We start from the raw sequence: 975,175 nt of genomic DNA on the forward strand, positions 1-975,175 counted from the left end.
GCAGTCCGGAGTCTGCGGATGGCGGCCTACGGATCACCTCTTTGCCACGTACAGGAGGGAGGCCTGGGCCCTAGACTGGCTCCGCTAGAGCTCCACGACCCCAGCTATTTTCCCTGACCTTTGGCCCGTGCCCTCGCGTGTGTGTGATCTCTAGTTACACTGCTCCTCCGACCACTCTGAATCCGCCACCTGTGGATACCTGAGCGTGGAAATCAACGTCTATCACTGGCTGCAGTGTCACAGGGCACTAGGTGTCTAGGCTCAGGTTGACCTTGGCTGTCTTCTGCCCAGGCAAGGAGCCTAACCCTTCCAAGGAAATCAGGACACGTGGTCACAGGCCGACATCCTTTCTTTCATCCACACAGCGGTCTAGATGAGGGTAAAGAGGCCAGGCAGGCCCGGTGAAGGCTGAGTGCGGGGCCTAAGGCTTCTTTCCCAATCACCATGGACACAGCCCCCGGAAGGCTGGCCGCAACTTCTCACGGGGACGGGTCACAAACACTGAGCCAATGGGAGAGGTCCAGCCGAACCGGCCAGTTCCGCAGAGCCCTCCGTTGTACCCATGGACACACAACGGCCCCTTGTGTCTTTGGCCACAAAATCGAGGGCACCCAGGGAAGAACTTCACAGTAGGCAACCCCTGATGCGGACACGTTCGACACACTGGGACAGCAGGCAGGTACCTCTTTTCCACTTACGCTGGGATATCAGTAGGCAAGGCGCCCTTCCTCAGCATCTACGGCCCCTCTCTGGATGTGTTCATTCAGAGAAATCTCTTCATTCTACCCCTGAGACACATCTCAAGTGTGAGGGGCCCGAGAGAGAGCCTGGAGATGAAACGGGGGAGGCTTCCGGCTGTACCGCTTCCCCGTGGGTAGAGCATAGCGGGTAGTCTCTCTGGAAGGTCTTAGCTTCTGTTGCTTGACATGGGCAAGACAGGAGGGGCGGACCCTGGCCAGGTGGAGCTTGTGGGCAGATGCAACCTCTCTGGCGACGAATAATTCCGCGGCTGCTTTCTTTGGTGAAAACCTCCCCCTGCCAACTCGCATGGGCAGAGAACATTGACCCACACCTGCCAGGGGCCTTTCCTGGGACTAAAGATCCCAACCTGGTCTCAACGTCGTCCCCCTCTCAGCACACACCTTTCCTGCACACAGGATCCTGCCTTTCTCCTTCAGGGCCTCATCCTACTAGGAAAAGAAGCATGCCGCTCAAAAAGGCCGATGCCAGGGAGATCGAGGAGACGCTGCCATTTTCCAAATTTTTGCTGTCTTTTTTCCATGTCCCCGCCTCCGGTGGAAGGCTGCTTATGTGGCCGGGCTCCGAAGGCAAGGCCGACATCCTGGCAGCCTGGGCCCCAGCAGTCCGATGGTTTATGGACGTGGGGCCACGGATGACCTGTTTGCCACATACAGGAGAAATCCTTGGGCCCTTCACTGCCTCCCCATCCAGCTCCACGACGTCCACTACTGGCCCTGGCCTTTGGCCTGTGCCCCATTGAACGTGTCCTCCGGAGCCATGTTTCTCCACCCATCGCCATCATTCTGCCACCAGGGCATATGGGAGTGTGGGAGTCACCATTTGTCACTGGCAGCAGCGTCACAAGTCACCAGACTTCCAGGAACCCGCAGACCTAGGCTGCCTTCTGCCTCAGGCAAGGTCCCGAATCCTTTATCCCAGATGCTGACACCTGGGCACTGGCGGACATTCATTTGTATCAACACAGAGGTCTGAGTGGGGGTCAGAAGGCCAGGTAGGTGAAGTGAAGGCCAGGTGGGCGGGACTAAGGCTTCTTTGCCATCACCGTAGAGACAGTCTCCCCACCGCAGGAGTGGGCGGAGCTTATGAGGGGCCTGATGACAAGACCTGCCAGGCAGATGACACAGGGCCCTCCATTATGACCTATGACACCTAGTGGCCACAGGATTTGAGCACCCCCTTGGAAAGCCTACGCAGGCACAGGGGAGCCCCTGGTGCGGACTGCTTCAGGGCATTGGCAGAGCAGACCAGGTACCTCTTTCCCACTTTCCTGAGGATATCAGTACGCAAGGCATCCCCACTCAGCATCTCTTGCCTCTCTCTGTCTCTCCCTGGATGTGTTCGTTCTCTGAAATCTCTTCCTTCTTCCCCTGAGTCACTTCACACCTTGAAGTGCCTGACAGAGAGCCCAGAGACCAAAGAGTAAACGGGGAAGGTCTCTGGCTCTACTGGTTGCCCATGGGCAGACAAGATCTGGTAGTCTATCTGGAAGGTCTAGAGAGTAGTGATTGATTGGGGAGCTACCTCAGGGGCGGACTCTGGCCAGGTGAAGCTTCCTGACATGTGGCAGCCTCTCAGGAGACTACTAATTCCTCTGGTAACATTGTATGCAAATACCCGGCTGAGTGTGAAGGGCAGAAAACATTGACACATACCTGCCAGAGGCCTATTCTGGGTCTGAAGTGTCCACCCTGGTCTCCAGTGACTCATCACCTCAGCACACACTTTGCCTGCACACATGGAATCTGCCTCTCTCCACGAATGCCTTCTCCTGTTAGGAAACACAGGATGTCACTCAGCCAAAGAGAACACAGGCAAAGTCAACTGAAGCCCGCGTTTTCAAGATTTTACTCTCTGCTGGTCCACAGTCTCCGGTGGCACACTGCATGTGGGTCACTTCTCCGAAGACAAGGCCGAAATCCGGGCATCCAGGGCCCTAGCAGTCTAGAGTCTGCGGATGGCGGCATGTGGATCACCTCTTTGCCACGTACAGGAGAGAGGCCTGGGCCCTAGACTGGCTCGGCTAGAGCTCCACGACCTCAGCTATTTTCCCTGACCTTTGGCCCGTGCCCTCGTGAGTGTGTGATCTCTAGTTACACTTCACCTCCGACCACTCTGAGTCGGCCACCTGCGGGTACCTGAGCGTGGATATCAACATCTATCACTGTCTGCAGTGTCACAGGTCACTAGGAGTCTAGGCTCAGGCTGACCTTGGCTGTCTTCTGTCCAGGCAAGGAGCCTAATCCTTCAGAGGAAATGAGGACACGTGGTCACTGGCCGACATCCTTTCTTTCATCTACAGAGCGGTCTAGACGAGGGTGAAGGGGCCAGGTATGTCAGGTGAAGGCTGAGTACGGAGCGTAAGGCTTCTTTCCCAATCACCATGGAGACAGACACCGGAAGGCTGGGCAGAACTTCTGACGGGGACGGGTCACAAACACTGAGAAAATAGGAGAGCTCCAGTGTACCCAGCCGGTTCCACAGAGCCCTCCATTTTACCCATGGATACACAACAGCCCCTTCTGTTTTGGCCACAAAATCGAGGGCACGCAGGGAATATCTTCACACTAGGGAACAGCTGATGTGGACAGGTCCGACACTTTGGGGCTTCAGGCAGGTACCTCTTTTCCACTTTCGCTAGGATATCAGTAGCCAAGGCGCCCTACCTCAGCACCTATGGCCACTCTCTGTATGTGTTCATTCAGAGAAATCTCTTCATTGTACCCCTGAGAGAGATCACAAGTATGAGGGGCCTGAGAGACAGCCTGGAGATGAAAAAGGAGAGGCTTCTGGCTGTACTTCTTCCCCATGGGCAAACAATAGCAGTTAGTCTCTCTGGAAGGTTTTAGCTCTTTTGGTTGACTTGGGCAATACAGTAGGGCCAGACCCGGGCCAGGTGGAGCTTGTGGGCAGTTGCAACCTCTCCGCGGACGAATAATTCCGCTGCTCCTTTGTATGGTGAAAACTTCCCCTGACCAAGTGGGATGTGCCAAAAACATTGACCCACACCTACCCGGGGCCTTTCCTGGTACTAAAGGTCCCAACCTGGTCTCAACGTCGTCCCCCTCTCAGCACACACCTTTCCTGCACACATAATCCTGCCTTTCTCCGTCAGTGCCTTATCCTACTAGGAAAAAAAGCATACCGCTCAAAAAGGTCGATGCCAGTGAAATCGAGGAGACCCTTCCGTTTTCCAAATTTTTGCTGCGTAAATGTCCCCGCCTCAAATGGCAGGCTGCGTATGTGGCCGGGCGCCGAAGGCAAGGCTGAAATCCTGGCAGCCTGGGCCCCAGCAGTCCAATGGTTTATGGATGTGGGGAACACGGATGACCTGTTTGTCACTTACAGGAGGGATCCTTGGGCCTATACCTGGCTCACCATTCAGCTCCACAACGTCCACAACTGACCCTGGCCTTTGGCCGGTGCCACACTGAACGTGTGCTCCTCAGCAATTTTTCCGCACCCATCACTATCATTCTGCCACCAGGGGATATGTGAGTGTGGGAGTCACCATTTGTCACTGGCAACAGTGTCACAAGTCACCAGACTTCCAGGCACCAGCTGACCTAGGCTGCCTTCTGCCCCAGGGAAGGTCCCGAATCCTTTATCCCAGATGCTGACGCCTGGGCACTGGCCGAAATTAATTTTTATCAACACAGAGGTCTGAGTGAGGGTCAGCAGGCCATGTAGGTGAAGTGAAGTCCAGGTGGGCAGGGCTAAGGCTTCTTTGCCATCACCATGGAGACAATCCCCTGACCGGAAGAGGGAGCGGAGCTTATGATGGTCCTGGTGACAAGACTGAGCCAATGGCAGAGATCCAGCCAGCCAGCCAGCCAGATGACACAGGGCCCTCCATTGTGACCTGTGACACCTAGTGGCCACAGGATTTGAGCACATCCCAGGAAAGGCTACGTAGGCACAAGGGAGCCCCTGGTGCGGACTGCTTCAGGGCACTGGCAGAGCAGGCCAGGTACCTCTTTCCCACTTTCCTGAGGATATCAGTACACAAGGCATCCCCACTCAGCATCTCTTGCGTCTCTCTCTCTCTCTGGATGTGTTCATTCTCTGAAATCTCTTCCTTCTCCCCCTGAGTCACTTCACAGCTTGGAGTGCCTGACAGAGTGCCTAGAGACGAAAGAGCAAAGGGGGAAGGCCTCAGGCTGTACTGGTTGCCCATGGGCAGAGAATATCTGGTAGTCCATCTGGAAGAATGAGAGAGTAGTGATTGATTGGGGAGCTACATCTCGGTCGGACCGTGGCCAGGTGAAGCTTCCTGGCATGTGACAGCCTCCTTTCAGACTACTAATTCCACTGATAACATTGTATGGAAGTACCCCGGTGAGTGTGATGGGCAGAAAACATTGACACATACCTGCCAGAGGCCTACCCTCGGTCTGAACAGTCCACCCTGGTCTCCAGCGACTCATCATCTCAGCACACACTTTGCCTGCACACATGGAATCCGCCTCTCTCCACGAATGCGTTCTCCTGTTAGGAAACACAGGATTTCACTCAGCCAAAGGAGAGCACAGGGAAAGTCAACTGAAGCCCCTATTTTCAAGATTTTGCCCTCTGCTGGTACACAGCCTCCGGTGGCACACTGCATGTGTGTCACTTCTGTGAAAAGAACACCGAAATTCAGGCATCCAAAGCCCCAGCAGTCCAGAGTCTGTGGATGGCTGCGTATGGTTCACCACTTTGCCACGTACAAGAGGGAGGCCTTGGCCCTAGGTTGGCTCTGCTAGAGCTCCACGACCTCAGGTATTTTCCCCAACCTTTGCCCCATGCCCTCGTGAGTGTGTGATCTCTACTTATAGTTCTCCTCTGACCACTGTGAATCCGCCACCTGAGGATACGTGAGCGTGGAAATCAACATCTATCACTGGTTGCAGTGTCACAGGTCACTAGGTGTCTAGGCTCAGGCTGACCTTGGCTGTCTTCTGCCCAGGCAAGGAGCCTAATCCTTCAAAGGCAATGAGGACACTTGGTCACTGGCCGACATCCTTTCTTTCATCCACACAGTGGTCTCGATGAGGGTAAAGAGGCCAGGTAGGCCAGGTGAAGGCTGAGTGCGGGGCATAAGGTTTTTTTCCAAATGAGCATGGACACAGCCACCAGAAGGCTGGGCGGAACTTCTGACGGGACGGGTTACAGACACTGAGCCTATAGGAGAGGTCCAGCCTATCCCGCCGGTTCCGCAGAGCCCTCCATTTTACCCATGGATACACAACGGCCCCTTGTGTCTTTGGCCACAAAATCAAGGGCACCCAGGGAATATCTTCACAGTAGGTAACCGTTGATGTGGACAGGTTCGACACACTGGGATTGCAGGGAAGTATCTCTGTTCCACTTATGCTAGAATATCAGTATCCAAGGTGCCCTTCCTCAGCATCTATGGCCCCTCTCTGTATGTGGTCATTCAGAGAAATCTCTTCATTCTATCTCTGAGACACATCACAAGTATGAGGGGCCTGAGAGAGAGCCTGGAGATGAAACGGAGGAGGCTTCTGGCTGTACCACTTTCCCATGGGCAGACAATAGCAGGTAGTCTCTCTGGAATGTCTTAGCTCTTGTTGATTGACATGAGGAATAAAGTAGGGTGGACCCTGGCCAGTTGTAGCTTGTGGGCAGATGCAACTTCTCAGGCGAGGAATAATTCCTCTGCTGCTTTGTATGGTGAAACCGCCCCCCCCCAACGGGAAGGGCAGAGAACATTGACCCACACCTGCCAGGGGCCTTTCCTGGGACGAAAGATCCCAACCTGGTCTCAACGTCGTCACCCTCTCAGCACACAACTTTCCTACACACATAATCCTGCCTTTTCCATCAGTGCCTCATCCTACTATGAAAAAAAGCATTCCGCTCAAAAACACAATGCCAGGAAAAATCGAGGAGACGCTGCCATTTTCCAAATTTTTGCTTTCTACCCATCCCCGCCTCCGGTGGAAGGCTGCTTATGTGGCCGGGCTCCGAAGGCAAGGCCGACATCCTGGCAGCCTGGGCCCCAGCAGTCCAGTGGTTTATGGATGTGGGGACACGGATGACCTGTTTGCCACATATAGAAAATGAACATTCAATATAGAACACATAATATGGAATAGAGAATACAGGAAATATAGAATATAGGAGAACATAGAATATTGAACATAGAATATATAATGTAGAATAAAAAACATAGATTAGGAAATAAAGCATAAATGACGCAGAACATAAAATATATTTTATAGAATATAGAAGACAATAGACTATAGATTGTAAAATACAGAATTCACAATATAGAGGAAAACAGAATATAGAAGAATATAGAATATAGGACAAATGTAAAATATGGAATACAGAAATACATAGTATATAAAAAGATAGAATATGGAAGAACATAGACTATAGAATAGAGAATATAGATGAATTTAAAATATAGAATGTAGAACACATAATATGTAATACAAAATATGCAATATAGAATATAGAACAATATTGTATGAAGAAAAATACAGAATATAGAACATCGAATATAGAATACAGAGAATGGAATATAGAATATACAAAAATACAGAATGTAGAAAAACATCCAAGAACACAGATCATAGAATATAGAGACTTTAAAATATAGAGTATGATACATAGAACACTGAGTATACAATACGGAATATAAAAGAACATTGAAAATAGAAGGATATAGTGTATAGAGGATTTGGAATAAAGAAGATTATAGAATATACGTTATAGAAGAACATAGCATAAAGAATACAGAATATAGAAGAAAATAGAATATAAATTCAGAATATAGAATACAGAAGAATATAAAATGTACAATGTAGAATAGCGATTATAGAATGCAAACTATAGAATGAAGAATATAGGAGAATATAAATTACAGAATATAGACTATAAATTATACAACATACATGATTATGGAAAATACAATGTACAATGTAAAATGTAGAATATAGGAGAAAATGGAATACAGAATATACAAGAATATGGAATGTTGAATATAGTATCAAGAATATGGAATATAGAATACACAAAAATATAGTATATGTAAAATATAGAAAATAGAAGATTGAATATAGAACATAGAATATAGAAAAATCTAGAATACAGAATCTAGAAGAATATAGAATGTAGAATACAGAATGTAGAATATGAAAGATTTTAGAATATAGAACATAGAATATACAGTATAGAATACAGAATATGGAATATACAACCAAGACTATAGAAAAAATTTAGAAATAGAATATAAAAGAATATAGAACATAGAAGAATATAGAATGTAGAATAGAGAATACGGAATAGACTATACAAGAGAATATTAGATTATAGAAGAATATAGAGATTAGAAGGCAGAATGTACAATAAAAATATAGAAGATAGAAGAATTCAGAAAAATTTAGAACATAAAATGTAGAATATAGAAGAAAATAGAATATAAAATTTAGAATGGAGAACATGGGATATGGAATAGAGTATAGAGAAGAATAAAGAATATTGAAAAATTTAAAATATAGAATGCAGACTGTAGAATATTGAATATAGAATTTAGAATGTACAATATAGAATGTAGCAGATAGAAGAATATAGATTATAAGTGAAGAATACAGAATAAGAATGTAGAAGAGTATAGAATGCAGAACATAGAAGAATACAGAATGCAGAATGTAGAATATAGAATAGGGAATATAGAATGTAGAATACAGAAGAATATAGTATATAAAAATATAGAATATAGAACATTGAATATGGAATATAGAATACAGAGCATGAAATAGAGAAATAGAAAAAACATAGAATAGAGATAAATATAGACTATAGAATAGAGTATGTACAAAGTAGAATTCAGAATATAAACTATAGAACATAGAATATAAAGGAATATAGATTATAGAATATAGAAGATTCTGGAATATAGAATGTAGAATTAAATATAGAATATGCGAGATGGAATATAAGAGAATATAGAATGCAGAATATAGTATACAGAATATGCAATATGGAATATAGAATACAGAAAATTATAAAATATATAGACTATAGAAAAAATTGAATATAGAATACAGACAATGGAATATAGAAAAATATAGAATATAAAACAGAATAAAAATATACATAATGTATAGAATAAACATTACAGAATATAGAAGATTACGGAATGTAGAATGTAAAATACAGAATACACAATATAGAAGAATATATGATACAGACTATGGAAGAATATAGAACACAGAAAATTATATAGAAAAGTATAGAATACAGAAAAAGAACACTGAATATGCAACACAGAGTATGGAATATAGAATATAGAAGAATATAGAATGTGGAATACAAAATATAGAATATGAAATAAAGCATAAAGAACACAGAATATAGAAGAATATAGATTAAAGAATATAGAAGATAATGGAACATGGAATATAAAATGCAGAATATACAATATAGAAGAATATAGAGTACAGAATATAGACAAATATAGAAGGAAGAATGAAGAATATGGAATATAGAATACAGAAAAATATAGTATGTAGAAAAATATAGAACATAGAAGAATATGGAAGAATATAGAACATAGAATATGGAAGAATTTAAAATATACAATGCAGAAAGTAGAATATGGAATATGAAATGTGCAATATAGAACATAGAGCAATATTGTATGTAGAAAAATATAGAATATAGAACATCGAATAGAGTATGGAATATAGAATATAGAAAAATATAAAATACAGAAGAACATAGATTATAGAATGTAAAGAATTTCAAATATAGAATATGGAACATAGAACACTGAAGATAGAATACAGAATATAAAAGAACTTTGAAAATAGAAGAATATAGTGTATAGAGGATTTGGAATAAATAAGGATATAGAATATACATTATAGAAGAATATAGCATAGATAACAGAATATAGAAGAACACAGAATATATGTTTAGAATATAGAATACAGAAGAATATAAAATGTACAATGTGGAATACAGATTACAGAATGCAAAGTATAGAATGAAGAATACAGGAGAATATAAATTATAGAATATAAAAGATTGTAAATTATATAATACAGAAGATTATGGAATATAGAATGTACAGTGTAAAATATAGAATGTAGGAGAATATGGAATACGGAATATAGAAGAACATAGAATGTTGACTATAGTATCAAGAATATGGAATACAGAATACACAAAAACATAGTATATGTAAAAATATAGAAAATGGAAGATTGAATATAGAACATAGAATATAGAAGAATACAGAATGTAGAATATAGAAGATTTTAGAATATAGAATGTAGACTATACAATATGGGATATAGAATACAGAAGAATATAGTATAGAGAAAAATACAGAATATACAACATAGATCATCGAATATAGAATAGAGAGTATGGAATATAGGATATAGGAAAATATAGAATATAGAAGAACACAGAATTTAGAATGTGGAATACGGAATATAGAAGAATTTGGAATATAGAATATGGAATATACAATACAGGGTATTAATAGAGAATATAGAAAAGTATAGAATAGAGATAAATATAGAATATAGAACAGAGTATGTACAAAGTACAATACAGAATATAAAATATAGAATAAAGAACATAGAATATAGAAGAATATACATTGCAGAATATAGAAGATTCTGGAATATAGAATAAAAAAAATTTTTTAATAGAAGATGGAATATAAGAGAATATAGAATGTAGAATATGGTTTACAGAATATACAATATGGAATATAGAATACTGAAAATTATAAAAAAATATAGACTATAGGAAAAAACATTGAATACAGAATACAGACAATGGAATATAGAAAAATATAGAATGTAGAATACAGAATATAAAATATAGAATAAAAAATACATAATATAGAGAATATACATTCTAGAATATAGAAGATTATGGAATATAGAATGTAGAATGTAAAATACAGAATATACAATATAGAACAACATATGGTACAGACTATAGAAGAATATAGAATGTAGAATATAGAATACAGAAAAATATAGAATATAGAAAAAGAACATTGAATATAGAACACAGAGTATGGAACATAGAATATAGAAGAATATACAATGTAGAATACAAAATATAGAATATGAAATAAAGCATAAAGAACACAGAATATAGAAGAATATAGAAATAATGGAATGTAGAATATAGAATGTAAAATACAAAATCTACAATGTAGAAGAATATAGAATTCAGAATATAGAATAATATATAATATAGAAGGAAGAATGTAGAATATGGAATGTAGAATACAGAAAATTATAGTATATAGAAAAATATAGAATATGGAAGGAAAAGAATTTAGAATGTAGAATACAGAACATAGAATATGGAAGAATTTAAAATATACAATGTAGAATATAGAAGAATATTGTATGTAGAAAAATATAGAATATAGAATACAGAGTATGGGATACAGAATATACAAAAATATAGTATATAGAAGAACATAGATTATAGAATATAGAGAATTTAAAATATAGAATATGGAACACAGAACACTGAAGATAGAATACAGAATACAAAAGAACTTTGAAAATAGAAGAATATACTGTATTCTATATTTTACATTCTACATTCCATAATTTTCTATATTTTATAATCTGTATTCTATAGTCTTTATTCTATATTTTATATTCTGTTTTCTGTATTCTACTTTCTATATTCTAAATTCTGTATTACATGTTCTTGTATAATCTATATTCTGTATTGTATAGTCTTCTACTGTGTATATTCTTCTATAATGTATATTCTATATTCTTCTGTATTCTATATTCTAATTCTTCTATATTCTCTATTCTTCCATATTGTGTATTCTACATTCTACTATATTCTTTTTCTTGTATTTTCTATAGCCTTCTCTATTCTATATTCTTCTATATTCTAAATTTATATTCAATATTCTTCTATATTCTGTATTCTATATTCTTCCGTAATGTATATTCTATAATCTATATTCTTGTTTATATTCTTCTGTATTCCATATTCTTGTATATTCTAAATTCTACTATTTTCTATATTCTTTTACATTCTGTATTCTATCTTCTGTGTTCTGTGTTCTATGTTCAGTTTTCTTCTATGTACTATTTCCTTCTATATTCCATATTCTATATTCTAAATTCTTCTATATTCTATATTCCACATTCTAAATTCTATGTTCTTCTATATTCTATATTTTCCTATATCCTATATACCATACTCTCTATTCTCTATTCGATGTTCTATATTTCTCTATACTATATTCTTCTGTATTCTATATTCCATATTGTAGTCTACATTTTAAAATCTTCTATATTCTACATTCTATATTAAACATTTGAAATTTTTCTATATTCTATATTTTTTATATTCAATCTTCTCTTTTCTATATATTTACATATACTATATTTTTGTGTATTCTATATTCCATATTCTTTATACTGTATTCAACATTCTATATTCTTGCCTGCGGGACCTGTTCAGGCCTATTCTTGCCTACAAGGCTCCTCTATTCTGGCCTCTTCTTACCTGTGGGATTCTCCGTTCGGGCCTGTTCTCCCCTGCGGGACTCTCCCTTAGGGCCTATTCTTGCTTGCGGGGCTCCTGTATTTGGGCCTATTCTTGCATTTGGGAATCTCCGTTCGGGCCTATCCTGGCCTGCGGGACTCTCCCTTCCGGCCTATTCTCGCCTGCGGGACCTTCTGTTAGGGCCCATTCATGCCTATGGGACACTCTGTTCGGTCCTATTCTTGCCTGTGGGATCATTCGTTCAGGCCTATTCTTGCCTGCAGGACTCTCCGTTAGGGCCTATTTTTGCCTGCGAGACTCTCCCTTAGGGCGTATTCTTGCCTGCGGAACCTGCATTCGGGCCTAATCTTGCCTGCGGGAGCATCCTTTCTCCTCCTCTTGCCTGCGGGGCTCTTCTATTCGGGACTGCTGTGCCTGCGGAGCTCCGATATGATATTCGTCTGTGTTCTTGTGTGGCGGGTCCGCTATTCGGGCCTGTTCTTGCGTGCGGGGCTCCTCTATTCGGGCCTATTCTTGCCTTCCGGATTCTGTTCGGGCCTATTCTTGGCTATAGAAATCTCCCTTCTGGCCTATTCTTTCCTGCGGCACTCTCCGTTCAGGTCTATTTTTGCCTGCGGGACCCTGTTCAGGCCTATTCTTGCCTACAGGGCTCCTCTAACCTGGCCTGTGGGAATCTCCGTTCGGGCCTATTCTTACCTGCAGAACTCTCTCTTCGGGCCTTATCTTGCCTGCGGGAGCATCCTTTCGTTCCTCCTCTTGCCTGCGGGGCTCTTCTATTCGGGCCTGTTTGTGCCTACGGAGCTCCGTTATTCGGGCGTGTACGTGCCTGCGGGGCTCCGGTATTTGTGTGTGATCCTGTGTGGCGGTTCCGCTATTCGGGTGTTCGTACGTGCGGGACTCCTCTATTAGGGTGTGTTCTTGCCTTCCGGATTCTGTTGGAGCCTATTCTTGGCTACAGAAATCTCCGTTCTGGCCTGTTCTTGCCTGCCGCACTCTCCGTTTGGGCCTATTCTTTCCTGCGGGACACTCCGTTCAGGTCTATTTTTGCTTGCGGGACCCTGTTCAGGCCTATTCTTGCCTACAGGGCTCCCCTATTCTGGTCTGTGGGAATCTCTGTTCGGGCCTTTTCTCGGCTGCGGGACTCTCCTTTCGGGCCTGTTCTCGCCTGCGGGACTCTCCGTTCGGGCCTATTCTCGACTCCAGGCTTCCCTATTCGGACCTATTCTTGCCTGTGGAACTCTGTTCGGGCCTATTCTTGCCTGCGGGGCTCCTCTCTTCAGGCCTATTCTTGCCCGCGGGACTGTGTAAGGGCCTTTTCTTGCCTGCCGGGTTCCAATTCGGGCCTATTCTTGCCTGCGTGAGTCCCAGTTCGGGACTATTCTTGCCTGCAGGACTCTCTTTTCAGGCTTCTTCTTGTCTGCAGGGCTCCTCTATTCGGGCCTCTTAGTGCCTGTGGAGCTCCGTTATTCAGGCCTTTTTCTGAGTGCGGGGCTCCGCTATTTGGGCCTGTTCTTGCCCGTGGGGCTTCTCTATTAGGGGATATTCTTGCCTGCAGGACTCTCAGTTTGGGCCTATTCTTGCCTGCGGGACTCTCCATTTGGGCGTATACTTGCCTGCAGAACTCTCCATTCTGGCCTATTCTTCCCTGCGGGACTCTCTGTTCGGGCCTATTCATGCCTGCGGGGCTCTCCTTTCGAGACTATTGTTGCCTGCGGGACTCTCCTTTCAGGCTTCGCCTTACCTGCGGGGCTTCGCCATACCTGCGGGGCTCCGCTATTCGGGCCTGTTCGTGCATGCAGGCTACCATACAGGACTATACGATACAGAATATAGATTATAGAAGAACATAGAATACAGAATTTGGAATATAGAAAATAGAATGTAGAATACAGAATATAAAATGAAGAGTATTGGTTACGGATTATAGAATATAGAAAATTATGAAATGTAGAATGTAAAATATAGAAGAATATAGAATGCATACTATAGAAGAATACAGAATGTAGAATATAGGATATAGAATATAGAATATGGAACATAGGATATACCATACAGAAAAACAGTATATAGAAAGATAAGCAATATAGAACATAGAACTTTAAATATACAATATAAAATACAGAGAATGGAATATAGAACCTAGATTATGGAAGAATATAGAAATAGAATATAAAAGAATTTAGAATGTAGAGTATAAAATATAGAATATAGAAAAATTTAGAAAGTAGAATATAGAATATGGACTATAGAATATAGAGGAATATAGTATATAGAAGAACATAGAAGATACCATACAGAACATAAAAGAAAAAAGAATATAGAAAAATATAGAGTATAGAAGAATAAGGAATATGGAAAATAGGAGAATGTAGAATATAATTATAGAAGAATGTAGAATATTGAAAAATATAGAATACAGAATATAGGAAAACATAGAGCATAAATTTAGAAGATATAGGATATAGAATGCAGAATATAGGAGAATAAAGAATATAGGTGACAGACTACAGAATATAGAAGATAGAATGTAGAAGAAAATAGAATATTGACAAACGGAATATAGGGTATAGGATATACAGTATTGAAGAATAGAGAATAAAGTAGAAAAATACAGATGACAAAATATAGAAGAATATAGAATGTAGAATAGAGAATACAAGAGAATAGATTACAGAAGAATATAGAGATTAGAAGGTAGAATATACATAAAAATATAGAATTCAGAAGAAATTAGAATATAAAATGTAGAATATAGAATATAGAAGAAAATGGAATGGAGAATAGAGAACATAGAATATGGGATAGGGAATAGAGAAGAATAAAGCATATTGAAAAATTTAGAATATAGAATGTAGACTAGAATATTGAATATAGAATTTAGAATGTACAATATGGAATATAGCAGGTATAAGAATATAGATTACAACAGAAGAATATAGAATGTAGAAGAGTATAGAATACAGAACATAGAGGAATATAAAATGCAGAATGTAGAATATAGCATATGGAATATAGAATGTAGAATACAGAAGAATATAGGATATAAAAAATATAGAATATAGAACATCGAATATGGAATATAGAATACAGAGTATGGAATATAGAATATAGAATAGACTTAAATATAGAATGTAGAATAGAGTACGTACAAAGTAGAATAAAGAACATAGAATACAGAAGAATATAGAATATAGAATATTCTCGAATATAGAATATAGAACTAAATATAGAAGATGGAATATAAGAAAATACAGAATGTAGAATATAGTTTACAGAATATGCAATATGGGATATAGAATACAGAAAATTATAAAAAATATAGAATATAGAAAACAGCATTGAATATAGAATATAGACGATGGAATGTAGAAAAATATAGAATTTAGAATACGGAATGTAGAATACAGAATATAAAATATAGAAAAAATACATAATATAGAGAATATACATTATACAATATAGAAGATTATGGAATACAGAATGTAGAATGTAAAATACAGAATTTACAATATAGAAAAATATATGATACAGACTATAGAAGAATATAGAGTAAAGAATGAAGAATATAGAATACAGAAAATTGTATAGAAAAATATAGAAAAAGAACATTGAATATAGAACACAGAGTATGGAATATGTAATACAGAAAATATAGAATATAGAAAAATATAGAATGTAGAATACAGAATATAAAATAAAGGGTAAAGAACACAGACTATAGAAGAATATAGATTATAGAATATAGAAGATAATGGAATATAGAATTTAAAATACAGAATATACAATATAGAAGAATATAGAATACAGAACATAGTAGAATATAGAATATAGAAGGAAGAATATAGAATATGGAATAGAGAATACAGAAAAATATAGTATATAGAAAAATATAGACAGAAGTATATGGAAGAATATAGAATTTAGAATGTAGAATATAGAACACAGCATAGAATATGGAAGAATTTAAAATATACAATGTGGAATGTAGAATATGGAATATGAAATATAGAATATAGAAGAATAGTGTATGTGGCAAAACAGAATATAGAACATCAAATATAGAATACAGAGTATGGAATATAGAATATACAAAAATATAGAATATAGAAGAACATAGATTGTAGAATATAGAGAATTTAAAATATAGAATATGGAACATAGAACACTGAAGATAGAATACAGAATATAAAAGAACTTTGTAAACAGAACAATATAGTGTATAGAGGATTTGGAATAAAGAAGAATATAGAATATACATTATAGAAGAATATAGCACAAAGAATACAGGATATAAAAGAAAATAGAATATAAATTTAGAATATAGAATGCAGAAGAATATAAAATGTACAATGTAGTATACAGATTATACAATGCAAAGTATACAATGAAGAATACAGGAAAGTATAGAATATAGAAGATTATAAATCATACAATATAGAAAATAATGGAATATAGAATGTACAATGTAAAATATAGAATATAGGAGAACATAGAATACGGGATATAGAAGAATATAGAATACACAAGGGTATGGAAAATACAAGAAAAAGAATATAGTAGAATGTAGAATACAGAATATTGAAGAATACAGAATATGGAATACAGAATATAGAAGAATTAGGATATAGAATACAGAATATACATTATAGAAGAATGTACACAGTAGAAGACTATACAAGAAAGAATATAGATTACTGAAGAACATAGAATACAGAATTTAGAATATAGAATGTAAACTACAGAATATAAAATATAGAATAAAGACTATAGAATATAGAATACAGATTGTAGAATACAGAGAATTATGGAATGTAGAATGTAAAATATAAAAGAATACAGAATTTAAAAGAATACAGAATGTAGAATATGGAACATAGAATATACCACACAGAAAAATATAGTATATATAAAAATAAAGAATATAGAACATAGAACTTTGAATATACAATATAGAATACAGAGTATGGAATATAGAACCTAGAATATGTAAAAATATAGAAAGAGAATATAAAGAATATAGAACATAGGAGAATATAGAATATAAAATACAGAATATAGAATATAGAAGAATTTAGAACGTAGAACATAGAATATAGAGGAATATAGTATATAGAAGAACATAGGACATAGAAAATACAATGCAGAATATAAAAGAAAAAAGAATATAGAGTATAGAAGAATATGGACTATGGACAATAGAAGAATGTAGAGTATAATTATAGAAGAATATAGAAAACTGAAAAACAATATGGAATATAGGAAAATATAGAGCAAAAATTTAGAATATAGAAGATATAGGATACAGAATGCAGAATATAGAAGAATACAGAATATAGATGACAGACTACAGAAAATAGAAGATAGAACGTAGAAGAAAATAGAATATGGACAAATATGGAATATAAGGTATCGGATATACACTATTGAAGAATATAGAATAAAGTAGAATAATATAGATTACAGACTATAGAAGAATGTAGAATAGAGAATATGGAATAGAGAATAAAGAGAATATTAGATTACAGAAGAATATAGAATATAGAGATTAGAAGGTAGAATAAACACTAAAAAATATGGAATATAGAAGAATATAGAATTCAGAAAAATTTAGAATAGAACATGTAGAATATAGAAGAAAATGGAATATAGAATGTAGAATAGAGAACATAGAATGTGGAATAGAGTATAGAGAAGAATAAAGAATATTACAAAATTTAGAATATAGAATGTAGACTGTAGAATATTTAATATACAATTTAGAATGCACAATATAGAATATAGCAGAAGAATATAGATTATAAGAGAAGAATATAGAATGTAGAATAAGAATGTAGAAGAGTATAGAATACAGAACACAGAAGACTATAGAATATAGAATGTAGAATATAAAATATGGAATATAGAATATAGAATACAGAAGAATATAGTATATAAAAAATATTGAATACAGAACATAGAATATAGAACACAGAATATAGAATATGTGATATAGAATACAGGGTATGGAATAGAGAATATAGAAAAATATAAAATAGAGATAAATATAGAATAGAGTATGTACAAAGTAGAATACAAAATATAAAATATAAAATATAGAATAAAGAACATAGAATATAGAAGAATATAGATTATAGAATATTGAAGATTCTGGAATATAAAAAAATAGAAAATTTTTTTTGTAGAATTAAATATAGAAGATAGAATATAAGAGAATACAGAATGTAGAATAGAGTATACATAATATGGAATATAGAATACAGAAAATTATTAAAAAATATAGACTATAGAGAAAAATGAATATAGAATACAATCAATGGAATATAGAAAATACAGAATTTAGAAAATAGAATGTAGAATACAGAATATAAAATATAGAATAAAAATACTTAATATAGAGAATATACATTATACAATATAGAAGATTATGGAATATAGAATGTAGAATGCAAAATACAGAATATACAATATAGAACAATATACAGACTATAGAAGAATGTAGAATATAGAATACAGAAAATTATAGAATATAGAAAAAGAACATTGAATATAGAACACAGGATGGAATATAGAATATAGAAAATATAGAATATAGAAGAATATAGAATGTAGAATACAAAACATAGAATATAAATAAAGCATAAAGAACACAGAATATAGAAGAATATAGATTATAGAAGATAATGGAATAAGAATATAGAATGTAAGACAAAATATACACTATAGAAGAATATAGAATACAGTATATAGAAGAATGTAGAATATAGAAGGAAGAATGTAGACTATGGAATATAGAATACAGAAAAATATAGTATATAGAATATAGAAGAGTATAGAAGAACATAGAATAAAGAATTTAGAATGTAGAATACAGAATATAAAGCATAGAATATGGAAGAATTTAAAATATACAATGTAGAATATGGAATATGAAATATAGAACATAGAAGAATATTGTATGTAGAAAAATATAGAATGTAGAACATCAAATATAGAATGCAGAGTATGGAATATAGAATATACAAAAATATAGAATATAGAACATAGATTATAGAAAATAGAGAATTTGAAACATAGAATATGGAACATAGAACACTGAAGATAGAATACAGAATATAAAAGAACTTTGAAAATAGAATATAGTGTATTCTATATTTTACATTCTACATTCCATAATTTTCTATATTTTATAATCTGTATTCTATAGTCTTTATTCTACATTTATATTGTGTATTCTACATTCTACTTTCTATATTCTAAATTCTGTATTATATGCTCTTGTATAATCTATATTCTGTATTGTATAGTCTACTGTGTATATTCTTCTATAGTGTATATTGTATATTCTTCTGTATTCTATATTCTAATTCTAAACATCCCCACATAACTCTGCTCACCTGGAACCATTGATGAGAGTTTCCAGACAACTCATCTGGGGACCAACAACCCAGATACCCCAAACCCAACCATCCTGCTATCAGCAGAGCACACACACAGCACCCAACCCCAAAACTAGGAAGATCACCCACTGCACCCACAGCCAGGGTCCAGCTGGACAGACAAACACACCACCTCAACAGAAACACCACCTATATCCTCAACAGCCCCACGAGAGACCCACACTCACACATGCAGTCATTCCTCCACCAACCCTGAGAAAGGTAGTGAGAGCATCAAAATGGCAAAATTAGAGACCAGAGCAAAACACAGGCCCAGCCTACTTGGATATATCAAAACAAAACAAAATTTCAGGGTTCAACAAACACACAGTAAATAAATAGATATAATAATTTCTTGATGCTTCGGAAACAACAGACAATATCAAATCACAAAAAGAAGCAGGACAGGATGGAGTCAGCAAGTGACTGAAATAAAGAACAAAAAACCTGCCGGGGGTAAGAAACAGCCTGTGAAAACACAGGCAAAACCAAGAAAAATATAGACAAAATCAAGGAAGGCACTGACAAAATGAAAGAAAGCAACAAACAAACAAAAAACCCATTGTTGTCAAGTTGTTTACAACTCATAAAAGCGATAAAGAATTCAGGAAAACAATATAAAAACGAAACAACTAGAAACCATACAAAAACATCAACTAGAAAGCCAAAAGATTAAGAATAAAATTTCAGAAACAGACAACTCAAAAGAAAGATATAGGACCAGAATTGAAGCAATGGAAGACAGATTAGTGAAATTAAAGAAAAGTCCCTTGATACCAATTTGTTTGAGGAAAAATCAGAAAAAAGAATGAAGAAATCCTAACAATTATGTGGGACACTATCAAGAGGAAAAACTTGCATATGATAAGAGATCCAATGGATGGGGCTGGGCGCAATGCAAAACACAGAGACAATTGTCAACTAATCCTGGCAGAAAACTTCGCTATCTATCATCATGAAAGACAAGAAGATACTCATCCAAGAAGCGCAATGAACCCCATACAGGATAGAGCCCAAAGAAAGTCACCAAGACTTATAAACAAATGTGCAAATAAAAACGACCAAAGACAAACAAAGAATCCTGAGATCAGCTAAGGAAAAATAAAGTCACCTATCTACAAAGGGGAACCAATAAAACTAATCTCCAACTATGTAGCTAAAACCACGTAGGCAAGAAGACAGTGGGAAGACCTATATAAAAGGTCGAAAGTTAAAAAAAAAAAAAAACTCAGCAATTCTATATTAAGTAAAAATGTCTCTCAAATACAATGGCAACATTAGAATATTTCCAGATAAGCAGAAATTAAGGGAATTTGTAAAAACCAGACCAAACTTACAAGAAACATTAAAGAGAGTCCTTCGAATAGAGAACCAAAAACATTAAACAATAATCTGATATTTGGACACAGGACAGACCACCCAGATACCAACCCAAATAAAGAATTTTAAAAATAAAACAAAGCTAAAAGGCTAAAAACAGGGAACCAAAGACATCAATATGTAAACGATGACATCAAAACAAAAAAGACGGATGGAATGAATGGTGTATTTATAGAACTTTCATATGGAGAGGAAGCCAAAGCGATATCAATAAATAAAAGCCTGTTTTAAACTTAGGAAGATAACGGTAAATTTCAAGGTAACGACATAGAGGAGGACTGGTGGTGCATTGGTTAAGTGCTCAGCTGCTAACCAAAATGTCATTGCACTGAAAGTCTTACCTAAAGAAATATGGAAAAAGAAACAAAGGACCTCCAAATTGGAAGGAAGAAGCAAAATTTTCCCTATACACAGATGAAATGAACCTATACGTAGAAAACTCCAAGGATTCCACAAAAAAACTACTGGAACTAATAGAAGGATTCAGCAAAGTAGCAGGGTACAATATCAACATATAAAAAATCAGTTGGATTCCTCTACATCAACAAAGAGAACTTCATAAAGTAAATCACAAAAAGAATGCCATTTATAATAGCCCCCCCAAATGATAAAATACTTGGGAATAAATCTAACCAAGGATATAAAAGACCTATACAAAGAAAACTACAAAATGCTACTGCAAGAAACCAAGAGACCTATATAATTGGAAGAAAAAAAAATGCTCATGGATAGGAAGACTCAACACCATAAAAATGTCAATACTATAGTGATCTACAAATATAATGCAATACCAATCCAAATTGCAACAGCATTCTTTAATGAGATGGAAACACTAATCACCAATCCAATGTGAAAAGGCAAGAGGCCAAAGAAGGCCTCACACTACTGAATCTTAGAACCTACTATACAGGCATGGCAATCAAAACAGACTGGTATTTGTACAATGACAAACACATAGACCGATGGAAGAGAATTTAGAACACAGATGTAAATCCATCCAGCTATGGGCCGCTGATTTTTGACAAAGGGCCGAATTTTGTTAAATTGGGAAAAGACAGCAGTCTCTAATAAATGGCACTGGCAAAACTGAATGTCCATCTGTAGAAAAAATGAATCAGGACCCATACTTCACATCATAAACAAAAACTAACTCAAAATGGATCAAAGACCTAAATATAAAACCTAAAACAATAAGGATTTCATTTTACTTGTTTCAGCAATCAACATCCATGGAAGCAGCAGTGGGCAAATCTGCTACAAAAGACCTCCTTAAAGTGTTAAAAAGCAAGGATGTCACCTTGAAGACTAAGGTGCCCCTGACCCAAGCAATGAAAGCTGGATGATGAGTAAGGAAGACTGAAGAAAAATTGGCATCTGTTGGTGAAGAATATTGAATATATCATGATGTGCCAAAATAAGGAACAAATCTGCCTTGGTAGAAGTACAGCCAGAATGCTCCTTAGAAGCAAGGATGGTGAGACTTCATCTCATATACTTTGGGCATGTTGTCAGGAAGGATCAGTCTCTGGAGAAGGACATCATCCTTGGGAAAGAATAGGGTCAGTGAAAAAGAGGAAGGCCCTCAACAAGATGGACTGACATGGTGGCTGCAACAATGGGCTCACGTATAGCAATGATCGTGAGGATGGCACAGGATCGGGCAGTGTTTCCTTTTGTTGTGCATAGGGTGGCTATGAGTCAGAAATGACTCGAGCGCACCTAGCAAAAACAACAACAATAAGGAGATAGAAATTATAACAAAGTACTGAATACAAATTAACATTAATCTTTCTCAAACTCTTGCAAAAGAAAATAGTAGGGAACACTTTGTAACTGATTCTACGATGACATAATCACCCTGATACCAAAGCCAAAAAACCCCACAATATCCCTTATGAATATGAATGCAAATCTTCAACAGAGTGCTAACAAACCAAATCCAGCAGCAAAATACTAGCAAACCAAACATAGCAGCATATTGAAAAGACTATAAACCACGTCCTAGTGGAACTTATCCCACAAATGCAAGAGTTGTTAAGCATAAATATCAATTAATTAAGAAAATGAAGGAAAAATGATTTGATTAATGAATGCAGAAACATCATTTGACAAAATCCAAGACCCTTTCATAATAAAATCATTCAACAAACTAGAAATGTAAGGAAACTACATGTATCTGATTAAGGACACTTATGAAATACCCACAGCTAACATCACACGCATTGGTGAAAGACTGCAAGTTTTCCCCTAACATCAGGAACAAGACAAGGATGCCTGATTTCAGAACTCTTATTCTACATTTTTCTGGAAATACTAGACAGAAAAGTTAGGCTAAAATTTTTTTTTTAAGGCATTTGAATTTGGAAAGAAGTAAAATTTTTCCTATTCAAGATGACAAGATCTTATACATAGAATATCCTAAGGAATTCTCTCTCTTTCTCTCTCTCTCTCACATACACACACCCACAAATATACAATACAAATAAAAAACAAAAAGAAGCTATTAGATTTAATATACAAATTCAACAGAATGGCAGGATATCAGACCAACACACAAAGATACAGTTCTGGAAAGCCAAATTGTTATTATTTATCTGTTTATCTATTTATCCATCTATTTAGTGATTTGTTGATATAGCTATCTCTAACTACTTATTCATCTATTCATTCATTCATATGTCTGTCTTTCTGTATGCCTGTCCATCCATCCATCCATCCATCCATCCATCCATCCATCCATCCATCCATCCATCCATCCATCCATCCATCCATCCATCCATCCATCCATCCATCCATCCATCCATCCATCCATCCATCCATCCATCCATGCATGTGTTCATTCATTTATTTATCTCTCTCTCTCTGTTTACTTATTACCCTTTTGAACTTCACATTTCTTCAACGCCAAACTTCAAATTGACCTGGATTTTAAGGGAAAAAAGATGTCAATGACTTCTTAATTATGCCTATGGGAAAAATTGATTCACTTGATTAGTTTTCTTCATGACACGTTTGCTTTAAATCTACTTTAAATTACTTCTCATTAAGCTTGATCCAAAAAATTGGATGATCTTTTTTTTTTCCTTATTTGTATGAATTTAAAGAGCTTAAATTTGGAGGAAAAAAGATTTAATGATTCTCTCTTGGTTCACTATTTGGGCCCAAGCACCCATGTGTATAGACTCAGTGCTTCTCAGGTGGTGGCAAAAACATTCACTTGCCCTGTGTTGGCTATTAGGTAGGAAGGCTGCCCCTGGCTGGAAGGAGGTCAGCCCTCAACAGTGATCATGTCGTTGGGAGTGTCTTTGAACCTGAGCAGAGAGAGCAACTATATTTATAGAGTTTATTTAAGTAATTCTCAGTGCAGAGAGTTTGTTCTATTTTTGTTTGTTGAGTTTTTAGTAGAACCATGTAACACGGGGGTGTAGAAAGCTGTTAAAAGGATTTGTGTCTGTGTTTGAGAAAAGCAGTGCAGGTGATGCTTCCATCCCTGAATCTTAGTTTATGTAAAATAATAATCAAAAAAGCAGTAAAAACAGCAGCATCAATAATAATCATCATTAAAGCTGTTTGTTGAGTGTTTGCAGCATGCTGGACAATGTTGTAAGTTGTTTGCATGTGTTAACTAATTTACTTTTTAATAAACAATATTAGTGGTAAATGCTATTACCAGTAACACTTGAAAGTTAATAATTAATACCTGAATCAAGAGAGCAAATACCTTCTTACCTGTCCAGGCCCCTTCCAAGATTATATTGATTTTATATTTGCATTTTTATTTTCTGGTTCTAAAATCAAGTGCCAAAAACTGCACAAGTTTCACATTATTCAAAATTTACAAATGTCACCTTGATATTCTAGGTATATTTCCACCAGTGAACAAAAGTGAGGCAAGTGTTGACCATTCATAGGACTCAATTCTTCAGTTAGACTCTGAGATTTGGTTTCCAGAATGCTTATGTTTTATCCTATGACCGACTCGATGATTGTTTGACGACTGGAGTTTCTTTGTAAGGTGTTTTAGAGAATAATGAGATAAAATATTTCAAATTAAGAAGTAATTATGTTATAAATTAAAATTGAGGAAAAATGAAGATAAGAACTTACTGATGTGACTTACATCTCTGTGTGTGATGGAGTTAACCTATGTATTTTCTCTCTAAACTCTGACCTACATCACCTTTCTTCTTAAGTTATTGCACATTTCTTTTTCCTACTTGAGCACAGCAGCTGTTTTATGTCATCCCATGGAATTAGGTAAGAGAATTGGCTGGTTAAAATCCCACTTCACTTTAATTTTTCCAGATTAAATGTATCTCATTCAAATAGAACAAATTTAAGTGGGCATCATGCCAAAATCTAAATTCCTGTCTATGAACTTGGAGACATTTAACCCTTAGGGGCTGAAACATTTATATTGGATCTGTGGACTTCCAGAAAGCTGAGTCTCTTACTTCTGTGGCCAAGCCAACTTTTCTATTTTGAGAATAAAATTTTTGCAGTATTTAACATAATATCTCCTACATTATATAATTTTCAGTATTTCATGCATATTTTGTACAGAAAAAAAAATGAAACCAAGTATTAGTTGATTACTAATTATGTGGAGTCTAAATCTACACGCATATTTTAAAGGTAAAATAGAGTTAACTGGTTTTTCTTTTTTTAACATTCAGTTAAGATTCATTATTTGATTTGTTTTTCACTCGAACAAATATATTTTGAGCCTTGACCCTTTGTTCTTTTTTTTTTCTCCCAGGAGTATAGATACTAAAAAAAAAAAAAATAGGCCTCATAAAATATCACCTACAATTTCTACAATGTGCTTAATTGTGGGCTAGAGACCTAGTTCCCCCAGAAGGCCTCTGAGAAACAAAATATGAATTCCACCATGATTAGGCAGTCAGCGCATTTCTATCAAGAGGTTGAAAGCCTCATATAAGGACGAGAAAATGAGTTTGAACATTTCTTTTTTCATTAAAATTTTTCATGGTAAATGATTGAAGGCTTAATGTCTGAAGCAAAAAAAAAAAAAAACAAAGGCAATCTTGCATACTCATAGTGTGGTAACAGCTCCTAAAATGTGTTTCAAATTAGAGATTTCTACAGTCTCGGATTTCTTTTTGAATCTGTTTCTCTGCCACCCTGTAAAAAAATAGCTTGATTATTCATAACATATGCAGTTTGTCTCTGTGACTCTTTGATATATATAACCAACAAACAATATAATTTAACTTAAAACTTTGTGAAAGACGGACTTGCTGTGAGTATGTAACACTATCCCCAAGTGGGGTGACAGGGAAATCTATTTAATTTTGCAGACCCCTTCCCCAGCTTCTTACTTAATGTTTTATTTCAAATAAAATTTCCTGGGAAAATGAAACATATCTCTATATGAGACACTATATATCTGAACTGAAATAAGTTTTAAAATTAATTACTTTATATCTGGAAAAAGAATGTGGATGTCTACACATCTAATGAAGAAGAATGTGCTTTTCAATGCAGTAGCTTATTCTTCAGTTTTAAAAACATGACCCGCTGGATGTGAGCAGTCTCCTTGGTAACAACAACCATTCAAATTTCAAACAGCTGTTTCAGGCCACTAATTACTCTGAATTTAACCTAAAATATTACAATACCTTGGTGACTTTACTACAATTCATATCAAAAAGATCAATATACAACTAATCTCAGGGACACTATTTAAAGGAATGTGTTTTATTTGATCAATTATGTAGAGTGGATTGTATTGTTTTTTTTTTTTTTTTTGCACACTCATTCCCTTGATTTGCATGATATCTGGGCTGCCCAAATTATCCCGATTACATTTGAACGATTTCTGCAATAATGAGTATCAAGGTAAGTTATGTGAGATTGATTTGACCATACATTGAATTGAAATTTTCTTGGGGCGGCAATCACAAAGGAGCAAGGTGAGAGACATTTCTTGGTAAGGTGAGATAAGGGTTAGGGTTTGAAGGTCCAGTGCAACCCCTACGGGGCAGCAAGGCCCTGCAGCTATCACTAGTAATCTTGATTGGGGTAGAAAAAACATTTCTTTCTTATTTTTGCCTTACCACTTTGCATTATGCTTAGGACATAGTCATGTTCAGGAATATTATTAGAAAGGTGAAAGGTTGTAAACTATGTAAGGTATTTCAAGCAATACAAACACCTGTTGAGAAACTTATACAGTGGTATTAAAATATTTTGTAAATTGTTTTATTTTTGGTGAAATATATATGCTTATATGCATATGTATATGTGTGTATATAATGTGTAACTGTCTAGTTTTCGTAACAGATTTTGAATACATGCACATTATCTCAACAAGTTGATGTTTTTAGTTCCTTTCTCCATTTTTATTGTGTACGCTTCATTTCAAATTTCTCCTGTACGTTTAGTGTATTTCTATAAATTACTTCAACAAAAAAACACTTACACAAGAAAAATTCCTAATATGAAACTGTTACTTAAAAAAAAAAAGCGGTTTCCATCAAGTCTATTCTGACTCAAAGCCACCCTGTAGGACAGAGTAGAACTGCCCAGTATGGTTTCCAAGGAGCCGCTGGTGGAATCGAGCTGCAAACCTTTTGGTAAGCAGCCCTAACTCAACGACTGCGACAGGTATGAAAATGATCAAAGGTCGTGAGAAATGATTAGCAAGTTTTAAAAAGATCTACCATGTTTTACGAAAACTATGCTACTGCATATCTGATAACATTGCTGACAACATTTTTGGCCTAATAATTTAATAAAGTTTTTTTGCTTAACTAGGTTTTAATATTTTTGGATTATTTATTTCAGGCCTTCTATCTCATTTTTGATGTATCACTTATTTGTATATTTTTTCCACTTTGTCAGCTCTTTTCATTTTTATTATTAATTTTTGGTAAATTGGATTTTATTTGTGATATTAAAATTTTTTATTTGTTCTAAGAATTTAATTTGGGTTCTTGTTTAGATTTATAATTCTTTACATGAATTTTTTGGGGGTAAAAACTACAGAATCAAAATAACGACCCCCACTTGGTGAAATGAGCATTCCAATAGATTGGAAATTGTTGCCAGTGTTCCCATTTTCTTTTTTTAAATAAATTTTTCCTTCCATATATATGTTTATATTACTTTGTCATTCAAAAGTTTATACACAATTTTTTTCATGGCATTGGCTGCAATCCCTATTGTGTCAGCACTCTCCCCCTTTCCACCCCACATTCCCGCATTCCATTTGTCCAGTTTTCCTGTCCCTTCCTGCCTTCCCCTCTCTGTTTTTTGGCAGGTGTAGCCCATTTGATGTCATATACTGTTCGTTTTATAGGCCTGTCTTACCTTTGGCTGAAAGGTAAACTTCGGGGGTGGCTTCAGTTCTGAGTTAGAAGGATCTCCAGGGGCCATAGTCTCCAGGGTTCTGCTCTGACTGGGATTACAACAGAAAGTCCTGGACAGAGTGGGAGAAAATGTAGAACAGACGATCAAATTCACAAAAAGAACAGACTTCTCTACATATTTTATTGAAGGAGCCCTGGCTGTACTGGGTTTTAACCCAAAGGTCAGGGGTTGGAACCTACCAGGAACTTCAAGGAAGAAAGATGTGGCAGCCTGTTTCCATAAAGATTAACTCACTGCCATCCAGTAGATTCCAACTCATAGTGACCGTATAGGACAAAGTAGGTTTCAAAGGCAGTAAATCTTTACAGGAGCAGACTGCCACATCTTTCTCCCTCAAAGCACCTAGTAGGATCAAACCACCAACTCTTCTGTTATCAGCCAAACACATAACCACAACACAAACAGGGCTCCTTCTGTACTGATTGTAGCTTTAGAAATCCTATGGCGCAGTTCTGCTCTGCCCAAGGGGTCACTATGAATTGAAATTGACTCCATGGCAATGGGCAGAGTATATAATTTATTGATGATATATAGTCATATAATAATTATATAACTTCTATAAACCCATTGCCAAGGAGTCAATTGCAACTCATAGTGACCTTATAGGACAGAGTAGAACTGCCCCATAGGGTTTCCAAGGCTGTAAATCTTTACAGGAGCAGACTGCCACATCTTTCGCCTCCTGTTCAGCAGCTGGTGGGTTCCAATTACCGCCTGCCTTTCAGTTACCAGCTCAGTGCTATAATCACTACACCAGAATCAAGACTCCTTATAACTTCTACAGCTATTGTATTCTTACTTTCCTGTTTTTCTATCACACCCAATTATCAAGCTATTTTATCACATTTATATCCATAAAATTTTATGTTGTATTTCCTCCTCTTCATTCTCTTATCAGCATTTTTTTAAAATTCTTATTTTTAACTTGATCATTTTCTTTCAGATTTTTATTAAAAAATTGCATCATGGTCCGAAATATACAACCTATCTTGAAATTTAGATTGTATTTACATCAATTGGTTTACAGTGAACTAGCTTGCAATGACATTTATTTTGTCCTTTCAGTTACATGTGTTTGCATTTGATATTTTTATAACATAAGCCAGTTTTTTGCATAACCATATTTAAATAATATTTTATTATCATTGAGTATTGTTATTACTAATGTGAAAAATTTTAAGAATATTAAAAATATACTCATAATGTATTAGAATGTTGCAAACTATAAATTATAATTTATACAATTTATTGAACACTTTTAGCAAGTTAAATGTTTTTCATTTATCAGGTTTTCAAAAACAGTAAAGCTTTTAAATAGAAATTTTTTTTTCTTTTTTGTGTTGTTATTTTTATTTGTCATATTCTATTTCATGGGTTAGAACATTCAAAAAAATCATAATGTTGTTAGAATAAGTCTTTGTTTTTTCTGAATTATACAAACATCCATCATTATTTTATATCACTGTGTTTGCTGTTTTAGAGAAAAGCACTGTTCGTTGAGAAAGGCCTGTAATGAAGAATGACGGTTCAATAGGATCAAAGCTTTTTAGAATATATGAAATGTGTGCAGTAGCTTTCCTATATAACTTAGTGATATGATTATTTATAGTCAAATGTGTCTTAGTTTATACCAACTTGGCTGACTACAGATAATGTTAAAAACAAAATTTCTACAAGATTAGATTTGTATATGAACCCATAAGTTTAACTTGCAATTTATGAATGGAAAGTTTCAGACAAGAGCTTTCTAATTCATGAATAGCAACTACAGGTTATGAGTTCTTATACAAATTTAATTTTGTAAAAATTTTGTTTTTAACAGTTCTGGTGATGGGGATGGGATTAATGGAACGTTTTGAACTAGGTTAAGCTCAGCAGGCAAGTCTTAATTGGTTAACTCACATTTTGGCTTCTGGGAAGATCAGGCATTTGCAGAAACTAGACTTAGGTTTGGTTTGCTGATGTGGGGCTTAGCATAAGTGACTGCACCTTGGACCAAGTATAGTCAGGTCAACAATAAATAAAACTTTATGATAGATCATTGAATTCTATATGTTAGAATTGTATTTATATTTGCATGTATGTGTAATCAACAGTTGGTATTGTCAATTAATTTTCTTATTTGTCACACTTTATATTAAAGCTGACTAGTTTTTACTGAAAATAATTTTAATTTGCCAACTTTGTTGAGCAATCTTTGTAATAACAATTATCTAAAACTTTCAAATTTTAATGGGGCATCAATACCTTTTGACTCCATATCTCAACTGAGGAGCAAGTAATAACATTTTACTAACTGACATTTCGTCCAAGTGCAGTTTAAATGTAAATTTCCCCTATTAATATAAAAGGACCAAGTCAAATTCAAAATGCCATTCTTGACATGTTCCTTGAGTTAAACTTAGATTAATAATTGCTAATGTAACATTTTAATGTTTCTTTCTCCAGCCCTTCTTAAAGGTCTTGCATATTTGTTTTTTGCCTGGGCAACAAATTTCCACATACAATTACAGATGTTATAGAAATAACCACCAATTCATTTATAAGAGTTGTAGTATTCCTGACATACAAATGGTAATATAACATTTATTACAATTTTTTATAGCCAATATAATTTCAAAATTGAGAAATGGAGAAATAAATTCTTTTTGTAAGAATATTATACCATATTTGAACATCACTGTCATGTTTAATTATTTAAATGAATGGAGTGAAAGATTTTTTTTTCTCATACCAAGTAAGCACATCTCCAATCTCTCATCTTGAAGATATTTGAAAGGGAAGAAAAAAACTCATGTTGGCAAATCATCTAAATGTTTATTTCCAGATAATATTTCTATTTTGAAAAAAGTAAAAAAAAAAAAAACTTTATCATTTTTTTTTTTTTTTCAAATTGGCCATTGCTCAACAGATGCAGATTCAGTGTATAGAGACAGGGGGAGAAATAGCCACCTAAAGTGATTCAAGGAAATTCTACTGCATTTAGTAATCATTTTGTTTTCTTCTGAAGGACATTCAATGTTGTTTACATTGAATTTTCAGATGTTGTCTGCTTTATTTTTATTTAAGCCATGAAGACAGAAAATCAAACTTTTGGGGCAGAATTTATACTTCTTGGCCTTTTCCAACATGGCCAAATGAACACTGTCCTCTTTGTCACCATTGCGGGCCTCTTCTCAGTGGCTTTGATGGGGAATATCATACTGATCCACCTCATCTGATTGGACACTCTGCTCCACACTCCCATGTACTTCCTCCTCAGTCAGCTCTCCTTCATTGACATGATGTACATCTCCACCACGGTACCCAAGATGGCAGCAAACTTCCTGTCAAATGATAAGACTATTACTTTTTTAGGTTGTAAGATTCAAACCTTTGTGGTCTTGACCCTTGGTGGAACTGAAGCTCTTCTTCTTGGTTTCATGTCTTATGATAGATATGTAGCGATCTGTCACCCTTTACGTTATCCTGTGCTCATGAGCAAGACGATCTGTTTGTCCATGGTCACTTGCGCATGGGCCAGGAGTTCTATCAATGCTTTAATACATACACTGTATGTATTTCAACTTCCATTCTGTACATCTCGGATCGTTAATCACTTTTTCTGTGAAGTTCCATCTCTATTGCCTTTGGTGTGTCAGGACACCTCCCAGTATGAGTATACTGTCCTCTTTAGTGGCCTTATCATTCTGCTACTACCATTCATGGCCATTCTGGCTTCCTATGCCCTGGTGCTTATTGCGGTGTACCAGATGAGCTCAGGTAAAAGGCAGACAAAAGCCATCTCCACGTGTTCGTCTCATCTGATTGTGGCAAGCTTATTCAATGGGACTACTCTCTCCACCTATACAAGGCCACATTCCTTGCATTACCCTGAGGAAGATAAAGTGGTCGCGGTGTTTTACAGTATCATTACACCTCTTCTGAACCCATTTATCTACAGTGTGAGGAATAAGGAGGTCATGGGGGCCATGAGAAGAGTGCTGGGAAAATGGATATTTGTACAGAAAATATGACTTTAAGAACCCTTTATAGTTTGAGACTGAACAACATGATTTGATTAGCCTACTGTCAAGAGAGATGTAAGCTCAAAGAAATGTTTACAAAATAAATAAATGTAACAATGCCTTGGTTTCTCCACTTTCCAGAAATAACTAAAAAATTGTTATTGGAACTGGGTGGATTTGCTGTGTAAAAGCAAGAGAATGGTTGCCATTATCAACTTTATCTTCTAAAGCAATAGATTTAATCCCTGTCAACACAATGCTCCCATGTCATAACAAATTTTTAGTACCTTTTTTAATATTCTAAAATAAAATGCACATGAAATATAATTTACCATATAATACCTAATATCAGGAAAATACATATGATGACCAAACTATACTATAGAGCAAAATGCATACAACCGCTTATTTATTTATTTATTCATTCATTGAACAAGGGCTTTAATGCTTTAACTCTGTATGTTTTTTACCAAAAAGTATTAATCAATCACCATGAAGAAGAACTAAGTGGAAAATTGGAATCGGGAAAACAAAGGATATTTGCAATGTTAAGTCAAACAGAGAAGGGAGAACCAAGAATGCAACATTTGTCAAAAACTAAAAGGAGTCGAGGACAAGAGACAAGTGGATATCTGTGGATGAATGTTCTGGGAAGAGCAAAGAACAAGTGAGAATTCCCTGAGGTGGGGACATGCCCAGCATAGTCACAAAAGATCAAGGAGTAAATTGGTGAGACACAGAAAATAGGTATATATTTTGGAGCCAGGTCTTACAGTGTAAATTAGATCGATGTGAGGATTGTGGCTTTGAACCTAAAACAATGGGCTACCTTTGCAGAGTTGTGGTAGAGAATTGATGTGGGCAGAAGAAAGCCATTGCAGTAGTCCAGCTGTGACAAGATATTACCTTGGACCAAGGTGATTATTAGTGGAGAGGCAAAGACTGGGCAGATTCAGGAGACTGGGAGAAAGCAGACATTTGAGTTTTGTGGACACATGGGATGTGAAATATTATGAAATAAGAAGCTTTCAGAATTGGGCTAAAACTTGAAATTAACAACTGGAAGTGTGAAACTGTCATCAATACAGCTTGAGGGAAACCACAGGTGGAGCATTTCATCATTCATCATCTCTTATGCTACTTTCATGTTAATGCCTTAGGCCCACAATTACAATCATTATTCTGGCTTCTATCGCCATTAAATAGAAGCTCTTATTTCTCATCACCATTGAGTCGAAACTTTTAAATCAGAAAATAAGTTCTCTTTGATGTCTGGCTTCTTTTCCTAAACATGTTTAAAAGGTTTAACCATATTTTTGAGTGTCTCCATCATTTTTATTACAAAGCTGAATTCCATCATATGGCTTAGAATAATTATTTCCATTCTGATGTCAGAAATGTTTGACTATAATGAATAAAACTGCCATAAAGCTTCCTGTACAAGTGTTTTTTGAGAACACGTGAACTCTATTCTCTTATAAAAAAAAAAAAAAATCTTGTACATATACCTAAATTGAAATTGCTTGGTCATAAATTAGGCACGTTTAGCTCTAATAAAAAAAAAAAAAAAAGAAATTTTTTTTTTTTTTAGCGTTATCCAAATTGGATTTAATCATTTATTTTCCAATCAGTAATATATGAAAACTTCTTAGAATCTGAGTGTTGATAATGAATAATGCAGTGGGTTGCTAAACTACTTGGTGCTAAATATAAAGTGGGATATAAGCCATGAGAGCAAAATACAACCAGTGTGCCATCAGTGCATGAACAATGGTATTGGAAGAAAGTGTACATTTCTGTGAAGTATTTTAGAGATTCACTGACAAGATTTTTTTGGATCCATTGTCAATAATTTTAATAATAATTATATGTAATGGCCTTTAGGAACACTCATTTTTGTTCAAGACAAAATGTGTTTATTGGTCTATGAATGCCTTACTTCGGTCAGTTTGTTTATAATATAATGTATATATACCTGTAAGTTCACCACCCAACCCAACAACTAAAATAGTAAATTTATCTTTAGTGCTCCTCCAACTCATGGCGACCCCATGTGTGTCAGAGTAGAACTGTTCTTGGTAGGGTTTTCAACGGCTTATTTTTCTAATGTAGATCACCAATCCATTCTTCTGAGGTGCCTCTGGGTAGACTCGAACCACCAAGCTTTCAGTTAGCAGTGACTATGTTAACTGTTTGCACCATCCAGGGACTCCTCATATCCTCCTGTACCTCCACCATCATTCTGAATTTTTGGTTTTTTAATTCTCTTGCTATAATTATAATATAGAATTCATAGGGTATTAGAAAATATTTTTAGATGCTGTAGAACTTAATAAAGGGGTCTTTTTTTAAGTTGTAGATAATCTTTTTGAAAATTGTTTTTTCAGTTGACATTACTAACGCTTGAATGAAATGACAGCCCATTCTATTTTACAGTTGAATGGCATTCTATTTTAAGACTATACTACACATTTATCCATTTTTTGTTGTTGGTGTTGTTGCTCATAGATGCTTGTTTTATTTCTAGTTGTCTACTATTATATACAACGCACTTATAAACATTGTTGCATTTGTCTCCTGTTTCCCATAAACAAGAGCTTGTATTTTGTATATATCTATGAATGGAATTGGTGGTGAAATTACTTAAGTGTGTAAACCATTTGTGTTTTACATAAAGTTTGAAATTCTAATTTATACTTACTATCAAACACGAAAATAACAAATCTATATTTTAATAAATGTACATTCAAATTTAATGAATTTTAACATATTTAAACATTTTTCACACAGACAGATTGCATGAAAGTTCACGTCTGCAGACCACATCAGTCACTGAAGTATATGGTTGCACGTCCAGTTGCTAGCTTCAAGTTTCAGGTAATCTCCACCCCAGCTTCTTGATCTTGGCTTTAGAGTTTTATACATCCTTGATCTTTTATTATTGTAATTAATTTTTGTAGTATTTTTGACCATTTTCATGCTTTGAGTTCTACTAGAGCCTAAACCTGACTAAACACGATGCCTAAACTTCAATAGCTATAGCTAACAAACTTTTTTTAAGTAAATAGCAATTCGAAGGATGATTTGTGTAAGTTACATAGAATAAAGAAATCCATATACAGTACATTCACAACTAATCAGATAGATTATCGCAAATTGAACAAACCTATATATGAAAGTAGTAACATATTATTAGCACTTGAGAAGATTCCTCATGCCTTCCCCTAGCTGCTACCCAAACTTACTTGTAATGAAACAATTATATTTAAGTGCATTATCCATGAATTATACTGAACAGTGAAAAAAGAAATCATTTCAACTATTACATAAATTCAGTATAATCCCCATTAGAATTCCAACAGTGTGTGCATGTGCGTGTGTTTAATTTACAAGTTGGCTATAGAATTTATACAAAATGATGCAAAAAACAGTAATAGCTGAAAGGGAATTTTAAAAATAATAAAATGAGATGCATCATTCTACATGATATCAAAAATTTGTATTGATATAATTATAGACCAATGGAAGAGAATACATAATTCAGATGCACACATACGTGTACAATGATGAGTCACATATGTCAGGTGCTTGTATGGGGAGTGATAAAAGGATACACATTTCAGTGAAAGTTGTTGGATCAATTGTATATCCGTGTATATTTTTAAAAAATGAGATGTGGATAATGTCAGTGAAAATGACCAAGTGGATAGCCTCAGATAGCTTCTGTGGAGGGCCTGTTCCTGCACAGAAACAACAACAAAGCAAAAAGTGTTAGAATCAACTTTTTTAGAAATTTAGAAAGTTTTAAAATATTTACAGCAACCAAGCAAATACTGAAATAAGAGAAAACCAGAAAACCAAACCCACTCCCATCAAGTCGATTGCGACTCATAGAGACCCTATAGGACAGAGTAGAGCTGCACCATAGAGTTTCCGAGGAGTGTGTGGTGGATTCGAACTGCTGACCTCTTGGTTAGCAGCCATAGCATTTAACCACTACGCCACCAGGGTTTCTGAAATAAGAGAAAGGCCACTTAAAAACATCAGGAGAGGGGATGTTACAGAAAACAGTGTGTTAAGAAGGTATAGGATTCATTCCCTCCACTGAAGCAATGAAAAAAACCAAAAACCAAACCCAATGCCATCGAGTCGACTCCCACTCATAGCGACCCTATAGAACGGAGTAGAACTGCCCCATAGAGTTTCCAAAGAGGGCCCGGAGGCTTCGAACTCCCGACCCTTTGGTTAGCAGCCGTAGCACTTAACCACTAGGCCGCCAGGGTTTCCCTGAAGCAATGAATAAGTGGGAAAAAAAACCCTGACAGAATAAACATTAAGTGCTTCGTGAGAAAAGATGCTGTTGAATTTTGATGAAAAATTGTGGCATTTTTGTTTATTCACCTACTATCCCCCATTCTCCACTTGGCAGCTGCCATGAAGACAGCAGCCCACATTCCTGGTGTGACTTGCTGGTGCCAGGGTGTGGACAAGACAGATCTTTTTTCTAAAAATGTTGTTGTTGTTTATTTTGGCCAATCTGGTAGTTCCAGAGATACCTGCTCTGAGATAGGCCTTGGCTTTACTCCTCTCAGACATGAGTGGCTACCAGGTGGTATCTATCTGTCAAAAGCCTTAAAGACATATAATGCCATAACCAGCTGAGGTAAGGAATGGAGAACAGGGAAAGAAGCAGACAAACCTGATAGCCTGGAAAAGAAGAGGCTGACGAGGCAGATGCATGGGACAATAAACTGTTTGTAGAGATACTGAATGTACTGAAGGATCACAGATCCAATGCACATACCCAGGTTGAATGCATGCTCAGACAAGACCTGAGAGGACCCTAGGTTTGAGCCTCTGGCAGATCTTTGGGCTCTGCACAAACGGAGGTATAGACTAAGGCCCAATTGTAGGTGACCTGGCTAAGCATTGAAAGAGTATCTAATTCAGAGTCAATCTTCAATGACCAGGAAAGAGTTTTTAGTTTTCTTTTTCTTCTCTTTTTGACTCCAAAAAAGGTCTCTATCGGGTCACTGGTTGACCACTAAAATAACTGAAGATAGACTTCAGTGGCCACACATGGTAAAGAATACAGTCTATGCAAAATAATAAATACATACAAACAAAAAAACAAACAGTTTGGAAATGTCACTAAACAGATGACCGCAGCCCTCAACAATAACAGCAAGCACTAGGTAGGCTGGAGAATCTGTTTTTCAGAGTTAACACATAAAATTCACAAAGCCCAGTGTTTGGTAAAAATACTAGGCATGCCAAGAAACAGGGAAGTACAACCAATTCACAGGAAAAAAAAAAAATCGGTAAAAGCAGTCCCTGAAGAACCAATGACATAGAATTGCTAGGCAAATCGTTTAAATCTACTGTGTTAAACGTGGTCAAAGACCTAAAGGAAATCAGGAGAATAATGTCTCAACAAATAGAGAATATCAATAATGACAAAGAAATTATAAAGAAGGCATCAAATAGAAATTAACATCAATCTTTCTCAAACTTTTCCAAAAACTAAAAGGAAGGAATAATTTGTAACTCAATTCATGATGCTATCAGCATCCTGATATTTAGGCAGGCAAAGCCATCAGAAAAAAATATTGCATGGAAATATCTATGGAAAGCCTCAACAAAATAGTAAAACTCCAATCCAGCAGCATATTAAAAGGACCATATGCCATAATCCTGTGTGCTTTGTCCCACAAGTGCAGCATTTATAAAAGTCAATCAGTGTAATGCAACACATTAATAGAATGTAGGGAGAGGGGGATGATCTATCAACTGATGCAGAAAAAAGCATTTAACAAAAAACACTTAAAAATCAGGAATAAAAGGGAACTTCCTATTGTGTGAGAGTCAAAAATGGCCTCTGTGTATTAGCCCCAAGTTGTTTACTTCTTCAAGTAAGCTGAGGTGTATTATATGAAAAAAAAAAAAAAACTGGCATGAAACTCAAACTTATACATGTCCAACTGATTTAAAAATAGCCCAAATTTTTAGCCACTTAGAACTTGCCTGTTTTACATACCCTGCAAAACTGGACTCAACTTCTGCTAGTTCTAAAAAAAAAAAAAAAGATAAATTCATGTAGTTATAAAGACCCTAAGATGCTGCTGCTTTTAGAGCTCTCTGACCCAGAGACTTATCACCTGGCTGCAGGAGGATATCGCTTCTCACCCCTGGAAGCTTTCTTGCTCTCTTCTCCTTCTGATGCAACCTGTGACTCTAGCCTCTGGAAGACCTCCTGCTACAGGGACCACCCCCTTGCATGTGACTTTCAATGTGTTGGCCCCATAAAATAGCTTGTTGTGCAATACTGTCATATAGCTCTGAATTTCCTTCACCTCAGTACACTTCCTTAAAATGATAAAGGACAGCTGTGAAAAACCAACAATTAACATTATACTCAATGGTGAAAGACTGAAAGATTTTGCCATAAAATCAGGAACACGGCAAGGATATCTCTTTTCCCTACTTCTATTCAACACTGTGGTCTTTTTGTTCGCCTCTGTGAATGTGAAAACTGGACAATGAAAAAAGAAGGCAGGAGAAGTACTGATGCGTGGAAGTGTGGTGTTGGTGAAGAATATTGAATGTACCATGGATTAACAAAAGAACAAAAAAATCAGTCTTACAATAAAACAGTGAAATGTTCCTTAGGAATGAGGATGGCAAGACTTCATCTTACTTACTTTGGACACATTATCTGGAAAGACCGATCACTAGGAAAAGAAGTCCTGTTAGGTGAAGGAGAAGATCACAAAAATAAAGGAAAACCCTCAAAAAGATGGATTGACCCAATAACCACAGCAATGGACTCAAACATACCAACAATCATTAGGATGGCATGGGACCAGGGAAAATTTCTTTCTCTTATATACTAGGTTACTTTGAGTAGAAATCAACTAAATAGCAACTGCTCTCGACAACAACATTCAGCACAAGACATCAACAACAACATAAAAAAGAAAAAAAATTTTTTTTTTACAGCTTATCTTCATATAAAACAAAAAACACCACCAGTTGCAGTAGAATCAAACGCAAGTCACAGTGACCCGCTGGGTGTCGGAGTAGAGCCGGGCTCCATCAGTAGGCTGCACTGTGTGTCTGCACCATAATTTGTTTCCTATTCGTCTGTTGATGAGCATTTAGGTTGTTTACATCTTTGTGCTGTTGTGAATAGTGCTCCCATGAACATGGTATGCATATGTCTATTCCTGTGACTCCTCTTTCTTCTCTTGGGTATATTCCTGAGTGGGATTGCTGGATCTTATGGTATTTCTACTTCTAGCTTTTTAAGGAAGCACCAGATTGTTTTCCAAAGTGATTGTATCATTTTACATTCTCACCAGCAGTGCATGAGAGTCCAATCTCTCCACAACCTCTCCAACATTTTTATTTTGTCTTTTATGGATTAACCAAACCCATCGCCATCGAGTCATTTCTGACTCATAGAGACCCTATAGGACAGAGTAGAACTACCTTGTATAGTTTCCAAGGAGCGCCTGGTGGATTCCAACTGCCGACCTTTTGGTTAACAGCATTTAACCACTACACCACTAGGGTTTCCATTTTTTTGATTAGTGCCAGTGTTATTGGGGTGATAAGGCATCTCTTTGTAGTTTTAATTTGTATTTCTCTGGTGGCTAATGATCATGAGCATTTCTTCGTGTGTACATTATCCACACGAATATCTTTTTTGGTGCAGTGTCTGTTCATATGCTTTGCCCATTTTTAATTTTTTTATTTGTCTTTTTGTTGTTGAGGTGTTGCTGTATTTTGTGGATTTTAATGATTAGACCCTTACCAGATATGTCATAGCTAAAAATTTCTTCCCAATCTGTAGGTTCTGTTTTTACTCTTTTGGTGAAGCCTTTCGATGAGCATAACTGATTTTTAGCAGATCCCAGTTATCTAGTTTCTCTTCTGATGTTTCTGCATTGTTAGTTATGGTTCCGTTTATGTCATGTATTAGGCCTCCTAGCATTGTCCCTATTTTTTCTTCTGTGATCTTTATCATTTTAGGTTTTATATTTAGGTCTTTGATCATTTTGAGTTAGTTTTTGTGCATGACGTGAGGTATGGGTCCTGTTTCTTTTTTTTGCAGACAGATATCCAGTTACGCCAGCACCATGTGTTAAAGAGGCTGTCTTTTCCCCCATTTAATGGACTTCGGGCCTTTGTCAACTATCAGCTGCTCATAAACCAAACCCACTGCTGTGGAGTCTATTCCGACTCATAGCGACCCTATAGGACAGAGTAGAACTGCCCCGTAGAGTTTCCAAGGAGCACCTGGTAGATTCAAACTGTCAACCTTTTGGTTAGCAGCCGTAGCAATTAACCACTACATCACCAGGGTTTCAACTGCTCATAGGTGGATAGATTTACGTCTGGGTTCTCAATTTTGTTATATTGGTCTATGTGTCTGTTGTACCAGTACCAGGCTGTTTTGACTATCATGGTGGTATAATAGGTTCTAACATCAGGTAGTGTGAGGCCTCCCACTTTGTTCTTCTTCTTCAGTAATTCTTTACTTATTTGGGGCTTCTTCCTTTTCCATATGAAGTTTGTGATTTGTTTCTCCAACATGCTAAAAGTTGTCACTGGAATTTGGATTGAGATTGCATTATATCAGTAGATCACTTTGGGAAGAATTGACATTTTCATAGTGTTGAGTCTTCCTGTCTATCAGCATGGTATGTTTTTCCACTTATGTAGGTCTCTTTTGATTTCTTGCAATAGTGTCTTGCAGTTTTCTTTATGTAGGTTTTTTACATCTCTGTTTAAATTTATTCCTAAATACTTTATCTTCTTGGGGACTTTTATAATGGTATTGATTTGGTGATTTCCTTTTGGAAGTTCTCTCTGTTGGTATAGAGGAATGTGACTGACTTATGTATGTTTATCTTATATCCTGATACGTTGCCAAAATCTTCTATTAGTTGTAGTAGTTTTCTTGTGGATTCTTTGGGGTTTTCCATGTATAAGACCATATTATCTGCAAGGATACTTTTACTTCTTCCTTACCAATTTGGATGCACTTTATTTCTTTTTCTTGCCTTATTGATCTGGCTAGGGCCTCCAGTACAATGTTGAATATGAGTGGTGATAAAGGGAATCCATGTCTGGTTCCCCTTCTGAAGGGGAATGCTTTAAGACTCTTCATTTAGGATGATGTTGGTTGTTGGCTTTGCATAACTGGCCTTTATCATGTCCAGGAATTTTCATTCTATTCCTATTTCGCTGACAGTTTTTATCAAGAATGGGTTTTGGACTTTTTAAAATACCTTTTCTGCATCAATTGATAAGATCATGTGGTTCTTGTCTTTTGGTTTATTTATGTGATGGATTACATTGATTGTTTTTCTAATGTTGAACCTTCCCTGCGTACCTGGTATGAATCCCATGTGGTCATGGTGAATTATTTTTTGATATGTTGTTGAATTCTATTGGCTAGAATTTTGTTGAGGATTTTTGGGTCTATATTGGTGAGGGATATTGGTCTGTAATTTTCTTTTTTTGTGGATCTTTACCTGACTTTTCTATCATGGTTATGCTGGCTTCATAGAATGAGTTTGCGAGTACTCCATCCTTTTCTATGCCTGAAATGCCTTTGGTAGTAATGGTGTTAACTCTTCCCTGAAAGTTTGGTAGAATTCTCCAGTGAAGCTGTCTGGGCCAGGGCTTTTTTGTTGTTGGTGGTTTTTATTTTTTTAATTATCTCTTCAATCTCTTCTTTTGTTGTGGGTTTATTTAATTTTTCTACCTCAATTTGTGTTAGTTTAGGTAAGTAGTGTGTTCCTAGAAATTTGACCATTTCTGCTAGATTTTCAAATTTGTTAGAGTACAATTTTTCATAGTATTCTGTTATGATCTTTTTTATTTCCATTGGGTCTGTTGTGATATCACCCATTTCATTTCTTATTTAGGTTATTTGCTTCCTCTCCTGTTTTTTCTTTTGTCAATTTGACCAATGGTTTATTGATTCTGTTGATCTTTTCAAAGAACCATCTTTTAGTATTGTCTACTCTTTCAATTGTTTTCCAATTCTCTATCTCATTCATTTCTGCTCTAACCTTTATTATTTCCTTTCTTCTAGTGCCTGAGGGCTTCTTTTGTTTCTCTCTATTTCTTCAAGTTGTAGGGGTAATGTTTTGATTTTGGCACTTTCTTCTTTTTGAATGTGTGCATTTATTGTTATAAACTGACCTCTAAGCACTGCTCTTGCTGTTTCCCAAAGGTTCTGGTAAGACATGTTTTCATTCTCATTTAATTCTATGAATTATTTTTTCCATCCTTGATTTCTTCTATAATCCAGTAGTTTTTAAGCAAGGTGGTGTTCTGTTTCCATGCATTTGATTTTTTTCCTTGCTGTTTCTGTTATTGATTTCTAATTTTATGTCATTATAATCAGAAAAGATGCTGTGTAAAATTTCAGTGTTTTGAATTCTGTTAAGGTTTGCTTTGCAGCCCCATATGCAGTTTATTCTGAAGGATGTTCCATGTGAGTTGGAAAAGAATGTATACTTGGCTGCTGCTGGATAGATTTCTGTATATGTCTATGATCTTCTGTATCTTTATTTTCTTTCTACATGTTCTGTTCTTCCTTGAAAGTGGTGTGTTGAAGTCTACTATTATGATGGATTATCTATTTCTCTTTCCAATACTATTAGGGTTTGTTTTGTGTGGCTTGGAGCCGTCTCATTAGGTGCTTATGTATTTATTATAGTTATGTCCTCCTGGTGTATTGACTCTTTAGAGGTTAAGCTGTGTCCTTTCTTATCCTTTGTGGTGAATTTTGCTTTAAATATGTTTTGTCAGAGATTAATATTGTCTCTCCTGCTCTTTTTTTGTGGTTGTTTACTTGATATTTTTTTCCATTGTTTTAGTTTTAGTTTGTTTGTGTCTTTGAGTCTAAGTCGTGTCTGTTATAGGCAGCATATAGACAGATTGCGTTTTTTTAATCAGTTTTGCCACTGTTCATCTCTTTATTAGCGCATTTAGTCCATTTACTTTCAGTGTAATTACTGATTGGTAGGAGTTTAGTGCTGTCATTTTGTTGTTGTTGTTGCTTGTTTTTTTGGTGGTGCTGGCAGTTTCTTTGTTCCACTTAATTTTCTGTGCTGTTGAGTGGTTTTTCTTATGTATTCTCTTTTCATATTTTTTCATTATTGTTTATTTTGTTTTTGCTAAGTCCTCATGTTTTTCTTATTTTGATGGGTAGGTTTGTTAGCGTCCTTTGTGGTTACCTTAAAATTTACCTTTATTTTTCTAAATTTAAACCAACATTTTATTTCTTAATATTGCCTTTAACTTCCTCTCCATATGTTCTGGTGTGGCACAGGTGTCCAGGTTTTCAGTCACCAGATGTGTGGTGCAGACTCTCACCTACAGTCCCAGACTGTCAGGGCTGCAGATTGGTGTTTGAAGCAGGAACAGGTATCCGGCTGCTATAGGGGGTATGTGTGGAACAAGGCATGGGGCTGATGGCTGCCCCTGGATGCCTTGGTGAGGGTGTGTTCCTTTTTCCCTAGAGCATGTAGTTAGGGGTATTGCAGCTGGTCCTTGGGCACACAGTCCTTTTGACTGTAGGGAATGGGAGACACCGTTTATTCTCAGACCCCTATTACACGAGTGGCTAGACGGAGTGAGGAACCCCTGGTGGTGTAATGGTTAAGTGCTACAGCTGCTAACCAAAGGGTCAGCATTTTGAATCCACTAGGCGCTCCTTGGAAACTTTATGGGGCAGTTCTACTCTGTCCTATAGGGTCACTATGAGTCTGAATCAACTCGACGGCACTGGGTTTGGTTTTTTTTTTGGTTTAGATGAAGTGAATGTTACCACCAGCCCTCAGGTCTCTGGGGTAGGTGGCTGAGGTTCTGTGCTTAAGAGGCAGGGCCATGTCAAATGTCATAAGTCTGCAGCTCCCCCTTGGCTGCTGAAGTTGAAAATGGGCTTCAGGTGTATGCCCTGCTGTTATGATAATGATGGCATGTGGTGTTGAATCAGCCCACACAGGTCTAAACCCACTGACCCAGTGCACACAGGTCTAGGCAGAAGTAAAGGATTCTGCAAGTCTGCGGACCCCTTATGCCAGTGGCTCAGTGAAGGGGCAGGGCCTCCTGACTCACCCCGAGTTCCTGGCTTAGGGAAAGTGACAGTTGTTGAATACTGCCAGACTGGTTTCAGAGCAGAGCAGGGTGGGGTGTGGGTGAGGGGAAGTAACCAGTTCTCCACTGTGAAACTCTGGGAGTAGAATTTATTTTGCCTCCCAGTGCTAGGTTAGATGTTTGCACTTAACGTTTGCAGGTCCAGCGCTGCTTCCACCTAGCTCCAGAGGTGTGTGCAGACTCGCTGCTGCCCAGCTTCACCCAACATGGTGAGGTGCATCCCAAACACTACTGCTCACCTCAGCCTGCAGGCACAGGATGACCTAGTCAGCAGGGCACTGGCAACCTAACAACTGGCACTTCTTTGCTGTTTTTGAATTATCCCTCCTTCTCCCTGACACTCAATCCAACTCTTCAGCTTTGTCTTTTATGATCAGGGCTTCTAGATTGTTATATATAATCAATTCACTTGTTTTTTCAGGTCTTTGTCGTAAGAAGGACAACAGGAAGAGTCTGACTATCCCACCATTTTGGCCACACCTCTTAGTTTCCTATTTTTGCTGTATCAAATTACCACTCATTTAACAAAATTTATGATCTTAGAGTTCTGAAAGTAAGAATTCTGAGATTGTTCTCACTGGGCTAAACTCTAGGTGTTCATAAGGTTCTCTTCCCTCTGGAGGCTCTGTAAGAGAGCTGTTTCCATGCCTTTCCACCTTTTAGAGGCTAATCACATTCCTTCACTCATGATCCATGTCTTGGTCTTCCAGTCTGCTATAACAGAAATACCACAAGTGGATGGCTTCAACAAAGAGAAGCTTATTCTCTCACAGTTCAGTAGGCTAGAAGTCCAAATTAAGGGTGCCAGCTCCAGGGGAAGGTTTTTGCTCTCTGTTAGTTCTGAAGGAAGGTCCTTGTGATGCATCAGTCTTCCCTTGGTCTGGGAGCATCTCAGCACAGGAACCTCAGGTGCAAAGGACACCCTCTGCTCCCAGCACTGCTTTCTTGGTGGTATAAGGCCCCCCCTATCTCTCTGCTCGTTTCTCTCTTTTATATCTCAAAGAGATTGCCTTAAGACACTATCCAAACTTGTATATCTCATCAGTATATCTGCCACTAATCCATCTCATTTCATCATAGTGATAGGATTTACAACACAGGGAAATCACATAAAATGATGGACAATCACACAATACTGGGACTCATGGCCCAGCTAAGCTGACAGACATTTTTGGGGAACACAATTCAGTCCATGACAATCCACTTCCTCTTTTTTTAAGCCAACAATTTTGAGCTGAGTCCTTCTCACACTGCTATCTCTGATTCTCTCTTCCTCTTCCCTCTCCCACTTTTAAGGCCCTTGGGATTACAATGAACCCACCTGGATAATTTAGGATACTCTTTCTTAAGGTCAGCTGATTAACAATTTTAATTCCATGTACAATCTTAATTCTCCTTTGCCATGTAACTTAACATATTCACAGATTCCAGGGATTGAGACAAGGACACCTTTGGAGAATCTTTTTCCTGTCTTCCATATTGATATTTTGTAAAACCATGTCTGTTCAACAGGCAGACATCAAGGCCAGCTCCTGGCAATACAAAAACCTAATTGATAGTGCCAGGTCAGCTCCCAGATGTCAAAAAATATTCTGTTTCTTCTTCTAGGATATTTGTACTCAGGTCTCTTCCCTTTGAGTTAATTCATCTCACTGTACTATGACTTTTTGTTTAACTGTATCTATTTACAAACTTCAATAAAATTAAAAATATCTCTACTGCAGTAAAAAATGTATTAAAATAATTAATTAAACAAGTACAATTTTGCAATGACTATAGTGGCTATTGCGCCAGTCTGCCTCAACAAAGGTCTCCCTTACCCTCTCTGGCCCGGTATTTCCCCAAGCATGAGGTCCTGCATTAGATTGATCCCTCCTAATGGTTTGTCCAAAGGAAGTGAGTCAGACAATGTTCTGTTGTGATCCATAAGCTTTACATTGGCTAATTATTGGAAGTAGACCACCAGACCATTTTCCTAGTCTAATCTTATTAAGGTTTTAACCTTGGGCAGTAACTTAACTTTACTAAGATCCAGTTTCATCAAAAGTCAGTAGGAGCTAAAAATAACATCTTCATGAATCTGCTTCGATGAAATCATGCAAATAGACTGTTAGGAACGATGTAGCTCACTCAGTAATTTCTCAATAAATATTTTTTAAATAATTTTTATTGTGGTCTAAGTGAAAGTTTACAAATCAAATAGGTCTCTCACAAAAAACTTATATACACCTTGCTGCATACTCCCAATTGCTATCCCCCTAATGAGACAGTCCGCTCTCTCCCTCCACTCTCTCTTTTCATGTCCATTTCACCAGCTTCTAACCCTCTCCACCCATCCAAGAATCACGCTCCTCACCAGCGTCCCTCTCCAACCTATTTTCCAGTCCAATCCATGTCTGAAGAGTTGGTTTCAGGAAAGGTTCCTGTCCTGGGCCAACAGAAGGTCTGGGGGCCATGACCACCAGGGTCCTTCTAATCTCAGTCAGACCATTAAGTCTGGTCTTTCTATGAGAATTTGGGGTCTGCATCCCACTGCTCTCCTGCTCCCTCAGGGGTTCTCTGTTGTGTTCCCTGTCAGGGCAGTCATAGGTTGTAGCCGAGCACCATCTAGTTCTTCTGGTCTCAGGATGATGTAGTCACTGGTTCATGTAGCCCTCTCTGTCTCTTGGGCTCGTAATCACCTTGTGTCCTTGGTCTTCTTCATTCTCCTTTGATCCAGGTGGGTCGAGACCAATTGATGCATCTTACATGGCTGCTTGCTAGCGTTTAAGACCCCAGATGCCACTCTTCGAAGTGGGATGCAGAATGTTTTCTTAATAGATTTTATTGTGCCAACTGACTTAGATGTCCCCTGAAACCATGGTCCCCAGACCCCTACCCCTGCTATGCTGGCCTTCGAAGCATTCAGTTTATTCAGGAAGCTTCTTTGCTTTTGGTTTAGTCCAACTGTGCTGACCTCCCCTGTATTGTGTGCTGTCTTTCCCTTCACCTAAAATAGTTCTTATCTACTATCTAAACCCCTCTCCCGCCCTCCCTCCCTCCCTCCCGTAATGACAAGAGAATGTTTTCTTCTCAGTTAACTATTTCTCAAGTTCTTATAATAGTGGTCTTATACAATATTTGTCCTTTTGCAACCGACTAATTTCACTCAGCATAATGCCTTCCAGGTTCCTCCATGTTATGAAATGTTTCACAGATTCCTCGCTGTTCTTTAACGATGCATAGTATTCCATTGTGTGAATATACCATAATTTATTTATCCATTCATCTGTTGATGGGCATCTCGGTTGCTTCCAGCTTTTTGCTATTGTAAACAGTGTTGCATAAACATGGGTGTGCATATATCTGTTTGTGTAAAGGCTCTTATTTCTCTAGGATATATTCCAAGGAGTGGGATTGCTGGATCCTATGGTAGTTCTATTTCTAGATTTTTAAGGAAGACCCAAATTGATTTCCAAAGTGCTTGTACCATTTTACATTCCCACCAGCAGTGTATAAGTGTTGCAATCTCTCCACAGCCTCTCCAACATTTACTATTTTGTGTTTTTTGGATTAATGCCAGCCTTGGTGGAATGAGATGAAATCTCATTGTAGTTTTGATCTGCATTTCTTTAATGGCTAATATTTGTGAACATTTCTTCATGTATCTGTTAGCTACCTGAATGTCTTCTTTAGTGAAGTGTCTATTCGTATCTTTTGCCCATTTTTTAATTGGGTTATTTGTCTTTTTGCAGTTGAGTTTTTGCAGTATCATGTAGACTTTAGAGATCAGGCGCTGATTGGAAATGTCATAGTTGAAAACTTTTTCCCAGTCTGTAAGCCTTTTTACTCTTTTGGTGAAGTCTTTGGATGAGCATAGGTTTTCGATTTTTAGGAGCTCCCAGTTATCTAGTTTTTGTTTTGCATTTTTAATAATGTTTTCTATACTATTTATGCCATGTATTAGGGCTCCGAACAGTGTCCCTATTTTTTCTTCCATGATCTTTACCTTTTTAGATTTTATATTTAGGTGTTTGATACATTTTGAGCTCACTTTTTTTGCATGGAGTGAGGTATGGGTCTTGTTTCATTTTTTGCAGATGGATATCCAGTTATGCCAGCATCATTTGTTAAAAAGACTGTCTTCTCCCCCATTTAACTGTTTTGGGGCCTTTGTCAAAAATCAACTGCTCATATGTGGATGGATTTATATCTGGATTCTCAATTCTGTTCCATTGGTCCATGTATCTGTTGTTGTACCAGTGCCAGGCTGTTTTGACTACCGTGGTGGTATAATAGGTTGTAAAATCAGGGAAAGTAAGGCCTCCCACTTTGTTCTTCTTTTTCAGTAATACCTTATTTATCCGGGGCTTCTTTCCCTTCCATATGAAGTTGGTGATTTGTTTCTCCATCTCATCAAAGAATGCCGTTGGGATTTGGATTGGAATTGCATTAAATGTATAGATCCCTTTTGGCAGAATAGGCATTTTTATAATGTTAAGTCTTCCTATCGATGAGCAAGGTATGTTTTTCCACTTATGTAAGTCTCTTTTGGTTTCTTGCAGAAGTGTTTTGCAGTTTTCTTTGTATAAGTCTTTTACATCTCTGGTAGGATTTATTCCTAATTATTTTATCTTCTTGGGGGCTACGGTAAATGGCATTGATTTGGTGATTTCCTCTTCAATGTTCTTTTTGTTGGTGTAGAGGAATCCAACTGATTTTTGTATGCTTATCTCGTATCCTGATACTCTGCTGAACTCTTCTATTAGTTTCAGTAGTTTTCTGAAGGATTCCTTAGGGTTTTCTGTGTATAAGATCATGTCACCTGCAAATGGAGATACTTTTACTTCTTCCTTGACAATCTGGATGCCCTTTATTTCCTTATCTAGCCTAATTTCTCTGGCTAGGACCTCCAACACAATGTTGAGTAAGAGCGATGATAACGGGCATCCTTGTCTGCTTCCCAGTCTCAGTGGGAATGCTTTCAGGCTCTCTCCATTTAGGGTGATGTTTGCTGTTGGCTTTATATAAATGCCCTTTATTATGTTGAGAAATTTTCCTTTTATTCCTGTTTTGCTCAAGTTTTTATCATGAATAGGTGTTGGACTTTGTCAAATGCCTTTTCTGCATCAATTGATAAAATCATAGGATTCTTGTCTTTTGTTTTATTTATGTCATGGATTACATTAATTGTTTTTCTAATGTTGAACTATTCCTGCATTACCTGGTATGAATCCCACTTGGTCATGGTGAATTATTTTTTGATATGTTGTTGAATTCTGTTGGCGAGAATTTTGTTGAGGATTTTTGCATCTAAGTTCATGAGGGATATAGGTCTGTAATTTTCTTTTCTTGTGGTGTCTTTACGTGGTTATGGTATCAGGGATATGGTGGCTTCATAGAATGAGTTTGGTAGTATTCTGTCCTATTCTATGCTCTAAAATACCTTTAGTAGTAGTGGTGTTAACTCTTCTCTGAATGTTTGGTAGAACTCTGCAGTGAAGCTGTCCGGACCAGGGCTTTTTGGGGGTGGGGGGGTTTGATTGCCTTTTCCATCTCTTCTTTTGTTATGGGTCTATTTAGCTGTTCTACCTCTTTTTGTGTTAGTTTAGGTAGGCAGTGTGTTTCTAGGAATTCACCCGTTTCTTCTAGGTTTTCAAATTTGTTAGAGTACAATTTTTCACAGAAATCTGATATGATTCTTTTAATTTCAGTTGGGTCTGTTGTAATATCGCCCATCTCATTTCTTATTCTGGTTATTTGGTTCCTCTCCTGTTTTTCTTTTGTCAGTTTGGCTAGTGGTTTATCAATTTTGTTAATTTTTTCAAAAAAACCAGCTTTTGGTCTTGTTAATTCTTTTCATTTTTTTTTCTATTTCTTTTAGTTCAGCTCTAATTTTTAGTATTTGTTCTTTTTTCTGGCGCCTGTGAGTTTCTTTTGTTGCTCTCTTTCTATTTGTTCAAGTTGTGGGGATAATTCTTTGATTTTGGCCCTTTCTTATTTTTGTATGTGTGCATTTATTGATATAAATTGACCTCTGAGCATTGCTTTCACTGTATCCCAGCGTTTTTACAGGAAGTGTTTTCATTCTTATTGGAATTTCTTTATTCCATCCTTAATGCCTTCTAGAATCCAGTCTTTTGTTTTGTTCAGTTTCCAAGTGTCTGATTTCTTTTCCCTGCTTTTCCTGTTATTGATTTCCACCTTTATGCCCCTATGGTCAGAGAAGATGCTTTGTAATATTTGAATGTTTTGGATTCTGCTAAGGCTTGCTTTATGCCCTAATATGTGGTCTTCTAGAGAATGTTCCATGTGCACTAGAAAAGAAAGTATACTTGGCTGCTGTCGGGCGGAGTGTTCTGTATATGTCTATGAGGTCAAGTTGGTTGATTGTGGCATTTAGGTCTTCCGTGTCTTTATTGAGCTTCTTTCTGGATGTCCTGTCCTTCACCAAAAGTGGTGTGTTGAAGTCTCCTACTATTATTGTTTTGTCAGAAATTAATAACTCAATAAATAATAACTGTTCCTATTTTTGTTATTTATTTTAATATTATTATTTTCTCTTTTAATTAATTTATTCAGGGTTACCAGAATTTGACTTATATTTCTACTTCCATTTTCTTTTTTCTCATATTATTGACTATATCCATAGGTATATGCCTGTTTGAAAATAAAATTCAAATATCCCTTCATAGATTGGTTTGACAATCCTAGTATAATTATATAACATAATTGTGTGGTTTGTCTATCTAACCACATTGCACATGCAAACAGGATGTGCCTCAAACTACCAGACAACTAGGAATGAGGCATGTACAACCACTGGCATCAACCATTCCATGAGTGCTACGGCCATCTGTGATCAAGACATTTACACAATATTGGCAAAGTGAAAGCCACTATTATTATTTCTAGAAAGCAAACAGTAAACAGTAAAACAAATTCTCAAAGCAGATCTTCTTATTCTTTTCCAAACTACTCATATTCTTTCTAATATCACTGTACTGGCACATTGTGTTTCTGGTCAAATGTTGTCTTCATGTCACCACTGCCTCTGGCTACCACCATGCTACCTGGGACACCTGCATGGCTTCCGAGGCTTCTGTTCTACCCCTGGGCCTCACTGGGCCTTGCTTCACTAATGGAAAGACCCCTGCACAGGATCTCCTGAGCCTCTGCCACTGGGCCCTTCTTGACCTATGCTGCTGTCTCCTACCATGCCACCCAGGCCAGAGTGGTTCTCTGTCTTGCTGCCATGATACCAAGGCCTACCCTGCATGAGGGAATGTATTGTTCCCACCACGATGCCCAAAGGGGGAAGGAAGCAAATTACACCAGCCACACTCAGGTCTCTGTCCCGCAGGTACAAGTGTTGCAGTACTTTAGTAGGAGGCACACCCCTGCACAAACACACTCAGTTCTCTCTCTATGGACCAGCAAGGCCACCATCCCTGTCTTCACTATTACAACTCTCTCTTCTTGATATAGGGAGTTCTAAGTGCAGGGACCCTGGGTCCAAAGGATGCACTCCACTCTACGCTCTTTTTGATGGTAGTGAGGGGCCCCAGAACTTCTGTGGATTTGGCCCTTATATAAGCCTAACAGAATAGGAACAGCGACCAATCTCCTTGTTGGACCACAAAGGGCACAATCCCATTAAGTGAATTTTCAATCCACTAGTTTTGTAGTAAATCTACTAATAACTTGCAAAATTTTGGCCCAGACAATCATTTTGTGAAGTTACAAGACCAGGGCTAGAAAAGCCATATAAAAGTGATTCATTGCACTGCAATAATTCAGCCCATTTCCTCAACCCTTAACCAGTTCATAAGCAGAGCTGTAACAAATCAATCAGTTAATGCTTATTATATTTTGATTATGTAGCACAGCATCGTATAACCTCCCATATTGGAGCTCCTGAGTGGTGCAAACACTTATACTGTATAATCTCCTGGAGCGGAGCCCCTGGGTGGTACAGTTAACATGTTCAGATGCTAACTGAGAAGATGGAGGTTCAAGTCCACCCAAAGGCACCTTGGAAGAAAGACCTGATGATCTACTTCTGAAAAATCACCCATTAAAAACTCTACAGAGCACAGCTCCACTCTGACACACGCAGGGTTTGCCATGAGTCAGAGGTAACTCAGTGGTAACTGATTTTTACTGTTTTCTGTTGCAAGATAAAGACATTAAAAAAAAAAACTCTCATTACTGTACGTCAGTTCTTAAGTCAACATATCCTGCTAAAGCAGAGAAGAAAGGAGATACTGAAATTATACTTGTTTGATAGATCTGGTGCTTCATATTTATTCCATACCCGAAACCAAAACTAAACCCATTGTCATCAAGTCTATTCCAACTCATAGCGACCCAATAGGACAGAGTAGAACTGCCCCATGGAGTTTTCAAGGAGCTTCTGGTGAATTTGAGCTGTTGGCGTTTTGGTCAGCAGCTGAGCTCTTAACGACTGCACTACGAGGGCTCCTTATTCTATACAGTAGCCCCTAAAAATAATCCTATGGAAGAGGCATTATGATGCCCCTTTTACAGATGATTAAACTCAGGCTCAGAGAGGTTATATAACAGGCCCAAAATACATAGCTAGAAAGTTTCAAGACTGGAAAAGTTCAATTCGGTCATGGCCTTTTGTTGGGTAAGACATGTCTAAAAGTCCACTCTATTCCCACATCATTACCAGCTCTTTCTTGACACTTTAGTTATTGTGAAAGTTTAGGTTAACAGGATTATGGACTAAGTGTGTTTTCCAGGCATGAGTTAAGTGCTTTATGCATCGCAACTCATTTAATACTAATAATATTATAAGGCAAGCATCAAATTCAAAATAATCCCATCCTGACTTTAGCAGGTTGATAAAACAGGCCATTTTCTTCAGAGATCAAATATCCTGAGATTTTAAAATAATCCTGTATGGAGGTGATAAATGAGGAGAGCATGTGGTCATCTGTATTCTTCCGAATGCTTTCCCACGAGCATTTCTGCAGCCTGAAGCTCAGGAATCCCTAAGACTTTAGCCAGGTGCCTTATATTTTATACTGGCAACAGAGGCATTGGTGGGGATCCGAACGGTGATCTGGGAACCAGAGGCTTAGAGTATTCCACACCTCCTGCATGGTGGCTCCTCTGATGCAGGTTAGTGCTACGACTCCTAGACTGAGTGCTTACAACCGGGGATGGTATGCGCTAATGCTTTCATTGTGGCCCACTTAATTTCTGTAATTTAAAAAACTATATCACAATCATACTATTTGGAAACCACGGAAATTAAAGCACCTGGATTGCACTTGATAACATCATAACTATTCCTTTTATATTCTTCCATATACATTTTTTACAATTTGTTTATACAATTAGCATGATATCTAAGAGTGTTCCAGCTGTTATATTGTGTTCCATGGGAAATTTATTAGTTCTGTAATAGTTCAGGATGCACGTTGTGGAAAACCTTGCAAAATAAGCCCTTTGTGTTTACAGGATCTCCTCCCATCCCTTCTTTTTTAGTCATATTTTAGAATGATATCCACAACGTATGGGAATGCTTCAAGGGACAAGACTAGCTCTCTGGCTCTCACTCCGAATTGCCAAATTGACTAATAAAGGATTTTTCACTTTTACCCTGAGATTAATTTTCATTGCATTCCTACCAGTAATGCATATCATAAAGAAACATTGAGTGTATAATGTTCGAATGCATTAAAATTATAAAAATTTAGTTTAAACTATGTATTAATTTCCAGTGAGAAAGAACATCCTTTCATACTTATATTGCACTAATGTAACTTTATCAAATTATAATTATGAAAATAATATTACAGCTATTTCCCAGTGTAAGACAGGGTTCCATTCTGAAGACTCTGTCATGTCAGTTCTGATATAAGTAGAATATCTATTTTTAAAAAAATATTCATTATTTTTGCCTCCTATTATCAATATCTTTATAAATCCAATCTTTATTTGTCTTTGGGATTGGCATGAGAATGATAACATCAACAAATTACGTGCTACAACATTATATGTAGTACATATTACTAACAATAAGATGTACAAAGATAAAAAAAGGATAGTCATAGGGCAGTTCGTTGTAACTCAAATATGTCTTAAGTCGGGGACGATCTGTACTAAGCTTTTTAGGAAAGTTGAGTCTTAGTTAACACTCTGACTCTAAGGTAAATGGATGCATATATCTGATTCTATTAAATTCTCTATTCATGAATTTCTCTTTGGGGAAAAGTTTGTGTAGAGTTAAAATTTATGTTGGCTATCTTTTATTGATAACATACTAAATATAAATAATTTAATTAAACATTCTACATGCACTATCTTTTTTCATTTTTACAAAGTAAGACAGTTACCCATTTTAAATACACTAACCTGAGACGCACAGTTTATAAGAGAGCTGCCTAACTTCACAGAACTCACAGTTGCTCCAGTGAGCTCCGGCAGATTTCCCAGACTGAGATGCACTAGGAAGAAAAGGCGAGCGATCTACTTCTGAAAAGTCAGCCAAAGTGAACCCAATGGATGGCAATAGTCCGATCAACACCCGATTATGGGAATGGCGCAGGACTGGGCAGCATTTTGCCCGGTGTAGCCGTGTGTTAGGTGACTTAATGGCATCTAACAACAGCGATGTGTTTGAGAGCCCATTCTTTATTTATGTTGTTTGCTTTATTCAAAAAGTTTTGTCACTATTAAGATAATAATTGGAACAAAAAACTGGCTGGCAAGCCCAAAATAACTGTGGGGAGTTTACTTTCATGACTAGGATTTTGGACCCATGCTTCCTACTTTTGAGACCAGGGAAAAATAAACTAATCTAACCCTCCATTCCTTCATCTGCAAATCTGAAACAGTAACAGTTTACCTCATTTAATTGTTGTGACATTGCATGAGGCAATGCACATCCAGGGTTAACATAGTACTTAAGACATTGTTTGCTACAGTTATAAAAATCCTTGTTATGTCTGAGTTACTCCATCTATATCATGCAGATGTGAAGTAAGAGTCATTTTGGCTTGGAATTGTTTTGGATTGAATTGAAGAAATGAACATACTAGTGCCAGGCCAGAATATTGGACAGGTGGGTATGTAACACAGAGTGTACCTTTGAGAAAGGGGAAGCTTTGCTAATTCTGGGAACACCACATTGAGGTAGACAGAAAAATGTGACAATGGATCTAAAAGTACTCTGAGCTCTCTGCAATTACCCACTTTATACAACTAGAAAATAAATGGGAACAATTTTTATCCTATTTTAAATTGTACAGAGATATTATAGACAACTAGAAGTTTATCTGACCTGCATATCTCTCTTCTACTTTGGTAGTGTGGAATTACAAAGAATTGAATTCACTTGGGAACAACTGCCTTTTTGATGTGAAATACAGATAATATTTTCTCTTTTTACCTGCTATTTTAAAATTTTTTGATTGAATTTTGAGACATTATTGAATTTGTGACAAGTTTCATGATATCTGTTACAATTCTTATAACACATTGAATATTAAAGGCATGAGAACACATTGCAAAATTAATAATCAAATAACCTAATAGCCTTGGAATAATTAAATTTACCATGGTCATGAGTGTTTATGTTCAAAATAAATTCATAGACGGTAGACAGAGGACAGACAGAAAAATCTAAAGGAACAGAGAAAACATGTCACTTATGCTGAAAAATGAAGACTGATACGTAATGATATTTTTGTTCTTTGATATGAAATAAGTAACATTACAGTACATGTGAGTTATGGGAAAATACTAATTTTACTTTCAAAATATTTTGGTAGGAAACATCTATAGATGACCAATAATAATATAATAATGATAATAATCAATAACTTTATAGAGCTGTCTTCTTGTGCATGCATTCTCCAGTGTACTTATATGCATTTTATTTTGTAATTATCAAATAATCCTATAGTAGATACTATTATGTCATCTCATTTTGCACATAATGAAACTGAGATTTAAGCATATTGCTCAAATTTATCCAACTACTAAACAGTGGCATAGGTATTCAAACTCAAGAAACCTGGCCATTAAATATGTACTTTTATGTTCAGACAATCTTCAGATGAATGCAGCTACCAGTTTAAATGTTTACTATTAGATCAGTCATGTAACTTTTCTGAACTTCGTAATTCATGCCGACTAAATGTGAAATACACGTTTATTTCACATTATATGAACTGTCCAGCAAATAAAATGCCTGATATGATAATATTTCAAATACTCTTAGTTTAAAATAATTTCATCTTAAATTTAAATCTACAGAAGACTTCCAAAATCATATTCATTGAATCTTGGCATCTGAGAAACATTGGAAAGCTGCCCATAAGCTCAGGGCCTTAGCAGGTGGTTATCAAATCGCCGAAGCAGAGAATGAGCCCCGCTGGAAACAAATGAAACCAGTGCTCCAGTACAGCTGTCTACCAAAGTCTGCGAATTCTCCCAGTCTAGAAACAAGTAGAGTGGCTCATTGGAAAGTAAGTGACCTTCCCCAAATATCACACCTATTTGTGAACAAAATATGGACAGGTCTTTAGAGTTCTGACTCCTAGTCTTCGTGTTATTTAAGCAACTCGTAACTCGTATGTCTATACCCAGTGTGCCCTGACCCAGGGCCGGCTTAAGTGAATGAACTTTGCATGTCATGACCTCCAGTTCAGCGGCAGCCAGAGACACAGACCTGTCCATCCACCCAATGCAGTAAGAAACGCTAACAAAGAAAATAAATTAGGAAAGGAAAATGTTTCCTTAAAAATAGAAAGTCATATGAATTTAAAAAGTAATAGGAAAACACAGCTTACCTGAAACTAATAGGAAAGTGAATACATTATTTAAAAAAAAAAAATCTACAGACACAGACTACTTTACACCTATGTTTTAGTGGCCTTTAAGGACACTGATTATCCCTATTTTGTTTTTAAAAAAAATCAGAGACTACACATTAAAAGATGAACTATAGCAATACATTTTGTGAGTTTAATATGTTTAATATTCATGCATGCAAAGACAGTACAATGCAATATTAAATCAACAATGATCATAGATTCAAACAACTTATATACCAATAACAAGTTGTTTGATCCAAATAACATTGAAATTGTTTAAAATGGTAGCCTATTAATGAAATGCAGAACGTTAATATTAAATTATTAATATCATATAAGTATCCCAAATATATGTAATGTAAAATACAAAACTTCAGTCCAAAATAACAAAAATGTCAAATATATAAAATCAACTGCAGAAGATATTCACAATGCATATAAATAACAAGTTATAAAGATATATAGATTATATATATAATTAAATACATAAATTACAAAATACATGGGAAACTCTTTAAATTATTAAGAAAAAGCCAAACAATCTAGAAACCATGAATAAGAGATATTCACAGAGAATTTGCAGAAGAAATCCAAGAGGTCGATGAATAGATTAAAAGAGTTTCTGCCATGTAACTTAAATGACATGCAATTTAAATTTATTTTCACACTTATTTGATTGCTGTTAATTATCGCATCTAACAGTAAAATATGTGGAGGAATTATCACACAAATTGACAGTTGACTGGAGTGTAAAAGGTGGAGATGCAATTATCTTAAACCCAAAATATTCTAGTAAAATATTTACTTGAGAAAATATCGCCACATGCACAAGGATATGGGTTACACTAACAAAAGATTGGAAAGAAGCTAAGTATTCTTAAATAAACATTGCATATATATACATGTATATTTATATATATAAATTGCATATATATGATGTAATAAAATTTGGCAGTAGTTAACAATATATTAAACTGAATATATATATATTTCACTCAAAATATATATATTTGAGGGAACAAAGCATAAAAGAATGATATGTTCACTATTATAGCATATTTATATCAATTTTGAAAAATGGAACGTCTACATATTTTAATGATATGAAAGTCATTGTTGGTATATACTAAGAATCAAAAAATTTTAATATGTATTAAAGGTCTGAAGATCATAGACCATTCACAAAATTTGCAAAGTTTTCCAAATAAGTTACAGAAGAACTAAAAAAGGATTTACTACACCACAGATTATGAATGAAGTCCAAACATAATACTGTTGGTAATCCTGAATTCACAGCTCTCTTTGACAATTTGAATTGGTGAGCAAAAGACACCACTTACCTAAGTATAATAGGTGAATCCATTTACATGTGCATCCATTCCTACCACCAAAAATACTTAGACGTAAAAGAAATGGAAGTTATAGATTCTAGTGAAAAGAGGAGCTGTTCTGAAAGTGAATGAGTACCTGTATATTTTACCTGTGGGAGATGTTGGACCTCAGGTTCATTATATGAGAATATCATTTGGATAAGTCATAATTAATGGATTAGTTTTTGTCTTCTACTTTTAAAAGCATAAGATTATTGATGTCCAAATTTACATGAAAATTGCATGCAATATGAATTATGTTCATTTATGAAATTATTAACTTTTTTTGAATGGATAAAACCAAAACACCTGTGCTGTCAATTCTGACCCTATAGGACAGAGTAGACCTGCCCCATTGAGTTTCCAAGGAGTGGGTGGTGAGTTTGAACTGTCAACCTTTTGGTTAGCTGCCGAAAGCTTAACCACTGTGCCACCAGGGCTCCCTTAGAATGGATATATAAATTAAAACCAGCAGCATTGTTTAAGAACATAATACATAAAAGTTTAAATGTTGAGGGGGTTCTAAACTTAACGAAATGTAGGCACCATGATCCGGAATGCAAGTCATGATAATATAAATGATATGGTGATGGGTACAGTAGTATCTGTGGTGGCTGAAATCCTAGTGTATTTAGAGCACAGGCTGCATGTAAGTGTGGAATAGAGAATTTTTGCTTTTGTTTTTTCCCCATCAAACTTAGTTTTATTGGTTGTAATTTTTTTGAAACTTTTGAAATTTTAATTTGTCTTGATATTGAAGAAAATCATGTGAGAATACATTAAGCAAATATCTAAAACACATGCAAAAGTAATAACTATAGGCATATCACCTCAATACCTACTAAAGTGCATAAATCTGAATTTCCTTCAATATAGAAATACCAAAAGTGTAAAGAACTCGGATTGCATAAGTAATATTTCGTAACGTCATGAGTAAATTATGTGTGGCATACTGACAAATTATTAAAAAACAATAGAGGTATAATTTGTACCACTGTATATGTATGTTATCTAATTTTGTGTGAATAAAAAATAATGTATAGTAACAGCAGAGATGGATAGTAGTATGCTATGGCAAAAATCTTGTTTGTAAGTGAAAGATTAAAGTAGTAATTAGTCCTCCAAGTCTGAGATTTCCCAAGTCATTTGATCAAGTTTTCATAAAGATATGTACAAGCTTCCTTTTAAACAAATCTCATTTCTGCATCATTCTTACATCTTTCAGGCACCAGTAGAGCCATGGTCAATGCCAACGGCACCACAGGAATAAACTTCATTCTTCTAGGGCTCTTTAACCACACACAGATCCATCTATTCCTGTTTGCCATGGTGCTTATGATCTTCATCACCTCACTGATGGGCAACACCCTTATGATAATTCTCATTCATGTGGACCCTCAACTCCACATGTCCATGTACTTCCTGCTTAGCCAGCTTTCTTTCATGGACATGATGCTGGTCTCCACCATCGTTCCCAAAATGACAGCCGACTACCTGATGGACACTAGGTCTATCTCTCCCACTGGCTGTGGAGTCCAGATCTTCCTTCTTCTCACTCTGGGAGGGAGTGAATTCTTCCTCTTAACGGCCATGTCCTATGACCGCTATGTGGCCATATGTCACCCACTGCGCTACCCCATTCTCATGAGTCAGAAGCTCTGTTTACTCATGACATCAGGTTCCTCGCTCCTGGGAGGGATCGATGGGCTGATGCAGGCTGGTGCCACCTTGAGCGTCCCTTACTGTCACTCACGGGAAATCAATCACTTTTTTTGTGAAGCACCATCACTGGTACGCCTTGCCTGTGCTGACACCACAATTTTTGAGTTTTTCATGTATGTCTGCTGCATTCTGATGCTCTTGATCCCTTTGTCTCTCATTTTGGCCTCATACAGCCTTATCCTGGCTGCAGTGCTCTGCATGCAGTCAGCTGGAGCGCAGAAAAAAGCCTTTAAGACCTGCTCCTCTCACCTGGTGGTTGTGGGACTCTTCTATGGCACCATCATGTTCATCTACATGAGGCCCAAATCTAACAGTTCAGAGGACCATGATAAGGTGGTCTCAGCTTTTTGTACCATCTTCACACCTGTCTTGAACCCCCTTATATACAGTGTGAGAAACAAAGAAGTCAAGGGGGCCTTGAGGAGGTGGCTGGAAAAACATTTTATGTGATATCAATGCTGAGCATAATTTGCCAAAATGGCAGCAACCAAACTGGTTACAGGTTACGTTTCTAAAATATTGTTTTGTTATTTTGTTCATCCCATTTAAATTATTCTTTTGTGTTGTATCAAGTTATTTTGCTCTTACTTTGCCAATCTGGCTGCATTGTTCCTATATGATTATTTTTTATATATGGTAAATTAATTAAAAATTATATTTGTCCTCCTGTCATAACTTGCAGTGGTGTTTTTACTCTGAAATTAGGGCTCTGACAATAAGTATGAGTGAGTTTATAAATAGCATATGATACGTGTATAATTTGTATTTTTTGATAAATAATGGAAATCATTAATTTTGATGGGGATAATACCTTTTGAAAACAAAACGTAGGTCCTAAATCACATAATAAAGATAAAATAAATTCACATGAAATAAGGACCCAATGTGACCATCAAACATAAAATACGTAGGAAGATATCAAAAAATATTTGCAAAATGTTGCTGTGGGAAGATTTGTTAAAGAATCTTCCAGACAGAATATAAAAATGCTAATTGGCTTTTCATGACCTATGTTAATACGTAAGAGCAGAGAGATGAGCTGAAGAAAAAAATATGTTGTGTACAAAGGAGTCAGTACACAGTGGATTCAAAAATAAAACTTTCAGCGAAGAAGTCTCAAATTAAGAAAGGGCCTCAGGCCAAAGATCCAACACAAGTTGTGACTCTAAAATCATTTATTAAGGCTTCAGGATGATTTAAGACACAGTGCCTTAAATAAACATCCAAAGAGACAAAAGACCTTCTATAAATCTTGAGAGTCTTGTAGATTCTCTTTAATTAAAAATAAATAGGACTACTAAAATGTTTTAGGGCACTGTAGTGCAGCAGAGTCGTAGGAAGCTCAAGGTTGGTAGTTGTGGGTTTTGTCTAATGGAGTAAACTCCAGTAAGATTCATGGAAAACTCACAATGTTTGCAAGCATGTTTTTCTGACAGAAATATCACTAGTTTGGTCTGAGTAAGCTGATTGAGGTGACTACTCAGTTTTCTTATGGTAGAGCAAGAGTGACTCAGAAAGCAGAGGCAAAAATCATGTAGAATAATACCCAGAGAATCACACTGAATCTTAATTAAGGAGCTGGCAACAATTTCTACCAGAATTTCAGAATTGCAAGTGACTGTATGCTGCCCCATTCCCTATTTTAAGAAGTGTCTTAAGAGTAATTGTTAGTGCAATTATATAATCCCCATGCTGTGACAAAGAGAGAAACCAAGACTTCTAGTGCACATCCCCAGCTGAGAGCCCAGCCAAATTCAAAGCCATTTTATTCAGTCATTGGTGGCGCATCATGCAAGTGTATCTTTCAGCTCCCAGGTGAGCCACTTCCACTGATGATGCATGGAGTAGAGATGAGCTGTCCCTGATGAAACCTGCTGAAATTGCAAATTCATTTGCAAAATAAACAATTGTTGTTTTAAACTGCTGTGCTTTGTGGATACACACACACACACACACACACTGGAATAGTGCTTAGGTGAATATATGTGTTACCTAAAACCCATAATAAAGATATCAACTACATTTGAATAAAAGGGGTTATAATTCTCTTTCCCTACTTCGTATAATCTGGAACCATTGTTCTGAAAATAATATTATTATCTGTTTAGAATTATTTTATATTACAGAGAAGTCTTACCACTTTGGCTTTGATTAAAGTTTTAAGATGTTCTAGAAGTGAAAAATCAAAAACAATGTGGTTGAGGAAAAACCACTTAGATTTTTCTGTGAGAAGGCCAGGCGTTGCCATCTGGGATCAGTCAACTAAGAACATGTACCTTGGGTAAGTTAGCTTCTCTGATATACAGCTATTCTGTCTATAAAAACAGCATTCCTAAAATTAAATATATATATATATAAAATCAAGATTAAATTTAAGTTAGTAATGTGAAAATAACATGACAGAGACTTCAGTGCCTGGAAACATGGCAGATGAGGTATCATAACCAACACACAGAGCTAGTTGAATAGACAGACAGACTTGGAAAGAGATTATAGGTATGTGGATCTAAGTTTTTCTTTCATGCATTAAAGAACTGCATATATATACCACAGACACACACATACACAAATAAAAACAGTAATTAGAAAAATAAGGCAGAAGAAGTAGCTTCTTTACCAGAATATTAGTCAAAGGAAATAAAAAAACAATGCTGTATCAACTTTCATGGCTCTGTGTTTCATGGACAACAGGAGATAAGCTACAAGGCCCCTAAAGGTGAGGATTCAGAAGAACTCTGAATAAACCAGGGAATGTAAGAGACAACACAATTCTGTCTGAGTTAGCTAGAAATTAACCTCCCAGCTCCTCAAGTAGGTCCAGGAAATCTGCAGAAAATTCTTTCTCAGTGAATGGCACCAAGTAGAGTGGCTGAGAACTCAGTCAAGAACTTGTAGGTCACGTAAAAAGCCCATAATTGTCTGCTGGAGAGAGAGGTCCCATGGAGCAGCATTGTGGCACTAGACATGGGAGTGAAGAAGTATTCTTGGACATCCAGCCCAATAGGCTTTCAGATAACTCCAGCCAGTATCTGCTTGCAACTTCAAAATAGACATTCCAGCAGAGAACCAACCCACTCAACCCAGAATCCTGGGGAGATAATAACTTATTGTTTTAAACCGCTAAGTTTCGTGGTGGTTTGTTAGACAGCAATAGCTGTGAAGATATGAGTTAAAATATATAATACCTTTTATTGTTTGAGTAGATGAAGTTGTAATAAAATTAGTTTTTGATTAATTAAGTGTATGGTACATTGTCCTAGATTATCACTAAACATAAAGAAGTGAAGTGCATATTGTCTTAAATGATACGAAGAAATTGTGAAATGCAAAAATAATCAATCCAAAGAAGACAAGAATGAGATGAAGGCGGGACACGGAGAAGATAAGTAACTAAAAATCACTACATTGAATATTATAAAGTTTTTTTTTAATTTAAAATAAAAACACTAATTAGCTGAAAAACGTAAGTTTTTCAGCAAACGTAAATAGACTAAATGTTCCAAGCAAAGAATCTAGACTGGAGAAAACCTTTTAGTATTTTAAATTGTTGTTGTTAGGTTCCTTCATGTCGGTTCCTACTCAGAGCGACCCTATGTGCATCATAATGAAACACTGCCCCATTTCACCCCAACCTATCATTTCTCTGTTTGAGCCCATTATTGGGGCCACTGTGTTAATCCATCATTTTTGCTGACCCTCTACTTCACCAAGCATGATGTCCTTCTCCAGGGACTGGTTCCTCCTTATAATATGTCCAAATTACATGGGACGAAATATTGCCATCCTCGCTTCTAAGGAGCATTCTTGCTGTACTTCTTCAAAGACAAATTTGATCATTCTTTTGACAGTCCATTTTATATTCAATATTTTCCACCAACACCGTGATTCTAAGGCATCGATTCTTCTTTGGTCTTCCTTACTCATTGTCCATCTTTCACATGCATAAGAGGCAACTGAAAATACAATGGCTTGGGTCAGGTGCACCTTAGTCCTCAAAGTGACATTTTTGCTTTTTAACACTTTAAAGAGGGCTTTTGCAGCCAATTTGCCAAATGCAATACATCCTTTGATTTTTTGACTGCTGCTTCCATTGGAGTTAATTGTAGATCAAAGTAAAATTAAATCCTTGACAACGTCAGTATTTTCTCCGCTTATCACGATGTTGGTTACCGGTCCAGTTGCGAGGATTTTTGTTTTCTTTATTTTGAGGTGTAATTCATACTGAAGGCTGTAGTCTTTAGTGCTTCAAGTCCTCTACACTTTCAACAGGCAAGGCTGTGTGTTCTGCATATTGCAGGTTGTTAACGAGTTTTTCTCTAATCCTGATGCTACCTTCTTCATATGGTCCATCTCAGATCATTTGCTTGGCATACAGATTGAATAAGTATGGTGAAAGGATACAATCCTGACACACATCTTTTCTGATTTCAAACTAAGCAGTGCCCCATTGTTGTGTTCCAATTACTGCCTCTTGGTCTATGTAGAGAATCCGCATGAGCAAAATTAAGTGTCCTGGAATTCCCACTCTTTGCAATGTTATCCAAAATTTGTTATGATCTACTCAGTCAAACGCCTTTGAATAGTCAATAATTAACACAGATAAAAATCTTCCTGTTCCACAGTCAGCCCCTGGCCTTGTCTGACTGATGATATTGAGCTTTTCCTTCGTCTTTTTCCGTAGATGTAGTCGTTTTGATTACCGTGTATTCCATCTGGCGAGGTTCATGTGCATAGTCGCCGTTTATGTTGGTGAAAAAAAGTATTTGCAATGAAGAAGTCATTGGTCTCACAAAACTCTATCATTCAGTCTCCGGCATTGTTTCTATCACCAAGGCCATATTTTCCAACTACCAATTGTTCTTCTTCGTTTCCAACTTTCACATTCCAATCACCAGTAATTATCAATGCATCCTGATTGCACATTCAGTCAATTTCAGACTACGGAAACTGAAAAAAATCTTCAATTTCTTCAACTTTGTTCTTAGTGGTTACAGCCTAAATTTGAATGATAGTCTTATTAACTGGTCTTCCTTATAGGCCTATGGATATTATTCTATCACTGTCAGCACTGTACTTCAGGATAGACCTTGAATTGTTCTTTTTGACAATAAATGTAACACCATTCCTCTTCAAGTTGTCATTTCTGGCGTAGTAGGCTATGTGTTGTCCAATTCAAAACGGCCAATACCAGTCCATTTCAGCTCACTAATGCCTAGGATATCGATGCTTATGTGTTCCGTTTCATTTTTGAAGATTTCCAATTTTCCTAGATTCATACTTCGTATATTTCAGGTTCCAAGCATTAGTGGTATTTTCAATTGCCTCATATGCATGTGAAAGATGGACAATGAATAAGGAAAACTGATGCCTTTGAGTTGTGGTGTTAGCAAAGAATATTTAATATACCAAAAGAATAAACAAATCTGTCTTGGAAGTAGTACAACCAGAATGCTCCTTAGAAGCCAGGATGGTGATACTGCATCTTACATACTTTGGCCGTGTTGTCAGAAGAGATCAGTCCCTGGAGAAGGACATCATGCCTGGTAAAGTACAGGGTCAGCTTAAAAGAGGAAGACCCTCAATGAGTTGGATTGACACAGTGTCTGCAACAACGGGCTCAAGCATAACAATGATTGTAAGTATGGCACGGGACCGGACAGTGTTTCTTTCTGTGGTACATAGGATGGCTATGAGTCGGAAGCGACTCCACTGCACCTAATAACAACAACAATAAACATCTTTCTGGTATTCTCAGCTTTTAGCCAAGATCCACCGGACATCAGCAATTATATCCCTCCTTCCATGTCATTTTCTTTTAAATCAGGATTTTTTAATTTTGATATTTATTTAACCACAACTTCTTTAAAAAAAAAAAGAAAAGAAAGGGAACATATATCTTTGTACCCAAAGCCTAGTACACAGAGCACATATTTCTCGTAGAGCAGAGTCATTATACATGGTTGTCTGCCCAATGGATCAGAATCAAGTCATACAGAAATACAGCTGTATATGGCTTCAGTATGTCATATCTTCTTTGACAAGACAAGTGATGGAACTTACCATTGTGTCAGTTGGGTAGTGCTCACATAGTTCATCTGAAGAGTTAGTGTTTCTTACTCTTTGGTCTGCCATCCTAATGATCCAGATCTTTCTTCATTATAATATCCTGATTCAATTATCCTTTGAAATCCTTCCATTGGCTATATGCTTACATATTCAAATTTATCTCTCTGGGTTTATAGTCTCAGTCTTCCTCAATACATATAATCAACTAATATACAAAAACTGGACCACCGTGGCCAGAAGTAGAACTGAAGTTAATGTAACAGTGGTTAAGAGTTTCAACCTAGGTTTACATTCCTACCCATTACTATCCACAGGACTCTGGATGTGATAATAGCACCTACTTCATGGGGTTAATACAGGCATGGAATGAACAATGTATGAAAAGTACTTGGTACCGTTCCTGACAGTGCACAATAAACGTTGTAATTATAATTAACAATGCACAGGTCTTTGTTATTATGTGATAGCAATGACGGAAATAATAGTAATTCCCAAATGCTATCAGGTGGATATTTTGATTTTCTCTCTCTTTTTTTAATTGTGCTTTAGATGAAGATTTGCAGAGCAAATTAATATCTCATTAAGTAATAAATGCACATATTGTTTTGTGACATTGGTTGCCAACTCTACACCATGTCAACATTCTACCCTTGTCAACCTTGGGTTCCCCATTATCAGCTTTCCTGTTCCCTCCAACCTTCTCATCCTTGCCCCAGCGTTGGTGTGCCCATTTAGTCTTGATTTGTTTTATGGGTCTGTCTAAACTTTGGCTGAAGGGTGAACCTCGGGAGTGACTTCAGTACTGATTTAAAAGGACGCTTAGGGGCCATACTCTAGAGATTTCTCCAGTCTGTATCAGACCAGTAAGTATGGTCTTTTTTTGTAAGTTATAGTTTTGTTCTGCATTTTTCTCCAGTTCTGTCCTGGACCCTCTATTGTGATCCTTGTCAGAACAGTCGGTGGTGGTAGCTGGGCACCATCTAGTTGTGCTGGACTCAGTCTGGTGGAGGCTGTGGTAGTTGCGGCCCATTAGTTTCCACATCCTTTTCTGAATCAGTTTGAATTTCTGGCAGTTTCCTGCTGCTGTATTGCTGCAGCCATTTTTTAATTATCTTCAGCAAAATTTTACTTGAGTGAAATTTTAAGGAGGCATATTTAAATATAAAGACAAAGAATATATGAAATTTAAAAGGTCAAAAAGATACATAAGACAAATATTAATTAAAAGGAAAGGTGGTTTAGCTATAAAATATTAAACAAAGCAGATTTTAAGAAAAAAAAACTCTAGATACGAAGATGCTCACACAGACCGCATAAGACAGGCTCTATTTTTTGGATTATTAGTTTGGAGTCCTGGTGGTGCAGTGGTTAAAAGCTGACACTTATCAAAAGGTTGGCAGTTCAAATCCACCACTGCTCCTTGAAAACCCTACAAGGCAGTTCTACTTTGCCCTATAGGGTTGCTATGAGTTGTAATTGACTCAACATGATTTGTTTTTATTTTTTCATACTAGCCAGCATGTTTTGTAATGCTCCTTGGTTTTCAGATACTTTCACTGACTTTATTCGACTCTATACCAAGGAGAACTACATTTCCCAAGATCCTTGCCAGCATATTTCTTGTAGGAAATCACAATGTAAGACTGTCAGAAGATTAGAAAGGCTATAGGACAGAAGTCAGCAAATTTCTCCTTCTTTCTTTCCCCACTTCAGCTATAGTTCCTGGAAATAACCGTGGCTCGCCATGATTTCACTTTCAATAAGATAGCCACTCTCTTCATGGTTTCAAATATTGTCTGCTGGTCCTCACCTTGGTTCTGGGTTCTGCATGAGGGCCCCACCCATGGGGTCCTGGAAGCCATCTTGTCCTGCTGTTTGACAGTTTTCTGGGTGTTGGAAGCAACATACTAATGGGAGTCTCTAGGTTGATTCAGCTTCCCTTGTTTGGTTCCTTGATTCCTTCATCTCCTATTGAAGTACTTATCTGAATTCTGTTCTCTCTTTTGAAATAGCTAGTGATCTCTCTCCTGATAACTGATTTTTAGATGAGGAAATTAGGCTTAGAAAACTTAAATAAGTTTTTGAAAGAGACAACCTACTGGAGACATTTTCTTCTCATGATGATGGAAGAAATAATAGAGAAATATGAAAATATAATATCACTGAAACTCTAGGCTTGGAAGTGGTATACAGACACTTTCAGCCACATGCTATTGAGCAAACTTTATCATATAACTAGGTTAATGCGTGATGGAGTGAAGAAGTGTGCTCTTCACGTGATCAGCAGAAGGCAGTAAATATTTGTCAAATGGTAGTCTCTTTGTCACAGACTCCAATCACCATGGGCAGAAAGTTAGTTGAAAAAACTCTTAAGCAACCATTAGAGTATATTCCACAATTATCATGGTAGATAGGAAACCCTGGTGGCGTAGTGGTTAAGTGCTATGGCTGCTAACCAAAAGCTTGGCAGTTCGAGTCTACCAGGCGCTCCTTGGAAACTTTATGGGGCAGTTCTACTCTGTCCTATAGGGTGACTATGAGTCAGAATCGACTCAGTGGCAGCGGGTTTTTTGTTGGGTTTTTCATCACGGCAGATAAGGTAATACGAATCTTTTAAAAAGCATATCTCAGAGAGAAGACCCAGGGGCAATGCTATAAAAAAATGAATGAGAAAACTACTCCAAGGAGGCAGAAAAGTGGCCTTATCAGTGACTATTCCTCATCCGAAATATAGTAGGCCTTTAAAGGTCTGCCTAATGGAATTTCAGAATTTCTGGGGGCCCATGATTCCTGTGGATATCTCATTCTTTCTTTCCTAATACACGTGTTTATTTCTGTTATCCTGTCCCTGTCCAACAAAGACATGCTGGATATTTGGATAATTGGGAAATTTAGATAATTCACAGGTTATCAGATAAAAGACGGACCTTATTGGTGACTGCTTATCACCAAGAGATCCTGGGCTTTGACCTTACTCCATGACTGAATGGGACATTTGGTTGTCTCCTTTGGAGAGGAGTTGGGACCCAGAAGGGTGAACTACTTGATTAGGAATGTGGGTTAGTCATCTGATCTTCATCCTTCCTGGCTCAAGTTTAGATTGCACTTCCCTTTTCTTTGAAGCTAGGTGTGGACTGTGAAACATTAGTGCAAGTGACAAGTGTAACCCATGGCAAGAATTAAGAGCCAGTGAGTGAAATTCCATGTTCTTTACGTCTCGGAAACTCTATGGGGCAGTTCTACTCTGTCCTATAGGGTCGCTATGAGTCGGAATCGACTCAACGGCACTGGGTTTTGGGTTTTACATCTTCCATAAATTGCTGTTGCTTCACAATGAGGGAAGCATCATCAGCCTGTGTCCCTGAGGGAGGACAAATCCCAAGATAACATGCAGCGTGATCCAGAAATCCACTACTGTGAATTTGTGATAGAGATTTTTTTAAATCACTGGTGTTATACTACAGCATAAACTAGAATATTATAACTAATTGTCCACATTTTAGACAAAAATTCATGTTTGTGATTCCACTCATCTAAAATTAACAAAATCTTGTTATTCCAATTAGAAATTTGGGAATGTAGCTAAGTACACAGATGGTAAAATTTCAACGTTGAAGGGGAATTAGATTTGTGTAAGTGGTAAAGACCAATGTTAAAACAATTTGGTAGTTTTTAAAATTTTTTCTAACGAAATAAGACATAGACTCTGAAGTATCCCGATCTTCAAAAATACTGATATAGGATAGATGGAAATTACATAGGAGAATACAAAATAAATTCTTTTGTTCTTCTCATATTTTATAGAATTAATTAGGAGTCCCAAAGACAAGGAAATAATCTCAGAAATTATACTTTCATTAAGATTTCTGCCAGTCTATTTTATTTTCATATCAAAAATATTTGAAAGGTAAAAAGTAAATATATCCTTCCAGCTTTCAAAAATAGTCACCGAGTGTATCACAATAAATTGTTCTCTTAATTCGTTTTGTTTCTGTCAGTATGCAATAAAATTGCCAAGGAAAACAATAAGGCATCAGCCAACATACTGGATTATGCAATGCTGAGTATATTCCTCAGCCTCCCTCAGAGGATGCACATGACCCCTTTCCTCACGAAAGTTGCTCTCACTTGTAAATTACTTTCACAGAAAAACAAACAAATATTTCTAATGCTAAGAAAACGTGGCTATAGGCATCAGATGATAGTGGGTAGAGCAACAAAAATCAGAAAAAAAGTGCATTTACATTTTTTTAGATGAAATAAATTTCTAAATGTTCACTATCACTACTCATTTTTCTTTTGGTATCTGGAGACCATAAACATCACTATTCGTGGCACCATGACCTGCACAGTGACTAATAAATGATAAGTGTTTGATAACCTAATTGTTGACCTAAATAATATGTAAATTGGTGGCTATATTTTCTCTGACTGTGTAGCAAAAAGTAAGTTCCCTAAAATCCGTTGCCATCGAGTGGGTTCTGACTCCTACCAACCCTATACGAGGGAGTAGAACTGCTCCATAGGGTTTCCAAGGAGCACCTGGTGGATTTGAACTGCTAACCTTTTGGTTTGCAGCTGAGCTCTTAACCACTATGCTACCAGGGTTTCCAAAGTGAATCCAGGGTCTTATATCAAAACTTGCTACTACATTCTGTAAATTGTATTTACAGGCTTGGAGTGGATAAGAAAAGAAATTATAAACAAGAAATTGAAACATGGACTCATTGAGAAAAAATGTATATATATAGTCCAATCAAATGAATTATTTGCAAGGGAAAAAGAATTAATATTTTGTTATAAAATCTATGATTGGCAATAAATTTACTTTAAGAGAAATAATAGCAAGATATAAAATTGTTCTAAATTGAAATTTTCAAGCTTATTTTAAAAATCATAAACAGAGTGAGGGTAATAGGGAAATTATAGTATATGGAACCTTTTCAGAAGTAAATATTTAGCAAATGTGTATTGATAACAATTCTTTTTTTTTTAATATTAAGTATTCTTTTTATTGTGCTTTAAGTGAAAGTTTACAATTCGAGTAAGTTTCTCATACAAAAACTTACACAGACATGGTTAATGTGATCCTAGTTGCTCTCCCTACAATGTGACAGCACTCTCCTTTCTCCCCTGTGTATTTCCTGTGTCCATTCATCCAGTTCCTGTCCCCCTCTGCCTTCTCATCTCGCCTCCAGACAGGCTCTACCCACACAGTCACAATGTGTCTACTTGAGCTAAGAAGCACAATCCTCACCAGTTCCATTTTATGTCTTATAGTCCAGTCTAATCTTTGTCTGCAGAAGTGGCTTCGGAATGGTTTTAGTTTTGGGCTAACAGAGACTCCAAGGGCCATGACCTCTGGAGTCCTTCCAGTGTTCAGTCAGACCATTTAGCCTGGTCTTTTTACTAGAATTTGAGGTCTACATTCCACTCTTCTCCTGCTCCATCAGAGATTCTCTGTTGTGTTCCCTTTCAGTGCAGTCATTGGTGGTAACCGGGCACCGTCTAGTTCTTCCAGTCTCAGGCTGTTAGAGTCTCTGGTTTAAGTGGCACTTTCTGTCTCTTGGGCTCATATTTCCTCGAGTCTTTGGTGTTCTTCATTCTCCTTTGCTCCAGGCGGATTGAGATCAATTGATGCATCTTATATGGCCGCTTGCTAACTTTTAAGACCCCAGACACCACTCATCAAAGTGGGATATGGAATACTTTCTTAATACAATTTGTTATGTCAGTTGACCTAGATGTCCCCTGAACCATGATCCCCAGACCCCACCCTTGCTACTCTGTCCCTCGAAGTGTTTCGTTGTATTCAGGAAACTGCTTAGCTTTTGGATTAGTCCAGTTGTGCTGACTTCCCCTGTATTGTGTGTTGTCCTTCCCTTCACCTAAAATAATTCTTGTCTACTCTGTAATTAGTGAATATCCCTCTTCCTCCTTCCCCATTCTCGTAATCATCAAAGAATGTTTTCTTCTGTGTTCAAACCTTTTCCTGAGTTCTTATAATAGTGGTCTCATGGAATATTTGTCCTGCGACTGACTAATTTCAATCAGCATAATGCCTCCCAGATTCCTACATGTTATGAGATGTTTCATGGATTCATTGTTTTTCTCTATTGTTGCATCGTATTCCATTGTGTGAACATACCATAATTTGTTTATCCATTTATCCATTGATGGGCACCTTGATTGTTTCCATCCCTTTGCTATTGTAACAGTGCTGCAGTGAACATGGGTGTGCATATATCTATTCTTGTAGGGCTCTTATTTCTCTACACTATATTCCAAGGAGTGGGATTGCTGGATGGTATGGTACTCCTATCTTTTTAAGGAAACGCCAAATCAATTTCCTAAGTGGTTGAACCATTTTACTTTCCCACCAGCAGTGTATAAGTGTTCCAATCTCTCCACAACCTCTCCAACATTTATTATTTTGTGTTTTTTAGATTAGAGCCAGCTTCGTAGTGGTAAGATGGTATCTCATTGTAGTTTTGATTTGCATTTCTCTAAAGGCTATTGATCATGAGCATTTCCTAAAGTAGCTGTTAGCCGCCTGAACGTCTTATTTGGTGAAGTTTCTGTTCATACCCTTTGCCCATTTTTTAATTGGTTTATTTGTCTTTTTGTTGTTGGCAGTATCTTGTAGATTTTAAAGATTTAGTCACTGATCAGATTTGTTGTAGCCAAATATTTTTTCCCAGTCTAGGTAGTCTTTTTACTCTTTTGGTGTGGCCTTTGGATGAGTGTTCCATTTTTAGAAGCTCCCAGTTATCGACTTTACCTTCCAGTGTTTGTGCATTGTTGGCAATGTTTTGTATACTGTTTATGCTATGTTTGAGGGCTACTAGAGTTCTTCCTATTTTTTCTTCCATGATCTTTATCATTTTAGATTTTATATTTAGGTCTTTGATCCATTTTCAGTTAGTTTTTCTGCATGGTGTGAGAGGTATGGGTCTTGTTTCATTTTTTTGCAGATGGATATCCAGTTATTCCAGCACCATTTGTTAAAGAGACTGTCTTTTCTCCATTTAATGGACTTTGGGCCTTTGTTAAATACAAGCTGCTCATACATGGATGAATTTATGTCTGAATTCTCAATTCTGTTCCATTGGTCTATGTACCTCCTGTTGTGCCAGTACCAGGCTGTTTTGACTACCCTGGTGTTATAATATGTACTAAAATCAGGTAGTGTGAGGCCTCCCACTTTGTTCTAATTTTTCAGTACTGTTTTACTTATTTAGGGCCTATTCCCTTTCCATATGAACTTGGTGATTTGTTTCTCCATCTCATTAAAAAATGCCATTGGAGTTTGGATCAGGCTTGCATTTATCTATAGATTGCTTGGAGTAGAATAAACATTTTCACAATCTTGAGTCTTCCCATTGAAGAACAAGGTATGTTTTTTCACTTATGTAGGTCTCTTTTGGTTTCTTGCAGTAGTGTCTCATAGTTTTCTTTGTATAGGTCTTTTATGTCTCTGGTTAGATATGTTCCTAAGTATTTAATCTTCTTGGGGCTATTGTAAATGGTATTGATTTCATGATTTCCTCTTCGACTTTCTCTTTGCTCATATAGAGGAATCCAACTGGTTTTTGCATGTTTATCTTGTATCCTGATACTTTGCTGAAATCTTCTATTAGTTCCAGTAGTTTTCTTGTGGATTCTTTAGGGTTTTCTGTGTATAAAATCATATCATCTGCAAATAGAGATAGTTTATTTCTTCCTTACCAATTTGGATTTTTTTTTTTTCCCCTAGACTAATTGCTCTGGCTAGGACCTCCCGAACAATGTTAAATAAAAGTGATGATAAAGGGCATCCTTGTCTGGTTCCCATTCTCAAGGGGAATGATTTCAGACTCGCTCCATTTAGGGTGCTGTTGGCTGTTGGCTTTACATAAATGCCCTTTATTATGTGGAGGAATTTTCCTTCTATTCCTATTTTGCTGAGAGTCTTTATCATGAATGGGTGTTGGACTTTGTGAGATGCCTTTTCTGCGTCAATCCATAAGATCATGTGGTTCTTGTCTTTTATTTATATGATGGATTACATTGACTGTTTTTTCAATGTTAAACCATCCCAGCATACCTAGTATGAATCCTACTTGGTCATGGTGAATTACTTTTTCAATATGTTGTTGGCTAGAATTTTGCTGAGGGTTTTTGTGTCTAAGTTCATGAGGAATATTGGTCTGTAATTTTCTTTTTTTGTGGTGTCTTCACCTGGTTTTGTTATGATGGTTATGCTGGCTTCATAGAATGAGATTGGGCGTATTCCATCCTTTTGTATGTTCTGAAATACCTTTAGTAGTAGTGGTGTTAACACTTCTCTGAAAGTTTGGTAGAATCCTCCAGCGAAGTCATCAGGGCCAGGGCTTTTATTTATTGGGAATTTTTAATTATCTTTTCAGTTTCTTCTTTTGTTATAGGTTTATTTAGTTGTTCTACATCTGTTTGTGTTAGATTAGGTAGGTAGCGCATTTCTAGAAATTTATCCAATTCTTCTAGGTTTTCAAATTTGTTGGAGTACAATTTTTCATAATATTCTGTTAGGATTCTTTTAATTTCAGTTGGGTCTGTTGTAATATTGTCAATCTCATTTCTTATTTGAGTTATTTGCTTTCTCTCCTATTTTTCTTTTGTCCATTTGGCCAATGATTTATCGATTTTGTTGATCTTTTCATAGAACCAGCTATTGGTCTTGTTAACTCTTTCAATTGTTTTTCTTTTCTCTATTTCATTTAATTCTGAGCTAATTTTTATTGTTTTGTTTCTACTGGTACCCTAGGCCTTCTTTTGCTGCTTTCTTTCTATTTCTTTGAGTTGTAGGGATAATTCTTTGATTTTGGCCTTTTCTTCTTTTGGATGTGTGCATTTATTGCTATAAATTGACCTCTGAGCACTGCTTTTGCTGTGTCCCACAGGTCCTGGTAAGAAGTGTTTTCATTCTCATTTGATTCTACGAATTTCTTTATTCCATCCTTAATTTCTTCTATAACCCGGTAGTATTTCAGCAAGGTGTTGTTCAGTTTCTGTGTATTTGATTTTTTTTTCACTTGCTTTATGTTATTGGTTTCTACTTTTATGGCTTTATGGTCAGAAACGATGCTTTGAGATATTTTGATGTTTTGGATTCTGTTAAGACTTGCTTATGACCTAATATGTGGTCTATTCTGGAGAACGCTCCATGGGCATTGGAAAAGAAAATATGCTTGTCTGCCGTTTGGTGGAGTGTTCTGTATGTGCCTATGAGATCAAGTTGGTTGATGGTGGCATTTAGATTTTCACTGTCTTTATTTAGCTTCTTTCTGGATGTTCTGTCCTTCACCAAAAGTGGTGTGTTGGAGCCTCCTACTATTATTGTAGAGCTGCCCATCTCTGTTTTCAGTGCTTTTAGAGTTCATTTTATGTATTTTGGAGCCCTGTCATTGGCTGCACAAAAGGGTCCTTCCTTATCCTTTGTGGTAGATTTTACTTTAAAGTCTATTTTGTTAGAAATTAATATTGCCACTCTTCTTTTTTGGTTGTTGTTTGTTTGGTATCTCTTTTCCATCCTTTGAGTTTTAGTTTGTTTGTATCTTTATGTCTAAGGTGTGTCTCCTGTAGGCAACATATAGGCAGATCATGTTTTTTAAATCCATTCTGCCACTTTCTGTCTCTTTATTGGTGCATTTAGTACATTTACATTCAGCGTAATTATGTCTAGGTATGAGTTTAGTGCTGTCATTTTGATGCCTTTTTTTTTGGTTGTTGACAGTTTCTTTTTTCCACTGAATTTTCTGTGCTGAGTAATTTTTCTTTATGTATTGTCTTTTCCTCTTTTCCATTGTCGTTGCTTTTGTTTTTGCTGTCCTCATGTTTTTCTTTTTTTATTATTATTTTGATATGCAGGATTGTTATTTTCCTTTGTGATTACCTTGATATTTACCCCTATTTTCATACTGCATATGAAAGATCTATGACTACATCTTTTAGTCCTTCTTTTTTGAGTTAAAGTTGTCATCTTTTACTTCATGATGTCTGTTTCGCTGTTCTGAGCATTTTAGCTTTGATTTAGTTTTGTGATTTCTCTGTCTTGGATGATATCTGGTTTCCCTGTCCTCTGTTCTTGTCTTGGATTGTTATCTGATGTTATTGAGTTTCTAACTGGAGGATTTCTTCTAGAATTTCTTGTAATTTTGGTTTGGTTTTGGCAATGTCCCTCAACTTCTGTTTATCTGGAAATGCCATAATTCACCTTCATATCTGAGACAGTTTTGCTGGATATATAATTCTTGGCTGGCAATTATTTTCCTTTTAAGTCTTCATATATGTCCTCCCATTGCCTTCTTGTCTGCATGGTTTCTGCTGAGTAGTCCGAGATTAGTCTTACTGACTGTCCTTCGCAGGTGACTTTTTGTTTATCCCTAGCTGCTCCTAAAATTCTCTTTATCTTCGGTTTTGGCAAGATTGACTATAATATGTCTTAATATCTTTCTTTTGAGATCTACCTTCTGTGGGGTTAGATGAGCATCTTGGATGGATATCTCGTCTTTCATGATATCAGGGAGGTTTTCTGCCAACAAATTTTCAACAATTTTCTCTGTATTTTCTGTTTTTCCTCCCTGTTCTGGTACTCTGATTAAAAAAAAAAAATTCTCTTGATAGAATCCCACATGATTCTTAGGGTTTCTTCATTTCTTAAAATTCTTTTATCTGATTTTTCTTTGACTATATTGGTGCCAAGTATTTTGTTTTCAGTCTCACTAATTCTGACTTCACTTTCCTGAATTCTGCTCCTTTGACTTTCTACTGAGTTGTCTAATTCTGAAATTTTATTGTTGATCTTCTGAGTTTCTGACTGCTGTCTCTCTAAGGATACTTGAAGCCTATTAAAGTTTTCGTTATTCTCTTGAATAACCTTCTTAATTCCCTCAACTGCTTTATCTGTGTGTTCCTTGGCTTGTTCTGCATTTTGCCTGATCTCTTTTTTATTTTTTTTTCTTTCCTGATATCTTGAAGAGTTCTGTATATTAATATTTTGTATTCTATCTCTCGTAATTCTAGGAATATATCTTCGTCTGGAAGATTCCTCAATTCTTTGCTTTGGAAGCTTGCTGATGTGATCATTGTCTGCTTCTTTATGTGATTTGATATTGACTGTTGTCTCTGTATGTTTGCATACCGTGTCCTAGCTTCTTGCTTTGTTTTGTTTTGAAATACTTAATAAAAAAAAAAATAGCTGCTCAAATTAGTTGGCTTGATTAATGGAGCCTCTGAAGCTCTAATGTCCTGTCACCAGATGGCTAGAGCTGTTATCAGATATACGAGCCTAAAAGTCCATTCAGTTTTCTTGTAACGATTCGGCTCAGATTTCCAGGTAGTTGGTCACCAAGTGTGTGGTGTAGGCTCTCACGTACTGTCTTTGAGGAGCAGTGGTGATTGGTATATGTATAGGTCTCTTGTTGCATCAGGTGGTCACACTCTGAGCAAGGTAGGGGGCTGACAACCTTTCCCTGAGTGTGTGTGAGGAAGACACGTCCCTGTTCTCTAGAGTGCACAAGTGGATGGGCTCTGCAGCCATACCATTGACACCTGATATTTTTAACTATAAGGACTGGGAGACACCCCTTATCCTTGTACCCCTGACATGGGTGGCTAGGTGGTATAGGTGGAGCCACCAGTCCTCAGGCCCCTGATGTGGGTAGGTGAGGACCCTGCTTAATAGAGCAGTGTCAAGCATCAAGAACCCACCTCGCCACTGCACAGCTGAAACCGTTAAAGTCAGACCTTAGGCCACACGCCCTTGCACTGTAACAAGAACCCAGCTCCTGAAATGGGCCACACAGTTCTATGCAGGGGTGAAAGCCATTCAAAGTCTATGGACCACTTGTGCCTGGACAGGAGCTGCTTCTGCCCTGAGTTTCCAGCTTAGAGGAGCCATCAGATTATTTTTTCCCTGTTTGTTAATTTGTTCCTTCTCCAATGGCTCTGGTTGCGTGCCAGGACCTATCTCAGGCCCAGGGAAATCGAATGTCACTGAAGCCAGCTCGGGGGCCTGGGACAGAGGGGTGAGGGATCAGATAAATGGGGGGAGAGTTCTTTTGAAAGGGGAGGTATTTGATCTGTGCAGTGAATTAAATGCTAGCACTTATGCAGAGAGCACTGTTCTTCTCTGATTCTGGAGGCATGAGTAGACTCTGTGCCGCTGGCTCTCTGTGGCTGGGGAAACCGTGTACAGAAAGCTACTGCCAGCCCCTCTGCAGTCACTCCAGCAGATCAGGGATGAGGGGTGCTGGTTCCCACTGAGTTAGGTCCGGCAACTTCTTGCTGCTTCTGAACCATATCTCCCTCCCTCTGTTGCTAAGTCCAATGTCTTAACTTTGCCTTTGATGTTCAGGGCTCCTAGCTGGTCATATATATAATCAGTTTACTTGTTTTTTCAGGTGTTCGTTGTAAGAGGGACTATTGGAAGCATCTGACTACTCTCTTATCTTGGCCCTGCCTGCATCTGATGCATTCTTGTCTAGCTATATTTGATAGATACTTTTCTAGGTTAGAATATAAGTTTTCCTCATGCTTTCAAAGTAGACATTATGTTCTCATGCCTGACTGATGGAAATTCACAGTCATGGGAATTCTTTCCTTTTTTTTTTTTTGATTAAAAAAATCCTCTTATAAAATGTAATGAAGAAAAGTATGTAAAATTGTTTATTTGCATTTTATGAATTCCTAACTTGGATTATTTCTAGCATAAATATAAATATTAAAAGCAACTGCAAATATATCATCACAAAGTTTCACAATCGATATTTGCAACGATGGTTGAGGGCACCTGCTTTCCCTTGGACCATTACTATTACTATTTTTAAATCTTCCAATATCTGCTAAACCATTTGGAAAAATGATGAATTCCAACTGCCATTTTAATTTAAATTTATTTTTTAGTGAAATTAGATTACTTTCCATGAATATATTAGTGCCTTCTTATCTTCTACTGGACTCTCCTGACATATATTTTGCTCATTTTTATACTTTTATGTTGATTTGAGGAGTGCTATAGGAAACCCTGGTGGCACAGTGGTTAAGAGCTATGACTCCCAGTCAAAAGGTCGGCAGTTTGAATCCACCAGGTGCTCCTTGGAAACCCTATGGGGCAGTTCTACTCTGTTAAAATTGACTCAATGACAATAGGTTTTGGTTTATATGTATCATAAAGACAGGAAAGAAAGAAGAGACCAAAATGGATGTCAAAAGAGACTTCGAAACTTGCTCTAAAATATCCAGTAGCTAAAGGGAATAGAAGAAATTAAGAAGTAGAAGAGCTGAACAGAAGATCCAAAGGGCAGCTTGAGAAGACAAAATAAAATATTATAATGAACTGTGCAAAGATCTGGAGCTAGAAAATCAAAAGGGAAGAAAACTCGCAGTATTTCTCAAGCCAAAAGAGCTGAAGAAAAATTCAAGTTGCAAGTTGCAATATTGAAGGATTCTATGGGCAAAATATTGAACAGCTCAGGAAACATCAAGAGAAAGATGGAAGGAATACCCAGAGTCATTATACCAAAACTAATTGGTCAATGTTCAACATTTCAGGATGTAGCATATGATCAAGATCCAATGGTACCGCAGGAAGAAGTCCATGCTATGTTGAAAGGAATGGCAAAAAACAACGGTCCAGGAACTGACAGAGTACCAATTGAGATGTTTCAACAAACAGATGCAGCACTGGAGGTGCTCACTTGTCTATGCCAAGAAATTTGGAAGACAGCTACCTGGCCAACCAACTGGAAGAGAGCCAATATATACGCCTATTCCCAAGAAAGGAGGTCCAAGCAAATGCAGAAATTCTTGAACAATATCATTAATATCACATACAAGCAAAATTTTGCTGATGATCATTCACAAGTGGCTGTAGCAGTGTATTGACAGGGAACTGCCAGAAGTTCAAGATGAATTCAGAAAAGGATATGGAATGAGGGATATCATTGCTGATGTCAGATGGATCCTGGCTGAAAGCAGAGAATAGCAGAAAGATGTTTACCTGTGTTTTATTGACTATGCAAAGACATTCAACTGTGTGGATCATAACCAATTATGGATAACATAGCAAAGAATGGGAATTTAGAGCACTTAATTTTGCTCATGAGAAACTTGGACATAGATCAAGAGGCAATCATTCCAGCAGAACAAGGGCATACTTCATGGCTTAAAGTTAAGAAAGATGTGCATCAGGTTTGTATCTTTTCACCATACTTATTCAATCTGTACGCTGACCAAGTAACCTGAGAAGCCAGACTGTATAGAAGAATTTGGCATCAGGATTAGAGGAAGACTCATTAACAACCTGTGATATGCAGATGACAAGACGATGCTTACTGAAAGTGAACAGGACTTGAAGCACTTGGTGATAAAGATCAAAAACCACAGCCTTCATTATAGATTACACCTCAACATAAAGAAAACAGAAATGCTCACAACCAGACCAGTAAGAAACGTCATGATAAAAGGAGAAAATATTGAACTTGTCAAGGATTTAATTTTACTTGGAGTGACAATCGAAGCAGCATTCAAGAAATCAAATGACGTGTTACTTTAGGCAAATCTGCTGCAAAAGACTTTCTTAAAGTGTTAAAAAGCAAAGATGTCACTTTAAGGACCACGGAGTGCCTGATCCAAGCCCATGGTGTTTTCAACTGCCTTATATGTGTGTGAAAGCTGGACAAGGAGTAAGGAAGACCAGAGAAGAGTTGGTGCCTTTGAATAATGGTTTTAGTGAAGAATATTTAATGTACCTTGGACTGCCAAAAGAAGAAAAAATCTGTCTTGGAAGAAGTACAGCAAGAATATCCTACTGAGCAGTTACATCTCTCTTACAGGGTTGTTGTAAGTTGGAATCAACTCAATAACAATGGGTTTCATTTGGTTTAAGTGGAGTTCAAAGAAAAAATGTTTTATATAAATATCACAAAATACATTTCCTAAATATAAATTGATAATTTTGTTGCATTTTTTACTTATGAGAAAATAAAATTTATAACTCTTCAGGGTTATACTTTATCTATATTAACGGGGTGCCAATTATACTTTCTGAGCATTCTTTTTAGTTCATATGATTTTTCAGTTGAGTCTAATAGTGTTTCAGGTTGATTATATCATACGTAAATGCCATTCGTTTTTGCTAGCTTTTCAAAGGTAAGATGTTTTTGGTTCCAGTGTTGTTTGCCATGATATCCAGATCTACGATTTCCAAGAAAAATATTGAGTATTTGATCCTTAATGTTTGATTGTAACATTGATGGAAAACATTAACAGTGTTTTATTTTCCATTTAAACTTTGTATGCATTTTATCATATTACAGATTTTTTTCTGCCTCTTCTAGACTATCAAAAAAATTAGTATGTTTGTATTTAGTGTTCTATGGGAATTTGTATTATTTTTTACCAAAAATGTCTATCCCCCACTGATGTGATGTCAGGGTTTTTCTCTAATTTGGACTCATCATTGACTTCTCTCTTTCTCTAACATCTTATATACAACACTTTCTCTTGGTTGTATCTTCAGAATAGATCCCATATCTGCCCACTTCTAAATTACTCCCTTGCCAACACCCTGGGCCTGGCTGCCACTACAGCTTGCTCAGACACTGTAAGAGCCTCCTAACTGCTCTCCCAACCTTCAATTTTTCCCTCTAGAGTCTAATCAGACAACAACCAGGGGGAAGTTCTTAAAACATTACTCAGGTGACATGTCTCTCTGATCAAATCTTTTCAAAGATTTTAAATAAATCCAAGTCCTTTAGGCTGCCATGATAGTCTTTTGGACATATCTCTCACATCACTACAGAGCACCCCTCTCTCCCTTGATTTCTGCTGTGCATCCTCCTTGTTTTGTTTCATTGCCTCCAGGCCTTTGGACTGGGGTTGGTTCTCTCTCCTAGCATTTTGGGGTTTTTTTTGCATATTTTCCTGTTGGTTGTCTCTCCCCTTTCTTTCAGATCTCTGCTCAGATATCACTCTTAAGAAAGGACTTTGCTGACCAACTAATTTAACCTATAAATTAACATTCTACTTCAATGCCTTGCTCATTTTGTAAGCATTAGCATTACTTTGAATTTTACTGTATCTCTATTTGTATATGCATTTTTTGTGTATTTCTACATTGGAATGTAAGTTTCTGATGGGCAGAGATTTGTCTGATGGTTTACTTCTGTTTCTATGGGACCTGAAACAGCAGTTGACAAACAATATGCACTTACTTAGTATTTTTTAATGAATGGATTATTGTACTGGTCCTATTGTAGGGCCATCTTAGGAATTTTGTAATTACAAATATATGTTTAAAATACAGTATCTTTTTTATCTACTGACAGCATTCATTTTCTGGGATTTTATTTAGGTATTAAATAATATGCATAAGTGAGGCTTGTCCAACTTTATATTTTTGTTCTTTTTATCAAATGTTTCAGTGATAATGCCATAAATATTCATGATATATTGATAACAATTTCTGATAACAATTAAGTAGCAACTACAATATACCAAGCAGTGTTCTACATATTTTGTTTATAATAAGTCACTTAACTTTCACAGGGAGTCCCTAGTTGCACTAAAAAAAAAAAAAAATGTTTTTTTTTTTTTTGCTGTTAACCAAAATATTTGTGGTTTCAATCTGCCCAGAGGCACCTCAGAAGAAAGACCTAGTGATCTACCTCCAAAAGGTCACAGCAATTGAAAGCCCTACAGAGTATGGGTTTGCCATGAGATGAAATCAGTTGGATGGCAACTAGTTAATCCTCACAACATCAAAACCTATTACTTCTATTGAATCTGTTACTGTTGTTACTGCCATTGTACAGATGACAAAGTTGAGGCTCAGAGAGGTTAAGTAACTTGTTCTTGGTCATGCAACTAGAATTTGTATGATTATTATTAATCACACGGTTTTGTTCTATTTTATATTCTCCATTGTCTAAACAGAAGCATAGCAAAAGGGGGGCAGAGGAGGGCACATGCACCAGGGTCCAAGTCCAAGGGTGCAGCAGACAAAGTACAGAATACTTTTAGGCACCACAAATATGAAAGCCAGACAAGAGGGGGAAGACATTTCTGCTGACTCATCAACATCTATTCATCTTGAAATTTGGGATAGGGAAAGGCTGAACTTAGAGATTGGCCCTGGAAACTCCTTACCCTCACTATGCCCTGTGTCTGCAATATATTACAAAGTATAAGAATTGCAAGTTTCTTGATATTTTGATAAAAGTAACATAAAAATTATATGACAGTGATTTGCTTTGGATTTTAATGGTTCAGTAGCTTTCTAGTTTAGGTATTTTCTATTCAGTGTTTTTTTTGTATTTTATTGATTATATTTTGTTAATGTATATCTGTGAACAGACTTACACGCGTGTATATGAACGCACACATGCATGCACACACTCCTACACTCATGAACACACATATCCACTCAAGGATTTCACGGATAAAATTATAATATTGACATGAAGGTAGATCTCAATAATTCTTGAGATATAGAAAGTTAATGGTTAAGAAGACTAAATTCCACCAATACTGTTTATATATTCTATGCAAATCTAATAAAAATCACAACAAAATTTGTAAAGAAAGTGACAAACTAATTCTAAAACTTACGTAGGTATGTAAAGGCCCAATAGTAGCTAGAGTAGTACTAAAAAATAAGTAACAGCCCCTACCAGATACCTGACATTTTGTAATAAATGAACAGTGCTGTGTCCTTATTTAAATAAACAGACTTCTCATTTGACTAAATCGTTTATGTCATTGTTTAATTTCTATCTCTATGTTTACAACTACCAAATTTATATCTCCAAATAGAATCTCTTCCCTGAAATCTATGGTTGAATATCAACTTCCAAGTTAATCTCTCCATGAGGATATATGTTAAGTATTCAAAGTTGACATATGTGAAGTTTAAAGATTGATTAGGCTCTCCAAGATATTTTCCTGCTCAATCTTCATCCTATCAATAAATGATGCCTTTATTCAACCAAAGCTTTAGTAGCATCCCTGACTCCACTGTTCTCTCAAAGAATGCATTGTTCAGCATTTGCTCATTGTCTTCAGGATTTTGCTACTTTTGCTATTTTCCATACTTGATGGTTCAAGTCATCATACTTACTCACCTGTACTTTCGTAATATCTATCTAAATTGTCTTACTGTGCCCATCTTTGTACCATAAAGCACATGGAATAATCCATTTAAAGTATGTTAGATTTTATTACTGTTCTATTCAATTTTACAAAAACCTGAGTTGAATGGAAAGCTTTTAAAATTAAACTCAAGGTCCAACTCCACCTGGCCTCCATTATTGTGTGCTCCTCAATTCCTATTACATCACTGGGCTCTTTCATTGTATTACAGCTATATTTTGCTGGGGTTTCTTCTTTGGATACTAACTCATCTCTTATTTCAGGGCTTTAGCCAGTTCACTTGCTTTGAGCAGTCTGCTTCTAGAAATGATAGAGAGACTTCATCCCTGAACCAGTTACTATCTTGTCCTTTACCCTACTTTTTAAATTTTTCTTCAGACAGCAAGGCACCATCTAACTATATATGTAATTATGTGTATCTATTTCTGTCTACTACTAGAAAAAGAATTGATGCATGCAAACTCCAGTGTTGATGAAGAATATTGACTATACCATAGACTCCCAATAGAATGAATGTTTACTCATTCAGTCTTAGAAGAAATACAACCAAAATGTACCTTAGAAATTAGGACGGTGTTTTAGTCATCTAATGCTGCTATATCAGAAATACCACAGGAGGATGGCTTTAACAAAGAAAAATTTATTCTGTCACTGTCTAGTAGGCTACAAGTCCAAATTCAGGTCGTCGGCTCCCGGGGAAGGCTTTCTCTCTCTGTCTGCTCTGGAGGAATGCCCTTGTCATCAATCTTCCCTTGGTCTGGGAGCATCTCAGTGCAGGAATCTCAGACCCAAAGGACATGCTCTTCTCCAGCACTCCTTTCTTGGTGGTATGAGGCCCCCATGTCTCTCTTCTCACTTCTCTCTTTTGTATCTCAAAAGAGATCCACTTAAGACACTACCTGATCTTATAGATTTCATCAACATAACTTCTGCTAATACATTTTATTACATCATAGTGGTAGGGTGTACAACACTTAGGGAAACCACATCAGATCGTAAAATGATAAGCAATCATAGAATCGTACAAGGGAATCATGACCTAGGCAAGTTGACAGATATTTTGGGGGGGACACAATTCAATCCATGACAGCTGGTGAGACTTCAAATTGCTTACTTTGGACATGTCATCAGGAAAAACCAATTGCTAGAAAAAGGTACCATGTTTGGTAAAGTAGAGAGCCAACCAAAATGGGGGAAACCCTCAGTGAGACGGAATAACCCAATAGCTGCAACAATGGACTCAAAATACCAAAGATCATGAAGATGTTACAGGACATGGCAATCTTTCATTTTATGATGCATAAAGTCACCATAACTTGGAACCAACTTGATGGCAGCTAACAACAACTAGAATGCATATACTTTGACATCCTGCTTTGGTATCTGAAAAAAATATTTGTGTCCAGAAAGTATTTCTTGGATGAGTGAATGCAACTTGTGTAGATTAGATTATTAGTCACCAAATATTGACATTATTCCCCTGCTTGCTCCCCTACACACAGACCTACACTGTCTCCTTGGGAGGAGTATATTTCCTGAGCCATTTACACTAGTCTTGGCCATGTTACTTGGTTAATGGAATGTGGATATGAGTGTGAGTGTGGTGTTTCCCAGCCTAGTCTGTAAGAGACTTCTCCTCTGAAAGCTTGAAGTTCTACCATGAGATGAACTTGCCTCAAGTGTCTGCCGCCCCTTCAGCTTGTCCAAGGAAATTAAGAGATGCATGGAAACAACCTGAACTCAAAACCTAGCTGATCTGTAGAGTTGCATGAAATACTTTTTATTACATGTCACTAAGATTTTGTGGTTGTCTTTTATGCATCATTATTGTAGTAAAATTCTGACTAATATCCCAACCCAGTGCCTTCGAGTCGATTCCATGACTAATATAGGAACATGATATGGAAGCCATATACAGACCTAATGGTATATGAACTATATGATTAATTCACTATACCTAGAAACAAGGGAAAGGGTTATCCTTGGTGCATCCTGAGTAGCGGGGTATTTCTCATCTCTTCCACATAAAAAAAAAAAAAAAAATTTTTTTTTTCCACATCAGGATTTGCCATATGACTTGCTGGGCAAATGGAATATGAATGAAGTGAAAGATTCCACATTCAGACAGAAGAATTAAGTGCCATTTACCTGGTTCCATCCATATTCCTATGCATTTGCCATGATAGTGACAAACATAAGAGCTGCTAACCAGAAATGAAATAGGAAAGATGATAATACAGAGCAGATCTGCACTTGACTCACACCCAAGAGGTATTATAAATGAGAAATATCCCCACATTTTAAGTCAATGAAACTTGTGGATTGTCAATCAACTAGGATAGAGTTCAAGCCCAGTTCCAAGGATATAACCCAGCCATTTCACCAATAACTGTAATCCCATTTGTCGTGATTATTTCTGGAGCATGAATTAAACCAGATGTTGTCTAATTAGGTCAACTGTTTATTTATTCTAGAAGGGGTTCATGCAACTGTAATTATTATACAAGTTTGAACTCAGGTTTTTTTTTTTTAACCCAGTCAACACAAATTTTAACTGATTTAGTGATAATGCAAAAAAAGTGCTGCTGCTGATGATAATGGTGATGATATACACCCATCCCAACCCATATATATTTTATATAATAAATACTGACAGAAGCTTGGGTGAAATTTTGACTTGCTCTACAAGCATGACTAGAAACCAGTGAGATATCACAGGTGTCTCCTATGAACAATAGGCATATTGGTTTTGACAGACCCTAAACCAAAGATGTCCCTATAATAGCTGACTTGAATATCATATTTTTAATACCATTAGGTGACCATTTATATATTTTTATAACTGGTCCTTATTAATGGTAAGATAAACGGGACATTAATAGATTTGAATATCAGTATAACAACAGAGAACTGCAAAAAATTCAAGCCAGATTCAGAAGAGGGAGTGGAACCAGGGATATCATTGCTGATGTCAGATGGATCCTGGCTGAAAGCAGAGAATACCAGAAGGATGTTTACTTGTGTTTTACTGGCTATGCAAAGGCATTCGACTATGTGTGGATCATAACAAATTATGGATAACATTGTGAAGAATGGGAATTCAAGAACACATAATTGTGTTATCAGGAACCTGTACATGGATCAAGAGGCAATTGTTCAGACAGAACGTGGGGAGACTGAGTAGTTTACCGTGAAGAAAGGTGAGTGTCAGGGTTGTGTCCTTTCACCATACCTATTCAATCTCTATGCTGAGCAAATAATCTGAGGAACTGGGCTGTATGAAGAAGAATGAGGTATCAGAATTGGAGGAAGACTCATTACAGCCTGCATTATGCAGATGACACAACCTTGCTTGCTGAAAGTGAAGAGGATTTGAAGCATTTACTGAGGAAAATCAAAGACTACAGCCTTCATTATGGATTACACTTCAATACAAAAAAACAAAAATCCTCACAACTGGACCAATAAGCCAAACCACGATAAACAGAGAAAAGATTGAAGTTGTCAAGGATTTCATTTTACTTGGATCCACAATCAATACCATAGCAGCAGCAATCAAGAAATCAAAAGATGCTATTTCCAGAGGCAGAGCCAAGGTGGCAGAATAGACAGGCGCTTCCAGCGAGCCCTCTTTACAACAAACACCTGAAAAAAACAAGTGAAACAAGTATATTTATGACAAGCTAGGAGCCCTGAGTATCAAAGGCAAGCTTAGAAAAAGAACTGAGGGGCAGGGGGAGGAAGAGATGGTTCAGAAGTGGAGAGGAGTTACCAGACCTGAATCATGGGGAGCCCTTAGGCACCATTCCCAGGAGCTGCAGTGGCGGGTTGGTACTAGTGTTCGGCCACAGTTTCCTCAGGGAGAAGCAGCCAGCCATACAGCCTACTCAGACCTCTGGAACCAGAGAAGAATGGCGCTCTCAGCAAAAGCTAATTACCTGCATATATTTCACTGCACCCCCCACTCTGCCCCCCCGCCCCGCCTACTCCCAAGATGGCTTCAGTGGCTGACTTCCCTGGGCCTGAGATAGGTCCTGTTGAGAGCCTAGACCTAGCCTCAAGGGCTTTGAGAAGGAATAAATTTGCAATTGGGGAAAAACAATTTACCAGCTCCACTAACTGGGGAAGCTCAGGACAGAAGCAGCTCCTGATCAGACATAAACGGTCTGTGGACTTTGACAACCTTTCCCCTCTGCATGGACCTGTCTGGGCCTATTTCAGGAGAATAGGCCCCTGTTGGCAAACACCAACTATTTCAGCTGCGTGGTGGAGAGGTGGGTGTTTGATGTTTGACATTGCTTTGCCTATTAAACAGGGTTCTTACCTACCCATATCAGGGGCCTAAGGACAGATGGCTCCACTCAGGTCACCCAGCCACCTGCAAAAGGGGTCCGAGGATAACTGGTACTTCTCAGTCCTTACAACCAAAAATATTGGGTGCCCATGGTCCATCTAAAGAACCCACCCAACTGTACACTCTAGGGAATAGGGGCACACTTTCCTCAGAGACACCTGGGGGATGATTCTCAGCCCCCTGCCTTGTTCAGAGTATGACCACCTGCTACAACCAGATACAGGTACCTGCACCAATCACCCCTGCCCCTCTAAGGGTGTGGGACACAGCCTGCACCACACACTTGATGATCAGCTACCTAGACACCTGAGCTGAATTCATACAAGAAAACTGAATGCACTCCTAGACTGATCTACCTGATAACAGCTCTAACCATCTGGTGAGAGGACATCAGAGCTCCAAAAGTGAAAATAATCAAGTTAGCTCACTCAAGCAACCCATCTGGGCATATCAAAACAAAACAAAGCAAGAAGCTATGACACAGTAAGCAAACATAAAATAAACTAATACAATAACTTATAGATGGCTCAAAGAAAACAGTCAATTTCAAGTCACATAAAGAAACAGACCATAATCACCTCAACAAACTCTCAAAACAAAGAATCAAGGGATCTTCTAGATGAAAGTGCATTCCTGGAATTACCAGAGGCAGAAAACAAAACATTAATATGCAGAACCTTTCAAGACATCAAGAAGGAAATAAGGCAATGCGAAGAACAAGCCAAGGAACATACAGATAAAGCAATTGAAGAAATTAAAAAGATTATTCAGGAACATAATGAAAAATTTCATAAGCTGGAAAAATCCATAGACAGACAGCAATCAGAAATTCAGAAAATTAACAATAAAAATAAAGAAATAGACAACTCAATAGAAAGCCAGAGAAGCAGATTTGAGCAAATGGAAGGCAGAATTTCTGAACTTGAAGATAAAGCACTTGGCAATCATATGTTTGAAGAAAAATCAGATAAAAGAATTTTTAAAAAATGAAGAAAGCTTAAGAATCATGGCAGACTGTATCAAGGGAAATAAGCTACAAATGATTGGAGTATCAGAACAGGGAGGGATAACACAAAATACAGAGAAAATTGTTGAAGATTTTTTAGCAGAAAACTTCCCTGATATCATGAAAGATGAGAAGATATCTATCCAAGATACTCGTCTAACTGAACATGAGGCAGATGTCAAAAGAAAGTCTCCAAGACAGATTATACTTGAACTTGCCAAAACCAAAGATAAAGAAAGAATTTTAAGAGCAGCTAGGGATAAAGGAAAAGTCACCTAGAAAGGAGAGCCAATAAGAATAAGCTTGGACTACTAGGCAGAAACCACACAGGCAAGAAGGCAATGGGATGACATATAAAAAGTTGAAGGAAAAAATTGCCAGCCAAGAATCATATACCCAGCAAAAATGTCTCTCAAATATAAAGGTGAAATCAAGACATTTCCAGGTAAACAGAAGTTTAGAGAATTCATAAAAACCAATGCAAAACTACAAGAAATACTAAAGGGAGTTCTTTGGCTAGAAAATTGATAATATCAGGTATCAGCCCAAGACTAGAACACTGGGCAGAGCAACCAGAAGTCAACCCAGATAGGGAAATCCAAAAAATCAAAGCAAGATTATTAAAAAAAAAAACAAACCTCAAAACAGGGTAACAGCAATGTTATCATAGAAAAGAAGACAACATTAGAATAATAAAGAGGGAGTAAGAAATGTTATCATACACCTTCCATATGGAGTGGAAAATACGGCAATACAAAGAAATAAAAGTTACATTTAAATTTAGAAAAATAGGGGTAAATAATAAGGTACCCACAAAGGAGACAAGCTACCCTACTCATTAAAAAAAAAAAGAGACTCAGCAGAAACAAAATCAACAACAACAGACATGAAGAAAGGACAATATATAAAGAAAATCTACTCAGCACATAAAATCAAGGGGGAAAAAGAAACTGTCAATACACAAAAAAAGACATCAAAATGATAGCACTAAATTCACACCTATCCATAATTACTCTGAATGTAAATGGACTAAATGCACCAATAAAGAGTCAGAGAGTCTCAGACTGGATAAAGAAACACGATCTGTCTATATGCTGCCTACAAGAGACACACCTTAGACTTAGAGACACAAACTAAAACTCAAAGGATGGAAAAAAATATATCAAGCAAACAATAAGCAAAAAAGAGCAGGAGTAGCAATATTAATTTCTGACAAAATAGGCTTTAAAGTTAAATCCATCAGAAAAGATAAGGAAGGACACTATATAATGATTAAAGGGACAATACACCAAGAAGATATAACCATATTAAATATTTACACACCCAATGACAGGGCTGCAAGATACATAAAACAAACTTTATCAGCATTGAATAGTGAGATACATAGCTCCACAATAATACTGGGATACTTCAACACACCACTTTCGCTGAAGAACAGGATATCCAGAAAGAAGCTCAGTAAAGACACGGAAGATCTAAATGCCACAATCAACTAACATGACCTCATAGACATATACAGAACACTCCACCCAACAGCAAGCAACTAAACTTTCTTTTCTAGTGCACATGGAACATTCTCTAGAATAGACCACATATTAGGTCATAAAGCAAGCCTTAGCAGAATCCAAAACACTGAAATATTACAAAGCATTTTCTCCCACCAGAAGGCCATAAAAGTGGAAATCAATAACAGGAAAAGCAGGAAAAAGAAATCAAACACTAACTAAACAATACCCTGCTCAAAAAAGATTGGATTATAGAAGACATTAAAAAAAAAATAAGGATGGAATAAACAAATTCATAGAATCCAATAAGATGAAAACACTTCCTAACAGAACCTTTGGGACACAGCAAAAGCGGTGCACAGAGGCCAATTTATATCAATAAATGCACACATACAAAAAGAAAAAATGGCCAAAATGAAAGAATTATCTCTACAACTTGAAGAAATAGAAACAGAGCAACAAAAAAAAAAAAAAACTCACAGGCACTAGAAGAAAACAAATAATAAAAATTAGAGCAGAACTAAATGAAATAGAAAACAGAAAAACAATTGAAAGAATTAATAAGACCAAAAGCTAGTTTTTTTGAAAAAAATCAACAAAATTGATAAACTACTGGCCAAACTGACAAAAGAAAAACAGGAGAGGAACCAAATAACCCAAATAAGAAATGAGATGGGCGATATTACAACACACCCAACTGCAATTAAAAGAATCATATCAGATTACTCTGAAAAATTGTACTCTAACAATTTGAAAACCTAGAAGAAATGGATGAATTCCTAGAAACACATTACCTACTTAAACTAACACAAACAGAGGTAGTACAACTAAATAGACCCATAACAAAAGACGAAGCGAAAAGGGTAATCAAAAAACTGCCCCCCCCCCAAAAAAAAGCTCTGGCCCGGACAGTTTCACTGAAGAGTTCTACCAAACTTTCAGAGAAAGGTTAACACCACTACTACTACAGGTATTTCAGAGAACAGAAAAGGACAGAATACTCCCAAACTCATTCTATGAAGCCACCATATCCCTGATACCAAAACCACGTAAAGACATCACACACACCCAAAAAATTACAGACCTGTATCCCTCATGAACTTAGATGCCAAAATCCTCAACAAAACTCTAGCCAATAGAGTTCAACAACATATCAAAAAAAAAAAAAAAATTCACCATGACCAAGTGGGATTCATACCACGTATACAGGAATGTTTCAACATTAGAAAAACCATTAATGTAATCCATCATATAAATAAAACAAAAGACAAGAATCACATGATTTCATCAATTGATGCAGAAAAGGCATTTGACAAAGTTCAACACCATTCATGACAAAAACTCTCAGCAAAATAGGAATACAAGGAAAATTCCTCAACATAATAAAGGGCATTGATACAAAACCGATAGCCAACATCATCCTAAATGGAGAGAGCCTGAAAGTATTCCCCTTGAGAACGGGAACCACACAAGGATGCCCTTTATCACCACTCTTATTGAACACTGTGCTGGTGGTCCTACCCATAGCAATTAGGCTAGATAAAGACATAAAGGGCATCCAGATTGGCAAGGAAAAAGTAAAAGTATCTCTATTTGCAGATGACATGATCTTATACACAGAAAACCCTAAGGAATCCTCCAGAAAACTACTGAAACTAATAGAAGGGTTCAGCAGAGTATCAGGATACAAGACAAACATACAAAAATCAGTTGGATTCCTCTACACCAACAAAAAGAACATCGAAGAGGAAATCACCAAATCAATACCATTTACAATAGCCCCAAAGAAGATAAAATACTTAGGAATACATCTTACCAGAGGTGTAAAATACCTAAACATAGAAAACTAGAAGACACTACTGCAAGAAACCCAAAGAGACCTACCTATGTGGAAAAACATACGTTGCTCATGAATAGGAAGACTTAACATTATAAAAATATCTATTCTACCAAAAGCAACCTATAGATTTAATGCAATTCCGAGCCAAATTCCAACTTTTTAAAAATAATTTGTATTGTGCTTTAAGTGAAAGTTTACAAATCAAGTCAGTCTCTCACATATAAACTTATATACGCCTTACTACACAATGAGACAGCCCGCTCCCTCCTTCCAGTCTCTTTTTTGGTGACCATTTTGTAAGCTTCTACCCGTCCCATCTTCCCTCCAAACAGGAGATGCCAACATAGTCTCAGGTGTCCACCTGATACAAGTAGCTCACTCCTCATCATCTCTCTCTTCAATCCATTGTCCAGTCCAATCCATGTCTAATGAGTCCAATGACATTTTTTAATGATAAGTAAAGCATTACTGGAAAAGAAGAATAAAGTGGGAGGCCTCACTCTACCTGATTTTAGAACATATTATACTGCCACAGTAGTCAAAACAGCCTGGTACTCCTACAACAACAGATTCATAGACCAATGGAACAGATTTGAGAATCCAGACATAAATCCATCCACATATGGGCAGTTGATATTTGACTAAGGCACCAAAAGAGTTAAATAGGGAAAAGACAGTTTTTTAAACAAATGATGCTGGCATAACTGGATATCCATCTGCAAAAAAATCAAACAAGACCCATACCTCACCCCATGCACAAAAACAAACTCAAAATGGATCAGAGACCTAAATGTAAAATCTAAAATGATAAAGATCATGGAAGAAAAAATAGGGACACTGTTCGGAGCCCTAATACATGGCATAAAGAATATATGAAACATTATTAATAATGCAGAAGAAAAACCAGATAACTGGGAGCTCCTAAAAATCAAACACCTATGCTCATCCAAAGACTTCACCAAAAGAGTTAAAAGATTACTTAGACTGAGGAAAAGTTTTTAGGTATGACATTTCCAATCAGTGCCTGATCCCTAGAATCTACATGATACTGCAAAAATTCAACTACAAAAAGACAAATAACACAATTAAAAAATTGTCAAAAGATATGAACAGACACCTCACTAAAGAAGACATTCAGGTAGCTAACAGATACATGAGGAAATATTCATGGTCGTTAGCCATTAGAGAAATGCAGATCAAAACTACAATGACATTTCATCTCACTCCAACAAGGCTGGCATTAATCCAAAAAACACAAAACAAGAAATGTTGGGGAAGTTGTGCAGAGATTGGAACACTTACACACGGTTGATGGGAATGTAAAATGGTACAACCACTTTTGAAATCAATTTGGCGCTTCCTTAAAAAGCTACAAATAGAACTACCATATGATCCAGCAATCCCACTCCTTGGAATATATCCTAGAGAAATAAGAACTTTTACAGGAACAGATATATGCACCCTTATGTTCATTGCAGCACTGTTTAAAATAGCAAAAAGATGGAAGCAACCAATGTGCCCATCAATGGATGAATGAATAAATAAACTATGGTATATTCACATGACAGAATACTGCGCATTGATAAAGAACAGTGATGAATCTGTGAAACATTTCATAACATGGAGGAACCTGGAAGGCATTATGCTGAGTGAAATTAGTTACAAAAGAATAAGTATTGTATAAGACCACTACTATAAGAACTGAGAAATAGTTTAAACAGAGAAGAAAATATTCTTTGATGGTTAAGAGAGATGGGAGGGAGGGAGGGAGGGAGGGAGGGAAGGAGAGGGATATTCACTAATTAGGTAGTAGATAAGAACTACTTTAGGTGATGGGAAAGACAACACACAATACAGGGGAGGTCAGCACAATTGGACTAAATCAAAAGCAAAGAAGTTTCCTGAATAAACTGAACGCTTTGAAAGCCAGAGTAGCAGGGGCAGGGGTTTGGGGACCATGGTTTCAAGGGACATCTAAGTCAATTGGCATAATAAAATCTATTAAGAAAACATTCTGCATCCCACTTTGGAGAATGGCATCTGGGGTCTTCGGCCCTAGCAAGCGGCCATCTAAGATGCATCAATTGGTCTCAGTCCACCTGGATCAAAGGAGAATGTAGAACACCAAGGACACAAGGTCATTAAGAACCCAAGAGACAGAAAGGGCCACATAAACCAGAGACTACATCAGCCTGAGACCAGAGGAACTAGATGGTGCCCAGCTACAACTGATGACTACCCTGACAGGGAACACAGAGAACCCCTGAGGGAGCAGGAGAGCAGTGGGATGCAGACACCAAATTCTCGTAAAAAGACCAGACTTAATGGTCTGACTGAGACTAGAAGGACCCTGGTGGTCATGGCCCCCAGACCTTCTGTTGGCCCAGGACAGGAACCAACTCTTCAGACAGGGATTGGACTGGACAATAGGTTGGAGAGGGATGCTGGTGAGGAGTGAGCTTCTTGGATCAGGTGGACACTTGAGACTGTGTTGGCATCTCCTGTCTGGAGGGAAGAGGAGAGGGTAGAGAGGGTTAGAAGCTGGAGGAATGGACATGAAAAGAGAGAGTGGAGGGAGGGAGTAGGCTGTCTCATTAGGGGAAGAGCAATTGGGAGTATGTAACAAGGTGTATACAAGTTTTTGTGTGAGAGACTGACTTGATTTGTAAACTTTCGCTTAAAGCACAACAAAAATTAAAAAAAAAAAAGAAAGAAATCAAAAGACGCATTGCATTGGGCAAATCTGCTGCAAAGGACTTCTTTAAAGTGTTGAAAAGCAAATATGTCACCTTGAAGACTAAGGTGTGCCTGACCCAAGGCATTGTGTTTTCAATCACCTAATATCCATGTGAAAGCTGGACAATGAATAAGGAAGACCAAAAAAGAATTGACGCCTTTGAATTGTGGCGTTGGCAAAGAATATTGAATGCACTGCCAAGAGAAGGAACAAATCTGTCTTGGAAGAAGTACAACCAGAATGCTCCTTAGAAGCAAGGATGGCGAGACTGTGTCTTACATATGTTGGACATGTTGTCAGGAAAGATCAGTTCCTGGAGAAGTACATCATGCTTGGTAAAGTACAGGATCAGCGGAAAAAAAGGAAGACCCTCAAAGAGAGAGATTGACACAGTGGGTGCAACAATGGGCTCAAGGATAGTAACGATTGTAAGAATGGCACAGGACCAGGCAGTGTTTTGTTCTGTGATACATAGGTTGGCTATGAGTCAGAACAGACTTGATGGCACCTAACAACAACAATCAATTTGAAAATGATACCTTCAGTTCTTTTTTACTCCAATTTACTGAATGCTCTGTAATTCTGGTTGACTCATAGTGCCACAGTATTTCAAATTTATTTTCCTAACTTTTTTCAGATTCTTTGAAATGATCCTACTGAGTGATTTGGATAACTTTTATATACAACTTCCATCAACCTAGTTGCATGGTACATTCAAATATTAACAAAAAAAATTAGTCAACCCATTTATTTAAGTCTGATTAGAGCCACTTCATTTCTCACAAAAAGATTTAATAAATATCGAATTATTTTACAAATAGTTGTGTTGACATTTGTAAACATATTCCATTTTCTCATGCTTTACTTGAGTCATATTAAGCCCTGATATCCTTCTTCCTTTTGGGAATGTGAGAGTGGAGAGGCAATTAAGAATAATCCACAGCTGGCTCCAGTCAGGCATCTCCTTTCCATGAACCCTTCCTTTATGATAAAAATCTCACATGAGATGATTCTAGATGATGTAATTATCAAGGAAGAGTAAAATTCCCATGTTTCCATATGAGGTTTCATTTCACTGAGAATTAAGTTACCTTGATTAGTGCTTATTTTTCTCGTGCCACACACAAGCAGTTGCACCTAGAAGATATTGCTTGTTTAAGATATTTCTGTTCATTTGTTTAACTTTAAGAGTCTTCTTTGGGACCCAGTCAAGACAGCCAAATTGCATTTGGTTCTTTTTCTGGTCTTTAGGAGCCAATGATGTAACCACCAGGAAGGTAAGTAGCTATAAAAATGAATGTTTCTGCACAAATGAGTTCAAATGCATGACTGCAGGACATCAGGAATGTTCTGGATGAAATATGATGAATATGTTGTTGCTTCTAAGATTTTGTGGAAACTCTGGTGACATAGTGGTTAAGTGCTATGGCTGCTAACCAAAGAGTCAGCAGTTTGAATCTGCCAGGCGCTCCTTGGAAACTCTATGGGGCAGTTCTACTCTGTCCTATAGGGTCGCCATGAGTAGGAATCACCTTGACGACACTGGGTTTGGTTTGGTTTTTTGGTTCTAAGATTTTGCAGGTAAGGATAAATTTTCTTAATCTTTTTATTCCCATAAATGATTGTCTAATCAAATATACATTATTCTATTTTAAACACCATTGTAGAAGCAACCTTCTGTATGTTCCTGCTATGAACATATTTTACATTTTGTTTGATTATTACTGTTCTAGTCCTACCCTTCTGAGAACCAGTCCTTTTGAAATCCTCACCTGCTCTTCATATTAGGTTTCTTACTCTTCTTACATTAATAACAAAATATTAATATCTATATTTATAAACTTATCACTTCAACATGACAGTTAAATTATCTAGCCTGATGTATGGATTCAATGGATAATAAGTAACATATTTATATTTTCTTACTATTTTAAATAACTTTCACATGCCATGTGAGGCAGGCAGTGCAGGAATTATCTATATTTTAATTTCAGGAAGGTAAATTGCTTACTTAGATGCATACCCCCAATAGCATATAAACACTGAAATTCAACCTAGCGTTTGTGAATTCACAATGAAACTGAAAGGGAAACAAAAAGAGGTAGCATAGAAAGAAAGAAGAAGGGAAGGAAGGAAACGTATCTGAGCAAACTGTCTAGAAGCTTGGGGTGAGTAAAGAAGGCAGGTAGAAGAAATAGCAATATTTGTTAGTATTGGCTTTGTTTCATCCATTGTCAGAAGTAAGTTTCATAAGTATATATATATATATATATGTATATTCTTTCCAGATGAGGGTCATCATCCCATTTTGTGGGTGAGTAAATCAAGGCTACGGAAAGTAAAGAAGCATAAAGTCATCAGCCAATTAAGGGCAGAGTGGGATTACAAATACAAATCTGCATAATTAAAAAGCCAACATTGTATCAATGATATTTCCCTTAACGTTATAATGGCTCCCACTTTATACTTACAATGTAAGCATTGCTGGACAGTATAAAATACCTATTTGATTCCTGAGTTTCCTATACAAAAAAGTAATGACGAAAGTGGTGAGAAATTTAAAGTATTGAACACTACAAACACTCTGGGCTGTACCATACGTAATACGACATGAACAATTGACTTCGTTCTCCAAAAGTAAAAGATAAGAAATATTAGACAGTAAAGATAATTTAAATCTATTAGCCAGCAAAACATGTGAAAATAGTAGCCCAACCACTCCTGTCTACCGTGTTAGTATCATAATCACTATTCAGAGACTGATGCTGAGTTTGTGCCATTGAGAATGGGTGAAAACAGGAGCACCAACTGGTCTCAAAGGCATTTAAACCCCTACTGAGAACTGGAGCTAATCATTTTATCTTACTTATTTGGAATTTATTATAGTTTTTGATCAATTTACATTTAAAATTTTAAACATTACATAATTCTCTTTGACATATTTCATGCACTAAATACATACCTGGAATATAAGCTTATCAATTTATCTGACTTATTACAAGAAAGGAGTCCTGGTGATGTAGCGGATTCCAACCTGGCCGCTAACCAAAAGGCCGACAGTTCAAATCCACCAGCCACTCCTTGGAAGCTCTTATGGGGCAGTTCTCCTCTGTCCTATAGAGTCGGTATGAGTTGGAATCAACTTGATGACAACAGGTTTGGTTTAGTTTTTTTATCACAAGAAAAATCTAAATGTTAACATCATTTTTGATGAATTTATATTCTGAAATTTAAAAAAATGTATATATCTAAAAAAAGCATAGATAGATTGTAACCTGTTTTACAAATGTTGAAATTAAGTTTTATAGTCAGTAAGTATTGCCAATATACAGCTAATCAATGAAGGAAGTAAAAGCCAGGTAATTGAAACTTGATTCTAAATCCCATTCTGTCTCCACAAAAATGTAATTACTTTTTAATCATGCCTGAACTCTGAGTGGACAAGAAGAAATACAATAAAAGAAAACAACAACAGCAAATAAAATGAAACACTGTTTTAAGTGTTAAGGTAGAGAAATAAGAAAAACATTTAAAAGTAAATAATAAGGCTTCAACAACAGGTAAAGAGTTCAATAAGGCAGTAAACATGTTGAGTCGACAATAGTGACCATAGTGCTATAAATATATATATATATATATATATATAAAATAGGAAGTTAAAAAAAAAAAAAAAAAGACTTCACAGGGACACAGAGTGACCAGTATCACATAAAATGGTGGTGGGATTAGAACTTGGGTTTACAGCTTTGCGAAGATTTTCACAGCTGTTTAGGAAGTGGTAAAGGGAAAAGTAATGCATTCAGAATGGGAAGAGTTGTGAGCAAAGCTATGTTTATGTAATGATTTAAGCATTTTTTCTACAGCATGAGACTTGTAAAATGATTTATTGCATTAAAATAATACGTGAATGACATGGACAACTAGTTTAATTCCAATAAATCAGAAATTGCAATACCTGCTAAAGGGAAAAGCTGCTGGATGCACATTTTGAAGCATCTAGCTATTTTATTTCAGTGTCAAGATGCTCCTCTCTTTTACATAATGCTGGTAACCTCTGCTGCACTTATTTTTTATTCTTTGTTTTCTGTTTGTATCTGTCATGATAATAGATATCTATTGACTTATTCTGCTGTTTAATGTGTTTTTGTTTTTGTCTTTTTTAACCATCCGAATTATTACATTAAACATTTACCTACAAGTACACCTATAGTTATGGAACATATTTGTTGTTGAAACTTTCATGTCAAAATATTTTTTGATTCAGGATTCTCTAGCCACAATAGTCCCTCCAACTCTTTAAACCGTTGGAACATCACTTTATAATTTGAAATGTAATGATATACACATTATTACACACCTGATTGTTGTCTTAAGCCACATAAAACAAAAACATAGTGGTGAAAAATTTATATAGAGACGATGATTTGATGAAATAGTGGTTTGCCTAATAATAAAACTTAACATTTTTATAAGGTTTTTCACTGTACTTTTCAAGGAGAGATTTGGAGCCAATTCTTGAACAATGCTCTTGGCAGGCTGAAGAATTTTTACCTTAATAGAAGGTGAAGAGCACTTGCAAATATTGAGACAAAGCTGTCTTTCTTCCTGTGCTGAGATGAAGGTCCATGTTGCTGTATGGAACTGCATCAGGTAGAGAATTTCTAAAGTGAGCCAAGACCCACTATGCAATTTCTTCATCCTTAGAGTTAAATAACCATAAGAATATTTCCTATACTTCAATTTATTCTTGAACATTGAGTAAATGGTCAAAAAATGAATGATATTGGGTAATATTTGTAAGAAAACTACGTGTAGAATGTTCATTATATCTACACAGAACTCTGGGTATATGGAGCAAGAAAAATATCTACAAAAAATATGAATTAATTAAGAGAATTAGATTCTGACAACCAACACAGAACCAATATGCACTTACGTCTTTAGTGATGTTCAATATCCAATGCCTTTATTTTTAATTGACTTGCTTACAGAGCTGTGTTTTGTTCTAGAGATCGGTGTTATGAAGGCAAGTGGGACTTTCTGAGGCACCGCAAATGAAGTCAGTGTGATTATGTATATTCAACTGGGGATCCATCATCAAAACTGTTGGTAAACTATTGGTAAGTAAGCACTTTTATTCAACCTATTTCTGACTAAAAAAGCCAGTCCCCAAAATATACTAAAAGGTGGATGTCATGGATTGTATTATGTCCCCCCCGCAAAATGTGTGTATCAAGTTGGTTAGGCCATGATTCCCGGTATTCTGTAGTTGTCCTCCATTTTGTGATTGTAATTTTACGTTAAAGAGGATTAGGGTGGGATTGTAACAAAAACATTACTAACAATGTACAAGTACCCAAAGAGAAATTAGATAACTCCCAAAAATCAAACACTTACGCTCATCCAAAGTCTTCACCAGAAGAGTAAACTGATTACCTACAGACTAGGAAACAGTTTTTAGCTATAACATTTCTGATCAGCATCTGAACTCTAAAATCTACATGATATTGCAAAAACTCAATAACAAAAAGACAAATAATCCATTTAAAAAATGGGCAAAGGATAGGAACAGGCACTTCAACGAAGAAGACATTCAGGCAGGTAACAGATACATGGGGAAATGCTCACAATCATTAGTCATTAGAGAAATGTAAATCAAAACTACAATGAGATACCATCTCACTCCAACAAGGCTGCCATTAATCCCAAATCACAAAATAATAAATGTTGGAGAGATTGTAGAGAGTCTGGAACACTTATTCACTGCTGGTGGGAATTTAAAATGGTGCAGCCACTTTGAAAATCAATCTGGCACTTCCTTAAAAAGGTAGAAATAGAACTACCATAGCATATGGCAATCCCACTCTTTGGAATATATCTTAGAGAAATAAGAGCCTTTATATGAACAGATATATGCACAACCATGTTCATTGCAGCACTGTTTACAATAGCAAAAAGATGGAAGTAACCAAGACGCCCATCAACAGATGAATGGATAAATAAATTGTGGTACATTCACACGATGGAATACTTCACACAGATCAAGAACAATGATGAATCCGTGAAATATTTCATAGCTTGGAGGAATCTGGAGGGCATTATGCTGAGTGAAATTAGTCAGTTGCAAAAGGACAAATGTTGTATGAGACCACTATTATAAGAACTCAAGAAATAGTTTAAACAGAGAAGAAAATATTCTTTGATGGTTATGAGGGTGGGGAGAAAGGGAGGGAGAAGGATATTCGCAAATTTAGATAGTAGACAAGAACTATTTTAGGTGAAGGGAAAGACAACATACAATAAAGGAGAGGTCAGCATAACTGGACTAAACCAAAAGCAGTTTCCTGAATAAACCAAATGCTCCAAAGGCCAGAGTAGCAGGGGCAGCAGTTGGGGGATCATGTTTTCAGGGGACATCTAGGTCAATTGGCATAATAAAATCTATTAAGAAAACATTCTGCATCCCACTTTGGTGAGTGGCGTCTGCAGTCTTAAAGACACTATCAAGCAGCCATCTAAGATGCATCAATTGGTCTCAACCCAGCTGGAGCAAAGGAGAATGAAGAACACCAAAGATACAAGGTAATTATGAGTCCAAAAGACAGAAATGGCCACATAAATCCAAGACTACATCAGCCTGAGACCGGAAGAACTAGATGGTGCCCGTCTACAACCGAAGACTGCCCCGACAGGGAATGAAACAGAGCATCCCTGATGGAGCACGAGAGCAGTGAGATGCAGACCTCAAAGTCCCATAAAAAAATCAGACTTAATGATCTGACTGAGACTAGAGGAACCCTGGAGGTCACGGTCCCCAGACCTTCTGTTGGCCCAAGACTGGAACCATTCCCAAAGCCAACTGTTCAGACAGGGATTGGACTGGATTATAGGATAGAATATGATAGTGGTGAGGAGTGACCTTCTGGTCTCAAGTGGACACATAAGACTATGTGGGCAGCTCCCGTTTGGAGGGGAGATGAGAAGGCAGAGGGGGACAGAAAGTGGCTGAATGGACACGGGGAATACAGGGTTGAGAGAAGGAGTGTGCTGTCTCATTAGTGGGAGAGAAACTAGGAGCACATAGCAAGCTGTATACAAATTTTTGTATGAGAGACTGACTTGATTTGTAAAGTTTCACTTAAAGCACACACACACAAAAGATGGAAAGAATACACAGAGTCACAGTACCAAAAGAAATGGTCGACTCTCAGTTGCTTCATGAGGTGGCATATGATGAAGAACTGGTAGTAGTGAAGCAAGAAGTCCAAGCTACACTGAAGGCACTGGCGAAAGACAAGGCTCCAGGAGCTGACAGAATACCCACTGAGTTGGTTCAACAAACAGATGCAGCACTATACATGCTCACTCCACCATGCAAAGAAATTTGGAAGCTAGCTACCTGGCCAACAAACTGCAAGAGATGCACATTTGTGTCCATTCCAAAGAAAGGTGATCCAACAGATTGTGGAAGTTATCAAATGTAAATCATAGTATTAGTAAATATGGTAAACAAACAAACAAAAAAACTCTATTCTACAGTGAATATGACATTCTATCCGCAGGAGATCTAGTGAGTTTATGATGTTGTTGTTAGGTGCTGTTGGGTCAGTTCCAACACATAGCGACCCTGTGTACAACAGAACGGAACAGTGCCCAGCCCTGGGCCTTTCTCATTGCTGTGTCTAAGCCCACTGTTGCAGCCACCGTCTCAATCTGTCTCATTGAGGATCTTTGTCTTCTTCACTGATCCCCTACTTTACCAAGCACGATGTCTTTTTCCAGGGACTGATTCCTCCTGATAATATGTCCAGAGTACGTGAGACCAAGTCTTGCCACCCACCTTTCTAAGGAGCATTCTGGCTGTACTTCTTCCAAGACAGGTGTGTTCATTCTTCTAGCAGTCCATGGTATATTCATTATTCTTCACCAACAACATAATTCAAGTTTCAGTTCTTTTGTCTTCCTTATACATTGTCCAGCTTTAGCTGCATATGAGGCGATTGAAAATACCATGGCTTGGTTCAGGCACACCTTAGTCCTCAAAGTGACATCTTCGGTTTTTAACACTTTAAAGAGGTCTTTTGTAGCGGATTTGCCCAGTAAAATATGTCATTTGATTTCTTGAAGTCTGCTTCCATGGGTGTTGATTGTGGATCCAAGTAAAATGAAATCCTTGACGACTTCAGTATTTTCTCTGTTTATTGTGATTTTTTTATTGTTCCAGTTGTGAGGATTTTTGTTTTCTTTATGTTGAAGTGTAATTCATACTGAAGGCTGAAGTCTCTGACCCTCATCAGTAAGTGCTTCAAGTCCTCTTCACTTTCAGTAAGCAAGGTTGTGTCATCTGCATGTCTAGGCTGTTAATGAGTCTTCCTCCAATCCTGGTTCCCCTTCTTCTTCATATAGTCTAGGTTCTTGGACTATATGGATTATATGTTTTTTTAAAGACACTCAGTTTTTGGTAATTTACTATGGCAGTCCTAGAAAATGAATACAGAGCCCTTCACCAAGGACAAGTCAAGTTAGCACCAAAAATGCTCCTGTAAGGGTAGCCGCGTAGCATGAGACATGGCAGTTTTTAAAAAGTATGAAGTAAAACTTTCAGCTTTGACAAAGAAAGGGTTCCTCTAAGTCCAAGTTCTAAGTCCATTGCTGTTGGGTCAATTCTATCTCATAGCGACCCTAAACGACAGAGTAGAATTGACCCATAGGGCTTCCAAGGAGTGGCTGGTAGATTCGAACTGCTTGAATAAGTATTGTGAAAAAATACAACCCTGACACACAACTTTTCTGAGCTTAGTATTAAAACAAAACAAAACAAAAGTCGCTATCAAGTGGATTCTGACTCATAGGGACCCTACAGGACAGAGTAGAGTTTCCCCCACAGGGTTTCCAAGGAGCGACTGGTAGATTCAAACTGCAGACCTTTTGGTAGCAGCCAAATGCATAACTACTGCACCACCAGTGGCTTTCAAATCAGCTATAGGCTGATGATCTCCAAATTCTTAGAACCCAGAAAACTACTCTACCTCAGAGTGGTATCCACAGCTGGGAACTGTTCTCCACACTTGGATGACCTCAGACATCCAAATCTAACATGTCCAGAAAAAATCTTTTGGTCATTTTCTCAAGTTTGTTCCTCCATGGTTTTGCACGTGGTAGAGGATGGCTCTGGTGACCATTCTCTCATGGTAGCCTGAATTCTAGAAGTCACCTTTGATTCTCCATTCCCCTCATCCCATACATCTGATCCACCAGCAATTCTTGGCAGCTCAAGCTCCAAAGTACACCTCAAGCCTGCCCACTGTTCCCACCTGCACTTCCACCATCACTCCTCACCCTGACCACTGCAGAAGCATCCTGACCAGTCCTCTGTATTTGCTGTCTTCAAGTTCTCCTGGGCTACAGTTAATTCCTGGGACACATTCTTTCTCAAGACCATTGAACAATAGAAGGAGAAGGGCATTTAGTTGTATGCTACCTCCTCCACTTGAGCTGCATGCCCCTCAGAAATCACTTTTCACTGTCCACTCTATAATGTCTCTACTCCAGTTTCCTGTCTTTGGCTGCACTGCTTTGATAGTGTGCATGCATGTGTGCTTCAGGGATCATGTAGACAGATGCTTGGAGGAATTTTTCTTAGTACAGTCATGGTTGTGTGCCATCAAGAGATTCTGACTCATATCAACCCTGTATGACAACTTAGAACTGCCTCACAAGGTTTCCTAGGTTGCAGCCTTTATGGTGCAGCCCTGGTGGCCCCGTGGTTAAGAGCTCAGCTGCTATCCAAAGGGTGGACAGTTCAAATCCACCAGTTGGTTCTTTGCAGAAAGACATGGCAGTCTGCTTCTGTAAAGACTTATAGTCTTAGAAACCCTATGGGGCAGTTCTGCTCTGCCCTATAGGGTCACTATGAGTCGGAATTGATTCAACAGCAACTGGTTTGGATTTTGTTTGGTTAGAATCTTTACGGGAGCCCATCTCCAGATCTTTTCAACCCCTGAGCTGGTGGGTTCCAACGGCCCACCTTTCAGTTAGCCAAGCACTTAACCGTCGCACCTCCAATACTTAACTCTGCACTCGAGAGGGCCCTCTCCTGACGTCTCCGGTCTCCTCACCCCGCACACCTTGGCCTTGTCCTTGCTTCTAGACCCCACCCTCCCCTCTGGAGGCCCAACCCCCCCAGCCCGCCCCCAACCCAGGCCGCTGGGCGGGGCCGGCAGCCACGATCCATGCCGTCCAGCCAGTTACTCCCGGAAGCGCCGGGACGCGTGGTGAGGGGCCTGGGCCGGATGGCGCGCCTTGGAGAGGATGGTGTTCGTGCTGCTTTCCTTGCCCTTGTATTCTGAAAGGTATGAAACTCCGGCAGGTAGGTGGAGGGACCCGCTCCCAGACTGAACAAGCCCGGCCCCTCGAAGGTGTGGAGGGAAGGCGCCAGGAGGGCGGGTCCCAGTCCCAGCACCCCGTGGGCTCCAGAGGTTGGAGAGTCCGGACGTTGGGTTAGCAGCTTGCATCGCCCCCTCCGGCGTAGCCCGTCCCAGTGATCCCCAGGGGTGGACGCGGCGCGGGGACGGGCGGACGCAGCCCCTCTAAGGGCTGCGAGAGGGAGCCTCTGGCCCGGGAGACGCAGCTGGTCTGCGAAATTTGCATCCCCATGGATTTGCGGGGTGGGGGGGGTCCAGCCGCGGGATCCAGCTGCGGACTGCCCTCGGGCCTGGGGGCTTGAAGGGCTTGGGGAGAAAGGCCGTGTCCAGGGTTGCGCCAAGGTCCCTACTCTGCCCGGGGCGGGTTTGCGGGCCAAGCTGGGGGATGGGCGCCTGCCGCCCCCGCCCCCCACCTGCTCCCTGTGCCAGGGGGGAAACCAAGGCCCAGAGTTCGCCCGGGGGGGGTGAGATTCCAGACCGAGGGCGGGGCACTCGCCCCCATTCGTCGTCCCACCCCCACCAGACTCCCTAGGGTGCCAGGGACGGGGGAGAGAGGGATCCCCCGCCCAAGGCCCCGCTACCCCTTACTGTTTTGGGCGCTGTGCCTGGGAGGCTGAGGCACCCCGCGCCCTTGCCCGAGCCCGGCTGGTCTACTCTCGGGGCTGGGGCGTCGGCGCGGCCCCGGCCCCACCTGGAAAGGAAGGAGTCCTGGGAATCTGTGGAGCAGCGCGGGGATCCTACTCCTTGTGGAAGCAGCAGCGATTCAGTGTGTGTTAACAGTGTGGATGCCGGTCCCGCTCCCCCTCTGGGTGGCGGGGGTGGGGGTAGCAGGAAGGGGTCCTTAGCAACCATGTTGTTTGTTAACTTAAACGTTTGTGCGGCGCTGTGTACCGGTCGCTGTGGACGCGGTCTCCGGTGCTGAGGGGATTTGAGGGGTTGTCAAACTGGCGGGATTTGGAGCCTCTACCCTGGTGGCAGTGGATTCAGTGGGTTACCCTGGTGGCGTAGTGGTTAAGTGCTAAGGCTGCTAGCCAAAAGGTTGGCAGTTTGAATCCACCAGGCGCTCCTTGGAAACTCTGTGGGACAGTTCTACTCTGTCCTATAGCGTCGCTATGAGTCAGAATTGACTCGATGGCCAACAGGTGTGGTTTTTTTTTTAGGTTGGAGATTAGATGTCTCTCGGGCTGACATTTGAAGCTCTGGAGCTGACCGTTTATGAGGGTTTATAAGGGTTTTAAGCGCTGCGGCCATGGGCACCAACCCGATCTTCCAGCCCCTGCGGATGGACCGCCCCCCGCCCCGGGGGGATTGGCTGCTCTGGGACCCCGAACCCAGAGGGCGGTGAGAAGCTGACAAACGTGAGTGATGCCCTGCAGGCTCCAGTCAGCGGGCAGCCCTGCTCACATGGTCTCAATACGGGCAGTCGGGCAGTCGGCTTCATGCCTGGGGGGTGGTTTCCGAATGTTCCGTCGTGTCCCCCCACCCCGTGCGGGGCGACAACTCTCCCCTGGGCGGGGACCTAGTAGAGGCCTGCAGGGCATCAGGGTGTGGAGGGGCAGAGCTTGGGCGGGGGGGCGGTGCGGCCCTGCAGGTTCCTGTACGTGACCACGGCAGGGGGGTGCTCAGTTACCTCCCCTACTTATGTTGCTGTTACAACAATTGCGTCTTTATACATTGTGTGTCCATTAAGAGATGTGTAAGTATTTTTATGCATTCGTGCTTTAAATCATATATGAAAAAAAGAGAGCCGTGATATAAAAATATTACTGACTTTGTTTTATCTAAGTAGTTACCTTTACGGAGTCTTTGTTTCTTTTTACGGCTTCCAGTTACTGTCTAGTGTCCTTCCATGCCAGCCAGAATGATTCCCTGTGGCATTTCTCATAAGGCAGTTCTGCTACTAACACACTCCCTCAGGTTTTGTGTATCTGGGCATGTCTTAATTTCGCCTTCATTTTTGAAAGATAGTTTTGCTAGATATTGACATCTTGGTTCATAGTTTTGTTTCTGTACTTTTTTTTCCAGTGCCTTAACTACATCATCCCACTATTTTCTTGTCTCAATGGTTTCTGGTGAAAAATCAACAGTTAAACTTGTTGAGACTCTCTTGTACTTTAGGAGTCACTTATCTCTTGCTGCTTTCAAGTTTCTGTCTTTGTCTTTTGACATTTTGATTATGTCTCTCTGTGGATATCTATGTATTTATTGTCCTTTGAGTTTATTGAGCTTCTTGGATATCTAGATGACATTTGGGAAACTTCCAGTCATTACGTTTTCAAATATTCTTTCTGTCCTTTCATGTTTCTTTCCTTTCTGGGACTCCCTTAATGAGTATATTGGTATGCTTGATGTTGTCCCGCAGGTCCCTTAGGCTCTGTTCATTTTCTTCATTCTTTTTCCTTTATGCTCCTCAGTTAGAACAATTTTAGTTGTGCTTTTTCAAGTTTACATTTTCCTGCTTTCTTGCTCAAATCTGCTGTTGAGCTCCTCTAATGAAATTTTTATTTCAGCTATTCTACTTTTCAGCTCTATAATTTCTATTTGGTTCTTTTGTATAATATTTCTTTATTAATATTTTCTACTTGTTCATACATTCTTCTCTTGGTTTCCTTTTTTTTTGTCTATGGTTTCTTTAGGTCTTTGAGGAAATTTAAGACAATTGGTTTAAAATCTTTGTCTAGTAATCCCAATATCTGTGTTTCCTTTGGGATGCTTTCTGTTCATTCTCTTCTTTCTTCTTAACAAATGAACCAACCTTTTCTGTTTCTTTTTATGACTTAAAATAGTGTGTTGAAAACTGGATATTTTAAACATTATAATGTAACTCTGGAAACCAGATTCCCTCCTGTCATTACGGTTTTCTTTTTTTCTTTTTTTAATTGTTGAGGGCCAGTCATCCATTTGCTTAGTGATGTTTCCAAACTATTTCTGCAAAGATTGTATGTCTTCTCATGTGTGGACACTGAGGTTCTGTTCTGTTATCTCAGCAGTCAGTTCATGACCTGACAGTGCTTTCTTTAAATGCTTGTAGCCAAAAAGAAAAAGTAACATTATCCCAGTCTTTGCAGATTGGCTCTGAACTGGCGTGTTCTTTCAATGCTAAGCAAGAGTGCCTAAAACTCTGCCTTAGCCTTCACTTCCTGCCCCCACGGAGCCCAAAGATCAGCCAGAGGTGCAAGCCTAAAGCTTTGTCAGGATCTTTATGAGCATGTCTTCATCCTTAGGCAAGAACATTGCACTTCAGATTCCTCAGTATATGTGGTAGCCCTTCAAAGCCCTTAAACCACCAACCGTCTTCCTCTCAGGCTCCTTTTTTCCAAGCTTTTGGAAGTCTCTGCTGTTTTCTCTGTCCTTCATCCTTTGACCCTGGAGGTAGGACCAATTCTTTGAGCTTTGTACTCCTCAGTTTCCATCACATCATACATTTTTTCTTGTGTGCTGTTGAGTCAATTCTGACTCATAGTGACTATAGGATGGAGTAGAACTTCTCCAAAGGGTTTCTAAGGCTGTAATCTTTATGGAAGGAAACGGTCATATCTTTCTCCTGTGGAGTAGTTGGTAGATCAAATCAAAAGGTTTAACAACTGAGTGCTTAACCACTGCACTACTGGGGCTCCTTTTGACATCATGCATCATAATAGGCTTTTAACACACCCCTCAGAAACATAAAAGTCCATAAATTTTCAAGGATACAGAAGATTTAACATGTATAAAAATACCAAATTGATATATGTGTATGTGTGTGCATTATCTAACCACTAAAGAATATACATTCATCTCATGCACATACATAGTGTTTATAAAAATTGACTATATACTGTGTTATAAAGCAAGTCTCAACAAATTTCAAGAGTCTGCAATAATATAGAGGATACTATGTAAGTACACCATAATTAAAAAAGAAACCATCTTAGAAAAAGAAAACACAAAATCTCCATGTCCTTGGAGATTTTAAAATACTATGAGTCAAAAAAGACATCATAATGAAAATTAGAATACATTTTGAACTGAACAATTATGAACATAGTGCACATAAAAATTTGTGCAGTACAGACAATATAATATAGGAAACTTATAGCCTTAAAAATATAATTGGAAAGAACAAATCTTGAAAAATAAGTGAGTTAAACATCCATTCAAAATGTTGGGAAAAAACCAGAAACAAACATTCATAGGAATTTTTGTTTCTATTAATGATTGAATACATGCAACAGACGATCAACGAAGACTAAAGTTGATTCTTAGAAAATGCTAGTAAAATTGACAGACTTTAGGCAAGATTGATCAAGTGAAAAAGAATGAAGGTATAAATAACGAATATCAGGAATTAGAAAGAAAATGACTACAGATCTTGCAGAACATAAAGGTAATGTGAGAATGTTATGAACCATATTAGTTAATAAATTTGCAAATTTAGGTAAAGTAGGCAAACGTATCATACCATGTAAGTTAATAACAACGATTCAGGAAGAAACAGGAAGCAAAAGTAATTCCACAACTGTTAATAGAATTGAAATAGATCTCAAACTATTCTTAAAAAGAAAACTTCATGTCAGATGGCTTTTCCTGAAAATTCTGCCAAATATTCAAGAAATATTTCACAAATTCTTCAATATAAAATGAAATATATACCCAAACTCATTTTATAAAGCTTGTAGAATGAATATTGATACCAAAACCTGACAAGAGCAGCACAAGATGGGAAAATTACAGGCCAATGTCACTGATGATCATAGATGCAAAATATGAAAATAAATAGGCAAAACAAATCCAGCAATACTGTAAAGAAGATTATATTATGACCAAGTTGGGTCTATCCCAAGAATTCAAGGTTAGTTTAACATTCAAAAATGAATCAGTACAATTTGCCATATGTACAGGAAAAATAAATGTGATTATATTAATAGGTGTAATGAAATAAGTATTTGATAACCTTCAGCATCCACTCATGTTTTTTGAAAGAACATCTAGCATGCCACGAGACCAGAAGAACCAAAATGTTCCTGGCTACTGTCGCTGAACATTTTGATCAAAGAGTCCATAGAAAAGCCCTGATCAAAAGGGGGAAAATTCAGAACAGAACTTCAGATTCTCATGAACCCTAGACTTTTTGGAGCCATTGAGGGTGAATGAACTCCTGAAACTATTTCCGTGAGATAATCTTTAAACATTACACCAAAAGCATTCCCTTGAATTATCTTAAAACTGAAGTATAAAAAAGAAAAAAACAAACTGTTGCTGTTGAGTTGATTCCAACTCAGAGACCCTGTAGGACAGAATAGCACTGCCCCATAGGGTTTCCAAGGTGCAGGTGGTGGATTCAAACTGCTCTTTTGCTTGGCTACCGTATTACTTAACCACTGTGCCACGAGGGCTCCGGAACGTTAGCTTACTTAACTAATAAAAATGGTCTACCTTGAGCATATGCTCTTTTAAGAACTGTCTACATGGCATCAGATTGACAACAGCTACTGAAAAGATTAGATAGGAACCTTAAAGAGCAGTGGGTTTATGTTAATGACAGAGGAACAACTCAGAAAAGGAGGGTAAGAATGGTTGCACAACTTGAATGTAACCGATGTCATTAAATTGTACAGGTAGAAACTGTTGAGTTGGTGTATGTTTTGCTGCATACATTCTCCACCACAAAAAATAAATTTACAGGTAATAATTAACAAAAAATGTCAAAGAGAGCTAAATATTTTGAAAATAAGACAGAGTTGCATGTGAGGGAATGAGTGGGGTGAGGTGTTTTAGATTAATAGTCAGAAGGCTTATGGGAGCAGGATATTTGAGGAGATAACTGACCTATATCAAAGGAGAGAATAGCTGTATGAAGTTCTGGAGGGAGGATATTGCCAATAAAGGAAAGAGTTGTTTCTGAGGCCTTTAAATAACGAAGTGTTTTGGCATGTTTGAGGAAGCTCAGGAAATAAGTCATGGCTATTGTGGAGTGAACCGAGGGAAGACTGTTAGGAAATGATGTTCGTATGGTGGACAAGCCCCGCATCATGAAAGACCATGGGAAGGATTTGGGAATTTTTCCTAATCGCCATGAGAAGCCACTGAAATGATGCTGTTATGTAGACTGTAAGAGGGAAGATCGGTGGCACGGAGTCCAGTTTTAACCAAGAGATGATGGTGGCTGTAAGGTGGAAGTAGTGAGAAGTGGATAGAGTCAGGATTTATCTTAAGGTAGAGCCAAGAGTCCAGAATATGTGTCAATGGATTGGATGCAAGATTTGAATAAAGGAGAGAAATCAAGGATGATTTCTAGGTTTTTGTCCTGAACAACCCAGAGGATAGTGAGAACATTTGCTGAGATAAGGAAGACTGGGAGGTAAATAAGACACTTGGACCAAGAATTTTATTTGAACCACATTAAGTTTGAGGTGCCTAGTAGACATTCAAGGGGAAATGTGAAGTCAGCCATGGGTGAAGGAACAACAGGGCAGAGTATGTAAATGAGGGTATCCTAGGGCTCAGGTGGAATTGACTGCCATGAATTGGCTCAGATAACCTAGACAGTGAGAAGTGATGAGTGATGTTACTTAAACAGGGCATGAAAATCAATGAAAAAGGTGTGGGAGTGGCAGGGAGGCTAGGTAGAGAAGTTTCTCTCTTCCTAAACCTGATTGGCTGGATTTGAAGACATCGTTAAGTTCCTGTATGAGAAATATCGAGCAAATTACCAGTTGATTTAATAAATTGATAACAAAGTCCACCTTTCAGCCAAAGATTGAAAAACAAACAAACCAATTGCCATCCAGTGAATTCTGACTCTTAGCAACCCTATAGGACGGAGTAGAACTACCCCATAGGGTTTCTAAGGAGCAGCTGGTAGATTCAAACAGCAGACCTTTTGGTTAGCAGCTGAGCTCTTAACCACTGCACCACCAGGGCTCAGACCAAGAATAACACACGTGAGGAACTAACTCCTTAGTTCAATCAAGTATGTAGAAATTTAAATTTGTGATTTTGGAGATTCCCCCTATTTTTTTTCAAAATGGGGAGCATTGGGATGGAGGATTTTCCTATGCCCACCATCCTAAGGGATTTAATTAACCCATAGTTGAGACATTGTAAATATCTCAAGAAATTATTATCTTTGAGAAACTTGAGGGTGAGTGGCCATATCACCTGGCTCCTCTTAAACTCCTTATAAAAACCTGACTTGAAGACTCACCTGCCTTTTTGAATAAGTGCCAGCTTGAATAGGCAGGGTTCAGGGAATTGCCAACCAAAGGTATGGTTTCTCCAGAGGCCTCCAAGGGGTGTAAAAGAAGAGCGGAGCCAGACCCCGTGCTTGGGACACACCCTTGGTATGAAATATTTGAGTGTGTGTGTGGTGAGGGGAGCACTGGGTGTGGGAGAGTGGGGTGGGTGGGTAATAGGGAAATGCCAGGTTTTTTTTTTTTTTTATTTTAAGAAGCAGTTTTTTACTTTTTTTTTAAATTACAATGAACAGTTCAATGGAGACATGTTCCTTATCTGCAGGGGCTAGTGGAAGTGCTGATAGCTGAGAATGTAGCCTGCTCCCCAAGTGCCAGTTGGCATTTTGGAGAGAAAACTTTATGTTTGGAGCACTGACTGGCCCTGCCTTTTCTAAATAACTAAGGGTAGTGGGGTGGTGGTAAGAGAAAGAGGTTGGTCTATGAACACTGACCCTGGAAAATTAACTCCCAAGTGTGTGGGTTGTGGATAGCAGGAAAAGAACATCACCCGCAAATGACAGCAGTGCCTTTATTTATTTATTTATTTATGCTTCTTTTTAGTTCTGAATTGTTTTTAAGCCACAAATTAATGGGGCCACCATGAGTTTTTAGAGAATGAGTTTTACAGAAATATAAGTGTTTTAAATATTGCAAGGATTTACTTATATATGCTGTATATGAGAAAAGTCCTTACAGTTATAGGGAGGAGAAAGAAAGTATATTCAGGAATTAAATTTGCACAGCTCTCTGAATTCTTATATTTCTCTTTTCCTTTTTTCTTTTTTTGTCCTTCATCCACCCCTTCCACCTTGACCCACTGTCTTCATCATCTAGTGCTGCCATAACAAATACCATGAGTGGATGGCTTTAACAAAGAGAAATGTAATACCTCACATTAAAGTAGGCTAATAGTCCAAATTCAAGGCATCAGCTCTAGGGGAAAGCTTTCTCTCTCTTTCGGCTCTGGAAGAAGGTCCTTGTCCTTAGCCTTCCATGGTCAAGGAGCTTCTCAGGTGCAGGGACTCTGGGTCCAAAAGACTTGCTCAGCTCCTGGTGCTGCTTTCTTGATAGTATGAGGCCCCCACCTCTCCGCTTGCTTCCCTTTCCTTTTATCTCTCGAGAGATAAAAGGTGGTGCAGGCCACACCACAGGGGAAAGTGACCTGAGTGAGGGTGGTGTTACAATCCCACCCTAATCCTCTTAAAGTAAAATTACAATCACAAAATGAAGGACAACTACACAATAGTGGGAATCATGGCCTAACCAAGTTGAAACACACGTTTTTTAGGGTCATAATTCAATCCATGACACCCACCAAACCAAACTTGTCGCCATCAAGTTGATTCCAACCTGTAGAGACCCTAGTTGATTTGAACTCATAGAGACCCTATAGCATAGAGTAGAACTACCCCATAGAGTTTCCAAGGACTAGTTGGTGGATTCGAACTGCTGACCTTTTGGTTAGCAGCTGAGCTCTTAACCACTATGCTACCAGTGCTCCTCTTGATCCACAGCCCACCCTAATTCACTACTGTGTTAGAAAAAGGTTTTGCTATTCTAAAATAAGAACTTTTTACTATACTTTTGTGTTTTTAGTGGTTGCTTTTGGTATGTCTTTAAGCACTGAACAGTTAACTCATACCCATTAAAAACCCATTGCCACTGAGTCTATTCCAACTCATAGCGGCCCAGTAGGGCAGAGCAGAACTGTGCCATAGACTTTCCAAGGAGCGCCTGGTGGATTTGAACTGATGACCTTTTGGTTAGCAGCCGTAGCTCTTAAACAGGACACCACCAGTGTGGGAGGGGTTTAATTGATAACATGATGTCTGGGCTCCAAGGGAGATGGAATGGATGTGCAGGAGAAGGGCATGCAGAGTCTGCCTGTATAGTCCCCAGAACTCTGTTCAAGATCATAACATACCTCAGTAATCACTTGAATCTAAACATACAACTTTAACAGTTGATGTAAATGACTTTACACATGAATTTTGGAACTCAACTCTTTCTCAGTGGAAGTTTCTTCAACTAAGCTGTTTGTTTGTATTCCCTTAATAAGTATGAAAACTAACATTTATTGTGTTCATTCTGTGTGTAAGGCCTTTTTCTAAGTGCATTGTGTGTTTTATTTAACCTGCGTGACAACCTTTTGAATAAGACCCATTTTAGAAATGGGAAACTGAGGCAGTGAGAGGTAAAGTAACGTGCCCAGATCACCCAGCTGATAAATTGAGTTAGGATTTAAACCCAGGCAGTTTGTTTCAGAATTTGCTTATGTAATCACTGTACATGACAGCAGTGAGCCCTAGTGGCTCTGTGGTTAAAGAACTTGGCTGCTAACTGAAAGGTCAGTGGTTCGAACCCACCAGCCTCTCTGCAGGAGACAGATGTGGCAGTCTGCTTCAGTGAAGACTTACAGCCTTGGAAACCCTATGGGGCAGTTTTACTCTGTCCTTTGGGGTCACTATGAGTTAGAATCGACTTGATGACAGTGGGTTTTGGCGCATGATACTAATGTACAGTGTATTCTACATGCCGTGTATATGTTCAGAAACTAATTTTCCGAACTTTTATGCCATATATAGATCACCAATCCAGTTGCCGTTGGGTAGATTTTCACTCATGACGACCCCATGAGTTTTCAGAGTAGGACTGCCCTCCATAGGGTTTTCAATAGCTGTGACCATTTGGAGGTGGATTGCCAGGCCTTTCTTCCAAGGCAACTCTGAGAGGATTTAAACTGCCAACCTTTCAGTTAGTAGCTGAGCACTTAACTCTTTGTGCCACCTAATACATACTAGGAGGTTTTCCTCCTTATTTGTACTTTGATGTTTTTTAGACTCTTATGAATACTTGTTCCTGGCAGTGAACTAGATGCTAAAGAACAGAATAGGCACATGTAACCCTCTCTCACCTTCTCCCTCCCCTCTTTCACAGAGATGAAATGAAAAGGAATTAATGAGGACAGATTATTGGATTAGGGCCCATACTCAGGGCTATAACAGCATGGGGAGTTTCTCCTGTCACTTCAGTTCTTGTTCAGGAATTGGCACCTCCTTTTTGTGAATCACAAAGACCAGTGCTTTATATCAAGCCATTTAGATTTGGGGTATGGAGCAGTGACTTAAAAAAATTAGATTTTTTTTCAGAGATTTTTCTAATAATTGTTTACATTTATTTTAATTGTATATTCTAAAACCGCTACAAAAAGGCATGAAATAATTGTTTAAATTTTAATTCATATGGGTCAAAATGTATGTTAAACTACCTATTGTCATCTTCACAGTCGTTGTTATGTTTGAGGCAATTGTTGTGGCCACTTGTTACCAAGTATGACCTGCTTCTGCAGAGACTGATCTCTCCTGACAACATGTCCAAAATATGTGAGATGAAGCCTCGCCATTCTTGCTTCTAAGGAATATTCTGGCTGTATTCTTTCAAGGCAGATTTGTTCATTCTTTTGGCAGTCCGTGGTATATTCAATATTCTTTGCAAACACCGTAATTCAATGCCTTCAATTTTTCTTTGGTCTTCCTTATTCATTGCCCACCTTTCGTGTGCGTATGAGGCGACTGAAAACACCATGGCTTGAGTCAGGCGCACATTAGTTTTCAAGGTGACATCTGTGCTTTTGAACACTTTAAAGAGGTCTCTTGCAGCAGATTTGCCCAATTAATGTGTCGTTTGATTTCTTGACTGCTGCTTCCGTGGGTGTTTATTGCGGATCAAAGTAAAATGAAGCCCTTAATGACGTCAACATTTTCTCCGTTATCATGACGTTGTTTATTGGTCCAGTTGTTAGGCTGTTGGTCTGTAGTCTTTGATCTTCAGCAGTAAATGCATGCTTTAAGGCCTCTTCACTTTCAGCAAGCAAGATTGTATCATATGCATATCCGAGGTTATTAATGAGTCTTCCTCCAATCCTGATGCCTTATTCTTCTCATACAGTCTGGCTTCTCGGATTATTTGCTCAGCATACAGGTTGAATGGGTATGGTGAAAGGATACAACGGTGATGCACACCTTTCTTGACTTTTAACCATGCAGTATTCCTTGTTCTGTTTAGATGACTGCCTCTTTTTCTATGTACAGGTTTCTCATGAGAACAGTTAAGTGTCCTGGAAATCTCATTCTTCCCCATGTTATCCATAATTTGTTATGAGCTAGAGTAGGTCTGAGAAATAATGTGCCATTTCTTCCAGTTGGTTGTGCACAGCTGGTCGTGCACCCTAGGTGGTAGCAGCTAAGGCCTGTCTCAGAAATACTCTCCTCCCCACTTAGCATGAGTCTTCACACTGCTCCATCTTCTTTCCCATGTGTGTCTCCTGCCCTCCTCAGTGGCCGGGGAAAATGATAGTAGTCCACTGATGAGATTTATTCTTTTATTATACTTTATTTTATCATTTGTTTTTATAACATAGTTCCGTTAAAATCAAGGGTAATAAAAATGTTTGTATGATGGAAGTGGATAATCCCACCCACTGTGTCCATCTAAAGTTTCATGAGAAAACTGTGCCCACAACAGAGGGCTCCCACTCCTCTGGCTCACTGTATTTTCTCCTTGTTTATTTGCTCTTCCCTCTTTCCTGATGGATGCATGGGACCACTGAGCTTCAGGACTCCACAATTCTGCTTTTCATACCAGTGTTACTGTAATCTTGGGTTCATGGGCTGCCTTGCCACAGATTTACTCATTCTGTTTCTGTTAATTATTTCATTACTTAAAAATCTCTCATGAATTTTTCCAGAAGTACATTCTATTCCTCAAAAACTTGGAAGTAATGGGAAAGTATGCAATAAATAACAAGAAAACATGCGTAATGCATAGAATAAATTATTAACGTTCCGATATGTCTGTTATCTTACTTATATTGGCATGTATGTGTGTTAGAGACTCTGGTTGATGCAAATGGTTAATATCTTGAGCTGCTGACAGAAAGTTGGAGTTCAGGTCCACCCAGAATTGCTATGAAAGAGAGGTCTGGCAGTCTACTTCCGAAACTCAGCCATTGAAACCCCTATGGAGTACAGTTCTACTCTGGCACACTGGTGTCATCATTAATCAGAATTGACTCAATGGCAACTGGTTTTATGTGTGTATTAGCACACACATTTATGTATATTAACACAGATATTATATCCTGATATTTTCATTTAGCATTAGTCTTTTCTCATGATAAAATTTTTCTTGTTTTTTTTTTAATGAGGGCATTAAATTACTTTATAATATTCTGTGTGCATGTAGTATATGTTTTTTAACGATTTGACTATAGTTGCAATAATAAATGTGCATGTTTCTAGTACTCTTCAACCTATACTTACATCTTTTTAACTTACATCTCTGCCATTAAATCTCTTTGTTTAATTATTGTTGAACACGCATTATGCCTAAGAGATGGTCTCAGAAGCAGCCCTGATCAATTTTTCTCCCTCTTACTCATGAAGCCCCTTAATGTATTCCAAGGTATCAACTACGAAGGATTTTACATACTTATCATTTGTTTATTTTTCTTTCAGTCAGTATATTCCATGGGCCAGAAATAGTCTATGTTATGCAGATACAGTGGTGAAAGGTACACACTGTCCCTGTCCTCATGAAGGGGACACCCCCAGTGCAGGGGGGAGGAGCACTGGGGAAATGCAGCTGAGAGAAAGGACAGACAACCCTCCAGGAACCACACTGGACTTCAGAGAGGCTTGTTGGCTGTGTTCACCTGGCAGGCTTCTAGATACCAGAGTACCCTTGGGCTTGGTGCCTGCTCCTCTCTCTACTGACACCCTCCCTCTAGGATGCCTCAGTGAGTTTACTGCTGTCTATTTGTAGCTAAGGACATGAGGTTTATACCTCCATCCATTCAAACTCCTCCTGGGTCCAGACTCATATATTCAAATGTCAGCTTAACTCTCTGTATTGACCTCTTTATGCATTATAATGATACATTCCTCATATGGCCATCAAGAAAAGCAAACATGAAAGAAAAAGCACAGGAGTGCCTGGCACCAGTGTAGGTACTCAATGACCATTAGCTGTTGGTAGTATCCTTGACATCTCCATGTGGGGTGAAGTTTTATTACTGGACACCTCCATGTAGATATCTAACAGCTACACCATGTTATCTAAGCTATGAAACAATTCTTGGTTCCAACCACCATTCCGTTCTTATTGATGAATTTCTCAAGGCTTCGGTGATGGGAGTGTGTGTTTTCCACACAATGGACATGATTAGGAATGGTTGGCCAAGTCCTACACAATAAATTTCTCCAGCATTCCTATGGGTGACCATTGAGACAAGTTTCAGCCAACGAATGTAGCAAAGAATTGGAACCACTCTCAGCTGTTCATGCAAGTACTCTCAATCCAGAATATCTGGTAAGTTGACTGTTAGGGATTGAATTGTGTCCCTCCAAAATGTATGTGGAAATCCTAACCCCTGTACCTGTAAATCTGACCTTGTTTGGAAATAGGGGGCCTGCTTTTATTATGTGAATGAGGTCATACCAATGTAGGGTGGGCCCTAAGCCTAACTCTTCTTAGTTATAAAAGGAACAGAATACACACAGACACAAACAGGTGAAAAGGAGGACAGACAAAGAAGACAGATGCTTCCAGAAGGCCAGGAACACAAATGATTACTGGCATCTACTAGAAGCTGAGGTAGACAAGGAAGGACCTCCCACTACAGCCATGCCCTGAATTCAAACTACTACCTGCTAAACTGTGAGAAAATAAATTTCTGTTCTTTAAAGCCATCCAGTTGTGTTATTTTTTGTTATGGAGGGACTAGGTAACTAACACACATACCCGTGCTTATAAGTTCAGCCCAGTGCAGAATAATTTTCTTGCCTCCTTGGTCTAGCCCACCTGAACCTGCTCTTTCCCTATCAGTGTCCTTTGCTTTCACCTAAGAGTTATGACAGAGTCAGCTTGATGGTGATGCATTGAAATTTCAATTGATTTTTTATTTATGATTACTGTTAATTCCAGTATTTTCTACAGTTTTCAATGGAGACAGTCCTATAATCTATGAATAGCAGTTATACTTTTTCTCTTTTTGTACTAGCTTACACTTCCAGTATTAAATGTTTAATAAAAATAATGATAGAAGCATCCTAATTTTATTGTTTATTAATTTTAAAGATAATGTCCCACACATCACCATGAACTATCACGGTAGTTGTAGTTTTCCACGTTCGGGAACTCCTTTTCTGTTCCATGTTTGCTCCTAGTCCTTATCTCTCTGTGTGATTGGATTTTATCAACCTGCTTTGCCCCCATCTCTTGAGGTGAGCATATGTCTTCTCTTCTTTCACCTGTGCATGTGGTGAATAAAATCACTAAATCTTTAATGTTCACTCAAATTTATATGCCTACAATAAACCGCCTTGATCATGGCATGTTACGTGGTTTATACTTTGCTGGATTTCCTTTGCTGGCATCTTACGTAGGGTTTTGCATCTCAGTTACTGAGTGTGCTTGTCCTCTAACTCTTCTTCTACCTTCCTTCTCTAATTTGTTATCATTTTTAAACTAGCCTTAAGGATCAAGTTAGGGGAGTATCTCATGGTTTTCTAATCTCTGTTGACTATGTACGAGATTAAAATTACTGTTTTTTGCATGTTTGCTGGAACCTAACTGGAAACGATCTAGGTCTGCCATTTTCTTTGTAGGGAGATCTTGAACTACTGACCCATTTTATTTAGTGGTTAAAGGCATCTTCTGGTGCTAATTTACTTAGAAAAAATTCTGATGCATGTTCTAGGTTGCTCGAATCTCATCTTTAAATATTGATTATCAGGCAGAGCTTGTAGCCTCATGCAAGGCAATTCATCAATCCCAGATTTCCCCAGAGTCAGGCTCTGCAACTCTTTCCGGTACCAAATTTCCTCATTTAAGACTTACTTGCAAAGAAAGAGACAACAGTATGCTAGCTACGCAATTGTGTATCCGCAGCCTTCTTGAGTCCATAATGTGAGGATACAGTCTTCTAATACTTTTTTTGTAATTGTTCTTTTTCTTATTTTTTTTTCCTTTTTTCACTGCCAATACCCCCCCCCAATCTAATAGTTTTAAAGTTGTGCGTTTCAGGTTCAAGTCTGTAATCCAGCTGGGCTTCTGTGTGTGCTGCATGCGTGCATCAAAAAACACGCTTTTTTTAGAAGCAGAAAGCTGGCAGTGCGACTGTTGGGCAGTTGGTGGGGTGGGGGGAGAGGAGCTGCTGCTCAGAGAGGGTGCCCGAGGGAGGCAGGAGATGCCGGGCTGCCCACCGCAAGCCCGCAGGCTCCAAGGAGGAGGAACCTGCGTGCGCCATGAGCCTTTTGAGACAGGCCCAAGCCCGGTCAGCCAGGTGCTAACCTCGTACCCGCCAGGCTTTCGGGTTTCACCAGGACTAGGGGAAGCCTAAGGTCATGGAGGGCAAGGCCTAGGGTCTGGACCTGGGAACTGGTTTGCCATGCGTGATCACAGCGCTTATGCTGGGAAGGAGGGCAGGAAGCGTATCGCAACGTGTGTCCTGACGAAGACCCAGAAGGGTGGGAGTTGTGGTCACCCACGGACTCTGGGTCAGCCTATGGAGGCCCCCAGGGTGCAATTCCAGGAGCAGAAGGCAAAACCACAGAGGCCAAAGTGCACCTCGCCGATGCTCCCCAGGGGCATTGCCCCAAATATGGGGAGCAGTCCCTCCTCTGGGCTAGGGACTTTGTTTCCTCCATTGTCATCACTGACTGTGAGCAGACTCTAGTCTATGCAGACTAATGAGGAGTTATCAAAATGAGCTCCAAACTCTGGATTTGAGTTAAGGATCATAAATTAACACAGAGAAATACGACTTTAGCAATAAGTGACTGTTTGAAGCCCAAGTTGCCTTAAAACACAGAATTTCAGTCTTTCAGCTCCTCTACTTATGTAGTAACTAAGAACAGGATCTCACTGGAGCTCAAAGATGTGGGGCACTGGGAATACTCTGGGTCTGTCTGCTCACGGCTGATTGCCTTGTTCCCAGTTTTATTATACACCTTAGGTACAGACCAAAAGAGGAGTTTGGGGTTTGACACCTGACATCTTAACACCAGTTCCTGTTTCTTGAGGAAGGAAGAGGTAAAATAAATCAGCGTTTACTGTGTCCTTCTCCATCCCTGGAAGTCCTCATGAAGACCCTCTCAGGTAAGGACTGAGAGGGAGTGGCTTGGTTTACTGTTCGACTTTGTCCTTCAGTCACTTTGTTTATGTCCTGCATGTAAACTATTGTGCATTGACAGAAGCATTCTAATTCTTATGCAGAATGACTAGACCCCGTGCAGAATGACTATATTGTACCTCCCTTGGGCACCCCTGTCTGCACAGCACCCCCCACCCCCAACTGCCCAGCTGCCTCTCTCCTGGCATTCTGCTTCTAGAAGCATGTTCTTTTGATGCAGATATGCAACACACACAGAAACCCAGCTGGATTACAGACTTGAACCTGAAGACCTTATGCAGAATGACTATTTATGAACCACTAAGCTTAGTACTAAAGCAGGTACTTACCCCTCAGAGAAGGCCCTGGGGGAGGTTGATACATGCATTCCCCAGTACTCCTGCTGCTCTAGAAGTGCCTGAAATGCCTCTCTGGGAAAGGTCTTCATATTAGGCTCATGGCCCCCGTGGGAATTCAGGCCTATTTTTCTGTTAGAACATCTCATTTAGCTCTGAAAATGTTATTATCCAGTTTATTCACCAGACATGAGTACAGACATCTCATATTTTCAAAATTAATCCCATTCTCTAATACTAATTTGCCACCAAGAATATATTCCAAAGTGTTTCCAATAGGCTAGCAAGTCTTTCCAAAGAGGGGAGTCCTGTGCCATGTTGTGCAGTGACAGCAGGGTTGGCATAATGTGTTTGCCCAGATACCTACCACTTTTTTTTTTATTGTGCTTTATTTGAAACTTTCCAGAGCAAATTACTTTCTTGTTCAGCCATTTATACACAATTGTTTTGTGACATTGGTTGCAATATTCATGATGTGTCAATATTTTCCTCTCCTATGCTCCAGTTCCCCGTTTCCATCCACCATGATTCCTGTTCCATCCTGCCCTCTTTTCTGTGCTTTTGGGCAGGTTTTGCACTTTTGGTCTCATACACATGATTGAACTAAGAAACACTTTCTTCATGTGTGTTATTGTTTGTTTTATAGACCTGTCTAATCTTTGGCTGAAGGGCGAACTTCAGAAGGTACTTTCCACTTTGTTGCTTTCCATAATTCCTGAAATTCCAAGTCTACCACCTGAAGAACTTCCTTTAGAGTTTCATTTAGAACAAGTCTGGTGGCGATGAATTCTCTTAAGCGTCCTTCACCTGAGAATGTCAGTATTTTTCCTTTACTCATGAAGGAAATAACAGCCTATAGAACACTGGGTTAATGTTTCTTTTCTTTCAGTGTTGAAAAAATGTTGTTTTCACAGCCTTTTGGCCTCCGTGGCTTCTGATGATGAATACGGAGTCATTCCATTTGTTTTTCCTGTGTGAACTGTGTTGTTTTCTCTCTAACTTCTTTGAAGATATTTTCTTGGTCCTTATTATTCCACAATTGACAACGAGGCATTTGGGCGTAAAAGTATGTGAGTTTAACTTGTTGGAGTTTGCATAGCTTCTTGAATCTGTAAGTTTATGTCTTTCAACAAATTGGGAAAGTGTTGAGCCAGTATTTCTTCAGATACCTTTTTCTACACCACATATTTTCTCTACACCTTATGGAATTCCAATAAATAAATGTTAGATATTTTTGGATTTTTTTGAGGCTCTGTTCATTTTTTTTTTTTTCAATATTTGTTCTCTGTTTTCAGATTGGGTATTTTCAGTTGAACTATTTTCACCTTATTGATCCTTTTGTCTGTCAACAGCATTCCGCTGATCAAGTGAATTTTTTATCTCTATTTTTCTATTTTTCCTGTCTAAAATTTTGTGAATGGTTTCTATGTATTTTTCTGTTTTTCTAAGGTGTGCCTGTTACTTCTTTGAGCGTGGTTAAAGTAGCTTTTTAAAGTTTTTGTCTATGATTCCAAGACTGTGTCTTACTTCAATCTTACAGAAAATGTCGATGTTGTTTGTTTTAGCAATCACTTGACCCAGTTATGTTCAGGCTGCAAGTTCTTTCCCAACTTCTGTATGCTATGGCTCAGATGTCAGTTCAGGTTTTGAAGACTTTGCAGTGATATTTGGATGTAATCTATGGGAGTGTCACTCAGTCTGGGACGTTGTTGGTGTTCTAACCCATAATGCAGTTCTCAAAGGATTGGTCTACTTCGTAGGGTCAGAGCAAAGCATATGCAACTGTGGGAGTGGGGCGGGGGTATGAAAAACAACTTTATGGTATCCCTGTCTTGAGCCACCTGATCTCTGTCTCTCTGAGGCTCTCTGATGTCTGAGCAGCTACCTTCCCGGTCCACTGGCAAGAATGTTGGGGCTTTAATCTCTTCATTCTGCTGTGCAATTAAGTGACTGGGTCTGCCTATGAGGCGAAATATTGGTAAGATGGAGAAAATATAACAGAAATTCCTCTACATTATTTGGTCCTTATATACTCAGGTCAGAGAGAAGGCACACTGTTTCTGGTGCTACTTCGAAACAGGTATGGAGAAAAAGGCATTAACAGTCTTTTTCTCCATACCTGTTTCGAAGTCGATAGCTGCATACTAGATGTTACGGATTAAATTCTGTCTTCCCGAAATGTATATATCAGCTTGACTGGGCCATGCTTCCCAGTATTGTGCGATTATCCAGCATTTTGTCAGCTGATGTGATTCTCCAATGTATTGTAAATCCTACCTCTATGATGTTAATGAGCGAAGATTTGAAGCAATTATGTTAAGGAGGCAGGGCTCAATCTACAAGATTAAGTTGTGTTTTAGGTCAATCTCTTTTGAGATATAAAAGAGAAAAGAGCAGAGAGACAGGGGGACCTCAGTACCACCAGGAAAGAAGTGTCAGGAGCAGTGCATCCTTTGGACCTAGGATCCCTGTGCTGAGAACCTTCTTGTCCAGGGGAAGATTGGTGACAAAGACGTTCCCCTAGGAGTGACAGAGAGAAAAAGCCTTCCCCTGGAATTGGCACCCTGAATTTGGACTTATAGAGCCTCCTAGACTGTGAGAGAATAATTTTCTTTGTTAAAGTCATCCATTTGTGGTATTTCTGTTACAGGAGCACTAGATATCTAAGACACTAGGTACTAGGAGATGTACATTTCCCAGCTCTTTCACTCCCAGGGACACTATGACTAAGTAGCCAATGCCATAAATACATGCGAGCAGACTATTCTGATTACTGCTTTGACTCTACTGTCTGTTATGGTAACCACACCCACCTTGTCTTTGTTGATTGAGTGCCACCACTTGGCTGCTACCACCATGGGGTCCAGTCAACTGCATTGAAGTCAGGTGTCTTAATTCAGTTAGGGCAGTTCTCACTGTGGACTCTTACTTACATAAAATAGCAACCACAGAAGTCTTCAATAATGCTGGGGCTTGCTGCACAAATTTGTACCTCACCGCTATGGTAAAAAGAGAGCCCTCTGGGCACTCCGTGTGTGGGTCTGTGGGTCCAGCCTAATAAATCCATTCTAACATGCCAGTTTCCCTCATCCTTTGGATAGTTCTCCTACATTACACAATGGCAGATCTGCCATTTCCACTTGATTTATTATAGGCCACCACTTAATCCATGCTTCAGTAAACCAACCAAATAAACTATGAGATCCTTTTCTAACCTCTCAAGCTGAAACACTGAATGAAGAATCTATGCTTCCTGGGCCTATATCAATAAACTCAGACTAATCCACCTTTATGTTGCTTGCACCATTATCCCACACCCATAATAGCCATTCCCACACATATTCACCAGGTTTCTGTATGTATATATTAGAAAAATCAAGCAGTTCTTTTGGAGTTTAGCATACCTTCTCCTGGGTCACACTTCATAGCTCACCTTTTGGGGCTTGTTGGGACTGAAGTCTAGGTATAGGTCTAGAAGCAAAAATGGGTGGTGGCAGTGGGATGTTCAGCCGTGTCTTATAAGGCATCTGCCTAAGGTGATGCCCCAGCCAATGCCCCAGACACCACCCCAGGAGATAACTCAAACAAGACACTTCAGGCACAGCTGCGATAATCTCATCAGACGGAGGTGGAAGGGATAATTGTTTTACTGGGAAGGGTGCCTTAGCAGGCAAAGTTAGAGAATCTCTTCAGATGGGAGTAAGAGGTCTGGTTCTGTTAGGAAGAGCGATTCAACAGAAATTGGAGGTTCATTGTCCCCCGCTTCCTAACTGTCTGCCCATATGTCCTCATCCCGAGTTTCAGGATCCCATTTCTTCCCAATCAGTGCCCTCACTCTAACTTCAGACACCATTTGAGGCTGGATATTCAACTGGCGCTTTAATTCAGTCACTCTTATGATAAGAATCTGAGTTTATTTTTGGCAGCATTAGCCTTGTTACTATAAGAAATATGGTTTTCTTTTTGGGCACAAGTGGCAGCTTTCAGATCTTGTATGTGGTGCTTGAGCTTTGAGCCCATTTCTTTCATTCACCTGTGTGGCTAGCAAAAGCAGGACCAACCAAGCAGCTTCCTTATTATTCTTATTCTGCCAAAATTATAGAAAAGTATCAAATATGTAATCAGGCAGAGCCTTGTCTCTCACAAATATTTGATCCAGTCGTAGTAGTATTTTGCATATTTCTATTGTCACCTCACACCATGGATTAGCAATAGCCTGTTTACTCCTGGAGACAGTCATCAGTGCCTTTAAGACTAGCCAGACTTGAGAATCAATTCAGAAAACTCATCCTTAAGATTTGGTTCCTCTAGAACCAGTGTAGGTACCAAATGTCTTAGCCTGGGATCTCTAGAGGTGCACAACTAGTGAAGAGAATATATATATATATATAGACACACATATATATAAGTGTGTGTATATATATGTGTGTTTATGTGTGTATATATTTATATATATATATATATATATGGAAACCGTAGTTGCATAATGGTTAATAGCTATAGCTGCTAACCAAAAGGTTAGCAGTTTGAATCCACCAGGCGCTCCTTGGGAACTCTGTGGGGCAGTTCTACTCTGTCCTGTAGGGTCACTATGAGTTGGAACCGACTCGACAGCAATGGGTATACACACACACACACACATATATATATATGCATACATATGTTAGTTGTGGCTGTTAGATGCCATCAATCCTGTGTAAAACAGAATGAAACACCGCCTGATCCTGAACCATCCTCACAATCATTGCTATGTTTGAGCCCTTTCTTGCAGCCATTGTGTCAGTTCATGTTGTTGAGCGCCTTCCTCTTTTTTTCTGACCCTCAGCTTTTCCAAGCATGATGAGCCTCTCCTGGGACAGGTCCCTCCTGAAAATATGTCCAAGGCACATGAGACGAAGTCTCGCCATCCTTGCTTCTAAGGTGCATTCTTGGTGTACTTCTTCCAAGATGGATTTGTTTATTCTTCTGGGAGTCCATGGTATATTCAGTATTTTTTGCCAACACCATATTTTAAATGAATCAGTTCTTTGGTTTTCCGTATTCATTGTCTAACTTGCTCAAGCACTTGTGGTGATAGAAAATACCATGGCTTTGCTCAGGCACACCTTAGTCCTCAAAGTGACATCTTTCTTTCTCAACACTTTAAGGACGTCTTTTGCAATAGATTTGCCCAGTGCAATACATTGTTTGAATTCTTGACTGCTGCTTCTGTGGGCATTGATTATGGATTCAAGTTAAATGAAATGCTTGATGACTTCAGGATTTTCGCTGTTTATCATGGTGTTGCTTACTGGTCCAGTTGTGAGAATTTTTGATTTCTTTATGTTGAGGTGTAATCCATACTGAAGGCTGTAGTGGTTGCTCTTCATCAGTAACTGCTTCAAGTCCTCTTTACTTTCAGCAAGCAAGGTCGTATCAGCTGCATATCATAGGTTGTTAGTGAATCCTTCTCCAAAACTAATGCCATGTTCTTCTTCGTACAGACCAGCTTCTCAGATTATTTGCTCAGCATACAGATTGAGTAAATATGGTGAAAGGATACCACCATGACACATAACTTTCTGATTTTAAACCACACAGTATCCCCTTGCCCTACTCAAACGACTGCCTCTTGGTCTACGTAGATATTCCGCATGAATACAGTTAAGTGTTCTGGAATTCCCATTCTTTGCTAAGCTATCCATAATTTGTCATGAGCCACACAGTTGAGTGTGCTTGTATAAAAGATAAATAAGGAGGCGGAGCCAAGATGGCGGACTAGGCAGACGCTACCTCGGATCCCTCTTACAACAAAGACACGGAAAAACAAGTGAATCGATCACATACATAACAATCTACGAACCCTGAACAACAAACACAGATTTAGAGACGGAGAACGAACTAATACAGGGAAGCAGCGATTGTTTCCAGAGCCTGGAGCCAGCATACCAGTCAGGTACGGCACAAGCACAGAGACCTGCTCCACCCCCCTGAACTAACCCCGGGAGGGGGACTAGCCGGTTCCACGGGCGGCGTGGGACGCAGCCGTTAGGAGAAGTCCCCGGGAGGCAGTGACTGATCTTGGAGCAGAAAGAGCAGCATCCGAGCCGGGGAACCGTCCCACAGGGATTTGGACTGCACGCAGGTACGCCATAAACACGGAGAGTTGCTCCACCCCCTGAACTAACCCCGGGAAGGTGACCATCCGGGTCGCGCGGGCGGCGTGGGACGCAGCCGGTAGGAGAAGTCCCCGGGAGGCAGCGACTGGTATTGGAGCGGGGAGAGCAGCGTTCCAGCCGGGACACTCGGTCGCGGCCCAAGCACGGGGAGCTACTCCACCCATCTGAACTAACCCCGGGAGGGGGCCCACCTGGTTCACGGGGGCGGCACGGCCACGCGGCTGGAGGGACGAGAAGTCCCCGGGAGGCAGCGACTGATTTTGGAGTCGAGAGTGCACCGTCCCAATAGGGGAGCCTTGACGCTGGGCGTGGGGCTGGAAGCGGAGGATCTGACCGTGACTCCAGCGGGCCAGACCCCCCGGGGGCAATCTCCACACAGACAGCACACATAGGCGACGCGCCCGCGGGAATCTCAGATATAATAGTCATTCCAAGCAAGACAAGCAACTCTGGCTATATTCTGAGGTGCTACTCTCCTATCTCTCTGTTCCCTCCCCCACCCTCCCCAGGCGACTTCATTAACATCTGAATAGCCTGAGCCAGAGGGAGAACTCTGATAGGGATCTGACTGCAGTTTTTTTTTAGCGGATTTTCTGGAAAAACTAGTTTCCCAGTGATGGCTTGGAGACAACAATCCATATCAAACCACTTAAAGAAGCAGACCGTGACAGCTTCTCCAACTCCCCAAACAAAAGAATCAAAATCTTTCCCAAATGAAGATACAATTTTGGAACTATCAGATACAGAATATAAAAAACTAATTTACAGAATGCTTAATGATATCACAAATGAAATTAGGATATCTGCAGAAAAAGCCAAGGAACACACTGATAAAACTGTTGAAGAACTCAAAAAGATTATTCAAGAACATACTGGAAAAATTAATAAGTTGCAAGAATCCATAGAGAGACAACATGTAGAAATCCAAAAGATTAACAATAAAATAACAGAATTAGACAACACACTAGGAAGTCAGAGGAGCAGACTCGAGCAATTAGAATGCAGACTGGGACATCTGGAGGACCAGGGAATCAACACCAACATAGCTGAAAAAAAATCAGATAAAAGAATTAAAAAAAATGAAGAAACCCTAAGAATTATGTGGGACTCTATCAAGAAGGATAACCTGCGGGTGATTGGAGTCCCAGAACAGGGAGGGGGGACAGAAAACACAGAGAAAATAGTTGCAGAACTTCTGACAGAAAACTTCCCTGACATCATGAAAGACGAAAGGATATCTATCCAAGATGCTCATCGAACCCCATTTAAGATTGATCCAAAAAGAAAAACACCAAGACATATTATCATCAAACTCACCAAAACCAAAGATAAACAGAAAATTTTAAAAGCAGCCAGGGAGAAAAGAAAGGTTTCCTTCAAGGGAGAATCAATAAGAATATGTTCTGACTACTCAGCAGAAACCATGCAGGCAAGAAGGGAATGGGACGACATATACAGAACACTGAAGGAGAAAAACTGCCAACCAAGGATCATATATCCAGCAAAACTCTCTCTGAAATATGAAGGCGAAATTAAGATATTTACAGACAAACACAAGTTTAGGGAATTTGCAAAAACCAAACCAAAGCTACAAGAAATACTAAAGGATATTGTTTGGTCAGAGAACCAATAATATCAGATATCAGCACAACACAAGGTCACAAAACAGAACGTCCTGATATCAACTCAAATAGGGAAATCACAAAAACAAACAAATTAAGATTAATTAAAAAAAAATACACATAATAGGGAATCATGGAAGTCAATAGGTAAAAGATCACAATAATCAAAAAGAGGGACTAAATACAGGAGGCATTGAACTGCCATATGGAGAGTGATACAAGGCGATATAGAACAATACAAGTTAGGTTTTTACTTAGAAAAATAGGGGTATATAATGAGGTAACCACAAAAAGGTATAACAACTCTATAACTCAAGACAAAAACCAAGAAAAACGTAACGACTCAACTAACATAAAGTCAAACACTATGAAAGTGAGGATCTCACAATTTACTAAGAAAAACGCCTCAGCACAAAAAAGTATGTGGAAAAATGAAATTGTCAACAACACACATAAAAAGGCATCAAAATGACAGCACTAAAAACTTATTTATCTATAATTACCCTGAATGTAAATGGACTAAATGCACCAATAAAGAGACAGAGAGTCACAGACTGGATAAAGAAACACGATCCATCTATATGCTGCCTACAAGAGACACACCTTAGACTTAGAGACACAAACAAACTAAAACTCAAAGGATGGAAAAAAGTATATCAAGCAAACAATAAGCAAAAAAGAAGAGGAGTAGCAATATTAATTTCTGACAAAATAAACTTTAGACTTAAATCCACCACAAAGGATAAAGAAGGACACTATATAATGATAAAAGGGACAATTGATCAGGAAGACATAACCATATTAAATATTTACGCACCCAATGACAGGGCTGCAAGATATATAAATCAAATTTTAACAGAACTGAAAAGCGAGATAGATACCTCCACAATTATAGTAGGAGACTTCAACACACCCCTTTCGGAGAAGGACAGGACATCCAGTAAGAAGCTCAACAGAGACACGGAAGATCTAATTACAACAATCAACCAACTTGACCTCATTGACTTATACAGAACTCTCCACCCAACTGCTGCAAAATATACTTTTTTTTCTAGCGCACATGGAACATTCTCTAGAATAGACCACATATTAGGTCATAAAACAAACCTTTGCAGAATCCAAAACATCGAAATATTACAAAGCATCTTCTCAGACCACAAGGCAATAAAACTAGAGATCAATAACAGAAGAACGAGGGAAAAGAAATCAAATACTTGGAAAATGAACAATACCCTCCTGAAAAAAGACTGGGTTATAGAAGACATCAAGGAGGGAATAAGGAAATTCATAGAAAGCAACGAGAATGAAAATACTTCCTATCAAAACCTCTGGGACACAGCAAAAGCAGTGCTCAGAGGTCAATTTATATGAATAAATGCACACATACAAAAAGAAGAAAGAGCCAAAATCAGAGAACTGTCCCTACAACTTGAACAAATAGAAAGTGAGCAACAAAAGAATCCATCAGGCACCAGAAGAAAACAAATAATAAAAATTAGAGCTGAACTAAATGAATTAGAGAACAGAAAAACAATTGAAAGAATTAACAAAGCCAAAAGCTGGTTCTTTGAAAAAATTAACAAAATTGATAAACCATTGGCTAGACTGACTAAAGAAATACAGGAAAGGAAACAAATAACCCGAATAAGAAATGAGAAGGACCACGTCACAACAGAACCAAATGAAATTAAAAGAATCATTTCAGATTATTATGAAAAATTGTACTCTAACAAATTTGAAAACCTAGAAGAAATGGATGAATTCCTTGAAAAACACTACCTACCTAAACTAACACATTCAGAAGCAGAACAACTAAATAGACCCATAACAAAAAAAGAGATTGAAACGGTAATCAAAAAACTCCCAACAAAAAAAAGTCCTGGCCCGGACGGCTTCACTGCAGAGTTCTACCAAATTTTCAGAGAAGAGTTAACACCACTACTACTAAAGGTATTCCAAAGCATAGAAAATGACGGAATACTACCCAACTCATTCTATGAAGCCACCATCTCCCTGATACCAAAACCAGGTAAAGACATTACAAAAAAAGAAAATTATAGACCTATATCCCTCATGAACATTGATGCAAAAATCCTCAACAAAATTCTAGCCAATAGAATCCAACAACACATCAAAAAAATAATTCACCCTGATCAAGTGGGATTTATACCAGGTATGCAAGGCTGGTTTAATATCAGAAAAACCATTAATGTAATCCATCACATAAATAAAACAAAAGACAAAAACCACATGATCTTATCAATTGATGCAGAAAAGGCATTTGACAAAGTCCAACACCCATTTATGATAAAAACTCTTACCAAAATAGGAATTGAAGGAAAATGCCTCAACATAATAAAGGGCATCTATGCAAAGCCAACAGCCAATATCACTCTAAATGGAGAGAACCTGAAAGCATTTCCCTTGAGAACGGGAACCAGACAAGGATGCCCTTTATCACCGCTCTTATTCAACATCGTGTTGGAAGTCTTAGCCAGGGCAATCAGGCTAGACAAAGAAATAAAAGGTATCCGGATTGGCAAGGAAGAAGTAAAGTTATCACTATTTGCAGATGACATGATTATATACACAGAAAACCCTAAGGAATCCTCCAGAAAACTACTGAAACTAATCGAAGAGTTTGGCAGAGTCTCAGGTTATAAAATAAACATACAAAAATCACTTGGATTCCTCTACATCAACAAAAAGAACACCGAAGAGGAAATAACCAAATCAATACCATTCACGGTAGCCCCCAAGAAGATAAGATACTTAGGAATAAATCTTACCAAGGATGTAAAAGACCTATACAAAGAAAACTACAAAGCTCTACTACAAGAAATTCAAAAGGACATACTTAAGTGGAAAAACATACCTTGCTCATGGATAGGAAGACTTAACATAGTAAAAATGTCTATTCTACCAAAAGCCATCTATACATTTAACGCACTTCCGATCCAAATTCCAATGTCATATTTTAAGGGGATAGAGAAACAAATCACCAATTTCATATGGAAGGGAAAGAAGCCCCGGATAAGCAAAGCACTACTGAAAAAGAAGAAGAAAGTGGGAGGCCTCACCTTACCTGACTTCAGAACCTATTATACAGCCACAGTAGTCAAAACAGCCTGGTATTGGTACAACAACAGACACATAGACCAATGGAACAGAATTGAGAACCCAGACATAGATCCATCCACGTATGAGCAGCTGATATTTGACAAAGGACCAGTGTCAATTAACTGGGGAAAAGACAGCCTTTTTAACAAATGGTGCTGGCATAACTGGATATCCATTTGCAAAAAAATGAAACAGGACCCATACCTCACACCATGCACAAAAACTAACTCCAAGTGGATCAAAGACCTAAACATAAAGACTAAAACGATAAAGATCATGGAAGAAAAAATTGGGACAACCCTAGGAGCCCTAATACAAGGTATAAACAGAATACAAAACATTACCAAAAATGATGAAGAGAAACCCGATAACTGGGAGCTCCTAAAAATCAAACACCTATGCTCATCTAAAGACTTCACCAAAAGAGTAAAAAGACCACCTACAGATTGGGAAAGAATTTTCAGCTATGACATCTCCGACCAGCGCCTGATCTCTAAAATCTACATGATTCTGTCAAAACTCAACCACAAAAAGACAAACAACCCAATCAAGAAGTGGGCAAAGGATATGAACACACATTTCTCTAAAGAAGATATTCAGGCAGCCAACAGATACATGAGAAAATGCTCTCGATCATTAACCATTAGAGAAATGCAAATTAAAACTACGATGAGATTCCATCTCACACCAGCAAGGCTGGCATTAATCCAAAAAACACAAAATAATAAATGTTGGAGAGGCTGCGGAGAGATTGGAACTCTCATACACTGCTGGTGGGAATGTAAAATGGTACAACCACTTTGGAAATCTATCTGGCGTTATCTTAAACAGTTAGAAATAGAACTACCATACAACCCAGAAATCCCACTCCTCGGAATATACCCTAGAGATACAAGAGCCTTCATACAAACAGATATATGCACACCCATGTTTATTGCAGCTCTGTTTACAATAGCAAAAAGCTGGAAGCAACCAAGGTGTCCATCAACGGATGAATGGGTAAATAAATTGTGGTATATTCACACAATGGAATACTACGCATCGATAAAGAACAGTGACGAATCTCTGAAACATTTCATAACATGGAGGAACCTGGAAGGCATTATGCTGAGCGAAATGAGTCAGAGGCAAAAGGACAAATATTGTATAAGACCACTATTATAAGATCTTGAGAAATAGTAAACCTGAGAAGAACACATACTTTTGTGGTTACGAGGGGGGGAGGGAGGGAGGGTGGGAGAGGGTTTTTTTATTGATTAATTAGTAGATAAGAACTGCTTTAGGTGAAGGGAAAGACAACACTCAATACATGGAAGGTCAGCTCAATTGGACTGGACCAAAAGCAAAGAAGTTTCCGGGATAAAATGAATGCTTCAAAGCTCAGCGGAGCAAGCGCGGGGGTCTGGGGAACATGGTTTGCGGGGACTTCTAAGTCAATTGGCAAAATAATTCTATTATGAAATCATTCTGCATCCCACTTTGAAATGTGGCGTCTGGGGTCTTAAATGCTAACAAGCAGCCATCTAAGATGCAGCAATTGGTCTCAACCCACCTGGAGCAAAGGAAAATGAAGAACACCAAGCCCACATGACAACTAAGAGCCCAAGAGACAGAAAGGGCCACATGAACCAGAGACCTACATCATCCTGAGACCAGAAGAACTAGTTGGTGCCCGGCCACAATCGATGACTGCCCTGACAGGGAGCTCAGCAGAGGACCCCTGAGGGAGCAGGAGAGCAGTGGGATGCAGACCCCAAATTCTCATAAGAAGACCAAACTTAATGGTCTGACTGAGACTGGAGGAATCCAGGCGGTCATGCTCTCCAGACCTTCTGTTGACACAGGACAGGAACCATCCCTGAAGACAACTCATCAGACATGAAAGGGACTGGTCAGCGGGTGGGAGAGAGACGCTGATGAAGAGTGAGCTAATTATATCAGGTGTACACTTGAGATTGTGTTGGCAACTCTTGTCTGGAGGGGGGATGGGAGGATAGAGAGAGAGGGAAGCCGGCAAAATTGTCAAGAAAGGAGAGACTGAAAGGGCTGACTCAAGACGGGGAGAGTAAGTGGGAGTAGGGAGTGAGATGTATGTAAACTTATATGTGACAGACTGATTGGATTTGTAAACGTTCACTTGAAGCTTAATAAAAGTTATTATAAAAAAAAAAGATAAATAAATAAATAAAAATAAACAAAAATAGGTAAACATCTTACTGATATTCTCTACTTTCAGCCAAGATCCATCAGACATCAGAAATGATATCCCATGTTCCATGTCTTCCTCTGAATCCAGCTTGAATTTTTGGTAGTTCCCTGTCTATGTACTGCTGCAACTGTTTTTAAATTATATTCAGCAAAATTTTTCTTGCGTGTGATGTTAATGACATGGCTTGATAATTTCCGCATTGCGTTGGAGCACCTCTCTTTGGAATGGGCACACATATAGATCTCTTTCAGTCATTTGCTCAGGTAGCTGTCTTCCAAATATATTGGAATAGTCAAGTGAGCTCCTCCAGCACTGCGTCCCTGTGTTGAAACATCTCATTTGGTATGCCATCAATTCCTCGAGCCGTGTTTTTTGCCAATGCCTTCAGTGCAGCTTGGAGTTCTTCCTTCAGTATCATCAGCTCTTGATCCTATGCTACCTCCTGAAATGGTTGAACGTCGACCAATTCTTTTTGGTGTACTGAGTCTGTGTATTCCTTCCATCTTCTTTTGATGATTCCTCTGTTGTTCGATATTTTGCCCATAGAATCCTTCAGTATTGCACCTAGAGGCTTGAATATTTCCTTCAGTTCTTTCAGCTTGAGAAATGCCAGGTGTTTTCTTCCCTTTTGGTTTTCTAACTCCAGATCTGTTCACATTATGTTATCATACTTTGTCTTCTCAAGCTTCCCTTTCAGGTATTCTATTGAGCTCTTTTACTTTATTTTTCCTTCCATTCTCTTTAGCTACTGTACATTCAAGAGCAAGATTCAGAGTCTCTTGTGACATCCTCTTTGGTGTTTGCCTTCTTTCCTGTCTTTCTAATAACTTTTTGTTTTTTCGTATATGATGTCCTTGCTATCATCCCACAACTAATCTGGTCTTCGATCATTAGTGTGCAGTGCATCAAATCTATTCTTGAGATGGTCTCTAAATTCAGGTTTGATATACTCAAGGGCATACTTTGACTCATGGAGTTGTTTTAATTTTCTTCAGCTTCAACTTGAACGTGAATATGAGCAACTGATCGTCTGTTCTGCAGGCAGCCCCTGGCCTGAGTCTGACTCATGATATTGACCTTCTCCATCATCACCTTCCACAAATTTGATTCCTGTCTATTCTGCCTGGAATGGTTCACGAGTATAGTCACTGTTTATGTTCCTGACGAAAGGTATGTGCAATAAATAAGTCATTGGTCTTGCCAAATTCTATCATGTAAGCTTCATTGTCATTTCTATCATCAATACCTTATTTTCCAACTACTGATTTGTCTGCTTTGTTTTCAACTTCGCATTGTAATTACGTAATTATCAGTACATCTTGATTGATGAATGCATCACGTTTGATCAGTTTCAAACTGCGGAACTTGGTAAAAACCTTCAACTTCTTCATCTTTCACATTCATGATTTGTGTGTGAATTTGAATAATAGTCTTATTAACTGGTCTCCCTAGTAGGCCTGTGGATATTATCCTATTGCTCGTAGTGTTGTACTTCAGAAAAGGTCTTGAAATGTTCTTTTTATCGATGAATATGATGCCGTTCTCTTCAGTATCTCAATCCTGGCATAGTAGAACATATCATTGTCTAGTTTAAAATGTCCAAAACCAAGCTATTTCAGCTCACTAATGCCTTGGATTACTGAACTTTATGCATTCCATTTCATTTTTGATGACTTCCAATTTCCCTAGATTCATACTTCATTCCACATTCTGATTATTAAAGGATATTTGCATCAGTTTCTTCTCATTATGAGTTGTGCCCCATCAGGAAACGTCATTAAAGTGGGATCTACTTTGAGGAGGTAGCTCTTCCCCACTCATATTTTGAGTACCTTCCAACCTAAGGGGTTATCCTCTGTCATTGAATCAGACAGTGTTCCAGTACTATTTGTAAGATTTCAATGGCCAGTTTTTTTTTAGAAATAGATCACTGGGTCCTTTTTCCTAGTCTGTCTAAATCCAGAGCTCCACTCAAACCTGTCTACCATGGGTGAACCTGCTGGTATTTGAAATACTGGTGGCATAGCTTTCAACATCACAGCAACATGCAAGCCACCACAGTACAACAAACTGACAGAAGAGTGGTGGGAGTTAAAAATAAGAAGAACCAAAAAGAGTGCTTCTTCCATGTCTGCTGATTTAGAGGAACCATGAAAAATTGTCAAGTGAAGAGTGATTCAGAGAAAAACATGGGTAGAGTGTGACGTAATATCCATAAAAACAAACAAATGAATGTACTTAGATGTGTCCCGGCAAAAAGAAGTGTGTAAAAGGGTACATATGTATCTTTGGACACTGGACACTTTGGGGGAGCAGGTACAATATACTTATGTGGGGATGGCTCTTACTATAACTTCTGTATACAAATCTCTATTGTTAAATGTGTTATAAGAATGTAAAACCTTTTAAAGTTTAATAACTTCATATGTGTATTCGAAACTTTTTTTTTTGACTATTTTATATATGTGTTTTTAGTTATCTAGTGTGGCTATAGCAGAGATTCCACAAGTGGATGGCTTTAAAAAAACAGAAACTTATTCTCTCACAGTTTAAGAAGCAAGAAGTTTGAAGTCAGGGCACCAGCTCTAGGAGAAAGCTTTCTCCGTTTGTGGCTCTGGGGGAAGGTCCTTGTCACCTATTTTCCCCTGGCCTAGGAAATTCTCAGCGCGTGGACACTGGGTCAAAAGGAAGTGCTCCACTCCAGGCACTTCTTCCTTGGTGGTATGAGGTCCCTCTCATTTCTGCTCACTTTTCTCTTTGTATGTCAAAAGAGACTGACTCAAGACTCACCCTAATCCTGTAGATTGTGTCCTCCCTCATTAACCTAACTGCCTGTAATCCCGCCTCATTAACATCACAGAGGTTAGAACTTACAACACATAAATAATCACATCAGATCACAAAATGGAGGACAACCACACAATACTGGGAATCATGGTCTGGCCAGGTTGACACACATTTTGGGGGACACTATTCAATCCATAACAATAGAGAAAACACTGTCTTCAATGCCAGATTCAGAGACTTTTATCAATCTATGAAGGGCAAACACAGAAATTGAACAAAATTCAGACCAGCGAATTATTGCTTGCTCTTGGAACTAATGACTTCTTCTGGTCTCTATACCTGGAAATGGCCAAAAAGAATTCTGTGAGGATTAATTCAGTTATTGCTAAAACATCTACTACATGTACATGTCTACAGGTAAGGAAGAATGCTGGACACCATGTGTGATTCATTAAGTAACACAGGGACCATTAGACTATTGTTCTCCCTCTCTGATATGCCACTATCACCTTCTCCCCTTGTTGCTCTCCTGAAAAACCCACACTTGTATATTCTAGGCTTTTTTCCAGGATTGAATTTGCAGGAAGTTAAAGATATATCTTTGAAAGATAAAGAAGACTTTGGCCACATTGTCTTTAGACAGTTGAACTTCCCAGCCAACCTCTGTGCAGGATGGGAATTCACAATCCCTCCTACTCAGTACCTCTGAGCAGGACGGGATTTCTGTTTCATTTTCAGAAGACTGCGGAATTCACTCCTCTTCAGAAAACTTACTTTCCTTTGCCTCAAACTCTCCCTCTCAGGATCTGTCACGGTCACTCTGAGAAATTCACATGGGCAGCCTGTAATGAAGTGCCCATCCTAGAGGCCCTGCCCTCCCTTCCTTGCTCCATAGGGCTTCCTCTGACACTTGGGGTTGCATCTCCCAGGGAGTACACACCTCTGGCACTTCCAGGGATTCCCAGGCCCTGGGATACTGTGGATGGGACTTGGAACTCAATCTGTTTCTTCCCATCCTCACCTTTGGTTATCTGTGTTCTGTCTTCACCAGATTTAGGAGGCCATGTGTTCTCTTTGCTCGTTTCATCTCAGTCAGGCTTTTCTATTCCAACTCTCTGGTCTCAGGACAGATCAGGTTAGACCACAGAAAAGAGAAAGACCAAGCAAACATCACTGATCTGTGCAGAAGCTGCTGGGAAGGGATTCGATTCTCATTGGTTTAGGGTTTTATGCCCACTGCTCACCGGCAGGCAGGTTCCCCCCAGAGTCTGGCTTCTGTCTGGTACCTTGTACTACAAAGAACTCAGTGACCAGCCCACCTTCACAATCACACCTCCCTTAGAGCTATCTTTGCAGAGGCTCTTTCTCAGACTTCCACGTCCCACTGAAATCCTATTTCTCTTTCCTTACAAACATTATGCTTATTCTCAGGGCCCTGAGACCTCATCTGCAGATGAGTCTTGTCCTCTTCTCTCCTTGGCGGGGGGAGCTTTTGAGTGGACCTCATGTCTTCAGACAGCTATCCTGGGGCTTCTTCCACCCTGGTGCTCTAGGGCTGGATCTCTCCATGTACTAGAGGGTCCGTGGAAGGGGCACAAGGCTAAAAGGATGGATCTTCCAGGTGAGGTGGGTTTAAGAAGCCTGAATGAAGTTCTTCCCTGAAGGGTGCATATTTTGCAGTCCAGACATCCTGCTTCTCTCAGTCTAAGAGTCCTAGCTCGTCTTCAGGTGCTTTCTCCTCTGACCTTGAGGCCATCCCTGCACCCTCTGCAGCCCGGTCTCCCACATGTGTAGCAGCACCAGTAGGTGTGGTAGCCTCTTCAGACCCTGTCTCCTCCTCCAGATGCTCCTGGAGGTGCCTGGCTCTTCTTGCCAGGACTCCAGGATGCTGACCAGGGATTCAGTGTTGGTTAAAGGATGTCGGCCAGTGACCACGTGTCCTCATTTCCTTTGAAGGCTTAGGCTCCTTGCCTGGGCAGAAGACAGCCAAGGTCAGCCTGAGCCTAGACACCTAGTGACCTGTGACACTGCAGACAGTGATAGATGTTGATGTCCACGCTCATGTATCCGCAGGTGGCGGATTCAGAGTGGTCGGAGGTGAAGTGTAACTAGAGATCACACACTCACGAGGGCACGGGCCAAAGGTCAGGGAAAATAGCTGAGGTTGTGGAGCTCTAGCGGAGCCAGTCTAGGGCCCAGGCCTCACTCCTGTACGTGGCAAAGAGGTGATCCATATGCCGCCATGCGCAGCCTCTGGACTGCTGGGGCCCTGGATGCCCGGATTGCAGCCTTGTCTTTGGAGAAGTGACGCGCATGCACTGTGTCACCGGGGGCTGTGCCCCAGCAGAAGCAAAATCTTGAAAATGGGGGCTTCAGTTGACTTTGCCTGTGCTCTCCTTTGACTGAGTGCCATCCTGTGTTTCCTAGCAGGTGAAGGCATTCATGGAGAGAGGCGGATTCCATGCGTGCAGGCAAAATGTATGCTGAGATGATGAGTCGCTGGAGATCAGGGTGGACTCTTCAGACCCAGGATAGGCCTCTGGCAGGTATGTGTCAATGTTTTCTGCCCTTCGCACTCAGCCGGGTATTTGCATACGATGTTATGAGCGGAATGAGTGGTCTCCAGAGAGGCTGCCACATGTTAGCAAGCTTCACCTGGCCAGGATCAGACCGTGATGCATGTCCCCAATCAATGGCTACTCTCTAGACCTTCCAGATAGACTAGCAGATCTTCTCTGCCCATGGGCAAGCAGTAGAGCCAGAGGCCTTCCCCCTTTGCTCTTTGGTCTCTAGGCACTCTGTCAGGCACTCCGAGCTGTGAAGTGACTCAGGGGGAGAAGGAAGAGATTTCAGAGAATGAACACATCCAGAGAGAGACAGAGAGAGAGAGGCAAGAGATGCTGAGTGGGGATGCCTTGCGTACTGATATCCTCAGGGAAGTGGGAAAGAGGTACCTGGCCTGCTCTGCCAATGCCCTGAACCAGTCCGCACCAGGGCCTCCCTTGTGCCTGCGTAGCCTTTCCCAGGGTGTGCTCAAATCCTGTGGCCACTAGGTGTCATAGGTCACAATGGAGGGCCCTGTGTCGTCTTCCTGGTGGGCCGGATCTCTGCCATTGGCTCAGTCTTGTCACCAGGCCCATCATAAGCTCCGCCCACTCCTGCGGTGGGGGGACTGTCTCCATGGTGATGGCACAGAAGCCTTAGCCCCGCCCACCTGGCCTTCACTTCTCCTACCTGGCCTGCTGACCCTCACTCAGACGTCTGTGTTGATAAAAATGAATGTCCGCCAATGCCCAGGTGTCAGCATCTGGGATAAAGGATTCGAGACCTTGCCTGGGGCAGAAGGCAGCCTAGGTCAGCAGGTGCCTGGGAGTCTAGTGACTTGTGACACTGTTGGCAGTGACGAACAGTGACTCCCACACTCACATATCCCCTGGTGGCAGAACAATAGTGATGGGTGGAGAAACATCGCTCCGGAGTACACGTTCAATGTGGCACCGGCCAAAGGCCAGGGCCAGTAGTGGACGTGGTGGAGCTGAATGGCAAGCCAGTCAAGGGCCCAAGGATTTTTCCTGTATGTGGCAAACTGGTGACCCCTGTCCCCATGTCCATAAACCATTGGACTGCTGGGGCCCAGGCTGCCTGGATTTCGGCCTTTTCTTTGGAGACGTGACGCACATGCTGTGTGCCACCGGGGGCTGTGGACCAGCAGAGGGCAAAGTCTTGAAAATGGGGGCTTCAGTTGACTTTGCCTGTGCTCTCCTTTGGTTGAGTGACACGCTGTTTTTCCTATCAGGAGAAGGCATTCATGGAGAAAGGCAGATTTGATGTGTGCAGGCAAGGTATGTGCTGAGAAGATGACACTCTAGAGACTAGGATGGGATTTTCATACCGAGGCTAGGGTTCTGGCAGGTATGTTTCAGTGTTTTCTGTCCATTCCTCTAGGCCTGGTTTTTCCATACCATGTCTCAGCTAAATTAGTATTCTCTGCAAAGGCTTCCATCTGCCTGCAAGCTTCACCAGGCCAGGGTCTGCCTGTGGTGTAGCTCCCCTCAGCAATCACTACTGTCAAGACCTTCTACACAGACTACCTGCTCTTCTCTGCCCATGGGCAAGCAGTACAGCCAGAGGCCTCCATCCTTTCATCTCTAGTCTCTCAGGCACTCCAAGTTGTGATGTGTCTCAGGGGTAGAATGAAGAGCTTTTGTACAATGAACTCAGAGAGAGAGAGAGAGAGGCAAGAGATGGTGAGTGGGGATGCCTTGCCTACTGATATGCTCAGGAAAGTGGAGAACGGGTACCTGGCGTGCTCCCCCATTTCCCTGAACCTCTCTGCACCGGGGGCTCCCATCTGTCTGCTTAGCTTTTCCCAGGTTAAATCATGTGTCCACAGCCAGAGGTGGCCACTAAGTGTCATAGGTCACAATGGAGGGCCCTATGTCATAGGTCAGGCGGGCCAGATCTCTCCCATTGGCTTAGTACTTCTGACCTGGCCCCTCAGAAGCTGTGCTCACTCTTCCAGGGGCTGAAAACATGGTGATGGTGAACAAGCTTTATTCCCGCACACCCATCCTTCACCTGGCCTGCTGACCTGACGCAGACCTCAGTGTTGATAAAAATTAATGTCCACCACGGCCCAGGTGTCACCATCTGGGATAAAGAATTCACGCCCTTGCCTGGGGCAGAAGACAGCCAAGGTCAGCTTGTGCCTAGAACTCTAGTGACTTGTGACACTGCTACCAGTAATAAATGGTGATTTCCACGATCACATATCCCTTGGTGGCAGAATGATAGTGACGGGACGGGAAATATGGCTAGAGAGCACACATTCACAGAGGCACCAGACAGAGTCCAGGGCCAGTAGTGGACGTCGTGGAGCTGAATGGCGAGCCAGCCTAGTGCCCAAGGCTCCCTCCTGTATGTGGCAAACAGGTCATCCATTTCCCCACATCCAGAAACCACTGGACTGCTGGCGCCCTGGCTGCCAGGGTTTCAGCGTTGTCTTCAGAGGGCAGCCACATAAGCAGTGTTCCACCTGAGGCAGTGGTCCTGTCGGGAACAAAAATCGGAAAATGGCAGTGTCAGTTCATTTGGGCGGTACTGCCTTTGACTGAGTGGCATGTTATTTTTCCTAGCAGGATAAGGCATTCACGGAGAAAGGGAGAATTATATGTGCAAGCAAGGTGTGTGCTTGTAAGGCGATGAGGATGAGACCAGGTTGGCATCTTTAGTCCCAGGAGAGATGCCTGGCAGGTATAGGTCAATGTTATCTGCCCATTCCACTTTGCAGGGTTTTTTTTTGCTATACAAAGGATCAGCGGAATTACTAGTCGCCAGAGAGGCTTGCATCTGCCCACAAGCTCCACCTGGCCAGGGTTCGCCCGTGGTGAATTTCCTATGTAAGTCAATAGTATCTAAGACCATACAGATAGACTACCTGCTATTCTCTGCCCACAGGGAACCAGTACAGCCAGAAGCCTTCCCCCTATCGTCTCCAGGCTTTCTGTGAAGCACTGGTACTTGTGATGTTTCTCAGGGGTGGAATGAAGAGAACTCTCTGAAGGAATGCATACAGAGAGGCACCATAGATGCTGAATAAGGACACCTTGCCCACTGATATCCTCAAGTAAGTGGAAAAAAGGCACTTGGCCTACCTTCCCAGTGCCTTGAACCTGTCCACATCAGGGTTTGTCACATGTAAGGATATTCCCTGGGTGTGCTCAATTTCCGAGGTGAATGCCAGAAGAGACAGTTCAGTGTCAGTGGACAAAAGGGAGGACTCTGCGGAATTGGCAGGTTAGGGTGCACATCTCTTATTGGCTCAGTGTTTGTGACCCATCTCATCAGAAGTTCCACCCTGTCTTCCAGTGGCTGTCTCCATGGGGATAGGGAAAGAAGCCTTAGCCCCGCCCACTTATCCTCGACCTGGAATACCTGGCTTGTTGACCCTCACACAGACCCGTGTGTTGATGAAAAAAATAATGTCTGCTAGTGCCCAAGTGTCATCATTTCCTTTGAAGGCTTAGGGCCCTTTCCTGGGGCAGAAGACAGCCAAGGTCACCCTGAGTCTAGATACCTAGTGACCTGTGACACTGCCGCCATTGATAGGTGTTGATTTCCATGTTCACATATCCCCTGGTGGCAGATTCAGAGTGGCTGGAGGAGAAATGGAGCTAGAGAGCACATAGTCACAGGGGCAAGGGCCAAAGGTCATGAAAAATAGCAGACATCATGGAGCTCAAGTGGGAGCCCGTCTAGGTCCCGGGGCACCCTCCTGTACATGTCAACCAGGTCATCCATATCCCCACATCCACACACACTGGAATACCAGTGCCCTGGCTGCCAGGATTTCGGCCTTGTCTTAGGAGACCTGACACATGTGCAGTGTGTTACTGGAGGCTGTGGACCAGCAGACGGCAAGATCTGGAAAATGGTAGTTTCAGTTGTCTTTTCCTGTACTCTCCTTGGTGGAGTTTGCCATGCTGTGTTTCCTAGCAGGAGAAGGCATGCATGGAGAAAGGAGGATTTGATGTGTACAGACAAGGTGGAGACCAGAGTGGGATCTACAGACCCAAGCTAGGCCTCTGGCAGGTATGTGTCAATGTTTTCTGCCCATTCCCCTTGGCCGAGTTTTTCCATACCATGTGTCAGCCAAATTTAGTACTCTCCACAAAAGCTTCCATCTGCCTGCAAGCTTCTCCAGGCCAGGGTCTGCCTGTGGTGTAGCTCCTCTTCAACAATCAAGACCTTCTACACAGACTACCTGCTCTTCTCTGCCCATAGGCAAGCAATACAGCCAGAGGCCTCCACCCTTTCATCTCTAGTCTCTCAGACACTCCAAGTTGTGATGTGTCTCTGAGGTAGAATGAAGAGATTTTGGAGGATGAACACATACAGAGACAGAGAGAGGCAAGAGATGCTGAGTGGGGATACCTTGCCTACTGATATCCTCAGGAAAGGGGAAAACAGATACCTGGCCTGCTCTCCCAATGCCCTGAACCTCTCTGCACGAGAGGCTCCCATCTGCCTGCATAACCTTTACCAGGTTGTGCTGAAATCGTGTGGCCACAGCCAGAGGTGGTCACTAAGTGTCATAGCTCACAAAGGAGGGCCCTATGTCATTGGCCAGGTGGGCCAGATCTCTCCCATTGGCTCAATACATGTTACCCAGCCCCTCAGAAGCTGTGCCCGCTCTTCCAGTTGCTGTCTCCATGGTGATGGTGAACAAGCCTTAGCCACACCAACCCGGCCTTCACCTGGCCTGCCGACCATCACCCAACCCTCTGTTTTGATAAAGATTAGTGTCCGCCATGGCCCAGGTGTCACCATCTGGGATAAAGGATTCAGGCCCTTGCTTGGGGCAGAAGACAGCTAAGGTCAGCTTGTGCCTAGATCTATAGTGACTTGTGACACTGCTGCCAGTGATAGATGGTGACTTCCACAATTACATATCCCCTGGTGGCAGAATGATAGTGACGGGTAGAGAAATATCGCTAAGGAGCACATGTTCAATGACGCACCGGCCAAAGGCCAGGGCCAGTAGTGGACATCGTGGAGATGAGTGACGACCCAGTCAAGGGCCAAGGATCCCTCCTTTATGTGGCAAACCGCTGGACTGCTAGGGCCCTGGCTGCCAGGATTTCGGCCTTGTCTTTGGAGGAAGGCCACATACACAGTGTTCCACCAGAGGCAGTGGACCTGTCGGGAGCAAAAATTGGAAAATGGCAGTTTCACTTCATTTGGGCTGTACTGCCTTTGACTGAGTGCCATGCTATTTTTCCTAGTAGGATAAGGCACTGATGGAGAAAGGCAGAATTATGTGTGCAGGCAAGGTGTGTGCTGAGAGGGTGACAAGGTTGAGACCAGGTTGGGACCTTTAGTTCCAGGAGAGGCCCCTGGCAGGTGTGGGTCAGTGTTCTCTGCCCATCCCACTTGGTGGGGGGTTTTTCACCATACAAGGGATCAGTGGAATTATTAGTCGCCAGAGAGGTTGCATCTGCTCACAAGCTCCACCTGGCCAGGTCCACCAGTGGTGACTTTCCCATGTAAGTCAACAGTATATGAAACCATCCAGATAGGCTAACTGCTATTCTCTGCCCATGGGGAACCAGTACAGCCAGAAGCCTTCCCCCTATCATCTCCAGGCTCTCAGGCCCCTCATACTTGTGATGTGTCTCAAGGGTAGAATGAAGAGAACTCTCCAAGGGACCACGTACAGAGAGGGACCATAGATGCTAAATAAGGCCACCTTGCCTACTGATATACTGAAAAAAAAAACCCAGTACCGTCGAGTCAATTCTGACTCATAGAGACCCTATGTCCTCAACTAAGTGTAAAAGAGGTACTTTGCCTGCTCTCCCAGTGTCTTGAAAATGTCCACATCAGGGGTTGCCAGAAGTAAAGATATTCCCTGGGTGTACTCAATTCCTGTGGCCAAAGCCAGAAGAGGCCATTGAGTATCAATGGACAAAATGGAGGACTCTAAGGAACTGGCCAGTTAGGGCGGGCCTCTCTTATTGGCTCAGTGTTTGTGACCAGTCCCAACAGAAGTTCCGCCCAGTCTGCCGTGGCTGTCTCCATGGTGATTGGGAAAGAAGCTTTAGCCCCACCTAAAACATTATTTTATTTTTACTTGGCCTTCACCTGGCCTGCTGACCCTCACGGTGACCTCTGTGTTGAAGAAAAAAGTAATGTCCGCCAGTGCCCAAGTGTCATCATTTCCTTTGAAATGTCCCTTCCTGGGACAGAAGACAGCGAAGGTCAGCCTGAGCCTAAATACCTGGTTACCTGTGACACTGCCGCCAGTGATAGATGTTGATTTCGACACTCACGTATCTCCGATGGTTTCCCATGTCAATAAAAAGTTTCTAAGACCATCCAGATAGTCTATCTGATATTCTCTGCTTATGGGGAACTGGTACAGCCAGAAGTCTTCACCCTTTCATCTCCAGGCACTTGTGATGTTTCCCAGGGTTAGAATAAAGAGATATCTATGAATGAACACATCCAGAGAGGGACCATAAATGCTGAGTGAGGTCACCTTGCCTACTGATATCCTCAAGTAGGTGGAACACAGGGACCTAGCCTGCTCTCCCAGTATGTTCAACCTGTCCACATCCAGGGGTGCCACCTGTGAAGATATTCCCTGGGTATGTTCAATTCCTGTGGCCAAAGCCAGGAGAGGCCGTTGAGCGTCCATGGACAAAACATAGGACTCTGCGGAACTGGCCAGTTAGGCTGCACCTCTCCTACTGGCTCAGTGTTCATGTGGCGTCCTATCAGAAGTTCCACCCAGACTTTCTGTGGCTGTCTCCATGGTGATGGGAAACAAACTTTAGCCCCACCCACTCGGCCTTCACCTGGCCACCTGGCCTGTTGACCCTCACCCAGCCCCTGTGTTGATGAAAAAAATGATGACGGCCAGTGCCCATGTGTCTTCATTTAGTTTGAACGATTAGGGATCTTTCCTGGGGCAGAAGACAGCCAAGGTCAGCCTGATCCTAGATACCCAGTGACCTGTGACACTGCTGCTAGTGATACTGATTTCCACACTCACATATCCACTGGCAGCAGATTCAGAGTGGTTGAAGAAGAAATGTACCTAGAGAGCACACATTCGAGGCGACACAGGCCAAAGGCAAAGAAATATAGTACACATTGTGGAGCTCAAGTTTCAGCCTCGCTAGGGCCCAGGGCTCCCTGTTGTAGGTTGCAAACATGCCATCCACATCCCCACATCCATAGACTCTGGACTACTGGGACCCTGGCTGCCAGGATTTTGGCATTGTCCTGGCAAACCTGATGCATATGCAGTGTGCCACCGGAGGCTGTGGACGAGCAGATGGCACAATTTTGAAAATGCTCGTTTTGCATGAATTTGCCTGTAATCTCCTTTGGCTGAGTGGCATGAAGTGTTTCCTAGCAGGTGAAGGTGTTCACTGCGAAAGGCGGATTTGATGTGTGCATGGAGGTGTGTGCTGAGAAGATGACAAGGTGGAGGTCAGGGTGGGATTTTCAGACCCAGGATAGGTGTTTGGAAGGTATGTGTTAATGCTTTCTGCCCCTTCCACTTGCCTGGGTGTTTCCATAGAAGCTGTCACTGGAATAAGTAGTCTCCGGAGAGGCTTCCACCTGTGAGCAAGCTTCACCTGGCCAGGGTCTGCCTGTGGTGTAGCTCCCTCATCAATCACTGTTATTTAGACTTTCCAGATAGACTATCTGCCTTTCTCTGTCCATGAGCAACCTGTACAGCCAGAGGCCTTCCCCCTTTGGTCTTTTGTCTCTAGGCACTCTTTCAGGCACTCCAAGCTGTGATGTGTCTCAGGGGTAGAATAAAGAGAGTTCTCAGAATTAACACATCCAGAGAGAGACAGAGAGAGGTAAGAGAAGCTGAGTGGGGATGCCTTGCCTACTGATATTCTCAGAAAAGTGGAAAACAGGTACCTGGCCTGCTCTGCCAATGCCCTGAACCTGTCCACATCAGGGGCTCCCATCTGCCTGAATTGCCTTTCCCAGGGTGTGGTGAAATCCTTTGGCCACAGCCAGAGGTGGCCACTTAGTGTCACAGGTGACAATGGAGGGCCCTGTATCATCCGCCAGGTGGGCCAGATCTCTACCGTTGGCTCAGTAGTTGTCAGCTAGCCCATCAGAAGCTCCTCCCACTCTTCCGAGGCTTGTCTCCATGGTGATAGTAAACAAGCCTTAGCTTCGCCCACCCGATGTTCACTTAGCCTCCATGGCCTGCTGACCCTCACCCCGTGCTCTGTGTTGTCAGAATTAATGTCCACCAGGGCACAGGTGTCACCATCTGGGATAAAGGGTTCGGGCCCTTTCCTGGGACAGAGACAGCTAAGGTCAGCTTGTGCCTAGATCTCTAGTGACTTGTGACACTGCTGCCAGTAATAGACGGTGACTTTCACATTCACATATCCCCTGGTGGCAGAATGATCATGATGGGAGGAGAAATATCGCTAGAGAGCACACATTCAATGAGGCACCAGCCAAGGGCCAGTGACTTTAATGGGCTTCATAGAATTGAATGGTGAACCAGTCTAGGGCCCAAGACTCCCTCCTGTATGTGGCAAGCAGGTCATCCACATCCCCACGTCCAGAAGCCTCTGGACTGCTGGGGCCCTGGCTGCCAGTGTTTCGGCCTTGTCTTTGGAGGCCAGCTACACCCTGTTCCACCAGAGGCAGGGGACATGTATAGAGCAAACATTTGAAAATGGCAGTTTCACTTCATTTTCTCGGAACTACCTTTGGCTGAGTGGCATGCTTTTTTTCCTAGTAGCATAAAGCATTCAGAGATAAAGGCAGAATTATATGTGCAGACATAGTGTGTGCTGAGGTGATGAGGTTGAGACCAGGTTGGGATCTTTAGTCTCAGGAGAGGCCCCTGGTTGGTATAGGTCAATCTTATCTACCCTTTCCACTTGGTGGGGTTTTTCACCGTACAACGTATCAGCAGAATTAGTAGTCGCCAGAGGGGCTTGCATCTGCCCACAAGCTCCACCTGGCCATGGTCTACCCGAGGTGTATTTCCCATGTCAATCATCAGTATCTAAGACCATCCCGATAGACTACCTCGTATTCTCTGGCCGTGGGGAACCGGTACAGCCAAAAGACTTCCCCCTTTCATCTCCATTCTCTCTCTCAGGCACTCATGATGTTTCTCAGGGGTAGAATGAAGAGATTTCTCCAAACGAACACATCCAGAGAGGGACCATAGATGCTGATCGAGGTCACCATGTCTACTTATATCAAGTAAGTAGAGTGCAGGTACCTGGCCTGCTCTCCGAGTGTCTTGAACCTGTCCACATCATGGGTTTCCACCTGTGAAGATATTCCCTGATGTGCTCAATTCCTGTGGCCAAACCAGAAGAGGCCATTGAGTGTCCATGGACAAAATGGAGGACTCTGCTGAACTGGCCAGTTAGGCCGGACCTCTCCTCTTGGCTCAGTGTTTGTGACATGTCCCATCAGAAGTTCCACCCAGTCTTCCTGTGGCTGTCTCCATGGTGATTGGGAAAGAAACCTTAGCCCCACCCACTCGGCCTTTACCTAGCCACCTGGCCTGTTGACCCTCAGCCACACCCCTGTGTTGATTCAAAATATAATGTCTGCCAGTGCCCACATGTCATCATTTCCTTTGAAGGATGAGGGCCCTTGCCTGGGGCAGAAGACAGTCAAGGTTAGCCTGAGCCTACAAAGTGACCTGTGACACTGCCGCCAGAGATAGAATTTGATTTCCTCACTCACATATCCGCTGGTAGCAGATTCAGAGTGGTTGGAGGAAAAATGTACCTAGAGAGCACACATTCAAGGTGGCAGAGACCAAAGGCCAGAGAAAATAGTAGACGTTGTGGCGCTCAAGTGCGAACCAGTCTAGGGCCCAGGGCTCCCTGCTGTATGTTGCAAACAGGCCGTCCATATCCCACATCTACAAACTCTGGACTACTAGGGTCCTGGCTGACAGGATTTGGGCCTTGTCTTGGGAAACCTGACACATATGCAGTGTGCCACCAGACGCTGTGGATCAGCAGTTGGCACAATTTTGAAAACGCTGGTTTTACTTGACTGTGCCCGTACTTTCCTTTGGCTGAGTGGCATGCTGTGTTTCCTACTAGGAGAAGGAACGAAACTCTCTCTCTGCCATATAGCTGAAACAGTTGAAGTTAGACTTAAGGTATATACCCTGCTGTACTGTGCTGATGAGGACCTGTGCTGTGGAAATGGGCCCACACATGTCTATGTAGGGGTGAAAGGCATTCAAGATCCGTGGACTGTTTATGCCTGTGCCTAGGCAAAGGAACTGTTTCTTCCCTGAGTTCCCAGCTTAGGGGAGCTGGAAGATTATATTTTCCCCTATTTGATAATTTGTCCCATCTCCAAGGCTGGGAGGATGGCTCAGCACATGCAACAGGTTGGACTTCCAGCCCAGGAAAAGCAACTGTCACTGAAGCCGGCTTGAGACCTGCTGCAGAATGGGGAGGGGTCAATTAAATGGGAGAGAGTTTTTTCAGAGGGGCGTTTTTTGGTCTGTGTGGTAGATTGCTGAGAACGGCAGTTTTCACTGATTCTGGAGGCATGAGTGGACTCTCCGCCACTTGGTCTCTCCTGATGTGGAAAACTCATCCCGAGCGCCACTGCTTGGTTCAGTGCACTCGTGCCAGCGGATCGGGCCTGTGGGGTGCCAGTTCCCACTGTGATGGGTCTGGCCAGTCCTTGCTGCTTCTGGACTGTGTCTCCCTCCCCTTGCTGCTCAGTCCAATTCTTCAACTTTGCCTTTCATGTTTAGGGCTCCTTCCTAGTTTGTCATATATAATCAATTCACTTGTTTTTTCATATTTTTGTTGTAAGAGGGACCACTGGAAGCATGTGGCTACTCTGCCATCTTGGCCCTGCCTCGACACTCAATTTTTATAAACATTATGTATGTGCGTGGGATGAAAGTATATTCTTCAGTGGTTAGATAATACACACCCATACACATATATCGATTTGGTGACGCTTTTCATTCATGTTCAAATTTTCTGATTTCTTAGTAATTTATAGACTTATACATTTCTGAGAGGTGTGTTAAAAATCTATCACTGCGCGTATTGTCTAAAGAAGCCCCAGTAGCGTAATGGTTACTCACTCAGCTGCTAACCAGAAGGTTGGCTGGTCAAATCCACCAGCTACTCCACGGGAGAAAGATGTGGCACCCTTCTTCCATTAAGACTACTGCCTCAGAAACCCTTTAAGGAAGTTCTACTCTGTCCTGTAGGGTCAATTATGAGTTGGAATTGACTCAACAGCACACAACAACAAATATATGATGGAAATTGAGGAGTACAAAGCTCCAAGAAATGGTCCTCCCTTCTGGGTCAAAGGATGGAGGACAGAGAAAACAGAGAGATCCAAAACCTTGGAAAAAAAGAAGTCTGGGAGGAAGATTGTTGGTGGAATAAGGACTGTGAAGGGCTACCATACATACTGAGGAATCTGAAGTGTAATGTGCATGCCTAAGGATGGAGACATGCTCATAAAAAAAGAAAAAAAACTGACAAGGCCTTAGGCTTGCACCTCTGGCTGATCTTTGGGCTCCATGCAAACAGGAAGCAAATGCCAAGGCAGAGTTTTAGGCAGTCTGTGTTAGCATTGAAAGAATGTCCCAGTTCCGAGCCAATCTGCAAAGACTGGGAGAGTATTATTTTTTCTTTTTGGGTACAAGCATTTAAAGAAATCACTGTCAGGTCATGAACTCACCATTGAGATAACAGAACAGAAACTTCCGTGGCCACACATGACAAGGAATACAAGCTTTGCAGAAATAATTTGGAAATGTCACTAAGTCAATGGATGATTGGCCCTCAACAATTAAAAAAAAAAAAACCCTAATTACAGGAGAGAACCTGCTTTTTCATAACCATAGTATATTATTTAAAATACCCAGTGTTTTCCTCCTTTTCTCATCTTTTAAGTCTTGTTTGATAGGCCTGTCCAATCTTTGCCTGAAGGGTGAACCTCAGGAGTGACTTCATTACTGAGCTGAAATGGTGTCCAGGGGTCATACTTTCAGGGTTTCTCCCATCTCTGTCAGGCTATCAAGTCCTGTCTTTTTGTTGTTGTTGTTTGTTTGTCTTTGTAGTCCTTTATTTATTTTTTAAAGTTAATATTCAAGTTCTTAATCCACCCGCAATTAATTTTTGTTTATGGTAGCAGTTAGAGCCCTGCTTTTATATCCTCCATAAGGTTAACCACATAAACCAAATTTCTTGTGACACTTGTTATTTTTATTTTAAATAATACTTTTTTTTTAGGATTCCTTAACTGGATTGTGTTTGTACATTCATTGACTTTTATTTTTCAACTCCCTCCACCCCCCTAAAAAACAGCAAGTACACAAAACGTAATTTTCTGTACATAAAAAGCCTGAGATTTTTCACTACTAATTAACAATTAAGTTCTTAGGGAGGCAAGAGTAATGGTTAGATATAAGCTCTTTAAAGTCAAATAAATTGGGTTTGAATCTTATGTCTATACATTTCTTAAATTTTTATCTCTTTAAAGGAAATTATTTAACTCATATTTCAGCATTTTTGTAATAATGGAATAAAATAATTATCTTAAATCCCTTACCATGAGAACTGACATAAAATCTCAGTAGTTTGCATATCTCTTGACCCACACAAGGAAGAACAAAAGATTTAAGTAATATGCTGTAAAATGTCTTGGATTTGAATCTGTAACTTTTTCCCTGATGTATCTTTGAAATAAAGCCCAAACCAATTGCCGTCAAGTCAATTCCAACTCATAGCGACCCAATAGGACAGAGTAGAACTGCCCCATAGAGTTTCCAAGGAGAGCCTAGTGGATTCAAATTGCTGATCTTTTGGTTAGCAGTCATAGCACTTAACCACTATACCACCAGGGTTTCCATCGTTGAAGTAGAACCCCATATTTTCATGAAAGAGGAGTAAAGAATGCCTATCTCATTCTACAGAACTAAATGTATTTGTAAGCCCTTTTCTCATATATGATATTTTTAATTCCAGTTTTTCCAAACTAAGCGTGTTCTTCTAAGAAAATGTTTCATTACAAAGAACAGTAATAATTAAAATATATTTTAATGTATAACTATAAGAAGATGTCCTAGAAGAGGTCCAATCCTTGTAAATAATACTCAGGGTGTTTCGTATACTGAGATCGCTCTAAAACTGCTAAGTGACCAACCAATACGTATGTTGAAAGTATCAGGAGTACTCCTAAAAGACCGTAACCATTCTTATCAAACTATTGTACTTAGTTTTGATTTGCAGCTTCTCAGAAAGCTTTCAGTATGTCTCTTTTCAGAGATGATTTGTAATAACTTAATAAAAGGAAAATAAGACAATGGTGCACTGCAGAGAATATAGAAATTGGAAAAAAGATGATGTATGTTGTTCCCAAAATATAGGGCATTGAAGCCTACGGTTTGAGAAAAAAGATTGGAGTTGGCATGTTGGATAGTAGTTTCAGCATCATATTTTGTCAACCAAGTTAGCACTTCATACACTGTGGAAAGGGAGGTTTAAGTTCCCTGCACTCAACCTTTTTTTTTCCCCCTTCAGGTTATCCCCTCATCTCATTTCTAAGTTTGTATATTTATTCTTTTTTTTTAATAATTTTTATTGAGCTTTAAGTGAACGTTTACAAATCAAGTCAGTCTGTCACATATAAGCTTACATACACCTTACTTCATACTCCCACTTACTCTCCCACTAATGAGTCAGCCCTTCCAGTCTCTCCTTTCGTGACAATTTTGCCAGTTTCTAACCCTCTCTACCCTCCTATCTCCCCTCCAGACAGGAGATGCCACCACAGTCTCAAGTGTCCACCTGATACAGGTAGCTCACTCTTCATCACCATCTCTCTCTAACCCATTGTCCAGTCCCTTCCATGTCTGATGAGTTGTCTTCGGGAATGGTTCCTGTCCTGGGCCAACAGAAGGTTTGGGGACCATGACCGCCGGGATTCCTCTAGTCTCAGTCAGACCGTTAAGTCTGGTCTTTTATGAGAATTTGGGGTCTGCATCCCACTGATCTCCTGCTTCCTCAGGGGTTCTCTGTTGTGCTCCCTGTCAGGGCAGTCATCGGTTGTGGCCGGGCACCAACTAGTTCTTCTGGTCTCAGGATGATGTAAGTCTCTGCTTCACGTGGCCCTTTCTGTCTCTTGGGCTGATAGTTGTCGTGTGACCTTGGTGTTCCTCATTCTCCTTTGATCCAGGTGGGTTGAGACCAATTGATGCATCTTAGATGGCCGCTTCTTAGCATTTAAGACCTCAGATGCCACATTTCAAAGTGGGATGTAGAAAGTTTTCATAGTAGTATTATTTTGCCAATTGACTTAGAAGTCCCCTTAAGCCATAGTCCCCAAACCCCCACCCTTACTTCGCTGACCTTTGAAGCATTCAGTTTATCCTGGAAACTTCTTTGCTTTTGGTCCAGTCCATTTGAGCTGACCTTCCATGTATTGAGTATTGCCCTTCCTTTCACCTCAAGTAGTTCTTATCTACTAATCAGTAAATAACCCTCTCCCTCCCTCCCCCCTCGTAACCACAAAAGTATGTGTTCTTCTCAGTTTATACTATTTCGCAAGATCTTATAATAGTGGCCTTATACAATATTTGTTCTTTTGCTTCTGACTAATTTCACTCAGCATAATGCCTTCCAGGTTCCTCCATGTTATGAAATGTTTCAGAGATTCGTCACTGTTCTTTATCGATGCGTAGTATTCCATTGTGTGAATATACCACAATTTATTTACCCATTTATCCATTGATGGACACCTTGGTTGCTTCCAGCTTTTTGCTATTGTAAACAGAGCTGCAACAAACATGGGTGTGCATATATCTCTTCGTGTGAAGGCTCTTATTTCTCTAGGGTATATTCCAGAGAGTGGGATTTCTGAGTCGCATGGTAGTTCTATTTCTAACTTTTTAAGAAAATGCCAGATAGATTTCCAAAGTGGTTGTACCATTTTCCATTCCCACCAGCAGTGTATAAGAGTTCCAATCTCTCCGCAGCCTCTCCAACATTTATTATTTTGTGTTTTTTGGATTAATGCCAGCCTTGTTGGAGTGAGATGGAATCTCATCCTAGTTTTAATTTGCATTTCTCTAATGGCTAATGAGCAAGAGCATTTTCTCATGTATCTGTTGGCTGCCTGAATATCTTCTTTAGTGAAGTGCGTGTTCATATCCTTTGCTTACTTCTTGATTGGGTTGTTTGTCTTTTTGTGGTTGAGTTTTGACAGAATCATGTAGATTTTAGAGATCAGGCGCTGGTCGGAGATGTCATAACTGAACATTCTTTCCCAATCTGTAGGTGGTCTTTTTACTCTTTTGGTGAAATCTTTAGATGAGCATAGGTGTTTGATTTTTAGGAGCTCCCAGTTATCTGGTTTCTCTTCATCATTTTTGGTAAAATTTTGTATTCTGTTTATGCCTTGAATTAGGGCTCCTAACGTTGTCCCTATTTTTTCTTCCATGATTTTTATCGTTTTAGTCTTTATGTTTCGGTCTTCGATCCACTTGGAGTTAGTTTTTGTGCATGGTGTAAGGTTTCGGTTCTGTTTCATTTTTCTGCAAATGGGTATCCAGTTATGCCAGCATCATTTGTTAAAAAGACTATCTTTTCCCCAGTTAACTGATACTGGGCCTTTGTCAAATATCAGCTGCTCACATATGGATGGATTTCTGTCTGGGTTCTCAATTCTATTCCATTGGTCTATGTGCCTGTTGTTGTACCAGTACCAGGCTGTTTTGACTGAAGTGGCTGTATAATAGGTTCTAAAATCAGGTAGAGTGAGGCCTCCCACTTTCTTCTTCTTTTTCAGTAATGCTTTACTTATCCGAGGCTTCTTTCCCTTCCATATGAAGTTGGTGATTTGTTTCTCCATCACATTAAAAAATGTCATTGGAATTTGGATCGGAAGTGCATTGTATGTATAGATGGCTTTTGGTAGAATAGACATTTTTACTGTGTTAAGTCTTCCTATCCATGAGCAAGGTATGTTTTTCCACTTAAGTAGGTCCTTTTTAGTTTCTTGCACTAGTACTTTGTAGTTTTCTTTGTATAGGTCTTTTACATCTTTGGTAAGATTTATTCCTAAGTATTCTATCTTCTTGGGGGCTACTGTGAATGGTATTGATTTGGTGATTTCCTCTTCGATGTTCTTTTTGTTGGTGTAGAGGGATCCAAGTGATTTTTGTATGTTTATCTTATAACCTGAGCCTCTGCTGAACTCTTCTATTAGTTTCAGTAGTTTTCTGGAGGATTCCTTAGGGTTTTCTGTGTATAAGATCATGTCATCTACAAATAAAGATAATTTTACTTCCTCCTTGCCAATTCGGATGCCCTTTATTTCTTTGTCTAGCCTAATTGTTCTGGCTAGGACCTCTAGCACAATGTTGAATAAGAGCGGTAATAAAGGGCATCCTTGTTTGGTTCCCGTTCTCAAGGGAAATGCTTTCAGGCTCTCTCCATTTAGAGTGATGTTGGCTGTTGGCTTTGTATAGATGCCCTTTATTATGTTGAGGAATTTTCCTTCAGTTCCTGTTTTACTGAGGGTTTTTATCATGAATGGGTGTTGGACTTGGTCAAATGCCTTTTCTGCATCAATTGATAAGATCATGTGGTTTTTGTCTTTTGTTTTGTTTATATAGTGGATTACATTAATGGTTTTTCTAATATTAAACCAGCCTTGCATACCTGGTATAAATACCACTTGGTCGTGCTGGATTTTTTTTTTTTGATATGTTGTTGAATTCTTTTGGCTAGAATTTTGTTGAGGATTTTTGCATCTAGGTTCATGAGGGATATAGGTCTGTAATTTTCTTTTTTTGTGATGTCTTTACCTGGTTTGGTATCAGGGATACGGTGGCTTCATAGAATGAGTTAGGTAGTATTCCGTCATTTTCTATGCTTTGAAATACCTTTAGTAGTAGTGGTGTTAACTCTTCTCTGAAAGTTTGGTAGAACTCTGCAGTAAAGCTGTCCGGGCCAGGGCTTCTTTTGTTGGGAGTTTTTCGATGACGATTTCAATCTCTTTTTTTGTTATGGGTCTATTTAGTTGTTCTACTTCTGATTGTGTTAGTTTATGTAGGTAGCGTTTTTCTAGGAATTCATCCATCTCTTCAAGGTTTGCAAATTTGTTAGAGTACAATTTTTCATAATAATCTGATGCGGTTCTATTAATTTCAGTTGGGTCTGTTGTGATGTGGCCCATCTCATTTCTTATTCGGGTTATTTGTTTCCTTTCCTGTATTTCTTTAGTCAGTCTGGGCAATGGTTTATCAATTTCGTTAATTTTTTCAAAGAACCAGCTCTTGGCTTTGTTAATTCTTTCAATTGTTTTCCTGTTCTGTAGTTCATTTAGTTCAGCTCTAATTTTTATTATTTGTCTTCTGGTGCCTGATGGATTCTTTTGTTGTTCGCTTTCTATTTGTTCAAGTTGTAGGGACAGTTCTCTGATTTTGGCTCTTCTTTTTCTATGTGTGCATTTATCGGTATAAATTGACCTCTGAGCACTGCTTTTGCTGTGTCTCAGAGGTTTTGATAGAAAGTGTTTTCATTCTCGTTGCATTGTATGAATTTCTTTATTCCCTCCTTAATACCTTCTATAACCCAACCTTTTTGAGCAGGGTATTGTTCAGTTTCCAAGTATTTGATTTCTTTTCCCTAATTTTTCTGTTAGATTTCCACTTTTATGGCATTGTGGTCTGAGAAGATGCTTTGTAATATTTCAATGTTTTGGATTCTGCAAAGGTTTGTTTTATGACCTAATATGTGGTCTATTCTAGAGAATGTTCCATGTGCGCTAGAAAAAAAAGTATGCTTTGCAGCAGTTGGGTGGAGTGTTCTGTATAAGTCTATGAGGTCAAGTTTGTTGATTGTAGCAATTAGGTCTTCTGTGTCTCTATTGAGCTTCTTACTGGAAGTCCTGTCCCCCTCTGAAAGTGGTGTGTTGAAGTCTCCTACTATAATTGTGGAGGTGTTTATCTCACTTTTCAGTTCTGTTAAAGTTTGTTTTATGTATCTTGCAGCCCTGTCATTGGGTGCATAAATATTTAATATGGTTATATCTTCCTGGTAACTTGTCCCTTTAATCATTATGTAGTGTCCTTCTTTATCCTTTGTGGTGGATTTAACTTTAAAGTCTATTTTGTCAGAAATTAATATTGCTACTCCTGCTCTTTTTTGCTCATTGTTTGCTTGAGATTTTTTTTCCATCCTTTGAGTTTTAGTTTGTTTGTGTCTCTAAGTCTAAGGTGTGTCTCTTGTAGGCAGCATATAGACGGATCGTGTTTCTTTATCCAGTCTGAGACTGTCTGTCTCTATATTGGTGCATTTAGTCCATTTACGTTCAGCGTAATTATAGATAAGTATGTGTTTAGTGCTGTCATTTTGATGCTTTTTTATGTTGTTGTTGACAATTTCATTTTTCCACTTACTTTTTTGTGCTGAGACGTTTTTCTTTGCAGATTGTGTGTTCCTCGTTTTCATAGCATTTGACTTTGTGTTTGCTGAGTCGTTATGTTTTTCTTGGTTTTTATTTTGAGTTATGGAGTTGTTATACCTCTTTGTAGTTACCTTAATATTTACCCCTATTTTTCTTAGTAAAAACCTAACTTGTATTGTCCTATATTGCCTTGTATCTCTCTCCATATGGCAGTTCTATGCGACCAGTATTTAGTCACTCTTTTTGATTATTGTGAGATTTTACATATTGACTTCAATGATTCCGTTTTGAGCATTTTTTTGTTTTTAAAATTAATCTTAATTTGTTTTTGTGATTTCCCTATTTGAGTTGGTATCAGGATTTTCTGTTCTGTGACCTTGTGTTGTGCTTGTGTCTGATATTATTGGTTTTCTGACCAACTTCCTTTAGTATTTCTTGTAGCTTTGGTTTGGTTTTTGCAAATTCTCTAAGCTTGTGTCTATCTGTAAAGGTTTTAATTTCGCCTTCATATTTTCGAGAGAGTTTTGCTGGAAATATGATCCTTGGTTGGCAGTTTTTCTCCTTCAGTGCTCTATATATGTCATCCCATTCCCTTCTTGACTGCATGGTTTCTGCTGAGTAGTCTGAACTTATTCTTATTGATACTCCTTTGTAGGAGACCTTTCTTTTATCCCTGGCTGCTTTTAAAATTTTCTCTTTATCTTTGGTTTTGGCAATTTTGATGATAATATGTCTTGGTGATTTTGTTTCTGGATCAATCTTAAATGGGGTTCGATGAGCATCTTGGATAGGTATCCTTTTGTTTTTCATGATGTCAGGGAAGTTTTCTGCCAACAGATCTTCAACTATTCTCTCTGTGTTTTCTGTTATCTCTCCCTGTTCTGGGACTCCAATCACAGGCAAGTTATTCTTCTTGATAGAGTCCCACATGATTCTTAGGGTTTCTTCATTTTTTTAAATTGTTTTATCTGATTTTTTTTTAGCTGTATTGGTGTTAATTCCCTGGTCCTCCAGATTTCCCACTCTGCATTCCAATTGCTCGAGTCTGCTCCTCTGACTTCCTATTGCGTTGTCTAATTGTGTAATTTTATTGTTAATCTTTTGGGTTTCTGAATGCTGTCTCTCTGTGGATTCTTGCAACTTACTAATTTTTCCACTATGTTCTTGAATAATCTTTTTGAGTTCTTCAACTGCTTTATTTGTGTGTTCCTTGGCTTTTTCTGTAGATTGCCTTATTTCATTTCTGAGGTCATCCCTGATGTCTTGAAGCATTCTGTAAATTAGTTTTTATATTCTGCATCTGGCAATTCCAGGATTGTGTCTTCATTTGAGAAAGATTTTGATTCTTTAGTTTGGGGAGTTGTAGAAGCAATTATGGTCTGCTTCTTTATGTGGTTTGATACTGACTGCTGTCTCCGAGCCATCACTAAGATATTGTAGTGATTTGTTTTATATTTGCTCACTGAGTCTTATCTTGTTTTGTTTTCTTTCAATATACATAGATGGGCTACTAGATTGCGCTGTCTTGATTGTTGTAGCCCTTGAGTCAGTTATGTCCTATTACCAGCTGGTTTGGGCTGTTACCAGATATATAAGCCTAAGAGTCCATTCACTATTCTTGAGTAGAATCTGATTTTGGGTCATCAAGTGTGTGGTGTAGACTGTTACCTATCCACCTAGAGAAGTAGTGGTGATAGTTGTGTGCACCAGATTCTAGTAGCAGCAAGGGTTCACACTCTGGGGGGGCAGGATGCTGGCAGGCTTCTGCCAAGTGCCAGTGAGGTAGGCGCATCTCTATTCCTAAAGCACTTTGGTGGGTGGGCTCTGCAGCTGTACCTTAGGCACCCAATGCAAGTACCTCTACAGATTGGTAGGTGTCACCCCCCTTAGACCCCTAAGGCAGGAGGCTAGGTGGTCTGGGGGGAGCTTCAGCCCTCAGTTCCCTGTGGTGGGTCAGTGAGGGCTCTATTGAACATGCAGAGGTATCAGACCTGGGAAACTTGTCTTTCCAGTCATCTGCTAAAACAATTACAGTCAGATCCGTATCAGAAATGCCTTTGCATTATAATAGCCACCTTGTTCCCTGTAGGGATGAAAGCTCGAGACTGTGGATCACATATGCTTGGCTAGAGCTGGTTCTGTTCTTTTAGTCCAATTAGGGAAGGATTTTTGGTCCCTGGGTTTTTTGTGGTTGCTTCTCTCAGGCCAGAAGAATGGGTTAGGAAAAGATCAAAAAAAAAAAAAAAAGGGAAAAGAAAAACCGCGGAGCAGTTCTCCCTCTGGCTCAGGAAATTCCAATGTTAATGAAGCCGTCTGGGAAGGGGAGGGGAGGCTTCAGAAAAACAGGAGAGAGTAACACCCCGAAATATAGACAAAAGTTACTTATCTTGCTTGGGATGACTATTTTATCTGAGATTCCTGAGGGGCGTCTCTCCTATGTGTGCTGGCTGGGTAGAGATTGCCCCCGAGGGTCAGGCCCGTGACCCGTGCTTGTGTTGTTTCAGAAGCCACAGTTAGTTCCTCTGCTCCCAGTCCACAGCCCAGCGCCAAGGTTCCCCAGCTGGGATGCTGCACTTCTGGCTCCAAAACCAGTCGCTGCCTCCCGGTGACTTCTCCTGTCAGTCGTGTCGCTGCGCTGCCTGCATGCACTGGCTGGGCTTCCCCTGAGGTCAGTTCAGGGGGCTAGGGCTGCGCCCCGTATTTGTGCCCTCTCAGGATGCCGTGCTCAGATCCCCTGTACCCAGTCCAAAGCCTGGCACCAAGGTTTCCTGACTGGGACGCAGGCTCCAGGCTCTGAAAATAGTCGCTGCTTCCCCGTGGTTGTTCGTTCTCAGTCTCTGTCACTCAGGTCAACTCTTTAGATCTGTGTTTGATGGTCAGCGTTCGTAGATTGTCATGTATGTGATCGATTCACTTGTTTTTCTGAGTCTTTGTCGCAAGAGGGATCCAAGGTAGTTTCTACCTAGTCAGCCATCTTGGCCCCGCCTCACCTGTCTTCCTTTTTAAGTTAGAATTTTGTTCTTCATTTTTCTCCAGCTCTGTCCATGACCCTCTATTGTGATCCCTGTCAGAGCACTCAGTGGTAGTAGCCAGGCACCATCTAGTTGTACTGGACTCAAACCGGTGGAGGCCATCACAGATGTGGTCCATTACTCCTTTGGACTAATCTTTCTCTTATGTCTTTAGTTTTCTTCATTCTTCCTTGCTCCTGAAGGGGTGAAACCAGTGGATTATCCTAGATGGCTACTTACAGACTTTAAGACTCCAGACGCTACTCCCCAAAGTAGAATGTAGAACATTTTCTTTATAAACTATGTGATGCCAAATGAGCTAGACATTACCTGAGACCATGGTCCCCACAGCCCTCAGCCCAGTAATTTGGTCCCTCAGGGAGTTTGGATATGTCAGTGGAGCTTCCCTGTCCTTGCCTTCTACAAGTTGTGCTGGCTTCCCCAATATTGTTTACTGCCTTACCCTTCACCAAAGATACCACTTATGAATTGTCTATTTAATGTTTCTCCAGTCCCCCTCCCTTCCCTCGTAACCATCAAAGATTGTTTCTTTTTCTGTATAAACCTTTTCAGTACAGTAGTGATCTCATACAATATTTGTCCTTTTGTGATTAACTTATTTCACTCAGCATAATGCATTCCAGATTCAGATTCATCCACGTTATGATACGCTTCACAGATTCATCGTTGTTCTTTATCATTGTTTAATACTCCATTGTGTGTATGTACCACAGTTTGCTTATCCATTCATCCGTTAATGAGCATCTAGGTTGTTTCCATCTTTTTGCTATTATGAACGATACTGTAATGAACATGGGTGTTTTTATGTCTATTCCTGTGATGACTCCTATTTCTCTAGGATATATTCCTAGGAGTGGGATTGCTGGATCATATGGTATTTCTATTTCTAGCTTTCTAAGGAAGTGCCATATTGTTTTCCAAAATGGTTGTATCATTTTGCATTCCCACCAGCAATGCTTAAGGGTTCCAATCTCTCTGCAGCCTCTCCAACATTTGCTATTTCCTGTTTTAGTGATTTGGGCCGGTAATGTTGGGGTGAGATGGTAGCTCATTGTGATTTGAATTGCATTTCTCTGGTGGGGACTAGCTAGTGAATTGTGAGCATTTCTGCATGTGTCTTTTGACCTCTTGAATATTTTCTTTGGTGAAGTATCTGTTCATTTCCTTTGCCCATTTTTTTCTCCTTTTTTATTTTCCATTTTATTTACTTTAGATGAAGGTTTACAGAACAAACTAGTTTCTCATCAAAGAGTCAGTACACACATTGTTTTATGACATTGGTTAACAACCCCATGACATGTCAACACTCTCCACTCTCAGCCCTGGTTTCCCCATTACCAGATTTCCTGTTACCCCCTACCTTCCAGTCCCTGCCCCAGGGCTGGTGTTCCCCTTCAGTCTTGCTTTGTGCCATGGACCTGTTCAATTTTTGGCTAAAGGGTGAACCTCAGGAGCAACCTGAAAGGGTGCCTGGGGGCCATACTCTCAGGGTTTCTCCAATCTCTGTCAGGCCAGCAAGCCTGATCTTTCTTTTTGAGTTGGAATTTTGTTCTACATTTTTCTACAGCTCTGTCTGGGACCCTAAATTGTGATCCATGTCACAGGAGTCAGTATGGGTAGCCAGGCACCATGTTGTTGTTCTGGACTCAGTCTGGTAGAGGCAATGGTAGACGTGGTCCATTAGTCCTTTGGACTAATCTTTCCCTTGTATCTTCAGTTTTCTTCATTCTTCCTTGCTCCCGAAGGGCTGAGACCAGTCGAGTATCCTAGATGGCTGCTCATGGGCTTTTAAGTCCCCAGATGCTACTCACCGAAGTAGAATGTAGAACATATTCTTTATAAACTATGTTATGCCAATCGAGCTAGATATTCCCTGAGATCATGGTCCCCACGGCTCTCAGCCCAGCAATTCAGGCCCTCAGGGAGTCTGGGTGTGTCTATGGAGCTACCATGACCTTGCCTCATTCAGGTTGTGCTGGCTTTCCCAGGATTGTATACTGTCTTATCCTTCATCAAAGCTTCTACTTATCTATTGTCTATTAAATCTTTTTCCATCCCCACCCCTCCCCGTGCCCTCATAACTATCAAAGATTGTTCCTTTTTGTACTTAAACCTTTTCATGAGTGTTTACAGTAGTGGTCTCACTCAATGTTTGTCCTTTTGTAACTGACATTTCACTCAGCATAATGTCCTCCAGATTCATCCCTGTTAGGAGATGCTTCACAGATTTGTCGTTGTTCTTTATCAGAAATGTAGACCAGGATGTTATAAAAACAAAAAAAAAGGGGGGGACTATTCAGTGTACAAAAATATATATAGTTCTGGGAAATTAAGATGTATCAAAAGTGACAACTCAATAGCTGGATTAGAAGATAAAGTTGAAAAAAGTCTCCCAGAAGGTATAGCAGAAAGGCAAAGAGGTAGAAAATTAGAAAACTATTCTAGGAGATCCAACTTGTTAAAAATAGGGAATCAAATGGGGGGGGGGAAGAGAGAGAAGAAGGAGTTTCAGTGGGGGAAGAAAACATCAAATACTTCAAAAATTTTTCAAGAACTAAAGAATATCATAGCTTCCTGGAATTATGAATTACAGCATCAAAATTTATTCAAGAAACATCGAGAAGTTTATTAATTGTATTATTTTACCAACTGAATTTATATAATCACTGGGGGGGGGGGTTAAATTTACAATAGCCTTTAAATAGTGTCAAATGTTTTTCTTTAACAGAAGGAGTTTTGAAAACAATTATTTTGATTTCATGTATTAGACAAAAAAAATTGAACCATGAATGGGGTTAACTGATTTTCTATTTAAAGTATCTGTTGGTACCACTATAGAACTGGCATCATTTACCCATTAATAGAACCAACATATGTGCACAAGAAAACTTGAAAAAACGAACAAAATTAATTTAGAAGGCCAGCCATTTGATCTAATTGAAAAGTCATGTTTCATAGAGTGATATGTAATAGACCTGTGCTGTATATGTCAAAATGTCTTTAAAAAATACTGTCTTTGAGCAATGTTCTTAAAATAACCAGGAACTTTTGAAGTGGTTGCTGATGTTTCTTCAGCAGATATGTGCATTTAGATTTTCAGATTGTCAGTGATATCCCTGAGCTCCATGATGGACGGAAAATGTCAGCAGACATTTTGGGAACTTACATGTTCATCATCAACTATCCTGAGACATGAAAATATAGTACTTAATATTTTACTAGACATGCACTTCAATTCTTAAACCGATTGCTACTGAAAGTATTTCTTGCAAAATAAAAAGTGTTACTAAACAAAAAATAACTAAATCATTGTAGATTTACACCAGACAAAAATGCTCATTCTATGAAGCAAGAGCATTCAAACTATACGCTAAGTGCTCTATGACAGGATTTCTCTCAGTCCCTATGTTCTGCCTATATTTCACATAAACCTAATATATAATGTCCCACATTCACTGACCATCTGACTGGCAGTCTGGTGACTTTATGCATCTTACAGGCCATAGCACAAGCCACTGAAAAACTACCTGCTAAATGAAGTAGCTGGCAGAAGCTTTAATACTTCTCCTACCACGACCAGAGACCATAACGAATTATCTAGAGATGCTTGATTTTTATTATTGATTATTCTGCACACTGTCCTTGGATGATAGAAGTTAGTTATATTGCACCAGGACAGGATCAGGAAAAAAGAGTTGGGGCACTGGTTATTGTCCATGTTTAATAACATTTTCAGCTGAGAGCTCTATGTGCATCTCACATATTACAGTACTAGACAGGAACATGCAAGAGATGGAAGTGCAAAACTGAGGTCTCTACTTTCAGCTTATGTTAGTTCTACTACTAATGACATTTCTTTAAAAAATGAAAAACCTTGGTCAAATATTAAATTGCATGGGGTGGTAAGACAAGAGGTGTAAACAAGACAGTTAAATCAGGATATTTAATCATTCAGTGTTACTTGTCTGATTTGCCAGAGCAAAAGCCAGTCGAGTTGGGGAATATTGGTGGTTAATCCTCAACTTACTCAATTGTTGATACCAATTGCAGCTGTGTTCCAGATCCATCGTCACTACTGGAAACTCTTATGTAGCTTTTGATTCAGTAAATGGTTTAAGTTGTATTCTATCAGCAAAAATAATCAGAAGCAGTTTGCCTTCACCTGGCAAGGACAGCAGCACACTTTCTCAGGACTATGTCTACAGACGATTGATCTATGACTATATTTAGAACCCAGGGAACTTTCATGTACTACCACCATGAATAAAGGGCACAGTGTTTTGGGGACCACTTACTATGTGGTAACCCATAAGGCTTACAGCTCTAAAGGCAGTTCACAGCAAGAGAGCGCTCTGGAGCAGATCCAGACTGCAGTGCAAGCTGTCTTACCACTTTGGCCTCATGCCACAAGAAATGCAATGCTAATTTAAATGTCTATGGAAGATAAAAAGGAGCCCTGGTGGTGCAGTAATTAAAGCGCTTAGCTGCTAACTGAAAGGTTGGCAGTTCGAACCCACCAGGTGCTCTGTGGGGGAAAGACGTGGGAGTCTGCTTTCATAAAGATTACATCCTTGGAAACCGTATAAGGCAGTTCTACTCTGTCCTGCAGGGTCACTGAGTGAAAATCAACTCGACAGCAATGGGTATTCTTTCTTTTTTCTATGGTAGATCCCCTTGCCTTTGAGTAGATTCTAACTCACAGCAACCCTGTAGTACCGAGTAGAACTGCCCCATAGGGTTTCCAAGGACTGCCTGGTGGATTCAAACTGCTGACCTTTTGATTGGCAGCCAAACTCTTAACCACTACACCACCAGGTTCTCCATAGGGATGCCTTATAAAGCCTTGGAAAAATCAAAGAGTAGAATTGCAGTTGAGACCATTAGCGTTTGTAGAGTACTGTCAACTATTCTCCATTTGATAGGCAGTTCCTACCTGGCTATTTTCCCTGGGTGGTATAAATAGTTTATATTCTTGAATGATAACTGGAAGTTTGACGGTTTAAGCCCTCCCAGAGGCACGTCGGAAAAAAGGCCTGCAAATCTACTTCTGATAAACCTGCCATTGAAAACCCTATGGAGCACAGTTCTACTCTGACATGCATAGGGTGCCCATGAGTCAGAGTCAAGTCAATGGAACTGGTAGTCTAGTAGTACCTAAGTATTGGGCACTGGTAAATACTGACCTCTTGATCACAAGACACCATGTGAGTATGAGACCTTAGCTGCCTCTATCAGAAAAGAGGTAATTGGAACCATAAATCAGCATTTCAAGAAACAAGGAAATGAAAAGACGACCCACAGAATATGGGAAATTTTTTGCAAATCATGTATCTGGTAAGGTACTTATATCTAGAATAAGGAACTCTCACCACCCAAGAATAAGGAGACAAACAATCCAACTAAAAAATATGCAAAGGACCTGAATACATGTTTCTCCAGAGTACGTATACATATAGCTAATAAGCACATGAGGAGATATTTGGCATCTTTTCATGCCAAGACATGTAAAAAAAGAACCACAGTGAGATAACACTCCACACCCATTAAGATGACTAGAATCAAAAAGTCAGATAACATCAAGTGCTGACGAGGATGTGGAGAAATAGGAACGCTGATACACTGCTGGTAGAGATGTAAAATTGTGCAGCTGGAAATCAGTCTGGCAGCTCTCAAACGATTAAACACGGTGTTAACATATGACCCAGCAATTCCACTCTGGTAGATATATACCCAAGAGAAATGAAAACATATGTCCACACAGAAATTTGTACGTGAAAACTCATAGCAGAATTATGAACAATAGACAGAAGGTAGAAACAACCCAATGTCTATCAGTGAACAATTGGATAAACAAAATGTCATATATCCATACAAATATTATTCAGCCATAAAGAGAAATGAATTTCTGATTTATGCTACAACATGTATGAACATTGAAAACATTATGTTAAGTGAAATAAGCTAAACACAAAGGGACAAATATTGTATGATTTCATTTCTATGAAATACTGAAATTAGGCAAAATGCATAGAGACAGATTAATGGTTACCAGGGGCTATGGATCTGGTTATCATCACTGCTGAGGGTTCAACTTGACAACAGCAGAATAAGAACCTCCATAAGCATCATTCCCAAGTTGGCCCCTGATGTTGGCTATGGGGACAGATTGCGTACCTTGGAGCCCTTTTATCAAGGAAGTTACAGTTACTTAACAATATTGGAATAGATCCTTATTCTACATATGATTTTTCTTTCCTTGCTAGCCTTGTTTCTACTGTGTTGTTGTTAGGTGCCATCTAGTCAGCTCCAGCTCATGGTGACACTATGTACAACAGAATGAAACACTGCCCAGCCCTACACTGCTCTCATGATCATTGTTATGCTTGAGTCCATTGTTGCAGCCTCTGTGTCAATTCACCTCATTTTTGGTCTTTCTCTTTTTCACTGACCCTCGACTTTACCAAGCATGGTGTCCTTCCCCAGTGGTCCCTCCTGATAACATGTCCAAATTATGTGAAATGAAGTCTCACCATCCTCATTTCTAAGGAGCATTCTGGCTGTACTTCTTCCAAGGCAGATGTGTTCATTCTTTTGGCAGTCTGTGGTACACTCAACATTCTTTGCCAACACTGTAACAGAAAGCTGTCAATTCTTTTTTGGTCTTCCTTCATTGTCCAGCTTTCACATGCATATGAAGTGAATGAAAACACCGTGGCTAGGGTCAGGCGCACCTTATTCCTTAAAGTGACATCTTTGCTTTATAACACTTTAAAGAGGTCCTTTGCAGCAGATTTTCACAATGCACGGTCGTTTGATTTTTGCTTCTAGTAGCACCACCATATGTGGACTCATAAATGCCTCACCTATACCACAGAATGACACATAACACCATCTATAACCAAGAAGATGGTCTTACAGAAAAGGCACTGGGGCTATGGGCTTATGCCATGAGTTTTACTATATGCCCCATCACCCAGAAGCAGGTGGCTTGATTGAAATGTGAAGTCACAGGACACCATCTGGGAGACAATACCCTGTGAGGTTGGGCACTCCTTCAGCATACAGTATGTGTCTTATACCAGCAACAAATATATGGTGTCATTTCACTTATAGACAGTATGCAGTGGTCCGAAACCCAAAAGGTGGAAATGAGAATGCCTCCATATTAGTACATATTACCATTACTATTACTGTTGTTTTTGTTGTGAGACACGGTTGAATTCATTACAACTCATAGCAGCTGTAGGTGCAACAGAACACTGCTTGGTCCTGCACCCACCATCCTCACAATCATTTCTGTATTTGAATCTTTTGTTGCAGCCACTGTGTTAATTTATCTAGTTGAGGGACTTTTTTTTTCTTTTGTGCTGACCCCCTAATTTACTAAGCAAGATGTCCTTTTCCAGAGACTGGTCCCTCCTGATAACATGTCCAAAGATGTGAGACAAAGTCTCACCATCGTCGCTTCAAATGAGAATTCTGGCTATACTTCTTCTAAGACATTACTATTACCTACTGTCATGGATTGAATCCTACCCCTAAAATTGTGTATCACCCTGGCTATGCAACGATTCCCAGTATTGTGTGATTGTCCAAGATTTTGTGATCTGATGTGATTTTCCTATGCACTGGAAATCCTACCTCTATGATGTCAATGAGGGGAGAGTATCGGCAGGTATGTTAATGAGACAGGACTCAAGCTATAAGATTAGGTTTTGTATTAAGTCAATCTTTTTTGAGGTATAAAAGAAAAATGAACAGAGAGACAGGGGGACCTCATACCATCAAGAAAGTAGTGCCAGGAGCAGAATGTATCCTTGGGATGCAGGGTCCCTGTGCTGAGAAGCTCCTAGACCAGGGGAAGATTGATGACAAGGACCTTCCTCTAGAGACAACAGAGAGAGAAAGCCTTCCCCTGTAGCTGGCACCTTGAATTCAGACTTCTGGCCTCCTAGACTGTAAGAGAATAAACTGGCCTTTGTTAAGCCATCTACTTGTGGTATTTCTGTTATAGTAGCACTAGGTAACTAAGCGACCTACCGAAGAGCCCACACCAGAGTGTGTCACCCAGTGAATGCCGAGACCATGGCATGGCTGCAGAGCGAGCCAGCCCCCCGTGGCCCATCACACTGCTGCCTACCAGGACGCTGGGCAGCAGCGCTGCTCCAGCTTGGTCTGCCGGGTCCCTCAGTGCCAGTGGATGGTGAGTGGCTGGGAGGTGCAGGGCCTGGGGTGGTGCCTGGGGTCCCGGTGGGGAAGAGGAAGCTCACTGAGGCTGCTCCTTCAGAAGGAATGGGCAAGCAGAGAGCCTGGGAGGGAATGAGGCAAATAGCCCTTCTGTGACCCAGCATCCTTATCCGGACCCTTCGAGTCTCCTCTTGCCCTGGCTCCAGCACTCTCTCTATGCCACTGAACCCTCTCTTTAGCACCAGGTGCATCTGGAGGGAGCCTGTGATCAGCCCTTCAGTCCCTCCGCTAGCTTTCCCAAGATCTCCATGAAAATTCTTTAAAATAAAGTTGCCTCTAGGGTGCCCTCAAACCTATTTTGCAGAGATTTAATTTTCCACCATCCCTTATTTCTCAACATCTATTTTTAATAAATGTGTCTTCAGAAGGCAAGGCCAGTGTTTGGAAGACTCCTTCCAATATTTTGACTTGCTTCAGAAAGATCTGAAAGATGAGTGGGAATAAACTAGGCAAAGACAGGAGGAGAGTGTGCCCTGGGTAGAGGGAATAGCACGTGCAAAGGCCCTGTGCATGGCAGGGAAAATGGGAAACAGGATATCAGATAGAGTCTCTGGAGCCAAGGGTATAAGGCGAGGATGTCGTGCCAAATGAGGCTGGAGAAAGAGATAGGGGCTAGATTATTGCAGAATCTCTGAGAGTCGACCCACTTTTGTTGTTCGAAGCTGCACTCAGCTTTTAATAGTTTCTTTAAATTAGTGTGGTCAGAGCCCTGCCGTCAAGTCCATTCTGAAAAGCTCATTCAGCTGTATTTTGATTTTGAAACAAAACCCCCTTGATTTGGGGGATCTGAAAGAAGAAAACTTCAAGGCCAGGAGCTTTTACACCCATGAAAGGTTTCCAGTTAGTCCAAGCTTGGTGAAGGAGAAAAACCCTTGGCTGATTCAGGATGCTTTGTAATGATATAAAATGTCTTTCCTATTTAGCAATGTTGGGTAAAACTAGAAGAAGACAGGGGAAAAAGAATAGTGGTAGTTTGAGGAAAGGGGAAAACCAAGAGAAAAAAGAACTCCAGATACTATCTTAGAATTTTCACTGTTTTTTGTCCTTAATACTGCTTAAAGGGCTCTTTGCTTCTGATCAAGGATGCATGTCTTATTGCCGCTAAAGACGGCTGTTAATACTTTACTTGAGATATAATTCATATAGCATAAAACTCAATATTTTGGAGTGTCCAATTCTGTTGCTCTCACTCTATTCACTGTATTGTGCAACTATCACCACCATCTGATTTCCGAACATTCTGGAAGAGAGAGAGAGAAAAAAAAAAAAAAAAACAACTAATACCAGTCAGTCCACTATTAATTCTTTTTTTTTAATTAACTTTTATTAAGCTTCAAGTGAACATTTACAAATCCAATCAGTCTGTCACATGCAAGTTTACATACATCTTACTCCCTTCTCCCACTTGCTCTCCCCCTATTGAGTCAGCCCTTTCAGTCTCTCGTTTCGTGCCGATTTTGCCATCTTCACTCTCTCTCTATCTTCCCATCCCCCCTCCAGTCAAGAGTTGCCAGCACACTCTCCAGTGTCCACCTGATTTAATTAGCTCACTCTTCATCAGCATCTCTCTCCCCCCCCCCCCCCGCTGACCAGTCCCTTTCATGTCTGATGAGTTGTCTTCGGGGATGGTTCCTGTCCTGTGCCAACAGAAGGTCTGGGGAGCACTGCCGCCGGGATTCCTCTAGTCGCAGTCAGACCATTAAGTATGGTCTTTTTATGAGAATTTGGGGTCTAGATCCCACTGATCTCCTGCTCCCTCAGGAGTTCTCTGTTGTGCTCCCTGACAGGGCAGTCATCGATTGTGGCCAGGCACCAACTAGTTCTTCTGGTCTCAGGATGATGTAGGTCTCTGGTTCCTGTGGCCCTTTCTGTCTCTTGGGTTCTTAGTTGTCATGTGACCTTGGTGTTTTTCATTTTCCTTTGCTCCAGGTGGGTTGAGACCAATTGATGCATCTTAGATGGCCGCTTGCTAGCATTTAGGACCCCACACGCCACATTTCAAAGTGGGATGCAGAATGTTTTCATAATAGAATTATTTTGCCAATTGACTTAGAAGTCCCCGCAAACCATGTTCCCCAGACCCCCGCCCCCGCTCCGCTGACCTTTGAAGCATTCATTTTATCCCGGAAACCTCTTTGCTTTTAGTCCAGTAAAATTGGGCTGACCTTCCTTGTATTGAATGTTGTCTTTCCCTTCACCCAAAGCAGTTCTTATCTACTGATTGATCAGTAAAAAACCCTCTCCCTCCCTCCCTCCCTCCCCGCTTCGTAACCACAAAAGTATGTGTTCTTCTCAGTTTTTTCTATTTCTCAAGATCTTATAATAGTGGTCTTATACAATATTTGTCCTTTTGCCTCTGACTCATTTCGCTCAGCATAATGCCTTCCAGATTCCTCCATGTTATGAAATGTTTCAGAGATTCGTCACTGTTCTTTATCGATGCGTAGTATTCCATTGTGTGAATATACCACAATTTATTTACCCATTCATCCGTTGATGGACACCTTGGTTGCTGCTTCCAGCTTTTTGCTATTGTAAACAGAGCTGCAATAAACATGGGTGTGCATATATCTGTTTGTGTGAAGGCTCTTGTATCTCTAGGGTATATTCCGAGGAGTGGGATTTCTGGGTTGTATGGTAGTTCTATTTCTAACTGTTTAAGATAACGCCAGATAGATTTCCAAAGTGGTTGTACCATTTGACATTCCCACCAGCAGTGTATGAGAGTTCCAATCTCTCCGCAGCCTCTCCAACATTTAATATTTTGTGTTTTTTGGATTAATGCCAGTCTAGTTGGTGTGAGATGGAATCTCATCCTAGTTTTAATTTGCATTTCTCTAATGGTTAATGATCGGGAGCATTTTCTCATGTATCTGTTGGCTGCCTGAATATCTTCTTTAGTGAAATGTGTGTTTATATCCTTTGCCCACTTCTTGATTGGGTTGTTTGTCTTTTTGTGGTTGAGTTTTGACAGAATCATGTAGATTTTAGAGATCAGGCGTTGGCCGGAGATGTCATAGGTGAAAATTCTTTCCCAGTCTATAGGTGGTCTTTTTACTCTTTTGGTGAAGTCTTTAGATGAGCATAGGTGTTTGATTTTTAGAAGCTCCCAGTTATCTGGTTTCTCTTCATCATTTTTGGTAATGTTTTGTATTCTGTTTATGCCCTGTATAAGGGCTCCTAGGGTTGTCCCTATTTTTTCTTCCATGATCTTTATCGTTTTAGTCTTTATGTTTAGGTCTTTGATCCACTTGGAGTTAGTTTTTGTGCATGGTGTGAGGTATGGGTCCTGTTTCATTTTTTTGCAAATGGATATCCAGTTATGCCAGCACCATTTGTTAAAAAGACTATCTTTTCCCCAATTAACTGTCACTGGTACTTTGTCAAATATAAGCTGCTCATACATGGATGGATTTATATCTGGATTCTCAATTCTGTTCCATTGGTCTATGTGCCTGTTGTTGTACCAATACCAGGCTGTTTTGACTACTGTGGCTGTATAATAGGTTCTGAAGTCAGGTAGAGTGAGGCCTCCCACTTTCTTCTTCTTTTTCAGTAATGCTTTGCTTATCCGGGGGTTCTTTCCCTTCCATATGAAATTGGTGATTTGTTTCTCTATCCACTTAAAATATGACATTGGAATTTGGATCGGAAGTGCGTTATATGTATAGATGGCTTTTGGTAGAATAGACATTTTTACTATGTTAAGTCTTCCTATCCATGAGCAGGGTATGTTTTTCTACTTAAGTATGTCCTTTTGAATTTCTTGTAGTAGAGTTTTGTAGTTTTCTTCGTATAGGTCTTTTACATCCTTGGTAAGATTTATTCCTAAGTATTTTATCTTCTTGGGGGCTACTGTGAATGGTATTGATTTGGTTATTTCCTCTTTGGTGTTCTTTTTGTTGATGTAGAGGAATCCAAGTGATTTTTGTATGTTTATTTTATAACCTGAGACTCTGCCAAACTCTTCTATTAGTTTCAGTAGTTTTCTGGAGGATTCCTTAGGGTTTTCTGTGTATACGATCATGTCATCTGCAAATAGTGATAGCTTTACTTCCTCCTTGCCAATCCGGATACCCTTTATTTCTTTGTCTAGCCTAATTGCCCTGGCTAGGACTTCAAGTACGATGTTGAATAAGAGCAGTGATAAAGGGGGCATCCTTGTCTGGTTCCCGTTCTCAAGGGAAATGCTTTCAGGTTCTCTCCATTTAGAGTGATATTGGCTGTTGGCTTTGCATAGATGCCCTTTATTATGTTGAGGAATTTTCCTTCAATTCCTATTTTGGTAAGAGTTTTTATCATAAATGGGTGTTGAACTTTGTCAAATGCCTTTTGTGCATCTATTGATAAGATCATGTGGTTTTTATCTTTTGTTTTATTTATGTGATGGATTACATTAATGGTTTTTCTGATATTAAACCAGCCTTGCATACCTGGTATAAATCCCACTTGATCAGGGTGAATTATTTTTTTGATGTGTTGTTGGATTCTATTGGCTAGAATTTTGTTGAGGATTTTTGCATCTATGTTTATGAGGGATATAGGTCTATAATTTTCTTTTTTTGTAATGTCTTTACCTGGTTTTGGTATCAGGGAGATGTGACTTGGGTAGTATTCTGTCTTTTTCTATGCTTTGAAATACCTTCAGTAGTAGTGGTGTTAAGTCTTCTCTGAAGGTTTGGTAGAACTCTGCAGTGAAGCCGTCTGGGCCAGGACTTTTTTTTTGTTGGAGTTTTTTGATTACCGTTTCAATCTCTTTTTTTGTTATGGGTTTATTTAGTTGTTCTACTTCTGAATGTGTTAGTTTAGGTAGGTAGTGTTTTTCCAAGAATTTATCCATTTCTTCTAGGTTTTCAAATTTGTTAGAGTACAATTTTTCGTAGTAATCTGAAATGATTCTTTTAATTTCATTTGGCTCTGTTGTGATGTGGTCCTTCTCGTTTCTTATTCGGGTTATTTGTTTCCTTTCCTGTATTTCTTTAGTCAGTCTAGCCAATGGTTTATCAATTTTGTTAATTTTTTCAAAGAACCAGCTTTTGGCTTTGTTAATTCTTTCAGTTGTTTTCCTGTTCTCTAATTCATTTAGTTCAGCTCTAATCTTTATTATTTGTTTTCTTCTGGTGCCTGATGGGTTCTTTTGTTGCTCACTTTCTATTTGTTCAGGTTGTAGGGACAGTTCTCTGATTTTGGCTCTTTCTTCTTTTTGTATGTGTGCATTTATCGATATAAATTGGCCTCTGAGCACTGCTTTTGCTGTGTCCCAGAGGTTTTGATAGGAAGTATTTTCATTCTCGTTGCATTCTATGAATTTCCATATTCCCTCCTTGATGTCTTCTATAACCCAGTCTTTTTTCTGGAGGGTATTGTTCATTTTCCAAGTATTTGATTTCTTTTCCCTAGTTTTTCTGTTATTGATTTCTAGTTTCATTGCCTTGTGGTCTGAGAAGATGCTTTGTAATCTTTCGATGTTTTGGACTCTGCAAAGATTTGTTTTATGACCTAATATGTGGTCTATTCTAGAGAATGTTCCATGTGCACTAGAAAAAAAAGTATATTTTGCAGCAGTTGGGTGGAGAGTTCTGTATAAGTCAATGAGGTCAAGTTGGTTGATTGTTGTAAGTAGGTCTTCCGTGTCTCTATTGAGCTTCTTACGGGATGTCCTGTCCTTCTCCGAAAGTGGTGTGCTGAAGTCTCCTACTATAAATGTGGAGGTGTCTATCTCACTTTTCAATTCTGTTAAAATTTGATTTATGTATCTTGCAGCCCTGTCATTGGGTCCATAAGTATTTCATATGGTTATGTCTTCCTGATCAATTGTCCCTTTTATCATTATATAGTGTCCTTCTTTATCCTTTGTGGTGGATTTAAGTCTAAAGTCTATTTTGTCAGAAATTAATATTGCTACTCCTCTTCTTTTTTGCTTATTGTTTGCTTGATATATTTTTTTCCATCCTTTGAATTTTAGTTTGTTTGTTTCTCTAAGTCTAAGGTGTGTCTCTTGTAGGCAGCATATAGATGGATCGTGTTTCTTTATCCAGTCCGTGACTCTCTGTCTCTTTATTGGTGCATTTAGTCCATTTACATTCAGCGTAATTATAGATAAATAAGTTTTTAGTGCTGTCATTTTGATGCCTTTTCATGTGTGTTGTTGGCCATTTCATTTTTCCACACTTTTTTGTGCTGAGACGTTTTTCTTAGTAGATTGTGAGATCCTCATTTTCATAATGTTTAACTTTATGTTAGTTGAGTCGTTACGTTTTTCTTGGCTTTTTTCTTGAGTTATGGAGTTGATATTCCTTTTTGTGGTTACCTTATTATTTACCCCTATTTTTCTAAGTAAAAACCTAACTTGTATCGTTCTACATCGCCTTGTATCGCTCTTCATCTGGCAGTTCAATGCCTCCTATATTTAGTCCCTCTTTTTGATTATTGTGATCTTTTTCCTATTGACTTCCATGATTCCCTGTTATGTGTATTATTTTATTTATTTACTTATTTTTTAGAATTAATCTTAATTTGTTTGTTTTTGTGCTTTCCTTTTATTTGAGTTGATATCAGGACGTTCTGTTTTGTGACCTTGTATTGTGCTGGTACCTGATATTATTGGTCATCTGATCAAACAATCTCCTTTAGCATTTCTTGTAGCCTTGGTTTGGTTTTTGCAAATTCTCTAAACTTGTGTTTATCTGTAAATATCTTAATTTCTCCTTCATATTTCAGAGAGAGTTTTGCTGTATATATGATCCTTGGTTGGCAGTTTTCCTCCTTCAGTGCTCTGTATATGTCATCCCATTGCCTTCTTGCCTGCATGGTTTCTGCTGAGTAGTCTGAACTTATTCTTATTGATTCTCCCTTGAAGGAAACCTTTCTTTCCTCCCTGGCTGCTTTTAAAATTTTCTGTTTATCTTTGGTTTTGGCAAGTTTGATGATAATATGTCTTGGTGTTTTTCTTTTTGGATCAATCTTAAATGGGGTTCGATGAGCATCTTGGATAGATATCCTTTCATCTTTCATGATGTCAGGGAAGTTTTCTGTCAGGAGATCTTCAACTATTTTCTCTGTGTTTTCTGTCCTCCCTCCCTGTTCTGGGACTCCAATCACTTGCAAGTTATCCTTCTTGATAGAGTTCCACATGATTCTTAGGGTTTCTTCATTTTTTTAAATTCTTTTATCTGATTTTTTTTCAGCTACGTTGGTGTTGATTCCCTGGTCCTCCAGATGTCCCAGTCTACATTCTAATTGCTGGAGTCTGCTCCTCTGACTTCCTATTGTGTTGTCTAATTCTGTAATTTTATTGTTAATCTTTTGGATTTCTACATGCTGTCTCTCTGTGGATTCTTGCAACTTATTAATTTTTCCACTATGTTCTTGAATAATCTTTTTGAGTTCTTCAACAGTTTTATCAGTGTGTTCCTTGGCTGTTTCTGCAGTTTGCCTAATTTCATTTGTGATGTCTTGAAGCATTCTGTAAATTAGTTTTTTATATTCTGTATCTAATAATTCCAGGATTGTATCTTCATTTGGGAAAGATTTTGATTCTTTTGTTTGGGGTGTTGTAAAAGGTGTCATGGTGTGCTTCTTTATGTGATTTGATATGGACTGTTGTCTCCAAGCCATCACTGGGAAACTAGTTTTTCCAGAAAATCCGCTAAAAAAAAAATGCAGTCAGATCCCTATCAGAGTTCTCCCTCTGGCTCAGGCTATTCAGATGTTAATGGAGCCGTCTGGGGAGGGTGGGGGAGGGATCAGGGAGCTAGGAGTGTAGCACCTCAGGATATAGCCAGAGTTGTTTGTCTTACTTGGAATGACTCTTATAGCTGAGATTTCCGCGGGGCGCGTCGCCTATATGTACTGGCTGTGAGGAGATTGCCCCCCAGGGGGTCTGGCCCTCTGGCGTCACAGTCAGATCCCCCACTGTCAGCCCCACCCCCAAGGTTAAGGCTCCCCTACTGGGACGGTGCACTCCTGACTCCAAAATCAGTCGCTGCCTCCCAGGGACTCCCCGTCCCCCCAGCCGCTTTGTGCGCCGCCCTGGTGAACCGGGTGGTCTCCTCCCCCGGGGTCAGCTCAGGAGAGCAGAGCAGCTCCCCGCGCCTGAGCCGCGACTGCGCATCCCAGCTGGGACGCCGCTCTCCGTGCTCCAAGACAAGCCACTGCCTCCCGGGGACTTCTTCCACCGGCTGCGCTGCCACGCAGCCCGCGTGAACCGGCTGGGCCCACGCGAACCAGTTGGGACCGCCCTGGGGTCAATTCGGGGATGGAGCTGCACCCCGCGCTCACGCCCCCCCCGCGCCCGCCAAAATCCCAGCAGGACGGCTCCCCGGCTGGGACACTGCTCTCCCCGCTCCAAGACCAGTCACTGCCTCCCGGGGACTTCTCCCAACAGCTGCGCCACCACGCCGCCCGCGCCAACCAGCTGGGGTCCCTCCCGGGATGAGTTCGGGGGCTAGGGCTGGGCCCCTTGTCTGTGCCGCCTGCCCCCCTGGGCTCTGCCCCAAATCGGGCTCCAAAGGTCACCTGACTGGTACGCTGCCTCCTGGCTCTGAAAACAATCGCTGTCTCCCCGTATTTGTTCGTTCTCCGTCTCTAAATCTGTGCTTGTTGTTCAGAGTTCGTAGGTTGTTATGTATGTGATCGATTCACCTGGTTTTCCAAGTCTTTGTTGCAAGAGGGATCCGCGGTAGTGTCCACCTAGTCCGCCATCTTGGCCCTGCCCTCCTCCACTATTAATTCTTGATGGTAGTATTTTTTTTCCTTGAATGACACTGAGATATGAAAATTAAGCTAATTTTAAAGAAGGCAAGTAGAATAAATAGGAGCCCTATTAACTTTTGAATTACATGTACTGTTGCGCCAATTTTCATTCTTTTTAAAGAAATATCTGTGTAACCCAGGGTTTCAAGTTCACCCCAGTATAACTGCTTAAGCAGAATGGCAGATGGATAGGGATCAATATTTTGTGCTTATTTGACTTGACGTTTGTCATAGAAAATTATAGGCAGAATTATCATTGGATAAAAAGAAAGCAACAACAGCAACAGAGCCATGTTTTCTTGTTTTGTTAGGAATGCCTCCTTTCCTCCCTTCTTCCTTTTCTGGTGGAGAATTATAGTTACACTTCCTTTTAAGAAACTCCATTTCTGGAGGCAGGGCCAAGATGGCTGATTAGGTAGAAGCTACCCCGGATCCCTTTTGCAAAAAAGACTCTGAAAACCAAGTGAATCGATCACATACACGACAATCTATGAAACCTGACCATCAAACACAGAACTAAGGAGTTGACCTGAGTGACAGGGGAGAGAAAAGCCACACAGTAAAGCAGCGACTGCTTCTGGAACTGGCATCCTCTGCCACAGCCTTGAGCCCTTGCAGTTCCCTGGTGCCAGAGTGGTTGGGCTGATCACAGCGTACTGAGATGGGGCAAATGCAGGACTTAGCCCTAACCCCTAACCCCCTGGAGTAACCTCGGCAGAGACTCAGCCAGTGCAAGCAGGCTGCACACTGATGTGACTTACAGGAGAACGAGAACCCACGGGGAAGCAGAGACTGTTTTCGGAGACTGGAGCCAGTGTCCAGTCAGAAAACCTTGGCGCTGGCCTTTGGTCTAAGCACAGAGGAGCAGATCACAGCTTCCTGTGATGGCAAAAGCATGGGACAAAGCCCTAACCCCTTGGAGAAACCTCAGTGGGAAACCCAGCCAGTGCATGCAGGCTACATGCTGATGCAGCTGACAGAAGTAGGAGAAATCACGGGGAAGGAACAACTGGCTTTGGTGCCTGGAGTGCAGCTTCCCAGCCAGCAAACCTTGGCAATGGGCTTTGGACTAGGAGCAAAGGAGGTGATCACAGCTTCCTGAGACAGCACAAGCACGGGACGCAGGCCTGACCTTCAGGGGCAATCTCAACCCAGCCAGCACACACAGGCTACATGCCTTTCTGGAATCTCAGATAAAACAGTCTTCACCAAACAAGATAAGTAACTTTGTCCATATCGTGCTACTCTCTTCTATCTATCTGATCCCTCCCCTCCCTGCCCCCAGGCGCTTCATTAACATTGGAATTTCCTGGGACAGGGAGTGAAGTGCTCTGCGGGTTTGTTTTTTCTTTTCTAACCCATTCTCCTGGCCTGAGAGAGGCAGCAATGAACAATCTGGGAGAGAAAAATCCTTCAATGACTTTCATAAACTGGAATAATAATACAGCACCAGCTCCAGCCAAGCAAAAGAGATCCACAGTCTTTGGCTTTCATCTGTACAGGAAACCAATTGGCTATTATAATGCAAAGGCAATTCTGATAGAGATCTGAGTGTAATTCTTTTAGCAAAGCAGCGGAAAGACAAGTTTTGGAGGTCTGATACCTCTCTGACTATTAAACAGAGCTCTCACTGATCCACAGCTGGGACCTGAGGGCTAAAGTTCCACCCACACCACCTAACCACCTGCTAAAGGGGTCTGAGGATAGTGATGCCTACCACTCTTTAGAGGTACAAGCATTGGGTGCCTAAGGTACAGCAGCAGAGCACACCCACCAAAGTGATCTGGGAATAGAGAAACTCCTGTCTCACTGGCACGTGGGGGAAGGCTGTCAGCATTGTGCCCTCCTTGGAGTGTGAGCTCATGCTGCAACTAGAATCTGGTGCATACAACCACTACTCCTCTAAGTAAAGAGGTGACAGCCTACACCACACACTAGGTGACCCACAATCAGTACACCTAAGCTGATTCTATTCAAGGATAGTGAATGGACTCATAGGCTCACATATCTGGTAACAGCTCAAACCAGCTGGTAATAGGACACAAGTGATTCAAAGGCTACGATAATCAAGATAGAACAGTCTAGTAGCCCATTTGGGTGTATTGAAACAAACCAAAACAAGAAGATGAAACTCAGTGAGCAAATATAAAATAAATCATTACAATACCTTATAGATGGCTCGGAAACAGCAGTCGATATCAAATCACATAAAGAAGCAGACCATGATTGCTTCTACAAATCCCCATATTAAAGAATCAAAATCTTTACCAAATGAAGATACATTCCTGGAATTGCCAGATGTAGAATATAAAAAAAACAATACACAGAATACTTGAAGACATCAGGGATGACCTCAGAAATGAAATAAGGAAATCGACAGAAAAAGCCAAGGAACACACTCATAAAGCAGTTGAAGAAATCAAAAAGATTATTCAAGAACATAGTGAAAAAATTAATGAGCTGCAAGAATCCATAGAGAGACAGCGTTCAGAAATCCAAAAGATTAATAATAAAATTACAGAATTAGACAACTCCACAGGAAGTCAGAGGAGCAGAATTGAGGAACTGGAATGCAGAGTGGGGGAGGTAGAGGATAAGGCAATAGACACCAATATGGTTGAAGAAAAGTCAGATAAAAGAATTTAAAAAAATGAAGAAACCCTAAAAATCATGTGGGACTCTATCCAGAAGAATAACTTGCATCTGTTTGAAGTTCCAGAACAGGGAGGGAAAACAGAAAATACAGAGAGAATAGTTGAAGATCTGTTGGCAGAAAACTACCCTGGCATCGTGAAAGATGAAAGGATAACTATACAAGATGCTCATTGAACACCGTACAAGATACATCCCAAAAGAAAATCACCAAAGCATATTATCATCAAACTTCCCAAAATCAAAGATAAAGAGAAAATCTGAAAAGCTGCCAGGGATAAACGTAAAGTCACCTACAAAGGAGAATAAATAAGGATATGTTCTGACTACTCGGCAGAAACCATGCAGTCAAGAAGGCAATGGGATGAAATATATAGAGCACTGAAGGAGAAAAACTTCCAGCCAAGGATCATATATCCAGCAAAACTCTCTCTCAAATATGAAGGTGAAATTAAAACATTTACAGAGAAACACAAGCTTAGAAAATTTGCAAAAACCAAACCAAAGCTACAAGAAATACTAAAGAAAATTCTTTGGACAGAAAATCAATAATATCAGATACCAACACAAAACAAGCTCACAGAACAGAACATCCTGATATAAACTCAAATAGGGAAATCAAAAAAACAAAATATGATTTATTTAAAAAAGAAAAAAATGCTGAGAACAGGGAATCATTGAAGTCATTATGTAAAAGATCACAATAATCAAAAAAGAGGGACTAAATACAGGAGGTACAGATCTTCCACACGGAGAGGAAAACATGGCGATATAGGATGATACAAATTAGGTTTTTACTTAGAAAAATAGGAGTAAATGTTAAGGTAACAACAAAGAGGTCTAACAATTCCATACTTCAAAATGAAAACCAAGATAAACATAATGACTCAGCAAAAATAAATTCAACTACTATGAAAATGAGGAACACACACTTTACAAAGAAAAACTTCTCAGCACAAAAAAAGTAAGTGGAAAAATGAAATTGTCAACAACACACAGAAAAAGAAATCAAAATGGCAGCACTAAATTCATAAAAAAAATTCATACTTACCTATAATTACGCTGAATGTAAATGGACTAAATGTACCAATAAAGAGATAAAGAGTCACAGACTGGATAAAAAACACGATCCATCTATATGCTGGCTACAAGAGACACACCTTGGACTTAGAGACGCAAACTAAAACTCAAAGGATGGAAAAAATATATCAAGCAAACAACAATCAAAAAACGGCAGGAGTGGCAATATTAATTTCTGACAAAATAGACTTTAGACTTAAATCCACCACAAAGGATAAAGAAGGACACTGCATAATGATTAAAGAGACAATTGACCAGGAAGATATAACCATATTAAATATTTATGCACCCAATGAGAAGACTGTACAATACATAAAACAAACTTTAACAGAATTGAAGTGAGATAGACACCTCCACAATTATAGTAGGAGACTTCAACACACCACTTTCGGTGAAGGATAAGACTTCCAGTAAGATAATAGAGACATGGAAGATCTGATTGCTACAATCACCATCTTGACCTCATAGACTTATACAGAACACTCCAAACAAAGGCTGCAAAGTTTACTTTTTTTCTAGTGCACATGGAACATTCTCTAAAATAGATCGAGTCGAGTCACATCGTTTTGAATCAAACAAGGTCAAATGGCTTCATATCGTGTCGAATCCCATCGTATCAGGTCGAATAACTTCGAATTGCGTCAAACCTCAGAGAATCCTACTGAATCACGTCGAATCGCATGGAATCTCGTCAAATCCCTTCAGATCTTGCCGAATCCAGTAAAATCCTATCAAATCGCTTTGAACTGAATCGAATTGAATCAAATAGATTAAAGTCGGGTAGGTTTGGGTGGGGTGCAGTAGGGACGGGTAGGGTAGAATAGAATAGAGTAGAACAGAATAGGAGAGAACAGAATAGAATAGAGTCAAAGAGTGAGAACATAGCCGAATGGAGACAAAACAAGGCGAATCGCGTCGAATTGCTTCGAATCGGGTCAAATCCAATCGAATCGACTAGAAGAGATTAGGGTAGGGAAGGGTAGAATAGAATAGAGGAAAATAGTGAAGAATGGTGTGGAATGGAATAGAATGGAGTTGAACGGAGTCCATTAGAGACGGATAGATATGAATAGAGTCCAAAAGAGTCTAATAGAGCAGAATAGGGCCGAATAGGGCCAAATAAGGCCTAATTGAGCAGAATCCAGCAGAATCGATGCAATTTGAGCCAAATCGAACCGAATGGAGTGAAATGGAGCCATGTCGAGCCGAATAGAGCCGATTAGAACTGAATGGAGCTGATTCACGCCTAATCGCATCGAATCGCGTAGAAATGCGTCGAATCGAATCAAATAGATTAGAGAAGGGGAGGGGAGGGGCGGGTGGGTAGAATAGAACAGAACAGTGCAGAATAGAAAGAACAGAATATAGTAGAGTAGGGTAGAGTAGAGAGAGTAAAGCAGAGAAGAGTAGAGTAGAAATGAGTCAAATAGAGTCAAACAGTGCAGGATATAGCTGACTAGAGCCAATTCTGGCCGAATCGAGTCAAATGGAAACAAAACGAGATGAATCACATCGAATTGCTTCGAATCGAATCCAATCGAATAGATAAGAGTAGCATAGGGTAGGGTAGAACAGAACAGATTAGAATAGCGTAGAATGGAGTAGAATGGAGTCGAATACAGACAAACAGAGTAGAAAAGAGTCGAATCGAGCCAAATAGGGCCGAATAAGGCTGATCCGAGGTGAATCGAGTTGAAATGAGCTGAATTGACGCAATTTGAGCCAAATTGAGCTGAATCGAGCTGATGTTGCCGAATCGAGCCTATTCAAGCATAATGGTGTCCAGTCGCATTGAAATGCTTTGAATCGAATCAAATGGCATAGATTAGAATAGGTTAGGGTAGGGTAGTTTAGGATAGGAAGACTAGGGTAGATGCAAGTAGACTACATTAGAGTAGACAAGAGAAGGCTAGAGTAGAAGCCTAGACTAGTAAGCTGGACTAGTCAGCTAGACTAGTGGCATGGAGCAGTAGCCTAGACAACTAGTCTTGAATAGTACCCTAAGTCAGTAATCTGAACTAGTACCCTTGCCTGAACTATTAGCCTAAACTAGTACCCTTGCCTTAAGTAGTAGTCCTAACAAGTACCCTTGCCTTAACCAGTAGTCTTAACTAGTACCCTTGCCTTAACTAGTAGCATGTCCTTACCTAGTAGCCTGAACTAGTACCTTGCCTTCACCAGTACCCTCAACAAGTACCCATGCCTTAACTCGTACCCTGGCCTTAAGTAGAAGCCTGAACTAGCACCCTTGCCTTAAGTAGTACCCTTTGCCCAAACTACTACCCTTAATTAGTACCCTTATTGAGTACCCCTATTTTTTTAAGTAGTAGGCTATCGTCTGGTGGGGCAGCATAGGATAGGGTAGCATACGGTGAAACAGCGAAAATAGAAGGAAATATAATAGAACAGCCTAGATCAGGGTAGGTTAGTTTAGTGTAGGGTATGGTAGAGTAGCATAGGATGGAATAGAGAAAATAGAAAAGGAGAATAGAAAAGAACAGACTAGATTAGGATAGGGTAGGGTGGGGTAGGTTTCCGTAGAATACAGTAGTGCAGAATGGAATAGAATTGTGTGGAATGGAGTCGAATGGAGTCGAACAGAGGTGAATAGAGTAGAAAAGAGTTGAATAGAGACGAATAACGCCATATATGACCAAATAGGGCCGAAGTGAGCTGAATCGAGTCGAATCGACCAGATTCGAGATGAATGGAGAGGAGTGGAGCTGATATGAACCAAATAGAGACAAACTGAATTGAGGAAATTTGAGCCAAATTGCACTTAATCGCATCCTATTGCATCCGATCTCATTGAATTCCATCAAACCCCACCAAAATGCATCAAATCTTGCGGAATGTCACCGAACCCCATCGAATTGTCTCAAATCGGGGCGAATGGTATCGAACTGAATGGAATCAAATTAAATTAAATAGATTAGAGTAGTGTAGGTTAGCCTTGGATTCAGTAGGGAAGGACACAGAAGAATAGAATAGAGTAGAACAGAAGAGAATACAAAGAGTAGAATGGAGTTGAGTAGAGTGGAATAGTCAGAGTCGAGTCATGCAGAATATAGATGAATAGATCCAATTCAAGCCGAATTGAGTCGAATGAAGAGGAAAGGAAACAAATCGCGATGAATTGAATCGATTAGAATAGACTAGCGTAGGGTAGGGGAGGGTAGAACAGAAGGAATAGAGTAGGAGAGTGTAGAACGGAGTAGAACAGAGTAGAATGGTGTGGAATGGAGTTGAATGGAGCCCAATAGAGACGAATAAAGTGGAAAAGAGTTGAGTAGAGCTGAACAGGGCTGAACAAGGTTCAATCGAGCCTAATTCTGCTGAACTGAGCAGAATCGAGACGAATTGACCCAATTCAAGCCAAATATAGCTAAATCGAGCCGATTCAAGCCTAATCACATGGAATCGCTTCGAAATGCGTTGAATCGAATAGATGAGAGCAGAGGAGGGTTATGGGAGGAGAGGCTAGACTAGCACACAACAGAACACAATAGAAAGAACAGAATAGAATTAAGTCGAGTCGGGTCCAGTAGAATAGAGTCAAATCGAGTTGAAGAGAGCCCAAAAGAGCCGAACAGAGCTGAATACAGCCGAATTGACCAAATTCAAGGTGAATCGAGATGAATCATGTCCAGTCGTTTGAAATGTGTCGAATCAAATCAAATAGGTTAGTGTAGGGAAGGTAAGGTTAGGGTAGGGTAGAGAAGAATAGAATAGAGTAGAATAGAACAGAACAGAAAGAATAGAGTAGAAGAGAGTCAAATAGAGTCGAATACTGCCAAAAAGAGCCGAATAGAGTGGAAAAGAGCCGAATAGAACCGAATTGAGTTTAATGGAGCAGAAAGGAGATGAATCGAGCCGATATGACCCGATCCAGGTCGAATCCCATTCAAGTGTGTGGAATAGCATAGAACAGATTACACTAGGCTAGGGTAGGGTAGGGTAGAATAGAGTGCAGTAGAACAGAAGAGAAGAGAACAGAACTGAAAGAATAGAATAGGGTCGAGACGAGCAGAGTATAGAAGAGTAGAGTAGACTAGAGTCGATTATTGCCGAATAGAGCCAAATACAGCCAAATAGAACTAAATCTATAGAAATCAAGATGAATCACGCCGAATCCCGTGGAATCGTGCCGTATCGCGTCGAATCCCGTCGAATTGCATTGAAACTGATCAATTTAAATCAAATCAAATCCAATCGATTAGAATAGACTAGAGGAGGGTAGAGTACAATACAATAGAGAATGGAGTAGGATGGAGTAGAATGGTGTAGCATGGAGTCGAAAAGAGATAATAGAGTTGAGTAGAGTCTAATTTGGCCGAATAGAGCTGATAGAGCATATTAGAACTGACTAGAGCCGAATGGAGCCGATCAGAGCTGAATCGAACTGATTTGAGCTGATTGCGGATGAATGGAGTGGAAAGGAGCCGATTTGAGCCGAATTGCATCGAAATGCGTGGAATCGAATCCAGTAGAATAGATTAGATTAGGGTAGGATGGAATAGAGTAGAATTGAACACAGTAGAAGAGAATGGAAAGAATACAATAGAATAGAGTAGAAAAGGGTAGAGCAGAGCAGAATAGTGTAGAGTAGAATAGAGTAGAGTAGATTAGAACAGAGTCGAATCAAGCCGAATGGAGATGAAACGAGACAAATCACGTCGAATCGCGTCGAATCCCATTGAATCAATTATAGTAAGGTAGAGTAGAATAGTGTAGAATGTAGTAGAATGGTGTGCAATGGAATCAAATAGAGTAGAAAAGAGCTGAATAGAGCCAAGTTGAGCCGAATCCAGTGAATCCAGCCTAATGGAGCCGAATCGAGCCTAATCAAGCCGAATCGACACTATTCGAACCAGATGGAACCGAATGGACATGAATCACACCGATTCGACCCGCGTCGTGTCAAAATTTCTCGAATCCAGTTGAATAGATTAGAGTAGAGGAGGTTCGGGTAGGGTAGGGTAGGGTAGAATAGAGTAGAATAGAATAAAACAGAATAGAACAGAACAATACAGAACGAATACAGAAAAGAGTAGGCTAGAGTAGAGTAGAGGGGAATAGAGTAGAATAGATTCGAACAGAGCCAAATAGAGCTGAATCGTGTCGAAATGGGTCGAATCAAATCCAATCAAATGGATTAGAATACCTTAGAGTTGGGTAGTATAGGGTAGAGTAGAATAATACAGAACAGAGTAGAAACAATAGAATAGAGAAGAGTAGACTAGAGTACAATAGAGTAGAATAGATCTGAATAGAGCTGAATGCAGACGAAATGAGAGGAATCGTGTCGAATCAATTAGAGTAAATTAGAGCGGTGTTGGGTAGGGTAGAGCAGAATAGAGTAGAATAGTGTAGAATAGTGTGGGATGCATAGAATGGAGTCAAATAGAAACGAATAGAGTAGAAAAGAGTCGAATAGAGCAGAATAGGGCCGAAGAAGGCCTAATGGAGCAGAATCAAAGTGATTCAAGCCAAAACAAGCTGAATGGAGCCTAACTGAGCCGAATAGAGGCAAATCAAGCCGAATCGAGCCGATTCAAGCTTCCTCGCCTCGAATCGCGTTCAATGCGTCACACCCAATCGAAAAGTATTGATTAGAGAAGGGGAGGGGTTGGGGAGGGTAGAATAGAACAGAGTCGAGTGGAATAGAAAGATTAGAACAGAATAGAAGGAATACAATAGAATCGAGTGGAAAAGAGTAGAGTCGAATATAGTCGGATAGAGCCGAATAAGCCGAATAGAGATGAATGGAGCTGAATACAGCCGAAAAGAGGTGTATACTGCCGAATCACACCTAATCGAGCTGAATCAAGCAGAATCGCACTGACTGTCACCGAATAGTGTCAAATCGAATCGAATTGCATCACGTCGAATCGAGTCAAGTCACATCGTTTGGAATCAAACAAGGTCAAATCGCTTCATATCATGTCGAATCCCATCGTATTAGGTCGGATAACTTTGAATTGCGTCAAAACTCAGAGAATCGTACTGAATTACGTCGAATCACATGGAATCTCATCAAATCTCTTGGATCCCTTTGGATCTCTTAGAATGCAGTCGAATCCTGTCAAATGGCGTCGAACTGAATTGAAATAAATCAAATAGATTAAAGTAGGGTAGGTTTGGGTGGGGTTCAGTAGGGTCGGGTAGGGTAGAATAGAATAGAGTACAACAGAATAGAAGAGAACAGAACAGAATAGAAAGAATTCAACAGAATAGAATAGAGTCAAAGAGAGCAGAACATAGTCGAATTGAGCCAAATGGAGACAAAACTAGACGAATCACGTCAAATCTGGTCAAATCAAATCGAATCGTTTAGAAGAGATTAGGGTAGGGAAGGGTAGAATAGAATAGAGGAAAATAGTTTAGAATGGTGTGGAATGGAATTGAATGGAGTTCAATAGAGAAGGATAGAGATGAATAGAGTAGAAAAGAGTCGAATAGAGAAGAATAGGGCCAAACAGGGCCAAAGAAGGCCTAATCGAGCAGAATCCAGCAGAATCGGTGCAATTCGAGCCAAGTGGAGCAGAACGGAGTGAAATGGAGCCAAGTCGAGCTAAATAGATCTGATTGGAATCGAATGGAGCTGATTCAAGCCTAATCGCGTCGAATCGCGTGGAAATGCGTTGAATCGAATCAAATAGATTAGAGAAGGGGAGGGGAGGGGCGGGTGGGTAGAATAGAACAGAACAGTACAGAATAGAAAGAACAGAATATAGTACAGTAGGGTAGAGTAGAGAGAGTAAAGCAGAGAAGAGTAGAGTAGAAATGAGTCAAATAGAGTCAAATAGTGCAGGATATAGCTGAATAGAGGCAATTCTGGCCGAATCAAGCCAAATGGAAACAAAACGAGATGAATTGTGTCGAAGTGCTTCGAATCGTGTCCAGTGGAATCGATTAGCGTAGATTGGATTACAGTAGGGTAGGGTAGAACAGAATAGAGTAGAATAGTGTAGAATGCAGTAGAATGGAGCGAAATGCAGTTGAAAAGAGACAAATAGAGTAGAAAAGAGTCAAATCGAGCCAAATAGGGCCGAATAAGGCTGAATCAAGACAAATCGAGTTAAAACAAGGAGAATCGAGCTGAATCGAAGCAATTCAAACCAAATCGAGCTGAATCGAGCTGATGTTGCCAAATCGAGCTGATTTAAGCATAATCGCGTCCAATCGCATCAAAATGCTTTGAATTGAATCACATGGAATAGAATAGGTTAAGGTAGTTTATGATAGGGTAGACGACAGTAGGCTACCATACAGTAGTAGCCTTGACTAGTAAGTTGGACCAGTCAGCTAGACTAGTGACATAGATCAGTAGCCTAGACAACTAGCCTGAATAGTACCATTGCCTTGACAAGTTCCCTGAATCAGTAATCTCTACTATTACCCTTGCCTTAACTAGTAGAATGAACTAGTAACCTAGACTTAACTAGTAGTCTTAACTAGTACCCTTGCCTTAAGTAGTAGTCTTAACTAGTACCTTGCTTTAACCAGTAATCTTAACTAGTACCCTTACCTTAACTACTAGTGTTAACTAGTACCTTTGCCTTAACTAGTAGTCTTAACTTGTACCATTGCCTGAACTAATTCCCTAGAATTAAATAGTACCCTTAACTAGTAGTCTTGCCTTAACTAGTAGCCTTAACTGGTAACCTTGCCTTAACCAGTACCCTCAACAGATACCCATGCCTTAACTAGTACCCTGATCTAGTATCCTGGCCTTAACTAGTACCCTTTACTATTACCCTTACATAACTAGTACCCTTAACTAGTACCCTGGCCTTAACTTGTATTCCGAACTAGTACCCTTGCCTTAAGTAGTCCCCTTGCCTGAACTAGTACCCTTAATTTGTACCCTTATTGAGTACCCCTAAGTAGTAGGGTATGGTACAGTGGGGTAGCATAGGGTAGGGTAGCATACGGTGGAACAGAGAAAATAGAAGATAATAGGATAGAACAGCATAGGTCAGGGTAGGTTAGTTTAGTGTAGGGTATGGTAGAGTAGCATAGGATGGAATAGAGAAAATAGAAAAGGAGAATAGAACAGAATAGAAAAGAACAGACTAGATTAGGATAGGGAAGGGTGGTTTAGGGTTCTGTAGAATAGTATAGTGTAGAATGGTGTGGAATGGAGTCGAACAGAGATGAATAGAGTAGAAAAGAGTTGAATAGAGCTGAATAGCGCCAAATAGGACCAAATACGGCCAAATCGAGCCGAATAGAGCCAAATCAAACCAAATCAAGCCGAATCGTGTCAGTAGAACTGCCCCATGGGACTTCGTAGGAGCAGTTGGTGGATTTGAAATACTGACCTTTTGGTTACCAGCTGAGCTCTTAACCACTGTGCCATCAGGGCACCAATAATGTACCCAAGCCTTTATTAAATGCATAAATGTGTGCCATTGGAATTTTTAATGAAAATTATTGTGTATTTTTGTTCACAGAGCTATTCTATTAGACAAATGCAAATGCCCTTTCAGATATGTTCATTGAAACTTTATCATGACCCACACAAAAGTTTTCTTTTGCTGTAATTCTGAATTTAATTGGTTTAATACTATGGTCTAGCACTCACAATGTAATGGATTCTGTAGTAATTGCTTTGTACACAAAAAAACAGAATACTAAAAATAATTACTGTCTATGAATTCCATTAGAGTTTTGTTTACAGACACATTGTGAATTGTTTCTTCTGTATCATTAACCTAAAAGGTAATAGGAATGAAGTTTGCAATAAAATACTTGTATCTTCCAAACCCGTTATTTTTCTTTGCTTTCTCCAAGTCATTGAGACCTTGATCACATTAAAATCCAGGAACTTTTAATAACAAATGTAAGCCTTGTTGGATCTCTTTCTCTTTCTAATCAGCACACAGGGGGGCTTTTACAGAGATTTTTTCTGATGTCTCTTCAAATGCTTTCATCCTAACAGCCTAGTAATTAAGCTATTTACACAGAATCGATAACAGTATTTTTTCAATAGATTTTCTGATTCTCTCTTGAATACACCACAGTAGATTTATCTCTGCTTAACAAAAAAGATAGTAAACAAAGAGGATATTTACTCTGGCATAAGGCCCTGGAGATTCTTGTGGAGAAGACGCTAATTGGCCATCCTTATCATGAACTTAAAATAAATAAATAACATCATTAAGTATCTTTATGGGATCTGTTGGGAAATCTGAAGCATTAATGTTAAAGTGGAGTCTAATTCCCCCAGTGGGAATTAAAAGGGATACCCTGGGTGGTGCAAACTGTTAAGCACTTGACTACTAACCAACAGGTTGGTGATTGGAACCCATCCAGAGGCACCTCGGTAGATAAGTCAGGTGATTTACTTCGGAAAATCACAGTCTTGAAAACCCTATATAGCAGTTCTATTCTGCCCACATGGGGCTGCCAAGAGTTGGAACCGACTGGAGGACAACTAAAAAAAACATTATAACTTGAAGTTTTTTAGTGTACCTGAGCTGAGACTGGTCCAAAGAGAAGAAAACTAGAGCTCTCTCATTCTCCATTTGAAAAGGAGAATCAAGATAGTGATGTTGGCCTCTGTCTAATTGACAACATAGTCTATGATCTTTAGTCTTCTGAATCTTCACCACTTAGCTCATAATATATGTTACTGTGGCCCGATATACTATTTTTTACCCTCCTCACAATGAAATATTTATTATATACCAATAAATTTCAAATTAAAAAAGAAATTTTGTTGAAATATTATATGCTAATGTGGTAACCAGGGGAAATGGCATAACTGGTGTTTTGGAAAGCACTTAATTATATAATTGAAATTTAATAAAATACCTTTAGATAATGAAGTATCTAGAAATGCATATGTCCTCTAAACCATGGAAATGATTTCTTCTTGCATACATTATTATGCAAAATACGGGAAACTAAACCCTTCGTATTTATTCTTTACCAAGAAACTATAGTTTAAATGTGTAAAAATGATTTGAAAAAAGCCAACATCTTGAATTTGTGAGAGTACAATATGAAAGATTTTCTACAGAGACAAATATGTGTAATTGATTAAGAGATATGTGTGTGTGTGTGTATATATATATCTATGTCAGTGGAAAAGAGGAAGACCCTCAATGAGGTGGGTTGCCAAAGTGGCTGCAACAATGAGCTCAAGCATAACAATGATTTTAAGGAGGGCTCAGGACCAGGCAGTGTTTCATTCTGTTGTGTATAGGGTCGCTATGAGTCAGAACCGACTCAATGGCACCTAACTACAACAACTAGATAGATAGATAGATAGATAGATAGATAGATAGATAGATAGATAGATAGATAGATAGATAGATAGATAGATAGATAGATAGATAGATAGATAGATAGATAGATAGATAGATAGATAGATGATAGATAGATAGATAGATAGATGATAGAGAGATAGAGATTTTTTATATATATAGATATATCCATATAATATCGATATATCTATATATAGTAAGAGCTTCTATTTGGGGAGTGTCTTAGACATCTAGTGCTGCTATAACAGAAATACCACAAGTGGATGACTTTAACAAAGAGAAATTTATTCTCTCATAGTCTTTAGGCTGGAAGAAAAAATTCAGGGCTTCAGCTCCAGTGGAAGGACTTCTCTTTCTGTCAGGTCCTTGTCGTCAATCTTCCCTTGGTCTAGGAGTTTCTCAGCACAAGAACTTCAGGTACACAGGACGTGCTCTGCTTTTTGTGCTGCTTTCTTGGTGGTATGAGGTCCCCATGTCTCTTCGGTCATTTCTTTCTTTTATATCTCAAAAGAGGTTGGCTTAAGAAACTATCTAATCTTGTAGATCTCATCAGTATGACTGCCACTAATCCATCTCATTCCCCCATGTGTCTGTCAGTTTGTCATACTGTGGGGGCTTGCATGTTGCCGTGATGCTGGAAGATATGCCACTGGTATTCAGGTATCAGCAGGATCACCCATGGAGGACAGGTTTCAGCTGAGCTTCCAGACTAAGACAGACTAGGAAGAAGGACCTGGCGGTCTACTTCTGAAAAGAATTAGCCAGTGAAAACCTTACGAATAGTGGCAGAACACTGTCTGACATAGTGCCAGAAGATGAGCCCCAGAAGATGGAAGGCTCTCAAAAGATGACTGGGGGAAGAGCTTCCTTCTCAAAGTAGAGTCGACCTTAATGATGTGGATGGAGTAAAGCTTTCGGGACCTTCATTTGCTGATATGACACTACTCAAAATGAGGAGACACAGCTGCAAAATCCATTAATTATGGGAACCTGGAATGTAAGAAGGATGAATCTAGGAAAATTGGAGATCATCAAAAATGAAAATCAACATTCTAGGTGTTAGTGAGCTGAAATGGACTGGTATTTCCCATATCAAATAGGTCAATCATATAGTCTACCATGCCGGGAATGGCAACTTGAAGAGGTATGGTGTTGCATTCATCGTCGAAAAGAACATTTTAAGATATATCCTGAAGTACAATGCTATCAGTGATAGGATAATATCCATATTCTCACAAGGAAGACCAATTAATATGACTATTATTCAAATTTATACACCAACCACTAAGGCCAAAGATGAAGAAGTCGAAGATTTTTACCAAATTCTGTAGTCTGAAATTGACCGAACATGCAATCAGGATGCATTGGTAATTACTGGTGATTGGAACGCAAAAGTTGGAAACTAAGAAGAAGGATTGGAAGTTGGAAAATATGGCCTTGGTGATAGAAACAATGCTGGAGATTGAATGATAGATTTTTGCAAGACCAACAGCTTCTTCTTTGCAAATACCTTTTTCACCAACATGAACAGTGACTATACACATGGACTTCACCAGATGGAATACACAGGAATCAAATCGACTACATCTGTGGAAAAAGATGATGGAAAAGCTTGATATCATCAGTCAGAACAAGGCCAGGGGCTGAGTCTGGAACACACCATCAATTGCTCATAAGCAAGTTCAAGCTGAAACTGAAGAAAATCAGAGCAAATCCACAAGAGCCAAAACGTGACCTTGAGTACATCCCACCTGAATTTACAGACCACCTGAAGAACAGATTTGATGCGTTGAACACTAATGACAGAAGGACAGATGAGTTTTGGAATCACATGAAGGACATCATATGTGAAGAAAGCAAGAGGTCATTGAACAGACAGGAAAGAAAGAAAAGACCAAGATGGATGTCAGAAGAGACTCTGAAACTTGCTCTCAAACATCGAGCAGCTAAAGCAAAAGGAAGAAATGACAAAGTAAAAGAACTGAACAGAAGAGTTCAAAGGGCGGCTTGTAGAAAGAGCTGGAGATAGAAAGCTAAAAGGGATGGACACGCTCAGCATTACTCCAGCTGAAAAAACTGAAGAAAAAAGTCAAGCTCCGAGTTGCAGTAGTGAAGGATTCTATGGGGAAAATATTAAGCAATGCAGGAAGCATCAAAAGAAGATGGAGGGAATACACAGAGTCATTACACCAAAAAGAATTAGTCGGTGGTCAACCATTTCAAGAGGTAGCAAATGATCAGGAACCGATGATACTGAAGGAAGATATCCAAGCTGTACTGAAGTCACTGAGGAAAAACAAGGCTTCAGGAATTGACCGACTATCAATTGAGATGTTTCAACAAATGGATGCAGCGCTGGAAGTGCTCACTCATCTATGCCAAGAAATTTGAAAGACAGCTTCTTGGCCAACTGACTGGAAGAGATCCATATTTATGCCTATTCCCAAGAAAGGGGATCCAACCTAATGAGGAAATTATCAAACAATACCATTAATATCACATATAAGCAAAATTTTGCTGAAGATCATTCAAAAGTGGCTGAAGCAATATATTGACACAGAACTGCCAGAAATTCAGGCCAGATTCAGAAGAGGACGTGGAACCAGGGATATCATTGCTGATGTCAGATGGATCCTGGCTGAAAGCAAAGAATATCAGAAAGATGTTTACCTGTGTTTTATTGACTATGCGAAGGCATTCAACTGTGTGGATCATAACAAATTATGGATAACATCATGAAGAATAGGAATTCCAGAACACTTAAATGTGCTCATGAGGAACCTGTACATAGACCAAGAGATAGCTGTTTGTACAGAACAAGGGGATACTGAGTGGTTTAAAGTCAGGAAAGGTGTGCGTCAGGTTTGCATCTTTTCGCCATACCTTTTCAATCTGTATGCTGAGAAGCTGGACTATATGAAGAAGAACAGGGCATCACGATTGGAGGATGACTCCTTAACACCCTGCATTATGCAGATGACACAACCTTGCTTGCTGAAAGTGAAGAGGAATTGAAGAACTTACTGATGAAGATCAAAGACCTTCAAGATGGATTACACCTCAAAATAAAGGAGACAAAAAATCCTCGCAACTGGACCAATAAACCACATTCTGAAAAATGGAGAAAAGATTGAAGTTGTCAAGGATTTCATTTTACTTGGATACACAATCAACACCCACGGAGACAGCAGTCAAAGAATCAAAAGCTGCATTGCAATGGGCAGATCTGCTGCAAATGACCTCTTTAAAGTGTTGAAAAGCAAAGACGTCACCTTGAAGACTAAGGTACACCTGACTAAAAAAAAAAAAAAAGGTACACCTGACCTAAGCCACGGTATTTTCAGTCACATCTTACGTGTTTGAAAGCTGGACAGCAAACTAGGAAGAGTGAAGCAGAAATGACGCCTTTGAATTGTGTTGGCAAAGAATATTGAATATACCATGGACTGTCAAAAGAATGAACAAATTTGTCTTGGAAGAAGTACAACCAGAATGCTCCTTAGAAGCAACGATGGCAAGACTGCGTTTTACATACTTTGGACATATTGTCAGGAGGGATCAGTCCCTGGAGAAGGACATCATGCTTGGTAAAGTACAGGGTAAGTGGAAAAGAGGAAGACTCTCAATGAGATCTATTGCCACATGTAACAAGGGCCTCAAGCATAACAATGATTATAAGGATGGTACAGGACTAGGCAGTGTTTTGTTCTGTGGTACATAGGCTCACTATGAGTCAGAACTGCCTCAACAGCACCAAACAACAACAATCCTATATGGATTTTTTTTAACTTCTCAGATAATTAGATTTCATCTTTCATACTAAGAAAGTTTTCAGTCAGCAAATCTTGAATGATCTTCTGTGTTTTCCATTTTCTCCCCCATTCTGGAATTCCAGTTACTCACAAAATCTTGCTCTTGATTGTATCCCACATCGTTTTCAGGGTTTCTTCATTTTTCTTCATTCTTTTCTCTGAGTTTTTCTCAAATTGGTATCCAAAGATTTGTTTTCAGTTTCTCTGATCCTGTTTTCCATTGTTTCAAACCTGCTCCTCAAACCTTTTATGATACTATCATTTCTGAAATCTTGTTGATTATCATTTTGATTTGTAATTGCTGTTTTTGTAAGATTTCTAATTATTTATTTTGAACTTTTATTCTGTATTATTTTTTCTGAATTCTGCTATTGATTTGCCTGTGTTTTCTTTGACTTTGGCTATATATTGGTTAGTTTTGTCTGCATTTTCCTTGATCTCTTTCACGAGTTGGGTGGTGTTGGGGTTTCTGTTGCAGGCAGGGAGAGGCCTGGGCTCCTAACTGGGTCTCCTTGGGGCCGTGGTGGACAGCACAAGGGGCCCAGAGCCAGCGAGGAAGAGTCTGGAATCCTGCTTGGGTACCCTCTGGGGTGATGTTGGTGGCTGTAGATGTCTGGAGCTGGCAGAGAAGGGCCTAAGGTTCATGTCAAGTCCCCTTTGGGCCACAGTCGGTGGCAGGAGTCACCTGGAGCCTGCAGGAAAGGGCCAGTCATCTGGGCCAGGTCCCACTGGGGCCACGGCCAGAAGGTGGAAGAAAGAGGTGGGGGGGCAAAGGCAGGGGCAGAGGATGCTAAATGGAGGAGGGCAACAGGGTGGCTTGGTACTGTGGCTCCTGGCATTTGGGGTTGCCAGGATGGGGCAGTTATAGCTGCTGTTCACCAGAGGGGTGGGGGGTATAGGATTGTTCCCCTGTAGTTACCACCGGAAAGATTTTGGTCTCCTCCTTGAGTTGCAGGCAGCAAATGTGATCTTACTTAGCCCTGGGTATGCCTGTGTTGCCCCTCTATCTCTTACTGGGAATCCTGTGGAAGTGCCTTTCTGTATGTGGGGTTGTTGGTTTAATTCCAAGATGGCCACGCTGAGTCATGCTGTTTGGCAAGGGAATCTCCACTCTGTATCTCTATTCCTGCCCTGTTTTATATCAGTTTCTTGTTCTCCTCAGTAACTTCCATCTAATACTTTAACCCTTCATTTAAGGTTCAGGGATCCAGGATTCATGTCTGTATATGGTTTACTTGTTTTTTCATGTCTTTGTTGCAGCGGGATGGCTTAGTGCATCTGACTAGTCTTCCATCTTGGCTTCGACTCCCATGTATTTTTTTCTAATTACTTGATCTTCCCAATGGATTAACACTTATAATTTTTAAATGTTCTTTTTGTCTGGTAACATTTTTTTTTACTCAAAGTCTAATATGTCAGATATTAGTATAGCTAATTCAGCTTTCTTTTGATACTGCTTGCTTGGTGTCTTAGTTTCTTAGGGCTTCCATAACACATTAATATATTCTCTCACAATTTTGGAGGTTAGAGGTCCAAATTTAGGGTACTGGCAGGGCTATTATCTTTCTCTTTTTGTTCTAGGGGAATATCCTCCTCTCTTTTCTGGCTTCTTGTAGCCTCTGGCTTTTTTTTTGACAGTCCTTGGATACATATAGGTTCATTGGCCTCTATCTTCACATGGTGTCTCTGTTGCCTATGTGACTCTCTACATTTCCCTGTCTGTTCTCTCCTTTTATAATACTTCCATCAGAAGTTATTAGGATCAGAACCTACCTTACTCTGATATTATCTTAAAAGAAAAACCCTATTTCCCCAAACAAGGTTGCATTGACAGGCATAAGGGATAAGACTTTATCACTTGCAGTGACACTTTCAATTCATAACAGATGGCTTATGTTTTACCATTCTTTATTTTCACCCTATTTGTGTCTTCAAATCTTAAGTGTGTCTGTTGTAGACTGGTGTATATTTGTATCATGTTTCCTTTTTCATGCATTTTTCCAACTTCTGCCTTTCAATTGAGTTGTTTCACTATTTAAATTTAATTTAAATAGATGACTTCTGTTTTCCTTCTTGCAATTTATTTTCTATATGTCATGTCATTTTTAGTTGGTCTATTTCTTGATTCCAGGCCACTATTGTGTTAAATCAATAATTTCTAGTGTAATTTTAAAATTTCCTGTTGTATATTTTCCAATATATATTTTACATTATTTTCTTTCCTCGGAATATACCCTAGAGAAATAAGAGCCTTCACACAAACAGATAAATGCGCACCCATGTTTATTGCAGCACTGTTTACAATAGCAAAAAGCTGGAAGCAACCAAGGTGTCCATCAATGGATGAATGGTTAAATAAATTGTGGTATATTCACACAACGGAATACTACGCATCTATAAAGAACAGTGACGAATCTGTGAAACATTTCATAACATGGAGGAACCTGGAAGGCATTATGCTGAGTGAACTTAGTCAGAGGCAAAAGGACAAATATTGTATGAGACCACTATTATAAGATGAGAAATAGAATAAACTGAGAAGAACACATACTTTTGTGGTTACGAGGGGGGCAGGGAGGAAGGGAGGGAGAGGGTTTTTTACTGAAGAATTAGTAGATAAGAACTGCTTTAGATGAAGGGAAGGACAATACTCAATACATGGAAGGTCAGCTCAATTGGACTGAACCAAAAGCAAAGAAGTTTCCGGGATAAACTGAATGCTTCAACGGTCAGCAGAGCAAGGGCGGGGGTTTGGGGACTATGGCTTAAGGGGACTTCTAAGTCAATTGGCAAAATAATACTACTATGAAAACATTCTGCATCCTACTTTGAAATGTGGCATCTGGGGTCTTAAATGCTAACAAGCGGCCATCTAAGATGCATCAATTGGTCTCGGCCCACCTGGATCAAAGGAGAATGAAGAACACCAAGGTCACACGACTCCTATGAGCCCAAGAGACAGAAAGGGCCACATGAACCAGAGACTTACATCATCCTGAGACCAGAAGAACTAGATGGTGTCTGGCCACAACTGATGACTGCCCTGACAGGGAGCACAACAGAGAACCCCTGAAGGAGCAGGAGATCAGTGGGATGCAGACCCCAAATTCTCATAAAAAGACCAGACTTAATGGTCTGACTGAGACTAGAGGAATCCCGGCGGTCATGGTCCCCAAACCTTCTGTTGGCCCAGGACAGGAACCATTCCCGAAGACAACTCATCAGACATGGAAGAGACTAGACAATGGGTTGGAGAGAAATGTTGATGAAGAGTGAGCTACTTGTATCAGGTGGACACTTGAGACTGTGTTGGCATCTCCTGTCTGGAGGGGAGATGGGAGGGTAGAGAGGGTTAGAAACTGGCAAAATTGTTATGAAAGGAGAGACCAGAAGGGCTGACTCATTAGGGGGAGAGTAAGTGGGAGTATGGAGTAAGGTGTATATAAGCTTATACGTGACAGACTGACTTAATTTGTAAAAGTTCACTTAAAGCTCAATAAAAATTATTAAAAATTTTTTAAAGTCTGTGAAGATTATACTTAGCATATTAGAACAAATTCAAATTAATAATATCTTTCAATAATATTTAATAAATCTCTGTCCCACTTATTCTTTGTAAAAATATTGTCACACAAATTACTTCTTTATATGTTAAAAGCAAGGATTTTCTTTTCTCTGCTTATTGGAAAGATTTTTGTGCAAGAAGTTAAAAGGTCTAGTTTTTTTTTTTTTAAGGAACTAATTGAGGAAACAAACTCAGTGTGGATGGAGGTTCTCAGGGCCTTGAATATAATCACATAACCTCACACTCTTCTCTCTGCCAAGGAAAATTAGATGACCCACAATGCTTCCTTTGAAAGTTTGTAAAACAAATTTCAACACAAATAGTTACACTATCTAGTGAATTCTTCACTCATGTGTCTATTATGCCAAATTATACCCAGTTTGGAACCTCATATGTTTTGCAGGTGATTTTTTAAAAATCTGACAGTATATTAATAAAGCTTTCTCTTTTAAAAGGCATTAAATACTTGAGTGTTTATGTGCAGAAGTAGAAAGTAGGTTAGGCCCAAGAACAAACATTTTATAACTTTCTTTTACTTATCCCAGATATGCAAATGTTCAATAGTTTTCCTTAGTTTGTTCTCCTAAACATCTCTTGAGTTCACGCCCTGAGCTTTCGATTCACTGCCACTATTGTGTTTTAAACACTTGGAATACCTCATCCAGCTTAAAGCATTGGCCCTCCAACTTGTCTTTCTAAACACAAACATCTCAAAATCTAACTTCAGGACATTTGGCAGAGAAATCTTTATGAAGTAAATATCTGATCACATAAATGCTTATATTAAAAAAAGAAAATCCTATATGAAACATCTGCCTCAGAATCACCTATAGTTCATGTTTCTAAACTATTCGATGTGATCTGAAAAGTTATTTTAGGTATGACACACATAGAATTTTTACCTCAATAATCTAATCACAGTAAATTTTTGTGGTTAAGTACTATGGCTGGTAACCAAGAAGTCGGCAGTTCGAATCTGCCAAGCGCTCCTTGGAAACACTATCGGGCAGTTTTACTCTGCCCTAGAGGGTCACTATGAGTTGGAATCGACTAGACTGCAGTGAGTTTGGTTTTGGTTCAGACCTACCAGACTAAGTGCCAGTGCATTTTCAGTGCATATAAACTTTTTTGTGGATTAAACCTCAACATAGAGAAAATAAAAATCCGAAAACTGGACAAATAAGCAATATCATGATGAAAGGTGAAAATGTTGAAGTTGCCGATGATTTCATTTTAATTGGATTCACAACCAACACCCATGAAAACAGCAGTCAGGAAATCAAGTGATGCAAAAAACTGCCAACCAATAATAATATACCCTGCAAAACTCTCACTCAAATATGATGGCAAAGTTAGGACATTTTCAGATAAACAGCAATGAAAGAATATGGAAAAACCAAACTTACAAGAATTATTAAAGGGAGTCCTTCAGTTAGAAAACAAACAATATTGGACAACAACCTGAATCTAGCAATTAAGAGAGCCTCCGCCAGATACCAACCAAGAAAAACAGGAATAGAGGGACATTCCTTGATGTAATAAAGGGCATTCATACAAATCCAACAGCCAACATCATTCTTAACAGAGAGAAGATGAAAACATTCCCCCCAAAACAAGAAGACTAATCTTATTTAACATTGTGCTTGAAGTCTTAGCTAGAGCAATAAGGCATGATAAAGAAATAAAGGACATCCAAATTGGTAAGGAAGAAGTAAAATTACTATACATGAAGAACCCAAATGTCTACACAAGAAAAGTGCTGGAACTAATAGAAAGATTCAGCAGAGTAGCAGGATAAAAGATCCACCCACCAACCACTGCCTTCAAGCCGATACAGGATACACATAGAAAAATCAGTCAGATTCCTACACATCAGAAAGAGAAAAACAAAAAGGAAATCAGGAAAGCAACACCATTTATCATAGCAACTAAAGACAAACAAACAAAACAAGATACTTAGGAATAAATCTAACCAGGGACATAAAGGACCTATACAAAGAAAGATTCAAAACACTATGTCAAGAGACCAAATAGACCTACATAAATGGAAAACCTACCATGCTCATGGATAGGTAGACTCAACATTGTGAAAATGTTCATTCTACCCAAAGCAATCTAAGAATGCAATGCAATCCTGATCCAAATACCAAAAGCATTCTTCAAAGAGATGGAAAAAGTAATCATTAAGTTTATGTGGAAAGGAAAGAGGCCCCAGATAAGTAAAACACTATTGAAGTAAAAGAACAAAGTAGGAGGACTCCTACTACTTGACCTCAGAGCCTACTATACAGCTATGGTAGTCAAAAAAACTGGTACTGGTGCAACCGCAGACACTTTGACCAGTGTAACAGAACTGAGAGCCCAGACGGAAGTCCACCCGCCTGGTCACTATATCTTTGACAATGGTCCAAAACCCATTAAATGGGGAAAAGACAGTCTTTTAATAAACGGTGCCAGCAAAACTGGATGTCCACCTTTAAAAAAATGAAATAAGACCCATATGTCACACCATACACAAAAACTAATTCAAGTGGATCAAAGACCTGAATATAAAACCCAAAACTATAAAGATCATAGAAGAAAAACCAGGGTCAACACTAGAGGCCCAAATACATGGCATAAATAGCATACAAACCATAACTAACAATACAAAAACAACAGAAGATAAGCTAGATAACTGGGATCTGCTAAAAATTAAATACTTATGCTCATCAAAAGGCTTCACCAAAAGGGTAAAAAGACAACCTACACACTGGGAAAAAAACTATCTATAGCAAAACTGACAAAGGTCTAATCTCTAAAATCTATAGGAAAACCCAACACCTCTACAAAAAAAAAAACCAAATAATCCAATTTTAAAAAATAGGCAAAGGATATGAATAGACACTTCACTGAAGAAGACATTCAGGCAGCTAACAGACATATGAGGAAATGCTCGAGATGACTAACCATTAGAGAAACGCAAATCAAAACTACAATGAGATGCCGTCTCACCGTGACATTACTGGCACAAATCCAAAAAACTGAAAATAACAAATGTTGGAGAGGCCGCAGAGAGACTGGATCTCTTATGCACTGCTGGTGGGAAAGTAAAATGGTGCAACCATTTTGGAAAATGATACGGCAGCTTCCTTAAAAAGCTAGAAATAGAAATACCATATGACACAGCTATCCTACTCCTAGGAATATATCCTAGAGAAATAAGAGCCATCCCACGAACAGACATATGCACACCTATGTTCATTGCAGCATTATTCACAATAGCAAAAAGATGGAAAAAACTTAAGTGCCATCAACAGTCGAATGGATAAACCACTAGAGTGCATACACACAATGGAATACTATACAACAACAAAGAACAGTGATGAATCTGTGAAACATCTCACAACATGGATGAATCTGGAGGGCATTACGCTGAGTGTAATAAAGTAATCACAAAAAGACAAATAGAGTATGAGACCACTATTATAAAAACTCATGAAAAGGCTTACACACAGCAAGAAACAATCTTTAATAGTTCCTAGGAAGGGGAGGAGTGGGGAAGGAAAAATGCCAACTAGACAATAGATAAGTGGTAAATTTGGTGAAGAGTAAGACAATACACAATTCTGGGGAATTCAGCACAACTTGACCAAGGCAAGGACATGGAAGCTTCATAGACAGATCCAAACTCTCTGAGGGACTGAATTACTGGGCTGTGGGCTGGCAACCACAGCCTCAGGGGACATCTATCTCAATCAACATAACATAGTTTAGAAAGAAAATGTTCTACATCCTACTTTGGTGAGTAGCTTCTGGCATTTTAAAAGCTTGTGAATGGCCATCTAAGATACTCCACTGGTCCCACCCCATCTGGAGCAAGGGAAAATGAAGAAAACCAAAGGCACAAGGGAAAGATTAGTCCAAAGGACTAATGGACCACAACTACCACAGCCTCCACCAGAATGAATCTAGCACAACTACGTGTTGCCTGGCTACCACCACTTACTGCTCTGACAGGGATCACAATACAGGGTCCTGGACAGAGCTGGAGAAAAATGGACAACAAAATTCTAACTCACAAAAAAAGACTAGACTTACTGGTCTGACAGAGCCTGGAGAAACACCCAGAGTATGCCCCCTGGACACACTTTAAATTCAGTACTGAAGTCATTCCTGAGGTTTACCCTTCAGCCAAAGATCAGACAGGCTCATAAAACAAAATGAGAGTAAATGGTCACACAAACCCAGGGGCAAGGATGAGATGGGAGGAGGGGACAGGAAATCTGGTAATAGGGAACCCAAGGTTGAGAAGGGAGAACGTTGATATGTTATGGGGTTGGTAACCAATGTCACGAAACAATATGTGTATTAATTGTTTAGTGAGAAACAAATCTGCTCTGTAAACCTTCATCTAAATTACAAAACAAAAAAAGAAAAAGGTCAAATGAAAAAAGAAATCATACAACACATTGCATTGGGCAAATCTGTTGCAAAAGACCTCTTTAAAGTGTTAAAAACAAAGACCTCACTTTTAGGACTAAGGTGGGCCCCACACAAGCCATGATATTTTTAATTGCCACATTTGCATGCAAAAGCAGGACAAGGAATAAAAATTACTGAAGAAAAAATTTTGCATTTGAATTATGGCTTTGGCAAAGGGTATTGACTATACCATGGACTGCCAGGAGGGTGAAAAAATCTGTCTTCAAAAAAGTACAGAATGAGTGCTCCTTAGAAATGAGGATGGCGAGACATCAAGTACTTTAGGTATGTTATTATAAGAGACAAGTACCTTGAAAGGGATATCATGCTTGCTAAAGCAGAAGATCTGTGAAAAATAGGAGGGTCCTCACCAAGATGAATTGACATAGTGCCTACCACAATGGGCTCAAACATAACAATAATTGTGAGGATGGTGCAGGACCAATGTTTCTGTCCTTTGTACCTGGGGTTGCTATGAGTCAAACTGATTTGACGGCACTGTTTAACAACAAAAATAACAAATTTTTTATGATTTAAAGCCCTCCTCTTTTTCTTGCATTGTTACAATCTACCCCAACTGACACAATTTTTCCTCCCAAAGGGCAGCTAACACTTATTGAGAGCTCATTGTAGGCCACGTGCTGACCTTGAATTGTTTTATACATAACTTCATTTCATTCTGAAAATAACCTTAACAAGTAAGAACAATAGTAATTTATATTTCATGAATGGAGAAACTTATCAATAGAGAGTATGGGAAACTTAACCAGACTGACATGTAAATCTGGAGTTACAATCTGGCTAGCTGACACAAAACACTATTCTACTCATTTTCAGGATAGTGATACTAACTAGCAATATTTGGACTACTTCCTAAAAAAAAAAAAAAAAAAAAAACCTACTTCCTAGTGCCCCCAAATAGTGTGCATGCTCTTATACACGTCTATACCATTCCTTTACACTTTCTTTCATGTATATTGCAACTGTCACAAGAATCGCCTCTTTTCGAACTGCGTTCCTGATTCACTAAAATAATTAAGCATTCATTACTATGAACACATAATTCTGTATATTGCTCTATTATAAGAGAAATTACTATCTATGATATTTGTTGGTTTCTTTGTTTCCTCCACAGTAAGCTGTTTCATCCTAATAAGGATCAAAATTTTGACTAGTGTAGAACCTAGGATAAGCATACCTGTAATAAATGGATGTTAATCAATTATACTCATCCAATCATTTGTACCGGGTATAAAACCAAAAACCAAACCCGATGCTGGTGAGTTGATTCTGACTCCTAGCGACCCTATAGGATAGAATAGAATTGCCCCATAGGGTTTCCACAGAGGACCTGGTGGATTCGAACTGCCAACCTTTTGGTTAGCAGCCATAGCATTTAACCACTACACAACTAGGACTTCTGTACATGGTATATTAATATTTCATTATAATTGGATTTTTTCTTAGTTTTTTTTTTAAGGGAAAGAGTTACATATCTTGGGAGGTAATAATAATAATAAATTTGTGGTGAAATATAAAAGGGAGAATTCTATAACACTGCAGGAAATATTAATCATAAAGAGAAGTAGGAAAGAGTGAATCACACTGAATTTGTTTAAAATGCTATAAGAAAGTTGATTAATTGAAAGAACAGATTAAGTAAACAGGAACATAGGAGCAATAATATTTAATGTTTACATCAAGATTTTAAAATTTTTTCCTCATTTTTTGAAAACAGTGAAAATCTTTTTGAATGTATCCTTGAAAACTTATTTCACTTGCTGGTTCCTTAGACTATAAATGAAGAGATTTAATAAAGGAGGAAATGAAGTATAGATAACAGCTATACCTTTGGATAAAGTCACCCTTTCTTTTGCTGATGGCTTCATGTAAATGAAGATACAGCTACCATAAGTAAGGGAAACTACAGTCATGTGGGAAGAACAAGTGGAAAAAGCGTTTGTTCTTTTCTGAGCAGTAAGGATTTTTAGAATGGTCTTGATTATATATGTATAGGAAAAAATCACTAACAGCAATGTGACCACAAGTATTATAACTAATAAAAACAAATGAAATTAATTCTAGGAAGTGAGTGTCTATGCAAGACATCTGTAAAATAGAAGTGTCGCACATGAAATGATCAATTACTTTGGAAGCACAGAATTTTAGTTTCAGCCCTATGGCCAACGGTGGAAAGGTAATCAGAAAGCCAGCTGTCCATGAACTGGGTACCAGTTGGTAGCACACTTGGCTTCTCGTAATGACGGGATAATGCAACGGTTTGCAGATGTCTGCATAAGGGTCATAAGACATGAGAGGCAGAAGGTGAAACTCTGTAACACATATTAAGAGGAAAAAGAACAATTGAGATGCACAACCATTGCAGGAAATGATTTTATTTTTAGTCACAATCTTTGTCAGAAATCTAGGAATAGCTATTGTTGTCAATAAGATTTCCAAGTGGGAGAAATTTCAGAGAAAAAATGCATTGGCATCTTGAGGCGAAGATCCAACAGTGTGAGGGGGATGATAGCTAAGTTCCCCATCACACTCAAAATGTAATTGAGAAAGAGAAATATAAAAATCACAATTTGCAACTCTGGGTCATCTGTCAGTCCCAAGAGAATGAACTCTATCTCCTTTGACTGGTTCTTTATTTCACTTATGAATCCTATTAAATCGACATTGTGAAAAAAAAACACAAAAGCAGAAATAACAGGATTTTTTTTAAAGCTACCATCAGGAAAAAACTTGATAACCAGAAATGTAAACAAGTGTAAATATTTGTCACAGTTTGACAAGGCAGGTGATACCTAAAATTATAGTACAGATCAACCTAAACATCTAATTCACTGTACTGTATACATTAAAGTTTTACTTATTACAATACTAAGTTCTTTCTTCTCTTTCTCCTTTGGACTTGAAACGTGGTTTAAATCTTGGCTAATCATTTCCAAATAATCTGAATTCTGCTTAAATGTTCTAAATAGAGAGAGGATAAGTATTATTTGAGATGTGTTTTCTGTGTACGTTTAATAAATTATTGCAATAAGTTTTTATAAAATTTTGACAACTTCGCCAGTGTCAATTTACTACACATGTTCAACATGTTTTACTTCATGAAAAGACTTTTTAAATCTATCAAACTTATAGAATTATTAGGAGTTATAAAAAAACTTTTTTTAATATATTTTCTGTAAGTATGATCAAAATTCTCCAGTATATGCCATAAATTTTTTAGGTTTGATGCAGTACTGCTCCATTGTTCCTTTGACTTATTTTCTTCAATGATTATTTTTTCTGATTCCAAGTCATCAGTCTTCTCATAATCTGTTGCATTTGAACTCATCATTTTGAAATATCTTCAAGATACAGTTAGTAATTTCAAAAGTCTAAATAAAGTTGGGAAAGAATTGTAGCTATAGGAAAAACAAAAAAACACAGTCAATTATTTTCTTACTTGAGCTTTGTCTTGGATTCAGACAATTTATGAATTCTTAAATATTACTTTTTTCCTGTTTGTGCAGACTACAGTAAATAAATTTGTCTTCTTAGTCTAATGATGAGGGTGATATTAATTACTAGGAATAAGGAGTTTCATTAAATCTTTTTGTTAGTCTAGGACTAGTATAGAAGTGAGAGTCAGTAGTCACTTGTGATCTAATTATATTATTTCTGACACTCAACTTCATTTTTCTTAAATACATAAGTAAAAAGTTTCTCTATAGATGAATAGGTCCATTGTTTGCTACATAGTTAATCGTATACTTTATGTTCAGTAGACTACTGTCTTGTGTGTATATCCGTGGTGGAAAAGAGATACTTTCTCTTTATTTTAATGAAGATGTTGAAGTGCTATCTGAACATTCATGTATTTAATTTCAGAGTTAATATACAGGTCCCATTGGGTATTTAAATTAGGGTATCTCTAAATCAATTACCATATTCATTTTAAAAATCATTCCACTAGGTTATTAATATATGCATCTCACTTGAATAAAAATGTTTGACCCTTGCATAGAAGGGTGTGTTTTCCCTAATTTCATTTTTTCTCACTCTACTTAATGTAGCAAAAATGTGTATTTTCTTATAAAATTTTTGTTTTGTGTTTTGAATGACAGCTATTGACAATCTGAGGTGCTATAGGAAACACTGGTGGCATGCTGTTTAAGAGCTATGGCTCTTAACCAAAAAGATCAGCAGTTCAAATCCACCAGACACTCCTTGGAAACCCTATGGGGCAGCTCTACTTTGTCCTATAGGGTCACTGTGAGTTGGAACCAACTCAACAGCAACGGTTTTATAGCAATTTATAGCAATAATAATCTACCATGTTCCTATTTTCAAGTATTTTTCCCCAATATTTTATATTTATATTTGAGTTTCTTTTTGGCTTTGGAAAATAGGTTAGATGATAGTTAGAGAGATGATAGATGATTAGATAGATAGATCATAGATAGATGATAGATAGACAGATGATAGATGATAGATAGATAGATAGATAGATAGATGATAGATAGATAGATAGATAGATAGATAGATAGATAGATAGATAGATAGATAGATAGATAGATAGATAGATAGATAGATAGATAGATAGATAGATGATAGGCAGATATATAGATTCAAATTGCCCTGGTGGCACAGTGATTAAGAGCTACGGTGAAACCACAGTTCTACTATATCCTATAGGGTTGCTATGAGTCATAATCAACTAGATGGCAAAGGATTTGGGTTTTTTTTTGGCTTTGGAAAATAGATTAGATAGATAGCTAGATGATAGATTGGAAGATGGACAGATACATTGGCAGATAGATTCGAACTAATGAATTCAGTAAACCTCAAAATCTGAAGTCAAGGATAGCAGCCATTTTTGTTTTATTCCTTCACTACTAAAAAGATCATAAACTGAGTGATCACGAGTGTTTATTTATCAAGAATGTGTTCCAGTACTTTCATTTCTTCAACTCTCAGTTTTGCTCTACATTCAGTGAGAAAGAGAACAGAGTCAGTCCAACAATTTTTGCTAACATCATGTGGCTAGATGATAAATCTGCATTCTGGTTTCTTTAAGAATCTGCAAAATAGATGCTATTTTTGCTCTTCAAAATTTCCTGAAGGAGTACAATTTCATATAGTTAAAAAATCTATCATGGGAGGTGGGACCAAGATGGCTGACTAGGTAGAAGCTACCTGGGATCCCTCTTGCAACAAAGACTTGGAAAAACAAGTGAATTGATCACATACATGACAATCTACAAACCCTGACCATCAAACACAGATCTAAAGAGTTGACCTGAGTGACAGAGACTCAGCCAGCACAAGCAGGCTGCACACTGATGTGGTTAAGGAGAGAAGGAGCAACCACGGGAAAGCAGCGACTGTTTTAGGAGCCTGGAGCCAGTGTCCCAGTCAGAAAACCTTGGCACCGGGCTTTGGACTGGGGTCAGGGGAGTGAAGCACGGTATCCTGAGACAGCGCAAACATGGGAAGCAGCCCTAGCCCCAAGAAGTGACCTCGGGGGAAGCCCAGCCAGTGCACGCAGGCAGCGCAGCCATGCAGCTGACCGGAGGAGAAGTCACTGGAGGCAGTGTCTGGTTTTGGAACCTGAAGTGTGGCGTCCCAGCCAGGGGACCTTGGCGCTGGGCTTTGGACTAGAAGCAGAGGAACTGACCATGGCTTCTGATACAGCACAAGCACAGGATGCGGGCCTGACCCTCGGGGGCAATCTCGACCCAGCCAATGCACACAGGCTACAGGCCCCTCGGGAATCTCAGATAAAACAGTCATCACCAAGCAAGATAAGTAACTTCGTCTATATTCCTGGGTGCTACTCTCTCCTATCTATCTGATCTCTTCCCTCCCCTTCCCAGGTGGCTTCATTAACATTGGAATTTCCTGGGCCAGAGAGTGAAGTGCTCTGTGGTTTTTTTTTTGTTTTTTATTTTTGTCTTTTCCTAACCCATTCTCCTGGCCTGAGAGAACCAGCTACAAAAAACCCAGGGACCAAAAATCCTCCCCCACCTTCCCAAAATCAGACCAAAAATACAGAACCAGCTCCAGCCAAGCATTTGAGATCCACAGTCTTGGGCTTTCATCCCTACAGGGAACAAAGTGGCTATTATAATGCAAAGGCAACTCTGATAGTAATCTGGCTGTAAATGTTTTAGCGGATTACTGGAAAGACAAGTTTTCCAGGTCCGATATCTCTGCCTAATAAACAGAGCCCTCACTGACCTACAACAGGGAACTGAGGGCTGAAGCTCCACGCAAACCACCTAGCCTCCTGCCATAGGGGTCTGAGGAGGGTGACACCTACCAGTCTGTAGAGGTACATGCACTGGATGCCTAAGGTACAGCTGCAGAGCCCACCCACCAAAGTGCTTTAGGAATAGAGACACACCTACCTCACTGGCACTTGGGGGAAGCCTGTCAGCATCCTGTCCCTCCTGGAGTGTGACCCTCCACTGCTACTAGAATCTGGTGCACACAACTATCACCACTACTCCTCTAAAAAAAAAATAGGTGACAGTCTACACCACCCACTTGGTGACCCAAAATCAGATTCTACTCAAGAATAGTGAATGGACTCAGGCTTATATGTCTGGGAACAGCCCAAACCACCTGGTATTTGGACATAAGTGATTCAAAGGCTACAACAATCAAGACAGCACAATCTAGAAGCCCAACGACGTATATTGAAAGAAAACAAAACAAGATAAAACTCAGTGAGCAAATATAAAATAAATCATTACGGTATCTTATAGATGGCTCGGAGACAGTAGTCGATACCAAACCACATAAAGAAGCAGATCATGATTGCTTCTACAACTCCCCAAATTAAAGAATCAAAATCTTTCCCAAATGAAGATACAATCCTGGAATTGCCAGATGCAGAATATAAAAAAAAAATTTACAGGATGCTTCAAGACATCAGGGATGATCTCAGAAATGAAATAAGGCAATCTACAGAAAAAGCCAAGGAACACACTGATAAAGCAGTTGAAGAAATCAAAAAGATTATTCAAGAACATAGCAGAAAAATTAATAAGCTGCAAGAATCCATAGAGAGACAGCATTCATAAACCCAAAAGATTAACAGTAAAATTACAGAATTAGACAACTCAATAGGAAGTCAGAGGAGCAGAATCGAGCAATTGGAATGCAGAGTGGGGGAGCAGGAGGACAAGGGAATTGACACCAATACAGCTGAAAAAAAAATCAGATAAAAGAATTTAAAAAATGAAGAAACCCTAAGAATCATGTGGGACTCTATCAAGGAGAATAACTTGCGTGTGATTGGAGTTCCAGAACAGGGAGGGATAACAGAAAATACAGAGAACAGTTGAAGATCTGTTGGCAGAAAACTTCCCTGACATCATGAAAAATATCATGATGACATCATGAAAGGATATCTATCCAAGATGCTCATCGAACTCCATAGAAAATTGATCCAAAAAGAAAATCACCAAGACATATTATCGTCAAACTTACCAAAACCGAAGATAAAGAGAAAATTCTAAAAGCAGCCAGGGATAAAAGAAAGGTCTCCTACAAAGGAGAATCAATAAGAATAAGTTCAGACTACTCAGCAGAAACCATGCATTCAAGAAGGCAATGGGACGACATATACAGAGCACTGAAGGAGAAAAACTGCCAGCCGAGGATCATATATCCAGCAAAACTCTCTCTCAAATATGAAGGTGAAATCAAAACATTTACAGATAAACACAAGCTTAGAGAATTTGCAAAAACTAAACCAAAGCTACAAGAAATATTAAAGGAAATTGTTTGGTCAGAAAATCAATAATATCAGATACCAACACAACACAAGGTCACAGAACAGAACATCTTGATATCAACTCAAAAAGGGAAATCACAAACACAAATTAAGATTAATTTTAAAAGAAAAAAAAGCTCAAAACAGGGAATCATTGAAGTCATTATGTAAAAGATCACAATAATCAAAAAGAGGGACTAAATACAGTTGGCATAGAACTGCCATATGGAGAGGAAAACAAGGCGATATAGGACAATGCAAGTTAGGTTTTTACTTTGAAAAATAGGGGTAAATATTAAGGTAACCACAAAGACGCTTAACAATTCCATAACTCAAAATTAAAACCAAGAAAAACATAACGACTCAGCAAACATAAATTCGACTACTATGAAAATGAGAAACACACAATTTACAAAGAAAAACGTCTCAGCACAAAAAAGCAAGTGGAAAAATGAAATTGTCAACACACAAAAAGGCATCAAAATGACAGCACTAAACACATAGTTATAATCACGCTGAATGTAAATGGACTAAATGCACCAAAAAAGAGACAGAGAGTCTCAGACTGGATAAAAAAACAAGATCTGTCTATATGCTGCCTACAAGAGGCACACCTTAGACTTACAGAAACAAACTAAAACTCAAAGGATGGAAAAAACATATCAAGCAAACAACAAGCAAAAAAGAGCAGGAGTAGCAATAGTAATTTCTGACAAAATAGACTTCAAAGTTAAATCCACCACAAATGATAAAGAAGGACGTTACATAATGATTAAAGGGACAATTGACCAGGAAGATATAACCATATTAAATATTTATGGACCCAAAGACAGGGCTGCAAAATACATAAAACAAACTTTAACAGAACTGAAAAGTGAGATAGACACTTCCACAATTATAGTAGGAGACTTGAACACACCACTTTCGGAGAAGGATAGGACTTCCAGTAAGAAGCTCAATAGAGACACGGAAGACCTAATTGCTACAATCAACCAACTTGACCTCATAGACTTATACAGAACACTCAACACAACAGCTGCAAAGTATACTTTTTTTCTAGCGCACATGGAACATTCACTAAAATAGATCACATATTAGGTCATAAAACAAACCTTTTCAGAATCCAAAACATCGAAATACTGCAAAGCATCTTCTCAGACCACAAGGTCGTAAAGGCGGAAATCAATAACAGAAAAAAAAGGGAAAAGAAATGAAATACTTGCAAAATGAACAATACCCTGCTGAAAAAAGACTGGGTTATAGAAGACATTAAGGAGGGAATAAAGAAATTCATAGAATGCAACGAGAATGAAAACACTTCCTATCAAAACCTCTGGGACACAGCAAAAGCAGTGCTCAGAGGACAATTTATATCGATAAATGCACGCATACAAAAAGAACAAAGAGCCAAAAGCAGAGAACTGTCCCTACAACTTGAACAAATAGAAAGTGAGCAACAAAAGAATCCATCAGGCACCAGAAGAAGACAAATAATAAAAATTAGAGCTGAACTAAATGAATTAGAGAACAGAAAAACAATTGAAAGAATTAACAAAGCCAAAAGCTGGTTCTTTAAAAAAATTAACAAAATTGATAAACCATTGGCCAGACTGACTAAAGAAATACAGGAAAGGAAACAAATAACCGGAATAAGAGACGAGATGGGCCTCGTCACAACAGACCCAACTGAAATTAAAAGAATCATATCAGATTATTACGAAAAATTGTACTCTAACAAATTTGCAAACCTAGAAGAAATGGATGAATTCCTAGAAAAACACTACCTACCTAAACTAACACAATCAGAAGTAGAACAACTAGATAGACCCATAACAAAAAAAGAGATTGAAAAGGTAATCAAAAAACTCCCACCAAAAAAAAAAAAAAAAAGCCCAGGCCCAGACAGCTTTACTGCAGAGTTCTACCAAACTTTCAGAGAAGAGTTAACACCACCACTACTAAAGCTATTTCAAAGCATAGAAAATGTTGGAATACTACCTAACTCATTCTATGAAGCCACCATATCCCTGATACCAAAACCAGGTAAAGACATCACAAAAAAGAAAATTACAGACCTATATCCCTCATGAACATAGATGCAAAAATCCTCAACAAAATTCTAGCCAATAGAATTCAACAACATATCAAAAAAAAAAATCCAGCATGACCAAGTGGGATTTATACCAGGTATGCAAGGCTGGTTTAATATTAGAAAAACCGTTAATGTAATCCACCATACAAATAAAACAAAAGACAAAAACCACATGATCTTATCAATAGATGCACAAAAGGCATTTGACAAAGTTCAACACCCATTCATGATAAAAACTCTCAGCAAAATAGGAATTGAAGGAAAATTCCTCAACATAATAAAGGGCTTCTAAAAAAAATAAATAATTTTTTTTTTTTTTATACAAAGCCAACAGCCAACATCACTCTAAATGGAGAGAACCTGAAAGCATTTCCCTGGAGAATGGGAACCAGACAAGGATGCCCTTTATCACCGCTCTTATTCAACATTGTGCTAGAGGTCCTAGCCAGAGCAATTAGGCTAGACAAAGAAATAAAGCTCATCTGGACTGACAAGGAAGAAGTAAAATTATCTTTATTTGCAGATGACATGATCTTATACACAGAAAACCCTAAGGAATCCTCCAGAAAACTACTGAAACTAATAGAAGAGTTCAGCAGAGTATCGGGATACAAGATAAGCATACAAAAATCAGTTGGATTTCTCTATACCAACAAAAAGTACATCAAAGAGGAAATCACCAAATCAATGCCATTTACAGTAGCACCCAAGAGATAAAATACTTTGGAATAAATCTTACCAAAGATGTAAAAGACCTATACAAAGAAAACTACAAAGTACTAGTACAAGCAACTAAAAGGGACCTACATAAGTGGGAAAACATACCTTGCTCATGGATAGGAAAACTTAACATAGTAAAAATGTCTATTCTACTAAAAGCCATCTATACATACAATGCACTTCTGATCCAAATTCCAATGACATTCTTTAATGTGATGGAGAAACAAATCACCAACTTCATATGGAAGGGAAAGAAGCCTCGATAAGTGAAGCATTACTGAAAAAGAAGAAGAAAGTGGGAGGCCTCACTCTACCTGATTTTAGAACCTATTATACAGCCACAGTAGTCAAAACAGCCTGGTACTGGTACAACAACAGGCACATAGACCAATGGAACAGAATTGAGAACCCAGAGAGAAATCCATTCACGTACGAGCAGCTGATATTTGACAAAGGCCCAGTGTCAGTTAATTGGGGAAAAGATAGTATCTTTAACAAATAGTGCTGGCATAATTTGGAAATCCATTTGCAAAAAAATGAAACAGGACCCATACCTCACACCATGCACAAAAACTAACTCCAAGTGGATCAAAGACCTAAACATAAAGACTAAAACGATAAAGATCATGGAAGAAAAAATAGGGACAACCCTAGGAGCCCTAATACAAGGCATAAACAGAATACAAAACATTACTAAAAATGCTGAAGAGAAACCAGATAACTGGGAGCTCCTAAAAATCAAACACCTATGCTCATCTAAAGACTTCACCAAAAGAGGAAAAAGACCACCTACAGACTGGGAAAAAATTTTCAGCTATGACATCTCCGACCAGAACCTGATCTCTAAAATCTATATGATTCTGTTAAAACTCAACCACAAAAAGATAAACAACCTAATCAAGAAGTGGGCAAAGGATATGAACACGCACTTCACTAAAGAAGATATTCAGGCAGCTAACAGATACATGAGAAAATGCTCTCGATCATTAGCCATTAGAGAAATGCAAATTAAAACTACGATGAGATTCCATCTCACTCCAACAAGGCTGGCATTAATCCAAAAAACACAAAATAATAAATGTTGGAGAGGCTGCGGAGAGATTGGAACTCTTATACACTGCTGGTGGGAATGTAAAACGGTACAACCATTTTGGAAATCTATCTGGTGTTTTCTTAAAAAGTTACAAATAGAACTACCATACAACCCAGAAATCCCACTCCTTGGAATATACCCTAGAGAAATAAGAGCCTTTACACAAACAGATATATGCACACCCATGTTTATTGCAGCACTGTTTACGATAGCAAAAAGCTGGAAGCAACCAAGGTGTCCATCAATGGATGAAAGGTTAAATAAATTATGGTATATTCACACAATGGAATACTACGCATCGATAAAGAACAGTGATGAATCTGTGAAACATTTCATAACATGGAGGAACCTGGAAGGCATTATGCTGAGTGAAATTAGTCAGAGGAAAAAGGACAAATATTGTATAAGACCACTATTATAAGATCTTGAGAAATAGTATAAACTGAGAAGAACACATTCTTTTGTGGTTACTAGAGGGGGGAGGGAGGGAGGGTGGGAGATGGTTATTTACTGATTAGCTAGTAGATAAGAACTACTTTAGGTGAAGGGAAGGACAATACTCAATACAGGGAAGTTCAGTTCAACTGGACTGGACCAAAACCAAAGAAGTTTCCAGGATAAACTGAATGCTTCAAAGGTCAGCGGAGCAAGGGCAGGGGTTTGGGGACTATGGCTTAAGAGGACTTCTAAATCAATTGGCAAAATAAATTCTATTATGAAAACATTCTGCATCCCACTTTGAAGTGTGGCATCTGGGGTCTTAAATGCTACCAAGCAGCCATCTAAGATGCATGAATTGGTCTCAACCCACCTGGATCAAAGGAGAATGAAGAACACCAATGTCACACGATAACTATGAGCCCAAGAGACAGAAAGGGCCACATGAACTAGAGACTTACATCACCCTGAGACCAGACGAATGGTACCTGGCCACAACCGATGACTGCCCTGACAGGGAGCACAACAGAGAAACCCTGAGGGAGCAGGGGAACAGTGGAATGCAGACCCCAAATTCTCATAAAAAGACCAGACTTAATGGTCTGACTGAGACTAGAAGAATCCCAGCGGTCATGGTCCCCAAACCTTCTGTTGGCCCAGGACAGGAACCATTCCCGAAGACAACTCATCAGGCATGGAAGGGACTGGACAATGGGCTGGAGAGAGATGCTGATGAAGCGTGAGCTACTTGTATCAGGTGGACACTTGAGACTGTGTTGACATCTCCTGTCTGGAGGGGAGATGGGAGGGTAGAGAGGGTTAGAAACTGGCAAAATGGTCACGAAAGAAGAGACTGGCAGGAGGGAGCGGGCTGGCTCATTAGGGGCAGAGTAAATGGGAGTATGTAGTAAGGTGTATATAAGCTTATATGTGACAGACTGACTTGATTTGTAAACTTTCACTTAAAGCACAATAAAAATTATTTTTAAAAAATCTATCATGCTACAGTTTATATGTATCCCTGTATATTCAGGCAGCTTCGAGTATTGCATCTACATATAGAAAATATGTGACCCCTGAGTTGTCAATCGTAATTACCATTGTATTTGTAGAGTTGTCTAATTTTATTATCTAGATATTTATTCCAAATTACAAGTGACTTGCCATATGCAGGGAGTGTTGATACTCTTTTTCCCCTAAGGGCATATGGTATAAACAAAAGTCAAACAATAAATGATGAATATTATTGCTTTTGTAATATTAGAAAACATTCAATTGTTTGAATAAGAACTTTAATTCCAGTGTTTTTCTTGAGAAGGATTTAAATCAGAGGGGCAATTGGGAAAGTATACCCATCTGTTAATATTTCCCAGTTTCACATACGTTACAAAAATACAGGACCAAGATACTATCGATAACTCAATTAGAATATGCTTTCTAATTGCCAGATAGAATTTTTCTCTACTTTTTTCCCCTTAATTACTTACACTTAAATGAAAATATGCTTTTCTAAGAGAAGGATATTTTAGGAACGCTCTCAGATTAAAGGAACCCACTTTTCATAACAAAGAATGACTATGTTTGCAATTGTGCACAAAATTGCACAATTGCTACAGTTTTACACTTTGTTCGTAAGAGACTCAAGGGAGTTAATTAAAATAAAAGGAAGGAAGAAAAAGTAATCTTATGCAGACTGATGTTGAGGACCTACCAATTACATATAATAATAACAAGCTAAAAATTATAAATTGCTTTAAATACAAATCTGAGGGGACATTATTCCAACAGATAACTAGAAATGATTTAAACACTATATGACACGTCAACAAGATTCTGATGCTTCACTACCCTGAATCTTTATGAATAATTCTTCTGATCAGAGGTTTTATCTCAAACAGGAAACATTTTCTGGACTCCATTATGCAATATATTAAGATTCCGTTAGCTAGATTGTTGCCCAACCAAGTACTTGAGAACAAATATTTGTGTTCTTGTTAGTTACCATCAGTTGGTTGTGACTCATAGCGACATCACGTACAACAGAAAGAAACACAGCCTGTCTTTCCCCATTCACAAAATCACCGCTATGTTTGAGCCCTTTTTTGCAGCTGCTGTGTCAATCCATCTAGTTGAGAATCTTCTTTTTCCCTGACCCTCTACTTTTCCAAGCATGATGTCCTTCTCAAGGTACTGGTCCCACCTGATAACATGTCCAAAGTACGTGAGATAATGTGTCACCATGCTTGCTTCTAAGGGGCATTCTGGCTGAACTTCTTCCAAGAAGGATTTGTTCATTCTTCTGTCAGTCCATGGTATTCTTTGCCAACACCATAATTCAAAGTCATCAATTCTTCTTTGATCTTCCTTATTCATCGTCCTTCTTTCTCCTGCATATGAGGTGATTTAAAATACTATGGCTTGGGTCACACACATCTTGGCCCTTAAAGTAACATCTTTGCTTTTGAACACTTTAAAGAGGTCTTTTGGAGCAGACTTTCCCAGTACAATGCATCCTTTGATTTCTTGACTGCTGCTTCCATGGGCATTATTGTGAATCCAAGTAAAATGAAATCCTTGACAACTTCAATCTTTTCTCCATTTATCATGATACTGCTAATTGGTCCAGTTGTGAAGATTTTTGGATTTGGGTTTTTGTTATTGTTGTAGTTTTTTATTTTGAGGTGTAATCCATACTGAAGGCTCTAGTCTTTGATATTCATCAGTAAGTGCTTGAAGTCCTCTTGGCTTTCAGCAAGTAAGGTCATGTCCTCTGCATATCACAGGTTGTTAATGATTCTTCCTCCAATCCAGATGTCACATTCTTCTTAATGTACTCCATCTTCTTGGATTATTTGCTCAGCATACAGATTCAATAAATATGGTGAAAGGATATGACCCTGATATACACCTTTTCTGACTTTAAACCTTGCTGAACCCCCTTGTTCTGTTTGAACAACTGCCTCTTGGTCCACGTACAGTTTCCTTATAAGCACAATTAAGTGTTCTGGAATTCCCACTCTTTGCAGTGTTAGCCATAATTTGTTATGATCTACACAGCAACGATAACCCTTGTTTTATGTCCTCTTCTTAGTCCAGTTTGAATTTCTGGCAGTTCCCATAATGTACTGTCGCAACTGCTTTTGAATAATCTTCAGCAAAATTTTACTTGTGTGTGATATTAATGATATTGTTTGATAATTTCCACTTTCTGTGGGATCACCGTTCATTGGAATGGGCACTTTTGGTTGGCCAGGTAGCTGTCTTCCAAATTTCTTGGTATAGACAGGTGAACACCTCTAATACTGCATCCATTTGTTGAAACAACTCAATTGGTAGCTCTTAATTCCTGGGCCCTTTTTTTCTTAATGCCTTCAGTGCAGCTTGGACTTCTTCCTTCACTACCATTGGTTCTTGGCCATATCCTGCCTCCTAAAATGGTTGACCATTGACCAATTCTTTTTGATACAGTGGCTCTGTGTATTCCTTCCATCTTCTTTTGATGCTTCCTCCATTCTTCAGTATTTTCCCAGCAGAATCCTTCAATATTGCAACTCAAGGCTTGAATTTATTCTTCAGTTCTTTCAGCTTGAGAAATGCTGAGTGTGTTCTTTCCATTTGGTTTCTAATACCATGTCTTTGTACATTTCCCTATAATACTTTACTATGTCTTCTCAAGCCACCCTTTGAAATCTTCTCAACTATTTTACTTCATCATTCCTTCCATTCGCTTTAGCTACTCAAAATTCAAGAGCAAGTTTCAGAGTATCTTCTGACATCCATTTTGGTCTTTCCTTTTTAATGACCTTTTGCATTCTTCGTGTCTGATGTCCTTAATGTCATTCCACAACTTGTCTGGTCTTCAGTCATTAGTATTCAGTGCATCAAATCTATTCTTGGAATGGTGTCTAAATTCAGGTGGGATACTCAAGGTGGTATTTTGGCTCTTGTGGATTTGATCTAATTTTCTTCAGCTTCAACGTGAACTTACATATGAGCAGTTGATAATCTGTTCTGAAGTCGGCCCCTGGCCTTGTTCTGACTGATGATATTGAGCTTTTCCATTGCCTCTTTCTACAGATGGAGTCAATTTGATTCCTATGCAATCTGTCTGGTGAGATCCATGTGTATAGTTGCAATTTATGTTATTAAAAAAAGATAATTGCTGTGAAGAAGTTGTTGGTCTTGCAAAACTCTATCGCAGGATCTCTGGTGTCATTTCTATCACCAAAGCCACATATTCCAACTATTGATCAATCCTTCTTCTTTGTTTCCAACTTTGGCATTTCAATCACCAGTATTTACCAGTATGTTTGATCAATTTTAGATTTGGAAATTGGTAAAAATCTTCAATTTCCTCATCTTTGGCCTTAGTGGTTGATTCTTAAATTCGAATAATTGTCGTATTAGCTGGCCTTCCTTGTAGGCACGTCGATATTTTTCTATTACTGACAGCATTGTACTTCAGGATAGATCTTGAAATGTTCTTTTTGACGATGAATGTGATGCTGTTCCTCTTCAATTTGTCATTCTTGGCATAGTAGACCATACGATTGCCTTAACCCAAATGGCAACTACTAGTCCTTTTCAGCTATCTAATGCCTAGGATATTGATCTTTATACGTTTCATATAATTTTTGTTGACTTTCAATTTCCCTAGATTCATACTTCATAAATTCCATGCTGATTATTACTGGATGCTTGCAGCTGGTTCTTCTAATTCTGAGTCATGCCATACCAGCAAATGAAGGTCCTAAAAGCTTGACTCCATCTACGTCATTAAGGTCGAGTGTACCTTGAGGAGGCAGCTTTTCCCCAGTCATACTCTGAGTGCCTTCCAATCTGAGGTGCTTGCAATCTTCCAGCATTATACGAGACAATGTTCAGCTGCTATTCATAAGTTTTTCACTGTCTAATTTTTTATTTCACAAGTAGTTATTTAGGATGACACAAGCCTAGTAGAAGGAGAAGCCTAGTGGTATGATTATCAATATGATAGCAATTTTTACAACTTACCAAAACATCTTTTCTCTTGATAAATTACGAGCATTTTGTGAGCAAAGAGAACATTTTGCTCAGAATTGCCTGCCAAATGGCTTGATGTAGATCACTCAGTCAGTAAAATGTTTGTTAAATGAATCAACAAATAGATGGAAGAATTTTGAATTGAGATGACACTGTCTCTGTGAATTTCAATGACTCTGCGTACCTGGATCTAAAAGTTCCACCCAACCTCCTTTGCCAACAGAAGCATCCCTCTTCCTCTACCTCATGAGATTGGTCATGCATTATTTAGAACCCACTGATTACCTCACCTGAAGTAGTTGGCTTTACAATTCTTCTTATGAGTGTATTTACCACTCCTAGACTGTCTTTTAGTGTATAACATGTATCAGGCCTGCCATTATCCATGGGATGAAAAATTCTTACTTAGAAGGAGAGCATAGATATTAAAAGTTTTACAATATTTTGCTCATTAATTTGATCATAAATATGAAAAATTATTTTGAAATGGATTCTCATAACAAAAGTCATGGAAGGAAACACATGATTTTACACTGAACTCATTGTATTAAAATGAGTGCATTTATCAGAAACCCTGGATTCACTAGGCCACCTTAAGTAGGTAGGAAGCATTCTAGTGGATTTATCAGGTGGTTAATAACCTGATGACTCAAGGGTAACCTACAACAAAAGAAGTAAAATGTCATAAACACCTCAATATACAGATTAAATTGATGAGATATATTTGTTAGAATGCATTCATCACATTCAAGCTATTCATTAACCTCAAAATTATGTTCCCTACCAGGTGGCTATTATTATGCAAAGGCAAATCTGTTAGAGGTCTGACTGTAATTGTTTCAGCTGTGTGATGGAGAGGCAGGTTTTGGAGGTCTGATACTGCTCTACTTATTAAACAGAGCCTTCACCTACCCACAGTACAGACCAGAGGGCTGAGGCTTAATCCATGCCACCTAGCACCACGCGAAAGGGGTCTGAGGATAATGGTGCCTACCAGTCTTTACGGATATAAGAATTGGGTGCCTAAGCCACAGCTGCAGAGTCCACCCAACAGAGCACTCTAGAGAACAGAGATGCTACATCCTCACTGACACTTGGGGGAAAGCTGTCAGCACCCTACTCTCCTCAGGGTGTGACCCCCTGCTGCTACCAGAAACCAGTGTATACAACCATCACCACTACTCCTCTAAGATAGTAGGTGAGAGCTTAAACCACACAGTAGGTGGCTGACTGTCAGGACACCTGAGCTGATTCTATTAAAGAATAGTGAATGGACTCATAGGCTTATTTACCTGGTAACAGTTTAACCATCTGGTAACAGGACATTAGTGCTTCAAGGGCTCCAATGACCAAGTTAGCATACTCTAGTAGCCTATCCGAGTATATCGAAACAAAGCAAAACAAAAAGGACACTGTCAGAAAACATAAAATAAATTATTACAACAACTTATAGATGGCTCAGAGACCGCAGTCAATATCAAATCACATAAAGAAGCAGACCATGATTGCTTCTACAAATTCCCAAAGTAGAGAATCAAGGTCTCTCCCAGAGGAAGTTGTATCCTGGAATTGGCAGATGTAGAATAGAGAGGATTAGCATACCGAACACTTCAAGACTTCAGGGACAACATCAGGAATGAAATCAGGCAATGTACAAAAAAAGCCAAGGAACACACAGATAAAGCAGTTGAAGATATTAAAAAGATTATTCAAGAACATAATGAAAAATTTAATAGGCTGCAAGAATCCATAAGAATCCATAGAGAGACAGCATTCAGAAACCCAAAAGATTAACAATAAAATTACAGAATTAGATAAATCAATAGGAAGTCAGAGAAGCAGAATTGAGGAATTGAAATGCAGAATTGTGGAGATGGCGGATAAGGCACTTGGCACCAATGTACTTAAAGAAAAATCAGATAAAGGAATTTAGAAAAATGAAGAAACACTAAGAATCAAGTAGGACTCTATCAAGAACAACTTGTGTGTGATTAGAATTCCAGAAGAGGAAGGGATAACAGAAAATACAGAGAGAATTATTGAAGATTTGTTGGCAGAAAACTTCCCTGACATGGCGGAAAATGAAAGGTTATCTATCCAAGATGCTCATTGAACCACATAAAAGGCAGATCCCAAAAGAAAATCACCAAAACATATTATCATCAAAATTGCAAAACCAAAGATAAGAGAAAATTTTAAGAGCAGCCAGGGATAAATGAAAAGTTACCTACGAAGTAGAATGAATACGAATAAGCTCCGACTACTTGGCAGAAAACATGCAGGCAAGAAGGCAATGGGATGACATACATACAGCACTGAAGGAGAAAAATTGCTAGCCAAGAATCATATATCCAACAAACCTCTCTCTCAAATATGAAGGGGAAATTAAGTCATTTAGAAATAAACACAAGCTTAGAGAATTTGCAAAAAACAAACCAAAACTACAAGAAGTACTTAAGGGAATTCTCTGGATAGGAAGCCAATAATATCAGATATCAACACAACACAAGGACACAGAACAGAGCATCCTGATATCAACTAAGATAGGGAAATCACAAAAATGAAATAAGGTTTTAAAAAATGCTCAAAACGTGGAATCACTGACACCATTATGTAAAAGATGACAATAATCAATAAAGAGGGATGAAATACAGCAGGCATAAACCTTCCATATGGAGAGGAAATCAAAGCAATGTAGGGAATACAAAGTAGGTTCATACTTAGAAAAACAGGGGTAGATATTAAGGTAACCACAAATAAGACTAACAATCCCAAACTTCAAAATAAAAACCAAGGTAAACATAAAGACTCAGCAAAAACAAATTCATCTACAACGAAAAAGACGAACACACAATTTACAAAGAAAAAGTTCTCAGCACACAAAAGTAAGTGGAAAATGAAACTGTCAACAATACAGAAAAATGCATCAAAATGACAGCACTAAATTCATACCTCTGTATAATTACCCTGAATGTAAATGGACTAAATGCACCAATAAAGAGACAGAGAGTCATAGATTGGATAAAAAAAACATAATTCAGCTATATGCTGTCTACAAGAGACACACCTTAGACTTAGAGACACAAACTAAAACTCAAAGGATGGAAAAAATACATCCAGCAAACAACAATCAAAAACAAGCAGGAGTGGCAATATTAATTTCTGACTAAATAGACTTTAAAGTTAAATCCACCACAAAGGATAAGGAAAGACACTATCTAATGATTAAAGGGACAATTTACTAGGAAGATATAACCATATTAAATACATATGCACGCAATGACAGGGCTGCAAGATACATAAAACAAACTCTAACAGCATTGAAAAGTGAGATAGACAGCTCTGCAATTATAGTAGGAGACTTCAACACACCACATTTGGTGAAGGATAGGACATCCAGTAAGAAGCTCAGTAAAGACACAGAAGATCTAAATGCCACAATCAACGAACTTGACCTCATAGACATACAGAAAACTCCACCCAACACCTGCAAAGTATACTTTCTTTTCTAGTGCACATGAAATATTCTCTAGAATAGACCACATACTAGGTCATAAAGCAAGCCTTAGCAGAATCCAAAACATCAAAATATTACAAAGCATCTTCTCAGACCATAAGGCCATAAAAGTAGAAGACAAAAACAGAAAAAGGAGGGGAAAAGAAATCAAATACTTGGAAATGGAACAATACCCTGCTCCAAAAAAGACTGGATTATAGAAGACATTATAATAATAAACAAACTCATAGAATCCAATGAGAATGAAAACACTTCCTATCAGTACCTTTGGGATACAGCAAAGCAGTGCTCAGAGGTCAATTGATGTCAATAAATGAACACATACAAAAAGAAGAAATGGCCAAAATCAAAGAACTGTCCCTACAACTTAGACACAAATAAAGAGAGTAAAAAAAGAAACCCTCAGGAACCAGAAGAAAATAAATAATAAAAATTAGTGCAGCATTAAATGAATTAGAGAACAGAAAACAATTGAAAGAGTTAACAAACAAAAAGCTGGTTATTTGAAAAAATTAACAAAGTTGGTAAACCATTGGCTAGGCTGACAAAAGCAAAACAGAAAACAAATAACCCAAATGAGAAATGAGATGGGTGATATTACAACAGACCCAGATGAAATTAAAAGAATCATATCAGATTACTATGAAAAATTGTACTCTAACAAATTGGAAAACCTAGAAGAAATGGGTGAACTCCTAGAAACACACTATCTACCTAAACTAACACAAACACAGATAGAACAGCTAAGTTGACAGATAACAAAAGAAGAGATTGAAAAGATAATCAAAAAACTCCCAACAAAAAAAGCCCTGGCTCTGACAGCTTCACTGCACGGTTCTACCAGACTTTCAGAGAAGAGGTTACTCCACTACTACTAAAGTATTTCAGACCATAGAAGAGGAAGAAATACTCCCAAACTCATTCTATGAAGCCAGCATATCCCTGATACCAAAACGAGCTGAAGACACCACAAAAAAGAAAATTACAGACCTATGTCCCTCATGAACTGATACGCAACAATCCTCAACAAAATTCTAGCCAATAGAATTCAACAACATGTCAAAAAAATAATTCACCATGACCAAGTGGGATTCATACCAGGTATGCAGGGATGGTTCAACATCAGAAAAACAATTAATGTAATCCACCACATAAATAAAAAAAAGACAAGAATCATATGATTTTATCAATTGATGCAGAAAAGGCTTTTGACAAAGTTCAACACCCATTCAGGATAAAAACTCTCAGCAAAATAGGAATAGAAGGAAAATTCCTCAACGTAATAAAGGGCATTTATACAAAGCCAACAGCCACCATTATCCTAAATGGAGTGAGCCTGAGGGTAATCCCCTAGAGAACAGAAACCAGACAAGGATGAGACTTACCACCAGTCTTATTCAACATTGAGCTGGAAGTCCTAGCCAGAGCAATTAGGCTACAAAAAGAAAATAAAGGGCATCCAGATTGGAAAGGAAGAAGTAAAAGTAACTCTATTTGCAGATGACATGATCTTATACACAGAAAAACCTAAAAAATACTCAAGAAAACTACTGAAACTGACAGAAGGGTTCAGCAGAGTATTGGGATACAAGATAAACATACAAAAATCAATTGAATTCCGTCACACACACCACACACCAACAAAAAAACATCAGAGAAGAAATCACGAAATCAAAACCATTTACAGTAGCCCCCGACAAGATAAAATACCTAGGAATAAATCCAACCAGAGACGTAAAAGACCTATACAAAGAAAACTACAAGACACTACTGCAAGAAACCCAAAAAGACTTTCATAAGTGGAAAAACATACCTTGCTCATGGATAGGAAGACTTAACATTGTAAAAATGTCTGTTCTCACAAAAGCTATCTATAGATACAATGCAATTCTGACCCAAATTCCAACAACATTTTTTAATAAGATGGAGAAAGAAATCACAAACTTCATATGGAAGAGAAGAAGGCCCTGGATAAGTAAAGCATTGCTGAAAAAGAAGAACAAAGTGGGAGGCCTCGCTCTACCTAATGACAGTCAAAACAGCCTGGTACTTGTACAAAAACAGATACATAGACCAATGGAACAGAATTGAGAATCCCAAGATAAATACATCCACATGTGAGCAGCTGATATTTAACAAAGACCCAAACTCAGTTAAATGGAGAAAAGACACTCCGTTTAGCCAATGGTGCTGGCATAACTGGATATCCATCTGCAAGAAAAAAAAAAAAGAAAGAAGACCCGTATCTCACACCATCCACAGAGAAAAAAAATTAACTCAAAATGCCTCAAAGTCCTAAATATCAAGTCAGAAATGATAAAGACCATGGGAGAAAAAATAGGGACAATGCTACGAGCCCTAATGCATGGTATAAACGGTAAACCAAACATTACTAACAATGTAGAAGAGAAACAAGATAACTGCGAGCTCCCCAAAATCAAACACCTATGCTCATCCAAAGACTTCACCAAAAGAGTAAAAAGATTACCTACAGACTGGGAAAAAGTTTTTAGCTATGACGTATCTATCTGATCAGCATCTGATCTCTAAAATCTACGTGGTACTGCAAAACTCAACTACAAAAAGCCAAATAACCCGATTAAAATGGACAAAAGATATCAGCAGGTACTTCACTAAAGAAGACATTCAGATAGCTAACAGACACATGAGGAAATGCTCATAATCATTAGCCATTAGAGAAATGCAAATCCAAACTACATTAGGATTCCATTTCACTCCAACAAGGTTGGCATTAATCCAAAAAACACAAAACAATAAATGTTGGAGAGGTTGTGCAGAGACGGGAACACTTCTACACTGCTGGTGAGAATGTAAAACGGTACAACCACTTTGGAAGTCGATTTGGCACTTATTTAAAAAACTAGAAATAGAAATACCATACCATCCAGCAATCCCACTCCTTGGACTATATCCTACAGAAATAGCAAAAAGATGGAAGCGACCAAGGTGTCCATCAACAGATGGGGGATCATGACCACTGGGGTCCTTCCAGTCTCAGTCAGACCATTAAGTCTGGTCTTATGAGAATTTGGGGTCTGCATCCCACTGTTCTCCTGCTCCCTCAGGGGTTCTCTGTTGTGTTCCCTGTCAGGGCAGTCATTGGTTGTAGCCGGGCACCATCTAGTTCTTCTGGTCTCAGGCTGATGTAGTCTCTGGTTCATGTGGCCCTTTCTGTCTCTTGGGCTCATAATCACCTTGTGTCCTTGGTGTTCTTCATTCTCCTTTGATGAAGGTGGGCTGAGACCAATTGATGCATCTTAGATGGCTGCTTGCTAGCGTTTAAGACCCCAGACGTCACTCTTCAAAGTGGGATGCAGAATGTTTTCTTAATAGATTTTATTATGCCAATTGGCTTAGATGTCCCCTGAAACCATGGTCCCCAAACCACTGCCCCTGCTACGCTGAACTTCGAAACATTCAGTTTATTCAGGAAACTTCTTTGCTTTTGGTTTAGTCCAATTGTGCTGACCTCCCCTGTATTGTGTGCTGTCTTTCCCTTCACCTAAAGTAGTTCTTATATACTATCTAATTAGTGAATGCCCCTCTCTCCCCCTTCCCGCTCCCCCTCTCATAACCACAAAAGAGTGTTTTCTTCTCAGTTTAAACTATTTCTCAAGTTCTTATGATAGTGGTCTTATACAATATTTGTCCTTTTGCAACTGGCTATTTTCACTTGGCATAATGCCTTCCAGTTTCCTCCATGTTATGAAATGTTTCACAGATTCCTCACTGTCCTTTATCGATGCGTACTGTTCCATTGTGTGACTATACCATAATTTATTTATCCATTCATCTGTTGATAGGCACCTTGGTTGCTTCCATCTTTTTGCTATTGTAAACAGTGCTGCAATAAACATGGGAGTGCATATATCTGTTCATGTAAAGGCTCTTATTTCTCTAGGATATATTCCAAGGAGTGGGATTGCTGAATCGTATGGTAGCTCTATTTCTAGCTTTTTAAGGAAGCGCCAGATGGATTTCCAAAGTGGTTGTACCATTTTACGTTCCCACCTGCAGCGTATAAGTGTTCCAATCTCTCCACAGCCTCTCCAACATTTATTGTTTTGTGTTTTTTGGATTGATGCCAGCCTTGCTGGAGTGAGATGGAATCTCATTGTAGTTTTGGTTTGCATTTCTCTAATGGCTAATGATCGTGAGAATTTCCTCATGTTGTTAGCTACCTGAATGTCTTCTTTAGTGAAGCGTCTTTTGCCCATTTTTTTAATTGGGTTGTTTGTCTTTTTCAGTTGAGTTTTTACACTGTCATGTAGATTTTAGAGAACAGGTGTTGATCAGAAATGTCATAGCTAAAAACGTTTTCTCAATCTGTAGGTAATCTTTTTACTTTTTTGAAGTCTTTGGATGAGTGTAGGTGTTTGATTTTTAGGAGCTCCCAGTTATCTACTTTTTCTTCTGCATTTTTAGTAATGTTTTGTGTACTGTTTCTCTTAACGTTGTCCCTATTTTTTCTTTCATGATCTCTATCGTTTTAGATTTTATACATAGGTCTTTGATCTGTTTTGAGCTTGTTCCTGTACATGGAGTGAGGTATGGGTTTTGCTTCATTTTTTTGCAGATGGATATCCAGTTATGCTGGCACCGTTTTTAAAAAGACTGTCTTGTTCCCATTTAACTGTTTTCAGGCCTTTGTCAAATATCAACTGCTCATGTATGGATGGATTTATGTCTGGATTCTCAATTCGGTTCCGTTGGTCTAAGTATCTGCTTTTGTACAAGTACCAGGCTGTTTTGACTACTGTGGCAGTATAATAGGTCCTAAAATCAGGTAGAGTAAGGCCTCCCACTTTGTTCTTCTTTTTCATTAATGCTTTACTTATCCGGGGCCTCTTTCCTTTCCTTATGAAGTTGGGGATTTGTTTTTCCATTGTATTAGAGAATGTCATGGAATTTGGATTGGAATTGCATTAAATACATAGATCACTTTGGGCAGCATAGACATTTTTATAATTTTAAGGCTTCCTGTCCATGAGCAAGGTAGGTTTTTCCACTTAAGTAGGTCTCTTTTGGTTTCTTGCGGAAGTGTTTTGCAGTTTTCTTTGTAAAGGTCTTTTACATCTCTGGTAAGATATATTCCTAAGTATTTTATCTTCTTGGGGGCTGCTGTAAATGGTATTGATTTGGTGATTTCCTCTTTGAAGTTCTTTTTGTGGGTGTAGAGGAATCCAACTGATTTTTGTATGTCTATTTGTATCCCGATACTCTGCTGAATTCTTCTATTAGTTTCAGTAGTTTTCTGGAGGATTCCTTAGGGTTTTCTGTGTATAAGATCATGTCGTCTGAAAAGAGATATAATTTTTCTTCTTCCTTGCCAATCCGGATGCCCTTTGTTTCTTTGTCTAGCCTAATTGCTCTGGCTAGAACCTCTAGCACAATGTTGAATAACAGCAGTGATAAAGGGCATCCTTGTCTGGTTCCCGATCTCAATGGGAATGTTTTCAGGCTCTCTCCATTTAGGGTGATGTTGGCTGTTGGCTTTGTATACATGCCCTTTATTATGCTGAGGAATTTTCCTTCTATTCCTATTTTGCTGAGAGTTTTTATGCTGAATGGGTGTTGAATTTGTCAAATGCCTTTTCTGCATCAGTTGATAAAATCATGTGATTCTTGTCTTTTATTTATTTATGTCGTGGATTACATTAACTGTTTTTCTAATGTTGAACCCGCATACCTGGTATGAATCCCACTTGGCATGGTGAATTATTTTTTTGACATGTTGTTGAATTCTCTTGGCTAGAATTTTGTTGAGGATTGTTGCATATCAGTTCGTGTGGGACATAGGTCTGTAATTTTCTTTTTTAGGTGTCTTCAGCTCATTTTGGTATCAGGGATATGCTGGCTTCATAGAATGAGTTTGGGAGTATTTCTTCCTCTTCTATGGTCTGAAATACTTTAGTAGTAGTGGAGTAACCTCTTCTCTGAAAGTCTGGTAGAACCGTGCAGTGAAGCTGTCAGAGCCAGGACTTTTTTTGTTGGGAGTTTTTTGATTATCTTTTCAATCTCTTCTTTTGTTATCTGTCAACTTAGCTGTTCTATCTGTGTTTGTGTTAGTTTAGGTAGATAGTGTGTTTCTAGGAATTCATCCATTTCTTCTAGGTTTTCCAATTTGTTAGAGTACAATTTTTCATAGTAATCTGATATGATTCTTTTAATTTCATCTGGGTCTGTTTTAATATCACCCATCTCAATTCTTATTCAGGTTATTTGTTTCCTCTCCTGTTTTACTTTGGTGAGTTTGGCCTATGGTTTATCAATTTTTTTTTTTGATTTTTTCAAAGAACCAACTTTTGGTCTTGTTTATTCTTTCAATTGTTTTTCTGTTTTCTATTTCATTTAGTTCAGCTCTAATTTTTATTAAATGTTTTCTTCTGGTGCCTGAGGGTTTCTTTTGTTGTTTTCTTTATATTTATTCAAGTTGTAGGGATAATTCTTAGATTTTGGCCCTTTCTTCTTTTTTGTATGTGTGCATTTATTGATATAAATTGACCTCTGAGCACTGCTTTTACTGTGTCCCAAAGGTTCTGATAGGAAGTGTTTTCATTCTCATTGAATTCTATGCAATCCTTTATTTCATCCTTAATGTCTTCTATAATCCAATCTTTTCTGAGCGGGGTATTGTTCAGTTTCCAAGTGTTTGATTTCTTTTCCCTGTTTGTTCTGTTATTGATTTTCACTTTTATAGCCTTATGGTCAGAGAAGATGCTTTGTAATATTTACACGTTTTGGATTCTTCTAAGGCTTGCTTTATGACCTAATATGTGGTCTATTCTAGAGAATGTTTCATGTGCACTAGAAAAGAAAGTATACTTGTTTGCTGTAGGTCTATGAGGTCATGTTGGTTGATTGTGGCATTTAGATCTTCTGCGTCTTTATTGATCTTCGTTCTGGATGTCCTGTCCTTTCCTGAAAGTGATGTGTTGAAGTCTCCTACTATTATTGTGGAGCTGTCTATCTCACTTTTCAGTGCTGATAGAGTTTGTTTTATGTATCTTTTAGCCCTATCATTGGGTGCATAAACATTAAATATGGCTATATCTTCTTTTTATAAAAAAATAATTTTAATGATTATATAGTGTCGTTTGTTACCCTTTATGATGGACTTAACTTTAAAGCCTATTTGTCAGAAATTAATATTGCCACTCCTGCTCTTTTTTGATTGTTGTTTGCTTGATGTATTTTTTCCATTCTTTGAGTTTTAGTTTGTTTGTGTCTCGAAGTTTAAGGTGTCTCTTGTAGACAGCATACAGACAGATCGTGTTTTTTAATCCATTCTGCCACTCTCTGTCTCTTTATTGGTACATTTAGTCCGTTTATATTCAGCGTGATTATGGATGTGTATGAATTTAATGTTATCATTTTGATGTCTTTCTGTGTGTGTTGTTAACAGTTTCTTTTTCCCTCTTAATTTTATGTGCTGAGTAGATTATATATAGTCCCTTCCTCATACTCTTTGTTTTTGATTTTGTTTCTGCTGTGTATTTTTTCTTGTATTTTATTTTGATGAGTAGAATACTTTGTCTCCTTTTGGTTACCTTATTATTTACCCCTGTTGTTGTTGTTAGGTGCTGTCGAGTTGGTTCCGACTCATAGTGACCCTATGCACAACAGAACAAAACACAGCCCGGTCCCGCGCCATCCTCACAATCGTTGTTATGCTTGAGCTCATTGTTGCAGCCACTGTGTCAATCCACCTTTTTGAGGGTCTTCCTCTTTTCCACTGACCCTGTACTCTGCCAAGCATGACGTCCTTCTCCAGGGACTCATCCCTCCTGACAACATGTCCAAAATATGTAAGACGCAGTCTCGCCATCCTTGCCTCTAAGGAGCATTCTGGCCGCACTTCTTCCAAGACAGATGTGTTCTTTCTTTTGGCAGTCCATGGTATATTCAATATTCTTTGCCAACGCCACAATTCAAAGGTGTCAACTCTTCTTCGGTCTTCCTTATTCATTGTCCACCTTTCACATGCATATGATGCGAATGAAAATACCATGGCTTGGGTCAGGCCCACCTTAGTCTTCAGGGTGACATCTTTGCTCTTCAACACTTTGAAGAGGTCCTTTGCAGCAGATTTGCCCAATGCAATGCGTCTTTTGATTTCTTGACTGCTACTTCCATGGCTGTTGATTGTGGATCCAAGTAAAATGAAATCCTTGACAACTTCAACCTTTTCTCCGTTTATCATAATGTTGCTCATTGGCCCAGTTGTGAGGATTTTTATTTTCTTTATGTTGAGGTGTAATCCATACTGAAGGCTGTGGTCTTTGATCTTCATTAGTAAGTGCTTCAAGTCCTCTTCACTTTCAGCAAGCAAGGTTGTATCATCTGCATAACGCAGGTTGTTAATGAGTCTTCCTCAAATCCTGATGCCCCGTTCTTCTTCATATAGTCCAGCTTCTCGGATTATTTGTTCAGCATACAGATTAAGTTTTCCCCTAGTTTTCTAAATTTAAACCTTACTTTCACTTCTTTGTATCGCCGTATCGTCCTGTCCGTATGGAAGATCTATGATTACATTTCTTAGTCCCTCTTACTTTTTTAATGTAGAGTTTTTTTTATCTTGCTTTTTTTTTTTTCTCTGTCTGGGTTGACTTCTGATTGCTCTGTCCAGTGTTCTAGTCTTGGGTTGATGCCTGATATTATTGATTTTCTAACAAAAGAACTCCCTTTAGTATTTCTCATAGTTTGGGTTTTTTTTTTTTTTTTTTACGAATTCCCTAAACTTCTATTTATCTAGGTATGTCCTACTTTCCCCTTTGTATTTAAGGGACAGTTTTGTTGGATATATGATTCTTGGTTGGCAATTTTTTTCCTTCAGTTTTTTTTAAATAAGTCATCCCATTGCCTTCTTGCCTGCATGGTTTCTGCATAGTAGTCTGAGCTTATTCTTATTGACTCTCCTTTGTAGGTGACTTCTTGTCTATTAAAATACTCTCTCTATCTGTGGTTTTGGCAAGTTGGATTATAATATCTCTTGGCGACTATCTTTTAACATCTACCTTATGTGGAATTCGATAAGCATCTTAGATAGATATCTTCTCATCTTTCACAATAACAGGGAAGTTTTCTGCCAAAAAATCAACAATTCTCTCCACATATTTTCTGTTATCGCTCCCTGTTCTCATTCTCCAGTCCCTCGCAGGTTATTGCTCTTGATAGAGTACCACATGATTCTTAAAGTTTCTTCATTTTTTAAAATTCTTTTATTCGATTTTTCCTCAAATATGTTACTGCCAAGTGATTTATCTTCAAGTTGAGAAATTATGGCTCCTATTTGCTCAATTCTGCTTCTCTGATTTTCTGTTGAGTTGTGTAATTCTGTAATTTTTTTGTTAATCTTCTGAATTTCTGATTGCTGTCTGTCTATGGATTTTTCCAGCTTATTAAATTTTTCATTATGTTTCTGAATGATCTTTTTAATTTCTTCAATTATTTTATCTGTGTGTTTCTTGGCTTGTTCTGCGTCTTGTCTCATTTCCTTCCCGATGTCTTGAAGAGTTCTGTATATTAATCTTTTGTATTCTGCCTCTGGTAATTCCAGGATTGCACTTTTATCTAGAAGATCCCTGGATTCTTTGTTTTGAGAGCTTATTGAAGTGATCATGGTCTGTTTCTTTATGTGACTTGATATTGACTGTTGTCTCTGAGCCATCTATGAGTTATTAGTTTATTCCTGCTTAGTGTATCGTAGCCTCTTGCTTTGTTTTGTTTGGTTTTTATATGCCCAAATGGGTTGGCTGAGTGAGCTAGCTTGATTATTTTCACCTTTGGAACGCTGTCGTCCTGTCCTCAGATGGAAAGAGCTGTTATCAGTTATATCATTCTAGGAGTCCATTCACTTTTCTTCTAAGAATTCAGCTCAGGTGTCCAGGTAGCTGATCATGAAGTGTGTGGTACAGGCTCTGTCCTACAGTCTTAGAGGGGCAGTGGTAATTGGTGTATATACCAATATCTGATTGCAGCAGGGGGTCACACTCTGAACAAGGCATGGGGCTGAGAGCTGACTCCCAAGTGTCTCTGAGGAAAGCGCGTCCCTGTTCCCTAGAGTGCGCAGGTGGGTGGGTTCTTCAGACAGACCATGGGCTCCTAATATTTTTGGTTGTGAAGACTGGGAGGTACCAGTTATCCTTGGACCCCTGTAGTGGGTGGCTCAGTGACCTGAGTGGAGCTATCAGTCCTTAGGCCCATCATGTGGGTAGGTGAGGACCCTGTTTAATGGGCAAAGCAATGCCAAACATCACCCACCTTTCCGCCGCACAGCTGAAATGGTTAGAGTCTGCCAACAAGGGTCTAGTCTCCTGAAATAGGCCCACCCAGGTCCATGCAGAGGGGAAAGGTGCTCAAAGTCCATGGACTGTTTATGCCTGGACAGGAACCACTTCTGTGCTGAGCTCCCCTGGTTAGTGGAGCTGGCAAATTATCTTCTCCCCCAATTGCAAATGTTTTCCTTCTCCATGGCTGGGAGGATGGCTCTAGGCACTCAACAGTGCCTATCTCAGGCCCAGAGAATTCAGCCACTGAAGCTGGCTTGTGAGTGGGGGGTGCGGTGAAACATACAGAAGTACTTAGCTTTTGCTGAGAGCGCCATTCTTCTCTGGTTCTGAAGGTATGAGTAGGCTGTGTGGCTGGCTGCTTCTCCCTAAGGAAACTGTGGCAAAATGCTAGTACCAACCCACTGCCGCCACTCTGGAATGATGCCTGAGGGCTTTCCGAGATTCAGGCCCAGTAACTCCTCTCTGCTTCTGTACTGTCTCTTCTTCCCCCTTCCCCTCTGTTCTTTTTCTAAACTTGCCTTTGAAGCTCAGGGCTTCTAGCTTGTCATAAATATACTCGTTTCACTTGTTTTTTTGGGGGGTCTTTATGTATAGAGGGTTCGCCGGGAGCATCTGTCTATTCCACCTTCTTGGCTCAGCCAGCGTAAACAAAATCTTTTCGATGCTCTAAAATAAGAGAAATAGATCACAAATACTAAACTTGCAGTGGTAAAATTATAGGTATATGGTTTCACAGTTCTGAAATTGTATATATTTACTAGGTTTAGACAAATAAAGAAGTGAATTTTAATAATGGGATTCCCTGGTTGGTGGAAATGGTTAACATTCTCAGCTGCTAACCGAAAGGCATATGTTCAAAACTTTCACATTTCTAATGAAGACAATTCTTTACAAATTCGATCAAAATTTCACCTTTTATGAGAAAGTGGGTTTCTTATTTTATTACTCATATAATATGAAGTAAGGATGAATATTAAGCAACTTATTAATGGATATAAATATTACATAGAAGTCACCATCTTAGGTCCTCTGTGGGATGCAAGGATGAACATAACTCTTCTCAAGAGAGATCTGCTAGGGAGAGGAGTGAGCAGGTTACTGAGAAATGCAAGGGCCCCTTCCAGATTTCCCTTATGGTCTATAATATAGCAGAGATGTGGTCTGACTTTGTCTGGTTTCCAGGAGATCAGTACACAGTCTTTGCTGAAGTTAAAAATATTTCCACATCTTTTGAAGGTTTCTGACGTTCTACTTTTCATGTCCTGAAAAACTGCCTTTAAGCCATTATAAAATAAAGTATGATTAGTGTGAATGTTGCTAGTTGTTGGAAGGTATAAAACGATTTTACGTTTTATTCTTCACAACAGAAATTTTACTCTCTAAAATCAAAAGGAGAAAGCTGTCAAGATTTTAATAGAATTGATAAACTATTACTACATTCAAAATAGCATTTGAATACTTGGGAACAAGCTAAATAGGTTAGGAAAATGAAAGAAGTTTTTTCTTAACTTTTCTGGATATCCATTTGGATAAGTGGACTTATGGAGAAGATAACTGTGAGACGGAATTACGAGGGAATGAAACATTTTTTCCAAAAACCTTAATAACTCAGTGTCATGGGTTGAATTGTGTACCCTAATAATATGTGTCAAATTGATTAGACCATGATTCCCAGTACTGTGTGGTTGTCCTTCATCTGGTGATTGTAATTTTATGTTAAAAACTATTAGGGTAGGATTATAACACCCTTACCCAGGTCACATCCCTGATCCAATGTAAAGGGAGTTTCCCTGGGGTATGGCCTACACCACCTTTTACCTTACAGGAGATGAAAGGAAGGGAAACAAGCAGAAAATGTGGGACCTCATACCACCAAGATAATAGTACCAGGAGCAGAGCGAGGCCTTTGGACCCGGGGTCCATCCATGGAGAAGCTCCTATCTGGGGAAAGATTGATGCCCTGAATTTGGACTTTTACCCTACTTCACTGTGAAGAAATAAATTTCTCTTTGTTAAAGCCCATCCACTTGTGTTATTTCTGTTGCAGCAACATTATACTAAGACACTCAGGAAGATAATTTCATGGAAAATGCAATGAGCCGTAATCCAGCGACAGAGTTGATAAGATAAAAGGCTAGCAGTCACTTTTCAATTTGTGCTTCAGTCAAAGTGAAAAATAAATACATTATGCCTCTTTCAGTTCAAAAATAAAAATGTTTTTATTTAAATACATGCATGTACATTTTTAGGAAGCCATACAGAATGTGGAACATTAAAGATCATGATGGAATAAGAAGACAAACCAGTGAGTAATTGAAACTTTTGTATTTTTTAAATAATTGGGTTACTTATTCTGTCTTGTAGCAATTGTATTTAGTGTACTCATATGGTCTTGGCAATTAGACCCGTAAATCTTAGGGTTAAAAATTTAAATATATTACTTGTAATAAGGCAACTGATTTGTTATATCCTAAAAAAAATAATGAGTTGTTACTTCAGGCTTCTAAGTTTGACTTTTACTTTTTGGTAAGTTAAAGTAACCCATTTCTTTTTCTAGGAGATAGATTGTCTAATAAATTATCTGAGTGAAAAGAAAGGGCTATGTAATTCTTATGACTGTTTCAACACAATTGTAATCAGAGTTTGCATAAATAGGACATAAAATTACAATTATTTTATTCATTGTCTCCCAAAGATGTGCTTTGTTGTGTGAAGATTTCCTATCTACTACTGTATTTTTAATATAAAAATAACTAATAAATGTGCATTAAAAGAATGCCAACAAGATCTTAAAAATAAGAAAAAAATTGCATGGATTATACAGGATATTTTAGAATATTAGAGATGATGATGCTGATCATGATGAATTACATCTTTCATCTCTTCCCCTTAATACTTTTTTTGTCTAAATGGGTTTAAAAGAAGAAAAATTGAAGAGAGAGAGAGAGAAATGAACAACTACACAGAGGTCACAGTGCTTGAAATCTCCTTTACAACTGTATGCATTCCCAGATTTCTGGGTGCAATTATCACCAGGGATAAGACCATGTCCTATAACAACTGTGCAGCTCAACTCTTCTTTATTTTCATGAGGGTGACAGAATTTTATGTTCTGACAGCCATGTCCTATGACTTCTATGTGGCCATCTGCAAGCCCCTGCATTACACGAGCAGCATGAACAGGAAACTCTGCTCCTTGCTTGTGTCATGTGTGTGGCTGAGAGGGTTTCTGACCATATTCCCACCCCTTATGCTTTTTCCCCCCCAGATTACTGTGCTTCCAAAGTCATTGATCACTTTGCATGCAACTATTTTCCCCTCTTACAACTATCTTGCTCAAATACATGGCTCCTAGAAATAACTGGTTTTTACTTGGCTTTGATTTCTTTGTTATTCACTTTGGCATTAATGATTTTGTCCTACATGTGTGTCATCAGGACTATTCTGAGAATCCCGTCTTCCAGTCAGAGAAAAAAAAACTTTCTCCACTTGTTCCTCCCACATGACTGTCATTTCCACCTCTTATGGAAGCTGCATCTTCATGTATGCCAATCCGTCTGCAAAAGAAAGGCATCATTGACCAAAGGAGTTTCTATTCTCAACACCTCTGTTGTCCCCGTGCAGAACCCCTTCATTTATTCCCTGAGGAACCAGGAAGTAAAACAAGTCTTTGAAAACTTCCTCCAGAACGTAGTGTTTTCTACAAATTGGGAGCTGTTTTTTTTTTAGCAAAAATACAGATACATGTGGTTGACATGAGTTGGAATCGACTCCACACCAACAGTTTTTTGGGGGGAGGGCGTATAAAGAACAATGAAATGTAAACCTGAAATTCATAGATGTTTGTACAGGTATGCTTGTTCTTTTAGAGTCTCTTTACCTGTCACATCATTTGATCTGATATTTTGCAAATCCTTCACTTTAACTGCTGTGCCTGAGTTTGTCCAATGCAGTGCCTATTAACATATTTGAAAATACGGTAAAGTTTATTTCTCCTACTGAATTTTCTGAAAACCTTACATTTTACTTGAAGGCACACTGTAATTAAGATGGAGTAAAGTTGTTTTAATTCTGTTTATTTTCTCAGCTCTTAAAAGACACAGTTATTATTGCTTTGTACTTCAAATGTAGTGTTTCAAATGTATGTAATTTCTTGTGTATTTTCAAGGTGAATATTGATAGTGTTTTCAGTAATGTTTATAGAATTTCCACGCTCTGTGTCATTGTTCATTAAATTCAGTTTAATACATACTATTGTGTTGCACTTTGAACACAGAGCTTTACACTTTGTGAAATTTAATGTATATTTTCTGCATAAATATTGATCATGAGATTAAGTAATTTTTATAAGATTTTCATGTTTTTAGAACTTCTTAGGAGATATTCATAGTTTTTCTAAAACATGCAAAGTAAATGCACTAAAACTAAAACACATTTCACTTCTATTTTTCTGTAAATTATAAAAGTTCCGCATTGCGAACTACAAAAATAAATTTAGGCTACACTATGATTATTTTGGAAAGCCTGGTGGCGTACTGGTTAAGTGCTACGGCTGCTAACCAAGAAGTCAGCAATTCGAATCTGCGAGGCACTCCTTGGAAACTTTATGGGACGGTTCTACTCTGTCCTATAGGGTCGCTATGAGTCGGAATAGACTTGATGGCAGCGGGTTTTGGTTTTATGATTCTTTTAATTATATGAACCCCACAAGTTATATGAACAGTGTTGTGATAATGATTCATCTGGCTTAAAATATAAAACATTAATTAATGACTATATTTTAGAAGAATTACAATTTCAAATTTTCTTTTCTTGTTCTCCCAAATTATGTTGACTAGAAAATTTTGTTTAACCGACTTCGTTGTTAAATTGTAGACTACTTACAAAGTGAAGCATTTGAAAAAAAAAACTTGAAGTACTTGTCAAATCATGAAAAGTGTTGTTATGCAGATTTTTAGTGTAATTCAAATATATTTTGGTCTTTATATGTATCTATATCCTTTTAAGATCTGGAACACAATGCGTTCCAATATGAGAAATGAACATGGCGACTTCTCTCTGAGGAATTTAAAACCTGTAAGTCTTGGTGGTACCTTACATTTGTCTGTGATTTAAACAGTCTCAGAGATCTTTTACATATCCCTTTTATTCATGTATTTATTCACCTCTTTATTCCCAAATTTCAGTATCTACATAGGAAATGATTCAGTGATGGAAAAGAATGGCTTTTGTGCTTGTTCATATCCAGTGTAAGGAAAAAAAGGAAGTAAATTGATTATAATCCAATTGCATATAAATTCTATAATATCTCTATGAAGAATACACTGTACAGGCACATGAAAATATTAAGGTTATAAATGCAATAGGCTTGCCCACATCATTCAGAATTTGGAAAAAACATTACAGCAATAAGGAAGGCACAATCATTGTTATTTTTATGTATTTTTATGATAGAGACAGCAGATAAAGAGAAAAATTTGCTACATTGCAAAGCCTTGTGTAACTAGACATTCCATTAATAACTAACATTTAGTTAATACTTAAAAATATTATACAATGACCAAGTTTAAAAGCTTAATTATTTTTGCAGACTCCTATGACATAGTGGGTTCCTTGGGTGGTACAAACTGTAAATGCTGCACTCAACAGCTAAACAAAAGGCTGGAGATTCGAGTCCACCCAAAGCTGCTTCAAAAGAAAGGCTTGGAAATCTACTTCCAAAACATGATCCATTGAAAACCCTATGAAGCACATTTCGATTTTTAGGCACACGGGGTTGCCATTGACTGCACAGCAAGTTCTTTTTTTTTTTTTTTTTAACGACATATGTAGTGATCATTCTACGTGACTACACCTTATGTTTTTAAACTTGATTTGCATCTGGCATGCCGGAACAATAGCTGTCATTCTGAGCAAACTAAGTAAACGACAGTCTTTGCAACTATAGACAAAAAGAAAAATACTTATCCATGTATGTAGATTTGGGGTTCCATCTGAAATTGAGTTAAATTTGGTGTATTCATAATTATAATTATTTAATACATTGTAAGCAATAAGGTACTTTTTTCTGGTTAAATAAATAATGACTGTTATTGAAGTACTGAGTTATGATACCTAACTTTCAACTTACCATCAATAAGAACTTAAGAAAATTAGGCACGTTAGCTTTTCCAACTTCAGTGTCCTCATTTTTTTTAAATAAAGTTGAAAATACTTCAGTTTTTATGCCATATGCTTACTGCAGAAACCCTGGTGGCGTAGTGGTTAAGTGCTACACCTGCGAACCAAAGAGTTGGCAGTTCTAATCTTCCAGGTGCTCCTTGGAAACTCTAGGGGGCAGTTCTACTCTGTCCTACAGGGTCGCTATGAGTCAGGATTGACTCGACGGCTCAGCTCTAGGTTTGTTTTTTTTACGTTTACTGTGAGATAAAATTATAAAAGATATTCATAGATTATTTTTTAAAGTAAGAAACGTTATTCAAATGTAACACTAGTGTTTAAGAATCCAACAGTATGAAGGGCTTAGGTTTTGCTCCAAATCTATGACTTTGTTTATATGTGAAATTATATATATATATATATATTTTTTTAGGCACTCCAATCTATCGTGCACAGGTGAAATTTCTTTCCCAGCTCTTAATTTCATATCATGTAAAGCCATTACTTGCTAGTCACATTGTGTTAATCTGGTCAATTTAAAAATATCAGCTTCATATTCGACTAGCTTCAGTCAGGCATTGAAATTTGGATGGCGTCTTGGGCTCCTTTCATTGTCTTTTCTCTACTCAGAGATAGTTCGTAATTGGGACAAAGGCAGAAGACAGATGGAAAAGGACAAACACCTTTTATTTATCTGGTGCTCCTTTAAATCTCTTTTGATTAACATTGGATCTTTGTGGGAGGGTGTCTAGATGCAGATACTCCTATATGGTGCATATGAATAAATTCAATGGACTTCACACAAATTGCGGTGCTACAACCAATCCCTCACCAGTATTTAACTCTGAGGTACACAACATAGAAAATTGCATTAGTGTTCCTTAATCTGGAAGCAGCTAAACTTGAAAGGGTTCTTGCAAAATGCCTAAAGTGTGATTATCTTTTCTGATGTTTAATTGATCTAAGGGAAACCTGCATATTCTTGGTTTAACAGGTAATGCTTGTAATGACTATTTCACTTCTGCTCACTCTCTGTGCCCAAGTATTTCTCTGAAATTCTTTCTCTTCTACTCAAATTGAGAGGGCAGAGCAGCAAATACAGTGTGATATACCAAATCATTGTAAAGAGAAGCCTGTCATTCTCAGAAGCACTGCGTATTCATGTATCTGGTTCTCTAAGACCTGTTATACTTGACCTTGAGAGTCATTGTCAGGTTGCAACATTCACAGAAAATGGAGGTAAAATCATTTCTAAGCTGATGATGACATGGTTCCATTAATCTTTCTCTTTTAGCAAACCCCACTGTATATGGAATAATGAGAGATTCTAGATAATGGTTTCTGGTAGCAGAATCTGTCCAACTGCCAGTTATTTAGCTCTGTAATGGTTGCTTGACCCCCAAATTATCTTGATTGTAGGGTGTTATAAATTGAATTGTGTCTGCCCCAAAATATCTGTTGCAAATCCTAACCCCTCTACCCGTGGTTATAATTCCATATGGGAATGTGTTTTTTCGTTGTGTTAATAATGTAGCAAAAAAAAAAAAAAAAAATTGCCATTGAGTCTATTCTGACTCATAGCAACCCTATATGAAAAAGTAGAACTGCTTCATATGGTTTCCAAGGAGTGGCTGGTGGATTCAAACTGCCAACTTTTTGGTTAGCATCAGAACTCTTAACCACTGCACCATCAGGTTTTCCAATAATGTAGGATGTGTCTTAAATCAATCTTTTTTGAGATATAAAAGAGCAGATTAAGCCAGGGATAGCAAGCATAGTTGGGAGAAGGTAGATACCATGCCACTTGAAGATCACCAAGGAACAGAAGCTGAAAAGAGACAAGGACCTACCCCTCGAAGAGACACAGATAGAACACCTTCCTCCAGAGCTGGTGCCCTGAATTCAAACTTCTGTCTAGCCTCCTAAAATGTGAGAAAATAAATGTGTTTGTTAATGTCACCCACTTATTGTATTTCTGTTATAGCAGGACAAGATAATTAAGACACAAGGATTAAGCATTTGATTTTTGTAGCTTTGGAAAGTCAACCACAATGCCAACCCAGAAGAAAATTTTCTTAGTATCCTCTTACAAAGACATGAAAACAGCTTGGCACTATTTCCATTTTTCATATCTTTGTAAGTTAATACAGTAGAGGAACCAGCTTCCAAGTTCAGATGAATGAGGAAATACACTTAAGTGAATTTTCTCATGAAAATTATGGTTTATGACAGTACACTAGGCCAAGGAATGGTATATCATCCCGTTGATTAATTAAAAAAACATCTAGAACTGTTTGTTAAACTCGCTCAGCCTCAGATGCATTGGCTCAGTTGTTTATCCTCAGGGTAGATCTGAAAATGTAGATAACAAGTGTATTCACTTTCAGTTAGTTCAGGACAATCCTTGCACAGAAACAATAGGAAAGCAAAAATAATAATAAATTTTATTGAAGATATTGGAAAGTAAAAAAAAAAAAAAGCAAAGTATTTTAGGATTAAAATACAATATATTAAAGAATTCAGAATGATAATCCCAGCAAAGGAGGTCACTTTTCCCTGCCCATAATGGAAGAGGTAGCTGAACAGATAAATCAGGAAATCATTCCTAGCAGGTTAGAGAAGAAAAACTGGAGTGTAGGACTTGCCAAATTTGTGAAGCTAGAAAACTTTTATACTTTCAAAGTTTATTTAAAAGGTTAAGCCGTAGAAATAAGAGTGGGGAGAAGATAGCCTTCACCCTAAAGAAAATCTTCAAAGTACGTCAAGTCATGGATTTAGATTAATATGACTTTGAATATTAGTGTCCCTAATCATCTGCTAGAAAAAAGCATAAAATCTCTGTAGGAAGATATCATTGCCCTAAACACCACTATATTTCTATAACTTTGTCACACAACTCCTATCTATCAGAAACAATACCCTGGCACATGAGCAGATAAAGCAATAAAAATAAAATCAAGCAAAGCTAACAATAAAAACAGGAAGAGTGGCGATAGAAAATAGACTCAAAAGGCACAAATGTTAAATTAGCTATGCTTAATATATTCAAAAGATCACAGTAAGAATTGTAATTTTGATTCAAGTTCTTATAATTACTGAGGAAAAAAATCTGATATTTAAAGCCCTCTTTAATAACTCAGTGGAGGAGTTTAAGAGCAGATTAACACAGCCAAAGAAAGAGGTAGTGTACTGGAACAGAACTCAGAAGAGTGAATATTTGAGAAATACTGAAGGAAAACTAGAGAAGAGGGCAAGAGACAAAGAGAATAAGGTGAGAACTTCTACCAGATGGATTAATGGGGTTCCAGAAAGAGAAAAGAAAAAAAAAAAAAAAGGAGAGGCAATTTTTGAAGTTATAAACCAAAAAAAAAAAAAAAAAATCTGTTACCCTTGAGTCGATACTGACTCATAGCGACCCTAGACAGAGTAGAACTGCCCCATAGGGTTTCTAAGGAGCTGCTTTGGATTTGAACTGCCAACTTTTTCGTTAGCAGCCAAGCTCTTTTTTTTTTTCCTTCTTTTTTGTTTTAATTATTTTGTTGTTGTTGTCATTGGGAATATACATAGCAAAACATACACCAATTCAACAGTTTCTACATGTACAATTCAGTGACATTGATTACATTCTTCAAGTTGTGCAACCATTCTCACCCTCATTTTCTGAGTTCTTCCTCCCCATCAACATAAACTCACTGTTCCCTAAGATTCCTATCTAATCTTTTGAGTTGCTGTTGTCATTATAGATCTTTTTTTTATTGTGCTATAGGTTTACAGAGCAAATTAGCTTCTCATTAAACAATTAGTACACATATTGTTTTGTGACATTGATTGCCAACCCCACGACATGTCAACACTGTCCACTTCTCAATCTTGAGTTCTCTATTTCCGTTCCTCTCTGTCAGACCAGTCAGTCTGCTCTTTTTTTGTGAGTTAGAATTTTGTTCTATATTTATCTCCAGCTCTGTCCAGGACCCTCTATTGTGATCCTTATCAGAGCAGCTGGTCTAGGTAGCTGAGCACCATCTAGTTGTGTTGGACTCAGTCTGGTGGAGGTCGTGGTACTTGTGGTCCATTAGTCCTTTGGACTAATCTTTCCCTTGTGTCTTTCGTTCTCTTCATTCTCTCTTGACCAGAGAAGTATCTTAGATAGCTGCTCACAAGTTTCTAAGACCCAAGAGGTTGCTCCCCAAAGTAGAATATAGAACATTTTCTTTATAAATCATGTTATGCCAATTGAGCTAGATGTCCCCTGAGACTATGGTCCCCAGCCCTTAGGCCAGTAATTCCGTTCCTCTGGGAGTTTGAATGTGTCTATGAAGCTTCCATGGCCTTGCCTTGGTCAAGTTGTGCTGACTTTCCTAGCATTGTGTACTATCTGACCCTTCACCAAATTTACCACTTACCTATTGTTTAGTGATTTTCCCTCCCCACTCTTCTCCCTCGTAACCATCATAGTTTCTTTCTGTGTGTAAACCTTTCCATGAGTTTTTCTAACAGTGATCTCATACAGTATTTGTCCTTTCATGATTGAATTTCACTCAGCATAATGTCCTCCAGATTCATCCATGTTGTAAGATGTTTCACAGATTCATCATTGTTCTTTATTATTGCATAGTATTTCATTTGTTTATGTACCATGGTTTCTTTATCCATTCTTCTGTTGATGGGCACTTAGGTTGTGTCCATCTTTTTCCTACTGTTAATAATGTCACAATGAACATGGGTGCACATATGTCTGTTTGTATGATGGCTCTTATTTCTCTAGGATATATTCCTAGAAGTGGGATAGCTGGATCATATAGTATTTCTATTTCTAGCTTTTTAAGGAAGCCACCATATCTTTTTCCTAAATGGTTGTACCATTTTGTGCTCCCACCAGCAGTGCATAAGAGTTCCAATCTCCCTGCAACCTCTCCAATATTTGTTAATTTCTGTTTTTTTTTTTATTAGTGCCAGTAATATTGGGGTGAGATGGTGTCTCATTGTAGTTTTTGTTTATGTTTCTCTAATGGCTAGCCATCGGAAATATTTTCTCATGTGTCTGTTAGCCATGTGAATGTCTTCTTTAGAGAAGTATCTGTTCATATACTTTGTCCATAGTTTAATTGGTTTATTTGTCTTTTTGTTGTAGAAGTGCTGGATTTTCCTACAGATTTTAGAGATTGCAACTTTGTTGGACTCGTCATAGCCAAATATTTTTCCCAATCTGTAGGTTCTCATTTTGCTGGGTTGGTGAAGTCTTTTGATGAGCATAAGTGTTTAATTTTTAGAAGATTCCAGTTACTAGCTTATCTTCTGGTGTTTGTGTATTGTTGGTTATGGTTTGTATGCCATTTATGCCATGTATTAGGGACTCTAGTGTTGACCTTGTTTTTTCTTCTATGATCTTTATAGTTTTTTATTCCATATTTAGGTCTTTGACTTATTTTGAATTAGTTTTTGTGTATGGTGTGAGTATGGGTTCTGTTTCATTTTTTACAGATGGACATCTAGTTTTGCCAGCACCAATTGTTAGAAAGACTGTCTTTTCCCCATTTAGTGGACTTTGGGCCTTTGTTGAAGATCAGTTGACCATAGGTGGGTGGATTCACATATGCATACTTGATTCAATTCCATTGATTACTGTGTCTGTCATTGTACCAATACCAGGCTGTTTTGACTATTGTAGCTGTAGAGCAGTTTCTGAGGTCAAATAGTATGAGACCTCCTGCTTTATTCTTCTTCTTCAATAGTGATTTACTTATCTGTGGCCTCTTACCTTTCCATATAAATTTAATGATTAGTTTTTCCATCTTGTTATAGATTGCTGTTGGACCGGCATTGCATTGTACTTGCAGATTGCTTTGGGTAGAATCGACATTTTCACAATGTTGAGTCTATCTATCCATGTGCCTGGTATGTTTTTCCATTTATGTAGGTCTCTTTTGATTTCTTGCAGTAGGATTTTGTAGTTTTTTTTTTTATATGTCCTTTACATCCTGGTTAGATTTATGCCTAAGTATTTTATTTTTTTAGGACTTATCTTAAATTGTATTGCTTTACTCGTTTCTTTTTCCATGTTCTTTTTATTGTTGTATAGGAATCCAACAGTTTTTTCTATGTTTATCTTGTATCCCGCTATACTGCAGAATCTTTCTATTAGTTCCAGTAGTTTTCTTGTGTATCTTTGAGGAGGTTTATGTACAGTATAATATCATCCTCAAATAGGGATAGTTTTACTTCTTCCTTGCCTATTTGAATGTCCTTTATTTCTTTTTCTTATTGCTGTAGGTAGGTCTTCTAGCACAATGTTTAATGGCAGTAGTGATAAAGGGCATCCTTGTTTTGTTCCTGTTCTCAGGGGGAATGTTTTCAGCCACTGTCTGTGGAGAATGATGATGGCTGTTGGTTTTGTTTAGATGCTCTTTATTATGTCGAGAAATTTCCTTTTTATACCTATTTTATTGAGAGTTTTTATCAGGTATGGGTGTTATACTTTATCAAATGACTTTTCTGAGTCTATTGAGATGATCATGTGATTCTTTTGTTTTATTTATGTGGTGGATAACATTGACTGTTTCTCCAATGTTGAATCATTGTTGCATACCTGGTATGAATTCCACTTGGTCATGGTTTTTTTTTTTTAATATGATGCTGAATTCTATTGGCTAGAATTTTGTGGAGAGTTTTTGCATCTATATTTATGAGAGATATTAGTCTGTAATTTTTCTTTTTTTGTGGTGTCTTTGCCTCATTTTGGTATCAGGGTTATGCTGTCTTCATAGAATCAGTTAGGAAGTATCCCTTCCTTTTGTATATTCTGAAATAGTTTTAGTAGTACTACTGCGAATTCTTCTTTGAATGTTTGGTAGAATTCTCCAGTGAAGCCATCTGAGCCAAGGCTGTTTTTATTGGAAGTTTTTTTTTATTACCTTTTCAATCTCTTCTCGTTATGGGTCTGTCCAGATTTTAGACCTCAGTTTATGTTAGTTTAGGAAGATAGTGTGTTTCTAGAAATTTGTCCATTTCCTCTAGGTTTTCAAATTTGTTGGAGTATAGATTTCATAGTACTCTGTTATGAACCTTTTTATTTCAGTTAAGTCTGTTGTAATGTCCCCCGTTTTATTTCTTATTTGGGTTATTTTTGTCTTCACCTGTTTTTCTTTTGTCAATTTGACCAATGGTTTGTTGATTTTGTTGATCCTTTGATAGAACCAACTTTTGGTTTTGTTGCTCCTTTCTATTTTCTATTTCATTCACTTATTTCTGATTTTTATTATTTCATTTCTTTTCATGGCTCTGGACTTCTTCTGCTCTTCTCTTTCCGTCTGTCCAAGTTGTATAGCTAGTGTTTTCATTTTGTCCCTTTCTTCATTTTTGATGTGTGCATCTATCACTACTGACCTCTGAGCACTGCCTTTGCTGTGTACAAAGAATGAGCAGGGTCAAGATACACTGAACATTGTTGAAATTAAGACATTATTCATCTGAATTAGTTGGTTTTACATTAAGATGCTAACTGTAATCCACAAGAAATCATTAAGAAAATAACTTGAAACGTATGCTGTAAAAGATACAATAAATAAATTTAAAGGTACACTAGGACATACCAATTTAACACAAAAGAAGCCAGCAATCTAGGAATAGACGAATAAAAAAGACATAAGCATATTTAAAAAAAGGAAGACATAAGTCTTACTTTATCAGTAATTAAATTTAAACAATGAAACAACCCAATTGAAAGTCAGAGATTGGAAACATAGTCTAAAAAGAGAACTTAACCCAAATATATGTCTGTCTATTATAGGCACTCTTTAGATTAAAAGACACAAATAGATTGAAAATAGGATTTAAAAGATAGGCCGTGTATTCCGGATTGAAAGTGTCTCCAAAATATATATGTTGAAGTGCTAAAAATTGTACCTGGAATTTGTGACCTTGTTTGGGAAAATAGCGCTATTCTTGGAAGACAAAAGAAAAACCTTTGCCATCCTGTTGATTATAACTCATAGTGACCATATAGGACAGAGTAGAACCACCCCATAGTGTTTCCAAAGAGCAGCTGATGATATTGTCACTTAAGCCATACCAGAGTAGAATAAGTCCTATTCCATTCTGAGTGGTATCTTAAAAGGAGATAACAGACAGGGAAATGGAAAGAAACACACAGAGTAAGACAGATGCCAGGTGATAATGGAGGCAGACACATCTATAAGCATCCATAAGCATGCCAAGAATTGCAAAGGGCTACAAGAAGCTACAAGGAGCCCTGACGGTGCAGTAGCTAATAGCTCAGCTCCTAACCAAAATGTCAGCAGTTGGAATCCACCAGCCGCTCTTTGAAAACCCCATGAGAAAGTTCCAATCTATCCCATAGGGTTGCTGTGAGTTGGAATTGACTCAACGGCAAGAGTTTTTTTTTTTTTTTTTTTTTGACTGCAAGAAGCTGAGACAGGAAGGATCTTTCTGTAGAACAAACAGAGAGAGCGCTCATAGACCCATTCATGAATTTGGGCCTCTAGTCTTCAGAACTGAGACAATAAATTATGTTCTTCAAAGTCATTTGCTTTGTAGTATTTTGTCATGGCAGCACTGGGAATCTAACATACCATGCGAGCAGTAGCCAAAAAAAAAAAAAAAAAAAAAAAACAGAGCTGGGTTGCCTATAATAATATTTGATGTATTAGACTTTAAGACAAAAAAGTTACAGGATACAAATAATATTTTATAATTACACAGTGTCAATCTATTGGGCAGAATAAACAATTATAAACATATATTCACCTAACATTTCACAATAATAGAGACTTCAATAACTCATTTTCAATAACGGATATAAAACTGGGCAGTATACATGGGACATTCTCCAGAGTGACCACATACCAGACTATAAAACAAAACAAAACAGACCTAAATAAATACAAAATAATTGAAATAATACAAAATATGTTCTTTGACCAAAATACAATTAAATTAGAAATCAACAATAGAAGAAAATATAAGAAAATCACAAATATGTGTAAATTAAACAGTACACTCCTAAATAACAAATAAGCCAAAGAATAAATCACAAGGAGAGTTTAAAAATAATATTTTTAGATAAAAGGAACTGAAAAACAGCATGCTAAAACATATGGATTGCAGCTTTAGAATCGTTTATAGAGAAATTAATAGCTCCAAGTGCCTATGTTAAAAAGGAAGACAGGTCTCAAATCAATAAACAAATGTTTTGCTTTTGGAAACAAGAAAAAGAAGAGTAAAATGGCACAAAACAAACAAAAGAGAGTACGTATTATATGATTTTATTCATATGAAATTCTACTAAGTGAAAACTAGTTGTAGATCCATTGTTGCCTGTATATAGATGTAGGTGTTAATATTGATGTAGATATATATATATTTGACTTAATAACTATATATATATATTTTTGTGAAACCAAAACGTTCACTAATGAGAGGACAGTGTGAGCTTCAAATCTTTGATTAAAATGTATTTATTGAGTATAAATTATATCACCTTTACCAGGCACTAGAGATATAAATATAAAACAACCAAGGCCTGTTTCTTCCAGGTTAGGTAGTAATTTAATAGAAACAGGTTTATGTACAAATAATTTCAGTAGAGTAAGCTAAGAGGAAAAAGTTTTGGGAGAGCAAAGAGGAGATAGCACCTAATCTTGGCTTTACACAAAGGGAAGATTTCAAGGATTTTATTAAATTTAGACCAAACCTTAAAGAAAAGTATGGGTGTATATGTGTGTGTATTTGTGTGTATGTGTGCACGTCTGAAAATGCCTAGTGTTTACAGGAATAAATCAAAGATTTGATGATGTTAGCGGAAATGTTGCACAGGGCCTCGGTTCTGGGTTGCACAGGGTTAGTTTAAGAACAACAAAAAGGAGAAATAACTGATCTCCCAGCACTTGTCCAAAATAATTTTCTACAATAATGGAAATGTTCTATAATCTGTGCTGCCTGATACATTAGCCACTAGACACATGTGGCTACTGATCATTTTAGATACGGCTAGTGTGACTAAGGAACTGAACTGCTATTTTATTTCATTCATATTTAAATTCAAATAACCACAAAAGTAACTTACTCCTGAGCAAGGCTGATACTTGGTTATTAGTTCAAATTCAAATAATATTACTGCTTTAAAGATGAAACACAGGACATTCTGGAAACATGTAAGAGTTTGAGAGAATCCGAGAAGACTTCTCCAAGAGAGTACAATTAAAGTACAAATGAATTGAGGTACCAGAGAAACCACCTCTAGCAGACAGAAGAACACATGTGAATGTCCTGAAGGAGAAGAGAAAGTGTCAGATTGTTAAAGAAACAAACAACAAATAACGAGTATCTCAAAATGACAAAAGTGAGGGACATGCTTATGGATAGGTAGACTCAACATTGTGAAAATATCAATTCTACCGAAAGCAATCCACAAATACAAAGCAATTCTCATCGAAATACCAATAGCATTCTTTAAAGAGATGGAAAAACTAATCACTAACTTTATACGGAAATGAAAGAGGTCCTACATAAGTAAAGTATTATTGAAGAAGAAGAATTCACTAGGAAGACTCACACTACCTGGCCTCAGAATCTACTGTACGGCTACGGTAGTCAAAACAGCCTGGTACTGGTACAATGACAGCTACATTGACCGGTGGAACAGAATTGAGAACCCAGGAGTAAATCCATCCACCTACAATCACCTGATCTTGGAAAAGGGCCCAAAGTCCATCAAATGTGGAAAAGACAGTCTTTTTAACAAATTCTGCTGGCAAAACTGGATGTCCCTCTGCAAAAAAAATGAAACAGGGCCCATACCTCACACCATACACAAAAACTAATTAAAAATGGATCAAACACCTAAATATAAAATCAAAAACCATAAAGGTCATAGGAGAAAAAATGGGATCAATGCTAGAGGCCCTAATACATGTCATTAACAGGATACAAACCATAACTAACAAGACACAAACCCTAGAATATAAGTTAGATTACTGGAATCTTCTAAAAATTAAACACTCATGCTCATCAAAAGACTTCACCAAAAGAGTAAAAAAAGAACTTAGACTTGGAAAAATCTCTGGCTATGACAAAGTCAACAGAAGTCTAATCTCTAAAATCTACAGGAAAATCCAATACCTCTACAACAAAAAGACAAATAATCCAATTAAAAAATGGGCAAAGGAAATTAACAGACACTTCACCAAAGAAGGTGCTCAAGTGACTAACAGACACATGAGGAAATGACCATGATCACCAGCCAATATAAAAAAGTATTTTTTTTTTATATTGGAGAATTGGAAATTGATACTACAATGAGATACCATCTCAGCCCAACATTACTGGCATAATTTAAAAAAATAATAACATATGTTGAAGAATTTGTGGGGAGACTGGAACTCTTATGCACTACTGGTGGGAATGCAAAGTGGTACGACCATTTTGGAAAACGATATGGCACTTCTTTAGAAAGCTAGAAAGAGAATACCATAAGATCCAGCAACCCCACTCCTAGGAATATATCTTGGAGAAATACGAGCTGTCACATGAATAGACAAATGCATACCCATGTTCATTGCAGCATTTTTCACAATAGCAAAAAGTTTGCTCATAAAAGACTCAAGGGGATTAAATGAAATAAAAGGAAAAAAGAAAAAGAAATCTCCTGTGGAGACTGGTGTTCCTGTCTACCAATTATGTACAAAAAAAAAAAGAGAGAGAGAGAGAGAGAGAATTGTCAATCCTTTAAGTACAAAACTTTGGGGATGTTCTCCCAGAAGATAACCAGAAATGATTTAAGCTCTGTATAAGATGTCAACAGTATTCTGCTATTCCACTCCTATGGGGTCATAAATTGTTTAGAAATTTATCTATGTCTATATCTGAATTGTAATAAGAGAATTGTCCTTCACAGTTGCTCAGTAACTGGCTGCTCATCACTCGGACCCTATGTTAAATACATTTTGACACGGTGATATTTAAGTTACGTGGTAGTATGCAATCTACTCTCAACTCCCATGGGGCTGTTGAGGTCAGATGTTTAACTCGAAAAGGAACTTTTGTCTCCATTAGGCAATATATTAAGATTCTGTTACCTTGGTTGTTTCCCATCCCAATACTTGAGAAAAAAATATGTTGTTGTTGTTAGCTGCCATCGTCACTATGAGTCAGAATTGACTCGATGGCAATGGTTGTTTTTTTAATAGTGATACCATGTACAAGAGGGCGAGAAGCTGCCCGGTCCTGTGCCATCCTCACAATCATTGCCATGTTTGAGCTCATTGTTGTAGTCACTGTGTCAATCCATGTCTTTGAGGGTCTTCCTCTTTTTCACTGACCCTTTACTTTATCAAGCATAATGTCCTTCACCAGGGACTGATCCCTCCTGATAACATATCCAAAGCACGTGAAAGAAAGTCTCTGCACCCTTGCTTCAAAAAAGTATTCTGGCTGTACTTCTTCCAAGACAGATTTGTTCATTCTTCTGGCAGTCACTGGCATATTCAATATTCTTCACCAACAACTAATTCATTGTCCAGCTTTCACATTCATATGAGGTCATCGAAAATACCATAGCTTCGGTCAGGCACACCTTGGTCTTCAAAGTGACATCTTTGCTTCTTAACACTTTAAGGAGGTCTTTTGTAGCAGATTTGCCCAGAGCAATACTGTTAAACATATAATATGAGATATTTCATTCTGAGATCATATTGTTTAGAAATTCATCTATGTCTATATTTGAATCCTAATAAGTGAATTGTTCTTCACAGTTGCTCAGTAACTGGCTGCTCAACACTCGGACTCCATGTTAACTAAATTTTGAGATGGTGATATTTAAGTTACATGGTGGTGTGCGATTTACTTCCAAATATATCTAAGTGTGGGGATGAGAATAGAAATTTTAGGAAAAGCTTTTCTATTTCCCTTCCACAGACATCTATGGTTAAGGGAAGTCATGGTCCTCATTTATCTTCGATGCAGCTTTTTCTTACTGGGTTTTTTAAGAAAATAATTTTCCTGGTCCCAGCTTGATATCTCTGCATGTGCAATAACTAACCACTGTGCATGGGACTTATTTTGGCTTCCTTTCCCCATTGTATGAGTCCTAGTAAAGTCCAATACCTATATCAACACCTTTTTCATGTCTGTTACCTGTATTGATCTTTTTCAGGACTCATTCACAATATCTTTCTAGATAGTGCAGATTTCTCTTACTTTTCCAGTAGCTCAATCATTCATCTTACACCATATATATATACATATAAAACCAAATCAAACCAGTTGCCCCTGAGTCAATTCCAACTCATAGTGATTCTATAGAACAGAGTTGAATTGCCCCATAGGGTTTCTAAGGCTCTAAATCTTTATGGAAGCAGACTGCCACACCTTTCTCCTGTGGAATAGGCTGGTGAGTTCAAATTGCTTAGCTTTTGATTAGCATCAGAGCACTTAACCACTGTGCCACCAGAGCTCATATAAAGGTGTGTTTATATATATATATATATACCCACCAGAGCTCATACACACACACACACACGTACCCACACAAATATACAAAAATACAAGTACATTTTTAATTTCAGCAATTTGAGCCTTTTTGTACCAGAGATATATTTTTCAATATACCTGCTGTCTCAGCTAGCTAGTGCTGCTATAACAGAAGTACCACAAGTGGATGCATGGCTTTAACATAGAGATATTTTTTCTCTCACAGCATAGCAGGCTAGAAGTCCGAATTCAGGGTGCTAGCTCCAGGAGAAGGCCTTCTCCCTCTGTTGGCTCTGGGGGAAAGTCCTTGTCATCAATATTCCCCAGTCAAGCGATCCTAAGCACAGGGATCCCCAATCGAAAGGATACTCTATTCTCCTGGCTCTTGTTTCTTGGTGGTATGATGTCCCCCTGTCTCTCTGCTTGCTTCTTGCTTTTATATCTGAAAAGAGATTGACTTAAAATACAACCCAGTCTTGTAGATTGAGTCCTTCCTCATTAACATAACTGCCACTAATCCTACCTCACTAACATCATAGAGGTAGGGTTTAAAGTGTGTAGGAAAATCACGCCACTTGACAAAATGCTGGACCATCATACAATACTGGGAATCATGGTCTAGCCAAGTTGACACACATTTTTGGTGGACACAATTCAACCCATAACATCTGCCATATTTTAAGATGTGAAAGACCTTTCTCCTTCCTTAAGTTCTTAAGTCTGGATATTTTATTAAAAATATTATTAACTAGATGGTGCCCGGCCACAACCGATGACTGCCCTGACAGAGAGCACAACAGAGAACCCCTGAGGGAGCAGGAGAACAGTGGGATGCAGACCCCAAATTCTCATAAAAAGACCAGGGTTAATGGTCTGACTGAGACTAGAAGAATCCCGGCAGTCTGGTCCCCAAACCTTCTGTTGGCCCAGCACAGGAACCAACTCCTCAGACATGGATTGGACTGGACAATGGGTTGGAGAGAGATGCTGATGAGGAGTGAGCTACTTGTATCAGGTGGACACTTGAGACTGTGTTGGCATCTCCTGTCTAGAGGTGAGATGGGAGGGTAGAGAGGGTTAGAAACTGGCAAAACGGTCACGAAAGGAGAGACTGGAAGGAGGCAGCAGGCTGGTTCATTAGCGGTAGAGTAAATGGGAGTATGTAGTAAGGTGTATATAAGTTTATATGTGAGAGACTGACTTGATTTGTAAACTTTCACTTAAAGCACGATAAAAATTATTAAAAATATATATTATTGATACCATAAACAACAGGGTTAAATGGTTCTCCTTCCTCCCATCACACCTGAGCCACATCACACTCTTTTGATAAGAAATTCTGTGTAGCAGCTCAAGGCCATCTTACTGCTTCTCTGCTCAAGTTCGCTTCGCTACCCACCAACCTTCCCCTCACTCCATTTGGACATGAGCAATAAGCCACAAAGCTGTCCTTAGATAAACTTCATGTTTCATACCCCCCTAAAAACCACATGCCCCCAGCCACCATATTGCACCCCCTACTGCACCCCTGTATGTGTTCATTTCCTGAAATTGTCTGTCAGTTCTTAGAAACTTCATGAATTATGCATAAGTTCCCTATCGCAAACCCTGCAACTGCACTAGAATCCCCAACCTCAGGGAGCTTGATTTGAGACTTAATCTCTGAGCTCCTTGCTTGACCAGCTTGCAATAAAGTCTGTTTTCTCTTTTCCAAAGGCCTGGTGTCTCTCGTTTGACTCAAGGGGTCACGCCAGGCAGGACCCACCGTCATCAGGTTACAATACTATAATGATGCATAGATTACCACATCTTTTATTGGTCAGTTAATTCATTTTCTGTGTCTGTTATAACAAATTGCTACAAACTGAGTGACTTAAAACAACAGAAATTTAGTCTTCCACAGCTCAGGAGGCCAGAAATCCAAAGTCAGAGCCAAAATACCTGAGCCTTAATCAAGCTGTCACGGCAGAACCACACCACACACTCTTCAGAGGCTCCAGGGGGAGAATCTGTTCATTGCCTCTTCCAGCTTCTGGTGGCTGTCTCTATTCCACAGCTGTGGCTGCATCATCCAATCTCTGCCTCTGTGGTCACATTGTCATCTCCACTTGTGTCTTTATGAAATCTCTCTCTGCTTCTCCCTCATTCTCCCTATATTCTTCTATATTTTATGTCCTTCTATATTCTATATCCTTCTGTATTCTTCTATATCCTATATTTCATATTCTTCTATATTCTATCTTTTATCTTCTATATTTTGTACTCTATATTCTGTATTCCATATTCTACATACTACATTCTATTTTCTATGCTCTTCTGTATTCTATATTCTTCTATATTCTATACTGTTCTATATTCCTCTATATTCTATATACTTCTATATTCTTTATTCTTCTATATTCTACATTCTATGCTTAATATTGTATGTTCTATATTCTATATATTTCCTATCTTTTATATTCTATATTCCATATTAAATATTCTACATTCAATATTTTTCTATATTCTATATTCATCATTATTCTATGCTGTATATTTCATATTCTACATTCTGTATTCTTCTATATTCTATAATCGATATTCTTTAGTCTTTATTATATATTTTATATTCTACATTCTACATTATATATTCTATATTCTTCTATTTTCTATATTCTATAGTCTTCTATATTCTGTAATCTGTTTTCTATATTCTACCTTCTATATGCTATATTCTATACTGTACATTCTATATTTTATATTCTTCTATATGCTATAATCTATATTTGAAGATCAAAGACCACAGCCTTCAGTATGGACTGCATGTCAACATAGAGAAAACAAAAATCCTCACAACTGGACTAATGAGCAACATCATGATAAACGGAGAAAAGATTGAAGTTGTCAAGGATTTCATTTTACTTGAATCCACAATCAACAGCCATGGAAGCAGCAGTCAAGAAATGAAAAGACGCATTGCACTGGGGAAATCTGCTGCAAAGGACCTCTTCAAAGTGTTGAAGAGCAAAGATGTCACCCTGAAGACTAAGGTGCGCCTGACCCAGGCCAGGGTATTTTCAATCACATCATATGCATGTGAAACCTGGACGATGAATAAGGAAGGCCGAAGAAGAGTTGACACCTTTGAATTGTGGTGTTGGTGAAGAATATTGACTGCCAAAAGAACAAACACATCTGTCTTGGAAGAAGTGTGGCCAGATGTTCCTTAGAGGCAAGGATGGCGAGACTGCATCTTACATACTTTGGACATGTTGTCAGGACGGATGAGTCCCTGGAGAAGGACGTCATGCTTGGCAGAGTACAGGATCAGCGGAAAAGAGGAAGACCCTCAAAGAGGTGGATTGACACAGTGGCTGCAACAATGTGCTCAAGCACAACACTGGTTATAAGAATGGCACGGGGCCGGGCTGTGCTTTGTTCTGTTGTGCATAGGGTCTCTATGAGTCGGAAGCGACTCGACAGCACCTAACAACAATACTCTATATTATTTTTATTCTGTATTATTCTATATTTATCTATATTGTATATTCTAAATTCTATATTCTATATTTCATATTCTTCTATGTTCTATATTCTACATGCTACACTCTATTCTTCTGTATTGTATTTTCTTCTATATTCTATGTTCTATATTCTGTATTTTATCTTCTATATTCTGTACTCTATATTCTACATTCTACACTCTATATTCTTCTATATTCTATATTCTTGTATATTCTATATCCTATATTCCTTATTCTTCAATATTCTATGTTCTATATTCTGTGTTCTATCTTCTGTATTCTACATTCTAAATTCTATATTCTGTACTCTATACTCTATATTCTATATTCTATGTTTGATATTCTATGTCCTGTGTTCTATGTTCAATCTTCTATCTTCTATCATCTGCTTTCTTCTATCTACTATCTTCAATCTATCTTCTATTGTAAATTTTCTTCTGTATTGTATATTCTATGCTCTATATTATATTTTCTTCTATTTCTGTATTCTTTTGTGTCCTATATTCTATTATCTTCTATATTCTATATTCGTCTGTATTCCATATTCTACATTCTATATTCTACTTTCCATATTCTATACTCTTCTATATTCTTCTACATTCTACACTCTATATCCTATAATCTTCTATACTTTTCTATATTTTATAATCTACATTCTATGTTCTATATTCAGTATTCTATCTTCTATGTTCTATATTCTGTATTCTACATGCTGTAATCTATATTCTACAGTCTGTATTTTCTACATTCTATAATCTATATTCTTCAATATTCTATATTCTATGTTCTGTATTCTGTGTTTTATATTGTATCTTCTACATTCTACAGTATATATTCCTTATTCTTCTATATTCTATAATCTATATACTTCTATGTTCTGTTTTCTATATTCTTCTACATTGTATGTTTTGTGTCTTATACTCTTCTACATTGTATATTTTATGTCTTATAGTCTATATTCAGCAATATTCTATTTTCTATATTCTTTTATAAACTATATTCTTCTATATTCTATATTCAACATTCTATATTCTACTATATTCTATATACTTCTGTATTCTACTTTCTATATTCTATAATCTATATTCTTCTGTATTCTATGTTCTATAATCTATATTCTACATTCTGTATTCTATATTCTTCTATATTCTGTAATCTATATACTTTTACATTCTATATTCTCTCTTCTATGTTCTGTATTGTATTATCTATATTCTACGTTCTTTATTCTATATTCTTCTGTATTGTATATTTTATGTCTTATAGTCTATATTCCATTTTCCTCAATATCCTCTATTCTATATTCTTCTATATTCTATGTTCTATATTCTACATTCTCTTCTCTATATTCTATACTCTTCTATATTCTATAATCTATATTCTTCTATATTCTACAGTCTACATTATGTATTCTAAATATTTCTATATTCTTTAACTTCTCTCTTTTATATTCTATATTCTACATTCTATATTCTATTTTCTTGTATGTTCTGTATTGTATATCCTATGTTCTCCACTCTACATTCTATATTCTAAATTTTCCTATAGTCCATATTTTTCTATATTCTATATTCTACATTCTATAATTTATATTCTCTTTTATCCTATGTTCTATATTCTATATTCTGCATTCTAAATTCTATATTCAATATTCTTCTATATTCTATCATCTATATTCTTCTACATTCTGTATTCTGTTTTGTATATTCTATATTCTTCTATATTGTACATTTTATATATCATAGTCTACAGTCCATATTCATCAATATTCTATATTCTTCTATATTCTATATTCCATATTTTCTATCCTATATTCTCCTATATTCTATCTTCTATGTTCTATATTCTTCTATATTACATATTCATCAATATTCTATATTCTTCTATATTCTACATTCTATATTCTTCTTATTCTGTATTCTATATTCTTCTATATATTATATTCCACATTCTATATCTTTTATATTCTATAATCTATATACTTCTACATTCTATATTCTATAATCTTCTATATTGTATATTTTATATCTTATATTCTATATTTTCCATTTTTGTCAATATCCTGTATTCTGTATTCTATATCCTTCTATAGTCTGTCTTCTATGTTCTATATTCTTTATTTTATGTGCTATATTCTGTTCTCTATATTCCATATTCTTCTATATTCTATAATCTATATTCTACATTCTATACTCTATTTCATATTCTGTATTCGATATTCTACTGTCTACATTCTGTATTCTAAATACTTTGATATTCTTTATTCTTCTCTATTCTATATTCTGTATATTCTACGTTCTATATTGTATATGGCTCTATATTCTACATTCTATAATCTAAATTTTTCTTTATTCTATATTCTATATTCTTTGTTCTATATTCTACACTGTAAACTCTATATTCTATATTCTACATTCCTCAATAATCTATAATCGATATTCTATATTGTATATCCTTTATTCTATATTGTATATACCATAATTGTCAATATTCTTTATTCTTCTGTATTCTATCTTCTATATTCTCTAGTCTAGATTATATATTCTTCTATACTCTATATTCTATATTCCAAATCCTATATTCTATATTCAATATTCTTCAATATTCCTTATTCTATATTCTATCTTCTATATTTTGTCTTTTATAGTCTATATTCTCTACTCGATATTCTTCTACATTCTACATTCTATATTCTATGTTCTTCTATATGCTATATTCTATATTTTGTACTCTCTATTCTATGTCCTATATTCTGTATTCTATATTCTTCCAAATACTGTATGCTTCTATGTTCTATGTTCTGTATTCCATATTCCATATTCTGTATTCTACATTCTACGTTCTATATTCAATATTCTTCTTTTTTCTATATTTTTCCTTATTCTATATTCTACTTTTCACATTCTACATTCTATATTCTTCTATTTCTATATTGTATATACTAAATTTTATATTCTATACTCTGTATTCTACATTCTATATCCTACATTCGACATGCTATATTCTTTATTCTATATTCTTCTCTATTCTTAATTCTTCTATATTCTACATTCTATATTCAATATTCTATGTTTGCTGTTCTATACTCTATATTCTTCTGCTTACCATATTCTTCTCTATTCTATATTCTGCATTCTTCTATATTCTACATTTACTTTCTATATTCTATAATCTATATTCTGCTACATTCTCTATTCTATGTACTGTATTCTATATTCTACATTCTGCATTCTATATTCTATTTTCTATAATCTATATACTTGTACATCCTGTATTCTATATTCTTCTATATTGTATATTTTATTTCTTATATTCTTTTTGCCATATCCATCAATATTCTATAGTCTTCTAAATATTATGTTCTTCTATGTTCCGTATTCTATACTCCATATTCTATTTTCTACATTCTATATTTTATATTCTATAATCTACATTCTATATTTATCTATAGTCTATAATCTTTATACTTCTATATTCTATATTTTGTATTCTATATTCTTCTATATTGTGCATTTTACGTCTTATATTCTGTATTCATCAATATTCTATATTCTGTACTCTTCTGTATTCTATCTTCTATTCTCTATGTTCTTTATTCTATATTCTGTAGTCTATATTCCATATTTTACAAACTATACTGTTCTATTTTATATATTCTATATTCCGTATTCTGTATTCAATATTGTACATTCTCTATTCTATACACCTCCATTTTTTATATTTTATATTCTACCACATTGTATATACTATATTCCACACTCTACATGCCATATTCTATATTCCTCTATATGCTATAATCTATATTCTTCTATATTCTACATTCTATATTCTTCATTTCACATTCTGTATTCCTCTATATTCGATATTCTACATTCTAAATACCATAGTCTATATTCTACATTCTAAATTCTATATTCTTCAATATTCTACATTCTTCTTCTATATTCTATATTCTGTCTTATTCTATATCGTATATCCTATATTATTTTATATTCCAGATTCTTGTATAATCTATATCCTCCTATATTCTATACTCTTCTATATCTATATCCTATATTCTTCTATATTCTATATACCTCTATATTCTTTATTCTATATTCTATATCCCACATTCCATATTCTATATTCAATATTCTATGTTGTATGTTCTATATTCTTCTATGTATTATATTCTTCTATATCTATATTCCATATTCTTCTGTATTCTATATTCTTCTATATTCTATACTCTACATTCTACATTCTTTATTCTGTATTCTTCTGTACACTAAAATCTATATTCTATGTTCTATAGTCTACATTTTATATTCTACATTCTGTGTTATATATTCTATATTCTTCTATTTTCTATATTCCACTTTCTACACTCTATATTCTTCTGTATGCTATAATCTATATTCTTCTATAGTCTATATTTTATGTTCGGTGTTCTCCTTTATTCTATATTATTCTATGTACTGTATTCTTTATTCATATTCTGCATTCTATATTTTACATTCTTCTATATTCTATGTTCTACACTCTATATTCTATATTATTATATATTCTTCTATATTCTGTATCCTACATTCTATATTCTTTATTCCATATTCTTCAATATTCTATCTTCTGTATTCTATCTTCTATATTCTGTACTCTATATTCTTCGATATTCTACATTCTAAATTCTGTATTTAATATTCTTCATTCTATATTAAATATTCTGTGCTGTATAGTCTATATTCTTCTATATTCTATATTTGATATTCTTCGTGCTGTGTTCTATGTTCAATCTTCTATCTCCTCTCATCTTCTGTCTTCTATCTACTATCTTCTATTGTCTTCTATATTCTTCTATATTTGATATTATATTTTCTTCTATTTTCTGTATTCTTTTGTGTCCTGTATTCTATTGTCTTCTATATTCTCCTCTATTCTATGTTCTATATTCCATATTCTGCTATATTCTATGTACTTCTATATTCTGTATTCTATATTCCACATTCTACATCTATTTTGTATATCCTATAATCTATTTTCTTCTATACTCTATTCTATATTCTTCTGTATTTTTTATTCTTCTATATTCTACATTCTAAACTTTATAATCAATATTCTGTTTTATGTCCTGTGTTCTATATTCTTTTATATACTATATTCTTGTATATTCTGTGTTCCATAATCTTCTATATTCTATATTCTCTGTTCTTTATTCTATATTCCTTATTCTACATTCTACGTTGTATACTCTATATTCTTCTATATTCTATAACCTATATACTTCTACAGTCTGTATTCTGTATTTTATTTTTTATTCTTCTAAATTGTATATTTTATATCTTAAATTCTATATTTGTCAATATTCCATATTCTTCTATATACTATATTGTATATTCCATATTCTATATTCTATAGTCTACCATATTTAATATTCTATGTTCTCTTTTCTATTATCTGTATTCTTCTATATTCTATGCTCTATATTTTACATTCTTCTGTATTCTATTATAATGTATATACTTTTAAATTCTGTGTTCTATAGTGTATATTTTATATTCTTTTTTTTATATTCCTCTATATTGTATATTTTATGACTTATATTCTGTTTTCTATATTCCATTTTCGTGAATATCCTATATTCTATATTCTTTTATATTCTATCTTCTAACTTCTATGTTCTGTATTCTATATTGTGTGTTCTGTGCTCTATATTCAATGCTCTTTTATATTCTATAATCTATATTCTACAGCCTTATTATATATTCTAAATTCTTCTGTATTCTTTATTCTTCTCTATTCTGTATTCTATGTTCCACATTCTACATTCTAGTCTATGTTCTTCTATATTTCATATTCTACATTTTGTATTTTATATTCTTTATTCTATATTCTCCATTGTAAACTCTATATTCTGTGTTCTATAATCTATATTCTTTTATATTCTATAATCTACCTTGTATATTCTTCAATAATCTTATAATCTATATTCTTCTATATCATATATTCTATATACCATATTCTTCTACATTCTATCTTCTACATTCTGCAGTCTGTATTCCATATTCCTCTATATGCTATATTCCACATTCTATATTCTATATTTTATATGCTATATTCTTCTACATTCTGTATTGTATATTCTTCTGTATTCTAAATTCTTCTATAATGTATATTCCATATTCTTTTATATTCTATAATTTTCTATATTGTATATTCCTGTATATTCAGTATTCTATACTATTCTACATTCTATACACATCTACATTCTATACTCTATATTCCATATTCTATATAATTCTATATTCTTCTATATTCAATATCTATATTCTTTTATATTCTATATTCTTCTATATAATATATTCTTCTGTAGTCTATATTCTACATTCTGTATTCTTCTATATTCTATATTTTTCTATAATCTGTGTTCTGTATTTTATATTCTTCCATATTCTATAATCTAATATTTCTCTAATTTGTATATTGTACATTCTATATTCTAATTTCTTCTATATATTCTTCTATATTTTGTATTCTATATTCCACATTCTGCTTTGTAAATTCTATATTTTATACTCTTCTATATTCTATATTCTATGTTCTATATTCAACTATATGCTATATTCTATATTCTAGTTTCTAGATTCTTGATCCTACATTCTATATTCTTCTGTTTTCTGGGTTCTGTATTCCACATTCTACATTCTTCTATATTCTGTATACTATAATCTTCTGTAATGTGTATTCTACATTCCATATTCTTCTATATTTTATATTTTTCTATATTATATACACTATATTCTTCTGTATTCTATATTTCTCTATATTCTATATCCTTCTATATTCTAGATTTCATTTTCTACATTATTCTATATTCTATTTTCTTTTATATTCTGTATTCTGTCTTCTGTGTTCTGTTCTATATTCTATATTCTTCAATATTCTATATCCCATATTCTGTATTCTATATTCTTCTATATTTTACATTCTATATTTTTGATATTATTTAATCTATATTGTTGTATATTCTATATGCTACAGTGTATATTCTATATTCTTTGATATTCTATATTCTACATTCTATATTCTCTTTTCTACACTATATTATTCTATATTGTATATTCCACATTATGCATTCTATATTCTGTATTCTATACTCTATATTCTACACTCAACATTATATATTCAGAATTTTTCTATATTCTATATTCTTCTATATGCTATATTCTGTGTTCTGTGTTCTACATTCTATACTCTATATTCTGTATTCTCTTATATTCTATAATGTATATTCTTCTGTATTCTCTATTCTACATTCCATATTCTAAATTCTTCTATATTCTATAATCTATGTACTTCTGCATTCTGTATTCTGTGTTCTGTATTCTATATTGTACATTTTATATATGTTATTCTGTATTCCACATATGTCATAATTCCGTACTCTATATTCTTCTGTATACTATATTCTTCTACATTCTATAGTTCATATTCCATAAACTGTATTCTATATTCTATACTCTACATTCTATATACTTCTATATTCTGTAATCTATATTCTTCTCTATTCTATATTCTACATTCCTCAATCTATATTCTTCTATATTCTATGTTCTATATTCTACATTCTATATTTTATAATCTACTTCTACATTGTATATTTTATATTCTTCTATACTGATTATTTTATATCTTATATTGTATTTCCATTTTCATGAATATCCAATATTCTATGTTCTTCTATATTCTATCTTTTATCTTTTGTGTTCTAGATTCTGTAATCTATATTCTATGTTCTGTTCTCTATATTCCATGATTCTATATTGTATAATCTGTATGATTCTGTATTCTATATACTTTTTTACTATATTTTATATTCAACAGTCTACATTCTATATTCTTCTATTTTCTTTATTTTTCTCTATTCTTCTATATTATTGTCTATATTCTATATTCTTCTGTAATCTATAATCTATATTCTTCTATATTCTATATCCTATATTCTATGTTCTATATTCCACATTCTATATTCTGTTCTTCTATATTCTATCTTCTATGTTCTAATTGTATATTCTATATTCTTCTATGTTCTATATTCTTCTATATTCTGTATTCTATATTGTATAATCTACATTCTATATTCTAGAAGCTATATTCTTCTACATTCTATATTCTGTATTCTTCTATTTTCAATATTTTATATCTTATATTCCATATTCTTCTATAGTCTATGTTGTATGTTCCATACTCTGTATTCTATATCCTATATTCTACATTCTTCATTCTGTATTCTATATTCTTCTATATTGTATATTCTACATTCTATATCCTTCTGTATTCTATAATCTATATTTTTCTATATTCTTCATTGTGCATTCAATATTCTATATTCCTTGATACTCTATAATCTATATACTTCTAAACTCTATGTTCTATATTCTTGTATATTGTATATTCTATTTTCATCAATGTTCTATATTCTATATTTTTTGTTTTCTTTCTTCTGTGATCTATATTCTATGTTCCGTACTCTATATTCTATATTCTATAATCCACATTCTGTTCTGTATTCTTTATTCTATATTGTATATCCTATATACTGCATTTTACATTCTAAATTTTTCTGTTTTCTATATTCTACATTCTATTAGATTCTTCTATATTCTATATTCTCCACTCTACATTCTATATTCTAAATTTTTCTGTAGTCTGTATTCTTCTATAATCTATATTCTGTATCCTATATTTTACATTCTTTATTCTTCTATATTCTAAAATCTATATTCTTCTCTATTCTCTATTCTATGTTCTATATTCTAAATTCTATTTTCTATATACTTCTTTTTTTTATAATCTATGTACTTCTACAGTCTATGTTCTGTGTTCTATATACTATATACTATATCTATATACCATATACCATATACCATATACCATATACCATATACCATATACCATATACCATATACCATATACCATATACCATATACCATATACCATATACCATATACCATATACCATATACCATATACCATATACCATATACCATATACCATATACCATATACCATATACCATATACCATATACCATATACCATATACCATATACTATATACAACATTCTACATTCTTCTATGTTGTACATTTTACATATTATATTCTATATTCCATTTTTATTGATATTCTGTATTTTTGTATATAAGACATTCTTCTGCAATCTGTATTCCATAGTCTATATTCCATTTTTGTCAATATTCTATATTCTTCTATACTCCATCTTCTGTGTTCTAAATTCTACATTCTATATTCGGTTCTCTTTTTTTTTTATACTGTATATTCTTCTGTGTTCTAAAATCTATATTCTTCTATATTCAATATTCGTCAATATTCTGTATTCCATATTCTTCTATGTACTTAGTTCAATATTCTATATTCCTTAGTCCATATTCTCTATTCTATATTCTTCTATATACCATATTCTATATTCTTCTATATTCTACTTTCTACATTCTATATTCTTCTGTGTTCTATAATCTATATCCTTCTATATTCAATATTCCATATTCTATATTCTAAATACCTTATTCTATTTTCTATGTTGTACATATTATATTCTGTATTCTTCTATATTGTATATTCATATTCTAATTCTATATTCTAAATTTTTCTGTATTCTATATTCCTGTATATTCTGTATTCTGAATTCTATATTCTTTATTTTATATTCTACATTCTAAACTCTATATCCTATTTTCTTCTATATTCTACATTCTCCATACTACATTCTATTTTCTATATTCTTCTGTATTCTATAATCTGTATTCTATATTCTTTATTCTGTATAGTGTATTCCATATCCTATATTATATAGACCATATTCATCACTGTTCTATATTCTTCTATAATCTATCTTCCATGTTCTGTCATCTTTATTCTATATTCTACGTTCTATTATCTTCTATATTCTGTATTCTTCTGTATTGTATATTCTTTTATAATGTACATTCTCTATTCTATATTGTTCTATATTTTATATTCGTCCATATTCTATATCCTTCTCTATACTATATTCTTCTATAATCTATATCTTATCTTCCAAATTCTATATTCTACGTTCTGTATTCTGTATTGCATATTCTATATTTTATATTCTACATTCTTCTATATTCTGTATTCTACATTCTGCATTCTTGTATATTTTATATTCTTCTATATTCTATATTCTTTGTTCTACATTCTAAATTCTATATTCGTCTATGTTCTATATTCGTCTGTATTCTATATTCTGCATTCTATTTTCTATATTCTGTACTCTATATTCTGCTTTGTCATTCTATATTTTATATTCTATAATCTTTATTCTTCTATATGCTATATTCTACATTCTATATTCTAATGTTTTCTATATTCTATATTCTCACTCTACATTCTATATTCTAAATTTTGTATATTCTATATACTTCTATATTCTATAATCTATATTCTTTGGAATTCTATATTCTCTCTTCTATGTTCTGTATCTATACTCTATATGCTTCTTTATTGTATAATCTATATACCTCTACATTCCATATTCTGTATTCTATATTCTATGTTCTTCTGTTTCACATTTTACATATTATATTCTATATTTCATATTTGTCAATAGTCTATATTTTCTATATACTATATTCTTCTTTATTTTATATTCTTTATTCCATATACTACATTCTGTATTCTGTATTGTATAGTCTATAGTCTGCATTCTATATTCTGAATTCTTCTATATTCTTTATTCTTCTCTTGTTTATATTCTGTGTTCTGTATTCTGTATTCTACATTCTATATTCTGTATTATTCTATATTCTACTTTCTAAATTCTAAATTTTTCTATACTCTCTATTTTTCTCTATTCTATATTCTGAATTGTATATTTTATATTCTGTACTATACATTCTAAACTCTATATTCTGTATTCTTGTATATTCTATATTCCATATTCTATGCTCTACACTCTACATTCTACATTCTTTAATCTATATTCTACCTTCTACATCCTATATTCTTCTATATTGTATGTCCTATATCCTGTTTTTTTATATCCTGTATTCTATAGTCAATATACTGTATTCATCAATATTCTATATTCTTCTATGTTCAATCTTCTGTCTTGTGTATTCTATATTCTGGCATATATTCTATGTGCTACATTCTATATTCTTTGATATTCTATATTCTTCTGTATTCTGTGTTCTACCTTCTCCTATAATCTATATTCTTTTATATTCTGTATTCTATCTTCTATGTTGTATATTCTTCTATATATCATATTCTTCCATATTCTATATTATTTATTCCATATTCTACATGCAACACTATTCTAAATTCTTCTATATTCTACATTCTAAATTCTATGTTCCTCTATATTCTATACTCTTCTATATTCTATATTCCATACTCTGTATTCTGTATTTGATATTCTATGTTCTATATTTTATATTCTATATTCTACTATATATTATATTCTTCTATATTCTGTATTCCATATTCTATAGTCTACATTCTATATTCTTCTATATTCTATATGCCATATTCTAGAATCTATTTTCTATCTTCTATATAAAATTTTTTATATTCTTCTATATTCTGAGTTCTATATTCTTCAATATTCTGTATTCCATAATGTATATTCTATATTCTCCTATACTCCATATTCTTCTTTACTCTGTATTCTATCTTCTTTTTTCTTTTATATTCTGTATTGTATTGTATATTCTATGCTCTTCTATATACTATATGCCTTTATATTTTATATGCCTTATTCCATATTCTACATTCTGAATTCTTCTGTATTCTATATTCTACATTCTTAATTCTATATTCTACATTCTTAATTCTATATTCTTCTATATTCCATATTCCCTTATATCCTATTTCTATATTTTTCCATATTCAAAGTTCTATATTTCATTCTCTGTATTCTATATTGTATATTCAAAGTTCTATGTTCTATATTCTATATTTTTCTGTATGGCATATTCTATGTTCCATACAGAAAATACTCCATATTCTATATGCTATATTCTACATTCTCTATTCTATATTTTACATTCTACAATCTATGTTCCATGATCTTCTATATTCTATAATCTGTATTCTGCTATATTCTGTAGTCTTTATTCTATATTTTATATTCTATATTCTGTATTCTACATTCTATATAACAAATTCTATATTCTATGTTCTTCTATATGCTATATTCTTCTATGTTCTGTATTGTATAGTTTCCTATTGTCTATATTCTTCTATATTGTACATTCTACATTCTTCTGTATACTGTATTGATATTCTTATATATTCTCTATTTTTCCATATTCTGTATTCTATATTCTTCTATATTCTATATTCTTTATTCTTCTACATTCTGTGTTCTATATTATTCTGTATTCTTCTGTAATGTATATTCTATAATCTATATTCTTCTATACTCTATATATTCTTGTATATTCTATGTTCTTTTATATTTCGTATTCCATCTTCTGTTTTGTGTGTTCTATGTTCTATATTCTTCTGTATTCTGTATTCCACATTCTAAATTCTATGGTCTTCTATATTTTTTATTTTCCTATATCCTATATTCCATACTCTCTATTCTATATTCGATGTTCTATGTTCTTTATTCTACATTTTTCTCTATACTATATTCTTCTGTATTCTATACTCCATATTGTATATTGTAATTCTATATTCTAAAATCTTCTATATTCTACATTCTTCTATATTCTAGATTCTAGATTTTTCTATATTCTATGTTCTATATTCAATCTTCTATTTTCTATATTTTTACCATGCTATTAAAAAAAGTTTTTTTATATATTTGTGTATTCTATATTCCATATGCTTTATACTGTATTCAACATTCTATATTCTACTATATTCCATATTCTATACTCTCCTATATTCTATGTTTTACATTCTACTTTCTATATTCCATAATATTTTATATTGTATAATTTATAATCTTCTATATTCTACAATCTATATTCTCCTAAATTCTTCGTCTATATTTTGCATTCTCTATTGTGTATTCTACATTCTACATTTTATATTCTCTGGTATTCTATATTCTAAATTTATATTCTATTTTCTTCTGTATTCTGTATTCTTTATGCTATAATCTTCTATAATGTATATTCTATATTCTTCCTTATTCCAAATCCTCTATACGCTATATTCTTCTGTTTTCAAAGTTCTTTTATATTCTGTATTCTATCTTCAGTGTTCTATGTTCCATATTCTATATTCTTTATTTTAAATTCTCTATATTCTATAATCTATGTTCTATGTTCTTCTATAGTCTATATTTTTGTATATTCTATATTCCATACTCTGTATTCTATATTAGATGTTCTATATTGTATATTTTTCTACATACAATATTCTTCTATATTCTATATTGCGTATTTCATATTCCATATTCTATATTCTGCATTCTATATTTTAAATTCTTCCATATTCTATGTTCTGTATTCTATATTCTACATTCTAAATTCTATGTTCTTCCATATTCTTCTTTATTCTATATTTTTCCGTATTCTATATTCCATATTTTACATTCTTCCTTCTATATTCTATATCCTTCTGTCTTGTATTCTATATTCTTCTATATTGTATATTCTGTATTTTACATTCTATATTCCATTTTCTTCTATATTCTATATTCTGTGTTCTTTATACTTTATTTTATATTCTATATTTTGTATTCTACATTCTATATTCTATGTTCTTCTGTACTCTATATATTCTATATTTTATATTCCATACTCTGTGTTCTATATTCAATGTTCTTTTTCTATATAATTTTCTGTAGTCTATATTCTACATTTTATACTCTTTATTATTATTTTTTATTCTTCAACAGTCTGTCTCATATATTCTTCTATATTGTATATTCTGTATATTACATTCTACATTCTATATTCCATAATCTTCTTTATTCTATAATGTATATTCTCTATATTATGTATTTTTTATTCTATATTCTGTATTCTACATTCTATATTCCAAATTCTATATTTTTCAATATTCCATTGTCTGTATTCTATATTCAATGTTGTTTTCTATATTCTATATTTTTTATAATTTTCTGTATTCTATATTCCATATTCTATATACTATATTCTACATTCTATATTCTCTTATATTTCATCTTCTTTATTCTATATTCTATATTTAATTCTACATTTTGTATTCCAGAATCTTCTCTATTCTATAATCGTCTATATTCTATGGTCTTTATTCTATATTTTATATTCTGTATTCTACTTTGTACATACTCTATTCTATAATTTTCTATGTTCTGTATTCCATACTTTGTATTCCATATTAAATATTTGATGTTTTATATTCTACATTTTTATATACTATATTCTTCTGAATTCTACATTCTATATTACATATCCTACATTCTGCATTTTATATTTTTATTCTTCTATGCTCTGTATTTCATAATCTTCTAAATTCTTATTCTACATTCTATAATCTATTATAATCTATATTCTTCTATCTGCTATATTCTATATTTTAAATTCTATATTCAATATTCTACATTCTACCTTCTAAATTTTTCAATATTCTTTATTCTCTATTCCATATTCTATGTTCTACATTCTCTATTCCATTTTTTTCTATGTTCTACCTTTTGTATGCTAAATTTTTCTGAATTCTATCTTTTTTCTATATTCTATATTTTTTTATTGTATATTCTACCTTCTAATCTCCATCTTCTACAATCTAATACTCTCTATTCTACATTCTATATTCCTCTATATTTTGTTATCTATATTCTTTGACTTTCTCTACTCTATACTCTTCAATAGTGCATATGCTATTCCCTATATTCCATATTTGTCAATATTCTATTTTCATCTATGTTCTATCTTCTATGTTCTGTAGTCTGTAGGTGTCAGCATCTGGGATAAAGGATTCGGGACCTTGCCTGGGGCACAAGGCAGCCTAGGTCAGCGGACACTTGGAAGTCTAGTGACTTCCGACACTGCTGCCAGTGACAAATGGTGACTTCCGCACTCACATATCCCCTGGTGGCAGAATGATAGTGAGGGGTGGAGAAACATTGCTGTGGAGCACACTTTCAATGGGGCACTGGCCAAAGCAAAGGCCAGGGCGGGTAGGGGACGTCATGGAGTTGAATGGCGAGCCAGTGAAGGGCCAAGTATTCCTCCTGTATGTGGCAAACAGGTCATCCATGTCACAACGTCCATAAACCATTGGACTGCTGTGGCCCAGGCTGCCAGGATTTTGGCCCTGCCTTCAGGCCCCGGCCACATACGCAGCATTCCACCGCAGGCGGGGATAGGTAGACATCAAAAATTTGGAAAATGGCAGTGTCTCCTCAATTTCCCTGGCATCGGCCTTTTTGAGAGGCACGATTTTTTTCCTAGTAGAATAAGGCACTGACGGAGAAAGGCAGGATTATTTGTGCAGGAAAGGTGTGTGCTGAGAGGGTGAGGACGTTGAGACCAGGTTGGTATCTTTAGTCCAGGAGAGGCCACTGGCAGGTGTGGGTCAATGTTCTCTACCCATCCCACTTGGAGGGGGGAGGTTTTCACCATACAAAGCAGCAGCAGAATTATTCACCGCCGGAGAGGTTGCATCTGCCCACAAGCTCCGCCTGGCCCGGGTCCGCCCCTACCATATTGCCTATGTCAATCAACAGAAGCTAAGACCTTCCAGAGAGACTACCTACTATTCTCTACCCACGGGAAGGCGGTACAGCCAGAAGTCTCCCCCGTTTCATCTCCAGGCTCTCTCTGAGACCCCTCATATGTGTTCATTCTCGGAAATATCTTTCTTCTCCCCCTTGTCACTTCACACCTTGGAGTGCCTGACAGAGTGCCTAGACACGAAAGAGCAAAGGGGGAAGGCCTCTGGCTGTACTCCTTGCCCATGGGCAGAGAAGATCTGGTAGTATATCTGGAAGCTCTAGATATACTGTGATGTGTCTCAGGGGTAGAATGAAGAGATTTCTCTGAAAGAACACATACAGAGAGGGGCTATAGATGCTGAGGAAGGGCGTCTTGCCTACGGATACCCTAGCCTAAGTGGAAAAGAGATACCTGCCTGCTGCCCAGTGTGTCAAACCTATTCACATCAGGGGTTGCCTACTCTGAAGTTATTCCCTGGGTGCCCTCGATTTTATGGCCAAAGACACAAGGGTCCGTTGTGTGTCCATGGGTAAAATGGAGGGCTCTGAGGAACTGGCCGGTTAGGCTGGACCTCTCCTATTAGCTCAGTGTTTGTGACTCGTCCGGGTCAGAAATTCCGGGCAGTCTTCCGGTGGTTGTCTCCATGGTGACTAAGAAAGAAGACTTAGGCCCCGCACTCAGCCTTCACCTGGCCTACATGGCCTCTTTACCTTCATCCAGACCACTGTGCGGATGAAAGAAAGGATGTCGGCCAGTGACCACGTGTCCTCATTTCAATTGAAGGATTAGGCTCCTTGCCTGGGCAGAAGACAGCCAAGGTCAGCCTGAGCCTGGACACCTAGTGACCTGTGACACTGCAGCCAGTGATAGATGTTCATTTCCACGCTCATGTATCCGCAGGTGGCAGATTCAGAGTGGTTGGAGGAGAAGTGTAACTAGAGATCACACTCTCACAAGGGCATGGGCCAAAGGTTAGGGAAAATAACTGAGGTCTTGGAGCTCTAGCGGAGCCAGTCCAGGCCCCAGGTCTCCCTCCTGTTCGTGACAAAGAGGTAATCCATATGCCGCCATCAGCAGACTCTGGACTGCTGGGGCCCTGGATGCCCAGATTGCGGCCTTGTCTTCGGAGACCTGACGCACATGCAGTGTGCCAGTGGAGGCTGTGGCCCGGCAGAGGGCAAAATCTTGAATACGGGGGCTTCAGTTCACTTTGCATGTGCTCTCCTTTGGCTCAGTGACATCCCGTGTTTCCTAGCAGGAGAAGGTGTTCGTAGAGAGAGGTGGATTCCATGTGTGCAGGCAAAGTGTGTGCTGAGATGATGAGTCGCTGGAGACCAGGGTGGACTCTTCAGACCCAGGATAGGCCTCTGGCAGGTATGTGTCAATGTTCTCTGCCCATGGCACTCAGCCGGGTATTTGCATACACTGTTATCAGCGGAATTAGTAGTCTCTGGAGAGGTTGCCACATGTCAGCAAGCTTCACCTGGACAGGGTCCGCCCGTGATGCAGCTCCCCAATCAAGCACTACTCTCTAGAGCTTCCAGATATACTACCAGATCTTCTCTGCCCGTGGGCAAGCAGTACAGCCAGAGGCCTTCCCCCTTTCCTCTTTCGTCTCTAGGCACTCTGTCAGGCACTCCAAGGTGTGAAGTGACAAGGGGGAGAAGGAAGAGATTTCCGAGAATGAACACATACAGAGAGAGGCAAGAGATGCTGAGTGGGGATGCCTTGCGTACTGATATCTTCAGGAAAGTGGGAAAGAGGTACCTGGCCTGCTCTGCCAATGCCCTGAACCAGTCTGCACCAGGGGCTCCCTTGTGCCTGTGTAGCGTTTCCCAGGGTGTGCTCAAATCCTGTGGCCACTAGGTGTCCTAGGTCACAATGGAGAGCCCTGTGTCATCTTTCTGGTGGGTCGGATCTCTGCCATTGGATCAGTCTTGTCACCAGGCCCATCATAAGCTCCGCCCACTCTTCCGGTGGGGAGACATTCTCCATGGTGATGGAAAAGAAGCCTTAGCCCCGCCCACCTGGCCTTCACTTCACCTACCTGGCCTTCTGACCCTCACTCAGACCTCTGTGTTGATTAAAATTAATTTTGGCCAGTGCCCAGGTGTCAGCATCTGGGATAATGGATTCAGGACCTTGCCTGGGGCAGAAGACAGCCTAGGTCAGCTAGTACCTGGAAGTCTAGTGACTTGTGACACTGCTGTCAGTGACACATGGTGACTCCTACACTCACATATCCCCTGGTGGCATAATGCTAGTGATGGGTGGAGAAACATCGCTCTGGAGCACAAGTTCAATGGGGCAGCAGCCAAAGCAAAGGCCAGGGCCGGTAGTGGACGTCCTGGAGCTGAATGGCTAGCCAGTGAAGGGCCCAAGGATCCCTCCTGTATGTGGCAAACAGGTCATCCGTGTCCCCACGTACATAAACCATTGGACTGCAAGGGCCTAGGCTGCGAGGATTTCAACCTTGCCTTCAGAGCCCGGCCACATACACAGCTTTGCACCGGAGATGGTGACATGTTGATAGGAAACATTTGGAAAATGGCAGGGTCCCTTCGATTTCCCTGGCATCGTCCTTTTTGAGCAGCATGCTTTTTTTCCTAGTAGGATAAGGCACTGACGGAGAAAGGCAGGATTATTTGTGCAGGAAAGGTGTGTGCTGAGAGGGCGAAGATGTTGAGACCAGGTGGGGATCTTTAGTCCCAGGAAAGGCCCCTGGAAGGTGTGGGACAATGTTCTCTACCCATCCCACTTGGCAGGTCTAGGTTTTCACCGTACAAGGCACCAGCAGAATTATTCGTCGCCGGAGAGGTTGCATCTGCCCACAAGTTCCACCTGGCCGGGGTCCGCCCCTACTGTATTGCCTATGTCAATCAACAGAAGCTAAGACCTTCCGGAGAGACTACCTGCCATTCTCTACCCACGGGGAAGCTGTAGAGGCAGAAGCCTCCCCTTTTTCATCTCCAGGCAATCTCTCAGGACCCTCATACTTGTGAAGTGTCTCAGGGGTAGAATGAAGAGATTTCTCTGAATGAACACATACAGAGAGGGGCCATAGATGCTGAGGAAGGGCGCCTTCTCTACTGATACCCTAGCGTCAGTGGGAAAGAGGTACCTGCCTCCTAACCCAGTGTTTCTAACTTGTACGCATCAGGCGTGGCCTACTGTGAAGTTATTCCCTAGGTGCCCTCGATTTTGTGGCCAAAGACCGAAAGGGCTGTTGTCTATCCATGGGTAAAATGGAGGGTTCTGCGGAACTGGCCAGTTACGCTGGATCTCTCCTATTGGCTCAGTGTTTGTGACCTGTCCCCGTCAGAAGTTCCACCCAGCCTTCCGGTGGCTGTCTCCATGGTGATTGGGAAAGAAGCCTTAGGCCTCGCACTCAGACTTCAACTGGCCTAAATGGCCTCTTTACCCTCATCGAGACCGCTGTATGGATGAAAGAAAGGATGTCGGCCAGTGACCACGTGTCCTCATTTCCTTGGAAGGATTAGGCTCCTTGCCTGGGCAGAAGACAGCCAAGGTCAGCCTGAGCCTAGACACCTAGTGACCTGTGACACTTCAGCCATTGATAGATGTTGATTTCCACACTCAGGTGCCCGCAGGTGGAGGATTCAGAGTGGTCGGAGGAGAAGTGTAACTAGAGGTCACACACTCACGAGGGCACGGGCCAAAGGTCAGGGAAAATAGTTGAGTTCCTCGAGCTCTAGGGGAGCCAGTCTAGGGTCCAGACTTCCCTCCAGTATGTGGCAAAGAGGTAATCCATATGCCGCCATCTGTACACTCTGGACTGCTGGGGCCCTGGATGCCCACATTTCGGCCTTGTCGTCGGAGAAGTGATGCACATGCAGTATGCCAGCGGAGGCTGTGGACCAGCAGAGGGCCAAGTCGAAGCCTCGAGAAGCCAGCGTATTGTGAGATTTTAATCTCATTTCCTTTACTTTTGTTTCAAATGAGTAATCCGGTTACGTATTTACTTATTCATTTCTTTATTGCTCCCAAGGCAGAACGTCTCCCGGGAAAGCGGATCAGCCAGCTGCACCTGGCGGTGCCAAGGGATTTTCTGAAAGAGAGCGGGTCTCCATCGCTTGCCCAGAAGGACACCACCAGCGTTTTCTTTCGAAAAAACCGTGGAATGGCACACTGATTGTGTAAAAATAATCCTGACTAACTCTCCGTACAACGGTGCGTTCTGTCCAATTATCCAGGCATTGCCAAGCCGCGAGGAGAAGAGAGAGAAGGCGACGGAGGGAGGTCTCCGGAAGGAGGGGCATAAGCCGCACACGCAAGGGTACCTGCCGGGGCCACCCTCCCCCCAAAACCCGAACCCAGCTCCACTAGAGGCGGGATGTGTAGGCGCACCAGCCAGCGGGGCAGGGAGCTCCTCCTGCTAAGGCGATGGGCGGGGTGGGGGCAACCACTCTGGGGGAGGCGCACATCTGCCGCCAATAGAACCGTCTGTGGGAAAGAGGCTATCAGAAACTCAGAGTCCCTCCTGGCCTTAATAGGCGGGATATCGCTAGGATCACAATCAACTCACCGTCTGACAGGATTGCGGGGTCAAGACCCTGGGAAGCCTGAGAATCCAAGGAATCCAGGATTCCCAGACTTGTTCAGTCCTTCTGGGATTTGTGATCCTTCCTAATTACACGGGGGTTGTAAATCCTACCCTCTACGATGGTTTTTATGATGCTAATGAGGCAGGAGCACAGGCGGTGGTTATGTCAATGAGGGAGGAGGCAACGTACAGGATTAGGTTGTATGGGCAGGCAGTCCCTTTTGAGACAGAAAAGAGAGAAGCTAGCAGAGAGGAGAGGGACCAATGGGCGCCAAGGAAGAAGAGGCAGGGGCAGAGCGCGTCCCTCGGACCTCGGGTCCCTGCACTGAGCAGCTCGTAGACCAGAAGATGACTGATGGATAGGGCCTTCACCCAGAGCTGACAGACAGGGAACTCCTTCCCCAGGCGCTGGCGCCCTCAATTGGAACTCTCCGCCTGGTCGACTGTGAAAGGATACATTTCTGTTTGTTAAAACCACACACCGGTGCTAGTTCTGTCAGGGCGGCACCAGCGAACTAAGGCGCCTGGGAATCCCAGTCCGGTCCCCCAACCCCCACTGACCTGACAAGGTGCCGGAAAATCCTTCCATTGGAAATGCATTCCTCTGACGCAACACATTAATAGGACGACCGTTGCCAAATCCCCTGATAAAATCTCTACTTCCATTGAGGAGTGAGTCATCTTGCCCTTCAACGTTTTCCTCCAAGGCCTCAGGTACTTAATGAAGGACTCCCGTGGCTCAGGTTATTTCCCACATGGGCCTTGGGGCCTTCCTTTGCTGCGCAAAGCATTCTGGGTGTGGCTGAGTCCTGTGTTTCCGGGAGCTGTTCACTTGGCCGCGAGTCTCCGTGCAGTCCGGCTGACTTGCCCCGATGGATCCGACCAGCGCCTCGAGCCGCTCTCAAAATCCACGAGGCCCCCGAGAGAGGTTGGTTTTGAAGGCCAGTCAAAGAGAGACCCTGCAAGCAGCGTTTGAACAGAACCCCTACCCTGGTATAACTACCAGAGAAGAACTCGCCAGAGAAACTGGCATCGCGGAGGATCGCATTCAGACTTGGTTTGCAAACCGCAGAGCACGTCACCTAAGGAAGAGCCGCTCGGCCTCTGCACAGGCCTCAGAAGAAGAGCCGTCCCAGGGACAGGGAGAGCCTCAGCCTTGGTCTCCGGAAAATTTCCCCAAAGCGGCCAGGCGAAAACGCACAGCCATCACCAGATGGCAAACGAGTCTCCTAGTCGAGGCCTTCGAGAAGAGCCGGTACCCTGGTAACGAGGCCAAGGAAGAACTGGCTCAACGAACTGGCCTTCCGCGATCCCGAATTCACGTATGGTTTCAGAACCGAAGAGCTCGGAAGCCGGTGCAGAGCGCGAGTGCACCGCCGAAGTCCTTGGCGGACAGCCCGACCCATGCGGCCACGCTTCCACTTGACCAAAGCGACCTGTCCTCTGTCCAGAGCTCCTACCCTCTCGGCCCACCCTCCCATCCTTCCAGCAGCAACCAAGCCATCCTACCTGTTCTCACTGAGTCCCGTCCACCGTTTCTTCCTTCGGAACCCACCCAGGGCTGTGCCGGCCAAGCACCAGGTGCCATGAGGGACCAGCCCGCCCTGACTGTGAACACAGCAGAGACCTCTCACGCCCCGGGGACACTCCTGAACCAATTGCCAACAGGACCCACTGTGGGAGAGAGGCTGTTAGGCCCTCAGGCTCCTTTCTGGCCCCAATACCCAGGAAATTACCAGGATCGCCACCAACGCGCTGTCTCGGCAGGGTGGCTCGCCCAAGACCCTTCTCGGCCTGACAATTCAAAGACGCAATGGCAGCTTCCGGCTCAGCAAGTCTCAGCTGCCTTCACGCAATGGGGCTGTGAGGTGGCCCAGGGTGTGACTGCCAGATGGGAACCCAGCCAAGAGACACTCCAGCGGCCCGGACACTCCGAGGCACACCTGTGGCCAGAGCCGGCACAATCGGCTCGAGGGTCATCTCGTCCACCAGACCAAGACTGCCAGGAAACCGAGAGCCTTTTAGATGAACTCCTCTCCGCCCCAGAGTTGCAGGGAAAGTCCCAAAGCTTTCTGAACGCGGATCCACAGGAGGAGGACCGTCCACAACTGCAACTCTCCCTCGGCGCCCTTGACTTTCGGGCCCTGTTTGACGTGCTGCAAGACTGACCGAACCCACATCCAGGCATCTGTCCCTTGAGGACGAATCCGTACGATTCAAAGAGATGCTGGACAGCCACGACGCGGTGTTCCGGAGCCAAAGGAACGCGGGAAGAATGATAAGACTCTGGGAAACTTCGACCTAGCACATGGACGCAGCGCTGACTGTGTATCTTCAAGTCTTGGGGTGCCTGATCCTTTGGAGGCTCCTCGGTCTTGGCCCCGGGGGCACCAGGGGCACCAGGCGGTGGACCCATTGGCCAAAGCCAGATGAACAAAAGCCTTCGCACGACTGATCGGAACTCCTCCCTGCCATCATCGCCTCCTTGGCAGTCTGTGCAATCCACGACTGCTAAGCGAACCCCGGCGAGGGAAATAGGCCTACCTTGTGCACATCTCAACTTCCTTCCCTTCTGGCAAGATGGGCCCTCAAATTGGAAATTTTGGGGTAGGTGTGTAGAGAAAGAGGGGATGCCCTCTCTATTCATAAGGGCATTTTCTAAAAAGGACGGTTTTTTCTTTTCTTTTTCTTTTTTCTAACGTGTTTCTTTTCCCTTAGGTATGAAGGTGGGAATTGGTAACCGGAAGACAGTTTCTGCCACAGCTGTCACCGAAGGAACGATGGCACAGTTTACGTCCCAGAGCAACCGCCCCCCGTCAACAGATGTCGCCCTTGGGCCACTTTCAACACACGGAAAATGCACTGAAAGGCGTTAGAGCAACACCATTCCATCGCCAAAGAAAGTGTATCGATGCGATTGCTGTCGCACGTGTTTGGGGTAAGGTACATATATTCCGGCTCATATCTGTCCAGACTCTTGCCCAACTTATTCATAATTAAGTTTTTATACATAAACACCAGGCCTCTTTCTTATCGTCTTTCCTCTGAGACTCCTCCCACCATCGTTGGAGGTGGTAGCCTCGGAAAGGTGATAGAGATTATCGAGCTGGATGAAGGAGTTCGTTGGTAGGACAGATAGATTATGGAAACCAGAAAAAACAAAGCAAAAGAAAACGAAATGCCACTATTGGAACACAGAGAACATGCATGGGAAACAAAAAATCTCCAGAGCACAAAGGATTGGGAAATGACAAGTGCCGCTCCAGGGCCTCTGCCCCATTCCTATGACCCCAATCTCCTACCCCTACCCCAGACGCCTATGCACTCCCCCACTTGCCCAGTAGGAATGAGGTCATACTGCCCGCTCTTCTTCCTCCTGCGGTTTCCTCCTTTGCTGGCGTCTAGGCATTTGGTCCCAGCAGCCCGCCACTGCCTGTCTGACCCTTTGTGCCTCCTCATGGCTTGCCGGCCACTTGTGAAGGGGCCGGTTTGTCCACAGCGTGGCCACCTTTGCGCCTTACCGAATCTCTTGATTTTCGTCGGTCGGAAGGGTTTCTTAAAGGAACCGACGGGTTAAAGGAAGGAGCAAGCAAGAAGGGAAGTGAAGAAAAGAAGGAATGTGTGACTCAGGAGACTATTTGCTTCGGTCCCTCCGGGCTCCTGAGCCTGAGTTTTGGCGACCTCATGCTGTCCGGATTAAAGATGAGATGACGCCGGAGCATAGAGACCCTAAGCCCCCGCGGCTCTTCAAAGGCCGCGAGTGGAGAGCGGCGGGTCCAGGGTGAATTAGCCCCACACCCTCAAAATCACACTCACCATCACCCTCACCCTCACCCTCACCCCAACCCTCACCCTCACCCTCACCCTAACACTGACCCTAACCCTCGCCCTCGCCCTAGCCCTCGCCCTAGCCCAAGCTCTAGCCCTAACCCCAGCCCTAACCTGAACCGTTGCCCTAAGCCTAACCTTAACCAAAACCCTCCTGAGCCTGAGCTTTGGCGATCCCGGGCTGTCCGGGATTGAGGATGAGATGACGCCAAAAGTCAGAGGCCCTGAGCCCTCGCGGACCTTCAAAGGCTCCAGGCGGAGAGCGGCGGGTTCAGCGTGAACTAGCCCCTCCGAGGGGTGGGGGCGCTGGTCTGGGGGGGAGGGCGGATAGGTCAGACGGGGTTCGGTGTGTCCAGAAGCGAGTCAGGGAGAGCTCGAGGAGGCGACGAGGTCCGCGCGGTGTCAAGGCCCTCCGCAAAGGCCTGCTCCCCAGGTCAGGGCGGCTGTCGAAGGGCCTAGGCTGGAGCGGGAAGCCCGGGAGCTCCCGGCGCTTGGAGGGGACCAGGCCGCGCTCTCGAGGGGAGGCTGCGCCCTCTGGCGGCCGCGGGCGGCAAGGAGGCGGGCCCGGAGCCTGGGCGGCAGCCGAAGGAGGGTCAGGGAGGTGAGTCCGGGAATGAGTCGGCGACAAATTCAGTGGGTCCAGGAGAGCAAATTTATCCCGGGCCCACTGCGCGCCTACGTAACTACCTAAAGGGGTTGACCTGCTTTTCCCAGTGAAGTCACGGGATGGGGGTCGTGGAGAAGCGGACCCAACCGGGTGACACCGTCAGAGGGGCACACCAAAACGACTGTCCAGAAACGTCGCCGATGCGTTCCAGCAGACGTAGGTTAGTTTGAAAACGATATGCCTGGAGTTACACGTTAGTACAGAAACATTTTTCGCAAGCCGGGCTTACGTGTATCGATGCAACTACAAGGTTAAAGAAGCTACGCGAACCTCCCTTCGGAAGCTGATAAAGCACTGTGGGGAGAGATGTCGTGATCACCCGATGACAAGGACGCTTGGAAACGCGCGGTTCCGCGGTCTGTCTGCTGTTCCTTTCTTTGCCGCTGGGCTTTTTGTAGTCGCTGATTTGGCCAAAGTTGCTGCTCTTTTAGGTAGGATATTGTGGGAATTAGTATTTGCGAGGCGGGGTTCAGTTATGTATATATACATATGCATATAAAATATTCTATTTGTAATTATTTTTAATATAAGGTGAAAGAAGGAGCGATGTACGGGAATTACGATTTACCGTTAACACTAGGACAAAAACCAACGCTGAATACTCTGTACGGTGCGGCATGAGAGGCGGTGGACTGCGCGGGTGACGCCCTCAGTTGCTGAACTGCGTGACACGAAGCCTAGAGACGCCACCGTATTGTGCGATTTGAATCTCATTTCCTTTGCTTTTGTTTCAAATGAATCATCCTGTTACGTATTTATTTCTTCATTCTTTCATTTATTTACTGCCCGCAAGGCAGAACGTCTCCTGGGCAAGCGGTTCAGCCAACTGCAGCTGGCGGTGCCAAGGGATTTTCTGAAAGAGAGCGGGTCTCCATCGCTTCCCCAGGAGGACACCACCGGCGTTCTCTTTGGAACAAACCGTGGAATGGGAAACTGATGGTGTCAAAATAACCCTGACTAACCCTCCGTACAACGGTGCGTTCTGTACAATTATCCAGGCATTGCCAAGCCGCGAGGAGAAGAGAGAGAAGGCGACGGAGAGAGGACTCGGGATGGAGGGGCGTGGGCCGCACACGGAAGCGTACCAGCCCGTCCCGCCCCCTCCACCCCCCCCCCAAAGCCCCAACCCAGCTCCACCAGCGGAGGGATGTGTAGGCGCGCCAGTCAGCGGGGCAGGGAGCTCCTCCTGCAAAGGCGATGGGCGGGGTGGGGGCAGCCACCTTGGGGGAGGCGCACATCTGCCGCCAATAGAACCGTCTGTGGGAAAGAGGCTCTCAGAAACTCAAAGTCCCTCCTGGCCCTAATAGGCCGGATATCGCTGGGATCACAATCAACTCACTGTCCGGCAGGATTGCGGAGCCAAGACCCTTGGCAGCCTGAGAATCCAAGGAATCCAGGATTCCCAGACTTGTGTGGTCCTTCTGGGATTTGTGATCTGTCCTAATTACCCCAGGGGTTGTAAATCCTACCCTCGATGATGGTTTTTATGATGTTAATGAGGCAGGAGCACGGGGGGGGGGTTATGTCAATGAGGGAGGAGGCAATGTAGAGGATTAGGTTGTATGGGCAGGCGGTCCCTTTGGAGAGAGAAAAGAGAGAAGCTAGCAGAGAGGAGAGGGACCAATGGGCGCCAAGGAAGAAGAGGCAGGGGCAGAGCGCGTCCTTCGGACCTCGGGTCCCTGCCCTGAGAAGCTCGTAGACCAGAAGATGACTGATGACTAGGGCCTTCCCCCAGAGCTGACAGGCAGGGAACTCCTTCCCCAGGCGCTGGCGCCCTCAATTGGAACTCGTCGCCTGGTCGACTGGGAAAGAATACATTTCTGTTTGTCAAAGCCACGCACTGGTGCTAGTTCTGTTAGGGCGGCACCAGCGAACTAAGGCGCCTGGGGATCTCAGTCCGGTCCCCTAGCCCCCACCGACCTGACAAGGTGCCGGAAAACCCTTCCATTGCAAAGGCATTCCTCTGACGCAACACGTTAATTAGTAGGATGACCGTTGCCAAATCCCCTGATGAAATCTCTACTTCCACTTAGGAGTGAGTCATCTTCCCCTTCAACGCTTTCCTCCAAGGCCTCAGGTATATAAGGAGGGAGTCCCGTGGCTCAGGTTATTTCCCACATGGGCCTTGGGGCCTTCCTTTGCTGCGCAAAGCATTCTGGGTGTGGCTGAGTCCTGTGTTTCCGGGAGCTGTTCACTTGGCCGCGAGTCTCCGTGCAGTCCGGCTGACTTGCCCCGATGGATCCGACCAGCGCCTCGAGCCGCTCTCAAAATCCACGAGGCCCCCGAGAGAGGTTGGTTTTGAAGGCCAGTCAAAGAGAGACCCTGCAAGCAGCGTTTGAACAGAACCCCTACCCTGGTATAACTACCAGAGAAGAACTCGCCAGAGAAACTGGCATCGCGGAGGATCGCATTCAGACTTGGTTTGCAAACCGCAGAGCACGTCACCTAAGGAAGAGCCGCTCGGCCTCTGCACAGGCCTCAGAAGAAGAGCCGTCCCAGGGACAGGGAGAGCCTCAGCCTTGGTCTCCGGAAAATTTCCCCAAAGCGGCCAGGCGAAAACGCACAGCCATCACCAGATGGCAAACGAGTCTCCTAGTCGAGGCCTTCGAGAAGAGCCGGTACCCTGGTAACGAGGCCAAGGAAGAACTGGCTCAACGAACTGGCCTTCCGCGATCCCGAATTCACGTATGGTTTCAGAACCGAAGAGCTCGGAAGCCGGTGCAGAGCGCGAGTGCACCGCCGAAGTCCTTGGCGGACAGCCCGACCCATGCGGCCACGCTTCCACTTGACCAAAGCGACCTGTCCTCTGTCCAGAGCTCCTACCCTCTCGGCCCACCCTCCCATCCTTCCAGCAGCAACCAAGCCGTCCTACCTGTTCTCACTGAGTCCCGTCCACCGTTTCTTCCTTCGGAACCCACCCAGGGCTGTGCCGGCCAAGCACCAGGTGCCATGATGGACCAGCCCGCCCTGACTGTGAACACAGCAGAGACCTCTCACGCCCCGGGGACACTCCTGAACCAATTGCCAACAGGACCCACTGTGGGAGAGAGGCTGTTAGGCCCTCAGGCTCCTTTCTGGCCCCAATACCCAGGAAATTACCAGGATCGCCACCAACGCGCTGTCTCGGCAGGGTGGCTCGCCCAAGACCCTTCTCGGCCTGACAATTCAAAGACGCAATGGCAGCTTCCGGCTCAGCAAGTCTCAGCTGCCTTCACGCAATGGGGCTGTGAGGTGGCCCAGGGTGTGACTGCCAGATGGGAACCCAGCCAAGAGACACTCCAGCGGCCCGGACACTCCGAGGCACACCTGTGGCCAGAGCCGGCACAATCGGCTCGAGGGTCATCTCGTCCACCAGACCAAGACTGCCAGGAAACCGAGAGCCTTTTAGATGAACTCCTCTCCGCCCCAGAGTTGCAGGGAAAGTCCCAAAGCTTTCTGAACGCGGATCCACAGGAGGAGGACCGTCCACAACTGCAACTCTCCCTCGGCGACCTTGACTTTCGGGCCCTGTTTGACGTGCTGCAAGACTGACCGAACCCACATCCAGGCATCTATCCCTTGAGGACGAATCCGTACGATTCAAAGAGATGCTGGACAGCCACGACGCGGTGTTCCGGAGCCAAAGGAACGCGGGAAGAATGACAAGACTCTGGGAAACTTCGACCTAGCACATGGACGCAGCGCTGACTGTGTATCTTCAAGTCTTGGGGTGCCTGATCCTTTGGAGGCTCCTCGGTCTTGGCCCCGGGGGCACCAGGGGCACCAGGCGGTGGACCCATTGGCCAAAGCCAGATGAACAAACGCCTTCGCACGACTGATCGGAACTCCTCCCTGCCATCATCGCCTCCTTGGCAGTCTGTGCAATCCACGACTGCTAAGCGAACCCCGGCGAGGGAAATAGGCCTACCTTGTGCACATCTCAACTTCCTTCCCTTCTGGCAAGATGGGCCCTCAAATTGGAAAATTTGGGGTAGGTGTGTAGAGAAAGAGGGGATGCCCTCTCTATTCATAAGGGCATTTTCTAAAAAGGACGGTTTTTTCTTTTGCTTTTTCTTTTTTCTAACGTGTTTCTTTTCCCTTAGGTATGAAGGCGGGAATTGGGAACCGGAAGACAGTTTGTGCCACAGCTGTCACCGAAGGAACGATGGCACAGTTTACGTCCCAGAGCAACCGCCCCCCGTGAACAGATGTCGCCCTTGGGCCACTTTCAACACACGGAAAATGAACTGAAAGGCGTTAGAGCAACACCATTCCATCGCCGAAGAAAGTGTATCGATGCGATTGCTGTCGCACGTGTTTGGGGTAAGGTACATATATTCCGGCTCATATCTGTCCAGACTCTTGCCCAACTTATTCATAATTAAGTTTTTATACATAAACACCAGGCCTCTTTCTTATCGTCTTTCCTCTGAGACTCCTCCCATCGTCGTTGGAGGTGGTAGCCTCGGAAGGGTGATAGAGATTATCGAGCTGGATGAAGGAGTTCGTTGGTAGGACAGATAGATTATGGAAACCAGAAAAAACAAAGCAAAAGAAAACGAAATGCCACTATTGGAACACAGAGAACATGCATGGGAAACAAAAAATCTCCAGAGCACAAAGGATTGGGAAATGACAAGTGCCTCTCCAGGGCCTCTGCCCCATTCCTATGACCCCAATCTCCTCCCCCTACCCCAGACGCCTATGCACTCCCCCACTTGCCCAGTAGGAATGAGGTCATACTGCCCGCTCTTCTTCCTCCTGCGGTTTCCTCCTTTGCTGGCGTCTAGGCATTTGGTCCCAGCAGCCCGCCACTGCCTGTCTGACCCTTTGTGCCTCCTCATGGCTTGCCGGCCACTTGTGAAGGGGCCGGTTTGTCCACAGCGTGGCCACCTTTGCGCCTTACCGAATCTCTTGATTTTCGTCGGTCGGAAGGGTTTCTTAAAGGAACCGACGGGTTAAAGGAAGGAGCAAGCAAGAAGGGAAGTGAAGAAAAGAAGGAATGTGTGACTCAGGAGACTATTTGCTTCGGTCCCTCCGGGCTCCTGAGCCTGAGTTTTGGCGACCTCATGCTGTCCGGATTAAAGATGAGATGACGCCGGAGCATAGAGACCCTAAGCCCCCGCGGCTCTTCAAAGGCCGCGAGTGGAGAGCGGCGGGTCCAGGGTGAATTAGCCCCACACCCTCAAAATCACACTCACCATCACCCTCACCCTCACCCTCACCCCAACCCTCACCCTCACCCTCACCCTAACACTGACCCTAACCCTCGCCCTCGCCCTAGCCCTCGCCCTAGCCCAAGCTCTAGCCCTAACCCCAGCCCTAACCTGAACCGTTGCCCTAAGCCTAACCTTAACCAAATCCCTTCCCGGGCTGTCCGGGATTGAGGATGAGATGACGCCAAAAGTCAGAGGCCCTGAGCCCTCGCGGACCTTCAAAGTCTCCAGGCGGAGAGCGGCGGGTTCAGCGTGAACTAGCCCCTCCGAGAGGTGGGGGCGCTGGTCTGGGGGGGAGGGCGGATAGGTCAGACGGGGTTCGGTGTGTCCAGAAGCGAGTCAGGGAGAGCTCGAGGAGGCGACGAGGTCCGCGCGGTGTCAAGGCCCTCCGCAAAGGCCTGCTCCCCAGGTCAGGGCGGCTGTCGAAGGGCCTAGGCTGGAGCGGGAAGCCCGGGAGCTCCCGGCGCTTGGAGGGGACCAGGCCGCGCTCTCGAGGGGAGGCTGCGCCCTCTGGCGGCCGCGGGCGGCAAGGAGGCGGGCCCGGAGCCTGGGCGGCAGCCGAAGGAGGGTCAGGGAGGTGAGTCCGGGAATGAGTCGGCGACAAATTCAGTGGGTCCAGGAGAGCAAATTTATCCCGGGCCCACTGCGCGCCTACGTAACTACCTAAAGGGGTTGACCTGCTTTTCCCAGTGAAGTCACGGGATGGGGGTCGTGGAGAAGCGGACCCAACCGGGTGACACCGTCAGAGGGGCACACCAAAACGACTGTCCAGAAACGTCGCCGATGCGTTCCAGCAGACGTAGGTTAGTTTGAAAACGATATGCCTGGAGTTACACGTTAGTACAGAAACATTTTTCGCAAGCCGGGCTTACGTGTATCGATGCAACTACAAGGTTAAAGAAGCTACGCGAACCTCCCTTCGGAAGCTGATAAAGCACTGTGGGGAGAGATGTCGTGATCACCCGATGACAAGGACGCTTGGAAACGCGCGGTTCCGCGGTCTGTCTGCTGTTCCTTTCTTTGCCGCTGGGCTTTTTGTAGTCGCTGATTTGGCCAAAGTTGCTGCTCTTTTAGGTAGGATATTGTGGGAATTAGTATTTGCGAGGCGGGGTTCAGTTATGTATATATACATATGCATATAAAATATTCTATTTGTAATTATTTTTAATATAAGGTGAAAGAAGGAGCGATGTACGGGAATTACGATTTACCGTTAACACTAGGACAAAAACCAACGCTGAATACTCTGTACGGTGCGGCATGAGAGGCGGTGGACTGCGCGGGTGACGCCCTCAGTTGCTGAACTGCGTGACACGAAGCCTAGAGACGCCACCGTATTGTGCGATTTGAATCTCATTTCCTTTGCTTTTGTTTCAAATGAATCATCCTGTTACGTATTTATTTCTTCATTCTTTCATTTATTTACTGCCCGCAAGGCAGAACGTCTCCTGGGCAAGCGGTTCAGCCAACTGCAGCTGGCGGTGCCAAGGGATTTTCTGAAAGAGAGCGGGTCTCCATCGCTTCCCCAGGAGGACACCACCGGCGTTCTCTTTGGAACAAACCGTGGAATGGGAAACTGATGGTGTCAAAATAACCCTGACTAACCCTCCGTACAACGGTGCGTTCTGTACAATTATCCAGGCATTGCCAAGCCGCGAGGAGAAGAGAGAGAAGGCGACGGAGAGAGGACTCGGGATGGAGGGGCGTGGGCCGCACACGGAAGCGTACCAGCCCGTCCCGCCCCCTCCACCCCCCCCCCAAAGCCCCAACCCAGCTCCACCAGCGGAGGGATGTGTAGGCGCGCCAGTCAGCGGGGCAGGGAGCTCCTCCTGCAAAGGCGATGGGCGGGGTGGGGGCAGCCACCTTGGGGGAGGCGCACATCTGCCGCCAATAGAACCGTCTGTGGGAAAGAGGCTCTCAGAAACTCAAAGTCCCTCCTGGCCCTAATAGGCCGGATATCGCTGGGATCACAATCAACTCACTGTCCGGCAGGATTGCGGAGCCAAGACCCTTGGCAGCCTGAGAATCCAAGGAATCCAGGATTCCCAGACTTGTGTGGTCCTTCTGGGATTTGTGATCTGTCCTAATTACCCCAGGGGTTGTAAATCCTACCCTCGATGATGGTTTTTATGATGTTAATGAGGCAGGAGCACGGGGGGGGGGTTATGTCAATGAGGGAGGAGGCAATGTAGAGGATTAGGTTGTATGGGCAGGCGGTCCCTTTGGAGAGAGAAAAGAGAGAAGCTAGCAGAGAGGAGAGGGACCAATGGGCGCCAAGGAAGAAGAGGCAGGGGCAGAGCGCGTCCTTCGGACCTCGGGTCCCTGCCCTGAGAAGCTCGTAGACCAGAAGATGACTGATGACTAGGGCCTTCCCCCAGAGCTGACAGGCAGGGAACTCCTTCCCCAGGCGCTGGCGCCCTCAATTGGAACTCGTCGCCTGGTCGACTGGGAAAGAATACATTTCTGTTTGTCAAAGCCACGCACTGGTGCTAGTTCTGTTAGGGCGGCACCAGCGAACTAAGGCGCCTGGGGATCTCAGTCCGGTCCCCTAGCCCCCACCGACCTGACAAGGTGCCGGAAAACCCTTCCATTGCAAAGGCATTCCTCTGACGCAACACGTTAATTAGTAGGATGACCGTTGCCAAATCCCCTGATGAAATCTCTACTTCCACTTAGGAGTGAGTCATCTTCCCCTTCAACGCTTTCCTCCAAGGCCTCAGGTATATAAGGAGGGAGTCCCGTGGCTCAGGTTGTTTCCCACATGGGCCTTGGGGCCTTCCTTTGCTGCGCAAAGCATTCTGGGTGTGGCTGAGTCCTGTGTTTCCGGGAGCTGTTCACTTGGCCGCGAGTCTCCGTGCAGTCCGGCTGACTTGCCCCGATGGATCCGACCAGCGCCTCGAGCCGCTCTCAAAATCCACGAGGCCCCCGAGAGAGGTTGGTTTTGAAGGCCAGTCAAAGAGAGACCCTGCAAGCAGCGTTTGAACAGAACCCCTACCCTGGTATAACTACCAGAGAAGAACTCGCCAGAGAAACTGGCATCGCGGAGGATCGCATTCAGACTTGGTTTGCAAACCGCAGAGCACGTCACCTAAGGAAGAGCCGCTCGGCCTCTGCACAGGCCTCAGAAGAAGAGCCGTCCCAGGGACAGGGAGAGCCTCAGCCTTGGTCTCCGGAAAATTTCCCCAAAGCGGCCAGGCGAAAACGCACAGCCATCACCAGATGGCAAACGAGTCTCCTAGTCGAGGCCTTCGAGAAGAGCCGGTACCCTGGTAACGAGGCCAAGGAAGAACTGGCTCAACGAACTGGCCTTCCGCGATCCCGAATTCACGTATGGTTTCAGAACCGAAGAGCTCGGAAGCCGGTGCAGAGCGCGAGTGCACCGCCGAAGTCCTTGGCGGACAGCCCGACCCATGCGGCCACGCTTCCACTTGACCAAAGCGACCTGTCCTCTGTCCAGAGCTCCTACCCTCTCGGCCCACCCTCCCATCCTTCCAGCAGCAACCAAGCCGTCCTACCTGTTCTCACTGAGTCCCGTCCACCGTTTCTTCCTTCGGAACCCACCCAGGGCTGTGCCGGCCAAGCACCAGGTGCCATGATGGACCAGCCCGCCCTGACTGTGAACACAGCAGAGACCTCTCACGCCCCGGGGACACTCCTGAACCAATTGCCAACAGGACCCACTGTGGGAGAGAGGCTGTTAGGCCCTCAGGCTCCTTTCTGGCCCCAATACCCAGGAAATTACCAGGATCGCCACCAACGCGCTGTCTCGGCAGGGTGGCTCGCCCAAGACCCTTCTCGGCCTGACAATTCAAAGACGCAATGGCAGCTTCCGGCTCAGCAAGTCTCAGCTGCCTTCACGCAATGGGGCTGTGAGGTGGCCCAGGGTGTGACTGCCAGATGGGAACCCAGCCAAGAGACACTCCAGCGGCCCGGACACTCCGAGGCACACCTGTGGCCAGAGCCGGCACAATCGGCTCGAGGGTCATCTCGTCCACCAGACCAAGACTGCCAGGAAACCGAGAGCCTTTTAGATGAACTCCTCTCCGCCCCAGAGTTGCAGGGAAAGTCCCAAAGCTTTCTGAACGCGGATCCACAGGAGGAGGACCGTCCACAACTGCAACTCTCCCTCGGCGACCTTGACTTTCGGGCCCTGTTTGACGTGCTGCAAGACTGACCGAACCCACATCCAGGCATCTATCCCTTGAGGACGAATCCGTACGATTCAAAGAGATGCTGGACAGCCACGACGCGGTGTTCCGGAGCCAAAGGAACGCGGGAAGAATGACAAGACTCTGGGAAACTTCGACCTAGCACATGGACGCAGCGCTGACTGTGTATCTTCAAGTCTTGGGGTGCCTGATCCTTTGGAGGCTCCTCGGTCTTGGCCCCGGGGGCACCAGGGGCACCAGGCGGTGGACCCATTGGCCAAAGCCAGATGAACAAACGCCTTCGCACGACTGATCGGAACTCCTCCCTGCCATCATCGCCTCCTTGGCAGTCTGTGCAATCCACGACTGCTAAGCGAACCCCGGCGAGGGAAATAGGCCTACCTTGTGCACATCTCAACTTCCTTCCCTTCTGGCAAGATGGGCCCTCAAATTGGAAAATTTGGGGTAGGTGTGTAGAGAAAGAGGGGATGCCCTCTCTATTCATAAGGGCATTTTCTAAAAAGGACGGTTTTTTCTTTTGCTTTTTCTTTTTTCTAACGTGTTTCTTTTCCCTTAGGTATGAAGGCGGGAATTGGGAACCGGAAGACAGTTTGTGCCACAGCTGTCACCGAAGGAACGATGGCACAGTTTACGTCCCAGAGCAACCGCCCCCCGTGAACAGATGTCGCCCTTGGGCCACTTTCAACACACGGAAAATGAACTGAAAGGCGTTAGAGCAACACCATTCCATCGCCGAAGAAAGTGTATCGATGCGATTGCTGTCGCACGTGTTTGGGGTAAGGTACATATATTCCGGCTCATATCTGTCCAGACTCTTGCCCAACTTATTCATAATTAAGTTTTTATACATAAACACCAGGCCTCTTTCTTATCGTCTTTCCTCTGAGACTCCTCCCATCGTCGTTGGAGGTGGTAGCCTCGGAAGGGTGATAGAGATTATCGAGCTGGATGAAGGAGTTCGTTGGTAGGACAGATAGATTATGGAAACCAGAAAAAACAAAGCAAAAGAAAACGAAATGCCACTATTGGAACACAGAGAACATGCATGGGAAACAAAAAATCTCCAGAGCACAAAGGATTGGGAAATGACAAGTGCCTCTCCAGGGCCTCTGCCCCATTCCTATGACCCCAATCTCCTCCCCCTACCCCAGACGCCTATGCACTCCCCCACTTGCCCAGTAGGAATGAGGTCATACTGCCCGCTCTTCTTCCTCCTGCGGTTTCCTCCTTTGCTGGCGTCTAGGCATTTGGTCCCAGCAGCCCGCCACTGCCTGTCTGACCCTTTGTGCCTCCTCATGGCTTGCCGGCCACTTGTGAAGGGGCCGGTTTGTCCACAGCGTGGCCACCTTTGCGCCTTACCGAATCTCTTGATTTTCGTCGGTCGGAAGGGTTTCTTAAAGGAACCGACGGGTTAAAGGAAGGAGCAAGCAAGAAGGGAAGTGAAGAAAAGAAGGAATGTGTGACTCAGGAGACTATTTGCTTCGGTCCCTCCGGGCTCCTGAGCCTGAGTTTTGGCGACCTCATGCTGTCCGGATTAAAGATGAGATGACGCCGGAGCATAGAGACCCTAAGCCCCCGCGGCTCTTCAAAGGCCGCGAGTGGAGAGCGGCGGGTCCAGGGTGAATTAGCCCCACACCCTCAAAATCACACTCACCATCACCCTCACCCTCACCCTCACCCCAACCCTCACCCTCACCCTCACCCTAACACTGACCCTAACCCTCGCCCTCGCCCTAGCCCTCGCCCTAGCCCAAGCTCTAGCCCTAACCCCAGCCCTAACCTGAACCGTTGCCCTAAGCCTAACCTTAACCAAATCCCTTCCCGGGCTGTCCGGGATTGAGGATGAGATGACGCCAAAAGTCAGAGGCCCTGAGCCCTCGCGGACCTTCAAAGTCTCCAGGCGGAGAGCGGCGGGTTCAGCGTGAACTAGCCCCTCCGAGGGGTGGGGGCGCTGGTCTGGGGGGGAGGGCGGATAGGTCAGACGGGGTTCGGTGTGTCCAGAAGCGAGTCAGGGAGAGCTCGAGGAGGCGACGAGGTCCGCGCGGTGTCAAGGCCCTCCGCAAAGGCCTGCTCCCCAGGTCAGGGCGGCTGTCGAAGGGCCTAGGCTGGAGCGGGAAGCCCGGGAGCTCCCGGCGCTTGGAGGGGACCAGGCCGCGCTCTCGAGGGGAGGCTGCGCCCTCTGGCGGCCGCGGGCGGCAAGGAGGCGGGCCCGGAGCCTGGGCGGCAGCCGAAGGAGGGTCAGGGAGGTGAGTCCGGGAATGAGTCGGCGACAAATTCAGTGGGTCCAGGAGAGCAAATTTATCCCGGGCCCACTGCGCGCCTACGTAACTACCTAAAGGGGTTGACCTGCTTTTCCCAGTGAAGTCACGGGATGGGGGTCGTGGAGAAGCGGACCCAACCGGGTGACACCGTCAGAGGGGCACACCAAAACGACTGTCCAGAAACGTCGCCGATGCGTTCCAGCAGACGTAGGTTAGTTTGAAAACGATATGCCTGGAGTTACACGTTAGTACAGAAACATTTTTCGCAAGCCGGGCTTACGTGTATCGATGCAACTACAAGGTTAAAGAAGCTACGCGAACCTCCCTTCGGAAGCTGATAAAGCACTGTGGGGAGAGATGTCGTGATCACCCGATGACAAGGACGCTTGGAAACGCGCGGTTCCGCGGTCTGTCTGCTGTTCCTTTCTTTGCCGCTGGGCTTTTTGTAGTCGCTGATTTGGCCAAAGTTGCTGCTCTTTTAGGTAGGATATTGTGGGAATTAGTATTTGCGAGGCGGGGTTCAGTTATGTATATATACATATGCATATAAAATATTCTATTTGTAATTATTTTTAATATAAGGTGAAAGAAGGAGCGATGTACGGGAATTACGATTTACCGTTAACACTAGGACAAAAACCAACGCTGAATACTCTGTACGGTGCGGCATGAGAGGCGGTGGACTGCGCGGGTGACGCCCTCAGTTGCTGAACTGCGTGACACGAAGCCTAGAGACGCCACCGTATTGTGCGATTTGAATCTCATTTCCTTTGCTTTTGTTTCAAATGAATCATCCTGTTACGTATTTATTTCTTCATTCTTTCATTTATTTACTGCCCGCAAGGCAGAACGTCTCCTGGGCAAGCGGTTCAGCCAACTGCAGCTGGCGGTGCCAAGGGATTTTCTGAAAGAGAGCGGGTCTCCATCGCTTCCCCAGGAGGACACCACCGGCGTTCTCTTTGGAACAAACCGTGGAATGGGAAACTGATGGTGTCAAAATAACCCTGACTAACCCTCCGTACAACGGTGCGTTCTGTACAATTATCCAGGCATTGCCAAGCCGCGAGGAGAAGAGAGAGAAGGCGACGGAGAGAGGACTCGGGATGGAGGGGCGTGGGCCGCACACGGAAGCGTACCAGCCCGTCCCGCCCCCTCCACCCCCCCCCCAAAGCCCCAACCCAGCTCCACCAGCGGAGGGATGTGTAGGCGCGCCAGTCAGCGGGGCAGGGAGCTCCTCCTGCAAAGGCGATGGGCGGGGTGGGGGCAGCCACCTTGGGGGAGGCGCACATCTGCCGCCAATAGAACCGTCTGTGGGAAAGAGGCTCTCAGAAACTCAAAGTCCCTCCTGGCCCTAATAGGCCGGATATCGCTGGGATCACAATCAACTCACTGTCCGGCAGGATTGCGGAGCCAAGACCCTTGGCAGCCTGAGAATCCAAGGAATCCAGGATTCCCAGACTTGTGTGGTCCTTCTGGGATTTGTGATCTGTCCTAATTACCCCAGGGGTTGTAAATCCTACCCTCGATGATGGTTTTTATGATGTTAATGAGGCAGGAGCACGGGGGGGGGGGGTTATGTCAATGAGGGAGGAGGCAATGTAGAGGATTAGGTTGTATGGGCAGGCGGTCCCTTTGGAGAGAGAAAAGAGAGAAGCTAGCAGAGAGGAGAGGGACCAATGGGCGCCAAGGAAGAAGAGGCAGGGGCAGAGCGCGTCCTTCGGACCTCGGGTCCCTGCCCTGAGAAGCTCGTAGACCAGAAGATGACTGATGACTAGGGCCTTCCCCCAGAGCTGACAGGCAGGGAACTCCTTCCCCAGGCGCTGGCGCCCTCAATTGGAACTCGTCGCCTGGTCGACTGGGAAAGAATACATTTCTGTTTGTCAAAGCCACGCACTGGTGCTAGTTCTGTTAGGGCGGCACCAGCGAACTAAGGCGCCTGGGGATCTCAGTCCGGTCCCCTAGCCCCCACCGACCTGACAAGGTGCCGGAAAACCCTTCCATTGCAAAGGCATTCCTCTGACGCAACACGTTAATTAGTAGGATGACCGTTGCCAAATCCCCTGATGAAATCTCTACTTCCACTTAGGAGTGAGTCATCTTCCCCTTCAACGCTTTCCTCCAAGGCCTCAGGTATATAAGGAGGGAGTCCCGTGGCTCAGGTTGTTTCCCACATGGGCCTTGGGGCCTTCCTTTGCTGCGCAAAGCATTCTGGGTGTGGCTGAGTCCTGTGTTTCCGGGAGCTGTTCACTTGGCCGCGAGTCTCCGTGCAGTCCGGCTGACTTGCCCCGATGGATCCGACCAGCGCCTCGAGCCGCTCTCAAAATCCACGAGGCCCCCGAGAGAGGTTGGTTTTGAAGGCCAGTCAAAGAGAGACCCTGCAAGCAGCGTTTGAACAGAACCCCTACCCTGGTATAACTACCAGAGAAGAACTCGCCAGAGAAACTGGCATCGCGGAGGATCGCATTCAGACTTGGTTTGCAAACCGCAGAGCACGTCACCTAAGGAAGAGCCGCTCGGCCTCTGCACAGGCCTCAGAAGAAGAGCCGTCCCAGGGACAGGGAGAGCCTCAGCCTTGGTCTCCGGAAAATTTCCCCAAAGCGGCCAGGCGAAAACGCACAGCCATCACCAGATGGCAAACGAGTCTCCTAGTCGAGGCCTTCGAGAAGAGCCGGTACCCTGGTAACGAGGCCAAGGAAGAACTGGCTCAACGAACTGGCCTTCCGCGATCCCGAATTCACGTATGGTTTCAGAACCGAAGAGCTCGGAAGCCGGTGCAGAGCGCGAGTGCACCGCCGAAGTCCTTGGCGGACAGCCCGACCCATGCGGCCACGCTTCCACTTGACCAAAGCGACCTGTCCTCTGTCCAGAGCTCCTACCCTCTCGGCCCACCCTCCCATCCTTCCAGCAGCAACCAAGCCGTCCTACCTGTTCTCACTGAGTCCCGTCCACCGTTTCTTCCTTCGGAACCCACCCAGGGCTGTGCCGGCCAAGCACCAGGTGCCATGATGGACCAGCCCGCCCTGACTGTGAACACAGCAGAGACCTCTCACGCCCCGGGGACACTCCTGAACCAATTGCCAACAGGACCCACTGTGGGAGAGAGGCTGTTAGGCCCTCAGGCTCCTTTCTGGCCCCAATACCCAGGAAATTACCAGGATCGCCACCAACGCGCTGTCTCGGCAGGGTGGCTCGCCCAAGACCCTTCTCGGCCTGACAATTCAAAGACGCAATGGCAGCTTCCGGCTCAGCAAGTCTCAGCTGCCTTCACGCAATGGGGCTGTGAGGTGGCCCAGGGTGTGACTGCCAGATGGGAACCCAGCCAAGAGACACTCCAGCGGCCCGGACACTCCGAGGCACACCTGTGGCCAGAGCCGGCACAATCGGCTCGAGGGTCATCTCGTCCACCAGACCAAGACTGCCAGGAAACCGAGAGCCTTTTAGATGAACTCCTCTCCGCCCCAGAGTTGCAGGGAAAGTCCCAAAGCTTTCTGAACGCGGATCCACAGGAGGAGGACCGTCCACAACTGCAACTCTCCCTCGGCGACCTTGACTTTCGGGCCCTGTTTGACGTGCTGCAAGACTGACCGAACCCACATCCAGGCATCTATCCCTTGAGGACGAATCCGTACGATTCAAAGAGATGCTGGACAGCCACGACGCGGTGTTCCGGAGCCAAAGGAACGCGGGAAGAATGACAAGACTCTGGGAAACTTCGACCTAGCACATGGACGCAGCGCTGACTGTGTATCTTCAAGTCTTGGGGTGCCTGATCCTTTGGAGGCTCCTCGGTCTTGGCCCCGGGGGCACCAGGGGCACCAGGCGGTGGACCCATTGGCCAAAGCCAGATGAACAAACGCCTTCGCACGACTGATCGGAACTCCTCCCTGCCATCATCGCCTCCTTGGCAGTCTGTGCAATCCACGACTGCTAAGCGAACCCCGGCGAGGGAAATAGGCCTACCTTGTGCACATCTCAACTTCCTTCCCTTCTGGCAAGATGGGCCCTCAAATTGGAAAATTTGGGGTAGGTGTGTAGAGAAAGAGGGGATGCCCTCTCTATTCATAAGGGCATTTTCTAAAAAGGACGGTTTTTTCTTTTGCTTTTTCTTTTTTCTAACGTGTTTCTTTTCCCTTAGGTATGAAGGCGGGAATTGGGAACCGGAAGACAGTTTGTGCCACAGCTGTCACCGAAGGAACGATGGCACAGTTTACGTCCCAGAGCAACCGCCCCCCGTGAACAGATGTCGCCCTTGGGCCACTTTCAACACACGGAAAATGAACTGAAAGGCGTTAGAGCAACACCATTCCATCGCCGAAGAAAGTGTATCGATGCGATTGCTGTCGCACGTGTTTGGGGTAAGGTACATATATTCCGGCTCATATCTGTCCAGACTCTTGCCCAACTTATTCATAATTAAGTTTTTATACATAAACACCAGGCCTCTTTCTTATCGTCTTTCCTCTGAGACTCCTCCCATCGTCGTTGGAGGTGGTAGCCTCGGAAGGGTGATAGAGATTATCGAGCTGGATGAAGGAGTTCGTTGGTAGGACAGATAGATTATGGAAACCAGAAAAAACAAAGCAAAAGAAAACGAAATGCCACTATTGGAACACAGAGAACATGCATGGGAAACAAAAAATCTCCAGAGCACAAAGGATTGGGAAATGACAAGTGCCTCTCCAGGGCCTCTGCCCCATTCCTATGACCCCAATCTCCTCCCCCTACCCCAGACGCCTATGCACTCCCCCACTTGCCCAGTAGGAATGAGGTCATACTGCCCGCTCTTCTTCCTCCTGCGGTTTCCTCCTTTGCTGGCGTCTAGGCATTTGGTCCCAGCAGCCCGCCACTGCCTGTCTGACCCTTTGTGCCTCCTCATGGCTTGCCGGCCACTTGTGAAGGGGCCGGTTTGTCCACAGCGTGGCCACCTTTGCGCCTTACCGAATCTCTTGATTTTCGTCGGTCGGAAGGGTTTCTTAAAGGAACCGACGGGTTAAAGGAAGGAGCAAGCAAGAAGGGAAGTGAAGAAAAGAAGGAATGTGTGACTCAGGAGACTATTTGCTTCGGTCCCTCCGGGCTCCTGAGCCTGAGTTTTGGCGACCTCATGCTGTCCGGATTAAAGATGAGATGACGCCGGAGCATAGAGACCCTAAGCCCCCGCGGCTCTTCAAAGGCCGCGAGTGGAGAGCGGCGGGTCCAGGGTGAATTAGCCCCACACCCTCAAAATCACACTCACCATCACCCTCACCCTCACCCTCACCCCAACCCTCACCCTCACCCTCACCCTAACACTGACCCTAACCCTCGCCCTCGCCCTAGCCCTCGCCCTAGCCCAAGCTCTAGCCCTAACCCCAGCCCTAACCTGAACCGTTGCCCTAAGCCTAACCTTAACCAAATCCCTTCCCGGGCTGTCCGGGATTGAGGATGAGATGACGCCAAAAGTCAGAGGCCCTGAGCCCTCGCGGACCTTCAAAGTCTCCAGGCGGAGAGCGGCGGGTTCAGCGTGAACTAGCCCCTCCGAGGGGTGGGGGCGCTGGTCTGGGGGGGAGGGCGGATAGGTCAGACGGGGTTCGGTGTGTCCAGAAGCGAGTCAGGGAGAGCTCGAGGAGGCGACGAGGTCCGCGCGGTGTCAAGGCCCTCCGCAAAGGCCTGCTCCCCAGGTCAGGGCGGCTGTCGAAGGGCCTAGGCTGGAGCGGGAAGCCCGGGAGCTCCCGGCGCTTGGAGGGGACCAGGCCGCGCTCTCGAGGGGAGGCTGCGCCCTCTGGCGGCCGCGGGCGGCAAGGAGGCGGGCCCGGAGCCTGGGCGGCAGCCGAAGGAGGGTCAGGGAGGTGAGTCCGGGAATGAGTCGGCGACAAATTCAGTGGGTCCAGGAGAGCAAATTTATCCCGGGCCCACTGCGCGCCTACGTAACTACCTAAAGGGGTTGACCTGCTTTTCCCAGTGAAGTCACGGGATGGGGGTCGTGGAGAAGCGGACCCAACCGGGTGACACTGTCAGAGGGGCACACCAAAACGACTGTCCAGAAACGTCGCCGATGCGTTCCAGCAGACGTAGGTTAGTTTGAAAACGATATGCCTGGAGTTACACGTTAGTACAGAAACATTTTTCGCAAGCCGGGCTTACGTGTATCGATGCAACTACAAGGTTAAAGAAGCTACGCGAACCTCCCTTCGGAAGCTGATAAAGCACTGTGGGGAGAGATGTCGTGATCACCCGATGACAAGGACGCTTGGAAACGCGCGGTTCCGCGGTCTGTCTGCTGTTCCTTTCTTTGCCGCTGGGCTTTTTGTAGTCGCTGATTTGGCCAAAGTTGCTGCTCTTTTAGGTAGGATATTGTGGGAATTAGTATTTGCGAGGCGGGGTTCAGTTATGTATATATACATATGCATATAAAATATTCTATTTGTAATTATTTTTAATATAAGGTGAAAGAAGGAGCGATGTACGGGAATTACGATTTACCGTTAACACTAGGACAAAAACCAACGCTGAATACTCTGTACGGTGCGGCATGAGAGGCGGTGGACTGCGCGGGTGACGCCCTCAGTTGCTGAACTGCGTGACACGAAGCCTAGAGACGCCACCGTATTGTGCGATTTGAATCTCATTTCCTTTGCTTTTGTTTCAAATGAATCATCCTGTTACGTATTTATTTCTTCATTCTTTCATTTATTTACTGCCCGCAAGGCAGAACGTCTCCTGGGCAAGCGGTTCAGCCAACTGCAGCTGGCGGTGCCAAGGGATTTTCTGAAAGAGAGCGGGTCTCCATCGCTTCCCCAGGAGGACACCACCGGCGTTCTCTTTGGAACAAACCGTGGAATGGGAAACTGATGGTGTCAAAATAACCCTGACTAACCCTCCGTACAACGGTGCGTTCTGTACAATTATCCAGGCATTGCCAAGCCGCGAGGAGAAGAGAGAGAAGGCGACGGAGAGAGGACTCGGGATGGAGGGGCGTGGGCCGCACACGGAAGCGTACCAGCCCGTCCCGCCCCCTCCACCCCCCCCCCAAAGCCCCAACCCAGCTCCACCAGCGGAGGGATGTGTAGGCGCGCCAGTCAGCGGGGCAGGGAGCTCCTCCTGCAAAGGCGATGGGCGGGGTGGGGGCAGCCACCTTGGGGGAGGCGCACATCTGCCGCCAATAGAACCGTCTGTGGGAAAGAGGCTCTCAGAAACTCAAAGTCCCTCCTGGCCCTAATAGGCCGGATATCGCTGGGATCACAATCAACTCACTGTCCGGCAGGATTGCGGAGCCAAGACCCTTGGCAGCCTGAGAATCCAAGGAATCCAGGATTCCCAGACTTGTGTGGTCCTTCTGGGATTTGTGATCTGTCCTAATTACCCCAGGGGTTGTAAATCCTACCCTCGATGATGGTTTTTATGATGTTAATGAGGCAGGAGCACGGGGGGGGGGGTTATGTCAATGAGGGAGGAGGCAATGTAGAGGATTAGGTTGTATGGGCAGGCGGTCCCTTTGGAGAGAGAAAAGAGAGAAGCTAGCAGAGAGGAGAGGGACCAATGGGCGCCAAGGAAGAAGAGGCAGGGGCAGAGCGCGTCCTTCGGACCTCGGGTCCCTGCCCTGAGAAGCTCGTAGACCAGAAGATGACTGATGACTAGGGCCTTCCCCCAGAGCTGACAGGCAGGGAACTCCTTCCCCAGGCGCTGGCGCCCTCAATTGGAACTCGTCGCCTGGTCGACTGGGAAAGAATACATTTCTGTTTGTCAAAGCCACGCACTGGTGCTAGTTCTGTTAGGGCGGCACCAGCGAACTAAGGCGCCTGGGGATCTCAGTCCGGTCCCCTAGCCCCCACCGACCTGACAAGGTGCCGGAAAACCCTTCCATTGCAAAGGCATTCCTCTGACGCAACACGTTAATTAGTAGGATGACCGTTGCCAAATCCCCTGATGAAATCTCTACTTCCACTTAGGAGTGAGTCATCTTCCCCTTCAACGCTTTCCTCCAAGGCCTCAGGTATATAAGGAGGGAGTCCCGTGGCTCAGGTTATTTCCCACATGGGCCTTGGGGCCTTCCTTTGCTGCGCAAAGCATTCTGGGTGTGGCTGAGTCCTGTGTTTCCGGGAGCTGTTCACTTGGCCGCGAGTCTCCGTGCAGTCCGGCTGACTTGCCCCGATGGATCCGACCAGCGCCTCGAGCCGCTCTCAAAATCCACGAGGCCCCCGAGAGAGGTTGGTTTTGAAGGCCAGTCAAAGAGAGACCCTGCAAGCAGCGTTTGAACAGAACCCCTACCCTGGTATAACTACCAGAGAAGAACTCGCCAGAGAAACTGGCATCGCGGAGGATCGCATTCAGACTTGGTTTGCAAACCGCAGAGCACGTCACCTAAGGAAGAGCCGCTCGGCCTCTGCACAGGCCTCAGAAGAAGAGCCGTCCCAGGGACAGGGAGAGCCTCAGCCTTGGTCTCCGGAAAATTTCCCCAAAGCGGCCAGGCGAAAACGCACAGCCATCACCAGATGGCAAACGAGTCTCCTAGTCGAGGCCTTCGAGAAGAGCCGGTACCCTGGTAACGAGGCCAAGGAAGAACTGGCTCAACGAACTGGCCTTCCGCGATCCCGAATTCACGTATGGTTTCAGAACCGAAGAGCTCGGAAGCCGGTGCAGAGCGCGAGTGCACCGCCGAAGTCCTTGGCGGACAGCCCGACCCATGCGGCCACGCTTCCACTTGACCAAAGCGACCTGTCCTCTGTCCAGAGCTCCTACCCTCTCGGCCCACCCTCCCATCCTTCCAGCAGCAACCAAGCCGTCCTACCTGTTCTCACTGAGTCCCGTCCACCGTTTCTTCCTTCGGAACCCACCCAGGGCTGTGCCGGCCAAGCACCAGGTGCCATGATGGACCAGCCCGCCCTGACTGTGAACACAGCAGAGACCTCTCACGCCCCGGGGACACTCCTGAACCAATTGCCAACAGGACCCACTGTGGGAGAGAGGCTGTTAGGCCCTCAGGCTCCTTTCTGGCCCCAATACCCAGGAAATTACCAGGATCGCCACCAACGCGCTGTCTCGGCAGGGTGGCTCGCCCAAGACCCTTCTCGGCCTGACAATTCAAAGACGCAATGGCAGCTTCCGGCTCAGCAAGTCTCAGCTGCCTTCACGCAATGGGGCTGTGAGGTGGCCCAGGGTGTGACTGCCAGATGGGAACCCAGCCAAGAGACACTCCAGCGGCCCGGACACTCCGAGGCACACCTGTGGCCAGAGCCGGCACAATCGGCTCGAGGGTCATCTCGTCCACCAGACCAAGACTGCCAGGAAACCGAGAGCCTTTTAGATGAACTCCTCTCCGCCCCAGAGTTGCAGGGAAAGTCCCAAAGCTTTCTGAACGCGGATCCACAGGAGGAGGACCGTCCACAACTGCAACTCTCCCTCGGCGACCTTGACTTTCGGGCCCTGTTTGACGTGCTGCAAGACTGACCGAACCCACATCCAGGCATCTATCCCTTGAGGACGAATCCGTACGATTCAAAGAGATGCTGGACAGCCACGACGCGGTGTTCCGGAGCCAAAGGAACGCGGGAAGAATGACAAGACTCTGGGAAACTTCGACCTAGCACATGGACGCAGCGCTGACTGTGTATCTTCAAGTCTTGGGGTGCCTGATCCTTTGGAGGCTCCTCGGTCTTGGCCCCGGGGGCACCAGGGGCACCAGGCGGTGGACCCATTGGCCGAAGCCAGATGAACAAACGCCTTCGCACGACTGATCGGAACTCCTCCCTGCCATCATCGCCTCCTTGGCAGTCTGTGCAATCCACGACTGCTAAGCGAACCCCGGCGAGGGAAATAGGCCTACCTTGTGCACATCTCAACTTCCTTCCCTTCTGGCAAGATGGGCCCTCAAATTGGAAAATTTGGGGTAGGTGTGTAGAGAAAGAGGGGATGCCCTCTCTATTCATAAGGGCATTTTCTAAAAAGGACGGTTTTTTCTTTTGCTTTTTCTTTTTTCTAACGTGTTTCTTTTCCCTTAGGTATGAAGGCGGGAATTGGGAACCGGAAGACAGTTTGTGCCACAGCTGTCACCGAAGGAACGATGGCACAGTTTACGTCCCAGAGCAACCGCCCCCCGTGAACAGATGTCGCCCTTGGGCCACTTTCAACACACGGAAAATGAACTGAAAGGCGTTAGAGCAACACCATTCCATCGCCGAAGAAAGTGTATCGATGCGATTGCTGTCGCACGTGTTTGGGGTAAGGTACATATATTCCGGCTCATATCTGTCCAGACTCTTGCCCAACTTATTCATAATTAAGTTTTTATACATAAACACCAGGCCTCTTTCTTATCGTCTTTCCTCTGAGACTCCTCCCATCGTCGTTGGAGGTGGTAGCCTCGGAAGGGTGATAGAGATTATCGAGCTGGATGAAGGAGTTCGTTGGTAGGACAGATAGATTATGGAAACCAGAAAAAACAAAGCAAAAGAAAACGAAATGCCACTATTGGAACACAGAGAACATGCATGGGAAACAAAAAATCTCCAGAGCACAAAGGATTGGGAAATGACAAGTGCCTCTCCAGGGCCTCTGCCCCATTCCTATGACCCCAATCTCCTACCCCTACCCCAGACGCCTATGCACTCCCCCACTTGCCCAGTAGGAATGAGGTCATACTGCCCGCTCTTCTTCCTCCTGCGGTTTCCTCCTTTGCTGGCGTCTAGGCATTTGGTCCCAGCAGCCCGCCACTGCCTGTCTGACCCTTTGTGCCTCCTCATGGCTTGCCGGCCACTTGTGAAGGGGCCGGTTTGTCCACAGCGTGGCCACCTTTGCGCCTTACCGAATCTCTTGATTTTCGTCGGTCGGAAGGGTTTCTTAAAGGAACCGACGGGTTAAAGGAAGGAGCAAGCAAGAAGGGAAGTGAAGAAAAGAAGGAATGTGTGACTCAGGAGACTATTTGCTTCGGTCCCTCCGGGCTCCTGAGCCTGAGTTTTGGCGACCTCATGCTGTCCGGATTAAAGATGAGATGACGCCGGAGCATAGAGACCCTAAGCCCCCGCGGCTCTTCAAAGGCCGCGAGTGGAGAGCGGCGGGTCCAGGGTGAATTAGCCCCACACCCTCAAAATCACACTCACCATCACCCTCACCCTCACCCTCACCCCAACCCTCACCCTCACCCTCACCCTAACACTGACCCTAACCCTCGCCCTCGCCCTAGCCCTCGCCCTAGCCCAAGCTCTAGCCCTAACCCCAGCCCTAACCTGAACCGTTGCCCTAAGCCTAACCTTAACCAAATCCCTTCCCGGGCTGTCCGGGATTGAAGATGAGATGACGCCAAAAGTCAGAGGCCCTGAGCCCTCGCGGACCCTCAAAGGCTCCAGGCGGAGAGCGGCGGGTTCAGCGTGAACTAGCCCCTCCGAAAGGTGGGGGCGCTGGTCTGGGGGGGAGGGCGGATAGGTCAGACGGGGTTCGGTGTGTCCAGAAGCGAGTCAGGGAGAGCTCGAGGAGGCGACGAGGTCCGCGCGGTGTCAAGGCCCTCCGCAAAGGCCTGCTCCCCAGGTCAGGGCGGCTGTCGAAGGGCCTAGGCTGGAGCGGGAAGCCCGGGAGCTCCCGGCGCTTGGAGGGGACCAGGCCGCGCTCTCGAGGGGAGGCTGCGCCCTCTGGCGGCCGCGGGCGGCAAGGAGGCGGGCCCGGAGCCTGGGCGGCAGCCGAAGGAGGGTCAGGGAGGTGAGTCCGGGAATGAGTCGGCGACAAATTCAGTGGGTCCAGGAGAGCAAATTTATCCCGGGCCCACTGCGCGCCTACGTAACTACCTAAAGGGGTTGACCTGCTTTTCCCAGTGAAGTCACGGGATGGGGGTCGTGGAGAAGCGGACCCAACCGGGTGACACCGTCAGAGGGGCACACCAAAACGACTGTCCAGAAACGTCGCCGATGCGTTCCAGCAGACGTAGGTTAGTTTGAAAACGATATGCCTGGAGTTACACGTTAGTACAGAAACATTTTTTGCAAGCCGGGCTTACGTGTATCGATGCAACTACAAGGTTAAAGAAGCTACGCGAACCTCCCTTCGAAAGCTGATAAAGCACTGTGGGGAGAGATGTCGTGATCACCCGATGACAAGGACGCTTGGAAACGCGCGGTTCCGCGGTCTGTCTGCTGTTCCTTTCTTTGCCGCTGGGCTTTTTGTAGTCGCTGATTTGGCCAAAGTTGCTGCTCTTTTAGGTAGGATATTGTGGGAATTAGTATTTGCGAGGCGGGGTTCAGTTATGTATATATACATATGCATATAAAATATTCTATTTGTAATTATTTTTAATATAAGGTGAAAGAAGGAGCGATGTACGGGAATTACGATTTACCGTTAACACTAGGACAAAAACCAACGCTGAATACTCTGTACGGTGCGGCATGAGAGGCGGTGGACTGCGCGGGTGACGCCCTCAGTTGCTGAACTGCGTGACACGAAGCCTAGAGACGCCACCGTATTGTGCGATTTGAATCTCATTTCCTTTGCTTTTGTTTCAAATGAATCATCCTGTTACGTATTTATTTCTTCATTCTTTCATTTATTTACTGCCCGCAAGGCAGAACGTCTCCTGGGCAAGCGGTTCAGCCAACTGCAGCTGGCGGTGCCAAGGGATTTTCTGAAAGAGAGCGGGTCTCCATCGCTTCCCCAGGAGGACACCACCGGCGTTCTCTTTGGAACAAACCGTGGAATGGGAAACTGATGGTGTCAAAATAACCCTGACTAACCCTCCGTACAACGGTGCGTTCTGTACAATTATCCAGGCATTGCCAAGCCGCGAGGAGAAGAGAGAGAAGGCGACGGAGAGAGGACTCGGGATGGAGGGGCGTGGGCCGCACACGGAAGCGTACCAGCCCGTCCCGCCCCCTCCACCCCCCACCAAAGCCCCAACCCAGCTCCACCAGCGGAGGGATGTGTAGGCGCGCCAGTCAGCGGGGCAGGGAGCTCCTCCTGCAAAGGCGATGGGCGGGGTGGGGGCAGCCACCTTGGGGGAGGCGCACATCTGCCGCCAATAGAACCGTCTGTGGGAAAGAGGCTCTCAGAAACTCAAAGTCCCTCCTGGCCCTAATAGGCCGGATATCGCTGGGATCACAATCAACTCACTGTCCGGCAGGATTGCGGAGCCAAGACCCTTGGCAGCCTGAGAATCCAAGGAATCCAGGATTCCCAGACTTGTGTGGTCCTTCTGGGATTTGTGATCTGTCCTAATTACCCCAGGGGTTGTAAATCCTACCCTCGATGATGGTTTTTATGATGTTAATGAGGCAGGAGCACGGGGGGGGGGTTATGTCAATGAGGGAGGAGGCAATGTAGAGGATTAGGTTGTATGGGCAGGCGGTCCCTTTGGAGAGAGAAAAGAGAGAAGCTAGCAGAGAGGAGAGGGACCAATGGGCGCCAAGGAAGAAGAGGCAGGGGCAGAGCGCGTCCTTCGGACCTCGGGTCCCTGCCCTGAGAAGCTCGTAGACCAGAAGATGACTGATGACTAGGGCCTTCCCCCAGAGCTGACAGGCAGGGAACTCCTTCCCCAGGCGCTGGCGCCCTCAATTGGAACTCGTCGCCTGGTCGACTGGGAAAGAATACATTTCTGTTTGTCAAAGCCACGCACTGGTGCTAGTTCTGTTAGGGCGGCACCAGCGAACTAAGGCGCCTGGGGATCTCAGTCCGGTCCCCTAGCCCCCACCGACCTGACAAGGTGCCGGAAAACCCTTCCATTGCAAAGGCATTCCTCTGACGCAACACGTTAATTAGTAGGATGACCGTTGCCAAATCCCCTGATGAAATCTCTACTTCCACTTAGGAGTGAGTCATCTTCCCCTTCAACGCTTTCCTCCAAGGCCTCAGGTATATAAGGAGGGAGTCCCGTGGCTCAGGTTATTTCCCACATGGGCCTTGGGGCCTTCCTTTGCTGCGCAAAGCATTCTGGGTGTGGCTGAGTCCTGTGTTTCCGGGAGCTGTTCACTTGGCCGCGAGTCTCCGTGCAGTCCGGCTGACTTGCCCCGATGGATCCGACCAGCGCCTCGAGCCGCTCTCAAAATCCACGAGGCCCCCGAGAGAGGTTGGTTTTGAAGGCCAGTCAAAGAGAGACCCTGCAAGCAGCGTTTGAACAGAACCCCTACCCTGGTATAACTACCAGAGAAGAACTCGCCAGAGAAACTGGCATCGCGGAGGATCGCATTCAGACTTGGTTTGCAAACCGCAGAGCACGTCACCTAAGGAAGAGCCGCTCGGCCTCTGCACAGGCCTCAGAAGAAGAGCCGTCCCAGGGACAGGGAGAGCCTCAGCCTTGGTCTCCGGAAAATTTCCCCAAAGCGGCCAGGCGAAAACGCACAGCCATCACCAGATGGCAAACGAGTCTCCTAGTCGAGGCCTTCGAGAAGAGCCGGTACCCTGGTAACGAGGCCAAGGAAGAACTGGCTCAACGAACTGGCCTTCCGCGATCCCGAATTCACGTATGGTTTCAGAACCGAAGAGCTCGGAAGCCGGTGCAGAGCGCGAGTGCACCGCCGAAGTCCTTGGCGGACAGCCCGACCCATGCGGCCACGCTTCCACTTGACCAAAGCGACCTGTCCTCTGTCCAGAGCTCCTACCCTCTCGGCCCACCCTCCCATCCTTCCAGCAGCAACCAAGCCGTCCTACCTGTTCTCACTGAGTCCCGTCCACCGTTTCTTCCTTCGGAACCCACCCAGGGCTGTGCCGGCCAAGCACCAGGTGCCATGATGGACCAGCCCGCCCTGACTGTGAACACAGCAGAGACCTCTCACGCCCCGGGGACACTCCTGAACCAATTGCCAACAGGACCCACTGTGGGAGAGAGGCTGTTAGGCCCTCAGGCTCCTTTCTGGCCCCAATACCCAGGAAATTACCAGGATCGCCACCAACGCGCTGTCTCGGCAGGGTGGCTCGCCCAAGACCCTTCTCGGCCTGACAATTCAAAGACGCAATGGCAGCTTCCGGCTCAGCAAGTCTCAGCTGCCTTCACGCAATGGGGCTGTGAGGTGGCCCAGGGTGTGACTGCCAGATGGGAACCCAGCCAAGAGACACTCCAGCGGCCCGGACACTCCGAGGCACACCTGTGGCCAGAGCCGGCACAATCGGCTCGAGGGTCATCTCGTCCACCAGACCAAGACTGCCAGGAAACCGAGAGCCTTTTAGATGAACTCCTCTCCGCCCCAGAGTTGCAGGGAAAGTCCCAAAGCTTTCTGAACGCGGATCCACAGGAGGAGGACCGTCCACAACTGCAACTCTCCCTCGGCGACCTTGACTTTCGGGCCCTGTTTGACCGGCTGCAAGACTGACCGAACCCACATCCAGGCATCTATCCCTTGAGGACGAATCCGTACGATTCAAAGAGATGCTGGACAGCCACGACGCGGTGTTCCGGAGCCAAAGGAACGCGGGAAGAATGACAAGACTCTGGGAAACTTCGACCTAGCACATGGACGCAGCGCTGACTGTGTATCTTCAAGTCTTGGGGTGCCTGATCCTTTGGAGGCTCCTCGGTCTTGGCCCCGGGGGCACCAGGGGCACCAGGCGGTGGACCCATTGGCCAAAGCCAGATGAACAAACGCCTTCGCACGACTGATCGGAACTCCTCCCTGCCATCATCGCCTCCTTGGCAGTCTGTGCAATCCACGACTGCTAAGCGAACCCCGGCGAGGGAAATAGGCCTACCTTGTGCACATCTCAACTTCCTTCCCTTCTGGCAAGATGGGCCCTCAAATTGGAAATTTTGGGGTAGGTGTGTAGAGAAAGAGGGGATGCCCTCTCTATTCATAAGGGCATTTTCTAAAAAGGACGGTTTTTTCTTTTGCTTTTTCTTTTTTCTAACGTGTTTCTTTTCCCTTAGGTATGAAGGCGGGAATTGGGAACCGGAAGACAGTTTGTGCCACAGCTGTCACCGAAGGAACGATGGCACAGTTTACGTCCCAGAGCAACCGCCCCCCGTGAACAGATGTCGCCCTTGGGCCACTTTCAACACACGGAAAATGAACTGAAAGGCGTTAGAGCAACACCATTCCATCGCCGAAGAAAGTGTATCGATGCGATTGCTGTCGCACGTGTTTGGGGTAAGGTACATATATTCCGGCTCATATCTGTCCAGACTCTTGCCCAACTTATTCATAATTAAGTTTTTATACATAAACACCAGGCCTCTTTCTTATCGTCTTTCCTCTGAGACTCCTCCCATCGTCGTTGGAGGTGGTAGCCTCGGAAGGGTGATAGAGATTATCGAGCTGGATGAAGGAGTTCGTTGGTAGGACAGATAGATTATGGAAACCAGAAAAAACAAAGCAAAAGAAAACGAAATGCCACTATTGGAACACAGAGAACATGCATGGGAAACAAAAAATCTCCAGAGCACAAAGGATTGGGAAATGACAAGTGCCTCTCCAGGGCCTCTGCCCCATTCCTATGACCCCAATCTCCTACCCCTACCCCAGACGCCTATGCACTCCCCCACTTGCCCAGTAGGAATGAGGTCATACTGCCCGCTCTTCTTCCTCCTGCGGTTTCCTCCTTTGCTGGCGTCTAGGCATTTGGTCCCAGCAGCCCGCCACTGCCTGTCTGACCCTTTGTGCCTCCTCATGGCTTGCCGGCCACTTGTGAAGGGGCCGGTTTGTCCACAGCGTGGCCACCTTTGCGCCTTACCGAATCTCTTGATTTTCGTCGGTCGGAAGGGTTTCTTAAAGGAACCGACGGGTTAAAGGAAGGAGCAAGCAAGAAGGGAAGTGAAGAAAAGAAGGAATGTGTGACTCAGGAGACTATTTGCTTCGGTCCCTCCGGGCTCCTGAGCCTGAGTTTTGGCGACCTCATGCTGTCCGGATTAAAGATGAGATGACGCCGGAGCATAGAGACCCTAAGCCCCCGCGGCTCTTCAAAGGCCGCGAGTGGAGAGCGGCGGGTCCAGGGTGAATTAGCCCCACACCCTCAAAATCACACTCACCATCACCCTCACCCTCACCCTCACCCCAACCCTCACCCTCACCCTCACCCTAACACTGACCCTAACCCTCGCCCTCGCCCTAGCCCTCGCCCTAGCCCAAGCTCTAGCCCTAACCCCAGCCCTAACCTGAACCGTTGCCCTAAGCCTAACCTTAACCAAATCCCTTCCCGGGCTGTCCGGGATTGAAGATGAGATGACGCCAAAAGTCAGAGGCCCTGAGCCCTCGCGGACCCTCAAAGGCTCCAGGCGGAGAGCGGCGGGTTCAGCGTGAACTAGCCCCTCCGAAAGGTGGGGGCGCTGGTCTGGGGGGGAGGGCGGATAGGTCAGACGGGGTTCGGTGTGTCCAGAAGCGAGTCAGGGAGAGCTCGAGGAGGCGACGAGGTCCGCGCGGTGTCAAGGCCCTCCGCAAAGGCCTGCTCCCCAGGTCAGGGCGGCTGTCGAAGGGCCTAGGCTGGAGCGGGAAGCCCGGGAGCTCCCGGCGCTTGGAGGGGACCAGGCCGCGCTCTCGAGGGGAGGCTGCGCCCTCTGGCGGCCGCGGGCGGCAAGGAGGCGGGCCCGGAGCCTGGGCGGCAGCCGAAGGAGGGTCAGGGAGGTGAGTCCGGGAATGAGTCGGCGACAAATTCAGTGGGTCCAGGAGAGCAAATTTATCCCGGGCCCACTGCGCGCCTACGTAACTACCTAAAGGGGTTGACCTGCTTTTCCCAGTGAAGTCACGGGATGGGGGTCGTGGAGAAGCGGACCCAACCGGGTGACACCGTCAGAGGGGCACACCAAAACGACTGTCCAGAAACGTCGCCGATGCGTTCCAGCAGACGTAGGTTAGTTTGAAAACGATATGCCTGGAGTTACACGTTAGTACAGAAACATTTTTTGCAAGCCGGGCTTACGTGTATCGATGCAACTACAAGGTTAAAGAAGCTACGCGAACCTCCCTTCGAAAGCTGATAAAGCACTGTGGGGAGAGATGTCGTGATCACCCGATGACAAGGACGCTTGGAAACGCGCGGTTCCGCGGTCTGTCTGCTGTTCCTTTCTTTGCCGCTGGGCTTTTTGTAGTCGCTGATTTGGCCAAAGTTGCTGCTCTTTTAGGTAGGATATTGTGGGAATTAGTATTTGCGAGGCGGGGTTCAGTTATGTATATATACATATGCATATAAAATATTCTATTTGTAATTATTTTTAATATAAGGTGAAAGAAGGAGCGATGTACGGGAATTACGATTTACCGTTAACACTAGGACAAAAACCAACGCTGAATACTCTGTACGGTGCGGCATGAGAGGCGGTGGACTGCGCGGGTGACGCCCTCAGTTGCTGAACTGCGTGACACGAAGCCTAGAGACGCCACCGTATTGTGCGATTTGAATCTCATTTCCTTTGCTTTTGTTTCAAATGAATCATCCTGTTACGTATTTATTTCTTCATTCTTTCATTTATTTACTGCCCGCAAGGCAGAACGTCTCCTGGGCAAGCGGTTCAGCCAACTGCAGCTGGCGGTGCCAAGGGATTTTCTGAAAGAGAGCGGGTCTCCATCGCTTCCCCAGGAGGACACCACCGGCGTTCTCTTTGGAACAAACCGTGGAATGGGAAACTGATGGTGTCAAAATAACCCTGACTAACCCTCCGTACAACGGTGCGTTCTGTACAATTATCCAGGCATTGCCAAGCCGCGAGGAGAAGAGAGAGAAGGCGACGGAGAGAGGACTCGGGATGGAGGGGCGTGGGCCGCACACGGAAGCGTACCAGCCCGTCCCGCCCCCTCCACCCCCCACCAAAGCCCCAACCCAGCTCCACCAGCGGAGGGATGTGTAGGCGCGCCAGTCAGCGGGGCAGGGAGCTCCTCCTGCAAAGGCGATGGGCGGGGTGGGGGCAGCCACCTTGGGGGAGGCGCACATCTGCCGCCAATAGAACCGTCTGTGGGAAAGAGGCTCTCAGAAACTCAAAGTCCCTCCTGGCCCTAATAGGCCGGATATCGCTGGGATCACAATCAACTCACTGTCCGGCAGGATTGCGGAGCCAAGACCCTTGGCAGCCTGAGAATCCAAGGAATCCAGGATTCCCAGACTTGTGTGGTCCTTCTGGGATTTGTGATCTGTCCTAATTACCCCAGGGGTTGTAAATCCTACCCTCGATGATGGTTTTTATGATGTTAATGAGGCAGGAGCACGGGGGGGGGGGTTATGTCAATGAGGGAGGAGGCAATGTAGAGGATTAGGTTGTATGGGCAGGCGGTCCCTTTGGAGAGAGAAAAGAGAGAAGCTAGCAGAGAGGAGAGGGACCAATGGGCGCCAAGGAAGAAGAGGCAGGGGCAGAGCGCGTCCTTCGGACCTCGGGTCCCTGCCCTGAGAAGCTCGTAGACCAGAAGATGACTGATGACTAGGGCCTTCCCCCAGAGCTGACAGGCAGGGAACTCCTTCCCCAGGCGCTGGCGCCCTCAATTGGAACTCGTCGCCTGGTCGACTGGGAAAGAATACATTTCTGTTTGTCAAAGCCACGCACTGGTGCTAGTTCTGTTAGGGCGGCACCAGCGAACTAAGGCGCCTGGGGATCTCAGTCCGGTCCCCTAGCCCCCACCGACCTGACAAGGTGCCGGAAAACCCTTCCATTGCAAAGGCATTCCTCTGACGCAACACGTTAATTAGTAGGATGACCGTTGCCAAATCCCCTGATGAAATCTCTACTTCCACTTAGGAGTGAGTCATCTTCCCCTTCAACGCTTTCCTCCAAGGCCTCAGGTATATAAGGAGGGAGTCCCGTGGCTCAGGTTATTTCCCACATGGGCCTTGGGGCCTTCCTTTGCTGCGCAAAGCATTCTGGGTGTGGCTGAGTCCTGTGTTTCCGGGAGCTGTTCACTTGGCCGCGAGTCTCCGTGCAGTCCGGCTGACTTGCCCCGATGGATCCGACCAGCGCCTCGAGCCGCTCTCAAAATCCACGAGGCCCCCGAGAGAGGTTGGTTTTGAAGGCCAGTCAAAGAGAGACCCTGCAAGCAGCGTTTGAACAGAACCCCTACCCTGGTATAACTACCAGAGAAGAACTCGCCAGAGAAACTGGCATCGCGGAGGATCGCATTCAGACTTGGTTTGCAAACCGCAGAGCACGTCACCTAAGGAAGAGCCGCTCGGCCTCTGCACAGGCCTCAGAAGAAGAGCCGTCCCAGGGACAGGGAGAGCCTCAGCCTTGGTCTCCGGAAAATTTCCCCAAAGCGGCCAGGCGAAAACGCACAGCCATCACCAGATGGCAAACGAGTCTCCTAGTCGAGGCCTTCGAGAAGAGCCGGTACCCTGGTAACGAGGCCAAGGAAGAACTGGCTCAACGAACTGGCCTTCCGCGATCCCGAATTCACGTATGGTTTCAGAACCGAAGAGCTCGGAAGCCGGTGCAGAGCGCGAGTGCACCGCCGAAGTCCTTGGCGGACAGCCCGACCCATGCGGCCACGCTTCCACTTGACCAAAGCGACCTGTCCTCTGTCCAGAGCTCCTACCCTCTCGGCCCACCCTCCCATCCTTCCAGCAGCAACCAAGCCGTCCTACCTGTTCTCACTGAGTCCCGTCCACCGTTTCTTCCTTCGGAACCCACCCAGGGCTGTGCCGGCCAAGCACCAGGTGCCATGATGGACCAGCCCGCCCTGACTGTGAACACAGCAGAGACCTCTCACGCCCCGGGGACACTCCTGAACCAATTGCCAACAGGACCCACTGTGGGAGAGAGGCTGTTAGGCCCTCAGGCTCCTTTCTGGCCCCAATACCCAGGAAATTACCAGGATCGCCACCAACGCGCTGTCTCGGCAGGGTGGCTCGCCCAAGACCCTTCTCGGCCTGACAATTCAAAGACGCAATGGCAGCTTCCGGCTCAGCAAGTCTCAGCTGCCTTCACGCAATGGGGCTGTGAGGTGGCCCAGGGTGTGACTGCCAGATGGGAACCCAGCCAAGAGACACTCCAGCGGCCCGGACACTCCGAGGCACACCTGTGGCCAGAGCCGGCACAATCGGCTCGAGGGTCATCTCGTCCACCAGACCAAGACTGCCAGGAAACCGAGAGCCTTTTAGATGAACTCCTCTCCGCCCCAGAGTTGCAGGGAAAGTCCCAAAGCTTTCTGAACGCGGATCCACAGGAGGAGGACCGTCCACAACTGCAACTCTCCCTCGGCGACCTTGACTTTCGGGCCCTGTTTGACCGGCTGCAAGACTGACCGAACCCACATCCAGGCATCTGTCCCTTGAGGACGAATCCGTACGATTCAAAGAGATGCTGGACAGCCACGACGCGGTGTTCCGGAGCCAAAGGAACGCGGGAAGAATGACAAGACTCTGGGAAACTTCGACCTAGCACATGGACGCAGCGCTGACTGTGTATCTTCAAGTCTTGGGGTGCCTGATCCTTTGGAGGCTCCTCGGTCTTGGCCCCGGGGGCACCAGGGGCACCAGGCGGTGGACCCATTGGCCAAAGCCAGATGAACAAAAGCCTTCGCACGACTGATCGGAACTCCTCCCTGCCATCATCGCCTCCTTGGCAGTCTGTGCAATCCACGACTGCTAAGCGAACCCCGGCGAGGGAAATAGGCCTACCTTGTGCACATCTCAACTTCCTTCCCTTCTGGCAAGATGGGCCCTCAAATTGGAAATTTTGGGGTAGGTGTGTAGAGAAAGAGGGGATGCCCTCTCTATTCATAAGGGCATTTTCTAAAAAGGACGGTTTTTTCTTTTGCTTTTTCTTTTTTCTAACGTGTTTCTTTTCCCTTAGGTATGAAGGTGGGAATTGGGAACCGGAAGACAGTTTGTGCCACAGCTGTCACCGAAGGAACGATGGCACAGTTTACGTCCCAGAGCAACCGCCCCCCGTGAACAGATGTCGCCCTTGGGCCACTTTCAACACACGGAAAATGAACTGAAAGGCGTTAGAGCAACACCATTCCATCGCCGAAGAAAGTGTATCGATGCGATTGCTGTCGCACGTGTTTGGGGTTTTAGGTACATATATTCCGGCTCATATCTGTCCAGACTCTTGCCCAACTTATTCATAATTAAGTTTTTATACATAAACACCAGGCCTCTTTCTTATCGTCTTTCCTCTGAGACTCCTCCCATCGTCGTTGGAGGTGGTAGCCTCGGAAGGGTGATAGAGATTATCGAGCTGGATGAAGGAGTTCGTTGGTAGGACAGATAGATTATGGAAACCAGAAAAAACAAAGCAAAAGAAAACGAAATGCCACTATTGGAACACAGAGAACATGCATGGCAAACAAAAAATCTCCAGAGCACAAAGGATTGGGAAATGACAAGTGCCTCTCCAGGGCCTCTGCCCCATTCCTATGACCCCAATCTCCTACCCCTACCCCAGACGCCTATGCACTCCCCCACTTGCCCAGTAGGAATGAGGTCATACTGCCCGCTCTTCTTCCTCCTGCGGTTTCCTCCTTTGCTGGCGTCTAGGCATTTGGTCCCAGCAGCCCGCCACTGCCTGTCTGACCCTTTGTGCCTCCTCATGGCTTGCCGGCCACTTGTGAAGGGGCCGGTTTGTCCACAGCGTGGCCACCTTTGCGCCTTACCGAATCTCTTGATTTTCGTCGGTCGGAAGGGTTTCTTAAAGGAACCGACGGGTTAAAGGAAGGAGCAAGCAAGAAGGGAAGTGAAGAAAAGAAGGAATGTGTGACTCAGGAGACTATTTGCTTCGGTCCCTCCGGGCTCCTGAGCCTGAGTTTTGGCGACCTCATGCTGTCCGGATTAAAGATGAGATGACGCCGGAGCATAGAGACCCTAAGCCCCCGCGGCTCTTCAAAGGCCGCGAGTGGAGAGCGGCGGGTCCAGGGTGAATTAGCCCCACACCCTCAAAATCACACTCACCATCACCCTCACCCTCACCCTCACCCTCACCCCAACCCTCACCCTCACCCTCACCCTAACACTGACCCTAACCCTCGCCCTCGCCCTAGCCCTCGCCCTAGCCCAAGCTCTAGCCCTAACCCCAGCCCTAACCTGAACCGTTGCCCTAAGCCTAACCTTAACCAAATCCCTTCCCGGGCTGTCCGGGATTGAAGATGAGATGACGCCAAAAGTCAGAGGCCCTGAGCCCTCGCGGACCCTCAAAGGCTCCAGGCGGAGAGCGGCGGGTTCAGCGTGAACTAGCCCCTCCGAGAGGTGGGGGCGCTGGTCTGGGGGGGAGGGCGGATAGGTCAGACGGGGTTCGGTGTGTCCAGAAGCGAGTCAGGGAGAGCTCGAGGAGGCGACGAGGTCCGCGCGGTGTCAAGGCCCTCCGCAAAGGCCTGCTCCCCAGGTCAGGGCGGCTGTCGAAGGGCCTAGGCTGGAGCGGGAAGCCCGGGAGCTCCCGGCGCTTGGAGGGGACCAGGCCGCGCTCTCGAGGGGAGGCTGCGCCCTCTGGCGGCCGCGGGCGGCAAGGAGGCGGGCCCGGAGCCTGGGCGGCAGCCGAAGGAGGGTCAGGGAGGTGAGTCCGGGAATGAGTCGGCGACAAATTCAGTGGGTCCAGGAGAGCAAATTTATCCCGGGCCCACTGCGCGCCTACGTAACTACCTAAAGGGGTTGACCTGCTTTTCCCAGTGAAGTCACGGGATGGGGGTCGTGGAGAAGCGGACCCAACCGGGTGACACTGTCAGAGGGGCACACCAAAACGACTGTCCAGAAACGTCGCCGATGCGTTCCAGCAGACGTAGGTTAGTTTGAAAACGATATGCCTGGAGTTACACGTTAGTACAGAAACATTTTTCGCAAGCCGGGCTTACGTGTATCGATGCAACTACAAGGTTAAAGAAGCTACGCGAACCTCCCTTCGGAAGCTGATAAAGCACTGTGGGGAGAGATGTCGTGATCACCCGATGACAAGGACGCTTGGAAACGCGCGGTTCCGCGGTCTGTCTGCTGTTCCTTTCTTTGCCGCTGGGCTTTTTGTAGTCGCTGATTTGGCCAAAGTTGCTGCTCTTTTAGGTAGGATATTGTGGGAATTAGTATTTGCGAGGCGGGGTTCAGTTATGTATATATACATATGCATATAAAATATTCTATTTGTAATTATTTTTAATATAAGGTGAAAGAAGGAGCGATGTACGGGAATTACGATTTACCGTTAACACTAGGACAAAAACCAACGCTGAATACTCTGTACGGTGCGGCATGAGAGGCGGTGGACTGCGCGGGTGACGCCCTCAGTTGCTGAACTGCGTGACACGAAGCCTAGAGACGCCACCGTATTGTGCGATTTGAATCTCATTTCCTTTGCTTTTGTTTCAAATGAATCATCCTGTTACGTATTTATTTCTTCATTCTTTCATTTATTTACTGCCCGCAAGGCAGAACGTCTCCTGGGCAAGCGGTTCAGCCAACTGCAGCTGGCGGTGCCAAGGGATTTTCTGAAAGAGAGCGGGTCTCCATCGCTTCCCCAGGAGGACACCACCGGCGTTCTCTTTGGAACAAACCGTGGAATGGGAAACTGATGGTGTCAAAATAACCCTGACTAACCCTCCGTACAACGGTGCGTTCTGTACAATTATCCAGGCATTGCCAAGCCGCGAGGAGAAGAGAGAGAAGGCGACGGAGAGAGGACTCGGGATGGAGGGGCGTGGGCCGCACACGGAAGCGTACCAGCCCGTCCCGCCCCCTCCACCCCCCACCAAAGCCCCAACCCAGCTCCACCAGCGGAGGGATGTGTAGGCGCGCCAGTCAGCGGGGCAGGGAGCTCCTCCTGCAAAGGCGATGGGCGGGGTGGGGGCAGCCACCTTGGGGGAGGCGCACATCTGCCGCCAATAGAACCGTCTGTGGGAAAGAGGCTCTCAGAAACTCAAAGTCCCTCCTGGCCCTAATAGGCCGGATATCGCTGGGATCACAATCAACTCACTGTCCGGCAGGATTGCGGAGCCAAGACCCTTGGCAGCCTGAGAATCCAAGGAATCCAGGATTCCCAGACTTGTGTGGTCCTTCTGGGATTTGTGATCTGTCCTAATTACCCCAGGGGTTGTAAATCCTACCCTCGATGATGGTTTTTATGATGTTAATGAGGCAGGAGCACGGGGGGGGGGTTATGTCAATGAGGGAGGAGGCAATGTAGAGGATTAGGTTGTATGGGCAGGCGGTCCCTTTGGAGAGAGAAAAGAGAGAAGCTAGCAGAGAGGAGAGGGACCAATGGGCGCCAAGGAAGAAGAGGCAGGGGCAGAGCGCGTCCTTCGGACCTCGGGTCCCTGCCCTGAGAAGCTCGTAGACCAGAAGATGACTGATGACTAGGGCCTTCCCCCAGAGCTGACAGGCAGGGAACTCCTTCCCCAGGCGCTGGCGCCCTCAATTGGAACTCGTCGCCTGGTCGACTGGGAAAGAATACATTTCTGTTTGTCAAAGCCACGCACTGGTGCTAGTTCTGTTAGGGCGGCACCAGCGAACTAAGGCGCCTGGGGATCTCAGTCCGGTCCCCTAGCCCCCACCGACCTGACAAGGTGCCGGAAAACCCTTCCATTGCAAAGGCATTCCTCTGACGCAACACGTTAATTAGTAGGATGACCGTTGCCAAATCCCCTGATGAAATCTCTACTTCCACTTAGGAGTGAGTCATCTTCCCCTTCAACGCTTTCCTCCAAGGCCTCAGGTATATAAGGAGGGAGTCCCGTGGCTCAGGTTATTTCCCACATGGGCCTTGGGGCCTTCCTTTGCTGCGCAAAGCATTCTGGGTGTGGCTGAGTCCTGTGTTTCCGGGAGCTGTTCACTTGGCCGCGAGTCTCCGTGCAGTCCGGCTGACTTGCCCCGATGGATCCGACCAGCGCCTCGAGCCGCTCTCAAAATCCACGAGGCCCCCGAGAGAGGTTGGTTTTGAAGGCCAGTCAAAGAGAGACCCTGCAAGCAGCGTTTGAACAGAACCCCTACCCTGGTATAACTACCAGAGAAGAACTCGCCAGAGAAACTGGCATCGCGGAGGATCGCATTCAGACTTGGTTTGCAAACCGCAGAGCACGTCACCTAAGGAAGAGCCGCTCGGCCTCTGCACAGGCCTCAGAAGAAGAGCCGTCCCAGGGACAGGGAGAGCCTCAGCCTTGGTCTCCGGAAAATTTCCCCAAAGCGGCCAGGCGAAAACGCACAGCCATCACCAGATGGCAAACGAGTCTCCTAGTCGAGGCCTTCGAGAAGAGCCGGTACCCTGGTAACGAGGCCAAGGAAGAACTGGCTCAACGAACTGGCCTTCCGCGATCCCGAATTCACGTATGGTTTCAGAACCGAAGAGCTCGGAAGCCGGTGCAGAGCGCGAGTGCACCGCCGAAGTCCTTGGCGGACAGCCCGACCCATGCGGCCACGCTTCCACTTGACCAAAGCGACCTGTCCTCTGTCCAGAGCTCCTACCCTCTCGGCCCACCCTCCCATCCTTCCAGCAGCAACCAAGCCGTCCTACCTGTTCTCACTGAGTCCCGTCCACCGTTTCTTCCTTCGGAACCCACCCAGGGCTGTGCCGGCCAAGCACCAGGTGCCATGATGGACCAGCCCGCCCTGACTGTGAACACAGCAGAGACCTCTCACGCCCCGGGGACACTCCTGAACCAATTGCCAACAGGACCCACTGTGGGAGAGAGGCTGTTAGGCCCTCAGGCTCCTTTCTGGCCCCAATACCCAGGAAATTACCAGGATCGCCACCAACGCGCTGTCTCGGCAGGGTGGCTCGCCCAAGACCCTTCTCGGCCTGACAATTCAAAGACGCAATGGCAGCTTCCGGCTCAGCAAGTCTCAGCTGCCTTCACGCAATGGGGCTGTGAGGTGGCCCAGGGTGTGACTGCCAGATGGGAACCCAGCCAAGAGACACTCCAGCGGCCCGGACACTCCGAGGCACACCTGTGGCCAGAGCCGGCACAATCGGCTCGAGGGTCATCTCGTCCACCAGACCAAGACTGCCAGGAAACCGAGAGCCTTTTAGATGAACTCCTCTCCGCCCCAGAGTTGCAGGGAAAGTCCCAAAGCTTTCTGAACGCGGATCCACAGGAGGAGGACCGTCCACAACTGCAACTCTCCCTCGGCGACCTTGACTTTCGGGCCCTGTTTGACGTGCTGCAAGACTGACCGAACCCACATCCAGGCATCTATCCCTTGAGGACGAATCCGTACGATTCAAAGAGATGCTGGACAGCCACGACGCGGTGTTCCGGAGCCAAAGGAACGCGGGAAGAATGACAAGACTCTGGGAAACTTCGACCTAGCACATGGACGCAGCGCTGACTGTGTATCTTCAAGTCTTGGGGTGCCTGATCCTTTGGAGGCTCCTCGGTCTTGGCCCCGGGGGCACCAGGGGCACCAGGCGGTGGACCCATTGGCCAAAGCCAGATGAACAAACGCCTTCGCACGACTGATCGGAACTCCTCCCTGCCATCATCGCCTCCTTGGCAGTCTGTGCAATCCACGACTGCTAAGCGAACCCCGGCGAGGGAAATAGGCCTACCTTGTGCACATCTCAACTTCCTTCCCTTCTGGCAAGATGGGCCCTCAAATTGGAAATTTTGGGGTAGGTGTGTAGAGAAAGAGGGGATGCCCTCTCTATTCATAAGGGCATTTTCTAAAAAGGACGGTTTTTTCTTTTGCTTTTTCTTTTTTCTAACGTGTTTCTTTTCCCTTAGGTATGAAGGTGGGAATTGGGAACCGGAAGACAGTTTGTGCCACAGCTGTCACCGAAGGAACGATGGCACAGTTTACGTCCCAGAGCAACCGCCCCCCGTGAACAGATGTCGCCCTTGGGCCACTTTCAACACACGGAAAATGAACTGAAAGGCGTTAGAGCAACACCATTCCATCGCCGAAGAAAGTGTATCGATGCGATTGCTGTCGCACGTGTTTGGGGTTTTAGGTACATATATTCCGGCTCATATCTGTCCAGACTCTTGCCCAACTTATTCATAATTAAGTTTTTATACATAAACACCAGGCCTCTTTCTTATCGTCTTTCCTCTGAGACTCCTCCCATCGTCGTTGGAGGTGGTAGCCTCGGAAGGGTGATAGAGATTATCGAGCTGGATGAAGGAGTTCGTTGGTAGGACAGATAGATTATGGAAACCAGAAAAAACAAAGCAAAAGAAAACGAAATGCCACTATTGGAACACAGAGAACATGCATGGGAAACAAAAAATCTCCAGAGCACAAAGGATTGGGAAATGACAAGTGCCTCTCCAGGGCCTCTGCCCCATTCCTATGACCCCAATCTCCTACCCCTACCCCAGACGCCTATGCACTCCCCCACTTGCCCAGTAGGAATGAGGTCATACTGCCCGCTCTTCTTCCTCCTGCGGTTTCCTCCTTTGCTGGCGTCTAGGCATTTGGTCCCAGCAGCCCGCCACTGCCTGTCTGACCCTTTGTGCCTCCTCATGGCTTGCCGGCCACTTGTGAAGGGGCCGGTTTGTCCACAGCGTGGCCACCTTTGCGCCTTACCGAATCTCTTGATTTTCGTCGGTCGGAAGGGTTTCTTAAAGGAACCGACGGGTTAAAGGAAGGAGCAAGCAAGAAGGGAAGTGAAGAAAAGAAGGAATGTGTGACTCAGGAGACTATTTGCTTCGGTCCCTCCGGGCTCCTGAGCCTGAGTTTTGGCGACCTCATGCTGTCCGGATTAAAGATGAGATGACGCCGGAGCATAGAGACCCTAAGCCCCCGCGGCTCTTCAAAGGCCGCGAGTGGAGAGCGGCGGGTCCAGGGTGAATTAGCCCCACACCCTCAAAATCACACTCACCATCACCCTCACCCTCACCCTCACCCCAACCCTCACCCTCACCCTCACCCTAACACTGACCCTAACCCTCGCCCTCGCCCTAGCCCTCGCCCTAGCCCAAGCTCTAGCCCTAACCCCAGCCCTAACCTGAACCGTTGCCCTAAGCCTAACCTTAACCAAATCCCTTTCCGGGCTGTCCGGGATTGAAGATGAGATGACGCCAAAAGTCAGAGGCCCTGAGCCCTCGCGGACCCTCAAAGGCTCCAGGCGGAGAGCGGCGGGTTCAGCGTGAACTAGCCCCTCCGAGAGGTGGGGGCGCTGGTCTGGGGGGGAGGGCGGATAGGTCAGACGGGGTTCGGTGTGTCCAGAAGCGAGTCAGGGAGAGCTCGAGGAGGCGACGAGGTCCGCGCGGTGTCAAGGCCCTCCGCAAAGGCCTGCTCCCCAGGTCAGGGCGGCTGTCGAAGGGCCTAGGCTGGAGCGGGAAGCCCGGGAGCTCCCGGCGCTTGGAGGGGACCAGGCCGCGCTCTCGAGGGGAGGCTGCGCCCTCTGGCGGCCGCGGGCGGCAAGGAGGCGGGCCCGGAGCCTGGGCGGCAGCCGAAGGAGGGTCAGGGAGGTGAGTCCGGGAATGAGTCCGCGACAAATTCAGTGGGTCCAGGAGAGCAAATTTATCCCGGGCCCACTGCGCGCCTACGTAACTACCTAAAGGGGTTGACCTGCTTTTCCCAGTGAAGTCACGGGATGGGGGTCGTGGAGAAGCGGACCCAACCGGGTGACACCGTCAGAGGGGCACACCAAAACGACTGTCCAGAAACGTCGCCGATGCGTTCCAGCAGACGTAGGTTAGTTTGAAAACGATATGCCTGGAGTTACACGTTAGTACAGAAACATTTTTTGCAAGCCGGGCTTACGTGTATCGATGCAACTACAAGGTTAAAGAAGCTACGCGAACCTCCCTTCGAAAGCTGATAAAGCACTGTGGGGAGAGATGTCGTGATCACCCGATGACAAGGACGCTTGGAAACGCGCGGTTCCGCGGTCTGTCTGCTGTTCCTTTCTTTGCCGCTGGGCTTTTTGTAGTCGCTGATTTGGCCAAAGTTGCTGCTCTTTTAGGTAGGATATTGTGGGAATTAGTATTTGCGAGGCGGGGTTCAGTTATGTATATATACATATGCATATAAAATATTCTATTTGTAATTATTTTTAATATAAGGTGAAAGAAGGAGCGATGTACGGGAATTACGATTTACCGTTAACACTAGGACAAAAACCAACGCTGAATACTCTGTACGGTGCGGCATGAGAGGCGGTGGACTGCGCGGGTGACGCCCTCAGTTGCTGAACTGCGTGACACGAAGCCTAGAGACGCCACCGTATTGTGCGATTTGAATCTCATTTCCTTTGCTTTTGTTTCAAATGAATCATCCTGTTACGTATTTATTTCTTCATTCTTTCATTTATTTACTGCCCGCAAGGCAGAACGTCTCCTGGGCAAGCGGTTCAGCCAACTGCAGCTGGCGGTGCCAAGGGATTTTCTGAAAGAGAGCGGGTCTCCATCGCTTCCCCAGGAGGACACCACCGGCGTTCTCTTTGGAACAAACCGTGGAATGGGAAACTGATGGTGTCAAAATAACCCTGACTAACCCTCCGTACAACGGTGCGTTCTGTACAATTATCCAGGCATTGCCAAGCCGCGAGGAGAAGAGAGAGAAGGCGACGGAGAGAGGACTCGGGATGGAGGGGCGTGGGCCGCACACGGAAGCGTACCAGCCCGTCCCGCCCCCTCCACCCCCCACCAAAGCCCCAACCCAGCTCCACCAGCGGAGGGATGTGTAGGCGCGCCAGTCAGCGGGGCAGGGAGCTCCTCCTGCAAAGGCGATGGGCGGGGTGGGGGCAGCCACCTTGGGGGAGGCGCACATCTGCCGCCAATAGAACCGTCTGTGGGAAAGAGGCTCTCAGAAACTCAAAGTCCCTCCTGGCCCTAATAGGCCGGATATCGCTGGGATCACAATCAACTCACTGTCCGGCAGGATTGCGGAGCCAAGACCCTTGGCAGCCTGAGAATCCAAGGAATCCAGGATTCCCAGACTTGTGTGGTCCTTCTGGGATTTGTGATCTGTCCTAATTACCCCAGGGGTTGTAAATCCTACCCTCGATGATGGTTTTTATGATGTTAATGAGGCAGGAGCACGGGGGGGGGGGTTATGTCAATGAGGGAGGAGGCAATGTAGAGGATTAGGTTGTATGGGCAGGCGGTCCCTTTGGAGAGAGAAAAGAGAGAAGCTAGCAGAGAGGAGAGGGACCAATGGGCGCCAAGGAAGAAGAGGCAGGGGCAGAGCGCGTCCTTCGGACCTCGGGTCCCTGCCCTGAGAAGCTCGTAGACCAGAAGATGACTGATGACTAGGGCCTTCCCCCAGAGCTGACAGGCAGGGAACTCCTTCCCCAGGCGCTGGCGCCCTCAATTGGAACTCGTCGCCTGGTCGACTGGGAAAGAATACATTTCTGTTTGTCAAAGCCACGCACTGGTGCTAGTTCTGTTAGGGCGGCACCAGCGAACTAAGGCGCCTGGGGATCTCAGTCCGGTCCCCTAGCCCCCACCGACCTGACAAGGTGCCGGAAAACCCTTCCATTGCAAAGGCATTCCTCTGACGCAACACGTTAATTAGTAGGATGACCGTTGCCAAATCCCCTGATGAAATCTCTACTTCCACTTAGGAGTGAGTCATCTTCCCCTTCAACGCTTTCCTCCAAGGCCTCAGGTATATAAGGAGGGAGTCCCGTGGCTCAGGTTATTTCCCACATGGGCCTTGGGGCCTTCCTTTGCTGCGCAAAGCATTCTGGGTGTGGCTGAGTCCTGTGTTTCCGGGAGCTGTTCACTTGGCCGCGAGTCTCCGTGCAGTCCGGCTGACTTGCCCCGATGGATCCGACCAGCGCCTCGAGCCGCTCTCAAAATCCACGAGGCCCCCGAGAGAGGTTGGTTTTGAAGGCCAGTCAAAGAGAGACCCTGCAAGCAGCGTTTGAACAGAACCCCTACCCTGGTATAACTACCAGAGAAGAACTCGCCAGAGAAACTGGCATCGCGGAGGATCGCATTCAGACTTGGTTTGCAAACCGCAGAGCACGTCACCTAAGGAAGAGCCGCTCGGCCTCTGCACAGGCCTCAGAAGAAGAGCCGTCCCAGGGACAGGGAGAGCCTCAGCCTTGGTCTCCGGAAAATTTCCCCAAAGCGGCCAGGCGAAAACGCACAGCCATCACCAGATGGCAAACGAGTCTCCTAGTCGAGGCCTTCGAGAAGAGCCGGTACCCTGGTAACGAGGCCAAGGAAGAACTGGCTCAACGAACTGGCCTTCCGCGATCCCGAATTCACGTATGGTTTCAGAACCGAAGAGCTCGGAAGCCGGTGCAGAGCGCGAGTGCACCGCCGAAGTCCTTGGCGGACAGCCCGACCCATGCGGCCACGCTTCCACTTGACCAAAGCGACCTGTCCTCTGTCCAGAGCTCCTACCCTCTCGGCCCACCCTCCCATCCTTCCAGCAGCAACCAAGCCGTCCTACCTGTTCTCACTGAGTCCCGTCCACCGTTTCTTCCTTCGGAACCCACCCAGGGCTGTGCCGGCCAAGCACCAGGTGCCATGATGGACCAGCCCGCCCTGACTGTGAACACAGCAGAGACCTCTCACGCCCCGGGGACACTCCTGAACCAATTGCCAACAGGACCCACTGTGGGAGAGAGGCTGTTAGGCCCTCAGGCTCCTTTCTGGCCCCAATACCCAGGAAATTACCAGGATCGCCACCAACGCGCTGTCTCGGCAGGGTGGCTCGCCCAAGACCCTTCTCGGCCTGACAATTCAAAGACGCAATGGCAGCTTCCGGCTCAGCAAGTCTCAGCTGCCTTCACGCAATGGGGCTGTGAGGTGGCCCAGGGTGTGACTGCCAGATGGGAACCCAGCCAAGAGACACTCCAGCGGCCCGGACACTCCGAGGCACACCTGTGGCCAGAGCCGGCACAATCGGCTCGAGGGTCATCTCGTCCACCAGACCAAGACTGCCAGGAAACCGAGAGCCTTTTAGATGAACTCCTCTCCGCCCCAGAGTTGCAGGGAAAGTCCCAAAGCTTTCTGAACGCGGATCCACAGGAGGAGGACCGTCCACAACTGCAACTCTCCCTCGGCGCCCTTGACTTTCGGGCCCTGTTTGACCGGCTGCAAGACTGACCGAACCCACATCCAGGCATCTGTCCCTTGAGGACGAATCCGTACGATTCAAAGAGATGCTGGACAGCCACGACGCGGTGTTCCGGAGCCAAAGGAACGCGGGAAGAATGATAAGACTCTGGGAAACTTCGACCTAGCACATGGACGCAGCGCTGACTGTGTATCTTCAAGTCTTGGGGTGTCTGATCCTTTGGAGGCTCCTCGGTCTTGGCCCCGGGGGCACCAGGGGCACCAGGCGGTGGACCCATTGGCCAAAGCCAGATGAACAAAAGCCTTCGCACGACTGATCGGAACTCCTCCCTGCCATCATCGCCTCCTTGGCAGTCTGTGCAATCCACGACTGCTAAGCGAACCCCGGCGAGGGAAATAGGCCTACCTTGTGCACATCTCAACTTCCTTCCCTTCTGGCAAGATGGGCCCTCAAATTGGAAATTTTGGGGTAGGTGTGTAGAGAAAGAGGGGATGCCCTCTCTATTCATAAGGGCATTTTCTAAAAAGGACGGTTTTTTCTTTTCCTTTTTCTTTTTTCTAACGTGTTTCTTTTCCCTTAGGTATGAAGGTGGGAATTGGGAACCGGAAGACAGTTTGTGCCACAGCTGTCACCGAAGGAACGATGGCACAGTTTACGTCCCAGAGCAACCGCCCCCCGTGAACAGATGTCGCCCTTGGGCCACTTTCAACACACGGAAAATGAACTGAAAGGCGTTAGAGCAACACCATTCCATCGCCGAAGAAAGTGTATCGATGCGATTGCTGTCGCACGTGTTTGGGGTTTTAGGTACATATATTCCGGCTCATATCTGTCCAGACTCTTGCCCAACTTATTCATAATTAAGTTTTTATACATAAACACCAGGCCTCTTTCTTATCGTCTTTCCTCTGAGACTCCTCCCATCGTCGTTGGAGGTGGTAGCCTCGGAAGGGTGATAGAGATTATCGAGCTGGATGAAGGAGTTCGTTGGTAGGACAGATAGATTATGGAAACCAGAAAAAACAAAGCAAAAGAAAACGAAATGCCACTATTGGAACACAGAGAACATGCATGGGAAACAAAAAATCTCCAGAGCACAAAGGATTGGGAAATGACAAGTGCCTCTCCAGGGCCTCTGCCCCATTCCTATGACCCCAATCTCCTACCCCTACCCCAGACGCCTATGCACTCCCCCACTTGCCCAGTAGGAATGAGGTCATACTGCCCGCTCTTCTTCCTCCTGCGGTTTCCTCCTTTGCTGGCGTCTAGGCATTTGGTCCCAGCAGCCCGCCACTGCCTGTCTGACCCTTTGTGCCTCCTCATGGCTTGCCGGCCACTTGTGAAGGGGCCGGTTTGTCCACAGCGTGGCCACCTTTGCGCCTTACCGAATCTCTTGATTTTCGTCGGTCGGAAGGGTTTCTTAAAGGAACCGACGGGTTAAAGGAAGGAGCAAGCAAGAAGGGAAGTGAAGAAAAGAAGGAATGTGTGACTCAGGAGACTATTTGCTTCGGTCCCTCCGGGCTCCTGAGCCTGAGTTTTGGCGACCTCATGCTGTCCGGATTAAAGATGAGATGACGCCGGAGCATAGAGACCCTAAGCCCCCGCAGCTCTTCAAAGGCCGCGAGTGGAGAGCGGCGGGTCCAGGGTGAATTAGCCCCACACTCTCAAAATCACACTCACCATCACCCTCACCCTCACCCTCACCCCAACCCTCACCCTCACCCTCACCCTAACACTGACCCTAACCCTCGCCCTCGCCCTAGCCCTCGCCCTAGCCCAAGCTCTAGCCCTAACCCCAGCCCTAACCTGAACCGTTGCCCTAAACCTAACCTTAACCAAAACCCTCCTGAGCCTGAGCTTTGGCGATCCCGGGCTGTCCGGGATTGAAGATGAGATGACGCCAAAAGTCAGAGGCCCTGAGCCCTCGCGGACCCTCAAAGGCTCCAGGCGGAGAGCGGCGGGTTCAGCGTGAACTAGCCCCTCCGAGAGGTGGGGGCGCTGGTCTGGGGGGGAGGGCGGATAGGTCAGACGGGGTTCGGTGTGTCCAGAAGCGAGTCAGGGAGAGCTCGAGGAGGCGACGAGGTCCGCGCGGTGTCAAGGCCCTCCGCAAAGGCCTGCTCCCCAGGTCAGGGCGGCTGTCGAAGGGCCTAGGCTGGAGCGGGAAGCCCGGGAGCTCCCGGCGCTTGGAGGGGACCAGGCCGCGCTCTCGAGGGGAGGCTGCGCCCTCTGGCGGCCGCGGGCGGCAAGGAGGCGGGCCCGGAGCCTGGGCGGCAGCCGAAGGAGGGTCAGGGAGGTGAGTCCGGGAATGAGTCGGCGACAAATTCAGTGGGTCCAGGAGAGCAAATTTATCCCGGGCCCACTGCGCGCCTACGTAACTACCTAAAGGGGTTGACCTGCTTTTCCCAGTGAAGTCACGGGATGGGGGTCGTGGAGAAGCGGACCCAACCGGGTGACACTGTCAGAGGGGCACACCAAAACGACTGTCCAGAAACGTCGCCGATGCGTTCCAGCAGACGTAGGTTAGTTTGAAAACGATACGCCTGGAGTTACACGTTAGTACAGAAACATTTTTCGCAAGCCGGGCTTACGTGTATCGATGCAACTACAAGGTTAAAGAAGCTACGCGAACCTCCCTTCGGAAGCTGATAAAGCACTGTGGGGAGAGATGTCGTGATCACCCGATGACAAGGACGCTTGGAAACGCGCGGTTCCGCGGTCTGTCTGCTGTTCCTTTCTTTGCCGCTGGGCTTTTTGTAGTCGCTGATTTGGCCAAAGTTGCTGCTCTTTTAGGTAGGATATTGTGGGAATTAGTATTTGCGAGGCGGGGTTCAGTTATGTATATATACATATGCATATAAAATATTCTATTTGTAATTATTTTTAATATAAGGTGAAAGAAGGAGCGATGTACGGGAATTACGATTTACCGTTAACACTAGGACAAAAACCAACGCTGAATACTCTGTACGGTGCGGCATGAGAGGCGGTGGACTGCGCGGGTGACGCCCTCAGTTGCTGAACTGCGTGACACGAAGCCTAGAGACGCCACCGTATTGTGAGATTTGAATCTCATTTCCTTTGCTTTTGTTTCAAATGAATCATCCTGTTACGTATTTATTTCTTCATTCTTTCATTTATTTACTGCCCGCAAGGCAGAACGTCTCCTGGGCAAGCGGTTCAGCCAACTGCAGCTGGCGGTGCCAAGGGATTTTCTGAAAGAGAGCGGGTCTCCATCGCTTCCCCAGGAGGACACCACCGGCGTTCTCTTTGGAACAAACCGTGGAATGGGAAACTGATGGTGTCAAAATAACCCTGACTAACCCTCCGTACAACGGTGCGTTCTGTACAATTATCCAGGCATTGCCAAGCCGCGAGGAGAAGAGAGAGAAGGCGACGGAGAGAGGACTCGGGATGGAGGGGCGTGGGCCGCACACGGAAGCGTACCAGCCCGTCCCGCCCCCTCCACCCCCCACCAAAGCCCCAACCCAGCTCCACCAGCGGAGGGATGTGTAGGCGCGCCAGTCAGCGGGGCAGGGAGCTCCTCCTGCAAAGGCGATGGGCGGGGTGGGGGCAGCCACCTTGGGGGAGGCGCACATCTGCCGCCAATAGAACCGTCTGTGGGAAAGAGGCTCTCAGAAACTCAAAGTCCCTCCTGGCCCTAATAGGCCGGATATCGCTGGGATCACAATCAACTCACTGTCCGGCAGGATTGCGGAGCCAAGACCCTTGGCAGCCTGAGAATCCAAGGAATCCAGGATTCCCAGACTTGTGTGGTCCTTCTGGGATTTGTGATCTGTCCTAATTACCCCAGGGGTTGTAAATCCTACCCTCGATGATGGTTTTTATGATGTTAATGAGGCAGGAGCACGGGGGGGGGGGTTATGTCAATGAGGGAGGAGGCAATGTAGAGGATTAGGTTGTATGGGCAGGCGGTCCCTTTGGAGAGAGAAAAGAGAGAAGCTAGCAGAGAGGAGAGGGACCAATGGGCGCCAAGGAAGAAGAGGCAGGGGCAGAGCGCGTCCTTCGGACCTCGGGTCCCTGCCCTGAGAAGCTCGTAGACCAGAAGGTGACTGATGACTAGGGCCTTCCCCCAGAGCTGACAGGCAGGGAACTCCTTCCCCAGGCGCTGGCGCCCTCAATTGGAACTCGTCGCCTGGTCGACTGGGAAAGAATACATTTCTGTTTGTCAAAGCCACGCACTGGTGCTAGTTCTGTTAGGGCGGCACCAGCGAACTAAGGCGCCTGGGGATCTCAGTCCGGTCCCCTAGCCCCCACCGACCTGACAAGGTGCCGGAAAACCCTTCCATTGCAAAGGCATTCCTCTGACGCAACACGTTAATTAGTAGGATGACCGTTGCCAAATCCCCTGATGAAATCTCTACTTCCACTTAGGAGTGAGTCATCTTCCCCTTCAACGCTTTCCTCCAAGGCCTCAGGTATATAAGGAGGGAGTCCCGTGGCTCAGGTTATTTCCCACATGGGCCTTGGGGCCTTCCTTTGCTGCGCAAAGCATTCTGGGTGTGGCTGAGTCCTGTGTTTCCGGGAGCTGTTCACTTGGCCGCGAGTCTCCGTGCAGTCCGGCTGACTTGCCCCGATGGATCCGACCAGCGCCTCGAGCCGCTCTCAAAATCCACGAGGCCCCCGAGAGAGGTTGGTTTTGAAGGCCAGTCAAAGAGAGACCCTGCAAGCAGCGTTTGAACAGAACCCCTACCCTGGTATAACTACCAGAGAAGAACTCGCCAGAGAAACTGGCATCGCGGAGGATCGCATTCAGACTTGGTTTGCAAACCGCAGAGCACGTCACCTAAGGAAGAGCCGCTCGGCCTCTGCACAGGCCTCAGAAGAAGAGCCGTCCCAGGGACAGGGAGAGCCTCAGCCTTGGTCTCCGGAAAATTTCCCCAAAGCGGCCAGGCGAAAACGCACAGCCATCACCAGATGGCAAACGAGTCTCCTAGTCGAGGCCTTCGAGAAGAGCCGGTACCCTGGTAACGAGGCCAAGGAAGAACTGGCTCAACGAACTGGCCTTCCGCGATCCCGAATTCACGTATGGTTTCAGAACCGAAGAGCTCGGAAGCCGGTGCAGAGCGCGAGTGCACCGCCGAAGTCCTTGGCGGACAGCCCGACCCATGCGGCCACGCTTCCACTTGACCAAAGCGACCTGTCCTCTGTCCAGAGCTCCTACCCTCTCGGCCCACCCTCCCATCCTTCCAGCAGCAACCAAGCCGTCCTACCAGTTCTCACTGAGTCCCGTCCACCGTTTCTTCCTTCGGAACCCACCCAGGGCTGTGCCGGCCAAGCACCAGGTGCCATGATGGACCAGCCCGCCCTGACTGTGAACACAGCAGAGACCTCTCACGCCCCGGGGACACTCCTGAACCAATTGCCAACAGGACCCACTGTGGGAGAGAGGCTGTTAGGCCCTCAGGCTCCTTTCTGGCCCCAATACCCAGGAAATTACCAGGATCGCCACCAACGCGCTGTCTCGGCAGGGTGGCTCGCCCAAGACCCTTCTCGGCCTGACAATTCAAAGACGCAATGGCAGCTTCCGGCTCAGCAAGTCTCAGCTGCCTTCACGCAATGGGGCTGTGAGGTGGCCCAGGGTGTGACTGCCAGATGGGAACCCAGCCAAGAGACACTCCAGCGGCCCGGACACTCCGAGGCACACCTGTGGCCAGAGCCGGCACAATCGGCTCGAGGGTCATCTCGTCCACCAGACCAAGACTGCCAGGAAACCGAGAGCCTTTTAGATGAACTCCTCTCCGCCCCAGAGTTGCAGGGAAAGTCCCAAAGCTTTCTGAACGCGGATCCACAGGAGGAGGACCGTCCACAACTGCAACTCTCCCTCGGCGCCCTTGACTTTCGGGCCCTGTTTGACCGGCTGCAAGACTGACCGAACCCACATCCAGGCATCTGTCCCTTGAGGACGAATCCGTACGATTCAAAGAGATGCTGGACAGCCACGACGCGGTGTTCCGGAGCCAAAGGAACGCGGGAAGAATGATAAGACTCTGGGAAACTTCGACCTAGCACATGGACGCAGCGCTGACTGTGTATCTTCAAGTCTTGGGGTGCCTGATCCTTTGGAGGCTCCTCGGTCTTGGCCCCGGGGGCACCAGGGGCACCAGGCGGTGGACCCATTGGCCAAAGCCAGATGAACAAAAGCCTTCGCACGACTGATCGGAACTCCTCCCTGCCATCATCGCCTCCTTGGCAGTCTGTGCAATCCACGACTGCTAAGCGAACCCCGGCGAGGGAAATAGGCCTACCTTGTGCACATCTCAACTTCCTTCCCTTCTGGCAAGATGGGCCCTCAAATTGGAAATTTTGGGGTAGGTGTGTAGAGAAAGAGGGGATGCCCTCTCTATTCATAAGGGCATTTTCTAAAAAGGACGGTTTTTTCTTTTCCTTTTTCTTTTTTCTAACGTGTTTCTTTTCCCTTAGGTATGAAGGTGGGAATTGGGAACCGGAAGACAGTTTGTGCCACAGCTGTCACCGAAGGAACGATGGCACAGTTTACGTCCCAGAGCAACCGCCCCCCGTGAACAGATGTCGCCCTTGGGCCACTTTCAACACACGGAAAATGAACTGAAAGGCGTTAGAGCAACACCATTCCATCGCCGAAGAAAGTGTATCGATGCGATTGCTGTCGCACGTGTTTGGGGTTTTAGGTACATATATTCCGGCTCATATCTGTCCAGACTCTTGCCCAACTTATTCATAATTAAGTTTTTATACATAAACACCAGGCCTCTTTCTTATCGTCTTTCCTCTGAGACTCCTCCCATCGTCGTTGGAGGTGGTAGCCTCGGAAGGGTGATAGAGATTATCGAGCTGGATGAAGGAGTTCGTTGGTAGGACAGATAGATTATGGAAACCAGAAAAAACAAAGCAAAAGAAAACGAAATGCCACTATTGGAACACAGAGAACATGCATGGGAAACAAAAAATCTCCAGAGCACAAAGGATTGGGAAATGACAAGTGCCTCTCCAGGGCCTCTGCCCCATTCCTATGACCCCAATCTCCTCCCCCTACCCCAGACGCCTATGCACTCCCCCACTTGCCCAGTAGGAATGAGGTCATACTGCCCGCTCTTCTTCCTCCTGCGGTTTCCTCCTTTGCTGGCGTCTAGGCATTTGGTCCCAGCAGCCCGCCACTGCCTGTCTGACCCTTTGTGCCTCCTCATGGCTTGCCGGCCACTTGTGAAGGGGCCGGTTTGTCCACAGCGTGGCCACCTTTGCGCCTTACCGAATCTCTTGATTTTCGTCGGTCGGAAGGGTTTCTTAAAGGAACCGACGGGTTAAAGGAAGGAGCAAGCAAGAAGGGAAGTGAAGAAAAGAAGGAATGTGTGACTCAGGAGACTATTTGCTTCGGTCCCTCCGGGCTCCTGAGCCTGAGTTTTGGCGACCTCATGCTGTCCGGATTAAAGATGAGATGACGCCGGAGCATAGAGACCCTAAGCCCCCGCAGCTCTTCAAAGGCCGCGAGTGGAGAGCGGCGGGTCCAGGGTGAATTAGCCCCACACCCTCAAAATCACACTCACCATCACCCTCACCCTCACCCTCACCCCAACCCTCACCCTCACCCTCACCCTAACACTGACCCTAACCCTCGCCCTCGCCCTAGCCCTCGCCCTAGCCCAAGCTCTAGCCCTAACCCCAGCCCTAACCTGAACCGTTGCCCTAAACCTAACCTTAACCAAAACCCTCCTGAGCCTGAGCTTTGGCGATCCCGGGCTGTCCGGGATTGAAGATGAGATGACGCCAAAAGTCAGAGGCCCTGAGCCCTCGCGGACCCTCAAAGGCTCCAGGCGGAGAGCGGCGGGTTCAGCGTGAATTAGCCCCTCCGAGAGGTGGGGGCGCTGGTCTGGGGGGGAGGGCGGATAGGTCAGACGGGGTTCGGTGTGTCCAGAAGCGAGTCAGGGAGAGCTCGAGGAGGCGACGAGGTCCGCGCGGTGTCAAGGCCCTCCGCAAAGGCCTGCTCCCCAGGTCAGGGCGGCTGTCGAAGGGCCTAGGCTGGAGCGGGAAGCCCGGGAGCTCCCGGCGCTTGGAGGGGACCAGGCCGCGCTCTCGAGGGGAGGCTGCGCCCTCTGGCGGCCGCGGGCGGCAAGGAGGCGGGCCCGGAGCCTGGGCGGCAGCCGAAGGAGGGTCAGGGAGGTGAGTCCGGGAATGAGTCGGCGACAAATTCAGTGGGTCCAGGAGAGCAAATTTATCCCGGGCCCACTGCGCGCCTACGTAACTACCTAAAGGGGTTGACCTGCTTTTCCCAGTGAAGTCACGGGATGGGGGTCGTGGAGAAGCGGACCCAACCGGGTGACACCGTCAGAGGGGCACACCAAAACGACTGTCCAGAAACGTCGCCGATGCGTTCCAGCAGACGTAGGTTAGTTTGAAAACGATACGCCTGGAGTTACACGTTAGTACAGAAACATTTTTCGCAAGCCGGGCTTACGTGTATCGATGCAACTACAAGGTTAAAGAAGCTACGCGAACCTCCCTTCGGAAGCTGATAAAGCACTGTGGGGAGAGATGTCGTGATCACCCGATGACAAGGACGCTTGGAAACGCGCGGTTCCGCGGTCTGTCTGCTGTTCCTTTCTTTGCCGCTGGGCTTTTTGTAGTCGCTGATTTGGCCAAAGTTGCTGCTCTTTTAGGTAGGATATTGTGGGAATTAGTATTTGCGAGGCGGGGTTCAGTTATGTATATATACATATGCATATAAAATATTCTATTTGTAATTATTTTTAATATAAGGTGAAAGAAGGAGCGATGTACGGGAATTACGATTTACCGTTAACACTAGGACAAAAACCAACGCTGAATACTCTGTACGGTGCGGCATGAGAGGCGGTGGACTGCGCGGGTGACGCCCTCAGTTGCTGAACTGCGTGACACGAAGCCTAGAGACGCCACCGTACTGTGAGATTTGAATCTCATTTCCTTTGCTTTTGTTTCAAATGAATCATCCTGTTACGTATTTATTTCTTCATTCTTTCATTTATTTACTGCCCGCAAGGCAGAACGTCTCCTGGGCAAGCGGTTCAGCCAACTGCAGCTGGCGGTGCCAAGGGATTTTCTGAAAGAGAGCGGGTCTCCATCGCTTCCCCAGGAGGACACCACCGGCGTTCTCTTTGGAACAAACCGTGGAATGGGAAACTGATGGTGTCAAAATAACCCTGACTAACCCTCCGTACAACGGTGCGTTCTGTACAATTATCCAGGCATTGCCAAGCCGCGAGGAGAAGAGAGAGAAGGCGACGGAGAGAGGACTCGGGATGGAGGGGCGTGGGCCGCACACGGAAGCGTACCAGCCCGTCCCGCCCCCTCCACCCCCCCCCAAAGCCCCAACCCAGCTCCACCAGCGGAGGGATGTGTAGGCGCGCCAGTCAGCGGGGCAGGGAGCTCCTCCTGCAAAGGCGATGGGCGGGGTGGGGGCAGCCACCTTGGGGGAGGCGCACATCTGCCGCCAATAGAACCGTCTGTGGGAAAGAGGCTCTCAGAAACTCAAAGTCCCTCCTGGCCCTAATAGGCCGGATATCGCTGGGATCACAATCAACTCACTGTCCGGCAGGATTGCGGAGTCAAGACCCTTGGCAGCCTGAGAATCCAAGGAATCCAGGATTCCCAGACTTGTGTGGTCCTTCTGGGATTTGTGATCTGTCCTAATTACCCCAGGGGTTGTAAATCCTACCCTCGATGATGGTTTTTATGATGTTAATGAGGCAGGAGCACGGGGGGGGTTATGTCAATGAGGGAGGAGGCAATGTAGAGGATTAGGTTGTATGGGCAGGCGGTCCCTTTGGAGAGAGAAAAGAGAGAAGCTAGCAGAGAGGAGAGGGACCAATGGGCGCCAAGGAAGAAGAGGCAGGGGCAGAGCGCGTCCTTCGGACCTCGGGTCCCTGCCCTGAGAAGCTCGTAGACCAGAAGGTGACTGATGACTAGGGCCTTCCCCCAGAGCTGACAGGCAGGGAACTCCTTTCCCAGGCGCTGGCGCCCTCAATTGGAACTCGTCGCCTGGTCGACTGGGAAAGAATACATTTCTGTTTGTCAAAGCCACGCACTGGTGCTAGTTCTGTTAGGGCGGCACCAGCGAACTAAGGCGCCTGGGGATCTCAGTCCGGTCCCCTAGCCCCCACCGACCTGACAAGGTGCCGGAAAACCCTTCCATTGCAAAGGCATTCCTCTGACGCAACACGTTAATTAGTAGGATGACCGTTGCCAAATCCCCTGATGAAATCTCTACTTCCACTTAGGAGTGAGTCATCTTCCCCTTCAACGCTTTCCTCCAAGGCCTCAGGTATATAAGGAGGGAGCCCCGTGGCTCAGGTTATTTCCCACATGGGCCTTGGGGCCTTCCTTTGCTGCGCAAAGCATTCTGGGTGTGGCTGAGTCCTGTGTTTCCGGGAGCTGTTCACTTGGCCGCGAGTCTCCGTGCAGTCCGGCTGACTTGCCCCGATGGATCCGACCAGCGCCTCGAGCCGCTCTCAAAATCCACGAGGCCCCCGAGAGAGGTTGGTTTTGAAGGCCAGTCAAAGAGAGACCCTGCAAGCAGCGTTTGAACAGAACCCCTACCCTGGTATAACTACCAGAGAAGAACTCGCCAGAGAAACTGGCATCGCGGAGGATCGCATTCAGACTTGGTTTGCAAACCGCAGAGCACGTCACCTAAGGAAGAGCCGCTCGGCCTCTGCACAGGCCTCAGAAGAAGAGCCGTCCCAGGGACAGGGAGAGCCTCAGCCTTGGTCTCCGGAAAATGTCCCCAAAGCGGCCAGGCGAAAACGCACAGCCATCACCAGATGGCAAACGAGTCTCCTAGTCGAGGCCTTCGAGAAGAGCCGGTACCCTGGTAACGAGGCCAAGGAAGAACTGGCTCAACGAACTGGCCTTCCGCGATCCCGAATTCACGTATGGTTTCAGAACCGAAGAGCTCGGAAGCCGGTGCAGAGCGCGAGTGCACCGCCGAAGTCCTTGGCGGACAGCCCGACCCATGCGGCCACGCTTCCACTTGACCAAAGCGACCTGTCCTCTGTCCAGAGCTCCTACCCTCTCGGCCCACCCTCCCATCCTTCCAGCAGCAACCAAGCCGTCCTACCTGTTCTCACTGAGTCCCGTCCACCGTTTCTTCCTTCGGAACCCACCCAGGGCTGTGCCGGCCAAGCACCAGGTGCCATGAGGGACCAGCCCGCCCTGACTGTGAACACAGCAGAGACCTCTCACGCCCCGGGGACACTCCTGAACCAATTGCCAACAGGACCCACTGTGGGAGAGAGGCTGTTAGGCCCTCAGGCTCCTTTCTGGCCCCAATACCCAGGAAATTACCAGGATCGCCACCAACGCGCTGTCTCGGCAGGGTGGCTCGCCCAAGACCCTTCTCGGCCTGACAATTCAAAGACGCAATGGCAGCTTCCGGCTCAGCAAGTCTCAGCTGCCTTCACGCAATGGGGCTGTGAGGTGACCCAGGGTGTGACTGCCAGATGGGAACCCAGCCAAGAGACACTCCAGCGGCCCGGACACTCCGAGGCACACCTGTGGCCAGAGCCGGCACAATCGGCTCGAGGGTCATCTCGTCCACCAGACCAAGACTGCCAGGAAACCGAGAGCCTTTTAGATGAACTCCTCTCCGCCCCAGAGTTGCAGGGAAAGTCCCAAAGCTTTCTGAACGCGGATCCACAGGAGGAGGACCGTCCACAACTGCAACTCTCCCTCGGCGCCCTTGACTTTCGGGCCCTGTTTGACCGGCTGCAAGACTGACCGAACCCACATCCAGGCATCTGTCCCTTGAGGACGAATCCGTACGATTCAAAGAGATGCTGGACAGCCACGACGCGGTGTTCCGGAGCCAAAGGAACGCGGGAAGAATGATAAGACTCTGGGAAACTTCGACCTAGCACATGGACGCAGCGCTGACTGTGTATCTTCAAGTCTTGGGGTGCCTGATCCTTTGGAGGCTCCTCGGTCTTGGCCCCGGGGGCACCAGGGGCACCAGGCGGTGGACCCATTGGCCAAAGCCAGATGAACAAAAGCCTTCGCACGACTGATCGGAACTCCTCCCTGCCATCATCGCCTCCTTGGCAGTCTGTGCAATCCACGACTGCTAAGCGAACCCCGGCGAGGGAAATAGGCCTACCTTGTGCACATCTCAACTTCCTTCCCTTCTGGCAAGATGGGCCCTCAAATTGGAAATTTTGGGGTAGGTGTGTAGAGAAAGAGGGGATGCCCTCTCTATTCATAAGGGCATTTTCTAAAAAGGACGGTTTTTTCTTTTCCTTTTTCTTTTTTCTAACGTGTTTCTTTTCCCTTAGGTATGAAGGTGGGAATTGGGAACCGGAAGACAGTTTGTGCCACAGCTGTCACCGAAGGAACGATGGCACAGTTTACGTCCCAGAGCAACCGCCCCCCGTGAACAGATGTCGCCCTTGGGCCACTTTCAACACACGGAAAATGAACTGAAAGGCGTTAGAGCAACACCATTCCATCGCCGAAGAAAGTGTATCGATGCGATTGCTGTCGCACGTGTTTGGGGTTTTAGGTACATATATTCCGGCTCATATCTGTCCAGACTCTTGCCCAACTTATTCATAATTAAGTTTTTATACATAAACACCAGGCCTCTTTCTTATCGTCTTTCCTCTGAGACTCCTCCCATCGTCGTTGGAGGTGGTAGCCTCGGAAGGGTGATAGAGATTATCGAGCTGGATGAAGGAGTTCGTTGGTAGGACAGATAGATTATGGAAACCAGAAAAAACAAAGCAAAAGAAAACGAAATGCCACTATTGGAACACAGAGAACATGCATGGGAAACAAAAAATCTCCAGAGCACAAAGGATTGGGAAATGACAAGTGCCTCTCCAGGGCCTCTGCCCCATTCCTATGACCCCAATCTCCTCCCCCTACCCCAGACGCCTATGCACTCCCCCACTTGCCCAGTAGGAATGAGGTCATACTGCCCGCTCTTCTTCCTCCTGCGGTTTCCTCCTTTGCTGGCGTCTAGGCATTTGGTCCCAGCAGCCCGCCACTGCCTGTCTGACCCTTTGTGCCTCCTCATGGCTTGCCGGCCACTTGTGAAGGGGCCGGTTTGTCCACAGCGTGGCCACCTTTGCGCCTTACCGAATCTCTTGATTTTCGTCGGTCGGAAGGGTTTCTTAAAGGAACCGACGGGTTAAAGGAAGGAGCAAGCAAGAAGGGAAGTGAAGAAAAGAAGGAATGTGTGACTCAGGAGACTATTTGCTTCGGTCCCTCCGGGCTCCTGAGCCTGAGTTTTGGCGACCTCATGCTGTCCGGATTAAAGATGAGATGACGCCGGAGCATAGAGACCCTAAGCCCCCGCAGCTCTTCAAAGGCCGCGAGTGGAGAGCGGCGGGTCCAGGGTGAATTAGCCCCACACTCTCAAAATCACACTCACCATCACCCTCACCCTCACCCTCACCCCAACCCTCACCCTCACCCTCACCCTAACACTGACCCTAACCCTCGCCCTCGCCCTAGCCCTCGCCCTAGCCCAAGCTCTAGCCCTAACCCCAGCCCTAACCTGAACCGTTGCCCTAAACCTAACCTTAACCAAAACCCTCCTGAGCCTGAGCTTTGGCGATCCCGGGCTGTCCGGGATTGAAGATGAGATGACGCCAAAAGTCAGAGGCCCTGAGCCCTCGCGGACCCTCAAAGGCTCCAGGCGGAGAGCGGCGGGTTCAGCGTGAATTAGCCCCTCCGAGGGGTGGGGGCGCTGGTCTGGGGGGGAGGGCGGATAGGTCAGACGGGGTTCGGTGTGTCCAGAAGCGAGTCAGGGAGAGCTCGAGGAGGCGACGAGGTCCGCGCGGTGTCAAGGCCCTCCGCAAAGGCCTGCTCCCCAGGTCAGGGCGGCTGTCGAAGGGCCTAGGCTGGAGCGGGAAGCCCGGGAGCTCCCGGCGCTTGGAGGGGACCAGGCCGCGCTCTCGAGGGGAGGCTGCGCCCTCTGGCGGCCGCGGGCGGCAAGGAGGCGGGCCCGGAGCCTGGGCGGCAGCCGAAGGAGGGTCAGGGAGGTGAGTCCGGGAATGAGTCGGCGACAAATTCAGTGGGTCCAGGAGAGCAAATTTATCCCGGGCCCACTGCGCGCCTACGTAACTACCTAAAGGGGTTGACCTGCTTTTCCCAGTGAAGTCACGGGATGGGGGTCGTGGAGAAGCGGACCCAACCGGGTGACACTGTCAGAGGGGCACACCAAAACGACTGTCCAGAAACGTCGCCGATGCGTTCCAGCAGACGTAGGTTAGTTTGAAAACGATACGCCTGGAGTTACACGTTAGTACAGAAACATTTTTCGCAAGCCGGGCTTACGTGTATCGATGCAACTACAAGGTTAAAGAAGCTACGCGAACCTCCCTTCGGAAGCTGATAAAGCACTGTGGGGAGAGATGTCGTGATCACCCGATGACAAGGACGCTTGGAAACGCGCGGTTCCGCGGTCTGTCTGCTGTTCCTTTCTTTGCCGCTGGGCTTTTTGTAGTCGCTGATTTGGCCAAAGTTGCTGCTCTTTTAGGTAGGATATTGTGGGAATTAGTATTTGCGAGGCGGGGTTCAGTTATGTATATATACATATGCATATAAAATATTCTATTTGTAATTATTTTTAATATAAGGTGAAAGAAGGAGCGATGTACGGGAATTACGATTTACCGTTAACACTAGGACAAAAACCAACGCTGAATACTCTGTACGGTGCGGCATGAGAGGCGGTGGACTGCGCGGGTGACGCCCTCAGTTGCTGAACTGCGTGACACGAAGCCTAGAGACGCCACCGTATTGTGAGATTTGAATCTCATTTCCTTTGCTTTTGTTTCAAATGAATCATCCTGTTACGTATTTATTTCTTCATTCTTTCATTTATTTACTGCCCGCAAGGCAGAACGTCTCCTGGGCAAGCGGTTCAGCCAACTGCAGCTGGCGGTGCCAAGGGATTTTCTGAAAGAGAGCGGGTCTCCATCGCTTCCCCAGGAGGACACCACCGGCGTTCTCTTTGGAACAAACCGTGGAATGGGAAACTGATGGTGTCAAAATAACCCTGACTAACCCTCCGTACAACGGTGCGTTCTGTACAATTATCCAGGCATTGCCAAGCCGCGAGGAGAAGAGAGAGAAGGCGACGGAGAGAGGACTCGGGATGGAGGGGCGTGGGCCGCACACGGAAGCGTACCAGCCCGTCCCGCCCCCTCCACCCCCCCCCAAAGCCCCAACCCAGCTCCACCAGCGGAGGGATGTGTAGGCGCGCCAGTCAGCGGGGCAGGGAGCTCCTCCTGCAAAGGCGATGGGCGGGGTGGGGGCAGCCACCTTGGGGGAGGCGCACATCTGCCGCCAATAGAACCGTCTGTGGGAAAGAGGCTCTCAGAAACTCAAAGTCCCTCCTGGCCCTAATAGGCCGGATATCGCTGGGATCACAATCAACTCACTGTCCGGCAGGATTGCGGAGCCAAGACCCTTGGCAGCCTGAGAATCCAAGGAATCCAGGATTCCCAGACTTGTGTGGTCCTTCTGGGATTTGTGATCTGTCCTAATTACCCCAGGGGTTGTAAATCCTACCCTCGATGATGGTTTTTATGATGTTAATGAGGCAGGAGCACGGGGGGGTTATGTCAATGAGGGAGGAGGCAATGTAGAGGATTAGGTTGTATGGGCAGGCGGTCCCTTTGGAGAGAGAAAAGAGAGAAGCTAGCAGAGAGGAGAGGGACCAATGGGCGCCAAGGAAGAAGAGGCAGGGGCAGAGCGCGTCCTTCGGACCTCGGGTCCCTGCCCTGAGAAGCTCGTAGACCAGAAGGTGACTGATGACTAGGGCCTTCCCCCAGAGCTGACAGGCAGGGAACTCCTTCCCCAGGCGCTGGCGCCCTCAATTGGAACTCGTCGCCTGGTCGACTGGGAAAGAATACATTTCTGTTTGTCAAAGCCACGCACTGGTGCTAGTTCTGTTAGGGCGGCACCAGCGAACTAAGGCGCCTGGGGATCTCAGTCCGGTCCCCTAGCCCCCACCGACCTGACAAGGTGCCGGAAAACCCTTCCATTGCAAAGGCATTCCTCTGACGCAACACGTTAATTAGTAGGATGACCGTTGCCAAATCCCCTGATGAAATCTCTACTTCCACTTAGGAGTGAGTCATCTTCCCCTTCAACGCTTTCCTCCAAGGCCTCAGGTATATAAGGAGGGAGTCCCGTGGCTCAGGTTATTTCCCACATGGGCCTTGGGGCCTTCCTTTGCTGCGCAAAGCATTCTGGGTGTGGCTGAGTCCTGTGTTTCCGGGAGCTGTTCACTTGGCCGCGAGTCTCCGTGCAGTCCGGCTGACTTGCCCCGATGGATCCGACCAGCGCCTCGAGCCGCTCTCAAAATCCACGAGGCCCCCGAGAGAGGTTGGTTTTGAAGGCCAGTCAAAGAGAGACCCTGCAAGCAGCGTTTGAACAGAACCCCTACCCTGGTATAACTACCAGAGAAGAACTCGCCAGAGAAACTGGCATCGCGGAGGATCGCATTCAGACTTGGTTTGCAAACCGCAGAGCACGTCACCTAAGGAAGAGCCGCTCGGCCTCTGCACAGGCCTCAGAAGAAGAGCCGTCCCAGGGACAGGGAGAGCCTCAGCCTTGGTCTCCGGAAAATTTCCCCAAAGCGGCCAGGCGAAAACGCACAGCCATCACCAGATGGCAAACGAGTCTCCTAGTCGAGGCCTTCGAGAAGAGCCGGTACCCTGGTAACGAGGCCAAGGAAGAACTGGCTCAACGAACTGGCCTTCCGCGATCCCGAATTCACGTATGGTTTCAGAACCGAAGAGCTCGGAAGCCGGTGCAGAGCGCGAGTGCACCGCCGAAGTCCTTGGCGGACAGCCCGACCCATGCGGCCACGCTTCCACTTGACCAAAGCGACCTGTCCTCTGTCCAGAGCTCCTACCCTCTCGGCCCACCCTCCCATCCTTCCAGCAGCAACCAAGCCGTCCTACCTGTTCTCACTGAGTCCCGTCCACCGTTTCTTCCTTCGGAACCCACCCAGGGCTGTGCCGGCCAAGCACCAGGTGCCATGAGGGACCAGCCCGCCCTGACTGTGAACACAGCAGAGACCTCTCACGCCCCGGGGACACTCCTGAACCAATTGCCAACAGGACCCACTGTGGGAGAGAGGCTGTTAGGCCCTCAGGCTCCTTTCTGGCCCCAATACCCAGGAAATTACCAGGATCGCCACCAACGCGCTGTCTCGGCAGGGTGGCTCGCCCAAGACCCTTCTCGGCCTGACAATTCAAAGACGCAATGGCAGCTTCCGGCTCAGCAAGTCTCAGCTGCCTTCACGCAATGGGGCTGTGAGGTGACCCAGGGTGTGACTGCCAGATGGGAACCCAGCCAAGAGACACTCCAGCGGCCCGGACACTCCGAGGCACACCTGTGGCCAGAGCCGGCACAATCGGCTCGAGGGTCATCTCGTCCACCAGACCAAGACTGCCAGGAAACCGAGAGCCTTTTAGATGAACTCCTCTCCGCCCCAGAGTTGCAGGGAAAGTCCCAAAGCTTTCTGAACGCGGATCCACAGGAGGAGGACCGTCCACAACTGCAACTCTCCCTCGGCGCCCTTGACTTTCGGGCCCTGTTTGACCGGCTGCAAGACTGACCGAACCCACATCCAGGCATCTGTCCCTTGAGGACGAATCCGTACGATTCAAAGAGATGCTGGACAGCCACGACGCGGTGTTCCGGAGCCAAAGGAACGCGGGAAGAATGATAAGACTCTGGGAAACTTCGACCTAGCACATGGACGCAGCGCTGACTGTGTATCTTCAAGTCTTGGGGTGCCTGATCCTTTGGAGGCTCCTCGGTCTTGGCCCCGGGGGCACCAGGGGCACCAGGCGGTGGACCCATTGGCCAAAGCCAGATGAACAAAAGCCTTCGCACGACTGATCGGAACTCCTCCCTGCCATCATCGCCTCCTTGGCAGTCTGTGCAATCCACGACTGCTAAGCGAACCCCGGCGAGGGAAATAGGCCTACCTTGTGCACATCTCAACTTCCTTCCCTTCTGGCAAGATGGGCCCTCAAATTGGAAATTTTGGGGTAGGTGTGTAGAGAAAGAGGGGATGCCCTCTCTATTCATAAGGGCATTTTCTAAAAAGGACGGTTTTTTCTTTTCCTTTTTCTTTTTTCTAACGTGTTTCTTTTCCCTTAGGTATGAAGGTGGGAATTGGGAACCGGAAGACAGTTTGTGCCACAGCTGTCACCGAAGGAACGATGGCACAGTTTACGTCCCAGAGCAACCGCCCCCCGTGAACAGATGTCGCCCTTGGGCCACTTTCAACACACGGAAAATGAACTGAAAGGCGTTAGAGCAACACCATTCCATCGCCGAAGAAAGTGTATCGATGCGATTGCTGTCGCACGTGTTTGGGGTTTTAGGTACATATATTCCGGCTCATATCTGTCCAGACTCTTGCCCAACTTATTCATAATTAAGTTTTTATACATAAACACCAGGCCTCTTTCTTATCGTCTTTCCTCTGAGACTCCTCCCATCGTCGTTGGAGGTGGTAGCCTCGGAAGGGTGATAGAGATTATCGAGCTGGATGAAGGAGTTCGTTGGTAGGACAGATAGATTATGGAAACCAGAAAAAACAAAGCAAAAGAAAACGAAATGCCACTATTGGAACACAGAGAACATGCATGGGAAACAAAAAATCTCCAGAGCACAAAGGATTGGGAAATGACAAGTGCCTCTCCAGGGCCTCTGCCCCATTCCTATGACCCCAATCTCCTCCCCCTACCCCAGACGCCTATGCACTCCCCCACTTGCCCAGTAGGAATGAGGTCATACTGCCCGCTCTTCTTCCTCCTGCGGTTTCCTCCTTTGCTGGCGTCTAGGCATTTGGTCCCAGCAGCCCGCCACTGCCTGTCTGACCCTTTGTGCCTCCTCATGGCTTGCCGGCCACTTGTGAAGGGGCCGGTTTGTCCACAGCGTGGCCACCTTTGCGCCTTACCGAATCTCTTGATTTTCGTCGGTCGGAAGGGTTTCTTAAAGGAACCGACGGGTTAAAGGAAGGAGCAAGCAAGAAGGGAAGTGAAGAAAAGAAGGAATGTGTGACTCAGGAGACTATTTGCTTCGGTCCCTCCGGGCTCCTGAGCCTGAGTTTTGGCGACCTCATGCTGTCCGGATTAAAGATGAGATGACGCCGGAGCATAGAGACCCTAAGCCCCCGCAGCTCTTCAAAGGCCGCGAGTGGAGAGCGGCGGGTCCAGGGTGAATTAGCCCCACACTCTCAAAATCACACTCACCATCACCCTCACCCTCACCCTCACCCCAACCCTCACCCTCACCCTAACACTGACCCTAACCCTCGCCCTCGCCCTAGCCCTCGCCCTAGCCCAAGCTCTAGCCCTAACCCCAGCCCTAACCTGAACCGTTGCCCTAAACCTAACCTTAACCAAAACCCTCCTGAGCCTGAGCTTTGGCGATCCCGGGCTGTCCGGGATTGAAGATGAGATGACGCCAAAAGTCAGAGGCCCTGAGCCCTCGCGGACCCTCAAAGGCTCCAGGCGGAGAGCGGCGGGTTCAGCGTGAATTAGCCCCTCCGAGGGGTGGGGGCGCTGGTCTGGGGGGGAGGGCGGATAGGTCAGACGGGGTTCGGTGTGTCCAGAAGCGAGTCAGGGAGAGCTCGAGGAGGCGACGAGGTCCGCGCGGTGTCAAGGCCCTCCGCAAAGGCCTGCTCCCCAGGTCAGGGCGGCTGTCGAAGGGCCTAGGCTGGAGCGGGAAGCCCGGGAGCTCCCGGCGCTTGGAGGGGACCAGGCCGCGCTCTCGAGGGGAGGCTGCGCCCTCTGGCGGCCGCGGGCGGCAAGGAGGCGGGCCCGGAGCCTGGGCGGCAGCCGAAGGAGGGTCAGGGAGGTGAGTCCGGGAATGAGTCGGCGACAAATTCAGTGGGTCCAGGAGAGCAAATTTATCCCGGGCCCACTGCGCGCCTACGTAACTACCTAAAGGGGTTGACCTGCTTTTCCCAGTGAAGTCACGGGATGGGGGTCGTGGAGAAGCGGACCCAACCGGGTGACACTGTCAGAGGGGCACACCAAAACGACTGTCCAGAAACGTCGCCGATGCGTTCCAGCAGACGTAGGTTAGTTTGAAAACGATACGCCTGGAGTTACACGTTAGTACAGAAACATTTTTCGCAAGCCGGGCTTACGTGTATCGATGCAACTACAAGGTTAAAGAAGCTACGCGAACCTCCCTTCGGAAGCTGATAAAGCACTGTGGGGAGAGATGTCGTGATCACCCGATGACAAGGACGCTTGGAAACGCGCGGTTCCGCGGTCTGTCTGCTGTTCCTTTCTTTGCCGCTGGGCTTTTTGTAGTCGCTGATTTGGCCAAAGTTGCTGCTCTTTTAGGTAGGATATTGTGGGAATTAGTATTTGCGAGGCGGGGTTCAGTTATGTATATATACATATGCATATAAAATATTCTATTTGTAATTATTTTTAATATAAGGTGAAAGAAGGAGCGATGTACGGGAATTACGATTTACCGTTAACACTAGGACAAAAACCAACGCTGAATACTCTGTACGGTGCGGCATGAGAGGCGGTGGACTGCGCGGGTGACGCCCTCAGTTGCTGAACTGCGTGACACGAAGCCTAGAGACGCCACCGTATTGTGAGATTTGAATCTCATTTCCTTTGCTTTTGTTTCAAATGAATCATCCTGTTACGTATTTATTTCTTCATTCTTTCATTTATTTACTGCCCGCAAGGCAGAACGTCTCCTGGGCAAGCGGTTCAGCCAACTGCAGCTGGCGGTGCCAAGGGATTTTCTGAAAGAGAGCGGGTCTCCATCGCTTCCCCAGGAGGACACCACCGGCGTTCTCTTTGGAACAAACCGTGGAATGGGAAACTGATGGTGTCAAAATAACCCTGACTAACCCTCCGTACAACGGTGCGTTCTGTACAATTATCCAGGCATTGCCAAGCCGCGAGGAGAAGAGAGAGAAGGCGACGGAGAGAGGACTCGGGATGGAGGGGCGTGGGCCGCACACGGAAGCGTACCAGCCCGTCCCGCCCCCTCCACCCCCCCCAAAGCCCCAACCCAGCTCCACCAGCGGAGGGATGTGTAGGCGCGCCAGTCAGCGGGGCAGGGAGCTCCTCCTGCAAAGGCGATGGGCGGGGTGGGGGCAGCCACCTTGGGGGAGGCGCACATCTGCCGCCAATAGAACCGTCTGTGGGAAAGAGGCTCTCAGAAACTCAAAGTCCCTCCTGGCCCTAATAGGCCGGATATCGCTGGGATCACAATCAACTCACTGTCCGGCAGGATTGCGGAGTCAAGACCCTTGGCAGCCTGAGAATCCAAGGAATCCAGGATTCCCAGACTTGTGTGGTCCTTCTGGGATTTGTGATCTGTCCTAATTACCCCAGGGGTTGTAAATCCTACCCTCGATGATGGTTTTTATGATGTTAATGAGGCAGGAGCACGGGGGGGGGGTTATGTCAATGAGGGAGGAGGCAATGTAGAGGATTAGGTTGTATGGGCAGGCGGTCCCTTTGGAGAGAGAAAAGAGAGAAGCTAGCAGAGAGGAGAGGGACCAATGGGCGCCAAGGAAGAAGAGGCAGGGGCAGAGCGCGTCCTTCGGACCTCGGGTCCCTGCCCTGAGAAGCTCGTAGACCAGAAGGTGACTGATGACTAGGGCCTTCCCCCAGAGCTGACAGGCAGGGAACTCCTTCCCCAGGCGCTGGCGCCCTCAATTGGAACTCGTCGCCTGGTCGACTGGGAAAGAATACATTTCTGTTTGTCAAAGCCACGCACTGGTGCTAGTTCTGTTAGGGCGGCACCAGCGAACTAAGGCGCCTGGGGATCTCAGTCCGGTCCCCTAGCCCCCACCGACCTGACAAGGTGCCGGAAAACCCTTCCATTGCAAAGGCATTCCTCTGACGCAACACGTTAATTAGTAGGATGACCGTTGCCAAATCCCCTGATGAAATCTCTACTTCCACTTAGGAGTGAGTCATCTTCCCCTTCAACGCTTTCCTCCAAGGCCTCAGGTATATAAGGAGGGAGTCCCGTGGCTCAGGTTATTTCCCACATGGGCCTTGGGGCCTTCCTTTGCTGCGCAAAGCATTCTGGGTGTGGCTGAGTCCTGTGTTTCCGGGAGCTGTTCACTTGGCCGCGAGTCTCCGTGCAGTCCGGCTGACTTGCCCCGATGGATCCGACCAGCGCCTCGAGCCGCTCTCAAAATCCACGAGGCCCCCGAGAGAGGTTGGTTTTGAAGGCCAGTCAAAGAGAGACCCTGCAAGCAGCGTTTGAACAGAACCCCTACCCTGGTATAACTACCAGAGAAGAACTCGCCAGAGAAACTGGCATCGCGGAGGATCGCATTCAGACTTGGTTTGCAAACCGCAGAGCACGTCACCTAAGGAAGAGCCGCTCGGCCTCTGCACAGGCCTCAGAAGAAGAGCCGTCCCAGGGACAGGGAGAGCCTCAGCCTTGGTCTCCGGAAAATTTCCCCAAAGCGGCCAGGCGAAAACGCACAGCCATCACCAGATGGCAAACGAGTCTCCTAGTCGAGGCCTTCGAGAAGAGCCGGTACCCTGGTAACGAGGCCAAGGAAGAACTGGCTCAACGAACTGGCCTTCCGCGATCCCGAATTCACGTATGGTTTCAGAACCGAAGAGCTCGGAAGCCGGTGCAGAGCGCGAGTGCACCGCCGAAGTCCTTGGCGGACAGCCCGACCCATGCGGCCACGCTTCCACTTGACCAAAGCGACCTGTCCTCTGTCCAGAGCTCCTACCCTCTCGGCCCACCCTCCCATCCTTCCAGCAGCAACCAAGCCGTCCTACCAGTTCTCACTGAGTCCCGTCCACCGTTTCTTCCTTCGGAACCCACCCAGGGCTGTGCCGGCCAAGCACCAGGTGCCATGAGGGACCAGCCCGCCCTGACTGTGAACACAGCAGAGACCTCTCACGCCCCGGGGACACTCCTGAACCAATTGCCAACAGGACCCACTGTGGGAGAGAGGCTGTTAGGCCCTCAGGCTCCTTTCTGGCCCCAATACCCAGGAAATTACCAGGATCGCCACCAACGCGCTGTCTCGGCAGGGTGGCTCGCCCAAGACCCTTCTCGGCCTGACAATTCAAAGACGCAATGGCAGCTTCCGGCTCAGCAAGTCTCAGCTGCCTTCACGCAATGGGGCTGTGAGGTGACCCAGGGTGTGACTGCCAGATGGGAACCCAGCCAAGAGACACTCCAGCGGCCCGGACACTCCGAGGCACACCTGTGGCCAGAGCCGGCACAATCGGCTCGAGGGTCATCTCGTCCACCAGACCAAGACTGCCAGGAAACCGAGAGCCTTTTAGATGAACTCCTCTCCGCCCCAGAGTTGCAGGGAAAGTCCCAAAGCTTTCTGAACGCGGATCCACAGGAGGAGGACCGTCCACAACTGCAACTCTCCCTCGGCGCCCTTGACTTTCGGGCCCTGTTTGACGTGCTGCAAGACTGACCGAACCCACATCCAGGCATCTGTCCCTTGAGGACGAATCCGTACGATTCAAAGAGATGCTGGACAGCCACGACGCGGTGTTCCGGAGCCAAAGGAACGCGGGAAGAATGATAAGACTCTGGGAAACTTCGACCTAGCACATGGACGCAGCGCTGACTGTGTATCTTCAAGTCTTGGGGTGCCTGATCCTTTGGAGGCTCCTCGGTCTTGGCCCCGGGGGCACCAGGGGCACCAGGCGGTGGACCCATTGGCCAAAGCCAGATGAACAAAAGCCTTCGCACGACTGATCGGAACTCCTCCCTGCCATCATCGCCTCCTTGGCAGTCTGTGCAATCCACGACTGCTAAGCGAACCCCGGCGAGGGAAATAGGCCTACCTTGTGCACATCTCAACTTCCTTCCCTTCTGGCAAGATGGGCCCTCAAATTGGAAATTTTGGGGTAGGTGTGTAGAGAAAGAGGGGATGCCCTCTCTATTCATAAGGGCATTTTCTAAAAAGGACGGTTTTTTCTTTTCCTTTTTCTTTTTTCTAACGTGTTTCTTTTCCCTTAGGTATGAAGGTGGGAATTGGGAACCGGAAGACAGTTTGTGCCACAGCTGTCACCGAAGGAACGATGGCACAGTTTACGTCCCAGAGCAACCGCCCCCCGTGAACAGATGTCGCCCTTGGGCCACTTTCAACACACGGAAAATGAACTGAAAGGCGTTAGAGCAACACCATTCCATCGCCGAAGAAAGTGTATCGATGCGATTGCTGTCGCACGTGTTTGGGGTTTTAGGTACATATATTCCGGCTCATATCTGTCCAGACTCTTGCCCAACTTATTCATAATTAAGTTTTTATACATAAACACCAGGCCTCTTTCTTATCGTCTTTCCTCTGAGACTCCTCCCATCGTCGTTGGAGGTGGTAGCCTCGGAAGGGTGATAGAGATTATCGAGCTGGATGAAGGAGTTCGTTGGTAGGACAGATAGATTATGGAAACCAGAAAAAACAAAGCAAAAGAAAACGAAATGCCACTATTGGAACACAGAGAACATGCATGGGAAACAAAAAATCTCCAGAGCACAAAGGATTGGGAAATGACAAGTGCCTCTCCAGGGCCTCTGCCCCATTCCTATGACCCCAATCTCCTACCCCTACCCCAGACGCCTATGCACTCCCCCACTTGCCCAGTAGGAATGAGGTCATACTGCCCGCTCTTCTTCCTCCTGCGGTTTCCTCCTTTGCTGGCGTCTAGGCATTTGGTCCCAGCAGCCCGCCACTGCCTGTCTGACCCTTTGTGCCTCCTCATGGCTTGCCGGCCACTTGTGAAGGGGCCGGTTTGTCCACAGCGTGGCCACCTTTGCGCCTTACCGAATCTCTTGATTTTCGTCGGTCGGAAGGGTTTCTTAAAGGAACCGACGGGTTAAAGGAAGGAGCAAGCAAGAAGGGAAGTGAAGAAAAGAAGGAATGTGTGACTCAGGAGACTATTTGCTTCGGTCCCTCCGGGCTCCTGAGCCTGAGTTTTGGCGACCTCATGCTGTCCGGATTAAAGATGAGATGACGCCGGAGCATAGAGACCCTAAGCCCCCGCAGCTCTTCAAAGGCCGCGAGTGGAGAGCGGCGGGTCCAGGGTGAATTAGCCCCACACTCTCAAAATCACACTCACCATCACCCTCACCCTCACCCTCACCCCAACCCTCACCCTCACCCTCACCCTAACACTGACCCTAACCCTCGCCCTCGCCCTAGCCCTCGCCCTAGCCCAAGCTCTAGCCCTAACCCCAGCCCTAACCTGAACCGTTGCCCTAAACCTAACCTTAACCAAAACCCTCCTGAGCCTGAGCTTTGGCGATCCCGGGCTGTCCGGGATTGAAGATGAGATGACGCCAAAAGTCAGAGGCCCTGAGCCCTCGCGGACCCTCAAAGGCTCCAGGCGGAGAGCGGCGGGTTCAGCGTGAATTAGCCCCTCCGAGGGGTGGGGGCGCTGGTCTGGGGGGGAGGGCGGATAGGTCAGACGGGGTTCGGTGTGTCCAGAAGCGAGTCAGGGAGAGCTCGAGGAGGCGACGAGGTCCGCGCGGTGTCAAGGCCCTCCGCAAAGGCCTGCTCCCCAGGTCAGGGCGGCTGTCGAAGGGCCTAGGCTGGAGCGGGAAGCCCGGGAGCTCCCGGCGCTTGGAGGGGACCAGGCCGCGCTCTCGAGGGGAGGCTGCGCCCTCTGGCGGCCGCGGGCGGCAAGGAGGCGGGCCCGGAGCCTGGGCGGCAGCCGAAGGAGGGTCAGGGAGGTGAGTCCGGGAATGAGTCGGCGACAAATTCAGTGGGTCCAGGAGAGCAAATTTATCCCGGGCCCACTGCGCGCCTACGTAACTACCTAAAGGGGTTGACCTGCTTTTCCCAGTGAAGTCACGGGATGGGGGTCGTGGAGAAGCGGACCCAACCGGGTGACACTGTCAGAGGGGCACACCAAAACGACTGTCCAGAAACGTCGCCGATGCGTTCCAGCAGACGTAGGTTAGTTTGAAAACGATACGCCTGGAGTTACACGTTAGTACAGAAACATTTTTCGCAAGCCGGGCTTACGTGTATCGATGCAACTACAAGGTTAAAGAAGCTACGCGAACCTCCCTTCGGAAGCTGATAAAGCACTGTGGGGAGAGATGTCGTGATCACCCGATGACAAGGACGCTTGGAAACGCGCGGTTCCGCGGTCTGTCTGCTGTTCCTTTCTTTGCCGCTGGGCTTTTTGTAGTCGCTGATTTGGCCAAAGTTGCTGCTCTTTTAGGTAGGATATTGTGGGAATTAGTATTTGCGAGGCGGGGTTCAGTTATGTATATATACATATGCATATAAAATATTCTATTTGTAATTATTTTTAATATAAGGTGAAAGAAGGAGCGATGTACGGGAATTACGATTTACCGTTAACACTAGGACAAAAACCAACGCTGAATACTCTGTACGGTGCGGCATGAGAGGCGGTGGACTGCGCGGGTGACGCCCTCAGTTGCTGAACTGCGTGACACGAAGCCTAGAGACGCCACCGTACTGTGAGATTTGAATCTCATTTCCTTTGCTTTTGTTTCAAATGAATCATCCTGTTACGTATTTATTTCTTCATTCTTTCATTTATTTACTGCCCGCAAGGCAGAACGTCTCCTGGGCAAGCGGTTCAGCCAACTGCAGCTGGCGGTGCCAAGGGATTTTCTGAAAGAGAGCGGGTCTCCATCGCTTCCCCAGGAGGACACCACCGGCGTTCTCTTTGGAACAAACCGTGGAATGGGAAACTGATGGTGTCAAAATAACCCTGACTAACCCTCCGTACAACGGTGCGTTCTGTACAATTATCCAGGCATTGCCAAGCCGCGAGGAGAAGAGAGAGAAGGCGACGGAGAGAGGACTCGGGATGGAGGGGCGTGGGCCGCACACGGAAGCGTACCAGCCCGTCCCGCCCCCTCCACCCCCCCCCCAAGCCCCAACCCAGCTCCACCAGCGGAGGGATGTGTAGGCGCGCCAGTCAGCGGGGCAGGGAGCTCCTCCTGCAAAGGCGATGGGCGGGGTGGGGGCAGCCACCTTGGGGGAGGCGCACATCTGCCGCCAATAGAACCGTCTGTGGGAAAGAGGCTCTCAGAAACTCAAAGTCCCTCCTGGCCCTAATAGGCCGGATATCGCTGGGATCACAATCAACTCACTGTCCGGCAGGATTGCGGAGCCAAGACCCTTGGCAGCCTGAGAATCCAAGGAATCCAGGATTCCCAGACTTGTGTGGTCCTTCTGGGATTTGTGATCTGTCCTAATTACCCCAGGGGTTGTAAATCCTACCCTCGATGATGGTTTTTATGATGTTAATGAGGCAGGAGCACGGGGGGGGGGTTATGTCAATGAGGGAGGAGGCAATGTAGAGGATTAGGTTGTATGGGCAGGCGGTCCCTTTGGAGAGAGAAAAGAGAGAAGCTAGCAGAGAGGAGAGGGACCAATGGGCGCCAAGGAAGAAGAGGCAGGGGCAGAGCGCGTCCTTCGGACCTCGGGTCCCTGCCCTGAGAAGCTCGTAGACCAGAAGGTGACTGATGACTAGGGCCTTCCCCCAGAGCTGACAGGCAGGGAACTCCTTCCCCAGGCGCTGGCGCCCTCAATTGGAACTCGTCGCCTGGTCGACTGGGAAAGAATACATTTCTGTTTGTCAAAGCCACGCACTGGTGCTAGTTCTGTTAGGGCGGCACCAGCGAACTAAGGCGCCTGGGGATCTCAGTCCGGTCCCCCAGCCCCCACCGACCTGACAAGGTGCCGGAAAACCCTTCCATTGCAAAGGCATTCCTCTGACGCAACACGTTAATTAGTAGGATGACCGTTGCCAAATCCCCTGATGAAATCTCTACTTCCACTTAGGAGTGAGTCATCTTCCCCTTCAACGCTTTCCTCCAAGGCCTCAGGTATATAAGGAGGGAGTCCCGTGGCTCAGGTTATTTCCCACATGGGCCTTGGGGCCTTCCTTTGCTGCGCAAAGCATTCTGGGTGTGGCTGAGTCCTGTGTTTCCGGGAGCTGTTCACTTGGCCGCGAGTCTCCGTGCAGTCCGGCTGACTTGCCCCGATGGATCCGACCAGCGCCTCGAGCCGCTCTCAAAATCCACGAGGCCCCCGAGAGAGGTTGGTTTTGAAGGCCAGTCAAAGAGAGACCCTGCAAGCAGCGTTTGAACAGAACCCCTACCCTGGTATAACTACCAGAGAAGAACTCGCCAGAGAAACTGGCATCGCGGAGGATCGCATTCAGACTTGGTTTGCAAACCGCAGAGCACGTCACCTAAGGAAGAGCCGCTCGGCCTCTGCACAGGCCTCAGAAGAAGAGCCGTCCCAGGGACAGGGAGAGCCTCAGCCTTGGTCTCCGGAAAATGTCCCCAAAGCGGCCAGGCGAAAACGCACAGCCATCACCAGATGGCAAACGAGTCTCCTAGTCGAGGCCTTCGAGAAGAGCCGGTACCCTGGTAACGAGGCCAAGGAAGAACTGGCTCAACGAACTGGCCTTCCGCGATCCCGAATTCACGTATGGTTTCAGAACCGAAGAGCTCGGAAGCCGGTGCAGAGCGCGAGTGCACCGCCGAAGTCCTTGGCGGACAGCCCGACCCATGCGGCCACGCTTCCACTTGACCAAAGCGACCTGTCCTCTGTCCAGAGCTCCTACCCTCTCGGCCCACCCTCCCATCCTTCCAGCAGCAACCAAGCCGTCCTACCTGTTCTCACTGAGTCCCGTCCACCGTTTCTTCCTTCGGAACCCACCCAGGGCTGTGCCGGCCAAGCACCAGGTGCCATGAGGGACCAGCCCGCCCTGACTGTGAACACAGCAGAGACCTCTCACGCCCCGGGGACACTCCTGAACCAATTGCCAACAGGACCCACTGTGGGAGAGAGGCTGTTAGGCCCTCAGGCTCCTTTCTGGCCCCAATACCCAGGAAATTACCAGGATCGCCACCAACGCGCTGTCTCGGCAGGGTGGCTCGCCCAAGACCCTTCTCGGCCTGACAATTCAAAGACGCAATGGCAGCTTCCGGCTCAGCAAGTCTCAGCTGCCTTCACGCAATGGGGCTGTGAGGTGACCCAGGGTGTGACTGCCAGATGGGAACCCAGCCAAGAGACACTCCAGCGGCCCGGACACTCCGAGGCACACCTGTGGCCAGAGCCGGCACAATCGGCTCGAGGGTCATCTCGTCCACCAGACCAAGACTGCCAGGAAACCGAGAGCCTTTTAGATGAACTCCTCTCCGCCCCAGAGTTGCAGGGAAAGTCCCAAAGCTTTCTGAACGCGGATCCACAGGAGGAGGACCGTCCACAACTGCAACTCTCCCTCGGCGCCCTTGACTTTCGGGCCCTGTTTGACCGGCTGCAAGACTGACCGAACCCACATCCAGGCATCTGTCCCTTGAGGACGAATCCGTACGATTCAAAGAGATGCTGGACAGCCACGACGCGGTGTTCCGGAGCCAAAGGAACGCGGGAAGAATGATAAGACTCTGGGAAACTTCGACCTAGCACATGGACGCAGCGCTGACTGTGTATCTTCAAGTCTTGGGGTGCCTGATCCTTTGGAGGCTCCTCGGTCTTGGCCCCGGGGGCACCAGGGGCACCAGGCGGTGGACCCATTGGCCAAAGCCAGATGAACAAAAGCCTTCGCACGACTGATCGGAACTCCTCCCTGCCATCATCGCCTCCTTGGCAGTCTGTGCAATCCACGACTGCTAAGCGAACCCCGGCGAGGGAAATAGGCCTACCTTGTGCACATCTCAACTTCCTTCCCTTCTGGCAAGATGGGCCCTCAAATTGGAAATTTTGGGGTAGGTGTGTAGAGAAAGAGGGAATGCCCTCTCTATTCATAAGGGCATTTTCTAAAAAGGACGGTTTTTTCTTTTCCTTTTTCTTTTTTCTAACGTGTTTCTTTTCCCTTAGGTATGAAGGTGGGAATTGGGAACCGGAAGACAGTTTGTGCCACAGCTGTCACCGAAGGAACGATGGCACAGTTTACGTCCCAGAGCAACCGCCCCCCGTGAACAGATGTCGCCCTTGGGCCACTTTCAACACACGGAAAATGAACTGAAAGGCGTTAGAGCAACACCATTCCATCGCCGAAGAAAGTGTATCGATGCGATTGCTGTCGCACGTGTTTGGGGTTTTAGGTACATATATTCCGGCTCATATCTGTCCAGACTCTTGCCCAACTTATTCATAATTTTTTATACATAAACACCAGGCCTCTTTCTTATCGTCTTTCCTCTGAGACTCCTCCCATCGTCGTTGGAGGTGGTAGCCTCGGAAGGGTGATAGAGATTATCGAGCTGGATGAAGGAGTTCGTTGGTAGGACAGATAGATTATGGAAACCAGAAAAAACAAAGCAAAAGAAAACGAAATGCCACTATTGGAACACAGAGAACATGCATGGGAAACAAAAAATCTCCAGAGCACAAAGGATTGGGAAATGACAAGTGCCTCTCCAGGGCCTCTGCCCCATTCCTATGACCCCAATCTCCTCCCCCTACCCCAGACGCCTATGCACTCCCCCACTTGCCCAGTAGGAATGAGGTCATACTGCCCGCTCTTCTTCCTCCTGCGGTTTCCTCCTTTGCTGGCGTCTAGGCATTTGGTCCCAGCAGCCCGCCACTGCCTGTCTGACCCTTTGTGCCTCCTCATGGCTTGCCGGCCACTTGTGAAGGGGCCGGTTTGTCCACAGCGTGGCCACCTTTGCGCCTTACCGAATCTCTTGATTTTCGTCGGTCGGAAGGGTTTCTTAAAGGAACCGACGGGTTAAAGGAAGGAGCAAGCAAGAAGGGAAGTGAAGAAAAGAAGGAATGTGTGACTCAGGAGACTATTTGCTTCGGTCCCTCCGGGCTCCTGAGCCTGAGTTTTGGCGACCTCATGCTGTCCGGATTAAAGATGAGATGACGCCGGAGCATAGAGACCCTAAGCCCCCGCAGCTCTTCAAAGGCCGCGAGTGGAGAGCGGCGGGTCCAGGGTGAATTAGCCCCACACTCTCAAAATCACACTCACCATCACCCTCACCCTCACCCTCACCCCAACCCTCACCCTCACCCTCACCCTAACACTGACCCTAACCCTCGCCCTCGCCCTAGCCCTCGCCCTAGCCCAAGCTCTAGCCCTAACCCCAGCCCTAACCTGAACCGTTGCCCTAAACCTAACCTTAACCAAAACCCTCCTGAGCCTGAGCTTTGGCGATCCCGGGCTGTCCGGGATTGAAGATGAGATGACGCCAAAAGTCAGAGGCCCTGAGCCCTCGCGGACCCTCAAAGGCTCCAGGCGGAGAGCGGCGGGTTCAGCGTGAATTAGCCCCTCCGAGGGGTGGGGGCGCTGGTCTGGGGGGGAGGGCGGATAGGTCAGACGGGGTTCGGTGTGTCCAGAAGCGAGTCAGGGAGAGCTCGAGGAGGCGACGAGGTCCGCGCGGTGTCAAGGCCCTCCGCAAAGGCCTGCTCCCCAGGTCAGGGCGGCTGTCGAAGGGCCTAGGCTGGAGCGGGAAGCCCGGGAGCTCCCGGCGCTTGGAGGGGACCAGGCCGCGCTCTCGAGGGGAGGCTGCGCCCTCTGGCGGCCGCGGGCGGCAAGGAGGCGGGCCCGGAGCCTGGGCGGCAGCCGAAGGAGGGTCAGGGAGGTGAGTCCGGGAATGAGTCGGCGACAAATTCAGTGGGTCCAGGAGAGCAAATTTATCCCGGGCCCACTGCGCGCCTACGTAACTACCTAAAGGGGTTGACCTGCTTTTCCCAGTGAAGTCACGGGATGGGGGTCGTGGAGAAGCGGACCCAACCGGGTGACACTGTCAGAGGGGCACACCAAAACGACTGTCCAGAAACGTCGCCGATGCGTTCCAGCAGACGTAGGTTAGTTTGAAAACGATACGCCTGGAGTTACACGTTAGTACAGAAACATTTTTCGCAAGCCGGGCTTACGTGTATCGATGCAACTACAAGGTTAAAGAAGCTACGCGAACCTCCCTTCGGAAGCTGATAAAGCACTGTGGGGAGAGATGTCGTGATCACCCGATGACAAGGACGCTTGGAAACGCGCGGTTCCGCGGTCTGTCTGCTGTTCCTTTCTTTGCCGCTGGGCTTTTTGTAGTCGCTGATTTGGCCAAAGTTGCTGCTCTTTTAGGTAGGATATTGTGGGAATTAGTATTTGCGAGGCGGGGTTCAGTTATGTATATATACATATGCATATAAAATATTCTATTTGTAATTATTTTTAATATAAGGTGAAAGAAGGAGCGATGTACGGGAATTACGATTTACCGTTAACACTAGGACAAAAACCAACGCTGAATACTCTGTACGGTGCGGCATGAGAGGCGGTGGACTGCGCGGGTGACGCCCTCAGTTGCTGAACTGCGTGACACGAAGCCTAGAGACGCCACCGTATTGTGAGATTTGAATCTCATTTCCTTTGCTTTTGTTTCAAATGAATCATCCTGTTACGTATTTATTTCTTCATTCTTTCATTTATTTACTGCCCGCAAGGCAGAACGTCTCCTGGGCAAGCGGTTCAGCCAACTGCAGCTGGCGGTGCCAAGGGATTTTCTGAAAGAGAGCGGGTCTCCATCGCTTCCCCAGGAGGACACCACCGGCGTTCTCTTTGGAACAAACCGTGGAATGGGAAACTGATGGTGTCAAAATAACCCTGACTAACCCTCCGTACAACGGTGCGTTCTGTACAATTATCCAGGCATTGCCAAGCCGCGAGGAGAAGAGAGAGAAGGCGACGGAGAGAGGACTCGGGATGGAGGGGCGTGGGCCGCACACGGAAGCGTACCAGCCCGTCCCGCCCCCTCCACCCCCCCCCCAAAGCCCCAACCCAGCTCCACCAGCGGAGGGATGTGTAGGCGCGCCAGTCAGCGGGGCAGGGAGCTCCTCCTGCAAAGGCGATGGGCGGGGTGGGGGCAGCCACCTTGGGGGAGGCGCACATCTGCCGCCAATAGAACCGTCTGTGGGAAAGAGGCTCTCAGAAACTCAAAGTCCCTCCTGGCCCTAATAGGCCGGATATCGCTGGGATCACAATCAACTCACTGTCCGGCAGGATTGCGGAGTCAAGACCCTTGGCAGCCTGAGAATCCAAGGAATCCAGGATTCCCAGACTTGTGTGGTCCTTCTGGGATTTGTGATCTGTCCTAATTACCCCAGGGGTTGTAAATCCTACCCTCGATGATGGTTTTTATGATGTTAATGAGGCAGGAGCACGGGGGGGGGGTTATGTCAATGAGGGAGGAGGCAATGTAGAGGATTAGGTTGTATGGGCAGGCGGTCCCTTTGGAGAGAGAAAAGAGAGAAGCTAGCAGAGAGGAGAGGGACCAATGGGCGCCAAGGAAGAAGAGGCAGGGGCAGAGCGCGTCCTTCGGACCTCGGGTCCCTGCCCTGAGAAGCTCGTAGACCAGAAGGTGACTGATGACTAGGGCCTTCCCCCAGAGCTGACAGGCAGGGAACTCCTTCCCCAGGCGCTGGCGCCCTCAATTGGAACTCGTCGCCTGGTCGACTGGGAAAGAATACATTTCTGTTTGTCAAAGCCACGCACTGGTGCTAGTTCTGTTAGGGCGGCACCAGCGAACTAAGGCGCCTGGGGATCTCAGTCCGGTCCCCTAGCCCCCACCGACCTGACAAGGTGCCGGAAAACCCTTCCATTGCAAAGGCATTCCTCTGACGCAACACGTTAATTAGTAGGATGACCGTTGCCAAATCCCCTGATGAAATCTCTACTTCCACTTAGGAGTGAGTCATCTTCCCCTTCAACGCTTTCCTCCAAGGCCTCAGGTATATAAGGAGGGAGTCCCGTGGCTCAGGTTATTTCCCACATGGGCCTTGGGGCCTTCCTTTGCTGCGCAAAGCATTCTGGGTGTGGCTGAGTCCTGTGTTTCCGGGAGCTGTTCACTTGGCCGCGAGTCTCCGTGCAGTCCGGCTGACTTGCCCCGATGGATCCGACCAGCGCCTCGAGCCGCTCTCAAAATCCACGAGGCCCCCGAGAGAGGTTGGTTTTGAAGGCCAGTCAAAGAGAGACCCTGCAAGCAGCGTTTGAACAGAACCCCTACCCTGGTATAACTACCAGAGAAGAACTCGCCAGAGAAACTGGCATCGCGGAGGATCGCATTCAGACTTGGTTTGCAAACCGCAGAGCACGTCACCTAAGGAAGAGCCGCTCGGCCTCTGCACAGGCCTCAGAAGAAGAGCCGTCCCAGGGACAGGGAGAGCCTCAGCCTTGGTCTCCGGAAAATGTCCCCAAAGCGGCCAGGCGAAAACGCACAGCCATCACCAGATGGCAAACGAGTCTCCTAGTCGAGGCCTTCGAGAAGAGCCGGTACCCTGGTAACGAGGCCAAGGAAGAACTGGCTCAACGAACTGGCCTTCCGCGATCCCGAATTCACGTATGGTTTCAGAACCGAAGAGCTCGGAAGCCGGTGCAGAGCGCGAGTGCACCGCCGAAGTCCTTGGCGGACAGCCCGACCCATGCGGCCACGCTTCCACTTGACCAAAGCGACCTGTCCTCTGTCCAGAGCTCCTACCCTCTCGGCCCACCCTCCCATCCTTCCAGCAGCAACCAAGCCGTCCTACCTGTTCTCACTGAGTCCCGTCCACCGTTTCTTCCTTCGGAACCCACCCAGGGCTGTGCCGGCCAAGCACCAGGTGCCATGAGGGACCAGCCCGCCCTGACTGTGAACACAGCAGAGACCTCTCACGCCCCGGGGACACTCCTGAACCAATTGCCAACAGGACCCACTGTGGGAGAGAGGCTGTTAGGCCCTCAGGCTCCTTTCTGGCCCCAATACCCAGGAAATTACCAGGATCGCCACCAACGCGCTGTCTCGGCAGGGTGGCTCGCCCAAGACCCTTCTCGGCCTGACAATTCAAAGACGCAATGGCAGCTTCCGGCTCAGCAAGTCTCAGCTGCCTTCACGCAATGGGGCTGTGAGGTGACCCAGGGTGTGACTGCCAGATGGGAACCCAGCCAAGAGACACTCCAGCGGCCCGGACACTCCGAGGCACACCTGTGGCCAGAGCCGGCACAATCGGCTCGAGGGTCATCTCGTCCACCAGACCAAGACTGCCAGGAAACCGAGAGCCTTTTAGATGAACTCCTCTCCGCCCCAGAGTTGCAGGGAAAGTCCCAAAGCTTTCTGAACGCGGATCCACAGGAGGAGGACCGTCCACAACTGCAACTCTCCCTCGGCGCCCTTGACTTTCGGGCCCTGTTTGACCGGCTGCAAGACTGACCGAACCCACATCCAGGCATCTGTCCCTTGAGGACGAATCCGTACGATTCAAAGAGATGCTGGACAGCCACGACGCGGTGTTCCGGAGCCAAAGGAACGCGGGAAGAATGATAAGACTCTGGGAAACTTCGACCTAGCACATGGACGCAGCGCTGACTGTGTATCTTCAAGTCTTGGGGTGCCTGATCCTTTGGAGGCTCCTCGGTCTTGGCCCCGGGGGCACCAGGGGCACCAGGCGGTGGACCCATTGGCCAAAGCCAGATGAACAAAAGCCTTCGCACGACTGATCGGAACTCCTCCCTGCCATCATCGCCTCCTTGGCAGTCTGTGCAATCCACGACTGCTAAGCGAACCCCGGCGAGGGAAATAGGCCTACCTTGTGCACATCTCAACTTCCTTCCCTTCTGGCAAGATGGGCCCTCAAATTGGAAATTTTGGGGTAGGTGTGTAGAGAAAGAGGGGATGCCCTCTCTATTCATAAGGGCATTTTCTAAAAAGGACGGTTTTTTCTTTTCCTTTTTCTTTTTTCTAACGTGTTTCTTTTCCCTTAGGTATGAAGGTGGGAATTGGGAACCGGAAGACAGTTTGTGCCACAGCTGTCACCGAAGGAACGATGGCACAGTTTACGTCCCAGAGCAACCGCCCCCCGTGAACAGATGTCGCCCTTGGGCCACTTTCAACACACGGAAAATGAACTGAAAGGCGTTAGAGCAACACCATTCCATCGCCGAAGAAAGTGTATCGATGCGATTGCTGTCGCACGTGTTTGGGGTTTTAGGTACATATATTCCGGCTCATATCTGTCCAGACTCTTGCCCAACTTATTCATAATTAAGTTTTTATACATAAACACCAGGCCTCTTTCTTATCGTCTTTCCTCTGAGACTCCTCCCATCGTCGTTGGAGGTGGTAGCCTCGGAAGGGTGATAGAGATTATCGAGCTGGATGAAGGAGTTCGTTGGTAGGACAGATAGATTATGGAAACCAGAAAAAACAAAGCAAAAGAAAACGAAATGCCACTATTGGAACACAGAGAACATGCATGGGAAACAAAAAATCTCCAGAGCACAAAGGATTGGGAAATGACAAGTGCCTCTCCAGGGCCTCTGCCCCATTCCTATGACCCCAATCTCCTCCCCCTACCCCAGACGCCTATGCACTCCCCCACTTGCCCAGTAGGAATGAGGTCATACTGCCCGCTCTTCTTCCTCCTGCGGTTTCCTCCTTTGCTGGCGTCTAGGCATTTGGTCCCAGCAGCCCGCCACTGCCTGTCTGACCCTTTGTGCCTCCTCATGGCTTGCCGGCCACTTGTGAAGGGGCCGGTTTGTCCACAGCGTGGCCACCTTTGCGCCTTACCGAATCTCTTGATTTTCGTCGGTCGGAAGGGTTTCTTAAAGGAACCGACGGGTTAAAGGAAGGAGCAAGCAAGAAGGGAAGTGAAGAAAAGAAGGAATGTGTGACTCAGGAGACTATTTGCTTCGGTCCCTCCGGGCTCCTGAGCCTGAGTTTTGGCGACCTCATGCTGTCCGGATTAAAGATGAGATGACGCCGGAGCATAGAGACCCTAAGCCCCCGCAGCTCTTCAAAGGCCGCGAGTGGAGAGCGGCGGGTCCAGGGTGAATTAGCCCCACACTCTCAAAATCACACTCACCATCACCCTCACCCTCACCCTCACCCCAACCCTCACCCTCACCCTCACCCTAACACTGACCCTAACCCTCGCCCTCGCCCTAGCCCTCGCCCTAGCCCAAGCTCTAGCCCTAACCCCAGCCCTAACCTGAACCGTTGCCCTAAACCTAACCTTAACCAAAACCCTCCTGAGCCTGAGCTTTGGCGATCCCGGGCTGTCCGGGATTGAAGATGAGATGACGCCAAAAGTCAGAGGCCCTGAGCCCTCGCGGACCCTCAAAGGCTCCAGGCGGAGAGCGGCGGGTTCAGCGTGAATTAGCCCCTCCGAGGGGTGGGGGCGCTGGTCTGGGGGGGAGGGCGGATAGGTCAGACGGGGTTCGGTGTGTCCAGAAGCGAGTCAGGGAGAGCTCGAGGAGGCGACGAGGTCCGCGCGGTGTCAAGGCCCTCCGCAAAGGCCTGCTCCCCAGGTCAGGGCGGCTGTCGAAGGGCCTAGGCTGGAGCGGGAAGCCCGGGAGCTCCCGGCGCTTGGAGGGGACCAGGCCGCGCTCTCGAGGGGAGGCTGCGCCCTCTGGCGGCCGCGGGCGGCAAGGAGGCGGGCCCGGAGCCTGGGCGGCAGCCGAAGGAGGGTCAGGGAGGTGAGTCCGGGAATGAGTCGGCGACAAATTCAGTGGGTCCAGGAGAGCAAATTTATCCCGGGCCCACTGCGCGCCTACGTAACTACCTAAAGGGGTTGACCTGCTTTTCCCAGTGAAGTCACGGGATGGGGGTCGTGGAGAAGCGGACCCAACCGGGTGACACTGTCAGAGGGGCACACCAAAACGACTGTCCAGAAACGTCGCCGATGCGTTCCAGCAGACGTAGGTTAGTTTGAAAACGATACGCCTGGAGTTACACGTTAGTACAGAAACATTTTTCGCAAGCCGGGCTTACGTGTATCGATGCAACTACAAGGTTAAAGAAGCTACGCGAACCTCCCTTCGGAAGCTGATAAAGCACTGTGGGGAGAGATGTCGTGATCACCCGATGACAAGGACGCTTGGAAACGCGCGGTTCCGCGGTCTGTCTGCTGTTCCTTTCTTTGCCGCTGGGCTTTTTGTAGTCGCTGATTTGGCCAAAGTTGCTGCTCTTTTAGGTAGGATATTGTGGGAATTAGTATTTGCGAGGCGGGGTTCAGTTATGTATATATACATATGCATATAAAATATTCTATTTGTAATTATTTTTAATATAAGGTGAAAGAAGGAGCGATGTACGGGAATTACGATTTACCGTTAACACTAGGACAAAAACCAACGCTGAATACTCTGTACGGTGCGGCATGAGAGGCGGTGGACTGCGCGGGTGACGCCCTCAGTTGCTGAACTGCGTGACACGAAGCCTAGAGACGCCACCGTATTGTGAGATTTGAATCTCATTTCCATTGCTTTTGTTTCAAATGAATCATCCTGTTACGTATTTATTTCTTCATTCTTTCATTTATTTACTGCCCGCAAGGCAGAACGTCTCCTGGGCAAGCGGTTCAGCCAACTGCAGCTGGCGGTGCCAAGGGATTTTCTGAAAGAGAGCGGGTCTCCATCGCTTCCCCAGGAGGACACCACCGGCGTTCTCTTTGGAACAAACCGTGGAATGGGAAACTGATGGTGTCAAAATAACCCTGACTAACCCTCCGTACAACGGTGCGTTCTGTACAATTATCCAGGCATTGCCAAGCCGCGAGGAGAAGAGAGAGAAGGCGACGGAGAGAGGACTCGGGATGGAGGGGCGTGGGCCGCACACGGAAGCGTACCAGCCCGTCCCGCCCCCTCCACCCCCCCCCCAAAGCCCCAACCCAGCTCCACCAGCGGAGGGATGTGTAGGCGCGCCAGTCAGCGGGGCAGGGAGCTCCTCCTGCAAAGGCGATGGGCGGGGTGGGGGCAGCCACCTTGGGGGAGGCGCACATCTGCCGCCAATAGAACCGTCTGTGGGAAAGAGGCTCTCAGAAACTCAAAGTCCCTCCTGGCCCTAATAGGCCGGATATCGCTGGGATCACAATCAACTCACTGTCCGGCAGGATTGCGGAGCCAAGACCCTTGGCAGCCTGAGAATCCAAGGAATCCAGGATTCCCAGACTTGTGTGGTCCTTCTGGGATTTGTGATCTGTCCTAATTACCCCAGGGGTTGTAAATCCTACCCTCGATGATGGTTTTTATGATGTTAATGAGGCAGGAGCACGGGGGGGTTATGTCAATGAGGGAGGAGGCAATGTAGAGGATTAGGTTGTATGGGCAGGCGGTCCCTTTGGAGAGAGAAAAGAGAGAAGCTAGCAGAGAGGAGAGGGACCAATGGGCGCCAAGGAAGAAGAGGCAGGGGCAGAGCGCGTCCTTCGGACCTCGGGTCCCTGCCCTGAGAAGCTCGTAGACCAGAAGGTGACTGATGACTAGGGCCTTCCCCCAGAGCTGACAGGCAGGGAACTCCTTCCCCAGGCGCTGGCGCCCTCAATTGGAACTCGTCGCCTGGTCGACTGGGAAAGAATACATTTCTGTTTGTCAAAGCCACGCACTGGTGCTAGTTCTGTTAGGGCGGCACCAGCGAACTAAGGCGCCTGGGGATCTCAGTCCGGTCCCCTAGCCCCCACCGACCTGACAAGGTGCCGGAAAACCCTTCCATTGCAAAGGCATTCCTCTGACGCAACACGTTAATTAGTAGGATGACCGTTGCCAAATCCCCTGATGAAATCTCTACTTCCACTTAGGAGTGAGTCATCTTCCCCTTCAACGCTTTCCTCCAAGGCCTCAGGTATATAAGGAGGGAGTCCCGTGGCTCAGGTTATTTCCCACATGGGCCTTGGGGCCTTCCTTTGCTGCGCAAAGCATTCTGGGTGTGGCTGAGTCCTGTGTTTCCGGAGCTGTTCACTTGGCCGCGAGTCTCCGTGCAGTCCGGCTGACTTGCCCCGATGGATCCGACCAGCGCCTCGAGCCGCTCTCAAAATCCACGAGGCCCCCGAGAGAGGTTGGTTTTGAAGGCCAGTCAAAGAGAGACCCTGCAAGCAGCGTTTGAACAGAACCCCTACCCTGGTATAACTACCAGAGAAGAACTCGCCAGAGAAACTGGCATCGCGGAGGATCGCATTCAGACTTGGTTTGCAAACCGCAGAGCACGTCACCTAAGGAAGAGCCGCTCGGCCTCTGCACAGGCCTCAGAAGAAGAGCCGTCCCAGGGACAGGGAGAGCCTCAGCCTTGGTCTCCGGAAAATTTCCCCAAAGCGGCCAGGCGAAAACGCACAGCCATCACCAGATGGCAAACGAGTCTCCTAGTCGAGGCCTTCGAGAAGAGCCGGTACCCTGGTAACGAGGCCAAGGAAGAACTGGCTCAACGAACTGGCCTTCCGCGATCCCGAATTCACGTATGGTTTCAGAACCGAAGAGCTCGGAAGCCGGTGCAGAGCGCGAGTGCACCGCCGAAGTCCTTGGCGGACAGCCCGACCCATGCGGCCACGCTTCCACTTGACCAAAGCGACCTGTCCTCTGTCCAGAGCTCCTACCCTCTCGGCCCACCCTCCCATCCTTCCAGCAGCAACCAAGCCGTCCTACCAGTTCTCACTGAGTCCCGTCCACCGTTTCTTCCTTCGGAACCCACCCAGGGCTGTGCCGGCCAAGCACCAGGTGCCATGAGGGACCAGCCCGCCCTGACTGTGAACACAGCAGAGACCTCTCACGCCCCGGGGACACTCCTGAACCAATTGCCAACAGGACCCACTGTGGGAGAGAGGCTGTTAGGCCCTCAGGCTCCTTTCTGGCCCCAATACCCAGGAAATTACCAGGATCGCCACCAACGCGCTGTCTCGGCAGGGTGGCTCGCCCAAGACCCTTCTCGGCCTGACAATTCAAAGACGCAATGGCAGCTTCCGGCTCAGCAAGTCTCAGCTGCCTTCACGCAATGGGGCTGTGAGGTGACCCAGGGTGTGACTGCCAGATGGGAACCCAGCCAAGAGACACTCCAGCGGCCCGGACACTCCGAGGCACACCTGTGGCCAGAGCCGGCACAATCGGCTCGAGGGTCATCTCGTCCACCAGACCAAGACTGCCAGGAAACCGAGAGCCTTTTAGATGAACTCCTCTCCGCCCCAGAGTTGCAGGGAAAGTCCCAAAGCTTTCTGAACGCGGATCCACAGGAGGAGGACCGTCCACAACTGCAACTCTCCCTCGGCGCCCTTGACTTTCGGGCCCTGTTTGACGTGCTGCAAGACTGACCGAACCCACATCCAGGCATCTGTCCCTTGAGGACGAATCCGTACGATTCAAAGAGATGCTGGACAGCCACGACGCGGTGTTCCGGAGCCAAAGGAACGCGGGAAGAATGATAAGACTCTGGGAAACTTCGACCTAGCACATGGACGCAGCGCTGACTGTGTATCTTCAAGTCTTGGGGTGCCTGATCCTTTGGAGGCTCCTCGGTCTTGGCCCCGGGGGCACCAGGGGCACCAGGCGGTGGACCCATTGGCCAAAGCCAGATGAACAAAAGCCTTCGCACGACTGATCGGAACTCCTCCCTGCCATCATCGCCTCCTTGGCAGTCTGTGCAATCCATGACTGCTAAGCGAACCCCGGCGAGGGAAATAGGCCTACCTTGTGCACATCTCAACTTCCTTCCCTTCTGGCAAGATGGGCCCTCAAATTGGAAATTTTGGGGTAGGTGTGTAGAGAAAGAGGGGATGCCCTCTCTATTCATAAGGGCATTTTCTAAAAAGGACGGTTTTTTCTTTTCCTTTTTCTTTTTTCTAACGTGTTTCTTTTCCCTTAGGTATGAAGGTGGGAATTGGGAACCGGAAGACAGTTTGTGCCACAGCTGTCACCGAAGGAACGATGGCACAGTTTACGTCCCAGAGCAACCGCCCCCCGTGAACAGATGTCGCCCTTGGGCCACTTTCAACACACGGAAAATGAACTGAAAGGCGTTAGAGCAACACCATTCCATCGCCGAAGAAAGTGTATCGATGCGATTGCTGTCGCACGTGTTTGGGGTTTTAGGTACATATATTCCGGCTCATATCTGTCCAGACTCTTGCCCAACTTATTCATAATTAAGTTTTTATACATAAACACCAGGCCTCTTTCTTATCGTCTTTCCTCTGAGACTCCTCCCATCGTCGTTGGAGGTGGTAGCCTCGGAAGGGTGATAGAGATTATCGAGCTGGATGAAGGAGTTCGTTGGTAGGACAGATAGATTATGGAAACCAGAAAAAACAAAGCAAAAGAAAACGAAATGCCACTATTGGAACACAGAGAACATGCATGGGAAACAAAAAATCTCCAGAGCACAAAGGATTGGGAAATGACAAGTGCCTCTCCAGGGCCTCTGCCCCATTCCTATGACCCCAATCTCCTACCCCTACCCCAGACGCCTATGCACTCCCCCACTTGCCCAGTAGGAATGAGGTCATACTGCCCGCTCTTCTTCCTCCTGCGGTTTCCTCCTTTGCTGGCGTCTAGGCATTTGGTCCCAGCAGCCCGCCACTGCCTGTCTGACCCTTTGTGCCTCCTCATGGCTTGCCGGCCACTTGTGAAGGGGCCGGTTTGTCCACAGCGTGGCCACCTTTGCGCCTTACCGAATCTCTTGATTTTCGTCGGTCGGAAGGGTTTCTTAAAGGAACCGACGGGTTAAAGGAAGGAGCAAGCAAGAAGGGAAGTGAAGAAAAGAAGGAATGTGTGACTCAGGAGACTATTTGCTTCGGTCCCTCCGGGCTCCTGAGCCTGAGTTTTGGCGACCTCATGCTGTCCGGATTAAAGATGAGATGACGCCGGAGCATAGAGACCCTAAGCCCCCGCAGCTCTTCAAAGGCCGCGAGTGGAGAGCGGCGGGTCCAGGGTGAATTAGCCCCACACTCTCAAAATCACACTCACCATCACCCTCACCCTCACCCTCACCCCAACCCTCACCCTCACCCTCACCCTAACACTGACCCTAACCCTCGCCCTCGCCCTAGCCCTCGCCCTAGCCCAAGCTCTAGCCCTAACCCCAGCCCTAACCTGAACCGTTGCCCTAAACCTAACCTTAACCAAAACCCTCCTGAGCCTGAGCTTTGGCGATCCCGGGCTGTCCGGGATTGAAGATGAGATGACGCCAAAAGTCAGAGGCCCTGAGCCCTCGCGGACCCTCAAAGGCTCCAGGCGGAGAGCGGCGGGTTCAGCGTGAATTAGCCCCTCCGAGGGGTGGGGGCGCTGGTCTGGGGGGGAGGGCGGATAGGTCAGACGGGGTTCGGTGTGTCCAGAAGCGAGTCAGGGAGAGCTCGAGGAGGCGACGAGGTCCGCGCGGTGTCAAGGCCCTCCGCAAAGGCCTGCTCCCCAGGTCAGGGCGGCTGTCGAAGGGCCTAGGCTGGAGCGGGAAGCCCGGGAGCTCCCGGCGCTTGGAGGGGACCAGGCCGCGCTCTCGAGGGGAGGCTGCGCCCTCTGGCGGCCGCGGGCGGCAAGGAGGCGGGCCCGGAGCCTGGGCGGCAGCCGAAGGAGGGTCAGGGAGGTGAGTCCGGGAATGAGTCGGCGACAAATTCAGTGGGTCCAGGAGAGCAAATTTATCCCGGGCCCACTGCGCGCCTACGTAACTACCTAAAGGGGTTGACCTGCTTTTCCCAGTGAAGTCACGGGATGGGGGTCGTGGAGAAGCGGACCCAACCGGGTGACACTGTCAGAGGGGCACACCAAAACGACTGTCCAGAAACGTCGCCGATGCGTTCCAGCAGACGTAGGTTAGTTTGAAAACGATACGCCTGGAGTTACACGTTAGTACAGAAACATTTTTCGCAAGCCGGGCTTACGTGTATCGATGCAACTACAAGGTTAAAGAAGCTACGCGAACCTCCCTTCGGAAGCTGATAAAGCACTGTGGGGAGAGATGTCGTGATCACCCGATGACAAGGACGCTTGGAAACGCGCGGTTCCGCGGTCTGTCTGCTGTTCCTTTCTTTGCCGCTGGGCTTTTTGTAGTCGCTGATTTGGCCAAAGTTGCTGCTCTTTTAGGTAGGATATTGTGGGAATTAGTATTTGCGAGGCGGGGTTCAGTTATGTATATATACATATGCATATAAAATATTCTATTTGTAATTATTTTTAATATAAGGTGAAAGAAGGAGCGATGTACGGGAATTACGATTTACCGTTAACACTAGGACAAAAACCAACGCTGAATACTCTGTACGGTGCGGCATGAGAGGCGGTGGACTGCGTGGGTGACGCCCTCAGTTGCTGAACTGCGTGACACGAAGCCTAGAGACGCCACCGTACTGTGAGATTTGAATCTCATTTCCTTTGCTTTTGTTTCAAATGAATCATCCTGTTACGTATTTATTTCTTCATTCTTTCATTTATTTACTGCCCGCAAGGCAGAACGTCTCCTGGGCAAGCGGTTCAGCCAACTGCAGCTGGCGGTGCCAAGGGATTTTCTGAAAGAGAGCGGGTCTCCATCGCTTCCCCAGGAGGACACCACCGGCGTTCTCTTTGGAACAAACCGTGGAATGGGAAACTGATGGTGTCAAAATAACCCTGACTAACCCTCCGTACAACGGTGCGTTCTGTACAATTATCCAGGCATTGCCAAGCCGCGAGGAGAAGAGAGAGAAGGCGACGGAGAGAGGACTCGGGATGGAGGGGCGTGGGCCGCACACGGAAGCGTACCAGCCCGTCCCGCCCCCTCCACCCCCCCCCAAAGCCCCAACCCAGCTCCACCAGCGGAGGGATGTGTAGGCGCGCCAGTCAGCGGGGCAGGGAGCTCCTCCTGCAAAGGCGATGGGCGGGGTGGGGGCAGCCACCTTGGGGGAGGCGCACATCTGCCGCCAATAGAACCGTCTGTGGGAAAGAGGCTCTCAGAAACTCAAAGTCCCTCCTGGCCCTAATAGGCCGGATATCGCTGGGATCACAATCAACTCACTGTCCGGCAGGATTGCGGAGCCAAGACCCTTGGCAGCCTGAGAATCCAAGGAATCCAGGATTCCCAGACTTGTGTGGTCCTTCTGGGATTTGTGATCTGTCCTAATTACCCCAGGGGTTGTAAATCCTACCCTCGATGATGGTTTTTATGATCTTAATGAGGCAGGAGCACGGGGGGGTTATGTCAATGAGGGAGGAGGCAATGTAGAGGATTAGGTTGTATGGGCAGGCGGTCCCTTTGGAGAGAGAAAAGAGAGAAGCTAGCAGAGAGGAGAGGGACCAATGGGCGCCAAGGAAGAAGAGGCAGGGGCAGAGCGCGTCCTTCGGACCTCGGGTCCCTGCCCTGAGAAGCTCGTAGACCAGAAGGTGACTGATGACTAGGGCCTTCCCCCAGAGCTGACAGGCAGGGAACTCCTTCCCCAGGCGCTGGCGCCCTCAATTGGAACTCGTCGCCTGGTCGACTGGGAAAGAATACATTTCTGTTTGTCAAAGCCACGCACTGGTGCTAGTTCTGTTAGGGCGGCACCAGCGAACTAAGGCGCCTGGGGATCTCAGTCCGGTCCCCTAGCCCCCACCGACCTGACAAGGTGCCGGAAAACCCTTCCATTGCAAAGGCATTCCTCTGACGCAACACGTTAATTAGTAGGATGACCGTTGCCAAATCCCCTGATGAAATCTCTACTTCCACTTAGGAGTGAGTCATCTTCCCCTTCAACGCTTTCCTCCAAGGCCTCAGGTATATAAGGAGGGAGTCCCGTGGCTCAGGTTATTTCCCACATGGGCCTTGGGGCCTTCCTTTGCTGCGCAAAGCATTCTGGGTGTGGCTGAGTCCTGTGTTTCCGGGAGCTGTTCACTTGGCCGCGAGTCTCCGTGCAGTCCGGCTGACTTGCCCCGATGGATCCGACCAGCGCCTCGAGCCGCTCTCAAAATCCACGAGGCCCCCGAGAGAGGTTGGTTTTGAAGGCCAGTCAAAGAGAGACCCTGCAAGCAGCGTTTGAACAGAACCCCTACCCTGGTATAACTACCAGAGAAGAACTCGCCAGAGAAACTGGCATCGCGGAGGATCGCATTCAGACTTGGTTTGCAAACCGCAGAGCACGTCACCTAAGGAAGAGCCGCTCGGCCTCTGCACAGGCCTCAGAAGAAGAGCCGTCCCAGGGACAGGGAGAGCCTCAGCCTTGGTCTCCGGAAAATGTCCCCAAAGCGGCCAGGCGAAAACGCACAGCCATCACCAGATGGCAAACGAGTCTCCTAGTCGAGGCCTTCGAGAAGAGCCGGTACCCTGGTAACGAGGCCAAGGAAGAACTGGCTCAACGAACTGGCCTTCCGCGATCCCGAATTCACGTATGGTTTCAGAACCGAAGAGCTCGGAAGCCGGTGCAGAGCGCGAGTGCACCGCCGAAGTCCTTGGCGGACAGCCCGACCCATGCGGCCACGCTTCCACTTGACCAAAGCGACCTGTCCTCTGTCCAGAGCTCCTACCCTCTCGGCCCACCCTCCCATCCTTCCAGCAGCAACCAAGCCGTCCTACCAGTTCTCACTGAGTCCCGTCCACCGTTTCTTCCTTCGGAACCCACCCAGGGCTGTGCCGGCCAAGCACCAGGTGCCATGATGGACCAGCCCGCCCTGACTGTGAACACAGCAGAGACCTCTCACGCCCCGGGGACACTCCTGAACCAATTGCCAACAGGACCCACTGTGGGAGAGAGGCTGTTAGGCCCTCAGGCTCCTTTCTGGCCCCAATACCCAGGAAATTACCAGGATCGCCACCAACGCGCTGTCTCGGCAGGGTGGCTCGCCCAAGACCCTTCTCGGCCTGACAATTCAAAGACGCAATGGCAGCTTCCGGCTCAGCAAGTCTCAGCTGCCTTCACGCAATGGGGCTGTGAGGTGACCCAGGGTGTGACTGCCAGATGGGAACCCAGCCAAGAGACACTCCAGCGGCCCGGACACTCCGAGGCACACCTGTGGCCAGAGCCGGCACAATCGGCTCGAGGGTCATCTCGTCCACCAGACCAAGACTGCCAGGAAACCGAGAGCCTTTTAGATGAACTCCTCTCCGCCCCAGAGTTGCAGGGAAAGTCCCAAAGCTTTCTGAACGCGGATCCACAGGAGGAGGACCGTCCACAACTGCAACTCTCCCTCGGCGCCCTTGACTTTCGGGCCCTGTTTGACGTGCTGCAAGACTGACCGAACCCACATCCAGGCATCTGTCCCTTGAGGACGAATCCGTACGATTCAAAGAGATGCTGGACAGCCACGACGCGGTGTTCCGGAGCCAAAGGAACGCGGGAAGAATGATAAGACTCTGGGAAACTTCGACCTAGCACATGGACGCAGCGCTGACTGTGTATCTTCAAGTCTTGGGGTGCCTGATCCTTTGGAGGCTCCTCGGTCTTGGCCCCGGGGGCACCAGGGGCACCAGGCGGTGGACCCATTGGCCAAAGCCAGATGAACAAAAGCCTTCGCACGACTGATCGGAACTCCTCCCTGCCATCATCGCCTCCTTGGCAGTCTGTGCAATCCACGACTGCTAAGCGAACCCCGGCGAGGGAAATAGGCCTACCTTGTGCACATCTCAACTTCCTTCCCTTCTGGCAAGATGGGCCCTCAAATTGGAAATTTTGGGGTAGGTGTGTAGAGAAAGAGGGGATGCCCTCTCTATTCATAAGGGCATTTTCTAAAAAGGACGGTTTTTTCTTTTCCTTTTTCTTTTTTCTAACGTGTTTCTTTTCCCTTAGGTATGAAGGTGGGAATTGGGAACCGGAAGACAGTTTGTGCCACAGCTGTCACCGAAGGAACGATGGCACAGTTTACGTCCCAGAGCAACCGCCCCCCGTGAACAGATGTCGCCCTTGGGCCACTTTCAACACACGGAAAATGAACTGAAAGGCGTTAGAGCAACACCATTCCATCGCCGAAGAAAGTGTATCGATGCGATTGCTGTCGCACGTGTTTGGGGTTTTAGGTACATATATTCCGGCTCATATCTGTCCAGACTCTTGCCCAACTTATTCATAATTAAGTTTTTATACATAAACACCAGGCCTCTTTCTTATCGTCTTTCCTCTGAGACTCCTCCCATCGTCGTTGGAGGTGGTAGCCTCGGAAGGGTGATAGAGATTATCGAGCTGGATGAAGGAGTTCGTTGGTAGGACAGATAGATTATGGAAACCAGAAAAAACAAAGCAAAAGAAAACGAAATGCCACTATTGGAACACAGAGAACATGCATGGCAAACAAAAAATCTCCAGAGCACAAAGGATTGGGAAATGACAAGTGCCTCTCCAGGGCCTCTGCCCCATTCCTATGACCCCAATCTCCTACCCCTACCCCAGACGCCTATGCACTCCCCCACTTGCCCAGTAGGAATGAGGTCATACTGCCCGCTCTTCTTCCTCCTGCGGTTTCCTCCTTTGCTGGCGTCTAGGCATTTGGTCCCAGCAGCCCGCCACTGCCTGTCTGACCCTTTGTGCCTCCTCATGGCTTGCCGGCCACTTGTGAAGGGGCCGGTTTGTCCACAGCGTGGCCACCTTTGCGCCTTACCGAATCTCTTGATTTTCGTCGGTCGGAAGGGTTTCTTAAAGGAACCGACGGGTTAAAGGAAGGAGCAAGCAAGAAGGGAAGTGAAGAAAAGAAGGAATGTGTGACTCAGGAGACTATTTGCTTCGGTCCCTCCGGGCTCCTGAGCCTGAGTTTTGGCGACCTCATGCTGTCCGGATTAAAGATGCGATGACGCCGGAGCATAGAGACCCTAAGCCCCCGCAGCTCTTCAAAGGCCGCGAGTGGAGAGCGGCGGGTCCAGGGTGAATTAGCCCCACACTCTCAAAATCACACTCACCATCACCCTCACCCTCACCCTCACCCCAACCCTCACCCTCACCCTCACCCTAACACTGACCCTAACCCTCGCCCTCGCCCTAGCCCTCGCCCTAGCCCAAGCTCTAGCCCTAACCCCAGCCCTAACCTGAACCGTTGCCCTAAGCCTAACCTTAACCAAATCCCTTCCCGGGCTGTCCGGGATTGAAGATGAGATGACGCCAAAAGTCAGAGGCCCTGAGCCCTCGCGGACCCTCAAAGGCTCCAGGCGGAGAGCGGCGGGTTCAGCGTGAACTAGCCCCTCCGAGAGGTGGGGGCGCTGGTCTGGGGGGGAGGGCGGATAGGTCAGACGGGGTTCGGTGTGTCCAGAAGCGAGTCAGGGAGAGCTCGAGGAGGCGACGAGGTCCGCGCGGTGTCAAGGCCCTCCGCAAAGGCCTGCTCCCCAGGTCAGGGCGGCTGTCGAAGGGCCTAGGCTGGAGCGGGAAGCCCGGGAGCTCCCGGCGCTTGGAGGGGACCAGGCCGCGCTCTCGAGGGGAGGCTGCGCCCTCTGGCGGCCGCGGGCGGCAAGGAGGCGGGCCCGGAGCCTGGGCGGCAGCCGAAGGAGGGTCAGGGAGGTGAGTCCGGGAATGAGTCGGCGACAAATTCAGTGGGTCCAGGAGAGCAAATTTATCCCGGGCCCACTGCGCGCCTACGTAACTACCTAAAGGGGTTGACCTGCTTTTCCCAGTGAAGTCACGGGATGGGGGTCGTGGAGAAGCGGACCCAACCGGGTGACACTGTCAGAGGGGCACACCAAAACGACTGTCCAGAAACGTCGCCGATGCGTTCCAGCAGACGTAGGTTAGTTTGAAAACGATACGCCTGGAGTTACACGTTAGTACAGAAACATTTTTCGCAAGCCGGGCTTACGTGTATCGATGCAACTACAAGGTTAAAGAAGCTACGCGAACCTCCCTTCGGAAGCTGATAAAGCACTGTGGGGAGAGATGTCGTGATCACCCGATGACAAGGACGCTTGGAAACGCGCGGTTCCGCGGTCTGTCTGCTGTTCCTTTCTTTGCCGCTGGGCTTTTTGTAGTCGCTGATTTGGCCAAAGTTGCTGCTCTTTTAGGTAGGATATTGTGGGAATTAGTATTTGCGAGGCGGGGTTCAGTTATGTATATATACATATGCATATAAAATATTCTATTTGTAATTATTTTTAATATAAGGTGAAAGAAGGAGCGATGTACGGGAATTACGATTTACCGTTAACACTAGGACAAAAACCAACGCTGAATACTCTGTACGGTGCGGCATGAGAGGCGGTGGACTGCGCGGGTGACGCCCTCAGTTGCTGAACTGCGTGACACGAAGCCTAGAGACGCCACCGTACTGTGAGATTTGAATCTCATTTCCTTTGCTTTTGTTTCAAATGAATCATCCTGTTACGTATTTATTTCTTCATTCTTTCATTTATTTACTGCCCGCAAGGCAGAACGTCTCCTGGGCAAGCGGTTCAGCCAACTGCAGCTGGCGGTGCCAAGGGATTTTCTGAAAGAGAGCGGGTCTCCATCGCTTCCCCAGGAGGACACCACCGGCGTTCTCTTTGGAACAAACCGTGGAATGGGAAACTGATGGTGTCAAAATAACCCTGACTAACCCTCCGTACAACGGTGCGTTCTGTACAATTATCCAGGCATTGCCAAGCCGCGAGGAGAAGAGAGAGAAGGCGACGGAGAGAGGACTCGGGATGGAGGGGCGTGGGCCGCACACGGAAGCGTACCAGCCCGTCCCGCCCCCTCCACCCCCCCCCAAAGCCCCAACCCAGCTCCACCAGCGGAGGGATGTGTAGGCGCGCCAGTCAGCGGGGCAGGGAGCTCCTCCTGCAAAGGCGATGGGCGGGGTGGGGGCAGCCACCTTGGGGGAGGCGCACATCTGCCGCCAATAGAACCGTCTGTGGGAAAGAGGCTCTCAGAAACTCAAAGTCCCTCCTGGCCCTAATAGGCCGGATATCGCTGGGATCACAATCAACTCACTGTCCGGCAGGATTGCGGAGTCAAGACCCTTGGCAGCCTGAGAATCCAAGGAATCCAGGATTCCCAGACTTGTGTGGTCCTTCTGGGATTTGTGATCTGTCCTAATTACCCCAGGGGTTGTAAATCCTACCCTCGATGATGGTTTTTATGATGTTAATGAGGCAGGAGCACGGGGGGGGTTATGTCAATGAGGGAGGAGGCAATGTAGAGGATTAGGTTGTATGGGCAGGCGGTCCCTTTGGAGAGAGAAAAGAGAGAAGCTAGCAGAGAGGAGAGGGACCAATGGGCGCCAAGGAAGAAGAGGCAGGGGCAGAGCGCGTCCTTCGGACCTCGGGTCCCTGCCCTGAGAAGCTCGTAGACCAGAAGGTGACTGATGACTAGGGCCTTCCCCCAGAGCTGACAGGCAGGGAACTCCTTTCCCAGGCGCTGGCGCCCTCAATTGGAACTCGTCGTCTGGTCGACTGGGAAAGAATACATTTCTGTTTGTCAAAGCCACGCACTGGTGCTAGTTCTGTTAGGGCGGCACCAGCGAACTAAGGCGCCTGGGGATCTCAGTCCGGTCCCCTAGCCCCCACCGACCTGACAAGGTGCCGGAAAACCCTTCCATTGCAAAGGCATTCCTCTGACGCAACACGTTAATTAGTAGGATGACCGTTGCCAAATCCCCTGATGAAATCTCTACTTCCACTTAGGAGTGAGTCATCTTCCCCTTCAACGCTTTCCTCCAAGGCCTCAGGTATATAAGGAGGGAGTCCCGTGGCTCAGGTTATTTCCCACATGGGCCTTGGGGCCTTCCTTTGCTGCGCAAAGCATTCTGGGTGTGGCTGAGTCCTGTGTTTCCGGGAGCTGTTCACTTGGCCGCGAGTCTCCGTGCAGTCCGGCTGACTTGCCCCGATGGATCCGACCAGCGCCTCGAGCCGCTCTCAAAATCCACGAGGCCCCCGAGAGAGGTTGGTTTTGAAGGCCAGTCAAAGAGAGACCCTGCAAGCAGCGTTTGAACAGAACCCCTACCCTGGTATAACTACCAGAGAAGAACTCGCCAGAGAAACTGGCATCGCGGAGGATCGCATTCAGACTTGGTTTGCAAACCGCAGAGCACGTCACCTAAGGAAGAGCCGCTCGGCCTCTGCACAGGCCTCAGAAGAAGAGCCGTCCCAGGGACAGGGAGAGCCTCAGCCTTGGTCTCCGGAAAATTTCCCCAAAGCGGCCAGGCGAAAACGCACAGCCATCACCAGATGGCAAACGAGTCTCCTAGTCGAGGCCTTCGAGAAGAGCCGGTACCCTGGTAACGAGGCCAAGGAAGAACTGGCTCAACGAACTGGCCTTCCGCGATCCCGAATTCACGTATGGTTTCAGAACCGAAGAGCTCGGAAGCCGGTGCAGAGCGCGAGTGCACCGCCGAAGTCCTTGGCGGACAGCCCGACCCATGCGGCCACGCTTCCACTTGACCAAAGCGACCTGTCCTCTGTCCAGAGCTCCTACCCTCTCGGCCCACCCTCCCATCCTTCCAGCAGCAACCAAGCCGTCCTACCTGTTCTCACTGAGTCCCGTCCACCGTTTCTTCCTTCGGAACCCACCCAGGGCTGTGCCGGCCAAGCACCAGGTGCCATGATGGACCAGCCCGCCCTGACTGTGAACACAGCAGAGACCTCTCACGCCCCGGGGACACTCCTGAACCAATTGCCAACAGGACCCACTGTGGGAGAGAGGCTGTTAGGCCCTCAGGCTCCTTTCTGGCCCCAATACCCAGGAAATTACCAGGATCGCCACCAACGCGCTGTCTCGGCAGGGTGGCTCGCCCAAGACCCTTCTCGGCCTGACAATTCAAAGACGCAATGGCAGCTTCCGGCTCAGCAAGTCTCAGCTGCCTTCACGCAATGGGGCTGTGAGGTGACCCAGGGTGTGACTGCCAGATGGGAACCCAGCCAAGAGACACTCCAGCGGCCCGGACACTCCGAGGCACACCTGTGGCCAGAGCCGGCACAATCGGCTCGAGGGTCATCTCGTCCACCAGACCAAGACTGCCAGGAAACCGAGAGCCTTTTAGATGAACTCCTCTCCGCCCCAGAGTTGCAGGGAAAGTCCCAAAGCTTTCTGAACGCGGATCCACAGGAGGAGGACCGTCCACAACTGCAACTCTCCCTCGGCGCCCTTGACTTTCGGGCCCTGTTTGACGTGCTGCAAGACTGACCGAACCCACATCCAGGCATCTGTCCCTTGAGGACGAATCCGTACGATTCAAAGAGATGCTGGACAGCCACGACGCGGTGTTCCGGAGCCAAAGGAACGCGGGAAGAATGATAAGACTCTGGGAAACTTCGACCTAGCACATGGACGCAGCGCTGACTGTGTATCTTCAAGTCTTGGGGTGCCTGATCCTTTGGAGGCTCCTCGGTCTTGGCCCCGGGGGCACCAGGGGCACCAGGCGGTGGACCCATTGGCCAAAGCCAGATGAACAAAAGCCTTCGCACGACTGATCGGAACTCCTCCCTGCCATCATCGCCTCCTTGGCAGTCTGTGCAATCCACGACTGCTAAGCGAACCCCGGCGAGGGAAATAGGCCTACCTTGTGCACATCTCAACTTCCTTCCCTTCTGGCAAGATGGGCCCTCAAATTGGAAATTTTGGGGTAGGTGTGTAGAGAAAGAGGGGATGCCCTCTCTATTCATAAGGGCATTTTCTAAAAAGGACGGTTTTTTCTTTTCCTTTTTCTTTTTTCTAACGTGTTTCTTTTCCCTTAGGTATGAAGGTGGGAATTGGGAACCGGAAGACAGTTTGTGCCACAGCTGTCACCGAAGGAACGATGGCACAGTTTACGTCCCAGAGCAACCGCCCCCCGTGAACAGATGTCGCCCTTGGGCCACTTTCAACACACGGAAAATGAACTGAAAGGCGTTAGAGCAACACCATTCCATCGCCGAAGAAAGTGTATCGATGCGATTGCTGTCGCACGTGTTTGGGGTTTTAGGTACATATATTCCGGCTCATATCTGTCCAGACTCTTGCCCAACTTATTCATAATTAAGTTTTTATACATAAACACCAGGCCTCTTTCTTATCGTCTTTCCTCTGAGACTCCTCCCATCGTCGTTGGAGGTGGTAGCCTCGGAAGGGTGATAGAGATTATCGAGCTGGATGAAGGAGTTCGTTGGTAGGACAGATAGATTATGGAAACCAGAAAAAACAAAGCAAAAGAAAACGAAATGCCACTATTGGAACACAGAGAACATGCATGGCAAACAAAAAATCTCCAGAGCACAAAGGATTGGGAAATGACAAGTGCCTCTCCAGGGCCTCTGCCCCATTCCTATGACCCCAATCTCCTACCCCTACCCCAGACGCCTATGCACTCCCCCACTTGCCCAGTAGGAATGAGGTCATACTGCCCGCTCTTCTTCCTCCTGCGGTTTCCTCCTTTGCTGGCGTCTAGGCATTTGGTCCCAGCAGCCCGCCACTGCCTGTCTGACCCTTTGTGCCTCCTCATGGCTTGCCGGCCACTTGTGAAGGGGCCGGTTTGTCCACAGCGTGGCCACCTTTGCGCCTTACCGAATCTCTTGATTTTCGTCGGTCGGAAGGGTTTCTTAAAGGAACCGACGGGTTAAAGGAAGGAGCAAGCAAGAAGGGAAGTGAAGAAAAGAAGGAATGTGTGACTCAGGAGACTATTTGCTTCGGTCCCTCCGGGCTCCTGAGCCTGAGTTTTGGCGACCTCATGCTGTCCGGATTAAAGATGAGATGACGCCGGAGCATAGAGACCCTAAGCCCCCGCAGCTCTTCAAAGGCCGCGAGTGGAGAGCGGCGGGTCCAGGGTGAATTAGCCCCACACTCTCAAAATCACACTCACCATCACCCTCACCCTCACCCTCACCCCAACCCTCACCCTCACCCTCACCCTAACACTGACCCTAACCCTCGCCCTCGCCCTAGCCCTCGCCCTAGCCCAAGCTCTAGCCCTAACCCCAGCCCTAACCTGAACCGTTGCCCTAAACCTAACCTTAACCAAAACCCTCCTGAGCCTGAGCTTTGGCGATCCCGGGCTGTCCGGGATTGAAGATGAGATGACGCCAAAAGTCAGAGGCCCTGAGCCCTCGCGGACCCTCAAAGGCTCCAGGCGGAGAGCGGCGGGTTCAGCGTGAATTAGCCCCTCCGAGGGGTGGGGGCGCTGGTCTGGGGGGGAGGGCGGATAGGTCAGACGGGGTTCGGTGTGTCCAGAAGCGAGTCAGGGAGAGCTCGAGGAGGCGACGAGGTCCGCGCGGTGTCAAGGCCCTCCGCAAAGGCCTGCTCCCCAGGTCAGGGCGGCTGTCGAAGGGCCTAGGCTGGAGCGGGAAGCCCGGGAGCTCCCGGCGCTTGGAGGGGACCAGGCCGCGCTCTCGAGGGGAGGCTGCGCCCTCTGGCGGCCGCGGGCGGCAAGGAGGCGGGCCCGGAGCCTGGGCGGCAGCCGAAGGAGGGTCAGGGAGGTGAGTCCGGGAATGAGTCGGCGACAAATTCAGTGGGTCCAGGAGAGCAAATTTATCCCGGGCCCACTGCGCGCCTACGTAACTACCTAAAGGGGTTGACCTGCTTTTCCCAGTGAAGTCACGGGATGGGGGTCGTGGAGAAGCGGACCCAACCGGGTGACACTGTCAGAGGGGCACACCAAAACGACTGTCCAGAAACGTCGCCGATGCGTTCCAGCAGACGTAGGTTAGTTTGAAAACGATACGCCTGGAGTTACACGTTAGTACAGAAACATTTTTCGCAAGCCGGGCTTACGTGTATCGATGCAACTACAAGGTTAAAGAAGCTACGCGAACCTCCCTTCGGAAGCTGATAAAGCACTGTGGGGAGAGATGTCGTGATCACCCGATGACAAGGACGCTTGGAAACGCGCGGTTCCGCGGTCTGTCTGCTGTTCCTTTCTTTGCCGCTGGGCTTTTTGTAGTCGCTGATTTGGCCAAAGTTGCTGCTCTTTTAGGTAGGATATTGTGGGAATTAGTATTTGCGAGGCGGGGTTCAGTTATGTATATATACATATGCATATAAAATATTCTATTTGTAATTATTTTTAATATAAGGTGAAAGAAGGAGCGATGTACGGGAATTACGATTTACCGTTAACACTAGGACAAAAACCAACGCTGAATACTCTGTACGGTGCGGCATGAGAGGCGGTGGACTGCGCGGGTGACGCCCTCAGTTGCTGAACTGCGTGACACGAAGCCTAGAGACGCCACCGTACTGTGAGATTTGAATCTCATTTCCTTTGCTTTTGTTTCAAATGAATCATCCTGTTACGTATTTATTTCTTCATTCTTTCATTTATTTACTGCCCGCAAGGCAGAACGTCTCCTGGGCAAGCGGTTCAGCCAACTGCAGCTGGCGGTGCCAAGGGATTTTCTGAAAGAGAGCGGGTCTCCATCGCTTCCCCAGGAGGACACCACCGGCGTTCTCTTTGGAACAAACCGTGGAATGGGAAACTGATGGTGTCAAAATAACCCTGACTAACCCTCCGTACAACGGTGCGTTCTGTACAATTATCCAGGCATTGCCAAGCCGCGAGGAGAAGAGAGAGAAGGCGACGGAGAGAGGACTCGGGATGGAGGGGCGTGGGCCGCACACGGAAGCGTACCAGCCCGTCCCGCCCCCTCCACCCCCCCCCCAAAGCCCCAACCCAGCTCCACCAGCGGAGGGATGTGTAGGCGCGCCAGTCAGCGGGGCAGGGAGCTCCTCCTGCAAAGGCGATGGGCGGGGTGGGGGCAGCCACCTTGGGGGAGGCGCACATCTGCCGCCAATAGAACCGTCTGTGGGAAAGAGGCTCTCAGAAACTCAAAGTCCCTCCTGGCCCTAATAGGCCGGATATCGCTGGGATCACAATCAACTCACTGTCCGGCAGGATTGCGGAGTCAAGACCCTTGGCAGCCTGAGAATCCAAGGAATCCAGGATTCCCAGACTTGTGTGGTCCTTCTGGGATTTGTGATCTGTCCTAATTACCCCAGGGGTTGTAAATCCTACCCTCGATGATGGTTTTTATGATGTTAATGAGGCAGGAGCACGGGGGGGGGTTATGTCAATGAGGGAGGAGGCAATGTAGAGGATTAGGTTGTATGGGCAGGCGGTCCCTTTGGAGAGAGAAAAGAGAGAAGCTAGCAGAGAGGAGAGGGACCAATGGGCGCCAAGGAAGAAGAGGCAGGGGCAGAGCGCGTCCTTCGGACCTCGGGTCCCTGCCCTGAGAAGCTCGTAGACCAGAAGGTGACTGATGACTAGGGCCTTCCCCCAGAGCTGACAGGCAGGGAACTCCTTTCCCAGGCGCTGGCGCCCTCAATTGGAACTCGTCGCCTGGTCGACTGGGAAAGAATACATTTCTGTTTGTCAAAGCCACGCACTGGTGCTAGTTCTGTTAGGGCGGCACCAGCGAACTAAGGCGCCTGGGGATCTCAGTCCGGTCCCCTAGCCCCCACCGACCTGACAAGGTGCCGGAAAACCCTTCCATTGCAAAGGCATTCCTCTGACGCAACACGTTAATTAGTAGGATGACCGTTGCCAAATCCCCTGATGAAATCTCTACTTCCACTTAGGAGTGAGTCATCTTCCCCTTCAACGCTTTCCTCCAAGGCCTCAGGTATATAAGGAGGGAGTCCCGTGGCTCAGGTTATTTCCCACATGGGCCTTGGGGCCTTCCTTTGCTGCGCAAAGCATTCTGGGTGTGGCTGAGTCCTGTGTTTCCGGGAGCTGTTCACTTGGCCGCGAGTCTCCGTGCAGTCCGGCTGACTTGCCCCGATGGATCCGACCAGCGCCTCGAGCCGCTCTCAAAATCCACGAGGCCCCCGAGAGAGGTTGGTTTTGAAGGCCAGTCAAAGAGAGACCCTGCAAGCAGCGTTTGAACAGAACCCCTACCCTGGTATAACTACCAGAGAAGAACTCGCCAGAGAAACTGGCATCGCGGAGGATCGCATTCAGACTTGGTTTGCAAACCGCAGAGCACGTCACCTAAGGAAGAGCCGCTCGGCCTCTGCACAGGCCTCAGAAGAAGAGCCGTCCCAGGGACAGGGAGAGCCTCAGCCTTGGTCTCCGGAAAATTTCCCCAAAGCGGCCAGGCGAAAACGCACAGCCATCACCAGATGGCAAACGAGTCTCCTAGTCGAGGCCTTCGAGAAGAGCCGGTACCCTGGTAACGAGGCCAAGGAAGAACTGGCTCAACGAACTGGCCTTCCGCGATCCCGAATTCACGTATGGTTTCAGAACCGAAGAGCTCGGAAGCCGGTGCAGAGCGCGAGTGCACCGCCGAAGTCCTTGGCGGACAGCCCGACCCATGCGGCCACGCTTCCACTTGACCAAAGCGACCTGTCCTCTGTCCAGAGCTCCTACCCTCTCGGCCCACCCTCCCATCCTTCCAGCAGCAACCAAGCCGTCCTACCAGTTCTCACTGAGTCCCGTCCACCGTTTCTTCCTTCGGAACCCACCCAGGGCTGTGCCGGCCAAGCACCAGGTGCCATGATGGACCAGCCCGCCCTGACTGTGAACACAGCAGAGACCTCTCACGCCCCGGGGACACTCCTGAACCAATTGCCAACAGGACCCACTGTGGGAGAGAGGCTGTTAGGCCCTCAGGCTCCTTTCTGGCCCCAATACCCAGGAAATTACCAGGATCGCCACCAACGCGCTGTCTCGGCAGGGTGGCTCGCCCAAGACCCTTCTCGGCCTGACAATTCAAAGACGCAATGGCAGCTTCCGGCTCAGCAAGTCTCAGCTGCCTTCACGCAATGGGGCTGTGAGGTGACCCAGGGTGTGACTGCCAGATGGGAACCCAGCCAAGAGACACTCCAGCGGCCCGGACACTCCGAGGCACACCTGTGGCCAGAGCCGGCACAATCGGCTCGAGGGTCATCTCGTCCACCAGACCAAGACTGCCAGGAAACCGAGAGCCTTTTAGATGAACTCCTCTCCGCCCCAGAGTTGCAGGGAAAGTCCCAAAGCTTTCTGAACGCGGATCCACAGGAGGAGGACCGTCCACAACTGCAACTCTCCCTCGGCGCCCTTGACTTTCGGGCCCTGTTTGACGTGCTGCAAGACTGACCGAACCCACATCCAGGCATCTGTCCCTTGAGGACGAATCCGTACGATTCAAAGAGATGCTGGACAGCCACGACGCGGTGTTCCGGAGCCAAAGGAACGCGGGAAGAATGATAAGACTCTGGGAAACTTCGACCTAGCACATGGACGCAGCGCTGACTGTGTATCTTCAAGTCTTGGGGTGCCTGATCCTTTGGAGGCTCCTCGGTCTTGGCCCCGGGGGCACCAGGGGCACCAGGCGGTGGACCCATTGGCCAAAGCCAGATGAACAAAAGCCTTCGCACGACTGATCGGAACTCCTCCCTGCCATCATCGCCTCCTTGGCAGTCTGTGCAATCCACGACTGCTAAGCGAACCCCGGCGAGGGAAATAGGCCTACCTTGTGCACATCTCAACTTCCTTCCCTTCTGGCAAGATGGGCCCTCAAATTGGAAATTTTGGGGTAGGTGTGTAGAGAAAGAGGGGATGCCCTCTCTATTCATAAGGGCATTTTCTAAAAAGGACGGTTTTTTCTTTTCCTTTTTCTTTTTTCTAACGTGTTTCTTTTCCCTTAGGTATGAAGGTGGGAATTGGGAACCGGAAGACAGTTTGTGCCACAGCTGTCACCGAAGGAACGATGGCACAGTTTACGTCCCAGAGCAACCGCCCCCCGTGAACAGATGTCGCCCTTGGGCCACTTTCAACACACGGAAAATGAACTGAAAGGCGTTAGAGCAACACCATTCCATCGCCGAAGAAAGTGTATCGATGCGATTGCTGTCGCACGTGTTTGGGGTTTTAGGTACATATATTCCGGCTCATATCTGTCCAGACTCTTGCCCAACTTATTCATAATTAAGTTTTTATACATAAACACCAGGCCTCTTTCTTATCGTCTTTCCTCTGAGACTCCTCCCATCGTCGTTGGAGGTGGTAGCCTCGGAAGGGTGATAGAGATTATCGAGCTGGATGAAGGAGTTCGTTGGTAGGACAGATAGATTATGGAAACCAGAAAAAACAAAGCAAAAGAAAACGAAATGCCACTATTGGAACACAGAGAACATGCATGGGAAACAAAAAATCTCCAGAGCACAAAGGATTGGGAAATGACAAGTGCCTCTCCAGGGCCTCTGCCCCATTCCTATGACCCCAATCTCCTACCCCTACCCCAGACGCCTATGCACTCCCCCACTTGCCCAGTAGGAATGAGGTCATACTGCCCGCTCTTCTTCCTCCTGCGGTTTCCTCCTTTGCTGGCGTCTAGGCATTTGGTCCCAGCAGCCCGCCACTGCCTGTCTGACCCTTTGTGCCTCCTCATGGCTTGCCGGCCACTTGTGAAGGGGCCGGTTTGTCCACAGCGTGGCCACCTTTGCGCCTTACCGAATCTCTTGATTTTCGTCGGTCGGAAGGGTTTCTTAAAGGAACCGACGGGTTAAAGGAAGGAGCAAGCAAGAAGGGAAGTGAAGAAAAGAAGGAATGTGTGACTCAGGAGACTATTTGCTTCGGTCCCTCCGGGCTCCTGAGCCTGAGTTTTGGCGACCTCATGCTGTCCGGATTAAAGATGAGATGACGCCGGAGCATAGAGACCCTAAGCCCCCGCAGCTCTTCAAAGGCCGCGAGTGGAGAGCGGCGGGTCCAGGGTGAATTAGCCCCACACTCTCAAAATCACACTCACCATCACCCTCACCCTCACCCTCACCCCAACCCTCACCCTCACCCTCACCCTAACACTGACCCTAACCCTCGCCCTCGCCCTAGCCCTCGCCCTAGCCCAAGCTCTAGCCCTAACCCCAGCCCTAACCTGAACCGTTGCCCTAAACCTAACCTTAACCAAAACCCTCCTGAGCCTGAGCTTTGGCGATCCCGGGCTGTCCGGGATTGAAGATGAGATGACGCCAAAAGTCAGAGGCCCTGAGCCCTCGCGGACCCTCAAAGGCTCCAGGCGGAGAGCGGCGGGTTCAGCGTGAATTAGCCCCTCCGAGGGGTGGGGGCGCTGGTCTGGGGGGGAGGGCGGATAGGTCAGACGGGGTTCGGTGTGTCCAGAAGCGAGTCAGGGAGAGCTCGAGGAGGCGACGAGGTCCGCGCGGTGTCAAGGCCCTCCGCAAAGGCCTGCTCCCCAGGTCAGGGCGGCTGTCGAAGGGCCTAGGCTGGAGCGGGAAGCCCGGGAGCTCCCGGCGCTTGGAGGGGACCAGGCCGCGCTCTCGAGGGGAGGCTGCGCCCTCTGGCGGCCGCGGGCGGCAAGGAGGCGGGCCCGGAGCCTGGGCGGCAGCCGAAGGAGGGTCAGGGAGGTGAGTCCGGGAATGAGTCGGCGACAAATTCAGTGGGTCCAGGAGAGCAAATTTATCCCGGGCCCACTGCGCGCCTACGTAACTACCTAAAGGGGTTGACCTGCTTTTCCCAGTGAAGTCACGGGATGGGGGTCGTGGAGAAGCGGACCCAACCGGGTGACACTGTCAGAGGGGCACACCAAAACGACTGTCCAGAAACGTCGCCGATGCGTTCCAGCAGACGTAGGTTAGTTTGAAAACGATACGCCTGGAGTTACACGTTAGTACAGAAACATTTTTCGCAAGCCGGGCTTACGTGTATCGATGCAACTACAAGGTTAAAGAAGCTACGCGAACCTCCCTTCGGAAGCTGATAAAGCACTGTGGGGAGAGATGTCGTGATCACCCGATGACAAGGACGCTTGGAAACGCGCGGTTCCGCGGTCTGTCTGCTGTTCCTTTCTTTGCCGCTGGGCTTTTTGTAGTCGCTGATTTGGCCAAAGTTGCTGCTCTTTTAGGTAGGATATTGTGGGAATTAGTATTTGCGAGGCGGGGTTCAGTTATGTATATATACATATGCATATAAAATATTCTATTTGTAATTATTTTTAATATAAGGTGAAAGAAGGAGCGATGTACGGGAATTACGATTTACCGTTAACACTAGGACAAAAACCAACGCTGAATACTCTGTACGGTGCGGCATGAGAGGCGGTGGACTGCGCGGGTGACGCCCTCAGTTGCTGAACTGCGTGACACGAAGCCTAGAGACGCCACCGTATTGTGAGATTTGAATCTCATTTCCTTTGCTTTTGTTTCAAATGAATCATCCTGTTACGTATTTATTTCTTCATTCTTTCATTTATTTACTGCCCGCAAGGCAGAACGTCTCCTGGGCAAGCGGTTCAGCCAACTGCAGCTGGCGGTGCCAAGGGATTTTCTGAAAGAGAGCGGGTCTCCATCGCTTCCCCAGGAGGACACCACCGGCGTTCTCTTTGGAACAAACCGTGGAATGGGAAACTGATGGTGTCAAAATAACCCTGACTAACCCTCCGTACAACGGTGCGTTCTGTACAATTATCCAGGCATTGCCAAGCCGCGAGGAGAAGAGAGAGAAGGCGACGGAGAGAGGACTCGGGATGGAGGGGCGTGGGCCGCACACGGAAGCGTACCAGCCCGTCCCGCCCCCTCCACCCCCCACCAAAGCCCCAACCCAGCTCCACCAGCGGAGGGATGTGTAGGCGCGCCAGTCAGCGGGGCAGGGAGCTCCTCCTGCAAAGGCGATGGGCGGGGTGGGGGCAGCCACCTTGGGGGAGGCGCACATCTGCCGCCAATAGAACCGTCTGTGGGAAAGAGGCTCTCAGAAACTCAAAGTCCCTCCTGGCCCTAATAGGCCGGATATCGCTGGGATCACAATCAACTCACTGTCCGGCAGGATTGCGGAGCCAAGACCCTTGGCAGCCTGAGAATCCAAGGAATCCAGGATTCCCAGACTTGTGTGGTCCTTCTGGGATTTGTGATCTGTCCTAATTACCCCAGGGGTTGTAAATCCTACCCTCGATGATGGTTTTTATGATGTTAATGAGGCAGGAGCACGGGGGGGTTATGTCAATGAGGGAGGAGGCAATGTAGAGGATTAGGTTGTATGGGCAGGCGGTCCCTTTGGAGAGAGAAAAGAGAGAAGCTAGCAGAGAGGAGAGGGACCAATGGGCGCCAAGGAAGAAGAGGCAGGGGCAGAGCGCGTCCTTCGGACCTCGGGTCCCTGCCCTGAGAAGCTCGTAGACCAGAAGGTGACTGATGACTAGGGCCTTCCCCCAGAGCTGACAGGCAGGGAACTCCTTCCCCAGGCGCTGGCGCCCTCAATTGGAACTCGTCGCCTGGTCGACTGGGAAAGAATACATTTCTGTTTGTCAAAGCCACGCACTGGTGCTAGTTCTGTTAGGGCGGCACCAGCGAACTAAGGCGCCTGGGGATCTCAGTCCGGTCCCCTAGCCCCCACCGACCTGACAAGGTGCCGGAAAACCCTTCCATTGCAAAGGCATTCCTCTGACGCAACACGTTAATTAGTAGGATGACCGTTGCCAAATCCCCTGATGAAATCTCTACTTCCACTTAGGAGTGAGTCATCTTCCCCTTCAACGCTTTCCTCCAAGGCCTCAGGTATATAAGGAGGGAGTCCCGTGGCTCAGGTTATTTCCCACATGGGCCTTGGGGCCTTCCTTTGCTGCGCAAAGCATTCTGGGTGTGGCTGAGTCCTGTGTTTCCGGGAGCTGTTCACTTGGCCGCGAGTCTCCGTGCAGTCCGGCTGACTTGCCCCGATGGATCCGACCAGCGCCTCGAGCCGCTCTCAAAATCCACGAGGCCCCCGAGAGAGGTTGGTTTTGAAGGCCAGTCAAAGAGAGACCCTGCAAGCAGCGTTTGAACAGAACCCCTACCCTGGTATAACTACCAGAGAAGAACTCGCCAGAGAAACTGGCATCGCGGAGGATCGCATTCAGACTTGGTTTGCAAACCGCAGAGCACGTCACCTAAGGAAGAGCCGCTCGGCCTCTGCACAGGCCTCAGAAGAAGAGCCGTCCCAGGGACAGGGAGAGCCTCAGCCTTGGTCTCCGGAAAATGTCCCCAAAGCGGCCAGGCGAAAACGCACAGCCATCACCAGATGGCAAACGAGTCTCCTAGTCGAGGCCTTCGAGAAGAGCCGGTACCCTGGTAACGAGGCCAAGGAAGAACTGGCTCAACGAACTGGCCTTCCGCGATCCCGAATTCACGTATGGTTTCAGAACCGAAGAGCTCGGAAGCCGGTGCAGAGCGCGAGTGCACCGCCGAAGTCCTTGGCGGACAGCCCGACCCATGCGGCCACGCTTCCACTTGACCAAAGCGACCTGTCCTCTGTCCAGAGCTCCTACCCTCTCGGCCCACCCTCCCATCCTTCCAGCAGCAACCAAGCCATCCTACCTGTTCTCACTGAGTCCCGTCCACCGTTTCTTCCTTCGGAACCCACCCAGGGCTGTGCCGGCCAAGCACCAGGTGCCATGATGGACCAGCCCGCCCTGACTGTGAACACAGCAGAGACCTCTCACGCCCCGGGGACACTCCTGAACCAATTGCCAACAGGACCCACTGTGGGAGAGAGGCTGTTAGGCCCTCAGGCTCCTTTCTGGCCCCAATACCCAGGAAATTACCAGGATCGCCACCAACGCGCTGTCTCGGCAGGGTGGCTCGCCCAAGACCCTTCTCGGCCTGACAATTCAAAGACGCAATGGCAGCTTCCGGCTCAGCAAGTCTCAGCTGCCTTCACGCAATGGGGCTGTGAGGTGACCCAGGGTGTGACTGCCAGATGGGAACCCAGCCAAGAGACACTCCAGCGGCCCGGACACTCCGAGGCACACCTGTGGCCAGAGCCGGCACAATCGGCTCGAGGGTCATCTCGTCCACCAGACCAAGACTGCCAGGAAACCGAGAGCCTTTTAGATGAACTCCTCTCCGCCCCAGAGTTGCAGGGAAAGTCCCAAAGCTTTCTGAACGCGGATCCACAGGAGGAGGACCGTCCACAACTGCAACTCTCCCTCGGCGCCCTTGACTTTCGGGCCCTGTTTGACCGGCTGCAAGACTGACCGAACCCACATCCAGGCATCTGTCCCTTGAGGACGAATCCGTACGATTCAAAGAGATGCTGGACAGCCACGACGCGGTGTTCCGGAGCCAAAGGAACGCGGGAAGAATGATAAGACTCTGGGAAACTTCGACCTAGCACATGGACGCAGCGCTGACTGTGTATCTTCAAGTCTTGGGGTGCCTGATCCTTTGGAGGCTCCTCGGTCTTGGCCCCGGGGGCACCAGGGGCACCAGGCGGTGGACCCATTGGCCAAAGCCAGATGAACAAAAGCCTTCGCACGACTGATCGGAACTCCTCCCTGCCATCATCGCCTCCTTGGCAGTCTGTGCAATCCACGACTGCTAAGCGAACCCCGGCGAGGGAAATAGGCCTACCTTGTGCACATCTCAACTTCCTTCCCTTCTGGCAAGATGGGCCCTCAAATTGGAAATTTTGGGGTAGGTGTGTAGAGAAAGAGGGGATGCCCTCTCTATTCATAAGGGCATTTTCTAAAAAGGACGGTTTTTTCTTTTCCTTTTTCTTTTTTCTAACGTGTTTCTTTTCCCTTAGGTATGAAGGTGGGAATTGGGAACCGGAAGACAGTTTGTGCCACAGCTGTCACCGAAGGAACGATGGCACAGTTTACGTCCCAGAGCAACCGCCCCCCGTGAACAGATGTCGCCCTTGGGCCACTTTCAACACACGGAAAATGAACTGAAAGGCGTTAGAGCAACACCATTCCATCGCCGAAGAAAGTGTATCGATGCGATTGCTGTCGCACGTGTTTGGGGTTTTAGGTACATATATTCCGGCTCATATCTGTCCAGACTCTTGCCCAACTTATTCATAATTAAGTTTTTATACATAAACACCAGGCCTCTTTCTTATCGTCTTTCCTCTGAGACTCCTCCCATCGTCGTTGGAGGTGGTAGCCTCGGAAGGGTGATAGAGATTATCGAGCTGGATGAAGGAGTTCGTTGGTAGGACAGATAGATTATGGAAACCAGAAAAAACAAAGCAAAAGAAAACGAAATGCCACTATTGGAACACAGAGAACATGCATGGGAAACAAAAAATCTCCAGAGCACAAAGGATTGGGAAATGACAAGTGCCTCTCCAGGGCCTCTGCCCCATTCCTATGACCCCAATCTCCTACCCCTACCCCAGACGCCTATGCACTCCCCCACTTGCCCAGTAGGAATGAGGTCATACTGCCCGCTCTTCTTCCTCCTGCGGTTTCCTCCTTTGCTGGCGTCTAGGCATTTGGTCCCAGCAGCCCGCCACTGCCTGTCTGACCCTTTGTGCCTCCTCATGGCTTGCCGGCCACTTGTGAAGGGGCCGGTTTGTCCACAGCGTGGCCACCTTTGCGCCTTACCGAATCTCTTGATTTTCGTCGGTCGGAAGGGTTTCTTAAAGGAACCGACGGGTTAAAGGAAGGAGCAAGCAAGAAGGGAAGTGAAGAAAAGAAGGAATGTGTGACTCAGGAGACTATTTGCTTCGGTCCCTCCGGGCTCCTGAGCCTGAGTTTTGGCGACCTCATGCTGTCCGGATTAAAGATGAGATGACGCCGGAGCATAGAGACCCTAAGCCCCCGCAGCTCTTCAAAGGCCGCGAGTGGAGAGCGGCGGGTCCAGGGTGAATTAGCCCCACACCCTCAAAATCACACTCACCATCACCCTCACCCTCACCCTCACCCCAACCCTCACCCTCACCCTCACCCTAACACTGACCCTAACCCTCGCCCTCGCCCTAGCCCTCGCCCTAGCCCAAGCTCTAGCCCTAACCCCAGCCCTAACCTGAACCGTTGCCCTAAACCTAACCTTAACCAAAACCCTCCTGAGCCTGAGCTTTGGCGATCCCGGGCTGTCCGGGATTGAAGATGAGATGACGCCAAAAGTCAGAGGCCCTGAGCCCTCGCGGACCCTCAAAGGCTCCAGGCGGAGAGCGGCGGGTTCAGCGTGAATTAGCCCCTCCGAGAGGTGGGGGCGCTGGTCTGGGGGGGAGGGCGGATAGGTCAGACGGGGTTCGGTGTGTCCAGAAGCGAGTCAGGGAGAGCTCGAGGAGGCGACGAGGTCCGCGCGGTGTCAAGGCCCTCCGCAAAGGCCTGCTCCCCAGGTCAGGGCGGCTGTCGAAGGGCCTAGGCTGGAGCGGGAAGCCCGGGAGCTCCCGGCGCTTGGAGGGGACCAGGCCGCGCTCTCGAGGGGAGGCTGCGCCCTCTGGCGGCCGCGGGCGGCAAGGAGGCGGGCCCGGAGCCTGGGCGGCAGCCGAAGGAGGGTCAGGGAGGTGAGTCCGGGAATGAGTCGGCGACAAATTCAGTGGGTCCAGGAGAGCAAATTTATCCCGGGCCCACTGCGCGCCTACGTAACTACCTAAAGGGGTTGACCTGCTTTTCCCAGTGAAGTCACGGGATGGGGGTCGTGGAGAAGCGGACCCAACCGGGTGACACTGTCAGAGGGGCACACCAAAACGACTGTCCAGAAACGTCGCCGATGCGTTCCAGCAGACGTAGGTTAGTTTGAAAACGATACGCCTGGAGTTACACGTTAGTACAGAAACATTTTTCGCAAGCCGGGCTTACGTGTATCGATGCAACTACAAGGTTAAAGAAGCTACGCGAACCTCCCTTCGGAAGCTGATAAAGCACTGTGGGGAGAGATGTCGTGATCACCCGATGACAAGGACGCTTGGAAACGCGCGGTTCCGCGGTCTGTCTGCTGTTCCTTTCTTTGCCGCTGGGCTTTTTGTAGTCGCTGATTTGGCCAAAGTTGCTGCTCTTTTAGGTAGGATATTGTGGGAATTAGTATTTGCGAGGCGGGGTTCAGTTATGTATATATACATATGCATATAAAATATTCTATTTGTAATTATTTTTAATATAAGGTGAAAGAAGGAGCGATGTACGGGAATTACGATTTACCGTTAACACTAGGACAAAAACCAACGCTGAATACTCTGTACGGTGCGGCATGAGAGGCGGTGGACTGCGCGGGTGACGCCCTCAGTTGCTGAACTGCGTGACACGAAGCCTAGAGACGCCACCGTACTGTGAGATTTGAATCTCATTTCCTTTGCTTTTGTTTCAAATGAATCATCCTGTTACGTATTTATTTCTTCATTCTTTCATTTATTTACTGCCCGCAAGGCAGAACGTCTCCTGGGCAAGCGGTTCAGCCAACTGCAGCTGGCGGTGCCAAGGGATTTTCTGAAAGAGAGCGGGTCTCCATCGCTTCCCCAGGAGGACACCACCGGCGTTCTCTTTGGAACAAACCGTGGAATGGGAAACTGATGGTGTCAAAATAACCCTGACTAACCCTCCGTACAACGGTGCGTTCTGTACAATTATCCAGGCATTGCCAAGCCGCGAGGAGAAGAGAGAGAAGGCGACGGAGAGAGGACTCGGGATGGAGGGGCGTGGGCCGCACACGGAAGCGTACCAGCCCGTCCCGCCCCCTCCACCCCCCACCAAAGCCCCAACCCAGCTCCACCAGCGGAGGGATGTGTAGGCGCGCCAGTCAGCGGGGCAGGGAGCTCCTCCTGCAAAGGCGATGGGCGGGGTGGGGGCAGCCACCTTGGGGGAGGCGCACATCTGCCGCCAATAGAACCGTCTGTGGGAAAGAGGCTCTCAGAAACTCAAAGTCCCTCCTGGCCCTAATAGGCCGGATATCGCTGGGATCACAATCAACTCACTGTCCGGCAGGATTGCGGAGCCAAGACCCTTGGCAGCCTGAGAATCCAAGGAATCCAGGATTCCCAGACTTGTGTGGTCCTTCTGGGATTTGTGATCTGTCCTAATTACCCCAGGGGTTGTAAATCCTACCCTCGATGATGGTTTTTATGATGTTAATGAGGCAGGAGCACGGGGGGGTTATGTCAATGAGGGAGGAGGCAATGTAGAGGATTAGGTTGTATGGGCAGGCGGTCCCTTTGGAGAGAGAAAAGAGAGAAGCTAGCAGAGAGGAGAGGGACCAATGGGCGCCAAGGAAGAAGAGGCAGGGGCAGAGCGCGTCCTTCGGACCTCGGGTCCCTGCCCTGAGAAGCTCGTAGACCAGAAGGTGACTGATGACTAGGGCCTTCCCCCAGAGCTGACAGGCAGGGAACTCCTTCCCCAGGCGCTGGCGCCCTCAATTGGAACTCGTCGCCTGGTCGACTGGGAAAGAATACATTTCTGTTTGTCAAAGCCACGCACTGGTGCTAGTTCTGTTAGGGCGGCACCAGCGAACTAAGGCGCCTGGGGATCTCAGTCCGGTCCCCTAGCCCCCACCGACCTGACAAGGTGCCGGAAAACCCTTCCATTGCAAAGGCATTCCTCTGACGCAACACGTTAATTAGTAGGATGACCGTTGCCAAATCCCCTGATGAAATCTCTACTTCCACTTAGGAGTGAGTCATCTTCCCCTTCAACGCTTTCCTCCAAGGCCTCAGGTATATAAGGAGGGAGTCCCGTGGCTCAGGTTATTTCCCACATGGGCCTTGGGGCCTTCCTTTGCTGCGCAAAGCATTCTGGGTGTGGCTGAGTCCTGTGTTTCCGGGAGCTGTTCACTTGGCCGCGAGTCTCCGTGCAGTCCGGCTGACTTGCCCCGATGGATCCGACCAGCGCCTCGAGCCGCTCTCAAAATCCACGAGGCCCCCGAGAGAGGTTGGTTTTGAAGGCCAGTCAAAGAGAGACCCTGCAAGCAGCGTTTGAACAGAACCCCTACCCTGGTATAACTACCAGAGAAGAACTCGCCAGAGAAACTGGCATCGCGGAGGATCGCATTCAGACTTGGTTTGCAAACCGCAGAGCACGTCACCTAAGGAAGAGCCGCTCGGCCTCTGCACAGGCCTCAGAAGAAGAGCCGTCCCAGGGACAGGGAGAGCCTCAGCCTTGGTCTCCGGAAAATTTCCCCAAAGCGGCCAGGCGAAAACGCACAGCCATCACCAGATGGCAAACGAGTCTCCTAGTCGAGGCCTTCGAGAAGAGCCGGTACCCTGGTAACGAGGCCAAGGAAGAACTGGCTCAACGAACTGGCCTTCCGCGATCCCGAATTCACGTATGGTTTCAGAACCGAAGAGCTCGGAAGCCGGTGCAGAGCGCGAGTGCACCGCCGAAGTCCTTGGCGGACAGCCCGACCCATGCGGCCACGCTTCCACTTGACCAAAGCGACCTGTCCTCTGTCCAGAGCTCCTACCCTCTCGGCCCACCCTCCCATCCTTCCAGCAGCAACCAAGCCATCCTACCTGTTCTCACTGAGTCCCGTCCACCGTTTCTTCCTTCGGAACCCACCCAGGGCTGTGCCGGCCAAGCACCAGGTGCCATGATGGACCAGCCCGCCCTGACTGTGAACACAGCAGAGACCTCTCACGCCCCGGGGACACTCCTGAACCAATTGCCAACAGGACCCACTGTGGGAGAGAGGCTGTTAGGCCCTCAGGCTCCTTTCTGGCCCCAATACCCAGGAAATTACCAGGATCGCCACCAACGCGCTGTCTCGGCAGGGTGGCTCGCCCAAGACCCTTCTCGGCCTGACAATTCAAAGACGCAATGGCAGCTTCCGGCTCAGCAAGTCTCAGCTGCCTTCACGCAATGGGGCTGTGAGGTGACCCAGGGTGTGACTGCCAGATGGGAACCCAGCCAAGAGACACTCCAGCGGCCCGGACACTCCGAGGCACACCTGTGGCCAGAGCCGGCACAATCGGCTCGAGGGTCATCTCGTCCACCAGACCAAGACTGCCAGGAAACCGAGAGCCTTTTAGATGAACTCCTCTCCGCCCCAGAGTTGCAGGGAAAGTCCCAAAGCTTTCTGAACGCGGATCCACAGGAGGAGGACCGTCCACAACTGCAACTCTCCCTCGGCGCCCTTGACTTTCGGGCCCTGTTTGACCGGCTGCAAGACTGACCGAACCCACATCCAGGCATCTGTCCCTTGAGGACGAATCCGTACGATTCAAAGAGATGCTGGACAGCCACGACGCGGTGTTCCGGAGCCAAAGGAACGCGGGAAGAATGATAAGACTCTGGGAAACTTCGACCTAGCACATGGACGCAGCGCTGACTGTGTATCTTCAAGTCTTGGGGTGCCTGATCCTTTGGAGGCTCCTCGGTCTTGGCCCCGGGGGCACCAGGGGCACCAGGCGGTGGACCCATTGGCCAAAGCCAGATGAACAAAAGCCTTCGCACGACTGATCGGAACTCCTCCCTGCCATCATCGCCTCCTTGGCAGTCTGTGCAATCCACGACTGCTAAGCGAACCCCGGCGAGGGAAATAGGCCTACCTTGTGCACATCTCAACTTCCTTCCCTTCTGGCAAGATGGGCCCTCAAATTGGAAATTTTGGGGTAGGTGTGTAGAGAAAGAGGGGATGCCCTCTCTATTCATAAGGGCATTTTCTAAAAAGGACGGTTTTTTCTTTTCCTTTTTCTTTTTTCTAACGTGTTTCTTTTCCCTTAGGTATGAAGGTGGGAATTGGGAACCGGAAGACAGTTTGTGCCACAGCTGTCACCGAAGGAACGATGGCACAGTTTACGTCCCAGAGCAACCGCCCCCCGTGAACAGATGTCGCCCTTGGGCCACTTTCAACACACGGAAAATGAACTGAAAGGCGTTAGAGCAACACCATTCCATCGCCGAAGAAAGTGTATCGATGCGATTGCTGTCGCACGTGTTTGGGGTTTTAGGTACATATATTCCGGCTCATATCTGTCCAGACTCTTGCCCAACTTATTCATAATTAAGTTTTTATACATAAACACCAGGCCTCTTTCTTATCGTCTTTCCTCTGAGACTCCTCCCATCGTCGTTGGAGGTGGTAGCCTCGGAAGGGTGATAGAGATTATCGAGCTGGATGAAGGAGTTCGTTGGTAGGACAGATAGATTATGGAAACCAGAAAAAACAAAGCAAAAGAAAACGAAATGCCACTATTGGAACACAGAGAACATGCATGGGAAACAAAAAATCTCCAGAGCACAAAGGATTGGGAAATGACAAGTGCCTCTCCAGGGCCTCTGCCCCATTCCTATGACCCCAATCTCCTACCCCTACCCCAGACGCCTATGCACTCCCCCACTTGCCCAGTAGGAATGAGGTCATACTGCCCGCTCTTCTTCCTCCTGCGGTTTCCTCCTTTGCTGGCGTCTAGGCATTTGGTCCCAGCAGCCCGCCACTGCCTGTCTGACCCTTTGTGCCTCCTCATGGCTTGCCGGCCACTTGTGAAGGGGCCGGTTTGTCCACAGCGTGGCCACCTTTGCGCCTTACCGAATCTCTTGATTTTCGTCGGTCGGAAGGGTTTCTTAAAGGAACCGACGGGTTAAAGGAAGGAGCAAGCAAGAAGGGAAGTGAAGAAAAGAAGGAATGTGTGACTCAGGAGACTATTTGCTTCGGTCCCTCCGGGCTCCTGAGCCTGAGTTTTGGCGACCTCATGCTGTCCGGATTAAAGATGAGATGACGCCGGAGCATAGAGACCCTAAGCCCCCGCAGCTCTTCAAAGGCCGCGAGTGGAGAGCGGCGGGTCCAGGGTGAATTAGCCCCACACCCTCAAAATCACACTCACCATCACCCTCACCCTCACCCTCACCCCAACCCTCACCCTCACCCTCACCCTAACACTGACCCTAACCCTCGCCCTCGCCCTAGCCCTCGCCCTAGCCCAAGCTCTAGCCCTAACCCCAGCCCTAACCTGAACCGTTGCCCTAAACCTAACCTTAACCAAAACCCTCCTGAGCCTGAGCTTTGGCGATCCCGGGCTGTCCGGGATTGAAGATGAGATGACGCCAAAAGTCAGAGGCCCTGAGCCCTCGCGGACCCTCAAAGGCTCCAGGCGGAGAGCGGCGGGTTCAGCGTGAATTAGCCCCTCCGAGAGGTGGGGGCGCTGGTCTGGGGGGGAGGGCGGATAGGTCAGACGGGGTTCGGTGTGTCCAGAAGCGAGTCAGGGAGAGCTCGAGGAGGCGACGAGGTCCGCGCGGTGTCAAGGCCCTCCGCAAAGGCCTGCTCCCCAGGTCAGGGCGGCTGTCGAAGGGCCTAGGCTGGAGCGGGAAGCCCGGGAGCTCCCGGCGCTTGGAGGGGACCAGGCCGCGCTCTCGAGGGGAGGCTGCGCCCTCTGGCGGCCGCGGGCGGCAAGGAGGCGGGCCCGGAGCCTGGGCGGCAGCCGAAGGAGGGTCAGGGAGGTGAGTCCGGGAATGAGTCGGCGACAAATTCAGTGGGTCCAGGAGAGCAAATTTATCCCGGGCCCACTGCGCGCCTACGTAACTACCTAAAGGGGTTGACCTGCTTTTCCCAGTGAAGTCACGGGATGGGGGTCGTGGAGAAGCGGACCCAACCGGGTGACACTGTCAGAGGGGCACACCAAAACGACTGTCCAGAAACGTCGCCGATGCGTTCCAGCAGACGTAGGTTAGTTTGAAAACGATACGCCTGGAGTTACACGTTAGTACAGAAACATTTTTCGCAAGCCGGGCTTACGTGTATCGATGCAACTACAAGGTTAAAGAAGCTACGCGAACCTCCCTTCGGAAGCTGATAAAGCACTGTGGGGAGAGATGTCGTGATCACCCGATGACAAGGACGCTTGGAAACGCGCGGTTCCGCGGTCTGTCTGCTGTTCCTTTCTTTGCCGCTGGGCTTTTTGTAGTCGCTGATTTGGCCAAAGTTGCTGCTCTTTTAGGTAGGATATTGTGGGAATTAGTATTTGCGAGGCGGGGTTCAGTTATGTATATATACATATGCATATAAAATATTCTATTTGTAATTATTTTTAATATAAGGTGAAAGAAGGAGCGATGTACGGGAATTACGATTTACCGTTAACACTAGGACAAAAACCAACGCTGAATACTCTGTACGGTGCGGCATGAGAGGCGGTGGACTGCGCGGGTGACGCCCTCAGTTGCTGAACTGCGTGACACGAAGCCTAGAGACGCCACCGTACTGTGAGATTTGAATCTCATTTCCTTTGCTTTTGTTTCAAATGAATCATCCTGTTACGTATTTATTTCTTCATTCTTTCATTTATTTACTGCCCGCAAGGCAGAACGTCTCCTGGGCAAGCGGTTCAGCCAACTGCAGCTGGCGGTGCCAAGGGATTTTCTGAAAGAGAGCGGGTCTCCATCGCTTCCCCAGGAGGACACCACCGGCGTTCTCTTTGGAACAAACCGTGGAATGGGAAACTGATGGTGTCAAAATAACCCTGACTAACCCTCCGTACAACGGTGCGTTCTGTACAATTATCCAGGCATTGCCAAGCCGCGAGGAGAAGAGAGAGAAGGCGACGGAGAGAGGACTCGGGATGGAGGGGCGTGGGCCGCACACGGAAGCGTACCAGCCCGTCCCGCCCCCTCCACCCCCCCCCAAAGCCCCAACCCAGCTCCACCAGCGGAGGGATGTGTAGGCGCGCCAGTCAGCGGGGCAGGGAGCTCCTCCTGCAAAGGCGATGGGCGGGGTGGGGGCAGCCACCTTGGGGGAGGCGCACATCTGCCGCCAATAGAACCGTCTGTGGGAAAGAGGCTCTCAGAAACTCAAAGTCCCTCCTGGCCCTAATAGGCCGGATATCGCTGGGATCACAATCAACTCACTGTCCGGCAGGATTGCGGAGCCAAGACCCTTGGCAGCCTGAGAATCCAAGGAATCCAGGATTCCCAGACTTGTGTGGTCCTTCTGGGATTTGTGATCTGTCCTAATTACCCCAGGGGTTGTAAATCCTACCCTCGATGATGGTTTTTATGATGTTAATGAGGCAGGAGCACGGGGGGGTTATGTCAATGAGGGAGGAGGCAATGTAGAGGATTAGGTTGTATGGGCAGGCGGTCCCTTTGGAGAGAGAAAAGAGAGAAGCTAGCAGAGAGGAGAGGGACCAATGGGCGCCAAGGAAGAAGAGGCAGGGGCAGAGCGCGTCCTTCGGACCTCGGGTCCCTGCCCTGAGAAGCTCGTAGACCAGAAGGTGACTGATGACTAGGGCCTTCCCCCAGAGCTGACAGGCAGGGAACTCCTTCCCCAGGCGCTGGCGCCCTCAATTGGAACTCGTCGCCTGGTCGACTGGGAAAGAATACATTTCTGTTTGTCAAAGCCACGCACTGGTGCTAGTTCTGTTAGGGCGGCACCAGCGAACTAAGGCGCCTGGGGATCTCAGTCCGGTCCCCTAGCCCCCACCGACCTGACAAGGTGCCGGAAAACCCTTCCATTGCAAAGGCATTCCTCTGACGCAACACGTTAATTAGTAGGATGACCGTTGCCAAATCCCCTGATGAAATCTCTACTTCCACTTAGGAGTGAGTCATCTTCCCCTTCAACGCTTTCCTCCAAGGCCTCAGGTATATAAGGAGGGAGTCCCGTGGCTCAGGTTATTTCCCACATGGGCCTTGGGGCCTTCCTTTGCTGCGCAAAGCATTCTGGGTGTGGCTGAGTCCTGTGTTTCCGGGAGCTGTTCACTTGGCCGCGAGTCTCCGTGCAGTCCGGCTGACTTGCCCCGATGGATCCGACCAGCGCCTCGAGCCGCTCTCAAAATCCACGAGGCCCCCGAGAGAGGTTGGTTTTGAAGGCCAGTCAAAGAGAGACCCTGCAAGCAGCGTTTGAACAGAACCCCTACCCTGGTATAACTACCAGAGAAGAACTCGCCAGAGAAACTGGCATCGCGGAGGATCGCATTCAGACTTGGTTTGCAAACCGCAGAGCACGTCACCTAAGGAAGAGCCGCTCGGCCTCTGCACAGGCCTCAGAAGAAGAGCCGTCCCAGGGACAGGGAGAGCCTCAGCCTTGGTCTCCGGAAAATGTCCCCAAAGCGGCCAGGCGAAAACGCACAGCCATCACCAGATGGCAAACGAGTCTCCTAGTCGAGGCCTTCGAGAAGAGCCGGTACCCTGGTAACGAGGCCGAGGAAGAACTGGCTCAACGAACTGGCCTTCCGCGATCCCGAATTCACGTATGGTTTCAGAACCGAAGAGCTCGGAAGCCGGTGCAGAGCGCGAGTGCACCGCCGAAGTCCTTGGCGGACAGCCCGACCCATGCGGCCACGCTTCCACTTGACCAAAGCGACCTGTCCTCTGTCCAGAGCTCCTACCCTCTCGGCCCACCCTCCCATCCTTCCAGCAGCAACCAAGCCATCCTACCTGTTCTCACTGAGTCCCGTCCACCGTTTCTTCCTTCGGAACCCACCCAGGGCTGTGCCGGCCAAGCACCAGGTGCCATGATGGACCAGCCCGCCCTGACTGTGAACACAGCAGAGACCTCTCACGCCCCGGGGACACTCCTGAACCAATTGCCAACAGGACCCACTGTGGGAGAGAGGCTGTTAGGCCCTCAGGCTCCTTTCTGGCCCCAATACCCAGGAAATTACCAGGATCGCCACCAACGCGCTGTCTCGGCAGGGTGGCTCGCCCAAGACCCTTCTCGGCCTGACAATTCAAAGACGCAATGGCAGCTTCCGGCTCAGCAAGTCTCAGCTGCCTTCACGCAATGGGGCTGTGAGGTGACCCAGGGTGTGACTGCCAGATGGGAACCCAGCCAAGAGACACTCCAGCGGCCCGGACACTCCGAGGCACACCTGTGGCCAGAGCCGGCACAATCGGCTCGAGGGTCATCTCGTCCACCAGACCAAGACTGCCAGGAAACCGAGAGCCTTTTAGATGAACTCCTCTCCGCCCCAGAGTTGCAGGGAAAGTCCCAAAGCTTTCTGAACGCGGATCCACAGGAGGAGGACCGTCCACAACTGCAACTCTCCCTCGGCGCCCTTGACTTTCGGGCCCTGTTTGACCGGCTGCAAGACTGACCGAACCCACATCCAGGCATCTGTCCCTTGAGGACGAATCCGTACGATTCAAAGAGATGCTGGACAGCCACGACGCGGTGTTCCGGAGCCAAAGGAACGCGGGAAGAATGATAAGACTCTGGGAAACTTCGACCTAGCACATGGACGCAGCGCTGACTGTGTATCTTCAAGTCTTGGGGTGCCTGATCCTTTGGAGGCTCCTCGGTCTTGGCCCCGGGGGCACCAGGGGCACCAGGCGGTGGACCCATTGGCCAAAGCCAGATGAACAAAAGCCTTCGCACGACTGATCGGAACTCCTCCCTGCCATCATCGCCTCCTTGGCAGTCTGTGCAATCCACGACTGCTAAGCGAACCCCGGCGAGGGAAATAGGCCTACCTTGTGCACATCTCAACTTCCTTCCCTTCTGGCAAGATGGGCCCTCAAATTGGAAATTTTGGGGTAGGTGTGTAGAGAAAGAGGGGATGCCCTCTCTATTCATAAGGGCATTTTCTAAAAAGGACGGTTTTTTCTTTTCCTTTTTCTTTTTTCTAACGTGTTTCTTTTCCCTTAGGTATGAAGGTGGGAATTGGGAACCGGAAGACAGTTTGTGCCACAGCTGTCACCGAAGGAACGATGGCACAGTTTACGTCCCAGAGCAACCGCCCCCCGTGAACAGATGTCGCCCTTGGGCCACTTTCAACACACGGAAAATGAACTGAAAGGCGTTAGAGCAACACCATTCCATCGCCGAAGAAAGTGTATCGATGCGATTGCTGTCGCACGTGTTTGGGGTTTTAGGTACATATATTCCGGCTCATATCTGTCCAGACTCTTGCCCAACTTATTCATAATTAAGTTTTTATACATAAACACCAGGCCTCTTTCTTATCGTCTTTCCTCTGAGACTCCTCCCATCGTCGTTGGAGGTGGTAGCCTCGGAAGGGTGATAGAGATTATCGAGCTGGATGAAGGAGTTCGTTGGTAGGACAGATAGATTATGGAAACCAGAAAAAACAAAGCAAAAGAAAACGAAATGCCACTATTGGAACACAGAGAACATGCATGGGAAACAAAAAATCTCCAGAGCACAAAGGATTGGGAAATGACAAGTGCCTCTCCAGGGCCTCTGCCCCATTCCTATGACCCCAATCTCCTACCCCTACCCCAGACGCCTATGCACTCCCCCACTTGCCCAGTAGGAATGAGGTCATACTGCCCGCTCTTCTTCCTCCTGCGGTTTCCTCCTTTGCTGGCGTCTAGGCATTTGGTCCCAGCAGCCCGCCACTGCCTGTCTGACCCTTTGTGCCTCCTCATGGCTTGCCGGCCACTTGTGAAGGGGCCGGTTTGTCCACAGCGTGGCCACCTTTGCGCCTTACCGAATCTCTTGATTTTCGTCGGTCGGAAGGGTTTCTTAAAGGAACCGACGGGTTAAAGGAAGGAGCAAGCAAGAAGGGAAGTGAAGAAAAGAAGGAATGTGTGACTCAGGAGACTATTTGCTTCGGTCCCTCCGGGCTCCTGAGCCTGAGTTTTGGCGACCTCATGCTGTCCGGATTAAAGATGAGATGACGCCGGAGCATAGAGACCCTAAGCCCCCGCAGCTCTTCAAAGGCCGCGAGTGGAGAGCGGCGGGTCCAGGGTGAATTAGCCCCACACCCTCAAAATCACACTCACCATCACCCTCACCCTCACCCTCACCCCAACCCTCACCCTCACCCTCACCCTAACACTGACCCTAACCCTCGCCCTCGCCCTAGCCCTCGCCCTAGCCCAAGCTCTAGCCCTAACCCCAGCCCTAACCTGAACCGTTGCCCTAAACCTAACCTTAACCAAAACCCTCCTGAGCCTGAGCTTTGGCGATCCCGGGCTGTCCGGGATTGAAGATGAGATGACGCCAAAAGTCAGAGGCCCTGAGCCCTCGCGGACCCTCAAAGGCTCCAGGCGGAGAGCGGCGGGTTCAGCGTGAATTAGCCCCTCCGAGAGGTGGGGGCGCTGGTCTGGGGGGGAGGGCGGATAGGTCAGACGGGGTTCGGTGTGTCCAGAAGCGAGTCAGGGAGAGCTCGAGGAGGCGACGAGGTCCGCGCGGTGTCAAGGCCCTCCGCAAAGGCCTGCTCCCCAGGTCAGGGCGGCTGTCGAAGGGCCTAGGCTGGAGCGGGAAGCCCGGGAGCTCCCGGCGCTTGGAGGGGACCAGGCCGCGCTCTCGAGGGGAGGCTGCGCCCTCTGGCGGCCGCGGGCGGCAAGGAGGCGGGCCCGGAGCCTGGGCGGCAGCCGAAGGAGGGTCAGGGAGGTGAGTCCGGGAATGAGTCGGCGACAAATTCAGTGGGTCCAGGAGAGCAAATTTATCCCGGGCCCACTGCGCGCCTACGTAACTACCTAAAGGGGTTGACCTGCTTTTCCCAGTGAAGTCACGGGATGGGGGTCGTGGAGAAGCGGACCCAACCGGGTGACACTGTCAGAGGGGCACACCAAAACGACTGTCCAGAAACGTCGCCGATGCGTTCCAGCAGACGTAGGTTAGTTTGAAAACGATACGCCTGGAGTTACACGTTAGTACAGAAACATTTTTCGCAAGCCGGGCTTACGTGTATCGATGCAACTACAAGGTTAAAGAAGCTACGCGAACCTCCCTTCGGAAGCTGATAAAGCACTGTGGGGAGAGATGTCGTGATCACCCGATGACAAGGACGCTTGGAAACGCGCGGTTCCGCGGTCTGTCTGCTGTTCCTTTCTTTGCCGCTGGGCTTTTTGTAGTCGCTGATTTGGCCAAAGTTGCTGCTCTTTTAGGTAGGATATTGTGGGAATTAGTATTTGCGAGGCGGGGTTCAGTTATGTATATATACATATGCATATAAAATATTCTATTTGTAATTATTTTTAATATAAGGTGAAAGAAGGAGCGATGTACGGGAATTACGATTTACCGTTAACACTAGGACAAAAACCAACGCTGAATACTCTGTACGGTGCGGCATGAGAGGCGGTGGACTGCGCGGGTGACGCCCTCAGTTGCTGAACTGCGTGACACGAAGCCTAGAGACGCCACCGTACTGTGAGATTTGAATCTCATTTCCTTTGCTTTTGTTTCAAATGAATCATCCTGTTACGTATTTATTTCTTCATTCTTTCATTTATTTACTGCCCGCAAGGCAGAACGTCTCCTGGGCAAGCGGTTCAGCCAACTGCAGCTGGCGGTGCCAAGGGATTTTCTGAAAGAGAGCGGGTCTCCATCGCTTCCCCAGGAGGACACCACCGGCGTTCTCTTTGGAACAAACCGTGGAATGGGAAACTGATGGTGTCAAAATAACCCTGACTAACCCTCCGTACAACGGTGCGTTCTGTACAATTATCCAGGCATTGCCAAGCCGCGAGGAGAAGAGAGAGAAGGCGACGGAGAGAGGACTCGGGATGGAGGGGCGTGGGCCGCACACGGAAGCGTACCAGCCCGTCCCGCCCCCTCCACCCCCCCCCAAAGCCCCAACCCAGCTCCACCAGCGGAGGGATGTGTAGGCGCGCCAGTCAGCGGGGCAGGGAGCTCCTCCTGCAAAGGCGATGGGCGGGGTGGGGGCAGCCACCTTGGGGGAGGCGCACATCTGCCGCCAATAGAACCGTCTGTGGGAAAGAGGCTCTCAGAAACTCAAAGTCCCTCCTGGCCCTAATAGGCCGGATATCGCTGGGATCACAATCAACTCACTGTCCGGCAGGATTGCGGAGCCAAGACCCTTGGCAGCCTGAGAATCCAAGGAATCCAGGATTCCCAGACTTGTGTGGTCCTTCTGGGATTTGTGATCTGTCCTAATTACCCCAGGGGTTGTAAATCCTACCCTCGATGATGGTTTTTATGATGTTAATGAGGCAGGAGCACGGGGGGGTTATGTCAATGAGGGAGGAGGCAATGTAGAGGATTAGGTTGTATGGGCAGGCGGTCCCTTTGGAGAGAGAAAAGAGAGAAGCTAGCAGAGAGGAGAGGGACCAATGGGCGCCAAGGAAGAAGAGGCAGGGGCAGAGCGCGTCCTTCGGACCTCGGGTCCCTGCCCTGAGAAGCTCGTAGACCAGAAGGTGACTGATGACTAGGGCCTTCCCCCAGAGCTGACAGGCAGGGAACTCCTTCCCCAGGCGCTGGCGCCCTCAATTGGAACTCGTCGCCTGGTCGACTGGGAAAGAATACATTTCTGTTTGTCAAAGCCACGCACTGGTGCTAGTTCTGTTAGGGCGGCACCAGCGAACTAAGGCGCCTGGGGATCTCAGTCCGGTCCCCTAGCCCCCACCGACCTGACAAGGTGCCGGAAAACCCTTCCATTGCAAAGGCATTCCTCTGACGCAACACGTTAATTAGTAGGATGACCGTTGCCAAATCCCCTGATGAAATCTCTACTTCCACTTAGGAGTGAGTCATCTTCCCCTTCAACGCTTTCCTCCAAGGCCTCAGGTATATAAGGAGGGAGTCCCGTGGCTCAGGTTATTTCCCACATGGGCCTTGGGGCCTTCCTTTGCTGCGCAAAGCATTCTGGGTGTGGCTGAGTCCTGTGTTTCCGGGAGCTGTTCACTTGGCCGCGAGTCTCCGTGCAGTCCGGCTGACTTGCCCCGATGGATCCGACCAGCGCCTCGAGCCGCTCTCAAAATCCACGAGGCCCCCGAGAGAGGTTGGTTTTGAAGGCCAGTCAAAGAGAGACCCTGCAAGCAGCGTTTGAACAGAACCCCTACCCTGGTATAACTACCAGAGAAGAACTCGCCAGAGAAACTGGCATCGCGGAGGATCGCATTCAGACTTGGTTTGCAAACCGCAGAGCACGTCACCTAAGGAAGAGCCGCTCGGCCTCTGCACAGGCCTCAGAAGAAGAGCCGTCCCAGGGACAGGGAGAGCCTCAGCCTTGGTCTCCGGAAAATGTCCCCAAAGCGGCCAGGCGAAAACGCACAGCCATCACCAGATGGCAAACGAGTCTCCTAGTCGAGGCCTTCGAGAAGAGCCGGTACCCTGGTAACGAGGCCAAGGAAGAACTGGCTCAACGAACTGGCCTTCCGCGATCCCGAATTCACGTATGGTTTCAGAACCGAAGAGCTCGGAAGCCGGTGCAGAGCGCGAGTGCACCGCCGAAGTCCTTGGCGGACAGCCCGACCCATGCGGCCACGCTTCCACTTGACCAAAGCGACCTGTCCTCTGTCCAGAGCTCCTACCCTCTCGGCCCACCCTCCCATCCTTCCAGCAGCAACCAAGCCATCCTACCTGTTCTCACTGAGTCCCGTCCACCGTTTCTTCCTTCGGAACCCACCCAGGGCTGTGCCGGCCAAGCACCAGGTGCCATGATGGACCAGCCCGCCCTGACTGTGAACACAGCAGAGACCTCTCACGCCCCGGGGACACTCCTGAACCAATTGCCAACAGGACCCACTGTGGGAGAGAGGCTGTTAGGCCCTCAGGCTCCTTTCTGGCCCCAATACCCAGGAAATTACCAGGATCGCCACCAACGCGCTGTCTCGGCAGGGTGGCTCGCCCAAGACCCTTCTCGGCCTGACAATTCAAAGACGCAATGGCAGCTTCCGGCTCAGCAAGTCTCAGCTGCCTTCACGCAATGGGGCTGTGAGGTGACCCAGGGTGTGACTGCCAGATGGGAACCCAGCCAAGAGACACTCCAGCGGCCCGGACACTCCGAGGCACACCTGTGGCCAGAGCCGGCACAATCGGCTCGAGGGTCATCTCGTCCACCAGACCAAGACTGCCAGGAAACCGAGAGCCTTTTAGATGAACTCCTCTCCGCCCCAGAGTTGCAGGGAAAGTCCCAAAGCTTTCTGAACGCGGATCCACAGGAGGAGGACCGTCCACAACTGCAACTCTCCCTCGGCGCCCTTGACTTTCGGGCCCTGTTTGACCGGCTGCAAGACTGACCGAACCCACATCCAGGCATCTGTCCCTTGAGGACGAATCCGTACGATTCAAAGAGATGCTGGACAGCCACGACGCGGTGTTCCGGAGCCAAAGGAACGCGGGAAGAATGATAAGACTCTGGGAAACTTCGACCTAGCACATGGACGCAGCGCTGACTGTGTATCTTCAAGTCTTGGGGTGCCTGATCCTTTGGAGGCTCCTCGGTCTTGGCCCCGGGGGCACCAGGGGCACCAGGCGGTGGACCCATTGGCCAAAGCCAGATGAACAAAAGCCTTCGCACGACTGATCGGAACTCCTCCCTGCCATCATCGCCTCCTTGGCAGTCTGTGCAATCCACGACTGCTAAGCGAACCCCGGCGAGGGAAATAGGCCTACCTTGTGCACATCTCAACTTCCTTCCCTTCTGGCAAGATGGGCCCTCAAATTGGAAATTTTGGGGTAGGTGTGTAGAGAAAGAGGGGATGCCCTCTCTATTCATAAGGGCATTTTCTAAAAAGGACGGTTTTTTCTTTTCCTTTTTCTTTTTTCTAACGTGTTTCTTTTCCCTTAGGTATGAAGGTGGGAATTGGGAACCGGAAGACAGTTTGTGCCACAGCTGTCACCGAAGGAACGATGGCACAGTTTACGTCCCAGAGCAACCGCCCCCCGTGAACAGATGTCGCCCTTGGGCCACTTTCAACACACGGAAAATGAACTGAAAGGCGTTAGAGCAACACCATTCCATCGCCGAAGAAAGTGTATCGATGCGATTGCTGTCGCACGTGTTTGGGGTTTTAGGTACATATATTCCGGCTCATATCTGTCCAGACTCTTGCCCAACTTATTCATAATTAAGTTTTTATACATAAACACCAGGCCTCTTTCTTATCGTCTTTCCTCTGAGACTCCTCCCATCGTCGTTGGAGGTGGTAGCCTCGGAAGGGTGATAGAGATTATCGAGCTGGATGAAGGAGTTCGTTGGTAGGACAGATAGATTATGGAAACCAGAAAAAACAAAGCAAAAGAAAACGAAATGCCACTATTGGAACACAGAGAACATGCATGGGAAACAAAAAATCTCCAGAGCACAAAGGATTGGGAAATGACAAGTGCCTCTCCAGGGCCTCTGCCCCATTCCTATGACCCCAATCTCCTACCCCTACCCCAGACGCCTATGCACTCCCCCACTTGCCCAGTAGGAATGAGGTCATACTGCCCGCTCTTCTTCCTCCTGCGGTTTCCTCCTTTGCTGGCGTCTAGGCATTTGGTCCCAGCAGCCCGCCACTGCCTGTCTGACCCTTTGTGCCTCCTCATGGCTTGCCGGCCACTTGTGAAGGGGCCGGTTTGTCCACAGCGTGGCCACCTTTGCGCCTTACCGAATCTCTTGATTTTCGTCGGTCGGAAGGGTTTCTTAAAGGAACCGACGGGTTAAAGGAAGGAGCAAGCAAGAAGGGAAGTGAAGAAAAGAAGGAATGTGTGACTCAGGAGACTATTTGCTTCGGTCCCTCCGGGCTCCTGAGCCTGAGTTTTGGCGACCTCATGCTGTCCGGATTAAAGATGAGATGACGCCGGAGCATAGAGACCCTAAGCCCCCGCAGCTCTTCAAAGGCCGCGAGTGGAGAGCGGCGGGTCCAGGGTGAATTAGCCCCACACCCTCAAAATCACACTCACCATCACCCTCACCCTCACCCTCACCCCAACCCTCACCCTCACCCTCACCCTAACACTGACCCTAACCCTCGCCCTCGCCCTAGCCCTCGCCCTAGCCCAAGCTCTAGCCCTAACCCCAGCCCTAACCTGAACCGTTGCCCTAAACCTAACCTTAACCAAAACCCTCCTGAGCCTGAGCTTTGGCGATCCCGGGCTGTCCGGGATTGAAGATGAGATGACGCCAAAAGTCAGAGGCCCTGAGCCCTCGCGGACCCTCAAAGGCTCCAGGCGGAGAGCGGCGGGTTCAGCGTGAATTAGCCCCTCCGAGAGGTGGGGGCGCTGGTCTGGGGGGGAGGGCGGATAGGTCAGACGGGGTTCGGTGTGTCCAGAAGCGAGTCAGGGAGAGCTCGAGGAGGCGACGAGGTCCGCGCGGTGTCAAGGCCCTCCGCAAAGGCCTGCTCCCCAGGTCAGGGCGGCTGTCGAAGGGCCTAGGCTGGAGCGGGAAGCCCGGGAGCTCCCGGCGCTTGGAGGGGACCAGGCCGCGCTCTCGAGGGGAGGCTGCGCCCTCTGGCGGCCGCGGGCGGCAAGGAGGCGGGCCCGGAGCCTGGGCGGCAGCCGAAGGAGGGTCAGGGAGGTGAGTCCGGGAATGAGTCGGCGACAAATTCAGTGGGTCCAGGAGAGCAAATTTATCCCGGGCCCACTGCGCGCCTACGTAACTACCTAAAGGGGTTGACCTGCTTTTCCCAGTGAAGTCACGGGATGGGGGTCGTGGAGAAGCGGACCCAACCGGGTGACACTGTCAGAGGGGCACACCAAAACGACTGTCCAGAAACGTCGCCGATGCGTTCCAGCAGACGTAGGTTAGTTTGAAAACGATACGCCTGGAGTTACACGTTAGTACAGAAACATTTTTCGCAAGCCGGGCTTACGTGTATCGATGCAACTACAAGGTTAAAGAAGCTACGCGAACCTCCCTTCGGAAGCTGATAAAGCACTGTGGGGAGAGATGTCGTGATCACCCGATGACAAGGACGCTTGGAAACGCGCGGTTCCGCGGTCTGTCTGCTGTTCCTTTCTTTGCCGCTGGGCTTTTTGTAGTCGCTGATTTGGCCAAAGTTGCTGCTCTTTTAGGTAGGATATTGTGGGAATTAGTATTTGCGAGGCGGGGTTCAGTTATGTATATATACATATGCATATAAAATATTCTATTTGTAATTATTTTTAATATAAGGTGAAAGAAGGAGCGATGTACGGGAATTACGATTTACCGTTAACACTAGGACAAAAACCAACGCTGAATACTCTGTACGGTGCGGCATGAGAGGCGGTGGACTGCGCGGGTGACGCCCTCAGTTGCTGAACTGCGTGACACGAAGCCTAGAGACGCCACCGTATTGTGAGATTTGAATCTCATTTCCTTTGCTTTTGTTTCAAATGAATCATCCTGTTACGTATTTATTTCTTCATTCTTTCATTTATTTACTGCCCGCAAGGCAGAACGTCTCCTGGGCAAGCGGTTCAGCCAACTGCAGCTGGCGGTGCCAAGGGATTTTCTGAAAGAGAGCGGGTCTCCATCGCTTCCCCAGGAGGACACCACCGGCGTTCTCTTTGGAACAAACCGTGGAATGGGAAACTGATGGTGTCAAAATAACCCTGACTAACCCTCCGTACAACGGTGCGTTCTGTACAATTATCCAGGCATTGCCAAGCCGCGAGGAGAAGAGAGAGAAGGCGACGGAGAGAGGACTCGGGATGGAGGGGCGTGGGCCGCACACGGAAGCGTACCAGCCCGTCCCGCCCCCTCCACCCCCCCCCAAAGCCCCAACCCAGCTCCACCAGCGGAGGGATGTGTAGGCGCGCCAGTCAGCGGGGCAGGGAGCTCCTCCTGCAAAGGCGATGGGCGGGGTGGGGGCAGCCACCTTGGGGGAGGCGCACATCTGCCGCCAATAGAACCGTCTGTGGGAAAGAGGCTCTCAGAAACTCAAAGTCCCTCCTGGCCCTAATAGGCCGGATATCGCTGGGATCACAATCAACTCACTGTCCGGCAGGATTGCGGAGCCAAGACCCTTGGCAGCCTGAGAATCCAAGGAATCCAGGATTCCCAGACTTGTGTGGTCCTTCTGGGATTTGTGATCTGTCCTAATTACCCCAGGGGTTGTAAATCCTACCCTCGATGATGGTTTTTATGATGTTAATGAGGCAGGAGCACGGGGGGGTTATGTCAATGAGGGAGGAGGCAATGTAGAGGATTAGGTTGTATGGGCAGGCGGTCCCTTTGGAGAGAGAAAAGAGAGAAGCTAGCAGAGAGGAGAGGGACCAATGGGCGCCAAGGAAGAAGAGGCAGGGGCAGAGCGCGTCCTTCGGACCTCGGGTCCCTGCCCTGAGAAGCTCGTAGACCAGAAGGTGACTGATGACTAGGGCCTTCCCCCAGAGCTGACAGGCAGGGAACTCCTTCCCCAGGCGCTGGCGCCCTCAATTGGAACTCGTCGCCTGGTCGACTGGGAAAGAATACATTTCTGTTTGTCAAAGCCACGCACTGGTGCTAGTTCTGTTAGGGCGGCACCAGCGAACTAAGGCGCCTGGGGATCTCAGTCCGGTCCCCTAGCCCCCACCGACCTGACAAGGTGCCGGAAAACCCTTCCATTGCAAAGGCATTCCTCTGACGCAACACGTTAATTAGTAGGATGACCGTTGCCAAATCCCCTGATGAAATCTCTACTTCCACTTAGGAGTGAGTCATCTTCCCCTTCAACGCTTTCCTCCAAGGCCTCAGGTATATAAGGAGGGAGTCCCGTGGCTCAGGTTATTTCCCACATGGGCCTTGGGGCCTTCCTTTGCTGCGCAAAGCATTCTGGGTGTGGCTGAGTCCTGTGTTTCCGGGAGCTGTTCACTTGGCCGCGAGTCTCCGTGCAGTCCGGCTGACTTGCCCCGATGGATCCGACCAGCGCCTCGAGCCGCTCTCAAAATCCACGAGGCCCCCGAGAGAGGTTGGTTTTGAAGGCCAGTCAAAGAGAGACCCTGCAAGCAGCGTTTGAACAGAACCCCTACCCTGGTATAACTACCAGAGAAGAACTCGCCAGAGAAACTGGCATCGCGGAGGATCGCATTCAGACTTGGTTTGCAAACCGCAGAGCACGTCACCTAAGGAAGAGCCGCTCGGCCTCTGCACAGGCCTCAGAAGAAGAGCCGTCCCAGGGACAGGGAGAGCCTCAGCCTTGGTCTCCGGAAAATGTCCCCAAAGCGGCCAGGCGAAAACGCACAGCCATCACCAGATGGCAAACGAGTCTCCTAGTCGAGGCCTTCGAGAAGAGCCGGTACCCTGGTAACGAGGCCAAGGAAGAACTGGCTCAACGAACTGGCCTTCCGCGATCCCGAATTCACGTATGGTTTCAGAACCGAAGAGCTCGGAAGCCGGTGCAGAGCGCGAGTGCACCGCCGAAGTCCTTGGCGGACAGCCCGACCCATGCGGCCACGCTTCCACTTGACCAAAGCGACCTGTCCTCTGTCCAGAGCTCCTACCCTCTCGGCCCACCCTCCCATCCTTCCAGCAGCAACCAAGCCGTCCTACCAGTTCTCACTGAGTCCCGTCCACCGTTTCTTCCTTCGGAACCCACCCAGGGCTGTGCCGGCCAAGCACCAGGTGCCATGAGGGACCAGCCCGCCCTGACTGTGAACACAGCAGAGACCTCTCACGCCCCGGGGACACTCCTGAACCAATTGCCAACAGGACCCACTGTGGGAGAGAGGCTGTTAGGCCCTCAGGCTCCTTTCTGGCCCCAATACCCAGGAAATTACCAGGATCGCCACCAACGCGCTGTCTCGGCAGGGTGGCTCGCCCAAGACCCTTCTCGGCCTGACAATTCAAAGACGCAATGGCAGCTTCCGGCTCAGCAAGTCTCAGCTGCCTTCACGCAATGGGGCTGTGAGGTGACCCAGGGTGTGACTGCCAGATGGGAACCCAGCCAAGAGACACTCCAGCGGCCCGGACACTCCGAGGCACACCTGTGGCCAGAGCCGGCACAATCGGCTCGAGGGTCATCTCGTCCACCAGACCAAGACTGCCAGGAAACCGAGAGCCTTTTAGATGAACTCCTCTCCGCCCCAGAGTTGCAGGGAAAGTCCCAAAGCTTTCTGAACGCGGATCCACAGGAGGAGGACCGTCCACAACTGCAACTCTCCCTCGGCGCCCTTGACTTTCGGGCCCTGTTTGACCGGCTGCAAGACTGACCGAACCCACATCCAGGCATCTGTCCCTTGAGGACGAATCCGTACGATTCAAAGAGATGCTGGACAGCCACGACGCGGTGTTCCGGAGCCAAAGGAACGCGGGAAGAATGATAAGACTCTGGGAAACTTCGACCTAGCACATGGACGCAGCGCTGACTGTGTATCTTCAAGTCTTGGGGTGCCTGATCCTTTGGAGGCTCCTCGGTCTTGGCCCCGGGGGCACCAGGGGCACCAGGCGGTGGACCCATTGGCCAAAGCCAGATGAACAAAAGCCTTCGCACGACTGATCGGAACTCCTCCCTGCCATCATCGCCTCCTTGGCAGTCTGTGCAATCCACGACTGCTAAGCGAACCCCGGCGAGGGAAATAGGCCTACCTTGTGCACATCTCAACTTCCTTCCCTTCTGGCAAGATGGGCCCTCAAATTGGAAATTTTGGGGTAGGTGTGTAGAGAAAGAGGGGATGCCCTCTCTATTCATAAGGGCATTTTCTAAAAAGGACGGTTTTTTCTTTTCCTTTTTCTTTTTTCTAACGTGTTTCTTTTCCCTTAGGTATGAAGGTGGGAATTGGGAACCGGAAGACAGTTTGTGCCACAGCTGTCACCGAAGGAACGATGGCACAGTTTACGTCCCAGAGCAACCGCCCCCCGTGAACAGATGTCGCCCTTGGGCCACTTTCAACACACGGAAAATGAACTGAAAGGCGTTAGAGCAACACCATTCCATCGCCGAAGAAAGTGTATCGATGCGATTGCTGTCGCACGTGTTTGGGGTTTTAGGTACATATATTCCGGCTCATATCTGTCCAGACTCTTGCCCAACTTATTCATAATTAAGTTTTTATACATAAACACCAGGCCTCTTTCTTATCGTCTTTCCTCTGAGACTCCTCCCATCGTCGTTGGAGGTGGTAGCCTCGGAAGGGTGATAGAGATTATCGAGCTGGATGAAGGAGTTCGTTGGTAGGACAGATAGATTATGGAAACCAGAAAAAACAAAGCAAAAGAAAACGAAATGCCACTATTGGAACACAGAGAACATGCATGGCAAACAAAAAATCTCCAGAGCACAAAGGATTGGGAAATGACAAGTGCCTCTCCAGGGCCTCTGCCCCATTCCTATGACCCCAATCTCCTACCCCTACCCCAGACGCCTATGCACTCCCCCACTTGCCCAGTAGGAATGAGGTCATACTGCCCGCTCTTCTTCCTCCTGCGGTTTCCTCCTTTGCTGGCGTCTAGGCATTTGGTCCCAGCAGCCCGCCACTGCCTGTCTGACCCTTTGTGCCTCCTCATGGCTTGCCGGCCACTTGTGAAGGGGCCGGTTTGTCCACAGCGTGGCCACCTTTGCGCCTTACCGAATCTCTTGATTTTCGTCGGTCGGAAGGGTTTCTTAAAGGAACCGACGGGTTAAAGGAAGGAGCAAGCAAGAAGGGAAGTGAAGAAAAGAAGGAATGTGTGACTCAGGAGACTATTTGCTTCGGTCCCTCCGGGCTCCTGAGCCTGAGTTTTGGCGACCTCATGCTGTCCGGATTAAAGATGCGATGACGCCGGAGCATAGAGACCCTAAGCCCCCGCAGCTCTTCAAAGGCCGCGAGTGGAGAGCGGCGGGTCCAGGGTGAATTAGCCCCACACTCTCAAAATCACACTCACCATCACCCTCACCCTCACCCCAACCCTCACCCTCACCCTCACCCTAACACTGACCCTAACCCTCGCCCTCGCCCTAGCCCTCGCCCTAGCCCAAGCTCTAGCCCTAACCCCAGCCCTAACCTGAACCGTTGCCCTAAGCCTAACCTTAACCAAATCCCTTCCCGGGCTGTCCGGGATTGAAGATGAGATGACGCCAAAAGTCAGAGGCCCTGAGCCCTCGCGGACCCTCAAAGGCTCCAGGCGGAGAGCGGCGGGTTCAGCGTGAACTAGCCCCTCCGAGAGGTGGGGGCGCTGGTCTGGGGGGGAGGGCGGATAGGTCAGACGGGGTTCGGTGTGTCCAGAAGCGAGTCAGGGAGAGCTCGAGGAGGCGACGAGGTCCGCGCGGTGTCAAGGCCCTCCGCAAAGGCCTGCTCCCCAGGTCAGGGCGGCTGTCGAAGGGCCTAGGCTGGAGCGGGAAGCCCGGGAGCTCCCGGCGCTTGGAGGGGACCAGGCCGCGCTCTCGAGGGGAGGCTGCGCCCTCTGGCGGCCGCGGGCGGCAAGGAGGCGGGCCCGGAGCCTGGGCGGCAGCCGAAGGAGGGTCAGGGAGGTGAGTCCGGGAATGAGTCGGCGACAAATTCAGTGGGTCCAGGAGAGCAAATTTATCCCGGGCCCACTGCGCGCCTACGTAACTACCTAAAGGGGTTGACCTGCTTTTCCCAGTGAAGTCACGGGATGGGGGTCGTGGAGAAGCGGACCCAACCGGGTGACACTGTCAGAGGGGCACACCAAAACGACTGTCCAGAAACGTCGCCGATGCGTTCCAGCAGACGTAGGTTAGTTTGAAAACGATACGCCTGGAGTTACACGTTAGTACAGAAACATTTTTCGCAAGCCGGGCTTACGTGTATCGATGCAACTACAAGGTTAAAGAAGCTACGCGAACCTCCCTTCGGAAGCTGATAAAGCACTGTGGGGAGAGATGTCGTGATCACCCGATGACAAGGACGCTTGGAAACGCGCGGTTCCGCGGTCTGTCTGCTGTTCCTTTCTTTGCCGCTGGGCTTTTTGTAGTCGCTGATTTGGCCAAAGTTGCTGCTCTTTTAGGTAGGATATTGTGGGAATTAGTATTTGCGAGGCGGGGTTCAGTTATGTATATATACATATGCATATAAAATATTCTATTTGTAATTATTTTTAATATAAGGTGAAAGAAGGAGCGATGTACGGGAATTACGATTTACCGTTAACACTAGGACAAAAACCAACGCTGAATACTCTGTACGGTGCGGCATGAGAGGCGGTGGACTGCGCGGGTGACGCCCTCAGTTGCTGAACTGCGTGACACGAAGCCTAGAGACGCCACCGTATTGTGAGATTTGAATCTCATTTCCTTTGCTTTTGTTTCAAATGAATCATCCTGTTACGTATTTATTTCTTCATTCTTTCATTTATTTACTGCCCGCAAGGCAGAACGTCTCCTGGGCAAGCGGTTCAGCCAACTGCAGCTGGCGGTGCCAAGGGATTTTCTGAAAGAGAGCGGGTCTCCATCGCTTCCCCAGGAGGACACCACCGGCGTTCTCTTTGGAACAAACCGTGGAATGGGAAACTGATGGTGTCAAAATAACCCTGACTAACCCTCCGTACAACGGTGCGTTCTGTACAATTATCCAGGCATTGCCAAGCCGCGAGGAGAAGAGAGAGAAGGCGACGGAGAGAGGACTCGGGATGGAGGGGCGTGGGCCGCACACGGAAGCGTACCAGCCCGTCCCGCCCCCTCCACCCCCCACCAAAGCCCCAACCCAGCTCCACCAGCGGAGGGATGTGTAGGCGCGCCAGTCAGCGGGGCAGGGAGCTCCTCCTGCAAAGGCGATGGGCGGGGTGGGGGCAGCCACCTTGGGGGAGGCGCACATCTGCCGCCAATAGAACCGTCTGTGGGAAAGAGGCTCTCAGAAACTCAAAGTCCCTCCTGGCCCTAATAGGCCGGATATCGCTGGGATCACAATCAACTCACTGTCCGGCAGGATTGCGGAGCCAAGACCCTTGGCAGCCTGAGAATCCAAGGAATCCAGGATTCCCAGACTTGTGTGGTCCTTCTGGGATTTGTGATCTGTCCTAATTACCCCAGGGGTTGTAAATCCTACCCTCGATGATGGTTTTTATGATGTTAATGAGGCAGGAGCACGGGGGGGGGGTTATGTCAATGAGGGAGGAGGCAATGTAGAGGATTAGGTTGTATGGGCAGGCGGTCCCTTTGGAGAGAGAAAAGAGAGAAGCTAGCAGAGAGGAGAGGGACCAATGGGCGCCAAGGAAGAAGAGGCAGGGGCAGAGCGCGTCCTTCGGACCTCGGGTCCCTGCCCTGAGAAGCTCGTAGACCAGAAGGTGACTGATGACTAGGGCCTTCCCCCAGAGCTGACAGGCAGGGAACTCCTTCCCCAGGCGCTGGCGCCCTCAATTGGAACTCGTCGCCTGGTCGACTGGGAAAGAATACATTTCTGTTTGTCAAAGCCACGCACTGGTGCTAGTTCTGTTAGGGCGGCACCAGCGAACTAAGGCGCCTGGGGATCTCAGTCCGGTCCCCTAGCCCCCACCGACCTGACAAGGTGCCGGAAAACCCTTCCATTGCAAAGGCATTCCTCTGACGCAACACGTTAATTAGTAGGATGACCGTTGCCAAATCCCCTGATGAAATCTCTACTTCCACTTAGGAGTGAGTCATCTTCCCCTTCAACGCTTTCCTCCAAGGCCTCAGGTATATAAGGAGGGAGTCCCGTGGCTCAGGTTATTTCCCACATGGGCCTTGGGGCCTTCCTTTGCTGCGCAAAGCATTCTGGGTGTGGCTGAGTCCTGTGTTTCCGGGAGCTGTTCACTTGGCCGCGAGTCTCCGTGCAGTCCGGCTGACTTGCCCCGATGGATCCGACCAGCGCCTCGAGCCGCTCTCAAAATCCACGAGGCCCCCGAGAGAGGTTGGTTTTGAAGGCCAGTCAAAGAGAGACCCTGCAAGCAGCGTTTGAACAGAACCCCTACCCTGGTATAACTACCAGAGAAGAACTCGCCAGAGAAACTGGCATCGCGGAGGATCGCATTCAGACTTGGTTTGCAAACCGCAGAGCACGTCACCTAAGGAAGAGCCGCTCGGCCTCTGCACAGGCCTCAGAAGAAGAGCCGTCCCAGGGACAGGGAGAGCCTCAGCCTTGGTCTCCGGAAAATGTCCCCAAAGCGGCCAGGCGAAAACGCACAGCCATCACCAGATGGCAAACGAGTCTCCTAGTCGAGGCCTTCGAGAAGAGCCGGTACCCTGGTAACGAGGCCAAGGAAGAACTGGCTCAACGAACTGGCCTTCCGCGATCCCGAATTCACGTATGGTTTCAGAACCGAAGAGCTCGGAAGCCGGTGCAGAGCGCGAGTGCACCGCCGAAGTCCTTGGCGGACAGCCCGACCCATGCGGCCACGCTTCCACTTGACCAAAGCGACCTGTCCTCTGTCCAGAGCTCCTACCCTCTCGGCCCACCCTCCCATCCTTCCAGCAGCAACCAAGCCGTCCTACCTGTTCTCACTGAGTCCCGTCCACCGTTTCTTCCTTCGGAACCCACCCAGGGCTGTGCCGGCCAAGCACCAGGTGCCATGATGGACCAGCCCGCCCTGACTGTGAACACAGCAGAGACCTCTCACGCCCCGGGGACACTCCTGAACCAATTGCCAACAGGACCCACTGTGGGAGAGAGGCTGTTAGGCCCTCAGGCTCCTTTCTGGCCCCAATACCCAGGAAATTACCAGGATCGCCACCAACGCGCTGTCTCGGCAGGGTGGCTCGCCCAAGACCCTTCTCGGCCTGACAATTCAAAGACGCAATGGCAGCTTCCGGCTCAGCAAGTCTCAGCTGCCTTCACGCAGTGGGGCTGTGAGGTGGCCCAGGGTGTGACTGCCAGATGGGAACCCAGCCAAGAGACACTCCAGCGGCCCGGACACTCCGAGGCACACCTGTGGCCAGAGCCGGCACAATCGGCTCGAGGGTCATCTCGTCCACCAGACCAAGACTGCCAGGAAACCGAGAGCCTTTTAGATGAACTCCTCTCCGCCCCAGAGTTGCAGGGAAAGTCCCAAAGCTTTCTGAACGCGGATCCACAGGAGGAGGACCGTCCACAACTGCAACTCTCCCTCGGCGCCCTTGACTTTCGGGCCCTGTTTGACCGGCTGCAAGACTGACCGAACCCACATCCAGGCATCTGTCCCTTGAGGACGAATCCGTACGATTCAAAGAGATGCTGGACAGCCACGACGCGGTGTTCCGGAGCCAAAGGAACGCGGGAAGAATGATAAGACTCTGGGAAACTTCGACCTAGCACATGGACGCAGCGCTGACTGTGTATCTTCAAGTCTTGGGGTGCCTGATCCTTTGGAGGCTCCTCGGTCTTGGCCCCGGGGGCACCAGGGGCACCAGGCGGTGGACCCATTGGCCAAAGCCAGATGAACAAAAGCCTTCGCACGACTGATCGGAACTCCTCCCTGCCATCATCGCCTCCTTGGCAGTCTGTGCAATCCACGACTGCTAAGCGAACCCCGGCGAGGGAAATAGGCCTACCTTGTGCACATCTCAACTTCCTTCCCTTCTGGCAAGATGGGCCCTCAAATTGGAAATTTTGGGGTAGGTGTGTAGAGAAAGAGGGGATGCCCTCTCTATTCATAAGGGCATTTTCTAAAAAGGACGGTTTTTTCTTTTCCTTTTTCTTTTTTCTAACGTGTTTCTTTTCCCTTAGGTATGAAGGTGGGAATTGGGAACCGGAAGACAGTTTGTGCCACAGCTGTCACCGAAGGAACGATGGCACAGTTTACGTCCCAGAGCAACCGCCCCCCGTGAACAGATGTCGCCCTTGGGCCACTTTCAACACACGGAAAATGAACTGAAAGGCGTTAGAGCAACACCATTCCATCGCCGAAGAAAGTGTATCGATGCGATTGCTGTCGCACGTGTTTGGGGTTTTAGGTACATATATTCCGGCTCATATCTGTCCAGACTCTTGCCCAACTTATTCATAATTAAGTTTTTATACATAAACACCAGGCCTCTTTCTTATCGTCTTTCCTCTGAGACTCCTCCCATCGTCGTTGGAGGTGGTAGCCTCGGAAGGGTGATAGAGATTATCGAGCTGGATGAAGGAGTTCGTTGGTAGGACAGATAGATTATGGAAACCAGAAAAAACAAAGCAAAAGAAAACGAAATGCCACTATTGGAACACAGAGAACATGCATGGGAAACAAAAAATCTCCAGAGCACAAAGGATTGGGAAATGACAAGTGCCTCTCCAGGGCCTCTGCCCCATTCCTATGACCCCAATCTCCTACCCCTACCCCAGACGCCTATGCACTCCCCCACTTGCCCAGTAGGAATGAGGTCATACTGCCCGCTCTTCTTCCTCCTGCGGTTTCCTCCTTTGCTGGCGTCTAGGCATTTGGTCCCAGCAGCCCGCCACTGCCTGTCTGACCCTTTGTGCCTCCTCATGGCTTGCCGGCCACTTGTGAAGGGGCCGGTTTGTCCACAGCGTGGCCACCTTTGCGCCTTACCGAATCTCTTGATTTTCGTCGGTCGGAAGGGTTTCTTAAAGGAACCGACGGGTTAAAGGAAGGAGCAAGCAAGAAGGGAAGTGAAGAAAAGAAGGAATGTGTGACTCAGGAGACTATTTGCTTCGGTCCCTCCGGGCTCCTGAGCCTGAGTTTTGGCGACCTCATGCTGTCCGGATTAAAGATGCGATGACGCCGGAGCATAGAGACCCTAAGCCCCCGCAGCTCTTCAAAGGCCGCGAGTGGAGAGCGGCGGGTCCAGGGTGAATTAGCCCCACACTCTCAAAATCACACTCACCATCACCCTCACCCTCACCCCAACCCTCACCCTCACCCTCACCCTAACACTGACCCTAACCCTCGCCCTCGCCCTAGCCCTCGCCCTAGCCCAAGCTCTAGCCCTAACCCCAGCCCTAACCTGAACCGTTGCCCTAAGCCTAACCTTAACCAAATCCCTTCCCGGGCTGTCCGGGATTGAAGATGAGATGACGCCAAAAGTCAGAGGCCCTGAGCCCTCGCGGACCCTCAAAGGCTCCAGGCGGAGAGCGGCGGGTTCAGCGTGAACTAGCCCCTCCGAGAGGTGGGGGCGCTGGTCTGGGGGGGAGGGCGGATAGGTCAGACGGGGTTCGGTGTGTCCAGAAGCGAGTCAGGGAGAGCTCGAGGAGGCGACGAGGTCCGCGCGGTGTCAAGGCCCTCCGCAAAGGCCTGCTCCCCAGGTCAGGGCGGCTGTCGAAGGGCCTAGGCTGGAGCGGGAAGCCCGGGAGCTCCCGGCGCTTGGAGGGGACCAGGCCGCGCTCTCGAGGGGAGGCTGCGCCCTCTGGCGGCCGCGGGCGGCAAGGAGGCGGGCCCGGAGCCTGGGCGGCAGCCGAAGGAGGGTCAGGGAGGTGAGTCCGGGAATGAGTCGGCGACAAATTCAGTGGGTCCAGGAGAGCAAATTTATCCCGGGCCCACTGCGCGCCTACGTAACTACCTAAAGGGGTTGACCTGCTTTTCCCAGTGAAGTCACGGGATGGGGGTCGTGGAGAAGCGGACCCAACCGGGTGACACTGTCAGAGGGGCACACCAAAACGACTGTCCAGAAACGTCGCCGATGCGTTCCAGCAGACGTAGGTTAGTTTGAAAACGATACGCCTGGAGTTACACGTTAGTACAGAAACATTTTTCGCAAGCCGGGCTTACGTGTATCGATGCAACTACAAGGTTAAAGAAGCTACGCGAACCTCCCTTCGGAAGCTGATAAAGCACTGTGGGGAGAGATGTCGTGATCACCCGATGACAAGGACGCTTGGAAACGCGCGGTTCCGCGGTCTGTCTGCTGTTCCTTTCTTTGCCGCTGGGCTTTTTGTAGTCGCTGATTTGGCCAAAGTTGCTGCTCTTTTAGGTAGGATATTGTGGGAATTAGTATTTGCGAGGCGGGGTTCAGTTATGTATATATACATATGCATATAAAATATTCTATTTGTAATTATTTTTAATATAAGGTGAAAGAAGGAGCGATGTACGGGAATTACGATTTACCGTTAACACTAGGACAAAAACCAACGCTGAATACTCTGTACGGTGCGGCATGAGAGGCGGTGGACTGCGCGGGTGACGCCCTCAGTTGCTGAACTGCGTGACACGAAGCCTAGAGACGCCACCGTATTGTGAGATTTGAATCTCATTTCCTTTGCTTTTGTTTCAAATGAATCATCCTGTTACGTATTTATTTCTTCATTCTTTCATTTATTTACTGCCCGCAAGGCAGAACGTCTCCTGGGCAAGCGGTTCAGCCAACTGCAGCTGGCGGTGCCAAGGGATTTTCTGAAAGAGAGCGGGTCTCCATCGCTTCCCCAGGAGGACACCACCGGCGTTCTCTTTGGAACAAACCGTGGAATGGGAAACTGATGGTGTCAAAATAACCCTGACTAACCCTCCGTACAACGGTGCGTTCTGTACAATTATCCAGGCATTGCCAAGCCGCGAGGAGAAGAGAGAGAAGGCGACGGAGAGAGGACTCGGGATGGAGGGGCGTGGGCCGCACACGGAAGCGTACCAGCCCGTCCCGCCCCCTCCACCCCCCACCAAAGCCCCAACCCAGCTCCACCAGCGGAGGGATGTGTAGGCGCGCCAGTCAGCGGGGCAGGGAGCTCCTCCTGCAAAGGCGATGGGCGGGGTGGGGGCAGCCACCTTGGGGGAGGCGCACATCTGCCGCCAATAGAACCGTCTGTGGGAAAGAGGCTCTCAGAAACTCAAAGTCCCTCCTGGCCCTAATAGGCCGGATATCGCTGGGATCACAATCAACTCACTGTCCGGCAGGATTGCGGAGCCAAGACCCTTGGCAGCCTGAGAATCCAAGGAATCCAGGATTCCCAGACTTGTGTGGTCCTTCTGGGATTTGTGATCTGTCCTAATTACCCCAGGGGTTGTAAATCCTACCCTCGATGATGGTTTTTATGATGTTAATGAGGCAGGAGCACGGGGGGGGGGTTATGTCAATGAGGGAGGAGGCAATGTAGAGGATTAGGTTGTATGGGCAGGCGGTCCCTTTGGAGAGAGAAAAGAGAGAAGCTAGCAGAGAGGAGAGGGACCAATGGGCGCCAAGGAAGAAGAGGCAGGGGCAGAGCGCGTCCTTCGGACCTCGGGTCCCTGCCCTGAGAAGCTCGTAGACCAGAAGGTGACTGATGACTAGGGCCTTCCCCCAGAGCTGACAGGCAGGGAACTCCTTCCCCAGGCGCTGGCGCCCTCAATTGGAACTCGTCGCCTGGTCGACTGGGAAAGAATACATTTCTGTTTGTCAAAGCCACGCACTGGTGCTAGTTCTGTTAGGGCGGCACCAGCGAACTAAGGCGCCTGGGGATCTCAGTCCGGTCCCCTAGCCCCCACCGACCTGACAAGGTGCCGGAAAACCCTTCCATTGCAAAGGCATTCCTCTGACGCAACACGTTAATTAGTAGGATGACCGTTGCCAAATCCCCTGATGAAATCTCTACTTCCACTTAGGAGTGAGTCATCTTCCCCTTCAACGCTTTCCTCCAAGGCCTCAGGTATATAAGGAGGGAGTCCCGTGGCTCAGGTTATTTCCCACATGGGCCTTGGGGCCTTCCTTTGCTGCGCAAAGCATTCTGGGTGTGGCTGAGTCCTGTGTTTCCGGGAGCTGTTCACTTGGCCGCGAGTCTCCGTGCAGTCCGGCTGACTTGCCCCGATGGATCCGACCAGCGCCTCGAGCCGCTCTCAAAATCCACGAGGCCCCCGAGAGAGGTTGGTTTTGAAGGCCAGTCGAAGAGAGACCCTGCAAGCAGCGTTTGAACAGAACCCCTACCCTGGTATAACTACCAGAGAAGAACTCGCCAGAGAAACTGGCATCGCGGAGGATCGCATTCAGACTTGGTTTGCAAACCGCAGAGCACGTCACCTAAGGAAGAGCCGCTCGGCCTCTGCACAGGCCTCAGAAGAAGAGCCGTCCCAGGGACAGGGAGAGCCTCAGCCTTGGTCTCCGGAAAATGTCCCCAAAGCGGCCAGGCGAAAACGCACAGCCATCACCAGATGGCAAACGAGTCTCCTAGTCGAGGCCTTCGAGAAGAGCCGGTACCCTGGTAACGAGGCCAAGGAAGAACTGGCTCAACGAACTGGCCTTCCGCGATCCCGAATTCACGTATGGTTTCAGAACCGAAGAGCTCGGAAGCCGGTGCAGAGCGCGAGTGCACCGCCGAAGTCCTTGGCGGACAGCCCGACCCATGCGGCCACGCTTCCACTTGACCAAAGCGACCTGTCCTCTGTCCAGAGCTCCTACCCTCTCGGCCCACCCTCCCATCCTTCCAGCAGCAACCAAGCCGTCCTACCTGTTCTCACTGAGTCCCGTCCACCGTTTCTTCCTTCGGAACCCACCCAGGGCTGTGCCGGCCAAGCACCAGGTGCCATGATGGACCAGCCCGCCCTGACTGTGAACACAGCAGAGACCTCTCACGCCCCGGGGACACTCCTGAACCAATTGCCAACAGGACCCACTGTGGGAGAGAGGCTGTTAGGCCCTCAGGCTCCTTTCTGGCCCCAATACCCAGGAAATTACCAGGATCGCCACCAACGCGCTGTCTCGGCAGGGTGGCTCGCCCAAGACCCTTCTCGGCCTGACAATTCAAAGACGCAATGGCAGCTTCCGGCTCAGCAAGTCTCAGCTGCCTTCACGCAGTGGGGCTGTGAGGTGGCCCAGGGTGTGACTGCCAGATGGGAACCCAGCCAAGAGACACTCCAGCGGCCCGGACACTCCGAGGCACACCTGTGGCCAGAGCCGGCACAATCGGCTCGAGGGTCATCTCGTCCACCAGACCAAGACTGCCAGGAAACCGAGAGCCTTTTAGATGAACTCCTCTCCGCCCCAGAGTTGCAGGGAAAGTCCCAAAGCTTTCTGAACGCGGATCCACAGGAGGAGGACCGTCCACAACTGCAACTCTCCCTCGGCGCCCTTGACTTTCGGGCCCTGTTTGACCGGCTGCAAGACTGACCGAACCCACATCCAGGCATCTGTCCCTTGAGGACGAATCCGTACGATTCAAAGAGATGCTGGACAGCCACGACGCGGTGTTCCGGAGCCAAAGGAACGCGGGAAGAATGATAAGACTCTGGGAAACTTCGACCTAGCACATGGACGCAGCGCTGACTGTGTATCTTCAAGTCTTGGGGTGCCTGATCCTTTGGAGGCTCCTCGGTCTTGGCCCCGGGGGCACCAGGGGCACCAGGCGGTGGACCCATTGGCCAAAGCCAGATGAACAAAAGCCTTCGCACGACTGATCGGAACTCCTCCCTGCCATCATCGCCTCCTTGGCAGTCTGTGCAATCCACGACTGCTAAGCGAACCCCGGCGAGGGAAATAGGCCTACCTTGTGCACATCTCAACTTCCTTCCCTTCTGGCAAGATGGGCCCTCAAATTGGAAATTTTGGGGTAGGTGTGTAGAGAAAGAGGGGATGCCCTCTCTATTCATAAGGGCATTTTCTAAAAAGGACGGTTTTTTCTTTTCCTTTTTCTTTTTTCTAACGTGTTTCTTTTCCCTTAGGTATGAAGGTGGGAATTGGGAACCGGAAGACAGTTTGTGCCACAGCTGTCACCGAAGGAACGATGGCACAGTTTACGTCCCAGAGCAACCGCCCCCCGTGAACAGATGTCGCCCTTGGGCCACTTTCAACACACGGAAAATGAACTGAAAGGCGTTAGAGCAACACCATTCCATCGCCGAAGAAAGTGTATCGATGCGATTGCTGTCGCACGTGTTTGGGGTTTTAGGTACATATATTCCGGCTCATATCTGTCCAGACTCTTGCCCAACTTATTCATAATTAAGTTTTTATACATAAACACCAGGCCTCTTTCTTATCGTCTTTCCTCTGAGACTCCTCCCATCGTCGTTGGAGGTGGTAGCCTCGGAAGGGTGATAGAGATTATCGAGCTGGATGAAGGAGTTCGTTGGTAGGACAGATAGATTATGGAAACCAGAAAAAACAAAGCAAAAGAAAACGAAATGCCACTATTGGAACACAGAGAACATGCATGGGAAACAAAAAATCTCCAGAGCACAAAGGATTGGGAAATGACAAGTGCCTCTCCAGGGCCTCTGCCCCATTCCTATGACCCCAATCTCCTACCCCTACCCCAGACGCCTATGCACTCCCCCACTTGCCCAGTAGGAATGAGGTCATACTGCCCGCTCTTCTTCCTCCTGCGGTTTCCTCCTTTGCTGGCGTCTAGGCATTTGGTCCCAGCAGCCCGCCACTGCCTGTCTGACCCTTTGTGCCTCCTCATGGCTTGCCGGCCACTTGTGAAGGGGCCGGTTTGTCCACAGCGTGGCCACCTTTGCGCCTTACCGAATCTCTTGATTTTCGTCGGTCGGAAGGGTTTCTTAAAGGAACCGACGGGTTAAAGGAAGGAGCAAGCAAGAAGGGAAGTGAAGAAAAGAAGGAATGTGTGACTCAGGAGACTATTTGCTTCGGTCCCTCCGGGCTCCTGAGCCTGAGTTTTGGCGACCTCATGCTGTCCGGATTAAAGATGCGATGACGCCGGAGCATAGAGACCCTAAGCCCCCGCAGCTCTTCAAAGGCCGCGAGTGGAGAGCGGCGGGTCCAGGGTGAATTAGCCCCACACTCTCAAAATCACACTCACCATCACCCTCACCCTCACCCTCACCCCAACCCTCACCCTCACCCTCACCCTAACACTGACCCTAACCCTCGCCCTCGCCCTAGCCCTCGCCCTAGCCCAAGCTCTAGCCCTAACCCCAGCCCTAACCTGAACCGTTGCCCTAAGCCTAACCTTAACCAAATCCCTTCCCGGGCTGTCCGGGATTGAAGATGAGATGACGCCAAAAGTCAGAGGCCCTGAGCCCTCGCGGACCCTCAAAGGCTCCAGGCGGAGAGCGGCGGGTTCAGCGTGAACTAGCCCCTCCGAGAGGTGGGGGCGCTGGTCTGGGGGGGAGGGCGGATAGGTCAGACGGGGTTCGGTGTGTCCAGAAGCGAGTCAGGGAGAGCTCGAGGAGGCGACGAGGTCCGCGCGGTGTCAAGGCCCTCCGCAAAGGCCTGCTCCCCAGGTCAGGGCGGCTGTCGAAGGGCCTAGGCTGGAGCGGGAAGCCCGGGAGCTCCCGGCGCTTGGAGGGGACCAGGCCGCGCTCTCGAGGGGAGGCTGCGCCCTCTGGCGGCCGCGGGCGGCAAGGAGGCGGGCCCGGAGCCTGGGCGGCAGCCGAAGGAGGGTCAGGGAGGTGAGTCCGGGAATGAGTCGGCGACAAATTCAGTGGGTCCAGGAGAGCAAATTTATCCCGGGCCCACTGCGCGCCTACGTAACTACCTAAAGGGGTTGACCTGCTTTTCCCAGTGAAGTCACGGGATGGGGGTCGTGGAGAAGCGGACCCAACCGGGTGACACTGTCAGAGGGGCACACCAAAACGACTGTCCAGAAACGTCGCCGATGCGTTCCAGCAGACGTAGGTTAGTTTGAAAACGATACGCCTGGAGTTACACGTTAGTACAGAAACATTTTTCGCAAGCCGGGCTTACGTGTATCGATGCAACTACAAGGTTAAAGAAGCTACGCGAACCTCCCTTCGGAAGCTGATAAAGCACTGTGGGGAGAGATGTCGTGATCACCCGATGACAAGGACGCTTGGAAACGCGCGGTTCCGCGGTCTGTCTGCTGTTCCTTTCTTTGCCGCTGGGCTTTTTGTAGTCGCTGATTTGGCCAAAGTTGCTGCTCTTTTAGGTAGGATATTGTGGGAATTAGTATTTGCGAGGCGGGGTTCAGTTATGTATATATACATATGCATATAAAATATTCTATTTGTAATTATTTTTAATATAAGGTGAAAGAAGGAGCGATGTACGGGAATTACGATTTACCGTTAACACTAGGACAAAAACCAACGCTGAATACTCTGTACGGTGCGGCATGAGAGGCGGTGGACTGCGCGGGTGACGCCCTCAGTTGCTGAACTGCGTGACACGAAGCCTAGAGACGCCACCGTACTGTGAGATTTGAATCTCATTTCCTTTGCTTTTGTTTCAAATGAATCATCCTGTTACGTATTTATTTCTTCATTCTTTCATTTATTTACTGCCCGCAAGGCAGAACGTCTCCTGGGCAAGCGGTTCAGCCAACTGCAGCTGGCGGTGCCAAGGGATTTTCTGAAAGAGAGCGGGTCTCCATCGCTTCCCCAGGAGGACACCACCGGCGTTCTCTTTGGAACAAACCGTGGAATGGGAAACTGATGGTGTCAAAATAACCCTGACTAACCCTCCGTACAACGGTGCGTTCTGTACAATTATCCAGGCATTGCCAAGCCGCGAGGAGAAGAGAGAGAAGGCGACGGAGAGAGGACTCGGGATGGAGGGGCGTGGGCCGCACACGGAAGCGTACCAGCCCGTCCCGCCCCCTCCACCCCCCACCAAAGCCCCAACCCAGCTCCACCAGCGGAGGGATGTGTAGGCGCGCCAGTCAGCGGGGCAGGGAGCTCCTCCTGCAAAGGCGATGGGCGGGGTGGGGGCAGCCACCTTGGGGGAGGCGCACATCTGCCGCCAATAGAACCGTCTGTGGGAAAGAGGCTCTCAGAAACTCAAAGTCCCTCCTGGCCCTAATAGGCCGGATATCGCTGGGATCACAATCAACTCACTGTCCGGCAGGATTGCGGAGCCAAGACCCTTGGCAGCCTGAGAATCCAAGGAATCCAGGATTCCCAGACTTGTGTGGTCCTTCTGGGATTTGTGATCTGTCCTAATTACCCCAGGGGTTGTAAATCCTACCCTCGATGATGGTTTTTATGATGTTAATGAGGCAGGAGCACGGGGGGGGGGTTATGTCAATGAGGGAGGAGGCAATGTAGAGGATTAGGTTGTATGGGCAGGCGGTCCCTTTGGAGAGAGAAAAGAGAGAAGCTAGCAGAGAGGAGAGGGACCAATGGGCGCCAAGGAAGAAGAGGCAGGGGCAGAGCGCGTCCTTCGGACCTCGGGTCCCTGCCCTGAGAAGCTCGTAGACCAGAAGGTGACTGATGACTAGGGCCTTCCCCCAGAGCTGACAGGCAGGGAACTCCTTCCCCAGGCGCTGGCGCCCTCAATTGGAACTCGTCGCCTGGTCGACTGGGAAAGAATACATTTCTGTTTGTCAAAGCCACGCACTGGTGCTAGTTCTGTTAGGGCGGCACCAGCGAACTAAGGCGCCTGGGGATCTCAGTCCGGTCCCCTAGCCCCCACCGACCTGACAAGGTGCCGGAAAACCCTTCCATTGCAAAGGCATTCCTCTGACGCAACACGTTAATTAGTAGGATGACCGTTGCCAAATCCCCTGATGAAATCTCTACTTCCACTTAGGAGTGAGTCATCTTCCCCTTCAACGCTTTCCTCCAAGGCCTCAGGTATATAAGGAGGGAGTCCCGTGGCTCAGGTTATTTCCCACATGGGCCTTGGGGCCTTCCTTTGCTGCGCAAAGCATTCTGGGTGTGGCTGAGTCCTGTGTTTCCGGGAGCTGTTCACTTGGCCGCGAGTCTCCGTGCAGTCCGGCTGACTTGCCCCGATGGATCCGACCAGCGCCTCGAGCCGCTCTCAAAATCCACGAGGCCCCCGAGAGAGGTTGGTTTTGAAGGCCAGTCAAAGAGAGACCCTGCAAGCAGCGTTTGAACAGAACCCCTACCCTGGTATAACTACCAGAGAAGAACTCGCCAGAGAAACTGGCATCGCGGAGGATCGCATTCAGACTTGGTTTGCAAACCGCAGAGCACGTCACCTAAGGAAGAGCCGCTCGGCCTCTGCACAGGCCTCAGAAGAAGAGCCGTCCCAGGGACAGGGAGAGCCTCAGCCTTGGTCTCCGGAAAATGTCCCCAAAGCGGCCAGGCGAAAACGCACAGCCATCACCAGATGGCAAACGAGTCTCCTAGTCGAGGCCTTCGAGAAGAGCCGGTACCCTGGTAACGAGGCCAAGGAAGAACTGGCTCAACGAACTGGCCTTCCGCGATCCCGAATTCACGTATGGTTTCAGAACCGAAGAGCTCGGAAGCCGGTGCAGAGCGCGAGTGCACCGCCGAAGTCCTTGGCGGACAGCCCGACCCATGCGGCCACGCTTCCACTTGACCAAAGCGACCTGTCCTCTGTCCAGAGCTCCTACCCTCTCGGCCCACCCTCCCATCCTTCCAGCAGCAACCAAGCCGTCCTACCTGTTCTCACTGAGTCCCGTCCACCGTTTCTTCCTTCGGAACCCACCCAGGGCTGTGCCGGCCAAGCACCAGGTGCCATGATGGACCAGCCCGCCCTGACTGTGAACACAGCAGAGACCTCTCACGCCCCGGGGACACTCCTGAACCAATTGCCAACAGGACCCACTGTGGGAGAGAGGCTGTTAGGCCCTCAGGCTCCTTTCTGGCCCCAATACCCAGGAAATTACCAGGATCGCCACCAACGCGCTGTCTCGGCAGGGTGGCTCGCCCAAGACCCTTCTCGGCCTGACAATTCAAAGACGCAATGGCAGCTTCCGGCTCAGCAAGTCTCAGCTGCCTTCACGCAGTGGGGCTGTGAGGTGGCCCAGGGTGTGACTGCCAGATGGGAACCCAGCCAAGAGACACTCCAGCGGCCCGGACACTCCGAGGCACACCTGTGGCCAGAGCCGGCACAATCGGCTCGAGGGTCATCTCGTCCACCAGACCAAGACTGCCAGGAAACCGAGAGCCTTTTAGATGAACTCCTCTCCGCCCCAGAGTTGCAGGGAAAGTCCCAAAGCTTTCTGAACGCGGATCCACAGGAGGAGGACCGTCCACAACTGCAACTCTCCCTCGGCGCCCTTGACTTTCGGGCCCTGTTTGACCGGCTGCAAGACTGACCGAACCCACATCCAGGCATCTGTCCCTTGAGGACGAATCCGTACGATTCAAAGAGATGCTGGACAGCCACGACGCGGTGTTCCGGAGCCAAAGGAACGCGGGAAGAATGATAAGACTCTGGGAAACTTCGACCTAGCACATGGACGCAGCGCTGACTGTGTATCTTCAAGTCTTGGGGTGCCTGATCCTTTGGAGGCTCCTCGGTCTTGGCCCCGGGGGCACCAGGGGCACCAGGCGGTGGACCCATTGGCCAAAGCCAGATGAACAAAAGCCTTCGCACGACTGATCGGAACTCCTCCCTGCCATCATCGCCTCCTTGGCAGTCTGTGCAATCCACGACTGCTAAGCGAACCCCGGCGAGGGAAATAGGCCTACCTTGTGCACATCTCAACTTCCTTCCCTTCTGGCAAGATGGGCCCTCAAATTGGAAATTTTGGGGTAGGTGTGTAGAGAAAGAGGGGATGCCCTCTCTATTCATAAGGGCATTTTCTAAAAAGGACGGTTTTTTCTTTTCCTTTTTCTTTTTTCTAACGTGTTTCTTTTCCCTTAGGTATGAAGGTGGGAATTGGGAACCGGAAGACAGTTTGTGCCACAGCTGTCACCGAAGGAACGATGGCACAGTTTACGTCCCAGAGCAACCGCCCCCCGTGAACAGATGTCGCCCTTGGGCCACTTTCAACACACGGAAAATGAACTGAAAGGCGTTAGAGCAACACCATTCCATCGCCGAAGAAAGTGTATCGATGCGATTGCTGTCGCACGTGTTTGGGGTTTTAGGTACATATATTCCGGCTCATATCTGTCCAGACTCTTGCCCAACTTATTCATAATTAAGTTTTTATACATAAACACCAGGCCTCTTTCTTATCGTCTTTCCTCTGAGACTCCTCCCATCGTCGTTGGAGGTGGTAGCCTCGGAAGGGTGATAGAGATTATCGAGCTGGATGAAGGAGTTCGTTGGTAGGACAGATAGATTATGGAAACCAGAAAAAACAAAGCAAAAGAAAACGAAATGCCACTATTGGAACACAGAGAACATGCATGGGAAACAAAAAATCTCCAGAGCACAAAGGATTGGGAAATGACAAGTGCCTCTCCAGGGCCTCTGCCCCATTCCTATGACCCCAATCTCCTACCCCTACCCCAGACGCCTATGCACTCCCCCACTTGCCCAGTAGGAATGAGGTCATACTGCCCGCTCTTCTTCCTCCTGCGGTTTCCTCCTTTGCTGGCGTCTAGGCATTTGGTCCCAGCAGCCCGCCACTGCCTGTCTGACCCTTTGTGCCTCCTCATGGCTTGCCGGCCACTTGTGAAGGGGCCGGTTTGTCCACAGCGTGGCCACCTTTGCGCCTTACCGAATCTCTTGATTTTCGTCGGTCGGAAGGGTTTCTTAAAGGAACCGACGGGTTAAAGGAAGGAGCAAGCAAGAAGGGAAGTGAAGAAAAGAAGGAATGTGTGACTCAGGAGACTATTTGCTTCGGTCCCTCCGGGCTCCTGAGCCTGAGTTTTGGCGACCTCATGCTGTCCGGATTAAAGATGCGATGACGCCGGAGCATAGAGACCCTAAGCCCCCGCAGCTCTTCAAAGGCCGCGAGTGGAGAGCGGCGGGTCCAGGGTGAATTAGCCCCACACTCTCAAAATCACACTCACCATCACCCTCACCCTCACCCTCACCCCAACCCTCACCCTCACCCTCACCCTAACACTGACCCTAACCCTCGCCCTCGCCCTAGCCCTCGCCCTAGCCCAAGCTCTAGCCCTAACCCCAGCCCTAACCTGAACCGTTGCCCTAAGCCTAACCTTAACCAAATCCCTTCCCGGGCTGTCCGGGATTGAAGATGAGATGACGCCAAAAGTCAGAGGCCCTGAGCCCTCGCGGACCCTCAAAGGCTCCAGGCGGAGAGCGGCGGGTTCAGCGTGAACTAGCCCCTCCGAGAGGTGGGGGCGCTGGTCTGGGGGGGAGGGCGGATAGGTCAGACGGGGTTCGGTGTGTCCAGAAGCGAGTCAGGGAGAGCTCGAGGAGGCGACGAGGTCCGCGCGGTGTCAAGGCCCTCCGCAAAGGCCTGCTCCCCAGGTCAGGGCGGCTGTCGAAGGGCCTAGGCTGGAGCGGGAAGCCCGGGAGCTCCCGGCGCTTGGAGGGGACCAGGCCGCGCTCTCGAGGGGAGGCTGCGCCCTCTGGCGGCCGCGGGCGGCAAGGAGGCGGGCCCGGAGCCTGGGCGGCAGCCGAAGGAGGGTCAGGGAGGTGAGTCCGGGAATGAGTCGGCGACAAATTCAGTGGGTCCAGGAGAGCAAATTTATCCCGGGCCCACTGCGCGCCTACGTAACTACCTAAAGGGGTTGACCTGCTTTTCCCAGTGAAGTCACGGGATGGGGGTCGTGGAGAAGCGGACCCAACCGGGTGACACTGTCAGAGGGGCACACCAAAACGACTGTCCAGAAACGTCGCCGATGCGTTCCAGCAGACGTAGGTTAGTTTGAAAACGATACGCCTGGAGTTACACGTTAGTACAGAAACATTTTTCGCAAGCCGGGCTTACGTGTATCGATGCAACTACAAGGTTAAAGAAGCTACGCGAACCTCCCTTCGGAAGCTGATAAAGCACTGTGGGGAGAGATGTCGTGATCACCCGATGACAAGGACGCTTGGAAACGCGCGGTTCCGCGGTCTGTCTGCTGTTCCTTTCTTTGCCGCTGGGCTTTTTGTAGTCGCTGATTTGGCCAAAGTTGCTGCTCTTTTAGGTAGGATATTGTGGGAATTAGTATTTGCGAGGCGGGGTTCAGTTATGTATATATACATATGCATATAAAATATTCTATTTGTAATTATTTTTAATATAAGGTGAAAGAAGGAGCGATGTACGGGAATTACGATTTACCGTTAACACTAGGACAAAAACCAACGCTGAATACTCTGTACGGTGCGGCATGAGAGGCGGTGGACTGCGCGGGTGACGCCCTCAGTTGCTGAACTGCGTGACACGAAGCCTAGAGACGCCACCGTACTGTGAGATTTGAATCTCATTTCCTTTGCTTTTGTTTCAAATGAATCATCCTGTTACGTATTTATTTCTTCATTCTTTCATTTATTTACTGCCCGCAAGGCAGAACGTCTCCTGGGCAAGCGGTTCAGCCAACTGCAGCTGGCGGTGCCAAGGGATTTTCTGAAAGAGAGCGGGTCTCCATCGCTTCCCCAGGAGGACACCACCGGCGTTCTCTTTGGAACAAACCGTGGAATGGGAAACTGATGGTGTCAAAATAACCCTGACTAACCCTCCGTACAACGGTGCGTTCTGTACAATTATCCAGGCATTGCCAAGCCGCGAGGAGAAGAGAGAGAAGGCGACGGAGAGAGGACTCGGGATGGAGGGGCGTGGGCCGCACACGGAAGCGTACCAGCCCGTCCCGCCCCCTCCACCCCCCCCCCAAGCCCCAACCCAGCTCCACCAGCGGAGGGATGTGTAGGCGCGCCAGTCAGCGGGGCAGGGAGCTCCTCCTGCAAAGGCGATGGGCGGGGTGGGGGCAGCCACCTTGGGGGAGGCGCACATCTGCCGCCAATAGAACCGTCTGTGGGAAAGAGGCTCTCAGAAACTCAAAGTCCCTCCTGGCCCTAATAGGCCGGATATCGCTGGGATCACAATCAACTCACTGTCCGGCAGGATTGCGGAGCCAAGACCCTTGGCAGCCTGAGAATCCAAGGAATCCAGTGTTCCCAGACTTGTGTGGTCCTTCTGGGATTTGTGATCTGTCCTAATTACCCCAGGGGTTGTAAATCCTACCCTCGATGATGGTTTTTATGATGTTAATGAGGCAGGAGCACGGGGGGTTATGTCAATGAGGGAGGAGGCAATGTAGAGGATTAGGTTGTATGGGCAGGCGGTCCCTTTGGAGAGAGAAAAGAGAGAAGCTAGCAGAGAGGAGAGGGACCAATGGGCGCCAAGGAAGAAGAGGCAGGGGCAGAGCGCGTCCTTCGGACCTCGGGTCCCTGCCCTGAGAAGCTCGTAGACCAGAAGGTGACTGATGACTAGGGCCTTCCCCCAGAGCTGACAGGCAGGGAACTCCTTCCCCAGGCGCTGGCGCCCTCAATTGGAACTCGTCGCCTGGTCGACTGGGAAAGAATACATTTCTGTTTGTCAAAGCCACGCACTGGTGCTAGTTCTGTTAGGGCGGCACCAGCGAACTAAGGCGCCTGGGGATCTCAGTCCGGTCCCCTAGCCCCCACCGACCTGACAAGGTGCCGGAAAACCCTTCCATTGCAAAGGCATTCCTCTGACGCAACACGTTAATTAGTAGGATGACCGTTGCCAAATCCCCTGATGAAATCTCTACTTCCACTTAGGAGTGAGTCATCTTCCCCTTCAACGCTTTCCTCCAAGGCCTCAGGTATATAAGGAGGGAGTCCCGTGGCTCAGGTTATTTCCCACATGGGCCTTGGGGCCTTCCTTTGCTGCGCAAAGCATTCTGGGTGTGGCTGAGTCCTGTGTTTCCGGGAGCTGTTCACTTGGCCGCGAGTCTCCGTGCAGTCCGGCTGACTTGCCCCGATGGATCCGACCAGCGCCTCGAGCCGCTCTCAAAATCCACGAGGCCCCCGAGAGAGGTTGGTTTTGAAGGCCAGTCAAAGAGAGACCCTGCAAGCAGCGTTTGAACAGAACCCCTACCCTGGTATAACTACCAGAGAAGAACTCGCCAGAGAAACTGGCATCGCGGAGGATCGCATTCAGACTTGGTTTGCAAACCGCAGAGCACGTCACCTAAGGAAGAGCCGCTCGGCCTCTGCACAGGCCTCAGAAGAAGAGCCGTCCCAGGGACCGGGAGAGCCTCAGCCTTGGTCTCCGGAAAATGTCCCCAAAGCGGCCAGGCGAAAACGCACAGCCATCACCAGATGGCAAACGAGTCTCCTAGTCGAGGCCTTCGAGAAGAGCCGGTACCCTGGTAACGAGGCCAAGGAAGAACTGGCTCAACGAACTGGCCTTCCGCGATCCCGAATTCACGTATGGTTTCAGAACCGAAGAGCTCGGAAGCCGGTGCAGAGCGCGAGTGCACCGCCGAAGTCCTTGGCGGACAGCCCGACCCATGCGGCCACGCTTCCACTTGACCAAAGCGACCTGTCCTCTGTCCAGAGCTCCTACCCTCTCGGCCCACCCTCCCATCCTTCCAGCAGCAACCAAGCCATCCTACCTGTTCTCACTGAGTCCCGTCCACCGTTTCTTCCTTCGGAACCCACCCAGGGCTGTGCCGGCCAAGCACCAGGTGCCATGAGGGACCAGCCCGCCCTGACTGTGAACACAGCAGAGACCTCTCACGCCCCGGGGACACTCCTGAACCAATTGCCAACAGGACCCACTGTGGGAGAGAGGCTGTTAGGCCCTCAGGCTCCTTTCTGGCCCCAATACCCAGGAAATTACCAGGATCGCCACCAACGCGCTGTCTCGGCAGGGTGGCTCGCCCAAGACCCTTCTCGGCCTGACAATTCAAAGACGCAATGGCAGCTTCCGGCTCAGCAAGTCTCAGCTGCCTTCACGCAATGGGGCTGTGAGGTGGCCCAGGGTGTGACTGCCAGATGGGAACCCAGCCAAGAGACACTCCAGCGGCCCGGACACTCCGAGGCACACCTGTGGCCAGAGCCGGCACAATCGGCTCGAGGGTCATCTCGTCCACCAGACCAAGACTGCCAGGAAACCGAGAGCCTTTTAGATGAACTCCTCTCCGCCCCAGAGTTGCAGGGAAAGTCCCAAAGCTTTCTGAACGCGGATCCACAGGAGGAGGACCGTCCACAACTGCAACTCTCCCTCGGCGACCTTGACTTTCGGGCCCTGTTTGACCGGCTGCAAGACTGACCGAACCCACATCCAGGCATCTGTCCCTTGAGGACGAATCCGTACGATTCAAAGAGATGCTGGACAGCCACGACGCGGTGTTCCGGAGCCAAAGGAACGCGGGAAGAATGATAAGACTCTGGGAAACTTCGACCTAGCACATGGACGCAGCGCTGACTGTGTATCTTCAAGTCTTGGGGTGCCTGATCCTTTGGAGGCTCCTCGGTCTTGGCCCCGGGGGCACCAGGGGCACCAGGCGGTGGACCCATTGGCCAAAGCCAGATGAACAAAAGCCTTCGCACGACTGATCGGAACTCCTCCCTGCCATCATCGCCTCCTTGGCAGTCTGTGCAATCCACGACTGCTAAGCGAACCCCGGCGAGGGAAATAGGCCTACCTTGTGCACATCTCAACTTCCTTCCCTTCTGGCAAGATGGGCCCTCAAATTGGAAATTTTGGGGTAGGTGTGTAGAGAAAGAGGGGATGCCCTCTCTATTCATAAGGGCATTTTCTAAAAAGGACGGTTTTTTCTTTTCCTTTTTCTTTTTTCTAACGTGTTTCTTTTCCCTTAGGTATGAAGGTGGGAATTGGGAACCGGAAGACAGTTTGTGCCACAGCTGTCACCGAAGGAACGATGGCACAGTTTACGTCCCAGAGCAACCGCCCCCCGTGAACAGATGTCGCCCTTGGGCCACTTTCAACACACGGAAAATGAACTGAAAGGCGTTAGAGCAACACCATTCCATCGCCGAAGAAAGTGTATCGATGCGATTGCTGTCGCACGTGTTTGGGGTTTTAGGTACATATATTCCGGCTCATATCTGTCCAGACTCTTGCCCAACTTATTCATAATTAAGTTTTTATACATAAACACCAGGCCTCTTTCTTATCGTCTTTCCTCTGAGACTCCTCCCATCGCCGTTGGAGGTGGTAGCCTCGGAAGGGTGATAGAGATTATCGAGCTGGATGAAGGAGTTCGTTGGTAGGACAGATAGATTATGGAAACCAGAAAAAACAAAGCAAAAGAAAACGAAATGCCACTATTGGAACACAGAGAACATGCATGGGAAACAAAAAATCTCCAGAGCACAAAGGATTGGGAAATGACAAGTGCCTCTCCAGGGCCTCTGCCCCATTCCTATGACCCCAATCTCCTACCCCTACCCCAGACGCCTATGCACTCCCCCACTTGCCCAGTAGGAATGAGGTCATACTGCCCGCTCTTCTTCCTCCTGCGGTTTCCTCCTTTGCTGGCGTCTAGGCATTTGGTCCCAGCAGCCCGCCACTGCCTGTCTGACCCTTTGTGCCTCCTCATGGCTTGCCGGCCACTTGTGAAGGGGCCGGTTTGTCCACAGCGTGGCCACCTTTGCGCCTTACCGAATCTCTTGATTTTCGTCGGTCGGAAGGGTTTCTTAAAGGAACCGACGGGTTAAAGGAAGGAGCAAGCAAGAAGGGAAGTGAAGAAAAGAAGGAATGTGTGACTCAGGAGACTATTTGCTTCGGTCCCTCCGGGCTCCTGAGCCTGAGTTTTGGCGACCTCATGCTGTCCGGATTAAAGATGCGATGACGCCGGAGCATAGAGACCCTAAGCCCCCGCAGCTCTTCAAAGGCCGCGAGTGGAGAGCGGCGGGTCCAGGGTGAATTAGCCCCACACTCTCAAAATCACACTCACCATCACCCTCACCCTCACCCTCACCCCAACCCTCACCCTCACCCTCACCCTAACACTGACCCTAACCCTCGCCCTCGCCCTAGCCCTCGCCCTAGCCCAAGCTCTAGCCCTAACCCCAGCCCTAACCTGAACCGTTGCCCTAAGCCTAACCTTAACCAAATCCCTTCCCGGGCTGTCCGGGATTGAAGATGAGATGACGCCAAAAGTCAGAGGCCCTGAGCCCTCGCGGACCCTCAAAGGCTCCAGGCGGAGAGCGGCGGGTTCAGCGTGAACTAGCCCCTCCGAGAGGTGGGGGCGCTGGTCTGGGGGGGAGGGCGGATAGGTCAGACGGGGTTCGGTGTGTCCAGAAGCGAGTCAGGGAGAGCTCGAGGAGGCGACGAGGTCCGCGCGGTGTCAAGGCCCTCCGCAAAGGCCTGCTCCCCAGGTCAGGGCGGCTGTCGAAGGGCCTAGGCTGGAGCGGGAAGCCCGGGAGCTCCCGGCGCTTGGAGGGGACCAGGCCGCGCTCTCGAGGGGAGGCTGCGCCCTCTGGCGGCCGCGGGCGGCAAGGAGGCGGGCCCGGAGCCTGGGCGGCAGCCGAAGGAGGGTCAGGGAGGTGAGTCCGGGAATGAGTCGGCGACAAATTCAGTGGGTCCAGGAGAGCAAATTTATCCCGGGCCCACTGCGCGCCTACGTAACTACCTAAAGGGGTTGACCTGCTTTTCCCAGTGAAGTCACGGGATGGGGGTCGTGGAGAAGCGGACCCAACCGGGTGACACTGTCAGAGGGGCACACCAAAACGACTGTCCAGAAACGTCGCCGATGCGTTCCAGCAGACGTAGGTTAGTTTGAAAACGATACGCCTGGAGTTACACGTTAGTACAGAAACATTTTTCGCAAGCCGGGCTTACGTGTATCGATGCAACTACAAGGTTAAAGAAGCTACGCGAACCTCCCTTCGGAAGCTGATAAAGCACTGTGGGGAGAGATGTCGTGATCACCCGATGACAAGGACGCTTGGAAACGCGCGGTTCCGCGGTCTGTCTGCTGTTCCTTTCTTTGCCGCTGGGCTTTTTGTAGTCGCTGATTTGGCCAAAGTTGCTGCTCTTTTAGGTAGGATATTGTGGGAATTAGTATTTGCGAGGCGGGGTTCAGTTATGTATATATACATATGCATATAAAATATTCTATTTGTAATTATTTTTAATATAAGGTGAAAGAAGGAGCGATGTACGGGAATTACGATTTACCGTTAACACTAGGACAAAAACCAACGCTGAATACTCTGTACGGTGCGGCATGAGAGGCGGTGGACTGCGCGGGTGACGCCCTCAGTTGCTGAACTGCGTGACACGAAGCCTAGAGACGCCACCGTACTGTGAGATTTGAATCTCATTTCCTTTGCTTTTGTTTCAAATGAATCATCCTGTTACGTATTTATTTCTTCATTCTTTCATTTATTTACTGCCCGCAAGGCAGAACGTCTCCTGGGCAAGCGGTTCAGCCAACTGCAGCTGGCGGTGCCAAGGGATTTTCTGAAAGAGAGCGGGTCTCCATCGCTTCCCCAGGAGGACACCACCGGCGTTCTCTTTGGAACAAACCGTGGAATGGGAAACTGATGGTGTCAAAATAACCCTGACTAACCCTCCGTACAACGGTGCGTTCTGTACAATTATCCAGGCATTGCCAAGCCGCGAGGAGAAGAGAGAGAAGGCGACGGAGAGAGGACTCGGGATGGAGGGGCGTGGGCCGCACACGGAAGCGTACCAGCCCGTCCCGCCCCCTCCACCCCCCCCCCCAAGCCCCAACCCAGCTCCACCAGCGGAGGGATGTGTAGGCGCGCCAGTCAGCGGGGCAGGGAGCTCCTCCTGCAAAGGCGATGGGCGGGGTGGGGGCAGCCACCTTGGGGGAGGCGCACATCTGCCGCCAATAGAACCGTCTGTGGGAAAGAGGCTCTCAGAAACTCAAAGTCCCTCCTGGCCCTAATAGGCCGGATATCGCTGGGATCACAATCAACTCACTGTCCGGCAGGATTGCGGAGCCAAGACCCTTGGCAGCCTGAGAATCCAAGGAATCCAGGATTCCCAGACTTGTGTGGTCCTTCTGGGATTTGTGATCTGTCCTAATTACCCCAGGGGTTGTAAATCCTACCCTCGATGATGGTTTTTATGATGTTAATGAGGCAGGAGCACGGGGGGTTATGTCAATGAGGGAGGAGGCAATGTAGAGGATTAGGTTGTATGGGCAGGCGGTCCCTTTGGAGAGAGAAAAGAGAGAAGCTAGCAGAGAGGAGAGGGACCAATGGGCGCCAAGGAAGAAGAGGCAGGGGCAGAGCGCGTCCTTCGGACCTCGGGTCCCTGCCCTGAGAAGCTCGTAGACCAGAAGGTGACTGATGACTAGGGCCTTCCCCCAGAGCTGACAGGCAGGGAACTCCTTCCCCAGGCGCTGGCGCCCTCAATTGGAACTCGTCGCCTGGTCGACTGGGAAAGAATACATTTCTGTTTGTCAAAGCCACGCACTGGTGCTAGTTCTGTTAGGGCGGCACCAGCGAACTAAGGCGCCTGGGGATCTCAGTCCGGTCCCCTAGCCCCCACCGACCTGACAAGGTGCCGGAAAACCCTTCCATTGCAAAGGCATTCCTCTGACGCAACACGTTAATTAGTAGGATGACCGTTGCCAAATCCCCTGATGAAATCTCTACTTCCACTTAGGAGTGAGTCATCTTCCCCTTCAACGCTTTCCTCCAAGGCCTCAGGTATATAAGGAGGGAGTCCCGTGGCTCAGGTTATTTCCCACATGGGCCTTGGGGCCTTCCTTTGCTGCGCAAAGCATTCTGGGTGTGGCTGAGTCCTGTGTTTCCGGGAGCTGTTCACTTGGCCGCGAGTCTCCGTGCAGTCCGGCTGACTTGCCCCGATGGATCCGACCAGCGCCTCGAGCCGCTCTCAAAATCCACGAGGCCCCCGAGAGAGGTTGGTTTTGAAGGCCAGTCAAAGAGAGACCCTGCAAGCAGCGTTTGAACAGAACCCCTACCCTGGTATAACTACCAGAGAAGAACTCGCCAGAGAAACTGGCATCGCGGAGGATCGCATTCAGACTTGGTTTGCAAACCGCAGAGCACGTCACCTAAGGAAGAGCCGCTCGGCCTCTGCACAGGCCTCAGAAGAAGAGCCGTCCCAGGGACCGGGAGAGCCTCAGCCTTGGTCTCCGGAAAATGTCCCCAAAGCGGCCAGGCGAAAACGCACAGCCATCACCAGATGGCAAACGAGTCTCCTAGTCGAGGCCTTCGAGAAGAGCCGGTACCCTGGTAACGAGGCCAAGGAAGAACTGGCTCAACGAACTGGCCTTCCGCGATCCCGAATTCACGTATGGTTTCAGAACCGAAGAGCTCGGAAGCCGGTGCAGAGCGCGAGTGCACCGCCGAAGTCCTTGGCGGACAGCCCGACCCATGCGGCCACGCTTCCACTTGACCAAAGCGACCTGTCCTCTGTCCAGAGCTCCTACCCTCTCGGCCCACCCTCCCATCCTTCCAGCAGCAACCAAGCCATCCTACCTGTTCTCACTGAGTCCCGTCCACCGTTTCTTCCTTCGGAACCCACCCAGGGCTGTGCCGGCCAAGCACCAGGTGCCATGAGGGACCAGCCCGCCCTGACTGTGAACACAGCAGAGACCTCTCACGCCCCGGGGACACTCCTGAACCAATTGCCAACAGGACCCACTGTGGGAGAGAGGCTGTTAGGCCCTCAGGCTCCTTTCTGGCCCCAATACCCAGGAAATTACCAGGATCGCCACCAACGCGCTGTCTCGGCAGGGTGGCTCGCCCAAGACCCTTCTCGGCCTGACAATTCAAAGACGCAATGGCAGCTTCCGGCTCAGCAAGTCTCAGCTGCCTTCACGCAATGGGGCTGTGAGGTGGCCCAGGGTGTGACTGCCAGATGGGAACCCAGCCAAGAGACACTCCAGCGGCCCGGACACTCCGAGGCACACCTGTGGCCAGAGCCGGCACAATCGGCTCGAGGGTCATCTCGTCCACCAGACCAAGACTGCCAGGAAACCGAGAGCCTTTTAGATGAACTCCTCTCCGCCCCAGAGTTGCAGGGAAAGTCCCAAAGCTTTCTGAACGCGGATCCACAGGAGGAGGACCGTCCACAACTGCAACTCTCCCTCGGCGCCCTTGACTTTCGGGCCCTGTTTGACCGGCTGCAAGACTGACCGAACCCACATCCAGGCATCTGTCCCTTGAGGACGAATCCGTACGATTCAAAGAGATGCTGGACAGCCACGACGCGGTGTTCCGGAGCCAAAGGAACGCGGGAAGAATGATAAGACTCTGGGAAACTTCGACCTAGCACATGGACGCAGCGCTGACTGTGTATCTTCAAGTCTTGGGGTGCCTGATCCTTTGGAGGCTCCTCGGTCTTGGCCCCGGGGGCACCAGGGGCACCAGGCGGTGGACCCATTGGCCAAAGCCAGATGAACAAAAGCCTTCGCACGACTGATCGGAACTCCTCCCTGCCATCATCGCCTCCTTGGCAGTCTGTGCAATCCACGACTGCTAAGCGAACCCCGGCGAGGGAAATAGGCCTACCTTGTGCACATCTCAACTTCCTTCCCTTCTGGCAAGATGGGCCCTCAAATTGGAAATTTTGGGGTAGGTGTGTAGAGAAAGAGGGGATGCCCTCTCTATTCATAAGGGCATTTTCTAAAAAGGACGGTTTTTTCTTTTCCTTTTTCTTTTTTCTAACGTGTTTCTTTTCCCTTAGGTATGAAGGTGGGAATTGGGAACCGGAAGACAGTTTGTGCCACAGCTGTCACCGAAGGAACGATGGCACAGTTTACGTCCCAGAGCAACCGCCCCCCGTGAACAGATGTCGCCCTTGGGCCACTTTCAACACACGGAAAATGAACTGAAAGGCGTTAGAGCAACACCATTCCATCGCCGAAGAAAGTGTATCGATGCGATTGCTGTCGCACGTGTTTGGGGTTTTAGGTACATATATTCCGGCTCATATCTGTCCAGACTCTTGCCCAACTTATTCATAATTAAGTTTTTATACATAAACACCAGGCCTCTTTCTTATCGTCTTTCCTCTGAGACTCCTCCCATCGTCGTTGGAGGTGGTAGCCTCGGAAGGGTGATAGAGATTATCGAGCTGGATGAAGGAGTTCGTTGGTAGGACAGATAGATTATGGAAACCAGAAAAAACAAAGCAAAAGAAAACGAAATGCCACTATTGGAACACAGAGAACATGCATGGGAAACAAAAAATCTCCAGAGCACAAAGGATTGGGAAATGACAAGTGCCTCTCCAGGGCCTCTGCCCCATTCCTATGACCCCAATCTCCTACCCCTACCCCAGACGCCTATGCACTCCCCCACTTGCCCAGTAGGAATGAGGTCATACTGCCCGCTCTTCTTCCTCCTGCGGTTTCCTCCTTTGCTGGCGTCTAGGCATTTGGTCCCAGCAGCCCGCCACTGCCTGTCTGACCCTTTGTGCCTCCTCATGGCTTGCCGGCCACTTGTGAAGGGGCCGGTTTGTCCACAGCGTGGCCACCTTTGCGCCTTACCGAATCTCTTGATTTTCGTCGGTCGGAAGGGTTTCTTAAAGGAACCGACGGGTTAAAGGAAGGAGCAAGCAAGAAGGGAAGTGAAGAAAAGAAGGAATGTGTGACTCAGGAGACTATTTGCTTCGGTCCCTCCGGGCTCCTGAGCCTGAGTTTTGGCGACCTCATGCTGTCCGGATTAAAGATGCGATGACGCCGGAGCATAGAGACCCTAAGCCCCCGCAGCTCTTCAAAGGCCGCGAGTGGAGAGCGGCGGGTCCAGGGTGAATTAGCCCCACACTCTCAAAATCACACTCACCATCACCCTCACCCTCACCCTCACCCCAACCCTCACCCTCACCCTCACCCTAACACTGACCCTAACCCTCGCCCTCGCCCTAGCCCTCGCCCTAGCCCAAGCTCTAGCCCTAACCCCAGCCCTAACCTGAACCGTTGCCCTAAGCCTAACCTTAACCAAATCCCTTCCCGGGCTGTCCGGGATTGAAGATGAGATGACGCCAAAAGTCAGAGGCCCTGAGCCCTCGCGGACCCTCAAAGGCTCCAGGCGGAGAGCGGCGGGTTCAGCGTGAACTAGCCCCTCCGAGAGGTGGGGGCGCTGGTCTGGGGGGGAGGGCGGATAGGTCAGACGGGGTTCGGTGTGTCCAGAAGCGAGTCAGGGAGAGCTCGAGGAGGCGACGAGGTCCGCGCGGTGTCAAGGCCCTCCGCAAAGGCCTGCTCCCCAGGTCAGGGCGGCTGTCGAAGGGCCTAGGCTGGAGCGGGAAGCCCGGGAGCTCCCGGCGCTTGGAGGGGACCAGGCCGCGCTCTCGAGGGGAGGCTGCGCCCTCTGGCGGCCGCGGGCGGCAAGGAGGCGGGCCCGGAGCCTGGGCGGCAGCCGAAGGAGGGTCAGGGAGGTGAGTCCGGGAATGAGTCGGCGACAAATTCAGTGGGTCCAGGAGAGCAAATTTATCCCGGGCCCACTGCGCGCCTACGTAACTACCTAAAGGGGTTGACCTGCTTTTCCCAGTGAAGTCACGGGATGGGGGTCGTGGAGAAGCGGACCCAACCGGGTGACACTGTCAGAGGGGCACACCAAAACGACTGTCCAGAAACGTCGCCGATGCGTTCCAGCAGACGTAGGTTAGTTTGAAAACGATACGCCTGGAGTTACACGTTAGTACAGAAACATTTTTCGCAAGCCGGGCTTACGTGTATCGATGCAACTACAAGGTTAAAGAAGCTACGCGAACCTCCCTTCGGAAGCTGATAAAGCACTGTGGGGAGAGATGTCGTGATCACCCGATGACAAGGACGCTTGGAAACGCGCGGTTCCGCGGTCTGTCTGCTGTTCCTTTCTTTGCCGCTGGGCTTTTTGTAGTCGCTGATTTGGCCAAAGTTGCTGCTCTTTTAGGTAGGATATTGTGGGAATTAGTATTTGCGAGGCGGGGTTCAGTTATGTATATATACATATGCATATAAAATATTCTATTTGTAATTATTTTTAATATAAGGTGAAAGAAGGAGCGATGTACGGGAATTACGATTTACCGTTAACACTAGGACAAAAACCAACGCTGAATACTCTGTACGGTGCGGCATGAGAGGCGGTGGACTGCGCGGGTGACGCCCTCAGTTGCTGAACTGCGTGACACGAAGCCTAGAGACGCCACCGTACTGTGAGATTTGAATCTCATTTCCTTTGCTTTTGTTTCAAATGAATCATCCTGTTACGTATTTATTTCTTCATTCTTTCATTTATTTACTGCCCGCAAGGCAGAACGTCTCCTGGGCAAGCGGTTCAGCCAACTGCAGCTGGCGGTGCCAAGGGATTTTCTGAAAGAGAGCGGGTCTCCATCGCTTCCCCAGGAGGACACCACCGGCGTTCTCTTTGGAACAAACCGTGGAATGGGAAACTGATGGTGTCAAAATAACCCTGACTAACCCTCCGTACAACGGTGCGTTCTGTACAATTATCCAGGCATTGCCAAGCCGCGAGGAGAAGAGAGAGAAGGCGACGGAGAGAGGACTCGGGATGGAGGGGCGTGGGCCGCACACGGAAGCGTACCAGCCCGTCCCGCCCCCTCCACCCCCCCCCCAAGCCCCAACCCAGCTCCACCAGCGGAGGGATGTGTAGGCGCGCCAGTCAGCGGGGCAGGGAGCTCCTCCTGCAAAGGCGATGGGCGGGGTGGGGGCAGCCACCTTGGGGGAGGCGCACATCTGCCGCCAATAGAACCGTCTGTGGGAAAGAGGCTCTCAGAAACTCAAAGTCCCTCCTGGCCCTAATAGGCCGGATATCGCTGGGATCACAATCAACTCACTGTCCGGCAGGATTGCGGAGCCAAGACCCTTGGCAGCCTGAGAATCCAAGGAATCCAGTGTTCCCAGACTTGTGTGGTCCTTCTGGGATTTGTGATCTGTCCTAATTACCCCAGGGGTTGTAAATCCTACCCTCGATGATGGTTTTTATGATGTTAATGAGGCAGGAGCACGGGGGGTTATGTCAATGAGGGAGGAGGCAATGTAGAGGATTAGGTTGTATGGGCAGGCGGTCCCTTTGGAGAGAGAAAAGAGAGAAGCTAGCAGAGAGGAGAGGGACCAATGGGCGCCAAGGAAGAAGAGGCAGGGGCAGAGCGCGTCCTTCGGACCTCGGGTCCCTGCCCTGAGAAGCTCGTAGACCAGAAGGTGACTGATGACTAGGGCCTTCCCCCAGAGCTGACAGGCAGGGAACTCCTTCCCCAGGCGCTGGCGCCCTCAATTGGAACTCGTCGCCTGGTCGACTGGGAAAGAATACATTTCTGTTTGTCAAAGCCACGCACTGGTGCTAGTTCTGTTAGGGCGGCACCAGCGAACTAAGGCGCCTGGGGATCTCAGTCCGGTCCCCTAGCCCCCACCGACCTGACAAGGTGCCGGAAAACCCTTCCATTGCAAAGGCATTCCTCTGACGCAACACGTTAATTAGTAGGATGACCGTTGCCAAATCCCCTGATGAAATCTCTACTTCCACTTAGGAGTGAGTCATCTTCCCCTTCAACGCTTTCCTCCAAGGCCTCAGGTATATAAGGAGGGAGTCCCGTGGCTCAGGTTATTTCCCACATGGGCCTTGGGGCCTTCCTTTGCTGCGCAAAGCATTCTGGGTGTGGCTGAGTCCTGTGTTTCCGGGAGCTGTTCACTTGGCCGCGAGTCTCCGTGCAGTCCGGCTGACTTGCCCCGATGGATCCGACCAGCGCCTCGAGCCGCTCTCAAAATCCACGAGGCCCCCGAGAGAGGTTGGTTTTGAAGGCCAGTCAAAGAGAGACCCTGCAAGCAGCGTTTGAACAGAACCCCTACCCTGGTATAACTACCAGAGAAGAACTCGCCAGAGAAACTGGCATCGCGGAGGATCGCATTCAGACTTGGTTTGCAAACCGCAGAGCACGTCACCTAAGGAAGAGCCGCTCGGCCTCTGCACAGGCCTCAGAAGAAGAGCCGTCCCAGGGACCGGGAGAGCCTCAGCCTTGGTCTCCGGAAAATGTCCCCAAAGCGGCCAGGCGAAAACGCACAGCCATCACCAGATGGCAAACGAGTCTCCTAGTCGAGGCCTTCGAGAAGAGCCGGTACCCTGGTAACGAGGCCAAGGAAGAACTGGCTCAACGAACTGGCCTTCCGCGATCCCGAATTCACGTATGGTTTCAGAACCGAAGAGCTCGGAAGCCGGTGCAGAGCGCGAGTGCACCGCCGAAGTCCTTGGCGGACAGCCCGACCCATGCGGCCACGCTTCCACTTGACCAAAGCGACCTGTCCTCTGTCCAGAGCTCCTACCCTCTCGGCCCACCCTCCCATCCTTCCAGCAGCAACCAAGCCATCCTACCTGTTCTCACTGAGTCCCGTCCACCGTTTCTTCCTTCGGAACCCACCCAGGGCTGTGCCGGCCAAGCACCAGGTGCCATGAGGGACCAGCCCGCCCTGACTGTGAACACAGCAGAGACCTCTCACGCCCCGGGGACACTCCTGAACCAATTGCCAACAGGACCCACTGTGGGAGAGAGGCTGTTAGGCCCTCAGGCTCCTTTCTGGCCCCAATACCCAGGAAATTACCAGGATCGCCACCAACGCGCTGTCTCGGCAGGGTGGCTCGCCCAAGACCCTTCTCGGCCTGACAATTCAAAGACGCAATGGCAGCTTCCGGCTCAGCAAGTCTCAGCTGCCTTCACGCAATGGGGCTGTGAGGTGGCCCAGGGTGTGACTGCCAGATGGGAACCCAGCCAAGAGACACTCCAGCGGCCCGGACACTCCGAGGCACACCTGTGGCCAGAGCCGGCACAATCGGCTCGAGGGTCATCTCGTCCACCAGACCAAGACTGCCAGGAAACCGAGAGCCTTTTAGATGAACTCCTCTCCGCCCCAGAGTTGCAGGGAAAGTCCCAAAGCTTTCTGAACGCGGATCCACAGGAGGAGGACCGTCCACAACTGCAACTCTCCCTCGGCGACCTTGACTTTCGGGCCCTGTTTGACCGGCTGCAAGACTGACCGAACCCACATCCAGGCATCTGTCCCTTGAGGACGAATCCGTACGATTCAAAGAGATGCTGGACAGCCACGACGCGGTGTTCCGGAGCCAAAGGAACGCGGGAAGAATGATAAGACTCTGGGAAACTTCGACCTAGCACATGGACGCAGCGCTGACTGTGTATCTTCAAGTCTTGGGGTGCCTGATCCTTTGGAGGCTCCTCGGTCTTGGCCCCGGGGGCACCAGGGGCACCAGGCGGTGGACCCATTGGCCAAAGCCAGATGAACAAAAGCCTTCGCACGACTGATCGGAACTCCTCCCTGCCATCATCGCCTCCTTGGCAGTCTGTGCAATCCACGACTGCTAAGCGAACCCCGGCGAGGGAAATAGGCCTACCTTGTGCACATCTCAACTTCCTTCCCTTCTGGCAAGATGGGCCCTCAAATTGGAAATTTTGGGGTAGGTGTGTAGAGAAAGAGGGGATGCCCTCTCTATTCATAAGGGCATTTTCTAAAAAGGACGGTTTTTTCTTTTCCTTTTTCTTTTTTCTAACGTGTTTCTTTTCCCTTAGGTATGAAGGTGGGAATTGGGAACCGGAAGACAGTTTGTGCCACAGCTGTCACCGAAGGAACGATGGCACAGTTTACGTCCCAGAGCAACCGCCCCCCGTGAACAGATGTCGCCCTTGGGCCACTTTCAACACACGGAAAATGAACTGAAAGGCGTTAGAGCAACACCATTCCATCGCCGAAGAAAGTGTATCGATGCGATTGCTGTCGCACGTGTTTGGGGTTTTAGGTACATATATTCCGGCTCATATCTGTCCAGACTCTTGCCCAACTTATTCATAATTAAGTTTTTATACATAAACACCAGGCCTCTTTCTTATCGTCTTTCCTCTGAGACTCCTCCCATCGTCGTTGGAGGTGGTAGCCTCGGAAGGGTGATAGAGATTATCGAGCTGGATGAAGGAGTTCGTTGGTAGGACAGATAGATTATGGAAACCAGAAAAAACAAAGCAAAAGAAAACGAAATGCCACTATTGGAACACAGAGAACATGCATGGGAAACAAAAAATCTCCAGAGCACAAAGGATTGGGAAATGACAAGTGCCTCTCCAGGGCCTCTGCCCCATTCCTATGACCCCAATCTCCTACCCCTACCCCAGACGCCTATGCACTCCCCCACTTGCCCAGTAGGAATGAGGTCATACTGCCCGCTCTTCTTCCTCCTGCGGTTTCCTCCTTTGCTGGCGTCTAGGCATTTGGTCCCAGCAGCCCGCCACTGCCTGTCTGACCCTTTGTGCCTCCTCATGGCTTGCCGGCCACTTGTGAAGGGGCCGGTTTGTCCACAGCGTGGCCACCTTTGCGCCTTACCGAATCTCTTGATTTTCGTCGGTCGGAAGGGTTTCTTAAAGGAACCGACGGGTTAAAGGAAGGAGCAAGCAAGAAGGGAAGTGAAGAAAAGAAGGAATGTGTGACTCAGGAGACTATTTGCTTCGGTCCCTCCGGGCTCCTGAGCCTGAGTTTTGGCGACCTCATGCTGTCCGGATTAAAGATGAGATGACGCCGGAGCATAGAGACCCTAAGCCCCCGCAGCTCTTCAAAGGCCGCGAGTGGAGAGCGGCGGGTCCAGGGTGAATTAGCCCCACACCCTCAAAATCACACTCACCATCACCCTCACCCTCACCCTCACCCCAACCCTCACCCTCACCCTCACCCTAACACTGACCCTAACCCTCGCCCTCGCCCTAGCCCTCGCCCTAGCCCAAGCTCTACCCCTAACCCCAGCCCTAACCTGAACCGTTGCCCTAAACCTAACCTTAACCAAAACCCTCCTGAGCCTGAGCTTTGGCGATCCCGGGCTGTCCGGGATTGAAGATGAGATGACGCCAAAAGTCAGAGGCCCTGAGCCCTCGCGGACCCTCAAAGGCTCCAGGCGGAGAGCGGCGGGTTCAGCGTGAATTAGCCCCTCCGAGAGGTGGGGGCGCTGGTCTGGGGGGGAGGGCGGATAGGTCAGACGGGGTTCGGTGTGTCCAGAAGCGAGTCAGGGAGAGCTCGAGGAGGCGACGAGGTCCGCGCGGTGTCAAGGCCCTCCGCAAAGGCCTGCTCCCCAGGTCAGGGCGGCTGTCGAAGGGCCTAGGCTGGAGCGGGAAGCCCGGGAGCTCCCGGCGCTTGGAGGGGACCAGGCCGCGCTCTCGAGGGGAGGCTGCGCCCTCTGGCGGCCGCGGGCGGCAAGGAGGCGGGCCCGGAGCCTGGGCGGCAGCCGAAGGAGGGTCAGGGAGGTGAGTCCGGGAATGAGTCGGCGACAAATTCAGTGGGTCCAGGAGAGCAAATTTATCCCGGGCCCACTGCGCGCCTACGTAACTATCTAAAGGGGTTGACCTGCTTTTCCCAGTGAAGTCACGGGATGGGGGTCGTGGAGAAGCGGACCCAACCGGGTGACACTGTCAGAGGGGCACACCAAAACGACTGTCCAGAAACGTCGCCGATGCGTTCCAGCAGACGTAGGTTAGTTTGAAAACGATACGCCTGGAGTTACACGTTAGTACAGAAACATTTTTCGCAAGCCGGGCTTACGTGTATCGATGCAACTACAAGGTTAAAGAAGCTACGCGAACCTCCCTTCGGAAGCTGATAAAGCACTGTGGGGAGAGATGTCGTGATCACCCGATGACAAGGACGCTTGGAAACGCGCGGTTCCGCGGTCTGTCTGCTGTTCCTTTCTTTGCCGCTGGGCTTTTTGTAGTCGCTGATTTGGCCAAAGTTGCTGCTCTTTTAGGTAGGATATTGTGGGAATTAGTATTTGCGAGGCGGGGTTCAGTTATGTATATATACATATGCATATAAAATATTCTATTTGTAATTATTTTTAATATAAGGTGAAAGAAGGAGCGATGTACGGGAATTACGATTTACCGTTAACACTAGGACAAAAACCAACGCTGAATACTCTGTACGGTGCGGCATGAGAGGCGGTGGACTGCGCGGGTGACGCCCTCAGTTGCTGAACTGCGTGACACGAAGCCTAGAGACGCCACCGTACTGTGAGATTTGAATCTCATTTCCTTTGCTTTTGTTTCAAATGAATCATCCTGTTACGTATTTATTTCTTCATTCTTTCATTTATTTACTGCCCGCAAGGCAGAACGTCTCCTGGGCAAGCGGTTCAGCCAACTGCAGCTGGCGGTGCCAAGGGATTTTCTGAAAGAGAGCGGGTCTCCATCGCTTCCCCAGGAGGACACCACCGGCGTTCTCTTTGGAACAAACCGTGGAATGGGAAACTGATGGTGTCAAAATAACCCTGACTAACCCTCCGTACAACGGTGCGTTCTGTACAATTATCCAGGCATTGCCAAGCCGCGAGGAGAAGAGAGAGAAGGCGACGGAGAGAGGACTCGGGATGGAGGGGCGTGGGCCGCACACGGAAGCGTACCAGCCCGTCCCGCCCCCTCCACCCCCCCCCCAAAGCCCCAACCCAGCTCCACCAGCGGAGGGATGTGTAGGCGCGCCAGTCAGCGGGGCAGGGAGCTCCTCCTGCAAAGGCGATGGGCGGGGTGGGGGCAGCCACCTTGGGGGAGGCGCACATCTGCCGCCAATAGAACCGTCTGTGGGAAAGAGGCTCTCAGAAACTCAAAGTCCCTCCTGGCCCTAATAGGCCGGATATCGCTGGGATCACAATCAACTCACTGTCCGGCAGGATTGCGGAGCCAAGACCCTTGGCAGCCTGAGAATCCAAGGAATCCAGGATTCCCAGACTTGTGTGGTCCTTCTGGGATTTGTGATCTGTCCTAATTACCCCAGGGGTTGTAAATCCTACCCTCGATGATGGTTTTTATGATGTTAATGAGGCAGGAGCACGGGGGGGGGGTTATGTCAATGAGGGAGGAGGCAATGTAGAGGATTAGGTTGTATGGGCAGGCGGTCCCTTTGGAGAGAGAAAAGAGAGAAGCTAGCAGAGAGGAGAGGGACCAATGGGCGCCAAGGAAGAAGAGGCAGGGGCAGAGCGCGTCCTTCGGACCTCGGGTCCCTGCCCTGAGAAGCTCGTAGACCAGAAGGTGACTGATGACTAGGGCCTTCCCCCAGAGCTGACAGGCAGGGAACTCCTTCCCCAGGCGCTGGCGCCCTCAATTGGAACTCGTCGCCTGGTCGACTGGGAAAGAATACATTTCTGTTTGTCAAAGCCACGCACTGGTGCTAGTTCTGTTAGGGCGGCACCAGCGAACTAAGGCGCCTGGGGATCTCAGTCCGGTCCCCTAGCCCCCACCGACCTGACAAGGTGCCGGAAAACCCTTCCATTGCAAAGGCATTCCTCTGACGCAACACGTTAATTAGTAGGATGACCGTTGCCAAATCCCCTGATGAAATCTCTACTTCCACTTAGGAGTGAGTCATCTTCCCCTTCAACGCTTTCCTCCAAGGCCTCAGGTATATAAGGAGGGAGTCCCGTGGCTCAGGTTATTTCCCACATGGGCCTTGGGGCCTTCCTTTGCTGCGCAAAGCATTCTGGGTGTGGCTGAGTCCTGTGTTTCCGGGAGCTGTTCACTTGGCCGCGAGTCTCCGTGCAGTCCGGCTGACTTGCCCCGATGGATCCGACCAGCGCCTCGAGCCGCTCTCAAAATCCACGAGGCCCCCGAGAGAGGTTGGTTTTGAAGGCCAGTCAAAGAGAGACCCTGCAAGCAGCGTTTGAACAGAACCCCTACCCTGGTATAACTACCAGAGAAGAACTCGCCAGAGAAACTGGCATCGCGGAGGATCGCATTCAGACTTGGTTTGCAAACCGCAGAGCACGTCACCTAAGGAAGAGCCGCTCGGCCTCTGCACAGGCCTCAGAAGAAGAGCCGTCCCAGGGACAGGGAGAGCCTCAGCCTTGGTCTCCGGAAAATGTCCCCAAAGCGGCCAGGCGAAAACGCACAGCCATCACCAGATGGCAAACGAGTCTCCTAGTCGAGGCCTTCGAGAAGAGCCGGTACCCTGGTAACGAGGCCAAGGAAGAACTGGCTCAACGAACTGGCCTTCCGCGATCCCGAATTCACGTATGGTTTCAGAACCGAAGAGCTCGGAAGCCGGTGCAGAGCGCGAGTGCACCGCCGAAGTCCTTGGCGGACAGCCCGACCCATGCGGCCACGCTTCCACTTGACCAAAGCGACCTGTCCTCTGTCCAGAGCTCCTACCCTCTCGGCCCACCCTCCCATCCTTCCAGCAGCAACCAAGCCATCCTACCTGTTCTCACTGAGTCCCGTCCACCGTTTCTTCCTTCGGAACCCACCCAGGGCTGTGCCGGCCAAGCACCAGGTGCCATGAGGGACCAGCCCGCCCTGACTGTGAACACAGCAGAGACCTCTCACGCCCCGGGGACACTCCTGAACCAATTGCCAACAGGACCCACTGTGGGAGAGAGGCTGTTAGGCCCTCAGGCTCCTTTCTGGCCCCAATACCCAGGAAATTACCAGGATCGCCACCAACGCGCTGTCTCGGCAGGGTGGCTCGCCCAAGACCCTTCTCGGCCTGACAATTCAAAGACGCAATGGCAGCTTCCGGCTCAGCAAGTCTCAGCTGCCTTCACGCAATGGGGCTGTGAGGTGACCCAGGGTGTGACTGCCAGATGGGAACCCAGCCAAGAGACACTCCAGCGGCCCGGACACTCCGAGGCACACCTGTGGCCAGAGCCGGCACAATCGGCTCGAGGGTCATCTCGTCCACCAGACCAAGACTGCCAGGAAACCGAGAGCCTTTTAGATGAACTCCTCTCCGCCCCAGAGTTGCAGGGAAAGTCCCAAAGCTTTCTGAACGCGGATCCACAGGAGGAGGACCGTCCACAACTGCAACTCTCCCTCGGCGCCCTTGACTTTCGGGCCCTGTTTGACCGGCTGCAAGACTGACCGAACCCACATCCAGGCATCTGTCCCTTGAGGACGAATCCGTACGATTCAAAGAGATGCTGGACAGCCACGACGCGGTGTTCCGGAGCCAAAGGAACGCGGGAAGAATGATAAGACTCTGGGAAACTTCGACCTAGCACATGGACGCAGCGCTGACTGTGTATCTTCAAGTCTTGGGGTGCCTGATCCTTTGGAGGCTCCTCGGTCTTGGCCCCGGGGGCACCAGGGGCACCAGGCGGTGGACCCATTGGCCAAAGCCAGATGAACAAAAGCCTTCGCACGACTGATCGGAACTCCTCCCTGCCATCATCGCCTCCTTGGCAGTCTGTGCAATCCACGACTGCTAAGCGAACCCCGGCGAGGGAAATAGGCCTACCTTGTGCACATCTCAACTTCCTTCCCTTCTGGCAAGATGGGCCCTCAAATTGGAAATTTTGGGGTAGGTGTGTAGAGAAAGAGGGGATGCCCTCTCTATTCATAAGGGCATTTTCTAAAAAGGACGGTTTTTTCTTTTCCTTTTTCTTTTTTCTAACGTGTTTCTTTTCCCTTAGGTATGAAGGTGGGAATTGGGAACCGGAAGACAGTTTGTGCCACAGCTGTCACCGAAGGAACGATGGCACAGTTTACGTCCCAGAGCAACCGCCCCCCGTGAACAGATGTCGCCCTTGGGCCACTTTCAACACACGGAAAATGAACTGAAAGGCGTTAGAGCAACACCATTCCATCGCCGAAGAAAGTGTATCGATGCGATTGCTGTCGCACGTGTTTGGGGTTTTAGGTACATATATTCCGGCTCATATCTGTCCAGACTCTTGCCCAACTTATTCATAATTAAGTTTTTATACATAAACACCAGGCCTCTTTCTTATCGTCTTTCCTCTGAGACTCCTCCCATCGCCGTTGGAGGTGGTAGCCTCGGAAGGGTGATAGAGATTATCGAGCTGGATGAAGGAGTTCGTTGGTAGGACAGATAGATTATGGAAACCAGAAAAAACAAAGCAAAAGAAAACGAAATGCCACTATTGGAACACAGAGAACATGCATGGGAAACAAAAAATCTCCAGAGCACAAAGGATTGGGAAATGACAAGTGCCTCTCCAGGGCCTCTGCCCCATTCCTATGACCCCAATCTCCTACCCCTACCCCAGACGCCTATGCACTCCCCCACTTGCCCAGTAGGAATGAGGTCATACTGCCCGCTCTTCTTCCTCCTGCGGTTTCCTCCTTTGCTGGCGTCTAGGCATTTGGTCCCAGCAGCCCGCCACTGCCTGTCTGACCCTTTGTGCCTCCTCATGGCTTGCCGGCCACTTGTGAAGGGGCCGGTTTGTCCACAGCGTGGCCACCTTTGCGCCTTACCGAATCTCTTGATTTTCGTCGGTCGGAAGGGTTTCTTAAAGGAACCGACGGGTTAAAGGAAGGAGCAAGCAAGAAGGGAAGTGAAGAAAAGAAGGAATGTGTGACTCAGGAGACTATTTGCTTCGGTCCCTCCGGGCTCCTGAGCCTGAGTTTTGGCGACCTCATGCTGTCCGGATTAAAGATGAGATGACGCCGGAGCATAGAGACCCTAAGCCCCCGCAGCTCTTCAAAGGCCGCGAGTGGAGAGCGGCGGGTCCAGGGTGAATTAGCCCCACACTCTCAAAATCACACTCACCATCACCCTCACCCTCACCCTCACCCCAACCCTCACCCTCACACTCACCCTAACACTGACCCTAACCCTCGCCCTCGCCCTAGCCCTCGCCCTAGCCCAAGCTCTAGCCCTAACCCCAGCCCTAACCTGAACCGTTGCCCTAAGCCTAACCTTAACCAAATCCCTTCCCGGGCTGTCCGGGATTGAAGATGAGATGACGCCAAAAGTCAGAGGCCCTGAGCCCTCGCGGACCCTCAAAGGCTCCAGGCGGAGAGCGGCGGGTTCAGCGTGAACTAGCCCCTCCGAGAGGTGGGGGCGCTGGTCTGGGGGGGAGGGCGGATAGGTCAGACGGGGTTCGGTGTGTCCAGAAGCGAGTCAGGGAGAGCTCGAGGAGGCGACGAGGTCCGCGCGGTGTCAAGGCCCTCCGCAAAGGCCTGCTCCCCAGGTCAGGGCGGCTGTCGAAGGGCCTAGGCTGGAGCGGGAAGCCCGGGAGCTCCCGGCGCTTGGAGGGGACCAGGCCGCGCTCTCGAGGGGAGGCTGCGCCCTCTGGCGGCCGCGGGCGGCAAGGAGGCGGGCCCGGAGCCTGGGCGGCAGCCGAAGGAGGGTCAGGGAGGTGAGTCCGGGAATGAGTCGGCGACAAATTCAGTGGGTCCAGGAGAGCAAATTTATCCCGGGCCCACTGCGCGCCTACGTAACTACCTAAAGGGGTTGACCTGCTTTTCCCAGTGAAGTCACGGGATGGGGGTCGTGGAGAAGCGGACCCAACCGGGTGACACTGTCAGAGGGGCACACCAAAACGACTGTCCAGAAACGTCGCCGATGCGTTCCAGCAGACGTAGGTTAGTTTGAAAACGATACGCCTGGAGTTACACGTTAGTACAGAAACATTTTTCGCAAGCCGGGCTTACGTGTATCGATGCAACTACAAGGTTAAAGAAGCTACGCGAACCTCCCTTCGGAAGCTGATAAAGCACTGTGGGGAGAGATGTCGTGATCACCCGATGACAAGGACGCTTGGAAACGCGCGGTTCCGCGGTCTGTCTGCTGTTCCTTTCTTTGCCGCTGGGCTTTTTGTAGTCGCTGATTTGGCCAAAGTTGCTGCTCTTTTAGGTAGGATATTGTGGGAATTAGTATTTGCGAGGCGGGGTTCAGTTATGTATATATACATATGCATATAAAATATTCTATTTGTAATTATTTTTAATATAAGGTGAAAGAAGGAGCGATGTACGGGAATTACGATTTACCGTTAACACTAGGACAAAAACCAACGCTGAATACTCTGTACGGTGCGGCATGAGAGGCGGTGGACTGCGCGGGTGACGCCCTCAGTTGCTGAACTGCGTGACACGAAGCCTAGAGACGCCACCGTACTGTGAGATTTGAATCTCATTTCCTTTGCTTTTGTTTCAAATGAATCATCCTGTTACGTATTTATTTCTTCATTCTTTCATTTATTTACTGCCCGCAAGGCAGAACGTCTCCTGGGCAAGCGGTTCAGCCAACTGCAGCTGGCGGTGCCAAGGGATTTTCTGAAAGAGAGCGGGTCTCCATCGCTTCCCCAGGAGGACACCACCGGCGTTCTCTTTGGAACAAACCGTGGAATGGGAAACTGATGGTGTCAAAATAACCCTGACTAACCCTCCGTACAACGGTGCGTTCTGTACAATTATCCAGGCATTGCCAAGCCGCGAGGAGAAGAGAGAGAAGGCGACGGAGAGAGGACTCGGGATGGAGGGGCGTGGGCCGCACACGGAAGCGTACCAGCCCGTCCCGCCCCCTCCACCCCCCCCCAAAGCCCCAACCCAGCTCCACCAGCGGAGGGATGTGTAGGCGCGCCAGTCAGCGGGGCAGGGAGCTCCTCCTGCAAAGGCGATGGGCGGGGTGGGGGCAGCCACCTTGGGGGAGGCGCACATCTGCCGCCAATAGAACCGTCTGTGGGAAAGAGGCTCTCAGAAACTCAAAGTCCCTCCTGGCCCTAATAGGCCGGATATCGCTGGGATCACAATCAACTCACTGTCCGGCAGGATTGCGGAGCCAAGACCCTTGGCAGCCTGAGAATCCAAGGAATCCAGGATTCCCAGACTTGTGTGGTCCTTCTGGGATTTGTGATCTGTCCTAATTACCCCAGGGGTTGTAAATCCTACCCTCGATGATGGTTTTTATGATGTTAATGAGGCAGGAGCACGGGGGGGGGGTTATGTCAATGAGGGAGGAGGCAATGTAGAGGATTAGGTTGTATGGGCAGGCGGTCCCTTTGGAGAGAGAAAAGAGAGAAGCTAGCAGAGAGGAGAGGGACCAATGGGCGCCAAGGAAGAAGAGGCAGGGGCAGAGCGCGTCCTTCGGACCTCGGGTCCCTGCCCTGAGAAGCTCGTAGACCAGAAGGTGACTGATGACTAGGGCCTTCCCCCAGAGCTGACAGGCAGGGAACTCCTTCCCCAGGCGCTGGCGCCCTCAATTGGAACTCGTCGCCTGGTCGACTGGGAAAGAATACATTTCTGTTTGTCAAAGCCACGCACTGGTGCTAGTTCTGTTAGGGCGGCACCAGCGAACTAAGGCGCCTGGGGATCTCAGTCCGGTCCCCCAGCCCCCACCGACCTGACAAGGTGCCGGAAAACCCTTCCATTGCAAAGGCATTCCTCTGACGCAACACGTTAATTAGTAGGATGACCGTTGCCAAATCCCCTGATGAAATCTCTACTTCCACTTAGGAGTGAGTCATCTTCCCCTTCAACGCTTTCCTCCAAGGCCTCAGGTATATAAGGAGGGAGTCCCGTGGCTCAGGTTATTTCCCACATGGGCCTTGGGGCCTTCCTTTGCTGCGCAAAGCATTCTGGGTGTGGCTGAGTCCTGTGTTTCCGGGAGCTGTTCACTTGGCCGCGAGTCTCCGTGCAGTCCGGCTGACTTGCCCCGATGGATCCGACCAGCGCCTCGAGCCGCTCTCAAAATCCACGAGGCCCCCGAGAGAGGTTGGTTTTGAAGGCCAGTCAAAGAGAGACCCTGCAAGCAGCGTTTGAACAGAACCCCTACCCTGGTATAACTACCAGAGAAGAACTCGCCAGAGAAACTGGCATCGCGGAGGATCGCATTCAGACTTGGTTTGCAAACCGCAGAGCACGTCACCTAAGGAAGAGCCGCTCGGCCTCTGCACAGGCCTCAGAAGAAGAGCCGTCCCAGGGACAGGGAGAGCCTCAGCCTTGGTCTCCGGAAAATGTCCCCAAAGCGGCCAGGCGAAAACGCACAGCCATCACCAGATGGCAAACGAGTCTCCTAGTCGAGGCCTTCGAGAAGAGCCGGTACCCTGGTAACGAGGCCAAGGAAGAACTGGCTCAACGAACTGGCCTTCCGCGATCCCGAATTCACGTATGGTTTCAGAACCGAAGAGCTCGGAAGCCGGTGCAGAGCGCGAGTGCACCGCCGAAGTCCTTGGCGGACAGCCCGACCCATGCGGCCACGCTTCCACTTGACCAAAGCGACCTGTCCTCTGTCCAGAGCTCCTACCCTCTCGGCCCACCCTCCCATCCTTCCAGCAGCAACCAAGCCATCCTACCTGTTCTCACTGAGTCCCGTCCACCGTTTCTTCCTTCGGAACCCACCCAGGGCTGTGCCGGCCAAGCACCAGGTGCCATGAGGGACCAGCCCGCCCTGACTGTGAACACAGCAGAGACCTCTCACGCCCCGGGGACACTCCTGAACCAATTGCCAACAGGACCCACTGTGGGAGAGAGGCTGTTAGGCCCTCAGGCTCCTTTCTGGCCCCAATACCCAGGAAATTACCAGGATCGCCACCAACGCGCTGTCTCGGCAGGGTGGCTCGCCCAAGACCCTTCTCGGCCTGACAATTCAAAGACGCAATGGCAGCTTCCGGCTCAGCAAGTCTCAGCTGCCTTCACGCAATGGGGCTGTGAGGTGACCCAGGGTGTGACTGCCAGATGGGAACCCAGCCAAGAGACACTCCAGCGGCCCGGACACTCCGAGGCACACCTGTGGCCAGAGCCGGCACAATCGGCTCGAGGGTCATCTCGTCCACCAGACCAAGACTGCCAGGAAACCGAGAGCCTTTTAGATGAACTCCTCTCCGCCCCAGAGTTGCAGGGAAAGTCCCAAAGCTTTCTGAACGCGGATCCACAGGAGGAGGACCGTCCACAACTGCAACTCTCCCTCGGCGCCCTTGACTTTCGGGCCCTGTTTGACCGGCTGCCAGACTGACCGAACCCCCATCCAGGCATCTGTCCCTTGAGGACGAATCCGTACGATTCAAAGAGATGCTGGACAGCCACGACGCGGTGTTCCGGAGCCAAAGGAACGCGGGAAGAATGATAAGACTCTGGGAAACTTCGACCTAGCACATGGACGCAGCGCTGACTGTGTATCTTCAAGTCTTGGGGTGCCTGATCCTTTGGAGGCTCCTCGGTCTTGGCCCCGGGGGCACCAGGGGCACCAGGCGGTGGACCCATTGGCCAAAGCCAGATGAACAAAAGCCTTCGCACGACTGATCGGAACTCCTCCCTGCCATCATCGCCTCCTTGGCAGTCTGTGCAATCCACGACTGCTAAGCGAACCCCGGCGAGGGAAATAGGCCTACCTTGTGCACATCTCAACTTCCTTCCCTTCTGGCAAGATGGGCCCTCAAATTGGAAATTTTGGGGTAGGTGTGTAGAGAAAGAGGGGATGCCCTCTCTATTCATAAGGGCATTTTCTAAAAAGGACGGTTTTTTCTTTTCCTTTTTCTTTTTTCTAACGTGTTTCTTTTCCCTTAGGTATGAAGGTGGGAATTGGGAACCGGAAGACAGTTTGTGCCACAGCTGTCACCGAAGGAACGATGGCACAGTTTACGTCCCAGAGCAACCGCCCCCCGTGAACAGATGTCGCCCTTGGGCCACTTTCAACACACGGAAAATGAACTGAAAGGCGTTAGAGCAACACCATTCCATCGCCGAAGAAAGTGTATCGATGCGATTGCTGTCGCACGTGTTTGGGGTTTTAGGTACATATATTCCGGCTCATATCTGTCCAGACTCTTGCCCAACTTATTCATAATTAAGTTTTTATACATAAACACCAGGCCTCTTTCTTATCGTCTTTCCTCTGAGACTCCTCCCATCGCCGTTGGAGGTGGTAGCCTCGGAAGGGTGATAGAGATTATCGAGCTGGATGAAGGAGTTCGTTGGTAGGACAGATAGATTATGGAAACCAGAAAAAACAAAGCAAAAGAAAACGAAATGCCACTATTGGAACACAGAGAACATGCATGGGAAACAAAAAATCTCCAGAGCACAAAGGATTGGGAAATGACAAGTGCCTCTCCAGGGCCTCTGCCCCATTCCTATGACCCCAATCTCCTACCCCTACCCCAGACGCCTATGCACTCCCCCACTTGCCCAGTAGGAATGAGGTCATACTGCCCGCTCTTCTTCCTCCTGCGGTTTCCTCCTTTGCTGGCGTCTAGGCATTTGGTCCCAGCAGCCCGCCACTGCCTGTCTGACCCTTTGTGCCTCCTCATGGCTTGCCGGCCACTTGTGAAGGGGCCGGTTTGTCCACAGCGTGGCCACCTTTGCGCCTTACCGAATCTCTTGATTTTCGTCGGTCGGAAGGGTTTCTTAAAGGAACCGACGGGTTAAAGGAAGGAGCAAGCAAGAAGGGAAGTGAAGAAAAGAAGGAATGTGTGACTCAGGAGACTATTTGCTTCGGTCCCTCCGGGCTCCTGAGCCTGAGTTTTGGCGACCTCATGCTGTCCGGATTAAAGATGAGATGACGCCGGAGCATAGAGACCCTAAGCCCCCGCAGCTCTTCAAAGGCCGCGAGTGGAGAGCGGCGGGTCCAGGGTGAATTAGCCCCACACTCTCAAAATCACACTCACCATCACCCTCACCCTCACCCTCACCCCAACCCTCACCCTCACCCTCACCCTAACACTGACCCTAACCCTCGCCCTCGCCCTAGCCCTCGCCCTAGCCCAAGCTCTAGCCCTAACCCCAGCCCTAACCTGAACCGTTGCCCTAAACCTAACCTTAACCAAAACCCTCCTGAGCCTGAGCTTTGGCGATCCCGGGCTGTCCGGGATTGAAGATGAGATGACGCCAAAAGTCAGAGGCCCTGAGCCCTCGCGGACCCTCAAAGGCTCCAGGCGGAGAGCGGCGGGTTCAGCGTGAATTAGCCCCTCCGAGGGGTGGGGGCGCTGGTCTGGGGGGGAGGGCGGATAGGTCAGACGGGGTTCGGTGTGTCCAGAAGCGAGTCAGGGAGAGCTCGAGGAGGCGACGAGGTCCGCGCGGTGTCAAGGCCCTCCGCAAAGGCCTGCTCCCCAGGTCAGGGCGGCTGTCGAAGGGCCTAGGCTGGAGCGGGAAGCCCGGGAGCTCCCGGCGCTTGGAGGGGACCAGGCCGCGCTCTCGAGGGGAGGCTGCGCCCTCTGGCGGCCGCGGGCGGCAAGGAGGCGGGCCCGGAGCCTGGGCGGCAGCCGAAGGAGGGTCAGGGAGGTGAGTCCGGGAATGAGTCGGCGACAAATTCAGTGGGTCCAGGAGAGCAAATTTATCCCGGGCCCACTGCGCGCCTACGTAACTACCTAAAGGGGTTGACCTGCTTTTCCCAGTGAAGTCACGGGATGGGGGTCGTGGAGAAGCGGACCCAACCGGGTGACACTGTCAGAGGGGCACACCAAAACGACTGTCCAGAAACGTCGCCGATGCGTTCCAGCAGACGTAGGTTAGTTTGAAAACGATACGCCTGGAGTTACACGTTAGTACAGAAACATTTTTCGCAAGCCGGGCTTACGTGTATCGATGCAACTACAAGGTTAAAGAAGCTACGCGAACCTCCCTTCGGAAGCTGATAAAGCACTGTGGGGAGAGATGTCGTGATCACCCGATGACAAGGACGCTTGGAAACGCGCGGTTCCGCGGTCTGTCTGCTGTTCCTTTCTTTGCCGCTGGGCTTTTTGTAGTCGCTGATTTGGCCAAAGTTGCTGCTCTTTTAGGTAGGATATTGTGGGAATTAGTATTTGCGAGGCGGGGTTCAGTTATGTATATATACATATGCATATAAAATATTCTATTTGTAATTATTTTTAATATAAGGTGAAAGAAGGAGCGATGTACGGGAATTACGATTTACCGTTAACACTAGGACAAAAACCAACGCTGAATACTCTGTACGGTGCGGCATGAGAGGCGGTGGACTGCGCGGGTGACGCCCTCAGTTGCTGAACTGCGTGACACGAAGCCTAGAGACGCCACCGTATTGTGAGATTTGAATCTCATTTCCTTTGCTTTTGTTTCAAATGAATCATCCTGTTACGTATTTATTTCTTCATTCTTTCATTTATTTACTGCCCGCAAGGCAGAACGTCTCCGGGGCAAGCGGTTCAGCCAACTGCAGCTGGCGGTGCCAAGGGATTTTCTGAAAGAGAGCGGGTCTCCATCGCTTCCCCAGGAGGACACCACCGGCGTTCTCTTTGGAACAAACCGTGGAATGGGAAACTGATGGTGTCAAAATAACCCTGACTAACCCTCCGTACAACGGTGCGTTCTGTACAATTATCCAGGCATTGCCAAGCCGCGAGGAGGAGAGAGAGAAGGCGACGGAGAGAGGACTCGGGATGGAGGGGCGTGGGCCGCACACGGAAGCGTACCAGCCCGTCCCGCACCCCCCCACCCCGCACCAAAGCCCCAACCCAGCTCCACTAGCGGAGGGATGTGTAGGCGCGCCAGTCAGCGGGGCAGGGAGCTCCTCCTGCAAAGGCGATGGGCGGGGTGGGGGCAGCCACCTTGGGGGAGGCGCACATCTGCCGCCAATAGAACCGTCTGTGGGAAAGAGGCTCTCAGAAACTCAAAGTCCCTCCTGGCCCTAATAGGCCGGATATCGCTGGGATCACAATCAACTCACTGTCCGGCAGGATTGCGGAGCCAAGACCCTTGGCAGCCTGAGAATCCAAGGAATCCAGGATTCCCAGACTTGTGTGGTCCTTCTGGGATTTGTGATCTGTCCTAATTACCCCAGGGGTTGTAAATCCTACCCTCGATGATGGTTTTTATGATGTTAATGAGGCAGGAGCACGGGGGGGGGTTATGTCAATGAGGGAGGAGGCAATGTAGAGGATTAGGTTGTATGGGCAGGCGGTCCCTTTGGAGAGAGAAAAGAGAGAAGCTAGCAGAGAGGAGAGGGACCAATGGGCGCCAAGGAAGAAGAGGCAGGGGCAGAGCGCGTCCTTCGGACCTCGGGTCCCTGCCCTGAGAAGCTCGTAGACCAGAAGGTGACTGATGACTAGGGCCTTCCCCCAGAGCTGACAGGCAGGGAACTCCTTCCCCAGGCGCTGGCGCCCTCAATTGGAACTCGTCGCCTGGTCGACTGGGAAAGAATACATTTCTGTTTGTCAAAGCCACGCACTGGTGCTAGTTCTGTTAGGGCGGCACCAGCGAACTAAGGCGCCTGGGGATCTCAGTCCGGTCCCCTAGCCCCCACCGACCTGACAAGGTGCCGGAAAACCCTTCCATTGCAAAGGCATTCCTCTGACGCAACACGTTAATTAGTAGGATGACCGTTGCCAAATCCCCTGATGAAATCTCTACTTCCACTTAGGAGTGAGTCATCTTCCCCTTCAACGCTTTCCTCCAAGGCCTCAGGTATATAAGGAGGGAGTCCCGTGGCTCAGGTTATTTCCCACATGGGCCTTGGGGCCTTCCTTTGCTGCGCAAAGCATTCTGGGTGTGGCTGAGTCCTGTGTTTCCGGGAGCTGTTCACTTGGCCGCGAGTCTCCGTGCAGTCCGGCTGACTTGCCCCGATGGATCCGACCAGCGCCTCGAGCCGCTCTCAAAATCCACGAGGCCCCCGAGAGAGGTTGGTTTTGAAGGCCAGTCAAAGAGAGACCCTGCAAGCAGCGTTTGAACAGAACCCCTACCCTGGTATAACTACCAGAGAAGAACTCGCCAGAGAAACTGGCATCGCGGAGGATCGCATTCAGACTTGGTTTGCAAACCGCAGAGCACGTCACCTAAGGAAGAGCCGCTCGGCCTCTGCACAGGCCTCAGAAGAAGAGCCGTCCCAGGGACAGGGAGAGCCTCAGCCTTGGTCTCCGGAAAATTTCCCCAAAGCGGCCAGGCGAAAACGCACAGCCATCACCAGATGGCAAACGAGTCTCCTAGTCGAGGCCTTCGAGAAGAGCCGGTACCCTGGTAACGAGGCCAAGGAAGAACTGGCTCAACGAACTGGCCTTCCGCGATCCCGAATTCACGTATGGTTTCAGAACCGAAGAGCTCGGAAGCCGGTGCAGAGCGCGAGTGCACCGCCGAAGTCCTTGGCGGACAGCCCGACCCATGCGGCCACGCTTCCACTTGACCAAAGCGACCTGTCCTCTGTCCAGAGCTCCTACCCTCTCGGCCCACCCTCCCATCCTTCCAGCAGCAACCAAGCCGTCCTACCAGTTCTCACTGAGTCCCGTCCACCGTTTCTTCCTTCGGAACCCACCCAGGGCTGTGCCGGCCAAGCACCAGGTGCCATGAGGGACCAGCCCGCCCTGACTGTGAACACAGCAGAGACCTCTCACGCCCCGGGGACACTCCTGAACCAATTGCCAACAGGACCCACTGTGGGAGAGAGGCTGTTAGGCCCTCAGGCTCCTTTCTGGCCCCAATACCCAGGAAATTACCAGGATCGCCACCAACGCGCTGTCTCGGCAGGGTGGCTCGCCCAAGACCCTTCTCGGCCTGACAATTCAAAGACGCAATGGCAGCTTCCGGCTCAGCAAGTCTCAGCTGCCTTCACGCAATGGGGCTGTGAGGTGACCCAGGGTGTGACTGCCAGATGGGAACCCAGCCAAGAGACACTCCAGCGGCCCGGACACTCCGAGGCACACCTGTGGCCAGAGCCGGCACAATCGGCTCGAGGGTCATCTCGTCCACCAGACCAAGACTGCCAGGAAACCGAGAGCCTTTTAGATGAACTCCTCTCCGCCCCAGAGTTGCAGGGAAAGTCCCAAAGCTTTCTGAACGCGGATCCACAGGAGGAGGACCGTCCACAACTGCAACTCTCCCTCGGCGCCCTTGACTTTCGGGCCCTGTTTGACCGGCTGCAAGACTGACCGAACCCACATCCAGGCATCTGTCCCTTGAGGACGAATCCGTACGATTCAAAGAGATGCTGGACAGCCACGACGCGGTGTTCCGGAGCCAAAGGAACGCGGGAAGAATGATAAGACTCTGGGAAACTTCGACCTAGCACATGGACGCAGCGCTGACTGTGTATCTTCAAGTCTTGGGGTGCCTGATCCTTTGGAGGCTCCTCGGTCTTGGCCCCGGGGGCACCAGGGGCACCAGGCGGTGGACCCATTGGCCAAAGCCAGATGAACAAAAGCCTTCGCACGACTGATCGGAACTCCTCCCTGCCATCATCGCCTCCTTGGCAGTCTGTGCAATCCACGACTGCTAAGCGAACCCCGGCGAGGGAAATAGGCCTACCTTGTGCACATCTCAACTTCCTTCCCTTCTGGCAAGATGGGCCCTCAAATTGGAAATTTTGGGGTAGGTGTGTAGAGAAAGAGGGGATGCCCTCTCTATTCATAAGGGCATTTTCTAAAAAGGACGGTTTTTTCTTTTCCTTTTTCTTTTTTCTAACGTGTTTCTTTTCCCTTAGGTATGAAGGTGGGAATTGGGAACCGGAAGACAGTTTGTGCCACAGCTGTCACCGAAGGAACGATGGCACAGTTTACGTCCCAGAGCAACCGCCCCCCGTGAACAGATGTCGCCCTTGGGCCACTTTCAACACACGGAAAATGAACTGAAAGGCGTTAGAGCAACACCATTCCATCGCCGAAGAAAGTGTATCGATGCGATTGCTGTCGCACGTGTTTGGGGTTTTAGGTACATATATTCCGGCTCATATCTGTCCAGACTCTTGCCCAACTTATTCATAATTAAGTTTTTATACATAAACACCAGGCCTCTTTCTTATCGTCTTTCCTCTGAGACTCCTCCCATCGCCGTTGGAGGTGGTAGCCTCGGAAGGGTGATAGAGATTATCGAGCTGGATGAAGGAGTTCGTTGGTAGGACAGATAGATTATGGAAACCAGAAAAAACAAAGCAAAAGAAAACGAAATGCCACTATTGGAACACAGAGAACATGCATGGGAAACAAAAAATCTCCAGAGCACAAAGGATTGGGAAATGACAAGTGCCTCTCCAGGGCCTCTGCCCCATTCCTATGACCCCAATCTCCTACCCCTACCCCAGACGCCTATGCACTCCCCCACTTGCCCAGTAGGAATGAGGTCATACTGCCCGCTCTTCTTCCTCCTGCGGTTTCCTCCTTTGCTGGCGTCTAGGCATTTGGTCCCAGCAGCCCGCCACTGCCTGTCTGACCCTTTGTGCCTCCTCATGGCTTGCCGGCCACTTGTGAAGGGGCCGGTTTGTCCACAGCGTGGCCACCTTTGCGCCTTACCGAATCTCTTGATTTTCGTCGGTCGGAAGGGTTTCTTAAAGGAACCGACGGGTTAAAGGAAGGAGCAAGCAAGAAGGGAAGTGAAGAAAAGAAGGAATGTGTGACTCAGGAGACTATTTGCTTCGGTCCCTCCGGGCTCCTGAGCCTGAGTTTTGGCGACCTCATGCTGTCCGGATCAAAGATGCGATGACGCCGGAGCATAGAGACCCTAAGCCCCCGCAGCTCTTCAAAGGCCGCGAGTGGAGAGCGGCGGGTCCAGGGTGAATTAGCCCCACACTCTCAAAATCACACTCACCATCACCCTCACCCTCACCCTCACCCCAACCCTCACCCTCACCCTCACCCTAACACTGACCCTAACCCTCGCCCTCGCCCTAGCCCTCGCCCTAGCCCAAGCTCTAGCCCTAACCCCAGCCCTAACCTGAACCGTTGCCCTAAGCCTAACCTTAACCAAATCCCTTCCCGGGCTGTCCGGGATTGAAGATGAGATGACGCCAAAAGTCAGAGGCCCTGAGCCCTCGCGGACCCTCAAAGGCTCCAGGCGGAGAGCGGCGGGTTCAGCGTGAACTAGCCCCTCCGAGAGGTGGGGGCGCTGGTCTGGGGGGGAGGGCGGATAGGTCAGACGGGGTTCGGTGTGTCCAGAAGCGAGTCAGGGAGAGCTCGAGGAGGCGACGAGGTCCGCGCGGTGTCAAGGCCCTCCGCAAAGGCCTGCTCCCCAGGTCAGGGCGGCTGTCGAAGGGCCTAGGCTGGAGCGGGAAGCCCGGGAGCTCCCGGCGCTTGGAGGGGACCAGGCCGCGCTCTCGAGGGGAGGCTGCGCCCTCTGGCGGCCGCGGGCGGCAAGGAGGCGGGCCCGGAGCCTGGGCGGCAGCCGAAGGAGGGTCAGGGAGGTGAGTCCGGGAATGAGTCGGCGACAAATTCAGTGGGTCCAGGAGAGCAAATTTATCCCGGGCCCACTGCGCGCCTACGTAACTACCTAAAGGGGTTGACCTGCTTTTCCCAGTGAAGTCACGGGATGGGGGTCGTGGAGAAGCGGACCCAACCGGGTGACACTGTCAGAGGGGCACACCAAAACGACTGTCCAGAAACGTCGCCGATGCGTTCCAGCAGACGTAGGTTAGTTTGAAAACGATACGCCTGGAGTTACACGTTAGTACAGAAACATTTTTCGCAAGCCGGGCTTACGTGTATCGATGCAACTACAAGGTTAAAGAAGCTACGCGAACCTCCCTTCGGAAGCTGATAAAGCACTGTGGGGAGAGATGTCGTGATCACCCGATGACAAGGACGCTTGGAAACGCGCGGTTCCGCGGTCTGTCTGCTGTTCCTTTCTTTGCCGCTGGGCTTTTTGTAGTCGCTGATTTGGCCAAAGTTGCTGCTCTTTTAGGTAGGATATTGTGGGAATTAGTATTTGCGAGGCGGGGTTCAGTTATGTATATATACATATGCATATAAAATATTCTATTTGTAATTATTTTTAATATAAGGTGAAAGAAGGAGCGATGTACGGGAATTACGATTTACCGTTAACACTAGGACAAAAACCAACGCTGAATACTCTGTACGGTGCGGCATGAGAGGCGGTGGACTGCGCGGGTGACGCCCTCAGTTGCTGAACTGCGTGACACGAAGCCTAGAGACGCCACCGTATTGTGAGATTTGAATCTCATTTCCTTTGCTTTTGTTTCAAATGAATCATCCTGTTACGTATTTATTTCTTCATTCTTTCATTTATTTACTGCCCGCAAGGCAGAACGTCTCCGGGGCAAGCGGTTCAGCCAACTGCAGCTGGCGGTGCCAAGGGATTTTCTGAAAGAGAGCGGGTCTCCATCGCTTCCCCAGGAGGACACCACCGGCGTTCTCTTTGGAACAAACCGTGGAATGGGAAACTGATGGTGTCAAAATAACCCTGACTAACCCTCCGTACAACGGTGCGTTCTGTACAATTATCCAGGCATTGCCAAGCCGCGAGGAGGAGAGAGAGAAGGCGACGGAGAGAGGACTCGGGATGGAGGGGCGTGGGCCGCACACGGAAGCGTACCAGCCCGTCCCGCACCCCCCCACCCCGCACCAAAGCCCCAACCCAGCTCCACTAGCGGAGGGATGTGTAGGCGCGCCAGTCAGCGGGGCAGGGAGCTCCTCCTGCAAAGGCGATGGGCGGGGTGGGGGCAACCACCTTGGGGGAGGCGCACATCTGCCGCCAATAGAACCGTCTGTGGGAAAGAGGCTACCAGAAACTCAAAGTCCCTCCTGGCCCTAATAGGCCGGATATCGCTAGGATCACAATCAACTCACTGTCCGGCAGGATTGCGGAGTCAAGACCCTTGGCAGCCTGAGAATCCAAGGAATCCAGGATTCCCAGACTTGTGTGGTCCTTCTGGGATTTGTGATCTGTCCTAATTACCCCAGGGGTTGTAAATCCTACCCTCGATGATGGTTTTTATGATGTTAATGAGGCAGGAGCACGGGGGGTTATGTCAATGAGGGAGGAGGCAATGTAGAGGATTAGGTTGTATGGGCAGGCGGTCCCTTTGGAGAGAGAAAAGAGAGAAGCTAGCAGAGAGGAGAGGGACCAATGGGCGCCAAGGAAGAAGAGGCAGGGGCAGAGCGCGTCCTTCGGACCTCGGGTCCCTGCCCTGAGAAGCTCGTAGACCAGAAGATGACTGATGACTAGGGCCTTCCCCCAGAGCTGACAGGCAGGGAACTCCTTCCCCAGGCGCTGGCGCCCTCAATTGGAACTCGTCGCCTGGTCGACTGGGAAAGAATACATTTCTGTTTGTCAAAGCCACGCACTGGTGCTAGTTCTGTTAGGGCGGCACCAGCGAACTAAGGCGCCTGGGGATCTCAGTCCGGTCCCCTAGCCCCCACCGACCTGACAAGGTGCCGGAAAACCCTTCCATTGCAAAGGCATTCCTCTGACGCAACACGTTAATTAGTAGGATGACCGTTGCCAAATCCCCTGATGAAATCTCTACTTCCGCTTAGGAGTGAGTCATCTTCCCCTTCAACGCTTTCCTCCAAGGCCTCAGGTATATAAGGAGGGAGTCCCGTGGCTCAGGTTATTTCCCACATGGGCCTTGGGGCCGTCCTTTGCTGCGCAAAGCATTCTGGGTGTGGCTGAGTCCTGTGTTTCCGGGAGCTGTTCACTTGGCCGCGAGTCTCCGTGCAGTCCGGCTGACTTGCCCCGATGGATCCGACCAGCGCCTCGAGCCGCTCTCAAAATCCACGAGGCCCCCGAGAGAGGTTGGTTTTGAAGGCCAGTCAAAGAGAGACCCTGCAAGCAGCGTTTGAATAGAACCCCTACCCTGGTATAACTACCAGAGAAGAACTCGCCAGAGAAACTGGCATCGCGGAGGATCGCATTCAGACTTGGTTTGCAAACCGCAGAGCACGTCCCCTAAGGAAGAGCCGCTCGGCCTCTGCACAGGCCTCAGAAGAGCCGTCCGAGGGACAGGGAGAGCCTAAACGTGAACCGTTTCCCTAACCCTAACCCTAACCCTAACCCAAATCCTAACCCTAACCCTGAGCCCTAACCCTGAGGCCTAACTCTTGCCCCAACCCTGACCCCTAACCCTGACCCCTGACCCTGACCCCTAACCCTAATCCTAACCCTAAAACCCTAACCCTATCCCTAAACCCGAGCCCTAAACCCTAACCCTAAACCCTTACCCTAACACTAGCCCTAATCCCCTAACCCCCTAACCCTAACCCCCTAACCCTGTAACCCTAACCCTAACCCTAACACCCTAACCTTAACCCTATCACACTAACCCTAACCCTAACCCTAACACCCTAACCCTAACCCCCTAACCCCGTAACCCTAACCCTAACCCTAACCCCCTAACCCTAACCCTATCACCGTCACCCTATCCCTAACCCTAACCCCTAACCCTAACCCCTAACCCTAATGCTAACCCTCACCCTTAACCCCTAACCCTAACCCCTAACCCCTAGCCCTAGCCCTAGACCTAATCCCCTAGCCCTAGCCCTAACCCTAAAACCCTAACCCTAACCCTAAATCCCTTACCCTAACCCTAACCCTAAAACCCTAACCCTAACCCTAAACCCTAAACCCTAACCCTAACCCTATCCCTGACCCCGACCCTGACCCCGACCCGGTCCCGGGCCCTGACCCTGACCCTTACCCTGACCCTAAACCCTAACCGTTAGCCTTACCCTCACCCTAAACCCTCACCCTGTACCCTCACCCTCACCCTCACCCTAACCCCTCACCGTAACCCTAACACCCTAACCCTAACCCTAACCCTTAGCCCATTCCTTGCCCTAGCCCTAGCACTACCATAGCCATAACCCCTAGACTTAGCTCTAGCCGTAGCCCTAGCCCTACCCCTAATCCTATCCCTGACCCCCTAACCCTAATCCCCATCCTTAGCACATAATTCCCAATCCCAACCCCAACTACCAACCCCAATCCTAACACTAACCCTAAATTCAACCCTCAACTCTAGACTTTATCCCTTACCTTAACCCCCAACCCCAAACCCTAAATCCTAACTAGGACTGCAAAGCCAACCCCAACCCCAACCTCAACCCTAACCCTTAAAGCCTAAACCCTTAGCCTAAATCCTAACTGTCAACCCTTAAATCCCTTATCCTCTAATAGTCCATTCATAACCCTCAACAAACTCCAAGTCTAACCCACCTAAAACTGCATAGTGCTAAGTATGCATGCGGAGGTTACTCTTCTATCAGTTCTTACCTTGATTTGGCAGGCCTGGCCCACAGGAGACAAGGACAGAAACACACAAACTCCGCACACACACACACACACACACACACACACGCACACTGTTTAGCTTAAACTTTTAATTTTTTACATCTGGTCAATGGTAACTGGCACAGAGTAAGCACACCATAAATACTTAAATAAACATAAACAACATCACGCTTGTCAGGTGTCCCCAGGGGGGTTCCCTCCCTGCTGCCACCTAGTCCACCACACAAGGGGTCTCCTCTGCCATTGGAGGGCCTGACCTCTCTTGCCGCTTTTCCCAGGTCGACCCTAAAGTTCAGGTGGCAGTGGAGGCTGCTAGTTAGGTGGGGCTCCCCTACAAGGGGCTAAAACTGGGGCCATTCTCTGCGCTGCCTTAGGCCTTTGTTCCCAGCCCTGGCAAAAGTGCAGGGAGGGGTCTCAGGACACCCTGTCCCCCAGCCTGTCCCACAAAATCGCTGGACAGATTTGAGGCTGTGGCTCCCCAAACCCCTGTATTGGTCCTTTCTCCCCAAGCCCTTTGATCTCTCAGGACTGAGGGAAGTTGGTGGCTGGACCTCCTCCCACATGTGGGGGTGAGAATCCTACCAACCCACTGTGTGTCCAGGGCCAGAGGCTCCTATTGAAGCCCACTGTGGATGCTGACTCCTGGGTGGAGGGTCCTTAGGGTAGGTCCCCCCACCCCACGGAAATCCCACGAAGTTGGGTGTGACGAAAGGGGGAGTTACAAGTGGGGGGTGCTGCTGCCATAGGTAAGAGATGCTGACCTGGCATCCCAGGTCCTTTACAACCCCCTCGAGAACCTGCAAGCACATGGGGACACTGAGGTCCGGGAGTGCGGGGGTACACTCAGGGACCAGGGATCCAGTTGGTGGTGCTGAGTGGTAGATGCAGGCGCAGGAGCGTCCTCCCAGTGCTTCCACCCAAGGGCTCACAGGGACGGGGGCACTGCACCTCCCCACGCCTGTCCAACACAATTAACGTCCATTGAAGCAGCAGTTGAAAAATCAAACAACATACTGTATTGGGCAAATCTGCTGCAAAAGACCTCTTTAAGAAGGCAAAGATGTCACTTCGATGACAAAGGTGCACCTGACACAAGCCATGATCTTTCCAGGAGCCTCATATGCATTTGAAAGCTGGACAATGAAAAAAGCAGAACTGACGCTTTTGAATTGTGGCTTTGGCAAAAAATACTGAATATACCATGGTCTTCCAGGAGAACGAACAAATCAATCTTAGAAGAAATACAACCAGCTGCTTAGAAGTGAGGATGGCAAGACATTGTCTTGCTGACTTTGGATGTGTCATCAGGAAAGACCAACCACTGGAAAAGGACATCATGAGATGAACTGACACAATAGTCTCAACAACGGGCTCAAACACATCAAAGACTATAGAGATGGCGCAGGACAGGCCAATGCTTTGTTCTGTTATATCTAAGGTTGCCATGAGATAGTCAACTTGATGACAACTAACAACAACACCAAAACAAAGTTAAGTAGGCTTGTCATAAGATCAGGCAAGGTTAAATTCAGGGCAAAAACCAAAAACATTAAATGAGACAAAGAAGGTCATTTTATAACAAGAAAGGCACAATCCACAAGAATATACAAGAGTGGCGAATATTTATGGATAAATAACACAGCATTATCATTTATAAAGCAAAACTCTAGAGAAATAAGGAGAAATAAAAACACAATAGTAGTAAGAGATTTTAATTTACTTCTCTCAGATTATGTCAGATCAAAATATATCAAAAGACACTGAAGAATTAATGTAATTGATAAGTTCTATCTCATCGATAGATATAAAAAATCTATAGGCTAAAAATGGAGACCGCACATTCTCTTCAAGTGCCCATGAAACAGTCACAAAATATGACCACAAACAAAAACTAAATATTTCAAAAATACAAAGTAGTGCAGACAACATTGATCTCTGATCTTTGATTTCAATGAAATGAAACTAAAAATTAATAACAAAATCAGACCCTAACACCCGGAAATTTTAAAACACACTCTTGTGTCAAATTTTAAGACGCTTCATCCAAGACAAATCAAAACCAGAACGTATACAAAATAACAATGAGAATATTATAGACCATAAATTATGGGCTATCTCTAAAGCAATACACAGAAGAAAAATTATACCCTTAAATACTTAACAAGAGAATTAAAAAGTTAAGTATCCAACTCAGGAAGTTAGAAAAAGAACAACAAAAACACTCCTCAGGAAATAAAAAAACAAGGAATTAGTATAAAAGCATAAATTAATGAATTAGAAATCAACAACAACAAAATAAAATGGTAGAACTAAAATAAAAAGAAAAAAATGACTTTTCTCAACTTCAGGCAAATACGCTTGAAAACCTGAATGAAATGGGTAATTTGTCTTAAAGAAAACATGATTTATCAAAATTAACTTTAGAAGAGTTTAAAAAATCTAAATTGTAAAATTACCAGAGGTCAAATAAAGGAGGTTGTCAAAGAGTTTCCCTCCCCAAAGAAAACATCAGGCCCACATATTTTCAACTAGGGAATTATCAAACCTCAAAGAATAAACTGATTTGATGTTACTTATATTGTTTCAGAGTAAAAGGAAAAAACAAAAGTCTCTAAAAATTTTTACAGTATAAATAAAGCATTGATTCCGAAACCAAACAATATTGTTGTTGTTGTTAGGTGTTGTCGAGTCCTGAGTGCCTGGGTGGAAGGCATGTCCCTGTTTCCTAGAGTGCTTAGGTGGGTGGGTTTTGTAGCCAGACATTCCGCGCCCAGTGCCTTTGGCTGTAAGGACTGGGAAAAAAAACAAACAAACTGGGAGTCACTACTTATTCTTGGACCCCTGTCACAGGTGGCTTGGTGGAGTGGGTGGAGGCACCAGTTCTCAGACCCCTGTTGTGGGCAGGTGAGGACCCTGCTTAAAGGGCAGGGCGGTGCCGAATGTCATGAATCTGCCACTCCCCCTTAGCTGTTGCCGTTGAATATAGGCTTCAGGTACATACCCTGTTGTACTGTGCTAATGAGGGCTTATGCTGCTGAAATGGGCCCACACAGGTCTATGCAGGGGTGAAAGGCATTCAAAGTCTGTGGACCACTTATGCCTGTGCCTAGGGAAAGGGGCTGTGCTTGCCCTGTGTTCCTGGCTTAGGGAAGCTGGCAGATTATGTTTTCCTGTTTGTTAATTTGTTCCCTCTCCAAAGCTGGGAAAATGCCACTTCTGGCCCAGGGCGCCCAGCAATTGCTGAAGCCAGACCTAGACCACAGCACAGATGGGAGGGCGTGGGTATATGGGAGAGAGGTACTTCCCAGAGGAGGGAAAGGCGTTTTTGATCCTGCGTGGTAGGTTAGACACTTGCACTTAACTTTTGCAGAATCAGCACTGCTTGTCTCCGGTTCTGGAGGCTTGAGCAGACTCTCCGCCACTCTGTTTCTCCCAGTGTGGAAAGCACGTCCCAAGTGCTACTGCTTGCCTCAGCCTGCAGGGTGCTGGCCAGGTCAGGTCTGCCAAATCTGTGCTGCTTTTGAACTGTCTTTGCCTCCGCTCAGTTGGGCTCCTCACCTTTGTCTTTGAAGTTCAGGGCTCCTAGATCATCGTATATAATCGATTCACTTGTTTTTCAGGTCTTTGTTGTAAGAAGGACTACAGGAAGTGTCTGACTGCTTGGCCATCTTGGCCCTGCCTCTGCCCTGATCTAGAATCTTCTGGAATTTCAACCCCATAATCTGCAAATGCCTTTCTATCTTCCCTAAGAACAATGACTGCCTGCCGTTTTCCAAAAGGCAAGAGCATGCCTCCCCCATACTCTTGTCAAAAGTCCTGGTTCTTTACTTTACCACGCTCTCCCCTTCCTGTTTGTTCTCTGCTTTCCTATTCATGGAAGATATCACTCATAGTGATGCCAAAAACTGTCCTGCCTTGTTCATGGGTGATCTCCACATCCACATACAGGACCCTGCCCTCTCAGTTCCTTGATGACCTCATTTTCCAAAGACCTCCTTCACTCCACAACTCCATCCTGGGCTGCTCTGGGCACTGCATAATCTATATAGGGGTATTCAGTGACCCTGCCTCCACTCCACTGTAACCATCCATTCTCACAGGCCACATCATGACCTGGTCATCGTCAACGGTCCCTATTTTCTTACCAGAAACTCTTCTCCAGCATGTTTTTTCAATTACTTCAGTAAGATAAATAAGTCATTGACCCCCATCAAAACTGCCAGTGTACTGAAACCACTACTTCTCTCCAACCACTCATTTCTCTCCTTCCTTCTCTTCTTGGCCAGCTTAGATTCCATGATTCAGCACTTGATACACACACACACACAAATGCAGCTGCCCGTCCTCAAGCACAACTTCCTCTCTTCATTTCCAGAAAAAAACTCCTACTTTCCTCTACCACAGCAAACCTTTGCTTCCCCCCCTCCCCCTTTCTTCCTTCCTTCATCGTACAACAAAGGGGTTGTTGCAGTCTAGGCCAGGATTTCTCAACCTCAGCATTGTTGCCATTTTGGGCCTGATACATCTTCGTTGTCGGGGCTGTCCTGTGCATTGTAGGATGTTTAGCAGCATCCCTGGCCTCTACCTGCTAGATGTCAATAGCATACCTTCCCCCTAGTTGTCAAAACCAGAAGTGTCTCCAGACATTGTTAAATGTCCCCTGGGGAGCAAAATTGCTCCTGGCTGAAAACCACTAGTCTAGTCTCATCCCTCTACTTGTGCCATGGATCCCACCTCCCCGCTCCCACTTATACAATTTTCTCTGGAACCACACAGAATTTTTTTTAATGCTATCATTGTAAAAATGTAAAGAACACAACATTTGCTAATTCAACATTTTCAGGTGTACAATTCAATAAAACCAATTACATCAGTCATGTTGCACAACCATCACCAATATCTGTTGCCAAATTTTTATCTACATAAACAAATATTCCATGCTACCTAAACAATGATAACCCCCTTCCCCCACCCCTCCTGCTCTGGTAACCATTATTAAACTCTTATCTCTATTTTAATCATTATTAATCTCTAATCTCCTTTGCCTATTCTAGGTACTTCATATTAGTGAAATCATACAATATTTGTCCTTTTGTGATGACTAATTTCACTCAGCATGTTTTCAAGATTCATCAATATGGCATATATCAGGGCTTCATTTCTCTTTGGGGCAGAGTAGCATTCCATTGTACGTATGTGCCACATTTTGTTTATCCATTCATCTCTAGACAGACATTGAGTTGTTTTCACCTTTTGGCTACTGTGAATAGTCCTGCAGTGAACACTGGTGTATGTGTGTTATAGTTAACTTTTTTTTTAATAATTTTTATTGTACTTTAAGTGAAAGTTTACAAATCAAGTCAGTCACATATAAGCTTATATACACCTTACTCCATACTCCCACTTACTCTCCCTCTAATGAGTCAGCCCTTCCAGTCTCTCCTTTCGTGACAATTTTGCCAGTTTCTAACCCTCTCTACCCTCCTATCTCCCCTCCAGACAGGAGATGCCAATACAGTCTCAAGTGTCCACCTGATACAAGTAGCTCACTCTGTGTCAGCATCTCTCTCCAACCCATTGTCCAGTCCCTTCCTTGTCTGATGAGTTGTCTTCGGGAATGGTTCCTGTCCTGGGCCAACAGAAGGTTTGGGGACCATGACCGCCAGGATTCCTCTAGTCTCAGTCAGACCATTAAGTCTGGTCTTTTTATGAGAATTTGGGGTCTGCATCCCACTGATCTCCTGCTCCCTCAGGGGTTCTCTGCTGTGCTCCCTGTCAGGGCAGTCATTGGCTGTGGCCAGGCACCATCTAGTTCTTCTGGTCTCAGGACGATGTACGTCTCTGGTTCATGTGGCCCTTTCTGTCTCTTGGGCTCGTCGTTATCGTGTGACCTTGGTGTTCTTCATTCTCCTTTGATCCAGGTGGGTTGAGACCAATTGATGCATCTTAGATGGCTGCTTGTTAGCATTTAAGACCCCAGAAGTCACATTTCAAAGTGGGATGCAGAATGTTTTCATAACAGAATTGTTTTGCCAATTGACTTGGAAGTCCCCTTAAGCCATAGTCCCCAGGCCCCCGCCCTTGCTCAGCTGACCTTTGAAGCATTCAGTTTATCCCGGAAACTTCTTTTTTTTTGGTCCAGTCCAGTTGAGCTGACCTTCCGTGTATCGAGTATTGTCCTTCCCTTCACCTAAAGTAGTTCTTGTCTACTAACTAGTCAGTAAATAAACCTCTCCCACCCTCCCTCCCTCCCTACCTTGTAACCACAAAAGTATATGTTCTTCTCAGTTTATACTATTTCTCAAGATCTTATAATAGTGGTCTTATACAATATTTGTCCTTTTGCCTCTGACTAATTTCACTCAGCATAATGCCTTCCAGGTTCCTCCATGTTATAAAATGTTTCACAGATTAGTCACTGTTCTTTATTGATGCGTAGTATTCCATTGTGCGAATATACCACAATTTATTTAACCATTCATCCGTTGATGGACACCTTGGTTGCTTCCAGCTTTTTACTATTGTAACAGAGCTGCAATAAACATGGGTGTGCGTATATCTGTTCGTGTGAAGGCTCTTAGTTCTCTAGGGTATATTCCAAGAAGTGGGATTTCTGGGTTGTATGGTAGTTCTATTTCTAACTTTTTAAGAAAACGCCAGATAGATTTCCAAAGTGGTTGTACCATTTTACATTCCCACCAGCAGTGTATAAAAGTTTTAATCTCTCTGCAGCCTCTCCAACATTTATTATTTTGTGTTTTTTGGATTAATGCCAGCCTTGTTGGAGTGAAATGGAATCTCATTGTAGTTTTAATTTGCATTTCTCTAATGGCTAATGATCAAGAGCATTTTCTCATGTATCTGTTAGCTGCCTGAATATCTTCTTTAGTGAAGTGCGTGTTCTGGTTTCTCTTCGTCATTTTTGGTAATGTTTTGTATTCTGTTTATGCCTTGTGTTAGGGCTCCTAACGTTGTCCCTATTTTTTCTTTCATGATCTTTATCGTTTTAGTCTTTACGTTTAGGTCTCTGATCCACTTGGAGTTAGTTTTTGTGCATGGTGTGAGGTATGGGTCCTGTTTCATTTTTTTGCAGATGGATATCCAGTTATGCCAGCACCATTTGTTAAAAGGACTATCTTTTCCCCAATTAACTGACACTGGGCCTTTGTCAAATATCAGCTGCTCATATGTGGGTGGGTTTATATCTGGTTCTCAATTCTGTTCCGTTGGTCTTTGTGCCTGTTGTTGTACCAGTACCAGGCTGTTTGGACTACTGTGGCTGTATAATAGGCTCTAAAATTAGGTAGAGTGAGGCCTCCCACTTTCTTCTTCTTTTTCAGTAATGCTTTACTTATCCGGGGCTTCTTTCCCTTCCATATGAAGTTGGTGATTTTGTTTCTCCATCACATTAAAAAATGTCATTGGAATTTGGATCGGAAGCGCATTGTATGTATAGATGGCTTTTGGTAGAATAGACATTTTTATTATGTTAAGTATTCCTATCCATGAGCAAGGTGTGTTTTTCCACTTATGTAGGTCCTTTTTAGTTTCTTGCACTAGTACTTTGTAGTTTTCTTTGTATAGGTCTTTTACATCTTTGGTAAGATTTATTCCTAAGTATTTTATCCTCTTGGGGGCTACTGTGAATAGTAATGATTTGGTTATTTCCTCTTCGATGTTCTTTTTGTTGGTGTAGAGGAATCCAAGCCATTTTTGTATGTTTATCTTATAACCTGAGACTCTGCCAAACTCTTCTATTAGTTTCAGTAGTTTTCTGGAGGATTCCTTAGGGTTTTCTGTGTATAAGATCATGTCATCTGCAAATAGAGTTAATTTTACTTCCTCCTTGCCAATCCGGATGCCCTTTGTTTCTTTGTCTAGCCTAATTGCTCTGGCTAGGACCTCTAGCACAATGTTGAATAAGAGTGGTGATAAAGGGCATCCTTGTCTGGTTCCCGTTCTCAAGGGAAATGCTTTCAGGCTCTCTCCATTTAGAGTGATGTTGGCTGTTGGCTTTGCATAGATGCCCTTTATTATGTTGAGGAATTTTCCTTCAATTCCTATTTTGCTGAGAGTTTTTATCATAAATGGGTGTCGGACTTTGTCAAATGCCTTTTCTGCATCAATTGATAAGATCATGTGCTTTTTGTCTTTTGTTTTATTTATATGGTGGATTACATTAATGGTTTTTCTAATATTAAACCAGCCTTGCATACCTGGTATAAATCCCACTTGGTCGTGGTGGATTATTTTTTTGATATGTTGTTGAATTCTATTGCCTAGAATTTTGTTGAGGATTTTTGCATCTATGTTCATGAGTATAGTTAACTTTTTGAGTAACTGTATCATTTTGCATTTCCACCAGCAATAGATGAGGGTTTTGATGGCTCCACATCCTCACTAACACTTGTGGTTTTCTATCTTTTTTTTTTTTTTTAAATTTTAGCCATCTTAGTGGGAGTGAAGGAGCCCTGCTGGCACAACAGTCAAAGGCTTGGCTGCTAACTGAAAGGTGGGTGCCTTGAACCTACCCGTTGGCTCTGCAGGAGAAGGACTTGGCGATCTGCTCCTGCAAAGACCACAGCCCAGAAAACCCCATGGGGAAGTTCCACTCTGTCACATGGGGTTGCCATGACTCAGAATTGACTCAACAGCACCCAGCACCACCAATAACAACAGTGGGAGCAAAGGAGTATCTCATTGTGGTTTTGTTTTGCATTTCCCCAATGGCTACAGACATTGAACATATTTTCCTGTGCTTGCTGGCCATCTGTAAATCCTCTTTGACAAAATGTGTATTGAGGTCCTTTTCTTATTTTTGGATTGGGTTGCTTATCTTTTTCTCACTAAACTGTAGGAATTCTTTATGCATACTAGATATTAGGCCCTTTTCTGATAGATGGCTCTCAAATATTTTCTCCCATTTTCTAGGCTGTCTCTTCACTTTGTTAATAAAGTCCTTTGATGTACAGAAGTTTTTAATTTTGGTGAGATCTCATTTGTTTATTTTGTTTTCTGTTGTTTGTGCTTTTGGTGTCAGAGTTAAGAACCCAAAGTTGCAGACTAGATCCTGAAGCATTACCCCTCTGTTTTCTTCTAAGAGTTTTATGGTTTTAGGTTATAAATTTAGGTCTTTGATCTATTTTGAATTAGTTTTTGTAGATAGTGTAATGTATAGGTTTAATTCCAATCTTTTGCATGTGGCAATCCAATTGTCCCAGCACCATTTATTAAAAAAACTATTCTTTCCCTTTTTGTTGAATTTACCACACTTGTTGAAGATTAATTGACCACAGATGCACGAGCTTAACTCTGGACACTCAATTCTATTCCATTTTTCTACATGTTTATTATTATACCAATGCCAGATGGTTTTGATTACTGTAGCTTTGTAGTATGTTTTGAGATCAGGAAGAGAGAGTCTTCCTACTGTTTTTCTTTTCCAAGACTGCTTTTGGAAAAAAGCATATAAATTTGAGGGTTGGCTTTTCCATTTCTGAAAAGAAGGCTGTTGGAATTTTGATGGGGGTTGTGTTGAATTTATAGGTTGCTTTCAGTAGCATTGACATCTTGACAATATTAAGTCTTCAAATCATTAGCACAGAATGTCCAGGAACCATATAGTATTAAATACCATTTTCTTTCCCTCTCTCAACTTGATTCTTTTCATAAATATTTAAACATGCTGAAGTTTCTTGCATCTTAAAAAAAAAATTCTCTTTCAACAACACAACCACTTCCAGCCAGCAGTATGTCTCCTCCCATTCACCACCAAATTTTTACAACAGTTGTTTATTCTCCCTGCCTCCTTTCCTCCCCTTTCAGTGGATCCCAACTTCCTCAGATATAAATCATGGCCATCACTAAATCCTCTTGATGAAATGTCTATTTAGATCCTTTGCTCATTTTTTGGTTGGGCTGTTTATCTTTGTCATTCGGCCCCTGATTCTGCAAAGGTCTTATGCGACTTCCATGTCACTTAATTCAATAGACATTCTTCAGCCCTTGGCCAAAAGGCACACTAGAGGAGAACCAGAGTGAGGGAAGGGAAGATCGTGAGTTTGGTCTTGGCTCTGTTGAGTTTGAGGTGCCTCAGACGCATCGCAGTGGAGATAATGGCGTGGACGTTTGGACTATGAGGGCTGGAGCAAGCTGAGAGATCCAGGCTGAAGATATAAACTTTCTAGTCTCCAGCAGCGTCCCTAGGGACACTAACGTATGTAATTAATGCCATGGGTGTGATGAGGTCCGTTAGGGGGAGTGTCTGAAGCCGTAGCTCTCAAACTTGAGGTTACATCAGAATCACTTGAAGGGCTTGTGAAAAACCAGATGGCTGATCGACGCCCCCCACTGAATAGCCTCAGTGGGATACAGAATTTGCATATCTAACAAGTTCTTAAATGATGGTGATTTAGCAGGTCTGGGTACAACACTTAGAGAACCACTGGTCTAGAGGGAGGAGACCGGACCCAGGGCTTGACTGGGGCGCTCCAACATTTACTAGCCAGGGATTGAGGCTGGGCCCTGGTAGAAGGCTGCGAAGCACCGAGAAGAATAAGAACTAGACCAGCAGGCCCGAGGAGAAAGTCCGAGGCGACGTTGCAGAGGTCCCCGGACTACATCTCCCAGGGCGCCCCGCGGGGCTCGCGCGCGCCCCCTGGCGGCGGCGCGCTGGGGAGGCGCCGGCACAACCGGGGACCTTTCCGAGCATCGAGGGCAGCGCGCGGAGCACGGCGGCTGCAGACTGCGGCGGCGCGGCAGGACCCGAGCAGGCGCCCGGCGGGCCGGTGAGTCGGTGCCGCGCTGGCCGTCCGCTACCCTTCGCCTCAGCCGCGTCGCCTTCCCGGGGTCGGGCTGACGAGCACGGGAGTCTGGGTGCGGGGCTCCGGACTGCCCCCGGGGAAGACCCTCCAGCTGTCGTCCCCGGCGCGGCCCCGGGTCCCCCTTGGCGCGGCGCGTCTTGTCTCCAGCCCTGGAGCGGCAGAACCGGGGCCGCAGGTGGCGGTGGCAGGTGGCCGCCCCCTCCCCTCCGGTCCCGGGTGGTGGGCACAGGAGCCCGTGACGGAGGGCCCGGGGGTCCCGACGACCGCGGCCCGGGGAGGTGCCGGCCGCTCTCACCGCGGCGGGACCTGTGCTGCCCGAGCCTCGGGGTCCCCCCGCCCTCCCTGGTGCTGTCCTGGGGGTGCAGTGTCGTGTGGGACCCGAGAAGCGCTCGGCCAGCTTCAGCGTCCGCGGAGAGCCCAGCCTCCGTCCTCCCCTGGGGCGACTGAGGAAGGGCGCGGGCTGCGGGGCTCCCGGGGGCGCTGGGTGCCAGGGCGCAGCTACCTGGGGAGCCCTGGCGCCCTGGGGGACCGTTTGAGGCTTGTAGGTGGCCGCGTGGTGGAAGCCTGTCCTAAGTGCGACAGTGACAACCTACTTTCCCAACTGTCTTTGAAATAAAATCAGTTTTATGTGCATATTTTCTGTAAAAAACAAGTTTGACCCTGAGTATCTGACTTTTTGAGGCGCTTCATTTGCCAGCACGTAAGTTTCTATAATAAGCAGTACACAGTTTGAAAAACAGGACTGAGAGTGCTCTTCCTTGCCCTCTATCGGAAGAATTACGTTGGACCTTCTGAAATGCTCACCCGTTGGTAACCGCAGGAGCTGGAGGCAGGAGATAACGTTGCTGAGCAGAGCCGCTGCCCAACCCTTCAGAGCAGCTTTTGGTCGCAGGAGATTTTGTTATCCAGTTTCAAACACGGCGTTACTAATGTTTTAAAATGAGGGAGGACGAGAGGAAGCCAAAGGGAGGTTGTCAGTACTAATACCTTACCCTGCAGAGAATTGCTTTGGTGATTAACTCTCAAAGCAAGAGAGTTTAATTTGGTAGCTAAAGCTAGATTGTTAGAAACTGAGTCTCCAGAATAAATTCTGTGTAATTTTAATAGTTTTCAGTTGATTTATTTGGCTATTCTAGATAAACGGTCTTAGCTGAGAAACAACAGATGTTTCTAATGTCTGTACTTATTTCTTGTCTTGAATACTCTAGTGTTGGCTCTGAGGTTAAATAGGAGATCTTTGTCTTGGGCTTGGTTTCAGGGGAATGCTTCTGGTGTTTCTACACGTAGTATATTCTTTATCATATTGAGTGAGTTTCCATTGATGCCTCATTTACTAAGAGTTAAAATAAATCAGGGATGGGCTTGGATTTTTTTTTAATGCGTTCGTGTAGCATTGATATGACAACGTAGTTTTCCTTTTTAAAATTGCTGACATAGATGATTATGTTGCAAGATTATCTTTCTCTAAAATCCTGGAATAATTTAAAGTGCACTTTTAGGTTGTGATGCATTTTAATAGATGCGATTAACTAGAATTTTGTTTAAGATTTTGGTGTGTATGTTTATCTTTGTCTAAGTTCACCGTTAGAGTTGTGGTGTCCTCACTGATTAAGCTGGGAAGCTTCCCATCATTTTCTGTGCTCTTAGGACAGAAGAATTACCTGTTCCTTGAAGCCTGGCAGAACTTGATTGCAAACTGTCTGGTTGTCCATCTGGTGGTGTTTTTTTAAGAAAGTGATATCAATATTTAACTGCTGTTTCAGTTTTTTCTATAATTATTGATTTTATCAGGTTTTCTGTTTCTGCAGTCAATTTACTATTTTATATTTTCCTGGAATATCATTAACATTATTGAAATTTAGTATATGTCACCACAATGCTATATATAGTATTCTCTTGTTAAAAAAAACTCTTCCATATCTGTGGAGTGTTCTTTCTTGTTAATACTTTTTTTTAATTCCTTTATTTTGTGGGTCAGACTTGCTTAGTATCTGGTTATTTTAATCGCCCTTTCAAAGAACCAGCTTTTGAATTTTTTAATTTTTTAAAATTTTTCCTGTTATTAATTTCTGTTTTTAATCTACTTAACTTGAATTTATTTTGTTCAAGTTCTAGTCTTTTGAATTGAAAGCTTAGATCATTTATTTAGTCAACCAGCCTTCCTCCTGACCAAGGCAATGACTTTTAATTTCTTCACTCTAGTCACCTCCCATTTGACCTTAGCTCTATTTTTACTTTAACCCTTCAAATTAGACATTATTGCTGCTGTTGTTGTTGTTATTATTGATTTCTAAGTCAATATGTGTTAGATTTATCTATTTATTTACTGCTTTCCTCACTCTCTGTTCCTGTTTGCATGCAGATATTCTTTGAATTACTTTCCTTCTCCATGATGTACATTCTTTAGAATTTCCTTCAGTGATGTAAATTCTCCGGTTTTTGTAATATCTGAAAATGTCTTTATTTTGCCCTCATTCTTGAATTTGGTTTCACCAGGTTTCTCTCTCCCACTTATTGGGAAGGTTTTTATTTCCTAACATTTTTTTTAGATGTTTTGTAGCTAGAATGTTTTGGGATCTCTCATTTTGCCATATTGCTAAAAGATGAAGAGTAAGACAAATTAATTTGTAGTCTAATGAACTGTTTTTGTGACTCTGTACTGTAGCCTTAGTATACTAAGTACAAGTTCTATATTTATCTCAAATTTACTATAATTCATGTTCTCTGTATCCTTAACTTATTTTTTCTCTATTTAACCTGTTGGTTCTGATATGTTAGATACTTCTGCTATGATTCCTAGTAGGGTTTTTTGTTTCCATTAATTTTTGTATTTTATATACATATATATGAACATATTTTTGAAGATATATTTTTAGGTGCTTAAAAGTTCATGATTCTTATATCTTCTTGGTGGATTATACCTTTTGGGAATTAAATAGTCATCTTATCCTACTTAATTATTTTTGCTTGTGATTCTGTTTTGTCTGATATTAAAATTGCTACACCAGCTTTATTTTTGTTAGCATGAATCTGGCATATTTCTCATTTTTCTGTGTTTTGCTTTAGTTGTTATTCTTGGGATTAACTAATTTGTAGCTAGGTTTTGTTTTATTACTTAATCTTTGTCTTTTAATAGATGGCTTTAACCCATTCATATTTATTTCGATGGCTGATATTATTGGAGTTCTTCCTTCCATCTTATTTTATGTTTTCTGTTCCTTATGCTTACTTTCTGCCAGCCTCCACCCCTTTCCTACCTTTTCTTGGGCTGATGAATTTTTCTTGTTCCCTTTTACCCCCCTTATAATATAGAAGTTACAGATCTTATTTCTACTCTGCTTTTGTGATAGGTCAGGAGAAAGATGTGGCAGTCTGCTCCTGTAAAGATTACAGTCTTGGAAACCCTATGGGATAGTCCTGCTCTGTCCTTTTGGGTCATAATGAGTCAGAATCAACTCAATGGCGATAAGTTTGTGATAGGTACCCTTAAAAGTTTTTGAAATTTTCATTGAAATGTAACATAAATGTATAAACCAAAACCAAAACCAAACCCAGTGCCGTCGCGTGGATTCCAACTCCTAGCAACCCTGTAGGACAGAGTAGAACTGCCCCATAGAGTTTCCAAGGAGCACCTGGCAGATTGGAACTACTGACCCTTTGGTTAGCAGCCATAGCACTTAACTACTATGCCACCAGAGTAAATGTATAAAGGTGCACAGATCTCAAGGGTATAGCTTGAAGAATATTGGCAAACTGAACACACATGTATAACTAGCACTCAGAACAGGAAACAGCCTTTTCATTACTTCAGAATATGACCAGTGCCAGGATCACCACTATCCTGATTTCTAACAAAATAGATTACTTTGTCTGTTTTTGTATTTAATGTAAATACAATCATACAGTATTCCCATTAACATTACCTTTGTGGGATTCATCCATATTCTTGAGTATAGTTGTGGTTCATTCATTCTCATTGCTGTATCTATTCCATTGTTCGTATACCTATTCTACCTTGATTGGCATTAGGGCTGTTTACAGCTTTGGGCCATTATGCACAATGCTGTTCTGAACATGCTAGTGTGTGTCTGTTGGTGAATGAGCTCATGTGCATTTCCATCAGATATATACCTAGGAGTAAAACTGCTTGATCATAGGGTGGCTTATGTTTAGCTTTAGTAGATACTGGCAAGCAGTTTTTGAAAGTGGATGCACTAATTTTTGTACCTTGGAAGCATGTGTCTTCCACATCTTGCCTATTTTTGGTAATTTCTGTCTTTTGCATTTGAGCCATTTTAGTGGGTATCACACTGTGGCTTAATTTGCATTTTCCTGATGATAAGTGAAACTGAGCTCTTTGGTACCTTTAAATTTTCAAACGTCTAAACATGTTTTTCTGTTGATGTTTAAAGATAATCTATATCTATGAATTCTCCATGAGTAAATCAAGAAGGAACCTTAGCATGATTCTAATTCTGTCCCGTGTTAATATCATGTGAAATTTTTGTTTTTTTTATATTATGCATGAACAAGTGTTTAGATAAACTAAGTTTTACTGATTATTTGTTCAGCATTTTTTAACTTCATAAGAATTTATTAATTTCATAAATAAAAATGGAATCTGCATATTTTCTTACAATTTGAATAGTTTAAAACATTAAAATATCCAGGAAATATTGTTTTGAGTTTATTTCACCTGTTCCTATTTTGTTCCAGTTTTCCAATCCTTGTGACAGTATGTCAGTTGTATTTGTGTAACTTTTTTTTTTTCAATTTTTTTATTGTGTTTTAGATGAAGGTTTACACAGCAGCTTAGTTTCTCATTAAACTGTTAATAACATATTGTCTTGTGATATTGGCTGCCGACCCCACGACATGTCAACACTTATCCCCTTTTTGACCTTGGGTTCACCATTTGTAGCTTTCCTATCCCCTCCTGCCTTCTCATCCTTGTCCCTGGGCTGACATGCCCATTTAGTCTCATTTTGCTTTGTGGGCCTATCTGATCTTTGGCTGAAGGGTGAGCCTCGGGAATGACTTCATTACTGAGTTAAAAGGGTGTCTGGGGGCCGAACTCTCAGGGTTTCTTCAGCCTCTGTCAGACCAGTAAGTATTTGTGAGTTAGAATTTTGTTCTGCATTTTTCTCCAGCTCTGTCTGGAACCCTCTCTTGTGATCCCTGTCAGAGCAGTTGGTTGTGGTAGCCAGGCACCATCTAGTTGTGCTGGACTCAGTCTGGTGGAGGTTGTGGTCCATTAGTCCTTTGGACGAATCCTTCCCTGTGTCTTTGGTTTTCTTCATTCTCCCCTGCTCCAGACAGGGTGAGACCAGTGGAATATCTAAGATGAGCACTCACAAACTTAAGACCCCAGACTCTACTCACCAAAGTAGTATGTACAATATTTTCTCTATAAAATATGTTATGCCAATTGAGCTAGATGTCCCCTGAAACTATGGTCTTCAGCCCTCAGCCCAGTACTTTGGTTTCTCAGTGAGTTTGGATATGTCTATGAAGTTTCCATGACCTTGCCTTGGTCAAGTTGTGCAGACTTCCCAGTTTTGTGTACTGTTTTACCCCTCACCAAAGTTACCACTTATCTGTTAGTGTTTTTCCCTTCCCACTGCTCCCCTCTCTCATAACTATCAAAAGTTGTTGCTTTCTGTGTAAACCTTTTCATGAGATTTTATAATAGTGGTCTCATACAATGTTTGTTCTTTTGTGATTGACTTATTTCACATAGCATAATGCCCTCCAAATTCATCCATGTTATGAGATGCTTTACAGATTCATCATTGTTCTTTATCGTTGCGTAGTACTCCGTTGTGTATATGTATCACAGTTTGTTTATCCATTCATCTGTTGATAGGCATCTAGGTTGTTCTCATCTTTTGCTATTGTGAAAAATGCTGGAAAAAACATGGGTGTGTATATGTCAATTCGTATGATGACTCTTATTTCTCTAGGATATATTCCTAGGAGTGGGATTGCTAGATCATATGGTATGTCTAGTTCTAGCTTTTTAAGAAAACGCCATATTGTTTTAAAAAATGGTCGTACCGTTTTCCATTCTCATCAACAGTGCATAGGAGTGCCAGTCTCCCTGCAGCCTCTCCAACATTTGTTGTTTTCTGCTTTTTTTGATTTGTACCAGTAATTTTAGGGTAAGTTGGTATCTCATTGTAGTCTTGATTTGCATTTCTGTAATGACTGCTGATTGCGAGCTTTTCCGCATGTGTCTATTAGCTGCCTGTCTTCTTTGATGAAGTGTCTGTTTGTATCATTAGCCCGTTTTTAATTGGATTATTTGTCTTTTTGTTGCAGAGGTGTTGGATTTTCCTGTAGATTTTGGAGATTAGACCTTTGTTAAATTCGTCATAGCCAAAATTTTTTTCCCGGTCTGTAGGTTCTCTTTTTACTCTTTTGGTGAAGTCTTTAGTAAGCATAAGTGTTTAAATTTTATAAGGTCCCAGTTATCTCGCTTATCTTCTGGTGTTTGTATATTGTTAGTTATGGTTTGTATCCTGTCTATACCATGTATTAGGGCCTCTAATGTTGACCCTATTTTTTCTTCTATGATCTTTATAATTTTTTGTTTTATATTTAGATCTTTTATCCATTTTGAATTAGTTTTTGTGCATGGTGCGAGGTATGGGTCCTGTTTCTTTTCTTTTTTTTTACAGTTGGACATCCAATTTTGCCACCACCATTTGTTAAAAAGACTGACTTTTCCCCATTTAGTGGACTTTGGGCCATTGTCAAAGATCAGGTGACTGTAGGTAGATGGATTTACATCTGGGTTCTTTATTATGTTCCATTGGTCAGTGGAACAGAACGGTACTGCCATTATACCAGTACTAGGCTATTTTGACTACCATCGGTGTATAGTAGGTTCTGAGGTCAGGTAGTGTAAGTCCTCCTATTTATTCTTCTTCAATAGTGCTTTACATATCCGGGGCTCTTTCCTTTCCATACAAAGTTAATGATTAGTTTTTCTGTCTCATGAAAGAATGCTGTTGGTATTTGGATTGGGATTGCATAGTAGCTGCAGATTGCTTTGGATAGAATTGTCATTTTCACAATGATGAATCTACCTATCCATGAGCATGTGTTTTCTCCATGTATATAAGATCTTGTTTGGTTTCTGGCAATAGTGTTTTGTAGATTGCTTTGTATTGGTCTTTGACATCCCTCGTTAGATTTATTCCTAAGTATTTTAATTTTTTAGGCGCTATATGGTATTGCTTTCCTGATTTTCTTTTCATTGTTCTCTTTATTGGTACATAGGAATCCAACTGACTTTCGTATGTTTGTCTTATATCCTGTGACTCTGCTGAATCTTTCTATTATTCCCGGTAGTTTTCTTGTGGAGTCTTTTGGGTTCTTTATGTAGAGGAGTCCTGGTGGTACAGTGGCTAAGAGGTCAGGCTTTTAAACAAAAGTTTAGCAGTTCGAATCCACCACCCGCTCCTTGGAAACCCTATGGGACAGTTCTACTCAGTCCTACAGGGCTGCTGTGAGTTGGAATTCACTTGACGGCAATGTTTTTTTTTTTTTTCCTGGGGGGGCGGTTATGTATAGTATCATATCATCCCTGTCTTAGTCATCTAGTGCTGCTATAACAGAAATACCAGAAGTGGATGGCTTTAATGAAGAGAAATTTAGTCTTTCACTGTCTAGTAGGCTACAAGTCCAAATTCAGGGCATCAGCCCCAGAGGAAGGCTTTCTCTCTCTGTCAGCTCTGGAGGAAGGTCCTTGTCATCAGTCTTCCCTTGGTCTGGGAGCATCTCAGCACAGAAACCTCAGGTGCAAAGGACGTGCCCTGCTCCCGGCACTGCTTTCTTGGTGATATGAGGTCCCCATGTCTCTGCTCACTTCTCTCTTTTGTATCTCAAAAGACATTGGCTTAAGACACCGTCTAATCTTGTAGACCTCATGAGTATAACTGCTGCTAATCTATCTTATTACATCATGGTGATAGGATTTACAGCACATAGGGAAATAACATCAGATGATAAAATGGTAGACAAATCATACGCAAAGAAATCATGACCTAGCCAAGCTGACAGATATTTTGGGGGGACACAATTCAGTCCATGACAGTCCCCAAATAGGAAGAGTTTTACTTCTTTCTCACCAGTTTGGATGTGCTTTATTTCTTTTTCTTGCCTTATTCCTCTAGATAGGACTTCCAGCACAGTGTTAAATAGGAGTGGTGATAAAGGGCATCCTTGTCTTTTATTGTGGAACTGTCACTTTCCTTTTCTGTGCTGTTAGAGTTTTATTATTTTGGCACCCTGTCATTGGGCATGTAGATATTTATTATGGTTATGTGCTCGTGGTGGATTGTCCTTTTAATCATTATATAATGTCCTTCCTTGTCTTTTATGGTGGATTTTGTTTTAAAATCTATTTTATCTGAGATTAGTATTGCCAGTCCTGCTCTTTTTTGGTTGCTGTTTGCTTGATATATTTTTTTTCCTTCCTTTGGTTTTTAATATATTTATATCTTTGTTTCTAAGGTGTGATGCTTGTAGATGGCATATTTATGGGCCCTTTTTTTAAAAATCCTTTCTATCACTCTCTGTCTCTTTATGGGTGCATTTAAGCCATTTATGTTCGGTGTGATTATTGATAGATGTGAGTTTATTGCTGTCATTTTGTAGCACTTTTTTGTTGTGTTGATGTTTTCTTTGTTCTTCTTACTCTTCTATGCTGAATTTCTTTTGTTTATGCATTTTTTGTTTCTTTCATTATTGTAGATTTTGTGTTTTCTGAGATTTTTATGTTTTCTTCTTTATTTTGATGGTAGGTTTGTTAACTTTCTTTATGGTTACCTTGAAATTTACCCGTCTTCCAAAGTTTAAACCAGTCTTTTATTACTTGATATCACCTTGACGACCTCTCCATTTGAAAGCTCTATACTTACACCATTTATTCCCTTTTTTATTGTTCTGATGCTGTTGTCATTTACAGATTGATCTCTCTGGTTCCCTGTTGTAAATCTTAATTTTGTTTCATCCTTGAGAGTTCATTACCTTGGTTGGTATCTATCTGGCCGATGCTGTCTTGTGTCCTAGATTCAGGTTGATGTTATTGGTTCTCTAACCAAAGAACTCCCTTTAATAATTTTTGTAAGTTTGGTTTTTTTTTTTTTTTGCATATTCCTTTAATTTCTGTTTATCTGGAAATGTCCTAATTTCACCATCATATTTGAGCAAGAGTCTTGCAGGATATACTATTCTTGGCTGGCAGTTTTTTTTTTCTATCAAGGTTTTATGTATGTCGTCCCATTGCCTTCTTGCCTGCACGGTTTCTGCTGAGTAATCAGAGCTTAGTCTTATTGTTTTCCCTTTGTATGTGACTTTTTGTTTCTCTCGAGCAGCTCTCAGGATTATTTCTTTGTCTTTGGTTTTAGCTAGTGTGATTATGATACGTCTTGGTGATTTTCTTTTGGGGTCTATCCTATATGGGGTTTGTTGCGCATCTTGAATGGTCAGCATTTCATCTTTCATAATGCTAAACGTTTTCAGTAAGCAAATGTTCAGTAATCCTCCCTCTGCGTATTTCCCATTTTCTTCCCCTGTTCTGAAACTCTGATCACATGGAAATTTTTACTTTAGATTGAATCCCATATCGTTCTCAGGGTTTCTTCATTTTTTTCATTCTGTTCTCTGATTTGTTCCTCAAACAAAGTGGTATCCAAGGATTTGTTTTCAGTTTTACTGATCCTGTCTTCCATTGTTTGACATTTGCTCTTAAAACCTCCTATTGTGTTGTCCATTTCTGAAATCTTGCCTATCTTCTGTGTCTCTAAGTGCTGTTTTTGTATAATTTCTAGTTGTTTATGTATTTTGACATTTTGTTTCTGTATTATTTTCCTGAATTCTTCCATCACTTTGTTGGTGTTTTTCCTGATTTTGTTGGTATTTTCTATGATTTTGTCTATTTTTTTCCTTACTTTTATCTGCATTTTTCTTCCTCTCTTGGAGAGCCCTGAAGTATTAGAGTTTTGAATTCCTTATCATGTAGTTCCAGTGCCTTTTCTTCTGCTGGAAATTCATGTGTTGTTTTATTTTGGTTGCTTTCTGGAACGATCCTATCCTGTTTTTTTTAATATGTTTTGCTATTGTCTTCTGCCTCCGGGACATTCAGAAATTATTTTCTCCATTTACTGATTGTACATTTGTTTACTTCATCCTGCTGTTTTGTTTTATTAGGTTATGTCTGGGCAGGCGGGCTGGGTGTGTTTTATTGGTTGTTTGTCTGTGGGCGTGATACTCTTCCCCACCTTGTCCATGTGGGCAGGGCTGGTCACTAAGCTGCAGTGCAGCAGGGCAGGTCCAGTGGGTGGAGGGACAGGGATGGGTCATTCCTAGAAACACACTACCTACCCAGACTAACACAAATAAAGGTAGAAAATCGAAACAGATCCATAACAAAAGAAGAGATTAAAGATGTCATTAAAAAAAGAAAAAACTTACAACCAGTAAGCTCTACTAGGGAATTTTACCAGACATTTAGAGAAGAGTTGACACCAACTCCACTCAAATTCTTCAAAATCGTAGAAGAGGAAGGATTATCTCCTAACTCATTCTATGAAGCCCGCATCACTCTGATACCAAAACCAGGCAAAGACATGACAAAAAGAGAAAATTACAGACTAATATCTCTTATGAATATAGATGCAAAATTTTGCAACAAAATTCCAGCCAATAGAATTCAACAGCAGATCAAAAAAAATCATAACCATGATCAAGATGGGTTTATACTAGGAATGCAAGGGTGGTTCAACACTAGAAAATCAAACAATATAATTCACCACATAGGCGAAACAAAGAAGAGAACCACATGATCATATCAAGTGATGCAGAAAACGCATTTTATAAACCTAACACCCATTTCGGATTTGAAGACAGAAGTCCAAGCTGCACTGAAGGGATTGGCAAAATTCCGATTGAGATGTCTCAGCAAACAGATCCAGCACTGGAGGTGTTCACTTGTCTGTGCTAAGTAATTTAGAAGACAGCTACTTGGCCAACTGACTGGAAGAGATCCATATTTGTATCTATTCCAAAGAAAGGTAATTCAAGAGAATGCAGAAATTATCGAACGATATCATTAATATCACACCCAAGTAAAATTTAGCTGAAGATCATTCATAAACAGTTGCAGCAGTACATTGACAGGGAACTACCAGAAATTCAAGCTGGATTCAGAAGAGGACATGAACCCAGGGATATCATTGCTGATGTCAAATGGATCTCAGCTGAAAGTGGAGAATACCGGAAAGATGTTTACCTGTGTTTTATTGACTGTGCAAAGGCATTCAACTGTGTGATCATAATAATTTATGGATAACATTGCAGAGAATGGGAATTCCAGAACACTTAATTGTGCTCATGAGGAACCTGTTCATAGACCAAGAAGCACTTGTTTGAACAAAACAAGGGGATACTGTGTGGTTTAAATCAAGAAAGGTGTGGGTCAGGGTTGTATCCTTTCACCATACTTATTAAGTCTGTATACTGAGCAAATAGTCTGAGAAGCTGGAGTATGTGAAGAAGAATGTGACATCAGGATTGAAGGAAGACTCATTAACAATGTGTGATATGCAGATGACACAATCCTTCTTGCTGAAAGTTAAGAGGACTTTAAGCAGTTACTAATGAAGATCAAAGACCAGTATGGATTTTCTTTAGAAAACAAAAACAAAAATAAGCAACATCATGATAAATGGAGAAAAGATTGAAGTTGTCAGGGATTTCATTTTACTTGGATCCACAATCAATGCCCATGGAAGCAGCAGTCAAGAAATCAAATGATGCATTGCATTGGGCAAATCTTCTGCAAAAGACCTCTTCAAAGTGTTAAAAAGAAAAGATGTCACTTTAAGGACTAAGATGCACCTGACCCAAGTCATGGTGTTTTCAATCATCTTATGTGCATGCGAAAGCTGGACAGTGAATAAGGAGGACTGAAGAAGAATTGACAGTTTTGAATTATGGCGTTGACGAAGAATGATCATTAGAAGGGTGAATGGCAAGACTTCGTCTCACATACTTTGATCATGTTATCAGGAGAGACCAGTCCCTGGAGAAGGACATCATGCTTGGTACAGTGGAGGGTCGGCAAAAAAGACGAAGACCCTCAATGAAGTGGACTGACACAGTGGCTGCAACAATGGGTGCAAGCATAACAACGATTATGAGGGTGACACAGGACCAGGCAGTGTTTCTTTCTGTAGTACATAGGGTCACTATGAGTTGGAACCAACTCAATGGCACCTAACAATAACAACATTCCTGATTAAAAACTCTAAGCAAAATCGGAATAGAAGGGAAATTTCTCAACATAACTAAGGGCATATATACAAAACCAACAGCCATTAAAAAAAAAAAGTTGCTGTCGAGTTGAGACTGATTCATAGCAACCCTGTAATACAGAGTAGAATTGCCCCATAGGGTTTCCAAGGAGTGGCTGGTTTGGATTTGAATTGCCATACTTTTGGTTAGCGGCCATAGCACTTAACCGCTGGGCCATTAGGTCTCATTAGCCATTAAAAGAAGACCAAAACTAAAGATGCAAATCAAAACTGCAATGAGATACCATCTCATCCTGGCCAAAATGGCACTGATAAAAAAGAAAACAGACAAGAACAAATGTTGGCAAGGATGTGGGGAGATTGGAACCCTTGTCCATTGCTGTTGGGCCTGTAAAATGTTACAACTGCTGTGTAAAACAGCATGGTGCTTCCTTAAAAAAAAAACTAGAAATAGAAATATCTTATGATCTAGAAAGCCCACTCCTAGGCATACCCTAGGGTCCTAATAGAAGTAATATGAACAGACATATGCAAACCTATGTTCACTGCAGCATTAGTCACAATATCAAAAAAACGGAAACAGCCTAATTGCCTTCAGTGGATGAACTGATAAGCAAAATGTTGTACATACATACAGTGGAATACTATGTAGCTATAAAGAGCAATGATGAGTTCGCAAAACATATTATAATATGGATGGATCTGAGGACATAATACTGAGGGAAATAAGTCAATCACATGAGGACACACATTATATGATCCCAATTTTATAAGAAGACAAGAGTAGACATATAGAGAGAGAGACCAGTGTTCATTGGTCTTTACCAAGGATGAGTGGGAGGGGGAAATCACTCCCTATAGCACCCCATTGCCCCATTGCCATTGAGTCGATTCCAAATCATAGTAACCGTATAGGACAGAGCAGAACTACCCCATAGGGTTTCCAAGGAGCGCCTGATGGATTTGAGCACAGATACTTGTTATTTTTGGTGATGAGGAAAGTGGGTGTAATGAGCACAGCTTGACCAAAGTAAATGATGCCACTAAGAAGCACACCTGAGAAAAGGATGTTTGTGTTAAAGAATATGACATATATAATTTGGCAACAACACCAACAATGACCCAAAAGAGAGTGTATGGTCACATATGTAGGTGCATAGGCATATATGTGCATGAGTAGGTGGAGGTGAGTATATATGTGTGCACAGATGGAAGTATCTGTATGTACGTGTAAGTATAGATATGTATTTGCACACATGTAAACATACTGGGGTATGTTTATGGAGGACACAGTTACAGATACTTCTCAGACATAACCAAACACTTTATGAGAATAGTTTTCTGGGTTCGAAGGTTTAGGACCTTAGTGTCATGGGACAACTCAGTCAGTTGGCATCCCAAAGTTCACGTTCTGCATCCTAGTGAGGTGAGCAGCATCTGGGATCTTAAAAGCTTGCAAGAAGCCATTTAAGATATAACTGTTGGTCTCTATTTGTTAGAAGCAAAAGGGAAAGAAGGAAACCAAAGTCTCAGGGAAGAAACTAGTCTACAGAGCTAATAGCCACGGCCTTATCTACCCTGACAGCATAGGAACTAGATGGTGTGTAGCTACCATTGACCATTCTGACCAGGCCACAATATATGGTGTCATGGATTGAATTGTGTCCCCCAAAATATTGTTGACTTGGTTAGGCCATGATTCTCAGTATAGTGTAGTTGTCCTCCATTTTGTGATTGATATAATTTTCCTATATGTTGTAAATCTGGAACCCCTGGAGGCGTAGTGGCAAAGAACTACAGCTGCTAACCAAAAGGTCAGCAGTTCGAATCTACCAGGCACTCCTTGGAAACCTTATGGGGTAGTTCTACTCTGTCCTGTAGGGTCGCTATTAGTTGGAATTGACTCGATGGCAACAAGTTTGGTTTGGTTTGATTGTAAATCCTAATCTCCTGTGGTTAAGGAGGCAAGATTGGATTTTGTTGAAGAGGATTAGGGTGACATGTAACACCCTTACTCAGGTCACATCCCTGATTCAATATAAAGGGAGTTCCCTGGGGTGTGGCCTGCACCACAGTTTATCTTACAAGAGATGAAAGGGAAGTGAGCAGAGAGCAGGGAACCTCATACCACCAAGAAGGCAGCCCCGGGAGCAGATCGCATCCTTTGGACCGGGGTTCCTGTGTGGAGAAGCTCCTAGTCCAGGGGAAAATTGGTGACAGGGACCTTTCTCCAGAGCAGAGAAAGCCTTCCCTTGGAGCTAACACCCCGAATTTGGACTTCTAGCCTACTAGACTGTGAGAAAATAAATTTCATTTTGTTAAAGCCATCCATTTGTGGTATTTCTGTTATAGGAGCTCTAGATAACTAAGACAGATGGACTCTGATAGAATGGGAGAAAAACACAGAACTCAAATTCTTAGAAAGTCCAGACTTATTGGACCAGTTGACATTAGAGGACTCTCTGAGACTGTGTCCCTGAGGTACTCTTTAAACCTTGAACTGAAAGTATTCCTGAGGTCACCTTTTAGTGAAATAACAGATTGGCACACAAAATAAAGAATAATGATTTGTGAATATGGTACTCCATTAAAAAAAAATCTGTCTGAGGCCAAAAGGTTAACGATTACTCTAAAGCAAAGATAAGATGGGGACAGGGAAGCTAGAGTACTGGAAATGGAACAACCAGAACACAATTAAAGAGAATGTTATCACATTGTGGAAAATTTCACTAATGTCACTGAACAATTTGTGTAGAAATTGTCAAATGGGAACTTAATTTGCTATGTAAATGAAACACAAAATATTATTTAAAAAATAATAAAGAGGAAGAGAGTAGCATCAACTAATGTAAAATCAGATGTCAATCTTTATACATTAAAGTAGAGGTCAAACACAAAGTCAAAACAACCACAAAGAAATCTAGTTACACATGCTGTATCTCGTTTATAAGGAGCCCTGGTGGTGCAGTGGTTAAATGCTTGGCTGCTAACCCAAAGAAAGACCTGAAGACCTGGTGATCTGTTACTCTGAAGATTACAGCCTAGGTAACCCTATGAAGCAGTTCTCCTCTCTCCTATAAGGTCACTGTGAGACAGAATTGACTCCATGGTACGCAACAACATCTAGTTTATTGTCAATTTCTTCCTCGTCCCCATGTTTTATAGACTTCAGGCATGCTTGGGGAATTGTATTAATTATATTCTCATTCTTAGCACATTCTTTGGGTCCATGCAAGCCCCTCTCTCATTTTACTTGCTTGTTCATATATTCATTGGTTCATTTATTCATTCATTCCATTTTATCCCTGTACCACACTCTTATTCCCATCATCCCATAGCTAACTATTCTAATGTGTTTAATATATATCCTTTTGTTGCATCTGCCCTTAAAAATGTGTACTGTTCAAAACATTACTAACAGTGCACAAACACCAGAAGAGAGACTACGTAACTGGGAGCTCCTAAAAACCAAACACTTATGCTCATCCAAAGACTTCACCAAAAGAGTAAAAAGATTACCTATAAACTGACTTGGAAAAAGTTGTTGGCTATAGCAATTCCGATCAGTGTCTGATCTCTAAAATCTACATGCTGCTGCAAAAACTCAACAACAAAAAGACCAATAACCCAATTAAAAAATGGGCAAAGGATATGAACAGGCACTTCACTGAAGAAGACACTTAGACGGCTAACATACATGAGGAAATGCTCATGATCATTAGCCATTTGAGAAATGCAAATCAAAACTACAATGAGTTAGCATCTCACCCCAACAAGGCTGTCATTAATCCAAAAAACACAAAATAGTAAATGTTGGAGAGGTTGTGGAGAGACTAGAACACTTATACACTGCTGGTGGGAATGTAAAATGGTCCAACCCCTTTGGAAATCAATTTAGCACTTCCTTAAAAAGCTAGAATAGAACTACCATACGATTTGGAATATATCCAATCCCACTCCTTAGAATATATCCTAGAAAATAGGAGCCTTCACATGTTCATTGCAGCACTGTTTACAGCAGCAAAAAGGTGGAAGCAACCAAGGTGCCCATCAACGGATGAATGGATAAATAAATTATGGTATATTCACACAGTGGAATACTACACGGTGATTAAGAACAAGAATCAATCTGTGAAACATATCATAACATGGAGGAATCTGGAAGGCATTATACTGAGTGAAAACAGTTGCAAAAGGACAAATATTGTGTGAGACCACTATTATAAGAACTTAAGAAAAAGCTTAAACACAGAAGAAAATATTCTTTAATGGTTACCAGGGTGGGGAGGGAGAGGGGTATTCACTAATTAGATAATAGACAAGAACTATTTTAGCTGACGGGAAAGACAACACACAATACAGGTGAGGTCAGCGCAACTGGACTAAAACAAAAGCAAAAAAGTTTCCTGAATACATCTGAATGCTTTGAAGGCCAGAGCGGCAGGGATAGGAGTTTGGGGACCGTGGTTTCAGAGGACATCTAGGTCAATTGGCATAACAAAATGTATTAACACTTTCTGTGTCCCACTTTGGTGAGTGGCATCTGGAGCAAGCAGCCATCTAAGATGAATCAATTGGTGTCAAACCACCTGGAGCAAAGGAGAATGAAGAACAAGAAGACATAAGTTAAAGATGAGCCCAAGAGACAGAAGGGGCCACATAAACCAGAGACTACATCAGCCTGAGACCAAAAGAACTAGGTGGTGCCTGGCTACCACCAATGACTGCCCTGACAGGCAAGACAACAGAGGATCCCTGATGGAGCAGAACAGTGGGATGCAGACCTCAAATACTCGTAAAAAGACCAGACTTAATGGTCTGACTAAGACTAGAGGGACCCTGGAGGTCATGGTCCCCAAACCCTTTGTTGGCCCCAGACTGGAACCATTCCCGAAGCCAAATCGTTAGACAAGGACTGGCCTGGATAATAAGACAGAAAATGATGCTAGAGAGGAGTGAGCTTCTTGGCTCAAATAGACACACGAGACTATGTGGGCATCTCCTGTCTGGAGGTAAGATGACAAGGCAGAGGGAGACAGGACCTGGTTGAATGTACACAGGGAATACAGGGTGGAGAGGAGGAGTGTGCTGTCTCATTAGGGGGAGAGCAGCTAGGAGTACATAGCAAGGCGTGTATAAGTTTTTGTATGAGAAACTGGATTTGTAAACTTTACCTTAAAGCACAATAAAAAAAAAATTTTTTAATGTGTACTGTTTTGTGTGCATGTATTTTTTATTTACATAAATTGTATCTATTACAGCTCCTATTCTCTTTCCTACTGTTAGCACTCACCACCGTGTTTTTATGACCAATCTGTGTTGCTTTGTTTTATGGTCCAGGATATAATCTATCTGATATATGTTCTGTGAGCGCTTGAAAATAATGTGTACTTTGCTGTCGTTGGGTGGAGTGTTCTATAAATGTCTGTTAGGTCCTATTTGATGGTATTGTTGAATTCTTCTCAAATCCTTGCTGATTTTCTGTCTAGTTCTATCAGTTGTTGAGAGGGAGTGTTGAAGTCGCCAGCTATAACTATGGATTTGTCTGTTTCTCCTTTCAGCTCTGTCAGTTTTTGCTTTACGTATTTTGTAGCTCTGTTTGGTGAATCCACGTTTGGATGGCCATGTCATCTGGCAGATTGACCTTTTTAATCACTTTCTGTCTCTAGTGATTTTCATTGCTTTGAAGCCTACTTTATTATTATTTTAGGCACTCTAACTTTCTTTTGATTAATATTTGCATAATATGTCTTTTACCATCCCTTTACTTTCAACGAACCTATATTATATTTGAAGAGGTTCTTGTGGACTGCATATACAGTCACGTGCCAAGTAATGTGCATTTGGGCAACATCAGACTGAATATACGTCCGTAGTCTGGTGTGTGCCCACACCGCTGTCCCCCACCCATGAGAATAGGTGCACCTGCCACTGGGAAGAGTGGTGACCAATCCTGCTCCCGAGTGTCCAAGGTTGGCAGGCATTGTGGAGCCTGGCTGGGGCAGGAGTGCAGGCTCACTGAGACTACTCCCTTGCTGCTTAGGCCCATGCCTGGAGCCTTCCTGCCGTGATCTTCGTGGAACAATCACCTGAGGTGTCCACAGCAGGAGCTACCTGGGCCATGTGTCACACAGCAGACCCTGGGCCTGTGTACCTAGGAGTTCCACAAACCACAGTCACAGATCACATAACATCCTATTATTTCACAGAGCATATTGTGGACATTAAGCAACGCATGACTGTAGTGGGGTCATGTTTTTTAATCTACTCTGCCAATCTCTCTCTTTTAATTGGCATTATTAGACCATTTACATTTAAGGTAATTATTATATGTAAGCAATTAAGTGTATCATATTATTTTATTTTCTCTGTTTTTCATTGCTCTGTTTTCATTTTCTTTTTCCTGCCTGCAGGTGGGTTATTTGAACATTTTTAGAATTCCTTTTGATTTATTGTGAAAATATACACAACAAAATATTTGCCAATTCAACAATTTCTGTATGTATAATTCAGTGACATTGATTACGTTTTTCCTGTTGCTTGACCATTATAGCTATTCTTTTCCTAATTATTCCAAAACTGTTAACATAAACTTAACCTTTCTTAAGCAAAAATTCCCCGTTTCCTCTTTTCCACCTATAACCACTGTTAATAAAAAGGAAACTGAGGCCCAGTTTCACATAGTGATTAATTCTTTGCAAACCCCCTTAGTGACAAACTAGCTCAGAGTTTATCTAATGCAAAGAATGTAACTTTAGGTAATTTCCCTTGCTTCCTGAAAGATAACCCTTGGAATTTCCTGAATAATTGAGGTGCCTTTTTATCATTTTGAAATCTCCGGACTACGCCTAAAGATTTGAATGGGGGCAGAGAGGTGGCCAGGCCAGAGACCATCTGGTTACTTGATGCCAGCTGGAATGGCTTTATGGTGATCAGGATAGTCATCTAACAAGTATGCCCTTACAGGTCATGGCAGATATGGTAATCAAGGGAGCCGCTGCTACAGGGGTACCCCATGTAACCTTACTGCTGAGAAATAAAGCAGCAACCTGAGAAGCCTTGTATCTGTTGGCACAGCTTCCAACAGGTGCAAGAAACTTAAGGATGATTCACAGGAGAATGGGAAGAGACAATGGAGAAAGAACTTACTGCAACAGGACAGAGATTTTTAAGTGGTTACTAAGAAATGGGATGAATACAGTGGACATAGATGGAGTTGAGACAAAGGTTCTAATGTAGCACTACAGGAGTTTGGGTGGACCAATGGAAGCTCCTGATGCTCCCGCAATGTTAAAGAGGCTTAGACAAGTACATTCTCCTTACCGGAGTTGGGAGGTACTTAATGATGGGAATTCCCACCTGGGACCATTTGATTAAGATAAGGATTGACCTAAATATAAAATCTAAAATGATAAAGATCATGGAAGAAAAAATAGGGACACTGTTAGGAGCCCTAATACATGGCATAAACAGTATAGAAAACATTATTAAAAATGCAGAAGAAAAACTAGATAACTGGGAGCTCCTAAAAGTCTAACACCTGTGCTCATCCAAAGATTTCACCAAAAGATTAAAAAGACTACCTACAGACTGGGAAAATGTTTTTAGCTATGACATTTCTGATCAGCATCTGATCTCTAAAATCTACATGATACTGGAAAAACTCAACTACAAAAAGACAAATAATCCTATTAAAAAATGGGCGAAAGATATGAATAGACACTTCACTAAAGAAGACATTCAGGTAGCTTACAGATACATGAGGAAATGTTCATGGTCATTAGCCATTAGAGAAATGCAGATCAAAACTACAATGAGATTTCATCAACAAGCCTGGCATTAATCCAAAAAACACAAAATAATAAATGTTGGAGAGATTGGAACACTTATACACTGCTAGTGGGAATGTCAAATGGTGCAACCACTTTGGAAATCAATTTAGCACTTCCTTAAAAACCTAGAAGTAGAGCTACCATACGATCCAGCAATCATACTCCTCGGAATATATCCTAGAGAAATAAGAGCCTTTACACGAACGGATATATGTACACCCATGTTTATTGCAGCACTGTTTACAATAGCAAAAACATGGAAGCAACCAATGTGCCCATCAACAGATGAATGGATAAATATATTGTGGTATATTCACACAATGGAATACTACACATCAATAAAGAACAGTGAGGAATCTATGAAACATTTCATAACATGGAGGAACCTGAAAGGCATTATGCTGAGTGTAATTAGTCAGTTGCAAAAGGACAAATATTGTATGAGACCACTATTATAAGAACTCAAGAAACAGTTTAAATAGAGAAGAAAATATTCTTTGATTGTTATGAGAGAAGGGAGGGAGGGAGAGGGGGATTCACTAATTAGATAGTAGACTAGAACTAATTTAGGTAAAGGGAAAGACAACATAAAATACACACGAGGTCAGCACAACTGGACTAAACCAAAAGCTAAGAGGTTTCCTGAATACAGCTAAACACTTTGAGGGATCGAGGAGCAGGGGTGGGGGTCTGGGGACCATGGTTTCAGGGGACATCTAGGTCAACTGGCATAATGAAGTTTATTAAGAAAATGTCCTGTATCCCACTTTGGTGAGTGGCATCTGGGGTCTTAAATGCTAGCAAGCGGCCATCTAAGATGCAACAATTGTTCTCAACCTCCATGAAGCAAAGGAGAATGAAGAACACCAAAGACACAAGGTAAGTATGAGCCCAAGAGTCAGACTGGGTCACATAAATCAGAGACTACATCAGCCTGAGACCAGAAGAACTAGATGGTGCCTGGCTATAACCGACAACTGCCCTGACAGGGAACACAACAGAGAACCCCTGAAGGAGCAGGAGAGTAGTGAGATGCAGACTTCAAATTCTTGTAAAAAGACCAGACTTAATGGTCTGACTGAGACTAGAAGGACCCCGGAGGTCATGGTACCCAGACCTTCTGTTAGCCCAAGACAGGAACCATTCCAAAAGCCAACTCTTCAGACAGGGATTGGACTGGACTGTAAGACAGAAAACGATACTAGTGAGGAGTGAGCTTCTTGGCTCAAGTAGACACATGAGACTATGCGTGCGGCTCCTGTCTGGAGGGAAGATGTGAAGGCCGAGGGGGACAGAAGCTGGCTGAACGGACATGGAAATATAGGGTGGAGAGGAGTGTGCTGTCTCATTAGGAGGAGACAACTAGGAGTATATAGCAAGGTGTATATAAGGTTTTGTATGAGGGACTGACTTGATTAGTAAACTTTCACTTAAATCACAAAAAAAAAAAAAATGTTCTACATGCTACTTTGATGAATCACATCTGGGATCTTAAAAGCTTATGAACGGCCCTCTAAGATACATCTATTGGTCCCATTACATTCTGAGCAAAGGAGAATGAAAAAAACCAAAGACACAAAGAAAATATTAGTCCATAGGACTAAAGGATCACATGAGCCACAGCCTCCATCAGCCTGAGCCCAGAACTAGATGGTGCCTGCCTACCACCACCAACAGCTCTGACAGAGACCACACTAGAGGGCCTTGGACAGAGTGGGAAACAACGTAGAGCAAATCTCAAAATCACAAGAAAAGGCTAGTCTTACTGGTCTGATAGGGCCTGGAGGAACCCCCAAGACTATGGCCTGTGGACACCCTGCTAACTCAGAACTAAAGCCACTCCTGAGGTCCACCTTTCAGCCAAAGATTATACAGGGCTATACGACAAACAGTTACGCACTTGAGAATCATGTTTCTTGGTTCAAGGAAGTAGTGAGACCAAATGGGCAACACCCACCCAAAAGCAAAGATGAGAAGTCAGGAAGGGATATGAAAACGACAAATGGACATGGAGAACCCAGGGTGGAAAGGGAGATGGAAGAGTGCTGACACATTGACCAGCTATTGGTGGTGATAACTTGAGCATATCTTCCTTTTTGTGATTAAAAACTTTGAGATCGTATGTGCATCCTGTTCCCCAACAGCCAGGTCCCCAACTCGCTGTTTTTAGCATCTATTGATGAGTATATTAAAGTTAACAAAATGATGATTTCTCTAATTCATTCCTGTCATTTTTTGTTGTTGTTCAGATCATCTCAAATAGGCCCAGTGGAGCTCCTTCAGGTTTGCTCCTGTGTCTGGTTGACGTGAACCCCATTAGTCTTTGGGCACTTCCTTGCTTTCCGGGCACCACAGGATGCTCATGACTCATCTTGTTCGTTCCATATTCCACACTTAGACTCAACTCTTTCTCCAGGGTGCCCCGCTTCCTTGCAGTAGGGTATTTAGAAATGTAGGTAAGTTTTTAATGGAGAAGAATGGGAAGATATAGCATTGAATTCACATTGTAGTAATTCATAGTCACAATTGCTGGTGTTTTCTTGGTGACAGAGGTCCTCATTCAGAGTGAGGAAGGTAGAGGTTCAGTATGACTTTAATTTGTGTGCCTGTCTCTCCCCTACCAGACGGGAATCCTTGGGGGCCAAGAGAGCATCTTTTTCAGTTTTGTACTCACACTGTTGGAAACCCTGGTGACATAGTGGTTAAGTGCTATGGCTGCTGGCCAAAAGGCCAGCAGTTCAAATCCACCAAGCACTCCTTGGAAACTCTACGGGGCAGTTCTGTTCTGTCCAGTGGTGTTGCTATGAGTTGGAATCGACTTGACGGCAGTGGGTTTGGTTTTGGTTTTTATTCACACTGTTCAGTAGTTTCTGGAACAGAATAGGTACTTAATAAATATTTGGATTTAAATTGTGCCAAACAAACTCAAACTATTTGTAAGTCAAGCATGCTCACAATTTTTCTGACTCTGTATAAGAAATACTACTAAACTATCTGAGAAGAAGTTGCTGTGGGAATTTTCACTGTCTGATGGCAAATTATTAAATGTTTCAGGACTTGTTTTTGTTGCTGAATGAAAGCATTTTATTGGATCCAGCATACCAAAAAGGCTGTAACAAGATCTGAGGCTTTTCTTACTAAGTAGCCATAATATAGTAGGACAAGATTCACTTTGAATGTTTGCTGAAGGTGACTGTCAAAGCTTTATAGCTCACTCTAGAGGTGAATGGTGTAAAGCTGGTATTGAGCTCTAGATGGGAGATCTATGTTTCTTCTTTTGTTGATTGACACTCCTACTGTATTGCTTTATGACTTTAAATTAAGTCAATTGCTCAATTTCTTTTCCTCATTTTCATCGTTTCCTCATTCTCAGTATCCTAAGAAAATTGCATTAAAGCGTAATGAGAAAAACATACGAAGCCCTTTGAATGTAGTAATGAAATGGAAACTGTAGTATAAGCACAGAACTTAGCCATTACACGTAGCAACAAAGGAAGCCTAACATATCCTAGGGTTTGTTTTTATTTAAAGGAGCTGTAGCATGACATTTTAATAAGAGTTACAAGTGAAAGAGTAACTCCAGACTGAGGCTAGCTTTAAGACTATGATGATAATGGGACTGTAGTTTATAGTTTGTTTTAATTGACTTTAAATGGGTTTAGACAGAAGGTATAAGTGGATTTATTTATAAACCTTAATTTGGAGTAAAGGAATAGAATATAGAAGACTAAAATATTAAACACTGTATTTATCAAGTAAAGGGTGAGCGTGTGTCTGTGTGCATGCGTTTTGTTTATTATGATTAGAAAACCAAAAAAAAAAAAAATTGTCAAGTCAATTCTGACTCATAGCGATGCTGTAGGACAGAGTAGAACTACTGTATAGGGTTTCTAAGGAGTGGCTGGTGGATTTGAACTGCTGGCCTTTTGGTTAGTAGCCAGGCTCTTAACTACTCACCACCACGCTCATTTCTGATTAGGGAGAAAACATTTTTACATCACCATTATCAGGATAAGGGTGTTCGGTGTTTGTGTGTCCTAGATACTTAAATATGAGAAAAGTTTGGAATTATTTAGACCTAGTTTTTTTTTATAGGTTTAAAGAAATATTTTGTTTCCTGAATTTAATTTTTTTTTTTAATTCTTGCTTGGTGTAAAAATTACAAATAATATAGATGTATGACTTAGAAAATGAAAATTTCCGATAGTCCCTCAGTTGTTTTGTTTTTATTCTTCCAGATATTTTCTGTACATACACTAGAATATATGATATATATTTGTTTTCAGAAATTTGCTCACACTAATTATATTTGCACTGCACTGGTGCTTGGTTTTGTTTTCATACAACACACATCTTTTTATTTTAGTACGTGTTGTTGTCAGGTGCCGTTGAGTTGTTTCCGACTCATAGCAACCCCACATACAACAGAACCAAACACTGCCTGGTCCTGCGCCATCCTCATAATTGTTGTTATGCTTGAGCCCATTGTTGCAGCCACTGTGTCAATCCATCTCTTTTTCACTGTCCTCTTCTTTACCAAGAATGATGTCCTTCTCCAGGAACTGATCCCTCCTGATGACATGTCCAGAGTATGTGAGATGTAGTCTCACCATCTTTGCTTCTAAGGAACATTCTGGCCGTACTTCTCCCAAGACATATTTGTTCATTCTTCTTGCAGTCCATGGTATATTCAATATTCTTCACCAACACTGTAATTCAAAGGCATCAATTCTTCTTCAGTCTTCCTTATTCATTGTCCAGCTTTTGCATGCGTATGAGGCAATTGAAAACACGATGGCTTGGTTCAGGCGCACCTTAGTCTTCAAGGTGACATCTTTTCTTTTTAACGCTTTAAAGAGGTCTTTTGCAGCAGATTTACGTAATGCAATGCATAGTTTGATTTCTTGACTGCTGCTTCCATGGGTGTAGTTTGTGGATCCAAGTAAAATGAAATCCTTGACAATTTCAGTCGTTTCTCCCTTTATGACGATGTTGCGAGCATTTGTGTTTTCTTTATGTTAAGCAGTAATCCATACTGAAGGCTGTGGTCCTTGGTCTTCATCAGTAAGTGCTTCAAGTCCGCTTCATTTCAGCAAGCAAGGTTGTGTCATCTGAATATTGCAGGTTGTTAATAAGTCTTCTTCCAATCCTAATGCCTGTTCTACTTAATATAGGCCAGCTTCTTGGATTATTCGCTTATCATACAGCTTGAATAGGTGTGGTGAAAGGATACAACCCTGACTCACATTTTTATTGACTTTAAGCCACGCAGTATCACCTTGTTCTGTTCAGACAACTGCCTCTTGATTTATGTACAGGTTCCTCATGAGCACAATTAAGTGTCCTGGAATTCCCATTCTTTGAAATGTCATCCATAATTTGTTATGATCCACACAGTCAAATGCCTTTGCGTAGTCAGTAAACCACCGGTAGCCATCTTTTCGGTATTCTCGGCTTTCAGCCGGGATCCATCTGACGTCGGCAGTGAGATCCCTGGTTCCACGTCCTCTTCTGAATCCCACCTGGATTTCTGGAAGCTCCGTGTAGATGTATTGCTGCAGCTGCTTTTGAATGATGTTTAGCAAGATTTTGCTTGTGTGTGATTTTGATGATATTGTTCAATAATTTCTGCATTCTGTTGGATCACCTTTCTTTGGAATAGGCATAAATATGGATCTCTTCCAGTCAGTTGGCCAGGTAGCTGCCTTCCAAATTTCTTGGCATAGATCGAGGGAGCACTTCCAGCGCTGCATCCATTTGCTGAAACATCTCAGTTGAGGTTCTGTCAGTTCCTGGAACCTTGTTTTTCACAGTGCCTTCAGTGCAGCCTGGACCTCTTCCCTCGGTAGGTAGCATCAGTTCCCAATCCTATGCTACCCCTTGAAATGGTTGAATGTAAACCAGTTCTTTTTGGTATAGTGAGTCTGTGTATGCCTTCCATCTTTTAATGCTTCTGGCGTTGTTTAATTTTTTCTCTGTAGAGGAGTACATAGGTCTCTGTATTATTCTTTTTGATGGCTGAATTCTGTAGATGTACACTAATTAGCCAGTATCCTATGGACATTTAGGTTGTTTCTCAATTTTTGCTGTTATAAACAATGCTGGAGTAAATGTCATTTTGTGTATATTTTTGCCCAGTTATGTGAGTATTTTGGTAGACTTGAGATTGAGGAGTGTAATTACTAAGACAAAAGTTGTGACTGTTTGAGATTTTGCCAATTACTCTTCCAAGGGTTAATTGGTTTACAGCTATGGAGAACGCCTGGCCACAGATAATACCATGTCTCTCTTTTTCTACTCTCTCAAAGCACCCTGTATTTTCCTTTGTAGCACATGTCAGAATTGGATTTAAATAGTTGTGAACTCATTTTAAAAAGCTCCCTTTCTTCCCTTATTCACTCCCCAAAAATGTAAGTTCTGTGTGGACAAGGACATTGTTTCTGTATTTATTTGTATTTGTATTTGTAATGTCCAACACAATTCCTAACACAAAGTACTTGGTAAATTATGAGAAAATCTTTCTCCATTCTTCACCAACACTGGTATTATCAGTGTTTGCCAATCTGACAAATATGTCATAGCTCATTATTTTACTGTGTATTTTTGAATTGTAAAATAATGAGCTATGCATGGATAGGAAGACTTAACATAGTAAAAATGTCTATTCTACCAAAAGCCATCTATACATTCAACGCACTTCCGATCCAAATTCCAATGTCATATTTTAAGGGGATAGAGAAACAAATCACCAATTTCATATGGAAGGGAAAAAAGCCCCGGATAAGCAAAGCACTACTGAAAAAGAAGAAGAAAGTGGGAGGCCTCACCTTACCTGACTTCAGAACCTATTATACAGCCACAGTAGTCAAAACAGCCTGGTATTGGTACAACAACAGACACATAGACCAATGGAACAGAATTGAGAACCCAGACATAGATCCATCCACGTATGAGCAGCTGATATTTGACAAAGGACCAGTGTCAATTAACTGGGGAAAAGACAGCCTTTTTAACAAATGGTGCTGGCATAACTGGATATCCATTTGCAAAAAAATGAAACAGGACCCATACCTCACACCATGCACAAAAACTAACTCCAAGTGGATCAAAGACCTAAACATAAAGACTAAAACGATAAAGATCATGGAAGAAAAAATTGGGACAACCCTAGGAGCCCTAATACAAGGTATAAACAGAATACAAAACATTACCAAAAATGATGAAGAGAAACCCGATAACTGGGAGCTCCTAAAAATCAAACACCTATGCTCATCTAAAGACTTCACCAAAAGAGTAAAAAGACCACCTACAGATTGGGAAAGAATTTTCAGCTATGACATCTCCGACCAGCGCCTGATCTCTAAAATCTACATGATTCTGTCAAAACTCAACCACAAAAAGACAAACAACCCAATCAAGAAGTGGGCAAAGGATATGAACACACATTTCTCTAAAGAAGATATTCAGGCAGCCAACAGATACATGAGAAAATGCTCTCGATCATTAGCCATTAGAGAAATGCAAATTAAAACTACGATGAGATTCCATCTCACACCAGCAAGGCTGGCATTAATCCAAAAAACACAAAATAATAAATGTTGGAGAGGCTGCGGAGAGATTGGAACTCTCATACACTGCTGGTGGGAATGTAAAATGGTACAACCACTTTGGAAATCTATCTGGCGTTATCTTAAACAGTTAGAAATAGAACTACCATACAACCCAGAAATCCCACTCCTCGGAATATACCCTAGAGATACAAGAGCCTTCATACAAACAGATATATGCACACCCATGTTTATTGCAGCTCTGTTTACAATAGCAAAAAGTTGGAAGCAACCAAGGTGTCCATCAACGGATGAATGGGTAAATAAATTGTGGTATATTCACACAATGGAATACTACGCATCGATAAAGAACAGTGACGAATCTCTGAAACATTTCATAACATGGAGGAACCTGGAAGGCATTATGCTGAGCGAAATGAGTCAGAGGCAAAAGGACAAATACTGTATAAGACCACTATTATAAGATCTTGAGAAATAGTAAACCTGAGAAGAACACATACTTTTGTGGTTACGAGGCGGGGAGGGAGGGAGGGTGGGAGAGGGTTTTTTTATTGATTAATCAGTAGATAAGAACTGCTTTAGGTGAAGGGAAAGACAACACTCAATACATGGAAGGTCAGCTCAATTGGACTGGACCAAAAGCAAAGAAGTTTCCGGGATAAAATGAATGCTTCAAAGCTCAGCGGAGCAAGCGCGGGGGTCTGGGGAACATGGTTTGCGGGGACTTCTAAGTCAATTGGCAAAATAATTCTATTATGAAATCATTCTGCATCCCACTTTGAAATGTGGCGTCTGGGGTCTTAAATGCTAACAAGCAGCCATCTAAGATGCAGCAATTGGTCTCAACCCACCTGGAGCAAAGGAAAATGAAGAACACCAAGCCCACATGACAACTAAGAGCCCAAGAGACAGAAAGGGCCACATGAACCAGAGACCTACATCATCCTGAGACCAGAAGAACTAGTTGGTGCCCGGCCACAATCGATGACTGCCCTGACAGGGAGCTCAGCAGAGGACCCCTGAGGGAGCAGGAGAGCAGTGGGATGCAGACCCCAAATTCTCATAAGAAGACCAAACTTAATGGTCTGACTGAGACTGGAGGAATCCCGGCGGTCATGCTCTCCAGACCTTCGGTTGACACAGGACAGGAACCATCCCTGAAGACAACTCATCAGACATGAAAGGGACTGGTCAGCGGGTGGGAGAGAGACGCTGATGAAGAGTGAGCTAATTATATCAGGTGTACACTTGAGATTGTGTTGGCAACTCTTGTCTGGAGGGGGGATGGGAGGATAGAGAGAGAGGGAAGCCGGCAAAATTGTCAAGAAAGGAGAGACTGAAAGGGCTGACTCAAGACGGGGAGAGTAAGTGGGAGTAGGAAGTGAGATGTATGTAAACTTATATGTGACAGACTGATTGGATTTGTAAACGTTCACTTGAAGCTTAATAAAAGTTATTAAAAAAAAAAAAAAATAATGAGCTATGACATAATATTTTTTATTTTTAAATCATTAATCAGCGTGAGCAGCTTTTTACATATATTTATTTACTATTTGTCTTTCTTATGATGGTCCCTAGGTGGTGCAAACAGTTTGCACTGGACTACTAAGCTAAAGATTAGCAGTTTGAACCCACCCAGCAGCACCACAGAAGAAAGTCCTGGCTGACTGCTTCCATAAAAATTACAGGCGAGAAAACCCTATGGAGCAGCTCTGCTTTGTAACACATGGGGTCGCCATGGGTTGGGGTCAACTCAACAGCAGTGGGTTTGGTTTTTGGTTTAGTATTTCTTATGTGTTTTGTCCCATTTTTCAAGTGGGCTGATTCAAAGAACTCTATATTTTAGTGATATTAGTAGTTCGTTTATCATACAGATTGCAGATTTCTTCATCCAGTGTGTTGCTTGTCTTTTAAATTTGTTTATGATGTTTTGGAAGATTTTTGGGGGGCACGGTTTACGCTCAGTTATAGTGGAAAGGTTGGCGGTTTGAATCCACCCAGTGGTGCTGCAGAAGAAAGGCCTGGCAATCTGTTGAGAACACAACTGAGTGCAGTTCTACTCAGATACACGTGGGGTCGCCATGAGTAGGAATCAACTCAATGGCAATGTTTTTTTTTTAATGGTGTTTTGGGCCATATAAACATTTTATATTTTTGTGTAGTAAAATTATCAGCTTTTTTTTTATGGCTGTGGATTTTATGTGTAGAAGGGTGTTTCCCACTCCATAACTTTATATTTTCATCTAGTACTTTTTTGCTAGATGTACTGACATTGTCAAAATTGTTATTTCTTACTGTACCATTTCCCCTATAATAATCTTTTGGTGGTAGTTCTATAAGTAAATATATATTTAATGCTTATGCCAGTGTTTATGCCGATTCTTCTCCATTCCCTTTGCTTGTCTGATGCTTGTTTTCTAGTAGGTTCCTCAGGAAGGGCTCATAGGAGTAGTATTCCCCGAGTCCTTCCATGTTCAAAAGTTTATCTGTGACCTTTATACTACAAGATCTGCCTGATTGGCTGTAAAAATCTTTGGCTCACATTTCATTTCTTAGAGTAGCTTAAATATGTTAGTATATTGTCTGATGTCGAAGTCTAATGACACCTGACTTTCTTTCCCTTGTAAATGACTTCTACCACCTGTCTGTCTGTTGTATTGCTCGCATGATATGATGATGTTGGAAACTAGGCCACCAGTATATCAAATACCAGCATAGTCACCCACGGTAAATAGGTTTCAGTGGAGCTTCCAACTAAGACTAGAAAGAAATGCCTGGTGATCTTCTAAAAATTAACTGAGGAAAACCCTATGGTTCACAACAGAGCATTGTCCAACCCACTTGATTTGGACATGTCATTAGGAGCAATCAATCACTGGAGGAAGATATAATTTTTGTTGAAGTAGAGGGACAGTGAGGGATAGGAGGACTCTCGGTGAAATGGATTGGCACAATAGCTGCAACAGTGACCTTGAACATGCCGGTGATTGTGAGATTGGCACAGGACAGCGCAGTGTTTCATTCTGTTGTACATAAGGTCACCATGAGTCAGAGACAATGATACACCATGAGTCTGAGTCAGTGTGATTGTAGCTATCTCTTATCTCCTATCCATCCATGCATCCATCCATGCATCCATCCATGCATCCATCCATGCATCCATCCATGCATCCATCCATGCATCCATGCATCCATGCATCCATGCATCCATGCATGCATCCATCCATCCATCCATCCATCCATCCATCCATCCATCCATCCATCCATCCATCCATCCATCCATCCATCCATCCATCATCTACCTACCTACCCACCTATCTATCCACCCATCTATCTCTCTATCTACTTACCTATCTACCTATCATCTTTCTTTCCTCCTTCCTATCTATCTAATCTATCATCTGTGTAAGTGACTTGGTTTTTTTGCCTAACTGCTCAAAGAATTTTTTTCTTTATCTGTAAAGCCTGGTAGTTTTACTAGCTATGTTTAAGTATTGCCATTCTGAGTTGACTTTCCAGGATACACAGTGAACACTTTCAATATGTAGTTTTACATCTTTTAATTTGTTTAGAAATATTAGATTGCAGTTTTCATCTTTCATGGGCCCGTCTCTTGGCCATGCCTTCTTTATTTGTGGGGACATTAGTTTGCTCATTATTTTCTTTTTTTCTTAACATTAGTTTGTGTGGAATTTGACCATAATTCTTTTCTGTTGGTCTCATTTAAGCCAGATGGGAATAGTGGGCCAGGATAACTTTGTTATCTTTGAGCCTTTAGAGTTCCCCGTTCTGTTGTTTTCACAAAGTGTTCAGGCACATGACCTTGGACTTAGTAAGATACACAGGCCTTGTTTCCTCCTCTACCTTTGTATGAATCTCCTCTTTTTTTTAGTCCCTTACATCCCTGTCCCACTTAATGTGGATTCTACTCCCAACAGTCTTCCTCAGGGTGATGGTTTGTCCTGGAAGGGAGGTTTGGTTGGTTAGATTCCAGAGTTCATAGGGTTCAGACTGCTTCATCACACAGATGTTCCCTTGGCACTCATCTGGAAACTAGAACTTTCCAAGCCCCCTCTCAATTTTGATTTCTGGTTCTAAGTGGCTTGTTGGCCTACCCAGGAGTAACTGTTGGTGATTAGGGGTTTTCTGGCTCTCAGGGTCATCAGAAGTTCCTTTGCATTCCTTCTTCTTCACACTCAGTTGCTGATCGCCAGGTGGGTTTTGTGTCTGCTAGTAATTTATTCCACTGCTCATATTTTGGGGATATCTTGTCATCGTGTTTTGTTGTAGATGTTGCCTATAGGTTTGCTATTTTGGAAACCCTGGTGGCGTACTGGTTAAGTGCTACGGCTGCTAACCAAGAGATCGGCAGTTCAGAACCGCCAGGTGCTCCTTGGAAACTCTATGGGGCAGTTCTACTCTGTCATGTGGGGTCGCTATGAGTTGGAATCGACTCGACGGCAGTGAGTTTGGTTTTTTGCTATTTTAATTACTCTTTTTCGTGAGGAATTCGGGAAGATTAAAAAAACTGTATGGCCACAGCTGCTACTGCTGCATTATATAAAAGTTGATAATGGTATAATATAGTAATTAGGAGCCCAGATCCAGAATTAGGCTGCCTGTGTTTAGATTCTGAAGAAAGATCTGGAGATCTACTTCAAAAAAATCAGCCATTGAAAACCCTGTGGAGCGCAATTCTTCACAAACGTGGGGTCACCATCAGTTGGAGGTGACTTGATGACCACTGTTGGTGGTGTTTGGATTCTCTTTGTGTTCTCTATGCCTTAGTTCCCTTATCTGTAAAATGGGGAGAAATAAATGTATTTACCTCATAGGGTTGTTATGAATGAAAGGACCCTTTGCATGTGAAGTACACAATGCCTGGCCCACAGTAAGGGCCGTGTTGTTGCGGATTGCATGCTTGATTGTCATGTAATGGCCTGCTTTGTCCCTTGTAATGTTTTCTGTCATTTTGCCTTATGTGTTGTAATCCTTGCTTTTTTTTTTTTTTTGCCTAGTATATATTGCCTGTCTTCCTACAGTCAACCTTTCTGCATCCCTTTGTGTCCTATAAGAGAGTATATAGATGGGTTGAGTTTTTAGATGCTGTGTGACATTGGAAAGACTCTTTCTTTTTAATAGAAGGTGGAGGAGAGGTAGCTGCATACAGTAGGCCAGATGAGCATGTTTCAGTTTTTTCCTTGCTCCCCAAAACCTTTCTGGAGGGGGAATGCTCACCTGCTTCAAAGGCTATCTGTGCACAGTAGGGTCTTGCTAGATCTGAGAGGCTTAATTTTAAGTTGTGTCACAAGGTTTAGGTCACGATTCAGGAAGAATTTACATAGATATCCTATGTTTTATAGATGTCCAGGACCCTCTTGGTTTTGTAACAAAACTCATGGTTGTTGTGACCTGCTGTTGAGCTGACCCCAACTCATAGTGACCGCTATGCACAGTGGAATAAAATACTGCCCGGTACTGTGCCATCCTCACAACTCATTCAACAGTTGTGCATCGGACTGTTGTGAGGCATGGGGTTTTCACTGGCTGATCTCTGAAAGTAGACCACCAGGCCTGTTTTCCTAATCTGGAAGCTCTGCTGAAACCTCTTCAGCATCACAGCAACACACAAGACAGGTGGTGGCTGCGTGTGAAGTGCGTTGGCCGAGAGTCTAACCTGGGTTTCCTGCATGGAAGGGAAGACTTCTCCCACTGACCCACCACTGCCCTGACACTTGTGATGATCTGAGGCAAAAGTAGAATTAGTTCCGACGAGTCTCCACCTTCACTTCCTAGGATTTCAGGAAGCTCATTTCTCCTTAATGAATTTGTTCCATTTACATTATTTTTATAATGGAAATGTTCAGTTACATCTGTTGTTGGATATTTACTCTCAATTTCTTTTTTTAATGTATTCTTCCTGTTTCATTTGTTTCCTTTTTTAAAAAAAACTTTATTGTTTCTGTAAAAATGATATATAGTCTCCAAAAAATTCAAGAAACTCAGGAAAGTAACAAGAAAAAAGAAACCAACACCTCAAATTCTATAACCAGAAATAACCATCAACAGATGTCAGTAAATGTTATTCCAGACAGCTCTCTAAGTGTCTGTGCAAATAGGTAGAAACGTATTTATAAAGATAGGGTAATTCCATGTACATTAAATTTATGTAATAGTTGAAGAATAAGAAACTAAGTGAAACTGAAGGAATTGTCGAGCATCAGATAGATATTTCTTCACCACAAATAAGTTCCTAAAATAACTCTCATGTAGCTAAAATAGTGCACAGAAGAAAAATCTAAGCCTTAAATGCTTATTTTTATTAACAAAAGAATGAAAATAAATGAAGCATCTAACTTGAGAACTTAGAAAGTAACTAACAAAATAAAGTTTAGGAATGCAGAGGAAGGAGTTTATATAGTTAAAAGCACAAATTTAATGAATTAGAAAAAGGAAAGATAATAGAGCTAATAAATCATTCTTTGGAAAAAAGAAAAAATCATTAGCTAACTTTGTTGAGAAATTGGATAAAGGGTTAATCTTCAAAAAAGCACACGGCCTAGAAGGTTTCACAAGGAAAATCTACCAAACCTTTAAGAAACACAAGTTCCAATGCTTTTTGTTTTTTAAATTGTGGTAAATATACATGTAACAAAACAGAGTAGAACTGCCCCATGGAGTTACCAAGGAGCACCTGGTGGATTTGAACTGCCGACCTTTTGGTTAGCAGCCATAGCTCTCGACCAGTACATCACCAGGGTTTCCTGATGTTAATGGTCATTTGATAAAATTCAACATCTTTCTTGACTAAAAGTTGTTAAATAGGAACAATTGTGTATTTCCTTCACATGATAAATATACCTATCTGAACTCGAAAGCCAACATCCTGAATGAGAAAGCTCTAGATAGCTCCCACTAGACTGAGGAAGGCATGCAAGTCCACTGTCACTACTAACATTTATGATTTCTGGAAAAGCGAGTTAATAAAATTGTCCAAGAAAGAAAAAAAAGTATAAAATTTAGAAATGAGGAGGAGGAGAAGGAAACAGCCAGAAGCCATAAGAGAGAAAAATTTGTCTATGTAAAAAAAAAAGTTTTGTGAAAGTTAAAAGACAAATGATAAACTGGGAAAGTATTTGGAACTTACATTAAGGGCAAATCTCTCTAGTATGTAAAGAGTTCTACGAGCACAGAAAATGGCTAGTGGCTGAAATGGGGGCAGAGGATATAACTAGCTTACAGGAAGAGTAATACAAATGGCTCCTATTATAAGCATGTGAGTGGTGTTCATCCTCATTTGAATAAGAGAAATGCAAGTAAAACTACATGAGATGCTGTTTCTGACTTCTCAGATTGGCTTCTATAACAAAGTTTAGTGATACTCTGCGTTGGGGAGGATGTGGGGAAATACGTACTCTCACACATTCCCAGGGGAAATTTAAACTGGTGCAGCCTCTGAAGAGGGCAGTTTGGCAACATCTATCAAAATGACAAACGCACATAACCTTTGACACACAATCTCACTCCTGGGAATTTATCCTGTAGACATACACAAACAGGTGAAAAGGGATGTAGTTCGAGGTATTCTTTGCAATATTCACAACAAAGTATTAGAAACATCATAAATGCCTATTTTAGGAGATTATATAAATTATGGTAATCATACGGTGAAATAATTCACAACAATCAAAAAAAGAATTAGGAAGCTCTTTAGATATGAAATAGTCTCCAAGATTTGTTAAGTGAAAAATTGAGGTGCAGATGGGTTTACATTCATGTAAAAAAAAGGGAAAATATCTGTGTAACTGCATGTATGTGGATATTTCTTTAGAAAGCAATACGTAAGGGAAAGAAACTTTTTTTTTTTTTTTGCCTCTAGGAAGGGGAACTGGGTGGCAAGGGGGTAAGATAGGAGAAAAGAATTTTTCACTGTATGATTGTAATAAGTAATCCAGAAGTATATTTTCTAAGCAATAGACAAAAGATGAAAACACCTAAATGTCCATCAACAGATGAATGGATAAACAACATTTGTACAGTAGAATGTTGTGATTGTTATTAGTTGGCTTCGAGGCAGCTCCTGCTCATGGCAACCTTATGTATAACAAAACAAACAAAACATTGCCTCGCCCTGCACCATCTCCATGGTCTTTAATATGTTTGAGCCCATTGTTGCAGCTGTTGTGTGACTCCATCTCATGAAGGGTTTTCCTCATTTTCGCTGACTTTCTACTTTACCAAGCATAATGTCCTTCTCTAGCAATTGGTCTTTCCTGATGACATGTTCAACATAAGCAAGATGAAGTCTCCCCATCCTCACTTCTAAGGAGCATTCTGGTTGTATTTCCTATAAGAATTCTGAGTGAAATAGGTCAGACACAAAAGGACAAATATTATATGACCCCACTTACATGAAATATCTAGAATAGGCAAGTGTTTAGAGACCAAAGCTTATTAATTGCTACTGGGGGGAAAGGGAGAGTCATTCCTTGGGGGACATTTAGCTTCTGTTAAGGTTGATGGAAAATTTGAAAACAGATAGTAGTGACAGTTGACTGATATGATGAATGTAATTGTTGTCACTGAATTGTACATGTAAAAAAAATGTTTGGCTACATATGTGAAAGAAAAAAATTGATTATTTACCTCTTACTTTGATTTTAAGGTTTTTTTTTTTTTCTTACCTAAAAAAATTAACTGGGGGAAAAAAAGCCTGACACAAACTACAAAAGCAGCCCTTTCTGTAACCAGAAGATACGCTGCGCATTGTAAATTTGTCTTTTCCAGCTAGAAAGTGGTAGTCAATAACAAAACCATTACCTCATGATTTAAGGAAAAAGACTTTGGGCTTCCCCATAGCTACAAATGTGTACCAAACCAAACCTATAGTCATGGAGTTGGTCCTGACTCATAGTGACCCTACAGGACAGAGTAGAACTGCCCCACAGGGTTTCCAAGGAGTGGCTGGTGGATTTGAACTGCCAATCTTTTGGTTAGCAGCCAAGCTCTTAATTACTTGACCATCAGGGCTCCTAATTTTCAGCAGTTACCTGTTTTATGGTAACTCAGTAACTATTAAGTTCTCAGTCACCATATTCTTGGTTGTCTAGTGCTGGTATAATAGAAATACCACAAGTGAATGGCTTTAAAAAACAGAAATTTATTCTCACAGTCTAGGAGGGTAGAAGTCTGAATTCAGGGCACCAGCTCCTGGGGAAGGCTTTCTCTCTCTGTCAGTTCTGGGGTAATGTCCTTATCAATCTTCCCCTGGTCTAGGAGCTTCTCAGCACAGGTACTCTGGGTCCAAATGATGCACTTCACTCCCAGCACTTCTTTCTTGGTGGGATGAAGAGGTCCATGTGGACTAAATTATGACATAGGGTTGGAGAGTTGATATACCTCTGAGGTAGGACACTGAAGGTGTTTTCCTGGCCTTCCCAGCTGAAGACAAGCTGCTTCTGGTGGTCCTTCAAAACAGGTATGGAGAAAAAGGCATTAGGCAAATCAATAGTTACATACCAGGTATCAGGAGATGTATTAATTTGCTCAAGCAACGAAACTACATCTGGAAGAGCAGCTGCAATTGAAGTCACCACCTGGTTGTTTACGATAATCCACTGTCATTCTCCAAGATCCATTTGTTATGTGCATTGGCCAAATAGGCGAGTTGAATTAGGATGTGGTGGGAATCACCATCCCTGCATCCTTCAAGTCCTTGATTGTGGCAATAATCTCTGCAGTCCCTCCAGGAATGCAGTATTGCTTTTGGTTTACTGTTTTCCTAGGTGGGGGCAGTTCTAATGGCTTCCACTTGGCATTTTGTACTTAATAGCCCTTACTCCACTTGTCAGGGATCCAGTGTGGGGGTTCTGTCAGTTCCTGAGTTTATCATTCTAATTATGCATTCTGAAACTGGAGTTATCACTACAGGATGAGTTCAGGGCCCCACTGGACCCACCGTGAGCTGAACTCACTAAGAGTAAGACTAAGACTCCATTAGTGACCTGACCTCCATATGACCCCACTCTGACTGGGAGGCCACAGTGATGTTTTGGGTATCCTGGAATTAGTGTCAGTTCAGAGCCAAAAGTCTGATTATTTCCTTTTCCCCAATGAATAGTTACTTTCATAAAAGTCTATAGATGGCTTTGGGGAAGAATGGGAGAAAGATTAACAGTATAAATTTTTGGCAGTGTAGTGGGGTCTTTCCTCAAAGGGACCAGGCCTATTCTTCATTCAAGGGGTTGTAAAGTATTATAATGAAATATGCAAAGACCTAGAGATAGAAAACCAAAAGGGAAGAACATGGTCTGCATTTCTCAAGCTGAAAGAACTGAAGAAAAAATTCAAGCCTCGAGTTGCAGTATTGAAGGATTCTATGGGGAAAATATTAAACGAAATAGGAAGCATCAAAAGAAGATGGGAAGAACAAACAGAGTCACTGTACCAAAAAGAATTGGCTGATGTTCAGCCATTTCCGGAGGTGGCATATGATCAAGAACCAATGGTAATGAAGGGAGAGGTCCAAGCTGCTCTGAAGGCATTGGTGAAAAACAAGGCTGCAGCAATTGACAGAATACCAATTGAGATATTTCAACAAACAGATGCAGCACTGGAAGTGCTTACTCGTCTATGCCAAGAAATTTAGCTGTCTGGCCACCAGCTAGAAGAGATCCATATTTGTACTCATTCCAAAGAAAGTAGATCCAACGGAATCCAGAAATTATCAAACAATATCGCTAATATCACACACAAGTAAAATCTTGCTAAACAGCATTTAAAGGTGGCTGCAGCAGTACATCAGACGTGGAACTTCTAGAAATTGAAGACAGATTCAGAAGAGGATGTGGAACCAGGGATATCATTGCTGATGTCAGATGGATCCTGGCTGAAAGCAGAGAATACGAGACAGGTGTTTACCTGTGTTTTATTGTCTTTGCAAAGGCATTTGACTGTGTGGATCATAACAAATTATGGATAACATTTCAAAGAATGGGAATTCCAGGACACCTGATGCTCATGAGGAACCTGTACATAGACAGTTGTTCAGACAGAACTAGGGGATACTGCGTGGTTTAAAGTCAATATAGGTGAGTCAGGATTGTATCCTTTCACCATACTTATTCAATCTGTATGCTGAGCAAATAATTCGAGAAGCTTGACTATGTGAAGAAAAAACAGGGCATCAGGATTGGAGGAAGACTCATTAACAACCTGCTATATGCAGATGACACCACTTTGCTTGCCAAAAGTGAAGTCTTGAAGCACTTACTGTTGAAGATCAAAGACCACAGACTTCAGTATGGATTACCGCTTCACATAACCAAACCAAACCAAACCCAGTGCCATTGAGTCGGTTCCGACTCCTAGCGACCCTATAGGACAGAGTAGAACTGCCCCATAGGGTTTCCAAGGAGCGCCTGGCAGATTCAAACTGCTGACCCTTTGGTTAGCAGCCGTAGCACTTAACCCGTACGCCACCAAGGTTTTTTTTTTTTTTTTTTTTAAAGAAAACATAAATCCTCACAACTGGACCAATAAGCAACATCATGATAAAAGGGAGAACAGATTGAAGTTGTCAAGGATTTCATTTTACTTGGATCCACAGTCAACACCCATGGAAGCAGCAGTCAAGAAATCAAATGATTTGCATTGAGCAAATTTGCTGCAGAAGACCTCTTTAAAGTGTTAAAAAGCAAAGATGTCACTTTAAGGACTAAGTTGTACCTGACCCAAGCCATGGTGTTTTCACTTGCCTCATATGCATGCAAAAGCTGGACAATGAATGAGGAAGATGGAAGAAGAAGTGACGCCTTTGAATTAAAAGTGTTGGCAAATAATATTGAATATACCATGCACTGCAGGAAGAATGAACAAATCTGTCTTGGAAGAAGTACAACCAGAATGCTCATTAGAAGTAAGTATGGCAAGACTTTGTCTCATATACTTTGGACATGTTATCAGGAGGGACCAGTCCCTGGAGAAAGACATCATGCTTAGTAGAGGGTCAACAAAAAAGGAAGACCCTCAACGAGATGGATTAACACAGTTACTGCAACGATGAGCTCAAGCATAACAATGATTGTGAGGATGACTTAGGACCAGATGGTGTTTCGTTCTGTAGTACATAGTACTGCAGTTTGGAACCAAATCAATGACACCTAACAACAGCAACGATCAATGGGCACTGGAGGTGCCCTTTGTAATGGTGACTTTTTCTTCCTGGAACATCTGTATCCTGCAGGATGCCTAAGTTGGGAAATGTATACTTTCAGCATATTTCTCCAACTCAGTCCAGATCTGGCAGAATTGGGCAGGTGTGTGTCATAGTTTGTAGTTTAAGACTGTGGCAGTTTTCTTACTTCGTCTGAGTTGATGCTTTTCTTCCGTGTCATTAGTTTTTATTGTTTGGGTTGAAGGTCAGAAGAGAGAGTAAAGCAAAACAACACCTACTCGTTTATCTTCAGCTATAAACTGATTTATATCTTATCCACATGGTCTGACTTTTCTCTTCCTTCCTGTCATAATTTGGAGTATATGCTTATCTAGTTTTAATTCCCCTATTAAACCAACCAAAACCAAACACACTGCTGTTGAGTCGATTCTGAGTCATAGCAGACCTAAAAGGTTTCCAAGGCTGTTAATCTTTATGGAAGCAGACTACCACATCTTTCTCCCCCAGAGTGGCTGGTGAGTTGGAACTGCCAACATTTTGGTTAGCAGCCAACTGCTTTAACCCCCTATTAGTTACATTTATACCCTTAAAAATTATGCTTAAAACATCTTTTTTAATTTATCAACTTGAGAAATAAATCTCTTTTTTGTCTTTCTTATTTTTTTTAGTTGTACTTTAGGTGAAAGTTTACAGAGCAAATTAGTTTCTCATTAAACAATACACAAATTGCTTCTTGACATTGGTTGTCAACCAAACTATGTGCCAACACTCTCCCCTTCTCCACCACGAGTTCCCTGTTTCTATTCATCCAGTTTTCCTGTCCCTTCCTGACTTCTCGTCTTTGGTTTTGGGCTGGTGTAACCATTTAGTCTCATATACATGATTGAACTACAATGCATGTTCTTCACATATGTTATTGTTTGCCCTATAGACCTGTCTAATCTTTAGCTGAAGGATAAACCTCAGGAATGACTTCAGTACTGAGTTAAAAGGGTGTCTGGGGTCCACACTCTTGGGATTTCTCCAGTTTCTTTTTGACCAGCAAGTCTGGTCTTTTTGTGTGTGTGTGTGAATTTGAATTTTCTGCTACATTTTTCTCCCTCTTTGTCCAGGACCGTAAATTTCCTTTGATGAGCATAAGTCCTTAGTTTTTAGACCGTCCTAGTTATCTATCATATCTTCTGGTGTTTGTACATTGTTAATTATGGTTTTTATCCTGTTTGTGCCATATATTAGGGACCCTACCATTGACTTTGGAAACCCTGGTGGTGTAGTGATTAAGAGCAATGGCTACTAAATAAAACATGGGTATTTCTAATCCTTGGAAACCCTGTGGGGCAGTTCTTCTCTGTCCTATAGGGTCACTATGAGGTGGAATCAACTCAACGACAACAGGTTTGGTTTTACCATTGACTCTGTTTCTTCTTCCGTGATCTTTATAGTTTTTGGTTTTAAATTTAGGTCTTTGATCCATTTTGAATTAGTTTTGTGTATGGTGTGAGGCACTTACTAATGAAGATCAAAGACCACACCCTTCAGTATGAATTGCACCTCAACATAAAGAAAACAAAAATCCTCACAACTGGACCAGTGAGCAACATCGTGATAAACGGAGAAATGATTGAAGTTGTTGGGGATTTCATTTTACTTGGATCCACAATCAACAGCCATGGAAGCAGCAGTCAAGAAATCAAAAGACGCATTGCACTGGGTAAATCTGCTGCAAAGGACCTCTTTAAAGTGTTGAAGAGCAAAGATGTCACCTTGAAAACTAAGGTGCACCTGACCCAAGCCATGGTATGTTCAGTCGCATCATATGCGTGTGAAAGCTGAACAGTGAGTAATGAAGACCGAAGAAAAATTGACGCCTTTGAATTGTGGTGTTGGCGAAGAATATTGAGTATACCGTGGACTGCCAAAAGAATGAACAAATCTGTCTTAGAAGAAGTACAACCAGAATGCTTCTTAGAAGCAAGGATGGCAAGACTGAATCTTACATACTTTGGACATGTTAGGAGGGATCAGTCCCTGGAGAAGGACATCATGCTTGGCAAAGTACAGGATCAGCAGAAAAGAGGAAGACCCTCAGTGAGGTGGATTGACACAGTGGCTGCAACAATGAGCTCAAGCATAACAAGGATTGTAAGGATGGCGCAGAACCGGGCAGTGTTTTGTTCTGTTGTGCATAGGGTTGCTATGAGTTGGAGCCAACTCGACGGCACCTAACAACAACAACAACAATGGTGTGAGCTATGGGTCGTGTTTCATTTTTTTACAGATGGACATCCAGTTTGGCCAACACCATTTCTTAAAAAGGCTGTCTTTTCCCCACTTAACGGGCTTTGTTCTTGTTATTATTGTTAGGCCACACTGTCTTAGTCTGGAAGCTCTCCTGAAACCTGTTCACCAGGAGGAACACACAAGCCACCACAGTATGACAAACTAACAGACACCTGGAATGGACTTTAGGCCTTTGTCAAAGATCAGATGGTCATAGGTAGATGAATTTACACCTGGATTCTCAATTCTGTTCCATTGGTCAATGCGTCTGTGGTCGTACCAGTACCAGGCTGTTTTGACTACCATAGCTGTATAGTATGTGCTGAGTTCAGGTAGTCGGAGGCCTCCTACTTCGTTCTTCTTCACTAATGCTTTACATATCTTCTTCCCTTTCCATACAAAGTTAATGATTAGTTTTTCCATCTTGTTAAAGAATGCTGTTGATATTTGGATAGGGATTGCATTGTATTTGTAGATTGATATAGGGTCACTATGAGTTGGAATCTACTCAGTGGTAGCGGGTTTGCTTTTTTTGGTTTCTGGGTAGAACTGATATTTTGACAATGTTTAGTCCACCTATCCATGAGCATGGTATGTTTTTCCATTTATGTAGGCTTCTTGCAGTAGTGTTTTGTAGTTTTTCTTGTATAGGTCTTTTGTATCCTGGTTAGATTTACTCCTAAGTATTTTATTTTTTTAGGGGCTGTTACAAATAGTATTGCTTTTCTGATTTCTTTTTCACAGTTCTCTTTGTTGGTGTATAGAAATCCAACTGATTTTTGTATGTTTATTTTGTATCCTGCTACTCTGCTGAATCTTTCTAGTAGTTTTAGTCATTTTCTTGTGGAATCTTTAGAATTCTCTATGCATGGTATCTTATCATCCATGAACAGATATAGTTTTACTTCTTCCTTCCCAATTTGTACGCCCTTTATTTCTTTTTCTTACCTTGTTGCTCTAGCTAGGACTTCCAGCACAATATTAAATAGGAGTATTGACAAGGAGCATCCTTGTCTCATTTCTGTTCTCTTGGGAAATGGTTTCAGCCTCTCTCCATTAAGAACGATGTTGGTGCTTGCTTTGGCAGCACATATGCTAAAATTGGAACAATACAGAGAAGATTAGCATGGCCCCTGTGCAAGGATGACATGCAAATTCGTGAAGTGTTCCATATTTTTAGACCACTATTATAAGAACTCGAGAAAAGGTTTACACACAGAAGAAAACATTTCTTTGATGGTTACGAGGTTGGGGAGGGAGGGAGGGGGTATTCATTAATTAGATCATAGACAAGAATTATTTTAGGTAAAGGGAAGGACAACACACAATACAGGGGAAGTCAGCACAACTGGACTAATCCAATAGCTAAGAAGTTTCCTGAATACAATGAAACAAACACTTCAAGGGATCCCACAGGACTGGGGAAGGTAGTGACAGAACACTGAGGAACCAGGGCTCCTCCCGTTGCGACCAGGGTTCCTGTAGTCATATCTGGGGCTCACGACCCCTTGATTCAGATGGGTGACATAATAGGCTATATTAAATTGGTTTAGGATGTCATTTCTCTTCCCAGATTGAATGATCGGGGTTGAAAGGTCTGAGTTAAGCAACAGGAGCACTGGTTTCCTGTAGACGTTGTTGCTGTAGGACTAGGACAGACAGTCTGGATGGCCATCCCCAGGCAACCCTCCCCTCAAGTTACAGGGAAAGAGCATCTCTACCTATGGGAGGTAAGGGGAGGGGGGATTGTTAATGTTCTCTTTCTCTTTCTCCAGATTATCTCACAGTGACGGACATGCCCCTCATCAATGGAACCCCATGAAACAGCTGTTTGCTAAAGCTGCTAATCAGACCAACTGCTGGCTCTGTCAGCATTTGAACTAAGATGAAGAGCCACCTCTTCACATGCATGATTCCAGCCAATTTATCTATTTAGTGCCCCACACTGACCAACTGTTTGTATGACCTGGTGTACCAAGGAGATCATTTGATAAACAAATATGGTTGACTCCACCAATCCTGGGAAACATCTTTTTAAGTGTAAGGACTGCCTGTGGGGAGCTCCCCTACTTTGGAGAGGAATTTCTCTATGTTGAAAACTTGAATAGCACGGCCAAATTTGGGGTAAGTTCCCCAAAACTATTGTAATCAAATGATATGGTTTGACTCTGAGGACAGTAGTTTTGAGCCTGAGTTTAATGTTACTTGGTACCTGGGTGAACTTGCAGAATGTGATCAGGTGGTCCAATGTGCAGTGACTGACTCCAACTGTTGGAGCATGGAAGAGACCAGCACTTGTTATATGACTGAAGTATGGAACACCATGAGCATTCCCCTTGGGCCAGAGACTAATGCAGTTGCTTGGATGGACACCAAGTCCGCATTAACCTGGTCTGGTAATGGTGATACTTTGTTCAATTGCACCTACAAAAGAAAGAGCCTTTTGAACCACGTGATGGTTAAGGTTGTGTGTCAACTTGGCTGGACCACGATTCTCAGTGGTTTGGCAATTATGTAATGATGTAGTTACCTCCATTTTGTGATATAATCATCTCCATTCACACACAGAGTATTTCAGTGTTTTTCCTTCTCTAGCTGACAAAGCCTAAGACTTTTGGTAACCGAGAGTGATTCTAGAGAAACAAAATTGATTGTAAGGTTGAGTTTTCTAAATTAGTTCTCAAGTCTGTTTAGTCTTAAAGATATTGATGACTCGGGTTCCAGTAGTAAAAATGGCCCTGCTAATCCATGGCTAGAGGCGGCAAGAGAAATACCGAAAAAAATCACAACAATAGATGAAGTACTGGTGAGAGGCAAGTCTCTGGGTTATCACATGCTTGATGCTTTCCTATAATTTTGTCAGAATGAGAAGTATAAGGAAGCTGGTTGATTGGTCCTACTGTCAGTAGAAAAATTGATGAAAAAAAGAGATGAACTCAGGGCTTCAGAGTCACAGCTTAAGCACTGTGTAAATGACCGCAAAGTTGCCACTTGTACCCTGAAAGGAAGCCTTATTTCTTGTAGTAACATAGCTGATATTGCCAAAAACCAAACCTAGAGTCTTACCATAAGCTGAATTACAAGTGAATTTTCAACCTCGAATGATGTCTGAAGTTAAAGTGAGGGCATTAATTGGGAAGAAATGGGATCCTGAAACTTGGGATGGGGACATTTTGGCAAATAATCAGGAAGCTGGGGACATTGAGCCCCTAAATTCCATTGAATCACTCCTGTCCTGACAACATAACCAGCCAGTCCTCTCACTCCCATCTGAAGAGATTACTCCATCTTTGCTAAACCACCCTCCTGAGTAAAACCATTAGCCTTTCCATGCCTCGCCTGATGAGATTAATCTAACTGTGTCTGAAGAGCCTTTGCCTGACAAATCACTTGGGGAGGTATCTGAATCATTGCCTGGGGATCAGGGAGATGCCTTACAAAACACTGTTGAGTGTTCTCAGAACACATCCCCATCACCCATTTTTGCTTCTAGAGCAATCACTAAACTTAAGTCCCAGTGAGCCCCAAAAGGTGAAGCACAAAGTGTGACACAAAATGAAGTACACTACACTCTAAAGGAACTGCTTGACTCTTCTAATATGTACGAACAAACCTGGGGTATATGCATGGGAGTGTCTATTAAGGATGTGGGATAGTGGTGCAAGGAATATAAAGTTGGATCAGCCTGAGTTTATTGATATGGACCCACTAAGCAGAGATCCTTCATTCAGTGTTTCAGCTTGAGAGATCAGGAAAGAATCTAATAGTTTATTTTGTTGTTTTACTGAAGCATGGGTTACGTGGTGGCCTACACTAAATCAAGCTGGAGTACTAGACCTGCCTTGGTATACTATAGAAGAAGGTATCCAAAGGCTTAAGCGAATTGGCATGTTAGAGTGGATTTATCAGGTTAGACCCACAGATCCACACATGGAGTGCCCAGAGGACACACCTTTTGCCACAACTGTGAGAAACAAATTTGTGAAAGGAACCCCAGCATCCTTGAGAACTACTATGATTGCTATTTTATGTAAGTCAGATTTGACAGTGGAAACTGCCCTAACTGAATTAAGACATCTAACTACAATGGGGCTGATTGGATCCCATGGTGGTAGGGGCCAAGTGGCGGCACTCAACTGACAAAGACAAGGTGGGCATGGTTACCATAATGGACAGCAGAGTGAAAGCAGTGATCAGAATAGTTGGACTCGTATAGACTTCTGGTGTTGGCCACTTAGTCTTGGTGTCCCTAGGACACTAGGGACTGTCACTAGGAGTGAAATAGATTGGAAATCTACTCAATATTTACTTGACCTGTATGAGCAGAAGAATTATAGTCCAGTGAATGCCATTCTAATGTGAATCACCAGAATAGAGAGTTACGGCCCCTCAATCAATTCCCAGACATGAGTGAGTTTACAGACTTACAACCCCTTGAATGAAGTGGAGGCCGGGCCCCCTTGAGGAAGGACCCCACTACACTGCCAAAGTTTTATTCTGTTAATCTTTCTAACATTCTTCCCCAAAGGGATCTACAGCCTTTTATGAGAGTAACTATTCATTGGGGAAAAGAAAATGATCAGACTTTTCAGGGATTACTGGCTCTGAACTGACACTAATTCCAGGAGACACAAAACATCACCGTGGCCTACCAGTCAGAGTGGGGGTACATGGAAGTCGGGTTACTAATGGAGTCTTCGCTCAGGTTCAGCTCACAGTGGGTCCAGCGGGCCCCTGAACTCATCCTGTAGTGATTACCCCAGTTCCAGAATAGATATACTCAGCAGGTGGCAGAACCCACACATTGGGTCCCTGACTGTGGTAGGAAAAGCCAAGTGGAGGCTATTAGAACTAGAAAAATAGTAAACCAAAAGCAGTACCTCATTCCTGGAGGGATTGCTAAGATTACTGCCACCATCAAGGACTTGAAGAATCCAGGGGAGGTGACACCCACCACATCCTCATTCAACTCACCTCTTTGGCCTATGCAAAAAGCAGATGCATCTTGGACAATGAGAGTGGATTATTGTAAACTTAACCAGGTGGTGACTCCAATCACAGCTGCTTTTCCCGATGTGGTTTCATTGATTGAGCGTATTAATACATCTCCTGTACCTGGCATGAAGCTGCTAACCTGGCCAATGCCTTTTTCTCAATTCCAATTTCGAAGGAACACCAGAAGCAGTTTGTCTTCAGCTGGCAAGCCCAGCAGTAAACCTTCAGTGTCCTACCTCAGAGGCATATCAACTGTCTGGGCCTGTGTCATAATTTAGTCTGCAGGGACCTCGGTCTCCTTTCCCATCTACAAGAAGTCACACTGGTCTGTTACATGGATGACATTATGCTGATTATCATAATAAGTAAGGAAGAAGTGTCAGTGACTCTGGAGTTACTGTTAAAGCATTTGTACGCTAAAAAACCCATTGCCGTCAAATCAGTTCTGATACTCTGACAAAAATTCAGGTGCCTTCCACCTCAGTGAAAATCTAAGGATCCAGTGTTGTGGGTGATGTCAAGATATTCCTTTTAAAGAGAAATATAAGTTTTTCAGTCTGGCCCTTCCCTCAACTAAAAAAGAGGCACAATGCCTTATGGGTGTGCTATTCTGGCCTGTTTCTCTAGTGATCTGAAAAGCTGCTAGTTTTGAGTGAGGCCCAGAACAAGAGAAGGCTCTGTAATAGGTTCAGGCTGCCATGGAAGCTGCTCCGCCACTTGGGCCATATGATCCAGCTGATCCAGTAGAGTGTCAGTGGCAGATAGAGATGCTATTTGGAGCCTTTTGCAGGCCCCTGTTGGTGAATCAAAGCACAGACCCTTAGAATTTTGGAGCAAAGTCCTGCCATACTCTGCAAATAACTACTCTCCTTTTGAGGAACAGCTTTTGGCTTTCTACTGGGCCTTAGTAGAGATTGATGCTTAACCTTGGGCCACAAAGTCATCATGCAGCCTGAGCTTCCCATCATGAACTGGGTGTTCTATGACCCACAGAGCCATAAAATCAAACATGCACAGCAGCACTCCATCATTAAATGGAAGTGGTATATACAATATTGGGCCCAAGGAGGACCTGAAGTAAGTTGCGTGAGGAAGTGACCCAAATGTCCATGTTCTCCACTCCTGTCACATTACCTGCCCTCTCCCAATCTTCACCTGTGGCCTCATGGAGAGTTCCTCATGATCAGTTGACTAAGGAAGAGCAAACTTGTTCTTGGTTTACAGCTGGTTCTGTGTGATGTGTAGGCACCACTTGAAAGTGGGCAGGGGCAGCACTACAGCCCCTTTTAGGACTCCCCTGAAGGACAGTGGTGAAGGAAAATCCTTTCAATGAGCAGAATTTCAAGCAGTGCACCTAGTTGTTCACGTTGCTTGGTAGGAGAAATGGCCAGATGTGCGACTGTATACTGATTCATGGGTTGTGGCCAGTGATTTGGCTGGATGGTCAGGGACTTGGAAGGAACATAATTGGAAATTGGAGACAAAGAGATATGGGGAAGAGGTATGGGGATAGACCTCTCTGAATGGGCCAAAGACATGAAGATATTTGTCTCATGTGAATGCTCACCAAAGGGTGACCTTGGCAGAGGAGGATTTTAACAATCAAGTGGATAGGATGACGTGTTCTGTGGAAACCAGTCATTCTCTTTCTCTAGCCACTCTTGTCATTGCCAGTGGGCTTACGAACAAAGTAGCCATGACGGCAGGGATGAAGGTTATGCCTGGGCTCAGCAACACAGACTTGGACGCAGCAAGGCTAACTTGGCTACAGCCACTGCTGAGTGCCCAATCTGCCAGCAGCAGAAACCAACACTGAGTCTTCAATATGGCATCATTCCTCAAGGTGATCAGCCAGCAACCTGGTGTCAGGTTGATTACATTTGTCAACTTTCATCATGGAAATGGCAGCATTTTGTTCTTACTGGAATAGACACTTACTCTGGATACAGATTTGCCTTCCCTGCATGCAGTGCTTCTGCCAAAACTGCTATCTGTGGACTTCCAGAATGCCTTATCCACCGTCATGGTATCTCACACAGCATCACCTCAGATCAAGGTACTCACTTCACAGCAAATGAAGTGCAGCAGTGGTCCCAAGCTCATGGAATTCACTGTTCTTACCATGTTCCCTATCATCCTGAAGCACCTGGCCTGACAGAATGATGGAATGGCCTTCTAAAGGCACAATTATTGCACCAGCTAGGTGGCAGTACCTTGCAGGGTTGCAAATACCTTTTTTCAACAACGTAAATGGCACCATTACATGTGGACCTCGCCAGGTGGAATATACAGGAATCATATCAACTACATCTGTGGAAAGAGATGATGGAAAAGCTCGATATCATCAATCAGAACAAGATCAGGGGTCAACTGTGGCACAGACCATCAGTTGCTCATATGCAAATTCAAGTTGAAGCTGAAAAAAAAAATTAGAACAAGTCCCTAAGAGCCAAAGTATGACCTTGAGTATATCCCACCTGAATTTAGAGACCATCTCAAGAATAGACTTGATACTTTGAACACTAATGACTAAAGACCAGACAAGTTGTGGAATGATATCAAGGACATCATATATGAAGAAAGCAAGAGGTCATTAAAAAGGCAGGAAAGAAAGAAAAGAACAAAATGGATGTCCGAAGAGACTCTGAAACTTGCTCTTGAACGTCGAGCAGCTATAGCGAAAGGAAGAAATGATGAAGTAAAAGAGCTGAACAGAAGGTTTCAAGGGGCAGCTCGAGAAGACAAAGTAAAGTTTTATAATGATGTGCAAAGATCTGGAGGTAGAAAATCAAAAGGGAAGAACACGCTTAGCATTTTTCAAGCTGGAAGATCTGAGGAAAATATTCGAGCCTCAAGTTGCAATATTGAAGGATTCTATAGGGAAAATGTTGAACAATGCAGGAAGCATCAAAAGAAGATGGAAAGAATACAGAGTCACTCTATGAAAAAGAATTGGTTGACATTCACTTATTTCAGGAGGTAGCATATAATCTGGAACTGATGGTACTGAAGGAGGAGGTCCAAGCTGCATTGAAAGCACTGGCGAAAAACAAGGCTCCAGGAAATGATGCAATGCCAGTTGAGATGTTTCAACAAACAGATGCAGTGCTGGAAGTGCTCGCTTGCCAAGAAGTTTGGAGACAGCTACCTGGCCAACCGACTGGAAGAGATCTATATTCATGCCCATTCCAAAGAAAGGTGATCCAAGGGAATCAGAACATTATTAAACAATATCATATGCAAGTAAAATTTTGCTGAAGAGAATTCTAAAACGGTTGCAAAAGTACGCTGACAGGGAACTTACAGAAATTCAAACTGGATTCACAAGAGAACATGGAATGAGGGCTATCAATTCTGATGTCAGGTGGATCCTGGCTGAAAGCAGAGAATACCAGAAAGATGTTTACCTGTGTTTATTGATTATGCTAAGGCATTCGACTGTGTGGATCATAATTATGGAGAACATTGCAAAGAAGGAGAATTCCAAAACACTTGTGTTCATGAGGAACCTGTACATAGATCAAGGGGCAGTCATTTGAACAAAACAAGGGATACCACATTGTTTAAAGTCAGAAAAGGTGTGTCAGGGTTTTTATCGTTTCATCATACTTACTCAGTCTGTACACTGAGCAAATAATCCAAGAAGCTGGACTATATGAAGAAGAATGTGGCATCAGGACTGGAGGAAGACTCATTAACAACCTGTGTTATACAAGTGACACAGCTTTGCTCGCTGAAAGTGAAAAGGACTTGAAGCACTTACTGATGAAGATCAAAGACTACCTCAGCATAAAGAAAACAAAAATCCTCACAGCTGGACCAATAAGCAACATCATGATAAACAGAGAAAAGATTGGAGTTGCCAAGGATTTCACTTTACTTGGATTGACCGTCAACACCTGTGGAAGCAGCAGTCAAGAAATCAAATGAGTCATTGCTTTGGGCAAATCTGCTACAAAAGACCTCTTTAAAGTGTTAAAAAGCAAAGATGTCACCTTGAAGATTAAGGTGTACCTGACCGAAGGCATGGTATGTTCAGTTGCTTCATAGGCATGGGAAGGCTGGATGATGAATAAGGAAAAATGAAGAATTGATGGCTTTGAATTGGCAAAGAATATTGAATATACCATGGACTTCCAAAAGAAGGAACAAGTCTGCCTTGGAGGAAGTACAATGAGAATGCTTCTCAGAAGCAAGGATGTCAAGACTTCATCTCACTAGAAGGACCCTGGAGGTCATGGTCCACAGACTTTCTGTTAGCAAAAGACTGGAACCATTCCCAAAGCCAACTCTTCAGACAGGGATTGGACTGGACTATAAGATAGAAAATGATACTGGTGAGGAGTGAGCTTCTTGGTTCAAGTAGACACATGAGACTATGTGGGCAGCTCCTGTCTGGATTGGAGATGAGAAGGCAGAGGGGGACACAGCTGGCTGAATGGACATGGGAGCACAGGGTGGAGAGAAGGAGTGTGCTGTCTCATTAGGGGGAGAGCAACTAGGAGTATATAGCAAGGTGTACATAAATTTTTGTATGAGAGACTTGATTTGTAAACTTTCACTTAAAGCACAATAAAAATAAAAAATAATTTTAAAAAAGACTGTGTCTCATATACTTTGGACATGCTATCAGGAGGGATCAGCCCCTGGATAATAACATCGTGCTTGGTAAAGTAGAGGGTTAGCAAAAAAGAGGAAGACCCTCGATGAGATTGGTTGACACTATGTCTCCAACGATGGGCTCAAGCATAACAGCAATTGTGAGGATGGTGCAGGATTGGGCAGGGTTTCATTCTGTGGTGCATAGGGTCTCTATGGGTGGGAACTGACTCAACGGCACCTAATAACAGGAGCAACAACAACAAACATCCATCTGGTATTCTCTGCTTTCAGCGAAGATCCCTCTGACATCAGCAATTATATCCCTTGTTCCATGTCTTCTGAATCTGGCTTGAATTTCTGCAAGTTCCCTACCAATGTACTGCTACAACCATTTTTGAATTCTCTTCAGCAAAATTTTACTTGTGTGTGATACTAATGATACTGTTTAATAATGTTTTCATTCCCTTGGATCACCTTTCTTTGGGATGGGCATGAATATAGAGCTCTTCCAGTCGGTTGGCCAGGTAGCTGTCTCCGAATTTCTTGGCATAGACAAGTGAGCGCTTCCAGCACTGCATCTGATTGTTGAAACATCTCAATTGATATTTCATCAGTTCCTGGAGCCTTGTTTTTTGCCAGTGCCTTCAGTGCGTCTTGGATCTCTTCCTTCAATATCGTTGGTTCCTGATTATATGATACCTCCTGAAATGGGTGAACGTCGACCAGTTCTTTTTTGTACAGTGACTACTGTGTATTCCTTCCATCTTCTTTTGATGCTTCTTGCATTGTTTAATATTTTCGCCATAAAATCCTTCAGTTTTGCAGCTCAAGGCTTGATTTTTTTCCTCAGTTCTTTCAGCTTGAGAAATGCTGAGTGCGTTCTTCCCTTTTCGTTTTCTAACTCCAGGTCTTTGCATATTTCGTCATGATACTTTGTCTTCTCAAGCCACTCTTTGAAATCTTCTGTTAAGTTCTTTTACTTCATCATTTCTTCCATTCACTTTAGCTACTCTGCATTTAAGAGCAAGTCTCTGAGTCTCTTCTGACATCTGTTTTGGTCTTTCCTTTCTTTGCAGTCTTTTTAATGACCTTTTGTTTTCCTTGTGTATGATATCCTTGATGTTTTCCCATAACTCATCTGGTCTTTAGTCATTAGTGTTCAGAGCATCAAATCTATTCTTGGTATATGGTCTCTACATTCAGGTGGCATATACTGAGGGTTGTACTTTGGTTCTTGTGAACTTGTTTTAGTTTTTTCAGCTTCAACTTGAACTTGCATATGTGCAATTGATGGTCTGCTCTGCAGTGGACCCTCACCTTGTTCATCGTCTCTTTCCACAAATGTACTTGATTTGTTCCTGTGTATTCCACCTGGCAAGGTCCACGTGTACAGTAACCATTTATGTTGTTGAAAAAAGGTATGTGCAGTGAAGAAATTGTTGGTCTTACAACATTCTATTTTGTGTTCTCTGGTGTGCTTCCTATCACCGAGGCCACATTTTCCAGCTCCCGATCCTTCTTTATTTCCTGCTTTTGCATTCCAATCACCAGTAATTATCAAGGTATCTTGATTGCATGTTTGGTTAATTTCAGACTGTACAAGTTGATAAAAATCTTCAATTTCTTCGATTTTGGCATTAGTGATGTTGCCTGTAGGCATATGGATATATCCTATCACTGACATTGCTGTAATTCATGTTAGGTCTTAAAATGTTCTTTTGGACAATGGTTGTGATGCCCTCTTTCTTCACTTCATCATTTCTAGCACAGCAGACCATATGATTGCCCAATTCTTAGAGAACCCAACCTAAGAAAAACTACTTATTCTGAAACATATACTGTTCATACAATGTAATTGGAATGGACTTCATTAAATACCATGGGGCGTGGTGCTGTGCTGATGCTCAGATAACTAGAGACATTTGGGGAGATGCCCACTTGTCAGTTAGTTGTAGGTCAAGAGGGCTATCTTAACCTTGGCATTAAGAAATATGGGAATTTTTAGTGTATGTAGAAATCATCTGTATAAGGTCTTTCCTCTGCATTGGTGGGGACAATGTGGTCTATGGTATGTGGTCCCCAGTATCACCAGAGAGGAGAGCATATTACCCTCCCAAATTCTAACCTGGGCTCTTTTGTACATCACAGCCTCCTCTTGCAATGCACCAGGTACTTTCTATCAGGCAGTGTGTATCCTGATCCCTGAAATTGGGGTACGTGAATTAGAAAAAGCAGTACATTACCTGTCTACTACTTTCGTGTCGCTATGCATCAGAATCTACTTGACGGCAACGGGTTACTACTATTGAGAAGGGATTCAGTTATACAATTGACTCGTTGGAATCACTTCAACACAAGATAGTACAATGGCTATTGCCCTCCAAAACCAGAGTGCTGGACATCCTGATGGCACAACTTGGGGGTGCAGGTGCCATGTTGGGAGAAAAGTACTGCTTTTATATCAGTGAATCAGGACATATAATGAATAGCATCAGTGATACAAAGAATGCAGTTCAAATCCTCCGTAAGGGAAAGAAAGACACAGCTCTTTGATCTATTCGTTTGGCCTGGACTGAGTAATGATGGGGTAGCTGGTTTCAATCTCTCCTCCAAGCAAGCCTTATCACCCTACTAGGAGTAGTCCTAGTGGTGACGCTCCTTAAATCCGTCTAAAGATATTAAGCAAATGGCGCATAAATATAACATCCGTTAGCATTGTGCACCGAACCATGGACGTGCAGCTCAATGCCTGAAATGGAAGTTGGGCATACCAAGACATACGACTGCATTGCTTCTTTGTTTTCTTGTGTCCCAGTGGGAATCAGGGGGTGGATTGTTGGGAGATGGTCTACCACACACCCTCTGTACCCCTCCTATCCAGGCTGCCCAGGTAAAGGCCTTGGACCAGGAACATCTGTGATCAGAAGACTAGGAATTGGTTCTCCAACTCTCTCCCAGTGTCTTCTTATCAGGAAAGTCTTTCCCTTGTTCTAGGCACATAGTAACATTTTTCTGTCTCTTGTACATATCCAGGTTCCTTATGGTGCCTGGCCAACCCCACTTCTGTATCTATTCCTGGTAGGAACGGAATGGGGTCTTTCCAGTCTACGGCATGAGAAAAGTATACCTAGGATATCTGCCCTGCTGCACTGGTCATAAAAGGGTGGTGCGGGGGGAGATCCTGCTGGCCATTGGAGACCAGTGCCCTCTAGTGAAGCTGATCTCACTCTGTCTTTTCTCTATGCTAGTAAAATGTTAGTGCGTGCACAACTGAAAGGTGAGTGTGTATTTCTTTGGTGACCGCAAACCCTGGTCTGACAATTAGCACACTAATATTACTTCTCACTCCTTCTACCCCTAATCTCCGATTTTTGTGGCACCTTTGGGAATTTTTGTTATCATTAAATTGGTATTATTTTTACATCGTTAGCTTTTCTATCTAGACTTCTTAAAATTATATTCACTTTTGTAGCCATGGTTAACATAGATTATTTAGACTTAATTCTGTTTAGGTTTAGTTCCTGGTTTAACTGGGTTCAGTGCACCGTCTAACTTTTTCATTCATTGCATCCAGTACTGTGAACCACATGCTGTTCTAGGTGCTTGGTGTATGCAAGTAAAGAAAATGGACAGAAATCTTTGGAGTGTACATACTGGTTGTCGTTGTTAGTTACATTCAGATTGGCTCTGACTCATAGCGACCTTCCATATAATAGAATGAAAGCTTGGCTGGTCCTGTGCCATTTTCATGATCTTTGGTATGTTTGAGTCCTGTTTCAGCCACTGTGTGAATACATTTCATCCAGGGTCTCCCTTGCTTTAACTGACCTTCCACCTTGTCAACCATGATGTCCTTTTCTAGCAATTTGTCTTTCCTGATGACATGTCAGAAGTAAGTGAGCTGAAGTCTTGCTATCCTTGCCTTTAAGGAGCATTCTGATTGTATTTCTTGTAAGAATGATTTGTTTGTTCTTCTGGAAGTTCATGATATATTCAGTATTCTTCACTAATACCACAGTTCAGCTACATCAATTCTTCCTCTGTCTTGCTTTTTCATTGTTCAGCTTTTACATGCATATGAGGGGACTGAAAAGACCATAGCTTGTGTCAGGTACACCTTAGTCACCAAAGTGACGTTTGCTTTTTAAAGCTATGAAAAGGTCTTTTGCAGGCATATGGTAAATGTGAGCGTTAAGTGCCTCTAAATACCCCACAGCAACTTTAGAAAAAAAAAAAAAAACTAACCAGTTAGCACTAATGAGGAGAGAGAACCTTGGAAACCAACCCAACATTAAAGTGACAATCAGTGAATTGGAGAAAAGAAGCAACTGACTTGGTAAGAAGCTTTTTTTTTTTCTTGCCTGGGAAACCCACCACTCAAGCCCCATTGCAGTGAAGCTGGAGCCAATGGCTGTGGGTTGGGTCCAGTGAACAGAGGCATCCCATGAAAAAAAATGATGGTGAGCAATAAAATTTTGCTGTAGCTGAAGATCTACTGTCTCAGAGTCTCAATATGGTGAAAGAGCAGCCAGAGGAACAGATATCCTAGGACTCAAATGGAAAAACTGGTTCCACCCCACCCCCAACCCAGGCAGGGTGTAGAGAGAAAAAAATAGAGGCAGCCCACACTGATTCCAAGACACACCAAACAAAAGAAACCGTTAAGCTGGATAGCTGTAATCAGTCTGCATTCAGACACTTAAAACCTTCCAAGTAAAAAGGAAGGAAAAAAAAAAAAAAAGGACTAAAAAACTACCTCCAAAACAAAGCATATGTACCTCCTCAAAATATTTTAGGATACACTTAGAATATACCTAGGAAGCGTTGAAATCACACTCATATCAATTAAGGAAAAGCAAAGGCTGCAGACATGCCCAGATCAGCTGATTCCCTCAAAAGCACACAAAGGAGACCCTCCTTCCCCAGGTAAAAAAAGCACTGAGTAAATGCTGGAAGAGCCCTAAAGCTAGAGCACACTCTGGCACAATGTGGAGGGATGGGGGGGGGGAAAATATATATATATATACACACACACACACACACAAGAAAAATTGGGGGGAAAGATCTGAAACCAGAACTACCTCAACAAAGTATTCAAATGCCTCAGGTTCAGCAAAAAAAAGTAAGGCATACAAGAAAGCAAGAGAAGGTGACCCAACTACAAGAACAGCTTTAAGAAATAGAAATCACTCCTATGGAAGTAAGGATAATGGAAAAAATAGAGGACTTTTAAAAAGCAATTTTTCTTCTCTTTTTTTAATTTTTATTGTGCTTTAGTTGAAGGTTTACAGAGCAAATTAGTTTCTGAATAAACAATTAATATACATATTGTTTTGTGACATTGGTTGCCAACCCCAAGATGTGTGAACACTCTCCCTTTCTTGACCTTGGGTTCCCCCTTTCCATTTGTCCAGCTTTCCTGTGCCCTCCTCCTTTCTTGTCCTTTCGCCTTGTCTAGTGTGCCCATTTTGTCTCAAATACATGTTTGAGCTATGTGTATTATTGTTTGTTTTATGGACCTGTCTAATCTTCGGCTGAAGGGTGGACCTCGCGAGTGACTGAGAAGGATGTCAGGTCCTTGTTTCTCTAGAATCTGTTCCTAGGCGTGCGATTGCTGGATCATATGGTATTTCTATGTCTAGCTTTTTAAAGAAGCACTGTGTCATTTTACAAAGTGGTTGTACCATTTTGCATTCCCACCAGCAGTGCATAAGTTCCAGTCTCCCTGCAGCCTCTCCAACATTTATTTTCTGGTTTTTTTTTGATTCGTGCCAGTAATGTTGAAGTGAAATGGTATCTCATTGTACTTTTGATTTGCATATCTCTAATGGCTACTGATTGTGAGAATTTCCTCATGTGTCTTTTAGCCACCTGAGTGTCGTCTTTGGTGAAGTGTCTGTATATCCTTTAATCATTTTTTAATTTGATTATTGGTCTCTTTGATGTACAGGTGTTGGATTTTTTATTGATTTTAGAGATTAGACCTTTGACAGATATGTCATAGCCAAAAATTTTTTCCCAGTCTGTTGTTGTTGTTAGGTGCCTGAGTAGATTTCAACTCATAGTGACCCTGTAAACAACAGAACGAAATACTGCCTGGTCCTGCATCATCCTCACAATCATTGCTATGTTTGAGCCCATTGTTGCAGGCATTGTGTCAGTTCATCTCATTGAGGGCCTTCCTCTTTTTTGTCAACTCTCTGTCAAGCATGATGTCCTTCTCCAGGGACTCATCCTCTTGATTATGTGTCCAAAGTACATGAGATGAAGTCTGGGCATCCTTGGTGAAGTCTTTTGATGAGCATACCAAAAAAAAAAAAATCCATTGCTATCTAGTTGATTCTGACTCATAGTGACCCTATAGCATAAGTGTTGAATTTTTAGAAGATTCCTGTTATCTAGCTTATCTTCTAGTGTTTGTGTATTGTTAGTTATGGTTTGTATCCTATTTATGCCATGCTTTAGGGCCTCAGTGATGACCCTATTTTTTTCTTCCATGATCTTTTTAGTATTTGGTTTTATACTTAGGTCTTTGACCCATTTTGTAGTAGTTTTTGTGTATGGTGTGAAGTATAGGGTCCTGCTTCATTTTTTTATAGATGGACATCCAATTTTGACAGCACCATTTGTTAGAAAGACTGTTTTTTCTCTATTTAATGGAGTTTGGGCCTTTGTCAAAGATCAGGTGATTGTGTTGTTGTTGTTCTTAGGTGCCATCAGGTTGGTTCTGACTCATAGCGACCCTATGCACAACAGAACAAAACACTGTCCAGTCCTGAGCCATCCTTACAATCGTTGTTATGCTTGAGCTCATTGTTGCAGCCACTGTGTCAATCCACCTTGTTAAGGGTCTTCCTCTTTTCCGCTGACGCTGTACTTTGCCAAGCATGATGTCCTTCTCCAGGGACTGATCCCTCCTGACAACATGTCCAAACTATTTAAGACACAGTCTCGCCATCCTTGCTTCTAAGGAGCATTCTGGTTGCACTTCTTCCAAGACAGATTTGTTCCTTATTTTGGCAGTCCATGATATATTCAATATTCTTCCCCAACACCACAATTTAAAGGCACCAATTCTTCTTCAGTCTTCCTTATTCATTGTGTAGCTTTCACATGCATATGGTGCTATTGAAAATACCATGGCTTGGGTCAGGAGCACCTTAGTTTTCAAGGTGACACCTTTGCTTTTCAACACTTCAAAGAGGTCCTTTGGTGCAGATTTGCCCTATGCAATGCGTCTTGGTTTCTGGACTGCTGCTTCCATGGCTGTTGACTGTGGATTCAAGTAAAATGAAATCCTTGACAACTTCAATCTTCTCTCCGTTTATCATGATGTTGCTCATTGGTCCAGTTGTGAGGATTTTTGTTTTCTTTATGTTGAGGGGCAATCCATACTGAAGGCTGTGATCTTTGATCTTCATTAGTAAGTGCTTCAAGTCCTTTTCACTTTCAGCAAGCAAGGTTGTGTCATCTGCATAATGCAGGTTGTTAATGAGTCTTCATCCAATCCTGATGCTCCGTTCTTCTTCATATAGTCTAGCTTCTTGCATTATTTGCTCAGTATACAGATTGAATAGGTATGGCGAAAGAATACAACCCTGATGCACACCTTTCAGGACTTTAAGCCAATCAGTATCCCCTTGTTCTGTCTGAACAGCTGCCTCTTGATCTATGTAAAGGCTCTTCACCAGCACAATTAAGTGCTCTGGAATTCTCATTCTTTGCACTGTTATCCATAATTTGTTATGATCCACACAGTCGAATGGCTTTTCATAGTCAGTAAAACACAGGTAAACTTCCTTCTGGTATTCTCTGCTTTTAGCCAGGATCCAACTGACATAAGCAATGATATCCCTGCTTCCATGTCGTCTTCTGAAACCGGCCTGAATTTCTGGCAGTTCGCTGTTGGTATACTGCTGCAGCCGTTTTTGAATGATCTTCAGCAAAATTTTGCTTGCATGTGATATTAATGATATTGTTCTACAATTTCCACATTCGGTTGGATCACCGTTCTTGGGAATAGGCATAAATATGGATCTCTTCCAGTCAGTTGGCCAGGAAGCTGTCTTCCATATTTCTTGGCATAGACGAGTGAGCACCTCCAGCGCTGCATCTGTTTGTTGACACATCTCAATTGATATTCCATCAATTCCTGGAGCCTTGTTTTAAGCCAATGCCTTCCGAGCAGCTTGGGCTTCTTCCTTCAGTACTATTGGTTCCTGATCATATGCTACCTCTTGAAATGGCTAAACATTGACTAATTCTTTTTGGTATAATGACTCTGTATTCCTTCCATCTTCTTTTGATGCTTCCTCTGTTGTTTACTATTTTCCCATGGAATCCTTCACTATTGCAACTCGAGGCTTGAATTTTTTCTTCAGTTCTTTCAGCTTGAGAAACGCCAAGCGTGTTCTTCCCTTTTGGTTTTCTATCTCCAGCCCTTTGCACATGTCAGTATAATACTTTATGTTGTCTTCTCGAGCTGCCCTTTGAAATATTCAGTTCTTTTACTTCATTGATTCTTCCTTTTGCTTTAACTGCTCGACATTCGAGAGCAAGTTTCACAGTCTCCTCTGACATCCATCTTGGTCTTTTCTTTCTTTCCTGTCTTTTCAGTGACCTCTTGCTTTCTTCTTATATGATGTCCTTGATGTCATTCCACAACTCGTCTGGTCTTCGGTCACTAGTGTTCAATGCATCAAATCTATTCTTGAGATGGTCTCTAAATTCAGGTGGGATATACTCAAGGTCATATTTTGGCTCCCGTGGACTTGCTCTGATTTTCTTCAGTTTCAGCTTGAACTTGTGTATGAGCAATTGATGGTCTGTTCCACAGTTGGCCCCTGGCCTTGTTCTGACTGATGATATTGAGCTTTTCCATCGTCTCTTTCCACAGATGTAGTCAATTTGATTTCTGTGTGTTCCATCTGGCGAGGTCCATGGGTATAAAAAAAAAAAAAAAAGCCGTTTATGTTGGTGAAAGGGAGTTTTTGCAATGAAGAAGTTGTTGACCTTGCAAAATTCTGTCATTTGATCTCTGGCATTGTTTCTATCACCAAGGCCATATTTTCCACTACTGATCCTTCTTCTTTGATTCCAGTTTTTGCATTCCAATCACCAGCAGTTATCAATGCATCTTGATTGCATGTTTGATCAATTTCAGACTGCAGTAGCTGATAAAAGTCTTCTATATCTTCATCTTTGGCCCTAGTGGTTGTTGCGTAAACTTGAATAATAGTCGTATTAACTGGTCTTCCTTGTAGGCGTATGCGTATTAGCCTATCAGTGACAGCATTGTACTTTAGGATAGATCTTGAAATGTTCTTTTTTACGATGAATGCAACAAACACCATTCCTCTTCAGGTTGTCATTCCCAACATAGTAGAATATATGATTGTCTGGTTCAAAATGGCCAATACCAGTCCATTTCAGCTCACTAATGCCTAGGATATCGATGTTTCTGTGTTCCATTTCATTTTTGACCATTTCCAATTTTCCTAGATTGATACTTCGTACATTCCAGGTACCAATTATTAATGGATGTTTGCAGCTGTTTCTTCTTATTTTGAGTTGTGCCACATCAGCAAATTAAGGTCCCAGTCATCTTTTGAGTGCCTTCCAACCTGGGGGGCTCATCTTCCAACACTGTATCAGACAATATTCCACTGCTATTTGTAAGATTTTCGCTGGCTAACACTTTTCAGAAGTAGACTGCCAGGTCCTTTTTCCTATTCTGTCTTAGTCTGGAAGCTCAGCTGAAACCTGTCCTCCATGGGTGACTCTGCTGCTATATGAATACCAGTGGCATAGCTTCCAGCATCACAGCAACACGTGACCTCCCACAGTACGACAAGCTGACAGACACGTGGGGGAAGTCAGATGACCATAGGTGCATGGATTTATATCTGGGTTCTCAGTTCTCTTCAGTTGGTCAGAGTGTCTGTTGTTGTACCAGTACCAGGCCGTTTTGATTTCCATAGCTGTGTAGTAGATTCTGTCAGGTAGTATAAGTCCTCCTACTTTGTTCTTCTTCAATAGTGCTTTACTTTTACAGGGCCTCTTTCCTTTTCTTATAAAGTTAACGATTAGTTTTTCCATCTCCTTAAAAAATGTTTTTGGTGTTTGGATGCAGATTGGATTGTATTTGTAGCTTGCTTTGGATGGAATTGACATTTTCATAATGTTGAGTCTACCTATCCATCAGCATGGTATATTTTTCTGTTTATGTAGCTCTCATTTGGTTTCTTGCAGTAGTGTTTTATAGTTTTCTTTGTATAGGTCTTTTACATGCCTGGTTAGATTTATTCCTAAGTGTATTTTAAGCATTTTTTAAGGTGCTGTTATAAATGGTGTTGTTTTTTTTATTTCCTTTTCATAGTTCTCTTTATTGGTGTATAGGAATTCAGCTGATTTTTGTATGTTTATCTTGTATATTGCCACTCTGCTGAATCTTTCTATTAGTTCCAGTAATTTTCTTGTGGGGTCTTTTGAGTTCTTCATGTATAGTATCGTATCATCCACAAATAGGGACAGTTTAATTTCTTCATTACCAATTTGGATGCTCTTTGTTTCTTTTTGTTGCCTTGTTGCTCTAGCTAGGACTTTCAGCACAATGTTAAATAGGAGTTGTGATAAAGAGCATCCTTGTCTTGTTCCTGTATTCATGGGGCATGTTTTCAGCCTCTCTCCATTAAGAATGATATGAGCCATTCATTTTGTATAGATGGCATTTATTTAGAGTTTCCTTAGAAAGAAACTCAACAAAGATACAGAAGAACTAAAGGGCACAATCAGCCAACTTGACCTCGTAGACATGTATACAACACTCCACCCAACAGCTGCAAAGTACACATTCTTTTCCAATGCACATGGAACATTCTCCATAATAGACCACATCTTAGGCCACAGAGCAGCCCTCAACAAAATCTAAAACATTGAGATAATACAAAGTATCTTCTCTGACCGCAACTCCATCCAAGTAGATGTTAACAACAGGAAGAGCAAGGGGAAAAAAATCAATTACATGGAAACTGAGTAACACCCTGCTTTAAAACCACTGGGTAATAAAAGAAATCAGAGATGGAATAAAAAAATTCCTAGACTCAAACAAGAATGAAAACACATCATACCAAAACCTTTAGGACACAGCAAAGGCAGTTCTCAGATGTCAGTTTATAGCAATACATGCACACATCAAAAAAGAACAGACAAAATCAAAACATTAACTACACAACTTGAACAAATAGAAAGAGAACAGCAAAAGAAGCCCACAGCCACCAGAAGAAAGGGAATAATAAAGATCAGAGCAGAAATAAGTGAAATAGAGAATTGAAAAACAATAGAAAGAATCAACAAAACCAAAACTTGGTTCTTTGAAAGGATCAACAAAATTGACAAAACACTGGCCAAATTGACAAAAGAAGAACACGAGATGATGCAAATAACCCAAATAAGAAATGAAATGGGGGGCATTACAACAGACCCAACTGAAACGAGTATTATGGAAAACTATATTCCAAAAAATCTGAAAACCTAGAAGAAGTGGACAAATTTCTAGAAACACACTACCTACACAAACTAACACAAAATGATGTTGAAAATCTGAACAGACCCATAACAACAGAAGAGACTGAAAAGGTAAAAAAAAAAAAAAAAAAAAGCCCTGGCCCAGATGGCTTCACTGGAGAATTCTAACAAACACTCAGAGAAGAGCTTACACCAGTACTACTTAAACTATTTCAGAACATAGAAAAGGAAGCCATACTTTCAAATTCATTCTATGAAGCCAGCATAATGCTGATACCAAAACCAGGCAAAGGCACTACAAAAAAAAGAAAATTACAGACCAATATCTCTCATGAATATAGATGCAAAAATTCTCAATGGCACTCAGCATCGTATCAAAAAAATAATACACCATGACTCAGTAGGATTCATATCAGGTATGCAAGGATGGTTCGACATTAGAAAATCAATTAACATAGTCCACCACATAAATAAAAGGAAAGAAAAGAATCACATGATCATCTCAGTCTACCCAGAAAAGGCATTTGGCAAAGTCTACCACCCATTCCTGATTTAAAAAGCTCTCAATAAAATAGGTATAATAGAAGAGAAATTTCTTAACATAATAAAGAACATCTATGCAAAACCAATGGCCAACATCATTCTTATGGGAGAGAGGCTGAAAACATTCCCTTGAGAACAGCAACAAGACAAGGATGCCCTTTATCGCCACTCCTATTCAACACTGTGCTGGAAGTTCTAGCTAGAGCAATAAGGGAAGAAACAAATAAAGAGCATCCAAATTGGTAATGATGAAGTTAAACTGTGTCTATCTGTAGATGATATGATACTATCATCTACAATGGTAAACCTGGTGGTGTAGTGGTTAAGTGCTACGGCTGCTAACCAAAGGGTTTGCAGTTCAAATCTACCAGGCACTCCTTGGAAACCCTATGGGGCTGTTCTACTTTGTCCTATAGGGTCGCTATGAGATGGCACTGGGTTTTGGGTATGATACTATACATAGGAAACTCAGAAGAGTCCACAAGAAAACTGCTGTGACTAATAGATTCAGCAGAACATCAATATATAAGGTAAACATACAAAAATCAATTGGATTCCTATACACCAATAAAGAGAATGATGAAAAGGAAATCACGAAAACAATACCATTTATAATAGCCCCTAAAAAAACAAAATACTTAGGAATAAATCTAACCAGGAATATAAAGGACCTATACAAAGAAAAAAAAAAATTTTTTTTTTTATGCAAAGAAAACTACAAAACACTACTGCAAGAAACCGAAAGAGATTTACATAAATGGAAAAAAATACCATACTCATGGATAGGTAGACTCAACATTGTGAAAATGACAATTCTATCCAAAGTGATTTAAAAATACAATGCAATCCCTATCCAAATACCAACAACATTTCTTTAAAAAGATGGGAAAAGTTATCATTAACTTTATATGGAAAGGGAAGAAGCCCCGGATAAGTAAAGCACTATTGAAGAAGAAGAAGAAAATAGGAGAACGCAAGCTACCTGACCTCAGAACCTACTATACAGCAACAGTAGTCAAAACAGCCTAATACCGGTACAACAACAAAAATATTGACCAGTGGAAAAGAATTGAGAACCCAGCTGTAAATCCATCACCTGTGGTCACCTGATCGTTGACAAGGGCCCGAAGTCCATCAAATGGGGAAAAGGCAGTCTTTTTAACAAATGATGCTGGCAAAACTGGATGTCCATCTGCAAAAAAAATGAAACAGGACCCAGACCTGACACCATATACAAAAATTAACTCAAAATGGATCAAAGACCTAAATATAAAGACAAAAAGTATGAAGCTCATGTAAGAAAAAATAGGATCAACGCCAGAGGCCCTTATACATGGCACTAACAAAATACAAACCAAAACCAACAACACACAAACTGCAGAAGATAAGCTAGATAACTGGGATCTTCTAAAAATTAAACACTTATGCTTATTAAAAGACTTCACCAAGAGAGTAAAAAGAGAACCTACACACTGGGGAAAAATTTTTGACTATTACAAATCAGACAAAGGTCTAATCTCTAAAATCTACAAGAAAATGCAACACCTCTACAACAACAACAAAAACACAATCCGAGGGGCGGAGCCAAGATGGCGGACTAGGCAGACGCTACCTCGGATCCCTCTTACAACAAAGACACGGAAAAACAAGTGAATCGATCACATACATAACAATCTACGAACCCTGAACAACAAACACAGATTTAGAGACGGAGAACGAACTAATACGGGGAAGCAGCGATTGTTTTCAGAGCCTGGAGCCAGCGTACCAGTCAGGTACGGCACAAGCACAGAGAGCTGCTCCACCCTGCTGAATTAACCCCGGGAGGGGGACCAGCCGGTTCCGCGGGCGGCGTGGGACGCAGCCGGTAGGAGAAGTTCCCGGGAGGCAGTGACTGGTCTTGGAGCGGGGAGAGCAGCGTCCCAGCCAGGGAACCATCCCGCCGGGATTTGGACTGGACGCAGCGGATTTTCTGGACAAACTAGTTTCCCAGTGATGGCTCGGAGACAACAATCCATATCAAACCACTTAAAGAAGCAGACCATGACAGCTTCTCCAAGCCCCCAAACAAAAGAATCAAAATCTTTCCCAAATGAAGGTACAATCCTGGAATTATCAGATACAGAACATAAAAAACTAATTTAGAGAATGCTTCAAGACATCACAAATGAAATAAGGCAAACTGCAGAAAAAGCCAAGGAACACACTAATAAAACTGTGGAAGAACTCAAAAAGATTATTCAAGAACATAGTGGAAAAATTAATAAGTTGCAAGAATCCATAGAGAGACAGCATGTAGAAATCCAAAAGATTAACAATAAAATTACAGAATTAGACAACGCAATAGGAAGTCAGAGAAGGAGACTCGAGCAATTAGAATGCAGACTGGGACATCTGGAGGACCAGGGAATCAACACCAACATAGCTGAAAAAAAATCAGATAAAAGAATTAAAAAAAATGAAGAAACCCTAAGAATCATGTGGGACTCTATCAAGAAGGATAACCTGCGGGTGATTGGAGTCCCAGAACAGGGAGGGGGGACAGAAAACACAGAGAAAATAGTTGAAGAACTCCTGACAGAAAACTTCCCTGACATCATGAAAGACGAAAGGATATCTATCCAAGATGCTCATCGAACCCCATTTAAGACTGATCCAAAAAGAAAAACTCCAAGACATATTATCATCAAACTCGCCCAAACCAAAGATAAACAGAAAATTTTAAAAGCAGCCAGGGAGAAAAGAAAGGTTTCCTTCAAGGGAGAATCAATAAGAATAAGTTCAGACTACTCAGCAGAAACCATGCAGGCAAGAAGGGAATGGGACGACATATACAGAACACTGAAGGAGAAAAACTGCCAGCCAAGGATCATATATCCAGCAAAAGTCTCTCTGAAATATGAAGGCGAAATTAAGATATTTACAGATAAACACAAGTTTAGAGAATTTGCAAAAACCAAACCAAAGCTACAAGAAATACTAAAGGATATTGTTTGGTCAGAGAACCAATAATATCAGATATCAGCACAATACAAGGTCACAAAACAGAACGTCCTGATATCAACTCAAATAGGGAAATCACAAAAACAAACAAATTAAGATTAATTAAAAAAAATACACATAACAGGGAATCATGGAAGTCAATAGGTAAAAGATCACAATAATCAAAAAGAGGGACTAAATACAGGAGGCATTGAACTGCCATATGGAGAGTGATACAAGGCGATATAGAACAATACAAGTTAGGTTTTTACTTAGAAAAATAGGGGTAAATAATAAGGTAACCACAAAAAGGTATAACAACTCTATAACTCAAGATAATAGCCAAGAAAAACGTAACGACTCAACTAACATAAAGTCAAACACTATGAAAATGAGGATCTCACAATTTACTAAGAAAAACGCCTCAGCACAAAAAAGTATGTGGAAAAATGAAATTGTCAACAACACACATAAAAAGGCATCAAAATGACAGCACTAAAAACTTATTTATCTATAATTACGCTGAATGTAAATGGACTAAATGCACCAATAAAGAGACAGAGAGTCACAGACTGGATAAAGAAACACGATCCATCTATATGCTGCCTACAAGAGACACACCTTAGACTTAGAGACACAAACAAACTAAAACTCAAAGGATGGAAAAAAATATATCAAGCAAACAATACGCAAAAAAGAAGAGGAGTAGCAATATTAATTTCTGACAAAATAGACTTTAGACTTAAATCCACCACAAAGGATAAAGAAGGACACTATATAATGATAAAAGGGACAATTGATCAGGAAGACATAACCATATTAAATTAAATATTTATGCACCCAATGACAGGGCTGCAAGATACATAAATCAAATTTTAACAGAATTGAAAAGTGAGATAGATACCTCCACAATTATAGTAGGAGACTTCAACACACCACTTTCGGAGAAGGACAGGACATCCAGTAAGAAGCTCAATAGAGACACGGAAGATCTAATTACAACAATCAACCAACTTGACCTCATTGACTTATGCAGAACTCTCCACCCAACTGCTGCAAAATATACTTTTTTTTCTAGCACACATGGAACATTCTCTAGAATAGACCACATATTAGGTCATAAAACAAACCTTTGCAGAGTCCAAAACATCGAAATATTACAAAGCATCTTCTCAGACCACAAGGCAATAAAACTAGAGATCAATAACAGAAAAACTAGGGAAAAGAAATCAAATACTTGGAAAATGAACAATACCCTCCTGAAAAAAGACTGGGTTATAGAAGACATCAAGGAGGGAATAAGGAAATTCTTAGAAAGCGACGAGAATGAAAATACTTCCTATCAAAACCTCTGGGACACAGCAAAAGTAGTGCTCAGAGGGCAATTTATATCGATAAATGCACACATACAAAAAGAAGAAAGAGACAAAATAAGAGAACTGTCCCTACAACTTGAACAAATAGGAACTGAGCAACAAAAGAATCCATCAGGCACCAGAAGAAAACAAATAATAAAAATTAGAGCTGAACTAAATGAATTAGAGAACAGAAAAACAATTGAAAGAATTAACAAAGCCAAAAGCTGGTTCTTTGAAAAAATTAACAAAATTGAGAAACCATTGGCTAGACTGACTAAAGAAATATAGGAAAGGAAACAAATAACCCGAATAAGAAACGAGAAGGACCACATCACAATGGAACCAAATGAAATTAAAAGAATCATTTCAGATTATTATGAAAAATTGTACTCTAACAAATTTGGAAACCTAGAAGAAATGGATGAATTCCTGGGAAAACATTACCTACCTAAACTAACACATTCAGAAGTAGAACAACTAAATAGACCCATAACAAAAAAAGAGATTGAAACGGTAATCAAAAAACTCCCCACAAAAAAAAACCCTGGCCCGGACGGCTTCACTGCAGAGTTCTACCAAACTTTCAGAGAAGAGTTAACACCACTACTACTAAAGGTATTCCAAAGCATAGAAAATGACGGAACACTACCCAACTCATTCTATGAAGCCACCATCTCCCTGATACCAAAACCAGGTGAAGACATTACAAAAAAAGAAAATTATAGACCTATATCCCTCATGAACATAGATGCAAAAATCCTCAACAAAATTCTAGCCAATAAAATCCAACAACACATCAAAAAAATAATTCACCCTGATCAAGTGGGATTTATACCAGGTATGCAAGGCTGGTTTAATATCAGAAAAACCATTAATGTAATCCATCACATAAATAAAAGAAAAGACAAAAACCACATGATCTTATCAATTGATGCAGAAAAGGCATTTGACAAAGTCCAACACCCATTTATGATAAAAACTCTCACCAAAATACGAATTGAAGGAAAATTCCTCAACTTAATAAAGGGCATCTATGCAAAGCCAACAGCCAATATCACTGTAAATGGAGAGAACCTGAAAACATTTCCCTTGAGAACGGGAACCAGACAAGGATACCCTTTATCACCGCTCTTATTCAACATCGTGCTGGAAGTCCTAGCCAGGGCAATTAGGCTAGACAAAGAAATAAAAGGTATCCGGATTGGCAAGGAGGAAGTAAAGTTATCACTATTTGCAGATGACATGATTATATACACAGAAAACCCTAAGGAATCCTCCAGAAAACTACTGAAACTAATAGAAGAGTTTGGCAGAGTCTCAGGTTATAAAATAAACATACAAAAATCACTTGGATTCCTCTACATCAACAAAACGAACACCGAAGAGGAAATAACCAAATCAATACCATTCACAGTAGCCCCCAAGAAGATAAGATACTTAGGAATAAATCTTACCAAGGATGTAAAAGACCTATACAAAGAACACTACAAAGTTCTACTGCAAGAAATTCAAAAGGACATACTTAAGTGGAAAAACATACCTTGCTCATGGATAGGAAGACTTAACATAGTAAAAATGTCTATTCTACCAAAAGCCATCTATACATTTAATGCACTTCCGATCCAAATTCCAATGTCATATTTTAAGGGGATAGAGAAACAAATTACCAATTTCATATGGAAGGGAAAGAAGCCCCGGATAAGCAAAGCACTACTGAAAAAGAAGAAAAAGGTGGGAGGCCTCACTTTACCTGATTTCAGAACCTATTATACAGCCACAGTAGTCAAAACAGCCTGGTACTGGTACAACAACAGGCACATAGACCAATGGAACAGAATTGAGAACCCAGACATAGACCCATCCACGTATGACCCGCTGATATTTGACAATGGACCAGTGTCAATTAATTGGGGAAAAGAAAGCCTTTTTAACAAATGGTGCTGGCATAACTGGATATTCATTTGCAAAAAATGAAACAGGACCCATACCTTACACCATGCACAAAAACTAACTCCAAGTGGATCAAAGACCTAAACATAAAGACTAAAACGATAAAGATCATGGAAGAAAAAATTGGGACAACCCTAGGAGCCCTAATACAAGGCATAAACAGAATACAAAACATTACCAAAAATGATGAAGAGAAACCCGATAACTGGGAGCTCCTAAAAATCAAACACCTATGCTCATCTAAAGACTTCTCCAAAAGAGTAAAAAGACCACCTACAGACTGGGAAAGAATTTTCAGCTATGACATCTCCGACCAGCGCCTGATCTCTAAAATCTACATGATTCTGTCAAAACTCAACCACAAAAAGACAAACAACCCAATCAAAAAGTGGGCAAAGGATATGAACACACATTTCACTAAAGAAGATATTCAGGCAGCCAACAGATACATGAGAAAATGCTCACGATCATTAGCCACTAGAGAAATGCAAATTAAAACTACGATGAGATTCCATCTCACACCAGCAAGGCTGGCATTAATCCAAAAAACACAAAATAATAAATGTTGGAGAGGCTGCGGAGAGATTGGAACTCTTATACACTGCTGGTGGGCATGTGAAATGGTACAACCACTTTAGAAATCTATCTGGCGTTATCTTAAACAGTTAGAAATAGAACTACCATACAACCCAGAAATCCCACTCCTGGGAATATACCCTAGAGATACAAGAGCCTTCATACAAACAGATATATGCACACCCATGTTTATTGCAGCTCTGTTTACAATAGCAAAAAGTTGGAAGCAACCAAGGTGTCCATCAACGGATGAATGGGTAAATAAATTGTGGTATATTCACACAATGGAATACTACACATCGATAAAGAACAGTGACGAATCTGTGAAACATTTCATAACATGGAGGAACCTGGAAGGCATTATGCTGAGCGAAATTAGTCAGAGGCAAAAGGACAAATATTGTATAAGACCACTATTATAAGATCTTGAGTAATAGTGAACCTGAGAAGAACACATACTTTTGTGGTTACGAGCGGGGGAGGGAGGGAGGATGGGAGAGGGTTTTTTATTGATTAATCAGTAGATAAGAAATGCTTTAGGTGAAGGGAAAGACAACACTCAATACATGGAAGGTCAGCTCAATTGGACTGGACCAAAAGCAAAGACGTTTCCGGGATAAAATGAAGGCTTCAAAGGTCAGCGGAGCAAGGGCGGGGGTCTGGCGAACATGGTTTGCGGGGACTTCTAAGTCAATTGGCAAAATAATTCTATTATGAAATCATTCTGCATCCCACTTAGAAATGTGGCGTCTGGGGTCTTAAATGCTAACAAGCGGTCATCTAAGATGCATCAATTGGTCTCAACCCACCTGGAGCAAAGGAAAATGAAGAACACCAAGGTCACACGACAACTAAGACCCCAAGAGACAGAAAGGGCCACATGAACCAGAGACCTACATCATCCTGAGACCAGAAGAACTAGTTGGTGCCCGGCCACAATCGATGACTGCCCTGACAGGGAGCACAACAGAGGACCCCTGAGGGAGCAGGAGATCAGTGGGATACAGACCCCAAATTCTCATAAAAAGACCAAACTTAATGGGCTGACTGAGACTAGAGGAATCCCGGCGGCCATGGTCCCCAGAACTTCTGTTGGCACAGGACAGGAACCATCCCCGAAGACAACTCATCAGGCTTGAAAGGGACTGGTCAGCGGGTGGGAGAGAGACGCTGATGAAGAGTGAGCTAATTATATCAGGTGGACACTTGAGATTGTGTTGGCAACTCTTGTCTGGAGGGGGGATGGGAGGATAGAGAGAGAGAGAAGCCGGCAAAATTGTCACGAAAGGAGAGACTGAAAGGGCTGACTCAAGAGGGGGAGAGTAAGTGGGAGTAGGGAGTGAGATGTATGTAAACTTACACGTGACAGACTGATTGGATTTGTAAACGTTCACTGGAAGCTTAATAAAAGTTAATAATAAAAAAAAAAATCCAATTAAAAAATGGGCAAAGGAAATGAACAGTCACTTCACCAAAGAAGACATTCAAGCAGCCAACAGACACATGAGGAAATGCTTGCGATCGCTAGCCGTTAGAGAAATGGTAATCAAAACCATCTCACCCCGGCATTACTGGCACAAATGAAAAAAAAAAAAACAGGAAATAACAAATGTTGGAGAGGCTGCAGGGAGACTGGAACTCATGAACTGCTGGTGGAAATGCCAAATGATACATCCATTTTGGAAAACAATATGGCGTGTCCTTAGAAAGCTAGAAATAGAAATACCATATAGTCCAGCAACCCCACTCCTAGGACTATATACTAGAGAAATAAGGGTCATCACGTGAATAGACATATTCACACTCGTGTTCATTGCAGCATTGTTCAAAATAGCAAAAATATGGGAACAACCTAGATGCCCATCAACAGATGAATGGATAAACTGTGGTACACATACACAATGCAGTGTTATGCAATGCTAAAGAACAATGATGATTCTGTGAAGCATCTCACAACATGGATGAATCTGGGGGACATGCTAAGTGAAATAAGCCAATCACAAAAGGACAAGTATTGTATGAGACCATTACTGTAAAAACTCATGGAAGGTTTACATACAAAAAGAAATAATCTTTGATGGCTACAAGGGAGGGGAAGGGTGGGGATGGAAAAACACTAAATAGACAATAGATAATCGATAAATTTGGTGAAGGGTAAGACAGTACACAATACTGGGGAAGCCAGCACATTTTGTCCAAGGCAAGGTCATGGAAGCTCAATAGACACATCCAAACTCCCTGAGGGACCGAATTGCTGAGCTGAGGGCTGTGAGGACCATGGCCTTGGGGAACATCTAGCTCAACTGGCATAACGTAGTTTACAAAGAAAATGTTCTACATTCTACTTTGGTGAGCCTCACCCCTTCAGGAGCAAAGAAGAATGAAGAAAACTGGAGATACGAGGGAAAGATTAGTCTAAAGGACTAATGGACCATATCTACCACAATCTCTACCAGGCTGAGTCCAGTACAACTAGATGGTGCCCAGCTAACACTACTGACTGCTCTGACAAGAATCCCAACAGAGGGTCCCGGATAGAGCTGGAGAAAAATGTGGAACAAAATTCTAACTCAAAAAGAAATACCAGACTTGCTGGCCTGAAAGATAGTGGAGAAACCCTCAGAGTATGGCCCCCAGACCCTTTCAGCTCAGTAACGAAGTCTCTCCTGAGGTTCACCCTTTAGCCAAAGATTGGCCAGGCCCATAAAACAAAATGAAACTAGTGGGGCACACCAGCCCAAGCACAAGGACTGGAAGGCAGGGGGGAACAGGAAAGCTGGTAATAGGGACCCCAATGTTGAAAAGAATGTTGACATGTCATGGGTTTGTTATCCAATATGGTAAAACAATGTGTACTGTTTAATGAGAAACTAGTTCTGTAAACCTTCATCTAAAGTACAAAAAAAAAAAAAGACCTTAAATGCATATTGCTACATGAAAGAAGCCAGTCTGAAAAAGCTGTATGCTATGTGATTCCAACTATATGATATTCTTGAAAAGGCAAAATTATAGAGACAGTTAAAAGATCAGTGGTTGCACAGGGCTCGGGGAAGGCAGTGGAGGGATAAATAAGTGAAGCACAAGGTGTTTTAAGGACAGTGAAACTATTCCACATGATACTGTAATGGTGGATGGAACGCTATTAGTTGCCATGGAGCCCTGTACTACAGAGAAAGAACCCTGTGTAAACTATGGACTTTAGTTAATGATATATCAATATTCATTCATCAATTGTAACAAATGTGCCATACAAATTCAAGATGTTAATAATAGTGAAAACTGTTGCGAGGGGCGGTGTGTGTTGGGGGTGGTAAGTGGGAACTCTGTACTTCCTGGGCAATTTTTCTGAAAATCTAAAACTGCTCGAAAAAATAAAGTATATTAAAGTTTTTTTTTTTTTTTTTTACCAAGAAAAGACAGAGAAGGTAGGCTCAGGTTATGACTAAACTGATTTGAGATGTATTTCTCAACGTGGGGTGGCATCTCTGCCCACACACAGTTTGTTGCATATCCAGTGCCCCTATAGACAGAGCCACACTACCTAACATTCATTCTTCTTTTTTTCTGTCTCAGGTTAAGGGATATCCCTCCTCCAGCCCAGCAGGCAAGGGATTCTGCCATGACCTGTGTCAACTATCTCCTGCTCATTTATATTTTTTACGTCTGCTGTTCTACTGATTTCTTCTGTTTTTTTTTTCTACCTGTAAACATACTCCTAAGCTACCTATCTTAAAAAAAAAAAAACAGTCCCCCAAAATTCCCTGCTCTGACCTCTGCCTGTTGACTTCCTTTCACAGCTGAGCTTTCGAAAGTAGTCTGACTCCACTTCCTTTGTCTTTCATTTCCTTCTTAATTTTCTGTGGCCTTTCCTCTCACCCTGTCATTCTGTGGACTTTGTTTTTGCTAAAGTCATCAATAACCATCTAATAGTATGGCCATCTCCCTGCTGGACATCTCCAATTGAGTGTCTCAGGAGTTTCAAATTCCACATGAACTGAACTCATTATATACTTCCGTGTTATGATAATTTTACAATATATCCACAAATTCTTTGGTACTTTTCCTTTCAAGAGGTGGAGTTTAATTCATCTCTTCTTGAGCATGGGCTGGATGTAGTGACTCACTTCTAAGAAATAGAATAAGGCAGAAATGATGGTATGTGAGGTTTCGAGGCCTAGGTCATTAAAGACATCATGGCTTCCTCTTGGCCCTCTCTTTTAGATTACTTATGGTGGGGAAAGTCAACTGCCATATTGGGAGGGTATCCAAACAACTCTATGAAGAGGCTCACTTGGCAAGGAACCAAGACTTCTTGCCAAGAACCAGCACTGACTTGCTAGGCATATGTGAACTCCTCAGAAATGGATCCTTGAGTCCCAGTCAAGCCTTCCATGAATTCAGCCCTGGCCAACATCTTGACTGCAACCTCATGAGAGACCCTGAACTGGAACCAGTCAGCTAAGCCTCTCCTAGATGCCTGACTCATAGAAACTGTGAGATAATAAATGTTTATTGTTTTAAGTTGCTAAATTTTGTGGGTAAGAGCAGTAGATTTTGTGGGTAACAGCAATAGATAATCAGTGTGTGTATGTGTCTGTGTGTGTGAGGTGCTGGCTAGTCAGCTCCGACTCGTAGCAACCCTATGTACAACAGAATGAAACACTGTTCAGTTCTGTGCCATGCTCACAATCGTTTCTATGCATGAGCCCATTGTTGAAGCCACTGTGTCCATCCATCTCGTTGAGGGTCTTCCTCTTTTTCGCTGACCTTCTACTTTACCAAGCATGATGGCCTTCTCCAGTGACTGGTCTGTCCTCATAACATGTCCAAAGTATGTGAGATGACGTCTCGCCAACCTCACTTCTAAGGAGCACTCTGGCTGTACTTCTTCCAAAACAGACTTGTTCGTCTTCTGGCAGACCATGCTATATACAATATTCTTCACCAGCACCATAATTCAAAGGCATCAATTCTTGTGCAGTCTTATTTAGTCATTGTCCAGCTTTCACATACATATAAGTGATTGAAAACACCATAGCTTAGGTCAGGTGTACCTTAGTCCTCAAAGTGACATCTTTGCTTTTTAACACTAATCAACACACATGGTGTAATGGTTAATTTTATGTGCCACCTTGGCTAAGCTGTGGTGCTGAATTATTTGGTTAAACACTAGTCTAGTTGTTGCTATGAAGGTATTTTGTAGATTCAATTAACATTTATAAATAATTGAATTTAAATAAAAGAGATTGTCCTTGATAATGTGCGTGGGCCTCATCCAATCAGTTGAAGGCTTTAAGAGCAAAAACTGAGGTTTCTCGGAGAAGAGATTCTCCCTTAAAACTATAACATAGAACTGCTGCCGGAGTTTCCAGCCTGATGGCTTGCCCTACCAATTTCAGCTCTGTCAGCCCCCACAATCGCATGAGCCAGCGGCTTAAAATAAATTTATATATATGTTTATCTCCTATGGGTTCTGTTTCTCTGGAGAACCCTTATACACATGGCAAACCTTCCATTTTCCCAATCTTAGTGAACTGTACCCAAACCAGGAAACTCCTTCCTCCTCAAAACCCTACTGGTAACCAATCAAATCCTATTATTTCCGTTAGGGATTTATTGGTTCAGTCTTGTCGATTTTCTTTGTCGCTTTCTTAGTTTATAATTTCTTATCTGTTCTTGTTGTTAGTTGCCATTGAATCGACTCTGACTCATGGCGACTGTCATGGATTGAATTATGTCCCCCCAAAAATGTATCAACTTGGTTAGGCCATGATTCCCAGTATTGTCCTCCATTTTGTGATCGTAGTTTTATGTTAAGAGGATTAAGGTGGGGTTGTAACACCACCCTTACTCAGGTCACCTCCCTGATCTAATGTGGAGACAGTTTCCCTGGGGCGTGGCCTGCACCACCTTTTATCTCTCAAGAGATGAAATGGAAGCAAGCAGAATTGGGAACCTCATACCACCAAGAAAGAAGCACCAGGAGAAGAGCACGTTTTTTAGACCCAGGGTTCCTGCGCAGAGAAGCTCCTAGTCCAGGGGAAGATTGATGAGAAAGACCTTCCTCCAGAGCTGACAGAGAGAGAAACCGTTCCCCTGGAGCTGATACCCTGAATTTGGACTTTTAGCCTACTTTACTGTGAGAAAATAAACTTCTCTTTGATAAAAACCATCCACTTGTGGTATTTCTGTTATAGCAGCACTAGGTGACTAAGACAGCAACCTTATGTATAACTGAATGAGACGTTGCCTGGTCCTGCGCCATGTTTATGATGGTTGATATGTTTGAGTCCATTGTTGTAGCTATTGTGTCGATTCACATTGAGGGTTTTCTTTGTTTTCGCTGACCCTCTACTAAACCAAACATAATGTGTTTTTCTAGTAATTGGTCTTTCATCTAGACTTCTTAAATTGTCTTCCCACAAGTTTCTTGCCTTCAGCTTCTTTTCTCCGTCCTCTCCCCTGCCATCAGAGCAGCCATTCTGAAATGTGGTTCAGACCATCTTCTGTATTTAAATGTGTCCTCACTGATTAGAGATTATGCAGTCCAAAATCCTTAGCAATGCAAGTACAGCCATGTGAGATCTGACCCCTGCCTTGCTTTCCATCTCTTGTCCCATACAGCTCAAAGTTCAGCCCTCACACATAGCGTACAGGTCCCAAACCCTGCCATGGCTCTTCGTGACTCTATGTTCTGGTATGTGCTGTTCTCTCTGCCTTTGGAAGGCTTTTACCTGCTCTCCGAAGCCTTCTTATATTTTCTGGAAGTTAAGCACTTCTTTCTCTTTTCTCCCCTAGTGCCCAGTCAATAGCCCTGTGATTGCTGTGATCACGTCCCTATAATTAATTGTTTTTCCCTCCAATATCTGTCTCTCAATTAGACCAAGAATGCCATTAGGATAGTGGTTGTGTCCTGTTCATTCTTAACTCTCTTGTGCCTAACAAAGTATTTGAACAGGGCCTTTTAAAACTTTTAGTCTAGCATGTCTGGAATTTCACAGTTAACAGACTCATAGCACAAAAATGTAACTTTATTTCTGTATACCTGAACTTATCGTAGCTCTCTAGCCAGTATTTTTCCAGAAAGGGCAGTAAAGGATTTTGCATTACCCTGCCTTTTGGGAGGTATGTCTGTCCACATGGGCTTCCTTGGTTGTTGGTACCACCCCATTGTATCTATGCTGAAGCCTCTGCAACCCTCTCCTCTCTCTGTCAGTCCTTTTGGGCTTTCTTACTCTTTCTTTAATTTGACAAGAAAATTGTCCACTCCTGGGAAAGTCAAACTCATGCGGACTTAGCTTTCTATGTTGCAGTTTGGCCATACTGACATATCCTAGCATTAAAAATCATGGTATTGATTACTGAAATATATTACTTAAGCAAGCCACCTGAGATCGTAGAAATGATCTTTGTCAGCATTATCAGTGTCAGGAAGAAATAGTTTTGTATCATTCCTCATTTTAAAAATCCCCTTGAGTGCCTTTTCCCTTGACAGCCAATGCAGTTCTTTGTGGAAAGCAGGCTCTGGTACTCACTGTCCGTAATGCATGTTGAAAAGACAGATGGTCAGTGACTGCAGTTTGATTCAAAATGTTTATACTTTTTCAGTACGGAATGAGAATCAGATTTTTTAGACCATCACCGATTCTCTGGGAAAACAACTGTGTGTGAATTGACATTAAAGTTCAATGTCGTTTATTTCTAGCAACTCCTTTTCTTCCTGGCTGTACACGTAACAGGTTCTCTATCAGTTAAGATCCCTGGGCTCCTTTTCCACTTTGCATATTGGCCCTCACATGTGAACATCAGACATGAAAGGTGTTGATTCGTATCCTGCCCAGAGGTTCCAGTCAACAGTAATTTGGATTTATCTGCTGGCCTGTACATATGCTAGTAATGCCTCTCCCATATTGCACGTCGTTGCTATTAGTTGAAGTTTAGAAGTGTTATTTAAGAGAGGAATTTTGCTGGTATCTTGTACTGTTTTCTCTGGGACCAAAGCATTTATCCTTACCTTTGGGACTATCGTAAACAATGTCTCCTCTGTGTATGTTCTGTACCTGTTTTGTGCATTGGAAGTACAAGTTTGAATGATGTTGCTATAGTTTTCGTCTATAAATTTCATTTCCTTTGGTAATAAAATTTGTCAGTTTTGCACTGAGAAACATTATTTTGCCCTTAAGGAAGAACTTGAATGGTTTACCAAAGAAGCGATTGAACTTTGTTTGAAAGTGACTCAGAAGGCTTAAGTGGTTTTCTGCGACTGTTTCAGAAACTTCACAAACAGCACCGAGACCTTAGGAGCAAATGGATCATTGGTCCGGTGAGACTATTCTTTGATTATTCACCGTTTTACCACCTACTTGCACTTTCCTTTTTTAGCTGTTTGTGTGAGATTATTACACTGGCACCTGACTTGGCACGTAGAATATGTAGCTCTACATTTTGCATTTTAGTCTTGTTCAGTAGTTATCATTGTAAAGGATTGTTGCCTTAGTCATCTAGTGCTGCTCTGACAGAGATACCACGAGTGGATGGCTTTAACAAAGAAAAATTTATGTGCTCACAGTCTAGTAGGTCACAAGTCCAAATTCAGGGTGTCGGCTCCAGGGAAAGGTGTTCTCTCTTTGTCGGCTCTGGAGAAAGGTCCTCGTCCTCAATCTCCCCCTGGCCAAAGAGCTTCTCAGGTGCAGGGACCCCATGTCCAAAGGATCCACTCTGCTCCTGGTGCTCCTTTCTTGGTGGTATGAGGGACCCAACTCTCCACTTGCTTCCCTTTTATCTCTTAAGAGATAAAGGGTGGTGCAGGCCACTCCCCAGGGACACTGCCTCCACACTGGATCAGGGAGATGACCTGAGTAAGGATGGTGTTACAACCCTACCCTAATCCTCTTAACATAAAACTGCAATCACAAAATGGAGGACAACCACACAATACTGGGAATCATGGCCTAACCAAGTTGATATACACATTTTTAGGGGGACATAATTCAATCTATGATAATTTTATTTATATTACTCTCAATATGACTTTTATATGTTGTTGAACCACTTTTGCTGTATCAAGGTTTCTGAACTAATTAAAATGCTACAAAATAGCGGGAAAAAATAAAACTGTAAATTTTGACAAATATAAACATCAGCACATAAATATTTTCAAAATACAGTAACAAACTAACTAAAATGAACTGCATCTATTCAACTGGAGGTTAAAACCAGTTGCTGTTGAGTTGACTCCAACTCCTGGGAACCCCGTGTTGACAAAGTAGAGCTATGCGCCAAAAGGGCTTCAGTGGCTGATTTTTCAGGTAGAGATCACCAGGCCTTTCTTCCAAGGTGCATCTGGGTGGACTTGAGCGTGTTAACTGTACCATCTGGGGTTAGCTGAAGAAGAGTGACCAGAGTTTGTAGTACAATTATAAGCTTCACACGTAACAATTATATTAAGAGCGTAGCAGGGTTTCAGTGGGAGCAATAATTTTACATTTCAAATTTATTGACATATATATGAACAAAATTGTTTCATTCGTTTTTTTGAAATTGAAATTTCCAGAGTACCTTTTGATACACTCCTGTGAGCCTCTGTGTGTTCTCTAGCCACAGGCAGACCATACTCTGGGCTGTGGTCAACCGAGTGACCAAGATCTCAGTGGAGGCCAGCCTAATTCAGTGGGACTCCTAGAGTCCAGAGTCCCTGGTTCAGTTGCTAACCAAAAGGTTGATGGTTCAAGTCCATCCCGAGCTGCTTCAGGAGAAAGGCCTGGCAGTCTACTTCCAAAAAATCAGCCATTGATAAGCCTATGGAGCACAGTTCTCTGACACATACGGAGTTGTCTAATGGCAACTGGTGTGTGTGTGTTTGTGTGTGCGTGTGTGCACACATGCTAAAGTAGAACCATTGAAGACACAACCTTTGAGAACCTCGAGCCTCAAGTTGCTATAAACAGGTAAACACACTAGTTTATCATCATTCAAGATTCTCAGTTGAACAATGCCTACAAGGAAATTGATTTTTTCACAGATACTTTTGGAACGTATCTAAGTTATTCCTCTTACTGATCAGATAGCACCTTCTAATGTTTTCCATTATTTATTGATTTTGGCCCTGTGTTTCTTTCATTCGTTCAACAAACATTTATGAAGTGCTTGCTCTGTGCTAGACACTCTGCAAGGTGCTGATGGTGCAGCAGTGAACAGGACAGAGGCTCCGCCCTCACAGAGCTAGGTTTTGCATGTGTGGTTTTCCCCTGCGCATATCCAGACTATACTTTGCTGCTTTTTTCTCTATTTCCTCTTTTCATGCCAATTATGTTTCAGACCCATAAGCTACTTTATGCCCTCATTTCAAATTATTTTACTCTCCAATTTAAATATACAAAACAATTACGGTATTAATCCTTATGGTAAAGACTTAAATATTCCATTTTAAAATTTCAGGTATAATATAAAAAACCCATTCTTATAAAAATTCAAATATAGAAATATAGAGTAAGATATGAAACATCCTCCTTTAGGATCCCCACTCTAGCTGCCTCTCAAGAGATGACACAACAGCATCTGAAAGTGCTTATTTCCTATGTTTTTGCTAATACTTCATCTTTTTAAAAAATATTAGTCCATATGATGGTTTTAAAAATATCATATTTCTTTATTTTATGTTTCTTAGATACTAGGTAGGTTAAGCATCTTTTCATGTTTATTAGTCATTTGTATTTTTCCTTTTGTGAATTGTCTTTTTATATCCTTTACCTTTTTTTTTCCTGTTTGACTGTTTCTTCTTGAGTTAATTTTGGTAATCTGTGTTTTCCTAGAAAATTATCTGTTTTGCCTAGTTTACAAATCCATATATGTAATTATGTCTTTTATATTTATGTATTATAATGACATGTGCAAAGAGCTGGAGATAGAAAACCAAAAGGAAAGAACACGCTTGGTGTTTCTCAAGCAGAAAGAACTGAAGAAAAAATTCAAGCCTCGAGTTGCAATAGTGAAGGATTCTATGGGGAAAATACTAAACGACACAGGAAGCATCAAAAGAAGATGGAAGGAATACATAGTCATTATACCAAAAAGAATTAGCTGACATTCAACCATTTCAAGAGATAGAATATGATCAGGAACCGATGGAAGAGATCCATATGTATGCCTATTCCCAAGAAAGTTGATCCAACCAAATGTGGAAATTATTGAATAAGATCATTAATATCACAAGCAAGCAAAATTTTGCTGAGGGTCATTCAAAAGCAGCTGGAGCTGCCAGAAATTCATTCTGGATTCAGAAGAGAACGTGGAACCAGGGATGTCATCGCTGATGTTGGATGGATCCTGGCTGAAAGCAGAGATTAACAGACAGGTGTTTTACTGACTACGGAAAGGCAATCAACTGCGTGGATCATAACAAATTATAGATAACATTGTGGAGAATGGGAATTCCAGAGCACTTAATTGTGCTCATGAGGAACCTATACGTAGATCAAGAGGCAGAGTGGTTTAAAGTCAGGAAACTTGCGTGTCAGGCTTGTATCCTTTCACCATACCTATTTAATCTGTCTGCTGAGCAAATAATCTGAGAAGCTGACTATATGAAGAAGAACAGGGTGTCAGGATTGGAGGAAGACTCAGCAACAACCTGCGATATGCAGGTGACACAACCTTGCTTGCTGAAAGTGAAGAGGACTTGAAGCACTTACTGATGAAGGTCAAAGACCACAGCCTTCAGTATGGATTACATCTCAAATAAAGCAAACAAAGATCCTCACAACTGGACCAATAAGCCACATTCATGGTAAACGGAGAAAAGATTGAAGTTGTCAAGGATTTCATTTTACTTGGCTCCACAATCAACATCCATGGAAGCAGCAGTCAAGAAATCAAAAGACGCATTGCATTGGGCAAATCTGCTGCAAAGGACCTCTTTAAAGTGTTGAAAACTAAAGATGTCACCTTGAAGACTAAGGTGAGCCTGACCCAAGCCATGATATTTTCAATTGAATCATATGCATGTTAAAGCTGGACAATGAGTAAGAAGACCAAAGAAGAATTGATGCCTTTGAATTGTGGTATTAGCAAAGAATATTGAATATACCATGGACTGCCAAAAGAACAAACAAATCTGTCTTAGAAGAAGTACGACCAGAATGCTCCTTAGAAGCAAGGATGGTGAGACTGTGCCTTACATACTTTGGATGTGTTGTCAGGAGGGATCAGTCCCCGGAGAAGGACATCATTCTTGGTAAAGTACAGGGTCAGCGGAAAATCGAAAGACCCTCAACAAGGTGGATTGACACAGTGGCTACAACAATGGACTCAAGCATAACAACGATTGTAAGGATGGCACAGGACCAGGTAGGGTTTCGTTCTGTGGTACACAGGGTCGCTATGAGTTGGAACCAACTCGATGGCACCTAACAACAACAATTACGTCTTCTTTCTTGTTTCTAATTTGGATACCTTATTTTTTATCCTTGATTAGATTTGCCTGAGGTGTTTTTGTTTGTTTTTTCTATTTTGTTAGTCCTTTCAAAAGACTAGCTTTTAGTTTTATTAATCTTCAAGACCATTTTTTTAGTTTTTCTGTTTCACTAATTTATGCTTTTGTATTTATTCATTTCTCCCTTCTATTTTCTTTGGGTTTAGGGAAGACCCTGTCCATAAAGGAAGGTGGGTGCAAAGGTTCAAAGGTAGTTCCTGGAGATTGAGAAAATAAGTATTGACATCGTTTCCCCCTTCCCTGCGATCACCAACACAAATACAGAGAGTACAGAATCAATTAAGAAATAACCATTAAGAATCAGACAAGTGATCAGACTATCACCTTTGCAAATCATACGCTGAATTTGAACAATGATGCTTGACTGTCGATCACAGCAAGCTAATGACCCCACCCCTACCCCTGGATCCCAAATTAAACTTAAGGAAGAAATTCTTAGACTAAACGCTTTTGAGCGACTCAATAAGAAGCCAGTTAGAGATGAATAAATCAGCACTGAGAGGCACTGAGGGCCAAGCTGGCTCAGGGGAGTTCAGTCTTTGTAGTTCCTTTGGAGACCCAGATTAGGAACAAAGAAAAATGAGTAATGTGACAATCCCCTGTTGATGTTTGGAGTCCCTGGGTAGTACAGTTAACATGCTCAGCTGCTAACTGAAAGGTAAGAGGTTCACATCCACCCAGAGACATCTGGGAAGAAAGCCCTGGCAATCTACTTGTGAAAGATCAGACATTGAAAACCCCATGGAGCACAGATCTACTCTGATATGCATGGGGTCACCATGAACCAGAATCAACTCCACTGCAGCTGGGTCAGTGGTTGGTATCCGACTTAGCAGAGACAGAGTAAGGGGATCCAGGGAGCTGGTAGAAAGCATGGCGGAAGGAGTGACCTTGGGTTCAGACTGGACACGTGAGACCAGGAGGACAGGGGAAGAACATTAAAATAGGGTGGGTCCACAGGGCTTCAGCTTAATGTGAGGATGCAGATTGCATTCGGGGGAGTGTGATGGTAGTACAGCCGAAACACAAGCATCTGGAGGTCAGAGATGGCTGTTTTAGATTCAGAATTTGATGATGGGAGAGTAGAGTGGGTCAGCACATTCCCAAGTATAAGGGAACTTGGGGACTGAAGCTGAGTCATTCTTCAGTCCCTGGGGCACTTGTTCTTTCTAAAAATTAGTTTAACATCTGCTGTGACATCAAGACAGTAGCTGTTTTCCTATTCCTGGCTGCTTAAACAAATTCAAGTGTACGTATAACCATACTGCATTCTCACTAGGTCCAGGAAAAGAAACACGGTACACAGCACTAGCAGCAGGGGTTGGTGCCAGAGACGCCTCAGTCTTCATATGACCTCTCAAGGATTCTTGAGTGTATGACTTCATCTGGTGCTAGAGTAGTACTTTTAAAATGAAAACATATCGGGAGGCGGGGCCGATATGGCGGAGTAGTCAGACGCTTCCGGTGAACCCTCTTACAACAAAGACCCGAAAAACAAGTGAAACGATTATAGTTATGACAAGCTAGGAGCCTGAAAATCGAAGGCAGAGTTAGAAAACGTAGTGAGTGGCAGGGGGAGGGAGAGACGGTTCAAAAGCGGAGAGGAGAGGAGTTGCTGGACCGAAATCGCCAGGAACCCTCAGGCACCATTCCCGGGAGTGGCTGCAGCGGGCTGGTAGTAGCATTTGGCCACAGTTTCCTCAGGGAGAGATAGCCAGCCTCACAGCCTACTCACACCTCCAGAACCAGAGAAGAATGGTGCTCTTGGCAAAGTAAGTACTTGCATATATTTTATTGTGCCCCAGCCCCCAAGCCAGCTTCAGTGGCTGTCGATTTCCCTGGGCCTGAGATAGGTCCTGCTGCACCCTGAGCCATTCTCCTGGCCTTGGAGAAGGAATAAATTTACAATTGGAGAAAAGATAATCTGCCAGCTCCACTAACCTGGGGAGCTCAGGACAGAAGCGGCTCCTGTCCAGACATAAACGGTCCATGGATTTTGAATACATTTTCCCCCTGCATGGACCTGCATGGGCCTATTACAGGAGAATAGGCCCCTGTTGGCAGACTGCAGCTGTTTCAACTGTGTGGTGGAGAGGTGGGTGTTTGATGTTTGACACCCCTTTCCCTATTTAACAGGGTCCTCACCTACCCACATCAGGGGCCTAAGGACTGGTGGCTTCACTCACGTCACCCAGCCACCTGTGACAGGAGTCCAAGAGTAACTGATACTTCCCAGTCCTTATAACCAAAAGCATTGGGTGCCCATGATCCATCTGCAGAACCAACCCACCTGTGCGCTCTAGGTGCACAGTGATGCACTTTCCTCACAGACACTTGGGGAACAGTTGTCAGCCCTTTGCCTTGTTCAGAGTGTGACCCCCTGCTGCAACCAGATACCTATACCTACACTAATCACCTCTGCCCCTCTAAGACTGTAGGACAGAGCCTGTACCACACACTTGATGACCAACTTCCTGGACACCTGAGCTGAATCCATACAAGAAAAATGAATGGACTCCTAGGCTCATATACCTGATAACAGCTCTAAACATCTGGTGACAGGACATTAGAGCTTCAAAGGCAAAAATAATCAAGCTAGCTTACTCAAGCAACCTATTTGGGCATATGAAAATGAAAACATATCAGTGTATTTTAACTTCTGAGTGACAAACTTCTTTCTAACCATGCATTTACACAAAGAGGCCTGCCTTTGGTATTTTCATAGGGAAAGCCTAATGAACCTTGTCTCATAGCTCATAAGAAAACCCAAGTTCACTAACCTCTTTCCCAGCATGGTGTGTTTCCTTCTGTAATTATTTTTCTGTATGTCATTTCTTGTAGTGAAATTTTATGCTTTAGAACTGAATTTGAAAATCATCTCAAAATTTATAGAAAACTTCAACACCTCAACAACAACAAAAACAACCTAGTTAAAAAGTGGGCAAAAAACCTGAACAGACACTTCACCAAATAAGACATTCAGGCAGCCAACAAATACATAAAGAGATGTTCGTGATCATCAGGGCCATTAGAAAAATGCAAATCAAAACAACAATGAGATAACCTCACACCAGCAAAAATGGCGATGATCAAAAAAACAGAAAACAAATGCTGACGATGTGGGGAGATTGTAACTCTCATACACTGCTGGTGGGATTGTAAAATGGTACAACCACTGTGGAAAACAGTGTAGCACTTTCTTTAAAAGATAGAAATACAGATAACGTATGATCCAGCAATCCCACTACTAGGAATATGTCCTAGAAAATTAAGAGCTGTGACATGGGTAGATATGTTCACACCCATGTTCATCGCAGCACTATTCACAATAGCAAAAAACGTGGAAACAACCTAAGTGCCTGCCATGGGTTGAATTGTGTCCCCCCAAAATATGTGTCAATTTGGCTAGTCAATTATTCCTAGTATTGTGTGATTATCCTCCATTTTGTCATCTGATGTGATTTTCCTATGTGTTGTAAATCCTACCTCTATGTCGTTAATGAAGTGGAATAGCAGCAGTTACATTAATGAGGCAGAACTCCATCTACCAGATTAGGTTGTGTCTTGAGTCAATCTATTTTGATATATAAAAGAGAGAAGCGACCAGAGAGACATGGGGATGTCATACCACCAGGAGGGTAGTTCCAGGAGAAGAGTGTGTCCTTTGGATCTGGGATCCTTGTGCTGAGAAACTCCTAGTCCAGGAGAAAATTGATGACAAGGACCTTCCTCCAGAGCCGACAGAGAGAGAAAACCTCCCCTGGAGCTGGCATTCTGAATTCAGATTTCTAGCCTCCTAGACTGTGAGCAAATAAATTTCTCTCTATTAAAGCCATCCACTTGCAGTATTTCTGTTATAGCAGTACAAGATGAGCAAGACAGTGCCCATCAACAGGCGAATGGATAAACAAGCTATAATACATGCACACAATGGAATATTATGCACCTTTAAAGAATAATAATGAATCCGCAAAACATCTCGCAACATGGATGAATCTGGAGGACATTATGCTAAGTGAAATAAGTGAATCACAAAAGGATAAATATTGTTTGAGACTACTACTATAAAAAGTCGAGAAAAGGTTTACATACAGAAAGAAACAGTCTTTGATGGTTACAAAGGAGAGGAGAGGTGGGGAGGGAAAACCACTAAATAGACGATAGATAAGTGGTAACTTTGTTGAAGGGTAAGACAGTACACAATACTAGGGAAATCAGCACAGCTTGACCGTGGCAAGGTCATGGAAGCTTTGTAGGCACATCCAGACTCTCTGAGGGACCGAATTACTGGGCTAAGGGCTGGGGACCATGGTCTAGGGGGACATCTAGCTCCATTAGCATAACATAGTTTATAAAGAAAATGTTCAGCATCCTACTTTGGTGAGTAGTGTCTGGGGTCTTAAAAGCTTGTGAGGCTTGTGAGTGGCCATTTAAGGCACTCCACTGATCCCACCCCCCCGGAGCAAGGGAGAATGAAGAAAACCAAAGTCACAAGGGAAAGATCAGTCCAAAGGACTAATGGACCATAAGTACCACAACCTCCACCAGACTGAGTCCAGCACAACTAGATGGTGCCTGGCTACCACCACTGACTCCTCTGACAAGGATCACAATAGAGGGTCCCAGACAGAGCTGGAAAAAAATGTAGAACAAAATTCTAGCTCACAAAAAAAGACCAGACTTACTAGTCTGACAGAGACTGGAAAAACCCCAAGAGTATGGCCCCCTGATACCCTTTTAACTTGGTACTGAAGTCACTCCTGAGGTTCACCCTTCAGCCAAAGATTAGACCCATAAAACAAAACGAGACTAAATGCTCACATCAGCTCAGGGGCTAGGACAAGAAAGCAGGAGCGGACAGGAAAGCTGATAATGGGGAACCCAAGGGTGAGAAGGGGAGAATGTTGACATGTCATGGGGTTGGCAACCAATGTCACAAAACAGTAAAACAATATGTGTATTAATTGTTTAATGAGAAAACTAATTTGCAGTGTGTTAATTGTTTAATGAGAAACTAATTTGCTATGTAAACCTTCTTCTAAAGCAAAATAAAAAAAAAAGTGTAACACACAGAAAGAAACATTCTTTGATGATTACCAGGGATGGAAGGGTGAGGGAAGGAAAATCAATAACTAGATAGTAGACACTTCTTAACTTGGGTGAAGGAAAGGCAATACACGTTAAGGGGAATGTTGGCTATGGTGCGATGGATTGCTTTTGTGTGGCCTTTCTCACCACGGTGAGAAAGTGATTGGGTGGGACTGTACAGATAAGGTAATTGTGGCCCACCAAGGGGATTGGTCAGCTTTGCTGTCCCGCTAAGCTTAAAATGAGCCATACCAGAGGTGGGAAGGAGAGGATCTCACCACCACCAAGGCGGAAGGACCAAGAGTTGAGCGCATCCTTTGCACCCAGAATCCCTGTGCTGAGGAGCTTCTGAAACCAGGAGACAGAGAGAGAGAAAAAAAGAGCTGTAACACTGAAGATGGTGAGAAGAAGTGGCAGAGAATGGCAGCAGCAGAGGCAGCAGAGCCAAGAGACTGGCAGGAGACGGTGCGGTGCGCTTCCTGGTCAAGGGAGTAAGAAAGCTGAGTGCCTTTGGGCAGGAGGCTTGCTGGAGGAGTAGGATGCCTCCGGGTACTTCACAGAGCTAGGTTTGCTGACCCACAGAGCTACAGCTGAGTGCCTTCGGGCTGAGGCTTACTGGCAGAGTGTGGTGCCTTGAGCCACTTAATCGGCAAAGCTAAAAGAGCTTTGTAACACTTGTGTGAGCAGGGCAGAGGCTGAGGGGCCAGAGAGAGGTGTGCCTGTGAGCATGACTAGAAAGAGGCTTTCCTGGTTGAACTGTTTCCTGAGCATTCCTCAACCTGAATTGTAACATGCTACTTCCCTAATAAACCTCATAATCATGGGTATTGTCTGTGAGTTCTGTGTGGCCATTGCAATGAATTATCGAACCCAGCAGAGAAGTAGAGATTGTCACAGGAGGGATGGTTGGTGTCAGAATTGGTAAAGATGGTGGAGAGAGGAGGCAAGTCTGACCTCCACCTCCTAGGAATCAGCCTTGGGCTGTTGATCTTGATTCTCCTTCCTGCTTGTGAAGTTAGAGGAGGTCAGACAATGCCTACACCATGTCATTTTTATGTCAGCACAACATGACTGTCATGGATTGAATTATGTCCCCCCCCCAAAAATGTGTGTATCAACTTGGTTAGGCCATGATTCCCAGTATTGTATGGTTGTCCTCCACTTTGTGATTGTAATTTTATGTTAAAGAAGGCTAGGGTGGGATTGGAACACCCTTACCAGGCCACATCCCTGATCCAATGTAAAGGGAGTTTCCCTGGGTATGGCGTGCACCACCTTCCATCTCTCCAAGAGATAAAACAAAATGGAAGCAAGCAGAAAGTTGGGGAACTTCGTACCACCAAGAAAGAACCACCAGAAGCAGAGCGTGTCCCCCTTTAGATCGGCGGTTCCTGCGCAGAGAAGCTCCTAATCCAGAGGAAGATTGACGAGAAAGACCTTCCTCCAGAGCCAACAGAGAGAAAGCCTTCCCCTGGAGCTGATGCCCTGAATTTGGGCTTCTAGCCTACTAGACTGTGAGAAGATAAATTTCTCTTTGTTAAAGCTACCCACTTGTGGTATTTCTGTTACAGCAGCACTAGATGACTAAGATGATGACCAGGGCAAAGGAAGACACTGGGAGAACACAAGAGTAAAAGGAAATAACGGTAAATACTATTTCGTACACAACCCTGCAGTAACAGTAAAAACAAACAATAATTTATGAGTGGATAATTAGGTAGATAAGTAAGCTAAACAGGTGTGGGATGGCATATGGGAGTATACCCATGAGCATATATAGGTTTGGCAGAGGATATTTCTACATAGATACCTGTATGGGCTGCAATATATCCATATATATAGTAGAGCACACAAGGGGCACAGTTATGAAAACTTCTTAGCCATAACCAAACACCTTGACGGGCTGGGTCACAGGGCTTGAGGGCTTAGCACTGTAGCCTTGGGGAGCATCTAAGTCAGTTGGCATAAAGTAGTCCATAAAGACAGTGTTCTACATCCTACTTTAGTGAGAAACATCTGGGGTCATAAAAGCTTGCAAGTGGCATCTAAGAAGCAACTATTGGTCTCTTCCCATCCAGAGCAAAGAAAAGGGAAGAAAATCAAAGATTTAAGGAAACAATTAGTCCAGAGAACTAATGGACCACATGAACCACAGCCTCCCCTAGCCTAAGACTAGAAGTACTGGATGGTGCCTTTCTACCACTACCAAGAGCTCTGATCAGGATCACAATAGAAGGTCCTGGACAGAGAGAGAAAAATGTAGAACAAAATTCAAATTCATAAAGAAGACCAGACTTACTGGTCTGATAAGAGACTGGTGGAACCCCTGAGACTATGGCCCTTAGACACCCTTCAAACCTGGAACAGAACCCACTCCCAGAGATCACCTTTTAGCCAACAATACTACTGCTGCTTCTACTATCTGCTGCTGTTGAACATGGAACAGACAGGCTTATTAAGTGAACGGTAACACCTGTGAGGAATGTGCCCCTCAGAACAATCAACCATGGGAGACCTAAAGGTCTCAAAACAAAGTTCAGAAGGCAGAGAGGGACAGGAAAGGCAGGTGAACAGAAATGGGGAACCCAAGGAAGAAGGGGATAGAGAGGACTGCCACATTGAGGGCATTGCAACTAATGTCACAAAACGAAATGTGTATAAACTGTTGAATGGGAAACTAATTTGTTCTGTAAAGTTTCACCCAAACCACAATAAAGTGTTAAAAAAAAAAAAAAACAAGAGCTATTTGGTTAACATAGTAGTCAAGTTCCTCCTAGTAGAAATGAGTGTTTATAGCCAGGCTTATAAATATTACCAAGGAAAGCAATAAATTTCTACACTGCATGCTTATGTCAAGTTTTAGATTTTGCTTAATGTATGTTGATTATGACTTGCTAACCCATCAGATACACAATTTCTATTTATATCCATCTTCTGGTAAATAAACACTTTTACGGGCTAGATGAAACTTAAAACCTCATGAAGATTTTTACCTTTTTTTTTTTCTTGGCCACCTCTCTGCTGTAATTCAGGAGTGCCGGGGACACTGACAGTCTTTGCAAAAATTAGTCAAACATTTGTTTGAAACTGATTCAGTTACTTTCATCTTTTGGCTTAGTCCTAGTTATTTTTAGGGTTGATAAATTTATTTTCCAAGAGCAAAATAGAATTTTTAGACTTTGATTTTTGGCTAAGGCTTAGGAAATTCTGCTCTGTGGAGAGCTGGTGAGTTTCCCACTGAGGCGGTTATGAACTTAGCCCACGCAGAGGTTTTCTTTTGCCAAAGAGCCTTGGTCTGGAGCCACTGGCCCAGTTCCTAGAGATTGACCTAATACTGCCCAGCCTCAACATGAGCACTTCAATATTCTGCTGTGGTCAGTCATCCTACTCTGTTCTTAGAGAATCCAGGAATAGAGATTGCATTGTTGTTGTTCCTAACTGGTCAAGTTGGCTCCTACTCATGGTGTTCCCATTTATATCAGAATGAAACATTGCTTGGTCCTGTACCATCTTCATGACTGTTCGTATGTTTAAGTCTAGTCAGATAGTATTCTGTTGTGATCCATAGGGTTTTCATTGGCTAATTTTTAGAAGTAGATCAACAGGCCTTTTTTCCTAGTCTGTCTTAGTCTGGAAGCTCCACTGAAACCTGTCCAGCATGGTCAATTTTGCTGGTATTTGAAATACCTGTGGCATAGCTTCCAGCATCACAACAACATGCAAGCCACCACAGTACAACAAAGTGACAGATGGTGGAGAGATTTCATAGTCTTTGTGAAAGAAGTCTTGTGCAAAGTTTAATTATTTCTACAATGAAGAAAGCCTTCCTTGGGTTAAACTGAACTTTCTGCAGTATAAGCCATGAAATTACATAGAAAATCTGATGCTATCAGGATACATAATTGTTAGTATGCTTAACGAGTTTTTTATTATTATTATTTATTTTATTGTCATTGAGAATATATAGAGGAAAACACAGCAATTTGACTGTTTCTGCATGTATAATTCAGTGACACTGATTATGTTCTTTGAGTTATGCAAACATTCCCACGCTCTGTTTCTGAGTTATTCTTCCCCCGCTGTCATGGATTGAATTGTGTCCCCCCAAAATATGTGCATTAATTTAGCTGGGCCGTGATTCCCAGTATTGTGTGTGTGATTGTCATCTGATGTGATTTTCTTATGTGTTGTAAATCCTATCACTATGATGTTAATGAGATGGATTAAAAATATAAAAGAGGGAAGCAAGCAGAGAGACACGGGGACCTCAAACCACCATGGAAGCAGCACTGTGAGCAGAGCGCATCCTTTGTACCTGGGGTCCCTGCGCCTCAGAAGCTCCCTGATCAGGGGAAGATTGATGACAAGGGCCTTCTTCCAGAGCCCACAGAGCGAGAAAGCCTCCTGCTGGAGGTGATGCCCTGAATTCAGATTTCTAACCTCCTAGACTGTGAGAGAATAAATTCCTGTTTGTTGAATCCATATAAGAAATAACTTATGTTATTTCTGTTATAGTAGCACTAAATAACTAAGACAGCCACTAACATAAACTCACTAATGTTTTGAGTTGAGTTGTCTATTTGATCCATATAGATAATAACTAGAATTTTTGAAATTATAAAATTGTTACGTGTTCATTATAGTGTATACATATTTTTATATTTATTGTGCTTTAAGTGAAAGTTTACAAATCAAGTCAGTCTGTCATACAAAAACTAATATACACCTTGCTGTGTACTCCTAGCTGCTCTCCCCCTAATGAGACAGCACACTCTTCCTCTCTACCCTGTATTCCCCATGTCCATTTAACCAGCTCTTGTCCCCCTCTGCCTTCTCATCTCGCCTCCAGACAGGAGCTGCCCACATAGTCTCGTGTGTTTCCTTGAGCCAAGAAACTCACTCCTCACCAGTATCATTTTCTGTCTCATAGTCCAGTCCAATCCCTGTCTGAAGTGTTGGCTTCAGGAATGGTTCCAGTCTTGGGCTAACAGAAGTTCTGGGGGCCATGACTTCTTGGGTCCCTCTAGACTCAGTCAGACCATTAAGTCTGGTCTTTTTATGAGAATTTGAGGTCTGCATCCCACTGTTTTCCTGCTCCATCAGGGATTCTCTGTTGTGTTCCCTGTCAGGCAGCCATCGGTTGTAGCTGAGTACCATCTTGTTCTTCTGGTCTCAGGCTAATGTAGTCTCTGGTTTATGTGGTCCTTTCGGTCTCTTGGGCTCATATTTACATTGTGTCTTTGGTGTTCTTCATTCTCCTTTGCTCCAGGTGGGTTGAGACCAATTGATGCATATTAGATGGCCGCTTGCTAGCATTTAAGACCTCAAACACCACTCACCAAAGTGGGATGCAGAACGTTTTCTTAATGCACTTTGTTATGCCAGTTGACCTAGATGTCCTCTGAAACCATGGTCCCCAGGCCCCTGTCCTTGCTACTCTGGCCTTTGAAGCGTTTAGTTGTATTCAGGAAACTTCTTTGCTTTTGGTTTAGTCCAGTTGTGCTGACTTCTCCTGTATTGTGTGTTGTCTTTCCCTTCACCTAAAATACTTCTTGTCTACTAATTACTGAATACCCCCTTTCTCCCTCCCCACCCTCATAACCATCAAAGAATATTTTCTTCTGTGTTTAAACTATTTCTTGAGTTCTTATAATAGTGGTCTCATAAAATATTTGTCTTTTTGCAACTGACTAATTTCACTCAGCATAATTCCTTCCAGATTCCCCCATATTAGGAGATGTTTCACGGATTCATCATTGTTCTTAATCCTTGCGTAGTACTCCATTATGTGAATATACCATAATTTATTTTTCATTCATCTGGTGATGGGCACCTTGGTTGCTTCCATCTTTTTGCTATTGTAAACAGTGCTGCAGTGAACATGGGTGTGCATATATCTGTGTAAAGGCTCTTATTTCTCTAGGATGTATTCCAGGGAGCGGGATTGCTGGATCATATGGTAGTTCTATTTCTACCTCTTAAGGAAATGCCAAATTGGTTTCCAAAGTGGTTGTACCATTTTACGTTCCCACCAGCAGTGTATAAGTGTTTGATTATTTTGTGTTTTTTGGATTAATTCCAGCCTTGTTGGAGTGAGATGAAATCTCACTGTAGTCTTGACTTGCATTTCTCTAATGGCTAATGATTGTGAGCATTTCCTCATGTATCTCTTAGATGGCTGAGTGTAAAGTGCCTGTTCATATCCTTTGCCCCTTTTTTAATTGGGTTATTTGTCTTTTTGTAGTTGAGTTTTTGCAGCGTTATTTAGATTTTAGAGATCAGATGCTGATCGGATTTCTCGTAGCCAAAAACTCTTTCCCAGTCTGTAGGTAATCTTTTTACTCTTTTGGTGAAGCCTTTGGATGAGCCTAAGTGTTTGATTTTTAGGAGCTGCCAGTTATCTAGTTTCTCTTCTCGTGTTTTGTGCATTGTTAGTAATGTTTTGTGTACTGTTTATGCCATGTATTAGGGCTCTTAGCATTGTCCCTATTTTTTCTTCCATGATCTTTATCGTTTTGGATTTTATATTTAGGTCTTTGATCCGTTCTGAGTTAGTTTTTGTGCATGGTGTGAGGTATGGGTCTTGTTTCGTTTCTTTTTGCTGATGGATATCCGGTTATACCAGCACCATTTGTTAGACTGTCTTTTCCCCTTTTAACTGACCTTGGGCGTTTGTCAAATATCAGCTGGATTTATGTCTGGATTCTCAAGTCTATTTCATTGGTCTGTGTATCTCTTGTTGTATCAGTACCAAGGTGTTTTGACTACTGTAGCAGTATAATAGGTTCTAAAATCAGGTAGAGTGATGCATCCCACTTTGTTCTTCTTTTTCAGTAATGCTTTACTTATCCAGGGCCTCTTTCCCTTCCGTATGATTTCAGAGATTTGTTTCTCCATCTCATCAAAAAATGTCATTGGAATTTGGATCAAGATTGTATTGTATCTATAGATCACTTTGGGTAGGATAGACATTTTGACACTGTTGAGTCTTCCTATCAATGAGCAAGGTATGTTTTTCCACTAACGTAGGTTTCTTGCAGTAATGTCTTGTAGTTTTCTTTCTATAGGTCTTTTACATCTCTGGTTAGATTTATTTCTAAGTATTTTATCTTCTTGGGGGCTATTATGAATAGTATGGATTTGGTGATTTCCTCTTCAACCTTCTCTTTGTTGGTGTAGAGGAATCCAAGTGATTTTTATATGTTTATCTTGTATCCTGATACTCTACTAAAGTCTTCTATTAGTTTCAGTAGTTTTCTTGAAGATTCTTTAGGGTTTTCTGTGTATAAGATCATGTCATCTGCAAATAGAGATACTTTTACTTCTACCTAACCAACTTGGACACCCTTTATTTCTTTATCTAGCTTAATTCCCCTGGTTAGTACCTCCAGCACAGTGTTGAATATGAGTGGTGATAAAGGGCATCCTTGTCTGCTTCCCGTTCTCCAGGGGAATGTTTTCAGACTCTTTCCGTTTAGGATGATGTTGGCTGTTGCCTTTGTACAAATGCCCTTTATTATGTCAAGGAATTTTCCTTCTAGACCTATTTTGCTGAGAGTTTTTATTGTGAATGGGTGTTGGACTTTGTCAAATACCTTTTCTCCATCTTTTGATAAGATCATGTGGTTCTTGTCTTTTGTTTTATTTATGTAATGAAATAATACATTAATCGTTTTTCTAATGTTGAACCATCCCTGCATACCTGGTATGAATCCCACTTGGTTGTGGTAAATTGTTTTTTTGGTATGTTTTTGAATTCTGTTGGCTAGAATATTGTTGAGGTTTTTTGAGTTTAAGTTCATGAGGGATATAGGTCTGTAATTTTCTCTTTTTTATGGTGTCTTTACCTGGTTTTGGTATCAGGGATATGCTAGCTTCATAGAATGCGTTCGGGAGTATTCCATCCTTTTCTGTGCTCTGAAATACCTTTAGTGGTGTTAACTCTTCTCTGAAAGTTTGGTAGAACTCTCCACTGACGCCGTCAGGGCCAGCGCTTTTATTTGTTGGGAGTATTATACTTACCTTTTCAATCTCTTCTTTTGTTATGCATTTATTTAGTTGTTCTACTTCTGTTTATGTTAGTTTAGGTAGATAGTGTGTTTCTAGAAATTTGTCCATTTCTTTTTTCAAATTTGTTAGAGTATGGTTTTTCTTGGTAATCTGATATGATTCTTTTAATTTCAGTTGGGTCTGTTGTGCTATCACCCATCTTATTTCTTATTCAGGTTATTTGCTTCCTCTCCTGTTTTTCTTTTGTCAGTTTGATTTTGTTAATTTTTTTAAAGAACCAGCTTTTAGTCCTGTTAACTCTTTCAATTGCTTTTCTGTTCTCTATTTCATTTTATTCTACTCTAATTTTTATTATTTGTTTCCTTCTGGTGCCTGAGGGTTTCTTTTTGTTGCTCTCTTTCTATTTGTTCAAGTTGTAGGGATAATTCTTTGATTTTGGCCCTTTGTTCCTTTTGGATGTGTGAATTTATTGCTATAAATTGACCTCTAACCTGGGTCTCAAAGGTTCTGATAGGAAGTGTTTTCATTCTCATTGAATTATAGAATTTCTTTATCCTGTCCTTAATTTCTTCTACAACCCAGTCGTTTTTGAGCTAAGTGTTGTTCAGTTTCCAAGTGTTTGATTTCTTATCCTTGCCTTTTCTGTTATTGATTTCTGCTTTTATGGCTTTATTGTCAGAGAAGATGCTTTGTAATATTTTGATGTTTTGGATTCTGTTAAGGCTTGCTTTGTGACCTAATATGTGGCCTGTTCTAGAGAATTTTCCATGTGTGTTGGGAAAGAAGAAAGTATACTTGTGTGCTGTTGAGTGGAGTATTCTATGTCTATGAGGTCAAGCTGGTTGATTGTGGCTTTACTGAGCTTCTTTCTGAATGTTCTGTCCTTCACCGAAAGTGGTGTGTTGAAGTCTCTGTTATTACTGTGGAGCTGCGTATCTCACTTTTCAATGTGTTAGAGTTTGTTTTATGTATCTTGAAACCCTGTCATTGGGTGTGTAAATATTTAATATGGTCATATCCTCCTGGTATATATATATTTTTATCCTCCTGGTATATAGTCTCTTTAATCATTATATATGGTGTCCTTCCTTATCCTTTGTGGTGGATTTAACTTTAATGTCTATTTTCTCAGAAATTGCATTGCCATTCCTGCTCTTTTTTTATTGTTGTTTGCTTGATATATTTTTTTCCATGCTTTGAGTTTTAGTTTGTGTGTTTAAGGTGTGTCTCTTGAGGCAGCATATAGACGGATCTTTTTTTTTTTTCATCCATTCTGCCACTCTCTGTCTCTTTATTGGTGGATTTAGTCCATTTACAGTCAGCATAATTATAGATACGTATGAGTTTAGTGGTGTCATTTTGATGTCTTTTTTTGGTGTGTCGTTGACAGTTTCTTTTTTCCACTTAATTTTTTTGTGCTGAGTAGTTTTTCTTTATATATTGTCTTTTCCTCTTTTTCATTGTTGTTGATTTTGTTTTTGCTGGGTTTTTATGTTTTTCTTGTATTTTATTTTGATATGGATCATTAGTCTCCTCTGTGGTTACCTTAATATTTACCCCATTTTTCTAAGTTTAAACCAAACTTTTATTTCTTTATGTCACCTTGACTTCCTCTCCATGTAAAAGATCTATGACTACCTTTTTAGTCTGTCTTTATTGATTTAATGTTGTTTGTCTTTTACATAATGACATCACTGTTTCCCTGTTTTGAGCATTTTTTTATCTTGATTTATTTTTGTGGTTTCCCTGTCTGGGTTGATACCTGGTTGCTCTGTCCTGTGTTCTAGCCTTGGGTTGTTATCTTATGTTGCTGATTTTCTAACCAGAGAAGTCCCTTTAGTTTTTCTTGTAACTTTGGTTTGGTTTTTGCAAATATCCTAAACTTCTGTTTATCTGGAAATGTTCTAATTTTTCCTTCATATTTGAGAGACAGTTTTGCTGGATATAGGATTCTTGGCTGGCAATTTTTTTCCTTCAATGCTTTGTATATGTCATCCCATTGCCTTCTTGCCTGCATGGTTTCTGCTGAGTAGTCCAAGCTTATTCTTATTGACTCTCCTTTGTAGGTGACTTTTCATTTATCCCTAACTGCTCTTAAAATTCTCTTTTTATCTTTGTTTTTGGCAAGTTTGATTATAATATATCTTGGTGACTGTCTTTTGGGATCTACCTTATGTGGGGTTCAATGAGCATCTTGAATAGATATCTTCTCATCTTTCATGATATCAGGGAATTTTTCTTCCAACCAATCTTCAACAGTTCTCTCTGTATATTCTGTTATTCCTCCCTGTTGTGGTACTCCAGTCACTCATAGGTATTCCTTGATAGTGTCCCACATGAATCTTAAACCAAAACCAAACCAAACCCATTGCCGTCAAGTCGATTCTGACTCATAGCAACCCTGTAGAACAGAGTAGAACTGCCCCCATATAGTTTCCAAGGAGTGCCTGGTAGATTCGAACCACCCACCTTTTGGCTAACAGCTCTTAACCACTGCACCACCAGGGTTTCCAATGTGATTCTTAGGGTTTCTTCAAGTTTTAAAATTATTTTATCTGATTTTTCTTAGAATATATTGTTGCCAAATGTTTTATCTTCAGTCTCACTAATTCTGACACTCATTTTCTCAATTCTGCTCCTGTGACTTTCTATTGAGTTGTCTAATTCTGAAATTTTATTGTTAATCTTCTGAATCTCTGATTGCTGTCTCCCTATGGAGCCTATTAATTTTGTCCTCATGGTCTTGAATAACCTTAATTTCCTCAACTGCTTTATCTATGTGTTACTTGGCTTGTTCTGCATTTTGCCTGCTCTCTTTCCCGATCTCTTGAAGAGTTCTGTATATAAATCTTCTGTATTCTTCCTCTGTTAATTCCAGGAATATCTGTTTGTCTGGAAGCTTCCTTGATTCTTTGTTTCAGGAATTTGTTGAAGCCATCACGGTCTGCTTCTTTATGTGATTTGGTATTGCCTGTTGCCTGTTGTCTCCAAGCCACCTTTAAGTTATTGTATTAATTTATTTTATGTATGCTTACTGTGTCCTAGCGTCTTGCTTTGTTTTGTTTTGATATGCCCAGATAGGTTGCTTGAGTGAGCTAGGTTGATTATTTGCACCTTTGAATATCCTGCTACCAGATGGCTAGAGCTGTTACCAGGTATATGAGCCTAGAGTCCATTCATATTTCTATGGATTCAGCTAAGGTGTCCAAGTAGTCGGTTTACCATGTGTGTGGTGCAGGTTTTGGAAGAGCAGTGGTGATTGGTGTATATACAGGTTTCTTGTTGCAGCAGGGTGTCACGCTCTGAGCAAGGCAGGGGGCTGACAGCTGTTCCCCTAGTGTCTGTGAGGAAAGTGCATCCCTGTTCCCTAAATTGCACAGGTGAGTGGGTTCTGCACCCTGACCATGGGCACCTAGTGCTTTTGTCTCTAAGGACTGGGAGGCATCACTTATCCTTGGAGCCTTGTCGCGGGTAGGTAGATGGCATGGGTGGAGCCACTAGTCCTCAGGACCCTGATGTGGGTAGGTGGCGACCCTGCTTAATAGGCAGGGTGTTGTCAGACATCAAAAACCCACCATTCCACCACACAACTGAAACGAAGTCAGATCTCAGGCACATACACCATTGTGGTCTGCCAAGAGGGGCCTAAGGTGCTGAAGTGGACCCTCACCGGTCCATGTAGGGGTAAGTGGCATTTAAAGTCTGTGGACCATTTGTGCCTGGACAGGGGCTGTTTCTACCCTGAGTTCCCAGCTTAGGGGGGCCAGCAAATTATTTTTTCCCATTTGTTAATTTGTTCCTTCTCCAAGGCCAAGAGACTAGCTCAGGACACACAGCAGGACCTATCTCAGGCACAGAGGAATCAATCATCACTGAAGCAGGCTCAGGATCTAGACCAGAGGGAGGAGGCATCAGATAAATGGGAGAGAGTTGTTTCGCAAGGGGTGCTATTTGATCCATGTTGTAAATTAGACGCAAGCTCTTATCTTTTGTTGAGAGCACTTTTCTTTGCTGATTTCAGAAGCATGAATTGACTCTGTGTAGCTCACTCTCTCTCCCTGAGGAGACCACATCCTGAGCACTACCACCAGCCCCACCGCAGTTGTGCCAACAGATCATGCCTGAGGGGCATTGGTTCCTGCTGAGTCAGGCCTGGCAACTCCTCACCGCTTCTGAACTGTGTCTCCCTCCTCCTGCTGCTCAGTCCGATTTCCAAACTTTGCATTTGATGTTCAGGGCTCCTAACTTGTCACATATGTAATCGATTCACCTTTTTTTTTTTTTTGGAGGGGGACCTTTGTTGTAAAAGCTGTCACCGGAAGCATCTGACTACTCCACCATCTTGCCCCTGCCTCAGTATACACATTTTTTAAGGAAAATTAAAACTTGCCATAATATCACCACCCAAAGATAAATATTCTTAATATATAGATTTTTCCAGTCTTCTCTCTATGCCTAAATGTAAATAGGGGCTCCTATTACAGCCTGTATTTTCCACTTTATATATTGCCAACATTGTTCTATTTCATCAAATATTTTATCATATCACTTTTGTTATTGATATATAATTCACATACCATGAAATTCACAATTTTAAAGTGTGCAATGCAGTGATTTTTTTTTGTATAGTCACCAGGTTGTGCAACAGCCACCACTATCAAATTCCAGAATGTTTCCATCACCCCACAAAGAAATCTCAGAGCCATTAGCAGTCACTCCCCATTCCCCCCCCCATCACCTTTCCTCTTTCCCTGGCAACTACTGACCAATTTTTACCTATAGATTTATGTATTCTGGACATTTCATATAACTGGAATCATGTACTATGTGGCCTTTTATGTCTGGCTTCTTTCACTTAGCGTAATGTTTTCAAGTTTCATTCATGCTGTAGCATGTATCAGTACTTTTTTACTGATGAATGATATTCTGTTCTTTTGATATACACATTTTCTTTATCCATTCATCAGTTGATGGACATTTGGATTGTTTCCACTTTTCAGCTATAACAAAATAGTGCTACTATGAACATTCGTGTATAAGTTTTCGACTCCCATTTTCAGCTCTGTTGGGTAGATATCTAGGAGTGGAATTGCTGGATCATACGGTGACTCTGTATTTAACTTTTTGAGAAACAGCCAAACTGTTTTTCACGATGGCAGCACCAGTTTACATTCTCATGACCAAAATATAAGGGTCCCAATTTTTACCAGCCTAAGACCAGAGGAACTAGATGGTACCCAGCTACCTTTAGTGACCACCCTGACAGGGAACACAACAGAGAGTCGCTGATGGAGCAGGAGAAAAGTATGGAGCAGAACTCAAATTCATATAAAAAGACCAGACTTAATGGTCTGACTGAGACTGGAGGAACTCCCAAAGCCATGGCCCCCAGACATTCTTTTAACCCAGAACTAAAACCATTCCCGAAGTCCACTCTTCAGACAAAGATTAGATTGGACTATAAAACAAAAAATAATGCTCGTGAAGAGTGTGCTTCTTAGTTCAAGTAGATACACGAGACCAAATGGGTGGCTCCTGTCCGGATGCAGGATGAGCAGGCAGGAAGGGACAGGAGCTGGTAGGGGTGACACGGAAAACATGGGGTGGAAAGGAGGAGTGTGCTGTCACATCATAGGGATTGCAACTAGAGTCACATAACAATATGTGTATAAATTTTTGCGTGAGAAATTAACTTGAGCTGTAAACTTTCACCTAAAGCACAATTAAAAAAAAAAGAGTTCCAATTTTGCCATATCCTCATCAACACTTATTATTGTCTTTCTTTTTGATTATAGTCATCCTATTGTTGTTGTTAGGTGTCATCAAGTTGGTTCCGACTCATGGTGACTCCACATACAACAGAACAAAACACTGCCCAGTCCTGTGCCACCCTCACCATCGTTTCTATGCTTGAGCCCATTGTTGCAGCTACTATGTCAATATACCTAATTTAGGGTCTTCTTCTTTTTCACTGACCCCCTACTTTACCAAGCATGATGTCCTTCACCAGGTACTGGTTCCTCCTTATAACATGGCCAAAGTATGTGAGACAAAGTCTCACCATCCTCGCTTCTAAGGAGCATTCCGACTGTACATTTTCCAAGACAGATTTGTTGTTCTTCTAAGAGTCCATGAAATACGGTGTTGGCGAAGAATACTGAATATACCAGCAATCCACGGTATATTCAATATTTTTCGCCACCACCATAATTCAAAGGCATCAATTTGTCTTCAGTTTTCCTTATTCATTGTCCAACTTTCACATGCATATGAGGCAATTACAAGTACCATGGCTTGGGTCAGGGATACCTTAGTCCTCAGAGTGGCATCTTTGCTCTTTTAACACTTTAAAGAGGTCATCCTAGTAGGTGTGAAATGGTATCTCATTGTGGTTTTGATTTGCATTTCCCTAATGACTTTTCATGTGCTTATTGGCCATTTGTATCTGTTCTCTGAAGAGATGTATATACAGATTCTCTGCCCATTTTTTAGTTGACTTCTAAGAGTTTCTTATCTATTCTGGATACTAGACCCGTATAAGATTTACATATATTTTTGTCTGTCCTATGGCTTGTCTTTTCACTTTCTTGATGGTGTCATTTGAAGCACGGAAGTTTTTTATTTTGATGTAGTTCAGTTTATCTATTTTTGTTGTTTGAAATGTTTCTGGCTTTCCCCTCCCACCTAGAACACTCTACAACCCTCAGCAGCTCACAGCACTCACTGGGGTCAAGGCAAGGAGGGTGCCCTGAAACTTCATGACAAACCCACCTCTGAAGAGTAGGGCGGGTTTTCCCTTTCCCTGTTTGATATCTCAGGGAGCAATCAGCAAGAAACTTGTCAGCCTACGTTTTTAAAATTCTTATATTTTGGAGAGGTGCAAATTCAGCTTATTCAGGACTGAGTAGGATAGAAATGTGGGTTTGCACTGAGAGAAAAAATTAGGAGTCCTGGAGAGCAGAGCCCGCCTGCTTCCATGAGTGAAAGATTGCTCAAGTTCTCACTGCTAGTGCCCTGTTGAGTGGAGTTTTCCTCCAGGCCAGCACCAAACCCCAGAGTAGTATGGCTGACTTGCTGATTGAGGTCAGCAGCTCCTGAGAAGCGTGAGAAGTAAAAGGTTTTGCAATAAGTATATAGTTGGTTTTATGGAAGATGGGGATGGAAATTTTTAGAAGACAGCTGTGTCTTGGGGAGGAAGATAAGGTGTAATGTCTGAAATACCCAGTTAATGCTGATGTTATTAAGCCTTTTGAAGTCTTTTGTGGTTAGTGGACTGGATAGGTTAATGCTACATGCTTACTTTTTGGGGGGCTAAAAATGGGTTTGAAAATCTTTCTGACATCTTGAAAAATAGCCTTTTCTCACTGCTTGTCACTTTTCATCTTGAAAAGTAAGGATAATTGCTGCTGACTTCAAGTTAATGTAGAAAATTCTTTGGAAAGGAAACACTCTCTACGGATACTAATTACTGGTGGTGTGGAGATACAGTTTCACTACCCAGGTGAATAGGACTGCTCCTGTGTATTCTTAAGTGTAGGTGGTTGAAAACCCCAAGGAGAGGACCTCCCGCTTGACTGTTCTTAGCCTGTGGAAGGCAGGAGGGCTGGCTCCCCTTGAAGAACATCAGCACCATGGAGTGGGCACGCTCTTACTTGCCTGGTAATGACCCAGTGCTCGACATCTGGGCTGTACACTGTGCTGGGGTCTGAAATTAGATGCTTATGAGGCCCAGATGGCAGAATTTCAAAGCATTAATATGAGAGATAGAGGCTTTCTAGGAAGTTATTTATTTTATCCTTTCTGTTTAAATAGTACCCCCCGCCCCCAAAGAGCTTAAGATCTTTTAAGTATCTCTTAACCACCCTGTTTTTTAGAAATTACGTTTTTGGTTTTTATTTCCGTTTTCCACTGAATCTAATTTCTTAGTAGAATAAAATATTTAGCTAAGTCATGCAGGAAGTCCTTATGTTAAGCTTACTAAGGAAATGTGATTTTTTTCCCTCTCTCTTTAGAATTCAAAGGTAAAGACATTTACTTGCTGCTTCTAGTGTAGCGCTCACTTCTGTGGCTCAGGGTTGTTGTCTTACAGCTCAGCTCCACAGGTTACATATTTCACGTGGTTGTTGTTAAGAGTGGCCGTCTTTAAGTTCCTCCTATCTTTCCTTTGTAAAGGAAGTTTACATTTACTTTTTGTCTAAGCAGGAGAAACCCACAGAAGTAGAAAAAAAAAACTGTTGCCATCAAGTTGATTCTGACTCTTGGCGTCTCCATGTGTGTCAGAGTAGAACTAAACTTTGGTTTGGAAAGCTGGAATTTTAAATAAACCACCACATGTGAAGTATCTCTCTTCCTTATTTCAATTTTATTTTTTAAATGTTTAAAAAAAATTTTTTTTTAATAATAAAAATAACATTTTTGAGTGCCTACTGTGTGACATAGAAACCCTGGTGGCATAGTGGTTAAGAGCTACAGCTGCTAATGAAAAGGTTGAGAGTTCAAATCCGCCAGCTGCTCCCTGGAAACCCTATGGGGCAGTTCTACTCTGTCCTGTAGGGTCACCATGAGTCAGAATTGACCTGACGGCAATGGACAGATTTTTACCATGAGACAGGAGCCCTGATGATGCAGTGGTTAAGAGCCCAGCTGCTAACCAAGAGGTATGCAGTTCGAATCTACCAGCTGCTTCTTGGAAACCCCATGGGGCCCCTCCTTGGAAACCCTATGGGTCGCTATGAATTGATGGCAACAGGTTTGGTTTTTGGTTTACTGTATGAGGAAGGAGCCCTAGTGGCACAGTGGTTAAGCACTTGGCTACTAACTGAAAGGTTGGTGTTTCAAACCTACCAGCCACTCTGCAGGAGAAAAAGACCTGATGATCTGCTCGCATAAAGATTTCAGCCTAGGAAACCCTATAAGGCACTTCTACTCTGTCCTATAGGGTCACTGTGAGTCAGGATCAGCTCAACGACACACAACAGCAACAACTGTTTGACAGGTCCAGCAGTCAAGCTCTTCATAAGTATTAGCTCATTTAATTTTCATCAACTCCGTGAGGAAACTCCATGTATAGTCTTCATTTTATAGATGAGGAAACTAAGGTATAGAGAGGTTGTGTAACTTGGCCAAGGTCAGACAGGTGGATGGTACAGTGGCACCGCCAAGACTGGAACTCAGGTTTCTCAACCCAGAGCCCATGTCCTGGATATAACATTTCAGTAAATTTGGAAATTAGAGAAAATAGTGACTCAATCCCGTGCACTAAAACAACTAAAAACAATCCTGTACATTAAAATTGCAGCTTCTTTTTACCTGCACAACTAGGTGTTATAGGATTTTTAATGCTATTATGTAGTTCCATAATTATTTTTAATGTTGTATAATATTTTTATTGAGTGATTGTTCCATAAATTACTTAACTATTCCCTGTTCTTTTTTTTTTTTTTGCTGTTGTAAATACTACTAGAGTAAATATCTTTGTATAACCTTTTTTATGTTTTTGGAATATATCTGCAGAATAAATTCTCAGAAGAAATTACTGGGTAAAAGGGGCGTGAATATTTTAATGGTGCTTGGTGTGTATTGCTAAATTAATTTCTATCAACACTATCTGTGAGAGTACCAGTTTCACTTTATCCATTCTGGTGATGGACAGTATGCAAAAAAAAAAAAAAGGCAAAACGAAATCTCTTTTTTGTAACGTTTGCATTTCTTTTATACTTAGGCTGAAGGTTTTTTCTCATGTTTGTTTACAAGTTGTAGCTTATCTTTTGCTCATTTGTCTGTTAAGATCTTAATGGTTTTCTTGCTAATTTCATGACTTTTTAATGAGATTTATTTGCCATATTGTTGTCAGTTAATTTTTCCAGCCTATTGTTTGTATATATATATATATATATATATATATATATATATATATATATATATATATATATATATATATATATATATATATATATATATTGTTTACCTTTTTAAAACAAGTTTTCTATAAACAGGTACCCATTTAGTATAGCCAAATATTTACATAGCCAAATATTTAAATTTTTTTCTAATTCTTCTTAGCTTAGAGATCTAAGTTATCCTCTTTTAAAAGACTTATTTCCTCCTAGTTTTTATTTTTGTGGATGATATAAGAAGTGGATTTAAACTGACTTTTGAAAAATAATGCTACCATATTTTTTCAATATCGTATATGACCAACCCTCATGTTCTCTAATACTTTGTAATTTTGTCTTTTTATACCTTCAACTTTTCTATGTAATATGATTTTCCTAGATTATCTGTTTTATTTAAAGAAGCTATCTGTTTTTGAATCATTATCACATTGCATTAATATTTGCTAATTTTATAATATGTAGGGAGAATGGGTTGTGTCAAGTAATATTGGGTCAAAGTAAAGTACTAGTTAAGAGCATAGACTCTGAAGGCAGATTGCTCAGTCTTCTCTTTTCCTAGTCTTTTTTTTTTTTTTTAATTTAAAATACTTCATTGTGCATTAGGTAAAAGCTTACAGGGGAAATCAGTTTCCCATTTGATAGTTTGTACATGTTGGTTTCATTCCCCACAATGTGTCAGTACTCTTCCCGTTTCCACCCTGGGTTTCCCGTTGGTCCTGATTTTCTGCCTTCTCATCTTTGCTTTTGGGCAAATGTTGCCCTTTTGATTCTCGTATAATTGATCGTTCTAAGGAGCATGTTCCTCTCATGTGTTAATGTTTATTTTATGGGCCTGTCTGTGGTTTGGCTGAAAGGCGTTCTCTGGGAATGGCTTCAGTTCCAGTGGAGAAGGGTGTCTTAGGGCTGTAGTCTCAAGCGTTCTTCCAGTCTTTGTCAGACCGTGAGTCTGGTCGTTTTTTGAATTTGATTTTTTGTTCTACAGTTTTTCTCCCGTTCTGTCCAGGTCTCTCTGTTGTGACCCCAGTCAGGCCAGTAAGTTCCTTAGTCTTCTTGTCTGTAAGGTGGGTATAATGTGTCTGTGCCATAGGTTGTTGGGGATAGGAAATAAAAACTAAACATTAAAAAAAAACCACTGAAAAAGGATTAGAGGTATACAGAGCACATATACATATGTATATTTTATATGTGTAAATATGCATATATATATATAATTTATATAGAGTCAAATGTGCCATTCTTTCCTTTTATGGCTTAAGACAACCTTTTCTGTAATCTTGGAGACAGGGAAGATTGTCTTCAGTTATAAGAGAGAAAAAATGACTCATCTGGCTGTATACATTAAAACTTGGTACAAAAAAATAGAAAGGCAGAGCAAGTGGCAAAGAGAAATATACAAAACATATGTGCCATAAAAGATTACTATCCAAAATAAATGAAGAATTCCCAAAATCAATTAGGAAAAGACAAACACACAACGGAAAGAATAGGCAAAAGATATTGTTGTGGATTGAATTGTGTCCCCCAAAAATGTGTGTCAACTTGGCTAGGCCATGATTCCCAGTATAGTATGGTTGTCCACTATTTTGTAATCTGATGTGATATTCCTACATGTTGCAAATCCTAACCTCTACGATGTTAATGAGGCAGGATTAAAGGCAATTGTGTTAATGAGGCAGGACTCAATCTATAGGATTAGGTTGTATTTTGAGTCAATCTCTTTTGAGATAAAAGAGAATCAAACAGAGAGGAAGGGGACCTCATGCCACCAAGAAAGAAGACCAGGAGCAGAGTGCACCCCTTGGACTGGAGGTCCCTGCTCTAAGAAGCTCCTAGACCGGGGGAAGATTGATGACAAAGACCTTCCCCCAGAACCAACAGAGAGAGAAAGCCTTTCCTGGGAGCTGGCACCCTGAATTCGGACTTCTAGCCTCCTCACTGTGAGAGAATTAAATTTCTGTTTGTTAAAGCCAGCCACTTGTATTTCTGTTATAGCAGCGCTAGATGACTAAGGCAATATAAACAGAAAAAATATAAAGAGTAAAGCTTTTTTGTATGGTAATTTTATAGAATCTTTTGAAATTTAAAATATGTGTACCTTTAATATGTGTTAGTAGAGCACTGTACACATTCTCAAGTAGGCTTATACAGAATAATTATACTTATCTTAAAACTTTATTATTTGTGTTAAGAAGCCTAAACTGAATATCTTTAATTGTATGTATATGAAAATTCATTTTTAGAAAGTACCAGGTATGTAACACTAAGCTGTTTGCTACATTACTTTTGGAGAGAGAAATGGAATTAGGGCAAGGTAGCTTTCACCCTTTGCTACGTATACTTCTGTGTTTAAATTTTTTACGAGTCTCTGTTTGTGTATGTTTCAGGTAAATAAATAGACTTTTTTTTCCAGGCTGACAAGAAGGAAAATTCTAGGGATCAGGTTTACAAGCTCAGGGCTGGGAAAGCGTGCGACAGATTTTAGAGAGAGTCAACACTTGGGTGGCACTTGGGTGGCATTCCGTAAAAGCTGTAATTTGTTGTTAGCTGCCACTGAGTCAGCCGCCAACTCATGGTGACCTCATACACACCGGACCAAGCACTGCCTTGTTCTGTGCCATCCCCACCATCGGTTGTGGGTCAGGCTGTTGTGATCCGTATGGTTTTCTCTGGCTGATTTTTGGAATTAGATCATCAGGACTTTCTTCCAAGTCCATCTTAGTCTGGAAGCTCTGCCGAAATCTGTTCTTTGTCATAGCAACATGCAAGCCTCCACTGACAGATGGGTGATGGGCACCTGAGGTGCACTGAATGGGAATTTGTTGAGAAAACTCAACCCAAGTGGCGAAGAGGAAAAGTAGCAGCTTGTCTCCCGTTCGTGGCTTGCAGACTCCCCAACTCAGTGCCCATAACCGAGTGCCTCACCTTCCTTTTCATCCTGTGTGTTTCTTATCTCTGTTTTACAAAGCCATTATCTGAGGTTCAGAATTCTTCATTTGCCCAGTTGTTCACCCAGCAGATGCCTAGCACCTTTGAGGAGCCAGCTGGTGTGCTCGGCGCTGGGGACAGTGGTGAACAAGACGGAGAGTGTGCCAGCCTCATGGGGCTACACACCGGTGGGGGAGAACTGGCAGCAACCACACTAATGATGAATCAGTACGATCGTAATTCTTGCTGTGAGGCTACCACATGGGGGCTGTGGTGGAGAATAGTCAGGAAGGGCTCCTTTAGGTGGGTGGTCAGGAGGGGGTCAGGAAGCAGAGACTGTCCTGAGAAAAGCCTGTATGGGACTTCACCATCCCCTTTGAGGCTTTTTCTCCCTTGGCCCCACAGCCAGTCCGTTCTCAGCTCTAGCCTCTTGCATCCATGTCCCCTTCTCCCCAGCCCTACTGCCATTTCTTTATTCCTTTCACCTTATTCCGTTTCAAACGCTAGTCATTTAATTTCACAGTTTTTGCCATAGCCAATTACATTATTTACTTATTTAAAAAAAAAAAAAGTTGCCATTGAGTTCATTTCAACTCACAGTGACCCCATGTGTTTCAGAGTAGAACTGTACTCCACAGGGTTTTCAGTGGCTGATTTTTCAAAAGTAGGTCATCCAGCCTTTCTTCCTAGGTGTCTCTGGGTAGATTTGAACTTCCAACTTTTTGGTTAGCAGCCAAGTGTATTAATTGCTTGTAACACTCAGGGACTCCATTGATTTATTAAATTTAATAAATCGACTTACAGGTCACCCCTTACTTATGATGGGGTTCCATTCTGACCACTCCGAAGTCAGTCAGTTGTGACGTAAGTTCAGTACCTTTTTTTTTTTAAGTCTTCGTTATTACTGGCTTTTATCATCAGTATTTTTATATGTCCAATCTTTATTTGTCCTTGGGGGTCGGCATGTGTTGTGTAAGGTCAGCCACATCTCCAAGAGATCAAAGAAAGACTCCGGAACCAGTGGTCATGACATATGGTTTATTGGGGAGCTTACCTACAGGGCATTCAGCCCAGGGCAGCAGCTGGAACAGTCTGGCACCCCACAACCACCTAGCAGGGAACACAAGCTTATATACCGTTCCAGCCGGGACTAAGGCTTATTGCTTTTCTTCACAAGTCCTTGGGCAGTCAGTGTTCCCAGGGGCTTCACATCCAGGCCCAGATGTTTTTCTTCTTGTTGCCAAGGCATTGCCACTGGCCCAGTCTCGCCACTCCCAGCCTTGTTCCTTAACCCGAGTTCATGCTTCGGGCAGAGCAAAGCTGACTCCATTAGGGAGGGGTGCATGTAGCTGAAAACTGTTACCCTACAGCATGAGAATGATAACGTCAGCAAGTCGCGCACTGCAACACTGTCTGTAGTACTTATTACTAACAAGATGTACAAATATTAAAACAGCTGACGGTTGTGTGGTTCGTTGTAACTCCAATAGTTGTAAGTCTATGGGAACTACCTGTACTAACTTATTTTAAAAGGAAACTTGATGACTTATTGTAAATGAGAAGCAATGAAAATAAAATAATGCTAAATTAAAAAATCATCAGTAGTGAAGACAAACTCTTTAACATGGTCTGTAAGGCTAACTGGAAACCCTGGTGGCGTAGTGGTTAAGTGCTACGGCTGCTAACCAACAGGTCCGCAGTTCGAATCCGCCAGGTGCTCCTTGGAAACTCTATGGGGCAGTTCTACTCTGTCCGATAGGGTCGCTATAAGTCAGAATCGACTCAACGGCACTGGATTTGGTTTGGGTTTTGGTATAAGGCTAATTGGAGCCCTGGTGGTGCAGTGGTTAAGAGCTTGACTGCTAACCAAAAGGTCAACAGTTTGAATCCATCCACTACTCCTTAGAAATCCTATGGGGCAGTTCTACTCTGTCCCATATAGTCACTTTGAGTCAGAATTGACTTGACGGCACACAACAATAACGTAAAGCTAATTGGAGCCCTGGTGGCACTGTAGTTAAGAGCTCAACTGCTAACCAGAATGTCAGCAGCTCACATCCACCAGCCACTCCTTGGAAACCCTATGGAGCAGTTCTACTCTGTCCTATAGGGTTGCTAGGAGTTGGAATCAACTCGATGGTAATGGGTTTGGTTTTGTGTTATAAGGCTAATTGATCACGAAGGGATGCTGTTTATATTGAAGGAAGGAAGTATATTAGGCCTATACATTTATTCTCTTGTCAGTGAATTCAGGGTAGAGACATTGTGAAAAACAGTTGAGATAAATAGGAAGAGATTTAAGAGCATTTATTTATTTTGTACCATTGCAAGAGTGAGGTGTGCCGGGAACACCTTACACCAGAGAGGCAGAGGGTCCCTCTGAGACAGGACTGAGTTGCTGCCCTAATGGGCCTCCTCATAAGGAGAAGAGCTATAAAGTGCCTGGAGCAAATGGCAACTGGGGCAGAGCAACAAGTTTCCTAATGAGCAGCACCTTGGAGGAAGTCAGAGGAGGAACTGGGGAGGGGGTTATGCGGTCCATAAAGGTTGACGTCCCAAGGGCTGTAAATACGTCTTTGTACTGAGCCTGAGAACTTCTCTGGGATTTACTGTGGGCCTGGACCTAACTCGCTGAGGTGGTCTTTTCATAAGTACGTGAAGGGTTTTCCTGAGTTCTTGTGGCTTCGCTTGTGCACCTGAGGGCTTTTGCCTCACAGGGGGAGCCCAAGGACTGGGAAACGGTACGGCATTTTCTCCTGAGGGAACAGCTTTGGTGAACTGGCTTGGGCTGCCGACGGTTTGGGGGCAGTGGTAGTCTAGCGGTAGAATTCTTGCCTTCATGTAGGAGAGCTGGGCCCGATTCCTGGCCAAGGCACCTCTTGTGCGGCCACCCCATCTGTCAGTGGGGGCTTGTGTGTTGCTGTGATGCTGAACAGGTTTCAGAGAAGCTTCCAGACTAAAGATGGACTGGGAAGAAAGGCCTGTGATTCACAACAGTGCAGTCTGCAACCCATCACAGGGATGGCTCAGGACTAGGCAGGGCTTCATTCTGTTGTGTGTGGGGTTGTCAGCAGGCAGGGGCCAACTCCACGGCAGGTAACAACAGCAAGCTGAGCGCTGTGGTCATGTTTTTTTGGCCATCACCAAGGAGAGCTGAGCCCGCCTGAAGGGATCAGGACAGATGAGGGGTGGTCAGCAAGGGCCCTCACTGTGGTCCTGCTCTCCAGCCTCCTGTCTGCAGACTCCTCCTTGCTCTTGCCCTGCAGCCACATGAACTCTAGTCCCTCATGCTTGCTTTCCCTCCTCCTGCCATGGTTTCTCTTTTCCCTTGCTTAGCTCCTTCCTCTGCCTGGCTATATTCTCTCCCCTTTTCTACCTAGTTGTTATTGGTGTTAGCTGCTGTAAAGTTGGCCCCTGACTCATGGCGACCCCATGTGTTACAGAGTAGAACTGTTCCATAAGGTTTTCTTGGCTGTAGTCGGTTTTTTGGGTGGTTTAATCTTTACAGAAGCAGTTTGCCAGGCCTTTCTTCCATGGAGCTGCTAGGTGCGTTCAAATTACCAACCTTTAGATTAGCAGCTGAGTGCAAACCCCCCAGGCTCCTTCCACCTAGTTAGCGCCTTTTTATCCTGGAAATTTCACCTGAAGGGGGTTTCCTCAGGAAACTTTCCAGGCTTTCCTTTCTGACTTGGTTATAACACAGCACCATGTGGCTCTCTTCAACATTTTTCACAGTTGAAATCATATAAACCCAGTGCCGTCGAGTCGATTCCAACTCATAGTGACCCTATAGGACAGAGTAGAACTTCCCCATAGAGTTTCCAGGGAGCACCTGGCAGATTCAAACTGCCGACCCTTTGGTTAGCAGCCATAGCACTTAACCACTACGCCACCAGCGTTTCCTGAAATCATATTTATATATTTTTATATATATACTTTATTGTGCGTTAGGTGAAAGTTTACAGTTCAAGTTAGTTTCTCATACAAAAATTTATACACACATTGTTATGTGACACTAGTTGCTCTCCCTATAATGTGACAGCACACTCCCCCTTTCCATCCTGGATTTCACGTGTCCATTCAGCCAGCTCCTATCCCTTTCTGCCTTCTCATCTTGCCTCGGGACAGGAGCTGCCCATCTGGTCTTGTGTATCTACTTGAACTAAGAAGCACACGCCTCAGCAGTATCATTGTAAGTCTTAATAATCCAGTCTTTTCTCTGTCTGAAGAGTTGCCTTCTGGAACGGTTTTAGTTCTGAGTTAACAGAGAGTCCGGGGGCCATGCCTTCTGGGGTTCCTCCAGTCTCAGTCATACCATCACGTCTAGCCTTTTTACTAGAATTTGAGTCCTGCACCCCACTTTTCTCCTGCTCCGTCAGGGCCTGTGTTTTGTTCCCTGTCAGGGTAGTCATTGGTGGTAGCCAGGCACCGTCTAGTCCTTCTGGTCTCAGGCTCTTGGAGTCTCTGGTTTTTGAGGCTCCTTTGTCTCTTGGGCTAATATTTTCCTTGTGTCTTTGGTGTTTGAAATCTTATATATTTTTGTGACTATCTGATAGTTACCTAGAGTAGACCATGAACCCCATGTAGGAAGAGACCGTGTTTGTTTTTGCTCATCCTTGCTGCCTACCACAGTGCCTGAGATGCAGGAGGTGCTCCAAAAATATTTGTGGAGTGAGTGACAGAATGAAATAGTCCCCAGCTTTTTGCTTGTACAATGAATGAATTACCATAATTCCTTTTGGGCATTACTTTCCTTTCCCCAGAATAACTGCCTCTGAGTAATGCAGTGGTTAACACACTCCACTGCTAACCAAAAAGTTGGAGGTTAAATCGACCCAGAGGTGCCTTGGAAGAAAGGCCTGGCTATCTACTTTTAATAAACCTAGTGGAACACAGTTCTACTCTGACACACATGGGCACCATGAGCCAGAATCAACTCAGTGGCTACTGCTTTCAGTTTGGAAGCTAACTCAAGGACCATCTGTGGGTCACTGCACCCTGTAGGACATGCAGTCTTACCACATCACCCTGGTCCCAGTTACTCCCCTTTCAGTTCATCTCACACACAGGTGCCACATTTTGCCTGAAGGGTCTATCATGCAACATTTGTCCTTCTGTGTCTAGCTTATGTCATGTAATGCTTTTCAGCTTCACCCATCTTGCAGCAGGTGTCAGAACTTCATCCCTTTTTATGGCTACGTAATATTCCACTGTATGTGTGTACCACACTTTGTTTACCCCTTCGTCTGTTAATGGACATGTGAGTGTTTCCACCTTTTGGCTGTTGTGAGTAGTGCTGCAGTGAACATTGGTGGATAGAATTTGAGTCCCTACTGTCAAGCTCTTTGGGTGTCTACCTGGGAATTTCTGTTTGTCTTCTCCTTATAATTCTTCTTTCTCTACTATCGTCTTATTTGGGTCATGTTTCACTTTCCTAAGTTTCTTTAGTTCTTTGTCCCTGGTTTCCTTTAGCTCACTGGACATGTTTAATACAGCTATTAAACGTGCGGTCCCTGAGGCACTGCTGAGCTCCGTCACCCTGCGGCACAAAGCTGCCAGTGGCTGCTCGTTGCTCCCTTCAGTTACAGTTAACACTGAGGTGCCACGTAACACAGAAGACACTCGTGCTTACAGAATAAGGTCTAAACTCCTAACCTGGCATTCCGGACTGCCCACAATCGGTTCCCAAACTATTTTTTCCAGTGCTGTTTTCCACTGCACCTCTTAATGGTCATCTACTGTTGCCAGACTAAACCAGTCCACTGTACACACCCTGTAATTGCATGCTTCTGTGCCTTTGGGTTTTTCTTTTCCTAACCTGGAATGCTCCTTTTTCCAGTTTCTACAACTTCCTACGCGTCCTTCAGAAGCTAGCTTAAATTCCACATCTCCCGGTTCTTATTACTCACTGCCCTTTAGCTGGCTCCTTTCAGACACTGATACTTTGCACTTTGCTATTCATTCTTTCATTTCAAATATCTAGAAACACTTACCGAGCCCCTCTGTGTGCCAGAGATTTGCTTGATGCTGGGTATCTTGAAATGACAGATATGGTGCCCACCCTGGCTTCTTAGGTGAGAGACAGATAAGCCAGTTACAATGGCTATGATGCGGGGTGACAGATGCCAGAGTTCAGGGAAGGACATCCAACCCAGCAGCAGATCAGAGTGTGCGGAGGTGGCTGGGTAGATGATGTGTTGTCTTGGCCTTGCGTGGTGAATAGGAGTTAACTGGTTGAAGGAGGTGTCATGGATTGAATAATGCCTCTTCCCCCCGCAAAAAATACGTGTATCAACTTGGTTAGACCAGATTCCCAGTATTCTGTGGTTGTTCTCCATTTTGTGACTGTAATTTTATGTTAAGAGGATTAGGGTGGGATTGTAACACCCTTATCAGGTCATATCCCTGATCCAATGTAAAGGGAGTTTCCCTACCAGTGTGGCCTGCACCACCTTTTATCTCTCAAGAGATAAAAGGAAAGGGAAGCCAGCAGAGGGAGGGGGACTTCATACCACCAAAAAAGCAGTGCCAGGAGCAGAGAGGACCTGAGGTTCCTGCACTGAGATGCTCTCAGACCAAGGGAAGACCGACGAGAAGGACCTTCCTCCAGAGCTGACAGAGAGAGAAAGCCTTCCGCTGAAGCTGATGCAGGCCTCCCCCTGGAGCTGATGCCCTGATTTGGACTTGTAGCCTACTGGACTGTGAGAAAATAAATTTTGTTGAAGCCATCCACTTGTAGTATTTCTGTTATAGCGGCACTACATAACTGAGACAGGGGGGAGGTGGGAAGAATGTTGCAGCCAGAAGGAACGACATGTGTAAAGATCTGGAGTTTTGAGATATCGTCATGCATTCAAGGAACTGCAAACCATCCAGTGTAGGAGCAGGTCTGTGCAGGGAGCATAGGAGAATGGAAGGAGGTAGGGCTGAAGACTGGGGAGGCGGGGCGCAAAATCATGAGAGACCAGGCATGTGGAATTTGGGCTTAAATGGAGGAGAATGGAAGGTTTTTATTTTTGTTTTGTTTTTAATTGTGGTAAAATACACATAACATAAAATTCACCATTTTAACCATTTTTGAGTGTATAATTCAGTGGTATTAAGTACATTCACAAAGTTGTACAATCATCACTACTGTCTATTTCTAGGTCTGTTTTATGGTCCCAAACAGAAACTCTATATCCATTAAACAATAACTGCCTACTATCCCCTCCCTGCCCAGCTCTGGTAACTGCTAATCTACTTTCTGTCCCAATGAATTTGCTTATTCTAGGTACCTCATATAAGAGGAATCATACAACATATGTCCTTCTGTGTCTGGCTTATTTCATGTGGAGTAATGTTTTTAAGCTTTACCCATCTTGCAGCATATGTCAGAACTTCATTCCTTTTTGTGGCTACATAATATTCCATTGTATGTGTGTACACATTTTGTTTACCCGTTCGTCTATTAATGGACATGTGTTTCCACCTTTTGGCTGTTGTGAGTATGCTGCAGTGAACACTGGTGTACAGAATTTGTATGAGTCCCTGCTCTCAAGTTCTTTGGGTATATACCTGGGAATTTCTATTTGGTCTCTTTATAATTCTTATCTCTTTATTGGTATTCTTATTTTGTTCACGTATTGCTTCCTAAATTTCTTTGTCCATAGTTTCCTTTAGCTCATTGAGTATATTTAAAACAATTGATTTAAAACCCTGACTAGCAACTCTAATGCCTGGGATTCCTCAGGGATGGTTCCTATCAAATTCTTTTTTCCTGATAATGGCCATAGTTTTCTCTTTCTTTAAGTGTGTTATAATTTTTTGTTGAGAACTGGACATTTTGGGTATTATAATGTGATAGCTCTGGAAATATGATTCTCCCACTCCTTAGGGATTATTGTTGTCTCTAGATAGCTATAGTAATCTGTTTGTTTAGTGGCTTTTTCAAAGTGTGTATTCCAGTTGTACGTTTCTGTTCTCTTATCTCTGCAGTCAGCAAGTGGCCTAACAAATTTACCCCCTCCTCCCCCAAAAAGGCACATTGGTCCTTTAAGCTGCTGTCTTTGGGAGAAACTACTGATGCCAGAGGGCCAAAACCATGACAGTTGTCTGCATCAGTCCCTTCAGGTGTTGCCAGACCAACCCAAATGTATAATCCCAAATCCCTGGGGCACAAGACCCCCAGTGCCTGTTCTGGCACCAGCCAGCTGCTCTGTTAGTGTGGCAGCCATCCCTACCCCTGCAGAGTTTCTGAAGAATAGGGGTGGTAGCCGTTCGGTGCACGTAGCTCATCAACACAGATCAGTAGCCTCTTCCTTTGTCAGGTACTCCTTGGGTTGATAGTAAGTGTTCGATCAGGTTTCAGAGTTCCAAAATAGTTGATTCAAATTGCTCTTTCCAGCTTAGTTGTCAATTTGGGGGAGGGACTCACCCTTAGACCTTCCTACTCTGTCATTTTGCATCTGGCCACTGGATGGAAGGTTTTTAAGTAGGGGAGGGACATGAGCAGGTGTATGTTTTAGAAAGCTTACTAGCAGCATGGAGGCGGCCAGGTGATTGTGTCTCTGGGTAGAAAAACCAGCAATAATTCTGATCACAGTGATGATGCAAACACTGGGAATAAAGAGGAGGAGGCAGATCCAGGAGAGATTTAGGAATCAGTGTTGATAGGACTTGGTGATTGACTAGGTATACAGGGGGCGAGGAAACCCTGGTGGCATAGTGGTTAAGAGGTATGGCTGCTAACCAAAAGGTTGGCAGTTCACATCCACCAGGCGCTCCTTGGAAACTCTATGGGGCAGTTCTACTCTGTCCTATAGGGTCACTGTGAGTCAGAATTGACTCGACGACAGTGGGATTTGTTTTATAGGGGGCGAAGGAAAGTGACAGGATTATCTTTAGTGTCCTGGAGTTTAAGTCTTGGCAAATGCCCCCATCTTCAAATGTACCATTCAATGACTTTTGCTAAATGTATACACCCTTGGGACTGCCATTCCAGTTGAGATATAGAATAAATTCATCACCCCCAAAAGTTCCCTTGTGTCCCTTTACAGGAAGTTCCATTCCTCATCCTCCTACCCATGGCCCCAGGCAAGCACTGGTCAGCTTTCTGTTACTCTAAATTATTTTTGCTTCTTCTAGAATTTCATGTAAATAGAATCAAATAGTAGTAGTATTTTGTATCTGGTTTCTTTCACTTGGCATAATGCCTTTGAGGTTCATCCATGTTGTTCATTCCTTTGCATTGCTGAATAGTATTCCACTGTATGGATAGACTACAGTTCGATGATCTATACACGTGTGGGGTGTTAAAGAGGGAGAGAAAGAGATTCCTTTATGAATTGTCAGCTGTGTTTTTTATACAGGTACCTGTGGACGAGTCTTGGGCTTTCTGGCCATTTAGACAGTAAGTCTCAAGCTTGGCTGGTCAGAGTCACTCTAAGAGCTTATTAAAAATGAAGAATCCAGGATCCACCCAAGATGGGCTGAATCAGGATCTCAGGGTGTGAACCCTCAGCATGAGTATGTTTAAGCAGCATTTCAAGTGATTTTGATCAGCCAGATAGGGAAACTGCTGCTCCAGGTGACTATCATGGGACCATTAGCATGGAGTTACAACCTCCCTAGCCCTATTTGCTTGTCACTATCTGGGCTATATTATTCTGAGTACCTACCACACCAACTTTATCGGCCACAGGTCACCCTGGCCATTTTTTTGTTGTTGTTAGTTCATCAAACAGAAAATTTCTGAGTGCTTACTATATGTAAGGCACGGATCTAGATGCTGTGCATAAATGTGAAGGGAATCAGATTTGGCATTTACAGTAATTTCCTAGATGTGATATTGACATACACAATAATATAGTAAAAGACAACCAGTGTAAGAAAGATGTAGACAAAACGCTGTAGAATATAGAGACAGATCAGATAGTTTCTATCTTTTTGTGGGCGTAGGGATAAGGCTATAGGAAAGAGAGAACGTTTGACCTGGGACTCAAGGATGAATAAGATTTATACATAAGGGAGTGAGGATAACAAAGGGCAGACCGGGCGGAGGGAATGTGGTGAAAGCAAGAACACATACACGCACACAAGCACAGACATACGCACACACGCACACAATACCCCAGCTCGGATGGAACATGGGGCACACAAAGGAGGAGGAGGAAGTGAGCTTGGAAAGATGGGCTTGGGCCAGAGCAAGGAAAGCCTTGGGTTGCATTCATCAGCCAGCCTGAGTTTTGACAAAAGCATACAGTTGCGTGACCACCTCCACAATCAAGATCTACAATAGTTCCTTCACCTCAGAGATTCCCTCATGCCTCTTTATAGTCAGCCCTTTTTCCCACCCCAAGTCCCTGACAACCAATGATCTGTTTTCTGCCCCTATAGTTTTGCCTTATCCAGAATGTCATATAAATGATAAGATAGAGTAAATAGCCTTTTGAGTTTGACTTCTTTCACTTGGCATAATACATTTGAAATTCATTCATTTTTTGTGTATTTCAGTAGTTCTCTCTTCTTTGCTGTGTAGTGCTCCATTGTATGGACACCACAGTTCATTTATCTACTCACCATTGAAGGACAGTTGGGTTGTTCTCAGTTTCTGTGATTATGAATCAAGTTGTTATAAACTTCACATCTTTATGTGGACATAAGTTTTCTCTTGGATAAATATTTAGGAGGCGGGTTGCTAGATTGTGTGTTTAGTAAAAGTTTTCAGTTTTGATATTCAATTTATCAATGATTTGTGCATATATTTTTTATCAATTTTTTTTTGTTATGGATCCATTGTTGTTGTATTAAGAAATCTTTGCCTACCTCAAGGTCACAAAGATTTTTTTTCCTGTTTTCTACTAGAAGTTTTATAATTTTAGGTTTCACATTTAGACCTATGATCTGTCTATAACTAATATTTATTGTGGACCAGACACTAGGCCCAGAGCTGTGGATCCGAAGATGAATGAGGCTGTGGAGTTGAGGGTGGGAGACGAATAACAGACTATTTAGCTGGTGTACGTGGGCACAGGTGCTGCAAGTGCGCCTCGTGGTGGGGAAGCAGGAACCTTTCCTGGACAAAGGGGTCATGGACTGAGTTTTAAAGGACAAGAACCAGTTGTGGTCAAGTGAGTTTCAGCTCATGGCGATCCCGTGTGTGTCCGAGTAGGACTGTGCGCCACAGGGTTTTCAGTTGCTGATTTTTCAGAAGTAATCACCAGGCCTTTCTTCCAAGGTCCTCTGGGTGAACTCTGCCAACTTTCTGGTCAGTAGCCAGGCACTTAACCATTTGAGCCACCCAAGTTCAAGGGCAGGAAGCCCCTGGTTCTGGGCCTGGAGTGGCCTTAGAGAAGCCTAGGGGCCAAACAGAGCACTACCTCGAAGCAGCTGGCTTTCTTGTTCTGGGCCTGGGGTCTGAGCACAAAGCAGCTGGCAGAAGCAAGGTGAGGTGAGTAGGGTCCAGGGTGTGTGCTGCACTAGGAGCCTGGACGTTATCCCAAGGAGAGTAAAGAGCCATTTTTTGTCTACCATTGCAGGCTGAGGAAACAAAGAGAAGGTGGGGGCTCTGTGCTGTGGCTTGGGCTGTGTTCTCTGAGAGACAGGGAGCTCTGTCTTCAGTGACAGTCAGTCCGGTGCACATCATAAAGAGCCCCTCGTTGGGGGAGGCTGCCGTGCTGTTGCACAATTGTTTTGTCTCCTTCCCTGGGAACAGATTATATAGCAGTTGCTGTACTTTCTGTTCCTCCTAGATTTACTCCCAAGGATCGTGCAAAGAATACGTAATGACAAGGTAATCCCAGGAGCAGCCTGCAAAATTACCCCTTATATTTGTGGCTGTGGTGTGTATTTAAAACACAACACTAACTATTTTATGCTGAGAAAGACAGGGCATATTCCTGGCACAGGATAAGTTAACTACGCAGAGCACAGCAGTTGCTTTCATTAGCCAGCTGGAACTATGGAAAATAGCTAAAGCCTGTGGGTTAGAAAAGAAAATTTCAGAAATGTGGGAAAGAAAATTACCTACATTCAGTGAATTAACTTAATCTGGTAACATAAGGAGTCCATGACTCAGCTGCTCTCAGAGCAGTGGGTGGCTGGCAGGCTTTACCAGCTGCTCATCAGTGGCACACATCGGCCTGGGGTACCCAAGGTGACTGTGCAGGTGGGATTAGGACCCGTGAAGGACAGTCCGAATTTTGCTCTTGCACCCTTTGCTCCTGTTGAAGCTCCAGCAAAGGTCTAACTTCCTGTTTCTTCTGGTGGTCTCAAGGAGCTCACTTCCGGTGGTCTCGGGGAGCTCACACACACTTGCTAAGCTGCTTGGCCACTGTGCAGCCTCTCCACTCTGTCCCTCCCCTGCCTGGTCCCAGAACTTTCCATGATGACTGCACTGTCGTGTCTGCTGCCCTCAAGACCCCTGCTACCTGCAGTCCTGCAGAGATGTTTCTCCTGGCTTCTGGGGCCCTAGGAGGGTCTCCCCTACACCCTGCTGTCTCCTCTGTAGTCACTGGGCACCCCCATGACCACAGGCACTTTATAGCCATGAGGTGCCAGAACCCCATTTTTAGCACATCCCCCATGGCACAGTGAATATGGTAGGAGACCCCAGACTCTCTTGAGGAAATAGCTTGGTCAGTTTTGTTTTGTTGACCCCTGTTCCTGCCTGGGAGCCCCTGGGTGGTGCAAATGGTGAACACGCTCGGCTGCTAACCAAAAGGTTGGAGGTCTGAGTCTACCCAGAGGTGCTTTGGATGAAAGGCCTGGAAATTTACTTCTGAAAAGTCAGCCTTTGAAAAGCCTGTGGAGAAAAGTTTTATTCTGACACACATAGAATTGCCATGAGTTGGAGTCAACTTGATAGCAGCTGGTTTTGTTCCTGCCTAACTCCCTCTTCCACTAGAATGAGGGTCCTCACAGGAGGCCCCTAGGTTCCTCAGACAAAGAGGCTTCCATGAGCTCCCTAGTCCTGGCTCCCAGCAGGCCGGGCTCACAGCACTCAGCATGGTTGGGGGCCAGTTGAAATTCTGCTACTGGAGCTGTTACGACTTAGGGCTGCCTTTTCAGAATAATGTCATCCTTATAGAATATCCACTTCTCCCTGACAGCTGTCCCTGGTGAGCAGCTTGGAAATCATATGTCTCTGAAGGTTCCACATCAAAGGAGAAGACCACTGTCCTTGAGCAAGAAGCAAGAAAGGACTCAGAGTCCAGTCCTGATTTTTTCCTCTATATGCTAAAGTTCAGGAGTCCCTGGGTGGCACAAAGGGCTAAGCACTCGACCGCTAGCTGAAAGGTTGGTGGTTCAAGTGCATCCAGAGGTGCCTTGGAAAACAGGCCTGACAGTTTTCTCTGCACATATGGGGTCGCCATGAATCAGAAGCAACAGAGAACATGCTCAAGTTCTCAATTTCACCAAGTTGAAGTTTTACTTTTGTTATTAAATTATATTAAAATTTTCAAGTTTTTAAATACTTTTGTTATTAAATCCCCCCCACGACCACCCCTCACACACTAGTCAAAATTGCTTATTTCCTGTCTTGGGCATTTGCAGCTTTTGTGGGGTTAGGGGAGCTGTCCCTGGCATCCTGTGAGTAGTACCCTATCTCTAACATAAGATCAAGTGAGGGGTGGGGACCCAGTAGAGACAAACATATCATTGAGAAAAAAAAAAAAAATAGGGAAGAGAAATTAAGTAGTCATGATCAAAGTGCAGAAAGAGAAAGGAGCTGCTTGCAGAAGTTACACCACAGGGCTCTGGAGCTCACTGGCTGTAAGCTCATCACTACTATGATGTGGGAAAGTTAACCCAGTGCCCCTGCCTCTGAGTCAGAAGTGGGGCGTGGGTGGGCTCTTCCATGGTGGTCTCTACTTTTTGAAATGCTAAGCCACTTTCTCAGCTAGGGGTTTCTGCAGTAACCCTCTGCTGTCTTACCTTGTGGTCCCATCTGCCATATAGCTAGTGTGGCCTGTGAAGGGTGCGTCTTTGCCGTCTGCAGAGCTTCTTCCTTGTCTATTTTCCTTTGGTCAGAAGGCCAGTGTGGGTGAAGCATTGTGAGCAAAGAGGGGAGCAGGGGATGTGAGGAGGGGACAGACCCCATGTGGGAGGGGCTTTCATGAGGAAGGGTCTTCGTCTCTTTGCATTATGCTCAGCAGTTCTGGAGGAGATGATTCCCCCCTCTCTCCCAGGTCTCTGTAGTTCAAGTTCAAGAAGCACCTTAGTAGAGTTTTGCAGGGTGGGGTTTTGCAGGGTGGGTGGGGCAGGGTGGCATGCTGGTTTTGCATTGTTCCTGGAGGAAACAGAGCAGAATGAGACCAAACTAGCCTGCCTGCTGCCTTGGGAGCTGTGCCACTGACATCATAGGGCTTTGTCCCTTGTCCCACCCGACTTGGAGGCCCAGTTAGGAAAAAAAGAAACCGAAAAGGTTGGATAAAAGACAAGGTACTTAGACTTGACATTTTAAATGATCGGTTCCCTAAATCTGCGGTTACCATCAGCTGCCACTTTACAAAGCATCTACTAACAATGATGTATTTATTACTGTGTTTCTATTAACCTGTTGCCATCGAGTCGATTGCGACTCATAGCGACCCTATAGGACAGTGTAGAACTGTGAAACTAGGATGTATACCAAAAATAAAACTACAAAAGTTAGCCACAAAGTTAGGAAATTAGATGAAGCAGTAGATGATTTTGGAGATTTGGTGTTGAATAATTTTAGGAACTGTAAACTTAAGTTAAAAAAACCCAGAGCACACCCGTGGCTGTTGAGTCGATTCCGACTCATAGTGACCCCATGGTACGGAGTAGAACCGCCCCATAGAGTTTCCGAGGAGCGCCTGGTGGATTTGAACTGCCAGCCTTTTGGTTAGCAGCCATAGCTCTTAACCACTACACCACCAGGGTTTCCAAACTTAAGTTAGTGAGATTAAATTTTATCATGCTAATGTTCACACATCAACATGAATATTGCTTTCAATGTATTGCTGGAAGGCTCTGTTTCTATATCAACGGGGTTCTCTTCCTCAAAGCATTTTTGGGACTGCTGTTTTTTGGAATAGTTTAGAGCCATTTGCAAGTCTTACTAAAAATGATTGCCATGGCTTTATGGTTATGTTTTGAATTCATCCACCAGTTCAGCAAGTACTTGGTGAGCGCCTCCCCCTGTGGCCCTTGTGCCTCTTCAGAGCTGGCAGTCTGTGTATATTCACGCACTCACGTTTGTCGAGCACATACTGCATGTCCGGCACTGCAGAAGCGCTGGGAAGACCCTGACAGACAGGAGAGACCAGGCCCTGCTCTCACAGACCTTGCAACCTTCCATGGTGGTCCAGGGAGACAGACAATATACCAAAAAGGCAATGGTTTTAGTATGGTGATAAAGGCTCTGAAGAAATAAATGGGGGGATATGAGAGAGATGGGTGGGTTGGGAGAGTCACTTTAGGGAGTGAAAAGGAAAGGCCTCCTAGAGGAAGAGTGCTGAAACAGAGACCTGACTAAGGAGAAAGCTGGGGGCAAGGGACAGCCTAGGCAGAGGGAGCAGCAGGTGCAAAGCTCCACGGTGGGACCAATTTTAAATGAACAGTTTTGAGCAGGCGTGACTGATCCCAGTTGAACTTTAGGAAGTGTTAAGAATGTGTGGAAGGGGCGAGGCTGAAGATGAATTTCGGAACAGAAAAAGTGCAAGGCTGCTGCACAGGTCCGAACTAGAGAAAAAGGAAATGTTTCAGGAGTCCACCACTTTTGGCAGCTGGTTGAATTTGAGAAATGGGAGCACTAGGGAGAAGTCAAATATGATTGAGGTTTTGTGTCTAGAAGAGTGAGAGAGAGGCCGGGCTGGTAATAGAAATGGGGAAGTCGGGAGGAGACCGTGGAGGCTATGGAGGGGCTGTTCTGGGCACTGTGCTGGGGCTTTCGGCCCATAGACAAATGAGGTGAGGTTGCCTCTGAGACGGCTTACAGACCAGCTGGGAAGGGAGAGAAGTTGACAGGTGTTCTTCAATACTAATGAGCCCTCCTAGACTGGGAGAGGGCAGGGAAGGTTTTCTAGAGGGCAGACGCCAGAGCTCATTTTGGAAGGAGATAGTAAGGTAGCTGGGCGAGGGGAGCAGGGTGGTGCCTAGGCTTCCTCTGGTTGTCTCTCCAGAGCTGCTCCCCACCAGCTCTGTGCTGGCGAGGTGGAGGCATTTGTTTTCCCAACTCTCTCCCAGCTGAGCCTTCATGATTCTCTACTGAACACTACAGCTTCTGTCTCTCAGTCCAGCTCTCTCTCTCGATTCCAACTGCTTCCTCCCCTGCCCCCTCCAAGCTAGGGGTGCATCTTCCCATATTGCTTCCTCTCAACCCTGCCCACATCCTTGTAAATGGTTCCATGGTAAGCCCAGTTTCCCAGTTGGCGTCCCAGGCAGAGTTAGCATGAGCAAGGGGCCAGAATTGGAGTGGAATAAATATCATGGCTCAAAATGCTTCAACCTAAGTAGATGAATGTCTCTGGTTTCCTCCTACACTATAGTTTTCATTCTTCATTTTTACTCTGCAATAAACCTTTAAAACTATTCCTCAAGAAAGGGCTCCTAAAATATTTTACTTCCTTTTCCTTGTCTACTGCCCTGGCTCATTCACTTGTAATTTCTTTGATGTGAAGCAACATTAGAGGTAAGTAAATAACTACAAATTAGTGGTCACCCAGCTTCTGGGGACACCAGCTTCTTGGTTCAGCCTTGGAGACAGAGGACATCTCAAAGCAGTGATTCTGAGTGCTTGGGCTCAATAGACCTCCCGATTTTACAGCCTTCCTCCAGAATCTCCACTTCATATTTGGTTACCTACCTCTGCCCCTGTTTTTTTACCCAGATTCCTCCCGTCCTTTATGGGCCTTCACATTATGACAGCATTTCATAGTTCTGTAAGTCCTTATTCCATTTTCAAAGTTTGGATTCAGGTGTGAGGTGGTTGTTGTTAGGTGCCATCGAGCCAGTTCTGACTCACAGTGACCCTGTGTACATCCTGTGCCATCCTCACAATCATTGCTATGCTTGAGTCCATTGTTGCAGTCACTGTGTTAATTCATCTTGTTGAGGTTCTTCCTCTTTCCTGCTGACCCTCTACTTTACCAAGCATGATATCCTTCTCCAGGGACTGGTCCTCCTGATAACATGTTTAAAATATGGAAAACAAAGTCTTGCCATCCTTGCTTCTAAAAAGCATTCTGGCTGTACCTCTTCCAGGACAGATGTGCCCTTTCTTCTGACAGTCCATGGTATTTTCAGTATTCTTCACCAAAACCAAAATTCAAAGGCATCAATTCTCCAGTCTTCCTTATTCATTGTCCAGCTTTTCTTTTCCATGTAGCTTTGGTTTTATCACCTCTTGGTTTTTGTTTTCTTTATGCAATGTCTGATGATGGCATAAATGAATTTTGGTCTGCAAGATTTCTTCTAATGCTGCCTGGAAATCTGTTCTTTTCCTTATTAGCCAGGAAGAAATCTAAGGCTAATGGGATAGTTTTTCATCTTGAGGCCACAGGAATTAGTAAATTTTGAAGTGTTTGCTGTGGACACTAGTTGAAGTCCAGAATACCCTAAGCTCCTCTCAAACCAGATTTTTAGGGTTAAGGTTTCCGTGTTAGATGGGAAATGAATCAGAGCATGGCGTTCAGCCAAAGAACCCATTTGGGGGATCTCTCTCCCTTTAGAGAGTTCCTCAGCCTTTCACTACTGATATTTTGGATCAGTCTTTGTTGTGGGGGCTGTTCTTGCATCTTAGGATGTTTAGCACCATTCCTGGCCTCTACTGACTGGATGCCAGTAGCACCCCCAAGTTGTGACAACCAAAAATGTCTCCAGACACTGCCAAAAAAATCCCCTCAGGGTGCAAAATCACCCAGATTTAGAACCACTGCTCTAGAAGAGGTCAGAAGTAAACTCAACGTGTGTTCTAAAAGCTCTAGCTGGATTTTTTTCAACGTGTTGCTCACTTGCATTCTATTTCCTGCTGACACAAGCATGTCGCATGACAATTGAGCTTTGTGAACATTCTTATTTCGTTAGTTCTCAGACTTGAATGTTTTAACTTCCTGCTTCCTAATGTTTTATTGTTCTTGCAGGCAAGACCTTCATGCCCTCCTCACTCCCAACGACTTTATTATTTTGTGATAGTCCAGTATTGTTTCCCACTCTCCTTTCTGTTTACTTGCCTTAAAAAAAACTTGCCTTAGACGGCTAATAAAGCTGAAGTCCCGAGATAACCCCTCCAACAGAGCTCTGAGTGTGCAGATTAACTAGTAGAGTGACATGTTTTCAGGAAGCGGAGACTCTGCGTTGGCTCTGCTTTTCCCCAGTGCCCAAACACTCCATTGTATTCCTAATATAGTTGTTCCCTCTTCCCTCCTTCCTTCTTTCTTTTCTACTTTATGCTGAACAATTTATTAGTTACATTTTAAGCATAAATCTTATGCTGTTCTGAAGAGGAAGGAAGCCTGGTAAAGAAAATGAAATGTTTGACATTTTTAAAGGCAATAACCCTGGAAAGAATCTTTCCTCACCCTCTGTGGGAGCTGATTCCTAGCTCCTTTGTGATGTTTACAAGAATTTTCAGAAATCAGGAAATTAATACGAGAACTTTTCTTCATTAGTTGCCTTGTACTTGGCCAGAAGCCTTCCATTTATTTCATGTTACTAATTCATAGTCATGAGAAAGCTCATTCAAATAGAATTCACACCTGTGTTCTTTCAGCAACAAGGATTTTTAAAGCTGGGACCAGTTCTAATGATCGTAAGATATCTGCTCTCTGTGTTTATTTTCCTCTCCACTATTGTTCACGTTTCCATATTAAAATAGGCTGTGTTGTGTATAAAAAGGGGCCCTGGTGGTGCAGTGGTTAAGAGCTTGGCTGCTAACCAAAACGTCAACAGTTCAAATCCACCAGCCACTCCTTGGAAACCCTATGGGGCAGTTCTACTCTGTCCCTTAGGGCCACTATGGGTCGAAATCAATTCAATGGCAATGAGTTTAATATTTTGGTTTTGTGTATAAAAAGAGTGGTTTTCCGTAAATCTGTTATGTTTGACTAGTTCCTGCCACTGAGTATCTATGTAATTAATCCATTGTTGTGTCTTGTTAACTTCACAATACAGAGCACCCCTCTGTTTAACACAATTAACAGTTTTTGTTGGGAAGCCAGCTAGTATTTGTTGAGTGCCTTCTATGTCCTGGGCACTTGACATACATGTTCTCATTGAATCTTCACGATTTTGTGAAGTAGGCGTTTATAACTCCATTTTATTTGATGAAGATTTTGAGAATTATAGCATATAAAAAGCATGCCCAAGTTCACATAAGAAATAGTGGAGCTGAATTTGGGCCAGGTAGGCTTGATTCAGGAGCCCTCTTGTTCTCCCACAGGTTGTTATTGTTGTTGTGTGCCTTCAAGTCAATTCCGGCTCATAGCGACCCTGTAGTACAGAGCAGAACTGCCCATAGGGTTTCCAGGGAGCAGCTATAGCAGAGGTTATTCTTCAAGGCTGTATCCCAGGGCTTTGAAACAGTTTTTGTTGTTCGAATTCCTGCTGGGGATTTGAGTTTCTAACAAGTTCCCAGGAAGTTATGCATAAGAATCATCTGGGGATCTTGTTAAAATATAGATTCTGATTCAGTCTATCTGGGGTGGAAATGCAAATTCTCAGCAGAGAACTTGTTAGAAATGCAGACTCTTAGCAAAGGTTCCAACCAAACCGAGCTGGTTCAAAGCCCTGCTCTGTCCAGGCCTGGTGTTTAGGAGCAGAGGTTTTGGAGCCAGTTAAGACTGGATTTGATTCTTGGCTCCATCTAAACTGTGATCTGGGTGATTTCTTTGACCTCCTGAGCCAAGCAAAGTTTCCCTCTCTGTAAAAAGGGGGGACACTAACCTCTTACGGTCACTGTGAGGATGTAATGAAACAACCATGTGGAGCACTGAGCAGTGTCTTTCCAAGCTCAGTGTGGAATAGTGTCGCTGCTCTCACATCACTACAGCGTTCGTGTAATTTATTGTTTCCCAATGTCCTAGAGGGAGCCCTGGTGGCATAGTGGTTAAGAGCTATGGCAGTTCAAATCCACCAGGCACTCATTGGAAGCTCTATGGGGCAGTTCTACTCTGTCCTATAGGGTTTCTAGGAGACAGAATCGACTCGATGGCAATGGGTTTTATGTGAGACAACCAGGCCGAGGTAGTAAGGGATGAGAGAGGAAGGTAGAAGAGGAGGTGGGAAGTGGACTGTGTGAAAGTCTGCAGAAAGGCAGGAGCGGGCCTAGGAGTACACCTGCTCCCCTTTGGCAAGACCTCTTCCTGCAGGTGGACAGAGAATGAGACCAAAGCAGGCCATGGTCCTGTGAGTGGACAGCCCTGAGGATGAGCCTCTCTGGGTCTGTTCCAGGTGAGTTAAGGTAAAAATACAACAACCTAGAGTCCATGTCTGGGAGTAGGCAGAGCACCCTGCTGCAGAGCAAGGAAGGGGGAGCAGCCTTCAGAAGATTCAAAGAGTACCAAGATGAGACAGGTCCAAGCTAGGGTGGAGGGTGGGGGTGATGTTCAGCAATGTCCTAAGACATGGAGACAGGTATAAGCAGGGAGCAAAGGTCCTGTTAAGTGTAAATGGAGTGAGAGAGCAGCTCTGCTTTCCTTACCTAGTGGTTCTCATCCATTTCTCATATCTGTGGTTGATCCTGCACAGACCGTCTCACTCTGTGGAGTATGGGATGGGGCCACTCCAGGGAATCCTACCTGGGTACTTTCCCCATCTATGGGGTTCTCTTCATGGGTAACATGAGGGGGTCATTAATTATTTCAATTCTGAAGGAGATGGAATTTGAAAGAAAGAGCCTGGCTGGTGGATGGGTACAAGGTGGACAGCTTAGTCCAGGAAAAACAATAATGGGAAAAAAGACTAAAGGGAGCCAGGAAAGAGAGCATGGGCCACAAGAGGGGTCCAGGTGAAGACAGTTCTCTGGGCAGATTCATTTGGAATTCATTTCACTGGGTTCAGAAGGTGATGGGAGAAGAGAGAAAGAAGTGTCTATACAAAAGAAATGACTCAGAGAAGTTGGCCTCAGAGCAAGCAGCTCATCAGAGTCTTTGAAAAATGGTTGAATTTATTTATGTGCGCTTCCCAGAAGATTATCAGATTCGTTGTCAGGGATTAAGAGAGCGGTTTAGATCTTTAAATTTTGACTGAGATAGCTTGTGCGTGTGTGAGAGATTACAGCACAGATTAGTTTCTCATCCAAAAGCTTATACACAGATTATTTTGTGACACTGGTTGCAATCCCCACAATGTGTCAGCACTCTCCTCCTTTCCTTTTACATTCCAGAATCCCTGTGTCCACTTGTCCAGGTTTCCTGTGCCTTCCTGCTTTCTCTTCTTTGCTTTTGGGTAGGTGTTTGCCCATTTGGTCACATATACTTGATTGAACTAAGAAGCATGTTATTGTTTGTTTTATAGGCCTGTCTAGTCTTTGGCTGAAAGACAGACTTCAGGAGTGGCTTCAGTCCTGAGTTAGCACAGTGTCTTAGTTATCTAGTACTGCCGTAACAGAAATACCACAAGTAGATGGCTTCAGCAAACAAAAGTTTATTCTCTCACAGTCTAGTAGGCTACAAGTCCAAATTCAGGGAACCAACTCCAGGGGAAGGTTTTCTCTCTCTGTCAGCTCTAGAGGAAGGTCCTTGTCATCAATCCTCCTCTGGACTACCAACTTGTCAGCATGGGGACACTGGGTCCAAAGGACACACTCTACTCCTGACACTACTTTCTTGGTGGCATGAGGTCTCCATGTCTCTCTGCTATCTTCTCTCTTTTATATCTCAAAAGAAATTGGTTCAAGATACAACCTAATCTTGTAGATTGAGTCCTGCCTCATTAACATAACTGCCCTTACTCCTACCTCATCAACATCATAGAGGTAGGATTTACAACACATAGGAAAATCATATCAGATGACAAAATGGTGGACAACCACACAATACTGGGAATCATGGCCTAGCCAAGTTGACACATATTTTGAGGGGATAAAATTCCATCCATAACAGAGTGTCCAAGGGCCATAATCTCTCTCATAAGTCTGGTCTTTTTTTTGCGAATTTGAATTTTATTCTACATTTTTCTCCCTCTCTGTCTGGACTCTCTATTGTGATCCTTGTCAAAGCAGTTTGGTGGTGGTAGCCAGGCACCACCTAGTTCTTCAGGGCTCAGGCTCCTGAAGGCTGTGGTTCATGTGGGCCATTAGTTCTTTGGAATAATATTTTCCTTGTGTCTGTTATTGTCTTCATTCTCCTTTGCTCCAAACAAGATGGAACCAAGAGATGTATTTTTAGATGGCTGTTCACAAGCTTTTAAGACCCCAGACACTACTAACCAAAGGAAGATGTAGAACATTTTCTCTAAAACTATGTTATGCCACCTCTACACCAAAAAGACAAATAATCCCATTAAAAATGGGCAAAGGAAATGAACAGACACCTACTCACAGAAGACATTCAAGTGGCTGACAGAAATGTGAGGAAATGCTCTCAATCACTAGCCATTAGAGAAATGCAAATGAAAACCACAATGAGATACCATCTCCCCCCAGCATTACTGGCATGAATCAAAAAACCAGAAAATAACAAATGTTGGAGAGGCTGTGGGGGAACTGGAACTCTTATGCACTGGTGTTGGGAATGCAAAATGATACAACCATTTTGGAAAATGATATGGTGCTTCCTTAGAAAGCTAGAAATAGAAATACCATATGATCCAGCAATTCCATTCCTAGGAATAGATCCTAGAGAAATAAGAGCTGTCATATGAATAGGCATATGCACACCCATGTTCATTGCAACATTTTTCACAACAGCAAAAAGATAGAAACAACCTAAATGCCCATCAACAGATGAATGGATAAATAAATTTTGGTACATACACACAATGGAGTACTACGCAACGATAAAGAACAATGATGAGTCTGCAAGGCATCTCACAACACAGATGAATCTGGAGGGCATTAACGCTGAGTGAAATAAGTCAGTCATAAAAGGACTGATATTGTATGAGAATACTACTATAAAAACTCATGAAAAGCTTTACAAACAAAAATAAACCATCTTTTTAAAAAATTTTATTGTTTTAAGTGAAAGTTTACAAATCAAGTCAGTCTCTCACACAAAAACCCATATACACCTTGCTACATGCTCCCAATTGCTCTCCCCCCCAAAGAGACAGTCCGCTCCCTCCCTCCACTCTCTTTTTGTGTCCATTTCGCTAGCCTCTAACCCCCTCTAGCCTCCCATCTCCCCTCCAGGGAGGAGATGCCAACATAGTCTCAAGTGTCCACCTGATCCAAGAAGCTCACTCCTCACCAGCATCCTTCTCCAACCCATTGTCCAGTCCAATCCCTGTCTGAAGAGCTGGCTTCAGGAATGGTTCCTGTCCTGGGCCAATAGGAGGTCTGGAGCACATGACCACCAGGGTCCTTCTAGTCTCAGAGCATTAAGTCTGGTCATTTTATGAGAATTTGGGGTCTGCATCCCACTTTTGTCCTGCTCCCTCAGGGGTTCGCTGTTGCGTTCCCTATCAGGGCACCATCTAACTCTTCTGGTCTCAGGCTGATGTAGTCTCCGGTTTATGTGGCCCTTTCTGTCTCTTGGGCTCATAATTACCTTGTGTCCTTGGTGTTCTTCATTCTCCTTTGATCCAGGTGGGTTGAGACCAATCGATGCATCTTAGATGGCTGCTTGCTAGCGTTTAAGACCCCAGACGCCTCTCCCCAAGGTGGAATGCAGAATGGTTTCTTAATAGATTTTATTATGCCAATTGACTTAGATGTCCCCTGAAATCATGGTCCCCAAGCCCCCGCCCCTGCTACGCTGGCCTTTGAAACATTTAGTTTATTTAGGAAACTTCTTTGCTTTTAGTTCAGTCCAGTTGTGCTGACCTCACCTGTATTGTGTGTTGTCTTTCTCGTCACCTAAAGTAGTTCTTATCTACTATCTAATTAGTGGAAACCCCCTTCCACCCTCCCTCCCTCTCACCCCCTCTTGTAACCATCAAAGAATATTTTCTTCTCTGTTTAAACTATTTCTTGAGTTCTTATAATAGTGGTCTTATACAATATTTGCCCTGTTGCAACTGACTAATTTCACTCAGCATAATGCCTTCCAGATTCCTTCTTGTTATGAAATGTTTCACAGATTACTCACTGTTCTTTATTGATGCCTAGTATTCCATTGTGTGAATGTACCATAATTTATTTATCCACTCATCTGTTGATGGGCACCTTGGTTGCTTCCATCTTTTTGCTATTATAAACAGAGCTGCAGTGAACATGGGTGTGCATATATCTGTTCGTGTAAAGGCTCTTATTTCTCTAGGATATATTCCCAGGAGTGAGATTGCTGGATTATATGGTAGTTCAATTTCTTGCTTTTTAAGGAAGCGCCAAATTGATTTCCAAAGTGATTGTACCATTTTACATTCCCACTAGTAGTGTATAAGTGTTCCGGTCTCTCCACAGCCTCTCCAACATTTATTGTTTTGTGTTTTTTGGATTAATGCCAGACTTGTTGGAGTGAGATGGAATCTCATTGTAGTTTTGATTTGCATTTCTCTAATGGCTAAAGATCATGAGCATTTCCTCATGTATCTTTTAGCTACCTGAATGTCTTCTTTAGTGAAGTGTTTGTTCATGTCTTTTGACCATTTTTTAATTGGGTTATTTGCCTTTTTGCGATTGAGTTTTTGCAGTATCACGTAGATTTTAGAGATCAGGCGCTGATTGGAAATGTCATAGCTAAAAACTTTTTCCCAGTCTGTAGGTAATCTTTTTACTCTTTTGGTAAAGTCTTTAGATGAGCATAGGTGTTTGATTTTTAGGAGCTCCCAGTTATCCAGTTTTTCTTCTGCGTTGTTAATAATGTTTTGTATACTATTTCTGCCATGTTTTAGGGCTCCTATATAAAAAAAAAATGTCCCTATGTTTCCTTCCATGATCTTTATCGTTTTAGATTTTATATTTAGGCCTTTGATCCATTTTGAGCTCGTTTTTGTGCATGGAGTGAGGTATGGGTCTTGTTTCATTTTTTTGCAGATGGATATCCAGTTATGCCAGCACCATTTGTTAAAAAGACTGTCTTTTCCCCATTTGACTATTTTGGAGCCTTTGTCAAATATCAGCTGCTCATATGTGGATAGATTTATGTCTGGATTCTCAATTTTGTTCTATTGGTCTATGTATCTGTTGTTGTACCAGTACCAGGCTGTTTTGACTACTGTGGTGGTATAATAGGTTCCAAAATCAGGTAGAGTAAGGCCTCCCACTTTGTTCTTCTTTTTCAGTAATGCTTTACTTATCCAGGGCCTCTTTCCCTTCCATATGAAGTTGGTGATTTGTTCCTCCATCTCATTAAAGAATGTCATTCGAATTTGGATTGGAATTGCGTTAAATGTATAGATTGCTTTTGGTAGGATAGACATTTTTTATAATGTTAAGTCTTCCTATCCATGAGCAAGGTATGTTTCTCCACTTATGTAGGTCTCTTTTGGTTTCTTGCAGAAGTGTATTGTAGTTTTCTTTGTAAAAGTCTTTTATATCTCTAGTAAGATTTATTCCTAAGTATTTTATCTTCTTGGGGGCTACTGTAAATGGTATTGATTTGGTGATTTCCTCTTCGATGTTCTTTTTGTTGGTGTAGAGGAATCCAACTGATTTTTGTGTGTTTATCTTGTATCCTGATCCTCTGCTGAACTCTTCTATTAGTTTCAGTAATTTTCTTGAGGATTCCTTAGGGCTCTCTGTGTGTAAGATCATGTCATCTGCAAATAGAGATAATTTTACTTCTTCCTTGCCAATCTGGATGCCCTTTAGTTCTTTTTCTAGACCAATTGCTCTGGCTAGGACCTCTAGCACAATGGTGAACAAGAGCGATGATAAAGGGCATCCTTGTCTGGTTCCTGTTCTCAAGGGAAGTGCTTTCAGGCTCTCTCCATTTAGGATAATGTTGGCTGTTGGCTTTGTATAAATGCCATTTATGATGTTGAGGAATTTCCCTTCTATTCCTATTTTGCTGAGAGTTTTTATTGTCAATGGGTGTTGAACTTTGTCAAATGCCTTTTCTGCATCGATTGATAAAATCATGTGATTCTTGTTTTATTTATGTGATGGATTACATTAATTGTTTTTCTAATGTTGTACCATCCCTGCATACCTGGTATGAATCCCACTTGGTCGTGGTGAATTATTTTTTTGATATGTTGTTGAATTCTATTGGCTAGAATTTTGTTGAGGATTTTTACATCTCAGTTTATGAGGGGTATAGGTCTGTAATTTTCTTTTTTTATGGTGTCTTTACCTGGTTTTGGTATCAGGGATATGGGGGCTTCATAGAATGAGTTTGGTAGTATTCCGTCCTTTTCTGTGCTCTGAAATACCTTTAGTAGTGGTGGTGTTAACTCTTCTCTGAAAGTTCGGTAGAACTCTGCAGTGAAGCTGTCCGGGCCAGGGCTTTTTTTTGTTGGGAGTTTTTTGATTACCTTTTCAATCTCTTCTTTTGTTATGGGTCTGTTTAATTGTTCTACCTCTGTTTGTGTTAGTTTAGGTAAGTAGTGTGTTTCTAGGAAATTATCCATTTCTTCTAGGTTTTCAAATTTGTTTGCGTATAGTTTTTCATAGTAATCTGATACGATTCTTTTAATTTCAGATGGGTCTGTTGTAATATCTTCCATCTCATTTCTTATTCGGGTTTTGTGCTTCCTGTTTTTCTTTTTTCAGTTTGGCCAATGGATTATCAATTTTGTTGATTTTTCAAAGAACCAACTTTTGGACTTGTTAATTCTTTCATTTTTCTGTTTTCTATTTCATTTAGTTCTGCTCAGTTTATTATTTGTTTTCTTCTGGTGCCTGTGGGTTTCTTTTGTTGCTCCTTTTCTGTTTGTTCAAGTTGTAGGGATAATTCTTTGATTGGCCCTTTCTTCTTTTTGGATGTGTGCATTTATTGATATAAATTGACCTCTGAGCACTGCTTTTGTTGTGTCCCAAAGGTTCCAGTAGGAAGTGTATTCATTCTCTTTGGATTCTATGAATTTCTTTATTCCATCCTTAATGTCTTCTATAATCCAGTCTTTTTTGAGCAGAGTATTGTTCAGTTTCCAAGTGTTTGATTTCTTTTCCCTGAGTTTTCTGTTATTGATTTCCACTTTTATGGCCTTATGGTCAGAGAAGATGCTTTGTAATATTTCAATGTTTTGGATTCTGCCAAGGCTTGCTTTATGACCTAATACATGGTCTATCCTAGAGGATGTTCCATGTGCACTAGAAAAGAAAGTATACTTGGTTGCCTTTGGGTGGAGTGTTCTGTATATGTCTCTGAGGTCAAGTTGGTTGATTGTGGCATTTCAATCTTCTGTGTCTTTATTGAGCTTCTTTCTGGATGTCCTGTCCTTCGCTGAAAGTGGTGTGTTGAAGTCTCCTACCATTATTGTGGAGCTGTCTCTCTCGCTTTTCAATGATGATAGAGTTTGTTTTATGTATCTTGCAGCCCTGTCATTGGGTGCATAAATATTTAATATGGTTATATTTTCTTGGTGTATTGTCCCTATAATCATTATATAGTGTCCTTCCTTATCCTTTCTGATGGATTTAACTTAAAGTCTATTTTGTCAGAAATTAATATTGCCACTCCTACTCTTTTTTGATTGTTGTTTGCTTGGTATATTTTTTTCCATCCTTTGAGTTTTAGTTTGTGTCTCTAAGTCTAAGGTGTGTCTCTTGTAGGCAGCATATAGACAGATCTTGTTTTTTAATCCATTCTGCTACTCTCTGTCTCTTTATTCATGCATTTAGTCCATTTACGTTCAGCATAATTAAGGATAGGTATGAATTTGAATTTAGTGCTAGCATTTTGATGTCTTTTTTTGTGTGTTGTTGACAATTTCTTTTTCCCACTTAATTTTATGTGCTGAGTAGATTATCTTTATATGTTTTCCTTTTCTCATATTTGTTGTTGTTGATTTTGTTTCTGCTGAGTCTGTATTTTTTTTCTTGTGTTTTATTTTGATGAGTAGGGTAGTTTGTCTCCTTTGTGGTTACCTTATTATTTACCCCTATTTTTCTAAATTTAAACCTGACTTTTATTTCTTTGTATCGCCATATCTTCCTCTCCATATGGAAGGTCTATGATTACATTTCTTAGTTCCTCTTTATTGTTTTAATGTTGTCTTCTTTTATATAATAACATTGCTGTTACCCTGTTTTGATTTTTTTTTTTTAATCTTTCTTTTTTTTTTAATTTCCCTGGCTGGGTTGACTTCTGATTGCTCTGCTCAGTGTTCTAGTCTTGGGCTGATACCTGATATTATTGATTTTCTAACCAAAGAGTTCCCTTTAGTATTTCTAGTAGTTTTGGTGGTTTTTATGAATTTCCTGAACTCCTGTTTATCTGGAAATGTCCTAATTTCACCTTCATATTTAAGAGATAGTTTTGCTGGATGTATGATTCTTGGCTGGCAATTTTTTTCCTTCAATTTTTTAAATATGTCATCCCATTGCCTTCTTGCCTGCATGGTTTCTGCCGAGTAGTCTGAGCTTATTCATATTGGCTTTCCTTTGTAAGTGACTTTTCGTTTATCCCTAGCTGCTGTTAAAATTCTCTCTTTATCTTTGGTTTTGGCAAGTTTGATTATAATATGTCTTGGTGACTTTATTTTAACATCTATCTTATGTGGAGTTTGATGAGCATCTTGGATAGAAATCTTGTCATCTTTCACGATATCGGGGAAGTTTTCTGCCAACAAATCTTCAACAATTCTCTCTGTATTTTCTGTTATCCCTCCCCATTCTGGTACTCCAATCACTCATGGGTTATTTCTCTTCATAGAGTCCCACATGATTCTTAATGTTTCTTCCCTTTTTTAAATTCTTTTATCTGATTTTTCTTTACATATATTAGTATCAAGTGATTTATCTTCAAGTTCAGAAATTCTAGCTTCTACTTGCTCAATTCTGCTCCTCTGACTTTCTATTGAGTTGTCTACATTTGTAATTTTATTTTTAATCTTCTGAATTTCTGATTGCTGTCTATGGATTTTTCCAGCTTATTAAATTTTTCATTATGTTCCTGAATAATCTTTCTAATTTCTTCAATTGCTTTATCTGTGTGTTCCTTGGCTTGTTCTGTGTATTGCCTCATTTCCATCCTGATGTCTTGAAGGGTTCTGTATATTAAACTTTTGTATTCTGGCTCTGGTAATTCCAGGAGTACACTTTCATCTAGAAGATCCCTGGATTCTTTGTTTTGAGAGCTTGTTGAGGTGATCATGGTCTGTTTCTTTATGTGACTTGATATTGACTGTTATCTCTGAGCCATCTATAAGTTATTGTACTAGTTTATGTTTGTTTACTGTGTCATAGCTTCTTGCTTTGTTTTGTTTTGGTATGTCCAAATGGGTTGCTTGAGTGAGCTAGCTTGATTATGTTCGCCTTTGGAGCTCTGACGTCCTGTCCCCAGATGGCTGGAGCTGTTATCAGGTATATCAGTCCAGGAGTCCATTCGCTTTTCTTGTATGAATTCAGCTGAGGTGTCCAGATAGCTGATCATCAAGTATGTGGTACAGGCTCTGTCCTACAGTCTTAGAGGGATGGGGTGATTGGTGTAGGTACCAGTATCTGGTTGCAGGAGGGGGCCACGCTCTGAACAAGGCAGGAGGTTGAGAACCGACCTCCGCACATCTCTGAGGAAAGTGCGTCCCTGTTCCCTAGAGCGTGCAGGTGGGTGGGTTCTGTAGATGGACCATGGGCACCCAATGTTTTTGGTTGTAAGGACTGGGAGGTACCAGTTATACTTGGACCCCTGTTGCAGGCGGCTGGGTGACATGAATGGAGCTACCAATCCTTAGGCCCCTGATGTGGGTAGGTGAGGAAGCTGTTTAATAGGCAAGGCAATGTCAAACATGAAACACCCACCTCCGTACCGCAGAGCTGAAACAGTTTGAGTCTGCCAATGAGGGCCTATTTTCCTGAAATAGGCCCACACAAGTCCATGCAGAGGGGAAAGGTGCTCAAAGTCCACAGACCATTTATGCCTGGATAGGAACTGCTTCTGTCCTGAGCACCCCTGGTTAGTGGGGGTGGCAAATTATGTTTTCCCTCAAATGCAAATATTTTCCTTCCCCAAGGTCGGGAGGATGGCTCTAGGTGCTCAGCAGTGCCTATATCAGGCCTAGGGAATTCAGCCACTGAAGCTGGCTTGGGGGTGGGGGGGGGGCGTTAAAGTATACGCAAGTACTTAGCTTTTGCCGAGAGCGCCGTTCTTCTCTGGTTCCAGAGGTGTGAGTAGGCTGTGTGGCTGGCTGCTTCTCCCTGAGGAAACTGTGGCCCAAAACTAGTACTAGCCTGCCGCCACAGCTCCGGGAATGGTGCCTGAGGGCTCCCCATGATTCAGGTCCGGTAACTCCTCTCCGCTTCTGAATCATCTCTTTCTCCCCCTGCCCCTCAGTTTGTTTTCTAAGCTTACCTTTGATGCTCAGGGCTCCTAGCTTGTCAAAAATATACTCTTTTCACTTGTTTTTTTCGGGTCTTTGTTGTAAAGAGGGCTCGCTGGAAATGTCTGTCTAGTCCGCCATCTTGGCTCCGCCTCAAAAGAAACAATCTTTGATGGTTATGAGGGAGGGGAGAGGTGGGGAAAGGAAAAACACTGAATAAACTATAGATTATTAGTAACTTTTGTGAGCGGTAAGACAGTACACAATTCTGGGGAAGCCAGCACAGCTTGTAGAAGGCAAGGTCGTGGAAGCTCCATAGACACATCCAAACTCCCTGAGGAACCAAATTACTGGGCTGAGGGCTGTGGGGACCATGGTCTCAGGGAACATCTAGTTCAATTGGCATAGCATAGTTTATAAAGAAACTGTTCTACATTCTGCTTTGGTGAGTAGTGTCTGGGTTCTTAAAAGTCTGTGAATGGTCATCTATTAATACTTCAGTGGTCTCACCCCTTCAGGAACAAGGAAGAACGAAGAAAACTGAAAACACAAGGGTAAGATTAATCCAGAGGACTAATGGACCACAACTACCACACCTTCCACCAGACTGAGCCTGGTACAACTAGATGGTGCCCAGCTATCACCACTGACTTCTCTGACAGGGATCACAATAGAGGGTCCTGGACAGAGCCGGAGAAAAATGTAGAACAAATTTCTAACTCACAAGAAAAGACCAGACTTACTGGCCTGACAGAGACTGGAGAAACCGTGAGAGTATGGCCTCTGGACACCGTTTCAGCACAGTAGTAGAGTCACTCCTGAGGTTCAACCTTTAGCCAATGATTAGACAGGCCCATAAAACAAAACAAGACTATAGGAGCATACCAGCCTGGGGGCAAGGACTAGAAGGCAGGAGGGGACAGGAATGGTGGTAACAGGGAACCCAGGATCAAGAAAGGAGAGTGTTGACATGTTGTAGGATTGTTAACTGATGTCATAAAAGAACATGTATACTAACAATTTAATGAGAAGCTAGTTCTGTAAATCTTCATCTAAAGTACAATAAAAAGAAAGTTATGATGGAAAAAAAACTATGTTATGCCAGTAGACCTCGTTGCCTCCCCCCCGCCCACCACCAGACCATGGCCCCGTAACTCGGGCCCTCAAGGTATTTGGATGTATCTAGGAAGCTTTTATGGTTTTGCCTTGGTCAAGTAGTGCTGACTTCCCGTATATGGTGTGTTGTCTTTCCTTTCACCAAAGTTAACCCTCATCTATTACCTAGTTGGAGCCCTGGTGGCCCAGTGGTTAAGTGATACAGCTGCTAACCAAAAGATCAGCAGTTTGCATCACCAGCTGCTTCTTGGAAACCCTGTGGGGCAGTCCTATTCTGTCCTATAGGGCCATTATGGGTCAGAATTAACTCATGGGCCCTGTTTTTTTTTTTTTTCTTTCTTTCTTTTTTCCATTATCTAGTTACCTGCACCCATCCCCTCCCTCATAGCCATCAAAGATTTTTTTTCTGTGTGTAAACCGTTTCTTGGGTTTTTATAATAGTGGTCTCCTACAGTATTTGTCCTTTTGTGATTGATTTATTTCACTCAGCATAATGGCCTTGAGATTCATCCATGTTGTGAGATGTTTTGTGGATTCATTGTTGTTCTTTATCATTCCATAGCATTCCGTTGTGTGTATGTACCATAGTTTATCTATTCATCTTTTTATGGACACTTAGTTTCCATCTTTTTGGTATTCTGAATAGTGCTGCAGTGAACATGGGTATGCGTATGACTGTTTGTGTGATGGCTCTTATTTCTCTAGGATGTATTCCTAGGAGTGGGATTGCCAGATCATATGGTATTTCTTGTTTTTTCAGATGTCGTATCGTTTTCCATAGTGGTTGTACCATTTTGCATTCCCGCCAGCAGTGCGTAAGAGTTCTAGCCTTCCTGCAGCCTCCCCAACATTTGTTCTTTTCTGTTTTTTTTTTTTTTTTTTTTTGGTATTCATGCCAGTAATGTTAGGGTGAGGTGATATCTCATTGTAGTTTTGATTTGCATTTCTCTAATGGATAATGGGAGCCCTGGTGGCAAAGTGAATAAGAGCTCAGCTGCTAGCCAAAAGGTTGGCAGTTCAAGTCCATGATCAGCTCCTTGGACATGCTATGGGGCAGTTCTACTCTGTCCTATATTGTCGCTGTGAGTCAGAATCGACTTGATGGAACCTAACAACAACAACAATGGCTAATGATTGTGACCATTTCCTCATATATCTGTTAACTGCCTGAATGTCCTCTTTGGTGAAATGTCTGTTCATATCCTTTGCCCATTTTGTAATTGGATTATTGACTTTTTGTTATTGAGGTGTTGAAGTATTCTATAGATTTTAGAGATTAGACCCTTGTTGGCTATGTGATAGCCAAATATTTTTTCCCAGTCTCTGAGTTCTCTCTTTACTCTCTTGTTGAAGTCTTTTCATGAGCATGAGTGTTTAATTTTTTCGAGCTCCCAGTTATATCATTTATCTTCTGATTTTTGTGCATTGTTAGTTATGGTTTGTATGTATTTATACCATGTATTAGGGCTTCTAGTGTTATCTGTATCTTTCTTCCATGATCTTTATCGTTTTAGGTTTTATATTTAAGTCTTTGCTCCATTTCGAGTTACTTTTTGTGCATGGTGTGAGGTATGGGTCCTGTTTCTTCTTCTTCTTTTCTTTTTTTTACTAATGGACGTCCAGTTTTGCAAGCAGTCCCTATTTAGTGGACTTTGGGCCTTTGTCAAAGATTAGCTGACCTTAAGTGGATGGATTTGCATCTGGGTTCTCAATTTTGTTCAATTGGTCTATGTGTCTGTTGTACCAGTACCAGGCTGTTTTGACTACCATGTCTGTATAGTAAGTTCTGAGATCAGGTAGGGTGGAACCTCCTACTCTGTTCTTTTTCTTCAACAATGCTTTACTTATCCGGGGCCTCTTTCTTTTCTGTATAAAGTTGATTAGTTTTTCCGTCTTCTTAAAGAATGACCAGACTGTTTTGTTCTGTTGTGCTTAGGGTCACTATGAGTTGGAGTCAAGTCCACGGCACCTAACGACAACAACAACAAAGATTGTTCTTGGTATTTGGATTGGTATTGCATTATATCTGTAGATTGCTTCGGGTAGGATTGACATTTTAACCATGTTGAGTCTTCTTATCCATGAGCCTGGCATGTTTTTCCATTTATGTAGATGTATTTTGGATTCTTGCAGTAGTGTTTTGTAGTTTTCTTTTATATCCCTGGTTTAGATTTATTCCTAAGTATTTTATCTTTTTAGGGGCTATTAAAAATGGTGTTTTCCTGATTTTCTTTTTGAAGTTAATTTTGTCATTGTATAGGAATCCAACTGATTTTTGTATGTTGATCTTCTGTCCTGCTATTCTGCTGAATCTTTCTGTTAGTTCCTTTAGTTTTCTTGTGGAATCTTTGGGATCTCTATGTATAGGATTGTATCATCTGCAAATAGGGATAACTTTACTTCTTCCTTTCCAATTTGGATGCCTTTTATTTCTTTTTCTTGCCTTGTTGCTCTACCTAGGGCTTCAGCACAACGTTAACGATGAATGGTGATAAAGGGCATCCTTGTCTTGTTCTCATTTTCTGGGGGAATGCTTTTAGCTTCTCTCCATTGAGAATGATGCTGGCTGTTGTTTTTGTATAAAACCAAAACCCACTGCCATCGAGTCGATTCTGAGTCATAGCAACCCTATAGGACAGAGTAGAACTGCCCCATAGAGTTTCCAAGGAGTGCCTGCCGGATTCAAACTGCCAACATTTTGGTTAACAGCTGTAGCACTTAATCACTACACCACCAGGGTTTCCTGTTTTTGTATAGATGCCCTTTATTATGTTGAGGAAATCTCCTTCTATTCCTATTTTATTGAGAGTTTTTTTAGTCAGGAATGGGTGTTGGACTTTATCAAATGCCTTCTCTGCGTCGACTGAAATGGTCATGTCATTCTTTTGTTCTTTTTATGTGGCAGATTACATTGATTGATTTTCTAATGTTGAACCATCCTTGTATACCTGAATCCCACTTGGTTGAGGTATTATTTTTTTTTTTTTAGTATGATCCTGAATTCTATTGCCTAGCATTTTGTTGATAATTTTTGCATCTATATTCATGAGAGATAAAAAAAAAAAACCTATAATTTTTTTTTTTGTGATGTCTTTGCCTGGCTTTAGCATCAGGTTTATGATGGCTTCATAGAATGAATTTAGGAGTATTCTTTCCTTTTCTGTGCTCTGAAATACTTTGAGTAGTACTGGTATGAAATTCTCTGAGTGGTCCAATTCTCCAAGGAAGCCATCCGGACCAGGGCATTTTTTTTTGTTGGGAGTTTTATTATTACCTCTTCAATCTCTTCTCTTCTTATGGGTGTGTTCAGATTTTCTATCTCAATCTCTGTTAGTTTAGGTAGGTAATGTGTTTCTAGAAATTTGTCTGTTCCCTCTAGGTTTTCAAATTTGCTGTAGTACAATTTTCATAATATTCTGTTATGATCCTTTTTATTTCATTTGGGTCTGTTGTAATGTTCCCTGTCTCATTTTTTTATGTGGTTTATTTGCTTTCTCTCTTGCTTTCATCTTGTTAGTTTGGCCAATGGGCTTGTCGATGTTTTCAAAGAACCAAAATTTTTTTAATTTTTATTGTGCTTTAAGTGAAAGTTTACAAATCAAGTCAGTTTCTCATACAAAAATTTATATACACCTTGCTATATAACTAGTTGCTCTCTCCCTAATGAGACAGCACACTCTTTCCCTCCACTCTGTCTTTTCGTGTCCATTAGGCCAGCTTCTGGCCCCCTCTGCCCTCTCATCTCCCCTCCAGACAGGAGATGCCCGCATAGCCTCATGTGTCTTCTTGATCCAAGAAGCTCACTTTTCACCAGTGTCATTTTCTACCCCAAGTCCAGTCCAATCCCTGTCTGAAGAGTTGGATTTGGGAATGAAAGAACCAACTTTTGATGGTGTTGATCCTTTCTATTTTTTGTTGTTGTTGTTGTTCTCGATTTCATCTATTTCCGCTCTAATCTTTATTATTTCCTTTCTTCTGCTGCCTGTGGGCTTCTTTTGCTGTTCTCTATTTGTTCAAGTTGTAGGACTAACATTTTGATTTTGGGCTGGTCTTGTTTTTGATGTGTGCATTTATAGCCATAAATTGACCTGAAAACGCTGCTTTTGCTGTGTCCCAAAGATTTTGATATGATGTGTTTTCATTCTCAATTAATTCTATGAATTTTTTTATTCCCTCTTTGATTTCTTCTATTACCCATTTGTTTTTAAGGAAGATGTTATTCAGTCTCCATGTATTTGATTTTTTTCCTTGCTCTTCCTGTTATTGATTATCTACTTCTATGGCATTGTGATGAGAAAGAATGCTTTGTATTATTTTGAATTTTATGGAGAGGTGCTTTGTGGCCTAAAATGTGATCTATTCTAGAGAATGTTCCGTGTGCCTTGGAAAAGAATGTGTACTTTGCTGCTGTTGAGTGGAGTGCTCTATATATGTCTGTGAGGTCAAGTTGGTTGATTATGGCCTTTAGATCTCTTGTATCTTTTTTGAGTTTCTTACTAGATGTCCCATCCTTTACTGAGAATGGTATGTTGAATTCTCCTACTATTATTGTAGAACTGTCTATTTCTCCTTTCAGTGCTTTTAGAGTTTGTTTTATATATTTTGGACCCCTGTTGTTGGGTGCATAGATGTTTATTGGGGTTATGTATTCTTGGTGAATTGTCCCTTTAATCATCACATAATGTTCTTCCTTGCATTTTATGGTTGATTTTGCCTCAAGGTATATTTTATCTGAGATTACTTTTGCTACTTTTGGCTTTTTTTGGTTACTGTTTGCTTGATATATTTTTCCATCATTTGATTTTAATATATTTATATCTTTGTGTCTAAGGTGTGTCTCTTTAGACAGCGTATTGATGGGCTGTGCTTTTCTATACATTCTGCCACTCTCTGTCTCTTTACAGATGCATTTAAGCCATTTATATTCAGTGTGATTATCAATGGGATGAGTTTATTGTTGTCATATCCTTGTACTTTTTTTTGTGGTGCTGACGTTTCTTTGTTCCTCCTACTTCCCTGTACCAAGTTCTTTTGTTTGTGGATTTTCTTTTTGTTCCTTTCATTATATAGGTTTTGTGCTTTCTTAGACTTTATGTTTTTCGTTTTTGTTCTGATGAGTAAGTTCGTTAACTTTGTTTGTGGCTACCTTGAAATTTAATCTTCCTAAGTTTGAAAGAGTCTTTCATTACTTGGTATTGCTTTGATTTCCTCTCCATTTGATATTCTTATACCTACACTGTCTATTCCCCTTTTTATTGTTTTGACATTGTTATCTGTCATGGATTGAATTATGCCCCCCAAAAAATATGTGTATCTACTTGGTTAGGCCATGATTCCCAGTATTGTGTGGTTGTCCTCCATTTTGTAATTGTAATTTTATGTTGAGAGGATTAGGGTGGGATTGTAACACCACCTTTACTTAGGTTACCTTCCTGATCCAAGGTGAAAGGAATTTCCCTGGGGCATGGCCTGTACCGCCTTTTCTGTCTCAAGAGATAAAAGGAAAGAGAAGCAAGCAGAGAGTTGGGGGACCTCATACCACCAAGAAAGCAGTGCCGGGAGCAGAGCGTGTCCTTTGGACCCAGGGTCCCTGCACCTGAGAAGCTCCCCAACTGTGGGAAGATTGAAGACAAGGACCTTCCTCCAGAGTCCACAGAGAGAGAAAACCTTCCCCTGGAGCTGACGCCCTGAATTTGGCCTTGTAACCTACTAGACTGTGAGAAAATAAATTTCTCTTTGTTACAGGTTGTGGTATCTCTGTTATGGCCCCATAAATGATGACTACAACATCATCAGTTACAGATTGATGTCTCAGTTTCCCTGTTTTAAGTCTTTTATCTCTGTTTTGTTACTGAGAGTTCTTTACCTAGGTTGGTTTCTGGCCAATGCTGTCCTGTGTTCTGGACTCTGGTAGTTGTCTGATGTTGTTGGTTCTCTAACTGAAAGATTCCCTTTAATATTTCTTGTATGTTTGGTTTGGTTTTTATAAATTCCCTTAACTTCTGTTTATCTGGAAGTGTCCTAAATTCACCATCATATTTAAGGGAGAGTTTTACAGGATATATTCTTGGTTGACAGTTTTTTTTTTTCTTTCATGCTTTCATACACGTCATCCCATTGCTTCTTGCCTGCATAGTTTCTGCTGAGTAATCAGAGTTTAGTCTTGTTTCCCTTTGTAAGTGACTTTTTGTTTTTTCCAAGCTGCTCTCAGGATTCTTTCTTTGTGTTTGATTTTGACAAGTGTGATTAATATGTCTTCATGACTTTCTTTTGGGGTCAGTCCTATATGGGGTTCATGGAGCTTCTTGAATTGTCAACTTTTTGTTTTTCATGATATTTGGGAAGTTTTCTGCCAGCAAATCTTTGACAATCTTCTCTGTGTTTTCTATTTTCTCCCCCTGTTCTTGAACTCCAGTCACATGCTGATTTTTGCTTTTGATTGTATCTCACGTAATTCTTAGGTTTTCTTCATTTTTCTCCATTCTTTTCTCTGATTTGTCCTCAAGGTGGCATCTATGGATTTGTCTTGAATCCCACTGATTCTATCTTCCATTGTTTCAAATATGCTCCTAAAACCTTCTATTGAGTTGTCCATTCCTGAAATTTTGGATTTCTAATTGCTGTTTTTGTATGATTTCTAATTGTTTATGTTTATTTTATTTTTCTTTTTGACATTATGTTCTTGTATTATTTTCTCAAATTCTTCTTTTGCTTTGTCTGTGTTTTCCTTGATTTTGGCTATGTTTTTATCTTTGTTTTTTCCATGATTTTGTCTTTTTTACCTTTAGTTTTGTCTGTGTTTTCCTTGATCTCTTTCCTAATCTCTTGAAAAACCCTACATATTTGTGTTTTGAATTCCGTATCAGGTTGTTCCACTGCCTTTTCTTCCACCGGAAGGTCATCTGATTCTTTATTTTGGTCACTTGCTGGAGCCATCTTGTCTTGCTTTTTTATATGCTTTGATATTGCCTGCTGTCTCCAAGATGTTATTATTTTCTTTCTTTATTGATTGTATTTGTTTTTGTTTCATCCTGTTTTGTTGTTTTGTTTTGATATGTCAGGGTGGATGGGCCAGGTATGTTTTGCTGCTTGCTTGTTTGTGAGCAAGATAGCTTTCACCATGTCTGGATGGGCAGGGCAGGAGCAGGTAGGAAAGCCCCACCTTGCTGTGTACTGGTTTGGTGAGGTGGCCGAGGGTAACTGGGTGGGTGCTGCCTGCCTCCTGATGTTGGCCCAGTGGTGTGGGAGCATTCACAACCCCTCACTAGGTAGGCAGGGGTGTCAGACGAGGAGTGGTACAGGCCCGCTTCCTGCCATTCAGCAGCTGGTCGTGTGGTGGGAGGGGAAGGGTAATGCAGGCCCAGTGCAATGGCAGGCCTAAGCCGGGGATGCTGTAGCCATGGTGGCACAGTGAAGACTGGCAGGAAGGGGAGGTGGCATACTGGATGTGGGCTCTGTCCCTGTCAGGAGCTCCGTGAAGTTGCCTTCCCTTACTCCCTGTCCACAGTCGTTGCTGGCTGTGCTCCAAAATGGTGATGCTCTGTCGTGTTAGTTGGCAGGAGACCTCCACTCTGTATCTCTTACTTTTTCTGTGTTTTCCTTCAGTTTCTTTTTCCATCCGGTGTCTGATTTAGTTCTTTATCCCTTCATTTGATGGTCAGGGTTCCAGGATTGACATTTGTGTCTATTTTACGTAGTTTTTCAGGTCTTTGTTGCAGATGGATGGCATAATGTGTCTGTCTAGGACACCATGTTGTCTCCATCACTCTGAGATAGCTTTTATAGCAAGGATGTAAACTTGTGAAACGTTGAAAAAAAAAGATGGCAAGGAAAAGTTCTAGCCCCTTCCTGATACTCTTCATATTCATGTTATCTTTCTTTGAGGAGTAAATAAAGGGCATTGACCTGGGCAGATTTTGTGAAATATATGGGTGTTTTAGAATCACATGTCTTCATAAAGTAGACCCTGTAATAGTCCTTTCTAAATAGTTATAGTCACAGTAGAGATCCTGAGTGGTGCGAACAGTTAATATGCTCAGTTGCTAACTGTCACAGACTGAATTGTGTACCCCAAAAATATCTGTGAAGAGCTAGAGAGAAAAGTAGAGCAAAATTCTATCTCAAAAAAAAAAAAAAAGACCAGACTTACTGGCCTGACAGAGACTGGAGAAACCCGGAGAGTATGGCCCCCCGAAACCCATTTAGCTAAGTAATGAAGTCACTCCCAAGATTCACCCTTCAGCCAAAGATTAGACAGGCCCATAAAACAAAATGAGACTAAAAGGGCACACCAGCCCAGGGGCAAGGACAAGAAGGCAGAAGGGGACAGGAAAGCTGGTAATAGGAAGCCCAAGGTTGAGAAGGGAGTGTTAACATGTTGTGGGGTTGTTAATCAATGTCATAAAACAATATGTGTACTAACTGTTTAATGAGAAACTAGTTTGTTCTGCAAACCTTCATCTAAAGTACAATAAAAAAAATTTTTTTTTTAACTACAATGAGATTATCTCACCCCAACATTACTGGCATGAACCAAAAACAGAAAATAACAAATGTTGGAGAGGCTGTGGGGAGCTTGGAACACTTTCGCATTGCTGGTGGGAATGTAAAATGGTACAAGCATTTTGGAAAACGATTTGGTGCTTCCTTAAAAAGCTAGAAATAGAAATACCATACAATCCAGCAATCCTACCCTAGGAATACATCCTAGGGAAATAAGAGCCCTCACATGAGTAGACAAAATATATATATATGTGTATATCTGTCAACTTGGCTATGCCACAATTCCCAGTATTGTGTGATTGCTCACCATTTTGTCATCTGATATGATTCCCCTATGTGTTGTAAATCCTATCACTATGATGTTAATGAGATAGATTCATGGCAGTTACATTGATGAGATCTACAAGATTATAGTGTCTTAAGCCAATACCTTCTGAAATATAAAAGAGGGAAGCAAGCAGATAGACATGGGGGCCTCATACCACCAAGAAAGCACACCAGGAGCAGAGCATGTTTTTTGGACTCAGGGTCCCTGCACCTGAGAAACTCCTCGACCGGGGGAAGATTGAGGAGAAGTACCTTCCTCCAGAAACAAGAGACAGAAAGCCTTTCCCTGGAGATGATGCCCTGAATTTGGGCTTGTAGCCTACTAGACTGTGAGAGACAGCCTTCAGTATGGATTATACCTTGACATAAAGAAAACAAAAATCCTCAAAACTGGACCAGTGAGCAACATCATGATAAACGGAGAAAAGATTGAAATTATCAAGGATTTCATTTTACTTGGAGCCACAGTCAACACCCATGGAAGCAGCAGTCAAGAAATCAAATGATGCATTGCATTAGGCAAATCTGCTGAAAAGGCCTCTTTAAAGTGTTGAAAAGCAAAGATGTCACCTTGAAGACTAAGGTGCTCCTGACCCAAGCCATTGTGTTTTCAGTCGCCTCATATGCATGTGAAAGCTGGACAATGAATAAAGAAGACTGAAGAAGAATTGAAACCTTTGAATTGTGGTGTTGGCAAAGGATATTGAATATACCATGGACTACTAAAAGAACGAACAAATCTGTCTTAGAAGAAGTACAACCAGAATTCTCCTTAGAAGCAAGAATGGCAAGCCTATGTCTCACCTACTTTGGACATGTTACCAGGAGGGATCAGTCCCTGGAGAAGGACATCATACTTGGTAAAGTAGAGGGTCAGTGAAAAAGAGGAAGACCCTCAATGAGGTGGATTGACACAGTGGCTAAAACAACGGGCTCAAGCATAACAATTGTGAGGATGGCCCAGTACTGGGCAGTGTACATAGGGTCCCTGTGAATTGGAACAGACTCAATGGCACCTAACAACAACAACAAACTGAGAGAGAATAAATGTCTTGTTAGTGAAGCCATCTACTTGTGGTATTTCTGTTACAGCAGCACTAGATAACTAAGACACTAACAGAAAAGTTGGCATTTCAAGTCCACACAGAGGTGCCTCAGAAGAAAGGCCTAGCAACCTACTTTGAAAAAATAAGCCATTGAAAGTCTTACGGAGCATATTCTACCCGGACACACGTGGGGTCACCATGAGTCAGAACTGACTTCATGGCAACTGGTTTTTATGGTACTAACATAAAGGAGTGCCTTCATTAGACAGATACGTCCTTTAAGCCATCTCTGTGATCAGACTGAAATGTATTGATTGGTCATGTAATCACTAGTAAAACTCACTAGTAATTCTTTTCAAGACCATGCAGGCTATGTTAGGTCATTTTATGTTGGGAGTCCTAATAAAATTAGTCACTTTATAGGTTTTAACTTAGGAATTCTGCCATTATTGCTATGGAAACTGGCATTAAAAACTGCAAGCTGAGAAACAAAAAAAATAGGTGCTAAACAGCCAAAAAAAAAAAAAAAGAAGTAACTTGCTTTTTTATACAGATTTTTTTTTTTTTTTTAATTATGAGTACCTGGAGCCACTCTGGGCTCTGAACTGATCATATAACTAAGATGATGAATAATTTTTCTCAGAAAGACTGTGGACAACAAATTCCAAAATCTTTTAAAACAGCATTTTTATCTGGAGACGTATCCACATAGCTGCCACAATTGCAGTGCTGCAGGGCGAGCTCCGTGTGGCTCCCGGGCAGCAGCAACATACCACACACAAAGCCAGATGATCACTTTGTTTAAATAAGGATAGGAACTGACAACCCTTGCTGAGAGACCCTGTCAGTTGAAATGGTCTGCTCTGGGCAGAAAAAGGGGATGAATACAGAAAAAAGTCTCAGCCTGAACCAGGCTTGGGGGAGGCCATCTGTTATTTTTCTAGGGGTGGCTAATGGGATGTCCTGGGATACAGTGAGGCCATGGATGCCCTGGAGATGGGAGCAGGGACACTTAGCACCAGCTCTGACCCCTGGGGGCAGTGAGTGCCCTGGAGTGTGGCCATTGGAGTTAGTTGCCACTGGCTGATGTTTGTTTCTTTGAAAGAATGAAGCATTGCCTCTGGCTTTAGTATGCACCCTTGACGATTAGAGCCCTGGGAACACACAGAGTCAGAGATGGAGCTGGATGAGGTCTTGTTTTTGTTGTTGTCAGCTGCCGTAGACTTGGCTCTAGCTCCCAGTGACCCTGTGTACAACAGAAAGAAATGTTGCCTGGTCCTGAACCACCTTCATGATTATCGGTTTGCTCGAGTCCATTATAGGAGCCACTGTGTATTTTGGGTGCCTTCCAACCTAGGGGGCTCATCTTCCAGCAGCATATTGGACAATATTCTGTTGTGATCCATAGGGTTTTCAATGGCTGATTTTCAGAAGTGCATAGCCAAGACCTTCTTCCTAGTCTGTCTTAGACTGGAAGCTCTGCTGAAACCTGTCCACGATGGGTGACGTTACTGGTATTTGAAATACCAGTGGCATAGCTTCCACTATCGTAGCAAGCTGGGTGGTGGAGATGAGATCTTAGAGGCCCCATTAGGTTACTGATGGAAGAAATGGAGACTTAGAGAGGTTAAGGGATTTGTGGGGATTGAACCTACCTCAGGGATGACAGTGCCACAGCAAGACTCAGGCCAGGCTGCCTTCCATATGTTTGCATGCTGGCTTTTTTTTTTTTAGGTCTTCAGCTGTGTGCTGCTACTTTGAGCAATTTTTTTTTTCATAAAATATTAGAGCAGTAACCTTGCCCTATGACATCAGGTCTGACCAAATAAAATACGCTTTATTAGTGTTAAATGATACCCATTTTTGTCCAAGAGGAGAAAAAAAGATAATGTTCGTGGTTCTGTGAAAACTAGTTTTCAAATAATTTATTCATGTTTATTTAAACATCGAGTACGTTGTCCTGTTGTCACCACAGAAGCGGCAAGGCTTATGGGCCTGTGGTGCCTTGACTCAAGCTGATCTGTTATGTGGGCTAGGTAATGCTGGGGCAGTGGTGGCTCAGTGGTTGACTTTTCACCTTACCCTCTGTCAGCAGAGACTTGGCTGTTGCTCTGATGCCAACAGGTTTCAGCAGAGCTACCAGACTTAAGACAGACTACAAGAAAGGGCTGGAGATCTACTTCCAAAAGTCAGGTGATGAAAGCCCCATGGATCACAGTGGTCCAGTCTGCAACTGATCGTGGGGATGGTGCTGTCCTGGGCAGCATTTCCTTCTGTTTTATGTGGGTTCACAGTAAGTTCGGGGTCGATTTGATGGCTGCTAACAATAAGTGTTAGGTGCCCCTGCCAAAAAGGAGCTATCATTTTGCTGAAAAGTCCTGTCAGAATAGCAGTATTGTTACACCTGTGTTTTAACAGTGTGATAAAAGTTGTTGTGGAGTTGTAAAAATCGACCCTAGTGTAAAGGTATTATCTGAGAAATAAAATGTTCTATTTCCAGTCAAATCATAAGACTTAGTTCTCTGTAATAGCAATAGTGAATGTAGTATATGGGATAAAGCTGTATGATGTCACTCAGCAGTTTCAAGTTATAGAAACATCTTTTTCTTTTCTGATTTTCTGCAGAAAGACATCCACTGGGTCAAACATGCGGAGCGCAGCCAAACCCTGGAGCCCAGCCCTCAAAGCTGGGAGCCATGCTGACCGCGCGCGGCCCCTCCCTGCATCCGCTTCTGGCATGAAGAGTTCTAGATCGTCAACATCGCTGGCTTTTGAGTCCCGACTCAGCAAGGTATGGACCCAAATGTATAGGGCAGCGCTGTTGGGCCTCCAGATGGCCCCTGGGTTGGGAGGATTGAAAAGTGCAATAAGCAAACTTAGTGCCCTTTCGAAGAAGGGGAAGATGCTCCCATCAGGGCTTAAGAACCAGCACATCTTGACCTAAAGAAATGGGGAAAAGGGGTTGTAGCAGAGGTACTTGGGGTAGAGAAAGAAAATCCTCAAATGTTTAACAAATCCAGGTCCTCTTCCTTGGATTAATAGTCCCTGGGATGGATGTAGTTACCAAAAAGTTGGAGGTTCAAGTCCACCCAGAGGCACTTGGAAGAAAGGCCTGGTAATCTACTTCCGAAAAATCAGCCATTGAAAACTCTGTGGAGGAACAACCTAATATCCATCAGTGGATGAATGGATAAGCAAAATGTGGTGCGACAGAATACTAACCAGAAATGAAGTCCTGATACATGCTACAACATGGATGAAACTTGAAAACATTACACTGAGTGAAATAAGTCAATCACAAAAGGACAAATATTTTATGTTCTCACTTATATGAAATAACAAGAATAGGCAGGTGTACAGAGACCAAAGTGGTTACTAGAGGCAGAAGGAAGGGAGTAAGGAGGAGCCATTGTTTGGGAAGGAGTGAGTTTATGGTAGTGGTAATGGGAAATCTGGCAATGATTATGGCTGATGGTTCTACAGCGTGCTTAATGTAAGTGATGTCACTAAATTCTACAGCTGAAAAATGTTGATTTGGCAAATGTGTTATATAGTTTTACAACAATAAAAAGGTGCTCACGGGGGTCACCAAGAGTTGAAATTGCCTCAGTGGCAGCTTGTTTGGTTTTTGGTTTGGCCTTGGACTCTGAGGACACTCCAGTCAGAGCTTTGTTCCAGCAGTCCACTGAGTAGGGTCAGGGTCACCAGTGACCCCCACCTCTCTGAAAACCCAGTTGTCAGTTCTCCAAGCTGTCTTACTGACGTGGTTAGCAGGGTCAGCACTGTTGATGACTCTCTCATCCCTCGTTGGCAGCGCCGTTGCAGTCTCCTCTTCTGGCTCCTCTCCATCTCCTCAGCTTCTAGCATTGGGTGGGCCTGGGGCTCAGTCCTTGGTCCTCATCTCTCTTCTGGCTACACTCATTCTCTAGGTCAGCAGTTTGCACCATGTCATACTCGATGCCTCCTTTACTACCCTGAGGAAAAGCTCACAGGTGGTATAACCTACTTAGGAGCCCTGGTGGTGTAGTGGTTAAAGAGCTTGGCTGCTAACCAAAGGGCACTGCTTTGAACCCACCAGCTGCTCCGTGGGAGACAGATGTGGCAGCCTGCTTCCATAAAGATTTACAGCCTCGGAGACTCTATGGGGCAGTTCTAGTCTCCTGTAGGGTCTCTATGAGTTGGAATTGACTCAGTGGGAGTGGGTTTGTTTTGGATAACCTACTTGCCCATAATTTAAGGGGTCAGTGGTAATTCAGTGGTGGAATTCTCACCGTCCATGCGGGTGACCAGGTTTGATTCCCGGCCAATGCACCTCGTGCACAGTTACCATATCACTAGAGGCTTGTGTGTTGCTGTGATGCTGAACAGATTTCAGCAGAGCTTCTAGACTAAAATGGACTAAGAAGAAGGGCCTGATGATCTACTTCTGAAAATCAGCCAATGAAAGCCTTATGGATCATGATAGTCTCATCTACAGCTGATCATGAGGATGACGCAGGACCAGGCAGCATTTTGTTCCATCATACATGGGGTCACCACGCGTCAGGGGCAGACTTCACAGCAGCTAGGAAGAAAAGCAACACATAATTTTAAAAAATCAATATACTGCCCTAGATTATAATATAAAAGGGAAATAGTTTGTAATTAAATGTAATTAAATAATCTGTTTCCATCTATAAATGTCTGAGCATCACTGCACTAAGAGGCCTGAGATGCTCCTTAGAGCGCCATGAATGTGACAGCCACACGCAGGCTGAAGCAGGGTTTCATGTTGATAACGCAGATCCATGAAGGATGCTGTTGAGTGAGTGACATGATTGTTTTGAAATGTCTTTTCCCGTCCTTCCTGTTGCTCAGGCCGGAGCCTGTGGCATCATCCTTGACCCCCTTATTCTCATCGGATCCAACCAATTCCCACCCCTCTCCTGTGAGCACCTGGGTCAGGCCACCATACTTCCTTACACTGGCTCCCTAAATGATCTCCCTGCTTTTAAAGTCTTTGCACCTTACATACTGCTCCCAACAGAAGCCATAGTGGCCCTTTGAAAACATGTCATGTCGCTTCTGTGCTTAAAACTCTCCAGTGGTTCTCCACAGGATGAGAAGGCAGGAACCGATTGAATGGACTCAGGGAATCTGGGGTGGAAAGGGGGAATGTGTTGTTAAATGGTGAGGATTGCAACCAAAGTCAAAAAGGAAAAAAAAAAATTCCCTTAACTGCAATGAGTTCCGTTTTTCCACCTAGAGGTGTTATCTAGAGAATTTTCAAAGTCTAAAAGCAGAATTGATCTTCCTTTGGGGACCAGAGAAGCACCTGGGCTTGCTTCTAGGCAGAGTGGATAATATTTTCTATTGAGAAAAAGTTGCTAACATCATGAACTATTGTCATTTAGTGTAAACATATATACTGGTGATCTGAGGGATAGTTTGAGAGGCTGGAGAGCTAGAGTTAGGGACTCTTTTTACTCTTAGAGGGGAGGTGAAAAGACAATTACAGAGTCCCTATAAGAAGTGCCCTGTTTTATTGACTATGCAAAGGCATTCAACTGTGTGGATCATACCAAATTATAGATAACATTACAAAGAATGGGAATTCCAGAACACTTAATAGTGCTCATATGAAACCTGTCCATACATCAAGAGGCAGTTGTTTGTACAGAATAAGGGCACACTGTGCGGTTTAAGGAAACCCTGGTGGCGTAGTGGTTAAGTGCTATGGCTGCTAACCAAAGGGTCAGCAGTTCGAATCCGCCAGGCGCTCCTTGGAAACTCTATGGGGCAGTTCTACTCTGTCCTATAGGGTTGCTATGAGTCGGAATTGACTCGACGGCACTGGGTTTTTGGGTTTTGTGCAGTTTAAAGTCAGGAAAGTTATGCATCAGGGTTGTATCCTTTAACCATATTCACTCAATGTGTATGCTGCACAAATAATCTGAGAAGCTGGACTATAAGAAGAACGGGGCATCAGGATTGGAGGAAGACTCATTAACAACCTGCGTTATGCAGATGACACAGTTTTGCTTGCTGAAAGTGAAGAGGACTTGAAGCACTTACTGATGAAGATCAAAGACCACAGTCTTCAGTATGGACTGCACCTGAACATAAAGAAAACAAAAACCCTCACAACTCGACCAGTGAGCAACATCATGATAAATGAGAGAAAAGATTGAAGTTGTCAAGGGTTTCGTTTTACTTGGATCCACAATCAACACCCATGGAAGCAGCAGTCAAGAAATCAAATGACGTATTGTATGGGGCAAATATGCTGCAAAGACCTCCTGAAAGTGTTAAAAAGCTAAGATGCCACCTTGACGACTAAGGTGCACCTAACACAAGCCATGGTGTTTTCAGTTGCCTCATATGCATGCAAAAGCTGGATGATGAATAAGGAAAACTGAAGAAGAATTGATGCCTTTGAATTGTTGTGTTGGTGAAGAATATACCATGGACTGCCAGAAGAATGAACAAATATGTTTTGAAAGAAGTACAGCCAGAATGCTTCTTAGAAATGAGGATGGCGAGACTTCGTCTCATGTACTTTGGACATGTTATCAGCAGGGACCAGTCCCTGGAGAAGGACATCATGCTTGGTAAAGTAGAGGGTGTTAGCTGATTAGGGTCCGTGCCCTGGAGCAGTCGAGCCAATAAGACGTACTCCAAGTCAGAAAAAGTAAGAAAGTCTGTTCAGGAGATGCATACATCACCAGGGACCTGACAGCAACACAGGCTGTCTCTATGGAGTCCCAAAGAGCAATTTTACATTAGAGCTTATATGGAATTTTACAAGGGTTGGAAGTGTCTTCGTAGTCACTTGGCCAGAGGTATGGTCAAGAGGAGTTACTCATTACAGGATAGTGACAAAAGATACCTGCCAGACATCTCTTTATTAGGCTAAAGATATACATATCAGATACCTGGGCTCTGATTTTCCTGTGGGGTTTGTCAGTCACGGGTAGAACAAAAAGTTATTTGCATCAGTTTAAAACAAAGAACTAAGTCATTAAAATTAGGTCAAAACAAAGTCCTTAACAGAGGTATGTGAAGGAGGGGACAGGCAGAGAAGGAGAAGAACCTATAAGTACATCATGGCGTTAGTTGTGTCAAGCGCTCAGTCGCCCACTTTGAGAAGGGAAAAAACATCCTGGGGAGTATTAGGGTGACATATCCCCCCCTTTGAAACTTGGAGGACCACATATAGCTATACCAAGTTTCAACGTATTCTTCTAGATCAGAAAGTTTCAGGTGAAAGGATGGGGCCCTCTGCCTGCAACGAGTTTGAGCCATCTGTTAGACAGTTTGACTCAGGACAGAGAATGCCATCCCACATACAGGCATAAACTGGAGACAGCAATAGGCTAACAGGCCTATAACAACCAATCCAATTCCACTAATGCATAAGGTTTTTAGCCAGGTAAAATCTGGCAGCCAAAAGGTCAGCCAGGAAAAATCAAATCCTTCATGAAGCTCATATTTTACATATTTCACCTTCTTTTCAATGAGTTCAGAGTTCTCAGTAAGGTTAAAACAACACAGTCCTTTGAACTCCTGACACCCATGGTTGTGTCATAGAAGCAAGTAGTCTGTAAAACCAAAAACCAAACCCATTGCCTTCAAGTCGATTCCAACTCATACCGACCCTATAGGACAGAGTAGAACTGCCCCATAGAGTTTCCGAGGAGCACCTGGTGGATTTTGAACTGCCGACCTTTTGGTTGGCAGCCGTAGTTCTTAACCACTGTGCCACCAGGGTTTCCTTGTAGTCTATAATGACCCTATTTTCCAAAACAGCTTCCCTGACTTGTCCTAGTTCCCGGCTAATGGCAGCTATAGGCCGTGATGTGGCATTCAGTGATTTTATACTGTGAGGTGAGCTAGATGTTCTATTTCTTGATAAGCCCCAATCACTAAACCTGGGACTCCAACCAGGATTGTAGCAAGGGAGATAATAGTCAGCTGCACTTATCAGGTGTAGATCATTACAGGTTGTATCGAGGACAAGTTCTCTAGTGACTCTATTGTGGAGGAATCTCTTTTGAGGCAAGGACATAGTCAAACGTCCCTCTGAACAGGGTCTGTTTGTAGCATTAGCAGAGATATAAGAATAAGCAATGGTTCCACATAGTAGAAACCAACTTGAAGGGAGCTTGGTATGATTAATTGCATAAGTCACTCTATTAATGGAACCACAATTCATATGGTTGTTTTTTCCTAAATTGACACAATTTGCTTGACATTCTGAGAACATCACACAACTTGAGGTGTTAGTCACCAAGGAAACCTGAAGAGTATACATCTCTCTGTCTTTGGATCTGGTAACAGGCCCCCAGCTATAAATACCAGAATATTGTAGCTCTTTCTTTGTGTGTTTAAAAATGGTGAAATTTCTCAACACCTCTAGGGCACAAACCCTGATGAGAAAGAACTTGAGGGCCAAGTTAGCATACAACCCCCCATCCAGACAAAAAACAGTAATGCTTAACACACAGACCCAAAATTTTTCCTCTTTTAATGAGGATGGCGGGGAGGGTTATCAGGTATATCTCAGGGACAAAGATTCCCTGGGCAGAAGTCTCTCTGGCCCCTAATAGTAATCTCACCCAAGCTAGCATTAAAAACATTTTTACTTTTTAACCCTAGATTGTCTGAACTTCAGGCTGTTGGTGGGTTGGGCTTTCCACTCCTTGTCACTGTAGACTGGGCAGGGCTTGACGCAGGAATGATGGATCCACGGTTTGACTCCTGCGAGCTTCACAGCTGTGTGGGTGCTGAATAGTACAGTGAAGGGTCCAGTCCTCTTAGGCTGTAACGGGAGGCCCTTCCGCTTTCAGAGGAGCACTTGGTCGGCCGGCTGGAAAGAGTGAGCAGCTATTTCCAGATAGAATTTCTGCCTGATCCACATAGCCTGATGCCACTGGGAAAGGATTTTGGTTAGAGAAAGCACATATTTAGACATCATTACATGAGGGGGCTGGGTAGAGGATTGTGGGGAGAGTTGGTTGAGACAATATGGTCTCCCATAAAGTATCTCAAAAGGACTGATTTTAAGTTTTCCTCAGGGTGCAATACAGACTCAGAGGAGGGCCAGGGGCAGCCTGGTCTCCTGACACAGTTTACTAAGATGACGTTTTATAGTCTGATTCTTTCAACCTTTCTGCTAGACTGGGGTCTCCATGCTGTGTGGCGTTTCTACTTTATTTCTAAAGCGGCTGAAACCTCTTGCACTGCTGCAGATATAAAATGGGTGCCACTGGAAGCCTGGAGCGGGGTGATTTCTTCCGGAAGGGCCTTGGTCACTTCTCCAGCCGCCTTGGCCCGACAGGGAAAGGCTTCCACCCACCCTGAAAAAGAATCCACACACCAGTAAGTATTTCATTTGATGGTTAGTTTTGAACACTTCACAAAAGTCAGTTTTCCATATTTCACCGGGAAAGGGTCTTATTCCTTGAGGGCCAGAAATCTTGGGCCCATAAGTCTTTGGATTATTGACAGGGCACAGTAAGCAAGTGTCAGCCACATGGTGAATGGCTATAATGAGCTTTTCTCCCGAGACATGTTTTGTTACCAAATCAAACGTGGTTTCTTTTCCAAAATATGAAGCCTGATGTAAATGAAAAATCAAATTAAAAACCTGATTGGTAGGGATGAAAATCTTACCATCAGGGGTGTGTTTCCAGCCCTGACTCTCCTGGGTGGCACCCCAGCCCTGGGCTCTCTGTAAGTCCTCTTGCCTATATTGGGAAGTTCGTTTGGCGTGGAGTTGGTTAGCAGGAGAGCACAAATTGGGTGGATTCCAGCAGCTACTCTTTTCGCTTCCTGGTCGGCTGCTTTGTTCCTTTTACATGATCCATTTTTGGTGAGTGTGGCAGTGCACTACCGCCGCCTGCTGGGGTTTTAGGACAGCATCCAAAAGTTGCAGCAATTCAGCTCCATACTTAATAATTTTGCCTCCTGCGTTTAAGAGATCCCTTTCTTTCCACAAGGCTCCATGCACCTGCAGCAGTTTAAAAACAAAATTGTAATCCATGCAAATTGTAATTCTCTTACCTTCTGCCAACTCCAAGGCTCTTATCATGGCAACGAGTGCTGGCTGGTGAGGGCTTGCTTTGAATAACAGCTGATAGAGACAATCACATACCCTGCACACTGGACTCCATGTTGCATGAAACTGCTACCATTAGTGAACCAAGTATCATCTGAGTCAAGCAGGGGCTCATCTTGTAAATCAGGTCGACTTGAATAAATACTATCAAGGTCTTCAATACAATTATGAATACTTTCCTCTCAGGGTTCAAGTGGCAACAGGGAGGCTGGGTTTAGCTGAGAACTAACCTGTAAAATCAAATTTGATTCCCCCAAAAGCTGGGTTTGCTATAGTGCTAGCCGACTGGAGGTGAGCCGCAAATATCCTTTTTGTTCCAATACTACAGTCACTGCATTAGGGACAAATGCGATAGGATCATGCCCCAAAGTAAGTTTGTTAGCCTCTTTAATGATAATGCTAGCTGTGGTAACTGCTCGGAGGCAGGCCTGCCAGCCTTATGAGACAGTGTCTAGATTTTTAGAGAAACAGGCAACGGGGTATCTCCAAGGTCCCAACAACTGTGTTAATACACCCAGGGCTGCTACTCTTCTTTCATGTTTATATAATTCAAAGGGTGTTTGATAATCTGGTAGCCCTAGGGGTGGGACTTTCATCAACCAGGACTTTAAATCACAAAAGGCTCCTTGACACTCAGGAGTCCATTTGAAAGGGTCTTTCTCCGCCCCCTGAGTATCCTGATAGAGGAGTTGGGCCAGGGTCCCAAAATTGGGACTCCAGATGCGACAGAAACCCCCGTTCCTAGGAATCCTCTGAGTTGTTTACATGTCTTAGGAGGGGCTAGGTGGCACATGGTTTCTTTCAGGTAGTAAGAGCCTTTGCCCTTGGGAGATGAAGAAACCTAGGTATTTTACCTCTGTGAGGTTACCTGGTGACTTACCCAAAGACACTTGATAGCCCACTTCGGCCAAAAAATTTAAAACAGTTACAGTATTTGTCACAGAGTCCTTTTCAGATTTGCTTCCTATCAGGAGATCGTCCACATATTATAAGACCACTTCTTGGTTGAGGTGGGGGTAACTGCTCTAGATCTTGGGCCAGCGCTGTTCCAAAAATAGTGGGGGAGTTCCTAAACCCTTGGGAAAGCACAGTCCAACAGAGCTGTTTCTTCCCTTTATCCCCTTCACATTGGAAAGCAAAGATCAGCTGGCTCTCGGTGGCCAGCAGGATACAAAAGACAGCATCTTTTAAATCCAAAACCGTAAAATGAGTACAGGAAGGTGGGAAAGCTGATAGTAAGGTTCGAGACTACCAGGTGTAGAGTTTTCACAACTTTGTTAACAGCCTGCAAATCTTGAACAAAGTGGTACTCATGGTTCGATGCCTTCTTCACTGGGAGGACAGGAGTGTTAAATGGGGATTGGCACTCCTGCAGCAGTCCCTGCTCTAGGTGTCCAGTGATCAGCCCCTGCAGCCCCAGGCAAGCCTCGATTCTCAGTGGATATTGTTTAATCCGAGGAGGTGTGACATTGGGTAACAGCTCCACAGTCACAGGGAGGACAGTCTGAGCTCATCGTGGCTGGCCACTGGCCCAAACCCACGGGGCCACGGCATCAACCACTCTTTGAACTGTGGGTAAGATGGTTGCCAGGAATAGCACCGGTTGGGTGAGTGCTAAGAGAGCTGCTTGCACTTTCCAGGCGTTTGCTGGCGACACTGTCAGAGACAAAACTTTTTCATCAAAAGAGATTTCGGCATGCACTTTACTTAGGAAATCCCACCCTAAAAGGGCATTCTGGCATGTATAGAAACTGGTGAGATAGCTTAGTTTCTCCTATTTCACAGTCCATTGGCTGCAAAAATGATCTAGTCACCTCTTTTTCAGTCACCCCAACAACTTGGGTACTGCTGGTCGAGGAAGTCCCTTTAAGCTTCTGGGTAAGTACCGAGAAGGCTGCTCTGGTATCAACCAAAAGGTCTACTGGCTATCCTCCTATTAAGGGATCGGTATTTTTTTTTTTTTTTTTTAGGAGGTAAAGCAAAAGTTGTCTCCCCTGGTCTCCATCATTCAGGGTCCTGCTGCTCTTTCATAATTCCTTGAAAAAGCTTCTCCCACCCTTTCAATCCTGACTGGCCCCTTCCATTCTTTCTTTTGGGGCACTCATTTTTCCAGTGTCCCTCTTCTTTGCAAAATGCACATTGATTTTTCTTTAGTCAGGGTCTTGTTGTTTTCCTCCAGAAAATCCTAGAGCAGCGGCCAGTAGATTGGCCTATTTATTCATGTCCTAGTCTTTTTCTTTCTTTTTCTCAGCCTCTTTTACGTGCTCTCTGTTGGTAAAGACCTTAAATGCAATTTCAACCAATTGAGTTAAAGAGAGGGCCCCTAGTCCTCCTTCTATCTTCTTCAATTTTCTTCGAATATCAGGAGCAGCGTGCCCAATAAACTCATACTGATCGGAGGACCATTCTGGGGCAATTCAGGGTCGATGTTTGTATACTTACAGAATCCTGTCATGAGCCATTCCAGAAAGGCTGTTGGGTTTTCTTCTGACCCCTGAATGATCTCCTTGATCTTACTAAAGTTTATCTGTTTAGGTGCTCCATGCTTTAGCCGGTACAGGAGGAACCCTCGGTAAGCTGGATTCTCTGTCTGCCCTCTGCTGAATTCAAGTCCCACCTTGGCTCTTTAGCTGGCACTGCTTCATCTGCTGGTACTCCATCTATAGCCCCTTCCTCATGGTGTTTTTCGTCACCTTTTCTTCTGCTTTTGCTAAAACCATCTGTCTTTCTTCTGCAGTGAGGAGCGCACCTAAAAGAGTCTGACGATCAGCCCACATAGGGTGGTGAGTAGCGAAAATGTGAGAAAAATGTTCAGTCATGGCATGTAGGTCTGACCAATACTCCGGAAAGTTTCGCCTCCAATTGTACAAATCAGAAGCTGGGAACGGATTATGGACCCATGTCTTCTGAGGTGGCCCTTCTGCAACTGGGACTGGCACCTCCCAGGGTGGGTAAAGCCCTCCCAGGGGAACTGGGCTGACTTGTACCCCACTCGTAGTGTGGGGTGGGGAGACCATATTTGTCTGACCTCCTCCACCCCCCTTTAACGCCTTCCCATCCACATCTTCTGATGCCACTGGGGAGGGGTCACAAATGGGTGTTGAGGGGTTTTTTTGGTCGGGGGGGATAAGAAGAACATCCTCTGGCTCTTCATCTCCTACCCTGTCATCATCGTTCGCCTGCACAAGAGGGGCTAAACCAGAGGCTTTATCCTTTTTTTCATGCCATAATGTCGTAAAGTATTCTACATACAGCTTTTCATCCCACTTATTAGTTCAAGTACAGAACAGATCAAGCTTCATGGTAGTACCAAAATCTCTAGAACCATTTACAGGCGACCTGACCCCATCAGGGAGCTGGTATTGAGGCCACACCAGATAACATACATTTTTAAGAAGTCTCTTAGTTAGCAGATCCCCCCCTCCTCCCCCAAAATAAGTCCAGTTAGAAGGAATAAGGTATAATGGACTCTCGGCCGGAATCTTACTTCCCTGGGTACCCATTTGCAACAGGGAACCTCACCACTGTCTCATCCAACCTCCTCCGTTCTTGGAGGGAGTCTATGAGAACCGATATCCCTGAGGCTTTTACAGAGGATCAACCACCTGTTACCTGCCTTGGCCAACAGAAACTTTCACCTTCCATCTGGAGCTCGCTGCTCCAGGCCACCGCAGGTTGAGAGACCTCCACGGTTTGAGGAGGGGTGCACATTCTCTCTTCCCAGGTCCTTCCCAGGGGCTTGGTCCTTAGGGAGACGGAACCAGGGCCTGAGTAATTTGAGCCCCATGTTGGGTGCCAAAAATTTGTTACCCAATTAGGGTCCATGCCCTGGAGCAGTCAAGCTAATAAAACATACTCCAAGTCAGAAAGAGTGAGAAAGTTTATTCAGGAGGTGTATACATCACTGGGAGCAACACAGGCTGTCTCTGTGGAGTCCCAAAGAGCAAGTTTATTTTAAAGCTTATATTAGAAGTGTCTTTGTAGTCACTTGGCCAGAGGTATGGTCAAGAGGAGTTATTCATTACAGGATAGTGACAAAAGATACCTGCCAGACATCTCTTCATTAGGCTAAAGATATACATATAAGATACCTGGGCTCTAATTTGGGGGTTGTCAGTCACAGGTAGAACAAAAGGTTATTTGCATCAGTTTAAAACAAAAAACAGTCATAACATTAGGTCAAAACAAAGTCAGTAACATTAGGTCAAAACAAAATCCTTAACGGAGGTATGTGAAGGAGAGGGTAGGCAGAGAAAGGAGAAGAACCCGTGTGTACTTCATGACGTTAGTTATGTCAAGCTCTCAGTGGCCCACTTTGAAAAAGGAAAAAAACATGCTGAGAAGTATTGGGGTCACAAGGGTCAACAAAAAAGACAAAGACCCTTAAGGAGATGGATCGACACAGTGGCTGCAACAACGGGCTGAAGCATAGCAAGGATTTGAGGATGGCACAGGACCAGGCAGTGTTTCATTCTGTTGTGCATGGGGTCCCTATGAGTCCGAACTGACTGGACGGCACCGAACAGCAGCAATTGCATGGGGCAAATCTGCTCAAAAGATCTCTTTAAAATCTTGAAAAGCAAAGGTGTCACTCTGAGTACCAAGGTGCACTTGACCCAAACCGTGGTGTTTTCAATAGTACCAGTCTTCTGGTACTGTTTCCCTTCAGCAATATTCTTTAAGGAAGATTTACAATGGCTGAGAGAATTTTGTTTGCAGTTTTTCTTGTTACCCTGAATGTAATTTGTCTGGACCAGGAGATGAGAGTTCATTTAGGAGTTAGACTTCAGTAAAAAACCAGTTGCCATCTAATAGAACCCCACTCATGGTGACCCTATGTAGAACTGTGCTCCACAGGTTTTCCAATGGCTTATTTTTTAGAAGCAAATCACCAGCCTTTTTTTCTGAGGCTCCTCTAGTGGACTCAAACCTCCAATCTTTGCATTAGCAGCCAAGGAAAGTTAGCTGTTTGCACCACTCAGGGACTCCTAGACTTCAGTACATCTCCACAAATGCTGGTTCTACCCTTTTCTTGACAAGGAGGAAAGCAAAAGTGGAGTGGAGGGGTTCTGCTTTCATTCTGTCATCCATCAACAGTGTTCTTCTGGCCTCTAAGTAGTCTACTTCTTTCTTCCCTTTTTTTTTAATGTTACCATTTTTTTCTTTATTGTGCTTTAGGTGAAAGATTAGAGCTCGTGTTAATTTCTCATTAAAAAATTCATATACTGTCATGGATTGAATTATGTTCCTCCAAAATTATGTGTCAGCTTGGTTAGGCCATGATTCCCAGTATTGTGTGGTTGTCCTCCATTTTGTGATTGTAATTTTATGTTGAAAGGATTAGGGTGGAATCATAACACCACCCTTACCCAGGCCACCTCCCTGATCCAAGGTAAAAGAAGTTTTCCTGGGGTATGGCCTGCACTTTTTTATCTCTCAAGAGATAAAAGGAAAGGGAAGCAAGCAGAGTTGGGGACCTCATACCACCAAGAAAGCAGCACCAGGAGCCGAGCACATCCTCTGGACACGGGGTCCCTGCGCCTTAGAAGCTCCTTGACCAGGGGAAGATTGAGGACAAGGACCTTCCTCCAGAGCCGACAGAGAGAGAAAGCCTTCCCCTGGAGCCAGTACCCTGAACTTGGACTTATAACCTACTAGACTGTGAGAAAATAAATTTATCTTTGTTAAAGCCATCCACTTGTGGTATTTCTGTTATGGCAGCACTGGATAACCAAGACATACACATATCGTTTTGTGACATTGGTTGCAATCCCTACAATGTGACACCATGCTCCCCCTTACCACCATGGGTTCCCTGTGTCTATTCATCCAGTTCCTGTCCTTACCTGCCTTCTCATCCTGCTTTTGGACAGGAGCTACCCATGTGGTCTCGTATATTTGATTGAACTAAGAAGCACATTGCTCATGTGAGATATATTTTGTTTTATAGATCTATCTAATCTTTGTCTGAAAAGTGGGCTTCAGAAATAGTTTCGGTTCTGGGTCAGCAGAGTGTACAGGGGCCATAGTTCTGGGGGTTGCTCAAGTCTCTGTTAGACCAGGAAATCTGGTCTTTTTACATAAATTTGAATTCTGTTCTTCTATATTTTTCTCGTGCTCTGTCAGGGCGGTCATTGGTGGTAGCTGTGCACCATCTAGTTCTTCTGGTCTCAGGCTGGTGGAGTCTTTGGTTCAAGTGGTTCTTTGGTCCTTTGGATTAATATTTTCCTTGTGTCTTTGGTTTTTTCTTCATTTCCTTTGCTCCAGGTGGAATGGGACCAAGAGATGTATCTTAGATGGTCACTCAAAGGCTTTTAAGACCCCAGATGCTGCTCACCAAAGAGCGATGTAGAACGTTGTCTTTATAAACTTTGTTATGCCAATTGATCTAGATGTCCCCTGAGATTATGGTCCCCAGGCCCTAGCCCCAGCTACTCAGTCCCTCAAAGTGTTTGGACGTGTCTAGGAAACTCCTGTGTTTTTGCTTTGGTCCAGTTGTGCTGACTTTCCCTGTATTGTGTGTTGTCCTTCCCTTCACTGAGGATGATCCTTCTCTACTATCTAGTCAGTGAGTTCCCCTCTCCCTCCCTCCCCACCCTCATAACCATCAAAGAATGTTTTCTTCTGCATTTAAACCTCTTCTTGAGTTCTTATAATATAATATTTGTCCTTTAGCAACTGACTAATTTCACTCAGCATAATGCCCTCCAGATTCATCCATGTTGTGAGATGTTTCACAGATTCCTCATTGTTCTTTATGGTTGCATAGTATTCCATTGTGTGAATATACCATAATTTATCTGTTCATCTGTTGATGGGCATTTAGATTGTTTCCATCTTTTTGCTGTTGTGAATAGTGCTGCAGTAAACATGGGTGTGCATATGTCTATTTACGTGATGGCTCTTATTTCTTTAGGTTATATTCCTAGTGTTACTGGAAGTAAGGTTCTTGCCTCTCACTGGTCAAGAATGAGCAGGTAAGGCACAGAGAGTTTTCCACACAAGCAAAGCTTTATTGAAGAGGCTTGCAAGCAGAGATGAGGAGGCTCTAAGCAGTGCTCAACTCCGTCTCACAGAACAAAGGACTTGCATGGGCTTTTAAAAATTCTCGAGCAGGGGAAAAAGATTCATATTTATTCAGAGGCATAGGCGGGGTTTTCCGGCAAGTACCCCATTTTGGGTGGGGATAGGTTAACTAAGGTGTGTGCGCATTAGCTTTCTAAGATGGCTCCTGTCCCAGAAGCCTCTGGGACTCGTAGCAGGACTTATTATGGGGTGTTGCACGTGCTCAGTCTCTTGCTCCCCAAGTTCCATTCCCCAGCTGTGACCGCAGCCCCTCACTGCCCCTTACTGTGGTGGAAGGCCACACAGTGGTCACAGGTAGATGTTCTGTGCAAGTCCCTGGGGCTGATTTCATCTGGCCGCTTCTGAAACACCACTTTAAAGAAGTTTGTGGGCTGTTTTCTGATACCCTGCCCCATTGTTCTGGGGAATGGCTTTGTTTCTGTACCCTGGCCCATTTTCTGTTACTTTGCAGATTTGGAGGCCCCCTCTGTTCCCTGTCTTACTAGGAGTGAGATTGCTGGGTTGTACAGTATTTCTATCTTTACCTTTTTAAGGAAGCGCTGTATCGTTTTCCAAAGTGATTGTACCATTTTACATTCTCACCCTCAGTGCATAAGAGTTCCAGTCTCCCCACAACCTCTCCAACATTTTATCTGCTTCATTCTTACCTTTGAATGCTTTACCTACATGAGATAATATACAGAGAACACGGTGTTGGACACGTGGTAGATACTTAGATTAAGTTTTTTTTCTCTTTCCTCTTCTCCCACCAGACATGTATTTTATCTTGTTTTTTGTTGTCCTTGGATTTTTGTGCGTTGACATAGCTTGCCTTTGTTTATCTCACAATTATTTTGTTATCAGCTTTTTTTTTTTTTTTCCACCAGGAAAGCAGATGGTTTTACTCATTATTTGAAGTGTGGTGTGATGGGTGATGTTCATCCATAATCTTATACTATTCTTTGAAACAGTAATGAAGATCAGATTCTGACGTGTAAGTAATGCTAACAGATTCATCTAGCTAGCCTAGAAAGCCTAGGAAGAAAGGCCTGGTGTTCTGCTTCCAAAAACTCAGCCATTGAAAACCCTATGAATCACAGTACTACTCTGACACACATGGGATCACCATAAGTAAGAGTTTACCCAACAGCAACTGGCTTATAATGCTACTCAAAGTGCTATTACTTTATCTTAACTGCTGGGTACACGTTGTTATTGTTAGCTGCCTCCAAGTCAGCCCCCAGCTCATGGTGAATCCACGTACACCAGAATGAAAAGCTTGTGCATCAGGCCATTTTGATACATCAGGTTTTCATTGACTGATTTTCAGAAGTATATCACCAGGCCTTTCTTCCTAGTGTGTCTTAGTCTGACAGTTCTACTGAAAACTATTGAGCATTATAGCAACATGCAAGTCTCCACCGACAGATGGGTGCTGGCTGTGCATAAGATTCATTGGCTGGAATCAAACGCAGGTGTCTTGCATGGAAGGTGAGAATCCTATCATTGAACCACCAATGCCTTGCGCTGGGCACATAGTTCTGCTTCAGTGCTTCGTGGATTTATGGTACTCTTTTTTTACTGAAAGCATTTGTCTTCATCCTCTTTCTTTCCCTCCTACCTCTCTCTTAGCTCAAGAGGGCCAGTAGTGAGGACACGCTCAACAAATCAGGAAACACCACCATGTCCGGAATTGTTCGACTGAAAAAGACCATGACAACCGGAGCCATCGCTGAGCTGGCTGAGAGTCGCTTGAGGAATAATCCAGGTAGGAGGGGCTCAGCAGTCCCTTTACTTCAAGTGATTCATTCACCTATTCCCCATCAGATATTTACTGGGTACCTACTCTGCCAGGATCTGTGTCAGGCAGACAGCGTCCCTGCCCACAGTGAGCTTCCATCTAGTGGGGAGACGGATGGTAAACAAAAAGGTGATGGTGAGGGTCATGGTTCTCTCTGTCTAATTGTCCATCTGTTACCATGTATGCATGTGAAATCCTGTTGAGATCCAGGCAAGGTGTGGTATGTGCTCTGGCATCCTCTGGGTGAGAAGTGCGGTAGATGAATGCGCGAACCTTGTGGATCCCTGACAGAGGTGGGTGCACACTCTTTGCCCTGAATTTTGTGGAAACTGGGAAGGCTTCCCCTGTCCTAGCAGCAGTGACCGAGTGAAGGCCACTTAGAGTTGCTTCAAGGGCACTGGTAGCTGGAGCCCGTGAACTTTCTCAGTCTTACTAGTTTTTTGAGAATGAGCAAAGATTTGTTCTAGCCATTATATTTGAGTTCAGAGCTTGGGAAACATAAAATGTCAAAGAATTTATTCAAGTTTCTTTTTGAGTTCATAGATAAGAAAACTAAGCTTTCCCTGGTGTAACTCTTATAATGAAGCTGTCAGTGTATTGCTAAATTGTCTAGGATGGGAAAATAGCCCAAATGTATCATTATTAATTCATAGTGGATGTTGAGGTGTAGTATACTTACGATTTTCTATTCTTTATATAAAACATCATGTTCCAGACTAGCTTTCCAAAAGTATATTTTAACTTTTTCCGTTTTCAAAAAATTGAAACTGTGAAGATTATATGTGGCTTTAAAAAATATATATTATTGTGTTTTTGGTGAAAGTTTGTACAGCAAATTGGGTTCCCATTTAACAATTTCTATACATATTGTTCAGTGACATTGATTAGATTTTTCAAAATATATCAGCATTTTCATTATTTCCATTCTGATCTGTTTCTGTTAGTCTAGCTTCCTGCCCCCCTCCTTACCTTCTCATCCTTGGTCTAGGGTAAATGTTTACCATTTGGTTTCATTTAGATGATTATTTAGAGAAACACAGTACTCACAGGTGATATTATTTAGTTTATGGGTCAACCTGTCATTTGGCTGGAAGGTGACCTCTGGGAGTGGTTTGAGTACCAAGTTTAAAGGGTATCCTAAGGTAATAGTCTTGGGAGTTCATCTGTTCTCGACCAGTCCAGTAAATCTGGCCTTTTTTTTTTCCTTCAGGAATTTGAGTTTTGTTCTACATTTTTCTTCCATTCTGTCCAGGACCATCTGGTGAGTCCTTGATCAGAATGGTCTGTAGTGGTAGCTGGGCACCATCTAGTTCTTCTGGTCTCAAAGTAGGTGAGGCCATCGTTTGTGTAGACTGTTAGTTCTGTAGACTAGTTTCTTCTTTGAGTTTTTGGTTTCCTTCCTTCTCTTTTGTTCCAGATGAGTAGAGACCATAATTGTATCTTAGATGGGCACTCACAACTTTTAAGATCCTGGATACTACTCACCAAACTAGGACGTAGAACATTGTCTTCATAGGCTATATTGTGCCAGTTGACCGAGTTGTATGGCCTTTTTTAAGGTAGAGGGGGAAAGTCTTTGTGTTTCCATAGAATGGTTTTACTGTTTTAAAGACTGATTTTATACTAAATGCACACATACTATTTGGTTTATAAAATATAAAGAATGAAAATACAAATTATTTTTATCAAGGCAGCTTACCACTGATTCCAAAAGTTGACAAAGCATTTAGTAATAACAGACCAATCTCATTCTTAAATATTAATGCAAAAATGCTAGATCAAAATATTAGCAAAAAAAATCCAGCAATAAATTAAAGAATAATGTATGTCTTTACTAAGTAGATTTATGCCAGTAAGGCAAGAATTGTTTAATATTAGGAGATCCAGTAATTTAATCTACCATACAATATTAATAAGTCAAAGAAGTAAAATGATGTGGTCATTATCTTAGTTATCTAGTGCTGCTATAACAGAAATACCACAAGTGGATGGCTTTAACAAAGAAAAATTTATTTCCTCACAGCAAAGTAGGCTAAAAGTCCAAATTCAGGGTGTCAGCTCCAGGGGAAGGCTTTCTCTCTGTTGGCTCTGGAGGAAGATTCCTTGTCATCAATCCTCCCTTGGTTGAGCAGCTTCGCAGGCACAGGGACCCCAGGTCCAAAGGACACGCTCTGCTCCTTGTGCTGCTTTCTTGGTGGTATGAGGTCCCCAACTCTCTGCTTCCTTCACTTTCCTTTTATCTCTTAAGGTGGTGCAGGCCACACCCCAGGGAAAATCCCTTTACATTGGCTCAGGAACATGACCTGAGTAAGGGTGGTGTTACAATCCCACCCTAATCCTCTTAACGTAAAATTTCAATCACAAAATGGAGGACAACCACACAATACTGGGAATCAGTGGCCTAACCAAGCTGACATATTTTTGAGGGGGTACAATTCAATCCATGACATTCCACCCTTTGGCCCCCAAAAAATCACATCCTTGCAACATGTAAAACATATTCATCCCATCATATCATAGCAAAAGTCAAGTCCAAGTCCAAAATCCAAATATTCCTCTTCATCTGTGAAATCCGGAATATAAGTTATCTGCTTCGAAAAGTACAATGGCAGAAGAGGCACAAGCTAGACATTTCCATTACAAATGGAAGAAAGTGGAGGAAAAGAAGGGATATCAGGCACCAACCAAGTCAGCAGAACACATTACATTAGCCCTCAAAGCTTTGAAAATAATCCTGTGTTCACTGAGGCAATTTACACAATGACCCTACCCTCCAGACTCTAGGAACTGGCCATAGTCTCCGGATTCTGAGTGGAGGCCCCTCTGGCCCTCGGCTTCAGCTCCGCTTTCCAGGCCCACTAGGACAACAACTCTGCTCTCTCGGCTTTAGGTGCACCATTCTCCTTGTCCATATGAGTGGCAGCCCCACCCTTAGAAACACCAGAGGCCATGGTCCACCCTTTGAAACCCCTGAGGTCATGTCCATACCTTTTGAGACTGAGTCAGCTCAGCTCCTTGTGTTTCTTGTCTCCTTACCTTCTGTTTCCTGGTTTCTTGGCCTCTTGGCTCTCGGGCCTCATGCCCACATCTGCCCTGTTGAGGCAGGTGTTCCAAAGCTCGATAGCTCCACCGATAAATGCCCGGAGGTACCCCACTGCACCAGGAAGCCTCCTGCACACAGGCACTCAGCTCTCTGGCTCCGTGGGTTGGCAAGCCTAGCTCCACTGATAAGTGCCCAGAGGCACCCCACTCTACCAGGAAGCCTCTTGCACACAGGCACTCAGCTCTCTAGCTCCATGGGTCAGCTCCAGTGCTGTCTGGTGCTGGTCTCCTTGTTCTGCTGCTTCTAGTTCTCTGCTGTTGCCGCCTCTCTGCTGCTGCAGGTTCTCTGCTGCACTGGTCCTCTGCTGCTGTCCCAACTCTATCCAGTCACAGTTTCAAAACCACTTCCACGTTTTAGGTATCTGTTACAGCAGCACCCCACTCCCAGTACCAAATTCTGTCTTACTTATCTAGGGCTGCTATAACAGAAGTGCCACAAGTAGATGGCTTTGACAAAGAAAAATTTATTTCCTCACAGTAAAGTAGGCTAAAAGTCCAAATTCAGGGTGTCAGCTCCAGGGGAAGGCTTTCTCTCTGTTGGCTCTGGAGGAAGATTCCTTGTCATCAATCCTCCCCTGGTTGAGAAGCTTCTCAGGCACAGGGACCCCAGGTCCAAAGCATGCACTCTGCTCCTGGTGCTGCTTTCTTGGTGGTATGAGGTCCCGTCCCGCTCTCTGCTAGCTTCTCTTTCCTTTTATCTCTTAAGAGATAAAAGGTGGTGCAGGCCATACCCTGGGGTAACTCCCTTTACATTAGATCAGGGACGTGACCTGAGTAAGGGTGGTGTTACAATCCCACCCTAATTCTCTTGATATAAAATTACAGTCACAAAATGGAGGACAACCACACAATACTGGGAATCATGGCCTAACCAATTTGAGACACACAGTTTTGGGGGGACACAATTCAATCCATGACAGTCATCTGAATAGCTATGGAAAAAGCATTTGACAAAATCAGTAACTTATTTAAAAACAAACTCTTAGTAGACTATAAGCATATAGGTACTTATTTGATGATATAAAATACATGTGTCTCAAACCAAAAGCCAGCTATATGCTTAATGGTAAAATCCCAGAAGCATTCCTATTAAAATCAAGAATGATGCATGGTTACCTACTGTCACCACTGTCATGTAAATTTTTCTGCAGGCATTAACCAAGTCAGTGAGACAGGAGAACTACAGAGATGTATGGATATTAGAAATGAGGATGCAAAATGATGATGCAGATAATTACATTGTATGCTTAGAATTTCCTGAAATTGTATCGTTAGAAGAAACTTACGATGTCCTAAAGATCTGTTAGATATAATAAGAGTTCAGTGTGTAGCTGGTTGTAGAACATAACATACAAATAGCTTCCTTATCAGTAATTAGTTTGAAAAGACAATGTAAGAAAAGGTCCTATTTATACAGAAACAAAAACAAAATTGGAAATAAACATAACAGTAAATAGGAAAATGTTTAAGATATCAAGAGATGTACAAATGTTTAAGAGTAAAATCTTAAAACTCTATTGAATGACATAAAAGAAGACATAGATAAATGTACCTGGTTCTTGAGTAGGAAGATTAGATATAATGAATATAAATACTCTATAAAGATGTCTGAATTACTCTATGAATTTGTTTTCATCCCAAGTGAAGTATAGTGGGTACTCAGGAGTGGAACCATAGTTGGCAAGTCTGAAGACATTTCTGATTGTCACAAGTGCTGGAGTGGGGCAAGTGCTCCTGGCATCCAGAGGGCAGAGACCAGGAGTGTTGCTGGACATCCTACAATGCCCAGGACAGCCCCCACCATGAAGATTTATCTTGTTCAAAATGTCAGTAGTGCCACTGTTGAGAATCCCTGATTGAGAAGAATAAATATTTTATAATAACCAGGAAAATTCTGAAAAACCGTAATTAGGGACTACTGGCTTTAAGCTTCTTGGAACTGGAGAAGAAAAAGGCAGCTCAGCGGAACAGTGGAGAAAGTCCAGAATACACAGGGGTGTAGTACAGGTAGGGTAAGGAGGCATTTTATATCAAGATGGATAATGATTTGCTCAACGATAACTGATTAGCTCTGTGGGAAAAAATAAAGCTGGATCCATATCTCATTTTTTAATCAGAATAAATTCAAAGCAGATTAAATATTTAAATATGAAACCATAAAATTACTAAGAGAAACCACTGGAAAATTAATTTGTAGTCTTGGCCTTGAAAAAGTCTTTCTGAGTAGGACAGAACACAGAAGCCATAAAGGAGAAGATGTAAAATGTTATTACACAAAAATAAAAATATGACTTTTCAAAAAGAGAATTTTTTTTACAATACATATAACAAAGGGCTTATTTACACAGAGAGTCTACAAATCAATAAGAAAAAGAAAAAGCATGCAATATAAGAACGGGTAGTTCAATAAAGAAGAAATACACATAATCAATAGAAAATGCTTGGTCTTACTCATAATTAAAGACATGCAAATCAAAACCATAGTTAGATACACTGTTTCTCCTAAGAGGTTAGCAAAAATTAAAAATGTTGATAATTTCTGGTGTTAAGGGTACAAGGAGACGACACACCACAGATGGTGGGTTGGATACTGCTACACAGGACAGTTTGCTGATATGTAATTTAAATGTGTACAACCTTTGACCAAGCGTTCCCACTGCTCGTATTTAACATTACAGAGATACTTGAAAAGGGAGCCAATATATATGGACGAAATACTTAATTACAGCATTATTCATAATAGTAACACCCTGGAAAAAACCTAAATTCATATCAGTACAGGACTCGTTGAATTATGAGATTTTGGCACAAGAAAATAGTATCCAGGCATGAAAATGGACACAGTAGGCTTGAAAGATCTCCAAAATGCATTACTCAGTGGAGAAAAACATGATGTATACAGTATGATTTCATTTGTTTTAATTTTTAAAAACTCATGTTCATTTTTTTTTAATTATAACTTTTTTTTCTGGAAGGATGTAAGCAAGGTTATCTTTGAGGAGAGTTACCAAAATTGAAAGGTTGTGGGGAAGGAAATTTAACTTTTATTCTTTCTGTACTGTTTGAAATTTTTAACATGTGCATATATTTCTTTAAAAACTTAAAACGGTAAATACAAATCATAATCTAAACTTTTTTTAACCAAATCCTTCCTCTTCTACTTGCTTTTTGTAGTGTTTCTTAAGCAATTGTTGGTGAATTCTTTGCTCGCTTGCTCACAGCATGTGCTCCCTTTGATTAATATTCTAGTGAGAAGACCTTAGTGCAGTATTGGCTCCTAATATGGGCAAATCTCTGTACCCCATAGGGCATTAACCTCCTTATTAGTCAAAAGAAAGACATAACCACACATCTACTACACAACAATGTTGTTGGGACAAAGATCTGTGAAGCTTTTGCAAATGGCAATGTGCTATTGGGATGTTTGTTGTTGTTGGGTGCTATCAAGTCAGTTCCGACTCATAGCAACCCCGCGTTCAACAGAACGAAACGTTGCCCAGTCCTGCGCCATCTTCACAATCCCTGCTATGCTTGAGCACATTGTTGCAGCCACTGTGTCAGTCTATCTCATTGAAGGTTTTCCTGTTTTTCACTGAACCACTACTTTACCAAGCATGATATTCTTCTCCAGGGACTGGTCCCTCCTAATAACACGCCCAAAGTATGTGAGACAAAATCTCACCATCCTTGTTTCTAAGGAGCATCCTGGCTGTACTTCTTCCAAGACAGATCTGTTCGTTCTCCTGGCAGTCTATGGTATATTCAGTGTTTTTCGCCAACATCATAATTCAAAGGCCTCAATTCTTCTTTGGTCTTCACTATTCATTGTCCAGCTTTCACATGCATATGAGGCAATTGAAAACACCATGGCTTGGGTTAGGTGTACCTTAGTCCCCAAAGTAACATCTTTGCTTTTTAACACTTCAAAGAGGTCTTTTGCAGCAGATTTACCCAATGGAATGTGTTGTTTGATTTCTCGACGGCTGTTTCCAATGGGCGTTGATTGTGGATCCAAGTAAAATGAAATCCTTGACAACTTCGTTCTTTTCTCCATTTATCATGATGTAGCTTATTGGTCAGTTATGAGGATTTTTCTTTTCTTTATGTTGAGGTGCAATCCATACTGAAGGCTGTAGTCTTTGGTCTTCACCAGTAAGTGCTTCAAGTCCTCTTCACTTTCAGCAAGGAAGGTTGTGTCATCTGCATAACACAGGTTGTTAATGAGTCTTCCTCCAATCCTGATGCCCCGTTCTTCTTCATATAGTCCGGCTTCTCGGATTATTTGCTCAGCATACAGATTGAATAGGTATGGTGAAAGGATACAACCCTGGCCACACCTTTCCATATAACGTGATGTTGGAATGTAAGATGCAGTTATTATTTCCACAGTTATTGTTAAAATTCAGTTTGCCAACTCCCTTATTTTAATGAAATTATGTTCTTTTACTTCATATAATTGAATCAGAAAATGATATTTTGTCTCTGGAGCTTTTATTTTTAAAATGTAGGTAATCCTCAACATTTTTGTATTCAGCTTTTGGGTAGCTTCTTTTTTTTTTTTTTTCGTACATTTCTGTGCTGTCCCCCACTGCCTCATGAATGATGTGCACAGGGTTGTCCGTCACCTGACCAGCAGCCGTTGGAGCAGCGCTTCTCCTGTGGAGACTTTCCTGTCTTTGCAGATGTGCAGCAGGGCGTGGGCAGTTATTGCAGTATGTGATTGCATTTTGCCTGAATTTTCCATGCTTGAAAAATGGGAAAAATGAAAGTGCTGAGACTAGCAATATCTGCAGGTGTTTAAATCTCAATATAGTTGAGACAAAGACAGAAGGTGTTTAGTGTATGAAAATGGCATCCTCCACTGAATGCTCACTGGACTTACGGCAATTCTCTATAGATTCCTCTGTGAGGAAAGAGATTTAAAATCAAAGAAAATAAGGAAATTACTGGCATTGTGTTGTTGCTTTCCTCTAATAGGAAAGGTGTAATTGTAAATTACATATACACTCTAAGGGGACAGAATTATTTTTATGGTCCTTAAGTCTTAGTTTTTGTACTTTTGACTTTGGAACTTTTTCTGTGCTACGTACCAGCTGCTGTCTAGTAGATTGTGACTCCTGGCAAGCCTGTGTGTGTCAGAGTAGGACAATGCTCAGTGGGGTCTTTAGTGGCTGATTTTTCAGAAGTAGATTGCCAGGCCTTTCTTCCGAGGTGCCTCTGGGTGAATTCAAACCTCCAACCTTTCAGTTAGCAGTCGAGCACATTAACTGTTTGCACCCCCAAGGGACTCCCTATAATACAAGTATGGCGTTATCTGTATTTTCTTTCAATTGTATTAATTTTGAACTTGGTTTTATTATGAAATTATAGTATTCTGATTCTGAACTCCAGATGGATGGATGTATGGACGGACGGACAGACGGACGGGCAGGCGGGCGGATGGATGGATGGATGGATGGATGGGTGGATGGGTGCGTGGGTGGGTGGGTAGGTGGATGGGTGGGTGAGGTGTGGGTGGGTAGGTAGGTAGGTAGGTAGCTGCAGTCAAGTCAAATCTGACTCATGGTGACCTCACGTACAACAGAACAAAATTTTGCCCAGTCCTGCGTCATCATCACAATTGCTGGCATGTTCAAGTCCATCACTGTGGCTGTTGTGCCAACCTATCTCACCGAGGGTCTCACCCTTGCTCGCTCTCTACTGCATCAAATATGATGTCCTCCTCCAGCGAATGATCCCTAATGGGATGTCCAAAGCGAGCAAGTTGGACAGTGTTCTGTTGTGATCTCTAAAGTTTTCATTGGCTAATTTTCAGAAGTAGATTGCTAGGCCTTCCTTTCTAGTCTTAGTATGGAAGTTCTGCTGAGACCTGTTCACCACGGGCGACCCTGCTGATATTTGAAATACTGATGGCCTAGCTTCCAGCAGCATAGCAACCTGGAAGCTGCTACAGTTCGTTGCACTAACAGATGGGTGGTGGGAACTCAGGATAGTTAAGCCTGTAATCAGCCTGTATTGTACCCTTTCCTGGGAATCGATATGACCTTTGGGAGAATCCCTTAAACCTAGCTTTGTGGGTTGAATTGTGTCCCCCAAAAGCATATGTTGAAGTCCTAACCCCTGGTACCTGTATCTTTATTTGGAAATAGGGTTTTTGTAGATGTAATCAAGTTAACATTAGGTCATACTGGAGTAGGATATGCCTTAAATCAACGTGACTGTTGTCCTTATGAGAAAAGGAAAAGAGATGCAGACCCAGAGGGAATACAGGCACGTGAAGACAGAGGCAGGATTTGGAGTGATGCTGCCACAAGCCAGGAACACCTGGGCCCACCAGAAGCTGGAAGAGGCAGAGAAGGACCCTCCCTAGAGGCTTCAGAGCGAGTCATGGCCCAGCTCACACCTTGATTTTGGGCTTCTTGCCTCCAGAACCGTGAGAGAATGAAATCCTGTTGTTTTAAACCACTCAGTTTGTGGTATGTTGTTATGGCAGCCCTGGGAAACTGATACCCCTAGAACCAGGAGAAATGCTCATTCTTTTGTTAATAATAACTATACTGTTATCTCCCATTTGGATATAGTATTAACTTGCCCTCTCATTAAAGTAGCATTGGAACTGCTTCAACTGGAAAGCACGAACTTTCTGAAAGTGTTTTAGTTCTTTCCAAGACTCTTTCTAGTTCTGGTATCCAGGCCCTGGGCTGTTGCTTGGGGCTCTTCCAAAGTTTGCTCAAAAATAACAAAAACCCAACGGCAGCAAAAGTAAGGCGAGGGGTAGCTGCTGTCATTTATTGAACCCCTCTTACATGCCAGCCCCTTGTTTAACTCCAGCAGCAACCTTTACAAGTACATGGCTTCAGAGACGCCGGATGTTTGGTTTTATATCTCCCACTCTTACTCCAGGGTTCCACACTCCTTCTAACTGATTTTTGTTCATTGATGTTATTAACATATCTTCTGAAAATCAGTGGATGAAAACCGTATGGGTCACAACATCTTACAAGTTATAGCCCTGTCCTTGTTCTTCCTTTTCTCCCTAAGGTTCACTTTGTGTATATCTCATCGTAACTAATAGGTGTAGATTTTTTAGAAAGAGCGTGGCTCCTTGTCTGTAAAGTTGTTACCCCACCCTACCTCATTAACTGCTCATCTTGGGGTCAAATTGTAACTGAATGCCACTGGGGTTCTTGTCCTGTCCTGTTAGCTGATCGAAATAAGATGGACACTAATTGCAAGGGAAACAGAAAGTGGCAAGTTTATTGTCTGCGCAGAAAAAGAGTAATGCGGGGTCTAGTGACCATAAGACCACGTGCTCTCCATGTGCAGGGGCTGGGAAGCTTTTTGTTTCCAGTGGCGTCTGGGGGTTGGGTTTGGTACCCGGAACTCTCCGCCCTTAGCCCTCTCATGTCCACATTTGGAGGTCTGGATGTTAAATCATCTTCTGTTGGATGTCTGTGTGGTGGGACCCCTCGCTTCTCAAATCGAATCAGGTGAAACCATAGGCTTAGAAATACCATTCTTTCCGGTAACAATCAGGTCCGGAGTCAGGTGAAGGACATGGTCTCCTCAATCTGTGCACGCTTCAAGATGTAGCTTGGGCCAGTTCAGTGGATGGAGCCAAACCTGCTGCAACTTCCTGGAAAACGTTGCTCAAAACAAGCTCGTGGTTAGCAAGGCTTGTGGTTAACAAGACAAAGGAGGGGAAGGGGTGTTGATTGGAGGTTTCAAAATGAGATGATGCAAAAGCCCTCCAAAACTACAAAACCAAACCCATTGCCATCTAGTCAATTCCAACTCATACTACCCTATAGGACAGAGTCGAACTGCCCCATAGAGTTTCCAAGGCTGTAAATCTTTAGAGAAGCAGGCTGCCACATCTTTCTCCTGTGGAGCAGCTGGTGGATTCAAACCGTAGACCTTTAAATTAGCAGCCAAGTGCATTAACCACGTGCCCCCAGGGCTCCGTGAAAGCACCCACCCAGTACTATAAATGATCATAACCACTAGATGGCAGCATTGTCAACAACTCCAACATGACCTGACAGTCCCGGTTCTGAAAAATGGTTTAATTACCTGACTGTAGAAACAATTCTTTTATATAGTCATTTATTTAAGAAGTATTTTTGTGTGCTTACTATGTGGCCAGCACTGTTCTAGGCATCACTGAACAAAACCAACATCCCTACCTTCGTTGAGCTTTTGTTGTATCAGATCTGGGTAGAGAGCTTTTGAGTAAGACATGAAACAGATATGTGTGTTAGCCAAGTAGGTAACTGAGGAAGGACCTTTCCAGCAGAGGTAACTGCTAGAGCTAAGGCCCTTGTGCGGGAACATTTCTGCCACGTTCAGGGGACAGTAAGTGTGGTTCCCGCAGAGTGAACAGGGACAGTGAGTGTGGGTTCCGCAGAGTGAACGGGGACAGTGAGTGTGGGTGCCGCAGAGTGAACGGGGACAGTGAGTGTGGATGCCAAAGAGTGAACAAGCACAGTGTGGGTGCTGCAGAGTAAACAGGGACAGTAAGTGCGGTTCCCGCAGAGTGAATGACGACAGTGAACGTGGGTGTCGCAGAGTGAACAGGGACAGTGAGTATGGGTGCCACAGAGTAAACAGAGACAGTGAGTGTGGGTGCTACAGAGTGAACGAGGTCAGTGAGTGTGGGTGCTGCAGAGTGAACGAGGACAGTGAGTGTTGATGCCGCAGAGTGAACAGGGACAGTGAGTGTGGGTGCTGCAGAGTGAATGAGGACAGTGAGTGTGGGTGCAGCAGAGTGAATGAGGACAGTGAGTGTGGGTGCCACAGAGTGAACGAGGACAGTGAGTGTTGATGCCGCAGAGTGAACAGGGACAGTGAGTGTGGGTGCTGCAGAGTGAATGAGGACAGTGAGTGTGGGTGCAGCAGAGTGAATGAGGACAGTGAGTGTGGGTGCCACAGAGTGAACAGGGACAGTGAGTGTGGGTGCCACAGAGTGAATGAGGACAGTGAGTGTGGGTGCAGCAGAGTGAATGAGGACAGTGAGTGTGGGTGCTGCAGAGTGAATGAGGACAGTGAGTGTGGATGCCACAGAGTGAATGAGGACAGTGAGTGTGGGTGCTGCAGAGTGAATGAGGACAGTGAGTGTGGGTGCCACAGAGTGAACAGGGACAGTGAGTGTGGATGCTGCAGAGTGAATGAGGACAGTGAGCATGAGTGCTGCAGAGTGAATGAGGACAGTGAGTGTGGATGCCACAGAGTGAATGAGGACAGTGAGTGTGGGTGCTGCAGAGTGAACGAGGACAGTGAGTGTTGATGCCGCAGAGTGAACAGGGACAGTGAGTGTGGGTGCTGCAGAGTGAATGAGGACAGTGAGTGTGGGTGCAGCAGAGTGAATGAGGACAGTGAGTGTGGGTGCCACAGAGTGAACGAGGACAGTGAGTGTTGATGCCGCAGAGTGAACAGGGACAGTGAGTGTGGGTGCTGCAGAGTGAATGAGGACAGTGAGTGTGGGTGCAGCAGAGTGAATGAGGACAGTGAGTGTGGGTGCAGCAGAGTGAATGAGGACAGTGAGTGTGGGTGCCACAGAGTGAATGAGGACAGTGAGTGTGGGTGCCACAGAGTGAACAGGGACAGTGAGTGTGGGTGCCACAGAGTGAATGAGGACAGTGAGTGTGGGTGTAGCAGAGTGAATGAGGACAGTGAGTGTGGGTGCTGCAGAGTGAATGAGGACAGTGAGTGTGGATGCCACAGAGTGAATGAGGACAGTGAGTGTGGGTGCTGCAGAGTGAATGAGGACAGTGAGTGTGGGTGCCACAGAGTGAACAGGGACAGTGAGTGTGGATGCTGCAGAGTGAATGAGGACAGTGAGCATGAGTGCTGCAGAGTGAATGAGGACAGTGAGTGTGGGTGCCACAGAGTGAATGAGGACAGTGAGCATGAGTGCTGCAGAGTGAATGAGGACAGTGAGCATGGGTGCCACAGAGTGAACAGGGACAGTGAGTGTGGGTGCCACAGAGTGAATGAGGACAGTGAGTGTGGGTGCAGCAGAGTGAATGAGGACAGTGAGTTTGGGTGCTGCAGAGTGAATGAGGACAGTGAGTGTGGATGCCACAGAGTGAATGAGGACAGTGAGTGTGGGTGCTGCAGAGTGAATGAGGACAGTGAGTGTGGGTGCCACAGAGTGAACAGGGACAGTGAGTGTGGATGCTGCAGAGTGAATGAGGACAGTGAGCATGAGTGCTGCAGAGTGAATGAGGACAGTGAGTGTGGATGCCACAGAGTGAATGAGGACAGTGAGTGTGGGTGCTGCAGAGTGAATGAGGACAGTGAGTGTGGGTGCCACAGAGTGAATGAGGACAGTGAGCATGAGTGCTGCACAGTGAATGAGGACAGTGAGTGTGGGTGCTGCAGAGTGAATGAGGACAGTGAGCGTGGGTGCTGCAGAGTGAATGAGGACAGTGAGCGTGGGTGCTGCAGAGTGAATGAGGACAGTGAGCATGAGTGCCGCAGAGTGAATGAGGACAGTGAGTGTGGGTGCAGCAGAGTGAACAGGGACAGTGAGTGTGGGTGCCACAGAGTGAATGAGGACAGTGAGCATGAGTGCTGCAGAGTGAATGAGGACAGTGAGTGTGGGTGCCGCAGAGTGAATGAGGACAGTGAGTGTGGGTGCCACAGAGTGAATGAGGACAGTGAGCATGAGTGTTGCAGAGTGAATGAGGACAGTGAGTGTGGGTGCCGCAGAGTGAATGAGGACAGTGAGTGTGGGTGCCACAGAGTGAATGAGGACAGTGAGTGTGGGTGCCGCAGAGTGAATGAGGACAGTGAGTGTGGGTGCCGCAGAGTGAATGAGGACAGTGAGTGTGGGTGCCGCAGAGTGAACAAGCACAGTAAGGCGGGGGAGGGTAAAGGTTTGGGGTGTGGAAAAAGGGGAGAATGGAAGAACTTTGTGCTAGTGTGAAGGTGAGAATTCCTGGCTAGATTATACAAACAGTGGTTTCTGCTCCTGTGTGTCCCAGGAGCACGCAGCCAGTGAAAATCTTGTGAGTCACAATCGTCCGATCCCCAAGTGCTGGTGGGGATGCCATTGGACCAGGCAATGTGCGTGGGGTCACCATGAGTCGGGGGCAGATGGCAGCTAGCAGTAAGAGCAGTTTACTTCTTTTCTTTCTTTTTTGGTTGTTGTTGAGTCGTATATATTTATCACTATTTTGAATGTTATTTATTTGTTCTATTTTTAAAATTTGGGTAATTTTGGCCTATAATTTCGTAATATTTAATTTGTAATGGGCTCACTCAACTTTTGGCCTGTCCTCTTAGTACTAATGGTTTTCAGTTGATTTTCATGTTTTCCAAGTGGACGGCTGTGTCAGTTACAGATAACAATGGATTTTATCTCCACCATTCCAGTGGCTGGGACTTTTGTTTCAGCTGGGTGTGTGCATGACTCAACCGTGCTAAATGCTAGTTACACTCTCGACGAGTCCTCATGTCATTGTGAGAGCTTTTGGTGTTTCGCCGTTAAATGTGATGCCCAGTGTTGGCTTGAGATACTGTTGTGCATGTTAGAAAAGTCCTCTTCTTCCTATTTCACTTCGAGTTTTTATTGCGACTGGCTCGTGGATTTTATTAAATGCCTTCTAGGATTTCTGTTCTTACTTTGATTATTAATTCTCTTTTTACCCTCAAGTCTCCTTCAGGAATTTCAAATATGTATATATAAATATACGTATATCTATATGTATGTATATTTTATATATATATATATATATATCAGAAATAATTTAAAATATGTGTAATTTGGCCTCCTGTCTTTGTCTTCCATGGCACATATTTTCCTTGATTCTTTTGATCACTTTCGTTCATTCCTCGATTTTTTAAAAGTTAATCACCTATTATGCTTTACTTTGTATATTTCTTTACTTCAGCTACTGTATTTTTAATGTCTAGTCTGTTTTCCTTGGAAACTCTATGGGGCAGTTCTACTCTTTCCTATAGGGTCGCTATGAGTTGGAGTCGACTCGATGGCACTGGGTTTTAGTCTATTTTCACTGACATCAGATTATTTCTTCTTTGTTGTTTCTTGGCCTAGTTTTATAGTTTTGAAACGTTCTTGAGCTTCCATGAGAATGAAAATTAGAGATTTTCTAAATTTTTGTATGTCTTCCAGTAACATTGTTTCACAGGTGCATGTTTACTTAAAGGCCTCAGCTGTTCCCCGCTTTTATAAAAGGCTAAAACTTTCCATGTGGATCTAGTGGTTTTTCTCTGAAAGTGCGTCTTTACAGTGGGAGGTCTGTGTTTGTGCAAAGCGGGAAGTTTAAATGGATTCCGTGAGAAGATTATGTAGGTATCAGGTGATATTTTTTATGTCCAGGTTAAATACTACGGTTGCTAACCAAAAGGTCAGCAGTTCAAATCCACCAGCCCCTCCTTGGAAACCCTATGGGGCAGTTCTCCTCTGTCCTATAGGGTCGCTATGAGTCGGAATCGACTTGATGGCAATGGGTTTGGTTTGTTTTTTTTTAGTTTATAGGATTGCTGTGAGTTGGAATCAACTCGGTGGCAACAGGTTTGGTTTTTTGGTTTTCATTTATTATGCCCTACCTGGTTGCACAGTGGTTAAGCACTCAGCTGCTAACTGAAAGGTCATCGGTTAGAACCTGCTAGGCACTCCTCGGGAGAAAGATGGGCAGTCTGCTTCCATAAAGATTTATAGCCTTGGAAACCGTATGGGACGATTCTGCTTGGTCCGATGGTGTCACTAAGAGCCAGAGTTGACTCAGCAGCAATGTTTTGTTTGTTTGTTTTTTATAATGTAGAGGAAGAATCCTTAGATGATGCAAATGGTTAGCGCTTGAGTACTAACAAAGAAATGTTGGCAGTTCAGAACCACCCAGAGGTGCCTCATGAGAAAGGCCTGGTGACCTACCTCTGAAAATCAGCCACTGAAAGCCCTGTGGAGCACGGTTCCATTCTGACACACACGGGGTTGCCCTGGGTGGGAGTCAACTCGATGGTAACTGGTTAAAATGTAGAGAAGAAATAAAGGAAACCATTTCTAGTAAAATAACACGTCGTTTCAATTTGTAAAAGCTAGGGCCTAACCCTCCTATAAGACAGTTGGATGACTGTACATCAGCAGAGATCACTGTCAGTATAAATGCTGCCAATGAGGCTGACTCCGGGGTGTTGTACTGAGGATTCGCATACGCGGGAAGGGTCGACATCAGGGAGTTTTTGAAATGACAGCTCAGAGTAAACTTCTGAACAGGACAAACTTTCCCTTGACTTAATGCAACAGTAGTTGCATTCCTAGAAATTCAATGTATAATAAACTGTGTAAAGACTTGTGCTTCTCTGTAATGGAGTTAGGTTCTGGACTCATGGTTATAAACCGTTTTTTCTTCTTCATGAATGCGGGCATGTCATTAGAAGCAGGAGTGGGAGGTAGGAAGCCGGCATACCCCCAACATTTGTAAGGCCTGGGGCAAGAGTCCAAACGAGGGCTCACTGTTTATTCATGTTGTTTTGATCAGTACTTAAATCTTCTAGTAAAGAATATCAAGTTTCAGGAATTTCAGATGACCTAATGGGTTGTGGGTTTGATGAAAATAATTTTCTTGTTCATTTTCACTGTTTTTTCAGTAATGGACGGATTTATAAATAAAATTTATACTTTAGAATAGCTTTAGATTTACAGAAATGTTGTAAAGATGGTAGAGAGAGTTGCCATAATACCTTATACTCAGTTTCCCCTATGTTAACATGTTACTGTACTATGACATATGTGTCACAACTAAGAAACCAGTATTGATAATTATTATTAACCGAATTTCATACTTTATTCAGATTTCATTAGTTTTTCTCCAGTACTTTTTTTTTCTGTTCCACGATTTCATTCAGGATATCACATTACATTTAGCAGTCACATCTCCAGTTTCTTGGGTGTTTCTTGTTTTTGATGATCTTGACATTTTAGAGAAGTACTGGTCAGGTATTTTTTAGAATGCCCCCCGGTTGGATTTGTCTGATACTTTTCTCGTGGTTAGACTGGGGTTATGTGTTTTTTGGAGGAAGATAAGAGGGGGTAAAGTGTCATTCCTATCACATCAAGGGGATATGCTATCTACTTATAATCGTTATAATATCTACAGGATCTTTAAATGTCCCCCCTTTTCTTCCCTGGAGCCCCGGTGGCATGGTGTTTAAGAGCTTGGCTGCTAACCAAAAGGTCTGCAGTTTGAATCCACCAGCTGCTCTTTGGAAACCCAATGAGGCAGTTCAGCTCTCTCCTGTGGGGTTGCTATGAGTTGCAGTGGACTCGACGGCAACAGGTTTGGTTTTATTCTTCCCTGATATTAGTTATTTGTTATTTCTCTCATTTTTTTATATTAGTTTTGTCAAGGTTTTAAAATTTTTCTTAGTCTTTCAAAGAACTGACTTTTGGACTTGCTGATTTCCTCCAACCCCCAATAAGACAAAACTCTAGGACAATATCATGACCAGGACACTGACATGGACCATTCAGGATGCAGAACATTTCCATCATCACAAGGGTCCCTCATGTTCTCCCCACGTCCCCCATCTTCCCCCAAGGCCCACCAACCTGCACTGAACGCACAGCTTCCCAACCTCCTTTCACTATCATGCTGACTTCTCCACACCAGGAAGAGAAGGAAAGATAGGTCCAGGAGCTTTTTTAATTTTAGTATAGTATAAAGCCAATCAAATGTAGTTCTTTTAGTTGTCTGCATGGTCAAAAAACAGGATACCCAGCCTTCTTTTATTAGAAAGAGTGACTTCTTACTAGCTGGAAATTTCCAAGTATGGAGTGAATGAGAGAGGATGTGTAAAGTGTGATCTCTGGTGGGGGTTCTGAAGGGTAGAACGGGCCCACTGCTTTTGATGCAGGTGCTCCAAGTGGTGGGTGCTGCCTGGTGGGCGCCCATTCTGACCAACTGCTTGCAGCTGTCATGGAGGAGGATGCAGAGATGGACCCTCAGGCCAGTAAACACACGAAAAGATGCTCACCATCGTTAATTGTTAGAGAGATGCAAATTGAAACTACAATGAGATACCATCTCACCAGCTAAAATAACACTGATTAAAAAAATAAACAAATAACAGCAAATGTTGACAAGGATGTGGGGAGATTGGAACCCTTACCCATTGCCGGTAGGACTGTAAAATGGTAAAAACCACTATGAAAAATGGTCTGGTGCTTCCTCAAAAAAACTAGAAATAGAAATACCTTATGATCCAGGAATCCTGCTTCTAGGTACATACCCTAAAACCAAAAAAAAAAAAAAAAAAAAAAAACCTGTTGCCATTGAGCTGATTCCCACTATAACCCTGGTGACGCAGTGGTTAAGAGCTCAGCTGCTAGCCAAAAAGTCGGCAGTTTGAATCCACCAGCCAGTCCTTGAAAACCCTATGGGGCAGTTCTACTCTGTCCTATAGGATTGTGATAAGTCAGAATTGCTATGAGTCAGTATGTACCGTAGAGATCTAATACAAGAGACACAGGCAGACATATGCACACCTATGTTAACTGCAGCATTACTCACAATAACAAAAAAATGGAGGAAACATAAGTCCCCATCAACAGATGAATGGATAAGCAAAATGTGGTACATACATACAGTGGAATAATATACACCTGTAAGGAACAATGATGAGTCCATGAAATGTATTATAACAGATGGACCTGGAGGACATAATACTAAGTGAAATAAGTCAGTCACATAAGAACAGATATTGTATGATTTCAGTTTTATAAGAAGACAAGTATAGATACATATAGAGAGAAACCAATGTTCATTGGTGGTTACCAGGGACAGGTGGGAACAGAGGGGGAATCACGCTGTAGATAGTAGATACTTGTTATTTTGGGTGTTGGGAAAAGTACCACTGGATGTGGGTGTAGTTAGCACAGCTTGACCAAAGTAAATGATGTCACTAAGAAACACTCATCCTGACTGAAAGCAGAGAATACCAGAAAGATGTTTACGTGCATTTTATTGACTATGCAAAGGCATTCGACCATGTGGATTATTATAACAAATTATGGATAACATTGTGAAGAAGGGGAATTCCAAACACTTAATTGTGCTTGTGAGGAACCTGCACATAGATCAAGAGGAAGTTGTTTAGACAGAACAAGGGGATACTGAGTGGCTTCAAGTCAGGAAAGGAAGACTCATTAACAACCTGAGTTATGCACGTGACACAACCTTTCTTGCTGATAGTGAAGAGGACTTGAAGCCCTTACTGATGAAGATCAAAGACCACAGCCTTCGGTATGGATTACACCTCAACATAAAGAAAACATAAATCATCACAACTGGACAAATAAGCAGCATCATGATAGATGGAGAAAAGACTGAAGTTGTCAAGGATTTGATTTTACTTGGATCCACAATCAACACCCGCGGAAGCAGCAGTCAAGAAATCAAAAGACGCATTGCATTGGGCAAATCCTTTAAAGTGTTGAAAAGCAAAGATGTCACCTTGAAGACTGAGGTGCGCCTGACCCAAGCCATGGTGTTCTCAATCACCTCATATGCACACAAAAGCTGGACAAGGAAGACTGAAGAAGAATTGATGTTTTTCAATTACGGTGTTGGTGAAGAATATTGAATATACCATGGACTTCCAGAAGAACAAACAAATCTGTCTTGGAAGAAGTACAGCCAGAATGCTCCTTAGAAGCGAAGATGGTGAGACTTCATCTCATGTACTTTGGACATGTTATCAGGAGGGATCAGTCCCTGGAGAAGGACATCATGCTTGGTAAAGTAGAGGGTCAGCAAAAAAGAGGAAGACCCTCAGTGAGATGGATTGACACAGTGGCTGCAACAATGGGCTCAAGCATACCCACGATTGTAAGGATGGCGTGGGACCAGGCAGTGTTTCCTTCTGTCGTAGGTAGGGATGCTATGAGTCAGAACTGACTTGATGGCATCTAACAACAATAAGAAGAAACAAGAGAAAACAATGTTTGTACTAAAGAATTTGACTTATATAATTTGGCAACAATACCATCAATGACCAAAAATTCGTGTATAGGCATATAGGTATACGGATGGGTACAGGTGTATATATAAGTGTGCACAGATAGAAGTATCTCTATGTATGTGTAAGTACAGACTTGTGTGCAGGCACATATATTCATAAAAGACACAATTACAGATAATTTCTCAGACATAACCAAACACCTTGAGAGAATGGTTTTCTAGGTTTCAAGGTTTAGGACCTTAGTGTCATGGGACAATTCAGTCAGTTGGCATAATATAGTTCACAAAGTTCATGTTCTGCATCCTAATGAAGCAAGTAGCATCTGGGGTCTTAAAAGCTTGTGAGCAGCCATCTAAGATACAACTATTGGTCTCTACTCCTCAGGAGCAAATAGGAAACCAAAGTCTCAGAGAACAAAGTGGCCTACAGGGCTAATAGCTTACATGAGCCACAGCCTCATCTACCGTGAGTCTGGCAGAACTAGATAGTGCCCAGCTATAACTACCAACCGTTCTAATCAGGGCCACAATAGATGGACCCTGATATAAAGGGAGAAGAAGGTGGACCAGAACTCAAATGCTTAAAAAGTCCAGACTTACTGAACCAGTTGAGACCAGAGGACTCCCTGAGACTGTCGCCTTAAGATACTCTTTAAACCTTTAACCAAAACTATCCCCAGAGATCACCTTTTAGTGAAATAACAGAGTAGCACCCAAAGTAAAAGATATCACCCCTAGGTATGGTGCTCTACTAAAATCCATCTATTTGAGACCAGAAGGTCAACAATTACTCTAAAGCAAAGATGAGAAGGGGCAGGGAAACTAGAGCACTGGGAATGGAACAAGAGAACGCAATGAAAGAGAATGTTGATACATTGTGAAAAATGTAACTAATGTCACTGAACAGTTTGTAAAGAAATCATCAAATGGGAACCTAATTTATAAACTTGGACCAAAAACACAATAAAATATTAATAAAATTAAAAAAGAGATGGACCCACAGACAGTCAATACACCTGTCAGCTCCCACCACTCCCACCAGTTGCCATGGAGTTGATACCGACTCTTGGCAACCCCACGTGTGCAGAGTATAACTGCACTCCACGTGGTTTCCATGGCCTTTGGGAAGCAGGTCACCAGGCCTTTCTTCTGAGATGCTCCTGGGTGGGTTTGAAACACCAACCTTTTGTTCGTAGCCATCTGTCAGTGGAGGCTTACATGTTGCTACAGTGCTGAACAGGTTTCAAGGGAGCTTCCAGACTAAGATGGACTGGGAAGAAAGGCCTGGCAATTTACTTCTGAAAATCCGCCAGCAAAAACCCTACAGATCACAATGGTCCAATCTGCAACCGATCATGTGGATGGCGCAGGACCCAGCAACATTTTGTTCCATTGTATATAGGGTCGCCATGAGTCGGGGAGCTGGCTCGACAGCACCTAACAACAACTGAGACGTAAAAGATGCACTGTGAATAAATACGCCAAAGATCATCGTAGAAACTCAGCTTTTATGTAGAGAAGACAGGATGAGGACACTTTCCACTGCAGCTGCCCTTCCTTTTAGAACACCTTGATAAACATTCTTGAACAGGTCCAGCTTCTTGTAAGTGTATGTGTGAATTTACTGGTTTTTCTAAGAGAATGATCAGAGATGTTTCTCCTTTAATTGGAGCTGGTTCATGGTCAAAGCAATGTGGTCTGGTGCCAGTACCTCTGGCTTCATTGTGGAATAGGAGAAGGGGGAAGGAAATGTAGAGTCCCCCCATTAAAATAAGCTTTATATTCCAGGAGAAAGCTCTGCTTTTTCTGGTCCTATATAATCATCATGTTGGATGGAAGGGAAATGGAAGGTCTTTCCACTGAACTCATGGAATAGTTGAACTTGGCCATGACCTTCTGAAATGTTCAAGTCAGTGGAAAACATTATCAGGTCTGCTCTCTTATGCGGCTTTTCCCGCTGCTGACACAGTGCATTTTCGGCATGTGGTTTCTTTTTTTTTTTTTGGTTTCTTTCTTTTTTTGCAAGTTTGTTTGGATTACTGAGTTTTCTTTTGAAATGTCTTCATTTGCATATTAATTGACAGTTCAAAAATCAGTTTAATACTGTGGTGCTTTTCCCGAGCAAATTTCAGTGCAGATAGTGAAGTAGAAGTTTGTACTGTTGATTACCTAACCCCCGGTTGAATCTTGCCCCAGTTTTCTTACTGCTGTTAGATGGACTATTTATCCTTATTTGATCAATCCCCAAAACAGCCAGCTGTGGCGGTTTTGTGCTGTGGGAATTAGTTTTGGAACATTAAGCCAAGAGATTTATATAAATTAAATCAACATACTTTAAAAATCTATATGCAGGGCATTACATTAGGAACTGTGTGCAGGGTTGATACAGAGGAGCAGATAGCAAGAGTTGAAGTTCAGAGAAGCATACAGCCAAATGGAACGACGGGAAAGGCCACATACGAGGGCGTAGACGTAGCTTTGTTCCGTTGTCTCTGTCACATCCAGGCTGTGTGGCCGTAAGCAAGTGACTCCACCCTGCTAGTGGGAGTAACCGAGGCTGTGGACACTGAGTGAAAGCAAGTGGGAAGGGTCCTGGGTCAAAGTTTGCCTGTTCTCAGTGACTTTCCTAGTTAATTTGTATTGGTTCCTGGTGCTCACTCTGTCCCTGTTTAGGCCTTTATAAACCATTTCTATCGAACTGTAGTCTTTTATCAGGTAAAAAAATTTTAACTTTACTAAGTAGAAAAAATCTGAATAAAATTCACATGGTTCAAAATGCAAAACGCACAGTCAAGAGATTTTCTCCTATTCCTTTGCCAAGCCACCTAGTTCACCGATCCCTGGCAATCTGATGTCCTGGGAGTATTCAGTGTGTATGCAAGCAAGAGGCCCCTGGATGGTGCAGACAGTTGGCATTTCGCTACTAACTGAAAGGTTGGCAGTTCAAAGCCACCCAGTGGGCACCAAGGAAGAAAGGCCTGGTGATCTGCATAAAGATTACAGCCAAGAAAACCCTATGGAGCAATTCTACTCCATAACACACAGGGCCACTATGAGTCAGAGCCGACTCAATGGCAACGGGTTTTTTTTTTTTTTTTTTTTTGGTTTATGTAAGAAGTATGTATCCTTTTTCCTTTCTTTACAGAAATGGTAGCGTAAATGGACACATCATCGTTCTGCACTTGACCTTTTCCTCTTAACAGTGTATTGTGGAGATTGTTCCACACATTTCATGAAGAGCTACCTCATTCTGGTTTACCCCTCTCTGGCTCTTATTTCATAATCCCTTAGTGGTTATTGATAGCAGTTCATCGTCTCATTCACAAGGAATCCCAGTGTTTTGGCTGTAATTCTCCCAAGAGAGATCTCTTTCTTCTTCTGGCCGTCCATGGTATATTCAATCTTCTCCTCTAACACCACAATTCAAAGGCATCTATTCTTCAGTCTTCTTTATTCCTTGTTCACCTTTCACATGCAATATGAGGCAACTGAAAACACCTTGTCTTGGGCCAGGAGCACCTTAGTCTTTAAAGTGACATCTTTGCTTTTTAAGACTTTAAAGAGGTCTTTTGTAGCAGATTTGTCATCTGATTTCTTGACTGCTGCTTCCATGGGCGTTGTAGAGCCCTTTATTGTCCACCAGCACCATAGACTGGCCTCAAGCAGTGGACTTATCCATTCAACAACATGACTAAAATGGTGGCTTTTACCCTGGCCGTTTTTAAACAGTCCCCAGCTCCTTTTCAGGATTAGCTTTCCAGACCATTTCCTTATGGGCTTTTACCAGCCTCTTAGATTCACCCCCAAGACCATATGTTTTTGTTTTTCCGTGGGTATACATGTGCTCATACTTACACAACAACATAAAGAACAAATCCGCAGTTACACTGCTTTCTTTAGGAATTCCCCCTTTCTCCCTCGGTTAGTACTGGTTACTCACTCACATTCAGAATCGCAATAGTGGGAATTTTCTAGCCTCCTCGGAAAAGCATCAAGTGTGACTTTGGGCAAGTTGCCTAGTCTCTCTGAGCTTGTTTCCTTATTTGTAAACTGAGAGAGTCCTTAGGCTGTGCAAATGATTAACACACTTGGATGTTGTCTGAAAAGTTGGGGGTTCAAGTCCACCCAACGGTGCCTTGGAGGAAAGCCCTGGGATCTACTTCCAAAAAACCAGCCACTGAAAACCTTATGGAGCACAGTTCTACTCTGACATTTGTTGGGTCACCAGGGGTCGGGATCAACTCAGTGACAATTTTTTTTTTTAAACATGAAATTAAGCATACCCACCTCAGAGGGTTGTGAGAATTAAATGAAATGACATCTATGAGGAACTTCGAATACAACTTGCAACATAGATGTTTTTATAAAATGTGATTTTTACCTTGAACCATCTTTCTTAACAGAAACTCCTACTTAGGAATTACTGCACCAAAAAAGAAAAATTCATCTGCCTTAAAATCTGGGTTATTTTGCTACTTTCCTTTCTTAAGAGGACATTTTTTTTTTTTTTTAATTCCGAAGTTACTGCCATTTGCACTTTGTCAACCTATTCCTTTTTGGCCATAATTAAACTTTTCCTTTTTCGTTCCAAGCAGTAAAATTAGGACCAGGTTTGGCTTAATATTTGGAAGAATGCTTTAATAGCCACGTATGTTCAGAGATAAGTATTGTTGTAGAAAAATAACAATCATCAAAGCCTTCTGCAGCAAAGAGATTTTTATTGTGACATATCAGAAAACAAATTGGGAAATTGGCTGTAAGCACTCAGGCTATAAACAGACCAAAATCCAAAGAAGTACAATCTATAAGTGTTTTTTATGCAATTTTGACAGGTGTGATTCGTTATGAATAAATTGATTACAGACTGCAATTGGTTAAAGTAAAGACGAAGAACTAAGGTCACAATTGGATGACATTTTATTGTTTTTCTTTTCTAACACTTGAGTCTCTTGTCTCAGGGGTCCCAGGTCTGTCATATGATGGTTGTTTTGTATTTGTTTTGTGGGCTATTTAGACACCATACATTTGTCAGTTTATCATACTGTGGTGGCTTCCGTGTTGCTGTGATACTGGAAGGTTTGCCACTGGTAATTCAAATACCAGCAGGGTCACCCTTGGTGGACAGGTTTCAGCTGAGCTTCCAGACTAAGACAGTCAAGGAAGAAAGGTCTGGTGTTTTACTTCTGAAGAAACTGGCTAGTGAAAACCTTATGAATAGCAGCAGAACATTGTCTGATAAAGTGCTGGAAAATGAGTCCCCCAGGTTAGACGGCACTTATAATATGACTTAAGGAGAGCTGCCTCCTCAAAGTAGAGTCGACCTTAATGATGTGGATGGAGTCAGACTTTCATTGATGGGGCACAACTCAAAATGAGAAGAAACAGCTGCAAACATCCATTAATAATTGGAACGTGGAATGTACGAAGTATGAAACTAGGAAAATTGGAGGTCGTCAAAAATGAAATGGAACACATAAACATCAGTATCTTAAGCATTGGTAAGCTGAAGTGGACTGATTTTGGCCATTTTAAATCAGACAATCATATGGTCTACGATGATAGGAATGACGGATTGAAGAGGAATGGCATAGTGTTCATCATCAAAAAGAACATTTCAAGATCTATCCTTAAGTACAACACTGTCAGTGACAGGATAATATACATATGCCTACAAGGAAGACCAGTTAATACAACTATTATTCAAATTTATGCACCAACTACTAAGGCCAAAGATGAAGACACTGAAGATTTTTACCAACTTCTGCAGTCTGAAATTGATCAAACATGCACTGATAATTACTGGTGATTGGAATGTGAAAGCTGGAAACAAAGAAGAAGGATTGGTAGTTGGAAAATATGGCCCTGTTGATAGAAACAATGCTGGAGATCACATGATAGAATTTTGCAAGGCCAACAACTTTCTCATTGCAAATACCTTTTTTAAAGAACGTAAATGGGTACTATACACATGGACCTCACCAGATGGAATACACAGGAATTAAGTTGACTACATCTGTGGAAAGAGAGGATGGAAAAGCTCAATATCATCAGTCAGAACAAGGCCAGGGGTTGACTGCAGAACAGAACATCAGTTGCTCATGTGCAAGTTCAAGTTGAAGTTGAAGAAAATTAAAACAAGTCCACAAGAGCAAAAGTATGACCTTGAATATATCTACCTGAATTTAGAGACCATCTCAAGAGTAGATTTGACACACTGAACACTAATGACCAAAGACCCGATGAGGTGTGAAATGACATCAAGGACATCAGACATAGAGAAAGCAAGAGGTCATTAAAAAGACAGGAAAGAAACAGGAGACCAAAATGGATGTCAGAAGAGACTCTGAACTTGCTCTTGAATATTGAGTAGCTAAAGCAGAGAAGAAATGATGGTGTAAAGAAAGAACAGAAGATTTCAAAGGGCAGCTCGAGAAGACAAAGTAAAGTATTATAATGAAATGTGCAAAAACCTGGAGATAGAAAAACAAAATGAAAGAATATACTCAGCATTTCTCGAGTTGAAAGAACTGAAGAAAAAATTCAAGCCTTGACGTGCAGAGCCCTGATGGCACTATGGTTAGACATTCAGCTGCTAACCAAAAGGTCGGCAATTCACATCCACCAGTTACTCCCTGGGAACCCTATGGGACAGTTCTGCTCTGTCCTATAGGTCCACTATGAGTCAGAATCAACTTGATGGCAAACAAACAGGTTTGGTTTGTTTTTTTATAGGGGAAAATATTAAACAATGCAGGAAACATCAAAAGGAGAAGGAAGGAGCCAGGCAAAGACACCACAAAAAAAGAAAATTATAGACCAATATCTCTCATGAATATAGATGCAAAAATTCTGAACAAAATTCTAGCCAATAGAATTCAGCATCATATCAAAAAAATAATACACCACGACCAAGTAGGATTCATACCAGGTATGCAAGCATGGTTCAACATTGAAAATTAATCAATGTAATCCACCACATAAATGAAAGGAAAGAAAATAATCATATGATCATCTCAGTCGACAAAGAAAAGGCATTTGACAAAGTCCGACACGCATTCCTTATAAAAAAACTCTCAATAAAATAGGTATAGAAGGGAAATTTTTCAACATAATAAAGGGCATCTATGTAAAACCAGAAAACCCTGGTGGCGTAGTGGTTAAGTGCTATGGCTGCTAACCAAAAGGTCAGCAGTTCAAATATACCAGGTGCCCCTTGGAAACTCTATGGGGCAGTTCTGCTCTGCTATGAGTCGTAATCAACTCGACAGCAGCAGGTTTGGTTTGGTTTTGGTTATGCAAAACCAATGGCCAACATCATTCTTAATGGAGAGAGGCTGAAAACATTCCCCTTGAGAACAGAAACAAGCCAAGGATGCCCTTTATCACCACTCCTATTCAACATTGTGCTGAAAGTCCTAGCTAGAGCAATAAGGCAAGAAAAAGAAACAAAGGGCATCCAAATTGGTAATGAAGAAGTTAAACTGTCCCCATTTGCAGATGATATGATACTATAGTTAGAAAACCCAAAAGACTACACGAGAAAACTACTGGAACTAATAGAAAGATTCAACAGAGTAGCAAGATACAAGGTAAACATACAAAAATCAGTTGGATTCCTATACACCAATAAAGAGAATGATGAAAAAGAAAAAGAAATCAGGAAAACAATACCATTTATAATAGCCCCTAAAAAAAATAAAATACTTGGGAATAAATCTAACCAGAGATATAAAATATTTATACAAATAAAACTACAAAACACTACTGCTAGAAACCAAAAGAGATCTACATAAATGGAAAAACATACCATGGTCATGGATAGGTGGACTCAACATTGTGAAAATGACAGTTCTACCCAAAGAGATTTACAAATACAATGCAATACTGATCCAAATACTGACAACATTCTTTAAAGAGATGGAAAAACTTATCATTAACTATGTGGAAAGGGAAGAAGCCCCAGATAAGTAAAGCACTATTGAAGAGGCAGAATAAAGTAGGAGGACTCCTACAATTATGGTAGTCAGAACAGCCTGGTACTGGTACAGTGATGGATACATTGACCAATGGAATAGAATTGAGAACCCATTTGTAAATCCATCCACCTGTGGTCACCTGATCTTTGACAAGGGCCTAAAGTCCATCAAATGGGGAAAAGACAGTTTTTTTAACAAATGGTGCTGGCAAAACTTGATGTCCATCTGCAAAAAAAAAAAGACCCATACCTCACACTATATATAAAAGCTAATTCAAAATAAATCAAAAACCTAAATATAAAGCCAAACACTATGAAGTTCATAGAAGAAAAATTAGGATCAATGCTAGAGGCCTTAATACACAGCATTAACAGGATGCAAACCACATCCAACAACCCACAAACTCCAAAAGATAAGCTAGATAACTGGGATCTTCTAAAAATTAAACACTTATGCTCATCAAAAGAATTCACCAGAAGAGTAAAAAGAGAACCTACAGACTGGGAAAAATTTTTTGGCTGTTATAAATCACACAAAGGTTTGATCTCTAGAATCTACAGAAAAATCCAACACCTCTACAACAAAAAGACAAATAATTCAATTTAAAAAAGGGCAAAGGAACAGACGCTTCACCAAAGACACTCAGGCGGCCAACAGACACATGAGGAAGTGCTCACAATCTCTAGTCATTGCTCACGATCTCTAGTCATTGCTCACGATCTCTAGCCATTACCCAACCCCCCCCCAAGAAAAAACCCAGTGCTGTCGAGTAGACTCCGACTCATACTCTAGCCATTAGAGAAACGCAAATCAAAACCACAGTAAGATACCATCTCACCCCGGCGTTACTGGCATGAATCAATAAAACAGGAAATAAGTAATGTTGGAGAAGCTGCAGGGAGACTGGAACTCTTATGCACTGCCGGTGGGAATAGTAAAGGATAAAACCAATTTGGAAAATGATATGGTGCTTCCTTAGAAAGCTAGAAATAGAAATACCATATGATCCAGCAACCCCACTCCTAGGACTATATACTAGAGAAATAAGGGTCATCACGTGAATAGACATATGCACACTCGTGTTCATTGCAGCATTGTTCAAAATAGCAAAAATATGGGAACAACCTAGATGCCCATCAACAGATGAATGGATAAACTGTGGTACACATACACAATGCAGTGTTATGCAATGCTAAAGAACAATGATGATTCTGTGAAGCATCTCACAACATGGATGAATCTGGGGGACATGCTAAGTGAAATAAGCCAATCACAAAAGGACAAGTATTGTATGAGTCCACTACTGTAAAAACTCATGGAAAGGTTTACATACAAAAAGAAACAATCTTGGGTAGTTACGAGTCGGGGAGGGGTAGGATGGAAAAACACTATATAAATAGACAATAGATAAATGGTAACTTCGGTGAAGGGTAAGACAGTACACAATACTGGGAAAGCCAGCACAACCTGTACAAGGCAAGGTCATGGTAGCTCCATAAACACATCCAAACTCCCTGAACGACCAATTTGCTGGGCTGAGGGCTGTGGGGACCATGGTCTCTGGGAACATCTAGCTCAATTGGCATAACATAGTTCATAAAGAAAATGTTCTACGTTCTACTTTGGGGTCTTAAAAGCCTGTGAGCAGCCATCTACGATACTCCACTGGCTTCACCCCTTCAGGAGTAAGGAATAATGAAGAAAACTAAAGATACAAGGGAAAGATTAGTCTAGAGGACTAATGGACTACATCTACCATGGCCTCCACCAGACTGAGTCCAGTACAACCAGATGGTGCCCGGCTACCACCACTGACTGCTCTGACAGGGATCACAATAGAGGGTCCCAGACAGAACTGGAGAAAAATGTAGGACAAAATTCTAACTCAGAAGTAAAGACCAGACTCCCTAGCCTGACAGAGACTGGAGAAACCCTGAGAGTATGGCCCCTGGACACCCTTTCAGCTCAGTAATGAGCGCACTCCTGAGGTTCACCCTTCAGCCAAAGATTGAACAGGCCCATGGAACAAAATAAGACTAAAGGGGCACACCAGCCCTGGGGCACGGACTGGAAGGCCGGAGGGAACAGGACAGCTGGTAGTAGGAAACCCAGAGCTGAGAAGGGAGAGCACTGACATGTCATGGGGTTGTTAACCAGTGTCATAGAACAATGTGTGTACTGTTTGATGAGAAACTAGTTTGTTCTGTAAACTTTCATCTAAAGTACAATAAAAGAAGAAGGAAGGAAAAGGAATACACAGCATCACTGTACCAAGAAAGAATTGGTCCATGTTCAACCATTTCGGGAGGCAGCATATGATCAAGAGCCAGTGGTACTGAGGGAAGAGGTCCAAGCTGCACTGAAGGTACTGTCAAGAAAGAAGGCTCCAGGAAATGATGGAATACCAATTGAGATGTTTCAACACACAGATGCAGCACTGGAAGTGCTCACTCGTCTATGCCAAGAAATTTAGAAGACAGCTCCATTGATCATATTGCAGAAGTTGGCAGAATCAATATACATTACTGGTTTAGGGCTTGGACATGCTCTAGGGTGCTGGCATTTATTATTAATTCCAGTGACCACACATTTGAACAAAATATGGATTAAGCCAATTAATATTATTATCATTAAAATGCCTTGCAAGAACGAGCGAGCCTAAGATCCTATCCCATGAGGTTGTCGTTGTTAGGTGCTGTAAAGTCAATTCCAACTCATAGCGACACTGTGTACGACAGAATGAAACACTGCCCAGTCCTGTGCCATCCTCATAATCATTGTTATGCTTGGGCCCATTGTTGCAGCCACTGTGTCAATTTATCTCTTTAAGAGTCTTTCTTTCTTTCACTGACCCTCTATATCCCTTGGGGTAGCCCTCCAAACAAATCTGGGGTTTGTAAAGGTGGAATAAAGTGCAGCCAAATAGCCTGCTGTCTAATTTTATGGATATCTTGTTCTACAATTCCAAACATTTTTATCCAAGAGCAACAGGATGTATTGGCTACTGCACATACTTCTCCTTGTTGTGCCAATGAGAAGTCTAATGCAATGTGATTGTCCAGGAGTACCTTTGCCAGAGAGATTAATTTTGTTGAGCTGACATTCCATCAGCAACATTATCAGCTATTTGATCCACTGTGGCAGACAGGCTTCATAAAGATTCTTCCAATTCTTCTGTACCATATACTGTATGAGAAAATTAAAGCTAAATCATTAGTTGAATAGCACAAAATAAGGTCCTTTCTGTTGATGTTTGAGGGAGTCCTTAATTTGGTGATGTTTCTAACACATATAGTCACCTGGTTCAGGTTTATAATTTGAAGAATTAGAAACAGTAGTGCTTGTTTGATATGCATGTTGCAGCTGGTAACCATGATCTTTAGCATATTGAACTAATCCTTGACAATATTTTAGCAGATTAGCAGAAAGGAGATTTGACTAAATGTTGTCAACCCCATAAGGTAAAGCCATAGAGCGGCCAGTTATAATTTATAAAGGGGTTAGCTTGTGAGGACCAAAGGAATTGGATCATAAATTTATTTATACCAAGGGAAGAACTTGAGGCCAAGCCAGTCCTAATGAAGAGGCTAATTTAGCTAATTGGTTCCTTATAATACCATCGGTTCTTTCTGCCAATCCTGAGGATTGGGGATGATATGGACAGTGCAAGCAGTATAGGATGGAAAAAATTTTGCACATAGCAGTTACTACTTGTCCAGTAAAATGAGTTTCTGAATCACTACAGATAATTCCCGAAGTTCCCCAGGTAAGAATTATATTTTCTAAAAGCTTCTTTGCCACAAAGGTGGCAGTGGTATCCCTACAACGAAAAACCTCTACCCAATGAGAATATCTACAACTCATGATCAATACATATTTGTATCCCTGTAAGGGGGTTAACTGAATAAAATCCATTTGCCATTCGAACATAGGTTCTGCAGGAAAAGGGTACCTGGCAATAGGGGTCTCAGTGCTTTCACTGGATTAAATTCAGCACAGGTTGGGCATTGTCTGACTACCTTATCTACCCATAACCATAAACCCATTGCTGTCGAGTCAATTCTGACTCACAGCGACCCTCCAAAAGTGACCCCAATAGTATTTCCTCATTCTTTGTACTGTCTTATCCCATCCTAATTGATCTCTTAAATGAAAACTAGTAGCCACTAAAAAAATGTGTAAATCCTTAGGGAGTACTTACTGATTGTTTGATCCCATCCACAATCCTCTTTCCTGGTTTATCTGACATCCTCCAGCTTTCCACTGATCTTATTCGGAGGAAGGGGCAGCTTTTTGATATAATGACAGGCTATGCCATTTTTCTGCCCCCTCTTTTCCTGGATCCTTGATCCAAGGTTTGGGTAAGGGGGTATTTTGTCCATTATAACAGATCTGGCATTGGTCTCGTCTAAAAAATGTATACAGGAGAGGGGTGATACCTTTTATTTTCAGTTCTTCCAGCCATTAGCATTAGTCTAAATCCTGACACTTCCTGCCTTATGTAGGTAACAGGCTGGTGCCCTAAAATTTCTTCAGAAACTTTGATCTAAAAAGGCAGTAAGATCTTCTTCCCATACAGATTTGATTTCAAACAGACAAGTTAATAATAATATAAGGTGAAGACCTTGAGGTATTACTAGTCTGTTTCTGAGACCTATCTATAATTAGATGGTGGCATCTAGATAACACTCCCTTGAGACTCAACTAAGTACCTTTTCTTCTGGAGATAACTGCTAATGTTTTATTATTTGAAAATATGGATAAGTTATGAATGGTGACTGGGAATTAAGAGGAGGGGGAAGATCTCTAATTCTTCGATCTTGAGTTTTTGGAGAGCCTGTGTCAATTCCCTGAAAATGATTTGAGCTCTTATTTTGCTCAGTTATTGAGACTAAGGATTCCTGAATGAGGGTCTGAGCAGCCAGTCTAACAGCTTGGCCAGCCAATCCGTTTCCCTTTACTTCCTCTATTTGGGGGCCTCATTTGAGTTGGTGAGCTTGTATTTTTATTACTGCTATTTCAGAAGGTGATAAGAGAGCTGCTAGCAATTCGACCACTAAAGTACCATTTTTTTCAGGTTGTCCTGAGGAAGTTAAAAATCCTCTCTCTTTCCATAACATTCCAAAATAAAAAATTATTCCATCGGCGTATACATTTATCAGCTTGCCTTGTACCAACCTACATGCTCTTGTAAAAGCTGTAAGTTTGGCTTGTTGGGCTGAGGTTACCTCAGGCAAGGGTCTGCTTTCCAATACTTCTGCTGCAGTAGTGATGGCATATCCTGCTTGATACCTAGAACCAGAAGCTTCAGGTTTCAGGTAGGAGCCTGAAGATCTATTCTAGGAGATAAAAGTTGATCTGTTAAATCAACACAGTCATGATCAACATCATTATCATTGGGATCAGGCATGAGGGTGCTGAATTTAAGGCTCCTACAGTGTGTAATCTAAGGTTGGGGGCAGCTAGAAGAAGAGCTTCATGTGAAGTTAGTCGGCTAAGCAGAAAGGTGTTGGGTTAAAATTGAGTTGAAGATGGCAGAAACTGCATGTGGAACATACACATCTAGATTTTTTCCCAATACTGTATCAGCTGTTGTTCTACTAATTTGGCAGTGGCTGCAACTGCTTGAAGACATGGAGGATAAGCTTTGGCTACTGGATCTAATTATACACCGTAGGACCCTCCAGGTCTCTGTCTCCATGCCTCTGACTTATGACTCCTAAGGCATTCTCTTGTCTTTCAGAAAGGAAAAGAGAGAAATCTAAAGAATAGTTGGGGAATCCAAGAGCTGGAGTGTGAGTTAGAGAATCTTTTAATTTAGCTAAGGTTTGCACAGCTTCCACAGACATCTTGAAAGGTTCAGAGATATTACCGTTAAGATATATATAAAGAGGCTGTACTAATAAAGGGAATTTGATTTTATCCAAGCTCTATAATATCTACACAATCCTAAAATTCCCCTTAACTGTTTCTTTGTGGTAGGCACAAGGTAGGAAAAGATAGCTTCTTTTCATTTTTGGTTAATTGAGATTTCTACAGCTGAAATTACATGACCAAGATATTTTACTTGTGGACCCTTGACTTTCTAGTTTACATCTTAAATATAACATTTTAGTTAAATCAGAATTTCCCCATGGGGCCACTGTTCAGCCTCACAGTCCTTAGTGCACGACATTTTTCTAAATACTGACCAACAACAGCATCAAAGTTTTGAACCATGTAGGTAGCAAGGGTCCCAGATGAGGGCCTTTTGTCACTTTTGTTATTATTTCCCATTTTTCTTTGTTAGCTGTCTTAAATATCTAGGGCTGCTGTAACAGAAACACCACAAGTGGATGGCTTTAACAAACAGAAGCTTATTCTCTCACAGTCTGGAAGGCTAGAAGTCCAAATTCAGGACATCAGCTCCAGGGGAAGGCTTTCTCTGTTGGCTCTAGAGGAAGATCCCTGTCATCAGTCTTCCCCTGAACTAGGAGATTCTCTGCACAGGGACCCCAGATCCAAAAGACGCGCGCTGCTTTCTTGGTGGTATGAAGTCCCCCACTCTGCTTGCTCCCTTTCCTTTTATCTCTTGTGAGATAAAAGGTGGTGCAGGCCACACTCCAGGGAAACTCCCTTTACATTGGGTCAGGGATGTGACCTTAGTAAGGGTTTTACAATCCCACCCTAATCCTCTTTAACATAAAATTATGATCACAAAATGGAGGACAACCACACAATACTGGGAATCATGGCCTAACCAAGTTGACACATATTTTTGGGGACACAATTCAATGACATTAGCTAACATAGAAAAGAACAGGAGACCAAAAAGAGAGAGAGAGAGATAAACAGAAACACAACCATGAAATCAAATATTGCAGTTTTAATAAAAAGCTTCCAGACGGAGCTCTCAAACAAAAATCTCAAAATGAAACTTCAAACAAAAGTTACCAAACTGGTTTTTTTAAACTGTGCTTTGGATGAACGTTTACAGAGCAAATTAGTTTCTCATTAAACAATCAATACACATTTTGTTTTGTATCATTGGTTGCCAACCCCATGACATGTCAACACTCTGCCATTTTTGACCTTGGGTTCCCCCTTACCAGCCTTCCTGTCCCCTCCTGCCTTCTCGTTCTTGCCCCTGGGCTGGTGTGCCCATATAGTCTCATTTTGTTTTATAGGCCTGTCTAATCTTTGGCTGAAGGGTAAACCTCAGGAATGACTACAGTACTGAGTTAAAAGGGTGTCCAGGGGCCATATTTTCGGGGTTTCTCTGTCAGACCAGTAAGTGCAGTCTTTTTTGTGTGTGTACATTAGAAATTTGTTCTACATTTTTCTCCACCTCTGTATGGGGCCCTTTCTTGTGATCCCTGTCAGGGAAGTCATTGATGGTAGCCGGGCATCATCTAGTTGTAGTAGACCAAGTTTGGCGGAGGCTGTGGTAGTTGTGGTCCATTAGTCCTTTGGACTAATCTTTCCCTTGTATTTTTGGTTTTCTTCATTCTCCCTTGCTCCAGGGGATGAGACCAGTAGAGTATCTTAGATGGCTGCTAAGAAGCTTTTAAGACCCCAGATGCTACTCACCAAAGTAGAATGTAGAATATTTTCCTTATAAACTATGTTATGCCAATTGAGCTAGATGTTCCCTGAGACCATGGTCCCCAGCCCTCAGCCAGTAATTAGATCCCTCAGGGAGTTTGGATGTGTATTCCATTGTATGTATGTACCATAGTTTGTTTATCCATTCATCTGTTGACGGGCATCTAGGTTGTTTCCATCTTTTTGCTATTGTGAACAATGCTGCAGTGAACATGGGTGTGCATATGTCTGTTCGTGTGATGGCTCTTATTTCTCTAGGATATTTTCCTAGGAATGGGATTGCTGGATCATATGGTATTTCTAATTCTAGTTTTCTAAGGAAGCGCCATAACATTTCCAGGATGGTTGTACCATTTTGCATTCCCACCAGAAGTGCATAAGAGTTCCAATCTCCCCACAGCTTCTCCAACATTTGTTCTTTTCTGTTTCTTTTTTTGATTCATGGTGGTAATGCCAGGGTGAGATGGTATCTCAATGTGGTCTTGATTTGCATTTCTCTAATGCCTAGTGATCACAAGCATTTCCTCATGTGTCTGTCAGCCGTTCGAGTGTCTGGTGAAATGTCTGTTCATTTGCTTTGCCCATTTTTTAATTGGATTATTTGTTTTTTTGTTGCAGAGGTATTGGATTTTCCTGTAGATTAGAGATTAGACCTTTGTCAAATTTGTCATAGCCAAAATTTTTTTCCCGGTCTGTAGGTTCTCTTTTCACTCTTTTGGTGAAATCTTTTGATAAGCATAAGTACTTAATTTTTAGAAGATCCCAGTTATCTAGCTTATCTTCTGGTGTTTGTGTGTTGTTTGTTATGGTTCGTATTCTGTTAATGCCATGTATTAGGGCCTCCAGCATTGATCCTATTTTTTCTTATATGATCTTTATGTTTTTTGGTTTCATAGTTAGGTCTTTGATCTATTTTGAATTAGTTTTTGTATATGGTGTCAGGTGTGGGTCCTGTTTCATTTTTTGCAGATGGACATCCAGTTTTGCCAGCACCATTTGTTAAAAAGATTGTCTTTTCACCATTTGATAGACTCTGGGCCCTTGTTGAAGATCAGGTGACCACAGGTGGATGGATTTACATCTGGGTTCTCAATTCTGTTCCATTGTTCAATGTATCTGTCATTGTAGCAGTACCAGGCTGTTTGGACTACTGTAGCTGTATACTACATTCTGAGGTCAGGTAGTGGGAGTCCTCCTACTTTATTCTTCTTCAATAGTGCTTTACTTATCCAGGGCCTCTTTCCTTCCCATATAAAGTTAATGAGTCTCTTTAAAGAATGCTGGTGGTAGCTGGATCAGGATTGCATTGTATTTGTAGATTGTTTTGGGTAGAATTGACATTTTCACAATGTTGAGTCTACCAATCCATGAGCATGGTATGTTTTTCCATTTATTTAGATCTCTTTCATTTTCTTGCAGTAATGTTTTGTAGTTTTCTTTGTATAATAGGTCTTTTACATCCCTGGTTAGATTTCTTCCTAAGTGTTTTATTTTTAGGGGGTCTTTTATTATAAATGGTATTGCTTTCCTGATTTCCTTTTCATCATTCTTTTTATCGGTGTATAGGAATCCAACTGATTTTTTATGTTTATCTTGTATCCTCCTACTCTTTGGAATCTTTCTATTAGTTCTGGTAGTTTTCTCATGAAGTCTTTTGGGTTTTCTAGGTATAGTATCATATCATCTGCAAATAGGGACAGTTTAACCTCTTCATTACCAATTTGGATGCCCATTATTTCTTTTTCTTGCCTTATTGCTCTAGCTAGGACTTTCAGCACAATGTTGAATAGGAGTGGTGATAAAGGGCATCCTTGTCTTTTTTCTGTTCTCAGGGGATGTTTTCAGCCTCTCTCCGTTAAGGATGATATTGGCTGTTGGTTTTGTATAGATGCCCTTTATTATGTTGAGGAATTTCCCTTCTATATCTATTTCATTTAGAGTTTTTTTTAATCAGGAATGGGTGTTGGACTTTGTCCAGTGCGTTTTCCACATCGATTGAGATGATCATGTGATTCTTTTTATTTTATTTATGTGGTGGATTGCATTGATTTTCTAATGTTGAACCATCCTTGCATACTCAGTATGAATCCCACTTGGTTGTGGTGTATTTTTTTTTTTTTTTCTCATATGATGCTGAATTCTATTGGCTAGGATTTTATTGAGAATTTTTGCATCCATATTTATGAGAGATATTGGTCTGTAATTTTGTTTTCTTGTGGTGTCTTTGGCTGGTTTTGGTATCAGGGTTATGCTGGCTTCATAGAATGAATTCAGTGGTATCCCTTCCTTTTCTGCATTCTGAACTAGTTTGGGTAGTCCTGGTGTAAGCGCTTCTGAGTCTTTGGTAGAATTCTCCAGTGAAGCCATCTGTGCCAGAATTTTTTTTGCTGGGAGTTTTTTTAATTACCTTTCCAATCTCTTCTCTTGTTATGGTTCTGTTCGGGTTTTCAACTTAAGTTTGTGTTAGTTTGAGTAGGTAGTACATTTTTAGAAATTTGTACATTTCCTCTAGATTTTCAAATTTGTTGGAGAATATTTTTTCATAGTACTCTGTTATGATCCTTTTTATTTCAGTTGGGTCTGTTGTAATGCTCCCCATTTCATTTCTTATTTGGATTATTTGCTTCCTCTCCTGTTTTTCGTTTGTCAATTTGGCCAGTGGTTTGTCAATTTTGTTGATCTTTTCAAAGAACAAACTTTTTGGTTTTGTTGATTATTTTTATTATTTTTCTATTCTCTATTTCATTTATTTCTGCACCGATCTTAACTATTTCTTCTGGTGGCCATGGGCTTCTTTTGCTGTTCTCTTTCTAATTGTTAGAGTTGTGTAGCTAATGTTTTGATTTTGTACCTTTCTTCTTTTCTGATGTGTGCATCTATTGCTACAAATTGATCTCTGAGCATGCCTTTAGTGTGTCCCAAAGGACTTGGTATGAGGTGTTTTCATTCTCATTTGACTCTAGGAATTTTTTTATTCCATCTTTAATTTCTTCTATTACCCAGTGATTTTTAAGCAAGGCGTTATTCAGTTCCATTTATTTGATTTTTTTCCCCCTATTCTTCCTGTTATTGATTTCTACTTTCATGGCATTGTGATCGGAAAAGATACTTTGTATTATCTCAGTGTTTTGGATTTCGGTGAGGGTTGCTTTGTGGCCTAAGATGTTGCCTGTTTTGGAGAACGTTCCATGTGCTTTGGAAAAGAATGTGTACTTTGCTGCTGTTGGGTGGAGTGTTTAAAAATATCTGTGAGGTCAAGTTGATTGATTGTGGCCTTTAGATCTTCTGTATCTTTGTTGAGTTTCTTTCTAGATATTCCATCCTTTACCGAGAGTGGTGTGTTGAAGTCTTCTACTTTATTGTGGAACTGTAAATTTCTCTTTTCAGTGCTGTTAGAGTTCGTTTTATGTATTTTCAAGCCCTGGCAGTGAGTGTGTAGATATTTATTATGGTTATGTCCTCATGGTGGATTGCGCCTTTAATCATTATATAATGTCCTTCTTTGTCTTTTATGGTGGATTTTGTTTTAAAGTCTAATTCATCTGAGATTAGTGTTGCTCCTTCTGCTCTTTTTTGGTTGCTGTTGGCTTGATACATTTTTTTTCCATCCTTTGATTTTTAATATATTTATGCCTTTGTTTCTAAGGTATGTTCCTTTAGACAGCATATTGATGAGCTCTTTTTTTTTTTAATACATTCTGTCATTCTCTCTTTCTTTATGGGTGCATTTAAACCATTTACATTCCACGTGATTATTGATAGGTGTGAGTTTATTGCTGTCATTTTATAGTGCTTTTTATTGCAGTGCTGACGTTTTCTTTGTGCCTCTTACTCTCCTGTGCTGAATTCCTTTTGTTTGTGGATTTTTTTTTTTGTTTGTTTTGTTTTTGTCGATTTTGTGTTTACTGAGACTTTATGTTTTTATTCTTTATTTTGATGAGTAGATTTGTTAACTTTCTTTGTGGTTACTTTGAAATTTACCCCTATCTTCCTAAGTTTGAACCAGTCTTTTATTACTTGATGTCACCTTGACTTCCTTTCCGTTTGAAAGTTCTATACCAACACCATTTATTCCCTTTTTTATTATTCTGACCTTGCTGTCATTTACAGATTGATCTCTCCGGGTCCCTGTTGTAAATTTTTTAGTTTTGTTTTATCCTTGAGAGTTCATTACCTAGGTTGGTATCCAGCTGATGTGGTCTTGTGTCCTAGATTAAAGTTGTTGTCTGATGTTTTGGCTGTCTAACCAAAGGACTCCTTTTAATAATTCTTCTAAGTTTAATTTCTGTTTATCTGGAAATGTCCTAATTTCACCATAATATTTGAGCGAGAGTTTTGCAGGATATATTATTCTTGGCTGGCAATTTTTTTCTTTCAAGGTTTTATATACATCATCCCATTGCCTTCTTGCCTGCGTGGTTTCTGTCAGGTAATTGGAGTTTAGTCTTATTGTTCCCCTCTGTATGTGACTTTTTGTTTTTCTCAAGCTGCTCTCAAGGTTCTTTATTTGTCTTTGGTTTTAACAAGTGTGATTATTATTTTCTTTTGGGGTCTAGCCTATATGGGGTTCGTGGAGCTTCTTGGATGGTTAGCTTTTCATCTTTCAAGATATTAGGGAAGTTTTCTGTTGGCAAATCTTCAATAATCCTCTCTGTGTTTTCCATTTTCTCCCCCTGTTCTGGAATTCCGATCACTTGCAAAATTTTACTTTTGATTGTATCCCACATCGTTCTCAGGGTTTCTCCATTTTTCTTCATTCTTTTCTCTGATTTTTCCTCAAATGAAATGGTATCCAAGGATTTGTCTTCAACTTTACTGATCCTCTCTTCCATTGTTCCAAATTTGCTCCTAAAACCTTCTATGGCAATGTCCATGTCTGAAATCTTGTTGTTTATCTTTTGGATTTCTAATTCCTGTTTTTTGTATGATTTCTAGTTATTTTGACATTTGCTCCTGTATTATTTTCCTGAATTCTTCCATTGTTTTGTCTGTCTTTTCCATGATCTTGTCTATTCTTTATTTTTGTCTGCATTTTCCTTCACTTGTTGGAGAACCTTGAATATTAGAGTTTTGAATTCCCTCTTAGCTAGTTCCAAGGCCTTTTTTCTACTGGAAGGTCATTTGGTGTTTTATTTTGGACGTTTTCTGGAGCCATCCCGTCCTTTTTTAAAAAAATCTTTTGATATTATCTGTTGTCTTCTGGTGGCACAGTGGTTAAGTGCTATAGCTGCTAACCAAAGGGTCGGCAGTTCGAATCCACCAAGCGCTCCTTGGAAATTCTATGGGGGCAGTTCTACTCTGTCCTGTAGGGTCGCTATGAGTCAGAATCGACTCGACGGCACTGGGTTTGGTTTTTTTTTTTGTTGTTGTTGTTGTCTTCTGGACATTCTGGAATTATTTTCTTCATTTATTGATTGTAGATTTGTTTATTTTGTCCTACTTTTTTGTTTTATTTGGCAGGTGGGCTGGGCATGTTTTGTTGTTTGCTCATCAGTGGGCATGATACTTCTCACCACCTTGTCCAGGTGGGCAGTGGTCACTTAGCTATGTTGCAGCAGAGTGGGTCCAGCGGGGCTGGAGAAGTGCGGATGGGTAGTTTGTGGCATGAACTGGGGTCGACGGGGCAGGGCCAGGCAGGCAGTGCAGGGCAGGGTCCAGAGACCACATCAGTGCTGCTCGGGGGCATGGCACTTGGTGTACAATACAGATAGGCAAGAGGCAAAGGATTAGAAGTGCTGTGTAGAGCTAAGTGGGTGGGTGAAAGGAGAGAGAAAAGCAAAAGAAAAAAAGTAAATAAAATGGTGGTGTGGTAGTATTCAGTGGGTGGGGGTGGGGCAGGCCCTGCGAGGCTTTGTGTCGGTGGCTCTCTAGCTGAGTGGTATGGCTTGGCCTGTCTAGAAGGGGTATGAGTGGTGCACGGGGCTAGGTGGGCAGGAGAAAGTTAAGGGAAGAGGGGAAAGAGAGAGAAGAAACCAACAAGCACACAAAAAAATAAATAAATCATAATAAAAATAAAAACAACAACAAAAAGTATTGTGGTGGGGGAGCTGGGCTTTGGGGGTGGAGGGACCTGGAGTGGCAGCAAGCTGATCTCTCTCGTCAGGCGGCAGAGCATGGCCCATCGGGAAGGGACGGAGGCAGCGCAAGGCCTAGGTAGGAGGAAGAAGGAAAAGGGAGAAAGAGAAAGTTAAAGAAAAATAAAAAATACGGCGCTGAGGGAGCCAGCCTGTGGGGGTGACGCAGACCCAGGGAGACTGTATGCCAGAGTCCCTCCAGCCAAGTGGTATGCTACACGCCACCAAGAAGTGGGCGGGGTCAGCAGCTTCCAAACCAGTTTTTTAAGAAAAATATGTCACAATAATATTTCCTATTTGCAGAAAGGCAATAAAGTTTGTACTTCGATAGCACTTACCTCAGTCGGAGGATCTGTGAAGGGGAGGCAGAGTGCAAGAGGCAGAACACAGTGGATCCGCTGTGGTGCCAACAAGCGATCCAGGTCTCCTGGAGATCTGACGAGGAATTCGCTACTGAAGACTCCACTCACACTGCACCAATCTGTTGCAGAGAGACAACTTTCACCAAAGCATTCTAAAATGAAGAAATTTTTATTGTGACATATTGGAAAACAAAATACGAAATTGGCTGTAAGCACTCAGACTATAAACAGACCAACATCCAAAGTAGTACAATCTATGAGTGCTTTTTTATACAATTTTGACAGGTGCTGACTCATTATGAATAATTACAGACGTTAAAGTGAAGACAAAGAACTACAATCATGATTGGGTGACCCTTTCTTGTTTTTCTTTTCTAACAAGTGGGTCTCTTGGCTCAGGGGTCCTGGGTCTGTCATATGATGGTTGTTTTTTGTTTGTTATGTGGGCTATGTATGATATTGGGTAAATCTTTAACTTCCTTCCTGGGGTGAATTGTAACTTAGTTTTGGTAGGCATGTCCACTGTCCACTGAACTGGTAAGAGCACTCTGTCCCCCTCCTTTGGTGTCGTTTCAAGTTTCTCAGATTCAGACAAGCAAGTTGGCCTTTTGTGTTTATGGCATGCTGTGGTTAGGTTCACCCTTTATCAGTATGTTGGCCCAGGAAATAAAGAATTCCATGTTATTGCTAGAGAGGTATTCACTCCAGACTGAACAAGTCGTTGATGGAGATGTCGTAGGGTGATAGGATTAGAAGATCTTCATTAAAGTCTTTTCCAACCCCAAAGTGCTACTAAGGTCAAAGGCCTTTCTCAGGTATTTTTCTTGTATCCTTCCATGTCCTGGTGACACTGTTCCAGGCCCTAGGATTACAAGATAGACCAGGTCCCTGATGTCTCTGGCCCCAGCTTACCCCTTGCACTCCAGAATCACTCCTCCAGCTGTTTGCTGAAAATGTCTCATGGGTATTGTTTTCACTGACTTGTTCATTCAACAAATTAATTTAGAGTGTGTGCCATGTTCTAGGAGGTCACTAGGTGGTGCAAATGGTTAACATGCTTGGCTGCTAAACAAAAGGTGGGAGGTTCAAGTCCACTCAGAGGCACCTCAGAAGAAAGTTCTGGCAATCTACTTCTGAAAAATTAGCCACTGAAAACCCTGTAGAGCAGAGTTCTGCTCTGAAACATGGAGTTACCACGAGTCGGAGTTGGCTCAACAGCAGCTGGTTGGTTACCGTATTCTAGGTACCCTTCTAGGGGCTCAGGACGCAGCAGCCAACGTGACGATCACTACCGACCTTTGGTTAACAGCTGAGCACTTAGCCAGGGCTCCTCCTGTGTACACAACAGACACTGGTTGGTTACCGTATTCTAGGTATCCTTCTAGGAGCTCAGGATGCAGCAGCCAACGTGACGATCACTACCGACCTTTGGTTAACAGCTGAGCGCTTAGCCAGGGCTCCTCCTGTGTACACAACAGACACTGGTTGGTTACCGTATTCTAGGTACCCCTCCAGGAGCTCAGGACGCAGCAGCCAACGTGACGATCACTACCGACCTTTGGTTAACAGCTGAGAACTTAGCCAGGGCTCCTCCTGTGTACACAACAGACACTGGTTGGTTACCGTATTCTAGGTACCCTTCTAGGGGCTCAGGAGGCAGCAGCCAACGTGACGATCACTACCGACCTTTGGTTAACAGCTGAGCACTTAGCCAGGGCTCCTCCTGTGTACACAGCAGACACTAGTTGGTTACCGTATTCTAGGTACCCTTCCAGGAGCTCAGGACTCAGCAGCCAACGTGACGATAACTACCGACCTTTGGTTAACAGCTGAGAACTTAGCCAGGGCTCCTCCTGTGTACACAATAGACACTTAATGGTATTTACTGTGTAAAGGAATCTAAGCCCCTCTAAGGCATGGAAAGTATTTTCTTCTGTTATATTCAGCTTAAAGCCACCTAACTGTAATTTTTGGTAAGAAAAATGACATTGTTTTTATTTAAATGATTTGTTCTTGATATCTTCCAAGACTCACGTAACGTAGAAAAGTACAAAGAAGAAAGTTAGTCATTATCCAAAACACCCCATCTCAGAAGTAACCAGTATTAAATTCTGGTGATTATCTTTCCAGACATCTCTGTCTGCATTTATACAGCCAGAGTTTCCAAGTGAGGGGAGGCAGCTCTGGGTGCAGTGGGAATCCAAGCCAGACATGGGTATCCTTGAGAGGTGGCCTGTAACCAGGGTGTGAGCGGGCCACGGGCAGCGTGGAGGGTCCCACCACCAGCCACACTGCACAGAGGGTAGGCACGGGCCTCTGCAGGGCTCCAGTACCAGAGCAGGGAAAGTGGAGACGACTGGCAGTGGGAAGCCTCCTTGTGCAGGAGAGTGCGGGCCAGGCCTAGCCTGCTGCAGCCAGGCTTCCCAGGAAGAGAGAGCATAAAGGGCATGTGCTGTAAGGTCACCAAGAGGACTTGCTTTGAGAAAAGGTGACATTCCTGGGACCCCCAGAAATAACCGGGGAGAACTTTGCAGTGATAAGGATAAAATTATGGTAGTAATGAGTAAAAAAAAAAAACCCTTGCCATCAAGTCAAGCCGGAAAAATACCATTTGGTACTGTTACCATGACCCAGTTGCACCCCCAGACTTGTGCAACCTAGGGAAATAGGGTTACACAAAATACATAGGCAGGGGTTCAGTCTGAGCTTTTCTTTTGTATATAACATAAACTTTAGAATCCTGAAAGCCAATGATGACTTTTTTTTTTTTTAATTATTTGTATCGAGCTGTCATAGGCTCAGGGTGTGGCCTGAGCAGGGTCACTTAATGAGGCAGTAGCTTAGACAAATACAAAACCAAAGAAACAAACCAGTTGCCATTAGTTACAACTCACAGCCACCCAAGGTGTGTCAGAGCAGAGCTGGGCTCCGTAGGGTTTCTGATGGCTGGTCTCTCAGAAGCACATCACCAGGCCTTTCTTTAGAAGTGCCTCTGGGTGGGTTTGAACCACCAACCCTTCAGTTAGCAGCCAAGTACTTAACCATTTGCCACCATCCAGGCACTCTGAGACAAGTGCAGAAAACGGCAATTTTTATGTTTGGGTTTACAGTGCTTATTATCATATATTAATATTCTTTCATTTAAATTGTAGCAGTGTTATTCATATTTAAGGTAAGCCCTGTTGAAGATAAAATGTATTCTCTGCAATTCAAGAAGGCTGTCATGGATTGAATCGTGTCCCCCAGAAATATGTGACAACTTGGCTAGGCCATGATTCCCAGTATTGTGTGACTGTCCACCATTCTGTGATCTGATGTGATTTTTCTATATGTTGTAAATCCTACCTCTATGATGTTAATGAGGCAAGACTCAATCTACAAGATTAGGTTGTGTCTTAAGTCAATCTATTTTGAGATATAAAAGAGAGAAGCAAGCAGAGAGACAGGGGGACCTCACACCAACGAGAAAGCAACTCTGGGAGCAAAGCACATCCTTTGGACCCAGGGTCCCTGTACTGAGAAGCCCCTAGACCAGGGGAAGATTGGATGACAAGGACCTTCCTCCAGTGCTGACAGAGAGAAAGCCTTCCCGGGAGCTGGCACCCTGAATTTGGACTTCTAGCCTCTGTGAGAGAATAAACTTCTGCTTGTGAAAGCCATCCACTTGTGCTATTTTTGTTATAGCAGCACTAGATGACTAAGACGAAGGTTTCAAGATTTCCTCTCTTTAGGACATTGCACAGCTTGTAATTATTTATCACAAGAAATTGTCTACTTTCTCTGAATTCTGAAGTCTGCCTTCTATTTGAAGATGTTGTACCTAGCTTCTACTGGAGGCCAAGTGATACAGTGTAGAAAGAAAAGTGCTTTCTTTGGAGGCAACAGGCCTAAATTAAATTCCTGCTCCCTACTTTTAGTTTACAGGACCCTGGACAAGATGCCTTCATTGCTCTGAGCTGCAGTTACTTACTTGTAAGAGGGAAAAAGGAATAGCTGCTAGGTCAGATAATATCGGATTCAGCTGGACTTCAGCAATGAGGAAACATGCTACCTTGTATAACAAAGTAAAAGGTCGGTGACTCAAAGCAAGTTTGTTTTTTTAGTCCATGAAAGACATTTTGAAGACAATTAGGAAAAATGGAATATAGCCTGTATACTATATGAAAATTTGAAATTACTTATTTTCTTAGGTGGGATAATGTTGTTGTAAGAGAGTGTTTTAGGAGATCATGCTGGAAAATCCAGTGGTGAAGTGTTAGGATGTCTGCATACCTTCAAAATATTCACCAAAAAGAAAACTAGAGGGAGAGGAAGATAAAAAGGAAATGTGGTAAAATATTGTTGTTGCTGTTAGTTGCCATTGAGTTGGCACCGACTCTTGGTGACCTCATGCACAGCTGAATGAAACATTGCCTGGTCCTGTGCCATCTTCACAATCCTTGGTATGTTTGAGCCATTGTTGTGGCCACTGTGTATTTTGAGTGCCTTCCAACCTAAGGGGTTCATCTTCTAGCACTATACTGGACAGTATTCTGTTGTGATCTATAAAGTTTTCATTGGCTAAATTTTGGACGTAGATAGCCAGGCCTTTCTTCCTTGCCTGGTGGTACTTGAAATTCAGGTAGCATAGCTTTCAGTATCATAGCAACATGTAAGTCACCTCAGAAGGCACACTGACTGACATGTGGTGGGGTAAATGTTAATAATTAGTCAGTGTAGGTGATGGGTATATAACTGCTCATTGTATTGTTCCCTCCACACTTTTCTATGAATTTGAAAATGTTTAAAATGAAAAGTTGGACAATAAAGGCTTTCTTCCCTTCAATATTATAAAAATATCCATGTTTGCTTCCAGAGCTTTTATGTCTTCATATTGTACAATTAAAATTTTTATTGAATTGGAATTTATCTTGGCATAAAAGTGAGATAGGGATCTCATTTAATTTTTCCCCCTGATGGGTAGTCAGGTTTCTAAAATCATTGATTACATGAGTAATTATTGCCCAATTAATTTGAAATGCCATTTTATATTAAACAAAAACAAAACAAAAAAAACCCTGCTGCCACTGAGTCAGTTCCAACTCATAGCAACCCTGTAGGACTGCCCTGTTGGGTTTCCAAGGAATAGCTGGCTGGTGGATTCAAACAGCTGACCTTTTGGTTAGCAGCTAAACTCTTCTTGGGAATTTTTATTCTAACCACACTGTTTTTCTTACTGGAGTTTTATGGCATGTTTTTAATTCTAATAAGCAGATCTCTATATTTCCTTTTCCAAATTTTCTTGGGTTTTCCATTGCATTTATTCTTCACGATAAACTTTGGAATAAACATATCAAGTTCATGATTGGTTTGAATTTTGTTAAAATTATAGATTAATGTGGGCACACTTGACATTTTCATAATATTCTCATTTCAATAACATAGGATTTCTCTGGATAGTAAAGAATCCTTCAGAACTACTAATAACCCTCACAGTGTTTTTTGTTTTATTTGAGAAGTTAACATTTCTTCGATGTTTAATAGAGTAAATAAATATACTGTGTAACAGTACTTATATATTAGGAATTGGGGATGCAAAGAAGCATAAGACAGCATCCCTGCCACTCAGAGATTTGCAGCCTCATCATGAAGAACGACAGATAAAATGGCTGAAGTAGTGTGCTCATGTGGAAAAATGCAAGTATTTGTAAGGTACAGAAGTACTCTAAGGGAGAGAGTACTTAATTCTGTCTGGGATAGGCAGGCTAACCAGAGAAGGTGATGCCTGAGCGAGAATTTAAAGGATGAATAGGATTTGCCAGGGAGCCAAGTAATGGAAGGGTAGTCAAAACAGAGGGAACTGGAAACAGCTAAAATGTTCATCGACAAATGGATAAACAAAATGAGGTATATACATACAATGGAATATTATTCAGCCATAAGGAGAAATGAAATCCTGGTACATGCTACAACATAGATGAACTTCGAAAACATTATGCTGAGTGAAATAAGTCAGTCACAAAAGGACAAATATTGTATCATCCCACTAGTAGGAAATAGGCACATTTACAGAGAACCAAATGGGAAAGAGGAGGAAAGGGGAAGTCACTGCTTAGGGGCACTGAGTTTCTGTTAATGCTGGTGGAATAATTCGGAAAAGGATAGTGGGGATGGCTGCCCAAGATGAACATAATGTCACTGAAATGAAATGTGCAGGTAAAAATTGTTGAATTGGCAAAAATTTTGTTATATATATTTTTACCACACAAAAAAAGAGGGGACTACAACAGATATAAAAGCATAGTGGCCTGAACCATCGGATGTGTTGTGGGAACTACAGGTGGTTTAATGTTGCTGGAATATAAAGTGTAAGGGCATAATTTTGAAAGAGAAAGCTATAACTAACAATAGGGCTTGTGGGGGTGCAAGATTATAAAGGGCCATTGCACACCATGGTGAAGAATGGGGGACTTCATCTTAGAGGTAGAGGAGAGCCATGGGAAGCTTTTAAACCAGAAGTGGGATATAGTCAGATTTGCACTTTTTGGTAAATTGGGTGGAGGATGATTTGAGCAGCAGCAAAACCGGAAGCAGCAGGTGAGCTGGGAAGCTAATTTAGTCATTCTTGTAATGGACAAAGGAAGGGCTGAATTAAAGAAGTAGAGAGAGAAGCTAGATCTGAAAAGCATTTACGATAAAATACACAGGACTTGACTAGATTCTTTAGAAGCCAAGAGAGAGCAGTAGGAGTCTAGGATGACTTTTGAGTTGGTGACTTGTCTGGTTTTCAAAAAGAGGGACACATTAATTGCTTAATATTTTATGGGATAAGTAAGATGATTGATTAGTTTCTAAAACTTTCTAGATAAGTGCATCTGTTCTGTAAACTGAAGTTATATCACTATTCAGTGTCCACAAACAGCCTATATATCTGCCTGTCGGTCCATAAGTATCTTGGGAAGTCAACCATCTTTTCTGGGCTCGTTGTTCATCTTAAAAAAGGGGCTTGAGCTTGATCTCACATATATTTCTGTTCTAAAATTATCCTGTGCAATTTATTTTCTTTAGTATACTTGCTTCTATGTGCTCAGAGTTTTGTAGGTTACCAAAATAGAACCATGACTCCTGTCTCTGATGAACTACTTTTGTTGGAGAAACCAACTCATGGTGGTGGTGGTAGTTGCCATTCAGCTGATGTCAACTCATCGCTACCTTATAGAAAACAATGAAACGCTGACCAGTTCTGTGCCAGCTTCGCAATCGCTGGTATGTTTGAGCCCATCATTGCACCTATTGTGTCAGTCCATCTCATTGAGGGTTTTTCTTTTTTGCTGACACTCTACTTCACCAAGCATGTCCTTTTCTAGCAATTGCTCTTCTCTGATGAGGTGACCACAATAAGCAAGACAAAGCCTCACCATCTTCCCTCCTAAGGAGCATTCTGGGTGTACTTTCTCCAAGACTCATGGTACTGCTACTGAACAATACCCAAAAACCAAACCTGCTGCTGTCACGTCGATTCTGACACTTAAGAGACCCTATAGAACAGAGTAGAACTGCCCCATAGGGTTTCCCAAGGTAGTAAATCTTTACAGAAGCAGACTGCCACATCTTTCTCCAGTGAAGCAGCTGGTGGGTTCAAACTTTGACCTTTCAGTTAGTAGCCAAGGACGTTAACGCTGCGCCTAAACAAAAAGTGTTTGTAATTAAGGACTGACTTATGTGTGGTACAGTCTCTAAGTTCATTCCCTCCTTTGTTTATTCATTCAGAGTCTCTGCTCTCATGAGGCTTAGACTGTAGAGTAAACAAATAAAGATATACAGGTTGTCCCCGTCTTAACGATGTATTGGAGTTACAACAAACCACACTTACGCTGTTTTGTTTTTTGTTTTAAACATCTTATCATTAGTAATACGTACTACATACAATCTTAAAATACACCTGTACGTTTATATGTAATGTTTCCAATCCCCAGAGACAAATAAAGATTGGATTTATAAAGATACTGATGATAATAAAAGGCAATAATAATGAAAACTAAAAAAAAAAAGAGGTTTTCGACTTAAGTCAAATAGACTTACAATGCCGACGTAACGGAACCCCATCATAAGTCGGGGACTGCCTGTAGTACATTAACTGGTGTTAAGTGTTAAGGAGTGTATATGCTGAGAGTCTGGTTTACTAGTTAATGCGGTGCCATCAGAGACCTAGGAGGTGAGAGTGTGAAACATATGGTCCATGTAATGCAGATAGAGGGGGCATGAGTGTTCCAGGCAGAGGGGATAGTAAGTGCAAAGGCCCTTGGGTGGGAGCATGCTTGGCTTATCTGAGGAACAGCAAGGTCAGAGTAGCTAGAACAGTGAGAGAGAGAAAGTGAGTCCACTGATGGGGGAAGGGAGAAAGAGGAAGCTCATTCAGGGCCCTGGGGGTCATTGCAAGGATTTTGGTTTTACCTTGAGTAAGACATAGAGCCACTGGAGAGTTTTAAGTGGAGATTTGATTTGACCTAGATTTTAAAAGCATCTCTCTGGGTGGAGGCAGGGGAAGAAGAAGGGAGACCCGTTTCACAGCACTTACAATAACCCTGGTAGAAGATGTCCATGGCAGCTTGGACCAGCTGGTGGCAGTGGTGAGATGTGGCGGCATTTTCTCTGTCTCCCCATATATATACACGCTCTCTCTCTCTATATATACATATATACACACGCTCTCTCTATATATACATATATACACACGCTCGCTCTCTCTATATATACATATATACACACGCTCTCTCTATATATACATATATACACACGCTCTCTCTCTCTATATATACATATATACACACGCTCGCTCTCTCTATATATACATATATACACACGCTCGCTCTCTCTATATATACATATATACACACGCTCTCTCTCTATATATACATATATACACACGCTCTCTCTCTCTATATATACATATATACACACGCTCGCTCTCTCTATATATACATATATACACACGCTCGCTCTCTCTATATATACATATATACACACGCTCTCTCTATATATACATATATACACACGCTCTCTCTCTCTATATATACATATATACACACGCTCGCTCTCTCTATATATACATATATACACACGCTCGCTCTCTCTATATATATACATATATACACACGCTCGCTCTCTCTATATATACATATATACACACGCTCGCTCTCTCTATATATACATATATACACACGCTCGCTCTCTCTATATATACATATATACACACGCTCGCTCTCTCTATATATATACATATATACACACGCTCGCTCTCTCTATATATACATATATACACACGCTCGCTCTCTCTATATATACATATATACACACGCTCGCTCTCTCTATATATATACATATATACACACGCTCGCTCTCTCTATATATACATATATACACACGCTCGCTCTCTCTATATATACATATATACACACGCTCGCTCTCTCTATATATATACATATATACACACGCTCGCTCTCTCTATATATACATATATACACACGCTCGCTCTCTCTATATATACATATATACACACGCTCGCTCTCTCTCTATATATACATATATACACACGCTCGCTCTCTCTATATATACATATATACACACGCTCTCTCTATATATACATATATACACACGCTCTCTCTATATATACATATATACACACGCTCTCTCTCTCTATATATACATATATACACACGCTCGCTCTCTCTATATATACATATATACACACGCTCTCTCTATATATACATATATACACACGCTCTCTCTCTCTATATATACATATATACACACGCTCGCTCTCTCTATATATACATATATACACACGCTCGCTCTCTCTATATATATACATATATACACACGCTCGCTCTCTCTATACATATATACACACGCTCGCTCTCTCTATATATACATATATACACACGCTCTCTCTACATATACATATATACACACGCTCTCTCTCTCTATATATACATATATACACACGCTCTCTCTATATATACATATATACACACGCTCTCTCTCTCTATATATACATATATACACACGCTCGCTCTCTCTATATATACATATATACACACGCTCGCTCTCTCTATATATACATATATACACACGCTCTCTCTACATATACATATATACACACGCTCGCTCTCTCTATATATACATATATACACACGCTCTCTCTACATATACATATATACACACGCTCGCTCTCTCTATATATACATATATACACACGCTCGCTCTCTCTATATATACATATATACACACGCTCTCTCTACATATACATATATACACACGCTCTCTCTCTCTATATATACATATATACACACGCTCTCTCTCTCTATATATACATATATACACACGCTCTCTCTCTCTATATATACATATATACACACGCTCGCTCTCTCTATATATACATATATACACACGCTCTCTCTATATATACATATATACACACGCTCGCTCTCTCTATATATACATATATACACACGCTCTCTCTACATATACATATATACACACGCTCTCTCTATATATACATATATACACACGCTCTCTCTCTCTATATATACATATATACACACGCTCGCTCTCTCTATATATACATATATACACACGCTCTCTCTCTCTATATATACATATATACACACGCTCTCTCTATATATACATATATACACACGCTCTCTCTCTCTATATATACATATATACACACGCTCTCTCTCTATATACATATATACACACGCTCGCTCTCTCTATATATACATATATACACACGCTCTCTCTACATATACATATATACACACGCTCTCTCTACATATACATATATACACACGCTCTCTCTATATATACATATATACACACGCTCGCTCTCTCTATATATACATATATACACACGCTCTCTCTCTCTATATATACATATATACACACGCTCTCTCTACATATACATATATACACACGCTCTCTCTATATATACATATATACACACGCTCTCTCTCTCTATATATACATATATACACACGCTCGCTCTCTCTATATATACATATATACACACGCTCTCTCTCTCTATATATACATATATACACACGCTCTCTCTCTCTATATATACATATATACACACGCTCGCTCTCTCTATATATACATATATACACACGCTCTCTCTCTCTATATATACATATATACACACGCTCTCTCTATATATACATATATACACGCTCTCTCTCTCTATATATACATATATACACACGCTCTCTCTCTATATACATATATACACACGCTCGCTCTCTCTATATATACATATATACACACGCTCTCTCTACATATACATATATACACACGCTCTCTCTACATATACATATATACACACGCTCTCTCTATATATACATATATACACACGCTCGCTCTCTCTATATATACATATATACACACGCTCTCTCTCTCTATATATACATATATACACACGCTCTCTCTACATATACATATATACACACGCTCTCTCTCTCTATATATACATATATACACACGCTCTCTCTCTATATATATACATATATACACACGCTCTCTCTCTCTATATATACATATATACACACGCTCGCTCTCTCTATATATACATATATACACACGCTCTCTCTATATATACATATATACACACGCTCGCTCTCTCTATATATACATATATACACACGCTCTCTCTCTCTATATATACATATATACACACGCTCTCTCTATATATACATATATACACACGCTCGCTCTCTCTATATATACATATATACACACGCTCTCTCTACATATACATATATACACACGCTCTCTCTCTCTATATATACATATATACACACGCTCTCTCTCTCTATATATACATATATACACACGCTCGCTCTCTCTATATATACATATATACACACGCTCTCTCTCTCTATATATACATATATACACACGCTCTCTCTATATATACATATATACACACGCTCTCTCTCTCTATATATACATATATACACACGCTCTCTCTACATATACATATATACACACGCTCGCTCTCTCTATATATACATATATACACACGCTCTCTCTACATATACATATATACACACGCTCTCTCTATATATACATATATACACACGCTCGCTCTCTCTATATATACATATATACACACGCTCTCTCTCTCTATATATACATATATACACACGCTCTCTCTATATATACATATATACACACGCTCTCTCTCTCTATATATACATATATACACACGCTCTCTCTCTCTATATATACATATATACACACGCTCTCTCTCTCTATATATACATATATACACACGCTCTCTCTCTCTATATATACATATATACACACGCTCTCTCTCTCTATATATACATATATACACACGCTCTCTCTCTCTATATATACATATATACACACGCTCTCTCTCTATATACATATATACACACGCTCTCTCTCTCTATATATACATATATACACACGCTCTCTCTCTCTATATATACATATATACACACGCTCTCTCTCTCTATATATACATATATACACACGCTCTCTCTCTCTATATATACATATATACACACGCTCTCTATATATATACATATATACACACGCTCTCTCTCTCTATATATACATATATACACACGCTCTCTCTATATATACATATATACACACGCTCTCTCTCTCTATATATACATATATACACACGCTCTCTCTATATATACATATATACACACGCTCTCTCTCTCTATATATACATATATACACACGCTCTCTCTCTCTATATATACATATATACACACGCTCTCTCTCTCTATATATACATATATACACACGCTCTCTCTATATATACATATATACACACGCTCTCTCTCTCTATATATACATATATACACACGCTCTCTCTCTCTATATATACATATATACACACGCTCTCTCTCTCTATATATACATATATACACACGCTCTCTCTCTCTCTATATACATATATACACACGCTCTCTCTCTCTATATATACATATATACACACGCTCTCTCTCTCTATATATACATATATACACACGCTCTCTCTCTCTATATATACATATATACACACGCTCTCTCTCTCTATATATACATATATACACACGCTCTCTCTCTCTATATATACATATATACACACGCTCTCTCTATATATACATATATACACACGCTCTCTCTCTCTATATATACATATATACACACGCTCTCTCTCTCTATATATACATATATACACACGCTCTCTCTATATATACATATATACACACGCTCGCTCTCTCTATATATACATATATACACACGCTCTCTCTCTCTATATATACATATATACACACGCTCTCTCTCTCTATATATACATATATACACACGCTCTCTCTATATATACATATATACACACGCTCGCTCTCTCTATATATACATATATACACACGCTCTCTCTCTATATACATATATACACACGCTCTCTCTCTCTATATATACATATATACACACGCTCGCTCTCTCTATATATACATATATACACACGCTCGCTCTCTCTATATATACATATATACACACGCTCTCTCTATATATACATATATACACACGCTCTCTCTCTCTATATATACATATATACACACGCTCGCTCTCTCTATATATACATATATACACACGCTCGCTCTCTCTATATATATACATATATACACACGCTCGCTCTCTCTATATATACATATATACACACGCTCGCTCTCTCTATATATACATATATACACACGCTCGCTCTCTCTATATATACATATATACACACGCTCGCTCTCTCTATATATATACATATATACACACGCTCGCTCTCTCTATATATACATATATACACACGCTCGCTCTCTCTATATATACATATATACACACGCTCGCTCTCTCTATATATATACATATATACACACGCTCGCTCTCTCTATATATACATATATACACACGCTCGCTCTCTCTATATATACATATATACACACGCTCGCTCTCTCTATATATATACATATATACACACGCTCGCTCTCTCTATATATACATATATACACACGCTCGCTCTCTCTATATATACATATATACACACGCTCGCTCTCTCTCTATATATACATATATACACACGCTCGCTCTCTCTATATATACATATATACACACGCTCTCTCTATATATACATATATACACACGCTCTCTCTCTCTATATATACATATATACACACGCTCTCTCTCTCTATATATACATATATACACACGCTCGCTCTCTCTATATATACATATATACACACGCTCTCTCTCTATATACATATATACACACGCTCTCTCTCTCTATATATACATATATACACACGCTCGCTCTCTCTATATATACATATATACACACGCTCGCTCTCTCTATATATATACATATATACACACGCTCGCTCTCTCTATACATATATACACACGCTCGCTCTCTCTATATATACATATATACACACGCTCTCTCTACATATACATATATACACACGCTCTCTCTCTCTATATATACATATATACACACGCTCTCTCTATATATACATATATACACACGCTCTCTCTCTCTATATATACATATATACACACGCTCGCTCTCTCTATATATACATATATACACACGCTCGCTCTCTCTATATATACATATATACACACGCTCTCTCTACATATACATATATACACACGCTCGCTCTCTCTATATATACATATATACACACGCTCTCTCTACATATACATATATACACACGCTCGCTCTCTCTATATATACATATATACACACGCTCGCTCTCTCTATATATACATATATACACACGCTCTCTACATATACATATATACACACGCTCTCTCTCTCTATATATACATATATACACACGCTCTCTCTCTCTATATATACATATTATACACACGCTCTCTCTCTCTATATATACATATATACACACGCTCGCTCTCTCTATATATACATATATACACACGCTCTCTCTATATATACATATATACACACGCTCGCTCTCTCTATATATACATATATACACACGCTCTACATATACATATATACACACGCTCTCTCTATATATACATATATACACACGCTCTCTCTCTCTATATATACATATATACACACGCTCGCTCTCTCTATATATACATATATACACACGCTCTCTCTCTCTATATATACATATATACACACGCTCTCTCTATATATACATATATACACACGCTCTCTCTCTCTATATATACATATATACACACGCTCTCTCTCTATATACATATATACACACGCTCGCTCTCTCTATATATACATATATACACACGCTCTCTCTACATATACATATATACACACGCTCTCTCTACATATACATATATACACACGCTCTCTCTATAGTATACATATATACACACGCTCGCTCTCTCTATATATACATATATACACACGCCCTCTCTCTCTATATATACATATATACACACGCTCTCTCTACATATACATATATACACACGCTCTCTCTATATATACATATATACACACGCTCTCTCTCTCTATATATACATATATACACACGCTCGCTCTCTCTATATACATATATACACACGCTCTCTCTCTCTATATATACATATATACACACGCTCGCTCTCTCTATATATACATATATACACACGCTCTCTCTACATATAGATATATACACACGCTCTCTCTATATATACATATATACACACGCTCTCTCTCTCTATATATACATATATACACACGCTCGCTCTCTCTATATATACATATATACACACGCTCTCTCTCTATATATATACATATATACACACGCTCTCTCTATATATACATATATACACACGCTCTCTCTCTATATATATACATATATACACACGCTCTCTCTCTATATACATATATACACACGCTCGCTCTCTCTATATATACATATATACACACGCTCTCTCTACATATACATATATACACACGCTCTCTCTACATATACATATATACACACGCTCTCTCTATATATACATATATACACACGCTCGCTCTCTCTATATATACATATATACACACGCTCTCTCTCTCTATATATACATATATACACACGCTCTCTCTACATATACATATATACACACGCTCTCTCTCTCTATATATACATATATACACACGCTCTCTCTCTATATATATACATATATACACACGCTCTCTCTCTCTATATATACATATATACACACGCTCGCTCTCTCTATATATACATATATACACACGCTCTCTCTATATATACATATATACACACGCTCGCTCTCTCTACATATACATATATACACACGCTCTCTCTACATATACATATATACACACGCTCTCTCTCTCTATATATACATATATACACACGCTCTCTCTCTCTATATATACATATATACACACGCTCTCTCTCTCTATATATACATATATACACACGCTCTCTCTCTCTATATATACATATATACACACGCTCTCTCTATATATACATATATACACACGCTCTCTCTCTCTATATATACATATATACACACGCTCTCTCTACATATACATATATACACACGCTCGCTCTCTCTATATATACATATATACACACGCTCTCTCTACATATACATATATACACACGCTCTCTCTATATATACATATATACACACGCTCGCTCTCTCTATATATACATATATACACACGCTCTCTCTCTCTATATATACATATATACACACGCTCTCTCTATATATACATATATACACACGCTCTCTCTCTCTATATATACATATATACACACGCTCTCTCTCTCTATATATACATATATACACACGCTCTCTCTCTCTATATATACATATATACACACGCTCTCTCTCTCTATATATACATATATACACACGCTCTCTCTCTCTATATATACATATATACACACGCTCTCTCTCTCTATATATACATATATACACACGCTCTCTCTCTATATACATATATACACACGCTCTCTCTCTCTCTATATACATATATACACACGCTCTCTCTCTCTATATATACATATATACACACGCTCTCTCTCTCTATATATACATATATACACACGCTCTCTCTCTATATATATACATATATACACACGCTCTCTCTCTCTATATATACATATATACACACGCTCTCTCTCTCTATATATACATATATACACACGCTCTCTCTCTCTATATATACATATATACACACGCTCTCTCTCTCTATATATACATATATACACACGCTCTCTCTATATATACATATATACACACGCTCTCTCTCTCTATATATACATATATACACACGCTCTCTCTCTCTATATATACATATATACACACGCTCTCTCTCTCTATATATACATATATACACACGCTCTCTCTCTCTATATATACATATATACACACGCTCTCTCTCTCTATATATACATATATACACACGCTCTCTCTCTCTATATATACATATATACACACGCTCTCTCTCTCTATATATACATATATACACACGCTCTCTCTCTCTCTATATACATATATACACACGCTCTCTCTCTCTCTATATACATATATACACACGCTCTCTCTCTCTATATACATATATACACACGCTCTCTCTCTCTATATATACATATATACACACGCTCTCTCTCTCTATATATACATATATACACACGCTCTCTCTCTCTATATATACCATATATACACACGCTCTCTCTCTCTATATATACATATATACACACGCTCTCTCTATATATACATATATACACACGCTCTCTCTCTCTATATATACATATATACACACGCTCTCTCTCTCTATATATACATATATACACACGCTCTCTCTATATATACATATATACACACGCTCGCTCTCTCTATATATACATATATACACACGCTCGCTCTCTCTATATATACATATATACACACGCTCTCTCTCTCTATATATACATATATACACACGCTCTCTCTCTCTATATATACATATATGCACACGCTCGCTCTCTCTATATATACATATATACACACGCTCTCTCTCTCTATATATACATATATACACACGCTCTCTCTCTCTATATATACATATATACACACGCTCTCTCTCTCTATATATACATATATACACACGCTCTCTCTCTCTATATATACATATATACACACGCTCTCTCTCTCTATATATACATATATACACACGCTCTCTCTCTCTATATATACATATATACACACGCTCTCTCTCTCTATATATACATATATACACACGCTCTCTCTCTCTCTATATACATATATACACACGCTCGCTCTCTCTATATATACATATATACACACGCTCTCTCTCTCTATATATACATATATACACACGCTCTCTCTCTCTATATATACATATATACACACGCTCGCTCTCTCTATATATACATATATACACACGCTCTCTCTCTCTATATATACATATATACACACGCTCTCTCTCTCTATATATACATATATACACACGCTCTCTCTCTCTATATATACATATATACACACGCTCTCTCTCTCTATATATACATATATACACACGCTCTCTCTCTCTATATATACATATATACACACGCTCTCTCTCTCTATATATACATATATACACACGCTCTCTCTATATATACATATATACACACGCTCTCTCTCTCTATATATACATATATACACACGCTCTCTCTCTCTATATATACATATATACACACGCTCTCTCTCTCTATATATACATATATACACACGCTCTCTCTCTCTATATATACATATATACACACGCTCTCTCTCTCTATATATACATATATACACACGCTCTCTCTCTCTATATATACATATATACACACGCTCTCTCTCTATATATACATATATACACACGCTCTCTCTATATATACATATATACACACGCTCGCTCTCTCTATATATACATATATACACACGCTCTCTCTCTCTATATATACATATATACACACGCTCTCTCTCTCTATATATACATATATACACACGCTCTCTCTCTCTATATATACATATATACACACGCTCTCTCTCTCTATATATACATATATACACACGCTCTCTCTCTCTATATATACATATATACACACGCTCTCTCTCTCTATATATACATATATACACACGCTCGCTCTCTCTATATATACATATATACACACGCTCGCTCTATATATACATATATACACACGCTCTCTCTCTCTATATATACATATATACACACGCTCTCTCTCTCTATATATACATATATACACACGCTCTCTCTCTCTATATATACATATATACACACGCTCTCTCTCTATATATATACATATATACACACGCTCTCTCTCTCTATATATACATATATACACACGCTCTCTCTATATATACATATATACACACGCTCTCTCTATATATACATATATACACACGCTCGCTCTCTCTATATATACATATATACACGCTCGCTCTATATATACATATATACACACGCTCACTCTCTCTATATATACATATATACACACGCTCTCTCTGTATATACATATATACACACGCTCTCTCTCTCTCTATAAATATATACACATGCTCTCTCTATATGTAAATATATACACACGCTCTATATATACATATATACACACGCTCTATATATATACATATATACACACGCTCTCTATATAAATATATACACAGGCTCTATATATATATATATATACATGCTCTATATATACATATATACACATGCTCTATATATACATATATACACACGCTCTCTCTCTCTCTATAAATATATACACATGCTCTCTCTATATGTAAATATATACACAGGCTCTATATATACATATATACATGCTCTATATATACATATATACACATGCTCTATATATAAATATATACACACGCTCTCTATATAAATATATACACATGCTCTCTCTGTATATATATAAATATATACACACGCTGTATATATACATATATACACACGCTCTATATATACATATATACATGCTCTATATATACATATATACACACGCTCTATATATATACATATATACACATGCTCTCTATATAAATATATACACAGGCTCTATATATACATATATACATGCTCTATATATACATATATACACATGCTCTATATATAAATATATACACACGCTCTCTATATAAATATATACACATGCTCTCTCTGTATATATATAAATATATACACACGCTGTATATATACATATATACACATGCTCTCTATATAAATATATACACACGCTCTCTATATAAATATATACACATGCTCTGTCTGTATATATATAAATATATACACACGCTGTATATATACATATATACACACGCTCTATATATACATATATACACGCTCTCTATATAAATACATATATGCACACGCTCTCTATATATATACATATACGCACACGCTCTCTCTATATATACATATATACACACGCTCTATATATACATATATACACGCTCTCTATATAAATACATATATGCACACGCTCTCTATATATACATATACACACACGCTCTCTCTATATATACATATATACACACGCTGTATATATACATATATACACGCTCTCTATATAAATACATATACGCACACGCTCTCTATATATATACATATACACACACGCTCTCTTTATATATACATATATACACACGCTCTCTCTATATGTTCATATATACACACGCTCTCTCTCTACTTACACATATATACACACGCTCTCTATATATACATATATACACACGCTCTCTATATATACATATATACACACGCTCTCTCTATATATACATATATACACACGCTCTATATTTTTTATATATACATATATACATGCTCTCTATATAAATACATATATGCACACGCTCTCTATATATATACACATATACACACGCTCTATATATACATATATACACGCTCTCTATATAAATACATATATACACGCTCTCTATATATAAATATATACACATGCTCTCTATATATATACATATATACACACGCTCTATATATACATATATACACGCTCTCTATATAAATACATATATGCACACGCTCTCTCTATATATACATATACACACACGCTCTCTAGATATATACATATATACACACGCTCTCTATATATAAATATATACACACGCTCTATATATACATATATACACACGCTCTCTCTATATGTACATATATACACACGCTCTCTCTCTACTTACACATATATACACACGCTCTTTATATACATATATACACGCTCTCTCTATATACATATATACACACGCTCACTCTATATATACATATATACACACGCTCACTCTATATATATACATATATACACACGCTCTCTCTATATGTACATATATACACACGCTTTCTCTCTACTTACACATATATACACATGCTCTCTATATACATATATACACACGCTCTCTCTATATATATACATATATACACACGCTCACTCTATATATACATATATACACACGCCCACTCTATATATATACATATATACACACGCTCTCTCTATATGTACATATATACACACGCTCTCTCTCTACTTACACATATATACACACGCTCTCTATATACATATATACACACGCTCACTCTATATATACAAATATACACACGCTCACTCTATATATATACATATATACACACGCTCTATATAAATATATACACACGCTTTCTATATATATACATAATATACACACGCTCTCTATATATACATATACACACACGCTCTCTATAGAAATATATACACACGCTCTCTCTATAAATATATACGCACGCTCTCTATATACATATATACACACGCTATATATATACATGTATACACATGCTCTCTATATACATATATACACACGCTCTCTGTATATATACATATATACACATGCTCTCTATATATATGCACACGCTCTCTGTATATATAAATATATACACATGCTCTCTCTCTATATAAATATATACACACTATTTTTTTATATATATAAATATATACACACGCTCTATAAATATATACACACTCCATAAATATATACACACACTATATACACATGCTCTCTCTATATAAATATATACACACGCTCTATATATATACACACACTCTCTATATATGAATATATACACACGCTCTCTCTCTATATATACACACGCTCTCTCTATATATATATACACACACGCTCTATATAAATATATACATGTGCTCTCTATAAAATATATACACACGCTCTATAAGTATATGCACACACTAGATATATATATACACACACTATATATAAATGCATACACACACTCTATATATAAATATATACACACACTCTCTATATATAAATATATACACACGCTCTCTCTATATAAATATATACGCACGCTCCCTCTCTCTCTCTATATATATACACATGCTCCCTCTCTCTCTCTATATATACACACGCTCCCTCTCTCTATATATATATACACATGCTCCCACTCTCTCTCTCTATATAAATATATACATGCTCTCTCTCTCTCTCTATATAAATATATACACATGCTCTCTCACTCTATATAAATATATACACACGGTCTGTATATATGTATAAATATATACACATGCTCTATATATATGAATATATACACACGCTCTCTATATATATCTACACATGCTCTCTTTATATATAAATATATACACACGCTCTCTCTATATAAATACATACACACGCTCCCTCTCTCTATATATAAATATATACACACGCTCTCTATATATAAACATATACACACGCTCTCTCTCTATAAATATATACACATCCTCTATATATAAATATATACACACACTCTCTATATGTATATACACACGCTCTCTATATATAAATATATACACACGCTCTCTATATATGAATATATACACACGCTCGCTCTCTCTATAAATATACACACACGCTCTCTAAATATGTACACACGCTCTCTCTATATAAATATATACACACGCTCTATATATATTTACACATGCTCTCTCTATATGTAAATATATACACACGCTCTCTATATATGAATATATACACACGCTCTATATATATTTACACATGCTCTCTCTATATGTAAATATATACACACGCTCTCTATATATGAATATATACACACGCTCTATATATATTTACACATGCTCTCTCTATATGTAAATATATACACACGCTCTCTATATATGAATATATACACACGCTCGCTCTCTCTATAAATATATACACACGCTCTCTCTATATATAAATATGTACACACGCTCTCTCTATATAAATATATACACACGCTCTCTCTATATAAATATATACACACGGTCTCTCTATATAAATATATACACACGCTCTATATATACGTACACACGCTCTCTCTATATAAATATATACACACGTTCTCTCTCTCTCTATATATATAAATATATACACACGCTCTCTCTATATATATACACACGCTCTCTCTATGTAAATATATACACACGCTCCCTTTCTCTCTATATATAAATATATACACATGCTCTCTCTATATATAAATATATACACACGCTCCCTCTCTATATATAAACATATACACATGCTGTCTCTCTATATATAAATATATACACACGCTCTCTCTCTATATAAATATATACACATGCTCTCTATATAAATATATACACGCATTCTCTCTATATATAAATATAAACACACCCTCTCTATATATAAATATATACACACACACAAAAATTTTTATTTTTTATACACACGCTCTATATAAATATATACACACATTCTCTGTATATATAAATATATACACGCTCTCTCTGTATAAATATATACACGCATTCTCTATATAAATATATACACATCCTCTATATATAAATATATACGCATGCTCTCTATATACACACTCTATATGTATATACACATGCTCTCTATATATAAATATATACACACAGTCTATATATATACACACACTCTCCCTATATATATAAATATATACACACGCTCTCTATATAAATATATACACACACTATATAAATATATACACACACTCTGTATATATAAATATATACACGCGTTCTCTCTATATAAATATATACACATGCTCTCTATATAAATATATACACATGCTCTCCATGTATATATAAGTATATGAACACGCTCTCTATATACACACGCTCTCTCTGTATATAAATATATGCACACACTCTATATATATGCACATGCTCTCTCTCTATATAAATATATGCACATGCTCTCTATATAAATATATGCACACGCTGTCTATATAAATATGCACACGCTCTCTATATATAAATATATGCACACGCTCTCCCTATATAAATATATTGACACGCTGTCTCTATATGTAAATATATTCACACGCTCTCTCTCTATATAAATATATGCACACGCTCTCTCTGTATAAATATATGCACACACTCTCTATATAAATATATGCACATGCTGTCTCTCTCTTTATATAAATATATGCGCACACTCTATATATAAATATATGCCCATGCTGTCTATATATACACACGCTCTCTCTATATAAATATATACACACGCTCTCTCTATATAAATATATACACACACTATATATATATATACACATGCTTTCTCTATATAAATATATACACACACTATATAAATATATACACAAGCTCTCTCTATATAGATATATACACACACTATATATATAAATACATACACATGCTCTCTCTCTCTATATAGAAATATATACACACGCTCTCTATATAAATATATACCCACGGTCTCCCTCTCTGTCTATATATAAATATATACACACGCTCTCTCTCTCTATATATATATAAATATATACACGCTGTCTCTCTATATATAAATACACTGGCGCTCTCTCTCTGTATATATATATATAAATATATACACAGGCTCTCTCTCTATACAAATATATACCGACGGTCTCCCTCTCTGTCTATACATAAGTATATACACATGCTCTGTGTGTGTGTGTGTGTATATATATATAAATATATACACACGCTCTCTCTCTCTATATATATATATAAATATATACCCACAGTCTCCCTCTCTGTCTGTATATAAATACACACGCTCTCTCTCTTTTTCTGTCTATATAAATATATACACATGATCTCTCTCTCTCTATATATAAATATATACACACGTTCTCTCTCTATATATAAATATATACACGCACGCTCTATATAAATATATACACATACTCTATGTATATTAATATATACACACGCCCTCTCTATATAAATATATACACACTATATGAATATATACACGTGCTCTCTATATAAATATATACACATGCTCTCTCTATATAAATATATACACACGCCCTCTCTCTATATAAATATATACAACGCTCTCTATATATCACACACTCTATATATAAATATATACACACACTCTCTCTATATAAATATATACACACGCCCTCTCTATATATATCACACACTCTCTATATAAATACATACACACACTCTCTCTATATATATAAATATATAAACATGCTTTCTCTCTGTATATAAATATATACACATGCTCTCTCTCTATATATAAATATATACATGTGCTTTCTCTCTCTATATAAATATATACACGTGCTCTCTCTATATAAATATATACATGTGCTTTATATATATACAGATGCTGTCTCTATATAAATTTATACACATGCTCTATCTATATAAATATATACACATGCTGTCTATACATACATACATATATACATACAAGCTCTCTATATATACATATATATACACATGCTGTCTCTATATAAATACATAAATATATACACATGCTCCCTGTCTCCCTATGTGTATGTACGCTCTCTATATATACACACACACTCTCTATATACATGTATATATACACACTGTATATATACATATATATACATGCTCTCTCTATATACAAATATATACACATGCTCTCTCTATATACACACTATATACTTAAATGTATACACACACTCTATATATATTTAAATATATACACACACACTGTCTATACGTATATACACACGCTGTCTATATATGTACATATATACACATGCTCTCTCTATATAAATATATACACACACTTTATACATACATATATATACCCATGCTCTCTCTACATATATACACAAGCTATCTCTATGTAAACATACATATACATGCTCTATGTATATACATATATATACAGATGCTCTCTTTCTATATACATATGGTCTTTATAAATATATACTCATGCTCTCTATATACATGTATATACATGCTTTCTCTATATAAATATATACACACATAATCTGCCTCTTTATACATATATACATGCTCTCTCCATATATATACATATAGATACACATGCTCTCTCCATATGTACATACATACACACGCTCTATACATACATATATATATGCACACTCTATATATAGATACATACACACTCTGTACATAAATATTCATGCTTTCTCTATATATACATATATATACACTTGTGCTCTCTCAACAAACATTATCCCTCTCTATACATATATATAAAAAATTTTTATATACATATATGTATATATGTGTATATATATGTATACATGCTCTCTCTATATATACATATATATACACGGGTGCTCTCTCTACATATATACACACGCTATCTGTATACATATATATATATACCCTCTCTATATGTACATATATATATACACGTGCTCTCTCTCTATATATTTACACATATATATACATGCTCTGTATATAAATATATATACACATGCTCTATATTTTTTCATATATATATACATACATACACACGCCCTCTCTCTCTATACGCATAAATACACATGCTCTCTCCCTATACACATATATATACTCGCTGTCTCTTCTTTCCCCATACATATATATACACATTCTCTCTCTTTCTCTATACATATATATCCTCTGTCTCTCTCACCCTATACACATATACACATGCTCTCTCTCTCTCTACATATATATACACAGTCTCCCTCTCTATGCATATATATACATGCTCTCTCTATATACATATGTACACTCTCTCTATATATACATATATATATGCTCTCTCCCTCTCTATACATACGTAGACTCTCTCTACATATGTATACACACTTTCGCTCTCTCTCTCTATACATATATACACTCTCTCTCTTTATATATACATATATATACGCTTTCTCCCTCTGTCTCTATACATATACACATATATGTATATACAGGCTGTATATATACATATATACACACTGTCTATACATATGCATACACTCTATATGTATGTTATACACGCTCTCTATACATATATATATATACAGGCTCTGTCTATATATACATATATATGCATGTTTCTCTCTATACATATATATACACATGCTGTCTCTCTATACATATATATATACACATACTCTCTCCCTCTATATACATATATATGTACAGGCTCTCTCTCTCTATACATATATATATATATATATATGCTCTCTCCCTCTCTCTATATACATATATATGGCTCTCTCTATATATACATACATACACACACTCTCTCTACATATATATATAAAAAAATACACACTCTATATATACATAGATATACATACTCTCTCCCTCTCTCTATGCATATATATATATATACAGGCTCTCTCTATATATACATGCTCTCTATATATATACATGCTCTCTATATATACATATATACCCACCCACTGCCGTCAAGTCGATTCCGACTCATAGTGACCCTATAGGACAGAGTAGAACTGCCCCACAGAGTTTCCAAGGAGTGCCTGGCAGATTCGAACTGCTGACCTCTTGGTTAGCAGCCATAGCACTTAACCACTACGCCACCAGGGTTTCCTACATATATACACATTCTCACTCTCTACACAGGCACTCTTTCTATATTCATACATATATTTACAGACTCTCTCACACACACACACTGACAGAATTTGTTTATGGGTTGGGTATGGTATGTGAGAGAAAGAAAAGACTCCAGGTTTTTGGCCTGAGTCATTGTAAGAATGGACTTTCTACTTATGGAGATGGAGAAAACTATGGAAAAATGTGGAAGAAAACAGTTTAGTTTTGTTCGGGTTAAATTGGAGATGCCTATTAAGACATCTCAGTGGAGGTGTCAAGAAGGTAGTTGGATAAACGAGTCTGAAGTTCAGAACAGAGGCCCAGCTGGAGCTATACAAATGGTGTTTACAAGCCACAGGTTGGTTGAGATGACCAAGAATAGGTGGAGAGGCCAGGTGGCTGAGCTCTAGGGCACTCCAGGAGATGAGGAGGAACAAGCTAAGGGGCTGGGAAGAGTGGTGAGCAGAAATCTGGGAGAGTGTGATGTCCTGCAAACCAAGTGAACATGTTTTGAAGAGCTGAGAGTGAACCACTGTGTCAGAAGGTGCTGATAGATCAGGTCAGGTGAGGACTGAGAGTAGACCATAATGTTCCAAGTGATGGAGGCAATATAACACCTGTCATTCCACTAATGATAAGTTCTGAATATTTTCACTGCAAGATGTAATTAATTCTATGTATTTTCACTGTAAGATTAACTATGACATTGTTCAGGATAATTTCCATAAGTCAGACATTCTGATAGCAAAACTGCTCCACTCAGTTTGAATACAGTTTATTATTAGCAATTGTTTTCATCTTGGATAATGGACAATTATTTGTTAGCGTTATTTTTGTTCACCTTCTCCTCAGGCATTGTTTGTTGTTCTTCACGCCAAAAAATGCTTAAATGCCCGTCTTAGACCAACCCTAGGCTTTTCTCCCTGGTGGAGCAAAGGTTAAACACTCAGCTGCTAACGGAAGCGTTGGCGGTTAGAGCCCAGGGAGAAAGACCTGGTAACCCAGTCCCGTAAGGATTAAAAAAATTACAGCCTAGAAAACCTTATGGGAAAGTTCTGTCACATAGGGCTGCTATGAGTCGGAAGGGACTCTGGGCACCCAACAACAACAAACCAAAACCAAACCTGGTGCTGTGGAGTCTACCGACACATAGTGACCCTACAGGACACAGCAGAACTATCCCATAGGGTTTCCAAGGAGCGGCTGGTGGACTTGAACTGCCCACCTTTTGGTTAGCTGCAGTAGCTCTCAACCACTGCGCCACCAGGGCTCCTAACAATAGAAGATGTAATTTCTCCTTGGCAGGATTTTTGCCTTTCCCATGGCACCTAGCTTCAGCCTCCCCACAGTGGGGTTTTCCAGCTTACCGTGTCCAGACGCATTTTCCCGCATCTGTCCCTAGAAGCGTAAAGTCAGCCAGCCAGTGGTACTTCCCAGGGCTGCTGACCCTTTGGACACCCAAGAGCGATATACAGATGAGGTGGGCGGGCCGCGCGGGGCGCGGTATGTAGATGAGGTGGGCGGGCCACTTCAGCGGGTGACTAGGAGTTAGGGTGGGCGGGGCGGAAGGAGTCTGGTGGTATGCAGATGAGGTGGGCGGGCCCTAAGGGACGGACTTCAAGAGTTGGGGGCGGGACGGACGGTATGTAGATGAGGTGGGCGGTCCGTGAGGGACGGACTTTAAGAGTTGAGTGGGCGGGGCGGGCGGTATGTAGATGAGGGTCGGCCGCCGGGTTGCAAGGCCTTCGGGGCAGGGAGCTGGGAAGCGCCGGCCCTTTGACTAGAGCGGCCCGCCAGAAGCAGCTGCCCTGGCAGGCGGAGCGGCCGCGGCACCGCCGAGGGCTTGTCTGGTGCTGGGCAGCCGGCCGCCGCCCTGGTCGGCCGACGATGGGCAACCACTCCGGGCGGCCTGAGGAGCCCGAGGAGCCAGGTCTGTGCAGTCGGCGGGCCCCGCCGCCCCCTTCCCGGCCGGGCTCCCTTCCCCCGGCCGCCTCCCGGCCCGCTGCCGGCTGTGCTGTCTCCGCGCGGACCGCAGGGAGCGCCGAGGGGGCGCGTGGGGAGACGAAGTTCCCGGGGATGTGGTTCTTGCCTTGGCAACGCGGTTAATGGGCTCGTGAAAGCCCCTGCGCCGCTCCGTGACGGGGAAGCGCCCTCACTAGGAACACGCACCTGAGGGCCGGGGTCCGCCGGACGCGGGAGCGGGGAGGGAGGCTGCGGGGCGGCCGGGCCCCTCAGCCGAGCGGGAGGGGAGGGAGGCTGCGGGGCGGCCGGGCCCCTCAGCCGAGCGGGAGGGGAGGGAGGCTGCGGGGCGGCCGGGCCCCTCAGCCGAGCGGGAGCGGGGAGGGAGGCTGCGGAGCGGCCGGGCCCCTCAGCCGAGCGGGGAGGGAGGCTGCGGGGCGGCCGGGCCCCTCAGCCGAGCGGGAGCGGAGGGAGGCTGCGGGCGGCCGGGCCCCTCAGCCGAGCGGGAGCGGAGGGAGGCTGCGGGCGGCCGGGCCCCTCAGCCGAGCGGGAGCGGAGGGAGGCTGCGGGCGGCCGGGCCCCTCAGCCGAGCGGGAGCGGAGGGAGGCTGCGGGCGGCCGGGCCCCTCAGCCGAGCGGGAGCGGAGGGAGGCTGCGGGCGGCCGGGCCCCTCAGCCGAGCGGGAGCGGAGGGAGGCTGCGGGCGGCCGGGCCCCTCAGCCGAGCGGGGGCGGAGGGAGGCTGCGGGCGGCCGGGCCCCTCAGCCGAGCGGGGGCGGAGGGAGGCTGCGGGGCGGCCGGGCCCCTCAGCCGAGCGGCGCGGCGGGGACGGCGTCTCCTTACGGACTTCCCGCCGAAACCCCGCCCGCCCCCGTCGTCGCGCCCGGGCGCCCTCCGCAGGCCTCCGGGGCATTTGCAGGGAAGCCTGAGGCTTGGCGGCCGTTTTCCGGCTCCTTGTTCCTTGCAGTGCCTCGTTCCATGCCCCGGGAAGGTGGCAGCCCGTCAGCCGGTTTGCTGCTCGAACTGAAGGCCTGACTCCACATAATCTGTATTTATTCTTGGATACCAAAAACTTGTCTGGTTTATCACATTTTTATTTCCTAAAAAATTAGATGAGCTTGATGGAGAGCCGGAGCCAGCGGTGCTCTAGTCATTCTGGTTTATGGTCCTAGACTCCAGCACAGATTCAGACGCTGATAATCACGGGTTGCATTTAAAAGCAAAACAGAAAAGGACATTTCTGTATGGTTACATGGAGGACATGGGATTAAATTTAGCCTCAAAAATCATGCCGTTGACTGGGGAGAGGGAGTTAACCTGTTGGTGGAGTCCTGGGGTGGCGGGTGAGGAGTGTGTGTTTCTGTGACAGTCAGAATTTTCTAAGTCATTTTTTGAAGAAGTAATTTTTTGTTCTAATTTGAATGAGGAAATTGGGGTTCTGAGAGGTAAAGTGACTTGTCCAAGTAAGTTATCCCTTAATAACTTACTTGCTGCAATTAAACCTTTGTCTTCTTAACCTGTTCTTTCTTCATTGGCCTCCCAGTGCATGAACTGATGGCAGGGAGACCAGGCCTTATCTTTGGGACTGGGCCCTGTGGGTGCTTCCTCCTGGAATTGGCCTGGGTGCAGCCAGGGTGCAAAACTGACTACCACTCAGGAATATGGTGAAGAAAAATTTTAGACCTGGGGTTTCTGTATAGCTTATGTATGGGTAATGCTCTAAATTACACAGCATTATCCAAATGTGTGGGTAATGCTCTAAATTACACAGCATTATCCAAATTTCTTTGGGTAGAAAAACCAATATGTACAAAATAATATCCATGTCATACACAGCCCTGTTGATAAACCATTGGGTAAAGGATATGTAACATTTTAAGACCACTTTTCTCATTAGTACAGGCCTGTCCAGGTATTATGAAAGCCTGTAGGCATTATTTCCTTTGTGTTAAAATGCTGAAAAGATTGACTCTTGTTAGAGCTTTTAAGAGTTATTTGAATGCTCGTATTCCCATTTCTGAGTGACCTTGCATTTTTAACCACTCCAGTGAATAGGAAATGAAAAGGACGTCTTTTATGCTAGTGACTTACTTTGTTGAGTGGGAATTCAGCCTGGTTTGCTTCAAGTAAAAATACTTGATTAGGAAATCTGGGGAAAGAGTTTACGTGCTAGAATATTGTTAACTGAGAGTGTGAAAATAACCTTAACTGCTCTCTCAGTGCTGTGGTGGAATGCTGTAGAATGTATCACCGAGATGTCAGAATCCTGGAGATGGGAGTTTTGTTAAAGTTTCCTTCTCAGCCTTCTTTACCATGGGTTTTCGAAATTTTTGCTATTTCTAGTATTAAGACCAGCTTGATTGTATCATCTTGCAGGTCAGTACTGGATCTCAGTATTCAGCTGTCTCCTCACTCTTCCCAGTCCCAGTGCCACTAGGTCTTTTCAAGGATAACTGAATCACAAATTGAGTGTCACTTGCTTTAGCTCTGAGGCTTCACTGTCTCTAAAATTTCAGAAGTGGACCTGCAAAGCAGCATAAAATGCATGACTCTACAAAACTGTAGGTTTGATGTAAGTAGAGGAAGTTTATTCAGAGCATAAAATTACAAATCAATTTTTTTCAATGACTGACATTCTAGTAAATCGTTACTATAGCATAAAAAAAATTCCTTAGTGAATGAGAGCTACTAATTAATGTTAAAGTGACAATAAAATAATTTGGTATGTGTTGTTAGGTATTCAGAGGCAAAAAGAATGCAATGCCCACCTTCAAAGAGTATATATAGAGGGTGTTGGTTGTTAGCTGGCGTAGAATCAGCCTGACTCATGGCAACCCCATGCACACAGAACAAAAATCTACCCAGTCATATGCCATCCCCATGGCTGGTTGTGAATCGTACTCTTGTGATCCATGGGGTGATCTTCACTGCCTGAGTTTCAGAAGTAGATCACCAGACCTTTCTTTCTAGTCCACCTTAGTCTAGAAGCTCTGCTAAAACCTGTTCAGCATCATAAACCAAACTCGTTGCTATCGAGTTGATTCCAACTCATAGCGACCCTATAGGACAGAGTAGAACTGCCCCATAGGGTTTCTAAGCATCGAATGGTGAATTTGAACTGCAGACCTTTTGCTTAGCAGCCGAGTTTTTAACCACTGTGCCACCAGGGCTCCTGTTCAGCATCATGGCAACATGCACACCTAGTTCTTGCAGTTCTTGCGGTCCTCGCAGCTGAGTGGCAACTTCTTTCCTGGAGAGACCCAATGGCACCGCTCCTGGCTGGCTGACACAAAGGCCATCGTTACTTGGACAGGGAGGGCCCTTGAATGGAATGGAACGGGGTAAAATCCCCATCTCAAACCCCTCCTGCAGGCTTAAGAAGGCTGGGGTTGCACCATCCTCAAATGGAAGCTCCACGTGCCTTCTGGGGTATGTCTGAGGCAGAGGCAGGTTCTTTTCTAGCCCTGGAATGGACCTTGGTAATAGAAGGATTCCTCTTGTGTGGTATCCGCAGTCCTCTGAGTTGGGCCATTGTGACACAGCATGGTATTGCAGGATGGACAAGAGAAATGGACCAGGTAAAAGATGTGAAAATTTGCATGAATTAGGTAAGATCAGAATAACAGGGACATGGCTGCATCTCTTACATCTGAGAACATCCCAGTGAACAGTCCTTCAATTTCCAATCAGGTTGTTAGTCCTGCATTTTCAGAGATGGCTTCGGGGCATGGTTGTGCAGTTTGTGCACCCACCAAAGGCATCAGGGTAAAGGGGTGAGTGGGCCCAGCTGGGGTTGTATCAACCCAGAGGAAGGGATATCTTTTGCAAGTTTGCCTTTTGATAATTCACACAAAAGTGTCTAGTATGCTAAAGGAGGCCTTAGAAGGTGAACGTGTTTCCCGATCCCAGGACCAGCAGATATCTTATTTGTTTTAAATTTGCATGTATGTGTGTAATAATGAATAAAAAAATTATATTAAATAAAAATGAAAGCTTCTGTCTGTACCCCTGCAGGCCCTACTTCTCTATTAGTTATAGTTAATGCTATCTGTAGTTACAGATGAATCCTAAAATAGTCACTTAACACATAAAACTTTCTCACATCACAGTCTAGTATGCATTGGGGACAGCTGGGGGAGTTACAGGAAGAAAAGCCTGGTGAAAAAGATCAGCCACTGAAAACTCTATGGAGCATAGGTTTGCTCTGACATACATGGGGTCCCCTAAGTTGGAATCATCTCAACAGCAGCTGGTAGTAGGTAAGTTAGGGACTCAGGGTGGTGGAGATTCACCTTCATCATGTGGCTCCCAAGTCCCACTGCATATGAACGTGTCCCACATACCCACCACCTCAATTCTGCGATTACAGTGTTGCTACATTTGCTTTGTTTGTATACCCATCCGTCTATTCTCCCCTCAGTCTATCCAGCAGTCCATCTTATTATTATTATTGTTTAGTTTTATTGTGTTTTAGGTGAAGGTTTATAGTGCAAATTAGTTTTTCACTAAAAAATTTATACACAAATTGTTTTGTGACATTGTTTGCGATCCCCACAGCGTCAGCACTTCTCTCTTTCCCCTTGCACCTTGCGTTCTGTGTCCATTTGTCCAATTTCCCTGTCCCTTCCTGCCCTCTCATCTTTGCTTTGAGGCAGGTATTGTTCATTTGGTCTCTTGTACTTGATTGACCTAGGAAGCACGTTCCTCACATGTGTTATTGTTTGTTTTATAGGCTTGTCTAATCTTTGGCGGACTTTGGTAGTGGCTTCAGTTCTGAGTAAGCAGGGACAAGAAGCCACAGTCTCAGGGGTTCCTCCAGTTTCTGTCAGACCAGTAAGTCTGGTCTTTTTCTGTGTATTTGAATTTGTTCTACATTTTTCTCCTGCTCTGTCCGGGGTCTTCTATTATGATCCTTGTCAGAGCAGTGGGTAGTGGTAGCCAGGCCCATCTAGTTCTTCTGGGTGTGGTTTGATCTTTAATCATAGAGATGATTATAAAAGGGCACTCTTTGGACTCAATAGACCGTTTTTTTTTTGTTTGTTTGTTTTGTTTCCTGGAGGAGAATACTACCTTCCTACAACTCATTGAACTTAAGCTTTGAGTCTTGCAAATAACAGTGAACCACTTGAAACATGCAATTTTTTTTTCCATTTTTAAGCTGTTTTATTCTCAGCTAATTTTTTTGTTTTTAAAATTACTCCCCCATTCTTATATTTTGTATAGGTGTCCATTCTTTTAATTTTTTTAACTGCTTTAGGTGAAGGTTTACAGAGCAAATTAGTTCCTCGTTACACATATTGTTTTGGGACATTGGTTGCCAACCCCGCAATATGTCAACACTCCCCTCTTCCTCGACCTTGGGTTCCCCATTTCCATTCGTCCAGCTTTCCTGTCGCCTTCTACCTTCTCGTCCCATGTGCCCATCGAGGTGAATGCAAATATAAAGTCAAAATTGTGACAGTGATACCCAAATTATAGAAATTTGAAAAATATCCCAAACTACAGAAAAGATGTAAAGCATTCTAGTTTGTTTTAACAAAGTAGCACTAAGGAGCCCTGTTGGCGCAGTGGTTAAATTGCTAAGCTGCTAATCCGAAGGTCAGCAGTTGGAACCCACTAGCTGCTCCACAGGGGAAAGATGTGGCAGTCTGCTTCCATAAAATTTAAAGCCTTGGAAACCCTACGAGGCAGTTCTGTCCTGTCCTATAGGGTTGCTATGAGTCGGAATCAACTCAACGGTAACTGATAAAGTATTACTAAGACTATTAATACTACTGCTGATACTAGAGTACATAGGATAGTGTACAGATCCTTACTGAACTATAAGCCAAGTTTAATCCACCTGTATTTTTAAAAATATTACACCATTGGTAGAAACTGGTTTATTCCAAGAATAATAATGCAATCATATTATTACATAAATAAAATTCACAACATTCATAAATTTAAAGAGAAAAAATTATCTTACTGTGTTGATAATGCATTTAATAAAACTTCACACCTGCCTCCTAATATCCCATTTAACAGGAATAGATTAATTCTTTCTTAAGATAATAAATAAAATGGTCTAAAACTAGCAGACACATGACCACTCATGCTTAACAGGAAACTGAAAACATTCCTATAAAGCTCAGGACAAAACCGTGGTGACCATTATCACCTGACTGTATGACATTGTTTTCAGGTACCCCAGCCAAAACAGTAAAAAAAAATTTTAAATACTGTTTATAAAAAAAGATAAAGTTAGCATTACTTTTAGGTACTGTAATTCTCTTGTTAGAATAGCTAAGAAGATCATACTGGTTTCTCATTAATTCTAATAGTTTTTCAGTTTATGTTTTTGGCTGGAAGAAAGATGTGGCAGTCTGCTTCGGTGAAGATTCAATGCATAACAGGTGTGTTGTATTTTTATTTGCTAAATCTGGCAACCCTGAGGTTAAGTGCTCAGAGGCTTACTGAAAGGCCTGTGGTTTGAACCCACCAACTGCTGTGCGGGAGAAAGATTTGTCAGTCTGCTTCCATAAAGATTTACAGCCTTGGAAGCCCTATGGGGCAGTTGCACCCTATCCTATAGGGTTGCTGTGAGCCGGAATTGACTCTATGGCAATGATTTGGTTTTTCTCTTTTTGTATGTATGAATATGCATATATATATTTATGCATGTATATAGACCAGAGCTTTCATTCGTGCTAAACCCAAAAAACCAAACCCAATTGATGGTGACTGTCCTTTGCATTTCCAGGAAATTTTTGAGTTCTCGGGAGTTGGTGTAATATTTCAAAATTAAGGTGGTTGGCCAAATATTTAAAATTGTGATTTAAAAAAATTCTATGAGTGTTTTGAACTTTAGAAAATCATATGCTAAAAAGAGTTTTTCCCTACTCCACATGACCACGAAGATAACCCAGAGATGCTGGGCCAGCAGCACTTTCGGGGCTGACACAGAGCCTTACCCACCACACTTTCTGTCTTCATCCCTGCCAAGGGAATTGACCACAGGCCACAATGCACATTTCCTTCCATCTTTCATACTCATATCTGCTCATAAATATTCTTTTACCAACATCCTTCCTCTATCTTTTTTTAACCTTTGCTCTGTTAGTTCAGAAAAATTAAACTTTTCTCCTTCACTTTTTTCTGTTTCCTCTCCTCCTTGTTTCCAGCTAATTGTTTCAGTTAAATCTAATTATGGCTAAGTGTTAAGAATTAGGGTTTACGATGAACCTGGTAAAGTCATAAATTTTGCCCTAGAATATATCTAATAAAGAACTAGTGCCAACGACCTCTAAAGCCCTTGACAATCCCCTCTGCTCTGTCTGCCAAAAGATTCATCACCCCCTTTCTCTGATTGAGCCTGCATTCCTCTCTAGCAAAAAAAAAATAGCAGCAGCCCCCAAATTAAAAAAAAACCTTGGAAGGTTAAATTATCAGCCATCTAACCTTCTGATTTGTAGACAGATGAACAGCCTATTCATAGTGGTCATAAACAAACCATTATGAAAATGATCTGTTTATATCTTGGTCTCTTGTGAACTCTTTTCAGTCTGAATACACTACAATGTGTCAAAGTTACACAGAATTGTATGCTTATAAACTCGACCAAGATGTGGTAAGGCAAAACAACCTCATTTTCCAGGTTAACAAAGTGTGTGTGTGTGTGTGTGTGTGTGTGTGTGTGTGTGTGTGTGTGTGTGTGTGTGTGTCCCTCACAACTGCCTGGACATCTTCACCTACTATGGCATTCTGCTTTATGCTTTAGTAGAGATTTTGAATCAGTAATCTTAGGTGAAGAAAGAAGATAGAATAAAAATCAAGAGATAACAGCAATTGGAATCCTAGAGTTTAACTTAAACGATGTGTTGAAATGACCCTTCTGTACAATAAATTATGGTATCCAGAACCTTATGCTAAATATATATATATATATACACACATAGGAGACAAAATAGTCCCTAAAGTAATAGAAAACATCCCTTTTCTGTTTACTGTTTTCTCATTACGTAGGTCATCATTATTAACGTCAGTTCTATTATCAGCCTTGACTCTGGGGGTGCCCTCAGGGCTTCATGACGGCTGTGCTGCACCTGGCATTCCCTGCCCAGCACTCCACTGCAGTTGCCCAGGCCTCCTTTCTGTCCCTTGAATCACACCACAGCCCTTCTGGTCTTAGATTGTTCAGTTGTTTTATCCTTTGCCTGGGATGCTCCTCTCCCAAAACTTTACAGCCAACTTCTCTGTAGGTTGGCCTTAAGTCCCATTTTGCCCAGCATGGTCCCAGTTAATACCTAACACAGGTCAGTTTCCTCCTATTATTTTTACTCTCACAAGCGTCCCAATTTGAAAAATAAATTATACCTTCATCCTACTTCTCATGCTTGCTGTGAGAGGTGCTGTGGACGTGGACTTAGAGGAAGGCTTACTCATGTGACTGTACACACATCCCTCAGCACAGTTTACCTGCCTTGTCCTTCAGGGCTCCAGCAGTCAAATCCGAGCATTTTTAAAATGAGGCAGTATATGTGATTAAAGGAGCCCTGGTGATGCAGTTGTTAACCACTCAACTGCTGACTGAAAGGTTGGTGATTCAAACCCACCAGCTGATCCGAGGGGAGAAAGGTGTGGCAGCCTGCTTCTGTAAAGATTATAACCTTGGAAACCCTATGGGACAGATCTTCTCAGTCCTGTATGGTCACTATGAGTAGCGACTCAACGGCAACGGGTTTGGTTTTTGGTTTGGTATGCATTTAGCCTTGAAGGGGACCAATACAAGGAGAGACCGCCAGAGAGGCCTGATGGCAAATGGATTACATTAAATAAATGAACTCCATTTTCTCTAGGTGGTAGGTTGGAGTAGACAAAGCCCTGGTTGCAGAGACAGATATTCTAGGTTCATTTCCTCTTCTCCCTCGACCTTGATGCATTTTCATGTGGGTAACAGAAGACCTTGAGCTACATCTATGCAATCCATTCCAGCTTTTAGAAGTGTATGATTCTGTTGTATGCTTTGGAGACGGACAGACTATAAAGCATTTTGAATTCCCACAAAGTACTGTTTTCCCCCAATTGCAGGCCAGAAAGGAAAACTTCCAAATAAGGATGCATGAGCTACTCTGGGAGACAAAGGGAAAGAATAAAGTACAAGCTTAGCCTTTGCCCTGACGCCAACAGAATGCAGACTGTTAGCTGACCTAAAGGTTCCTGTTTTATTTGTTTTTTATTATTATAATATTTCATTGTGTTTTGGTGAAAATTTACACACCAACTTCTATATATATTGTTCAGTGATACTGGTTACATTTTTCACAATGTGTCAGCACTCATTATCTCCCTTCTGGTTATGTTTCCATTAATCTAGCTTCCCTCCGCCTTACCTTCTCATCTTTGCTGTAGGGTAGTTGTTGACTATTGGGTCTCATGTAGATGATTTTTTAAAGGAGCACTATACTCAAGGGTGATATTGTTTATTTTATGAGCCTGTCTTTTATTTAGCTGAAAGGTGACCTGCGGGTGTGGTTTCAGTACAAAGTGTAAAGGGTATCTCAGTGGGATAGTCTCAGGAATTCCTCTAGTCTCTACCAGTTCAGTAAGTCTGGCCTTTTTTTAGGCTAGCTTCTTCTTTGAGTCTTTGGTTTCCTTCTTTCTGTTTTGCTCCAGATGAATATAGACCCATAGTTGTATCTTAGATGGCCGCTCACAAGCTTTTAAGACCCCAGACACTACTCACCAAACTAGGGTGTTTGTGAACTATGCTGTACCAGTTGACCAAGTTGTCCCACTTTTTTAATTCATGTTTGGGTGAAGTGGTCAGCCTCCAAGACTCTTTGACCCTTTTTCCTAAAAAAGTTTATCTTCAGACTTTAAACTGCATAATATTAAGATGACTATTATCCTTGAGAGACTTGTGGTTACTTTTATTTATAAAATGACCATGCTTATTGTATATGTACCAGGAGGAGTGCTTGAAAGCTAAATTTAGAAAAATTAACCTAGGCTCACAAATGATTATGGTAGACATTCAGTGAACACTGCTGTCTAATACTATCACAAACATTGCTAGGCCACCTCCCAACAATTTAATCATCTACACATAAAGGAATAGTTAAGTAATTATGGTGATTTCATTCATTGGGGTATTATGCTGACTGCCATTAAAATTGGAATTGTATTATAACCAAGCATGGGAAAATGCTTGATACAAAGGTGAATGAACAAAGTTGAGTGCAAAATTCTAAGTATACCAGTTACATCTTTGTAAAAGTACAGTCAGAGGACACAAATTGGCAAACATTTTGTCTTACAAAAAACTCATTGCCATCAAGTCAATTCCAACTCACAGCGACCCTACAGGACAGAGTAGAACTGCCCTGTAGGGTTTCCGAGTAGCACCTGGTGAATTCGAACTGCTGACCTTTTGGTTAGCACTAACACTACACCACGAGGGTTTCCTTTTGTCTTATAGAGTATTTTTAAGTTTTTTAAAAATATTTTGACTGGGTCCGAGTTCTCCACTTGTCACGTTTCCTAATACTTTCTTGGTTTACTTTCCCTTCACAGACGTTAATTTACCTGTCTGGCTCTATAGACAGTTGAATTTTCAACCCCAGATTTAAAGAAAAAAAAAAAAAAAGAACAAAAACCTAATACTAGAATTTAATTTAAATAAAAATATTTAAAATAATTAAATTAACAAACTATAAATATATAAAAAAAGCTTATAATTGATTGTCCTAGTTGGTTCCTGGGGAAACAGGCCTTGAGACAGATTTGTGTTCAGAAAGTTTATGAGGAACGCTTTGGAGAGCAACACCTTTGAGGGGGTGATGGAAGTGGGGTGAGGGAACAGAGGAAGAGGGAGAAGCTGAAATTGGTACAATCGCAACAGTTGCCTCAGTCAATCCCAAAGAGATCTCTGGCTTTAGGATGGTCCTCCAGAATTGTCCCAAATTAAGGCAAGGTAGTTAGAACTTTGTGCCTCTCCCCCATCAGTCACTGGGAGACAGATTGCCGCAGGGAAGGGGAGGAGAGGTGACCTTGGGCCAGGCAGCTCCTTTTGGCTAATAGTAATTCCTGGAGAGGGACTGGGCTGGGAGCTGTTAGAGGCCTGAGCACTCCTCTTGTGAAGGAGGGATCCTGGAAGTGCACTTCAGTATCGGCTATATTGATAGTTTAAAACCAGCTTTGTTGAGGCATAACTGACATGTAATAAGCTTCAAGTTGATGTTTTGACGTAGGTAATACACGTGTGAAACCATCACTATAATTAAGCTAATGAACATACCTGTTAATCCCCAGAGTTTCCTTTTATCCCTTTCTAATCCCTTTCTCCCCTCATATCTGCCCTCCTCCCCCCACCCACAACCACTGATCTGCTTTCTATAACTGCTAGATTAATTTGCTTTTTCTATAGTTTCACGTAAATGGAATCATACAGTAGTGTTCTTTTTTAATCTGGCTTCTTTCATGCGGTATAGTTATTTTGAGATTCATCCATGTTGTTGGTTGCTTTCCAGACAATTCCTACTCATGGCAACTCCACACGTGCAGAGTAGAACCACTCCATAGGGTTTCAAGGCTGTGACCTTTCAGAAGCAGATGACCAGGCCTGTCTTCCCAGGAGCCTCTGGGTAGGTTCAGACTGCTGTCCTTTCGGCAAGCAGTCAAGCACTTAGCCATTTGTGCTACCCAGGGACCCTTGCTATGGCGTGTATCAGTAGTTCATTCCTTTGCGTTGCTGAGTAGTGTTCCAACATATAGATATACCACACTGGTTTATTTATTCATCTGTTGATGGGCATTTGGATTACTTCTAGTCTGGGGCTATTACAAATAAAGCTTCTGAACATTTGTGTGCAGGTCTGTTTTTTAGCATATGAGTTCATTTCTCTTCGGCAGATACCTAAGAGTGAAATGGCTGGGGCATATGGTAGGTGTACATGAACTTTTTAAAAGACTGCCAAACTGTTTTCAGTATTATTCCATATTTTTATGTTAAAGTCATGTTAGACTTACCTCCTTCCTTGTGGAAGGCCAAACACACCTGTGAATCCAATTAGACATGTCCCCAGAGAAACCAGAGAAGCCATAGACCCAGATCTGCACTGTAGTTGATTCCGTTTCTTGTTATTAAAGTCTGTGGTGATTCTATTTCTTGTTATTAAAATCCAAATTTTTAATCACTCGTGTTCTCTTACTTCGTAGGTTTTGTGAGTCTAAGACTTGTTTTTAAAACTGTCATATATTGTTATTTTATTCATTCCTGATCATCTTGCTTTGTCTCTCAAAATGTTTTCTTCTGTAAAAATGTGTATTCCACAAATAGAAGCTATCAATTTTAAATTAAATTTCAAGACTGGAACTTTATTTACCAAGATGTGGAGTATGTGTTTCCTTTCTTTTAGTTATCGGGGATGCTTCACTCAGGGTAGGGAATAGTCGTGAGGGAGCTTTTGTAATAGTTGTCAGTATTCCCACTCCATGGATAACCCACGGTATCAGCCCATTATACCAGAGGCAGTTTTGGCATGCTTTACTTGGTTGATTATGTACCAAGCAATAGACTACCCTCAAAATTAATGGTTTTCTCATGTTTGGGGGCCACTGTATTTCTTTTGTGAATAAGCTATATTCTTGCCCAATTTTCCATTGAGGGTGTTCTTTTTTTCTGTAATTAATAGGAATTCCTTGTAAAGGTATTAAAACTTTTATCAAATGTTGTGGGTATTTTTCCCAGGTTATGGTTTACCGTTTAATTTTGCTTATATAACTTTTTGCATAATTAATTCTAGCAATCCTTTCCCTTCATTTCCTTTATGAATTCTGCCTTGAAGGGGACATTCTGATATCTGGAGGACAAATAAACATTCATCTCATATTTTCTTCCTTAAAAAGTTCACTCTCAAGGAGTTAGCTCCATGGCTGACCACAGGTTCTGCCAGCACATGAACTGTCTGATTCAGGAGGTCAGCGTGTCGCCTGACTCACTCTCCTCCATGCTTCCCTGCAGTTCTAGTCAGGGCGTATTTCCTCAAGGCCTCTGGCCCAGGCCCTCCTCCTCACCTCTCTCTTGGCTGTGGCTGAGTGGGTGGGCCAGGTCCATGCTTGCAATGAGAGGAAAACGGGAGTTAGAGGCCTTTTTAAGGCCTTGAGCCTCCCCTGCCTTCTGCAGCTCAGTTTTGGCAGGAGAGCCTTGCCCAGTTGTTCATAAAGCTTTCTTCTGTTCCCTACATGGCTGTTGTTCATTGTGGGGCTAATATCTTCAGTCTGGAGCCCCATGGAGAGAAGGATTGAGCCCCCAGACAAGACCTAGGCATTCCTAGGCCCCTGGCTCTAATACCATCATAAAGTTGACAAAAACCTTCACTGCCGACCTCTGGTAGGAGAAGATTTGCTTTAAGTCTGCATGTTGTTGTTGTCAGTTGCTGTCGAGTTGATTCCAACTCACGGTGACCCCGTATGTTCAGAGTAGAACTGTTCCATAGGGTTTTCAGGGTTGTGACCTTTCAGAAGCAGATCACCAGGCCTGTCTTCTGAGGTGCCTCTGGATGAGTTCAAACTGCCAACCTTTCAACTCATAGTTGAGAACTTAAACTTTTGTGCCACCTCTAATTCAGAAAATTAGGTGTGAATCCCTTTTCATTCATTTTGCCTGGTAATTTGTGAAACCTTTTAAGCTATTTCTTTACCTCAGGTCAGTTTTCTCCTCCTATCTTTTCTTCTCTGTGTGCCCACTTCTTGCCATTTGGCTTTCATATTATACATATATTGATTGGATCTTTCAGATCTGACCTCCATGTCTTGTAACTTTTTATTTTTTATTCATCTCTTTATTCTTTTACTCGGAAACCTGAGTGAATTTCCTTAGTTGGTCTTCTAATTCTTTGACTGGATTTTCTATAGTGTTCAATATTGCTAATAATCAGTATTTTATATGTCAAAGCACTCTTTCTTGATGTTAAATTTTCCCTTTTAATAAATGTGTTCTTTCAAATCTATTGAAAACATGAATGTGAGATTTTCTAAAGATCTCTTTACTACACTGGACTTGCTGTTTATATTGATGACCATAAATATTTTGCTTCTGGTAGTTAAGGGCTGCTACCTGGATTTTGTCACTCACCTCCTTTACCACCAGCATTCCTGACCAGAAAGAACACCATTCAGAGTACCTGGGTGGTGCAAATGGTTAACCCGCTTGGCTTCTAACCAAAAGGGTGAAGGTTCAAGTCCAGTCAGAGTCTCCTTGGAAGAAAGGCCTGGCAATCTACTTCCCAAAAATCAGCCTTTGAAAACCTCATGGGTCAGAATTAACTCTAAGACAACTGATTTTTAGATCTTTTGTACAGGTACTAGGGCTTCTCTCACCACTGTCCTTGGTGAAGGGAGAGTTCTCTGGGCACCCAATGGGACATAGGTGGGAGGGTGGGTTGGATGTGCACAAATGATACAATCCAATGCAGCACTCCCACAGCCTTTTAATTTCTCCCCAGTATCATGCCAAGGGATTTGATTCCAGGTTTGAATTAGACTTGGAAAACAGAACCACACTAAGCTAGCACATTGAATAGAGAATATAATTTTAATGGATTCAACCTGATTTAAACTACATTTAGCCTCCTTGGCTAATGTAAATGAGCAAATTCCTACAATCTCTCAGTTTATCAGTTTTTTGTTTTGTTTTGTTTCTTCCTTAACAGCATGGGGGCTGGAGCCAGAATCCCTTGTTCTTATCCTGGCTTCTGTATTTACTAGCTGTGGGATCTCTGGCTAGTTACTTAATTTATTTTCATCTTCTGTAAAATAGGGATAATAATACTTCCTTAGAGGAGTTAAAAAAGTTATTACATGTATAGTTCTTAGAACAATGCCTGAAAGTTAGTAAATTCTTTTTGTGTGTGTGTGTGTGGGTGAATCCCAACTGACAAAATTTTTTTTCTTTTAATTGAACTTTAGATCGTTTACAGAACTAGTCTCTCATCAAACAGTTAGTACACACATACCGTTTTATGACATTGATTAACAAACCCACGTCAACACTCTCCCTTCTCAACCCTGTGTTCCTTATTACCAGCTTTCCTGTTCCTTCCTGCCTTCCAGTCCCTGCCCCAGGGCTGGTGCACCCCTTTAGTCTTGTTTTGTTCCATGGGCCTGTTTGATCTTTGGCTGAAGGGTGAACCTCAGGAGTGACCTCATTACTGAGCTGAAAGGGTGTCCGGGGGCCATACTCGCAGGGTTTCTCCAGTCTCTGTCAGGCCAGCAAGTCTGGTCTTTGAGTTAGAATTTTGTTCTACATTTTTCTCTAGCTCTGTCCAGGACACTCTATTGTGATCCCTGTCAGAGAAGTCAGTGGTGGTAGCCAGGCACCATCTCATTATACTAGACTCAGTCTGGTGGAGGCCATGGTAGATGTGGTCCATTAGTCCTCTGGACTAACCTTTCCCTTGTGTCTTTAGTTTTCTTCAACCTCCCTTGCTCCCAAAGTGGTGAGAACAAGGAAGTATCCTAGATGGCCACTCACAGGCTTTTAAGACCCCAGATGCTACTCACCAAAGTAGAATGTAGAACATTTTCTTTATAAATGCTGTTATGCTAATTGAGCTAGATGTTCCCTGAGACCATGGTCCCCACAGCCCTCAGCCAAGCAGTGCAGTCCCTCAGGGAGTTTGGATGTCTATGGAGCTACCATGGCCTTGTCTTACATAGGTTGTGCTGGCTTCCCCAGTATTGTGTACTGTCTTAGCCTTCACCAAAGTTACCGCTTGTCTATTCCCTATTAAGTGTTTTTCCATTTCCACCCCTCCCCTCCCTTGTAACCATCAGATATTGTTTCTTTTTGTATGTAAACCTTTTCATGAGTTTTTACAGCAGTGTTCTTGTACAATATTTGTCCTTTTGTGATTGACTTATTTCACTCAACATAATGTCCTTCGCTGAGTTCCTTTTGTTTGTGGGTTTCTTTTTCATTTGTTTTTGTAGATTTTATTTTTATTGAGACTTTGTTTTTCTTCTTTATTTTGATGAGTAGGTTTGTTAACTGTCTTGGTGGTTACCTTGAAATTTACCCTTATCTTCCTAGGTTTGAACCAGTCTATTATTACTTGGTAACGCCTTGACTTCCTCTCCATTAGAAAGTTCTATACCTATACTGTTTACTCTCTCTTTTATTGTTCTGATATTGTTGTCATTTACAGACTAACCTCTCTGATTCCCTGTTGGAATTCTTTCGGTTTTGAACAGTCCTTGAGAGTTCATTTCCTAGGTTGGTATCTGGCTGGTACAATCTTGCATCCTAGATTCAGGCTGTGGTCTGATCATGTTTGTTCTCACACCAAAGGGCTCCCTTTAATGATTCTTGTAAGTTTGGTTTGGTTTTTACATATTCCCTTAATTTCTGTTTATCTGGAAATGTCCTAATTTCACCATCATATTTGAATGAAAGCTTTGTAGGTTATATTATTCTTGGTTGCTAATTTTTTTCTTTCAAGGTTTCATATATATCATCCCATTGCCTTCTTGCCTGCACGGTTTCTGCCAAATAATTAAGAGTTTAGTCTTATTGTTTTTCCTCAGTATGTGACTTTTTGTTTTTCTTGAGCTGCTCTCAGGGTTTTTTCTTTGTCTTTGGTTTTAGCTAGTGTGATTATGATATGCCTTGGTTTTTTTTTTTTTTTTTTGGTGATTTTCTTTTGGGGTCTATCCTTTATGGGGTTTGTTGAGCTTCTTGGTCAGCTTTTCATCATTCATGATATTAGACAAGTTTTCTCTTCTGCAATTCTTCAATGATCCTTTCTGTGTTTTCCATTTTCTTCCCCTGTTCTGGAACTCCAATCACTTGAAAGTTTTTTGCTTTTGATTGTATCCCACATAATTCTCAGGGTTTCTTCATTTTTCTTTTTTTTTCCCCTTCAGATTTTTCCGCAAACACAGTTGTATCCAAGTGTTTGTCTTCAATTTCGCTGATCCTGTCTTCCATCATTTCAAACCTGCTCCTCAGCCCTTCTATGACACTGTCTATTTTTGAGATCTTGTTGCTTATCTTTTGGATTTCTAATTGTTGTTTTTGTATGATTTCTAGTTGTGAATTTATTTGGGCATTTTGTTCCTGTATTACTTTCCTGAATTCTTCCATTTTTTGTGTGTGTCTTTTCCATGAATTTGTCTGCCTTTTCCAAAAATTTGTCTGTTTTTTCCTCATTTTTGTCTGCTTTTTGCTTCAGCTCTTGGATTGCTCTGAATATTAGAGATTTGAATTCTCTGTCAGGTAGTTCTAGTGCCTTTTCTTCTACTGGGAAGTCATCTGGTGTTTTATTTTGACGCCTGCTGGACCCATCTTGTCCTTTTTTAAAAAATTTTGATATTGTCTGCTGTCTTCCAGACATTCCATAGTTATTTTCTTCATTTCTTGATTGTAGATTTGTTTGTTTTATTTAGTTATGTCTGAGCAGGTAGGCTGTGCATTCTTTGTTTGCTCACCTGTTGTCATGTTACTTTTCATCTCCTTGTCCAATGGGCAGGGCCAGTCATTCAGCTATGGTGCAGCAGGGCAGGTCCAGCTGAAGGGGAGGGGCCAGGGTAGGTTGTTTGTGGCACAAACTGGGGCTGACAGGGCAGCTGGAATCATTGCTGGGCAGGTTCTGGTACGCTATGCCTGTGCTGCTCAGAGGTGTGATGTTCAGTGTGCAGTACAGGTAGGTAGGAAAGAGGGGGTAGACTGTGATATGTGGAGCTAATAGGGGTGTGGGAAAGAGAGAAAAATAGGAACCAAAAGCAAACAAAGAGAAAAAAAAAGTACTAAGGGAGCTTGCTGTTGGAGAAAAGCAAAAGGGAAAAAGAAAAAATGACTAGATAAAAATTTGGGGGAAAAAAGCCCCCAGGAGTCCCAGAGTCCCACTGGTGAGGCTGCTAATACCAAGGAAGTGGCTCCCAGGCTGCACAGCATAGCCTGTCTAGAGGGGGTACAGACGTCACACAGCACCAGGTATTCAGGAGACAGGAAAAAAAAGATAAGTTTAGAGAGAAAAGAACTGAGAAATGAAGACAGACAGAAAGGGAAAGAGAAAAAAGAAAAAACAAAGAAGAAAAAAAGAATTACCCCCAGGGACCCTAGCTATGCAGCTGCGCATGCAGATTGAAGGAGTGGCTCCTGAGCTGTGCAGTGCAGCCTGGCTGGAAGGTGCTCCCAAGCTGGAAAAAGAAAACAAACAAAACAGAACAAAGGAAAACAAGGCGGGGGGGGGGAGGTGGGAAGCCCCAGGGATCCCACCAGCCAGGTGTCCGTGGTGTCCCGGTCTGGGAGAGTGGTTCCCCCATCAAGCTGGCTTCACAGCCTTTCTAGAAAGAGCAAAGATGGCACACGGAGCCATGTGTTCCAGAGAGAGGAGGGGGAGGTGGTAGGAGGCAGAGAAGAAACCAAGAGAGAAGGAAAGAATCAACACCAGCTCAGGGGCTCGGCCAGTGCGTGCAGGGCGAATCCAAGTAGCCTGAGGCCAAAGCAGTTACCTCCCGGCCAAGAGACCGCGAGCCGCGGGAAGCAGCGGAGGGGATGGGGGGACTAGGAAAGCCTACATCGCTCCTGACCGGGAGCTCTGTCTCCTGCTCGGAACTCCCTGAAGCTGCTTTCCCAGCACTCCCTGTCCGCAGATCTCCCCTGTAGGTGGGACGAATCCAAGCAGCACGGACGCTGCACTTCCCAACCCGCCAAGCCACGGCAGCCAGCCAGGAAGCTCGAGGTGCAGCAGCGGGGAGAGCGAGGGGTGGGAAACCATGTATCACTGGTTCCCGGGTGATCTGTCTCCTGCTGAGAGTTCCCCGGAAGTCGTTTTCCCGCGCTTCCTGTCTGCCTGTGCTCAGCTGGAGTCCAAGATGGCGGGTCTGTGCTGCCTTAGCTGGTGGGCCCTTCAGCACGTATCTCCCTTCGCTCTCCGTCCTCTGTCAGTTTCTTACTCCATTCGGTGCTTGGCTGAGTCCTCTATCTCTTCATTTGGCACTTCAGGTTCCAGGAATGACATTTGTCTCTGTTTTACTTAGTTTTTTGGGTCTTTGCTGTGGAGGGACGCCAGGATGCTTCTATGACGCCATGTTGGCCGGAAGTCAATAAATTCTTGCTTAGTGTTACTGCTTTGTGATTTCTGTCCTTTCTCAGTGTTTCATTGGGGTTTTAATGCTATTATTATTATTTTTAAATATGTTAACAGTACCAATCCATTGTTTGTTATGTTGATGGGAGATAATTTCTACAGTTCATTTTTGTTGCATATTGATTATTATGTTTTTTGAAATGCAGAAGTCTAAAACTTTTATGATCCAGATTTATTTATTTTTTCCATTGTGATTCATTGTATTGTTCCTAGACTTAGAAAGATTCTTCCCATCTAAAAATCACATGCTTTTGAGTTTCTTATTGCAATTTTTAATACCTATATATGAGACGGAATCGACTCAATGGCACTGGGTTTTTAAATCCATTTAGAACTCACTTTCATATATAGCATAAGAAGATGTATTTAGAACATTTGACGGCTATTTCAGCACCATTTACTGGACAAGATTTTTTTTCCCTCCCTGAAGTGAATTTGATATTTGTTATCCTAAATACTTAAATATCCTTGAATTTATTACTTTATATATTCTGCTTATTGATTACATGATTTTAATGATGATTGTTATCATAGTTATGTAATATTTTGGTATCTAGTAAATTCATTTTTCTTCACTGTTAATTTTTTTCCCTACTTTTTCTTGTTTGTTCTTTCAGATGGATATTTGAGTCACTTTATCTGGTTTCAAAAAAGAAACTCAGCTGGTAAAAATTACATTAATTTGGGGGAGAAGTGGTACTTTTCCAATGCTGAGTCTTCTAGAAATATGACAAATGTCCTTATTCATTATCTTTTATGTTTTGTATAAAAAAATTTAGTTTTCTCTTTGTAAAGGGAAAAATGAATTAGAGCTGATATATTAAGACTGGGTGATTGGAAAAATGGTGGCACCAAAAAAAGAAGAAACCAGGAAAGTCAGAAGAATTTGAGGGGCAAAACAAATACATTAGTTTTAGAAGTTTTGAGTTTTAGCCCACAGGCACATTTAATAGTTCAACTGTCTTCTTTTAAGCTGCTGTTAAGGTGTGGTGGGAGAAAGAGGTTGCTAGTTAATGGAGATGGTCTGTATTTTTTTCTTAGGCTGTATACCTGTTCCATCGTCATCCCCCAACCCCAGTGCTTCCTTTCCTGGTGGTGCACTGGTTAAAGCACTTGGCTACTAACCGATAGGTCAGCAGATTGAACCCATCAGCCACTCCATGGAAGACAGATGTGGCAGTCTGCTTCTGTAAAGATTTGCAGCCTTGAAACCCTATGGGGCAGTTCTCCCATGTCCTTTATTGTTGCCATGAGTCAAAGGCAACAAGTTTCATTTGCTTTTGTTTGTTTGTTTTTGGTGGCTATATCTGTCTGCTCTTTCTCTCTCCAGAAAGCTCTATCAGGATAACCTTTCCTCCCCATTCTAAGTTGATACCTAGTTTTCTTTTAAGACTCAGCTTAGTTGTGATCTGTCTTTGACAACCTCGCTGGCCCTCTAGGCAGGGCTTAGCGTCCTTCAGTGCTCCCAGGAAGTTTTGTTCATTGTTTTTCATGTCATTCAGGCCGGTAAGCCCCATACCCTGCCCATTTCAGGCATCCCTTAGGTCAGGAATCTGGATTTATGGATGGTTTATCTCAGGCCTGGTCTCAGGCCATCTTTTGTCCACTGATTAGAACTGCAGAAGTAACAGCAGAAGACACAAGTGTGCAGAGGTTTTACAGCTCCTTTTCCTACCTACTGCATTCATTCCTTGAAGGGCCACTCCATCCTGCAGATCCCAGCAGACTAGAGTGGGTGGAGCTGGCTGTTGGGAAGGAGTCATTTTCTTCTATTTATATTCTGAGACTTGAAATTGGACAGTAGGAGTCCTCATGGTGGAGGGGGTCCCAGTTTGCAAGTTAATTCACTGCCAGGTTCTGGAATGAAAACAGCCACATCTTCCTCCACTTGATGATTTGCCACTGCCCAACAAACATTGATATGTTTGGGTGCTGAGGCCAGACTCATATTTAACAAGGAAAAATTATGATCCACTTCAAGGAGGATTCAGATAAAGAGATTGAGCAGAACTAAATTGAAGAGACAGGAGGAAGCATTTGCCAGAAAAACTAATCTCTCTCAAAGAGTTATTCCTGATTTAAAACTTTACTAGATGAAATGCGAAGGATAGCAGTCTCTACTGAGAACTGAATTGGTTTTCTGCAAGAAGTACCTTTTGAAAACACAAAGGTGTGGATATCAAGATGGAAAAGGATTTGCTTAAGACGGTTAGGAATGGCAGAAAACCACTAACAGTAGAAAAACATAGAATTTCCAAAATAACAGGAATTGAAAATTATTATGAGAGGTGAGCAGACCAGAAAGGAATAAAGAGAAGCAATGTCCAGTCACCAAAAGTGAGGAGAAAAAAAACAACGAAACCAAAAAACCCTGCAACAAATATTCTTGAGCTAACTTCATCTGTTCAAAAAACAAAGATAAACAATATTAGCGTCGGACCAAGTAAAATCCAAGAACAAAGCACTAAACAGGACCAGGGTATTACATACTCGTAAAAACCAAGAATATGTAACTGTTTTCAGCCTTGAAGCAGTGAAATACATTGAACAAAAAGTGGGAATAAAAAAAGAATTTAATAAAAAGCGTATGAGCTGTTAATTGTGTGTCTTTTCTAATGTGACAGGTCTGGTAAGCTAGGCTGCCGGCGTGGTACCCATAGGGGCCAGTTAGGTAGCAGAAATCTGTGACTCACTGGGTGTGTAACAGCAGGGATGACGGGAATTGCACAGTGAGCTGGATGATGTGTGCCCTGCCTGAAGGCATCCAGATTAATAAATTCTAAAATCCTTTATCAGCCAAGCAAAACATATCTGTAGCTTGCAGGTTGCCAGTTTTCAACTTCTGAAATAAACAAATTAAAAAAGTAAAAATACTAGAGGTTATAAACAATACACAAAACAAATTTAATTTGGTAGATATTTTATAGAGAACAGGGAACATGCATTCTTCCCCCAGGCCTAAGAAGTGTTTATGGAATTTGATTGTGTACTTTATCACAGAAAACAAGAAGTAAAACATTAAAGTTATGATTTTATAGGCTATGATTTGTCCCAACCCAATGAAATCAGTGATAAAAAGATGATTATAAAAAAAATTCTACCTTGGAATTAAAAAATAATCTTTGGGCCAAAGAGAAAATCAAAACAAATTATAAATCCTCTAGAAGTAAATGGAAAGAAGAGAGTTTTGTAGCAAAACTTGTAGAATAAATTTAAAGCTGTGCTCCAAAAATCTGGACCATTAGATGCTTTTATTACTAGAAGAAAAGAAAGATTGAAAAATACACAAGGGAAATATTCAACTTACAAAACTAGAAAAAAAGAGCAAAATAAAAGCAAGAGAAATAAATTGATAACTGGTAAAAGCTAAAGTTAATGAAATGGAAAACCTAAAGCGGTAGAGAGGATATGTAAGTCAAAAAAGCTAGTTCTTTGAAAAGGCTAATAATGGAAATTAACCCTGGTTTTAAAAAAAAGTAAGAAAATATTAAAAACAAGTAAGGCTCTGTTATTATAGCTATAGAAGAAATGAAAAATCTATAACAATAAATTTGAAAAACAGTGGACTAAATGGGTGATTTTCCTTCAAAATGCACATTCCAAAAATTATTCCTAGAAGAAATATAAATCCTAAGTATTACTACTATTACTTAACATTGTTTTGGTGTTAGTGCAATAAGACAAAAACATTTTTGGTTTAAATATTGAAAAAAAAAAAGAGACCTAAAAATAAGAGAATTTATAAGTGATCGATTGGATATGAGATAAATATAAAATGAACAGCACCTTTTTTCTATACTAGCAATAACTGGTTGTCGATGGAAATGGAAAAAATCCAATTCACAAATGCCGTATCAAGGAATAAAATTTAACTAGAGAACAATGGAATATCAGGTCAAAATTATTAAATCTCATCGTGGTTCATAAAACAAGACCTGAAATAATGGAGAAACTACATCATGTTCCAAGACGGGCAGGCTTAACATCCTAAAATTATCAATGCTTCTCAAATTAATATTCCTGGATATAAGACGAACTTCTCCCCAAAATTATTCCTTAGGGAAAAAGGAAGCTTCTTATATTCAAGCTTTACAAAGTATCTTCTGTAACTGGGCGTAGTCTTAATTAGTTTATTTTTAATAACAAAGTTATATTTGGGGAAGACATATTAGACTAAAATAACCCCAATTTGTGCTGATTATCGAGTTTCATAAAGGCCACCTGACCTCTATGAGATTCTACAATTAATCTCATAGAGTTGATTTTAAAAAAGAGGGACAAAGAAAGTTAAAACAAATGTAGTATTTATTTCGAGGGGCATGGCCTCACAGTCATACCAGTGTTAGATATTGTTGAATTGAGGCTTTCAGGGGTTTTAAAGCAGAACAGGAAGTGGTTAGGTTATAGAGATCACAGATGCATACCTACACGAAGAATTTAAAACAAACAAAAAACTGACTGTGATTACTCTTTAAAATGGTTAAAGTGGCAAATTTTATGTTGTGTATATTTTACTACAATAAAACAAAAACAGACCTAGTGTCATAAATGTGGTTTTGTGATTTGGTATAAAAATTTTGGTGGCAGTATCACATATGGATTCAAAAAGTGCTGAATCTCAGCTTAGATGGGTCTCTGGCAAATTGGAATTTAAAATAACTTTAGTAATGATGAAAACAGTGGTGCAGAATATGCGTGTGATAAATGTAAATAAAAATTTTCTTGAAATGTGAGTGTGGAATCAATAATTCTAAATGAATATTTGTTATATAATGTGATTCTAAATATACATGTATAAAACCACTTGCCATCGAGTCTGTTCCAGCTATGTGTTGCACAGTAGAACTGCGCCCCAGCAGTTTTCAATGACTGTGATCTTCGGGAAGTAGATCACCAGGCCTTTCTCCCGAGGCACGTCTGGGTGGATTTAAACCTCTAATCGTTCAGTTAGTAGCCAAGTGCTTAACCATTTGCAGTCCTCAGGGGCTCCTGGGTGTGTGTCTGCTTCTGTTGGGTGGTGGTGACGGTGCTCAACATGGTGGGTGAAGGTAATTGGTGTCACTGAGTCACACACTTGGAAATGGTTAAAATGGCAAACTTTCTGCTACATGTATTTTTTACCATCATAAAATTAAAAGAGAAAAACAACTTTCACTCATCAGAAGGACTAATAACTTCCAGTGCTGGTGAGAGTGTAGAGAAACAGCTGCTCTCCTACATCAGTGGTGGAAGTGTGAATGAGTGCAGTCCTTTTGGAAAGCAATCTGGCAATATCTGTTGGAATTGAAAATATATGCTCTTTTTGATGAAACGACTCCACATTGGGGATTTTGTTCTCCCAAAATTAAAACACTGGTAGTTAAGGACTACAGAAAAAGCCTTAATGCAGGACTTTTTTTGTACTGGCCCAGATCTGGGAAGAACCTGGATGTCCATTGGTTGACTACAGTGTAGCACATCACCCCTATGATGTATTATATTGTTAAAAAGAACAAGTTAGACGTATTTCCACTGTTCTGGGAGGCTCTAAGTTAGATGCATTAACTCACAGAGCAGTATTTACAGTTTTATATTGTATATGCATATGTCATGATCCCGAACAAAAGGCTAAGCATTTTTGTAACAATGTGGCGAGAGTTTTGGAAGAACACATTCTTAATGATTACCTCAAGAAAGTAGGGAATTTGGTTACTTTACTTTTAGAAAGATCATATATTATCTCTACATGTATTGTTTCCATATGCAGAGTGCTTAGTGATTATGAATTTTGAGCCACTCACGAAGGACCACATATCGTACGATTCCATCTATATGAAATATCCGGAACAGGAAAATCCATAGAGATAGACTATAGATTGATGGTTGCCTAGGGCTGGGGGCCTTAGGGGAGAATGGGGAGTGAGAATTAATGGGGTTTCTTTTGGGGGTGACGGCCATAGTCTGAAATTGATGGTAGTGATTGTGCACAGCTCTCAGAGTATACCAAAAATCACTGGATTGTACACTTTAAATGGGTGAATTTTATAGTATGTGAATTATATGTTAATAAAACCAGTTGAAGTGTAGGAGTGCTCCGAAGGTTTTTCAAGTCTATGACCTTTCAAAAGCAGGTCGCCAGGCCTTTCTTTCAAGGGGCCTCTGAGTGGGTTGGAACAGCCAGCTTTTACGATTAGTAGTCGAGTGCTTAACTGATTGCATCACTCGGAGACTCCTTATATCAATAACACTGTTAAAAAAAGAAATATGAACTTTGGAGCCATATTTCCTGGGTTTGAATGCTAGCTCAGGCCTTATAACCCAACTGTTTCCTCTTTTGTAACATACGTATAGCAACAGTATCTACAGTGTAGGATTTAAATGCTTTAAAAAAAAAAAAAATACGCATTTCGCATTTCATATAGTATATGGTCTACATAAGAAAGAGCTGGGGTTTGTTTTTTTTTAATTTAAAATATTAATAAAGGAAATCAAGGAGGGGGAAAGTTCATTTTATTCATTTTGTGATAAAGTGCTGAACGCTTTTTCATCAGTGTAGCATCTTGGACGTCCAGCCTGGTCAAGTCTTCAAATGACAGGAGCCCCAGCCAATATCTGACTGCAAGCGCCTGAGAGACTCCAGGCAAAAACTGCCTAGCTAAGCCATTCCTAAATTCCTCACAATAATATCATGAGCAAAAGAAAATGGTGTTTTCTTTCAGCTGTGAAGTTATAGGGAAACTTGTTTTGAAGCAGCAGTAATTGGAGCATGAGGACTTAGTAATGACAACCAGCTGTGATGATGAAGTTCATCAAGAGCCAATCCCAACTGCTTGTTGCACCTGGCATATTGCTTTTGCACCCTGATAAATGGTCCAATAAACAAGAAAAGTTTATCTAAATATAATTACAGTGGAAGTTCCCTGGGTGAAGCAAATGCTTAATGGCTTAACTACTAACTGGAAGGTTGGCAAATAGAGACCAATTGTTGTACCTTGGATGGTCATTTGCAAGCTTATAAGACCTTGGGCACTATGCAGCCAGCTAGGAGATAGAACAGAAGCACTAAACACATTGTTAGGGAAATTAACTGGGATGTCTCATGAAACAATGACCCTAAACCTCCAAACCAAGGGGCCAAATTTCATAAGATGTTTGGTTGAATATAAGCAGCTTCAGCAGCTACTCTCTCTCTCTTTTTTCTTTTTGTAAACATATCTATCACACAGGTTTTTTTTCCAGTACAACCGTTAAAAGGTGTACAGCTTACTGACAGCCATTATATTAATCAGATGTGCAACCCTACCCTTAGTCAGTGTGATTTTAATGTCACCATAAACTGATACTCAGTACTCCATAAGTAATAAGCCCCCCATTTTGCCCTCCGTCCTGCCCCTGGTAGCCACTAATATGCTTGGATCTCCATACATTTGCATGTTCTTGTCTTTTTATAGAAGTGAGGTCACACAATACTTGTCCTTTTGTGATTGACTTATTTTACTCAGCATAATGTTTTCAAGCTCTATGTATATTGTAGTGTGAATCAAGACTTCATTTCTCCTCAGGGGACATCTAGCTGAATTGAAATAACATAGTTTATAAAGAAAATGTTCTACATCCTACCTTGGTGAGTAGCGTCTGGGGCCTTAAAAGCTTGGGAGAGGCCATCTAAGATACTGCACTGGTCCCACCCCGTCTGGAGCAAGGAAGAATGTAGAAAACCAAAGGCACAAGGGAAAGATTAGTCTAAAGGACTAATGGACTACAGCTCCACCAGGCTGAGTTTAGCACAACTAGATGGTGCCTGGCTACCCCGACCAACTGCTCTGACAGGGATCACAAGAGCTGGAGAAAAATATAGAACAAAATTCTAACTCACAAAAAAAGATCAGACTTACTGGCCTGACAGACTGGAGAAACCCAGAGTATGGCCTCCAGACACCCTTTTTGAAAGTCACTCCTGAGGTTCACCCTTCGTTATACCAGTACCAGGCTCTTGTGCTTACTGTATATATTTTAAAATCATGAAGTATGAATCTTCTTTCTTTTCTTTTCAACATTGCTTTAGCTATTTCGGGCCTCTTGCCATTCCATATAAAGTTGAGGATTGGATTTTTCCATTTTTGTAGAGAAATATGTTGGAATTTTTACTGGGCTTGTATTGAATATATAGATCACTTTGAGTAGTATTGAAATCTTAACAATATTTTCTTCCAATCCATGAACACGGAACATCTTTCCATTTATTTAAGTCTGTTTTAACCGGTTTCAGCAGTGTTTTATGATTTTCATTGTATAAGTCCTTCACACCCCTGGTTAAATTTATTCCTAGGTATTTTGTTCTCATAGATGATTTTACAAATGGAGTCCTTTCCCGACTTTTACTTTTTTCATTGCTGGTGTATAGAAACCCAACTGACTTTTTTTGTTGACTTTCTATCCTACAACTTTGCCAAATTCCTCTATTAGCTCTAGAAGCTTTCTTGCAGACTCTGGAATTTTCTATACATAGGATCATGTTATGAGTGACTAGAGATAATTTTAGTTCTTTTCCAATCTGTATACCTCTTATTTCTTTTTCTTGCCTTATTGCTCTATGACTTCTAAAACGATACTGAATACAAGTGGTGGTAGCAGGCACCCTTGTCTTGTTCCCAGTTTCAAGGGGAAAGCCCTCAATCTTTCTCCATTAAGTATGATGGATTCCAAACTTCTTGAGGGTTTCATCAAGAAAGGGTTTGAATTTTATCAAATGCTTTCCCTGCATCTGTTGAGATGATCATGTGGTCCTTTTCTTTTGTTCTGTTGATGTGGTGTATTACATTGATTTGTTTTCTAATGTTAAACCATCTGTGCATTCCTGGAATAAATTCCACTTGGTTACAGTGAATAGGAATGACTCTTAATTTGCTTTTGGATTCTATTTGCTCGTATTTTGCTAAGAATTTTTGCATCTATATTCACAATGGATCTTGACCTGTAGTTTTCTTATGGCATCTTTGTCTTGTTTTGCTATGAGGGTTATGTCTGCTTCATAGAATGGGTTAGGAGAGTATCCCTTCCTTCTTTACCTTTAGGGAAAGTTTGAAGAGGATTAATGTCAGTTCTTCTCTAAATGTTTGGTAGATTTTACCAGTGAAGCCATCTGGTCCACAATTTTTTTGTTTTGGGGAGGTTTTTGATCACTGATGCATTCTCTTCACTTGTTGTGGGTCTGTTGAGATTTTCTATTTACATTTGACTCAGTTTAGATAGGTTGTGTGCTTCTATGAATTTGTCCATTTCATCTAGGTTATCCAGTTTGTTGCTGCATACTTGTTCAATATTCTGTCATAACCTCTTTATTTCTATTGAGTCGGTTATAATATTTTATTTTGATTACTTGCTCTCTTTTTTTCCCTTTGTCATTCTAACTAAAAGTTTTGTCAAAATTATTGATTTTTTCAAAGAACCAACTTCTGGTTTTGTTGATTCTATTGTTTCTGTTTTCAGTTTTCCTTTATTTCTGCTCTGATCTTCATTATTTCCTTTCTTCTGGTAAATTTAGACCTAGTTTGTTCTTCTCTTTCTAGTTCTTCAAGTTGTAGAGTTAGGCTGTTGATTTGAGGTGTTTCTTCCTTTTTCATGCCACCATTTATCGCTGTGAATTTCCTTCTGAGTACTGCCTTCATGCATCCCATATGTTTTGGTGTTCTGTGCTCTCATTTTCATTTGACTCTAAGAAATTTGTGATTTCTCTTTTGAGTTCTTCCTTGACCCATTGGTAGTTTACTAGTGTGTTGTTTAATTTCCATATGTTTTTGTATTTTCTAGGTTCCCCTCCTCCCCCATCCCAACCCCCCAATTATTGATTTCTAGCTTTTCTCCATCAGAGAAAATTCGTTGTATGATCTCAGTGTTTTTAAATTTATTAAGATTTGTGACTTGACATGTGGTTTATCTTGGAGAATGATCCGTGTGCACTGTAGTAAAATGTGTATTGTGCTTTTGTTGGCTGAAGTGTACTGTGTATGTCTGTTAAGTCTAGTTGGTTTATAGTGTCATTCAGGTCCTCTGTTTCCTTGTTGATCTTCTTTCTAGATGTTCTGTCCAATATTGAAAGTGATGTATTGAAGTCTCCAACCTTTATTGTAAGGCTATCTATTTCTCCCTTCAATTCTATCAGTGTTTGTTTTATATATTCAGGTGCTCTGATGTTAGATGCATATATATTTGCAATTGTTAAATCCTGATGAATTGACCTTCTTATCACTATATAATGTTCATCTTTATCTCTTAGAACAGATTTTGTCTTAAAATGTATTTTGTCTGATATTAAGATTGCCACCCCAGCTCTCATTTGGTTATAATTTGTGTGGAATATTTTTTCATCCTTTTACTCTTAACTTATTTGTGTCTTTGGGCCTAAGGTGTGTTTCTTGAAACAGCATATAGTTGGATCATATTTTTTTAACCACTCTGCCAGTCTACCTTTTGATTGAGCATTTAGTCTATTTACTTTTACTGTAATTACTGATTAAATGTGACTTCTGCCATTTAGTTATTCATTTCTTTGTGTGTGTCTTAAGCCTTCTTTTTCTTTTTTCTTTACTACTACTTGCTTTTGTGTTTTGTTGATTTATTGTAGAGAGCCATGTTGGTTCCCTTCCCCTTTCCTTCTTGTATGTTTTTTATATATTTTCTTAATGCTTATCATGAATATTACATTAACATATTTATAACATCCCAGCATAAGTTGGCACCAATTTCAGTAACATACATGAAATTCTATACCTATACCATTTCTCCCCTCCCATTTTGTTGTTATCACTAATTTTGCCTTTATGTTTCACATGTCCTGTAACATAATCTTATGCTTACTTTTTATACATTTGTCATCAAAAAGCATGAAGGACTAAACAGCATTATCAAGCATGAATACTTTATTAACAGCCCTTATAGTTCTCCTTTACTATAGATCTTTCTTTTTATGTATGGCTTTGAATTACTTTCTAATTTCTTTTCCCTTCCATCTGCAGAACTTCCATTAGTACTTTTTGTAGAGCTGGTCTGGTGGATATGAACTCTTTCAGCTTCTGTTTGTCTGCAGATGTGTTAATTTCACCCTCTTTCTTGAAGGACAGTTTTGCTGGGTATATTATTCTTGGTTGACATTTTTTCTTTCAGCACTTTAAATATGTCATCCGATTGCTTTCTGAACTCCAATGTTTCTGAGGAGAAATCGGAATTTAATCTTATTGTGTATCTTTTGTATGTGATTGTTTCCTTCTCTCTCACTGCTTTCAGGATTCTCTCTATCCTTTCTTTTTGAGAACCTAACTATGATATGTCTCACTGTAAATCTCTTTGGATTTATCCTGCTTGAAATTCTTTGAACTTCCTAGATTTGTAGATTCATGTCCTATGTCAGATTGGGGAGATTTTCTGTCATTATTTCTTTTGTACTTCCTCTCTTATCTCCTCTGGAATTCCTGTGATGTGTATATTAGGTTTCCTGATGTTCTCCCATAATTCCATTAAACTGTGTTCAGCCTTCTTGAGCTTCATTCTTGTTGCTCTTCAACCTCTCTAATTTTGACTCTCTTATCCACTAATTTGCTGATCCTTCTGCCTGATTAAATCTATTGTTAAATCCTCCTGTTGTGTTTCTCATTTCATTTATTGTCCTTTTCAGTTGTGATATTTCTGTTTGCTTTTTTTTATGTCTTTTTTTTTCTCATTTGTTCATGCACTGTTTTCCTTATTTTTTAGATCTTTGTCTATGTTTTCCCTTAAACTAAAACACGTTGCCATCAAATCAGTTCCAACTCATGATAACTCTATAGGACAGAGTAGAACTGCCGTGTAGGGTTTCCAAGGAGCAGCTGGTGGATTTGAACTGCCGACCTTTTGGTTAGCAGCCAAGCACTTAATCACTGGGCCACCAGGGCTTCTGTTTTCCCTTAGTTCTTTAATTATGTTTAACGTTGTTATATATTCTTCCATCCTTTTCATTATTCCGTTGCTTTCACTGTCTTTGTCATGTTCGTTTGGATGGGCCATTACTTCTCTTTGTGTGTCTTGTGTCTTTTTGTTGAGGCATTGGAGTTTTTGAGAATGTTAACTTTCTTAGTTCTTCGCAGTATTTGGTGTTTTTGTCCACACTACTATCTGCAAAAAACTTTTAGGTAGGCAGAGCCTTCAGCCTTTGCTTGCCATTTCCTCTCTCCCTCTCTCTGCAATAGGCAATAGCTCCTTCTCCTTCCCTGGTTTAATTATAATTCAAAAATTCCAGTCTCAGTTTCCGAATTTCACAGTCCCCCAAACACCAGAAAACACACCATGGTCATTCTCTCCACCAGTGAGCACCACCATTTAGTCTAGGTATCGCACACTAATCAATCTACCCACCAGGGGGTTCAGCCTTCACTCTCTGGTTATTACTCCCTTCCCTCCTCTGCTTCTGCAACCACGTTTTCAGTTGGAAAACCCACAGCTTGAAGCCCCCTTAGGGGCTGAGTGTTGCTTTCTGGTTTTGCCCAAGGCTTCCTTCCCTGCTCTGTGGGGGCCGTTTACATCTGAGCTGGCATTTGGTAAAGCACAGGCTGACTCTTGTCCCTATCAGTAGACAGGGTGTTGGCACTCCCCAGAGGGGCCCCCTAGAGATCTGTCTTATTGGTTTCAGAACACCAGTGTCCCTGTGGTGGTTGGGGGAGCAGTCTCCACTTTGGCAACCTGCCTCCAGGCTCCACCACAGGGAACCTTCTGTAGGAATTCATAACAGTCCAGCAGCTAAGAGTTACTGGATGGGAAAGGGGATGTTACACTCAAAACTGACTCCCAGGGCAATCTTCCTTGTTGCTGTCAGAGCACCCCCGCTTCCCACGTAGTATGTTGACTGTGTGTGTAGCCTCCACTCAAGATGCCTATTTCCTAGCACACAGCAGGCTTACTCAGTGATCCATAGCACTGACTGGAAAGGGTGCAGACAGACCTGAACTGACCCCGAGGGAAGTCTGTCCTGTTGGTTTCAGAGGCCTGAGCTATAGGTTGCACAGGGAGGCTGGTACAGTGCTACCTATGAGAGTAGACTGCACTGCAGGGCTCTTTCTATAGGAATTACCAATAGCCTGGCAGCCTACGGTGACTGGGTAGCAGAGGGGCTTTTATACTTCAGTTGGACCTCTAGGGAGGTCTTCCTCATTGCTGTCAGAGCCCCAGCCCCGTTAAATTTTTGACTGTGAGTGCAGCCCCCACCTAAGTTGCCTGTTGCCTAGCACACAGCAGTCTCAGTCAGCAGTCCTCAGAGCTGACCAGAAGTGGGGACGGACTGGCCCAAACTGACCCTTATGGGAGTGTGTTCTGTTGGTGTTGGAGGTCTGAGCTTTGAAGTGTACAGGGAGGCGGGTAGAGCGCTGCTTATGGGAGCAGACTCCACTGCAAGGCACCTTCTGTAGCAATTTGCAGTAGCCTGGCAGCTGACTGTTACTGGGTAGGGGAGGGGCTGCCACGTTCCAAATGGACCCCTAGGTTTTTTGCTATGATATACCCCTCCAGTATGTTGGCTGTTGGTGCAGCCTCCACTCAAAACACCTGCTTTCTAGCACACAGCAGCCTCTGTCAGTAATCCTCAGTGCCAACTGGAAAAGGGGAAAGGAGGGCAGACAGGACCCAAACTGACCCTTAGAAAGGTCTGTCCTGTTGGTTATAGAGGCCTGAGCTATGGGGTGTACAGGAAAGCAGAGAGAATGCTGACTATGGGAGTAGACTTCACTACAGGAGCCTTTTGTCACAATTCGCAGCAGCCTGGTAGCCAACAGTATCTGGGTGAGGGAGGTGCTGGCATGCTCCAAACAAAGCACCAGGGAGGTCTGCCTTACTGAATTTAGAGCAGAAGCTTGGAGTCTTTTCTCCTTGTACAGATGGAGTGTGGTAGGGAAGGAGGCTGTTTTGTTGGGGTTCCCTCACCAGCTTGCAGTAGCTGGTGGCCCGTGTGTCTGTTGTGAGTGGCAAGGACTGTAGGAGAAGCAATTATCCTACTATATACAACTTGTTGTTGATTTGTTGGTTTCTGCCTGTCTGCAGTTACCCATTGCTGTCCTCTGCTCCCCAATTCAAAGTTCCTTAAGGCCATGCACCATTTCCATGTTGTATTTTTTTGTTGTATCCCAGAATCTCCACAGGGTTTTCAATCACTGATTTTTCAGAAGTAGATCGCCAAGCATTTCTTTGGAAGTATCTCTGGGTGGACTCAAAACTCCAACCTTTTGGTTAGCAGTCCAGTACGTTAACTGTTGGCACCACCCAGGGATTCCATAAGTTTAGGAAGTCAGAGCTAAATTGTGATCTAGAATTGGCTGCTCTAACTTGCATCAGGCTTCACAAATCTGAAAGTAGATCTCTTCCCATTATTACTGAAAGTCATGTTGCACACAGAAAGGCATCTCACTTAATTCACTAAAGCCCTACTCCTCAGCTCCTCATCATTCTTAGTGTTTGCTGCCTTAAGACCATGTGCTTTATTTTCCCACAATGCTGGAAGATTCCTGTTCAGAGGTGCCAAGCTCTTGAGTTAGGTAATGAGGATTTCATTTGACTTACATAATGGACAAGGAGGCTAACACAGGGTGCAGAGTGAATCCTGGGACAAAGTGTTTCTTTGGCCACTTCACTTTAATGCAAAATAGAAATCCCTGCCTGCTCTGCAATTTTCAAATGGCATGTTGGGAGCCACCCTTCCAGAGCCATTTTGTATTTTGTCCTCTGCTCCTGGAGATGACTAACTGTAGCTGGCTGTGTGGGCCGCCTGCAAGAAGCTGGCCAGACCATACCATTATCTCCTCTCATAAACACTGTGGCTTTGTCTCCTGCCTGATCTTGCCTTTAACCTAACAAAGAGTGGTCACTGTGCTCTCTCCAGGCCAGGGCTCCTCTGGGTGTCAGGGTTCTGCTGTTCAGAAGCTTTATTGTCCCCTCGTTCTCTCTCTGGAGGACTCATCGTGGCAGTGGTAAACCATGAGGATTTGGAAGGAAAAGGATATAGATTTACAAATGTTTTAAATTCTAACCCATATTGCTGAGCAAATGGAGTGTGAGCAAAATTAATTTTGCATTCTACAAAAAAAAAAAAAAAATGGAGATGGGGCAGAAAACTTTTATCCCTTTATAAAAACCATCTCTAAACATTAACACTACTGTTTGCTTTTAATGAAGAGAAAAATGAACAAGTAATTTGGTTCATTTGTATGAGTGTGGAATTCTTTTTTTTTTTTCTCTATTTGATATGCAAAAAGACTTTCTATTAACCTTAATACAAGATCTGTATGAATCTCTAGAAAACACTCCATTGAGACTACCCCAAATGGCAGTCCAGCTGTGGAAAAAATTACTATCACAGTCAAGGTGGGGCCCAAGATTTGGTAACAGGCTTTTAGTTCCTTATTGCAGTGCTTATGCTTGCTGAATTGCCTCATATTTTTTTTAATCTCATTTGTTCTAAGTCCAAATTGTCAGTGCTGTCTATAAAACCAACGTATTGTTGATCACCTGCTTCTGCACTGTATTCACATTCATGTTTCTTTTTCTTAATAATTTTTTATTATCCAATAGTAATATGTATACAAGTTTAAAAATAAAGCAAGTCAGAGATCTTATTATGAAAAGTAAGACTGTTGCCTTACCCTTCCCATTTCTTGTTTGTCTTCTCAGAGGTACCCACTTCATTAAATAATATGCTTATACTGCTTTTTTTTTTTTTTTTTGGTCAAATTTGGACATGTTGTTGATTTCTGCAATGATAGACAAAGATTTAACTCATAACCTTTCACCCCCTCCCAGTGTCATAATACCACTTTTCTTAGTTCCTTTGTTGGTTATCTCTTTTATTTTAAGTAATATATTTCTTTCTTTGTCAACTATATGCAGTATCATTAAACCTCAATTTGTATGATGTTGTAATGTTGTTGTAATGTGCCGTTGAGTTGTTTCTGACTCAAAGCAACCCTGTAGGACAGAATAGAACTCTCCATAGGGTTTCCAAGGAGCGGCTTGTGGATTCAAACTGCCAACCATTTGGTTAGCATTCAGATTCTTAACCATTGTGCCACTAGGGCTCCGATTTGTATGATCCAAAAAACCAAACCAAACCCATTGCCGTCAAGTTGATTCTGACTCGTAGTGACCCTATAGGACGGAGTAGAACTGCCCTACTGTTAGCAGCTATAGCTCTTAACCACTACAGCACCAGGGTTTCTGATTTATATGATAAGGATGGATATTGTTGCCACTGCCCTTTCTACCACCTCTCTCTGTCTTCTATCTCCCAATTTCTTTTATCTGTACATTAGCTTTTTAACTAGTACGGATGGTAATACTCAAATGTTCTGTAAAATAGACTTGAATGCTTCGTGTATAAAAATTAAAGAGTATTGACATTATCGTGACTACATATATATTCTTTCCTGCAGAATGAACTCATGTGTTATGATTTTGTTATATTTCTCATACAGCTTCGTGTTTTTATGAAGTTTCTGGGTTTTTTACTATTTACTTTTATATTTTTATTTTCATCATCCAATCAGATTTTCTGTCAAGAAACTTATTTTCTGAGGCATCATATCCTTTTGACCTAATCTGGAATTATTCTCCATACTTGCACCATGAGTATCATCTTCCCTTGACTGGTTTTCTTTAATAGAGCCACTGCTTCCTGGATCACTTGTCCTCTTCCTCTTTGGTTTACTCCCTTGTTTTGCTGCAGCACGTTCTCAAATAATTTCCTTAGAAAAGGTGTTGGCAGTTTAATTTTCTGAGTCTTTACATGTCTACCTTCATAATTGATTTATAGTTAGGTTAGGTGTTCCTGCATGGTGCAAAAGGTTAATGCCCTTGCCTGCTAACTGAAAGGTTACCGGTTTGAGTCCAACCAGAGGCACCTCAGAAGAAAGACCTGGTGATCTACTTCGAAAAAGTCAGCCATTGAAAACCCTGTGGAGCACAGTTATATTCGACACACATGGAGCTGCTAACGGTCAGAATGGACTCAATGGCAACTGGCTTTTTAGGTATGAAATTCTAGGCTGAAAATCTTTTTCCCACAGAACTTTGAAGGCATTGCTTCAGTATTGGTAATGAATAATGATGGTCAGCCTCATTCTCACTTGACTCTTCTCACCCAAACTTTTAGTCATTTTTGGTATTCTGAAACATCATAAAATTTGTATCTATGTGGGTCTGTTTTCATTCATTTTGTTTCAGATGAGTTCTGAAGACTTAATGTTCTTCAATTTTGGAGATTTCTCTTGTGTCAATGCCATTCTGTTTCCAGTGGTCCATATTTCTGGAATTTCTGTTAATTGGGTGTTTGATCTCTTGGATTGACCCTTTGTGTTTCTTTTCTAATTTCCATTTTCTTTTCCTTTTGTTCTACATATTGGTAGAGTTCCTTGATCTTGTATTCCATCTTTTCTATTGAATCTTTTATTTTGATAAGCATATTTAAAAATTTTTAGAGCTTTTCTAGTGTTATCTTTATTCCTTTTCCATAGCACCCTGGGCTTGTTTTAATGGATGCGTATCACCTTGAGTCTCAAACCCTATCAGCAAAGCCTTCCTTCCATACCCTTCATAAGATAGTCTCTTTCCTTGCCACTCCCCTCCCTGCCATGACTTCCTGTTATCCGGAGCCCTTGCACATTCTCTTCACTCTTTCTCAACGATTCTTTCTCCCTCATATGTAGTTTAAGATGTTTTCGTGATAATTAACGTTATCAAGTGGGTAAGTCATTGTTCATATCTGCTGCTCAGAGGAGAGGTCTATGCTAGAGAGTAAGTTTTCGAGTTATTTGTATGTAGGTAAGGAATCTCTGGGTGATGCAAATGGTTGAGTGCTGAACTACTAACTGAAAGATTGGCAGTGTGACCCACGCTGAGGTGCCATGAAAGAAAGGCCTGGCGATCTTCCTGAAGGTCACAGCCTTAAGAACCTGCAGCTCTATTCTGCAACACATGCGGTCACCATGAGCCATAATTGACTCAGTGGCAATTGGTTTTTTTTGTTTGTTTGTTTTAGAGCATAGGTAGTATTTAAGACCGGGGATTGAATAAAATTTTCAGGAAAATATTTTTGTAGTAGGAGAAGAAAAAGGCTTAGGACCTTTTTTTCCTGAAGAATTGTAACTTATACAAAGTGGAGAGAGAAAGAGGAGCCAGCTTAGGAAACAAACAAGATGTGGCTCTGAAGTAAGGGAAAAGCCAGGAGAGTGTGACGTCAAAGGAATGTCTCAGAATTGAAGATACTGTGCCAATTCTGCTGAGAGGATTGAAAATGTGCATTGCATTTGACCACATGGAGCTGTGAGGGGGAAGAGATAAATCAGGTATTGGCTGTAGGAAGATATGGATTCCTTTTTTTTTTTTTTTTAATTTGAAGAGAGCTGAACATGTTTAAATGCCAGTCAGAAGGATCTAGTTGGAGAGGAATGTTATTTCAACAAGTCACAGGCTATACTGTGGACCTCGAGGATGCTGACTGGAGTTAAATGAATGTGTTAGCAAAGAATCCAAAACAAAACCTACTGCTGTTGAGTTGATTCCAACTCATAGCTACCCCACGTGGCAGAGTAGGACTGCCCCATAGGATTTCCAAGGCTATAAATCTTTACCGAAGCAGACTGCCACATCTTTCTCCCATGGAGCAGCTGGTGGGTTTGAACCACTGACATTTTGGTTAGCAGCTGAGCACTTAATCACTGCACCACCAGGGCTACTCTAGCAAAGAAAAACAAGAGGTAGATAAGGTTAATAAGGCTACATACATTGATTATACATTGACGATTGTCATACTGTGAGGGCTTGCATGTTGCTGGAAGCTGTGCCACCAGTATTCAGATACCAGCAGGGTCATCCATGGAGGACAGGTTTCAGCTGAGCTTCCAGAATAAGACAAACTAGGAAGAAGGACCCGGCAGTCTACTTCTGAAAAACATTAGCCAGTAAAAACCTTATGAATAGCAGTGGAACTTCTCTGATATCGTATTGGAAGATGAGCCCCCCATGTTGGAAGGCACTTAAAAGATGACTGGGGAAGAGCTGCCTCCTCAAAGTAGAGTCAACCTTAATGACATGGATGGAGTAAAGCTTTCAGGACCTTCATTTGCTGATGTGGCACAACTCAAAATGAGAAGAAACAGCTGCAAACATCCAATAATCGGAACCTGGAATGTATGAAGTATGAATCTAGGAAAATTGGAAATCATCAAAAATGAAATGGAACACATAAACATTGATATCCTAGGCATTAGTGAGCTGAAATGGACTGGTGCTGGCCATTTTGAATCAGACAATCCTATAGTCTACTATGCCGGAAGTGACAACTTGAAGAGGAATGGTGTTGCATTCATCATCAAAAAGAACGTTTAAAGATCTATCCTGAAGTACAACGCTGTCAGTGATAGGATAATATCCATACACCTACAAGGAAGACCAGTTAATATGACTTTTATTCAAATTTAGTTATCAACCACTAGGGCCAAAGAAGAAGAAATAAAAGATTTTTATCAGCTGCTGCAGTCTAAAACTGATCGAACATGCAATCAAGATGCATTGATAATTATTGGCTATTGGAATGTGAAAGTTGGAAACAAAGAAGAAGGACCAGTAGTTGGAAAATATGGCCTTGGTGATAGAAACAATGGTGGAGATAGAATGATAGAATTTTGCAAGATCGATGACTTCTTCATTGCAAATACCTTCTTTTACCAACATAAACAGTGACTATACACATGGACCTCGCCAAATGGAACACACAGAAATCAAATTGACTACATATGTGGAAAGAGACGATGGAAAAGCTCAATATTATCAGTCAGAACAAGGCCAGGGGCTGACTGTGGAACAGACCATCAATTGCTCATATGCGAGTTCAAGCTGAAACTGAAGTCCACGAGAGGCAAAATATGACCTTGAGTACATCCCACCTGAATTTAGAGACCATCTGAAGAATAGATTTGACCCATTGAACATTAGTGACCGAAGACCAGACAAGTTGTGGAATGACATCAAGGACATCATACATGAAGAAAGCAAGAGGTCATTGAAAAGACAGGAAAGAAAGAAAAGACCAAAATGGATGTCAGAGGAGACTCTGAAACTTGCTCTTGAACATCGAGCAGCTAAAGCCAAAGCAAGAGCTGATGAAGTAAAAGAACTGAACAGAAGATTTCAAAGGGCGTCTCGAGAAGACAAAGTAAAGTATTATAATGACATGTGCAAAGAACTGGAGATAGAAAACCAAAAGGGAAAGCATCCTCGGTGTTTCTCAAGCTGAAAGAACTGAAGAAAAACTTCAAGCCTCGAGTTGCAATAGTGAAGGATTCCATGGGGAAAATATTAAATGACACAGGAAGCATCAAAAGAAGATGGAAGGGGAATACACAGAGTCATTATACCAAAAAGAATTAGTTGAGAGGTGTCATATGATCAGGAACCGATGGTACTGAAGGAAGAAGTCCAAGCTGCTCTGAAGGCGTTGGTGAAAAATAAGGCTTCAGGAATTGATGGATTATCAATTGAGATGTTTCAACAAACAGATGCAGCACTAGAGGTGCTCACTTGTCTATGCCAAGAAATATGGAAGACAGCTTCCTGGCCAACTGACTGGAAGAGATCAATATTTACGCCTATTCCCAAGAAAGGTGATCCAACTGAATGTGGAAATTATAGAACAGTATCATTAATATCACACACAAGCAAAATTTTGCTGAAGATTATTCAAAAACGGCTGCAGCTGTATATCGACAGGGAACTGCCAGAAATTCAGACTGGTTTCAGAAGAGGACACGGAACCAGGGATATCATTGCTGATGTCAGATGGATCCTGGCTGAAAGTAGAGAATACCAGAAGGATGTTTACCTGTGTTTTATTGACTATGCAAAGGCATTCGACTGTGTGGATCATAACAAACTATGGATAACACTGCAAAGAATGGGAATTTCAGAACACTTAATTGTGCTCATGAGGAACCTGTACATAGATCAAGAGGCGGTTGTTCGGACAGAACAAGTGGATACTGATTGGTTTAAAGGCAGGAAAGGTGTGGATCAGGGTTGTATTCTCTCACCATACCTATTCAATCTGTATGCTGAGCAAATCATCCGAGACGCTAGACTATATGAAGAAGAACGGGGCATCAGGATTGGAGGAGGACTCATTAACAACCTGCGTTATGCAGATGACACAACCTTGCTTTCTGAAAGTGAAGAGGACTTGAAGCACTTACTAATGCAGATCAAAGACCACAGCCTTCAGTATGGATTGCACCTCAACATAAAGAAAACAAAAATCCTCACAACTGGACCAGTGAGCAACATCATGATAAATGGAGAAGAGATTGAAGTTGTCAAAGATTTCATTTTACTTGGATCCACAATCAAAAGCCATGGAAGCAGCAGTCAAGAAATCAAAAGATGCGTTGCATTGAGTAAATCTGCTGCAAAGGACCTCTTTAAAGTGTTGAAGAGCAAAGATGTCACCTTGAAGACTAAGGTGCTCCTGACCCAGGCCATGGTATTTTCAATTGCATCATATGCATGTGAAAGCTGGACAATGAATAAGGAAGACCGGAGAAGAATTGACGCCTCTGAATTGTGGTATTAGCAAAGAATATTGAATATACCATGGACTGCCAAAAGAACAAACAAATCTGTCTTGGAGGAAGTGCGGCCAGAATGCTCCTTAGAGGCAAGGATGGCGAGACTGCGTCTTACATACTTTGGACGTGTTGTCAGGAGGGGTCAGCCCCTGGAGAAGGACGTCATGCTTGGCAGAGTACAGGGTCAGCAGAAAAGAGGAAGACCCTCAATGAGGTGGATTGACACAGTGGCTGCAACAATGAGCTCAAGCATAACAAGGATTGTAAGGATGGCGCAGGACCAGGCAGTGTTTTGTTCTGTTGTGCATAAGGTCACCATGAGTCAGAACCAACTCAACAGCACCTAACAACAACAACACGTTAATTAGGATGAAATCATGTGTGACCTTGAAAGCCAAGGGAAGAAATTTGATGTTGGTGCAGTGGCAAAAATAGAAATGGAAATGGAACAGAAGAATGAAGGTATTTAAGGGATATTAGTACTGAAGATTGAGGAAACTCTCACAAAGATCTGAGGAAAAGTACTTTCAGAAATTTTGATGGAACATGATAAGGACCTAGACTAGATTCATACCAAAATGAAAGGAAAGGAAAAATACAGAAACATTTCCAAAATCAGTTAAAGAGATTTAGTGACCAACTGGTTGCAAAAAGAAAACCCAAACCAAACCAAACCAGCTGCCCATCGAGTTGATTCTGACTTATAGTGACCCTACAGGACAGAGTAGAACTGCCTGATAAAGTTTCTATGGAACGCCTGGTGGATTTGAACTGCTGACCTTTCTGGTTAGCAGCCATAGCACTTCAGCGCTACGCCACCAGGGTTTCCGCAAAAAGAAAGGGAAAGTAAATTTAAGTATGATTTTTAAGGTTTTTCTCATGGGAGAAACTGAAAAATGATTGGTGCCACTGTCAGACATAATTGAATGAATAAAAAGAATGAAGGAAAGAAGGAACAGATTAGATGCCACCAAAAAGTTGAGAAGGATGAAGATTAAGGGAAAAAATAGATTTGACAATAAAGAAATTGCAGTGCAACAGATTTCTCTTTATATATGGCCCTTCTGGCCCTAGGTTTATAATTCTGCAAAAAATAATTGGGCCACAGCCTGCTCTGTGATTGGTCTATTTTACTCACCTAACAGGGCTTGGTCAGTCTACTATGCAAATAGTATGTGTAAAGCCACCCAATAGGATTAAGTGACCTTTCAGGAATTGGTGGATTACTATGTAAATTGACCGTGGCCTACCAAGGGGATTGGTCAGTTAGTGGTTCTGGTCAGAGGATCATACCTTGAAATTGACAAGGGGTTTCCTTACGTGTGGGCCAATCCCACAAAGGTTGGGGGAAGACCTCACTACCGTCAGGGAGTGGAATGCATCCTTTGGACCCAAGGTTCCTGCACTGAGAACCTCCTAGACACAGAAGAGAAAGAGAGCTGTCACACTGAAGACGGCAAAAACCAGTGGCAACCACAGCAGATCCCAGCAGCAGAGAAGCCGTGCCAGCAGTATGAACAACAGAAACGGGAAGACCAGTGCAAGGCAGCTGAAGTGGGCTTGCCAACCTACAGAGCAAGAGAGAGCAGAGTGCCTTCAGGTGGGAGGCTTATTGGTAGAGTGGAGTACCTCCACGCACTTGTCAGTAGAGCTAAGGCTATAACTCTTGCCTGGCAGTGGGCATGGCTAAGAGGAGGCCTGCTTGCAAGCACAGCCAAGAGACTGAGAGCTGTCTTAGTTGGAAGCTGTCTTGATTGAAGAGCTGTATCCTGTCTCCTGAGTTGTGTTTTATTTCCAAGTTGATCCTTATCCTCAGTTGTAGCCTGTTATTTCCGTAATAACCCATGTGATTGTGAGTCCTGTGTGCCCATTGTAATAAATTATCACATCCAGAAGAGAAGTAGAGAGTGCCATGGGGTGGAGGTGGGGGTAGGGGGTTGGGGGTGGTGGCTGGTGGCAGAAAAGGTGAAATGGAGTGGAGGTTATATCAGACCTCCACCTCATAGGAATCAGCTTTGGGTTGGTCTCAATGCTCATTATTTCCCCTGAATTTAGAGGTGCTCAGATGCTACATTATAGAAGTTATTGGAAACACTTTGAAAAAACAATTTATGAAGAGTGATAATATCTTTTTAAAAAGTAGTTGTGATTTTTAAGATTGTGTGTCAACTTGGCTGGGCCATGATTCTCAGTGTTTACAGTATATGTAATTACTCCCATGGTTGAATCTGGTGTGAGCAGCCAGTCAGTTGAAAGGCAGTTTCCTTGAGGGTGTGGCCTGCATCCAAATATAAGCAGACGTTCTGGCTTTTCTGTTCACTCTGGATCCTGTGCTGCCTCCTGTTCATCTGACCTCCCACTCTTGGAACTTGAGCCGTCGTCTGCTTATCTGCAGATCTTGGAATTCGTTGATCTTCACAGCCTGAGAGCAGAAGCCCCATTCCCTGACCTGCCGATCTTGGGGTTTCCAGCTCCTGCAGCTACGTGAATTGAGAGAAGTCTCTATCGTCATACGTGGAATTGGGATGTTTCAGCCTCTACAATCATTTGAGCTGTTTTCTTGATATTTATCTCTCTTTCTCTCTCTCTATATATATCAAACCAAAAAACCAAACCTACTGCCGTCGAGTCAATTCCGACTCATAGCGACCCTATAGGACAGAGTAGAACTGCCCTGTAGGGTTTTCAGGGAGCGCCTGGCGGATTGAAACTGCCGACCTTTTGGTTAGCAGGCGTAACACTTAACCACTATGCCACCAGGGTTTCCATATATATATATACACACACACACATACATACACACTTTACTGGTTTTGCTTCTCTAGAGAGCCGAGCCTAAGACAGTAGTTTAGGTTCTTAGACACTGAATAGTGAGTTCTCTTGTGTTTAGGATACAAGGCAGCAATTTTGTGATGTGAGGATGGTGAACTTTCATTTGTGTCTCCCACTGGAGTCCCCTGCAGAGTAGGTACTGTATGAATACTTGAATAAATGAAAGAGCAAATATAAATTTATTTCAGAGTGCCACCATTTCCCTCACCTGCATGTTAGGGAAAAGACTTACTAAACAACAGCCCCAATAACATATTCTTTACATAAGACAAGGACCAAAAAAAAGGCTAAAATACTTTATTTTCAGCTAATGATAATCTCCAATTAAAATCGTGTTTCGTCACCTGATCCATGATTTAAATGATTACGCCATTGTTATTTAAATGTACTTTTTGTTCTCTGAAAAAATTTTCCCACTCTCTTATCTATCTGTATATTGTTATGATAGTTTTTTCTCTCTTATTTTTAATTTATTGCACAAATGTATCTGTTCAAAAAACAAGAGAATTATAGTCCAGCCAGCTTAATATTCAACCGTTCTCAATATTCTGTGTTTCTTTCTAGTGTGTGTCTCTATGAATACATAGTTTGATATACTTGTGATCAATCACAATATAAAATGGTTTTTCATTTAGCATTTAAAAATGTAACATATCAAACATTTTTCTTAAATTATCATCTTAGCCTTCATAATTATGAGATGGAGCTTTCAACTTCTTGCAGTCAGACAACCAGGTTCACAGGGATGGTAGAAATAGTGATGATCTGGTGCGAGATGGAAGAAGACAGAAAAGGTGATGACTGAGACAGTCATCCCTGTTCCAGTGTCCCTGGTGCTCTTGCCACCCTACTGCTGTCACTGTGGCCATGAGGTGTTGTATGAAGTAGCATGCCTAGTTTCAGAGTTTCAGAATATATTGTTTATCAGTGAGGCTTAACTCAGAATACTTAAAACAAGCAATGAGAAGTAGAGATAACATTAACAACCTGTGATATGCAAATGACATAAACTTGCTTGACAGAAGTGAAGAGGACTTGAAGCACTTACTAATGAAGATCAAAGACCACAGCCTTCAGTAGGGATCACACCTCAACATAAAACAAAAAATCCTCACAACTGGACCACTAAAACAACATCATGATAAATGGCAAAGAAATGGAAATTGTCAAGGATTTCACTCTTCTTCGATCAATGATCAATGCCCATGGAAACAGCAACAATCAAGAAATCAAACGATGTGTTGCACTTGGCAAATCTGCTTGGAAAGAGCTCTTTAAAGTGCTAAAAAGCAAAGATGTCACTTTGATAACTAAGGTTCACCTGACCCAACCCATGGTATTTTCAGTCACTTCATATGCATGTGAAAGACGGGTGATAAAAAAGGAAGACTGAAGAATTGACACCTTTGAATTGTGGTGTTGGGGAAGAGTGTTGAATATACCATGGACTGCCAGAAGAATGAACAAATCTGTCTTGAAAGAAGTACAGCCAGAATGCTATTTGGAATCAAAGATGGCGAGACTTTGTCTTACATACTTTGGGCATGTTATCAAGAGGGACCAATCCCTGGAGAAGGACAGGTCAGCGAAAAAGAAGACGACCCATCAATTCAATGAGATGAATTGACACGGTGGCGGCAACAAAGGGCTCAAACATAGCAGTGATTATGAGGATGGCTAAGAACTGGGCAGAGTTTCATTCCATTCTGTATTATATAAGGTCGCTGACTCGACGCACTTGACAACAACAGCATGAGAAGTAGAGAACCAACAACAATGAAGGAAACCCTCAGTGAGATGGAGTGACACAACAGCCACAACAATGGGCTCAAACATAGCAACAATCACAGAGGTGGTGCAGGACCAAGCAGTGTTTCTTTCTGTTATACATAAGGTCGCCTGAGTCGGAGCCAACTCAGCAACAACAAAATGAGTCGTAGAACTCTTCTGATTGATTTCATCTGTTTGTTATCTTGCTCTTGCTCTTCCTCTTCAGTGCCTAGGAAGAGAGATGTCTGGGCTGGAGACTTAGGCATACATGGGGGAGTGAATGGCCAAGCACCAACCTTAGTTTGGTCTGGTGATCAGTTTAGCAACTCTATAAACCTAACCTCTGCTTCTTACAGTTTTTGAAATGAAGTTTACAGAGATGGGAAGAACCTTTTAGAAAAGAAAACAAATTACACTGTTGACTGTCTTAGAATGACCATGAAGTGGCAAAATTGAAAAAAGAGCAGATGACTAAAAAATACATCTGGATTGTGTACTACCAGCTTATTTCATAAATATATTTTGGTTTGTAGTAAAGAAATAGGTTCAAAAAAGCATATGTAGCACCTAAATGGAGAACAGACTAGGATTTGGCAGCAAAGGAAGGAGTTAAACAGTAGCTAAAAATAATGACTGAGTTAATCTGTTCAAATTTAGTTCTTGCCATCTTCAATACCAGCAAATTATTGAAGATAAAAAGGAAAGACCCCTTTCCCCCCAGGTATACACCCAAGAGTCTTGAAAGCAGGGACTCAAACATATACTTGTACGGCAACATTCATTGCAGCATTATTCACAATAGTCAAAAGGTGGAAATAACTCAAGTGCCTATTAAAAGAGGGATGAGTAAACAAAATGTGGGATATACATACAACAGAATGTTGTCATTATTGTTGTTAGGTGCCATGGAGTTGGTTCCGACTCATAGCGACCCTTCTTGCAACAGAATTAAACACTACCTGGTCCTGTGCCATTCTCACAATCATTGCTATCTTTGAGCCAGTTGTTGCAGCCACTGTGTCAGTCCATCTCGTTGAGGGTGTTCCTCTTTTTCCATGACCTTCTTCTTTACCAAACATGATGTCCTTCTCCAGGGACTTTTCCCTCCTGATAACATGTCCAAAGTACATAAAATGAAGTCTCACCATCCTTCCTTCTAAGGAGCATTCTGGCTGTACTTCTTCTGAGACAGATTAGTTTGTTCTTCTGGCAGTCCACGGTATATTCAATATTCTTCACCAACACCATAGTTGAAGGCATCAGTTCTTCTTCGATTTTCCTTATTCATTGTCTAGCTTTCACTTGCATATGAGGTGATTGAAAATACTGTGGCTTGGGTCAGACACACCTTATTCCTCAAGGTGACATCTTTGCTTTTTAACACTTTAAAGAGTTATTTTATTGTGGAATATTACTCAGCCATAAAGAGAAGTGAAGTCCTTATACATGCTACAACATGGATGAACCTTGAAAACATTATGCTGAGTAAAATAAATCAGACATAAAAGGACAAATGTTGGGTGATCCCACTTATATAAAATATCTAGAATAGGTGAATGAATAGAGACAAAAGTTTATTAGCGGTTACTAGAGACTGAGAAGTGGAAGGAATACGAATTACTGCCAAAGGGGTACTGAGTTTCTGTTTGGGGGATATAAAACTTGGAAATGGATAGGGGTGATGGTTCCACAACGTGTTGAATGTAATTAATGCCACTGAATTGTACACTTAAAAATGGTTAAAATGGCAAACTTTGGGCTATATATACAATGAAAAAAAATTTTAAAGGAAACCTTAATTTGCGTGGCATTGTTAGGAATGGCAAATGCCTTTATAATGATCAGTCTTGAGCTTTCAGGTTTGCCTTTTCTGACTGTAGGCATGGTGAAGCTTTACTTATCTTCCCAGTTTTTATTATGATTCTTGCCAAAATTACTTCATCTCAGAGAACTGGCATTACTAAAATATTTTATTATATTCCGTTTTTCACAAAAATAATTAAAACTTTTCTTTATTGGTTAGTATGACACAGTGAGGCATTTGGACACTTAAAACTATTAAATGTGTAGTGTTGTACTCATGGAGCCCTGGTAGCACAGTGGCTAAGCCCTTGGCTGCTAACCAAAAGGTTGGCCATTTGAATCCACCAGCCGCTCCTTGGAAACCCTATAGGGTAGTTCTACTCTGTCCTATAGGGTCACTATGAGTCGGAATTGACTCAACAGCAACAGGTTTTGTTTTGTTTTGTTTTTTGTACTTCAGATGGAAACCCTGGTGGCATAGTGGTTAAGAGCTACAGCTGCTAACTGAAAGATCAGTAGTTCAAATCCACCAGGTGCTCCTTGGAAACCTGATGGGGCAGTTCTCCTCTGTTCTATAGGGTCGCGATGAGTTGGAATCCACTCGACAGCAGTAGGTTTTAGATGAAGGTTTACATAACAAACTAGCTTCTCATTAAACAGTTAGTACACATATTGTTTTATAACATTGGTTAACAATGCCACATGTCAGCACTCTCCCTTCCTGACCTTGGGTTCCCTATTACCAGCTTTCCTGTCCCCTCCTGCCTTCTCATCCTTGCCCCGGGGCTTGTATGTCTCTTTAGTCTCATTTTGTTTTATGGACCTGTCTAATCTTTGGCTGAAGGGTGAACCTCGGGAGTGACTTCATTATTGAGCTAAAAGGGCGTCCAGGGGCCATACTCTCAGGGTTTCTCTAGTCTCTGTCAGGCCAGTAAGTCTGTTTTTCTTTTCTTTTTTTGTGAGTTAGAGTTTTGTTGTACGTTTTTCTCCAGCTCTGTCTGGGACCCTCTATTGTGATCCCTGTCAGAACAGTCAGTGGTGGTAGCCAGGCACCATCTAGTTGTACTGGACACAGTCTGGTGGAGAACATGGTAGTTGTGGTCCATTATTCCTTTGGACTAATCTTTCTCTTGTGTCTTTAGTTTTCTTCAACCGCCCTTGCTCCCGAAGTGCCAAGGCCACTGGAGTATCCTAGATAGCTGCTCACAAACTTTTAAGACCCCAGATGCTACTCACCAAAGTAGAATGTAGAATATTTTCTTTATAAACTGCGTTATGCCAGTTGAGCTAGCTATTTCCCAAGACCATGGTCCCCACAGCCCTTAGCTCTGTAATTCGGTCCCTCAGGGAGTTTAGCTGTGTCTATGGAGCTTCCATGACCTTGCCTTGTACAAGTTGGGCTGGCTTCCCCAGAATTGTGTACTGTCTTGCCCTTCACCAGAGTTACCATTTATCTATTGCCTATTTTGTGTTTTTCTATTTCCACCCCTCCACTCCCTTATAACCATGAAAGATTTTTTCTTTTTTTTTTAAATAATTTTTATTGTGCTTTAAGTGAAAGTTTACAAATCAAGTCAGTCTCTCACACAAAAACCCATATACACCTTGCTATACACTCCCAATTACTCTCCCCCTAATGAGACAGCCCGCTCTCTCCCTCCACTCTCTCTTTTCGTGTCCATTTTGCCAGCTTCTAAACCCCTCCACCCTCTCATCTCTCCTCCAGGCAGGACATACCAACATAGTCTCAAGTGTCCACCAGATCCAAGAAGCTCACTTCTCACCAGCATCCCTTTCCAACCCATTGTCCAGTCCAGTCCATGTCTGAAGAGTTGGCTTTGGGAATGGTTCCTGTCCTGGGCCAACAGAAGGTCTGGGGGCCATGACCACCGGGGCCCTTCTAGTCTCAGTCAGACCATTAAGTCTGGTCTTCTTACGAGAATTTGCGGTCTGCATCCCACTGCTCTCCTGCTCCCTCAGGGGTTCTCTGTTGTGTTCCCTGTCAGGGTAGTCATCAGTTGTAGCCGGGCACCATCTAGTTCTTCTGGTCTCAAGATGATGTAGTCGCTGGTTCATGTGGCCCTTTCTGTCTCTTGGGCTCGTAATCACCTTGTGTCCTTGGTGCTCTTCATTCTCCTTTGATCCAGGTGGGTTGACACCAACTGATGCATCTTAGGTGGCTGCTTGCTAGCGTTTGAGACCCCAGACGCCGCTCTTCAAAGTGGGTTGCAGAATGTTTTGTTAATAGATTTTATTATGCCAATTGACTTAGATGTCCACTGAAACCATGGTCCCCAGACCCCTGCCCCTCTTTCGCTGGCCTTCGAAGCATTCAGTTTATTCAGGAAACTTCTTTGCAATTGTGCTGACCTCCCCTGTCCTGTGTGCTGTCTTTCCCTTCACCTAAAGTAGTTCTTATCTACTATCTAATTAGTGAATGCCCCCTCCCACCCTCCCTCCCCCATCTCGTAACCACGAAAGAATGTTTTCTTCTCAGTTTAAACTGTTTCTCAAGTTCTTATATTAGTGGTCTTATACAATATTTGTCCTTTTGCAACTGACTAATTTCACTCAGCATAATGCCTTCCAGGTTCCTCCATGTTATGAAATGTTTCACAGATTCCTCACTGTTCTTTATTGATGCATAGAATTACACTGTGTGAATATACCATGATTTATTTATCCATTTATCTGTTGATGGGCATCTTGGTTGCTTCCATCTTTTTGCTTTTGTAAACAGTGCTGCAATAAACATGGGTGTGCATATATCTGTTTGTGTAAAGGATCTTATTTCTCTAGGATATATTCCAAGGAGTGGAATTGCTGGATCATATGGTAGTTCTATTTCTACCTTTTTAAGGAAGGGCCAAATCGATTTCCAAAGTGGTTGTACCATTTGACATTCCTACCAGCAGTGTAGAAGTGTTCCAGTCTCTCCACAGCCTCTCCAACATTTATTATTTTGCGTTTTTTGGATTAATGCCAGCCTTGTTGGAGTGAGATGAAATCTCATCGTAGTTTTGATCTGCATTTCTCTAATGGCTAATGAATATTTCCTCATATATCTGTTAGCTACCTGAATGTCTTGTTTAGTAAAGTGTCTATTCATATCTTTTGCCCATTTTTTAATTGGGTTATTTGTCTTTTTGCAGTTGAGTTTTTGCATTATCATGTAGATTTTAGAGATCAGGCACTGATCAGAAATGTCATAGCTAAAAACTTTTTCCCAGTCTGTAGGTAGTCTTTTTACTCTTTTGGTGAAGTCTTTGGATGAGCATAGGTGTTTGATGTTTAGGAGCTCCCAGTTATCTAGTTTTCCTTCTACATTCTTTATAATGTTTTGTATGCTGTTTCTGCCATGTATTAGGGCTCCTAACATTGTCCCTATTTTTTCTTCCATGATCTTTATCGTTTTAGATTTTAAATTTAGGTCTTTGATCCATTTTGAGTTAGTTTTTGTGCATGGAGTGAGGTATGGGTCTTGTTTCATTTTTTTGAGATGGATATCTAGTTATGCCAGCACCATTTGTTAAAAGGACTGTCTTTTCCCCACTGACTCCATGGCAGTGGGTTGTTGGGTTTCCCCATTTAACTGTTTTGGGGCCTTTGTCAAATAAAAGATTGTTTCTTTTTATGTGTAAACCTATTCATGAGTTTTTACAGTAATGGTCTCATACAATATTTGTCCTTTTGCGGTTGACTTATTTCACTCAGCATAATGCCCTCCAGATTCATCCATGTTATGAGATTCGTCATTGTTCTTTATCATTGTGTAATACTCCATTGTGTGTATGTACCACAGTTTGTTTATCCATTCTTCCATTGAGGGGCATCTAGGTTGTTTTCATCTTTTTGCTATTGTAAACAATGCTGCAGTGAACATGGGTGTGCATATATCTATTTGCATGATGACTCTTATTTCTTTAGGATATATTCCTAGGAGTGGAATTGCTGGACTATATAGTATTTCTATTTCTAGCTTTATAAGGAAGCACCGTATCATTTTCCAAAATGGTTGTATCATTTTGCATTCCCCCTAGCAGTGCATAAGAGTTCCGATCTCCCGGCAGCCTCTTCAATGTTTGTTATTTTCTGTTTTTTTGATTCGTGCCAGTAATGTCCGGGTGAGATGGTATCTCATTGTGGTTTTGATTTGCATTTCTCTTATGGCTAGTGATCTCAAGCATTTCCTCATAGGTCTGTTAGCCACTTGGTTTTTTTTTTTTTTTGGTTCTCTCTACTCTGCTTTGTGCATTCTCACTATTCTTTTGTGATGGCAAGATGGTTAGGTTACCAAGCATTTCTAGATTGACATGCTTTTTCACTCACGTGACACTTCAGAAGCTTGCCCAGAAAACCTTTCCTTATGTTTCGTTGGTCTTAATTGAGGTGTGAGTCCATGCCCTGGGTCAGCCACTATGGCTCTGGGTGGGATTATGCTGACTAGCTCAGGCCTGAACACAGACTTTACGCCTAGAGCCAGTAGAGGAGTCACCTTCCTCCAAAATATAGGGCTGGGGAAGGAGGTACAGAAGCCCCAATAGAACTAGGTGGTTATCTAAAGGAGGAGGAAGCAGATGAAGAGCCACAGCCGCAGTGTTCACTATTTCATGTGATTTAAAGCCATTTGTTTTTCATTTATAAAAGTGTTTGGGTTTTTTTTTTTTCTTTCTTCAGTTTTTTCTTCTTTTTTCTTAGGTGCTGCTGCAGCAACCAAACGGACAGGCATTCCAGCTCCACGGGAACTTTCAGTAGCCGTCTCAAGAGAGAGGTCTGTGCCACGTGGTCCCTCAAACCCCAGGAAATCGGTGTCCAGTCCAACTTCTTCTAGCACACCCACCCCTACCAAACACCTGAGGACTACCTCCTCAAAAGCCAAGCAAGAGAATGAAAGTGCAGAAAAGGCAGTGCTTGAGTCTCACATTCGGGAACTTTTGGCAGAAGCCAAAGTGAAAGATAGTGAAATAAACAGGCTTAGAAGTGAACTAAAGAAATGCAAAGAAAAGAGAGCCTTGAACACTGAAGAAACTGGTTCTTTAGACCCGAGTGTAGATGGAATACCCTTTTTATCATGTGACACAGAGCCTTTGATAAGAGCTCTTGAGGAAAAGAACAAGAATTTTCAGAAAGAGCTTGCTCATCTAAAGGAAGAAAACCGGACCTTGAAGGAGAAGCTGATTTACCTTGAGCATTCGCCAAACTCAGAAGGAGCAGCAAGTCACACTGGTGATAGCAGCTCCCCAACATCTCTAACTCAAGAGTCAAGCTTCGGAAGCCGGACTAGAAATCAGCTGTCAGGTGAAATAGATGAGTTTAAAAGAAGCATACGTGAAAATGCATTAAGGACGTCAGATTCTTCAAGTAGCGATGTTACCAAAGCTTCCTTGTCACCAGATGCCTCCGATTTTGAGCACATAACAGCAGATACCCCCTCTAGACCTGTATCTTCCAATAGCAACCCCCTTAAGAGCTCAAAGTGTTCTGCCACTGGAAGTTCCCCTAACAATAGTAGTGAATTGTCTCTGGCTTCCCTTACTGAGAAGATACAAAAGATGGAAGAGAATCACCACAGCACAGCAGAAGAGCTGCAGGCTACTTTACAGGAATTATCAGACCAGCAACAAATGGTGCAGGAATTGACAGCTGAAAATGAGAAGCTGGCGGATGAGAAGACTATTTTGGAGACATCCTTTCATCAGCATCGAGAGAGGGCAGAGCAATTAAGTCAAGAAAATGAGAAGCTGATAAATCTTTTACAAGAGCGAGTAAAGAATGAAGAGCCCAATGTCCAGGAAGGCAAAATTCTCAAACTGGAGCAGAAATGCTCAGACATTCTTGACCAGGGCCGCTTTGAAAGAGAGAAATTGCTCATTATTCAGCAGCAGTTGACCTGTAGCTTACGGAAAGTTGAGGAAGAAAACCAAGGAGCCTTAGAAATGATTAAACACCTGAAGGAAGAAAACAAAAAACTGAATGGGTTTCTAGAACTGGAACGGCATAATCATAGTGTGATGGCCAAAACTTTGGAAGAATGTAGAGTTACCTTGGAAGGGCTGAAGATTGAAAATGGATCTTTAAAGGCTCAACTGGAGAATGAGAAGCAAAGAGCTGTAGAGGCCAGTCCTACAGGGCAAATGGCAGAGAGCTGTGAAGCTCAAGAAATGCTGAAAGTAGCTCGTGCTGAGAAAGATCAACTGGAACTCTCTTGCTCTGAGCTTAAACAAGAATTACTAAAGGCAAATGGTGAAATTACACATGTGTCAAGCCTGCTATCCAAGGTAAGAAAAGATCTCTCTTTACAAGTATTCGATCATTCTGGTTAGATTCCTATCCTTGACCCATAAACTCACAGAGCAGAAAGAATCATTTGCTCAGTCCATTTCATTCATGAATCCAGCATTCAAGCTTGAAGACTGATTAAATTCCAAACAGATTGGCGTACAAAAATGAAACACCCAGATTTCTGACTGTGGACAGTTCAAAGTGTAGTAGGGGTATACTGAATCAAATCAGTGATTTTAATCCAATGATAAGGAATATTATCGAGGACAACCCAGAGTCAAGTGCAGAGGAGGAAAACCAGTTGCCATCAAGTTGAATCCAACTCATGGCGACCCCATGTGTGTCAGAGTAGAACTGTGCTCCATAGGGTTTTCAGTGGCTGAGTTTTTGGAAGTACATTGCCAGATCTTTCTTCTGAGGCTCTCTGGGTGGACTCAAGCCTCCAACCTTTCAGTTCACAGCTTAGATGTTAACTGTTTAACTACCATGGCAGTTTACTTCTGAAAAATCAGCCGTTGACAACCCTATGGAGCACAGTTCTACTCTGACACACACGGGGTTGCCATGAGTTGAGGTTGACTTGATGGCAGAGGAGGAACATCTAAGATAATGTGAGAGACAAGAGGACTTCTTGAAAGACGTAGCAACTAAGCTGAGTCTTGAAGATTGAGTGAGGGTAGGCAGGTTCATTAGTCAAGACACTTGTGGCTGCTAGTAACAGAAAATTAAAATCACCTAAGCCTCCACTCCAACTGATAATATAACCACTATTTTGAGGTTTTCTTTCAGATATATGTGTGTGGGTATCTCACAAGTTAGAAAAAGAAAGAAAACAATTTTAGAATTATCTTGTACATGTTAACCTTTTTTTTTTTGCAATTAACATTTTTGAGCATATTCTCCTCATTAAATAGTCTTTTAAACAAGACTAAAAGCCAGATAAAAACTAAAGACCAAACCTGTTGCTGTCTAGTCAGTTCTGACTCACAGTGACCACATGTGTTACAGAGTAGAACTGCTCCATAGGGTTTTCTTGGCTGAAATCTTTAGTCGATGGCAATAGGTAATCTTTACAGAAGATCTCCAGGCCTTCCTTCCTTGGTGCCTCTGAATGGAATCAAACTGCCAACCTTTAGGTTAGTAGTCCAGCACAAAAGCCAGATAGTACTCTGTTATATACCTATCTCACAGTTAACTTTACTAATCCTCTATTTTCTAACATTTTTCTTCTTTTGGTCTTTCGATATTACAAATACTTTTTTTTTTTTTTTTAATATATCTCTAATTATTTTCTTAGGAAGAATTCCTAGATGTTGACTTACCAAGTCAAATGGTATGAACATTTTAAAGACTTGGAATACGTACAGCCGAATTTCCCTTTAGAAAGATTCTATCAGTTTGTTCCCACCAATAGTAGTTCACGAGAATGCTTGTTTGCCTGAGCCCTTGCCAGCATTTGATATTAAATTGTTACATCATTTGATTCTCTTAATCATTTCCTTTGTTTTCTTTTTCACTTAGAATGACTTTTTTCATTATTTTAGTAATCTTTTAATAAATTTGGAATTTTGTCTTATGCTGCAAGATTGGTGGTGATGGTAGCGTAGCAATCCTATGCTGTTCTGCCTGCCTCACAGAGCAGTGCTGGACAGGTGTGGAGAGGTGACTTCCTGTTTTCTGCTTCACATATACTCTGGGCCTGTGATTTAGGGAACAGCTGGGAGGAGGGGTTAAAACATCTTCCCACTTTTTATCAGGGGTTGTCACTGCTTCAAGAAGCAGATTATGCTATGAGCACTCAGGTTTTTCTCTACTGCGTTATCTGCCTTGCTATTAGTCACTTGCAACCTGATTCTGGCATTAGACTCTGATAGTCTTAGCAATGGGTAGCAGTCGAAGTTTTTATCATTGTCTGTGTTCTAAGCTCGTAGGCATTTTATTGAAAGTATGGAAGCAGTTTCACTAGAGATTACTAGCAGGTGGTCATTTGAACTGTAGATTGAGAGTTATAGCTTTGCATTAGGTTTAATATCTTGTGGAATAAGCCTCTCTCCCCCAAATTACTCTTAGGAGTACCTGGGTGGTAACAAATGTTTAACAAGCTCAGCTACTAACCAAAACACTGGAGGTTTGTCCACCCAAAGTGTTCTTGGAAGAACGGCTGGTGATCAGCTTCCAAAAAATCAGCCACTGAAAACCCTATGGAGTATGGTTCTACTCTAACATACACGGGGTCACCATAGTGAGGACCATAGTGATGGCAACTGGTTTTCCATTACTCTTTTGCAAAATATTTTATCTCCCAGGTATGCTTCTGGAAGTTCTGTTTCACTTCTTCCTGTGTCTCTTCAGTATTTTGATTGACATTATATTACACATATGTGTCACTGAGAAATAATTTGATATCTTAAAAAATAGCTCATTTTTTCTGATCATAAATTATTTAGAAAATACAGAAAAGTATAAAGAAGAAAATAAGTATTACCTTTAATCTCACCACTTGGAGAAAAACACTGGTAACATTTTATTTTATGTCCTTTCAGACTTTTTTCCAGTTTACACACGTTTGGGCATGCATACAAACTTGTATCAACATAATTACAATATTTACTCTTCCTATCCAGAAGAAAAGAATATGTCATCTTCACATTCCGTAAAAACAAAGAACCAGCTAGATTAATTTATCAGTTATACTGCTAATCTGTTTTGTGATTGACTGATTTCTTCTTTTATCTTTATTAATTCTATCATTCTGCTTTTTGTACATTTCTTTGTTCTCTTCCTGTGACTAATTTTGTGAGCTTCAGCAAGCCTCTTTACATTGTACGTTGTTGAATAGAGGTGTGATGGCGGAGGATCTTGTTCCTGATTTTAAAGGAAATGCATTTAACATTTTGTCATCAAGTGTGCTTGTTGTAGGTATTTGGTAGGCACCCCTTATTAAGTTATACAAGTATTTTGAGAAGAGATGTTGTCATGGATTGAATTATATCCCCCCAAAAATGTGCATATCAGTTTGGCTGGGCCAATCGTACAGGATTGTGTGATTTTCCTATATGTTGTCAATCCTGCCTCTATGACGTTAATGAGCGGGGATGGGCGGCGTTGTGTTAGTGAGGCAGGACTCAATCTACAAGACTGGATTGTGTCTTAAGCCAATCTCTTCTGAGATATAAAAGAGAGAAGCAAGCAGAGAGACAGGGGACCTCATACCACCAACAAAGCAGTGCTGGGAGCAGAGTGTGTCCTTTGGACCCAGGGTCCCTGCACAGAGAAGCTTCTTGACCAGAGGAAGATTGAGGACAGGAACCTTCCTCCAGAGCCGACAGAGAGGGAAAGTCTTCCCCTGGGGCTGGCACCCTGAATCTGGACTTCTAGCCGACTTTACCATGAGGAAATAAATTTCTCTTTGTTAAAGTCATCCACTTGTGGTGTTTCTGTTAGAGCAGCACTAGATGACTAAGACAGGTGTTTTGTTTTGTTTTGTTTGTTTGTTTGTTTTTAAATAAAGGACAGGGGTTGAATTTTTCTACATCTACTGATATGATCTTATAGTTTTTATGTCATTATAAGATTTTTCTCCTTTAATTTGTTAATGAGATGAATTTCCATGACAGATTTTCTAAGGTAGGCTAGTGTTAAATCGTCTTTGTATTCCTGGGGTAAATCCTAATTCCTCAGTTTTTATTCGTTTCACTTGACATTTATGCATAGAACTTTCAAATATAACCACCTTAAGTAGATGCCAAAATGGTTCCTCTGATACCCACCAAGGGAGCTGCTGAAGATGAACGACTTTGACCCCTTGAGCAGTGCGTTCATCCACTCTAACTCTTGGCAGAAGATGTGTTTTATGAGGCAAGAACAAGGTAACCTGTTTACAAAGGGAAAAAGCAATGCTAAACTATCCTATGGTCTAATAGATTCAGTAAGTGTGTAAGTTTCCAGGTTAGGTAAGTTACTTAAGTGGCTCAGATACTGTTAGAAGAGGCTCTGAAAATCCTTAAAATGTACTTTTTTTGGAAGGGATGGGATCTTTTCCTCACACAATAAATGGAAAATTAGTAGAACTTGTACAGTAATCACTTGAGTGTTTTGTAGAATCTTCCTCTATTCGTTTTCAACTGTTTGCCAATATCTCCATTTTTTCCAGCTTTGTTGATACACACCATATACACTTTGCAGGCAGCTTACTCTGTGATCGTGTAACTTTGTACATGTACAACATGTACAACTTTGAGGAAGGATCTAGTTCCCACAGACCCCAAAACCTCAGCTGCCATAAGCCACACGTGTCTGCCCTGGCCAGCAAGCAGCATGCAGCTGAATGACGTTATTGTTTTCCCAGACTAGAATGCAACTCAGGTTTAAGGTATTTTTACTTTCACCTTTTCAGGTGTTTAGGATCTTGGTTTCAAGGTAGAATATCTTTACTAGGCTTGAAGCCTAGACATTTTAAAAGAAGGACACTGATTTTTTTCCCCCTGAGACTGAAGCCTAGTTCTTTCTATAGAAGCTCTAGGATCTATTTCAGAGTAGTAAGAAGATAATGAGGAATCACTTGTTCTGAGTGGTCAAGGGAGATCAAACACACTGCCATCAGGTCAATTCTGACTCATAGTGACCCCATAGGGCAGAGCAAAACTGCCCCCATGGGGTTTCCTAGGTTGTAATCTTCACGGAAACAGACTGTCACATCTTTCTCCCATGGAGTAGCTGGTGGGTTTGAACCGACAAACTTTCATTTAGCAGCCGAGTACTTAACTATCGTGCCAGCAGGGCTTCCTTAGGGAGAACCACTAGCAGTGAAAATGGTCAGTGTATAACCAGTATTTGTAATGAGGCCAAACTAATTATAGCAGACACTATCCAAAAATGGCAGAACCAGAATTTTAGAGAAAGATGTGGCAAATAGATCAGCCTGTAATCATGATTTCAGAATGATGATGTTGCTGTTATTTGTCGAGGTGTTTTCCACTTATCAGAATAGGTCTCCTTAAAGGACTTGAGAGATCTTGAAACCTGATTGAAATAGGTGATCAGTGAGTGTAGCCAGGTGATGCTTTGGCTCATACCTAGTAGGTGCCTGGTGAGTGTTGGTGAATCTGTTTGGTTGAGGTGAGGGGAACCTAAGGCATCACTTTTCCAGTGTGAGTAGTGGACTGGTTAGCACTGGGAGAGTTTAGTAAGGGTATACAACTGAAAACATAGCAACTGAAACGGCTTAAGCAAAGAGAAGATCACTTTGCTCCCACAATATGAAGTCTGGAGGTGGGCAATCACTAACCTTGGTCTGGTAGCTTCATAATATCAAGGCTTTGAGCTGGCAGCTCTGTCACGCTCTTGGCCTTTCCATCAAGGGAACAAGACAGCTACAGCATCTTCCAGCATCTCGTCACCATACTTTGCTTTAAGGCAGAAATCAGACACCTAAGCCTTATCAGGGAAAACATTTTTTCCCCAGAAGCCTTTATATCTAATATCTTTATATCTAATTTTGCAGAACTCTATTGCCCACCCAAGCCCGCCTTCCCTGAAACCAAAAGATCCCTGAGAACAAAATTCGTGTTAGCTGCTGTTGAGTCAGCTCTGACTCATGGTGACCTTACCTATAACAGAATGAAATCCTGCCCAGTCCTGCGCCATCTCCATGATCTTTGGTATGTTTGAATTCATTGTTGCTGCTATTGTGTCTATATTCCTGCTATTGTGTCAGTCCACATCATTGAAGGTTTCCCTCATTTTCGCTGACCCTCTACTAACCATGATGTCCTTTTCCAGCAATTGATTTTTCCTAATGACATGTCCAAAGTAAGCAAGGACAAGTCACACCATCCTCATTTCAAAGGCTCATTCTCGTTGTATTTCTACTAAGACCTATGAACACTTTAAAGAGGTCTTTTGCAGCAGAACATGCCCAATGCAATGTATCTTTTGATTTCTTGACTGCTGTTTCCATGGGTGTTGATTGTGGATCCAAGTAAAATGAAATCCTTGACAACGTCAATCTTTTCTCCGTTTATCATGATGTTGCATATTGGTGCAGTTGTGAGGATTTTTGTTTTATGTCGAGGTGTAATCCATACCAAAGGCTGTGGTCTTTGATCTTCATCAGTAAGGGCTTCAAATGCTCTTCTCTTTCAGCAAGCAAGGTTGTGTCATCTGCATAAATGCAGGTTGTTAATGAGTCTTCCTCCAATCCTGACGCACCATTCTCCTTCATATAGTCCAGCTTCTCAGGTTATTTGTTCAGTGTACAGATTGAATAGATACGGTGAAAGGATACAACCCTGACACACACCTTTCCTGACTTTAAACCCCACAGTGTCTCCTTGTTCTGTTCGAACAACTGCCTCTTGATCTATAGTAAAGGTTCCTCATGAGCACAATTAAGTGTTCTGGAATTCCTATTCTTTGCAATGTTATCCATAATTTGTTATGATCCACACAGTCAAATGCCTTTGCATAGTCAGTAAAACACAGGCAAACATCTTTCTGGTATTCTCTGCTTTTAGCCAGGATCCATCTGACATCAGCAATGATATCCATTGTTCCACATCCTTTTCTCAATCTGGCTTGAATTCCTAGAAGTTCTCAGTGAATGTACTACTGCAGCTGCTTTTGAATGATCTTCAGCAAAATTTTACTTGTGTATGATATTAATGATATTGTTCAATAATTACTGCATTCAGTTGGATCACCTTTCTTGAGAATATGCATAAATATGGATCTCTTCCACTCGGTTGGCCAGGTAGCTGTCTTCCAGATTTCTTAACATAGACAAGTGAGCATTTCCAGTGTTTGTTGAAACATCTTAATTGGAATTCCTGTAGCCTTGTTTTTCGCCAATGCCTGCAGTGCAGCTTGGACTCCTTCCTTCAGTACCATCAGTTCCTAATCTTATGCTACTTCCTGAAATGGTTGTATGGCAACCAATTCTTTTTATTTATTATTTATTCTGCTTTAAGCGAAAGTTTGAATACCAGAAGGATGTTTACCTGTGTTTTATTGGCTATGTAAAGGCATTTGACTGTGTGGATCATAACAAACTATGGATAACACTGCGAAGAATGGGAATTCCAGAACACTTAATTGTGCTCATGAGGAACCTTTACATAGATCAAGAGGCAGTTGTTCGGACAGAACAAGGGGTTACTGATTGGTTTAAAGTCAGGAAAGATGTGCGTCACGGTTGTATTCTTTCACCATACCTATTTAATCTGTATGCTGAACAAATAATACGAGAAGCTGGACTACATGAAGAAGAACAGGGCATCAGGATTGGATTGGAGGAAGACTCATTAACAACCTGCGTTATGCAGATGACACAGCCTTGCTTGCTGAAAAGTGAAGAGGACTTGAAGCACTTACTGATGAAGATCAAAGACCACAGCCTTCAGTATGGATTACACCTCAACATAAAGAAAACAAAAATCCTCACAACTGGACCAGTGAGCAACATCATGATAAACAGAAAATATTGAAGTTGTCAAGGATTTCATTTTACTTGGATCCACAATCAACAGCCATGGAAGCAGCAGTCAAGAAATCAAAAGATGCTTTGCATTGGGCAAATCTGCTGCTAAGGTCCTCTTCAAAGTGTTGAAGAGCAAAGATGTCACCCTGAAGACTAAGGTGCACCTGACCCAGGCCGTGGTGTTTTCAATCACATCATGTGCATGTGAAAGCTGGATAGTGAACAAAGAAGACCGAAGAAGAGTTGATGCCTTTGAATTGTAGTGTTGGCGAAGAATATTGAATATACCATGGACTGCCAAAAGAACAAACAAATCTGCCTTGCAAGAAGCGCAGGCAGAATGCTCCTTAGAAGCAAGGATGGCGAGACTGCATCTTACATACTTTGGACATGTCGTCAGGAGGGATCAGTCACTGGAGAAGGACATCACGCCTGGCAGAGTACAGGGTCAGTGGAAAAGAGGAAGACCCTCAACAAGGTGGATTGACACAGTAGCTGCAACAATGAGCTCAAGCATAACAACGATTGTAAGGATGGTGCAGGACCGGGCAGTGTTTTGTTCTGTTGTGCATAGGGTTGCTATGAGTCAGAACCGACTCTACAGCACCTAACAACAACAACAAAGTAAAAGTCTACAAATCAGTCTCTCAAACAAAAACTTATACACACCTTGCTATGTACTCCTAGCTGCTCTCCCCCCAGAGAGAGCACACTCTTCCTTTCCATCCTGAATCCCTGCTGTCCATTCAACCAACGCCTGTCCCCCTCTGCCAGACAGGAGCTGGCCACATAGTCTCATGTGTCTACTTGAGCCAAGAAGCTCACTCCTCACCAGTATCATTTTCTTTCTTATACTCCAGTCCAATTCCTTTCTGAAAGGTTGGCTTTGGGAATGGTTCCAGTCATGGGCCAACAGAGAGTCCAGGGACCGTGACCTCCAGGGTCCCCCTAGTCTCAGTCGGACCATTAAGTCTGGTCTTTTTACGAGAATTTGAAGTCTGCATCCCACTCTTCTCCTGCTCCATCAGGGATTCTCTGTTATTCTCTGTTGTGTTCCCTGTTCGGGCATTCATTGGTGGTAGCCAGGTACCATCTAGTTCTTCTGGTCTCAGGCTGATGTAGTCTCTGGGTTATGTGGCCCTTTCTATCTCTTGGGCTCATGTTTACTTTGTATCTTTGGTGTTCATTCTACTTTTATCCAGGTGGGTCGAGACCAATTGATGCATCTTAGATGGCCACTTTCTAGCATTTAAGACCCCAGGTGCCACTCATCAAAGTGGGATACAGAATGTTTTCTTAATACATTTTGTTATGCCAATTGACCTAAATGTCCCCTGAAACCACAGACCCCAGACCCCCATCCCTGTTACTCTGGCCTTTGAAGCTATTCAGTTATATTCAGGAAACTTCTTTGCTTTTGGTTTCATCCAGTTGTGCTGAGCTCCCCTGTATTATGTGTTGTCTTTCCCTTCACCTAAAATAGTTCTGGTCTACTATCCAATTAGTGAATACTCCTCTCCCTCCCTCGTAACCATCAAAGAATTTTTTTGTGTGTGTTTAAACTTTTTCTTGAGTTTTTATGATAGTGGTCTCATACAATACTTGTCCTTTTACAACTGACTAATTTCACATAGCATAATGCCATCCAGATTCCTCCATGTTATGAGATGTTTCACGGATTCATCGTTGTTCTTAATTGTTGCATAGTCTTCCATTATGTGGGTGTACCATAATTTATCCATTCATCCAGTGATGGGCACCTGGATTGCTTCCACCTTTTCAGTGCTGCAGTGAACATAGGTGTGCATATATCTGTTCATGTGAGGACTCATATTCCAAGGAGTGGGATTGCTGGATCGTATGGTAATTCTATTTCTAGCTTTTTAAGGAAGCGCCAAATCAATTTCCAAAGTGGTTGAACCATTTTACATTCCCACCAGCACTGTGTAAGTGTTCCAGTTTCTCCACAACCTCTCCAACATTATTATAATTTTTTTTTTTTTTGGATTAATGCCAGCTTTGCTTGGATGAGGTGGTATCTCATTGTAGTTTTGATTTGCATTTCTCTAATGGCTAATGATCATGAGTATTTCCTCATGTATCTGTTAGCTGCCTGAATATCTTCTTTCGTGAAGTGCCTGTTCATATCCTTTGCCCTCCCCCTGCCTTTTTTTTTTAATAAATTAATTTTTATTGTGCTTTAAGTGAAAGTTTACAAATCAGGTCAGTCTCTCATACAAAAATTACATACACCTTCCTATACACTCCTAATTGCTCTCCCTCTGATGAAATAGCAAGTACTCCCCTCCCCCCTCTCTCTTCATGTACATTTGGGTAGCTTCTGGCCACCTCTGCCCTCTCATCTCCCCGCCCCCCACCCCCCCCAGACAGGAGATGCCAGCAGTCTCATGTGTTGACTTGATCCAAGAAGCTTGTTCTTCACCAGTCTCATTTTCTATCCCCTATTCCAGTCCAGTCCCTGTCTGAAGAGTTGCGTTTGGGAATGGTTCCTGCCCTGAAGTAACAGAAGGTCCAGGGTCCATGGCCTCCAGGGTTCCTCCAATCCCAGTCTGACCATTAAGTCCGGTCTTTTCATGAGAATTTGGGGCCTGCATCCCACTGCTCTCCAGCTCCCTCAGGGGTTCTCTGTTGAGTTCCCTGTCAGGGCAGTCATCAGTTGTGGCCAGGTACCATCTAGCTCTTCTGGTCTCAGGCTGATGTAGTCTCTGGTTTATGTGGCCCGTTTTGTCTCTTAGGCTCATAATTATTTTGTGCCTTTGGTGTTCTTCATTCTTTCTTGTTCCAGGTGGGTTGAGACCCACTGATGCATCTTAGATGGCCGCTTGTTAGTGTTTAAGACCTCAGACGCCACTCTCTAAAGTGTTATGCAGAATGTTTTCTTAATAGATTATATTATGCCAATAGACTTAGATGTCCCCTGAAACCATGGTCCTCAAACTGCCACCCTTGCTATGCTCGCCTTTTAAGTGTTCAGTGTTTTAAGGAAACTTCTTTGTTTTTGGTTTAGTCCATTTGTGTTGACCTCTCCTTTCTTGTGTATCATCTTTCCCTTCACAAAATGAAACTTATCTACTCTCTAATTAGTGAATACCCCTCTCCCTCCCTCCCACCCTCCCCCCTCTCGTAACCATCAAAGAGTATTTTCTTCTCTGCTTAAACTATTTTTCCAGTTCTTATAATAGTGGTCTTATACAATATTTGTCCTTTTGCAGTTGACTGATTTCATTCAGCATAATGTGTTCCAGATTTCTCCATGTTATGAAACGTTTCATGGATTCAACATTGTTCTTTATGAATGTGTAGTATTCCATTGTTTGAATATACCACAGTTTATTTATCCATTCATCCATTGATGGGCACCTTGGTTACTTCCAACTTTTTGCAATTGTAAACAGTGCTGCCATGAACATGGGTGTGCATATATCTGTTCATGTAAAGGCTCTTATTTCTGTAGGATATATTCCAAGGAGTAGGATTGCTGGATCATATGGTAGTTCTGTTTCTACCTTTTTAAGGAAGTGCCAAATTGATTTCCAAGTTGGTTGTACCATTTTACATTCCCACCAGCAGTGTATAAGTGTTCCAGTCTCTCCACAACCTCTCCAGCATTGATTATTTTGTGTTTTTTGGATTAATGCCAGCCTTGTTGGAGTGAGATGGAATCTCATTGTAGTTTTGATTTGCATTTCTCTGATGGCTAATGATCAAGAGCATTTCCTCATGTATCTGTTAGCCACCTGAATGTCTTCTTTAGTGAAGTGTCTGTTCATATTCTTAGCCCCTTTTTTAATTGGGTTATTTGTCTTTTTGTTGTTGAGTTTTTGCAGTATCATGTAGATTTTAGACATCAGATGCTGATCAGATTTGTTGTATCCAAAAACTTTTTCCCAGTCTGTAGGTAATCTTTTTATTCTTTTGGTGAAGTCTTTGGATGAGCATAAGTGTTTCATTTTTAGGAGCTCCCTGTTATCTAGTTTATTTTCTGGTGTTTGTACATTGTTAGTAATGTTTTGTATACTGTTTATGCCACGTGTTAGGGCTCCTAGCGTCCCTATTTTTTCTTCTGTGATCTTTATTGTTTTAAATTTTGTATTTAGGTCTCTGATCCATTTTGAGTTAGTTTTTGTGCATGGTGTGAGCTATAGGTCTTGTTTCATCTTCTTGCAGATGGATATCCAGTTATGCCAGCACCATTTGTTAAAGAGACTGTTTTTTACCCATTTAACAGACTTTGGCCCTTTGTCAAATATCAGCTGCTCATATGTGGATGGATTTATGTCTGGATTCTTAATTCTGTTCCATTGATCTATGTATCTGCTGTTGTACCAATACCAGGCTGTTTTGACTACTGCGGCCATATAATAGTTTCTAAAATCAGGAAGTGTGATGCCTCCCACTTTGTCTTCTTCAGTAATGCTGTACTTATCCAGGGCCTCTTTCCCTTCAACATGAAGTTGGTGATTTGTTTTTCCATCTCATTAAAAAAGGTCATTGGCACATGAGACCATGTGGGCAACTCCTGTCTGGAGACAAATTGAGAAGGAAGAGGGGGACAGGAGCTGGTCGAATGGACATGGGGAATACATGGAGGAGAGGAGGAATGTGCTGTCTCATTAGGAGGAGAGCAGCTAGGAGTACATAGCAAGGTGTGTATAGCTTTTTATATGATAGAGTGAATTGATTTGTAAACTTTCACACACAGCGCAATAAATAAATTTTTTAAAATGTCATTGGTATTTGGATTGGAATTGCGTTATATCTGTCCATATATTACTTTAGGTAGAATAGACATTTTGACACTGCTGAGTCGTCTTATCCGTGAGCAAGGTATGTTTTTCCACTTCTATAGGTCCCTTTTGGTTTCTTGCAGTAGTGCCTTGTAGTTTTCTTTATGTATAGGTCTTTTACATCTCTGGGTAGATTTATTACTAAGCATTTTATCTTCTTGGGGGCTGTTGTAAATGGTATTGATTTGGTGATTTCCTCCTTGACGTTCTCTTTGTTGGTGTAGAGGAATCCAATTGATTTTGGTATATTTGTCTTGTATCGTGATACTCTACTGAACTCTTCTATCAGTTTCCATGTTTTTTTTGAGAATTCTTTAGAGTTTTCTGTGTATAAGATCATGTCGTCTGCAAATAGAGATACTTTTACTTCTTCCTTACCAATGTGGATGCCCTTTATTTCTTTATCTAGCCTAATTGCTCTGACTAGGAACCTCCAGCACAGTATTAAATAAGAGTGGTGATAAAGGGCATCCTTGTCTGGTTCCCATTCTCAAGGGGAATGCTTTCAGACTCTCTCCATTTAGGATGATGTTGGCTGTTGGCTTTGTATAAATGCCTTTTATCATGTTGAAGAATTTCCCTTCTATTCCTTTATATTTTATCATCAATGGGTGCTGGACTTTGTCAAATGCCTTTTCTTCATCAATTGGTAAGATCACATGGTACTTGTCTTTTGTTTGTATGATTAATTACATCGATCGTTTTCTAATGTGGAACCATCCCTGCATACCTGGTATGAATCCTACTTGGTCATGGTGAATTATTTTTTTGATATATTGTTGAATTCTATTGGCTAGAATTTTGTTGAGGATTTTTGCGTCTAATTTCATAAGGGATATTGGCCTGTAATTTTCTTTTTTTGTGGAGTCTTTACTTGGTTTTGGTATTAGGAAATACTGGCTTCATAGAATGAGTTTGGGAGTATTCCATCCTTTTCTATGCTCTGAAATACCTTTAGTAGTAATGGTGTTAACTCTTCTCTGAAAGTTTGGTAGAATTCTCCAGTGAAGCCATCAGGGCCAGGGCTTTTTTGGGGGGAGCTTTTTAATTACCTTTTCAATCTCTTCTTTTGGTATGAGTTTATGTCAACAAATTCTTTTTGGTATAGTGTCTCTGTGTATTCCTTCCATCTTCTTTTGATGCTTCCTGCATTGTTTAATATTTTCCCAGTAGAATCCTTCAGTGTTGCAACTTGAGGCTTGATTTTTTTTTTTTTTTTTTCCAGTTCTTTCAGCTTGAGAAATGCCAAGCATGTTCTTCCCTTTTGGTTTTCTATCTCCAGGTCTTTGCACATGTCATTATAATACTTTACTTTGTCTTCTCGTGCTGCCCTTTGAAATTTTCTGTTCAACTCTTCATTTCTTCATTTTGCTTTAGCTACTGGACATTCAAGAGCAACTTTCAGGGTCTCTTTTGACATCTGTTTTGGTCTTTTCTTTCTTTCCTGTCTTTTTAACGATATCTTACTTTCTTCATGTATGATGTCCTTGGTGTCATTCTACAACTCATCTGGTCTTTGGTCTTTAGTGTTCAATATGTCAAATCTATTCTTGAGATGATCTCTAAATTCAGGTGGGACATACTCAAGGTCATGCTTTGGCTCTCATGGACTTATTCTAATTTTCTTCAGTTTCAACTTGAACTTACGTATGAACAATTGATGGTATGTTCCACAGTTGGCCCCTGGCCATGTTCTGACTGATGATATTGAGCTTTTCCATCATCTCTTTCCGCAGATGTAGTCTATTTGATTCCTGTGTATTCCATCTGCAAGGTCCGTGTGTATAAACCCAAACCAAACACATTGCCATCGAGTCGATTCCAACTCATAGAGACCTGATGGGACAGAGTAGAACTGCCCCATAGAGTTTCCAAGGAGTGCCTGGTGGATTCAAACTGCCAGCCTTTTGGTTAGCAGACATAGCTCTTAACCACTATGCTACCAGGGTTTCCAACGTGTATAGTCGCTGTTTATGTTGGTGAAAAAGGGTATTTGCAATGAAGGAATTGTTGGTCCTGCAAAATTCTAAAATGCAATCTCCAGCATCATTTCTGGAGATTTTCCAACTACTGGTCCTTCTTCTTTGTTTCCAACTTTCACATTCTAGTCACCACTAATTATCAATGCGTCATGATTGCATGTTCAATCAATTTCTGACTGCACAAGTTGGTAAAAGTCTTCAGTTTCTTCATCTTTGGCCTTAGTGGTTGGTGTGTAAATTTGAATAACAGTCTTATTAACTGGTTTCCCTTGTAGGCGTATGGATATTATCCTATCACCGACAGCACTGTACTTCAGGATAGGTCCTGAAATGTTCTTTTTGATGATGTATACAGTGCCATTCATCTTCAAGTCATCATTCCCAGCATAGTAGACCATGTGATTGTCTGATTCAAAATGGCCAATACCAGTCCATTTCAGCTCACTAACGCCTAGGATATCAATGCATATGTGTTCCATTTCACTTTTGACGATTTCCAATTTTCCTAGATGCATACTTCGTACAGTCCACATTCCAATTATTAATGGATGTTTATAGCTGTTTCTTCTCGTTTTGAGTCGTGCCACATCAGCAAATGAAGGTCCCAAAAGCTTGACTCCATCCACCTCATTAAGGTCTACTCTATTTTGAGGAGGCAGCTCTTTCCTAGTCGAATTTTGAGTGCCTTCCAACCTGAGGGTCCCATCTTCCGACACTATATCAGAAAATGTTCCACTGCTTTTCATAAGGTTTTCAATGGCTAATTCTTTTCGGAAGTAGACCACCAGGTCCTTCTTCCTAGTCTTAGTCTGGAAGCTCAGCTAAAACCTGTCTGCCGTGGGTGACCCTGCTGGTTTTCGAATATGGGTAGCATAGCTTCCAGCATCACAGCAATATGCAAGCCCCCATGGTATGACAAACTGACAGTCAGGTGGGTGCGAACAAAATTAGGAACTTTAAGTAAGATAAAAACGGAATGGCTTTTGGGTGGGTAATGAACACAGTTTGCCACAGCCTTTCAGCAGGACCCCATGTCTTCCTTTTTCCCTGTTCTAATCCATTCCACCACAAAGTACTCATAGTGATCTTCTAAAGTGTGCAAAATTTCATCATGTTGATACCCCATTTTTTAATCCTTTGTTTGGTTTCTATTGCATTAAACACTTCACATGTTGCACAAAATCCTGCCTGGTCTAGGTCTTGCTTACATTACCTGCCTCAGTTCCTGCAACTTAACTCTGCTCTGTCTCTTGCAGCCACACATGCCAAGGCCCAACCATGCCTCCTCAACCCCCAGTCCCATCCTATACTTGTCTGGTCCCTTTTTTAAACTTTAGGGCTCAGTTACAGTGCCACTCCTTCAGAGAGGCCTTCAGCTCTGTCAGATCATTGTCTCACGGACTCTCTAGATTACTCAAATTAAAGTTGCAGATTAACTAGGATCGCTTGTGTGAAAGTGAGCCTAGTTGTACATCCCTGGCACCTGGTAGGTGCTTGTTGAGTGCTGGTGAATCTGTTTGGTAGAGGTGAGGGGAACCTTAAGGGTCACTTCTCCAGCGTGAATAGTGGACTGGTTAGCACTGGGAAAGTTGGTTAAGATTATAGCTGAAAATGTGGAAATTATAATGATTTTCAGCTCAGACATAATTTCCCCCACCTTCTCCAGTACCTCCAACTGGCAACAAAATATCAACTCTCTTTGGTGAGACAGTCTTATACTTTCATGTTAGGAAGAGGCATGTAAGGAACTTCTGAAAACAGTCTGTTTCCCAGCTGTCCCATATGGGGAAGCCAAGGAGAGGCATGTTGGGGTGGCAACTTGGGGAGGGGTCTGCAAGCTCTCCATTAAGAGGCCTTCAAGGTGGACCCTTCACCTTAGAAAATTTGTCACAGGCCTTCAGCCTTGCAGTCCCAAAACCTGGTGCCAGCTGTGTGCAGGAAGTATGCTTACCGAGATTAAAATAGGAAGGTAGAATTCCAGTTTATTACTTTATTTTGTACAACATGACAGACATGTGGCCCAGAATGTCAGTGTTGGTGTGATTTTCCCTGGTAGGAATCTGAGCATGAGTATTTGGTGAAGTGATTCCTTAATGGCTTGATTGAGGATGGTATGGTCTTTAGAGTGGAACCAAAATCTTTTGGTTATGACTCCCTGAACTTACATGTAATTCCACCAGAGGGAAGTCTGCATCTCACTCTGGACCCAGCTTTTGTCTCTCCCTTTTCTTGGTTTCCATAGGTGAGCAGTCACCCCTTCCCCTTCTGATTGACTCATTATTTACTCTAGGTGTGTTAATACCTTAATTAGGTTCCTCAGTCGTATTCTGAGTGCTTTCCAACTTGAGGGATTCATCTTCCAGTGCTATATCTGACAGTGTTCTTTTGTTATCCATAAGGTTTTCATTGGCTGATTTTCTGAAACAGATCATCAGGCTCTTCCTGCTGCTATCGAAGGCATTGTGTTAAAAGCCTCGGTAAGCACCTCGGTGAGGCACTAAATGCTATGAATGCTCCCAGTCAATTTGTATCCTCTAGCTTTTGAGGCCACCTTAGAGATTTAACAAAGAGAATCCAGCTCACTGTTTTTGAAGAGTTATTTCAGAATATGTAATGGAGATTTTTATCCTGTTTCATCCATTTCCCATAGCCTTTTTTTTCCATAGCAGAAATGTAAACTAAACTAGCATATTCTCCTCTCCCTTGATAGAAGATGGAAAGAAAGGTAATACAGATTTAGGCCAATAAGAATGTATCTATTCATTCAGATACAGCAGTATCTATTCAGAACAGGGCCAAGAATTAAGTAGAAGGAGTTTTGGAGTAGCCAAGCTAGGTAAAAAAAAAAAAAAGAAAGAAAGGAAAACCCACAGTATTTTTACTAGTACGCAGATGGAATGAAACCTTCAGGACCTTCATTTGCTATGTGGCATGACTCAAAATGAAAAGTAACAGCTGCAAGTATCCATTTGTAATCAGAACATAGAATGTATAATGTATGAATCAAGGAAAATTGGAAGTCATCAAAAATAAAATGGAACACTTTAAGACTGATATCCCAGGCTTTAGTGATTTGAAATGGACTGGGATTGGCCATTTTTAATCCCACAGTTGTATGATCTACTGTTCTGGGAATGACAAAATGAAGAGAAATGACATTGCATGTATTGTCAAAAAGAACATTTCAAGATCTATCCTGAACTACAGCACTGTCTAGTGGTAGGGTAATATTCATATGCCTACAAGGAAGATCAGTTAATACGAGTGTTACTCAAATTTATGCACCAGCTACAAATATCAAAAATGAACAAATTGAAGATTTTAACGAACTCCTACAGTCTGAAATTGACTATGCAGTTATCAAGATGCATTGACAATTACAAAGTTGGAAATGAAGAAGTATCAGTAATTGGAAAATGTGGTCTTGGTGATAGAAATGACGCCACAGATTGCATCATAGAATTTTGCGAGACCAAGGACTTATTCATTGGAAATGCCTTTTTTTCAAAAACACAGTCGATGAGTATATACAGGGACCTTGCCAGATGAATTACACAGGAATGAAATCAAATAAACATTTGTGGGAAAGGACAATGGAGAAGCTCGTTATCATCAGTTGAGACAAAGCTAAAGGCTAACTGCAGAACAGACTATCAATTGATCATATGTAAGTTCAAATTGAAGCTGAAAACGGAGACTTTAAAATATTTTCACAAAAAAGAAAACTGATATTTGCTGATATTTAGGACTTACTAAATTCCAGTGACTGAAGAGTTCTTTAGTCTTCAGCATAACTTCAATTTAATCCTCAACACAACCCTCAAAATATTTCAATAAACAAAAACATATGGGACTTAAAAAACAAGTTAAAGCTGAAGAAAATCAGAAGCAAGACCACAAGAGCCAAAGTACAACCTTGAATACATCTCACCTGAATTCAGAGACCTTCACAAGAATAGATTTGATGCTCTGAGCACTGATGAGTGAAGACATCTAGGGAATCATATGTAAAGAAAGTGGAAGGTCATTTTTAAAAACAGGAAAGAAAGAAAATACCAAAATAGATGTCAGAAGAGACGCTAAAACTTGCTCCTAAGTACAGAGTAGCTAAAACGAATGAAAGAAACGATGAAGTAAAAGTGTTAAACAAAATATTTCAAAAGGGGGCCTGAGAAGACAAGGTAAAGTATTATAATGAAATGTGCAAAGACTTGGAGTTAGAAAACCAAAAAAGAAGAACACAATTGGCATTTCTCAAGCTGAAAGAACTGAAGAGAAAATTCAAGCCTCAAATTGGAATACTGAAGGATTCTTTGGGCAAAAAAAAATGAACGATACAGGAAGCATCAAAAGAAGATAGAAGGAATATATACAATCACTGTAACAAAATGTTCAGCCATTTTAGGAGGTGGCATATGATCAAGAACCACAGGTTAGAAGCTGGCGAAAAGGACACGAAAAGAGAGAGTGGAGGGAGAGAGCAGGCTGCCTCATTAGGGGCAGAGTAATTGGGAGTGTGTAGCAAGGTGTATTAGCAAGGTGTATATGGGTTTTTGTGTGAGAGACTGACTTGATTTGTAAACTTTCACTTAAAGCACAATAAAAATTATTTAAAAAAAAAAAAAGAACCAGTGGTACTGAAGGAAAAAATTTAAGCTTCACTGAAGGCATTGATGAGAAACAAGGCTCCAGGAATCGAGAGAATATTAATTGAGATGCTTCAACAAAGGGATGCTCACTCATCTATGTCAAGAAATTTGGAAGACAGCTACCTGGCCAATGACAGGAAGAGATCCATATTTGTGCCCATTCCAAAGAAAGGCATTCAAATGGAATGTGGAAGTTATCAAACAATATCATTAATATCACATGCTAGCAAAATTTTGCTAAAATCAAAAAAAGAAACCGCAGCCATACATCAACAGGGAACTGCCAAAAGTTTAAGCTGGATTCAGGATGTGGAACAAGGGATATCATTCCTGATATTATTAAGTAATTCACTGTACTGCAATGACACAACCTTACTTGCTAAAAATGAAGATGACTTAAAGCATTTACTGATGAACGTCAATGACTATAGGCTTCAGTATGGATTACACCTGAAACAAAGAAAACATAAATCTTCATAACTTGACCAATAAACAACATCATGATAAATGATGAAGAAATTCAAGTTGTCAAGGGTTTCATTCTACTTGGATCAACAATCAATGTCCATAGAAGCAGCAGTCAAGAAATCAAACAGAAAGATGGAGGGCCAAGATGACGGACTAGTCAGATGCTCCCTGTGGTCCCTCTTACAACAAAAACAAAAAAAAAAAACAAGTGAATCAATTATATATGACAAGCTAAGAGCCAGGTACATCAAAGGCAAAGTTGAGGATTCGGACTGAGTGGCAGGAGTGGGAGAGACAGTTCAGAAGCAGTGAGGAGTTGCCAGACCTGACCCATCAGGAACCCTGCAGGCTGGATCAGCTGATGTGTGCCGTGAGGCAAGAAGTGGCGCTCGGGACATGTTTTTCACATCTGGAGAGACCGAGCAGTGGAGAGTCTACTCAAGCCTCCAGAACCAGTAAAAAGCAGCACTCAGTCACCAAAAGATAAGTACATGCATCTAACCTACAGCACAGATCAAAAAACACCCCTTTGGGAAAAACCTCTCTCCCTTTTACTTGCCCCCTCCCCACTCTGCACCAGGTCCTAGGCCAGCTTCAGAGATTGTTGCATCCCCTGGGCCAGAAGTAGGACTCATCATGAGCCTTGAGCTATTCTCCTGGTCTTGAAGAGGGAACAAATGAAGAAACAGGAAAAAATAATCTGCCAGCTTCCCTAAGCTGGGAATGCAGGGTAGGTACAGCTCCTTTGCATAGTCGGAGACATAAGGGGTCCATGGGCTTTGAATGCCTTTACCCTTGCATAGACCTGTGTGGGCCTATTTCATCAGTGTAGGCCCTCATTACCACAGAACAACAAGGTATATGCCTGAAGCCTAACTTCAACTGTATCGTGGAGTGGCAGGTTTGTGACAGTTGACACTGCTCTGCCTATTAAGCAGGGTCCTCACCTACCCACTTCAGGGGCCTGGGGACTGGTGACTCCATCCATGCCACCCACAACAGGGGTCCAAGAATAAGTGGTGCATTCCAGTCCTTACAGCCAACAGTATTTGGAGCCCGCAGTCCGACTACAAAACCACCTATGCATTCTAGGGAACAGGGACACGCCTTCCTCCCAGATGCTTGGGGACAGCCATCAGCCCCCTGCCTTGCTCAGCACGTGACCTCTACTGCACCCGGGTACTCTGCCTACACTAATCACTCCTGTCTGTCTAGGACTGTAGGTGAGAGCCTGCACCACACACTTGGTGACTGACTACCTGGACACCTAAGCTGAATCCATACAAGAAAAGTAAATAGACTCCTGGGCTTACATACCTAGTAACAGATCTAACCACCTGGTGACAGGATGTTAGAGCTTTAAAGGCACCAGTAATCAAACTAGCTCACTCAAGCAGCCTATTTGGGCATATCAAAACAAGAAGCTAGGACACAGTGAGCAAACATAAAATAAACAAATATAATAACTTACTGATGGCTTGGAGACAACAGTTAATACCAAATCACATGAAGACACAGATCATGATGGCTTCAGCAAGTGACCAAAACAAAGAATCAAGAAATCTTCCAGAGGAAGAGAATATCCTGGAATTACCAGAGGTAGAATACGAAAGATTAATACGCAGAACTCTTCAAGAGTTCATGAAGGAGATCAGGCGAAACACGGAACAAGCCAAGGAGCACACAGACAAAGCAATGGAGGAACTTAAGAAGATTATAGAAGAGCATAATGACCAATTTAACAGACAGACTGCAAGAATCCATAAAGAAACAACAAACAGAAATCCAGAAGATTAACAATAAAATTTCAGAATTAGACAACTCAATATAAAGTCATAGGAGCAGAATTGAGGCAATGGAAGTCAGAATTAGTGATATTGAAGATAAACCACTTGACACCAACTTATTTGAGGAAAAATCAGATAAAAGAATTAAAAAAAATGAAGAAACCCTAGGAATTACGTGGAACTCTATCAAGAGGAAAAACCTACCAGTGATTGGAGTACCAAAATAGGGGGAGATAACAGAAAATACACAGAGAATGTTTGAAAATTTGTTGACAGAAAACTTCCCTGATCATGAAAAATGAGAAGATAGCTATCCAAAATTCTCGTCAAACACCACACCAGGTAGATCCCCCCCAAAAGTCACCAAGATATATTATAATCGAACTTGCCAAAACCAAAGATAAAGAGAATTTTAAGAGTGGCTGAAGATAAATGAAAAGTCATCGACAAAGGACAGTCAATAAGACTAAGCTTGGACTACTCAGCAGAAACCACAGAGGCAAGAAGGTGATGGGATGACATATATAAAGCCTTGAAGGACAAGAGTTTCCAGCCAAGAATTATATATCCAGTGAAACTGTCTCTCAAATATGATGGTGAAATTAGGGCATTTCCAGATAAACAGAAGTTTAGGGAATTTACGAAAACCAAACCAGAATTACAAGAAGTACTAAAGGGAGTCCTCTAGTTAGAAAATCAGTAACATCAGATAACAACCCAAGACTAGAACACAGGACAGAGCAGCCAGATATCAACTCAGATAAGGAAGTCACAAAAATAATCAAAGATAAAGCACTGAAAATATGGAAACAGAGATGTTAATATGTAAAAGATGGCAACATTAAAACAAAAAAGAGGTACTAAAAAATGTAGTCATGGATCTTTCATATGAAGAGGAAATCAAGGCAATATAAAGAAAGAAAAGATTGGTTTAAACTTAGAAAAATAGGGGTAAATATTAAGGTAACCACAAAGGAAACTAACAATCCTACACATCAAAATGAAAAACATAAAGACTCAGTAAATACGAAATCAACAACAAAAAAGAGGAAAAGAAAATACATAGAGAAAAATGACTCAGCACAGAAAATTAAGTGGAACAAAGAAGTTGTCAACAACACACACACAAAAAAAAAGACATCAAAATGACAGCACTAAACTCACACCTATCAATAATTATGCTGAATGTAAATAGACTAAATGCATCAATAAAGAGACAGAGGGTGGCAGAACGGATTAAAAAAAAAAAAGCACAGTGCGTCTACATGCTGTGCACAAGAGACACGCCTTAGACTTAAAGACACAAACAAATTAAAACTCCAGGGATGGAAAAAAATATATCAAGTAAACAACAATCAAAAAAGAGCGGGAGTGGGAATATTAATCTCTGAAAAAATAGACTTTAAAGTGAAATCCACCACAAAGGATAAGGAAGGACACTATATAATGATTAAAGGGTCAATACACCAGGAGGACATAACCATAATAAATATTTATGCACCCAACAACAGGGCTCCAAAATACATAAAACAATCTCTAACAGCATTGAAAAGTGAGATAGACAGCTCCACAATAATAGTAGGAGACTTCAATACACCACTTTCGGTGAAGGACAGAATATCCAGAAAGAAGCTCGATAAGATCTAAATGCCACAGTCAACCAACTTGACCTCATAGACATATACAGAACACTCCACCCAACACCAGCCAAGTATATTTTCTTTTCCAACACACGTGAAACATTTTCAAGAATAGACCACATATTAGGCCATAAAGCAAGCCTCAACAGAATCCAAAGCTTTGAAATATTACAGAGCATCTTTTCTGACTATAAAAGTAGAAATCAGTAACAGAAAAAGCAAGGAAAAAAAATCAAAGACATGGAAACTGAACAACACCTTGCTCAGAAACTACTGGGTTATAGAAGAAATTAAGGACGGAATAAAGAAATTTGCAGAATCGAGTGAGAATGAAAACACATCCTACCTGAACCTTTGGGACACAGCAAAAGCAGTGCTCAGAGTTCAATTTATAGCAATAAATGCACACATCCAAAAGGAAGAAAGGGCCCAAATAAAACATTAACCCTACAACTCGAACAAATAGCAAGGGAGCAGCTAAAGAAGCCCTTGGGCACCAAAAGAAAACAAATAATACAATTTGGGGCAGAATTAAATGAACCAGAGAATAGAAAAACAATTGAAAAAGTTAACAAGACCAAAAGCTGTTTCTTTGAAAAGATCGACTAAATTGATAAACCCCTGGCCAAACTGACAAAAGAAAAACAGGAGAGGAAGCAAATAATCTGAATAAGAAGTGACCCAACTGAAATTAAAAGAATCATGACAGAATACTTTGAAAAATTGCACTCTAACAAATTTGAAAACCTAGAGGAAATGGACAAACTTTTAGAAACACACTACCTACCTAAACTAACACCAACAGAGGTAGAGAACTAAATAAATCTATAACAAAAGAAGAGATTGATAAGGTAATTAAAACTCCCAACCAAAAAAAAAAAAAAAAAAAAAAAAAAACCCGGCCCTGACAGCTTCACTGGAGAATCCTACCAAACTTTCAGAGAAGAGTTAACACCACTACTATTAAAGGTATTTCAGAGCATAGAAAAGAATGGAATACTCCCAAACTCATTCTATGAAGCGAGCATAACCTCGATATCAAAACCAGGTAAAGAACCACAGGAAAAGAAAATTACAGACTGATATCCCTCATGAACTTAGACGCAAAAATCCTCAACAAAATTCTAGGCAATAACATTCAACAACATATCAAAAAAATAATTCACCATGACCAAATGGGATTCATGCAGGGATAGTTCAACATTAGAAAAACAATCAATGTAATCCATCACATAAATAAAACAAAAAACAAGAACCACATGATGTTATCAATTGATGCAGAAAAGGCATATGACAAAGTCCAACACCCATTCCTGATAAAAACTCTCAGCAAAATAAGAATAGAAGGGAAATTCCTCAGCATAATAAAGGATTTTTATACAAAGCCAGTAGCCAACATCATCCTAAATAGAGAAAGTCTGAAAACATTCCCCTTGAGAACAGGAACCAGACAAGGATGCCGTTTATCACCACTCTTATTCAACATTGTGCTAGAGGCTCTAACCAGAACAATTAGCCTAAGTGATAGAAATAAAGGCCATCCAAATTGGTAATGAAGAAGTAAAAGTATCTCTTTTTGCAGACATTATGATCTTATACACAGAATACCCCAAAGAACCCACAAGAAAACTACCGAAACTAACAGAACATTTCAGCAAAGTGTCAGGATATAAGATAAACATATAAAAATCAGTTGGATTCCTCTATACCAACAAAGAGAACTTCAAAGAGGATATTACCAAATCAATACCATTTACAATAGCCCCAAGAAGATAAAATACTTAGGAATATATCTAATCAGAGACGTAAAAGACCTACACAAAGAAAACTACAAGGCACTACTGGAAGAAACCAAAAGAGATCTACAGAAGTGGAAAAACATACCTTGCTCATGGATAGAAAGACTCAACATTGTGAAAATGTCTACTCTACCCAAAGTGATCTGCGGATGCAGTGCAATCCCAATCCAAATTCCAGTGGCATTTTTGATGAGATGGAGAAACAAATCACCAACTTCACATGGAAAGGGAAGAGGCCCTGGATAAGTAAAGCATTACTGAAGAAGAAGAACAAAGTGGGAGGCCTCACACAACCTGATTTTAGAAAGTATTATCTGGCCACAGTAGTCAAAACAGCCTGGTACTGGTACAACAACAGATATACAGACCATGGGAACAGAATTGAGAATCCAGAGGTATATTCATTCGCCTGTGAGCAGCTGTTGTTTGACCAAGGTCCAAAGTCCGTTATCTGGGGAAAAGATGTCTCTTTATCAAATGGTGCTAGAATAACTGGGTATCCATCTGCAAAAAATGAAACAAGACCCATACATCATGCCATGCACAAAAACTAATCTAAATGGATCAAAGACATAAATATAAAATCTAAAACGATAAAGAACATGAAAGAAAAAATTGGGATAATGCTAGGAGCACTAATAAGTGGCATAAATGGAATACAAAACATTACTAACAATGCACAAACACCAGAAGAGAAACTAGGTAACTGGGAACACCTAAAAATCAAACATTTATACTCATCCAAAGACTTCATCAAAAGAGTAAAAAGACAACCTACAAACTGGGAAAAAGTTTCTGGCTATGACAAATGTGATCAGTTTCTAATCTCTAAAGTCTGTAAGATATTGCAAAACCTCAGCAACAAAAAGACAACCCAATTAAAAAATGGGCAAAGGATATTAACAGGCACTTCGCTAAAGAAGACATTCAGGTAGCTAACAGATACATGAGGAAATGCAAATCAAAATTATAATGAGATACCATCTAACCACCACAACAAGCCTGGCATTAATCCAAAAAACACAAAATAATAGAAGTTTGAGAGACTGTGAAGAGACTGAAACCCTTATACACTGCCAGTGGGAATGTCAAATGGTACAACCACTTTGGAAATCGATTTGGCCCTTCCTTAAAAAGGTAGAAATAGAACTACCATACGATCCAGCAATCCCACTCCTTGGAATATATACTAGACAAATAAGAGCCTTTACACAAACAAATATATGCACACCCATGTTCATTGCAGCACTGTTTACAATAGCAAAAAGATGGAAGCAACCAAGATGCCCATCAACGGATGAATGGATAAATAAATTATGGTATATTCACACAATGGAATTCTATGCATCCATAAAGAACAGTGATGAATCTGTGAAACATTTCATAACATGGACGAATCTGAAAGGCATTATGCTGAATGAAATTAGTCAGTTGCAAAAGGGCAAATACTATATGAGACCACTATTATAAGAACCCAAAAAAGTTTAAACACAGAAGAAAACATTCTTTGATGGTTAGGAGGGTAGGGAGGGAGGCAGAGGGGTATTCACTAACTATTTAGCCAAGAATTAATTTAGGTGAGGGGAAGGACAACACAAATACAGGAGAAGTCAACACAACTGGACTAAACCAAAAGCTAAGAAGTTTCCTGAATACAGCTAAACACTTTGAGGGACCAAGTAGCAGGAGTGGGGATCTAGGGACCATGGTTTCAGGGGACATCTAGGCCAACTGGCATAGTGAAGTTTATTAAGAAAATGTCCTGTATCCCACTTTGGTGAGTGGCATCTGGGGTCTTAAAAGCTAGCAAGAGGCAATCTAAGATGCATCAATTGGTCCCAACCCACCCGGAGCAAAGGAGAATGAAGAATGCCACAGACACAAGGAAAATATGAGCCCAAGTGACAGGGCCATGTAAACCAGAGACTCACATCAGCCTGAGACCAGAAGACCTAGATGGTGCCTGGCTACCAATAATGACCTTCCTGACAGGGAACACAACAGACAGTCCCTGATGGAGCAGGAGAAAAGTGGGGTGCAGAACTCAAATTTTCGTAAAACACAAGACTTAATGCTCTAAGACTGGAGAGACTCCAGGAGACTTGGCCCCCATACTCTCAGCGCAAAACTAAAACCATTCCCAAAGCCACCTCTTCAGACTAAGATTGGACTTGACTGTAAAACATAACATGATACTTGTGAAGCGTGTACTTCTTAGCTCAGGTAGACTCATGAGACTAAATGGGCAGCTCCTGTCTGGAGGTGAGATGAGAAGGCAGAAAGGGACAGGACCTGGTTGAATGGACATGGGAAATCCAGGGTAGAAAGCAGGAGTGTGCTGTCACATTACAGGGAGAGCAACTAGGGTCACATAACAATGTGTATAAATTTTCGTATGAGAAACTAACTTGAACTGTAAACTTTCACTTAAAACACAATAAAATTTTTTTTAAAAAATCAAACGGTGCATTGTATTAGGCAAATTTGTTGCCCAATACAGATTTTAAAGTTTTATAAAGCAAAGGTGTCACTTTGATTACTAAGGTGTCCCTGACTCAAGCCATGGTCTTTTCAGTTGCCTGATATGCCTGTGAGAGCTGAACAGTGGAAAAGCGAGTCAGAAGAAGAATTGATGCGTTTGAATTGTGATGCTGGCAAATAATATTGAACATGTCATAGACTGCCAGAAGACCAAACAAAGCAGTCTTAGAAGACATACAGTCAGAATGCTCCTTCAAAGCAAGAATGGCAAGACTTCATCTTGCTTACTTTGGACACATCATCAGAAAAGACCAGTTGCTAGAAAAGGACATCATGGTTGGCAAAGTAAAGGGCCAGTGAGAACAAGGGAAACCCTCAGTGAGGTGGACTGGCACAACATCCACAACAGTGAGCTCAGACATACCAATATATCAACAATCTTGAGGATGGCACAGGACCTGGCAATGTTTCTTTCTCTTGTACATAAGGTCACCATTACTCGGAGCTGACTTGATGGCAGCTAACAACAACAAAGTTATTCAAGCCGTCATTCTCATTCCAAGTTTATTTACTTCTGTGTTGTCATTAGTTACCATCAAGTCAATTCCAACTCATGGCGACGGTGTAGAACAGAGTAGGACTGCCCTATAGGGCTTCCAAGGCTGTAATATGTATGGAAACAGACTACCACATCTTCCTTCCACAGAGTGACTTGTGGGTTGGAATCACCGACCTTTGGGTTAGCAGCCGAGCGTTTACCACTGAGCCACCACACCTCCTTATTTACTGTCATTAACTTTTGTTTTTTTTTTAGTTGAGGAAACTGAAGCAGAGACTAAGAAACTAGCCAGCTATTTAATTGTTGAAAGAGGATTCAAACTGGGCTCTGACACCCGAACTCAATCAATGGTTTATACTGCTCCTCAGTTATCTGAAAACAAAGATGAGATGGAAAAAATTTAAGCAGATCCAAGGATTCTAATACACTGTAGCCTTAAGGTTTGAAGGAAGCAACCATTTAAGCCTCAGTAAACTAGGAGAATTTTACTTAATTATGATACAGTAGAGAAAAATCACCGTGAAAATCTGAGTTATCAAGAAATGTTTTGTTTGGTTTCTGACTTGAACCTTGAGGTGATGAATTGGCAGGGGTGGGGAAGGTGGCAAGGCTGCTGGAAGAGAACAGCCACCTCTGAGGCCAAAGAGCACAGCTTTGAGCGAGGAGGTAAGGCCGATAGTTTGTAAGTGTTGTGGTGCGCAGGGTGGTAACTGGAAGCAGGGTGCGAGAAGGTGCCAGTCAAGCCATCTGCACTTTATCCTCAAGGCAGCAGGCAACTCTGAAGACGCCTGAGGTATGGTTTCCCATGGGATGGACCCCGGCCTTTGTTGTGACTACAGCGCAGTTCTGCTCCCCTCACTCGTATACAGCTGTTGGTCCTAAGTTCTGCTCCCCTCACTCGTATACAGCTGTTGGTCCTAAGAGCAGCCCGCAATGAACTTCTTGCATGCGCACATCCATAGCGTAGGCTTTTTCTCAAGGAAGCTGACCTGTGACAGTATCTCTTCCTCATCCTCAGTGTCTGACAAGCCAGAAGAAAAGTCTAATGCGTGCTAAGATTCTCGACCAGTTCAATCGCATAGCTTCCCTGCAGCTTTTGGTTGTACTGTGGAGTCCTGCATGTGTGTGAGAGGCTGGCCCCTGTGTGGAGGCCACAGGACAGTCGGGGCGCCTTGTTTGCTTCTCCTGCCCTCTGCCTTTGGTGATTGTCAGAACTGGGAGGGAGGGCTCTAACCGCCTCTTCTCCAGGAAGGACTGCTGCTTCTTCAAAGCTCACTTGAATCTATTTATAATGTAATTCCTAATACCAGATTTCTAGAAAAAGATGAGAGGTGTTTGGAATGTATGAAAGTGATTTCTTTTTAAAAGGAAAACACTGAAAATCACCTTGCTGAGTATCTGGTAGTCAGAAAGACCAGTGATGTGAAAAGGCAACCCTGGGATTCTGACTGACAGTCGCCCAACTAGGGTTTTGACATCAGCTATTTGGTCCTCTGGATTATTCTATTCCAGTTATTTAATGTTTCTCTCTGTCCATTTGTTAGTCTTTAAAATGAGTACAAAAGTATTTCCAGCTCCCGTTGTGGCTGAGTCAGCTCTGACTCATGGTGCCCCATGTGACTCAGGGTAGAACTGTGCCATATAGGTTTTCAGTGGCCGATTTTTTCAGAAGTAGATCACCAGGCCTTTCTTCTAGGCAGACTTGAATCGCCGACCTTTCAGTTAGAAGCGAAGCTTGTTAAATATTTGCAATACCCAGGACCATAAAAATATTACCTGCCTGTTATTATCTAGCAAGGCTCTGTGAGAAGTTGTGAAACTACTTAAGTTTTTGTTTTTTAAGAAAAGCGTTTTCTGTAATACATTTTTGAGCTCGAAGAAATCATTCCAAAATCAAGAAGGAGGAGTGTTTGTATGTATGTGATCTGTATGTTTGCCGACCCAGCAGCCTGAGTGTACATACATCACCGTGATCCACACCTCCCCCGTGTGACGTTTGGTGCCTGCAAACCTGGCCAGCCCACATGTGGGGTGCAAAGGGAGGACAGAGCATCTACGAGGCCAACAACCTCAAGGGCTCACAAGACCTTCTTCAGGGTGCTCAGCCTCAGTGACCCGTTCAAGTCTCCAGTTTCACTCCTGACCTGGGATGAGAGGCCCTCAGCCTGAGGACCCCATGACATGGAGCCTGGCTTGCTCTGCACGAGGCAACGGTCTGACTCGGAATGCAGAACTGAAATACTGCTTCCTTTGCTACATTCAGATATTAACCTTTTAGTATCTAAAATACAGGGCCACTTTTCACCTCAAAAGTCTTCTGTTTGATAAAATAGCTATCATAAGGTATAAGATAATGGTTTTGATCTTTTCTGTGTGTTGGAGCTTTCTTGGTCAAATGGACCTGTGCTCTGTGCTATATTAGTATCTCATACTGTATGCACTAAGACATAAGGCAATTACAAGAGAAATAACAACTTCTATTGAGTGCTGACTATGTGCCAGGCACTGTGATAAACTTTTTAAAATTACATTTTGAATATATATGTAAAAGTTCAGTAACACTGATTACATCTACAAGTTGTGCTCCCTGTGTATTCTCGCTCTCTGATAAACTTTTTAAGTGCATTATTTCATTTAACTGCCTCCATCGTTCAAATAGGTCCCTGGGTGGCACAGATGGGTAAGCAGTAGTTTACTAACTAAAAGGTTGGTGGTTCAGACCCACCCAGAGGTGTCTCAGAAGTAAGGCCTGGCAATCTGCTTCTGAAAGATCACAGCCTTAAAAAATCTATGGAGCAATTCCACTCTGCACACATGGGGTGGACATGAGTTAGCATCAAATCGATAGCAACTAATGACAACAGCAGCATCGTTCAGATGAGGAGAACACGGCACAGGGATTAAAAGTCACGGGGCTTAATTTGGTAGAATTGGGATTTAAACCTGGCAGTCTGGCTTAGGGTCTACACTCTTAGCCACTGTGATGTACTTCAGTAGTTTTCAAGCTATTGACCACAACCCGTAATACCAACCAAACCAAACCAAGCCCGTTGCAATCCAGTGCCACACCTGTTTATCTGAAACTCGAGTTTCACAGAACAATACTTAACACAGGTGATGTACTCCGCTTCTTTCCCGTGCTGGTCCTCTCACTCTCCTAATTTCTTCCCTTCCTTCTTTCTCTCGTTTTCTTTTACCCTTTTCCTTTTTTTCCTCTCCCTGCCTCCTTCCTCCCTTCTTTCCTTCTTTATTGATTATAGTCTCATAGTTGAAAAACATAGCAATACTGCTTTCCAGTGTTCTTTCATTCATTCATCAAACATTTATTAAGCACCTCCCATCTCTGGCCCCTCTCCCATCTGTCAGTTTGTTGTACTTTGGTGGCTTACATGCTGCTGTGATGCTGGAAGCTATGCCACCAATATTTCATACACCACCAGGGTCACCCATGGTGGACAGTTTTCAGCAGAGCTTCTAGACTAAGACAGACTAGGAAGAAAGGCCTGGCAATCTGCTTCTGAAAATTACTCAATGAAAAGCCTGTGGATCACAACAGAATATTGTCCAATATAGTTTTGAAAGATGATCTTCTAGGTTGGGAGGCACTCAAGAAACAAAGTGGACACAACAGTGGACTCATGGATGCACACAATCATGAAGATGTTGCAGGACCAGGCAATGTTTCGCTCTGTTATACGTAAGGTCTCCATGAGTCGAAGCTGATAGATGGCGGCTAACAAGAGCAACGTATGGCTGGCGCTGTGTAGGCACTGGGGAGACAAGGGCGAATAAGACAGGCAAGGCCCCTTAGTAACAGCCAGAAGCTTTTGCACATGAAATGTAATTGGACAAAAATGTTATTGCATATGGGGATTCCTCCCCCAAAACCTAGAATTAATCTATTAGTTTTCCTGGTAAATGTACAACTACTTAGTAACACTTAATTAAAGAACTGTAGGAAAGGGGAAGTGGTGTTTATTGAGCATGTTCACAATAATAAAATAATTGGTATATTCAGACAGTGGGATACTACACAGCAATTAATTAATGACCTAGAATAATGTGTGTCAATTTGGATACATCTCAGAAGCGGTAAAAAGCAAGTTACAAAATCATCAGTGTAATATAGTACAGGACAAAAGCATAGTGTCGTGTAATCCCCAGTATAACACAGACACTACCAAACCGTAAAGTAGTATAACACCATTTGTGTACATTTTTTAAAGCATCCAGAATAATACCATATATTATCATGGGCAAATGCATTTATAGTAAAAATGGAAAATGCTTCAAGGAATGACCACACATCAATTTGGGGATAATTTTCACTCTCTGGGGTGGGAGCAAAACTTGAAGTTTTAACAAACCAGTTAAAATAAAAAGATATAGCAAATGTGGCAAAATTTAGCCACTGTTAAATCTGTTTGGTGCATGGTTGTCTCATTTTAGTGCTTTTTTGTATATTTGTAAGTTTTGAAAATTGAAAAAGTAAGTCAATGTTTCTGTTTTGGGTACATGCACATTTCTATGTTCTATGCCTTCTTCTGGCATTTTCTGTCATGCCCATGTTGTATGCTTCTAAAGAAGCACTGTAACCACGAGTATTTTATGGCTAAGGAGATTTGGGGTAGGTAGGGGTTCTGGGTGGCACCATTTGCTCTCAGCTACTAATAGAAGAGTTGGTGGTTCACATCCACTCACCAGTGCTGCACAAGAAAGGCCTGGCAGTCTCTACTTCTGAAAATAAGCCAGTGGAAACCCTGTGAATCAGATCTGATCCACAGCCAATCTGGGGGATGGCGGATGGCGCAAGACCTGGCAGTGTTTTCCTCAGTTGTTCACGGGCTTGACGTGAGCTGCACGTCGTTCATAGCTCACCAGCAGAGGGCACTGCTCCGTAACAGATGTGAGGTGGGGTCAGCCACACACAGCAGCCAGCCCAGCTCTCCTGGTGTGAGGCACCGGCCTACCCATAGGTAAACGAGGGGTACAGAAATACATGCAGCTGCCTTTCTGCTTGTAGGAAGGTGCACAGAATCCACCCACTTGGTCGTTTACAGACATTGTGTTTTACTGCATGTTCGTAGGCTTGGCTGTGTCAGAGGCTAAGGATACAGAAGCTGTACCCAGTACAGCACATACCAAGAACAGCCTTTGCTCTCGTGTTGATGAATCTGCTGCTGGTTTGTGTGGGAACTTTCTGTTGTAAAACTCACTGGGGAACATTCCTTTTTTATTCTAGATGGAAAAGGATTACTCTTGTCTGAAGGAGATATGTGATCATCAAGCAGAACAACTGAGCAGAACCAGCCTAAAACTTCAGGAGAAAGCGTCAGAGAGTGATGCAGAGATCAAAGACATGAAGGAAACTATATTCGAATTGGAAGATCAGGTGGAACAGCACCGAGCAGTCAAGTTACATAATAACCAAATCATTAGTGAACTAGAAAGTAAGCAAAACTGAAACCCATTGCCAACCAGTCAATTCTGAGTCATAGCGACCATACAGGACAGAGTAGAACTGCCCCATAGGGTGTCCAAGGAGTGGCTGGTAGATTCGAACAGCTGACCTTTTGGTTAGCAGCTGAGCACTTAACCACTGCGCCACCAGGGCTCTAAGTAAAACCAAAAAAAAAAAAACCAAACCTATTCCCATCGAGTCAATTCCAACTCACAGCGACCCTATAGGACAGAGTAGAACTGCCCCAGAGAGCTTCCAAGGAACAGCTGGTGGATTTTAACTACTGACCTTTTGGTTAGCAGCCATACCACTTAACCACTACACCACCAGGGTTTCTGGAGCCCTAGTGGCACAGTGGTTAAGAGCTCAGCTACTAGCCAAAAGGTTTACACTTCAAATCCACCAGGCAATCCTTGGAAAGTGAAACCAAGACCTGGCTAAATGTGGAACAGGATAATAGAGAAAAACCAGCAGCAGTGAGTAACTGTGAGGGTATGTGACACGTGTGTTATCTGGGATTTAAAAATTCTTACTTTCAGGTGTCCTGTAATCTTACATGAAGAATGGCACTTAAGAAAAACTGAATAATAAATCTTTTTAACTAAATTAAAAACTGGATGACATAGAAGAAAAGATTGTAGAGAACACAGGATGTCACAAGTTGAACATGAGTCGGCCATGTAAGGCAATTCTAAAAACAGCAGATGTGTTCTGGAAAGCGTCGAGTGTCCTGTGTGTAAACATGTTGCTGCCTGTCTCTAGAAAACTAATCTAGTTTGAGGCAGTGTGTTATGACAATTCAATTGTGACTATTTGATAGTTCCCATAGACTTTTCCTCAGGATGATCCATGGTTATTAGAGGTTATTCAGAATAAACTGTTCACTACAGTCCTGGTGGCGCAATAGTTAAGCTCTCGGTTGCTAACCGAAAGGAAAGTGATTCAAACCCACCCAGTGGTGCCACAGGAGGAAGACATGGCAATCTGCTTCTTGTAAAGGAGCCCTGCGGGGCAGTTCTGGTCTGTCCCGTGGGATCACTGTGAGTCGGAACTGCCTGAACAGCACACAGCAGCTATGCAGGCATCTGGCGGGTAGAAGATGGATAATGGATGTCACACTGCTACGCATAATGTGTGCTCCTGGTCTCAGGGAGGAAACAATTCCAGCATGTGTCCCATTGATGCTAGGATATCACATAACTTATGTCCTAGTTACTTGACCACCTAGTTCTGAAGAGGTATCAATATATGGCTTATTTATAAACTCATTGTTTGGTTTGAATAGGGAAAGACATTTTTTAAAGAGGCTGAACATTGCCTGCTTTGTTCAAATAGACCTTATCAAATGATCTCATCTAATGTGGTTTACTCTTGTAATAAAAGGAAATTCATGCACAAAGCTTATAGTGTCCCTAGCCATTACCAAAAGTAGCTTGCTTAGTCAGCTGCCTGGAAAGTTCCCGGATATGTACCAACATGTTTGATTAATTGGTTAGCGTCAGAGTTGCCAGTACCTGCTCCGTTCTTCTCAGAAGTGATAGACAGTAGAACTGCGGGATGTTGGCCTTCAGTGTCAGTGCCGTCCCGAGTGTTCTCAGTGGTCATGCTCAAGGATACAACACAAAAACTGGAGGCCATTGTCAGTATATATTTCCGCACAAACAGCACCATACTTGAAAAGAATAAAGTCAGAGAGGAGCTCTGTTTTGGGGGATGTATTGCTCTTGAGAAGTGAGTTGTGTTGTCCCCAAACCCTTGAAAGTCAGTACAGACACATCAGGAAACCAGCGTGTAATCACTCTCCAGAGCGAGTTTAGGCCCAGCCTTGTGCTTATTCCGTTAGGGTTGTCAAAGTGTAATAATTATTAGTATTACATTATTAAGGTGGAAGGTCTTTTAGCCTGGAGATCCAGGCTCATAAAAATCCTGCCCTAGACCAGTCATTCCTTCCCGTAAGATCCTCGAGAGGAATGGGCAGAGAAATAAAGGAAATTAAGGAGAGTTTTCTAATTCTGTAGCATTGAACCCAAGCACAATGCTACAGAACACCCCACCTACCAAACTGGAACCATTGGAGTAGGACCACATGTATTTTTTTTAAGCTTCTCAGATGATTCTGATTCGCATCTGTACTGTACAACTACTGCTGTAAAGTAGACCACAAGGGCCCACGGAAGAGTTTTAACTAGGAAAATGACATGAGCAGACTTCAGTGACACTGAGAGCATGGTGGAGGACAGTTATGGTGGAGAGAAAGGGAGGCAGGGAAGGCAAGCTGAAGTGGTTCTTAACTAGGGAGAGGCATTCATGCCACTGCGGAGTTCCTGGATGCTGCAAACCGTGAAGTGCTTGACTACTACCCAAAAAGCTAGCAGTTAGAACCTACCCAGAGGTGCCTCGGAAGACAGGCCTGGCAGTCTGCTTCCAAAAGATTAAGGCCTTGAAAACCCTATGGAGCAGCTCTACTCTGCGCACACTGGGCTGTCGTGACTCAGAATCAACTTGACGCCAACTAACAGCAACAAGCAGTCAAGTCACCTATGAAGTTTTCAAAATATAGTCTAGACTCTGTTACCTTTGGAGATCCTCATTCAAATATCGATACTTGAAAAGCTTCACAAGTGATCCTGCTGTTTAAGAACCACTGCTACAGACACTGGTCTAAAAGTCACCGTTGTAATAAGCAGTTGTACCCTCTATTATATGAAAGTCCTCTCACTACAGAAAAGGGCACTCAGGTAGATTGTGTGTGAATATTAGGGAGGCAGAGAGAACATAAATGACTATTTAGATCTTTTTCTGTAGTGTTGCACGGTTGTGTAACTTGTTGTCTGAGGATATAACCTAAATACAAAAAAGCAAAACAAACCCTGTTGCCGTCGAGTTGATTCCAACTCGTAGGGACCCTATAGGTCAGAGTAGAACTGCCCCAAAGGATTTTCAAGGAGCAGCTGGTGGATTCTAACTGCTGACCTTTTAGTTAGCAGCTGAGCTTTTAACCAGTGCGCCACCAGGGTGCCACTTATTTTTCAAATCATCCCATTCTCAATCTTAGAGGAACCTCCTGCTTCTAGCCCCTAGTTTGCAGAGTGCTAAAAAAATTGGAGTTTATAGTAGAGTTGATGAATTTTAAAGCCTGTGGCAGTATCAAAGGCTGATTCTTTGCTACCTAGCTTACCTTCTCCCCAGTCTCACAGCTCTTACAACTCCTGTCTGATTTCTTTCTAGGTAATGTGTTGAAGCTGGAGGAACAGAAGTTAGACCTGGAGAAGCAGCTAAAGACACTCACTAAGCAGATGAAGGTGAGATGTGGATAACGACAGTGTAAATTAACCCCACGTTAGCTTTAGAAACCATCCAAAAATGCCCTGATTACCTTCTCCAGAATGCTTTCTTGTAATACATTTCCTCATCATAGGCCCTGGAGCCATAAATGAGAGTTGGCAGGAAGAAAAATTAAACTAGTTCTGTTTTAGGATGGAGGACTGACAACACTGAGGTGGAGTTCCCACCTGTGCCTCTTCCTAGAAGTGAGTTCACATGAAGCCAGTGGCTCACTAAGTCTGCCCAGTCCATCTTTCTCGGTGGTCAGCAGGGGGCACTTGGGGGCCCAGCTAGCAGTCTGGGTGCCATCGCTGGTAGGAACCTGATGGAATCTGGGTTTCCAGGAGGATACTGAGGAGTGGAGGCGGTTCCAGGCTGACCTGCAGACTGCCGTGGTGGTGGCCAACGACATCAAGTGTGAGGCCCAGCAGGAGCTGCGCACTGTGAAGAGGAGGCTGCTGGAGGAGGAGAAGAAGAATGCGAGGCTGCAGAAGGAGCTGGGTGATATCCAGGGCCACAGCAGGTTGGTGCAGGGCCACAGCAGGTTGGTGCAGGGCTGAGCCTTTGTAAGCCTGATGGGCGTCCAGGCAGCACTGGCTGCTCTGCTCACTTAACCACTGTCTGGGGGGCTTTGTTGTCTGTAGATATGACACTTTTATGTCCTTCTGTGCCAGATTCTATCCTACTTTCTTCCTTCGGCTCACACTACCATCACAGCCTAAGAATATCTCAGTGCTTGATCAGTGCCATTTTCTGATGGAAAAACTCTTTGCTTTTTTATGTAGATAAGTTCTAACCAAGTCTCCTCCTAGGTTTAAAGGACAGAAGTAGTGCCTAGGACGTTCCTTAAATCTTAGCATTGGCTAGTATAGGGAAGCAAATACTTCAGGAGGCAGCAGCAACACCTTGTATAGGCAACTCTTAGGCAGTGGGAAAAGCTGGAATTGCGACCAGACAGAGGACTCACCCCTTCCAGCAGGGACAGGCTTCTTTATTGGTAGCACTCAGGGCCTGTTTCAAAACCCTTGAAACAACCCACTTTATGATGCATAATTTTCCCTTGTGTTCTTGAAGGAGGACACACAGTGCTTTAACTCAGAAAGCTGTGCTTAACAGTGAAATTTAAAAGAAACGTATTTTTGAAGTGGGAGTCCCTGCATGGTGCAAATGGCTAATGCACTTGGCTGCTAACTGAAAGGTTGAAGGCACCTTGGAAAAAGTCCTGGTGATCTGCTTCCAAAAAATCGGCCATTGAAAACCATACGGACCACAGTTCTCCTCTGGCGTACGTAGGGTTGGCGTGAATCAGAATCGACTCAACAGCTACTGGTACGAGTATTCTTAAAGTGAGCTGAAGCTTCACTGTCACCTAAATTTAGATAGGTTACAAACAAGATCATAGACAGTATTTTAGAATATCACTAATGCAGGTTTACCTTTCTCCAGTCAAGACAAATGTCCTTAACTTTGAGATTCTTGGATATTAAGAAATTTTGAATTTTTAGGTGTCTCTCATATTTGAAATGTAATCTTTTAAAATCAAATTTAGTGGGTTCTAAATGCTGGTTTGTGTAATTTCCCCATTTTATATGTTCTCAAGGATCAGGTGGTTGTTCGTTGGCTAGATTCTGACCTCTTGGGTCTGTAACGTTGTATAACCATGATTTTTGTGACATTGGAAAGAGTAGATTTCTTCTCAAAATTCTGGTTTGATTCTCTTACTAAACTTGCTCCAAACAATCACTCATTCCTTTGTTTTATGACTTTTACATAAAGTAGACTCTAGAGGAGGGTTAAGAAAAAATATGTAGCTAGTTCCACAGTCCACTCTTAAAAATCAAAATCATTGTTTATAGTCACTATCATACCCTCTATCCACCAAAGGAAGTGAGTTTTAAGAAGAGGGTACAAGGAGAGAAAACTAGATTTCATAATGTGCCTTAGTGATAAATGAGTGTGAAGTCATTCTAGTTTGCTTTTGTGTTCGCTTGTTATTTGTCTTGCTTCCATATTGTGTGTCTTTGGAAGAGGAAACAAGTCGTAACTTACATTGCTTTATATATGTGTTATTTTAAAAACAAATGGTGATAGACAAGCCCTGAGTTTAAGTGGTGGTCCTAAATAGGTTATTGTTTGAGATACAATGTTCCTTGCATAGGTCCTGAGATACAGGCCAAACTACACAACTTGAACTCTGGTGTCAGGAAATCTCTGCAAGTGTCCTGACATTGAGGCTCCATGTGTTATATCCTGTATCTTCAGACTTAGGGTTGCTTTTTTAACACAGAATGTTTCTCTTTTGATTTTTCAGTGATTTGCAAACCTACATTCCAAATCCAACAGTTTTATCCTTTATCACAAAACGTGTCACAAATTCTAGGAGCTGACAACACTCCAGAACATGGCGTGTTACTGAAAACTGTAGGTGTCAGAGTTTCTTCTCTGTCATTGCATTTGTCAGGACAGCAGACAACTGCCAGTGACGGTTTCTTATCTGATTTTGCGCTTCTCTGACAAGCTGCCCGTCCTAAAGTATTGACTATTTGGAAGTTACTTGATGATGGCTAAGCCACTTCTTGAACTTACCTCTTGAGCAAGAATTGAAATCAACTCACACCCTCAAAAGTACTGAAGCTACCTAGCGTTTCCATCTTGGCTGAATGAGTTCTTGACTGAAACTCGGTTTGACTTTAAGAAGTCAAAAGTCGTTCTTGGTTCAGCCACAGCCAAAGAACTTGCAGAAAATTTTCTGGTGAGATCCTCCAAGTACAACTGAGAGAAGGTAAGAGCATCTCAGAAACACCTTGATCATGACAGAGGATTGATTCATTTTCCGATTTTACATGTATGGACATTCAAGGAAACCTCAGTTATAAGTCAGGCTGATAAGTGGGCAAATGAAGTACCTGATTAAGAATGACATTTATTACCAGGGAATTAATAGCTGAAAACAAAGTAGAATATTATTTAACTTAGTATTTGAGATATTCTAAAAATTAGCTCATTAGTGGTCTTCCTAAGGAACCCTAGTGGCACAGTGGTTAAGCACTCAGCACTCAGCTCTAACTGAAGGGTCAGCAGTTCAAACCCACTAGCCCACTCTGCAGGAGAAAGATGTGGCAGTCTGCTTCCTGGAAGCCCCATGGGGTCAGTTCTACTCTGTCCTATAGGGTCGCTGTGAGTTAGAATACCCTCAGTGGCCATGGGTTTAGGGCTCTTCCTATTTACATTTTCAAAGGTATTTTTATTTCAGAGTCAGAATGTCTGTCTGATGTTAATACAGATGGGCATAGAATTAAGGCCCCAGTCTCATCTCTGCCACTAACTGGCAGTGTTTCCTGCCCAGCCTCGCTCCTTCCTCTTTTAAAGGAAGAGATGGGACTAGGTAGTTTTCTAAGACCCCTTTAAGCTCTACCATTCTTGAGACTAGTTGTTTAGCTGGCCTTTCTCTAGAAGAAACTCTGGTGCCAACCTTACCATCTTTCCAGGGCAGTCCTTTGAATCGCTTTGTCGCCATGTTTTAGCTGGGCTTCTAGATCTGGTCTTTCTCTTCCAGAAATTTGAACAATCCACCATGATTTTTACGGACCTGAAAGGGGTCTGCTTTACTGGACGTGTATAAATTAGTGGGCAAAGGGATAATGAATAAAATTTTAAGCCCTGACTTCTTTCAGATTTGAACAATTAAGAGAAAGACATTGAAATTAAAACTTTAATTGAAATTAAAACATCAAATCTTTTTCCTGAAATGCTGAGTTCTGGGGCCTGGTGAATATTGAGACGACACAGGCAGCTTGGCTTAAGGGTTAGATGGGCTACATGCAAACTTACTGTTGAATGACACCGGGCAGGAGCCAACACAGGCTTCTGATGACGGTAGCAGTGAAAGGCCTGTGCATTTATCTGTCTTATTTTGAAACAGTGAACACCATTATTTTTAGGGTGGCTTATTCAATTTTTATGCTGTTTATCATTTAACTCCAGTAAACATTCATGGGCAGCATCTTAAGATATCATTAAAAACACTTAAAATTTGTGTTTAATTAACTGTATTCATTTCTAAGGTAGAAGTCTAAGATTCAAAATGTGTTTAGCCTGCACCACTGACTCTTGTATTGGCCCGTCTGAAAGGAGCAGCATGGTGGCCTATCACGTGCAGACTGCCCTGGAGCTGGCTTCTGACTCTGTGTGCACATATGTGTTATGCTCTAACATCGACCTGTGTGCCTGTGTGTGCCCTTTGTGTTCTTATAGCTCTAACGCTGCAAGTCCCCAGCAAGTGTTCTTGTGGCTGTCAGTGAAAGGGAAAGTGAGGGGGTTGGAGATGTATTTTTGGATTGCTAAGTTATCTTTTCCAGCTCTTGTTGCATAAGTGTTGACCTAGAAACCCTGTCCCTGGTGAGGGGCCAGCTCTCACGGGTATTCCTAAATGCTCTCTGGACAGATCTCACATTAGTTGCTATGACGGTCAGCTCCTGGAATTTTATTTGGCCCTCAGTGTAGAAACTGGTCCTCTTGTATCCTCTTACCTCAGCAAGCATTATCTTTTCGCTTTCATACTAATTTTTTCATAGTTTAAATTTGCATTTATGATATTAGATGTATAGAGCCTATAGTCCTAAAGAGCTGTGGCTCCTTCCCTGCCCCCAACTCCCAATCTTTACCAATTTGCTTTGAAATCTCCCCTTACACGTTTAGGATTTTTATGCGTGATAATAAATGAGTTCTCTTTTTCTTAGATGCTCCTTGGCTGTCAGAACAGCAGAGGGGAGCATGAGCTGATTTTGTCCCTCCTGGTCATCTCTACTTTACCAGCACAGTTGTTGGCTGCTGAGGGTCTAGTGTGGAAGGAACACAGTAACAACGTTTTGAAGTCTTTGGAATTTTCTCTGTTTAAAGACCTTTGACTTCCAAAAATTTGTAGGAATAAAACATGTTGGCCATATTCTGGATACTAGCATTTCCCTGTGGAACAGTGTAAACTGTTAACTCATGCGTGCGTGCGTGTGTGAACTAAGATCCTGTTGCGTTAACTCCTTGACTGGCCTTTCCCTCCCCATTTCTATTTTCGCAGCTCCATGGTCTCTGTCAGCTAGCAGAGCATTTGGTGGAAGACAGCCCAGCCCTTGCCATGACTGGAAACTGCAGCCATTTCTCTATGAAAGGGGGAATAATGTAAAGGAGAAATTCTCTCTTTCTAAAGAGCCGCATTATTTCCTTATAGCACCCTGTTTCACGTAGAGTCATTGCAGTCAAGTCTCTTTACCTTGTTTCTACATATCGGAACCAACTCATTGCATGACCAAAGATGAGCCTTCCTTTTTTTTTTTTTTTTTTTTCTCAGAAGATTCAACAGCCTTTTATTGGGAGAATAAAATGAAGTTGTTCTAAAAAAAAAAAAAGCAAAGTACAAGTTTGTTGTGAAAAAAATTATTTTAGACACAACTAGAGTGTTCAGAGAGCAGTGGCGTAGCAAATCCAGAGCACTGGAAAACGCGACACACGCTTGTGTTCTATTTTTTGGAGTTTATTTTTATGCTTCCTTTTGAATGTGGTAAACTGATAATCATGGAATTAACACTACTTAAGGCACAATAAGAAGCCATCTGTATGATGCCTTGTTCCAAAGAAGTTTGAAAGTTCTGCTTCAGGTCCTGATTGAACTTTTTCAAGTTGGGGCCTAACTTCATTAACCTCATCTGAAACAGAGCCACCACTACGTGTTGCTTTGGTTTCCAAGACCTCTGTTGGGCTAAAGGCACGCAGTAACGCACAGATGATTGGTCGGTAATGAAAGATGTGGTGAGACAGTACAGGTGTGCGTGGCGAGGATGCGCGTTAAAATCTGACTGAAAACTAACACAGCTACAACAAAAGCCTCATGAATAAAACTTACCAGAAGTGTATAATTGAGAGTGGTCCAAAATTCAAAGTATGATTTTAAACTTTTGAAAGTGTCTACTTTGTAATTCTCTTGTGAGGAACTGGTGGACGGACAGGATACACAGAGTAGGGCTGTGAAAGAATAAGACAAGGGTTGTTTGTCTAATAATAGGAAACTTAGAAACAGGGATATTCTTTAAACTCAGGAAGACTTTTGGGATCAAAGGACAGTGCACAGAATCACTAGCAAAAAGAGGCGTTGACGTCTTCTCTGTAAAACTCATTTAGACCCTGTTAGAATTGTCCTACTAGGATAGAAACTTACATCCTGGGAGATTTTTACCTCGAACTGAGAATTCTTAGAATGATTTAAAATTACTTTGCCATGTGTTTTCAAATATATGCAATAGGAAGACCACACCTCAACTTGGTATGAACAGCTGTATTTGTACTGCATAGTTTGACCTGTCTTTACTCGTGATAACGCTGAATATTTTTATATGTAAGCAATTATGAAGTGCTAAATAAATGTATTAATATTTAGAAGAGTCTTTTGCCTAATTTTTAGTCACTGGCCACCTTTTGTAAGGTCTCTGTGTTGTTTTGTTCTAAATTTTTTAGTGAAGATAGTTTCAAAAATTTAAAGCCAAGTCAAAGAACTAGAATTTGACGTTCAAGCAAGGTGGACTTTAAACACAAATTGTAGGTAGGATGCTGATTTGGAATATGAAGATAATTCTCCCATAATTTCATTATTAGACTAAGAGAAGAAGCAGCAAAAATATTTAACTTGCATAAGTTGATTTTTAAAGCAAAACTCCAGGGTATCAGAAAATACAGTACATGGAATTTGAGGTCTGCATTTGTCTTGTTGGAATAGAAAAACAAATTGTTTGGGTGATTTAATTTATTAGATTTTTTTCTTAATTATAAAGTATTATTTAGGTATGCTGGTAAAAAAAAAAAAAAAGAGATGTATAAAGAAAAGTTTAACCTTCTCCCTCTTGCAGAATCACCCTCTAAGGTACTCAGCGTTAACTGTATTTTCTGTATCTCTCCATTTATTCCTATAAATACATGTAGGGTTCATTTAACTATTTTGTATAAAAGTGGGGTGATACTCTATACAGTACTTTCCATTTCAAGTACCATACCAGGGGCATCCTTCCAGGTCAATATCTACAGATCTAACTCATTTTAATAGCTACATGGTATTCCACAACATGGATAAACCTTGGAGTATTGAAACATAGTCTTATTGATGATAGTCAAGGTTATATTTTCTAGTTGTTTTTTCCTTCTTTACAAAAAATACTGTAATAAAAATCCTTATTCATCATAATAGCTTATGTTTTTATTTTTATAGGATGGGTTCCTGAAAGTATGATTGCTGCGTCAGAGAATAAAAAAAAAACAAACCAAACCCGCCGCCGTCAAGTCGATTCCGACTCTTAGCGACCCTATAGGACAGAGTAGAACTGCACCATAGAGTTTCCGAGAAGCACCTGGTGGATTCGAATGGCCGACCTCTTGGTTAGCAGCCATAGCAATTAGAGAACATGCACACTTTTTATTTTAATAGGTATTGCCTGATTACTTGCCCAAGTGCTGACATTTTGCTGTTAATCTCTCTTGTATAAAAATGCTCGTGTCTACATAGCCTTAGCAGCTATGGATATTACAAATCTTAATTTTTGCTCATAGGATAGGCCAAAAATGCTGTCTTATTATTACTTTAATTCACATTTCCCCCAGCATATTTTTATATGTTTATTATGAGTCAGAATCAACTCAACGGCAATGGGTTTTTTTTTTTTTTTTTGGTGGCTAAGTTGTTAAGCACTTAGCTGCTAACCAAAAGGTCAGCAGTTTGTACCCACCAGCCACTCCACAAAAGAAAGGTGGCAGTCTGCTTCTGTAAAGATTACAACCTTGGAAACCCTGTGAGGCGGTTCTGCTCTGTCCTGTAGGGTCAGTGTGAGTAGGAATCAACTCTACAGCAATGGGTTTGTTTTTTTGTTTTGTTTTTGCCCTTTTTTATGCATTTTCTTTTCTAACAATTGCTAGTTTAGCACGTTTGCTTATTTTTCCATTGAGCTTATTGTTTTTCTCTTACAAGATTTTAAATTGGTATTTTATTAGGGATATGTGTTTATCTCAATATATTGTATGTCTTTTGGCTTTATTATCTCTAGGCTTACAGAAAATTGTATATTGTTATGTAATTTAATCTGTTAGTCTTTTCCTTTACTGCTTCTTGGCTTTCTGTTTTTAAGATTCTGCTACCCAAGTTTAGACAAACGTTGTTCTAAGGTGCCACTGAGTCAGTTCCAACTCATAGCAATCCTATGTACAACAGAATGAAACACTGCCCAGTCCTGCACCATCCTCACAATCGTTGTTATGCTTGTTGCAGCCACTGTGACATTCCATCTCATTGAGGCCTTCCTCTTTTCCACTGACCCTCTACTTTACCAAGCATGATGTCCTTCTCTAGGGACTGATCCCTCCAGATAACATGTCCAAAGTATATGAGATGTAGTCTTGCCATCCTTGCTTCTAAGGAGCATTCAGGTTGCACTTCTTCCAAGACACATTTGTTCATTCTTTTGACAGTCCATGGTATATTCAGTATTCTTTGCCAACACCACAATTCAAAGGTATCAACTCTTCTTCAGGCTTTCTCATTCATTCCTTGTCCAGCTTTCACATGCATATGAGGCAATTGAAAACAGCATGACTTGGGTCAGGCACACCTTAGTCTTCAAGGTGACTCTTTGTTTTTCAGCACTTTAATGAGGTCTTTTGCAGCAGATTTGCCCAATGCAGTGCATCTTTTGATTTCTTGAATGCTGCTTCTGTGGATGTTGATTGTGTATCCAAGTAAAATGAAATCTTTGACAACTTCGGTCTTTTCTCAGTTTATCATGATGTTGTTTATTGGTCCAGTTGTGAAGATTTTTTGTTTTCTTTATGTTGAGGTATAATCCATACTGAAGGCTGTGGTCTTTGATCTTCATCAGTAAGTGCTTCGAATCCTCTTCACTTTCAGCAAGCAAGGTTGTGTCATATGTGTAACGCAGGTTGTTAATGAGTCCTTCTCTAATCCTGATGCCCCATTCTTCATATAGACCAGCTTCTCGGATTATTTGCTCAGCATAGAGACTGAATAGGTATGGTGAAAGGATATAGCCCTGACACACACCTTTCCTGACTTTAAACCATGCAGTATCCCCTTGTTCTGTTCAAATGACTGCCTCTTGATCTATGCACAGTTTCCTCATGAGCACAACTAAGTGCTCTGGAATTCACATTCTTCACCATGTTATCTATAACTTGTTAGGATCCACACAGTCAAATGCCTTTGCATAGTCAATAAAACGTAGGTAAACATCCTTCTGGTATTCTCTGCTTTCAGCCAGGATCCATCTTACATCAGCTATGATATCCCTGGTTCCGTGTCCTCTTCTGAATCCAGCTTGAATTTCTGGAAGTTCCCTGTTGATATTGCTGCAGCTGCTATTGAATGATCTTCAGCAAAATTTTACTTGTGTGTGATATTAATGATATTGTTCGATAATTACTGCATTTATTTGGATCACCTTTCTTGAGAATATGCATAAATATGGATTTCTTCCAGTCAGTTGGCCAGGTAGCTGTCTTCCAAATTTCTTGGCATAGACGAGTGAGTGCTTCCAGTACTACATCTGTTTGTTCAAACATCTCAATTGGTATGCCATCAATTTCTGGAGCCTTGCTTTTCAACAATGCCTTCAGTGCAGCTTGGACCTCTTCCTTCAGCACCATGAGTTCCTAATCATATACTACCTCCTGAGATGGTTGAACATCAACCAATTCTTTCTGGTATAGTTACTCTGTGTATTCCTTCCATCTTCTTTTGATGCTTCCTGCGTCATTTAATATTTTCCCGGTAGAATCCTTCAGTATTCCAATTTCTGGCTTGAATTTTTCCTTCAGTTGTTTCAGCTTGAGAAATGCCAAGCATGTTCTTCCCTTTGGGTTTTCTATCTCCAGGTCTTTGCACATGTCATCACAATACTTTGTCTTCTCGAGCTGCCCTTTGAACTGTTCTGTTCAGCTCTTTTACTTCATCATTTCTTCCTTTTGCTTTAGCTACTCGATGTTCAGAGCAAGTTTCCGGGTCTTTTCTGACATCCATTTTGGTCTTTTCTTTCTTTCCTGTCTTTTTAATGACCTCCTTTTTTCTTCATGTATGATGTCCTTGATGTTATTCCACAACTCGTCTGGTCTTCAGTCATTAGCGTTCAACACATCAAATCTGTTCTTGAGATGGTGTCTAAATTCAGGTGGAATATACTCAAGGTTGTACTTCGGCTCTCTTGGGCTTGTTCTAATTTACTTCAGTTTCAGCTTGAACTTGCATATGAGCAATTGATGGTTGTTCCACAGCCCACCCCAGCCTTGTTCTGACTGATGATATTGAGCTTTTCCATCGTTTCTTTCCACAGATGTAGTTAATTTGATTGCTTAGTATTCCATCTGGCAAGGTCCATGTGTATAGTTGCCATTTATGTTGGTGAAAAAAGGTATTACTAAAATTCTAAAATGCAATCTCCAGGATCATTTCTATCACCAAGGCCATATTTTCGAACCACCGATCCTTCTTCTTTGTTTCCATCTTTTGCATTCCAATCACCACTAATTATCAATGCATCCTGATTGCATGCTTGATCAATTTCAGACTGCACAAATTGGTAAAAGTCTTCAGTTTCTTTGTCTTTGGCCTTAACGGTTGGTGTGTAAATTTGAATGTTAGTCGTATTAACTGTAGGCGTATGGATATTATCCTATCACTGACAGCGTTGTACTTTAGGATAGATCTTGAAATGTTCTTTTTGACGAATGCAATGCCATTCCTCTTCCAGTTGTCACCCCCAGCATAGTAGACCATATGATTGTCCAATTCAAAATGGCCAATACCAGTCCATTTTAGCTCACTAATGTCTAGGGTATCGATGTGTATGCATTCCATTTCATTTTTGACGATTTCCAATTTTCCTAGATTCATACTTATTACATTCCAATTTCCAATTATTATTGGATGTTCACAGCTGTTTCTTTTCATTTTGAGTCATGCCACGTCAGCAAATGAAGGTCCCAAAAGCTTGACTCCATCCATGTCATTAAGGTCAACTCTATATTGAGGAGGCAGCTCTTCATCAGTCATATTTTGAGTGCCTTCCAACCTGAGGGGCTCATCTTCCAGCACTATATCAGAATATCAGACAGTGTTCCGCTGCTATTCATAAGGTTTTCACTGGCTAATTCTTTTCAGAAGTAGACCATGGGGTCCTTCTTCCTAGTCTGTCTTAGTCTGGAAGCTCAGCTGAAACCTGTCCACATGGGTGACCCTGCTGGTGTTTGAATACCAGTGGCATAGCTTCCAGCATCCCAGCAACACACAAGCCCCCACAGTATAACTAACAGACGTGCTTGAGTTAGACAAATAGACTCTTAAATTTTGTTCATATATTTTGCACACACACACTTTTTACATACATATTCAAATATTTGATCCACCTTTATTTAATCTGGTGTTAAGTATGGATCTTTTTCTTCCATTTCATTAGCCAGTCATACCAACATCATTTGTTAACAAAACCGTCTCTGCCCAGTGAATTGAAATCTCACATCTTTACTTTGTTTATTCATCAATATTCAGAGAGACTGTCTTTGTTATCTAGTGTTGCTATAACAAGAATACCACAAGTAGATGGCTTTAACAAAGATATATTTATTTTATCCCAGCCTAGGAGTCTAGAAGTCCAAATTCAGGGCACCAGCTCTAGAAGGCTTTCTCTGTCGGCTCTGGGGGAAGGTCCTTGACATCAGTCTTCCCCTAGCCTAGGAGCATCTCAGCTCAGGGACCCTGGGTCCAAAGGATGTGCTCCATTCTTGGCTCTTCTTGCTTGGTGATAATGAGGTCCCCCTCCTCTCTGCTTTGGGCAGTGGGTCCAGCTGCATCCCGCCAGCACTCACGAAAGGCAACCCCACACTCCAAAACCAAGTTGGTGAAGATCTGACTATTTGAAACCTAGGAGGACATGGCCCCACCTTTTGGGACCCCAGAGGCCATGGCCCTACCCTTTGAAACCAAGACAGCTCTGTTTCCTGTGCTCCTTGTCTCTTCGGCTTCTGGTTCCTTGTTCCTTGGTCTCTTGGCTCTTTGGGCGCTCAGCCCCTTGGGCCTCTTGGGCTGGCCTGGCTTCTGCCCTCCCCAGGCAAGTGTTACAAAGCTCTTGAGCTCTACCAGTAAGTGCCTAGAAGCACCCCACTCTGCCAAGAAGCATCCTGCCCAAAGACACTGTTGCTCAGTGGGTTGGCTCCTGCACCATCTCACGCACACTGATCTGGCTCTGCTGCTGCCATTTCTCTGCTGCTGCTTCTTGTCATCTGTGTTGTCTCTGCTGTTACAGCAGCCCTCACTTCCTCCTGAGCTCTCACCAGAATCATTTTTGATGTCCATAATTCCACCAACAGTCTCTTCAAGACAATCTATGCTTTCACTATTAGGCACCTTAAAACTCTTCCAGCCTCTACCCATTGCTGAATTCCAAAACCACTTCTACATTGTAGGTATCAGTTATAGCAGCATCCCACTCCTGGTACCAAATTCTTAGTTACCTAGTGCTGGTATAACAGAAATACCACAAGTGGATAGCTTTAACAAAGAGAAATTTATTCTATCACTGCTTAGGAGGCTAGAAGTCCAAATTCATGGCACCAGCTCTAGGGGAAGGCTTTCTCTGTCAGCTCTTGGGGAAGTTCCTTGTCATCAATCTTCCCCTGGTCTAGGAGCTTCTCAATGCAGGAACCCGGACACGCTCTGCTCCTGGCTCTTCTTGGTGGTAATGAAGTCCCCCTCCCCTGTGCTAAATTTCCTCTTTTAGATCTCAAAAGAGATCGACTCATGTTACAGCCTAATCCTGTAGATTGAGTCCTGCCCCATTAACATAACTATCTCTAATCCTGCCTTATTAACATCATACAGGTTAGGATTTACAACACACAGCATAATCGTATCAGATCCCAAAATGATGGACAGCCAGACAATACTGGGAGTCATGGCCTAACCAAGTTGATACACATTTGGGGGGACGCAATTCAGTCCATAACAGAGAGCTTCCCAAATATACCACCATTGCTTTTTCTCTCTTGGTTCTGCTTTAAACTATTTTAATAGTATTATTAGACTGTTTATATTATTTTTAATCTCAACCTTTTTGTTTCAAATTATCATTTTATTTTTCACATTTTTTTCTTATTTTCTTAAATTTTATTGTGTACTTGAGGCAGGTGGTATCAAAAATCTAATTCTGTTTCCTGTTATAAATTTAAGGAGCCCAGGTGGTGCAGTGGTTAAAGCGCTCAGCTACCAACCTAAAGGTCTACAGTTCAAACCCACCAGCTGCTCTGTAGGAGAAAGATGTAGCAACCTGCTTCCATAAAGGTTTACAACCTTGGAAGCCCTATGGGGCACTTCTGTTCTGTCCTATGAGTGGGAATTGACTTGACTGCAGTGGGTTTGGTTTGGGGTTGGTCATAAATTTACAAATGTCTGTTTTCTCTTGAGTGTAGTTATTTTCTTTGTTTTATATTATAAAATATTTGTGTATATTCCCCATCACTCAGTCTTGCTTAAATAAATAAAAGTGAGTCAAGGCCTAACACTGGTCCAAGATCAATGTCTGTAGATTATGCCTAGATCCACTCACTGTGCCTGACAACTCTCAGAGTCTTCTCATATCTTAAACTAGAAGGAAGGCACTTTAAGGTAAACTTACATTACATATTCAGAGACACAGAAGTTCAAACAGAGCATAGAGTGAGTAGGTGCCTAGTAGGGGAATTCATCTGTGCCTGATTTCTTATTTAGTGAGACTGGAATACAGGAGCCAGCTTTCTGGGTCTAGTTTTGTGTTGGCTCAAAAAAGTACATAGAATGACAGTTCCTGATATCCTTGTTGCTACTGCCCTTTGTGCCTCAGATGAACTATGTCCCGATCTTCTTGGGCCAAAACTGGTTGCCATGAGGCCATCTCCAAGTGCTGGCGGCCCCATTGGCATCACAGTAGAACTGCGCTCCATAGGTTTTCAGTGGCTGGTTTTTCAGACGTGGATCTCCAGGCCTTTCTTTTGAGATGCCTCTGGGTGGACTCAAACCACCAACCTTTTGTTTAGCAGCTGATCACATTAACTGTTTGCACCACATCACATCTTAATGCCACAATCCTTTGTAAGATAAAGGTTCTGCACACTCTCTGTCCTTCTCAGGTGGCTCTCCAGCCGCAGCCCTCTATTGTAGGAGACATTGCTAGGGTTTTTCCCATATCCCATATCTGCATTTTCTTTGGAAGGGATTTGGGGATAAACTTTAGGTATTTTCTTTCAATTTTTTTCCCACGCTTACTCTGTGTAGCAGAAGTTCTTCAAAGTCTAAGGCATGCAGACTGTACCCTTATACCAGTGCTGATTCAGGACTTTCACTATGTATTTCTTTGATTATTTTCATTGGGATTTGGAAATTAAGATGCTTGTGTTCAAATTCTCACTGTAACCTGTTTGTCTTTATTTTTGTGTATATTCTTAGAGTGAAATTCAGAAGATACTGTTTAACACCTGAAAGAGAAAATACTAATTTCCTTCTCACTAGAGTAGCACACTTATTTTTAGATCTCTTGTGCAAAGGAATAAGAAGTACTTTGAGAAATTTACTTTCCAGGTAAAGGAATAGAATGAGAAAAGCCAAGGAGGCTGGAACAGAAAAGAAACAAAACTTGAGGTTGCTGGAGTTAGTCCAGAAGCTAAATGGGTAGAGGGGAGCCGTAGGAAACACACCCGTGTGACGTGGGAAGACCTAGAGCTGGGCTCTGGTTGGTTGCTCAGGAAAAAAGCCCATGGCAGTTTTAAGCATGTGATTGACATGTCATGTCCTCTCTACAAATATTAATCTGCCAGTCTTGAAGGTAAAAAAAAAAAAAAAAGTAGCAGTGGTAAAATTTTGGATCAAAATAGACAACACAAAATGGTGGCGTGGATGAAGTAAATGATGTAGAAAATTAACATTTGAAGAGTATTCTGCTACTAGGAGCTCTTGTGGCACAGTGGTTAAGTGCTCAGCTGCTAGCCAAATGGTTGGCATTTGGAACCCACTAGCCGCTCTGTGGGAGAAGGATGTGGCAGTCTGCTTCCGTAAAGATTTACAACCTTGGAAGCCCTGCAGGGCAGCTCTGCTCTGTCCTAGAGGGTCGCTGTGAGTTGGAATCAAATAGATGACGACGGGGGGATTCTGTTACTGAACAAGGATAGCAGTGAATCCTAGAAATTAAATAAAGTTGTAATAGAAAAAAATAATTGCAGACACGTATGCATATATATGCTTTAATTCTAACATGAGCAACGTAGCATAAATAGCAGTTGGTGAATGGAGGGGGTTTTCACTGTTGTGGATGCTGGGCTTATGCCTCAGGGCCTCTCCTAACCACACCTGTCCATCTCAGGTATGGGTTGCCACTTCTGAAAAACAGATTATTGCATAAAAACAAGAGCAATGGAATAAGTATTTGTATTATTTTTCTTAAATACTTTTTAAATAAGATTTAAAAAGAAACACCATCAGCGTTATTATTTTTTAGAATCCGTGTCTACCTCTCAGAACACTCACGCATCATAGGAAATTTGAGAAAGACGTGGCAAGCTAAGTTTGCATCCCAGATTCCTCATTTATAAGCTGAAATGAATTATCACTATACTTATACATGCTGGGGTGGGTGGAAAGCATACTTTGTTTTTATTGTTTTAAATGTAGGCTATTCTGTCTGAGGTGCAACTGAAGAAGCAGCAAACTGTTAAATGCTGTAGGAAAAACTAATTGTTAGACTTACTGAAGGTTGGTATGTTTGTTCACAGTTACATTTACAAAACCGTGTAAGCTGTACATTTAGGTGATTTGAGAGATTTTCAGGGCTTGTTTGACTATATACTTAACTTTTATCTTACATCTTGGCTTTAGAACCTAACAGCTGCATTAGACAATAGCTAGCTAACCTTGAACAATTTTTCCTTTAATGAATTTGTTAAAATGTACCTGGTTATGTGGTTAAATTTTTTTTTTTAACATTTTTATAGAGCACAGAGTTCTTGTTCTCCTTGGAACAGAGGAAATTTAATACTTTATTTAATCCTGGGGCTGTTACTGGTTGATCCAAAACAATTTGAAGACAGGCTGGTGTGAGGAATTCAAGCCTTTTTTTTTTTTTTTTTTTTAAATAAAGCCAATAACATTCTTAATAATTATTTTCTATGGTTATTCAGTTCAGGCTTTGATTTGTGAATCCTTCCCCCACCTCCTCCACCTACACACATAAATCCTTGTTATATAATATGGTGGGTGTTTAGTCCAGTAGCCTCTCTAATCAACTAAATAATGTACAGGATTTTCTCATGCTGACTTATTGTTCTAGCTAAGCAGACTAATTGTTTGAAATATTGTCTTTGGATGTCCGAGTACTGGAAATAGATTCATGTAGCCTTGCTTACAGAGTCTAAATAAATCTTCTTTATCTGTTTGTTGTTATGAATCACAGAGAAACTTAGACCGTTGGAGAGAATACCTCAGCAATACGCAGGACTCTCCATTTTTATTCTTACTAAACTATCAAGGAATGAAATAAACATGAATTTTTCAAAGTGATAGTTCTCTCAAGGGGTGCCCTGAGCGTCTACAATGCACGTTAGTACCCAGTCATTTAAATGGACTGGTAAGAAAGTGGCGCATTTTGTCTGATAATGACCTTCCTGAGAGTGGCTGCGTGTACCTAACTTGATTTCATCCTCTTTCTGATATTCACCACCTGATTTTATACTGTGTAACCCAAAGGAAAAAGTACAGAACCAACCCCTACAATTTCTGAAATGCCTCAGGTATTTTTCCCCAAAGAAGTCTGGTGTTTGCTGCCTTTTTTTTTTTAATTCAAAGAAGAGAGGCTGTGGAGGCAAGAATGTAGGGCAGTTTAGTTTAAGTGTTTTAAATTCTGTTTCACGTAAATGTATTCTATTCATGTTGATACAGAACAAGAGAAGGAAGTTTAGCAAAACTGCAGAACCTTATGAAGTAGCTAGATTAATTTCAAAAACATCAGTAAATAAATATTTTAAACTTCCACTGACCTTATTAAAGTATACTTCCAGAGATATTCTGTTTGAGCTCTTCTCGTAAATTAGTCATCTTCTTGTGAAACAGCTGTGGCAATTTGATACAATAAAAGGGGAATAGTTTAGAAATCAGAAGATTGGGAGTTCTCGTCTTGGCTCATTCACAGGGAGATTAAATGACATGCCCAAGTCGCCTGGGACGAAGCCACGCATGAGAGGATTGAATCAGATGATCTATCTATGCTCAAGTTTAGAAACCACAGTGAGAACATACCAGGAAACTTGGGTGAGAGTAAAAGCTTCACCTCTTGCAGAGTTGCAGAGGTGTTATCATACTATTAAACAGTATGTAAATCAGGGTTCTGTTGTGTAGAACAGATTGCACTGTAGTTGGTTTTAGCTTAAAAGTATTAACTGACTTCCAGAATTGTTGAGAGGCCTGAAGCAAGAGACTCTAGGCTAAGCTTCCAGGGGGAATTCCCAAAGTCACCGCAGAACTGAGCCGCCAGCAGAGCTGCTGCCTCTGCTAGGAGCAGGAACCTTAAATCAGAAAGCTCATGCCCAACGGGAAAGCCAGCACTGCAGTGACCAGCTCCAGAAACGTCTAGTCTCTGCTGCAGCCTGTTTCTACATAGTGAATACTCTTGCGCCCTGCTTTTCTTCCCCCATGTTAGGTCCAAATCCAGGGCTTCCCCACCCTTTTCTGATTGATGGAACCTAAATTCCATCTGAAATCTTAGCTTCAGGAGATTCTTGAGAAATGTACATTCATTTTCCCACCTCTGTATACTAGATAAAAAAACAAACCCGTTGCCATCGAGTCAGTTCCGACTCATAGTAACCCTATAGGTCAGAGTAGAACTGCTCCAAAGTTGAACCGCCAACCTTTCGTTAGTGACCTAGCCCTGGTGGTGCAGTGGTTAAGAGCTTGGCAGCTAACCAGAAGGTCAGCTGTTTGAATCCACCAGCTGCTATTTGGAAACCCTATGGGTCTCTGACCCATAGAGTGGTCGTGAGTCAGAATCTACTCAGTGGCAATGGTTTGGGTATACTAGATGGTGATTGGACTATACCTTGATGAGGCAATCCATTGTATCCACCAAGCTCAATATTTATCATAAATAACATTTGTATGTTTTGTTTGGAGAGTGGATTCATATACTTTTTATTTAGAGCTAATGTCAAGTCACTCTTCATATAAAATTATTTATGACCATTCCCAAGAAAATATCTTTTATAAAAATTGAGAGTAGTACCTATGTTATTTCCTAAAGGTATAAAGCTGATACAGAAAACAGGATTTTAAATTTAGGATTCTCCTTCCAGACTTGTTTGTTTTCTCCTCACTGGTCTGTTTCCATATATGCCTTTTTCCCATGGGAATACCCTCCATCTTTTCAATTTGATTTGCTCTTTACCGTGCAGACCTGTGAATGAAGAGTCAGAGTCCTCCGAGGTGGATGCTCCTGGCCGGTGGCTTGGTGTCTATGTTAACAGAACATCCCCAACACCTTCAGAGTCTGTAACCACTGTTAAGTCACTTATCAAGTCATTTGACTTGGGACATCCAGGTATTTAAACATTTTATTTTAAAAGCAAAACTTCAAACCTTGGCCCAGTGTACTCTACACTGGCCCCAAGTAGGATACCATCAGAAGGGCTGTTTCTAGATCTTGCCATATACAGCTTCTGTCTGCAAGAGTCTGGCTGAGGCTCCAGTGAGACAGTAGAGAATCTGGCTCTTGTGTAATGCAAATATAATTTCCCCTTTCCTCTACCTCTTCCTTACCTCTAATTCCTGCTTTGCCACTTATCTTTTCTGCCTCATGTGTCCACTAAGTAGCCCTGGTGGTGCAGTGGTTAAGTGTTTGGCTGCTAACAAAAAGGTCAGCAGTTAGAATCCACCAGCCTCTCCTTGGAAACTGTATGAGGCAGTTCTACTCTATCCTGTAAGGTGGCTATGAGTTGAAATGGACTCAATGGCAACAGGTTTTGTTTTTTAGTTTTTGTCCGTTAAATTCAGATCACTACTGTTCACTTTCATAGCATCTCACGAGAATTAGCAGGGTAAGCCAGAGGCTTCCTCTCCTAGGAGATTGGATATTGAGTCCGATCTATGCATTTGGCTTTCTTGTTGGGACCCCTGGTCATCATCATTTTGCAATATGCTGTTAGACTTTTTTCTGCCTAGTATTGTGTGTGAGCACCTGGGCTGATCTGTCATTCTTGGCCTTGGTACATTCCTAGCTTTTTCTGGAACTACCTGGCTGACTCACAATTCCTTTTCATTTGTTCCTGTCTACTTATATGAGCAGAATATACAGCTATACTTTGTAAACACACACACACGTAAATATAATAAGTAGAAGAAACAGAATGTGCATTTATCCACAATAGTGGTATTTTTCTTACCTTGAGTGTAAGAAATATATCCATTGTATTGGAAGACTGAAGTAATAGCTAATTCTAGGATGTGCCTGGTGTCTCTACTAAAATAGTTTGCAGCTTAATTGAGACTAGGGTTAACCTACAAATATTTAAAGATATTAAAGCCCAGTGAGTACATCCAGTGTATGAAGATGGGAAATGAGTTAACAGTAATGGTTTGTGTAAGAACTTACCTGTCCTTTCTTGCCATAGAACTTCATTACACAACATTTTCTTTTTCCTCGGTTTCCTCCATCTAAGACAAATCCCCCATTTACTAACTCCTCCCCTTTCACTCCCCATTTCAGTACTATTCCAGAGGAGAAAAGGATAAAAGAATAAACATTATACTAAATATCATGGCATACTTTTCTTAGTCACCAAAAAAAGTAACAACAAATTAAGAATTATTATTTGCTATTTTAAACTGGAACAACATAGAAACATTCCCTTCCCTTTCCTTGGCAGGTGGAGCTGGACAGAATATTTCTGTTCATAAGACCCCCAGGAGTCCTCTAAGTGGAATACCTGTGAGGACTGCTCCAGCTGCTGCCGTTTCTCCAATGCAGGTATGAGAAGAGATTGTGTTGGGTGGTACCAGGGTTATTCCTCATACCCCAGCAACATAAAAGAAGTGAAAACCAATTGATTTATTTTTTTGAGACCTATCAAACATTATCGTTAATAAGCCTAAAATAATAACGAAATGTTCACAAAATTTAAACTTTTGGTACCTGATCAAGGCCCCAGAGTGACACTGTAAACTTGCAATTCTGTTAGTAACTACTTTTCTTTGCTTCCCATAACACTTTCGAAGTTTTCAATTCAATGAAAATTATGATTTTTTTAGAAATGGACATTGAACAGATCTCAAAGAGCTATTTTGTTTTTAATGCCCCAAAGAGAGAATGTTTACAGTTTATAAATTCTCAGAGTTCACTGGGTACAGAGTACATCATATTTGCCATCTTCTGAAGGTTTTAGGACCAGTGCTTCCTGATGTTTTTCTAGGCCAAGGCTTTGGATAGAATGTTCAGCATGTTGCTCTTGTTGTGTTACGAGCGATATTGTTATTATAAGTACTATTTTTAGTATCAACGAGCCTTAGTGGCACAAACGGTTAAGTGTTTGGCCTAATACAAAGGGATCAAATCAACCACATCTGTGGAAAAAGACAATGGAAAAGCTCAGTATCATCAGTCAGAACAAGGCCAGGGGCCAACCGTGGAACAAACCATCAGTTGTTCATATGTAAGTTCAAGTTGAAGCTGAAGAAAATTAGAACAATTCCACAAGAGCCAAAGTACGACCTTGAGTATATCCCACCTGAATTTAGAGACCATGTCAAGAATAGATTTGATGAGGAAATGCTCACGATCATTAGCCATTAGAGAAATGCAAATCAAAACTACAGTGAGATACCATCTCACCCAACAATGCTGGCACTAATCCAAAAAATACAAAATAACAAATGCTGAAGAGCCTGTGGGGAGATTGGAACTCTTATGTGGTGCTGGTGGGAATATAAAGTGGCATGACCGCTTTGGAAAACAATATGGTGCTTCCTTAAAAAGCTAGAAATACAATACAATCCAGCAGTCCCACTTCTAGAAATATACCAGAGAGAAGTAAGAGCCATCACATGAATAGACATATGCACACCCATGTTCATTGCAGCACTATTCACAATACGAGAAAGACGGAATCAACTAAATGCCCGTCAACAGATGAATGAGTAAACAAATCATGGTACATACACATGATAGAATACTATGCAACAATAAAGAACACTGATGAATCCGTGAAACATCTCACCACGTGGATGAATCTGGTCAACATTATGCTAAGTGAAGTAAGTCACAAAAGGACAAATATTGTATGCGACCACAATTATAAGAACTCAAGAAAAGGTTTAAACAAGAAAAAAGCATTCTCTGATGGTTACTAGGGTGGGATGGGAGGGGGAGGGGAAATCACTAACTAGATAATAGACAAGGGTCAACTTCGGTGAAGGGAAGGACAACACACAATACAGGCGAAGTCAGCACAACTGGACCAAAGCAAAAGCATAGAAGTTCCCTAGACACATCCAAACACTTTGAGGGACAGAGTAGCTGGGGCTGGGGCCTGGGGACCATAGTTTTGGGGGTCATCTAGGTCATTTGGCATAACATAGTTTATAAAGAAAATGTTCTCCATCCCGCTTTGGTGAGCAACATCCGAGGTCTTAAAGGCTTGCAAGCACCTGTCTAAGACATATCTATTGGTCCCATCCCACTTGGAACAAAGGAGAATGAAGAAACCCAAAGATAAAAGGAAAACACTAGCCCAAAGGACTAAAGGACCAAATGAACCAGAGACTCTACCAACCTGAGACCAGAAGAACTACATGGTGCCCTCCTACCACCAATGACTGCCCTGACAGGGAACACAACAGAGAATCCCAGAGGGAGCAGGTGAAAAATGTAGCACAGAACTCAAATTCACATAAAAAGACCAGACTTACTGGCCTGACAGAGACTGAAGGAACCCCTGAAACTATAGCCCCCAGAAGCTCTGTTAACCCAGAACTGAAACCATTCCCGAAGCCCACTCTTGAGACAAAGATTAGACAAGCCTATAAAACAAAAAATAATACACCTGCAGAACGGGCTTTTTAGTTCACACAAGTATAAAAGACCAAATGGGTAGCTCCTGTCTGAAAGCAGGATGAGAAGGCAGGAGGGGACAGGAACTGGTCAAATGGACGCAGGGAACCTAGGGTGGAAAGTGGGTATGTGTTGTCACGTTATGGAGATTGCAACCAATGTCACAAAACAGTGTATGTATGACTTTTTGGATGAAAAATTAACTTGAGTTGTAAACTTTCACCTAAAGCACACACACACAAAAAAAAGTAGACTTGATGTGTTGAACACTAATGACTGAAGACCAGGCAAGTTGTGGAATGACATCAAGTACTTCATACATGAAGAAAGCAAGAGATCATTAAAAAGACTGGAAAGAAAGACAACATCAAAATGAATGTCAAAAGAGGCTCAAAAACTTGCTCTTGAATGTTGAGTAGCTAAAGCAAACAGAAGACATGATGAAGTAAAAGAGCTGAATAAAAGATTTCAAAGGCCAGCTCAAGAAGACAAAGTAAAGTATTATGAAGACGTGTGCAAAGACCTGGAGTTAGAAAACAAAAAGAGAAGAACACACTCAGCATTTCCCAAGCTGAAAGAACTGAAGAAAAAATTCAAGCCTCGAGTTGCAATAGTGAAGGATTCTATGGGGAAAATATTAAATGACGCAGGAAGCCTCAAAAGAAGATGGAAAGAATACACAGAGTCACCGTACCAAAAAGAACTGGTCGACATTCAGCCATTTCAGGAGGTAGCATATGATCAGGAACCAAGGTACTGAAGGAAGAGGTCCAAGCTGCATTGAAGGCATTAGTGAAAAACAAGGCTCCAGGAATTTATGGAATACCAATAGAGATGTTTCAACAAATGGATGCAGTGCTGGCAGTGCTCACTTGTCTATGCCAAGAAATTTTGAAAGACAGCTACCTGGACAACCAACTGAAAGAGATCTGTATTTATGCCTGTTCCCAAGAAAGGCGATCCAACTGAATGTAGAAATTATTGAACAATATCACTAATATCACACACAAGTAGAATTTTGCTGAAGATCATTCAAAAGCAGCTGCAGCTGTACATCGACAGGGAACTCTCAGAAACTCAAGCTGGATTCAGAAGAGGACTTGGAATGAGGGATATCATTGCTGATGTCAGGTGGCTGAAAGCAGAGAATACCAGGAAGGTGTTCGTTTGTGTTTTATTGACTATGCAAAGGCATTCGACTGTGTGGATCATAACAAATTTTGCATAACATTGCAAAGAATGTGAATTCCAGAACATTTAGTTGTGCTCACGAGGAACCTGTACATAGATCAAGAGGCAGTCATTCGAGCGGAACAAGAGGATACTACATGGTTTAAAGTCAGGAAAGATGTGCGTCAGGGTTGTATCCTTTCACCATATTTATTCAATCTGTATGCTGAGTAAATAATCCGAGAAGCTGGTCTATATGAAGAAGAACGGGGCATCAGGATTGGAGGAAGATTCATTAACAACCCTGTGTTATGCAGATGACACAACCTTGCTTGCTGAAAGCTTAGAGGACCTGAAGCACTTACTGATGAAGATCAAAGACCACAGCTTTCAGTATGAATTACACCTCCACATGAAGAAAACAAAAATGCTCATGTCCAGACCAGGAAGCAACATCATGATAAATGGAGTAAAGATTGAAGTTGTCAAGGATTTCATTTTACTTGGATCCACAATCAACACCCATAGAAACAGCAGTCAAGAAATCAAAAGATACATCTCATTGGGCAAACTTGCTGCAAAAGACCTCTTTAAAGTGTTAAAAAAGTACAGATGTCACTTTAAGGACTAAGGTATACCTGACCCAAACCATGATGTTTTCAGTTGTCTCATGTGCATGCGAAAGCTGAACAATGAATAAGGAAGACCAAAAAAGAATTGATGCCTTTGATTTTGCTATTGGCAAAGAATATTGAATATACCATGGACTGCCATCATCTGCATAATGCAGGTTGTTAATGAGTCTTCCTCCAATCTTGATGCCCCGTTCTTCTTCATATAGTCCAGCTTCTCGTATTATTTGTTCAGCATACAGATTAAATAGGTATGGTGAAAGAATACAACCCTGACGCACACCTTTCCTGACTTTAAACCAATCAGTATCCCCTTGTTCTGTCTGAACAACTGCCTCTTGATCTATGTAAATGTTCCTCATGAGCACAATTAAGTGTTCTGGAATTCCCGTTCTTCGCAGTGTTATCCATAGTTTGTTATGATCCACACAGTCAAATACCTTGCTTGCTGAAAGTGAAGAGGACTTGAAGCACTTACTAATGAAGATCAAAGACCACAGCCTTCAGTATGCATTACACCTCAATATAAAGAAAACAAAAATCCTCACAACTGGACCAGTGAGCAACACTGTGATAAATGGAGAAAAGATTGAAGTTGTCAAGGATTTCATTTTACTTGGATCCACAATCAACAGCCATGGAAGCAGCAGTCAAGAAATCAAATGATGCATTGCATTGGGCAAATCTGCTGCAAAGGACCTCTTCAAAGTGTTGAAGAGCAAAGATGTCACCCTGAAGACTAAGGTGCGCCTGACCCAAGCCATGGTATTTTCAATCACATCATATGCATGTGAAAGCTGGATAATGAATAAGGAAGACCGAAGAAGAGTTGACGCCTTTGAATTGTGGTGTTGGCGAAGAATGTTGAATATACCATGGAGTGCCAAAAGAACAAACAAATCTGTCTTAGAAGAAGTACAACCAGAATGCTCCTTAGAAGCAAGGATGGCGAGACTGCGTCTCACATACTTTGGACGTGTAGTCAGGAGGGATCAGTCCCTGGAGAAGGACATCATGCTTGGCGGAGTACAGGGTCAGTGGAAAAGAGGAAGACCCTCAATGAGGTGGATTGACACAGTGGCTGCAATGATGAGCTCAAGCATAACAAGGATTGTAAGGATGGCGCAGGACCGGGCAGTGTTTCGTTGTGTTGTGCATGGGGTCACTGTGAGTCGGAACCGACTCGACAGCACCTAACAACTACAACAACATGGACTGCCATAAGAACAAATAAATCTGTCTTGGAATAAATAGAGCCAGAATACTCCTTAGAAGCGAAGATGGCAAGACTATGTCTCACATACTTTAGATATGTTATCAGGAGGGATCAGTCCCTGGAGAAGGACATCATGCTTGGTAGAGAGTCCTCGAAAAAGAGGAAGACCCTCAATGAGATGAATTGACACAGTGGCTTTCGACAATGGGCTCGAGCATGTCAACAATTATGAGGATGGCACAGGACTGGGCAGTGTTTTGTTCTGTTGTACATAAGGTCACTAGGAGTCAAAACTGACTTGACAGCACCTAACAACAACACTAAGAAGCCCAGGTGATGCAGTGGTTAAAGCATTCGGCTGGTAACCAGAAGGTCAGCTGTTTGAGCCCACCAGCTGCTTTGTGGGGGGAGATGTGGCAGCCTGCTTCAGTTAAGATTTACATCCTTAGAAACCCTGTGGGGCAGTTCTACTCTGTCCTGTAGGGTTGCTGTCTTAGCTTTCTGGTGCTGCTATAGTAACAGCATATGGATGGCTTTGACAAAGAGAAATTTATTCTCTCACTGTCTAGGAGGCAAGAAGTCTGAATTCAGGGTGCCAGCTCCAGGGGAAGGTTCCTCTCTCTGTTGACTCTGGGGGAAGGTCGTTGTCATCAATCTTCCCCTCTTGAGGAGCTTCTCAGCACAGGGATCCTGGGTCCAAAGGACACACTATTCTCCTGGCTCTTGTTTCTAGGTGATTTGAGGTCCCCCTATCCCTCTGCAGAAACCCTGGTGGTGTAGTGGTTAAGAGCTGTGGCTGTTAAACACAAGGTTGGCAGTTGAAATCTACCAGGGGCTCTTTGGAAACCATATTGGGCAGTTCTACTCTGTCCTATAGGGTCGCTGTGATTTGGAATCAACTCGATGGCAACGGGTTTGGTTTGGTTTTGTCTCTCTGCTAGCTTTTCTCTTTTATATCTCAAAAGAGATTGACTTAAGACATAGCCCAGCCTTGTAGATTGAGTCCTGCCTCATTAACATAATCCTGCCTCAATATATCATAGGGGCAAGATTTACAACAAAGGAAAATCACATCCATTTGAACCCACCAGCCACTCTGGCAGTCAGCTTCTGTAAAGATTTACAGGCTTGGAAACCCTCTAGGGTAGTTCTACTCTGTCCTGTAGGGTTGCTGTGAGTCAGAACTGACTCAATGGCAACAAGTTTAGGTTTATACAAAAATTGTGCGGAAAGTATAGAGAGTTCCCATATACTTGCCTACACCCTGCACATTTTCTTCTATATCTAACATTCCTCTGTTACAATTGAACTAATATGGATTTATTATTATTAACTAATGTTGATAATTTACATTAGCATTCACAATTTGTGTGGTACAGTCCTATGGGTTATGACAAATGCATAATATCATGTGTCCATCATTATAGTATCATACAGAATGGTTTTCCTGCCCTAAAAATGCCCTGACATTCATTGTTTTTAAATGCTATGTAGTATGTAGTGGTTTATTTAATAATTCCTCTATTGATGGATGTTTAGATTGTTTTGGATTTAACTTATTCTACAAACAGTACAATGAAGCTTTCTGTACAGAATTTTGTTCTCTTAAGGGGTGATTTCTGTAGAAGAGTATATCAGCATACGTGATACGCAGATATCAGAAATCCGTCTAGATAGTTAAGCAGGAAGGAAGGCTTTGGTACTGGGAAGCTGGAGGAGAAGACTCTGTTCTAGACTGAGATTCCAGGAAAGCTTCCCAGAACATCTCAAAGTTGGCCAATTAAAGGAGCTGCTACTTCTGCCAGGATCAAGAAGTCATTCTCTAAGTGCTTTCCTAGGACCACACTGACTCAGACACTGTCAATGCCAGCAGTACTGATGCTCCGTGCCCTGCCTCATGACAAAGGTAGGGACCAGACAACAGAAAGAACCTCTGTTCACCTGTCACAGAAAAGCAAATGCCTTCAGGGCCAGGCTTGCAAGCAAAAACCGCAGAAGGGAAGACTTAACCTCCCTTGCATCTTTGAGATCTTCTGAGAATGGGACTGTTTGACAAAAGCTTGGTCACTTGCTGAAACAAGGTTTAGGGCAATCTGGAAAACATATCCTTTAGCTTTCTGGTCTCTTGTAATTCAGAAGTCACGATACAATGAGACTAGAATGGAGTTCGGTGAGCTAGTCCTAAGATCTCCCACAGATGCCTGGATGGTCTGTACTTTAGAATGTTTCTTGTGCACTTGAGAAGAATGTGATTCTGCTGTTCTTGGTACCCAGAAAAAAACCCAATGCCGTCGAGTTGATTTTGACTCATAGCAACCCTATAGGACAGAGAAGAACTGCCCCATAGAGTTTCCAAGGAGTGCCTGGCAGATTTGAACTGCCAACCCTTTGGTTAGCAGCTGTAGCACTTAACCACTATGCCACCAGGGCTTTTTGGGGTAGTGTTCTATATCGTATTTTTAAACAAATAACGTGCACCTTCTGTGTTTGTTTGCCAGCTGCACCTTCCCCCCGCCCCCAAGGTATTTTCATAAGCACCACTGTGCCAATTTTTTTTTCACATGCTGCTGTAAAAAAAAATTAGCACAGCACACTTACAAAAATACCTCATGGGGGGTTGTGACTGGTAAACACGGAAGAAGTACGTTATTTTCATAAAAGTACAGTCTGTGTCAAATAAGCCTAATTGTTTTATAGTGTTGTTCATGTCCTCCATTTCCTTATTGATCTTGTGTCTGGTTGTTCTATTTGTTATTGAAAGTGGGGTATTGAAGTCTCCACGTATTATTGTGGAATTGTCTCTTTCTCCCTTCAGTTCTGTTAAGTTTTGCTTCATATATTTTGGAACTCTGTTTAGTGCATGTATGTATAAAATTGTTATATCTTCTTGCTGGATAGAACCCATTATCAATATAATGCCCTCCTCTGTCTCACGTAACTTTTTTTTTACTTGTGGTAAAAATATGCATAATAAAACTTTTGCCAATTCAACAATTTTTACACATACAATTCAGTGACATTGATTACTATCATCGCGTTGTGCAACTGTCACTATTTTCCATTTCTGAATTTTTTCATGTGACCTTTTTAATTTGAAATCTGTTTTGTCTGATAGTAATGTATCCACCCCAGCTCTCTTTTGGTTACCATTTGTGTGGACTATCTTTTTCCATCCATTTACTTTGTACCTCTTTGTGTCTTTGTATCTAAAGTCAGACTCTTGTAGACATCGTAGAGAAGGATCATGTTTTTTATCCAATTTGTCAGCTTCTGCCTTTAATAGGAAACTTTAATCCATTTACGCTAAAGTAACTACAGACAAGGGAGGGTTTACTTCTGCTGTTTAGCTGTTTGTTTTCTGTATGTCTTATGTGGTTCTTGTTCCTCCGTTTCTCCATTGCTGCCTTTTTAAGAATTTATTTAGTTGAATTTTTGTAGTGTATTGTTTTCATATCTTTCTTTTTCAGTATATCTTTCAGTTATTTTCTTAGTGGTTACTATAAGGATTACTATTAACATCTTAAGCTTATAACAACCTAGTTTGAATAAAGCTAACTTTGTTACAATGGTAAACATACATTCTGCCCTGGTACATCCCCCTCCATCTCCCTTTCTACCTCTGTTGTCACAAATTGCATTGTATGCCCATTAACATAGATCTGTAATTATTGTTTTATATGTTTGACTTTTAAATCGTATATGATAAAAGAAAAGTTATAAACGAAAAGTACTGGTCTTTATATTTACCTATGTGGCTACCTTTACAGTGTTCTTTATTTCTTATGTTTGTGTTACTATCTAGTGTCTTTTCATTTCAGCCTAAAGGACTCTCTTTAGCATTTCTTGCAGAGAAGATCTATTGGTAATGAACTCTCTCATCTTCTATTTATCTGGGAATGTGTTAATTTCTCCTTCATTCTTGAAAGATAGTTTTTCTGGATATAGAATTCTTGATTGACAGGATTTTGTTTTGTTTCGTTTTGCCATTTAACCCTTTAAATGCCATCCCACTGCCTTTTAGTTTCCATCATTTCTTATGAGAAATCAGCTGTTAATCTTATTGAGCCTCCCTTATACGTGATGATTTGCTTTTCTCTCATGCTATTTTCAAGATTCTTTTTGTCTTTAGTTTTTGACAATTTGGCTATAATATGTCTCAGTGTGGACCTATATGAGTTTATCTTGCTTGGAGTTCAGTGAGCTTCTTGGACGTGCATATTCACGTCTTCAGATTTGGGAAGTTGCCAGTCACTATTTCTTCAAATATCTTTTCTGTCCTTTCTCTTTCTTTTTTCCACCTGAGACTTCTGTGATACATATGTTAGTATACTTGAAGGTGTCCCACAGGTCTCTCAGGCTTCGTTCATATTTCTTAATTCTTTTTTCTTTCTGCTCAGATTTGATAATCGAAAAAAATTGTGTTTGTAAAAAACAACATTTTTACACATATCCTTAAAAATACATAGAGTATTTCATGAAGGATACGCACGAAGCCGATTAACAATGACTACTCCTGGGAAGAGAAGAGCTGGGTAATGGAAGTAGAAGACTCTTCATTATATGCTTTCTATGTTCTTTTTGAGGATGTGCCAATTGCATTTATTACCTGTTAAATAAATGCATTGTTTTTAAAACCCCCTGGGGGTGGTTCTAACATGCTTGAGAACTGTTCTACACACATACACACACCAGTGTTTATGCTCTTCTTGATATACAAGGTCACCTATTCTTATTCCCTTTGGTTTTTATAGAGGCATTCAACTTGCAGCCATGTGCCGCCAGCCAGCAAGGGGGCCACTCAGTGTCTGGGTCTGCCAGACCTTCCCATCTCAGGTAAGTTACCTTAACTATGAAGTATTTCTGACTTACTTTCTTGTTGAGCTGACTTTTTTCCTTTTTTTTTTTTTTTGCATGAAACTGAGCTTAGAAAAATAATTTGTGGCATTTATTCTAAGCCATTTCGACCTATAAAAGTCATGTTGTAGACAATATATCCTAGCAGTACAGCTGACGGAAGGAAGTGTTTTCTGCCAGTTGTGCTTCTCAGTATGCATGTATCAGGGAGAAACGCCAAACTTTGTTCTTCTTCTTCTTTTTTTTTTTTTTAAGTGAATCTCAAGAGAATTATCTTCTAATCTCTAAAAAATATCTATTTTAAGAGAAAATATTATATGATCCTGAATGTTTAGTGCTTCCACAGTTCCTAGAATATGGCTGTTTTGAGGCCTTTGCCTTTGAATGTGACCTCCTTTCTGTTGTTTTACCAGATTATCTTATTCAAACCCTGATAATGAAGAGGTAGTGGTGATCAGCAGTCCTCACCATTTCATGTTTCCATTTGTGCTGGCCATCCACGCTGATGGCAAATGTGAAGTAGCAGTTGAGGTTGGGGACACCGGAGTGAGACTGCTTGGTCTTGAGTCTTGGGACTGCTACTTATGAGCCATCTGACTGTGGCCCAGTTATTCCCCTTCTCTGTGCTTTGGTTTCCTCGTGTTTAAAATAGATATTAATGCTCTCTATCTCATAGGACCATTGCAAGGACTGACTGAGTGAACATACATAAAGCATATAGAACACTGCCTGGTGTGCAGTAAGCTGTAGAAATCTTTGCTGTTATCATCGTCTTACCTACTGGTCTCTGCTCTACTAGGTCACACACCCAGGACACTTTCAGTCTAGTAAAATGTTCAGGTTAAAAAAAAAAAAAAGCCCATTGCCATTGAGTCAATTCCAACTCATAACGACCCTAGAGGACAAAGTAGAACTGCTCCATAGGTTTCCAAAGCTGTAAATCTTTACAAGAGCAGACTGCCACATCTTTCTCCCATGAAATGACTGATGGGTTCAAACCACCAACCTTTTGTTTAGCAGCTGAGCACTTAACCACTGTGCCACCAGGGCTCCTTTATGTTCAAGTTACTTGAAATATATGTCTTAGAAATTTATTTATAAGTATGCTATTAATGAGGAAACAAAAAATAAAAAGAACACTAAAAAAAAATGCTATTAATGAGGAAACAAAAAATAAAAAGAACCCTAAATACAATTATTTACTGGTGCATTTGGGAAGGATGGAGTCCCTGGGTGGTGAAAACAGTTAACATGCTTGGCTGCTAACCAAAAGGTTGGTGATTTGAGTTCACTCAAAGGTGCCTTGGAAGAAAGGCCTGGCAATCTACTTCCAAAAAATCAGCCATTGCAAATCCTATAGAGGCTTTACCAAAAGAGTAAAAAGAGAACCTACAGACGGGGAAAAGGGTTTTGGCTATGACATATCCAACGAGGGCTTAATCTCTAAAATTTAAAGAAAACTTTAACACCTCAACTGTAAAAAGACAAACAACCCAATTAAAAAATGGGCAAAGAACATGAACTGATACTTCATCAAAGAAAACACTCAGGAAGCTAAAAAAAAAAAAAAAAAAACACATGAAGAGATGCTCGCTATCATTAGCCATTAGAGAGAGACAAATCAAAACTACAGTGAAATACCACCTCACACCAACAATAATGGCACTGGTCAAAAAAAACAGAAAACAGGAAATGCTGGTGAGGTTGTGGGGAGATTGGAACTCTCACACACTGCTGGTGGGAATGTACAATGGCACAACCACTGTGGAAAATGGTGTGGCGCTTCCTTAAAAAGCTAGAAGTAGAAATACCATATGATCCAGCAAACCCACTCCTAGGTATTTATCCTAGAGAAAAAAGAGCTGTGACAAGAATAGACATACACACACTATGTTCATTGCAGCATTATTCATAATAGCAAAAAGATGGAAGCAGGCCTAAGTGCCCATCAACATATGAATGGATTAACAAACTGTGGTACATACACACAATGGAATACTACACAACAATAAAGAACAATGATGAATCCATGAAACATCTCACAACATGGATGAACCTGGAGGACATTGTGCTGAATGAACTAAGTCAATCACAAAAGGACAAATATTGTAGTGACCGCTATTATAAATAGTCAAGAAAAGGTTTACACACAGAAAGAAACATTTTTTGATGGTTACCAGGGATGCTAGGGGAGGGAGGGAAAATCACTAGAGAGTAGGCACGTTAACTTTGGTGAAGAGAAAGGCAGTACACAATAAGGGGGAAGTCAGCAGAACACGGCCAGGGCAAGAGTAGACTCTGAGAGGCACGCAAGAATAAAAGGCAGCGATGGTAAATACTGTAACATAATTTATGAGTAGATACACAGATAGATATGTATGCTGAATAGGCGTGGAAGCGTGTATGGGAGTATGCCCATGTGCATATATAGATTTGGCTGTGACTATTTCTACATACATATTTGAATGTGCTGCATGTATATTTATATATACAGTAGAGCCCACAGGGTCACAGTCATGGAAATATCCTAGACATAACCAGACTCCTCGTGGGACTGAATTACTGGGCTTGAAAGCTGAGAAGCGTGGTCTTGGGGGACATCTAGATTAACTGACATAAAATAGTTTATAAAGGCAATGTTCTACATCCGACTTTGGTGAGTAGCATTTGGGGGTCTTAAAAGCTCACAACTATTGGTCTATTTCTGTCTGGAGCAAAGAATAGTGAAGAAAACCAAAGATTCAAGGAAAAAATTAGTCCAAAGGACTAATGGACCACAAGAACCACAGCCTGTACTAGCCTGAGACCAGAAAAACCAGATGGTACCTGGCTACCACTACCAACTGCTCTGACCAGAATGGCAATAGAAAGTCTCAGAGTGAGAAAAAAATGTGAAACAAAATTCAAATTCATAAAAAAGACCAGATACTGGTCTGAGAGAAACTGGAGGAACCCTCAGGACAATAGCCCTTAGATAGTCTTCTAATTTGGAACTAAAGCCATTTCCGGAGATCAGCTTTCAGCCAAATTATAAACAGGCCTATAAACTAAACAATAACACCTGTGAGGAAAGTGCTTCTTAGAACAATCATCTGTATGAGACCGAAAGGGCAACATGTGCCCAAAAGCAAAGATGAGAAGACAGGCAGAAGCAGAAAAACTGGACAAATGGAAATGAGGAACTCAGGGTGGTAATGGGGAGAGTACTGACATATTTCAGGGACTGCAACCAATGTCACAGAGCAATTTGTGTATAAACTATTGAATGGGAACTAATTTGCTCTGTAAACCTTCACCTAAAGCAAAAGGGAGGCAGAGAGGGTAGAAAGAAAGGAGAAAGGAAGGAAGGGGAGGGAAGAAGGAAGGAAGTCCTATGGAGGACAGTTCTGCTCTGACACCATGGGGGCACCAAGAGTTGGGGTAGGCAGATTTAACGGCCTGACTGAGACTGGAAGGACCCCGGTTGTCATGGCCCCCAGACCTTCTGTTGGCCCAGGACAGGAACCATTCCTGAAGCCAACTCTTCAGACAGGGATTGGACTGGACGATGGGTTGGAGAGGGATGCTGGTGAGGAGTGAGCTTCTTGGATGAGGTGGACACTTGAGACTATGTTGGCATCTCCTGCCTGGAGGGGAGATGAGAGGGTGGAGGGGGTTAGAAGCTGGCAAAATGGACACGAAAAGAGAGAGTGGAGGGAGGGAGCGGGCTGTCTCATTAGGAGCAGAGTAGTTGGGAGTGTGTAGCAAGGTGTATATGGGTTTTTGTGTGAGAGACTGATTTGTAAACTTAAAGCACAATAGAAACTTAAAAAAAAAAGTTGGGGTCAGCTCATCAGCAACTGGTGTTTTAGAAAGGACAGAAAATCAGAAATCTAGAAATACTTTGTTTCTAGGTATGAAAATTTCTATAACATGGTTTGAATAAAAATAAGAAATTCAAACTATACTTCTTTTAGATCACAGGTTTATTCTTATAAAACTTTCATATAAGCTTCACCCTTTAATTGTAAGTTCTCACCTTACTACATTTTTTTTTTCCTTCTAAACCTTATCTTTTTCATGGAATTTTTTTTTAGAATGAGATCAACAGTGGCATTGAGAATTTAAAGATTATCTCAGTCCATTCGTATTAGAGATCCGAGCTGTAAAGAGCTTAAGTGACAACCTAAAGTTTCATGGAGTTGTGATAGGCCTGGGACCAGGGTAGGGTTTTTTCCTGATCCAGTCCACTCTGCTGTGCTTCCTTTTGGTAGTAAGGCTGGCAGTTGGTCTTGTTAGCAGCTTCATAAAGAACTGCTATTTGTATAGGACTTGAAGTCAGTCATGACTTCAGAAGAAAGAAGGAAATGGTGCCCAAAGACAGTGGGTAGTCTAAGATAGGAGAATAAGGAACGAATAAAGAAGGGATACGTGGAGATAAAGAAAAAAGAGAATTTGAGGTCAAGTGGACCATGTCGTTGGTTATTCCTGTGCAAACTGAGTATTTTTTACTAGATATGGAGTGGAGGGGAGATCCAAACAGAGCATTTAAAACCTGCCTGATTTGAGTTCTGCATACTTGTTAAAAAAAAAAAGTGTTACATAGTGTGAAATAGGGAATCAGCTGGTTGCATGCATAGTGCTGGACACCTCGGTAAGCTTTTGATCATAATATTTGTGTCCTCTTCTCTGTTCCATCAGCTTTAAAACAAGGTAAATACTGAGGTGAACAGCACAATAGCTTTTGCACTGAAGTAAATAGTTTATTGACAACCATTCCCCTTTGCCCCTGCCAAGCCCCTGTCTACCTGGATGATTGTATTAACTATAATTAAGAAAAAAAAAAAAAGGATTATACAGTGAAAATTGCGTGCTTTCCAAGCAAGCCTTACCAACACTGAAATCACCAGAAGCTGCAAAAACTGTTGTTTTGTTGTTTTCTTTAGTGATGTAAACAGTGTTATTCTCTACTCTTTAGAACTAATTATCCTTACTCCCAATTTTACTACCCATAATTGAGGGCTATTTGCTGTAGAAATATTGTTTTCTTCCATGACTATTTCTGGCGTAATAGGTGGAGACCTTGGGTTCTGCCTTATTGCTAACCTGTTGTTTGGCATTGAGCAAGTCACTTAATTCTCTGAGCTCAAATTTCTTCTGTAAATATAAACTACACAGTCTAAAATTCTTTCCCATTCTATACTCTTATGATCCTTTAGAAATCTCATCTGGAGGAGGATTCAGCCTCTTTCCTGACCAGTGTTTTAGTTTGTGTGTATGTGTGTGTGTGGTGAAAATGTATGTAACAAAACACAAAACATACTCCTTCTCAATGTCTACGTGTACAACTCAACAACATTGATTACACTCAGCAACATTGATTACATTATTCAAGTTGTGCAGCCATTCTTCCTATCCCTTTCTAAATCATCCCACCACCGTTAACATAAACTCAGTGCCCTCTAAGCAAAGACTTCTCCTCTCTCCCTCCCACCTTTGGTAATCACTAATAATCTTGGGTTTCTTTATGTTTGCTTATTTCACGTAAGCGATATATACAGTATTTGGCCTTTTGCGACTGACACATTTTGCTCACCATGGTGTTTTCAAGATTCATCCGTGTGGTAGCGTGTATCAGGACTTCATTTCTCTTTAGAGTTGAGTAGTATTCCATTGTACGTATATACCACATTTTGTTTGTCCATTCGTCTGCTGATAAATATCTCAGTTGTTCTACCTTTTGGCTGTTATAAAAAGTACTGTAATAAACATTGATGTACAGGTTTCTGTTTGCTTTCCTGCCTTTACTTCTGAGTATATACCTAGGATTAGAATTCCTAGGTCGTATGGTAGTTCTATGTTCAAATTTTTGAGGAACTCCAATATGTTTATTAAAGTGGGGGGACCATTTTACATTTCCACCAACAGTGGATAAGTGTTCTAGTTTCTCCACAACCCCACCAACACCTGTTTTTTGGTTTTTCATTATTGACATTCTAACAGGGTTTTGTTTTTTTTTTTTTTTTTTTAACAGGGGTGAGGTGATATCTCATTGTAGTTTTGATTTGTTTCTCCCTAATGGTATCTATGGAGCCCTGGTGCACAGTGGTTAAGAGCGCAGCAACTAACCAAAAGGTCGGCAGTTCCAATCCACCAGCTGTTCCTTGGAAACCCCATGGGGCAGTTTCACTCTGTCCAGTAGGGACACTTTGAGTCAGAATTGACTCGATGGCAACAGGTTTGGTTTTTGGAGTAATGGTGTCCATGGGAACCCTGGTGGCACAGTAGTTAAAACGCTCAGCTGCTAACTGAAAGGTCAGCAGTTTGGCCCTACCAGCCACTCCTTGGGAGAAAGATGTGGCAGTCTGCTTCCGTAAAGATTACAGCATTGGAAACCCTATGGGACAGTTCTGTTGTGGCCTGTAGGGTTGCTTTAAGTCAGAATTGACTTGACAGCAATGGGCTTGGTTTTAATGGCTTCCATGAGCACTTTTAACTCAAACTAATATTATAGCAGAGAGTAGACTTAAAATAATTGTGTTTACTTATTTTTTAAAGACTCAGGCCAGGTGACTGGAATGGCTTTTTCTCTTATAGTTATCCTTTTTATAATTAATGTCACTGAATTGGGCAGATAGCAGCATAAACAGACCATTGTTCCAACCATCCCCCACAAACACAAGAAGAAATACAACAAGGAAACAATGCTCACCCTTGAGGAACTTTGAACTGGGGAGCAGAGGACAGCTTCAGGGAACTACAGACAGACAATCAACAAATCAACAACGAGTCGCATACGATAGGAAAATCACTTCTTCCACCATCCCTGTCCCTCCCCTAGCCACATGGGCAACTAGTCACTGCAAACTGGGGAAGCAGCCCCAGTAACAGTGTCTGCTTCCGTAACTACCACACCCTCTTCCTGTACAAAGAGACAGGAACCCAAGCTGCTTCTCTAAAAGCAGTAAGGCAGATACCCCAAGAGATCCATCTGGAGTGTGCCAGCACCTCCCCCACCTGTACATTGTGTGCTGCAAAAGCCCCTGCGGTGGAGTCTACTCCCGTTGTCAACACTCTGCCGTTCCCTCTGTACCCCATACCTCTGGCCTCTGTACCCAACAGGACAGACCTCCTGGGGATCACTTTAGGTCTGTTTGCCACTACCCTTCCAGTTGGCACTGAGGAGTACTGACTGACCTGCTGTGAGCTATGAAGCAGGCATCTTCAGTGGAGTTTACACTGACAGTCAGCATACTATGGGGTAGGGGAAGGGATCTGATAGCAACAAGGCATACATCCCTGGAGGTTCATTTACAGCATGACAGTCCCTCTCCTACCCAGTTATGGTTGACTGCAAAGCTGCAGCATATTGATACAGAAGGTGCCCTGCAATGGAGTCTGCTCCCATAGTCAGCACTCTGCCTGCATCCCTGTGCACCCCATATCTCAAGCCCCCAAAAACAACAGCGCAGACCTCTCTGAAGATCAGTTCTGATCTGTCTGTCCCCACTTCCAGTTAGTCAGCACTGAGGACTACTGACTGAGACTGCTGTGTGCTAGGAATCAGGCATCTTGAGTGGAGGCCACACTCAGCCAACAATCTACTGGGGAGACTCTGATAGAAACAAGGCAGACCTCCCTGGGGGTCCATTTGGAGCATGACAGTTCCCCTACCAGGCAACTGTCAGCTGCTGGACTGATAAAAATTCCTACAGAAGGACACCTACAGTGGAGTCAGAAGGCAGGTCACCTCAGTGGAGACTGCTCCCTCAACCACCACATGACCACTGAGGAACTGAAACCAACAAGACAGGTCTCTTGGAGATCCTTCCAGAGAGTGCCACCCCCTCCTCTTGAAATGGAGGGAAGGGTGCCTACGCTTCCTTTGAATGCCAGATCAGATGTAAGCAGCTCCCATAGAGCAGGGAAGGAGGCCTCAGCCAAAATCAAAGGACAACACTCAACCTCAAATGGGGCTGGCTGGGTGTGGGTTTTCCAACTGAAAACATGGTTGCAGAAACAAAGAAGGAAAGGGAGTAATAGAGGGGACTTCACCTCTTGGTGGACAGATAGAATAGCACATGATATCTTGACTGAGTGGTGGTGCCCGCTGGTAGACAGATTGGCCACGGCGTGTTCTCTGGTGTGTTTGGGGAAAACTGGAAGTTGAAAACTGAAAGTGGAACTTTTAAATAGTAATTAAACCAGGGAGGGAGAAGGAGCTATCACAGAGAGGGAGAGGAAATGGTAAGCAACGACTGAAGGCTTTGCCCACCTAAGAGTTTTTGCAGAAATTAATGCAGGCAGAAACACCAAATACTGGGGAGAACTGAAAAGGTTAACACACTTGAAAATTCCAGTGCCTCAACAAAAAATCACAAGAGATTAAGAAAAAAAAGAAAGAGTTATGATGGCCCATCCAAATAACATGATGAAAATATTGAAAGCACATCTATGGAAGACCAAATAATGAAAAGAATGGAATAATATAATACAACAATGTTAAACATAATTAGAGAGTTCAGAGAAAACATAGACAAAGATTTAAAAGAAATAAGGAAAACAATGCATGAACAAAATGAGAATCTTAAAAAAGAAATAAAAAGAGGCCAAACAAATATTTTAACTGAAAGGGACAGTAACTGAAAAGAGAAACCCAATGGAAGAATTTAACAACAGATTTAATCAGTCAGGAAAGAATCAGTGAATTAGTGGATAAGATAGTTGAAATTAAAGAAGCTGAAGAACAACAACAATAAAGGCTCAAGAATGCCGAGCAAAGTTTAATGGAATTATGGGACAACATCGAGAGACCTAATATACATACTATGGGAACTGCGCGAGAAGATGAGAGTTAGAAAGGGACAGAAAGAATATTTGAAGAAATAATGACAGAAAATTTCCCCAATCTGAAAAAAAGGCATGAATCTACAAATTCAAGCCCGAAGAACTCCAAGCAGAATAAACCAAAGAGATCTACACCAAGAAACATAATAGGCTCTCAAAAAGTAAGGATAAAGAGAGAATCCTGAAACCAGTGAGAGGAAAACTAACAGTCACATACAAAGGATACTCAATAAGATTAAATGCTGGTTTCTCCTCAGAAACATTGGAGGCCAGAAAGCAACAGAATGATGTATCTAAAATGCTGAAAGAAAAAAAAAATGTCAACCAAGAATACTACACCCAGTGAAACTATCCTTGAAGAAAGGTGAAAGTAAAACACTTCCAGACAAACAGAACCTGAGAGAGTTCATATCCACCAGACCAGCCCTACAAAAAATATTAATGGGAGTTCTGTACATGGAAGGGAAAAGACACCAGAAAGTAATTCGAAGCCATACATAAATAGAAAAACCCCTGATAAAGGAAATTGCATGGACATGCATGAGGGCTAGTAATAAGATATCTGTGCTTGATAATACTAATTGTTTTGTCCTTTATGTTTTTAATGACAAATGTATAAAACAAGGATGAAATTATGTCACAGGGCACATGAAATAATAAAGATGTAATTACTTAAAACAACACAAAATGGAGAGGAAGAGGAATGGTATAGGTATAGAATTTCTTGTATGTTTTTGAAGTTAAGTTGGTAGGTACCAGTTTACCCTATAATGTTACAAATAAAAAAAATGTTATAAATAGAAGCTGTTAAATATAATATTCCTGATAACTGCTAAGAAAATATCTAAAAAGCATACACTAAAGGAAACATGAAGTGAATCAAAATGACTCACTACCATAAACCAACGAAACACAAAAGCAAGCACTACAAAAGGATAAAGACAGAGAAGGCTTAAGACACACAAAATCAAATAACAAAGTATCAGAAACAAGTCACATCTTATCGTTAATTACAATGAATGTAAATGGACTAAATGCTCCAATCAAAAGGCACGAAGTGGCAGAATGGATTAAAAAAAACATGATCCAACTATATTCTGTTTATAAAAGACAAACTTTAGACCCAAGGCCACAAATAGGTTGAATGTAAAAAGATGGAAGAAAATATTCCTTACAAATAATTAACCAAAAGAGAGCTGGGGTAACAATCTTAGTATCAGACAAAGTAGACCTTTAGACAAAATCTGTTAGAAGACATAAATATGAACATTATACAGTGATGAAGGTCAATTCATCAAGATTTAACAGTCATAAGCATGTATGCACCCAACATTGAAGCACCTAAATATATGAAGCAGACACTGATAGAACTGAAGGGCGATATAGATAGCAGTACAGTAATAGGTGAAGACTTCAATACACCACTTTCAGTATTGGGCAGAACATGTAGAAAGAAGATGAACATGAATGACACTGTACGTCAACTAGACTCAACAGAAATGTGTAGAACACTTCAGCCAATGGCAAAATATACATCCTACTCCATTGCACATGGATCATTCTCCAGGATGGACCACGTGTTAGGTCATAAAGCAAGTCTTGATAAATTTTAAAAAGATTGAAATACCAACTATTTCCTCTGTCCACAGAGGAGTGAAGCTAGAAATCAGTAACAGAAAAAAAAAACAAACTGTAAAATACACAAACATATGGAAATTAAACAAGACTTTAGTAAACTACCAATGGGCCAAGGAAGAAATCACAGATTTCTTAGAGTTGAATTAAAATAAAACCACAACATACCAAAACTTATGGAATGCAGAGAAAGCAGTACTCAGGGGAAAACTTACAGAAATAAATGCCTGCGTGAAAAAAGAAGAAATATCTCCCATCAACAGCCTAACTCTACAACTTGAGAAACTAAAACAGAAGAGCAAACTAAGCCTAAACTTACCAGAAGAAAGGAAATAGCAAAGAGTAGAAATAAATGAAGCCAAAAACAGAAAAACAATAGAATCAACAAAACCAGAAGTTGGTTATTTGAAAAGATCAATAAAATGGCAAACCTTAAGCGAGACTGACAAAAAGGAAAAAGATGTAAATAACCACACTAAAAAATGAAAGAGGAGACATTACAACTGACCTGATAGAAATAAAGACAATTATGACGAATATTATGAACAACGCACAGCAAAAACTGGATAGCCTGGATGAAAGGGACAAATTCTTAGAAGCACACAACCTATCCTAACCTACTCAAAAGGAAACAGAAAATCTGAACAGACCTATAACAAGTGAAGAGATTGAATCAGTGATCAAGCCCCACCCCCCCCAAAAAAAGTTCTGAACCAGATGGCTTCACTGAGGAATTCTACCAAACATTTAGAGAAGAATCGATACCAATCCTGTTTAAAATATTTCAGAAAATAGAGAAGGAAGGAATATTCTCTGTGATGGCTAAGGTTGTGTGTCAGCTGGGCCATGATTCTAAGTGGTTTGACAGTTATGTGATGTAAATGTTTGTGACCTGATGTGGTCATCCCCCATTTTGTGATCTGATGTGAACAGCTAAGCAGTTGAAAAGCGAGTTTCCTTGTAGGTGTGGCCTACATCCAACATACACGGATGTCTGGCAGAGCTCAGGCACTCTGGATCCTGCATCGGATTCATCATCCTCTGACCTCCAGTTCTTGGGATGTAAGGCAGCAGCCTGCCACCTGACCTACACATCTTGGGATTCCCCAGCTCCCACAACCTCATGAGCCAGCAGCCGTCCAGCTAACCTCCAGATCTTGAGATTCACCTGCTCCCACAACCCAGTGGGCCAACAGCCTTCCACCTGACCTGCGAATTTTGGGTTCATCAGCCCCTGCAACCACATGAGTCAGGAGAAGCCTCCAGCCTGATGCTCCCTGCCTCACAAATTTGGAATTTGCTAGCCTCCACAACTGCATGAGCCTTTTCCTTGACATAAATCTCTCCATAGATACGTATTTATATATGTCTACTTCACTGGTTTTCACTGGTTTTACTCCTCTGGAGAACCCAGCCTGAGACACTCGCTAATTCATTCTATGGAGCAAACATAACCCTGACACTAAAAGTAGACAGAGACACCACAAGAAAAGAAAACTACAGGCCAATCAATATTCTTATAAATACAGATGCAAAAATCCTAGCAAACAGAATCCACCAACATATTAAAAGAGTCATACACCATGACCAACTGGGGTTTATATCAGGAATACAGGGATGCCTCAACACCACATCATTAGATCAAAGAAAAAGCATTTGCTAAAGTACAGCACACTTTCTTGATGAAAACCCTCAAGAAGATTTCAATAGAAGGGAAATTCCTCATATGATTCAGGGCATATGTGAGAAGTCAACAGGCAATATCATACTTAATGGAGAAAAATTGAGAACTCTTCCCTTGAAATTGAGAACAAGACAAGTGTGGCTGCTCTCACCACTTCTATTCCATATTGTGTGAGAACTCCTAACCAGAGCACTAAGGTAATTAAAAGAAATAAAAGGTATATGGATTAGAACGGGAGAAGTAAAATTATGACTGGTAGCAGATGACGCGATCCTGTACACAGAAAATCTCAAAGAGTTTGCAGGAAGTCTTCTAGAGCTAATAGAAGAATTTAGAAAAGTTGCAGGATACGAGGTCAACCAACAAAAATCACTTGGGTTTCTATACACCAGCAGTAAGAATTCTGAAAGGGAAACTAGGTTAATTATTCTATTTATAGTATCATATAAGAGAATAAAATACCCAGGAATAAATTTAACAAGGGGTCTGAAACACTTATACAATGAATTATAAAGCACTGCTGAAAGAGACTAAAGAAGACTTAAATAAATAAGATGTTTTGTGTTCATGGATTAGAAGACTTAATATCATTAAGATGTCAGTACTACCCAAAGGAATCTATACATTAAACACAAGCCCAATAAAAATTCCAACAGCCTTCTTTACAGAAATGGAAAAACCAATCCTCAATTTTATGTGGAGTGAAAAGCAGCCCCAGATAGCTGAAGAAATGTTGAAAGAGAAGAACAAAATAGAAGAACTCATACTTCTTTATCTCAAAACATATTTTAGAGCTACGGTAATCAAAACAGCCTGATACTGGTATAGCAATAGACAGACCAATCGAATAGAATTGAGAATCCAAAAATAAACCCATCATCTACAGTCAGCTGATTTTTTACAAAGGTGCCAAGTCCATTCGAGGGGGAAAGAAGAGTCTCTTTAATAAATGGTGTTGGGAATATTGAATTTCCACACGCAGAAAAAATGAAACAGGACTTATGTCTCACACCGTAAACAAAAACAAATTCAAAATGGATTAAAGACCTAAATATGAAAAGAAAAACCATAAAATTCTTAGAAGAAAATGCAAGGACATCTCCAAAAACCCACCTTTCAGACAAAAAATTAGACCTATAAAACAAACAATAATACATGTGAAGAACGTTCCTCCTAGTTCAATCAAGTATAGGAGACGTAATGCCCAAAAACAAAGATGAGACGGCAGAAAGGGACAGGAAACCTGGACAGATGGATGCGGGGAACCCAGGGTGTGAAAGGAGAGGGGGAGAGTGCTGACACATTGTGGGGATTGCAACCAGTGTCACAAAACAATTTGTGTATATTTTTGAATGAGAAACTAAGTTGTGCTGTAATTTTTTACCTAAAACACACACACACAAAAAAAAATCTCAGGGGCAAGGCTGTTGCGCTTACCTTTTAACAATGGATTATCAAATATAATAATAAGTACAAACAGCAAAAGACAAACAGTAGCTCATAAAAATTAAACATTTTCTTCACCAAAAGACTTTACAAAAAAGTGAAAAGACAAGCTACTGACTGGGAGAATATCTTCAGAAACCCTATATCCAATAAGAAGCTAATAACCAAAATGTATGTAAAACTTTAACAACTACAAAAAGACAAACCAATCATAAAATGGACAAAGGACTTGAGTCGACATTTCACCAAAGAGGACATTCATAATGGCCACCAAACACATGAAAAGATGTTCAACATCATTAGCCATCAGAGAGATGCAAATCAAAACCATAATGAGATACCATTTCACTCCTACTATGATGGCTAGGATTAAAAACAAATAAACAACAACAAAAAAGAAAAGAAAACAAATGTTGGTGAGAATATTAGACATGCCAGAGGGCAGAGCCAACATGATGCCATAGACAAATGCACCATGCCATCCCTCTGCAGCAAAGACCCAAAAAACTAAGTAAAACAAATACAGACATCAGTCCTGGAATCCTAAGCATCTAATGAAGGGGTAAAGAACTAGATCAAACGCCGAATGGAAGAAGGAACTGACAGAAAACAGAACGAGGGGAGATACGGAGTGGAGGTCGCCTGCCAACTAACACTGCCCAGTGTTTCCATCTTGGAACATAGCCAGCAACAACCCCAGACAGGGAGTACAGGAAGGCATTTTTTCCCCTTTCTTCCTTTTCTTTCTCCCTCTCACCAAGCCCTGCATGCCACCTCTAACTTTCCCACCTGGCTATGCCATGCTGCCTCAGTCAGAGAGCCACTGACCACCAGTGCCCTGGGTTTGCCCTGCCCCCACAAACCAGCTCCCACTACACCATTTTTTAAGTTTTATGTATTTTTTCTTTTTCTCATTCTTCCTTTTTTTTCTTCCTCCCACCTAGCCCTGTAGGCCACTTCCACCCCATCCTGATGGGCCATGCTGAGCTACCTTAGCTAGAGAGACACCGGCTCACTACAATTCCATGTTCACCCTGCCCCCACCCACCAGCTGCCACTGCACCGCCATTTTGTGTGTGTGCATTTTTTTTTCTCTTCTCCCTCCCACATAGCCCTTTACATCACCTCCCCTCCCTTCCAACTGGACCTCAGGCCCACCCTGTCCCAACTTGCCAGCCCCCATTGCACTGCCAGTTTTTTTTCTTTTCTCTTTCTTCCTTTTCTTTCTCTCTCCCACCTAGCCCTGTACACCACCTCCCTCCCATCCATCAGACCCCACGGCCCCATTACAGCTAGAGAGCCACAAGCCCACCATTGTCCTGGATCTGCCCCACCCCCACACACTGACTCCTACCACATCACCATTTTTTTCCCTTTCTTTTCTTTTTGTTCTTTCCCACCTACCCCTGTAAACCACCTCCCTTCTCTTCCCACCAGCCCTCTGGTCCACCCCACCCCAACTTGCAGGCTCTTACTGCACAGCCACTTTTTAATTTTTTTCTTTTTTCCTTTTCTTTCACCCTCCCACCTAGCCCTGTATGCCACCTATCCCCCTTCATGCTGGATTCCACCACGCTACCACAGCTAGAGAGCCACCAGTGCACTGGCCCACCTCTGCCGCAGGTCCACCATGGCCTCACCATTCTGCCAATTTATTTATCTATTTTTTCTTTCCTTTTTTTCTTCTGCCCACTTAGCCACGTACATTACCTCCACTCCTTTCTCACTGTCCTCCATGTCTGCCTTCCCCACACTGGCTGACTCCCACCACGCTGCCATTTTTTTCTTTTTCATCTTTGCCTTTTTCATTTGTTTCTTTTTTCTTTTCTCTTCCTTCCCTTTTCTTTCTCTCCCCTCTAACTAACCCCATACACCACCCCCCTTCCTGATGGCCCTTGCCATGCTACTGTTGTTAGAACGCCCCCAGCATTCAGACCCACTGCCACACTGGGCCCACATTACCCCTCCCTCCTGCCACTTGATCAGCTGCTGAACAGTGGGAAGCAAGCCCATATCACTCCCCACCCAGCAACCCTGCCTGTCTGGTGAGGGGCTGTGAACACTCCCACAGTGCTGAACCAATATCAGGATGCAGACGGTACCTGCCCAGTCTGTACTCAGCCACCTTGCCAAACCAGTGTACAGCGATGCAAAGCATGCCTGGTCCACCCACCCTGACATATCAAAATAAGACAAAAAAGGAGGATAAAACAAAGGAACACACAATTAATAAATAAAGAGAATAATACCTTAATGTCTCAGAGACAGCAGACAGTGTCAAAACATATAAAAAGCAGGACAACATGCCTCCAGCAAGTGACCAGAATAATGAATCAGATGACGTTCTGGTAGAAAAAAGGCTGTGAAACTACCTGAGGTAGAATTCAAAAGACTAATACTTAGGGCCCTCCAAAAGATTAGGAAAGAAATCAAGAAAAACAGACAAAACCAATGAAAACATAGCCCAAATCAGGGAAAACACAAAGGAGTAGAAGAGTTGAGGAAAATAATACACAAACAAAACATCAAAAAAAAATTAGAAATCATACAAAAAGAGCACCTGGAAATGCAAAAGATAAACAACAATTTCAGAAATGGACAACTTAGTCATTAGGAGCAATTTTGAAACAGTGGAAGACAGAATCAGCAAGATTGAAGACAAACCCATGGATGCCACTTTGAGGGAAAATCAAAGAAAAGAATGAAGAAACCCTAAGAACCATGCAGAACACAGCCAAGAGCAAAAATTTGCACATGATCAGAGTACCAGAGCAGGCAGAGAAAAGAGAAATCACAGAGAAGATTGTTGAAGATTTGCTGGCAAAAAACTTTCCAAATATCATGAAAGATGAAAAGCTGGCCAACCAAGAGATACCATAATCACACTTGCCAAAACCAACTCGAGAAAAATGAAAAGTCACTTACAAGGGGGAAAAGATAAGACTGAACTCTGATTACTTAGCAGAAACTACGCAGGCAAGAAGGCAATGGGATGACACACATAAAAGCCTGAAAGAAAAAAACTGCCAACCAAGAATAATATATCCTGCACAACTCTCTCTCAAATATGATGGTGAAATTTGGACATTTCCACATAAACAGAAGTTAAAGAAATTCATTAAAAAAAAAAACAAACTTACAAGAATTATTAAAGGGAGCCCTTCAGTTAGAGAACCAACAGGATCAGACAACAGCCGAAGTATAGGACACAGAACAGCATCAGCCAGATACCAACCTAGGTAAAGAACCCTCATTAAAACAAAGCTAAGAGATTTAAAACAGGGAAATAGAAATGTGAATATGTAAGTTATGACAACATCAAAACAATAAAAGGGAGAATAAACAGTGTAGGTATAGAACTTTCAAATGGAGAGAAAGTTAAAGCTATATCAAGTAATAAAAGACTGCTTCAAACTTTTTTTTTTTTTTCAAACTTAGGAAAATAAGGATAGATTTCAAGGTAACCACAAAAAAAAGTTAATAAACCTACTCGTCAGAATAAAGAAGAAAATCATAAAGATTCAGTAAACACAAAATCTGTAATAACAAAACAAAAGTCCACAAATGAAAGGAACAAAGCACAGGAAAGTAAGAACAAAGAAAACATCACAGCCACAAAACAAAAAAGGACAACAACATGACAGCAATAAACTCATACCTATTGGTAATCGCAGTGCATGCAAATGGCTTACATGCACCCATAAAGAGACAGAGAGTGGCAAATGGGTTAAAAAAAAAAAATGACCCATAAATATGCTGTCTATAAGTGACACACCATAGACACAGAGACATAAATACATTAAAAATCAAAGAATGGAAAAAAATATATCAAGCAAACAGTAACCAAAAAAGGGCAGGAGTGGCAATATAATCTCAGATAAAATAGACTTTAAGTCAAAATCAACCATAAAAGACAAGGAAAGACATTATATAATGATTAAAGTGACAATCCACTAAGAAGACATAACTTTAATAAATATCTACGTACCCAACAACAGGGCTCCAAAATACATAAAACAAACTCGAACAGCATTGCAAAGAGAGACAATCAGTTCCACAATAGCAGTAGGAGTCTTCAACACACCATTTTCTGTAAAGGACAGAACATCTGGAAAAAACCTAAGATACAGAAGATCTAAAGGCCACAATCAACTTGACCTCATAGACTCCACTTAACAGCAGCCAAGTATACATTCCTTTCCAACACACATGGAACATTCTCCAGAATAAACCACATGTTAGGCCCCAAAGCAACCCTCGGTAAAATCCAAAATATCAAAATAATACAAAGCATTCTTTCTTATCACAACTCCGTAAAAGTAGAAATCAGTAACAGGAAAAGCAAGTAAAAAAATTCAAATACATTGCATAGCACCTTGCTTAAAAATAACTAGGTAGTAGAAGAAATGAAAAACCCACTTCCACTGAGTTGATTCCAACTCATAGCAACCCTGTAGGACAGAATAGAACTGCCTCATAGCATTTCCAAGGCTGTAAATCTTTACAGAAGCAGACTGCCACATCTTTCTCCCACTGAGTGCCTGGTGAGTTTGAACCACAGACCATTCAGTTAGTAGCCAAGCACTTAACCACTGCACCACTAGGGCTCCAAAGAAATAAAAAAGGGAATTAAAAAATTCCTGAAATCAAATGAGAATGAAAACACATCATACCAAACCCTTTGAGACACGGCAAAGAAAGTGCTCAGAGGTCAATTTATAGGAATAAGCACTCACATCAAAAAAAGATGAATGGGCCAAAATCAAAATGTTATCCCTACAACTCGAACAAATAGAAAGAGAAGAGCAAAAGTAGCCCACAGGCACCAGAAGAAAGAAAAAAATAAAAACTAGAGTGGAAATAAATGAAATAGAAAACAGAAAAACAATAGAAGAATAAACAAGACCAAAAGTTGGTTCTTCAACATCATTCTCAACAGAGAGAGGCTGAAAGCATTCTCCCTACGAACAGGAACAAGACAAGGATGTCTTTTATCATCACTCCTATTTGACATTGTGCTGGAAGTCCTAGCTAGAGCAATAAGGCAAGAAAAAGAAATAAAATGTATGCAATTTAGAAAAGAAGAAGTAAAACTATTCCTATTCACAGATAATATGATACTATACACAGAGAACCCCAAAGATTGCACAACTACTGGAACTAATAGAAAATTTCAGCTGAGTAGCAGAATACAAGATCAACATACAAAAATCAATTAGATTTCTATACACCAACAATGAGAACTTCGAAAAGGAAATCAGGAAAACAGTACCATTTACAATAGCCCCTAAAAAAGATAAACTACTAAGGAATAAATCTAACCAGCGATGTAAATGACCTATACAAAGAAACTACAAAACACTATTGCAGAAAACCAAAACAGACCTACATAAATGGAAATACATACAATGCTCATGGATAGGAAGACTCAACATTGTGAAAATGTCAATTCTACCCAAAGTGAGCTACAGATATAATGTAATCCTGATCCAAATACCAACAGCATTCTTTAACAAGATGGAAAAACGAATCACCAACTTTATATGGAAAGGAAAGAGGCCCTGGGTAAGCAAAGCATTATTGAAGAAGAAGAAAAAAAGTAGGAGCCCACACACTACCTGATCTCGTAACTATTATACAGCCACAATAGTCAAAATAGCCCGGTACTGTTACAACAGACACGTAGACCAATGGAACAGAATCAAGAACGCAGACATAAATCCATCCACATACGATCAGCTGATCTTCAACAAAGGACCAAAGTCCATTAAATGGGGAAAAGACATATTTTTAACAAATGATGCTGGCAAAACTCAATGTCCATATGTCCATATGTAAAAAAATGAAACAGGACCCACACCCCACACTATACACTAAAACTAATTCAAAATGAATCCAAGACCTAAGTATAAAACCTAAAACAATAAAAATCATGGAAGAAAAAATAGGGATAACACTAACCAAAAAACAAACCAAACCCAGTGCCCTCAAGTCAATTCCAACTCATAGCGACCCTGTAGAACAGAATAGAACTGCCCCATAAAGTTTCCAAGGAGGACCTGGAGGATTCGAACTGCCGACCCTTTGGTTAGCAGCCGTAGCACTTTACCACTACGCCACCAGCGTTTCCAGGGATAACACTAGGGGCCCTAATAAAAAAAAATACATGGTGTAAATTCAATACAAACCATAACTAACAAAGCACAAACACCAGAAGATAAACTAGATAACTGGGAGCTCCTAAAAATTAAACACTTATGTGCATCAGAAGACGTCACCATAAGAGTAAAAAGAGAACCTTGTTGTTGTTGTTGTTAGTTGCCATCGAGTCAGTTCCGACTCATAGCGACCCTGTGCGCAGCAGAACAAAACACTACCCAGTTCTGAGCCATCCTTACAGTCGTCGTTATGCTTGAGCTCATTGTTGCAGCCACTGTGTCAATCCACCTTGTTGAGGGTCTTCCTCTTTTCCGCTGACCTTGTACTCTGCCAAGCATGATGTCCTTCTCCAGGGGCTGATCACTCCTGACAACATGTCCAAAGTATGTATGATGCAGCTTTGCCATCCTTGCCTCTAAGGAGCATTCTGGCTGTACTTCTTCCAAGACAGATCTGTTTGGTTTTTTGGCAGTCCATGGGATATTCAATATTGTTCGCCAACACCACAATTCAAAGGCGTCAATTCTTCTTCGGTCTTCCTTATTCATTGTCCAGCTTTCACATGCATATGATGCAATTGAAAATACCATGGCTTGGGTCAGGCACACCTTAGCCTTCAAGGTGACATCTTTGCTCTTCAACACTTTGAAGAGGTCCTTTGCAGCAGATTTACCCAATACAATGCGTCTTTTGATTTCTTGACTGCTGCTTCCATGGCTGTTGATTGTGGATCAAAGTAAAATGAAATCCTTGACAACTTCAATCTTTTCTCCCATTTATCATGATGTTGCTCGTTGGTCCAGTTGTGAGGATTTTTGTTTCCTTTATGTTGAGGTGCAATCCATACTGAAGAGAACCTACAGGCTGGGAAAAAAATTTTGGTTACAACATATCTGACAAGGGCCTAATCCGTAAAATCTATATAGAACACTTCAACACCTCATAACAAAAAGACAAATAATCCAGTTAAAGAATGGGCAAAGGATATGAACAGACGCTTCACCAAAGAAGACATTCAGGCAGCTAAGAGACACGTGAGGAAATGTTCATGATCATTAGCCCTTAGAGAAATGCAAATTTAAGCTGCAATGAGATACCATCTCACCCCAACATTACCAGCACAAATCAAAAAAAAAGAAAGGCAAATGTTGGGGAGATTGCAGAGAGATTGGAACTCCTCTGCAGTGCTGGTGGAAATGTAAAATGGTACAACCACTATAGAAAATGACATGGTGCCTCCTTTAGAAACTAAAAAGAGAAATACCTTACTATCCAGCAATCCTACTCCTAGGAATACATCCTGAAAAATAAGAGCCATCATACAAATAGACACATGCACAGCCATGTTTCTTGCAGCATTACTCACAATAGCATAAAGATGGAAACAACCGAAGTGCCCATCAATAGATGAATGAAGAAACCGTGGCACACACACACAATGAAATACTATGCAACAATAAAGAACAATGAGGAGTCAGCAAAACATCTCACAACATGGATGAATCTGGAGGACATCAAGCTGAGTGAAATAAGTCAACCACAAAAGGACAAATACTGTATGAAATCACTATTATAAAAATTCAAGAAAATGTTTACACACAGAAGAAAACAATCTCTGATGGTTACGGGGAGAAGAGGGATAGAGAGGGAAAATCACTAACTGGATAATAGATAAACGTTAACTTTGGTAAAAGGAAAGACAACACACAGTATACGGGAAGTCAGCACAGCTTGACCAAGGCAGAGTTATAGAAGCTTCCTGGCATGTCCAAACACTTTGAGAATCAGAATTACTGGAGCTGAGGGCTGGGGACCATAGTCTCAGGGAACATCTAGATCAACTGACATAACATAGTCCATAAAGGAAAGGCTTTACATCCTACTTTGGTGAGTAGCATCTGGGGTCTTAAAAGCTTACAAGTAGTCATCTAAAATACATCTATTGGTCCCATCACGTTAGGTGCAAAGGAGAATGAAGAAAATCAAAGACACAAGGAAAATACCATTCCAAAGGACTAATGAACTACATGGAAACCCTGGTGACGTAGTGGTTAAGTGCTACAGCTGCTAACCAAGAGGTGAGCAGTTCAAATCCGCCAGGTGCTCCTTGGAAACTCTATGGGGCAGTTCTACTCTTCCCTATAGGGTCACTATGAGTCAGAATCGACTCGACAGCAGTGGGTTTGGTTTTTTTTGGAATGAAGTACAAGAACCACAGGCTTCACCAGCCTGAGAACAGAAGGACTAGATGGTGCCTGCTACCGCCACCAACCACTCTGACAGGGATCATAATAGACAGTTCTGAACAGATTGGGAGAAAAATGTAGAACAAAATTCAAAATCACAAAAATAGAACAGACTTACCGTCCTGACAAAAACTAGAGGAACCCCCGAGACTATGGCCCCTTGATACCCTGCTAACTCAGAACTGAAGCCACTCCTGAAGTCAACCTTTCAACCAAAGATTAGAGAGGCCTGTAAAACAAATGTCAACACATGTGAGGAACATGTTTATTAGTTTAATCAAGTATACGAGACCTAATGGGCAACACCTGCCTAAAAGCAATGACAAGAAGGCAGGATGGGACAGGGAACCTGGACAAATGGATACAGGGAACCCAGGTGTAAAGAGAAAAGGGGAGAGAGCTGACACATTGCAGGAATTGGAACCAATGCCACAGAACAATTTGTGTATAAATTTTTGAAAGAGAAACTAATTTGTGCTCTAAACTTTCACCTCAATACAAAAGAAAAAAAAAAACTATAAATTCCACACCATTAAATTAAAAGGAAAAAAAAAAAAAATAGGACTGCCATATGTCCCAGCAGTTCCACTCCTAGGTGTATACCCAACAGACTTGAAGGCAAACTCAGACAGAGACTTGTACACCAATGTTCATTGCAGCACTATTCACAATAGCCATAAGGTGGAAACAACCTAAATGCCCGTCAACAGGTACACATACATACATACAATGGATTGCTACTCAGCCAATTAGAGAGATGAAGTCTTGATACATGTTACAATATCGATGGAGCTTGAAGACATGATGCTGAGTGAAATAAGTCAATCACAAAAGGGCAGATATTTTATGACCTCCCTTATATAAAACAGGCAAGAGGAGGCAAATGTGTAGAGACCAAAGTTTATTAGTGGTTACCAGGGGTGGGAGGGCAAAACGGGGGGCTTGTTGCTTATGGAGTATTGAGTTTCAGTTTACAGTGGCAGAAAAGAATGCATTGATTAAGGGTAGGGTTGCATAGCCAATGCATTGCTGTCAATACATTGTACATCCAAATACCTCATGGAATTTGGTTCCTTGCTTTGGAGGTTTAGGGTCATGGTTTCATGGGACATCCCAGTTAATTGGCATAACATATTCAGTGCTTCTGTTCTACCTCTTAGTTCATTGCTTATTGCTGGGGTCTTAAAAGCTTACAAGTGGCCATCCAGGGCACAGCAATTGGTCTCTATTCACCTGGATCAATAGAGGAAACAGGAGAGTCAGGAAAGGAGGAGGAAATAGAATGTGTGGCTTATTACCCATGAACAACCTCCTCTTTGCCATGAGACCAGAAGAACTGGATGGTGCCTGACTCCTATTACAGAACATTTTAATAAAGATTCTATGTAAGAATCCTTATAAAAAGGGGAAAATACAGAACAGAATTTCAAATGCTCATGGACTTCAGACTTTCTGGAACCATAGAGGCTGAGTAAACCCCTGAAACTCTGGCCATGTGATAATCTTTAAACCTTAAAGCAAATAAGTTTCCTGAAGTCTTCTTAAAACTAAACATTAAAAAAAAACAATAGTTTGGAGTAATTAATAAACAATGTCTGCCTTGAGCATTGTACTCTTTTAAGATCTATCTATATGGGATCAAACTGACAACAGCAACTGGAAAGATCAAATAGGAAACTTAAGGTCCAGTGAGTGAGTTTATATTAATAGGGGACGGACAACTCGGAAAAAGCAGGGTGAGAATGGTTGCACAACTTGAAGAATGTAATCAGTGTCACTGAATTGTTTATGTAGAAATTGTTGAATCGGTATATGTTCTGCTGTGTATATTCTCAACAACAGCAACAAAAATAGAATAATTTATTTTTAAAAAGGTAATTTCTGTAAAATGTTTAATCATTTACATTCAGTAATGCTTTTTATTCAATAAGATGAAAGTACTTTTCCATTTTCCTCAAATATAAAATATTTTTTAAAAAAGGTTTAATGGCAAACATTTTTGTTATGTGTATTTCACCACAATACATTTTTTTATCTCAATTATTTTTTATATTGATTCCCTATTGAAATAATATCTGGTTATATTGAGTGAAATATGTTACTAAAACAAAAGAAAAAAAATAGGTATCATTTTTGGTTCCCAGACAAGAATGATCACAGCTACGAATGATCAGCTACCTCCTGCAACACGATAAGTACATTAGACGTCTTCCCGCTAGCTGTCTCTCAGATGCCCATTGATAAAAACAATGTACTTTACCTGGGCACAGGGCCAGCTTCACAATCGTAATACCTTCGCAGTTGTACAAGCCCCTGTGCTTAGAAGGCCCCACACTTGATTTAATGCTCTGATAGTGGGAGGAAGTAGCATTTCTGTGGGAAGTGGGGCGGGGGGTGGGCAAGCAATCGCACAATGTTCAGGGAATTATGGCTGGTCCAGACTAGACCAGACTGTGGGCTTTATGAGGCCAGGGACCTGGCATATTATGATTGGGATATCACAGTTGGAAATTCTTGAAATTCTTAATAATTTTTAAACAAGGGTTTCATTGGGCACTGTTGTTATCGTTGGCTGCCTCCAAATTGGCCTGTAACTCATGATGACCCCATGCACAACGGAATGAAATGCTGCCCGGTCCTGTACCACCCCTATAATCAGTTGTGCATCAAACCATAGGATTTTCATTGGCTGATTTTTCAGAAGGTAGATCCACAGCCTTTCCTCTTAGGGTGTCTTTGTCTGGAAGGTCTGCTGAAACCTGTTCAGCATCTTAGCAACATGTAAGCCTCCACTGACAGGTAAGTGATGACCACATGATGTACGTTGGCCGGGAATCAAACCCAAGGTCTCCAGAGTGGAAGGTGAGAATTTTACCACTGAATCACCACTGCCTCCTCATTGGACACTGACCAAAACCCATTGCCTGTAGGATAGGGTGGAACTGCCCATAGGGTTTCCAAGGCTGCAAATCTTCATATGCAGACTGCCACATCTTTCTCCTGTGGAACGGCTAGTGGATTTGAACCATCGACCTTTCATTTAGCAGCCAAGTGCTTAATCACTGCTCCCCCAGAGTGCCTTTCATTGTACACTAAAACCAAAAAATCAAGCCCATTGCCATTGAATCAACTCCGACTCATAGGGACCTTATAGGACAGAGTAGAACTGCCCCTAGGATTTCCAAGGAGGGCCTGGTGGACTCAGACTGCCGATGTTTTGGTTAGCAGCTGTAGCCCTTAACCACTATGCCATCAGGGTTTCTTCATTGTACACTAGGCCCTATCAATTATGGAGTCAGTCCTGCCTGGAGAATCCTGTCTGGAAAAGTCTATGCCCCTATTTGCATTTTTTTTTATCCATAAACTGTAGAACAGCATTTTTGAAGTCTAATATATTATTAGCTTATACTTGAGAATAAAATGTGATGACCAGTAAAATTTTTCTTCTCCAGGAATGGGTGCTTGATTATGTTGTTGTTCACACAGATCTTCTAAAAGGAAGGACTGAGAACCTGAAACCAGACTCTTACCTCCGGAAGAGCCCCTCACTTGAATCGCTGAGCAGACCCTCTTCGCTGGTCTTCGGGAATGCAAGACTGCTGAGCTCTTCCTCCAAGGGGCTGAAATCACAAAGCAGACTCAGGTATCACTTTTTAAACAGTGGGAAATCAGAAAAACATTGGGCTGACAATTTTTGGTTCTTCCCTCTGTTTTATCCCCTACGTTCAATCTATTCCTGCAAATAATGCCTGAATGAATATGATTACAATACAGTTCCCGTCTTCAATGAATCTAATAAGAAGACACTAGACAGTAGAATTATGCAAAGTGGAGTAAAAGAGGAGTAAAGGGCCGTAAACAAGAAGTATAGGCAAAGTACTTGGAGGGTCCTTTGTTGGATCAAGAAGGCTAATGGGGGGAAGTAGCATTTCTGCGGGGGTTGAGGGGGAACGTTCAGGGAATTGTGGATTTCCTGAGGACAGGGGCCTGGCATATATACATTATGACTGGGATATCACAGCTGGAAAGGCAGGTTGGAACCATATTTTGAATGGTCTTCAATGCCAAGGTAAGAGGCTTATACTTATCTTGGTAAAGCAGTGGGGAACCACTAAGTTTGTGAGATTTTTGTTTTTGTTTTTCAGTGGTGATCTATTAAGATTGGATCTGTGCTTTTAAGGAGGATTAGTCAGAAAATTGTGGCATATGAGAAGGATTTAGAGAGGCATTTTAAAGTCAGTGTTGAAAGAAGACCTTGGCAGTAATGAGAAGGATGGAGATGGAGAGGGCAGAGACTCTGGCAGGGCTGGTCACCAGGAGCCTGTCGGATCTCACCTCTGCCACCTCATCCCTTTTCAGTGCTCCTCATCACCCAGACCCCTGCAAACCTCTTCCAAATGCTTCCTCTCTCTCTGTTTATCTGTGCTGGGCTAGTCTTCTAAAATGCTGAGTTTACCCGCTCAGAACCCTCACATGACTGTCTGTTATTCACACTTAGATCCAGATTCCTTTTCCTGTGAAATGTGGGATCACCTTGCAGAAGGCAATTTGGTCACTGTTCTTAATTCTTTCAAGCTGAACCAACACCTGAGGCTAATGAGTGGAAGCTAGGGGCCACCTGGGGGCCCAATGCTGACTAAGCCTCAGGAGGCACAGTACAATCTATCATGGCCACATGGTGAGGCCAATAAGAGCCCTGAACCCTGAGGCTCAGACGGAGCTTTACTGTCTAGTGTCTTCCTATTAGATTCATTGAAGACAGGCTCTGGAGGAAGGTCCTTGTCATCAGTCTTCCCCTGGACTAGGAGCTTCTCTGTGCAGGAACCCTGGGTTCAAAGGATGCACCCTACTCCTAGCACTGCTTTCTAGGTGGTATGATGTCACCATGTCTCTCTACTCGCCTCTCTCTTTTATATCTCAAAAGAGATTGACTTAAAACACTGTCTAATCTTGTAGATCTCATCAATATAACTGCCACTAATCAATCTCATTACATCATAGTGATAGGATTTACAACACGTAAGGAAATCACATCAGATGACAAAATGGTAGACAATTGTACAATACTGGGAATCATGACCTAGCCAAGCTGACAGATGTTTTGGGGGGACACAATTCAATCCATGACATTTCACGCTTTTGCCCCCAAATTGTGTCCTAACCACATGTAAAAACATATTCACCCCATTGTCTCACAGCAAAAGTCTTAAATCAGCTTCAAGTCCAAAATCCAAAATTCCTCTTCATCTGTGAAATCTAGAATACAAGTTATCTGCTTCCGAAGGTACAATGGGAGAACAGGCACAAGCTAGACATTTCCATTACAAATGGGATAAACTGAAGGGAAAGAATGCGTAACAGTCACCAAGCAAGTCAGCAGAACACATTACATTAGCCCTCAAAGGTTTGAAAATAATCTTTCGTTCTCTGAGACCATTCACACAGTAAGTAACCCTGCCCTTCAGACACTAGGTATTGGCCACACTGTCCAGATTCTGAGTGAAGGCACCTCGACCCTGGGCTTCAGCTTTGCCTTCCAGGCCCACTAGGGTAGCAACTCAGCTCCCTCAGCTTTAGGTGCACCATTCTTCTAGTCCATCTCAGTGGTGACTCCAGCCTTAGAAACACACTCTTTGACACCTCAGAGGTCATGGCCATACCTTTTGAGACTGAGGCAGCTCTGCTTCCTATTTCCTTGACCTCTTGGCACCTTGGGCCTCACACCCACATCTGCCCTACTGGGGCAAGTGTTCCAAAGCTCTCTAGCTCCACCAGTAAGTGCCTGGAGGCACCCCACTCCGCCAGTACACTTCAGCCAGAAGGCACTCAGTTTTCTTGCTCCATGGGTTGGCAAGCCTAGCTCCACCAATAAGTGCACCGCACTCCACCAAGAACCCTCCTCCACACAGGCACTCAGCTGTCTCACCCCACAGGTTGGCTCCAGCGCTATCTCATGCTGGTCTCCTTGTTCTGCTGCTGCCGGTCCTTTGCTGCTCTCACTTCTCTGCTGCTGCCAGTCCTCTGCTGCTGTCGGTCCTCTATCTATTCACAGTTTCAAAACTGCTTCCACATTTTAGGCATCTGTTAGAGCAGGACCCCACTCTCAGTACCACATTCTGTCTTAGTCATCTAGTGCTTCTATAACAGCCAGCCACCACAGGTGGATGGCTTTAACAAAGAAATTTATTTTCTCACAGTCTAGTAGATTAGAAATCCAAATTCAGGTGTCAGCTCCAGAGGAAGGCTTTCTCTCTCTGTTGGCTCTGGAGGAAGGTCCTTGTCATCAGTCTCCCCCTGGTCTAGGAGCTTCTCTGTGTAGGATCCTGGGTTCAAAGGACACACTCTGCTCCTGGCACTGCTTTCTAGGTGGTATGAAGTCGCCATATCTCTCTACTCGCTTCTCCCTTTTATATCTCAAAAGAGATTGGCTTAAGACACTATCTAATCTTGTAGATCTTGTCAATATAACTGCCACTAATCCATCTCATTACATCATAGTAATAGGATTTACAACACTCAGGAAATCACATCAGATGACAAAATGGTAGACAATTATACAATACTGGGAATCATGACCTAGCCAAGTTGACAAATGTTTTGGGGGGATGCAATTCAATCCGTGACAGTGACCATGCATGAAATAGGGACATGGAAGGATCACACTGGGACCCCTCCCAGACCTCACCCTATGCATCTCTTCGTTTGTATCCTTTTTTTTTTTTTAATATATATATTAAAGGTATTATCACAGGCATGGTGTTTCCTATGAGCTCTGTGAGTTGCTCTAACAAATTATAGGACCCACAAGAATAGAGGGGGCTGGCTGGTCTGAAGTGAAGGAGTCATGGAGTCCTGATCTTGCAGCTGGTACCCACTGATCTAGCCTGGGTGGCTAGGGCTAGAAAGAAAGATTCTGTGGACCTTTGGGATCTGAAATAGAGAAGGGAAGCTGAGATTTCCACAGGATGCAGTTGGTGGGTGAAGTGGAATTTGTCATCCACTACATAGTTTGGCGTCAGAAATGGGTCTTCCTGGACTGATTTGCACACCGGGCCTTCTGGATACTCATCAAGTTAACCCCACCCCAACTCACCTGCCAGAATGCCCAGCCAGCCCTTCACTCCATCTAAGCTTGTTTTACCCAGCCTTCTCAATATAATATGAGCATTTCTAACTACCTTCCATGTAGTTTCAGCTAGCCCCTGGTAGCACTGATAACCCCCTGCTCTGACTTTGGTGTCTTTCACTCATTTTGGTGTTTAATTCTTGTGCATGTCTTTGTTTATGTTTAGGCTCTAATTTAGTGGAAGGAAATTCTGCTTCTTACATCTGGGTATCTTTCTCAGTCCCTTGCATTGCGTTACACACATAGCATTTCACTCAGTAAATAGAGATGGGTAAGTGGATGAATATACAAAATTGGCAACTTTAGGAGTAATGACTTCTTAATAAACTTTATAACTACCATTATGAGTTTTATAAAAGTCTGAATAAGTTCAGCTTTTTTTATATCTTTGGGTGTAGCCTATATTTGAATCCAAATAGATCAAGTCAGATCTTTCAGTGGTTAACTTAAAGCCCCCAGATACTACATATCCGTCCTACTTTATACGAGAGATTTAAGTAATCAAAACAAGTTTTAGGGATCAGAATTGGTGATATTCTGAAATGACTCTTTTCTATATACTAGAAATGCATACAAAAAGAATATATGTATATCAATATACTATATTTTACACTTTTCGTGCTAAAAAAAAGTTATTAATTTCTTTTGATATTGTGGTCATGTCATTGAGATAAACCGATGACAGAATAGAAATTACTTAGTTTGAAAGGCCTTATCCTAATTATTATTATTATTTTGGTGTGCCTATCTAGTTACCTTTATTTTTTAAAGAAGAATGTTTATTGAAGAATGTCATCCTTTATTCAGAAACTCTTTTCTAAGCCTTCATTTCAGTCCTCCCTAATTCGTCAGGCATAGAAATTCTACTCTAAAGGATAAAGTAAGACCAGGTATAGTAAACACAGCCAAAAAAAAAAAAAGCCACCTTTAAAATTTTTTTTTTTTTTTTACTTTGTAGTTAATAGCGACCCTGACCATACGGACTTGTGTTAACAAATCTGCCAGATGCAAGGGAAAAACAGTCATCAAATTATACAACAAAAATTTAAATTCAAGTGTGAAATGGTAGTCTTAAAATCTCTCTACCTTAATTCATACTGCTGAGGTCTAGAATTATCCTGTTACTCTTTTAAAAATAATTTTTAGATATTTTTATTAAATATTGAATATATACAAAATAATAATAAAATATATATAAAGAAAAACAGTACAATGGAGACCCATCTGGGTACCCACCTTCAATCTAAGAAAACGAAAAGTATTACTACCTTTGAAGTTTTCTATCAGCCCCTTTCCAGTCACATCATCCCCTTCCCCCAGGTAGCCACCATTCTGAATTTTATGTTTTCCCTTCCTTTTCTTTATAGTTTTACCATGTATGTTTGTGTCCACAAACAATATAAGTACTATGTTGTTTAAATTATATGTTTTTAAGTTTTGTATTCCTGGGAACATGTGTTTTCTTTTTTAACTTGAAAATTGTGTTCCTGATATTCATTCAAGTCATTGTGTACATTTGTAATTCATTAGCTTTTACCGCTATATAGTATTCTATGTATGAATGTACCACAGTTATCCATTTTCCTGTACATTTGGCTGTTTCCAAGTGTCATAGTTTCCTAGTGTTATTGTAAACACACACACACACACACACACACAAGTAGGTGACTTTAAAAAACAGAAATTTACTTGCTTACAGTTTAGGAGGCTAGAAGTCTGAATTCAGGGCACCAGCTACATACAGTAAAAGGCGCTCTCTCCGTCAGCTCTGGGGGAAGATTCTTGTCTCCCTGGCTTTCCTGGGTTCCTCTTCACATGGCATCTATCTTCCCCTGTTTGTGCTTGCTCCTGCCTTTAATCTGCTAACCTCTTTTTATTGCTCAGAGATTAGGTTTAGGACACACCCTACACTGATAGGACCGCATTAACATAACAAGGAAAACCCAATTCCCAAACAGGATTATATCCACAGGTAGAGAGGGGTTAGGATTCTAACATATTTGAGGGGACATAATTCAGTCCATAACACCAACTTTTTGCCATTTTAAAAAATGCTGCTATGGACATTCTTATATATGAACCCTAATGATATACAAAAAAAAAAAAACAGGTAGGAGTAAATTCTATGTCTCTTAAATTATTTCCTGCTGAAGCTGATACTCCAGATATCCACCTCCTTTATATTCTACCTGCTTGGCCTGTCCATTTCTATTCCTATGTTCCTGCTCATGAGTACTGTGCAAAACTACTATAGGAATGTAATTATGATGTCATGATATCTGTGATGGAAGAAATGAACAAATGATTAAGTACTCAGCTGCTAAAGAAAGGTTGTCAGTTTGAGCCCACCCAGAGGTTCCACGGGAGAAAGACCTAGCGATCTGCTTCCATAAAGATTGCAGCCAAGAAAACCCTGTGGGGCAGTTCTACTTGGTCACATGGGGTCACTATGAGTCGAAATTGACTCAACAGTACCCAACAACAACAACACGATGGAAGAAACTTGGTATTGTGTGACCTTAAATCCCTTCTTAGTGTCTGAATAATTTTGGCGTAAAGTTAGTGTAGATGTCTATTGGAAACTGGGAATGGGGCTCCTATTCTTGAAATGCTAAGGTTTCAATTTTGGTTTTTTTGTTTATTTGTTTTGTTTTGTTTCAGTTTTTTATTGTGCATTAGGCGAAAGCTTACATAGCAAATTATTTCCCCATTTGATAGTTTGTACACAAAACGTTCCCTGATGCTGGTTCTATTCCCCGCAGTGTGCCTGCCCTCCCCTGCAGGTGCATCCTAGGTTCACGTTTCATTTCGTCCTGAATTACTACCCCTTCTTGCCTTCTCGTCTTTGCTTTTGGGTAAATGTTGCCCTTTTGACCTTGTATAATAGATTATTCTAAGGAATACGATCCTCTCGGGTGTTGTTTATTTTATGGGCCTGTCTATGGTTTGGCAATGGCTGTTCTCCAATAATGGCTTTAGTACCAGCTCAGAAGGGTGTTTTAGGGCTATAGTCTCAGGAGTTCCTCCAGTTTCTATCAGATTAGCAATTCTGGTCTTTTTTGTGAATTTTGGTTTTTGTTCTGCCATTTTTCTCCCATTTTGTCCAGGACCTTCTGTTGTGATCCCAGTCAGAGCAGTCAGTAGTGATAGCGGGTACCATCTAGTTCTTCTGGTCTCGAGGTTGAATAGGCGGTGGTTCACATGGTCTATTAGTCCTTTGAACTAATTGCTCCTTTGGGTTGTTGGTTTTCTTAATTCTCTTTTGCTCCAGATGGTAAGAGACTGATAGTTGTATCTTAGACGGATGTTCACGAGCTTTTAAGACCCCAGACGCTACTCACCAAAGTAGGATGCAGAGCTTTGTCTTTATGAACTATGTTGTGCCAGTTGACATGGATGTCTCCTGAGTCTATGGTCCTTTGCCTTTGAGCCTAGAACTTCATCGCGTGAGGTGTAAAGTTTCAATTTTGGCTAAATCGGGTTCTCAGAATTGAGTTAAGGTGTCATGAACTGCAGAGTATGGTTATAATCTTAAGTGTGTGCAAAGCCCCTCTTTTGAGTCACTTTTTTTTACTGATTTTTCACCTTTATTCCCATTCCTGTCACTTCTCCATAAGCACCCAATTTAGTGTTTTTAATATGCCAACCTACCTTTTACATGTTGTTTAGATATAGGTGTAGCCTTCGAACATGTAGAATGTTTTCTATATGTTCTTGTCATTAATAGTGGCCATCAGGTCAGCTCTGACTCATGGCAACCTTGTGAATAGCAGAATGAAATGTTACCCAGTCCTGTGCCGTCTTCATGATCACTGGTATGTTTGAGTCTGTTGTTTCAGCTATGTGTCGATCCATCTATTTAAGGTTATCCTTAATTTAAATGATATTGTAAATAAATGGATGGCTAGATGGATGAAGTGACAGATGGACTCATAAAACAAGCAAAACCTCTCCCCAGACTTCTGATAGCCAAGAAGCACAATTTATTTTTTCTTTAATATCATGAGGTATAACATGTAATATGCAGTGGAATATTACTCAGCCATAAAGTGAAATGAAGTCCTAGTTCATGCTACCACATGGACTGAATGAAATAAATCAGTCACAAAAGGACAAATATTGTATGATACCTCCTATGGGAAATATCTAGAATAGGCAAGTGTATAGAAACCAGAGTTTCTTAGGGGTTCCCAAAGGTGGATGGAGCGAGGGGGCAAAGGGAGCGGAGGGTTATTGCTTAGGGGACACTGAGCTTCTGTTAAAGGTGATGGAAAAATTCAGAAACGGATAATGGTGATGGTTGGACAACATGATGAATGCAATTAATGTCACTGAATTGTACTTTCAGAAAATGTTGAAACGGCGAATGTTTTGTTAGATATATACCACAGTTTTTTTTTTAATATATTATTGATATGACTAATTTAGTTGTTTCTTTAGAGTCTCACTGGATAAACCTAGACTTCCGCTTTTCTAATCTAGTTATTTCTATATAATTTAGAGTTCTAAAAATTAGCGTCTTCTCTTTACTGTGTGCTATTCTTTCTAACTAGTGTGGAAAGAAGAGATCCTCTGACTGCCTTAGCCCGGGAATATGGTGGCTCCAAGCGCAATGCTCTACTGAAGTGGTGCCAGAAGAAGACAGAAGGTTATGCGGTAAGGGAGATGTGAGCCAACGTCCTCACAGCTCTAGACAGACGTTGTCCAATGCCAATCTGCATTCCATGTGTGCACACACTCGGTTGGACCAATGCATGTGCAGTTGTAGTCTTTCTAGTCTCCAGGGCAGGACTGCCATGTAGGGTTTTCTCTTTGTGTACTGCACGAAGACATTCAGACAAGGGACAGACAGAACGACAGTCCAGTCTGTACTCCAATCAATGAATCATATACTAAATGTAGAGCTGTATCTCCTGGGGCAGGGCTACCTTTTTTTTTGGCCAAAGGAAACATAAGCTCCCAAGCAGTTTGCTCAGCAGGCTTCAACCAAGGGAGACAGCTTTGGCTAAATCATTCTCCCAAGGAAGAGTGCCTTTATCTAATTCATACACTGCCTGCCCCCCAGAGGTTGGCCTCCAAATTTTTTTCAAAAAATTGTCTATTTCTTTCAGAGTTGTTTGCATTTAGTTTAAGGGTTTCAGTTTACTGGGACAGTATTTATTTTCTGTGAAGATTAGGCAAGGAAGTATTACTTGATACATGTTTAAGTTTTTTTGTTGTGAGATATCATATACAAAGGTGAAAGTGCATGAACTATAAACTGTAGCTTCATGAATTAAGTGAAAGCCCATGCAGTCACTACCTAGATCCAGAAATAGAGCATTGCCAGTACATGCCATCCTTTCATACGACTCCTTCTAATCATAACCCTTCACTACTCCCAAAGAGAACTATTATCCTCAATTCTTTGCTTTTCCTTATAGTTTTCTATGGATGTATACATCCCTAAATACTACATTAGTCTTGCCTTCATTCAAACCTTATATAAATGGAATTTAAAACTATGTAATCGTTGCATCTGGCTTCTTTCACACAGTGTTAAGTTAGTAAGATTTATCCATGCTGTTGCATATAGCTATACTTTGCTCATTTTCTTCACCATTTAGTAACTCCTTTATATGATTATACCATTATTTATTTATCCATTCTGTTAATGATGGGCATTTGCATTATTTCTAGTTCGGGATTATTAACATAGTTCCGGTATGTTCTTATACACGTCTCTTGGAACACATCTGCTCGTTGCTGCTGGATCTGTGCCTGGGGATGGAATTACTGGACAATAGGGCTTGCATGTATTCACGTACAGTAGATAGTGCTAAACAGAGTTCCACCGTGGTTGTATAATTTACATCGCCCCAGGAATTTATGACAGACCTGTTTCTTTACATTCTCACCAACACTTAGTATTGTAAACTTTTGGAGTAAGTGTGTGGTGATATCTCATTGTGGTTTTAGTTTAGTTTAGCCCTGTTGATGAGTTTGAGTACCTTTTCATATGCTAATTGGCCGTTTGGATAGGCCTTTGGGATATGCCTGCTCAAGTCTTCTGCCCACTTTTAAAACCTAACTTTTTTTTTCCTTATTACTTTTAGTTTTTTCATATATATTCTGGATATAAATCCTTTGTCCAATAGATGTGTTACACATATCTTCCAGTGTGACTTGAACTTTCAGTCTTCTAATGGTGTCTCTTAATGAACAAAATTCTTAATTTTAATTGAGTCTAATTTATCGATCTTTAATTGTTAGTGCTTTTTGTATCCTGCTTAAGAAATCTTTGTCTTTTGCAAGTTATAAAGATATTTTTCTGTGTTTTCTTCTGGAAGCTTTATCTTACCTTTCACATTAAACAGATACCTTCTTTAAATTTGCCAGCTCCTCCTACTCCATTCTCACCCAGGCCTAGCTTTCCCTACCATTACCCCTTTTGCTGAAAATTCTGAAGATGATGGCAACCACAACACTCCCTTCCCAATGCTGAGCTTTTGGGAGTGGTGGGGTCAGAGAAGGAAACTAGCAAGAAAACCAGGCCTGCACTAAGACCCACGCCAGGTCGTTTAGAAGCAGGGCTAGGATTCTCTTTGTGGTATCCGCAGCAGTCAGCTGTCTTAAAGTCAGAAGCTACCCAAGAATACCAGAATCTTCTATCTTTGACAGTACCTTCTTTTCATTTCATGTTAAAAAAGAAAAAATCTAGTCATATGAATAACCATTAATAGAGGCACCCAAAGTGCAAACTACCTCCTGACTCAGTTTTTTTCTTTCAGCTACTCTGACCACTCTCTACTTCAGCCCCATCCAAGGGTTGAGACCATCCCGTAAATGAAGGCATCTCAGTAAGGACACCCCTTGACATAATAGCCACTGCCAAGGAGATGGAAAAGAATAAGCAGTCAGGGAGAGAGAGCTGATTACCGGAGGTTTTAGAATAAAGGAAATTGAAATGGCACCAGAAATAGAAGAAAGCAATTAAAAAGAGTAGTCATGCAGGACTGAAGCCTTGATTGTGGCTGAGCCACACATGGTTCCTGATGGTTAAGGAAGTGCTAGAGTGGATACAAAAAGAGAAACTTTCCAGAAGGAATTGGCCCTTTAAGATGTAATGTTATAATTAAATCATAGAAAATATACTTCCAGGGATAATTGTGAGAATAATACTTCCTGCTGTAGTAATTTTGTTGTTGTTTTTGTTTTATGAACATCTTGAACTAGTTTTTAAAATGTTTTACGTTTGATGAAACCCAAAACTCATTTTGCCTGGAGCGTATTTTTCATTCATTGTTAAATCTCTGTGAATTTAGAGAGAAATATAACTCAGATGTGTCTGATTTATTTACTGGTACTCTTCACCAAGTATTCTAAAGCTCTTCCTCTCAGGAATATGAAGCGAAAAGTAAATCGATGAAAACTCAAGATGGTTCACAATCTTTGAAAACCAGTAACCATGTGCATTTCAATTTAAAATAATTTTCTTTTTACTTCACTAGAGTATGATGAGTTATGTTAAAACTCTCCATATATTAATTCAAGCAGCTCCTGTCCAGAGGCAAGATGAGAATGCAGAAAGGGACAGGAGCTTGTTGAATGCACATGGAAAGCCGGGGTGGAAAGGAGGAGTGTGCTGTCACGTTATAGGGAGAACAACTAGGGTCACAAACAATGAATGTATGAATTTTTGTATGAGAAACTAACTTGAACTGTAAACTTTCACTTAAAGCACAGTTAAAAGAAAAAAAAAAAACTCAAGAAAAGGTTTTTTAAAAAATAGAAAACTCTCCACATATTAATTCAATGAATTTCTATTGAGGGACCTATTCAGTGTCAGGTAATGTGTTAGGTGCTGGAGATTCAGCAATGAACAAAACAGGCGAAAGTCCCTGCCTTCAGGGAAGTTACATTCTCACGGTGAGTGACAATTCAAATAAGAAAGTAAAAATATGCACTATATTAGGAGGTGATACAAGCTGTGGAGAAAAACAAAGCAGGGCAGGAGGATTGGGAATGTTGGGTGCGTGGATACAATTTTAAATATAAGTGTTGTGGAGATGACATTTGAGCAAAGGCCTGAAGAAGGCGAGGACATTTACGTTTTCATCAAGGTTTGGCCATGGCGGGGGCCCTGGAAATGCAGCCAGTGTGGCACCTGTGGAGGTGTGGGGTGGTTGTGCCTTGTCATGCTTTAGGGGGAGTGATGGAGACCTGGAGAGGTTTAGAACTGAATTCCATGCATTCATCAGAGTGTATTACAGATAAAAGGAAGGCAGAAGGCAGAACAAACTGACCGTTGTTAGGCTAGCTGAGGTCTGAGTGTTGTCAGGACAGCAGGAGAAATGACAGAGGACACTGTGGACCACACTTGCAGTTGTTGACTTCTGGGTGCCCCACGTTGCATTTTCTGGGTATTAGTAAGACCTCAGCGCTCTGATGCTTTAGTGCATTTAGTAATGTGTTAATACTAGAAGAATGAGGCTTTTTATTAGGTTTTGAATTTAATATTTGTTGTTAGTTGCCATCGAGTCTGCTCCAACTCATGGCAACCCCATGTGCAGCGGAACAAAACTGCCCAGTATAGCATCATCTTCACTATCATTGATACGTTCGAGTCCATTGTTGCAGACACTGTGTGTTCTGAGTGCCTTCTAACCTAGGGGGCTCATCTTCCAGCATTGTATCAGATGGTGTTCTATTGTGACCCATAAGGTTTTCACTGGCTAATTTTCAGAAACAGGTCACCAGGCCTTTATTCCTGATCTGTCTTAGTCTGGAAGCTGCGCTGAAACCTCTCCACCGTTGGTGACCCTGCTGGTGTTTGAAATACCAGTGACATAGCTTCCAGCATCACAGCAACACACAAGCCACCACAGTATGACAAACTGGCAGACAGGTGGTGGGAATCAATGAGAAACTCTTCTATTTTAAGCATTTTACAAGGTGAAAACTAGCCCTAAAGATTCTCAGAGTTTCTGGCAAGCAAGAAAAACCTATACCATATATCTGTCTGTCTATGTATCAGTGAGCTAATCATCCCAAGGCTCTTGAGTTCATTTACCACTTAAGTGAGCATTCAATTTCTTATAGCATGTTCTGTATATTAATAAATAAATTCTATTTCCTATAATCTGTTTTACAAATTTTGTGGCCCTAGTATGTTTCATAGTTGAAGTCTTCATTCCTGAAAGATTAAACCAAAGAAATGTGGTGAAGAGTCAAGTCTCTCAAGGAGCTTGTAAACCAAAAAAATGTGGTGAAGAGTCGAGTCTCTCAGGGAGCTTGTAACTCCCCCTCAGGGAATGTCGAAGAGAGTAAGTGGTTTTTGGTGAGTGACAGAGCCTCCACAGGCTTAAACTCCAGTAAGACCTTCTCCCTCCCTGTCTAGTGTTTTTCTTCCCGGTACTTCTGTAGTCACTGGTATGTAAATATCCTCTGTCTCTTTCTTATCTTAGTTTTGTAAGGTAATTTATGTAAAATAATTTAGTAAGAAAATTTAATTGTCATCAAGATTATTTCTTCCCAAAGCAACCCATCACTACACTGTGATTCATACTTTACATTCTCATTTTTACCAAGGCTGAATCGAAGTTTGAAAGTTTTATAATTTTATTTCACAAGTGCTATGGCCAGTGAAGTGAGATCCAGAGCCTCAGTGGGGAGCTGGCTGAAGCTAAAAAGCTGGATAAGGCTGTTAACTTAGGAGTGGCATCGTATCAGTAGGGGGCCCCCAATAGTTTTGATTCAGGGTAGTTCTGGGGAAACACCATAAGGGTGCTTCCAACCCTGACCTGAGACAGTCACCTAGATCAATATTATGGAATGACCAAACTAGCTTTCCATACTGATTTCATTCATCCATACATTCACTGAATACCTGCTGGGTGCTGTGCTGCTACACTCTGGGAGAACAGGTCTAGACTCCAGGAAGGGGGTTGGTCAAGGTTAGTGGAACAGGCAACAAAGAGAGAAAGGAGAAGGGGCAGACAGAAAATTAAACAAGATAATGCAAGAGTGGCTGGGTAGGTACTCCAGATTGGGAACTAATGCAAAGGGCTAACACATTCAAGTGCTAAATGAAGGGTTGCAGATTCAGATCCACCCAGACATGCCTCAGAACAAAGGCCTGGCATTCTACTTGGAAAAAAAAAAAAAAACAGCCATTATACAATCGCTGACTACCCTGACAGGGAACACAACAGAGAATCCCTGATGAAGCAGGAGAGCAGTGGGATGCAAACCTCAAATTCTCATAAAAAGACCAGACTTAATGGTCTGACTGAGACTAGAAGGACCCCGGAGGCCAAGGCTCCCAGACCTTCTGTTAGCCCAAGACAGGAATCATTCCCAAAGCCAGCTCCTCAGACAGGGATTGGACTATAAGATAGATAGAAAATGAGGAGTGAGCTTCTTGGCTCAAGTGGACACATGAGACTATGTGGGCAGCTCCTGTCTGGAAGGGAGATGAGAAGCCACAGGGGGACAGAAGCTGGCTGAATGGACACGGGGAATACAGAGTGGAGAGAAGGAGTGTGCTGTCTCATTAAGGGGAGAGCAACTAGGAGTACAAAGCAAGGTGTATACAAATTTTTGTATGAGAGACTAGCTTGATTTGTAAACTTGCACTTACAAAGCAAGGTGTATACAAATTTTTGTATGAGAGACTAGCTTGATTTGTAAACTTGCACTTAAAGCACAATTAAAAAAAAAAATCAGCCATTGCAAGGATCACAATAGAGGTTTCGGGACAGAGCAGGAGAAAAATGTAAAACAAAATTCAAACTCGAAAAAAAAAGACCAGACTTACTGGTCTGAGAGAGTCTGGAAGAGCTCCCGAGACTGGCACCGAACATTCTGCTAACTCAAAACTGAAGCCACTCATGAAGTCCACCTTTCAGCCAAAGATTAGACCTATAAAACAAACAATAACACACATGAGGAATGTGCTTCTTAGCTCAATCAAGTTTAGGAGACCTAATGGGCAACACTTGCCCAAATGTAAAGACGAAAATGCAGGAGGGGACAGGAAATCTGGACTAATGGGCACGGGGAACCCGGGATGTAAAGGAAAAGGTGGAGAGTGCTGTCACATTGCAGGGATTGCAAACAATCTCACAAAACAATTTGTGTATACGTTTTTGAAAGAGAAACTAATTTGCACTGTAAACTTTCACCTAAAACACAATAAATAAAAAAGAAAATGGCCAAAAGACACATGAAAGGATGTTCAACGTCAGTTGTTGTTTTTGTTAGGTGCCGTTGAGTCGGTTCTGACTCATAGCGATCCTATGCACAACAGAACGAGACACTGCCTGGTCCTGAACCATCCTTATAATCGTTGTTATGCTTGAGCTCATTGTTGTAGCCGCTGTGTCAATCCACCTTGTTGAGGGTCTTCCTCTTTTCCGCTGACCCTGCACTCTGCCAAGCATGATGTCCTTCTCCAGGGACTGATCCCTCCTGACAACATGTCCAAAGTATGTGAGATGTAGTTTTGCCATCCTTGCTTCTAAGGAGCATTCTGGTCGTACTTCTTCCAAGACAGATTGGTTCGTTCTTTTGGCAGTCCATGATATATTCAATATTCTTCTCCAACACCACAATTCCAAGGTGTCAGCTCATCTTCAGTCTTCCTTATTCATTGTCCAGCTTTCATACGCATAGGAGGCAATTGAAAACACCATGGCTTGGGTCAGGGCACCTTATCTGTGGGAAGAATTGATGGAAAAGCTCAATATCATCAGTCAGAACAAGGCCAGGAGCTGACTGTGGAACAGACCATCAGTTGCTCATATGCAAGGTCAAGCTGAAGCTGAAAAAAATTAGAACAACTCCATGAGAGCCAAAGTATGACTTTAAGTATATCCCACCTGAATTTAGAGACCATGTCGAGAATAGATTTGAACTAATGACCAAAGACCAGACAAGTTGTGGAATGACATCAAGGGCATGTATGATGAAGAAAGCAAGAGGTCATTAAAAAGACAGGAAAGAAAGAAAAGACCAAAACAGATGTCAGAAGACTCTAAACTTATTCTTAAACGTCGAGTAGCTAAAGCAAGAGGAAGAAATGATGAGTAAAAGAGCTGAAAAGAAGATTTCAAAGGGTGGCTCAAGAAGACAAAGTAAAGTGTTATAATGGCACGTGCAAAGACCTGGAGATGGAAAACCAGAAGGGAAGAACACACTCTGCGTTTCTGAAGGTCAAAGAACTGAAGAAAAAATTCAAGGCTTGAGTTTAAATATTGAAGGATTCTGTGGGGAAAATATTAAACAACTCAAGCAGCATCAAAAGAAGATGGAAGGAATACGCAGTCACGGTACCAAAGAGAATTGGTCGATGTTCAGCCACTTCAGGAGGTACCATATGAACAGGAAGCAATGGTACTGAAGGAAGAAGTCCAAGCTGCGCTGAAGGCGTTGGCAAAAACAAGGCTCCAGGAATGTGCAGGTATATGTATATATGTGTGTATATATAGGTGTATGTGTATGCATGTATGTGATTGTATGAACATATATTCGTATATGTAATAAAGCACATAGGGGGCACAGTTACACATATTTCTTAGACATAACCAAACAACTTGTCAAACTGGTTTCCTGGTTTGAAGGATTGAGACCATAGTCCTGTGGGACATCTTGGTCAGTTGGCATAAATTTTATGTTCCACATCCTAGTTTGGTTTCTGAGCAGCCATCTAAAATATAACATCAGTCTCTACTCATCTGGAGCAAAAGAAAAAGAAGGAAATGAAAGACTCAAAGAAGAACCTGGTCTACAGGAACTACAGCCTCATCTACCCTGAGACCAGAAGAACTAGATGGTGCCCGGCTACTGCTACAGACTGTTCTGATCAGGGCCACAATAGATGGACCCTGATAGAATGAGAAAAAATGTGGAACAGAACCTCAAATTCCTAAAAAAAAAAGACTTACAGGACCTGTTGAAACTGAAGAACTCCCTGAGATTATTGCCCTGAGATACTCTTTAAACCTTGAACTGAAACTCACCCCTGAGGTCACCTTTTAGCTAAATAACAGATTGGCTCATAAAATAAAGAATTTCACCTGTAAGTACTGTGCTCCTTTAAAAAAAAATCACAGTCAGCAATTACTTTTAAACAAAGGTAAGAATGTAAGGAAGCAGAAACTAGATTAATGGAAATGGAACAACCAGAAGGGGAATATTGAGAATGGTGACGCACTGTGAAGAATGTAACAATGGCACTGAACGGTGGAATCATCGAATGGGCACGGGGCAGATTACCCAATAAGCAAGGCTGTAAAAGCAAGTGAATGAGCAGCACGTGCTTACCTTTGTTACTGGGTAATCCATCTCCGAATGGAAACCTAAATGCTTTGTAAACCTTCACCAAAAACACAATAAAATATTATTAAAAAAAAATTTTTTTTAAATCAGTCACTGAAAACCCTATGGGGTGTGGTTCTAACACGCATGGGGTCACCATGAGTTGAAATCAGCTCCACAGCAGCTGGTTTTAGATGATTGCCCAACCTTGCGCACATACTGAAAACCATGGAGTTACACACTTCAAAAGGGTGACGACATTCCTGGTATGTGAATCCTATCTCAATAAACCTGTTATTTAAAAAAAAGGAAAAGAATTACAGTTAGAAGAGTTTCACTGGGGGAACAGGCAAGGGGGATGAGGAGTAGAGAGGGTCGGGTAGGATGATGTTGTCGTCGTTGTTGTTGTTGTTAGGTGCCATGGAGTTGGTTCCGACTCATAGCAACCCCGTGCACAGCCGAACGGAAACATCATTCGGTCTTGTGCCACCCTCACAGTGGTAGGTGTGTTTGGGCCCATCGCTATACCCTGTGTGTCAATCCATCTCGTTAAGGGCCTTCCTCTTTTTCACGGACCCTCTACTTTACCAAGCATAATGTTCTTCTCCAGAGATTGGTCCCTCCTGATAACACGTACAAGGTAAGCGAGACCAAGTCTCACCATCCTCACTTCTAAGGAACATTCTGGCTGTACTTCTTCCAAGACAGATTTCTTCATTCTTCTGGCAGTCTAATATATTCTGTATCCTTCAGCAACACCATAATTCAAATGCATCAGTTCTTCTTCAGCCTTCCTTCTTCATTGTCCAGTTTTCTCATTCATATGAAAAAAAAAAAAAAAATTATGAGGCAATTGAAAATACCATGGCTTTGGTCAGGCGCACCTTAGTCATCAAAGTGACATCTTTGCTTTGTGAGATTTTAAAGCAAATTTGCCCAGTGCAAACGTCATTTTATTTCCTGACTACAGTTCCATTGGCATTGGTTGTTGAAATCCTTGACAACTTCAGTCTTTTCTCCATTTATCATGATGTTGCTTATTGGTGCAGTTGTGAGGATTTTTCTTGTCTTTATGTTGAGGCGTAATCCATACTGAAGGCTGTGGTCTTGGATCTTCATCAGTAAAGGATTCAAGTAGGATACTGCTATGTAAGTTACAAAACTGATCAAACTATAACGTTTTAAAAAACATGTACACCAAAACATCTTGAAACATGAATGAACCTGAGGGTATTGTGTTGAGCAAAATAAGTCAATCCCCCAAAAAACAAATGTCTATTCTCTCTTTTCTAAAATGACATGAACAATATACAGAAACTAATGTTCATTAGTGGTGACCAGGAATGGGAGAGAGGAGCACTCACCCTCTAGATAGTAGGCACTTGTCATTTTTGTGATGGAAAGGTAACACCTAATAAGAATGAGCTGTGCACACCTTGATGAAGGCAAACAATGTCACCAAAAAGTACGTAAGAAAAAAGGGCAAATTGGTAATTGCTACGGTATATGTAATTTTGAAACAACAGCAAAAGCCAAAAAATATATGTGCGAGTATGTATGTACAGATGTGTATATATATAAACCAAAAAAAAAAAACCATTGCCATTGAGTCGATTCCTACTCATAGCGAACCTATAGGAACCTATAGCGTTTCCAAGGAGTGGCTGGTGGACTCAAACTGCCAACCTTTTGGTTAGCAGCCGAGCCTTCAGCCACTATGCCACCAGGGCTCCCTGTGTATATATAGGTATATGTATATGCACGTTTGTAACTGTATGCACATGTATCCGTATATATAATAAAGTGCATAGGTGGCACGGTTAAGGATACTTCTTAGGCATAAACAAACACATCACAGGATTGGATTTCTCGGCTTGAAGGATTAGGACCATAGTCATGAGGGACATCAGTTGGCATCAGCCTCAGTTGGCATAATATTGTTCATAAAGTTATGTTTTATGTCCTATTTTCATGAGTAGTGTCTGAGTTCTTGATGAGAATGTCAGGGGGCAGGGAAACTAGATTAATGGAAACAGGACAACCGGAATGGAAATAATGAGACTGTTCACACATTGTGAGGATGTAACCAGTGTCACTGAACAACTTGTGTGGAAATTGCTGAGTGGGAACCTAATCTGTGGTGTAAACCTTCACCAAAAACACACTAAAATATTATGTTTAAAAAATGTACATATATTATTTTGTACACTTAATAATAATTGAAATAAAACAAGAATTAAAGTAAAACAGGTAGGTGCAAAATACTGATAATCTACTTTCTATTTGTAAGGTGGGATTTACAGGTACTCACTTTACTATTATGCTTCATAACCCAAATGTATTCTTTGTATCAAATGTTGTTTTATGACCCATAATTTGGAGGAGAAAATCTAACGGAAAAGTCCATAGAGATGTGTTGCAGTCAGTAATTAAACTGGGTACTTTCTGAGAAAAAATGTAAAGTGGAAAAACAAAACCTAAGGAGGGTGTGCTCTTGTGGAATTACAGCAGAGAGAATGGGCTTCAGGAGACCTGCCGGCAAGGCTGCATTCACAGGTCACTTTAAAGCCTTGTGACCATTAACAAGTCAGTTTTTTTTTTTTTTTTTAAGAATTGTGTCTTTTAAAATTAAAATATAAACGTAAAGGATATATGAAAATATTTTTCAGAAAAATGGCCTTTTTTTCAGGTGGTGTACCTAAAAAGTCTCACTCTAATTGTAAGTACTACAACTCAGAATTTTTTTCATTTTAATATGATCTCTTCTTATTTTATAAAGATAGTAAAAAATGAATATTTTATATCATCAAAGCTTTTGCCTTTTGAAACAGTAATTATATAGGTCTGATACTGCTAAACTAGATTTAAGGTTCAACTCAGATCAGGAATCAGTGAAATATGGCCCAGGGGTCAAATCCAGCCCACTACCTGTTTTTATAATTAAAGGTTTATTGTAATTAAAGGGTATTGCAAAATCGATTACTGTAATTGCTGTCAGTAAGTTGTACACCTCTAAAAAGTTTTATTGGCAAAAGCTATGTGAGAGATATATTTACAATGACAAAAAAAAAAAATAGAGAAGCTGCTGAGGATGCTTATGTACAACCAAACACCTCATGGGATTTGGTTCCTTGCTTTGGAGGTTTAGGGTCATGGTTTCATGCAACATCTCAGTTACTTGGCCAAATAACACGTTTACTGCTTCTGTTCTACCTCCTAGTTCATTGCGTAATATCTGGGGTCTTAAAAGCTTACATGTGGCCACCCAAGGCACAATTGGTCTCTACTCTCCTGGAACAGCAGGGAAAGAAAGAGAGTCAGGGGTAGGAGGAGGATATGGAATGTGTGGTTAATACCTCCATGAACAACTAACTGCCTCCTTTGCAATGAGACCAGAAGAACTGGATGGTGCCCGGCTACCATTACTGAACATTTTGATCAAAGATTCCGTAGAAGAATCCTGTTAAAAAGGGGGAAAACACAGAACAGAATTTCACATTCTCATGGACTTTCTGGAGCCATGGAGGGCAAATGAACCTCTGAAACTATTGCCCTGAGATAGTCTTTAAACCTTAAACCAAAAATATCCCCTGAAGTCATCCGAAAATCAAATAGTTTAGCTTAACTAGTAAAAAAGGCCTGCCTTGAGCATTATACTCTTTTAAGAACTATCTATATGGGATCAAATTGACAACAGCAACTTAAAAGATTAGATAGGAACTTTAGGGGGCAGTGAGTTCATGTTAATGAGGGAGGAACAACTCAGAAAAGAGGGTGAGAACGGTTGCACAACTCGAAGAACGTGATCAGTGTCACCAAGTTGTACATGTAGGGACTGTTGAATTGGTCTATGTTTTGCTGTGTGTATTCCCAACAACAACAACAAAATAAGTAAAATTTAGACGAAAAAAGTTTTATTGGAACACAGTCACTCATTCACTTACATATTGTTTGTAGCTGCTTTTGTGCTACAACTGCAGGGTTGAGTCGCTGGAACAGAGGCCATGGAGCTATACAACCAGCAAAGCTAAAAGTGTTTGCTATCTGGACCTTTACAGAAGAAGTTTGCTGACCCCTACCTTAGATAAAAATGTATACAAATATCTCCTGTTTTTCAAGTCATATTTCGTTCTTGAGTTTCAGAGAACAAGAAGCAAGAATTCAAATAGCAAGAGATTTATCTAAATCTATTCAGTTTCTGGATTTGTATTGCAAAAGTTCAGATAGTAAGGTATACTTGTATTATCATTAAGCCACAAACGGACTATTTTTAAACCTGTTTTGAACCCATTAGTTGGGAACTATACTAGAGAAAAAAGTTGGGAACTTTTAGAGAAAAAAGGCAGTCTTTCTGTTTTCCAAAGTAATCTTATTTTGAATCTGGGAAGAACACCCACGTTGCAGGCAAGTTCTGTTTTTATGTCCCTGAATTCCCACAGAGAAGCACTGAAACATGTTTATCCAATGGCAAGCGGCCTATGAGATGTGCCATTTGGGGCTCTATTTGTTCTTTTCTCTTGAGACAAGTCTTTTGTGGGCTACAGCACAATTCAAAGAACGTAAAATCCTTTGATTTATTTATTATCATTAGAGCAGTTCTTTTCCTGACTTCATTGTAAAGATAGATTCCTAATAGAAAATGAATGCCACCACTGGCCTCTGCTCTTATGAGGCTCTTTTTTACTCAATGTCTCTGCTTCTGCATCTGTTTTGAAACACAGTAGTTTGTGAAGGCACAGGCATTGTCTTACAACCTGAATCAACAGTAGAATTTGTTTGCAAAATAACCATGAAGGACTTTTATTTCCCAAGTTATGGTAGTCCTTATTTCCGGCTGACTACATCTCATGAGTCAGCATGCTTTGGGGCTCCCTTTCCTACTCTGAGGTGTGTGCGTGTGCCCAGATATGTGAACCCTTGAGTAATAAAAATGATTTCCTAAACAAAAATATTAAAGGGTGTACAGGATACCTGTCAGATTATCTGTACAGCACATGGGGAGGGGTTTCTTCCTTTGCCTCCATTCACATGGATGCCAGAGAGGCTACCATGTTCCTCTCACACCAGTCACTGCAGATTGGCCCAAGGGAGGGCACCCAATCCAAGCTGGGTCCATTGGCCTCTTCCACAGAAATTTTGGAACTAGAACTGAGAGATTATAATATAAAATTCAGATGCTAGTGGCAGCTGTGTTTTGCCACTGCGCAAAAAATAGCTTGCACACAGGCTGGGACTACTGTCCTTAGAAAGGCTGCTTACACTGTTGGCCTTTGGGTAGCACCTGGGAACTTGGATTTCAGAGGGTTCCACATCATTCCCAGAACTGATAAGAGAGAAGCTCACTGTGCCTAAACCGTTTGTACAAACAATATGGTTTATGCTGAACACCTGCTTTCCGTCGGGAGTGTGGAATTTTGGTATCTGCTTTTTTTTTTTTTGCTAGACAGAGGATGCTTATGTGACGTGCAATACAAACCCCTGGACACTGAGCTCCAGTGTCTTCCCTGGCAGTCAGCATTTCATGTCACATCTCATTGCTAGAGGAATTAACCAGACTTGCCTCAGGCGCCTTTTCTCTTTGCTGATTTTGCCTTGTGCCGTTTCACTGTAATAAATTTGTAAATAGCCATGAATACAACTATATCCTGAGACCTCTGAGTCCTCCTAATGAGTTATTGGACCTGGGAATGGTCTTGAAGAGCCTTGTCACAGCCACATTTACTCAGAAAGTAGAAGCAACTGAGATTTAAACAAATTCACATGGAGAAGGTCAGATAATAAACAGGAGAAATGTGATAATGTTCCAGTCTCCTGAATTCCAGATGATCCTCGAGGCTCGAAATCATCCTTTCGGGTATCCTTAGATTCTGCAAAACATTAAAATCCTGAGAACCAATTCTTGTTTTTTTTTAAATTAGTTCCAATTGTGTTCTGTTGCTTAAGAGTTTCTAGCTCATACAAAAGGATTATAACTGATCTCCGGCAAAAACTCTCAGAACCAACTTTTTTTGGAACCCTGGGATCTAATAAAAAAAAAACTTACAACTTCCAGGGGAATGCTTAATAAAGAAAAAGGTGGGGAATAAGCAGAATTTCAGTAACAGAGCTCTGCGGCATTTTAACTTACCTTGTCACCGCCTTCCACTTTGCACTCCAGAAGCAGCCTTGAAGATGGCATTCCTGGTGCAATTTTTAAGTACCAGAGGAAGCAATACAGACCTTATTCTCAAAGCGTGGTGGTTGTTTGTTTTTACCTGTCTATTGGCTTCCTGGAGGATTGGGTAAATGGCTTGCCTTTTTTGCCGTTATAGGAATTTTCCCAGGGCAGAGGTGGCTGTCTGCATGGTGTGTGTGAAAAACATTTAAACAGGTATTTAACATTTAAAAGGTATTAGCCACTGTCACCTGGGGCAAGAGGTAACAGTCATGACAAACAATAGACAGACGGAAAGCCTGGGAAGGAAGAGACTAGGGAAGGGATAAATCTGTGAAAAACCGAAAGAAAAACCAAACCCAGTGCCATCCAGTCGATTCCGACTCATAGCGACCCTATAGGGCAGAGTAGAACTGCCCCATAAAGTTTCCAAGGAGCACCTCGCAGATTCGAACTGCCGACCCTTTGGTTAGTAGCCGTAGCACTTAACCAGTACACCACCAGGGTTTCCAAATCTGTGAAAAATCCCCACATATTCCAGAGAATCTAGAAGCATGCACGCTCAGTAAAAATCTGACAAGACCCTAAGCTCTCACCTCTGTCTGACCTTCAGGCTTCACACAAGCAGGAAGAGAAAGCTAAAGTAGAGTTGTAAACTGCCTGGCTAAGCTAAGCGTTGAAAGAGCGCCCCAACACAGAGCCAGGCTGCAAAGACTAGGAGACGTTCTTGTTGTTTGTTGTTGTTCCAGGAGCTTAAAAAAATCTCATTCAAATCACTAACTGACAACTGAACTAAGGAACAGGGACTTCAGTGGCCACACTTGACAAACAATACAAGCTTTACAAAATTGGTTCAGAAAAGTCGCTAAACAAACAAACATAAGAAGTAACAACAAACCCTGGGGAGAGAGGAGAATCTGATTTCTAGAATTGCCAAATTATAAATATCCAGTTTTCAACAAAAAAATTCAGAGGCATGCAAAGAAACAAGAATGTATGGCCCATTCAGAGGAAAAAAAGAAATTAATTGGAACTGCTCCTGAAGAAGCTCAGACATTGGACATACTAGACAAAGACTTTAAATCAACTGTCTTAAATATGCATAAAGAGTTCAAGGAAACCATGGACAAAGAACTAAAGGCAACCAGGAAAATGGTGTCTCAATAAATGAAGAATATTTTTAAAAGGTAGAAATTTTAAAAAATAGAAAAAAAAATTGAAAATATTAAAAGGAACCAAGCAGAAATTCTGGAGCTGAAGAAATATAACTGAAACGGAAAATGCAAGAAGTGTTGCTGAGGATGTGGAAAAATCGGAACGCTCACACATCGGTGGTGGTAATGTAAAATCGTGCAGCCATTGTGGGAAACAGTTGGTGATTCCTCAGTAAGTAAAACATGGAATTGCCGTATGACCCAGCAACTCCTCCTGGGTGTAATTGTTAAGGTTGTGTGTAAGCTTGGCTGGGTTTGGCAGTTATGATATAGTTTGGCAGTCGTATAATAATGTAATCACTCCCATGAGATCTGTTATGAGTAGCCAGTCAGTTGTAAGGGAGTTTCCTTGGGGTATTGCCTGCATCTAATATATGTGGACTTTCTGACAAAGCTCACTGGCTTTTGCTCTGCTCTGAATCCTGCATTCAGTTCGTCAGCATCTGATCTCCAGTTCTTGGGACTTGGGCCAACAGTTTGCCATCTTATCTGCCGATGTTGGATTCCTTGCCAGCAGCTTGCTGTCTGACCTGTGGATCTTGGGTTCACCAGCCCCTGCAGCCATGTGAGTTGGGAGAAGCCTCCAGCCTGATGCCTGACACCTGACCCACAGACTTGGAGCTTGCTAGCCTCTACAACCGCATGAGCCATTTCCTTGAAATAGATTTTTTTATATGTATGTAATATATACACTTCACTGGTTTTGCTTCTCTAGAGAACCCAGCCTAAGACCCTAGGTATATACACAAAGGAGTTGAAAACAGATGTTCAAACAAAATCTTAACACAAAAATGTTCATAGCAGCACTATTCACAACAGCCAAAAGGTGGAAACAGCCAGGATGTGCATCAACTGATGAGCAGATTTTTAAAATGTGATATATACAGTGGACGATTATTCAGCAATAAAAAAGAATTAAGTACTGATGCATGCTATAACATGGATGAATCTTGAAACATTATGCAAAGTGAAAGAAGCCAGACACACAAGGCCACACATTGTATGATTCCATTTCTGTGAAATGTCCAGAATAGACAAATCCACAGAGACAGAAAGCAGATTAGAGGGAGGAATCAGGAATGACAGCTTAATGGGTGTGAGATGTCCTCCTGGGGCCATGAAAATGTTCTGGGACTAGATGGTTGCACAACATTTGAATGCACTAAAAGCCACTGAGTTGTACACTTTGAAATGGTAAAAATGATGAATTTTATGTTAAGTGAATTTTATTTCAATGAAAAATAGCGCCATGGGACCATGGTTTCGGGGGACATTGTGGTCAAGTGGCGTAATAAAGTTTATTAAGAAAATGTCCTGCATCCCACTGTGCTGAGTGGCGTCTGGGGTCTTAAAAGCTAGCAAGCAGCCATCTAAGATGCATCAATTAGTCCCAACCTACCTGGAGCAAAGGAGAATGAAGAACACCAAAGACACAAGGAAAATATTAGCCCAAGAGACAAAAAAGGCCACATAAACCAGAGACTCCATCAGCCTGAGACCAGAACTAAATGGTGCCCAGCTACCACCAATGTCTGCCCTGACAGGGAACATAACAGAGAGTCCCTGACAGAGCAGGAGAAAAGCGGGGTACAGAACTCTAGTAAAAAGACCAGACTTAATTGCCTGACTGAGACTAGAGGAACCCCAGAAGACATGGCCCCCGGATTCTCTGTTAACCCAGAAATAAAACCATTCCCAGAGCCAACTCTTCAGACAAAGATTAAGTTGGACTCTAAGGCATAAAATGATACTTGTGAAGAATGTGCTTCTTAGTTCAAGTAGATACATGAGGCTAAATGGGCAGCTCCTGTCCGGAGGTGAGATGAGAAGGCAGAAAGGGACAGGAGAGCTGGTTGAATGGAAATGGGAAATCCAGGGTGGAAAGGGGGAGTGCACTGTCACATTATAGGAATAGCAACTAGGGTCACATAACAATGTGTGTATAAATTTTTGTATAAGAAACTAACTTGAGCTGTAAGCTTTCACCTAAAGCGCAATCAAAAAAAGAAAAAAAAAAGTGCCATGATGGATATCGTTTACCATGTCTTTTATACTTGTCCTAAATTGTTGTAAAATAAATTCCTAGAAGTAAAATTTGTGAAAAATTGTCCTGTTTTTGTTTGCTTACTTAGCTTTCTATGTAGTTATCACTAATTCAACCCCAAATCTTTGTGAAACATCTCCCTACATCATATTTGTCAGTTTCACCCTAAGGAAATCTCTCTTGGAGTCATCTGACCTGCTCCAATATGGGTTGCTTGCCTTCTGTGCCTGGTGCACAGCTGTCAAACCAGGATCCACCTCCACCATATATTTTTATATATATATGGCTTTATTGTGGTAAAATATGTATAACCAGAAACTTGCCATTTTTACCATTTTTAAGTATACAATTCAGTGACATTAATTACATTAACCAAGGAGCCCTGGTGACTCAATGGTTAAGTGCACAGCCACTAACCAAAAGGTTGGTGGTTCAAACCCACCTAGCAGCTCTGCAGGAGAAAGACCTGGAGATCTGCTTCCGTAAAAATTATAGCATGGGAAGCCCTATGGGGAGTTTTTGCTGTCACACGAGGTTGCTGTGAGTCGAAATCAACGCAATGGCACCTGACGATTGCATTCACCAGGTTGTGCAACTATCACCACTTTTTCCAAAAATTTTTTGTCACCTGAAATAGAAATTCAGTACCCTTTAACCCCTTAAGCAATAGCTCTCCATTCCCCGCCCCCCCCCCCCCCCGCCCTGCTTTGCATGTGGAGATCCAGTTCTCCCAGGACCATTTGTTGAAGAGACTATTTTTTCCCCACTGAATGGACTTGGCACCCTTGTTGGAAGCCAGCTGACCATAAATGTATGGGTTTATTTACAGACTATCGATTCTATTCCATTGGTCCCTATGTCTTTCCTTACATCATTACCACGCTGTTTTACTGTAGCTTTTAGAGGACATACGAATCAGGAAATTTGAGTTCTACTACTTTGTTCTTCTTTTTCAAGATTGTTTTGGTTATTTAGGGCCCCTTGCAATTCTATATAAATTTGAAGATTGAATTGTCTATTTCTTCAAAAAAAGGCCATTGGAATTTTGATAGGGACTGTGTTGAATCTGTAGGTCATTTTGAGTAGTACTGACATCCAAGCAATATTGTTTTTCACACCCTGAAAACTGATGTCTTTCCATTTATTTAGGTATTCTTTAATCTCTTTGAGCAATGTTTTATACTTTTCAGTGTACAAGTCTTTTAACCTCTCTAGTTAAATTTGCTTCTAGGTATTTTATTCTTTGAGATGCTGCTGTAAGGATTGTTCTCTTGATTTCCTTTTCAGATTGTTCATTGCTGTTGTATAGAAATAGAACTGACTTTTGTGTGTTAATCTTGTACCCTGCAATACTGCTGAATCCATTTGTTACTGTAATAACTTGCTACCTATAAGGTCATGTCTACCTTTCCAATTTGATTTTTTTCTTTTTCTTCCTTTCTTTTTCTTCCTTGGCTAGAACTTCTAGTACAATGTTAAATGTTATTGTTGTTGTTAGGTGCTATCGAGTTGGTTCCAACTCATAGCGACCCCATGTACCACAGAACGAAACGCTGCCCGATCCTGTGCCATGCTCACAATCGTTGTTATGCTTGAGCCAATTGTTGCAGCCACTGTGTCAATCCATCTCGTTGAGGGTCTTCCTCTCTTTCATTGACCCTCTACTTTACCAAGCATCTTGTCCTTCTCTAGGGACTGGTCCTTCCTGACAACATGTCCAGTTATTAATGTATATCTGCAACTGTTTCTTCTCATTTTGAGTCGTGCTACGTCAGCAAACGAAGGTCGCGAAAGCTTGACTCCATCCACATCATTAAGGTCGACTCTACTTTGAGGAGGCAGCTCTTCCCCAGTCATCTTTTGAGTGCCTTCCAACCTGGGGGGCCCATCTTCCAGCACTGTATCAGACAATGTCCCCGTGCTATTCATACGGTTTTCCCTGGCTAATTCTTTTCAGAAGTATACTGCCAGATCCTTCTTCCTAGTCTTAGTCTGCAAGCTCAGCTGAAACCTGTCCACCATGGGCGACCTGGCTGGTATCCGAATACTGGTGGCATAGCTTCCAGCATCACAGCAACACGCAAGCCCCCACAGTACGTCAAACTGACAGACACGTGAGGACAATCCTAAATAGCAGTTGTGAAAGCAAGCGTCCTTGTATTGTTCCTCATCTTAGAGGTAAAGCTTTCAGTCTTTCCCCATTGAGTATGATGTTAACCCTTGGTTCTTCATAAATGCTTTTTACCATGTTGAGGAATTTTTCTTCTGTTCCTGTTTTGCTGAGTGTTTTTATCATGAGTGAGTGTTGATTTTATCGAGTGCCTTTTCTGCATCAATTGAGATGATCGTATTGTTTTTTTTCCTTTGTTCGAGTAGTGTAGTATATTATATTGATTGATTGATTTTCTTATGATGAACCACCCTTCCTGGGATAAATTCCACTTGGTTATGGTGTATTATCTTTTTATCCTTTTAGCATGATGTTGGATTCTTTTCGCTACTATTTTATTGAAGACTTTTACACATATATTAATAGGGATATTAGTCTGTAGTTTTCTTATAGTGTCTTTATCTGACTTCAGTATTAGGGTAATACTGGCCTCATAGAATGAATTAGGAAGTGCTTCTCTCTCTTCTATTTTTTTTAAATAGTTTGAGCAAGACTGGTATTAATTCTCCTTTAAATATTTGGTAGAATTCACCAGTGAAGCTATCTGGTCCAGGATTTTCCTTGGTCTGGAGGTTTTTGCAAACTGATTTTATCTCTTCATTTTTATAGATCTGTAGAGATTTTCTGCTCTTTTCTTAAGTCGGTTTAGTTTGTATCTAAGAATTTATCTATTTAATCTAGATTGGTTGGTGTACAAGTTGTTCATAGTATTTTATTATCCTTCTTATTTCTGAAGGATCAGTAATAATGTCCCCTCTTTCGTTTCTGATTTTAGTTATTTGTGTCATCTTTTTTTATTGTTTTTATTTTTATTGTGCTTTAGGTGGAAGTTTACAAATCAAGTTAGTCTCTCATACAAAAATTTATGTACACCTTGCTATATACTCGTAGTTGCTCGCTCTCTAATGAGACTGCACACTCCTCCTCTCCACTCTCTATTTTCGTGTCCATTAGGCCAGCTTCTGACCCTCTCTACCCTCTCCGCTCCAGACAGGAGCTGCCCACATAGTCTCATGTGTCTTCTTAATCCAAGAACCTCACTCCTCACCAGTATCATTTTCTGTCTCATAGTCCAGTCCAATCCCTGTCTGAAGAGTTGGCTTTGGGAATGGTTCCTGTCTTGGGCTAACAGAAGGTCTGGGGACCATGACCTCCAGGGTCCTTCTAGTCTCAGTCAGACCATTAAGTCTGGTCTTTTTACAAGAATTTGAGGTCTGCATCCCACTGCTCTCCTGCTCCATCAGGGGTTCTTTGTTGTGTTGCCTGTCAGGGCAGTCGTCGGTTGTAGCCAGGCACCATCTAGCTCTTGTGGTCTCAGGCTGATGGACTCTCTGGTTTATGTGGCCCTTTCTGTCTCTTGGGCTCAAATTACCTTGTGTCTTTGGTGTTCTTCATTTTCCTTCACTCCAGGTGGGTTGAGCCTAAATGATGCATCTTAGATGGCCACTTCCTAGCGTTTAAGACCCCCAGATGCCAGTCTCCAAAGTGAGATGCAGAATGTTTTCTTAATAGATTTTATTATGCCAGTTGACCTAGATGTCTCCTGAAACCATGGTCCCCAAACCCCTGCCCCTGCTACGCTGGCCTTCAAAGCATTCAGTCTATTCAGGAAACTTCTTTGCTTTTGGTTTAGTCCAATTGTGCTGACCTCTCCTGTATTGTGTGCTGTCTTTCCCTTCACCTAAAATATATTTCTTGTGTACTATCTAATTAGTGAATACCCCTCTCCCTCCCTCCCTCCCCACTCTCGTAACCATCAAAGAATATTTTCTTCTCTTTTTAAACTATTTCTCGAGTTCTTATAATAGTAGTCTCATACAATATTTGTCATTTTGCAACTGACTAATTTCACTCAGCATAATGCCTTCCAGATTCCTCCATGTTATGAAACGTTTCATGGATTCATCATTGTTCTTTATTGATGGGTAGTATTCCATTGTGTGAATATACCGTAATTCATTTATCCATTCATCCGTTCATGGGCATCTTGGTTGCTTCCATCTTTTTGCTATTGTAAACAGTGCTGCAGTGAACATGGGTGTGCATATATCTGTTTATGTAACGGTTCTTATTTCTCTAGGATATATTCCAAGGAGTGGGATTGTTGGACTGTGTGGTAGTTGTATTTCTAGCTTTTTAAGGAAGTGCCAAATAGATTTTCAAAGTGGTTGTACCATTTACATTCCCACCAGCAGTGTATAAGTGTTCCAGTCTCTTCGCAACCTTCTTTGTAGTTTTGATTTGCATTTCTCTAATGGCTAATGATCATGAGCATTTCCTCATGTATGTGTTAGCTGTCTGAATGTCTTCTTTGGTGAAGTGTCTGTTCATATGCTTTGCCTATTTTTAAATTGGGTTATTTGTCTTTTTGTTGTTGAGTTTTTGCAGTATCATGTAGATTTTAGCAATCAGACACTGATCAGAAATGTCATGGCTAAAAACTTCTTCCCAGTCTGTAGGTAGTCTTTTTACTCTTTTGGTGAGGCCTTTGGATGAGCATAGGTGTTTGATTTTTAGGAGCTCCCAGTTATCTAGTTTCTTTTCTGGTGTTTGTGCTTTGTTAGTAGTGTTTTGTATACAGTTTATGCCATGTATTAGGGCTCCTAACATTGTCCCTATTTTTTCTTCCATGATCTTTATTGTTTTAGATTTTATATCTAGGCCTTTGATCCATTTTGGCTCAGGGTGCTCAGCAGGGTGCTATATCAGGCCCAGGGAAATCGACAGCCACTGAAGCTGGCTTGGGGGCTGGGGGCACAGTAAAATATACGCAAGTACTTAGTTTCTGCCAAAGGCACTGTTCCTCCTGGCTGTCTCTCCCTGAGGAAACTGCATCTGGAGCCCCGCTGCGTTCACTCAAGGGAATGGTGCCTGAGGGTTCCCGGAGATTCAGGTCTGGCAACTCCTCTCTGCTTCTGAACCATCTCTCCCTCCTCCTGCCACTCGGTCCGTTTTCTAACTTTGCCTTTGATGTTCAGGCCTCCTAGCTTGTCACAAATACAATCATTTCACTTGTTTTTTTGGGTCTTTGTTGTAAGAGGGATCACTGGAAGCGTCTGACCACTCTGCCTTCTTGGCCCTGTCTTATGTCATCTCTCTTTTTATCCTTGTCCACCTACCTAAAAGTTTGTGGATTTTGTGATCTTTTCAAAGAACCGGTTTTTGTTTTTTTGATTCTCTATGTTGTTTTTCTATTTTCGATTTCATTTGTGTCTGTTCTAATATTTATTATTTCTTTTCTTCTGGTAGCTTTCAGCTTAGTTTGTTCTTTTATTTTTAGTTCTCCAAGGTGTGAAGTTAGATTATTGGTTTGAGATCTCCCTTCTTTAATGTAGGTATTCACAGTTATAAATTTGCCTCTGAGTACTGCCTTTGCTATAACCCATAAGTTTTGGTATGTTGTGCTTTTATTTGTCTCTGTTTCTAATTTCACTTGTGATTTCTTCTGTGATCAGTTGTTTGTTTAATAGTGTGTTATTTAATTTCTACATATTTGTGAAATTTCCAGGTTTTTTCTGTTATTGATTTCTAGTTTCATGCCATTGTGATCAGAGGAGATACTTTGTATGATTTCAGTCTTTTTAAGTTTGTTGATTTGTTTTGTGACTTAACATATGAACTGTCCTGGAGAATGGTCTGTGTGTACTGGAGAAGGATATGTATTCTGCCGTTGCTGAGTGGAGGGTTCTGTATGTGTCTGTTAGGTCTAGTTGGTTTGTAGCACTATTATTTCCTTGTGTCTCTCTTTTTTGATCTTCTGTGTCCCATGTTCTGTTCTTCTTTTTTCTCTTGTTTTGGTCCAATATCTTCCTGAGAAAGGATTCATGGAAGGTAAAATTTTATGACCTTGCATCTTTATTTTACCTTGACACTTGATATTTTTGGTTATATAATTTTAGATTAGAAATTATTTTACTTAATAATTTCATTGTCATTGCTCCATTGTCTTCTACTTTCCAGTGTTGCTGTGGTAACAAAATAATTCTAATCCTTTGTATGTGACTTTTTTCCTCTCCAGAAGCATATAGGGAGCTCAAGCTTTGTCCCAGCGTTCTCATATTTCAGTGTGATGTGCCATGATGTATATCTATTTTTTTCTGTGGTGTTGGCCACTCACTGGACATTTTCAATATGACAACTAATGCTCTTAATTTCTGGGATATTTTATTGAATTATGTCATCGGTAATTTCTTCTCTGTTTTATATTCCTGGAACTCCTCTTGGCCTGGCCCTCTCATTATCATGTCCATTTCTTCCTGTTTTGCATCTCTTTGTCCTACAGTTCTGTTTGCTATGAAGTTTTTTTAAGCTTAATTTTCAAACCCTATTAAATGTTCCTTTTATGCTAAAATATTTTTTAACTTCTAGGAGTTTTTTGTTTTTTTTTTTTTGTATAGCATTCTGTTCTTATTTCACAAATGTAGTATCATCTGTTAATCTCACTGAGAATAATAATTAATTTTTATTCTCCCTGCCTAGGTTGTTTCCTAAAGATTTCTTTGTTCTGTTGGTATAGTTTGTTCTCTAACTTTATGCTAGAGGCTTTGTCATAAGACAGGTGACCCTTGAGTGCTTGTTTATATTTAAGTGTGGGGCTCTACAAAGCTGACTGGTGGCTCGTGGCTTGAATATGGGGTTTGTGACTGTGGTTTCATTTAGGGTGCTGTGGCTGTGCCGTGTCCTTGACAAACTCTTGATGCCGGTGTCTTTCAGCATTGCCTCTTGGACTGCCACATTCCCCAGAAAAAGAATCTTACAGTCTCCTTCCTGAGGGTATTGGTCTGGCATCCAGGACTCGGGAGACCAAATCAGAGAAAAGGACAGGAAGTAGGCAGGGACTATTAGACTGTCTAAGGTTTCACTATGTAAACTTCACTTAACTTTTCTATTTCAGTATGTCAGTCATGCCTTAACTGTACTTAATATCTACCCTGCCCAGAGACCCTATATTACTCTCCAGTCTTCATTTAAAGAAAGAGGCTGTCATCTGCTTGTGCAGAGAAAAGATGGGGTCTAGAGATCTAACTGCCTCCTAAACAGATTTTCAACCCAGTCCTTCTGGTTTTAACCACCTTCATTCCCACCTTCCAGAATACCATCAATTCGTGCCACCAACTTCCTGAGCCTTTGAGGGATTTTGCACTACAAAGCAGGTTGGCTCTTTGCCTTTCCCCACTGCTGGCAAGGGGTTTAATTTTCTTAAGCTTTCTATGTTAGTTATTTCTTGTCCATCTGCTTTTCAAAATTTCGTCCATGTGCTGAAATTCTGTTTCCTTTCCTGTTCCTTTTTTCCTTGTGGTTAACTCCTTTGGGAGAAAAAAGATACTCCTTTTCTGTGCTTTTAGAGGAGTTTCAAAAGGAATGAAAGTAAATGCATGTGTTTAACTGCCATCTTTATCTAGAAATCTTTATACATTTAGGATATTAACCTTTATCTGTCATAGAGATTGTAGATACTCTTTTTTTTAGTATCTAATCTTTTCTCCCTTTAGAATTTATTTTTATTTATTTTATTAGGTAGAGTTCTAACATTTTTTCTAAATGGATGGCCATTTGTTTTAGCATCATTTATTTAACAGTCAAGACCCAGATGAGGTATAAATGGGAATTTACAATGTATCTGGACTTCTAGTCTCTCCAACTGAGTCTGGTCTTCTGCCACAGATTGTTATTGTGCAGAAAATGAGGAAATCAGCCTAAGGTACTTAACAGTGTGCTTTAACATAGTAAGGGCTCCATAATGTTAGTTATCATCGTTACTGATATTATTACAATAATTGTATCCCAACATTTTTCATTATCTCATTATATTTGTTGATTTTCTAGAGTAATAGGTAAACTATTGAAAATAGTGGTAATTTTGCTTCTTTAGTTGTATTCTTTTTTGTTTTATTGCATTCATGAAAGTCCAGAACATTGTAGAATAACACTATTGATGGCAGATAGTCTTGTCTTATTTTTCCATTAATAATAATGTCTCACCTTTATGTGTGAATTTTGCGTTGTTTTCTGATAAATATTCTATCATCTAAAGGAAACCTGCTTCTGTTTTGAGTTAACTGAGAGTTGGGTTATTTTTAAATCCAGAAATAGGCAAGAATTGTATCAACTCCTTTTTGGCACTTACTGAACTAGTCATATGATTTCTTCTCTTTTAACCCATTTATGTAATTTAACAACATAATTAGATTTCACAGTGGGGAAACAGTCTTCTATCCTTGGGGGACGAAATTTGAACTTGGTTGTGGTGTAGTATCCCTGGAGAGAAATCTCTACTTGATTATGGTTATTCTTTAATATGAAAAATATTATCTTTTTTGCTCTATTAGTAATAAGGAATATTTGGCTTGTTGCTTAGTTTAAGGTACAGGTTTCTCCTGCTATCCGAAAGTAAAGTGTTCCTCTGAAACCTTTTATAAGCCAAAATGGTGTAAAGCAAAGAAGCAATTACCATTAATTTATATGGGAAAAATTTTTGAGCATCCCCAGACCCAAAACATAACCTACCAAATCATATCAAATAACACGTACAGCCCTTATGAGCTCCCTTAGGCTTTTCTGATACCTTGGTACACACCTTGCTAACAGATGCGCAGGATAAACCGAGGTAAAGCACAGATGCTTATAGATACATTTCAAAGCTATGACAGCTTGCTGCTGAGTTGCTGAGTGTAATTCCGAGGGAAGGAGCTTGGTGACGCCATTCTCGCTGCTCGGGGTACGACCTGCCGCCTTAACAGCTTGCTGCAAAGCCAACACTGAACACTATTTCCGGTTTTTGTCTTTTTTCGTAAAAGCAGAAATCCTCTTTGGATTTCTTTCGGTTAGCAAAAACAGGTACTAATGTAGACCTTTCATAAAAGCAAAGAGGCATGAAACAAACTTTTCAAAAGCAGGGGATATGTGTATAAATAAGATTTTGGCTTTGGGAATGGTATGTACATAGTCAAAAAATGCAATAGGTATTTTACTGTCTTCTCTAGTCAAGTTGCTGACAGAATTAATTCTCAGCCAGAAGGAATGTCTTATATTATGGGATACATGATAATTTAGTCTAAGACTCTGACACTCCAATCTGATAAATGAAAACCTCAAGTTTTTTGGAATTTTGTTGGGTGGAAGTTGGGAAAGCTCTCATTAAAATATTCCTTGAGTCTAAATATTCCTTTTTTTTTTTTTTATAAAAGTCCTCTGAAAAGACTTGTAGTTGCACAAATGTAGAACAAGCCCCTCTCACTTGTTCTCAAGGAAATGGAGTGAATGGCCCAGGTGCCAACAGTGCTTTGTGAGCTTCACTTGGGGAACTAGCATGTGTCTTCTTCACTGTAGTTGAGCTGTTGAATTTTGAGTGAGGTGTGTTGTAGTCTCTTACTCTGAATATGGCTTTTGTCAAAACACTTGATTTCTAAGAGGTTTTATCATGGGTATTCTGATACCGTACTTACAGGTTCGTAAAAGTCTTTTATATCTTCTTGGTAGGTTCTACCCTTCATTTCAGTTAATGCTTTTGGTCTGAAAGTTTACAATTTCTGGGAGTACTATTACTGTTCTTGTTTCTTTTTGGCTTTTATTAATATTTGCCTGATATATCTTTGTGCTTCTACCTTTTTAAGGTGTATTTCTTAAAAATAGTTTAGCTTTTCTGAAATTTTTTTTTTTTAAGGAAATTTAGCCAATTGACATTTTCTTGTGGCTGTTAGTGTGTATGTAGTCTTAGTCCTGCTACCTGCTCTCTTTTGTGTGTGTAGCACACTTTCTGCAGGTTTCCCTTCTCCTGATATTCAGTCACCTAACAGTACACCTGATGGAGGCGGTGGAAGGTCGGTGGTAGAAGTCTCCCCTTCCGTGCAAGAGACTTGGGTTTGATTCCCAGCCGGTACACCTCGTGCTCAGCCATCATCCGTCAGTGGAGGTTTCGTGTTGCCCTGATGCTGAACAGGTGTCAGCAGAGCTTCCAGACTAAGACAGACTAGGAAGAAGGCCTGGTGGTCTACTTGCAAAACTCAGCTAATGAAAATCCTATGGATCACGATGGTCCCATCCGTAATCAGTCATAGGGATGGGCCATGGTCCATTGCGCATAGGGCCACCATGAGTCAGAGGCAGACTCTGACAGCAGCAACAGCAGCCGCGGTATGCATGGCAGTGTGTGGGGTTGAAAAGGTGAAAGAAGTACAGGCAGCCTTACCTGAGAGCCTGAGTACCATAGTGGGGATAGTATGAAGTTTAAAACAAAAGTCCATTTTTACCAAACTTTAGCAGAATTAATAGGTCTTATTCAGTCAAAACCCTGGTAGCACAGTGGTTAAGACCTTGGCTGCTAACCAAAAGGTTGGCGGTTCGAATCCACCAGCGGCTCCTTGCAAGCCCTGTGAGGCTGTGTCCTGCATGATTGCTGAGTCGGAATCAACTCAGCAGCAGCAGATTTGGGTTCTGTTTTTTTTGTTTTGTTTTGTTTTTTGGTATTCAATCAAAGTCAAGTCTTAAAAGTGCAGAGCTAAAAAGCCAGTTGAATTAATGCGAAGTGGTTTGCAGTACCGCCTGGGGTCAGAAATTAGAGTCGGAGTCGGTGCCTAGGCCCTGGTTACTCTTGCCAGGGCCGTTTTCTGGGGCAGATTACAGAAAGGGATCCGTGCCTGGGCCAAGCTGGCAGGTCATTGCTATCAGGGGAGTGCCAGGGAGTAAGAAGGACTCAGAAGACCCAGGAACAAACACAGAGCAATGTGAGCTAGAGAAGATGGGGACAAATAGCAACCTGGAAGGTTTAGGGTGGTGAGACTGCCTCAGGCGAGGAGAGAGGGGACAAGGGTGGCCAGACCAGGAGTCAGTACCGCCTCACAGTGTTTGACTCAGCTGGCAGTGCATGGTGTCATATGTGAACTATGACACTTCTGCAAGACTGGGCCAAGCCCCTTACAGCACTGGGGTTCCACTGGGCAGAACAGCAGTGACTAAGCCAAGCAGAACTCCCCAACAGCAGCTTAAAGGAATAATTTAAAACTTTTCATTCTAATTGAACTAGACTACTTAATAATTTGCTTAAAAGCAGGATCTTCTTAAAAGTACTTTTAATTACACAAGTAGGATTCATTTTTGTAAATATGAGCTAAATTTAGCTACTTTTACAGGTGCTTGTGGGAAGATGGAGGGTGAGCTATCCATTCTTCCCTTGTGTTCATGTTTCCATCTTCTTCCTATAACCCCACCCTGAACCACCCTGATTCAGGAGGTATAGTATCCCTCGCCGGTGAACTCACAGCAAATATAATTTGTTGTACTTTTTGTTGTTAGCTGTCATCGAGTAGGCTCCAACTGATAGGGACTCCGTGCACAACAGAGCAAAGCACTGCTCAGTCCTGTGCTGCCCCGTGATCAGCTGAGGATCAGACCATTGTGATCCGTAAGTTTTTCACTGGCTGATTTTTGGAAGTAGATCGCCAGGCCTTTCTTCCTGGTCTGTCTTAGTCCGGAAGCTCTGCTGAAACCGTCAACGTCATAGCAACACCCGGGCCTCCACTGACAGACACGTGGCAGCTCCACATGAGGTGCCAGGATCAAGCCCGGCCTACTACTGGACCACCAACAACCCCAGGATACATGATTCTCTCAGAACTACACCTCTGGGGAGCACCTGCCACCATGGCTTTAAAAATCTTTAATTACTGTCCCAGTTGTCTAGTGCTGGCTAACAGAAATACCGCAAGTGGATGGCTTTAACAGACAGGAATTTATTCTATCAAGTCTAGGAGGCTAGAAGTCCGAATTCAGGGTGCCAGCTGCAGGGGAAGGCTTTCTCTCTCTGTTTGCTCTGGGGAAAGATCCTTGTCATCAATCTTCCCCTGATCTAGGAATTTCTTAGCACAGGGACCCTGGGTCCAAAGGATGTGCTAGTCTCCTAGTTCTTGTTTCTTGGTGGTATGAGGTCCCCTTGTCTCTCTGCTTGCTTCTCTCTTTTAAATCTCAAGAAAGATTGACTTAAGACACAACCTAATCCATGTATTGAGTCCTGCCTCATTAACATCCTAGAGGTAGGATTTACAACACATGGGATAACCACATCAAATGACAAAATGGTGGACAATCACACAATACAGGGAATCATGACCCAGTCGAGCTGCCACACGTCCTGGGGATATGCTTCAGTCCATGATAGTTACTTTGTAGCTGACTGAACTAGACCTGTATTTGTAGCCTGGATGGGAAGATCAGCCTGTTTTAACATGGATGTTTAGTTGTTTTGTTGTTCCTTCCTTTTCTCAGAAGTATGGAATATAGTCCTCTCCTTTCCCATCACCACCACCTACTAGAAATACAGGAAGATTAAATCCTCCATGGCCTTGAGGAAAAGGGTTCTTTGGTTGCCAATGATTTGGGCCCGAAGGTTTGTAAGTTATAAAGGTCTACGTTTGAGGCTTAGAGGTGCGAGGGTAACAGGTTGTGAGAGGTAAGAGTGGAGGCTGGCAGGAGGGAGAGGAGGGGCTGGTGCTCATCAGGGAAGACCAGAAACCCAGGCTCAGCTCGGCAACCTGCAACATCCTACCTCTTCCAACCTGCCAAATTCCTAAGAAATGCAGGAAAAACAAGGGGCCAAGTGAGGTGGGAAGTTCCTGGGTGGTGCTAAACAAAAGGTTGGAGGTTTCAGTCTGCCCAGACGCACCTCAGAAGAAAGGCCTGGTAATCTACTTCCAAAAAATTAGCCCTTGAAAACGCGACAGAGCACAGGTCTACTCGGACACGCGTGGGGTCGCCGTGAGTCAGAGTCGAACTCGATGGAGACTGGTTTAAATGACGTGGGCTCTTAAGAAACTGTACTGAACTCCAGTTAAAGGCTCTCAGGATGAGTTAGTGTAATCTTTTGACTTCACTGGATCATGTGAACAAAGCAACTGTATCAAAACATTTTTTCGTATGAGCATAAGTGTTAGATGTCATCCCAGCTTCAGGAAATAAAAACAGGATTTTCAAAATAAAATGTGAGAACGTTTCCTCTTACTGGGGACTGAGGTTATTTTAAGTGCCTTTTTGCTCTGTACTCCCCACGGCCACGTGTCGTGGACTGAAGTGTGCTAACAGCTGGTAGTGAGTTATTATACTGCCAGCCAACCAAAGCCATTATCTCGCCATCATTAGGCCTTTATATTTGCTGCTGTTTCCTCTCCATCCCTCAGGACAATACGTAAGTCTATTTAGATAATAACAGTCCCAAGTGAACCTGCATTGAGTATTTTTTCCATTCTGTTATTCATGAAATGTTTATCTGGTAAAAGGAAGCAGTTTAGCGATAAGAAGCTTATGATTTCAGAAACTAAATCCTGTGTTTGGGGGTGGGAAGTTCAGGTTGGGTTGAGGATTGTTTGTCTAAATTATATAAATTGAAGTTAAACTTGGTCTTGGAACAAAATTTCTGGGAACAAATTCCTTAGTTATTACGTATTTTCTTAGCAAGCAATCCAAAAATATAGAAAGTTCCATTTCTCTTTAAAAAGAAATTTCCCCCACTAAAAATATTCTATTTGGAGTGTTACAGCATCGTGCTGTGGACAAAATCATGTTGTTGTTTTAAACTTTACAGATTAACCTGTAACTGTGTAGGGACACAGTCACTCATACATTATAGGGGGTAAGGGAGCAAAGAAAGTGGAAGAAACTTTTAGAGGGAAGTTGGTAGAGTCCATCAAAATTTGTTCCACGTGTGTGCAAAGATGTTCATGTAAAGATAATTATTGCAAGTGTTTGTGATACAAAAGAAAAAACAACCCAGATGGACTGTTACGTTGCATCCGTTTGACGGACCTATATATAGCCATTAAAGAAGAATGAAGTAGGTAACGGTAATGAAAATTATAGTTAGTACTTATTGAATGTATTTACCTTATGAAAGACATTGTTCTAAGTGTTTTACATGTTATTTGTACATTTAATCTTGAGTACAATTTTATGAGGAATGTATTCCATATCCATCTTAAGGATATACAGCTAATGACACAGCCAGGAGCAGCCCTGGTGGTGCAGAGGTTGAGCACTCAGCTGCTAACCAAAAGTTCAGCAGTTCAAACCCACCAGCAGCTGCACGGGAGAAAGACGTGGCAGTCTGCTTCTGTAAAGATTTACAGTCTTGAAAACTCTGCGGGGCAGTTCTCCTCTGCCTGCAGGCTCACTATGAGTCAGAATCGACACGACGGCAGTGGGTTTGGTTTTTGGGGTTTGGTCTGGCTTCAGAATCCAATCTCCTAATCTCTACACCGTAACTGTTTCTCCATGTGTAGTGATGGACCCATCTCTGTATGTCTTGGTAAGTGAGAAAAACTCAAGGTGCAGAACAATGTGTATTAAGAGAGGGGAAGTAAATCACATTGATTAAGGGTAGAGTTGCACATCCAGTTATTATAATTGCTGTCAATAAGTTGTACACCTGTAGAAAGTTTAATGGGCAAAAGTTCCGTGATATATTTACAACAACGTCAGAAAAGAATAGCTGCTGACGCTGCTTATGGACAACCAAACACCTTATTGAATTTGGTTCCCTGGTTTAGAGGTTTAGGGTCATGGTTTCATGGAACATCCCAGTTAATTGGCCTAATAATGTGTTTGGTGCTTCTCTTCTGTCTCCTAGTTTGTTGCGTAGTGTAGTACTTGGGTTTTAAAGGCTTCCAAGTGGAAAAAGGAGAGTCAGGAATACAAAGAGGATATGGAATATGTGGGTAATTGCCTCCATGAACATCTGCCTCCTTTGCCATGAGACCAGAAGAACTAAATCCAGCTACCATTACTCAACATTTTGACAAAGATACTATATAAGAACCCTAATCAAAAGAGGGGGAATGCAGAACAGAATTTCAAATTCTCATGGACTCTATTATATAAAAAAAAATATAGGACAGGATAAAACAGAACGGAAGGATGCAAAAGAGGCTGGTAAGGGGTCATTTTAATCATATGGTTTTCAAACTCTGCTTTAGAAAAAACCTCTGCAGAATCTTTCGTTGAAAGAACAGGTTCAATAGCTAACCATTTCAAAACCACCAGTATCATCGAACCACCTCGTTTGAGTAAGGAAGAAACTGAAGGCCAGAAACGTTGAGTCATTCACCTGAAGTCCCAGTCACACAGCCAGTTTGGTGCTCAGGAAGATCCAAGACTTGGAGCTGGTTACAATTTGGGGTTTTTTGTTTTTTTCTCCTTCTAGTAATTTACATTTTGTCTTGCCAAGGCTTCATTCAATTTGATTGTCAGCTCAAAAGAAGGGGAAAAGAAACTCTTTTGTCTCCTGTGTTGTAATAACAACCTGAGTAATTCTGTGTGACACTCACTGTCTGAGGCCCAGATGGCATCATGCTTCCTCTGCATACAGACCCAGTTTCTCTTGCCCTTCCTGACTCTGCTGTTGCATTTGATTGTCTTGATGACATGCCTGCCTGCTCCACTGTACATGGAGAACCATCACAGGCCAGGAACCGTGTTGGTTATGTTGGTATTCCCTTCAGTGCCTTACATATAGAGAGGGAGAGGCTCAGTAAACATTTGCTGGATTCAGTCATAGACACAAGAGCCATGGGCTGGGCTGTACTCCTCGCCTAGACAGATGGACAACTAATGCAGATGAGTCATAAGGAAGCTTCTTTAATGTTCCCTTAGGCAAATGGTGGAAAAAGATAAGCTCTCAGCTGGGAGAAGGATGGAATTTAAGGGGTGCTAACAGATGACTGAGCCTAAAAAGTGAGTGATTCTAGAATCTGTGGAACCAGTAGGACTGTGAATAACCATGACCTTTTTTAGAAAAAGAAGCAAAGAAAACCTTTGAGCAAAATTAATGAAAATGAAGTAATCAACTCAACAGAAAGCCAACAGGGGAAAGGAAGGCAAGAGTGCTCCAGGGAAGTATTTTTCCAGAGGCCTCTGGAGCTAAAATCAAAGAACTCAGTCTGGGTCTGGAGAAGAAGATGGCAGAGAGGGGCAGAAAAAGAACCGACTGAACACTGTGTGAGATGGGGCACATGCTGAGTCTTGGCATTTTATCTCCCTATGTGGATGATGGCATTTGGAGCCCAGGTGGTGCAGTGGTTAAGAGCTACGGCTGCTAATCGAAAGGTGGGCAGTTTGAATCCACCAGCTGCTCCTTGGAAACCCTGTGGGACAGTTCTACTCTGTCCTATAGGGTCAGTATGAATGAGAATCGACTCTATGGCTATGAGTCTGGGGTTTTGGTTTATGATAGCATTGGCTGTGCAAGGCCGGCCCTGCTGGTTGAGCTGCTTCAGCGGTGGGGGGCGGGGGGGCGGGGGAGATGCCTGCTGGCATAGGCGTGGACCCAGCTAGATGGTTCAGGAGGTGTCAGGCAGCAGGGCCCAGCACTGTGGTTAAACTCCGCCAGGTGTTACAGTGCCAGGCCAGAGAAGCTCAGGGAGGAAACACAGTGCGTGGGGGGACTCTGGAATGTTCAAGCGGAAGAAGAGTAAGCAAAAAAAGATACAGCCCCAGGCATCTTCTCATGTGAAAAACTTTTTGATTCTGTCTCTAGGGAGAGGTTGCGTGGTATCTGCCTAAGCATCTCCAGAGACAGAGCAGTCCTTTCGTCGTAGAAAGCTCACACCCACAGAGGATCGTTCCCTGTGTGCTGTCCATTGTACCTGACCCCTTTGGTTTCTTCCTAAACTAGCTGAGGAGCAAAGGTTGAGAAGAATGAATACCATTAAAAAATTAAGTCTTACAAATTAATTTCTGAATTTAATGTAATTCCAGTTACAATCCCAACAAGATTTTTTTTCCTGGAATTTAACAAAATAATTTAGAATTCACCTAGAAGAATAAACAAGTGAAAACAGTAAAGAAAGTTTTTACAAAGAATAATACTGAAGGTGAGTTGCCCAGCCTGGCGGGAAGTATACAATGAAGCCGTAGTAAATAAGGCCTCCACTTTGTACTCATTCTCACCTACCTTACCTGTTCCCAGCAGAGTAACACAAACAATGGAAACAGACACAAATGTGGTCCCTATGGCTCACGTTTAAGAGCATTAAAGTTATTTAGTTGCCTAGATTGAATAGGGCTACATTTTTTTTAGTCCTAAAAGGTAGAAATGTTCAGATTTGATTTGGGAAATAATGAACCATATAAAACCTTGAGTAATAAATGATTAAAGCAAATGTGTAGCAACTAGGGTCACATAACAATGTGTATAAATTTTTGTATGAGAAACAAACTTGAGCTGTAAATTTTCACCTAAACCACAATTTAAAAAAAGAAAAATTATCTTAGGTGAAGGGAAGGACAACATACAATACAGGGGAAGTCAGCACCACTGGACTAAACCAAAAGCTAAGAAGTTTCCTGAATACAACCAAACACTCCGAGGGACAGAGTAGCAGGGGCAGGGGATCCAGGGACCATGGTTTCAGGGGACATCTAGGTCAGCTGGCATAACAAAGTTTATTAAGAAAATGTTCTGCATCCTACTTTGGTGAGTGGCATGTGGGGTCTTAAAAACTAGCAAGCAACCATCTAAGATGCATCAATTGGTCCCAGCCGACCTGGAGCAAAGGAGAATGAAGAACACCAAAAACACAAAGTATTAGCCCAAGAGACAAAGGGGCCACATAAACCAGAGACTCCATCAGTCTGAGGCCAGAAGAACTAGATGGTGCCTGGCTACCACCAGTGACCACCCTGACAGGGAACACAACAGAGAGTCCCTGATGGAACAGGAGAAAAGTGGGGTGCAGATCTCAGATTCTAGTAAAAAGACCAGACTTAATGGTCTGACTGAGACTGGAGGAACTGCAGAAGCCACGACCCTCAGACTCTGTTAACCCAGAAGTAAAACCATTCCCAAAGCCAACTCTTCACACAAAGAATAGACTGGACTATAAGACATAAGATGATACTCATGAAGAATGTGCTTCTTAGTTCAAGTAGATACACGAGACTAAATGGGCAGCTCCTGTCCAGAGGTGAGATGAGAAGATAGAAAGGGACAGGAGCTGGTTGAATGGACACAGGAAATCCAGGGTGGAAAGGGGAGGTATACTGTCACATTATAGGGAGAGCAACTAGGGTCACATAATAATGTGTACAAATTTTTTATGAGAAACTAACTTGAGCTGTAAACTTTCACCTAAAGCACAATAAAAAATTGAAAAAAAAAAAAAAAAGTGTGTGAACAGGATTCCGAAGAGGAAAGGAATTCCAAGGGAACCCAAAGTGATTTTCTTGAGGGACAAAACATTATTTTCCACTGTCACCAGATATGATTCTCCTCTTTGCAGTCAGTAGAAGAGAGGTCAAATGAGCTGTTCTGGCTATCTATTGCTATAGAACAAACTACCCCCAGCCTTAGTGGATTAGAATAAAAACGTTTATTTTGTTCACAAATCTGCAGTTTGGGCATGATTCCTCTCTGCTTTATGATGTCTGGGGCCTCAACCGGGAGAACTGAAATGGCTGGAGGCTGGAACAGTGGAGGCCTGACTGGTCTCTCTGCACAGAGCCTGTAGCTTGGCTGGCCTTGTTTCCACACACCTCCGAAGTCCTGAGGGCCCCTAGAGTGTCCAAGAGCCCTGGGTAGAAGCTCCAAGGCTTCCTGTGACCTAGACTCGGGACTCCCAAATTGTCACTTCTTCTGCATTCTGTTGGTCAGATCTAAAACCAGACCGGTTGCCGACAAGTCGATTCCAACTCACGCAAACCTGTGTGTTTCAGAGTAGAACTGCTGTCTGTAGCGCGTTCAGTGGTTGTGATCTTTTGGACGTAGGTTGCCAAGCCTTTCTTCTGAGGCACCTTTGGGTGAATTTGATCCACCAACCTTTTGTTTAGTAGCTGAGCATTTAACCGTTTGTGCCACCCAGGGTCAAGCAAAAAAAAATTATTGAGGCCACCCCATAGTCAAGGGGAGGAGAATTAGACTCCACCTCTCAATTCTTTCAAAGAATCTGTAGCCGTTTAATCTAACACATAAAGAAAAAATTAAGGTCTCCAGTGTGCCTTCCTGGCAAGTACTTAATTCCATCTTCCTTCCCTCATCTACAGACAAGACTATATACTTCTTCACCAGAATCTTTTTAAAAGGGGAGGCTACTCCCCTAGGATCTAATCTACTCAAAAACATACCATTACTAATATTCCCATTCATTCATCCCCTTGAAATCAGCATTGGCCCAGTTTGTATATATGTGTGATGTCATTAATATTTTTAATGATGTGTATTATTTTTCCTAATTGTAAAAGGAATACATGTTCATTTTAGAAAAATTAGAAAACACACATACAAAAAGATGAAGAAAAATTAAGTTAAATGTCATCTCACTTATTTTTGGATCCTATTTCTGGCCAGTTGAAATCTTGGATCCTGAGTCTGTCCACTGGTTCTTCCTTATCCTTCCCAGATTTCTTAATGCAAGTCAGTGATAATTCAGAAAAGTACAGGACCAACTCTCTAGGTTGACATTTACTCAATAACCAGTGGAAAAATCAAGTATCAAGACGTTACTGCATATTAGCAACCCATCAGAAACTAGAACATCAGAGTTTTCCAGTGAGCTTCACAGGGATGTCTACAGGTTAGAAAACTGATTTATAGATTGGTTTTTTATTAAAAAAAAATTTTTTTATGTTTACTCAGCTGATTTTAAAACAGCCAAGTAAACTTATAAATCAGAAATAGATTCTGCCTTGTAGAAAGGAGGCAGGGCCCGCTGATAATTAAGTCAGTGCATAGATTCATAGGACTTCAGAGGTGGGAGGGACCTTAGTAATCATCACATCCAATTTATTTATTTATAAAAGCGGAAACTGAGGACCAGAGAGCTGAAGCGACTTATACAAAGTAATCAGTGTGCCCATCATGGGTCTGTCAGGTGGTCATACTGTGGTGATTTGTGTGATAGTGGGAGCTATGCCACTGGTATTTCAAATTCCAACAGGGTCACCCATGGTGGACAGGTTTCAGTGGAGCTTCCAGACTGAGACAGACTACTAAGAAAGAACTGACAAGCTATTTCTGAAAATTAGTCAATGAAAATCCTATGAATTACAACAGAAAATCAGATATAGTGCTGGGAGACGAAGATGGCACAGGACCAGCTGGGCACGCTTTCCTCCTGTTATACGTAAGGTTGCCATGTTTTTGTTGTTAGATGCTGTCAGCTCAGTTGCGAGTCATAGGAGCCCTGTGCACAACAGAAGGAAGCACTGCCTGGTCCTGTGCCAGCCTCACAATCCTTGTTATGCTTGAGCCCATTGTTGCTGCCACTGTGTCAGTTCATCTTGTTGGGGGTCTTCCTCTTTTTTGCTGACCCTCTTCTTTACCAAGCATGATGTCCTTCTCCAGGGACTGATCCCTCCTGATAACATGTCCAAAGTATGTGAGACGTAGTCTTGCCATCCTTGCTTCTAAGGAACATTCTGACTGTATTTATTCCAAGACAGATTTGTTCATCCTTTTGGCAGTCCATAGTGTATTCAATATTCTTTGCCAACACCATAGTTCAAAGGCATCAATTCTTCCTTAGTCTTCCTTATTCCGTATGCAGCTTTCACAGCATAGGAGGCGGTTGAAAACACCATGGCTTGGGTCAGGTGCATCTTAGTCTTCAAGGTGACATCTTTGCTTTTCAACACTTTAAAGAGATCTTTTGTAGCAGATTTAATTTTTAGAAGATCCCAGTTATCTAGCTTCTCTCCTGCTGTTTGTGTGTTGTTAGTTAGGGTTTATATCCTATTCATGCCATATATTAGGAACCCTACTGTTAACCCTATTTTTTCTTCCATGGTCTTTATACTTTTTAGTTTTATATTTAGATCTTTGATGCATTTTAAATTAGTTTTTGTGTATAAATACATTTTTAAGCTTTCAAATTTTAGTTACACAAGTAATTCGTGAATTCTCTTTATGAAATAGTCAGATAATACCAATAAAGCACACGTCCTTCTGGACACCCCTACAGTCTACTTCTTTCTCTTATCAGTGTATCTTCTGTACTTTTTTTTCTATACCAACATGTATATATATGTATATATAGACATATATAATTTTATTTTTTGTTTAATACAAATTAATTCACTTTGTGATATTTTGAAAATTGATTTTTAATTTACTATTATATCTTGGAGCGATTTCCTTTGTCAGTGTGTATAGATCTACTGTGTTCTTTTTTAACCATTGCACAGTATTCCATAGGATGGTTTTACTATTATTTTGGCCATCCCTCTTGATGGACATTTAGTATATTTCTAATTTCACAGTCTAAACAATAATACTGCACTAAGCATCTTGTAGGTGTGTCTTTGTCAGACGCATAACTATTTACTTTAGAATAGATACCTGGAAGTGGAATTACTGGATCAAATCATATTTTCATTTTTTTTAAAAAATGCTTCCAGTTGCCTTCGTAAAAACTGTAACCAATGTATATCTCTGTCAGCCAATGTAAGAATACCCATTTCCCTCACATTTTTGCTAACACTAGGAATTAACAGTCTTTTTCATTTTTGCCAATCTGATGAGTGGAAAGGGCACTTTATTCTTATTTTAATTTTCTATTTTCAAATGAGCATCTTTTCATGTTCCTGATTTGTATTTCTTCTTCTGTGAATTACAGGTTTACTTCTCAGCCAGTTTTTACTTGAGTTATTCATCTTTTTCTTATTGATTATAGGGACATATCCTGGATATTAATCATTTTCTGTGTATATTGTTTTTAACTCTTGTCATACAGAAACTTAATTTTGTGTAGCCAGATTTCTCAGTCTTTCCTTATATGATTTTGCATTTGTGCCTTATGGGGCTTTCTTTTCTCAATATTATAAACATACTCATCTTTATTTTCTTCTAATATTGTTATAATTTGGGGTGTTAAATTTATCTATCTGGAGTTTATCTCTGGACAACAGGCAGCACAGGACTGTTGTCGCTGAGAGACAGGAAGTTCACGAGGTGAACCCTGAGATGTCTGCCTGGGAACATCTTCCATATCGCGATACAGGGGTTGGAGTGTGAGGGAGCAGTGTCACTGAGACAACAGGGCAGTGGTCACAGCGAGGCAGCTGAAACAGCCATGTTCTATGGCATGGCCATCAGAAAGGAGGACGCTGTGTCGAGAGGGGTCTAGAAGGCTGTGTGTGGGTCTCTACAAGTCCACAACTGAGGCCTGCCAGACAACCTGAGATTGGAACAGAGACTAGAATTGGATGGATATACGCATCTGCCCAGGAGTCCCAGGAGTCGACGCAATGGCAGGTGGTACACCTGGTCTACGTCTGCCCAAGGGAAGGAGTGCACACTGAATAAAAGAGCAGGGAAGAGAGAGGAGGAGTGGGTTGGCTGGAATTCCACATTTACCATGTATCTGTGCCTGTGCTCTGTGTTCTTTCTCACCAAAGCTTCGAAGTTAGTTTGGGTCCTCCCTGGGCTCTCCTACTTGTGTGGGACCTTATAGAGGAAAGAGATTCTTTCATCGTCTTAGCTATAAATTGTTAAATATTTTTCAAAAAAATTAAGACCTCAATCTGACTCCACAGCTGTGACAATAAAGTCCTATTAAGAAAAGCCCAAGAGAGATCCCAAGAGTGGAATGTTTAGGTCACCGTGTGCCTGAGACAGCTAGTTCCTGTTGGAAGGAGCGAACTATATTTTCTAATCGGCCTCCTGCATTTTTCCCCCAGAAGCTTTGTTTTTTTCTTTTTAACTCTTTTTAATTTTTTGTACCAGGTACGCACAGAGTCAGTCCACTCTTGGAAATCTAATGGAGGAACTTAGAGATCTCAGAGAAGGTAAAGGAGTGGTGAGAATAAGGTCAGCATCCTCAGAGCCCAGCTGTGTCCTAGGTGGAAAGTAGCCAGTGGAATGCAGTTCAGGCGGTCTGCAGCTCCTGCTCACCAGCGATTAATGTTTTTACCAAATGTAGGCGTTGCCAGGCAACAAAAGGCAAATTACATGACTCTTCTAGAAGCAAAAGCTGTGGGTTGTTGGGTTTTGCTTTGCTTCTGTCCCACTGCATCATTTAAGAGTGCTGTCTGTACATTCACCCCTCTGGAACTTTGTCTGCAATCTTAGGTATTCACTAAAGCTAGGTTTTCAACTTCCCATATACTATTCAGTGTATTCCTCTTTCTCAAATCACTTTTGCTGCACTGAGTGGGGTGAGGAAGTCTGTATCTTACAAAATACAAAAGCTCTTCTAGAAATTTAACATATTTTGGAGATGCTTGGACTGTTACCTTCTTTATATCTGAGACTTTCTTCCCTTAAAAATTGTGGATACCACTCAAAAAAACTCTAAGATACTTATATCTTAGAGAGAGTTTAAAGTGTTGTAGGGAAAAAAGATCGCAAGGTTTAGTAAAGCAAAAAGAAAGTTTATTCGGCATATATTTTAAAAAGTGGGCATGGACAAGCATGCTGCTGGAGCTAATGTCTGCCCGAATGAAGGGCCATCACAGACTCGTCAGTACATAGTGACATCACAGGACAGGTAGAACCATTGAAAGCTTCATCTTTTCATGGATTGGCTAAAAGCTGCTAGATCAACGTGAGTCTACATATTGAATCATCTTTCTTAATAATCACTGGTACGGGTTTCAGTAAGGACAGTCAGGAGGGTCTTCATTGGGCCAACAATTTTCCATTCACCAAATGCCAATAGAAAATGGTAAGAGTGGAAAGTCTTTTGTGTTCTGTTTATGTGAAAGTTTCCCTAAAAGATATTTTTCTTCCCTAAAAGATAATTTCCAAGATTATCCTAGCTATTGGCTTTATCTCAGGGCCAAGTTGATGAGTCTTATACGTCCTTGTGAATGCTTGTGAACCTGGGTCACAGCCTCTACACTCAAGGACAGCGAGCAATGACTCTAATGTTATTTCCTAAATCAAAAGATAATTTGCAATGAGTAATTACCATTTCCCTTGGAAAATAATCAAGTTTCTTTTTGTTGTTGATTTACTCCACCCTCAGTAAATCTTATAGTGCATAAAGCATAAATTCCAGAATGTTAGCATTCAGAGTGAACCCCTTCAAACTCAGCCCCTCAAGCTGAGTCAGGATCTTTCTTCCTTTACTTACATTCTCCTTCATTAAGGCATAACATACAAGTTTACAGCTTGAGAATTTTCACGAAGCGAATATACGCATCCATATAACTAGCTTCCAGGTCTAGAAACAGAGTGTTAGCAGCGTCTAATAATCTCCCTCGGGATTCAGGGATAACAGCCCTCCAGGTCAGTTTATTCAGGAGTGGATATCAAGGAGAATAACTGAAGGTGTATCCTGTAGAATGCCTCATGACCATTTTTTTCGTTTTCTTCTAAATTACTCTTTTGACAAGCCCCTAAGATGCTGCAGAAGGATAACTTACCTTACTCACACTCCTTGGGGGTTATTTGTGCCGTTGTTCTTGGTCTTTGGCCTGAGCCAATGCTGCCTTCTCCACTCCTGCTCACCATGAGCACTGAGGATTTTTGCCAGCCTTAATCACCCCTAGCCAAAACTAAGACGTTTCACCCACATCCAAGGGTCCAAACCCACTGCCGTCGAGTCGATTCCGACTCATAGCGACCTTGTAGAACAGAGTAGAACTGCCCCATAGAGTTTCCAAGGAGCATCTGGTGGATTTGAACTGTGGACCTTTTGGTTAGCAGCCATAGTACTTAACCACTACACCACCAGGGTTTCCCATCCAAGGGTAAAAAAACCCCAAACCCACTCCCATTGAGTCGATTCCGACTCATAGCGACCCTGTAGGACCTGGAATTAATACTCAGCTCAGTTCCTGTGGTGCCTGGAATGGGCCCAGCCACCCACAGTCACTAAACTGTTGTCTTTTTGCCTAATCCTTACAATGTTGATCTGCTCCCTATGGGTAGGCTTCTGCGATGGTTACCTTGACCTTTCTGGTCACTACAGTGGGGCTGGATCGAAACCCATTTACCTCGGGTCTACACACCCGACCTAGCTCTTGGCTGCCTGCTGGATAACTTTACTCAAAGTAATTTGACCTTTGCCCTTATTTCCTGAGTGATAACTCTAGAACTTTATAATTTCCAGTCAGAGTAATTGAGGTGCTTTTGTTGGTCTCCAAACCATACCTGAGGGTTTGTGCTAAGAAGCTGGGGATGGGCAGGCCAGAGAGACTAGGAGCTGACCCCAGGAGGGAGGTGGGCTGATTAAAGTAATCAGGACTGCATAGTGAGGCCAGTAAAGGCCCTGGACACAGAAGCTCTGCCTCCTCTCAGTTCCCTAATGAGAATACAGACTGTACCCAGGTTACAGCAATCTGTAGACAGGTCTGCAGATGAACAGTAATTGAAGTGATGTGGCTTTTCCAAAATAAAACTGAGAGACCTCATAAGGCATAAATCAACTCTTCTTTTCTAATTCATTTTACATCATGTGAAAAAGCATGAGCATTATCAAACTGTGCCACACCACACACAGCAGCAAACTCGTCAGTACACCTCTGCGCAGTTCAGAGAGCCATTCTGTCACAGCAACAGCAGAAGCCACTGTCAAGCTTTGTCTAGGGCTTTGCAGACTGATAGCGGTCACCTCGTCTGAGGCATCACAAGTGGACACCAGTTTTCTGTTGTTCAGCCAGCTGTGACGAGCTGGCAATTGCTAGTACTCTTGCTGCCTAAATAGAACTAGAGACAGCTTCAAATGAGGTTCACAGAACTAGAAGTGAGATGGTTCTTCTCAGAGATAAGAAGGGTAAAGTTTTATTTAATAGTGTAATATTACTGAAATGAGTATATTATTAAAAATCATAGCTAGTTGCCCTCCATCTCTGCCAATGTCAGAACAATAAAATGTCTTAAACATGGAGAATATGGGTTACATGTAGGAGAAGCATTTCCTGACCTAGATCTCAGATTCGATTATCTGACTAGGTTTGGAATTTGCATAATAATTTCTTTATTAAACAAGATGGGACACTTCCTCCCTTTTCTCATGGAGTTTCTATGTGATTGTGCTGCTGAAGTGCCCGGAATGAAAATGTGTCTTGTCCCCTCCGAGAGGCCTGTGGGTTGCAGTCTGCCAAGGCATTGCACCTGATCTCTCCCGAGTTTCTGAGTTCTTTTGCATGGTTTTTCAGCCATGGCTTTGAGCTCACTAGATTTTAGTATATCACTTGTTTATTGTTACCAATCAAAACACTATTCTTAAGTGGCATTCAGGTAACTAAAGTACTGGGTGTTTTCTTGGTTTTGTGAGGTGGATGGCGTCATCAGCCTTTGGATCCACTTACCCTCTAAAGATTGTGCAGATAAAGAAAGCTGATGTTTTATATTATAAATGACACAAGATAAATGTACATGGAATGTTTTCATGTTTTATGAAAAGAGATTTGGCACACAAAGTAAGTTTGGAAATGAATGAGTGAGCGAATGGCAACATAGGCAGGGACCCAGAATCCAGCCTGTTTAGTAACACGGGCTCCTTCTTGAGGTAACGTTCCCCAATGTGCCAAGCGTGACACCCTCACCCCACAGCTTATTCCTGGTGCCCTGTGGCCTGGCCGCAGAAAATGGGGCCCTATTTTATTTAGTTTTAACTCACAAGAATAAAAGAATCAGAATTCCACTTTTGACTAACTCTAGAATCTCTTCTTTCCTACCCTTAACTTTTTTCTTACTCTTGAACTATGTATAAATCAAGCAACCTCCTCAATGTGCTTTCAACATGAATAATTTTTGTTAAAATCCTTGGTGAGCTCATTCTGTCTCATGCCGTCTCCCCACTTCAGGCTTCTCTGGATGGCACCATCATGTAGCAAACAGGACATGTGCTTTGGAGATAAATAAACTGGGGTTTCGGTCATGACTCTGGTACTAACAGTATTTATTTTTACTTCAACTTTCTTATCTGTAAAGTGGGTATAACAGGACTTACCATGTATGGTCGTTGTGGTGCTGCAAACAGGTAACACACTCGACTGCTAATTGAAAGGTTAGAGGTTTGAGACCACCCAGAGATGTCTTGGAAGAAAAGCCTGGTGATCTACGTCTGAAAACTTACTCATTAAAACCCTACAGAGCACAGTCCTCCTTTGACTTGTGGGGCTGCCATGAGTCGGAGATGACTTGACAGCAACTGTAAGTGTCGAGCCTTTCTTACTGGACGCCATGTCACATACATCAGTATTGCCTGTCTGAAAGAACATTCCCCAGTGTGGTGCTGCTCTCGCTGTGACACAGATGCCACAGAGTTGTCATAAACAAAGGCAGTCTGTGAGCTCCAGAAATTAATTCTGGCTGACCTTCCCCCAAGTCATAGGCACCATGAGAGATGGGCTTGGAGGTAAGGTCTTAGGCCACTGCTACATGGCAAAGAATGAAAGGAATGGAATTGGATCTTTGACAAGAGCTACAATGTCCAGCTTTCCTAAGATTTGCCTGGTCGTTCTTGTTCTTCCCTCCCCAAGGTTTGATGTGCACAACCTCTGGTCTGAATCTTGAGACTAGGTCCCCCTACATGTTCCTTTCTTTTTTTGAACATACAAATCTCTTCAGAAAATATAAAAGCGATGTGTTTCCTATTCCGTTTCTAAAGCAGTATTCAGGTCTCATCAGGTAACTGTTGAACCCAAAGAGAGCTTTTGAAGCCAAAATCCAAATAATCGGCTTGCGAGGGGCCCAGATCATGCGTAGCTAACTTGAAAACAGAGACGGAGCCCCTTCAAACAGGGGCTTTGCCAGGCTTTTGTGTAACACTAATGTTTAGCAACATTTAAAATTTGGCTGTGCTTGAGCCATGAAAACCGGACTTAAGAGGCATTATTATGGTTGTACGTTGCACTCAGCCAAGTATTGTTCCCTGGGTAAATGTAATTGCAAGCCAACTCCAGACACGAAGTTTTCATGAAAGCCTGTGCTTTTTGGGAAGTTCTAGGGTCTACTAGGACCATCCTGGACTCTGGCTAGAAGAGAGAAGAGGTTTGATAAAAAGGGCCTTAATTGAGATGCAGACCCCGATTCCTGGTCTTCCCTTCAGCCAGTTACACCAACTATGTGTCGTGTGGCACCACCTCCTCAGGCCTCAGTTTCTTCACCCATAAAACCTGGCATTTGACCTGCCTCCTCTCTAAGGGCCAGATTGGTATGAACTAACACAGAAAAATCTAGATAAAAAGCTCCCATGAGACTACAATCCATTTTCTTCTAAAATCCTGAGGGAAGTTCACAGGAAATATCATACCATGTTATATTACACGTTTCCACCTCTGCGTTTTCTCCAGAACTTCTCTACATACACTTTGAGAAGGATTTCATAAAATATTTCTTCTCTATTCCAATTTGGAAACCCTGGTGGCGCAGTGATTAAGTGCTACTGCTGCTAACCAAAGGGTCGGCAGTTTGAATCTGCCAGGCGCTCCTTGGAAACTCTGGGACAGTTCTACTCTGTCCTATGGGATCACTATGAGTCAGAATTGACTTGATGGCACTGGGTTTGGTTCTGGGTTTATTCCAATTTAGCTTCATGTCATTGTTCCTCTTTAACCTTCTTCTTTTAAACTACAAATTGCTTCTTGTGGAAACACCCTTAAATAACCTTTCCAGGGCCAAACCTGTTGCTGTCCAGTCGATCCTGACTCATAGCGACCCTGTAGGACAGAGCAGAACTGCCTCATACAGTTCTTTCCAGGGCAGTCAGGATTAAATTACATTTGCTTTGCATGTGACTTTAGGGTCACAATGAGTCGGAATCAACTCCTCAGCAGTGGGTTTGGTTTTGTTTTTTTCTTGTGGCTAAGGCTATGAGTCGAAATCGACTCAACAGGAAATCCTAGTGGTGTAGTGGTTAAGAGCTACGACTGTTAACCGAAAGGTTGGCCGTTCAAATCCACCAGGTGCTCCTTGGAAACTGTGGGGGCAATTCTACTCTGTTCTATAGGGTCTCCATGAGCCAGAGTTGACTCAGTGGCAACAGGTATGAGGCAGAATCAACTCCTCAGCAGTGGCTTTGGTTTTGGTTTTTGCATGTGACTAAGGCTGAGTCGGAACTGACTCGAGGGCAACGGGTTTGGGTTTTTTTTTTAAGGCAGAGGGGAAGAGGGAAGTCAGCACTCACTCCTTCAGAAGCAGCACGCTGTTCACCACCGTCTTCATCTCTGCTGGCCTAGCTGGCTTCCCATTTCCCAGGATGGAATGTTCTGAGGAGGACGATCTTCCTGCCTCCCTTTACCCTCAGTGGCTCTGGGAAGACTGCAGGAAGGAGCTGGCACTCCCCATTCCCTTTTTGTTGCTGTTGTTTGTGATCAAGTTTGCTCAGACTCATAGCAACCTTATGTATGACAGAACAAAATGTCGCCCGGTGCTATACCACCTTCATGATTGCTGGTATACTTGAGTCCATTGTTGTGACTGTGTGTCAGTCCATCTTATTGAGGGTTTCCCTCATTTTTGCTGACCCTTTAACACACATGATGTCCTTTCCTGGCAGTCAGTCTTTCCAAATGATGTGTCCAAAGTAAGTGAGCCAAAGTCTCGCCATCTTTGCTTCTAAAAAGCATTCTGGTTGTATTTCTTCTAAGACTTATTTGTTTGTTCCTCTGGCACTTCACAGTGTAGTCAGTATTTTTCGCCAACACCGCAGTTTGAACGCATCACCAAAGTTGCTTAGGACTCAAACCTAAAACTAAATAAAGCCCTAAATGTTTACTGTTTCTGGAAATCCGGGCAAGATACCTTGCACAGGCTGTGTCACAAACAGTACGTGTAAGCACCTACAGCATGAAAGAGCCTCAGCAATTACTCAGTGGGCTTTGGAACCTAGCGTTTCACTTAGGACAAGCTTTGTGAATCCAGAGAAGAAAGCCTTGTGAGGATAAGCACAGTTAGGAGAAAGCAGGTGAGAGGCAGGTCTGAATATCTAAGAGGTAGAAGTGCCCTGGAGCTACCAGGTGGCCTTGGCTCTGGAAACTTTTATAGGTCCTCTTCTCCATAAGTGGCAATATAAAGGTGATTCTTAGTTTCAGTACCACTATTTACTGGGCAGCTACTGGGGTTTCCAACTGTCCTAAAGGAGGAGCTTCTTTCCCCTCCCCCATGAAGCCTCGCAGTCTCGTGCTGTTTGATGAGCCAACAAGGAGACTTTGGGCATGGTAGTTTTTTCTCTTCCCCCTAAGAATCCTCTCAGGTTGTGGAGAGAAGAGTGTAGTAGCAGGAGCAGTGCAGGACTGTCCGTGGGGATCTTTTAAGATCTTGTTTTATTCATTCACTCACCAAGCATTTTTTGCCAAGCATCGTGCGAAGTAATAAAGACAACAGTAAATGATAGAAATGTATTCTTTCCCCTCATGAAGTAAACAGACAATCAGTAGCGAGTAAACCTATAACAAGTAAAACTATAAATAATTATCATTTATAAAAGAGCTATGAGGGAAACAAAGTGCTGTGAGGTGACTGAGGGATCTGTTGGTTGTTACCGGTGTTATGGATGACGATGTTGTTGGTTCCTCGGTTAAACAGGTCTGTGAGATGCTGGGATATGGAACTATACACAGTGGGTGAACGTGATGTCTCAGAGCCTCTAATGTACGATTATGCTCAGGACTCTCCCAGAGGGAGGACAGAAATTCCCTAGAGTTTTGAGCACTGAGACCTTTTTTTTTTTCATGCTCTTCTATGAATAGATTTGGGCACCACCAGACCATTCCTGATACCAAAATTAAACGTACTGCCAGGAAATTTGGTAGTTGATTTGTGTCTTGCCTTACTAAAAACCCTGATAAAGTCCCATGTTAACACAATCCCATTCAGACTCTGTGGCTTTGCATAATTTGGTGGTTAACGCTGCTTTTTTCCCCCACAGAACATTGATATCACCAATTTCAGCAGCAGCTGGAGTGATGGTTTGGCCTTTTGTGCTCTCCTGCACACCTACCTGCCTGCCCACATCCCGTACCAGGAGCTGAATAGTCAAGAGAAAGTAAGTCACTTACCCAGTTGTATTTGGTTATCCTCTAGAAAATGCAAGAGGAATTCCTAATTATATTGATATATCCCAATGTGGCTGGATTTTATAGATCTGAAGTAGAAATTAGGATATTGATGCCAGGCACAGGTAACTACTGAGTGTAAAGCTTTACTTTGGAATCCCATTCTCAATAAATGCTTCTCAGTTTCCCTTCTCAATAGATAACCCTTGTTAACCAGAAAACACAGTGAAGACCTCAACAGACAGCCCTTGTTAACCAGAAAACACAGTGAAGACCTCAACAGACAGCCCTTGTTAACCAGAAAACACAGTGAAGACCTCAACAGACAGCCCTTGTTAACCAGAAAACACAGTGAAGACCTCGACAGCCCTTGTTAACCAGAAAACACAGCGAAGTCAAATTTACTGTGGCAGTGGACAAGTTACCCATTTTCCTGATAGTTTCAGGAAGACCTTGGTCTGTATTTTTCAAATTCTTTTCCAAAGAACCAGCAAACACCACCAAAGAAAGTTCCCTGCTTAAATAACTAGGGATACTGCATTTATGTAATGTTTTTGGAAATTCACAGTACACATCAGCACATTAAAGACTTTGAGAAGTCCTGCATTAAAGAAACCTCTGTGACTTTGTTTAAGCCAGCGTATATTAGACTCACAGAATCTTTTTTTTTTTTTAATATACTGTAATCCACCATCCACCATAGCAAGGATTGGCAAACTCTTCTGGTTAAGGGCCACATAGTAGGCTCTGTGGGTTGGTTCTCTGTCACAACTACTCAGCTTTGCCATCATAGCACTGAAGCAACCATAGACAGTATGTAAGCAAACGGACATTCCAGTAAACCTTCATGTACAAAAACAGGGTGCTAGGCCAATTTTTTTTACATGTTGCTGTAAAAAAAGTTATCATGGTGCACTTATGAAAATACTTCGTGGGGGGCAACGCCGTTGGCAAACAAACATAGAAGGCATGCATTGTTTGCTTAAAAATTTGGTGACTTAGATAATGGCAACCCCATGCACAATGGAACAAAACACTCCCCAGTCTTTCGCCATCCCCACAATCAGTTGTGGATTAGACCTTTGTGATCTATAGGGCTTTCGCTGGCTGATTTTCAAAAGTAGGTTGCCAGGCCTTTCTTCCTAGTCTGGAAGCTCCTCTGAAATCTGCTCAGCATCATAGCAACACGGAAGCCTCCACTGACAGATGAGTGGTGGCTGTACCCAAGGTTCATTGGCTGGAAATTGAACCCAGGTCTCCTGCATGGAAGGTGAGAATTCTACCACTGAGCCACAGTAGGGGGTCGACTTGATGGAAGCAACACAAAACAATTAGATGAGGAAGACTGAGGAAGTCTTTCTGAGGAGGTGGGATTCAGGCTGATTATCTGAAGAAGGAATGCGAAAGATGCAGCAGTGCAGAGTTGGGGGAGCTTTCCAGGAAGGTAACAGCTGGAGAGCAACATGGCATGTGTGTTGTAAGACCTAAAATGTCACGCACCACCTGACGTCTTTGACCCTCATAGGACCCCAAAGGCTTAATCATGCGTTCCCCTGCTGTCATTAGATATGCACCCCACCCAACGGGAAAGGCCTCCCACCATCTAGTTCCCCTGTCACTGGACCAGCTGCACCCCAGCCAGTCCTCAGCCTGACAGGTTTCACTTCCCTGCAGCCCACAAAATTATTATAACAAGCCAATCATATCCTCCCGCAGGAACCAAGGGGCACCCCACCCTCTTGTAACTGTGAAGCCTGCTACCCACAGCCTCTTCCAGTCCACTGTCATCCCAAGTGCAGCCCCCACCTGGCCCTGCATGGCATGCGGTGTGCTCCTCCCCCAGGCTGTGTGTGTCTGTATATAATGAACTGCTGCCAGTCCCACCTGACCAGTGGCAAGTGTTGTGTGTTAGCCACCCCCAGAACCCTAGGGCGGAACTCCCTGCCTCACCCACAGGTGAAGAGGAAGTGGACAAAACAGGACAGTCAGGGAAGTGGAAGAAGGTCAGCATGGCTGGACTGACGTACATAGGGGAAGAGTGGCCTGTGATGATGCCAAGGGGGTGGAGAGGGGCCAGCTGCTTCAGGACTTCCACAGACGGCTCGGGTAAGAAGTTGGCACTTTGCTGTAAGCACAGTGGGAAGCCACTGAGGGATACTAAACAATGGAGTGACTCCATTCATGGTTTTAGAAGATCTCTCTGGCTGCTATGTGAGAAATGAACTAAAAAGGGAGCAAGAATGAAGGAGGGGCTACCAGTCAGGAGACTGTTGAAGTAGTCAACTCCAGAGCTAAGTTTCCTTGGCTTCATCGTTAACTGGAACTAGGGCGTTAGCAATGTAGAAAGAAAGACGTGGAAAGATTTGAAATATGCTTTGGAAATAGAATCAGCTGGACTTAGTGACAGCGTGGTTATAAGGGAGAAGAGAAGAGTCAAAGATGACGCCGAGACATCTAGCTTTGACAGTACCATTGTTTGAGATGGAGAAGGAATAGATATGTTTAAAAATTCTGTTTTACATCCTCTAAGTCTGAGATATCTGTGAAATGTGCAGGCAGAGCTGTCGGGTGGGCAGTTGGATATCAAATCTGGAGTCAGAGGGGTGGTCAGAGCTGTCAGTGTAGGCTGGGAGCTGCCAGTGTGTACCTCAGCCCATCTTAATGAAACTTTTTGAGATGACGGAAGTGGTCTATATCTGTGCTGTCTAATATGGAAATAACTCGCCAGACGTGGTTATTCAGCACACGACATGTGGCTAGTATGACTAAATAACTGAATTTTTAATATTAATTTTAACTTTAATAGCTGCATGTAGCAGATGGCTCCTGTGTTGGACACTACTGGTATAGATGGTATTCGAAGCCATGAGAATGGAGATGATCACTGTGGCCTTAGGACAAGTGGAGAGAGAAGAGGACCAGGGAACAAACCTTGAGGACTCCAGTGTTTGTTGTCTGGCTAGAGGACAATGGCCCAGCAAAGATAACTAAGAAGGAGTAGCCCAAGGGTAGGAGAAAAACTGGGACAATGCTTCTGATGGAAGCCAGGGGTCATGGCAGCCGACACAGTCTGGATGTTGTGCCCACACATGGGTGCAGCTGGCACTGACGGTGATGTCAGGCGCCCGTTCCCTCCCCACCTCCTGATTTTTCAGTCTCAGCCCTTACCATATGATGCTACAAAGGTAATTGAGTAATTTAGTGTTCATAAAAAAATTCCGAATAATCAGAAGACCCTACTAAGAATGTAGCCAATGTAAGTGCTTGCATGCTTGCCCTCTAAAACAGAATCTTCCTGAGACATGAGATGTTTGTAGTCATGCAAACAGACGCAAGTTCTTTGGCCTCAAATCGGTACTGCCTATTGGGAAATAATGAGCCTGAAAGTGTTTGCTTTCTCACATTGAGTCATGAGCATTGTTTCCTGATGACCAAAACCTTATGGTCTTGCTCTGCATCCCCAGCGAGGCCCCCAGATTGACTCACAGCTAGCTGTCCAATGATCTGACTATGGCTGTGTTCTGCAAATATGGAACCATGCAGAAAAACAGTAAGACATTACAGCTTACTCATTTTATGTTGTCCTTGTTTTCTGAGGCCCATACTTTCTACAGAGAGGGTTGAATTTCTTCCCTCTAATCTATAAACACTGCCATCAGGGAGCACATGAGTCAGATTGTGAAAGACCACAGGTCTGTGCTGACATTAGCTATCTAGAATTCAATATCTGGAATTTTTCATTTTCTGCTCTATTTGACTCCACAGCCTCCCTGTCAACTAGATTTGTGTCCTGTAGCCTAGGACTCTGTTTGCTAGTCCCGCCCACTCACTCCCTAAAGGAGCACCTGGCTTACCGTTTCCTAAATGCCCTGTTCTGGCTGCACTCTGGGTGGAGGGACAGTGGCTGCAGCAACATTTGGTGCATACTCAGTGTGGGAAGAGTGTGCCCTGGGCATACCGACATTGTGCTTGATGAGAGAGACCCTTTTCTATTGAAGTTGTTGAGGAGGGTTTTCAAAACTATGTGTCAGAACAGGCAAACCAACATCACATAAAGCTGAGCATGTATATGAAACTCAATTAGGGAGCAATCTTATTCAGGAAAGAACAGGCTAAAAGCAAAGAAGCTTTTTCTAAAAGAGATGTGTTTGTAGTTGAGTTTCAAAGGGAGCAAGCTGATTTAAATGAAACATACACCTGAGACTTCATTATGCTAAGTGAACACCAAGTCCAGCCCCAAGTCTAGAGCCTTGTTCTGGTGAGTACTCAGTGACCCTTTCTGGTGTACACATACATCAAAAAGGGCACCAGGAGAGGCCTGAAATATTTGTAAAAACCTATTAAAATCCAAATCTAAAAATTGTACAGAACAGCTCTTGATAGCCCAGAAGTTTAAAAACCATGAACTGCTCTTACCTAGATAACCCATTGCCGTTGAGTTGATTCCAAATCATAGCGACCTTACAGGATAGAGTAGAACTGCCCCATAGGGTTTCCAAGGAGTGCCTGCTGGATTCGAACTGCCAACCTTTAGGTTAGCAACTATAGCTCTTAACCACTATGTGACCAGATTTTCCTTACCTAGATGGAAGTAATTAAACCAAGTAAGTTCAGCATCTGTATGAAATAGGGAGTTTCTGATAAAACTAACAAGGATGTCTTCTATGACATTAAAGGAGAACACAACCACAGGATATGAGTTAATGGAAAGTTTTGGTATTTTTTCAATTAAAGGATAGCATATTCATCTGTCATCCTATGAAATCTTTCACTTAGGCTAAACAGATTCCAGTAGTAGAACATGGTATGGTCATGTCAGTGACTGAAATGAAATATCAACGTGAGAGGAGAAACTGGCCTTGGTATTATTCCTCCCATCAGTTTTGGTGAGACATTCTACAGCCCTCCACTAGCAGAAACCCCAGTAGCCAGGCCAATGGCGGAGTTCCACTGTGGGTTTGGGGACTTAACACTGTCCCTGAAACTGGAAGGACCCAGGTCTGCAACTCCTCCCCGACCCAGGGTGGAGGCTTAAGTAGTGGCTGGGCTTCTCCCCATGTCCTGGCCTATGTGTGCAGAACTGCAGCCAACTGAAGCTCCCAGCAGGCCAGGTAAGACCCCACAGAGCTTTAGCCGTAGGGCAGACTCTTCTGCCCACCATCAGCACTTCTATTACCCACCTAGCCTTCTGCCAGTGGATGTGTTGTAATGTGAGAATTAGGGTAATGGTACTTGGTCACTAATGTCCTGCTGCTGCCAAAGGGTGTAAAAGTCATTTTTGTGAACAAAAAGCCATCCTCTCTCTATAATGTTCTGTATTATACTTTATACTCTTTTGAAGTATTTTGAGACAGTTTTTCAGCATGGACTATTTCTTCTTTGTTCAGTATCTGCTTAGAAAACATCAATGAAATCATTAGAGTCCCCAGGTCTTAGGGAAATTCTGTGTAAAACATTTGGTTTAGAAATACCTTCCCCTTAAGTCTTATTAGTAATCAAAGAATGCAAATTAAAACAATATAATACTATTCCTAGCCTGTAACATTTGGCAGAGACTTTTGAAAATTACAATATTTATACAGGTAAGGGTACATGAAAATTGGTATAACATTTTAGAAAGCAATTTGGCATTACATATCAGAAGCCCTAAAAATGTTTGTATCTTGACTTCTGGAATGATGGTAGCCTAAAAACTGGCTTACAAACATTCTCCTCCCCCAAACTAACAGAAAAAGGACCTTAAAATGAGGACAAAGACTTCATCAGCACCGAAACAGGAGGTTTCTGCTCCTAAAAAAAAATAGTTTGGACTAAATTGAAAGAAGCCAGGAGTCAATTCACAACTCTTCTCCCAACAGAACAGAATAGTGTTGTGGAAAGAAATAAAGGATTCCTGTCTATCCCCATTAATATCCCTTAATTTGGAAAAAGTAGTGGATCAGTGGTAGAATTCTTGCCTTCCATGCAGGAGACCCAGGTTCGATTCCTGGCTAACGCACCTTACGCACAGCCACCGCCCCTCTGTCAGTGGAGGTTTGTGTCTTAGTCATCTAGTGCTGCTGTAACAGAAATACCACGACTGGATGGCTTTAACAAACAAATTTATTTTTTCACAACTTAGGAGACCAAAAGTCCAATTTCAAGGTGCTGGCTTTCTCTCTCTGTCGGCTCTGAAGAAAGGTCCTTATCTCTTTAGCTTCTGCTTCCTGGGAGATCTCCATCTATCTTACCTCATTTCTCTTGCTAGCTTGTGTTTTTTCTCTTTTATATCTCAAAAGAGATTGACTCAAGATACACCCTACACTAATCCTGCCTTATTAACATACCTAAAACAATTCATTCCCAAATGGGGTTATAACCACAAGCATAGAGGTTAGGATTTACGATACATGTTTTTGAGGAGCATAATTCAATCCATAACATTTCACCCTTTGGCCCCCAAAATTCATGCCCTTCCACATGCAAAACACATTCACCCCATCACATCATCCCAAAAGTCTTAAATCAACTCCAAGTCCAAAACCTCATCTTCTGAATTATCTAAATCAAACACGGGTGAGACTTAAACACATCCCATCCTGGGGTGAAATTCCTCTTCACGCCTGACTGTGAAATCCAGAATATCTGTTTCCAAAGTAAAGTGGTGGAACAGGCACAAGGTAGACATTTCCATTACAAATGGGAGAAATTGGAGGGAAAGAAGGGATAACGGCACCATGTTATGTTGTTGTCAGGTGCTGTGACGTCGGTTCCGACTCATAGCGACCCAACGTACAACAGAACAAAACACTGCCCAGTCCTGCACCATCCTCACAATCCTTATGTTTGAGCCCATTGTTGCATCCACTGTGTCAATCCATCTTGTTGAGGGTCTTCCTCTTTTTCGATGACCCTCTATCAAGCACGATGTCCTTCTCGAGGGACTGTCCCTCCTGATAACATGTCCAAGGTACATACAATCAAGTCTCACCATTGTCACCTACAAGAAGCACTCTGGCTGTATTTCTTCCAAGGCAGACTTGTTCATTCTTCTGGCAGTCCATGGTCTATTCAATATTCTTCGCCAAAACAGGCACCAGCAAGTCCAAAACCCAGCAGCACAAATTGCATTAGCTCTAGAGGCTTGAAAATAATCCTCTGTTCTCTGAAACCATCTGGGCAGTAGCCCCACACTCTAGACTCTCAGTGTCAGCCATGCCTTCTGGGTTCTGAATGGAGACTCCTTGCCCCTGAGCTTAAGATCCACCTTCCAAGCCCACAGAGATGGCAATTCTGCTCCCTCAGCTTTGGGCGATCCCATTCTCCTACTCCATCTGAATGGCAACCCCATCCCCTTGGCACCAGCAGGCCCCTTTCTTCTGTCCTTTGGGCATGGCAGCCCCACCCAATCAGCTTTGGGCAGCAGCCCCATCCCCCAGCACACTAACAGCAGCCTGACACTTGGGAACCAAGTTGGCAAAGATCGAACTCTTTGAAACCTAGGAGGCTATGGCCCCACCCTTTGAGATCCAGGAGACAAAGCCCCACCCTTTGAAGCCGAGAAGGCCCTGCTTCCTGTGCTATTGCTAACAGTTCTGCTGATCTCCAAGCTGCTCCGGGATGGTCCTTTTTTTTTATCGGGGGACAACTGGTGTAGCTCCTCTTGACTGCTTTCATTCTTTCTCTGTCCACTTTGGTAAGCGGATGGGTTTTTTGTTGTGGCAGTTGGTTAGATCCGTCAATCACAGGCTTATTCTCTTTAACAAAAGTTTGTGTAGCCATGTCCTTGGTGAACATTCTAGGACACGTGTCCTTAGTTTGTACAACATAATTTTCCAAATCTTTTAAGTTCCGTTTTCATTTTGCACAATTCATTTTTAAGTCCGTCTCTCTTTCCTCTCACATTTTACTATAAGCAGCAAGGAGAAACCACATGGCCTCTTTAAGATCTTGCTTAGAAATCTCTTCAGCCAGATACCCAAGTTCGTCACTCACATGTTCTAGCTTCCACCAAACATTTGAACATAATTCAGACAAGTTCTTTGCCACTGCATGAAAAGCATCACCCTTCCTCCGTTGTCCAGTCACATGTTCATCATTTTCTTTTACAGCATCACCAGAAGCACATTTTTGCCCACATTTCTAGCAATATTCTGTTGTGCACCATATATATTCTCTAAAATGATACTTTTTCTATAGCTCTCCTCACTTCCTTCTGAGCCCTGCCCAGAATTGCCTTTGATATCCAAAATTTTACCAACAGTTTCTTCAAGGCAATCTAGGCTTTTACTATTAGGTATCTTAAAACTCTGCCAGCCTCTGCCTGTTACCCAGTTCCTGTACTGCTCCCACATTTTAGGTATCTGTGATGGTAGTATAGGAGATGGTGGCAGTATATGATGGTGGCAGTGTAGGTAGTGGTTTTAATATTGGTGGTGGTGGCAGAATAGGTGGTACTGGTTGCACAAGTATTGGTGGCAGTAGAGGTGATGGTGGTAGAATAGGCAGTGGTGGCAGTACAGATGGTGTTGGTAGTACCCCACTGTCTTACTTATGTAGTGCTGCTATAGCAGAAATACCACAAGTGGATGGCTTTAACAAACAGAAATTTATTTTCTCACAATTTAGGAGGCTAGAAGTCTGAATTCAGGGTACCAGCTGTAGGGGTAGGCTTTCTCTCTCTCTTAATTCTGGAGGAAGGTGCTTGTCTCTTTTTAGTTCCTTGAAGATCTCCATGTCTCTTACATTTATCTTACCCCAACTCTTTTTTTTTTCCATTTTTTAAAATTATACATTAGATGGTTTACAGAACAAACTAGCTCCTCACTGAGGAATTAATACACACATTATTTTCTGACATTGTTTGCCAACTCCACAACATGTCAGCATTCTCCCCTTCTCCACCTTAGATTCTCTATTACCAGCTTTCCTGTTACCTCCCGCCTTCTCGTCCTTGCCCCTGGGCTGGTGTGCCCCTTTAGTCCCATTTGTTTTATGGGCCTGTCTAACCTTTAGCTGAAGGGTGAACCTCAGGAATGACTTCATTACTGAGCTAAAAGGGTGTCCAGGGGTCATACTTTCAGGGTTTCTCCAGTCTCTGTCACACCAGTAAGCCTGGTCTTTTTTTTTTTTTTTTTCTGTGAGTTAGAATTTTCTACATTTTTCTCCAGATCTGTCCAGGACCCTCTATTGTGACCACTGTCAGAGCAATGAGTGGTGTTAGCTGGGCACCATCTAGTTGTACTGGACTGAGTCTGGTGGAGGCTGTAGTACTCGTGGTCCATTAGTCCTTTGGACTAATCTTTCCCTTGTGTCTTTGGTTTTCTTCATTCTCCCTTGCTCCAGATGGGGTAAGACCAGTGGAGTATCTTAAATGTCTAGCTCACAACATTTTAAGACTTCAAACACTACTCATAAAAATAAAACATAGAACATTTTCTTTATAAACTATGTTGTACCAATTAAGCTGGATGTTCTCCAAAACCATGGTCCCCACAGCCCTCAGCCTAGTAATTCGGTCCCTCAGGGAGTTTGGATGTGTCTATGGAGCTTCCATGACCTTGTCTTGGACAAGTTGTGCTAGCTTCCCCAGTATTGTGCACTCTTACCCTTCACCAAAGTTACCACTTATCTATTGTCTCTTTAGTGTTTTTCCATCCTCACCTCTCCCCTCCCTCGTAACCATCAAAGATTGTTTCTTTTTGTGTGTAAACCTTTTCATGGGTTTTTATAGTAGTGGTCTCATACAATAATTTGTCCTTTTGTGATTGACTTATTTCACTCAGCATAATGCCCTCCAGAGTCATCAATGTTGTAAGATGCTTCACAGATTCATCATTGTTCTCTATGATTGCGTAGTATTACATTGTGTGTATGTACCGTAGTTTGTTTATCCATTCATCTGTTGATGGGCATCTAGGTTCTTTACATCTTTTTGTTTGTGAACAGTGCTACAATGAACATGGATGTGCATATGTCTACTTGTGTAATGACTTTTATTTCTCTAGGATAATTTCCTGGGAGTGAGATTGCTGGATCATATGGTATTTCTATTTCTAGTTTTTAAAAAGAAGTGCCATATCATTTTCCAAAATGGTTGTGCCATTTTACATTCCTGCCAGCAGTGTGTAAGAGTTCCAGTCTCCCTACAGCCTCTCCAACGTTTGTTATTTTCTGTTTTATGATCCGTGCCAGTAATGTCAGGGTAAGATTATTTCTCATTGTGGTTTTGATTTGCACTTAATGATTGCAAACATTTCATCATGTGTCTGTTAGCTGCTTGAATGTCTTCTTTGGTGAAGTGTCTGTTCATATCCTTTGCCCATTTTTTTAATTGAATTATTTGTCTTTTTGTGGTAGAGGTGTTAGACTTTCCCATAGATTTAGAGATTAGACCTTTGTCGGATTTGTCATACCCCAAAAATTTTTCCCATCTGTAGGCTCTCTTTTTACTCTTTTGGTGAAGTCTTTTGATGAGCTTAAGTGTTTAATTCTTAGAAGATTCTAGTTATCTAGCTTATCTTCTGGAGTTTGTGTGTTGTTAGTTATGGTTTGTATCCTGTTAATATCACATATTAGGGCCTCTAGCATTGATCCTATTTTTTCTTCTATGATCCTTATAGCTTTTGGTTTTATATTTAGGTCTCTGACCCATTTTGAGTTAATTTTTGTATATGGTATCAGATATGGGCCCTGTTTCATTTTTTGGCAGATAGACATCCAGTTTTGCCAGCACTATTTGTTAAAAACACTGTCTTTTCCCCATTTGATGGACTTTGGGCCCTTGTCAATGATCAGTGACCTTAGGTGTATAAATTTACATCTGGGTCCTCAATTCCGTATCGTGGGTTCTAAGGTCAGGTAGTGTGAATCCTCCTACTTTATTCTTCAGTAGTGCTTTACTTATCCATGGCCTCTTTACTTTCCATATAAAGTTAATGATTAGTTTTTCTGTCTCTTTAAAGAATGCTGTTGATATTTGGATTGGGATTACACTGTATTTGTAGATTGCTCTCAGTAGAATTGTCATGTTCACAATGTTGACTCTACCTATCCATGAGCATGATATGTTTTTCCATTTATGTAGTTCTCTTTTGGTTTCTTGCAGTAGTGTTTTGTAGTTTTCTTTGTGTAGGTCTTTTACATCCCCGGTTAGATTTATTCCTAAGTTTTTTGGGGTTTTTTTTTTTTTTAGGGGCTAGTATAAATGGTATTGTTTTCCTGATTTCCTTTTTGTTGTTCTCTTTATTGGTGTGTAGGAATCCAACAGATTTATGTATGTTTATTTTGTCTTCTGCTGCTCTGCTAATTGTTTCTGTTAGTTCCAGTAGTTTTCTTGTGGAGTCTTATGGGTTTTCTATGTATAGTATCATATCATTCATGAGTAGGGACAGTTTTACTTCTATATTACCAATTTGAATGGCCTTTATTTCTTTTTTCTTGCCTTATTGCTGTAGCTAGGACTTCCAGCACAATTTTAAATAAGAGTGGTGATAAAGGGCATCCTTGTCTTTTTCCTGTTCTCAAGGGGAATGATTTCAGCCTCTCTCCATTAAGAATGATGTTAGCTGTTGGTTTTACATAAAAAAAAAAAAAAAAAAAAAAATTTTTTTTTTTTAGGTGCCCTTTATTATGTTGAGGAATTTTCCTTCTATACCTATTTTGTTGAGAGTTTTTATCAGGAATGGGTGTTGGGCTTTGTCAAATGCCTTTTCTTCATCAATTGAGATGATCATGTGATTATTTTATTTATGTGGTGGATTATGTTGATTGATTTTCTAATGTTGAACAATCCTTTCATATCTGGTATGAATCCCACTTGGTCATGGTGTATTATTTTTTTGATATGATGCTGAATTCTATTGGCTAGAATTTTGTTGAGAATTTTTACATCTATTTTCATGAGAGAGATTGATTTGTAATTTTCTTTTTTGTGTGGCTTCTTTACCTGGCTTTGGTATCAGGCTTATGCTGGCTTCATAGAATGAATTCAGAAGTATCCCTTCCTTTTCTATGCTCTGAAATAGTTTGAGTAGTACTGGTATAAGCTGCTCCCTGAATGTTTGGTAGAATTCTCCAGTGAAGCCATCTTTTTTTGTTGAGAGTTTTTTTATTACCTTTTCAATCTCTTCTCTTGTTATGGTCCATTCAGATTTTCAACCTCAGTTTGTGTTAGTTTGTTACCCCATCTCTTTTACTAGCTTGCATTTTTTCTTTTTCATATTTCAAAAGAGATCGACTTAAGATACACCTTATACTAATCCTGCCTAATTAACATAACAAAGACAACCCATTCCCAAATGGGATTATAATTACAGGAATAGAAGTTAGAGTTTATAACACATATTTTTGGGGTACATAATTGAATCCCTAACAGCTTGCGTGTTGCTGTGATGCTAAACAGCCTTCAGAGTAAGATGAACTAGGAAGAAAGACCTTCAGAACTACTTCCAAAAATCAGCCACTGAAAATCCTATGGATCACAATGGTATAAATCCCTAACTGATCATGGGAATAGCACAGGACTAGTCAGCATTTCCTTCTGTTATGTATGGGGTCGCCATGAATCAGGGCCCAACTCCATGACAGCTGACAACATCAAGAAATTTGGAGGAAGATGATAGAGGCTTGGCAAGGTCACCACTTATCCACAGACTAGAAGAAAGTGTGTGTAGCCGTGTCTTACTGTTTTCCTCTAACGTGGTTTCTAGAGCAAAGACTTTGCTTTAGTGTCAAGGCATGGCCTGTGCATCTTTAGACACCAGATATGACGAAGAAGGCAGAAGGGGAAAGCAATGGGGGAAATGTACATGTGTATAAGTTATGTGTGAAATCTAAATGCATAAAATTACAAGAGTCTGTTTAGGAACATAAAACATGAATACGTAGAGAAACATTTGTCTCTCAATTATGCTTAATTTGCCAATTTAATTTAATGTTAATATAATCCTAATGGCTTTGAAATAAGTACACCTGGATGAAGAAACATTGGAAAATAGCCAGGAAGCATCTCAAAAAGAAGCAACAAACTAGGGCTAATTAATTATGGAGCCAGAAAAAAAAAAAAAAAAAAACCTGTTGCCTTCGAGTTGATTCCAACCCATAGCGACCCTATAGGACAGAGTAGAACTGCCCCATACAGTTTCCAAGGTGCACCTGGTAGATTCACACTGCCTACCTCTTGGTTAGCAGCTGTAACACTAACCACTATGCCACCAGGGTTTCCATTTATGGAACAGTGTCTGTAAAAGTCTAAGAGAAAATTATTTTTAACCTAGAATTCCATATTTAGCCAAACTGTTAACCAAATGGTGATGGTAGAAGGAGAAATTTTCCTATATGATGAATACATCCAAAAATGTATCTCCCCCCATCCTTTCTTAAAAGAAACCTAAGAGTATACTCCAGAAAATGGGTATAATCCAAAAATTGACGTGGAGTTCTAGAGCACGCTGGGGGTGAAGGATTTCATAGAGTACTGGTATGATTACGAGCTTGAGGGTAAGATAATGGAAAAAATGAGAAATTGTACAAGGAAGTTATGGTTCAAATATGAGTCAGTCCCTCTGTGTTAGAAAAGAAAGTCAGTGGGTTACAAGAAGAATATTACAAGTTAAGAGCAATAGTCAGAATGAGTAAGAAGCCAGGAGATTACAAGGAGGCATATAGTTCTTCCTATAATAACAATCCAAAACAAACTATAGGGGAAAAAAAAAAAAATACCTTTTTAAGAAATCCAGAGTCCAAAATCTGGAGCAAACTAAAATGTGGTATGATTTTGAGAAATCGGTGGAGCTACAAAGAGGAAAATCCTCTTGGAAGTTCTCATTGAGAGTCACAGGATCGTGACTTTGGACTGTAGAAACGGAAATGTGATCGCAGCACCACCAGTACCACCAGTTGCTGTCCAGTCAGCTCTGACACGTGGCAACCCCACGTGTGTCAGAGTAGAGCAGTGCTGGTCTTTTGGGTGTAGGTCACTGGGCCTTTCTTCCAAGGCACCCCTAGGTGGACGCGAGCCTCCAACCTTTCAGTTAGCAGCCAACTGCGTTAACTGTACCACCCAGGGAATCATCACACACTACTGTGTAAATGCTGTTCATTGTTTTCAGCTTTCAAAATTATCCTATGAAGACAGCACGGAAGGCCGAAATGTGATTATAGAAATGGAAACATGTTATAAGTTTTATCAATTTAAAAGTAAAACTTGACAAGGTGGAGGAAAGGCTAGAAGAACTTACTCTTTATCGAACAAAGTGGAGTCAGAAAGTGCTGTCCATAATTGGTGGATCAAGAAACAAAGGCTTAAGAATATTACTTAAGTCACAAATACAACCAATAAGTTAGCTATATGACTCACATAAGGGCAAGTATTTTATGATCCCACTTTTCTAAGAAGACAAGAATAGATGTATATACAGAGACCAGTGTTCTTTGTTAAAGTATAGTTTACAAAGTTCATATTCTGCCTCCTGGTGAGGTGAGCAGCATCTGGGGTCTTAAAAGCTTGCAATCAGTCGTCTAAGATACAACTATTGGTCTCTACTCATCGGGAGCAAAAGAGAAAGAAAAAAAACAAAGTCACAGAGAAGAAGCTAGTCTACGGGCCAAAAGCCTACACCAGCCATAGTCTCATCCACCCTGAGACCAGAAGAACTAGATGGTGCCTGGCTACCACTACTAACCTTCTGATCAGGGCTGCAATAGATGGACCCTGATAGAAATGGAGAAAAATACAGAACAGAACCAAATCCTTAAAAAGTCCAGACTTACTGGACCAGTTGAGACTGGAGGACCCATGAGACTATCGCCCTGAGATGCTCTTAAACCTTGAATAAAAACTGTCGCCTGAGATCACCTTTTAGCAAAATAACACATTGGCACACAAAATAAAGGATATTGCCTATAAGCATGGTACTCCATTAAAAAAACTATCTCTGTGAGACCAGAAGGTCAACTGTCACTCTAAAACAAAGGTGAAAAGATAAGGGGCAGGGAAACTAGAGCACTGGAAATAGAGCAGCCAGAAGGCAATGAAAGAGAATGTTGATACATTGTGAAAAATGTGACTAATGTCACTGAACAGTTTGTACAGAAATTGTCAAATGGGAACCTAATTTCCTGTGTAAGCGTTTGCCAAGAACACAATAAAATATTATTTTTTAGAAAATTAGCTCTGTGACTCTAATGAAGATTTAAATGACTTACTTCCTCATTTGTCTTAGGAGGACTGCCCACATTTTAGAAATCAAGAGGGAGTGCTCTAAGCGTCTTATTTAGAGATATGGAGTAGTCACCAGAAGGACTAAACAGAGAAATTAAGAGTGGTTCTCCTACGGACCAAGACTGGAGGAAGAGATAGTTTTTCATTTGAGTATATTTAACTACGTGCATATATTACTTTGATAAATTTTTTTGTACAGCACTATGGCTAAACAGCTGTTGTTATACAGCAGATTGTGTACATCATAAATCTTGACAAAGTAGCAGTAACCTAATGACAAAAATTTATCTTTGATAATCAGGAATTAATCAATAATTTTATGTTTAATAGCAACTGTAACCTGTTAATCTTTTTTAAAAACTGAAACTCCAGTTTGCATATTTGACTTGAAAATTTAAGTGTTACAATGGTACATAATCTATATGAAAGTGTCAACTAGTGTTCTTTCCTGGCCAAAAAAACAATATTTTTTTTCAGTTGATAATTCCAGTCTCTGTCTTTTTAACCTAGAAAAGGAATCTCTTGTTAGCATTTGAAGCAGCTGAAAGTGTAGGCATCAAACCCAGCCTGGTAAGTATACTATTTTGCATCCTTGTGATACTTTATTCTAATTATATGAGGAATAACTTCATGCCATCTACTAAACAGTTTCTTATGGAACATTGAAAGCCATTTACTGTTACTCATCTTTCCTGATATAAAGGTATCCAGGTGGTCTGACCGTGTGATTTATTAGGGTGTTTTCAATGAAGATTTCATTATGGATATACGTTTTAGTTCTGGAAACATAGTGGACAAATTTATCATTAAATCCATATTGGTCATGTCACCCAAAAATCTGAACAAAATTTAATTTAAAAATTGTAATACATGGATGAGTTCTTAAGAAAGAATGTGAAATAACCAGATACCAGAAACAAAAGGAGAAGTGAAAAATAGAGCCATAGGCATGAGCTGAGACAGAGGCAACCCCAGGCGGTGGGGCCAGAGTGGAGATGGTGGTATAGGGCTCTTAATAAGTGGATACCTAATGAGGATAAGCCCCAAGGGCTACAGGCTCTATTTAATGCCCACACAGGAATAAGAGACAAGGTCCTTAGCTCCCATAAGCAGAGCATTAGTACTGAGACCATGACACAAAACCAAGGCTCAAAAAATGCTCTTCTTAGTGAAAAGACAAGTAAAGAAACTCCACCTGCCAGTCCATAGAGGTGATGAGGAAGCTTTTCATTACCTGGGATTTTTTGTAATCAGAAAATCTCCTGTAAGAAAATAAAACAGGTCCAAATGCAGTTTTTAGTCCAAATTAATAATATCTGTGTTGCAGGACACCCCTATTTTATACTGTCTCTGGTGCAGGAACCTACTGGGCTAATAGTACAGTTGTTGCTGAAAATATGTACAGAAGCCAAAATTATAAAACAATATACTTTGAGCTACTTAGCAGATCCAACATACAAGAGGATTATCTACCATAACTTGACGTAACAGAACAATGTTAGTTACCATCAAGTCAGCTCAAATTCATGATGACCCTATATGTGCAGAGTAGAACTGCATTCCGCAGGGTTTTCAAGGCTATGACCTTTCTGAAGCACATTGCCAGGCCTGTCTTCCGAGGCACTTCTGGATGGCTTCAAACAGCCAACTTTTTAGCTAGTAGTCAAGCATTTAACTATTTGCACCACCCAGGGGCTCCTAACAAAACAATGAGACACTACAAAAAGACTATGTTCAAACGTATTAAAGAAATAAAAGGAATAGAAATCATAAGGAAAAGAACATAGTACTATGGGAAAAAACAGATTTTGAAAAAGAATTAGGTAAAATTTCTAGAAATGAAAATTTGGAATTGAAAACATAAAGGATGGGCTGAAAAACTGATTAGATAAAGCAGAAGAGAGAATTAGCGAGCTGGAAAATAGATCTAAAGAAATTTCCCAGAACATAAAACAGACATTTAAAAATGGAAAAGTATAATAGAGGGATTTTATTAGTATACATTTGGCTTCAAAAAATAGAAAACCCAACTAACAGTTGCTTGAACCATTTCCAGTTACTGTCACATCAACTGCAACTCATGGTAACTCATGTCAGCGTAGAACTGTGCTCCATGGGGTTTTCAATGGCTGACTTTTTGGAAGTAGCTTTCCAGGCCTTTCTTCTGAGGCACCTCTGGATGGAGTCAATTTTCCAACTTTTAGGTTAGGAGCTGAGCATGTTAACCATTTGTACCACTCAAGAACTCCCACTTAAACCTTGAAAAAGTTAATTTTTTTTAATGAGAAGTCCAGAGGTAGTTTCAGGATTGGTTTATCACTCAATCTCCTTAACCGAGGACCCCGGAGTATCTTTTCTCTAAACTCTCTCACTACACTCTTGGCTTTTTTGTCCCTATACCTGTTCCTCTATGACTGAAGGTGGCTGCCAAGCTCCAGATATCACTTCTACCTGCAGAGCAGGAAGAAGGGTTAGAGCAAGTGCCTCACATCTTTTCCCTTTGATAAGGAAATTAAAAAGCTTCCCAGAGTTCCTCCAGCTCATTGGCAGTATTCTGTAACATGGTCACCCCAGCTGCAAGGGTATTTGAGAGGGTGAGTATATGACATTCTTCAGCCCCTTTAGTTGGAAGCCTGAAAGGGAAAGAGAGGTTGGGAATGACTGTTGCATTAACCAAGTGATAGTGTCTGTCACAGAGTTTAAGAGACAAGGAAGATAAAATGAGAAGAATCAATGCATGTCCAATGGGAATTCCAGAAGAATAGGATAGAATGAGAAAGAAGCGATATTTGAAGAAATGGTGCTGTACATTTTTCCAGAATGATTCAAGAAACTTAGTGAATCTCAAGCAGGATGAACAAAACAAAATACCCATCTAAACACATCATAATGAAACTGCAGCCCCCCAAAAGACAAAGAGAAAAAAACAAATGAAAGACAGATAAACTATAAAAAATTCCTAGTAATCAATAATGGAAAGACAACATAGCAGAAAATAGTCAAAGACTAGAATAGGTGGCTCACGTAAGAGGACTGTGAATAACCAATAAGCATCAAAAAAGATGTTCAATATCATTGTTGTCATTAGGTGCCATCAAGTCATCCGACTAATAGTGACTGTGTACCACAGAATGAAACGCTGCCCAGTCCTGCGCCATCCTCACAATTGTTGCTATGCGTGAGCCCATTGTTGCAACCACTGTGTCAGTCCATCTCGTTGAGGGTCTTCCTCTTTTTCACTGACCCTCTACTTTACCAAACATGATGTCCTTCTCCAGGGACTGACCCCTCCTGATAACATGTCCAAAGTATGTGAGATGTAGTCTTGCCATCCTTGCTTCTAAGAAGCATTCTGGCTGTACTTCTTCCAAAACAGATTTTTCCATCCTTTTGGCAGTCCATGGTGTATATTCAATAATCTTTGCCAACACCATAAATCAAAGGCGCCAGTTCTTCTTTGGTCTTCCTTTTAATTGTCCAGCTTTCTCATGCATATGAGGCAATTGAAAACACCATGGCTTGGGTCAGGTGCACCTTAGTCTTCAGGATTACTTCAATATCATTAGTGACTGGGAAATCTAAATTGAAATAACAGCAAGATACAATCCCATAACCCTCAGAGGATGTAGGAAATCTAAGAAATGAAAAAGTAAAAGCACAGATATAATATATATTTTAGAGATATGAACAATATTGTGCCAATATATTTGAAACATAGGCAAAGTGGACAATTCTCTTGTTGTTGTTGTTAGGTGCCGTAGAGTCAGTTCCGACTCATAGTGACCCTATGCGTGACAGAATGAAATACTGCCTGGTCCTGTGCCATCCTCACAATTGTTGCTATGCTTCAGCCCATTCTTGCAGACACTGTGTCAGTCCATCTCGTTGAGGGTCTTCTTATTTCTCACTAACCCTCTACTTTACCAAGCATGATGTCCTCCTCCAGGGACTGATCCCTCCTGACAGCATGTCCAAAGTATGTGAGACACAGTTTCACCATCCTTGCTTCCAAGGAGCATTCTGGTTGTACTTCTTCCTAGACAGATTTGTTCATTCTTTTGGCAGTCCATGGTGTATTCAATATTCTTCACCAACACCACAATTCAAAGGCGTCAGTTCTTCTTCAGTGTTTCTTATTCATTGACCAGCTTTTGCATGCACATAAGGCAATTGAAAACACCATGGCTTGGGTCAGGAGCACCTAAGTCCTCAAGGTGACATCTTTATTTTTTAACACTTTAAAGAGATCTCTTGCAGCAGATTTGCCCAGTGCAATGCATCTTCTGATTTCTTGACTGCTGCTTCCATGGGTATTGATGGTGAATCCATGTAAAATGAAATCCTGGACAACGCCAGTCTTTTCTCCATTTATCATGATGTTGCTTATTGGTCCAGTTGTGAGGATTTTTGTTTTCTTTATGTTGAGATGTAATCCATACTGAAGGCTGTGGTCTTTGCTCTTCATCAGTAAGTGCTTCAAGTCCTCTTCACTTTCAGCAAGCGAGGTTGTGTCATCTGCATAACGCAGGCTGTTAATGAGTCTTCCTCCAATCCTGATCCCCCGTTCTTCATATAGTCCAGCTTCTCAGATTACATGCTCAGCATACAGATTGAATCGGTATGGTGAAAGGATACAACCCTGACACGCACCTTTTCTGACTTTAAACCGTGCAGTATCCCCTCGTTCTGTTCTAAAGAATGCCTCTTGATCCATGTACAAATTCCTCATGAACACAATTTTGTGTTCGGGAATTCCCGTTCTCTGCAATGTTATCCATAATTTGTTATGATCCACACAGTCAAATGCCTTAGTATAGTCAATACAGCACAGGTAAACGACTTGTTGGTATTCTCTGCTTTCAACCAGGATCCATCTGACATCAGCAATGATATCCCTGGTTCTGCGTCCTCTTCTAAATACAGCTTGTATTCTGGCAGTTCCCTGTAGATATACTGCTGCAGCCATTTTTGAATGATCTTCACCACAACTTTGCCTGCATGTGATATTAATGATATTGTTTGATAATTTCCGCATTTGACTGGATCACCTTTCTTGGGAATAGGCATAATTACGGATCTCTTCCAGTCCGTTGGCCAGGAAACTGCCTTCCAAATTTCTTGGCATAGACGAGTAAGTACTTCCAGTGCTGCATCTGTTTGTTGAAACACCTCGATTGGTATTCCGTCAATTCCCAGAGCCTTGTTTTTCACCAATGTCTTTAGTGTAGCTTGGACTTATTCCTTCAATACTATTGGTTCCTGATCATATGTTACCTCTGGAAATGGTTGAATGTCAAATAATTCTTTTTGGTATAGCGACTCTGTGTATTCCTTCCCTCTTCTTTTGATGTTTCCTGTGTCATTTAATGTCTTCCCCACAAAATCCTTTAATATTGCAACTTGAGGCTTGAATTTTTTCTTCATTCCTTTCCACTTGAGAAATGCTGAGCATGTTCTTCCCTTCTGGTTTTCTCTCTCCAGGTCTTTGCACATCTCATCATAATACTTTACTTTGTCTTCTTAAGACGCCCTTTGAAATCTCCTGTTCAGCTCTTTTACGTCATCATTTTTCCCTTTTGCTTTAGCTACTCGACATCCAAGAGCAAGTTTCAGAGTCTCTTCTGACATCCTTTTAGCTCTTTTCTTTCTCTCCTGTCTTTTTAATGACCTCTTGCTTTCTTCATGTATGATGTCCTTGATGTCATTGCACAACTTGTCTCGTCTTCAGTCATTAGTGTTCAACATATCAAATCTGTTCTTGAGATGGTCTCTAAATTCAGGTGGAATATACTCAGGGTCATACTTCAGCTCTCATGGACTTGTTCTAATTTTATTCAGTTTCAACTTGAACTTGCATATGAGTAATTGATGGTCTGATCCACAGTCAGCCTCTGACCTTGTTCTGACTGATGATATTGAGCTTTTCCATCATCTCTTTCCACAGATGTAGTCGATTCGATTCCTGTGTAATCCATCTGGCAAGGTCCACATGTATAGTCACCATTTATGTTGGTGAAAAAAGGTATTTGGAATGAAGAAGTAATTGGTCTTGCAAAATTCTATCATGCTATCTCTGGCACCATTTCTATCACCAAGGCCATATTTTCCAACTACAGTTCCTTCTGTTTCCAATTTCCGCGTTCCAATCACTAGTAATTATCAGTGCATCCTAATTGCATGTTCGATCAATTTCAGACTGCAGAAGTTGGTCAAAATCTTCAGTTTCTTTATCTTTGGCCTTAGTGGTTGGTGCATAAATTTGAATAATAATCGTATTAATTGGTCTTCCTTGTAGGCATGTGGATAGTACCCTATCACTGACAGCATGTTACTTCAGGTTAGATCTTGAAATGTTCTTTTTGATGATGAATGCAACACCATTCCTCTTCAAGTTGTCATTCCCAGGATAGTAGACCATATGATTGTCCGATCCAAAATGGCCAATAGCAGTCCATTTCAGCTCACTAATGCCTAGGATGTCAGTGTTTATGCATTCCATTTCATTTTTGATGATTTCCAATTTTCTTAGATTCATACTTCATACATTCCAGATTCTGATTATTAATGGATGTTTGCAGCTGTTTCTTCTCATTTTGAGTCATGCCACATCAGCAAATGAAGGTCCCGAAAGCTTTACTCCATCCACGTCGTTAAGGTCGACTCTACTTTGAGGAGACAGCTCTTCCTCATTCATATTTTGAGTGCCTTCCAACCTGAGGGGCTCATCTTCCAGCACTATATCAGACAATATTCTGCTGCTATTCATAAGGTTTTCACTGGCTAATGCTTTTCAGAAGTAGACTGCCAGATCCTTCTTCCTAGTCTGCCTTAGCCTGGAAGCTCAGCTGAAACCTGTCTGCCACAGGTGACCCTGCTGGTATCTGAATACCAGTGGCATAGCTTCCAGCATCATAGCAACATACAACCCCCGACAGTACGACAAACTGACAGGCTCGGGGGAGGGGGGCAGTTCTCTAGAGAAATAGAAATATATTTCTTCAAATATTTTTCCAAAACTTAAAAAGAATTAGACCTTTAACCATTAAAGAATTTGAATTCATAGTTTAAAATGTAGACATACGAACAAAAAAAAACCTCTGCAAGCCCAAATTCTACTAACCCTTTATGAAATAGATATCCCTACCACCTGGCTGTCAGTTTTCTGAACTGTGGTGGCTTGCATATTGCTGTGAGACTGGGAACTAAGCCACCAGTATTTCAAATACCAGCAGGATCTCTCATGTTGGACAGGTTTCAGTGGAGCTTCCAGACTAAGGCACGGTAGGAAAAAAGGCCTGTCGACCTGCTTCCACAAATGAGTCACTATGGATCACAACAGAATATTGTTCATCTGGGTTGCTTTGAACACATTATCAGGAGGGATCAATTGCTGGAGGAAGATACTGTGTTTGATGAAGTAGAAGGCCAGAGAGGGCAAGGGAGACCCTCAGTGAGATGGTTTGGCCTAATAGCCACAGTGATGGACTCAGGTACACCAGCGACCATGAGGATGACACAGGACGGGAAGGTTTCGTTCTGTTGTACATGATAGCACCACAAGTCAGAGTAGACTCAGTGGCAGCTAGCTATCTAGCCATCTATCACTCATGTATAAATGAGTCCAGAGAATTTTTTTAATTCTCCTGTTTAAGGAGTGAGGGGATTTACGCTTCTGACCAAGACGAAGTAACAGAAGCCTGTTTCATCCTCCCTTCTAAGAAAACTAAACAACTAACAATAGAGAGTGTAATGAAAGATATGAAAAGAAATTGTTAGAAGATTTTATTAGAGATGGAATGTGTTTTTCTTCATAGTGTTACAGTTAATATTTGCTTCCTTTTCAATTTAATCTTTTTTCTTAATTGTAGGTAATAATGTACTATAGAAGTTAGTGAGCTGGGAAGAGAATGAGATCATGTGGTTGACCTCATTGTCAAAGCCAGTAATTTCATTTGTCCGTATGTTTGTAGGAGCTGCTGCCAAATATAATTAATCTCAAAGTCATTTAGGAATGTTTATGGGCAATCTAATTTATATCATCAACAAAACAGAAATTTCCTAAATTATTAAATTTGCCTTTCAATATCTTGATGTTGATTGGAAAATAATATATTTAATTACGCATGACGCTTCTGAACTATACTTAGTTAGAATTGACAGTAGTTGTAGTCCCGAGTCTCCAATTAAGTTCTTTTGTTACATCGTTCAGGGAAAAATGTCATTTGTATGTTTATAGTCAAGTAAATATACATTTCTTGGTACAGCATAGTAGCAAGGATGGGATTTTAAAAAGTGACTTTACAATATTCCCCACATTGTAGAAGGCATTCCTCCCGGCCCACATCACATATTGCAAATTGGAGCAACTCCTGTCAGAAAAGGATTTGCTCCCAGAGGCTGTGTTAAAACAGTCACAGTGTACGTCCTCCAAGATGAATGTGTTTGTGTCTTAGTGAGGGGGTGTCTTAGGTATCTAGTGCTCCTGTAGCATAAATTCCACAAGTGGGTGGCTTTAACAAACATACATTAATTTTCTCACAGTTTAGGAGGCTAGAAGTCCGAATTCAGGGCGCTGGCTGTAGGGGGAGGCTTTCTCTCTCTGTCACCTCTGGGGGAAGGTCCTTGTCTCTTTTCTGCTTCTGTTTCTCAGTTCCTTGGTGATTTTCATGTGGTATCTCACCCTCCGTTTGTGCTTCCTTCTCTGTGCCAAATTTGCTTTTTTAAGACCTCAGAGATGATTGGCTTAAACACACCATGGTGGCACAATGGTTAAGAGTTTGACTGCTAACTAAAAGGACAGTAGTTCGAATCCAACAGCCACTCCTTAGAAACCCTATGGGGCAGTTCTCCTCTGTACTGTGGGTTCGCCATGAGTCAAAACCTACTCCATGGCACGTAACAACAAGAACACACTGATACAGTCTCATTAGCATAACAAAGAAAGCCCTATTCCCAAATGGGATTACATCCATAAGTATAGGGGCTTACGATTTACCACACATATTTTGGGGGGAAACTCCCAAACTGGGTCAATCTAGGTACCGTTCTGTGAGAAGCGTTGCATACTGAGTAGCCCAGACCTGCCACCAGAATAGCCACTACGCACGCAGATTAAGCTCTTCAGGTCGGCTGTAGAAGCGGCCATTATAAGTCAAGATCTTATGAGGACATCAGAATGATTACTTAGGCGTGATGGAGCATCCTCTGTGGTATAAACTTTATAAAGTATATACTTTAAACAGTTACATTTGAGCTTAATTACATGAAAAGCATTTTTTTCATGTTTACCATGTGCTGGGCACTGTTCTAGGTATTTTCCATGTATTGGTTCATTTCTTCTTTGCAGAAATCCTGTGAGATAAATACACTGAAAAGATGGAACACTGAGGCACAGTGCAGTTACAGGGCTAATGAGCCGTAAAGGAGAGAGTCAGACCCAGGCGGTTATAACCCAGGCTCTTAACCATCCGTGACTCTACGTCCATAACAGCCACGTCTACATGCTGTGTTCCCAAACCACAATCCGTTCACAGTACTGTATAGCACATACCATATGATTAAAAAAAAGATATTGTTCAAAATACTCAAAACTCAAAGAAATTGAAATATAAGGTTTATTCCAAGCAGTCATTCTGTGTGCATGCAGGGATGTTAGTTCTCCTCTAAAGGCAAGTAGGCTACTTACAGTTGTTAAAATAAACCTTAGAATTAGCTCAAAACAATAATATTTTATTGTTTCATAATTTTATGAACAATTTGCACATCGGAGGAGCATGATCTCCCATGCATGAAAGAAAAGTGAAAGGAAAAAAAACATTCCAAGGACTGGAGACTTCACAGAAACTTAATTTTTTTTTTTCCTTAATGAAAATAAGTTTCCATGGTGACCAAGTATTTCATGGTTACTGTTGTTGTTGTTGTTAGGTGCCGTCGAGTCGGTTCCGACTCATAGGGACCCTATGCACAAAAGAACAAAACACTGCCCAGTCCTGCGCCATCCTTACAATCGTTGTGATGCTTGAGCTCATCGTGTCAGCCACAGTGTCAATCCACCTCGTTGAGGGTCTTCCTCTTTTCCGCTGACCCTGTACTCTGCAAGCATGATGTCCTTCTCCACGGACTGATCCCTCCTGACAACCATGGTTACTGAGTTAGCATTAAAAAGATGACTCCTGAAGATTTTGGCCCTGTGCCCATTTGTAGCTATGAGACCTCTTGACGTTTAAATTAAGGAAGCCCACCATCTTCTCAATTAAATCACAGTGTGATGGGTTAGTCATTGACTACTCTTTTTTGTCCAGGAACAGACAGATACACTGTGCTTCAGATCAGCTTCTGGAGAAAAAAAGTCAATGCTTTTGCAATTTGACCCAGTCTTTTTATTTTCCAGTTTATTTTTTCTTTCGTTGGTAAGAAAAAATCCTTAAAATCAAAGTAAGATGTCTGTTACAAAAATTTTTTTTCACAATATGAATAAAAAATACTAGTTCCAGAACTTTTTTTGTAAACTCTCTGGAGTTTTCTACAAAAGTAATCATGTCATCTACAAGTAACAACAGTTTTATTTCTTTTTCTCCAATCTGCATGCCTTTTCTTTCTTTTTCTTGCCCTATCTCACTAGCTAGGGATTCCAATACAATGTGGAATAGGAGAGATGAGAAAGAACACCCTTGTCTCGCTTCCAGTCTCGGGGGGGAAAGCATCCAGCCTCACCATTCAGTATGATGTTGTCTGTTTTATGCACATACATGCAAATACACACATATATCCTTTATTAGGAAGGAAATTACCTTCTATTTCTACTTTTTAAGAGTTTTTAATCATAAATGGTTGTTGAATTTTGTGTAATGCTTTTTCTAGAAAACTAGAAAGACTGAGAAAAATCATGCAGTCGTGTTTGTTGATATGCCCACATGATTTTGTTATTTAGTCTGTTCGTATGATGAACTGCACTGATGAATTTCTGAGTGTCTAACCAGCCTTGTGTTTGTGGGATGAATCCCACTCAATCGTGATGTGTTACCCTTTTATATATTGCAGGATTCAATTTACTGAACGTGTTAAGGATTTTTGTGTCTATGTTCTTGTAAGAAATTGGTCTCTGGTTTTCTTGTAATGTCTTTGATTTTGGTAATTGGGTGATGCTCATAGAGAGTCCCAGGGTGATGCAAACACTTAACGCGCTTCACTTCTAACCGAAAGGTTGGAAGTTGAAGTCCACCCAGAAGTGCCTCAGAAAAAAGGCCTGGCATTCTACTTCCCAGAGACCAGCCATTGAAAACCCTACAGAGCGCAATTCTACTCTGACACAGAGTCGCCCATCGGAGTCGACGTGTCTGGCAACTGGTTTGGCCTCAGAATGAGTTGGGAAGTGTTTCCTATCTTCTGTTTTTCAGAAGAGATTATGTAGAATTGGTATTATTTCTTCCTTAAGTGTTCGGTAGAACTCACCAGTGAAATCATCAGGGTCTGGTGTTTTCTTTTTTGGAAGGTTTTTAACTACTGATTCAAACAAATTTCTTGAAATATCAGATTTTCATTAATGTAATTACTCTTCTCCTGAAATCTGATAAATTATTTCTTCAAACATGTTCAGATGTGATGTTGACAATGGACCAAAGTGCTGTTTAATTCAATTATCGTTAGGTTTCTCTTAAATCTGTTGCTGTCTAATCGATTCCGACTCATAGCGACCCTGTAGGACAGACTAGAACTGCCCCATAGGGTTTCCAAGGAGCGGCTGGTGGATTCGAACTGCCAACCTTTTGGTTAGCAGCCTAGCTGTTAACCACTGCGCCACCAGGGCATGTGAAATAGTCTCTTGTAAAACAATGATATCGTTTGGACTTCCGAACCCTTTCCAAGGTTGAAGACACGTCCTTCCCATCCTACAGAGGAAGGTTTGCCATCTCTCTTGAGTTTGCAGGTGTCCTTTCTTTCTCAGAGCTCATCTGTCTCCTAAATATCATGCTTAATTCTTGATTACTTCTTTTCTCTGTTGTATTGTTCACAACCCTCCTGTAGTAGGACATTTATCTTTTGATGCATCAGTCTGTGTGCACAGTCCTGGATACAGTGTTCTGGGAGGCAGGCTGTCTTTGCATTCTGAGAAAATTTTATCTTTCTTTTTAAGTTGTTCTGGGTATATCAGTGTGGAATGGTCCACTCACCCCTTTCCTATGATTAATAATATGCTGATATTTCTTTCTTTCCTTCCTTTATTTTGCATAACGAGGGAGCAGAGTCAGTAAAGTGTCTTCAGATGCTGCCGAACAGGATAAACTGCTCATTGACAGACCTCTGCTCGCTCTCTCACCATCTAGTAACACATGTACCACGTTCAGCCCTATTTTCCACGGCTTCTCTGCTTCTGGCTTTACACTGGGGTCCTTCCCTGTCATTCCCTTGTAACCACAAAAGAATCTAAACAAATTCCAAAGTTAATGATGAAATGGGTTCCATGGCACAAATTTCCAAAAACCCTACCTGAGCACTCCACGGGGCACCTGGCCCTCCTGTGTGTCCCTTTCTGGCCTCTACCTCATGCTTGCTTGTTGCTGACTCAATTAGGAAAAAAAAAAAATTTTAGAGTAATGCTGGTAAAACAAAGAGTTGCATTTTAAATTGGCTCAAGGATTTTGTAGTAATCTCATTCTTGGAACTTTATATTAAGGAAATAATTCAGCAGAAGGAGCAATATTGCACCAAGGTGCTCATTGCAAAGTCTGTAACAGTGAAGATGTGAACGTAAACTCCACGCCAGACAATAGGAGGTGGTCGTGTCCACTGTGGGACAACTGTTCCCTTGGACAGTGTGCATCCACCGGGGTAGCCACCAAAACAGTACAGCACCGTGGGAAACTGAGAAAAACGTTAAGTGAAGAAGTACAGACTGTGCAATAGTACATCAGCTGTGATGGAAGCATGGAGTTTAGAATAATGGAAATCACTTTATGACAGCAGAATAATGGGTGGCTTTCTCCTTCCAAGGGAAACCCTGGTGGCTTAGTGGTTCAGAGCTACAGCTGCTAACCAAAAGGTTGACAGTTCAAATCCACCAGGCACTCCTTGGACGCTCTATGGGGCAGTTCTACTCTGTCCTGCAGGGTCGCTATGAGTCGGAATCAACCTGACAGCCATGAGTTTTGGTTTTTTTCTCTTTTCAAAGCTGTTTTTAATGCTGCTATGTTGTTTAAAAAATGCAAGCGCTGGGAGATCATGCCCTGTTTTTTTTAAAGGGACGGTATCTCCCAAATAAATTGGAGGGAAAGCTTTTCTTTTAACTAATCGCATTTACCTCTGGCTGGTGTTTCCCCATGCCTTCTGCCTGTATGGTGGAGGGTTCCTAGCCAGATAAGCTGCTGATCTGTGTCCCAGCCTCTCTGTGGGGGGAGGGGGGGTCTGTGATGCACCCTGACCTCGGTCTGCCCTTGTAACCTGGTTTCCTCCCCCAGGAGCTCAGTGAGATGCTATACACTGACCGGCCGGACTGGCAGAGCGTGATGCGGTACGTGGCCCAGATCTACAAGTACTTTGAAACGTGAACCTGGAGGCCCTGCGAGCAGCCATCCCAGAAGCTTCCATCGCTTTCCACAGATCCTACAAGTACTTTGAAATGTGAACCTGGAGGCCCTGCGAGCAGCCATCCCAGAAGCTTCCATCGCTTTCCACAGATCCTGCTCTGCCCACCACCCCTCTGGGTTTCAGAAGAAGGCCCTTTGGTGATTCTGAAGGAACTCAATCAGAGTGGACCCACAAACAGAAATGAAACAGCGAGGTCGTGTACCCAGCTTAAATCAGAAAGCACTTAGGTGTGAAAGCTAGGGAAGCTTCCATCTCCCACAGGGTGTTTCTGGAGAGCAGTCTCCCTCGATCGAGCTGCAGGGCTCCATGCTTAGGCTTCTTTCCATAAGAACCAGGGCAACGTCTCCCATCACATTTGTGACTTAGACTTTGAGACAGTCATCCTTTAGCATGACGAACAGTGCTCCCCAGTCAGTAATTTTCTTTAATAAAAAACCTGGCCTTTGCCATTACAGAAACTTTGCCCTTGGCACCACCACCCACCCCCCAAAAAAAGAAATTTGTTCTAAGCAGCCTAGAAACACATGAGCAAGGGGCAATATATGCCTTTTGGGGAAATAGGCTCAAGTTCTAGGTAACAATTTTAAATCCTTAGAACTTGATTACATTTCTTTAGATCTCACAATCACTTATTTGATTATTTAGATGAAAACACAACATACGAGAATGCAAGTGAGCCCCTGGGTAAGTTGTTTAAGTGCCCTGCAAGATGACCCACAGGTAGAAGAACGTCCTTGGTGGCTCCAGGCTGTGTGGGTAGGCATTCAGCTCTCGCACACGCTCGTACAGCTCGTGGGCTCAGTGAGCTGTTCACATGCCAAAAGGAAACTACAGAAATTGTCCCCTCGCTGCCTTCTGTCCTCCGGTTATTCATGCTACTGTTTGCACTCAGCCTGCCATCCGTGCAGGACTTGAGAGAAAGCCACTGTGTGTGTAAAGTGAACCATGCGTGCCAGGTTTTTTGTGTATTTGCACAATTAAACAGGTTGAAGGTGTGTGTTTCTTGAGATATCGGATAGGTTGCCAATCTGTTTTTCACATATTTTGACTCTTGACTTCCTTAGCTTTAAGAATTTCATCAAATTGTTTACATTTCCTGGGCAAAAGGAAGCCCTTAGGGCTGGGCAGTGATAAGTAAAAAATGCAGTTTTCCTCTAACTTCCCTGGGTTACCGCAAGTAGCGTCTGAGCCCTGGTGTGGGAAATGCTCGGTCCGGGAAGCCCCTGGTGGCTCTTTGGTGTTCTTGTCTGGCAGCTATACCTGGCATAGCAGGTGGGTGCAGACCACACGCTCAGTTTAGTTGAGTGTGTTGAGTTAAATGCCAAATAGCTTGTATCAGTGCCGTTCTGGAAAAGGACACTCCTACAGGAAGCAAGCCACTGAGAATTACAATACCGCCACTATTTACAGTAAATGTGTGATTGCTGATCTGAGCCCTAGGGTGGGGACTGCAGGTTCAGCCCCCACACTGAGAGAGGTGTAAGTTCTGCTCTGAGTCTGACCCCCACACTCCAGACTAGCACTTTGGGCGTCTGGGCTCTGCAGGCAGCTCTAGCCTTCAGTCTCCCCACCCTGCTGGCGGGTCTCAGCCCTGACTGTGTCAGAATCTCCTGGTGAGTTTTGTAAAAACATTTCATCCCAGCCTGCTCACTGGGTGAATCAGAATGTGTGGGATGGACCAGAATGTATTCTGTTCATTTAAAAGCTCCCTAGACATTTGGTCCATGGGCCCTGCAAAGAACCTCCAAGAGGAAAGTACCTTTCAGCCACGGCCGAAGGCAGCGTGACAAGGGCTGTGGAGCCCCTGAGCAGCTGTTTGGTAAAGATTCTTACATCACCAGTCCCTTTGTTCTTAAATGGGAGCCGAGGTACCGTGGGGACAAACTCATTCTTGCCAATAAAGACATCAAAATGAAGGTTACCCCTTTTGTTGCTTTGTGCATCTATCTTTTGCTGGCTAACCTGACGCATCTGCATGGTCTCCCTGATTCTGCTTTGCTTGTCCCTAATGGGGTGGGGGGCTATCCCAAGTAGTTGGATCTAGCTGTTCATTGTTGTGTTTAATCTGGGATTCTGTGGGGTTTGTGTGGGAGAGGAAGTGGAGGCCTCGGGATACCCAGTGGGGATGTTTAAAGTTACTGGCCTCTAAGAGTCTCTGGGGTAGGTCGTAAGCAGCGTTTTTAGTGATTGTGTGCCAATGGTTTAGAAAGAGCTATGGGCAGAGCAGCCTTTAGACAGATTGGATTGCCTTCCCTTCTAAGCATACATTGCCAATGGCCCAGCCCGCCTGTTTTTGTGTGTGTACTGCTACCTTAGGTTAAAAAGATGGGGAAATATCATATGAATGAAGCGCCGTGTGCCATTTATTTTTCTTAACTCAAGGAAATACTTTACCATCATGTTCTGTGCCAGTGGGCGTGCTTATAGGCGAGGAAGTGTGTGTTCTGTTCATTGATGTAGGAATGCAGGCCATGTTGCCGGGGTAGACATCCAGTGGGGGCCCTGGGACAGGGACTGATGCCAGCAGGTCACGGGGTCAGGCCTTCCAGCCCTACCAGCTGTTTGCAGCAGAGCTAGTGGCTCCCCCTCAGGGAGGCAGCCGGCTGGTGTGTGGAGGTACAGGGCAGGAGGAAAGCTGTCTTTGGAAGTCAACTTTGGTCAGTCCCCCAGCCCAGGCTGGCCCACACTGAGTAAGTTTTTTAGATCATTAATTAGAGAGCTCAGAGCATAAAACCCCATTGCTGTCAAGTCAATTCCAACTCATATCTACACTATAGAACAGGGTAGAAGTGCCACATAGGGTTTCCAAGGCTGTAATCTTTATGGAAGCAGGCTGCCACATCTTTCTCTCATGGAGCGGCTGGTGGGTTTGAACTGCCAACCTTTTGCTTAGCAGCCAAGTACTTAGAGCACTGCCACCAGGGCTTCTTTCAGAGCACAAGATCAATGTGAAAAATTGATGAACTGATAAAACAAGGGAACATCTTGTCTTCTGCTCAGTATACCGCATCCTTCCCAGTTTTTTGTCCCATCTTCTTCAGTCATTAAATGATCAGTCATTTTAAATTATTGGGGTTATAAATATCCTTTTTTTCTCTCTCTCTGTCTATAATTTTTATATAACAGACAGCTGCAAAATGCAAGACCCAGGAGAGTGGAGGAATTTTTTTAAGACATAAAGAGAAGTCTGGAGTTGTCTGCATTGTGAGTTGTATAGACTTGAACTTCAGTTGACTGACGATAGCACTATGATCCCTGCCCTGCTAGGGTAGCATTCTGAGGAGCTGGCACATTCACACTTCCTTGTCTGCATTGGCGTTGTCATATAGACTTGAACTTCAGTTGACTGAGCATAGCACCGTGACCCCTGCCCTGCTGGGATAGCATTCTGAGGAGCCGGCAGGTTCACGCTTCCCTGCCTTCTCCCCTTCTTGCTTTAAAATCAGTGTTAGTCTTTTGTTTTCATTCTCCACTCATTGTTGTTTTGTAACTTTTGTAGAGACCATGCAAACAGATGCTGTATGTGTTAGACAAAATGTGTTTTGCAAAGTGATTATCCATCTAGCAATGATGGATCCCTTTGATGTTCTCTTCCCGACCCCATAGAAGCATGGAGAGTGTCTCTCAGTCTCCTCTGCATCCCCCACTGAGGGGAGGGCAGCCAGTCCCTGGAGTATGAAGACAGAGGACGGGTTCTTACATCTAAATCCATTTGCCAAACCCAGGAATCGTTCCCACTGCTCCACAGCTCCAGAGCCGTTTTGAGATGCTCTACCAGCGCAATGCAGGGAAGGATGTAACCCAGTGACCTTAAAAGCGTTTTAAATATCTACGTTTGCCCAAGTTCACCGGGCGTTTCAGCTCTCTGACCTCGGTTAGAGTTTTGCTAACCCTCTAACATCCCGAGTAGCTCACGAATTTTGACTACACTAGTTGAACGCGGCCAATACGTCTGTGGCCTCCTTTCTGTAAAGAGCATAGTAGATTGTATCAAGCATTGTCAGGACATGACATGCTAACACAGATGTATTTAAATATTAACCTAAAACTGTATGATGTATGACTGTGTAATATTTCTAATAAATATACTTTATTTCTGTCTGATTATGAAATTCCCAGTGACCTTTATAGTTAATATTTTTTCAGAATGCCAAGCGAACAAACATTTAGTCACTTTAGAAACCAGCATCTTCATGTACATATTCCTTGTTGGGCCACGGTCCCGGCGTCAGCTGTTCTTGCCAACATTACAGAGGCTTCTGGAAAGGACCAGGGTCCTGCCCACCACTTACAGCCCCTTGCTGTGGCTACTACGTTGTTGTGTGCCACCAGGTAGATTCCAACTCATAGTGACCCTATGGGACAGAGTAGAACTACCCCATAGGGTTTCCTGGCCTGTAATTTTTACGGAAGCAGATCACCAGATCTTTTCTCACGAGGAGGCAGTGGTGGATTCCAACCGTCGACCTTCTGGTTAGCAGCCGAGCACTTAACCATTGTGCCACCAGTGCTCCTTTTGGCTACTATAGTCTCTTGTGATAGTTATCCTGAGTGCCACAAAGGGCACTGCAGGGCTGCAGATGCACACAGGAGATACTGCTCCAACCACAAGGCTTGTTCAGCTCAGCACTGAAACTTGAAATTGGATGCTAACTGAGACCCTGAAAGCCATACCCTGGGGGTGTTAAGCAGGAGAGGATTACACCAAGAGTGAGAGGCAGTTAATAAAAATTTTAACTGATGTGGGATGCCATTGTGTCCTGCCACCAGTTTACTGGGTGTGCTAGCTCACAGGCGCTTCTCAGAAGCTACCACTCACTGTTTGGTGTCTTAGGTGACCAGCCCTGCCGACAGGAGAGGACATAGGAGGCTCCACGTCCTAGAACCTTCATTTCTCAGAATGGCGATCAGGAAGACTGAGCCAGGACAGTAGCCACCACTCACGTTGGTCTTTGACCTGTCAGATGATGGGAGAAGCTTTGTCCAGTAAGTACCAGGTTTTGTTGGTTCACATCCTTCATTCATCTTCAGCACGCACACTGTTATAGATTGAACTGTGTCCCCCAAAAATGTATGTGGGCTTGGCTAGGCTGTGATTCCCAGTATTGTGAAGCTCCTCGACTGGGGAATATTGAGAACAAGGACCTTCCCCCAGAGCCGAAAGAGAGAGAAAGCCTTCCCCTGTAGCTGGCACCCCAGATTCGGACTTCTAGGCTCCTAGACTGTGAGAGAATAAATTTCTCTTTGATGAAGGCATCCACTTATGGTATCTATGTTATAGCAGCACTAGATGACTAAGACATACACACATACATACACAGAGACACACATGCATACACACACGTGCATTCTAAGGATTTTGGTGTCACAGCACTTGTGAACGATCTCTTCCATAGTTTGGGACCAACTGGGGAAGTTTGTATGCTGTGGGCCTGGAACCCAACCAGTTGCCATTGAGTGGACGCCAATTTATGGTAACCCCTTATGTGTCAGAGTGGAACTTTGCGCTATAGGGTTCTCAATGGCTGATTTTTGGGGAAGTAGATCGCCAAGCCTTCCAAGGCACATCTGGGTGGACTCAAACCTCCAGCCTTTTGGTTAATAGCTGAGCACTGAACCGTTTGCACCATCCAGGGATTTCATGGGCCTGGAACCTGATGCGAACTGAGCATCTGCAGACATTTTGTTACTGGGCTGTCTTAGCACACAGGCTTTCAAGTTAGATGGACCTGGGTTTGAAACTCCCACTTAGTAACACTGAAGCCTTGACCATTTTCCCTACTCTCTCTGAGCCTGGATTTCCTCATATGTGAACGGTGGTGGAATACCCACCACATGACGTGGTTATGTTCAATGAAGCATTCATTCAGGTAAATACTTCCTCTAGTACCTGCTGCATGGTGGGTGCTCAGTTTGGTGTCTGTTGTCTCATGGTTCCGTGATCAGTGGCCTTCCGCTGCCTGGGAGGACTGGACACTCCTGGCAACAGCGAGTTGGCCCCCATTGCCCCTTCATCCACAGCACTCACCCTTCCCTTCGGGCTTTTGACCTTTGTGCTCCTTATCATGTAATACTTCGTCCTGAGCTCATAGAAGGCAGAGCGCCATATTTATTTGCTCAGGATGCCTCAACCTTACGTGGAATGGTTACTGAATAAGTAATTTTTTATTAATTGGTGGAAACATCCAGCTGTCACTAACTCTCGTTCCTACTTGGAATTCCTCATTGAACTCTGGGGAACACCTGGATCTGGGTTAGGTTTGGGTAAGTGATAGGGGTTAGGATGAGGGTTAGGGTTTTAGATCAAGAGTCAGAGCTCGGGTTAGCGTTAGAAGTAGGATTCAATTTTGAGTTAGGGTTAGGCTTAGGTCTAATCTAGGGTTAAGTTTAGGTTTAGAGCTAGGGTTAATTCAGCGCCTGCCCAGTTTGCTGTGATGAGTGTTGTGAACAATCCTTTCCAGCATTTTCCAGCTTGATGGTAAAAATCTAGATGGCAAACACAAGAGAACCCTAGAGAGAAACTTGAGACCTGATCACCCTAAGGCTTCATCGTTTTCCTTTCTAACATTTCTTCTCTTGTCATTAATAAAGGATACATAGTATGTTTCAAAGCAGACTCTTTCAGCCTTCCAAACGCTTATTCTGTCTAACTCACCTGCCCTGCTAAAACCTCCATGAGATTTTCTCTAGATTATAAAAAAATAAGACATAAAAAGATTTGGCACGCATCTAAGATGCATCAATTGATCTCAACACACCTGGAGCAAAGAATAATGAAGAACACCAAAGACACAAGGTAATTATGAGCCCAAGAGACTGAAAGGACCACATAAATCAGAGACTACATCAGCCTGAGACCAGAATAACTAGAGGGTGCCTGCTACTTCCGATGACTGCCCTGACAGGGAACACAACAGAGAACCCCTGAGGGAGCAGCAGAGCAGTGGGATGCAGATCTCAAATTCTTGTAAAAAGACCGGGCTTAATGGTCTGACTGAGACTAGAAGGATCCCAGAGGTCGTGGTGCCAGACTTTCTGTTAGCCCAAGACAGGCACCGTTCCCAAAGCCAACTCTTCAGACAGGGATTGGACTGGACTGTAGCATAGAAAATAATACTGGTAAAGACTGAGCTTCTTGGATCAAGTAGACACATGAGACTATGTGGGTAGCTCCTGTCTAGAGGGGAGATGAGAAGGCAGAGGGGGGTCAGAAGCTGGCTGAATGGACACAGGAATACAGGGTGGAGAGAAGGCGTGTGCTGTCTCATTAGGGTGAGAGCAACTAGGAGTATATAGCAAGGTGTATATAAGTTTTTGTATGAGAGACTGACCTGATTTGTAAACTTTCACTTAAAGCACAATAAAAATTTTAAAAAGGAAAATTTGGCCTGGACATCTGGCAGGGCCGGCCAAAGAGCCCTGTCACCCCTCCCAGTTGTTCATCTGAATTACTATTTATATCACTCCTTAAACCATATCATTACCCTCGTATCATAAAAAGGAAGAAAAACAGAAAATGGAACATGAGAAAAGTTAGCCACTGTTTGGAAAGTCTGATCCTCAAAAATACATCCTGCTGGAGAATGACCCTTCGTGAGGCAGGACAGTGGCAGAACCTCAGACCTTGGGGACCATGAGGATTTCACTGGGCTCCTCTGATTGACAGGAGCAAAGGCCCAGGCAGACTGTCCCCAGTCATGGGGATGTACATGCAAATAGGGAGGGCAGCCCTTCCAGAGACCCAGGTCCCAGGCCACACTTACCTCATGGGGGCATTTAAACTCACATTTAACTGCCACAAATTCAACTGTCTGTGTTTGGGGGCAATATAAGGTTTAAAAGCAAAAAACAGAGAACAGTGTGGCTATTGCCCCCTGCCGTTCTAGTCAAGGATCGTGGTCCCAGGAGTCAGCATGAAGTGCAACGTGGAATTTGCTTTTCCGTTCCAGTCCCTGCGTGGCACAAAATGGTCAAACACTTGACTACTAAATGAAAGGTTGGCAGTTCAAATCCACCCAGAGACACCTCAGAAGAAAGGTCTGGCAATCAACTTCTGAAAAGTCAGCCACCGAACACCCAGTGGAGCAGCTGTACCCTGACATACGTGGGGTCACCATGAGTCAAAACCAGCTCGTCAGCAACTGGCTTGTACAGTCCAGTCACTGTGAGTCACTCGTTGTGCAAGTGTATCGTGACACTGTGTGTGACCTCGGTGTTTAAAGCTATAGTTTTTATTTGTTTGTTTTTGGCACAATGTAGCCCCTGACTAAAAGCCAGCTGCTTCATCTGGTGATCGGCCCTTCTCTGGAGGAGAATTCGTCTGTGCTGGGCTCATTCGAGAATTTGTAGATGTTCAAGATGGCAACCACTTAAGGAGTTTTCAAGGGAACTGACAAAGGGAGGTTTCCAACTTACACACTGACATTAAGCCCTAACTCCTTTGGAAGAAGCAACTCTCTTCAAAGTTTGGGTCTTTCTGGGCCCAAGGAAACACTTATTTTGTTGCCCCCTTAAAATGACTGTTGGTCATTGTATACTTTTCTATTGGTACTAAACAAATTACCACAAACTTAGTAGCAATACAACTTTATTATCTTGCAATTCCAGGGGTTAAAAATCTGACATGGGGCTCAGTGAGTTAAAATCAAGGTGCCAACAGGGCTGCATTCTTTTCTGGAGGCTCTAAGGGACAGTCTATTCCCTTGCCTTTTCCAGCTTCCAGAGGCCACCCACATTCCTTGGCTTCTGGCCCGCTCCTGCATTGTCCAAGGCAGCGATGTTGCATCTCTGACCATTCTTCTGTAGTCACATATCCCTCCGGCCCTCTGATTTAAGGACCCATGTAAATAGATTGGGCCCACCCAGATAATCCAGGGTAATCTCCTCTTCTCAATGTCCATAACCTTAATTACATCTGCAGAGTTCCTTTTGCCTTATGGCAACATATCCACAGGTTCTGGGGACTAGGACATGGACATCTTTGGGGGTCCCTCGTTCTGCCTACTACAGCCATCTTTTCTGTGTCTTTCTATTTCTCCTTCCATTAACAGCAGTGGAATCTTTCCATAGTTCCTAGTTAGGATTACCAAACTAAGAAATCAGACTGGCCTACCTAATCCTCATCCTGCCTGTTAGGGAACAGTTTTCATAACAGATCCTTTCACAAGTCATTAACCGTTAGCTAATGATTGATGCCCTTGTGTCAAGTGCCTGTCTGTCTTAGTTATCTAGTGCTACTATAACAGAAATACCACAAATGGGAGGCTTTAACAAACAGAAATGTATTTTCTCACAGTTTAGGAGGCTAGGAGTCCAAATTCAGGGTGCCAGCTCTAGGGGAAGGCTTTCTTCCTCTGTTGGCTCTGGAGGAAAGTCCTTGTCTATTTGAGCTTCTGCTCCTGAGCGATCTTCATGTGGCTTGGTGTCTCTGTCCCATCTCTGCTCTGCTTGTTTGTTTAATCTCTTTTATATCTCAAGAGATTACTCAAAAGACACCCTTCACTAATCCTGCCTCATTAACATAACAAAAGCAACCCGGTCCCAAATGGGATTATAACCACAGGCATAACTCACCACCATGGAGTCAATTCTGACTCATGGCGACCCTATAGGCATAGAGGTTATGATTTACAACACGAGGATTTGGGGGTATAATTCAATCCATAACACTGTCCCTGGTCCAACCAGCTGGGGTGGAGGTGTCGGCCTGCTCAAGAATAAGCCAGGCCTCTTGGACAGTCGAGCTGTCTTCCTCAAGGCAGTGGTCACTGGGACAAGCTGTGTGCTGACTTTCCTGATTTTTTTTTTTGGAGGGGGGGAGCAGGTAGTAAACTTTTGAACAAGCCAAACTTTATGGGTTATGGAGCCCTGTGCAGCTAGAAATCCAGGGCCCTGTAGGATTGATGAAGTCCACAATTCGAAGAGCTTGGAACACCATTTAATGAGGTAGCTACTAAGCTATTCTATGGATGGAAACACCAAGGCACAGGGATTTGAACCCAAGCAGTCTGGCACCACGTTTGCACTTTGGGCCATCCTTGGACAGCCCACCAGCAGCCCGCCTGTGGGGAAGGAGGAGCAGACTGGAGAGTGGTCTCAGAGTAACACCAATTGATGCCCTCACTGTGGTATCTCATTTGAAAAACAATGAAATAATTCCTGTCTGCTGAAGGTTAGAAATGAGGTTCTGCATTGAGGCCTCAATGCGTCTTAGCAAAAAGGGAGCTTGTGCGTGTATGTTTTTTCTGAGAGCAAACTAAACGAGAGCCAGAAGATTTATGTTCAGAGCGTATGTGTCAAAAGGCCAAAAACCTACCCCAGAGTCCCACATTCCTCTCAGGTCCCATCCCATTGGCCAAAACAGTATCACATCCACAGCCCCCCATAAGGGAATGGGATTGACTACCTGCCTGACCTGGAACTACCATGACTTACCCTTTGCAGTGGAGAAGGGACCCGTCCTGAGGCACCCGACACCAGAACAAAACTGGGATCTGTCAGCCTGGAACATGTGGCAGGGTGGATGCCAAATGGAAAACCAGTGGTCAGCCACAATGTGCAAGTGTAACTACTCAGCTATTCCTCATGAAGAAGGCGTTCTGGGGGGATGTGACCCTTTGTCACTGCCCTTCAGGCATCTGCAGGTCCCCAGGAGAATCTCTGTACCCACAGACAAGGCTGCTAGAAGGGAGGGAACTACAAGTAACAACAGAGCCCACACTGAACGCCACACCCTGAAAATCCCCCTATCCTCACAACCACCCTACCAAGTGGGTGCAATTTTCATCCCTGTTTGACCAAGAAGGAAACAAGCCCAGAGAGGCCAAGCCGCTCGCTTCTACAGATGGTAACAGGGTGGGGCTAGAGTCTGAGGTTAGTGCTCCCAGCCCCCACACCTGCTCACCAAGGTCCATCAAACCCACAGCCAAAGACCCAAACCCAGAGTGCAGTTCCTGAAGTGAGACGTGATGTAAGCGGTACTATGGTGCCAGGTGGAATCACTGGGTGGTGCAAATTGTTAACGCCCTCGGCTGCTACCCAAAGGTTAGAGGTTTGAGTCCACCAAGAGGTGCCTTGGAAGAAGGGCCTGGTGATCTACATCTGAAAAGTAAGCCCAGTTAAATTTGAATTTGAGATAAACAATTTTTTTCAGCATTAGTATGTCTCACACAAATTTGGGACATGTAACAAAAAAGTATTCGTCGTTTACCTGAAATCCAAATTTAACTGGGCCTCCTGTATTTTTATGTGCTAAATCTGGCAGCCCTACAAAAGGCCCAACAGGTCAGACAGGTAACTGTTTGTGTGACACTGGGTGGGCCAGGCACTGGCTGGAGGAGCCCTGTCTAAATGCTGTGTGGGCCAAACCAGACGGGCCCTCACCGCCACCTGCACCCAGTGTGTCACCCTTCCACGTCTCAGTGGGAAGCTGATGGTCATCTCTGTCCCCTGGGCAGGTAGCACAGCTCTCAGCCAGGACTGGGGGCAGCGATGGAGATGCCCGTTTCCTGCAGGTGGATTTGCAAGCACTTCCTCTTTGGGAAGGGATGTAGCAGTGGGCTCCCTTTCGACATAAAGCCACCAAAGGTAATTTGAAGCGTCTTGTTCTAAATGCCCAACGGCCTGGTCCAGGCCATGTTAGGGACCAGTTTGGATTGCTTGACCCAAATTTCCCAGCCAAAGCCTTCAGTGGTGTACCTCCAAACGCCACAGCAGTTAGGCTATCATCTCTGCCCCCATCCCTTGCCCGCACCTTGCCTATCCCCCTTTACCAGTCGCTGTCGAGTCGTTGCTGACTCATGGCGACTTCATGAGTGTCAGAGTGTTTCACAAGGTTTTCAATGGCTGATTTTTCAGAAATAGATTGCCAGACCTTTCTTCCAAGGTGCCGGTAGATGGAGTTAAACCTCCAACCTTTCCTTTATCAGCTGAGGGCATTAACCATTTCCACCACCCATGGACTCCTACTGCTCTTTAGGGTTACCTTAAAGAAGAGACTCTCTGCCCCAACTAATCACATCTCCTTGAAATACTGCCAACACAGCTTTCACCTTTCCATCAGGGCCACTGTCATTATTACCCAGTGACATGTGTCGTGTGTGTCTCACCTGTATCCTCTCTCCACCACCAGAGGCCATAGCACCCCCACAGTGCTCACCATGGAGGGGTCCCCTGCAGGTGTGAAGGAGGGGCTGACAACTGTGTGAGCAGGAGGCCAGGGGAGAGCCAGGCCTGACCCAAGGGGGAAGACGCCCATTTGGAGGTGGGGGTAAGGGGCAATGGGAGGGGGCTACTTAGATGTGCAGGATGAGAAAGATGCACTTCCTCCAGCCACCTTTTGTAAAAGCCTTTCTTCATGAAGGAATTAGCTGAATTTGTCTAGGCTGGACAAGATGTGGTACACTGCCAGGGACAGTACCAGTTACTATGAACTCAAAATCCTTTAAGTCAGAGTTTAAACCTTCACTTTTGGAACAAAGCACCAAAATGGCACCTCAGAGGTCTCAGAACGTAGTTCAAAGCTGTCTACTACAAGACTGTCTTGACTTTTTTATTTGCCTTAAAAATGTTCAGAAGTTAACCCACTGCTGTCAAGTTGATTCCGACTCATAGCGACCCTATAGGACAGAGTAGAACTGCGCGATAGAGTTTCCAAGGAGCGCCTGCCGACCTCTTGGTGAGCAGCCGTAGCACTTAGCCACTACGCCACCAGGGTCTCTGCCCTATATCCAGCAGAACAAAATGTCTGCCGCCTGGGCCATCTTCGTGATTGTTGGTAGGCTGGAGCCCTTTGTTGTGGCTGTTGTGTCAGTCCCTCATTTTCTCTGACCCTTACTTTACCCACCAGGAATGTCCTTTCCTAGTAACTGGTCTTCCCTGATGTGTCCAAAGTAAATTAATTCATCCAGGCTCCCCGAGGGGCTCGATCACTGGGCTGAGGGCTGTGAGCGGCCGTCAAGGATACTCAACTGGTCTTAACCCAAATGGAGCAAGGAGAATGAAGAAAATTAAAGATACAAGGGAAAGATTAGTCCAAAGGACTAATGGACCACAACTACCACGGCCTCCACCAGGCTGAGCCCAGTACAACTGGATGGTGCCCAGCTACCACCACTGACTGCTCTGACAGGGATCACAACAGGAGGTCCCGAACAGAGCTAGAGAAAAATGTAGAACAAAATTCTAACTCACAAAAAAAGACCAGACCTACAGGCCTGACAGAGACTGGAGAAACCCCAAGAATATGGCCTCTGGACACCTTTTAGCTCAGTAATAAATTTACTCCTGAGGTTCACCCTTCAGCCAAAGATTAGATAGGCCCATAAAACAAAACGAGACTAAAGGGGCACACCAGCCCACGCGCAAGGACAAGAAGGCAGGAGGGGACAGGAAAGCTGGTAATAAGGAACCCAAGGTTGAGAAGGGAGAGTGTTGACATGTTATGGGGTTGGTAACCAATGTCATAACACAATATGTGTACTAACTGTTTAATGAGAAGCCAGTTCGTTCTGTAAACCTTCATCTAAGGTACAAAAAATAAAAATAAACACAAAGAAAACATTATCGAAAGAAAAAAAGAGACAAAGCAGGCGAAGAACATTTGCGTGACATTTTATTCCAAGTCCAGCAGACTAATTTGAAGTTTCCAAAGACAATAGCCCAATGCCTACTGTCTGCTATACATTAATAGAAATATGACATAAAACGCACACACCCTAACTACAGAACTTTGGGAGTGAATGTAATTATCCTTAATTAGCCTTAAAAGACAGTAATGAAATACAGAAAAATCATAGTGTCACAAAATTTTTAAACTACCTCTGAGACTACAGCCTAACTCAGAATTGAAGCCTCTCCTGAAGCCCACCTTTGAGCCAAAATTAGAAAGGCCTCTAAAACAATAACACGCGTGAGGAATTTGCCTCTAGTTCAATCGAGTATGTGAGACTGAATGGGCAACACCTGCCCAAATCAAAGTCAAGAAGGCAGGAAGGGACAGGAAAACTGGACAGATGGACATGGAGACCTGGGGTGGAAAGGGAAAGGAGGAAAGTGCTAACAGTGTGGGGATGGCTACCAATATCACAAAACAATTTGTGTATAAGTTTTTTGAATGAGAAACTAATTTGCACTGTAAACTTTCACCTAAAGCATAATAAAAATTTTTTAAATATCAATAAAAAAAAATTTTTAACTAATTAAAAAAACATAGTAAGTGAGCTGAAGTTTCCCCATCCTCAAGTCTAAGGCTGATTTGTTCATTCTTCTGGCAGCCCACAGTATATTTAATATTATTCTCCAACCCCACAATTCAAATACATCAACTCTTCTTTGCCTTCCTGATAGTTTAATATAAAAATGATGACCCCCGGCCCCCAAAAAATCTTTGAATAAAGTTGCCCTGCCGGGAAGGCGCACACATCACCGGGGACATACCTGCACGTGTCTGTGGTTCCGAGGACTGCAAACACTACGGGACCTCCCCCAACCCAGGGCACGTGAGGCCCCTGGAGGAGTACAGCAGGGACTGGGAGAACGAATCCCAGACTGTGGAATTGCGGGCATTGAGGAACAGAAAACCAGGTAACGCAAGGGTAAAGGCCACCTCAGAGCCCCATTCAACAGACTTTCTTAGCTGAAATTGTAAATGGTGATATGGGAAACCAGCGTTTGGTTCCTAGAACCTGTGCTGGCATTTCAGTCCTCCCTGGTTGAGTCAGGCCAGAGCCCAGAGAAAACTCCCTGTCTGTGCCCCCAGGCCATAGAGGGTTATGTGGACAATGCAAACCTGTTTCCCAGCGAGAAGCAGACAAGTAGAGTCTGGGGATTTGGCATCTTCTAGGCAAGTAGGTATTGACTCCACGGCAAAGGGTTTGTGTTTTTGTTTTTGTTTTTTTAGACAAGTAGAGCCTGGTGTCAATCATCTTCTAGGTCCCAGTTATGATTTAAAGTAACAGATGCCTTTTCCTCAGCTGGGGGCCTCCAGCCCACCTTTTTGCAGCAGCCGAGATCCTGCTGGGGGTCTCTGCTATTAAACAGGGGCCACAGGGAGTGGCTTCTAGAGATGCTACCACTAATCATCACTGTCTCCTTTGAAGATGAAATTTTCCCTCCGCAAAACCAGAAACTGTGGTCATGTAATAATTCCCTAGGATGCATAAACATTGTTTTAAAGTAACAGTTATTAAAACACGTGTTTAGCACATAGGATACCAAAAAACACAAAGCAAATAAAAATCTCCTGTCATCATGCCAAAAATGGATAACCAACATTAACGTCCTTTTGGTATTTTATTGGTGCACTTATGTATCAGTTAGGATTAGGTTATACTGT

The 975,175-nt window shown here is 43.2% G+C and overlaps 2 protein-coding genes, 1 non-coding gene and 1 pseudogene across 8 annotated transcripts; all 4 read left to right on the top strand.

The window, feature by feature from the left end:
• The first annotated feature begins 31,531 nt into the window (after positions 1-31,531).
• On the top strand, positions 31,532-32,512 carry LOC126062578 (olfactory receptor 2AK2-like; annotated as a pseudogene).
• A 27,613-nt stretch (positions 32,513-60,125) lies between these two features.
• Positions 60,126-61,102, top strand: LOC126062579 (olfactory receptor 2T33-like). Its single transcript, XM_049860266.1, has one exon. The coding sequence runs from the start codon at positions 60,126-60,128 to the stop codon at positions 61,056-61,058; it is 933 nt and encodes a 310-aa protein (XP_049716223.1). The 3' UTR covers positions 61,059-61,102.
• A 425,586-nt stretch (positions 61,103-486,688) lies between these two features.
• On the top strand, positions 486,689-963,930 carry SPECC1 (sperm antigen with calponin homology and coiled-coil domains 1). Of its 6 annotated transcripts, none has more exons than XM_049860218.1 (15): positions 486,694-486,777; positions 640,020-640,185; positions 656,191-656,326; positions 780,082-781,661; positions 814,558-814,765; positions 818,005-818,078; positions 818,445-818,623; positions 836,605-836,750; positions 838,075-838,175; positions 848,024-848,105; positions 873,609-873,765; positions 881,802-881,904; positions 930,929-931,045; positions 946,768-946,827; positions 959,712-963,930. In XM_049860218.1, exons 2-15 carry the CDS (start codon positions 640,042-640,044, stop codon positions 959,799-959,801), a joined length of 3,177 nt encoding a protein of 1,058 aa, XP_049716175.1. In that variant the 5' UTR covers positions 486,694-486,777; positions 640,020-640,041; the 3' UTR covers positions 959,802-963,930. The 6 variants fall into 6 exon arrangements, with proteins under 6 accessions (XP_049716181.1, XP_049716175.1, XP_049716178.1 ...); XM_049860221.1 differs by lacking the exon at positions 959,712-963,930 and adding an exon at positions 957,460-957,752; XM_049860224.1 differs by lacking the exon at positions 959,712-963,930 and having other exon boundaries at positions 486,689-486,777; positions 946,768-953,480.
• Positions 530,063-530,169, top strand: LOC126063427 (U6 spliceosomal RNA). The gene has a single exon (XR_007514367.1). It is a non-coding gene; the product is annotated as a U6 spliceosomal RNA (small nuclear RNA).
• Positions 963,931-975,175: the final 11,245 nt, after the last annotated feature.

This window comes from Elephas maximus, chromosome 19 (genome assembly GCF_024166365.1).
Source record: "Elephas maximus indicus isolate mEleMax1 chromosome 19, mEleMax1 primary haplotype, whole genome shotgun sequence".
Taxonomy (NCBI): domain Eukaryota; kingdom Metazoa; phylum Chordata; class Mammalia; order Proboscidea; family Elephantidae; genus Elephas; species Elephas maximus.

Bases quoted from the DNA above. Each gene is read 5' to 3' on its own strand.
- LOC126062579 (XM_049860266.1), top strand. From the start codon at position 60,126: ATGGTCAATGCCAACGGCACCACAGGAATAAACTTCATTCTTCTAGGG.
- SPECC1 (XM_049860224.1), top strand. From the start codon at position 640,042: ATGCGGAGCGCAGCCAAACCCTGGAGCCCAGCCCTCAAAGCTGGGAGC. The intron at 781,662-814,557 runs GTAAGAAAAGAT...TTTTTATTCTAG, and splicing joins TGTCAAGCCTGCTATCCAAG to ATGGAAAAGGATTACTCTTG. The intron at 873,766-881,801 runs GTATCACTTTTT...CTTTCTAACTAG, and splicing joins AAATCACAAAGCAGACTCAG to TGTGGAAAGAAGAGATCCTC.